The sequence below is a fragment of the Triturus cristatus genome, chromosome 6, assembly GCF_964204655.1.
Source record: "Triturus cristatus chromosome 6, aTriCri1.1, whole genome shotgun sequence".
In the NCBI taxonomy this organism is placed as follows: Eukaryota; Metazoa; Chordata; class Amphibia; order Caudata; family Salamandridae; genus Triturus; species Triturus cristatus.
In genome coordinates, this window is record NC_140589.1 from 1,246,891,015 (window position 1) to 1,248,044,447 (window position 1,153,433).

The 1,153,433-nt window shown below is 44.6% G+C and overlaps 3 protein-coding genes and 1 long non-coding RNA gene across 4 annotated transcripts in view; 2 read left to right on the forward strand and 2 right to left on the reverse strand.

Annotated features, from left to right (window-relative positions):
• The window catches only part of LTBP1 (latent transforming growth factor beta binding protein 1), a 1,238,788-nt gene extending 960,310 nt beyond the window's left edge, over positions 1–278,478 (forward strand). The window contains exons 23-36 of the mRNA XM_085612185.1: positions 36,867–36,992; positions 47,653–47,778; positions 54,055–54,180; positions 60,443–60,568; positions 139,380–139,505; positions 145,576–145,719; positions 150,507–150,677; positions 151,414–151,500; positions 178,274–178,402; positions 178,880–179,020; positions 213,616–213,786; positions 251,000–251,122; positions 270,327–270,476; positions 277,370–278,478. Coding sequence (XP_085468311.1) covers positions 36,867–36,992; positions 47,653–47,778; positions 54,055–54,180; positions 60,443–60,568; positions 139,380–139,505; positions 145,576–145,719; positions 150,507–150,677; positions 151,414–151,500; positions 178,274–178,402; positions 178,880–179,020; positions 213,616–213,786; positions 251,000–251,122; positions 270,327–270,476; positions 277,370–277,542 — 1,919 coding nt within the window. The 3' untranslated portion in view covers positions 277,543–278,478. The remainder of the gene's footprint in view (positions 1–36,866; positions 36,993–47,652; positions 47,779–54,054; positions 54,181–60,442; positions 60,569–139,379; positions 139,506–145,575; positions 145,720–150,506; positions 150,678–151,413; positions 151,501–178,273; positions 178,403–178,879; positions 179,021–213,615; positions 213,787–250,999; positions 251,123–270,326; positions 270,477–277,369) is intronic.
• Positions 278,479–364,635: 86,157 nt separating this feature from the next.
• LOC146821256 (uncharacterized) lies at positions 364,636–966,047 on the forward strand. Its single transcript, XR_014962685.1, has 6 exons — positions 364,636–364,718; positions 364,823–364,884; positions 365,289–365,329; positions 540,333–540,428; positions 541,207–541,317; positions 965,615–966,047. It is a non-coding gene; the product is annotated as an uncharacterized LOC146821256 (long non-coding RNA).
• On the reverse strand, positions 535,237–963,384 carry LOC146821257 (geranylgeranyl pyrophosphate synthase-like). The gene is made up of 4 exons (XM_085609337.1): positions 963,312–963,384; positions 777,940–778,044; positions 670,386–670,456; positions 535,237–536,247 (listed from the first exon to the last, which is right to left on the reverse strand). The coding sequence occupies exons 2-4, from the start codon at positions 778,007–778,009 to the stop codon at positions 535,447–535,449; spliced, it is 942 nt and encodes a 313-aa protein (XP_085465463.1). The 5' UTR covers positions 778,010–778,044; positions 963,312–963,384; the 3' UTR covers positions 535,237–535,446.
• Positions 966,048–1,049,857: 83,810 nt separating the features above from the next.
• Positions 1,049,858–1,122,430, reverse strand: MALL (mal, T cell differentiation protein like). The gene is made up of 4 exons (XM_085612186.1): positions 1,122,144–1,122,430; positions 1,059,167–1,059,337; positions 1,055,699–1,055,842; positions 1,049,858–1,050,794 (listed from the first exon to the last, which is right to left on the reverse strand). The coding sequence occupies exons 1-4, from the start codon at positions 1,122,249–1,122,251 to the stop codon at positions 1,050,732–1,050,734; spliced, it is 486 nt and encodes a 161-aa protein (XP_085468312.1). The 5' UTR covers positions 1,122,252–1,122,430; the 3' UTR covers positions 1,049,858–1,050,731.
• Positions 1,122,431–1,153,433: the final 31,003 nt, after the last annotated feature.

Genomic DNA, 1,153,433 nt, shown 5'->3' on the forward strand with positions numbered 1-1,153,433 from the left:
AAGGTAGCTCTTGGTTCAGAAAGCGACCTTTTTTTCAAATGGTGTAAATCCGTTCAGTATTTCTTGAGAAATAAAAAACATAAAAATATCGATATCTGAGCACCAAGGAGGATTCGCGAATTCTCCCGTGCACAAGCTTAATTCTGATTGGCTTCCAATACTTCAAACCAGAATGTTTTGGCAGCCATCTTGTGACTCAGTAACTGAGCCACAAGAAAACAGTTTAAAAAAACATAAAAAAACAAGATCCCCCAGGCCCAAAAAAAGCATCAAAAAAACTAAATCGGCCGAATTCGCGCTGGGTGTGCAAATCCATTCGAGACTATAAAAAAAAAAACAAAGCGCGGACTCCCGCGCTTTGCTTTCTATAAGCCCCTGGGTGGGAAAGGTCCCGGGGGCAATGTCCAATTATGAAGCACGTCGGGCATGGGATACCTAAAGATTGTTATAGAATCATAAATTAATGCATGCGGATAGTGAAGCAACAGAACATGGGAGAAGGGGAAGCTGAATGATCAAAGAGGGGGAGGGATGCCTTAAAGAAGGATCGACACACGCAGCCGGAGGCCTGGATGACAGCCACCCTGGAAGAGCGATATTAGACCGCATGATTGTCCCCCGCGTGTCGGTGAGACCTGGGCCTGCGCCTGCGTGGGTCTAAGTACAGAAAAATGCCAAGAGGGTGGTAATAATGATAAATGGATGAAACCGGCAGGGATCTCATCTGTGGGGTGCAGACGCCTCCCGAAAACATGCCGCCGAGAGAGGTAGAGACTTAAGATAGCTCGGTGGGCAGAGTCACGCTGCAGAGATCGGAGTGTACCCGGCAAGGCACAGATTCCGATCGCGACTGCACGCCCATGGAGTGACCCACGCTGAGTAGCGCCAAGATAACACAAGCAATTATTTAAATTCATCCCTGCAAGCCCCTGGGTGTTGTAAGCACTGCACAACACGCTGTGACATGCCATCAAGTTATAGATGCAGGAGTCTGATGGCTTTACCAACTAGTAAAGAGGGTGTGAGAAACCACAAGTCACGGCATGGTCTGAGAGGGGCCCTAGAAGCCGACAAACTGGGGGGGCTGATAGGGGCTTCTTTGGAAGAAGGAGATCTGTAAAGGAAGAGACAGACACACCCTGGGGTGTCTCTAGGAATAACGGGGGGCGCAAAGAAAAAAAGGCAGGTAACGAGATATCTGCTGTGTATGACTGCCTCACGAGGAAGAGAGGGACACACCAAGGGGATGCCTGCGAGCTATGTCAGGCCGAAGGAGTGTCAAGAAGTTCAGAGGCGGGGATGTCCGGTAGGGGTCGATAGACCGTGATAGGCGAGAAATGCAAGGTAACAGGTTGGCATGCAGGGAGATAGATGCAGCGATGAGAGGCAGAGAGATGTTGATCTTCAAAGGAGAGACTGGCAGGCCGGAAGGGGAGGGGCTACACCAATGACATGCTTTGCAGGGAGAGCCGAAAGAGAACGGGGGAAGGGGCTTGATGGATAAATAACTGGGAGCGATGTGCTTCAGTGACGGGCCGCAGTGCAGGTAATCACTGTTGTCCTAATGGGAGAGAGAGGCCGACACACCTGGGGTAGGGACTGCAAGGTCAGAGGAGTGAAAGGTGGGGGGCTGAGACACCCAGAGTGAACACTGGAAGGCAAATGTGTGATTGATAGGAGCGGAGACACCCCGGGGAAACCACTAGAAGGTTAAGGTGGGAAATATACGGGCTGAGACACACAGGATAGGCACAGGAAGGCAAAGTTGTGATTGATAAAAGCTGAGACACCCAGGGGAAGGCACTAGAAGGCTAAGGTGTGAAAGATACGGGCTGAGACATGCGGAGTAGGCACTGGAAGGCAAAGTTGTGATTGATAGAAACTGAGACACCCCAGGGAAGGCACTAGAAGGCTAAGGTGTGTAAGATATGGGCTTGGACACGCGGAGTAGACACTGGAAGATAACGATGTAAAAAAAGGGTAGGGGCTAAGACATCTGGTGTAGGCACTGGAAGGCAAAGTTGCAAAAGGTCGGGGCTAAGACACCCTGGGTAGGGACAGGTGTGAATGGTAAGGGCTGAGACACCCAGCGTAGGCACTGGAAGATAAAAGGTGTGAAAGATAGGAGCTGAGACACCCCAAGTTGTCACTGGAAGGCAAAGGTGTAAAGGGTAGGGGCTGAGACACCCCGGGGTAAGTACTGAAAGGCAAAAGGTGAGAGGTAGGGTCCTGGGGGTAGCCACTGGAAGGCAAAAGGTGTGAAAGGTAGGGGCTGAGACACCCAGGATAGGCACTAGAAGGCAAAAGGTGTGAAAGGAGGGGGTGTTTGTGGTGTAGCAAGGTTGCCAGGGGCTCTGGTGCAAGCACAGAAAATGGACCCCTTATATCCACGTAGGCAGTAAGATACAGTCACAATTTGGTTTCAGAGGGTCCCTCACACCCTAGGGCTCCGGTGTCACTGCACCGGTCACCCCTGGGGTGTGAGCCTAAAAGCCTGCATAGTAGACCAAGTGGGGAAAGCCTTCTGTGCATGTTCAACAATCAGGGCATGCGCTGAGACAGGATGGCGGCTATGCCTTATAGTGAAAATATATAAAATCATGTAGGTAAAGGTGATAGCGGCCCCTGAAGGTGCCTTTGGTGCCAACCAGTCTCATATTATATTCCGTAGTGGGATTTCCAAAGTAACGCAAGACACTGTCTGGAAGTTGCATCTCACAGGGTGTGTTGAAACTGTAGAACACTGCACAGAAGCAGTGATCTTCATGCAACATTATCAAATATATGAAACAATGTTATTCACCAGATATAAACTCCACTCAAAACCCAAAGTGCCTCTTAACAAGGAAAAAAAAAACTTTCTTGCACCAATCTAGAGTCACCACTAAACTACTTGAAGTAGTTCACTTGACCTGGAGGACTGCACGAAGGGCACGTCCAGCTATTTGGGTGAATGAGGAACTGACTCAAATTGTTTTGTAGTTTTATTTTGTAACAGCACAAGCGCAAACCCGCCACAATAGCATTCCAGCGCCTTCCAACAGAACCAGAATCCTCTTGCCTCTTTATGTACCTCTCTTGCTTCTTTCTGCAACCTTCTTCCTTTTTTGCATCCCTTTTGCCTCTTTCTGCTGTTCTCTTGCCATTTTCTGTACCTCTCTGGCCTCTTTCTGTACCTCGCTTGCCCCTTTCTGCATTTACCTTGCTTCTTTCCACACCTCTGTTGCTTCTTTCAGCAATTCTCTTGCCTCTTTCTGCACTTCTCTTGATTGTTTCTGCACCTCTCTTGCATCTTTCTGCACCTCTGTTGCATCTTTCTACACCTCACTTGCTTATTTCTGCACCCCTCTTGCCTCTTTCTGCACCCCCCTTTTCTCTTTCTGCACCTCTCTTGCATCTTTATGCACCTGTTCCCTCTTTCTGTACCTTTCCTGCCTGTTTATGCACCTCTCTTGCCTCTTTCTGTACCTCTGTTGCTTCTTTCTGCACTTCTCTTGCTCTTTCTGCACCCTTTGCACCTCTTTCAGCACCTGTTGCTTCTTTCTTGATTCCTCTTCCTACTTTGTGCACCCCTCCTGCCTCTTTCTGTACGTGTCTTGCCTCTTTGTGCACCTCTCCTACCTTTTTCCTCACCCCGTTTGCCTCTTTTTGTACCTCTACTGGTTCTTTCTGCACTACTCTTGCTTCTTTATGCACCTTACTTGCCTCTTTCTGCAAACTCAAATTGTTTTGTAGTTTTATTTTTTAACAGCACAAGCGCAAACCCTCCACAATAGCATTCCAGCACCTTCCAACAGAACCAGAATCCTCTTGCCTCTTTATGTACCTCTCTTGCTTCTTTCTGCAACCTTCTTCCTTTTTTGTATCCCTTTTGCCTCTTTCTGCTGTTCTCTTGTCATTTTCTGTACCTCTCTTGCCTCTTTCTGCACCTCACTTGCCCCTTTCTGCACTTCCCTTGCTTCTTTCCACACCTCTGTTGCTTCTTTCAGAAATTCTCTTGCCTCTTTCTGCACTTCTCTTGATTGTTTCTGTACCTCTCTTGCATCTTTCTACACCTCTGTTGCCTCTTTCTGCACCTCACTTGCTTATTTCTGCACCCCTCTTGCCTCTTTTTGCACCCCCTTTTCTCTTTCTGTACCTCTCTTGCACCTTTATGCGCCTGTTCCCTCTTTCTGCACCTTTCCTGCCTGTTTATGCACCTCTCTTGCCTCTTTCTGTACCTCTGTTGCTTCTTTCTGCACTTGTCTTGCTCTTTCTGCACCCTTTGTGCCTCTTTCAGCGCCTGTTGCTTCTTTCTTGATTCCTCTTCCTACTTTCTGCACCCCTCCTACCTCTTTCTGTACATGTCTTGCCTCTTTGTGCACCTCTCCTACCTTTTTCCTCACCCCGTTTGCCTCTTTTTGTACCTCTACTGATTCTTTCTGCACTACTCTTGCTTCTTTATGCAATTTACTTGCCTGTTTCTGCAAACTCAAATTGTTTTGTAGTTTTATTTTGTAACAGCACAAGCGCAAACCCGCCACAATAGCATTCCAGCGCCTTCCAACAGAACCAGAATCCTCTTGCCTCTTTATGTACCTCTCTTGCTTCTTTCTGCAACCTTCTTCCTTTTTTGCATCCCTTTTGCCTCTTTCTGCTGTTCTCTTGCCATTTTCTGTACCTCTCTGGCCTCTTTCTGTACCTCGCTTGCCCCTTTCTGCATTTCCCTTGCTTCTTTCCACACCTCTGTTGCTTCTTTCAGCAATTCTCTTGCCTCTTTCTGCACTTCTCTTGATTGTTTCTGCACCTCTCTTGCATCTTTCTGCACCTCTGTTGCATCTTTCTACACCTCACTTGCTTATTTCTGCACCCCTCTTGCCTCTTTCTGCACCCCCCTTTTCTCTTTCTGCACCTCTCTTGCATCTTTATGCACCTGTTCCCTCTTTCTGTACCTTTCCTGCCTGTTTATGCACCTCTCTTGCCTCTTTCTGTACCTCTGTTGCTTCTTTCTGCACTTCTATTGCTCTTTCTGCACCCTTTGCACCTCTTTCAGCACCTGTTGCTTCTTGCTTGATTCCTCTTCCTACTTTGTGCACCCCTCCTGCCTCTTTCTGTACGTGTCTTGCCTCTTTGTGCACCTCTCCTACCTTTTTCCTCACCCCGTTTGCCTCTTTTTGTACCTCTACTGGTTCTTTCTGCACTACTCTTGCTTCTTTATGCACCTTACTTGCCTCTTTCTGCAAACTCAAATTGTTTTGTAGTTTTATTTTTTAACAGCACAAGCGCAAACCCTCCACAATAGCATTCCAGCACCTTCCAACAGAACCAGAATCCTCTTGCCTCTTTATGTACCTCTCTTGCTTCTTTCTGCAACCTTCTTCCTTTTTTGTATCCCTTTTGCCTCTTTCTGCTGTTCTCTTGTCATTTTCTGTACCTCTCTTGCCTCTTTCTGCACCTCACTTGCCCCTTTCTGCACTTCCCTTGCTTCTTTCCACACCTCTGTTGCTTCTTTCAGAAATTCTCTTGCCTCTTTCTGCACTTCTCTTGATTGTTTCTGTACCTCTCTTGCATCTTTCTACACCTCTGTTGCCTCTTTCTGCACCTCACTTGCTTATTTCTGCACCCCTCTTGCCTCTTTTTGCACCCCCTTTTCTCTTTCTGTACCTCTCTTGCACCTTTATGCGCCTGTTCCCTCTTTCTGCACCTTTCCTGCCTGTTTATGCACCTCTCTTGCCTCTTTCTGTACCTCTGTTGCTTCTTTCTGCACTTGTCTTGCTCTTTCTGCACCCTTTGTGCCTCTTTCAGCGCCTGTTGCTTCTTTCTTGATTCCTCTTCCTACTTTCTGCACCCCTCCTACCTCTTTCTGTACATGTCTTGCCTCTTTGTGCACCTCTCCTACCTTTTTCCTCACCCCGTTTGCCTCTTTTTGTACCTCTACTGATTCTTTCTGCACTACTCTTGCTTCTTTATGCAATTTACTTGCCTGTTTCTGCAAACTCAAATTGTTTTGTAGTTTTATTTTTTAACAGCACAAGCGCAAACCCTCCACAATAGCATTCCAGCACCTTCCAACAGAACCAGAATCCTCTTGCCTCTTTATGTACCTCTCTTGCTTCTTTCTGCAACCTTCTTCCTTTTTTGTATCCCTTTTGCCTCTTTCTGCTGTTCTCTTGTCATTTTCTGTACCTCTCTTGCCTCTTTCTGTACCTCACTTGCCCCTTTCTGCACTTCCCTTGCTTCTTTCCACACCTCTGTTGCTTCTTTCAGCAATTCTCTTGCCTCTTTCTGCACTTCTCTTGATTGTTTCTGTACCTCTCTTGCATCTTTCTGCACCTCTGTTGCCTCTTTCTGCACCTCACTTGCTTATTTCTGCACCCCTCTTGCCTCTTTTTGCACCCCCTTTTCTCTTTCTGCACCTCTCTTGCACCTTTATGCGCCTGTTCCCTCTTTCTGCACCTTTCCTGCCTGTTTATGCACCTCTCTTGCCTCTTTCTGTACCTCTGTTGCTTCTTTCTGCACTTGTCTTGCTCTTTCTGCACCCTTTGTGCCTCTTTCAGCACCTGTTGCTTCTTTCTTGATTCCTCTTCCTACTTTCTGCACCCCTCCTACCTCTTTCTGTACATGTCTTGCCTCTTTGTGCACCTCTCCGACCTTTTTCCTCACCCCGTTTGCCTCTTTTTGTACCTCTACTGATTCTTTCTGCACTACTCTTGCTTCTTTATGCAATTTACTTGCCTGTTTCTGCAAACTCAAATTGTTTTGTAGTTTTATTTTTTAACAGCACAAGCGCAAACCCTCCACAATAGCATTCCAGCACCTTCCAACAGAACCAGAATCCTCTTGCCTCTTTATGTACCTCTCTTGCTTCTTTCTGCAACCTTCTTCCTTTTTTGCATCCCTTTTGCCTCTTTCTGCTGTTCTCTTGCCATTTTCTGTACCTCTCTAGACTCTTTCTGTACCTCGCTTGCCCCTTTCTGCATTTCCCTTGCTTCTTTCCACACCTCTGTAGTTTCTTTCAGCAATTCTCTTGCCTCTTTCTGCACTTCTCTTGATTGTTTCTGTACCTCTCTTGCATCTTTCTGCACCTCTGTTGCCTCTTTCTGCACCTCACTTGCTTATTTCTGTACCCTTCTTGCCTCTTTTTGCACCCCCTTTTCTCTTTCTGCACCTCTCTTGCATCTTTATGCACCTGTTCCCTCTTTCTGCACCTTTTCTGCCTGTTTATGCACCTCTCTTGCCTCTTTCTGTACCTCTGTTGCTTCTTTCTGAACTTCTCTTGCTCTTTCTGCACCCTTTGCGCCTCTTTCAGCACCTGTTGCTTCTTTCTTGACTTCTCTTCCTACTTTCTGCATCCCTCCTGCCTCTTTCTGTATGTGTCTTGCCTCTTTGTGCACCTGTCCTACGTATTTCCTCACCCTGTTTGCCTCTTTTTGTACCTCTGCTGGTTCTTTCTGCACTACTCTTGCTTCTTTATGCACCTTACTTGCCTCTTTCTGCACTTCTCTTTCTTCTTTCTATACCTCTGTTGCTTCTTTCAGCAATTCTTTTGCCTCTTTCTGCACTTCTCTTCCATCTTTCTGTACCCCTCCTGCCTCTTTCTGTACCTTTCTTGCCTCTTTGTGCACCTCTCCTACCTCTTTCTGCACCCCTCTTGCCTGTTTTTGCACCTCTGTTGGTTTTTTTCTGCACTGCTCTTGCTTCTTTCTACACATCACTTGCCTCTTTCTGCACTTCTCTTGTATTTTTCTACACCTCTGTTGCTTCTTTCAACAATTCTCTTGCCTCTTTCTGCACTTCTCTTGCTTGTTTCTGCAATTCTCTTGTGTCTTTCTGCACCTTTGTTGCCTCTTTATGCACCTCACTTGCTTCTTTTTGCACCCCTCTTGCCTATTTCTGCACCCCTTCCCTCTTTCTGCACCTCTTTTGCCTCTTTTTGCACTCGGTTTGCTCTTTGTGCACATTTCCTGCCTGTTTCTGCACCTATCTTGCTTCTTTCTGCACTTCTCTTGCCTCTTTCTGCACCCTTCACGCCTCTTTCATGACCTCTGTTGCTTCTTTCTGCACCCCTCCTGCCTCTTTCTTTACCTCTCTTGCCAATTTGTGCATCTCTCCTACCTCTTTCTGCACCCCTCTTGCCCCTTTTTGCGCCTCTGTTAGGTCTCTCTGCACTGCTCTTCTTTCTGCACCTCTTTTGCAAATTTCAGCATCCCTCATGCCTCTTTTGGCTCCCCTCTTCCCTATTTCTCCTCCTCTCTTGCTTCTCTCTTCACTTCTATTGCTTCTTTCTGCACTGCTCTTGCTTCTTTAGGCACCTCTTGTGCAAATTTCTGTATCCCTTTTACCTCTTTCTGCATCCCTGTTCCCTCTTTCTGTACCTATCTTGCCTGTTTCTGCACCTCTCCTGCCTCCTTTGGCACCTCTGTTTCTTCTTTGTGCACTTTTCTTGCCTCTTTCTGCACCCCTCTTGCCTCTTTCTGTACCCCTTTTGCCACTTTATGGCCTCTTCCTGCACCTTCCTTGTCGTTTACTGCAGTTCTCTTGCCTCTTTCTGTACCTCTTTTGCTTTTTTCTGCACTTTTTTTGCCTCTTTCTGTACCCCTCTTGCCTCATTCTGCACCGCTGTTGGTTCTTTCTGCACTGCTCATGCTTCTTTCTGCACCTCTGACTTAAAGGTAGCTTTAATCCCCCTGACCTATTATGTACTACGGCCTTAAATGGGAGGTCATGCCAATCACAGGGATACCCCAACCCATAGTGTACCCTAGTGTATATAGGTGTTTTTACTGTATTCCAAGTGTCTTTTAGCACTGGCTCCGGGCCTGGTTAGTCAGAGTCAGTTACCACCAGTACCAGTCAGCAAAAAATGTGGGGGCACAGGATGACATTGCAACAAGGCCTCTTTCTGCACCTCTGTTGGTTCTTTCTGTATATCTATTGCTTCTTTCTGCACCTTTCTCCGTCTTTCTGAACTTCTGTTGCCTCTTTCTGCAGTTCTCTTGCTTCTTCCTGTGCCTTTCTTCCTCTTTCTGTACATGTCCGACCTCTGTAGGCATAGTTACAAATTAACATTTAAAAAATCTTTGAAGTTCACTGAAAAACCATAGGTTTTAGGTACCTTATAGTTAGAAGTTAGCATTTTAAAAATCTTAGAAATTCACTAAAAAAACACAGGCTTCAGGGACGTTATAGTTAGAAATTAGCATTTAAAAAACCTTTGAAATTTACTGGAAAAAACAAAGGTTTTAGGGATGTTATAGTTAGAAATTAGCAGTTAAAAAACGTTAGAAATTCACAGAAAAAAACCCAGGTTTCAGGGACATTATAGTTAGTTGGACATTTCAGTCATACAAAACCAGAGAAATCCGTCCGTTATAGTTAGTTGAGGTACTATAACTCGGGCCCGCGCAATGCACTGCTGATGACATATTACATCACTCATGACATGGTCAGTGACATCACTGATGACATCACTGATGACATCTCAAATGACATCACTGATGACATCCCTGATGACATCATCCACATGATAATCTTAAGCACCTCCTCACACCCTAATATAACCTTTGATACACCCACTCTAAAATACAAACTACCATTTTCGAATCTAAAGACACACCAATACCAGTTACTACATACTGATTCCCAGATCTACACACACATCTACTCATTCACCCATACAGTCACTCATACATGCAGTCACTCATCAATACAGCGCTATCACATGCACTCATACACCTATACAGACACACACTGCCACTCACCCATAGATTTACTCACACACATAGTCAGTCATGCAAAGAATCAATCACACTCCCATTTACTAACCTACAAAATTATTCACACACCACCTAACTTATTCATACATATACTAACACATACTTACACTCTTACACAATCACAGACACAAGCACACACTCATCCATACAGCCGCTCTCACAATCACTCACTCTCACATATAGTCATTTATATAGTCCAACACTCACATATACTGCCTTTCACATATGTAGTTTCTCACAGATGTACCACTGAGACATCTAAACACTCACCAACACACCCATACACACACTCACCCACCCATACAGCCCTTCACAGATGCACTCTTGAACCCATACATCCAATGAATCACCCACTCACACATCTATGCAGAAAGTCACACATCCCCCACCCACCCACACACACACTCAGGCAACAATACAGATACTCAGACAATCAATCAATAGCCCATATAGACACTCATTTAGCTACTTACAACCCTTGCAGCCGCTAACACACCAACTGACAGACTGATACAGACATTCACACAGTTTAGACACTAACACATGCATTCAGTAAGAAACGTTTAATCACTCATTTATACAGTCAGTCATGCACCTGCTAAATCATCCATACAGACACTCATACAAACACTCATTCTTCAATACACCTTGGTGTGTGTGTGAGTATATATATATATATATATATATATATATACAAAATATTTAAACTTTTTAGAAACACTCAGTCACTGGATGATGTCATTTGAGATGTCATCAGTGATGTCACTGACCATGTCATGAGTGATGTAATATGTGACGTCATCAGCAGTGCACTGCGGGGGCGTGAGTTATAATTACCTCAACTAACTATAACGGACGAATTTCTCTGGTTTTGTACGACTGAAATGTCCAACTAACTATAACGTTCTTGAAACCTGTGTTTTTCTCAATGAATTATATATAGATATAGATACAGATATATATATAGATATATATACCAAAACGATATCCAATAAAGCGCTCACTCGGAAAACGATTTGCTTGTGTAGGTTTATTACTCAAAGGCTATGTGTTTCGACAGAAAACTGTCTTGTTCACACACTGAGTAAAGTTTCGAAAGTGCATTACATAAAGACATGGAGACATAGACAAAGGACTCCCTTAGCAGTTCATAGTGGAACTCAGGAAAAATGGCGGCCATCTTGAAACTGCTTTACAAAACTCATGCAACATAAGTAGTGTGCAATAAACCAAAGTGCATGTTCAAACAACACAGCATTTCCTTAAAGATAATAATACATCATGCATCGTTTTTGCAGTGAACCCCAAGTAAAAACTGTGAGCATGCGTAATACTTTGCAGACTGCACATGGTTTAGGTGCAGAGTACCCCCAAAGTTATATATATATATATATTCACTGAAAAAACCATAGGTTTCACACATGTTATAGTTAGCTGGACATTTTACTGATAAAAAACCAATGAAATTCCCCCGTTATAGTTAGTGCAGGCAACTATAACTCACGCGACCGCAATCCTCTGCTGATGCTAATACTGTATTTAGACACTTATTTGCCCATGTCTTCTTCCATTAAATTTTAGCTATACATAAATTACAAATATTTTTTTTTCATAAAGACACATATGTCATCAGCAGAGGATTGCGGTCGCGTGAGTTATAGTTGCCTGCACTAACTATAACGGGGGAATTTCATTGGTTTTTTATCAGTAAAATGTCCAGCTAACTATAACATGTGTGAAACCTATGGTTTTTTCAGTGAATTTGCAAGGTTTTTTAAATGCTAATTCCTAACTATAAAGTGTGTGAAACCTATGGTTTTTTCAGTGAATTTGTACGGTTTTTTAAATGCTAAGTTACTTTACGGCATTCGTGGCGTGCGCGCCCACTTAACGCAGTTTGTTCCGTGCGCGCACGGTGCGCTTCGCGCACCGCGCGCCCACTTTACGCAGTTAGTGCCGTGCACGCTGGGTGGGCACGCGGTGCGCTACGCGCACCGCGTGCCCACGTTACGCTGGATGGGCCATGTACGCACGGTGCGCTTCGCGCACCGTGCGCGCATGGAGGACATATTATGTGCTTCGTTGTGAAAGGTATTGTTTGATTTTTTGTTGGGCTTTGGGAAAATCATATGCCATGCACAAATGGTGCCAGTCTGGCACCATTTGCACACGGGGTGTGAAGAATATGGATATTTTTTTTTTTTCATTTTTTTTACCGTACGCGTACGGTAAGCGTAATCGGCGATTTTTCAAAAAAAATTAAAATTGTATTTTTGCCCTTGGGGGTTCTTTGAGGACACCTCCATCAAGGCTAGGTGGTTGGGAGCAGTCTAAACAGTGCCTTTATATGTTTTTTGCCTTTGTTTTTCTTCCACCCCCTCAGAGTGCGAGATAGAAAATGGCGGCCGCCGCTTCCTGGTTTCGACTGATTCGAATGTTTACTAAGATCTAACAGCCAATCAGAATCGCGCTCGCGCACGTCACCGTACGCGTACGGTAAGCGCACGGTAAGCGCACCGTAAGCTGGCTCAGATATATATATTGATTTAAAGGCTATTTTCACAGAATCTACTGAACAGATTTACACCAAACCTACAAAAGGCACTTCCTTGACCTGTAGACTACCTCTCTGCCAAATTTCAAGGAACTCTGTTCGGGCTGTAGCTGTGTCTAAAGGTCCTATGGAAAAATGCATGGGAAAAACGCGTTTTGGGACCCCCCTTTTATCTCAGCCCCCGCTTGACGAATCCCCCCGAGACTTTCAGGGTAGGAGCGGAGCGTAGCGCCCCACCTATTTTGAAAAGTTCGCGAGGATTCGTCGACCGGCGCCAAAGTTATTCAAAATAGAATGTTGCGGATTTCCTATGGAAACAGGGTCCTAACTATAACTACCTACTGGCGACCGCCAGTAGGTAATATATATATATATATATATATATATATATTTACAAGCAGCGATTACGGAAGTCCGGTGCTTCAAGCGCGGCGGTCCTGGACGGGCTCCGTCAACCCCATATCAGTCACCAACTTTTGTTTTCTCAAAAGAAATCCAGGACACGCAGGAGTGTATGTTGAAAAAGATTTACTGGGCGAGTATGCGCCTCACCGACGCGTTTTGCTTTACAGCTTTCTCACGGTATGGCTGACATTTTGTTTTCCCTGTATTTACATCCTGCCTCAACCATTAACATTGAAGAGGGACTTCGAGGATTACGTGGGCTATCCTGTGCAAGCGTCAACGCCATTTTAGCATGTTGTATAATACAATCGAAAAATACCAATTCTTACAGATATTATCAAACATAAACACAAATTGTTCCCGACCAATGCAAAACTTATAAGTCCACATTGTATATTTTAACAACATTGCTTCCATGATTTTATGTTGTACATTAGTGTCAGTACCACGCTTCAATATTTTTAAACAATATTGCGTATTATGTACAATGGAGAGTGCAAACCCCAGTGGGTTGCACTTCAAGCATTCTAATTGCATTTAATATATATTAGTGTCAGCGTAACAACAAAAACCTCATGCTTTTGTGCAATAGAGCATTATTGACACCACATACAAATAACCTGTGGCCAAATAATAATTTTGTTACTGGCCATCAAATATTGAATAAACGCAAACCCCAGTGGGTTGCGTTTATTTTTCGAGTATTCTTGTTGCGTATTGTGTACCTAATGCTTTGCCACAAAAGGCCTAAAAAGTCTTGCCCAAGTGGGCCAAAATTTCATTATACACAAAAGCCTGGAGCAAAATTTGACTAACAAACATTTGTCTTTTCTGCACTTGTCAGGATGCTATGATGACGCTTATATTCACAATCGCTTGTCTTGAAACAGCCCATGCTCATAATCCCTCCAAAAAGGGAAAAAGAAATGTACAACTCAACAGCACTAAATAGTATTACAACAGCTCAGTCCCTCCTGCTGTAGTATTAATGCATTTATAATCTTCTGCACAAATTTGTTCTTTTATAGCGAAATCATTTTTGTTTTACAGAAACCATATCCAATTGTTATCTTTACAAATGTACAGCCATCTCTTCACTGGAATTGAGTCCTTCAGGCATCATGCTATCAAAGTCAATTATATACCTTGATTCCAAACATCTTAGCTGACGCTCTCTGTCACCACCTCTTTCCTGTCATGCAATTGCATCTACAACAACAAAAGATAGTAATTTTTCATTTTGCTCATGTGTGTTGAAAAAATGGCGGGCTACAGGATATTGGATGTCATGTTTTTTAATAGCGCGCAGATGCTCTAAGACTCTTTTCTTTGCTTGATGTACTGTACTGCCTATGTAAAATTTTGCACATGGGCAAATCAAACAATATACACAATACTCAGTTTTGCAATTAAAATTCCCTTTGATGATAAAGTCTCTTTTCGTACCCGGTAGATGAAGTATATATATATATATATATATGTATTTACATACACACCACATACCAAAAAATAAGGCATGTAACAAATAAACTTGATTTTTTTTAAATATTGCAAATTTAATAATACATAAAAAGTAAACAGAAATACGTTTTTACTAAAAATATCGTAAAAAGTACATACATTTATATATATAAAATTAAATACACAAAGACATAATTTATATTTTTAAACAATATTAACAACACTATTAAACTATAGGAATAATACAAATATTATTCCTACTCTATTCCATGCAGCAGTATGGAAAGCGTTGGTCTAAGGAGGGGTAAACTTTACTATTCCCACTCCAGTTGGTGCAACAGTAGGTAAAATGTTGAAATCAGGAGGGGCAAAATATACTATTCCCTGTCCTGTGTTCAATAGTAGAGAAAGTGCTGGAATCAGGAGGGGTACAATTTATTATTCACACTCCAGTGTGTGCAACAGTAGGGAAAGAATTGGACACCAAAGGGGTAAAATTGACTATTCCCACTCCAGTCCGTGCAACAGTAGAGAAAGTAGTTCACTTCAAAGAAATACCATATTTTAACAACTCTATTAAATAACCAAAAATATACAATTCTAAATATAAAAATTATATGTCAAAATGTTCATTTTTTTTTAAATAAAATAAACAATTATAATAAAATGTAATAACTGTTATCATTTAAACCAAATATTATTAATTTAATTAACATGCCACACTATATTCCCACAAATAAACCAGTCAACAATTAAAATGTATTTGAAATGTAAAAAGTATAATATAATGAACATATTAAGTAATAAATAAAACAATTTTTATAAATATGTATGTTGTAATTTATTATTACTTAAAAAACTTTCAACCCTATTCTCCTACAAACACAACAAAACACAACCAATTTCTAACACAATTTTTAAGAATTGAGCTGTCTTTTTAAATATAATATTTTACTCGTTTTAAATGTGATTAACTTTGGCCCCATGCTGCAGACCAAGCGTCATCTGCTTTTTTTTCTATTACTTGATATTTTACACGTGTAATGCAGTCAGTTTTAATGTATGCAAATTTTTAGTTGTGATCAATTTTGGTCCCATGTTGCACATCAGATATTATCTGTTCTGTTTTGTATACGTAATGCAATCAGTTTAGATGTATGTACACTTTTATGGTTGTTTTATGCATACCAAGTAAAGTTTTTTGAACTGAACTCAACACAAAAAATCAAATTGTTAAATACTTTTCAAAAGTATCAATAAATTAAATATTTCAATTCAAACATAATTAATTAGCAATTAATTATTACTTAATTACCTTCCTGCCCTATTCCTTTACAAACTAAACAACCTACACCTATAATATAACTTAACAAATATGATAATTACACAATTTACATAACTATCAAATTAAATCATTAATAATAAATCAATAATCAATTATCGATAAATAATTTCTGAATTAACTTCCACCCTTGTACCCCTAAAAAACCAACAACTTGCACCTAAAATGTATCTTAAAAATTATAATGACACAATTTACATGAATCAATTATCAATTAAACAATTAATAAAAAATAATAATGAATCCTTAATTAAGTGTTCATAATTACCTTACCACCCTTCACCCCTACTAACCCAATGACCCGCACTTGAGATATAACTTAAGAAATATATGAATTGCACAATTTACCTAATTAATTATCAATTACCTAATTAATATTAATTACAAATTAATGATATGTAATTAACTTCACACCCTTTACCTCTACGAACCCCACAACCTGCACCTAAATATAACTTAAAAAATAAATTAATGAATTACACAATTTTCATAATTAACTATCAATTAAATATTTAATATCAATTAAAATGTATTATTAATTAATTATAATGAATTAACTTCCAACCCTTTACCCCTCCAAACCCAACAACCCACTACCATGCTAAAAATTACCATTAACAATTAAATTAAATGCAAAAGTAACTAAAATGTACAAACTATATTTAAAAATATTAACAGCAATTATACAAACAATTTATAACATATATAGCTAAAACATATACTAAAATGCATAAAGATAATGATAAAATGATATTTTTTAAACTATTTTTTTGTAAATGATATTAACAACATAGATTTTTATGACACTGATATTACTTACCTTAGAAAATCTAAATTGTTTTAAACAATATTCCTGCATCACAATATTTGTGTGTCAGGATATTAAAAACTCAATATATGTGTGACTCGATATTTTTACCTCAATATTTTGTCAAATAGCTTTTTCAGGGGCACATGAATGACATTGGAATGCTGTGAAAGTGTTTCAGATAACTAGATGATTTATGGTATTTCTTTCTCTGGCAGCTGCACAGATGAGAGGTGGGCAGTCACTAACCTACATGGATTTATATGCCTCTCTGGACAGTGCAACTGTCACCTGACCTTTTAACCTACACCAATATTATTCTATAGTTCTTTGTTTCCACACAAGTACATATGCTATTTTATTGTACTGCTTCACATTACTATGCAACATTCAATTAAATCTAGATCTATTGACATTGCCAATACTTGTTAGAATCATGGTTCTGCTGTGCATTCGTTTTGTTTCTTAGTGCACAGAATTGTTCAGTACACTTTTTTGATGTACTTCTTTAATCAGCACAGTTAGATATCTTTGCCATTTCCAAAGAGATAGGAAATGATCACAAACATCCTTTCACAGTGTTATTCTAAATTTGTTTAGTTTTTTTTGTAAATTATCCGTGTTCTATTTTTGGCTTGTAAAATTAAAGAACAGAGCGAACTGACACCAAACATACATTTCACACAAGCGTTCTTTCTAGTTGCCATGCTGAGTTTAGGAAATTATTATTCACGTACAACTACAGTAAAACATTGTGGGGCATACTTACAATGAAGTGGCTGAGCTCGGTGTTAGCCTCCTTGGCTTTACGCTGCGCTCTGCCACTTCAGAAACGCAGGGCTGCACCATATTTACAACAATATGGTGCAGCCCTGCGTTTCTCCCCGCGCTGGTGCTAAACTTAGCAGACTAACGTCAACAAAGGCACCCTTGCACCATAGTGCAAGGGTGTCTGCATTGAGGGGAAGATTGTTTATGTGCAGGAAGGTTTACCTTCCTGCACATAAACAATCTTTAAGTGGTGTTTTGTAACTTTTATGTGTGCAACGCAGCCCACATGGAAACAGCAAAAGCGAGGAGAAACAAAGCATTTCTCCTCGTTTCGCCTGTTTAAGACCAGGTTTTCCTGCTCTTAATTTTGCACTGCCTCCTATTTACGCTACCCTTGTGAATAGGGGGCAGTGTCAAAATCAATGGATGATGTGGTGGAACGCCCATCGCAACACCCATTGCCCTCCCCATTCACGCTAAGTACAGCATGAAAGGGCACTTTATTTACAAGGCAGTGTTAAGCTACGCCAAGTGGCTTAACCCTGCCTTGTAAATAAGGTGAAGACCCTATCCCTACAACAATGCCACTAAAAGTGACGTTGTGGTGGGGATAGGGGCTTGTAAATATGCTCCTGCATATGAATTAATTACCACAGAATGTGGAATAACCACACAGATCAATTTTTCCCAGGTTGCATTCTGCACGGTATCCCTTTTTCGTGGGATTAACACCGTCATTTAGCACTTGCTCTAAGCAGTTTTTAAATGAGATGGGGAACTGTGTGGGAAGGACATCAGGGATCTGGGGAGGCTGGTATGAGGCAGCGGGGAGCATTCTGTGCTCCCCGTGCTATAGTAGCATGGAAAAGGGTTGCCTTCGGGTCAGGTCTGGCCAGCGACCTGGTCACATTTTCTGGCTGGTAAAAACGGGCCCATTGTTTGAGCAGCCCAAAAATCTACGTGCACTATTCCAGTTATAATCAGGTGGAGCAGTATCTCACCATCACCCAGTTTGTAATTGGTATCTAAGAGGATTTGCTAGGTCACCTTCAGTTGACGTGTGCAGCAGAATAATAAAATAATTTCTATTTGTAAAGCGCAAACATATCACTCGCTTAAGGGTTTCAAGGCGCTGGGGCCGTGTGGGAAATTAATTGAGCTATTGCCCAGAGTCATATTATGCTGGGCTGTGTTGCTGCTGGCGATTGAACTGTGAGCCCCGTACTCATGAGTGAGCCGCACAGGCTGCTGCACCACTCCTCTCTTCATAATGGTTCAAAAGGCGTTATTTGATGTATTTTTAAGTCTAGTGATTGAGTGGCTCAAGTAAATCAAGAATAATGCAATGGACCAGTAATTAGATTAGTGCTCTTGAATAACAAAAACAGATATTTTCCTGTATATTTTTTAGATGAAGTCCTTATGGCAGTTTTAAATACATCTTTGCCTGCTGCAACGGTGTGAGAGACCCATATTCTAGGTACGCAAGAATACAACATCCATTGTTTCTACATAATAATTGAGCTTACAAATTACTCAAAGTGAAAACATTTTCAAAGAAAATAGGGTGGTAAGCTTGGTTGATACATTTAAAAATGGCAGTTCCAATTAATAATACTTTGTTGCTATTGCTCTGATGACAGTGAGCCGTATGTATGTCTTCTGTGTGGTCAGCAGCATTTAGCTAAGCTTGTGACATTGTTTAACCCTGTTAGATTATTTTTCAACAAGCTGACATCAGACAATATATTGAGCTGGAGATGAATTGGTTTCCTCTCATCTTCCTCCGCTGTCTCACCCATCTTCCTTCATTCACAGTACATGAGAAACTTGGTGGTGACAGGTGAGACCAGGATAACCCATGGGAAATGTTCAGGACTGAACTTTGTTCTCCTAACAAGAATTATTGCTGGAGCCCGGGTCCTGCGAGGCCAAGCATCTGTGCTGCACATGTGTGTGTGAGGAGGCATGGGGTGGATGTGGGCTTGTTTTTGGGTCTCTAGATCTCTTAAGGGCATGTCCATGCTTGAAGAGTTAAGGCTAGCCTCAATGTAGGCGAGTCGTCAACGGGTTGCAGCTCTGTGCAACAGCAAGCTCCCTGTACTGAGAACATAGCTAACAAGGCTTATCTTTGACCAGTCTGCTTCTCCCAACCATTACTTTTACTAATCCCAAGAGCAGAGTCTGTCAGAGCCACCAGACAGTGTGTGCTTTCTTCTCTGGAAGAAAACCTGACAAATACCAGGAGCTGTCATTTGAGTTTTCCTAAGTTATTAGTGAAACCTTTACATTTCTTCTACACACCCTAAAAATCAATTAATATACAGATATCCCACTGTCCGATAAAAGAAACACAGAAGCACCAACAATCCGCTACCCATTTTTATTTACTACATTTAAATGCTCTTTAAGATGTTTTTGCAATTGTGGGCCCGTGCATCCTGGTTTTTGAAAGATCTGTACACATTTCTGAGGAGCAAAAATGCATTTTTTAATGTTAATAGGAAGAAACAAAAAGGCATAGTTAAGATCATAAATGTGTTTAAAAAGAAAATGCGACTCTTGAATGCTCCAGAATAATAATTCTCAGAATAGAAACCCAGACAAAGAAAAAAGACCACATTCGCCTTTGAAAGACCCAGTATGTGAATAAAATGGACTAGTCGTCTCCACTAGTTAGAAAACATATTTGAAAAAAATATATAGGTTAGGGCAAATGAGTGGGGGGGGTGGGGTTGCCAAGCGATTTAAGCATCTGATTCTAATATCTGCAGTGAATGCCGTTGAGACAGAAATAAATTCATATTATGGATAATATAGACAGGAAAATGTACATTGATTGAGTGAGCTCAAATAGACATGTAAGTGGCCATGGCAGTCTCAAATTGGTAGCAGAATTTAACTTGCCACCTCATGTTTTCCATTACCAAGTTATTCTTTCTGTGAAGAACCAAACATTGCATTAGAACTGGCTCCCACAGTGGACTGTTACCTTTATTTCCAGCAACATTCTTCTTGGGGGGAGGAGCAACTAGGTTTCAGAGTACAGAGTGCAATTCAGGACCGTTTACATAACGTCTCAAGTAAAATGTGTCTATGCTTTAATGTTTGGCCCAGATTTGTAACCAAATTATCTTTACTTTAAGGAATTCAGCATATGCTGAGCATATGGGCTTCAAATTGGTCTTGCGCATATGGTTCTAATTTTTCTTGAGGTCTCGGCCACAGACAGCTATATTTCTCTGTTAGAGACCTATTGTTTCCAGTATGTTACAAATACATAGAGCGGGATGTGTGTCGGCCCTTTCCTTATGATTGTTGGATGGCTTTGTTGTCTGTCTCACTTTGTTGCTCCTAATTCAATAGCTTTGCTCTCTGTTCTTGTGTTCGTCCTGCCCAGGAGCATTTAGTTCACACAGTGTTTGATTATTTCCTTTATCTTTCTACTGCTGATGTCAGCTCATGAATTGCAGTGTATGTAAGAGACTATTTTGTCTCACTTTCTCCCTTCTGCCATTTGCCCCTCTCTTTTTATACTCCTGTTTTTTCATCCTCTTTAATTTCCCATAATCCCAGCATCCTCTTTCTACACCACACCCCCCAGAAACCTTGCTAGTTTTTGACTGGCTGCCATTCTATGAGTGGATGACCATCTTAAAATGTTCTTGACCATTTCATGATGGCTTTACCTGTGCACATGTGCATGCTTGCACAGTGGGAATCTATAAATGTTTTTGCTTTTCTTGAACAAATCCCATTCAAAGATGGCCCCTGCAGATGCATGTGCAATCAGAGTTTCCATCTTTACATAGAATTTAATGAAATAAATAAAAATGCATTCAAAGATGGACACTGCTGATCTGCGGGCATCCACAATGAAAGGTCTTTCTAATAGCATTCGTTAATGTGAGCAGTTGTTCCTTCATTTTGGAGGAAAACTGATCAGGTTTTGCAGTTGTGATACCAGCTGGTAAATCTAATTCTGGTCCCCTGGTATCTCTGCAGTAAAGTCCTATCAACTTGTAATGAGGGTCATAGTGTTTTCCAGAAAAGAATGCCTATATGTATACAATTCTAATTATTAGGGTTCGATAAGTAATATTATTATTCACCCTTTGAAATGGCACTTTTGTCTTGAAGTTTTATTATCAATAAGTAATTGATAAGGCTCCTTTCCCAGTGCACGAAAGAAAGTACGTCACTTTCTTTTAGCAGTGTATGGGAGCACGGAAGTATAATTAGAGCAGATATGGATCAGTATGTCAAAGGCAGTAGCAAATGTGAGACAAGGATTTGGGGTAGTTACAGTAAAGAGGTGCCATTTGAATAAGATAATTTCAGAACAAAGGAAGTGAGGAACTCAAGATTAGTATGTATTTTAGAGAAGTTTGCAGAAATTTTGATGTGCAACAGTGTTTACATTAATGACATTCTGGCGTTTGTGGCCAAAAGTTAAAAGTATTTTCAGGAAAAATAAAATAATTTCGCCATTTGCACGAAATCCTTGCAGTCACTGCCGGCTCTAAGTCTGATTAAGAGTGATGATATGCTCCGAACCATGAGTAAGACTAGAAACTTTTGCAGTCCCAGGTACAAGGGACACCACTTAGAAGTTCTCATTTAAGGAGCAGATATTAGGGGTGAGCTGGGATCTTCAATCGAAGGTTTGATTTGTTTTCGGGAAGCGAGTGCTCCCACAGAAAGTTTGCGATGTTGGGGGCGGAGCTAGCCACGCCTGCTGATGGCCACTCTGTAAGCGAGCTCGTGCAGTCGCTTCACAATCCTGCACTAGCAGCCTGTCTTGGGTGATGAGACAAACAGAGACCGCGGCGATAAGCTACAATAACAAAGGCTGGCAAAATCGCTCCTGTAACCCCTGTAATCTGTTCTTGATACGCGGCCAATGTGAGGCCTAGGAGGAGCGCATGTGCGAGATCCTGCAATCCGAGGTGGCGTAGCTGTGGAGATTGCGGTGCGGAGGCCCTAGATCGACTCAGCGTCTGCAACCGTGCAGCAGATGTGAAGCGCTGCTGTGTGCTCCCGCGACCCTCCTGCATTGTGCCCCCGGGGAGCCTGACTCCAATGTTGAGGCCGCTGAGTGGATCGACGGAACGGAGGTGAGTGCCATCCGTTGCTCTGGCTTGGGTCCAGAGAGGTTGCAGCTGCGCGGCGTGCATGCGGGCAGAAACCCAGAAGAGCCCGCAATCTGCAGGCTGTGGCTGTGGGGGACTGCCTGTCGTGGGTAACTGTTGCGCAGCCGTTATACACTACACTAAGAGCTCCCATACGCCCGAGATTCCTTTGGGCGCCAACGAATAGCTGCAGTCATTATTAACCAGCGACTCCCCCCTGACTGAGGCTGCACGCAGAGGGGGAAACATCCGAGATCTGGACTGGGCTGATAGCTGGGGGACTGAGAACCTCCCCAAGACCTTACTATTTCAGCGGCAACAATTGAGGTGCGCACATAGGGGGAGGCTTTCCATCGGGCTGCAGGGAAATCTCCATTTAGCTCCCCTCCACCTGCACCTGTGGCTGTACACTGCTGGGGCCCACGTTAACTGCTTGGGAGAGTGGAGTTGTCCGCATGTGATATCCAGAGACCATCGGGTGTCAGGCGGCGCAGGCACGCCACTGCTCTGAATTCCTGGGGGCCTCCACTCAATGAACATTGGCTGCGCCACGTCTGAATTCGGGCGGCCTAGCACAGCAGTGCCTGGACCAATACACAAGTGTTGATCGAGGACCCACTACCCTTTATAACTGCATAGGAAACGTTGCAGGAGCGGCGGTGCGATGATAGTTGCGTCTGGTGCTACTCATGCCACTCACAAGGTTGTAGTACCTTGGTCCCATGAGACGCGGCACGGTCTCAGACAGGCCGCACAATGGGGAAACCGGATATGTCTCAGCCAAAGATACATTTCGACCAAGCCAAGAAGACAACAGACACAGGCATAGCGGAACAGTCTTCCACTCAAGCGCCTATGGTGGACGCGAACCCTGCTACGTCAGTAGAATTTCAGTCAATGTTCACAACGATCCAAGCCACGCTGACTAACATAGATAGGAAAATCAATACCTTGACCTATAGAGTGGATTGTATGTCTGAGCGGGTCGATTGCCACACAGAGAGAATAGACATGGCGGAGAGACGGATATCGGACTCAGAAGACGCACAATGCCAGATGGAAAAAAAACAGGAAAAGGTCGAGAAAACACTAGCTGCTATTATGGCGAAATCAGAAGATTTAGAGGGGAGATCCCGCCGCAACAACTTACGAGTCATGGGCGTAGCGGAGACGACAAATACGGGAAACATGGAGCACTATATCGAAAATCTACTGGTGACTCTTTTTGGCAGGGACACGTTCTCGACTGTTTTCATCATTGAAAGAGCGCACAGATCACTTGCCCTGCCGCCTCCGCCGGGGGACAGACCACGCCTGATCATTGCAAATCTCTTGAACTATAGAGATCGGGATGCGGCACTTCGGAAAGCCAGGGAGTTGGGTAACCTAACACATGAAGGGATGAACATTTCCATATACCCTGATTTCACGCAACAAGTCCAGGAGGTGCGGAAAACGTTTGTAGCAGTCAAGAAATCACTGCGGGACCAGAATATTCCATATGCGATGATCTACCCAGCCAGGCTCCGGATCAGGGAGAAAAATAAGATCTACAGTGACCCTAAAGACGTCCTAAAATTTCTACAGTTGAAGGGCGCCCAGGTATCGCTCAGAAAATCGCCGAGAGGTGCGCAGGAGGAACAAGGACACACTTCAGATGTTGAATGATCGACAGTTCTCCCCTGAACTTTGGATAGTACTGGACATTGTTTGTCTGTAGCCGATGGCGAGCTGCATGAGCACAGATAAGTACACGTCATGAACACATGACTTGATATATGGTTGCTGAAAGTTTACTGTGGGGGGATTGCATACGCGCATGATGTAGAGCTTTTCTTGGTGCTGTGGTCTGCATTTTTGGATGATAAGTGGTTTCTTCACTGAGATCAGAGGGCTGTAAAGGTGGAATTTAGATAATTAAGCGACCCCCATGTGACTACGTCACTGGGGTTTCCGGCAGGCAGCTTCCCCCTCCATGTGTGCACCACATTGCCTTCTTATTTCTAACAGGGTTTGTTTGGAGGGTCAGTGTAAATGCTCCTGCGGATTGCTGCTCTGTTGGCTGCTACCGCGATGGAGTAAGGACGTCGATCAGATCGTCTCCAGGTAATTCTCTTTCACAACCGACCACCACCTAGGAACACCTGGCGCTCCTTAGTTAGCATTTCAATTAGAATTCCCTCCTTTTTTCTAGTTGTAAAAATCACGCTGTGCCCTGGATTGCCTGATTCATTCAGCCAACATTTGCCACAAATACGGATCTGAATATTACATTCCATGGATGGTTTGGGCACCACCGCCATGGTCTATATCTACTGAATAGCGGGAATTGTTCTTAGCTGGCCCTTGCCACGTTACGGGTGAGTTGTTATAGACAGTCCTTGTGTACTTTTAGTGTACAATCCTTATGGACCCTTGACAACAACTGTTGTTATTATTATTGAATTGCAGGCATTGGTGTAACCAGGTTTTGGACTCCAATTGAGCATTGCAAGAGTGATGAGGTGGGTTTAATACATTACTCCAGCCATTTGATGTGCAGACACCACGCCTGGGCAACCTATTAGGTCCCGATTCTAAGTTCCTTAATTTTATTCTGTAGGGTCACTTCACCCGTCCCCTTGTACTGATGGAAGATCCGCATAGCTGAGGTATTAAAGTCCCTCTTTTGCCGATAAGCTGGATCGAAACGTCGACGCTACCCCCTACCGCACCTGGACCAATTTCCCCTTTCCCATTACCCCTGTTTACAGCCTTAAGGAAACTCTTCTTACAAATTCAAATGAATAATTTGCATGTGGCCAGGTTGCATCTAACTGTTTATTGATTATCAGTCTTGTACAGTCTTGTAAATATATGCCCTTTACTTTTCTACACACTTTGAGCTCTCTTGACTCCTATATATACACTTGAGCACTCCTTATAAACACGTTCCCTAGAACATTTTCCTACCTTCTTGACCCTCTAATGATTGTTCCTTTAAATGGCTAAATAAATATATTGTAATAATACTTAGGGCCTCATGTAGGTAGCGTACCAGTTACCACTTCTTAAATACCGAGCCGTACCGACTCGGTATTTAAGAAGTGGTAACTCGTATGTAGGTAATGAGTCGGTAATTTTTACCGATTCGTTACTAGTCGGTGATTACCGAATCGGTATTTACCGATTCGGTAATGAGGCATACCTTCCCATTGATGGGAAGGTATGCCTCATTACCGAATCGGTAAATACCGATTCGGTAATGGGGGGAACACATACAAGGGTGGCAGGGTGTCACATTGACACCCTGTTGCACCCCTGTTTCGGCCATGTGTGCACATGTGGCACACATACATGCCCTAAGGGCATGTATGTATGCCACATTGCACACAGCTACGCGCGTAAAAATGCATTTACACATACATTCATTATTTACCACCAACTATAAGTTGGTGGTAAATACCGACTCATAAACACACACACACACTCCCCCTACATCTCGATTTTGCTTTCGGAATTTACCGAATCGGTAAAATTACCGATTCGGAAAAGTTACCGATTCGGTAACATTACCGATTCGGTATTATTACCGAATCGGTAATTTTACCGATTCGGTAAATTCCGAATTCCCCCTACATACCAATGGCCAAAATACCGGTCGGTAACGGTATTATTACCGAAAATCGGCCGTTACCGACCGGTATTTGGCTTCCTACATGAGGCCCTTAGTGTTTTTTTTTTGCACATTTATTTTCACGATTTACAAATGTTTGGGAGCTGATTAATGTAAGCTCAAATAAGTTGTTAATTCTGTTAATCTAACTATTCCTTGAATAATTGGTCCAGGACCATTGTTTATTTATAATAACCGATACCCAGGTCCAGGGACCTTTTGGGAATACCCCATTGTTCATAATGGTTGTTTGGAGGGTGGGTTTCGGGATTCTAGAGTTTGTTTGTGGGATGGATTTAGCAATTTGGGGCTGCTGAAGTGGGTGGGGGAGGGGTTATGGCAAGTTTCAAAAGCTGGGTTTGTTACTGTGATTGAATTACCAGGGCCGCTTGAACTTGCACTGACTGCATTCTTTGACCTTAGCGGCAGGACACAGACACAATTACACTTAACATATCGTGATGAATATGGGCGAGAAGTATAACTGTGTGACATGGAATGTCAGAGGGCTTAATACCCCCCAAAAAATCAGGCAAGTGTTCGCCTACTTAGATCGCCACAGCATACAGATCGCCCTCCTGCAAGAGACGCATCTGTACATGTCCTCTGAGGTTAAAATCACCAGGCAAATGGGCAGGATACAAGCTGGCCTCCTCGTACTCCTCATATGCCAGAGGGGTACTCATACTAGTGAAGAGAGGCATTGCGTTTACGCCTATTAAAACATATATAGACAGAGAGGGACAATGCGCCATGGTGCATGGCAAGCTGGGATTCTCCCTCGTCACCATCATAACACTTATGGGCCCATAGCAGATGAACGGGATACTTTCCTGTAACTGTACGGCACTCTGCGAGAATGGCCTGAAGCGGACATTGTGTGGGGGTACCTAAACACATATCTGGATCCTCAACTGGCTAAATCAAACCCGCAGGGGATACGTACACCCAAAATAGCGCAGTGCATCAATGATCTTATACTTGAATTTGGACTAGTAGATGTCTGGAGGCTGCATAATGGTACAGCTAAGGAGGGTAAACATGCTACACCTGCACACAATAGTTGGTCCTGATTGGACTATTGGCTTCTCAGTGAGAGGGCCAATGACTGGTTTACAGACATCAAAATCCTCCCATGTACACAGTCGGATCACAATCCGGTGCTGCTCTCCTTTAAACACGCGGCTAATGCTCATCACCCATATATATGGCGCTTCCGTGCGCAGGCTCTTTTAGATCCAATTTATAATAATACTGCCCGGGGAGCCATTGAACAATATTTTGCTGCAAATACGGGTACAGTTGACAGTGCATCAACACTGTGGGAAGCTTTCAAAGTGACTATTAGAGGGGTTTGTATCAGCACCACAGCGGGCGTCCTTAAAGACCTTTGAGGCCAACTGACACAGGCTGAACACAAACTAACACAATTAGAATGATAATACACAGACAGTCCTTGTCCTGAAACCCTAGCCCGTATACACGAACAGAAAAGGGAATACGACTCACTGGATGAATCTGAGATCCGCTACATTGCACGCAGACATGTGGCGTGAGCATATGGTGTGGGGGGCGCCCAGGCAGAAATCTGGCCACCAAAATAAAAATTTGTGAGGACTATCATCACATAACTAAGCTCACAGACCAGCAGGGTACGGAGCATTACGCCCCTGAGGCGATAGTGGAACAGTTCCGCACATTCTACTCTGATCTATACACGGCGCGGGAGAGTGCGACGGACGCAGACTTGGACGACTATCTATCCGACATAGCCTGCACATGGCTGTCGGATGGTCACTGTCAATATCTTTGCCAACCCATAGATGAAGCAGATATAAAGGCGGCGGTGTGCACGTTGCCAAACCAAAAGGCGTCGGGGCCCGTTGGGCTCACGGCTGAATTCTTCAAAGAATATATTGATCTTCTTGCACCATACCTGCTTGAAATGGATGCAGAGGCACATGAAGCTGGCGTACTGCCACCGTCCCTTCGCCAGGCCCTGATAATTACGCTGTTAAAAAAAGACAAGGCCCCAGACAGGTGCGAATCATATAGGCCGTTGTCTGTGATAAACCTAGATACTAAGATTCGTGCGAAAATATTAGCTACCAAGCTTCAGCCCCTCATGCCCAATTTCGTCCTCTCAAACCAATCGGGATTTATCCCAGAGCGCTTCACGTCTAATAACTTGAGAACCATCTTTGCCATGTTCCATGTACTAAACCCTGAACTGCCAGCCGCCGCGATCTTATTGGACGCGGCAAAAGCATTTGACTCCATTGAATGGAGTTACATGTTTCATGTATTATGCAGCATGGGCTTCCCGCCCCTGTACCTGGGTTGGATACGACTTTTGTATAACAGCCCCATGGCGCTGGTGCGAGTGGGGGGACTGACAGCACAACCAATTCAAATATAAAGAGGTACTCGTCAGGGGTGCCACCTCTCACCTCTATTGTTTGCACTGACCCTAGAACCACTGGCTTGCATCATCCGACAGCACCACAGAGAAACTGCACTGAATTTCTTACACTGCCCGGTAGGTATATCACTGTATGCTGATGATATGCTGTTATTTGTGAGAGAACCCGGTCGGCATTTAGCGTAGTTGTTAAGGGAATATGTCCGGTTTGGACTCTTCTCGGGGCTACAAATGAACTGGGAGAAATCGATAGTTATACTACTAACGACGAACACGCCCCCGCAAACATGGAATACCCTTTAGTGTGGACCACAGACCCGGTGAAATACTTGGGCGTATGGATACATCGGGACCCCGAACTGGTGATCAGGGAGAACTATGGCAGAGCATATGCCGCTCACCGAGCGGCAAGTAGACAGAAGGAACAAGCTTCCACTCTCCCTGGCAGATCGAATAGCGATCATCAAAATGGCTGTACTACCACACTTTTTGTATCTATTCAGTAACATCCCAATTAAGCTGACACAACGGTTTTTCAGCGACATCTGCTCTTCTCTCACTCGCTTGATATGGGGGGGAGAAAGCAGGCCAGGGTAAGCTGGACTGTACTCACACTGGACTACACCAGGGGTGGCTTTTGTTCTCCGGACCTCTTTATCTATTACCTTTGGGCCCAAGCGCAATATGCCTACTATTGGTTTAGACCACATGCTTACACTCCACATGTTGCAGTGGAAGATGGGGACGCACACCCTACCCCATTATCCGGTGTCATCACACATACAAACAGAGGTACACCACGAACGGAAATCAACACGATAGACACTACTATCGCTGCATGGCAAGCTGTAGGCAAAATGACTAATAGGCTTCCGGTTTATGCTCCGGCGCTGCTCCTTGCACATCATGCGGCCTTATCGGTGATGAGGGAAAAAGGCCCGCTTAGGGTGCTGAGAGAAACGGGCATGGTGACTGTGCGAGACATATACCCAGATGGGCACTTCTTTACTGACATTGTTCTCTGGAAAACAGCGACTTTACCGGCTGGGTGATACGTGTCGAAATATAGATATCTATTGGGGATTGTTCCCATACACTCGTGGCTATTAAATCACCGAGGCGTTTATGCATTGGATGTGTGTCCCATACTTATTAAGGTCTTGATTGTGGGTCCGATCTGTACCCCAAGATTTTTTGAAGTAAAGATTTTTATTATATGTCCTGATGGCTTTTTCTGCGATTACTATTTGAAATTGTATAGCCCTGACGAAGTTCCCAAGGCACTAGGGAACGAAACGCGTTGGCTGTGTGCCTGTGTTTTATCAAGCATCTTCAAATAAAAAGAAGGACATTTTCTGAAGCACAAGTGTTGGTCTTTTATGACTTTTGACGGAGTGCACCTTCCCTTTTTCTTGTGGACTTTTATGTTAAATTAGTATCTTTCAACAGCAGATACTGGGAGATGTTTATACTCACTCTGATACACATGATTAATGGAATTTAAGTGCTTGACCAAGGTCGGCTGTTGGTTGCTTTGTTGTTACTCCTTACGACCTGAGTTACATAACTAATCCCTCGCCGCTGTTTAATTTTACCATCCATAGGCTGCAGCAAGCGATCAAAGCTCACTATACCACATAACCATCAGAACCCCCGGTGTTGCCAGCGCTGCAAACGCTACTGGTTGCACCTACTAGACATAAACTAGTAACAAAACTCTACAGAGAGGTACGTGATGGGAGGGATTTTGGATCGGATAGAAGTCTGGCCCGCTGGAATAGCAGCTTAACTCCACCGCTACTGGAAATGGAATGGGACCATATTTGCAAGCTAACCGGTGCCCTCACGCCAAATGGCAATTTGCGCATTATACATTTCAAATACATTCATCAAGCCTAACACACGCATGTTAAACTACACAGATGTGTCCTCAGAGAAACTAGTAACTGTAAAAGATGTGGATAACCGAATGCTGACTTCTTACATTTGGCGTGGGGGTGCAGACGAGGGCTGTTGTTTTGGGAAGGAGTATTTCAACACCTACAGGAAATGACTGGGATTGTATTGCAGTGTGTGCCTTCAATATGCTTGCTATGTTATGTACCTCCATCAAAAGGTGTGCTGGGAAAATGTGTGCGCGTTGCGCTGTCGTGTAGCGCTGCACTGGGAAAGTGCGCTGGATCCCAAAAATAAGTGCTGGGTAAAGTATATGGTATATTGTAATGAAAATCTGGTGTTATACGCAGAAGAACTACCAGCTGCATCAAGACCCAGAGATATATGGGGACCTCTGCGTCAATACCTGCAAAGACTGGCTTCCTCTGAAACACAGATTGATTAGCGTCACAATTAATATATTCAAATGATGTACTGCCGCAGGTTTTTTTTACTTTTGCCATTGAAAATGTTGAAGAATCAAATACTGGTAATGTTTAGCTACTGTTGGGGTAAACTCAAGGACAAATGGCTGTATGATTGTTAATATTGCACTGTCTTGCGTGGCAGTGAAACTGTAAGTATTATCTCAAATGCCAATAAAAAAAAAAAAAAAAAGTTTGCGATGTTGCTTGACATAGGCGGCTCTGTAGGAGAGACCAGCTACTTTGAAAATGACGCAGGATATGGGGGGCCTTGAACACTGCAATTGTACCAGTTGAAGCAAAGAGGGCTACGAGCATGCAGGGGCTACAGAGTCCAACCATGGTGGTTGAGCCCTTTTACTCCTGATGTCCCAGGGAACATCTTTCTATAGATCCGACTCAACTGAGTCAAGTACCCCTTCTGGACTTGATTCTCAGTGGTAGCTGTGGTCGAGCAGCCAAGGCTCCCTCGGGTCAGGTTTAGATACAGGTCAGTGAACACGACTCATAATTCGAAATGCAAACAGCACACACAATAAATCAATGTCCAGTCAAAAACTTGCTTTTATAAGAAAAAGTTGTATTTTATTTCTAATTCTATACATGAAAAGAGATGCGACATTCTAATGCAATAACACATACCCTATGAGGTCATTGCTCAGGTGACTCTCTGTCCCACCCTCCCCTTCATGGTTATTCTCTCTCCATTTACTAGTGACCACATCAGGGAATGCAAACTATTAGGCCATACTCAAGAGTTCTCCATTCTAACCGTTTAGGAATGTAGTCAAAAGTGTCTATGGTGCCAACACACTGTTAGCAGAAAGTCCACTGGGCCCCAAGTACCCGGGCTCAGTCTTGCCTGTTCCAGCGATATGGCAGTGTTCAGCGGTGCCCTCTCTGGGGTGTCCCCAGTCCAGATACTGTATGGTGAAGTTGAGCCGCTTGTGATGGACGCAGCTGCACCCGGCAGCCCAGGGTCTTCCCGTCGAGTAGTGCTGCCAGTTGGTTTAAATTACAGAAAACTTTACTGGACCCAGCTAGAATAGTGCCATTGTTACTTGTGGTAGACTACCATCCTCCCCAGCTAAATATCCACTTTCTCACAATCATAAGTAGAATGGTGATCTCACACCCAGTTATCATGGTTGCTGGACCCCCAGACCCATTTTCACCAGGCAGTAATCCAGCCTGGTAAAATTGCACGAGGCTTTGACTACAGCAGCAGCCAAGCCTACCCCCCCCCATTTATTTTTGGTCAGGAGGAGCATTTAATGCCCCTGCCCCTTTCCTCCCCAACTCCCCACAACATTCTTTCTCCATCCTCATTCCACACAGAGACCTGTGCACACATCTGCCACCTTCTAAAAGCAGGTAGTAAGTGTATGTAGTAAACCCGACAAATTTGGGAATTCTGTATGGCTTAGCGGCCAGTAAATCCAGATCTGCTTTGTGTTTCATCATTCCATGGGATTTAACTAATATTTGCATGGTCCTGGTGTGTAGTTAGTGCATGGGACTTTACATTTTGCATGCAGATTTATCATCCGGACAGTACTGTTCAACTCACAACCAGGCCCTAACAGATCTGTTATTAAGCATTTAGGAAGCAGTTTCAGAGATCAATGAACATCTAACACAATGATATGACACCACCCACATGTTTTCTTTTTTTTTGTATTTATGTATGCATGTATGTATGAGGTATTTCTACAGCACAAGAATAGCAAAACGACAGGGGAAGTGCTATACATGGTCAAAGACAAGCATCCAGTGAACCAGAAGTAAGAGAGGAAGCTTAGCTTGGTCTGGTTAATGCATTGTAATGTAGTGTTCTTTAAAGAGGTGAATTTCCTGTATCCTGTATATTTTTCTTGGTAAACAACAGGAATTCTCTCTTGGTTGGGTTGAGCTTCAGCTGGGTGCTGGACATCCAGGTATTTAATATGTGGCAAACATTGTCTTGAATGTGTAAGTTGCAGTCTCCGTGCTGCAGTGTGATCTGAAGCCAGACTGGTAATTGTAGATAGATGGTTGGCATTGAAGTGATCATGGAGTTGAACATAGGCTGCTTTTTCAATAATCTTGATGAAGAAAGGTAGCTGGCAGTAGTTGCCAAAGTCATCAGAGTCTAGTGAAGGTTGTTTCAGGAGTGGATGGATCTGGCCTGTCTTCTGGGAAGATGCCTTGAGCGAGGTAGGCACCGACCATGGTAAGTAGAGGTAAAAGAGCACCCTCTTAGAGAGCTTTAATAAAGGATGATGGTAAGTCATCATCTTCATAAGAAGTGGCTTTATGGGTGTTGAGTACTTCAGCAATACCTGGGAGAGATAGGGCTTAGAAGGCTGATCACTAGGGTGTTCTACAGGGAGGGTTGTGTGTAAAAGATGAAGCAGACTTGGTGTCGTCGATGTCCAATTGAGTCTTCTGCATTTTGTCACATTGCACTTTTCTGTGGAGTGAGGAATTGGTGGGTCCAGCAGCAAATTGATGCAGTGCTTGATTGTCTTGAACAACGTTCTGCTTCTGTTGGTCGATTCCTGGCTGGTGCTGGTATAGTAGCTTGCTTTGGCTGATGTGACGAGGTGTCTGCATGTTGCATGGAGGAACGTCAGTATTAAGAAGTCCACTGGAGTTCTGTTTTTCTTCTGTTTTTGTTTCCTGTCTGGGGATGGATCATTTATTGTCAAGAAGGTCTTTTTATAATTGGGGTGGCAGTGTTCATGTAACTTTCCAAAAAAGTGTTGAATTTGTTTAGACAGGTGTTGAACTTGGAGTTCATAGGGTGAGAGAGCAGTTCAATGAAGAAGTCTTTACGGAATCTGAAGATTTTTTCTTCTCTCTTCTATTGACCTTGGTTTGTTGGTAGGATGTTGAGCAGAGAGATAGGGATGGCAAAACGGGTGGTCGTGTCTATGGGTATGGGTGGTTTGCATTGTGCTGTTGGATGATTTGAGAAGACAAGGTTGAGGATGTGGTTTGGAGTGTGTTGGTTGTGTGACAAGCTGTACCATGTTGAGTGTATCGATGAGTTTGAAAAAGGTGTCTCTTCTTTTTGAGCTTGTGTTGTCTGGGGGATTTGAAGTCACCCAAGACAGGATCTGCAAATTAAACAATTAAGTCATTGCTTTGCCCAGCAGGCCTGTAGATAAAATGGAAGATGGTGGGTTGAGTTGCAGAGTGTGGGATATGGCATGTCTGTAAATCCATGGAGTTGAGTGTTACTAGTATGCCTAGGAAGCAGTAGCAAGATGATTTATGGATGACAGAGAGACCGCCTCCTTTCTGATGTAGACAGTCCACACAATTGATGCTGTAGCCTGTGGGAAGAAGGATGTTTCAGTTATGGAAAGATGTGGTTGTGAGACATGTTTTTGTGATGTAGAGGCCATCAAGCATCTGAGAGGTGATGAAGTCTGTGATATCTGGTTTGATGTCACCTCCGGTGCAGATGGATGATGGGAAAAGCCAGTAATGTTGCTTCCTATGCAGATGGATGATGGGAATTGGTTTCACTTCCTGTGAAGAGTGATATTGAGAAATAAAATCCTTTTGCTTTGCCTATTCTTCTAAAGACAGTTTGACAGGAAACCAGTGACGTCACTTCCTGTGCAGATGGATAATAGGACATCCAGTGATGTCACTTCCTTGGCAGATAGATGATGGGAAATGCAGTGGTGTCACTTCCTGTGAAGATGGATTATGCTTTTCTATGTGCTTCTAAATGTGCACCTGAATGGACCAGTACTGTGTGGTGCTGAAAGTGCCTGGAGATTCCCAGGACATCCATGTGTAAAGGAAAGGAAAAGGGGTTCCCACATGAAGTTAAAAGTAGAATTATTTATCTGTGACATTTCTTAAGTATTCCAAATATACACTTGCTCTAATCATGTGCATGTAGATTTTCTGCAGTATTGAAACTCTCCAAATGTTGTGTTAGGAAAACTTTGCTACACTTAGAAATTTATTAAAATTATAAACTTACCTCAGCTAGACCTGACACATCTGTGAATCAGGTATTCCGTCATAAACCTCTGCAATACATTGTGATAAGACCCCAAGATTACCCAAAAAGTACTCTTTTCAGCAGACTTGCCATCAGACTTTTAGTACTTGCATGCCTTTAACTAGAAGCTGAAGCTCTCCCACCGTTGTATTCAAAAGACACAGAGCCATCACATTTGAGGGAAATGAAGGCTACTGGCCTGTTGTTTCCCTTTTCTGCCCTATGCTATTTTTCCTAGTTTGCTGTGTTTTTTCCCATGCTCTTTCTAAATGAGGCCTGCTTGTGCACCACCTTTCTATTCTGCCTTTACCACCCATTTTTCACATTACTTTTTCAAGGCCTCATCGTCTCTTCCTAGGCCCTGATTTCGAGTTGCACGGAACTGGTCGGGTGGAAAGTTTGTACGGAAATTTGCCGTTACCATGCAGTAAATCCATGCTACTGCTGAACAATTACAAAGGAAGTCCTGTGGAACATGAAATTGCCATGTGGGACAGAATTTACCAGCCAGAAAACCACACTGATTTCACAGTTCAATGGGGTTTAACACATACATTTACCACCTGCTTTGAACAGATGTTAAATGTAAGCTTCCGCTCAGGGTAGGGCATGAGGTGCAGTAGAGGGAAGGGAAATCTAACTTCTTGCAGGGGACTGAGGCTAGGATGTTGCCGCCAAAACCTAATGATATTTCCTGTCAAATTTACTGCCTGGTAAAATCAGGACCCGTGTTCTACACCTGAGAAAAACAGGTGTACGAACACCAGCCACCGCTGAATCAGATGGAGCTGAATGCCATATGTTTATTCTGCTCCCCCAAGCTCATAATCAGGGCCCTAGAGTCCTTATATTTTCTTTTTAAGAAGCCATCTTGGTGTGAAATGTAATATGGTATTAATCTCCATATTACTCAAGAGAACAACAGAACATACCACAGCAGAACATAACATATCCTTCCATGGAGTCGCATGCCATACATTCTGCAGGGAGACTCGTTAATGCCTTCACTACATTTTTTGAGGTGAAATTATATTGCTGAGCCTGCTTCCCTCCTCTCCTTTCATATCATAATCTCTAATTCTAGGAGCAGACTACCAGGAGATGAAACATGCCTCAGGTCATTTGTATATTCACTTTGTGTATTTGGATGTCCAAACCATATCCACTGATGAAACTGTTCCTTTGCTGGTCTAATTTTTTTATCCTTAAAACAAGTTTTACCCTAATATCAAGATCACCTGCATTGCTGGTGCAGTAAGAACACAGTCTTAGTATTAATAGGTCTGTCACATGATTGCTAATCATTTACGCTGTTGCTTCAAACTCTGTCAATGTTGACAACTATTGGAAATGCTGACACCACTGCAATTAATTTTCAATCATTCTTGGGTAAGAAATGTGCCCTTATTTTCTAAAACAGAATTTATTTAGTATTCTTCTGCTTGCTTGTAAAAAGTATTTGGCGAACTAGTCATAATATTAAACTCTAAGCACTTTACCACAATGAAAATCTCTGATTGAATTTGTAGCAGGAACATTCTTCCACCAGATTCAACCATCTTTGGTCCGTTATCACTTTTCATAAGTAGTGATGTTGACTGCTTTAAGGCTAATGTTTTGTGACCATGGTATTCATTGGCCTTAGGTTATTAGTCACATCTGCTTCTTACTTGTATTGGTTTACCCAGGTATAGGTGAACATCAGGACCACATAGTGGCTTAAACTTGAGATGGATCAACAAGCACTTGCATCAGTTACTGTCTTTAGGGCTAAGAGAAAAGAGCTGTTGTTCAGACTTCCTGAGGTGACCAAAGTGAGTGACATGAAAATATCACTGATCTCCATGATTCTTGATTCCTCTTTTGACTAAATTAGGAGTCTGTAGAAACAAGCAGAATGTGAAAAATAAACTCGATGTTGCTGTTTATCCTTGTCACACTTGTTGGGAGCTCAACCTGTAGAGATGACCTGTACAATTCTCCATACTCCTTATCAGGAATGAACTTCTGTAACAGGATGCAGTATTTACTCTTTAATAGTGGAATAAGTGTGGGTCACTTGTGTATTTTATTTCTCTTGAAGCATCCCTTCGAACTGAGGACCTTGTACAAGTACCACAGCAGCGTGTGGTGGGTTGCACTGGCTATTGTGAATATGGATGTAATGTTCATATTTTTCTTTTTGTGTCTATCAGATATCAATGAATGCACTCTCTCACCACTCTGTTCTACCAATGGAGAATGCCTAAATACAGTGGGATCCTTCCAGTGCATCTGTGAAGAAGGCTTTGTGGTCTCCACGGATGGCCGTTCTTGTGATGGTAAGGATGTGATTGACAAAATGGCAGGTACTCAGCATGCTTTCTGTTTTTTAGTTTAATTTGGGATAAGAAGATTGAAGGTATTTGAAAAGTTTCTTCAACTTTAAACGGGTACAGTATGAAAAAAATCAACTCTGTGAATAAATTGGTCCTGTGCCTTTGCTGGGGTGAAGAGTACAATCCAAGGTATTATGGACACTGGCTCCAGTCCTGAACATTTGACATACAATTCATTGTTTTCAAGTTTATTAGTCTCATCAGTTCAGTGGAATCAGAATACTACTACAGAACCCAGAATTAATTAACATATTAACTGGAAACAGTGTCCATAATAAGCTAGTAGGAGGTGGTCACTTTAATGCTTGCTGCCATGGTGTTCCAATGCCCACATACAGCTAGCTCCGAATAGAGAGGAGCGTTTTCTGAACAAGTGAAAGCATGCCCATGCGGCATTTCATTTAATAGTTCCCTTTTATTTAACTAGTTGGAGTAACTATGTTTTTGTGTCCAAGCCTTTAATATTGTTCATACTGCCTCATATCATGTTTATCTTTTATAAGAATAATTGATATATTGAATCCCCTACTGACAAGTCTAATATTACTGCAAAAATAATCCCTTCCTGTCTGCAGAGCAACATTTTTAAGTTCTCTAGTTACAAGTTCAAAGTGTTTGTGGTACCCTATTTGTCCATCAAGAGTTTAACCTCCGAATATTAAATTAAAGTCCTGAGAAAGTGGGCGCTACATCTTACAGTAGGAAATATGACACCTCAGAAAAGAATTTTGGTATGCGTCCTGCACTCAATGTTTCTAGATCCCTCAAATGAACATTATAAATGTTTTGCAAACAAATGCCGTACAAATGTATTTAAATATCGATGAAGTGTTGGCCTGTGACATATAGCCACATTGCAGGACTGAAAACCAGGGACATCTTAAGGATTTTGGGGGTCCTGGGCCAAACATATTTTGGGGGCCCCTGTTCAGAACAGCTTTGAATTTATGATCCAATTTGAGCCCCTGTTTCCCACGCAGTTTCTGCTTCCTCAGCTGCGTTAGTGATCCAGTTTGCATCATAGGCATTAGTCTATATATTCCCGATGTAAACGGACGCAAGCAGCTGACAGCGGTAGGATTTAGTGTTTCCTGCCCTGCTATATTAATACTTTTTAAATTGTATATGTGTGGCTGAATTACTCTGTGCTTTTTAACAATTTCTCCTACCTACGCACACTTACACTTTTCTTGATTCTGCTTGCCTACAAATCCTTAGCTGCTTTGATACGCATCTTGCTTTTCCTTCAGTCTTGGTCCGTCGCGGCTGATACTCCGATTGTGCGGAGGGCTGGGGCTACTATCGGGCTCCTCACTTCTGGAAACGCAGTTTCCACTTCCTCAGCTGCGTTAGCGATCAAGTTTGCATCATATGCATTAGCCAATATATTCCCGATGCAAACGAACAAACGCAGCGAGCGCGCCATAGGCAAGCCTGTATGTGCTGTGAGGCGTCCCGGAGGCGTCTGGTGCCGGCCATGCTGCCCATTTCCCCTCCGGTGAGTTTCTTCCACTATATTACAATAGAACAAAACTGCTTAGCCTTCGGCGGCTACCATTATGTCAGTGTACAGCGGCTGATCCGAGCTTGGAGGTAGACTTTCGATGCAATAAGTGCAACTGGTCTCTCCTTCAGCCCAGGAATCTCACACCCAGGATCCTCCCACGCAACAATAAGTGTAAAAACAATAAGAAAATAGAGGACTTATAGGCCACCCTTTTAAATTGTCACTCTATGCGAAAGGATGAACCACACATTTATGGCCTACTTTTAGACGAACAGCCTAATTTTTTATTTCTCACTGAGACCGGACTGTCTGAAGCCTCCAACCCTACCATCACCTTGGCCATCCCTACGGGTTATAAAATCCTTAGGAGAGATTGGGAAGGGGGGTGGTGTCACCATTATCTACAATAAAAAACTAGACTGCTCTCCCATCCCGATGGAAAACATCAAGAGCGCAGAGTCCTTAGGCTTCCGCCGTACCTTATCCCCCCCCCCCATCATAGCACTGCTGATTTTCTGATTTACAGACCTCCCAGTGCAATTGGAAATTGTATTACTATGCTTAATACAGCCACCACCTCCCTGGCCTTAAAATACAACAACTGACTTATTCTGGGAGATTTCAATATACATATGGACAATGGAAAAGGCCCTCAAACAATTTCCTGGTTGGACACGCTGGAGGCCTGCAACACGTTTCCAACTATTTCTTCGGCCACCCATGAGAAGGGCCATACTCTAGACCAAATCTTTCACAACTTTGATTTATCAGTAAGCTTACCTCTTCCCATTATCTGGTCTGACCACCTCCTATTAAAATTCGTCATTACCAACTCTGCCACAGACCTTGGGCTAACGCAGGGCAGAGGGACTCTAATTACAGGACGTTCCATAAAATATCCATCCCGATTTTAGCAGATGACCTCGGTCATTCCTCACCGGAGCTGGCTGGCTGCCCCTACTCGGACACCCTCTCAATAGATTCATGGCTCCGAACCAACATTGATGCAGTGGTACCAGTTGTTTCCCGCTCCACAAAGAGTTCGGCCCCACCAGCTCCATGGTTTAATGATTCCCTCAGATCTAGCAAAAGAAATTGTAGAAAAATGGAACGGAAATGGCGTAAATCCTATCCACCTGAGGACAGGAAGGTGTATAAAGACAACTTAAAAGCTCATTACATTCTCGTGAAGGCAGCCAAGAAAAACGTCTTTCAAACCAAGATAGAAATTGCCCAAAATAAGAGTAAGGAAATCTTTAGTATAGTAAAATCCTTTACCGCCCCGAAAGCTGGCACAAATGAACAGCCATGCACGGAAGAATGGTCTAAGCAAATAGCTCAATTCGTCCTCAAAAAGATCTCCGTTATCCAACATGCCTTCACTAACAGCTCAGAGGAAGAACTGGCCTTCTACCTTGGTTCTAATAGCATATTTCACCTCTTGGATCCTCCATCTTCACTAGCTTTCCCTGAGTTTCAGCTTGAAGAGTCACTGACCCTTCTCCAAAGCATTAAGTCTGGCTCTCCTACCGACCCATGTCCAGCGAATATCCTGAACCTATTAGCTCCCACCATAAACCCCACGGTAAACCAGCTCTTTAATGCTTCCCTCGCCTCAGGCAACATTCCGAAATTATGGAAGAATGCTAAGCTTCTTCCACTGATAAAAAAGGCTAAGGCCAAACCTACGAACCCTACCAACTACAGGGCAATCTCCCTTCTTCCGGCCCTCTCCAAAGTATTAGAGAAGCATGTAAACCAGGCTCTCCAAAAATACATTGAAGATGGGAAGCTCCTTCATGAGTCCCATTCCGGTTTTAGGGCTAACTACAGTACGGAGACCGCTCTGCTGGAAGTGACTGAATTTCTCAAGGGTAAGCTGGACCAGGAAGGCAAGGCTGTTCTGATACTGCTCGATCTGTCGGCGGCCTTCAATACGGTCCCAGATGAGAGGCTCTTGGAGAGACTTGCTAACATTGGCCTGGAGGGACCGCCTTAACATGGATGTCATCCTTCTTGGCAAATAGATCTCAGGACATGGTAATCCAGAAACACCTGACTGGAGCTCTTGGTTGCCATAAGATCTGCCGCCCCTGCCCGCGGAAAAGGAGAAAATAAAAAACGTAGGAAATGTCATAGACAAGACACTCTCCATGTGCTTTCAAATCTAAAATCTAACTGGCGTTTGCTTTGGCATACTCCGGATGCTAAAAAAATTCCTGCCAGTGTTACCGCTTGAGAGCTTGAGCGCTTGAGAGCAGAAAGATCGTGCTGCAGGCTCTGGTGACATCAAAGCTTGACTATGTCTTCCCAAACTCCTTATCCAGCGCCTACAAGTGGTACAAAACGCGTCGGCCAGAGCCTTCCTGAGACCTAAACTCAGATCTAGTATGACCCCCTATTCTTAAGTCTCTACACTGGCTCCACATAAAAGAACAGATCGACTTCAAAGCGATGACCATCTTCTTTAAAGCTTTCCCTGGCTCAGGAGCCGGCTACCTAAAAAAGCTCGTTAATCGCTACACAACATGTAGACCCCTAAGATCTTCCAATACCAACCTGGCCATCGTGTCTAAACTATGCCGTGCCCGCACTGGAGGCCGATCCCTCAGCTTTCTAGGCGCAAAATTGTGGAATAGCCCCCCTGAGTCTCTGAGACTAACCACAGACCTACTCTTTCAGGAAAAACCTGGCTTTTTAATAACTGATGGGTCTTTTATGCACATTTTCCTCCCGCTGTCAAGCGCCAGGACACTCTAGTCTGAGTAGCTGCACGATTTATTAAATACACTATTTCATTTCATGAGGGCCCTGACAGTGCAAAGGAACACTTGTTCAAACTCTAAGGGCCTTATTTATGAGGCCTTGCTTCACTTTTATGCTGCGGGTGCGTCACCTTTTGCGACGTACCGGCAGCGTAAAAAATGTGCCATGTTGCCCCCTATGTACAAAGTGGCGCATCTAGACAGAGGCATCACTTTGTAAACCCCTGCACCACATTATATCTGCGCCAGGTATAATGTATGTAGGGTGGGTGTTGCTTTGTAGAAGTGACGCATTGAAATCTATGAGAACTCAGTGCGCCACTTCTAGGACGCCATTGCGTCAATATCTTACACCTGCCTCACAGCAGGTGTAAGACTAATACAGGCAAGCCCCATGTGAAAGGACACATTGCTGGAGTTGCGTCTATTTTCAGACATACCCCAGCAATGCATCACTTTTGCGCTTACAGATATGTCAGAAATACTGACGTATCTGTAACTCCTTGCAACATGATGCATCATACAGTAAATATGACGCATCCATCATGCGATGCATCACTTCTCATAAATAAGGCCCTAAATGTGTTTACATCTAATGTTCAGGGATAGTTATGTGTGTTTTCAATATTGTAACACAGCAGCAGCTCACCAATATTACTGCATATAATTTCTTTCATGCCCTCCCATTTCTTATATGTTAGGCATTGTTTTGATCTAAAAGAAACTTTTTTTATGTATATTGCATGAAACAAGCACAACATTTCTCTGCAATATGGCTGTACTAGACTTTCACACATCAAGTACATAAAAAAGAAATTAAAGGAAAACAGTATTTAAAACAATCAGTTTAAGTAATATTCAAGGTCATTAGGGCAAAACTCTGGAGAACAGAGCTGACTTTGTCAGGGGGCCCCCTGAAAGGCTGGGGCCCTGGGCCAGAGCCCACTTGGCCCATGCATTAAAACGTCTCTGCTGAATACCAGTGACAGCAGCAGTTCATGTTGATTCAATTTCTTAACCCGCTGGCAACAAAGATTAAAGACAAGAGGGGTTGTACAACAAGATAATTCGGCTTTGCTGTTCAAATGGGACAATCTAAGGGCCTGTAGATCATTTACTGCAATACCTATATCTTGTTGCCTAAGCTGCAAAATCAAAAATCAAACAAAATATATATTTTCATGAAGTCTCAAAATAGGGAGAGAACTAGGGCAGACTGAAGTTCCAGATTGTGCAAGTAACAAACTATTCTGAAACTTACAGGACTGGAGCTATTAAGTAATATCCATTGTTTTTCCATTTGTTTTGTGTGCATAAATTAAATAAATGCAATTAAATGGTCCAATTAAGCTGAATACAAAATATTACATACCACCCAATATGGGTTGGGGAGAGGAGTTGGCCTAAGGGCTAGGGCGGCCGACTTTGATTCTAGGGAACTGGGTTCGAGTCTCGGCAATGACGCTGAACATCCTGTGATTCTGGGCAAATCACTTAATCTCCCCTTGCCTAACAAAAATGAATGTGTCCTCATGTTATGCAACTGGTGCTATGTAAAGCGCTCTGATACCCGATTCGGGTCAAGTTTGTGCTATATAAAATTCTGTAAAACGCAATGATATGACACCACCCACATGTTTTCTTTTTTTTTTGTATTTATGTATACATGTATGTATGAGGTATTTCTACAGCACAAGAATAGCAAAAAGGCAGGGGAAGTGCTATACATGGTCAAAGACAAGCATCCAGTGAACCAGAAGTAAGAGAGGAAGCTTAGCTTGGTCTGGTTAATGCATTGTAATGTAGTGTTCTTTAAAGAGGTGAATTTCCTGTATCCTGTATATTTTTCTTGGTAAACAACAGGAATTCTCTCTTGGTTGGGTTGAGCTTCAGCTGGGTGCTGGACATCCAGGTATTTATTATGTGGCAAAGATTGTCTTGAATGTGTAAGTTGCAGTCTCGTGCTGCAGTGTGATCTGAAGCCAGACTGGTAATTGTGCATAGATGGTTGGCATTGAAGTGATCATGGAGTTGAACATAGGCTGCTTTTTCAATAATCTTGATGAAGATAGGTAGCTGGCAGTAGTTGGCAAAGTCATCAGAGTCTAGTGAAGGTTGTTTCAGGAGTGGATGGATCTGGCCTGTCTTCTGGGAAGATGCCTTGAGCGAGGTAGGCACCGACCATGGTAAGTAGAGGTAAAAGAGCACCCTCTTAGAGAGCTTTAATAAAGGATGATGGTAAGTCATCATCTGAAGGCTGATCACTAGGGTGTTCTACAGGGAGGGTTGTGTGTAAAAGATGAAGCAGACTTGGTGTCGTCGATGTCCAATTGAGTCTTCTGCATTTTGTCACATTGCACTTTTCTGTGGAGTGAGGAATAGGTGGGTCCGGCAGCAAATTGATGCAGTGCTTGATTGTCTTGAACAACGTTCTGCTTCTGTTGGTCGATTCCTGGCTGGTGCTGGTATAGTAGCTTGCTTTGGCTGATGTGACGAGGTGTCTGCATGTTGCATGGAGGAACGTCAGTATTAAGAAGTCCACTGGAGTTCTGTTTTTCTTTTGTTTTTGTTTCCTGTCTGGGGATGGATCATTTATTGTCAAGAAGGTCTTTTTATAATTGGGGTGGCAGTGTTCATGTAACTTTCCAAAAAAGTGTTGAATTTGTTTAGACAGGTGTTGAACTTGGAGTTCATAGGGTGAGAGAGCAGTTCAATGAAGAAGTCTTTACGGAATCTGAAGATTTTTTCTTCTCTTTTCTATTGACCTTGGTTTGTTGGTAGGATGTTGAGCAGAGAGATAGGGATGGCAAAACGGGTGGTCGTGTCTATGGGTATGTATGGTTTGCATTGTGCTGTTGGATGATTTGAGAAGACAAGGTTGAGGATGTGGTTTGGAGTGTGTTGGTTGTGTGACAAGCTGTACCATGTTGAGTGTATCGATGAGTTTGAAAAAGGTGTCTCTTCTTTTTGAGCTTGTGTTGTCTGGGGGATTTGAAGTCACCCAAGACAGGCTCTGCAAATTAAACAATTAAGTTCTTGCTTTGCCCAGCAGGCCTGTAGATAAAATGGAAGATGGTGGGTTGAGTTGCAGAGTGTGAGATATGGCATGTCAGCAAATCCATGGAGTTGAGTGTTACTAGTATGCCTAGGAAGCAGTACCAAGATGATTTATGGATGACAGAGAGACCGCCTCCTTTCTGATGTGCACAGTCCACACAATTGATGCTCTAGCCTGTGGGAAGAAGGATGTTTCAGTTATGGAAAGATGTGGGTGTGAGACATGTTTTTGTGATGTAGAGGCCATCAAGCATCTGAGAGGTGATGAAGTCTGTGATATCTGGTTTGATGTCACCTCCGGTGCAGATGGATGATGGGAAAAGCCAGTAATGTTGCTTCCTATGCAGATGGATGATGGGAATTGGTGTTACTTCCTGTGAAGAGTGATATTGAGAAATAAAATCCTTTTGCTTTGCCTATTCTTCTAAAGACAATTTGACAGGAAACCAGTGATGTCACTTCCTGTGCAGATGGATAATAGGACATCCAGTGATGTCACTTCCTTGGCAGATAGATGATGGGAAATGCAGTGGTGTCACTTCCTGTGAAGATGGATTATGTTTTTCTCTGTGCTTCTAAATGTGCACCTGAATGGACCAGTACTGTGTGGTGCTGAAAGTGCCTGGAGATTCCCAGGACATCCATGTGTAAAGGAAAGGAAGACTGCACATGGAAAAGGGTTTCCCACATATAGTTAAAAGTAGAATTATTTATCTGTGACATTTCTTAAGTATTCCAACTATACACTTGCTCTAATCATGTGCATGTAGATTTTCTGCAGTATTGAAACTCTCCAAATGTTGTGTTAGGAAAACTTTGATACACTTAGAAATTTATTAACATTATAAACTTACCTCAGCTAGACCTGACACATCTGTGAATCAGGTATTCAGTCATAAACCTCTGCAATGCATTGTGACAAGACCCCAAGATTACCCAAAAGTACTCTTTTCAGCAGACTTGCCATCAGACTTTTAGTACTTGCATGCCTTTATTTTTCTCAGAATTCTATGAGCTTCAAACAAAGGATACAGGACAAGAACTGAATAATCAAGGTAGACTTGCCTTTATGAAAGAATTGGAATTGAGCGCCTAACACACTCCAGAAAAAGTTCCTGTAAATATTTCTGTAGTTACTCAGTGTATTCTCTTTTTGTTTACTTATGGTTTAGAAACCAGGCATACCACAAATCATATAACTAGAAGCTGAAGCTCTCCCACCGTTGTACTCAAAAGACACAGAGCCATCACATTTGAGGGAAATGAAGGCTACTGGCCTGTTGTTTCCCTTTTCTGCCCTATGCTATTTTTCCTAGTTTGCTGTGTTTGTTCCCATGCTCTTTCTAAATGAGGCCTGCTTGTGCACCACCTTTCTATCCTGCCTTTACCACCCATTTTTCACATTACTTCTTCAAGGCCTCATCGTCTCTTCCTAGGCCCTGATTTCGAGTTGCACGGAACTGGTGGGGTGGAAAGTTTGTACGGAAATTTGCCGTTACCATGCAGTAAATCCATGCTACTGCTGAACAATTACAAGGGAAGTTCTGTGGAACATGAAATTGCCATGTGGGACAGAATTTACCAGCCAGAAAACCACACTGATTTCACAGTTCAATGGGGTTTAACACATACATTTACCACCTGCTTTGAACAGATGTTAAATGTAAGCTTCCGCTCAGGGTAGGGCATGAGGTGCAGTAGAGGGAAGGGAAATCTGACTTCTTGCAGGGGACTGAGGCTAGGATGTTGCCGCCAAAACCTAATGATATTTCCTGTCAAAATTACTGCCTGGTAAAATCAGGACCCGTGTTCTACACCTGAGAAAAACAGGTGTACGAACACCAGCCAACTCTGAATCAGATGGAGCTGAATGCCATATGTTTATTCTGCTCCCCCAAGCTCATAATCAGGGCCCTAGAGTCCTTATATTTTCTTTTTAAGAAGCCATCTTGGTGTGAAATGTAATATGTTATTAATCTCCATATTACTCAAGAGAACAACAGAACATACCACAGCAGAACATAACATATCCTTCCATGGAGTCGCATGCCATACATTCTGCAGGGAGACTCGTTAATGCCTTCACTACATTTTTTGAGGTGAAATTATATTGCTGAGCCTGCTTCCCTCCTCTCCTTTCATATCATAATCTCTAATTCTAGGAGCAGACTACCAGGAGATGAAACATGCCTCAGGTCATTTGTATATTCACTTTGTGTATTTGGAGGTCCAAACCATATCCACTGATGAAACTGTTCCTTTGCTGGTCTAATTTTATTTATCCTTAAAACAAGTTTTACCCTAATATCAAGATCACCTGCATTGCTGGTGCAGTAAGAACACAGTCTTTGTATTAATAGGTCTGTCACATGATTGCTAATCATTTACGCTGTTGCTTCAAACTCTGTCAATGTTGACAACTATTGGAAATGCTGACACCAATGCAATTAATTTTCAATCATTCTTGGGTAAGAAATGTGCCCTTATTTTCTAAAACAGAATTTATTTAGTATTCTTCTGCTTGCTTGTAAAAAGTATTTGGCGAACTAGTCATAATATTAAACTCTAAGCACTTTACCACAATGAAAATCTCTGATTGAATTTGTAGCAGGATAATTCTTCCACCAGATTCAACCATCTTTGGTCCGTTATCACTCTTCATAAGTAGTGATGTTGACTGCTTTAAGGCTAATGTTTTGTGACCATGGTATTCATTGGCCTTAGGTTATTAGTCACATCTGCTTCTTACTTGTATTGGTTTACCCAGGTATAGGTGAACATCAGGACCACATAGTGGCTTAAACTTGAGATGGATCAACAAGCACTTGCATCAGTTACTGTCTTTAGGGCTCAGAGAAAAGAGCTGTTGTTCAGACTTCCTGAGGTAACCAAAGTGAGTGACATGAAAATATCACTGATCTCCATGATTCTTGATTCCTCTTTTGACTAAATTAGGAGTCTGTAGAAACAAGCAGAATGTGAAAAATAAACTCGGTGTTGCTGTTTATCCTTGTCACACTTGTTGGGAGCTCAACCTGTAGAGATGACCTGTACAATTCTCCATACTCCTTATCAGGAATGAACTTCTGTAACAGGATGCAGTATTTACTCTTTAATAGTGGAATAAGTGTGGGTCACTTGTGTATTTTATTTCTCTTGAAGCATCCCTTCGAACTGAGGACATTGTACAAGTACCACAGCAGCGTGTGGTGGGTTGCACTGGCTATTGTGAATATGGATGTAATGTTCATATTTTTCTTTTTGTGTCTATCAGATATCAATGAATGCACTCTCTCACCACTCTGTTCTACCAATGGAGAATGCCTAAATACAGTGGGATCCTTCCAGTGCATCTGTGAAGAAGGCTTTGTGGTCTCCACGGATGGCCGTTCTTGTGATGGTAAGGATGTGATTGACAAAATGGCAGGTACTCAGCATGCTTTCTGTTTTTTAGTTTAATTTGGGATAAGAAGATTGAAGGTATTTGAAAAGTTTCTTCAACTTTAAACGGGTACAGTATGAAAAAAATCAACTCTGTGAATAAATTGGTCCTGTGCCTTTGCTGGGGTGAAGATTACAATCCAAGTTATTATGGACACTGGCTCCAGTCCTGAACATTTGACATACAATTCATTGTTTTCAAGTTTATTAGTCTCATCAGTTCAGTGGAATCAGAATACTACTACAGAACCCAGAATTAATTAACATATTAACTGGAAACAGTGTCCATAATAAGCTAGTAGGAGGTGGTCACTTTAATGTTTGCTGCCATGGTGTTCCAAAGCCCACATACAGCTAGCTCCGAATAGAGAGGAGCGTTTTCCGAACAAGTGAAAGCATGCCCATGCGGCATTTCCTTTAATAGTTCCCTTTTATTTAACTAGTTGGAGTAACTATGTTTTTGTGTCCAAGCCTTTAATATTGTTCATACTGCCTCATATCATGTTTATCTTTTATAAGAATATTTGATATATTGAATCCCCTACTGACAAGACTAATATTACTGCAAAAATAATCCCTTCCTGTCTGCAGAGCAACATTTTTAAGTTCTCTAGTTACAAGTTCAAAGTGTTTTTGGTACCCTATTTGTCCATCAAGAGTTTAACCTCCGAATATTAAATTAAAGTCCTGAGAAAGTGGGCGCTACATCTTACAGGAGGAAACATGACACCTCAGAAAAGAATTTTGGTATGCGTCCTGCACTCAATGTTTCTAGATCCCTCAAATGAACATTATAAATGTTTTGCAAACAAATGCCGTACAAATGTATTTAAATATCGATGAAGTGCTGGCCTGTGACATATAGCCACATTGTAGGACTGAGTACCAGTGACAGCAGCAGTTCATGTTGATTCAATTTCTTAACCCGCTGGCAACAAAGATTAAAGACAAGAGGGGTTGTACAACAAGATAATTCGGCTTTGCTGTTCAAATGGGACAATCTAAGGGCCTGTAGATCATTTACTGCAATACCTATATCTTGTTGCCTAAGCTGCAAAATCAAAAATCAAACAAAATATATATTTTCACGAAGTCTCAAAATAGGGAGAGAACTAGGGCAGACTGAAGTTCCAGATTTTGCAAGTAACAAACTATTCTGAAACTTACAGGACTGGAGCTATTAAGTAATATCCATTGTTTTTCCATTTGTTTTGTGTGCATAAATTAAATAAATGCAATTGAATGGTCCAATTAAGCTGAATGCAAAATATTACATAACAATCCAATATGGGTTGGGGAGAGGAGTTGGCCTAAGGGCTAGGGCGGCCGACTTCGATTCTAGGGAACTGGGTTCGAGTCTCGGCAATGACGCTGAACATCCTGTGATTCTGGGCAAATCACTTAATCTCCCCGTGCCTAACAAAAATGAATGTGTCCTCATGTTATGCAACTGGTGCTATGTAAAGCGCTCTGATACCCGATTCGGGTCAAGTTTGTGCTATATAAAATTCTGTAAAACGCAATGATATGACACCACCCACATGTTTTCTTTTTTTTTTGTATTTATGTATGCATGTATGTATGAGGTATTTCTACAGCACAAGAATAGCAAAAAGGCAGGGGAAGTGCTATACATGGTCAAAGACAAGCATCCAGTGAACCAGAAGTAAGAGAGGAAGCTTAGCTTGGTCTGGTTAATGCATTGTAATGTAGTGTTCTTTAAAGAGGTGAATTTCCTGTATCCTGTATATTTTTCTTGGTAAACAACAGGAATTCTCTCTTGGTTGGGTTGAGCTTCAGCTGGGTGCTGGACATCCAGGTATTTAATATGTGGCAAACATTGTCTTGAATGTGTAAGTTGCAGTCTCGTGCTGCAGTGTGATCTGAAGCCAGACTGGTAATTGTGCATAGATGGTTGGCATTGAAGTGATCATGGAGTTGAACATAGGCTGCTTTTTCAATAATCTTGATGAAGAAAGGTAGCTGGCAGTAGTTGGCAAAGTCATCAGAGTCTAGTGAAGGTTGTTTCAGGAGTGGATGGATCTGGCCTGTCTTCTGGGAAGATGCCTTGAGCGAGATAGGCACCGACCATGGTAAGTAGAGGTAAAAGAGCACCCTCTTAGAGAGCTTTAATAAAGGATGATGGTAAGTCATCATCTGAAGGCTGATCACTAGGGTGTTCTACAGGGAGGGTTGTGTATAAAAGATGAAGCAGACTTGGTGTCGTCGATGTCCAATTGAGTCTTCTGCATTTTGTCACATTGCACTTTTCTGTGGAGTGAGGAATAGGTGGGTCCGGCAGCATATTGATGCAGTGCTTGATTGTCTTGAACAACGTTCTGCTTCTGTTGGTCGATTCCTGGCTGGTGCTGGTATAGTAGCTTGCTTTGGCTGATGTGACGAGGTGTCTGCATGTTGCATGGAGGAACGTCAGTATTAAGAAGTCCACTGGAGTTCTGTTTTTCTTCTGTTTTTGTTTCCTGTCTGGGGATGGATCATTTATTGTCAAGAAGGTCTTTTTATAATTGGGGTGGCAGTGTTCATGTAACTTTCCAAAAAAGTGTTGAATTTGTTTAGACAGGTGTTGAACTTGGAGTTCATAGGGTGAGAGAGCAGTTCAATGAAGAAGTCTTTACGGAATCTGAAGATTTTTTCTTCTCTTTTCTATTGACCTTGGTTTGTTGGTAGGATGTTGAGCAGAGAGATAGGGATGGCAAAACGGGTGGTCGTGTCTATGGGTATGGGTGGTTTGCATTGTGCTGTTGGATGATTTGAGAAGACAAGGTTGAGGATGTGGTTTGGAGTGTGTTGGTTGTGTGACAAGCTGCACCATGTTGAGTGTATCGATGAGTTTGAAAAAGGTGTCGCTTCTTTTTGAGCTTGTGTTGTCTGGGGGATTTGAAGTCACCCAAGACAGGATCTGCAAATTAAACAATTAAGTTATTGCTTTGCCCAGCAGGCCTGTAGATAAAATGGAAGATGGTGGGTTGAGTTGCAGAGTGTGAGAGATGGCATGTCAGCAAATCCATGGAGTTGAGTGTTACTAGTATGCCTAGGAAGCAGTACCAAGATGATTTATGGATGACAGAGAGACCGCCTCCTTTCTGATGTGCACAGTCCACACAATTGATGCTGTAGCCTGTGGGAAGAAGGATGTTTCATGGAAAGATGTGGGTGTGAGACATGTTTTTGTGATGTAGAGGCCATCAAGCATCTGAGAGGTGATGAAGTCTGTGATATCTGGTTTGATGTCACCTCCGGTGCAGATGGATGATGGGAAAAGCCAGTAATGTTGCTTCCTATGCAGATGGATGATGGGAATTGGTGTCACTTCCTGTGAAGAGTGATATTGAGAAATAAAATCCTTTTGCTTTGCCTATTCTTCTAAAGACAGTTTGACAGGAAACCAGTGATGTCACTTCCTGTGCAGATGGATAATAGGACATCCAGTGATGTCACTTCCTTGGCAGATAGATGATGGGAAATGCAGTGGTGTCACTTCCTGTGAAGATGGATTATGCTTTTCTCTGTGCTTCTAAATGTGCACCTGAATGGACCAGTACTGTGTGGTGTTGAAAGTGCCTGGAGATTCCCAGGACATCCATGTGTAAAGGAAAGGAAGACTGCACATGGAAAAGGGTTTCCCACATGAAGTTAAAAGTAGAATTATTTATCTGTGACATTTCTTAAGTATTCCAAATATACACTTGCTCTAATCATGTGCATGTAGATTTTCTGCAGTATTGAAACTCTCCAAATGTTGTGTTAGGAAAACTTTGCTACACTTAGAAATTTATTAAAATTATAAACTTACCTCAGCTAGACCTGACACATCTGTGAATCAGGTATTCCGTCATAAACCTCTGCAATACATTGTGATAAGACCCCAAGATTACCCAAAAAGTACTCTTTTCAGCAGACTTGCCATCAGACTTTTAGTACTTGCATGCCTTTATTTATCTCAGAATTCTATGAGCTTCAAACAAAGGATACAGGACAAGAACTGAATAATCAAGGTACACTTGCCTTTATGAAAGAATTGGAATTGAGTGCCTAACACACTCCAGAAAACGTTCCTGTAAATATTTCTGTAGTTACTCAGTGTATTCTCTTTTTGTTTACTTATGGTTTAGAAACCAGGCATACCACAAATCATATAACTAGAAGCTGAAGCTCTCCCACCGTTGTACTCAAACGACACAGAGCCATCACATTTGAGGGAAATGAAGGCTACTGGCCTGTTGTTTCCCTTTTCTGCCCTATGCTATTTTTCCTAGTTTGCTGTGTTTGTTCCCATGCTCTTTCTAAATGAGGCCTGCTTCTGCACCACCTTTCTATTCTGCCTTTACCACCCATTTTTCACATTACTTCTTCAAGGCCTCATCGTCTCTTCCTAGGCCCTGATTTCGAGTTGCACGGAACTGGTGGGGTGGAAAGTTTGTACGGAAATTTGCCGTTACCATGCAGTAAATCCATGCTACTGCTGTACAATTACAAGGGAAGTCCTGTGGAACATGAAATTGCCATGTGGGACAGAATTTACCAGCCAGAAAACCACACGGATTTCACAGTTCAATGGGGTTTAACACATACATTTACCACCTGCTTTGAACAGATGTTAAATGTAAGCTTCCGCTCAGGGTAGGGCATGAGGTGCAGTAGAGGGAAGGGAAATCTAACTTCTTGCAGGGGACTGAGGCTAGGATGTTGCCGCCAAAACCTAATGATATTTCCTGTCAAAATTACTGCCTGGTAAATTCAGGACCCGTGTTCTACACCTGAGAAAAACAGGTGTACGAACACCAGCCAACTCTGAATCAGATGGAGCTGAATGCCATATGTTTATTCTGCTCCCCCAAGCTCATAATCAGGGCCCTAGAGTCCTTATATTTTCTTTTTAAGAAGCCATCTTGGTGTGAAATGTAATATGTTATTAATCTCCATATTACTCAAGAGAACAACAGAACATACCACAACAGAACATAACATATCCTTCCATGGAGTCGCATGCCATACATTCTGCAGGGAGACTCGTTAATGCCTTCACTACATTTTTTGAGGTGAAATTATATTGCTGAGCCTGCTTCCCTCCTCTCCTTTCATATCATAATCTCTAATTCTAGGAGCAGACTACCAGGAGATGAAACATGCCTCAGGTCATTTGTATATTCACTTTGTGTATTTGGATGTCCAAACCATATCCACTGATGAAACTGTTCCTTTGCTGGCCTAATTTTTTTTATCCTTAAAAGAAGTTTTACCCTAATATCTAGATCACCTGCATTGCTGGTGCAGTAAGAACACAGTCTTAGTATTAATAGGTCTGTCACATGATTGCTAATCATTTACGCTGTTGCTTCAAACTCTGTCAATGTTGACAACTATTGGAAATGCTGACACCAATGCAATTAATTTTCAATCATTCTTGGGTAAGAAATGTGCCCTTATTTTCTAAAACAGAATTTATTTAGTATTCTTCTGCTTGCTTGTAAAAAGTATTTGGCGAAATAGTCATAATATTAAACTCTAAGCACTTTACCACAATGAAAATCTCTGATTGAATTTGTAGCAGGAAAATTCTTCCACCAGATTCAACCATCTTTGGTCCGTTATCACTGTTCATAAGTAGTGATGTTGACTGCTTTAAGGCTAATGTTTTGTGACCATGGTATTCATTGGCCTTAGGTTATTAGTCACATCTGCTTCTTACTTGTATTGGTTTACCCAGGTATAGGTGAACATCAGGACCACATAGTGGCTTACACTTGAGATGGATCAACAAGCACTTGCATCAGTTACTGTCTTTAGGGCTAAGAGAAAAGAGCTGTTGTTCAGACTTCCTGAGGTAACCAAAGTGAGTGACATGAAAATATCACTGATCTCCATGATTCTTGATTCCTCTTTTGACTAAATTAGGAGTCTGTAGAAACAAGCAGAATGTGAAAAATAAACTCGGTGTTGCTGTTTATCCTTGTCACACTTGTTGGGAGCTCAACCTGTAGAGATGACCTGTACAATTCTCCATACTCCTAATCAGGAATGAACTTCTGTAACAGGATGCAGTATTTACTCTTTAATAGTGGGATAAGTGTGGGTCACTTGTGTATTTTATTTCTCTTGAAGCATCCCTTCGAACTGAGGACCTTGTACAAGTACCACAGCAGCGTGTGGTGGGTGGCACTGGCTATTGTGAATATGGATGTAATGTTCATATTTTTCTTTTTGTGTCTATCAGATATCAATGAATGCACTCTCTCACCACTCTGTTCTACCAATGGAGAATGCCTAAATACAGTGGGATCCTTCCAGTGCATCTGTGAAGAAGGCTTTGTGGTCTCCACGGATGGCCGTTCTTGTGATGGTAAGGATGTGATTGACAAAATGGCAGGTACTCAGCATGCTTTCTGTTTTTTAGTTTAATTTGGGATAAGAAGATTGAAGGTATTTGAAAAGTTTCTTCAACTTTAAACGGGTACAGTATGAAAAAAATCAACTCTGTGAATAAATTGGTCCTGTGCCTTTGCTGGGGTGAAGAGTACAATCCAAGTTATTATGGACACTGGCTCTAGTCCTGAACATTTGACATACAATTCATTGTTTTCAAGTTTATTAGTCTCATCAGTTCAGTGGAATCAGAATACTACTACAGAACCCAGAATTAATTAACATATTAACTGGAAACAGTGTCCAAAATAAGCTAGTAGGAGGTGGTCACTTTAATGTTTGCTGCCATGGTGTTCCAAAGCCCACATACAGCTAGCTCCGAATAGAGAGGAGCGTTTTCCGAACAAGTGAAAGCATGCCCATGCGGCATTTCATTTAATAGTTCCCTTTTATTTAACTAGTTGGAGTAACTATGTTTTTGTGTCCAAGCCTTTAATATTGTTCATACTGCCTCATATCATGTTTATCTTTTATAAGAATAATTGATATATTGAATCCCCTACTGACAAGTCTAATATTACTGCAAAAATAATCCCTTCCTGTCTGCAGAGCAACATTTTTAAGTTCTCTAGTTACAAGTTCAAAGTGTTTGTGGTACCCTATTTGTCCATCAAGAGTTTAACCTCCGAATATTAAATTAAAGTCCTGAGAAAGTGGGCGCTACATCTTACAGTCGGAAATATGACACCTCAGAAAAGAATTTTGGTATGCGTCCTGCACTCAATGTTTCTAGATCCCTCAAATGAACATTATAAATGTTTTGCAAACAAATGCCGTACAAATGTATTTAAATATCGATGAAGTGCTGGCCTTTGACATATAGCCACATTGTAGGACTGAATACCACTGACAGCAGCAGTTCATGTTGATTCAATTTGTTAACCCGCTGGCAACAAAGATTAAAGACAAGAGGGGTTGTACAACAAGTTAATTCGGCTTTGCTGTTCAAATGGGACAATCTAAGGGCCTGTAGATCATTTACTGCAATACCTATATCTTGTTGCCTAAGCTGCAAAATCAAAAATCAAACAAAATATATATTTTCATTAAGTCTCAAAATAGGGAGAGAACTAGGGCAGACTGAAGTTCCAGATTGTGCAAGTAACAAACTATTCTGAAACTTACAGGACTGGAGCTATTAAGTAATATCCATTGTTTTTCCATTTGTTTTGTGTGCATAAATTAAATAAATGCAATTAAATGGTCCAATTAAGCTGAATACAAAATATTACATAACAACCCAATATGGGTTGGGGAGAGGAGTTGGCCTAACGGCTAGGGCGGCCGACTTCGATTCTAGGGAACTGGGTTCGAGTCTCGGCAATGACGCTGAACATCCTGTGATTCTGGGCAAATCACTTAATCTCCCCGTGCCTAACAAAAATGAATGTGTCCTCATGTAATGCAACTGGTGCTATGTAAAGCGCTCTGATACCCGATTCGGGTCAAGTTCGTGCTATATAAAATTCTGTAAAACGCAATGATATGATACCACCCACATGTTTTCTTTTTTTTTTGTATTTATGTATGCATGTATGTATGAGGTATTTCTACAGCACAAGAATAGCAAAAAGGCTGGGGAAGTGCTATACATGGTCAAAGACAAGCATCCAGTGAACCAGAAGTAAGAGAGAAAGCTTGGCTTGGTCTGGTTAATGCATTGTAATGTAGTGTTCTTTAAAGAGGTGAATTTCCTGTATCCTGTATATTTTTCTTGGTAAACAACAGGAATTCTCTCTTGGTTGGGTTGAGCTTCAGCTGGGTGCTGGACATCCAGGTATTTAATATGTGGCAAACATTGTCTTGAATGTGTAAGTTGCAGTCTCCGTGCTGCAGTGTGATCTGAAGCCAGACTGGTAATTGTGCATAGATGGTTGGCATTGAAGTGATCATGGAGTAGAACATAGGCTGCTTTTATTTCAATAATCTTGATGGAGAAAGGTAGCTGGCAGTAGTTGGCAAAGTCATCGGAGTCTAGTGAAGGTTGTTTCAGGAGTGGATGGATCTGGCCTGTCTTCCGGGAAGATGCCTTGAGCGAGGTAGGCACCGACCATGGTAAGTAGAGGTAAAAGAGCACCCTCTTAGAGAGCTTTAATAAAGGATGATGGTAAGTCATCATCTGAAGGCTGATCACTAGGGTGTTCTACAGGGAGGGTTGTGTGTAAAAGATGAAGCAGACTTGGTGTCGTCGATGTCCAATTGAGTCTTCTGCATTTTGTCACATTGCACTTTTCTGTGGAGTGAGGAATAGGTGGGTCCGGCAGAAAATTGATGCAGTGCTTGATTGTCTTGAACAACGTTCTGCTTCTGTTGGTCGATTCCTGGCTGGTGCTGGTATAGTAGTTTGCTTTGGCTGATGTGACGAGGTGTCTGCATGTTGCATGGAGGAACGTCAGTATTAAGAAGTCCACTGGAGTTCTGTTTTTCTTCTGTTTTTGTTTCCTGTCTGGGGATGGATCATTTATTGCCAAGAAGGTCTGTTTATAATTGGGGTGGCAGTGTTCATGTAACTTTCCAAAAAAGTGTTGAATTTGTTTAGACAGGTGTTGAACTTGGAGTTCATAGTGTGAGAGAGCAGTTCAATGAAGAAGTCTTCACGGAATCTGAAGATTTTTTCTTCTCTTTTCTATTGACCTTGGTTTGTTGGTAGGATGTTGAGCCGAGAGATAGGGATGGAAAACAGGTGGTCGTGTCTATGGGTATGGGTGGTTTGCATTGTGCTGTTGGATGATTTGAGAAGACAAGGTTGAGGATGTGGTTTGGAGTGTGTTGGTTGTGTGACAAGCTGTACCATGTTGAGTGTATCGATGAGTTTGAAAAAGGTGTCCCTTCTTTTTGAGCTTGTCTTGTCTGGGGGATTTGAAGTCACCCAAGACAGGATCTGAAAATTAAACAATTAAGTTATTGCATTGCCCAGCAGGCCTGTAGATAAAATGGAAGATGGTGGGTTGAGTTGCAGAGTGTGGGATATGGCATGTCAGCAAATCCATGGAGTTGAGTGTTACTAGTATGCCTAGGAAGCAGTACCAAGATGATTTATGGATGACAGAGAGACCGCCTCCTTTCTGATGTGCACAGTCCACACAATTGATGCTGTAGCCTGTGGGAAGAAGGATGTTTCATGGAAAGATGTGGGTGTGAGACATGTTTTTGTGATGTAGAGGCCATCAAGCATCTGAGAGGTGATGAAGTCTGTGATATCTGGTTTGATGTCACCTCCGGTGCAGATGGATGATGGGAAAAGCCAGTAATGTTGCTTCCTATGCAGATGGATGATGGGAATTGGTGTCACTTCCTGTGAAGAGTGATATTGAGAAATAAAATCATTTTGCTTTGCCTATTCTTCTAAAAACAGTTTGACAGGAAACCAGTGATATCACTTCCTGTGCAGATGGATAATAGGACATCCAGTGATGTCACTTCCTTGGCAGATAGATGATGGGAAATGCAGTGGTGTCACTTCCTGTGAAGATGGATTATGCTTTTCTCTGTGCTTCTAAATGTGCACCTGAATGGACCAGTACTGTGTGGTGCTGAAAGTGCCTGGAGATTCCCAGGACATCCATGTGTAAAGGAAAGGAAGACTGCACATGAAAAAGGGTTTCCCACATGAAGTTAAAAGTAGAATTATTTATCTGTGACATTTCTTAAGTATTCCAACTATACACTTGCTCTAATCATGTGCATGTAGATTTTCTGCAGTATTGAAACTCTCCAAATGTTGTGTTAGGAAAACTTTGATACACTTAGAAATTTATTAAAATTATAAACTTACCTCAGCTAGACCTGACACATCTGTGAATCAGGTATTCAGTCAAAAACCTCGGCACCCAAGATTACCCAAAAAGTACTCTTTTCAGCAGACTTGCCATCAGACTTTTAGTACTTGCATGCCTTTATTTTTCTCAGAATTCTATGAGCTTCAAACAAAGGATACAGGACAAGAACTGAATAATCAAGGTAGACTTGCCTTTATGAAAGAATTGGAATTGAGCGCCTAACACACTCCAGAAAAAGGTCCTGTAAATATTTCTGTAGTTACTCAGTGTATTCTCTTTTTGTTTACTTATGGTTTAGAAACCAGGCATACCACAAATCATATAACTAGAAGCTGAAGCTCTCCCACCGTTGTACTCAAAAGACACAGAGCCATCACATTTGAGGGAAATTAAGGCTACTGGCCTGTTGTTTCCCTTTTCTGCCCTATGCTATTTTTCCTAGTTTGCTGTGTTTGTTCCCATGCTCTTTCTAAATGAGGCCTGCTTCTGCACCACCTTTCTATTCTGCCTTTACCACCCATTTTTCACATTACTTCTTCAAGGCCTCATCGTCTCCTCCTAGGCCCTGATTTCGAGTTGCACGGAACTGGTGGGGTGGAAAGTTTGTACGGAAATTTGCCGTTACCATGCAGTAAATCCATGCTACTGCTGAACAATTACAAGGGAAGTCCTGTGGAACATAAAATTGCCATGTGGGAAAGAATTTACCAGCCAGAAAACCACACTGATTTCACAGTTCAATGGGGTTTAACACATACATTTACCACCTGCTTTGAACAGATGTTAAATGTAAGCTTCCGCTCAGGGTAGGGCATGAGGTGCAGTAGAGGGAAGGGAAATCTAACTTCTCTCAGGGGACTGAGGCTAGGATGTTGCCGCCAAAACCTAATGATATTTCCTGTCAAAATTGCTGCCTGGTAAAATCAGGACCCGTGTTCTACACCTGAGAAAAACAGGTGTACGAACACCAGCCAACTCTGAATCAGATGGAGCTGAATGCCTTATGTTTATTCTGCTCCCCCAAGCTCATAATCAGGGCCCTAGAGTCCTTATATTTTCTTTTTAAGAAGCCATCTTGGTGTGAAATGTAATATGTTATTAATCTCCATATTACTCAAGAGAACAACAGAACATACCACAGCAGAACATAAAATATCCTTCCATGGAGTCGCATGCCATACATTCTGCAGGGAGACTCGTTAATGCCTTCACTACATTTTTTGAGGTGAAATTATATTGCTGAGCCTGCTTCCCTCCTCTCCTTTCATATCATAATCTCTAATTCTAGGAGCAGCCTACCAGGAGATGAAACATGCCTCCGGTCATTTGTATATTCACTTTGTGTATTTGGATGTCCAAACCATATCCACTGATGAAACTGTTCCTTTGCTGGTCTAATTTTTTTTATCCTTAAAACAAGTTTTACCCTAATATCAAGATCACCTGCATTGCTGGTGCAGTAAGAACACAGTCTTAGTATAAATAGGTCTGTCACATGATTGCTAATCATTTACGCTGTTGCTTCAAACTCTGTCAATGTTGACAACTATTGGAAATGCTGACACCAATGCAATTAATTTTCAATCATTCTTGGGTAAGAAATGTGCCCTTATTTTCTAAAACAGAATTTATTTAGTATTCTTCTGCTTGCTTGTAAAAAGTATTTGGCGAACTAGTCATAATATTAAACTCTAAGCACTTTACCACAATGAAAATCTCTGATTGAATTTGTAGCAGGAAAATTCTTCCACCAGATTCAACCATCTTTGGTCCGTTATCACTCTTCATAAGTAGTGATGTTGACTGCTTTAAGGCTAATGTTTTGTGACCATGGTATTCATTGGCCTTAGGTTATTAGTCACATCTGCTTCTTACTTGTATTGGTTTACCCAGGTATAGGTGAACATCAGGACCACATAGTGGCTTACACTTGAGATGGATCAACAAGCACTTGCATCAGTTACTGTCTTTAGGGCTAAGAGAAAAGAGCTGTTGTTCAGACTTCCTGAGGTAACCAAAGTGAGTGACATGAAAATATCACTGATCTCCATGATTCTTGATTCCTCTTTTGACTAAATTAGGAGTCTGTAGAAAGAAGCAGAATGTGAAAAATAAACTCGGTGTTGCTGTTTATCCTTGTCACACTTGTTGGGAGCTCAACCTGTAGAGATGACCTGTACAATTCTCCATACTCCTTATCAGGAATGAACTTCTGTAACAGGATGCAGTATTTACTCTTTAATAGTGGAATAAGTGTGGGTCACTTGTGTATTTTATTTCTCTTGAAGCATCCCTTCGAACTGAGGACCTTGTACAAGTACCACAGCAGCGTGTGGTGGGTTGCACTGGCTATTGTGAATATGGATGTAATGTTCATATTTTTCTTTTTGTGTCTATCAGATATCAATGAATGCACTCTCTCACCACTCTGTTCTACCAATGGAGAATGCCTAAATACAGTGGGATCCTTCCAGTGCATCTGTGAAGAAGGCTTTGTGGTCTCCACGGATGGCCGTTCTTGTGATGGTAAGGATGTGATTGACAAAATGGCAGGTACTCAGCATGCTTTCTGTTTTTTAGTTTAATTTGGGATAAGAAGATTGAAGGTATTTGAAAAGTTTCTTCAACTTTAAACGGGTACAGTATGAAAAAAATCAACTCTGTGAATAAATTGGTCCTGTGCCTTTGCTGGGGTGAAGATTACAATCCAAGTTATTATGGACACTGGCTCCAGTCCTGAACATTTGACATACCATTCATTGTTTTCAAGTTTATTAGTCTCATCAGTTCAGTGGAATCAGAATACTACTACAGAACCCAGAATTAATTAACATATTAACTGGAAACAGTGTCCATAATAAGCTAGTAGGAGGTGGTCACTTTAATGTTTGCTGCCATGGTGTTCCAAAGCCCACATACAGCTAGCTCCGAATAGAGAGGAGCGTTTTCCGAACAAGTGAAAGCATGCCCATGCGGCATTTCATTTAATAGTTCCCTTTTATTTAACTAGTTGGAGTAACTATGTTTTTGTGTCCAAGCCTTTAATATTGTTCATACTGCCTCATATCATGTTTATCTTTTATAAGAATATTTGATATATTGAATCCCCTACTGACAAGACTAATATTACTGCAAAAATAATCCCTTCCTGTCTGCAGAGCAACATTTTTAAGTTCTCTAGTTACAAGTTCAAAGTGTTTGTGGTACCCTATTTGTCCATCAAGAGTTTAACCTCCGAATATTAAATTAAAGTCCTGAGAAAGTGGGCGCTACATCTTACAGGAGGAAACATGACACCTCAGAAAAGAATTTTGGTATGCGTCCTGCACTCAATGTTTCTAGATCCCTCAAATGAACATTATAAATGTTTTGCAAATAAATGCCGTACAAATGTATTTAAATATCGATGAAGTGCTGGCCTGTGACATATAGCCACATTGTAGGACTGAATACCAGTGACAGCAGCAGTTCATGTTGATTCAATTTCTTAACCCGCTGGCAACAAAGATTAAAGACATGAGGGGTTGTACAACAAGATAATTCGGCTTTGCTGTTCAAATGGGACAATCTAAGGGCCTGTAGATCATTTACTGCAATACCTATATCTTGTTGCCTAAGCTGCAAAATCAAAAATCAAACAAAATATATATTTTCATGAAGTCTCAAAATAGGGAGAGAACTAGGGCAGACTGAAGTTCCAGATTGTGCAAGTAACAAACTATTCTGAAACTTACAGGACTGGAGCTATTAAGTAATATCCATTGTTTTTCCATTTGATTTGTGTGCATACATTAAATAAATGCAATTAAATGGTCCAATTAAGCTGAATACAAAATATTATATAACAACCCAATATGGGTTGGGGAGAGGATTTGGCCTAACGGCTAGGGCGGCCGACTTCGATTCTAGGGAACTGGGTTCGAGTCTCGGCAATGACGCTGAACATCCTGTGATTCTGGCCAAATCACTTAATCTCCCCGTGCCTAAAAAAAATGAATGTGTCCTCATGTAATGCAACTGGTGCTATGTAAAGAGCTCTGATACCCGATTCGGGTCAAGTTCGTGCTATATAAAATTCTGTAAAATAAAATAAATAATAATATGAAAAATAGGAGGAAAGAAAAAGAGTGTGTTGCTGGTAAGGTTTGTTTTGCTTTTTTTGTTCTGTTGTATTGGGGGGGGGTTCTATAAATAATTTACATATTCATTGAGTTACATTTGACGATTTCAAGAAAACATAGCACACAAAATTTCAGTTTTCTTTTATCCACATCTTCAGGTCATCAGTGGATGGGGCATCATAGGATAGAAATGGATTAATCAACTCTCAATAACTTCTCCATTACTTTTGTGATAAGTATGGTGGTCCTAGCGTAGTATTGGTTTTGTTCATGCCACCAGTGAAATCACAGAAATAATATTAGTTACGATGATACAGTTTAGTTCTCAACCTCGACTACTTATTGCATGCAAAATCTATAACACATTTAAGATATTTCTTATGTAGAGTTCCATTTAGGTGTACTTGTTTACTTCTTTCAAGTGTGGGTAACTTGTCTTTCACATGATATGGAAAATAACATGGCAGGCGTGGTTGCAATCCAAGAGCAATCCTGTTTTTATCCATAGCTCATTTTAAAACATCTTTGGTTTTCAATTCCTGTTTGTTTGTGAAGTAGAAAACAGGGAGGTCTTTAATTTGACTTTTACTAAGTTAAATCCAACAAAAAACTCCACTTGCCCATGCATGCATGTAAAACATTTTCCTATGTATATGGCTCTGGTTATCGTGGCAGGAAAGGCACTGATAAGAAAATCTAGTCAAAGATCAAGAGCAGCTGCATTACAAATAGGTTTTTAGGGTTATCATTTGACTTCTTATACAGCAAAAATCAGTTATTAAATCTTTAGTGATGAGACAAACCAACTGAGTTGCAAAAAGCATTCTTGTAAAAATAAATCCATTGTTGGAACATCTAATAGTTAATATTTTCAGACAAGAATAAGGTGGCTAGATCTCCACTAAGACCAAGAACTGAGTTCAACATTTAGAGATCTGTACATCGCAAGATTCAATAATAGTTTTATTATATTCAGTCAGTTCAGTATTTTCTCTTTTATTCTTTATTTGGATTGCAATGTTTGAAGTTGTGGCCTTCCTTGGCTCTCTTGGTCCCTCCTGTCACATCTCAATTTTAAACCGCAGTGTTAACATTTTTTTATAGAAACGGTTGCTTGGAATTAAACTGGATTGAGTGGTATCTATGAATATTTCTTCTGATGGCTCCATGGTGATATAGTGTACCGCATGTTGCAGTAACATTTTGCAAGGGGTACATGAAGAAGCACTGATATTCATCCATAAGTATAGCTCCTGATCTGAGTTGATGCTACAGAGGATCTCAGTTAAATGGGTGCATGATCAAAATGTCCAACGGGGGTGGTTTAAATTACGTTATATTTGAAAGGACCCAGACGAATAAGGATAAATGATCCATTTTCCATAGAATTCAGGAATTTCTATTTAGCATTCACCTGCACTCAGATGAAGAATGGCCATTTCGAATATGGACATTTAGTTCCTTGTTCACAAAGGTAACTTACACTATTTGAGTTATTTATAGTGTTGAGTAAGATAACCATTCACGAAACCGGAGTTTAAGTTTCTGTTAAAAAAACAGTTGTAAGTCCAGCAACACACATGGTGAACCACTGGTGCCTCAACACCCTACCATAGAAAAACATAGAAAAAATGGAGACTGGGATTTGAAATAAAATCCCATAGTAAATAATGTTATGTTAAATTATTCAAAATATATTCTGAACTTGTGCACTTGAGAGGTACACAGAGTGCAAAACATTGCTTTGTACCGCACACAAACAGCAGGCATGGTTCACAGCTAAATGTTACCCTGACATCATTTACTGTATCAGAGTGGTGCATGCATGGCTGCATACAGTGCACTGTATATACCAAAGGAATGAAATAAATATGGTACGCTCCTAAAGAATTCAAGCATGTCTTTGGTCTTAACTGGGAGGTATATTCTTAGTATGCAATGCTCATAGATTGTGCACTGTGTGTATCCTAGGCAATCAGTAACATTTATGGCAGATGAAGGTTGTAGGTTTGTTTTAGGTTACCTCAGTATATCATCCAGTTAATGATAATTGTCTGTGCAATGTGTGTATAGCACATATATAGTAAACATGGTGATCAGCCTCCTGTATGTTTTTCATTGGGATGCGTTATTATGAATTGTCTTAACATATAATTACAAAACCCATTATATTTGCTGAAAATGTATAGCTGTTTTATAGTTCATCACTAAGTGAAAAGACTGCCCCATATTTACATAATAACATACAAATTACAGAACAACGCTTAATTTAAAGGTGAGTTTCTGAAATATTTCTCAACCCAAAAAGTCCAATATTCTGCCAGTTAAAACAGCAGCAAAATCTTCTTAAGCCCTAATGCACTGCATGTGACCTTACATGATATGTTATGATGTGTAGGGTTAGCAGTACTTGCGTATCATTCACATCCACTTTCGCCTCTCTAAATACTGGCGGGCTTATTTACAAGCCACGTGTGCCGCCAGAAGGAGCAGAGTGTAGAGCCATATCACAAAGCCGCGAAAGCCGCCCTGCGTGGCTTTTCATGGCCATGTAGATGTGGTGTAAGCCAGCAATGCAGCGCAAGCCTTTGCATTGCCACACACTGCGTCGGGGAGGCATTCTGCAGCACACATACAAAGAGGAAAATGACTCCATTGTTTACTTTTTCACAGGAAGGTGTCCCTTTATGCACACAAACAATCGTTTCTAAAACACGGACACCCTTGCATCATGGTGCAAGGGTGCCTGCATTGTTGCAAGACAGCCATTTGTGCTCCAGAGCAGTGAAAGTGGACCGGAATACGCTGCATCTCATAGATACAATGTTGTAAATGAGGACCTGGACTGAGTGTTTCTAAAAAGTTTAAATATTTTGTTAAAACAGTTACAGGAAGTAATCACACCTACCGTGAGCAAGGCCGACAAGGCTGAAACGCGTTGGTGTGACAGACTGGGCTCTGTCAACTAAGTAAATCTTTTCAAGGTTCCCGAGTGCGAGTGTCTTTTGGTTGAAAAAAAAATAAATATATATATATATATATATATATATATATATATATATATATATATATATATATTCCCTTCTGGCGGTCGCCAGTAGGTAGTTATAGTCAGGACCTATTTTCCATAGGAAATCCGCAACATTCTATTCCCAATAAGTCTGGCGCCGGTTGACGAATACTCGTGAAATTTTCTAAACTTTTGGCCAACTCTGCTCCGCTCCTACCCTGAAAGTTTTGTGGTGATTCGTCAAGCGGGGGCCGAGAAAAAAGGGGGGTCCCAAAACGCGTTTTCCCCATGCAATTTCCCATAGGATCTGTTGTCGCAGCTACAGCCCGAACCGCTGAACGGAATGACACCAGATTTGGCAAGGAGGTAGTCCTCAGTTCAGACTTGTGCCTTTTGCATAAATGGTGTGAATCTGTTCAGTAGTTCCTGAGAAAATTAGAGTTAAAAGTACATAAATATCTATGGCCGGGGAGGATCCGCGGACCCTACCCGCACCGTAAGCGCACCCTCCCCGATCCGAGCGCGCACCCTCCCGATCGCACGCTGAATGCTAATTGGCTGTCAAGTGTCTGTCTACATTCGAAACCAGGAACTGTTGGCGGCCATTTTCTGCCTCGGTAGAAGCGAGGCTGAAGAAGCAAGGGGAATAAGTGTGTAAAACATATAAAGGGGGCAGAGTGGAAATACTCTGACCCTCTAGAGGTGTTTAGGGGGTCCCAGAAGGACCCCCTGGGCCCCCGTTTTTTTTTTTTTTAAAAACGGCGAAATGTGCGCACGGTGCGTGCATCCTATCGCGTTGGATGCACGGATTCTCTTGCGGTGGGTTCGCGGATCCAAGGAAAAAAAATATGAAATTGTTGGGAGATAAAGATTAAGGTTAAGTGTTTTGTTCTTGAGTGGCTCTAAAAAGAGCCGTTGTGTTCATTCAGAGTTTTTGGTACTTATAAGTAAGTACCTATACAGAGTCTAAAGTTGTTGAGGAAGACTCTGTTTCCTTCATCAGTAAAGTGTACTCCATCTCTCCTATACATCTCTTGCATATAAAAGCACAGATTGTTATTGTAAATGGACCCCATTCTGTAGTCTCAGAAAAAAACAGAAACAGATTTATTCACATGTTTCCTAGCTTTCTCAATCTGTGGACAAAAATGATCGGACCAGTTCCATTTCTGCCTTTGGCATATGTTAGAATACAGAAAGGCAGTTTTAGGGAAAAGTGAAATCAGTTCTGCAAAGGTGTCCTTCATAAGCATTTCCAGACCTACCCCAGTCAAAGTGCCTAGGTCATTGCCACCACAGTGCACTATTATGAGGTCAGGGTGTTGGATTTGCATGAAGGATTTCACCAATGGCATCAATTGGTGCCACTTTAACCCTCTCTGTCCAATCCATTTAATGTCTACATTTGGCAAACCCAGGTCTTTGTGAATGCCTTTGTTTTCTGCATACCTTTGGCTCCAGAAAATGTAGCTGTGTCCCACAATCCACACTCTAAGTATCTTGTAAGGAGGTCTGGATGCACTCAGATGGTCTCTGTAAATGAAATGGCAGTTTGGAAAGTAAGATGTTTCTAAAATGGTGGGTAAGATGCAGTTTTGAAAAAAGAAAAGAAATGATTGGTTGTTTGACAACCTTCTACACTGAAAGGTAGGGTGTATATTTCTGTTTTTTAAATGCACGATTCTTATTGGTTATCAAAAACTGATTGTAAGGAACATTATATATGATAAGCTGATATGTTGAGAAGTCAAGCACACTTGCTGTCTTGATTAGCAACATTGTGTGTGCTGAACTTGTGACCTGTGTGCTCAGTACAGTGTTCCATGATTTGTTTCTATGGTAACGGGCAGAAGGCAGATTGTGGGAAGGGTTCAAATTTATGTCATTTGGAAAGGGTTGAAATGTTTAACCAATAGAAATGTGTGTTTGCTTTATGTGGGAAGGAATGTGATTTGATGTTTACATGTATTTGTGGGGAAAATGAGAGGGAAACTTTGCCATTCTTTGGTTTTGCTGACAAGTGCACAGTGCAGAGATTCTGTATAAGAAAATCTAGTGTGTGACTGATATCTGGCGTGTGACTGATATACTTCTTAATCTACAAAACATCTTGAAAGGTGAGTTATTTAATTGTGATGGGATGTATGTAGACTATTTTTATTTTAATCAGACTAATGTATTTCTTCTGCTAAAGTGTAGGGTGTACTTTTTTTTCTCTACAATCTTATTGACAGTGTGTGTGTATGTAGAAACCATTCTGTGATAAGCATTTGTTTTTTTCATGTGTTTGTAGACAGATAACTATGCAGTTTTTATATTTTGGTAGAATTAGAAACCAGTCATTGTTTATGAATTTGTGAAATGAGTTATGTTTCTGCACTAAAATGTAGTACTCCTTGTAGATGAAGAAATGTGTTTTGGTAAAGTGCAAGGGATAGTGTTGTTTGTCTAGAATCACACAGTGAGTCTGTGTGCATTTGGGAACCACTGTGAGAGAAGCATGTGGTAAAATTATGTATTTGCTGACAGACAATTGTTTTTAAACCTGTCATGTTGTCAAGTTTTAGTAGCATTAGAAGCCAGTCTTTGCTTATGCGTTGATTAAATGAGTCAGGCTTTGACACAAAAGTGCACTCTTGAAATATGCACATTGTGTGCAGTTCCCTTACCACTTCCATAGTAGTAAATGAGTTTTTGAAAACTCCTAGGGATAGTGGTTGTTGTCTAGAATCACACTGTGAGTCTGTGTGCATTTGGAAATCACTGTGAGAGAAGCATTTGGTAATATTGTGTATTTGTTGACAGATAACTATTTTAAAACCTGTCATGTTGTGAAGTTTTAGTAGCATTAGAATCCAGTCTTTACTTATGCGTTGATTAAATGAGTGAGGCTTTGACACAAAGTGCAGTCCTGAAATATGTAGATTGTGTGCAGTTCCCTCACCACTTCTACTGTAGTGAATGAGTTTTGGTAAACTCCTAGGGATAGTGGTGCTTGTCTAGAATCACACTGTGAGTCTGTGTGCATTTTGAAACCACTGTGAGAGAAGCATTCGGTAACATTGTGTATTTTCTGACAGATTGCTCTTTTAAAACGTGTCATGTTGTCAAGTTATAGTAGTATTAGAATCCAGTCTTTGCTTATGCGTTGATTAATTGAGTCACGCTTTGACACAAAAGTGCAGTCTTGAAATATGTACATTGTGTGCAGTTCCCTTACCACTTCCATAGTAGTGAATGAGTTTTGGTAAACTCCTAGGGATAGTGTTGTTTGTCTAGAATCACACTGTGAGTCTGTGTGCATTTGGGAACCACTGTGAGAGAAGTGTTTGGTAACATTGTATATTTGCTGACAGATAACTATTTTAAAACCTGTCATGTTGTCAAGTTTTAGTAGCATTAGAAGCCAGTCTTTGCTTATGCTTTGATTAAATGAGTCAGGCTTTGACACAAAAGTGCAGTCCTGAAGTATGTAGATTGTGTGCATCTCTCTTACCACTTCCACTGTAGTGCATGAGTTTTGGTAAACTTCTAGGGATAGTGGTGCTTGTCTAGAATCACACTGTGAGTCTGTGTGCATTTGGGAACCACTGTGAGAGAAGCATTTGGTAGCATTAGAAGCCAGTCTTTGCTTATGCGTTGATTAAACGAGTCAGGTATTGATACTAAGGTGTAGTCGTGAAATATGAAGATTGTGTGCAGTTCCCTTACCACTTCCACTGTAGTGAATGAGTTTTGGTAAACTCCTAGGGATAGTGGTGCTTGTCTAGAATCACACTGTGAGTCTGTGTGCCTTTGGGAACCACTGTGAGAAAAGTGTTTGGTAACATCGTGTATTTTCTGACAGATAAGTCTTTTAAAACCGGTCATGTTGTCAAGTTTTAGTAGCATTAGAAGCCAGTCTTTGCTTATGCGTTGATTAAATGAGTCAGGCTTTGACACAAAAGTGCAGTCTTGAAATATGTACATTGTGTGCAGTTTCGTTAACACTTCCATAGTAGTGAATCGGTTTTGGTAAACTCCTAGGGATAGTGGTTGTTGTCTAGAATCACACTGTGAGTCTGTGTGCATTTGGGAACCACTGTGAGAGAGGCATTTGGTAACATTGTGTATTTGGTGGCAGATAACTGTTTTAAAACCTGTCATGTTGTCACGTTTTAGTAGCATTAGAAGCCAGTCTTTGCTTATGCTTTGATTAAATGAGTCAGTCTTTGACACAAAAGTGCAGTCCTGAAATATGTAGATTGTGTGCAGTTCCCTTACCACTTCCACAGTAGTAAATGAGTTTTGGTAAACTTCTAGGGATAGTGGTTGTTGTCTAGAATCACACAGTGAGTCTGTGTGCATTTGGGAACCACTGTGAGAGAAGCATTTGGTAACATTTTGTATTTGGTGGCAGATAACTGTTTTAAAACCTGTCATGTTGCCAAGTTTTAGTAGCATTAGAAGGCAGTCTTTGCTTATGCTTTGATTAAATGAGTCAGGCTTTGACACAAAAGTGCAGTCCTGAAATATGTAGATTGAGTGCAGTTCCCTTACCACTTCCACTGTAGTAAATGAGTTTTGGTAAACTCCTAGGGATAGTGGTGCTTGTCTAGAATCACACTGTGAGTGTGTGTGCATTTGGGAACCACTGTGAGAGAAGGATTGGGTAACATCGTGTATTTTCTGACAGATAACTCTTTTAAAACCGGTCATGTTGTCAAATTTTAGTAGCATTAGAAGCTAGTCTTTGCTTATGCATTGATAAAATGAGTCAGGGTTTGACACTAAGGTGCAGTACCATGTACTATTCTCTTCACTGTGCCAGAACTGAAAATTTAAAAGTTTTACCCAGGCACTGTCCTAGAAGTAGTCTGATGATTTAGTCAGTCTCTAAGTACTTATGTTGTGAACCATTCATTACCAAATAGACTGCTTCAAATGTCTATGCAGTATGCATGTAGTGTTCTAACATACTATACACTTGTCTTTTACACCTTCAATTCCCTAGTCAGTATCCACACACTTCCAGGAAACACCCTGTCACTCCCTTTGCAGTCCTCTAGTGACCCATTCAGCACCATGTACTAATCCATTCACTGTGCCCAAACCCAAACACTTATAAATTCACCAAGACACTCTCTTTCCAGTACTCTAATGATTCAGTCACTGCCTAAGTATTCATGCACTGAGCCAGGCCTTAGCACATGGACTTCTTCAAACCCCTATCCACTATGCATGCAGTCTTCTAACCACCTAGACACTTGTCTTTCACACTTTCAATTCCCTAGTCAGTATCCATACAGTCCAGCAAACATCCTGTCACTCCCTTTGCACTCTTCTAGTGACGCATTCCGTACCAAGTACTAATTCATTCCCTGCGCCAAAAGCCTACCACTTATAAATTCACCCAGGCAGTCTTTTTGCTGTACTCTAATCATTCAGTCAGTACTCAAGTACTCATGCAGTGAGCCAGGCCTTATCACATAGACTGCTTCAAATGCCTATTCACTATGCATGTAGTCCTCTAACCACCTACACAGTTGTTTTTCACACCTTCAATTCCCTAGTCAGTAGCCATACACTTCCAGGAAACACCATGTCACTCCCTTTGCAGTCCTCTAGTGACCCATTCAGCACCATGTAGTAATCCATTCACTGTGCCAAAACCCAAACACTTATAAATTCACCAAGACACTCTCTTTGCAGTACTCTAATCATTCAGTCAGCTCCTAAGTATTCATGCACTGAGCCAGGCCTTAGCACATGGACTGCTTTAAATGCCTATCCAGTAAGCATTCAGTCCTTTAATCAGCTACACAGCTGTCTTTCACACCTTCAATTCCCCAGTTAGTATTCATACACTTCTAGCAAAAACCCTGTTACTCACCCAGTGTGTCTCCTTATAGTACTGCAATCATTCAGTCAGTTAGCATGTAGTCTTTTAGGGCCATATGTAGGTAGCCTAATACCGATCGGTAACGGCCGATTTTCGGTAAAAATCCCGTTACCGACCGGTATTCAGGCTTTTGGTATGTAGGGGGGACATTTCAGGATTCGGTAATGAAGGCCAAAAGTAGGAGGAAAAGTGTTATTAATAAAAAAAAATTGTGATTTTTTTTGGGGAAGAATGGAAACACAGTTCTAGTTCAGAGCCTTTTTTTAATGAAGAGAGTTATTCACTGAGCGAAAAATTATTGTATGCAGTTGAAACCAGTGGTAGAGGTTATGAGGTTAGTGACGGTTGTCCAATGGAGAAAGAGAAAATGGTTGAAAGAAATGCAGAAGAAGTGATAGCTGATGAAGTTTTAGGGAGACGTGCTAAAAACCCTGTGTACACTTGGGATTGCAGTAGTGTTTGCAGTGTACGACAGGAATCTATTGAAAAATTATGTAGTTTTTTACGAGCCTATACTAAAAAAAGTGTAAAACAAAAGATTAAGCTGTTGCAAGGACTAGACCCTTGCAGAGTGAGAAAACATAGTGGTTTGCAAGGTCATTCTCTGGCTTGTCTTTCTAGGAAAGTTTGTCAAAGTGTTTTTCACCATTTCAGAATGCTGGCAGTACATCATACTCAAATGCGGAAGTTAGTGAGAAGGTTGTATTATGCAAAAAGTCCAGCACTAAAGTTAAGTGAGTTGAACAGTGCTCTTTTGCGTGGGTCAGTATCAGATGTGAAGCAGGTCTGTGAGGATATTGAGTTTTGTTACTTTGGGCCTCAGCAAGAGAGTGAAGAAACTGACACATTAGTAGAACAAAATGTTGAAGACAATGTAGAACCCGTAATTACAGAAAAATTTGAGGATGAAATCACAAAGTTTAAGGTAATTTCAGGTGAAAGACCAAATGTTTCTTGTATTTGTTGTCGGCGAAGTCACTATAAAAATCAGACTAGGGGTGTCAATCTGTATTTTAAAAGTGAAATAGAAGATAATGATAAGTGGATGGAATTTGCAACTTATTTGTTGGTAGAGGATTGTTTTGATTTGGGATGTGAGCAGCGTATTTGCAAATATTGGTATAACAAATTAGATGAGAATAAAATGCCTGCTAGAGCTGTTCATAATAATCTAGAGTCGGTTGCTATTCCTCCAGAGCTGATAGATTTAAATACGTATGAGTCTATTCTCATACAATGTGTTCACCCGTTTCAGGCTATTGTTCGTATGGAGCCCAAAACAAGTAAATTACCTCCATCAGAGTTGCAAAGAGGATTGAAAGGAAGAGTTGTATATTTACCATTAGATTTAAGGAAAAATATTGAAACTATTGGTGTAGATCATGCAGAAAATGAGCCACTGCTCATTCTAGTTAATGGTGTTCCTACTAAGAATAAGAAAATCTGGCAAGAGTTAGTGGATGTTAGAAAAGTGCAAAAGGCATCATTGTATCTGTTAAAAAATAATGAGTACTATAGAAATGTGTTTGTTGGAGAAGAAGAAATAGATTTAGCAGAAGATACTGAAACATTAATTCTGTGCTTACCTTCTATCATTCGCAAGGAATTTTGAAACCGGAAATATGACACTTTTTGTAACATAGTTATTGCTCAAGACACTCTTTCATATTTACAAAGAAAGGAAAAGGCACTCTGTGCACTTTTTATTCTCCATGTAAATACAACATCATCATACACACCACTTTGTGTTGAAAGGGTGTTCTATAAGTGTTGTTGTGTATGATTGCACTGAATACTCATAGAACAAGACACATGTCTAGATTTATCAGAAATCATGAATCTCGATATGTGTGTGAATGGTGCACCATTCTAAAATTGGTGTAGGAAAGCACAACAAAGAGAATTGTTTTAATTTCTCCACATTTGTATATCTTCAATGCATGCTAAAATGTTCAGCATACATTGAAGTAGAAAAATGCGTTTTCTGATTGTTTTTGTGCAGGAAGGTGTGTCTTCCTGCACAAAAACAAACAGCACATGACACAGATATCTTTGCACTATGGTGCAAGGGTGCCTGTGTCACCACATGGCTGCAGTTTAAGCAGCCGTGTAGAGAGAAGCATAGATTTGCAACATATTTATGTACATATGTTGCATCCCTGTGCTTCGGAAGTACTACAGCACACTGCAGTTAAAGAGGTTACTGTGTGATGCTGCAGCACTTCCTCATAGTTCTACACTTATACATTCACCATACGCTACTAATGCATTCATTCAGTCAATTACGTACTACACATACATTCATCTAAACTTTCACACACTAACAAAGAAATGTAGCTCTTTTTTTAAACCAGGAAAGTTAGTTCTTACAAGAACTTTTTTTTTCTTCTTTCTTCTTTTATAAAATTGTTTTCTGAACAATTTTTTATTTTTTTGGTTTTTCTGCAAAAAAAAAACAAAAAATAAAACAGGAGAAACCAAACAATGAACTTCAGGGAACAATAAAAAAAAACAAAAAAAAAAACTAGCAAATGTGACTCTCTTGCCGGCGGCAGATCAGATCGATCGACTGCTCACCATAGCACAAAGTCGCATTGCACTTAATGCAGAGCACTTTTAAAAATTGAAATTGAGGACGGATGTCCAAGGTTTGGGCTGATGGATGCACTCTTGATGTGCTCGGCTGCGATGAGGTGGATGGCGCAGGAGTGTTTCTCATCTGTCGGCACTCTTCTCGTGCAAGATTGTTTGGATGAAGGGTCCTCATGTGCTTCATCATACTTGCTGTGCCGCACGAGTATTTCTTGTTATGATTCCCTCGCGACAGGACTCTTTTGCAAATCTTGCACGTGACCAAGGTGGCATTGGTTTTATTCTGCCCCTCGGGAAAAGTAAAACATTTCCACACCACTGAAGAAAAACGTTCTATGGGTGGTGCTTCCTCCAAAAATTCATCCTCAGAAGTATGAGGAGATGCAGGTGATGCCTGCTACCCTGAAGCCATTTATGGATAAAAAAAGTTAGAGCTAAGTGTAAACTTAGTCTAAAAAATCTTCTTCTCTCCAAAGAGATGGTGCTCTAAAGAAGGTCAAAGAAGAATGATTGAAATGGGTGGGGTCTTTCAATAGTTAGAAGAGGAAGTGTAATGAACCAATCAAATCTCTTTAGTTTAGAGTTTGTCTTCAATTAATATTCATGAAATACATATATATATGTTTTTTTAAATGCTAAATATTTCGCGGGATCCGCGCACTTACCGTGTCATAGACGCAGAGGACACATCCCGGAAGCGCGTAAACATCGCGTTACGTACATCGAACGTGTCGCGTATAGGCTGGGAGTCGCGTACTGGTCGCATTGCAATCGTGCACTAAACACGCACCCAACTAGTACCATGCACGGATGCTATAGCGTATGGATCGTGAACGGTGCGCGTAGTGGGTATATGTGAGAGTGTGTGATTGTGAGAGTGGCTGTATGGATGTGTGTGTGCTTGTATCAATGATTGTATAAGAGCGTAAGAATGTGGTACTATTTAAGTGAACTTGAGTGTGTATAACTGCATAGGTGAGTAAATGGGAGTGTGATTATTTGCATGACTGACTAGTTGTGAGAGTACCTCTATGGATGATTGGTGGTGTGTGAGTGTCTATGTAGGTGTATAAATGCATATGATAGTCTTGTATGGAGTTACTGTAAGTATGAGTGACTGTACAGGTGAACGAGTGGAGGTGTATGTAGACCTAAGAGTTAATAAGTGGGTATGTAGTTATTGGTATTGCAGTATGTATGGTTTTGAGAATGGAACTCTGAAATTTTGAGTCGGTGTATCAAAGGTATATAATAGGGTGTGAGAAGATGTGGTAATTTATCACATGGGTGACGTCATCAGTGATGTCATCAGTGATGTCATTTGAGATGTCATCAGTGATGTCATGAGTGATGTCACTGACTATGTCATGAGTGATGTAATATGTGACGTCATCAGCAGTGGATTGCGGGCTCGCAAGTTATAGTTAGCTGAACTAACTATAACGGGGGAATTTCATTGGTTTTTTACCAGTGAAATGTCCAGCTAACTATAACATGTGTGAAACCTATGGTTTTTTCAGTGAATTTGCAAAGTTTTTTAAATGCTAATTCCTAACTATAACGTGTGTGAAACCTATGGTTTTTTCAGTGAATTTGCAAGGTTTTTTAAATGCTAATTCCTAACTATAATGTGTGTGAAACCTATGGTTTTTTCAGTGAATTTGCAAGGCTTTTAAATGCTAATTCCTAACTATAACGTGTGTGAAACCTATGGTTTTTTAAGTGAATTTGCAAGGTTTTTTAAATGCTAATTTATGAATGTATTATTATATTTTTTAAATATTTATTTTACAATAAGCTACCTATGTATATAGTTATAGATTGACTTTATCCTGTAATATGGAATGGCTTTATGCTGTAATATGGAATTGCTCCGTGCGCGCACCATGTGCGCACAGTGCGCGCACGGCAAGTCATGTGATTTAGAAACAACACTTTTCATTGGTTTATAGTAGTTTCAGGTCATGTGATTAAGAAACAACACTTTTCATTGGTGTATAGTAGTTTCAGTTCCAGAAACTTCCAACACCACACCCACTCCCCTCATTATTTCTTCTGATTCCCTGGGAGAAGGAGCTGAGCAGCTTTTCCAGTACTCCAGTACTTGAGAATGGCAGAGCAGCAGTCATTTTCTGGGAGTGAGCAGGAGACCCTTGTGAGACAGAGGAAACAGAAAGACTCTTTTATCTGGCATTTTTTTAGATTTCCAGAGGGGCAGAAGAAGGTGAATGCTCCAAAAGTCACCTGCACTATTTGTGGTGTTGTCTTATCAAAAGGAGATCCTAAAAAGAAATACTCTTTTAGTATCTTCACTATGGTCAGGCACGTTAAAGGAGTACATCCTGTGGCTTTTGCTCGAGCTGCTAGAGACAACCCTCCAGCAGCTCAGCCGAGCACATCCGCAGCAGCTCAGCCGAGCACATCATCGGCAGTTCAGCCGAGCACTTCATCTGCGGCGGCAGCTTCACCTGCTTCTGTTCCTCTGGATATACACCCTCTTTTCAAGAGGGTGCATATACGGTGCAATGCGTGCAATGCTCTTCTCTCTTATGGGGACACCAGCATTCCCCTAATAGAGAGCAATATACAGCAGCACACATGCAGCGCCCTATCATTTTTTCATTTTTTTGTTCCTCTGTTACTCAATTAACACAACGGCTCTTTTTAGAGCCACCTAACATCTAAACATTCAAATTTAATTTTTAATTTAATTTTTTTATGATTTTTTTTCCACCGTGCGCGCACCATGCGCGCACCTCGCGATGGTGCGAGCACCCCGCGATTTTTTAACAAAAAATAAAATGATTTTTTCACCCTTCAGGGTCCTTCAGGGACCCCCTGACAAAAGCTAGGGGGTCAGGAACTCTGTACCCTGCCCCCTTTTCACGTTCTCCACCTTTCTTTTTTACTGTCACACACAAAATGGCTGACACTTCCTGATTTCGACCGATTCGAATGTTGACTGACATGTAACCGCCAATCACAATTACGCTTGCGCACGTTAAGGTGCGCGCACGGTGCGCGCATATAGATATTTATGTACTTTTAACTGCAATTTTCTCAGGAACTACTGAACAGATTGACACCATATATGCAAAAGGCACATCCCTGACCTGAGGACTACCTCTTTGCCAAATTTCAAGTAATTCTGTTCAGCCGTTCGGGCTGTACCTTCGACTAAAGGTCCTATGGGAAAATGCATGGGGAAAACGCGTTTTGGGACCCCCTTCTTTCTCAGCCCCCGCTTGACGAATCACCCCGAGACTTCCAGGGTAGGAGCTGAGCCGAGCGCCCCATTAGTTTGGAAAATTTCACAAGGATCCGTCAACCGGCGCCAAAGTTATTCAAAATAGAATTTTCAGATTTCCTATGGAAACACGGTCCTAACTATAACTATCTACTGGCGACCGCCAGTAGGTAATATATATATATATATATATATATATATATATATATATATGTATATATATATATATATATGATGGGATGCACGGTTCCCGGTTATTACCAATGCGCAGTAATGACGGACAAACTCAGGAAGAAGACACAGACGCAGCCATGGAGTTGATCAAGGTTTAGGATTTGTATTTTATTTTTTCATTTGCATTTCCACCAGCAAATTACACGTGCATTTAGTGAAAAACTGACCTACGTTTTTCAGCCAAGGGCCGTTGTCTGGGTCATATATATCTGCCATGCCTTATAACATTCTTCAGTATGCTTTCTCTATTCTGATCGTGTTAGTACTTACGCAGTGGCAGCATAGGATTTTACCAGTCGTGTGCACTTTAGCCATACTAGTAGCCACCCACATTGGTGTGATTATGACAGTTATTTTTTGTTCCATGACAGATATTAGCAGTTTATAAACATTTACAAGGCATGTTAAAAAACAAAACCTAACGCAGTTAATTCTGGCTTAAGATCAGACTAATACCATCAACATCTCCCTACAACACAGCTAGTTACCCAGTTTAATATATCATACAATCACCTCCATTTTTCTGAAGAAACCCACCAAAGACTCAAAAGACCTACAGTACAGACCTCAGTACAGACCAACATATAACCTGCCATTCATTACTCAGATCCTCAAGTAGTAAGGAAAAAATAATCTTCAGGGCTGTGTGTGGCAATATACCGTACTTTATGGCAGGCAATCTGACTGTCCTGAGGTAGAAGGAAATGATAATTGCTTCTCTTGATGAGAACAAACAAGGAACTACTCAGAGACCTGGTCACGTGATTCTACATTTGCACAACTAGATCCAAACCACAAAAAAGTAAATTTGATCACTATTCCATGATTATATGCAACAAATTAGGTCGACCCCCACACCCCGCACGCCCACCCCCCCCCCATATACCTGAACTCTCTTTGGTGGGTATTTGTGCATCACGATCTCCTATTACCAATAATTGCAGGTAACAATCCTGCTCTTAGAAATCATGCACAGAAATTTTTTTAAGATCACAGAGTGTAATGTTCAGAATTTGATCATATATAGTTTTCGTTACACTTTCAGGGCAATGACTGAAGTGTAACTTGAAGCTATTTCATCAGATATGATCTGATTGTTTCAATGACCTCAATCTAAAACCAGAAGTTTTGTTGGTGGAGAACGCTGTACACTTGGATTGCATTTAAGATCCAAACCTTCAATTGTGTGTTCCCCAAATGAACAGTTATCAACGGTTATAGGACAATATGATGAAAAATACAATACCGTCATACACAAATATTGTCAACAAATAATGAAAATAGAAATATTGTAACCCTGTACATAAATAGTATGCACAAAAATATCAATACAAAAAAATAGAGAAATAAATATGCACAATACAAAAATATTGTGAGCAAAAACAAAGAAATATCGAATTTCACCTACACATTAAAAAAAGGAACATAGCAACAATCATGATTTTTTTTAATTGAATTATAGATAAACATAATTCTGAAAAAGCTCACAAAATGCTGATAAATTTATAGACTTCTATGCAAATATGTTCAAATAAAATTAATATACAATAAATAAATTACAAAAACACTAATTGCTGTTAACCATGAGTCATACAAAAAATTCAAACTAATCTCCAAAAATCTAGTAGAATTAAACTTAAAAACAGTTAACAATTTGAAATGGTTTTCTAATGAACAAACAGTATCAAAAGGGCATGAATACCTAGAGAAAAATGCTTCCAAAAAAAGATTACAGCAGAACAGCAATACTCTACCATATTGCAAACCTACAAAAGAAGGCTCTAACACTTCAACAAATCACGAAATACTTCAGACAAAGTAAGTCTGACACTAAACGAAAGCTAGCAAAGTTGCTAAATAGCTAAACATATGTTAAGATAATAAATAATTTCAATTATGATACATGTTTATTTTTCCAAATTGCATGTGCATACTCTACAAAAAAAATAAAAATGCTAAAAGAAAAAGAAAACAAATACACAGAGACCAAATTGCTTGAAATTCCAATAGTCCACATCGAAAGTAAGAATAGTAAACAAAACAAACCCCTTTCTAAATTTCGTTTAAAAAGTGAAGCGACTAACAAAATTGATATCGCAGCAGACTACAACAAATGAGAAGTATCCCAAAAATAACAACAACCGACCTGCAAAACAAAATTCCACAACTAACACAAAGTAAAGACAACATCCAAAATGTAAGTTAAAATGTGCACCTACAGTGTAAAAATCTTAAAGTAAATATAACATCACACCTGTTTTTAAAAAAAAGTAATGTATATTTTCTATGTTCTAAAAATAGGGTTGGGCTGTGAACTCCTCTCCGCCAGCAGAGTTTACGGAGTTTTGCCAACTCCGCGCTCTGCTGGGAACACAGAGTTCAGCAAAAACTCTGATTCCGCCACGTAGCGGAGTTTGCCCTGGCCGCCCACCCCTATGTGAATGACAGAATCTTGTGTGCAACAAAACTGTCTCAGTTACAGAACTATTCCAAACTTTGGTTTACCATTTCGGACACTAAGGGGCCTATTAGGATGTTCCCCGCCACCGTAACGGTGAACGGGACCGTCCGCCAGAGGTGCAGCGGTCCCTCTGTGGCCATTATGATGCCGCCGCCACCGTGGCGGTGGCATCCCCCATCCACAACATTGTGGCGGGCGGTGCTCACAGCACCTCCCACCACAATGCTGTAGATGCACGTTGTGCATTGGCATGCACAAGGTGACTTTCACCACGCGTTGCCTGCCAGCTTGCCCACGCCAATGTATCAGGTATCATAGGTACCCCACATGTGCACCCCCCAACACTCTGGGGGCCCTCAACGGGCCCCCAAAAGCAGAAAACGGCATGCCTTTCCATGGCAGCAACACGCCCATGGAAAGGCACATCTCCGCCAACATCATGCTATGGATGGCGGTGTCTTGAAGACACCGCCACCATATCATGCCCTTTTTCTGCCCGGTCGATGAGTTGCCTGGTGGAAAAGCGGCAGACGGTCTTTCCATCCACCACGGACCCCCCAGCCATACTAATATGGCGGGGGTCAATCAGGTAGGCCAGCGGTGGCTACCGCCGGCCCGGCGGGGGTGATCCGCCCACCATACTAATGGGCCCCTAAATTGAGCTGTCAATAGTGAACGTGTGCATACACACACTGTCCACATCTACCAAGCCTGAGGGATGAAAACATTTCAGAAAAGACAATCTCTGCAGCATGTGCACAAACCCCGGCTGCATCTCCCAGTTTTATCAACAAGCCATAACACTGAACGTGCAGTATGGTACAAGAACGCAGCTGCCACAATGCACATTTTATATTTCTAATGATTATTTCATTCATTGGGTTGGTTGCTCATTCGCAGAAAGGGAAAAAGCAAAACGTGCATCAAGTTTTTCTGACTCACGTTACTTGCGGGCCGGGTTTATGGTGCTGAACAGGCAACTTCTGAGATGTACTGGCAATATCTGACACTTAAAACATTTAAGTATTGGGTGCAAACATCAAAGATTTGTTTAATTGGGCGTAGTGCATTGTGAAAGTGCACTGGAAACCAATGTTGCATAACACTATGAGAGGAAAAGTATAGTACCTGGTACTGATTTACTTAAAGACAGCAGAATAAACAAACATAGTGGGGCGTATTCACCAGAATGTTGTGCAGTTCCATTAAGTTGTCAAAATCAATCTTTGTATTTTAGATTCCTGCTCTAGCCCATGAGTACCGTTCCTTGAACCGATATATCATGATATGTATTATAAACTGGTCCATTTGCTTTTGGGAAATGCAAATGTTCGACTTCTACCCACAGTAGCACAACCAGGAAGCTACTGGATTAAGCCCGAGTTACAAGCCTCGCTTTCAGTGAAACTAAACAGAGGCCATGGAAACAAACGAAAGGCAAGAAAAATATTTAATGGAATGAACTGTGTAAGTAACTAATTCACTCCATTAAATGTTTTTCTTGTCTTTCTTTCGTTTCCACAGCCTCTGTTTAGTTTTGCTGGAAGCGAGGCTTGTAACGCTTGGTCAGAGAGAAAGATGACCTCAATATTAATGTTGTGAGTGGCTGGCCTGATGTGAATGGGCGTTTCCCGGATTGAATCCAGTAGCTTCCTCACTGTGCTACTGTCGAGAGACGTGGAATATTTGCATTTCCCTACAGCAAAGAAGAGCTGCCATGGCGGATAGGCAAAGAGCAGGCATCAGCGCTCAGCTGTGGCACTAACTTCCTCTTCAGCTCTGTGGGACCCCCGGATCACAGCTTTAGTGTGCCTTTCATCCCCCACAAGCTGTGCTGGTCTCATCGTCTCAGGTGAGCCCAGAAAGGCAGTGTTAGAAAGAGAGATGGAAGGGAAAGAGACTATTTGAAATTCTGACCTTAATGGGCGTCAATGATATGTCCACTCCTCTGTGACTAACGAATTTTGAGGAGTTTAGTCAGTGTCACATGCTTAAGGGTGTGTGTAAGTTGTTTATCAGCGTGACTGACCGTAATTCCTTTGGTAACTCCGTGGAATTCTGCGGAGTGTTTCTCTGCCAGCTCCACCCAGGACTATCTAAAACCCATGATAAAATATTGGAAACAAGAAAATACCTAAAATTTCAGAAGCAGAAGCTGGAAGTAAATTAATATGTAATTATAGTAAGGAGGGCACAACCAGTGACAAAACACACTGCAATTTCACTAAATATTACTCAAATGCATGGCATGGCAGGGTTACTGCTAACATGAAATATGTGAAATTCTTAGGTAACATAACCATCTCCTTAATAGAAGTCAGTATTATTTCACAGTAGGAGCCCACAAGGGGAATGATGAATGATATTTAAAAATATTATACCAAATGTTCCTTAATGAATAACAGGCCAACTTCCTGGCATACCTACACTAAAAATATTAATTGCCAGAAAACAGAGCATCCAGGAGAACACCAGTAGCACTTATAAAATATGGAGATATATGCATACCTTAACATTTACTAATCTCACATAAAAAAGACACCTTTTTAATACATGACAACCGCAATTGCAATACAAAAATTTTCATATACGCAATTAATAACAATTTACTAACATTAACTTGATGTAACATATGAGTGAAGATTGGCACTATTAAATTATTTCTTCCACCATTGATTCAGATATACACAATACATGATCAATATCAAAATACAAACAGCCTATTTGTGTACGCAATTGATCCACAACAAAGAAGGGACGAGAGAGTAAGCCTTCCCTCGTTCTCCCAACAACTTATACTACTCACTCAACGAGAAAGACATGTACTAAGGGGTAAGTAATTTAGGAGTACATTACCCTCAAGGTCCCACACCGGTTAAAAAGTAACAGGAAAGAGGAAAGCACCAGCAATCACCACACCCTTGCAAGGAGGCAAGAAATTGTAGTGTAGATTTACCTCTGGTGGTAAAGAGCCAACTTGGAAATCCCAAAGGGTTGTAAATACTGCCCTCACCCAGTCAATGAGTGGCATGCTTCATCATGGGGTCTACTATGACTCCCTGATGCAAACCAACATCCGGGGATGAGCGCAAAGAAATGGTATAATGTAGAAAAGAAAGAATTTGACATATAGGGATCCCTAATGCAGAGGAAAAATCTAAAACTGTCTAAGTGGGTATCTGAAACCTTTATTGTGGATCCCAATTGGCAGGATTAAAATCAAATTAATAGTAAGGGTATATGTGAAAATAACGACCCCATTACCCTGTCTGCTGTTTCAACATGTTTCTGCCCTAGATTACCGCCCAGTAGGTTGTTTGGCATTCATCAGGATACAGAACCCTAAAAAAAGTACCAATAATGTTCCCTCCTAGTCTTGTCACTATCTGGTAGGGGACTTGTAGGTGGCTATACTTGCCCTTTCTGTAGACACCTACGGGAATAAATTCCATTGTTTAGTACGGTTGAATTAACTCCTATAACTACGGTTTCGCTTACCCCCGCTTAGGGGTAGGCCATCTTTTACTGATTATGATGCTTTATACACCTGGGTGCCGATTACGATCCTGTAAAAAAATTCCCCGTACGACTCGTATCCGGTCTTTTTACCGTATGAATCGTACAAGTGCCGTACAAACTGCCAATTACGATTCGCATGGGAAAAAGTTCATACGAATCGCATTGGGAATTATTCCCCACACGTCCTCGGGTCGGAAAATGTGTCCGACACATCCTCGGACGATTTACCGTACAAATGTGAAAAGTGAAGTCCGACCGCGGAATTACGATCCATCCCGTGCGTCCGATGTTACAACCGTATGGAAAAAACAACGTCCGCACTGAACTCCCATAGCAACCATGGAGACATGTGCCCGCATACGCGCCCAACACTCCCCCCAGCCCTCCTATGTACGAGTCGAATCCCCACCCGTGTATGTACACCCGTGTATGTACGAGACGTACCCCCACCCGTGAATGTATGGAGCGTACCCCCACCCCAACAGTGTATGTACGACCCGTACCCCCACCCCAACCGTGTATGTACGGACCTTACCCTCACCCGCGTACGTATGGAGCGTACCCCCACCCCAACCATGTATGTACGACCCGTACCCTCACCCGCGTATGCATGGAGCGTACCCCCACCCCAACCGTGTATGTACAGACCGTACCCCCACCCCAACCGTGTATGTACGACCCGTACCCTCACCCGCGTACGTATGGAGCGTACCCCCACCCCAACAGTGTATGTACGACCCGTACCCCCACCCCAACCGTGTATGTATGGACCGTACCCTCACCCGCGTACGTATGGAGCAAACCCCACCCCAACCGTGTATGTACGGCCCGTACCCTCACCCGTGTATGCATGGAGCATAACTCCACCCCAACCGTGTATGTACGGACCGTACCCCCACCCCAACCATGTATGTACGACACGTACCCTCACCCGCGTATGCATGGAGCGTACTCCCACCCCAACCGTGTATGTACAGACCGTACCCCCACCCTAACCGTGTATGTACGACCCGTACCCTCACCCGTGTACGTATGGAGCGTACCCCCACCCCAACCGTGTATGTACGACACGTACCCTCACCCGCGTATGCATGGAGCGTACCCCCACCCCAACCGTGTATGTACGGACCGTACCCCCACCCCAACCGTGTATGTACGACACGTACCCTCACCTGCGAATGCATGGAGCGTACCCCCACCCCAACCGTGTATGTACGGACCGTACCCCCACCCCAACCGTGTATGTACGACCCGTACCCTCACCCGCGTACGTATGGAGCATACCCCCACCCCAACCGTGTATGTACGACACGTACCCTCACCCGTGTATGCATGGAGTGTACCCCCACCCCAACCATGTATGTACGGACCATACCCCCACCCCAACCGTGTATGTACGACACGTACCCTCACCCACGTATGCATGGAGCGTACCCCCACCCCAACCGTGTATGCACGGACCGTACCCCCACCCCAACGTGTATGTACGACCCGTACCCTCACCCACGTACGTATGGAGCGTACCCCCACCCCAACCGTGTATGTACGACACGTACCCTCACCCGCGTATGCATGGAGCGTACCCCACCCCAACATTCTAAGTACGGAGCGCACCCCAGGCCCCAACACCAGAACCTTCACCCAACATCGCGCATGTACGAGTCGTACCAAGCCAGACACAAGGACAGCACTGTACAACAAAATTCCCGAAGTACACACGCTAAAAACGCACGTACACAACCAGGACAAAGCAAACCAACACAAACAGTGTGTCCCCACACAGGAAAGACTTGCCAGCAAATAGCGGACGCCTTGCATTAACACATGGGGGTGATGGCACGTTTTTGCACATGACAGCAGCTAATGAACAGCCAACACTGTGAAAGAGTGGCAGCACACACCACCACAGCAGCAGCGCAGACACAGACACTACACTCAATGGGTGCCTGCAGATCAGAAACAAACTCACATCAACAAGCCAAGGGCCAGTAAAAGATCTGCAAAAAGTGTGTGCCTAGGAAGCTGGGCTGAGGTGACAGAGGGTGACACACAGAGGGAGGGAGAGGGGGACAGAGAGGGAGTGAGAAAGGGACACACAGGGAGACCAATTCAGCCTTGGGGGGTGTGGGAATGTCTGCTCGTCAGCAGGTGGACTGCGTGCATGTAGACAAGGGTGGCCAGTGCCTGAATCCCCCCTCTTCTCCATGGCAAAACACTGGGCCACGTCTCAACCTGTGCACGAGCACAACGCCAGCTACCTGCATTATCTAAGTGTGTGGAACAACTCCATGTGCCCACGTACAGTGCAACACGGAAGGCGCCAATGCATGGCTCGCCATACCTGCTCACTCCACTGCTGACTGCAGTCACAATTGACGCAGCAAGTAAGACTGTGCCACACATAGGTAAAGTCGCAAAAGCTGTGGCCAAGGGACATACCCATGCACAAGTGCACTGTGAGTGGAATGCAAGACATATCCAAATTCCCAGAGGAAATGTGCCAACTTACAAACCAATGAAACATGGATGTTGCATGGAACAAAATTAACATTGTCTCTCTCACACACAGGTCAACGTCGTGGATCACCCCCCAACACTGGGGGGGAAGACTCACAGGACCCGGCTCGGCGGGATGACGGACCCACCGGCAGCGACGACTCTCACCACTCTGTGGACGAACCCGACCCCGACAAACCTGGTCCCTCTGGTGTCCAACCACCTGCAGCACCTGCGTCAGGTACAACTGGGCCAACCACCACCCCCACTCCTGCCACATCCCAGGAGACACCCAGGATCCCTGCCCCACCACCACAATGCAGCCAGGCTGGCCAGGAGGGACACGGTGTACCGGGCACCCAGGAGGAGGCAGGCGACAACGCCAATGCCACCCCTCAGGGGTCCCGGAGACCCGATGTGTCCACAAGGGCAGGCCAGGTGCAAGTGGGCAGGGGTGGTGGGAGTGGAGGACGGCGGAGGCGCGAGCCTGACCAGTTGGCTGGGGAACCGGTATATTCCCATGTCAGAAACATCCTGGAGACATACCAGCAGGACACCACAGGCATGGGCCAGGTTGTGTCCACCCTCAACGAGATGAAGGGGACCCTCGAGGAGATCAAGACCCAGCAGGCCCAGCAACATGCGGAGCAACATGCCTGTCTACTGCGACACCAAGGGCGGATGGAGGACAGACAGGCTGAGCTTGTGACGGTGTTCACGGGAATTCACAGTACACTCCGTCGGATAGTCGACAACATGGGCAACCCTCCCTGTGCCATCAGGCGTAGAACATCACCACCCACAGGGAGGGATCAGGAGGAGGAGACATCCGACGGAGCATCCCAAACATCGTCACGGCCTGCTTCTGAGGGTCCCCGCAGGAGGGCGGGTCGTCCACGGAAAAGACCGTGAGGGTCGGAGCAACAGCACCATCTCCCAGGACACCTGGCCTGGCACCTGGCCCACTGGAGCAACAGCAGCACAGCAGCAAAAGACATTCTCTGCCACATGGACTTGCTGGTCACTGTCTGACCAATGTTGACAAAGACTGTGGCATGGACTCTGAGGATTTCAAATGGCAAGGACACCAACTCCCCTAGTGAACTTTGGATTCCACACACCCGGAAAGACCCTCATGTCATACCCCCCCCCCCACCCCAACCAAAATAAAAAGTCACACCATAAAGAGAAGATGCCTACTTTTTGCATTATTACCTTACATGTGTCTTGTAAAGTCTAACCATGCCTGAGTTCTCATTTGACTTCAACCATCCACACCCTGGGGCCTGAGTCTGGCACAGGACACACATGGGTCACATTGTATTAGGCAAGACAGACATGGAGCACCATACACACCCGTGATGGGCCCAACCAGCTGAGGGGGTGGCCGCACAACCGTGCCGACAGACATTTTGAGTACAGCGACAGCCATGCGCAGAGGTCAGGGATCATGTGGAGTGTCCTGTGGGGCACCCAGGTATGTGTGGACAGGTGGCAGAACCATGTCCTGCAAGCTTGAGTCAGGTGGATACAGAGAATGGTGGCCTGGCCAACGTTGGATGCATGGGAATGGCACATGTCACAATACCCACACAGTCATGGACATCATGCACAATACACAGTCTAATCCCACACAAACAGCTTGCATCTTGCTACTCTACACATAGACACATAGCCACTATCACGGAAAACCATGCCAGACATGCCGGATGCACCGTGGCAACACACCAGCTTTGACTGAGAAGAGGCACCTTGGAGGCATAGGGACAGCTTTATTAGTCATGTATTCGGGATTGCAGAGGCAACTCGGAGTACACATGAACGGGTGATGTGGAGTAACATGTGGGTCCAACACTGGAACCCCCCTTCTGCAGCACAAATGCGTGATAGCCATGGAACTGGCACACAAGTGTCGGCTAACAGCTAAACACCCCCTGCTGCTCACGGAGAGACTGCCATACACCATTGATCCGCTGATGTGGAAGTCCCACACCATGTCAAGCCAATGCAAACCGTATGTGTCCGAGGGCAGTGTAACACACATTGATGCCATCATCACAATCCACAATCCCATCACTGATGACTGTCAACAAGTCTGACCATCTATTCAGGTGTACCCAGCTGCATGTCATGTGTCCCATGGTGATGCGACATGTCTGCAGAGGAACCAAACATCGACAGGGGCAGTGTGCATACATCGTAAACAACTGCCACACCCAATACACTCCTGATGCATCCCTTACCCTAAGGAGACTTCCAAACTTGTCCGTGCGTGTAACGCTGAGTCAGCACACGATGACGTGTCCATGAGGAATAGCAGTGCCACAACAATGCAACCAGCAGACGGCATGCGCAAGTACCTGGGGATGAGAGACACACAAGAAGTCAGCCACAAAAAGCACAGCCACTTGTATGGGCATGTACTCGACACATGTAAGGATGACAACATGCTAGGTCACAATTATGACTGGGGAAATACACTCATCACTGGCACCATCACTCCAGTGACACATCCACACATACCTCTGACTCACGTGCCATACATGCAGATGGACACACACATCGCAACACATGCCACACGGGGACCAATGCGTGCACACACAGACACTGGTACTCACCACTAAGCAAAGAAGTCGCGTATGAGCCGAGTCCGGATGTCCTCTTGCGGAACCACATCCTCCACATCACTAGCCCCATTGCCAAGACCTTGGTCCTCCACGGGTGGATGGTCCTGATCATCTTGATCCAGGATGAGTGGCACAGCTTTCTCAACTGCCATGTTGTGCAGCATGCAGCACACCATGAAGATTTTGCAGACCTTCGCCGGGGCATATGGGAGGGCGCCGCCGGTCTTGTGGAGGCATCTGAATCGGCTCTTCAGGAGGCCAAATGTCCTCTCTATCACTCGCCTTGTCCGGCCATGGGCGGTGTTGTAGCGGAGCTGGGCCGGCGTGATGGGGTTGCGGAGAGGTGTGATCAGCCATGGCATGTTGGGATAGCCAGCTTCCCCTACATGGAAAGCACATGGACATAAGTAGGACAGGAGAAGCGGTCGTGCTGGAAGTCTACGCAAAATACAGGACAGACAGAGTGTACCCACCAACAACACATGCTTGTTCGTTGCGCAGCTGCGTCATCATTTCAGGCACCCTGCTACGCCTCATGATGTAGGCATCGTGTGCTGATCCTGGAAAACGAGCACAGACATGTGAAATCACCATGTTGGACAGACACACCACAAGGGCATTGATGGAGTGGTAGTGTTTGCGATTCCTGTACGCTACCTCCTGTGCCTGTGGTGGTACCAAAGCCACATGTGTCCCATCTATGGACCCAATGACATGGGGCATCCCTCCCAGGGCATAGAATCCACGCTTGACCCCAGTCAACATTTCAGGGGTTGGGAAATGGATGAACTCATCCAGGTGAAGCAACATGGCCTCTAAGAAACCATGCAGCACACGGCAGAACATGCTCTGGGACATGCCACCAACATGAGCTATGGTAGTTTGAAAGGTACCCGTGGCAAGAAAATGTAGGGCTGCCATTACCTTCAGCTTGGGTGTCAGTGCCGTAGGATACCTGTGCAGCGGTTGCAGGTGTGGTGCCAGCCTCGCCGTCAACTCCAGAATCAACGGTTGGGGGAAGCGGTAGCACCGGATACAGTCATTCTCCCGCATGTCAGCCAAGTCCGGAATTGCTCGGGGAAGAGGCGGCGCTCTGCAGTAATTTGGAAGTGACAAGGAAGAGTGAGTGCACTACAACAACAATTTTTTGGTGCTGAGCACATGTTAATCTGTCAATACACATATGCGACATACGGAGTGAGGTATGTGCCACATGCCCTGGACACGTATGGCTTCCAGGTGACACTCCTACCAAGACCCAGCTACACACGAAGATTGTGAACCTCCACATGCCATGGCATGGGATTAGCTGTGTCCCAGTGTAAGTGAAGAGCCAGATGCAACACAGGAGTGACATACATCAACACATCAGCAGAAGTAGGATGTCGATTGCAGAGACTGGTAGCGGAACACTAGAGCCACAGGTCACATGACATTACACTAGGACAGCCCACACACCTTGCCAATAAGGTGTACATGTAATGACTCACCACACATTCATAGAGAGGATGCAGACATGTCCTTGTTACGCTACTCCGTGTCCCATGCATACATACGCACCTCACATCCGATACCACATGTGGCCTGGTGTGCGGAACAGTGTGCCATGTCCATCTATACACAGACACATGTTGGTTGCTGCAACAGCTGATGCTTTTGAGGGAGCTCCAACATCAAGCTAATGGGAACCCCCCACACATACATGACATAGTCACATCGTGCACCGTGGGTAGTCACATGTCTGGTGTGGTAACCCCTGTAGCGGGCATCAGGGGACACTTGCGTGTGTTGTTGACTGTGCCATGCCAGTGACGCTCATCCCAAGTGTGCAGTACGACATGCACACATGTCAAAGGAGTTAAGGGCATGCCTGGCACTCATTGCACCGTCACACATAACATCTGTACACATCTCATCATACATCTGGTGCCTTCTCCACTCAGGAGTAATGTGCCACATCACAGCCTTTCACACCTGTGCCCCACACATGTAGTACTGCCCAGACAATGCCTTGATGTCCATCCATGGACAAGTATGTCAGCCCTATTCCTTCCTGTGTGCTGCCTGTCACCACTGTGATGTGTGAAAGGCACCGTACTTTCGCTCAGAGGGCCTGTGTAGGTTCCCTGTCACTATGGGAGTGCTGCCGTATGTGTACCCATAGTGATAGTGAGCGTACGCACGCGTGTACGGTCCGTATCACTATGGGTACGCATACGCGAGAACACCCATAGTGAAAGTGAGCATACAGGCGTGTGTACGGTCCGTACCACTATTAGTACGCATACGCGAGAACACCCATAGGGATAGTGAGTGTACAGGCGTGTGTACGGTCCGTACCACTATGAGTACGCATACGCGAGAACACCCATAGTGATAGTGAGCGTACAGGCGTGTGTACGGTCCGTACCACTATGAGTACGCATACGCGAGAACACCCATAGTGATAGTGAGCGTACAGGCGTGTGTACGGTCCGTACCACTATGAGTATGCATACGCGAGAACACCCATAGTGATAGTGAGCGTACAGGCGTGTGTACGGTCCGTACCACTATGAGTACGCATACGCGATAACTCCCATAGTGATACGGACTGTACACGCGTGTGTACGGTCCGTACCACTATGAGTACGCATACGCGAGAACACCCATAGTGATAGTGAGCGTACAGGCGTGTGTACGGTCCGTACCACTATGAGTACGCATACGCGAGAACACCCATAGTGATAGTGAGCGTACAGGCGTGTGTACGGTCCGTACCACTATGAGTACGCATACGCGAGAACACCCATAGTGATAGTGAGCGTACAGGCGTGTGTACGGTCCGTACCACTATGAGTACGCATACGCGAGAACACCCATAGTGATAGTGAGCGTACAGGCGTGTGTACGGTCCGTACCACTATGAGTACGCATACGCGATAACTCCCATAGTGATACGGACCGTACACGCGTGCGTACGCTCACTTTCACTATGGGTACGCATACGCAAGCACACCCATAGTGATACGGACCGTACACACGCCTGTACGGGCCGTTGCTATGCATTTGTGGTGCCCTAGGGCCCCGGGACACACCGTACCTGTGTGTGAAACTCCAAATTACATAGGGGACACATGAGGGACAAGTATAAAGGCCTACATGCATACTGGTTGTCATGGAGACCAAGTTTAAAGTTTGAATTTTTTTAAGCAGGTGCACAGCAGTAGTCAGTTTGAATGAATCTACTTTGTTGCAATGTGGTTCTGGAGTTGACATCATGCTCAAGAAAAAAACACAATTAGAACCCACTGACTGTGCTAGGTTTGAAGGGATTGGAGGAAAGATAGGATGCAAATGTGAGTGACCAATCACTCTGTACTCCTGTGCATGAAACAGGCCAGCAAGGCAGATATAAGGCAGCCAGGTCCCATGAGGGAGCACTTGCCTGCACATCTTTGGATTCGACGACCCAGCTGCTGCTACTGATTCCCTGGAACCATGTCAAGGTCTGTGGAGAGGTCACAGCCTTTCACCCTGGAGGAGAACCAGGCTTTGCTGGATGTGATCCTCCCACAGTACCCCCTGCTGTATGGGCGACCAGGGTATCAGGTGAGTGCAGAGTCTACTAGCACAGACTGTGTCCCTTGTTTGTGACTGTGACTTCTGGCATTGTGTCCAGGTGTGACACACATGCTATGTACTGTAGGGGGGGTCCCAGGGGGGGGAATGCCTGATGTCTCCCAGCCAGTGCATGCTGTGGTGCATGTCTGCCGTCCTCACTTGCATTGTGTTTACTGTGACAATCACTGCATGGTGCATGCCACATTCTGCCTGTCTTTTCCTCCTGGGAATGTAGCCTCTACAGTCCTCATTTTATGATGTGGTCAGCCCAGTGTGACAGGTAACTGTACCCACAGATGTGTGTTAGTTCTGTGTACCTGTGCTGAGAGTGTCCACATGATGTGTTCGTACCCTGGACATCGGTGTGTGTGTAAGTCCCCTGTCATGTGGGTGGGTGCATATGTGGAGTGTGGCATACGGGCTGCATGAGGGATGGATTTACCCTGCCCATGTGATGTGAGCAGGGAGCAGTGCTGTGTGTCTGACGTGCAGAGCCAGCCCCACACCTGTGAGCCCCCACCGTCTAGTGGCACATGTGCAGAGTGAGGTTTGTCGCAGCATTTGGCAATGGCAGGTGAATGTCCTGTGCCTGTGTGTGTCTGTGTACTCTACTGCGGTAGCGTCAGTGGCCTGTGGCATGTGACTGCTTAGAGGTGCTGCACATTATCCTGGTGTAGCTTGTGATGCACAGTGTGAGCCTGGGTCATTGATTGTGTCGTTGCCCTCATTCCACCTGTGTCCTTTCAATGGCACGTACTGCTTTTGCCCTTCCCCAGAGGATCATGTCCCTATGACAAAGGTGCAATGCGTTGGATGCATACTATGCCTTGTTGTAAACAGCAAATTTGTTCTAATATGTGTCTCTGTGACATGTGCCTGGTGTATTGATGTAGTGTCACTTGTTCATCCTCACCGGTAGGCGCCTCTGCCAAGAAGCAGATATGGATGAACGCCGTCAGTGCTGTGAGGAGGACGGAGGGTCACAAGCGGCGCCTGGCCCAGGTGAGGAAACGCTGGCAGGATATCCGGTGCTAGACGCGGAGGATCGCACGGGTCCTGCTGGGGGACTCACCTGAGACCCATAAGAACCGCGGGCGCCGCCGTCTGACCCACATCCACAAGCGTGTGCTGGCGGTGGTATTTCCAGACTTGGACAGGCGCTTACAGGAGAAGCAGCAGCAGGAAGGGGGTAGGTACATGTGTGTTTGTTGTGTGTCACCAGCATTTGTAAGTGCACAGTTGCATGGATACACTGCCAGGGTTTAAAGGTGCTGTGCAGATCCAGTTACCCACAGTATAGCGGTGCTCTCCTGCCTCCCTTCCCCTCCTTGCAATGTGTACCCTGGTCTGTGTGTAGTCACTCCTTCACAAGGTAATGTAGGCTGGCGCTTTCTCCACGTGAACTATGCCTGTAGCATCATGTGTGGGGGTGGTGTGTAACAGGTTTTGGGACCTTGCCTGTGCCCTGTCCAGTTCAGTACATGTGGGTTCCATGTCAGTTGGCACTGATGCTGAGTCCAGACATGGGAGTTAGTCTCTCAAGTGTCATGCCTTACAGCACGCATGTCCTATGTTGTGGTCTGTGACATGATGTGCATGAGTGTGCGATACGCATAGTGCAGGGATGGTGGCGTGTGTTGCAGTCATTCCCATTCAGGACCATGGAGTTGTGTGGCCACTACTGTCCCCTGGGGCATATTTTCCTAGGTGTCATGTGTGTCATCACAAAACGTGGACACTCTCAGTGTCTACTGTTACAAAGAGAATTCGCAAAGTTGGACACAAGCCTGTGTTCCGTACAAATAATGGAGAAAACATAAACAACAAACAGGGTTCAGGCAAAAAAAATGTTTGTTACAATTGTAAGGGGATGGAAAGTAAACTTAACAAACATTACATAGAGCACCCTTATGTATAAGGCATAGTATAGTTAGGTACATATAGGGTGTGTACAAGTGTCGACGGCGTTTCGATCCTACACACGCAATATTAGGATCATCATCAGGACAACATTAATAAGGCCTGTACAATTTAACCTGAGTAACATAATTGAAGAAGGGAAAAGGGAGAAAAGGAGAAAAAACAATAAATACACATGATTAAAATCAGTAACCAATTATTACAAGGAAAATTCTGACTAGGCACACTGTAAGTCTTCTTTTGTCAGAGGACAGAATTATCACTGTCGAAGGTCAAGGGAATAGGTGAGTGAGAATAGACAAAAATAAATTATGAGAAGGGCAGTACCGGTGGAAAATTCGTAATTCTGTCAAGGTGATAAGGGTCGGTAACCTGCCTTAAAAAAGGGGGGTGGAAGAAGGCGTAATAGAACATGCCGAGTAGGAGAGTGCAATAGACTATGGACTGAAGGTGAAGTAATACGAATAGCTGGATGAATATCAGACTGGTGAACGAAGGGGAGGGTGACGAAGTGAGACGGCGAATGCAAGATCAATAAAGGAGTGAAAACGGAAGAGTTGGCAACAAGTGCGTGCTAAAAACCGTTAATGTACCGGCGTGCACGGAACAACCAAGATGGGGTGAGAACCGAAACTTACCGGGATCATACGGGAGAAAGCATAAACCGCGATCCGGGTCATGAAGGAGGGATGGATGGAATTAGAAGTACGATGGAGAAGGAGGCAACCACAAGACTGGGGAGGTCGTGTGGAAGGGGCTCGCTGCAGGCCGCGTTAACACACTACAGGAGGGAAGGCATGGGTTAGAAGGAGGAAAGGAGGGGAAGGGAAGCGTGAGGATGTGTGGGGCGATCGCACTCACCGTGAACAGGAAATAAGGGAATCCAGAATTAGTACGCGACGGATACAAACAATTGCCAGCAGTCGGCAAGGTCCGCGACTGGTGGAGACAGCTTCAAGGGGATTATCCCGATCCGCGGCAATGCGCTGCAGGAGGGAACGGAGAGGTTAAGGAAGGGAGGTGCGGGAGTGAGAGAGTCAAGGGCTTGGGAGTGTGCGGTAGGACTCACCGTTCGCGGGGTGATTTCCGGAATCCGGCAGTGCGGGAGCAAGGTCCGGTGATACGGCTGCTGCCGTTGGTGCAGATGGGTGCATGTGATAAGGGCGAAGAGTGAAGCGCTGATTGGATAACTCTGGCAGAAGATTGACAATAGAGATAGGACCACAAGGACAGAAGGAAGGGCGCCATATTGGGTAGGGATAACCCTGGCAGAATAATGAGAATAGAGAAGGGACTGGAAGGACAATTGGAAGTGCGGCATATTAGGTATGGTGACATGGGAAAAGGGGTGGGAAAGAGGTGATTTAAGGTAGTGAAATAATAGTCTTTTTGCACACTGTAGGACTTCTTGTGTGCGAAAGTACTAGGTGATATTTAGAAGTAAAAAATAGAGAATAGTAAGACAAAAAGGTAACCCAGCATAGAGCAAGAAGCATGGAATTGGGAAGAGTTATACAGAAGTTTTCAAGGCACTCGAAGAAAACTGATATGCAAATCAGATACTGGTGGACCAATCCTCGTGTCTGTTTAATCCGGAATTGAAACTGTCAGTCTTCAGAATCCATTTTAATTCTTCTCTGTTTAGTGTCTTTATCATATCGCCTCCTCTTGGGGGCAGATTTACAGCAACAATGACTGTCCATCGAATTTCATCTTCAGAGTGTTTCTTTTCTAGAAAATGCTCAACCAATGGCGCTGTGAGGATTTTGCATCTAATTCTACTGCGATGCTGGGAGATGCGTAGACGAATCTTTTGTGTAGTCTGGCCAATGTAAATCTTATTACAGGGACAGAAGATTGCATAAACAACATTTGTGGAATTACAGTTGGTGAATGTTTTTAGTTCATTTCTGATGTTGCCAAAAACAAAGACTTTACACTCAATGGTCAATGCACAGACCACACAATTGCCACATTTGGCATGCCCTTTCAATGGTGGGAGGGACCAGATATCATTGAGAGTGGTGGCACTTTTTTTGTTGGTAGTAATGGGTAAGGCTGCACGAACAAGGTGGTCCTTAATATTCTTATTGTTCTTGAATGCGAATAGCGGGCGTTCCAGGTGGAGGTTGCCAGCATTCAAAACTGACCAGTTATTCAGGATACTTTTACGGATCGAGTTAGACACTGTGGAGAAGGTGGTGACGCACACCAGTCTGTTTGTTTCGGACTTGGGTTTGGGTTCAAGGAGAGTTTCGCGCGGGCAGTACCAAGCACGTTTCATGGAGTTCCGTATTAGTCTTTTGGGGTAGCCTCTTGTGGATAGTTTGGCAGAAAGTATTTTGGCTTCATAGAAGTAGTCCTCTTTTAAAGAACAATTTCTACGAATTCTCAAAAACTGCGAGAAGGGGAGAGAGTCTTTTAAGGCACGGGGGTGACTACTCTTATAGCTTAACAGGGTGTTCCTTTCCGTGGGTTTGCGGAAAAGACCTGTGACAAGAAATCCATCGATATGCTTAATCGTGAGGTCAAGAAAAGGGATGGATTCCCTTTGGTGACTCAATGTAAATTTAAGGCCACCACAGTTGTTATTGAGCCAATGAAGGAACGAGGTGAGTAGACTTTCATTTGCTTGCCATATCATGAAGATATCATCAATGTATCTTTTCCACTTACATATACATGAAGAGAAAGGATTGGTAGTGGAAAGAATACAGTTCATTTCTAATGCATCCATGTATAGAATGGCCAAATTTGGGGCAAAAATTGCGCCCATGGATGTGCCTTTAACTTGTTGATAAAAATGGTTTTCAAACATGAAAAAATTCCTGGTAAGACAGACTTCTAATAGTTGTAATATGAAGTTGGTGGGTACTGTGTGGGGTCGCGGCCTTTGATCTAGGACACTTTCCATCACCAATAATGAGTCCCTTTGTGGTATATTGGTATAAAGGGATTCTACATCCAAAGTGCAAAGAATATTGAGTTTAGGGTTATACCAATATACCACAAAGGGACTCATTATTGGTGATGGAAAGTGTCCTAGATCAAAGGCCGCGACCCCACACAGTACCCACCAACTTCATATTACAACTATTAGAAGTCTGTCTTACCAGGAATTTTTTCATGTTTGAAAACCATTTTTATCAACAAGTTAAAGGCACATCCATGGGCGCAATTTTTGCCCCAAATTTGGCCATTCTATACATGGATGCATTAGAAATGAACTGTATTCTTTCCACTACCAATCCTTTCTCTTCATGTACATGTAAGTGGAAAAGATACATTGATGATATCTTCATGATATGGCAAGCAAATGAAAGTCTACTCACCTCGTTCCTTCATTGGCTCAATAACAACTGTGGTGGCCTTAAATTTACATTGAGTCACCAAAGGGAATCCATCCCTTTTCTTGACCTCACGATTAAGCATATCGATGGATTTCTTGTCACAGGTCTTTTCCGCAAACCCACGGAAAGGAACACCCTGTTAAGCTATAAGAGTAGTCACCCCCGTGCCTTAAAAGACTCTCTCCCCTTCTCGCAGTTTTTGAGAATTCGTAGAAATTGTTCTTTAAAAGAGGACTACTTCTATGAAGCCAAAATACTTTCTGCCAAACTATCCACAAGAGGCTACCCCAAAAGACTAATACGGAACTCCATGAAACGTGCTTGGTACTGCCCGCGCGAAACTCTCCTTGAACCCAAACCCAAGTCCGAAACAAACAGACTGGTGTGCGTCACCACCTTCTCCACAGTGTCTAACTCGATCCGTAAAAGTATCCTGAATAACTGGTCAGTTTTGAATGCTGGCAACCTCCACCTGGAACGCCCGCTATTCGCATTCAAGAACAATAAGAATATTAAGGACCACCTTGTTCGTGCAGCCTTACCCATTACTACCAACAAAAAAAGTGCCACCACTCTCAATGATATCTGGTCCCTCCCACCATTGAAAGGGCATGCCAAATGTGGCAATTGTGTGGTCTGTGCATTGACCATTGAGTGTAAAGTCTTTGTTTTTGGCAACATCAGAAATGAACTAAAAACATTCACCAACTGTAATTCCACAAATGTTGTTTATGCAATCTTCTGTCCCTGTAATAAGATTTACATTGGCCAGACTACACAAAAGATTCGTCTACGCATCTCCCAGCATCGCAGTAGAATTAGATGCAAAATCCTCACAGCGCCATTGGTTGAGCATTTTCTAGAAAAGAAACACTCTGAAGATGAAATTCGATGGACAGTCATTGTTGCTGTAAATCTGCCCCCAAGAGGAGGCGATATGATAAAGACACTAAACAGAGAAGAATTAAAATGGATTCTGAAGACTGACAGTTTCAATTCCGGATTAAACAGACACGAGGATTGGTCCACCAGTATCTGATTTGCATATCAGTTTTCTTCGAGTGCCTTGAAAACTTCTGTATAACTCTTCCCAATTCCATGCTTCTTGCTCTATGCTGGGTTACCTTTTTGTCTTACTATTCTCTATTTTTTACTTCTAAATATCACCTAGTACTTTCGCACACAAGAAGTCCTACAGTGTGCAAAAAGACTATTATTTCACTACCTTAAATCACCTCTTTCCCACCCCTTTTCCCATGTCACCATACCTAATATGCCGCACTTCCAATTGTCCTTCCAGTCCCTTCTCTATTCTCATTATTCTGCCAGGGTTATCCCTACCCAATATGGCGCCCTTCCTTCTGTCCTTGTGGTCCTATCTCTATTGTCAATCTTCTGCCAGAGTTATCCAATCAGCGCTTCACTCTTCGCCCTTATCACATGCACCCATCTGCACCAACGGCAGCAGCCGTATCACCGTACCTTGCTCCCGCACTGCCGGATTCCGGAAATCACCCCGCGAACGGTGAGTCCTACCGCACACTCCCAAGCCCTTGACTCTCTCACTCCCGCACCTCCCTTCCTTAACCTCTCCGTTCCCTCCTGCAGCGCATTGCCGCGGATCGGGATAATCCCCTTGAAGCTGTCTCCACCAGTCGCGGACCTTGCCGACTGCTGGCAATTGTTTGTATCCGTCGCGTACTAATTCTGGATTCCCTTATTTCCTGTTCACGGTGAGTGCGATCGCCCCACACATCCTCACGCTTCCCTTCCCCTCCTTTCCTCCTTCTAACCCATGCCTTCCCTCCTGTAGTGTGTTAACGCGGCCTGCAGCGAGCCCCTTCCACACGACCTCCCCAGTCTTGTGGTTGCCTCCTTCTCCATCGTACTTCTAATTCCATCCATCCCTCCTTCATGACCCGGATCGCGGTTTATGCTTTCTCCCGTATGATCCCGGTAAGTTTCGGTTCTCACCCCATCTTGGTTGTTCCGTGCACGCCGGTACATTAACGGTTTTTAGCACGCACTTGTTGCCAACTCTTCCGTTTTCACTCCTTTATTGATCTTGCATTCGCCGTCTCACTTCGTCACCCTCCCCTTCGTTCACCAGTCTGATATTCATCCAGCTATTCGTATTACTTCACCTTCAGTCCATAGTCTATTGCACTCTCCTACTCGGCATGTTCTATTACGCCTTCTTCCACCCCCCTTTTTTAAGGCAGGTTACCGACCCTTATCACCTTGACAGAATTACGAATTTTCCACCGGTACTGCCCTTCTCATAATTTCTTTTTGTCTATTCTCACTCACCTATTCCCTTGACCTTCGACAGTGATAATTCTGTCCCCTGACAAAAGAAGACTTACAGTGTGCCTAGTCAGAATTTTCCTTGTAATAATTGGTTACTGATTTTAATCATGTGTATTTATTGTTTTTTCTCCTTTTCTCCCTTTTCCCTTCTTCAATTATGTTACTCAGGTTAAATTGTACAGGCCTTATTAATGTTGTCCTGATGATGATCCTAATATTGCGTGTGTAGGATCGAAACGCCGTCGACACTTGTACACACCCTATATGTACCTAACTATACTATGCCTTATACATAAGGGTGCTCTATGTAATGTTTGTTAAGTTTACTTTCCATCCCCTTACAATTGTAACAAACATTTTTTTTGCCTGAACCCTGTTTGTTGTTTATGTTTTCTCCATTATTTGTACGGAACACAGGCTTGTGTCCAACTTTGCGAATTCTCTTTGTAACTGTTGCATAATTACTATATCAGTAAAATTTATGACCACTGTCCGGCTGGACAAGTCTTTAAAAATAAGCACTGATTGGGTCCTTATTGATTCCCTTCTCTATTTTTACTCGCTCCTAGGGACCTTTTGTTGTCTATAATTACATGATTCCCACGGTCCCTGGCCGACCTCTTATGGGTGCTCTTGTTGTAAATTAAATATACTCTCAGTGTCTACAGCATAGGTTGTGCTCTGTGCCATTGTCCCCTGGCACCGTGTATATTGACGTAAAATGTAGTACAAATGTCCACTGTACAGCCTGACCTGATTTTCCTTGTCCATACTCACGGTGGCCAGTGCCTGTGTGTCTTGTTACAATGATCTGATGATGATCATTTGTACATGATTATTTGGACAGGCGCACCTTGGGTATTTGGCGTCCAATCTTGCATTTATGCAGCCCCTGTGTATTTCACCCAGACTAAGAGATGTAAGTGCTTCCTGTGTCTCAACAAATTGTCTCATGTAGGGGGTGGTTGGTGCGGGCAAAGCCTACATGTCAAAACCTGAAATCTCCTTGCTAGGTGTGGCCAGTGTGTGATGTTTGTCTGGACATACACTCAAGGTGCAGTGAGCTAGTCATGGTGGGCATGTTTTCAGTATTACCTATGCAGCATGTGCCTCAAGTTCATGGATATGGTCCCTGCTCATCCCTATTTTCGGCAACGCTGTGTGGTGCAGATGCAGTGCTGGATTGTCCCCAGGGCCTGGCTCCTCTGTCAAACTCCATTTCATGTCATTTGCTATTGTGTCATGCTCTCCATGGTTTTTCAGTGGCATGGTGGGTCAACCAACTGTGTGTTGCATGCCCTACATCTGTACCTTGTTTTGTAGATGTTACTGATCTTTCTTTTCAGGCTATGCACTGTAACCTATGTAGATTGGACTCATGTGACATATGTATGCAGGTGTATGATTAATTGCTGTCTCTTCACCTTGCCCACAGCATCGTCGGGGGACACGGAGGGAGACATGAGCACAGACAGAGCGGAGGAACGGAGCACCAGTGCCAGCGTTGACATCGTGGCTGGCACATCGAGTGGAACTGAGGCGGAGGAGAGTGAGGCCGAGGACCTGTCCACTGGCACGACAGAATATGAAGCTGACGGGTCCGAGGATGATCTCTCCGAGTGGGCGGAGGCTTCACCAGCAGCTGACAGTGGCACAACATCTCAGCCCGCCCCCTCCATTGCCATCAGCCGCCTCCCACTTGCTCGTGTCCCTTCCCAGCGTGCCCGGTCACCACATGTCTCCTTCCTGCCAGGCACCGCACCCCCTGCCCCTGTCTCCACTGCTGCCGCCAATGCCGAGTCAGGGGACATCCAGCGGCAGTTGCAGGTTTGTCAGGCTGCGATGCTTAACTCGACACTGACTGCAGCAGTGGGTCTCCTGCAGCGCTATGTCTAACCCCCTACCCCTGACACATCCACACTTCCCACTCCCATGCCTGTCCCACGTACACCCAGATGTCAGCATGCACCCACCACAACAGACACAGGCACCACACCAGCAGGGAAGGTCATACGCATACCTCCTGGCACGCACACACAGGGTGAAGTAAGCACACCCACTGGGTCGGGGGGCAAACGTAAGTCACGCCAGAGTGGGAGTCCGCATTCCACCAAGTCCACTCCCTCCAAATCCCCTCCCCTCAGCTCTCCTGGCCACATATCCGGCAAAGACTCCTTCATGGCCGCTCTGTCCCTGAGCCCCACTGTGACACCACGCCGCAAGCGGTCAAGGGAGTCCCCGGTCAGGGTGGTTGAGTCCCCCCCCTGTCCACACCCTCCCCCTGTGGCGCTGCGACCCATCCCTCCGCCCCCCCCCTCCTTGGGGCCTGTGGTTCCTTCGGGTGCAGAGTAGTCGCTGGAGGACCTTGCAAAGGTGTGCAGCGCCATCCTGGCCTCCGCCTTTGGCCCTGACCCACCCCCTGTGGTGGAGTCCTCCATCCCTGCACCCACAACGCCTACCCTTCGCCCTCATGTCCCTGCGGTGCCTGGTCCTTCCCCCCCACATGATGCCCTCCCCGCTCTGGAAGACGAAGGAGTCTGACTGTGCAGGCAAGCTAGGGGACACGCATCCCACTGTGTCCCCCATCCAGCTGTGACTCATGGACTGACCTATGGGCTTTGTAAATATTGAACTTTCTCCACAAATACTATATTTGCTAATGCTGAATAAAGCCTTTTTTTCTTAGAACCCTACTGCTTTTGTGGTATTGCTGTTGGTGGGGCTGCTCCATGATTTTGGGTGGTGATCATGTGTTGGGTGTGTGGGAAATGTAGTAGTGTGCTGGTCATAGGGGGTACCCTGGTATCTGTGTGCCATCACAAGGTGTTAGCTAAGTTTCTTTGTTCATGTAGGCTGTTACTGCATGGTGAAATTGTCCCAAGGTGTGTTCCTTCCTCTGTGTACCCTGACATCTTCCCTGCAGGGTGTTTCCAATGTGTTGTGCTGAGCTGTGTCTACATTAGCTGGGTGTGTGACGGACCCCTTCAACTTTGGCCATGCATGCAGAGCGATGTCTCCACCTGCATCATTCGTGGCATCCTTGGTGATAACTATACTTGTGTATGTAGTCTGTTGACATGACTTCATGTGGACATGTTCCCTTTTAGGTAGTATGCATGTGTGTACTCCCAGCCTCGCACACATGTGTTACATGTACTGCAGGGTCTTTGTGCACCTGACTGACAATTGTGGCCATTGGATCTGTGGGTACTCCACCCTTTTTCTTTCCATGGGCACTGCTGGGGGCCTCTGCACCCACCCCTCCTTTCTCTGGGCACTGCTGGGAGGACTCTGCACCCACCCCTCCTGCGTCTGGGCACTGCTGGGAGGACTCTGCACCCACCCCTCCTGTGTCTGGGCACTGCTGGGAGGACTCTGCACCCACCCTTCCTGTCTCTGGGCACTGCTGGGAGGACTCTGCACCCACCCCTCCTGTCTCTGGGCACTGCTGGGAGGACTCTGCACCCACCCCTCCTGTCTCTGGGCACTGCTGTGAGTGTTAGGCACCCACCCCTCCTGCGTCTGGGCACTGCTGGGAGGACTCTGCACCCACCCCTCCTGTCTCTGGGCACTGCTGGGAGGACTCTGCACCCACCCCTCCTGTGTCTGGGCACTGCTGGGAGGACTCTGCACCCACCCCTCCTGTGTCTGGGCACTGCTGGGAGGACTCTGCACCCACCCCTCCTGCGTCTGGGCACTGCTGGGGGCCTCTGCACCCACCCCTCCTGTCTCTGGGCACTGCTGGGAGGACTCTGCACCCACCCCTCCTGTCTCTGGGCACTGCTGGGAGGACTCTGCACCCACCCCTCCTGCGTCTGGGCACTGCTGGGAGGACTCTGCACCCACCCCTCCTGTGTCTGGGCACTGCTGGGAGGACTCTGCACCCACCCCTCCTGTCTCTGGGCACTGCTGGGAGGACTCTGCACCCACCCCTCCTGTCTCTGGGCACTGCTGGGAGGACTCTGCACCCACCCCTCCTGTCTCTGGGCACTGCTGGGAGGACTCTGCACCCACCCCTCCTGCGTCTGGGCACTGCTGGGGGCCTCTGCACCCACCCCTCCTGTCTCTGGGCACTGCTGGGAGGACTCTGCACCCACCCCTCCTGTCTCTGGGCACTGCTGGGAGGACTCTGCACCCACCCCTCCTGCGTCTGGGCACTGCTGGGAGGACTCTGCACCCACCCCTCCTGTGTCTGGGCACTGCTGGGAGGACTCTGCACCCACCCCTCCTGTCTCTGGGCACTGCTGGGAGGACTCTGCACCCACCCCTCCTGTCTCTGGGCACTGCTGGGAGGACTCTGCACCCACCCCTCCTGTCTCTGGGCACTGCTGGGAGGACTCTGAACACACCCCTCCTATTTCAGGATATGTACGCTTAAAACATACACAGGTGTGGGTTCGCTCCATGCATACGAGGTGGGGGTACGGGTCGTACTTACACTGTTGGGGTGGGGGTACGCTCCATACGTACGCGGGTGAGGGTACGGGTCGTACTTACACGTTGGGGTGGGGGTACGCTCCATACGTACGCGGGTGAGAGTACGGGTCGTACATACACGGTTGGGGTGGGGGTACGCTCCATACGTACGCGGGTGAGGGTACGGGTCGTACTTACACTGTTGGGGTGGGGGTACGCTCCATACGTACGTGGGTGAGGGTACGGGTCGTTCTTACACTGTTGGGGTGGGGGTACGCTCCATACGTACGCGGGTGAGGGTACGGGTCGTACTTACACTATTGGGGTGGGGGTACGCTCCATACGTACGCGGGTGAGGGTACGGGTCGTACTTACACGGTTGGGGTGGGGATACGCTCCATACGTACGCGGGTGAAGGTACGGGTCATACTTACACGGTTGGGGTGGGGGTACGCTCCATACGTACGCGGGTGAGGGTGCGGGTCGTACTTACACTGTTGGGGTGGGGGTACGCTCCATACGTACGCGGGTGAGGGTACGGGTCGTACATACACGGTTGGGGTGGGAGTACGCTCCATACGTATGCGGGTGAGGGTACGGGTCGTACTTACACTGTTGAGGTGGGGGTACGCTCCATACGTACGCGGGTGAGGGTACGGGTCGTACTTACACTGTTGGGGTGGGGGTACGCTCCATACGTACGCGGGTGAGGGTACGGGTCATACTTACATTGTTGGGGTGGGGGTACGCTCCATACGTACTCGGGTGAGGGTACGGGTTGTACTTACACTGTTGGGGTGGGGGTACGTTCCATACGTACGCGGGTGAGGGTACGGGTCGTACTTACACTGTTGGGGTGGGGGTACGCTCCATACGTACGCGGGTGAGGGTACGGGTCGTACTTGCACTGTTGGGGTTGGGGGTGCGCACCATGCATACGGGGGTGGGGGTACGGTCCGTACATATCCGTCCCCACGCTATGTGATGCTTGTGTGGGCCATACCCAGGCCTTTGCCACGTGGATACAGCCGCCCTGCCATTGTTGGGATGACGTAGGTGTGGGCGTGGTACGACTCGAACCCATGCTCTTCAGGCGTGGGTACGGGACGTACCTGTATTGTTGTGTTGCGGGTTTGCGTCGTCAAGCACTTCCGTTGTGGCGGACGCTGGCTTTGCTGGACACGCCCGCACCCCCTCGTAGTGACCAGGGCCTGGGGGTCAGGTATGTCTAGGGCATGTGTGCTGTGTGACTTTGGTGGGGGTTTTGTGGCCTGCCCCTGGTCCTGCCCCCCCCCTTTTCCCCCTCCCTTTGTTGTTCTGACCTTCTGCGGCATCTGCGTCGTAACCTGTAGAGGAGGTCGACTGCTATGAGGGCCGGGATGACACGTAGGTTCGGGTCCATGTCTGTCTGTCGCGTGCAGGTACTCCTTGTTCGCGTCGTCCTGATTTCCCGGCAGTTTTTGGCTGCCGGAAAATATTCACCGTGCGGGATGACGTCGGTGCGAATCGTAATTCCTGGTTCGTGAATGGCGGGCTGCGTGCGTCCCGACGTCACGTCGGCGCTTTCCCGGATCACATTTGTATGTTTATTTTCGTCGGTCGGGGTTTTGTACGATTCATACGGAAATGGTATTTCCGTGCGAATCGTAATTCCATGTTTGTATATTTTTTCGACCGGGTACGCGTCGGACGGGGAATATGCTCCGTCCGACGGTTCGTACCCGGTTTTTACCGGATCGTGATCGGCACCCAAATGTGTGTTCCCCCTATGTATTAAAAAATTATAAGTATAAACTCAGTAAAAGAAGACACCCAACATGTGAACTACTATTTTTTCACATGCCCAGTAACTTATATGGTAACCAACTTACCCGAGTTCCATCACTGATGATCCTAACTCGGGGATAGAATGGGGACACTGTCCTATAGTTAAATACTCTCAAATAGAAAAATTAAAAGCCAGTGACCGACGCTTCGAAGGTAGAAAATCCTGTATGACCATACAAGTATTTGTGGTCACAGTGATTGATCTCACAAAGTAGTTACTGATTTTATAACTTCATGATCTTAATAAAAGTGCCCAAAGTTTCTCTATACTAATTAATAGTGAACACTAGTGAAAAGTGTATGTAAGGGAGACCCGTTCTTCAGTTCTTCAATTATTTAGAAGTAGAAGTTCACTATGGTTCTAGTGTCGGACTATAGTTACAATGCTCTCTCTGGTGTGAATAATAGCAGACAGCCTGGCCTTTTGTTCGTCAGAGAAGGCAGAGCATGTGTTATCGGAGCGTCATTTCCGTTATAAGCACTCTGCCACCCTCTCATTCTCAGTCTCATTCAACTTCCTAACTGAGGGTAGTATGTTATCATCACAAGCTTATCCTCTCTCATCACTGCATTCCCCTAAGCCCGACTTATTACTCCAAGGTACAAGTGTCTCCAGTTGGACCACTCTGATCCCTCCGATGGTGCCCCAAGGTGATCGCCGGCCCCCTAAGACTCAAGCACTTCTGCCCACGTGTTTCCCTTGACACGCCCCTTTTAGACATACATGCGTGATTAATGGAATGTGAAGTGGCCATCTTGGAATTGGTGTTAGTGTACGCACTCGTCTCTAACAAACAAACTGCAACTTACAATGAAATACTAACACATATAAAATGACAAACTAACAAATATAAACCACAAAAAATCATCATAGCTCTTGAACAGGTAGTGCTTTAAATCAAACTGAAATGCTTAAGATTTTGTTAATATGTATTTCTAAATGTTATTAAGGCAAGTTTCAATCACAGATCTGAATAAAAAATAACTCAAAAGACAAAAATTAAGGTTGCTAATTAACATTTTCTTTAATGAATATTGAAACATATATAGTTCAAAGTATGAAAAATACCCAACATTATTTTAACTAAAAGAGCATTTTCCTACCACCTATAAAAATATACCTACACCATACAAATCAAATATACAGGCAATATATGAACGGACATAAGATCAAAAAAATTATATTCTCCACCCAATAACATAAATAATTGATATAAATAAATAAAATAAGTTAACTCTGGCAATTCTGTCACTGACGTCCTGGTCAGTAAAATGATCAAGGAATCCATGAAAAACCTGAAAAACTACAAAAAAAGAAATAGTCCTGGAAACCAAAAAATCAAGGACAAAGAAAAAAAAATTGTTAAGAAATAACCCAACCTTTTTTTTTCTTGGAAAATAAAATTTAAATGCATTAGGGTTAAACATAAAGTCCAAACATCTCAAAATAAATAACTGTAAAGAAAAAAACCTTTAAATCCAAACAAAAATACTAACAAGCCTAGTACAGAACAAAGCACTGTAAATAAAAATTAAACACATACAACTCACATATATAATGCAATCAAACATTGCATTTCACAAAAATAATTACTGCACTAAAGAAATGCACTTAAACAATATTTAGTTACAAAGGCTAGCCTAACCATGGGCCTGATTACAATGGCGGTCAGTCGGACCGCCGGCCGCTATTGCTGCAGTCATGAGACCGCCGACAAGCATGCAGGCAGTCGGACCACAGTATTATGATGTGAGTGCTGGGCTGGCAGTCCGAAACACGGCGGGGAATGCTGTTGCCTTGGGAAAGGGCCACAGCACATGCAGACGCCATGCAGCAGCTCCTGCACATTGGTGCACCGTGTGCCCTGCACCATGTTGTGCATGGCACTTGGTGCACGGAGGTGGGTGAGGGCACTACATGTTCGCCCAGGGACACTTTTCAGTGGCCCTCAGCAGATGGGGGCCTGTTTGCGTCCCTCCATATCCCTTTCCGACAACCTTTTCATGGTGCAATTCCCACCATGAAAAGACTGTTGGAAAGGTTTATTCAGGGATGCTGATCTATGATCCTGGCGGAGCCCACGGTCTTGCATCCTACAGCTTAGGGTCCGACCATCAGTATCAGAATACGGCGGTTCGACCGAAGGGCTGTCAGCGGTCCGACTGCCACTATCGTAATAAGGCCCTAAGTCTAAACACCTGTCCTCACCACTAAACCCTTATAAATTAAGTTTAAGATAGTTTTGCCTGAACCGGAAACCAGAAATGAGAAATTGAGACCACGTACAGTCCAAAATGACCAGGACAGACTACAGAATCAAATAAACCGGAAAAAAGCTGCAGAATAACATAATGGAAATAAAAATGTTTTCCATCCCACGCAATCCAATGTTTAAATAAGGTATTCTATTTATTAATTTTTATTAATTTTACAAATGTCCTGTTTAATAACTGTACAAAAGTATTTCATGTCTAAATACATATTTAAAAATCTGATAAAGATATATTTTTATTTTTTCCAGTACTTTGTGATATGCTACATGTTTAAAAATGTACGTAATGTAAATACGTATGCTTGTTATTTTTTTTTGTACATGTTTAAAAAAGTATATTATTACAAATAGAAATGCATGTATGCTACAAGTATATCATATGTGTAATTACAATTATTCTGAACTAAAAAGAACATTTCTTGGAAAAACAAATATTTCAGAAAAATTATTATAAATATTGAAAAATATTGCACAGTAAAAGTTTTCAGAAAATGTATATAACAATAACTTGAAAAAAGACTTTATAAAAACTGCACTGAGACATGTACTATAAATGAGTGTAACTTTTAAATTTGCTTATTAAAAAATACAGTTATGAATGAATGAAATAGCTTTGTATCGCGCGAAATACCCTAAGGTGTCTGTGCGCTAAGGAGATACAAGCCAGGTTCTAAACACGGATGGCCATCAGGCCAGGGGGGTACCTTTGGCATAGCTCAGTTACCTATTGTAAAAACAGCCAGGTCTTCTGCTGTCATCAGCTAGTTAGTTAGCTGGTAACTATTTATTGATGTCACATTTACTATTCTGAATGAAAACCTAGTCATATTGGAGAAAGTGTTATGATTCGGGGAAAGTCTAATGTACCACTCACCACTTCAAACTTGACCCCATTGGGGAAAGTGGCAGACTTTGAGGGATTCATGTTTACTCTTCCCACTCCAAACATAACCACATTGGGGAAAGTATTCTACTTTGGGAGCGGGGGAGGGTGGGTTCAGATTAACTAATCCCACTCCAAACCTAAATACACTGAGGAAAGTGGTGGACAATGGATGGTCCAGATAAACTACAGCAACTCCAAATTTAGCCACATCGTGTTGGACTTTTGAAGGAGGGGTGAGGTTCACTATTCCCATACCAAACTTAACCCCATTCGGAAAAGTGTTGAACTTGAGGGGGGTCAGATTTAGTGTTCCCTCTTTTAACTGAGACACATTGTGAAAATTGTGGGATTTTGCGGGCGGGGGTTCAGATTCACTGAATAACAATAAAAATATTATATCTAAACATTTGAATTTTACATAATGAACACACAAAAATGAAAGCATAATATAACATTTCATAATCAATAATATATTATGACAAGTTTAAAACATGTAAAAGACATTTGATCACAACTTCAAACATAGCAAACTAAAATAAATAAAAATGTTAAATGATTCCCCACCCTATTCCCTTAACGCTCTGCTCCTAACTTTATTAAACAGAAAAACAACATTTTTAAAGATGATATAAATATCAGTGCAAAAACACAACATTTTTTAACAATAATGTTAAATAATGTAAAATAGTATTACCTTACCAGCGATGTTCTGACCCGACATCAAGATATTTATACACTGTAATTGTGTCTCACAATATTAATTCCAGTGTTTTGTTGGAACACTTTACCAACAGAACATTATTTGATCATATTACTCATCATATTCCACCTAGACTCTTAAAATGGAAGATGCTTCCATTATCCTTTTAAGTGTGGGTGTCCGTCAATAGCCGACACCTGCACTACTTCCCCAGTGCGTGTGTTGGCCATTGGCCAACCCTGGGAAAGTAAGTTAAGGCCCCTGTTTTGCACTGCACCACAGGGAGTCCTTTATTTATTTTAACATTAGGCTGCTTGAGAAAAGCTTCCCGTGCAGTCTGATTACATTTTTTTCTATTTTTTTACTGCAATGACGATTGGCGCACAGGGCACTCTGACCTCATTACAGTAAAAGTTAAAGTAAAACGAGCCGATGGGCTCATTTTACTTTCATTAATTCAGTGCTCGGGAGGACGTCTTAGTCTCAGAGCACTGGTTCTAACAGGGGAGGTATCATTGGAAGGGGGAAAAATCTCCCAAAATTTTCCAATGGTACATCTGCTTGGTGGATCACGGCTAGGGGACCGCCACAGGAGAGCGATCCCCAAGCAGGGATCTGCCCACTAGACACCAGGAATAGGGGAGCAGCCCGTTGGGCATGGCCTTGTGCTTATATTTAAGTCTTTCTGGGGGCAATAACCCCCTACTGGTTTCCACCCCAAACTGGAAATAGGTCAAAAGCACAAAAAATAGGAGAAATGGGCTACATCTTTGAAAAACATTAAAACAGCTCTGCATGTTTCTGGAAGAGCACTGTGTTTTACATCAGACCCAGATGGGCTTCCGGCCGGAGCATAATATGGAGTCAGCTCTGCTCATCGTTACCGAAAAATTAAAAAGCATATTAGATCAGGGAAGGACCGCTGCTATTGTGTTATTAGATCTAAGCGCGGCTTTTGACCACAAAATCCTTATCAATAGACTCGAAAATATTGGAATCAAAGGTACAGCCAACCAATGGGTGACCTCGTTTTTGAGCGACAGGTCCTTTCAGTGCATGGAGGCCGGCTTCCTGTCAGATACCCTCTCAGCTCCATGGGTAGTACCCCAGGGCTCCTCCCTGAGTCCGACTCTCTTTAATGTATATTTGAGCCCATTAGCTCACATAGTCCAGGAGTTTGGACTTTCCATTGTGTCATATGCCGATGACACCCAATTAGTGGTGTCAATAGACGACTCCCTGAACTTCGACCATAAGCAACTTACCCCGTGTCTGCAAAGGATAGGAACATGGATGGCGGACTGCAGCCTTAAGCTGAACGGGGACAAAACTGAGTTTATGATCTTGTGGGCCAATCTTAACTTTCGCTTAGAGATGCCTTGGCCAGCTACCTGGGGCCATAAAAATCTGGGTGTGTGGCTTGATCAGAATCTAAGAATGGACATGCAAGCCAAAAAACTGGCGGGTACATGCTTTGGCATCCTTCGGATGCTCCTGAAAATCCTTGGCCTACTCCCAGAGAAATCGAGAAGCACGGTGGTGCAAGCCTTGGTTGTATCAAGACTCGATTATGGAAACTCACTATACCTTGGATCACCCAAATATGTCACCAATAGGCTCCAGGTTGTATAGAATGCGGCAGCTAGACTGCTTCTTTAGATACCCAGGAATCAGTCAGCTAGAGCATCCCTGAGAGAGCTACACTGGCTTCCCGTTCAGACCAGGATCAAATTTAAGTCCCTATGCCTGGCACATAGAGCCATGTATGGGAGAGGCTCGACCATGCTACAAACCTTTTTCTTCTTTTTTGGATTCAATAAAAACCTTTATTGAGAAAGTTGCACAACATGTTACAATATATGCAGGCAGAAGGTCCGCAATCAATGAAGAAGACCACATCTGTTACATACATTGTAGGGACAATCATGCATAAGCAGCCTGGCACATTACGTGGAGAAAAGCTGCGTGGAACGAAGCAGGAAGGGCAGAGGAAGCCTGGGAGAGGCCATGTGCTGATGAAAATGATAGCAAGGAATCAGCAGGGCGTGTGAACGGAGGGCCTCACATCATGAGCCATCCCCGGCGGCCGACGCCAGCGGAGTGCTACCGGAGAGCACGGGAGAGGCTGCAGAGGGCAAGGCGCTCTGGCATTAGATGTAAGAAACGAGCGGACCCAAATGTCAATCAGACGGCTGGTTGCCAGCACCAGGTCCCAGAATTCGGACAAAAGTGTCTGACAACACGCAGCGTCTTCGAGCCAAGCGCTGACTTTGGGTGCAGACCCTCGTCTCCAGTGCATTGAGACCCTACGCCTTGCAAGAACGAGCAGCATGGCGATCAGCTTGCGGGAGTCATCTGGGCAGTATTTCACAAAACCTAAGAGGCAGAGCAGTGGGTCTGGCATGACAGGCGTGGGGGTGATCTCAGTGATAGCGGTGCACACATTGCACCAGGAGGCAGAGACCTTTGGGCAGAGCCAGGCTAGGTGGGAAAAGTCAGCAGCGGGAGTGGAGCATCGCAGACATCTGTCGCTGGGAATGAGGCCCATTTTGTGCAGCATGACAGGAGAGCGGTATAATCTATGCAGGTATTTAAAATGTATGAGGCGCAGGCTGTAATTGGGGGACAGGCATTTAGTCTGATTGCAACAGTACAGCCAGACCTCCTGAGAGAGATCGGTGCTCAAGTCCTCACTTCCGGCGGCCCGGGCACGGTCAGCAGTAGTCGGGGACTCCGCCAGTGTGAGGGCATATATCCTGGTGACTAGCTTGCGCGAGCTGGATGTGTAAGCGAAGTCGAGGACAGCCATTGAAGGGGGGGGGGCTAAGGAAACATGGGGTGAATGTCCCTGCAGGACGCTCTGAGTTGGTAATACAGCAGTGTGTCCATGGGGCCGGACTCAGCAGCAAGGGTGAAGCAGGTATTATCAGGATAAAGGTCCGACACCATGGCTAACCCCAGGCGAGTTGTGCGCTTAACCATTCCGGCAGTCTGCAGAGGGGGGAATGCCAGATTGTGTGCAATGGGCATGGCATTAGAGGAGACCATGCTAGAGCCAGAGTATCTCCTGAGTCCGTCCCAGGCCCAGCGCAAGGTGACCACCGTGTCTATTTCACTGCACAGGGGTTTTACAGGGGCAAAGAGAGCAGTCAGGAGCGGCCAGAGGGCAGCGGGCAGCGAGGTCAGACTCCACCACAACATGAGGTTGGAAAGGCGTTGGTGCAACCAGAAGTGAAGGAAGCTGGCTTGGGCATTGAGGGCGTATAGTTTGAAGTCTGGGGCACCCAGTCCCCCTCGCAATAAGGGCAGTGTGAGAATGTTATATGCGATTATGGGCTGGGGCCCTGACCAGACAAGGGTGATTATAAGTGAGCGGAGTCTGCAAAAAAATGGAGCCATGAGAGGGATGGGGATGTTCAAGAATAAGTACAGAAACTTCAGAAGCACCACCATCTGGGCGATGGCGATGCGTCCCTCCAGGGACAAGGGCAATCGTCACCAGAGGTGAATCTTGGTCTCCAACCAGTCCACCGCCTGGCCGAAATTCGCCTTCCAAAGTTTGTTCACATCCCTGTTGAGCCAGATGCCCAGATATCTAGTGTGTCCCGATGCCCAAACAAACAGGTAGTCCAGAGTGAAGGGGACAGTGGTGTCCGTGAGGGGAAAAAGAATGGACTTACCCAGTTGACCTGGATGCCAGACAGACCCCCGAAGCGCACCTCTTCGCAGACCATAGGGCCGAGATTCTCCTGGGAATGGCGGATGTAGAGTGTGATGTCATCCACATACATGGAGACGCCCAAGGCACGAGCTGCGAAGCCGAGACCCCTCTGGGTGTGGTGTTACCTGAGCCTGGCGGCAAGGGACTCCATAGCAATAGCGAATAGCATGGGTGAAAGTGGATACCCTTGCCTTGTGCCCCTTGCGACGGGGATGGGCTCCGTGATCTGACCGTTGATCCGAAGGCGAGCGGTGGGGAGAGTGTAAAGAAGCCGGACTTTGCGCAGAAAAACCGGGCTAAAGCCTAAGCGAGGGAGAAGGTAAAAGAGGAATGGCCACTCAAGAGTATCAAAAGATTTGGTGGCGTCCAAAAGGGCAGCCACGGCCGGGAGAGTGGGGTTAATTTGGTGGAGGACAGCGAATATAGTCAGGAGATTGTGCGAGGTGGCACAGCCGGGGATAAAGCCGGACTGGTCTGGGCAAGCTATCAGGGGCACTAGAGGGAGTAGGCGGGAGGCTAGCAATTTGGCAAAGATCTTGTTATCGCTGTTGATGAGAGACAGAGGGCGATAGGAGTCACGGAGCTTGGGGGGCTTGTCCGGCTTCAGGAGTAGTGTTAATAGGGCCTCGCGGAGCGAAGGAGGAAAATGGCCACACTCAAAAAGATTTGTTGTACATAGCGGCAAGGTGTGGAACCAGGACGGGCGCGAAAGTCTTGTAAAAGGATGCTGCCAGGCCGTCAGAGCCAAGAGCTTTGTCGCCTGGTAGGTCATTAATAGCAGCCAGAATCTCCTCCATGGAGAAAGGCTCGTCGAGGTATTCCTGGTGGCTGTTACCCAGCCAGAGGAGCTGAAGAGTATCGAAGTAGTGATCAAGGATGTCGCGCGTGGGCACAACTCCAGCGGTGTAAAGTTGAGAGTAGAATGCAGCGAATCTGGCCACCACCTCCTTGGGAGAGGTGGTTCTTTCTGGTCCTCCATCCTGGAGTGCGGTGATATAGGAGATGGCATGAGGCTTGTTGCAGGGATTCTGCTTATACACAGAACTATGCGTAGAACCCCAGGACCTCAGTGAATTGTGGTGTACCAGAAACTCACCTCAGAACCCAGAACCCAGTATCCGGCTAGCATAAGTGTCCCATTCGTTATCCGAGATTTAGCTCGGCGGTCCCAATGAAAAGACAACCCAGAACAAGCGACTCAGTATACTCTCAGTAATGGTGGGAATCGGAAATACCTGTTCGTATATTATTCTCACATCAGTCCACAACAATAATCAACAGAGACACGGTGAAAATAAAAAGAGTTTATTTTTATAGACCACGTGTCCTAAGATGCAGTACTTTGGCTAATACAAGCAGACAAATGATTAAAATCAAAACCATCAACATCGTTACAATTCCATAGAATATAAAAGGGGTGATCATGTTATAATGACAGTGGATACTACCACCTTCCCTTTACTAAGAAGCTAATATTATTATTAGACTAATAGAAGGTCTCTTAGGCTTGAATAGGGGACCCCATACCTCAAAGATCAGCTTAGTGAAATCACATCACAGGAGCATCAGGAGTCTTCTCGCAGGAAGGCTCGTCTTCGGTCTGAATAATAAACATGATGTCTGTGATATTAAAAGCACCAACTTTCAGGTATTTGCAGCTGCTCGTATGTTATGACTAAATAGTGGGTCGATCAACCTAGAGTGGAAAACATGCATTGTCTAACAACTCAGACTGTTTGTCACATCGTGTGCAGACCAAGGTCGCTGCGCAGAGCTCGGGATGGTAACAACAGATTGCTCTCGTGTGAGGCAAAACTCGAGTCAGCAGTTTGTTTAAGCAATAACATGTGAACGTAGTGTCGTGCGCAAAAGCAGCAAGATGGCTTTCTAACCGCTAACGTGGTTATGCTAACTTAACAATGTATGTACGTATTAAGGGAGTCCTTACTACATGCCCCCTTGATCGAAGTACTACTTAGTATGCAAGAAAAGAGAGAACGCAGAGTTCAAGTGCCACTGAGCAGAACAAGGCGTATACAATTTAAAAAACAATGGTCAGTTCAGGCAAAGTCCGAGTATGAAAAAACCAAAAGTGGAAAGAAAAAACAAAAAACCTCAAACGTGCAGTGGGGGGTGAAAAAAAGGAAAAAACGCCTCACCGGGCAGAAGTGCAGACGCACAGAGACTGTTCAAGACACGTGAGGAAAACACAGTGGACGATAGTTCACTCAATCCATGAAAGTATATGCAGCATATGTGGCCACTGCTTCCAGCAGAAAATCATTGGCACGGCCACTGAAGGTTTCAGCCATCCAGTTAATCAAAGAAAAGGAACATACATGTTCTTCCATTAGCGGAGCCTCTAGCACCATCCGAGGGCAACCAGCGTGTACTTCCAAATAACTCATATCCAAGAAGTCATATGCCGCTCTCGCGATGTCCCAATTACCCAGGATACCATGCGCCGCACCGCAGGCCATAATCCGAACACCAGAACAGGCGGACTCGTGAGACACTAAGGGCCTCATCAGTCGATCATAATCCGGGTCCGGAGACACCATGTTGGTTAAGCACAAATCCATAGGCCATTCAAAGGGACAATCTAGGCAGTGGAAGACAGGTTGCACGCAGGTGAAGTAGGAATACCGGAAGGATAATCCATATGCCAGGCTCAAAGCCGCCAATGGCAGGACACCATAGTATTCAAGCATCCTGTCACGAAGAAGCTGCAGACGGGACAGGCCGTCGTGTGGCACAGAAAGAGCAGCCATTCCGTAAGATGAAAAGTAAAAGTAGCACACCTGCTACTAGCGCCAGAATTAAAGGGACACCGCCAAAGACGCTCGAGAAAATAGAATGAAAAAATGCCGGAATCACACCAAAAATAGTTTGGAAAGAGGTCACGAGGCCCGAGCCCACAAGTTTAAAAAAATGAGCCAGGCCAGTCGTGGACGAGGCATTGAAAATTGTTTGGATCAAAGCTCCAAAATGCAGGGGGAGGTCAGTATTCAAAAGCGCCTGTACCTCAGTGCGCGTATTTGCTACGTGAAGGACAAATGTTTCCCGGGAGGAAGTCAATGGCACCTCCTTTTGGGACAATAGCGCTCTTATTCTGCTCATCTTGTTGAACTCTGCTTTCAAGGTTGGAATCGAAGGCCAGATGGAAGCATCCAGCCTCCCATGCGGGGGAGGAAACAGAACGTTATTGCAGCAGACAACCCTCTGCGATACTGTTACTATATATGGGATCCCCACTAACATCCCGCAGCAAGCTTCATTATTTAAAATTAAATAACTACCGTTTGCAAGCAGCGTGAAAGATGGCGTAATCACTGGTACCGGGATACCTTTGAGGACGCAGGCCAAATTCGGGGCGTATACATTACAAGCTCCGTGCAACTGAATGTGCCTACATACAACAGAATGATCAGGTGACGTTGTACATTCTTCACCCTTCAGATAAACCTCAGTACCGTCCCTTGTACATCTATACGTAAAGGGGAGGGACCAGACTTCATGTATGAAAGCGGTACCCAGCTGTTCATATCTACCCAGAGCATAGTGTTTCATACAAGAGGTAAACTTAAAAAGTGCGAACGGGAGAGTTATCAATCCGTGTAAGAGCCACACTGCTGAATCTACTTCCGCTACAGAGAAAGGTAACGGCTCCAATTTTTCAATATGTAGCAAGGAATATGAAGCATCTTTCATGGACATGAACTGCTGTTTGTCAGTAAGGTTAAAGGGAAGAAATAACGATGTTGTATTCAGATAGTCCCAAGGGACCTTCCCTGCCTTCAATGTTTGTAATGTCCATGCAAACTGCATAACAGAACGCAACTGGTGTTGACCATGATACAATACAGACATATCATCATGCACAATATCAACAATTGAAGAAACAATATTATCTAATGTATAAATTCGAGAAGAAAGAGTGCTAATGCTGTTATCAATAACTGCTAATACTTTTTCCATATTAGCCTGATCAATAGCTCTCGTGAAGCTGCCTCAATTTGCGACAGTTTCCATACCTCGTTGTAAATAGCATACGCCCATCTCTTGGATCTGCCACCCACAGGACCTTTAACAAAATCATTCAAATCTATTTTGTCATGTAATTTTGATAAATGAACTTTGACAGATGCCAAGGTGGAATGTCGCAGCCAGGACTGACATAATTTCCCTACAGAGTATGTAGTTACTGTAGGTGACGACTCAAACCGTGGGTCTACGCGTTCCTGAGTATACCCCGGTTTCAGTCCTAGAAAACGACGTTGACAGGTATCAGAACTGCTTTGCCAAATTAACCATCCCTCATTACTAAATTTCGAAATATTGAAAGATGAATTAGAAACTAATAACTGCAAAGCAGGAAGGGACAGATCTGTGTGGTTATCCCAATTTGGGTAAGCGCCCAGATCCGGCACAGAAGGCGAATTTAGTTTTTTAGAAGTGGCCAATCCGAAACAGGTGGTTTGGAAGATGGTTGAATTTAAAAACAACATATGATTTGGTACTAGACAGGCACGGTGTAAAACTTCAGTTCCCTGAACCTGCCACGGTTTGGAACCCCAAACCGACTTAAGATCAATAGTAGCCTTCCATAGATCATAACCTTTGATTGACAACTCATCCATAAAGGACTTAGAATAAAGCAATTTGGTGTGTGTCAGTCTAACCTTGGAGGCAGACTCAGGCTTAACTTTAAAATAAAAGGATGCTGGGGCTGAAACACTGAAATCAGTAAAATAAGTAAACTTATCAACTAATGTATGTGAACTGCCAAACGAGGGGGTGGGACAGTGTTCCCATTGGGTAAAATTTACAAAATTTCTAAATGTATTCGCTTTATGCAGGAAGTGATTGCCATAATGTTGAAAACAATACTGTTCTGCATAATTAGCCGCATTGTCATACAAATCCTCAGCATCAAAAGCGGCATAATATTTCAAATCTGAAAACAGTGCCTCAATGGCGTGTACATCCCAATCATCAGAACGTATGTTCTGTTTAACTACATCACCCATAGAAACACGAAATACATTAGGCACATTAATGACCTCTGTAGGCCCATGAATTTGAAATTTAACTGCATCCCATGCGATTCCATCCATGACGGGCCAGGCAGTAATATTCACAAAAGTCTGGTCCCTTTTCATGATGTGGGACGAGGAGTGGGGGGCCAAAGTTCCATCGATAAGTCTAATTGTCGATCTCTCTTTGAGATAGTGGCCATCCACCAAACGGAAAAAAACTATAACAAATCCAATGGACATAAACAAAAAAATACTGAAAAGCAGCAACCAGATGTATGTCCAAGGGGCTATCAAAAAATGTCTCTTAAACCAGCTTACAAAAACAGCAATGTTCGATGGGGGAGTTGAGGGCAAAGAGTTAGTGTCAAAGGAGAAACGGGACTGGCCAAGTGCTGTAGATTGTAAAACAGGCGAGGGTCCACGTGTAGGATAAGCATACTCAGTTTCTTCGGGCAAACCACCAGCCGGTGGTATCAGCAAGGGATCAGTAACTGAATGCATCTCGATGGCAACATCAGACAAGGTGTTAGAAGCAGGAACCAACATTGAATTTCTTTGCATTGTCTGGCATGAAACTGCCGGAGTCATACTAAGAAGTATCGGCCACTCGCTGAAGTTTGACATTGTCAATAGAGATGTACCTGTTTTCTTTGCGACCAGGAAGTGGAGGTAAAATGACTGTTCTTGTACCCTGCACTCCAAGCACTGGAACTGGTGCACGATCAGAGGGGCCGAACTCCTTCTTGTTCTCCACCTTCTCACGGACCAGATCTCCAACTCGGGGTAGCCAGCCGACTACCGGAATCTGAACCTCAGCTTCAGATGTGGAGGGCAAGTGTTCTTTCGAAAGAGAGTCTCTGGCTTCTTGTAGAGTCTGCAAAACAGCACAGTGATCATCTACGTCAAAGGGTGCGGTCGACGCCGCAATGTCTAGACCATCAAGGTCTGGAACAAACATTCTGATTCCGAAGAGCATCATGTACGGGGTCCGCCCACCCAGAGACCTTCTAGGGAGATTATTAAGTGCACGTTGGACGTTATACAAATGGGCTAGCCAGTTCCGGCCTGTGCCTAAAACACGTGCTGTCAATGATTGCTTTAAGTCACGGTTCATTCGCTCCACCACACTATTACCCTCAGGTCGGTAGGGGGACGAAAATTTGACTAGGACCCCCAAATTTCTCATAGCCTCCTTGTAAGCCTTTGAGGCGAACGCAGGGCCCTGATCAGAATGGAAGGTACCACACGCAAAAGTTCCCACAAAGACACGCAAATCCCTGATGACAGTCCGCGAGTCAGCACTCCTTTGTGGCCATACCCAAAGAAAACGTGTGCACGAATCCACTGCAACCAAGATATACTTGTACGCAGTATCAGAAGAAAAAGGACCGCAGTGATCTAAATAAACACAACCAAATGGTTTATTAGAGATGTACAGCTGTGTCTGTGGTGGGCGCTCAACAGTAGAAGGTTTAATCTGTTGGCAAATGTCACAATCAAGAACATATGCGCGCGCTTGTTTATATAAACCAAACCACCAGTAACGTTGTTGTAGCAGAGATATGGTAGCTGACACACCGGCGTGGGCTGACGCCAACCCCTCGTGCGCAGCTAGGATCAGTGCTGGTCTGCAGTCCGCGTTGGGAATAATTCTGTCACCAACTTCGTTAATCCTCACTAATGGGACGTTATCAGGACTCAAATGATAAATATAACGAGAGGGAAAACCCTTCGGGTAATCACTTCCCTTCTCTGTAGCAGCAATAGCTGCCAAGATGTCATCATCAATCTTACTTTTGGATCTTGTAACTGCTGCCACTAAGTATGTAGCCACTGCTGTTTTCGCTGCCTCGTCAGCTAAGCTGTTGCCGACAGCATGGACACCAAGTCGTTGGTGACCAAGAGTGTGAATAACATTCACGAGAGGGAGACGTTCTTTAAAGTCTGCCACTCGAACCCAAAGCGTTTTATGCTTAATTGTGCTACCTTTCGTGTCTCGATAATCATTCTGAGACCAGAAGTGTAAATTGTCATTGTAGGACTGGACACAGTAGAAGGAGTCACTCACTATAAGAGTAGTGACTCGGGGATCAGCAAACTCCAGTGCAAGCACCAGAGCCCGAAGCTCCGCTAATTGCGCGGTACAATCACCCAATGACTGCGTATGCACTGCATCAGATTGGAATTCACCATTTACGAATGTACCTACGACAATTGCGCAAGCCGCTGAATAAGCGTGCTTTGATCCAATTGCGGGCTGCGCAGACCCGTCAGTGTATATGACACAATGGTATTCTTCGAGCGGGCGCAAAGACAGAGGTGCCGGATGAACGAATTCATACTGCAAGTACTCTTGAGTCTGTAATGATGCATCAAAGATGTAAGTGACATCTGGCGACGTCAGTGTTGTGGCCCATTGTATCCACCGTGGATGCAAAGCTTTAGAATTTGGTACACTTGCCTTAGTCACTGCCTCTAAGGCAGGATATGGTGTTACAACCAGAATCTGTTTCCCATGCGACAGTGCGCGTTCCTTGAGGATCGCCATCTGCACAGCAGTCAGAACTTTTTCGACCGTGGAAAAACGTAATTCAGCAGAGGTGTACAAGTGGGATTTGTACGCAATGGGGACTGTATCGCCCTCATTAAACGTCAAATACGTGAACCCCACGGCGCCTGGCACTATTCGTATTACCAGGTTAGTGCGGTTATCACGTGTCAGCAAGTATTGTGAAGCAAGAAGGTCAGCCTGTAAAGACTGTAAAATTGCAGAGTGTTCTAGCTGCCAGCTAGACTTCGAAAATGAAGGTTGTACCAAGGCGTAAAGCGGCTTGATATGCTGGGCATAATCAGGAATGTACGTACGGCCGAAATTCAGAAAGCCCAGCAGAGATTGTAATTTCTTCAGTGTCGTAGGAGCACTTAAGCGTGCACACTTCTCCAGAAAGTGGGGGGCTAACCCCTTACCTTCATTGTTGAGCTCGTAGCCCAAAAACAACACCGTATATTCTGCGATGTGAGACTTCGCAAAATTGAATTTGTAGCCATAGTCAGCAAAACTCACGATAATATTGTCGACTCGAGACAGATGTGGCATCAGCTCATCATCCGTAAGATAGATATCGTCAACATAGGAGTATGCGTCGGGGTCTATTCTTTCTAAGAGAGAAACCACGCGAGCAGAAAAGACGCCTGGGCTATTTTTGTAACCCATGGCTAATCTTGTAAACTGTTTTTGTTTGCCGCCCGAAGTAAACGCCGTCCACTGGCTACTCAGTGTGGACAGGTTGTGGCTAAAAAAGCCATTGGAAATGTCAAGTGTCGTTTTAAACCTTTTACGCACGAGACTGTCGACTAAAGCCGAGCTATGTGTATTTTGTACCGCGCAGGTCCGGCAATGGGAGTTTAGGTGCCGGTAATCCAAAACTAAACGGTACGAGCCGTCAGGCTTCGTTACAGTGAATAAAGGGTTATTCATAGGGGACACACATGTTTCAATAACACCCTGATATTCCAATTGTTCAAGGATCGCCGCGACGTTGGGTCTAGCTTCACGACGCATGGGATATTGTGGTTGAGGCTGGGGCATAGACCGCAATGGAATCTCATGGCAGGGGGACAATCGGTCCCATCCCACCTGAGTACGATACACCGCCGGCGCAAGCGCAAGCGCCCACTCCCCAGCATACACTTCAGCTTGGTCCTTAGGCACTGTGTGCCCAAAGGACGGGAGGATTACTTCCTCCCCTCTAGGAACCTCTAAAATGAAAGCTGGAGGCCAATCTGCCTCCGCTAGGAGGATATCATAGGTGGTGGTCAGATTATCCCAAAAAATCCCTTTTATTGTACGTTGTATGTCACCCTCAATTAATAATACTATTTCATAAAGTCTGTCAGGGGGAGCCACTCTGGTGTCAGCTGTTTCAACAGTAACCAATATATCAGTTGCTGTCACCGCAAGAAATGGACGCAGAGCTTGACGGACTATGGTAATTTCCGCTGCGCTGTCCAGTAGCGTCAGCGCCCATGTCCGGTTCCGAAGCTGTGTCCGCACTATCTGAGGCATACCTTGCCGTCAGAGCCGCCACTTTCTTCTTCTGAAACGGGGGTCTTTGTCGTGCAAATTCGTCCTGCTTGCCTTTACCCTCAGTCTGTCGGGGTTGGTCACGCTGTTGTGGAGCACCCCGACCCTTGCCACCGCCTCCGCCACCGGACTGTGTAGCCGATGTTTCCTGTGAAGAACGAGGAGAACGCTGTTCAGAAACCTGAAATCTATCAGGAGACTTAATAGTAGCACGATCGCGCAGATCATAAGTGCGTTCACTACTTGACTGTACGGGAGAGGCAGGCCGAGAGCCCTGTTTCTGTTGCTGCTGCTTTCCCTGTTGTTTAAACCGCCAATTTTGTTTTGGAAAACTTGGTCGGTCGTCCTTACCAGAGGTTTCTGTCTTACCCTGCTGTTTCAGATCGGGATTCTTGATTACAGGCTTAACTCCTAAAGAGCTACGACCCAAATCCCGGTAAGCCTCTGCGATTATTTTCGCAAATTCCTGCGGTTTGTCCTCTTCAGCAACTCGCTTCAGTTCATTACGAACCTGGAAATGCAAAGCATCACCCTTAAGGTTTCCCATTATCATGGTAGCCACCAGGTCAAATTGTCCGAGGAGCCGCATCCCTAATTCTATCGCAGACTCCGCACCATGGTTCTCTTGAACTCGTTTGATAACGGAGGGCAGCTGCAACATAGACGGAGTGCCAAAGCACTGCGCGTACGTCGCTGCAAAGACCTTGCCCCAATTTACACAATCATCTATGTGGGGGACCAAGTCTTTAGGCAAACTAATGGTGAGGATCCTGTGTTTCTCCACAGGAGAAGTATTCGGGTATACCGCTTCTATTTGGTCAAATTTTTCAGCAAGCCAAAAGGGGAAAGCATCCCTAGTTTGGGGGCGCTTGCCCATAACAGAATTAACCATAACAGGACTAATGACCACCGTGTGGTGGTCAGTAGGCTGCCCCGCAACAGCAGGTGCCCCCGCCTGCACATTGCGCGACACGTACTGCACTAACGCCCTATATACCGTAATTAGGGCAGTGTGCAGTACACGCAACTCAGCCACCGTCACCGTGAGGTAACGGGGATGAGGCGTAAATCCGGCTAGTACCGGCCAAGTGGCCCCTGCAATTGATAAAGGACCCATTCTTGGCGGTATAACCACATGGGGAAGGGCGCTATTAAACCAAATAAGATGCTGCCAAGCAGATATTGGTATTTCTTGTGTCCTATACGGCGTATAGTTCGCTGGCACGGCAGCGGCAGTGTAAGAATGAAAGGTATTATCATCCTCACTTACCGCCGGAATCGTCACCCAAGAGTAGAACAACTCATAGGGATGAGCCGCATCGGCTCCCACCACAAAGATGACGTTCATACCAGTGTCCGGCACCCCATACTGCGTCAAATGACGTTTCAGAGCTGCACGGCTATGCGCCGCAATATCCACCGACATTAGGACAACACACACTCGAAGCTATCAGTAGCACAAGGGTTTAATAACCTTTTTAATGATCAAGCTTGAAGGAACCTATATCAATAGAACTAGGTAGGTTTAAATCCGTCAGACTTGTTATCCGGAAACAAGAATGAGGGTGTTGTGGACTAATACAAGCACTACTAAGGCGTTTCAACTCATAGACCAAACGTTAGGTGCGCCATGTTGCAGGGATTCTGCTTATACACAGAACTATGCGTAGAACCCCAGGACCTCAGTGAATTGTGGTGTACCAGAAACTCACCTCAGAACCCAGAACCCAGTATCCGGCTAGCATAAGTGTCCCATTCGTTATCCGAGATTTAGCTCGGCGGTCCCAATGAAAAGACAACCCAGAACAAGCGACTCAGTATACTCTCAGTAATGGTGGGAATCGGAAATACCTGTTCGTATATTATTCTCACATCAGTCCACAACAATAATCAACAGAGACACGGTGAAAATAAAAAGAGTTTATTTTTATAGACCACGTGTCCTAAGATGCAGTACTTTGGCTAATACAAGCAGACAAATGATTAAAATCAAAACCATCAACATCGTTACAATTCCATAGAATATAAAAGGGGTGATCATGTTATAATGACAGTGGATACTACCACCTTCCCTTTACTAAGAAGCTAATATTATTATTAGACTAATAGAAGGTCTCTTAGGCTTGAATAGGGGACCCCATACCTCAAAGATCAGCTTAGTGAAATCACATCACAGGAGCATCAGGAGTCTTCTCGCAGGAAGGCTCGTCTTCGGTCTGAATAATAAACATGATGTCTGTGATATTAAAAGCACCAACTTTCAGGTATTTGCAGCTGCTCGTGTGTTATGACTAAATAGTGGGTCGATCAACCTAGAGTGGAAAACATGCATTGTCTAACAACTCAGACTGTTTGTCACATCGTGTGCAGACCAAGGTCGCTGCGCAGAGCTCGGGATGGTAACAACAGATTGCTCTCATGTGAGGCAAAACTCGAGTCAGCAGTTTGTTTAAGCAATAACATGTGAACGCAGTGTCGTGCGCAAAAGCAGCAAGATGGCTTTCTAACCTCTAACGTGGTTATGCTAACTTAACAATGTATGTACGTATTAAGGGAGTCCTTACTACAGGCTGCCGTAGGAGTTTGGCAGAGTCTTGCCAGGGCGATCCCCCTCACCAAAGTGACGCGCCCTCACCTCACTGCCCAGAAATGGGAGCTCTCTATTGGCCTCGTCATTAAAATCAGTGAGTTTACACCTAAGCTGTACCAGGGTGTCGGGGCTAGGGTCCAGAGATTGCAAGGCATCCAGAGCCTTCATCTCCCCCTCCAATCTCTCAAGAGTGCCACGAATAGAGTGCAGTACGCCCGACTGCTTGGAGATGCATTTGCCTCGGATCACCGCCTTAAAACCCTCTCAGAGCGTGGAGCCAGCGTTGAGGTCAAAATAATTTGCGATTGCCATTTGGATGTCGTCGCAAAATACTGAATCCCGGAGCGCATTGGGGGCAGCTGCCACTCGATCTTGCGCCACGGGGAGTGCGGGAGTTGCATACCGAGGTCCACGGGAGCGTGGTCAGAGAGGGAGCGCGCCATGTGCCCCATGGAGGTGACCCACGCAAAAGCGTCCTGAGTGGTGATCCAGAGGTCCAAACAGGACCAACAGCCCCACGAGCCCGTCAAGCATGTGCCCTCACGAGTTCCTGGGCGGGTGTGCCGCCACGCATCGAGCAGAGAATTGTCAGTTAGTATAGAGTGCAGGAGAGAAGTCACACGTGGGTGCAGAGCATGGGGCCTGGAGCGATCAAGGGTGGCAGAAGGTGCAATATTAAAGTCGCCCCCCCAAAGCAGAGCGGCCCAGGGGGGAGATGCGCTGCCACACCTGCACAAAAAACTCGGGTTATCGGAATTGGGACCATATATCGCTGCAAGGATTAGAGGTTGGGCAAGGAGAGTGCTGCGCAGGATAACAAAGCGCCCCCCCGGGTCTGCAATGACCTGAGAAGTGTGACAGGGAAGACCTTCGCGCATTAGGATGGATACTCCACGAGAGTAGCTGGAGTAAAAGGAGGAGTGAGTTTCGCCCCAATATTTAGAGAGAAGCCTGGAAGATATGGTCGGCAGCAGGTGGGTCTCCTGAAGGAAACAAATGTCTACCTTATGTCGGATGAGGTGGGCGTGTACCTGGCGGGCCTTACGATGGTCGTTTAGACCCCTGACGTTCCAAGTCCAGAGTGTGGTGTCCGTCATACCGCGGCGCCAGGAAAGTGAGTGCCAGATGGGGACAGATGTTCAATTGGGACCATGAGCATTTGAAAAGGGATATGCGGTGCAGAATCTGACGTAGCAGACGACATGTTGCGGAAAACATTATGAAACAAAACAAACAATCAGTCTCGAGAAAGAGGCAACAAGTCCAGTAAGCCCTTCCACCCACCACCCACACCAATTCCCCAATTTGGTTGAGAAGCCAACCCCACCCACCCAAGGGAGCCCCAACTGGGAAGGGGAAGATCAGAGACAAGGTAGGGAATCATCCCTTTGAGACATGGTTCTGCCCGGCGTACGCCCCTGCCACACGGACAGGGTGGCCAAGCCGCAGATTATCGCGGACAGTGATACTAAACAAAGGAGGGCGGCGGAGCGCTAACGCGCCGGGGGCGCATTATATGGAAGCACATAAGGTATCGGGTAGCCTAGATTGGGAGCCAGGATGTGCTGTGTGAAGGGAGAGGTAAAGGTGGGTCCGTTACGTTAGGAACAGTAGGTTACCCCACGTCAAGAGAGACCCCTGGGCCCAATGGCCAGCGAACATGAGAACAACAAATGAAAGTGCGAACAAGTGCGGCTACAGGAGCAGGTGATAATCTAGCCAGGGCAGATAACATCGTGTTAAAGAGCACAAACAACAAGACCCCAATAGTAGAGGCAATAATCAGTCATTGACACTCAAATTGCCATCGGCTGCTGCCTGGGAACTGGATGGTGAAATCTTTGCGGCTTGTCTAGCTTTTTCGCATAGGCCAGTGCCGCCTACAGCTCCGTGAAGACGTGCACTTGGGAACCTTGTTTGACTCACAGCTTAGCCGGGTAAGCCAAGGAATAGGAGACGTCATGTTTCTGAAGCAGTCGCTTGGCCTGGACGAACTCGCGACGGGCAGCCTGTACCACCATCGTGTAATCAGGATAAAAGGCAAGAGAGTTCCCCTGATGGCGAATTTCACCCTTCTCCCTGGCTGCGCGGAAAACCGCATCACGGTCCCTAAAATTGAGCAATTTGGCGATTATTGGACGAGCAGGCAGGCCAGGAGCGGGCCTAGGACCTAGAGAGCATTGGGCACGCTCAACGATGAAGACAGGGGGAAGAACATCGCCAAATAGGTCCCGAATGAGTTGCTCAACAAAGTCTTCCATTTTGGAGGTGTTGGAGGATTCGGGCATGCCCGTAATGCGGAGGTTGCTCCTACGGGAGCTCGCCTCCAAATCTTTGTTCTTGTACCTTATCAGTTCTAGAACTTCGTCCATTTGGAGTCGTTTATGGTGGTCTCGGGTCGCGGCGTCTTCAGCATCAGACACTCTCGCCTCCACATGAGTCAGCTGTGCGTCATGTGAGTCAACCCAGGCTTTGACCGTATCCAGACAGGTGGACAGTTGCTCAAGCTGGGTGGTGATGCCAGTTACGGTAGCTTTCACGTCTAGCATGATGGCTTTTAGGTCGTCCTCTCGGGTCGGGCGAACTTCAGTCTGGGCGGCAGGCTCGCCTGTATTTAAGGCCGCCCATCCTGTCACATTTGCCTGCACTGGTCAAAGGTCAGCTTGGGTTGCTTGGGGTCAGCTTTCCCCATGGCCGGGCTGCAGTCCCCACACAAGCGCGCCACCAGAACCACCAAGGATCTACAGGCGAAGAGGCAGCTTAGGGAGAGGCAGGTGACAGTGAGAGGGATTATGGCGGTGGCGGCGTATTGGACGGTGCGGCAGGCACAGGTCCCAAGGGAGAGGCTGATGCAGGAAGGGCGGTGACCAGGCGACACAGGCCAGCGAGGCCAGGGCCAGCACAGGAAGGCAGCATCCGACCAGACCCCAATGCAGTCGTGCAGATCTGGGTGGGAGGCGGTGAGGTGCCGGGCCCCGCAAGTGGGGTTAGAGATTGAAAAGGCGGTAGCAGGCGCCAGCAGCACGCCGGGCGGAGGAGCCATGTGGGGAGGGAGGCTGGAAGGTGAGGCGCAGGAGAGGCTGTCTCAAGTCACAGGCCGGCAAGGATAGGGTCCCCCCAGAGGCCAGATCTGCTCCGGACACCAGCACAGCAGACGTGCCCTCCAGTGATGAAGAAGCTATGAAGGGCTAGTGGGCACCGCCACGCTCAGCAGCAGGCGAATAAGGGCCGCAAATCAGGTCAGCGAACCTCAAAGGCGGGTAGGTGCCGGTGTGATGAGCCTGGCATGCAGGGCGGCAATGGTGGGCCTCTCACTCCGCAACAGACAGGAGTACCGCCACAAAGCCCCCAACCATCGCTGCAGATCAGCAGGAGCACTGCGGTGGCCCCGCGCCCTCAGGGGCAAAGGCAGCGGGGAAGCGCGGGGAGCGCCCGCCCATTTCGCGGGCCCAAATGAGGCAGCGGGAGGCAATGGGCTCTTAATGCGCCAGATGGCACCCGACAGCGGAAGGAAATGCCTGGGCCCCGCGGTGCGGCGTGTGTGCCCCCAACCCAGCTGCGGATCGCCCCAGCAGCAGCGTGACCCACCGGGATGAAGAGACAGCTGGACGGTGGGTAGTCATCAGCAGGGCGTCCTGGTCCCAGCGGCGCGATGTAGGCAGTCCCACAGCTTCTTGCAGCCCGGCGCAGCCACCAACCGCACGCCGTCAGGGAGGCCCTGCAGCCGCACCCGGGACCAGGGACAGCAGCAGAACTCGATGTGACGCCGGTGGCGAGCGCCCCCTGGGGGGATCAAATGGTGCCCCCGGATGCAGGGAGTCAGAATGGCATGGGCTGGAGGGTCAACTCCACCGGAGTCCGCAGGATTGTGGTAGATTGAACAGCTTGGCCGGCAGACCCCACACAAGGTGCGGCCATCTTGCAGCTGGCTAAGCCACGCTCCCCACCATGCTACGAACCTTGATTTCCCACTACTCACCCCGCCGCTGTCTTAGATCAGGGTTGAATTTTCTGATGAACACCTCCAGAATCAAGAGGTCAAGGGGGCATATCAGCAAGGGCTTTAGCACTGCTTTTTTGGCTTTAAAAGCCAAAAAAGCAGAGATAAAACTAGCACCCTATCAACAACAGGGTGCTAATATGCAAATTTGCATGTTAGCACCCTTTTACTCTACGCTTCCCCTTGCATCTCTAATGAGATGCAAAGGGGGCGTTCCAGAGTAAAATAATAGGAGAAATGTCGCTAAGCGACATTTCTCCTATTATCAAGAATATCGCTAACCCTGTTAGAGACAAAAAAAGCAGTGCTAACCGCGGTTAACGCTGATTTTTTACGTCTGGTATTTTTCTGACTTAGCCATGATATCCTATGGAAGGAGGATATCATGGCTAAGTTTGTCTGTCCCTATCAACAAGCTAACGTGAGATTATCGTTGGGTTTCCAGCGATAATCTCACGTTAGCCACTTAGCGTGAGGATTTTTATCGCTATTGAGATAAGCGTTGCTAATAGCACGCTATCTCAGCGATAAAAATCAACGCTAGCCGGCGATAATTATCCTAGCGCTAAGTGCACTTAGCGATAATTATCGCCGGTTGTTGTTGATATGCCCCTAAGTGAGGTGGACGATCGTTCTCACATCTGGCGCCCAAACTCTGGAACAGTATGGACCCTGAACTTGGCTGTTCCCTTAACCTTCCTTCCAGATAGCTTCCCTTACCTGTTATAGAGCTGGGATGCCTGCAGGTAGCCATGCGCTCTATAAATCCCTAAACCTAAACCCATGTTCCTGAAAGCTGGGAAGAGGGTGATTTTAGCACAGCAAACCGATGCCATTTTTGTGAAAAAAATCTGATACTTATATTCAGAGCACTTTATTCCTATTTTCCCCCAAAAACTAAAAATGTAGCTATATTTTGGCTATTGTCTCTGTCCCCTCCAGGGGACTTCACAAACTCTGGGAACCTTCAGAATCCCCAGGATGTTGGAAAAAAAAGGCTCTACTTTGGCCTTGATACCTTATGTGGACAAAAGGTTGTGGAGGCCTAAGCACAAACTACCCCAAATAGCCAAAAAAGGGGTCAGCCTGCCTGGGTTGGTGGGGGGGCAGGATAGGCACAGCAGTTAAGGGTTTAAAAGACTTTTTATATTGTGGTGGTTCAATACCATGAAGACACTGTCTCTTGAGGTTTATAAAAAGAATATTACATAGTAGCCCTCCTGTAGCTTCTTAGTTGGTGATTAATTTGATGTGTGATTGATTTAGAAAACTCACAGAATTCTGCACCCAGCGCATAAGGGAAAGGGCTTGAAATAAATAGAAACACTGATATTTTACTACATTTGATCCAGTTATCTGAGGCATGGTCGTGTAAACAAAATATAACATTGCTTGTTTGGTGTAGCTCTCCAAGGATGATGGGCCATCAGAAATGGAACAAGGCTGACCCGCAATCAGTGGCAACTGAAATAATGCAGCACAAGAATGTTCCTGTGTATCCCCCATACATTGCAAGATGTACACATTCTGCACAGAGGAGGATCCAGGGAAAGAAACCATTGTTGAGAAATCTGAAAACTTTAGCATCCTTCCCTGTCGCTAGACACTGTCTTTTCTTCCGGCTCTGACACAAAGGAGGAAGAACAATACCTCCTCCACAAAGCTACCGGACTGCACATACACAAACCACAGGCCATGAGTATGCCAGAAACACACCCTAAGCCCATCATGGGACCTCGAGGAGAGTCAGGGCACCACCTCCAAGGTAGTCGGGCAACGAGCCCCTTCAAGCCAAGCTAACCCTCCAGAGAACCACATGGCTCAGGCACCCTTCAACCTCGAGAGAAGCCCACTACGCAGGCAACATTCACGGGCTCTCAGGACCCTGATGCCGAAGCCCAAGCAGGTGCTGAAGATGCCAGCTGGCCCCAAGATGGTGCTGAGAGCTCATTTGGAGCCGAGAAAGTCTGATCCCACAACACCATCGGCGCTGAAGCACCAGGGGCAGAAATATGGTTCAGGCTCTGAGGCAGTGGACTCCAAAAGCATCCAAGACTACTAATTGCCCTGCATACAATCCGTCAGCGACAAGAACTGCCAAATCCCACAGTGTGGATGATTGAGTACAGCCAATTCTGGAACACTCATAGGTGGAGTTGGATGCAAGGCAAAAGAGACTCGTGGTTCAACCACAAATTGATAAAATCTCAACAAAGCTACTGCCAAAACCAGTTGAGGCTTTGCCGCACAAAACCAAGCCAACTTTTGAGGAGGCCCTTGTTTTGGTACTGGAACCATCTCAGAAGAAGAAGAAGCGCAAGGAAAAAGGAACCAGCCCCATTTCACTTTGCTCCTTTCTACCCCTCATTTATCATCCCTTCCTGTTGCCCCTCCCCTTCCTCCTCAACCTCCTCCTCCACTCACTTACACATCATCTAGGCTTTACACTCCTGTGCATTCACCTCAGTCCTCAGCTGATTCATCAAGTCCCTCCCACCCAAATGACACATATAACCCTTTGGGGATCCAGGCAAAGTGATTGAAACTACATCATAGATTCCCCCTCCACTCCCGGCCCCTACTGAGTGCCCAGATCAATGAAGCAATTCAAAGGGCTGTCCAGTATGAGAAGGGTGTCATTCTTGTTGTGATAACAACATCTTGGTGGAAACCCTTTCCAAAATGAAACCTACTCGCGGGTCTTACCCATGCTAAAGGGTATGTTGACACTTGGTAGAGACCACTTTAAAGAAACATGAAAGCCAGGGCAGTAACATCAAGAGTGGACGAAAATATAAGGACCCACCCAATGACCCTCCGTACATCAGGGGACACATGGTCACTAGTGGTCCTCTCAGCAGATAAACATACAAACTCACAAGGGTAGAGTCATGCTTCTCCACCCAATAAGGAGATTAAAAAGTTGAGTGCAGAGGGAAAAGGTCTGGAAGCAGGTTTCTCTAACTATTGGTGTATTGCCAACTCGGTAGGTCTAGTGGCAAAGTATGACAGGGCCCACTGGGAACGAATGCAGGAGTTTCTGCAGCATCATCCGCTCGAATATATCCAGAGAGGGTAGAAACCAGTCACATAGGGCAAGACAAATTTCAATGCAACTATTTGCTGCAATCTATACTACAGCCTTTGGGGCCAAGCCTATCACCCCCTACACTTCCCGAGGATACATTAGGGATGGGTACAGAGGAAATAACAACAGAGGTAGAGGCATAGGAGCTTCCAGGAACACGTAGGCCTCCACCACCACCAAATATCGACCCTCTACACCTTCCCACTGATCACACAAGACCTGTCGCAAGGAGACTCCAGGATTTCTTGCCATGCTGGCAGAAAATCACCTCCGTCAAATGTGGTCAACATGGTTACTGCCCAGAACATCTCACGTTCCTCCTTATAGAGGAACAGATACAACCCCTCCTATGAAAAGGGGCCATCAGACTGTTCCCTTGCAACACCATGCAAAAGGAGTCTACTCTCTCCACTGTCTCAATCCCAAGAAGGACGGCACCCTCAGGCCAATTCTCACCCCCAGGCCCCTCAACCGATGCATCATGTTGGAACATTTCCACCTGGTAACCCTTCAGGACATCACCCCTTTGATGCAGCAAGCAAATACATGACAACATTAGATCTGAATGATACATATTTCCTTATATCCCCATCCAGCCCACCGATGCTATCTGCACTTCAAGGTAACTATTTGTCAGTACCGAATCAAAGTTTTGCCTTTCGGCGCCACCTCCACTACAAGGGTCTTCACCAAGTGCCTAGCGGTCGTTGCCACACATCTAAGAAAGGGTGACATCCATTCTTTACTCCTAATTAGACGATTGGCAGATGAAGAGAGCAAGCATGCTTCAGTACCTAGCCCATAACCAGACCACTATTTCTCTTCTTCACAGTCTAGATTTTACCATCAATCTCACCAAATCACATTTTGTTCCTCTACAGATGCTGCTCTTCCTAGTGTCAACCCTAAACTCAGTTACAGGCAAAGCCTACATCAGGCAACAAAGGGTGAGGGGTTTTCAGAAGCTCATCCCACTTTTTCATCCAAATCATCCTCTCCAAATCAAAACAGTAATGTGCTTCTTGGGATGATGGCATCCACATTACCATAGTGTCCCGTGCAAGACTACACATGCTCCCGCTTCAACAGTGCCTTGCAGCACAACGGTCTCGAGTGCAGGGTCACAGGAGTTTCTAGTATTGGTAAAGGCCTGCACACATCACTCTCTGCATTGGTGGAACAGCAACAACTTGTTGAAGGGCTGTCCTTTTCAAGGTGGACGCATCACAAGTCAGATTGGGGCACACCTCAATCACATGACAGTACAGCTGAGACATAATATCAATTGCCTCGAGGTCTCAGCAGTCCAACTAGCATTCAAAGCCTTTCTCCTTCTGATTCAGAGCAAGGTAGTCTTAATCCGAAAAGACAATATGATCACAGAGTACTAAGTACAGAATCAAGATGGAACTCACTCACTCCGCCTCACCCTGTTATTCCAAACAATTTGGCTTTGGGCCCTCCACTACTCCATCCACCTAATGGCGGAATATCTACCAGGGGTGGAAAACGATTCGCAGACCTGCTCAGCAGGTCTCACAAACACGCATGAAGGCCACCAGCATGGCCTTCCTTGGAAACATTACGTATTACAAACAGATAATTACAGGGTAAGTAACATTTTCCCTACATTACGCTCAGCTGTTACAATTTATTTTAACGTCCTGTCGGAGAAAATGGTATTGCTGATATCAGAGCCTATGGCATCATTGCTATCCCAACACTGCCTACAACTGCCGTCAAAAAGGACTGCGGTGCGGAGAAGAGGCGATGGGGAGCTTTATCCTATTTTGTGCAGAAGTCCCAATACTGTCTTCCTATAAATGAGGTCCCGTGTCTCCAAATTCCACCATTTGTCAGAAACCAAAGTGTGACGGTTTATCATACAAATCCCTTGGTCACCATTTCACAGGCAGCTACTGTAATCCTTCTCTCAATTAAATGGGCCAGCCATTGAAAAAAAAAACTGTTCTCTTTGCTCAGACCGCCCTCTTTAGCAATCAGCATCAATAGTCATTCTTTTGTCGGCTCCAGGGACATCTTAAGGATTTTGGTGGCCGTGGGCCGAGCGTATTTTGGGATCCCCTGGAACAGGCTTGAATGTATGATCCAATTTCAGCTATTTCATGCTGGCCTGGTGACTGACAGTTCACAGACACTCTCCTCAAAAATCTAAATGCGTTTACATCTAAGATTCAGAGATAGTGACGAGCGTTTTCAAATTTGTAATACAGTAGCGGCTCACTAATATTATTGCAATTAATCTCTGTGACACCCTACCATTTCTCATATGTGAGATCCTGTTTTAATCTAAAAGATTTTTTTTTATGGATGTTGCATGAAACATAAACACAACGGGGCAGATCTACAAGCCCCTTGCGCCACTTTTGCGTCACTTTTGCCATGTTAAAAGTGACGCAAAAGTGGCACAAGGGGCTTGTAAATCTGCCCCGACATTTCTCGCAAATTGTCTGTAATGGCTTCTCACACATCACCCACATTAAAAATAAATTTAAGGAAAACGGTATTTAAAACAATTTGAGTAAGAGTTATTCGAGGTCATCAGGGCGAGACTTTGCAGAACAGAGCTGGCCTGAAAAGGCTGGGACACTGGGCCAGAGCCCACTTTGCCCATGCCTTAAAACGTCTCTGGACTCAGCATGGGTTTTGAGATCGGATGTGACATCGTTCACGGGATGGCCCTTTTATACTGTTGGCTGAAGTAAAGCTGTCTCACATCCTGCTAGCATACTTCTTTTAGATACCACGGAGTTCTGCTGAAGAACAGTTGCTAATCTATTTATATTGGTCTGACCACCTATCGTGTGTGGTTTTATAACCACCGTAGATGGTGGCTACCTGGGAAATGGAACGCATGTTGTAGCCTTGTAATTGCTGCTCTCTGGTGCGCCGGTGTCTGCTGCCTCAGCGAGCAGATAAATGACTTGGCGTGCTGGAAGCTATGCGTGCAGTACACAAGGCATTTATCACCGGCCCTGAGCTGATGCCTATCCTATGAGACGTCCATACAACCATCACATAATTCCGCCTCAATGGATTGATGGATTTCTTCATTTCCTGGCAATGACAAATGGAGGTAGCACTCGGTACCTGAAGAGCAGGCAGTGTGAAGTCAGGTGATTTTGCAGGATATTCTGGACCAGTGCCTCAGCAGGCTTGGTGTACAGTGCACAGGACTTTCAACTTGATCCATGTGCCCCCTGCTGGACATTTGAGTGTTTTCGGACTGATTTTTTACATTGTGCCTTTAAAGATTGAGAAGCGTTCTTAACGTCTCATTTTGTAGTCTTGTCATCCTGGCTGGTTAATCTTGCGCACAGTGTTCGTGGATTACTACTTGTTTTAATATCTGCTCATTGCAGATGCTCTTTGACCATCGGTGAAGACCATGAATCAGAAGAGATTGCATTGCCTACATGCAATGTGAGTCTGACTTTTGTGATGTGAAAGACTGCAAGTACCAGAATGCTCTGGGGTCTACCTGGATACCAATAGCTCAATAATAAGGGGCACATTTATTAATATTAAGTGTATCACAGCAACCAAATTTACTGCACTGGGGAGGAAATCAATGCAGAGCCATATTTATTTACCATGGTCTGCTTCTGCTCTCATCTCCTCAGCTGATGCACAAACAGACTACCTAGCACAACACCCAACCTAACCATTGCACCATGGTGCAGCACTGTGTTCCTGATATCTACATAGGATATTTGCTGAAAGCATACGCTTCCAGCACACAATCCTATGCCTAGATACATTCTCATACTTTCCATGCAATGGCTGTGGGCTACAGTGCAACACATGCGCAATGAGTGAAAAGTTTAGAGACATAAAAACATTTCTCCACATTAGTGGCTACTTCAAGGTGGCGTAATTTTTTAAGCAAAGCCCTGTCTGACCATCTTAGTAAATTGGGCTTTCCTTAAAAACACTGCGGGGGCCTGTAGTAATACATCCATTTGACACCCATGTAACATCCCGTTAATGGAAAGCACTGAGAAAAGGGCTCCTCTCCAGGGTAAAATACCAATAAAACATTGTGCTGCTTTGCATGACTGTGGGCTGGTGCAAAGTCTTAGTAAATCTGTCCTCGAAATGCAAAAGATGCTCTATCTGTGCACACTCACACCTCCGGTGCAACATTTTATGTTCAGGAAGATTGTGTTATGCTTGCTTCACAGTGGTTTGTCCCAGCAAGTGTGACTTAGTTCTTCCTTTTGAGCCTCCAGGAGTAAGTTACACCTGCTCATGGAAATAATGGCAACTGACCTAAACGTTGGAGATTTTATTTAAAATCTGTAAGGAGCCATCGTGCCACGTTAACAAGGCAGTACAAGGGCGCTAATTAAAAATGGCAGGCACCATTCATTCAATACAAAGCTGCTGCTTCACCACATTAATCGGTGCCGCCCATTAACGATGACACAATTATTATTGGATTTATTGGGACAAGTGCTAGAACAGCCTTAGCAGACATTTTAAGGATATGAACTGGAGTTAGCCATTTGTGACCATTTGGACATGGTTGAGTAGTTGTTTGAAGAAGTTAATAGTGATTAAATGTATTAAAAGCTGATGTTTGTAGCTGGTTGAAGTTCCTTCTCATCAAATTTTAGATGGCATCAATGTCCTTAAGACCTATCTCTGGAAACGAGAGAACTTGGGTTGTAATCCTGTTTTCGGTATTTGATCACACTTTGCCTTCCTAGCCAAACCACCTCCGCTTCAACCGCCTTATTTCCCTTATCAGCTGAATTCAAAATTGCTTTTATGTAAGTAGACACTCAGCGTAAAGCGACACAGAGCCGCCTGGGGATTATAAATCCATGACACTGCCCTGAGTGGGAAAAGCAAAAGCCACAGCAAAGAGTCAAATAGTAATCAATTAATCAATCAATATAAACTTGATTCGGTTCATGAACAAACCATAAAAGCATACACAATCATGAAATAGCTAAAATCCAGCAGTACACATCATAAAATACATAAAAGCCAACAATACAGAGCTATGGATACATTAGTGAGTACACAGATAATTATATAAAAATAGGTTTCAGCAACGCGCTGCTAAAACCAGATCTTAAAATAAAAAGCAATAAAAAGCATTGTAAATGACTCAGTTACTCAAAGTACATAGTGCCTCGTGATCGTACAGCTGAGCAGAGGAATAGGTTTACACTGAAACAGGTCTCGTCATCTTAAAGTTGTTGAAGGTAATAGCAGTGCTTAATTTGAGCCGGTGCTTTCCGGTGCTGAGCACCGGCACTTAATTGGTTTCCGGTGCTCGGCAGGGCACCTAATTGTCAACACCACACTTAGAGCAGTCTGCCACAAGATGGCGCTGCTCATGTCATTTAGAGATGAGCAGTATACCAGTTGTTTAGGAAAACAATATACATGTAAAAATTACTAATACCTGCCTCCCCAGCCATTCCTTTAGCTTTGGGGACCTGGAATAATCTGACCTGTCACACATTACATGCGAGAAAGATGATTAGTAGTTGTTTTAGCACTGTTGACAAGGTCGATGGGTGGTGCAAGCTGCAGTGGCCTCCTGGTCAGAGCCCCGGCACTTAATATTGTACAAATTAAGCACTGGGTAATAGTGGGATGGGATACAATACCGAAAATTCCTGAGTTTAAAAACAGGTAGTAAATATCTCCCTTGGTATAGATCTTATAAAAATCACAGAAGAGGAGGAAGAGTAGCATTGATAGGCTAGAAGCATTATTACATGGGAATACTCTACTTTCTAATTTTTGCTGTTATCCAAGGGGAAATCAAAGCAAATATTTGCTCATGTGAGCTCCAAAACAGAACAATAATGAACGCATCCAATATCCTCTAGCATTCCATAAATAACTAGTTGATGACATTCCAGGGTTTAGATGCAAATAACTTGCAATGGATGTTTCTAAACCATCAGCATTTTCCCTATCCACTTGAAAGTGGGCTTAGCAATAGAGCTTGGACTTTCTTTCTGTCGGTGACAGTGAAGGATGCCCTATCAGTGAAGATATGAGTGAGGTCAATGTCATCGAATGATTTTTCAACATATGCCAGCTATGGAATCGAACACCCTTGTCACCTGTCAAACAGTCGATTATTATTTCCCTGGTTAATGCTTCCTCCTTTTCCTTCTAGATAGAAAGCCACAATAAGGGAGGTTTAGTTTGTATATAATCACACAGGTAGTTTACGCCTAATTCCTTGTGGCAAACATAGTGAGAGGTAGAAGGGGGGACTACCAAACTTTTTCTAAGGAAGTGATTTTCTTCCCTCTGTAAAGTTTCATGATCTTTTAAACCTCAAATTTCTGCTCCCCATGATGCAATTGGAATGCATTGGGCAGTGTCGATCTGCAACAATTGGGCCAGTGCCCTGCCTCCCGACGGACAGGCGAGACTGAGAAGAGATCCTAGAGCTCTAGCCAGTTTTCTATACATATTGATACACGTGAAGCCCGAAAACCTGATGAGCTAAAAGACACACCTAGCTGGGAAAACGTACCAATACTTATTAAGCGATGGCTGCCAGCTTGAATACTCATGTGTTTAACCTCTTCTGTGCCCATGACGAGATGGTCTCTTCATGGAGCACAGTCGCGCTGTGCCCATGACGAGACTATCTCGTCATGACACCCACCCACTGGGGAAGCGCCAGGCACAGGAGGGGGAAAAGGCCTGGCAGCGAAAGGGTTAAAGTGCTTGGGACCACAGGTGATGATAAAAGATTTAGCATAATCTGCTGTTAATTCAAGATCAGCCATAAAATGTGCAAATGATTGCACTAACAGACGCAGAGCTTTGGTTGTGCAGGCAAAAAGTACAGCGGTGGATTAGAAAATGTTAACAGAGTCTTGTGTAATACTGTTCAGCAGGCAAGATTAGTTTCATCTGTTTCTTCTGGAAGAAATTCCAATCACGCACTGGTTTTTTGTAAGGTGTTTATAATAGTACTGACTCTCTATCCATAATAGTAAGTGAAAGAACAGCCAACACGTGTTTCACCCCTTTACATGGCCATCCAGCCAGGGGCTTCCTCAGGGCGGGTGAATTGCTTGGATAATCGATCAGCGTCGTTTTTGAAAAAAAGTCCTAAGGATTCTTAAAGTCAAGGGCAGAATGCAGGTCCAGGTCGTGGCAGTCAGCTGGAGTCTTGTGTAATACTGGTTTGTGTTTTTTTAATCTATTTATTTTTAAATCAGTATTTTCGCAATTCATGTTTAATCTGTCTTTATCCCACTTAGTCGCTATGCTACCACTGCTTACTTGTCAAACTTCTTTCCACATGTTCTCACGACAATCTTCTTTCTAGATGTTGATGAATGTACAAATAACTCTATGTGTGGCACTCATGGGTTCTGTGAAAACACCGAGGGCTCCTACCGCTGCCTCTGCCACCAGGGATACCAGGATTCTCTCGATGGGAAGGGGTGTGTGGGTGAGTCATGTCTTTTTTCTATTTTTCTGTGAAGACCAACTGCCTTGCTTTAACAACCATTGTCTTCATTCAGCATGAATACGTTCTCACTATATTTTGCTGATGTGTAGTGGAACTGACAATATTTTACACAGTAAGACATTTTAAGCAGATGTGCACGGCTCTGCACTCAATAGCAAGTATAGGTGTTCCAAGTGGGAGGGACATATGCAACTCACTCCTTGATGATCTTTAGTTTTAGTTACTTTTTAACTTGTATTTTGAATTGCATTGGGTTACCAACAATAACATACAAACAATTCCGAACTCAACAGTGCAAAAAGAAGGAGGTTCAGTATATGCAGCTATTGGGCTTTTGCTAAGCGATGTTAGAAATTATTAGACGGTCTGAAATAAGCATATAATAGTATACAAATATTATATATCATTTCACATTGTGATTTCTGCAAGTGCTCCTCTTTGGTTACTCATCTTCTGTGGATTTCTCTAGTGTGATCTTCTCTAGGTTAGTGCTTCAGTCTGTTTGTCAATCTGCGTGTAATAGTTACTGGTGTACCTTCTATCTTTATATCTGTTTTTGGAGGCATCAGCCTGCAGAATGATTCTAATTGTTCATGACAGTATGCTACGTCTAGCGACTAGTCTGCAACCCTTGCTGTTGCCCATCTTTCACATATCATTTCAACTCAGCATTTGGGCAACACTAAAAGCATCAGCTAAAACTTTCTATGTGACAGGGACAAGTTTTTAGTCCATACCAATTGTGCTAGAAGGGGAGTTCATTCTAGTGGCGCACCTCTGATGCCTGACATACTCTTCTCTACTTGTTTCCAATATGCACTTATCTCTGGGCATTGCCAATTCATGTGGAGAAAACCTGCACGGGGTTCCTTGCATCGTGTGCAGAATGCTGTTTGCGGAGAACTATTCTGTGTAAAATCTGAGGGGGGTATAATATAATCTGTGGATAAAGTTATAGTGTATTAATCTAAGTTTATAGTTAGGAGGTCATTCACAGAAGTAGGACTACTGCTCATCTGCAATTTGCATTCGCAACTCGGCTTCCCAGCTCTGTTTAGACATCAGTTGGCAGATCGGACCTTTTTTCTGCATGGCACTGTAGATGCATGGCTAGTTTTTGAGGAGGGCAAATCCAGGACTTTCTCGAATATGGTAAATGTAGGTGGCGGGGCTGAAAAGCAGTTGTGTCTCTTGTGTCAGGCCTCTCTAATCCTGTAGTATTCAAATATGTCTAGCTGTGTATGTTCTTCTTGTTTTAGTACAATTTCTGGTTGCCCGAATGCGCCTTCATGGTATTTAGTAATCTAAACATTTTAGTTTATCTTTGCAAGTGCCTAGTTGCCTGCAGGTCGGGGGAATACTCGGGCTGAAGGGTAGGGGAATGCTGGGAGCAGATAGCACAATTAATTTGGTGCTTCGTTTGGGTTTATGCCCGGCCCATGTCATTCCTTTAGCTGTGTCAGTGTTTGTGGTGGGCCTTGCACCCTCTGTGCAGATCAGTGTTAAGGTGCATCGGTTCTAGGGTGTCTGTTTCCACTGCCACATGCGTCTGATAGTACATTGGGAATTGCCAGTAGTGCATAGATTGAGACAGCACACATAAGTAAAATAGATCAAGGTATGGGAATGCTAGTCCCCCCCCCTGTTCATATGGTAGCGTGTGTAATTCCCTTTTCAAACGGGGTTGGTTGCCTGCACAAGGCAGCCGTGTCAAACAAGGTTTCAGTCTCACAAAGAAGGAGTGGATATAGCCTTACGGCTAGAGCCGTCGACCTTGAAGTTGGGGAACCGGGTTTGAGTCTCGGCAACGACGCTCAACATTCTTTGATTCTGGGCGAATCACTTAATCTCCCCGTGCCGAACAGAAATGAACGCGTCCATCTGTAACGAAACTGGTGCTCTTGTAACGCGCTCTGATACCCGATTTCTCAGGTCTAGTTTGTGCTATATAAAACTCAAAAAATAAAAAAGAAGGTTGCGTTGAGTAGGGATGGATATATTGTTGAAAAGTTGCAAATATTTTGATTGTGCCCATCTTCTCAAGCACCTATCAGCCAGCAAGCGAAAGTGACACGCTCATCCACTTATCTACCTGTTGCTTTGTCTATGCCACTGCCATCCCGTAATTGTCATGTATGATGTCTTTTATGTTTCAGCTCTTGTGTATGACGTGGCATTTTACTGAGGACTCCTCCTAATTTTGCGGGTATTCCAGTTCACACCGAATAGTAGTGGCAGTCATTGGCATGATTGTGGACTTCGCCCAGTTATTATGAATCCCAGATTACCCTGCGAATTTAAGGAATTCTCTGATTAGTGATGTAAGATTTCTTCTGGTCTGTCATCTGGAGGTGAAGCTTAACCTCCTATCTGCATTGTGTTGGCACAATTGAGCCACAAGCAGCCCCATTTCTAGAACAACCAAGATGAGCGACAGAGGGCAGCCATGCCTAGGGTCTCTTGCTATGCTTATAAAAGAGAATTTTGTACCATTCTGGCTAATACGCGCCCCTAGGCCAGAATACAGTAACTTGATCCTTTTAACATATTGTGGGCAGAAACCCAGCTGACATAAATGGTGGAAAAGATAGTCCCAGTTTGCAGTCAGACTCTTTAGAAGCATTGACAAAAATTGGTGCCTTCTCCGTTCTAATTTGGTGCAATACTGCAAATAATGTTCACAAGTTGTGCACACTAAACCTACTGGGTATGAAGACTGAGGGATCCGCCCTAAAAAGACTTGGCAAATTGGGTAGTGTGCGGTTAGCTAGCACGTCTGTTAAAGTCTTATTGTCTCTATTAAATAGCGATTGCGGCTGGTAGGAATCCACTTTGTCTGAGAGTTTGCTGGATTTCACTTAGGTGAGCATCAGCACTGCGTGGAGGGATAGGGAAACAGCCCATGTCAGGAATGTCTCAGCATAGTCATTTAGGAATCTAGGAGCTAGCTGTGATATGTATTCTTTATAAAAGTGCTCAGATTGCCCAGCTGGCCAGGGAGCTTTCTCATTTGGTAAAATATGGATTACATTTGTTGTTTCTTCAACAGTGATAGGCTCATCTTGCCTAGTCAGCTATTGTGTCCAGGAAAGACATACAGATCAGCCATCTCTGACATTTTATTTGCATTGTATAGAGCTGTGTAGTCGTTTTAAAATTCTAACATTATTTGATTTGCTTCTTGTATCTTTGCCCCCTCCTCAGTCTCAATTTCTGTAATCCCTGAACTCACTCTATGTTGGGGTATACGTGCTGCCTGTGATTTGTTTGGCCTATTGCCCTCTCTATAATTCTTGGCTTTCATTTTTTACACAGTAAATTAAGTTTGCTCTGTGCCTCTTCTTGGTACTCGTCAAGTTTTGCAAGTGTCTCTGCTAGTATCGCCATCGAGCACTCCACCTCAAATTTTGTTGTCTCTATCGTATTTAATTCACATCCCAACTTTGTCAGTCGGGCTCTAATGGCTCTTAGGACCCCAGCCTGAACGGGAAATGCATGGTCCCCTAGTAACAACTTTATAGGCCTCCTAAGGAGTTTCAGGACCTTCTATGGTGCTCTCCTTTAGTCAAAAGTACATTTGTCTCCAGTCAGATTTTCTCTATAAAAACACTATCATCTAGTGCACCGTTTGGGCAGTTTCCAGAACACTCTGTATGCTTCTCCTAGGGCCATCAGTTTGAGGACCACTGGGGAGTAGTCTAACAAGGTTCTGTGAAGATGTTCGACTGTTGTTGTCCATGTGCAAGCAGTACACAACACAAGCCAGTAGTCCAATCTGAACCATGTCAGCGAGCACCAGACATGCATGTGCCCTCTTTCAACGTCAGGTGTCTGAGGCGCCACATATCTAATACGTTGTTGTCAGTCTTAATGTCTTGTATTTACTTCGCTGTCAGAGGAGTTTTTTTTATTTACTTAGGTCCATATTAACAAACCATTTTTGCAGTTAGTATCAGCCCAATTGGGCTGTTTTGGACCACAAAACGGCTTTTTTTCTGTAAACATAATAAATTGTGATTCTGTAACACATTACCAAATTGCAGTTTGGAATTGAACATGCATACCGATTCAGTATTTTAAAGGGGCGTGTTAAGGGCATCCCTTCCAAATACAGAATCGGAGTGGTAAGCATGAATTTTTGTGACCAAATTATGGTCGTATAACATTAATGTTTTACTGACTACTAAAAGGCAATGATAACCATTTGCAAATGAAAAGAGATCCCATTGACCACTGCTTACACTAAACAAAATGTAACTTCAAAGTTTAATTTTACGTTTTCTTTATGGAAAATGGGCTGCAATTTTTTTAAATTGCTTTATTAAAAAAGCAATCACAGACATGGTGGTCTGCTGACCTCAGCAGGCCACCATCCCTTTTATGCCTGAGATTCCTAATGGACCGCAAATTGTGACCTAACCCATAAATATTCATGAGTTAGGTAAATTTGCAACACAATAGGAATCGCTATTTAAAAGATGTCAGTTTTCTTACATCAGGAACTGCAATTTCCTAACTATGATTCGGTAAGAACCACAACTAGGAAATTGAAGTTCTAGACTGGGTGGAGACAAACTCCCCAAGTGTAAAGGAACTAGTATATGAGTGACAGCATCTCCAGTAAAGCACAGATAAGAGAACATACCTGACTGCAAGTCATCTCTTCTGCTGCAGATGAAAGGAACCCAGCAATAACCAGGGCACAAAACAACCAAGTTCGTCTCAACCCTACCGGAACTCTACAGTAGGGCAAATTCGATGTGGCGGGGATGGATCATGATTTATGTATATGCCAACGCTACTTCATGAAGTGGAGGCCTGAATGTCTGTCTTCCTGTCAAAAAATTGGATTTGGATAGTGTGGGGCCTGGTTAATTTCATTCTGGACTGAAGTACAATTAAATAATGGTTGGTCGGTATGCGCATAATAGCTAAACTGCTCCTGTCTGGCCAGTCGGCAGTGTGGGATTGGGATAACTGATAGTACACGCTGAACACAAGCATATTGGCCAGACTGCTCCACAGCAACAATACTTCTTCCAGTTGTATGATTGCTTTTATAAACACACATGAACTTAATTAGGGAAGCTGATATTTCTTAAATTATAATAAAGCCTTGTTGATGCAAAGCAGCTTTCTTGAAATTGAAGAAGAATGTTGATGATCAAATAGGTTTTCACAGTCAATTATTTGAAATGCTCTTGGAAGAGTCTCATGAGGAATAAAATGTAACTGTTTACTAAATGTATGTTTTGGCGCAAGGTAACTTTTTCAGTGAGAGTTTTGTCTTATGAAGACAGAGCGAAATGTGACAGAATGCGCTCATTACTTTTGGCTGGAAGACAGAGAAATGAAAACGGAAATGACACAGCTGACCAGCTTCGTGGCTCTCCTTTAGTGGGATTGCTACCAAATCCGAGGCAGTGCCGAATTAAGCCCTGTGGAGGCCCATAGACAGCGAAATTTCGGGCCTACCCTCACAAATGATCTCCTAACACCTAGTGCACTTTTTTTTTTTACAAACTGACAGCTAGCCAGAAGATGAGCTTTTAAGAGTCAAACTGTTATGTGAATCTGATGTCTCTGGCTTATGTACTTTAAGTTGTTAATGGGTAAAGTACATTAATACAGTATTTTTTCTATAGAGTCTTTAATGTAAAGCTTTCGTTTCTTAGAGTTGATTAATTTTTTTCTATCTTTTGGAAACAATATTTAAGAAAACTTGATTGTAATTTTCTTTCAAGATCAAATCAATATTATTTCTATACATTGTCGCAGGGCCCCTAAACTGAGTCAGGCCTATAGGTCGGTGTCTACTTTGCCTATTTGGTTAACCGGAACTGCTTCGAGGTTAATGTTTCCCTACAGTGCAAGATCAACTCTTTTTTTTCCTTAACCTAGCTCATTTTCTTACCAATCAGGTGGTCTTCTCATTGGGGGAATCATTGCTATTTTCCAGCAGGTAATGGTGGGCGAGACACTAATGGAAGAGTGGAGTGCTGTCTGTACCCTAGAGAGTGCTGAAATCAATGTGTTTCACTTTTTCCAGATGTAAATGAATGCGAAATTCTTAGTGGAGTCTGCGGAGAAGCCCTTTGCGAAAATGTGGAAGGTTCCTTCATGTGCCTGTGCTTGGATGAGAACCAGGAATATGATCCAATGACGGGACACTGCCGCTTCCGTGAGTCAGAAGGTAAGAGGTTGCAAAAACAAGATGCACAAAAAAGCTTACCATTTAGTTCATGGGGCATCAATATTCAAGAAGGAGCATCACATATATATATAAATTCAACAATCAAATATTGAAGTCCAAAAGAAAATAAAGGAAGATCCTTAGGATATCTGCTTCATGTTCTGATCTTTATTTTGAATGATAGTCATGCCATCAAATGTCATCCAACTTCACAAACATTAATGTTTATACAGCCAATGCGTTTCATCCTCCTTTAGGACATCATCAGGGCTCTAATCTGTGAAGTCTTTATATCATCATCCTATTCTTGATCAGACAACCAATCTTTTATAGAAAACTATTCCTTTTCAAAGTCAACCAGATTCGATATAACCGTTTCCTCCAAATATAGTCCTCTGTCCTTGTCTATATTGTGTAAATCTCTCCTATGATCACAATAGTTGTCTTCCCGATGTATTCAAGCGTCCTCAGTCCGGCCCGATAAATCCTGAATTCCGGATTTCCTTTATTTTCTTTTGGACTTCAATATTTGATTGTTGAACTTATATATATATGTGACGCTCCTTCTTGAATATTGAAATCTTTGGATGTTATTGTGGCTTTGACGGTGGGCCACAAGGAGTTGAGCGTTCCCATCCACAACAATAATTGTTTTGATAATAAACTCTCCAGTGCACACTGGGATTGACCCTCATCATCTTATTATTTCTTGTCTAGTTCCAGGGGTATTTCGTGCATTTAATTGCTGATCTTTTTAGCCAAGTGTCCCACTCTTTGTTAGGTGAAGAGGTCCTGTTGACTTAGTCATAAATGTCATGTGGATCAAAGACTATTCATAAGGTTTGCAAAACCCAGTCAACAGACCCAAAAAAATTACTTCACCAAATGCATCAACAAGGAAGGATAAGAGACAAAATTCCTTTTCAGCACCTATCAGGAAATGGCTATTCCAGAAGTTTTTAAGTTTTTATTGTGCGCTATGAAGCTTCAGAGATTTCTTTAACATAAATTTATAAAAAATCTTGGACTCCATCTCACTCAGCTGCAATCTTCTTTGTTCCCTCTCTAGACATCTGTATATCTTCAAGGTTTCCTCTCTGCTTTCCAACTAGTTGGTATTAAAGCACCTAACATAGAGGTTGTGAAGGGCACATAAAGCATTATGCTCAGGGCTGACAACATGTGCATGAAATATGCATTCATCTACAAGAAAATTGTTCCCATACATAAAAAGCATGTCATTTTCAGTGCTCTCCTGAAGGAGACAATAGAAAATGCTCAAGGTGCAACTTGCTAATAACTAATTGCTAACCCGCCTTAACCCTGCCAAATGTCAAAAGAAGAGATGAGACGTAAATTTAACAGTATACGTGGAAAAAAAATCAACATTTCAAACCACATACAATAAACTTTGTGGCCAGTCCTGGGAAGAAAGCCTGAACTTGTGACTATCCTGAAGGTGTTCCTCCAAACTCTGGAGTAAGACAAGCATGTCACTCTAATACTCAACCGCTCAGCATGCATTTAATACAGTTGATCTCACCAGATGCGTATTGAGAAGAGTACCATGGAGCATTTCACCAGGACCTTGCCATTCAACTCCATCATTTACCATTGTACATGCTCCAGAGGGCTTTTTTACTACAATGTTCTTCCTGTTCCAGTTCCCAACTACCATCCAACTCAATAACAAATCCGTAAGCCAGCCAAAAACACAACATAGACCAAAGAAACACTGAATGCCTACAATACACCTTTCAATTAAAAAAAAAAACAAGTTTCCTATGTGAAAATGAAACATAATCAGGGATAAAAGGTATTGGAAGGAAGAGATGTCACCAAGCTTCAATTCAAGTAGACCACATGCCAAGGAATCCCCTCATCCACATATCTGTAAGTAAGAAACATATTCAACAATGGCATATTATTGGCATCCAAGATGAGTTGCGCAAAGTTGCTAATACACGTCTATTTAACCTTTGGAAAAACTACCCATGGCTCAAAATCAACTATTAGGTGGAGCAACAAGTTTCAACATGGTCTTCACAGGGCTACCAAAAACACAGATAACAAAAACTATACATGGCAGCCAAACTATGAATATATCTTAGGAAAGCAAAAACCAAAGGAAATGATGGACGGAGCGTTGAACACTGCAAGCACTCACCCCCAGTCAACTGATCTGGGTTTAATCCATCACCGTTCTTTAGCCCACTCTGCCACCCCAGTTCTGACATGGCCATATACAAATCAGTCTGACCCTGTGCCTCATGGGAACAGTCCAGCCCGAACTGCCAAGCCATGTCTTCCCTGGACTGGAAACAAGCTTCCAAGGACCGGTTTCTGGCATTTCAACCGTCTTCAGCCAGGCTTGCTTGAATCCAGTGGCAAAGTGAGCAAGGGACTCACGTCTGAGCATACCCTGCCATCTTATGGCGAACAAAGCAAAAACCAAAGGAAATGATGGACGGAGTGTTGAACACCGTAAGCACTCCCCCCAGTCAACTGATCTGGGTTTAATCCATCACCGTTCTTTAGCCCACTCTGCCACCCCAGTTCTGACATGGCCATATGCAAATAAGTCTGACCCTGTGCCTAATGGGAACAGTCCAGCCCGAACTGCCAAGCTATGTCTTCCCTGGACCGGAAACAAGCTTCCTAGGACCAGTTTCTGGCATTTCAACCGGCTTCAGCCAGGCTTGCTTGAATCCAATGGCAAAGTTAGCAAGGGACTCACGTCTGAGCATACCCTGCCAACTTATGGAGAACAAAGCAAAAACCAAAGGAAATGATGGACGGAGTGTTGAACACTGCAAGCACTCACCCCCATTCAAATGATCTGGGTTTAATCCATCACCGTTCTTTAGCCCACTCTGCCACCCCAGTTCTGACATGGCCATATGCAAATCAGTCTGACCCTGTGCCTCATGGGAACATTCCAGCCCGAACTGCCAAGCCATGTCTTCCCTGGACCGGAAACAAGCTTCCTAGGACCGGTTTCTGGCATTTCAACCGTCTTCAGCCAGGCTTTCTTGAATCCAGTGGCAAAGTGAGCAAGGGACTCACGTCTGAGCATACCCTGCCCACTTATGGCAAACAAAGCAAAAACCAAAGGAAATGATGGACGGAGTGTTGAACACTGCAAGCACTCACCCCCAGTCAACTGAACTGGGTTTAATCCATCACCGTTCTTTAGCCCACTCTGCCACCCCAGTTCTGACATGGCCATATGCAAATCAGTCTGACCCTGTGCCTCATGGGAACAGTCCAGCCCGAACTGCCAAGCCATGTCTTCCCTGGACCGGAAACAAGCTTCCTAGGACCGGTTTCTGGCATTTCAACCGTCTTCAGCCAGGCTTGCTTGAATCCAGTGGCAACGTGAGCAAGGGACTCACGTCTGAGCATACCCTGCCAACTTATGGCGAACAAAGCAAAAACCAAAGGAAATATGGCTTAGCAGTTCGGGCTGGACTGTTCCCATGAGGCACAGGGTCAGACTGATTTGCATATGGCCATGTCTCAACTGGGATGGCAGAGTGGGCTAAAGAACGGTGATGGATTAAACCCAGATCAGTTGACTGGGGGTGAGTGCTTGCAATGTTCAACACTCTGTCCATCATTTCCTTTGGTTTTTGCCTTATATCTTAGGAAACACGACAGTGTTAAGCTGCCTTTGAAAGGACTGCACTGATCCCATTTGGAATAAAGTGTGAAATAGAAAATTCCCTGTGCAATAAGCAAGGCCTATTGGAACAAACGGCCCAATTTTTCTTAAAGCTCCATGCTAAACTCCCCTAGTAATCTATGTTTGTCCAACTTCCACCTTATTTCACAAAGGATTTTCAAATTCCTCAAAAATGGCAGTCGATCACTGTGTCCAGGGTCCCGGAATTTAAACTGCCTAAAATCAAGCATGAGATGACAATTAAGCCACCTACGATTCGGGAAACTTCAGAAGACTGAGCTCTTCGGATTGCCATTCCACAGAACAGTTGTAATGACCAGAGCAGCGATCAGTCAGGGCTTGCACGCTGCACATCTAACTAGACTCCACCTGCCCTAACTCCATTCCCTAGTTGCTCACTTTTACTACATCATAGTCGCTAGAGGGCTACATGTGGCACTACATAGAATTTGAAAAATAAAATAATATATTAAGTTACTCAAATGTAAGCCATAGACTCATTCAACTGTCCTGTAGTATAATCAGTCAGTTCACCCTTACATTTTTTGTCATTCAGATTCTAAAACTTCTAGTCGTATCTTCTGTTAGTTTCATAAGCAAATATACAATATTAGGTACCAATTATGTTCTGATTGCCACTTGATCTAGCTGCTAAATAATAGCTCACTAATAATTAGTGCAATGATTAAATTATTGAGGTCCTTCCCTCAAATGATATTTGACCTCCAAGAGTGTAACTTACTCCTTTTGAACAAAAACTGAAAACAATAATTCATGATCTGTTCTTTGAAAGCTCTGGAAGTACCTCTTTGAGTTCTTTGTACTAAAACAGTTTTTAATATGTTGTTGAAATATGTCAATTGTGTTGTGTTACAGGTACTTTTGCACCCTGCTTCGATGACATCTGGGTGGTACGACTGACTTATCAAAATGTTCAAAAAATATATATAGAAAAACTACATATGCTAATGATTTCAAAGGGCTCGTCTTGTTTTTTTGTCAATCATGTACATGTATATCGACCAATGTTTCTCAGAGATTGAAGAAATAGCCCTTGCTACTACTTAAGTATTTTTTTCTGATTTTGTTGTCTCGTGTTCAGGTGACAGCCAGACCAGTGATGAGTTAAAGGAATGTTACTATAACCTCAATGATGCCAACTTCTGCGACAATGTGCTGACGTCCAACATCACCAAACAGGAGTGCTGTTGCACCCTGGGGGCTGGCTGGGGAGACAACTGTGAAATCTTCCCCTGCCCTGTCGCTGACTCTGGTAAAGACAACCTCTTTTAAGTGATGGCAGTTGAGGGTGGTTGGCTCTGTTCTTCATTTGCCCTTGGAGAGTTGTGTACACCAAGATTGTAGACTGACGGGAGGGAGATTGGTCACAGAGCCAATGCAGGGTGAGGCAAGCAGAAGAGGAACCCAAAAATACACTCTCAGCATTCCAGTTTTACTCAAATCAATTGTGGAGGTCTAAGATATCTTTTTCTTTTTCTTCTTTTGGCCTGCCAAAATTAAGTTTGTAAAATTCTGACTTCGTTATCATAATAATGTGTTTCCCAAAACATCCATCCAATGCCAATTTCTGGATTTCATGTGAGGCATTATGATCAATGAGCTTATGTTATGTTATATTGTTAGCATTTGTATTGCACACAGACTTCCAGCTTTGTTTTGTAATATCACTGACATCAGAAGGTGCCTTCCACAAGTGACCTGTGGTCAAGTTGTCTAATGATACTGTGACTAAAGTGTTATACTCCACCTCTAGGGCCGGTGGCAATGGCTTAGTTAGTAAGTTAACATTGGGTGGCAGAGTGGTGTGCCGTAGTCATTTTCACTTTGCATATAAGCATACTTTAAATTGGTCAAATGCCAATGCCCAGCAGTTAGGGTATAACAAAAGGTGGCTTTACTACCTGTGTGGCATATTTTTTGGGTGTGTAGGTGGTGTTCTTAGAAACGAATATGTTTAATCATGACTTTTCTTTCATCTTTGATACCAGCGGAGTTTAAAGCAATGTGTCCCGAAGGAAAAGGATTCATCCCTACTCGAGAATCAACATATGATGACAGTGCACCGCAATATGAAGGTCAGTGCCGAGGTGCAATCATCTATGAAGAGGTGGCTCCCTATCAGTGGGACTGTATGCTTTTAATACCTCAGTATTATAAATTGAATTTAATTTGTCTCTCAGAACCACCAGCCTATGCTTCCTTCATATGGACAGGAAATACATATAAGCAGTATTGTTATTATTAGTTTGGCTCATCCTACTGTGATACTGATACCCATGAAAGAGGTTTTCTCACTGTCACATTAGATAAAACTTCTAAATGAGGTGAACAAAAATCTTCCCTTAGTATATGCTAGTGGAGCTGGAGCAAGTGTGAGGTTACTACAGAACTGCTAGTCATACAGCACTGAAGGGGTTTTACAATTTGTGGTTTAAAATCATAATTTGGGGGCGTGACAATGGCCTGGAACAAGGTGGACGCATGATTGTGCCCAGCCTTATAAGTCCGCACACACCGAGACCCTTGGACTTGCTGTAGCACTGCCATGACATTGCATCTGATTGTGTGAGCAAATCTGGCGGGGGACCCTGCTAGAAAGAGAATCCAGTCCCCACAGTGGAGCTGGTTTGTGACCTGGAAGTGGGAGCAGGCTAAGCACGTCTGGATCTCTGTGTCTTGGCCTACGCAGGAGGTGGTGGCTCTTGCCTGGATTATACTTGGGTGGGGTCCCATATGGCACCTTAACAGTGCAACCTTAGGGGAGAGTGATTGGGCCCCTCTCCTGGTGTTGAACTTTGGCAGCAGGACGAGCCAGGGCCTTGTGAACATTAGAGCTCACCCTCGGGCCATAGCAGCAAAATGATGACTAGGTAAAGGAGAGTCAGTGGAATAAATGAACACACATGCTAAGAGGGACTGCGATGGAGCATTTTAGTCTCAGAAAGAGGGTAAGACCATGCTTACTTCTGCTCCCAACAGCACCTGTGGAAGAATTTGACCCCTTGTGTTATAAGCTTCCCTTAGTGTCAGAATGGGGCACACATCTGAGCAACTGGGCCGAGTCCTCTCGGAGCCCTGGAACCCAGCAGAGACAAAGACATCAGACACACAGACGGGCCTTGTCCACACTCCCTACCTGGAGCTGATCAAAACAAGAAAGCAGAGACCTGGAGCCCAGTGTGTCAGATTGGGGAGGGCTGTGCCTGCTCCACTGTGAGTGGCAGGGTGAAACTCCTAACAGACATTCACCCTCCTGGGACATTTCTGACAGCACTCCGCACACCCCCTTTCCTTGAGACCCAGGGGATTAAGGAGGACTGCTGTCGGGTGCACTTTAACTCCCATGATTGAGGACTCTGCATTAGAGAACCACACACTGAGACCAGCGAAAATGCAGGGGACTTAGCTGGCCTCCATGAGAGCCATGTCCGCCAGGGGATACTCTAGAGAGCAACCCAGTCGAAGCTGTTGTCAACAGGAGACCTTGGTGTGGGATCTTTGAAGCCCCTGGCTTGCTGGATTTCTTGATCAACATGTTTTGTCCTATCAACATGTTCCCCCTGATACTCATAACAATGATTGCAAAATCAAGACATTCTTCAAACAAGCCTTACAATGTCAGACAAAAGATGAATGGCTGCAGAAGATAGAAGGAGAATAATTTAGTGGATCCTCTTTCTTCACGTCTTCCAAAAACTCAAGGAAGATATCAAGGGATTCAAAACTGATCTTCAACATGATCTACGGGCTATGCAATGCGATGTCAATGAGCTAGACAAAAAGGTGGGTCAGGCTGTAATGACCATTAGCAACATACAGAAGAAAATAAATGTTCGCGGCATATGAGCTGCAGATTACACACTGTGCATAGATCGCCATCTGGTGTTGGGCCCGGATGTTGCAGTTGTTTTTCTCTTGGAAAGTCTTTGGAAGTCACGAGGTATGTGACTCCTCCTTTGGATCGTATTGCGCATGGGCCTCGGCTCCATCCTCAGATTGTTTTTTTCCGTCATCGTGCTCGGATGTGTTCTTCGCGTTCCAGTTCAGAACCGTTCCAGTTTTCCTGTTCGGCGCGCAATCCTCCCCCCTTCGACAGTATTGTCTCGATCGCGTTCTCCAACATTCGACGCAACTCTCAACAACCTAAGTCTTCGATTCCGTTCGTCGACGAATGCCTTTGGGCCTACCTGGGCTCTGGTCCTGCTGATTGAAAGGACTCCATATAAGAAGTGTCCTCGATGTGGGTCGAAGTTTCCCCACACCGATTTCCATGAGGTGTGCAACCTCTGCGTCTACCCAGAACACGAGGCAAGGGACTGTCCAGCTTGCGCCTCCTTCCGATCGAAGAGGACGATCCGGGACCGACGAGCAAGGAGAACAATGGCTCACTCGTCGACTTAAGATCCCCGATGACATCTTCGAAGAAGGCGTCGATGTCCCGGAACAACATCACACCGAAGAAGGCCTCGTCAGCGCCTCTGAAGCTGACGACTCCGACGTCGAGGACATCACTCCGGCAGAGAGGGGCGTGAGTACAGACGTCGACCCAGACCCTAAACCCCCCTCCACGCCACTGAAAAAGGCTTCGGTCACGCCTTCAGGCCTAGGTACGCACCAAAAGACTGCTTCCCATACCTCGCTTCCGGGCCCGGTCAAGAAGCCCATCAAGCCTTCAGGCAGCTCGGGCTCGAGCCAGCCTACCCTCGGTGCCGAAAAAACATCATCGGCACCGACACCGAAAAAGAAAACGCCCCTTTCCTCATCCGTGCCGAGCTTGACACGAAGCTCTCGGCGCCGAAGACGGGCACTGGCTCCTCTGCACCGATAACACCCTCAGAGCCGAGCAAAAAGCCCAAAAGCCTCGACTCCCAAACCTCGAAGCCGAAAGCCACCTCGGAACCGAGGAAGTCAAAAGACACTGCTAAACCCCAGGGTTCGAAACCAAGAACCAGTGCCGAATTGACGCCTAAAAAACCCACGGCTCCGACACCATCGGCACCGAAGGATCTGCCCCTTACAGACAAACTGTTTCGACCCCATCCTTACCAAAAAACCCTTGTTAAAGATCCAAAGACTGGCCATTTGTCGCTTAGCACCAGAAAAAGACCACTGGACAAGCCTGCACCAGCTCCACCACCAAAAAGGAGAGACTTTGCCACCTCCCCTTTGAGGATTCCTTCATCTCCTCCTCCACCTCCTCCTCCTTCTCCTCCCCCACCTCATCATTCTCCTACACCATCTCCAGATGAGGATGATGATGACGACATTATCTACGACACAGGGGATGGGGCGGACAACCAACCAGCAGGGGACCCTACTCCTACAAGCTCCCCAGGCCCATGGGAAGACTACAACATCTCAGACGTCCCTAAAATCCCGCAGGATGAGCTTTACCCTTCTAGACCCTCCCCCCCCAAAGGACACCATGGGCTTTTACCAACTACTCCATAGGGCTGCCCGCTACCACGGGGTTGATCTCCACACAGACCACGTAGAGGAGGACTTTCTCTTAGATACATTTGACACTGCACACAGGTCTACCTCAATCCTGCCGATGCTTAAGGGAGTTATTAAGCACGCACCAGAGGTTTTTAAAGACCCAGTTAGGGCCAGGGTCATTAACCCACGTATTGAGAAAAAATATAAAGACGCCCCAATAGACCCACCGTATATTAAAGGCCCCGCACCACTAGACTCCCTGGTAGTCTCCAATGCGAGGAAACGTGCCAATTCCCAGGCATCAGGTGAGGCACCACCGCCAGATAAGGAGTCTAAACTCCTAGACGCCTCTGGTAAATGGACGGCGTCCCATGTGGCCAACATCTGGTGTATCGCTAACACCCAAGCGCTCCTAGCCAGATATGACAGGGCACATTATGATGAGCTGGAGACAATCATGCAACACCACCCTGATAAATATAAACATAAGGCCAACGAATTGATTCAAGAGGGCAAAAACATTACAAACACTTCCATTCGTTGTGCCCTCGATGCAGCTGACACCGCCTCCAGGGCAATTAACACCAGCACCCTTTTACGTAGGGATGCTTGGCTACGCATCTCAGGTTTCAAACCTGAGGTTCAAAGTTCCATTCTCAACCACCCCTTTGATGAGAAACATCTGTTTGGTCCTAATGTCGATATAGCCCTCAAAAAAATGAAGAAGGACACAGACACGGCAAAATCTATGGGAGCCTTGCAGTCGCAAGCTCCCAGGCGCTCCTTTCGCCGTTCCTCCTTTAGAAGCAACACCAGAGGCTACTCCTCCGACAGCGCCTCTACTTCCTACAAAACCCCTACCCAATCCACCTTCACTAGGGGTTATCAAAGAGGCAGTTATAGAGGTAACAATAACAAAGGTAGAGACAAAACTAACACCTCCCGCTCTGCCTCCACCCACACCCAGTGACTTCCCTCCACTTCCCCCAGACTATTGCACTCCAGTCGTGGGCAGACTCCACAATTTCCTTCCTGTCTGGGCTACCATCACCTCAGACAGATGGGTACAACAAATAATCCAATCAGGCTACTGCCTAGAGCTAACATCTACCCTCCCAACCATTCCACCCAAACAGCGCCCAATGTCAGAGGAACATTTGTCACTTCTAAAGCAGGAGGTAATCTCCCTCCTACAAAAAGATGCAATAGAACTAGTTCCTGCCCACCAACAAAACAAGGGAGTTTACTCCCTATATTTTCTCATACCAAAAAACAGATGGCTCTCTCAGGCCCATTCTGGATCTCCGACCCCTAAACCAATACATACACTCAGACCATTTTCCCATGGTCACACTCCAGCAGGTGCTTCCTCTGCTCTCCCAAAACGAATTCCTAACCACCATAGACCTCAAGGACGCCTATTTCCACATTCCCGTTCACACCGCTCACAGGAAGTTTCTCAGATTCGTAGTGGACGGTCACCACTACCAATTCAAAGTACTCCCCTTCAGAGTCACCACAGCCCCAAGAGTGTTTACCAAGTGCCTAGCAGTAGTGGCTGCACACCTGAGAAGACAACACATCCACGTCTTCCCATATCTAGACGACTGGCTTATAAAAGCCAGCTCATACAACCAGTGTGTACAACACACTCACGCCACGATCCAACAACTTCACGACCTGGGCTTCACAGTAAACTACGCCAAGTCCCATCTGCATCCCTCCCACGTACAACAATACCTCGGTGCCACCATAGACACCTCAAAAGCGTTAGCCTACCCCAGCCCTGCCTGAATAGCAAGCATACAAGCTCTTCGCGCCACAGTTCAACCTCAACACTCACTTCCAGCCCGAGTGTTTATGCAACTTATAGGGATGATGGCCACTTGCATATTCATTGTACCTCATGCAAGACTCCAGATGCGTCCTCTCCAAGAGTGCCTAGCACGCCAATGGAACCAAGCTCAAGGTCAACTAACAGATCTGGTGTTGGTAGACGGTCATGCCCATCGCTCTCTGCAGTGGTGGACCACCAAAATCCTTTCCAAAGGGCGACCGTTCCTAGAGCCGGTTCCTCAAATAGTTCTAACAGTGGACGCATCGCTCTCCGGCTGGGGAGCTCATCTACTACATCACACCATGCAGGGCAGATGGACACCTCAACAAAAGTTACTCCACATCAACCATCTGGAGTTACTGCCCATATTTCTAGCCCTGAAAGCTTTTCAAACACACGTCTCAGGCAAGGCTGTCTTAGTCCGCACAGACAACATGACAGCAATGTACTACATCCAAAAACAGGGCAGCACACATACTCTGCAGCTCTCTCAGCTAGCACAGACCATATGGAGGTGGGCCATACCTAGCACAATATGTCCCAGGAGTCCAAAACACCATTGCAGACCAGTTGAGCTGTCAAACTCAACAAATCCACGAGTGGGAACTTCATCCACAAGTTCTTCAACCATTCTTTCAAACGTGGGGGCAAACACAAATAGAACTCTTCGCCACCCACGAAAACGCCAAATGCTCAAGCTTCGCCACTAGATATCCACACCCATTGTCCAAAGGCAATGCGATATGGATGAACTGGTCAGGCAAATTTGCGTATGCTTTTCCGCCTCTCCCACTCATTCCATTAGTGGTGCGCAAACTACAGCAACACTCCCTAACTCTCATCCTAGTTGCTCCAACTTGGGCCAGACAACTGTGGTACACCACATTGCTGGAACTCTCCGTAGTTCTGGACCAAAAATTACACCTCTCTCCACGCCTCTTAACCCAGAACCATGGAGAGATCAGACACCCGGACCCAGCTCAGCTCAACCTTGCGATCTGGCTCCTGAAATCCTAGAATTTGGCTACCTTAATCTTCCCCTTGACTGTACGAACATCATTAAAGAAGCTAGACGTCCTACCACTAGAGCTTGCTACGCAGCCAAGTGGAAATGATTCGTGATTTATTGTCACAACAATAATATCAATCCCTTGGATGTGTCTATCCAACACATCATAGGCTACTTACTACACCTACAAAGATGCAACCTAGCCTACACGTCTATTAGACTACACCTTGCTGCCATAGCAGAGTATCTACAAAATAGACAGCATCTATCCCTCTTTAGAGTACCTGCCATAAAAGCCTTCATGGAAGGCCTCAAAAGAATAATTCCCCCTAGAGTGCCAGGTGTGGAACCTAAACATCGTTCTCACAAGACTAATGGGGCCTCCATTCGAACCTCTACATAAATGCGAGCTTCAATTTTTAACATGGAAAACAGCTTTCCTTGTAGCCATTACTTCCCTCAGAAGGGTCAGTGAGATACAAGCACTCACCATTCAAGAACCTTTTCTGCAAATGCATCATAATAAGGTTGTTCTCCGCACTAATCCAAAATTCCTTCCTAAAATCTTTTCTCCCTTTCACCTCAATCAATCTGTGGAACTGCCCGTATTCTTCTCGCAGCCACAAACCATTGCAGAAAGAGCTCTGCACACCCTAGACATCAAAAGAGCTTTACTCTACTAGATCGAGAGAACACAACCTTTTCGCAAGACCAAACGGTTATTCGTGTCTTTTGTCACCACCACACAAAGGCAACCCCATCTCCAAATTTGGGATAGCTAGGTGGATTGTTAAATGCATACAGATTTGCTACCACAAAGCAAAACAAACGCTATCTGTTCCCCCTAAAGCCCACTCTACACGTAAGATAGGGGCTTCCATGGCTTTTTTAGGGAACATCACCTTAGATGATATCTGCAAAGCAGCTACATGGGCTACACCGCACACTTTCACTAAACACTATTGTGTAGATGTTCAAACTAAGCAACAAGCTAGTTTGGGCCAGGCTGTCCTCAAAACACTGTTTCAAACAACTGCAACAGATACTGGTGGTCGCCGCTAAGAGGGGGTACTGCTACACAATCTATGCACAGTGTGTAATCTGCAGCTCATGTGCCTCGAACTGAATATGCTACTTACCAGTATGCATCTGTTCTTGGCATGTAGAGCTGCAGATCTACACACGCCCACCCGCCTCCCCCGGCTATCTTTATCTGTTCCAGTTTTATCTTATTTAGATACAGCACACATGTTTCTTACAAAGCTCCATCATTTCTCTGCTGGCGAAAAACAATCTGAGGATGGAGCCGAAGCCCATGCGCAATACGATCCAAAGGAGGAGTCACATACCCTGTGACTTCCAAAGACTTTCCAAGAGAAAAACAACTGCAACATCCGGGCACAACACCAGATGGCGAACTATGCACAGTGTGTAGATCTGCAGCTCTACATGCCAAGAACAGATGCATACCGGTAAGTAGCATATTCCTACTACAACAACGAATTCTTCATCTTGAATACCGATACATTTTGGTGCAAGAAAAATGTGAAAACCTTTAAAATAGATCTTGCTGGAACTGTATCCACATCTGAGGTATGCCTAACAGTTTTCCTGTTGCCAATCAACCATAATTCTTGTTTGATCTTTTCGATGCCATCCTCAAGAAACCCAGGGGTGCCCCCATTCACAATGAGAGATACCCCTAAGCAAAGCGGGGAAAGGACTCCTGATGTCCTAGCCTGCATTCATAAAATACACCAAAAAGCCGTCCTTCATGTCTAAGGCACGTTAAGAAGGCACAATCTCTTTGAAGGCACATGTTAGAAATTGGATTTCTAGTTGGCTAGGGCATGCGCCTAAGCCAGGCAGAAACCACCACTCTAGTCAGGACAAGGGAGTTACACACCGAAGATAAAACCTGCTCACCCCCTTGGTAGCTTGGAAGGGCAGTCAGGCTTATTCCAGAGGCAATCTGTAAAGCGTTTGCGCAACACATTCACACAGCAGCGACACACTAGGCACACCAAAGAAGAAACTCCATGCAAGGGTATATGAAAAATAGCCTTTGTATTATCCATAAAAACACATGACTTTACAGAGATTACATCAATCATTAGGCCATTCGGCGCCCTTTCATAATCACAAGGCTCATGGATCACTTGGCCAATCAGGCCACGGTCACGGAAACACAAGCAGTGAAACCAAGTAAATGCAGGCTGGTTCGACATATCTGGAGCCATGATAAGAAGCAAATTTCTCCCTGATATGATAAAAAAAGGTTTAACCACTTAATACTAAAAGTTGTAAACTATAATGTTTGAGGCTTTAATAATCCTTCAAAACAAATTGGCATCTTGGGGAAACTTAAAGCAACAAACACCAATATTTGCTTTATGCCGGAAAATCACATTTTGTGGGGATATAGAGTTAAACTGAAATCCTGACTTTTTCCTACGTAATAGCATGCAAATTCCTCTTCTGATAGAGCCGAAGGGCAATACACAATAGCACTAGAGGCTCTTTTATTGAAAAGGATTCTAAAACAGATAAATATGGATGGTTGTGCTGACTAATAGCCTTTCAGAGGGCAGACCAATGAGCTTTGCATCAGTCTATGCCCTCAATAGAGGACGGGAGGAGTTATTGAAAGATAGTCTTCCAATCCTCAGTGATTTTGCCTTGGGTCCTCTAGGAATCAAAGGGGATCTTAATCTAGCTCTGAATGCCTCTCTGGGCAGATCCCAACAATGGCATGGTGGGATCCTAGATTTATCATCCCAGAGGCAGACCTTGGTGAATGACCTGGGCCTGTTGTATGCATGACCCCCCCGACACCCTCCTACCATAGACTTTTCTCGCTACTCTGCAGCACTTCGCACAAACACTAGGATTGTCCTAATCATTCTAGATAAGAGATTAGGACATTGCCCGAAAGGAGTCTGACTAATTTATTCAAACTTCTCTTAGACCATGGCCTAATGGCACACATGCTCCAATGCGAGGGAGAGGTGGGAACTTATCACCGGAGCCCCTCTCAACAGAATCACTCATTATTGAAAGATCCGTCGATACGGTTTACGTCTATAAGAATCCCACATAATTCTTGTCCCTTAATAAAACATGGGAGGTAGAGAAATGAATCATTTAGGATCCCCTTTAGTAGGTCATTAGGGGGACCCTTTTTCAAGAAGCAGTAAGGCTTAAGTGTATTTTTGGAAACATCCTTAACGATGAAGGCTAAACAACAAGATGCCTTAACAACAAATGTTTTGCAACAAAAATGCATTTGCGGCAAAAGTCTTTTACCATGAATTGTTTTACAATGGATATGCCTTTACGACGGATGCCTTTTACCATGAAAATATAAGTAATTTTTTATGCGGTAAATGTAAGTATTTTGCAAGTAAGTAGAACGTATTTAAATATTTATGCATATACATTTTTATATTTTGGGGTTTAAGGTGGGTATGGATCAATGTAAATATAACGACTATGAGGGGCGAACTCTATACTCAAACATTAGATAGAGCAAGCTACATACCTAGTAGATAGGGGCTGTCTTCCATGATGGCAGTAATAAACTGTGCACTCTCTTGGGACGTAAGCTGCAAGCGTATCAGAAGTGCTGACACATCGAGGAGATCATAGAAATAGGTGCACTGTGCATCACTACCGAGGCCAAGGCCTGAGATTCCATACATACTATCAATCCTTGTAAACTGGAGACCACACCTCTCTACCACAGCAAACAGCATATTTGGACTATCTTCCTAAACTCCCCCACGGAGCCTCTTTCAAGCTAGCTATGCTTTACAGGTCTTAAAAGCGATCGTACAACTGAAATGCTCTAAGGCGCCAGGGCTTGATGGGTTCACAGCTTTTCACCTATACTTTATCCCATTTTAACTGCGCTATTCAATGACTTAACACTAAATAATGAATCCTCCATGGTAATAACTGAAGCCACTATTACACTGCTCCTAAAGCCGAGAAATCATAACACTCTGTGCATCATATAGACTCATTTCCATTACTTGGACCTATAAATCCTCACTGATTCGTTTGGGCAAATTCTTGCTTGACTTTATACACCCCGAGCTAGGTGGTCATATTCCATTTCACAGCAAGTGCAAATGCCAAAAAATCCCTACATCTACTAGATAGTGCCAAGAAAACGGTAAAGGAGACAATTCTCCTGTCATTGGGCATAGAGAAAGTTTTCCATAAAGTGGAAAGGGAATGCTGGTTGAGAACTAGGAGCAAGTTGTCCTGGACACCTGATTCTTAGGTTGGATCAAGGCTCTTTACCACAACTATCAGACAAGGATTCAAATAAATGGTCAGTCCTGCAGATTTCTACATATGACCAGGGGCACATGACAGGGGTAACCTCTATTCTCTCTTCTTTTTGATCTCTTTCTGGGACACCTCCTGTAGAAAGTTAGAGAGCACCCTCAAATTCAAGGTAGTTCCATTTGCCACGATGTACTTAAACTGCCCTTGCAAACTATATCATTCTCGCAATCAACAAGCCCATGCAGTGACTTTAGGGCCTTATCCCCTTATTAGATTAATTTAAGACAGTATTTAGTCTTCAAACTAAAATTACTAAATCCAAAGGATTGGTATTGGTATAAGAAAGTGACCTTGTCATGCTGTGTGAATTAAGGTTCAGTTTAGCTGCCAGAATAAAACACACACTTTCCTGGGTGGGAAGACTAGCTACTTTAAAGATGCTTCTACTAACACAAATCTTGTATATGTTCCAAACGCTCCCTCTGAGGAAGGACAAATTGAAGATGCTCACTCTGTTCCAGGTCCTTTCTGCCCTCGATCATTTAGACTGGATGGTAGCATTGAACCTGCAGGATATCTATTTCCACATCCCTGCGAAGCATACCCCAGGATCTATCTGTGGTTCACCGTGGGGCAGGTGCACTTTCAGTTTGCTGTGCTCTCATTTGGCTTCACCAGTGACCCTCGGGTGCGCACAAAAGTGATGGTCGTGGTTGCAGTGCATCTTCAGAGTTCTGAAGTTCCCGTCTTCCCCTACCTTGTTAACTGGCTGCTGAAGGTACACTCGCCTTTGACAGTCCTCACCCACCTCCAGACTTCGGCAAACATCTGACTCCTTTGCAGACACTCCCTTTCATCAGAGCTATTCATGATACAGTGCAGTTTTGTGCCTTCTCTCCAGAGAGATAGTTCGCACAATCAGGAGACGATCCTAATGTTTCAGGCTTCCGTCTTGGACCTCAGTGAGGCTGCAGGGACTGATGGCCTCCTGAAGCCCTGCAGGTCATGCATGCCAGGTGGCAAATGCAGGCTCTGTAGAGGGATCTGAAGTCTCAGTGGGCACAGGATTAGGTAGATTTCTTCACCCATGTTCAGATTTAGGTGGAGACTGCAAAAGGCATGCAACGGGGGCTGCTTAACCTCAATTGGGTCAGTGGCAGACCTCTGTCCTTACCCCACCAAGAGTTAACAGTGGTGATTCTGGGTTGAATGGTAGTTGCAAGTAGAGCATGGCACAAGGTATCTTCTGCAAATGGAAAGAACTTTGGCTCAATTCTTTCACCACTGCAGAGCATGCGCAATGTTAGCTCTTTACGTGCTTGAGTTTCCCATATTGTTCGCTCTCAGAAACGCTTTCCACCTAGAGTGGAGGTCGTGACTCCTGTATGCCTTTGTGCCGCTACCACTCCTGCCCCAAGTTCTGAAGAAGATCAGAAACTGCAGTGCCATCATCATTGTCGCACAGGATTGGGTCAGGAAAATGTGGTACCCGGACTTACTGGCATGAGCATCTGTCCTACCTTCAGGCTGCTGCTTCTGGAGGATATTCTCTTGCACCAGCAGGGCATGGTCCTGCACCCAGGCCTGTGCAATATCCATGCTTGGAGATTGAATGGGGATGGTTGACTGCAATCAACCTCCTTTCTGAGGCTGTAGAGGTCATCTTGGCAGCCAGACATCCTTCCACTAAATTGGTATATGGGACAAATTTGCAGCTGGGTGTGTTGTCAGCAGATTGACCCATTTCAAGCCAAACTTCCCAAAGTGTTGCTTTTTGTGTTGTGCATGATTCAGCAAGGACTTACCTTGGCCACAGTGAAAGGTTACTTGTCAGCTCTTTTTGCTTTTTTGCTGTTGCTGGATCAGCCCACTTTGCTTAAATCAACTGTTGTGATGCATTTTTTTAAAGTTGTGCAACATATATTTTCACTTACTCATTTCAGTATGCCGCAGTGGGACCAGGATTTGGTGATCACATTCCTGATATTTAAGCCCTTTGAACCTCTACGCAACTGTCCATTGTGGCTTCTAATGCTCAAGATAGTTTTTCTCATTGCGGTAACATCAGCTCCAAGCCCTTTCTGTCAATTCGCCATACACAACCTTTTTTTCAGACAAGTTGGTCTTAAGGACCTGAGTCTACTTTCTCCTGAAAGTGGTGACTCATTTTTATGTCAGGCACAGCATCACACTTCTGGTATTCTCCCCACACATCATCCCTCTAAAAAGGAGGAAAGACTCCATCGGTATGATCCTAAAAGTGTGCTCTGTTTTTTATATTGATTATGCCACACCTCATTGTGTAGACAATTAGCCCATTGTTTGATTCGTTGGAGCGAAAAAATGCAAGGCTGTGCAGAAGAGAACCATCCCTTGTTGGATTGTCCTCTGTAGTAAAATCTCAGAAAGCACTACTGTCTGAACAGCCAAGTCCATCAAGAAGGACACTCTGCCTGATCGGTCTTGGAGGTCTTTTTTGGTCTAAGCCAGTTCACAGGCCCACTGCTGAGGGGCTGCTAATTTGGTTTATATTAAAAAGCTGAGGAATATATGGTTAGAAGTATCCATCAGAAGAACAAGTTACTTACCATTGGTGACACTCTTTCTGGTGGATACTCTGTCTATCCGTAGATTCCTCACTGAGCCTCCCAATTCTGTGAACTGGCCATTATTTTCACCATCTAAAAAGGTCCAAAGCCTAGAGATCTGTACACTTCCACATATTCCTCGTAAGTTATGTACAAGGCAGTATTGCTTATATTTATTGTAGTAAGTTTACAATCTTCCATTGAATTGCAAAACAGCCAACACGTTTTTGCCACTATGTGCCTTTAAAGCCTGAGGCTTTTACTAGGCTCATAGCTTCCTATATAACAGTCCTCAAATCAAGTGAAATATCAGCCGTCCTTGAATTCAGCCCAATATCAGATGTCAGCGAGGAATATTCACAATACAAGAATTGCATAGTACAATGGGCACACACTTCATGAAGAATGTTTACAACATCAATTGTACACCACATCATGTAATTCTTGATTACTTCTGGAAAACGACCAATGACAATAAAGAGATTCTAAGAAAAATGGCAAACGTTGTTTATTTTGTTTGCTGAATTATTTGACAATACGTGCTACATTGAGCAACTATAGCAGATTGAATTAAACAGAATTTGCATCTTATCTCTCGCATATGAATTCTGGGAATATACACTCAATATTTTTAATTATGTTTGTTATAGTTTAAGTATATATCTACACATACACACACACACACACATAAATGAAGTCTTCTTTGATGGTTTAACCTGTTATACAGCCCCTGCATTTCCTTTAACTACAGGACAGGCCCTGGCGGGCTGGTCAACCTGGTCCAAGACTGCTCCTGATTACTCATTTTTCACCAATTCCTACCCAGGCCTTGCATCTTAAATGGACAAATACTTTTAGAGTGGTATCATTAACTTTTATAATGATATTTTCATAACAGAGGATAACCCAAATTATCACTCATTCTTTGATCTTATTGAAGAGCTTGAAAAGTATTCTAACATGGATGAGGGTTTCAGTGTGGTGCTTGCAGAAGTCTTTAAAGCTAAGCTCGAGGATTTCTCTATCTTAACAGCAGTGAACACATTTAGCCTTGATGACAGGAAGTATCATGCTTGCTCAAGGAATCCTAGGGGTACTGTATTCTCATTTGCTGTATTATTCCCTATGTAGTGCAACAGAGCTGGTATGGTCGCCTTACTAATGTTGCTACATACACTGGCAGGGGTTGTAGCTCTGTAATAGATACATTTTTTGTTACAAGGAATTTACTAAATCGTATTCTGAAGGGCACAATTTAGCCCACCATTTACAGTGATTACGACCTGCCTATCACTATGTTAGCAACCACTAAAGGCAGACCCAAGAAAGCGTTTGAAGACAATACTAAAAGTTTAGTTAAAGATAATGGGCAAAGGTGCGAGGGTGTGGAGAACAGCTTATATGGGAGACATCTTATGTAAGCTACCTGTGAATAACCAGGCCCTGGTAAATTGTTACCTGTCAATGGACATAAGTCCCTCTCTTGTCATAGAGGCCTTCATACAACTGGGGAAAATTATCAGGGCCCTATTTATGAAGGTCCAGGCAACCTCTAGTGCACTTGGGCCCTCCTGGTCTAACAGAGTATGTAGAATTGCGAATAGGCGATTATGAAAAGCCTATTTAAAAGCCCTTAAAGCGACCCCAAGGAATATATATGAAATAGCTATCTTTAGGAGGGACTATAACGAGGCCTGGGAAAAAAAGAACGTCATACTTCCAAATTGATATGTTTGAAAAACTGATTTGTTCTTGTAAGTTAAAAGACAGCCAGATGGTTTGAAAAATAGCTAATTCAAATAAATTCTCTAATATCTCAATAAAGGTCTGAGTGCGAATATAGGTGCTGATCAGTGGGTAGCTTGTCTATAACCCCCCAGTGACTGACATTGATACCTTTGAACTGGTTTCTCAATAAAAGGTCTGAGTACAAATATAGATGCTGATCAGTGGGTAGCTTGTCTATAACCCCCCAGTGACTGACATTGATACCTTTGAACTGGTTTCTCAATAAAAGGTCTGAGTACAAATATAGATGCTGATCAGTGGGTAGCTTGTCTATAACCCCCCAGTGACTGACATTAATACCTTTGACCTGGTTTCACCTCAGTTCTCCCACAATATAGAATTTTCAGTGGAAGAAACTACCGTGCTGTGGGCCCTGCTCGTTACTAACAGTATTTATGCAACCGGTTGATCCGGCCTCTCAGATTCCTGATGATTGACTATTATAGTTCCGGTCTTCAAAAAAGGGAATCGCCTGGATACCTGTTGTTATCAGCCAATTTCATTACTGGATTCCACAGTGAATGTAATTGGCAGGGTCATTATAACAGGCTGATGCTTCGGACCATAAAACGCAGCATTTTATCTGAAGTACAGTAAGGATTCTGGGCAGCACGGGGGTACGATGGAACAGTCCCTTAATTTACATTTTAATTTACATATAGGCAAATAGTTATTAAATGCAATGTCAGACACTTAGCCTTTATGGACCACTTTCAACAAATCAAAACTCTGGATCACATTGGAATATAGGGTTCTGGAAGGGAGTTGGGGGACTTTTTGCATGTGCTCCACTCTGATCTTTCTGCCTCAGTAAGATTTGGTGAAAGTGGACAGTGCACCGACTCATTTGGCTTGGGTGGTGTGGTGGCAGGGCTTTGTCCTAGCACCAATTATTTTTATTTATCATACATAAATGGTCTGTGGGCTGCCCTGGTCAGATTGGGATGGGACATACCAATTATTAGGAATAAGCCAGTCCAGGTGCTATTATACACCAAAGACACTATCCTTCTTCCAATAACCTCAAATGGCCATAACATCTTGTTGGATGGAATTGTAGATCTCATGGACCACTTGCACCAGGCAACAGATCTCTCCAAAATGTTTGTTATGGCCTCTCGCCCCAAAAAACATGACTCTCACTGTCTGTCTATTAAGGGAAAATCCATAAAAAGGGTTTTCCTGAGGTGTGTTTAAGAGTCTCAAATTATGGAACACTCAATTGCATATAGCATAGGAAAACCCTTAAGTTTTGGAGCACTGGATTGAGACGCTATTGTGCACCGATATTTTTGAACTTCAACTTGCTGATTTTTAATGATGCTCTGTAGCTAATAGAAAAGGTTTAATGCTTGTTTTCTATATTTGTATTATTTTTTTTCTCTCTCTATTTATTTATTTTGATTGTTTTTAATATTGTGTGTTCCTTTTTAGTTGAGGTTGTTATAAAAATGATTTTTGTGGACCTTCCTGCACATAAACAATCACTAGAGGTGTTCCTCTTTCTATGTGTGCTGCAGAATGTGGCACCATTAAAAAGAGGAAAAAACATTTCTTCTCATTGCGCCTCCCTCTTTCTCCCCAAGGGAGGCATAGCATTCTGACACATTTCCAGGTTTACGATTTCTCGTACATATGGAAACGTGGCAGAAAGCCATGGGAGTTTTTTGGGAACACCCACAGCAACATCCATGGCACGCTCCTTACATGCGAAGTGTTGTGTGTATATTGGGACCATATTTACAAGGGCACGAAAAGCCACGCAGGATGGCTTTACGTATCCTTGTAAATATGGGGCAGTATGTTGTGCCGGCAGCGCCAGGGGCTTGTAAAGTTTTTTAAGTTTATATTTTGATTTCTTTTAATGTTAGTTTAAAAAGTCTACATTATTATTAACTATATTTTGGGAGTTGATTTATGTAAAGTTTAGCTATATTTATGTAACGATATTTTGGATTCGATATTTGTTTTTGTTTTTTATTATATGCACAAGGTTGACTGTATCAGGGGGGTTGATATTCTGGCTTTAATTTCACTGTATCCTGATATTTTAAATATTTAGTACGACAATCTCTGTGCAGATGAACATTCATACCAATTCTCAGTCCAGACTTCCTAATCCCAGTGAAACTAATCCAACATTAAATGAACCGTCAGTTATTAGGTTTAGGGCCTTCTGCCACAGAGGTACAGCTGCCGTATGTCTTAGCTGCACCACTCTAAATCATGAACTTCCGGGTTGCTTGTTCTGACCCCATTACTGCCACCGACAGCCACATGCCCAACTTAAGCCTGACATCACTTCCGTGACAATGGCATGATAGCATCACAACAGAGCAGTGGGGGGCCACCAGTACCTGCGGTCTCTGTGAACATAAACTTAAAGAAGATCATATAGCAGCGCTCCCCAAGAGTAACTCCTCATTCTTTGAGACTGGGGTGAACTTCTAATGCTGCAAGGAATGCTTTACAGAAAATTCAAAACCTGCCATTCACATCTACCGACAGCTGATTCTCCCATCAGAGTACAGAGTGCATTAAAGACATAAAGTTATGACAATGGACTTCTGGGTTATGATTACACACTTAACCTGGACATAGTAGGTTTATGTTGCATAGCCAATAAGTTTCAGGTAAAGATTTAAGTGAAAATACCTTATCTTCAGAGCACTGGTCCAATCAATTTAGACTACATCAAATTACTTTAACTTGCCACTGACATCAATAACAACATACTCATCTTCACAGACCTCCTCCCTAGGTACATTCAATCCTATTCCTGTGGGCATCAGAGGGCACGTACTGATGCAGTGGTGCTATGGGAAAAGGTCAATTTCAGCAATAACTGCCTAACAACAACACATTTGGATCAGGCCACAAAGTTAAGAAGATAGCTAACCAAGGATTTTAATAGTGGTGAATAAATCCGGGATAATCCCCTAACAATCCAGAGTGATGTGCAGCCTTAAGCCTTTTAGCAGCAGCACTCTGCTGTACATGCGGAGCTCCCTGAATCTCCACCAGGAACCAGAGAGGTGCATGAACATGACCCTGGGCATGATTACAACTGTACCTAAAATGACACTACCGAATTGGCTCTCTTCAACCTAATGTCGATGAGGAATGCATGCCACATGACCAAAATTTGCTTTGGTATCTCTGGTGATGATAGTAGTCCAAAAACAGTGCAGTATTTAAAAGTCTTAATGCAGCAATGGTAGTGGGTCTACGAATTGACATCTTATGATGCACCTAAATGCTGCTCGGAACAAAAGTATGCTCTAACCTTGGAAATGAGGGAACAGCACGTAATGCCGCGAGACAGAATCCTGCTCCATTGCTTTAGCCCCGGAATGAAAAAAAGGGAATCACTGGCACTTAGACCTCTAGAAAATTGTACAAGATTCCATGATATCTCGTTGGAGAAGATCTGCAAGAAGACATGACATTAGAATGTAAATGCGCTCCAAAGAAAACATCTACTGTCAATGAGACAATGGATCGAGTTTCCCTAATCCCTTTCACAACAGCAGGAAGAACAACTTGGTTTGCACAAAAGAGCAGGAAAACCTCCATAAAAGGTAGAAGAATCAAACTCGCTGTTTCAATCGGGGTGGCAACATATGAATAAACCGGAGAAGGTTGAGCAATGTCTTAGGAAAATGTGGCTGTATGACCAGCAACTCTACTTCTACCATTCTTGATTGTAGATCAAAGGCTGTGCACTGTACATGCAGATAGGCCAGCAGAAGACATATGGTACGCCCAGAAATGGACCATTCAATGTGGTCTTGAAAATGTAAATGGTTACTGATCTACAGTATTCCACATATATTCCCAGTGAGAAAACGGGGAAGGTGACTTTTTGTAAGAAAGTTGTTATTTCACTGCGACACAAGTGACTGTTTTTTTTCTAGTTAATGCATTGCCTTGTGTTTTACTTTACACTGACTAAGATACACAGATAATGAGTTGGGTCTTCTGATAAGGGTGAAAGACAGTGATGTAACTAGATATTTTACTGCCTGTGGGGGCAACTGCTTTTGACGCCCGGCAGCGGCGGCCGCCAGTAAGAGCAGGGCGATGTGCTGGGGATTCCTGCGTTTGCCGCCTACGATGACTGCAGGTAAGAGCAGGGGGGCCACCACCCCCAAAACTTGTGCTGACCTGGGTGGACCGCCCCCCCCCCCCCTTGCTACTCCACTTGTGGAGGTGAGGCAGTAGCTGTTGCAGAGTCACTGCACTAGTGATGGCTAACTTACTCCGAGGTGGAAACATGTTACTATAATAGTGATTGACAACAGGCGCATACAGTAAGCTTATTATTACCTGCAAAAAAAGAATTGGTTAGTCAATAGCTTGTGCCTTGACAAGCTGGTGTGATGGTTAGTATTTTACTGCAAGGAAATGCCAGAAAAATAAAAAGAAGAAAAATCAAAAAAATGTCATGTAAATGTGGTGGCCTTATGCTTGCAAAAACAATTCTAGATTAAAAAAATATGAACCATCACATATATTTTTTATTAGAACAGTGTAGGTACTTAGTAGTAGGTAGGTGTACCTAGAAGAAGTATAGAAACCCTTATCAGCTCAAATGAACATCACCTCAAGACATAGGGGCATATTTACTAGTAAAGTTTCGTAGCGTGTCGTTAAGCCAAGAAGGCTAACAACATTCTAAGTCACCTTAGAAACACAGCGTTGCACCATATTTACAAGAATGTGGTGCAGCACTGCGTTTCCTCCGGTGCTGGTGCTAAATTTAGCTACCTAGTGCCAAGGCAGGCACACTTGCACCATAGTGCAAGGGTGTCTGCATTGCAGGGTAAGATTGTTTATGTGCAGGAAGGTATCCCGTCCTGCACATAAACAATCTTTAAATGGCGTTTTGTAACTTCTATGTGTGCTGCTCAATGCAGGTCACATAGAAGTTGCAAATCTGCATTTTTTTAAATGATTGTTTATGTGCAGATAAACAATAATTGGCGTTTTGCTGTTTCCAAGTGTGATGCACAACACTGCACACTTGGAAACAGCAAGATCGAGGGGAAATGAAACATTTCTCCTCGTTTTGCCAGGGTAAGACCAGGTTTTCCCTTGCCTTAATTTTGGTGCTGCCCCATATTTATGCTACCCTTGTGAATATTGGGCAGCGTCAAACATTAATGGGTGTTGCGGTGGAATGCCCGCAGCAACCCCCATTGCCCTCCCCTTTCATGCTAAGTATAGCTTGAAAGGGTGCCTTATTTAGAAGACAGCATTAAGCCACGTTAAGTAACTTAACAACAGTGTTAAGCCACGATAAATGGCTTAACGCTGCCTTGAAAATAAGGCAAAGCCCCTATCGCCATCACAACGTCCTGAAAAGTGATGGTGGGGTGATGATAGGGACTTGTAAATATGCCCCAATAATTCTTTCCACAGCATTAAGAATGGCAGGAAAATTAACTACTCTCCCTACAAGATGGATACAGCGTATGGACTAGGCAGGCGGTGATGACACAGTGACACTTGCCAAGCTGCTGATAATGCATGTTTTTTGTTTCCAGTAATCTCTATACACATTGTCGACTGGATATTTCATTCACTAGAAATTGTGCTTTCGGAGAATCATTGCAAACGGTGGCCATTAGTCGAGTAATAAACACTACAGAGTTGCAGAAAGCCATCAAGTCTTGTTACTTACTTAGAAGTCTGAAACTTCAACATTACCTTTCACGTCCTCCTTAAAAGTTGTTCGTTTTGCGGTCAAAACAAGCTGATCATGCGTTGCACTAACCTTTTCATTGGTCGTCTCATTCTGCATTTGGCAGCACATCACACATGTACATCATCCACAAACCTTTTTCATATGTTTCCTGCTGTTGACTTTCACTGCTGGACAGCTTTTACCAAGACGCTGATCTATGAGTAAAGAATTATTTACAAGCCCCTTGCGCCGCCTATATGTCACTTTTTCCCATATTAAAAATGACGTACCTTGTAAATAAGCCCCATTGTGTCGATTTTGACAATATGTCCAGTATAATAGAAAAGTCTTTGTTGGAAAATAAAACATGTTCTTTCACCATAGGCAGCACGCCCAAATACTGCATAGGAGCACAGGTATGAAAATACTAATATAGAAAAATGCAAGACAGCAAAATATACGTTACGCTACAAATGAACAAATTAAAAGTAAAGCAAAGGATTTCGAAAGTTGAATAGAGCAAGAGAAGTCCATGAGCTTCACAAGGAAACCGTTTATAACTAAACTTGGAGAAATGAGAAATAATTATCATCTAGAAGCATAACTTCAAATGTACCATCAACCCTTCAGCATTGGCCCTCAGCCCAACCTAACAAAGACGAATAACAAAAGACATGTTCTATGTAATTTCTTCCATACAATAGTGTAAGTGTCATGACATCCTTTATCAGGGTACTTTCATACTCTAGAAAAATGTATTCATTCATTGATTTATTCATTTAAGAAGCATCATCTTCTTCTCTTGTTTTCTGGCATTTTTGACCCCTGCAGTCTCTGTGGTTTTCTCTTTCTGAATGGACAAGTGCTTTTATTTTTACATTTCTATAAACACCTCTGTGATTGATTTCCAAAACGCATGTTCCCTAGGAGGGGTATCCTGACTCTTAATTTGAGCTGTTTATTGTTATCCAACTCAGGGGTACTCATTGTATCGACATTAGAATGATTAAAGGATGAATGACATGCCAGGATGTGAATCTATAATACAGAGGTCAAACAAAGAACCAGCGGTTCTTAGCCTTTTGACTTCTGTTGTCCCCCACTGAATCATTATTGGAATCCAGGGACACCCCCTGAGTAATTGTTGAAAACTCTCCCCACACCTCACCCCTCTCACCATGACTAACCCATTTCTAAGAGTTTACCTGAAAACAATACACAAAAATACAAAAGCAAGTATACACCAAACAAATAGTCAAATATTGAAATATGTACTTTATATTCACAATCAAATATAGAAAAGTTTTCATATTCTTAAAGTTGCTCCTTTATTTGTAAACACTTTAATACTTTTAATTTATTAATTGTGATATTATTTAATTTTGTAAAACAGTCGCAGAGCCTCTGAGTAGGCATGGCAGACCGCCAGTGGCCCTCGGATCACAGGTTAAGAACAACTGCACTAGATCACTGAGGCATTAGACCCAGCTGTGAGCCAGGAAGGTAGAACAGAATGAAGAAAATTATTTTCTCCACTACAACTAAAAGATAACATATGATTACGCACATAAGTCGTTCTGAGCCGATTTGTACAGCCCAATGGCGATGGTTTCTGAATGAGCGAGTACGATGAACGATTCTGACAGCCCTTCCGAATTGGCTTGACCGAGACAAAACTGCTTTGGGAATCGGTCTTTGGGGGCTCATTGCTGGCCCCCCTTTACCCATGGGTGCCGGAATGTGGTCCATGGAGGTACCCAAGGGACCCCTCTTCACTTGCATGCACAATGTGGCAGGCATCATGGGGTGCCCTCCACAGTGTGCCCGCTTTTCCCCAACAACCCCTTTTTTCAGTGGGAGACTGTATCAGCGTGCGGTACACAGGCTGCTATTGAAGTCAATGGGGTTCTGAAATAACCAAGCCCATCAGCATACGGAGCCCTCGTACTCGGTCGTTCAAACTCTCCCAATGCGATTCGTTAGAAAAGCATTCCTAATCCCAGTCGTTGGGAAGGCTTTCCTCACAACATCGAAATTGGCCCCCAATTTGGAATATACAAAATACTCTGCCTAGAAATTATTGCATTTCAAAAGCATATACATTTTGGCCTAGGATTTCTGTATAGGATCACACTATTTTCATGTCTTCTTGGAAAATGAGCATGCCATCTGCTACTTCAAAGGACTATCCACACGACAATAGACACAAAGAGTAACAGCACTTCCCAGATAACTCTCAAGTGGGACACTTGGGCGTCTAAAGACCTTTCTGGCACAGTTTTGGTTCAAAACAGGGGCCCTTCCAGCTTCACTTGAGTTGCCCTCTAGATACTGCATGGGCCAAAGGGAAGGTGATTATTTTTAGGTTGAGCCTGGGCAGCGCAAGCGCTGCTCTACGAGGCATGCTGTAATCAAGACTGTGGCTTGAAGCACCTCCCATCTTTTCCATTCATTCATGTTCATGCCCTTCATAAATGCATGCTTTTGGTTGGTCAGCATGCTTAAATAGTCCCGCCTTTTTATGTTTCATGCCTTCCCAGGAGACTGCCCCTCTTACACGTAGTCTCACGCTTTTATACATAGGTTGTATTGTGTGCACAATATTTTTTCTTGTTTGCCTCAGCTTGTGTATCAGCACAGCAGCCACTTCTGGACACTGTGCTTCATGTTTCAGTCTGCATTTGCTTTGCAGGTTTAATTATTATTTCACTATGGAGGCCATGCACCTTTTAGCGATGTGCCCACTTTCATTTTCACCATTGCATCTTATTTCCTGCTCATGGCAGCCTGCTCGCCCGGTTTCATCTCTCCCTTCACCCCGGCCCCACCACCTCTCTGATATCACTACTTGTATTTGAAGTGAGTTGCCCAAAATCGCAGGATGTTAAGCCGATGTCAAGATTCAAACTCCCGAGACAGCAGCTCTGTCCGCACTCCCTTCACAGCATGTTTGATGCCGTTTCATTGCTGTTTTTTAAATGTTGCCAGATGGAGTAATTTATAAGCTCAAATGCTGTTCAAGTCACATTGCGTGCGGTCTCTCCTCGCCCCCTCACTGCTTTCATTTTCACCACTGCGTCTTGTTTACTGCTCACCCTGTGCCCTCTCTCTCTACCACTTCACACCGCACCTACCACTCCTCCAAGATTGCTGCTTGTATTTTAAGCAATTTGCCCAAAATCACAGAACACCGCTTTCATTATCACCATCGAGTTTTGTTTCCTGCCCGTGGCAGCCTGCTCGACCAGTGCCAATTGCGAAATGTATTGTAACCTAGATTTAACACTTATGCCGTGACAGTTTCTCAGCTGCTCTGGTTTTCAGTGTTTGGAAGACACCGTCTGGAGTGCGTGATTGAAAATGGTGTTGCTTGTAGTAAGACTTGTATAGGAGGTGTGTGAGGTTGGAAATGTGCTTGGTGCGACAGCAGCGTTTCACATGAGGGAATCTTGCTCATCAGCGGCTCGGCACCCTGAAAGTTCTGGGGCAGCACAATATGCTGCATTACTAAATCCTTATAAAGTCCTCAAGGCGAGACCTATTGCATTGCAAATGCTAGTTTAAGCGTTGTAGGGAGGATAAATCAAGCCAAGAATGAAGTTAGGAAACATGCAAGGATCCCCTTCTCAGTTTTTGTCATAGTAGCAGTTTACTGGAACATTTATACAAACATTTTGGTAGTCTGGGTCAAGATACTAACCCTGTCATTCAAAAATGCAGCCTTTGCAGCTTCCTTTTAGTGGTGTTCCCTGCAATGATCTTTTTGGTGGGAAGTCAGAGGCAATAGTCAAACTGTATACGACCTTGAGACACCCTTCTCAGCCATCAGAGCAGACCTCCAGGTCTGCTCTGCTTGAAGATTTTCTGATCTCCATAAAAGTGTTTAAGTTTAAATGTAAAACTTTTCCGTGGGACCAATCACCAGCTTTTACTCAGTCGTGTTCCTCAGAGCATGCCTAGGTCTTGATCAAATGCAAGGAATACTCTAAAATGTTTTGCATTTTCCATTTCCCTAGAAGATAAAAGGGAATGTTTTTTTCCAGTACTTTACCCTGTGTATTATTTTGGTTTCTATGTACATTTTGAACCATTTATCCAATTTTCTTTTTCTTTTTGTAACATATTTCTTACCTTATTTCTGTCCATTTATTTCCCCTGCATTAGACGTTTTTCATTTCTTACTTCTTAAATGTATTTTTGTTTTGGCTACTTGTTGAACATATACCTTAAGCATTTTCTCCAACGAAGATCTTGTTGCTGGTGCCAAACTAACAATCATGAGTTGGGGATTCCACATAGAAAGCACTTTATCACTGTGGGCCATATTTTTTGTGCTTTGTGGGACTTCAGTCACCAACAACGACTGAGACCTCTCTCTCCCATATCTTAGCTATTCACTTCGCTCCAAACCATTCCTAACCAGTGCCCGGGAATAACTTGTGGAAACAGGACATGAGCAAGGGGCAGTGTTCAGAAGAACCCTTGAGAGAGAAAGAAGTGGAGACACTTACAGCAAATAGGCATGTACTGACACCAGCAACACTGAGGAAGTGCCCACAAACATACATAGGATTTGGAATAAATGCCTCAACAGTTAGTTAGAGGAAGTTGGCAGATATGCCTGCATGCCCATAGTATGTACCATGGGACCAATGCGACTGTAGCATGACATACCAGAACCTTGCCAAATACTGAAACAGTTGCAAGGCAACCAGTAGCCATTCCAGCTGTTAAATACATACTGGGTAGAAGGGCGCTAATATAGAGACAATACAATGCATGTACAATGAAAGCGCAATCTATACCACTAGTACACACAGAACAGTGATGTGTACCAATAATGCTACATGCACCTTTCCTGCACCAGCCATCATGTACAGCATTATCACAGTGTAAGGAATGCCCACTTGAAATGTAACAGTAGACCAGCTTAAGTCCTACGTTATTTCCTAGTTGTTTAGAGACTGTTAGGGATAAGGTGGTTGCATCTGTATGCAGGTACGGTTTTCTTTCCTAGCTGTAGCCATGGCAGAGCTGGTGGGGATATGATGTTGGCTGATTATAAATTGAGGAAGACACGTCCTCTGGTGTCATTCTGACTCTTATTTACTAGGATAGGAACATTAGATGGTTGCTCCCTGGATGGGCCATGGAATGAAAGAAGTCCCTGTTTTTATGGATGACCCAGGAAATACCAGACTTCACAAGGAACTGAACAGGAAAAAAGGTCTTGCTGTTTGACATGGATTGGATCTGGGCATTTGTTTGTCACCTGACCAAATAGCGTCATTCAGAACTGGAGGGACATTTTTGGTAGGTACTCATTTATTGGTTTTTGGTTGCCCATCTTATCCTGGGATTTGTTGAGATAGGTGATGGTCAGCTCAACTGGTATTCACATTTTGATTCCGCCTGCCACAGCACACATTATTGGGTGACAAGTTGCCCACTTGCAGTGTGAGTGACAGCACTGTGCCCGGTTACATGTTGACGTCCACCTAAAATGAACGTTTCACTGCCTGGGCTGGTGTGCCAAAGCTTTACTTTGCCAGCGCATTTTGCCATTTTATATTTCTTTTTAGTCATCCTTGTTTGTTTCAACCATGTTTTCATATTTTCTTATGAGTAAACTAAAAAATTGCTCCTATGCATGTTCAAAGAACAACTTCCTGTTAGGAAGCACTCATACTGTTGTATTAAAATTATATGTAATTATTAATTTGTTTAATGTATTATAACGGCCATGTTCTCCAGCGGCATGTTTTTCTTTTTAGTGCTATGACCTGTGCATACACTAATAGCTTTCCAAAGTCAGTCCCAGTGGCTTTGCCAATGCTTTTCTAACCTCTTGGTGTAAGGCATTTATACAGTGCACAATCTGTAATTAGTACATCACCTCATATCTGCTGACCGGTTAACTTCAGCATCTTTCTATTCTTTATATCTTGAACATATCTGAAACATGCATCCTCTTAAATGCGTCGTATCCCTCAAAGGTGTCCACTGGTCACAATACCAGGCAGCATTCGGCTTTGTGCTAAAAACACTTTACCTCTAACTGTTTACTTTTCTGTAATCACAGACGAATAGTAGAGTTGTCTGCCACTAAGACCCTGAAACAGAACAAAAACCCACTACTTTACATTATTTACCTGCATGTAAATATTAACCTACATTTTCTTTTGTGATCTCATGACTGCAGATGCAGATGAATGTTTGCTGTTTGGACAAGAAATCTGTAAAAATGGCTTCTGCCTCAACACTCAGCCTGGTTACGAGTGCTACTGCAAGCAGGGCACCTACTATGATCCTGTGAAGCTCCAATGCTTTGGTAAGATTTTAGGCTAACATGTCAGATTCACATTTGGAGGTACAGGTAGCCAGAGCCTGAATGGGGGTCCCTTTTCTCTGGTTGCAGGAAATCTGTAAAACAGTATTATCCACCACATATATAACATTAAGTGGTATCTGTTTGGAGATTCATCTGTGCCTGCAGCTATTAAACAAATATCTGAAAAGAAAGTTTAAACCATATAAAAGTATAATTCATTTTTAATTGCATTGGTAGACTGGGTGGCAAAGTTATTGGGATTACTTTCAACAATATTGTTCTGTTTCCTACAATCTCGATATTACTGCATGCAACATAGAATGGGACAGCAGATCTAGGAGAGTTACCTCGCTTATTTATGAGTACAGATGCCCAGTAAATTAAAATGGCTATCCCAGGTTTGGGTTTAGAGGGATGTCAGTGGAGTAGCAGGTCTAGCATTTACCTTCTTCATTGTATTTTTTTGTTATCTTAAAGATACTGATGAGTGCCAGGACCCGATTAGCTGTATCGATGGGCAGTGCATCAATACGGATGGATCCTACAATTGTTTCTGCACACGGCCTATGGTACTGGATATCACTGGGAAAAGATGTGTCAGGCCAGTTGAGTCAAGCGGTATGTGAATGGTCTATGTAATGGGAGCAGTTCTTAATTTATAAAAACAAAATGCTGAAGCACAAAGTATGTCTTAGAAACCAGCCACCAGCAGTGCTGAATGCTAGAACTGAGGAATACCAAAGCTGCCTGGTTCATTCCACCTCCTACCTCTTTCTTCCACCATCCTACACGTTTTGAATCTATCTCACTCATCAAGGTTCTTTTTTATCCCTGCTTTCTTTCCCCTCTCTCTTCCAAATTTTCTCATTCTCTTTCCCTCCATGTTTTCTACATTGCTCTCTATTGCTCTGGATCAAAGTCTAATGAAAAATTAGAACCCCCCCCCCCCAAAAAAAAATGTTTGTGATGTTGACCACCACCTTCAACAGCTGCCACAAGTTAAGAATGCCACACCTAACCGCTCTCTCACTGAATCAAAGTGTTCGATGGAGTGATGTATTATGTCATTTGTTTTCTCACCATGACCAGAAACAAAGTCTGTTTTTATGTTTGCTAGCTACCAAAAGTTGATATATGTTGTCATAACCATTGTTGAAGACCTACAACATGATGCATAGAATAGGTGTAGTAGTGCAGCTGCATAGCTCACATAGCATTCATGATAAATGCACCTATAAGGCAGCACTCCATAATTATCATCAGCACCTGAGATAGACCAGTCACCTTTCCTTGACTTCCCGGATTGAGCAATGCACCAATTCCTCTAAAGAATTTTTCAACCATTGTAAAGGAATTTACCAGTCCCTCTGCCTCTGTCTGCTACAGTACCCCATCCCAGGACCTCTGCTCTGACCTTTCTAGTTATGTCTACAGTATAGGGGATTTATCTTAATTTCTCCCCATAACCTGCTTTAGACATTCTGGACTTTATTAATATGTTGTCCTTGGTATCTTCATGGGTATCCATGCCCATCTGAATTCCTGGGCATGTAACAGAAGACATCAGAAGGGCACAGTATTTGGTTAAATCTGGCTCTCTTGATAACCACTGTCAGTACTACATCTATTCTCTTGGTCATGAATTCATTTGGCCCACACTAACCAACCTTTTGAACCTCTCACTGTTGACTACGCATTTACCCCAGTGAATGGCAGTTTCCCATGGTCTTGCCGCTACTTTAAAAGCCCTCTGCTGAGCCTGTCTTCTTGTGAAACTCCATACCTATCTTTTGTCTTCCTTACCCAGCTAAAGCCCTTGAAAACTAGTCAACCAACAACTCACCAGCTACATTGAGTGTGTCTTTCTGCTAAACGTCTCACTATCTGGCTTAAGAGCCAGCCATGGAATGGAAACAGCTCTCATCACAGACAACATCCAATGCATCATTGATAAGGGTGCCACTGCTGCTTTTATCCTTTTAGATCTTTTGATTGTGTTTGACACAGTATTGCATGTCATTCTATTCAGGTTCCTTTTTGATGCAAGTGTCTACATTCTGCTCTTCAATGGTTTAGTTCTTTTTGCTATCAACAGACCGAGTCAGTTTGTCTCCCAGTCTTCCAATGTGATGCTTTCAATTTTTTGTGAGTGGTGCCCCAGGGATCTTCCCTGAACCTTACATTGCTTAATGTTTATAAGACACAATTACCATTAATTGATAAATCTTTTGGTTTCAATATTATCTCTTACATCGATAACCCTCAGCTACTCCTCTCTCTTTCATAAGATACTGCCATTATTCAGACTAATTGCATGAGCTGATGGGCTGCGGTTGCCAACTGGATGAGCTGTAATTGCCTAAAGATAAACAGTGAGAATACCAGGCTATTTGGGAGAGCTACCTTCTCAGATCATTGCTTGGTGGTCTATCAACCTTGGCCCTCAACCTAAGCACTTTTGAGCTGCCAGAACCTGGGCTTTATTACTGATGATCAGATTTCTCTGGCAAACCAAGTCACTACCATGCCTACCTATTGCTTTAACACTCTCAAAGTGCTCAAAAAATGTTTAAATGGATGCCACTGAACAAACAAAAATGGTGACCCAAGCACTTATTACCAGTAGACTGCACTACGGAAATGCCCTGTATGTTGGCATTTTGGTTTGCCTCAGCTAGAGACTCCAAGTGGTCCAGAACAAAGCAGCTGACTTGTTCTCAATCTGCCTCCTCATACCACTGTCAGTACAGACTAACACACTCATCATTGGCTAATGATCCTTGAGCATTCCCTCTACAAGCTTCTTACTCATACTTATAAAGTAACTTGGGCGTTCTTACCTTAGCAGTCGCATACACTTCTGTCTTCTAACTAGACAACTTTGCTCCTCATCTCACCTGTTTGCTCGCCAGCCTCACACCCGGCATCCTAGAGCAGGAGGACAGTTCTACCTGACTCCCAGTGCTTGGCATAAACATCATCTCTCCATATGTTCTGATGGACCTCTCTCAAAATTTAGGAAGAAACCTAAAACCTGGCTGTTTTGGCTTAGTTTTAAACCTTTCGGCAATAACTTTCTGTTCCACGCCAGGATACCATTATGGGTGAGAAGCTTGTGCTACAAATACAAATAACATAACATAACAAATTAAATGGCCAAGATACATACAGCTTACTTCAATTTTGTATTCTGCTATAGGCCAGTTAGTTCTTTATTTCTGACCTCTCTGATTCTTGTGCCATCTGGTTCAGACAAAGGCATCTGGTAGCACCTTGCCTTTTCCGCACCATAATTACATTGATGTCTCTCAATTGCTATCTATACAATATGCGCAACAAAGGGCAGGGGCATATCCAGTAGGACAACATTGATGGTGTCTGTGACTGTAGAATTTAGACATGAGTAAGAGAGACCATGGAGTAGGTGCAATATGTAGTTAATAAATTCAAGTGTACTAATAGGACCAGTACATTCCACAGTTTTGATTATATTGTTGATTTTAAGAAGAGACCTTCCAAACATATGTGAGTGACAGAAGTCACATCAAATCAAATCAGTGGGTGAAACAATTGACCTGATAATACAGGCTAACATTTGACACTCGGTGTGGTCTACACAGTAGCAGAAGGTGCACTATAATCTACAAGTGAGTTACGTCTGGTTCACCCTGTGGTTTATAAGGCCCCACAAGAAGGTTCATCAGAATGTGGCATATAAAACACTGTGTGCCTGCCCACGTCTGTGTTGACTACTTGTTCTATTGATTACACTTTAAAAAAAACCCTCAACTTTTTAACTTTCCTTCAGCACATAGGAAACCACAATAAGCAAGAAAAGATGTATGTTTGGTATTTTTGTGTTTAGTTCCTGGTAGTGAGAACTTCATCAAATTTCCCTTCTGTTTTCCCTAAGACTTCCTTTCCACGGCTCAACACAAAAAGGCAAAATAGGAATGATTGTTGAGTTCCCAGTACAGCCTATTTACAAGTAGTGGGTTTGAATCTTCCCTTGCCCATGAACTGCACGCCTTGCCATTTTGACTGTGTTGTGACATTATTTCTAGTGTGCAAGCCAAGAACTACTCTTCTGGGTGCAGGCTATATGAAAATCATCTAGCAGGAGCCTAATAAAAAACTTAAGACCATTATCCAATAATTTGTAGCTGAATTGTATCCCTGAGTAGGACCCCTTTGTTTCCTGATTGTGTTCTTTATTGCAGCTTGTTATTTTTGTACAGAGTTAACGCTGCATCATGCAGTTGTCCTCCAGCTCCTTTGACTCAATATTTAATTTTTAATGGCTTAATTCTAATCATTTACACAGTCTTTCCAAAGATGATTTTTATGTGCTTGAATTTTTTCTCCATATGAATTATGTAATCAATCAGCAGTTAAGTCAATATTTTGTTTTTTAATAATTTAATTGAAAGCTGTTCTTGGATTGTCCTATTAGGGTTGCAATGCAAATGTCAGAAATGAAGCATAAACAGTAAGATGTTTGCTGTCAGCACATTGCTGAAATTAACAGTCTTCATTTCTAATGCTCTTCTAACATGGTTTTGCGAAAATAAATTACACACTAGGGGCCGTATTACATAGGTGCCCCGGGGGCGCAACGGGCGTTTGCATCACCTTTGCATGCCCTGGGTCACTTTGGTATTACAGAACAGGCCGCAGACTTGTTCAGCCCTTTCTGTAATACCAATAGCGCTGGTGCACATAAAGCGCCAGGACTATTTTCAGGGGGCGTTCCCTCATTTGAATGGGGGCATGCCCCATGCAAACAAGGGAATTGCTTTGCCTCTGAGCCCCTGCCGTATTAAAAGACACGGGCGCAGTGGCAAAGAGTCACCGACTACACCCGCCTACAAGGGGATCTCTAATCCCCTTTAAAAGTGCAGGCGGGTTGCCGCCTGCACTGTGAAATCACAGAGCAGCTTTAAAGCAGCCACTCCGTTTTTCACAGGAATGCGCTGTACTTGGGGCAGCGTGAGTCCATGGCTGCCCTGGGGGCAGTGCATTCCATGTAATAGGGAGCACTTTCCTGGTTTGCACCTGGCGCAACTGTTTTAAAATGCGCCGGGCGCAAACAGGGAGAGTGCTCTCTTTACATAATAGGGCCCTAGATTCCCAAAGCTTTTCCTGTGAGTTGTTGTGTCTTCCACCATATTTATATTTTATAGTACCAGATAAATTCAAGCCTGTTTCACAAAGCATATTCTGTGAGTAGTTTCTAGGAGTAAGTCAAGCTTAATCAAACTTAGTCATGAAAAGCACATGTAAGCAAATTCTTACTCCAGGAAATTCAAGAGTAAGTCACACTAAGCAAGGAGGAAGACATGCCTGATCATAGATCAAGCTTTAAGAATCAGCTCAGTATACTTAGGTATATCTCACGCCTAGACATAGAGTTAAGTACTATTCATGCTAATGACTAATTATGGAAAATATGTGAATTAGACCCATTGTTTTCTACCCAGACTCACTCTACCTTCCCCCTTATGCTGTTACATTTATGTGTGGAATTAAAGGAATTTAGTAGCTCATTAGAATGGGATGTCCAAAAGGCTTGCCTCTTTTTTAGTCTTTCATGATGCTGCTATGCCTGCCATCTGCAAGAAATTCTGCTTTGATTCTTCAGTCAGTTCTGTTGTGTGATTTTGCCAGAGTCCTACGCAACATATTTCTTGCAGCCTCACGTGCTACATTTACTGGTACAATTTTGAATTAAGAAATAATTAAGCCTCCATCAGAACATATCTATTGACTACAACTCTCTATTGTAGTTTGAGCTATAAGTTTTTCAAGAGGCAGATTAAAGCCCTGAAGAGCTGGAAGAAGTGAATTCTGTACTCTAGAGAAGCTTCTGGGGCAGGCAATGCATTTTTGTTCCTTTCCTGATTTTGAAAAAGCAGAGAGAGCAGTGATTAAGTACTCTAAAGTAATAAAACAAATTGCCTTTTTTGTCGTTAGAAGCAATCCATATTCACTTTTGCTTAGCAGCGGGATAACCATATTATGTTAGATGCTTTTGTCATCAATTGTAATTTACGCAGTCGCGTAGAATAAGGGTTTTGGGTCTAGATCCAGTGGTAATTTTTAGTAAACACACTTACATTAAGTTTCACTAGTTATTAGATCACCTTGCTTTTTTCGCATACGCCTCTGTCTCATAGAAATGCATTCAATTCAAACTCAGAATTCCACCCTCTTAGAAACCGTGAGCCAAGTCTATAAATCAAAGTGGCTCCTAGCTGTCACAATTCCTTTTCATAATATTCACCCCGAAAGTCAGATGTTTTAATAGCACGAAAATAATCTAAAACCGTCACTTTATAGCAGCGTATGGTGTTCCCTACATAAAGTTTATCAGATGTGTAAATCATCACATACATGACAAATGTTGACAAGCAATTTAGAAAAGATGTAATAGTACATTTATTGGAAATCTCTTGATTGTCAAATCATCCGATTGTATTTGTGGCATAGGTGCATACCGCCTTGCAGTGTCCACAGCAACAGAACCTTTTTGGTGAGTGCTGTATCCAGATATTCTGCTGATTATTAGAAAACTTCAAATGGCTTTTGCTGACTACATCCCCAACGTTCAGTAATTTATTTAGAGAATATCTACAATACCTAAATCACTTATTAGATGCCAGTGCTTTTGGACTACTTTATGTATTTCTAGGTGTTGATTTTTCAATTATATGATAAACCTTCTCAAGTTATCTTCCTTTCCATCAAGAGAAGATTTTTTAAACTTTGTATCAACCCGTAAATCATATCTCTAAACTTGCTTTGTTTGCTGTCTCTCTTTATGAGCTCTCATGTTAACCTCTTACTTTGAATCTAGAAATGATCATTCACTTTCCTCCTAGAATACTTTACCACTACTAGAATTGCATCTGGTACTGAGCAGCTCTCCATGAATTACCTTAGAACTACGAGTTGATTAATAATTATGAATCGTAAATCGTTGACTGGTGGTTTGTCAGTCGGACTTTGCTGGTCCACATATACTCTCTATAACCAAGCAGCACAAGCTCTCTCGTTTCACTGCAATGTTTGCCAACCAATTAAAAAATGAAGGGCAAAGACAATAGGTTTCCCATGTGCAAGAGCTATTGGCTTTGTCAATGTCTTTTAGCCATGTTGTACAGCAGCATGGCTGCTGTTCAGCATAGCTAAAAGTTAGTGGTGTGGCATTAAGTGGCATAGAGGAGAATGGGGTAGAGTACAGTGAAGTCGAATGTAATGGGGTAGAGTGGCATAGGGTGGAGTGGAGTACAGTTAAGTGGAGTATCAAGGTGTAGAATGGGGCAGAGTAGAGTGGCTGGGAGTGGAGTAGAGTGGCATAGCGTGAAGTTGTGTGGAGTGTATAATAGAATGGCATAGAGTGGCACTGTGTGGAGTAGAGTGGCAGGGTGTGGCGCAGAGTGGAGTGGTGTACCGTGGAGTGGCTTGGAAGTAACTGGCGCAGAAAATAGAGTGGACTGGGGGACAGTAGAGTGGCATATGGTTCAGTGGTGTAAAGTGGAGTTGAGTAGCATAAAAGATGCCTGGTACCAGTTCCATTGTGGTTTACCTGGACCATCTTCCTTTTGATGTCGATAAAATGTGCACCACCAAGATGTGTAATAGTAATGCCTGGTATTTAGTTTGAGCAGTGAGCTATATAAATGTTTATTATTTTAATTCAAAGGACAGATATAGCAAGCACCATTTGTATATCCCCAGTATGGGAACCAATCTTAAAGCCCTCTGAATATTGTTCGAAGGACTTTTTTGACCTATATAATCCTCTTTGTTTTGTGTTTAGTTTCTTTCTGTGGTTATAGCAATTATCTCAAGTAAAAGGGCCATTCTGTGGCGACCAATATCCAATTATAGAGAGGAGCTGGAAGGGCAATGAAAGATATGCTTTTCGTTGTGAAACTCAGACCCATTGAGTAATCTGGCCTGCAGGAGCTGCAGGCTACTGCTTGTCACAGCCATACACCAAGTATTAATTCTCATCAGGGCCAGAGTGTACGTATTTCTAATAAAAAGCTGTAGAAAACAGAAATCAATGCCTAATTAAAAGCAACGGGTCTGTGTGCACATGCTGAGAAATTCTACCTTGTTGCGCTGCCCTACACCAAAGTGAAAGGGCAGGAATGCACCGTATTTATGCAATAAGGTGCATTACTGACCTTTTGTCCTTGTGCTGCTGCAGTTTCAGCCAGCTTAGCGCCAATGTAAGCACCCTTTCACTATGTTGCCACGGTGCCTCCGTTGCATGGGCGATTGCTTATGTGCAGGAAGGAGCACCTTCCCGCACAAAAGCAATCCTAGGAGGCGTTGTCCTCTTTCTATGTATGCTGCAGCATGCAGCACACATAGATAAAGGAAAAGCTAGGTGAACTAAAGATATTTCTCCTCGTTATGCCTCACCTCGGGAGGCGTAAGGATTTGGTGCTTCCCCAAGTTTACATGATTTTGTAAATGTGGGGCAGTGTCAAAATCCATGGGTGTTGCCTGGGAAAACCCTCTGCAACGCCTATGGAACGCCTCACTTGCGCAGAGAAAGGCAACGCCGTGATTTGCTCTGTACTCTCTTACTTAAGATTTATGAGGCCAATCAAGGCCCCCCTGTGGTTCATCAAGCTGATGCAGAGCCCTGCGTCATACATGTACCACTTTATGTGGTGCAAAAGTGATGCAGGGCTTTCATAAATAAGCCCATGAGGCTGGGTATAGGTAAATTGACCTTGGCCCTCCTCCAGCAGGACCACTCCAAAAAGAACTCCCAGGGCAGGTCCCTTCCAGATGAGAAAAGAGATGCCCCAAATTGGTTTCGGCCAAGTTAAGCCACATCAACGTGGTAAAGTTTGTTTCCTCTGCCAAAATGAGCACAGCGGAGAGATTTATTGGCCAGAACTCCTGGAAAATTAATTCCAAGGGGCATGAATGATCAACAGGATTCAAAATATATCCAAACCAACTACATCCTTTGAAGGCGTAGAACTGGGTTGGCGTGGATAGTTTCAGTGGTAAGGGAACCAGGAATAAGTTGATTTCATTATGAATAGATAAGGAGACTGTGGGTGGCTAGCATGGTTTAAATTTGATACGTCACATTCATAAACTGTCAAGAAGAGCCTGTCTACGCTTCGTACTTTAAAAGTGTGAATAAAGGATGCGCGGAAATTGACATGATAAACGTTGTTTAAACCAAGCAATGTCCAGTCATAGAAGAGAGGATGAATTCAAGTTAGTGTTGATTGGTTGGCCAATAAAGTTGTCATATAATGTTATAGTAGTGAATGAAGAGGAGGATATCTATTTTATGATCTTTGAAGTGGTGGCCAATATTGTGTAGGTAAACACTTGACAAAAACACCATTGAGTGAACTGGTTGGTCAACTTGTTTTATGCAATGGCGAACACGATAGTCACGGTTCACATTGGGGATTCAAGATGAAATGTAATTAATTAGTAAAAGTAGAATTGATTACATAAAGTGCAAAAGAAGATTGGAGAAAACAAGTCCTTAAAAAAAATACAAGTATCGATGCGGATTACATACAAAATTGAGCGCCTGACTTTATGAACTGGGGAGTTCCTCTTCCTTAAATAATTAAAGTGAGTACTGTGCCCAATTCTTGGCATATGCATTGCATTCTGTACGTGGCATTGACACTTCGCTGTTGGCACCACAGACACCTTCGGCACCGAAAGACTCGAATCTGCAACCACATAAAGCCAAAGCTTCGGAGCCGACAACAGCTAAACCCAAAGCTTCAGAGCCGACACCGGCTAAACCCAAAGCTTCAGAGCCAAAACCACCTAAAGACAAACCTTCGGAGCCGAAATCGACTAAAGACAAACCTTCGGAGCCGAAACCGGTAAAACCCAAACCTTCGGAGCCGAAACATTCCACACCGAAAGGCTCGGAGCCCAAAAAATACACAGCTCCTCTTAAAGCTTCAGAGACTAGCCCTGTTAAAAAGCCCTCTGAATCAAAACAAAAGGACAAAGACACCCCATCCAAAGAACTTCGTCCACAAGACCCTTTGGATCCAAGACAGAAACAATTACATATTGACCCTGAAACCGGACACCTTCTAGCAACACTTCCTAAAAAACGGAAGCTGGATCTTCCAGAGGACTTTCATATACCTCTGAAGAAAAAAGACATGGATATTAACCCCTCTACCCCTTATATACCTCCCTCGCCTCCACCTTTTAATCCAAACTTATTGATTTCACCATCAAACTCACCACAACCACCTTTCTCACCTGAGCCACAGGATGACAATGATGGGGACGGGATGGGGATGACAATGAGGACAACATTCCATAGTACACAGACCCCTGGGATGATTATGATAAAGTTCCAGACCATAATAATGACCCCGATCTGTATGCCTCCAGACTATTACCACCCAATGATAATATTGGCTTTGCACAGCTTATTAACAGAGCTGCTCAGTACCATGGGGTGGAACTACATGCTGAACCCCTAGAAGAGGATTTCATAGTGGAGACATTCGCTCCCTCCCAAAAATGCACTAATACTTTGCCCATGCTCAAAGACATGATAAAACACGCCAATGACATATTCAAAGAGCCTGTTAGAGCTAGAATACTTACACCAAGGGTAGATAAAAAATATAAAGCCGCTCCTACATACCCAGTCTACATCAGAGGGCAGGTACCCTTAGAATCTCTTGTCGTCTCTAACGCATGGAAAAGAGCTAATTCACAAACTACAGGTGACGCCCTCCTCCTGACAAGGAGTCAAATGCTATAGACACCTCAAGCAAAAGAATCACATCACAAGCTTTTAATCATTGGCGTATTGCAAATGCTCAAGCTCTTTTAGCGTGCTATAATAGTACTCACTATGACGAGCTGGAAAAACTAATGCAGCATTTACCAGAACAGTAAAAAACTAAAGCTAACGACCTCATCCAAGAGGGCAAGCTTATAACAAACACTTCTATAAAATGCGCCCTGCGTGCCATTAACACCAGCGTTTTACTACGCCGGCACGCTTGGCTTCGAATCTCCGAATTCAAGCAAGAAGTACAATCATCAATACTTAATCAGGATCACCTTTTTGGGCCAGCAGTCAATTCTTCATTAGAAAAAATGAAAAAAGACACTGAGACTGCTAAGTCCATGGGAGACTTACATCTACCTCCTTTCGCCGCTCCTTTTACAGGGGTGGCTCAAAAACAATGGCGTCAGAAAATTCCTCCTCTTACAAAAGTCATAATCAATCTTCCTCCTCTAGAGGATATTTTTCGGTAGGGTACAGAGGAAATAACAATAGAGGAAGAGGCAGAGGTAACTCCAACCGCACTTCCCCTGCCACCAAACAGTGACTTCCCTCCACTACCCCCGATCCTTTCACTCCTATCGGGGGACGTCTCTCACAGTTCCTACTTGTCTGGAATTCCATCTCAACAGGCAAGTGGGTAAGACAAATTATCCAGTATGGTTATTGTCTGGAACTTAACTCCACTCCCCCAAATATTTCCCCAAACTTCGTGCAATGTCCTCAGAATATCTCACCCTCCTAAAAAAGGAGGTTCTCTCCCTGTTACAAAAACATGCAATAGAACCAGTTCCCTTGACTCATCAGGATAGGGGCGTTTACTCTCTCTCTATATATATTTTTTAAATATATTTTTATTGATTTTATACCATGAAATCAAAATAAACAGAGAGAGTCAAATTGTCAATCATTGTACAGCATAGTTATCTACAAATCACGTACAATTACCAAGATGTACCCTAAAACCAGTCATTTTCTTCCAAAGATTGTGCCATTCTCTGTTGCATTTCCATTTCAACTGTTGGGGAGATACACAAGTCCCACTGGTATTCATTCCACTTGCCCCATTTCTTGTCCCATTTCCTTGGGCACCCTCTGGACTTAAAAACCTCCTTCTCAGCAATCATACACTTGTCCAGTTCCTTTGCCCATATCTTCGGAGACGGCAGATCTGCCACTCCCCATTTCCTGGCAATTTCGCGTTTCGCCAGAGTATATCCCAATGTGGACAGCTGTTGTTCCACCTCTGTGAGGTCAGTCCCTTCCCAGACTTTAAGTAGACCAAGTTGTGGTGTAAGAGTGAGTGTCTTCCCTAATGCGTCTTGGATATGTTGCCGTTCCCACATTGGTCGTATACACCGGCAGACCCAAATGGTATGAAAAAAAGTTGCTTCTTGACCACAGACTCGAAGACAGAGCGCATCTAGCCTTGATCCTATCTTCGCCCACCTTTCACCGCTAAGATATGATCTATGGAGGATTTTTAGTTGGATCAGGCAGAACCGGAGACAAATGGCCGCCTCCCTTGGGGACATCAGCGCCGCTTGCCAATCCTCGTCTTCAAGGGGCCCAAGGTCTATTTGCCATTTTTCGCGAAGTGCATAGAACGGGTCAGGTAGGTTACCTGTTCAACATATACGCTGTATCCACCGGTGAACGGTATATCCAGTGGTTAATCACCGCCAGCTGCTAGGCCCTATAGTAGAGTTGCACGTCCGGGAGAGCAATCGCCCCATCGTACCATCCCTTAGTCAGCTTTCGCAATGCAATACGAGGTACCACTCCATCCCACAGCAGCGTTCTGACCTCACTATCTAGGCTTAAAAAATAGGCACCCAGAACTTTGCTTGGACAATTTTGAAGGGCATATAAAAAGCGCGTGCGGGCTAACATTTTAAACAGGGCGGCTCGGTCCAGTAACGATAGGGGCAAGGATCTCCAGTGTTTAACATCGCTGTGCAACCTGTCCAAGGGTACCGTCAAGTTCCGATCATAGAAAAGTTGTGGATCTGGGGTTATAAAAATCCCGAGATACCGAAATCCGTCCTGATCTATCTCCACAGTGCAACCCTGGGGGAGACAAGGGGTCGGACCTCGAAGGATAAAGAGTACCGATTTACTCCAGTTGATCGCATATCCAGAGTATTTCCCAAAATTTGTGAAAGTATTTGACACACTATGCAGGGACCCATATGGGGATGCCAGATACAGCAGGATATCATCGGCATATAACGATATACCGTCATTGTGCCCTTCCGCCCATTTCAGCCCTCTCACCATTACATCCCCTCTCACCCAGGATGCTAGTGGCTCCAGCATCAGGGAGAAGAGCAAGTGGGACAGGGGGCAGCCCTGCCTGGTGCCTCTCTTGAGATGGAATACTCAGGACGTGTGGTTATTCACCCGTACTTGATCCTGCAAATCCATGTACAGCAGTTTGACACAGCTCAAAAATTTCGGGCCAAAGCCCATGCGTTTCAGTACTTCAAACAGATACGGCCTCTCTATAGAATTGAATGCCATCGGCGCATCTAGGAAGAGAACCACTGCGTCCTCCTCAATATATTGTCATCGTGCTAGGACATTATATAGACGATGAATATTGAGCACCGTGTTCCATCCAGGCATGAAGCTCGATTGGTCAGGGTGTACCAAAGATGGAATCACTGACACCAAACGCAGGGCCAGCAGTTTCGCCAGGACTTTCGCCTCCACATTTATTAAGGAAATTGGCCTGTATGAGCCACAGTCCTCGGCGGGTTTACCCGGCTTACGGATAACCACTATGGAGGCAACCTTTGTTCCTCTGGCAAGACCCCCTTTTCATAGCTTTCATCATACATAGCCCGCAGATGTAGCGCTGCGTGGGAGGCAACCAGTTTCAGAAATTCTATGGGCATCCCATTCGGACCCATCGCCTTCCCTGACTGAATAGCGTTGATGGCTTTCTTAATTTCGTCATCTGTGAGCTCCTCTTCTAAGGAGTCCCTATCTTCCTCTGAGAGCGTAGGCAGCCGCATATCTACGAGGAGTTGTCGGGAATCTTCTGCCGTATAGGTGGTTGCAGGGGTATATATTGTTTCTAAATGGTTAGCAAATGCATTTGCGATATCCTGTAGGTCTGTGATCTGTTGTGCATCCTGAAGAGTCAGCCTTGGCACTCACCTCTCACCTTGTTCTCTCCTTTCCAGCCAGGCTAGCAGCTTCCCAGCCCTATTCCCCATTTCATAAAGCTTGTGTTGGGTATGCAAATGTTTGGCCCGCATATCTTCCTCTGCTAAGGTCCTATATTCTAGCTGTTTAATCGCGAGTCGATGTATAGAGGTATCTGTGGGAGACCTTACGCACTCTTCGTCCAATGTGTGGAGTTCACTTTCCAGTTGCGAAAGCTGTTGCTGCCGTTGTTTACTATAACCCACTTTTAACGCCAGAGCTTGCCCCTTCACTACCACTTTAAAAGCCTCCCATATAGTCTGCGCGGAGTCTACTGTTCCTACATTTTCTTTGATGTAGTTAATGGTCTGTGTGAGTAGGTTCGTTCGTATATCTGGGATTTTTAGGAGCCATGGGCTGAGGACTATGGTGGTTCATGGACGGTGTGTAGAATATGTAAGTTCAACCCACAGTGGGAGTGGTCCGAAATATCTCTCAGTAGAGCGTGGGGATTGCGAAAATAACCTATGTCTGTGGCCTGTGTCAAGAAGTAGTCAATGCAGGACATATTTTTGTGGGCATTAGAATAATAAGTGTAGGAGGTTTCATCTGGGTGCATGTTGGGTGCCTATCTCTTTGGTCATCCATTGTCATGTTGAAGTCCCCCCCTAATATCAGTGTACCCAGTGGAAGGTCTGCCAGGATTTTCCCCAGGTCTACCAGTGCTTCTTTACCTATCGCTGGCGGGAGGTATGTTGAGACCATATTGAGCACTTTCCCTTCCCATTGTACCTCCAATACAGCAAACCTACCCCCCGGATCTTGCCAGGTATGTGTCGGAGTAAGAGCTAGATTCTTTTTAATCAGGATACCTGTCCCTCGGGACCCCGAGGAATAGTCAGCATGGTTCAGGAGCTTGTATCCTCACCACATGAGAGCCTTAGACTAGATGTGTCTCCTGCAGTAACACAGTATCGGGGGCCTGTATCTTGAGATAGTGTTGCACAATACCCCTTTTGATTTTGTCCCCCATCCCATTCACATTCCAGGTCAGCACCGTGAGTGATGCCCTTTTCTTAGCTTCCATCAGACTGATCACGGGTGGGGAGATGGGAGTATCCAACATATCTCCAGGGCTCATTCCCTGCACTCCACTATTTCAGCAACCTTAGCATGTCTCCCATCAGACGAGCAGGTACATCGGTATAGAGAAGACCCATGGCTTTACGGCCTAAATGGGTTGTGACAACAACTGTATTTAAGCATGACTTATTACTTTTTGCGGCTCTCAAACTCACATGAACTTGAACCCCCCTTCCCCCATCCCACAACTCCTGTGCCTCCCCTTGCCTGCCTCCATGCCAGTGGATTTAAAACTACTCACACCCAAACCAGGCAGAGTGCCTATTTCCCCCTCCCAAATACTAATTGGTGCTGGCAGTCAGCCCACCCCCCTCGCCGTAGGCTAAATTAGCCTGTGTCTCATTTCGATTAGAAAAGTGAATCCCCCCCCCACTTCAATAAATGTCCCTTTAGTTCGCAGCAGTTCACAGGCGGTCAGGTGGGGCATCAGCTCATTAACCACCACAGTCCCCTGGTGACAGGAGGAAACCCCTCAGTGTCCCCTTCACACAGTCACACTATTGGAGTCACTTATCTGTGTATGGGACTGCCCCATCTGTATATTGAAAAGTCGTCTTTGTAGCAGTGGATGATCGATCTCATCTCCTCCCGTGAAGGATCATCACTTCAGTCACCCCCCTGACTGGATCCATTTGGTCGGAGGCCGTCATTCCCTCCTCTGTGTGGCTTTTCAATGCAGCGCTGTCCCTCCAGCCAGTCCCATACGTCCTCTGGCGAGGAAAAGAACCACGTCTTGCCATCCAACGCTAACCAGAGCCCTGCTGGAAAAAGCATGGCGTATTTCACCCCCTTGTCACGCAACGCTTTCTTCACTGTGAGGAAGCTACGATGCTGAGCTTGGACCTTCATGGTGAAGTCGGGGAAGAAGATGATCACGCTGTTTTCAGATTTGAACGGAGGATTGGCTCGTGCGGTCTGAAGTATTACGTCCCGATATCTGTAGTTAAAGACTCGTGCAATGATCAGCCGTGGGGGCGCCCCCGGTTTAGGATGCCCCCCTAGGACTCGGTAGGCCCGTTCAATGGAGAAGTTGTCCGAGAGTTTCTTGGGCTTCAGATGCTTCAGGATCAGATCTTCCAGCAGAGATCCACCGCCGGTCCCTCCGCACGTTACGGGACCCCAAGAATGCGTACATTGTTTCTACGGGCCCTGCCTTCGTATACGTCCAGTTGTTTCTCCATAGCCGCCTGCTGGTCTTGCAGTTTACACACTTGTTTTTGGAGTAGGGACGTATCCTGTTGAAGTCCTGTGGTTGTATCTTCCAGGTCTTTCACTTTAGCGTCCGTTTTGAGCAGGTCTGCACGGATAAGGGACACTTCAATGTTAACCAGATCGATGCGGGCTTCGAGGGATGTGCGCACTCCTGTTATTGCTTACATTATGTCGTGAAGCGTTAGGTCCGGTTGTGGTTGAGAGTTAATCAGCTTATTTGGGGCCTCCTGCTGAGTGTTTTCCTGCCCCTCCACCGCTTTAGTCCAGGCGAATTTGGCCAGCTTATTTTGGGCCGTTGGTTTGGGCCCCTTTCCACTTGCCAGCACCAGGCCGCCAATTACCACTGTGGTTGAGTCCTTCAGGCCTAGTCACAGTACTCTCCGCCACCTACCCAGGGGGGTTTCGGACCCCCTGGAGGCCTGTCGAGTTTCCTAGGAACCAGCCCCCAGTTGCTACTCTTGGCACCTTGTGTAGCCGTATGGTTCTCAGAGCAGGGGGTGTTATCTTGTGGCATCCTGCCTCACACCTACTTTCACAGTGCTATTATAGCATGGATCAAGGCCCAAGGCACCTTTCAGGATGGGGGAGTCGTCGCTTCACACTCCGCTCCCCCCTATGAGCCCGGAAGTGCCCCGCATGTGTATCAAAGTGCGCTGTGGTGAACCGGCGCCTTGCTGCAGATGAACTCAGCGATCTTGTTTGCCCTTATTTTCTTCTTCAGTGTCCTCCGCCACAGTTCACCGGTCTGAGAATTATTCCCGCTCCCAGTGAGGCATAAATCAGGGGCTGGGCACTAAATGCTGTCGGTAGGCGTGTAGGGCGATCACGTCCGGAGCTGCACTGCACTGAGACCCACCAGCCTCTAGAACCGGGGTCTCAAGTTGACTCGTCGCCGCTCAGTCAACTGCCCCCCAGTGCCTCAAATCAGCTACGGCAGCTCTAGCAATCCTTCTGGATCGGAACATCCCTGCTAAGCCTCCTATCGCCGGCCTCTGCAATGTTGGTTCCACTGTGCTTAGGATCCCTGCCGGTTGCGCTCCAAGTGCCCCCGCTGCACACCGCCCAAGTACGCTTCAGAGCGCTGGATCCGTGGGCCTCTCAGGTCCCAGACGCCGGGGCCTCGTTTTTGTGCGGCGTGGCTCACCTCACAGCTCTCGGCTGCTCCAAGCCCACTCAACAGCGTTGGCACTGCCAATCGCAGCGCGCACTGAGCGCCGCCGACAGTCACTACTTTTCTGCATCTCCGACAAGCAGGAGAGCCAAGGAAGCTCCACAAGTACCTCCGCTCCTTCTCCTCCCGGTCTAGGATGCCACCATTTTCTTCGTCCCTGCCGCCTCAGCTCTGCAATCCAGCCCAAGTCTTGTTTCAGGGATGGTTTCGGGCAACACCTGTTGCCACCGGAGTCAGGGACCAAGAATCCACCAATTCTTGAAGAGGTACGGCTAAACTAACAGGATATTAGCAGGATAGACGGCGAGTTCTTTGGAGCCTCGCTAATAGGCAGCCATTCCTGTTGGCTGCGCCCCCCCCCTATATTTTTTCATTCCAAAAAAGGACGGCTCTCTCAGGCCAATATCAGACCTCAGACAGCTCAACCTCTAGATTTAGTCAGACCATTTCCACATGGTCACTCTCCAACAGGTACTCCAATGGCTTCAGCACGGCGACTTTCTTTCCACTTTGGATTTAAAGGACGCCTACCTCCATATTCTCATTCACCCAGCTAATAGGAATAAATCTCAGGTTCGTGGTGGACGATCAACACTACCAATTCAAAGTCATCCCATTCGGGGTAACCACAGCACCCAGAGTTTTCACCAAGTGCCTAGCAGTAGTTACAGCTCACTTAAGAAGACAACACATTCACATGTTTCCTTATCTGGACAATTGGCTCCTAAAGGCCATCTCACAACACAGCTCTCTTCAACACACCCACAAGACAATTCAGTTAATTCACAACTTGGGATTCACTGTAAACCTCACCAAGTCCCACCTCCAACCATCCAACACACAAATATATTTAGGAGCTACACTAGACACTTGCAAAGCTCTAGCATACCCCCGCCCAGTCAGGATACACAACATACAGGCTCTAATGTCACAATTTCAACCTCAACACTCATTACCAGCTCGAGTGTTTCATGCAATTAATCGGGATGATGGCCTCTTGCAGTCTAATCATCCCTTATGCAAGACTCCAAATGTGTCCTCTACAGGAATGCTTAGCACGTCAGTGGAACCAGGCTCAAGGTCGTTTAACCGATCTGGTGTTGGTAGATAGCCTCAAAAATCGCTCTCTGCAGTGGTGGAACATATACAACCTTTCCAAAGGGCGCCCGTTTCTTGACCCGGTTCCACAGATAGTGCTAACAGCAGACACATCGCTCACCGGCTGGGGAGCTCATCTTCAAAATCATACCATTCAGGGCATATGGACTCTACAACAAAAACAGTTCCACATAAACCACCTGGAACTACTTGCAATTTTTCTAGCATTAAAATCCTTTCAAGTCCATGTAGTCCGCAAAGCTGTCCTGGTCTGTACGGACAACATGACAGCAATGTACTACATACAAAAACAGGGAGGGACACATTCCCTACAGCTTTCGCGACTAGCTCAAACCATATGGAGATGGGCCATACCTCAAAATATATATCTCCTTGCCGAACACCTTCCAGGAGTAGACAATCACATCGCAGATCTGCTCAGTCATCAACTACAACAAATCCACAAATGGAAATTACATTCTCAAGTTCTCCTTCCATTCTTTCAAATGTGGGGCTACCCAGAAATAAATCTGTTCACCACACTCCAGACCGCAAAATGCCCAAACTTCGCGTCCAGGTATCCACACCCATTATCCAAAAGCAATGCGCAGTTTGGAACCCTAATATTGCCCTTACAAGACTTATGGGCCCACCGTTTGAGCCTCTGCACAAATGTGATCTACAGTTCCTCACTTGGAAGCTAGCCTTCCTTATAGCCATCACATCTCTTAGAAGAGTTGGTGAGCTCCAGGCACTAACCATACAAGAACCATTTTTACAAATTCATTACAACAAAGTGGCTCTTAGGACCAATCCAAATTTTTTACCTAAAGTTGTTTCTGCCTTTCACCTCAATCAGTCTGTTGAACTACCAATGTTTTTCCCTCAACCAGACTCAGTGGCAGAACGTGCTCTTCACACACTAGATGTTAAAAGAGCAATACTTCATTACATTGAAAGAACTAAGGGGCATATGTATCATCATCTCCATATGCGATTCTCAAATAGCAATTTTTTGAGAACCGCTATTTGAGAATTGCAAAACGGGATGTATTTAAAAAATCGCATACATTTTGCGATTTCTTAAAATTCCTTAATTACGATTAGCAAATTGCGAAATCGCAATTAAGGAATACCTTCCCATTCATTCCTTTGGGCCAGGAGGTCCATAGCAATGAATGGGAAGTCCTTCTCAATTTGCGAATCGCTATTTGCTAATCGCAAATTGAGAATATTTTCAAAGGTGCAAGGGTGTCATGATGACACCCTGATGCACCCCTGAAATCAGCATGTGTGCACATATGGCGCACATACATGCCCTAAGGGCATGTATGTGCACCACATGGCACTTTGAAATATGCAAAAAAGTGCATATTTCAAAGAAATCGCAACTTACCACCAACTTGAAGTTGGTGGTATTTGTGATTTCTTAAGGAGAAATCGCACAACTTGGGTGCGTGTTACATTGCATTTAAGAAATCGCAATTTGCGATTTCTTAAATGCTTACGCAAGCTTAAGAAATCGCAAATTTAGCGATTCCTTAAGATTGCGAGGCTGAAATGCCTCACACATCTCCTTTTGCGATTTTGTATTGGCAAACGCTGTTTTTTTGCGATTCACAGCGTTTGCGAATACAAAATCCTTTGATACATATGCCCCTAAATCTTTTAAGAAAACCAAACAACTATTTGTTGCTTTTTCACCACCGCATAAAGGCAATCCCATTTCAAAAACTGGTATTGCACGATGGATAGTTAAATGCCCCCAAATATGCTACATTAAAGTCAAACGCACATTAACTATTCCCCATAGAGCGCATTCCACACACAAACTAGGGGCTTCTATGGCATTCTTAGAGAATATACCCTTGGATGACATCTGTAAGGCTGCAACTTGATCTACACCTCACACATTCACAAAGCACTACTGTGTAGATGTGCATGTAAAACAACAAGCTAGTGTGGGCCAGGCTGTCTTAAGAACACTTTTTCAAACTACTGCTACAGATACAGGTCAGCCACTGCTGGGAAGATAACTGCTGCAAAGTCTACTCTAATGCATATGATCTACAGATCATATGCCTCGAACGGAAAATACTACTTACCCAGTATGCATCTGTTCTTGGCATGTAGAGCTGTAGATTCATATGCACCCACCCACCTCCCCGGGTACCTTTATCTGCAGTATTATCTTACTTAGATACAACACACATGGACATCTCTTTCTATTCTTACTAACTCCATCATCACCCTTTATGGCAAGAACAGTCTGGGGATGGAGTAGATGTCCATGCGCACTATCACCGAAGGAGGAGTCACGTACCTCGTGACTACAAACACTTCTTTGAAGAAAAACAAAGTGCAAACATCCGAGCCCAACACCAGATAGCGATCTATGCGAACGCATTTGAATCTACAGCTCTACATGCCAAGAACAGATGCATACTGGTTAAGTAGCATTTTCCTTCTGATCCATGTGAGACCTTTACAACCTGCTATAAGGTCGCGGGTGGAAGAATTGCTTGCTGGTAGGCCAAACGTCTGTAACACTCGCTACAGTGCTCTTCACTGATTGCTTGGTCGGCATGCCACCTGTAGCACACGACACAAAGGTTGTTTAGCTGATTAACGCACAAGGTAACAGCTTGCCTTTGCAGTGCACCATATTCCCAGAAATTCTAGTTTGGAACTGAAAATACTTTTTAAAATAAAAAAAATACAATTCAGTATGTTTTAAAATATCACTATGGGATTTCATCGGATCTGTGGAGTCAAAAACCAAAGGAGATAACGCCTTCTCTTGTTGGCTGAGTTTGCATGCATTCTTAGAAACAGTTGCAGACCATCATGGAATGGGTGGAGTGAACTCATTTTTTGTTCCAGAGTTTTATGGATCCCTTTGCAAGAAATGTGAAATGGTCATGCTCCGTATAATGTACATTTAGCAGACATGAACATGCCTGCCAGCAGCTGAGATTTTATGACTGCTGCCTCATGTTAAAGGCAAAAACAACAATTGATGGACAGAATGCAGAACAATGTCATACATTCACCCCAGTACAGAGATTTGGGCCTAAATCCATCGTTTCTTTGCTCACCATGCCATTCCAGTTTGAACCCAGCCATATGCAAATCAGTCTTGACCCTGTACCTCATGGGAACAGTCCAGCCCGAACTGCCGAGCCAGGTCCTCCCTGGACTGGAAACAAGTATCCTAGGACCGGTTTCAGGGTTTCACCCCTCTACAGCCGGGATAGCTTGATTCCAGTGGCATGGAGAGCATGGGACCCACGTCTGGGCATACCCGTCCCACTCGGGGTGACAAATGCAAAAACAACAATTGATGGACAGAATGCAGAACAATGGCATACATTCACCCCAGTACAGAGATCTGGGCCTAAATCCATCGTTTTTTTGCTCACCATGCCATTCCAGTTTGAACCCAGCCATATGCAAATCAGTCTTGACCCTGTGCCTCATGGGAACAGTCCAGCCCGAACTGCCAAGCCAGGTCCTCCCTGGACTGGAAACAAGGATCCTAGGACCGGTTTCGGGGTTTTACCCCTCTTCAGCCAGGATAACTTGATTCCAGTGACATGGAGAGCACGGGACCCACGTCTGGGAACCCCCCTCTTCAGCCAGGATAGCTTGATTCCAGTGGCGTGGAGAGCACGGGACCCACATCTGGTCATACCTGTCCCACTCGGGGTGACAAATGCAAAAACAATTGATGGACAGAATGCAGAACAATGTCATACATTCACCGCAGTACAGAGATATGGGCCTAAATCCATAGTTTTTTTGCTCACCATGCCATTCCAGTTTGAACCCAGCCATATGCAAATCAGTCTTGACCCTGTGCCTCATGGGAACAGTCCAGCCTGAACTGCCAAGCCAGGTCCTCCCTGGACTGGAAACAAGCATCCTAGGACCTGTTTCGGGGATTTACCCCTCTTCAGCCAGGATAGCTTGATTCCAGTGGCGTGGAGAGCACGGGACCCACATCTGGTCATACCTGTCCCACTCGGGGTGACAAATGCAAAAACAACAATTGATGGACAGAATGCAGAACAATGTCATACATTCACCCCAGTACTGAGATCTGGGCCTAAATCCATCATTTTTTTGCTCAACATGCCATTCCAGTTTGAACCCAGCCATATGCAAATCAGTCTTGACCCTGTGCCTCGTGGGAACAGTCCTGCCTGAACTGCCCAGCCAGGTCCTACAGGATGCAGAACAATGTCATACATTCACCCCAGTACTGAGATCTTGACCTAAATCCATCGTATTTTTGCTCAACATGCCATTCCAGTTTGAACCCAGCCATATGCAAATCAGTCTTGACCCTGTGCGTCATGGGAACAGTCCAGCCCGAACTGCCAAGCCAGGTCCTCACTGGACTGGAAACAAGCATCCTAAGACCGGTTTCGGGGTTTCACCCCTCTTCAGCCAGTGTAGCTTGATTACAGTGGCAAGGCGAGCACGGGACGCACATCTGGGGATACCCGTCCCACTCGGGGTGACAAATGCAAAAACAACAATTGATGAACAGAATGCAGAACAATGTCATACATTCACCCCAGTACAAAGATCTGGGCCTAAATCCGTCTTTTTTTTTTGCTCAGCATGCCATTCCAGTTTGAACCCAGCCATATGCAAATCAGTCTTGACCCTGTGCCTCATGGGAACAGTCCAACCTGAACTGCCAAGCCAGGTCCTCCCTGGACTGGAAACAAGCATCCTAGGACCGGTTTCGGGGTTTCACCCCTCTTCAGCCAGGATAGCTTGATTCCAGTGGCATGAAGAGCACGGGACCCATGTCTGGGCATACCCGTCCCACTTGGGGTGACAAATGCAAAAACAACAATTGATGGACAGAATGCAGAACAATGTCATACATTCACCCCAGTACAGAGATTTGGGCATTAAATCCATCGTTTCTTTGCTCACCATGCCATTCTAATTTGAACCCAGCCATATGCAAATCGGTCTTGACCCTGTGCCTCATGGAACAGTCCAGCCTGAACTACCAAGCCAGGTCCTCCCTGGACTGGAAACAAGCATCCTAAGACCGGTTTCGGGGTTTCACCCCTCTTCAGCCAGAATAGTTTGATTCCAGTGGCATGGGGCGCACGGGACCCACGTATGGGCATACCCGTCCCACTCGGGGTGACAAATGCAAAAACAACAATTGATGGACAGAATGCAGAACAATGTCATACATTCACCCCAGTACAGAGATCTGTGCCTAAATCCATAGTTTTTTTGCTCACCATGCCATTCCAGTTTAAACCCAGCCATATGCAAATTAGTCTTGACCCTGTGGCTCATGGGAACAGTCCAACCCGAACTGCCAAGCCAGGTCCTCCCTGGACTGGAAACAAGCATCATAGGACAGGTTTCGGGGATTTACCCCTCTTCAGCCAGGATAGCTTGATTCCAGTGGCGTGGAGAGCACGGGACCCACATCTGGTCATACCTGTCCCACTCGGGGTGACAAATGCAAAAACAACAATTGATGGACAGAATGCAGAACAATGTCATACATTCACCCCAGTACTGAGATCTGGGCCTAAATCCATCATTTTTTTGCTCAACATGCCATTCCAGTTTGAACCCAGCCATATGCAAATCAGTCTTGACCCTGTGCCTCGTGGGAACAGTCCTGCCTGAACTGCCCAGCCAGGTCCTACAGGATGCAGAACAATGTCATACATTCACCCCAGTACTGAGATCTTGACCTAAATCCATCGTATTTTTGCTCAACATGCCATTCCAGTTTGAACCCAGCCATATGCAAATCAGTCTTGACCCTGTGCGTCATGGGAACAGTCCAGCCCGAACTGCCAAGCCAGGTCCTCACTGGACTGGAAACAAGCATCCTAAGACCGGTTTCGGGGTTTCACCCCTCTTCAGCCAGTGTAGCTTGATTACAGTGGCAAGGCGAGCACGGGACGCACATCTGGGGATACCCGTCCCACTCGGGGTGACAAATGCAAAAACAACAATTGATGAACAGAATGCAGAACAATGTCATACATTCACCCCAGTACAAAGATCTGGGCCTAAATCTGTCTTTTTTTTTTGCTCAGCATGCCATTCCAGTTTGAACCCAGCCATATGCAAATCAGTCTTGACCCTGTGCCTCATGGGAACAGTCCAACCTGAACTGCCAAGCCAGGTCCTCCCTGGACTGGAAACAAGCATCCTAGGACCGGTTTCGGGGTTTCACCCCTCTTCAGCCAGGATAGCTTGATTCCAGTGGCATGAAGAGCACGGGACCCATGTCTGGGCATACCCGTCCCACTTGGGGTGACAAATGCAAAAACAACAATTGATGGACAGAATGCAGAACAATGTCATACATTCACCCCAGTACAGAGATTTGGGCATTAAATCCATCGTTTCTTTGCTCACCATGCCATTCTAATTTGAACCCAGCCATATGCAAATCGGTCTTGACCCTGTGCCTCATGGAACAGTCCAGCCTGAACTACCAAGCCAGGTCCTCCCTGGACTGGAAACAAGCATCCTAAGACCGGTTTCGGGGTTTCACCCCTCTTCAGCCAGAATAGTTTGATTCCAGTGGCATGGGGCGCACGGGACCCACGTATGGGCATACCCGTCCCACTCGGGGTGACAAATGCAAAAACAACAATTGATGGACAGAATGCAGAACAATGTCATACATTCACCCCAGTACAGAGATCTGTGCCTAAATCCATAGTTTTTTTGCTCACCATGCCATTCCAGTTTAAACCCAGCCATATGCAAATTAGTCTTGACCCTGTGGCTCATGGGAACAGTCCAACCCGAACTGCCAAGCCAGGTCCTCCCTGGACTGGAAACAAGCATCATAGGACAGGTTTCGGGGTTTCACCCCTCTTTAGCCAGGATAGCTTGATTCCAGTGGCTTGGAGAGCACGGGACCCACGTCTGGGCATAACCGTCCCACTCGGTATGACAATTGTGTGTATTTTGCCTCATGTTAAAGGGGCGAGTGGAGGGATTGTGCCTCCTGTGGCTAGTGATCACTTGATAACTTAGGAATCTACCCAAGTATGATCAAAAATCTGCATTTACACATTAAACAGTTTCCAGCGTTTTTGCCTATTTTTTTAGGTTTCGCCTGCACAGCAGCAGACAGCTTGCTGGAATGCTTGCTTTGTATTACTTAGTTGAGTAAAGCAGATGCTTTAGTCTTAGAATGTTTGTGGCATTTCCTATTTATGCCTCAGTACCTTTCTTTGCACTTGGTAGGCATTATCGGATTGATTTTTTTCAACTTAATCTATTTGGTCCTTATGATCAAATTCTAAATGTAATAAACATTGTGCATTAAAAATAAAGTTAATATACAAGAGCTATGCTATATTTTATTACTAAACAGGCAGTCTCAGGTACAGTTACTTTGCAGTCAACAGGGTCATGATTTGAATAGTGCAGCAGATGCAGTAGCACTGGACCCAAAAGTTGACAGAAATCCTCTAAACACATAATATTGCTATATTTGACTACTAATTAGGCAGTCACAAATGCAGTTACCTTGCAGTTAAAAGGGACTTGATTTGAATTGTGCAGCAGGTGCAGTGGCACTGGGGCCAAAAACTCTAGGGATCCCACTAAACCCGGATTATTACAAATTTTAATATTAAATAAGACAGTCCCTAGTGCATTTATCTAGCAGGCAATAGGGTAGGCCTGGGCTAAAATTTCGTTCCGTTCGCGGAAATTGCGATAATTTGACATTTTCGCGTTCCGCGGAAAGCGCGAAAATGTCAAAATTTCCGCATTCCGCAGCTTGGCGATAATTTGTTTCTTGCTCGCGCTGTAAAATAATACATTCTCGCGCGCACGCGATCTGCTTACCTGAATCCCTGCGTTCGCCGACAAGTTTTCTTGATCCGGTCGCGTTCTCCATGAGATGTTGTATTGTTTTTAGCCACTTGCGCTGTCTCGCGACAGTTCGCGCCCGCAGTGACGTCATGCGTCACGCGATCACGTCTTTCTTCTCGCGATCATGCACCGCGAGACAACTGAAAACAAGATGGCCGCGCCCGCGAGCAACCACATGGGTAAGTTGGCGAGCCGCAACCATGCAGAAAATCTTGCGAACATGCGGGAAAAAAACTTCCGCATCTTCGCGATATTTCCGCGTGTTTGCGATAATTTTTAACATTTTCGCGATAATTTGCGAAAGTGGATTTCGCAAATTCCGCCCACCCCTACAATAGGGTCATGATTTGAATGGTGCAGCAGGTGCAGTAGTACCAGGACCAAAAGCTCTAGGCACCCGACTAGACACCTAATATTGCTATATTTTACTACTAAACAGGCAGTCACAAGTGCAGTTACCTTGCAGACAACATGGTATTTATTTGAATGGCGCAGCAGGTGCAGTGGCACGGGGCCCAAAATGTGTATGACCTCCTCGAAACACCTAATATTGATATATTTTACTACCATACAGGCAGACACAATTGCAGTTATCTTGCAGTTAAAAGGGACTTGATTTGAATGGTGCAGCAGGTGCAGTGGCACCGTGGCCAAAATCGCTAGGGATCCCACTAAATGCAGAATATTGCTAAACTTTACTACTAAACAAGCTGTCACAAGTGCAGTTATCTAGAAGGCACAGTAACCATGATTTCAATGGTGCTGCAGGTGCAGTGGCATCGGGGCCAAAAGTTGTCAGAACTCTTCTAAACACATAATATTGCTATTACATCAATTAATTATACGTTCTCCCTCTTTCATTTCATTTTTTTAAATGTTGCTATTGCTTACCTGCACCATACCACTAGTAACAGCACAAAATGTCGCCTTTTCGTACATAAACAATCATAACACTTTAACAGACTTTTTGTAACTTATATTGTACCACTACTCACCAAGCTACAACTTACAACATAAAACAGCCTATTATTAATCACATAGGCGAAACCTAATGCATTTATAAATGCTTGTTCCCCAAAGTGTAATTGCTTGAATGAAAATGATAATATAGTGCAACTTTTATAAATGACACTGGTAGTTCACACGTCCTTTTTGACTGCCTCACTTTGTGCTCAATAATGAATTTTGTGTTCCCAATCACGCAAGCTTTTGTTTAAACAACCGTTCGACATCTAGCAGTTATACTACAAAAAAACACTGTGGGCATATTTACAAGGGGTTATTGCCACCTTAACATCACTTTTAGCGGTGTTCTGGTGGCGATATGCCCTTCTCCATATTTCAAAGCAGCGTTAAGCCACTTTTTGTGGCTTAACGCCGACTTATAAATAAGGTTTCTTTACACGCATCACTTAGCGTGAAAGGGGCATGCAATGGGTGTTGGTGTGGGCATTCCACCACACCACCCTTTGCTTTTCTTGATGCTGCCCTAGATTTACAAGGATGTGTAAATCTGAGGCCACACTAAAAATTAACGCAATGCGTGAGAGGCGTTCAAATGGCTAAAAGAGGAGGAATACTTTTGTATTTCTCCTTGTTTTTGCTTTTTCTATGTGTGCTGCACTCTGCAGCATACATAGAAGGAGCAATATGCCATTAATGATTGTTTATGTGCAGGAAGGTGTCCCTTCCTGCACATAAACAATCATTCCCTGCAATGCAGGCACCCTTGCCCCATGGTACAAGGGTGCCAGCGCAATGGAAAACACAGGGGTGCACTGTAGTCTTGTGAATACGGCACAGGCCTTCAATTCTAAAATGAGAGGGGCAGCCCAATTTGGTGCAGCTCTGCGCTCTGACATGTTCTCATAAATATGCCTCTGTTACTCGGGACAGTGATGTTACAATACTAGAACTCCTCTGATCTTTGCCACTGTGGGCCCTGCTGCTTTGTATTACGGAAGGGACATTGTGCCCCTTTTATAATCATAAATATTTTGAACCTGTTTTATTGCCTATGTATTTCTTGAGGGGGGTCCCCACCGATTGCATGGAAGTGTGAGAAGGAGAACCCTGGTGCATGTTCCCAAAATGGAGCATGTTGTGGCCAACACATCACCCAAGGGAGCAGGAAAATGGAGAACACACAGGAGGTAGCCTACATGTTGCACCCTTCCAGATAGTATGAGGCCTTGCAGGATGTAAAAAGAATTGCATGGTTGCCCCCAGAGATCCCAAGAGGGTTGCACTTACTGGACAGACAATAATACCTCGTCCCCTTGTTAACCCAGACTGAAGGCTCCCTTGCCTAGCCACCTGAGATATCCCTTGGTGTTGATGCAGTGTTTTCTTGCATCCAACATATCAGCTGATGACTGTGTGCCCCCAGAAATGCGGAGGGAGTCAGGAACTGCTCCCAAAGTGAGAACACTTAGAGCCCCCCTTACTGAACTGGTCAGCATGCTGTCACAAAGTGGCAAGTGAGCTTCCCACTCTGTAGGGGAATGCCAGCTACAATTCTTCATAACAAGCAACGTCTGTGCACTGTAAAGCGGGTTGCTTATTCTGTAATCTTCATTCAAATGTATGGCATGCTAAGAGGCAATCCCTTTTTATCCTCTGCACATCCAGCTCGGGAGTGCTAATTATTATAAGGAAAGATTTAGGACTTTATTTAGAAGTGGCCGGTAATGTGTCCGCGAACAAAAATTGGCAGATGTCCCATCAGCCCACTTCTTTGTTCCCCCACCTTAGAAGAGCTGTTTTCCATTTCTAGTGGCAGAACCTCAGAAGCCTCAACCATCAGAAGCACTTTCACTGTAGGGCAGTTGCTATAGGACCGTCATCTTAATGGTGTGGGAATGTTTGTAATATTTAGGACCCAGTTTTAGATGCTGATTTTTCCATCAGGCACAAATAAAGTAGTGGAGAGAGGAGAGTGTGGGCAGCCTTGCCTGGTGCCTGTTTGGCAGCCGCGGCCCATGCAGGTAAGAGCATTGGGGCCGGGTTGGGGGGATTCGACAGATGACCACGTTGGAAAATTAAATAAATAATTAATTTTCCCTCGCCGTGGTGTGTCAAAATCCCATCTCCCTCCCCCCCACCTCCTAACCTGGCTCCACCACTCTTACCTGCACGGGCCGCAGTTGCTGTATGGACTCTGGAAAGTGGGGAAACGTCTCGGCCAGTGCGCATTCTATCAATTGGGTCTTTGTAGAGCAGGTTGATCCAGCTTAGGAATTCTGGTCCCAGGTCCATACGCTTCAACGCACCTCTGAGATAGTACCAGCTCAGGGAGTCAAAGGCTTTCTTGATATGTAACGAAAGGGCCACTCCAGCCGAGGGCTCAAGACATTGCTCTTCCATGATGTGAAACACCCGACAGAGATTGAGGCATATGTTCCTCTCTCGTAAAAGGTCTTTCTGGTCCGGATAGACCAGAACAGACATATGAGGAAGCAAGGGATTAGCAATAATCTTCCCCAACACCTCACAGTCAGTATTGAGTAACGAACGTGCCTTTTAGCAGCACACATCCAGCGGATCTTTATTAGGCTTGGGTGGTACCACGATGACTGTCTCCCTCATCGATGGTGGGAAAGTGCCAGCGGCCTTGGCCGCCTGAAATAACCGTAAAAGCTATAGGACAAGCATGGCTCTGTATGCCGCATAGAACTCCATGGGGAGCCCATCCGTCCCTGAAGTTTTGTTGCGTGCAATTTGGTTTATTGCCAGTCGGACCTACCCAATTGTTAATGGGGCATCCAATGCCCGACAATCAAGAGGGTCCAGGTCGGGGATCAGTGGAGCATCTATGTACGTCAGCAGCCCAGGATCATTCAGGGCATCACACCGTGCTAGAGGGTACTATAGTAGTCAAAGAAGGCCTTGTTAATGGTTAACTGCAATATGAGGATCTCACTTATCGGGAGCGAATGGCTGTCAGTCTAGACTGCTCCTTCTCGGAGCCCATCAACCTTGCCTTGACCCGTCCTGTTTTGTCACCCTGCATGGTGATTATCAAAATAGTCTGCACTGTTTAGCTTACCTTGTCTGTCTACCAGGGTTCTATATTTGGTCCGGAGGTCAGCAATCTCTGCTCTCCAAATGCCCCCGTCTCTAGACAGACCTCCTCCTCACAGATCACTGCCTCCAAGGTTGTCAATTCACACTGCAAGGACAGCTTAATACATAGGCCCCATATGACCACCTTATAGGTGTCCCTCTCCATCCACTTGTCTGACAGTGAGTCCTCATTCAGCTCAAAATATTATAGTATTTGTGCGCCTATTTTTCCTCAAAACACCGTATCCTGCAACAGATGCGTGGGTAACTGCCAGTCCTAATCCAAGGTGAACAGAAGAGGGTAGTGATCTGACAATGTGCGGCCCAAGTATTCCACCATTTGAATGAAGGGAAATAACCTTGGATTACTCATGAAAAGGTACATTTTCGTATGAAGCTGGTGAATCTGGGAGAAATGGAAGTATTCACATGCCAAGGTGTGTAAGGAGGGCCAAATGTCCCGCAGTCTACTGTGGTCCAAGCAATCCACCAAAGAATGAGCAACTCTATGCACCTGAGTGCCATGCAGTGGAGGTGTAGACTGATCTACGGTAATATCATGTACACAATTAAAACTTCCCTTCCTGGAGGCTCGGTGCTCGTAGGTCATGGAGCAAAGTAGAGGGAAGTGTATCAAAAGTTTGAGGCTGGCCGGAATACAGTGCCACCAGTGAGAGAGGTGCACCATCAGGTGGCCCTCATTTCGCACATATCGCCCCCTCCAGATATTCCTTCTGGTGCAAGATCTGAAGAAGGACTACCGGTGCCATCCATATAAGCATTCCTCTAGTATATGACAAATAAGCAGTGCCCACTATCTGACCCCTCCACTGGTGGTGCAGGTGCTGCAATCCCAATGAGCTCATGTACGTTTCCTGAAAAGAGGCAATGTGGACATTCATATGCCGTGGATAGAAAAACACCTGATTGCGTCGTCAAGGGGTGCCCAACCCCCACACATTCCAGGACAAAACGTTATAGATGGGGAGAATCAGTTAGTCCTAATACAATCTGAGACAGTGAGATGCACCCCCCACCGGGACCCTCCACCCACAGCAACAGTGCCCCCCATGCCTCCCTCCCTCCACAACCCACCACAGACAAAAGAAGGGAATAGAAAAATAGAATGAAGCATAAACTGTACTCCCAACTCCCTAATCCTGGTTGAGACAAAAACAAGCCCCAAACCAAGAACATTGCAGCAAACAACATTAGTCAAACCAAGTCTACCAAGGTTGCGGGAGTACTGGATTCATATAGGGTAAGGACAAATATCACTCGGCCCACCCGCTTTATAGAGTGTATGGGAGATCCCACAAATGTGGAGCACAAATAACAGTCTCAATAATTGCAACAAAAGGATATGGAGTTGGCAGTCATCGGGGTCAAGGCCAGGCCAGCCCACAGTTCAGGAGAAATGTATATCAGGGCACGCTCCCAGTTGCCCTCCAGTGAGGACATGAATCGTGTGGGGGAGCTGGTGGTATGACTCCCAGGCTGCCTGCTCATTCGTAGGTCGCCCTGGGGTGGGGGCTAGTGCATTGTTGTCATCAAAGAGAACGTCGTTGACAACTCCCGCCTGTGTCACCCTGTCAAGCAATTGCTGGGATGCAACTTTTGTCTCTAGCCATTACCAGGCACTGTCTGGAAATGTAAAGAAGTGAGCTATATCTTAGTCCAGGGCCTGCAGTTTCGCTTGGAACATTAGGGAATAGCATTTGTTTAACTGCTGGAGTTGGTGTTTAAAAGGCATGAAAGAGTTGCACTGGTATTGCACCTCTGTATTGTAGTCCAGATATATATTCACTGGGTTGTTTTAAACTTGCCAAGGCCCCATGGTGCCAGCAACCTTGTAGTATATGATCTTGGTCCCGGTAATTAATGAGTCTTGCCACCACCGGTATCAGGGATGACCCAGGACGGGGTGGCCTGACAGAAACTCTATGTGCCCACTCCAAGGAGAAGAAGGTGGATCGTCAACCACCAAGGACAATGTGGTGCAGCCAGTCCTCCAAGAAGAGGTCCATATTGAGGTCCTCCGCACCCTCTGGGAGCCCTATTATACGAATAGTTTTGTGCCTTGACCTGTCTTCAGCATGTTTGCACAGGCACGTATTAATGTTACCTCCTCCTGGAGAGTCCATAATTGCAATTGCATATCCAAAACAGAGGGCCATAGGCCTGCCAGGTCAGATTCACTGGACTCCACTGTGTCTCTCAACTTGGTTTGGTCTGCCCTAAATAAATTCATTACGATTATCAGGGCATCTAATTTGGCGTCCAGTGTGGCCTTAACATCCCTGATAACCCCCAGGAGCTCATAAAATCTGTTCATGGTGGTAGCTCCAGCGGGCACCGCTTGGGCATCATACACCCTTGAGAGTCCAACAAGTTGTGGCAGAAGCAACGTTCCCCCTGTTTAGGTCCCCATTTGGTGCCTCACTGCTTGAAAATGTTCGCTGCATCGCGTGTAGGAAAAGGAGCACCACTCAAATGCAAACGTAAGGCCAGGTGACAGCAAAAGTGGTGATTGCACAGTCTGCAGCCACAAACTCCCAAGCAACAACAGCAAGTAAACACTGAGTAGGCAGGAGGGGGGGGGGAACCCCTATCCCAGGTCGAGCAGGATCAAATGCGTGGACTTACAACAGAAGCAAAGCACTCTATTTATGGCAAAGCCCCTGCGACATCCATTGAGAAGAGTGTTATTCTCCCACACTGCTGCATTGCTCCCTGCAGCAGCATCTGGGAACAACATGCATATTTTCAACAATGAAGAGTAAGGGGTATCAAGTTCCTCCCATGCAACATCAGTGATCACTACTCCGCCGGACAGGCCCCTCGTCGTTGGTGCTGCAGGTACTGGTGATAAGCCTCAGCTTGCTCTTTACATTCAGGGGGCAGGGGTGTGGCCTTCATCCATGGCATGTTCTGTCCCAGAAATGCATGTCCCCCAATCCCATCTGACCTATAATCAAACTCCCCCAGGGAGGCACACAGACCCATCTTAATCAGGCTACCACTGTCCAGGAATCGGCGCCTCAGGGGGCTGGAGAGGAGGTCCTTGCGCGGCGCACCACCTCCACAGCGTTGAGATGTGGTTGCCACTACCCAGTGGATATTGCTGCTCCGGTGGGGGTCAACACCAGAGGGCAGGCCCCGGCACATCACTGCTGCCTATGTTCTAGCTGGGACCTCACCATGGCACCAGCGGTCAGGTAGGAGGTGAGAGCCCTCTCTCACAGCCACTGCTCCTCGACATCTGGGCCCCCAGTGGGCCCGACTTCAACTCCACCGGCTGCCACTTAATCAGCAGTTCCAAGAAAGGCCCTGGAGGAGAATGTTGGCTAACAACTAGGGCAGTCAACCTTGGAGCTGGGGATCTTGGGGCGAGTCTCTGCAGGGCTGTTCAACATTCTGGGATTCCTGGCAAATCACTTAATCTCCCCGTGCTTAACATAAATCAATGTGCCCGTTTGTAATGTAACTGGTGCTCATGTAAAGCACTCTGATATCTAAGGGTCTAATTCTCGCTATATAAAACTCAACAAAAAACACAGACCAATGCCAGTGGGCAGCCAGGCAGCCTCCTGCTTCAACCCCTCTAGTCATCACTCATCCTGTCCAGCGAGTGTCGGCCAGCACCTCGGCGCTTCACTGCAAGCCAGGAAGCAAGTAGGCAATAGTGACCCCTGTGAGGCAGTGGGCCAAGGGGGGATCCTAGATGCTACAGAATGCTGATAGGCGGCAAGGCACGCGGAGCTCAATCACCACATGTTTGTTTCATCGGCCATCTTGGTCGCCCCCCCAGCTGTTAAACTTTTGTTAGTAGAATTACATTAGACGAGGAGAATGAGACAGATGCATTTTTGCGGTCGTGTCCTTTTCTTACATCTGTCTTTTGGTGATGGGTGATGTGCGGCATTGCTACAAAATAGCGCAATAGTAGTAACGCAGGCTTTGAGAAAGAACCCTAAAAATAACAAAAGTGCATATAGTAACTGGCAGTGAAAAAGAAGCGAAATAAAAAGTGTGTGCTTAGCAACTGTGGTTGCAGAATTTATCTGGAATGGTTTCCTGTTCTGAGGCTTAAATATAGATATATATTTCCAATTTAAATCCACGGAACATGAAGTTCCCCAAGAAAGGAGCAAAAGATGTGGGTAATTTGGAAAGAATGTGGTTATTTAAATGATTTTACAAAGATAAATAGACATATCAAAAATGAAGGGAGAAGCCAGTTTAGCCCATCTGTTCTGCTAGTTACCCTGCCTGCTGTATCATTGTACACTCTAATTATAAACTATTTCACTGTCTTTGAAAACCAGCGTCATCATTAAAGTTCAATAAACTGAGAATTATTCTGCAAATGCCTTCTATTTTATATTCTATGGAGGCGTCTAACAAAGAGCTGGCCAGTATGTTGACCTGGTGTTGACTTAAGGTTCACACGTTTCATTTGTCCATCCATCCAGCTCTTCTTTCAGTAACAGAAGGCCCAAACGCTGCCCTAAAGCAGCACCCTTAATGTGTGAAACTTTGTGAGCTCCCCAGAAAATGAAACATTACCAACAGATGTTGCTTTGCTGACGCCGCTGAATGTCTACCAGCAAGTGATTGGCTGTAACGTTTCTCTTCCCCCAGAGCAAACAGAGGAAAGCGAAGTTTTCCAGGACCTCTGCTGGCAACACCTGAGCGACGACTTTGTGTGCAGCCGGCCTCTGGTTGGAAAACAGACCAGCTACTCGGAGTGCTGCTGCCTGTACGGCGAGGCCTGGGGGATGCAGTGCGCCCTGTGCCCCATGAAGAACTCAGGTAACTGGTTGCAGGTTGGGCTTTGTGTTTTTTAAGGTCTACGTTTCTTTACATGGACCTAAATAACACCATGGAGGATTACGGTTCCTGTGGTAAGAGTTTGTGTATTTGTGCGTGCGTGCGTGCGCCCATGCTCATGTGTCTGTGCACGTGTGTCCGTGTTACTATCCTAATGGTGACTAGGCTGTGACAATACAATCACACTTTGGGGACTAGACATAAATCTTTAAGTACATCGTGGAGAATTACACTTCCTGTGTAAAAAGTAGTGTGTGGGCCATTGCACATGTTTGTGTGCTTATGTATGTATGGGTTTGTCTTACTATTCTTTTGGGTTCCACGGTGTGACTATATACTCACGCTGTGGGGACAGGACCTAAACCAGCCACAGCACCATGGAGGATTACGGTTCCTGTGGTAAAAGTTTGTGTATTTGTGCGTGCGTGCATCCATGCGCATGTGTCTGTGCATTTGTGTCTGTGTTACTTTCCTTATGGTGACTAGGCTGTGACAATACAATCACACTTTGGGGACTAGACATAGATCTTTAACTGCATCATGGAGAATTAAATTTCCTGTGTAAAAAGTAGTGTGTGTGCATTGCACATGTTTGTGTGCTTATGTATGTATGGGTTTGTCTTACTATCCTTTTGGGTTCCAGGGTGTGACTATATACTCACGCTGTGGGGACAGGACATAAACCTGGCACAGCACCATGGAGGATTACGGTTCCTGTGGTAAAAGTTTGTGTATTTGTGTAAGCGTGCATGCGTCCATACGCATGTGTCGGTGCACGTGTGTTTATGTTACTATCCTTATGGTGACTAGGCTGTGACAATACAATCACACTTAGGGGACTAGACATAAATTATTAACTGCATCATGGAGAATCACATTTCCTGTGTAAAAAGTTGTGTGTGTGCCATTGCACATGTTTGTGTGCACATGTATGTATGGGTTTGTTTTACTATCCTTGTGGGTTCAAGGGTGTGACAATATACTCACGATGTGGGGACCGGACCTAACCAGTCTCAGCACCATGGAGAAATACATTTCCTGTGGTAAAAAGGTGCGTGTGTATTCTCCAAAAGTACTCAATGAAAAGCAGCTGCATTATTTGTAGAGGCTAAAACTGGTAGTCGCTTTCATACCGCTATCTGCCCTGAACAGCACATTTGTGGAATTTGGGATATTCCACCATGCAACCCTTCCCCAGGAGGATTATTAGGGGCACCTGCTCACCTGGCATGGCACAGGATGGCTTGCAAATTATGTCATTTCAGCCAACCAGCATGGCCACAAGTGACGCATTCAGCAAATATGATTGCCCAAAACGGTCCACGGCGGTACAACAGGAGTCTCACACCGGTGCACTTACGGCTAAAAGAAACCACCGCTTTGATACAGTGTATGTAGCTTGCTCTACATTTTGGAGAATGGCATGTGATGGTTCTACCTGGAATCAGCGTGCTTTATATTTTTAACGTATTCATATTAAAACAATATTTATTCAAATGCATGCATGGAAAAATGAAGACCAGCAATTGCATTCAAGGGCCCTGACTTCTCAGCCCTTTAAAGTCGAATGGGCTCGGTTTTTCCCCATCCCATTAGTCTGAGGAATAAGCACTGAAGGCACTCGCGGGGCAGCACGTGCAGCATGTGCTGTGTAGTGATCGGCTGATCACTGCTCTAGTGTTCCAATGTGCCAGCCACTCCCTGAGGGCTGGCTTACACTTCACCCCACACCCATCCAACACAGGCATCACTGGTCCGGTGACCCTGGCAATAAAAGGGGCCGGGCGCACGTGCCCTGGGCCAGTTCTACGATCTATCTAAGTGTGTCCGTGTGGTCATTATACATGCACGAGGGCCTTGGGCCCTGCAACTTTACATTGTCAACGAGGGGGCTGTGCCTGTGCGTGCAGCAGGCCGAAAGATTGGCGAAAGGGAGTAGTGATGCCTGTGTCGAAAGCACCCCCATATAAGCTGGCACAGGATGCGCCTAACGGCCCGCAGGACATGTGAAGTGCCCTGGGCCTGAAGGAGGTGAGCGGGAGCCCACCCCGCACCTGGTGTGCCCGCAATGACGTGGCGGCACACAGAACGCGGAGAGACCGCGTGGCGAGGGAGGGAGACAGTGGCGTGACCCCTGCCACCAACCTGCTGAGGCCCCGATTGAAAAAGAAAAATGGAGCGGGAGACCACCCCGCATGCGGACAACCTAAAAGCCCGCGGGGCATGAGGTGAGCCCGCGCGGGTGCAGTGAAGTAGTCGGGCCGAAGGAAGAACGAACGACAGGCGAGAGTGTTGGCTGCGAGGGGCGGGAGTAATCAGATAAGCACGCGACTGGCTGCCGCATAAATGAAAAATAGGAGAAGAAACTCCCAGAGACTGAGGAAGCCCGGGTGCTTCACCCTCCCCCGCCACTGGCATTGTACAAAAAACAGTGGGAGTGCCGCTGCCGTAATGTCAAAGTGGTTGAGAAGGCCGCTGTGCAGTGTGGTGGCAAGGGCCCTGCTCGCAATTGAAACAATAAGAAAAAAACTGAACTGAAACGTACTGTGGGAAAGACGAAGTCCTCCTATGGAGTCCAGCAGCCGGTGTGTGTCAGGGGAAGCAGCCATATGTGGAGGTGCGGCTGGCTGATGAGAGGCCGCGCCAGCATGGTGCTCGGTTCCAGCATAGCCTGGCGGAACGAAACTGCAAGAGAGCAGCAGGAGCGGCCGCGAGAGTGAAGGGGCAGTGAAGTGTGGCCCACAGTGTGAGTAAAGCTGCTGAAGCCTAAGGAGCGCTGCAGGAACAATCTCAGCTTGGCGCCCTTCACTGACCAGAGCCAACGCACACGAGGGCTGACGGGCGTGGGAGCAACTACAGCCGAGAGGCGCCCATTGAAAAAAAAAGAAAGTAAATAAATAAAACTTAATGCAAGGAATCACTGACAGAATATCGAAGGTCAGAATATCGACCTACAGAAATATTGACGCAAAAAATGTTAAACATACATATAAAATACATACAAAAATACATACCACTAATATAAATATCGATATTATTAACAACAATATTTTTGCTAATGATATTACTTACTTCGATATAAAAAAAACGATCTTACTTACCTTAAGGTCGATATTCTGGTCACCGATATTCTTGACATCGATATTCTGTCCATACGATATAAAAAAATCGATATTAGTGTAGGTCGATATAAAAAAATCGATATTTTGACTGCACACCTTATTAAGGACAGAGTTGCAGCATAGAGTTTGACTGTTGTGGCCTATGATCAGAGGCCAGGGGAGAGGTAGCCACGTTTGTGATTTTCCTGAGAAAAATGAATAAAATACACAGCTCTGGAACTGCTGCTGAGGATGAAAGCTGTTGATGGATGATATGACTGTCACAGATAAGCATGCAGAGAAAGAACAGACTACAACCCAATGTCACTACACCGTGAAGACTACCAGGACATGCAGATCCATGTGTGTGTTTGGAGAAGGAGCACAAAGCAAATGCAGGAACAGTGGCGGCGAACCCATTGACAGTGAGGAGGACAACGGCAAGAAGGGAACCGTGAGGACAGAAATTACCAGGACTGGTGAAGATCCTGCGATGACGCCTAGTGGCCACAGGGGGTCACCGCAGCAAGTAGGGTCACTGGTAATCTTGCCACCAGAAGGGAAGGCAGCAAGTCCATGGAGGACAGGGGAAATGGGCAGCATGCACGTCCAGTGGCAAAAGGACGCCACCGCAAGTGGAAGAAGAAAGAGCGCAAGGAGCAACATTGCGCAGAAGATGTACCCCAGACAGGGACGGTACAGGATGGAGCCTGAGAGTGAGTAAGCCAGGTGATCACACGGCGTGACTCATCCTGTAAAGCCGGCCCGAGAGGAGGTTGCAACAAGAGAGCCATGTCCTGGTGGTGTCGAGGTGCCTGGAGAGCACCCTCAGAAGAGACGACCTGCCAGAGGTCTGAAGAGACGACCTGCCAGAGGTCTGAAGATATGACCTGCCAGAGGTCAGAAAAAACGACCTTCCAGGGGTCTGAAGAGAAGCGGTGACCTGAGAAGAGGTCAGAGAAGATAGAAGATGACCAGTCTGACAAGAGGACCAAGGACAGGTCAAAGAAGAGGACCGAAGAGAGGTCTGACAAGATTGACCTGAAGTCAGAAGTAATGAACCGAAGAAGGTCACAACAACAGGTCTGGTCACCGAAGGAAGTGAATGCATTGTCCTAGGGGTAGGACAAGACCAGGGAGACCCATGTGAAGTGCACGTCACATGGGGAGGCCTGGTCAGTGAAGACGAGCAAGAAGATGGGACTGGACCACGTCGCGGAAAGAAAGAAGGAACAAGGAGAAGTTTGAGTGGCATGACGCCACCACGAAGAAATGCAGAAGAAGGAAGGAGAAGTTTGAGTGGCAGGACGCCAACATGAAGAAGAAAGTTGAAGCAGAAGAGAAGAGTAGAGAGGAGTGTGTGACATGACAACTTGCACACCAGAAGGCAAAGGTGACACGTGCGAGAAACTCGGAGCACAAGGCCTGGAGAGAACATCGGTGGCACTCGGAGAAAACACCTACCTACGAGTCCTCAGACCACCTGGTGATTACAGAGGTGAGCAGGCTGGACCATTCATAACACCTACCTTTGGGGTTGAACAGGAGACTGGATGGCGAAAGTGCTTGGACGTCCTGAAGACGAGGAACTGACCACTCCACACCAGACCGTGGATATTCAAGGGGCAAAGGCCTCAGGGACACCGGGGGCAGTGGGTCCATCTCCTGAGAGATGGATCCACAGCAGTGCTTCTGCAGGTCCCAGGAGGACGAAGATCTCATGTGAAAAGACAGGAGTCAACAACTACCTTCAGGTGGAGCTAAGGACATAACGGTGGGATTCGAAGCGTTTTCTCCACACATCGAGAGGGTTGCATTGGAGCGACACGATGAAAAGCACCAGTCCAATGGAAACCTGGTGAGGAGGGCCTCTGGAACATACCGTGAGAGGGGAACACCTGCGAGAGGAGCATCCTGGTGAGAGGGATGCTTTGCAAGTACTCCACCGTTTGTAAAGAGAAGTCATGCCGCCTGTGTGGAGAAACCACGACAACCAGGACTGGTGGTGGAAAGCAACATCCATTTAATCCACCATCACTCTACCTGTTTTGCCACCATGAGAGCGATGTCAAGAAAGACTGTAAGAACAACTTCCACGCCCAGAGTTGGATAGAGACCGGACCCGCAGAGCACACATGAACTGTGCTAAAGTGGACTGGTGGTCCAAGTTGCTGTTATACCATCGTCTTTATTTTGCACGCAGCTCAAGAGACTCATTGGAAGTTTCGGTTATTGTGTTTTATTGTGTTTATTCTCTCCCACAGGTTGGTCTTTATTTGTTTCAAGTTTTGAATAAAGTTTGGGAGGGATGTATCGATCGGCTGATCACTGTTCTAGTGTTCCAATGTGCCCACCACTCCCTGAGGGCTGTCTAACACTTCACCCCACACCCATCCAACACAGGCGCCACCGGTCAGGTGACCCTGGCAATAAAAGGGTCCGGGCACACGTGCCCTGGGCCAGTTCTACGATCTATCTAAGTGTGTCCGTGTGGTCATTATACATGCATGAGGGCCTCGGGCCCTGCAACTTTACATGCTGAACTTCAGCGCGCGATGCGTCATAGTAGTGTTGTAAATGTACCATCAAAATTGCACCAAAATCGAAGCAAAGGAAGTGTTCCGGAATAGCGGCAACAAGACATTGTTTTTCCTTTCTGCGTGTCTATGGACACGATTAATACTGCTTCTCACAATCTTGTGTCAAATGACACCGTTTGTGGGTTTTCTAAGGAGTGTTTAAGTTCGCCCATTAGCAGCCAGATGCTTGCATTTGCATCTGAAAGGTGATTCTGTCCGCTCACCCGGAGTGCTGTTTTAACCAGTGATTGCCTGCAAGAAAAAAACGTAGAAAGTCAGGAACACAAATGTATTTTGCATTTCATAATTCTGCGCTTTAGTGCTACAAATATGATACCATCATCTGTTTTTTCCCAGCAGAATGTTGCATTGTGGGGCTCGTAGTTTTGCTTTTAACAATTTCAACATCGGCACAAAACCTCAGTATACTATTTGCTGTTGACTAAAATGACAGAATTGACCGCTTGTTAGCTATGTTTTAAAAATTTTCAAAGTGAACATGTCAGCAGGTGGCCAACTACATTAAAAAAATAAAATTATTCGACGTGTAAATCCAAAAGCAAACTCTGCACAAATATTTTGTGAGAGTTCATTCTTTCTCTCCCATCATACATTAAAACAAGCATTGGCAATGTGGAACATTTTTCTCATATGTAGTAGACATTTTTGTACCAAGCTTCTCTACACAATAAAGGTATAGCCGTATCGCAGCAGTGCAATATTCCATAACAGAAGTAAAAAGTTAAAGATAGGTGGCATTAGTAGAAGGAACAGGGCATGATTCTCTCACACATGCAGGACAGGTACAACACAGATAGCTAACACACCAAGGAGTGAATGAGAGGAGTTAAAGGCTGTTGTACAATTTGCATAAACCATAAGAAGTACAAAACATCCACGAAGAAACAGCCAAACCTCTTATAGAATTGACATACATTCATGGACTCTTACAGGATGATGAACACTCCAGGGGCGTAACACAGGCCCCTGCAGCCCCCGCGGTGCGGGGGTGCCACGAGCTGCAGGTGGGCCCCCTCAACTTTCATTACGCCACTGGAAAACTCCACTACCTAGTGTGGTAGGCTTCATTAGTGAGTTCCATATCTTGCACTAGGAAGCATTCAAGAATACTGCTGTTCACTGGTTGTAAGTCTCTTAGTTATGGATTCCCTTGTTTGGGTGTGGCTGTGTCACTTATGTCAACATTTATGTTCTGCCTTTGTTATACCGTCAGTCATATATTAAATTGTATGTGGATGAGCTAAAATGTTGTTTACTCTTGTCTACCTACCAAAGGATTAAAAACAGGAGGGCCAAGCAACTGACCCTATTTCTTTTTTCCATCAACATGTTGTGGTACTCAAATATTGCCCCTGTGGGTTCAGGTGACTCTCTTAGGAATATAAGAACCCCACATTAAATATTGTGACACAATCCCTGCTTCATAGGACACGTTCACCAGTCTCATATGGGGTTTAGGAGCGATTGGGCAAATTTCCTCTGGTCCTACTCCTTAAAGACGCATTGCAATGTGTTTTTGGCAAGGCTGTCAGCAAGTGCAGCATGTTTTGCAGGGGAAGTCGCTGTAAATAGGCCATGCCCATGCTGCCAAACCACACTTGCAGCTGACTTCGTGTATGACACAGGAGTTCATAAACCTTGCGACGGCGAACCTCATTCCCACCACCAAAGCATCTCATGCCTGACTAGTGCCAATTGGGCAGTTGCAGTGTGGCAGTGATGGCCGAGTCCCATAATTCACAGTATCCCCGTCTTTGTTGCATCCTGTCTGGAAAAGCATCACCGTGGAGGCAGAGGAGAACAGCTCTTAACTCATCCTGGACCTTCTGCCCTAGTGTCGCTTACTTTCACTTTATGGCTGAGGTACCAATCTTTACATAAAAAAGTTTCTTTTCAAATGTTTCACCTTAGCACCTTAGATTATATCACTGCACTGAGTGGCCTTTATTAGAATTCTTCAACCACAACCTTGCTGCTTTGACAGTTTTATTATTGACTAAAGAGACAAGTCTGCTGTCTTGTTTATCCACTATAAGCATTTTTTTGATATATGGAACACCATTATGGTCTTTTACACCACACACAAGAGAGATTGTTGTACAGTGTACATCCACAACTGTCTGGTTAAGCTTGGAGGCCAGGACTGAAAACAGGTTTCCTGAATAGACGTGCAATTCAGATCCTGGATGGGCATCACATTCTTTCCCCCTTCTGCCTTGATGACAAATATATTGGTGACCCAAGAGGCAAGCCAATTGTCTTGTGCCACCTGTACAAAGTCTTTATTGCGATTATAGATTAAGCAATATTATTGTTAATTAAATTGCATACAAGAGAAGATTTTTGTACACTGCACATCCTGACCTGAATTATTGCAAGGTGCTCTCAAATGTGATGATCATGGAAAAGGAATTAGAGGGGGAAAAGGTAATTGTCCAGTATCACACAGTTTTGTGAAGCTGAAAAGATGTGATTGAAACCAGAGTTTCTGGGTCAGGCTCCTATCCACTAGTTTTTGCCCGTAGTCCAACAAAAGCTTCTGACTGGTCTGAGCATGTTATGCATGTGCATGTGGTAACAACATTGGAAACACTCGGAGAACAGGTAAAACCTTAGGCAGAAACAGTGCAAGCTTCCCAACATCAGAGGATGGGTACAACCAGAGAAGCATCAGGACAAGCTTTTATCCATCACATGACAGGCAGCAGTAGTTTAAGCTTTACTTCCTCACAGAACTGGGACAATATGGCAGTAGCAAAGCAAGCTTCTCTCTCTCATAGAACACAATACATACAGTCTTCCATTTCCCGCAGAACAGATTTGTTTTGTCAGACTAGTACTAGCTTTCATTGCTCACAGAATGTGTACAGTTAAGTCATGAGTGGCATGCAGGTTACAGACAGATGTTTGGAGTGTGTACTTAAGTCACTGAGGTGAATATATAGGTTGATGAGATATGTGAGTTCTGACGCCTTTCTTACTTATTCAGGTCAGGAAGCTGAAGCTTCTACTGCTGTCATTTGGAAACCTGGAGCAGCCTCATCACAGCATAACTAACTATGCTCTAGAAAGGCACACAAGTAGCAACCTCTAAGAAGAGGCTTGGAGTTCATGCACACCAGTCACTGTGCTATCCAAGGCTCAGTGCCTGCACCTGTTCAAAATGTTAAGGACCGCAAGTGTGGTTAAGGAATGAGGGGTGATCTTTTTTAAAGGACACATCCTCATTTACTTTTGAGTAACTGGAAACTACCTGACCACAGCTGAAAAAACAATGAAATTGTAGTTTTTCCAACGCTACAGGTTTCCCTGCTCTACACAACACAGTGGTTGACTGCGACCTACTGGTACATTCACAACGTAAGTAATTCAGCTAAATTTAGCATATCATAGCATAAAAATCCCCAGAGGCAGTGAGGTTGCAGGTTGAAAAGAAAAAAAGAGCTATGGGAGATACCACTCTGTCACAAATAGGTGGGTGAGTCTCATTCTTTGAGAATGTGCAGAGCGCTGTATCTCGCAGGCGCACACAAAGACAGAGTGTTTCTGGCTGTAGAGTAGGTGTCGGTACTCTGTACAGATACTCACTATCCCAGACTCCCTGGGGCATATGTACGAGCAGAGTTGCGACGCTCTTGCACCATGCAAGGTGGTGCAAGAGTGATGCAAGTCCTCAATGAGATTTATGAAGCCATGTAAGGCCACTTTACGTGGGCCGGAGTGCCTCCATAAATCTGGAGTAAAGGTGTTCCATGAGCGATGAGTGGGTGCTCCTACGCAACTTGCATGGTTTTTGATGCATCCCGGAACTGGTAAACCTGGTACGGTGCCAAAAAGATACACCTTCCAAGATAGATGTAATGAGGAGAAATACCTTTATTTCTCCTTGCTACTTTCTCTTTCTATGGGTGCTGATTCTGCTCTCTGTTATTCCGATATGTTCAGCAACTTCAGTTGCAACACATATTGGATTTATAAATTGTGGAGAATATATCATGCCCAGGGTCGTATTACAGGAAGTGCTCCGGGGATGCAATGTGCATGTGTACATGGTTTGCACACCCCGGGGGACTTTGTATTACAGAAAATGACAGAGATGCTCGTGTGGCCCCATCTGTAACGCTGGTAATATCTCAGGAATGCATTTACTCATTTGCATGGGACATGGTCCCAGGCAAACAAAAGAATTCAATTTAAGCTTTATTTCGACAAAAATGTCATAAAAGCTACAAATAAAAAAATGACATTACTATTGTTTTAAAAAGAAATTGCAAATATACAACATATTCGATTAGCATGGACGTTGGTGCAGCCAGCTAATCGATTGGCACCTTTTGTCAGAAATACATGTATTGTGTTAAAAATATTAATAAAAGGAGAGTAACAATGATAGATAAAAAGATAATTATCCTAAAAACCAGTATAAAAATAATCAATATTTCATCATTGTATGTAGGCAGTGATACAATACTTAAAAAGGCTTTGCATTTGCTTAGTCTGATAGCGAAAATTTGAAATGTAATGTGCTTGTGCATAATAATTCTAACAACAGTACTATTATGACCTTAAAATCCCTGTTGACCTATATACAATAAAAACGGTATCTATCTCGAGAGGGCTTTCCATCTTATAAGCCAGGCTTGACCCAAGAACTTCGCTACGCAGCAGGAAAAGAAGGGCCTAGAATCGGACTTGAGAATGCGTAAAGCTGTGTGGTGGTCCCGTGTGCCAAGCTGCCGGGAAAGCGGTTTCAGCCATTTGGCCCGTGGTGTTTTATACGCCGGGCAAGCAAACAGTAAGTGGGCAATGCTGTCTGTCAGGGCCTTGCAACTTGGGTAATTTTTCCCGCTGCTTGCAGACCATTTTGCTGTCACTTCGCAAACAGGGAGGGATCCATACCTAAAATGCATATACAGTATTCTATTTCTTGGTGCCTTGATTAAGTCAAGGTAGGGCTCAAAATACCTAGTTTGTTTGTGGGAGTAGAATTCTGTTGTCAGTTTGCCCACATTAGGCCTGCTGATTTCTCGTTGATCCACCCATTCCCAGTATGGGCGTTTAAGTTCCTCTCTCCTTGGGGGTTCTTGGCTAGCCCAGCAGCCACAAAGTCCTATAGCTAACAGCATTTTCTTAATGTCATGTATCCAGCCTATTTTCCCCCCAGTGTCTAGGCGGGTGAGCTCGGTGAGGGCTTCTGCATAGGGAGAGAGCTCAGGGGTCTGCCTAATGCGAGCTTAGAAAAGTAAGGGACGTAGCCTAGCTACATCTTCTATTCACCGCCTACCCATGTCTCATAGCAGCGGGGTAAGGGGGATATTTTTGGGTGCCGTAACTAGGTTTCTTAGGAATTTATGTTCTGACCTGCAGAGCTCATCTAATTTGTCAAATCCTCAGACTTCTGCTCCGTAAAGGGCAGCACTAACCGCCTTTGTGTCGGATATTTGTAGGGCTGGAGCTGCAGGCCTAGTATGGGAGAGGCGATGTTCTTACGCTATTACTCCGGCCACACGTTTGTGTACCATCAGCATCTTGCATAGGTGAGGTCTCCAAGACATTTTATCAGAAAGTCTTACACCTAGATAATCAAAGGTGTCAACCTTTTCAAGGGGAATCCCACCTAGCAGAGGTCCGTTCCTGCATGATCTGTGGCAGTTTAAGGCCATAAATTTGGTTTTAGCACCATTTATGACCAATCCCCTGTTGTCACAAAAGAGTTGAAATCTGTTGATTAGGCATTGTAGCCCTGCTGGGGCCTTAGATATCAACAGAGTGTCGTCCGCAAACAACAGAGTTGGCATCTTCTTACCCCCCCAGAGTGGGCGAGTCTGCTGGCTCCTCCAGGAGGAAATCCACTACCCCATTCACATATAGGGAGAACAAGGTTCGAGCCAGAACACAGCCCTGTCTTACTCCTCTGTTAACAGGGATGCGCTCTGTTAATTGTCCCTGTTCCCCCCACCTGACCTCGGCAAAGCTACCCTCATGGAGCCGGACCAGTATATTAAGGACAAAAGAGGGGATACCAATTTCGCCAAGCGTTGCCCATAGCCTAGATCTAGGAACCAGGTCAAAGGCAGTCTTCAGATCGATAAATGCAAGGTAGAGACTGCCTTTACCTAGCACCACCACCTTCCAGTAAATTAGAAGGAATCTGAACACTTGGTCCATTGTCCCGGTCTTTGGTCTAAAACCGGCCTGGAACTGGGAAAGGATATCCTCATCTTCAGACCATGACTGTATCCTATGCAGAAGCATCCGGCCAAATACCTTCTGCATAGCATCAATCAGACTTATTGGTCTGTAGTTGGTGGGATCATCCCTTGCTCCCTTTTTGTATATGGGGACCACTTCAGCAGACTTCCATGACATTGGGATCGGTGCTCCATTGGCTATGGCATTTGTTAAGGATAAGATGTAGCGTGTTCAGGGACTGGGGTCAGCCAACAATAGGTCACCAAGTAGGCCATCCGGGCCTGCAGCTTTTGAGGGGACAATTTTATTTATTGCGGCTTCCACCTCCAGAATGGTGAAATACTCCTCCTCTGCTAAGAGCCCATTTGTCCCAGCTGGTTCCCCTTCCGTGCTAGCCTCTACTGCTGAGTAAACCCCTTTAAAATGGTTGTACCAAGTCTGGCTGGTGATATGATTCGGGGGTGGGCGTGCACCTGTCCTACTTCCCCAGCTAACTAATTTCCAATGCAAATTGTTGTCCTTGGATGAGCATGCATCTTTTAGCTGCTCCCAACGTGATTTGTCCCAGTTTGCCTTTGCCTCTCGCTGGGCTGCTTTATAGTAATTTCTGGCTGCTTTTATGTGCATTTTGTTTTCTCTTTAATGGCTTTCGTCAGGGATGATCTTTTTTCCCTGCTGTCTCTGTTATACCAAGAGTATCTGTCCTTGGTGGAATTGCTAGGTTTTTCCTTCTGGTTTGTGACCTGAAAGTATGCATTGATTTGAGTAACAGTATGCATTTGGGCCCTAGGTACATCTATTGATCTTGATACACTACAAGCCGCATCTTTGAGCTTGGCCGTGACGATTGTCAATTCATGTTTGATGACAGCAATCTTTGCCTCGCTCAAGGCTACCCTTTTCCATTTCAAGAACTTTTTACAAATTGATGGAACTATATCTCTGGTGACTGCCTGGGGTTGGGTGTTCTGGTGGTAATAATTTGCTTCCCAGGGGGGTTTCAAGGTTAGGCACAGAGGATTTTGCTCACTCTCTGTAGTTGTACCCACTAGCATATCGATCAAGTGCCCCCACATGTGTAATCAATCCTGGACAGGCAGCTAACTCTATTGTAGGTGTTAGCGCCTTGCTTATCAGATAGTGACCTACCGTTGGTTGCCCTCAAACCATACTCCATGGTAATAGAATTCATTTGGAGTACCTGCTGTGTCCATCTTTTGACTAAAGGAAGGTCAAGTTAAGGTACTGCCCACCTACTATGCTAAGCATTGAGAACTTTGTATAGAGTGGTTTGGGAGTTAGAGGAGGTCAGGATAACTGATTCTTGTAGTCAATCATTAGACTCCAGGGAAGACGTGCCTGCTAAATGTAATGATACCTGTGTGTTAAGTGTTCTGCCCAACTCGTGTATGGGAAGCTGCCTAAATTGAATAGACGACCCATCAGGGGGACAAGTGCGAAATTCTAGAGCAAGGAGATTTTCTGCCATCTCGGTTTCCTTTAGGATAATCTCGATGTTATCTCGTTGGTTAGTTGGTGAGGGGCATCTCCGTGCTCTTAGGATGTCGTCTCTGATCACTGATCTGCATCCCCTAATATGACGTATCCAGTGGGTCACCTTGTTAATTAGGGATTCCTCACTCTCATGGGCGTTCTTAGTATTAATTCACGGGACATTGGTCATGTAGATTTTTTGGGTTTGTGACCAGTTGGTATTGGCCATAGCAGCTGGAGGGGGCAATTGATCTTGATTTTCATAGATATGGGGTTGAGCTTGTCGTGGCTGAGCAATGTGTCTAATTGCGTTATTCTATGGGGTTGCTAACCTCTTAAGCTTGTCTTATATAGAAATATTGGGTCTATTTGTGCTCCAAGCCGAGGACTCGTTAGGGGCATACTTTCGGGTTAGAGAAGCCGAGGTAGCTAATTGATGAGAATTTGAATCATAGGAAGTACATTTTTTACTAGAAGGTACTGGATCTTGTGGCTGAGGGTCATTATTAATGGACTGGTGATGGTGAACTTGTGCAGGGTTATCATGTTCTTTACGAGGCAAGTCCATTTTCATTAATGTTCTAACTAGGGTGGTAAGAGCCTCTATAATACTTTTCAATGTGCCAAACTCTGTTCTTAGTGTATTTATGATAAAAAGGGTGTCTGTGGACTCTGTTTTATCTTCTATACAAATCGTTCCAGTAGCGTCGACCGACCCAAGGGATGATGGTGAGGGCACGTTATCACTATGCTCATCACTGACACCTTGAAGAGGTAGAAATCTAATTGTGCAAGGGATTACAGGTTCTTGCTCTTGTTCCTGTTGAGTTGTGGTGATGCTGATATTGGCAAGGGTGATGGCATGGGTTTGGGATGTATCTTGGGCAGCAAAAGCTAGCTTTTTTGATTTGCTCGATGCCCTCTTAGGGGGTGGCTTTTGGAACATTGTTGGGATATTGGGGGGCAGGTTATTCTCGAGCTTAGAGGGGATCTAATAGCCAGGTCCCCCAGGGTTGGGGGTATCGATTGATTACCCTCTAAGATGCCTTCGCACTCATTTATTAGAGTGTCTTTCCTGTCAAGGACACAATTACTACCTGGGTGTTTTAGAATCTTCCTAGCCCTTTTCCCTTTTGTTACACGGCAAGCCCCGCTTCCCCCAGCACCTTCCATGGTTTTCCTCTTCCCCATCATGTATACCCAGGGACCACTAGTGCTAAAAAATAACCAAGTTCTAACAGTGGATAAACGTGTACCCCCCCACAAAGGATGGCTGGCCAATAGAGCAAAGTAATAATTCAAAGGTGCAAATATAGTCCCCTTGAGCCCGAAGGAAGCAGAACCATCAGAGTCAATGAGGCGAGTCTACCAAGCAGCCGCTTATTAGCAGCTTATGAACAGCTGACACAACGATGGATGAAGTAGAGTGCACAGTACCGTGCTCAGCGATGTCCAGGGGGAAATTCAAAGGGGGTGGCCCTGCCCTGCCTCTTCCTGGGCTTCACCCAGGCATGGCCCGGGCACGCCCACGCGCGTCCCACTCTGCGGGAGGCCGGTGGAGTTCTAATCGTGCCTCCGCGCACGGGTCGCAGCGTTAGAGGAGGCATCAGTTGCGGGGCTGCTGGGAGTTGAAGTTTTACGTTGGCCGTTCACCTCACGGCAGGTTAGTGGCAATAGGAGGATGTTAGCCGTTCCCCTCACGGCTGGGCGATGATGGCTGGTCCCCTCACGGCTGCGTTGTCTCTGTGCCCCTGCCATATTTTGAACACCAGCACAAAGACAAATAAGCTGTCAGGAGGCTCACTGAAAGTGGGCCCCCGAAAATGGGTGGTGCACTGTCAGTGCACCCTCTGATGGCAGCACTCTGAAGAGTCCCATGGACCCCCACTGAAACACCCTTGCGACAGGTGCAGTCACTCCAGCAGGCACCTCCAAAGGAATCTCTAATCCCTCCTCGAAGTGCAGGTGGGTTGCCAACTGCACAGTGATACAAGGAGCGGCTTTGAAGCAGCTGCTCGGTATTTCACTTGAGTGCGTTGCTCCCAGGGCAGCACGAGACTGCAGCTGCCCTGATAGCAGCGCATTTTGTGTAAGAGGGTGCAATTCCCCTGTTTGTGCACGGCGCACCTATTTAAAGAAACGCCATGGTGCAAACAGGAAAAGTGTGCCTTATGTGGGCCCAGGAAAATATTCAGTCTGATGAAAAACACATCCCCTGGACACATTTTGTCAGGTCGGAGAGAAATATGCCTGAAAAATTCTGAGATGTGGATTTTAGTGCGTAACTACCAAAATCCACATTTTATGCACCATTTTTCAGGACAAACTTGTAATGGGTGAAAATTATGGCACACAATGAAATCCAAACATTTTGGTGTTGGAATTTATCACGTGTTATTATTATTGCACAGCATACCGCAGCACTCATAATAATATGGCCTAATGGCCTTCAATATGACTTCCCAGCTAATTGAGATATGAGTGGTGACTGCTCTTCCCACACATATCGCAATTAGGAGTTTTGAGATAAATGTCAGCAGGTCAAACCTCCCGATCTCTGTAGGAACAATAATGCCTGATATTTACCCAAACATGTGGATTTTGGAACAGCAAGCACCAAATCTGAATGTTATTCCCCAAAAACTCATAATTGTGTGGTATTTATCACCTCTATGAATACAGACTTAATTGTGTGGTATTTATCGTCCCAATAAATACCGACTAGGCGGTGGCAGATTTTTTCAGGTGTGATAAATATCACACCAGTCACCGACTTGCTGTTAATGAGGGTATAAAAGTATTGTAAGCATGTGTGGAGGGCTGGTACTTTCCGTTTCAGATGAAAGAACTGCAGCTGCTCAGTACCTGTCAGTACCTGCACATTTAGAGCACTGTTTTTACAATAATTCTGGACCCAGCCCGGCCGTGGCGGTTGTCTGCGGGTGAGCACAGGGCAGGACCCATTACAAGAGTACAGCTCTCAGGGGCAGATTTACAAGCCCCTTGCGCCTCTTTGCGCCGCCATTGCGTCACTTTTGTTGACTCAACGGTGGCGCAAACAATGCGCCCTATTTACAACATGACGCATCTAAGGAGATGCGTCACGTTGTAAAGCCCTGTGCTACATTATACCTGCATCAGGTATAATGTATGCAGGGGGGCATTCCTACGCAGGAAAGCCTCGTAAAAGTGACACAGTGAAATCTACAAGATTTCACTGCGTCACTTTTAGGACGCCACTGCGTCAAAACCTTACGCCTGCTTGAAGCAGGCGTAAGGAGTGATGCAGTGTAGTGGGAATAGACCACACAATGCATTGCTGGAGTTGCGTCGTGCTTGCGACACCACTCCAGCAATGCGTGTCTTTTGCCCAACAGATGCGTCAGAATTCTGACGCATCTGTCAATCCTTCCGCCATGATGTGCCGTATTGAAAATACGGCGCATCCATGGTGGCGCAAGCATTTTTTAGGGTGGCGCAAGGAAAGTGACGCATCTCTATAGATGCGTCACTATCGTGTAAATCTGCCCCTCAGTTTATTCGGTGACAGGTAGTTATCTTGTAACTGATTGTTATGGTCATTCACCCCCCTCAGAGCATTTTATCAGGTCTTTTTTTAATTTTTACCCTGGAACCAGGACACAGGCAAAAAGTGAAAGTATGTAAGTATTCCTCAAAGAACCCCATATTTTTGTTTCAAGATCCCTAATAAAGTATTCAGAAAATTGATGAAAGTCTCTTCCACAAATGAATTATTGAGTGTGTTTCGACTACCATGGGATTTTACTGCCCTTCCTACATTCCTTGGGAAGGAATGGGATGCTGATATTTAGTGCTGCTTTCATATGCTCATGCTTGTCAGATAGCCAACAGCCTTTTGTTATCAAGAACAGCTCTGTACACATACTGGGGGCTTTCAAGCATCTCCCAAAACTCTTCTGCCGAAAGAATTTCAGCAAGAGCCCATAAATCAGAGGCAGTTAAGCAGATACTCCTGGCTTGCAGGAGAGCTTTCACACCTCCGGGCCAGGAGTTCCCCGGTGCTTGTTTGAGCTGTGGTGGGGGCTGAAATGGCTTACTCTGTGTGTTGCCTTATTTGTCGCTGACCCTGGAAATATATTTCTAGGACTTCTTGGTGTGGGTATTTAACATGCATGTCGAGTGCTGCAGCAGAGGAGAAATGATCTGTGATTGAAACTACAGCTGGGCGCATGCTATCCTGTTCAGCTGAGCTGAGACTTACCTCTCTGCTACTCGCAGACCTCGCTCCTCCCCTCCTCCTCGCCTGCTGAAGAAGCCGCCAGACATCGGAAAGGATGCGAAGCCGTCTGCATCCACTTAGAGCCATCTGCTAAACAGTCCATAAATTGCGTTTGTATATGAGGCCACGTCTTATAGGTGAATCCCTCATACATTTTCATGATGGCTCTCCCTCGGAAAGATTTCTCAAAGCCAACTCTCACCACGCGTGCTTGAAAGTTGACTTGCGTCATCAGTAGGGTGGCCAGATGACTGAGTATCGCTGAACAGAATATATTTTACATTGTTCAGCTTACTTTTTAGAAACCATTATGATCTGGTACATTAGTTCAATTGATTCATGTGAAGTGGCTTCAACAGCTGCTACGAAACATTAAAGTGTTGGATGAAAGCCCAGAACTGGACATATTGGTGTCCCCGGTGAAGAGGAGTGAAGTGGTAACCCTATTCATCCGTATCATGTCGCTCAAAAGATTTTTGGCTGTCCGCCATGCTGAGCCCTTACTAACCAATAGCATTGCCAAGTCACACAGGATGGAAAGAGAAGAAAAGGCTGGAATGACTCTTACATATAACTGTCAAGGTCAATATGTCACGCGAAACACCTTCACTAGACCTGTTTTTTTGTCTGCTGTGATACTTACAATGGGGAATAGTGAAACAACATGCCTCGGAATCCAATGTGGTGTTAGCACAACTTGTCAGATGTGCCGCACATAGCATGGAGGTCACATAGCAGCATTCATTTAACAGCATATAAGAAATAGTGGCCAGCTTGAGGCCTAAGCGATTATTAGAGTAGGAAAATTGCATCTGACATATTACGAAGTAAGAGTGGTTGAGTAAATCCTCTCCACATCTCATGTTTGCATTAATGGTATATTTTGTTCTTTGAAAAAAGACTGGGGCTACTGCTAGGTCCACCAGATCATCAATTTGCTGAATTTGTTCTCCCTCATAAGGTAGAGGAATAAGATAGTTACATTTCACAAGATCAGGGGGGATAATGCCTTAATTTATTTAAACCTTGCATAGTTTAATATAGCCTTATAGCCCGCCGTAGCGGGCTATACCGGCTATTAAAGGCCCGCTGCATCATTAAAGGCCCGAGCCGAAGGCGAGGGACTTTAACAAAGCAGAGGGTCTTTAAAAGCCGGTATAGCCCTGCTACGAAGGGCTATAAGGCTATTAGAACATTCTGCCACTAGAGGGCAGAATGTTCTAACAAATAAAGCGAATCCTTCAGGGAGCGCAAGGGGATTCAAATCCCCTCAGGCTCCCTGAAGCATTTGTTCACAGCCAGAGCTGTGAACAAAGAAACATTGGAATGTTGGAGCTCCAGGCTTATACCAGCCATTATAAGCCTGGAGCACTCCATTGATCCCAAGACTGCATTGTTCCTGCTCTCTTTTATATACAAGGCCCTACCAGCACTTTTGTGCCGCCGTAACATCACTTCATTGACGTTCCGGTCGTGCAATGTGCCACTGACATCTTTATAAGGCCACGCAAAGCCACGTTACGTGGCTTTTCATGGCCGCATAAATATGTGCCCCTTTCACACAGAAAACTGCGTGAAAGGGGCGTTCCATGGGTGTTGCTGGGGGCATTCCAAGCAACATCCATGGCTTTTTGACCCTTTGCAGCACACATAAAAAGAGGAAAAAGCCTATTTTGATTGTTTTTGTGCAGTAAGGTTTCCCTTCCTGCACAAACATAATCATCCCCGCAACGCAGGCACCCTTGCACCATGGTGCAAAGGTGCCTTTGTTGGTGCCCGGCAGCCCATTGTGCACCTGCGCAGGCGAAAAGGACAGGAATGCGCTGTATCTAATAGATACAGTCCATTCCTGCCCTTTTCTTTTGCTGTAGGGCAGCGCAGCAGCAAAGCCTGAGGCGCTGCCCTACGGCAAAAACCCCATAAATGATTCCCAAGGTCTTTTATTCCCTCAAAGTACGTAACCTTTTACCGAAACGTTCTGCATGTTTAGGAAATCATGTGCTGATGGGACCACTCACTAAAGCTCTTCTGCGCGGTCAAGCAAACACGTATATGACCTCACCATATTTGAATAAAAGGCATTCAACAGGCAGCAGGTGACTGTAGCAACTAAGAAAAAGTAACCAAAGAAACGCAGACTGACCTTTCCCAGCAAAGGATGTCTGATGACTGAAGATGTTGCCAGCAAAGGAGAAAGTGTCAATTACTGAAAGTCAGTTTCAGAGGCTCGTGCACCCTGCTCCTCAGGGGTTTGAAGCATTAGTCAAACATTCCTCGTGCTCCATCCAATCAGGTGCTGTCTGGCCACAGACTTGGCTGCAGTTCTGAGTCACATTAATGCAAAATTAAATTGAACCAAAGACGCACACGCTAAACCTTTCACAGCAAGAGCATCCTTCATTGCCGGAGACATTCCTGCATGGACCAGGACAGCTTTAATTTAATAGGCTGTGCGTTTCGGCGCTAACTGTAAGACCTGGTTCATAATTAATGTAGGTTGATTACATCGTTAAGTCTTTTTAAGCAAAAATGTACTCTCTGATTCCTCTCTCTCAAGGGTCTCCCTGTATATCCTTGCCTAAGAAACGCTGCCTCCTAACAGGAGACCTTAGAATACTTTCCATGAAGCCTTGTGCTAGCTTCCTTCCAGGCATGAATTTCCATTTTATGCGAAAGTTGCAAGATACAAGCTTGTTATTTTTTCTTTTGAACCAGTAGTGGGTAACCTTGGGCGAATGGATGTGTTATTTTGTCCTATTTCTTCTTTGTTTTCAGTATCGTTTCAGTCTGATTTTCACATTGTTCTATTAATTCAACTGCAGTCTAGACCTCCCATCCTGGTGGATCAGGATCACAGTTGCACCAAGCCATGCTTAAAGAAGAGCTAGGAATGAACAGATTTACATTTTTATTTTTCAATGTAATGATCTATATGTTGTCTCCAGTTGTTGTGGCATTTTCATATTAATCCCCATTGTGACTCTACTCCTGGCAAATAGCAAAACACTCTTGTATGTCTCCAAATACGAATTTTTTTAATATTGTGCGACCATAACATTCTAGAGGAAATACTGATGTCCAAAATATCGAGATGGTAAGTATGTATGGGTATGTAAAGTTTTACCATTCTTAAAGCACAGCGACATATCTTGTAGATAGAAAGAAAGATAGCTAGATAGCTAGCTAGATAAATAGATAGGCAGATAAATAGACAGACAGACGGACAGACGGACGGACGGACGGACAGATAGACAGACAGACAGACAGACAGACAGACAGACAGACAGACAGACAGACAGACAGACATCAGTATTAACTACTTGATATAGATAGCTATTAGTATTAAGTACTTGATATTCTGGTCGTTAACCGCTAAGCACACTGCTCTAACAATGCAGTGTGGATGTCATTAGCTTCAACAAGCCAAGGGGTATATTCACAAGAACGTGTGATAACTACCGCAAGAGTAGCGTAAGGCAACTTCCAATATCGCAGCCCATCGCGGGAAAATAACCCTGAGTCAAAGTGGAATTCACAACAAGGCTGTACCATGCGATAGCCATCAGATAACGCATCAAATGTCAGTGTCAAAATCAACGCCACGCCGCAAAAATGCGAGACGGGAACGTGAAAAATCATGTGATGAGGCCAATCGCGGTACAGAAATCAGCGAAGACCAGCCACAGTCCTGCAAATCCCACGTGTCTGGCGGGAAAAAGCACCATAAAAGCAAGAACCCCCCCCAAAAAAACAATTCAAACTGCGTAGCAGCAATCAATGCACCCGGACTGAGTGCAGAGGACAAGCCGAACACCACAAGCCCCATGGAGGACCAGCCAGGAACCCCGCGTTTGGGGAAGGGCAAGGACAATAGGAAGAGGAAGATGGGGGTTCAGTCCGCAGGAAGACTGGATCCTCGTCACGGATGTGACCGAACACCATCAACAACTGTTCGGCACCTCCACTGCAGCACTGGCAACCCAAACCGAAATATAGCAGGCCATCGTTACCAACATCAATGCAGTCGGAGTGTTGAGGAGGTCACTGGAGGAGGTAAAGAGGCGCTGGCATGATCTGAAAAGGCAGACCAAACATAAGCTTTCCTCCAACAGGGAGGCAGCAACGGCGACTGGAGGTGGGCCTCCTGCAACACAGGAGGAGCTGGATGAGCTGGAACAAATGGTGGCCACAGTCAGCAGTGAGGAGTTGGTGGAAGGATTGGGGGGGCCTGGACACAGCACGATATGACCTGACCCAACAACAACAGGGTGAGTAACGACAAGGGACGGGGCGGAGGGGGGGAGATGGGTACAATGGCACACATGTACAAGTATGCGTAGCACACTACACACCCACAATGACCGTGGAACATGTCCCTGATTGCCTTGGCACACTGCAGCACACATAGAAATGCCAAGTAGGCCCCCATCCACAATGTGCACAGAGGGGCCCCCCCTATCACCAATATCACAACCGACCCATGCACATGTGCTGAATCCAGCAAAGCAGCGGCTCTGTGACCCACACTGACTATGCAAGTAACACTGCATGTCCGATAGCATGGCAGCAGCCAAAAAAAAGACATGGCCCACGAATCAACATGGAGGTAGCCCAGTGCGGATCTCATCCGTAAAGGAGCAGGTCACACTCTGACATGTCCACGTGCACACACAACTCATGCCGTACAATACACCCAGCGGACGAACAATGCCCCAGGCCACAAAATCTGTCTGAGAGCACATATGACCCAAGTCAAAAGCAAATCAGGCCCCGAAAAGCACACAATTCAAAGGCACTCCGCCTAAAAGGGAGAAGGCCACATGAAATCAGAGCTGCAGGGGCAACTCCCCCACAATGCAACGCACACGCGTAGCAATCACAGGACATCAGCAACGACGGCAATGTGGTACAATGTGCAACACCATCACCACAGGACAGAGCTCACAACAGGTTCCGCTCGTGCGTAGTAACTGTCCACTCACATCTGGCATTGCCTGACACAGTGTGATGACAATGAACGGGTACTACCACACATACATCATTTATTTGAAAAACACACTGACTGACATCAAATAGCCAGCTCCCCCAAAACAGTCACAATGTACATTGGCATGCAGTCTGAATGTAAACATCTGCAAATCAACAACATACAAACTCTGTTAACCTGCATCTCCCCTTAACATTTCAGAGGGACAATCAACACTTACTGCAGAGCAGACCACAAACCCCATCATTGATGATGTAGAGGACAACCTGCACATATGTCAAGATACCCTCCAACGGATACTGGACAGCCTCTGCATCCCACCCCCAGGAGCAGGGCAGGCCAGCTGCCTCGAGGTGACCCCACCACCTGCACAGACCACACAGCAGGAAACACATACTACCACGGCTGTCTCCCAGGACCCCCCGACCAATACATGGAGCACATACAACGTGTGTAGTCTTCCCAGGTGGAGTTGGCTGAACAGCTGTGGGTGGGTTTCGAGCTCATGGCAGCCAAATTCGATGCCATACGTGGGTGTCTGAGTCACATCAGGGACCATGTACAGTCCCTATCGGACACCCCCTGTCCGCACCATGTTCCGCCACAGACCTTGGCTAACCTCGCTGGTGCCATGAATCATACACAAGAACTGTGTGGGCAGACAGGCACGAGCCATGACAGCACAGAGTTGGCACAGATGCGGAGGTCAATGGAGACCATGGAGCAGATGCATGCTGGAAGGATGTCTAACACGGATGGACACCAGCGAGTAGTAGCTGGGTACTTCAATGCCCTGCAGTACTTCATCTTGCCATTGCTGCCACTGAGCCGTTCCCAGATGACTGCAGCGGGAATATCAACATACACAGCTCCGACCCCTGATGTGTCCGTGGCACACAGTGATGCTGCCCCATCACCTTCGCAGTCTGATGTGTCAGTGGTACACAGTGATGCAGCCATCACCCCGCCATACACACCGGACACAGAACCCGTATCAGGGGAGTAAGAAGGGGTTGTGAACTACTGTGTGAGGAAGGAGGCAGTAGCAGCCATCACTGCCGTATGGCCTGTCCCTGCCTGGTTATGACCTATGCATCATGGCCTGGGAAACACCTCCTAGTGACCCCCGGAACACTCTGCGACTTTCACCCGGACCCCGACACGGACTGCCATTTCTTCACTGCTGGCCAATTACACAGCTATCCTGCTGCGGACTGCACTATCCCTCTTCCCAATCACTGTGCAATCCCCAAAGGACTCTGGTTGGCACGCAAATGGGTTTCCATGTGATGTGGGCTTGGATGGCCATGTACAGCCCCAGTTCCGTCAATCACCTGAATGTGAATAAAACATTCTAAATCACACAGATGTGTCATCACTATGTTCACTCACGTATGAAGGTATGGCTGGATGTAGGAACAATGATTGCACATGAAGGTACACCCTGGTAACTGACATCTATGCGCATGTGTATCCCTGAGACACAAGGCCAATTGGATGACTGTGAAGGTGAGTACTAGCTGTGTCCCCATTGCACATCAACAACAATCTCACAACCCCCAACGTAGGCACACGCCCATGTTTTGAATAGGGCTGTGTGTAGGACTGACCCAAACGAAAGCAGGCCAGGAGTGGTGTCCTACCAGAAGTTCACGTCGCATACCTACTCACACACATCTGTGTGGACACATTCTGTTATGATATATGACATTGTTCCACATGGTCAGAGGTTGGATACCATACTCACATTGCTGAAGTCACGTAAGTGCACATGTCATCCAGCACCTATCCAAAAACAATGTCTGGCTTACAGAGGTGGAGCTTGCCAAAGGGACACACCCCCATTGCACATGCATCAGTTAGTTCCTCCCTGTTTAGGGATGATGCTGATTGTGGCACACGAGTGGATAATCCAAACAACACACCTCACAGTTAGACACCAGTGGAGTTGCATAGACTTTATTGGCATGTGCGTGTCAGTACGGACGAGGCAACGGCCACAACAGGCAGGGACATGCTTAAGACACTTACACGCAGCATGGGTACATGTCGAGGTTCAGAAAATGTTGGGGCTAAAATGGGCTTCATTCATCATGGATGACAACACTCTCAGCCCACCTTGCCTTGCTGGATGAGTCATGTGTTGTTTGGCGTCTGCCCATTGCCCCGTGTGAGGGGGCACGACTCACTGCCCATGGGATCTGCATAGTGCTCTGCCTCTGGAGTGCGCCGATTGTCTGCTCTGCTGACAGTGATCAGGTGTGAGGGTTCGACAGGTTCACATCTTGTGCTACATTGCCATGTGTGTGCTCTCCCCCAGCAGTGTGTCCGAATTGGCAACATTGCCAAACGACGCTGTGTGGCACCGAGCATGGACCTGCATCACCTTGCAAGGGTGTGTGTACACACGTGTTGTTCCACGCACATACATCCAGATCCCAGATGAAGGCAGATGTGTCCTCTGTTGTGGTGGGATATGTGAGCAATCCACACGATGCAACAAGTTGTTGGTACATGTGCTGTGGGTGACAATCGGATGTGGCTGCAGGAACGTAGTTACTCGTCCATGAATGCCCGTGCAGCTTCATGTGCAATGTGTTCCAATAGTACGTCGTTGTGGTGTTCAAGGAACACCAGGGTGAGCCAATCCATTAAGTGGTCCGGGCAGGTGTGCTCAGCCCACGCCGTTGCACCAATCTGCAACACAGCCCAATAGGGGAGTGCCTCGATGTGGTCACTGCACACGAGGAATTGTGCCATTTTCCATGCACAACTACCAATACATACGCAGTATGTCAGGGCATCCCATGCACGGCTGTCTCGGTTACACTCCTGTTCGTGATCCAACAGGGGGTGCAGACACAAGCCATAGTACAATTCATCAACAGTTGTGTTGGATAGGCAGACATCCATGGGACACTCGAATGTGCATGTTCGGCAGTGGAACCAGGGCTGGACGCAGGTGACGGTGGCAATGCGGAAGCTAAGCTTGTAACTGATCCGCAGCACTGCCAGTGACACTGCGCCCAGTAAATTCAGCATACATGCACAGTACTGTTCCACGTGACGGGGGTTGTGCATGTGCCCGGTATGGCCTGCCATTGCGTTGGTGCATCTCATGGAACCAGCACTCTTCTGAACTGCGGCAGTTATGTGGAGGATATGCCACAGCTCTGAGCAATGATTCGAAAGTGTGTGCATTGCTGGGGAGAGTGGGTTGCTGTTTCCGTGAGTGTCAAGGGCATCCCATGCAGGGGTACCACAGGCAATGGCTTCTGTGTGTGGAGTGTGGATGAGTCGAATAGTTCATTTGTGGAATGCACGGTGTGTGAGTCGTCCCCCTCTGCCATGGCATCTCTCTCAGGGTGTTCCAGGCGCGTTCTGGACCAAGGTCAGAGGTGCAGGTGTCCTCCCGCCTTCTGCATTGGAAGAATGGAGCTTTCATCCCTGATGTTTGTCTGACTACTATTTGCGTTTTCTGAATGTGATGTGGCTTTAGCGCTGAGATTGGGATATGGCCTTGGGCTCATGGTGTACGGATGGCAATGCACACACACATGTTGGCATGTGGAGCAAGGTGCCCGAGAGGCCTTGAGCTGCTTGTGCAACCTCAGTCCGTCTCTCTCCCTTGCTCTCTCCCTCTCTTTCCTTTGTTGGCGCATGGCACACCTTCTTCTCTTGGATTTGGTCTTCCAGGCTGTGTGCTACGGATTGTCCAGTGAGGAGCAGCTAGGACTCATCCTAAGGGTTGTCTCGGATTTTGTTTGTATGGTGTTTTGTGTTGGTGATTGCATTGCTGTTTGACTGAGTCTCCATTTTCTGGCCACGCATGTCTGTTGATTTTCCTGCTTGTGCGACATCAGGCAAAATGTTTGTATTGGGATTCGTGGTGTTGGTGTGCAGTTTCTTAGTCCGGGGTTGGGGGTGGTCACCCGGGTCACTAATGATCACCTCTCAGCCTTCCATACCAAATGAAGAGTCGGTCGGACAGTAGAGAATACAAAGAGTGAAGCATTTCTCTGAATTGAACTAGATCAGTTTTCAACAACCTAAAATGGCGCCTGGAAAGAAAATGGCGCAGCGAATGCTAACTTACATAAGGCAATGAACATTTCTATTGTAACACTTTGCAAAGGTTTGGTTCTCTGAAATGGATGGAATCCACAGATTATAATTGGACCACTCACATTTTCTATAAGCACATGGACTCTTCTCTTCTATATTCCGTCTGTTATTTAGAGAAGACGTATCTTAGTTAATTCTGCTGCAGACAGCATCTGACAACCTCAGAAATGCCCATCTGCACAGACCACATTGACGTTTGACCAGAGGGATGCTTCTTCTGTTGCAAACCTAATGCCATTATAGCTAATGTGACTACACTTAGCCTTGAATAAGCCCGCAGCCATATTTACATAGGGGGCATACCAGGTGTTTGCAGCCCTTCCACTTTGTAAAATCTGTGATCAAGATCATACTAGTAATATACAGCTATCCCACCTACTGACGCAATTGTGTACAAAATGTAAACAAGACTAAAGCAGAATTATAGTACATGAAAGTTTAAATATGTGTTCTGAAAGAATATAGCCTCTACTCATTTAATTTATTATAATACTTTCAAATACTCCTGTGAAAGGTGTTCTTTAATGGTATGCCAATGCAAATGTACACTGTATAATTGGTTAATTGTGAATGCAACAACTGTTCTTTGTCCACACCTTCCTCTCTCCCTCTATCAAGGAATGTTTTTCCATTCATCACGTCTCCTCGTGGTATCAGAAGCCATTTGCACCCACGTGGCCTCCTCATCTCTGGAGTCATTAGCAGCCCTGTCTCCTCATGAGACCTGAAGCCAGTTTATACCCTGTTTCCTGTTTATATCCAAAGACACCTACATAACTTTTTCCATGTTTTCTCCTGAGATCAGAAGTCATTTTCACCTTTGTCTCCTGCTAATATCTGAAGCCAGTTACACTCCTGCCTTCTCCTGAGATCTGAAGCCAGTTACACTCCTGCCTCCTCCTGAGATCCTGCCTCCTCCTGAGATCTGGAGCCAGTTACGCTCCTGCTTTCCCCTGAGATCTGAAGCCAGTTACACTCCTGCCTCCTCCTGAGATCTGAAGCCAGTTACACTCCTGCCTCCTCCTGAGATCTTGCCTCCTCAATCAATCAATCAATCAAGGCATTTGTATAGCGCACTACTCACCCGGGAGGGTCTCAAGGCGCTGGGGGGGAGGGGTCCGTCACTGCTCGAACAGCCAGGTCTTGAGCTGCTTCCTGAAGGAGAGGTGGTTCTGGGTCAGCCGAAGGTGGATGGGGAGGGAGTTCCAAGTCTTGGCTGCCAGGTAGGAGAAGGATCTTCCTCCGGCGGTGGCTCGGCGGATGCGTGGTACGGAGGCGAGGGCGTGGCTGGTTGATCGTAGTTGGCGGGTGGGCGTGTAGAAGGTCAGGCGGTCGTTGAGGTACTTTGGGCCCAGGTCGTGGAGAGCCTTGTGTGCGTGGGTGAGGATCCTGAACGTGATTCTCTTGCTGACGGGGAGCCAGTGCAGGTCTTTCAGGTGGCCGGAGATGTGGTTGTGTCGTCGGATGTCCAGGATGTGTCGTGCGGATTCGTTCTGGATGCGTTGGAGTCTTTTTTGAAGTTTGGCTGTGGTTCCGGCGTAGAGGGTGTTCCCGTAGTCCAGTCGGCTGGTTACGAGTGCCTGGGTGACGGTCTTCCTGGTTTCAGTGGGGATCCATCGGAAGATCTTGGGGAGCATGCGCAGGGTGTTGAAGCATGAAGAGGAGACGGCGTTGACTTGTCTGGTCATCGAGAGGGAGGAGTCCAGGATGAAGCCGAGGTTGCGTGCGTGGTCCGTTGGTTTGGGAGTGGTGCCCAGGGCAGGGGGCCACCAGGAAACGTCCCAGGCAGAGGGCGATGATCCCAGGATGAGGACTTCCATCTTGTCTGAGTTCAGTTTCAGGCGGCTGTTCTTTATCCACTTGGCAACGTCTTTCATCCCCTCGTGTAGACTGGCTCTGGCGGTGTCGGGGTCGTTGGTGAGGTAGAGGATAAGCTGGGTATCGTCGGCGTAGGAGATGATGTTGAGGTTGTGTTGGCGTGCGATGGCAGCGAGGGGGCTCATGTAGACGTTGAAGAGGGTTGGGCTGAGTGATGATCCTTGTGGTACGCCGCAGATGTCTTCGGTGGCTTCGGCTCTGAACGGGGGGAGGCGGACTCTCTGGGTTCTTCCGGCGAGGAACGAGATGATCCACTCCAGTGCCTTCCCTTGGATTCCGATGTTGCTGAGGCGCTGCACTAGGGTGCGGTGGCAGACGGTGTCGAACGCTGCGGAGAGGTCCAGGAGGATGAGGGCCGCTGTTTCCCCGTTGTCGAGCAGGGATCTGATGTCATCGGTGGCTGCGATCAGGGCGGTCTCGGTGCTGTGGTTGGCTCGGAAGCCGGACTGTGAGGGGTCGAGAGATCCGTTCGTCTCGAGGAAGGCGGCGAGCTGTCTGTTGACGGTCTTCTCGATGACTTTGGCAGGAAAAGGGAGGAGCAAGATGGAGCGGAAGTTCTTGAGGTCGGTGGGGTCCGCTGTTGGTTTCTTCAGGAGGGCGCTGAGCTCGGCGTGCTTCCAGCTCTCCGGGAAGGTGGCGGTGTGGAAGGAGGCGTTGATGATGTCCCGGAGATGGGGTGCGATGATGGCGTCGGCCTTGTTGAAGACGTGGTGGGGGCAGGGGTCGGTAGGGGATCCGGAGTGGATGGTGTTCATCGTGCGGGTGGTGTCTTCGGTGCTGACCGGGGCCAGTTGCAGAGGGTGGTGGTGGCGGGCGTTGGTTTGGTGGTTGTGTGCGTGGTCTGTGTGCCGAAGTTGTTGTGTATGTCGGCGATCTTGCGGTGGAAGAAGGAGGCGAGTGAGTCGCAGAGGTCTTGCGAGGGGGTGATGTCGTTGTTTCTGGCGCTGGGGTTGGAAAACTCTTTGACGATGCTGAAGAGTTCCTTGCTGTCGTGGGCGTTGTTGTCCAGTCGTTCTTTGAGTGCTGTCTTCTTGGTGGCGCGGATCAGCTGGTGGTGCTTGCGGGTGGCGTGCTTGAGGGCGGTCCTGTTGTCTGTGGTCTGGTCGTGGCGCCAGGCTTTCTCGAGGGTGCGGCAGTTCTTCTTGGAGTCCTTGAGTTCGTCGGTGAACCAGGGGGTTTTCTTGCTGCCGGGTCTGCTGGGAGGGTTCTTCAGTGGTGCGAGGTCATCAGCTCAGGCAGTCAGCCACTGTGTGAGGTTGCTGGCTGCTTTGTTGGGGTCCGTTGTGCTGGTGGGAGGGTTCTGGTTGAGGGAGGCGGTGAGCTGCTCGGCGGTGATCTTGTTCCAGCTCCGGCGAGGGACCTGTTGCAGGTGGTGGTGGGTCGTGGTTCTTCTGAAGCTGAAGTGGACGCAGCTGTGCTCAGTCCGATGAAGTCCGGTGGAGTGGCTGAAGGAGATGTGCTTGCTGGAAGAGAAGACGGGGTCAAGCGTGTGGCCGGCGTAGTGGGTCGGGGTGTTCACCAGTTGCTTGAGTCCGAGGTTGGCGAGGTTGTGCAGCAGGGTGGTGGTATTGTTGTCATTGTTGTTCTCCAGGTGGAAGTTGAGGTCCCCTAGGAGGATGTAGTCGGCGGAGGGGAGAGCGTGCGGGCTGATGAAGTCTGCGATGTCTTCGCTGAATTGTGTGCGAGATCCCCGGGGTCTGTAGATGAGAGTGCCTCTGAGGGTCGTCTTGGGGTCGGTGTGTATCTGGAAGTGGAGGTGTTCGGCGGCGGTGAAGGTGTCGTCGGAGTTGGTCGAGATGCGGATAGTGTTGTTGTGTACGATGGCGATGCCTCCTCCTGTCTGGTTGACGCGGTCTCTCCGGGTGATCTTGTATCCGTCCGGTATGGCAATGGCGAGGTTGGGCGCTGAGGAGGCGTTCATCCAGGTTTCCGTGAGGAAGGCGACGTCTGGTGCTGTAGTGTCGAGCAGGTTTCAGAGTTCGATGGCGTGCCTGTGGACGGATCGGGTGTTGAGCAGGATGCACTTCAGGCGGTGGTTGCTGGGGCTCGGTTTGGCGGGAGCGGTGCAGGTCCAGATGCAGGAGAACTTGCAGGCTTGGCAGGTGAAGGGTCCGTGGGTGCGTCTCGGGGTGGCTCGGTAGCAGGCGGGGTTTCGGCCGGCGTTGAGTGCGTAGAGAGTGGTGGAGTCGTAAGTCCGTCGTGTGGGCTGGCATCCTCGGGGGCCAGGGGTCCTGGCGCTGGGCGCGGACCAGGTGCGGACGCGGGCCAGTTACGCTCCTGCTTTCCCCTGAGATCTGAAGCCAGTTACACTCCTGCCTCCTCCTGAGATCTGAAGCCAGTTACACTCCTGCCTCCTCCTGAGATCCTGCCTCCTCCTGAGATCTGAGGCCAGTTACACTCCTGCCTCCTCCTGAGATCTGAAGCCAGTTACACTCCTGCCTCCTCCTGAGATCTGAAGCCAGTTACGCTCCTGCTTTCCCCTGAGATCTGAAGCCAGTTACACTCCTGCCTCCTCCTGAGATCTGAAGCCAGTTACACTCCTGCCTCCTCCTGAGATCTGAAGCCAGTTACACGTCTGCCTCCTCCTGAGATCTGAGGCCAGTTACACTCCTGCTTCCCCCTGAGATCTGGAGCCAGTTACACTCCTGCTTCCCCCTGAGAACTGAAGCCAGTTACACGTCTGCCTCCTCCTGAGATCTGAGGCCTGTGACACTAGCTTGCCCTCCAGCCTCAGCAAAATTTGGAGTCTAGTTCTGGGGAGCAGGGTCCTTGGGACGGCATTGCTAACATACACAGGAGCACACAAAAGAAACAAGTGAAGGCCTGCTTCTGCGAAGTGTGTATTATACAGTGCATGATGCAAATGGGTGGTAGGCACGCTCTACTGAGGCATCAAACTGTTGTACATTTCCAATAAATAAAGGTGTGCTTGCTCAAAGCAAATAATTATGAACTGTTTGGAGATTCTCAAACACACAAGACTCCCACAAGACATAGTTATCTTGCAAATTTTACAAACTGTGTCTCAGAGAATTCGCCGGATTTTTCAAAAATCCATAGATGCAAAGGTTGAGGGCATCTTGCAAATTTCATATTTAAGCTAATTTTCCATGCCATGTCTTTCGTTTTTTCCCGACATCTCCATTAGAACGGTTGCATTCCAAATCCTTTGCTGCACCGTCAGAATTAACCCTGGGCGTACTAGAAGCTACGCAAAGTGCAGTTCGCACTACGCGAGCTACGCGTAGCACTTCGCGAACTGCGTAGTACCTTGTTCACACTGTGCCAGATGTCGTTTTCAATGATTGCACAGTGCGGACACGCAACCGGCACTGTGCAATCATTGAAAATGGCATCTTGCACAGTGCGAGCTGTAGTTTTCTGCTGCTCGAGTAGATTTTTACTCGAGCGGCAGCTTTCTCAACGCGAACTGGTAGTTTCTCATCGCGAGCGGTCGCGAGCGGTCGCGAGCATATGCGCCCACTCGCTATGAGAAACCTGACCTCCCCGCGTTGGGAATCTCGCCGGGAGGTTTATTTTCCATGCTCGCGATCGCCAACTTGATGTTACTGATCACGAACAAGGAAAAAGTCTCGCCGGGATGTCATTTTGCTTGCTCGCGGTCGCCAACTTGACGTTGAGGACCACGAGCAAGCAAAAAATGACCGCAGCACTACGCAACACTATGCTACGCGTGTTCGCACTGTGCTATGTGCAATTCGCGTAGTGCGAAGTAGCGCGAACTTCGCAAACTACGCGAGCGTAGCTTAGTGCTTTGCCCAGGCTTAGTCAGAATCACTTACACTGGAGTCGTTGAGGCTTACGTAAGACCGTGAATGGAAGTGCAGAAAAGGCATTGCAAATGTTTGTGTGTACTCACAAATGTGAAACTTTAAGATTTCTACTTGCTATCTGCATTGCATTGCCCGATTACCTGATATTCCCTATGGGAATGCCCACTTTGCTACCCTGAGATGTCTCTTATAACTATTGGGAAAATGTGCATACCCCACAAATCAAATTCAAATTTATTTATTATGTTTTGGCTCTCAAGAGGGCCACATAAACATATACAATACACAGCAACAAATACAGAGAAAATACAAGAATTTAAAAACAAAATTCAATCCGCAATAGCTATACATCAAAAAATCAATCTAACAAGGCCGGACAGACAAAATATCACCAGGGATATTAATAAATAGCTAAAAATCCTTTAAAAAAGTTAAAAATATAAGAACAGAACATTTCGTTCGGAGGACAATAAAGTGCATGAAGGAAATCCTTTAAAGTGACAATGCTAAGGCGGATACAAATTACTTTTAGCCATCGATTGCGCAAATTACGTAACATAGGACAAATCAATAATACATGCATACAGTCCTGGGTGTTCAGTTTACATAAATTGCACAAAGCAGAAGTGCCATGCCATTTAGATAACAGTAGATTAAGTGGAATTAAATCATAGCGTAACAAAAACCAAAACCTACGTATCCCATGCGGTAGATTCCATAGGGCATAGGGTTGTGGCTGTTTCAACCTATAGGAGGAGATGAGAGGTTCCACATTCCTTTTATCACCAACTGATTTTTTATCGGAGAGGAAACAAAACTCCCACGAAGCCTCCTTGAGGACATGTTTTAACTGCGTGGAGGAGTAGGAGAATAGAACACTTTCATCAAGTTTCAGTATCTTTACAGCCCTTCTAAAGTTGCTTACGAGTTTAGAGAACTCTTTAAAATTGCCCAAAAGTTCATTTTTGAGGAGAACTCGCAGGGTGCCATCACCCGCTCTAGCCAAACTGGCCACCCATCTTATTAGGGCGCATAGACCCTGAACCCAGGAACTCCTGAGTCCAAAGTCAAGCCTACAGGCGGCTAGTGGGCAAGCATTGTTTAGAGTCGAGAGGGATCTTAAGAGTTTCCCCTCAATCTTATGGCAGAAGTCCCAGTTTTTCACCTCTATTAATTCAATACCATACAAGATAGTTGCGGGGATTTTTACTCTAAAAACTTCTAGAAGACTGGAAAAATGTCTTTTCCCCGTTGCCTGGTATAAGGACTTTAACCCATTGCCATGGGCAAGAGCTTTGCGGGAGCAGTGCTCTATATGGAGTTTCTCACTCATATTGGCCGAAAATATTTTTCCCAAAAAAGTATAGGAAGTTACGACCTCCAATCTATGCCCTCCAATAGCCCAACCGTAATTTGTCGAGCGGCACTTCTTCTTACCAGCTATACACATCACTTTACTTTTGGTAATATTAATCTTCATGTAATGCTCACCAGCGAAGGCCTGTAGAGCCTGTAGCCGATTTGCAAGACCAATTGGAGTCAAGTCAAGAATCAGAACATCATCGGCATACATCAGGCAGGATATTGGAGTCCCTCCTATCATCGGGGCAATCCCCTCACTGGCAGACACGGCAACAGGGAGGTCAGCCGTATATAAGGAGAACAAAAGGGGTGCCAATAAGCAGCCTTGTTTAAGGCCATTCCGAGATGGTATTTTGGCCGAAAGCCCCCTTTCGCCCCCCATTAAGACCCTGCACCAGGTCTCAGTGTGCAGAGCCCGCACCAGTTCCAACAGGGGGGTAGGGACACCAAGCGTCGCCAGTTTTCTCCACAGCGTTCCACGATCTACTTTATCGAACGCTGTGGAGAAATCAATGAAGGCGGCATATACCACTCCTCCTCTCACCTGGACATATTTATCTGTGATCACCTGAAGGGCGGACAGGTTATCTAGCGTACCATGCTCCCTTCGGAAACCAGTCTGTTCAAACGGCAAAATATTGCCGTCCTCGACCCAATCAGAAAGAGATCTAAGGAGACATTTCGCAAAGACCTTTCCGATGGAGTCGAGGAGTGCAATCAGGCGGTAATTACTAGGGCTATCCCTTATACCCTTTTTAAAGATAGGGACCAAAATACTTCCTCTCCAGGACGCAGGAACAAATTTGGAGAGATGGCACGCCTTAAACAAGGGGTACAAAATTTTGCTCCAACTTAAGGGATCTTGTTTGAGGACCGTCATAGGAAGCTCATCCGGTCCCATGGCCCCAGAGGGCCGCATATTTTTTATAGCCGTCTCGATTTCTTTCTCTGAGGGAAGGAAAACCAGGTCTTCAGAGGCAGCATATATGGAATTATCAATACCTGTAGTCCCGTTCCCTGCATAGAGCTCTCGGATATGAGAGGACCATACCTCTTCTGGTATAGGAATGGGGGTGGGGGTATGGCGCGTACCACATCCCTTCCCAATTATTGCCCAAAAGTCTTTAATATTACCATGTACAGCAGATTCCCTTAGTTTAATCCAAACTTCATCCTCCCTTTCCTTTTTAATTTTGCATACCCCACAGATTTGTTGAAACCGTTAATGATGCAAAATGTGAAAAGTAGCAGTGGCCGACTTTATGCATCACTTCTGCTTTTACGTTCATCTGTGCTATTTTACAGCTTGTAACTTGTCTTAAATGATCATAACGAAAGTGCACCACTGGCTAGGACCAGGAGCTGTGTAGTCCCAATACAGACTTTGGTGCTCCCCAATTGGACCCATCAATGATGCTCAGTGATCAAGTTAAATAATCAATATTGAGACATTCTTCAAGACTGAAAGACACCATTTATGATTTGTTTTATAAGTTGTATACAAGGGATTAACAAGCAAGGTACAAGAAAAATGTAATCAATAAGTTTAGCAGCAGAGTGTACAGTTCGTAAGTACCAAGAACCTATTGTAGTTTTGTATGAAATTCAGCATAGATTTGCCTTCTAAAGATGGGGAATCGGGTGTTTTGAGGTACAGAGAAATGCATGTCCTTTTATAGGACTTTAAACAAAGATGTTCGTACATTCTACACAAGTACATGGTTCTCAGGTATGCACCAATAAGGAATAAGAAAGAGGAAAATTTTACTACAGCATACAATATAACAATTCTCTTATAGTAATATTACATGGGTTTTAGGCGTTCTCAGTTTTATTCAAGCATGCTAGTTGAAACATTTTACATCAATAGCCTGGGACAGTTAGAGTGTCCTTGACTAAGCATGATTCTGGGAAAAGTCTCTGGGGACGTTATTTGTTGGTTAGAGTAAACTTGCACTTCTTTATTTAGGACAGGAAACTGTAATGCTAGTCATCATCACATGATATACTACGACAGTGATTCAAGATAGAGGACAGTGGGGCACATGCATCAACAATGCCATTTGCGATTCCTTATTAGCGAAAAATAAGGAATCGCTAATAACTTTCCTTAATTGCTACTAGCAAATTGCGAGTAGCAATTAAGGAATGCCATCCCAATCATTCCTATGGGCCTCCAGGCCCATAGGAATGAATTGGAGATTGCATGAGCAAATAGCGAGTATCAGTAGGTTCTCGCAAATTGCTCATGCAATTTCAAGGGTGCAAGGGTGTCAAAATGACACCCTCTTGCACCCCTGAAATTGATATGTGCACATATGTTGCACACACACATGCTCTAAGGGCATGTGTGTGCGCAACATGAAACTTTGAAAAATGCACAAAGGTGCATTTTTCAAACTTTTAGCAAATTACCATGCAGTTCATCTTCATGGTAATTTGCTCCCCCTATTAGCGAATTCGCTAATTTTTTAACTTTCATGCATTGCATTTAAGGAATCCCAAATTGAGATTCCTTAAATTAAGGAATCTCTATTTGGGATTCCTTAAATGCTATCGCTATTTAAGGAATCGCTATTTAAGGATTCCTTAAATAGCGATTTTTGCTTTTGGGTTGATGCATTGGGATTGGGTATTTTTAACTCAATACCGGAAGCTATTAGCGAATCGGTATTTTACCGACTGGATTTTGGCTTGATGCATGAGGCTGTATGTGTTTCCTAATCACGGCAAATGACCACCCCTCAGAGATCAGCTCACCACTGAGAGCTGTACTTCACAACCTCTTTTTTAGGAGAAACCAGAAAATGACCTGTTCAGATAAGCATTTGATATTCTATAAGCAGTACCACGATCAGTCACTGCAAGGGCTGGGCCTCAGAGGCTTGCTGTATCCAAAGGAATTCTATTTGCAAGACCCTTTTTTGCCTTAACTTGTGTATGTCAGGGGTGTTCAACACAGGTCTAGGTATCCCTGATCTTTGTTAGATTTTTAAGTTATCCACATCAGATAACTTTGCATACAATTGATCTAAATGCAAATACTTGACACACTCTGACCATTCTGAAATTCTGTCAAGGATCCAGACTCGGCTGTTCTAAGTGAGATAGCCCTAATATATGAAAATAAATCCTTATTTATTTATTCATTCAGAAGGGGCAATGGAGTGACACGGAAGAGCTATGCTGTACCTACAACAAAATAAACACAAATGTTGCAAATGCAGGAAATTGGTCTGAACCTGACACTCAAACTGTGGCACAAGCCTTGATTGAAATGAAGATTTTGCACAAGGGAACAAAGTTGAGAGGAATAGTTGGCTTAACTGGTGTAAACCAGATTTGTGCTATCACTGTTTCACATGGCTAGTGATAACTGGAATCTTCTCTTGTCCCGACAGAGGATTACGCCCACCTGTGCAACATTCCAGTTACGGGATCCAGGAGACCTTACGGACGGGATGCTCTGGTAGGCTTTGAAGACCATTATGAGCCTGAACAAGAGCCACACTTCATCCAGGACCGTAAGTACATTTTCCATGAGATAAAAGACTGAAACATCATCTGTGGCACAGCTCAATGCCCATGTCACATGTATTCTTGAACTATAGTTTTGGGAGAATCCTTGTAATGTTTCTGGCAAGTATTAGATGGTGCTAGGTGACTAACCCTTGGACAAGCGCTAAGAGACCGATGGAATTAGGTGCTATATAAGGATTACTAACATAACATAAAACAATGCACGGCATGCTACCTTTAACTCATAGTGGGCTGGCAATTAAGAGTTGGTAGAAGCATTGCCTGCTATCATTGCCTTGCTTTTGAATCTCAGCCTTTGAAAGCTATATCCATAGGGATCATGAAGCCAGAAACAGAACGTACTTCCTTTCAATGTGCCATCCCTAAACCCAATGGTCAGAAAATAGGAAGTTGAGGTTTGATAATGGGTCAACCTAGTGATGTAATTGGAAGTCAAAGTGTGCACAATGTTTCCTGTCTGCTACTGTTGGAATTTTGCTGAATCAATATAGATAAATTTACTGACTAACTTGTGTTTTTACATCAGTGTCAAACATTTCTGCAAATTGTTTCATATTTATTCAATTCCTTGTGCATAGTAAACAAAGCCGTCTTCTTGCACAGCTTATTAGCTTTAGCTCATCGATTTCAGTGCTACGAACATGGTCATCTACTAAGATCCAAATAGAAATTTCTTGTGAGTGTTCCCAAATATCATCGTAAAACCCTGGGTTCTCTATTGCTACTACTTCCAGGTGGAACTTGTTACCTTCCCATCTCTGTCAAAGTTAGATAGAACTTTAGGAAATTATTAAAAACCTGCCTGTTTCCATCTAGTCTTTAGCTAGCGCATGTGGCCTCCACACATTTGAAAGCACCCTATTTTGCATGTTGTGGAACCACTTTTTATCACTCTTACTACACATGTATTATTCTTAACAGTTTGCATATTTCCTTTTTACTTTTTTCAATGCCATTTTCTTTAACCAAAAGAGCGTGAGTAAGGAGGAAGTAAAGTTCAGAAAGGTTTTTCCTTTTCAGTTCATAGAAGTAGAGGGTATGTCCAGATGTCACAAAATTAAAAAAAGTGGCCTTAGCTTGCATTTCATATAATGCAGTTACAGTGTAGAAGGTTGTTTTGATTTAGACTGTCTATGATGAAGACGCTCACCAATTCACCTATTGAACGGCAAATAATCAGATCCTTTGTTCTATGAACACGTTGACAAAAGACTGACCCTGAATCATGGCCCTAGCTTCTTGTTTGTGGCTGGAAGTCATTACATTACTTTCAACAACAGAATGAAAGAATGAATACAACTACCTCCAAGAAGATGGCACAGATCCCAAAGCTATAGGTTCTTTGTGCTAGGTGCTAACAACGTGCACTCAGGGTGATATGTTTGTAGTTTGTGTAGCTGTAGATACACATGCTTTGCATAAACCTGCCATCTAGCGTTTTGAGTGGAGGTTTGTGACTTGCTTTTGTTTCAAGAACATTTTGGTCACAAGATGTAAGTGACCCCGCTCTTAGCCACAATGCACACTGTCCCCTTCAGATTGTTCCTAACTGCTATTGGGTTGGATGTTCCTTGCTAGCTCCACAACCAATGACGCTCTCTGATGGTACCTTCGGTGCTGGCATTGATGATTTAGTTCGAGCAGCAGAAGAAGACAATTTCTGATGGATACATCTGCCAGTGGATTCCTCACCTTGTGAATATCCCCTGCGCCAGCATTCCACAGAACTTTTTTCTCCAGCTCTCTACGCCGACGTGGACGTCAAAATGCTTCGGCTCTGCTCGTGACTCCGTATGACGTCACCGGAGCCATAAGAGAGCCACGTCGGCGTGATGACGTCAGTTCCCTTTTTTCCACGCCGTCGACGCGTAACGGTTTTCCAGCACTCTCCTGCTACTTTGTAGTCTTGTAGTGGGTTACTGTTTGTGAATTCACCATGTCTTCGACTAGGAAGTCAGGTTTCAAACCTTGTAGGGAATGTGGGGGCCACATGTCAATGACTGACCCCCATGAAGATTGTTTGTGGTGCCTTTCTTTTGACCACGACGTGGAGGACTGTTCCAGCTGCAGAAGAATGAACCCCAAGTCCTTGAAGGAGAGAGAGGCGAAGGCGAAGAAGGAAAAGAGGGGTAGGAAGAAGGAGAGATCGAGGCCGGAGTAGTCGACTTCACACTCTTCGAAGTCGAAGAAGCATCACAGGAAAAGAAAGCATAGCTCTCGGCGCCGGTCTTCGAAGAGTAAGACTTCGAGATCGCCGTCGCCTCGACGTCGAAGTAAGGATGTTGCATCTCCTTCTCCATCTCCTAGGAAGTCTCCAGAGAGGTCATCTTTGCCGAAGCGGACTCCGGCGCGGACCCCGGCGCAGTCTCCGGCGCAGTCACTGGCGCAGTCTCTGGCGCCAGTGACTGCGCCGGAGACTGCGCCGCAAAAAAAGACTGATCAAGCAGCAAAAAAGACCTATTCTTCAGGGAGCATGGCGCTTAAATCTAGGTGCAGTCTCTGGCGCCAGTGGAGTCTTCTGCTTCTGACGTCGAGCAGGAACAAGAGAAAGAGCTTTCTCCAGAGCCGGCTGATCCTGCGGCTCCTGTTGAGGACATTTCGGCTCCGGTTCCAGGTACTCCTCAGCCGGATTCAGGATCTATCCCTTATCCGCAGTTCCCGACTCTGGGTGCGGATTCGACACATTTTCCTAATGCGATGTATGGGATTTTTCAACGGGCTGCCTTCCCATCCGGTGCACCATCTGGTCCCGTGGGTCCTATGGCATACACCTTGGGAGTGCCGCAGCATTATGCTCAGGCTCCATTTATGCCCTTTTTTGCCGATGGCTCCTTCGTGGCAGTTTCCGGCACCGTCTGGTGATCCATCTCGGCTTCGTTTGGATCGGCATTCTTCGGAGCCCTCCTCAATGCCGTTGCCGACTCCCTCGGCTCCACGTCCAGCACCGCCGACTCCGGCGCCGCCGACTCCACGTTCGGTTCCACCGACTCCGCCTACGGCGCTGCCGACGCCGGTTCCTCGGATCCGTTCAAGGAGAGAGGCCCAGAGAGTCTTGGAAGAGGAGCGTTATAGGGAGGAAGTGGAAGAAGGTGAAGTGGATACATCTTCTGACGACTTTGAAGGCATTCAAGATGCTAGTGGTCTTGATACAACTCCGGAGTGGGAGCATTCTTCTACTAGGTCCTCGCCACCGCAAGAACTGGCTCCCTATCATTTAGTTATTAAGAAGGCCGCAGAGTTGCTGGACTTGCAGTTACCCTCTCCTGAATATAAGCCAAACCTTCTAACTGAAGTACTACATTCGCCAACCTCAACTGTTGAACCCTTGTTGCCTTTTAATGAGGCTATCTTGGAGCCAGTTATGGACGTCTGGCGTAAGCCACTCTCTTCGCCGGCAGTCTCCAGACAGGTGGCAAGGAGATATAGGGTGGCTCCTGGGGATCCAAGTTTTCTTTCTTCCCACCCTTCTCCAGAAAGCCTGGTGGTGCAAGCTTCATGTTCGAAGCATTCTTCAGGCGCCTTCCCTCAGACTCCTGCGGATAGGGAGTCTAAAAAGACTGATCAAGCAGCAAAAAAGACCTTTTCTTCAGGGAGCATGGCGCTTAAATCTACTAATGCCACCTGTTTACTAGGGCGCTACGTTCATGCTCTGATGGACTCTATGAAATCATTAGCCCCTAAGCTGCCAGAAGGAGATAAAGTTTCTTTTATGGAGGTGGTCACTGACACTCAGGCTGCTGCAAGGCAGGTAATTCAGTCGGGACTTGACACGGCTGATTCTGTGGCAAGGATAATGGGATCTTCGATAGCCACTAGGAGGCAAGCGTGGCTTCGTTCTTCTGGCTTCCCTACTGATGTTCAAGCCACTTTGGTAGATTTGCCTTTTGACGGAGAGAAACTTTTTGGCGAAAAGGCTGATTCCACCTTGCAAAGATTTAAAGAGAGCAGGGTAACGGCTAAATCTTTAGGATTACAGACTCCTGCTAAGGGATTTGGTCTTAGGAAATTCAGGGGCTTTGGGAGATCCTCATTTCAGTCCTTCCGGCAGCCTCAGCAGCAGCAGCAGAATCCCCTCTTTAGGTCGTATAGAGGAAGGCAAAGGGGACGGAGAGGTTCTTGCCGCAACCCATCTTCATCTTCTGCCTCCTCTGCTCCCAATGAAGCTTCAGGGAAGCAGCCCTAGATCCCCCATCCTAGATCATGTGAGACCTGTGGGGGGTCGGGTGTCCCACTTTCTACGAGGTTGGAAATCTGTTACAACCGACCTTTGGGTTTTAAACCTCGTGGAGACTGGGTACGTCCTTCCCTTTCGGGAGTTTCCTCCCCCTTACCCTCCTTGCCAGGGTTACTGCTCGGAAGACCATCTACTTCTTCAGCAGAAGGAGGTTCTAGCTTTGCTTCAAAAGGGTGCGATAGAGGTGGTTCCAGAGCATGAAAGGGGTCAGGAATGCTACTCCCGGTATTTCCTAATTCCCAAGAAGGACGGCAGATTGCGTCCGATCCTGGACCTCAGAGTCTTGAACTTTTACCTGAAACAGGAGAAATTCAAGATGCTGACCCTTGCGCAGGTTCTTCAAGCGTTGCAGCAAGGAGACTGGATGGTGTCGATCGACTTGCAGGACGCGTACTTCCATGTCCAAATCCTGAAGTCGCACAGGAAGTATCTCCGTTTTACAGTTGGGTCGCAACATTACCAGTTTGCGGTCCTCCCGTTTGGTCTTACTACCGCACCTCGAGTCTTCACGAAGGTGATGGCAGTGGTGGCTGCTCATCTCAGGAGGTCGGGGATTCCGGTTTTCCCCTACCTGGATGACTGGCTTCTGAAGGCAGAGTCCCCAGAGATGGTGCAACATCATCTGCAGGTAACATCTCAGCTGTTATTCGACTTGGGTTTTTCGATCAATGTGCCCAAATCTCACCTGGTGCCCTCTCAACGCAACCTGTTCATAGGGGCGGTACCGGACACTACTGTGTGTCAAGCATTTCCTCCTCCTCAAAGAATTCTCGACATTCAGGAGATGATCCCTTTATTCCTCAATGGAGCGGTTGTTCTAGTTCTGAAGGTCCTTAGTCTGTGAGTGAGCTTCAAGCTCTTAGTTCTAAACCCCCGTTTTTAACATTACATGCTGAAAGGATGGTACTCAGGACCAGGGCTGCTTTCCTGCCTAAAGTAGTTGCTCTGTTTCATTTGGGGCAGTTTATTACTCTCCCTGTTTTTTATCCACCTCCTCATCCCTCCAAAGAGGAGTAAAGGCTTCATCGTCTGGACCCAAAAAGAGCTGTGAGCTTTTACTTGGACAGAATGAAAGACTTTCGTTTGGATGATCAGCTTTTCGTGGGATATGTTGGACATTCTAAAGGAAAAGTTGTGCACAAGCGCACTCTATCAAGATGGATCTTCCTTGCCATCAAGATCTGCTATGCCCTGGCTGGTAAGGTTCCTCCTGAGGGTATTAGAGCTCATTCAACTAGAGCTAAGTCTTCCACCTCTGCTTTGGCCAGGGGTGTTCCTGTGGCAGACATTTATAAGGCCGCGACTTGGGCCTCCCTCCATACTTTCGCAAAGCATTATTGCTTGGACTCTGAGATGAGGAGGGAGGGCCACTTCGCGCGCTCTGTTTTGCAGGACTTTTTGGAATAGGAAGGTGGACACCCTCCTCCGGGAGTAGGACTGCTGTGGGATTCTATTCACAAGGTGAGGAATTCACTGGCAGATGTATCCATCAGAAGAACAAGTTACTTACCTTCGGTAACGCTTTTTCTGGTGGATACAGTATCTGCCTGTGGATTCCTCACTGGCCCACCCGCCTCCCCGTTGTCCACCTTTGTATACCCTAAAGGATGCCTTGCTTGACATGTTGTTTTTTCTGGTACACTTATAGGAAATGCTGTTGTTCCTTAGCTTTCCTTTTTGTATATGTACTATGTATCTTTGTTCGAATGTTGTATACTTTGAATCTGTTGTCGGTCCACCTGTTCGCCTCGGAGGCACGGAAAAAATGGGTGGGACTGACATCATCACGCCGACGTGACTCTCTTATGGCTCCGGTGACATCATACGGAGTCGCGAGCGGAGCCGAAGCATTATGACGTCCACGTCGGCGTAGAGAGCTGGGGGAAAAAGTTCAGTGGAATGCTGGCGCAGGGGATATTCACAAGGTGAGGAATCCACAGGCAGATACTGTATCCACCAGAAAAAGTGTTACCGAAGGTAAGTAACTTGTTCATCAGTGCAGTAACTGCAATTGGACTTGACAGTGGGCGTCCATGCAATTTTTCAAAGACCAGGCCATATCAAGAATGACTATTAAGAAGGGGCATTATGCAGAAAACACCTTTTCAGTTTTGCCCTGCAAGTAACTCCATATTACCATGTCTGATCAGCATCACATGTAACGGACCCCAAGTTTGAATAATTAGTGCCCCGGGGAGGTGGTGGTCTCCGGGGCAGTGTGGGGGAGCAGGAGCTCCCCCCACACATATTTTCTAATAATTTAAGCCCCAGGGTGGTGGCTGTCCCTGGGGCTGCGTGGGTGCCACCTGCCCCCGTGCATAATCAAATAAAGCCCCGGGGAGGTGGCGGTCCCTGGGGCTTTGGGGGGCCTGGGAGCCCCCCCACATCCAAATAAAGAAGCCCTGGGGAGGTGGCGTTCCCCAGCCCCCCGTGGGCCCCCGCTATTTAATTTTGAAATTGCCCCCGGGACCTGGCCCACCCGGGGGCTCATTACCGCGCTTCATTTTTGTTTTATTTTCACGGCAGGATTCACGCACCCAGCGCGAATTCTGCTGATTAAAAAAAATTAATGCTTTTTTGGCCCTGGGGGTCCCTGTGTTCAGGATGTTCCTACCCTGCCCCCTTTTCTTGTTTTTCAACCTTTTTTCCACTCTTATCTTGTGACTTGCGAGCGTTTGCAACTAGGAAGTGTTGGCCGCCATTTTGTGATTCAGTTGAAGCGAGTAAGGGGGAAAAAGGGCAAAAAATGTGGGAAAGAGGAGGGTAGGAGCACTTTAACCTCTGTGGGGTGTTTAGGGTGTGCTATAAAGGGGGTGCGAAGTGAACTACTCATACCTACCGGTCTGAAAGTGCTGGTTACGGAAATTAAGTGAGGTATTGCGTAGTCTGATGCTGCTAAGGTGAGCTGCTGTGGGAGTCGGGGATGAAAGCGTGAGCCTAAACTGTGTGTCTTATGGTGTGAAGTCATGGGCCCTGGCCGCTGCAGCACACCTGTGGAAGTAGTGTCAGCATGTGTTTATACCTACTAGGACGAACTACTGACTCCTACTGGTTTGAAAGTCGTGGGGTACGGAAAATATGTGAGGGATTTTCTAGAGTCTCATGGTGCTAAGCTGAGGTGCTGCCGGAGTCGGGGATGAAAGCGTGAGTCCAAACTGTGTGTCATGTGCTGTGAAGTCATGTGCTCTGGCCTCTGTGCCACATGTGTCAAGTAGTGTCAGCATGTAGTTATACCTACTCGGAGGAACTTTTGTTTTGAACATTGTAACTTGTGTATGGTGCTTAGGGGGTGTTATACAGGGAGCACGAAGGTAAATTTGCACGTATCAAATCAATAAGGTATCATGCTAAGACAATGACCACAGGGACACACTTGCTCAGATGCGGGTTTGGGGTGCGTTGGCGGTCCTGGAGTTGTTGCGATGAGTTTTGTGGCCCTCATGGGTATCCCTGCATCATGCTCAGTGATTCTATGGCACCTGTGGGTGTTCTGGTGTGGCTCTTGGCTGTGTTCCGTTTCATTGTGCAGGTAGTCGTCCTGCTTAACACCAGCAGAAAGCAGGTGTAAAATACCTGGTGCTAACGTCGCTTATCGCCGGTATTTGTTTCGCATTGCAGTTGGTGTGAAAGTTGTGATGTGATTTTTTTCGTGTGCAGAACAATATACGAACTGAGCAGTGTATCTCGTCAAGATCCAGCACTTGACGCACTATTCCCAATCAATATAAATACAATGAGAGTTCTTAATTGATTTTGTGTGTACACTGTAAGTGCAGCCACTACCTCAGTGCAATTCAATACAGGATTTTAGTATTTAGAATAAATCGCAAAGGTGCACCTCGTGTCATTTTGTACGGGGAAAGAAAGAAAGGGAGTGAGAAAGGGAGAAGGAAGAGAGAGAGTTAGAGAGATAGAAGGAAAAGAAGGAAGAGAGAGAGAGAGAGACAGAGAGAGAGAGACACACAGACACTGCTGCCTCTGCGCATCCATGAGCAAATAAATACCTGGTGCCACAGGAGTGTGCAGCAGTGGGCATTCCACGTGCCCGTCAAAACTCCGCGCATCCCAGATATGTCGCTGAGTCCTGAGTCATGAATGGCGGAGACAACATCAGCTTCTCCGCGGATGTCACAGATGTCGTTGAGTCCTGAGTCATGAATGGTGGAGATCACATCATATTCTCCACGTCCCAGCAGATCTCACACATGTCACTGAGTCCTGAGTCATCAATGGCGGAGACCACATCGGCTTCTACACGGCCTGGCAGATCTCACACATGTCGCTGAGTCATCGATGGCGGAGACCACATCAGCTTTTGGGGCCGCTAAGCCTGTGGAACTCAAGTGTGTGCACGTAGTGGTAGGCCCCTGATGGCCATATGAGGTTTGGGTGGTACTAACCCTGTGCATCTGAAGTCCGCACCAAGGGGGTGGTAGGCCCCTGATGGCTATACAGATCAGGGTGCGAATAACCTTCTGCGCAACTTTTCAAAGACTCTTTATGGTTGAGACACGTGGCGCGTCCGCCATCTAGTCAGCACCGGCAATAAAGGATGTGACGTTGTCGACCTATTATATTTGCATGGTCACATGGCAAGTGACGCATGTGACGAATGGGTGTGGTGTGTGCAAACCTGCCCTGAGGGAGTGGCCGTGAGATGTTGAGAACTAGACCACTGACCTGCACAAAAACAGCGAGTACGCCTGCGACAGGTAGCTATGTGGGGCCAACGTCGGAACGTAATCGCAGTGGCGTGGTGTGGCGTACAACAGAACAGGGCAGGGATAGCTACAATAACACGGACGGCTCGTAGTACTGTGTCTGTGAGTCTAGCGGACGGGCCGCAGCTGGCCCTCTGCGAGCCTGGGTGCGAACTGTTTATAACTCCCACTACATAAGCATTGAAAAACCATTTTGTGATTCAGTCTGTCAGCTGGCATTTGTCCGAGGCATTTGTGAAAACATATCGAAGTTCTTTCTGTGATAGATACCCCTTTGACGCTGCCTCTCCCCACATCAGCAGGTAACGCACCCTCTTCCCACATTACCATCATACCACAACAACCTTCTTGGGCCTGGAAGTGTCCCTGTGCGGTTGGACAAAGAAGAATCTTAGTCATGTATAGATTTACATATAAAAAAATTATTTAAAGAAAAGAACAACAAATAAGACTGAAGGAAGTCTGGTGCTGTGGTCGCTGCCACTAAGTTGGGGTCACTGCCATTCAGGACTCAGGACACAGTTACACATGTGGGATCGGCTTGTGTTAAAGAGGGTTAGTGGGACTACGTGTTGCCGGCCTTGCATATCGAAATGTTCGGCACTGATCGAAGGGAGTGTGGTGCTGTGGTCGGTACCACGGACTTGGGGTCACTGCCATTCAGGACTCAGGACACAGTTACACATGTGGGATCTGCTTGTGTTAAAGAGGGTTAGTGGCACCAGAAGTATTGAGACTGTATGAGCCTGTGATGATGCTTGGTGTGGACGGGCCGCACTGGGAGCAATGTGTCTTGGCTACTGGACTGCGTCATGTGGAATCAGGACTCTATCTGAATTGTGAGGCATGCTGACCGTAGTGTGGGCCTGAGGTAGCGGTGAGCAAGGGCTCACAGCCACATGCATACGTTGGTGGCCCCACTGGCCTGCCTAGTGCAGGTTCAGTGGCACCACGTGTCGCTGGCCTTCCATATGCAAATACCCTTCACTAATCGAAGGGAGTGTGGTGCTGTGGTCGCTGTTACGAAGTTTGGGTCACTGACGTTCAGGTCTCAGGACACAGTTACACATGTGGGATCGGTTTGTGTTGAACAGGGTTAGTGGCACCACGTGCTGTTGTCCTTGCATATGGAAGTATGCTCCACTGATGAGAGGGAGTCTGGTGCTGTGGTCACTGCCACAGACTTGGGGTGACTGCCATTCAGGACTCAGGACACAGTTACACATGTGGGATCGGCTTGTGTTAAAGAGGGTTAGTGGAACTACGTGTCACTGGTCTTGCATATGGAAATATGCCTCACTGATCAGAGGGAGTCTGGTGCTGTGGTCGCTGCCACAGACTTGGGGTGACTGCTATTCAGGACTCAGGACACAGTTACACATGTGGGATCAGCTTGTGTTAAAGAGGGTTAGTGGGACTACGTGTCGCTGGCCTTGCATATGGAAATATGTCTAACTGATCAAAGAGTATGCTGCTGTGTTAGGTGCCACGGACTTGAGGTCACTGCCATTCAGGACTCAGGACACAGTTACACATGTGGGATCGGCTTGTGTTAAACAGGGTTAGTGGGACTACATGTCGCCGGCCTTACATATCGAAATATGCCTCACTGATCGAAGGGAGTCTGGTGCTGTGGTCGCTGCCATGTACTTGGGGTCACTGCCATTCAGGACTCAGGATACAGTTACACATGTGGGATCGGCTTGTGTTGGACAGTGTTAGTTGGCACCACGTGTCCAAATTTCAAATTGTGAGGTCTGCTGCCCGCAGTGTAGACTGCTGAGTGTTCATTTGTACTTGAAAATTAATTTGGTCATTGTTCTAAAGCTATAACTGATATAAAAAATGTTCAAGAGGAAAGGATACTAAAAAGGATATTATGTAGATTTGAGGCCTGTAATAGTTACTTGCCTAGTGGACTCTGTAGTTAATGAATGAAGAAATAATTTTCATTGTGAGCCCTACTGAGTGCAGTGTAGGCGTATGATGAAAAGATAAAATAAGTATAGAATACATTGACGAAGTGTTGTATTTTCTGAGTACAATCTTGTTAGAAATTAGCATTTAAAATTGGAATTGCGAGCTGTACTGCCTGTAGTGTAGACTGCTATTCCATGTTAGTTTGCATTTGAAGATTAATTTGGTCATTGTAGTAAAGCTATAACTGATATAAAAAAAAAATCTTGCAGCGAGGATACTAAAAGGATAATATGTAGGGTGTAGGACTGTGATAGTTATTTGCCTACTGTAGTCTGTAGTTGCATATGGAAATACTCCTCACTGATCAAAGGGAGTGTGGTGCTGTGGTTGCTGCCACAGACTTGGGGTGACTGCCATTCAGGACTCAGGACACAGTTACACATGTGGGATCGGCTTGTGTTAAAGAGGGTTAGTGGAACTACGTGTCACTGGTCTTGCATATGGAAATATGCCTCACTGATCAGAGGGAGTCTGGTGCTGTGGTCGCTGCCACAGACTTGGGGTGACTGCTATTCAGGACTCAGGACACAGTTACACATGTGGGATCAGCTTGTGTTAAAGAGGGTTAGTGGGACTACGTGTCGCTGGCCTTGCATATGGAAATATGTCTAACTGATCAAAGAGTATGCTGCTGTGTTAGGTGCCACGGACTTGAGGTCACTGCCATTCAGGACTCAGGACACAGTTACACATGTGGGGATCGGCTTGTGTTGAACAGAGTTATTAGCACCACGTGTAACCGGCGTTGCATATGGAAATATGCCTATCTAATTAGAGGGAGTATGCTGCTGTGGTCGCTGCCATGGACTTGGGGTTACTGCCATTCAGGACTCAGGACACAGTTCCACATGTGGGATTGTTCGGCTTGTGTTGAACAGAGTTATTGGCACCACGTGTCGCCGCCGTTGCATATGGAAATATGCCTAACTAATCAGAGGGAGTATGCTGCTGTGGTCGCTGCCATGGACTTGGGGTCACTGCCATTCAGGACACAGTTCCACATGTGGGATTGTTCGGCTTGTGTGGAACAGAGTTATTGGCACCACGTGTCGCCACCGTTGCATATGGAAATATGCCTCACTGACCGAAGGGAGTCTGGTGCTGTGGTTTTCTCACGGAGTTAGGGTCACTACCATTCAGGACTTAGGACACAGTTCCACATGTGGGATCGGCTTGTGTTGAAGACGGTTAGTGGCACCATTTGTCGCCGGTCTTCCACAGTGTAGGCCAGAGGTAGCGGTGAGCAAGGCCCCACAGCCACGTGCATACGTTGGTGGCCCCACCGGCCTGCGTAATGCAGGTTCAGTGACACCATGTGTCGCCGTCCTTCCATATGGATATACCATTCACTGATCGAAGGGAGTCTGGTGCTGTGGTCGCTGCAATTCAGGAGTCAGGACACAGTTACACATGTGGGATCGGCTTGTGTTGGACAGTGTTAATTGGCACCACGTGTCCAAAATTCAAATTGTGAGGTCTGCTGCCCGCAGTGTAGACTGCTGAGTGTTCATTTGTACTTGAAAATGAATTTGGTCATTGTTCTAAAGCTATAACTGATATAAAAAATGTTCAAGAGGAAAGGATACTAAAAGGATATTATGTAGATTTGAGGCCTGTAATAGTCACTTGCCTAGTAGACTCTGTAGTCAATGAATGAAGAAATAATTTTCATTGTGAGCCCTACTGAGTGCAGTGTAGGCGTATGATGAAAAGATGAAATAAGTATAGAATACATTGACGAAGTGTTGTATTTTCTGAGTACAATCTTGTTAGAAATTAGCATTTAAAATTGGAATTGCGAGCTGTACTGCCTGTAGTGTAGACTGCTATTCCATGTTAGTTTGCATTTGAAGATTAATTTGGTCACTGTAGTAAAGCTATAACTGATATAAAAAAAAAATCTTGCAGCGAGGATACTAAAAGGATAATATGTAGGGTGTAGGACTGTGATAGTTAGTTGCCTACTGTAGTCTGTAGTTGCATATGGAAATACTCCTCACTGATCAAAGGGAGTGTGGTGCTGTGGTCACTACCACGGACTTGGGGTGACTGCCATTCAGGACTCAGGACACAGTTACACAGGTGGGGATCGGCTTGTGTTGAACAGAGTTATTAGCACCACGTGTCGCCGCCGTTGCATATGGAAATATGGCTATCTAATCAGAGGGAGTATGCTGCTGTGGTCGCTGCCATGGACTTGGGGTCACTGCCATTCAGGACTCAGGACACAGTTCCACATGTGGGATTGTTCGGCTTGTGTTGAACAGAGTTATTGGCACCACGTGTCGCCGCCGTTGCATATGGAAATATGCCTAACTAATCAGAGGGAGTATGCTGCTGTGGTCACTGCCATGGACTTGGGGTCACTGCCATTCAGGACACAGTTCTACATGTGGGATTGTTCGGCTTGTGTTGAACAGAGTTATAGGCACCACGTGTCGCCGCCGTTGCATATGGAAATGTGCCTCACTGATCGAAGGGAGTCTGGTGCTGTGGTTTTCTCACGGAGTTAGGGTCACTACCATTCAGGACTTAGGACACAGTTCCACATGTGGGATTGGCTTGTGTTGAAGACGGTTAGTGGCACCATTTGTCGCCGGTCTTCCACAGTGTAGGCCAGAGGTAGCGGTGAGCAAGGCCCCACAGCCACGTGCATACGTTGGTGGCCCCACCGGCCTGCGTAGTGCAGGTTCAGTGGCACCATGTGTCGCCGGCCTTCCATATGGATATACCCTTCACTGATCGAAGGGAGTCTGGTGCTGTGGTAGCTGCAATTCAGGACTCAGGACACACTAACACATGTGGGATCGGCTTGTGTTGAACAGGGTTAGTTGGCACCACGTGTCGTCCATCTTCCACAGTGTAGGCCGGAGGCAGTGGTCAGCAAAGTCCCACAGGCAGGTGACGTTGACTTGAGCTGCACAGATTGGAAGCATGTGGTCTTCTTAACCCATTATAGTGTCTTACACAATTTGCGTCGCTACTAATCTTGAATTGTGAACCGTGTAACCCCAGTGTAGGGCAGAGGCAGCGGTCAGGATGGGCACACAGCTACGTGGCGATGATTTATTGTGCAGTGAGTTAGTAGCACCTGAAGCACACAGCGTGTGCGCACCGTGCGATGATGCGTAGTCTGGGCAGGCCGCACTGGAAGCAAAGTGTCTTGCGAACAGGACCGCGACATCTGCAATCGCCACTGCATCTGAATTGTGAGCGCTGCTGTCCGCAGTGTAGATCGAAGGCAGTAGTCAGTACAGACATAAGTCTGTAGTGCTGTGCTGCTGGGTGCACAGGGGGCCTGTGTCGAGGAGGCCCGCGGTTATGGCGGCAGCCACGTGCCAGGGTGAGGGCTTCCGCTGTGACAGACTCTTTGGTCTTCCCTCAAGTGAACCACGCCTAGGGCCTGGCCTATTTATTCATGCTGCTATGCTGGAGTGGCGTCCGTTGGAGCAGCCCACTCCGCTTCCAGGGGGGGACAACACAGCTACATGACCGAGATCTTCCCCACTGCCTAAGGTAACATGATTGCGTCTACTGTGCACTTCACTACAAGTATCAACAGTATATCTCCACATGGAGAGGTTTGTGCTTTGCATAGTGAGGTCTGTGCAGCACATCAGCGTTACACTTGGCATTGTGTGATTTATTATTGAAGGGTGACTTGCTTCCTTCATATATAGTTGGTTGCCACATCTCCCAACATTCAGCTATTGTGTGGCTGAGGGGCATGGTGTTTTGGGAAGGTCCGTTGTTCTGTTTTGCGCTGCCTTGGTGGTAGTAGGGGGGTGCTGCGGGGGGGAGGTTCTGGTGGTGGTGATGCTGGGTGTTGTGGTCTTGTTGCGTGTCGGACCTGCATGATCAGTAGCTCTATCACGTGTTGGTCTTTAGATGTGGCTGTGAGTTGGATACAATTCACGGAGTATATAGTCGACCTCCTTACACCAGTTAAAGGTTGATGTTAATTTGTTACTGCTACCTCAGCTTATTGCCTGCTTTTTGGATCGCATTGCAGATTTGGCTGGTCGTTGAAAATATGGGGAAGTGGTGTTTTCGGGGGTTTTTTGCACGGGAACGCCTACTTTGCATTTCATTAGCGTTAGTTGTGGCTCTCGTTTGTGGCGATTTTGTTGGCGTAAGGTATCGATGGAAGAGTGGTGAGATTTACAGTTTTCACCAAGTTGAGAATGGGTTGATAATTAAAAAACACAGAAAAAAAGATAGGTTTAATGAACATTATAATTGGAAATTAGCATTTAAAAAACCTTTGAAATTCACTGAAAAAACCATAGGTTGCAGGGATGTTATAGTTAGTTGGACATTTCACTCATAGAAAACCATGGAAATTCCCCTGTTATAGTTAGTTGAGCTAACCATAACTCGCGCCCCCGCAATGCACTGCTGATGACGCCACATATTACATCATTCATGACATGGTCAATGACATCACTGATGACATTACAAATCCCTGAAACCTTTGGTTTTTTCAGTGAATTTCAAAGGTTTTTAAATGCCAATTTCTAACTATCACGTGCCTGAAACCTATGATTTTTTCACTGAATATATATATTTATATGTACTGAAAAAACAAATGTTAAGGGATGTTATATTTAGGTGAAAATATCAGTTGAAACATGCCATTTTAAATTAACAAAACCACTGAAATTCAGTAGTTATAGCTATCTCAAGTAACTATAACTCATGCCCTAAAGTAACTATAACTTGTTTTCCCACCATGCACATAGTTGGCATCAGTGATGCCATAGAACATGCCATCAGTCATGTAATATTTAAGGACATAAGTAGCAAATGGCGAAGGCTCAAATTATAGTTACTTTAGGGACGGCTCCCTCATTGGCAGGAGCTAGTTATTTTTGGTTTAATAGTGAATGCCCCAGAAGCAGCCCAAGGCACCCTCTACTTCTTCAATTGCTGGGGGCAGCAGGGGGAGCTGTAATGCCCCCACAGCACAGCAGGCTGCTCAGTCAGCACCCTCTGTGGTGTTGATGGGAGCAAGTCATTTAACTTTTCTTCTGCCCGGGGTGAGAGCAGCATTTTTCACTGCTCCCGCCCGGTGGGGAGCAAAGCTGTGTGCCCTGCCCAGTGCAGGCAGGGAATACATTTTCTATTCCCTACTCATGCTCTCCAGGGAAGGCAATTCCAGCGTCCCAGGGGGTGTGTCCCTTGGACAGTGGACCTCTATCGGACACCAGGGACATGGGGTCCACGAGATGATCTACTATTCAGAGATGGGAATCGCAAGCCCCCTCCCTACAATAAAAATTGGCCCCGGGGAATATTATAAATAAACTTTTAAGAATGCTATATATTAAAATGTAGATATACTTACCTTTTATTGATGATATTCTGTTACACACTATATTTGACAGAATATTTGGTAGTTTCGGTGCAAAGTATGTAAACTACACATTTTTGTAGATGACATTTCTGGAAAAATATTCTGGTGTCACAATATTGTTGTTCATGATATTTTGTCATACTAACCTCAGGAAAGCAATGATGAGCCACGGACGATAGAAACATTTATTTATAAACAAGTTGATGTTAACCTTAAGCAAAATAAAAAGGATATGTGGAGATTGTAAAACTTCTAATAATATAATGGGAGTGAAGCTACACAGAATGTCTCCAGACGACACTACTAATTAAAATATTCAGTAGATCCTGAGTGACTGGAAATGTTTGAGAGGACAGTAAAAAGAGAAATACCTGGGTGATCAGTTAGAGCTTGGCAGAGTTGCTGCACCTAGTAAATAGGCTGTGTTCCTACCTCATCAGACTTGTTCCTCCAATGCCACATCTAGAGGTGGAGAAAAGACGTTTTCATCAGCGCAGCCACTGCTGGCTCCATAGGTATAAATCCTTGGCTTTCTTGCCTTTTTCCCACTGGCCTTCCAGTTCACCATCCAGTGGTTCAGCCATACGTAGGGTTGGCTGACAGTCACTGCTCTTTCCTTCCTGGGAGCATCACAGTTTCACAAAGCATGGCAGTACCAGGACAGGAAATGTTATATTGTCCCTGATGTGGAGATTTGTGTGGAGCAACAAATCTCCATCTTGAGGGTTTATTGCTGACAAACAAAAGAGAATGGTGGGCAAGCTTCTGCGACAAGAGAGCCCAATTGGCATTCAATACTTATCAAAGAGCATCTGCCACGCCGGCGCATGCACTTTACATACAGGGATCCCACTAGGCAGGTGAGTATTTCTAGATTTGGTGGGTGGCACTCCACCAGATGAACAGAGGTCATGGCTTCTGCTTACATAGTGGCTGTCAGCCCTGGTCTAGAAGACCCCATTGTCACTTTGGGCATAATTAATTTTCAGCAAGGAAAGGGAGTTTGGGAGGTCATTCAGCCTTGCATCATTGGTGTTAAATGAGTGGGTTACATAAATACCTTAAAACGTCTGGGTTTCCAAATCCACAACCACTTGTTTTCGAAATGTTAAAATCTTCAATGGGGGGCTATGGATTTACGGTTCTGAACTGGGTTTGGTTAATTTTAATTTCTTTTAGGAGGGGAGTGGTGCAGACCTCTGCTTTTCAGGCTCAGGGCAGTGTAGGGGTAGTTTTTAGAAGGGGTGGCCCCATGGGGGGGGGGGGGTTGTGCAGGGGTCCACTTCTAGGGTTCAGGGCAGGGAAGGGGTATGGCCTGGGGGGGGGGGGCAGGGGTTGGAGGCGCAACGACTGGTCTAAGGACGCAGGTCAGGAAAAACCTTTACCATGGATATACCTTTAACATTCATACTTTTACAACGAAATTCGTTCTGAAGGAATGCGTGATGAAGGCATATTCATGGTAAAGGTTATGCATGGTAATGGCATTCGCGTTGTAACGCATGCGTGTTAAAGGCATGCCTTGCAATGGAATCCATTGTAACGTCATACAGCCTTGCTTTATGTAGCTCATATTTTCCTAAAGCTATACAAATACATATAAGGCCCGATATGCCCGTGGAGCACATTGCGGCACTATTTAGCAGATCGTATCCTGCCGTCAGCCAGATCCTTATTATGTATGTGGCCGTTGCCCAAAGATTGCAAGCCAGACCGGTTGTATGACTTTACAATGCATTCCGTCGCAACGCATGTCTTTACCATGCATGCGCTACACAGGCATATCTATGCCAAGGTAATTGGGCAAGCGCCTTATCTGCATTTGTATGGCTTTAGGAAATTAAGTGCTACAAACAGCAAATCAATCAGACCCATACTTATAATGAGCCCGACAGGACGTCCATTATTTTGTCCTCCTAAAACTGCTACCAGAGATTTTAGTGTCAAGTGTACAGGGGCGCCTGGGAAAGACAGCATAGCTCCTTACAAAGCGTCATGGTATTGCATATTGTCATTTCTAAAGGAACAGGATTCCACAATGTCCTGGTCACCTTCCAGTGGTACATGGACGCTCTATGAAGTCTTGGCTGTTGTCTCTTCACCCCGATGCCCCCTGGCATGACATTGAAATCATACAAACCTGCATTCTACATTGCCATCAGCAGCAGTTTCAACCCACATGTATACATTTTCTTGTAAATCTCCCATGCGCCTGCTGTGTGCCTTGTTGTGAATCTCAATTTGCCATTTTTGAATGACAGTTTGAAAGCTTGCATTTGCCCTTACCATTTTGTTCCTTTTTGTGTGTTTTTGGAAAAATCCAGTTCACTTGTTTGTTAGCAGGAGAGATGCCCTAAATGTATGTGCTAGCTTCATTTTCCGGGTGAGAAGCTGCCCTAAATCATAATGACCAAATACAGCAGAAAATAAAAGTTGCCTCTCCTTCCCGGCATCAGTTGCGCATTCTACATAAATAAAGCATGGTGTATTTGGGTCAAACGTCTCTTTTAACTGTATTGCATCTCTTTATAGCAGTGCCAATAGACTACATTTATGAGTGTATGCTTCCATCTACTGGTTTTTGTTAGTTACTGCAGCTTAAGCAGAAGTCCAAAATAACATTGCTAACAATCAGAGGTCATATAGCAGTTTCAGTAATCTCCATTAAATGCTGTGCTATGTATATGTTCACCATGGCACAAAATTTGACTAGCTGCGGGACAGGCTTTAATCTGTAAGGCACGAGGCTTAAAGGGTAACACAGGCTGCGAATTTCGGGTCCAGTTCACAAATAAATTATGGAGTGAGCATTAGCCTATGAATTCCGGACTACATTAATAGATTCTTTGATCTCCAGATATTTCAGTAATGATTTTCGTCTCATCTCCCCCTCTTAGGTTTCCTGAACAGCTTTGAAGAGCTCCAGGCAGAGGAATGTGGCATCCTGAACGGATGTGAAAACGGCCGCTGCGTCAGAGTGCAGGAAGGCTACACCTGTGATTGCTTTGATGGCTACCACCTGGACATGGCCAAGATGACCTGTGTTGGTGAGAATACACATCAAGTTAACTCAGTGTGGGAGACTCCCACCAAGCTGTGACAATTGACAGCGCACTGGTACTTACAACGCAGGGGCATATCAGCAACAACCGCCGATAATTATCGCTAAGCGCACTTAGCGCTAGGATAATTATCGCTGGATTCTATCGCGGAGATAGCATGCTATCAGCAACGCATGTCTCCAAAGCGATAGAAATCCAAGTGTTAGCTACAAAACAGCGCGATTATAGCTGGAAAACCAGCGATAATCGCACTGCGACAGGCGATACCTTGCTGATAGGGCAGGGTGGACTTAGCCATGTAATCCACCTCCCATTGGATAACATGGCTAAATCATATTAAAAGCAGGTGTACAGAAACCTGCGTTAAGCGCAATTATTATCGATAAGCAGGTTAGCGATTTCATTGTTAATTGGAGAAATGTCATTTAGCGACATTCTCCACGTAAGTTTGGCAAGGTACGCCCACTTTGCATCTCATTAGAGATGCAAAGCTGGGCGTTAAGGGAAAGGGCACTAATGCAAGGATTTACGCGATAGCGTGACCTTGCTGATAAGGCGATAAAATTATCACCGCTTTTCGGCCGAAAACGGACGCAAAAGCGGCGAAAATGTTATTGCACCGCCTTGATGATATGCCCCACATCTTTTAGTGAAGTCGCTAAAGATTTGTCTCCATTGGTCATACGGACCTTTGTTGGTTGACTTGTAAGGGCTGATAGGGAGAATACATTAACAATCACTTTCTAGCTCGTGCAGTCAATGTGACTTCACAATCAGGACAAGAACCACCAGAAATAGTAAAATGGATTTTATTTTAGTATACAAGTCAATCCAGTATATAAGCAGAGTAAAAATGAGTTGCAGAGATACAACAATACAGCAGGTAAGCTGTAAAATCACAGTAGATTGAGCTGTAATAAAATGAAATACAGAATAGTGACAGCCACAACAATAATGAAACAAATTAAAGTAAAAAGGTGTTCCATAAAGCAACTTCCCTGCTCTGTTCTAACCCCTGATTGACTACAGGACCATCTATCTAGGGTTTCTGTTCAGGGTGCTTAGAAGGTGTCAGCATAAGATAGACTTCTGTAGAAGTCTTGGAAAGGAAATAAGTTTCTAGCCTAAAGCATCACTCTTGCAGGAAAAAGTTAAGCATAGCGGTCTGTCCCTCTCCAAGTCTAAAAGGAGTCTGACTGTGTAACTGTGGGAACACCAATTAAAATAACAGGAGATTCAGAAACATCCTTATCTCCTCTCACACCATGAGGAATCAACCAAATCGTTACCTGAGAGGAGCATTCGCACCCTCCCTTAAGTTTCCCATCACTTTGAAACTTGGACTGTAAACCCCAACCATAAAAAACTTGTTGTTCTGATACATGATGAACAGAAGGCCTCTTTTGACCATTGTATTCTCCACGTTCAATGCCAAGTTGTTCGCTTCAGGCATCACTATCGATAGTCTAATGCAAACAGTATTCCTTTCTCTAACTAGCAAGAAGCATGACAATGCACTTGCGAAAAGAACATAAATATACTGGTAGGGCTAAACGCGTTTCAATTGAGGCCTATAGTCAGGCTAAGTTAACTCAGCAGTCAATATCAACTTCAAATGCATGATTATACATACACAGGTATAAATTTAAGAATAAATGCTAAACATAAACAAAAGAGGACATGATTACATATTTTAAAAGAATATTAGTACACTTATATATAAATCTATAATCCCTAGGCTGGTTAGATTTCAATAATACATTTAAATGATACACACACACATTAAAGAAGGTAAGGCGCACAGTGAATATAATATCAGATATGAGTATATAATTGTAAAATTGTGACAGACAATTAAAGGTGGAGGTTAAATTCTGCTGCTCCAATGTACATGCTAAAATGTCAATGCACAAAGATATAGGAAGTCATTAAACAGGGGCGGCTCCTCCGTAATGTCGGAGGAGGGTCGCCCTGCTGATCAGTCAACGAAAAATAAAATGACAATAAAACAATATCATTTTTTTTTCTGCTGACTAACTGAGCCAGGGAGTCTTTGGCGGGGCCAGGCTGAGCCATGGCAGGGAGGAGTGGTAGGTGCACTGTAAAGTGCACAAGTAAGTTTTGCTGGCTTTCTTAGGCTGGCCAAACAGACATGCGCACCTAGGTTTCTACAACCTAGCTACAACCAGGCAGGTGGGAGTAACAGCACAGACTTCCATGCACTGTCTGAGTGGCAAACAAGGCCACTCAGACCAATCCTATCGTGGCTCTCATGCTATTGAGAGCAGTTCTTGGGATTGGGTGGGGAGCCTGTGATTGTGTCCCATCGGGAGCAGGAGAGAAGAGGAGCACCTTCCACGGAGGCAGAGTTTTTTTGCAGTGAAGCGGCAACCACCAGCTTGGCACGCGATAACATATGGAAAAACTCTTTGAATTCAATGCCATCCTGCCAGGGCAGCATGATAGAACTGCTATTGCTAGTGTAGGCCAGGGCGTTTTGTCCCAAATTGGGGGTACATTTCCAGTGCCCAAATTCAAATGACATTTAAAGAGCTTTCTGTGCAAGACTGTCATAGTTTATTTGGTGGACTTCTAAGTGGCGCCACCGGAAATGGGAGGGACCAGCCACCTTAAACTGATTGTCAATTTAAAGCCATTTGTATCAGAGTTATGACTGCCTAGTGGTCTCTCTTATGGCTGAGATGGTGGCAGCTGCACCATTGAAAAAAACTGTCACTCTGTTTGTAGTACCAGAATTCCATTGCCAGAATATCATCTGACATAAATATCTTATTCGCCCCATTAGAGTCAATAAAATAAAATATACAATCAGATGAAATATAATTTTGTAAACAATATTTAGGACAGAATGCTTATGTTGGACAATATTTAGGTATGCAATATTCTGACATACAACCCTCCCCAATCCTCTGAACTGGGAATGAAAATTCAAAGGTGTGCAGCCAGGATAGTCATGTTATTGGTCCAGATGTACCATTGCCACCCACCCTAGTCAAACACGAATAGATGCCTAAACAGCTTAAGGAAGCTGTGTTGGAGCCCACTTGTGTGAATGTTTTCAGGGGTTATTGGCTTAAACTCTGTCACCGTAAGACATCTGCCACTTGTGGTATGTGGCTTTACTTTACTCATTTGAGCAGCTCAATGTGTACTCAGGTAGGTGGTGTGGGGTTAGGAACTCAAAACACAATGGACCTTCTAATACCAATAATTACATTAATGTCAAGTCAGTAATTTTACTTACAAAGGAAAAAGTGCATTCCTTTTTAACATACAACACTATACTGCAAATAATCAACAGTACAATAATATCTTAACTAATATAACTAATATTTATGGTGACTTTGGAGCCAGCCTAGCCTGCTCCTCTATACATTTTACATTTACATTTACATCAATGCAAAGTGGATATTAGCACTTCTAGAGGAGTTTGTGAATGGTGTTCCTGGGATGGGGAGGTTCGAGGGATTGGGCGGGTCATGTGGGCCCAGTTGCCCCTTCCCAATAGTTGTGAAATTCTTAGTCCCCAAAGCAATTGTCTTAGTGTCTCACTTGCACCTCTCTGTCCTTGGCTGTTGACATGTGGCAGGCAAGGTTTGCATTTCCTGGCAGGCAGTAGGGGCAGCTTTGCACCATGTGAAGTGCATTCCCATGCATCTTTGATTCGGCCCCGCCTTGCATTCTCAGTTGTGATCCATGTCAAGGCAACTGGCAGACAATTTCACAAACATAGGATAGGCCAGGAGGCGATTCTCTCTGCCATTGTCATACTGCAGTCCATGATTGTCAGTACTCCACAGTCCAGTGAGCTGACAGTAGTTATACTCAGCAACTGGTGAATGCATATAGTGTGCCTCTCCAGACCATAGAGTCCCATTCTGGGTGCCATTTTGTGTTACAGTGAACCCCTAATGCACATGCAAGCGGAAACGTTATAAAGACCTTCTGAACTTGCTAGGGTGTAGTCTAGGCAGACGTCAACGCTCTCAAGAGCCATGCAAGTAACCTTTTCTATCCCAGCACCACTCAAGATATGTATTTTTAATGTATTACTCCTTCATTTCATGGAGCTCTGCGAGGTCCGCTCTATTGTTAGACAGGCTTTTTGAGAAGGGTCCATGTTTACCGGCTGCAGCTTGTGGGCTGCTCAAGAACGTTCTCCTGCACTTTTGGTTCCACAGCACTGAAAACAATAACACGCTTGAACTCTTTATCAGCCATTCGAGGTTTGGCTTCTCCAAGAAAATATGGTCTTACCCATCCTATGTCTCTATCCGCCAACAAGAGTATTCTTAATGGTCTCAAAAGATAATGTACCAAATTCGAGAAGTCTAGCTATGGTTGGTGCAAAATGGTGCGTTAATATGTACCACAAGCAACTTAGAGTATGAAGAAGTATTGAAGGAGGTGTCCTAGAGAATTGTCATCACTTAGACTGGTTTAAAAAAAAACCCCATAAGTGATGCTTAGCTCTCAGCTACTGTCTTATTACATGGGCTAGGCGATGTCAGAGGGTTGGATTTTAAAGATGTTTGATCTGTTGGTTCACATTTGGCATCTTTTTTGGAATTCCTGACTTCAGTTGGTGCAATGTTGAAGTCTATTGAGTGAACAATAATGGATTGCTGGACAGTTGTACTGCTCTTAAGAACAACAATCTATGAATCCAGGATAATTGTGGAGAGCCTTTGTGGTTTTCTGTTCCTCTGATAAACACTAAAGATTTAAATACCAGATTCTGTACTGTCAGCATTGTTAAAATGAGCTTGCTTGTGAGAGCTTTATTTTATTTGTATCAAGGAGAACAAAGGCATGTTGCTCTTGTGGGAATCTGCCAGGTGGATAGGTCAATATTCCTTAACACTTCCCAGGCAGAGCTAACTCAGATACATCACTCTGGCAGGAAGCAAATGCTTTTGTTTAATCTTCACTAAAACCTGCTCTTGAAAAACGTGTCTGTAAATCTAATATCAAAGTTAGGATTGTTACCCTTTGTTTGATCTGTGCTACAGTAATCAAAGATATAATACCACACATTCATATGTGTGCTAAAATGTTTTAATATGGTCTGGGAGCGTCGTGCTAAATCTCTGCTTTGGGTACACTGCACAAAACATGATGAGGCACTGAAGAAATATATCTGTGTTTTAAAGCAGGTTTTAATATGAAATAGAGGTAGGCAAAAGCAGACTGCATCTTCTGACTCAAGTAATCTAAAGAGGCCACCTGTACATGTAGGTTTAAAGGCAGACACTATAAGTTGATTCAAAAAGAAATTTGTAAGTTCGCAATCCTAGGGTTTACATTTACGTGTGTACTGAGTTTAAAAATATCTGGAATTCCCAAAGCTTGCCTGGAATATTGTGACTTTCTCAGTATTCCTAGGAATGCTGCTAGAATCCTTTTTGTGAATTCCTTTTTCGCGGGCATGCATACCCATATTTGCTCATAGAAAAACAGAAGAGAAAGTGTTAGTGCTCAGACAAAAAAGTTTTTTTCTCGTGGGAAATAGTTTCTCGTGAAGAAAACCCCTGGAACACCCTACCCTGGAAACTCATGTAATCTTCACATTTGCATGAGTAAACTTCCAGCTGTTTCCAAGATTGGTGTATAGTAAGGAGGGAGCTGTCTTTATAATTTTAAAAACATAAACGTTTAGAGATAACTAAACAGAGGCCCAAACGGAGCTCAAAAATATGCATAAACAAGTACATATTCGAGGGTGCAGCAAAAGGCAGGTTGCTAACTGAAGGATGGTGAGAGGAATTTCTCATTATGAGTGCCTGAATAGTTTTTACTATCTTCACTGGCTATCTGGGTCCATCTGTGTCAGATTCAAGTTGGTCATGGTGAATGTGAAAGCTTCCTGGGGGTTATTTACAAGCCCCTTGTGCTGTTGGTGCATCATGTTGCATACGCACCGGCGGCCCAACCTGCTGCATACTATTTACAAGCACACGTAAAGCTACCCTGCGTGGCTTTACGTGTGCTTGTAAATATCACCCCTTTTCACACAACTTTGCGCGTTAGGAGCATGACATGGGTGTTGCTGTGGGTGTTTCCACGCAACTCCCATATCCACTGATGCATTTACAGATTTACGAGCAATCGTAGGCCTGGAATTGTGTCAGAATGCTATGCCGCCCCAGGGGTGCCGAAGTGGGGCGCAACAAGGAGACATTTTTTAATTTCTCCTCGTTTTTGTCCTCTTTCAATGCATGCTGCATTCTACAGCACACATTGGAAGAGGAAATCACATCAATTGATTGTTTTTATGCAGGAGGGTGCCCCTTCCTGCACAAAAACAATATCCCCATAATGCATGCATACTTGCACAATGGTGCATGGCAGCAGTTTGTGCGCCAGTTCAGGGAAAAGTACAGAGATGCGACATATTGTTGTATATATGTTGCATCCCTGTGCTTCGAAACTAATGTAGCGCAGCGTAGCAAAATCAATTGCGGCACCATGCTGCGTTAGTTTCTCGTAAATAGGTCCCCAAGTACATTGGGAACCAGTATTTTCAGTCTTAACTTGTTCATCAGATAAAGCGTGAATGGCCATTTCAGGGGTGAAACACAGATCTTGGAATTGTTGATTCCATGCACAGCAAACTTTACACACCCTCTTTTTATTGCTGTACCTCAACTATAAAATAAGGTAACACCTCCATTAAGTGGGAGGAGGTATTGGAAATAAACCATGAAGGTGGTGATGAGCATTCTATTTGGATAAGTGTTGCACTCAAGGAATACACACACTACATTGAGGTTAAGGTTTAAGCCCACTGTGGATGGAAGGCAACAAGCTCAAGTGAAACTTTCTCCTTAACATGAGTTTTATTTTCTCTCTTTTAGATGTGAACGAATGTACAGAGTTGAACAACCGGATGTCACTTTGCAAGAACGCAAAGTGCATCAACACAGAGGGTTCATACAAGTGTGTGTGCCTGCCAGGCTACACTCCCTCGGATCAACCAAACTACTGCACAGCACTAAACGCCACCAAGGAAGACAGCGAACTGGAGTAGAGACCCTCACACATAACATGTGCCCATATACTCTGCAGTGTTAAGAAAAGGGAGGCATGGCCTCCGCCCTTAAGGAAGGTGTATTGTCATCTAAAATGTTGACTGTAGCGAATGAGAAAAATCATTTAGGGCCAGATGTATCAAAGGGTTTTACCCATTCTGTGTCTATGGAAAAATGTGTTCATACATATGGCCCTTACTTTTTGAAGAGGAGTGTGATGAATGAAGCAAAGTACATCATCTTCACTTAAGCAAAAGACCAAATTGACAATGCATGGTGAAATATCTTAAGTGTGTTGTCTGTTCACATTTAGAAATCAGTGGAAATATGCAAAGCAGTGCTGTTTGTTTGTGTGTTTGTTTGTTACTTTCCACTATCGCTTGACTCTATTGTCATTTAATAGCAGTGAATATATTTTATACGGCTTCTGCCTTTCTTAACAGTGATGCACATTGATGATTTTCTCTACAGATCTTTATCGATTGATACAGAATTCTAGATACAGATATTTTTTTAGCCTTTTTTTTCTAATTAGAAAATGTACTGCCACACAAGATTTTGCTACTTGTTGTGTGGAACATTGGTCAGTGAATTGTTAAACTTGCCCGCCCTGTGGAGCAGGCACTGTTTTTGAATTTATTTACTTTAAAAAAAAAAAACTTTTTATACATATTAGTATGTGAAATCACCCTCTCTACTAGTCTTGTATTCTGTGTGATCTTTGGCAGCACTCTCAGTCCTGTCTTTCTGTCTTGCCGAATCTCAGAGCTGCTAGCAGACAACAATTGGATCCCTTTTGTACATTAAAAAACACGAGATGACATTTCCGTCTTATTATGTGTAAATTGAATAAAACAGATCTTGTACTATTGCCTTAACATATTAAAGCTGTATATTAAACCTCAGTAAAATAAATCACGTTTTTTAGGAAAAGATGCTCATTTTGTTCGGGTATCTTTTTTCCTGTGAGATGCAATGTGTTTTTGTGGTTGTCACCAACAAGTCGCCAAGATAATATATCCAAGGTTTGTGAGTTACTTCATCAATTACTAATGGTCTACAGTGTCAACAGGAGTGTCTAGTTTAGTTGGCCAAAAATGTTCTTTTACTCTAACCCAGGCAACTGTGATTTGGATATGCATATAGACAAGGGGAACACTGTCCCAGGATCTGACAAACTCAGTATGAGACTGACATGGCATCAAGGAGTGAGTTCTCTCACAAAGAGTTTAAAATGTTTTAACATTTTCTATAGCGTTTTGGAATTGGATCCATTCTACAACCTTAATCTGAGCGTGTAAGCTAGTGACTCTGGCAACAGAATTGGCCTACACACGAATGCCGAGGTAGGAGAGAATGAGGGTAGTAGAAGGGCCACAAAATGAAATACACTAACATCACAAGACCCCTACCCGCTTCATTACGACTTGCATCAAAGCGATGATAACAAATTATTATTTCATATACGGTATCATAATTTATTAGAAAATACAGGCAAATCTCAATGGCTGCCATATTGATCTGTGCAAATGTGTATGCCAGTAAATTTAAAATCACATATATGTGTGCAGATAGCAGCCCCTTCCTAGACTAAATAAAACAGGGGTATTGGTTTATAGCTGGCATTCCAGTAATTTAGAATGGGTGCCTACAACATTGTTAAATACTCAAGAACAAGGTTAATGGTTTAAATCCTCTTCTGAATTTCACAGAAGAATGCAGTAAAATAGGGGAACTTTTGGGATTTATTTATTTACAGCATTACTCGATTTGGAGAAAGTGTTCAAGGTTCCAGTGGATTAGAATCCCATGCATTACTATTTGAGAGCTTTCATCCATGGATTCTCAGTGACAGCCTTCCTTTGAGACACGTTTTAACATTGTGGGGCATATTTACAAGGAAATTGTGCAGCGCGGCCTTGGGGTAAATTTCCTAGCACCCTAGTCCGCCATTTTAAAAATGCAGGGAGGCACCATATTTACAACAATACGGCGCACCCCTGTGTTTTCCCTAGAGTCGGCGCTAAAAATAGATGCCTAGCGTCAACTCAGACACCCTTGCGCCATAGTGCAAGAATGCCTACGTTGGGAATGATTGTTTATGTGCAGGAAGGTGTCCCTTCCTGCACATAAACAATCAACACTGGAGAGTTGTTACTTCTATGTGTAGAAGTAGCAAATCGTCATTATTTAATGATTGTTTATGTGAAGGAAGCAACACCTTCCTGCACATAATCAATCATTAATGGCGTTTTGCTTTTTCGATGTATGCTACTGAAAGCAGCACACACAGAAAAAGCAAAAACGAGGAGAAATAAAAGTTTCCTTGTTGCTCCATTCTAATGCCTGCTATTGCATGGCATTCATTTTATGTGCTTCCTCAGCTTTACACATCCTTGTAAATTTGGGTCATCGTCAAAAAATCAATGGGTGCTACGGTGGAACACCCACAGCAGCACCCATTGCACTCCCCATTCAGGCATATACCTGCATGAAAGGGTACCATATTTACAGAAAAAAACTTCTAGCCACAAAAAGTGGGGTAACGCCACTTTGTAAACATGGTGCAGGGCATTGCGCCACCAGAACGTCAGTAAAAGTGACGTTCTAGTGGCGCAATACCCTTGTAAATTTGCCCCTCTATTGTTAATTGATGACAAACAAAAATGAACAAGCATTAATTCAGAAACTACCAAACACGGGATATCCAAAAAATAGGTAAAAGAATACTCATGGGGGTTAGGAATATACAGAGGGAATGTGTTTTTAAGAAGACTGAAAAAATAAACTGTCCATGTTCTGACATGTGAAACACCCTACAGTACGCTCTCCAATATATCAAGTAAAGACATTCTAAAACACTTGGTCCATATTTAATGTTGGAGGAAAAGCCCCCCTCAGTTCAAGGAAGAAGCAGGCACACGTGTGAAAATTGTCCACAGGTCAATAAAACCATCAATCACACTTGGGTCGTTTTCCCCAGGTAGTGGATAACTGTCCTTCACGGAGGCTGTGTGTTATATCCTGCTAATGTTAATCCAATGCTATTCTACTACAAGTGGAATGTTAATGTGATGATGCTGTCAGAATGTTGGGGATCTGTCAGAGAAGGGACAGTTGACTGGGCTGAGCTGCCTGCTGGCTGCTCCTGGTGGGGTCTCCCTCTGGACCTGAACTGATCCTGATCTGGTCCTGTTCTAATCTTCCTGTGATCTTGTACCATCTTCTAATAAACCTCTTTAAATCATCTCAACTGAGTGGACTTGAACACTGTGTCATACACCTTTTCACCAACAGATCACTTACAATGACTTGACCTACATCAAAGAAGTACTTGGGAAAATCAATACCCAAGAAACTGCTGGGAAAAAGAACACCAAATACTATGTATTAAATAGCAATGCGCTACAACAATAAATGTGTGTTCCTGATCTCCTCACGGTCAAGAAATAAATCACTGAGCAGTTAGGTGGCGAGTTTACTGCTTTCACTTCAGCAGAGGCAGAGTCCCTGCCAGCTCCATACCACAGGTACCACCGTTAATTCAATTGTCATCCGGGAATAACAACTAAGGGCCAGATGCACAAACCTGAATGTTTGCGATATCCTGATAGCAAATTTTAATGATTCGCTATTAGGAAATCGTAAACTACAATGTAAAACAGCGTGTTTGACACTGTTAGTGATTCGTTGTGGGTCGCAAATGGACCTGCCTCATCAATATTCATGAGGCAGGTCGCAATTTGTGACCCATTGTGAATGGCTACAATCACAAGGATGGTGGCCTGCTGGGGTCAGCAGATCACCATGTCTGTGATCGCATTATAAATAAAGCATTTTCTCTTTTTGTAATTCAGCCCGTTTTCCTTAAAGTAAAACGGGATGCATTTCTAAACAAAAAATGAAAAGAGACATTTTCATTTTTTAAGAGCAGGCAGTGCCTGCTCATAAAAAACGTTGGTACCCACATTCACAAAGGGGAAGAGGTCTCCTGGGGCCCCTTCCCGTTTGCGAATGGGTTACCACCAACTTGAAGTTGGTGGTAACTGCAAATGTTTTGTGACCGCATTCCCGTTCACAAAAGATTCATACATACCAGTGTGACACGCTATTAGGAAGGGACACCTTTAACACACCCCTTCCTAATATCGACTCGCAAACACTATTTTGTGATTTGGTAATAGTTTACCAACTTGCACAATAGGTTTGGTACATGCCGAAAAGCATTTTGCCGAAGCAAACTACCCGATGGACCATTTGCGAGCGGTAAAACGCTTTGTGCATCTGGCTGAAAGGCCAGGGAGAGACTATGCCATCCATGGGAAGGTGTAATCGGCTTTGTCCAGGTCCGCAGATGAGTGGTAGTGGGAGCTGAGCCAACATGGAAGGAAACAAGGGAGTAGATGCATAGCCAGATATATACTGTCTACACCAGTTCACTAGGAGGAAGGCAAAAGCCTGTGGGAAGACAAAAAAAGTACAGAGAGTGGTGAGTGCAAAGACGCCCTTCAGTGCCTGAGAGGGCTAAGTGTGAAGTGGCCTATCTTACATAAATGAGTGGCGATTTCATGGACTGGGATTTGCCACAGGGAATTCTGTGCTCAGAACCCATTAGTTATAAAAGCAATATAGACAAATCGTTGGCAGAAACATTTTTTAAAACAAACATCATGGAGAAAAGGCACAGAGAAGATGGCAAAGTTTACAACACTCCAGCAAGTGTATTTTAATGCTCGCAAGGAGAATATAGTAGTAAATTAGCACCGGAAAGAACAACGTTGTTTTTTCTGCCTGTGTACAGATCATATAGGCCTGAAAAAAGGGATTCAATGCCAAAGGCTGGCTCTTTAAAAAAAAGTCAAATGAAACAAATAATTAATTCCCTTATTCAATACATTAATAACATTAGGTGATTACATACATTTTGGTGTAATCTAAATGTTCTACAAAAGTTTTTTTTACAAGTAAGAACTCTACTCTACATTGCAAAGGGTATATTCAGTACGATTCGGAAAACAAACTAAGAGTGGATCGTATGATAGAAAGAGAAATAATTCTGTGCAATTTTTGAAAACAGACTTCAGCGCTATCATGTTAATGAAAAAATGCTAATTTATAGCTCTTAATTACAAGCCCCCTGCGCCGCCGGTACATCGCTTTTTTCCATATTTATGACAAATGCACTTTACATCTATACTCTCTCATACCCATACTCAGCCATGCTATTATGACAAGAACTTAGCAGCCTGCCGGATAATCAGTAGTCCGTGTAACAATGTTTTCTCGCTCAGATGTGTCAGTTGAGGATCTCAGCACCAAAAAATGTACCAAAAAAGACAGCATTTATCTGAGGGTCCTCACATGGTGGAGCATGGAGTAACACCATTTTCTCTCTTAAAGAAATCGAATAAGACAGGTAGCGGGAGATAAAGTATGCTGAAGTGACTTCAATTAGCATTTGTATTCACACCTCGGCACCCAGCTATAGGGTGGACAGAGCAGCAAGGCACACAAGTAATTCTAGATACTACCTCACATGCAGAAGGTCAACGACCACTGGAACCAGCCATCCAGGTGATCTACTGGTTAATCGACATCCAGAGAGGTTGTATGCACAGGCTAAGTTGTTCTCAGGAATGCAAATTATAATACTCGTGCCTCTGTAAGGTAAAATGTAGAAGCATTTTGAAGTCTTGACCACCAAACTGAAGCAGCCGCAAGTACGGACTGCCGAGATTAAGATAGTGGCAACACAGGCAGCGCAAGTGGCAGACAACCACAAGAAATGGCTTGTCGATAGACAATGGAAGCTTGAAGATCAAGAGACAAACAGCATCAGAATAATTCACGGATGCTGGAGACTGAGGAAAGTGCTGAAGGCTCAGAACAGAAGAGGTTGGTTCATTGTTTAGTTGTTTCAGCAAACTTTTCCTGAGCTCACCGAATAGGATATTTGCATTCAGTCCAAATGTGCTCACGGTTTTCCTCGTCAGATCAATCCAAACACAACAAATTCAGCAAAACCATATGGTACCCAAGGACACTAGAATTTAGGCAGCAGGAACGGATGAAATTATGTGACAGGGTTTACCAAATTATGCAACAAGAAAAGACAAATTATGAGGCATAATGTGGCACATTTGGTGATAGTATTACCTCAATATATATATTTTTTAAACGTAATGAGTATTGGGCAGATTTACAAGCCCCTTGCTCCACTTTGGCGTCACTTTTAACATGGGAAAAGTGATGCAAAAGTGGCGAAAGGGGCTTGTAAATCTGCCCCATATGGGCAAAGTTTCACCTCACTAGAATATATCACTAGACAGCAAAAAGATGAACAGTCAACCTTTTCGAAGGGCCTTCCACTGTACTACAACAAATGTTGCTGCATTTGGTTTAGTAACTTTTGATCTGTTTGAACTATACATTTTCTTTTGGTAACATCTGCAGATTATGCAGCATATGAGGGATTATGTGGCAAATGGGGCAATAATCATGCAGAAAACGTTGCAGTCACCAAATCGCATATTTCCAGTGACCCTGATAGTACCTCAGGGAGAGAGGAAGGAACTTTTATATACTTATGGAACATTGTTCTTCATCAAGCAGAATTTCACAAAAACTTGTTTTTACAATTCTATCAAAGTCAAAGATTGCTGTTTGTTCCCTTGGTCTGACTTCTGCCACAGCACCATTGAAAGGCACTGGTCATTAAGGTAAATGATCACCCCCTTTAAAATATAGGTGTTCAAGGTTATCTTCAAGAGCCTGCGAGACTGAAGATTATGAAGGATCAACTGATTTATTTATTTACATTTGAGATTAAAGCATAAAACTGCTGAGAATATGAAAATGATAATCAAAACATATTAGGGTATCACTGGAATTTCTAGCAAAGCACAACAGGTCTGGTTTATACATCCTCCAAAGTATACAGAGGCTCATTTATGAAAGTGTTGCATTGCTGGGGGAAACCAGCGATGCAACACTTTGCAGTGTGTCATCCTTGCAACACGATGGATGCGCCATATTTACTGTATGATGCTCCATGTCGCAAGGATTTACAGATACGTCAGTATTCCTGACCTATCTGTAGGAGCAAAAGGGATGCATTTCTGGGGTGTGTCTGAAAACAAACGCAACTCTATCAATGTGACCTTTCACATGGAGCAAGCCCCATGTGAAAGGGTCAGTTTTATGCGTGCTGCGAGGCAGGCGTAAGGTTTTGATGCAGTGGTATCCTAGAAGTGGCGCAGTGAAATCTGATAGATTTCACTGCACCGCTTCTATGAAGCTTATTTGTGGGGGGAAGGCCCACCCTGCATACATTATATCTGACGCAGGTATAATGTAGCGCAGGGGTTTACAAAATGACGCATCTGCTTAGATGCGTCACTTTGTAAAATGACTCAATGTGGCTCATGATTTACGCTGCCAGTACGTCAACAAATTGACAACACCAGTAGGCATAAAAGTGTTCCAAGGGCTCATAAATAGGTCCCATAGGGGTTCTGTTCCATTATGAGAGACTGATGATTTTATGGGTGGAACTAGAGGTGGAATGGGTGGAACTAGAGGTGGAATGAAAAAAAGTGAGGGAGGCGCTTCGGTGTGTCCCCATGGCTGTGAATTCAGTATAGCGGGTGAGGCTGATTTTTCACAGAGTGGGGGTGGAAAGCAGTGTCTCTGCCAGAGCCAACAGGGGCTGGTTGGGTTGGAAAGCTGGGGATGGAAAGGTCTGGTGAAGAGTCAGCAATGGGGAAAAAGAGGGAAAAGTTGGAAAGTGCCACTTAAAAGTCACAGAGAAGGCGAAGGGTGTAGGAATTCTATAAGGTTAAACAGCTTTCAAACAGCTATCACGTGTATAATAATGCAGAATGTAAAGGGATTCAATGCATCCCACAATAGGAAACTGGTAGCGGTCAGGTGAAAGGTATAGTGCCTCAAACGTATCTTTCAAGAGACTGATGCAGAAGAGCTAGACAGAGATGGATAGGTACGGTTAGGTGGGGGCTGACAAACCCATATGCGAGGATAGGCAAAAAATATAGTTGTAGTTTTGAAAAGGAAAAAATTTAATGTAGTGCAGTTTGTAATACCCAATTTAGTTGATCGATGCAGACACCAAAATCTATTCAAAATCTTCACGAGGCAATTAGCTAATTGGATCAGAAAACTTGTTTCCCAATGCCATCATAGATTTATTCTAGAGTGGGCCATAATACCACACGTTATAGACAAGTCACATTGCTTGACATTGTAGGAAGCTGGCTCTGCATATACTGTACCAAAGTAAGGTATAGTGTGAACTGTGTCCAGGGAGTCCCAGAGGAATAGCAGAGGCTACATTACGTAAGTACTAACAGCTCTCTTTGTGGTATTCTTGGCAAGCAGCTAGGCTTATTCAGAGGGTGTGTTAAGCATTTATTGTATTCACTCAATCAATGCTAATGGCACACACTCAGAAACAGAATCCAGACCAATTAGGTAGGAATAAAAAAGGTATACTTATGTTTTATATTTTAGAACCAAGAATGACTTGGCACAGGTAAGTAAACTCTACTCTCAAATGCAAGACTTTACATTGTAATGCCGTTGTGGTTAAATTTGCAATTGTTACAGTTTGGTATTGGTTCTTAAAGCAGGTTAAATTACTCAGGGGCAGATCTATATTGGAGATGCGCCACTTTTACGCCGCCGTTGCGTCACTTTTGTGACGTAGCGGCGGTGTAAACCCTGCGCCACGTTGCGCCATATTTACATCGTAACGCATCTATGGAGATGCGTCACGATGTAAAGCCCTGCGCCACGTAAAACCTGCGTCAGGTTTCACGTGGGCGTGTCGACAGAGGGGGGGGCATTCCGTCGCAGGAACGCCCCTGAAAAGTGACTCAGTCAAATCTATAAGATTTGACTGAGTCACTTTCCCAACGCTGATGCGCCAAAAGCCTGCGCCTGCTTGAAGCAGGCGTAAGGCTTGACGCACCATGTTAGGGATAGGGTAGGTTGGAACAGTGCTGGAGTTGCGTCGCGCTTGCGACGCAACTGAAGCACTGCGCCAACCTTACGCCATCGGATGCGTCACGCATCTGTTTATTCCTGCGCCATGATGCGCCGCATTGTAAATGCAGCGCATCATGTGTGGCGCAAGGGTAAACTTGCGTGACGCATCATTCCTGGCGCATCCTTGCTGATTTGCAGGGATGCGCCAGGAAACATAAATCTGCCCCATAGTATTTACTTTTGGATTACTTTAAAATTACCTTTGGATTACATCGACTGCTAGGGATAGAATACCTAGATAATACACCTGGGGTCTCCCAATCCAAGGTAAGTAAGACTTTTTTAATGTTTACAGTTGAGTTACTTTTTCTTTCATACAAAGTTCAGCTCAACAGAACACTTTTAGGAACAAAACTCGTAACATAGGCTCCTATGGGAGAAAGTTTTAGCAGGTTCTCAGGTAAGTAAACAATTTATGAGTGGGAGTTTTGGGGGCTAGGACCAGGATTCCTCAAGGTCTAGAGAGGCACTCAAGTTGCACCACCAGTGGCACTGGGGGGCAGGGTACAGAGTGCTGGGGCCCAACGTTAACCAGTAATGCTAAGGGGGCCTTCGGTCGGGTGCTGCTTACAAGCGGCCCACTCTTGTATGGGAGCAAAGCTCCTGGAAATATGGTCAGCACCGCAGGGGCCAACAAATAGCACCGAAGCTGCACCACCAACAGTACAGGGGCAGCCAGGTGCAGTGTGACAAGGAGATTTTCGGGGACACTGCAGATTTCAATGGGGACCTCCGGTTCAGCAAAGGAGCTGAATGCTTGGGCAAGGAGACTTCCTGCATGTTACCACCAGCCGGAGAGGTAAGTTTGGATCTTAGGGGATGCCTGGACATGTTTGGTTGGGCCACCCTCAGCCGTGGGGCATCAGGTGCAGGGGTATCTTTAGGCATCGGGTTTTCTTCACCAGCTCCGGTTGCGGTTGAGGGGACCCTTCAGGTTAAGAATGCAGGCATCGTCTTGAAGCTTGAGGGAGGTCAGGGATTGCCAGATCCCAGGTCAGGGTCGCTGGGGAGACCTCCTCATGGGGTAGGACCTCTCAGGCTGTGGGTGTTGAGTGCAGAGTGGTGCAGAACCGTGGAGCCGCCTGGATCCTGGTTCTGGTCTTGGAGTCTTTGATGAGCACATCCTGTGATCACTGGAGACAGAGTCTGTAAGGTGAGTACAGGGCAGGTCCTCCTGCTCTGGGGTGTTGCTGGACATGCCGGTTTCATTGCTGTAGGCAGAGCGGAGGTGGGACAGACCAGTAGGGCTGGGACCATAGCAGTAGGTGTCTTCTTCATCCTGGGTCAGCACAGCTCTTCAGTCCTTCTTCTTTCTTCCTCAAATCTGAGGAGGCAAGGTTAGGGTTTGCCCCAAAATGCTAAATTTAGGGGCGTTACAAGGGTGTGCAGGTCAAGACCAATGAGTCCCTTCCTTGGGGTGAGTACATCACCCTATTATTCCACCCTCCAGTGGGAAGGGGGCATGAGCCTCTTCCTATTTGGTCTGGCCCCCTCATCTCAAAGATGGTGGGGAATGAGATCTGTGCTTCACCTTGCTTCCCCCACCTAAGGTGTGGGGTTGGCAAAAGTGGGCTCACCTCTCCTCCTAGTTGGTTTTTCCCATCGATTCTCCCACCCAAGTGATGGTGAGAACTGTTGGGAGACAGTTGCTAGGGGCAGCAAAAGGCGGGGATAGCTTCCAGTGGTGGCTGTCCTTAGAAGCTTCCACTTTTGTGAACCTGGCTCATACTGTGGGAGTAGGTGTGACACCTCTGCCCAGGATGGGCTTTGTTTCTGGACCCAGGGAGCAGAGGCTCTCAACCCAGGGGTCCAGAAACCTGTCTGGTGGTGGCAAATGGCAGACAGCCATTCAGGAACCGCACTAGGGCTGGTCGTTGTTCAGGGGGCATCTCTAAGATGCCCTTTGAGTGCCTTTTACATTAAATCCTACACTGGCATCAGTGTGAGTTTAATGTGCTGAGAGGTTTGCTACCACACTTCCCAGTTTTCAGTAAAGCTATTTTGGAGCTGTGGAGTTCTTAATGACCAACTCTCAGACCATATACTCTTTTATGGCTTTACTGCACTTACAATGTCTAAGAATGGACTTAGACACTGTAGGGGTACAGGGCTCATGCCACTGTACCCTCGCCTGTAGTCTAATGCACTCTGCTAGAGGGGTAACTTACCTAGTCCATAGGCAGTGAATTGCAGGCATGGCACAGAGGGATGTGTGCCATGTTTACTGTCACATTTCTCTGCACCAAAACACGCAGCCTGCAATGGCAGTGTGTGGGTGTTAAGGTACAAGGCCTCCGAGGGCCCACAACAGCCTTTAGAGAACTTCTCTGGTCACAGTGCCTTTGGTACCCATGGTACCTTTTACAAGGGATCTACATATCACCAGAAATGCCAATTGGGGGTGCAAAGGTACAGCTTTGTGAAAGAACACAGACCCTTGTAACCTGATTGGCAGGAACCCAGTACACACCAAGTTAAAGTGCATTTTGTGTCAGAACAAAAGTGGGAGGTAACAAGGCAAAAAGGGGCACTTTCCCAAACACATCACCTGGCATTTTGTAGACTCTTAGGGATGATAATATATAGTGCACGTTTGGGTCACCTAGTGCTACCGGCATGCAAGGAGAGGAAGGTGTTTGGAGAGGTGCTACATATTATATCAATCTGTGGTCATTAAGATTGTTATCATGGGTAATCTCTCATCCCTTTTTAGAATCACCATTGGTATCCACCAGGGGTGCCCTATATTGACATATTTTTTTCTGTCTAATGTAAGCTGTTCTTCAGGCCACCAAATAAATCTAAGGTTGTCCATAAAGGTTGATATATTTTTTAATGTAATAGAGAGGGATGCCACAATCTTGGGTAGACTATCAGGGTATCAATTACATGCTAAAAACTCAAATTATATATAACGAAGCTATGGCTTTCACAGAAGCCAGGATTGTTTCCCCTGCTGCATACTTAGGTATTCGCTTTACTAAAGATATTGCTAATCTCCTTCATATTGATACAGGTTGTGAAGACATTTACCATCAATATGAGGGGTTGATGTTGATTACTTTATGGTAGGTTTGGAAGATGTAATATTATCAAAATTATCTGCCTAAATATTTATATCTATTACAATTTATGCCTCTATTAGTATCTGTCAAGGTGCATTGTAGTATGTGCCTTCCATTGTGTGCTTGTTCTACGTTATGCTCTACTCTGATGCTCAAGAGCATGCTTGTCTTGAGGGGCTGAGAAGGATTAAAGGGTGAGCAGAGTTTTGGTGCTGCCTTGACAGAATGCTCACATGTTAGAAGGAAGCTTTTCGTGAAACACATGAGGAAAGACAAGAATGACTACTAGTCCCATGAGTCCGTAAGACTCTTAGAAGACTTTCTGAAGGTGGTGGCTATCTTGAAGTAAAAGTTATTTGTGGTCCATAGAGTCGTTGCTAGGCAATCATGACTAGCCAGGACTTGTTGGAGTGCTGGGAACCAGAAGCATCTCTTGCAGGAATGGACTTTGCTTTTGTTTGTTTCACAAAGAGTCATCCATAGGTATTAAAAACACAAAGGAACTTCTTTGCTTCTAAAGGAGTCAACAATAGGAAATACACACTTGTTTGTTTCACAAGACTCATCCTTAGGATTATTTATTTATTTATAGAGCGCGACATTCATCCCAGGGGATATCAAGGCGCTGATAGCAAGAACGAGGGTATTAGGCTGCTGGAACAGGCAGGAAGGTGTTCGTTTTTTGGGAACAGATGAGTTTTCAATTTTTTCCGGAACTCCAGATAGTTGGATGTAAGTCGTAGGTCTGTGGGGAGATCGTTCCATCTCTTGGCTGCCAGGTATGAGAAGGAGCGTCCTCTGGACCTTACTTTCTTTATACGTTTAATTCTGGCTAGTGCCAGATACGAAGACCACAGTTTCCTTGTCGGGACATAGAACTCGATTCTCCCCTGCAGTATTTTTGGGCCATTCTGGAATAGTGCTCTGTGAGCATGGCTGAGTAATTTGAAAACCGCTCTTTGGCGCATAGGAAGCCAGTGCAGGTCTTTCATGCACTTTGATGCTGAGCTTAGTCTGTTTTTGTTGCATACTAGCTTGTCTGCGGCATTTTGGAGCACCTGTAACCGCGTGAAGAGAGACTCGTTCATGCCCACAAATAGAGCATTGCCATAGTCAAGCTGACTCATAAGCAAGTCCTGCGTGACTGTTCTTCTACAGTCTAGTGGGATCCAAGGAAAAAGCCTGTGTAGCAGTTTCAAGGTGGCAAAACCCTTGCCACAAAGGGCCCGCACATGGTCCTTCATGGATGAGGTATCATCAATGAGGATACCTAGATTTTTTGCACAATGTTTAGGGATTGGAGCAGCCCCGAGTGTTTGAGGCCACCATGTGGCGTCCCAAATCCACTTGGCCCCTCCAAAAAGCAGGATTTCAGTTTTCCCTGCGTTTAGTTTCAGGCAGTGCTTCTGTATCCACTGTGCCATTTCTGAGAGACAGTAATGTAGTTTTATTTTGGTGGCTTCAGGTCTTTCTTCGAGGGCCACCATTAGCTGTGTGTCGTCCGCATAGGAGCAAATGCCATACCCCATTTTCTGCTAATTTCCGCCAGGGATGAAACGTAGGTGTTAAATAAAGTGGGGCTTAGCAATGCTCCCTGTGGAACACCACAGCCAATGATATTGGGTTTGGATTGGAATTGACCTAGTCGGACCGTTTGTGTTCGGTTGTTGAGAAACGAGCCGATGTATTTTAGCGCTGTGGAGTGGATTCCCTTATGAACTCTATTGTAGTGGTTATTCCACAAGTAATCAATAGTATGGATTATTAATTATTGCAATATGCAATAGAAGTATTTTAGCATAGAAATATTGTGGTATAGTATGCAGATGTCAAAGATAGTGAATATGTATATGGCCTGGGATAGAGAATACCCATGCAGCGCTAACAAATGTTTTAAGGTTACAGTGAGCTATATCTCATCTTGAGCACAAACCAAGAACAAAGGGCTAGATGTACACAGCAAATGAATACCGATTTGTAAGTTGCTATTCTTGCTGAATCTTAATTAATCAGTATTTGTATGTACGGATGTGAGTGACTGGCCATTACCGATTTGGTACGAGTTGCATTCACTATTTAAAGAATCGCAAATAGTGATTTGGTAGATAGTGAATCGAGTCGCAAATACCAAATCTTTACCTGCCAGGGAGTGATGGCATCACAAACAGGAAGTAGAGCAGCAGCAGGCCTTTTAGAACACTGGAGAGCCTTGAGACAGGTGATAGCCAATACTATCCACTCAGGATGAGCAGCCATCACAGCCATCCAGCCCTGTAAAGCAGGGAAATGTCCCAGTGGAATCCTATAAAGAGGAAGGACCTTGGAGGGAGGAAGGAGATACCTATTTTTTCTGAAAAACAGTTTGAAATACTCACAGAAGAGTGTCTTGCAAATCATGATGCCTTATTTGGGAAAACATCCCTCTCTGTGCCAGAGGCAACGAAGAAAAACATTTTGCTAAAAATCCAAGAGCACATCAACTCTGTGGGTGTCACACAGAACAGATTAGCAAAAAGTGGTACAATCTCCAATCCAGGACCAAACCGAAGTAGGCAACCCGTAGAACTGAGGGCCGTGCAACAGGAGAGAGACCTCCTACTCAACCACCACCAACTTCTCTTGAGGAAATTATCGAGTCCACCCTGGAGCCAGAAAATGTGTCTGGACTCAGCAACATTGACACTTACGAGGCTCCTGCTACTTCAAAAGGTAAGAGTCATACGTACACTCACAGGCTCAGAATAACTTGTTTGCAGCAATGTGTGAGGCAATATTGTAATCATGGTAAGCTGGGAAATGTTTAACTGCAATAGAATGCAAGCATAAAACCATTAGAAGTGTTAGCCCTGCCCTAGTAGTAGATTATGGGATATGTGGTACTCCATTACGAACACTTACAGCACAAACCAAATCTAACATACTGTGCATGATACACACAAAAGATCTATTATACTGTGAATGATACAAACAAAAGTGTACATAATAACATTTATTTGCACATTGCATCTCTATACAGATGTTCCAGCACAAACAGAACATGAGTCTGAAGGATAGGGTCAGGAAGATAACACAGATGTGCAGTGAAGAAGGCAATGATTCCATTATTCCACACACATCACCCCGGCTGCAAAGTAGCAGTCCTTGTCCTTGTCTGTCACACACTGCCCATTGATTAAGTTGATGATGCAGAAAATACAAAGGGCAAATTTACAATGCCCCTGTGGCACTTTTAGGCCGCCAGGGAGTCCCTTTGGGACACTCCGGAGGTGTAGTGTGCTGGCCCATATTTACAAGGCCACGCAAAGCCACCCTACGTGGCTTTTTATGGCCTTGTAAATGTGGAGTAAGGCACTGCCTTAGTCTGCATGGAAGGGGCATTCCATGGGTGTTGCTGTGGATGTTCCCATGCAAAACACCTATAGTTTTTGACACTGCCTCGGATTTACAACATAGCTTAAAGCTGGAGCAGCGCCAAAACTAATGTCTTCTCAAAGCAGGCGTAACGAGGAGAAATCTTTAAATTTCTCCTTATTTTTTCCTCTTTCCATGTGCAGCAGACATAGAGTGAGGAAATGCTTCCTTTGATCGTTTTTGTGCAGGAAGTTGCCCCTTCCTGCACCAAAACAATTATTCCAATAACGGGAAACATCGTTTACAACGCGGGGATTACATCGCGATGCCATTACATCGCGGTTTTTACAACGCAAGTCGTTACAACGACTTGCGCTAGATGGCGCTCTAGGACAAGGAATAGTATAATTTACTATCCAACACCTTCCCTACTGTACGTAGACTGGAGTTGGAATAGTAAATTATACTGACCGCGAAGGGAAGGGAGGAAGGCCTTGAGTGCTAAACGAATTGCCCTCAATTCCAAAAGGTTGATGTGAAGCAACCTTTCCTCTGGAGACCAAAGACCCTTGATCTCCAGATCCCCCAGATGAGCACCCCACCCTAAGGTGGATGCATCCGTTATCACTGTGGCCACCGATGGAGGTAGATGAAAGAGCTTCCCTTGAGACAGGTTGCCCTCCATGCTCCATCAGGACAGATCCGCTGCAGCTTCTCTGGAGATCCTCACAGACTCCCTGAGATCTCCTTTGTGCTGATACCACAGCTTGCGGAGGGGAAACATAGTTTACAACGCGGGGATTATATTGCGATGCCATTACAAAGTGTTCTTTACAACGCAAGTCGTTACAACGACTTGCGCTAGATGGCGCTCTAGGACAAGGAATAGTATAATTTACTATCCAACACCTTCCCTACTGTACGTAGACTGGAGTTGGAATAGTAAATTATACTACTCCTAAGTCCAGCGCCCTCCAACGCAAGTCGTTGTAACGACTTGCGTTGTCAAAACCGCGATGTAATGTACCGCGATGTAAATGTATGCGTTGTAACGTCATACATTCCCAATAACACAGACACACTTGCACCAGGGCCGTTTCCAGGTGTTTTGCAGCCCTAGGCGAGAATTGCAAAATGCCGCCCCCTCCCTTTAACTACCATCACTCTCTCCTCCTGTCATCCAGGTCTCTGCAGTTTCTCACTCTCTATACACTGTTATTCTTTCTCTTCTAACAAAATCGTTTAGCACTCTTTGAGAACTTCAACTGCCAGTTACAGTGGCAACTCTGCTCATTTTGATGCAGAGTAGACTGGTCCTGGTGACTGGCCCAGCCTTATACCAGGCTGTCATCTCATCATCTTCCATCTCATCAAAGGGTGAGCTCAGGAGCCTCTCTGACCTCACTCGGTCCTGAGACATGATGTAAGAGGGTACAGAGAAAAATCTAGAAGCGAAAAACTGAACTCTGCGCAGTGAAGACAGACAGATGTTAGCTTTCAGTTACCTGCCTCAGAGCCTGAGCCTGGAAGTAACTGCATGCTGCCTGAGGGTCCATGCAACAGCAGCTGAGGAGCAGTAGTGGACTGATGCTGGCAGCTGAAGCCAGGAAAGTTGGAAAAAAACTGTATGTGTGAGAGAGACAGTGAGTGCATGTGTGTGCGTTTGTGTGTGTGTGTGATTGTGTATGTGTGAGAGACAGAGAGAATGTCTGTCTGTGTGAACATGTGAGCACGTGTGTTTGTGAGTGGAAATTACACATTTCTGGCAATGGCATATGTAAAGTAATTCTTGGCAAAATTCTGGCCCTGGCATACTAGATGTAATTGTTAACATAAGGGAATACACCCAATTCATACTAGGTGCACCAATTGACATACACAGTGTATCCACTGCACATTTTGAATAAATGGGGTCCACGCCTGGGGAGCGTCAGGCTGCATTGGCGTGGCACACCAATGGCTATTGAGCCAATCAGTGTAAAATGTGACCCCATATCATTCAAAATGTTCCCAGTGGAGAATCTCCCTGAGCCCTTATAGCAGACGTCTATGAATAAGATTGAAACCTGCAGTGCTACCATCAATGCTATTCCTGATCGCTGTGCCTTTCGTAAATAGTTGTGCCTTTTCATGTGGTGCTATGGCTGGTACTAAGGCAGTAACTGGACATTGGGGCTGTAATTGGACAGCATAGCACAGTCATCTGGAAAAATATATATGCCCATGGGTATATGATAGCCACATCCTTGTTATAATTGCAGATCTGTTGGAATATGTATAATAACTCAAACTGACTTGTACCTCCTTTAGCATTTTTTTAATTTTATTGACCAGGGATTTAATGTTGTTCTTCAGACCATAAGTTGCCGCTTATTGCTCACCAACATATGCCAAGTCTGATTCATATTTTATGCAGAGGTTAGTAGGGAGGTCGTCGAGGTGCTGGGTGTTTATTAAAGAAGGGCATGGCTCCTTAGCCCAAGCGGGTACATCTTAATTGAAGCGGCACGCTAAGTACCGAGTTCAGTTGTCACTTCCCTAGGGCCCTGCAAATAGAATTTGAAGGCAATCTCTTTAGTGAATCCAACGCTGTCTTGATACGACACCTTTACGTCCCTCCTGGGAACACTGTTATTTTTTTCCTGATTTCCTCCACTGGAGTCGACTGCCCCCAAATAGCAGCGTTTATTCGGAGTGTCAGAGCTGTGTCTGTGATGAGCCTGCCCATAATTCCCGAGCCGCCAAAGATAAACAACAGCAACACAAATGGATTGTTAATCTCCTTTTACTTTAGAAACATCTTTGCGGTGACAAGACAGGCTGCGTTTAACTTTTTCCTCCACTGCATCCCTAAGCTGTTGCAAGAAAGTGACAGGCGATCTCAAACTCCTGTTTTTTGCCGCCCTCCCCCTTTTGCCGCCCTAGGCGGCCGCCTAATCTTGCCTAATGGCAGAAACGGCCCTGACTTGCACCATGGTGCAAGGGTGCTTGCATTGGCGCTTGGCTTCAGTTTCTGTGCCTGCGCTGTAAGAAAGGATGGGAATGCACCATATCTTGTAGATACAGCCCATTCTTGCCCTTTTCTTTTGATGTAGAGCAGCGCAATTAGAAGGCTTGATGCGCTGCCCTACAACAAAATATTGTAAATATGCCCCCAAGTGTAATGGAGGAACCTGCAGTGAGGCACAGACAACTGCACGGGGGTACTCGTGTCCAACATCGCAGTGTCGTCATGCAGCCTAATCCTAAATCAGGGTCCACACAAGATATGGACGATACCACACTGGTGAGCTTCAACGAAGCTGATAGCTTTAGCACTCTCGTTCTTTTCCTTGTAGGAGTCGGGTGCTCTAGGCATTCAACACCAGTTTGGAGTTGCCTGGCTCCCAGTCAACAGCGGGTGCCATCTTGAAGGGCCCGTTTTAGCTTTTGCTCATTGCATGTTTTTAAATTTTATATCCTTTAAATAGTTTATACTTGTTTTCCAGTAACATTCCTCCACAGGGGAGCCTGTGTGGGGTTTGCGGGGTAGCTGGACCCTAGGTTTGTCCACTTTTTATTTGACTATCTGTTTATAGGCTGCCTTCATGCTTCAGTGCTCTTGTGGCAGACCCGCCCCTTTCATGGAGGGCTATTTAATTTCCACAACAGCATGTCTGCGCAGCTCAGCTGAGCACCAACGAAGCTGATAGCTTTAGCACTCTCGTTCTTTTCCTTGTAGGAGTCGGGTACTCTAGGCATTCAACCCTAGTTTGGAGTTGCCTGGCTTCCAGTCAAAAGTGGGCGCCATCTTGAATGGCCCATTTTTAGCTTTTTCCCATTGTATGTTTTAAATGTTGCATCCTTTAATTTGTTTTTACTTGTTTTCCAGTAACATTCCTCCACAAGGGAGCCTGTGTGAGGCTTGCGAGGCAGCCTGGACCCTAGGTTTGTCCCATTTTTATTTTACCATCTGTTTTATGCTGCCTTCTAGCGCTCGTGTGGCAGACACGCCTCCTTTATTGACAGCTATATAATTTCCACAACAGTGCGTCCACACCGCTGGCATGCCAAACGCATGCCAAAATATCCATAAAGAAGGCGTTTGCCCAAATCCTCCTCCACTTTCTGGGCTATAAACAAGTTCAAAAAAGAATATGAGGTGGAGGAACAGATATCACAAAGTAATTACATCAGAGTTCATTTAATTACTTCAATGCATAGGGTCTAATCCCATCCAATTTTGATTTATTTTTCAAAGAAAGTCACATTCATAATTCATTCGAAGTCACAACCGTAATTTATTTCTTATTTAATATCTGGATGGGACTATTCATCTTTTTACATTTATTCAACAAACAATTTATATATACACAAAACATCAAATACAACATACAAAAATAATCAAACTAATTTCCTAGATCCCGATTATTTATAACCAGAGATCTTACACAAGACTCTGGCGCGGTCCACTGTGAGGTAACCCTAATGCACAGATGAGAAAACCGCTCCACCTCAAAACATTCTTTGTTCTGTACAAACGAATCAATATATGCTACTTTTGTGATCAATGGGTTCCTCCTTTTTCGATAGTTTACACAGTTCGACACCTTTATTTGGATCTCATCAGGATGGGGGTAAGAGGAGGGACCTATAAAACAATTATACAATATATACAAATCCGTTACTATGCATCTACGGAATGTTACCAAAAACAATTAGTCACTGTGGGTAAGCTTCCATGCACCAACGCGATTGTCAATCGCCCCAGGGCTTCCCTGGGATGCGGCTGGTGCCGTCGGAGGGTTAGCTCTGCGTTCCTTCGGCCCCCCCACAAGGTCAGACCCCCCGATCACTCGTGGCAGGGTCCCTCACCGGGTTCTGCCGAGGAGGTACGCCTCTGTTCCGCCTAGCCCCGTTTCCCCACCTCGGCAGGTAGGGGTTCAATAAAACAAGTGGTTCTTTTGTGATTTACACAATTACTTTGAGAACTGCTTTCTGGTGCAGAAAACAGAAGACTTATTTTAATTTACACAAAGACAAAGAACTATTTTATCTTTCAGAACAGCTATTATTTCCAATGTAAAGGTGTGGCTATGGGGGCTGGGTTCGCCCCCAGTTTAGCGAACCTCTATATGGGTTACTATGAGGGTACTTACCTATATTATCCCGCGAACCCATTTTTGGACAATATCGCAGTCTGGAAGCGGTACATCAATGATGTCCTGATGGTGTGGACAGGGACAGAACAGAGTCTCACAGAATTTAAAACATGGCTGAATGGACGATCACCGGATATATAATTCACCATGACGGATAACAATGAGAGCATTGACTTTTTGGATATCACACTGAAAAGTGAAGAAGCAAGAATTTTTACTACATTATACAGGAAACCAACAGAGCGGAATAGCACCTTAAAGTACGACTCACATCACCCAAGAAGCCTAAGAGACAATCTGACATATGACACATTTTTAAGGCTGCGATGGAACTGTTAAAAAAGAAGTGATTTCTATAAAGAGACAGATATCCTAATTACAAAATTGAGAGATCGGGGATATCCAAAAGGCTTGTTAAACTGTGCCTGAAAGAGGGCTCGGTATCGCCGACGTGAGACTCTTCTGGAGATACTGCCCACATTGGAAGATGTAGAAAAATAGGTTTGCGTTACCACGTTCAATACACACAGTCATGACATCAAGAAAGTACTTTTAAAATACTGGAACCTGATAAGTACTGTGCTCAAGAGCTATGAGAAACCGTTATTTGCCTTCAAGAGAGCCAGAAACATCAAGGACTATGTTGTCAGCTCCTATCTAGAATCAAAAAAGACACTAGATATCAGACAACAACTCAATCTACCACCTATAACTGGTCATTTTAAATGCAGCAATTGTAAAGCCTGTGATTTTACAATGACTGGCTCATCCTTTGAACATGCAGGCAAAACATACTACTTGAGACAACACACGAATTGTAACAGCAATAACGTTATTTATGCAATACGATGTCCACGTGGCAAAATCTACGTGGGCCAGACCACGCAAAAGGTCAAAACTAGGATCCTTCAACATCGCATCAGAATTCGCTGCAAGGTCCAGGGGGCTCCCCTAGTCGAACACTTCTCCACAAGTAAACACACCGCAGATGAACTAGAGTGGTGGGTATTAGAGAAGATTACCATACATCCTAGGGGTGGTAGCTTACTTTCATCCCTTAACGTAAAAGAATGCCGATGGATCAATATTCTTGATTCAGTAAACAAAGGGTTAAATGAACAGGAGGAGACATATAGACAGCTGACTAGGCTACAGAAACTATGCTTGTTATGTTTCTAGCTAACCTTGTCTTCCATGTAATGTGTCAACTTACTTCACGCTACTTTTTGCCTGATTTTTTACATCCTCTACAGGACGTTTTCTAATGTCATGTTTAAATTTATCTGTAATAAGCTTCGTCTTTTATGTCACCTGATCACAGGCTCCCCATACAAAAGAATGTTTTTGTTAAGGACTTGAGAAATCCTTACGTGTACTTTGCACAACTTTCCTGCCGCCTAATCACACGCTCCCCATGTTTCATTTTTTACCACCCATCGCAAAAGGACTTGAAATTTCTTTCTTTTCAGCTCAATTGAGCTGCTACGCTAGGACGCTCATTAGCTGTGAATGACGTTACAATTCCTTTTTGACAGCTAGATTGAGCTGCTGCACTGGAGCGTGCACGTCGTGCTCATCAGCGGAGAATGACGCAAAAAATTCCTTCCTGACAGCTCGATAGAGCAGCTGCACTGGAGAATGAACGTCGTGCTCATCAGCGGAGAATGACGCAAAAAATTCCTTCCTGACAGCTCGATAGAGCAGCTGCACTGGAGAATGAACGTCGTGCTCATCAGCGGAGAATGACGCAAAAAATCCCTTCCTGACAGCTCGATTGAGCTGCTGCACTGGAGAATGAACGTCGTGCTCATCAGCGGAGAATGACGCAAAAAATTCCTTCCTGACAGCTCCATTGAGCTGCTGCACTGGAGAATGAACGTCGTGCTCATCAGCGGAGAATGACGCAAAAAATTCCTTCCTGACAGCTCCATTGAGCTGCTTCACCTGAGCGTGCACATCGCGCTCTCCAGCCGCTAATGACGTAAAAGCACTGTTATCTGCTGCTTCCTTGTTCACGGCCTCACTAACTAACCCGAGCTGCCGCCGAACGGATGCAATTCTGCACACCAAGGTGAGAAACAAGGGAAATTATTTAGAGAGTCGCAGTCTGCGTGACACATTATAACATAATGATTCTGATTCTAAAACTAGTTTTCCGTTTTTACAGCAACTTTATATTAATGATTATGGACTGCTAAGCCCATCTCACAAGACTCCAACCGGCTGGGGAAAGTCGAGTGAATCTTTAGATGAGGTACGTTCTAAAACCTTATTGCCACTATTTTTGATATGCGGGATTACATACTGCATACGACCTACATAGTGCCCATTATTTCTTTTAGGCTACAACCGGATGGTGGAGACCTTCTTTGTTCTTCGTGCATTGGCAGATCTCATCCATTGAGGCCGCTGCATTTTGGTAAGATTCATATTCTTTCACCCTAGCCACGAAACATTTTAAACTAACTTCTGTTAACACACACCTGATCATTCCTTACAATTAATTTTATAGGCTGTCCATCCACCTTTCCATAGTCCTGAGGAAGACCCGCCCTGACACACTTGAATTTTGTGCTCCTACAAGGGTCGAAACGTCGACAAGCTACATATGTCTGCACAGTTCTCATGATCACGATTTAATTCATCAATGAATCTTGCAGCACATCTGCAAAACCATATAGGACAAGAACAATAATAAGCTTCTTCCATTCCCACCTGTTTTATTTCACGTGTATTCGTCATGTATATAGTGTACTGTTCATATCACTAATCACTATATGTCACTTGCTCACTTCTGTCACTTGTTGTTTTTGTTGCAATTGAATTTGTATTTGTGACAGCCACCAGTATTCGATACTTAATTTGAATACACTATTGAATTTTGTTTCGGTGTGTGTTTTTATTCCTTTTCGCAAAGTATCGCTTTGTACATTATAAATAAGTCTTCTGTTTTCGGCACCAGAAAACAGTTCTCAAAGTAATTGTGTAAATCCCAACAGAACCACTTGTTTTATTGAATGTTAATACCCAGGTTCTGAGGGACACCGGGTCGCCCCATTGTTTGTGATATCGGCGGGTAGGGGGGTCCAGAATCTGGTCCGCCCCAGGCCTGTCCCTGGGCACCTGGCTGCGTGCCACGCGTGGCTGTCTGTGAACTGATCTATGGACCCCACCCCCCTCAGCGCCTTGAGACCCTCTTGGGTGAGTAGCGCGCTTACAATTCCCTGATTGATTGATTGATTGATGTGTGCTCTGATTCCAGTGAGAGTGATGGAGGAGTGTAGAAATCACTAACCTCATCCACGTGTGTATGTGAGATCACAACATGATACTCTCGTATCAACAATTAGACCTACATGTGTTCAATCACCCACAGCGTGTAATCCTTAAGTGTTTGTATTGGAAATACATATGCAATATAAGTCACGGGAAACTATTACTGCGCTAAATCTACTCTACCTTTTCACCAATTCAAGTGAAATAGCAACTAGGATAACTTACAACTAGCGGCTGCGGGCCGTGAGTGGTACCAAAGCGACCGCTCCTGACAATGACAAGCGTGTCATCACACTGGATACTTGGTCCAGTCTTAATTCTAAGGTATGAAAAATATTAAATAAACAAAGTGTGACACTAGGCACCAACGTGACATCAACCAAACAGTAAACTCCATGACAAGTATGGGCCTGTAGAATACCTTAGGAATCCTTATTGGAATGTGGATCCAGGACGGGTCTTGCCTCGCCACTGTCGGGCTGATGCTTGCTACAAGAACAGAAAATGGAAAGAGTTTACTCTAATACGACTAAACCCTATTATCGCCGCAAACAACAAATGATACACTAACGCGGCCGAAAGGACACTCACTCTTCTCTCCTGAGTTCCTTAGTCTCAGGTGCTCTGCATAAATCAAGAGCTCCGCGTTGCTGAGTCCGCAGCGTTCAGAACGCAGCCGGCAGAGACCTGGTAAATATCCGGTGGGTGTCGCATGCTCACCTGACTACTAGAGCTAGAAAAAATACTACCACGTCAAGGAACATGTCTGTTTTAACAACAGTTCCTGCAAATAATAACTACATAGTTACTTAGAAGGAAGAAAGAAGGAAGAAAGATTTTAAAATACAAAACAAAAGTGAAACATTTTATTATAAGTGAAATATAATACCCAGTGCATCAAAACAAAATAAAATATAAATAAAAATGACAAAGACAGTAATAGAACCTGTAACCTGAAGTGCATGGAAACTATGTGACTCCGTGACACGTTACAATTCTGGGGAGGTAGCAATTAAATGAAAGGCATGTTCTAAGTACAAAAATGTAGTGCGTGATCACAATGTATATTGCGAATGGGTGAGAAGACATTTGGTCATGTGTGGATAATATATTCACAGATTAATCATATTTACATATATACATACAAGTGAGACATCTCTTTTGAGATATTGCACAGTTTCATTACGTCAGACAACAGGGAACCTGGAAAACAGAATCCATTCAATAGAAATGACTCAAGTCATGATATGCTAGCTAGGAAAACTATATCAATGCCCAGACCTCTTCACGGTCATTAAGGCCATGGATTGCAGTCTTGTATTTTTAAATCATCATCGCTTCCTTTCTGTTGAGATGGAATGGTAAAGATACCCTTTTGGGGCATTTGACCACCAATAGAAATGACCAGGACATCTCATTTTCTGTATGGTTCCATGTCTCATAATGTTCAACTAACGGGGCGCCAAAAATCTTACATTTCACCCTATGTTTTTTCCTTTCTTAAAGGCAAACAAAGGTCTAGGGAAATCCATATGTTGTACTAATCTCCAATTTTTTAGGATTATTTTCTTCCTTGTTCGCCTTAGAACTATATGTCAGCACACTTCTAAAGTGGACTATTCTCCTATTTAGGTTTGGGAATCAATAGTTCTTCCCTCTGGGTAAACCAGGCTCGTTTGTGAGCTGTCTTGACCAGTTTTCTTAGGTACCCTCTCTCCACTATTTTCCCCTGCAAAATTTCTGTAATTTGAAAATAGTCACTTTTATTGGTGCAATTACGCCTTATCCTAAGGAGATTTTCTTTAAGGTTCTAGGGTGTAGGAGGATGTTCCGATCTGTAGGTTTGGTAAAGAGGCTCACCTCTAATTTCCCACTCTGGTCCATGATCCAAACATCTAGGAAATTGATTTTTTCATTACTGTGCCAGATGGTAAATCTAAGGTCCTGAGGCCTTGTATTCAGCCAACCGTGAAACTGATTCAAGGTATTTAGATCACCTTCCCATATCATTACAATATCATCAATATATCTCATCCAGTGATGGATGTTCAATTTAAAATCACTTGATTCATTGAGCTATCTCTGGGGCGAAACAACACCCCACAGCCACTCCTTTGACCTGCAGGAATAAGTTGTTTTTAAATTTAAAAAAATTATTTTTGAGGCATAGGGTGGCCAATGATGTAATGAACTCGATTGATAGGATTTTATCTCAGTTTAGTAGTAATAAAGTTAGGAGTCCTAACTTTACAACAACTAAATGCCTTCTGTGAATACCAAAACTTCTCAGGAAAGTTCTCCCATTCATTCCTCACGATCTTCAAAAACTGGCCACCACAGCTCTGGTGGTGTCAAGAGTTGACTATTGTAATGGTCTTTTTGTTAATATCAGGTAAAATATCTCACTAAAATTCAGATCATGCAAAATGCTGCCACTCACTTGCTGTTGGGTATCCCCAAGCACAAGTCTGCTGCTTTTGCGCTCAGACAGCTTCACTGGCTTCCAGTGAAGAAAGGCACTGATTTTAAGGCTCTTTGCATTGCTTCAAAGCTGTACACGGTATGGATCTGATTGTTTTTTAAACGTAAATGTCAATGGTACTTTCCAGCTCGGACGCTGAGACCTACCTCAGCTTACAACCTTGTCATACCCAGATTAAAAAAAGCTATATGGGGTGGTAGAAGTTTTCTAGTGGGAACTACCAGACTCTTGAACTCTCTCCCGCTAGAACTGAAGAAGGAAACCAAATTGCTGGCTATTACAAAAGCATTAAAAACTTTGCTTTTAATCTCTGATCTCATGGGTTGACTTCTGCGGTTTCTCTCCTTTAGTCAGAGCCCTGACAGCCTTGGGTATTAGTTGCGAAACATAAATATCTTTTTCATTTCATTTCACAGGTGTTTGGTGGTCTTGAAGCCTCTATGTTGAAGGTACAGCACCTACAACACAAGCAAATGCACATTACAACCAAAAAATGATCTGGAATGGAATGAAGCACCACAACTGGCTTCCAACATGTAGCAACAGCTATTGAAGATTCCCACAAGTCTCTAAAGGCACAAGTGAACTCTATGACCGAGGCTATGAACAATCTATGTTACCAAACGCAAAAGCACAATGCAGTGCACAGATGTACTCAACATCATTTATACCCGCGTATGGATATGTCAATAAATCACATTGCACAGGCTACATCAACACTCTCACACCGTACTGTAGAACTGCAGTTCAAAAGGCCAGCGGTCGCAAAGAATGTGCCAGAAGTAGCAAGCTAGAAGTCACAGCAGCGACCCTTGACTACCTCCAAATGACTCTCATGGATGTTGCAAGAGTCTTCTGCAAGTAACCAAAGCAGTAGAGAACCTACAGATAACTCAAATAGCACTAAGTGGAGCAGCTGGGCATGCCAAAAGTGAGAAACTATTCGGTGTTAGCAGTGTCTCTGTGAATGAGGCAATGTATGTGCATCGCAGTAGATCACAACGTGGTGTTGTTAATACTGAAGACTCCACTACACCCGCGCGAAAAAGTTCAGTTGATAGTCAACACAAACAGTAATAAGTCTTACATTTGCACCATGTTGGAACTGGCCCTTTTTGCAGGGTTACCACCAAACGTTTGGCTTCTTCCTCCTATTTTTCCTGACATGTTTTTGTTGGCTTTAGGACTCTAGACACTTTACCACGGACGCGCATAGCGGGTGCGCAGCGGACGCGCGCAGCAGGCGCGCCGGCATGTGCCTAAGGCAAGCCTGTCTGCGACTGTCCGCACCCATCCGGGCCCAGGGTCTAGGCACTATGCCCGTTTGATTACTTACCCCTCGGATACTCTTAAACTGATGCACTCCCCTCTTCTAAACCTTGCGGGTGAAAAACAGTCCCTGATCTCTGAGCTGGGAATCTTCACTAAAAGGAGCACATTCCCAGAAATACAGATCTCTACCACCCCCAGCAATATTTTGCTGCGCCCGGCTAAACTCCAGCCTACGCCCCTATCAATCTACTATCTCAATACACGTTCTCTTGACAAGCATCAGCTTGACATCTTCCTCCTCTTGCTTACTGACACACCTGATATGTTACTGTTGACAGAAACATGGCTTACCTCAGACTCCGCCCCTGATTTGCTGGCGGCAATGCCACCTAATTACTATATTATTCATGCCAATCGCTTATCAGGTAAACCGGGGGGGGGGGGTTGCAGCCATTATTCACACCAACTTCAGGTTCAGCACCCTGACCTGTCTCTCCCTCAATGAGGTGGAGAACATAGTATTTCAACTCAAATCCACCACCGACACTATCGTCTGAGTATTAGTCTACAGGCCACTGCATCAGATGGCTCACTTTCCCCTCTCACTTAGCGAACAGATGGCTAAACTCGCCACTGACCACGCCAAGGTCCTCCTCATAGGCGACCTTAATTATTGGTACAACGACCCTTACGAAGGACCTTCCATCTGTTGAGCTGTCTGACCTCCTCACTAACTTAAATTTAACCCAACAGGTTTCCTCTCCCACCCATCTGAAAGGGCGCATCCTGGACCAAGTCTGGACTAGTGGCCTGACTACTTCAATCCCCGCAATTCTCCCTTGTATCTGGTCCGACCATCATCTTTTAAAATTTACGCTCGTACTTTCGACCATCCATAAAATTAGCACAGCCGAAGGCGGCTTTGCCAGGAAATGGAATGCCATCAATAAAAAAGACTTCCTTGACACCCTGACCAACACAAACCCGTATCCTGGCATTGACATCAATACCACTGAAGCAAATCTCTCTCAATGGCTTCTCGAGGCCAGTAACAAGCACGCGCTTCTTGGGAAAGTTAAATTAGCCCAACGTGCCAGGCGACCAGAGATGGGTTTCTTCTGAACTTAAAACTCAGAAACTAGCCTTGTGCCAACTAGAGAGGCAGTGGCGACGGGAATACTCCCTTGACAAGAAATGTCTGTATATCACAGCCCAGAAAGAATTTATGAAGGCCATCCTCGCAGCTAAAGCTGCTCACTTCTCCACGCGCATTCTCAACTCCAACAAAAGCTCCAAAGAAATATTTGTCATAATGAATGAACTGTCCAATCCAGACAGGATCCTCACAAAGGTCACGCCCTCTCAAGTACTGTGCAACTCACTCATTGAAAAAATCACCACCATCAAAGCCAGCATCCCTAAGCACCCCTCCATGCTGACCCCTGCTACCATGCACAGAAACAATTGTACACTCAGCTGCTTTCCCCAATTAGCACCGAGATCTTTCAGGAGCTCCTAGTCAAAGTTAAATCAGGAACCCCCTCTGACTGCTGCCCACCTCACATACTTAAAGACTGCTTATCAGTCTACCCGGGCCTGACACTCATGCTACTGAACGATTCACTTTCTTCCGGCCAAGTTCCTACAGCCTTCAAAAAAGCTATAGTCCCCCTAATGAAGAAACCTGGAGCTGACCCCACACTTCTGCCTAACTACCGTCCCATCTCCCTGCTCCCGTTTCTGGCAAAAGTGCTAGAGGCCCACGTAGCCAAATGCCTGTCCACATTCCTGGAGGAATCTAAATACCTCAACTCTTATCAGGCAGGTATCCGGCCGGCCCATTCTACTGAAACTGTAATTTTGGCTGTCTTGGACACTCCTCGCGACAGCGCGGAAAAATGCTCCCCCCAGGCACTGGTGCTACTTAATCTCTCCGCCGCTTTCGACACAGTCGACCACACTATTTTGGTCAAGCTGGCATTCAAGATGCGGTGGCCCGTTGACTCACCTCTTTCCTGGAGGATTGGTCCCAGGCCGTCCGCCAAGACTATTTTTTGGCCCCACCGCATAAAACCAACTGTGGTGTCCCAAAGGGCTCCGCTCTCTCTCCCCATCTGTTTTATCTTTACATTTTTCCCTTGATCCAGTCCCTTAAAGTCAGGAATGTGACGGTCTTTAATTATGCAGATGACCTGCAATTCGTTTTCTCGGTCAATAACTCGCACAGCTCCGTCACCAAAATTCAGGCCACCATGCTACATATTCAACAATGGATGGACCACAACCACCTTAAGTTATATCCTGGTAAGATGGAGCTTGTTCTTACTGGGGACAGCCATAAGTTTTGGGGCCCACACTACTGACCATCAGAGCTAGGTCCTCCACCCTCCCCCTCCCCCTCCCCATCAACCAAAATAATAGGAGTCACCCTCAACAGTGACCTGTCACTGAAAACCCAGGTTGACTCGTTCATCTCTAAATGCTTCTTTCAACTGCGGAAGATTAAAAAGATACACCGTTTTCTCACACAGGAAGCTTTGATCCAAGTGGTAGTAGCCACTGTCCTGTCGCACCTGGACTATGCTAATTCTGTGTATTTGGGCATGCCAATCTACTTGCTCAAACGGCTGCAGATGGCCCAAAATCAGGCAGCCAGAATGATCCTTCATCAACCTAGATGGCAGCCAGCAACCCCTCTGCTGATGAAATTGCATTGGCTCCCAATTCCTCAACGCTGTGCTTTTAAGGTGGGCTGCCTTATATTCAAAACCCTGCATGGCAATAACCCCAAATTTATTAACAGCCTGATACTCAGGCACATTCCCTCTCTGAACCTACGCTCTGCTCACCTTTCATTCCTCACCATTCCCGCATTCAAACGGGTACGACAAGGAGGCCGCAGATTTTCCACACTTGCCCCCAGACTGTGGAACTCCTTCCTGCTGGAGATCCGGTCCTGCACTGACCTCTTGCAATTCAGGAAGTCCCTTAAAACGTGGCTATTTGCACAAGCCTATAATTAAAGTTGTACACTGGTAGCCTTCAAAGCCTTTCACAGCGCCATGAAAACACCCGGTGTACGTTCGTTTAACAAGTCATTATGAACATTAACATTAACATTACCACTGTTAATCAGTTCTAAAGTGCATATGCTGTCTGTGTACATTTTTTATCAAGATTGGTTATCCATGATTGGCATATTTGATTTATTGGTAAGTCCCTAGTAAAGTGCACTGAGTGTGCCAGGGCCTGTAAATTAAATGCTACTAGTGAGCTTACAGCACTGGTTGTGCCACCCACATAAGTAGCCCAGTAAGTGTGTCTCAGATCTGCCACTACAGTGGCTGCACACACAGTTTGGAACTGCCATGTCGACCTGGCAAGTGTAACCTCTTGCCAGCCCTAACCTTCCCTTTTCTTACATGTAAGGCACCCCTCAGGTAGGCCCAAGGTACCCGCATAGGCAGGGTGCAGTGTATGTGAAAGTTAGGACATGTACTGGTGTGTGGGGGATGTCCTGATAGTTAAATACTATGTATTTCGTTTTTCACTGTTGAAAGGCCATCTGTCCCAATAGGCTAAGATGGGAGTTGCTTTGTAACATCTTACACGTATAGCTTTCCATTGGGACAAGATGGAAAAATTGAGTTTAGGCTCTCTGAACTCATAATGTAATAGCACATCTTTTTAGGGAGATGGTTTTTAAACTGTGTGTTTGAAAATGTAGGCAGTTTCCTGTTTAATTATTCTGTGTGCCTCTGCTGGTTTGTGTATGACTGTCTGATTATGAAGTGACAGGGGCTGGGGATGTGCATTCACTATAGACAGCCACAAAGGGGGTTGAGATGTGTCTTGCCTTTCCTGGGTGACTCATAGTTGGGCTGAATAGGTCTGATCTGCATTTAGAGTGGTGGGAGGAGTTTTCACTAGCACCAGAATAGGCAGTGTCTCCTCTGCACAATGTTGTCTCCACCTCCTATAGTGAAGCTGAGCTAGAGAGGGCAGAACTGGTTTGAACTGGGCTCAGAGAGCCTTGCCTCAAAGAGAACAAAGAGAAACTGGGGTATAAGTATTGGACCTTAAACCCCAGAGAATTAGATCACTTCTGGACTCAAGAGGAACATTTGCCAAGGAAAGAGCTGGAGAGCTGTGAGGAGATGTACTGTCCCTTTGCTGTGTGGGTTTTACCTGCAGTTGCTGCTTCTGGCAAAGAAAGGACAAAGACTGGAACTTTTCTGAAAAACCTGCTAGTTGAAAAATCTCCAAGGGCTTGTATGTGCTGGCCTTGTTCTGAAGTCTGAGGGACACAAAGACTTAACCACCAGCTCCCCTGAACTCCACTGCTGGGAGTTCTGACCTGTCAGGAGGTGCCTTTTCCAGTATCTGGAGGTTGTTCCTACTATTCAGAGCTGGGAGAAACCTAAAAGAAGCAAGAAAAACAATCTCTGATGCCATCAGCGATGCGACCTGCACCGCTGCCAGTGGCACCTCCCGTGAAGTGCATAACGCACTGCCCTGCCTGCACTGCAGCTCCGACGTTTTTTTATGCCTGCTGATGCCTGCAGTTATCGGCCTTTCCGACGCAAGGGCTCACACCGATGGTGTCACCGCCAGTGCCTGCATCTTGTTATCGTGGAGCTTAAAACCGCAGACTCCACTAGACTTCGACTTTGCATTATCTCACCGGAACCGATGCCTCTCTGCCGACACAACAGACTTCCCCTGTCTGGACTCAACATGTCGCCTCCTCACTGACACGATGCCTCTCCTCTCCCATGGCAGCCAGGGAGCAGGCCTCAACCTCAGCACTGATGCCTCACCTCCACGATGCCGTCCTTCGTCCAATGACTTCGTTTGAAGGAGCTCCTGTTTGAAGGTATGTGTGACTCCATGCCTGTTGCTATGCACTTCATGGTCGGCACCGTACTTTGGATTATTGCCTGTCACAACAGTGTGATAGCCTCAGGTGGAGCTATTTGTTTGCTACAAGCTTTATTTTTAAATAACTATTTTTAAGTCATATTTTACTACCTGTATGTTGGATGTTTGTCGTTTTGGTATTTTTTTGGTTTAGATAAAGATGCTTCATTTTTCTAAACTGGTATGGTGTCCATTTGTGGTGTTTTCACTCTATTACTGTGTGTATTGAATACAAATACTTTACACATTGCCTTTGGCATAAGCCTGTCTGCTTGTGCCAAGCTACCAAGGGGATGAGCAGGGGTTATCTAAAGTGTGTATGCCCCTTACCCTGACTAGAAGCGTGGGCCCCTACTTGGACAAAGGTACATACCTCTGCCAACTAGAGACCCCCATTTCTAATATTGGTGGTCAGCGGTAAGGATTAAACTTGTTTTTGTACGTAACACACAGTAATTGGTGTACATTACAGGCATAGTGCTGACCATTACACAATCAAGTACAGTTATTTTCTATTTCTGACATCCTCCTGGGTGTATTTTTGATACTGAGACTCTGGTTAGTTGTTGCACCTGTGAAGTCTTGACAAAATGGGGATCAACTTCTGGCACCTGTACCTTTACACAATGAAGGAGATAAAAGCCTTTTGAAAGGAGAGGGGGCTGCTTGTGGAGAGAGGATCTACAAGGAGGGATCTTGAGGCACACCTATATTCTTATGAGGTCAGACGCTGAGAAGCAACACTACCAGATGATTCTGAGGAGGAGGATTTCTCTGATAGTGAGGGAGAAACAGAGCAAGATGAATGGCTTCTAGCTGTTGAGTGGAGGCTGAGAGAGTTGGGCGGGGAACTCAAGAGGACCTAGGCCAAGAGGGCCTTAGCCCAAGAAAAGGAAAAGTGTGTAGCTCATGAAGTGAGCTTGGCTGGGCTGGAGGTGGAAGCTATAATGGCAGAGTCCAGATCAAATAGTGACAGCAAAAATGTGATTTCTAGTGCTAAGAGAGAAGTATACCTAGTGATGTGGCGCCTGACTTGAATCAGGGGGTTGACATAATCCAGGGAGTTCAGGTTTATGAGGTAGCTTTAGTGGTGCGCAGTGCCCCTGAGGTGGATTGGGGAACTGGCACAGGGGATCATATTCCTAGTGGTTGGAGGGACACTCTACTGACTCTAGATGAGAGGTGCAGGGGGAGGGGTTCCCCCATGATAGAGGCCCTGGTATGTGATTATTGAGACTACCCAGAAGAGTGTGGGTTGAATGACAGAAACAGTCATACACTGCCTTACCAGTCTCAGAAGGGTGATGTGAGGTACTTATGCAAGGCACCGGATGGTGAGGTGAAGGGCAGTATGGTTAAAACCTGAGAGGGGCTTTGTGACTCAATTGTTGGAGAGCATATGTTCAGACCCTGTTTTCCAGAGCTATGCCTACACCCTGTGGAGTGTGAGTTCTCTGATCCCAGAAAGATTGCATTGGAGGCAGACCCTTTGGTGGATTCCAGAGGGTCTGAAGAAGCCCTTGGAAGTGATCTTGAAGGGTGTGGCTACAGTGTTCCCCAATCCGGTGAAGTAGGGGAGGTTGGCAGTGACCCAGATAGGTCCCAATGTAGTGGGATGGTTAATAGGTCCCATGTCCTGTCACTGACTAGAGGGAGTGAGGGTGGGCTGAGTCCCAGGATGCCCTAAACCCAGTCCCAGAGCCTGGTTGGTTCCATTATTGAACACCAGGAGGGGGACCTAGTCTGTACTGGGAGGCCATCACCGAGAGGGCTACCAAAGTATCAGGTATGCTGAGGTGGGCTGCTGTCACAAGCTTTCCCCCAGTTCTGGTGTCTGGCAGTACCGCTCTAAGTGTGAGGGTGCATGAGTCCAGAGAAAGGGATGAGGGGGAGACAGTCTCCAGTAGAGAGACCAGTGGTGCAGGGGTTACCAGTTCTAAGGTCAGAGTACCCCAAGACTGACCCTGGCGAGGCAACTTCTGGACTGCGAGGTCTTTATGCACTGTCACGACTGTCATATGGACAGGAGGCTGGAGACCTATGCCAGGCAGACTCTCACACGACTCACAAGGAGTGTGTTTCTCTTGGTGGGGGTGGGTGTACTCCCCCAGAAGTCCTGGCTTGCCAGGCACAGGTCCAGCCTAAGGGTACAGACTCTGGGATGGAGGGCCAAGTTCAAGGTGTCCCCCCTGAACTGGAGGAAGGGGCAACTGCTAGCAGTTCCCCTACCGGTTTTTCTTCTGGTGGTACTGCTCAAGGTGGGAGGGTGCAGAGCCCCAGAGGGGAGGACAGGGTGTGGGAGAGCCCACCCCAGGCACCTGGTGGGTCAATGGCAGGATGCCATCCCTGGCCTGACAGGACAGAGAGTAGACAAAGGGTGCCAGGCACCTGGGGCTACCACCCCCACTCTCTGATGCCACAGAGGTTTGAGAGGCCTGAAAGGCATGAGACCTGGCTCTCGTCACAGACAGCTTTCAGTGCCCCCCTTGGCTTGCTGTCCTGGTGGACAGAGTTGCCCCTGGGAGGGAGACAGGCGTCCCACCCCAGTGGTGGACTGGGCCATACCAGTGTGTTTGGCCTAGTGGTACTGTCTGCCCGCTTGGATACAGCTGTGAGAAAAGTAAGGTTAGTCGCTGCACAGATGAGATCCACCAGTGAGGAGAAGGGTTCACCATGGATTAACTTAGTGTGCCCTGCGAGTATGGTTAGAGGGATCCAACTAGGTACAGGGAGGCATAGAACCGGAATATAAGCCTGCTGTTGCGGGCCAGTGTCCATGTTCTATCACACCAAGCAGGGAAGCCCATCGAGGTATTGATTGGTGTACTGTGGCTTCAGGATGGAAGGGGGTTATGTTGGGAATGGCCCTTTTTGCAGGATTACCTCCAAACATTTTGCTTCTTCCTCCCATTTTTCCTCGCCTGTTTTTGTTGGCTTTAGGACTACTGCTAATCAGTGCTAAAGTGCATATGGTCTTGGTGTAAATTGTTATTATGATTGGTTATCTGTGACTGGCATATCTGATTTACTGTGAAGTCCCTAGTGAAGTGCCCTGAGTGTGCCAGGGCCAGAAAATCAAATGCTACTAGTGGGCTTGTAGCAGTGGTTGTGCCACCCACATATGTAGCCCTCTAAATGAGTCTCAGCCTGCCACTGCAGTGGCTGCACACACAGTGTGCAACTGCCATGTCGACCTGGCAAGTGCACCCACTTGCCAGGCCCTAACCTTCCCTTTTCTTACATGTAAGACACCCCTCAGATAGGCCCAAGGTACCCCCATGGGAAGGGAGCAGTATATATGAAAGGTAGGGCATGTACTGGTGTGTGGAACATGTTCTGATAGTGAAATACTGTGTATTTAGTTTTTCACGGATGAAAGGCTATCTGTCCCATAGGCTAACATGGGAGTTGCTTTATAACATCTTACAAGTTTAACTTTCCATTGGGACAAGATAGCAAACTGGAGTTTAGGCTCTCTGAACTCATAATTCAATAACACATCTTTTTAGGGAGATGGTTTTTAAATTGTGTGTTTGAAAATGCCACTTTTTAGAAAGTAAAAATGTTGCAAGGGTGACGCAGGTGCGCACCCATCTGTCGCACTGCGAGAGCAGGAGTATATCCTTATCATCAATTTCTCATTTGCTTTTTTGGAAAGATAATCATTTTGTTCCAGGTAAACCAGTCAGTAATCCACAATACTTATCCATGATTGATCAATGCTTTTAACATGCCAGCAAGGACAGCGTGATTCCAACATGATTCATTTCTCTCGCAGTGCGACAGATGGGTGCGCACCTGCGTCACCCTTGCAACATTTTTTCATTAAATCTGCGATTGTTGGGACAGATCGCAGCCTGCTCGCACGCAATCACTACAAGTAATTTTTCCACCAAGTTCGATAAAGTATTTCTAAAGGGAAGGAGTGCATGCTCTTTATTTCATATTTTGTAACTCAAATTAACTGCCCCTACGAGAGTTTGCACCCCGTGGTTAAACATTTTGAAGATTTCTAAATAAAGATTGATTGAAGATACACATGTCACTTTGAAGGCAGCATGAAGATATGAACAATCCAAGTGACGCTCATGTATGGATAATGCAATAATTGGACTGAGACAACAGATTCAGTTGCATGGGGCGTTACAACTCTGCAAACATTTGAGGTTTTCCTGTTTTTTTGCTGCATCTGTTCATTCATTCATTTATTCATTTCGTATCATCTTTGTGCACATTAGATGCACTTGGTTTGATTTTTTTGTGGGTTTTATTTGGGAGGGTTCGAAATCGAAATTTATTTGAGTAGGTTTCATTAGAATAGAGCTAAGGTAGCATGAGAAACGCTTGTATTGAAAGGGTTTTTTTTCCGTTTTTATTTTCACGACAACATTCTGGGTGCTGTTTCTTTAAAAATTCGAATTTTCATTAGTAGAAGTCATGGGTTAGAAACACACCTGTTTCCCATTGTGCGCGAGGTTAAAACTGCTGTGGAAGGGTTTGAATCGAATTGAATGCTGACATTGTCAAATGCTGCTGCACGTTACGATGTTATTGCCGCTTGTCGCTTTCAAGGTGATTTACTCGTTTACATTTGGATTGAAGGGATGGGATTAGTATTAGCTAACAGGGTGGGTTTAACAGAAAGGTTTAATTGAGGGATGACACGTAGGTTAGGTATGGGTTGTGGGTGAGGGGGTTCATCTATGAATGTTCACGTGCTGGGTTTATTTTTGTTTCAGTGGTGATTAAGTGTTGGAGGGAGGAGGTGAGCTTGAAGAGTTTCTGGGGTTAACTATAATTAGGTTTTCCGTTTGGGTTTGCTTTCACATTCACTGTATTTTAGTTTAATGCAGAGAGTTCGCCTTGTATATATGGCTGAGATCTTTTTTGTTATCCATTTCAGTGACCCCTGACGAAGGGCCCCTGTGGCCCGAAATGCATTGGGTGAAAAGCAATAAATATCTTTTGAGCCAACTTGCTTTCTATGATTCTTTTGAACGTGTCGCTGTTGAAGGTCTGGAGGGCATGCAGTAGATTTGTGAAAATGCAAAATGAATCATGTTGGAATCACGCTGTCCTTGCTGTCATGTTAAAAGCATTGATCAATCATGGATAAGTATTGTGGATTACTGACTGGTTTACCTGGAACAAAATGATTATCTTTCCAAAAAAGCAAATGAGAAATTGATGATAAGGATATACTCCTGCTCTCGCAGTGCGACAGATGGGTGCGCACCTGCGTCACCCTTGCAACATTTTTTCATTAAATCTGCGATTGTTGGGACAGATCGCAGCCTGCTCGCACGCAATCACTACAAGTAATTTTTCCACCAAGTTCGATAAAGTATTTCTAAAGGGAAGGAGTGCATGCTCTTTATTTCATACTTTTTAGAAAGTAGGCATTTTCCTGTTTAACCATTATGTGTGCCTCTAATGGTTTGTGTATTGACTGTCTGGTTTTGAAGTGACAGGGGCTGGGGATGTGCATTCACTGTTGACAGCCACTTGGGGGGTTGAGGTGAGTCCTGCCTTTCCTGGGTGACTCATAGTTGGGCTGAATAGGTCTGGCTGCATTTACAGTGGTGGGAGAAATCTTCACTAGCACCTGAATAGGCAGTGTCTTCTCTGTACAATGCTGTCTCCACTTCCTGTAGTGACGCTGAGCCAGAGAGCTGTGAGGAGAAGTACTTTGCTATGTGGTGTGTGGGGTTGGCCCACAGTTGCTGCTTCTGTCAAGGAAAGGACAAGGACCTGAACTTTGCTGAGAAACCTGCTTGAAGAAGAATCTCCAAGGGCTTGTTTGTGCTGGCCTCCTGTTCTGAAGTCTCAGGCACACAAAGACTTAACTACAAGCTCCCCTGAACTCCACTGCTGGGAGTTCTGACCTACCAGGAAGTGCCTATTCCAGTTTTGGGGCTCTGGGGGTTGTTTCTGCTGTTGGGAGCTGGGAAAAACCTAAGAGAAGCAAGAAAAACAATCTCTGACCCATCAGCAATGTCGCCGCGACCTGCACCAAGGGCGGGGATACCGCTCGTGAAGTGCATGATGCACCGCTTCGCCTGCACTGCAGCTCCAATGCCCTTTGACGCCTACAGTTATTGGCCTTCTCGGAGCCAGCGTTCGCACCAGAGCCATCACCGCCAGCACCTGCATCCTGTTATTGTGTAGGGGATAACCGCAGAGGATGACTCCATGAGTCTTCGAATTTGCATTGCCTCACTGGAACCGATGCCTCACCACTGACTCAGCCGCTTTCCCCTGTCCTAGACTCGACACGTTGCCTCCTTGTGGACATGACACCTCACCTCCCTTGTGACATCCAGGAAGCCGGCCTCGACCTCAGCACTGACGCCTCACCTCCATAACTCCATGCATTGTCCAACAACTTCATTCCAAGGTACTGTTGTTTGGGTGGTCAGTGCCGTACTTTGGAATATTGCCTGTCACGACATCGTGCTATCCTTAGGTGGAGCTATTTGTTTGCTAAAAGCTTTATTTTTGAAATAGCTGTTTTTAAGTCATATTTTACTACCTCTATGTTAGATATTTGTCATTTTGGTCTTGTATGGTTTAGATAAAGATACTTTATTTTTCTAAACTGGTGTGGTGTCCATTTGTGTTTTCACTGTATTACTGTGTGTGTTGAGTACAAATACTTTACATATTACCTTTAGGATAGGCCTGTCTGCTCGTGCAGATCTACCAAAGGGAGGAGCAGGGGTTATCTAATGTGTGTATCACCCAGTGCTTAATTTGTGCCGGTGCTTTCCGGTGCTTAGCACCGGCACTTATTTATCAGGGCCGGGTCTACACTGCCACCTCACATCATCGACCCGACTGCACTCACTGCACATGCAGCCAAATCTCAAAGTAAATATAATTGACTGACTCACTGCTTTGTTATTTAAAGACTGTTACAGTGTCCTGGTTCCCCTGGTGAAGAAGAGTGTTGCTGTGCTGAGAGTGTCGATAATAAATCCTCCATATCCATGCAAATTTGCCTTCGGTTCTTTGCTGACGGTGGGCGGCACACTGATTAGGCTGTATTTTATCCTGTGGGTGAAGGGGCTGCGGAAGCCTGTGTAACCTCTTTTTCAAATTAAATTCCACGCCCGGCACATGCACACCGCATGAGTCACCGCCAGTTCAGCGCGACGTCGAGGAGGGCACTGGTATTTCAAGTAGCAGCAGGCCTCTTAATAAAGGGAGTGCACCAGTAAAGTAAACTAGTAAGTGAAAAAACAAATGAACGCTGCTTTTTCTTGAGCGCGGTGACGGTTGCAAAACAGACTTAGGGCCTTATTTATGAGGCCTTGCGTCACTTTTACACCATCGGCGCGTCACTTTTTGTGACGCACCAGTGGTGTAAACAATGCACCATGTTGCGTCATATTTGCAAAGTGACGCATCTAGGCAGATGCGTCACTTTGTAAACCCCTGCGCCACATTACACCTGCGCCAGGTATAATGTATGCAGGGGGGCGTTCCGACACAAGAATGGGTTGTAGAAGTGATGCAGTGAAATCTATGAGATTTCACTGCGCCACTTCTAGGACGCAAATGTGTCAATATCTTACGCCTGCCTCATGGCAGGCGTAAGACTGGCGCAGGCACATTTAACATGGGACTTGCCCATGTGTAATGACCCATTGCTGGAGTTGCGTCACTTTTGTGACACACTCCAGCAATGCGGCATTTTTGCGCCTACAGATATGTCTGTAACTCCTTGCGACATGATGCGTCATAATGTCAATATGACGCATCATTGGTGTTGCAAGGAGGGCGCAATGAAAAGTGACGCATCGCTGTTTTCTCGCAGCGATGTGTCACTTTTCGTAAATGAGGCCCTTAGTATGAACTGAGTCCGAGGCCCGATCAATTATGCCACTGGTGCTGGGCATGGCATCCTGTGGAGGAGCACTAGTCAGGTCAGGAGGCTGGAAGGGCAGGGCCTTGCCCTTAACCCCTTTCTGTCTAATAATAGACTTACTTGACTCAAATGAAATGAAATGCTGTTTTGAAATGAAATGCTCTTTTTCCGTGCATTTAATCTTGTTCGGAATCCGTATATCGTTCCTACATCATCAAGCCTCGTGGTTCAGGTTGTTTGTGCATGGATTGGTGGTTCCTGTTGTGCAAACTTGTGCCAGCCCCCCATCTCTCTCTAAGCCGCTTTGCCTTCACTGCATGATGTAAATGTTCTACAGCACTTTTCTGCTCAGCTTTTCCATTATCTTTCTGCTGCCCTTGTCCCTGTGTAGCTGTATGAACTTTGCTGTTGTGTCTCTTGGAAGGCTATATCCCAATCGATCGGATTCTCCTCAGTCAATTAGTGCAAAGATTGTCACAGAACTTCAGAAGCGTTCCCTATGTCCTCAAACAAGTATACCCTGGTAGAACAAGAGCGAGAAACACAAATAAGGGAGCCGGTGAGAATTTAGAAACAACCTGTGGAAAGGACGGTTGTCACTAGGAGGGAGAAAATAAAGCAGCATAGATCTTCAAGAAATAAAAGTAAACCTATGTGCAATAAAGAAAACATTGTATGCGTTCGAGTTGAGAGGCACATCTTAACTTGGGTCAAAACAAAATGGGGGTATTTTCATCACAGCTATGCAACTCGACATTGTTTCATGATTTGGGTATCAACTTGCACAATGCACTGCTCATGTTATTCTGTGAGCTTAGCATTTTGTTTACAGCAATAGAGTAAGGTAGAACACACAACTGTCTGTTTACAAGGTGGGCGTTATATATTGATCTCTGTGGAAACGGCTTCCGGCATGGTAATTCCAAGAAACATTCCGGAATTACTGTAACCTGAATAATTTTCTCTTGGCACAATTTGTAGGATCAAACCAGCCGAAATTTACAGACCGAAATCTGCAGTAAATGTTATTATATGCCGAATTCAGTGAAAAAATATGATTCTGTGAATAACTCCTCCTTTTCAAGAAGAAAGCGTAGGGTTTAAAACATTTACCACACTTCATTAGTACTAACCCCTGGAAATCCGTAATATATCATGTGCTGTACATTCTTTATCATTTCCCCTCACCACTCGATCAGGGCCAAAGAATCTCCCTCTGACTGTTTTACTCATGTTGTTCCCATGTCTCTGACTATGGAGTTCCTTTACGTTCTGCAATATTACATTTCCAGAATGTATAATTATGTTGACATCATGCGCTTCAGCTAATTGAGTTACCGAGAATCAAACTAGCAGGACGTATGAACTTCAATATATGACTTTCACTAGCTGTCAAGTACATTTATATAACAAACTTAAAATTTGTCTGTCAAAATAATGATTATGGGGGTGGTCACATTTAATCTGACTTTCATAAATGGACTTCAGCCCTCCCTCAGTGCATTATGTTAAGACAAATGAGTGTCTTTTAATTGTAATGTGAACCTAAAAAGCAATTTCCCCATTCATTCTTGGTCGTTTTATTTGCATGAATCCTGAAATTTCTTGTGATTTGGGGTTTTGCGTCTGGTGGAGTTCGTCCGCGGCCTGCTTCCTACCCTGCAGTGGTGTGAAGGCCTCAGAAAAGAAGGTCTGTGGGGTATTGTCCTCCCCCAAAGTGTTTGTGTGTGTTTTTAAAAACACTCCCATTGCCCTGTGTCACAAAATTCAGAAATTGGGATGGGGCGCCGTAATCCTAGCAGAAGTTGAAGGAGGTTTTGTATAATGTTTGGAACACAAAAAATGCCAGGTTGGGTGCCCATATATTTCCAAGAAACGCCACATATGTTTGTGCTCCTCCTTCTGAATTTGTTTAGTCTCCACAGTAGTGGGGAGCTACCAATTTCAATTTGCAGCGTTGGGGCACATTTTTTGATGCTTAAGATTCCCCTTGAAGATGCGAGTCATAAAATCGGTAGTCCTACAAAATTTCAAAATCGGTAGTCCTACAAAATTTCAACTATGCAAATAATTGTCATATATTATATCAAAATATCTATCAGCTGATCTAGTTGGTGCAGAATGTGGCAACCATACAGTTGATGTCTTGCAAATAAAGTATACTCATTTCAAGACATTACATAGTTTAGATTTGTATTGCAGAAGTCCTTATAGGGTTAAAATTTGTATGCCTAATTCACTATATTCACTACAGTCATGTTCCACCATTTCCGACAGACACGTTTTGTCATCATGCCCATCAAGATCCTTGAGGTCTGTAAAAAATGTCAATGAGTTATACCAAGAAACTGCAATAAATGTATGGTGGCTGCTTTTGTCTCTGATCAATCCTGAATGTGGAGTCTAAAAAGATGGGCAAGTGAAATGGCTTTATATGTGTGGGTTGGCTTGGGCAAGAGTTGCTTTCTTGGAGGATGTGCTTTTTGAGCATCAGGGTTCTGTGTGGTGTAACATCCCTGAAATGAGGGACAACATGTGCACAAATACTAACCTACTTGGGAAGTAGTGACATGTACGAGCCAAACCTCAGAAGGTCGATGGAGCACTGATCATGTCTTGGAGAATTTAGACAAAATGCTCCAAGACCTCATTGAGCTGCATCTGAAACATTCCACTTGTCTGGGAAAGAGGCTGCAAGGCAACATACCAAGTTCATATAGTTGACACAGGCCTTTACTGAAAGGAGCACACTGTAAGCTGCAGTGCTAAGTCATACACCTCCGAAAACTTGTGATGAACAACCACATGCATGACCTACTAACCCTTTCAACGCACCTGCCCCTGTTCACAACCTGAGCCTGACCCAACAGCCCCTGCCTCTTAAGCACATCATAGATTAGTCCCCATCCTCAAGCATTTCATCTCTTCAAAGTTTACACCCACCTAAACGTGCATTGCAACCTTAACAGCATCCCCTAATACAATACATCTTTTTTTGCTTACTTTAATGTTGCTCATCTCTCGATACCTGCCCTTCTAGTGCACTTCCTTGTTTTACTTTTTTCTTTATTCCTCCCACTTTTAAGTAGATTTTCTCAATTTTCCTCCCACTCCCACATTTACACCTGACAGATTTATGTATATAGGGGGACATATTATCAAGCCCCTATCGCCACCACAACGTAACTTTTTGTGACGTTGTGGTGGCGATATGGTCAGCTCCCTATTATCAAGGCAGCGTTAAGCCACGTAACGTGGCTTAAAGTCATTATAAGTGGCTTAACGGTGCCTTGATATTAGTGCCCCTTTCATGCTAAACTTAGTGTGAAAGGGGGCGTGCAGTGCGTGTTGCGGTGGGCGTTCCACCCCAACACCCATTGAATTCGACACTGCCATCTATTATCAAGGGTGGCGATAATAGGTGGCAGCGCCGAATTTAAGACTAGGAAAATCCTGGTCTTAAGATGGCGAAAAGAGGAGAAATGCTTTATTTCTTCTCTTTTTTGCTTTGTTCATGTGTGCTGCCTTGTGCAGCACACATGGAAAAAGCAAAAAAAGGCAAAATTCCATGGTTTGTTTATGTACAGGAAGGTGTGCCTTCCTGTACATAAACAAACCTTTTTTAGAAATGCCATTTTGTAACTTTCATATGTGCTGCATGAAGCAGCACACACGTAAGTTACAAACTGACATTTTAGGTTTGTTTATGTGCAGGAAAGGACACCTTCCTGTACATAAAAAAACCTCCCTGCTCGCAGACACCCTTGCACTCTGGTGCAAGGGTGCCTGCGTTGGGGCTAAGTTGTAAAACTTAGCGCCATCGCAGGGGGAAACGCGAGGCTGCACCATATCCTTGATAATATGGTGCAGCCTCACGTTTCTGAAGTGGCGGAGAGAGGCGTTAAGCCAAGAAGGGTAACGCCTCTCTCCGCCACTTCCTTGCCCCAGAGTTCCCTCCACATGTTGGAAAACACTAGCATTTGAGGTACAGAACTGCTTAGGCAAAAATCTCTGACTTTGCGAATCACTATTTGTTGAACCACAAGGTAGGACTATTGGAGTAATTTCTTATGGTCGTAAGGGGCTTTGGGCCATATGTATGAAATTTTACTCGCAAACGCTGCGAATCGCAAAAAACAGCGTTTGCGACTAAAAATTTGCTAAACGCGATGTATAAGACATTCTCGCATCGTAAAAATAAGGAATCGCTAAAATAGCGATTACTTATACTGCAAACCAATAAATCTGCAAATATTAGTGCGAATTAAAAAATTGCGATTTTCAATTTGCAAAAATCGCAATTTGAAAATTCGCTTTTTCAGAAATCACAATGAAATGTTTGAAAAAATCACAATTTACAATTTCACCAAATTCGCAATTTTGAGAATCGCAATTACCACCAAGTCTGAGCAGGTGGTAACTAGGTGCAAACTATTTAAGGAGGCCCACAATGCAACAGATTTTTCCACAATGGCTGGGCTGTATGTGATAGCCAGGAGGCTGCGACTCAGAGCTGCTGCACAGAGGAGGAGACGCCAGGAGAGGATCTTTCGTGCGTGCATAACCCTGTTCCAGTAGACTGAGGAGGAGACCCCTACAAACTACAGGCTGGATGAAGAAAGCATCCTTGATTTAATTAAGGAGCTCAAACCTATCCTTCAACACCCCACACACAGGACACACACCATCCCCACCCACATCCAGGTCCTTTGCTCACTGCACCTCTTGGCATCAGGTAGCTTCCAGGGGGTGATAGCCTCAGCAGGAGGGGTCTCACAGAGTGCATTGTCACGCTTTCTCCACGCGTTCCTTGATGCCATGCCACAGAGGCTGCATCACCACATCCACTTCCCCAGCACACCACAGGCACTAGACCAGACAAAGCAGGAGCTCTATCAAATAGCACAATTTCCCCATGTCATTGGATGCATAGATGGGACACATGTCGCCATATCCCCCCCTTCACAGAACGAATGTGTTCAGGAATCGCAAATCCTACCATTCCCTGAACATACAGGTGGTGTTTAATTCCAAGCACATCATCACCGACATTGTCGCAAAATACCCAGGCAGCACGCACACCGCTTTCATCTTCCGCCACAGTGGGATACAACGTTGACTCACAAGTGGGGAGTTTGGTGAGGGATACCTACTAGGTAAATGCATTTGTACAAAGGACCCACTAGTAAAGGATAGCAGTGGCAGGACAGTGTTTAACCATATTCCTCCCACCCCACAGGTGACAGTGCGTATGCAGTCTGTGATTTCATTCTGACTCCCTACCTGAATCCTGCCAATGCTGGGGAGCGGAGGTACAACAGTGCCCACATAGCAACCAGGTGTACCATTGAGCGGATCTTCGGGATACTCAAGAGTAGATTCAGATGCCTACATAAGAGTGGAGGGGCACTACAATACAGCCCCCAGACCTGTTGCAAGATAGTGGTAGCATGTGCCATGCTGCACAACATCGCCACCAGGAAAGGCACCCCAGTGGAGCTAAGTGAATCGGATTCATCCGAAGATGAGGGGCCAGCGCCAGGACGCATGCCAGCCGGTGTAATTGGTGCAGCTGCTGGGCGCCAGAGGCGAGATGAGATTACACGCAACTATTTCTAGGTGAGAATATATGACACAATGCTAAATATCAGTTGTGAGACTGTGTTTTATTTCCTTAATTTAGGATAAATGACGGCACACAGCCTGTGTACCACACAATGTATCGTCCAATGCACAGCACATGTTATTATCACAGTGCGATTGCACAATCAGGAGCAAGTGTCCATGTAAACTGGGTTGAGGCACCCATCTCCTGGTCCAAGTTAGTGCATCTCAAGTGTGGCTCTGTCGTGTCGGAGACCCTGGCAGGGGGTGCACAGTGCCCTCCTCACCTGTCCCAGTAGCCCTACTGTGACGCCCACTATGGCGCCTATCCAGGCGGGAGGCGGGGGGGGGGGGGTGATGCTGCTCCTGCCTGATTGTGCATCCTCATCTGTTGGAGTGAGGACTCCTGGTCCAGTAGTGCAAGCTGCCCGCAGCTCATCCACAGCAGATGTGATCTGTACCAGGGCCCTTGCCACGTCCTGGCTGTTGGGTGCCACCTCACGCTGCATACATATGCTGCGCCTTGACAGCACATTTGTTGCTGAGGACAGCCGGTTAACTGCCCGTGTGTAAAGATCTAGGAGCTGCATCTCCCTGTGCCTAGCAGCACGATCTGCCTTCAGCTCCGAACAGAGTGCCTCAAGGGCACCCGTCATGCCCATGAAGCCAGCCCTGATCTTCCTCTGTAATGACTTTATGTTTTTCGCCTGCAGGCACTGTACCTCCAACATGTGCCCCTCCAGCCCGCCAAAGACTGTGTCCTCTCCTGGGGCTGCTGCACTGGTGGATGCACGTGCCCTGCGCCATGATGGAACTGGTGGGACCGGATCAGCACGGTGTTGTGGCTCTGGCTGTGCTGGGACTGGTTGGTCATCACCATCGGTGTCCTGGCCATCATCCTCCAATGGGGTCAGTGGTGGCACTACAATCCGCCTGCGGCATTTTGGAGGGATTACTGGGCTGCCCTCCTCCTCTTGCCCTGGTGCCTCTGGGTTAGAGGATTCGTCCTCTCCTCCTCTGACTATTTCCTATGTTTCTGATGGTGCTGTGGACGTAAAGTCACATATTAATTTTCTGTCCTGACTTGCACTTGTCATGCATTAAATTTAACTGTTTGGAATTACATGGGTCCTGTCTGTCTGTATTTTGCCTTTCCTGATGCGCATATGCTGTTAGGAACTGGCTGGGTGTAAATGCACCACTGTAATGTGCATGTGACTACATCTCCCATAATGCATTGCTGTGTGTGCTTGTGTACCTGCACTGGAGTTTTAGTTTTGTTCTGCCCATGGGTCACTACTGGGTGTGTGGGGGTAGTTGGGGGGTATCAGGGGTGTGATGGCATGCTTCTTACCTTGTCTTGGTGCTGTCCAGGTCAGACACGCCAATAACACTCTCTGGTAGCAGGGTCCCCTCAACCAGTTCCTCAAGTGGTGTGGAGTCAGTGGCGGTAGAGGTCCCAGCACCAGTCTTCTTTGCTTTCTCCAACCTGGCAGCCACCTTCTCCTTGGAGCTCTGGCTCATATCGTACCAGCGCTTTCTTAGATCTTCCACGCTCCTGTGGGTGACGCCAACTGCATTGACTCTGCGCTAGATGTCAGACCAAATCTTCCGCTTTCGTGTCTCTGGCACCCGCAGGGACTTTTTGCCAAAGAGCAGCTCGTGGCTTATCACCATTTACTGTATCAGGACCGCCAGTTCAGTTTCAGAAAACTTATGTTTTCTCTTCCTCTGTGTTTCCCCCTGCTACTGTTTGTCCTGGCTGCCCATGACTCCAGTGTCTGCCATTAGTTCTTGCACTGCAGAGTTCCCTCACCTCCACTCCTTCTCTCTCACTGTGGTTCAGAAACTCAGGTGCAGCATGGGTAGTCACACTTCCTGGTTGTGATGTCATCATACTGCACCTGAGTTTCCGATTCTCTAATTTGCGAATTTCGCTAAATTGCGATTTTTTAGGATAAGGAATCGCTATTTGAAATGTCGCAATGAAATAGCGATTTTTAGGGAATCGCTAATTTATTGCGATTTTTTATTTACATCCCGTTTTGCAATTCTCAACTTGCGATTCGTAAGAAATCGCAAATTGAGAATCACTAAAGGGGGGTTTGTTATGTTATGTTAGTAGGAGCTTATAAAGCGCACGGTCACCAGATAGGTTTCATGGCGCTGATCGTTTAATGTGTTGCAGCGGGGAGAGCTAAGCGTAGGTTTGTGCATACAGCCAGGTCTTGAGAGCCTTTCTAAACCCCATCAAATTATCCTGTATCCTGATGTCCAATGGTAAAGAGTTCCAAAGACTCGGGGCTAGGTAGGAGAACCTGCACCCTCCTTGGCATTTGAGCTCGAAGACTGGGATAGTTAGAAGTCTGAGATGGGCAGATCGTAGATTACGGCATGGGCATGTTTAACAATCAGGTGACTGATGAATTTGGGGCTCCTACAGTGCAAGGCCTTGAAAATCAGACATCCAGTCTTGAAAGCTGCACGTTGGGCGATGGGTAGCCAGTGCATTTTGGCTAACAGAGGGCTGGCAGATAGCCATTTAGGTTGTTTGAATATCAGTCTCGCTGCCTGGTTTTATACTATGTGTAGACGCTTGAGTAGATACACAGGCAGACCGAAATAGATCGAGTTTGAAAAATCGAGGCGCGACAGTACGAGAGAACTCACTGCCTGAATGAGGGCCGAATGAGTCAACAATTGGGCAATTTTTCCTATTTTCCTCAGTTGGAAGACGCATGAGGAGACCACCGACCCCACCTGTCCCCTGAGAGAGAGGTCAGAGTTTAGGGTGACTCCCAGGCTTTTAACAGAGGAAGATGGAGTGGGGGGTGGTCCAAGATCATTAGGCCAGAAGTGTGGGTCCCACTTGATCTCGCTCTTTCCCGGAAAGACTAATTCTGTCTTGCCGGGATTGAGTTTAAGATGGTTGCGGTTCATCCATTGCTGGATGTGAAGCATAGTGGCTTGGAATTCTAGCGCGGAGTCCGGTGAGTTCAATGTGAAGATGAGTTGAAGATCGTCCGCATAATTGAAGGTGGTTATCTTCCTACTTTTTAAGGAGTTAATCAAGGCCTTTAGGTATAGATTGAATAGGTGGGGGGAGAGGGATGAGCCCTGGGGGACACCGCAAGAGGTGGCGGTCATAGGAGCAGTAAAAGGGCCAAGACGGACTGCTTGAGTTCTGCCGTCGAGGGAGGACTTGATCCAACTGTATGCAGAGCCCTGTATGCCAGCCTGTTCGACACGGGCCAACAAGATGTTATGGTCGACCGTGTCGAACGCGGCCGACAGATCCAAAAGTACAAGGGCTTGAGGGACTCCCTTGTCTGTGTTTGCTCTCAGTGTGTCCAGTACTGCGAGGATAACCGACTCAGTAGAATGGGCGGGTCAAAAACCAGCTTGATTAGGTTCAAGGTGTTCAGACTGTTGAATCGAGAATCTTGGCTAGATAGGGAAGAAGGGAAATGGGGCGATAGTTTGAAGGATTCAGTGGGTCAGCTCCTGGTTTTTTTAAATAAAGGGACCACTATCGCGTTCTTGAAGGCGGTGGGGACCTTACCTTGGAGAAGCGATTTGTTAAGAAAGGGAAGCACACTGTGAGGAAGAGTGGACAAGACATCCTTTAGAATATGTGGAGGGCAGCAATCATTAGGGGAACCAGATTTGACCTGAGCCAGCAATTCTAAGAAAGTCTGGGGGCAAATGGCGGGGAAATGGTCCATGGTAATAGGGTTGGTTGGCAAGGTGACCGGGTCATCCATACCTGGGGAAGTAGGGATGCTGGCTTTGATAATGGAGATTTTATCCAGAAAGTAGGTATTCATGGAGTTACACAGATCTTGAGTGGGTGTCTGATTGGGGTGGGTTCTTTCGGTATTGCAGAGGTCATTGACTATGGTGAAGATTTCTTTAGATTTGTTCTGGGCGTTTAGTATTCTGGCCGAGAAGTAGGTCACTTTGGCTTCCCGTATAGCTCTTTTATATTCCTTACGAGCTAAAGAGAACTCTAATTTGTCCTCCGTGGAGTATTTTAGCCTCCATTTTCTTTCTTGATACATATGGACCTCAGTGTTTTAAATGCACTTTTGATTTACTCTTTATTAACATTTTTACAGAACAGGGGAACCTTTTATCAAAACCTTACTTGGAGGAGGGAAATCCAGATCGGGTATTACATCTGACTTTCAGCAGTGCCAGTTGACGGTGTGGGTGGAGCTAATAGGGGAAGTGGGTGGAGCCGGGGGAAGTGGGTGTGGTCTCTGACAAACATTTGAGCACCTGGACTTCAAATTTGACAAATTAAGCACTGTGTGCAGCACACATAGAAGGAGGAAAGCACCATCAATGATTGTTTTTGTGCAAGAAAGTGGTTCTTCCTGGACAAAAATAATCATGCCTTCAATGCAGGCACCCTTGCATCATGGTGCAAAGCTGCCTGCATTTGGGCTAGGCAACCTATTGTGCGCCAGTGCAGAAGAAAGCAGAGGGATTTGTCATATTGTTGTACATACGACCCATCCCTGCATGTTCCTAATGACGTAGCTCGGCACAGCAAGATGGTTGGCAGCTCGGCACAGCAAGATGGTTCGGAGCATCGCACTGCATCATTATCTTGAAAATATGCCCCTTGGATTGCATCAGTAAAGGAGGTGAGAAAGTGGAAATAAAGAAAATTAGCTTACAGATAATAACAATGGACACAATCAACTAGAAATGCCAATAAAGGTTTGTGTAGGCAGTCACCACATCAATGGAGGCCATCATTCCATAATTATCTTAATGACAGATCACCTGGTGAAGTTCTTCCCAGAGTACAAAACAAGGCAGAGTTTAATTAAATCAGTTTGGAGATGAATCAGAAGTGAACATCCCAGAACAAAGATGGACAAACATTTCTTGCTCAAGTACTTTCCAGATTTCTGTGGGCAGTCGATCCTGTCCAGCAGCATTGCAATTGTGAAACCCCTGCACGATTACCAAAACCTCACGTGCTTGAAACTAGACAATATAAGAATGCTTATTTCTCATACAACTTAAGAAGAACGAGGATGCAACTAAAACATTAGCAGTCTAACGTATCCAAACAATCAGATTTCTCATATGTGTGTAAAAAAGTTGACAAAAACTTCTTGAATCTTATTTGTAGATTTGAACATGTGCGTAAAACATCATTTCATTAATCAATTTTATGTCAAGACCAGAGGTTCTAATTATGCTGTCTTTTCTGCTGTTTGATTACAGGCAGCCAGCTACTGACAATAAAATAGGAAGAAATAAAGTAACTGCAATACCCAGCACACCTTGCTGTTGGTCTACAAACATTGGCTACACAGGTGTATCTTTATTACCTTTAAATAGGCCTCTCAAAAATCAACCATTTCCTCTTTCTTGCTGCTGGCAGTCACATATATAAATTATTTATGCATTAATATTTGCTTAATATTCATTATTTTAATTGATTGTCTTAGTGCACTTTGTATGTGTGGTCACATTTGCTTTGCACAGCTGTCAGGGGGCTTATTCCCTGAGCATGCAATACTTTCCAGTTTTGCGTCGGTCCCACTGGGGGCTGTCATTAACAAGCCAAGCTTCCTACCTACTTCTGTTAGTGTGTGTGACTGCAACATTTCAGAGTTCTAGGCATGAAGGAAAAGAAAAAGTTACTTACCTTCGGTTACTCTCTTTCTTTAGGATACTCCATTTAACCATAGATTAATCACATTGGGGCTGATTCACAGAACTAATCTGAGATAAAATCCTAAACTTACTATTTTTGGTATTCACAGAAAGCATTTAGTAGTAGTAAAGTTAGGACTCCTAACTTTTACTACTACTAAATGCTTTTTGTGAATACCGAAAGACGTAAAGTTAGGATTTTGTCTCAGTTTAGTAGTAGTAAAGTTAGGAGTCCTAACTTTACTACTTCTAAATGCCTTCGGTGAATACCAAAAGTAGTAAGTTTAGAATTTTATCTCAGATTAGTTTTGTGAATTGGCTCCTATGTGAATACCCCCAGGCACAGACTGGATCCAGGTAATCTTATCAGTATTTCCGTCATTCACTAATAGGTGGCATTGTGTTGCTCATTTTCGGGTTTATACTACCCCACATGTGATATCAGGGCTACTATATATTCTCCACCTCCATGCACTGACGTCAGATTCTTTCTGATTTCTGACAGTGCCATTAGACATGGTGCCCCTAGAAATCAGATTGGGCAAGTGTACAGATCTTAAGATTGAATTCTTATTAGTATGGATTTAGATGAGTTAATTCCACTAAACAGGGAGGAGGGTGGGTCGGTGTGGAATCTGCAGTTAGATAGAGTATTCACAAGAAAGTGCATTACTGGAGGTAAGTAACTTTTTCCTCTGATGGATTTCTGACTTCTCGCAAAAGATTCCTCACTATGTGAATAGATATCAAAGCAGTACCTCCCCAGGTGGTGGGTCTGTCAAATGGCTAAGATCAGGAAATCCTGTAGGAAAAACCAAGCAAAATGCCAGTCCCACCTGACCTGGTTATCCAGGAAGTAGTGCTTCGTGAATGTATGGAATGACACCAATGAAGCAACCTGGTCGATGTACATGACTGGCACACTGTGCATTAGGGCTGTGGTAGCAGCCTTTGCTCAGGTGGAATGATCTTGTAAGCCTTCTGAGGCTGCTTTTTCCAGCCTATACCATATACATAAAACAATCCATCTGGAAATGGTTCTTGTCTGTGCAACTTTCCACTTTTTCAGCCCACACAAGCCTAGAAAGAGCTGATCGTCCACGCAATGTTTTCTGAAGCTATCGATGTAAAAGTTCAGGTTCCTCTTGAGGTCAACATGATGGAGGAATGAGGGCTAACGAAAGACAGAACAAAATGTCAGCTAGTAGTGCATGTAAAGGCTGAATGTTGCAGGAGGAACACCATGTAACCAACTTTACCCGGTGTCCTGCATAAATATTTTTGGTGGAGGGACACCTGGCTGCCAGTTTGACACCAACTACTTCAGAACGAAGATCACAAGCGATCAACTAACGCCATTCAATCGCCAAGCATGGAGGTGTAGATTGTGCAGGCTCAAGTGCTGTACCCTGCCATCCTGCAGCGACATAAAATCCTCCCAAAGGTGCAGCCAGATCGGAGAACAAATGCTCATGGCCAGAATTTCTGGGTACCACACTCTTTTTGCCTAGTACGGAGTCACTAAGATGACTTGGGCCTGATCTTTTCTGATCTTCTTCAGAACTCTGGGCAGGAGAGGTAGGGTCAGGAGGGCACACAGATATCCTAAGCCCCAGTCCAGATGAAAGGCACCTCTGAGTGAGAACTGCCTTGGGTGCTCCAGTGTACGTACTTTGCAGTGGTGAAAAGATCCAGCCAGGGGTCTACCCATTGCTGGAAGATGCCCTGTGCCACCTCAGAGGGCAGCTGCCATTTGTGATCATGTAGGCAACATCAGCTGAGTTTGTCCATCCTGGTGTTTAAATATCCTGCCAGGTGCGTTGCCACAGGGAGATGCCTTGAGCATTCAGCAACTTCAAGAGGTGCAGGCCCTATTGGAACAGGACCTACAACTCCACTCTGCCTTGTTTGTTGCAATAGTGGTATTGTCTGTGAGAACCTCAATCCGTTCCCGCTTGATTGTCGGGAGGAGAGAATTGCCAGCACCTCCAAGCTGTTGTGGTGATGGGCTTCCACTGTAGACCAGAGTCCTCTGATCTCGCCCTCACCCAAATGACCTCCCCAACCATTAATGAGGCATCCGTGATGACCGTTAGCTCTTGGTGAGGCAGGGAGGAAGTTCTGTCACAGGTTGAAATGTGTACTAGCAGCTACAACTGTAGGTATTTCACAGTTTCCTCCTACAACTTGAGACTTCAGATCCAACTGTAGAGCCTACATGTGCCATCTGGCATGGTCCTCAATCAGAATACAGGAGGCCAAGAGGACAGGAAGCCTGGTGTCACCGAGAATGTTGAAACATGTGGATCATAGCCCAAATGTCCTGGACTCGATGAGGAGGAGGGAAGGCTCGATCAATCAATCAGTTTTTTAAAGTGTTGCTTATTAACCTGGGGGTAATCCAGGCACGGAGGATTGGGGAGCCTTAGTTGTAGAGCCAGGTCTTGTGCCCATTCCTGAAGTCAGTGAATGAGGGGGAGGTTTGGAGGTGGAATTGGTGGTCGCTCTAGGACTTGGTGCTCAGTTAAGAGAAGGAATGACCTCCACTGAGTTCTCTGCTAGCCTGGTGGAAAGTCAGGTGGTGGTTGATGTAGGAGGGTCCGGTATTGTGGAGGTCCTTGTAGGTGTGGGTCAGTAGCTTGAATTGGCATCTCTTCTGGCAGAGGAGCCAAAGGAAGTTTCTAAGGTGGGGGGTGATGCTGGTCCATATGGGAGTTCGAGGATGAGTCTGGCTGAAGCATTCTGTATAGTCTTTAGCCATTTGAGGAGGTTGTCCTGGCATATAGAGCATTTCCGTAGTCGAATTGGCTGGTGAGGAGGGCTTGAGTCACTGTTCTCCTGGTGTTGACGGGGATCCTCCTGAAGAGCTTACAAAGTATGCTGAGGGTGCTGAAGTAGGAGGAGGCTACTGCATTGATCTGTCGCTTCATGGAGGGATCTTTGTCCAAGGTGTTGTAGAGGTTGTGGGTGTGCTCTTAGGGGGAGGTGGGAGTCCGAGTGCGGTGGGCCTCCAGTTGTCAACCCATAGGGAGGTGTTCTTTCCAAAGCTGAGCCCCTCTGTTTTGCCCAGTTCAGCTTTCAAGCAGTTGGATCTCAACTTGTCGGTGAAGTTGGTCATGGCATTCTGGAAGTTGGCTTTGGTGTGGAGGTGTCTTCTGTGATAGAGAGGATGAGTTAAATTTCTACAGCGTATGAGATGATCTTGAGTCTATGGGCACCGGCAGTGCCAGGCAGTGGACTCATGTAGGTGTTGAAGAGGGTGGGGCTGAGGGAGGATCCTTGGGGCACTCCGCAGATAATGGTTTTGGGGTCAGAATTGAAAGGTGGTTGGCTGATTATTTGTGTTTCTGTGTCCTGTAAGGAAGGTGGTGATCCACTTGAGGGCATTTTCTCTGATGTCAATGTGGTGGAGTCTGGGGAGGAGGGTGTTGTGGGATACTGTATCGAAGGCTGCTGAGAGGTCAAGGAGAATCAGTGCTGCAGTCTTGCCATGGTCGAGGATAGATCTAATGTTGTCTGTTACAACTAATAATTTGGTCTCTGTGCTGTGTTTGGAGTGGAATCTGAACTGAGTGGCGTTGAGTAGGTTATGGCCTTCCAGGTAGTTTGTGAGCTGGTGATTGATGGCTTTCTCCAGGACCTTGGCCGGTAAGGGGAGCAGTGCGATGGGGTTGGTAATTCTTGAGTTTGTTGGGGTCGGCGGAGGGTTTCTACAGAAGGAGGTTTACCTCTGCGTGTTTCTAGGCATCATGAAAGATGGCTTTGGTGATAGATGTGTTGAATATGTTGGTGAGGGCGTTGCTGATTTCCTTATGTCACTTTTAAAAAATGTGGTGGGGGCAGGGGTCAATAATTTCTCCGGAGGGGATGGAGGTCATGATTGCTGGTGTGCTTGGCTTGGTGAGCGGTGTCCATTCGGTGAGGTGACTGTGGTAGTAGCCGGTGTGTGTCAGGAGGTGGTTGAGGTCAGTTGGTTGCAGGTCGAAGTTGCTGTCGATGTAGAACTTGTTGTGGAAGTAGTCTGCCAGGGAGTCGCAGAGGGCTTGGGATGGATGAATTGTGGTTTTGATGGCCGACGGGCAGGAGAATTCTCTGATGATGCCGAAAAGTTCTGTTGTGTGATTTTCACTGGCTTTGATATGGGTGGTTAGTGTGTCTTTTTTTGCTTCCTTGAGGCGGTGGTGGTATTTGCTTAGGGCAGATTTGAAGGAGGTGCTGTCTGAGAGGTTCCAGCTGGAGCACCACCATCTCTCCAGTCACTTACACTCACAGTTGAAGACACCGCGTTCGGGGTTAACCAACTGGCGTGTTTTGAGGGCTTTTTGGTGCTGGTCATTTCCATGGGTGCGATAGTGTCAGCCAGCTGGAGATCCAGTCGGAGAAGTTGAGGATGGCTAGCTCAAGGTTGCTGGTGTACAGGGTCTGGTTGTGTTGAGGGTGGCAATCTATTTGGTGACAGTGTTTTGGTTCCATTTGTGGCAGACGTGTATTATTGGTCATGGTGATCCTGCACTGGAGAAGTAGACGATGCTGTGGTCTGTCCAGGTGAGTTTGGTGGCGTGGCTGAATTTGATTCTGTCACTGGCTGTGAAGATAGGGTCAAAGTTGTGTCCTGCGCAGTTTGTGTGGCTGGTGACCAGCTGCATGACTCTGATGTTGCTCATGCTTTCCAAGAGGTTCGCAAAGTTGGTGTCACTGGGGTCATCAAGGTGGAATATGAGGTCACCGAAGAAGATGCAGTGCTTCTAATTGATTGCCAAGGGGGTGACGCATTCGGAGATAGCGTCGCAGAAGCCGGGGTGAGGGCCCATGAGACTGTAGACAAGGGCTCCTTTGATGCTGGTGTTTGTGTCGATTCGGTTTTGGAAGTTGAAGTGTTCCATGATTGGTGAAATGTTGTCCTCGGTAGTGGTGCATGGAGGGCTTCCTGTGGATGATTGCAATGCCTCCTCCGTGTATGTTAGCCCGGGATTTATGTATCATCTTGCAGCCACAGGGCGTTGCGGTCACAATGTTGTGTGCCTAGGATAGTGTGAGCCATGTCTCAGTGATGAACATCACGTCGGGGCTGAAGGTGGTGATGGTGTTCCAGATTGATTTCAGTGGCATGCTTGTAGAGGGATCTGGCCTTGAGCAGTATGCACTGTAGCTGTTCAGGAGGGTTGTAGGTCAGTTGTGAAGGTGCAGGGAGGATTTCGGTGTCGCAGGTGAACTGGCATGGGTGGCAGGTGAAGGGTCCTTCCATGTGTCTTGGGGAAGCGATGCAGCAGTTGTTGTTGTGGCATCTGGGATCCAAGGCTATGAGTTCAGAGGTGGTGTAGCGGTGGATGGCAGCAGAACCAGGCTTCCTGGTGCTGCACGTGGCCCAGGCGTGGACGGGGTTGCAGACGGGCTTGCCTTTGGCACGCCTTCAGCACTCCAGTGCTGCACAGCCTCCATAAGTAGTCCTGTGAGGTGGAAGGGGATGACTGGGAGGCAGGAGGGCAGGAGCCAGTGGGATGCGGGAGCAGGAAACGGCGACAGCTGCCACAAACTACAAAAGAAAACACAACAGTGGCAGCAGGGCACAATAGAAATGCAGGCAAATGCAATAAAGTAAGCAACAATGAAATAAAAAACAATACAGGCAGGGGGCTAGTGCTGAGAAGAAGTCCTCAGTCACAGCACTATCACAAAGGCCATGGGGAGCAAAGCAAGACCAGGGTCAAGGGCTACCCCCAGGGGACCATTTTGTCCAGGATGGCTCCAATTTAGTGGAGTTGCTTTAGAGAGCTATGGTGGCTTCGGGATGTTGAAGGGAAAGCCCAATGATATCAACAGGTCAGCCAAGTCCACCTTCAGTAGCCAGTTGTAGGGGTATGGAAAAATTGGTATTCCCAACCTCTACAGATGGGCAGCAAAATGCCACCATCAACCTTGTGAAGATCCAAGGTGCACTGGTAAGTCTGAAGAGGAGCACTGAGAAATGAAAGTACTCTTGGCCTACCTGAAACTGCAGGTAGGGTCTGTGGGACTGAAGGATGGATATTTGAAAATAGGCATCCTGCAGGTCCAACGCGGCCATCCAATACCCTGTATCCAGGGCAGGCAGAACATGAGCCAGGATGAGTGTTTGAATCTGTCTGTCTGGAAAAAGAAATTCACAGGGCAAAAACCGGGGGTGGGTACGGAGGCCCCATCTTTTTTAGAGCACAAGAACACAATAGGAGTAGCAACCAATCCTAATCTCTAATGTCAGCACCCTTTGTTTTGCTCCCTTGACCAAGAGAACTTGAACTTTTCCTTGAAGTATGGATAAGTTGTGCTCTGTGAAGTATTGCACGTGAGTGGCAAATCAGAGGGAGTTGTGTCAGAAAGGGGAGGAAGTAACCATTCTGGACAATCTGAAGCATCCACTGGATGGATGTGATGCTCTTGCACCTGGGGAGATAATGGGTTGCACAGCCTCCTACAGGGTGAATGTTTGCTGCTAAGGAGGATTTAAAGTACAATTGTGGCAGCGGCGGAGAGAGGGGCGAAGATTTGGGTGGTTCTTTTCCCCTTGAGCCCTAAATGTGGATGGCCAGATCCCAACCTCTGCCTCAAAAGGCTTGAGTGGTCTGTTGTTGTGGAGGTCTGGCACTGCCTCTGTTTATATCCTGTGCTGGAACCTTGTAAGGTTTGCAATTACTGGGGAAACTGCCGTACTTGCGACGCCAGTCCAAGAAAGCATACTTTCACTTTACTATCTTTAAAGTGCTCTACAGCTGAGACCGCTTTGTCTCTGAAGAAACACGTTCTATTGAATTGTATGTCCATGAGGGACTTTTAGACATCACTAGAAAAGCTAGTGGAGTGAATACAAATGTGTCACAGAGGCACCAAACTGGTCCTGACGGCCCTACCCAAGCAATTTGTGGTGTCCAGGCCCCACTGATTTGGGAACTTCACTGCCTCCTGGCCATCTTGCATAAGGCATTGAAGGTTTGGCCTAATGTCATCTGGGACCACTGGCAAGATGCCCACCACTAAGCCCCACAACATATGAAAAGATCTCCCTAGGTGGAAGCTTGTGTTCACTGATCTCAGTTCAAGGCTGGCCAAGGAGAACATTCACTTAGCGATTGTCTTCACGAGTTTCTGTTCTCTGCCTGGTGGGTGTTCGGAAATTCATTTGGGTTCAATTGATTGGTGGAGGCCTGTACCACAAGACCTTCTGGTCAAGCATGTTGTGGGAGCAAGGCAGGGCACCCCTAGAGCTAGCCTATGCCGCCTTTCAATATGCCTGTTTACTGGAGGGAAAGATTCTGGTTTTCCTCAGCTGCCCAGTAGTATGTCTGTTACAACCTCATAAAATGGGAGGAGAGGCTCATGCGCTGTTTACTGTGGGTAAAGCACATCCATAAGTACATTTGTTTTAATCACAGTGGTGGATAAAGTGAGGTCTAAGAATTCTGCTGCCCTCCTAATGACCGTGGCAAAGGAGACAGATTTGTAGCTAGCCACATTTTAGTAAAGGTTAATTGAGGCCCGTGTCAGGAAATGTGTCTAATCCACAGGCATCGTGTAGTTCTAAAAATATATATTCATCATCACATAGGTTGCTGGCATCATCATAGGCACACTAATGGTATAGTTGAGGAAGCGACTCTGGATCAGAAAGGGCATATGATTGAGGTTGATGCAACGTTGGTGGAAGTCACTCAAGATTCCCTTCTGAATCCAAAAGGGCTATCGGTGCCACTCGGGCAGCAATGTCTGTTGGGGTGTCATAAGAGGTGTTAAATGTGCCATCAAACCTAAAGTCAGGGCTGACCTCAGGGCAAGGTTGGGAGGCACAGTTGGCATCTGGGACTAATCCATTGGTTGTAGACCTACTGGAGACCACCTCAGAACCTTAGGCCCCGATGAAACTCCAGAAGGATCCGCTTGGTTAACAAAAATCCTGTCCATGGCCTCCATGAATATGCAGAGTTGTAACAGTATAGCCGCTGGACCCGAGAAGTCGAGTCGCATAGGAATGAAAGTAAGAATCTGTTCTGAGGACCGACGTTGCAGCCTGGAGGTACCCAGTGCATCAAGCAAACCTGCATGATGAGAGTGGTGAGAAGGGGAGCATTGCTTCTCTTTCTTGTGCTTATTTAGTTTCTTAGTCTTATCTGATGATCCTGATCTTAAAGATCCTCATTTGTGAGAAAAATCTCAGGTGCGAGAGCTCAACTGTGCCTTTGACTTTGACTGGGACCAGACCATTTTCTTCTTTAGGTGTCCCTCAATGTATAATTTGCTTTGAGGATGCAAACGGCATTTAAATTAATCTATGTGCTCTTGCGGGGCAACATTGAATTGTGTTTGGAGCAGAGGCATGAGAAACACATCTCTTGGGGGTCCGTCAATGACTTCTGTTTGTGTAAAAACTTGCATTAGTTGAAACCTGTAGTTTTTCAGAGGGGCCTGTCCCTTGCTCACCAAAAATCAGTCAGATGGCTGACAAAAGCAAGGGAACCAGCTCCAAATCCTTGTCAGAAAGTGTGTAAAGAAAGAAATGACAACAGCATGGAGATGGCTGATATATAATGGCCCTGATATCAAATCCGGGTGGCTGGACTGAATGTGGAGCTGCATGATGTCACCTACCACCAGTACGAGAGGAAATTGCTGAGAAAATTCGCGGGACCCAGTCTGGCACATGGGGAGATTCAGAAGGTGAGGAGCCTGAGGTTATAAGTATCTATCATCAGAAAGGCTGGTTCGCAAACGTCCATTAGGTTGAGAAAATTATTTTATTTCCTCAGAAAAATGACCCACCTCATTTGTAGGGAGCAAGAGGGACTTCCGCAAGTACTCTCCTCTAAATTATTTAACTCTATTTTAACATATTTTATAAATCATACTTTTAATGTACTTTAGCACTGCCAGTCTCATCCACTATTGGAGGCCCTTACCTCTCCTCTCGTCCTCACTCTGTGCAACTCTCTGGTCCGCTGCGGCTGCAAATGTGCCGTTTGAGCAGAGGGAGCAGTCCTTCAGGGCAACTTCTGGGGTGTCAGCTGCAACCATTTTGGGCAGCTGATGTTCTAGTCTTTGCTTCCTCACACTTCATCAGGCTTCCGCTCTTATTTATTCAGAACCCGGAGCGCCTGTGAGCAGCGGGCACGCTGCAAGCGTTCCAATAGCACGCCAAAGGTAAGCCCGCCTGCACCCCGTCCGCTGGGGCACCGCCATCCACCAGGAAGGCTGCACATTTTTGAGCAATTATGTAGCAATAAATCCACTCAAGTAGGGAGCTTACAACAAGAGGGAAAGACATTCTCGGCATGTTCTGTGGAGAGAAATTCCACCTGTCGGATAACCTAGACTACTGGCAATGTAACACTTGTAACTTCGCATGGGCTAATACCAGTTTCCCGGCCAACCATAGAACACGAGGGCCATCAACACTTGACCCCTTAACCAGCAATCCTTCTGTCAACAGTAATACCACTACTTTGAAAAAGATGAATCACTCACACTCCCAGTTGCAGTGCACCTATTTAAATGCACGTTCTATCCCCAAGAACGCCTCAAAACTTTGGGATTTTTTAGGCTCCATAAAACCAGACATACGCTTTATTACTAAAACCTGGCTAAATTTGTCCTCCTCTTCCACTATAGCCATAGTGTTATCTCAAGGCTATAGCATAATTAGGTGTGACAGACAGCACAAAAAGGGAGGAGGAGTAGCAATGGTGACCCAAAATCCTATAAGAGTAGAAACCTTGGGCTCATGTTCCACCCCTATGGTGGAAATGATAACGTTCCAACTTAAGGCCTCAATCAACCTAACTTGGAGGGGAGCGCTTGTCTACCGGCCGCCTGAAGGAAAGGAAGATTTCAGTATGAAGCTCATGTATCGGCTAGCACTGCACATCCTAGCAGCATACAACTTTCTGCTCCTAGGGGACTTTAACTATCATATTGATATTCAAGCTGACCCCGACACCATACAACTCTTAGCAGACATGTAATCACTGGGGCTCCACCAAATAGTATCAGGTCCAACACATTCAGCTGGGCACACTCTTGATCTAATATTTACTGATGCCACCTGTGAGAAAATGCCCTCTTTCTGCATGGTTGCCCCCACATTTTTTTGTTGAATTGCTGATGTACTTTGACTGAGGGTGTCCTTGGCTCCTGCTAATCAGGTACCCAGGGCCCATGTTCTTTACCTAAAACTGTATTGTAGGCATCTCTGGCCACAGGTCAGTCCCTGGTAAATGGTACCACAGGTACCCAGGGCACGGTGACCAGAGAAGGCCTCTAAGGGCTGCAGCACTTATTGTGCCACCTTTAAAGGTCCTGTACCACTACACTCACACACTGCCTTTGCAGGCTGCGTGTTTTGGTGCAGAACAAAGTGAAGAGTCGACATAGCACACATCTCTGTGTGTCATGCCTACAAACCACTGCCCTAGCATAGATCAGTCACCCTCTAGCTGGGTGCACTGTACCAGTGGTGAGGGTACAGGTGCATGAGTCCTGTACCCCTACAGTGTCTAAGTTCATTCTTAGGCATTGTAAGTGCATTGCTGCCATTAAGAGTATATGGTGCTGGGAGTTTGTCAGTACGAACTCCCCAGCCTCATAATGGCTACACTGAAAACTGAGAAGTTTGGTATCAACCTTCTCAGCACATTAACCCACACTGATGCCAGTGTGGGATTTAATGAAAAATGCACACAGAGGGCATCTTAGAGATGCCATATGAAAACTAACCCACCTCCAGTGTCCTGGCTGAGTGGCTGCTCTTAGCTGCCACCACGAGACATGTTTCTGAACCCCTGGGTCGAGAGCCTGCTGCTCTCTGGGGCCCGAAACAATGCACATCCTGGGACGAGGTGCCAAGCCTCCTCCCCCAGGATGGGCAGGGTTCACGAAGGGGAAGCTTCAAAGGCTTGTGACCTTTGTGAGCTTCCCCAGGCCTCTTGCTGCCCTCAGCAAATGGTCCCCACTGGTTCCGACCCCCACTTTGGGATGGAGAACCGGTGGGAAAAACAAGTGAGGAAGAGAGGTGTGCCCATCTCTGCCAACTCCACCCCTCAGGTGGGGAAGGCGAGGTGAAGCACAACTCTCAGTCCACACTATCTTGAAGAGGGGAGGACTCAGCAAACGAGTGACAGGCTCATGCCACCCTCCCACTGGAGGGTGGCATAATAGGGGGTGTACCCAACCCAGGGAAGGGACCCATTGGTCCCTGCCTTTTACCTACCTGTAACGCCCCTGAATCTAGTATTTAGGGGCACCCCGAACCTTGCTTCCTCAGACAAGAACCGAACCTGCAACAAGAAAAGAAGAATAAGGACCGAACAGCAGTGCCTAAGCTAACAAGAGGAAGATGCCCACTAACTTGGCCCCGTCTCCACCTCGAACCTGCTCCTGTGAAATCCTGGTGTGTCCTGCAGCCAGCAACCTCGAAAACCCTGGAGGACCTGTCTGCCTTCAAGCACAAAGACTTTGTCTCCCATGAACACCGGATTAGTTCACCTGCAACCTCTGGCTCTGGCCAGATACTGTGAATCTGCCCCACTCTGCACCCTCAATCCACGGTCCAAGTTTGAGTGGGCAAACACCACAAGGAGGTCACTCCGGTGATCCTGACTCAAGATCCGGCTACCCCTGACCTGCCTCAAGCCTCCAGCCGACGCCTGCAGCCTAAATCCAGAAGGCCCCTCTAACAATGACCAGGAGCTGGTAAGAAGATCCGAACCCAAAAGGCACCCCTGCACCCGATACACCACGGTCTTGTGTGCCCAAACTAACAGTTCCTAACCAACCCCTAACTTCCCAACTTACCTCTCGAAGTGGTGGCAGCACCCAGAAGACCTTCATCTCCCTGCCTGCAGCTCTTTTGCAAACCGGAAGTCTCCATTGAAACTAACAGGACGCCCGACGTCAAAACAGCACCCTGCCCTAGTGCCGCTAAGGGTGCACCTTTGATGCTAATCTGTTTCCCCATATGCCCTGACCTAAAGTCCAGGAGCTTTGCTCCCACAACCCAGTGGCCTGCTTGCCAGTAGCCATCAACCGGAGGCCCCCTATCCCCCATTGGATAACATTGGGCCTCAGCACTCTGCACCCGGCTGCCCTAGTGCTGCTGAGGGTGTAACGAGAGTGCATCCTCGACACCAGAAGCTCAACTCCAAAGACCGATTACTTATCTGGTAACCGTTAACTGAATTTCCCTCTATAGGAATCCATTGACTGTTTTTTTCTCAGAAAAATGTTCTAAGTGTGGAGTTGATTTGTATGGAAACCAGAAAAATAACAATTGTGCAAAACTGATTTTACTTACCTTTTTTCTAAGAAATGTCCCAGTGTGATATCTAGGTATATCACCCTGAGTGGAAAAAGTAATCTCAAAAGTAATCTAAAAAGTAATGTAAAAGTAACTTACCTGTAATTTTCATTGCAAAGCCGACACTATATGTAAAGCATTTCACAGTATTGCATTACCAGTAATTCAAACTGTAACCAATTCAAAAGTACATTTACAATTGCATTTCAAACTGTATATTTACTGCAAAGTATTCTTCAACTTACCTGTGCCAACGCTTGCTTGGTTCTAGAAAATAAAATAACTAAAAGAATATTTTTATACAAACCAATTGGTCTGAAGTTCAGTCTTTGCTTATTGAGTGGGTACAACAAATGCTTAACATTGTCCTCTAATACTGCCTTACTGCTCGACCACACGACCACAAATAGAGATTAAGGTTCTATCTAACTTTTCCTATGCCTACCTTTGGGGTTCCACTGGACTCTGTGCACACTATACCTCACTTTGGTATAGTATATACAGAGCCAGCTTCCTACACCACCAACCTATTAGTGGAGATTACAGTCACGCAGACATGAACTGACCATTTCTCCCTAGATTTTTACTTGGACATTCAGAAACCTAAAGATGCTCTCCATCAGGTTATTAAATTCACTAGACCCTGGAGAAAAGAAATCCCCTTCACCTTTCTCCCTGTCTTTACTCCCCTATCAAATCTGATTACAAAGACAGCAATCTTGCTTCAGAAGCCTTCGAAGATTCTTTTATAAAGGTCTTAGACATCATCGCCCAGTTAAAAAGATCTAAAATTAAAAGGGAAAATCCCCCAGCCCCATGGTACTCCAAATCGCTAAAAAAAAGGGAAGCCCGTATTTAGGAAGACTTGCCTATAAAATAGCCTTCAGGAAATACCTGAAATATTGTAACGTTGCTAGAAGAACTCACATAGCAGAGAGAATCAGCTCTTAGAAAAATTCCTCCAAAGAGCTTTTTAAAATCCTTAAGGAACTCACGAATCCTAGTAGTTGTAATCCCATAATACCCACTTCCCAATTACATTGCGACAATCTTGCTGTGTACTTTGATCAAAAAAATAACAACATTTACATTTCCCTTGCAAAAAACATGATAACTATGACTCTGGAATCTCAAGACGACAAGATGAACTCTCAATCTTCCACCCTTGAATCTTTCTATACTGTCACAGAAGATCAAATACCGTCCAGATTAAAATCAATAAAAACTGGTGTTCTGTTGGACCCTGCCCCCTCACATAATCACTACTCTGTTCCCTATTTTACTCACCTCAATTACTGACTTAAGTAGTCTCTCTTTTCAGTTAGCCACTATCCATCAGAAATAGAAGACAGCACGCACCAATCCCCATCTTAAAAAACCTACAGCAGACCCTTAGGACATGTCAAAATACATACCTATATCCCTACTCCCTTTCATATCTAGAATCCTAGAGTCTTTAGTGAATCAACAATTGGTGTTCTATCTTGAATCCAAACACATTTTGGACTCCTCTCAGTCAGGTTTCCGTGCATTTCATCACACAGAATCAGCCTTAATAGAGGTCACTGACACCATTAAGCTTGCCTTAGACCAGGGATCCTCAGCGGGACTGGTTCTCTTGGATATGTCAGTGGCAGTTGATACCATCTCTCATCAAATCCTAGTGCAAGGATTGGGGGAGATTGGTATGGCCTTGGAATGGATGGAGAACTTTCTTTCTGAGCCCACTCATTCTGTTCAGCTGGGTAACCACTCATCCATACCAAGGGTTTTGGACCAAGGGGTGCCCCTGGGTTCAATCCTCAGCCCTACTCTTTTTAATGTTTATGTGGCTACCCTGGCAAAACATATGAAGCCATGTGGCTTTGAAACATATTCCATGCAATTGGACATCACTATAGATCAATCAATCAAGTGTTTATTAAGCACAGCTACTCACCCTAAAGGGTCTTAAGGCATGGAGGGTGAGTGCACAGCTGCTTGGCACTCACAGGTGACATCGAGAGGACCGGCAGGTCCTGAGGCCTTCCAGGGCTCTCCAGGGTTCGTGCTGTTGTCGGATGCTCATGGTGATTCATCAAAGAGCCAGGTCTTGAGGCCCCTCAGGAACTTGGAGAGAGATGGTATCTGGCGGCAGTGGAGAGGGAGGGTGTTCCATGCTTTGGCCATGGAGAGGGAGAAGGAGCAGCCTCCTGCCCTGATCTTCTTGATGCGCTGCACCGTCTCGAGGGAGAGCTGGGCTGAACGGAGGGCTTTGGGGTGCATGGAACGAAAGGCGGTGGTTCATGTAGGAGAGACCGGTGTTGTGGACGGCTTTGTGGGCATGGGTGAGAAGCTTGAAGGTGATTCTCTTCACGACGGGGAGCGAGTGTAGCGCCCACAGGTGTTGCGTGATGTGGCAGTAGCTTGGCAGGTTAAGGACTAGTCTGGTGGAGGCATTCTGGATATTCTGGAGTTTGCGGGTGAGGTTTTTCTTGATTCCGGTGTAGAGCGTGTTGCCGTAGTCTACATGCAAATGCTTAAGAAAGTCTTTTGGTGGACCCCTCTACAGGCCAGGGAACCTCTAGTCCGAGCTTTGATAATAAGCTGCATTGATTACGGAAATGCCTTATTGGTGGGAATAAAGGTTCCAGGTGGTGCAGGAACACTGCTGCTCCCCTCATCTTGAACTTCCCCCCCGCTCTCCATCGAAACCTATGTTGCGCTCCCTTCATTGGTTATCAATAAGAAACCGTGCACTTCTCAAACTTCTCTGTCTAGTCTGCAAAACTCTGTACGGGAATGGGCCTTATTACCTCAAAAATAAACTACTGCCATACATTCCTATTAGTCAGCTCAGATCTAGTGATCTATTATTATTAGGCCCCAAGCACATTCGAACAACCAGATTTGGGAATCGCTCCTTCTCTTTCCTGGCTTCTCATTATTGGAACAAGCTACCCTTGTCCATCCGCACCTGTTCCAATTTCACTGTCAACAAAAAACTTTGGAAAACTTGGTTGTTCAATCGCTAACCGCTCCATCTTTTGGTGATATGTTCCGTGATGCCATGGCGCCTAGAGATCCCTTCGGGGATGATTTATGCACCCAATAAATATAATAATAATAATAGTAATAGGGCAAGCATGCTCTTTTTCTTATGGTGAGTGAATGTCTCCCAATTATCTTTATTAAGGCACTTCCAAAAATAAATATACAAGACTACAGGCATTTCTTTTAAATGGGTTGTGTTTTAATTGCACCATTTTATATAAAAAGATTGACACCTCACAAAACGAGAGGAAGGGTGACAGTGAGGAGATTTTTGGAGAGAATTTGTAACATTTTATTAAAACTGCTGTAAGACTGGCAGTAAATGCCTCAGCGATATATGTTGTGCAAAATACTGGCAAATTGTAAATGACATAGTTACAGCTCAATGTTTCACTTCTTGTGGAAGCAGGGTCTAAACAACATGGGGCTTATTTACAAGAGTCACTTTTAACATGGGAAAAAGTGACGTACCTGCGGCGCAAGGGGCTTGTAAATAAGCGCCTATGTCTCTGGAACAAACAAGAGTCCAGACCCTTACATAGTACAATTTCTTTGTGAGCCTATAAAGACAAAAACACTCTTTAGCTATAAAACATGGGCCAGTGGAATAGGCAGCTTCTGAGAATTTGGACGGTGTCAGTAATGTGATGGAGGAAGACTCTGGCTCCAATGATTGTGGCAGCCTTCCAGTCAAAAGACCCTCCAAAGGTGAGGTAGACTTGCGCTCAAGAACGCGTCATTTTCCAGGTTTAGTCCGTGACTATTCTGATAATGCTTCAGATGTTGTACCTCAACCCCTAGATTCGGAATTTGATGTATAAAATCATTCTGACCTCAGTTGATTTGCACCAATACAAATGACGCCACAAGACTATTCAAGTTTGCTAAAGGAAAAAACCCACTAATTCTACACATGAGAATTGTCATACGACCAGAGAACCGCTGTTTGACACCTCACTAGTTTATCTTGCTTTGTCATGTGATTGGTCAATTATTGCTCATGGAGCGAGAGGAGTATATGTATGTAAGAGTAAGAAATCCATTAGGCAAAATTATCATAAATGCGTAGTGAACAGGGTCCACAGTTTATCCAACAAATTATGTTTATTTCGGATTGTGCAAATCTATAAAAATAGGAACAACAAGATTAAAAACAATCAGCACCGCAATGTTCATATTAGTAATAACATTTTGCCTAATAGCAAGCATTTTATGTAAAAAACAAATACAATAATTATAATAATGTTCAAAAATAAGCAATTTCAAGTACCAGAGCTTTCTCCCCAAAAATCTTTTACGGAGTTTTATATAGCGCAAACTTGACCCGAAAGTATCGGGTATCAGAGCGCTTTACACAGGACCAGTTGCGTTACATGAGGACACATTCATTTTTTGTTAGGCACGGGGAGATTAAGGGCCAGATGTAGGTGGCTAAATACCGGTCGGTAACCCCGAAATTCGGTAAACTTCAGGGTTACCGACCGGTATTTAGCCATTCCTAAAGTAGGTGATGATTCGGTAAATACCGAATCTGTATTTACCGAATCTGTATTTACCGAATCGGTATTTACCGATTCGGTAAATGCAAAGTAGAAAGCACATAAAAGAGTGCTTATGTGCTTTAAGAATTCGTTAATTACCACCAACTTCAAGTTGGTGGTAATTAACGAATTCCTTTAAAAATGCACTTTTTAATTTTTTTTTTAAGTGCCATGTGGCACACAGCCATACCCTTAGGGCATGTATGTGCACCACATGTGCACACAGGCACATTTCAGGGGTGCAATAGGGTGTCCTTTGGTATTACCGATTCCAAGCCCATAGGAATGAATGGGTAGGTATTCCTTATTACCGAATCGGTATTACCGATTCGTTAATAAGAAATATTAAGGAATCGGTATTTTTTACTGATTCATTACCTACATAAGAAATACCGATTTCTTAATACCGAATCTGTAAAATTGGGTATTAAGAATTCGGTATTTGTGGATTACCTACATCTGGCCCTAAGTGATTTGCCCAGAATCACAGGATGTTCAGCGTCATAGCCGAGACTGAACCCAGTTCCCCGGTCAACCGTCCTAGCCGTTAGGCCAACTCCCCTTCAAATTGAGGGGCTAAAATTGTCTATAGGAACTAAGGGACTTAAATCAATAAGTTAAGTCACAGTTCGAAATAACCCAGATACAAAAATAAATAATTAGGCACCAGACAACTTGAGGGTGACATAGCTTAATTCTGATCACAGTGTATCTAGTTTCATATGAAGAGCAACGTGCAACAAGCATTTGCAATGCATTCGGTCTCACCTTTGGGACCTTAGATGTATTTAGCTATGTAGCACATTAGCCTGGGTGCTGAAACATCTACTGTTCTTTAACATGGAGGGAAAGTAAGCACCCAACTGCCTGACACGCCAGGTATGAGAAGACATGGAAATAAATATTGCCTTCCAGCTGGAAATGGTATAGTCCAAAGCTCTGTTTTCAATATAAAAGCAGGTCCTTCGGTGGTCAGATCACTGAAGATACGAGAATTGAAAAAAATATTGTCTACGGCTGCTCGTGGAAGACAATTTCTATGGACTGGAATCTGGTATTTTACTAACCTCTGCTGGTCGTTATCTGTCAAGAAAGTTAAATAGAAGCAGTTGCCAGAAAAATAAAAATAAAATAAAGTCCCTCGGCAGAAAGCAATTCTTGTATTTTACTGACACACTTTAAAAGCATGCTCTTCAGTCTCAAGCCCTGGAGTGCACCAAGAGAAGGCAGTAAATGAAACAGTACCTTTTTTCACCATGCACCCCCAAATTTAAGTTGTCTCAGCATGGAGTCGGTGCTAATTGCATTACTTCCTAAAACAGTGGACGCCCATCAGCCTTCTCCAGTCTAATAGGCGCCATTCAGTATTTGATTCCAGTTCGACTCATGGCACTGGTAGACGCTGGTTAGATCATTAATAATATCTGCACTTCAGATTTCACCAGTCGACCAGTCTACCCACAATGCTGCATTATTTGTTAGTCTGGGAACAGTTAAGTAGACCACCCTCTCAGTCTGCAAGCTGTCTGATGGGTCAAGACACTGGTGGGGTTCATAGCATCTACTTTTCCTCTTCTTGCGTCTCTTCTCATTCAGTGTTCCTTCACTTCTTTGTTTCATGAGTTTCCTTACATGTAGGTTTGTTTCCAGATCGTCACCAGTGTTGTAAATAAAAAGATACCCTCTTGGCATATAGGAATAAGGTAGCCAGTGCATGTAGATTAACAAGTTGTAGGTTTATTGAGGAACGTAAAGCTTAGGTTACAGGTTACAAGGTACATGGTAAAGTACCCCACCAGGAGCAGCAACCTCACTGCTCAACACACTCTCTCTACCTGACACTCCTCCAGACATTGGTCAACATTCCATGACTTCACACACTGGCTGAGCAGCAGGGAACAGAGAATCTATGGAGAGGATGCATTACAAGCACGTTATAGCACCTCTCCACCCATAAACATTTTCCCTCTGTGTGATTTATGCTGGTTAATTGACAAAAATGTTCTCTTAGTTGCATTCACCTCACGACCTCTTAACAAGAAAAACTGCTCAAAATCAGATATAAGTGTTTGGAACCCCTTTGGTGTTTGGGACACTAGCAAGGTGTCTTCTGCGAAGAGTAGAGTGGATACATTTATATTAGTCAATGATGGAGCTTCGGCTGCTACAACAGAAAGGAAGTGCACTGCCTTGTTCAAATAAATTGAAAACAAGTAAGGGTAAGAACACATCCCTGGCGGACACCCTTCCTGACAGGGATTGGATCTGTAAGTTGACCCTGCTCCCCCCAGTGAACTGTGGATAATTACCCTCACAGAGCCGAACAATGATTGAAAGTATATTAGGAGGCATTCTTATCTGTTGGAGCACCAACCAAAGATTTTCCCGCTGGACTAAGTCAAAAGCAGACGGATAAATAACCTTTGCCGAATAGGACTTTTTTCCAGTAAAGGAGAAGAAAACAAAAAACCTGGTCAACAGTGCAGTTTTTTTCTGAAGCCCGTTTGGAAGGGAGAGAGTATTTGCCCTTCTTCAACTCATACATGAATTTTATGTAAGACAACTTGGCAAAAGATCTTCAGTATTGATTCTATCAGGCTTATCAGTCTATAACTCAGTGGAAGGCCAGGGTCTTCTTTTTTAGGGCGACCATAAGCGTATGACCTCTTGTATTTGTTAGTATACAGATATCTCTGTGGGCCAAATGCCTTTCCTTTCCTCTCATTTGTTTGTTTCAATGTCCTTTAAAAATCCTTGCTTAGTGGTGGCCAGCCCTGCCTCTTTGTCCCTCCTTTTTCCGCCAAAGAGCAGGGACTTAGTACAGTATCATTATGCTTGGTTCTGTTGATCTGCTTGTGGGGGGACTATTTAATTATGTTTTCAACCTCATGTTACACTGTGGGTGCTCAGACGTAGCTGCTTACATTTATTGCAGCATTCACCCTCCCAGTTTCTTCCATGTGGCTGGCATTATTTTGTATTCTTCCGAAAGGTAGCTCCCAGGCTGGCTTGGAATGCAAACAATTAATTATTGTGGTTTTGAGTTTGCCTCCTTTAATTTCCTCCAGAAACAGGCACAAAAGCACTGTGACAGCAGCTCTGGGCCCCACAAGGCTATAAATGGCACGGATTGCCTCTTTAATGGGTCCCTTGAAACCACCATGGCTCTCTTGTCTTGTCCATCCTGTCCAAAGCCAACAGCAGCCAGTCATGCCTGCTAGCTACTGAAGTTTTAAATCATGAAAAAAGTTAAACCACTACTTAAACATAGCACTTTGTTTCAGTTCCATTAACTCAACGCTTCAAATGATACTTTAATATGCATGCTGCTTGTGGTCTTTCCTACCCTCCAGGACCTGTGCTTAGCTGCTGGCTGAGGAGTTCGAAGTCTCTCCTGGTCGGTTTAGCGCTAAGGCCAAAAGGTTTCCTTCTGGAAAAATGTCCCATGTAAAACGTACATTTGAATGTACTACATTGAATAAATGCAGACCAAGAAGGCAGGGCCAGCACAAGGGCAGTGTGATCTCCCTGGATACTGACTTCAGAGAGGCAATGTTTCAGTGCAATCGCACTGGATAGTGACTTCAGAGGTGCAATGTTTCCGAGTTTATTTTGCTTTTTAAAGCACTGGCTGACACATTGCTGTCCGACAACAATTTCCAGACAATAAAAAAGTCAAGCTAACTCAGGTGATTAATGTTCTTGCTGGAAAGATCAGTGTTGTCTAGTGGAAGAAGTTTTAACTCATCGCAAGGTAACGCAGAGGGTTAATATGCCAGCTGCAAAGAAAGTGTATCATAACCATGCAGATCACAAAGTGCATAAAATTTCAATAGGTCATTGGGTTACTGCTTTACTGTTACTTGCAGCTTATAAATTAAAATCCTAACATAGAACAGTGAATTTGTAACTGTCATCAAAGAACTGCATGTACTCCAATGTATACATTAGAGCAAATATTAATGTTGCAAAAGGGGTTCATATGGGTAGAAATCGATTCTTATTATTTAAGAGAACCCCTAACTTTGGTGTTCTGTTTTCAATTCAATTGGAGTTGGTGCTTCTGGGGCCCAAGCACTCTTTACCATGCTGCCTACCAATATGCATGACTCCTAAACCCTGTAGTCATCTGTCTTATGTAACATTTCCTTTATGCTAATTTATACACATATGATTAATTGCCTCTGTAATTTGTGTGGGGGAACAACCTTTACAACGCAACTTTTACAACGCACTACCATTACAACGCATTTTTTACAACGCATAATCCATTACAACGCATGATATTACAACGCAGGATACTACAACGCATTTTTAAAAACTACCTTTACAACGCATTCCATTACAACGCATACTACCATTACAACGCATACCATTACAACGCATAATATTACATTATACTATCCAACACTTACCCTACTGATGCACCCCCTGGAGTTAGAATAGTAATTTTTACCCCTATACTATCCAACACTTACACTACTGATGCACCCCCTGGACTTAGAATAGTAATTTTTACCCCTATACTATCCAACACTTACACTACTGATGCACCCCCTGGAGTTAGAATAGTAATTTTTACCCCTATACTATCCAACACTTACCCTACTGATGCACCCCCTGGAGTTAGAATAGTAATTTTTACCCCTATACTATCCAACACTTACCCTACTGATGCACCCCCTGGAGTTAGAATAGTAATTTTTACCCCTATACTATCCAACACTTACCCTACTGATGCACCCCCTGGAGTTAGAATAGTAATTTTTACCCCTATACTATCCAACACTTACCCTACTGATGCACCCCCTGGAGTTAGAATAGTAATTTTTACCCCTATACTATCCAACACTTACCCTACAGATGCACCCCCTGGAGTTAGAATAGTAATTTTTACCCCTATACTATCCAACACTTACCCTACTGATGCACCCCCTGGAGTTAGAATAGTAATTTTTACCCCTATACTATCCAACACTTTCCCCACTGTTGCACCCCCTGGAGTTAGAATAGTATTTTTTACCCCTACACTATCCAACACTTACCCTACTGTTGCACCCCCTGGAGTTAGAATAGTAATTTTTACCCCTACACTATCCAACACTTACCCTACTGTTGCACCCCCTGGAGTTAGAATAGTAATTTTTACCCCTACACTATCCAACACTTACCCTACTGTTGCACCCCCTGGAGTTAGAATAGTAATTTTTACCCCTACACTATCCAACACTTACCCTACTGTTGCACCCCCTGGAGTTAGAATAGTAATTTTTACCCCTATACTATCTAATACTTACCTTAAATGTAATTTAATATTATGCGTTGTAATGGTATGCGTTGTAAAGGTAGTATGCGTTGTAATGGTAGTGCGTTGTAAAGGTATTTTTTAAAAATGCGTTGTAGTGTCATGCGTTGTAATGTCATGCGTTGTAATGGATTATGCGTTGTAAAAAATGCGTTGTAAGTGCATGCGTTGTAATAGTGTGCGTTGTAACGTCATACATCCATTTGTGTGTGGTGCAAAGTGCTCTGACATCCTACTCTGGTATGAGAGGTGCTTTATAACTAATTAAATGCATCTGAAAGTTAGTGGTTACAGAGCCTTAAGGGACACTGTTAAAGGGTGGTGGTGGTGGTGAGGGAATCCGCATCACTCAGCCTTACCTCAACATCACCTCAACACCAGCTCAGGATCTGCAGAGCACCACCTCCTCATTAGTGCACCACCACCAGCGCAGTACCAACTCAGCATCAGCACAGCACCAACTCAGCATCAGCACAGCACCAACTCAACACCACCTTAACATCAGCACTGTACAGCACTAGCTCAGCATCAGTGCACCACCACCAACGCAGCCCCACCTCAGAGGCAACTCAGCACCAACGCAGCACCACTTCAGCATCAGCGCACCACCACCTCAGCACAGCACCAACTCAACATCACTCAGCACCACCTGAGCACCAGCTCAGCACCACCTCAGAACCAGTGCAGCACCACTACCTCAGCATCACTCAGCACCACCTCAGCATCATTCAGCACCACCTCAGCATCACCGGATCAGTTCACCACCACCTCAGCATTAGAACAGGACCACCTCAGCACCAGCGCAGCACAACATAAACATCAGCACCATTTCCACATCAGTGCCCTACCACCACCAACACAGCCCCACCTCAGCAGTAACTCGACACCCATGCAGCACCACCTCAACACAGCACAAGCGCAACACCACTACCTCAGCATGACTCTGACCACAGCGTCACCCATTACCACCTTAGCATCACTCAGCACCACCTGAATAACACTCAGAATCACCTCCACACCAGCACACCACTACCTCAGCATCACTTAGCACCACCTGAGTATCATTCAGCAATGTCCAAATTAATATAAGGGTGAGAGAAGCAGAGACTCATTCAGCGTCCAGTGTTAATGAGTTAATAATCATAGGGTAATGAATCACTAGTGACAAAGAACCAGAGTGTCACATGTGTTGCAACGGAGACCCTCAACCACACTAACACAGTGCACGGTATAGGTTTTCTCCGCTCGTGTGGTCAGGTGGATATTGTCATTATTGGGTCGTAATCACCTGAGTGTTCGGTTCTCCAGGTGATTAACCAACCTCCGCCAGGAGGAAGACTGTCTGTGTGGTTCGCAGCCTTGAAGCGTAATTAGTGATTACAAATGTCTCCTATACTGTATGAAGAAAACTTTGTTAGGGCAGGACAGGGGCATGATTAAAAGAAAAATCTGTTGCTAAGTGTATTCGTGATTGCTCCACTGCACCTAGTGAGGGATCAACATGTTTCAGCCTAGGAATTGCTCATGCGAGTCTGGTGGCCTTCAGGACTATGGGATGAGAGGTTGTCTTCAATTTTCAGATCACCTTTTTTGCAGATGGAGTTAGTACATTCACTTACCCTTCTTCGTAAGTGAGCGCAGTGGCTCACGGTTTCTGTTGTCATAGGTGCATTCTTTACCTATGACTTGACAAGAAAGAGTGGAAGAAAAAATCATAATAGGATACATAACCTAGGGCCATATGTAGGAAGCACTTTTGCGATCACAAACACTGCATAAAAATGAGAATCGCTAATTTAGCGATTAGCATTTTTGCGTAACGCAGATTCTGCAAATTATTTAGCGTAATCGCAGTCTGCGTCACATCAACTGCGAAAATCGCTATTACCGATCTCGCACATAGCGAATGCGCAAAAATATATGTACAGAAAAATCGCAATTAGCCAATCCAGGAAATTCGCAAATTTGCACTTCTCAATTACCACCAACTCTGAGCAGGTGGTAACCATGTGCAACCTATTTAAACAGGCCCACAATGCCACTGGGACTTCCCACCATGGCTGGCCTGTACGTGATAGCCAGGAGGCTGCGAATCAGGGATGCCACACAGAGAAGGAGACGCCAGGAAAGGATCTACAGAGCACGCATCACCCTCTTCCAACTGACCGAGGAGGAGATCCATGTGAACTACAGGCTGCACCCAGACAGCATCCTGGATTTTATAGAGGAGCTGACACCCATACTTGAACACCCAACACGCAGGGAACACTCCATTCCCACCCATGTTCAGGTCCTGTGCTCACTGCACCTCCTGGCATCAGGGAGTTTTCAGGGGGTCATTGCCACAGCAGGAGGTGTCTCACAAAGTGCACTTTCGCGCTTCCTCCACGCTTTCCTTGATGCAATGGTACAGAGGCTGCATCACCACATACAATTTCCAAGCACACAACAGGCACTAGATCAGACCAAGCAGGAATTTTACCAAATTGCCCAATTCCCCCATGTCATTGGCTCAATCTCACCCCCATCACCGAATGAGTATGTTTTTCGGAACAGAAAGTCATATCATTCCCTGAACATCCAGGTAGTGTGCAATGCCCAACATATAATCACTGATATTGTGGCCAAATACCCAGGAAGCACACACAACTCATTCATGTTTCGCCACAGTGCAATACATCGCAGACTCACAAATAGCGAATTTGGAGAGGGCTACCTGCTAGGTAAATGCATGCCATACAGACACAGAACCAGTAGAGTGATGCAGTGGCAGGACAGTATTGAACATGAATCTGCTTATACCCTGCAGGTGACAGTGCGTATGCTGCACGAGACTACATCCTCACACCGTACCTGAATCCAGCAACTGCAGGTGAGAGGTACAACAGCGCACACAGAGCTACACGCTGTGCCATTGAGAGGACCTTCGGAATCCTATAGAGCCGTTTCCGATGCCTCTATAAGAGTGGAGGTGCGCTACAGTACAGCCCTGAGACATGTTGCAAAATTGTGGTTGCCTGTGCAATGCTACACAACATCGCTACCAAAAAAGGAACCCCAGTGGATCTGACAGACTCAGAATCATCAGATGAGGAGGGACCAGCTCCACATCGCGGACCAGCAGGTGGGGCCGGTGCGGCTGCCGGGCGCATGAGACGAGATGAGATCACACAGAACTACTTCTAAGTGAGTAATGAGGACACGATGCCACTGAATTGTGTTTGACAGTGATGTTTATTTCCTTAGTTGCAGGAATACATCTATCTTACATCGTGACTGTATAGTTCGTGCTTGCACATGTTTGTGTCACAGTGCAATCAGTCAGTATGGACTGTGTTGCGTCACACATGGCCATTAGTCCCTGGTGTCCCTTCACCTCCTATGTGCACGCCCTGTTGCCCCTCGCTGTGTCTGCGCAGTGCCCTCCCTGGAGTCATCATCCACTCTGCCCTGGCGTGCACTCCGGCGTCTGTCCAGTGGAATTGGGGTAGTGATGCTGCTCCTGCTGGACTGTTCGTCTGTGTCTATTGCACTAAGTGTGCCTATGCCACCTGTGGCAGCTGCGCGCATCTGGTCCACCGCATGTGTAACCTGCACCAGGACAATGCCAACGTCCTGACAGCAGTGGGCCATCTCACGCTGCATGCTCACACATCTTCTGGCCAGCAGGGATGTGGCAGTTGACTGGCGGTTGACGGTCCTAGTGTACAAGTCCAGCCGTGTGTGGAGGCGATGTCTCTCCCTGCGCCGGGCTGCCCTGTCCCTCATAATCTCCCTGCACAGTCCCTCCAAAGCACCAGTCATGGCCATTACTCCAGCCCGCAACTCGGTCATGTTGTGGTTGTGTGCTGCCAGTTGCAGCTGTATTGACCGTATCCCCTTCACTTGCAGGCGCTGTTGTTTGAGCATGCTGCCCTCAAGGTCCAAGAACACCGTGTCCTCTTCGGCAGGAGCAGTGCTGGTGGACGGGCGTGCCCTGCGTCTCATCCCTCTCCCTACTCTGGAGTGTTCAGGGGACTGTGTTGGCTGCTGTCCTGCACGCTGCCTGTGCACTGGCTGTTGCTCTGCTGCTGTGTCTAGTGCCTGTGCCTCCAACAGTGGCGGTGGTGACACAATGTTGCGCCGCCTGCATGGTGCAGAGTCTGAAGTTCTGGCTTCGCCCTGCTCCTCCTGCCCTGCCTCGTCCTCCATTTCAGCAGTTTCCTCACATTCAGGCACGATTTCCTGTGTTGGTGGTGGTGCTGTGAATTGAATGGCACACATTAGTTCTGTGTCCTGTCTCGCATTTGTAATGCATTATAGTTTACACAATAAAAATCACATGGGTACTATCTGTCTGTTTCCCTATTTGCATGATGGAGTCCTCCCTATTCCACCTGGCTGTGTCTCACTGGCCCAGTTATCAGTGCATGTGACTACATCTCTCATAATGCATTTCTGGGTGTGCTGGTGGACATGTACTGGAGTTGCACTCAGGATGCCTTTTGGGGTGTGTGAGAGGGTTGGGGATGTATCAGGGGGTTTTGGCATGCATCTTACCTTGTCTGGTGTCTGTGTGTTCGGAGCTGTCCAGGTCAGCCACTCCACTCACACTCTCAGGCTGCAGTGTGCCCTCCACCAGCTCCTCCAGGGGCGTTGGTTCTGATGCTGTGGACGGGCCACCACCGTTATTGCCTCGGACAGTCTTGTAGCCACCCTCTCCTTTGACCTTTGCCGCATATCGTAGTACCTTTTTCTGAGGTCTTCGACTGTGCGGTGTGTGACGCCAATGGAATTAACTTTTTCCTGGATGTCACTCCATATTTTTCTTGTTCTTGCCTCTGGCACACGTAGGGAACTTTTGCCAAACAGGAGATCATGGCTACTGACAACTTCCTGGGTGAGGACCTCCAGCTCCCTTTCGCTGAATTTCTGTTTCCTTTTCCTTGGTGTTTCCTCCTGCTGTGTCTCTAGCCCCTGGGACTCCATTTGGCTTGCTTTCAGTAGCTGAGCACAACTGTTCTCCTCTCCACACAGGCTCTCACACAGCTACTGGCTCTAACACAGCTGCTGTCAATCAGGTGCAGCATGGGCAGTCACACTTCCTGGGTGTGATGTCATCATTCTGCACCTGAATTGCAGATTCCCCGATTTGCGATTCCTTAATTGCGTTCTCGCAATTAAGGAATCGCATTTTGGGTAATCGCTAAATTATTCTGCAAATTTTTGGGAATCGCAAAATATTTGCGAAAAAATACCTACATCGGAATTTGCGATTCTGAAACTGCGATTCGCGAAAAATCGCAATTTCATAATCGCAAATTCTGTTCTACCTACATATAGCCCATAGTGATTTGTACAGTGCAGGTGCGCAACGCCCATTGGACTCAAAGGGCTTCAGCCCCCCCGTCGTGTGTGGCAGCCCGGGATGAGACAGCTTCCCAGGCACACACACAGCCTTTTGCTTGTTGATGTATTTCACCCCTTCTTAGAGCCCCTTCAGCTCCACTCTGCCTTTTGCTTGAAGAATCAGCCCCCCCCCGAAATTTTTTATTAGCCACCCCCGGAATTTGACTCTAATGGCGCCTTTGGTACAGTGTATTATACAATGTTACATTTCTCCCAAAGAGATCCCAGGTGAGTGCACATAATTGTATAAAGTATGGGTATTTACAGGCGTGTTCCAGATTAACAAAATTGTCAAAAAAGGTACAGCGGCATAAACAGATTAGTCAGGAGGTACTATTTCCATATAGGGATGCACCTCATCTCGATCTTAAGGTCACTGTTCTCAGTGTGGAGGTCGATTTCTATTGCATTTATGGTTGTTAGATGTATCTAGGGGCACATGCATCAAAGGTTTTTGCGATCGCAAACGGTGCGATTCGCAAAAATCGGCTTAGCCTTTGGAGATGCATGAAAGTGTTTCCTATGCGCAATTTAAGAATTCACAATTATTTGTGAATTCCTAAATTGCGAAGGCATTTAAGGAATCGCAATTTGCGATTCCTTAAATGGAATGCTAGAAGCACTTTCAAATAGCGATTTCGCTATTTGAGACCGCAAATTACAGACAAATCAAACTTGTCTGTAATTTGCAAAAACTTTGAAAAATGCAATAAAATGCATTTTTTTAAGTTTTAGGTTACACACACATATGCCCTTGGGGCATGTGTGTGTGCAACATGGGTGCACATCGCAATTTCAGGGGTGCAATAGGGTGTCATTTTGACACCCTTGCACCCTTGAAATTGCATGAGCAATTTGCGAGTACCTACTGGTACTCGCAAATTGCGCATGCAATCTCCAGGAAGGCATTCCTTAATTGTGACTCGGAATTTGCGAGTCGCAATTAAGGAATGTTTAGGAATCGCTATTTTTATAGCGATTCCTACATACATAGGCTTTTGCGATTCCTTAATTGCGATTCCTTAATAATCGCAATTAAGGAATCGTAAAAGCCTTCCTTGATGCATGTGCCAGCTAGTTCTTGCTAGTTATTAATATCTTAGGTAAATTATAGTAAAAGGGGACTTAAAAAATGGCAAAGATGTGAATCTTGGTATTTCACTTTGCAAAATGTGGTGAACTCTTACTATGGGCCATATGTATCAAACAAAATTGCGATCGCAAACGCCGCAATTCCCAGAATTTCGGTGTTTGCGATCGCAATTTAGCTAAGTGGGATGTATTAAGGTAAAACTGCCTCGCAAAATAAGGAATCACAAAATTTGAGATTCCTTATTTTGGGATTGCATTTAAGGAATTGCAAATTTTGCGATTCCTTAAATGCAATGTAAGAGGCACAGAAAAAGTGCAATTTGGGCTTAAGGAATCGCAAATTACCACCAACTTCAAGTTGGTGGTAATTTGCGATTTCTCTAAAAAATGCATTTTTTTGCATTTTTCAAAGTGCCATGTGATGCACATACATGCCCTCAGGGCATGTATGTGTGCCACATGTGCACACATGCACATTTCAGGGATGCAACAGGGTGTCCTTTTGACACACTGGCACCCTTGAAATTGCATTCTAAATTTGTGATTCTCTAATTGAGAATCGCATATTGAGAAAGTCTTGGTATCCTTAATTGCGAATTGCAATTTGCAATTCGCAATTAAGGAATGGTAGGATTCGCAAAATTATTTGCACATCCTACATACATAGGGGCATATGTATCAACATCACCATTTGCGATTCTCAAATAGCGATTTTTAAAGAATCGCTATTTGAGAATTGCAAAACGGGATGTATTTAAAAAATTGCAAACTTTTTGCGATTTCTTAAAATTCCTTAATTGCGATTAGCAAATTGCGAAATCACAATTAAGGAATACCTGCCCATTCATTTCTATGGGCCAGGAGACCCATAGGAATGAATGGGAAGTAATTCTCAAATAGCGAATCGCAATTTGCTAATCGCAATTTGAGAATAATTTCAAAGGTGCAAGGGTGTCATGATGACACCCTGATGCACCCCTGAAATGAGCATGTGTGTGCATATGGTGCACATACATGCCATAAGGGCATGTATGAGCGCCACGTGGCACTTTGTAAAATTCAAAAAAGTGCATTTTGACAGGAAATCGCAAATTACCACCAACTGGAAGTTGGTGGTAATTTGCGATTTCTTAAGGATAATTCGCACAACTTGGGTGCTTTTTACATATCATTTAAGAAATCGCAATTTGCGATTTCTTAAATGCTTACGCAAAATTAAGAAATCGCTAAATTAGCAATTCCTTAATTTTGCGATGGGATTTGGCTCATACATCCCGATTACCGGTTTTTTAATCGCAAACGCTGTTATTTTGCGAATCGCAGCGTTTGCGATTAAAAAATCGTTTGATACATATGCCCCATAGAGTTTTGCGATTCTTAAATAGCGATTCCCAAAAAATCGCTATTTGAGAATCGCAAAACCAAACTTTCATACCGCTGGCCCATAGTGACATACCGTTAACACCATGCTATCCACGTTGTTTTTGGTAAAAGGCTGCCCTCCTGTGGCAAAAATGGGGATATATATTTTAATCTTAATTTAAGAGATTTTGAGTGTGTTCTGAAGAATTCAGGAATCCATAGTGTAGCCTAACTACTAGTGCCCTTAAGAAATACTAACGAAAATGCCCACTAGTGTATGTCAAGTTACCTTAATAAAGGAGGCTGCAGTCCTCTTGGGATGCGGGAGAAGTTAGTCCTATTGAGAGTTTTAAAAAAAGAGAAACCTTCAATTACGGCTAAGGTTTCTAGACGGAGAACTTATAGCGAAGGTTAAATACTCAAAGGCTGAGGAGCCGGAGCTCTTACCTTCGTGAAAGGCAGCCTCGTCAGACGGTGCTGCAGTTTCTCCCGATCCCGAACAGTGAATGGGATGGGGTGAGGCATGCTTAAATAGTCAAGAGTTGACACTAATTGAAACCAATTAGGTAAAACAGGGAAAGGAGCTGAATGTTGCCTTGGTTATCGAGGGTAAAGGACCACAATGGACAAAATACTTAGGAAAGTCAATGTGAATACATAATGGTTGAATGGCAAACAAGATTGATTTTCAAAAAACAGTACATTTTACTGTCTATGGAAATATTTCATTGAAGTATATATAATGGCCAAGTCATGCTGTGAAATAACATAAGAGGTAGTGAGAGTTAATGTAGACAAAATAGGTATATTTATAATTTGCGTGCATTAGTAGAGCTAAAAAAATGTGTGAGTGAACAATGGTTAGATCCCAGGTATAACGCAATTGTTTATATTGTGTTATTGGTCGCATTCTGAGTGTGAGACTCGGGTTAGGAGGTGGCCTAGTGAAAAAACCCATAATACATTTTGGGTTTTGTCGCGATTTGTTGTGCACTTGTAAAGCTTGGAGTTTTTGTTTGTGATGAGTTGTCATTTCTAAAATAAGCTGCTGGATAATTAGGTTTGTTCGGTTTCGATGAATCTACAGGTTTTTTTTCTGTCACGTCAATATGAATCCAATAATAATAATAATAACCAATAATAATACTCTTTATTGTATATGGTTAATAAAAACTCAGGAATTACAATAAAGACATTTTTAATCCACTCACTTGCACTTTTTTCACACTTTCCCAAAAAACCTGCTCTGCTGTATTCAGGTGTTGAAGCACACCCGAGTGGCATTCGGCTACTCGGGTGGACCCCTATGATGAAGCATGTCACCAACGAGGTTGGTGAGTGAGGGGTTTCTTTAGAAAGGAAAAACTTTTCCTTTCCTGTGTCTCTCTCTCCTTCTCCATTTCGTAGGGACATTCTATGTCCTAGGGATGCTCCTTCTTTTTGTTTTGATATACTGACCTTAGGGGACTGGGAGTTCGTTCCCAACCTTAATACCCTTACTACAAAGTTTAGGCAGCGTACAGCTGCCAGAGCCCTTCCTTTCGGAGCCTACATTTGACCGTTAGACATGGGTGAGAACCAAGGTTTGTCCTTCATTAATGAGGAGGTGGAGGCCATCTTTTCCAAAAGCTCAATTTTTGCAGACGCAATTATAGCACAAACAATATCACAAACCACAGATTGGGACAAACTATCGGAAATGAAAAGAAACACAATTAGGACAATTTTACATGGTAATATATTGACCGAGTACCTTAGAAATAACACGGCGCCTAAAGGCCTACTTGTCACAAATGTACCAAGCATCTTCCTTGAGGATCCAGTATTCAGGAAAGATTGGGCCCAGATCGCGTGGCATTGCACACGCGACTGGATGGTACTAATAATCAAGACAGCTGTGAGGCTTTCTGAGGCCATACTAGTGGAAATACAATACACAGAGAACCACATAAAAACCACAATCACTGGTTAAAAAAGAAACTTGAGGAATTGAACAAAGAACTTAATTAGTATAAAGAAAACCTAACACAGCAGAAGGTACAAAAATTCAAAAAGGATCTCAAATGTTTTTCCTATGTAAAAACATACCCCTACTCTGACCCAGATTTCACACCACCAGCAAAAGCAGACAGAAATTCTGAGGTGTCTAGTGATGACTCATCAGTTAGCAGTGGGTCAAGCTCAGGTAGTGGGAGACCCAGACAGAGAGGGAGAGGCAAACCACTGAACACTTGGCAAAACTATAACGCCCCTATGATAGGAGGTTTCCCGGGCCCCTATAACCCACATCAACAGTACCCTGTATACGGATGGAAACCACAACCTCTGTTCCCACAAAACACATGCAGGCCCCCTTTTTTAGGGAGAGGCAGGAGTGGAAGAGGCAGAAGAAAGGGAAGCAACCAGGTACACTGGGAGGAGCAGGACAGTTTGGGCAACTACACAAGGAGCAAAACACGGGACCCACAACCGGGGACAAGCAACAGCAAGGTCTAGTAACCAATCTGTCCTCAAGAGAACTCATGGAGACAGAGGAGAAAGTACTCAACAAAGGCCTTGGGTTTGTTCCCACAGCAAGATTGGATGAATTCAATCTCCATTATGAACTAGCCAGATTCTTTAGAAAATTGAAGTTAAAAGCCTTTTTTGAAAAGGAAGATGACCTTCCAATGAACCGTGCCCAAGATGAGACAGGCTTACGTGTAAAATCCACATTTATACCACCGCCACACACAATTCCAGTGGAAGTTATGACATTTGAACAAGGCGTGTACAATGACATTAGGAAAATGGAAGAAAAACAACCTTTTTTCAATATGAGGAAGGCAGAGAATCTGGCCCTAGAACAATTGAAGAACATTGACAACATTGTCATAAAACCAGCAGACAAGAGTGGTGGTGTAGAAGACCTTGACAAAACGACATACCAAACTGAATGCCTCTGCCTTCTAGCAGACAGGAGGAATTACTGTCCTTTGAGTCACAATCTGACACAAGAACTGAAGCAAGAAATTAAATCCCTTGTGGACACAGCTGAGTCATGCGACTACATTTCTAAACCTGAAGCAGAATTTCTCATTACTAGTGGTGAAAAAGTCCCATATTTTTATATACTCCCAAAAATGCATAAAAATAAAATCCCTCCACCTGGCAGAGCAATTGTGTCTGGTATTGGGTCTCTCCCTGAACCCTTGTCGAGATTCTGTGACTTTTTTCTAAAAACAATGGTACAAGAAAACGATACCTATTTACGTGACACAAACAGTCTAGTGATCCATCTCAAAGATATTCAGGTAGATGAGACTACTATACTAGTAAGCTTTGAAATCGAAAGCCTCTATATTAGTCTCACTCAAGATGAAACCCTGGAAGTTCTCGGTAAGGCTCTGAATGACACTGAATGGATGTAGAAAACACCCAAACATTTCATTTTGGAATGTGCCACCCTATCACTCAAAATGAACTACTTTGAGTTTGAAGGCAAATTATATCTCCAAACAGGCAGTACTTCTATGGGGAGTACCTTCGCCCCCAGTGTGGCGGGTTTGTACGTCTTTGACTTTGAGAAGAAATTCATATTGGGCGATGTCAATCTTTTCTCTCCATACATTGTATTTTGGAAGAGATACATTGACGACGTCCTTGCCATCTGGCAAGGACTGAAAAACGTTCTGATGGAGTTAATCACGTGGATTAACACCTGTGACAGCAATTTAAGGTACACACACTCGATGGACACTGATACCATGATATTCCTTGACACCATTATCACAAAGGAAGATCGGAAACTAGGACTCACCACAAACCCACTGCTAAGAATAATCTGCTCAGGTTTGAAAGCTTCCACCCGAGGGCCCTCAAGGAAAATCTGCCATATGGACAGTACCTCAGATTGAGGAGAAACTGTAGCAAATTGTCGGACTACCGCAAACAGGCAGCTGATCTCACTACTAAACTTTCAAATAGGGGGTACACTCAGCATATCCTGAAGACGTGCTAAAAACGTCCGAGGAATCAACCACGAGAAGCTCTTCTAGAGGATCACCCCAATACTGTGAATGAGCCTCCACTGATGTGTGTTACCACATATAACACTCTCTCCAACCAAGTGACACGGTCTATCAATAAACACTGGGGCATCCTGAAAACGGGGCACTTACAGTTGGATAAACCCCTATTCTCCTTTAAACGTGCAAGGAGTCTTAGAGGCACATTGGTAAACACCCGCCCAGGAGGAAAATGATCCCACAGCAACAGTCCTGAATGATTGGGGTCTTCCTAACGTTACTGGCCATTTCCCCTGTGGCAATTGCAGTGTGTGCCACCTAACATCAGCCACCAAAACACTGACTCTTGAACAAGGCAAGGTATGGACACAGAGGGCACACACTAATTGCAACAGTACAAACGTGGTGTACTTAAGAAACTGTCCATTTGGCCTTCGTTATGTGGGCATGACAGGGAGGAAAGTTAAACAAAGGATTTGTGAACATTGCAGCACAATCAGGTGCAAAAAAGTCACGACGAAACTGACTGAACACTTCCTCCAAAATAACCATACCACTAATGATATGAGATGGACAGTTATAGAGGTAGTAAAAACTAGCCAGAACACACCACAACGATTGTTTGAAAAGGAATAATGTTAGGTCTACAGATTATCTACTAACATCAATGGTCTTAATGATAATATTCCGTGGAATACTGTCAAACAGAGGTAAACTGCAAGCCTGTTCTTCCTCTGTCTCTATACCCTCCCGGAATAACATACAGGATTGACACATAGGTCACCATATGAACTTGCTATTAAACACTGACACATGTGTATAACAATCCTTTTTAAATTTCCTTCATTACATGTGCTCACACCTTTAGTGATCACACATGTATTTTCTTTGATGCAACTACATTATTCACGTGCCTCTGACCACTTGGCGTACTGTCCTTACATTTCCGATAAATTCCCATTGTGCTATGCTTTGCACTATATATATTTTCTTCACTACTGCATAGTGAATGTTAAATCTATTTCATTCACTTTTTATTGTGACACGGTGCCAGGCTATTTGCTATGAATCGCTTAGCGCCATGGTGATATCCGGATTTAATCTTGTCCTCCGATCCCTTTACCTCACGACGCTTGGTTATTTACCCAAGACCCCTTAACGCCATTTGGGTACTTATACCTGTATAACTCAGCCCACTAACTTGAATACCACTGAGTCATTCGACTCTTCCTTTGCCACACCCCCACACATACACCCGATCACATGACCGCACAACGCATCACGTGCTCGGAAGTCATCAGGCAAAACATTCGGCATATCAACCTCAGGGACCGCCACGGCAGGATCTTCAGGACTTCGTGCGGTTCACTTGTAGGTTCCAAGGCGGGCACTTTTGTTAGAGAACGTGAGTAACATCCAATGCGGGTGGGTACCGCTTACTTCTACTCTTTTTCTCTTGATGTAGGAAAGCAATTGGTGGCTTTATTCTCTGTATTTTAAACTCTACAGAATGCGACTATAACCAAGGCCCCCCCACGGTTTCCATGGGGTGAGACTGAATTCAGTTTCTTGTAAGTTTTTATTACCTTGCTTCCTCCTTCCCAATGTCTGTCGGTCTATGTTGTTTGCCACTATGAGCACAAGTACAGTTGTACGTGTGGTGCATGTTCTTAAACTCACTCGCTCCACAATTACAGATGCTCTAAATTGAAAGAGCTGCATGACACCCACCTGAGACAATGAATGATCGTGGGTATGTAATGAAAGATAGGAGTGTTGTCTACACTCCAACTCAAGATGCATCACATATATAGTGCACAGAATTTTGTCACAACAATACGGCGTGCATGGTGTGTGTAGAAGAATATTTAATCCACACCATCAAAATGGAGAGCAAGCAAATATAAGATGTAGCAACATATACACAGTAGGAACGCAATATACTGTGTATAATGGTCTGCTCTATTTCTTTCAGAAATATTTTCCCTTCACAGAACGCTGAAAGGTTGCCTCACCGTAAGTACACAGTCTGGCTAAATGCGGATTCAGGGACGTGTGCGTTTTAGCGTGTGCACAACTACCGGTCCCAACATTCGTCCCTGACGAAAATCATGTATTATCACATATGGGTTTAAACATGTTGACCAGTAATTTTTTCACTTCTCACTGATACTTTTGGTCAATCAAGCCATTTTAAGTTTCACACTTGGTTTTAATCTTGTCTTAATGCTCCACATTAAAAACTTAGGGAGTACAATAAAGACATTTTTAATCAACTCACTTACACTTTTTTCACACTTTCCCAAAAAAACCTGCTCTGCTGTATTCAGGCGTTGAAGCACACCCGAGTGGCATTCGGGTACTTGGGTGGACCCCTATGATGAAAGATGTCACCAACTAGGTTGGTGAGTGAGGGGTTTCTTTAAAAAGGAAAAACTTTTCCTTTCCTGTGTCTCTCTCTCCTTCTCCATTTCGTAGGGACATTCAATGTCCTCGGGATACTCCCTCTTTTTGTTTTGATATACTGCTCTTAGGGGACTGGGAGTTTGTTCCCAACCTTAATACCCTTACTCTCTTTTTGTTTAACAAAGGATGTCTTCAGTGCCACGCCAGATTACAAAAATATCATCTATGTATCTCTCCCAGAAGAGTATCTTAAATTTGTATGGATTAGTCACTGTGAGATACATCTCTCTTCAAAAGTGCTGACATAAAGTCCTGCTAGACTTGGGGCCAAAGTACTCCCCATTAAAGTACCATGAGCTTGGAGGTAAAGAGCCCCTTCAAATTCGAAAACGTTTTCTGGCAGTGCTTGTCGACAACACTCCAAGATAAAGTGTCTTGGAGCATTGTGCATCTTTTCCTGTTAGAAAAGTTAATCTTCAATTGCTTGTAGGGTGTCTTCTTGGGGGAGAGTCGTGTAGAGGCTCTCTATGTCTAGCCCAATCAAAAAGTCAGTGTTTTGTTCATATGGTACTCTTTTAGCTGGTTCAGAAGATCTCTAGGGTCTTTAAGATATGTTGGTGTTTTTGGACTAACAGTCTTTGATAATAATCCACAAATTGTAATAAAGTTTCTAGAATAGACCCAGTACCCGAAACTATTGGGCGGCCTGGTGGTGGTACTCTCTTTTTGTGCATTTTTGGCAATGTGTAAAAGTAAGGTGTTTTGGGATTGGTTGCTCGTAGGTACTCCATTGGTTGGTCTCAGCTTCCTCCACTATGATATTTATGGTGTGTGTAAGTCTCAATGTGGGGTCCAATTTTATAGCTCTGTAGTATCTCTCGTCCGATAATAGGTTAGTACATTGTTGTTTGGTAGTCTTCTGTCCTCAGAAGAACAAAACCTCCGCCTTTATCGGCGGGTTTAATTACTAGGGGACAGATTTACAAGCCCCTTGCACCGCTGGTGCATCATGTTGCATGACGCACCGGTGGTGCAGCCTGCTGAGTGATATTTATAAGCACAGGTAAAGTCACCCTGCATGACTTAACCTGTGCTTGTAAATATCAAATGAAAATGACAAAGCTGTTCCTAGGTGTGGCGCACCATGTGAAAGGAGACTGTTCTGGATATTTTGGAGCCCTCACACAGCCATCAGGATATTGTGAAACACATACCCTTTAGGATGTAATGTAACATCATCAGGCTGCTCCTACGTCGAGTCGGCTGGTGCAATACCCGACGGGCTCTTGTCTGGAGAGCTCTTTTGTGGAGATATTTTATATCCAAAGTAGCCGATAGTTCAAATGGAATAGTGGGGCTCTGTGAGAATGTAGATGAATGTTAAAAATAGGAGAGGAAGTACTATCGCAAAAAGTTTATTATGATGTCTCTTCGCCTAATTAAAAATATGAGGTAAAAGTGTTAGTGACTCAGACCTATGTTCTGGGTTGTCTACACTGCCTCGTCATGGTCAACATGTTTCTCACTATAGCTGAGATGTGCTCAAGTGATTCGTCAGGACCTAAAAATTCTATCTACAAGTATATATCAAATGAATTGTTTGTTAAACAATAAGCATTCATATGTACAGCTGGTATTGTTACCTGCGGCTCGGTCTACCTGTATGGAAAATGGGAGACCAAAGATCATTGTAGAATGCTTAATCACAAAAACAGTTATCACAATTGGTGCTGGTACAACGTGCGTTGGATGTGAAAGTGCACAGTCGTGTTTAGGGGAGGGGAATTTTTTTTAAAAATCACACAAAAGCCACGTGAAGTGATCACTCAAAAGGTGTTTCAACAGCATTTGGTGGACTTACCCTATATACTCCATAGGATAAACCACTGCAGTCCCTGGTAGGCTGCGCAAGGAGTTCCTTGCGTTCTGTAGTGGTGTATGGGGGAGGTGCTTTAAAAACATGTTAAATCAAATAGATGCAGTACTCCAGGGTCATTGACACCCCTTCTCTTGAATCCACAACATACGTCTCTCTCGTGGGTGGTCTCTGATGGGTGCAGATAAACTCAAATAACACCAAAGGTGTACCTAATGCCAGCAAGGATCGGTCAATAGCAATACGTGTTCCTGAAAGTGCTGGGACAGGGTCACGAAAACTGAGTGGAGTACAGAGTCGTGTCTCTGTATTGCGGTCAAAGTCTCATTGTAACGCCCAATACGGATCTGTGGGTTATTTAAGTTGTTAAAATTATTAAAAGGAGTGCAATGGCTCTTGGATTCGAACAAGTAATTATTATATCTTGTAGCCTAAATGCTGAGGTAAAATAATGATATGTAGCTTCTAACACTGTGCGGTACTTCATTTAAAATAAAGTCAGGGAGATGTTACTAATTGACACGCTGTGTCTGCGTCGCCCGTGTGCCATAGTCGAATCAGCAGTATTACATACATATTTAGTGGAAAAACAGGTAATCTTACTTACTGACACGCCGAGTCCGTGTCGCCCGTCGACCTACCCCTCACTACCAGGACTGGGGGGTGGAGTCCAGTTGTCTCACGTGAGTTTAAAAAGGAGGAAACCACATAGCTGCTCGTATGGGAAAGAGTGCACTGCTGATCATAGATGAATAAGACGTCTAGTTTGGCCGCCATGTTGGAGTGTGATCAAAACGACTAATTTGGCCGCCATATTGGAAGGGGTGCGAGTCGCTAAGCAACGCTATAGTGAATATATAGGGTGTAATGTTCTTATTAATAAGTAATCGGCGCTGGCAATGCTCTTAATAGTTTGGCTTAGCTGTTTGTATGGATGAAATATCTAGGTATTAGAAGAATTCACCGTCCATAAGGTTATCGTATGACCCATAATGTAGGTGCTAATGGTAAATGAAACATATTTGGCAATCAAATGTACTCAATCAAGGTTGTTATATGTGTTATGCTTCCGTACCACAATCAACCAATTGCGATCCCACACCAGTAATTCAATGACCTAGATACAAGGTCTAGTAAGTGTGGAGATAGTTCAGAGTATAAGGAAGCTAAACAGATAAAGGTGTAGTAACTAGGAAGCTCAGTGTGCAATATGACTTAAGGTGGTTTAAGGGAACACCACGGGATGGCATCATTGAGTCCTGAGGTGTCAGTGCCAATTTTATACACCCACCGTTGTTCTTTAAGCAGAAGGGCATCTTTAGTTATGTTCGGGAATGTTTCCAAAATTAGCCATCTGAAAGAGTCAGGAGGGTGTCCTTTTTCTAAAAAATGTGCACACATTTTGGTGTTAATTTTTTTACAGCGAAAGTTACTGCGGTGTTCGATGATGCGTGTCTTGACGGGGCGCGTCGTCATACCTATGTACTGTAATGTGCACGGGCATGTGATCATGTATACACAATTGGTTGTGTTACAATTGGTGTGGCGGCGTATTTCCCACTTAAGATTGTCATTGATTTCGACTATCTTATGTGTGTCAGTGAGGTGGCACACAGAACAAGAGCCACAAGGGTAATGTCCAGTCACAGGGGGCAGATCCCATAAAGGTCTCTGCATTATCAGTCTCTGTGGTCGTGGGCGAGTGTGGACCACAGTGTCCCTAAGGTTCTTTGTGCATTTGAAAGAGAATCTAGGTGGTGCCAGAGTCACCCCTGTTCACGCAACACTTTGCATGTTAGGGGCGTGACATGGGTGTTGCTGTGGTTGTTCTCATACAACACCCATGACCACTGATGCATTTCCAGATTTACAAGAAATTGTAAATCTGGAAATGTGTCAGAATGCTACGCCACCCTTTTCATTTCTCCTAGTTTTTTTTCCTCTTTCAATGCGTGCTGCATTCTACAGCACACATTGGAAGAAGAAATCACCTCAATGTATTGTTTTTGTGCCGGAAGGTACCTCTTCCTGCACAAAAACAATCTACCCACGAAGCAGGTATCCTTGTACCATGGTGCAAGGGTGCCTGCACCGGCGCATGGTAGCAGTTTGTGTGCCAGTGCGGCAGGAAGCACAGAGATGCAACATATTGTTGTAAATATGTTGCATCCCTGTGCTTTCAAACTAACGCAGTGCGGCACAGCAAGATGGCTTGCGGCACCGCGCTGTGTTAGTTTCTTGTAGATCTGCCCCTAGGACTTTATTCTTCCTGAGTTTGTCTACTGCTAACGTCTCTCTTCTGGTTATATTGAAGAAAGGTTTTTTGCTGGTTTTTTTAATATTCTCAACTTCTTTGAACATGGCTTGTTCGTAAGTGAGAATTTCAACAGGGATATTCGAATTAGGTAGGCAGAATGTTGACTTCCTTCTCAAGTCTGAGTCTCCTTCTGACAGTTGACTTGGTTGATTAGTAAAAAAACGCTTTCAGCATAAGTTTTCATCAGAATTCTGCTATCTCGCAGTGTAGTTTGAAATGATCAAGGGAGGGTGTGGGGACAAAGCCCAACTCTTTGTTGAGAACTTGTTGTTGATCTTGGGTCAGAATTAGATCGGTGAGTTTGAGCACTAGTGGGTCGCTGTGCTGGGTCCTGGTTTTTCTTGGTCTTTCGACATCCTCCTGGTTTTGACTCCCTGATTTGTTTCGGCCCATCTTACTCCTTTTTTCTTCTTGTGAGACTACTTTTGGCCTCTCTCTAAAAGGGGGCCTAAAGCAAAGGGAGGTAGGGTGGGGTCCTTGCATGTATGGGTTTGTCTAACTGCTAATATGTGGGATGAGTGGCTGGTAGAAGGATGCAATGTTTTCTCCAAAAAATGGTTGTCTCCATCTGGTTTGCCATCCACGTCATCTCCTGTTTCCTTGTCCTCTGCCATGTAGTCGATATGGTCTATCCTCTCCACTGCTCCAGTCTGTGGTATTCGTTGAGCTTTCTCCTGATGATTCGCTATCACTGCGTTCTTCTAGTGGAATGTAGTCGTCCTTAGTATAAGGATATCGTTTTTCTTGTGAGAAACGTTTAAGTTCTTTCCCTAGTTTCTGTACCTTGCTCTGGGTAATAAAGTCTTTCATATCACTCATTTCTTTGTTGATCTCTTCCAATCTTTTCTTGAAAACGGATATGTGTACTGTTGTTTTCAGTTTTGCTTCACTCACTTGTATATTTATGGTAAGCGCTTCTGATAGCCTTGTTGTATTTTTTATGATTAAGACTAACCAGTCTCTGGTGCATTTCCAAGAGATGGCTGCCCAGTCTTTTCTAAAAAACATGTCCTGTAGAAAAATCCTTAGGGCATTGTGAACCCACAGATCTCTGGGCGCTGCATTCGCTCAGAGAAACTCAGTCATGATCAGTCCATGGATAGCTGTTTTCCCTTGTTCCTTTTTTCTGTTAGATAGAGACTCCCATTCGTTAGTTTGAGCTAGTGTCTGTGTTAGGTCTGTGTCTAGTAAAATTGATGGGCTTGAGAGGATGGAGTTGATCTCATCATCCGTGTAGCTAAGGCAGTGATTTTCTGACATAGTAGTGATCATCCTGTAGGTTCGAGTTTGAGAATGGCGGTTTTTACTCACATCAGGACTTGATTCTGCTTCATGTTTATGGTCTTGGTGAGTGGGTAGATGGGAATGAAGTAGTGATGGGCATAGAAATTCGGGGATTCTTGGATGTTCTCCGTTGATTTGTTTTGTCTCCTGGGTAAATACGCTGTCTATTTTGTACAGTTTATGATTTTTTTATATTTATTTACTCCCACAGCTGTGCACTGCCAATATATCCAAATCAATATAAGGGAGAGAGAAGCAGAGACTCATTCAGCTTCCAGTGTTAAGGAATTAATAATAATAGGGGAAAGAATCACTAGTGACAAAGAACCAGAGTTTCACATGTGTTGTAACGGAGACCCTCAACCACACTAACACAGTGCGTGGTGTCTGTTTTCTCCGCCGTGTGGTTAGGTGGATAGTGCCATCATCATGTCATATTCACCTGAGTGGTTGGTTCTAGAGGTGATAAACAAACCTCCACCAGGAGGGAGACTGTCTGTGTGGTTCACAGTCTTGAAGCGTAACTAGTGATTAAAAATATCTCCTATCCTGTATGAAGAAAACTTTATTGAGGCAAGACAGGGACATGATTAAAAGAAAAAGAGGGTGGTGCGAGACACACGACGATGGCCGGTGCGAGACACACGACGATGGCCACGAAGCAGGATGTGGACCGGTTGAAGGCCAAGTCGACCCGGCGTGGCACCGCACATCAGGCCAACATCATGGACCGCTACACCCTCCCGAAGGGGTCTCCCGGCGGATCGCACAAGTCCTCCGAGTGCCCCCCGGATGCCCCGGATTTGCCTACGGATCTGACTTTGCAGGACGTCATGGGCGCCATTGCTGAGATGAAGACCTCAGTGGGCCAGCAATTCGACACCTTTGCACACAAACTCGACGCGGTCCTCATCGATGTCAACCTTGTCAGAGCCGATCTCTCTAAGACAAATGACCGGGTCGATTCCTTGGCCCACACCGCGTCGGGCCTCACGACTGAGGTAGCGGCCCTTCAGACGGAGGTGCACCGGCTCCGTCAGGCAAGTGCGCTCATGGATCGGCGCCTGGAGGACTCCGAGAGCAGGGCCCGGAGGAATAATATTCGCATTATCGGAGTGCCCGAGGGACGGGAGGAGTCGGCGGCGGATCTCTTTGTGGAGGACCTGATCTCTACCCATCTCCAGCCTCGAGGACTGAGTAAATTCTTTGCGGTGGAGAGGGCCCATAGAGTTCCCGGTGGCAGGCCGAAGGTCGGAGCCCCTCCGCGGCCTCTTATTGCCCGTATTTTCAACTTTCGGGACAGGGATGCGATTTTGCAAGCTTCCAGACTGCAAGGGCCGATTAAGCTGGAGAACATGGAGGTGAACTTTTATCCTGATTTTACGCAGGCGGTCCAGAAGCAGAGACTGAGTTTCCTGGGCGTCAAGCGGCGGCTTCGAGGCATGAACTTAAAATACACCATGCTCTTCCCGGCCAGGCTGCGGGTGGAGGCGGATGGTCGCACTCACTTTTTTGACCGTCCTGAAACGGCCGGGGACTGGTTGGACACTTTGTCTGGAGGACATGGTCGGGATGGGGGGGGGGGGCGACGGGAGGAGAGTGCCCACCGGACCGGGTCTGAGGTACTGACACGGGGGCTCACCCCGGATGATGTCACTTTCGGCCCAGCTTAGGGTCTTTTGACTGTTGTGTCTCGTTTCCCCTCCATTGGGGGTGGTGCTGGGTCTCGAGGGGGTTCTCCTTCCTCCTCTAGGGGGTCTTAGTAGTTTAATTTACATAGGGGCGACAGGCACACTGCAAGTTGGGGGGGCTGTTTGGGCTCATGCAGGGGTGCAGGGAGGGGGGAGTTTTGTTGGGGCTGTTGGGTTGGGGTTGGGTATTGTTTATTTGTACCACAAGGCAGAAGTATTGTTGTGCTATTTCTAAAGTGCTCTCTGGGGGAGATTGATCGATTTCGGCTATGATGGGGGGTAGGGGACTGAGTCTTTTGTCCTGGAATGTTAATGGACTGGGGGACAGGATAAAACGGGGGGTGGTCCTGCAGTTCTTAAAACGAATTTCACCCGATATAGTATTTCTGCAGGAAACACACCTCATTGGCAACTCCTTTTGTGCCATGAACAGACGGGGCTATCGCCTTATAGCCCACTCGGGCTTCACGTCTGGTTCGAGGGGTGTGGGCATTATGGTTAAAACCTCGCTCCCGTTGGAAGTTGATGAGGTGCTCCATGATGACAGGGGACGATATACGGCTCTGGTGGGTAGATTGGAGGGTAGAGTGATTGTTTTCGTCTCTGTTTATGTCCCGCCAGGGTTGCAAACAATTACTTTTGCTGATCTGGGGCGCCTCCTCCTTGGCCTTCCAGAGGGGATTCTAGTGGTTGGGGGGGATTTTAACGCTGTAGTTTCCGGGACTGAGGATCGTCACCCTCCCAGGGATCTCCCCCGTGCCCAAACTTGGTTATCCGGCCTCTTGGATACCTTGGGGCTGGTGGATTGTTGGCGGCTGAAACACCCTACGCAGATACATTACACCTTTCATTCCGGGGCTCATGGCAGTCTTTCGAGGCTTGATTATGTCCTGATGCCAGCGGCACAGGCGGGGAGGGTTGGGGAGGTATGACATTTGGCGCGGGGTATTTCAGACCACTCCCCGCTCCTGTTGCACTTCGACATTGTCCCGAGGGGGGGAGGGGAGGGTTGTCCCGATTAATCCCTGGTACCTGCGTGACCCCACAATTCGCGCAGACTTGGTTAAATCTCTTGAGCGATATTTTGAAGATAATGTGGGGTCTGTGTCGTCTGCGGTCTCTCTGTGGGAGGCGTTTAAGACGGTACTCTGGGGGGAGGCCCTATCCCTCATTTCCCATTCCCGGAGGCGCGAGCGGGAGGAGGTGACCCGTATTGAAACTGAGATAACTGAGTTGGAGGGTGATCTGGAGTGTGGGGTGACGGATGATAAATTGCATGCTCTCCGACTCAAGCAGGCGGACTACAAGGCCCTCGTCACGGAGGCAGCCAGGGGCCTCAGTAGAGAGCAACAGGGGAGACTGTACGATGTGGGTGATAAGGCTGGTAAACTGATTGCGTGGCTGGATAAAAAGGAGAGAGCGAGTCGAGTTGTCCCGTCGATTGAGAAATTGGATGGTGTGTGTGTCACTGAACCAGGAGAAATTGTTGATTGCTTCGTGGAATATTTCCGTGGGGTGTATTTCCCGGTATCTTCCCGCTCGGAAGAGGATTCCCATGCCCTGCTTACAGACATTGCGCTGCCTTCCCTTTCGGAGGAGGATAAAGTGTTGTTGGACGTGACCCCAACATCCGAGGAGATTGCCCTCGCCATACGTTCGGTTGCCTCCGGCAAGGCCATGGGTCCTAATGGCCTTCCCATCGAATTGTACAAACTACGACCAGATACGCTGGCGCCGCATCTCCGTGCTATGTTCCTCGCGGCCCGCTCGGCGGGTTCCCTCCCGCTGGACCAGCGTCTGGCCACTATCGTGGTTATTCATAAGGAGGGGAGGCCGCGGGATCGGGTCACGTCTTACAGGCCCATTTCGCTGCTGAATGCGGAGCCCAAAATTCTAGCCAAGGTGCTGGCCAATCGGCTGGTTGGCGTGGTGTGCGATCTGATTCACCAGGACCAGTCCGGCTTAATCCCTCATCGCAACACCGCGCTAAACCTGCGGCGTTTGCATGGGGTGCTCGCGCGGGTCCCGTTCATACGAGAGCCGGCCATTTTGGCGTCCTTGGACGCCACTATGGCGTTCGACACGCTTGAGTGGCCATATATTTGGGCGACGCTGGCTAAGTTTGGTTTTGGCCCGGGATTCATTGGTTGGGTGAAACTGTTATACTCCGGACCGCTGGCGCAGATGGCGGTGAACGGTAGAGTGTCGGCTCCGTTTGAACTGGGCAGAGGCACGCGGCAGGGCTGCCCGCTGTCGCCGCTCCTCTTCGCGCTTGCCTTGGAGCCCCTGGCGGAGTGGCTGCGGTGGCATCCTTCTATTCGTGGTCTCCGATGGACCCCCGAGTATGAGGATCGCGTATCCCTTTACGCGGACGATATTCTTTTATACCTCGCTTCCCCGCGTAAATCGCTGATTGTGCTAGTGGATGTTTTGCATTCATTTGGCCGCAACTCCGGCTTAGTCATCAACTGGGCTAAATCCTGTGTGTATGTCCTCTCCGGGGAGGCTCCTATCCTTCCGCGGGGTTGTCCTATCCAGGTCGCTCCGCAGGGATTTAAGTACCTGGGTATCTTTATTACCCTGGACGCTGAGGCCAGATATAAACAGAACTTGCTCCCCCCCCTCCAGCGCCTGAAGGAGGACGTGGCGCATTGGAGGCGCTTGCCGCTCTCACCGCTCGGTCGTGCGGCATTGTTTAAGATGATGTCGCTGCCACGTTTCCTATACGCTTTACAGAACACGATGGACGTTGTCCCGGCGCGCTACTTTCGCGAGGTGGAGGGTCTGCAGCGACACCTGTTCTGGGAGGGGAGGCCGCGTATCGCCCTTGCGAAGCTGACGCTCCCGTGGTACGACGGGGGGGGGTCACCCTCCCAGACATCAAACGGTATTACTGGGCCTCCCAGCTGGCTGCGATAAACCACGGCCTTTATGGGCCCGCTCTTAACCCGGCCTTTGAAATGGATAAACTGTTACTGCCGGGTGGTGACTATAATCGGGCGCTTTATTCTAGATCGCTCGACGCACGTCTGACGGGCCCTAAGCGGGTCGCGGTACAGGTGTGGCACGCGGCGAACTTGGCGATGGGGTGGAAGGATCGGTTGACCCGGGCGACGCCACTGTATGCATCTGAGCGGCTGGGCTCCCTGTGGACCTCGAAAGGCTTTGAGAAGTGGGACATGATAGGCATCAGCAAGGTGGGCGATCTCTGGACGAGGGGGGGATTCAAAACGTTCGATGTGCTGCAGACGGAATTCCAGTTGCAGGACAGGGAGTACTTTCGATACATACAGGTCCGTCACGCGTTGTGCTCCGTATTCCCGGATGTTGCCTCCATCCCGGAGTACTCCCCTCTGGAAGATAGAGTGCTATATGGGCATGTACCGGATGGCACGATTTCATTGATTTACAAAAAGCTCATCAACGATCGCTCGGGACTGCTGACTAGCCTTCGTGAGGCGTGGGTCGCCGATGGATTGGAGCTGGATGACGAGGACTGGGTGTCTGCGGTGGCCTCCCCGAAAGAGGTGGCCATACCGGCCCGCCTTCGCTTCGTCCAGCTCAAAATACTCCATAGGGTCTATGTCACGGGGCCGGGTCTGATGCGTATGGGATATGCCGTGGATGGGTTGTGTAAGCGTGGGTGTGGTTCTTTAGGGACCTTCTTCCATATTTTGTGGGAATGCCCGGAGGTGGCGCGATTCTGGCGTGGTGTGCATGCGGTGTTGCAGGCGGTCACGCATGTGACGCTGCTTCCCGAGGCGAGGAGATGTCTACTAAATGTGTGGGAGCCGACTGACTACTCAGTGCCGCAGATGTGGTGGGTGACTCTGGGATATATGGTAGCCAAGCGTGACATAGCGCAATTGTGGGGCTCCCAGAGGTCGCCAACGGTCTCGGCGTGGAAGGACAACATGGATTGGTGTATGTTTCGGGAAAAGGTAGTGTATGTTGCGAGAGGTAAGCCTGGGAAATGGGTGAAAGTGTGGGGCCCCTGGAACTCCTACCGTGGCGGAATTTGTACCCCGCCACTGACGCCTGAGCTGGCACTGGCCCCGTCTCCCTAGTCTGCTTGTCGCCTTGGTTCTGGGAACCGAGTCCACTTTGTTTCCGCCCCGGCCTATCCCCCCCCCGCTATTCCTGTGGATCGGTAGGGTCCTCCCCAGGGGAGCTCGTACTGCTGCTTTGACTTTTGCTGCCTTGTGGATTTGTTTGTTGTTTCTTATATAAAAATGGAACCGCCATTTGGGGGGTCCGGACGGTGTGGCCGCCAACGCTTCTTTCAACTCCTGTGATCTCTCTCACGCTGCAGCATGTGTTTACTAACTGTATTTTATGCTCTTACTGTTTGCTAGCGGCCGGCCCGAAGGTTGTAGGCCCATCTTTGTATATCTTTTGCATTCTGTAATAAAGGTTTCAAAAAAAAAAAAAAAAGAAAAAGAGGTGCATAAGTGGATTAGTGATTGCTCCACTGCACCTAGTGAGGGGTCGACGTGTTTTGGTCTAGGAATTGATCTTGCGAGTCTGGTGGCTTTCTTCAGGACTGTGGGATGAGAGGTGGTCTTCAGTTTTCAGACTACTTTTTTTGCAGATGAGGTTAGTATATTCACTTACCCTTCTTCATAAGGGAGTGAAGTGGCTCACGGTTTATGCCAATGACTGAGACCTCTGCCCCCACGACCACCATCCGCACCAACCGCCTGCTCTCCTGGACCAACATCAACGACGACGACACCATCAAGATCATGAACACCATCCACTCCGGATCTCCGTCAGACCCTTGCCCACACCACATCTTCAACAAAGCAAGCACTGCCATCACACCCCATCTCCGGAAAGCCATCAACATCTCCTTCGAGACAGCAACCTTCCCGGAGAGCTGGAAGCAAGCCAAGATCAATGCCTTACTCAAGAAACCCAAGGCGGACCCCAAGGACCGCAAGAACTTCTGGCCCATCTCCCTGCTCCCGTTCCCGGCTAAGGTCATCGAGAAGACTGTCAACAAACAACTGACCCGCTACCTCGAGAACAGCATCCTGGACCCGTCGCAGTCCGGGTTCCGCAGCAACCACAAGACCGAAACTGCCCTCATCGCCGCCACTGATGACATCAGGACCCTGCTAGACAATGGAGAAACCGTGGCCCTCATCCTCCTGGACCTGTTAGCCGCCTTCGACACGGTCTGCCACCGCACACTACGAACACGCCTTCACGATGCCGGGATCCAAGAGAAGGCCCTGGACTGGACCACCGCCTTCCTCTCCGGCAGAACACAGAGCGTCCTCCTCCCCCCTTCTGCTCCGAAGCCACCAAGATCATCTGCGGCGTACCCCAGGGCTCATCCCTCAGCCCAATGCTGTTCAACATCTACATGGCACCCCTCGCCCACATCGCCCGACTGCACGACCTCAACATCATCTCCTACGCTGATGACACCCAGCTGATCCTTTCCCTCACCAAGGACCCCCACACCGCTAAAACCAACCTCCACGAAGGAATGCAGGCTGTCGCGGAATGGATGGGGAACAGCTGACTGAAGCTGAACTCAGACAAGATGGAGGTCTTCATCCTTCGATCCACCCCTTCCGCCTGGAACGACTCCTGGTGGCCGACCGCACTGGGAACAGCTCCAACACCCACTGACCACGCACACAACCTAGGGGTCATCCGCGACTCCACCCTCTCCATGACTAAGCAGGTCAACGCTGTTTCTTCCTCCTGCTTCAACACCCTCCGTATGCTCCACAAGATCTACAGGTGGATCCCCACCGAAACGAGAAGAACGGTCACCCAGGCCCTCGTCAGCAGCAGGTTGGACTACGGAAACGCCCCCTACGCAGGAGCCTCAGCCAAACTCCTGAAATGGCTTCAATGCATCCAAAACTCCTCTGCATGCCTGATCCTCGAAATCCCTCGCCGCAGCCACATCACACCCCACCTGAGAGACCTGCACTGGCTCCCCGTCAACAAGAGGATAACCTTCAAGCTCCTCACCCACGCATACAAGGCACTCCACAACACCGGACCAACGTACCTCAACAGATGACTCAGCTTCTACACCCCCCCCTGCCAGCCCTGCTCCGCCGACCTCACCCTCGCCACAGTCCCCCGCATTCGAAGAGCGACCTCCGGTGGCAGATCGTTCTCCCACCTCACTGCCAAGACCTGGAACACCCTCCCCATCCACCTACGGCAGACCCAAGACTTGCTGACCTTCAGAAGACTCCTCAAGACCTGGCTTTTCGAGCAGTAGCAGCTTTCTCCACCCCCCAGCGCCTTGAGACCCTCACAGGTAAGTAGTACGCTTTACAAATGCTATGATTGATTGATATGCTGTCATAGGTGCAATCTTTACCTATGACTTGACAAGAAAGAGTGGAGGAAAAGGATACATAACATGGTGATTTGTACAGTGTGTTATACCATGGTAGATTTCTTCCAAAGAGATCCCTGGTGATGGTACATAATTGTATATTGTATGGGTATTTACAGGCGTATCATTCAGCATCACCTGAGCATCACATCTGCACCAGCACACCACCACCTCAGCACCACTTCAGCATTACTTAGCACCGCTTCAGTGTGCCCTCATAATCTGGCAAAAAGAACAATTGATGGACAGAATGCAGAACAATGTCATACATTTACCCCAGTACAGAGATCTGGGCCTAAATCCATCGTTTTTTTGCTCACCATGCCATTCTAGTTTGGACCCAGCTATATGCAATCAGTCTTGACCCTGCACCCAATGGGAACAGTCCAGCCCGAACTGCCAGGCCAGGTCCTCCCTGGACTGGAAACAAGCATCCTAGGACTGGTTTCAGGCTTTCAGCCCTCATCAGCCAGGATATCTTGACTCCAGTGACATTGAGAGCACGGGACCCACATCTGGGCATACCTGTCCCACTCGCGGTGACAAATGCAAAAAGAGCAATTGATGGACAGAATGCAGAACAATGTCATACATCACCCCAGTACAGAGATCTGGGCCTAAACCCATCGTTCTTTTGCTCACCATGCCATTCCAGTTGGGACCCAGCCATATGCAAATCAGTCTTGACCCTGCACCCAATGGGAACAGTCCAGCCCTAATTGCCAGGCCAGGTCCTCCCTGGACTGGAAACAAGCATCCTAGGACCGGTTTTGGGCTTTCAGCCCTCATCAGCCAGGATAGCCTGACTCCAGTGGCATGGAGAGCATTGGACCCACGTCTGGGCATACCCATCCCACTCAGGGTGACAAATGCAAAGAGAACAATTGATGGCCAGAATGCAGAACAATGTCATACATTCACCCCAGTACAGAGATCTGGGCCTAAATCCATCGTTTTTTTGCTCACCATGCCATTCCAGTTTGGACCCAGCCATATGCAAATCAGTCTTGACCCTGCACCCAATGGGAACAGTCTAGCCCGAACTGCCCGGCCAGGTCCTCCCTCGACTGGAAACAAGCATCCTAGGACTGGTTTCGGGCTTTCAGCCCTCATCAGCCAGGATAGCTGGCTCCAGTGGCATGGAGAGCACGAGACCCACGTCTGGGCATACCGTCCCACTCGGGGTGACAAATGCAAAAAGAACAATTGATGGACAGAATACAGAACAATGTCATACATTCACCCCAGTACAGAGAGAGACCTGGGCCTAAATCCATCGTTTTTTTGCTCATTATGCCATTCCAGTTTGGACCAAGCCATATGCAAATCAGTCTTGACCCTGAGCCCAATGGGAACAGTCCAGCGCAAACTGCCAGCCAGGTCCTCCCTGGACTGGAAACAAGCATCCTAGGACTGGTTTCGGGCTTTCAGCCCTCATCAGCCAGGATAGTTTGACTCCAGTGGCATTGAGAGCACGGGACCCACATCTGGGCATACTGGTCCCACTCGGGGTGACAAATGCAAAAGAGCAATTGATGAACAGAATGCAGAACAATGTCATACATTCACCCCAATACAGAGATCTGGTCCTAAATAGTGGTGAGGAAAAGAACAACGGATTTAAACCAGATCTCTTGACTGGGGGTGAATGTATGATTTATTCAGCATTCCGTGCATCATTGTTTGCGTAGCCCTCATAATCTGGCATCTGTTGATTCTCTCCTAGTGTCTGTCCGCTGCTTCTGTTGTAATACAGATATTATTTCTCAGTCTCCACCCTCCTATTGTTTATGTCCCTCCATTCATATAAAAAAAAGCTATAACAAACAAGCATTATAACAGGCAGGAAGAGTTTGCCAGCATTGCATTACATAACACTCGATAACACAAAATGTAATTCCACATACTTACACTCCATTACACACAGCCCCACTCCACATAATTCCAATACACTTAAAAACACATAATTACTAAGGGTGGGCGTAGTGGGCGTAGTGGGGCTACGTGAAGCAGCGCGTAGTGTGCCCAAATCTACGCACACTACGTGCTCCGCGTAGCCCCACTACGCGCCACCCACCTCCCGCCCGCCCTCCTTTTAAAACATACCCTAATTGTAAATTAAATAATAGTAAAGACACTTACCTGAAGCGAGGCGTCTACGGGTCTCCCTCTTCCTGGTTTCCAACTTCTTCTGACAAATGCTCATGCGCGGACGCCCGCACATGCGCGAAATGCGCATGCACTTGTGTGGTTCTTTTTCATTTAATCTATACTATAAGATTGCATTCTGGTAAAACAAGCTGCTTTACACTCCTTCAAGGCTGCTCTCCACAGCTGCCACTTGGATAGCTTTCTAAGGTTGTCTGAGACCTCTTAAATCACCATAAGGGTTGTCTGGACCAGTGCAAGGTGCCCACTTACATTAGTGGACATCATATACCAGGCCAGCTTCTCACAAATTGCCATTTACAATGCCAATAGCTCCAACTCAAGCAAATGTGAGACCAATTGCATTTACAATGCTTGTTATAGATGGGTATCACCTCAGTACCCTTCCATGAGCTGAGGATTTGAACTCCCTTGTCTATGGCGTTACTCAGAAATAAGATGTAGGTGGTCCATTTAGATTTATCAGAGATGAATATATCAATTAGAATGCCATGTAGTCCTGGGGCTTTCCCCTGGACGATGGTGCCTATTGCGGATTCCACATCATTGAGGTCGTAGGTCGGTATACAATCTTTTTGGTCTATGATAATAAAATTCTGGTCCCCACTTAGTCCATCGGTTGAATCGTCATCATACAAGGCTTGCAAATAATCGATCCAGTCTAAGGATGAAATATGATTTGCTGGTTGAGCAGCTGCCTCATATCTCGCCCCTGTGATGAGAGACCAAAATCTGGTCAAATCTCTCATTTCAAGTATATAATAATCAACACCAGTTTTGCTCGCACCAGTCTCTTTGGCTTCATGTTGAGCATGTTTATAGACCTTGGGCAGGATGCAGATTAGGTTTAAGTGTATATTTTTGATGGCTAATATTAGCTGGGTTCTCAACTTCCTAAACTCATAGTTAAACCAAGTTTGAATGTTATGTTTTTTCCTTCTTTTGTGCGACTTGGGTGCAAGGAAGTAAGCTGATCAAAAATCTTACATGAATATTTATAGCTTCCTGCGGATTCTCCCTGGTGACTTCTGCCAGTAAATGTAAATGACATAATTAAGGCCCAGAGCTTCGCTTCTGGTGGAAACAGGTGTAAAAAACATTTTTCTGCAACAAATAAGAGTCCATTTCCTTACATAGTACAATTTATTTGCCAACTTATAAAGGCAAAAACACACTTTATTGGTGAAACATGACAAGTAGAATAGGCAGCTTTGAGGAAGTCTGACCGTGTTAGTAATATGATTGAGGAAGAATCTTTCTCCAATGATTGTGGCAGCCTGTCAGTCAAAAGACCTTCTAAAAGTGAGATAGACTTGCGCAAGAACGCGTCATTTCCTAGATTTAGTCCGTGACTAATCTGATGATGTTTCAGCTGGTGTACCTCAACCCCTAGATTCCGAATTAAATGTACAAAATGATTCTGACATCAGTTGATTTGACCCCAATAAAAATTAAATCACTGGACTAATCAAGTTTTCTAAATGAAAAAAACACAAATTCTGCAGATGAGATTTGTAATACAACTAGAGAACCACTGTTTGACAACACACTAGTTTATCTTCCATTATCATCAGATTGGTCAATTATTCCTCATGAAGAAAGAGGAGTATATTTTTGTAAGATTAAGAAAGGTATTAGACAAGATTATCATAAATGCATAGAGAACAGAGTGTACACAAGTTATCATGGCAAATTTGGTATTAGCAATTTCTGACATAGATCCCAAATTATTAACATTCTTCACTAAATATGGAGAGGACACAAATAAGGAAATAGGCAGAGCTTGGTCAGCCTGTTAGAGTAAGTTATTGCATGCCATGGGTCCAATTACAAACATATTCAAAATGGCTAAAAAAAGTAAAGGATGGATCAATTACCACACACCTAATCAAAACTTTCAAATTGGACCCAACTCATTTGCCTGTTATGTATTGCAAATTCATAAATTTCCACAGAAGGACGCAAGGGAACATTATTAAAGTTGGATCCTAAACTTATAGAATTGACTTCCTTGGAGAAAGGGCCCTTGGCCAAAGGTCAAATTGCACTGTTTTACCAAGCATGGCACCAACAGTCTACAGATCACTGGATTTTATAAACAGGAACTAAGTACCAGACAGAGGTTTAAAACTACCCAATTCAAACTTTCCGTATTCCACACATCTTTCTCACACAGATAGTAAATTGACCTCCCAAACAATTCAGGACCTGTTATTAAAAGTGTTGTACAGCAAACTACTCACAACCCAACAGGCTTTCTAATGAATATTTTCCCAGTAAGCGAAGAGTAGCAGCAACCTATGACCAGTAATAAGCCTTTGCCAGTTCATTCTGTCACAAAACAACGCTATAATGCAACTATAAAGTGCAATTTATTGCCTGGAAATTTTAGGTTTTGTTATAGATCAACCAAAATCATTACTTATTTGAGTCAAACCTACAGAATTTCTTGAATTTGTATTGAACTGAAATTCTTGTATCGTCAAACTCCTAGATTTTAAATTGGTTACTATCAGGAAAGGACTTTGTCATTTGATTACATCATCTCACATATCTCTTCATATTCATCCATGTATAGTGGCTCTTTTACACCTTCAATCCAAGCTGTGATCCCAGGTCCACTTCATCAGATTTGTTTGTGGTCTTAGGAAAAAGTATTGCTCTTTCCCCAAAATGGTATTTGAACAAAATATCGAGGGCTAAATATCGGGAACAGAAATATTGAAAAAAAATACTGTCATGAAAAAATATTGTGATGCAGCAATAATGCTGTCAAGAATGTTGTTTATTTTGGTAAAGCACCAGCCCACAGAGCACTCGGTGCGAGGAGGCCGGAGTTCTTTAGTGCAAATACTGTACAGGGTCAGGACTACAAGAAGTCCAATGCACAAGCTCGGGAATCATGAACAAGCATATGCAACTGCAAATGGACGGGGTGCACAGGGGTTCGGGTCATGCAGTCCCCACGAGGGATACTGGACTCAAACTTGGTGAGAGTGCAGATCGACCTCAGAGACCTTCAGAAACTCACCTTCTGTGTTGCTGAAATCTTTAGAGTCCGCAGGAGCAGCAGACCGGTCAGTTGCAGTTAGGTGCCGGCGAATGCAGGGGAGTGACTCCTTCACTCCAAGGGAGATTCTTCAGTTGTTGTAAGTGCACCACAGGTCCTGCACAGAGCCTGTATGGAGCAAAGGCACAAACAGAGCTTCAGACAGAAAGGGGAATGATGTCGAGCCCAGTCAGGTTCCAGCGAAGTCCCGAGTGTCCAGACGGATGAAGGGCAGTGGTTTCTTCTTGTACAATCTTGTCCACTGAAAATCTAAAGTTTTACAGCCAGGTAAGCCCTTTTGTACCCACAGGAGAGGGTTGGACAGATTCAGGGGACCCTCCTAGGGGAGGGGCAGGACAGAGGGGTGGTTATACGCATGTCCTTTGTCCAGTTTTGCACCAGAGCAGGAGCCAATGGCTCCCAGAACTGGTTTGAGCTGGACTATGCACAGGGACACCAAATGTGCCCCAGGTGCAGACTTTCAGGCACTCTCAGAGTGCACCCACCCAGCCCCAATACACTAAACCCTGTCTGGGAGGTGGTCACACCTCCCTGTGACAGGATGCCTATTGTGTTGCCTTCCTCCGCTCGAGCTTGGCTCAGCAGCAGGAGGGCAGAAATGTTTCTCTGGTCGGCATCATTCATTTTGTGTTGTCTGGGTCGAGAAGGCTGGCACCAGTTAGACCAGTGACCCCACGAAGCTCGCTTCTGAAGGGTGGAATCATACCTCCCACACCATTTACTGGTGTGGAGGTATGATTCCAAGGTGTTTGATACTAAACACAATATGTTTCTATGTAGCTATTTTTGAGATAGCATTTACCGCGCGGTTATAATGCACCTCTACCTATATGTCTGGCTGAGTCACAGACAACCATGGAGAATGGTCTCAGAAGGCTGCGGAGAGGCTCTGCTCATGCAGGGGCACCCTCTCACATAGAACCCAGCAGCCTAGCCTTCATATTTGTTAAGGCCTGCTATGGGGGTGACTTCTAAGTTTTAAGTGTAGTGACCAATAGATATAGTGAACCTCTATCTAAAGTAAGTTGTGCATGCACCAGCTTACACAGGTTGCAGTAGCATACCTGGAGTTCCATTTTGCATGGCTTCTCATGGGTGGCATAATACATGCTTCAGCCCATGGGAGGCCTCTGGGTACCTATTGCCTGGGTACATGGGTACCATACACTAGGGACTGATTAGGGTACCCCAGTATCCAATCTGGAGTGTACCAAACTACATGTATGTCAGTTTAAGGGAGAAAGCAGATAGGCTGGGGTCCTGATTACCAGAATCCCAGTCAGACTAGTAAAAAATAGTGAGACATCAAGCAAAAAGTGGGGGTCACCATAAGAAGCAGATATTACTTTCCTACAAAGGGGACTTGATTTGGAGAAAGAATGTTTTGGTCTGCTGTAGTGACTACTTCTTAGGAGAGGAAAAGGGGTAAAGTCTCAAGCAAAAGTAAGCTCATTGATGTCAGTGTGACACAAATTAAGAGGAGAACATCTGTGGAGGCAGATCAAGGGTTGTGTGATCACACGAGTCATGGAAGTGTCAAGGACACACATGGAGGGCAGGTTCCAGGCCCAGGGAAGGAAAGGAATTTTTTAAAGAAAGGACATAAGGATAAAGTGAAGCACTGTGATGAGTTCTCAAATAGTGCAGAGATTGAACTAAGTTGTTCTTCCAAGTTTGATTCAGATGAACAGGGTTGTGAGAGTATTTTGAGGGCAGAGCCCCAAGAGCGTGCAAAGGATAATGATCCTGAGTGTTTGGCTGATCCATTTGGGGATCGTATGTTTGATCCAATGTTAATTAAGTACTTACTTTCACCAGGATGGTCTTCTACAGTTCATATTACTGACTATGTTGAAACCTGGTTGAGGAAACAAATTCCTCAGGATGTTAGGTTATGGTTAAGGTCAGAGTATCTGAGTGTACGAGTCTAGTTTAGCAAATAAGGTGATGGTGACACCAGAGTTGGATGCAAAATGTTTGGCATTCATTGGGAAGGGTGGATGAGATTCACATAAAGGTTTAGATAAAGGCTTGAAAAGGTGTCAAAACATTATTCAGCCTTTAGCCAAGGTGTTTGACCTGGTGGAGGAAGCACAAGTAAATAAAGCACAGTTGGATGTGGAAGAATTGAGTCAGTGGGTGCAATGCGCCGTTTGCTTTTTAGCTAATGCAAACACAGCAATTTCGGATGAATGCAGGATAAGCATTCTGCCAAAAATGGATCCAAAGTTAGTGGATTTGACTAGCAATGAGGCAGGTCCCACTGCAAATGGTCTTCCGTTTGTAGATGAATTCATTAAGGCAATGTCTTAGGGCCCGATTCACAGAACTAACTTAAGACAAAATCCTAAACTTACTACCATTTTGGTATTCACAGAAGGCACTTACTCATTTTGGTATTCACAGAAGGCACTTACTCATTTCGGTATTCACAGAAGTTAGGAGTCCTAACTTTAGGACTCCTAAATGCCTTCTGTGAATACCGAAAGTCTTAAAATTAGGGTTTTTCTCAGTTTAGTAGTAGTATAGTTAGGACTCCTAACTTTAGGACTCCTAAATGCCTTCTGTGAATACCGAAAGTCTTAAAATTAGGATTTCTCTCAATTTAGTAGTCCTAAGTTTAGGACTCCTAACTTTAGGACTCCTAAATGCCTTCTGTGAATACTGAAAGTCTTAAAATTAGGATTTTACTCAGTTTAGTAGTAGTATAGTTAGGACTCCTAACTTTAGGACTCCTAAATGCCTTCTGTGAATACCGAAAGTCTTAAAATTAGGATTTTTCTCAATTTAGTAGTCCTAAGTTTAGATTTAGGACTACTAAATTGAGAAAAATCCTAATTTTAAGACTTTCGGTATTCACAGAAGGCATTTAGGAGTCCTAAAGTTAGGACTCCTAACTTCTGTGAATACCGAAATGAGTAAGTGCCTTCTGTGAATACCAAAATGAGTAAGTGCCTTCTGTGAATACCAAAAGGGTAGTAAGTTTAGGATTTTGTCTTAAGTTAGTTCTGTGAATCGGGCCCTAAGTTTGTATGGGCCTATTGCTCTCATCAAAAGTCACAATGCGACATTAAGAAAGTCTTTGATGGTTGTGTTTTTGGTTGGGCCAGGCAAACAAGGGGTCTGTTCCCCAGCCTAGGAACGAGCATCATGGGAACTTCATTTTCTCAAGGTTTTAAACCCTATCAGAACCAAGGGTCAGGTCAATCAGCCAGTTTCTACCCTCAGAGGCAGAGACTCAGCTCCGGGTCCCGGGTTGCAGAAGGCATAAGGTTCAGTGGAGATTTATCAAAGTTGGTGGCGAGGTTAAAGAACTGATGGAGAAAGGTGCCATTGTGGAGGTGGTTAATCACCATTTCAAAATGGAAGGCATGCAAATGTGAAGGGACATTTTGCATAGAGGGGATTGGCTGACTCGATTGGACTTATCCAAATTGGGAATTACATCAGAGGTTCTTGTAGTTTAGGTGTGGCTGAACGTTGTGGAAGTTTGTTTGCCTACTGTTTGTCCTTTCGTTGGCCCTGTGGTGTCATATGTGGTGGCATTCTTAGGAGAACGAGGTGTATAGTTAATCATTTATCTGGGCGACATGTTGATTATGGATCAGTAGAGATCAAGATAACACGGACATGGCAGTGAATTTCTTGAAGAATTTTGATTTTGAATTGAACATGTAGAAGTCTTGTTTAAAACTAAGTCAGGAAAATTTGTTTCTGGACTTTTTGGTGAACACAGTGGAAGGGATATTGATGCTTCTAAGGGACAAGTTGAAAAGAATAAGGAAAGAGATTCGAAGGGTTTTGGACCCAACCTGGATTTCTTTGATGATGCCGGCCTGGGTAATTGATCTTTTGTCTTCAACGATACAGGATATTTTTCCTTGACATCTAAATTATCAGACACTTCATAGATTGAAGGCGATGCATGTAAGAAGTGGTCTTCAGAGGATATTGTTCTATCCGAGGAAGAGAGAGAGAGGAGCTCCAGTGCTGGATAATGAACATGGATTCTTGGAATGAGAGAGCAATTTTTTTGAGAGAATACAATATTGATGATAGAATCGGACGCAAGGTTATTTTGCTGGGTTGCACGATGTGGTGCTATGTCAACAGGCGGTCATTGGACAGAGAAAGAAATCAAGTTGCAAATAAACTGTCTGGAACTGCAACTGCAGGTTCATTTGCAATAAGATATTTTATGAAGGACAAGGTGAAGTGTTTGGTTCTTTCAAGGATAGACAATGTTTCAACTATGAGATATGTAAACAAGCTGAGAGGTCCATGATCAAAGTATCTGACAGATCTTTCAAAAGTATTTTGGGAGTATTGTTTGAGGAGGACTATATCGATAAAAGCAGAGCACATACCACAGATGAGCAATGTGGTGGCAGACTGGTTTTCGTGGAATTTCAGGGATTCCAGCGACTGGAGGTTGCAGAGACCTATTTACTTACAGATAGAGAGAGTTTGGGGACCATTCAGTGTAGATCTGTTTGCGAACAGGCTGAATGTTCAAATGATGAGGTTTTTCAGTTGGCATCTGCCTCCAAAGGGAAAAGATACCTTTTGTCAGGATTTGGGAAGGGCTTTATCATTTTTCTGGAGTTGTCAGTGTATTTCCCAACTCTATTGTCAATGTTTCAGGAAACAGCAGGAGAGATGCATGGTTTGGTGGTTGCAGGGCAACTGAGGCTAGTGGCATGGAAAATCCTGGGCATCAGGTACAAGGAAGTTAATGGACTGGCTTGGCAGAAATTGTTTTGCTGGTGTGTAGAGAGGAATTTTGATCCAGTTTCAATGGATGTAGTGGAGGTAGTTAATTATTTATCAGAAATGTTTGAGAGTGGACTGTCTTATAGGACAATTGATGTGCACAGATCGGTGAATGCTGCGGGTCTGTTTTGGTTACTCGTTTATCTGTAGGACAGGATGTTTTGAAGTAGAGGTTAATGAGAAGCATTAGAATTGCGAAGCCGCCAGTTCCCAGGTAGAACTCAGTTTGGGATGTTTCAAAAGTTTTCTCTTTTCTGGTGAGTTGAGGTTCAAATAGAGGATTGAGTTGGAAGGAGTTTACCCTGAAGCTGACAATATTGTTATTTTTTTTAGGCTTGTTTCTGATGTGTGGGCCTTCAATCTTTCAAGCAGGTTTTTTCCCTTGAAGGAGTGCGTTTTATTTGACTAGGAGGACAAAAACAAACCCAATTTCAATATTTTAGCCATTTTTAAATGAGAGTGAGAATTTGTGTGTGGTTTGTTATGTTAAAGAGTATGAGGAGAGAACATCTGATGACATGCTGTTGGGCATGAAGCAGATGCTTTTTCTTATTTAAAAAACATTTAAAGCTGGGTCGTCACCTATACTTGCAAGATGGTAAAAGAGGTGATCAGGAGAGTTGGTGAAGATGTGAGAATATTCGGAGCACATTCAGTAAGAGGTGCGGCTGCTTCCAAGGACTTTATGATGAGAGGTGCATTACAGGGTATTTTGATATGTGCTGATTGGTCCTATGATTCGACTTTTAGGAAGTTCTATTTTAGTCCTGGGGAGAATACAACGTGTGGGTTGGTTGGCAGGCTTTAGACTTACATAATATTAGCCTAAATGGAGATTGATTTTTGAAAGCCTGGTGGGCAGAAAATCTGGAATTTGTCAAAGACATGGAGGCTAATATTATTCCGCCCTCTTTCCCGACCCTGCTTTCATTATTATTCTGTTTATCTTGTAGAACGTAGACAAGTTTAACAGATGGAGAAGTTTAATTCATCGGTTGATGAAGAAGTACACTTGTTGCCAAACGACTGGAAAGAGTATCAGCATGAATTTGGATGATTGAACAGAGACTGGTATAACTTCAAGAGAAAATTTATTTTTTGACATGTTGCAGTAAGCTAAAAAAGAAGGAAGATGGTTGAGGTTTCTGAACTTTATAGGGTTGGAGTTTTATTGGGTTCTAAGTGCTTTAAAGGGGCTGCTGTCAGTAGTGGTAATAAACAGATTGCATAATATTAGCCTTTGTGTCTTTAATAAAATCCAGATTTTCTTCCCACCAGGTTGTGGTAAATCTACATTTTCCCTTCCCCAAACAGTGAGACAACCATAAATCCAGACTCTGGGGCCTACCTAAACTGGTGGCTGCCAATTGGAGAACCAAACAGGGAGGGAAGGGGTTGATCAGAAGCCTGATGACCACAACACCAAGAGGGGCAAGAGAGAAAGAGAACACTAGGCAAGCTGACAAATAATTGCTGACAGATAGGGCCTGTGAAACACTTAAGCAACCTCCCCCTGATCCCACCATTCATCATGTAGAGGGGACTATCACCAAGAAACAACCATAATGGGGGAGCCAGGAGGAGCAGAAGACCAATATGGAAGTGAACCATATGCAAGCATGTGGCCACAGGAATGGAACCTTGCTGGCACCTCGGAGGCAGATTCCGAATAATACTTATACAAAGGAAGCGGAATATCCCAAGAGGCTAGAAAGAGGGTTTTTGTCACACACATGTGGGAACTCAGAACCAGCATCCCGCAGTGCAGATTGATTGACTCAGCTCAGTGTCCATGAGTAAGGAACCATACTGAGCCAATCCTGTTTTGGCAGTGCAGTGTAAAATAAAGGAGGTTCTACATAACAGGCTCAAAGCACACAAGATGAGGAACTGCCTGCGAATGTTGAGTACTACAGGCAGAATTAGAAAGGCTAAGGAGTAGCTGTGGCTATAGACCGTGTAAACCACAGCTGTGATGGAACAGATTACACCTAAATAAAACACAATCAAAATTGAAGAAGTGCAAGAGGAGAGACTTGATAAAATTCTGGAGGCCATCGCTGCATAATTGAACACGACTCATGATTATTTTATTGTTATATTTGTAGACGAGCTGAGAATTATGCTGGTTGAATCAGTGTATGCAGTGCCACACACAGAAGTACTCCCAACAAAGATACAGGATTTATGAAGTTCACAAGAAAAAAAGGAAGGAATGAACTTCAACATGGTAACTGAACACCTGCCTAGAGAAACTGCACACACAACGTTTATTATTGTGGGAAAAACCAATGATCGCTTTAGTAATATGAACAGAGAGAGGACAGCAAATATATTAGAAATTTCTACATACTGGAACTATGTCAAGAAAGTTCAACGTCTATGATTATGTTAAAAAACTATTTTTGTTAAAGAACAGGAAAGACAACATAATTCTCGCCTTTGAATATTTAATAAAATTAAGGCTTTTCAGTAATAACTCTTGAAAATCCACATTGCCTACTTTCATTACTTTTTATTTGCCAATCCAATATCTTTTCAATCCTTTCTCCAAGTCTGTAAAACTCAGTTTGAGGAAGGGCTAACTTATTAACCATTCCTTTAGACAATAGGTTTGTGTAGTCCTGTTCTTAGAGGAGCTCTATAAATGTAGCATTGCAACTTTGCTCATCAATTTCTATTAGAATATTGGAATGTGGAGCACTCCATTGAAGACAATGGTGTGCTTTGTGCTTCTACGGGCCGGTAAAGGCACGCTAAGCAACATTCCAATGATGTTTTCAGTAAAGCATTTCGGAGCCCGAGGGGAGTTAAAACCCATTGAACTCCGAGAGGCCTTTGTTTAATTTGTTAGAACATTCTGCCCTCTAGTGGAAGAATGTTCTGATAGCCTTATAGCCCTTCGTGGCTGGGCTATAATGGCTATTAAAGTCCCGCTCTCTTGTTAAAGTTCCTCGCCTTCGGCTCGGGCCTTTAACGCTGGAGTGGGCCTTTAATAGCCGGTATAGCCCGCTACGGCAAGCTATAAGGCTATATTAAATGGGCTGCCTGCGAAATATCAGTCCTAGAAATCAGATTATTTCCACCATATTGTTCCTCATAAAATTGAATGGTGTACTTAGTAATCACTTTGGGAATCACCCATACAACGGAGGCAAACGACATGGCAGTTTTCAGTATATAAAATTCTAGTCTTACCTAGAATATAGCCGACAAAGTTAAAATCTGTTGTAAGAAGAGGTCTACATTCCAGCACCTGGACTTACCACTAATTTACTCAAACTCCAACACCAGGGGAGCTTCAAATAAATAAGTTATCTGTCCGATAAATTTCTTGGATTGATTATGATGCTAATGCTATCTGAGCTAAACATTATAGTCACCAAACAAAATGCCCATCTAGGATACGACTTTAATAAATGAATAAATCCTATATCCTAACAGGCACATGCATCAATGTTGGCTTTTGCAATTTCTTAATTGCGATTTTTAAGGAATCTCAATTAAGGAATCGCAATAGCCTATGCATGTAGAAATCGCTTTAAAAATAGCGATTTCTAAACATTCCTTAATTGCGACTCGCAAATTGCGAGTCGCAATTAAGGAATACCTCCCCATTCATTTCTATGTGCCTAGAGGCCCATAGGGATGAATGAGAAGACATTCTCAATTTGCGATTCTCAATTAGAGAATCGCAAATTGAGAATGCAATTTCAAGGGTGCCAGGGTGTCAAAAGGACATCCTGTTGCACCCCTGAAATCTGCATATGAGTACATCTTGCACATACACATGCCCCAAGGGCATGTGTGTGTGTAAAATGGAACTTTGAAAAATGCACTTTTTCAAAGTTTTTGCAAATTACCATGAAGTTCAACTTCATGGTAATTTGCGCCCCCTATTAGCGAAATCGCGATTTTTTTTACTTTAATGCATTGCATTTAAGGAATTTCCATTTGCGATTCCTTAAATGCAATTGCAATTTAAGAAATCGCAATTTAGAGATTACTTAAATTGCGATTTTTGCATTTGGGATGATGCATCCCAAATGCAAAAGTACCGGTCGCCAAAGGGAAGATTCTGAGAATCTGCACGTTTGCGACCAGTTTTTCTATTGATGCATGTGCCTGTAAATCCCTTAATTATACCAAATATTAAGCCTCACACTTTAAGCTTTTGTGCGGGGTTAACTCATTACATAAATGATTTCTCTTTCTCGACTAAGGTTGAATTTCCAACCCCTCTTGATATGAAACACACCACCTCCACTAGTTAAATATTGAAAATAAGTATGTGGCCATCAGACTTTAGACTGTAAATACTATCTACTGAAAGCTAAATTCCCCCCAAGGTTTAAGTTAACCTCATTCCTTCCTTCCTGTGGATTGTCTGTGGACCGTGGAGCTTCCAACAATGACTAACGCTCCCTTTTTGTGCTCTGCTGAGTAGATGGCACTACACCTGTGGCCCAGTGAGTTTTTAGCAAAGTCAATATCTAAATATGGGAATCAGAATTTGTTGCATGAGCATTTTGTCAAAAGGCGGGTTTGCAACTTAAGAAGTGCCCTTTGTATGTATTAAACAGCCCATTTTTTATATTCCTATCTGGCTTTATTTTTCCCCTCAAATTCCCTTATTGAGCTGTTGCTGGGTGCTGCTCCTTGAGTTGTGTAAACATTTGTCTAATACCTTATGCTATACTAGCAATCCCTCAATATTATTAATCCAAAAGGAAGATAGTCAGACCCGGAATTCACGCCTCTCTTGCAATTTAACTGTCATCAAGGTGCCTATTTTTTGACTATATATCCAATATTTTAATTATCCAAAACCATACCCATATGACACACTTGCCCTTTCCCTTATGTTGGGGCTACCAAACATTTGCTTACACTTGTTTTATATACATTTCTGAATCTACTACCTAACTGTTCTCGCTCAGAACTAGTGTTCTGGTTGAACTTTGTGTACATTGACACATGTTTTTTACCTCCAGTGCTAAGAATGCATTTGTATGCTCTGTTTTGCAAGTGCAGCAGTCACCACACAATTATGTGAGAATTTCCAGGAGAGGGGTTTTGGCTCCGTCCACATGTTGGAAGCCATGAGTACATGTTTGTGCTTCCAAAAACAGGTGCTTGCCCTCCACAAACCTGTGATCATTTTGTTTTGTTATCCAGCTGCTTGCACTTGAGCTTTCAGGGGCACACCCATGACATTGTAATGCTATTAAAGGGTCTTAGATATCTAGATAATTTACAGTGTTTTTCTCTTGCAGCAGCACAGATGCGATGATCGCAGTCAATGACTTACATGGCTTTTTAGGTCTGGTTTGACAGTGCAACTGTCACCTGACCGTATGTGATTAACAAAATTATTTTTTTCAGAGTCCTATTTGGAGAGGGGAATACTCATGTTGGTACCGCTGAGTACAGGATTTGATTGGAGCAAATTTGTGTGCATCATCTAAAAAGACTGCTTGTAATGCGCTTTTTGGCTTGTGCAAAGTATATACTCAATGCAGTGGGACTGAGTAGGTTATGGTGGCAAGCCCCTAACCATGGCTATAGACCTAAACTGCAATTTTGTATACATTTACAATTTTATGACTGTAATCCTGATGATTGCCTTGTGGGAAAAATGGGTATGGTGACAAGCCAATGATAACAGCTATAGGCTTGATTGCTGTGGAGGGAAATGTTATGCCCAAAGCCATAGGTCTGACCTGTTCATTTATTATTAAGCCTGTAGTCTTCTAACAGTGGATAGTTGTAACATTATGTTACAGGACATCGAAAGATATGTGGTTACATGTAATTTCACATACTACCTTCGTAGACAAGGTTTATCAAGTTGGTCGCCTACTCTGACGAACTTTGGGAGAGGAATTCCACCACTATGATTCTTGTGAGATCCTATTTTATAAATGTATACCTGAAACCATATAATAAAGTCAATATGCATTTAAAGGTAGATTTTATTCCTCTGTATCAAAGCCTACAGGCAGGTATTTTGTTACATGGAATTCTACAGATTGACAAAGTAGGCAAGCATTTTAGTGCCGGTTACTCCCACTGACAAACCGTGGGTATAGAAAATGTGTATTCTTAGAATCCTTGTGAGGCCCTCCGAGGAGAGATAGTATTTTGCTTTACCCACTGTAACTTTATATACTATGTCATTTTATGACTGTATGACTGATGGCTACCTTGTGTGAAAGCTTATGCTCAGTACAGAAGACATTACTTTGTTAGGGTGGTAGGCTGTTGATAACAGCGACAGACCTGATTGGTTCAGTAGGAAAATATTGCTGTTGTCATGGTTCTGATCATTCTATTATCAAGCTATGATAAGCACATTGGCTTGATCAATTGAGTGTGGAAAACATATGTTAAAATCAATAGGCATATAAGGGTGGATTGTTGTTTCTCTGAAATAAACCCTACAGTTAGGTATTCTGTTACAAAATAATATCAGAATGCCATAGTGATTTTGGCATTAGTTACTGTATCTGACAAATCATAGGGGGAGAACATTTGTTCTCTAATAATTGCTAGAGTCTGACCTAGCTATATATCTATATCTATATTCACTGAAAAAAACATAGGTTTCAGGCACGTTATAGTTAGGAATTAGCATTTAAAAAACCTTAGAAATACACTGAAAAAAACATAGGTTTCAGGGGCGTTATAGTTAGCTGGACTTTTCACTCATACAAAACCATTGAAATTCCCCTGTTATAGTTAGTTCAGCTAACTATAACTCGCGCGCCCACAATGCACTGCTGATGATGTCACATATTACATCACTCATGACATGGTCAGTGACATCACTCATGACATCACTCATGACATCCCTGATGACATCATCCAGTGAATGTGTGTTTTTCTGAAAATTACATGTTTTATATATATATCTCAAGGTCGATGGAAGAATAAATGGGTATATAAGTGTCTAAATGGATGATTTGTTTTTGAAAAATTGATTGTATAACTGACTGATTAAGTGTATCTTAGTGAATACATGGCTTAGTGAGTAATGTTTAAATATGTAAATATCTGTATCAGTCTCTCACTTTTTGGGTTGGGGTCCCCCTGTGATAAGCATGACCTCCTCTGTAAGCCCCTAGTATATAGTAGGGCAGGGGATTAAAACTACCTCTTAAAACGCGCCACAGGGCGTGTTTGCACACGTCACCTCAGGCCCCGTCCCCTCACTTCCCCACTGTGTAAACACGCCCTATGGCCGTTTTAAGTTGGGAAATTAAGTCCCCTTGAATCCTGAGGGTCCCTAGGGTTCAACTAGACCACTAGGTACCTCCAGTAAGCGCCACAGAGCTGCGTTGCAGAGAGATGTAAAAAGGGGCTCGGCCTAGACCACCTCTCTGCAATGCAGCGCAGTGGGGCTTACTGGAAGCACCTGGTGGGCTAGTTGGGCCCCAGGGTCCCTCAGGATTGAAGGGGAATTATTACCCCAACTTAAAACGAGCCACAGGGCTTGTTTGCACACGTTGACTCAGGCCCCGTCCCCTCCCTTCACCACTGTGTAAACACGCCCTGTGGCCGTTTTTAGGTCTCGCGAGCCAAAGGCTCGAAGAGACATTTTATATCTGGGCTTTTCAAAGTGCTGCCGTGGCCTAAAGCTACAGTGCACGTGAACGTGCACGCGTGCAGCGCCATGTGTCTTTCCTCCGTAGCGATCGTAATCACGATCACTTTCACTTTCGCGGGCTCCTCTGTTGCTGGTTTGTCATTTTTAGCGAGCCATGCGTGCTTTCAGTTTCACAATTGCCGCAGCGGCCGCCACACAATTTCCCTGGTTTTGGGATGGCACCCGGTTGTGATTCAATATTGAATTGAACAACAGTGTTTGTTTAATTTCCTTTTACTTTCACTGTTTTGTTACTGCTCAGGTGCAATTGTTATGCCTGCTGAGCTTCGCAGTGTAGAATGAAATGGCGGCCGAAGCATCGCATTTAGACAGCACTACGCAGCACGGATTCATAGGGCCATCTTAGTCCCGCTTAGGAATGGGTATTTCTGGACCAGCTCATCTGCCCATAAGAGAGCCATGGTGCGTTGGGCATTACAACGCCAACACTCGCCGCTCCCTGGCATGCACCCGTGATTAGCCGCGATGTGACTGTTACTTAATTCAAGCATCCACTTCTGTGTGCAGAGTGAAATGGCACGAGACAGAACGGCCTGCCCTGCACTGCATACAGTGGTAGCGCCCGCCTCCCCAGTAGTCATGTGAACTGTGTGTGTGCAGCCAGCTAGACCGGCGCCGTTGCTTCTGGAAAGCCTACGTGTGACACAGCAATGCTTGCTGCCTGCCTCTGCACAGCATATCTCATTGCATGCGCGGGTACTGGATATCTGTATGCAGCGCCAGGCAATTATTCCCTGGGCAGATGATAATGTGTTTTCTGCATGCACAGCCAGCCCTAGATTGTGTTCATGCCTTAATTTCATCTATAGGCAGTATATGGAGGAGCAATGCGTGCAGAAAGGCAGGAAAACGTGGTGATGCTTCATAAAAAAAAAACACGCTGCTCTAATTGAAAGTTTGAACCGGAGCAACTGCAGTCATTAAGCACCAGGCATTCTCGAGCGTTGCAGCTATTGTTGCAACAATGGATGATGGGGGTAGGCTACCCAGCCTTTGTCCCATACAACATTTATTATTGGCGGCTTGGCAATTAGTGAGGGGTATATGTTAGGTCTATGGGTGACTTTTATTCTTCTTTCAATGTATAAACACATTTGCCGTCTTAGTGCAAGATCAACGTCCTGTGACCATGTCTGGTTCTTTATTCCCATTCATTCCTCAGTGATCGTTGTGACTACCATCATGTATTGGTCCCGTTAATTTGGCTTATGGTAACACCGGTTATTTGCTGTGCTTAGAAATGACAGAAACGCGTGTAAAGTACTGTAGGAAAACATTTTCTGGTTTAATCCGGCGAATGCAGTGGCTGAAATCTTGACATAAATTGCCCCTGGTCCTCTCACAACCAAAGCTTGTTCCGGTTCCCCAAAAACAATACATTTCAAAAGGACACGTGTGCTTCTTAAAGCGCCTCTCAGATGGTACGCACTATGAGTCTCAATCAGATTTTAATCACAACCTATCTGTTCTGAATTCTCAGTTGATCCGCTCCTACCGACCAGAGAGCGCCATGAAGCATTCCAAGTTCGTAATGGTCTGCTTAGAGGAGGAGCACGTGGGAGCACATGAACTCATTTTTGTAATTCTTTACCTGAGTATAATATTAGAGAATGTGTGCGTGCTTCTGTTTTTTCAGTGTGGAATTTATCTTTGCTTGGCTACCGGAGGTTCTACTTTTTAAACTATTAAACTAAACTACTACTATATACTTCTTTTTATTTTATTAAAATGACCATCTCCTCGGTTACTCCTGTGCCCACTCTCTATTGCTCCTCTCTCTCCTAGTCTTCACTCGTCCACCCTTTCATCCATTGGTCCCTTCCTCCGTTTGCTGGCTTTTATTTAAATATTTTTAAAAAGGAGGTTGTTTTACATTTTTTCAGGTTTAACTGGTGCCTGTCGTTTTACTGCCGGCTCGCTCTGTAGTGCGCTCTTTCTTATACCTTTGGGTCAAGTTCACGCTATATAAAACTGTGAGAGAAAAAAAGTATTTGCAATGCAATATGTCTCACATTACTAAATGTTTGAGCTATTGGTGTTACATTATTATTAGCAACGCCAATAGTCAAACCTTTAGTAATGCGAGACCTATTGCATTGCAAATGCTTGTTAGTTGAGAGATTAAGTTCATTTGAATCCTGAGGGTCCCTAGGGTCCAACTAGCCCACTAGGTACCTCCAGTAAGCGCCACAGAGCTGCGTTGCAGAGAGGTGTAAAAAGTGGCACGGCCTGGACCACCTCTCTGCAACGCAGCTCAGTGGGGCTTACTGGAAGCACCTGGTGGGTTAGTTAGCCCCCAGGGGCCCTCAGGATTGAAGGGGAATTATTTCCCCAACTTAAAACGCGCCATAGAGCGTGTTTGCACACGTCACCTCAGGCCCCGTCCCCTCCCTTCCCCACTGTGTAAACACGCCCTGTGGCCGTTTTGTACGTTGGGAGATTAAGTCCCCTTGAATCCTGAGGATCCCTAGGGACAAAATAGCCCACTAGGTACGTCCAGTAAGCGCCATTGCAGAGAGGTGTAAAAAGGGGCACGGTCTGCACCACCTCTCTGCAACGCAGAGCAGTGGCGCTTACTGGAAGCACCTGGTGGGCTAGTTGGCCCCCAGGGTCCCTCAGAATTGAAAGGGAATTATTTCCCCAACTTAAAACGCGCCACAGGGCGGGTTTGCACACGTCACCTCAGGCCTCGTCCCCTCCCTTCACCACTGTGTAAACGTGCCCTGTGGCCGTTCTAAGTTGAGAGATTAAGTCCCCTTGAATCCTAAGGGTCCCTAGGGTCAAACTAGCCCACTAGGTACCTCCAGTAAGCACCACAGAGCTGCATTGCATAGAGGTGTAAAAAGGGGCGTGGCCTCAGAAAACCTGTCTGCAATGCAGCTCCCTGGCGCATACTGGAGATACCTGTTGGGATAGTTGGCCCTCAGGGACCCTCAGTATTGAAGGGGAATTAATTCCCCAACTTACAACTGGCCAGGGGGCGCGTTTGCAGAGTGCTGCAAGGAGGGGGCGTGGCCTCTGGCGCGATGCCTGTCTTTTATTTATTTTATTTTTTTAAGAAGGAGGGCTGTGTGGCCCCTCTTCTTTTTCTAATTTACTGGCCCTGGGGACCCCATCCCCCAGGACCTGCACCCTAATTTTTTTTGTTGAAAAAAATAAATGTGGCCCTCCCAAGGCATTAATCGGCCCCGGGGACCCCAACCACCGGGTCATGGCCTTTTTAAAAAAAAATTCTTTAGGAGGGGGGCTGCGTTGCCCCCCTCCTCAGGCCACTTTTGACCCCGGGGACCCCATCCCCCGGGGCCGGCCTTTGCTTTTTATTATTTTAAAAAAATATATATTTATAGACACACCTAGGACATACTGGACAAACCGTATGTACCTATCACCATGACGATTTGCGTGGTATTCATTAAAAGGCATAGAATGAATCCACATGGAACGTATTTACACCGCTAGTAAAGCTCTGACTTGTCTGACGCCCTACCGTGCCTAATCCCAGCGCCCCCGCCGGTGGGTACTCTCCAAGTAGACACCCTTGTTGTTTATTTATACAAACATGGGTAGCTATTGACGTGCATATTTAATATACACGCACACCAAGCCATTCAAAGGGGATTCAACAAAAATTTGACTAAACTATGCAAGAAACCCCCCTCACGGTTAATAAAACACACACCCACCGCCGGATGTGTAATACTTTTTATTTTACTCTCTGTAAAGGAGACAAACCTCACTTGAGAGTCACAGCGTGCTCCTGGCTGAGCCCAATGCTGTGTTACACCCACCCGTGCCCGCTGAGTGCCTCACACCTCTGTGTTGTATTCCACCAGCTAGTGTGTATGCTATGATACTCTCTAGCTCATGTGCACTTTAACACCGCCCGTGAATATGTCATGCCACACTTGCCTTCGCACGAGTTATATTGCCCCATCTAACGTGCCTTCCTCGATGCCTATGTTATAACGCACAGCGCTATGCCATACATATTACAATCTGGGATCCATATCTTTGTCACAGTGCATATGCAACGTTACACTCCCCAGCACATATTTTATATTACAACTTTAGAGACTAGTTAGGTTACACAACACTGCCCTGTGCATATTACACTCCAAGGCGCATATCGCATAGCACATGCTAGTGCCTGTGCTATCTCGAGCTCTCCAATGAATCTGTCATTGCGCACAATGTATTGCATATTATATTTCACACCCCGGTTCATCTTATATCACACTTTTCGGTGCATAGTTTATACCATATACTATATCTAGTTTTCATTTTCAATCGTACTCTCAGGACTATGTTCTATATAACTCTGTGTCCACCTACCCTTTTCACGGGCATTACATTTTGCGATGGGAGGTGGAGGGTCAGGGGGTGTTTCTGCCAAGTGAGCCCGGAGTCACAGTCACAAACGTCCTCTTCTTCCTGAATAAAAGTGAGATTATGCTGCATACTTGTTCATATTTTAAGTAGTTCGCACAGACACAAGTTCCTAATACCCACCTTCTCTGAACAGTTAGCTTGCTGCCCCATCCACCTCCTCCCTATCCTCTGTTGTCTGAATCCATGGACTAGCCTCCTCCCTCCTGCCATGCATGGTCTGATGTGCTGCCACTGCCCTCCATTTAGCATGATGTACCAGTCCACTCCTCCTGCCCCTCATTGCCCAATTCTATGGCCCATCATTGACCTCCTGCTTAGTCTCTGTGCTTAGCTTGCTGCCCCTATTCTCCTCCCCCCTGCCCTCTGATGTCTTTGTGCATGCCCCTGCTCCATCCTTTTTGCCCACCATGTTCCATGGACCTGCCACTCCTATCTACTCTGAGTGTTCTGTTGAGCTGCCACACCTCTCCCACCTGCCTAGCATTGTCAGATGACTGTTACCTGTCCCTGCCACCTCCACCCTGCCTGTCCACATGCCATGCCCCTATCCCCTTCCTCCTGTCCTCCATGGCTCATTTTACTGCCACACCCTTCTGCCCTCCCTGGTCTGTTGTGCTGCAACTGCTCCTCCTGCCTGCCCCGCACAGTCTGTTGTGAGGCCCCTTCCCCTGAACTCTCTTGTCTGTGCCCTGGTCCTGACCCTCTCTTCTATCCTCCATGGTCCTTTGTGCATGCCCCTGCACCCTCCTTCTTGTTCATCATAGCCATTGTGCTGCCACTAACCCTCCCGCTTGCCATGCATGGTCTTCTGTGCTTCCATGGCCCCTCCCACCTTCCCTGTGTGGTCCCTCCATGGTCTGTGTGTATGCCATCATAGTCTCATTGTTGCTCTCCATGGTGTGTCTTGTTTCTAGTGCCCATCCTGCCTGACCTCCATGGTCATCTTGCTGCTCCTGCCCTGCCCCCTTGCCCCCATCCCTCTGTTTCCATGTGCAGACCCCTATTCCCTCCCTCCTGGCTTGTCTGTTCCATTGTAATGCCCCTGATCCGTCCCTCCTGCCCTTTATGGTCTGTTATGCTGCAGCTTTCTCTCCTGTCTGTCCATTATGGTCAGCTAGCTACCATTGCCTCTTTCCCCTCTGTTCTCTGTTGTCCATGTGCATGGTCCTGTCCCCTTCCTATTGCTTTCTATGGATTGTTGTGCTGCACTCCCGTCCCGCATGCGCAGTGTGGTGTATTGTGCTGCTGCAAACCCTGATGCCTGCCCTGTAGGGTCAGTTTGGTGCACCTCTCCATGTCCCTCCTGTCCTCTGTTATCCCAGTCCATGTCCCTACCCCAATTCCTCCTGCCTACCATGATCCAATGTACCATACTTGCGAACATTTTGAACTTGGTAAGAGGGAGATTTTGAAAAAAAACTGGGGTTTTGATTTTCCCCTTTGAGTTACATTGAAAAAGAGGAGATTGTAGACAGGAGACATATCAAATAAAGCCCATTTGAGCTTAAAAACATTGGACGTTTCCTGGCTGAAACGGGTCTGTTGGCATGTATGGTTGTACTACCATTGCCTCTTCCTTCTGCCCACAATGGACTATTATATTGCCACAGCCTCTCTTGCCAGTCCTGTATTGTTGGTTTGTTGCCCCTGCCCCCATTTCCACTGCCCTCCATAGTCTGTTGTGCTGCCGCTGCCCTTCCTGCCTGCCCAGTGTGGTCAAATTGTTGCATCTGCACTCTCCTACCTGCCTTCAATATTCAGAGTCCGTGCCCCTGGCCTCTGCCTCTCAACAGTATCCCAATGAACAATTAGATTGCTAACATTCTATATTTATTACAAAAGTGTGGAACGCCTGACGTCATCTTGATGTAATCAAAACTGTAATACCTAGAGTATTTCCTTTAGAAATTACATATATGAGAGGGTCTTATTTGCATCAAATTTATGGTTAGTGCTCTAAAAAACTAAAATGAAGACATATTTTCTGAGTTTTCAAATAGCGACAAAGAACTTTTAAATTATTTGTAATCTTTATGTTTTTTTATCCAGTTGACCACTCGATTAAATGTTGCACCTAGGGGAGAGGATGTGGTGTTACTTCCGGAGCTGCAGACTTTGCAACTGGGGAACCAGGTTGGAGTTTCTGCTTCAGCTCAACATTCTGTGATTCTGGTCAAATCACTTAATCTCCCCATGTCTACAACCAAAATGAATTTGATCTTGTGTGGTGTAACCAATGCTCATGTAAAGCACTCCAATACCTGACAAGTCTGCTCTATATAAAACTGCAAATACACAAACAATAAGTGTTTTGCACACTTCTGTCATTGGGCTACATGTGGGCTACATCTGGGTGAAATTTGTGCTGCATTTGGGCTCTTTTGTCTCTGGTGGCCATCTTGGGAGATTTATTTGTTATGAAGTTTCCTAATTTCCTCATTTACTGCAGTCTCCTCAGTAGGAAATGCTTTCAGTTTTTTACTTTGATTCCATCAAGAAGGTATTCAGATATGTCACACATTTGCCGTAAATTCTGAATGTTAGCACTTTAGTTGCTCATTAGATCACTGTAGTAAAGCTACTGCTCACCAAGGAAGCCTGCTGCTGGTATTAAAAGTGCATGTTTCAGTCTGCATATCAGAATTTTTTAATGAAATAGAAGAGGATTTCAGAAGTCACTCAAAATGTGCCCTAATTTTTCTTTCTTCAGCACTAATCATAATTTCTATGGCAAAATGAACCCCCTCATTGTGCTCCTTTTTAAATTAAATGTTTTAAGTGTTACCAGTTTATTCCAATCAAGATGGCTTCAGGTGTGCCATACTTTTGTCATAAGTAAGACAGTAAGCGCTCTAGTTGTTCGTTAGAACACTCTGGGACATTCTGTCATTGGGCTATACTTGGGCTACATCTGGGTGATATTTGGGCTACATTTGTGCTCTTTTGTCTCTGGTGGCCATCTTGGGAGATTTATTTGTTATGAAGTTTCCTAATTTCCTCATTTACTGCAGTCTCCTCAGTGGGAATACTTTCAGTTTTTTTATTTTGGTTCCATCAAGAAGGCATTCAGATGTGTCACACATTTTCCATAAATTCTGAATGTTAGCTCTCATGTTGCTCATTAGATCACTGTAGTAAAACTACTGCTCACCAGGGAAGTCTGCTTCTGGTATTCAAAGTGCATGTTTCAGTCTGCATGTCAGAATTTTTTAATGAAATATAAGAGGATTTGAGAAGTCACTCAAAATGTGCCCTAATTTTTCTTTCTTCAGCACTAATCATAATTTCTATGGCAAAATGAACCCCCTCATTGTGTTCCTTTGTAAATTAAATGTTTTAAGTGTTACCAGTTTATTCCAATCAAGATGGCTTCAGGTGTGCCATACTTTTGTCATAAGTCAGATAGTAAGCGCTCTAGTTGTTCTTAAGAACACTCTGGGACATTCTGTCATAAGGCTATACTTGGGCTACATCTGGGTGATATTTGGGCTACATTTGGGCACTTTTGTCTCTGGTGGCCATTTTGGGAGACTTATTTGTTATGAAGTTTCCTAATTTCCTCATTTAATACAGTCTCCTCAGTAGGAAATACTTTCAGTTTTTTACTTTGGTTCCATCAAGAAGGCATTCAGATGTGTCACACATTTGCCATAAATTCTGAATGTTAGCACTCTAGTTGCTCATTAGATCACTGTAGTAAAGCTACTGCTCACCAGGGAAGTCTGCTGCTGGTATTCAAAGTGCATGTTTCAGTCTGCATGTCAGAATTTTTTTATGAAATAGAAGAGGATTTGAGAAGTCAAAATGTGCCCTAATTTTTCTTTCTGCAGCACTAATCATAATTTATACGGCAAAATAAACCCCTCATTTTGTTCCTTTGTAAATTAAATGTTTTAAGTGTTACCACTTTATTCCAATCAAGATGGCTTCAGGTTTGCCATACTTTTGTCATAAGTAAAACTGTTAGCGCTCTAGTTGTTCGTTAGAACACTCTGGGACATTCTGTCATTGGGCTATACTTGGGCTACATCTGGGTGATATTTGGGCTACATTTGGGCTCTTTCGTCTCTGGTGGCCATTTTGGGAGACTTATTTGTTATGATGTTTCCTAATTTCCTCATTTACTACAGTCTCCTCAGTAGGAAATACTTTCAGTTTTTTACTTTGATTCCATCAAGAAGGCATTCAGATGTGTCACACATGTGCCATAAATTCAGCATGTTAGCACTCTAGTTGCTTATTAGATCACTGTAGTAAAGCTACTGCTCACCAGGGAAGTCTGCTGCTGGTATTGAAAGTGCATGTTTCAGTCTGCATGTCAGAATTTTTTAATGAAATATAAGAGGATTTGAGAAGTCACTCAAAATGTGCCCTAATTTTTCTTTCTGCAGCACTAATCATACTTTCTATGGCAAAATGAACCCCCTCATTTTGTTCCTTTTTAAATCAAATGTTTTAAGTGTTACCAGTTTATTCCAATCAAGATGGCTTCAGGTGTGCCATACTTTTGTCATAAGTCAGATAGTAAGCGCTCTAGTTGTTCTTAAGAACACTCTGGGAAGCTGCAGTAGAACACAAAGGAATCAACTGACAGTCTCTGCCTTTGTTGGATGTACATGTTTTACTGAGAATGTCAGACTTCATTTTCACATGACTGAGAAAGATAATGTGAATTTACAGGAAATATGCTCTCAGTTTAGCTTATAGATCACCTTCCAAACCTCTGTGGGAAAAGCATGAGAAAATAGTTTTCTTTCAAACATGATTCATGATATCACAGCAGAAGGCTTTTTCACATGGTAAAATCACCTTAGAACACACCACAATTCCTAAAATGAGTATGGTACCATCAACAAATGATTTATAATGTAACTAAAGTCTTAAAACCTTCTATTAACTGCAATGCTTTTTAATGAGGTGCTATCATGTATATTGGTCCCAATATGGCTGCCAACACTTATTGGATGAAGTGCTGACAGCCAATCAGATCCCACGATGAGATGTGTGGTTAGGCTCTGCCCAGATATATATGTGATTTTACTTTTGATTTTCTCAGGAACTACTGAACGGATTTACACCATTTAAGCAAAAGGCATGAGTCTGAACTGAGGACTACCTCTTTGCCAAATTTGGTGTAATTCCGTTCAGCACTTCGGGCTGTAGCTGCGTCAACAGGTCCTATGGGAAAATGCATGGGGAAAACGCGTTTTGGGACCCCCCTTTTTTCTCGGCCCCCGCTTGACGAATTACCGTGAAATTTTTAGGATAGGAGCGGACCGGAGCTGGCCAAAAGTTTGGAAAATTTCGCAGAGATTCGTCAATCGGCGCCAACGTTATTCTAAGTAGAATGTTGCGGATTTCCTATGGAAAATAGGTCCTAACTATAACTACCTACTGGCGACTGCCAGTAGGTAATATATATATATATATATATATCTATATATATATTTACAGAAAAAACCATAGGTTTCAGGGGTGTTATAGTTAGCTGCCCATTTCACTGATGAGATCACTGATGACATCTCAAATGACATCACTGATGACATCACTGATGACATCCTCCACTGAATGTGGTTTAGTTTGAAATTTAAATATGTATTATATATATACCAATCTGTATTGAAGATTGAGTGGATATATAACTGTCTAGATGGAGGATTTAGTAGCTGTCTGACTGTCTTTTTAAGTGAGTAATTAAAAGTGTCTCACTTAATACATGGATTAGTAACTAAACTATGTGAATGTGTGCAGCACTGTCTCTGTTGTTGTATAACATGCTGCATCAGTTGGTCACTAACTACATGAGTGTGTATATTAGTTATTGATTAGTTGGGTGAGTATTTGTATGGGACACTGAGTTTGTGTGTGGTTGGATGGGATGTGTGTAACTCTATGCATAGATGTGTGAATGGTTGATTGACTAGGTGTATGGGTTTAAGAGTGCATGTGGAACCAGTTGTTTGGGTGACTGAGTGTATTTATTTGTGTGTTGGTGAGCGAATATATGTTTTAGTTGTACATCTTCAACAAAGTAAAAAATAAAAGACATTGTATGTGAGAGTTGGTGTATATAAATAAGTATGTGTAAGAGTCAGTGATTGTGAAAGTAACTATATGAAAGAGTATATAATTGTAATGGTGCTTTTTTAACATATTAACGATGAGTTACTATGTGTTTGAATAAATGAGGTGTTGTTGGATAATTGTGTAAGTGTGTAAATTTAAGTGCGATCAATTTTTTTCATGAGTGAGTAGGATGACTGCATAACCGATTAAGATGACTGCTGATGTGTCAATGTCTATATATGTGTATAAGTGCATTTGATAGTGTTCTATTAATTAATGATTGCATGTATAGATGATTCTGTTGTTGAATGGGTAGTTGTGTTTTACAGTTTTACAGTGAGTGATGAAAGGTTATACTAGTGTATGATGAGGTGTATCAGATTGTCAAGTGGATGATGTCATCAGTGATGTCACTGACCATGTCATGAATGATGCAATATGTGACATCATCAGCAGAGCATTGCGGGCGCGTGACTTATAGTTAGCAGAACTAACTATAACGGAGGAATTTGTATGGTTTTGTATGAGTGAAATGGGCAGCTAACTATAACACCCCTGAAACCTATGGTTTTTTCTGTGACTTTCTAAGGTTTTTTAAATGCTAATTTCTAACTATAACATCTCTGAAATCTATGTTTTTTTTCAGTGAATTTCAAAGGTTTTTTAAATGGGAACTTTTAAGTGTGATAGTAGTTATATCTATTTTTTTGTACTGATTTTCTACAGGTTTTTAACTGTTTATTTATAAATATTTTATTCATTAAATAACATTTTTTTCGGACTCGCGCACTCAAAGTGTACACATCACGGTGGGTGCGCGCATTCTAGCCGCCATTTGAGAAAAGTCATGAAGGCTGCGTGTTTTTCAGTTACATCATATACATTTAATATCACGTGATATGCGCGATTGGTATGCGACCAGTCTGCGACTCCTGCTCCCGCGCATTCGCGACACATGTGCTGGAGCGGGTTATGCAAAATTTTGTATACCCACCCCATTTTACATGTCATTTTATTAATTAGATTAATTAATTAATTATAATCGTGCTAATGGTTTGGAGTGGTGTGGAAATAACTAATCAACCTTATTCATGACCGAAATACATGTGGGATTTGCATCTGCATGGCCTAATTAATTTACGTGAACTAAATTTCGGACGCATACTAATGATAGATAATTAGAACAATGCATGATATATGTTGCTTTAGTGATGTAATGGTGATTCGTGCTTTATTTAGTAAGTATAAACCGCATTGAGTGTTGCTTTTGGCTAGATAAATACACACACATATGGGTATTAGTAAGGGAATAACATTTTATTAGTCATTTCTATGTATTAAATACGTTTTTGTGTTTCTTTGCTTAAGTTGACCTTTTGGAGTGGCCATAAAATGGCTGACATCCCTATCTGGCGAATTGACTCCATTACGAAAGTCTCTGGGTGAAGTGCGCATGCGTCACCATCAGCAGCAGTGGCCTTCCTGACACCCTAATGCGACTGTGCCTACCAAGGTCGTTCTGGGCTGCAAGCCAGTTGCCCTGAAAGAAACATTAAAAAGATACTTTGGACCGGAAAAATTATGAACTACATCTAAAGAGACATTTACCGCATGGGAACCCTGTTGAACACATTTGACTGACCAATCAGAGACATTCTAAAATAATATTCAATACTTTTTGGAATGTGATTTTACTATAAATTATGATAGAATAGAGAGGTGTTTAGAGCGCGCTTTTCGATTTCCTGATGATATGCTGACGGAGAGGACGGTGACACTGCAGGACAGCTGTTAGCCTGAATCTTTGACGGACTGAATTAATGCCCAAATTCCTGATGAACTTATCCTGCTAAAATTGATGGGCATAGATTTGCGAGACGGCAAAATTTGACATAGAGGACGACTTTAGCCAGAATAGGTAAATATGAATGGCAACTTGATTAAATGAATGATTTAATCTGCAATATTAATATAAATTTGGATTTGAACATCTACAGAATTGAGTTGGGTTGATTATTCATTGAAATGTGTTAAATGAAAAGGTTAATTAGAGTATTAGTATTTCACTTAAAACCGCAACTAACAGATCCGTCCCGGTTATGAGGATAATACCAAATGTGGAATCTAGGGCCTAATGAGTATGAGAAGGGTTTGTAGGTTTGTTGCTCATTAGGGTAAAGTGGTATCTTCCTCCCTCATTATCCAGCGCTCAGGAGGATAATCGCCTCTTACACGGACTAATGGTAAATGTGTGTTGGTGTTATGGGCCTCACCAGCGAATGTATGGATAGTGTGCGTGTGTGAGATCTTTAGTCCGTGACAGTAGGGAGGGAATTTGCACTCTGCGCTGCATCAGTTTTTCTGGTAGAAGTATGATGGTTTTTTATTGTTTGGTTTAGTGATTACGGCTTGTACATTGCTTTGATTTTGGTTATTGATTGGTATTACGTTTAATGTTCTTGGTACGGCTTCTGGGATGTAGGAAGTCGGAAGTTTGTAACGGTTCCGTAGTAGAGCAGAGATAAGCGCTGCTCTCGGGAAAGACGGAATTGTTGTTGCCCTGTAGGTACACAGGGGAAACGCGTGACAATTGAAGTTGCACGGCGCATTGTCTGGGTTCAATTCGGTGACATCGCCGTGTGTTGCCATTAGAGACATTTTCTGTGTGAGAGAAGTGTGTATGATAGCAAAGGTTACCTGTGAAGTTCTCGTCTTAGGTACCAGGGATCCAACTGGCATTCCGATAACGCTTATCACTGGAAAGGTAATAGGTACTCTCTGAGCTTGTTAGAAGGACAAAGGAGAGGTAAGCGCTGCTTTGTTAACGTATGTCATTATTCTGTAGTAGGACAGACTGTTCGCTGTTCTCGGGAAAAGACAGGATTCTGTGTGAATGTACTACATTTTCTTGTGTGAACGAGTGTGAATGCAAATACGAAACTCTGGGTTTATTTCTCAGGAGCATTGGGTCTCCAACTATGGTGTCGATTCCGTTCCTGCAAAAACCGGGTACGAATCGTCGGACGGAGCGTTTTCTCCGTCGTACCCGTGCCCGGGGAAAAAAACTTACAAACCCGCAAGTACGATTCGTACAGAAACACCGTTTCCGTACGATTCGTACAAAACACCGACCAGCAAAAAATAACATACAAATCGGATCCGGGACACCGCGGATGTGACGTCCGGATGGAGTCAGGCAGCGTTTCACGAACCACCAAGTACGATTCGTGCCCACGTCACTCCGCACGGATAATATTTTACGGCAAATCAGGACGACGCGCAGAAGGAGCACCTGTACGCATCGGCCAGCCATGGACCCCAACCTACGTGTCATCCCGGCCCTCATAGCAGTCCACCTGGTGTACAGGAAACGACGCAGACGCCGCAGAAGGTCAGAACAACACCCAGGCGCAAAGGGGGGGCATGGGCAGGAAACATAACCCCCACCCAAGTCAAAATTCATACATGCCCTGTACATACCTGACCCCCATGGCATGGTCACTTCGGGGGGCGGGGGCGTCTCCAAGGCCTGCGTCCGCCACAATGGAAGTCGACATGGACGCGAACCGGCAACACAACAATTGTGGTACGCACCGTACCCATGCCTTAAGATCGTGGGTACGGGTCGTACCACGCCCACCCCTACGTCACCCCAACAATGGCGGTACGGCCTGTACCCACATCCCAAAGGCATGGGTATGAGCCGTACCGCCATTGTTGGGGTGACGTAGAGGTGGACGTGGTACGACCCGTACCCACGCACTAAAGGCATGGGTACGGGCCGTACCCCTACGTCACCCCAACAATGGCGGTACGGCCCGTACCCATGCCTTGGGGACGTGGGTACGGCCCGTACCGCCATTGTTGGGGTGACGTAGGGGTGGGCGTGGTACGACCCGTACCCATGCTTTTGGGACGTGGGTATGGGCCATACCGCCATTGTTGGGGTGACGTAGGGGTGGGCGTGGTACGACCCGTACCCACGCTCTTAAGGTGTGGGTACGGGCCGTACCCCTACGGCACCCCAACAATGGCGGTACGGCTCGTACCCATGCCTTTGGGACGTGGGTACCAGCCGTACCGCCATTGTTTGGGTGACGTAGGGGTGTGCGTGGTACGACCCGTACCCACGCACTAAAGGTGTGGGTACAGGCCGTACCCCTACATCACCCCAACAATGGCGGTACGGCCCATACCCATGCCTTCGGGACGTGGGTACGGGCCGTACCGCCATTGTTGGGGAGACGTTGGGGTGAGCGTGGTACGACCCGTACCCATGCCTTTGGGACGTGGGTATGGGCCGTACCCCTACGTCTCCCCAACAATGGTGGTACGGCCTGTACCCATGCCTGTGGGACGTGGGTACGGGCCGTACCGCCATTGTTGGGGTGCCGTAGGGGTACGGCCCGTACCCACGCCTCAAGAGCGTGGGTACGGGTCCTACCACGCCAGTGGACAGACACATAGGGGTGTGTGGCCATCAGCCCCAGCAGTGCCCAGACACAGGAGGGGTGGGTGCAGAGTCCTCCCAGCAGTGCCCAGACACAGGAGGGGTGGATGCAGAGTCCTCCCAGCAGTGCCCAGACACAGGAGGGGTGGATGCAGAGTCCTCCCAGCAGTGCCCAGACATATGAGGGGTGGGTGCCTGTCACTCCCATCAGTGCCCAGACACAGGAGGGGTGGGTGCAGAGTCCTCCCAGCAGTGCCCAGACACAGGAGGGGTGGATGCAGAGTCCTCCCAGCAGTGCCCAGCCATATGAGGGGTGGGTGCCTATCACTCCCAGCAGTGCCCAGACATAGGAGGGGTGGGTGCAGAGTCCTCCCAGCAGTGCCCAGACATATGAGGGGTGGGTGCCTATGACTCCCAGCAGTGCCCAGCCATATGAGGGGTGGGTGCCTATCACTCCCAGCAGTGCCCAGACACAGGAAGGGTGGGTGCAGAGTCCTCCCAGCAGTGCCCAGACACAGGAGGGGTGGGTGCAGAGTCCTCCCAGCAGTGCCCAGACACAGGAGGGGTGGCTGCAGAGTCCTCCCAGCAGTGCCAAGACATATGAGGGGTGGGTGCCTATCACTCCCAGCAGTGCCCAGACACAGGAGGGGTGGGTGCAGAGTCCTCCCAGCAGTGCCCAGACACAGGAGGGGTGGATGCAGAGTCCTCCCAGCAGTGCCCAGACACAGGAGGGGTGGGTGCAGAGTCCTCCCAGCAGTGCCCAGACATATGAGGGGTGGGTGCAGAGGACTCCCAGCAGTGCCCAGACATATGAGGGGTGGGTGCATATCACTCCCAGCAGTGCCCAGACATATTAGGGGTGGGTGCAGAGGCCTCCCAGCAGTGCCCAGACATATGAGGGGTGGGTGCAGAGGCCTCCCAGCAGTGCCCAGACATATGAGGGGTGTGTGCAGAGGACTCCCAGCAGTGCCCAGACACAGGAGGGGTGGGTGCAGAGTCCTCCCAGCAGTGCCCAGACACAGAAGGGGTGGCGCAGAGTCCTCCCAGCAGTGCCCAGACATATGAGGGGTGGGTGCCTATGACACCCAGCAGTGCCCAGACATATGAGGGGTGGGTGCCTATCACTCCCAGCAGTGCCCAGACACAGGAGGGGTGGGTGCAGAGTCCTCCCAGCAGTGCCCAGACATATGAGGGGTGGGTGCATATCACTCCCAGCAGTGCCCAGACACAGGAGGGGTGGGTGCAGAGTCCTCCCAGCAGTGCCTAGACATATGAGGGGTGGGTGCCTATCACTCCCAGCAGTGCCCAGACACAGGAGGGGTGGCTGCAGAGTATTCACAGCAGTGCCCATACATATGAGGGGTGGATGCCTATCACTCCCAGCAGTGCCCAGACATAGGAGGGGTGGGTGCAGAGTCCTCCCAGCAGTGCCCAGACACAGGAGGGGTGGGTGCAGAGTCCTCCCAGCAGTGCCCAGACATATGAGGGGCGGGTGCCTATCACTCCCAGCAGTGCCCAGACACAGGAGGGGTGGGTGCAGAGTCCTCCCAGCAGTGCCCAGACATATGAGGGGCGGGTGCCTATGACTCCCAGCAGTGCCCAGACATATGAGGGGTGGGTGCCTATCACTCCCAGCAGTGCCCAGACACAGGAGGGGTGGGTGCAGAGTCCTCCCAGCAGTGCACAGACACAGGAGGGGTGGATGCAGAGTCCTCCCAGCAGTGCCCAGGCACAGGAGGGGTGGGTGCAGAGTCCTCCCAGCAGTGCCCAGACACAGGAGGGGTGGGTGCAGAGTCCTCCCAGCAGTGCCCAGACACAGGAGGGGTGGATGCAGAGTCCTCCCAGCAGTGCCCAGACATATGAGGGGTGGGTGCCTATCACTCCCAGCAGTGCCTAGACACAGGAGGGGTGGGTGCAGAGTCCTCCCAGCAGTGCCCAGACATATGAGGGGTGGGTGCCTATCACTACCAGTAGTGCCCAGACACAGGAGGGGTGGGTGCAGAGTCCTCCCAGCAGTGCCCAGACACAGGAGGGGTGGGTGCAGAGTCCTCCCAGCAGTGCCCAGACACAGGAGGGGTGGGTGCAGAGTCCTCCCAGCAGTGGACAGAGACATGGTGGTGTGTACACCATCCTACTTGTAGCAAAACTCCATGGGTGCATGAAGGCATACACAAAGTGTGACTATATTGAGAGTGGCATGCCAACACATCACTGACAGCAGTGTCCTACTCCCATGAGGGTGGATGTCCATCCCCCACTGCATGACACACCACATGTGGGTGTGATGACATATGACACATGCTTACCCACCCCTGGAACTGGCAGCACAATACACACACTGGGAGCATGCAACAAGACAGTATATTCATGTGCCACCCTACTAAACTAAGAGACCCAAAGGGAACACACACTGTCACGCACATTCCAGGACTGATAGGAATGTACAGGTGCTGGGGCAGCCAACAAGTTGGTGCCTCCCATGGAAGGAAAAGGGTGGAGTACCCACAGATACAATGCCCACAATTGTCAGACAGGTGCCCAAAGACCCTGCAGAACAGGTAACACATGTGTGCGAGGCTGGGAGTACACACATGCATAGTGCGTAAAGGGAACATGTCCCCATGAAGTCATGTCAATATACTCCATAAACAAGTACAGTGACCACCAAGGATGCCACAAATGATGCAGGTGGAGACATTGCCGAGCATGCATGTCCAAAGTTGAAGGGATCCGTCACACACCCAGGCAATGTAGACAGAGCTCAGCATAACAATTGGGAAACACCCTGCAGGGAAGATGTCAGGGTCCACACAGGAAGGAACACACCTTGGGACAATGTCACCATACAGTAAGAGCTTACATGACCAAAGACTTTGTGCAGATACCTTGTGATGGCACACAGATACCAGGGTACACCCCATGAGCAGCACACTACAACATTTCCCAGACACCTAACACATTATCACCACCCCAAATCATGGAGCAGCACCACCAACAGCAAGACCAGTAAAGCATTCGTATGCAAATGAAAAACAAAGTGCTTTATTCAGCATGAAAAATCATAGCTAAAGAAATGTCAACTATATACAGGGCCCATAGGCCAGGCCGTGTGCAAAGTCCTGGTGGGGGACACTTGGGGACGCGTCTTCCCTAGCTTGCCTGCACAGTTCACACTTCCATATCATCCACAGAAGGGGGGGCATCATGTGGGGGGGAAGGACCAGGCACCACAGGGACAGTAGGGGCAAGGGTAGGTGTCGTGGGTGCAGGGACGGACGACTCCACCACAGGGGGTGGGGCAGCGCCAAAGGTGGTGGTTAGGATGGCGCTGCACACGGTCGCAAGGTCTTCCAGCATCTCCCCTGCACCTGAATGAACCACAGGCCCCAAGGAGGGGGGGGGGTTGGAGGGATGGGTTGCAGCGCTACTGGGGGAGGGTGTGGACAGGGGGGGGACTCAACTACCCTGGCCGGGCACTGCCTCCACCGCTTGCGGGGTGGTGCCACACTGGGGCTGAGGGACACACTGGCCACAAAGGACTCCTTAACTGACAGTTGGCCAGGAGAGCTAAGGGGAGTGGTTTTGGAGGAAGTGGGTTGTGAGGACTGCACACTCCCACTGTGGCTGCATGGCTGCGGTTTGCCCCCCGACCCAGTCGCTGTGCCTACTTCCCCCTGTGTGTGCGTGACAGGAGGTGTGCGCTTGGCCTTCCCTGGTGGTGTGCTGCCTGTGTCTGGTGGGGTGCGTGCATGGGGACGTCTGGGTGTGCGTGGGACAGGCATGGGAGTGGGAAGTGTGGATGGTGCAGGGGTAGGGGGTGGGACGGAGTGCTGCTGGAGATCCACTGCTGCAGTCAGTGACGAGTCTATGGACCTCAGCAACATCTGTTGGTCCGACATCGCTGCTGACATGCCCTCCATGTACGACACCATCTGTGTCAGCAGTGTGGTGTGGCCATGGAGGACATTAAGCAGCGATGTCTGACCAACCTGCAACTGCCGCAAAATGTCCACAGACTCGGCATTGACGGCAGCAGGGGAGACTGGGGCAGGGGGTGCGGTGCCTGGCACGAAGGAGACATGTTGTCGCCTAGCACGGAGGGAAAGGACCCGAGCAAGTGGGAGGCCGGTGATGGGAATGGAGGGGGCGGCAAGAGATGGAGTGCTGCTTTCAGCTCTGGGAGCAGCCTCCGCCCCCTCTGGGAGCTCAGCCTCGGACCCGTCAGCGTCATAGTCAGTGGTGGGACTGGACAGGTCCTCCGCCTCACTCCCCTCGGCCTCCGTGCCACTCGCTGCGCCAGATTCGCCAGCACTGGTGGCACCGGTGCTGGATCCCTCCTCAAGGTCCGTGCCAGTGTCTCCCTCGGTTTCCCCCGACGATGCGGTGGGCAAAGTGAAGAGACAGGAATAATCAGACACCCGTATACATATGACACACGATTCAAAACTACATAGGTCACAGTGCATAGCATGAAAAACAACATGAGTAACATCTACAATACTACGCACATATGTAGGCCCTGCACCACACAGTTGGTTGACCCACCATGCCACTGGGAAACAATGGAGAGCATGACACAACAGCAAATGACTTGATATCAAATTAGACAGAGGAGCCAGTCTCTGGGGACAGTCGAGCACAGCATCTGGACCACACACCATTGCCAAAAAAGGGATGAGCAGGAACCATGTCTCCTAACTTTTGGCACATGCTGCTTAGCAAATACATGAAACCATGCCCAACATGACTGGGTCACTGCATGTTGAGTGTATGTTCAGACAATCATCACACACAGGCCAGACCTGGCAAGGAGACATAAGGTTTGGACATGTAGGCCATCCCTGCACAAACCCCACCCTACCTGAGACAATGTGATTGAGACAGAGGAAGTACTTACACCTCCTACTCGGGGATTACAAACATGCCCTTCAATAAATCCTGAGTGTACACAAAGTACCCCTCGTGCGCCTGTCCACACATATAATTGACAAACAACCATCATCAGATAGTTGTACCAAGACACACAGGCACTGGCCACTGTGAGTATGCACAAGCCAAATTGGGTCACCCTGTACAGTGGACAGATGTAGCACACTTTACGTAAATACAAATTAGGCCAGGGTACAATGCTACAGAGCCCAACCTATGCTGAAGACACAGAGAATGTCCACAGTGTTGGATGACACACATGATACCTAGGAAAAGGTGCCCCAGGGGACTGTAGTGGCCACACTTCTCCATGGTCCTGTATGGATATGACTGCAACAGAAGCGACCGTCCCTGCACTATGCATATCTCACACTCATGCACATCATATCTGAGGGCACAACATTGGTCATGCATGCTGTAAGGCAGTATACTTTAAAGACACACTCCTATGTCGGGACTCAGCAGCAGTGCCAACTAACATGGACCCCACAATGACTGAACTGGCCAGGGCACAGGCAAGCTCACAACACATGTAACACACCACTCCCACACATGATGTTGCAAGCATTTGGCACTTGGATTAACTGCCAGCCTAGATAACCTTGTGCAAGAGTGACTACCCACTGCCCAGGGAACACATGTCAAGGAGGGGAAGGGAGGAAGAACAGCACGGGTTGACTTTGTGGAACAGGATATGCACTGCACATTTAAACCCTGGCAGTGTATCCATGCGACTGCGCACTTCCAAAAGCTGGTGACACACAACAAACACACATGTACGTACCCCCTTCCTGCTGCTGCTTCTCCAGTAAGCGCCTATCCATCTCTGGGAAGACCACCGCCAGGACACGCTTCATTAGGTGGGTCAGTCGGCGACGCCCGCAGTGGGGGCGTGGTGGTGAGTCCCCCAGCAGGACCCGGGCGATCCTCCTGGTCCAGCACGGGATATCCTGCCAGCGTTTCCTCACCGGGGCCAGGCGCCGCTTCCGACCCTCCATCTACCTCACGGGCCTGACGGCCGCTTTCAAGATCTCCCCCTTGGCATAGGTGCCTACCTGTGAGGATTACAAAGTGAGACAACATCAATACACCTGCTACGTGTCACAGAGACACACATTTTAACAATTTGGCAGGTGTCAACAGGGCACAGTATGCAGCCAACTCATTGCACCTTTGTCATAGGGACATTATCCTCTGGGGAAGGCAAAATGCACTACGTGGCTTTTAAAGTACACAGGTGGCATGAGGAGTGCGACAGAATCAATGATCATGGCTCACACTGTGCATCACAAGCTACACCAGGATTATGTGCAGCATCTCAAAGCAGCCACATGCCCCAGGCCACTGACGCAACCTCAGCAGAGTACACAGACACACACAGGCACAGGACAATCACCTGCCATTGGCAACTGCGGGTACAAACCTCACTCTGCACATGTGCCACTTGACTGGGGGGTGTCACAGGTGTTGGGCTAGCCCAGCATGTCAGACACACAGCACTGCTCCCTGCTCACATCAGATGGGTAGGGTATATGCATCCCTCATGCATCTGGGTGGTAACACTCCACATGGACACTCACCCACATGACAGGGGACTTACACACACACCAATGTCCAGGGGACAAACACATCATTTGGACACTCTCACCACAGGTACACTCAACTCACACACATCTGTGGGTACAGTCACCTGTCACACTGGGGGGGACACAGAATCACATCAGGGCTGTAGAAACAACATTCCCAAGTGGATTAGTCAGGCTGAATGTGGCATGCACCATGCAGTGATAGTCACAGTAAGCACTATGCAAGTGAGGAGTGCAGACATGCACTACAGCATGCTCTGCATGGGAGACATGAGGCATTCCCCCCTGGGACCCACTCTAAACAACATTGCATGTCTGTCACACCTGGACACAATGCCAGAAGTGACAGTCACAAAAAAGGGGCACAGTCTAAGCTAGTGGAGTCAGCACTCACCTGCTCCCCTGGTCTCCCATACAGGCTGGGGTACTGTGGGAGGATGACATCCAGCAATGCCACATTCTCCTCCAGGGTGAATGGCTGGGCCCTCTCCGCAGACCTGGACATGGTGCCAGAGGAATCACGAGCAGCAGCAGTGGTGTGGAATGAAAGGCTGTGCAGGCAAGTGCTCTCTCATGGGACCTGGCTGCCTTATATTTGCTTGCTGGCCTGTTTCATTTACAGGAGTACAGAGTGATTGGTCAATCTCATTTGCATCCTACGTTTCCTCCAATCCCTTTAAACCTACCCCAGTGAGGAGCTTTGCATGGTTTAAAAATTGAGCATGATATCAAGTCAACAACCACTTTGCAACATAGTATATTGTCTCCAACCGACTCTTGCTGGCCACCTGATGAAAAAATGTGAAATTGAAACTCGGTCTCCATGACAACCAGCATGCATTTAGGCCCTTATACTTGTCCCTCATGTGTCCCCTATGTAATTTCACTATACACACACAGGTACGGTGCGTTCCACGCCCCTAGGGCACCACCACTCCAGTGATACGGTCCGTACACGCGTGTGTAGGGTCCGTATCACTATGGTTGTGCTGCCGTAGGCGTACGCCATAGAGATACGGTCCGTACAGGCGTTTGTAGGGTCCGCATCACTATGGTTGTGTTGCCGTAGGCGTACGCCATAGGGATACGGTCCGTACAGGCGTGTGTAGGGTCCGTATCACTATGGTTGTGTTGCCGTAGGCGTACACCATAGGGATACAGTCCGTACACGCGTGTGTAGGGTCCGTATCACTATGGTTGTGTTGCCGTAGGCGCACGCCATAGGGATACTGTCCGTACAGGCGTGTGTAGGGTCCGCATCACTATGGTTGTGCTGCAGTAGGCGTATGCCATAGTGATGCAGACTCTACACACGCGTGTACGGACCGTATCCCTATGGCGTACGCCTACGGCAACACAACCATAGTGATGCGGACCCTACACACGCGTGTACGGACAGTATCCCTATGGCGTACGCCTACGGCAACACAACCATAGTAAAGCGGACCCTACACACGCCTGTACGGACCGTATCCCTATGGCACACGCCTAACGCAACACAACCATAGTGATGCGGACCCTACACAAGCCTGTACGGACCGTATCCCTATGGCGTACGCCTACGGCAACACAACCATAGTGATGCGGACCCTACACACGCCTGTACGGACCGTATCCCTATGGTGTACGCCTACGGCAACACAACCATAGTGATGCAGACCCTACACACGCCTGTACGGACCGTATCCCTATGGCATATGCCTACGGCAACACAACCATAGTGATGCGGACCCTACACACGCCTGTACGGACCGTATCCCTATGGCGTACGCCTACGGCAACACAACCATAGTGATGAGGACCCTACACACGCGTGTACGGACCGTATCCCTATGGCGTATGCCAACGGCAACACAACCATAGTGATGCGGACCCTACACATGCATGTACGGACCGTATCCCTATGGCGTACGCTTACGGCAACACAACCATAGTGATACGGACCCTACACACGCCTGTACAGACCGTATCCCTATGGCGTACGCCTACGGCAACACAACCATAGTGATACGGACCCTACACACACCCTCAGAGCATGTGTATGGTGCGTTTCACACCTTACACTGGTGACAGGCGGCACACATAAAGGAATTGAGCTGTCATACTTGGCCAAGGCTGGACATCAAGTCATTGTCAGTGCAGTCCTACATATCTCGGGCCTAGGTGTGTCAGGCTGTGATGTGGCACAAATCTCCTCATGTTTGAACCCAATAGATGTGTGATGAGCTGTGTACACATGTCATGTGTGATGGTGCACTATGTGCCACACATCCCCTTCACACCTTTGACATGTGTGCATGTAGTACAGACTTGTTGAGCACTGCGTCACTGGCATGGCACACGCCAACACCCGCAACTGTCCCCTGATGCCAGGTACACGGATAATGACACCTGACATGTGACTACCGGCGTTGCACGATGTGAGTATGTCATGTGTGTGTCATGTGTTCCCATAAGCTTGCTGTTGGTGTTCCGTCAAATGCATCTGCAGTTGCTGCATCCAACATGTGCATGTGTGTGGATGGGCATGGCACACTATTATGCACACCAGGACACATGTGGAATCAGATGTAACGTGTGTATGTATGCATCGAACATGGACTTGCGAGACAAGGACATATCTGCGTAGTATCAATGTATGTGTGATCAGTCTTGACATGTTCCCCTTCATGGCAAGGTGTGTGGTCTGTCCTTTTTTTAGGGACATGTGACCTGTGCCTCTAGTGTTCCGCAACCTGTCTGTATGATAAACATCCTTCTTCTGCACACATGTGGATGTCTGTCACTCCTGTAATGCGTCTGCCTGTTCACTTACACTGGCCCACAGCTAGTTTCATGCCATGTCATGTTGAGCTTGTGAATCCACGTTTGTAGCTGGCTCTTGGTAGGATTGTCACCTGCCTGGCATACGTGTCCAGGATATATTGCACAGACCTGACTCTGCATGTAGCATATGTGTATTGGCTGTTTAACATGTGCTCAGTACATTGACAGTGTTGTTGTACTGTACTCACTCTCCGTTGTCCCTTCCAAATTACTGCAGGGCTCCGCCTCTCCCCCGACCAATCCCAGACTTGGCTGCCCTCAGGGAATGTGACTGTATACGCCGCTACCGCTTCACCCAACGGTTGATTCTGAACTTGACAGCAAGGCTGGCACCACACCTCCAACCGCTACACAGGTATCCTACTGCACTGACACCCAAGATGAAGGTGATGGCAGCCCTGCATTTCTTTGCCACGGGTACGTTTCAAGAGACCATAGCTCATGTTGGTGGCATGTCCCAGACCATGTTCAGCCGTGTCCTGCATGATTTTTTAGAGGCCATGTTGGTTCACCTGGATGAGTTTATTAATTTCCCAACTCCTGAGCAGTTGACAGGTGTCAAGGGTGACGTCTATGCCCTGGGAGGGATGCCCCATGTCATTGGGTCTATTGATGGGACACATGTGGCTTTGGTACCACCACAGGCACAGGAGGTAGCCTATAGAAACAGGAAACATTACCACTCCATTAATGCCCTTGTGTTGTGTCTTGCTAACATGGTGATTTCCCATGTCTGTGCTCGTTTTCCAGGAAAAGCACACAATGCCTCCATCATGAGGCGTAGCAGGGTGCCTGAAATGATGCTGCAGCTGCGCAACGAATGAGCATGTCTTGTTGGTGGGTATACTCTGTTACTACTGTATTTAGCGTCATCTTTCTGTCTTACTACTTCTCCTGACCCACTTCTGTCCATGATGTTTCCATGTAGGGGACTCTGGCTATCCCAACATGCCATGGCTGATCACGCCTCTCCGCAACCCCAGAACGGCTGCCGATCACCGGTACAACAACGCCCATGGGCAGACCATGTGAGTGATAGAGAGGACCTTTGGCCTCCTGAAGAGCCGATTCCGGTGCCTCCACAAGACCGGCGGCGCACTCCCATATGCACCGGCGAAGGTCTGCAAAATCTTCCTCGTGTGCTGCATGCTGCACAACATGGCAGTGGAGAAAGCTGTGCCACTCATCCTGGATCCGGATGAGCAGGAACATCCACCCGTGGAGGACGAGGGGCTTGGTGACGTGGCAAGTGATGTTGAGGAGGAGGAGGAAGAGGACATCCGGAGTCGGATCATACGCAACATCTTTGCTTAGTGGTGAGTTGCAGTGTCTGAGTGTGCACGCATTGAGCCTTGTGTGGCATGTGTTGCAATGTGTGGGTCCATCTGCATGTATGGCAAGTGAGTCAGAGGTGTGTTTGGATGTGTCACTCGAGTGATGGTGTAATAAAAGTATGTCTTTCCTGAGATACTATTTTCACCTAGCATGTTGACAACCTTATACGTGTCGAGTACATGCCCATGCATGCGGATGTGCTTCTTTTGGCTCACTTCTTGTGTGTCTCTCATCCCCAGGTATTTGCGCATGTTGTCTGCTGGTGGCATTGTTGTGCTCCTGCTATTCCTCATGAATACAGCAATGTGTGCTGAATCAGCGTAACATGCACGGACATGTCGAAAATTCACCTTAGGGTAAGGGATGCACCACGGCTTTTTGGGTGTGCTATTTGTTTGGTATGTGTGTGCACTGCTCCTGTTCATGTTTGGTTACTTAGCATACATGTAGAATCACCATGGGGCACATGACATGGAGCTGGATTCACCTGAATTGATAGTCACACTTGGTGACAGTCATCTGTAATGTGATTGTGGATTGGGATGAAGGCATCAATGTGTGTAACACTGCCCTTGGAAACATATGGGATGCACCGGGTTGACATAGTGTGGGACATCCCCATTAGAGGCTCAATGGTGAATTGCAGCCTCTCCGTGAGCAGCACGGGGTGTTTGCCTCAAACCCGTCACTTGTGTGCCAGTTCTATGGATTTCCTGCATCTGTGGTGCAAAGGGGGGTGCCTGTGTAGGTTCCACATGTTCATCCACATGACCTGTGCATCTGTTAATATAGATGCATTTGCCTTCCGGCAAACATGACTAATAAAGGTGTCCCTCAGCCTCCAAGGGGCCTCATCTCTGTCAATGCAGGTCTCTTGCCACTGTGCATGCGGCATTTCTGGCATAGTTGTCACAGATTGTGCATATGAGTCTATGTGTAGAGTAGCAAGATGCAAGCTGTTTGTCAGGGATTATGATATGTATTGTGCATGATGTACATGGCTGTGTAGGTATTTTGGCATCTCAGTCCCCACAACGGCCACTTTGCTGCATGTGCATCCATTGTCTGTGTGTGTGCCATGTTGAACCAGACACTCCTCCCTTCTCATACACCTTTTGCAGTAGTCCTTTCTGACATGCTTGTGTTAGTGTGCAACTTGTGGCATGGTTTTCAGGACATGGCGCCTGCTGCTGGAGGCCCTGCAGCAAGGGCACACAGAGTTTCTATATTTGCCCTCACACACACGCCTCTAAGATGCACCCCCCTTCCTCCCTCCACCCATTCATTTTGGTGTAATCTGCTTGTGTGTGACACAGTTGCGGTGGGAAAGGCTGGACCGTCTGCACATGCTACATGCACATTGCACATGCCTCATGTCCTTGCATGTGCCACATCACGTTACACCATGATGTTGAGGCCACCCACCAAGTAGTGTCCATCCAATACATCTGTTGTATGCACTCAGGCATGCACTCATCGCCCACACTACACCTTGGCATAATGAGTGTGCAACTCCAACTGCCTACACACCGCTGGCACGCCTTCCAGGCCCTGTCACACCAACCATGTCATGTCCCTCCTACTCCCCACCGGCTCTGTACCCCAACAAGGCCATGGGAGTGGTACTCCAGGCCTCTGCATGTAGTATGGTGTCGTTGTGGGACACATGGCACAGGTATCATGTCTCAGCGTGTCAGTCTACAATGTGTCCAGGATCCCCCTCTACACCATGACATGTGCACTGCATCTCATCATCATCTGGTGTCCCATTGGCAGCCAGGTGCTCCTCACCCTCCCCAAAGACGCAGACCTTGCCAGTTCTCATATTGAATAATGCATGGTATCCATTGGCAGATGGCTGAACATCGGCCACCTGATGCTGGACTTGTACACGACTGAGGTGTTCATCTGCGGATTGTCCCCTTACAGCTGGGTCAACTGCTTGTGTCCCACCGGCAAGGGCCCTGCACAGGCACACAGTGTCCACGCACACGAGCTGGTGTGCATCATGGATTGCTTGCTCACATGTGCTATGCTGATCACCAGCATCTGTACCTCAGGCTTCAGCACACTCTGCATTATGCACAAGATCCACAGTTCGATCCACCTCAAGGCAAGACAGACTGTCCCCCAGGTCAACTACAACATCCGTGTCTAATCCTACCCTGCACTCTAGGGAGAAGTACGTTACGACTCCCATGATACTTGTCCACATCCAGGGTGCATCTGCACAGCTCTGCTTCAACATCCGGAACCCAGTCACATCACCGTCCAACAGAGATAGCTGCAATGGTTCACTGTCGGCTGCAGGATGACCTTCACAATCCACGCCCACACTCAGGATGCAGCCCACGACCCCAACACAACCTTGTGGGACTGTCATCCAAGACCCCATTGTGCCATCTCCATGCATCCAATCTTGGCCTGGCCACCATTCTCCACATCCACCTGACTCCAGCATGCAGGACATTGTTCTCCCACCTGGCTACACATACCTGGGACTCCCACCCCAGGACACTCCACATGATCCCTGACCTTTGAAGCTTAGACTCCTGAGGCGGAAGCCGGGAGAGGTTGTTTTTTGTATCTTGCACTGTTTTTAAACCCAAAACTCACCTTTTTAAACTGTGATTTTCCGCTGGAAACACTCGCACTCCAGGGCACGGCAGAGCAGACCTAGCGCTCACGTGACCTGAGCACCGGCTGCCTTCGCCGCTGGACACGCCCCCGTGAGGCCACGCCCACTTCCCGCCTTCAAAAGCGCTGAGTTACGAGCGCCCTGTGTTGAAGCTTAGACTCCTGAGGCGGAAGCTGGGAGAGGTTGTTTTTTGTATCATGCACTGTTTTTAAACCCAAAACTCACCTTTTAAACTGTGATTTTCCGCTGGAAACACTCGCACTCCAGGGCACGGCAGAGCAGACCTAGCGCTCACGTGACCTGAGCACCGGCTGCCTTCGCCGCTGGACACGCCCCCGTGAGGCCACGCCCACTTCCCGTCTTCAAAAGCGCTGAGTTACGAGCGCCCTGTGTTGAAGCTTAGACTCCTGAGGCGGAAGCCGGGAGAGGTTGTTTTTTGTATCTTGCACTGTTTTTAAACCCAAAACTCACCTTTTTAAACTGTGATTTTCCGCTGGAAACACTCGCACTCCAGGGCACGGCAGAGCAGACCTAGCGCTCACGTGACCTGAGCACCGGCTGCCTTTGCCGCTGGACACGCCCCCGTGAGGCCACGCCCACTTCCCGCCTTACGGCTCCTCAAAATGTGTAACTTCAGAACGCGCAGCGGGCGAGCGCAGCGGGCGCGCCTAAGGCAAGCCCGTCTGCGCCCGTCCGCGACCTGCCGGGGCCTGGGGCCATAAACTTTGGCTCTCATGATAGCCACACCGTGACCTACGGCGCCGCGGCCCTACACAGCATAGGTAGGATTGTTACTCCTAAGTGCTCCCACACTTTCGCGCCGTTGGAACTGCCCGCCCGCTGTCCAGGGTGCATGCACTCTTTCCATAAATCCCCGTCAGCCACTACACAAACGTACCATATGTACTTGTTAAACTGCCGATCTTTGCCCAAACACAGTACACAGATTGCCATGCTGCTTGAAGAACATAAGCCTGACGCAGTATTTCTGACAGAAACGTGGCTCACTGTACACTCTGAACCAGACGTAGTTCAAGCCTTACCCGCAGGATATTATATCCTCAGAGCAGACAGATCGGTAGGGAGAGGCGGAGGTCTGGCAATCATTCTGAAGAACCAGTACCGATGTTATACCACAGCTGAGACTATTCCTGAATGTGAGAGTATAGCTTTCTGTATAGAGCTCAGCGCCAATAACACCTTTTCGGGTACCTTGATTTACCGCCCCCCGGAGCCTGTAAAAGAGTTTCATAGGTCTCTTCCTGAGACAATAGCGGGAAGAATCCTCTCTGCCGCCAACTACACGATCTTAGGAGACCTTAATCTCCACTTTAATTCTCTTTCAGACCACATCGCTCAGGATTTATTAGAGGATCTGGAAGCCCTCCAACTATCCCAACTGGTTGCTGCCCCGACTCATGAAAAAGGCAATCTACTCGACCCCATATTCAGTAACTGCACGGATCTAATCGTTGGTCAACCCACCCCCCTCCCATGGTCGGACCATTTTTTGGTCCCTTTCACTTGGATCAAATACAAAACCCCCCAGCTCCCTCCTCAAGTTTCCTCTAGGAGGAACTGGTCCAAACTTCCATTGGAGCCCTGGCTGCTTAAACTAGACTCTACCCTCCCCTCACTTGACCCAGATCCTAATATGGCCAACTCTCACTACGAAAATTGGATTACCCACTCGCTAGATTCGATCCTCCCGGTCCGCAAATCTTCTTCGAATAGACCACAGAAATCTGCCCCTTGGTTTTCCGATTCTTTAAAACAACTAAACGCCTCTGTAGGCAACGAGAGCGAGCCTGGCGCCTAGACTTCCTTCCAGACAAAAAGGCCTCCTACAAAGAGTCGATTAAAGTCTATAAAGAAGGGATCAGAAAGGCCCAGGCAACTTACTACTCTGAGAGAATTTTAGAAGCAAAATCTAAACCAAAAGAAATTTTCCAAATCATAAAACATTGCACCATCGCCAACACAGCACCCCCACCCAACAAAACCAAGGATCAATGCAACGAGCTTGCGGATTTCTTTTATAATAAAGTCACAACAATTTACTCCACCTTCCCCACCTCAGACATAATTCCGGATACACTCCACCCTCCCCCCCCTAAAGCACCTCGGCACCCCAATCAGCCTCTCCTCGAGCATTTTGTTCCCTTGGATCTTGACATTTTAAGCAAGGTGGCACGGCAAGTAAAATCTGGCTCCCCCCGTGATCCCGCCCCTCCAAAAGTTTTATTACAGGCAAGCCCAGCCACGCTACCTGTCATCCGGGATCTGCTAAATACCTCTATCTCCGCTTGCTCAGTCCCCACTGCTTGGAAGCAGGCCATGGTACGGGCACTGCTGAAAAAGCCCAGCCTGGACCCAAACGATCATTCCAGCTATCGTCCCATTTCACTTCTCCCTTGGACCAGCAAGGTGCTAGAAAAGCATATAAACACGCAGCTGGTCCAGTTTCTGGAGGACCACTCCTTACTTCACACATCCCAGACAGGCTTCAGACCAAAGCATGGCACTGAAACCGCCTTGCTAGCCGTCACGGAAGAAACTCGAAGGATACTGGACCAGAGAGGATCAGTGGCAGTGATCCTCCTTGATCTAAGTGCCGCCTTCGATACGGTCAGCTATACCACCCTGCTGGACCGTCTCCATAACATCGGAGTCTCAGGTGACGCTCTAAGGTGGTTCGACTCCTTCTTGTCTGGGAGATCGTTTCAGATCTTCGACGGAGAGATGGTGTCCTCGAGTAAACCTCTGAGCTGCGGAGTACCACAGGGCTCTTCTCTGAGCCCTGTATTGTTCAACATCTATATGAGGCCGCTGGCGGGTGTTGTCGAACCATATGGCATTAAAATTGTGTCATATGCCGACGACACCCAGCTTGTGGTCTCGTTGGCCACGAAGAACAATAGGCACTCCGCAGCCGATCTGTTAAACTGCCTGATGGACGTCAAGGGATGGATGACCAACTCCTCCCTAAAACTAAATGGTGATAAAACGGAGCTTCTGCTCCTAGGCCCTCCCTCTCCGGTTTCCCTCACCTCTCTGTGGCCTAGTGTTCTGGGTTCTACTCCCACCCCCAAGGACAGTGTCAAAAGCCTGGGGGTGTGGCTGGATAATAAACTCTCCTTCTCCACTCAGGCCAAAAAACTGTCTTCCATCTGTTTCGGCCTACTTAGGATCCTGAGGAAGGTCCTCCCGCTACTCCCCCTCGAGGCAAAAAAGGTGGTGATGCAAGGCCTCATCCAGTCTCGCCTGGACTCGAACAATGCCTTATATATAGGGGCACCGGAGACAACTCTCCGAAAATTGCAGGTCGTTCAGAACTGTGCAGCTCGCACATTGCTGGAAATCCCGCGCACTCAGTCAGCCAGACCTGCTTTGAAAACTCTCCACTGGTTACCAGTGAGGCAGAGGGTCACCTTTAAGGCACTGTGCCTGGCACACCACGCCGTCTGGAAAACAGCTCCTGCCATCAACTCCGACCTTATCACTCCTTACCAACCCAACAGGAACCTCCGGTCGACGGATGCGTTCCTTGTGGTTGTCCCCAGAGTGAAGCGAGCCAGGTCGGGGGGCAGGCTGTTCTCCCTGAACACCGCTAAACATTGGAATGCCCTCCCCATCTCACTTCGATCCAATCCTGACCTCCTCTCATTTCGTAAAAATCTAAAGACACATTTGTTTGCCAAATCCGACCTCTCCTAGACTGTCCTCTAGATCACTCTCTGCTTCTACTCAGCGCTTGGACGCTTTCGGGCAGCAATCGCGCTTAACAAGTACTTTACAATTACAATTACCTCTACGCATGACTGTTGCTCTTCAAAATAGGTCTGTCCGCACAGTTGGGCAGGAACCCCCTCAGCTGGTTGGGCCCATCATGGGTGAGTATGGTGCTCCATATCTGTATTGGATGATACATTGTGACCCATGTGTGTCCTGTGCCAGACTCAAACCCCAGGGTATGCATGGTTGGAGTTACTTCAAAACTCAGGCATGGTTTGACTTTCCAACACACACATGTTATGGAATAATGCAAAATGACGGCATCATCTTGTGATTTGTATGATTTTTATTAGTGGTGGGGTACGTGTTTGGGGGGATGTAAAGAGGTGCTCGCCGGGTGTCTGTAATCCAAAGTTCACAGGGGGAGTTGGGATCCTTGCCATTGGAAGTCATCAGAGTCCATGCCACAGTCTTTGTCAACATTGGTCAGACAGTGACCAGCATGTCCATGTGGCAGAGAATGTCATTGGATGAGGTGCTGCTGTTGCGCCAGAGGGCCAGGTGCCAGCACAGGTGGCCTGGGAGATGGTGATGGTCCGCTGACTCTCACGGTCTTTTGCGTGGACGACCCACCTTCCTCGGGGGACCCTCAGAAGCAGGCCGTGACGATGTCTGTGATGCTCCGTCGGACGAATCCTCCTCCTCCTGATCCCTCCCTGTGGCTGGTGTTGATCTTCGCCTGGTGGCACAGGGAGGGTTGCCCATGTTTTCGGCAATCCGACGGAGTGAACGGCTCATGTCCGTTACCACTCCCACGAGCTCAGCCTGTCTTGCCTTCATCCGTCCTTGGTGTTGCTGTTGACTGGCATATTGCTTGGCCTGCATGTTCTTCATCTCATTGAGGGTCTCCACTACCTGGCTGATGCCCCTGGTGTCACGCCGGTATGTGTCCAGGATGTTGCGGACGTGTGACATAACGGGTTCCTCAGCTGTCTGGTCAGGTTCGCGCCTCCGCCGTCCTCCACTCCCACCACCCCTGCCCACTTGAGCCTGGCCTGCCGTTGTGGGCACATCGGGTCTCCGAGACCCCTGAGGGATGGCATTTGCGGGGTCGCCTGCCTCCTCCTGGGTGCCTGGAGTTCCTTGTCCCTCCTGGTCAGGCTGGCTGCGTTGTGTGCGAGCAGGGCTCCTGCGTGTATCCTGGGATGTGGCAGGAATGGGGGTGGTGGTTGGCACAGTTGTACCTGACGCAGGTGCTGCAGGTGCTTGGGCACCAGAGGGGACAGGTTGGTCGGGGTCATCCACGGTGTGGTGTGGATCATCGTCACGCCGAGCCTGGTCCTGTGATTCTTCCCCCCCAGTGTTGGGGGGAGATCGACGACGTTGCCCTGTGTGTGAGAGAGAGACAATGTTAATTGTGTTTCATGCGTCATCCATGTTTCATACATATTCAAGTTGGCACAGTTCCTCTGGGTAGTTGGATATGTCTAGCATTCCTCTCACAGTGCACTTGTGGATGGGTATGTTGCGGGGGACAGATTGATATGTACTCCTGGTTATTTGTCCTGTCTAATGAGTGTTGGGATGCTTATTTGGCTATGGATTGGTCTTGTTGTGTCACATATCCATTGTGGGAGTGCCAATTTGCGTTGGCTGCCCCGGGGGTGTGTGCTTTTGTAAGGGGGGGGGTGTGTGTGACCGGGCATGCTGTTGGGTGTGGTGTGATTTGTCATTGGGTCTACCAGGTGATGTGTCTATCCCCTCATGGTGCCTGCTGGCATGACAGTGAATGTGAGTTCCTGTGGTAGGTAGGTGGCATGTGGAGTTGGTGTTTGAGTGTACAGTGGTCACAGGTTTGCCTTGTGCTGCCTACAGCAGGGCCAAGTGTCATCTACCTTGTCTGTACTTGGCAAGTCCCTGTGCATTGTGCATGGTGCATGGGTGTGTCCCTTGGCCACAGCTATCAACACTTTTCCTATGTGTGACACACTCTTTGTTGTTGCATCAGTTTTGAATGCAGTGAGCAGTGTAGCGAGCGTGCGTAGCGAGCGCTGCAGAACCAACTTACGTGTTGCACTGTACGTGGCCAAATGGTGCTTTGTCATGTCTATTGGAGAATGCAGGTAGGTAACTTATGCATTTGTGACTGGGTTCTAACAAACACAGTGAGTGGGTATACTTGGTGTGAGGTTAGGTTTGTGCCTGCAGCATGGATCGACTCGTGCACAGTTTGACACATGGCCCAGTGCTTTCCAAATGAATGAGGGGTGTTTCACGCACTGCCAGACCTTGTCAACATGCACATAGTCCACCTGCTGATGAGCGGACATGCCCACACCACCCAAGGGTGATTTTGTCTCCCTCTGTCTCCCTCTCTCCCTCCCTCTGTCACCCTCCTCCCTATGTCTGTCTCCCTCTGTCGTCTTCTGTCTCCCTCCCTCTCTCTCCCTCTCCCTCCCTCTGTCTGTCTCCCTCTGTCGCCCTCTGTCTCCCTCCCTCTCTCTCCCTCTCCCTCCCTCTGTCTGTCTCCCTCTGTCGCCCTCTGTCGCCCTCTGTCTCCCTCCCTCTCTCTCCCTCTCCCTCCGTCTGTCTGTCACCCTCTGTCACCTCAGCCCAGCTTCCTGGGCACACACACTTTGCAGGTCTTTCAAAGGCCATTGGCTTGTTCATGTGGCTTTGTTTAGAATCTCCCGGACCCCATTGGGCAGAGTGTCTCTGAGTCTGCGCTGCAGCAGCGGTGTGTGCTGACACTCTTTCACAGTGATGCCTCTTCATTAGCTGCCGTTATGTGCAAATTGGGTCTTCATACCCATGTCATCCTGCGACGCGGCCGCCATTTGCAGGCGACACAGTACAGTGTCGGGACACACTGTTTGTATAGCTCTGCCCTAGGCCATATGGGCTGAGGACATTGGTGTCTGCTTCTGAGTTGCACAATGCGATTTTGGAGCCCCCCCTCCCGGCATCACGGACATCCTGTCTTGTGTTGGTGTTTTGTGTGGCCTGTGACTTGGCATTGCCTTGCTTGGTGCATGGGGCATGAAGCCGCTAGTGGCATGTGCGTGTTTTTGGAGTGTGGTTGTGTCCGGTGATGGCATTGGGGTAGTTGCGTGCATTATTGTGAGTTGGGTTGTTGATGCGGTTCCCCCCATGTGGGGTAAGTTGTTTGTGTACTCACCAGGTTCGGCGACTCCTTCTACTCCGTGTACTCCTACCGGCGGCAGCATGCGCATCACCTTCTCCTCCCAGGGATGGTAGTGTACCGGTCTGCGGGGCGGGCCACCTCCAGTGATGTTCCCCTGGTTGTATTCATCTGTCATTTTGCTGCGGACCGTCCTCCGCAGATCGTACCACCTGGCTTGGCATTCATGCCTGGTCCTTCTGATGGGCGCAACAGCATTCACCCTCTCGATGATCCTCTGCCACATGGCTGATTTAGCTGCTACGTCTGTCTGTCTGACCAATGTTCCAAAGAGCTGTGGATCGACTCTGATGATTTCGTTGACAAGGATCTCCAGCTCCGCTGTTGTGAACTTTGGATTCCTGTCTGTGGGCATGGTGTGGGGTGTGGGTGTGGATGGTTATGGGTGTGTGGGTGTGGTTGTGAAGGTGTGTGTGTGAATGTGATGAGGGGGTGTTTGTGAAGGTGGTTGTGTGAAGGTCTGCAAGTGTAAGGTGTAGTAAAGGTTCAAGTATGGTGCTGTGTGTTGTCTGTGGGGTCTGGCAGCAGTGGGTCTGTTGCAAAGGCTCATGGTTTGTGTCTGTGGGCCCTTTTTATTGGTCCATTTGTGGGTGTGGCTGTGTTTGAACTTTGGGTGGGTGTGTTATAAGGAGTGGTTGTGTTTTGGGCCTCTGTTTACCTGTTTGGCTGTTGTAGGTCAGTGTATTGGATGTATTTGGACTTGTTGGATGTGTTTTGTGGTGTTGTGCGATTCGAATTGACTCTCCTTGTGGTGTTTTGCAGTGTCCTGGTTCAGTACGTGTGTTTTTCGCATCTGTGAGGTGCGTACATCGGCCATGTTGTTGTACAGTGCTCACATTTGCTATGGCTTGGTACGACTCGTACATGCGCAAGGCTGGGTGAGGGTGCTGGTGTAGGGGCCTGGGGTAGGGTGCGTACAGGCACGGGCAGGGTGTAGGGGCCTGGGGGTACATGCCGTACATACGTGAACCGAGGGTACGGCGCGTACAATTGGGGGCCTGGGGGTACAGCGCGTACATACGGGGTGCTGGGGGTACGGTGTGTGCCCCCACCCCCGTATGGACAGTGCGTACCCCCACCTCCGTATGGACGGTGCATACCCCCAGCCCCCGTATGTAAGCACCGTCCCCCAGCACATACCCCCAGCCCCCCGTATGTACGCGCAGTACCCCCAGCCCCCGTATATACGAGCCGTACACCCAGCCCCCCGTATGTACGTGCCGTACCCCCAGCCCCCCCTATGGATGGTGCGTACCCCCACCCCACCCCGTAGGTACGGAGCGTACCCCCACCCCACCCCGTAGGTACGGAGCATACCACCACCCCCTATGGACGGTGCGTACCCCCACCCCCTATGGATGGTGTGTACCCCCACCCCGTAGGTATGGAGCGTACCCCCACCCCGTACCTACGGGGTGGAGGTATGCTCCGTACCTACGGGGGTGGTGGTACGCTCCGTACCTACGGGGGGTGGGGGTACGCTCCGTACCTACGGGGTGGGGGTACGCTCCGTACCTACGGGGTAGGGTGGGGGTACGGCACGGACATGGGGGGGTGCTGGGGTACGGCGCGTACTGGGGGGGTGCTGGGGTGGTGTTCGGCGCGTATGCGGGCACATATTTGGACGTCTCCATAGTTGCTATGGGAGTTCGCACCGTACGGTGTTTTTTCCATACGGTTGTGCATTCGGACGGACGGGACGGATCGTACTTGCGCGCTCGGACTTCAGTTTCCCGAATCGTAGGTAAAACTGTCCGGGGACGTGTCGGACACTTTTTCTGATCCGTGGACGTGTCGGGGAACTTCTCCAATACGATTCGTATGGATTTTTTCACATACGAATCGTACTTGCCAGATTGTACGGGACATGTACGATTCGTACGGAAAAAAATCCGGATACAATTCGTATGGGGAATATTTTTAACGGATCGGAATCGGCACCCAAGTGTCTTAAATATTAGAGAAACAATTAGCTAATACTTGTTAGAAGGGTGAAGTAGAGGGATGTGCTACTTTATCAACGGAAGTAATGATTCCGTAGTAGGGCAGAGGTAAGCGCTGCTCTCGGGAAAGACGGAATTCTCGTGAGAAAGGTCTTTTTGCTGTTCTTTGTTTAGCGAAGCGGACAATGGAGATGTTTCTATGTTGTTACTAACAGAAGTGTAGAAATTGAAACAAAAACTTACTGAGCGGTTTTGTAAAGGAGGGGTAGACAGAAGCAGGAGCAGGAGCAGGAGCTGCCGCAGCGGCTGCTGACGTCAGAACGACCGCGTTGGGATTGGACAGTCGGTCAGAACTGTGAAACGCCACGGATTGGTGCGTTAGTGTACGTTGCGCTAGGATTGGAGAGCTGTGACAGGGTGACGTAGACGCTCCTTATTGGTGCGTTAGTGTGAGTCGTGCTAGGATTCGAGGACTGTGACAGTGACGTGGATGCTCTGAATAGGTGCGTTAGTGTGAAGTCGCTCTGTGATTGGATGGATTAGCGGTACAGTTGTAAAGGGGGACTAGCGTTGCGCGAAATACAAGAAAATGTATTACAACCCTCCAGAGAAGGAGAAGAAGACCTGGTTAGGGAGAATTAGGAAGTGGTTTAAGAAAGACAAACCAGTTAAGACTAGGGAAGGACAGTTACTTCCTCCTCTGAAAACCCCTGCATCCTTTATGATTACGAAATATGGATATCATACTTGTATTTGGTTGGATAACTGGGTGAGATACACCAAGGACGACGGAGTATTAGCTTTCCCAGAGCATGGTTCATTTAATTTGGCTGTTTTAAGAAACTTGAGGGAAAGGATGATGAATTTGGAACCAAAACCTAGACCGACACAGTTTGAGCATTTGACAGAATGGGAAGACGAAATGCATGAACGAGAAAGACAAAGAAGTGGTAGAGGATATAGGTACTGGTTTGGAAGGCCATACGGACACGAAACGCATAGTGATCGAATGAAAAGATGGCGAGATGCAAGCATGACTGAGGGTGTGTTCCCTGTAAGAACTGTAGGAGAGAATGAAGGTCGAAAGTGTGTAGAAAAGAGGCATAATTTGGAGTCGAGAGGGTATGGAGCGAATGAGTCTGAGGATGATGTTCTTGATGATATGTTCTATAAAAATCCACCACCGTATAGATCAGAACCAGAAATGTTAACTCCAAGTGCCCCAATGAGAGAAACAGTGCGAATTATAAAAACGGAACCAGACTCCCTAAGTTTGAGTAAAAACAGTGGTACCAGAGAGGTAGAAAAGAGATCAGAAGGAAGAACAGATGGAGAAAATTCTGTAGAATTAGCAAAGACAACCCTGGAATTAACTGAGAAAATAAGAGAATTGACCAAGAATCTAGAAGCAGTAACTGTTCCAGTAACGATAGGTCCAGTAATGCCTATTTTTGAAAAACAGAAGGACAGTGAGCATTGTTTGACAGTCCCTTACTGAAATAGTAACCCTGTAGAACAACCAAGAGTGAGTCAGAATGAGAATCCATGGAGGCAAACTTTGAGTGTAATGGAACCGAATTTTACAAATAATCCATTTATAGATCAGAATTGTGCAGAGAGACGTATGACAATGATAGAGACAGTGTCAGAAACACAAAATGATTTTGGACATGGAAATGTAGAAAAACAAGTAGGACCATCAACAGACGAGTTAAGTGAATGGTTAAGAAGCTTGCAGAGGAAAGATAAAGAATCCCAATCAATTGATGTGGCCAAGTTACGAATGGTATTGGAAGAGTTAATCGTAGGGACTATCCCGACAGAAAAATTGAAAACCTATCAGGATGAAGAATTATAATTTTTGTGCAAAAGTGCAACTTGGAGAGCGAAAAACTTGCATGAAAGGTTAGAAGATGTAGCAAATGAAATGGGTATTGATATGGAAAAGGTAAAAGCCTTACAGAAACCTTATCGAGTAGAATTCACTGAAAAAGACATTGAGAACATGAACACCACAGGACGAATAGGTCAAATTAAGGACATAATCATTTTTCTGAGAAAATGGGGAGACGTGGATAAATGGAGAAGCAGGTGGTATAGAAAACGCAATGATGCCTCAGATAAGACATTTTCAGCCTTTCCTGTAAGAGAAAGGAGAAGGTAGTGACAGAGTGCCCTATGAGAGAGATTCCAGGAGGAGGATATGTACATGTTCCATGGACAAGACAGGATATTTTGTCATTTACGAATGACTTCCCTCGACTACGCGAAAAGCCCGTCGAGTGGTACAGACAGGTAGACAGATTTGTAAAATTGTCTAAAGTACTATGGATTGATTTGAATAGTCTGTTTGACATAATAGTACCAGCAGATCTATGGTCAGAGTGTAAGCTGATGATAAATTGGCCAACCAAGGAATATCCAAGGGATGCTAAAACAGGAGCACCAGACCCCGAGGTAATGAAGAAGTATGAGCAGGTGATGGTATTTTTGAAAAATAAAGTGCCCCCTAAAGAGACACACTGGGTAAAAATTGATCGAACACACCAGGAAAGTAAAGAGTCAGTACATGCCTACTATGAGAGGCTAATACAAGCTTTTAAGCAGTTTAGCGGAGACGAGAATCTGAGTGAAAAGGATTTGAGCCATTTTGTATACAGATTTGTATATGGTCTACGACCATAAATTGGTGATATGATTAAACAGCATACGGTAGATTCGCAAAACAAGAAAATAGATGAAGTATTGAGACATGCTAAATACTTCAGTGATGAAATTGAAGCAAAACAGCGAAAGTTAAAGGAGAAGGCAATGTGGGCACAGGTAAAGGTAGCAGAGAGATAGGAAGCACAATTGGTGGAACAAGCAGGGACCAAGCCAAATTTTAATAATGGGAAGTACAAAGGGAACATTGAAGAAGCTAAAAAGCAATTCCGTGTCATAATTGCGGCAGGATAGGGCATTGGAAATCCGAGTGTAAATTTCCCCCGAGTACTAACAATGAAAATCAAATCATTGAACCCACAGATGCAGCATGAGGTGAGTGGTCAACTGCAGCAACAGCAGCAAGTTGTTCCCCCACAGAATCAGGTGCCAAAGCCGCCTTTTCCACAGAGCAGAAACACACAGAAGTATAGTAGTGAATCGGGATTCTACAATGAAGAACAGGTAAATAAGCTGCCACGCGCTAGCGCTGTTTCGCAGTATTGGCTGCAACGCGATGAAAGTGACGCAGAAGAGAGTTATTGACGGTGCCGAAGGGAGGAAGAAGAGTGCGTACTTGGTGCAACTCTAGAAGTAGACCAGACAGGACCTTTTGTAGATGGGAGGGTTAATGATGAAAATATTACTTTCCTAGAAGATACTGGTGCTACTCGATCAACTGTTAGATCAGCTGATGTTAAGAATCTTCCTCTCTCGGATGAAACGATCCAAGTAGTTAGTGTGTCCAACAGGCAAATTAAGACCTATCTTACTGAACCAGTGAAAGTCAGCATAGGGAAATTTTCAGAAATGCACCGCTTTGTGGTGTGTGACACCAGTTCTGTGAATTTATTAGGTAGGGACCTGTTGTGCAAAATGAATTGCACTATATTTTGTACTCCGGATGGAATAGCTTTTGAAACACCAGATGATGATGTATTGTACAAGATGACCCTAGCTAACAGAGAAAGTGAAGTTACTGAAACATACGCTGTATTCAAGACAGTAGTAAGGGTTTGATTGTTTGGATGAAGCTTGGTGCTCAAGCGTGTACTTAGTTTAGTAAAGTGAACAATGGTGTCCGGTGCCACTAGGTCAGGGGGGACAAACCCAATGAAATTACCCCTGCAATGCGTAGGTCAAGACCTACATCAAAAACTGAAAATGAGATCCTGTGCACACGTATGGATAATAACAGGTTCTGTATGTATTCAACAGGAGCCAATTTCCTTTTCTTGGCTTTCATCATTGTGACTGTTGCCATGGCTCCATTTATTATTATTTATTCATTTAATCCTTTTGTGGTCATTTTATTTTCATTTGCATTTATTTTTCCCTATTCCTTTTCCTTCCTTAGCCCTGATGAGTCACAACAGCTACACGTTGTGACGAAACACGTGTCGGCTGATTAATTTCTTTTGTATATTGAATTGAAACTTTTCATTAAAAGAAATCTTGCACGCAACACGCCTGATGTCGACCGGTGTTTATCCATTAATAGAAATTTCTGACTCCTTCTGGCTCCTGTTGAATACATACAGAACCTGTTATTATCCATACGTGTGCACAGGATCTCATTTTCATATGCTGTATTCAACCCTGATGAATTACCAAAAGAACTGAGAATCTCCGTATAGGCAGAGGTTTGGGATTTCACTGGGGAGGATGTAGGACTAATGAGAAATGTAGATCCAGTCAAAATAACTGTGAAAGAAGGAGTAACGTATCCAAATGTTCCACAGTACATATTGACACCTGAAATTATTGAAGGTGTAACTCCTATAATAGAGAAAATGATCAGACAAGGAATCTTGAGAGAAATAATGAGTAGTCCATGTAATTCACCGATAATGGGACTGAAAAAGCCTAATGGGAAATTTAGGATAGTGCAAGATTTGAGAAAGGTGAATAAAATTGTGGTATCATGTTGTCCCATTGTACCAAATCCATCAGTGATTTTATATCAGATTCCCCATGATGCTGAATGGTACACAGTAATTGATCTGTGTCATGCTTTCTTTTCCATCCCATTGCACCATGACAGTCAGCAAATTTTTGCATTTCGGTATGGTGAGCGTATTTTGGCATGGTGCCGAATCCCACAGGGGTATACAGAGAGCCCCTCAATATTCAATCAGTTGTTAAAGAGGTCTTTGGAGAGTCTAGAAATGCCAGAAAATTCTGTACTGGTACAATATATTGACGACCTTTTGGTGGCGTCAAAAACACGTGAAGCCTGTGAGGTAGATACAATAGCCTTACTGAATCATTTGGCAGATGGAGGACTTAAAGTGTCCCCCGCAAAACTACAGTTTTGCGCAAGAAGGAAGTGCAGTATCTGGGACACTACATTGAGAAAGGACTAAGGAAAATAACAATAGACAGAATTAGAATAATAAAAGGGGATCCTTACCGGCTGTTTCTTTGGACTGCTGTTGCTGCCATTATTGCTCTCTGCCTTTTTTACTTGAAATCCACCAGCAACTTGCAGGACCCGCTTCGCGGGTCCTGCAGCGCACATTCTACCAGCGAGAGTTGCTGCTGAGAGAGGGGCTGTCTTCTGCTTAAAGATCTTGGGCGTGTCATTGCTGGCAGGGCTGCGAGTACGTTAGCAGGGACTCCATCACCCAGGAGTCCCTGCGAGTCCAATTTGTTTCACCTGGGCTGCTCTCCCTGCTGGCCCCGCCCCCCCGCCCACGGAGTTAAAACTGGGAATCAGGATTTTGCCTGTGGGATCCTTACCGGCTGTTTCTTTGGACTGCTGTTGCTGCCATTATTGCTCTCTGCCTTTTTTACTTGAAATCCACCAGCAACTCGCCGGACCCGCTTCGCGGGTCCCGCTGCGCACATTCTACCAGCCAGAGTTGCTGCTGAGAGAGGGGCTGCCTTCTGCTTAAAGATCTTGGGCGTGTCATTGCTGGCAGGGCTGTGAGTACGTTAGCAGGGACTCCATCACCCAGGAGTCCCTGCGAGCCCAATTTGTTTCACCTGGGCTGCTCTCCCTGCTGGCCCCGCCCCCCCGCCCACGGAGTTAAAACTGGGAATCAGGATTTTGCCTGTGGGATCCTTACCGGCCGTTTCTTTGGACTGCTGTTGCTGCCATTATTGCTCTCTGCCTTTTTTACTTGAAATCCACCAGCAACTCGCCGGACCCGCTTCACGGGTCCCGCAGCGCACATTCTACCAGCGAGAGTTGCTCCTGAGAGAGGGGTTGTCTTCTGCTTAAAGATCTTGGGCGTGTCATTGCTGGCAGGGCTGCGAGTACGTTAGCAGGGACTCCATCACCCAGGAGTCCCTGCGAGCCCAATTTGTTTCACCTGGGCTGCTCTCCCTGCTGGCCCCGCCCCCCCGCCCACGGAGTTAAAACTGGGAATCAGGATTTTGCCTGTGGGATCCTTACCGGCTGTTTCTTTGGACTGCTGTTGCTGCCATTATTGCTCTCTGCCTTTTTTACTTGAAATCCACCAGCAACTCGCCGGACCCGCTTTGCGGGTCCCGCAGCGCACATTCTACCAGCGAGAGTTGCTGCTGAGAGATGGGCTGTCTTCTGCTTAAAGATCTTGGGCGTGTCATTACTGGCAGGGCTGCGAGTACGTTAGCAGGGACTCCATCACCCAGGAGTCCCTGCGAGTCCAATTTGTTTCACCTGGGCTGCTCTCCCTGCTGGCCCGCCCCCCCGCCCACGGAGTTAAAACTGGGAATCAGGATTTTGCCTGTGGGATCCTTACCGGCTGTTTCTTTGGACTGCTGTTGCTGCCATTATTGCTCTCTGCCTTTTTTACTTGAAATCCACCAGCAACTCGCCGGACCCGCTTCGCGGGTCCCGCAGCGTACATTCTACCAGCCAGAGTTGCTGCTGAGAGAGGGGCTGTCTTCTGCTTAAAGATCTTGGGCGTGTCATTGCTGGCAGGGCTGCGAGTACGTTAGCAGGGACTCCATCACCCAGGAGTCCCTGCGAGCCCAATTTGTTTCACCTGGGCTGCTCTCCCTGCTGGCCCCGCCCCCCCCGCCCACGGAGTTAAAACTGGGAATCAGGATTTTGCCTGTGGGATCCTTACCGGCTGTTTCTTTGGACTGCTGTTGCTGCCATTATTGCTCTCTGCCTTTTTTACTTGAAATCCACCAGCAACTCGACGGACCCGCTTCACGGGTCCCGCAGCGCACATTCTACCAGCGAGAGTTGCTCCTGAGAGAGGGGCTGTCTTCTGCTTAAAGATCTTGGGCGTGTCATTGCTGGCAGGGCTGCGAGTACGTTAGCAGGGACTCCATCACCCAGGAGTCCCTGTGAGCCCAATTTGTTTCACCTGGGCTGCTCTCCCTGCTGGCCCGCCCCCCCGCCCACGGAGTAAAAACTGGGAATCAGGATTTTGCCTGTGGGATCCTTACCGGCTGTTTCTTTGGACTGCTGTTGCTGCCATTATTGCTCTCTGCCTTTTTTACTTGAAATCCACCAGCAACTCGCCGGACCCGCTTCGCGGGTCCCACAGCGCACATTCTACCAGCGAGAGTTGCTGCTGAGAGAGGGGCTGTCTTCTGCTTAAAGATCTTGGGCGTGTCATTGCTGGCAGGGCTGCGAGTACGTTAGCAGGGACTCCATCACCCAGGAGTCCCTGCGAGCCCAATTTGTTTCACCTGGGCTGCTCTCCCTGCTGGCCCCGCCCCCCCACCCACTACTCCCTCTGTTTGCTATTTCAGGAGGTCGTACTGCCGCAGCGCGGGAGCATCCCGGGAGAAGCCCGGGCAAAGGGCGGGCCGTCTATGGCCGTCCGTGGCTGACCAAGGCTGGGCTGGGCCACCCCGCTGATATTTGCTGTTGGAGGTGTGTGTGTAGCAAGTATTGCGTGTAATGGATTGTTAGGTGAAGGACCCCTTCTCTAGGCATAGTTAGTGGCTCAACTATCTTTGCTGAGGTCTCTATGTCAATGTCTACGCGATCTGGTAGGGGCTTGAGGGGGGCAGGTGGGGTTGGTGCTGGTAGTGTTTCTGGGACTATGGACCAATTTATTACCCGAGTTGTTACGGTTATCGAGAAAGAAATCGCCATGACAGAACGGCGTCTTTCTCGGGAACCCCTGACCGGTAAACGTTCATCGTTGGGCTCTCTGGCATTAGTCCCTTCCCCAGTACGCCCAACTGACCCTCTAGTTAATGTTCCTCCTGTTCATGTATCTGACCCCTTAGTTAATGTTTTATTAGACCCTGACCACCCACGGGTTGTTGCGATTAGGGCCAGCCTGGACTGGCTAGAGAGTTTGTCTGCTGCGGTTTCGCTGGGAGGTGAGAGCGCCCTGCCACAGCTACGGCCGATTGAGACCCCTGCACTTTTGCTTCCTGTTGTTACTTCACCTCGTCAGGAGGATTCCACCTCCCCTTCTGTGCCCTTACTACTGGCAGCAAATGGCCTAGCTTCGAGCAAAAGGAAACGACCGATTAGTCCACGTAAGGGCAGTTACTTAAAACCTTTTAAGAAACCTAGGAGAGATGGAAGCAGGGCGGGTTGGTCCCATAAGGGTGCAGGGGTGGGTGTTGGTCATCCCCAGGGGCCAAAAGGGGGAGCAGCTACTGGTGCTACTGTAGAAAAGACATGTGTGGATTTGATGTCCGACCCTCCTGAACCTCCCGAAAGCCCTCCTACCGAGACCCCATTAATCACCCAGCTCGAAAAAACTGTGAAAGCACTGTTGATCTCGGTTCTAGAGAGAGTAAAGGGGCTAACAGAGCGACTGGACAGATTCGAGCAAGTCACTCTTGATAATTTCTTCTCCCTAAAATCTCTCATTAAACTCCACTCTAGAATTAGGGAGGACGGCTTAGTAGGGAGGCTTCCTAATAAATTGGTTGAGAAAGCACTCCGACCCCTATTTTTAACAATTAATATTCTTCATCTACATCACTCTAGAACCCCACACACCCATTCACCCATCGGCTTCATTGGATAAAAAGATCTCCACAAGAGTGCTCCTTAAACAAGAGCCCGTCGGGTATTGCACCAGCCGACTCGACGCAGGAGCAGCCCGATGATGACGCGATACATCCTAAGGGGTACGTGATTCACGACACCCCACAGGTTGTGTGAGGGCCTCAATATCCAATACCCCTACTGTCCGTGAACACCACATTGTCCTTTTCACCCATTTCCAGGAACAGCTTTGTCATTTTTTCTTGTCCCCGTGCTAAAGCCAGGCAAACAGGAGTCATACGCCGAACTTAAGAATAAAACCTTATTCTGGTTGAAGGAAAACAGACCTCTCCCTAGCTCATTAGGTGGTCGGGTTATCCATGTGAGAAGGGTTAGCTGGTTAGGCACCCGGCCCAAAGACATAATGGGGGACTGTAATATAGTCAATTTTGAAGACCCTAGGGTTGCCAGCTATGTTTGTAGTTTCAGCAATAGTGAGGGCAGTATGGGCCCCGACTCAGGAATTGGTACGCGTGACCTTAGTTTTTTTAATTCCTATGTAGCTCCCGTCCGGCCTGCAAGAGCCATTAGTTGGGAGGGATGGAATGGCAGACAAACTCCTCCTAATCTCCTTAAATTCAGCCTGTTTCTCCAAAACCCATGCCCATTTCCCACTTGGTCCTGGCAGGATTGTTGACATAATAGCTACCAAACTCCCATTAAGTCATCTGCTGTATTTGAGGAGGAGGAGAGCTGCGTTTTAGATTGTAAAGGAATAGTTTTGGGGCCACCCTGTTATAATCCATCTCCTTCTGAGGGTAGTGCTGCGTCCCATATTGGGGAGTCAACAGGTTATTTAAATTCCGATGAGTCCGCCTTTGATGCCCCAAACCAGCTGAAATCAGTGAGTGATGTTCCAACTAACTCTGGATCCCAGGATAGTCTATCCGTGCAGAGGTTTTCCTCTACGCAGGTTGCAGTTGATGACGAGGTCCTGAAGATTGTCAGCTGGAATATAGCGGGGATTTCTCGCAACCTGGACATACCGGAATGGAACTCTTTTATAGAGTCATTCGGGATATGCTTATTCCAGGAAACTTGGTGTTTGGAACCCCAATACAAGGTTGGTTATATTACCTACTTTGTACCTGGAACCCCTTCGTCCGCCGGGAGAGGTCGACCCTCAGGCGGTTTATTAATCTGGGTAAGCATCACATTGGGATATCATATAAGGTGTATAGAAATTAAGTCCCCAGACTTGCAGAGACTAGTAGTCAGAGGGTCCTTTGGGGGGCGGACTTTAGAGATCTTTAATATTTATGCTAGACCCCCGAAAGGGGGCGCGCCCTCATTGACCCTATTGGGTCTAGAGGACAAACTTAGATCCTGTAGGGCAGAAACGTATATTATGTTAGCAGGGGACTTTAACTGCACCTTTGAACCCCTAGCCGAGGATGATATATTAGGCACTCAAGAAGAAGATGTTAGGAGAGGCATCCCACCCCTGTTAATACCACCGATTAAGAGCTGGACCCAAAGTGCTATCCATTTAAATGCCCTAACCCTGGAATATGGTGTGAGGGCAGTAAACGGACGGTCAAAGTCGGACCCCTGTGGGGCCCACACCATCAATAGGGTAGGTCATTCATCTCGAATTGACTATATCCTACTAAATTTTAAGCTCTGGGGGCATTTGTTGGATATGGCAGTCCTCCCATCGTCTGACAGCGATCATAATCCGCTGTCTTTGTCACTGTCCCCAATGTGGACGGCTGGGGAGAAACTGCAAGCCCCCCAGGCGTGGAAGTCAACAAGTGACGTTTGTCCCTCGAATTGTGGGAGGCGCCTAAAATGGAAAAATGTAGCTTTCGATGAGGGCAAGATTGTGGAAATAAGATCAATCATGGCTAATGCATTGTCCAGACTAGATTCCCCTGTGTCAATTGCTCATGAGATTTCCACTCTGTTTAGCCATACTACCAAAGCACTAGGTGACCTCTTCACTGTGCGAAACCCAGGCTATAGGGCTAACAAGACGGGGCGCCCTAAGGGTAACCCTGGTTGGTATTCTGTTCCCTGCAGAATTGCGAAAAGGGACTTAATCAATGCAGTTAAACTTAAGGATACCGAATTGATTAGTGCAGCCAAGAAGCTGTACAGGGGTGCTATTGGTCAGGCGAAGAAAGAGTGGGAGAATCAGTTCTGGTGTGGCTTAAAACTGGCAAGTGCTGGGAGGGACTCGAAGGGTTTTTGGGATTTAATTAGAAACAGGGAAAAACCCATGGATTCCCTTAAAACATGCAATATACCTGAGGTGTCATGGTTTGACCATTTTTCCAACCTTTATACTGTGGTAACGGGGGTTGGGGTAGATCCAGCTGAAAGTTTTTCGGTTGACTTTTTTGGGCTGAGCGAGGACCTCCTGTTTACAGGGAAGGAAGTAAAGGATGCGATTTCCTGTCTTATCCCAAATAAAGCTGTGGGCCGGATGGGCTACCCGGGGACTTGATCCGCATTAATACATTAGAATGGGGAAAGCTCATTGCATCATTACTTAATGCAAGTTTTTATGATGCACCTCTCCCAGACATCTGGATGGGCGCTGAGGTCATCCCGATTTTCAAAAAAGGGAGTCAGGACGACCCAGCTAATTATCGCCCTATAAGCCTACTGGATTCATCGCAAAAGGTGGCAGGAAAGGTGGTTTTAGGGAGGATGCTCCAGTGGGTAGAGGAGAATAGGATACTTTCTGATTTCCAGGCGGGCTTTAGATCAGGTACTGGGACCATTGAACAGATTTTCGTCTGCTGTTGTTATACTGGAAGGTGGTCGTGCTGGGCAAAGGCAGTCTGTATCTTGCCTTTATCGACTTACGGACTGCCTTTGACCTAGTGCCCCGCAGCCGCCTATGGAGGGTGCTGTCAGACTTAGGCATGCCACCGTACCTATTATCTCTGATGATTAAGTTCCATGCAGAAAACTTTGCACAGGTTCGGTGGGGTAATCAGGGCCAAAAGACCGCCCGAATAACTGTAAATAGAGGTGTCCATCAGGGCTGTGTCCTAGCCCCCACTCTGTTCTCATTGTACGTCAATGGAGTGGTGGAGCATCTCTTACAAAATCCTTCAGATGCCCCATCCCTGGCGGGCAGGAGAATACCCACTCTATTATTTGCAGACGATACCCTCTTGATCTCCAAGACCCCAGTTGGGTTGCAGAGCCTCCTTGATAGGTTCCAAACTTTTTGTAATTTGAGGGGATTATAAATTAACACGGGAAAGACCAAATATTTGGTCTTGAACCCCCCGAAGAAAAGGGGTAGGCCACCTGTATTGAACTCAGGGTCCCTAGAAAGGGTCAAGGAGTTCGACTATTTAGGAATCCGCCTCTCCGACACCATGAGGTGGAATTGTCATCTCCATAAAATGCTGCTAAGCCATAAAAGGGTGGTGGGGGCACTCCTCAAAGAACAACGGTCCTCCACCCTCAAACCTATTGCCCCAGTACTTGACATCTATAAGGCAAGAGGGGTGAGTGCGGCGCTTTATGGAGCAGAGCTTTGGGGGATGCAGAATGTGGACCAGTTGACGCGTTCGGAAAACAAGTTTTTGAAGGATCTTATGGGTCTCCCTTATGGTACCCCCACCCTTCCCTTATTCCTTGACATGGGCTGCTGCCCTATCAAAGACCAGGCAAGGTTGCGCCCTTTACTTCTCTGGGGCCGCATATGGAAAGTTCCGGAGCTTGTTAGTTATGCGGAGGGGTTAAATTAGGTTTTATCAATGCCTGGCTGGCACAAAATAGGATGGTTGAGGGATGTTAAGCGGTTGTTAGGTGAGTTGGGTCTTGGAGAAGCCTGGCAGTCCAGGGCCGCACCGTCCAAGTCCGTGCTGAAAAAACTGTACTGGAAATGGGTAATGGATTCCAGAAACTCTAATCCCAATCTATGTAGATGTACTGCTGAATTCCTATTAGTAAAGGAGGTGGCACTACTTGAGCCTTATCTCGATATCATTTCAAAATCTAGAGATAGGGCTTTATATTTTAAATTTAGGATAGGTGTGCTGCCCGTGTGTGAGCTGACTGCTGGATGGAAGGTGCCAGCACAGACTACTCCTTTTTGTCCTTTCTGTGAGATTAGGATCGAGTCGGTCTCCCACCTCTTATTTGAATGCCCCGCATATAAAGCTCCTCGCCTTAGGTGGCTGAAACCCCTATGCAAAGAACTAGGCACAAGACAATGTAGTGAGGCCCTCCGTATCTTAAAATCTGATACACGCCCTTTACTCGTCTGTGGTATGGCGAAGTTTTTAAACTGGGCATGGACGATCAGATCAAAAAGGCTTTTGCATGTTGTTTAATTATGGTTTTATAATTGGAATTTTTTATGTAATTTATCTTTGCCATTCGTATTTTGAACTTGCATAACTGTTTTCTTATGAATCCGCTTTTTTTTTTTTATTTTTTTTTTTAAAAAAGATGTATTGTATTGCTTTTAAAGATATGTCTTATATCGAAATAAAGCCAACTTTGACTGATTGACTGACTGAATAAAAGGAATGAGAGCTCCCATGACTCAAAGAGAAGTAAGAATGTTTTTGGGAATGGTAGGGTACTGCCGTCAGTGGATAGGGAACTTTTCCTTGATCGCAAAGCCTTTGGTGCGATTAACGAGAAGTGATGTAAAAGACCCCCATGAATTAAGCAGAGAAGACTTGGCAGCATTTAGACAATTGAGAGATGGTTTGTATGAAGCACCTGCATTAGGTATGCCTGACTATGAGAAAGAATTTGAGTTGTATTGCAGTGAGAGAAATGGATGTGCACTTTCTGTGTTGACCCAGAAACATGGAAAATCGAGAAGACCAATTGCATATTTTTCATCAATGCTAGATCCAGTAGCTGTAGGTTTACCTGGATGTCTGAAAGCAGTGGCAGCAACATGTCAAAGTTCGGAGCAGTGTGAAGGAATTGTGATGGGATATCCTTTGAAAGTGTTTGTGCCCCATGATGTAGCAATTCTGCTGACAAGGAGTCGTACTCAGTATATGACACACAGTCGGCTGACTAAGTATGAAAAGGTCATATTAGGTGCAACTAATGTGAGTCTTGCAAGATGTGTGAATGTGAATCCAGCAACACTGTTGCCTGACAATGAGATTGTGGAGGTAAGAGATGAAGTTGATCATGATTGTCTGGATGTACTTAATTTTTGTACCAAACCACGACCAGACATAAAAGATGTACCTTTGCCAGAAAGTGATTTTGTGATGTTCGTTGATGGGTCATGTTTGAGAACAGATGAAGGAGTGCTGAGTGCAGCATATGCAGTATGCACAGTTGCAACAGTAATTGAAGCATCATATTTGAAAGGAGTGAAATCAGCCCAGGTAGCAGAACTTGTGGCTTTGACTATAGCATACAAGATTGGAAAGAGTGTGAGAGTGACTGTGATAACTGACAGCCAGTATGGCTTTGGAGTCGTCCACGACTTCGGCCAACTATGGCTACAAAGAAGTTTCCTGACCTCGAGTGGAACTCCCATTAAGAATGCAGAAGTGGTTGGAAAGTTGCTTGAGGCGATACAGCTGCCTAAACAATTGGCTGTTGTAAAATGTGCTGCACATAGTCAAGGTGGTGATTATATTGCCACTGGGAACAGGTATGCCAATGACATGGCACAGTATTGTGCACGGAATCAGAATTCCGTCAATCGGGCTAAGGAAAGAGAAATGTCTTCTTGCTCATTGATGTTCACTAACATTGTGGGAACTTGGGAAGAGGTAAAACAGTTGCAGGATGAGGCAGGAGATGAGGATAGGAGACAGTGGGTAAAAGCAGGATGTGCCCCAAGGGAAAAGGATCATGTGTGGGTCTATAGAGATGGAAGACCAGTTATGCCTGATAGCATGATGTCTACCATGGCACGGATGTATCATGGCCAGGGACATATTGGACGGGATGCTATGATCAGGTCATTTAAGCAGACCTGGTACAATGCAAAATTCAGACTTGTGGCGGAGAGTCTTTGTCAGAGATGCTTAATATGTCAACAGTACAATCCTGGAAGGAAGACAGTAGTGAGTCTGGGAACAATAGGTCGAGAAGGAGGGCCTTTCACCAGAATGCAAGTAGATTTCATTGAGATGCCTTCCTGTAACAGATTGAGGTATGTTTTGGTAGTGGTCTGCCTATTCTCCAGGTGGGTGGAAGCATTCCCAACAAGAAGAAATGATGGGTTGACAGTAGCCAAGCTACTGCTGAGAGAATTCATCCCCAGGTTCGGGTTCCCAGTGACAATTGAGTCAGACCGAGGAAGACATTTCCATAATGAGATTGTACGATTAATTTGTGAGGCATTGAATGTACAACAAAAACTACATTGTGCCTACCGACCAGAGGCTTCTGGTGTGGTCGAACAGATAAAGGGTACTATCAAAAATAGAATAGGGAAAATGTGTTTGGCTACAGGTATGAAATGGCCTGATGTCTTGCCTCTAGTACTAATGACAATAAGGTCAATTCCAGACAGAACTACAGGATTGAGTCCTCATGAAATAATCATGGGACATGCAATGAGGCATGTGTTTATACCAGTCAACAAGCTGATGACAATTTCTGATGACATGGTGTTGGATTACTGTAAAGGCCTGGCTGACGCAGTTCATTCTGTGTTTCATCAGGTTGGACCAGATGCCACAACACTTGGAAAGAAGCAAGCCTATGATCTGAGCCCAGGTGATTGGGTAAGGATAAAAGTCCACAGAAGAAGAAATTGTCTGGTTCCAAGGTGGGGAAAACCACGACAAGTCATTTTGACCACGACCACAGCTGTGAAGTGTGCTGGACTGGAAAACTGGATCCATACCAGTCATACATTGAGAATTCCAAATCCAGTGGACAGCACAGGAAAAGAATACTTTGATGAATCAGAATCAAGCACGGAATCAGATGACGAAGGGTCAAAGACACGAGGAAACTCTGAAAGGGGGGAAACAGAACAAAGATCAGCTTTAGTCCCCAGGAGTATCGCTCTGAGAAGAAGATTGCAGATTTCCGAGTCTAGCGATTCTGGAAAACAAGCAAGAAGCGCAGGGTTCCAAGAAGGAACACAGGAAGAAAAGGGGAAAGAGTACTGAAGACGCAACAAAAGAAATTCGTGAAAAGGAAGTACCAGATGAGAGACTGAGAGAAATTCCACCTGAAGAAACAAATCTAAGTGAACAAGGGACAGGTACAGAGAGAGAGGGACAGATTTCTGCGGAAGACCCCCGAGGAGGTGTAGGGAACTGCAACATCAAGTTAGGTGAAGGGACAAGTAGCCAGCAGGAAGATTGCGTGCCGGAGACCCGAGGAGGGACAGAAGTAGGGAAAACAAAACAAGTGGTGGAAGAAGAAGTCGCTGAAAAGACAAAGCAAGTTGAGACAGAGTCTGAAGAGAGTGAAAATGAAATACCTGAAGGTCGAGTTCTAAGAAAGAGAGCTTGGAGGAATGAAAAGAATGACAAAGGAAGTAAAGTAAAAAGAGTTGCAAGAGATGATGTTTGGCCCAATAAAATAAGGAAACTGAGATACAGACTGACACGAGTAAATTCACCGAGAGCTAAACAGGTGAATGAAGTGACAAGTCAAGAAAAATCTAAAGAAGACGAATTAACTGAAGACAAAGAGAGTAGAAGAACAAGGAAACCTAACCAGAAGTATAAGTCACCAGAATGGACGTACGTGGCTCTGCCTGAACAGGGAGAAGAGGCAGATAGTCAAGGAAATCCAGAGGAGACTGTACTGAAAGTGGTTGAGGATGAAATAGAATCGGAAATCCTGAGAGTTCTCTTGTCCGACATTGGAGAAGAAGAAACAGAAGTTCAGGAAAATCCATATTTGGAAGACGAGAGGAGAGTGAAGAACGATGAGATGCCAAACTGAATAAGTTAAGAAAACTATTGATGAAGAAAACAAGATATTGAATTAAAAATAGTGACTGGTAGAACCAAATAGGTGTTAGAACTAGTTGTGAAGTAAAAGAGGCTAAGTCAAAAGACACGGTCCATTTTAACAAGATGGCTAACATAGAAAGTAGTAAAGGTAGATGTACATTCATGGAAAGATGGTGTAAAATGTGTTGTTGTTGTACAGGATTATTAATGCTTTTATGGAGCATCCTTGCTCTTGTCATTTCCTTTAAGGCTACTATAGACACTTTAGAAGGACATAGTGCGAATAAAACTAATATAGGGAAGATTCCAAAAGTTGTTCCAACTAGAATAGATAAAAATTATTTGCATAAAGACAGGTCAATAACAGATTTTTCTAATAATGTGTTTTCAAAATTATTGTATGAATATGTAAAGACAATGGACGTACGGGACTGCTACGTATGTATGCAGTTACCTGCATCTGTTTCTGAGGGAGTGACATATCATCACCTTCCAGCAACGTATGGTATAACATGTAGTGTAATAGCTAGTTTGTTTTATGAGACAGGAAAATTAGAATATTATTTTTCAGATATAGATAACATTTTTGCGCAAGTGCCTTCTTATAAAAAATTGAACAAAGTGAAGCCTGCTAAGGTATTAGGTGAATTATTTTTGGAAACTAATGAACTAACATTAGAGTATATTTTTAGAAACAATTTAACATGTAGTTTGAAGAAGGAGGAAAAGACATTCCTAGACATGGTTGAGGAAAGAGGATTGAAAATGCAAAGAAAAGCAGCAGAAGGGAAAGTGGAGAAAACAATCTGGGATATAGAGAAAGAAAATCATTTGAAAGGAGAAGCTAGTCCAACTATAGCTTTAGATTGGCCTCAGAAAGGGAAATTTTGCATTCGAAGGAATCAAACTGCGTATGATAATTATTTCCTAGGTAATAGTGAGTGCCATGATACATATCGAATCATGGGTGGATGGGGATTCAAAGGTGGAAGAGATCCAGTCTTTCCTGGATTATATTTTATTTGTGGGAACAGGGCATATTATAGTCTGCCAGACCATTGGTATGGCACATGTTACGTAGGCCTGGTCTTTCTAAAAATCTTTCATATGGATAGAGGAGAAGATGGTGTACATTGCTTAAGTAATCATTTAGCTAGGACCAAGAGAGAATCTTGGGCAGAAATTGTAGGTGACATTTTTCAGGCATTGATACCAGCAGTGGGAATAACACTGAATGCAAACAAAATTAGAAAATTGTCAACAGTAGTGGATCGCTTGTCAACAAGCACCGCTGGAGGATTTTTATTGGTTAATACTGAAATGGTTGCCATGCGGATCACTGACAAAATATCGAAACACAAATTATCGTCCTACAATTATATCGATACAAAATTATCGATGACATTATAATCGACATCATATACTTCTTGAAGAACTCACCAAAATATCGAACAAACAGTATCAAAGTACATAAATATAGATACCAGAAATATCGGCAACATACTTATCAAAATACAAAAATATCGAGCTTCATTAAAATACATAGACTAGGTTAAAAATATCGTAAACTAAAATATCGACAACACTAATATCGGAATTTTATATATATCGACTATATTAAAGTATAATAAATAGAAATAAAAAACTACATAAATAACACTAAATTCATAAAACCTCATTCACAAATTATTTCTGAACAATAACATTTTTATTACATGAAATAAATTAAAACAGATACAAAATGACTAAAACATCATTAACAACATTACTACATTAAACATTAATAATACTAAAATTTAATAGAATAATTCAATTATATTACATATAATATAAGCTATTTCATTATATATACACAATTATACACAACGTACTACTAATTAGCGTTTTCCTTATTTGGAAACTAACTACCAAAACATTTTTTTTTCAAATACAAATTGACCAATAGAAACACTCCAAATTCAAACTAACCAATTAAACAGACATTACAACATCCAAAACACTATATAAACAGTTAAACTTCATTCCTATTCTACACCCAAAATATAGCGAAATAATGAAGGACAAACTCTACAGGAATTTAACTACAGAACTAAGAAGATCAGCATACACCCAATATTTTACTCTATCAAACGTAAGTAAACTAAATTAAACTCATTAATCCTAAAAGCAAATTACTTTAAACTAGAATATACATAAACTATACATTTATCTATATCTTCTTTCTATTTTATATTTCCACTACAGGAAACTCCAGAACAAACTAAGAAAATACAGAAAAGCACCAAAAAACATACAACTAACAAAGTAAGTATTTATCAACCCAAATTAAACTAATTAATTACACATCCATCCTAAATCAAAACCAATGCCAAACCCCCTATCTCCCCCCATAAAAATATAGAAACAAATATTTAAAGAAATGCACTTTTATTTTCCAGACAAAGAAAATACAAAAAGAACATTCCACAACTAAAGAGTTACAGTCATTGGAGTAAAATACATAAAGACCCACTTAGTAAGTATATTGTAACTAAATATTTGTGTGTTTAAATTAAAAATCATAGAACAACATATTTAATAACTATAATATGGGGCCGATTCCGATCCTGGAAAATGTTTCCCCGTACGAATCGTATCCGGATTTTTTACCATACGAATCGTACAAGTAGCGTACAAACTGCCAAGTACGATTCGCATGGGAAAAAGTCCATACGAATCGCATTGGGAAAATTTCCCCACACGTCCTCGGGTCAGAAAATGTGTCCAACACAATCCCCGGACGATTTACCGTACGAATCAGAAACATGAAGTCTGACCGCGCAAGTATGATCACTCCCGTCCCTTCGATTTTACAACTGGATGGAGAAAACACCGTACGGACCGAACTCCTATAGCAACCATGGAGACATGGGCTCGCATACGCGCCGAACACCCCACCACAGACCCCGTATGTACGCGCAGAACACCCCCCCATCCCCCGCATGTACGCGCAAAACGCCCCCCGTCCGGGGATGTACAAGCCGAACCCCCACCAGTGTATGTATGGAGTGTGCCCCCACCCGTGTATGCATGGAGCGTACCAACTCCCCACCCGTGTATGTACGGACCGTACCCACACCCCACCAGTGTATGTATGGAGCGTACCCCCACCCGTGTATGTACGGACCGTACCCCCACCCGTGTATGCATGGAGCGTACCAACTCCCCACCCGTGTATGTATGGAGCGTACCCCCACCTGTGTATGTATGGACCATACCCACACCCCACCAGTGTATGTACGGACCGTACCCCCACCCGTGTATGTATGGACCGTACCCCCACCCGTGTATGCATGGAGCATACCAACTCCCCACCCGTGTATGTACGGACCGTACCCCCACCCGTGTATGCATGGAGCGTACCAACTCCCCACCCGTGTATGTATGGACCGTACCCACACCCCACCAGTGTATGTATGGAGAATACCCCCACCCGTGTATATATGGACTGTACCCCCAACCGTGTATGCATGGAGCGTACCAACTTCCTACCCTTGTATGTATGGAGCGTACCCCCACCCGTGTATGTATGGACCGTACCCACACCCCACCAGTGTATGTACGGACCGTACCCCCACCCATGTATGTACGGACCGTACCCCCACCCGTGTATGCATGGAGCGTACCAACTCCCCAACCGTGTATTTATGGAGTGTACCCCCACCCGTGTATGTACGGACCGTACCCACACCCCACCAGTGTATGTATGGACCCTACACCCAGCCCCCCCTGTATGTACGGTACGAAACACCACCACCGATGGACGGTGCGGGCCAACACCCTGCCCGTGTTTGTACGCACCCTACCCCAGGCCCACACACCAGCACCCTCACACAACATCGCACATGTACGAGTCGTACTAAGCCATAGCAAAGGACAGCACTGTACAACAACATGGCCCATGTACGCACCGTACAGATGCAAAAAACACTCGTACTGAACCAGGTCAAACCAAAAAAACACAAGGAGAGTCAATTCGATGCACACAACACCATTAAACATATCCAACAAGCCCAAATACATCCTATACACTGACCTGCAACTGACAAACAGCTAAACAGAGGTCCAAACCACTACCACTCCTTATAACACACCCACCCAAACTTCAAACACAGCCACACCCACAAATGGACCAATAAAAAGGCCCTAATAATGTGTTTTCAAAATTATTGTATGAATATGTAAAGGCAATGGACGTACGGGACTGCTACGTATGTATGCAGTTACCTGCATCTGTTTCTGAGGGAGTGACATATCATCACCTTCCAGCAACGTATGGTATAACATGTAGTGTAATAGCTAGTTTGTTTTATGAGACAGGAAAATTAGAATATTATTTTTCAGATATAGATAACATTTTTGCGCAAGTGCCTTCTTATAATAAGTTGAACAAAGTGAAGCCTGCTAAGGTATTAGGTGAATTCTTTTTGGAAACTAATGAACTAACATTAGAGTATATTTTTAGAAACAATTTAACATGTAGTTTGAAGAAGGAGGAAAAGACATTCCTAGACATGGTTGAGGAAAGAGGATTGAAAATGCAAAGAAAAGCAGCAGAAGGGAAAGTGGAGAAAACAATCTGGGATATAGAGAAAGAAAATCATTTGAAAGGAGAAGCTAGTCCAACTATAGCTTTAGATTGGCCTCAGAAAGGGAAATTTTGCATTCGAAGGAATCAAACTGCGTATGATAATTATTTCCTAGGTAATAGTGAGTGCCATGATACATATCGAATCATGGGTGGATGGGGATTCAAAGGTGGAAGAGATCCAGTCTTTCCTGGATTATATTTTATTTGTGGGAACAGGGCATATTATAGTCTGCCAGACCATTGGTATGGCACATGTTACATAAGCCTGGTCTTTCTAAACATCTTTCATATGGATAGAGGAGAAGATGGTGTACATTGCTTAAGTAATCATTTAGCTAGGACCAAGAGAGAATCTTGGGCAGAAATTGTAGGTGACATTTTTCAGGCATTGATACCAGCAGTGGGAATAACACTGAATGCAAACAAATTTAGAAAATTGTCAACAGTAGTGGATCGCTTGTCAACAAGCACCGCTGGAGGATTTTTATTGGTTAATACTGAAATGGTTGCCATGCGGATCACTGACAAAATATCGAAACACAAATTATCGTCCTACAATTATATCGATACAAAATTATCGATGACATTATAATCGACATCATATACTTATTGAAGAACTCACCAAAATATCGAACAAACAATATCAAAGTACATAAATATAGATACCAGAAATATCGGCAACATACTTATCAAAATACAAAAATATCGAGCTTCATTAAAATACATAGACTAGGTTAAAAATATCGTAAACTAAAATATCGACAACACTAATATCGGAATTTTAGTAGACTGTGATACGCTGCAACCTAGACTCGTTTTTGGTGCTTAAGATTTTCTTGTAAATCTGCTGTTATTATTTTTATTTGGAGACGACAGCAAACATCCCTGATACTTATGTGCCTCACTGCACTGCACTGCATGTTGTTGTGAACGCATTGTTACCTTTTTAAAAACGTTATTTTACGCTTTGTGATTATTTCAAAAACGTTATTTTACCTTGTAAATTGGTGTATTGTGTCTGGATTTCTGCGTTTGCTCCCCGGTCCACCACAGCTGGTGCTGGTTGTGTGGAGGGACGCCTACGCTACATTCGTTTTCCTCACTTCCGGTGGGTCATTCGACATCCGCCATCTTGCGAGGGTTACGGTCTAGTCCTCGGACCCATTCCCTCACACACAGTACTTTAACAGGATATGGCGCTGACGCGCAGCGGACGCGCGCAGCGGGCGCGCCGGCGGCACGCCCAAGGCGCGCCCAAGGCAAGCCCGTTTGCGCCCGTCCGCGACCATGACGCGGCCAGCGCCAGCCATGCTGCCTGTTTACCTCCACACCAGACCATGACAGCTCGGCAATTGGAGGCATTAAATATAGGTAATCAATGCGGTCATTCGCTAGAGGTTGATGGCAGTTTAGGTCCGTTAAGTTGTCGGTTATGTCGGACCCAAATCAATGTAATTAACCAGGACATAATGTCTGACTCACACACCACCCACTCCCTTCCAGCACCCACCCTAGGAGGCCTAATAAATGCCCGCTCTCTAAGAAAGCATGCCCTGGATATTAAGGAGTTGATTGTGGAGAACAAATTAGATTTCCTTTTCGTCACCGAAACCTGGTTGAGGGAGGACTGCAATCCAGACATAGTAACCGCTCTGCCACCAGAGTTTACCATGTGTAGGTTGGACAGAGAGGAGGGCAGGGGAGGAGGTGTAGCCATTATACACAGGGAATCTTTGCAGGTGAAGACCTTTTCCCTTCAAGGCCTCACAGGAGCAGAAAACACTGGATTCTGCTGTGCTATGGATAACTCGTTTTCCTTTGCTGGAGTACTGTTATATCGGCCACCAGGTAATAGCAATGCTTTTTTAAATTCCCTGGGAGAAGCCCTCTACGAGGCAGTACTCAGATACGCTAACTTTACTCTTATTGGGGATATTAATCTTCATTTAGAATGCAAGGACAGCCCGGGAGTGTCTTCCTTTCTAGAAACTATCTCTAAGCTAGGGCTAAAACAGTTGGTTCAAGGTCCTTCCCATTGTGGAGGACATACTCTGGACATTGTTTGTTCCAACCTAGAGTCCCTACAGACTGGCAAACCAGTGCCACAGGCCTGGACTGACCACAGTTTTATTCCCTTCGAATTTCCTATTCCCCAAAAAGTTAGTGCAGTTACTAATGACAGTGACCACAGCCATTCTAGTAAGCGGAAGTGGCATCTGTTGGTCTCTAATCCCCTCTTGACAGCCACGGCTTTAAATACTGCTCCAGAACTTATAGGGGAACCTGAAGAGGATTCAGTTAGACTGAATAATTGGATCACATCCATCGGGAATAAACTGGAACCCCACAGAAGAGCCATTAGAACATCTAAAAGGAAGATCCACAATGACCCTTGGTTCTCGAAGGATCTAGCGGAGCTCCACTTACAGAGCAAGCAGCTGGAACGTAAATGGAGGAGGGGATACGAAGTATCCAATCTGCTGACCTTCAAAGCTTTTAGGAAGAAATATAAGGCGGCCATTAATTCCGCAAAAAGGGAATACTTTTGCAATAAAATTGCTATAGCCAAGAATAATTCTAAAGAAATATTTAAAATTGTAAAATCTTTTACTGATCCCAAGGTCCTGCACACCACCATACCGTCATCTGTAGCACTTTGCAATGAAATTGCATGTTTTTTTGAGGACAAAATCAAAAACATTCAAAGAAACTTTAGGACTTGGAAAGCGGAAGATTTTAACGATGTAAAGGAACCAGACCTCAGTTCCAACCTTCCAGTTCTGCCGTCATTTCAAGCGGCCACCCTAGCTCAAACTAGAGAGGCTATTTTAGCCTGCAAATCTGGTTCACCACTGGACGTCTGCCCCCCGACGTTTCTACATCACATTATTGATGTGGTTAATCCTGTAATCAATGGCATAGTGAACTCCTCTCTGGCCTTGGGCAAAGTGCCCTCAGAGTGGAAATCCGCGATTGTCAAACCTTTAAAAAAGAAACAGAACGTAGACTCCTCAATATTATCTAACTACAGGCCCATCTCGCTTCTCCCCATCTTGGGTAAGATCACGGAGAAAATAGTGTGTCAACAACTGGCCAGCTTTATTGAATCTGCGTCTATTCTCCATCCCCGACAATCGGGTTTCCGTCCCAGACACTCGACGGAGTCAGCGTTGCTAGAGATCACGGACACCCTTAAATTCATCTTGGACAGTGGCAGAAAAGCAGTCTTGATTTTGTTAGACTTGTCTGCCGCATTTGATACCATTTCCCATGACATCCTGTTGGCCAGATTAAGATCATGCGGCATTACAAACTTGGCCCTGGCATGGATATCATCATTCCTGTCTAACATGAAACAAGTCATCTCCTTGGGATCTTGCATGTCATCGGAACACACTGTCTCTACGGGTGTCCCTCAAGGGGCCTCCATCAGTCCCCTGCTGTTTAACATATACATGGCCCCTCTGATCTCCTTGATCTCTTCCTTTGGAATTGAGACCACATCCTACGCTGACGACACCCAGCTCATTTTGTCTCTGGAGGATAAAACAACATCAGCAGAGGAGAACTTTAAAACCTGTTTCTCAGCGATCATTAAATGGATGACTAACAACCACCTCTGTTGTAACACCGACAAAACAGAGATCCTTCCCATTGGCAAAAACAACACTTTCCAACCCAAGGATTGGTGGCCAGAGGATATGGCAGCACCTCCATCCATTGTAGAGGTGGCCAGAAATTTGGGAGTTTTGTTTGACACCTCACTTTCATTCAAGCCGCATGTATCAAAATTAACAGGGATTTGTTTTAGCCAAATTCGAACTTTGAAAAAGTTCTTCAATGTCATTCCAGCAACAGCGAGAAAAACAGTTGCAGTAGCTCTGATTCTGTCACGGTTGGACTACTGCAATAGCCTTCTTGCTGGGACCAATAAATCGTCCTTAAGACGGCTTCAGGTTGTCCAACATGCAGCCGCTAGACTAGTCCTGGGCCTTCCTCGTAAATCTTCGGCCTCAGCTGCATTGAAGACCCTACATTGGCTATCAATTCCCAAAAGAATTCTTTTCAAACTCCTCCTGACAACCTTTAGAGCTGTTCGAGGAGTTGGCCCCGCCTATCTCTCTGCCAGGTTTAAACCATATACCACTGCCAGAACGTTACGATCGAGCTCAGCTAACCTCTTGGCAGAGGGCAGGTTCAAACTGTCAACTAGGGGAGGAAAATCAGCCTCAATACTTGGAGCTAAGGCATGGAATCAGTTACCTAGGGAACTGAGGGCAATACAACAGCAAGATCCATTTAAACGTGCCCTTAAGACCTGGATATTTGGTTTATCTGATGCCTACTCTCTTGCTCTAATTTAGGTTGCTTTGTATCAGTTTGCTTGGTTATCTGCAGCGCCAGGAGGCTCCAGTCGGAGTGACAGTTGCGCTATATAAACATACCCTTCATTTCATTTCATTTCATCGACTATATAAAAGTATAATAAATAGAAATAAAAAACTACATAAATAACACTAAATTCATAAAACCTCATTCACAAATTATTTCTGAACAATAACATTTTTATAACATGAAATAAATTAACACAGATACAAAATGACTAAAACATCATTAACAACATTACTACATTAAACATTAATAATACTAAAATTTAATAGAATAATTCAATTATATTACATATAATATAAGCTATTTCATTATATATACACAATTATACACAACGTACTACTAATTAGCGTTTTCCTTATTTGGAAACTAACTACCAAAACATTTTTTTTTCAAATACAAATTGACCAATAGAAACACTCCAAATTCAAACTAACCACTTAAACAGACATTACAACATCCAAAACACTATATAAACAGTTAAACTTCATTCCTATTCTACACCCAAAATATAGAGAAATAATGAAGGACAAACTCTACAGGAATTTAACTACAGAACTAAGAAGATCAGCATACACCCAATATTTTACTCTATCAAACGTAAGTAAACTAAATTAAACTCATTAATCCTAAAAGCAAATTACTTTAAACTAGAATATACATAAACTATACATTAATCTATATCTTCTTTCTATTTTATATTTCCACTACAGGAAACTCCAGAACAAACTAAGAAAATACAGAAAAGCACCAAAAAACATACAACTAACAAAGTAAGTATTTATCAACCCAAATTAAACTAATTAATTACACATCCATCCTAAATCAAAACCAATGCCAAACCCCCTATCCACCCCCCATAAAAATATAGAAACAAATATTTAAAGAAATGCACTTTTATTTTCCAGACAAAGAAAATACAAAAAGAACATTCCACAACTAAAGAGTTACAGTCATTGGAGTAAAATACATAAAGACCCACTTAGTAAGTATATTGTAACTAAATATTTGTGTGTTTAAATTAAAAATCATAGAACAACATATTTAATAACTATAATATGGGGCCGATTCCGATCCTGGAAAATGTTTCCCCATACGAATCGTATCCGGATTTTTTACCATACGAATCGTACAAGTAGCGTACAAACTGCCAAGTACGATTCGCATGGGAAAAATCCATACGAATCGCATTTTGAAAATTTCCCCACACGTCCTCGGGTCAGAAAATGTGTCCAACACATCCCCGGACGATTTACCGTACGAATCAGAAACATGAAGTCTGACCGCACAAGTATGATCACTCCCGTCCCTTCGATTTTACAACTGGATGGAGAAAACACCGTACGGACCAAACTCCTATAGCAACCATGGAGACATGTGCTCGCATACGCGCGGAACACCCCACCACAGACCCCGTATGTACGCGCAGAACACCCCCCCATCCCCCGCATGTACGCACAAAACGCCCCCCGGCCGGGGATGTACAAGCCGAACCCCCACCAGTGTATGTATGGAGTGTGCCCCCACCCGTGTATGCATGGAGCGTACCAACTCCCCACCCGTGTATGTACGGACCGTACCCACACCCCACCAGTGTATGTATGGAGCGTACCCCCACCCGTGTATGTACAGACCGTACCCCCACCCGTGTATGCATGGAGCGTACCAACTCCCCACCCGTGTATGTATGGAGCGTACCCCCACCTGTGTATGTATGGACCATACCCACACCCCACCAGTGTATGTACGGACCGTACCCCCACCCGTGTATGTATGGACCGTACCCCCACCCGTGTATGCATGGAGCGTACCAACTCCCCACCCGTGTATGTACGGACCGTACCCCCACCCGTGTATGCATGGAGCGTACCAACTCCCCACCCGTGTATGTATGGAGTGTACCCCCACCCGTGTATGTACAGACCGTACCCACACCCCACCAGTGTATGTATGGACCGTACCCCCACCCGTGTATGTATGGACCGTACCCCCACCCGTGTATGCATGGAGCGTACCAACTCCCCACCCGTGTATGTATGGACCGTACCCACACCCCAACAGTGTATGTACGGACCGTACCCCCACCAGTGTATGTACGGACCGTACCCCCACCCGTGTATGCATGGAGCGTACCAACTCCCCAACCGTGTATGTATGGAGCGTACCCCCACCCGTGTATGTACGGACCGTACCCACACCCCACCAGTGTATGTACGGACCCTACACCCAGCCCCCCCTGTATGTACGGTGCGAAACACCACCACCGATGGACGGTGTGGGCCAACACCCTGCCCGTGTTTGTACGCACCCTACCCCAGGCCCACACACCAGCACCCTCACACAACATCGCGCATGTACGAGTCGTACTAAGCCATAGCAAAGGACAGCACTGTACAACAACATGGCCCATGTACGCACCGTACAGATGCAAAAAACACTCCTACTGAACCAGGTCAAACCAAAAAAACACAAGGAGAGTCAATTCGATGCACACAACACCATTAAACATATCCAACAAGCCCAAATACATCGTATACACTGACCTGCAACTGACAAACAGCTAAACAGAGGCCCAAACCACTACCACTCCTTATAACACACCCACCCAAACTTCAAACACAGCCACACCCACAAATGGACCAATAAAAAGGCCCAGCACACACAAACCATGATCCTTTGCAACAGATCCCCTACTGGCAGACCACAGAGACAACGCACTGCACCATACTACATACATCAATACACCTTACACTTGCACTCCTTCACACAACCACCATCACAACCACACCCTCATCACATTCACACACACACACCTGCACAACCACACTCACACACCCACAACCATCCACACCCACACCCCCACAACCATCCACACCCACACCCCACACCATGCCCACTAACAAGAATCCAAAGTTCACAAAGGAGGAGCTGGAGGTCCTTGTTGACGAAATCTTCAGTCGAGCCACAGCTCTTTGGAACATTGGTCAGACGGACCAGCATATCCGAAAAATCTGCCATGTGGGAGAGGATTGTCAATTCTGTGAATGCTGTTGGGTCCACCAGAAGGACCAGGCATGAGTGCCAAGCCAGGTGGTACGATCTGCGGAGGACGGTCCGCCGCAAAATGACGGACGACCACAACCAGGCCAACATCACTGGAGGAGGTCCGGCTCGCAGACCGGTACACTACCATCCCTGGGAGGAGAAGGTGATGGCCACGCTGCCGCCGGTGGGAGTAGACGGAGTAGAAGGAGTCCGAGAGCCTGGTGAGTACACAAACAACTCACCTCACATGGGGGGAACGCCATATACAACCCAAATACCAATCATGCACGCAACCCCCCCCAAAGCCTGCACTGTACACAACCACACTCCAAAAACACACACATGCCACTAGCGCCTCCATGCCCCATGCCCCAAGCAAGGCCATGCCAAGTCACAGGCCACACAAAACACCAACACAAGACAGGATGTCCCCGATGCCGGGAGGGTGGGCTTCAAAACTAACATAGAGCAACTCTGAAGCACACAACAATGCCCTCAGCCCATATGGCTTAGGGCACAGCGATACAAACAGTGTGTCCCCACACAGTACTGTTTTGCCTGCTAATGGTGGCCGCGTTGCAGGACGACATGGGTATGAAGGCACAATTTGCACATAACAGCAGCTAATGAAGACGCATCACTCTGAAAGAGTGTCAGCACACACCGCCACAGCAGCAGCGCAGACTCAGACACTCCGCCCAATGGGTGCCCGCATAGAAGAAACAAACCCACATGAACAAGCCAATGGCCTTTGAAAGACCTGCAAACTGTGTGTGCCCAGGAAGCTGGGCTGAGGTGACAGAGGGTGACACACAGAGGGAGGGAGAGGGGCAGAGAGAGGGACAGAGACAGAGGTGGACACAGGGAGACAGACAGAGGGAGGGAGGAGGCTGACAGAGGGAGGGAGAAAGGGAGACAGAGGGAGACGGACAGTGGGAGGAGGCTGACAGAGGGAGGGAGAAAGGGAGACGGACAGAGGGAGGAGGCTGACAGAGGGAGGGAGAAAGGGAGACAGAGGGAGACGGACAGTGGGAGGAGGCTGACAGAGGGAGGGAGAAAGGGAGACGGACAGAGGGAGGAGGCTGACAGAGGGAGGGACAAAGGGAGACAGAGGGAGACGGACAGTGGGAGGAGGCTGACAGTGGGAGGGAGAAAGGGAGACGGACAGAAGGAGGAGGCTGACAGAGGGAGGGAGAAAGGGAGACGGACAGAGGGAGGAGGCTGACAGAGGGAGGGAGAAAGGGAGACGGATAGAGGGAGGAGGCTGACAGAGGGAGGGAGAAAGGGAGACAGAGGGAGACGGACAGTGGGAGGAGGCTGACAGAGGGAGGGAGAAAGGGAGACGGACAGAGGGAGGAGGCTGACAGAGGGAGGGAGAAAGGGAGACGGACAGAGGGAGGCGGCTGACAGAGGGAGGGAGAAAGGGAGACAGACAGTGGGAGGAGGCTGACAGAGGGAGGGAGAAAGGGAGACCGGCAGAGGGAGGAGGCTGACAGAGGGAGGGAGAAAGGGAGACGGACAGTGGGAGGAGGCTGACAGAGGGAGGGAGAAAGGGAGACGGACAGAGGGAGGAGGCTGACAGAGGGAGGGAGGGAGAAAGGGGGACAGAGGGAGACGGACAGTGGGAGTAGGCTGACAGAGGGAGGGAGAAAGGGAGACGGACAGAGGGAGGAGGCCGACAGAGGGAGGGAGAAAGGGAGACGGACAGAGGGAGGAGGCTGACAGAGGGAGGGAGAAAGGGAGACGGACAGTGGGAGGAGGCTGACAGAGGGAGGGAGAAAGGGAGACGGACAGAGGGAGGAGGCTGACAGAGGGAGGGAGAAAGGGAGACAGACAGTGGGAGGAGGCTGACAGAGGGAGGGAGAAAGGGAGACGGACAGAGGGAGGAGGCTGACAGAGGGAGGGAGAAAGGGAGACAGAGGGAGACGGACAGTGGGAGGAGGCTGACAGAGGGAGGGAGAAAGGGAGATGGACAGAGGGAGGAGGCTGACAGAGGGAGGGAGAAAGGGAGATGGACAGAGGGAGGAGGCTGACAGAGGGAGGGAGAAAGGGAGATGGACAGTGGGAGGAGGCTGACAGAGGGAGGGAGAAAGGGAGACAGAGGGAGACCAAATCACCCTTGGGTGGTGTGGCCATGTCCGCTCGTCAGCAGGTGGACTGTGTGCATGTAGACAAGGTTTGGCAGTGCGTGAACCCCCCCTTCAACCTTTGATAAACACTGGGCCATGTGTCAATCTGTGCATGAGTACATCCGTGCTGCAGGCACAAACAGAACCTTACACCCAGTATACCCACCCACTGTGTTTGTCAGAACCCTGTCACAAATTGTTAATTTACCTACCTGCATTCTCAAATAGCATGGAAAAAACACCATTTGGCCACGTACAGTGCAACACGTAAGGCGGCTCTGCATGGCTTGCTACGCCCGCTCACTACACTGCTGACTGCGTTCCCAAAAGATGCATCAACTAAGATTGTGTCACACATAGGTAAAGTGTCGAAAGCTGTGGCCAAGGGACATACCCATGCACAAGTGCACTGTGAGAGGAATGCTAGCCAAATCCAACCACCCAGAGGAATTGTGCCTAATCAAAAATGAATGAATATGGATGTCGCATGTAACACAATTAACACTGTCTCTCTCACACACAGGTCAACATCGTCGATCTCCCCCCAACACTGGGGGGGAAGACTCACAGGACCAGGCTCTGCGTGAAGAGGACCCCACCGGCAGCGACGACTCTCACCACTCCGTGGATGACCCAGACCAACCTGGCCCCTCTGGTGTCCAACCACCTGCAGCACCTGCGTCAGGTACAACTGTGCCAACCACCACCCCCATTCCTGCCACATCCAAGGAGACACCCAGGAGCCCTGCCCGCACACAACAACACAGCCAGTCTGTCCACGAGGGACAAGGTGCTCCGGGCACCCAGGAGGAGGCAGGCGACACCGCAAATGCCATCCCTCAGGGGTCCCGGAGATCCGATGTGCCCACAACGGCAGGCCAGGCGCAAGTGGGCAGGGGTGGTGGGAGTGGAGGACGGCGGAGGCGCGAACCTGACCAGTTGGCTCAGGAACCGGTAATGTCACACGTCCACAACATCCTGGACACATACCGGTGTGACTCCAGAGGCATCGACCAGGTAGTGGAGACCCTCAATGAGATCAAGAATATGCAGGTCGAGCATCATGCCAGTCATCTACAACACCATGGACGGATGAAGGCAAGACTGGCTGAGCTCCTGGCGGTGCACAGGGACGTGAGCCAATCACTCCGTCAGATCGCCCAAAGCCTGGCAAACCCTCCCTGTGCCACCAGGCGTAGACCAGCACCAGAAACAGGGAGGGAGGAGGAGGAGGAGGATTCATCTGACGGAGCGTCCCTAGCATCGTCAAGGCCTGCTTCTGAGGGTCCCCGCAGGAAGGTGGGTCGTCCACGCAAAAGACCGTGAGAGTCAGCGGAACATCACCATCTCCCAGGTCACCTGGCCTGGCACCTGGCCCTCTGGCCCAACAGCAGCACATCAGCAAATGACATTCTCTGCCACATGGCCTTGCTGGTCACTGTCTGACCAATGTTGACAAAGACTGTGGCACAGACTCTGATGACTTTCAATGGCAAGGATACCAACTCCCCCTGTGAACTTTGGATTCTACACTCCCGCCAAGCATCTCTTGTCACCCCCCCAAACACGTACCCCAGCACTAATAAAATTCATCACAATCACAAGATGATGCCGTCATTTTGCATTATTCCACTACATGTGTGTGTTGTAAAGTCAAACCATGCCGGATTTCAGAAGTAACTCCAAACATCCATACCCTGGGGTCTGAGTCTGACACAGGACACATATGGGTCACAATGTACCATCCAATACAGACATGGAGCACCATACTCACCCGTGATGGGCCCAACCAGCTGAGGGGGTGCCCGCACAACTGTGCCTACAGACCAATGTAGAAGAGCAACAGTCATGCGCAGAGGTCAGGGATCATGTGGAGTGTCCTGGGGTGCTACTCTCAGGTATGTGTAGACACGTGGCAGAACCATGTCCTGCATGCTTGAGTCAGGTGGATGTGGAGAATGGTGGGCCGGCCAACGTTGGATGCATGGAGATGGCACAATGGGGTTTTGGATCACAGTGCCACAAGGTTGTGTTGTGGTTGTGGGCTGCATCCTGAGTGTGTGCGTGGATTGAGAAGGTCATCCTGTAGCTGGCAGTGATTCATTCCCCCCATCCCTGTTGGACGTTGATGTGGCCTGGTCGCCGGATGTAGAAGCAGAGCTGTGCAGATGCACCCTGGATGTGGACAAGTATCATGGGAGTTGTAACGCACACGTCCGTAGAGTGCAGGGTAGGATTAGACACTGATGTCGTAGTTGACCTGGGGGATGGTCTCTCTTGCCTTGAGGTGGATGGAACTGGGGATCTTGTGCATAATCCAGAGTGTGCAGCAGCATGAGGCACAGATGCTGCTGATCTGCATAGCACATGTCAGCAAGCAATCCATGATGAACACCAGCTCGTTTGTATGGACACTGGGTGGCCTTGCTGCAGGGCCTGCAGCAGCATGCACCATGTCAAGAAAACAATGCCACCAGTAGCACACAAAGACAAGGATCTCAGGAAGGAACCATGCAAACGGTGTATGGCAAGGAAGGACTGTCTGGTTCAACATGGCACACACACACACAATGGATGCACATGCAGCACAGTGGCTGTCGTGGAGACTGACATGCCACAATACCTACACAGCCATGGACATCATGCACAATACAGATTCTAATCCCTGACAAACAGCTTGCATCTTGCTACTCTACACATAGACTCATATGCATCATCTCTGAGAACTATGCCAGACATGCCGCATGCACAGTGGCAACAGGCCACCATTGACAGAGATGAGGCACCTTGGAGGCAGACGGAATGCTAATGCAACTCTGTCAACACATACACAGGTAATGTGGATGAACACGTGGGACCAACACCGGCACCCCCCTGTGCACCACAGATGCTGGAAATCCATGGCACTGGCACACAAGTGACGGGTTACAGCTAAACACCCCCTGTTGCTCACGGAGAGGCTGCTATACACCATTGAGCCTCTAATGGGGAATTCACACACCATGTCAACCCGGTGCAACCCGTATGTTTCCGAGGGCAGTGTTACACACATTGATGGCTCCATCACAGTCCACAATCCCATTACAGATGACTGTCACCAAGTCTGACCATCAATTCAGGTGAATTCAGCTCCATGTCATGTGCCCCATGGTGATTCTACATGTATGTAAAGTATCCAAACATGAACAGGAGCAGTGCACACACATTCAAAACAAATACCACTCCCAAAAAGCCGTGCTGCATCCCTTACCCTAAGGAGATTTTCAAACTTGTCCGTGCATGTAACGCTGATTCAGCACATGTTGCTGTGTTCATGAGGAATAGCAGGAGCACAACAATTCCACCAGCAGACACGCCACAGTGATACGGACCGTACACGCGTGTGTACGGTCCCTATCACTATGGGAGTGCTGGCGTATGCGTATGCCACAGTGATACGGACCGTACACGCGTGTGTAGGGTCCCTATCACTATGGGAGTGCTGGCGAATGTGTACGCCACAGTGATACGGACCGTACACGCGTGTGTAGGGTCCCTATCACTATGGGAGTGCTGGCGTATGCGTACGGCACAGTGATACGGACCGTACACGCGTGTGTAGGGTCGGTCCGTATCACTATGGCGTACGCATACGCCAGCACTCCCATACTGATACAGACCCTACACACACGTGTACGGTCTGTATCACTATGGTGTACGCATACGCCAGCACTCACATACTGATACGGACCCTACACACGCGTGTACGGTCCGTATCACTGTGGCGTACACATACGCCAGCACTCCCATAGTGATAGGGACCCTACACACACGTGTACGGTCCATATCACTGTGGCGTACGCATACGCCAGCACTCCCATAGTGATAGGGACCCTACACACGCTTGTACGGTCCGTATCACTGTGGCGTACACATACGCTAGCACTCCCATAGTGATGGGGACCCTACACACGCGTGTACGGTCCGTATCACTGTGGTGTACGCATTCACCAGCACTCCCATAGTGATAGGGACCCTACAAACGCGTGTACGGTCCGTACCACTATGGCATACGCATTCGCCAGCACTCCCATAGTGATAGGGACCCTAAACACGCGTGTACGGTCCGTATCACTGTGGCGTACGCATACGCCAGCACTCCCATAGTGATAGGGACCCTACACACGCGTGTACGGTCCGTATCACTGTGGCGTACGCATTCGCCAGCACTCCCATAGTGATAGGGACCCTACACACGCGTGTACGGTCCGTATCACTATGGCGTACGCATTCGCCAGCACTCCCATAGTGATAGGGACCCTACACACGCGTGTACGGTCCGTATCACTGCATTTGGGGTGCCCTAGGGCCATGGAACGGACCGTACCTGTGTGTAAATCTTGAAATAACATAGGGGACACATGAGGGACAAGTATAAGGGCCTAAATGCATGCTGGTTGTCATGGAGACCGAGTTTAAAGTTTGAATTATTGCATCAGGTGGCCAGCAGAAGTCGGTTGGAAACGATATACTTTGTTGCAAAGTGGTTGTTGACTTGACATCATGCTCAATTTTTAAACCATGCAACGCCACTCACTGGGGTAGGTTTGCAGGGATTGGAGGAAACGTAGGATGCTAATGTGACTGACCAATCACTCTGTACTCCTGTGAATGAAACAGGCCAGCAAGGCAGATATAAGGCAGCCAGGTCCCATGAGAGAGCACTTGCCTGCACATCCTTTCATTCCACAACACTGCTGCTGCTCGTGATTCCTCTGGCACCATGTCCAGGTCTGTGGAGAGGGCCCAACCATTCACCATGGAGGAGAATATTGCGTTGGTGGATGTGATCCTCCCACAGTACACCATGCTGTATGGTCGACCAGGGGAGCAGGTGAGTGCAGACTCCACTAGCTTAGACTGTGCCTCTGTTTTGTGACTGTGACTTCTGGCATTGTGTCCCTGTGTGACAGACATGCAATGTTGTTTGGAGTGGGTCACAGGGTGGGGATGGCCTCATGTCTCCCATGCAGAGCATGCTGTGGTTCCTGTGTGTACTCCTCACTTGCATTGTGCTTACTGTGACAATCAATGCATGGTGCATGCCACATTCTGCCTGGCTACTCCTCCTGGGAATGTTGTTGCTACAGTCCTGATGTGATTCTGTGGTCCCCCCAGTGTGACAGGTGACAGTACCCATAGATGTGTGTTTGTTTAGTGTACCTGTGCTGTGAGTGTCCAAATGATGTGTTCGTCCCCTGGACATTGGTGTGTGTGTAAGTCCCCTGTCATGTGGGTGAGTGCATATGGGGAGTGTTGCACACCAGCTGCATGAGGGATGGATATACCCTGCCCATGTGATGTGAGCAGGGAGCAGTGCTGTGTGACTGCGGTGCTGAGCCAGCCCCACACCTGTGACACCCCCCAGTCTAGTGGCACATGGGCAGAGTGAGGTTTGTACCCGCAGTTGGCAATGGCAGGTGATTGTCCTGTGCCTGTGTGTGTCTGTGTACTCTGCTGAGGTATCGTCAGTGGGCTGGGACATGTGACTGCTTTGAGGTGTTGTACATAATCCTTGTGTAGCTTGTGATGCACAGTGTGATCCAGGATCATTGATTGTGTGGCACCCCTCATGCCACCTGTGTACCTTCAATGCCACGTAGTGCATTTTGCCTTCCACAGTGGATTATGTCCCTATGACAAATGTGCAATGAGTTGCCTGCATACCATGGCCTGTTCAAAGAAGACAATTTGTTAATATGTGTGTCTCTGTGTCATTGCTCAGGTGAATTAAAGTATTCTCACTTTTGCATCCTCACAAGTAGGCGTCCATGCCAAGGGGGAGATATGGAAGCAAGCCGTCAGTGCCGTGAGGAATACGGAGGGTCGGAAGCGGCGCCTAGCCCAGGTGAGGAAACGCTGGCAGGATATCCGGTGCTGGACGAGGAGGATTGCACGAGTCCTGCTGGGGGACTCACCTGAGAGCCGGAAGAACCGTAGGCGCCGGCGTCTGACCCACATCCAGAAGCGTGTGCTGGCGGTTGTCTTCCTCGACTTGGATAGGCGCTTACTGGAGAAGCAGCAGCAGGAAGGGGGTAGGTACATGTGTGTTTGTTGTGTGTCACCAGCTTTTGGAAGTGCGCAGTTGCATGGATACACTGCCAGGGTTTACATGTGCAGTGCATAACCAGTTCCCCAAAGTAAACCGGTGCTGTTCTTCCTCCCTTCCCCTCCTTGCCATGTGTTCCCTGGTCTGTGTGTAGTCCCTCTTGCACAAGGTAATCTAGACTGGCAGTAAATCCAAGTGCCCAATGCTTGCAGCATCATGTGTGGGGGTGGAGTGTAACAGGTTTTGGTACCTTGGCTGTGCCCTGGCCAGTTCAGTCATTGTGGGGTCCATGTCAGTTGGCACTCATGCTGAGTCCCAACATAGGAGTGTGTCTTTAAAGTGTACTGCCTTCCAGCATGCATGTCCAATGTTGTGCCCTCTGACATGATGTCCATGAGTGGGATTAATGCATAGTGCAGGGATGGTTGCTTCAGTTGCAGTCATATCCATCCAGGACCATGGAGGTGTGTGGCCACTACCGTGCCCTGGGGCACCTTTTCCTAGGTATCATGTGTGTCATCCAACTATGTGGACATTTTCTGTGACTTCGGCATAGGTTGGGCTCTGTGGCATTGTACCCTGGCCTCATCTGTATTGACGTAAACTGTGCTACATGTGTCCACTGTACAGTGCGACCCAATTTTGCTTGTGCATACTCACAGTGGGCAGTGCCTGTGTGTCTTGGAACGACAATCTGATGATGGTTGATTGTCAATGATATATGTGGACAGGCGCACCAGGGGTAGTTTGTGTACAATCAGGATTTAGTGCAGGCCATGTGTTTTTATCCCAGAGTAAGAGGTGTAAGTACTTCCTCTGTCACAATCGCATTGTCTCAGGTAGGGGGTGCTTTGTGCAGGCAAGGCCTACATGTCCAAATCTGAAGTCTCCCTGCTAGGTCTGGCCTGTGTGTGATGTTTGTCTGGACATACACTCAAGGTGCAGTGACCCAGTCATGTTGTGCATGTTTTAATGTATTGGCTTTGCAGCATGTGCAAAAAGTTAATAGACATGGTTCCTGCTCATCCCTTTTTTGTCAACGCTGTGTGGTACAGATGCTGTGCACGATTGTCCCCAGAGCCTGGCTCCTCTGTCCTATTTGATAACAAGTAATTTGCTGTTGGGTCATGCTCTCCATTGTTTCTCAGTGGCATGGTGGGTCAACCAGCTGGGTGTTGCAGGGCCTACATATGTACCTTGTGTTGTAGATGTCACTCATGTTGCTTTTCAGGCTATGCACTGTGACCTATGTCGATTTGACTCATGTGACATATGTATACAGGTGTCTGATCATTTCCTGTCTCTTCACCTTGCCCACAGCATCGTCGGGGGACTCAGAGGGAGACACTGGCACGGACCGTGAGGAGGGAGCAGGCACCAGTGGCAGCAGTGCTGTCTTGTCTGGCGCATCGAGTGGCACGGAGGCCGAGGGGAGTGAGGCGGAGGACCTGTCCAGTAACACCACCGACTATGACGCTCACGGGTCCGAGGCTGATCTCCCAGAGGGGGCGGAGGCTGCTCCCACAGCTGACAGCAGCACTCGATCTCTACCCGCCCCCTCGATTCCCATCACCGGCCTCCCACTTGCTCTGGTCCCTTCCCGCCGTGCTAGGTCACCACGTGTCTCCTTCTTGCCAGGCACCGCACCCCCTGCCCCTGTCTCCACTGCTGCCGCCAATGCCGAGTATGTGGACATCCTGCGCCAGTTGCAGGTTGGTCAGACTGCGATGCTTAATGTCCTCCATGGCCACACACGAGTGCTCACCCAGATGGAGGCTTAGATGGAGGGCATCTCAGCTGTGCAGTCTGACCAACGCCAGTTGCTGAGGTCCATTGACTCGACACTGACTGCAGCAGTGGGTCTCCTGCAGCGCTACATCCCCCCCCACCCCTGCATCATCCACACTTCCCACTCCCATGCCTGTCCAAAGCACACCCAGACGTAGCCATGCACGCACCCCACCAGACACAGGCACCACACCACCAGGGAAGGCCAAGCGCACACCTCCTCTCACACACACACAGGGGGAAGTAGGCACAACCACTGGGTCAGGGGCAAACGGAAGACACGCAGCCACAGTGGGAGTCCACATTCATCACAACCCACTACCTCCAAATCCACTCACCTCAGCTCTCCTGGCCAGGATTCCACCAAAGACTCCTTCATGGCCGCTCTGTCCCTGAGCCCCAAAGTGACACCACCCCACAAGCGGTCAAAGGAGTCCCCGGTCAGGGTGGTTGTGTCCCCCCCCCCCTGTCCACACCCTCCCCCAGCAGCGCTGCGACCCATCCCTCCGACCCCCCCCCTCCTTGGGGCCTGTGGTTCCTTTGGGTGCAGGGGAGACGCTGGGGGACCTTGCAACCGTGTGCAGCGCCATTCTGACCTCCACCTTTGGCGCTGCCCCACCCCCTGTGGTGGAGTCCTCCGTCCCTGCACCCACAACACCTACCCTTGCCCCTCTTGTCCCTGCGGTGCCTGGTCCTTCCCCCCCACATGATGCCCCCCCCTGTGGAAGCAAAGGAGGTATGAACTGTGCAGGCAAGCTAGGGGACACGCGTCCCTATGTGTCCCCCACCAGGAATTGGACTATGGACTGCCCTATGGGCCTTGTACATATTCAACTTTAAATTACAAATCGTTTTTTTATGCTGAATAAAGCTATGTTTTTTTCCCTTTGCACACTACTGCTTTTCTGGTATTGCTGTTGGTGGTGCTGCTCCATGTTTGGGGTGGGGATAATGTGTTAGGTGTCTGGCAAATGTAGTGGTGTGCAGCTCATGGGATGGACCCTGGTATCTGTGTGCCATCACAAGGTATTTGCCAAATAACTTTGTTCATGTATGCTCTTACTGCATGGTGACATTGTCCCAAGGTGTGATCCTTCCTCTGTGGACCCTGACATCTTCCCTGCAGGGTGTTTCCTAAATGTTGTGCTGAGCTGCGTCTACATATCCTTGGTGTATGACGGATCCGTTCTACTTTGGCCATGCATGCTGGGCAATGTCTCCACCTGCATCATTTGTGGCATCCTTGGTGGTCACTGTACTTGTGTGTGGAGTATATTGAAGTTACTTCATGTGGACATGTTCCCTTTTACACACTATGCATGTGTGTACTCCCAGCCTCGCACGCATGTTACGTATTCTGCAGGGTCTTTGAGCACCTGACTGACTATTGTGGGCATTGTATCTGTGGGTACTGCAACCTTTTTTTCCATGGGCACTGCTGGGAGGACTCTGCACACACCCCTCCTGTGTCTGGGCACTGCTGGGAGGACTCTGCACCCACCCCTCCTGCGTCTGTGCACTGCTGGGAGGACTCTGCACCCACCCCTCCTGTGTCTGGGCACTGCTGGGAGTGAAAGGCACACACCCCTCCTGTGTCTGGGCACTGCTGGGAGGACTCTGCACACACCCCTCCTGTGTCTGGGCACTGCTGGGAGTGATAGGCACCCACCCCTCCTGTGTCTGGGCACTTCTGGGAGGACTCTGCACACACCCATCCTGTGTCTGAGCACTGCTGGGAGGACTCTGCACACACCCCTCCTGTGTCTGGGCACTGCTGGGAGGACTCTGCACCCACCCCTCCTGCGTCTGGGCACTGCTGGGAGGACTCTGCACCCACACCTCCTGTGTCTGGGCACTGCTGGAGTGATAGGCACCCACCCCTCCTATGTCTGGGCACTGCTGGGAGGACTCTGCACCCACCCCTCCTGTGTCTGGGCACTGCTGGGAGTGATAGGCACCCACCCCTCCTATGTCTGGGCGTTGCTGGGAGGACTCTGCACACACCCCTCCTGTGTCTGGGCACTGCTGGGAGTGATAGGCACCCACCCCTCCTGTGTCTGGGCACTGCTGGGAGGACTCTGCACACACCCCTCCTGTGCCTGGGCACTGCTGGGAGGACTCTGCACACACCCCTCCTGTGTCTGGGCCCTGCTGGGAGGACTCGCACCCACCCCTTCTGTGTCTGGGCACTGCTGGGAGGACTCTGCACCCACCCCTCCTGTGTCTGGGCACTGCTGGGAGTGATAGGCACCCACCCCTCCTATGTCTGGGCACTGCTGGGAGGACTCTGCACACACCCCTCCTGTGTCTGGGCACTGCTGGGAGTGATAGGCACCCACCCCTCCTGTGTCTGGGCACTGCTGGGAGGACTCTGCACACACCCCTCCTGTGTCTGGGCACTGCTGGGAGGACTCTGCACACACCCCTCCTGTGTCTGAGCACTGGTGGGAGTGATAGGCACCCACCCCTCCTATGTCTGGGCACTGCTGGGAGGACTCTGCACACACCCCTCCTGTGTCTGGGTACTGCTGGGAGTGATAGGCACCCACCCCTCCTGTGTCTGGGCACTGCTGGGAGGACTCTGCACACACCCCTCCTATGTCTGGGCACTGATGGGAGTGATAGGCACCCACCCCTCCTGTGTCTGGGCACTGCTGGGAGGACTCTGCACACACCCCTCCTCTGTCTGGGCACTGCTGGGAGGACTCTGCACACACCCCTCCTGTGTCTGGGCACTGCTGGGAGCACTCTGCACCCACCCCTCCTGCGTCTGGGCACTGCTGGGAGTGATAGGCACCCACCCCTCCTGTGTCTGGGCACTGCTGGGAGGACTCTGCACACACCCCTCCTATGTCTGGGCACTGCTGGGAGGACTCTGCACACACCCTTCCTGTGTCTGGGCACTGCTGGGAGTGATAGGCACCCACCCCTCCTGTGTCTGGGCACTGCTGGGAGGACTCTGCACACACCCCTCCTGTGTCTGGGCACTGCTAGGAGTGATAGGCACCCACCCCTCCTGTGTCTGGGCACTGCTGGGAGGACTCTGCACACACCCCTCCTGTGTCTGGGCACTGCTGGGTGGACTCTGCACACACCCCTCCTGTGTCTGGGCACTGCTGGGAGGACTCGGCACCCACCCCTCCTGTGTCTGGGCACTGCTGGGAGGACTCTGCACCCACCCCTCCTGTGTCTGGTTACTGCTGGGAGTGATAGGCACCCACCCCTCCTATGTCTGGGCTCTGCTGGGAGGACTCTGCACACACCCCTCCTGTGTCTGGGCACTGCTGGGAGTGAAAGGCACACACCCCTCCTGTGTCTGGGCACTGCTGGGAGGACTCTGCACACACCCCTCCTGTGTCTGGGCACTGCTGGGAGTGATAGGCACCCACCCCTCCTGTGTCTGGGCACTTCTGGGAGGACTCTGCACACACCCCTCCTATGTCTGGGCATGTACGGTCGGGACATACACGGGTGTGGGTACGCTCCATTCATACACGGGTGTGGGTGCGCTCCATTCATACACGGATGTGGGTACGCTCCGTTCATACACTGGTGGGGTGTGGGTACGCTACATTCATACACGGGTGGGGGTACACTCCATTCATACATAGGTGGGGGTACTCTCCGTACATTCCCGTACCCACAATTTGCAGGCCTGGGTATGTACCGTACCCAGGCCTTAAGAGCGTGGGTACGAGTCGTACCACGCCCACCACTACGTCACCCCAACAATGGCGGCACGGCCCGTACCCATGTTCTAATGGCCTGGGTACAGGCCGTACCAGCATTGTTGGGGTGATGTAGGGGTACGCGTGGTACGACCCGTACCCATGCTCTGAAGGGCTGGGTACGGTGTGTACCCCTGCGGCACCCCATTGGGGGTCTGCACCGTACCCAGGCCTTCAGAGCATTGGTACGGGTCGTACCACGCCCACCCCTACGTCACCCCAAAAATGGCGGAACGGCCCGTACCCACGTTCTTAAGGCCTGGGTACGGGCCGTACCAGCATTGTTGGGGTGATGTAGGGGTACGCGTGGTACGACCCGTACCAACGCTCTGAAGGCCTGGGTACGGTGCAGACCCCCAATGGGGTGCTGTAGGGGTACGCACCGTACCCAGGCCTTCAGAGCGTGGGTACGGGTCGTACCACGCATACCCCTACATCACCCCAACAATGCTGGTACGGCCCGTACCCAGGCCTTTAGAACGTGGGTACGGGCCGTACCGCCATTGTTGGGGTGACGTAGTGGTGGGCGTGGTACGACCCATATCCACGCTCTTAAGGCCTGGGTACGGTACGTACCGGTATTGTTGTGTTGCCGGTTCGCGTCAACATCCACTTCCGTTGTGGCGGACGCTTGCGTTGCTGGACACGCCCCCACCCCCTCGAGGTGACCAGGTCCTGCAGGTCAGGTATGTCCAGGGCATGTGTAATTTGTGACTTGGGTGGGGGTTATGTGTCCTGCCCCTGCCCCCCCCCCTTTGCCCCTGGGTGTTATTCTGACCTTCTGCGGCATCTGCCTCGGTGCCTGTAGAGCAGGTGGACTGCTATGAGGGCTGGGATGACACGTAGGTTCGGGTCCATGGCTGTCCATCGCGTACAGGTGCTCCTTGTGCGCGTCATCCTGATTTCCCGGCAGTTTTTGGCTGCCGGAAAATATAATCCGTGCGGGGTGACGTCGGTGCGGATTGTACTTCCTGGTTCGTGGACCGCAGCCTGAATGCGTCCCGACGTCACGTCGGAGCATTCCCGGATCACATTCGTATGTATTTTTTCGTCGGTCGGTGTTTTTTACGATTCGTACGGAAATGGTGTTTCCGTGGGAATCGTACTTGCATGTTTGTAAAGTTTATTTCCCGGGTACGAGTCGGATGGAGAAAACGCTCCGAGCGACGGTTCGTACCCGGTTTCTCCTTCTTCTGCATTGGTGTCCAGAAGAAGGAGATTGAGACTTGACTAACTGATGTACTGTTCGAGTTGGTTGCATTATTCATGATTTATTGATTACCATACTTTATATGTTTTGCAATTATGTTTTGATAACGATGATGGTGCTTGTATTCTTTGTTGGTTGTTTTATCAACTGAATAAAGATTTTATGATGAGAATAAAATTGTCTTTAAGTATTTTACTTTTTTGAACCACATATATTTATAGTACGATATGCTAACATATACATTGATGTTGTAAGTGATAGTGCTTCTGCCCTATGCCCATGGATAATGTCTCCTTTTATAAACCTTTCCTCAAGGAGTAAGCATTTTTGCACTGCTGTGCATAGAAGAACAAGGGCGTTATAGAGGGGGGTTTGGAACTTTAAAATTGCCCGTTGAATATATTCAACAGCCCATTCCTGGTATTCCAATCTGATTTCTACAAAACATAACCCAATTACCTGTTTATCAATATTCTACTTCCCACCGTAGTTCCAGCTTCTTGTATGGCACAGTTGAACTGGTACCAATACTTTATTGTTTCCTTCAATCACATTACCCAACCATGAACCTTTTGTACCCTGTTCCCTCATTGAGCAGTAACTTAGCCCTGCCCCTAAAGTTATGTGAAAGTATGTCTAAAACCATATGCTATCCCAACCATGCACTGATATTAATAATCTAAAAGCAAGATGGGGAATGAACCGGATTCTACATTTCTATTGTAATTTACCCAGGTCATCAAAGTGCTTATTTTTGACTACAGAATTTGAAACAAGAAAGTATCTAATAATTTAACTACCAAAGAACAATCCCCCTAAGACACTCTTGCTCCTTACCTTATGTTGGGTCTACCATACCTTTTGATTACACTTGTCTTATATGAACTTCTGCATCTACTACATAAATGTGCTCGCTCAAAACTAGAATATTCTTGTTTAGCTTTATGAACGTGGTTTGAAAACTATCCATAGCCTTACAAGGCTTTAGGGGCATTTCCAAAGTTCAAGGAAATGTTCGCAATGAAATCTCTCCATCATGATACACCCCTCATAAAACTGGAAGGAACTGTTGTTAAAGTTTATTCAATTAGTGTTTTAAGGATTATTTTCTAGAAGTTCAGGAATACATATCAGAAGAATATTAGATTTAAGGGGGTGATTCATCAACCTATCTAAGTTATTTAATGTCAGTTGATTTGCTGTTCAGAGAACCTGAATAGTGGTGCATGTCATTCCAATTCTTTGTAAGATACTAACTTGGGGGCTCATTATGATGATGGACGGAAGCCCATCCACACTGGTGGCGGTGGCGGAAAACGTACATCTTCCCGCTTCAGTCGCGGTCATTGCGATCACCGAATCACAATGCCCTTTACCGTCCGCCGTGGTCTTTCATGCTCCGCATGTTTTTTGCATATGTAAGGGTGGTGGATGGAGCCAACAGAGCAAGACCAGCGTACAGAAACACGTTCTGTCTGCCAACCAGATTACCATGTGGCAAACGTAAAAACCACCACGTTGCGAATGGCGCAAGCACAACAACGGAGAGGAAGAGCCGATACAGAACCCATCTAAACCACCGGAGCCACCATGGACCCTGTGCAACAGGCCTTCCCACTGCACTACCTGCTGCACCTCTGGCAGACAAGACGCCGCTGCGCCCAACAGCAGAGGTATGTACCAAACATCTCCACTCATGCAACCCCCTAACAACTACAACTCCCAGCAAGCGTTGCGGCCCCGTGATGAATGTGGCAAGCTGCAGAATACAAAGAGCGAGGCCCACCCAATATCCATGAGTGACACTCGGTGTCCCTGAAGGCAATTGGGGCCAATGCTGAGTTCCGCAGTTGCAGAGCGCGCACACTGCAATACCAAAATATGTTCGCCGAAGGCCCCCATTGGCTGATGGCTCATTCACATAGTGGTTGCCACACCGCGGAGGCTGGGAAGCTGCGAGCGCAACCCTGCATCATTCAATTGGGGCCAATGCGTGTCATCACTGCGGATGCCAGCTACCATTCATGCAAACACATACAGCATTTACGTTGGCACCATGCAAATTACATCACACATCATAACTCATTTCCCTAAAGTGATTGATGCACCCCATGTGTAATGTTGAGGGGCACGAGGCCCCCATGCATATAAAGGAACCACACAGACACCGTACATGTATAGGGCAACTGGCCCAGGGCATGTGTGTCCGGACCTGTTTGTTGGCAGGGTCACATGTCCAGTGACCCCTGTGCTGGGTGGCTGTGGGGTGGGGGTAAGCCAGCCCTCTGGAAGTGGCTGGTAAATCAGAACAACTAGAACAGTGACCAGCTGGTCACTACACTGTGAAGGTATGAGAGAGTGTGACCCTTTAGTGAACTCTCCACACACATGGTATGTCTAAGAAAAGGAGAATGAAAGTACATACAAAGTCATTCCTCGTGGCCAGCATGGACTGAAATGAGGGAAGAAGTCAAAAAGGATTAAGGTTTCTTCCACTGTACCAATGTTGTGTAATGAAACATCCAACCTGTGAACATTGCTTGTATATCCCTTGACATCTGACTGGTGTCTCTTGGCCAGAGGTCGACTTGGGAAGGGCCAGTGACGTAGGCAGACAATCAGAGGTGTCCATTGTCTGCACAATCAGAGGTGTCCATTGTCTGCAAATCAGACATACTTGTAATCCCTAGCACTCCCAACACACGTACTGGTGTGGCGTTCAGTGTGCATAGCTGCCATTGCCTGTAAATGTTCCCAGACACGTCTTAGAAGTGCACATGTGGAACCAACAAACATAGCTCTGACCGACATCATTGGTTACTGTCCGCCATGTGGGCATGTATACACAATCCATGTGCATTTGTGCCTCATTCAGGTGAACATTGCAATGCCTGTCATGCAAAATCATCACACACTCACACAGGACTGACCCCATAATGTCCACATGTGTCTGTCCACCATGCTGAACATCCATGTTGCGTTGTTTAGATGACACTCACTGCCCTCATCCCGTAATGTTGTGGATTGTGAGACTAACGCTTGCGGTCGTGCAGTGACAGCAGCAACATGCAGCTCAGCACTGATGCTGGTGAAACACAAGTGCTGTGCCATCTAACCACAGGGCAGCTAATCCTTGACGTAGCAGTGTACCATATGCCATACACATCGACTTCTTTAGATGTCGTAGTTTCAGTATGTCGAGTGAGTGAAGAAAAACAACGTCTGAATGCAGGTCACTTGTGCATTTCATTTGACCATAAGTACTGTCAATGTTGTGCTTGTGTGAGTCCCTGGGTAAGCTGTTCACCACATATCATCTATAACTCAGCTCATGCTTGTGTACCCTGACATACGTAGGAGACCACCCATCTTTCGACCTGTCCCTGACCTGGTGACGATGGAGGACATCGAAATCATCCAGAAATTCTGTTTGGATCGCCACACACTACGAAACCAATGTGCCCAGTTGGAGCCCAAATTGAAGCCCAAAAGAATATATCCGGCTGCATTGTCAGCTACAGTGAAGGTTATGGCTGCACTGCATTTCTTCTCTACTGGGTCTTTCCAGTACACTGTGGCCAGCGCCGGTGGGATGGCACAGCCCATGTTCAGCATGGAGTTGCGTGACGTCCTGTCGGCACTGATGCCTTACAAGGACAGTCTTGTCCACTTCCCTAGGATGGATGGATTGCCAGCTGTGATGGGGGAGTCCTATGACCTGGGAGTCATTCCAAATGTTGTTGGAGCAATTGATAGTACCCACATTGCCCTTGTTCCACCACAGGCAAGTGAACACATCTATAGAACCCGCTAACACTACCACTCCATCAACGTGCAAGCTGTATGCCAGGCAAATCAGATCATCTCACACATGTGTGCAAAGTATCCTGGGTCGGCACATGACTCCCACATCTTGCGGAACAGCACAATACCCCAATTGATGGCCAATCAGCACCCCGAGCGGGCCTGGCTTGTTGGCGAGTGGGCTGTGTCAATGACAGTGATGTATGTATTACATGCTGCTCTCCCCACATATTCACATCACACTGTTTGCCTGCCTGTCTCACAACTAGGTGAGTCTGGGTATACCAATCATCCGTGGTTGAGGTCCCCACTACGGTATCCAACAAAGCTGGGGAAAGTGGCATACAATGATGCACATGGGAGGACACGTCATGTGGTGGAGTGTACTTTTGGACTGCTGAAGTCAAAGATTGAGTGCCTGGACCAGACTGGTGGTGCACTTATCTACTCACCACAGAAGGTATGCCAGATGGTAGTTGCCTGCTGCATTCTACACAACCTGGCCTTGTGCAGAAGGTTCCCCTTAATTCTGGACGGCGGTGAACAGCAGCAGCTCCCAGCTCCCAACCCATACATGTCCAGTGACAATGACAGTGGTGAGGCAGAAGGCCTTGACCAGTGACAACAGCTCATCGTCAACTACTTCGGTTGAGTGTAAGTTAACAATGAGTGACTACGACTGTGTCTGTCTGCCTTGCTGTTGTCTCACAAACTTTGAGAATTGTTGCTGATATTATACAGGACTATGCACGGGATTAGAGAACTTGGGCAGGAAGGGACTGAGCACCCAGAAGCACCCTTTAGCACAGGACCCAATTGCTATAGTGCCTCACTAGCTCTCCCACTCACTCAGGGGTATGCAAGCACGTGTACACAAGTCGATAAGTTGAAAACAAGAAACGCTTTGAAATGTGCTTATTTTACTACAGTGCCAAAACAGGCAACATACGTGCCACAAGAAGGTGAGAATGCAGGAGTACAAAAACAGTTACCATAGTGACACATCCATATCACATGAAGCAAGATGTCAAATCAATAATCCCTCTGGACGAAGACCAACAAGCACATCCCCCCACCCCTTGCTGGGAGGAGTTGTATGAGATGTCCCAGGTCTATGGGCTTTGTCAGCCGAACCATTCCTCAGCCAATACATGGTGAAATGTACATCTCATGTGCTGTGTTGTTCTCATCACAGGATGGGTCACTCTACTAGTGTGGGGCAACTAGTTCGCCTCCCCATGACATCTAAAAGGCACCTGTGTCCTCTAGCAGCTGTGACACTTTGTTGAGTGGGTGTGCTAGGGCCTGACCAGAACAGAATGACAACGGACAATGTCCTCCGACCATGGACAGAATTTTCAGGCAGTACTCCTGGACTGCGCAGAGAACAAGCTCTGCAGACACTTCTTTTTACATGACAGACAAATACTACTGTACTTGCAAAACGACTACGCCATGTAAATTTTGTGCGCTACTGCTGCATGATGGAAGCTGGGCTCATGCCAGTCGACAATGTCCATGACAGTCAGATGACAGGCTAGCCTTGCTCAGGTCTGTGGTACCAAGTGAAACAGACCACAGAGGTCCGCAGAGTGAACGCAGATGCAGACAGGTCAAAAGTCAGAGAGCTGAATGACAATTCCTGTTAGTAGGCGTGAAAAAGGTAAAAGGACATTGAAATAGTCACCAACACTTCCTGTTGCTGTTAAGTAGTTACAAATCCAAGAAGGCACAGGCAGCTTCGAAGGCAATCAGTTCCAAAAGACAATCCAAATCATCTTCAGCAAAAAGGACAGCTATCTAATCCAGCAGTATAAAGGAACAGAGGTGCTCCTAGCACCAAGAGGATAAAAGGAGAATCCCATGGCAACCTGGGAGAGGTTCGATGTAGGCATGGTACAGTAGCCTTTGCGCAAACGCACAGGGACAGCTGGCAGCCTGTCTGACACATTGAAAGGCATCCCACAAACGTGTATCACCGGAGCAGTCCTGAATGTGGGCCAACAAAGGATTAACCCACAGATCATGATCCAGGGCATCAAGGGATGTGTTGGAAAGGCAGACATCCTTGGACCAATGAAAGGGGCATCGTCGGCAGTAGAACACAGGTTGCACGCAGGTGAAATAGGCATAGCGGAAGGTTAGTCTATAACTGATGAATAGCACAGCTAATGGGACACATCCAAAGAGAAGCTGCATGCGGTCCCGGTACAGTTGCAACTGACAAGGATTTGCCTGGACCACAGGATGGGCAGACATAGCGTGTGCACACTCCTAGAACCAGCGCTCAGCTGTACAGCCACAAGTAGTGATATCAAACTGCTAAGTGCAGTCTGATAATTGGAGTAATGACACCCGGTAGTACTCCAGAAATAGCATAAAACGAAGGGACAAGGCCAGAGCCCATAAGTTTAAAAAAGTGTGCAATGGCCTTCAGTATCAGAGGCTTTCGATGATTTTCGTGTTGGTCCCCTGGAAAAAAGTGGGAGTGCCGTGTCCAGCAGTGACTGAATCGCGCGGGATGGTCAAGGCGCCTGGAATTCGAAGGTCTCAGGGCTGGTGTGTGAGCGACTACTTGTTGAGACAGAAGCCCATTGTGCCTGGACACTTATTGAAGTCTGCTTTAGCTGTGGGAATGTGAGGCCATAAATGACCATCCACAATCACATATGGGGGAGTATGTATAACATTGCTACAGCAAGGAACACGGAGTGCAACAGTTCCTATATATGTGATGCTTGCCCTGTATCCCCAGCACTTGTGCCCATTCAGGAGAAGATAACTTTGGTTGTAAAACAGATTTAGCATGGGTATGTTGTCAGGGACTGGTGTATATGTGGGTAAACATGCATAGATCGTACATGTCACTGGAAAATCCCTGGGCAACAGTACTTGAGTGTGTGAATGTGACAATGACACCATAGTCCACATGACAGGATGTGTTGTGATGCTGGCTCTTGTGGGCACACTGCTAAGGATTTCACTGATCTGTGCTGTGTGATCCGTGACAACTTCCTTCATGTCCATGATGATGTTCTTAGGGTGATGGGAGCACTCTGCTTCACCTCCCAGCACAGTTCACCCCTCGGCATTCTGGTAAATGCAGTTCAGTCATGATGCTTAATTGTCATGTGACGGCGGTGTTTCACCTGAGTTGGGCAGGGAGAGGTACAGAGACCAGAGTAGATTGTGGCAACTTCCTCAGCAGACACCGATCACAATGTACCATACCCTTACTGATGTGGGAGGATGACGCGAAACACATGTGTCTAGAGATTCACAGCACTTACATGCACCAACATTGGTGACACACGACAACGGTAATAGAAGTAAGCTTTTCAACTGAACTGCATTTACCAGGATGCTAAGGGCTAAACTGTGTTTGGAGGTGCAGTCATGTGCTCCAATGCCCCTGCTGTCCATGTTGATGGTGTTTGCTGGTGTTGTCTGTAATGCATATTGTACAGTGTTTTGCTTCGTGGTGTGCTTTTGCGATTATTCCATGATATGCCAACGCACTGTTGTTTCCTTGTGTCTTTCGAGGTTCCTCCACTCTCTCAATGGATTTTTGCTTTTACATATTCGTAAACATTGCAATGTGAGTCAACATGCTACTTACTGTGATGAGAATGCTCTTGACATAAAGGCATACTGTTGTGGTTGTGTTTATTTTGCGATTCGTGACAGGTGAGGGGTGAAGTAGAAAGTGATGGTACACGGATAGTTAGGGTAGAACACACAATGGTTATTCCAATGTCCAAACAAACACTCCCATCCTTGTGGCAATGTTGTTTGGTATTTACAACAAAAGTCAATGCTCGGTGTTACAGTGGTGCATCAGCGGTTGCTCTGAGAACTGTTACAGCACAGTGCTGTGCCACCTGATCCTCCAGGGGTCTTTTCGGACAACCCCTCTGACGTTTGGCCGGGGGGGTGGAACCTGCTGCATGTTGAGAGGTGTCTGAGGATTCGCCATGGTGTGACTCACTACTCCCTGTGGCCGCTGTTGAGGTGGTGTGACTATCATCTGACTGGCCACGGGGCGTGGGGGGTTGGCAACAGTTTGAGCCGCATGCATGTCCCTCAGGACACCCACAAACTGGCCCATGTACTCCACATGTTGTCCCAAGCGAGTGTCCATGGAGCTCTGCAGCCGGCGGAGTTCCCGCAGTTCTTCATGGTCCTGGCCCATCTGTCCCTGGTTCTGCAGGTATGCACCAAGGACAGCTAGCACGGTGTCCAGGGCCTCAGTCTCTTTATCCTCCTGTGGCTGACCCTCAGTTGGCCTCCCACCTGCTCTGCTGCCACAGACCTATGGCGGTGCCAAGCGCTGCTGCCGAACACCGTCCCCAGCAGCCCCAGTCTGGCTAGTGGTATTCACAACTGCTGGCAAAGGGATAGTGTTGGAGGCAGCGGTGGTGATGGTCGAGGTGGCTGCCACACAGGTAGTTGCTGCAGGGGTCTGCGTTGGCAGTACAGCTGTTGTGGGAGTTGTGGTGGTGGTGGTGTTGGGGACAGTGAGGGCCAGAGACTAAGCTGTCCTGGGCACGCCGGAGGGGCCAGGTTGCTCCACCTCATCCAAAAAGACCAGGGAGTCTGCATCCGAGGGTTCACCTTCCTGGGGGTAGACTGGCTGGGCTCGTTCATGGCACTGGCGCCTGCTGTTGCTAGCGAGCCACCTGTTGAAGAGAGGTTACATTGTCAGCATGTTCAGTACACAGCACAACTTTGATGTTTGGCCCATTTCATTTGAGATGGCCTTACTTTTTAGCTTGAAATTACTATGCATTCATAACAGTTTGTCAGCAGTCAAATGTGATGTGGAGGTACATACATTACTCATTAGCTATGTGTCATGGCTGAAGATACTAAATCATTTGTACAGATATTGTATTTCTAAGGACATGTCCTCTGGTACTAACTTGTTGCTCATCCGGTTCAGTTTATGCTTGGACATTTGTGTCTTTTCAATGAGTATTGGACTACTATGCCACAACTCAATGATTTGTGTTATGCTTTTTGTACTTGCCTCCTGTGGTTTGTGAGGTTTGAAAGAGTTTCCATGCATGTGTTGTGTTGACCCGAGTCTTTCTGCTTTGAGGCAATGGGACTTGCACATTGGCTTTTTGTGTTCGCGTTCTTGTTTTTTGCTTTGCATTTACCTGTGACTTCATCGCTGACACTGTGAATCATGTGGCCTCGTGATGGTATTGGCTGTATGTGCACTGCCTACAACTTATGGGGGTTCCAGATTTGGCTGCCAAGTGCGGGATGTGAGGGCCATTTGGCTACATGCTGTCTGTAAGGGAAGACAGAGGGCCTTGTCGGAGTTGTGGTCTTGCTGTCTGGGCTCAACAACCCCCTCCCCAGTGAGATGGCTACCTACCTGTTAGGAGTCACTGTCGACGGAGTTAGCTGATACATGGCTGTGGGGTGGGGAGAATGGGCCATGCTGTTTGGAAGGAAGGCTAGGGAACATGAGCTGACTACCTACCTGTGAGGTGAAGCTGAATAAGGAAATGCTAGCCTTGTGATCGATTCATATTGAAAGCATACATTCCACATGAGTTTAATGTGGGCTGGCGATTGAGGCTCACTTGCTGTGCACAACAGTACGTTGCAGTGTGATGGGAGACATTTGTCAGTACTTACCATTCTCCACTCCCTCCTCGTTTCCTGTGAGACCTTTTAGATGCATTACAGCAAGCACATTCTCCGCCCATTCGGTGAAGGTTAGTGTTGGAATGGGATGGCCGCCACCAGTTCTCTGGCCCGCCTCGTGGTTCCTCTGGGCCCGATGCTTGACCCTGCACATGTGGTCGCACCACCACTTCCTGATGTCATGCACAGTGCGTAGGGAAATTGACTACATCTGATTCTTGCGCCTAGTAAGGTTTGTTGGACAGGGCCGGACTGACTACCGGGCGTTTTGGTGTGCTGCCAAGCTGGGGGCTGATATCACTGCGGTGGGGGCAGATTTCGTTGATGGGGACCTGCGTATGCTTCTAAATAAACAGAGCAAAACAAATGATTTTAAGCACATGAAGGTCCTCATCAACAAAATCAGCCCACAGCTTGGCAGCACACCAAAATGCCCGGTAGCCAGTCCGGCCCTGGTGTTGGACCAGGTGTCCCAACAAATGTGGTTCTACCCTGATTATCTCGTCTACCATAACTTTCAACTCTGAGTCTGTGGATTTAGGCATTGTCTTGGGTAGTGGTGGAGATATGTGCAGTGTGTGAAGTGTGTGGGTGGATGTGGAGTTGTGTGGAGATGGGTGTGTATGATGTTTTGCAGTGTGAGTCAATGGTGTCCTGTCTCTCTGTCTCAGCTTGTGGTGTGCAAATGATGCTGGTCTAGGAAGTGGTTGGTTTTATACTGTGCTATGTGGGTGTGTCCACATGAGTGATGACCTCCATTTGTCTCCTCCATGCTGCGTACGGCTTTCCTTACCAGGAGCAAGTTGGGGTGTATCATTGTGGCCTGTGAGGGCGGTAGGGAGTACAGGCACACTTCGGGCATAGTTGTAAAGTTGGTTCCGTCCGCCATTCATTTGGCCTATGTGCGTGCGGTGCAGTCGGAAGCAGTGCTCGGTCCGCCAGCTCTGCATTCTCATCGTAATTCATCATGCTGTCATGCCACGGCGGGAGCGGCCTTTTCAAGCCATTGAACAGCTTTCCCCGTCCGCCGTGGGCTGATTTACAGCTTTTCCAACAGTGGTGAATGGTCTTTTGTGACATCTGTCCGCCAAGGTATGATTTTGCGAACATTGTATCGGAATTTGACTGATGGAAATGCCGCGGGTCAAGCGGGGGGATTTTTCCCAAAACCATGGCAATCAGAGGGTTTTTCCATACGCCATGGTAATTGGGCCCTTGGGCTTCAATTTCATCAACAACCTCCTAAATGTCAGATTTTGTCATCCTGAAATTGGAACATTCCCCGACTATCCACAAGCTGTATGATTTCTCCTGATGCTGAAAATCAGCCTTTGCTATACTTTGCTTGAGTGCTGACTGTGTATTTCTCATGGCCTCAAATACATGGGCAATTCAAATATTAGGATATGATTGCAGTTTCAACCCAGTGTCTGAACATGGGGTGTCTCTACAGCAACTAACCTTTATACTTAGGCATGTGATGTGTTTATTGTTTGCTGGCTGTGTTTCATGATTCGGCTGAACCCCATGTACTGTGTTGCACTTAGGACATTAATTTCTCAAGCCATATCCCAAGGTGATAGGATCATGACCATGATGATTATTCTCCCCAAAAAAGCTATTGATATGGCAGAAAAAGACCCTTGGGTAAGCAGTGAACTCTGACCGTCATTTGCTGAATTGAGCTATGATCTCCGCTTCCATTGGTAAACCAAACGCTTGAGGTAGCTGTGACTGCGAAGTAGGCTAAGGCTGGGAGACAGAGTGGGCTCTCCAGTACACCATCTGACTTTCATCTGCAGGAGCTCACTCGTCTTAATAGGGAGGTCCCTAAAGGATACAAATAGCATTGGTTTGTAATTCAATTTACCCCTCCCCTCTTCCTCATCTATGCAGGGTCTATGGGCCATATGTAGGAAGCCTAATACCGGTCAGTAACGGACGATTTGCGGTAAATATCCCGTTACCGACCGGTATTTAGGCTTTTGCTATGTAGGGGGATAATTTCAGGATTCGGTAAATACCGAATCCTGAAATAAGATGTAGGGGGAGTGTGTCGTTGGTGTGGGGATTCGTTATTTACCACCAACTAAAAGTTGGTGGTAAATGACGAAAACCTGTAAAAAGGCATTTTTTGGCTATTTGAAGTGTGCAATGTGGCAGACATACATGCCCTTAGGGTATGTATGTGCGCCACATGTGCACACATGCACAAATCAGGGGTGCAACAGGGTGTCAATGTGACACCCTGCCACCCATGATGATGCCTCCCTCATTACCGATTCGGTATTTACCGATCCGGTAATGGCAACTGGCTTCCCATTCATTCCTATGGGCCTCCAGGCCCATAGGAATGAATGGGAAGCCAGTTGCCATTACCGAATCGGTAAATACTGATTCTAAAATACCGACAGACACCGAATCGGTATTTATTTACCTACATTACATTTACTGATTCATAAATAACGAATCGGTAAAATACGGTATTTAAGAATCGGTAAATGTAATTTACCTACATATGGCCCTATGTGTTTTAAATCCTCTTTTGGTCCAGGTATAGCAGACACCCCTTAGAGGACTCTTGCTGCTGCCTTCTTTCATGCTTTCTAAAAAGTGCAGAGATTAAATGTGAGGAGGCAGGGATTGGCACAATCTAACTCTATGCTCCTTCAATAGTGAGGTAAGGGGACCGGTTTCTGCACACATTCTCCAACCATGTGCCAGTCTGCTCTTACCTGGGAAAAACCCTCTAAAGCTTCCACAGTGTATCAGTTTTCATCCTGTGATTGCTTTCAATTAAAAAACTAGGACCACTCCCTGCTAGATTCAGATTATGACCACGGTCACCTTCCAGTCCTAGTCTTTGCATACTGGTGTGGGGCGAAGAGAACTCCGCAAGGCAGGAATCATTTTAAAGTACATCTATCCTAGAAGAGAAAGAACAACTACAGCCCAGATCAAACCAACACAGTGCTGGACCATCATCCAGGAAGGACTGTATGGTATTTTGCAGCAAAACAAAAAACAAAGGTGACTTTCACACATCTGACTCTGCTGCAAGAGAAACCAACAGCCAGAAGCTGTCACCACCTGCTCTGCCTCACCTATCCACGACAATCTCCATCACTACCTCTCCTCCTCTCCTTTGACTCCTTGTTGACATTGGCGTAGTGGACAGCCTCATTTGTAGTACACACCTCTGTAAGGGAGAAAGAACACAAATGAAAAGATACTCAAAAGCTCTGGATCACTATTCTGAGGAAAAGCACCCCATTATCATCTGGATGTAAACAATGTAATTGAGTCTTTGACACACTGTGGCAGATGAATTGATCCTTAGCATAGAGTGAGGACCAAATCTGTTCGGGTGCCTTGAGCTGAACCATCCCAGTTCATAACCATCTTTCAGAAACTTCATGGACCTGTTAAATTCCTAGGTTAGGCACATGTTACAAAGCACCTCATTTATTACATTGTTCTCACAATAACATTGCAGCCATGAACTTTTGCACATATTTGCGTGCATAACATTGTTGGATTATTTTCCCCAAAACTCAACTTGTTTACACATCTAGCTTTGCACAAATATTATCACAATGCTCTGAACATTATGTACAAGGTCTCTTTTCGCACTATGTACAAATGTAATCTCTATCTTCATCCACGGAGCGACAGGGCTATCTACATATCCCTAGCATCACCAATCTATACACAGATCACAAGGCTGCTTTCTAGTATAAAAGATTAGCATCCTGATAGATTGGAGGAGGAGGCACTTCAGCTGACATGGTGGATCCCTGCATGCTGAAACTTCACCACGCAGCGGTCTGACAACTTGTAAGGGGTGTCCACTTTGTGACCAAGATGGGTTCCTTCTTTTTCTCCCATCAGCTAATTGGGTTGGATCATCCCTTGGTGGGATTCTTGGCTCCGCAGCTACACAGATTCTATATATACATAGAGTAGTGTTTGCATAATAGGAGTATGCCTTGTTTTATATGCCTGCATATATACATTGTTTTAGCACTGTTATATTCCATATAGGTACCCCAATATAGGCCAGGTTAACATCCCAACCTTTCACCTATATTCGTCCCTACACTACATACATAATGGGCTGCTAGGACTAGTTACTGTACTGCTTATAGAACGTGGGGTTTTCCCTGAACAATAGCCTCATACATACTGCATGAGGATCCTTGGATTCTTGGAAACTCAGCAGGACTACCATCTCCTGCATTATAACTACGTACAAGGTTCATTCCCGATGTCATCCTAAGTCTGACAGTGGCACAGCAAGGTAGAACCCCCTGGGGATACCTTCAGGTATATAAACACCACATCTTGCAGAGATAGGAAGAGGAGATCATGACTTCCATGCCGACACACTGAAGCGAGGCGCTGAGGTTCCTGCATACAGATACTCCAGCTCACAGTGGTCTGAACATCCCTTGCGGGGTGTCCAACTCGAGACCAAGACAGGGTCCCACAGTCTCTCACTTTAGGTAATGGGGTGGACTCTATCCTAGAGAGATTTTTGGCTTAACACCTACATACATGCTAGGTGCACTTATGTACATCAAGTTAGGGTAGCATTGTAGGATTACACATTTTATTGTCATGTATTTTATATACTTGCCTATGTTCATGATTATAGCAGAATGTTAGGGATCTACCATCCTTTCACCTTATTAGTGCTTTTAATCGTTTATATCTGTTTTTGTCTAGTGATTGTTTCAGCACACCTATTTTACAGAAGAATGACGAGTGTTCAATAAAATGCTTATTGAAAAACTTCCATATCGTTTATCCTGTGTATCTATCTGAGACGAAGTGAGCACGAGTGACTAGAGGAGCAGGGTTGCCATGTTTGATAGTTGCCAAGAACTATTCTCTCCTTGGTAAGAGGAGTTTCTAGTGGCACTGTGAGCTAGCTGGTAAACAGTCCAACATACTCAGTGGGGGTGTCTGGAATCAGTTTGGACACCAAGACCGCAGTTTATGTTGTCTAAACGCACAGATCCTGTATAGGTTTTATAGAAACTACACGACAGCACCATGGTAGAACTATAGCTACTAATTACGCTTCTGGTGCTCATAATCCCTTTTATCTGCTTCTATCTATTAATCTTTGCAGCACACATATTTTATACAAGAATAACGTTAGTTCAAAAGCTTATTGAAAATGTCCCACTGTGTATTCTCTGTAAACTTCTCTGAGAATAAGTAAGCATGAGTGACTGATCGAAAGGTTCTGTACTGTTTCCACGGTCCCTGAGGGATCACCGTTGTCATGCTCAGTAGTTGCCAGAGACCATTCACCCCCTGGTAGTGTTAGGGGGCCCTTATGGTGGCACTGTGAGCTAGCTGGTCTATAGGCTAATAAATCCTGCAGGGGTGTCCGGAATCAGTCTAGGTACCAAGCCCCTAGTTTATGTTGTCCAACAGACCCACAGATCCTACGGATTAGTAAGAACTTCATGACATGGTGCCACCAACATTGATTGGGTTTCTATTTAACTGTAAATCTGAGTGGTTAAGCCCTACTCACAATTAAAACGGAGACGTCCAAGGTGGGCTGTAGGCTATTCAAGTTTGGAGGATTAAAGGTTTCCTGCATTGTGCATATCATATCTCTATAACATTTATTTGAAAACAATACCTTTCCTCTTCACACAATGTCTGTAAATGGAGAAGCTATTGAGAACATTGAAGAACAGGTAGTTGCTCTAAATATTACTGAAAATTGCAGACAGGCAGTTACTATGAAATTATTACAACATGGTCTCCCGGCAACAATGTTACCTTCATGGTTGAGGCACACAAAACATTCAGAACAGAGGTATTCTACTGTTGAATTAAATTCCCGCCTGCAGAAGCACACATATGGTTGTTTCACACTTACATTGAAGATGAACCACCTGAAGAGTATTTCCCATACTTGGACATAGAAGTCCCATTAACTTACCAAGAGAACATTATTGGTTTAAAGGCGGCCTAACCCATACCACAGAAAGCGTGAGATTCGATCAGCTCATCAAAGAAGGAGCGACCTGGCCTGTCCTAGCTTCATATACTCTGCATCCAGACATTGCTACTTCATCAGCAGCAGGAATGCGTACACTTTATAGAGATTTAGTAAAAAAATTACTGAAATCTTACACAATACATAATGAGGACATTGACAGTCCAACCTGCGAGGGCTGCTCAGGCTGCACAACCTCAATTGGCTACTAAAGGTATTAGCCCCCAAATGCTGAAAGTCATTATGGGAAAGATTCTCACCAGCCGGGAACAAAACCCGTTCACAGATAGCGCAGAAAACATTCAAGCTTGAAGCAGTTTTTCCCCATACGGGCCCACAGGAAAAACACAGAATACTAACAATTTGCTTGCCTATGGGGATGGCCCCCCATTGAAAGATTGTGTCACTTGGGATGCAATCTTCGCTGCCTTTTATACCAGACTCATGGTACTCCTTCAATAGCAGTTATACCAGATGTACTAAAAGAAATAAAGAATGAATACTGGACAGAACCGGCCCTGGATGTGGGGATGAAACTAATGGGCAATTTTAAACAGGAGGACAAACAAAGGACTTCTAAACCTCAAGTTAAAAAGAAGGTATTAGAGGGCGTGGCTTGATGCCAACAAGGATGGTCGCTTTCTGGTGAAGCTCCGCTGTGTTTGGGAGGAGGGTCCAACTCCTCACGGACACTTTGTGATTTTCTCTGCAGGAATGGAGTTCTTAGAGGTATGAAGGACCCCAGATTCTCATTATGCCATTTTTGCTGCGCCTGTAAGAGCCCTTCCCCTCCTTTCGGCAGGTTTGGTCAGTGGGTCTCTCTCATGGGTTCGCGTTTTTCATTTCACATGGAGTAAATGCCCCTTCATCGTAATTTTCAATAAGATACAGCATTTTTATATGCATTTTACATCCAATGTGGATTGTCTGCCGCAGGAATGTGGAAGAGAGGAGGTATTGGCATAATGTCTTTCCTGCATCATTATTTCTGCCATGATTCCTTTGGCACATATGGTTATTAGACTCTCCTCACGACTGTTTACTTTATTACCATTTGCTTCTTATGTTCTACACCGCCTGCTTTATGAACAGATATTCATTTAAAAAGTCAATACAGCTCTTTGTAGGCAGGAAGATCTGTAGAATATGGAGTGGGTGAAACTTGCTGCTGCTGCTCATTTCTGACTACAGCTCAAATGCAAAAAATTAATGTCTACAATTTTTCTTCTTTTTTGCATTTAAGTCAAGCAGGGGTTCCTCGAATGTTCCTTTATAATTCATCACCTGGTGTTGTTTTCAATCTGGCCCCCTATATGATTAATGACCTATATCCTTGAGTTTATGGCTAATTTCACTCATCTTCCATCTCCAATTTTACTTGCTTAAGTAGATGTTCCTTGCCAAACGTTCTTTGCAGTTTTTCAAAGACTTTGTAATTTCTTTCATAACTAATTCATCCTTTGGGATTATTGATCTCTCCTACTGTTGCTTAGGTGATTTTTAAACCTAGTCAATTTTTTATCACCACATGCAACCTGGTTGAGGTGCCATCTTTGACTGTTTATGGGGAAAACAGTTTCTGTGCGACAAACTTTCACTCCACCTTCTTCGTCATTTTATTTTGAGGATTATAATCCATTTAATATCCTTCAAACAGACATGGAGAATTCGGACTGCTAGACCTTACCCTCTTCAGTCGGGACAATGGAGTCATCGTTAAATATTCCGTTTCCAACTACCAAACATGTTTCCAAATTAGCGGTCTCCTCTACACTGTTACCTGGTAAACATATTAAAAAGGATCCACCATCACCTGTTACCTCTGCTCCACCTGCTTCTTTGGATTTACTTTTTGAGGAGATTCGAGCTCTTCGACCTTACATGGAGGAACCTAACAAGTGTCTTCAAACCTTAGATGATGAATGGTCATGCATAGAAAATAAAGTTATGTAAGTGAACACCCTGTTGACTCTTTACAAGCTGTAGTGAACCAGGCCCCTTCTATGCAATCGGAAAATCCATTTCTTTTAAAAAACAAATTACAAATCTTGAAAATTGTAACAGAAGTTTAACTTGCGCTTATTGGGTTTGGCGTTATCATTTTGTTTATATACTAACTTATTGAGAGTTCTACAAACAGCTAAGCTTAAGGGAGGAATATCTGGGCAAGGTTCTAATTTTTTCTTTTCACAGGACTATGCTTAGGAGACAGCAGATATGAGAAAGACGTTTTTGGATATGGGGCCAGCATTACGTAATCTCAATGCTAGATTTGGCCTCATTCATCCATGTCTATTTAAAGTAACATATAAAAACAAAACTACAACTTATGAGCATCCTGTTTTATTACAGCATTTTTGGGATAATTGTAGAGAAGATGATATGGATGTTATCAGGCTCTCTAATATTTGAAAGCTGTGTTGTGTTTTAATTGTTTTCTTGTTTTTGAGAACTCTTACTTCTAGATGGAATCCCTCGTTTTTATCTTGGTGGGGCCGCCTGGATGTAATAAAAATTATGCTGGTTCCTATGATACTTTTTTAAATTTCCAATATTCCTATAAATATACATCACTCTCAATACAAGATAATCAACTCCATTTTATCTGAATTCTTCTGTAATAATAAAAACCCATATGTCTGTTCATAAACACAAACTACCAAAACATTTTGGGGGAATTCATTTTCCAGACTTTCATTCCTACCATACTGTACTTTCCCTCAAACAATCTTCTTTGTTGTTACAAGAAGATGATGTTTTAAACTTACCTTTATGGACTAATATTGAAAAGTCTTTTGTTATCCTTTTTCTTTCAAATAATTCCTATCTCTCTCACATAGGCCTTAGTCACTATCCCTCCCTATTTTTTAATAATATCTCAAACATTTTCCAGCCTATTTTCTTTTCTTATCAAAATGCTAAAGATCAATGTTTGCAATCCTCCATTTGGTACAGTAATCACCTTTGAATTACTAATACAATTTTTTGGGGAAGGAATGACACGCCAAAGGGCTTCATTGGATTTATCACTTTTTTCACTGTGACATTTGATTTCCTTTTATAAATGCTCACGCCCGTTTTTCCCTACCTTCTTCTTATGAATCCAAATATGCATCTTTAATTACGATGATTCAGTCCACCTATAATTAATTTTCATCTGACCTTATCTGCATTTCTTCACCTCCAACCATACTTTCGGTCTTGGACTCTGCTCCCTCTGCCTCTCAAATGCATAAACATTTACTATCTTATCAAGTTAATCGAGACAAAATGGAGGTGGAACTATCTTGGGAACCTGATCTTCAGGTTTCCTTTCCCTTTTCCGTTTGGAATAAGATTTGGATAAAAATAAGGATGTCTTCTGGAGCCGCTAACACTACTGAAATATAATTTTTTATTTACAATTGGCTTATGTTTACTCCTGTCTCACTACACAAAATAAATTCAACTTTTTCTTCTTCTTTTTGGTCCTGTGCGACAAATTCAACTGATTTAAAACACGTTATTTGACTGCCAACATATTTATAATTTCTGGACTCAAGTCTGGCAACAAATAAATGAAAGTTTTCATACACAAATTCCTTTTACTTTTGTTCATATTTTCCTAGGTAGTGTTTGTGAAGATTGGTGCTCTCAATATAGCAATTTTCACATAATAGATTTACTCCTTACTGTTGGTTTCCAGCAGATCACCAGGGAATGGAAGAACTCTACTAATGTATCTTATCTGGCTTGGTGTATGCAGTTTTTTACAATCACAGATTAGATACGGCATATGTTTCCCCAATTTCTCTTGCTATTAAACGACACATTCTTTGGCTACCCATAACTAATTTTTTAGATTTATCTGCTAATAACGCATTTTTTCATAACCCCCGAACTGAAGAAGTACCTAAACCTCCATGATTACTCTTTTGTGATGCATTTATAGTAGTTGTTACTTGGTTCTGTTTCTTCTTGCTCTCTGCTTTTATAATAATTATTGTATAGTGTTTTTTATGCTTATTCTGAACATTGATGATTGTTGTTTTTCCTTTTCTTTTCCCTTGTATCTTACTTATTTACTGAATTGCCAATTTGGTATATATTGATTTTATCTTGTGTTTATTATATTGTATTTCTCAATTTATAAATAAAATCTTTTCTTAAACTTAAAAAAAGAAGGTAGCAGGGATTAAAATTAGAAATGCCCAGGCCACTGAGGACTCTTCTTCTGAATGGGGAATGGGTATTGACAATGTTAGACAGCGTGGCGGAAGTCACAGTAGCTTGCCGGAACCTGAGGGATTATCTGGCAGTAGTGGCGCTGAGTGAGTATATTACGGTGGAAACACCTGATACACTGGTAAGTATCCCACATCGATTATACAAAATAATGGTTCAAATGGAGGGGGACATACCCAGGCAAGTGAAGGGTCTCTTTTGGTTACGACATTCTTTTGGCTGAAAAGGATTGGCCACCTGATTTCGCATTGGAGTTGCCAATGGGGAAAACGTAATTTTACCTGCCTTCTCAGACCTCGTACAAGAATCAGTGAAAAAGTCACACTTGCTGGAGTGGGCATTAGCACTAGCTCCTGCACTTTACCGCAATCATTTTGGGTGGGATGATGAGTCACCTCATCACGAAATCCCACTAAAATCCATTCCTCAACCACATAGACAATATCCAATAAAGCATGAAGCAAAGAAACAAGTGAGGGAGATCATAGATCAACTTGAGTACCAGGGTGTGATAGAGAGTTGCACCTTAGCCATAAATATTACCCTTGTTTCGTGTAATGAACCCCAATAATTCATATTGTCTGGTCTTAGACTATAGACATTTAAATGCTTCCACACATACATTTGCACTACAAAATGCACATAGTGCCACACTAATGTACAACATTGTGCAAAAAAATATAAAACAGCACTAGACACCTCAAATGGATTTTTCTGCCAAAATATAGCGCCTGGGAGCAGATATTTGACAGCATTCTCAACTCTAGGTACTCGGCGTCAATTTTGTCAATTACCACAGTGGTATAAGAATAGTCTGTTTTCAGCCAGAGTGACAGAGCTACTTCAAAACTTTGATGAGGGGGCATTGTCCTATGAACACAATATGTATTTAATGAGTGATGATATAATGGAACACTTGGCTAGTGTGAACCACATAATACTAGTGTTCGCTTCCCTGGGTTACAAATCAATTCTAAAAAAAACTAAATTGCTCACCTCAGTGTCCTATTTCTAGGATACAAGTTGTCAAGTGAAGGCAAAAGACTGGCGACTAATTTTTTAGAAAAATGTGCACTGCTCCAAACACCGCTGACTCTGAAAAGACTACAATCCATTTTAGGATTTTTTAATTTTGGCAGGACTTACATTTTGGATTACGAGTAAAACCTTTCTACGACTTAATTCGACCTGATTTTTCAATGCATCATTGGACACAGGAACATACAGATATTCTACGCTCCGTACAAACTGACATGATAGCTTCTAAACATTTACACACACAACTAACCTGGTGAGCCGCGTCGTCGCTAGACCAACCTGGTACACATTTGTCACTTTCAATGAAGACGATACAGTTCCTATTGCAAACGCTGAAATGTGTTTTGCACCAACTGAGAAAATGCTGTCAGCTGTATAGACTGCTGTGGTGAGCACTGGTGCAGGCGAAATGCATAGTTATTGTGACCCCGGTACCAACCTTAGAGGCCATTACAAAAGCGAGTTTTCCAAAAGCTAAAGCTTTACATCCACGATGGATTCAATGGGCTAACTCTCTCACTGCAACAGATGTAGATTTTAGATTTTACTCTACAATACAAACACAAGCATTCTTGCAATATGAACAAGAATATCCTCTGCTGAATGAAATTATACCTCTATATCGATATGACTGCATCATTTAGACCAATGGTTCTGCCCAGCCCGCTGTAGGAATGAATCAGGAATATTCCGCACCATGCACGATTGTTAAAGTACGCAATCATAACTGAAAGTTCGGTCCTCAGAAAACACATACTCAGTCCCTAGGAGACTGTACAGTGCAGCTGGCAGAATTCAAAGCCCTGATACTGGCACCACAAAACACGGATTGTGAATTTCCCGCACTTATTGTGTGTGATTAATTTTACTGTGCCCAATCCTATAACAAAAATGGAGACTATTGGGACCAGAATGGATTAGAGATTCTAAAGGTTGCACAGCAATGCACAAGTTGCTTTGGGAACAGGTGGCAAAGCTGAAAGACCTGCCACATGCTCATTTTATTCATAAATGGAGTCATCAATGTGTTGGCACTCACGTTGAAGGGTATTCAATGGCAGATGAAGCCGCCAAGGCAACAGTTCGCATTGCTGCTGTTGCTGCAATAACTCACTTGAGTACAAGGATAGATGGAACAACTATGGTGGTAGTTAATGCCACACGCAAAGGAACAGCCCTGCCAAATGGTTTTCAACTCAAGTACTCCTACAAGTTAGATGCACAAAATATTCCGTATGTTCATATTCCAGCAGTGGGGGATAGAGTAATATAAAACAATGATCACAGATTATAACTGATGCTAGCTGCACATGAGGGTCTGGGTACCACTCACGCAGGGATTACTGCTACAGTTTTATTACTGAAGCACAGCTATTGGTGGCCAGGTCTATCAAAACAAACCAAGGACCTTTAAAAAAACACATTTTTTAAAAGTTTTTATTGGGAATAAAGATTGATGATACAACAGTACAAAGACACCACGTACATCAAATCAATAATAAAGACAGATCTACAATGTTGCGCATCTTAGAGCATGTCATGAAGCAAAACAATATAAAGAATGCAAAAGGAGTGCAAAGAGACAATTATACCATGCAGATCGTAAAATAAATATGACTTCACAGACAATAACCAAAAAGAAATACACAAGTTGTGACTCATTGAGTTAGTTGGGGTCTGTGAGTAACAGTGCATGATGTACCAGTCTAAGACTAATGACGGTGGTGAGGAAGTACATGTGATATCCATCTTGCAGCCAGGAGACGTGCACTTTAAGGGAGCATCAAACTGTAAAGTGCATCAGGAGACCTGACTATAATCTACTCAGTATGCGTGGGGCTGGTGGTGTAGGAGAAGCCTGTGACGTGTGAACCGTGCACTGTAGGTATGTGCGATAGATGCACCAAAAGTCACGGGGCCTGGAGGTTGGAGTGAGGCAAAGATCTCAGATTGTACACTGCAGTACGCCTTACTCCGGAGCCAGGCTGACCTGGTTGGGCGAGCCTTTGCCCCCCAGAGACTAGCTATCTCGCGCTTCGCCAGTAGTAAGGCAATCGCTGTAAAGCGCCTGTAGCACAGTTTAATTCATTCAACCAATCCCAGCAGTCCCAACTCCGGGGAGGGTACCAGAGGCGTGTCTATTATTTGAGCTAACACAGCAAACACTTCCTGCCAATATGTTAAAAGGGCGGGGGCAGGACCAGGACATATGAGCAAAATCAGCATTCAAGGCGTTACACTTGGGGCAATTTGTTTGCTTAGAATGGTCAAATTTGGCTAGTTGGGTAGGAGTTAAGTAAATTCTATGGATGAATTTAAAATGGAGCAATTTATGCCTATGATTAGGGGACACCCTGTGGGTTTGTTCTAGGCAGTAGGTCCATTCTTTGTCAGTCAGTGGATACCCACTGTCAGCCTCCCAACGTTGCCTGATCCCGCCATCCCACCCCACCCGGAGCGTTATGCATGCTTATACAGTTTTGTGCCAGATGTGATCCAGTGTCGTCTGCTATGAGAAGGGTGAGTGGGGGAAGTCGTCGTAAGGGGCAGGGTAAGCAGAAAATGTAGTGCGGAGCGTCCCCTGAAGGTGGGCCTCATTAAGAGAGTCTATGCCAGTGAGCCCAGGGAGCTGTGTCAAATCAGACAGTATGCGTGCCTGACCATCCGGAAACAGTGAACCGAAGGTGTCGAGCCCTAGCTTAGTGAAAGTGGCAAGCACCCCTTTATCAGTGGTAAGAGGTAAAAAGGGGTTATTGGCGAATAGATGCGCGGGCGAGTAAAGGGGACCAGACCCATATAATCAATTCAGTTTATGCCAGGCCCTGCATGTAGTGGCCAAAGGTTGAAAGTCATGCGCATTGAGAGGGACTCCCTTTGGGAGTAGGGACGCCAGAGGAGTCGGAGCAGCTAGTTCCCTGTATGTTTTGGTGTAGGGTATTCTGGTGTCAGGATGAAACCAGTGGTGAGCAAATTGTGCCTGTGCCACCAGAAAGTACAGTTGAGGGTCCGGGACCGCGAATCCCCCAGGGTGTATGGGGGGTAAGAGTATCCCAAGCCACCCGTGATCTACAGCCAGCCCATATCAATCGGATAAGGAGGCTGCGTAAGCGGGTAAAAGACGCGTTGGTGGGCGGGATAGGAATAGTAGAGGAAACGGGGCAGTACCTTCATCTTTATGAGGGCGATACGGCCGGCTATGGAGAGAGGCAACTGTATCCATTTTTCCATTTTGCGAGGTAAGTTGGTCAATAGCAGGCCTGTAATTCAGCTGTATGACCTGTCCCTTGTCTCTGTGCAGTTGCACCCCAAGGTATTTAGTGGTCTCACCGGTCCATAACACCGATTTCCCCCAGATTTCCCCCAGCTGATCTTAAGACCTGAAACAGAACCAAAGCATTTGATTTCGTCAATTAGCGGCAGGAGATTGGTTTGAGGTGGCGTATGAAAAGCAAAACGTTGCCTGCATACAGGGACATCAAGAGCGGACCGGTATGGAATTGCAGGCCATGGAACAGGTGTTTTTCCTGAAGGTGACAGATCAGGGGGTCCATTGTGATAATGAATAGGAGCGGGGACAATGGACATCCCTGACCCGTGCCACGCGTAATGGGGATGGGAGGACATAAGGACCCATTAACCCGCAGGCGGGCCACAGGGGATGAATATAGAAGGGCAATTAGGGCTATGAAGTTGAAATGGAGGCCAAGTTTATGAAGCGATGCCATAAGGAAGGGCCATTCGAGGGAGTCGAAGGCATTCTCTGCGTCTAATAATGCAACTGCAGCTGGCGTGGTGTGCCCAATACGTTTAATGACAGAGAGGACCGTGTGAAGATTAAGAGCGGTAGATGGATGTGTTATAAACCCAGACTGTACCAGAGACAAAATTTGATCCATTAATAGTGAAAGACACGAGGAGAGCGTTTTGGCAAGGATCTTGTTGTCAAAATTAATGAGGGATATGGGACGGTAGGACGAACAGTGTGTGGGGTCCTTTCCAGGTTTAAGTAAAAGGGAGATGGCCGCCTCATGCATGGTGTGGGGGAGTGTGCCCGACTCTAATGTCTCAGCGAACACCACCAAGAGTTGAGGCACCAGACTTTCTTTATATGCTTTGTAGAACACTCCAGTGAGTCAGTCAAGTGCTGGTGACTTGTAGCCCGAGAGTTCACCAATGGCTGGGGAGATTTTATCGACCGTGAAGGGATGCGCCAGGAATTCAGCCTGGCCCTTGGTCAACCAGACCACGGCTACCTCCTCCACAAATGACAGGTGCTGCAAAAAATTGTCAGGCAGTGTGGTGGAATAGAGGGAGCGATAGTAGGCCACCAACTCCGCCACAATGTCCGAATCAGACATGGCAGTAGTCCCATCCCCACGTTCAATGGATGTGATATGCCCAGCCCCTTTTGGGGTGCTCACCAGATGGGCCAGTTTCCTGCCGGGGCGTTCACCCTCGCCGTATCGACAAACAAACCAAGGACTTTGTCCTTAAATGCTACATCTGCCAGCAGATGAAGAGCTCCAACATAGCACATCCAGCACAGACAGCTCTATGCAGACTTGGCTTGCGTATATTTGGATCACGGCGGCCCCTTACAATCAGATGGGGCTTACAAGTATATCTTGATGGCAGTGGATTCATGTTCCAGTTTCCATTGAGTTTGGCCACAGTACTCGGCTGACGCTTGAACTGTTATAAGGGATTTGCGAGTATTTATCGGGACATACACAATTGTTTCGACTACATTCCCCCTACCATCCAGAGGGAAATTCATTAGTTGAGAGGAAAAAAATATGACTTAAAGTGGTCCTTAACAGCAAGGGTTCTAGGCTAGGGTGGCAGTTGGTCAATCACCTATAGAGGGTCTAGAGGGCTCTTAACAATATGCCACGAACCATCCTAGGGGGTTGTACACCTTATGAACTCCTGTTTGGTGTGAGAATGTGGGTACCAGACCTCGACAGTGGCAGCACAGTGCCAGCTGAAACACCGTTTGACAGTAATAAACGTTTGGATGTTTTACAGGGACTCAGTGATTTCAAAGCTTTAGAATGCAATGTCCAAGTAAAACGCACCACCTCTGGGGAAGTGAAGGTTGCACCAGCAAGACCTACCTGTGTCCCGAAGATTGGAGACCTGGCTAGAGAAAAAAATCGTGGACAAAAAATAATTTGGACGATCATACAGAGTGCTTGTACCTGTCCTGGCTGTTGAAAATACCAGAACTGTACTTCTTCCCCCTCTTGCCAGTCACTGAGACAAAAGGTTTGTCTTTTTTCATCTGATCAAACCACACTCTATAGCCGATTCTCAACAACAGGCTTGTGGGCTCCTGAGTTGCCACCGCACTCCCCTGGCTACCGTTCAGGAAGTTCAGATGGAAGCTTTAATAACTAGAGAAGATTCCACTCTCCATAGGGAAGTAGTAAACAACAACGGAATAATACTTCTCCCTATTGAAACAATTACAACTGTACAATCAACTAGTACAGAAATCTCAATTCGGAAAATTGACGACGTCTATGTGAACATGCCACAGATCGAGTCATCTTTGAATTCTACAATACCTGCTGAGCAACCAAGAGTAGACTGAACAGCGTCTGGCTACTTCCTGCATTATGACAATTTCTCATTGGATTCAAGTGAACCTCAACTGCCAACGCCACCTCTCCCTTTCAAGCTACAAATGTGTGCTCTCGATCATTGCCTGAAAAATACATGCTTTGTTGTTCTCAGGATACATCTCTGGATTACAGTTGGATTACTTTTCCTGGTTGTCTATATTGGTTTAGTGACGATGTTTTTCCTACTTCTGAATGGACATTATCTCTCAAAATGCTCTGCAGTACATCTTGTGAACTTGGTTCTTAAACCACATGCATCATCAGACCATGAACTAAGGGACCTGTCCCTGGTGAACATTACAGCGGTTCCAATTCCTGAAGGAATTGTGTGGGACAGGGTATCGTATGATGTGTATGGTCCTACTGAATTATTGCAAATTTCTTATTTGTTTAAAATTCCCTTAAATCATATCATCACCTCTAGCACTTTCTCTGATGTTTGGGACATTAAAACTGTATCTAATTTGCTTGCAGATCTAGAGCACTCAGCTGCATTTTCTATTGATGAATTGTGTGATACTACATTTGATTATGGAGACATGTTCTGTTATCAACATTAAGGTCACCATTTTTACAAAAACTAGTGTCCCGTGCGCTGCTTATGATTACACACAATGGCAACACTGCCCAATACTGCTGAAAGGTAGTTCAAGCACATTTGCACAAAAGTTTGCTTATCTTTCCGGTTTTGATACATCTGACCCACCATTGTAGTACTATAGGCTAGCATCTACAACTGTTCGAAAAATATGCTAACAAACACCAAGTTGATATACTCTGCTTCCTTTATTTCCCAACTGTCTATACCAGATTTAGACTTTTGGAAAGACACCATAGACACAAAATCTGTCTGGGAGACAAAAGATTGGCAGATTCAGGGAACTGAAGCCTTATTTAGAACATGCCTTACACCACATAAAAAAAAAATCCTGAATAAAAATGCAACAAACTTTCTGTCTTGGAATACCCAAGATAAAGTATTTGAACATCAGATCCCAATTGGAAGGGGTGGTTGGTTTGGCCTATGGACACGAATAGGTGTCTGTCTAGATTCCTGGGTAACACCTAAGGGTTTAGGATCAATAGGCCTAATCAGTGATATGTGCAGACAGAACACTCGGTGGTGATGTCATATAGTGTTAGGAGGTTGTGCCTAGATTGGCTGAAAACCTCAATACTTTCCCAGGTGAAGCAACACTTGTCCCTTCTTTCTGATGGCATGGATCTCAGGAATTGTTTATTAGGTCCCCGGAAGCCACATCAAAAGCGCTTTTTGAACGGAATTTACAACGAGCTGTGGAAACTTTCTCAACAAGAAGTTGCTGAGAGAGTGCGAGATAGACAGGGTTAGTTTACAAAAGGCTTTGTCTGTGGTTGACAATGGTATGACCACATTACCACCCAGAATGTATTCACTGGGCAACTTATTGTCTTGACATAATACAGCATGACATGTCTATTTTACAACATGGACAGTCACAATTACGGTCAATCATAATACTGAGCTGAACGTTACAAACGTTACGTTCTGGCACATTCGATGGCGTCACACCAACAGAACAAGTCTGTTTTCAGCATACAATCTAACGGAAAGACAGATAATAATGGAACGCAGAGATGTGAAATATATCATGCTACACATTGAATATTTAGACCAAGTACTTTTTACCATGGCTGAGACACCATCTACTGACTGGATAATCCATGGTTATATAACCCTACATGTCACGACTTTCCAATTCCAATATTGTCTCCAATACCAACAGGTAGGCAGATATGAAGCACCAGGGGGAGGCCATGTGCATGAGTATTGGAAATTACCGTTCAAGTTTAGAAGCAGAAATGGGGGCACAGACATTTTTCATAGTGGGTCGGCCTGTGAAGATGTTTTAAGTGGATCCTTAGTTCGCAAGGACATTTGTCTCCCCTTGGCATACAATGCTTAGGTAGTGAACTTGTCTTGTTATCTGAAGGATTTTCCAGCTGCCGTAATTAATCCTGTGTTCAGGCTGCTCTCGAATGGGTGCTATTTTATGTTGAATGATCAAGGCTGCTGCGGAACCACCGGGAGTTTCTATTAACCCGCAAGATGAAAAAGCAAACAAACAGGATTCCATGTGTGACCACCTTTGGAACAAGAAGCAACCGAATATCTGGTATTATTAAAAAACATTGGCCACTTGTTGTGGCAACAGGAATCACACAAGAACAACCCTTATTCTCTTATAAAAGGGGTAAGAACCTTAAAGACCATTTGATCCGAGCAGCATTACCTCGCATTAAGGTCCCCAATTTGACCACACTTTGGGGTCTGAACAAGCTCCTGGGACACTATAAATGCGGTGGTTGTCTTATGTGCAGCTCTAGTCTAAACACCAAACAATTTATCCATGGGAACATCCATCATGATTTGCGAGATTACACCAATTGCAACACACAAAATGTGGTGTATGCGATTTGGTGTCCATGTGATCCTATTAACGTGGGGCAGACGACTCAAAAGATAAAAACACGTTTGGAACAACACAAAAGTCGAATTCGATGTAAAGCTGAAAATGCCCCTCCGACATGCGTTGGAAGGTCATTGAAGTGGTTCACACTCCTGTTAGAGGAGGGAGTATTACTAACATATTAAATAAAACTGAATGCCATTGGATACTCCACTGTGACAGCATAAATCGGGGTCTTAACTCTATGGAGGAGTGTCACTCTGTGGTATATGGGTGAGACATTGCCAAATGTGAATATACAGTATCTGGATGAGATTATAGTTAATGTGTAATGCATTATTGCCATTTGCAATAATTACTGACTATTTTAATACTGTATTGCATGCACCTATTGTAACCATACAGTGTACTGTCACGTGGAACAATATTGTTGTAGTAAATCAAAGATGATTCTTGTTTATGTTTGATAATTCATTAAAACTGTGAAAGATAGTTTGAGGAAATGTAATGTGATGTATAGCTTTGTGCAATATTCCAGACAGTTTATCTTTTGAATTATCCACATATAACTGACACTGCTGTAACTAAGCTCCTTTGGGAAGAAAAAGCTACTTTCTCTTATATTTCTTCTAACCAGTGGTTGCACATATTTTTGTCCATTCTGACTTTATAGGTGCATTCAGCCGTTTCAATTTTTAACTACTGTGACTATATTGGTCACTTGTATTGTAAGTTTTCGTTCTCAGCGCTTTCTTATGATGGCACTTGTGGTTTTGAATTCACCCAGAAAAATGGAAATAAATGAAGACATATTTCTCTTTAAGTGTTTACTGGCGAATATTCTCCCAGCATTTTAATTATGGAGTCATTTTCCGTAATAAGTTCCGATGTGAGGCTTGAATTACATCTGTTAAAGATGGCGGATGTTAATGTTCAACGCTGGGATCGTGTTTCCCTCGTAGTCCTTCTACTATGTCCGCGTACTTGAAACGTGGGAGTTGAAACATTATTTATTGAACCTCGAACAAGCATGCCGAGGCTTCTTGATTCTTCGGCTGCTGTGCAGACGCATTTGGTGAGTAGACCACTTTCGTAATAAGATAGTAATGTTTGATGCTGGAAGCCGCCTTGCTTTGAGTTTTTCTTTATGGCGCCTCGAGGCATGTTACAATTGATATCCCACATTGCCTCGGGACTACGGCCCTCGCAATAAGATAGCAATGTATGAAGCTGGAAGTCACCTTCCTTCAGGCTGTTTTTTTTTTCTGACGCTTTGAGGCATGTTACAATCAATATCCCGTAATGCATTGGGATTTCCGCCTCTACTAAATTATGCATTTATGAGAATTTGTTTCTCATCTAGGCCATTAACCATGTTAATCTTTTATATTTTGGTCCCTGATTCATGTCTGACCTGTTTTAAGATAATGTGTTTGGCTAGTTGAGTCTCCTATTCCAGCATGGTGACAGTCATTTTGTCTTTTATTTTATAGCCCACTGCTGTGTGGAGGTACTGCGGTGATTTGTTCACCTGACATCTTCCTATTTGTAAGGAGAGATGCGGCCAATTTGAAAATTATTATTCTTTGGGACAGCCTGAAGTTACACTTGTCCATTTTAAGTAAGTTGCATCTTACATAGTTTTTTTGCCTTTTGGTTCCTAATGTCGATATGGATCTTTATCTAATTGTAACTTTGCTTTTTTCTAGTGATATTTTGGAATTCTTCCCTGTCCAACTAAAATAAATATGGTTGGATGGTCATTTTAAATAAGTGAATTTTTTATATTCTTTGATATTTTTGGTGATGGCAAATTTGTGCATTTGTTTTACTTTTCTTTGGTGCACTGGGTGTGCTTTCTGAAATCCTGAGATAGTTCTCCATCTCTTCTTTGGGCACTTCTGGACGTTTTACCTCACGTGATAGGTTGCTCTCAGAATTTCTTACACCTTTTTCTTTTTCTGTGTAGGCCTTTTACTCTAGAAGGAGCTTACTCTTTAACTAATGTGACCCATATGTATATTTTCATACAGAATTGTTTGTGACACTCATTGGAATTCATAGTCCTGATGATGACCTTGTAATTTTACAGTGGTCGAAACGCTGTTGATGCTTATGTGGCCAAAAAAACTAATGGAGGACACATTAATTGTGTACATGTTGTTCCTGTTTTGTAACGTGTATTTTTTCATTAGCCACCAGTCTGGTTTGTGATCTGTATTGTTTGCATACCAGCATATTGCATTGAGCGCTACTGTCTTAAATGTTTTAAAATATGTAATACATTTGTAATAATTTTGCTAAGATCGTTTTTTACATATGGGCATTCTTTCTCTTTTCTCTTTATTAGATTGTAGTTTTTTTGTTCTGTTTAGAATTTTGATTTGTTAGGGAATATTGTATTTTTAGCAAATTGTTTCTTGAATCACTGTTAGGACTATACACTGACTGCCCCTGGTTCAGGAGTGTTGGGCTGCCCCTGTGGTTGGTAATGATGGCGGATTGGAACCGGGCATCGTTTATCTAGTGAGGGTTAATTTCATAGCGACATATACACAAGTACTGTTTTCACCTGCCCGCACAGTTTGGGAGACAGCGTTATGGCCTTCCAAAAATGTTTACAACATACTATTTGATTCTCTGAGATAACTGAAAGCCATGCTTTTTCAAAATAATGTGTCCTTAACTTCATCCAGAGAGACGTTTGATCTCCAGGTTGCAAGGTCCTTGTCTGAGACACAGGCACTACTCCACTCCAACTTCCCGTTGCATGTTAGTGAGCTGGTTTTTATATTCTTGTGTACTCTCTGTGTCATGATGTATTTAGTGCTCGCTCCAAGCAATCCTGTCTCCATGGTTATGCCGTGGTGAAGACAGTTGAGGGCGAACCCTGAGCGAGTATCGAGCTGTATGTTGGTGGTGCTTAATCGTATTAACTTACTTGTGAAGCATTTGAAGAAGTCTCCGTCTATTTAACACTGGTGACGACGGGAAGTTAAAGCACCACCAACCTTTATCGAACCCACGGAGAGTTCGTTGCAACTTATGTGGAGTCTACTTTTAGAAGATTTTCATGGTGACAGAGGCTAAAGCGTTTGGATCTTCTGTTTCTACTTTCATTGTGAGTGATTTGTCTTTTATATGCACGGCGGGAGTGGAACGTCACTCTTTTGACTAACTTTGCCGTTACGTTCAGAGTGACTGCCAAGAAGGAACAAGAAAGGAATTGTTTCTCCTCGCATGCAAGCAACTGCCGTGTTTTGCCAATTTGTGTGCCAAATTATATGATTGCTGCTTGCTTGCGCGACTATTGGAAATACTTATTATTTGATATTGGGACCTACCAGTGGCTAACAGCTGATCGCCTTCCTCGCGCAGACTCTGCTCTCGTGCCTTTCCCCGCATGCGCATCCTCTCGGCCAACACGATCTATGTAATACCCGGAAACCAACGTTGCACATCAGCACGTCGTGTCCACGTTGACGTGCCTCCATATTTGTTTGTCTCGTAACCTTGGTTATAACCAGGGCTCTCTACAACGAAGGAAAAATCATCATTTTCTTAACTGCCACAACAATTACTGACATAATTATTTTTTATTAGATTTTTTTAACTAAATTGTAACACATTTAAACTTCTTGTTAATCCTGTCCTTCCTTTTAAGCATGTCTTCGACCTCGATGAGCCAACCTCCAGCGTTCCTGTGTGAAAAAGGTGAGCCATTACTTCCTTGGAAGCGATGGAGAAATCTTTTTGACTCTTATCTTGTGGCAATTGGTGGAGAAAGATTTTCAGCAGTAAGAAAACAAGCCATTCTTCTACATAATTTGGGTGTTGAGGGCCGAAATATTTATGACAGTATTGATGAACTTCCAATTGGTGATGGGTCTGGCGAACTGTTGGATGTATTTGAAATGTCTATGAAAATGCTTGAAAACTACTTTGGGCCTCGTATAAATGCTGTGCTGGAACGCCATAAATTTTTCATGCGAATACAAGAACCAAAGGAGAAGGTTGGAAACTATGTAGCATCCTTAAAAATTTTAACTCGAACTTGTGAATTTGGAGAACTAACTGAATCATTAATCCGCGATCAGTTAGTCAGATGTACAAACAGTCCTAGGGTCCAAGAAAAACTTCTGTCCAAAAACCCATCTCTACGAGAAGCTATTTCTATTGTGGAAGGTATGGAAAATACATCAGGATGGGTAAAAGAAATGAAGGAACACAAAACCTCCACAGACTGCACTCCTACCCCTAGCAGCATCCACGAAGTCGCCACAAATGTTCAACAAACTGTTGTGGAAGACAATATTTGCAAAGTTACTCAGACTCCTAAGACAAAATTCCACACTGAGCGTAGCAAAATCAAATGTTATCGATGTGGGAGTCCCAATGATGCCTCAAATTTTCCTAATTGTTTTGCAAAATCTGCCACCTGTTTAAAATGTGGCATAAAAGGTCATTATGCCAGGGTTTGTAGATCTTCTGGCAAAATTCAGTGTCTTGAAAATGTTGAACCTGTATCAACAAACCCAAGAATGGTTATTTCTAATGTAAGAAGTGATGGTATTGTCGATGCTGATCCCATATCTATGCCTTAATGTAATATTGATATTAGTGGCAAAAGTTTTGTTGTATTAGCAGATTCAGGTTCTCCTTTCACGATGATTGGAAACGAGGTTTGGAACAAAACTTTTCCTGATATCATCTTACTTGCTCCTGATATTATTCCAGTCAGCTATGGGGGGTCTCGAATTAATGTGTCTGGTTACACGGTCATGAGAATACATTTCAAAGGTCGTGAAACCATTGGAAAAATGTATGTGGCACAAAGGGGGGATAACCTCTTAGGTTGGAGGCACCAGAGAGATTTAGGTATAATCTTGAATCCCAATGTTGTCAAGGCTTCTGATCAAGTCATGCTCATTGACCATAATTCTAACTCCAGCAGGTTTTTCAATGAGTTTCCCCAAGTTTTCACGGATAAATTGGGACTAGTAAGGGATTTTGAACATCGCATTATCCTGAAGCATAATGCAGTACCGTGTGTGCACAAGGTCCGGAAAGTTCCAAACATGATGATATCTCCTCTCAAAATGGAATTAGATAGGTTAATTGGTTTGAATGTAATAGAGGAAATTGAATCATCGGAATGGTTGGCCCCAGTAGTTTTGGCCCCCAAAGATGGTGGGAAGAGCATTCGCATGTGTGTGGACCTCAGAGATTTAAACAAATGGATATGGGTGGACCGCCAACCTCTTCCCAATATTAATGAGTCTATACCTATGCTTAATGGTGCTACATTTTTTTCTGTCCTTGACTTGTCTTCGGCGTACCACCAAGTACCTCTTTATCATGATTCTAGACATCTGACATATTTTGTAACGCCATTAGGAGCATTCAGATTTGTCAGGATGCCCTTTGGGTTGGCATCAGCTGCGGCATGTTTTCAACGCATCATGAAGTTGGTCATTGGTGATATGCCGAACGTCATTTTTTTTCAGGATGATGTTCTTGTTTATGGCAAAGACGACAATGAACATGACACAATATTGAGAATGGTTCTGGAGAGGTTAGCTAGCAAGGGCCTCACGGTTAACAAACAGAAGTGCAAAATTGGTGTTTTTTCAGTTACATATCTTGGGCATGTAATTTCTGGAGAAGGCATTCAACCTAAGCTTGAATTGGCTAAAAGTATCATTGAGGCTCCAACTCCCAATGACAAGGAACAAGTTAGATCTTTCCTTGGATTAGCTGAATTTTATGCTAAGTTTCTAAAGGGATTTGCATCGATTGTTGAACCTATCAGGAATCTACTAAAGAAAGGTACTTAATTTGAGTGGAATGAAGCATGTAATGTTGCTTTTGGAATTGTCAAACAATCCATCAGTCAACTACCCAGTCTTGGCCATTTTGATACTAGGAGAAAAACGATACTTACCACTGATGCAAGTTTGTCTGGTTTGGGTGCAGTACTGTCCCAAGTTGATGATGGTGTAGATAAAGTTGTTGCTTTTGCGTCACGTGCTTTAAAAAAAGCTGAGCAACAATATTCTTGTATTGAGAGGGAGGCGCTTGCGATAGTTTGGGCAATTAAGCATTTCAAATTTTATCTCTGGGGAATTCCTTTTATTGTAAGATCTGACCATCGTCCTCTTGTGCAGGTTTTCTCTTGTATGGAAAGTGACAGATTAACTCCCAGGCTGAAGCGTTGGAGTGAAGGTCTGGAAGAATTCAACTTCCAAGTACAGTATCTGCCTGGGTCTTCAAATGTGACTGCTGATTGTCTCTCCAGACTACCTATACAGGTACATGATGATTATGCTGATGTTGAGCCTCTCAGCGTCTCTTGGGTTAGGGAATCCTCTGTTTCCCATGAAGAATGGGCAGATGCTACATCTCATGATCCCTTATTCTTAATTATCAATGATTTTATCATTAAGGGATGGCCTGCCCGTTGCAAAGATGTTGATCAGGACCTTGTACCTTTTTGGTCTATTAGGAATGAATTAACCATTCTGCATGATGGTCTTATGCGTGGTGGTAGATGTATTCCTCCTCTAAAATTGAGATCTAAACTGATAAATATTGCTCATGACGGACACCTTGGGAGGAGTCTCACTAAAACACGACTTCGTGAAAGATATTGGTGGCCGAATATGGATCATCAAGTGGAGAAGGTGGTTAAAGATTGCCATCAATGTTCATCTAATGAAAAATCTAAAGTTGTAAATAATGCTCCTTTGTCTCCGGTTGAGGTTCCCAATCAACTGTGGATTAAATTGGGTTTAGACTTGATGGGCCCCTTTGATTTACTTGCGCCATATGAAAGATTTGTCATTCTTTTGGTATCTACCAGGTGTGTGAGCAATGTTAACACTAGAGTTATCCTTGATTTTTTGAAGGATGAATTTGCCTGTGAGGGCATTCCCAAATATATCATTACAGACAATGGGGTGCAATTTGTTTCTTCTGACATGGGTGAATTTTTGAATGATCTTGGCATTATTCATCTCAAGACAGCTCTTTACTCTCCTCAGGCCAATGGTCTTGCGGAGCGTATGAACCGTGTGGTCAAAGGTTGTGTACAAACAGCTTTAAATACGAAAACTCCTCTTAAAGATGTTTTACGTGATACTTGGTGGGCTCACCGTACCACAGTTAATCACATCATGTGTAACTCACCTTTCTTACTTTTGCGTGGCAGGCATGCCCGGTCTAAGTTGAATCCTTGTTGGCTTCCTTCTCAAAATATAATCCCTTTGGATGGGAAGGAGGTGGAAACCAGGATTTAGTCTTATCAAAAAGAGTACAAAAACCGTTTTGATTCCAGGAATGCTGTTAAGTTTAAACTGTGGAACATTGGTGAGTGGGTTTTGGTTAAGAAACCCAGATTCACAAAAAAAGGTGTTTCGGAATTAATGGGTCCTTTCATGATCTCTTCAATTCATAAGAATGTTGGTACGATGCAAAATGGCTGTAAGTGGACATGTCTAGACTTGTAAAATTCACTGGGCCTGGTTCCTCTTCTGTTCCAAGTCCAAGCGATGCTCCATATTTCCCACTGCCTAGTTTCCTCTTTTCAAAGTTTTGGCAATTCTTTTAATACCCCACCTCCACCAGATCCTGGTCATGTCCAGTTTGGGAGGTTTCCTCGAAGATCACATTGTACTCCTGCGAGGTTTAATGATTTTCATTTAAATGCTTTTTAATAGATTTTATTTTGTCTTGTTTCCTTTTCTTTCTTCGTGTTCTTTTGTTGTTTGATTTCTTGCATTGTTGTGTATAGAGGATGTGTTATATTCTCATGTACTCTCTGTGTCATGATGAATTTAGTGCTCGCTCCAAGCGTTCCTGTCTCCATGGTGATGCCGTGGTGAAGACAGTTGAGGGCGAACACTGAGCGAGTATTGAGCTGTATGTTTGTGGTGCTTAATCGTATTAAACTACCTGTGAAGCATTTGAAGAAGTCTCCGTCTATTTAACACTGGTCCATCAAATATTTAACATGTCTGATACAAAAGGAATAGTTCCTTTTTATAAATGTATTTACTCTGGTCTGGTTATCACCTTTCAGATGATTTTTGGAGTTATACCATCTTTCATACACTCCTTGTTGAGAAACGTTTTTGGAGGGCTATCGCTTGTCGTGCTACTTGTGGCGGGAATCTTGATTTTATTCTATCTGCTCAGCAATGGACGTTCCAGTTTAACTCAGAATGGAGACAGCACTGATAGTGCTGCGTTGCCGTGAGCACATGGTACACTGCTTCAGCACACCTCAACTTTACAAACTGAACGAGCATTAGTTCTTATCCTCCAGGCCTGTCTGGCTTGACTGCATACAACCAGTCTTCCGCTGTCTGCCATGAATGCATCCTGGATATATGTCTCGGATCAGAATTGGATGCATCACCGGACATTGAATTAATGATGGACCCCTTAAAAGGCCCATGTGTATTGTTGTCACCAGCGTGATTATGAATGCATTCTTAGAGCCACACAGGGATGCTTCAGCTTCTTGTGATGTGAACAGGGACTCTGCAGAAAACTTATGAGCTACAACGTCTCCCTGAGTGGCTACTTTTGGAATGGGATGGAATCACCTTTGCTCCGAACACCAGCTTCGAGGTGCGCCTCTGGTAACATCGTCTGCAGTTGTGTACAACAAGAATGTTGCGCCTATCACTCCATCCACAAAAAGGATTGGCTTCTTCCATGTGGGAACAATTTGGCCTATTTTGTAAACAAAATAAACCAAAACAGATTTTGCTTTCCTTTCTAGGTATCATGGCTTTCTGTGGGATTGGGCTTTTAAATGAATATTTTAAAGGAAGGCCTACTTTTTAAAATGGCCTGCTAACTTTAAGATAGCTTTCAGATATTGACCCTTAATATGCAGGAGTGGGTGTTATAGTCCCAGATTAGGCCCATGTAGCGAAGAAGCTAATTTCTTACATTGTCTTCACAATAATATTACAGCTTTGAACTTTTGCACATATTTGCATGCACGACCAAGTTGGATTAGGTTTCATGAAACAAAATTTGTTTACACATCTAGCTTTATCACAATGCCCTGAACATCATGTATAAGGTCTCTTTTTGCTCTATGCACAAATGTTATCTCTATCTTCATCCACAGTGCGACAGGGATATCTATATCTATAACATCACCAATCTATATGCACATCTCAAGGCTGCTTTCTATTATACTATATGAGCATCCCGAAAGATTGGAGGAGGAGGAGGCCCTTCAGCTGACACCGAGGGTCCCTGCAAGCTGAGACTTCATCACACAGAGGTCTGGCATCTAGTGAGGGGTGTCCTGGTAGTGACTAAGATGGGGTCCTTCATTCTCTCTTATCAGGTAATAGGTTTGGATCATCCCTTGGGGAATTCTTGGCTCCACACATGCACACACTCTATGTACACTTACAGTAGGGTTCGCATAGCAGGAGTGTGCTCGATTACTGCCTTGTTTTAGATGCCGGCATATATACATTGCTTTAGCACCATGGTAGAACTATATCTACTATTTACACTTCTAGTTGCTTGGAATCACTTTTATCTGCTCCTGTCTATTAATAATTGCAGCACACGTATTTTATATCAGAATAATATTGGTTCAAGAAATGTATTGAAAACGTCTCAGTGTGTATTCTCTGTATACTCCTTTGAGAATAATTGAGCACGAGTGACTGAGAAAAAGGTTCTGTACTGTTTCCACGATCCCTGAGGGGTCAGGGTTGTCATGTTCAGTGACTGTCAGAAACCATTAGCTCCCTGGTAAGGTTAGTGGGGGGCTCACTTGGCACTGTAATCTAACTGGTCTATAAGCCTACAAATACTGTGGGGCTGTCCGGATTCAGTCTAGGCATCAAGCTCCTAGTTTATGTTGTCCAATAAATATGCAGATCGAAAGGATTAGTAGGAACTATATCCCTGATAGGCTCTGCGCAATGGAATAATATACACTTTAGTTTTGACATAGGACAGAGGTCAGTATGTCTCTATCGAGTACATTAAACTTAATTACTTGTGTGTGCCAGCTATCTCAGAGGTCACTAGAAACTTCTTGAATATACAAGAAGGGATTCGTGTCGGACAACCGCATAAACATGACAACTTTGTTTCCCTTCGAGTCGGAGCAATCTCAGAACCGTGGAAACAATAGATAACAGTTTCACTCAGTCAATCGTGCATGCTTCGTTTCTACAGAGTTGCACAGAAATAGAGAGACGGGCGGTTCAATAAAAAGGGGTTTATTGAACAGTCTTATTTCTCATGCATGAGATATGAACTGCTACAATCGTGAGTACCTAACGTAAGTGTAGTATGAGGTAAGAAGTAGGTGCTGTTTTCTAAAGTATAGCTAGCTATAGTTTTAGTTTTGCCAAGAGTTGCCAAAAACTTCTCTAAGTTCTAGTCTGCTCCATACCTTAGAATGTGAGAGGTTGGAATCTCTTTCCGGGACTCGATATCTAACACTGCACAAGGGGAGTTGGAAACATTGGAGCTGGATTCTCTGCGAGGATGACAGCGTCTGGTCAGTGCATCAGGCGGGAACTCGATCTCCTTCCGAACTTGCCGTGGCGAACCGCAAGTAGGCAGTCGAACTGGACCGTACCGGAACTGAGGTTCCGTGTGGGACGGAACGACACTTTTGAGTGGTGATGAATATGGATGAGTTTGGTGTCTACGATCCGCAAATGACGAGTATAGTGGGTGTACTCAGTTTCGCTATGCAACCACGTATGGTTCGTCTTATTTTTGGGTTTGTTCATCCGAACCCTCGGGTTCCATTTTAGATACAGCATCCATTTTGTTTCTTGCCCTCAAGTAGCCAGCGAACAGACTTTGTCCGCTTCGTGACCCTGGGATTCCCAAGCTTACACGAGGGACACGTGTTTCTTTGAGGGTGACTTTTTACGATGAGGGAAATGACACGGCGAAGGCAGATGGCCCCGCTCGAGGCTCATCTTGCCGTGCCGGTCTATTGTTTCAGTCATGCATACATTGGACACGAGGTCTTTGATCCCGTTATCAAGTTTCCTTTATTACTCCCAACACTCTTTCCTAATCTGTTGTGCATCCTTGTCCTTTCTTTGCATCTGTTTTCGACCCTTTTCCTAATGTGTTTACGGTCAGGATGGAATGTGTTTTATTGCAGAAAAGATATGTTTTTACAGTTGGGAACCGGCAATGCTGTTGTAATTATGTTCCGGCCCCCTGAAACATGAACACGACTCTTTTGAAGTTTATTGTGGGAACTGAGTTGTAACCTTTGTTCGCCATACTGTGCAATGGCAAAAACGTGTATAAAAGGAGCGATCCACTTTTGCAAATCGAAGCAGTCTCCGAGAACCTACACGTTGTGTACTTCTTGTGACCTCTGTATCCCTGCAATAAATAAACGCTGATCTCTGACGTCGCTGGAAGTGTCCCGTGTCTCTGTGTTTTGTACGCCAGAACAGGTAACCCACGAAGGTTTCAGGTGTTGTTCCCTGGCACCGCTGGGTCTTAGAATAACCCAGTCCTTCAGTTGGCGCCCAACGTGGGGCGACATCAACGGTACCGGTCCAAAGCCCGACGATCGTGAGGAACTTCGTGTGAAATCTCCGAGGGAAGGTGCACCCCGCTTCATCGATCCAGTTGTCGAAATAAGTGGCCCGAAGACTTTTCCCGCGAAGATCCCCGCCTCCTGACGGCTGCGACGGACTGATGCCCTGACTGTCGACCTGTTTTGGCGCCTGGCGTAGTCCTTTGTACGGCGAGACGATAGACGGGTCTTCCTGGTGATGCCATTGTTCTCTCAGTTAAGTATTTGTGGGTCGCTCCCAGCGTTCCTTTGTTGTTTGCATGGTTCCATAGCATTTGTGGTTCTCAGTTGTTGGATTTTATTTGATGATTGCAATTGCCAAAAACCGAGGGTCTTGCATTTTTGTGCGAGGACATCATAATTCGATAGCCCTTGAAGTTTGTATACTCGGTTAGTGTGCGATGCCTGGCCGTAGTACTTTGTTTGGGTTTTTCAAATGTTGCAGAATGGATTCCCGGCTGGAGGATTCGTTTCCGATACCTCCGGTTGGAACTCCAATTTACGAGCTCTATAGTCGCCATGGCGTGGGTCCTATCGTATATAATGAATATTGGGTCCGCTACACTAAAAATGATGGCGTTCTTAGTTGGCCATCACATGGTAGTTTCGAAACTGCCATCTTAGATAATTTGGAAGCTAAACTGTTTAAAAAGAAGGCTAGGCCGGCCATGTTTGATTCCTTCCGGTTATGGCGGAAAGAGGCCAAGCAGAAAGAAATCAAACAGAGTAAGAAAAATAAAAAAGAAGGTGTCATTACGGTGATGCGAAATGCAGAACAGTATCAGCGAGACAAAGATGAGAAAGAGCAAGAAATTAGTGCTCGACTTCATCATATGGCGGTGGATAAATGTTATCCGGTGTTACCGTCTAATGCCGATAAGACGGGTGAAGAAGCAATAGAGGATTCGCTACTATCTTATTTGTTGAAATCACCACCTCCCTATGCCCCCGATACTGTGGGTCCTGTGATTCTACCTCTTCCTCAACCTGCTGTTTTGGCGGCTGCTGGTCAGCCCGCCGTTCCTCCCGCTCTCCCGAATCCTCTTGTACCGCAGATCGTTCATCCTCCTTTACCGGCTTTTCTTCCTACTGCGCCTCTCCAAGTCCCTCCTCAGTCTGTCGTTCCCGCTACTCCTGGTGCCGCGTCCACTTCTATTGCCTCCACTCCTACTGTCGCTGCGCCTGCACCTTCTTCCTCTTCTCCTTCTGTTCGTAGCCGTCTCCTGACTGCTGTTGCTACTCTTTATTCTCCGCTTTTTGGGCCAATACTCGGCTCGACTCTTTCAGATGTTGCCTAGAGGCGCAGCCAGCTTCCTGATGGTAGGGAACGTGAATCGTTGGTAAAAATGGCACGTAAATGGATTCGTAATCCTGTTAAATACACTTCGCGTGTAGTGTTCGAAACATTTTCTCAGTTTAATGCGCCCACGCAACGACTCGTGTTTGAGGAAATGTGTAAATCGTTGAGGGAGGAGTGGGATCATGATGTGGTCGATAATGTACCGTCTGAGGTTTCTGAGCTCCAGCATCAATTCACGACTGGCGTGATTGTAGGTGATAAGGTTCGAGATGCTCTAGAACGCCTGTTATCCTTTTGGTGTACAGTGCAACCTCGAGCATTGTTTAAAGAAGAGACCGCAGAGTGGATGGCAAAACCTGGTCAATATCCTATGCGGGAAGTTCCTCCAGTGTGGATGCCAGGTGATCCTAATGCTAACCCTGCTGTCCCAGGCCGTTTTCAGAGAGTGTGGATACACCTCCCTTGGAAACGATCGGAAGTTTTACAGGTGAAGCAAATTTTGCCTGATCCTCGTAAAAATCCTGCAGGTTATTATAAGGAGCTGTCCCAATTAGTGGATGCTACTGTTATGAACCTTGCTGATATTGACATGTTGTTTGGCAATGTAGTGCCTCAGCCGATTTGGGCGAAAATTCGTCACGAGAATCACGCGGCCGAGTTAGGCGGTGACTGGGCTGCCCTTACGGCGGCAGACGCTCAGCAAGTTGGTGGGGCTAAACCTGAACAGCTTATTGTGGAGCTGCCCCAGAGGATAATTACCCTTATGAAAACGCTTATGCCAGCGATGCGCGTCAATTGGGACAAGTTGTCCGCGTGCAAGCAAAAGAGGGATGAAAGCGTCTCCGATTTCTTTACGAGATTCGAGGAAGCATTTGTTGATCATAGTGGTCAGGACATGAGTTCGGAGGGTGGTCAGCGGTTGTTCGTTGATAAGTTTGTATCGAACTTGTTGCCCGAACTTAGCAACAAGTTGAAAAATTCTGAGAGTTCATGGGCTGTTTCTACCACTGCTCAAATATTGGCTACGGCCCAATATTACGAAAATAGAGAAAAGGAAGAAAGTGAACGTGCAGATAAGAAAACAAAGGATCTTAAAACTAAGGTCTTATTGCAGCAAGCGTATCCTCCGCGCTCAAAGTTCAGTGACTCGCAACAGCCAAATCGATCACAATCACAGTTCTCCAGGTCGTAGACGCGAAATGACTCTCCCGCACCTCGTTTTGTGTTGGGATATAATCAGTGTGCGTATTGTCGAGGGGAGGGCCATTTGAAGTTTAATTGTCCAGTTCTCCGTGATAGGAACAATGGTGTGTCAGCTCGAGGAGGTCGTAGTGGTCCTCAACAAGCTTCACGTGGTAGAGGTCGTGGAGTTACTCAGAATCAGGCCGAGCGTCTTGCCACTTCCTCAGACTCGCAGAATTGTTTCGATCGACGCGACCTCTCGTCTGGTAGATCTGCACAGTATCATGTGGATGACTATTACGTCGAGCGTGATGTTGATACGGATGGTATCTACTAGGACAGCCATAGACAAAGGAAGGGAGAAGTATCAGTTCCGGTTGATCAGAGAGGGCCTTATGTTGCAGTTGCTGCATTGGGCGTCGTTGAGCCTTTTCTGTTGGACACTGGTGCAGCAAAAAGTTCCATTATGCATTCGAAACTCCCTGGCGCACCTTTGTCTGGCTTAACGAATGTTTCCGTTGGATTCTCTGGCGCCCCCGTTAGCAATCCAGTTTCTAGCCCCTTGCCCCTTACGATTGGGTCTCATGAGTTAGAAGCTCCTTTGATTTTGACTACTGGTTGTGGTGAGAATCTTTTGGGCTTGGATTTGTTGAAGAGGTTACATGCGACTTTGTACTGCTCTCCTACAGGTGTGGAGCTTACATTGGGTGAGAGGGTGATTTCTCCTATGTATCTATCGATCGATAAGCTCCCACCGGAATTGAGTTCTCTTCCGGCTTCTTTGTGGGCGACAGGTCCCAATGATGTGGGCCTGCTGGATATACCACCTTATGTTGTTCAATTGAAAGTTGATGTGCGCTTACCACGCATACCACAGTATCGTATCTCCCTTGATGGTGAACGGGCACTATTAGCGATCATTTATGATCTGATCGATAAAGATGTTATCGAGGAGACACGAGGTAACGTGTGTAATAGTCCCGTGTTGCCTATTTTGAAGCGAACTGATCCCTCCAAGTCTCCCGTGTACCGTCTAGTTATTGACTTACGGGAAGTAAATACAATTGTTGTCCCGCAGTTTCCTGTGGTACCCGACATTACAGCTTTACTGACTCTGATTCCAGCCTCTGCATCATGGTTCTCGGTAATCGATCTGAAGAATGCGTTCTTTAGCATTCCGATTGCTGAGGAAAGTCGTGATTTGTTCGGCTTTTCATTAGGAGGTCGCAGCTTCCGGTTCAAATGTGCACCTCAAGGCTACTGTGAGAGCCCATCGATCTACAGCCAAGCTCTTAAGAGTCAACTGGATGCATTTGTGCTGCCGACTGGTGCGGCTTTGATTCAGTACGTCGACGATCTGTTGGTAGCTGCAGACACTGAACAAATTTGCAAGACTGCTACTGTGTCACTGTTACAGCATCTCTGTGATTTACACCACAAAGTGTCACCTTCTAAACTACAATATTGTTGTCAAGAAGTTACCTACATAGGTCACTTATTGTCAAAGGCGGGAAGAAGGTTGACCCCTGAAAGAATCGCAGCAATTGCTCGAATGGCTGTGCCGACGACTCAGAGAGATGTGCGTGCCTTTTTAGGTATCACGTCATACTGTAGACAGTGGATTCCAAATTTTTCACTGTTAGCGAAGCCATTGATAGCTCTCACGTGCAAGGATGTTTCGACTCCCTTGCCATGGACGGAGGAATGTCAGAAAAGTTTTTCTGAACTACGTGATGCGTTGTGTTCGGCTCCTGTGTTAGGTACTCCTGATTACAGCAAGCCATTCACACTATACGTCCACGAGAGGGAAGGTTGTGCGTTAAGTGTTTTAACGCAACAATTTGGTGGCAAGCAGCGCCCGTGTGCATATTTTTCCTCGACCTTAGACCCGGTAGCCAGAGCGTTGCCAAGTTGCTTGAGGGCGACAGCGGCAGCAGCGGCGTCTATTCGGCAGTCCGCAGGTCTTGTCATGGATAATATGCTCATGGTGATGGTTCCGCATGCGGTTGACACTCTCTTGAACCGGACAAAAACTCAACATCTGACGAGTGCAAGGTTGTCTGGGTACAAGCTGACCCTTTTGGCAAGTCATATACAGATCAAACGTTGTAATGTACTGAATCCGGCGACATTGTTGCCGATTAATATGGAATCAGATGATATACCGCCACATGATTGTTATTTACGAACTGAGGAAGAAACAAAGGGTCGTGTGGACCTGAAAAACACTCCCTTGACAGATCCTGATGGTACTTTGTATGTGGATGGTTCTTGCTTCAAATTGCCGAATGGCGATGTGACGACTGCGTATGCTGTAGTGACGTTGAGCACGGTTGTGGAAACTGCGAGATTGAATCAGAATTCAGCACAAGCGGCAGAATTGGTTGCATTGACAAGAGCGTGTGTTTTGTCTAAAGGAAAGCGAGTGAATGTGTTTACCGACAGTCAGTACGCATTCGGCGTTGCGCACAACTTTGGAAGACTGTGGAGAGAAAGAGGATTTATGACATCGCATGGCACGAAGATCCAACACGGGCAGCTCATGAATGACCTTTTGGATGCACTTACATTGCCTAAACAAGTGGCGATCGTTAAATGTAGTGCACATCGGAAAGTGACGGATGATGTTGGTCGTGGTAATGCGTTTGCGGATGAGATTGCTAAGGAAACGGCTAAGGATTTTACGACCCGAATGTATGTTACGAGTTCAGTGAGGTGGCCGACGGAGACTGGTATGTGTGAAAATACTGTTGAGAGTGTGAAAGCAATTCAGAACGAAGCTACTAAAGCTGAAAAGACCAAGTGGAAAGAAAGTACGGGGAAGTTGGATATGCATGGATGTTGGGTTGACCTGACGGAATGTCAGAGGTGGATGTTACCAGATGCGTACGTATTAGCTGTCGTGACGATGGCTCATGGGTTGTCACATATTAGTGCAAAAGGAATATGTAGGTTCTTGTCCCCTGTATGGAAGAATGAGGGTATTGCTAAGTGTGCCGAGAGAGTGGTTAAGAATTGTATGGTGTGTTTGATGCACAATCCTGGCAAGGGCACCCCCACTCCACCTGGTCATTTTGCTCCTCCTGTCTGTCCCTTTGAGGCTATCCAACTGGACTTTATCCATATGGAGAGATGCAATAACCTGAAGTATGTTTTGGTTGTGGTTTGTGCGTTCTCCAGATGGATTGAGGCCTATCCTCTTAAGGATAATACTGCCCCGTCCACAGCGAAAATCCTGCTGAAGGAATACTTTCCTCGGTATGGAATGCCACGGATCGTGTGGTCGGATAATGGAAGCGAGTTTGTGGGAAGTGTAATGCAGAGTGTGTGTAAGGGCCTTGGAATTCGTCAAATTCCATAGCGCTAATCATCCTCAGGCAGCGGGTTTGGTTGAAGGGTACAATGGTACCCTGAAACTCAAACTCGCAAAGATACAAGCTACGACTGGTCTATCATGGCCAGATGCCTTGCCTCTGGCTCTCCTATCAACCAGAGCGACTGTACACTCTCGAGTAGGGCTTAGCCCATATGAGATTGTGTTCGGCCGCCCTGCGAACATTTGGGGAGTCCCGAGACCTAAGGCTTTTGATAGTCTTGAGTATCCAATGCTAATCGATTACCTTCATGATTTGACCACTAAACTACGGTTAATCCATCAACAGGTCTTTGAAGCTCTACCGGCGCAGACAGAGGGTCCTGGACATCAGCTCCGGCCAGGCGACTGGGTCGTTACCCGAAATTTTGGTCGGAAACGTAACTTGGAGCCAAGATTCGTAGGACCCTTTCAAGTCTTGTTGACAACGAGGACTGCGGTTCGACTGGAGGGCCGGAAAAACTGGGTCCACGCTAGCCACACGAAAAAGGTACCGATCCCCTTACCAACAGACGGTTGGGTGAGAACTGGGATTTCGGCAGCGGAAACTGAGACTCCTTTACACTTTGTGCCGTTTAGTGACGCTCAACCTGTAGGGGATGATTTGTCACTGCCAAACCCACATGTGGAGTCATCGGTAGCAGAGAACCCAAGGTCTGATTCGTCGTTCACTTCATCGAACACTGTTGCGCCAGCTGAACAATTGTTTGTAGAGCAAACTCGACCTGGAAGAAGTCGATACTTGCTTCGTTCAAGGACTAATGAAAATTAGTTGTATATTTGCTTTTTGATGCTATGAGTATTATGAACAATTATATCCTTTCTTTTTGAGTTCTTATGTGCTTTTCACTGCTAAGAGATTTGTAATAAAACTGAACGTTTTGAGGAAACCCTACCATCCGGGTTACCGTAGGGCCGTGCGGGTACTCCTTTCTGTTTAGCAGGTTTCTGACGCTAGGTCGGTTACTTTTGTCGATTCCTGGGAACTCCTGGGGATTGATAATCGCTACTCAGAACGAAGTGCGTCAAGTACGTCACGGACGGTTTGTAGAGGATGGTATTCTCTAAGCTGTTGGAAGTAGAAAGGATGTCGGCGCAGAGATTAGAGTTACGGAGGGTTGTACGAACAAAATGTTTTCTGTTTCAGGTGTTCCTACTGTTTCTGACCGTATCTATGCTATTGGTGGGTGGTGTGTATTTTGGAGTACCGTTGTTAATACCTTCTGTTCCACCTACTCTTTCTCCCAAACTAAGCTCCCTCACCACTGTTTCCCCACATTCTTTTCATCCTTTGCCTCAACATGAACAGGTTAGACGTGCAGAATTTATGAATAACTCCTTCGTTCAACTTCTACATCAGCATCAGTTGGTGATGAATACTACCAATTGTTGGGTGTGTGGGTTAATGCCACATACCATGGATAGGGGTATTCCGTATTTGGTCCTTCCTTACAGCTCCCAGGGCTCAGCTCGAGCATTCCAAACTATGTTCCGTAGTGCACTAGATTCCTACCCCAGTCGAGAGCCACGTTCTGTCAATTTTGGTCCTGGGCCGTATCACAAGCCTTTGGCGATAGCGATAGCGGATTTAGATAGAGATGTTTTTGATGCATCGCTTATCCCAGATGAAGAAGTGCAGGCCTATAAGGATCTGAGCGAGGCTGAGTATAGTACGTCAGTGGGTGATAGACAGCTTAAGAGCTCGTCCCCAATATGGATTGTACCACACCTCGGTAATTTCTGCTTGAAAGGTTTGGGTCGAAATCCGAGAGCACAACTTGGGAACAGTGCTTGCACTGACACGTATGTTCTACCGATGCTCTCTTCCCCTGTTTTTCTGACCGCTAAGGGCACTTATTTTGTATGTTATGAACGCGCATATACATGGTTACCCCGTGATTTTTCGGGTACCTGTTATATTGCGAATCTTTTACCACCGACTTTCACAGTTGCCTCAGACTATCACAAAACTAGAGTTGTGAGAGGCGTTATTAGCAAAGAGGATACTGCCGGTCAAGAAGCAGGAGACTTCTTTAAGGGTTTCTTGCCATTTTGGGGACCTATGGTTAATAGTAGGAACCTAAGACAGTTGACCCGTGTAGTTGAGTCGACTGCTAATATTACTGCAAGTGCCCTTGGTAATTTAACAGCTGAACTTCAGGCGGATAGACTCATGACGTTGCAGAACCGTATGGTTCTAGATGTTGTTCTTGCAGATAGAGGTGGTGTGTGTAAAGTTATCCATTCGAGTTGTTGCATTTTTATTCCTGACAATGCTCCAACTGTCTACCAAGCCATCTCGAAGTTGCACAAGATTTCAGAGTCCATACACGTGGACGAAGGTAATTGGACGCTTCTAGGATGGTTTTGGGGCCTGATGTCAACTTGGGGTTGGAAGATTCTGATGATCGTAGGGGTTGTTGTAACGTTTCTGTTCACGTGTTGTCTTTGTGTGCAGTGTGGTCCTGCCTTATGTGGCCTCTGTGCTACAACGTGTATAAGACGGCCATCTGTTACCAAGGAGACGTTGATGAATAGAATGATGTTTCAGCAGCAGCTGAACGATCTGATGAATATTGAAACAGATTCCGATCTTGACTAGTGCTTGCCTACATGAGGGCAAAAGGAGCGTCTGAGGTTCCGTGTGGGACGGAACGACACTTTTGAGTGGTGACGAATATGGATGAGTTTGGTGTCTACTGTTGGACAGGCCACACGAAGGGCTTGCTCCCTCCCCGCACGACAGGGCCCGAGCTCCGGCCCACCAGGCATAACCCACGAAAAGCACCTGTACCCCGTCTCCCGACGGATCTTCTGCCCTCGGACCTCTACTCATCACGGGGCCCAGCCCCACCGGCTTCCCCGGCCGGTTCAAGCCGCCATCTTGGGCCCTGCACCACGAGGCCGCGTGGCCTCGGCCCGACCCTAACCCCGGGCCTGGCCGGCCCCGACATCCAGGCACCACCCTCCACCCAGGAGGTGAGCGGACCACTTGGCAGGTCAATGGGAGAACGAAGTGTCAAGAGCTCTTCCCCCGCCAGGTGCCGATCGCCTCCAGCTCCCCCAGGCGCTGGCTCCACCCCCTGCTGGGTGTCTGGACACCTTCATCCCGGGCCCTCCGACCTCCACGTGCGAGGGTCCGGACATCAAAGGGCGCCTGCCCTATAACTGGGGCAACTCCGGAGCAGGAAGGCAGTTGTATCCTGGAGTCGAGAGACACCGAGAGAACTCAGCCTTGACGGACTACTGGCGCTGCCGTAGCCCGCTCTTGTGAACCATCGTCCTGCCTGCTGGCGCTGCCGCGGCCTTCTGCAACATCCATCCTAGTTGGGACCTGCTGGCGCTGCCGCGGCCCGTTGTAACGACCATCTTCGTCGGGACCTGCTGGCGCTGCCGCGGCCCGTTGTATCGACCATCCTCACCGGGACCTGCTGGCGCTGCCGCGGACCGTACATCGACCATCTTTCCGGGACCTGCTGGCGCTGCCGCGGACCGTGTACCGACCATCTCAACCGGGACCTGCTGGCGCTGCCGCGGCCCGTACCAACTAAACCACCAAGCTCGAGGATTGTGAGCTAGTCATCATCTCATCCGAACTACCTGACTGGTAGACAGACTGTCCCGCTACCCCTTACCCTGCTTTGAGAGACTTGAATCGAGGGGACCCCTGAGTCCAGACCTCCTTGTACCATTCAACCGTACCTTAAGAAGTGCTTATAAAGAACACTGAACCTTATCCGTGTGTGGTATCTGTCTGTGGGGGGGAAGTTACTTGTCTGTACGATCGCTGGAGACGGCTCTCCCCGGAGACCTCTCCTCCTGACCCCGGCCGACCCTCCCGGTCAGTCTACCCTTTCTAACATTGGTGGCCAGCGGCGCGATCCGAATCAACGCATAATCGTACAGAGAGTAGCTCACCCCACGACAAAAACACGATGTCAGCCAAAGATAGCAGCTCCACCGAGAAATTCCAAATGGATAAATTAGAAGAATACAACCACCGCGAACTGAGACAATTCTGCATAGAACTTGGCATTGCTACCACCGGCCTAAGTACCAAGGATGATCTAAAGCACGCCCTAGAGTCATGGACAGAAACTGGGGTCGCCGGACCCTCCGACCAAAGCAGCATCACACCAGAGGGGAACGCCACGGCTCCCGAGGAGCGGGGAACGGGCCTCTCGCAGGAGGAGATCCGAGAAAGAGAAAGAACCAGATTGCACGAGTTGGAAATGGCACGACTCAAGATGGATGGGGAACTCAAGTTGGCTGAACAGAAACTCAACCTCGAGCATATGCGGCTCCGAGATGAACGAGAAGAGAAGCAGAGACAGAGAGAGCTGGAGGAGAAAAAAATAACGCTCGAGCACGAGCGCCAACTAGCGGAGATAGAACTTCGGAAACAGAATAAAGAACTGGGGGTGCCTGAGCGACCACACACCCCGGGGCCAATCGAGAAAAAAGTCCACATCCCCAAGGATGTTGTCCGCGAGTATGTCCGAGAAGACGACATACAACAGTGGTTTAAAGCCTACGAGATCGCCATGACCTCCCACCGGATCGACCGGAGTGATTGGGGAGCCGGACTTTGGGGGAGGTTTATCAACGAGGGTCGCGATGCCCTACTGCAGCTCCCAGATCACCAAATGTCGTCCTACGACCACATGAAGGCTGCCCTCCTCACCCGCTACGGCCTCACACCCGAGATGTACCGCCAGAGGTTCAGAGATTGCACCCGGATCCCAGGCACAACTTGGGTAGAATACGTGAACTATTTCAGCCGTGCCTTCGAGGGTTGGATAAAGGGGAGCCATGTCACCACCTACGAACAACTCTTTAACCTTATGGTATGGGAGCACCTGTCGAACAACTGTTTCGTCGAGCTCAGGCAGCACCTCCTCGACAGTAAGCTGACTGACCCCCGGCAGCTCGCCGCCGAAGCTGACCGATGGGAAAGCACCCGAGTGGGCCGGAGGGGGCCACACGAACAGAACAGAAGCAACCAAGGCCAGCACCGTCCTCGGGGAGGAGGAGGGGGCCAGGGGCGAGGGAGAGACGCCTTGCCAGCAACACCCGTGGCCAGCACCCCGCCTCCGGCCGGCCGGGGCAACCCCCCGTGGCGTCCTGGGGTCCGAGCCAACGTCACGTGCCACCGATGCCAGCGAGTCGGCCACTACGCCAATGACCCGAGCTGCCCGCAGAACCAAACACCCAAGCCCCGCCAGGTAGCTGCCGCCGCCCTGGGGGAAGAGCGATCATCGGAGGAACCAGAAGAGTATGAGCCGGCCCAGCAAGAGTGGGAACCGGCCGCCATGGTCCTGGCGTGCTTAGGGGGAAGAGACATGGTCCCGCGGGCTCCCCTACCCGCTAACACCAGGAAATACGGTCAGTGGGTGACCATTAATGGACAGCGAGCCGAGGCCTTGCGTGACACAGGCGCCAGTGTGACGGCCGTCCGCTGTCACCTGGTGAAGCCCGAGCAGATCCTGCCGAACATTCTCTGCCCCGTCCGCTCGGCAGACAACTCTGAAAGTATGTGTCAAATGGCCTGCGTCCCATTCGAATGGGGAGGGGTCTCCGGCCTGTTGAAGGTGACGGTCCGGGACGATGCCCCCGTGGACTGCCTCCTGGGGAATGACCTCGAGAGTTCCCCGTGGGCCACCGTTGAGAGAAGAGAGCACCTGGGGATGCTGGGCCTCCCGGACTGGGCCTGCATAACCACCCGGTCCATGGCCGCCCGTGCCGTCCCTCGATCAGAAGAACCGGAATGGCCAGCACCTCCGCCCCCGGTCGCCCCAGTAGAAGACAACGACGAGGCCAGCCTCCCAGACCCGACGACCGAAGGGGACGAGCAACCCCAGGACCTTCCTGACCTGGCTCAGTGGCGTCAAGAAGGGGGGCCCACCCAAGAACAGTTCCGCCAGGAACAAAAGACCTGTCCCTCCCTCGAGGGACTCCGCCAACAAGCCAGCGCCCAGAACGCAGGGGACTCCACCGGAACTCACTGGGTCTACTGGGATAACGACCTGCTATACAGCGAGCAAAGAATCGCCGAGCTGGGGGCCGGTCGAGTACTGGTGGTACCTCTCCGCTTCAGAGACTTTCTGCTCAACCTGGCCCACGATGTCCCCCTGGCTGGACACCTGGGCCAGGACAAAACATACAGCCGCCTAGTGACCCACTTTTTCTGGCCGAAAATGAGGAACGACGTCCTGAACCACTGCCGATCTTGCCCCACATGCCAAGCCAGCGGGAAGAGTGGTCGGAAGCTGAAAGCCCCTCTGCAACCCTTCCCTGTGGTCACCACCCCGTTCGAGAGGGTGGGGATAGACATTGTGGGGCCTCTGGACCCCCGCACGGCACAAGGACACAGGTTCATCTTAGTACTGGTGGACCATGCCACCCGCTACCCCGAGGCGGTGCCCCTACGGACCGTGACAGCTCCGGTGGTCGGCCGGGCCCTAATGGGGATCTTCTCCCGGGTAGGCTTCCCCCGAGAAGTCGTCAGCGACCGAGGCACGAACTTTATATCCAAATACATGAAGTCCCTCTGGCAACAATGCGGGGTCACCTACAGATTTACGACCCCCTATCACCCCCAAGGGAACGGACTAGTGGAGCGTTTTAACCGCACTCTCAAGGGGATGATTGGGGGATTGGAAGAGCCCCTCCGCCGCCAGTGGGATGTACTACTCCCGTGCCTCCTCTTCGCCTACCGAGAAGTTCCCCAGAAGTCCCTCGGTTTTAGCCCTTTCGAACTCCTGTACGGGCACCCTGTGCGAGGGCCCCTCAGCCTCGTAAAAGAAGGTTGGGAGATGGCCCCCCTAAAGACCCCTCCAGACGTCTTCAAATACATCCTGGCCCTACGCAATCAGACCCGGCGCTTCAGAGAGATGGCCAAGGCGAACCTCGAGGCCAGCCAGGAGGACATGAAGAGGTGGTATGATCACAATGCCTCCTCCGTTGAGTTCGAGCCCGGACAACAAGTATGGGTGATGTCCCCCACCGAACCATGTGCCTTACAAGATAAGTGGACGGGGCCCTTCAAAGTGGTCGAGCGCAAAAGCCCCGTCACTTATCTCATCAACCTGGGGACCTCCCGGAACCCCCTCCGGGTCCTCCACACCAACCGACTCAAACCACACTTTGTGCGCTCAGAACTCAGCCTCCTGATGGCTACGGACAGTGGGGCAGAGGAAGACTCCGAACCCCTCCCGGATCTTCTGAAGACTCAGGAGAATGACGGCTCCGTGGACGGGGTCCGGCTCTCTGACGCCCTCACTTCGGAGCAACGCCAGGGCTGCCGGGACCTCCTGCTGCAGTTCGCTACCCTGTTCTCCCTCACCCCCGGGGTCACCCCTTGGTGTTTGCACGACGTGGACACCGGGGACAGTCCCCCTGTCCGACACCGGGCCTACCGCGTACCAGATCGGGTACGGGCCTGCATACAGGAGGAAGTGGCCAAGATGCTCACAATCGGGGTCATCGAGCCCTCGGACAGTCCCTGGGCCAGTCCGGTTGTATTGGTTCCCAAAGCCGCTGCCCCCGGCACCGCACCTGAACTGAGATTCTGCGTCGACTACCGGGGCTTGAACGCTGTCACCCGGACCGACGCTCATCCGATTCCCCGAGCAGACGAGCTGATCGACCGGCTGGGGGCCGCCCGCTACCTTAGTATCTTCGACCTAACAGCGGGCTACTGGCAGATCGGCCTCACACCCAGGGCTCAGGAACGGTCAGCCTTCTCTACCCCCGATGGCCACTACCAATTCAAGGTCATGCCCTTCGGCATGAAGAATGCCCCCGCCACGTTTCAACGCCTCGTGAACCAGGTCTTGGCGGGGCTCGAAGAGTTCAGCGCTGCCTACCTGGACGATATCGCTGTATACAGCCGCCACTGGGCCGACCACCTCCGTCACCTCCACGAGGTCCTACAGGCCCTCCAGCGGGCCGGCCTCACAATTAAGGCCGGCAAGTGCCAAATTGGCCAAGGGTCTGTGACCTACCTTGGGCACCAAGTGGGAAGCGGGCTGGTGGCCCCGCTACAACTTAAGATTGCTGCCATCCAGTCCTGGCAGCCCCCCGTCACCCAGACCGAGGTCCGAGCCTTCTTGGGGCTCACCGGCTACTACCGGCGGTTCGTGAAAGACTACGGCAGCATCGTGGGGCCCCTCACGGGTCTCACGTCCAAGAACCAGCCGAGGCGGATTAACTGGACCCCCGATTGTCAAGCGGCCTTCGAGAAGCTGAAGGCCGCCCTGTGCACCGCCCCCGTGCTCCAGGCCCCCGATTACAGTCGGGAATTCGTGGTACAGACCGACGCCTCCGACCACGGCATCGGAGCCGTCCTTTCTCAGTTAAACCCCGAGGGTCATGACCAGCCGGTGGCCTTCATCAGTCGACGTCTCCTGGCCCGAGAACAGCGCTGGAGCACCATCGAGAGGGAGGCCTTCGCAGTGGTGTGGGCCCTCAAAAAGCTCCGGCCCTATCTCTTCGGTACCCACTTCCGGGTACAAACCGACCATCGACCCCTGCAGTGGCTGATGCAGATGCGGGGAGAGAACCCAAAACTCTTGCGCTGGTCCATTTCCCTGCAGGGAATGGACTTCACTGTGGAGCACCGACCAGGCCAAGACCACGCCAACGCGGATGGCCTGTCCCGCTTTTTCCGCCTCGACGAAGAGAGTCCCCAAGGAGATGGGTGACTCTCCCCGCCTTCAGCTGGGGGGGACGCATGTTGGACAGGCCACACGAAGGGCTTGCTCCCTCCCCGAACGACAGGGCCCGAGCTCCGGCCCACCAGGCATAACCCACGAAAAGCACCTGTACCCCGTCTCCCGACGGATCTTCTGCCCTCGGACCTCTACTCATCACGGGGCCCAGCCCCACCGGCTTCCCCGGCCGGTTCAAGCCGCCATCTTGGGCCCTGCACCACGAGGCCGCGTGGCCTCGGCCCGACCCTAACCCCGGGCCTGGCCGGCCCCGACATCCCGGCACCACCCTCCACCCAGGAGGTGAGCGGACCACTTGGCAGGTCAATGGGAGAACGAAGTGTCAAGAGCTCTTCCCCCGCCAGGTGCCGATCGCCTCCAGCTCCCCCAGGCGCTGGCTCCACCCCCTGCTGGGTGTCTGGACACCTTCATCCCGGGCCCTCCGACCTCCACGTGCGAGGGTCCGGACATCAAAGGGCGCCTGCCCTATAACTGGGGCAACTCCGGAGCAGGAAGGCAGTTGTATCCTGGAGTCGAGAGACACCGAGAGAACTCAGCCTTGACGGACTACTGGCGCTGCCGTAGCCCGCTCTTGTGAACCATCGTCCTGCCTGCTGGCGCTGCCGCGGCCTTCTGCAACATCCATCCTAGTGGGGACCTGCTGGCGCTGCCGCGGCCCGTTGTAACGACCATCTTCGTCGGGACCTGCTGGCGCTGCCGCGGCCCGTTGTATCGACCATCCTCACCGGGACCTGCTGGCGCTGCCGCGGACCGTACATCGACCATCTTTCCGGGACCTGCTGGCGCTGCCGCGGACCGTGTACCGACCATCTCAACCGGGACCTGCTGGCGCTGCCGCGGCCCGTACCAACTAAACCACCAAGCTCGAGGATTGTGAGCTAGTCATCATCTCATCCGAACTACCTGACTGGTAGACAGACTGTCCCGCTACCCCTTACCCTGCTTTGAGAGACTTGAATCGAGGGGACCCCTGAGTCCAGACCTCCTTGTACCATTCAACCGTACCTTAAGAAGTGCTTATAAAGAACACTGAACCTTATCCGTGTGTGGTATCTGTCTGTGGGGGGGAAGTTACTTGTCTGTACGATCGCTGGAGACGGCTCTCCCCGGAGACCTCTCCTCCTGACACCGGCCGACCCTCCCGGTCAGTCTACCCTTTCTAACATCTACGAACCGCAAATGACGAGTATAGTGGGTGTACTCAGTTTCGCTATGCAACCACGTATGGTTCGTCTTATTTTTGGGTTTGTTCATCCGAACCCTCGGGTTCCATTTTAGATACAGCATCCATTTTGTTTCTTGCCCTCAAGTAGCCAGCGAACGGACTTTGTCCGCTTCGTGACCCTGGGATTCCCAAGCTTACACAAGGGACACGTGTTTCTTTGAGGGTGACTTTTTACGATGAGGGAAATGACACGGCGAAGGCAGATGGCCCCGCTCGAGGCTCATCTTGCCGTGCCGGTCTATTGTTTCAGTCATGCATACATTGGACACGAGGTCTTTGATCCCGTTATCAAGTTTCCTTTATTACTCCCAACACTCTTTCCTAATCTGTTGTGCATCCTTGTCCTTTCTTTGCATCTGTTTTCGTCCCTTTTCCTAATGTGTTTACGGTCAGGATGGAATGTGTTTTATTGCAGAAAAGATATGTTTTTACAGTTGGGAACCGGCAATGCTGTTGTAATTATGTTCCGGCCCCCTGAAACATGAACACGACTCTTTTGAAGTTTATTGTGGGAACTGAGTTGTAACCTTTGTTCGCCATACTGTGCAATGGCAAAAACGTGTATAAAAGGAGCGATCCACTTTTGCAAATCGAAGCAGTCTCCGAGAACCTACACGTTGTGTACTTCTTGTGACCTCTGTATCCCTGCAGTAAATAAACGCTGATCTCTGACGTCGCTGGAAGTGTCCCGTGTCTCTGTGTTTTGTACACCAGAACAGGTAACCCATGAAGGTTTCAGGTGTTGTTCCCTGGCACCGCTGGGTCTTAGAATAACCCAGTCCTTCAGAACTGTGGTTTGCCAGGGCAAGTGCAGGTATATTTATACCTTGAAGGTGTTTAGGAATGCCTGTATTGACATAAAAGTCGGGCATCGGAACGTCATGAATGAACCCCTAAGGAATAGATGTTCATGCATAATAAATGAGCTCTTGGAGAAATCAATATCCAAGCAAGGGAAATTCCTAAAGGCTTAAGAGTCTGGTTTTCCAAGAACTCGTTGTGACGTGGATTGACGGATGTAGGAGACCATGCCTGTATTTGGTTTGCATGGACAATGCCTAAATAAGGGCTGGATTTTCAATGCCTAAATAAGGGCAATATGAATTGTACCTATGTAAGGGCATAAATCGGGAAACCTATATACGGAATCTAAATCTACACACAGCAGAGCTATAAGATGGACCATTGTCATTTCATTTGTGGCTGTAGATTATGGACTCGGATTCCTAATGATTTATAGGTCAATCCTTACAGATGAATTTCTGCTTCAGATCAGACACACAGGCTAAGGGGATGAGGAGGAAAAATTGGGCAGTTTTCTACACAAATATTTGTTACTGCTTAGTCTGAATTTATTGATTTATCAAGCTTAGATCACTTCAAATAAACAAATAATTTGACCAACGTTAATAATCCATAGAGCAGCAAATAAGAAAGCAGAGTCAGAGTTCTTTCCATGAGATTGCTTTTTAAATATATTTGTCATTAACAAATACTAACTTTCCTAATACAAAAGAGCAAATTCCATTGTTTTCAGTTTAGCAAAGCATATAGAAATGAATGAAAGTTAACAATCCTATTCATAACTAAAATATTTTACAATTTTATATACCTTGATTAATATGTGCTAAGATTAACCTTGGAGGAAGGTAGGCAACCCTGGTCATTATTTTTGTACAGTTTACTTAGATGGCCTACTAGTGCTACAAGCAGTGGGTTCCCCCCTAGCTGTTCAATTTCTCTGTATGCTTCTGATTCAAGTGTTTGCAACGTTTGCTTGGTGTACTCGAAAGACCCCACCTTTTCAAAATAGTCCATGCAATATTTTTTTAAGTCTACATTTTCTGTCCTCTGACGAAGGATGTTTTGCACTTGATTACTTTCTGCTCTTGACCATATTGCATGTATAGCAGGAAAAGAAAACTTTCCCTCTGTTAAATCTTCACAAAAACCTTGGTTTTCGCTTTTGTCTTTAGATTTTAGGTTGGCATAATCATCCCTTATTTGGTAAAACATGGAAAGGGTGTTAAGAAGAGGTTTCAAATCATTTTTATAGTTTGAGAATAATTGCATTAGGCCTACAACCAATCCCAAATATCCTCCTGTCTTCTTCAAGGACATAGCCTTATACTGAGCTTCGGTTGGACATGTGTCGGTATCTCTCCAGGAAATATCTAAACCTTGTCCTCGGAGCATTTCCAGCAACTGATGGATGAATATTTTCACAGCTTCAGGGTGACCGATGGTCAAAACCTTTTCAAGACAGAGGACATAAACATAATTTGCTGAATTTATTACAGTCGGAATTCCATATATGCTGTGGGCCACAGGAAAGCCCTGTCGTAACTTCGAGTTGTCCTCAATGTCATCTATCAAAAAGCTGGCCTTCTGGAGCATTTCTATCACTTCAATGATCATCTAAAAGAAAAAAATAACCACATTTCAGAAACAGGAACATCAAAGTTTTTTCAAACAGGGAACAAATATGAAAATAGACAAATCAATGTAATGTGTATTTTTAGCTTGTTAATGCCATTTAATTTTAACAAAACATCTTCTAAAATTTGCATCACACAAATAGTTTCCAAATAAAATAAAAAAAGGAATGCATTTCAGTACAAACTGAGCTTGATAACTTATGAGGATCATCCACATTTTTTCAACCTGGTGACACCGTGCCTGCCCAGGTTCTCACTGCCGAAGCACATAACAACTCTGCTTATATGAACATAGTCCTTTTTCCGTCTGAGACAAGCAGGGCTGCATGGGAAAGGCTGGCCCAGGATCATAAATGGCCACCAAGGCAGTAGGTTTTTTTATCTACATTTTTTCCTCTTTGTTTTAAAGATTTTTTTTTTACTCCCAGTATCTTGTTTTTGTTTTATCCCTTAAAAGAGTTAAAAATGGTAAAAAACAGTTGTTGAAAATGTTACCTGAAAAAGCTCTTTTTAGAGCTACCCTACACTTTCATTCCGTATGTTGTTTGTACTATGTTCCCCATTTTATTCCTTTTTTGATGAACCTCAAAAGACACTTGCGAGAGCATAGAATCTCCCATACATAGCAGGGGTGATTCTTGCGAGCCCCTCTAGAGAGAGTCAGGTACACAGGCTTCTGCATCCACTCTGAGTAGACAGTGTTTACTGCTTTATGCTCACAAGCCTTTACAAGAGCATACTTTCACAATGGAATTTGTATTTTCACTGAACATAGATAATTTTATACGTATAATTTATATGCACCAGATTTTTGCTGCCCCTTTTTTATACAATCCTGCAAGGTACTCACAAGATCATGAAAATACTTTAGGGGAAGAATTTACAATTTCCTTCATTACAATACTTACCACTTACAATCTTCACTACTGGACTATTTTGAGACTCTACCCTCTCCACTGAGAGCTTGCATGAAGATTATTGGTGTGTAGAGTAGGATGTAAAGAGACACTGCCTCTCCATTCACACCTTTCCCAAGCTTAGTAGTATGCATAGTAGGGTAAGAAGGGTACTCACCTCACATGTAAAACCTCATTATTCCATATTAAGTAGAACACGTCCTAGCCTCTCAACTGACATTTCTCCCCAGTGAAATAACCAAAATGTGCCTTCTGCACTAACACCTATCTCCATTACAACATGGATATACATATAAGTGTAATGAACTAGTAGGATCTGTCCTCATACCTCTCCTTAGAACAACAGCTATATGTAGTGCTGTCTGGGAAGGAAATCATCTCTCTGCTAACACATCTTACCAGGGCAAGAGGTGTCTCTAGTAGGGTTTGAGACAAATGTATCTCTCTAATCATACCTCTTCTCATGGTGACAGGTATTTACAGTAGGCTGCGGGGACGAACTACCCTGTTTCCTGAGACAAGTCTCTTGCATGATAACTCTGCGTAGTATGATATGTCTCTTAGATTACACTTTTGCAAAGTATGCAGTTAAAATTACCTTTATACTCATAAGTATATCTTGCATAACAACTCTAGAGACTATGATATGGAAACACACTGCCCTCTCAGCTGATAAATCTCCCCAGAGTAATACATGTCCAATATATTATATGGGTACAGACGTCTGTCTCTGCTCATAACCCTCTTCGTGGTCATTAAAGTCATTAGTAGAGTGTAAAATTGAGTATCCTCTCTGTTGATAACTGAGTCTTGCACAACCAGTGTGCACATTTAAATGTAATGACACACTCACTTCTCTCTCAGGCAATTCCTTATGGAGTTTAGCATTTATAGTATGGTGTACACAAAGACAGAGCTCTGCGCTGAAACTTCTCTCCAAAGTGACAAGCGTATATATTAAGATGTGCAAGATAACTGCCCTCTCCACCAGCAGACATCAGTGTGTAGTGTACTATGTGAATGGAATTGCCTCTGTAACAAAACCTGGCTCTCGTATAAAAATCTTTATTCTACAGTAGGAAGAAGCATTAATCTCTATAGTTCCCTAAATATACAAACGCATGCAGGAGAACAGTTATAGTTCTTAAAGAATGAACTGCCACTTTAAGTCAACAGTAGGAGATTCTATTAATTTTAAAATCGTGAAAAGCTGTTAAGGAAAGAAACCCGTTGTAACTTCAAACATTGGGGCAGATTTATGAGCCCCTTGCGCCACTTTTGCGTCACTTTTCCCATGTTAAAAGTGACGCAAAAGTGGCGCAAGGGGCTCATAAATCTGCCCAATTGTATTTAAAAAAAACGATTTGACACCATAACAAACAATAACAACATTAATAAACAACAAAAACAGCAGTAAAAACAACAACCTTTACAAATAATTATTTATTCTTGCTGATTTGTAAAATACACAAAAAGGAGTTCAGCAAGGGCAGCAGGAACAAGGAATACACTGTGATTACCATTGGCATGTGACATTCGAGGGCTATGCACCCTCAACACCTTGCTCAGGCTAAATTAACCCATGCTGCAGAGCTTAATCCCTTTTCAGGAGTGTTGTTATCTTTTGAACTTGGTAACACTGTGGCTCCCCCGGTACTCAATGCTCAAGCAGAGAGCAACCCTCCTTATATAGATAAAGCACATTTTTGCTGCTGTAGTAAGCAGATCATTTATTTTGTCATCAAAAACAATTAGAGTAGAGCTGCACAGAACAAGCTTCTCCAAGGGTATAAATGTCGCCATAGGCTGTAAAAACTTGGGCTGAGCAGAACTCGTGGAGTTTTGCTCAGTGGATCTCTGCGCTGTTCCAAAAAAAAACCTCTGCGAGATTGAATGGGAGGAAGAATTCTTGTCTGCATCATTTGCGCAGCTTTTTTCAGCCAGTAGCGCATTCCGCGCTGAAAAATCAGCGCCAGCGGCATCACACTGTCCGCATTGGCGTGGCCAGTTTGGTTTACCTGCTTTCTGTTCTGTGCATGGTGCTGGGCCTGCTTTTCGAATTTCTTTTAATCTCTTCCAATCCTTCCCCTATCCCACTCATCCACCCCTAATTTAACTTTTTTTTCAGTATGTGTATTTTTGTGTGTGTATTGTGCATTCTGGTTTTTTTTAACGTTTTCTGTGACATTTAGTACTTTTTTGTTTTGCCTTTCTTTCTTGTGTTCTACCTCCTTTAGCTCTTTCTTTCTGCTTTGCTGTTTTTTTTTTACTTCTTTTATTTTTTCACCCCAGTGCAATGTATGAACAACAAACCACACACTTTGCAGTCAACAGCGCTGTCAAGGCTTGCAGTACAGCTCCATTTTTCGAAAGCGGAGGTGGCCATGCTAATTTATTTTGTGCAGTGCCACCTCCCCTCCATGCTGGCAGCAGGCAGCAGGCCTGGGAGAGGGTATACCCTACTGGAGCCTTGGGTGCTGTAGGGGAGAGTGTACCTGTGCATGTACTGTAGCACTGGGGGGCACCGCACAACACCACAGTAGATGCACCACTGGGCAGACTGGCTAGACCATGAACAGACCTGCTTGAACTGCTGGGTATCAAGGTTGCAGGGCTCGGTGAGTAATTGTTTCATCTTTTAGTTCTCTAAGAATGCTAAAAAATAAAATAAAATAGCATTCTGCCCCTACCCAGGGATAAGTTGAGTTCACGGTACGAATAATATCTGAACCAGCCTGAGCTAGCCAGTTGCTCAGCGCTACCTACTTGCACTCATAGGCACTTGCTTGGCCTGTTATTTAAGAAGTCATGCAGACTCCTCAGTACTGTCACAAAGATAGTGGTAGTATATCAGTGAGTTAGCGTTCTCTGAGTCTTTCTTTATGTAGCTCATACAGTATCAATCTCCCAGTGATCTATGCATTGAAATGGGAGACTGAGTTGGCCCATCAGAGGGGGTTGAGAAACAAATATCGTTCATTGCACTGCATTAGTAGTTCTAAATGTAGTTTAGAAAATTAAGAATAGGTCAACTCAATACTAGTACTATACGCAATCTGATTTAGAAAAATACAATGCTACTGCATCTGACTTAATTGTACCCCTAATCTAGTTTGTATCTTCTTTATTTCCTCCATCTGCACCCAAGGGTAAGAGGGCATCAGAGGCGGATGAAGGGGCTACCACCACCCCAGTGCCACAGTGGGTAGAACAACCACCACAGCCGATAGTTCTGCTGGCTCCAGTAGGTCCATTTATTAATATTATTTACCTACATTATCTTACCTCTCCCTACTATTCGAATTACTTTGCCTTGTTTTCTTTTTTCTATACTGTCTCCTTTTTTTCAACTTTTCTATCTAATGTGGGTAAATTCTTGTTATCCCTGCATTATGCTTCTTTTCATATGACTTATGTTTTTGTAGCTGACTTCCTCCTGTTTGTACTCTGTACCTTTCTTCTGCCTTTTTAATAGGCTTTCCCTCTCCCTTTATATATTTGATGATATTGTCAGACTAAGAAAACAGATTTTGGTACTCTGACGATTGCAGGCCCAAGTAAGCTATAAATCACCAAACATTTGTGTTGAGAAGGCTTTCTTGCTCATGCTCAAACTGTCAAAATGAGAGAGTGGCCTTGCCCCCCCCCAATGTTGTGTTATCATTCATTTATACAACATACCAGCAGTTACCATGATAGTACAGCATGGCCGGAAAGTATGAGATCCCATTGCATTTGCCAACTAAGACCATGTGTCCTTCATTGACCATTCCACTCCTTCATTGCACTTCAACGGCTCAAAGTCATCATAGCTCTGCCCCTCCATTACAAAAGGTTTTAGTTGGCTTAACAACCTGGCTTTTCTAACATTGTTGACCAACAAACCTCCCAAAGTGATAGTTTTGATTGAAGATACAGCTTACCGAACTGTTGTGAGGTATTGCGGTTTTACTTTGTTAAAAAATGATAATAATTACTTAGGAGGCGTATCTGGCATCTAAAATGTGTAATTGTATTTGTAGCCACACAGACTACCAGTGCCAGGGCTGGCGGTGTCTGCAGCCCCAGTGCGACGGAGGTTGCCCAAGAGGCGGTTGGAGGGGGAGTTCCAGTGGTGTCAAGGACGGTTGGTGGTAAGTCACATTGCTTGCTTATTGACAAATTTGGTATGCAGCAGCGCAAAGTAACATCATGCATGGCAGTATGGGCAGGAAAAGAAAGAAATACACAGCAAGCCGCCTACAACCACTTTGGGCCAGCCGCATCAAGGAGGACATGTGGGCCAGGTAGTTATAGACTTCTTGTTACCTCCTGTTCTGCGTTAGCAAATATATGCAACAATGGGTAACAACTAGTAGTAGTGAAGAACAAACAGAACCCCCCCCCCGGCACTGCAACACTGTGACTAATAAATCAAAAAACATGTTGACACTTGGTAGGCCCACACACAGAAAAATGATAAACTAGCCCGAGACCAATTAAATCAGGAATTCTTAGTACCGAACTGTGGAATGTATATCAGCTTATAAGTCAGGATGGCTCATAAGAAAATAAGTGGGGCCCAGAAGTCCTTCGGCTGGGATGATTCAGGCAGCTCCTCCGCATAGATTTCCAACTGTTCCCTACAGTAAGTTAAGTCCCGGATCCGCTTTCGGACCGTGGGTAATCTCTTTGCACCCCAACATTGCACCACAGCCCGCTTAGTCATCAATGTAGCCACAGCAACCAGCCTCCTATTGCAGGGTTTCAAGGACCTCACATTACCCAACAAGCATAACTCAGGTATACACCACACTCGCTCCAATACAACGTCCGTTAGCACACTCGCAACTTTGGACCAAAAGGTGGCTATCCCGGCACAGAGCCAAGAGAGGTGCAAAAAATCGGCGTCAGCCTGCCCACATCGCACACAACAAGCAGTATCGCGCAGGCCAAATCTTCGCAATTTCACAGGGGTATAATAAAGCGGATGGAAAAATTTGAAGTGTATGATGTGCAGGTTGCAGTTAGCTGTAAGTCGCCCAGTCAATTTGCAGCAATAATGCCAGTGAACCACGGACAGCACATTGTCTAGGGCTGCTTTCCATTTATCATATGAGGGGTGCACCTGTGAGTCCTGCTCACGAAGGGATGTAGTGTAGAGTTTAGTGATCAGTCCCTTACGGTCCTCCCCCGCAAGCACCGCCCACAGTGCTCGCCGTGTCTAAGGCTCCGTGGGGAAAGCAAGGTATACGTCCCTAATAGCCTGTCGAATCCATACTTACGTACGTATGTAAAGCACAGCATAGCGCCATGTGGCCGACCCGCCTGTACGTCCGAGAGCGAACGGAACTGGCCCTGTTTATACAAGTCTCCCATTTGTGCAATTCCGGCTGCCTGCAACGTGGTCCCCGCCAGACGCTCCTGAATCGCAGAAATATCAGGATGCGCCGCCAGCGGCAATTTGGGGGAATAAGGATAGGGCAGCTTTGCTCACCGCGCCAGTGTCTGCCAGGCCCAGGCGGTACACTGTACCGCATTGATTTCCATCCAGGGACGTCCGCTCCCTCCCAAGAAAACCGCTGCCACCAGCGGTAACGGGAGTATGGTATCTGCCTCAATAGCAGTATGAGGGAGAAAGCGTTGTGTAAAAAAACAATAGTGTGCGAACTGCGCCTGAGCACACAAGTAATAGAGGCGCATATCTGGAGCCTCAAATCCACCACGTTCAAAAGGCAGTATTAAGATGTCCCAGCTGCAGCGAGGTTTTTTGCCTCCTCAAATGAAAGACAATAGGATTGACTGTATTGCCTTGAACACAGAGACATTTAGGCGGATAGGAATATTCACAAATAAATATAATAGCTTGGTCAACATAACCATTTTGAGCACTGCTATGCAGTCCACTAGCGAAAGTGGCAGGCGAGCCCACCTCTCCGCCTTTTCAGTGAGTTGTGTAATGGTGCGTCCATAATTCATGGATATTACCTGAGCGGAGTCTCTCTGCAACCAGATCCCTAGGTACTTCACCGGGCCCTGAGTCCAGAACAAAGGAAAGTCCAGTTCAAACTCGTGGGTACCCGCTGTCAAGGGGAACACCGTTGACTTGGCCCAGTTTATCCCTAGGCCCGAGAAACCTTCAAACTTGACGCATTCGCGCAGCAACTCTGGGAGGTAGGTAGCGGGTTGGCAAATATATAACAGCATGTCATCCGCATAAAGCGAGACGACAAGTGGCCGTTGTCGGAAGCACAGCGCAGCGGAGGCATGTAGTTGGCGCAGCTTGAATGCCAGAGGCTCCAATGCCAAAGCAAATAGCATTGGAGACAGGGGGCAGCCCTGTCTCGTGCCTCTGCCTATGGGAAATGCCGAGGACACCCAGCCATTAACACGAACTCTGGCCGCAGGTTCGATGTATAGAACCCTGATCCAATGCAAAAAGAACGGGGGGAATCCCATCCTTGTGAGAACAGTAAACATATACTCCCAGGAAAGGGAGTCGAACGCTTTGGTAGTGTCGAGGAGCACCGCCACGGCCTGGAAATCCGAGTCGAAATAGTGGAGAGTTGCAAAGAGGGTACGCAAGTTGTGCACAGCAGATCTCGCAGGTACAAATCCGGACTGATCCGGGAGTACCAGCAAGGAGATCAGAGGCTGTAGACGGAGGGCGATCATTTTCGCCAATATCTTGGTATCGATGTTGATCATCGAGAGTGGTCTATAGGAGTCGCATCGATTAGACGCCTTATCAGGTTTCAAAAGCATCACCAAGAGAGCCTCCCATAACGAAGGCGGAAGGCGCCCAGTGTCATAGACCTCCGCGTAGACTTCAAGGAGTCTGGGGGCCAGGTCATCCGCAAAAGCCTTGTAAAACTCGCTCGGAAGACCATCAAGGCCCACTGCTTTACAAGTGGGGAGAGACATGATAGCAATCGTTACATCTTCCTCATCGAATGGTTGAATAAGGTATTCCCGATGTCCAGGGGCCAGCCAGCCCAGTGCGACGTCATCTAAGTATGAATGAATGTCGTCCGTCTGCGCTGCATCTCTATTACTGTAAAGGGCCGTATAATAGTCGAGTATAGTCTAGCTGATGGCTTCTGTACCATAGTTATCTTCCCCTGCCTCATCTAGCATTTCCGTAATATACGCCTGACTCCACGGCGCAGCTAACTTCTGAGCGAGGGAACGACTAGGTCTACCCCCTTCTCCATAATATCGGGCCGTACTACTTCTGGATCTACGTACCATCTCCTGGTCCGCGGTTTCATTGTGCAACGTAACCAACTCTCAGATCTTAGCTAACGTTTCGGGTAACGGGTTCACCTCATAGGCTCTTTCCAAGGCGGAAATATCCCTTGCCAATTTGTGAATTCTACGTCTCAAATCTCGTAGCACTCCAGCCTGCACCCCTATGCAGACCCCTCTGATAGTGACCTTGAAGGCCTCCCACATCATACCTGTGCTGTCGACGGAGCCAACATTGTCCAGAAAGAAATAACGGACAGCCTCCCCAACCATGGCCCTAAAAACCACATCCGTCAGGGAAGACGGTTGCAGTCACCACTGGAATGGCGGTTTCTCACATGCAGGGACCCGTAGATCCAGGAGCACTGGAGAATGGTCCAATAGTGTCCGGGCTAAATGACGCACCTTAACCGCCCAGGTACATGCTGCTTCTGTGGCCAGCCAGAAGTCCAGGTGGGACCACGTCCTGTGCATAGATTAAATAAAAGTACTCTCCCGCACCCCCAGGTGCTGCAGACACCAGACATCCCTCATACATCCAGCATCCATCATGCCCAGTAAAGTCTCAGCAGCTTGTTTAGGCCATGCCCAGCTACTTCCTATCCGGTCAACATCTATATCTAAACAGACATTAAAATACCCTCCCCGTATGATTTCAGCGTCAGGGAACCCTGAGATACGGCGCCAGACATCTGCGAAAAAAGCCGGGTCATCGACATTTGGTTAATTAACATTCACAAAAAGAACACTCATCCCACCCAGCAGACCATGCACCAGTGCCACGCGGCCCAGGTCGTCTATCTCAGTATGTATGACCTGAAAGGGTATCCCTTTCTTAATCAATATCAACACTCCTCGTGCATAACTGGAGTAGGATGACGCTACGCATGACCCAGTCCATCGGACCCCCACATTCTTGTCAGACGCTTTCGTAAGGTGAGTCTTATGCAGGAATGCAATCTGGATATTCATTCTGTCTAAATAAGCAAATACTGCCCTGATCTTTTTGGGGGAGTTGAGGCCTCGGACATTCCAGGTTAAAAGGCGTATATTTCCACTCATTTGGTTAGCAGAGTGCAAAGTAACCTGGCAATTAGGTCTGTTTGTGACATGTGTGTCAATTACAGAAAAAGCGAAATAGGGTGCGAAAAGCATAAAACCTACTGTGCCAGAGGGTGTCCCTCCCTTTGCAACCCCTCGTCCCCCCACCAACTTCAGCGTCCCCAACTCGCCAAAGCCATGCCAACCCACCCCCACCCCTCCCCAACCAACAAACAGTAGTGTAAACCTCAGTTGGGGTATACTCATATAAGGGCGCCAGAGTGCAACTAACCTCCCATCTAATAGGAGGTGGCTGAGCAGGGTGCTGTAATTGTGCCTGCAAAATATGATACCATGAAACCCACACCTAATAGGAGAGCACGTATAACATAGTTGACCCCAGTCAGGTCCATTTGTACATGGAAATGAAGCAAGGCATACATGGTAGTAACCATAAGGAACTTAGAGCAATCCAGGCAGCAGAATAGTTCTGCAAGTACTCCATATAGGGCCTAATGTTCTTCAGTATCTGATGGCGTTCGGGATTCTCGTCGCCTTCGCTTAAGGTGTTTGGTATGCTCCAGGGCCGCCTTGGGGTTGTTGAAAATGTGAGAGTCTCCATCCGGGCCAATCTCGAGGCGGGCAGGGTAGAGCATAGCGTATTAGACCCCTTCGGACTGGAGACATTTTTTGACATCGGCATACTCCCTTCTTGCCGCCTGGACCGCCACAGTGAAGTCCGGAAAGAATGAGATTTTGTTGCCTTGGTGTTCAATGGTACCTTTCTCTCGTGCCAAGCATAAAATTACATTGCGGTCCCTATAGTTCAATACTCTCCCAATAATGGGACGAGAGGGAGCTCCTGGAACCGGACGAGCAGCCAGCGAGCGATGGGCCCACTCTACAATGTCACTACATAAACAAGTGTTTACACTGGGTATTATTTCCAATTTGTCATTTTTTTCTTTATATGTGGTAAGCTGTTGGAACCACTCCTGTGGTTTCAACAGCTTGGTAGGAGATAGTATCCTGCCTGAGGTGGCAACAGATGGATGCCATCCAGGCCAAATGCCTCCAGCTAGTGGCTCTGGAGAGGATGCCGTGGGCTCCAGTACCTGCAGCCAGCTGTGAGGGCCTTCATCCTTGCCATACCATGGGCAGCACTGCCAGCAGCTGGTATCCACCACTGCTGCACCGCTTCATCATACCCAGACCGCTTGCATTGCCAGTCCTACTTGAGCTAGTGTTGCTTTGCCAAGAGGTGGAAGACCGTTATGCCCATATCAATGCCCTCTAACGCCCTTTTTAAAAATATATTTGATTTGGTTGGAGGAACTTTTGTTGTGGGTGGAGAGGATGGGAATTGGTAAGGGCAGTTGGACTTTAGTTTCTTCTTTGGACATTGATTGGGGTGATTTATTTATTTTTGGGGGAGAGGGGTAGGCTTTTTGTGGGTGGAGAGAGTGGGATTCTCTTATTATTAAAACAATTTAAGGAAAATTATTTATGATGGATTTGTTAAAAAAATAAAGAAAAATTGTTTATGATGGAAATCTGTCTTTGCTACTGACTTTTAGCATAGCATTTTTTTTAATCCAGTTATTAAAGTGTTAGTTTTACTGTTGTCTTACTACCATTTGCAACTATATTGACCCCTAGGGGTTAAACCTATGCCTATGTTGCCTTTAAAAACCTAATTAAAAAATCTTCATCTTCAGTAGAAGTTAGTTACTAGCTAAACTAATTCCGTTTTCTAGTTCACTTCACTCTATAGCTCTCCTACCTGAATAGATGAAGCGATGGCTGCTAACGCTCTCATCTTCCAAAACCTTATTGCAGGGTTTCCCAAGTTGCCTACTTAACGGTGGTGGCAGTAGTAGCAGTCTAACGCACTAACAGGGAAGACATCACTAGTGAGGTCCCACTTCCACCTAGGTGAACTAGGACTGTAGGATTAATCAGAAGGATTATCCATCACATGTAACTAGGTTGAAAGAAAACACAGTTAGTGGATTGTTTATTCATATCATAACTTTACAAAGACTAAGACCAGATTACCACCATGACACAAAGACCTGCTACTATAAAAAAACTAGCAATAGTAACTTCTTCTGAACAATGGGGAGCTAGTATTTAATTGTTTTAAACCATTAAAACTGAACGTATGAAATCCTTGAGTCAGGAGTAGTGGACTCAGGTCAAGGTTAAGCCTTTACGCAACACAAGGCCTGAATAATGTTGATGAATGATGTTATATATGTAAATTGTGGATCCCTTTTCTGCATGGCTGTGTAATTGGGGTTGGTGTGGGCTACAGCTCAGGTAATAGAAGATCTGGCAGTGAGTTAGTGTCACTTTCACCACATCCGCCCCACCAAGTGTGTGACCCATTTATATTAAAAATTCATAAGTCACACCTCAATATAGAGCACTCAGCCTGGGGGAAGAGGGTTAGGGGTTTGATGAAGGGATAGGAACAGGTAGTTGGAGAAAGGTTTGACAAAGACAAACACTAGACAACATTAATATTCATCAGGTAGATCATCATCGTCAAATCTGTTATTGAAGGAAATGAAGGAATGGCAGTTCAATTAAATGCACTGAAAATAGTCATTCAACCCCAGAGACCCAAATTATTATATATCTAAAAGTTCTGTCATCTAGGTTTAAGAAATACAAACTTAAGGAGGTGTGAACCCACACACTTCTGAACATTATGATTGTTAAAAGAAAACTTATACTGTATATAAATGCCAAATTGGGTGTTGAATCTGCATTCTACTCAGAATGTCAGTCTTCTTGAGTGCCTGGCTGAACTGGTATGGTAAATAAGCAGGAGTTTTATAGAGCTTTCGCCTTTTGTGCAGGAGAAAAGAAGGCCTGTGCGTTGTAAAACAGAAATAAAATTGTAGAGTCAAGGAGGACAGAAGGTAATCTTCATGAGGAGTGTACCAAGAGGCAGAGCAAGAACATAGGCTGCTGCAATCATTATGGCTCATGTGCGATTAACTGAGAAGTGAACACAATTTTAAAACCAATCCCAGACAAGTCGCTGCATGTACCAGGCTGATCAATCTCACAACTTTCATCATAACATTTAGCCAAGTGTGTCCATCATATGATAATATGACATCCCATGTCTGTCTCCAGTCTCAACAGGCTCCCTCTGATCACAACCGCATAATGGAGGAGTTTCACATTTCAGCCAGCACACACACTCAGCAACATTTTCCAAATCAACACACCTCTCTCCAGTCCATAGAGCTGAATATCACCATGCTGGTTTCACGTTAAAGTCATAAATTCCTTCTGGCTGTTGAGGTAGATCTGCCCTGAGTCCTGACTTCAAGTAATGAATCAGTTCGATTCCGGCCTGACCCAAATGAGATAAAGAGAGATCGACCTGTCGTGCACTGCTGTTGATGAACAAGGAGAGACTTTGTGTGGATTTCTGTTTCTTACTAAACTGACTGGTCAGGTCTCTGAAGAACCAGAAAAAAGTACAGCAAAGAGTGGACCCTGCTAGTAAATCTAACTAAGTGTGAAAGGGCCAATCACCTTCAGGCAAAATAACCCATCAAGCCCCAAACATTGTAAATCATTAAAATCGAGTTTACAAACAAGTTAAACACTTTCTCTCACTGTCAGCCACCAGATGAATCATCAATTATTGCTCACAATCACTCAATAATATACCAATCATTGGTGCAATAGTTACCTGATCCAATCCAAGCATGGTGGTACACAATGATATCTCCTCTTTAGATGGAAGTAACACATTGTAAATGAAATGATCTTTACTGCTTTACTGAGGCAGCCTTGCTAGGGAATGAAAAAAAGAAGGATGAGCAAGGGACAGAGGCAGGCATTGTCTCCAATGTCCTTGAAGGGAATGTGGACACTTCTTCACTTTATCTTAAATGTGCCTAAAATGGTGGGGCTGCATAAGTTGGACACAAACAAATATATAATGTTCCTGTTGCTGTATCTATTTTTTTTTTTTAGCTAAGCAGTTTGATGTTAGCTAAAAAGTTCTATGCTAAAAAGTTCTATGGTACCCTACTCAGTCAGGGAAGGAGTGTTCAGGTGGGTCACCCAGAAGTTGGCCAGCTAATGCTCTTGAGTCTGACCAATCTCCCTCATCCTCCTCCTCCTCCTGTGGTATTTCAGGAACAGAGTAATTGTGCAGTATGAAGTGTTGGTTAATTTTCATTATGGTCAATCTCTCCACAATTTGAGGTAAGTGACTGGCCCTTCTCACTGTGACAACTGCACTGAACACACACTCAGCAGATACACTGGCTACTGGACAAGCCAGATCCTTTATTACAAACCTGCTGAACTCTGACCATTAACACATCTTCCCATACCAATAGACCAATGGGTTTTGATCCACAGAAACCTCTTTTGGGTCATCCAGATTGTCCTGGAACATCCTCTGAATGGTCATTGTTGGTGCCACGTGTTCAGTTTCTTTTGCCTTCACCTCTGCATTTGACTTAAGCCCTGCCACTTGAAACCAAGTCATTGCAGAGGTTGGATACGATTTTTCAGTTGCTGTTATTGTTGTTGCTGGTATTCCTGTTGCTGGTTTTGGCTGCTCTGAGACAACAGCACTGCCCTCTCTAAAGGTTGAAGGCTGCACACCAGAACCTGTGCCCAGGACTCTGATCAAAAGTCCAAGTCTTGAATAGTGAAACATCCATATCCGAAAAAAAGAATGAGAGTGGCCACTTTTTTTTAAAACTGTGGAGCAAGTATTGTGCACAGATGTGCTTTTCGGATGGCACAATGTCTCTTTGCATCCTTGGATTAACAGCCAAGCAAAGGATTAAGCTCTCGACCCAGTCATGCGTTTCTCTGTTCACACATGCAAACCTTTGCAACACCTTTTTTAGCTGGTCATGTAGCAGTTGCAACAGCAGGATAGCTTGTCTCATCATACTGTCCTCTTTGCTGATTTTCCATGTGAAAAACTCAAAAGGATGTAACATCTGTGTCAGGCATTTGAATAGGCCCTATTTGTCCATCTCCATGGTGGTGCTTTATCTAGATGCATCTCTTCCTCTTTGAATGACATAGCCATTAATTGGTTTGTACTGCTCGAACAGATGTTGCAACATGCAATAGGTCGAGTTCTAATGTGTTGGCAACTCCTGTATGAGGGCCTTAATTGGCATTCTATTTGCATGCTGAATGATCCTCAACTGCTTCCAGGCTGAAAAGAATGTCTAAAATCAGTGCAGTTTCTTCTGCAGATGGTCAGTATGCTGCTGACTATGTCTTATTTTTTTAGGAAGTCCTGGACAATCAGGTAGATGCAATGTAGGAAACACAGGACCCTAAATCACCATGGATTTAACTATATTACTGCCATTGTCTGTGGCAATAAATCCAATTTTGATACCTTGAGTTGCAACCATTCAAACACCTTGCTGTTAAAGTCACCTATGATGTTTGCAGCTGCCTGGGATTTCTCTATGGCAAACATGTCTACTGTTGCATGCCGCTAAATGAACTTAAAAAGTTCTTCAGTGCTGAGTCTAGTAGAAAGCTGTTGCATAACCCCCACTAAAGAGATCCAGTGTGTGGTGATACAAATCCAATCAGTTGCTTGACAACTGGTCTGCATGTCTGTCGTCAGGTGGATAGTGTGAACAGCACTCTGCTGAAAAGCTTGTCCAACTAATTGCAGCACATCATAATAGAGCGTGCTGGAACAGCAACTCTGGCAAAATAGATCTGGTTGGGAACCTTCTGTTTGGGCTCATGGCTTCCATAAATTCAAAAAATCCTACTCCTTCCTCAAGACAAAAAGGGAGGAGGTGCAGGGCTATCATTTTAACCAGCTTCCTTTTTGCACTGTTGGATGGTTGCATTCATAAGACCCCTCGTGCCTAAACATGCCCATAATAGTAGCCTAAATTATTTTCTTTTCTGGTGCCACTGATGCAGCTGTCTTCGGGAGAGAACCAGGAGGTGATAGACCTAATATTCATCTTGAGGCAGTCACTGTATGCTGTGGTGTCTCCATCTGACTCTTGTGCCATTTCGAAGTTGCTGAGGTGGGTGATACTGGTGTACTGCTGGGGACACGGCTGCGTTGCATAAAACTGCTACCCTAGTCTTCCTCAACACCTCCTGCCATGATCAGAGCTGATTCCCCTCTCTTGTCATCACCACCACCACCTGCAGCCATTTTGTTAAGGTGTGCCTCTCATCGGATTGCGTGATTTTTTTCATGGGGGTCTTTTGGCCTCCAGTACCATAGTGTGAACCAGGCTTACGAACACTTGTGTTTGAAATGGAGCATTTTGCAATGTTCTCCTCCTGCCTGCTAGTTGTAAGAAGTCCCAAACTGGGAAGGAGAACTTTTTTTAATCGGGCCACTTGTGCCATTACCAATGGCGAAAGAATTGTAGGTAGGAGGGTGTGTCGAAGATTGACTCTCTGCAGTGCGTACTTCAACTGAGGTGCTGATGGATGCAGTTCTCAGCGGGGGCTTTACAAATATGGAAGCTGGTGGTGGCGGTGGTGGTGGTACCAGTGCCATATCCCTCAGAGAAGGTTGAATAGGAGGAGTAATGTTGATGTACTCTGAGCCAGCTTTCATGACAATGACTGGCTCATCCTCTTCATCCCCTTCTATAATTCTAAGCCTCTCAGGAACTTTCCTTTTCCCTTCTCTCCCATTTCGTGTCTCGGGGTCAGCCGGTGTCATCCATGTCAAGATCATCAGAAGAGGGGCTTGGAAAAGTTGGTGGCATACCCTTCCTTTTTCTTACTGGAAATCGGTAAGCCAATGGCTCAAGAATAGGTACATCTTGCTCAGGAGGAAGCTCAAACGCCATTTCTGCTTCATCTTTATGAAGATCTAATAATGCTGGCTGCAGCTCCTGTTGTCCACCTTACTCAATTTCCAGTGACAATTGGGTACCAGTTTGCCACTAAGACAAATCCAATTCAGACTCACTGCTCATCACTATGATTGCAGTGGCTGCCTTCCTGAGAGAGATTAGTTTGGGGTGGTGCCGTTGATGCGGGAGTGCTGTTTCCAGCTTGCTGACTAGAAAACGATGCAGTAAGCTCACATTTTGTGAAAAAGGTTTGGGGTGGCAAGTCAGTGGTGGAAATCTGCTTCTTCTCCTCCTCACTGGCCACTTTCTTGGCAGCACCTTTCTTTGGGGCCATCATCAAGCTCTGTCAGTTGGCAGTGGTACTTAGCTGCACAAGCGGAAGAGACTGGAGGACTTATATGTTGTGGTCACGTCACTTTGTGCTGGCCTTCTGTCTGACAATACTGACGTTAATGACTGTTGCACAACTAAAAGCAAGCAAGCAAGAAAAACATTTAGTGAAATGTGGCATTTTTGCAGTTTGAATTATTCATATTACAGATAATGATGTGTTCCTATGGGAGGTGGGGGGTCCAGGGAGAAATGGAGTAATCCTTAAAAAATGAAGAGGTCCAGGGGAAAATTAGCAATGACAATCATTTAAAAATAAATGCAGGTGTGCTGTAGGTGCCTATGGCAGGCAGGTGGTGGATAAAAGGAAAATGGAAAAAAATAAAAAAACAAGAACAATTAAAAATTGAAAACATAAAAAAATTCTAAAGTAAATGTAGCATAATAAATACATAAATAAAAGAAATAGATAAAAAAGTAAATAAAAGTAATTGATTGCTGGTGTACTAAGGGACTATGAGAAACCTATGGGAGGCAAGGAGGTGCAGTGGGAACATTGAAAAAATGCATACAATATTGAACACTATTGTTATATACATATACTACAATGATCTTCTAGCATATTAAACTGATATTAGGGAAAAATAAACATGGAAGGGAGAACGAGTCCGGCTGGGACTGGTTCACCATCACCCTTTGGGATCTATACATGGGGAAGGAGGACAATAGTTTCAGAGCCCTGTCTTTAATACCCATTTCCTGTTGCCGTTTGTGGTATTCTGTACTAAGTATTCCATGCATGCGCTGTGTTTACTTTCATATAATGTTCTAGGTTCCTTTAGAGTCTTGATGATAGAATACAGGACTTGCTCCAATTGCATCTGGAGCTGTCCTGAGAGGGACGTATTGCCGTGCTGCAGGAATGAAAACCTAACATTACTGTGTGGAAATGGATTACTTTCCATTAATGGCGACAAGTTGAGGAAGCACTCTTGTCAACCTACTGCAGCACAGGAATGGAGTGTGTTTTTTACTTCTTTCTGGTGTTATTCTCAGAAAGAGCTGTGACCTCATCTCACAAATTCAGCTTTATGCAATTGAGGATTAAACTACACCAATGGTTGAGCCATTATGGGATTGATACCCCACGGAATTGTTTACAACTGAACAGTCCCATTCCCTCGAGAGAACTTTGAAAGTAAATACCTTGGGTGTTGTTCACTTGATTCAAACTGCACCTCTGTGGAATTTCTTCTTGCGGGCTGGAGTGTGGGTCTCCATTATTGTCGACGATGCTACAGAATGTCTAGCTACATGCAGGAGTTACAATGCTGGATTTACATTGTCAAGCAGCGCGGCTGCCATCTTGTGTGTACAGACATCGGAACTATCTTTATCTCCACTCTGCATGTTGTTCACAAGCATTGTTACGTTATGTGCGGCCATTTTTAAAGCATATTTCAATACGTTTGCAGTCTAGTGTTCACGCATTAATTACTAGCAGTTTCTTGCTCTGTGTGACCAGTCTAGAGGCATTCCAAGTATACCACAGGCTTTAATTTTAGATGTCCTGCATCGTCTTTGTTGTGGGTAACTGGTTTACTCTGCGGACGCTGTGTCCCGGTAAGGAGCCCTAACCATTAAGTGTGGCAGTTTGTTTTCTTACCAACGGTACTGCTCACACTTAAATTATTCTTTTGAATCAGTACATTGTCAATATTCTGTGCGTATTATCTTGGCTGGTTTACTTTTCCCAGAAAGGAGCCCAAGCTATTAAATTGGCAGTATTCCCTACAATCTCCTCAAACTTGTATTATTCTTTTTGGTCAAGAAATTGCCAATATTGTCTTGCATAGTATCTGGACTGGTATATTTGCTGATCTGCTTATTGGGGTGTTTTTGAAGTTTGTGTACCAAAAGATGCAATACAGTTTGACCCACCAGCAACATTTTAACAATGTAAGGGTGAACCCCCTATTCCTTGGACAAGATGGAAGAGGAGTTTCTGACACACATGAGAGCAATTGATGGCAAATGTATGGGTGCAGAGCAGAAAAAAAGCATATTTTTGCACTGTCTTGGTTCAGAAGGCTAAGTTGTATTCAGAGCTTTGCCTCAAGTCATGCCACCTAATATTCAAGAGGAATTAAATTCATACAAAGAAGCTATTTTAAGAACGGAGCAAAGATTTAGATCAACTTCAAATATTGCTTTAAATAGGTTAACATTTTACACTAGAGCACAGAAGGAAGGTGAATCATTTGATGTCTTTTTGACTGCCTTGAGGTCTTTCTGTATGCATTGCAATTTTATTATTATGTCAGACAAAATGATTAGGGACCAGTATATTCTATATGCGAGGAACAAAAAGACTCAAAAGCAATTGTGAGTCACGGGGGATCCCAAATTGGCAGAAGTGATTTCTATGGCGAAACAATTACAACAATCAGAGAAGTGGATGTCTACTGTTGAGAACAATAGCATGCATGTGGAGAGTGTTGAAGAGGTGTGTGTTGTGATTGCAATTCTGCGGGTACTAGGAAATTTTATAGGCCTGACAAGTCTGGTATTTGTTACAGATGTGGTAGTAGAGCTCACATTGCCTCATATGTAGGGTGTTCTGCAATCAACAGGGAATGCTAAAAATGTGGATGAGTGGGTTATTTTACAAATTCTTGCAAGAATGCAAGGAGGAGTATACGTCACGCATGTGGGATAGTATTGTGCACTGCTGAAATGCATGCTGTTAAACCTGGGTGTGAGTGTGGAAAATCGGTTGGCAATCATAAAGGAATTGTGTTGTCTATATTAGATTGTGAGGCAAGCTCCAATGAGCGAATGGTTAAGAACTCTCTAAAGTGCGTAGTATGTGTTCTAGGGGTGGAATTGGATCTCATGGTAGATTCAGGATCTTCCGGGACTATCATCACTGGAGAATATTACAAAGAGAAGTTTGGTGATGTGTGCAAAATTGAATAGTTGCAACCGTCTGGCATTTTAGCAGAGAGTTTTGATGGCTCAGCTATTGATATAGATGGTTATTTGTGTGTTAGCTTGGAGTTTAAAGTGAAATGTGTGCAAATCAAGTCTTATGTAGCAGTGAAGGGTGTGAACTTGTTAGGCTGGAGAGACCAGTGGTATTGGGGGATAATTTTGAATCCTCACTGTAGGGAACCAGTTTTGTTGGTTATTGAAGATTCTGATAAACAAGTATCATCTGTCTGAGATAATGAAGGAGAGATGTTTGTGTAAGAACAGTTTTAGGATGTTTTCACAGAAAGTTTCAGGAAATTAAAAGATTACGTGTAAAAGATCAAACTGAAGAACAATGCAGTGCCGGTTAAGCAAAAATTGCGGGGGTTCCCATAAACGTAAGAGATGAATTTAGGGACATGCATAATGAGTTGGTCAGTGATGGCATAATTGAGGTTATCGAGTCAGCTGAATGGGTTTTTTCCCATTGTTTTGGTGTGCAAAGGTGATCAAAAAATGAGTGTGCATGGAATTAACAGTGTTGAATGCGAAGTTAATAATTGACTGGCATCCTTTTCCCCAACATCACTGAGGTAGTTTGAATATAGAAAGGTGCTAAAGTTTTCTCCACTTCGGATCTTAGGCCCGCGTATCATCAGATCGAATTGTCTGAGGAATCACAACATTTAACAGCTTTTATTGCTCTTCAGGGACGGTATCTATATACCAAGATGCCATTTGGTTTGGCTTCAGCTGCCTCAGTTTTTTAGAGGGCGATGTTTCACATTTTCAGAGATAATGATCAGTTTGTAAAATGCTTCCAGGGTGATATTTTAATATTTTCTAGGCACGAAGAAGAACACATGAAGCATTTGAAGTATGCAACAGGTTGGCTAAACACGGTCTGACGCTTAAGGGGCATACATATAACAAGTTTAAGAAATCTGTAGAATATCTTGGGCACACCTTGTCTGGTGAGGGGGTAGCTCCAAAGCAATCCAACGTTGAGGCTATTGTGAAGGCCCCCGCTCCCATCAACAAGGAACATTTATTATCATTTGCTGGTATGTGTGAATACTATAGCAAATTCATAGACAATTTTGCTTCCATGATGAAACCTCTTAGAAGTTTGTTGAGACAAAATGTTACTAATGAGTGGTTGGATGGGCAGCAGATGGCATTTAAGAATATAAAAGTGAAATTTGTAAAGGTACCCACCATGAAACCATTTAGTATGAGGAAGCAGTGTATAATTATTGTGGATGCAAGTTTGTACGGCGTTGGGGGAGTGTTATCACAGAGGAGTGGCAAGGAAGAGTGGAATGTCCGTTTTGCATCTCGTACCCTTAATGAGACCGAGCGCTGGAATGTAGTTATTGAGAGGGAATTACTTGCTTGTGTGTGGACTATTGAGCATTACAGGAACTATGTATGGGGCAGCATAATGTGTGTTGAGAACAGATCACAAGTCCTTAGTGTACATATTGTCTCTAGGGGGTAGTTGGAATTATATGGCATGCATTGTCAGACTGGTGTCAAAACTTCGAGAGTACAGTTTTACGACCGAATATGTGCCAGGAAAACAAATGTGACTGCTTATTTTCTGTCACGCCTCCTGTGTCAGCAGAATGATTCTAAAATGGTTAATAAGAGTGAAATAGTTGCCACCATTAAAGATATAGTGTCTGGAGGATTTGTTTTAATTTTAGAAGAACTTTGGAAGAAATGTGACTGTGCTGAAGACATGTGACAAGCTACCAGGAAATGTGTATTAGAAGGGTTGCTACAAAAAGGGTAGTCAGTCCTGAATTGTTATCAATGTACAATGAAGTGGGGGAACTTTAGATGGAAGGGGACTTATTATTCAAAGGAAGTATATTATGCTCCTCCTAAAGGGATACAAGAAATTACTCTTAAACGTGCGCATAAAGGACATCCAGATATGTCCGCCACGAAACGCTTGGTGCGGGATCATTTTTGGTGGCTTGGTATGGATAGGGTGTTTGACCAGACAGTAAGGGAATGTGATATGTGCGCCTCCAGTGAAAGGATGCTGAAAGTGCCTAGCCCTCCTTTAAAGAGTGTTGAACGGCCTGAAATGCTGTGGCAAAAAGTTGCTTTTGATATTTCAGGACTGTTTAATTTCTTACCAGTGGATGCTCAGTTTGCTTTGGTAATGCTTGATTATCATTACAAGTGTCCAGAAGTGAAATTTGTCTCACAAGCCACCACTGGTGAGGTCAAAGAATTCTTCAATGATGTTTTTGCACAAGAAAGGTGTTCTTCCATGTTAATCACAGACAAACAGTGTACACCTCACATCTGTGGAAATGGAAGCATTCCTTAGGCATTGTGGTATTAAACATGTGACTAGTTCACTGTGCGAACCTCATGAAAATGTAGAGGTTGAGAAGGGGTTTGGACTGGAAGCACATAAGTAGGGGGGTGATTGGAAGAGTTCCCTTAGAGAAAGGATGTGGCTATACCGCATAACTCTGCACACTATCACCAAAATTGGCCTTTTTAAATTGTTAAAGTGAGGTATCTGGCATCCAGTGTGTGTCCCTGGAGGTTCAGGGAAAAGTGGAGAAGGGAAGGAGAAAGTTGTAATGTCAAGAAACTGCTCTTAGAGTGAGAAGTAAGAATGTTAGGGTCAAAGATTGGTATGATAGCAGGTGGAAACAAGACCACATGAGTTCAAAGTGGGAGACTGGGTGATAATCTTAAAAACAGGATTTGTCAGCAAGTTCAGTTTGGAACTTCAGGAGATAGCCAAATGCACTGATTCGTACAACGCAAGAGCTGGACTGGAGGACACCAAAGGGGATTTCTTTGTAAGATTTAACAACAATGTCCAAAGGTATGATCAAAATGGCGACTATGGAAATTGCTCTTAATCACCAGACAATGGTGAAGCTTTGGTGGCTTCCAGAGTCAAAGGTGCAAATTGCTTCAGACAACCTCCTGGGAGATTTCTTAGTTTTGCCAGAAAATGGTGCATAACGTTCATTTTACAGCTATTGCACCTTATCTTTTGTTGTTCTCTTTCTGTTTTGCCTTTGTATATAGGTTTCCTTTATTTTACTTCCCTCTTTGTTTTGTTTACTGAGAGAGGTGTGTGGTATTTGGTAGTAAGTATTCCTTGCATGCACACCTATTGGGAGGCAAGGAGGTGCAGTGGGAACATTGAAAAAATGCATACAATATTGAACACTATTGTTATATACATATACTACAATGATCTTCAAGCATATTAAACTGATATCAGGGAAAAATAAACATGGAAGGGAGAACGAGTCCGGCTGGGACTGGTTCACCATCACCCTTTGGGATCTATACTTGGGGAAGGAGGACAATAGTTTCAGAGCCCTGTCTTTAATACCCATTTCCTGTTGCCGTTTGTGGTATTCTGTACTAAGTATTCCATGCATGCGCTGTGTTTACTTTCATATAATGTTCTAGGTTCCTTTAGAGTGTTTATGGTATAATGCAGGACTTGCTTCAGTTGCAGCAAGACCTGTCCTGACTGTGGAGTTATTGCTGTGCAGCAGAAATAAAAGCCTGAAATTACTGCATGGATTACTTTCAACAGTGTTCAATCAGCAGGGATGGGGTATCAAAGGCTGCGGACTGATCCAACAGGATCAAAGTTGTATCCATAATCTCTGCGCACTTAAAAGCCAAAAAATTAACTTGACCTTGTGTAATGTAACTGCTGCTTTAGTAAAGCACTTTAATACCTTTCAGTCTGTCGAGTTCACGCTCTATAAAAATACCCCTAAATATTAATCTTACACTACGTAATTTAACTAGTGCCCATGTAAAGCACTCCAATACCTTTGGGATGCTCAAGTTCACATTATATAAATAATCATCAGGGGAAAATGCAACAGGAGTAACTGAATCCTTACTCTTAACTGTGCTGTGAGGTTGGGCTGCTGAAGGGTAGGTGACCGAGGCTCACTAAAGCAACAAGCAGCAAAGTGGGAGGGATTTGGGGGAAATCCTTGCACTTTGAAGTCAGAGAAAATTAAAGAGACGTCCTCAAAAACAGCATCTGACATTCCATCTCGATATTTGAACAGGATGAGGAAATTAAGTGATGTGTGCCAAAGCTGATCCACCCAAGGCAGGCAAACAGTGACACGAGCAGGATTCATAGAAAAAAAGTGTCCCGCAGATGAACACATGAACAAAGAAGCATGATTTTAACAGTAACTGGGCACTGCTCTGTGTGAGGAATCCAACACACAAAGAGGAAGGATTAACCACTAGCAAGCAAGCATTTTTTAACAGCAATTGAAGGGACGGATAGAAATGCAATGGGCAGGCTGCAAGCCTACAGAGTGAATACATACATTGCCTAGGCTTGACCTAATAAATGAATAGTGCAAATTTAACAAGCATAGAGAAAATTTACTGAACTGTGCAACCTTTTTGCCTTACATAAGATAAATAATTAAATGCACAAAAATAACTACTACAACTCCAAGCCACCCACCACAACCACAATCAGATTTAAAAATCAAATAAATGTACAAATAAATACTGGTGCAGGCCCACTTTCAAACAAACAACATCCTTATATGAAAGGTTTTGAACTTTCTTGTGATATCACGAAACAAGTCCCTAAAAAATTAAATGGTATACATGAAGTGGGGAATTACAGACAAAGAGAGTGTCATTCCACCTCGCAAACCAAATGAAAAGTGACCGGGGGATATAGAAGGCACTGGGAGAAGCCTGTTAGACAGTAAGGGGAAGTTAGAGTCTCTGGGATCCTTCCATCTTGTTGAAAACAAAATATTTTCAAGTAGATTTAGCTGCTTCTCAAGTAGAGAATCTGGTCGTAATGCAATCAATCAAATACTTTATTTAGGCATAAAGAGCCATAAAAGTTTCCTACATTCACAGTTTATCACCAGTATATGGTGTGTAAAACTACAGAGGTGAACCTTGGGTGGATGTCGGCGGGGATTAATAAAAAACAACATCTACAGATAAAAACTTGCAATGCATAAAATACATGAATACACTTTTATTACTGTTACAATTTCTAGATAAATGTAAAAAAAATATAAAATAGCCAGTGCAAATAACATTAGCTATTAGTAGAGGATCTGGTTGTGAAGCAGCTGTGGCCACTGGCTCTCACCAGCATTACGAGAATGGCTCTGGAAGGTTTCATGATGGCCAGCAGATGCACTAGTGGTCGGCAAATCTTCTGCACGCTCACTAGCAGCAGGCAAATCTCATTGCACTCAACAACATGCCAAAACAAATCTTGCACTCCAATGGATATATAATATCACCAGGCGCCAGAAGGTGGAATTTAGAGCGAACTTGATGTTATATTGGTATTGCAAAATTCTCTAATTTCGGCAACCCTGCAAGCGGATTCATATTTCTGCCCATGCCTAATAAGAACAACATCAGTGTGCAATTAAATTCTTTTTGTGACTTTTCACATAGTTACTGTTCCATTTTTCTTCCAAAGTAAGCAATTTTTGTATTACTCTTCCATATAATGTGTGACATGGTACGTCTGCTTTTCAATGATTCTATTTTCTATTTTCTCCCTAAAAAAAGACAAACTAATCAAAAAATAGGAAGTTACATACTGATCAGTAATTGATAACAATGATATATCACTATGTTATTTGAAATTTTCTACATTTTTCACCCACAATCACATATTTAATATGTGCTGCAATACTAAATTGAAGTTCATTTTTGTGGCTGGGGCCGGGTTCAGAGCCTCTTTGCCGGTGTGGGCGGCTGAGCCCTCCCTGCTGCCACGAGTGATCTGGAACGAGGAGGAGTCAGAGTTGACGCGGTAGCATGGACAGCTAGTGGCGCCTCCGGCTCACCATAACCTAAGGGGAGCGAGGCAGTGAAGACGCAAGGTCAGAAACGCTGCTCTGGTGAGATGCGGTAAGTGGCAGGGGGGCCCACCATTGATTGAAACGGTTTGTGGGTTTCTGGATGTGCGGTGACTCAATATACCCACTATTTAGGGCAGCGGGGGCACTTGCAGAGTGCCGTCGTGCCCGGTGCCTTTTTCACGATCAGCTGTTCAGCCCCTGCTCAAACTATTGTAGCAGCAGCCCTTGTGGTATACTTTATCCAGAAACAAAGCCCCTCATCATCGCTGCCAGGCGCCATTCACAGCTGGATATAGGCACTGAGTCTAGAGTTGCCCCAGGAGAAATTTATTTAGCGCCGTGCCTGGTAACACGCTGTGATAAATCATTTAAATTAATCAAGATAACTAAATTAAGGAATTAGACCGCCCCTTCTCTATGGAGTTAGCTACACAGCAATCTGGACAGTTTGAAAAAAGAGGGGATCAGCCTTCTGAGGGGGGCCTGTCAAAGCCAAAGAAATCAGAGGTTTCCCTAGGCAAAAGGTACAAATTAATATCACAAACTATTTTAGGAGGAGAGTCTTTTGCACAACAACCTGAACAATCCCGTCAAATCGTAGACACTTCAGTAATAAATCATAAACATAGGAAACTGCTCAATAAATCTGGGAAATCCACTCCAGAGAAGAGTCAGAAGAAAAATCAAGTCACTATTAAAGTGACTAAAGTGACTCCCTCACTTAGGTCATATTTCATGGCTAATCCTTAGGGTGTTGGGAAAACCGTGAAACAGGCCGCGCCAAGTGAATCTCAGGAGTTAAACATTGCCATTCCTCTCTCTAATCGATTCTCTCCATTAAGTGGGATCGCCATGGCTTCTATGGCAGGGAGTGGCAGTCAAACTGAATTAGATGAGCTAGGTGATACATCCCCAGTCCTAGTAGCACAAAGTCCGGACACATTACACAGGATGTTAAGGCAGTTATCGGTGGAGATTGGGGTTCGCTTCTCCACTTCTGAAACCAATCAGAAGATACCTGCACCAGCTTAGAGGAAAATCTGTTGGCACTGACGCACCGGATGGAAGCCCTTTAGAATAAAGTGGGGGAGTTGGGCATAGAGGTTAAAGGTAATAACCAAGAAGTGCTTAGACTGAAAGAAAAAGAGCGAGATTTAACAGACAGGCTGGAGAGACTTGAAAATATATCAAGAAGGAACAACATCAGGATTTTAGATCTGAAAGAAGGATTGGAAGGTGATAATTTAAGGGCCTATGTTATAGACATTTTAATTAAAGCCTTCCCCCAGATCGCTGCAGCCCATGTTTGGGAAACTGAGATCCAGAGAATTCACAGGGACCCCTTTAAGTTGAATCCCGCTCTGAAAAATCCCAGGAAAATCCTAGTTTATATTCAATCCTATCTTCTAAAGGAGCGACTATTGGGGGCAGCTCTTAAACTTAAGTCTACTCAGGTTCAGGATGCCTCTTTCAGAATACAGTCTGATATTTCCCGGGTTACAGAGGATAGAAGATGGGAGCTGGGCAAGAGAATGGATGCATTAAGGGACCAGGGAGCACAAGTGCAGCTGCGATTCCCTGCCTTTCTAAAAGTAGTCTGGGCCAACAAGATGTACAATTTCAGGTTCCCGGAGGAAGTAGACAGTTTTTTGGCACAAACTAAATCTAGCATATATATAGGATTCAGCACCTATTATTGGTTTCTTGTTCTCTTTTCTTTGGAGGCTGAGGGCGCCGGCTCAAAAGGCAATAGTTTATTGCCAATGGGTAGTCAGGGAGGGTTTCTGTGGGTGGGTGTGGGGTGTCGTGAGGGTTTCCACGGTTGTTGGTGGGGAGAATTGGGAAAAAAAAGGCATAACAGCAATTTCATGTTACATTATAACCTCCAGTAGTTGCAGCAGAGGGTGGAGTCAGGATAATTATGGGGGATAGACTTGCTCAGGAAGGGAAGCGTCATCTTGAATTCCTAAGCCGGAATGTAAATGGTTTAAGGGTTAAAGAAAGACAGCACCTGACTCTGCAGAACCTAAAAAACAGCTCAGCTAGGATCTTTATGATTCAGGAGACCCATCTTTTACAATCAGAGTGTAAGGCACTATTTGGAAAACTAAGGTGGGTCGATAAGGTTATAGCCACAGACCAGCAATGCTGCTCAAAGGGGGTTGCAGTCATAATTAAAGTGAATTCGGGAGTTGAGCTCATTAAGTCTCAGGTAGACGATAGAGGGCGCTGGGTTATTACTGAAATCAAGTGTCAGGAGTCAAAATACACATTTGCTAGCCACTATGGGCCCAATGAGGATGATATAACTAAGGGTGGGCGGAATTTGCGAAATTCACTTTCGCAAATTATCACGAAAATGTTTAAAATCTCCGCAAACACGCGGAAATATCGCAAAGATGCGGATGTTTTTTTCGCCCCCATTCGCGGTATTTTCTGCGTGGTCGCGGCTCGCCAACTTACCCATGCGGTTGCTCGCGGGCGCGGCCATCTTGTTTTCGCTTGTCTCGCGGTGCATGATCAAGAGAAGACAGACGTGATCGCGCGATGAATGACGTTACTGCGGGCGCGAACTGTCGCGAGACAGCGCAAATGGCTACCAATAATCCTACATCTTGTGGAGAACGCGACCGGATCGGGAGAACGCGGGGATTCAGGTAAGGCGATCGCGCGCACGCGAGAATGTATTATTTTACAGCGCGAGCAAGCAAAAAAAATTTGGTAAAATGCGGATTGAGGAAATTTTTACATTTTCGCACTCTCCGCGGAACACGAACATGTCAAATTATCGCAATTTCCGCGAGCGGAACGGAATTTTAGCCCAGGCCTAGATATAACCCCTCTGAATAATCTTTGTCTTGCCTTGGCCGACTATGAGTCTCCTTTGATTTTGGGAGGAGATTTCAATGTGCTTTTAAATAACAACCTTGATAGGTCCTCCCCTAGAACGCAGGTAGCAGTTGCGCGTGTCAAAGCCCATCTCCTGACTATATTAAAAAACTTTAACCTCTGTGACGTATGGCGGAAAAAAATGGGAGAGAGTAGGGAATACTCTTTTTATAGCAAGAAGAATTCTCATTACTCCAGAATCGATTATATATTTATGGAGCACTCTGATCTTGATAAAGTCAGCTCAATTGAAAACTTGCCCATACACTTATCTGACCATGGTGCCATAGCTCTTAACCTAGAACTCCCCTCAGAGCTTACTCAGAGGAGGTAGACTTTAAATAGGAGATTTCTTCTGCAACCCTCAACTCCTGGTTTTCTAAAGTCTGCAACAGCCAGCTTCTTTCAGGATAATTTGGAGTCAGCCCCCTTGCACGTGGTCTGGGATACTTTCGAAGCCTGGCTGAGAGGGATACTAAAAGGGATGGTTGTGGGGTGGGCTAGTGCCGAGAAGAAAGAACTGGCCGACTTAGAACTACAGATAGCAGGGGCAGAAGCAGATTTAAAGGTGAGCAGTCCCCTCGGAATGGAAAACGATAACCTAATAAAGAGAGTCGAAGAGTTGCAGTTGTAGTTTAGACTTAAGTCTGAAGAGATCTTACTCCAAAAATGGGAGGCAAGTAAAATGAGGGACTTCGAGCAGGGGGAGAACTGTGGTAAGCTTCTTGCTATGAAGAGTAGGGTTGACAGATCTAACAACTATATTACCAAGATTAAAGTTGGCACACAAACCATGGAGGATAAAGGGAATATAGAACAAGCCTTTGCGCAATCTTTTCAAGAGCTATATCGAGAAGACCTTCAGGTGGTAGAGGAACATATAGCTGGGTGGCTCAAAGAGAAGCAGCTTCTAAAAGTAACAGAGGCCAGTAAGGAAATCCTCACCCTAGAAATAACAGGGAGTGAGATATTAACAGTTTTAGATACAGCTAAGAAAGGGAAAGCGGAAGGTCCTGACGCGATCCCGATTGAGGTTTACTCTATCTTGAGGGAGGAGGTGATCCCTGTCTGGCTGAAATTGTATAATGAGATCTAGGATGGTACATCCCCTCTGCCTGACTCCTGGAGCGATGCAGTTATTGCATTAATCCTGAAGCCCGGTAAGGATCCAACCCAGTGCCAGTCATACCGGCCAATTTCATTACTAAATACTGACTATAAGGTCTCTGCTGGAATCTTGAATAATTGGCTCTGTAAGATTATAGGGCCAATAATTCATGAGGACCAAAAAGGTTTTTTCACCGGAACGTCGGATCTGGTACATACTTTAATTGGGGCAGTCGATCTGGCCTCATCACCGGGTCTTCCTATTTCAATTATTACCGTCGACGCAGCCAAAGCCTTTGACCGTGTGAACTGGCATTTCCTGGATAGGACCCTGAAGTTTTTTGGCTTCGTCGACCGCTTTAGGGAAGTCCTTAAAAAGATATACAAGTCCCCCCAGACTCGGATTTTGGTGAATGGTAGCCTCTCTCCTCTTATCAAAATAGGGCGTGGAACTAGGCAGGGTTGTCCTTTGTCCCCCATTTTCTTTTATTTATATATAGAACCATTAGCCCAGAGTTTAAGACTAAACCAGAAGATCGCTCCTTTTCAAGTAAATGGGTTTGTGAGAAAATTAGCGCTATATGCGGATGATTTGATCTTATTATCTTCCAACGTTAACATTACTCTCCCGGAGCTTCTTGTGGAAGCCCAGATTTTTGGGAAATTATCGGGCTATGAAATAAACAATGACAAAACTGAGATCATGGCATGGAATATCATTGATCAGGAGTAGATCTTTGCTTGGGAGCTCAGATACTTGGGAGTCATAATAACTCAGGACCTTACTCAAATTCCTAAAATTAACCTAGATAGAGCTACAAAAGAGGTTGATGTTTTATTAAAAAGATGGCAGAACATTCCACTCTCCCATTATGGTCTGGTTCACTGGATCAAGATGTGCGTTCTCCCGAAATATAGCTATCTGTTTAATAATATCCCCTTAGAGTTTGCAAAAGCTGATATTCTTAAAATCCAGGGTTAGATATCTTCTTTCATCTGGGCAGGCAAAGGGATCAGGCTGTCCTGGAAAAAACGTAGATGCAAATTGCTGTGAGGAGACATGGGCCTACCAGACCTTCAGTTGTATTGTTGGGCATACCAACTAACAAACTGTAGGATGTCACTGCTCACTCCAGAAGACTCAATTATAGGCGGCATGTTTAAAGCTATGCTAGTAGGTACAGTGGAGCAACGATTTATGTATAAATTCGGCTCTCCTAATTTCTTTTTAAAAGTCCGTCTGAAGACTTTGTCGGCCAAGTTATGGCCGAGATTGCCTGGGACTTTCTTATTATAGTGATTGGGCCCCAGTGTGGGATTCTCCTGGTACACCGAAGTGTCTTCGGGACGCTCTGGCTTATCCACTAAAAGAGGCTGGAGTCTCACACTGTAGGATCTCGTAGTGGGTAATAAATGTCATCCTTGGGACATCTGGAATCATATCACGAGCGGAGTCTGTCTAGGTTTAAGTTTTATCAGCTTTCATCTTGGTGTAAGAGCCAACGTTGGCCCCTATCGGAGGACAATCACGTGGAAAATTAACTAAAAAGATTTAGCCCCAAGGAAGAAAGAAGTGACTCAATGGTATAATCACCTTCTGGCAGCAGTAGATAGAAAGATGGAACAGCCATACCGGCTCTGGGAGAACTACTTGCCGAGGGACGAGCTGAAAGATTTATGGCAAGCATCTCTAGACATTCTTTACCCACTAGTTAAATCTGCTGCACTCAGAAGAAACCATTTTTTCACACTCTACAGGATTTATTGGTCACCTCTTAAGATATCCAGAATAAAGGGCGGTGATGAAGCTAGCTGTCTGAGATGAGGCTGTCAGAATGCAGACGATGTTCACGTTTTTGCTTCTTGCTCCAAGATACAAGAATTCTGGAGAAGTGTGGGTAAGACCATCTCAAGGGCCCTGGGTTTTTTTGTTGAGGTAAGCCTATCTCTTATACTATTTGGTATTATACCTACACCGGGGGGAGTGCTAGGCCTGATAGGGGTGCATCATAAATTGGTGTTTTATCTGATCCTGTTGGCCAGGGGAGAGATTTGTAAATTGTGGTGCCAGACGGTACCTCCCACTTGGAGTGCTTGGTGGAACTCTGTAAGATATTTTAGAGCTTTAGATCAGAGGGTAAATGCACATAGAGAAAGGCCAGTGATGGCCTGAGATGGGGTTGTTTTGGAATTTGTTGGATGATCCTTTTCCTGGATGAGTCATGTTAGATTAAGGGATAGGATAAGTGTCAATGATTAAAACCTCTGGTCAGCTCAGGTTGTCTGTTATGGGTATTCCCTGTAAAGAACATCATCTGAGAGTGGAACCACCAAGTTATATACACCAGAGGTGGAACAGGTTGAGTGGTTGCTATAGCTACGGAGGTCATATGAGGGGAAAAAAAAAGAACAGCCAAAACTTGGTGATATCTCTCCACATCCTAAAGTCTACCTCTCAAAACCTATATGAATACACATGCACCTCTACAAGCAGCTTTTGACTCACTGAACCTTGCATAGAATCAATTTACCAACACTTACTGACACTACTGACACTTCTCAACAAAGTCCATAAAGTATGTTTCGAATTATCTGAACGTAGAGCAGTTTCTTATATACAGCTGAAAACACCAGTCTGTCACTGTTCCAAATCCAGTCACTTCTTCTGGCACAATTCCAACAAGCTTCATTCTACTCCAAATCAGCGAGAACAATCTGAGCTATCATTGGTTCTACAGCCAATTACATCACAGCATTTCTTCAACCATGCAATATGAATGGTAACTACTGGTTGAGTCTTGGCCCTTTTTTTTACCTCCCCATATGATCTTGCAAAACTCTTGCAGGATCGTAAAACATCTCATAGCATACCCAGTAATTTTCCATGCAGGTCTAACAAATCACTTGCGAGACCGCATGTGTCTATGCAGCAAGTTTCACTCCTTGAAGCTTGTGAGCTGCGCTCGTGAGAATCTTGCAGGGTCACAACAAAGCTGTAGGGAAACAGTAGTATGTGGGACAGAGTATTCTCTCCACTAAGACACATCTATTACATAACAGATGTGTGCATTAGGGTGTGAGGTGAGACTGGCCTCTCTCTGTAATGGACATTGTGCAAACTAGGGTGTGGAAAGGGGCTGGGCTCTCCTTTCAGACCTCTCACTCAGATGACAGGTGTGTGTAGTATGGTTTGCGGAGCGAGTACCCTCCCCTTTTAGAAATCTCTTTAAGACAATAGCTGAGTGTCTTAGGGTGTATGGAGGGACAAGCCTCTCTGCTGAGACATCTCTCTGTAATAACAGGTGTGTATGGTTGGGTGTGGAGACGGACTGGGCTCTCCTTTCAGACCTTTTTCTCAGATAACAGGTGTACATAGTAGTGTGTGTGATGTTACTGGCCTCTCCAAGGAGACCTCTCTCTGAAATGACGAGTGTGTGTAGTTGGATGTGTAGGGAGACTGCCTCTATCCTTAGATCTCTCTCTTGGATGATAGGTGTGTGTAATAAGGTGTGGGACGGACTGGCCTGTCTGGTGAGACCTATTTCTCTGATGATGGGTGTGCGTAGTAGGGTGTGGAGTGGGACTGGTTTAACTTTTGAGACCCCTTTCTTCGATGACGGGTGTGCCCAGTAGGGTGTGGGGAGGGGCAGTCCTATCCTTTCAGACCTCTTTCTCAGATGATGGGTGTGCATAGTAGGGTGTGGGGAGGGACTGCCATATCCTTTTCATCCTCACTGTTGGTGTTTGGAGGGACTGGTCTCTCTTTTCAGATCGCTCTCTCAGATGACAGTGATGTGTAGTAGGATGTGGGGAGGGAGTGCCCTCTCCTTTTAGAAAGGTCTCTCAGACGCTGAATGTGTGTAGCAAGATGTGTACATGGACCAGCCTTTACGTTCAGACCTCTTTCTCACATGACAGATGTGCATAGTAGGATGTGTGAAGAGAGAGACTAGCCTCTCCACTGAGACCTCTCTCTTGATGGACATGTGTGCTTAGTATACTCTGTCCATGGACTCTCCTCCCTATTAACAGCCCTCACTCTGATAATTGGTGTGCATAGCAGGGTGTGGGAAGGGACTATTCTCTACTCACAACTTTTACAAAGCGGAGAAAGTTGAATAGTAGACTCTGATAAACACCATCTCTAGAAAGACCCCTTCTACAGTAACAAGTGTGCATATCAGAGTGTATTCAAAGATCACCTACTCTTTTCTACTGTTCATGATCCTGCGACAGTTTCACAGATCGTAAATGTTTTGGGAAAAATAGGAATTAACAATCAACTTATCACAGTACTTACATTCTTCTCTCAAAAATAATGACCACAATATGCATTCCTATAAATGGAGTGCATTCCGAACTCATCTACCTTTTTTAACTATTCAGTCAAATTAGCTTTATTCGACAATTAAGTCATCAAAGCACAAATACAAATACATGACCCATAAATATTAATCATAAAAAAATTCAGCTAAAAATAATGAGAACGTGTTAAAAGATTTATAAACAACTTAATTTCTAACATCAAATGGTTCTAAAGCCATATAATAATCCTTCGTGGGTAACGGCCATTATCAAGAACATTCAAAGCTATCAAGCCCAGGCCTAGCTTTTACATCATAATTTGTTAAGGAAACTTTTCTAAATTCAATTACAACATGATGACGGCAGTGATCAAGATGTACATTCATAAAAAAAAGGCATATAGTACTATAATTCCTTAATTGCCTGAGATCTAATGGACCATGCTCATCCTAGAAATGTTGCCAATGCTATGACAATAGATGCCTTTGTATCTTAACGCAATACTCTTAATGCCGTAGAATTTTGTCTAGTACCCAAAGAACGACAAATTGGGGACAGCCATATACGATGTGGGGCTCTATAAGCTGGACATACAAATAACATGTGGGCCAAGGATTCAGAGTGAACAAAACAAGTGGGGCACAGAGTATCTTTTGACTTGTTCCATTTGGCCGAAAAAGTCCTTATTGGTAGGGAGCCGATTCTAAATTGAAAATAGAGTTTTCTGTCGTGAGGCTTGGTTATTGTGTCCCAGTATGAACAGAACACAAACTGTGCACACGTTAAAATCTGTGTGATACGCGTAATAGCATTTGTTTCAAGACAGATCCATACAACTAAGCATCTGAAGAAAATGAGGGACCACAAGGTAAAGATGTATAATCAGTCTTTCTGTTTATGACGAGTTCAGATGTTCCAGCCAGCCAACACGTGTTTCGTCATGGGGCACAAAAACCCCCGACTTCTTCAGGGCTTCTCTTACTACGGCAAATATGTCAGACCTCAAACCTGGTTGTAATTCCGACCCAGTAGGTCAAAACACTCGAACGGACCGGAAGCGATCAATGAAAGGAGTGTGGGAAGCAGTTTAATCCCGAGTAGTACGAAGATCCAAGTAAAGCGGATGTAAATCTGTAAAGATCTCAAGACGAGTACATCTATCAGTCACAGCCTAATTCTATAAGCTGGACATACAAATAACATGTGGGCCAAGGATTCAGAGTGAACAAAACAAGTGGGGCACAGAGTATCTTTTGACTTGTTCCATTTGGTCAAAAAAGTCCTTATTGGTAGGGAGCCGATTCTAAATTGAAAATAGAGTTTTCTGTCGTGAGGCTTGGTTATTGTGTCCCAGTATGACTCTAGCTTTTGTAATGGCTTTACATCCAGAAAATACCTTGTTAGTGTTGAGGGGACGCTACTCTAACAATGTTGTCACTCACCCAGCCCCAATATCTTTCCTTCAATAAAGTTTTTGAAGGAAATGGAATGCTTTCTGGGTTCTCCCATAGTGTTGCCATACCTATACTCAGAGGAATCAATTTAACTTCCTAGAGCCATTATATTTTTTTGGGAGAATCTGACCTCATTAAATCTTTAAGGCCAGCGGCATAAGATTACAATCCTGGTGTAGACCAGATTCTCCTCCAGTAAAGCAAAGGGCGCAATCTGGCTATATCGGCCAGTACTTCCTGCCTAGATCCTGAAGTAGTGGGCGAACAGGGGTGCTTTGCGGAAGATTGGTTATCTTCCGTAAGAACCGATTTTCCGTTATGGTTAGGTTGGTAAGAGGATTGAAGCCCCAGAACTCCATCCCATACAACACAGAATTAACAACTTTTGTGTTGTATATTTCCAAAACTGGGCTAATAGGTTTAGTTAAGGAAACAGCAAACTCTGTTTGTAGACTACCTGACAGTTGCCGGATCTTCAGCGTGGCCATATCTAACTGCTTTTTCCATCTCATATCTCCCTGCATTATAACTCCCAGGTATGTGAAATCCTTAACCTGCTCCAGGGGACGTTAATTCAGGACCATGCTACCTCTAAATGTTTTATGCGGGTTGAAAGTCATGAACTTAGTTTTAGATACGTTGATTTCCAGGCCCCGTAGATGACAAAACTCTTCCGAGTGACAGGGCCCGTTGCAAACCGCTCGGTGTTTTAGTGATTAACAACGTATCATACGCAAACATTAGGATGGGAATTCTCTCCCTCACTATAACTGGGGCATCAGTGGGAGTGGCAGCCATAAATTTCACAATCCCATTGATAAACAGTGAGAACAAGGTGGGAGCCATTACACAGCCTTGTCTCACCCCTTTCTCTACTGGAAATGAATTTGTCACCTGGCCTTGTGTGCCCCACCTTATTCTTGCATAATTTCCCTCATGGAGTCTAATAATAAGAGATAATAATTCATTTGGCATCCCCAGATCTTTCAATACTGTCCATAACTTACTTCGGGAGACAAGGTCAAAAGCTGACCTAAGATCCACAAAGGCAGCATATAAACTGCCTTTGGTCAAGACCACGGTCTTCCAATATAATAATGTAAAACAAAATATCTGGTTGATGGTACTTGTGTATGCCCTGAATTCAGCCTGGAGTGGTGACAATATACACTGCTCCTCTAGCCACACTTGAACCTTATTTAGAACAAGTCACCCCATGATCTTCTGTAGTGAGTCTATAAGGCTAATTGGTCTGTAATTTCCAGGCTGGGATTTATCTCCTTTTTTAAAAACCGGGATTATCTCTGCCCCTTTCCATGAGTTTGGGACTGGAGCCCCCTTCGCAATTTCATTAGTTAAAATCTTAATATACTGCCTCCATTTACATTTGTCAAAGAGGAAGATATCGGCTGGGACCCCATCCGGCCCTGGGGCTTAACCTTCCATAACAGCTTACAGAGCAAGCCTAACATCAGTGTCATCAAAAGCCGAACCTTGATAATAAAAGTGAGAGGGGACAGCCCTATCAAAATCCTCTCCACCACCAGCGTATTGACATTCAAAGTGACTAACCCACTGGTCCTGCCGTACATACTGGTTCTGGCAGCCAACCACCTCTACCCCATTTCACTGTATCCCAAAATAGTTTAGGGTTTTTACTTTCACAGGCACTTTTAAGATCCAGCCATCTCTTCTTGTCCCATAGTTTTTTTGGCCTTCTCCTGTGTACCCTTATAGGCTAACCTGGCCAACTGCACTGTCTTAGGAACCCCTTCTTTTCTTGCAGCCCCCAAGGAACTGCGAGCCATCTTACATTGTTCATTAAACCATTTGCAAGTATCATTGTTTGTATTGTCGGGGTGACTACCCCTAGTCTTACATTGCTTGTAAAAGTATTTACGGAGATGTAAGAAAAATTCTTCATGGTATCCTATTACAGACTCAAATGTAGAGGAATTGGCCAGGAGTGCTTCTAATGTTATAGTTGCATTATTAATATTGAGGGATATATTTTCGAGGACCTCTGGACTCTCATATAGTTTTACCCATTTTATCCGACTCATATCATTTGTGGGGACCAATTCCAGAGTGATTAATTCGCAATTTAGGAGATGAACTACTTTTTCGGACAAATGGTCAAAAACTGAACATAGTGGATTATGGTCGGTCTCTAACCGCTCCCTTACCACCATATCCTTAAGAGCCGACCATAAATAAAAATTAATCAGAACATAATCAATTCACCTAGCACTAAAACCATTATTAAATGTCCAAGCGCCCTCTCTGTCAGGTGTAGATCAACCATTTATCGCCCTCAAACCTTTCTCCATACATAATGAGTTCATTTGGATCGCCACATCCGTCCATTTTTTTATAGGGGCCAGATCTAGTTTGGGAATCCCCAACTGGGCTTCTTCTTCCTCAACAAAGTTAGATATCTCCTTTGTCAGTGGTTCAAATGTTACGTTAAAATCGCCCGCAATTATTACATTCCTGCTCCTGGAGTTCCCATCTAATAAATTATCAAGAGCAGTTATGACCTCTGATTTTTTCCCATTCGTCCCCCTTGAATAAATGTTATAGATGTCAACTGGCTCCTGTTACTCCCGTTTCAACCTGATTGCTAAAATATCCTTGCTATGGGACTCTAGTTCCTCTATGACAAAACCTATATTTTGTCAGACCCAAATTGTTAGACCTCCTAAGGGCCGACCTTTCCCCCTACTATCTGCTGGTAGATAGAAATTTAAGTAGCCTGTGCGGTAGACAGGGTCTACCGTCCAGGTTTCCTGGAGTATGCTTATATCAAATTCATCCATAAATGTATGCCAGTCGGGAGATGGAATCTTAGATTTTAATCCGGCTGTATTCCTGAATAGCACGGTAAAATCAGTTGGAAGCTTATCACCTACCCTGTGATCAATAGTAGTATTCTATATACCTTCTCTAGGGATATCCTTATCTTCCTGCACATTTAGATTTACCATTGTGTTTCCTATAGTGGGGTCACTAATATTACAAGGTGGCATGTCATTAATAAAGAAAAAGGGAGGTGAATCACTACTAGATTGGAGATCTACCTGGGCATCCAACGTTAGAAGTCAATCATTGACTTCCAAGGTAGACGACCTAACTGGGGAAGAGTTTCGATGCCCAGATAATCCCCCAAGACTATTGCTCAGTGGAGATCGTCTAAACTGGATGGAGGAATTGTATGGGAAAGAGGTACGAAATTCCAAGGAAAGCATGTCTTCAACAAGGTCTTGTCCCTTTAGTGTCAATTCAACACAGTCTAAAGATTGTGTTCTGGAAGTGAGTCTCTGTGCTTTAATTATATCCTCTCGGATGACAGATCGCCACCCTCTAACGTGGTGAATCCAATGTATTGCCTTGTTGGTAAGGGAATCTGCACTTTCAAAAGCTTTACCATTGTTACATTTGGGCACATTGACCATATAAATTGTGGAAGCCTGGAGCAGGTTAGGTCTAGATCCATTAGATCTTGGCTGTAAAAAATTAAGTTGAGGATCTTCTGTTCCTAACAGGGAGGGTCGCCTATTATGTGTTTGTACGGTATTCTTATTTGAGCTAGTCATTTTTAGACAATTTGACCGAACAGAGGAGGTTACTTCCTTTTCTATTGGGGTGTGGCGGTGAGGCTGACTAAAAGCCTTACTCTAGGCAGTCTTAGTTACAGTGCTTTTGTTTTGAGTATGGCGCTTCGCCTGGCTATGCTGGACCTGATGCCACGTATTCGATTTTTTGCTTTCTGATTCAGTAGGGGCTTTATGCAATAGTTGCTTAACTATAGTTGTTAATTCCATAATCGCTGTTCTCATGGTATTTATTTCTACCCTTAGTTCCAGGATAAGAGCATGTGTCCCCTGCGAATCGGATCTCAGATTTGTACTTGACTCTGTGGCGGCTTTGGGGAAGAACTATGAAGCAGAGAATGGCTAGTGTGCAACAAGATATCCTCCCCATCTTCCTCCAGTGGGACAGCTAATGAATCAGCTAAGGGGGAGAATCTATTTGTACATATTACTTTAGTTCCCAACAATTGATAGCTGTTGTCTAACATCTTATCGGGGGCAGGTCTATCTTCCTTCTCCACTGTTAGTCTGCCCACTTGAGTTAATTGGGTTAAAGGACTTCCTCTAGCAGCCGGCTTGTGGGATAGTTAACTGGCGCCCTGGACTAGAGTTTACCAATTGTGCGGGGCAGTTTGGGGGTTCATTAGAAACTACCTGTGCCATTGTATCACCCTCTAAGATACCCTCGCACTCACTAATGAGTGTATCTATTCTATTCATGACACAGCTACTTCCTAGAAGTTTCTGCTTCCTTGACTTTCTAGGCTTCTTAATTCTATTTTCCTTCCCAGCACTTCCCCCACCACCCCGCCTCCTCCATTTCCCTCCATTGTTTTCCTTTTCCCCATATTTAGGACTATGTCAACAAGGATTTAAAATATACAGTCAGTGGTGAGATATTAAGTTTATGCCCCACTCGCAAGTGCCTCAGTAATCACAATGTTCAACTTGAAGTCCACTGTTAGCCGCACAATTAAACAGACCTGTCAACGAATGTCCAGTCCAATCCACGGTAAGTCCACGGATATGCCAAACATATCCTTTTCCGGATTTCACCTCGCGCCTCTGGGCGCAGATGATGACGCTGGGCGAGGTGCAGGCTGGGGCGGTGAGTCCTTGCCCCCTGGTCTCGTTTGCTGGCTGATGGCAAAGTGGCAGCAGTGACCAGGGGCGTCCCGCGCTGCGGGCGCCCGTTTCTGAATTTCACCTTGAGCCTCCGGGTGCAGGTGATGACGCTGGGCGAGGTGCAGGCTGGGGTGGCGAGTTCTTGCCCCTAGTCTCGCTTGCTGGCTGATGGCAAAGTGGCGGCAGTGACCACGGGAGTCCCACGCTGCTGGCGCCAGTTTCCAAATTTTACCTCGCTCCTCCGGGCGCATGTGATGATGCTGGGCGATGTGCAGGCTGGGGCGGCGAGTCCTTGCCCCCTGGTCTCACTTGCTGGCTGATGGCAAAGTGGCGGCGCAGGGTGATATTTTACATATCTCGCTGGTCAAGTGATGCCGCTTGGACAGCCATCGCGGACCAGCCTGGTTTGATAGGCATGGGGAAATTAAGTGATTTGCACAGCACCACATTTACATTCCATTAAAAGGGGCTATATTAATCTAATTCATTAAGGCGCGTGAAAGCGTGCAGCCTCCTAGCATGCTCGTGGGGTGAACCACGCACCCCCACCATCATCGCCCCGTGACTGACACTGCTGGAGAGATGTGCTCTGGGAAACCAACTCGGAGACTGAGATTGAAGTACATCATAAAACATGCAGGGCCAAAGTTTGGCCTGGGCGAGCTGGGTCCAGGCCCAGGGCGCCAACCTTCAGAGAGGGCAAATGAAGCATTAAGGTCACCCTGTCACCTGGCTCTGGTGCTGGAAGCGCTGTTTTCAACACTCCATCAGGTTGCCTTCTTGTCCTCCCTTCTCCCTCTCACCCCAGCTGCCACATACTATTAACCCTTTAACCCTACGCCCCTCCAACAAACAACTTGACACCAGCCTGAAAAGCGAGTGATTCAGGTGAGCAGGAGTGTGTGTGGGGGCAGGAGAGTTTGTTTGGGATGCGCTGAGATGTTTGCTTTCAGAGGCCAGTCACAATTCTGACGTAGACAGGTTGGGACTGACCCCTGAACACAAAAGGGGTTCTCTGTTGCTCATTTTATTCACAAATAGCAGAAAGGGTGCCACATTTCTTTCCGCCCAGGGCGCTCTCGTGGCGAAGGACGACTCTGACTACACGGTACCTCATGTTCTCTTGCTAAGTACTGGATTCTAATCAGTAGCGTGAGCGGAGGTGAGTGGATGAAATGTTTAGAAATATGCAGCCCACAGTTAAAGGAAATCTCAGAAGTCGAGAGCAAGCAGACCCCGCAAGCATCATTTCACCAAGAGAATTGGGAGCCCACCTCTGACCTGTGAGCAATGGCGCTGCTCTAATCAACGGTTGAAGAGGCAAACCCTTCGACCCTTCAAGCCTGGAAGGTCGCCAGCGTGAGTAACTCTGGCAGCGGGGAAGCCGCGTTGGAAGTTCTCAGGTGAGAGAACGGGCAGGGGAGGAGGTTATTAAAAGAAAAGACACAGGAATGATCTTTTATGAATCTTAAAATGTCTGCTGGAGACATTGACTACCTAACCTATGTCTGCTTTATTGAAAGACTATAAAAGGGGAGGGGGTCTTCTTTAACATTTGATTCTTGATATCTGAAAAAAAAATCAACTTTTCTTTCAAACTAACCTTGGATGACAGAAAAATGTCGTTTTTTACCAGAGAAAAACATCGATGTAACGGATTTCAACGACTGATAGAGACTTTCACCACATATTAGAGGATTTAAAGCGGAGAGGTCTGAGGTTTACATAACTTTTTTGATCTTCCTGTGTTGTTGTTTTTAAAAAAAATCTAAGAGGCCCAGGCTATTCTGCTAAAGAAGGGGGATCAAAATGTCAAGTACTTTAAAGAAGGAAGGAGTCAGAGGCCATCACATCGACCCTCATTCTGCACCTTCTCAAATTAATCATTCTGATGGCACTGCCACCGGCTGACTCTGAAGCCTCTGTGGCACTTGAAACTGTTTAAAAAGCCAATACCTTATGTGGAACTGCCATGACAGGGGGGCCTCAGGTAAGAGATGCCGTAGGCAGTGCTTTAAATGGGAAAAATTAAGTGCAGGTACTCATCAAAATGAGCTAGAGGTGTAGTGAGGGGGCAGGGCTAGGGGTGGGGCTAAAGGCAAGATATGATGATACTTAACTTTTATATTAGTGTCAGCACCCACCAAAACACAAGACGTGTTTATTTAAACAAAGCAGGTTAACTCATTACACCAAATGAAAGAGAAATGCGAAAATATGTTAACATTTCCTTTTTTTGCAATAGTTTCAACCTCTTAATGTCATGCTGTGGATTATTGTTTGGCACAATACTATATATTTTTGCGCACGCGAGTAGGAAGAAACTGAAAATACCCCCACGTCGAACCAAATCTCTTATGGCACCAAGCAAATGAAGCAACTCTTCATGACCCTCCCCAGAAGATATCTCTTGTCTCTTCCATCGATCTATCCATTCATCCTTTCATTCTACCATTTACCTGCTGATGTCCACCATTTAAACTTTACATTCTATTATCTATTCAGTCTTTCATCAGTCATTCAGTTTTTCACCATTACGTCTATCCACCCTTCATATCCAAACCTATCCATCCACCCATCCATCTCCAAACCTGTCCATTCATCCTTTCACTCATCCATCTCTTTATCCACCCTTTCCCTCATCCATCTGCCAGGGCACTGACATGATTCCTGTGCTTGCAGGAATGCACAGGATAGTGGGAATGTGATTGACAGCACAGGGCCTGAACTGACCCTGCTCTGTCAAGCACAGTGTGATGGTGAGCACCCGGACATTATTCAAATGAGCCCTGCTGAATACCTCAGCTGTGGCTCAGGTCGGGGCTGCAGAAGCGGTGCATTGGATGCCAGAGACACGTTCCACTCCTGCTCACCAGGATGGGCAATGAGCCTACCTTTTCATGAGTATTAGTACACTCCACGGAAGTAGAGAAGTGCCGGTACTCAGAGTGATAAATCTAAGAAGTGCGGGTACTCAGTACCGATGAGTACTGGCCCATTTAAAGCACTGTCCATAAGAATAAATTCAACACAGTTGCAGCAGCAACAAAACTGTCATATCGCCAATGAGATTACTATGGCGAACTTAAAATTATATGGCTCATAAATTGTTCCTAATCAAACAATAAAGACTGCCAATGGACTTTCCCCAAAGTTAATTTCGAACCAGTTTTAGGAATCAGATTTGTAATTTAAGTCTCTAAGAGCGGATGGAAAACAGGATAGATAAACTAACCCATTCTGTTTGTGCATATCAACCCTTGATGCACCAACTGGAATTATACGGAAACAGAAAAAGGGCCCGCCATCTATCACAGAGTCTGGACAAGGGCCCTCATCGCACCCCCAATGGGCCCCAAAGACAGGAGGTGGCGGGATTGGACCGGTCAAAGTCAGCGGCCCAATAGGGGTCGCATCATTAGAATTTTCACTGGTTTCCCGCAACGGCAACTATTGGTTGTCCGGGGGCAACGGGGTCGCCTTTCCAGTCAACAGGGGCAGAAGTACAGGTTAAACAAGTATTAAAAATGCACGAGGTCTCGCCTTTTATTAAGTTAAAGCCATTTACTTTGCTATACAATACCATTAGCAAAGCAAATGGCTTTAACTTAATTAAAAGCGAGACCTATTGCATTTTCAATGCTTGTTTTCTTAGTCCTCACTGGATGGCTCACCGCAAAACTTCCCAGGGAGGAGCTGAGGTGGATGAACTTTTTTCTGTTTAGTGGATATTCGGAAAACAGGACCAAAGTTATTAGCAAACTAAAAAATGCTTCATCTATGGAAAAGTAGACCTAACTATAACTATCCATTGGCGGCCGCTAGTAGGTGATTTCCATCTATCTATCTATCTATCTATCTATCTATCTATCTATCTATCTATCTATCTATCTATCTATCTATCTATCTATCTATCTATCTATCTATCTATCTATCTATCTATCTATCTATCTATCTATCTATCTATCTATCTATCTATCTATCTATCTATCTATCTATCTATCTATCTATCTATCTATCTATCTATCTATCTATCTATCTATCTATCTATCTATCTATCTATCTATCTATCTATCTATCTATCTATCTATCCCAGTAGGTAGTTATAGTTAGGACCTATTATCCATAGGAAATCCGCAACATTCTATTTGGAATAACTTTGGCACCGGTTGACGAATCTTCGCAAACTTTCAAAACTCATGGCCCGCTCCGGTCCGGTTGGGGTGATTCATCAAGCGGGGGCTGAGAAAAAAGGGGGTCTCAAAACGTGTTTTCCCCATGCAATTTTCCATAGGGACCTTTAGTCGCAGCTACAGCCCGAACTGCTAAACGGAATTACACCATATTTGGCAGAAAGGTAGATCTTGGTTCAGAGTCGTGCCTTTTGCTTAAATGGTGTAAATCCGTTCAGTAGTAAAATCAAAATCACATATATATCTATGGCCGCACTGGATCTGCGCACCCTAAGCGCACCCTGCCGTGCACGAGCTGTATTCTAATTGGCTGTCAACACTCCAAATCAGGAAGTGTTGGCAGCCATCTTGTGCCTCTGTAGAACCGAGGCACAAGAAACCTAGTTGATAATAAAAATGCGCAAAACGAAAAAAGGGGCCAGGGTAGAAACACCCTGACCCCCTAGGCCTGCTCAGGGGGACTCACAAGGACCCCCAAGGCCAAAAAATATATATATATATTTTTTAAATCGGCAAAATCTGCGCTGGGTGCCCACAGCGGGACACTGTAGTTTGCTTTGGCGGGGTGGGAGCCTCGTGGCTCCCACCCTGTCATTGCAAACTGCTTTGGTATTTGGAAGAGAGAGCAGAAAATCTGCTCTCTCTTCCAAATAGCAAAGCAGATTGCTTTTCCACAGGGGGAGCAGCATGTTAGCTCCTCCCCATGTTGAAGAGCAATGCCGGCTCCCACAGGATGCGGGAAGCTGGCTGGGACCGTGGGGGGATTTGGGACCCCCCACGGCCCCCAACGGAGAGGGTCAGCCCCGGGGGAAGGGGTCCCTGGGGCTATGAGTGGTCCAAATTGAAAAAATATATTTATTTTTTTTTAAAACAAAGGCCGACCCCGTGGGCCATAAGTGGCCACAGGAGGGGGCAAAGCAGCCCACCCAAAATAATAATAATTCAAAAAAAAGGCCATGCCCCGGGGGATGGGGTCCCCGGCGCAAATTATGGCCTCGGGAGGGGTGTCACAAGGCCCCCTTCCCGATTTCTACTTTAAAAAAAAAAAAGGGGCCAGGCCCTGGGGGATGGGGTCCCCAGGGCTAATAAATTAGAAAAAGAAGGGGGCTACACAAATGTATTAAAAAAAATAATTCCGCTTCAATCCTGAGGGCCCCTGGGGGCTAACTAGCCCACCAGGTGCTTCCAGTAAGCGCCACTGCGCTGCGTTGCAGAGAAGTGGCCCAGGCCGTGCCCCTTTTTACACCTCTCTACAACGCAGCACTATGGCGCTTACTGGAAGTACCTAGTGGGCTTCTTGGACCCCAGGGACCCACAGGATTCAAGGAGAGTTAATCTCCCAAATTAAAACGGACACAGGGCGTGTTTACACAGTGGTGAAGGGAGGGGATGGTGTAGGAAAGTGGCTCTATGTATAGTGGACCAAAGTAAAATCAGCCGAACTACGAATTCCGATTTACTCACCTGTTATCAGGAGAGACCTCAGTGCTGCATCTTTGAGCCCAGTACTGATCTTGAAAAGTAATTCTAACCATACTTACCAGTAACTTGAATTTCCTTCCATAGGCTAACATTGACTAGTTTCACTGGAAATTCTTCTAAGTGTGGAGATTTGAAACTTACAAATATTCCTCTAAAATCAGCTGAACTACGAATTCCGATTTACTCACCTGTTATCAGGAGAGACCTTAGTGCTGAATCTTTGAGCCCAGTACTGATCCTGAAAAGTAATTCTAACCGTTATTACCAGTAACTTGTATTTCCTTCCATAGGAATCCATTGTCTGGTTTTCACAAGAAAAGTTTCTGTCGATTTTCACAAACTACAAATATTCCTTAAAAATCGCCTGTATGACTTAAACGCATTCTTTCAACTGTTTACAGGAGATGCACCAGTGCTGGATCCAGGATCCACCACTGAGTAAAAAAAAGTAACGATAACACTACTTATCTGCTAAGTGAATTTCCTCCCATAGGATAACATTGGTGATTCTATGCGAAAAAGTTTCTAAGTGTCAACTTTTAAAATACAATAATATTCCTTAAAAATCACTAGTGTAACCAAAACGCTTTTACTCAACTGTTTACAAGAGATGTTCCAGGACTGAATCTAGGATCCAGTCCTGTGGTTAGTAAAGTAATACATAAAGTAACTAATTGCATTTAACTAGAAATTCCCATTGAGTTCAATGTTGCATTGTGTTTGAAATTGTGTTGCCCATTGCAACAACTGTAACTACTGTACTTAAATGTCTATTGCCTATTTGCAAAGTATTTAAACTAATGTAATTCATTCTGAGAAAGTATATTCTGTAATGTAATGTATAATGTAATTATAATGTATATTAAAAAATAAAATATCTAAAAATAAATAGTTTAAAAAAATGTAGTAAATCAGTATCAAAAACATAAATATAACAATTAATACATTTATAAAATTGTCATTTACAAAACCTTTGAAATTCACTGAAAAAACCATAGGTTTCAGACATGTTATAGTTAGGAATTAGCATTTAAAAAAGCTCTGAAATTTACTGAAAAAAACATTGGTTTCAGATATGTTATAGTTAAGAATTAGCATTTAAAAAACCTTAGAAATTCACTGAAAAACCATAGGTTTCAGGGGTGTTATAGTTAGCTGGACATTTCACTCGAACAAAACCATTGAAATTCCCCCGTTATAGTTAGTTCAACTAACTATAACTCGCGCACCCGCTATGCACTGCTGATGGCGTCACATACTACATCACTCATGACATGGTCAGTGACATCACTGATGACATCTCAAATAACATCACTGATGACATCATCCACGTGACAATGTGATACACCTCATCATACACTAGTATAACCTTTCATTACTCACTGTAAAATACCATATTTGACCCAATTGACACACCAATACCAGTTACTACGTACCCACTCACTGATTCCTAAGTCCACACACGCAACTACCCATTCAAGAAGAGAATCACTGATACATGCAGTCACTAATTAATAGAACACTATCAAATGCACTTATACACATATATAGACATTGACACATCAGAAGTCATCTTAGTCGGTTATGCAGTCATCCTCATGAAAAAAATTAATCACACTTACATTTACTCACTTACACAATTATATACACAACACCTCATTTATTCAAACACATAGTAACTCATACTTAATATGTTAAAAAATCACCATTGCAATTATACACTCATTCATATAGTTACTCTCACAATCACTGACTCTTATACATACTTATTTATATACAGAAACTCTCACATACAATGCCTTTTATTTTTTTACTTCGCTAATTTCTAACTATAATTTATGGTTTTTTCAGTGAATTTCAAAGGTTTTTAAAATGCTAATTTTTAGGTGTAATAGTAGTTATACCTATTGTTTGCACCTATTTTCTACAGTTTTTTAACTGTTTATTTATAAATATTTTATTCATTAAATAACATTATATATTTTTCTGAAAATTGCAACAAAAAATAAAAAAATTAAAACTGAAATATTGTTACATTTTTTTGTTTTGTTTTTTTATTTTAATATATTTATATTATTTTCTTTTTCAATTTTTTTTATCACACACCCAAAGTGTACACATCACGGGGGGTGCGCAGATTCTAGCCGCCATTTTAGAAACGTCGTGAAGGATCCGCGTACAGTGTGCGACGGCTGCGTGTTTTTCAGTTACATCATATACATTTAATATTACGTGATGTGCGCGATTGGTATGCAACCAGTCCGCGACTCCTGCTCCCATGCATTCATGACACATGCGCATTACGGTACGCAATGCATGCACGGTGGCGGGTCCCGCATGACGTCATATACGTGCTGGGGAGCGCTGGTTGCCCGAATCCCGCAAAATCTTTTTATGTTCTAAAATGATATGTATGTGTGTTTAATATACATATTAGGGCAAGAGACTATCTAAGATATTCATAAAAATAATATATTTGTACTCATAATAAACGTATATCATTTTAAAATATATTTTCAGGAAGTCGCGTCGGGTGCATGCTTCATGAGCGCAGAGTGTGCGAATCCCATGTGACCGTACAAAAAAAGATTTTATTGGTTCATAACATTTCCCACTGTAACTAGTGAAGGACCCCACCCATTTTAATCATTCTTGTTGGAGCATATTTAGAGAGACATCTCTTTTCCTACAAGAACCCTTTTTGCTTGTGTTTTTTGGTGTTTTTCTAAAAATATCAAACAAAATGGCATCTGGACAGCAGCAGCAGCAGTAGGAGGAAGTATCTTCTGAAGAAGAATTCTTGCAGAAGGCACCACGTCCACAGAGCAGAGGCCGGAATCTGTTGTGTGGAAATTCTTCACTTTTCTACCTGGAGAGAAGAAAGTAAATGCGAAAAAGGTGACATGCAAAATTTGTGACCGAGTCCTGTCAAGAGGCAGTGAAAAAAAATACTCTTGTAGCACTGCTTCTATGTACAAGCATCTCCGGACCACACATCCTCTCAATCTTGCTCGGGAGGAAATGAGGCGAGCTGCTTTGAACCCCTCACCTGCTGTGGCAAGTACATCTGGAGCGTCCTCAGGAACACATGCAATGGACATTAGGCCAGAATTCACCTTTCTCGAGCAACACTGCATGAAGTGTAAGAAACTTATATGCTTCAGTGAGCAGTTGGTGGATGCAGTTTGTGCTGCGCAACGCAACCATCATTGTTAATTTTTTAGTTTTTTTTGTTTTTGGCATGATAAGTAATTCCAAATGTTTCCTGTTTTATTTGTTCTATTTTTTTGGTTCATTTAAAAAAAAAAAAAATACAAAATTGTTAAAAAAAAGAAATACAAAAGTAATAATAAGAAAAAGAAAGTTCTTATCTGAACTACCTTATCTGGTTAACCCCTTCCATGCCCATGACGGAACGGTTCCGTCATGAGCATCGGTTGCGCTGTGCTCATGACGGAACCGTTCCGTCATGGCCCCGCCCGCGCTCGAACCCTTCAGCACCGCGGGGGAATTCCCGCCGCGCTGAAGGGGTTAAAGAAAGAACTATAATTGCAAGGTAATGTGTGAAAGTTTGGTTGAATATATGTATATAGCATGATTGACTGAAACAATGCATTAGTAGTGTATGGTGAATTTATAGGTGAAGATTTATGAGGAAGTACTGCAGCGTGACACGGCAAGCTCTTTATCTGCACTGCACTGTGGCACTTCCGAAGCACAGGGATGTGACATATGTACATGAATATGTTGCAACTCTGTGCTTCCCTCTGCACTGCTGCACAAACTGCAGCCATGTGGTGATACAGGCACCCTTGCACCATGGTGCAAGGATGTCTGTGTCATGTGGAGATTGTTTTTGTGCAGGAAGGGACACCTGGTGCATTGTAAGTTTGAGGATTAAGTCCCCTTGAATCGGAGGGTCCCTGACGGTCAACTAGCCCACCAGGTATCTCCAGTAAGCACGACAGAGCTGCATTGCAGAGAGGTGGTTCGAGGCTACGCTCCTTTTTACACCTGCCTTACGGTTTAAGTGGCTAGCGATCTATCAGAGTTCAACTGTGCTACTGCTTAGCATGTTCTGAATAATGTCTACATTTGCACAAACTGCCTGCTGAAATATCCGTGACAAACCTTTGAAAAAGGACTGAGGCACTTTCATAGGTCTGAATGGAGGGCTCAATTATGTGACATCGCTCTAGTGAAATACTTTTCCTCAGTCTAGAGGCACGGAAACAAACTATGCTAAAAGTGAAACCGTGAAACTGCAACCAGACATCTTTGTAAAGGTGGATAAGAAACGAGGCACTGCATAAATTCCTTACCATGTAGTGCTGGGGTAGTGTTTTAGGGTTTAGGGTAGTGCAGTGGTATTTGTGTAGTGTAGGGGGTCGTGCTGGGGGTAGTGGTTTCGGGTTTAGGGTAGCGCAGTGGTGTTTGGGTAGTGTAGGGGGTCATTCTGGGGGTAGTGTTTTAGGGTTTAGGGTAGCGCAGTGGTATTTGGGTAGTGTAGGGGTCATGCTGGGGGTAGTGTTTTAGGGTTTGGAGTTTAGGGTAGTGCAGTGGTGTTTGTGTAGTGTAGGGGGTAGTGTTTTAGGGTTTAGGGTAGTGCAGTGGTGTTTGCGTAGTGTAGGGGGTCATGCCGGGGGTAGATTTAAGGTTTAGGGTAGTGCAATGGTGTTTGTGTAGTATAGGGGGTCGTGCTGAGGGTAGGGTTTTAGGGTTTAGGGTAGTGCAGTGGTGTTTGTGTAGTGTAGGGGGTCGTGCTGGGGGTAGTGTTTTAGGGTTAAGGGTAGTGCAGTGGCGTTTGGGTAGTGTAGAGGTCGTACTGGGGGTAGTGTTTTAGGGTTTAGGGTAGTGCAGTGGTGTTTGTGTAGTGTACAGGGTTGTGCTGGGGTGGATTTAGGGTTTAGGGTAGTACAGTGGTGTTTGTGTAGAGTAGGGCGTCATGCTGGGGGTAGATTTAGGGTTTAGGGTAGTGCAGTGGTGTTTGTGTAGTGTAGGGGGTCGTGCTGGGGGTAGGGTATTAGGGTTTAGGGTAGTGCAGTGGTGTTTATGTAGTGTAGGGGGTAGTGTTTTAGGGTTTAGGGTAGTGCAGTGGTGTTTGTGTAGTGTGCGGGGTTGTGCTGGGGGTAGATTTAGGGTTTAGGGTAGTGCAGTGGTGTTTGGGTAGTGTGGGGGTTGGAGTAGGGGTAGATTTAGGGTTTAGGGTAGTGCAGTGGTGTTTGTGTAGTGTAGGGGGTCATGCTGGGGTAGTGTTTTAGGGTTTAGTGCAGTGCAGTGGTGTTTGTGTAGTGTAGGGGGTAGTGTTTTAGGGTTTAGTGTAGTGCAGTGGTGTTTGGGTAGTGTAGGGGGTCATGCTGGGGGTACATTTAGGAATTAGGGTAGTGCAGTGGTGTTTGGGTAGTATAGGGGTCATGCTGGGGGTAGATTTAGGGTTTAGGGTAGTGCAGTGGTGTTTGTGTAGTGTTTGCAGGTTCGTGCTGGGGTAGTGTTTTAGGGTTTAGGGTAGTACAGAGGTGTTTGTGTAGTGCAGGGGGTCATGCTGGGGTAGTGTTTTAGGGTTTAGGGTAGTGCAGTGGTGTTTATGTAGTGTAGGGGGTCGTGCTGGGGGTAGTGTTTTAGGGATTAGGGTAGTGAAGTGGCATTTGGGTAGTGTAGAGGTCATACTGGGGGCAGTGTTTTAGGGTTTAGGGTAGTGCAGTTGTGTTTGTGTAGTGTAGGGGTTTGTGCTGGGGTAGATTTAGGGTTTAGGGTAGTGCAGTGGTGTTTGTGTAGAGTAGGGGGTCGTGCTGGGGGAAGATGTAGGGTTTAGGGAAGTGCAGTGGTGTTTGTGTAATGTAGGGGGTCATGCTGGGGTAGTGTTTTAGGGTGTAGTGCAGTGGTGTTTGGGAAGTGTAGGGGGTCATGCTGGGGGTATATTTAGGGTTTAGGGTAGTGCAGTGGTGTTTGTGCAGTGTTTGCGGGTTCGTTCTAGGGGTAGTGTTTTAGGGTTTAGGATAGTACAGAGGTGTTTATGTAGTGTAGGGGGTCATGCTGGGATAGTGTTTTAGGGTTTAGGATAGTGCAGTGGTGTTTGTGTAGTGTAGGGGGTAGTGTTTTAGGGTTTAGGGTAGCACAGTGGTGTTTGGGTAGTGTAAGGGGTCATGCTGGGGGTAGATTTAAGGTTTAGCCCCTTCGCTGCTAGGCCTCCCCCCCTGTGCTAAGCCTTTTTTTGGCTTTTTGGGGTAGTGCGCGCTTAGGCCCCTGTAACATTTTGACCACATAAAGTATCCACGCCAAATGTGCGTCCTTTTCTTCCAACATCATGGGGATTCTAAAGGAACCCAGGGTTTGTGGATTCCCCTGGAGGAGTCCCAGAAACTAGCCAAAATACAGCTAAATTTTGTTTTTTTTTGGAAAAAATTGGAAAAAAGGGCTGCAAATGAAAGCGTCTGGGTTTTTCCCTGCAAATGGTATCAAAAAAGGGGTTTGTGGGGCTAAAATCACAATTTGCCTTGCTTTTAGGGAATTACAGACTTTTGTCAGAAAACCAAAATTTTTACACAGTTTGGGCATTTTTCTGGGACATAGCCTATTTCTGCTATTTTTTGTGCTTTCAACCTCCTTTCAGTTAATGGTAGAAATGGGTATGAAAGCAATAATGGATCCTTTAAAGCTACACATTTTAGAAAAGGAGACAAAATTCTGAATTCAGCAAGGGGTCATTTGTGTAGATCCTTCAATGTTTCTTTATAGAAACTAACAGTTAAATACAGGAAAAATTGAAAATTTGTTGAAAAGTTCACCAAGAACCCGACGAACCCAGAGTCAAAAACTGAGCAGCAATTTGCAATGGCTTTTTATTATGTACCGGGTATATAGCAATTATTGTGGGAAAATGTATACATCGAAAAATCGGTATGAAAGACAACTATGTATTTCTGAAATGGGAACAAATTATAGAGTTTAGAAACAGTAGATATTTGCACATTTTCGAAATTGGGAATACTCATACTAGCTTGAGAATTATCGGTCATTTTTCAAAATGACTTCTTTTTTACACAATGTCTTTCTTTTGGAAGGCAAAAATGCATCGAAAGTCAATAGGTAATAACCGTTGCTTTACAAATCTGAATTACCCTAAGTCTCCCAATAAAAATGGTACCTCACTTGTGTGGGTAGGCATAATGCCCACAACAGGATATTGCTCAAAACCCAATATGAGCACACCACATTTTCAGAATGAAAAATTACCCTTTTTTGCAAAGTGCCTAGCTGTAGTTTTTGAACCCTTGCTCTGCCGGCACCTAGGGAAACCTAGCAAAACTATACATTTTTTAATACTAGACACCCAGGGGAATCCAGGATGGGGAGACTTGACTGCCTCCCACCAGGTTCTGTTACACAGAATCCCTTGCAAACCTAACCAATTGTTAAAAAAACACATTGTCCCCACATTTCTGTGGTGGAAAGTTCTGGAATCTGCATGGATCCACAAATTCCCACCCACCCCGCGTTCCCCAAAGTCTTCTGAGAAAAATGGTACCTCACTTGTGTGGGTTGGCCTAGTGCCCGCGACAGGAAACGGCGCAAAATGCAACGTGGACACACCTCAGTTTTGCAGTGAAAAATGACCCTTTTTGGGCAAAGTGCCTAGCTATAGTTTTTAAACCATAGCTCTGCCGGCACCTAGGGAAACCTAGTAAATCTATACATTTTTGAAACATAGACACCCAGGGGAATCTAGGATGGGGTGACTTGACTGCTTCCCACCAGGTCCTGTTATCCAGAATCCCTTGCAAACCTAAAACATTATACAAAATAACACATTTTCCCCACATTTCTGTGGTGGAAAGTTCTGGAATCTGCGTGGATCCACAAAGTTCCACCCACCCCGCATTCCCCAAAGTCTTCTGAGAAAAATGGTACCTCACCTGTGTGGGTTGGCCTAGTGCCCGCGACAGGAAACGGCGCAAAATGCAACGTGGACGCACCTCAGTTTCGCAGTTAAAAATGACCCTTTTTTGGGAAAGTGCCTAGCTATTGTTTTTGAACCATAGCTCTGCCGGCACCTAGGGAAGCCTAGCAAATCTAGACATTTTTGAAAACTAGACACCCAGGAGAATCTAGGATGAGGTGACTTGACTGCCTCCAACCAGGCTCTGTTACCCAGAATCCCTTGCAAACCTAAAAAATTGTTTAAAAAAACACACATTTTCCCCACATTTCTGTGGTGGAAAGTTCTGGAATCTGCGTGGATAAACAAATTTCCACCCACCCCGTGTTTGACAAAGTCTTCTGAGAAAAATGGTACCTCACTTGTGTGGGTCGGCCTAGTGCCGGCGACAGGAAATGGCGCAAAAGGCAACGTTGTCACACCTCAATTTCGCAGTGATAAATTACCCTTTTTTGGAAAAGTGCCTAGCAGTAGTTTTTGTACCATAGCTCTGCCGGGACCTAGTGAAACCTAGCAAACCTATACATTTTTGAAACATAGACACCCAGGGGAATACCGGATGGGGTGACTTGACTGCCTCTCACCAGGTTCTGATACCCAGAATCCCTCGAAAACCTAAAAAATCGTCAAAAAGACCACATTTTCCCCACATTTCTGTGGAGGAAAGTTCTGGAATCTGCGTGGATTCACAAATTTCCACCCACCCCGCGTTCCCCAAAGTCTTCAGAGAAAAATGGTACCTCACTTGTGTGGGTCAGCCTAGTGCCCGCGACAGGAAACGGCACAAAACGCAATGTGGACACACATCAATTTTACCGTGAAAAATTACTCTTTTTTGGCAAAGTGCCTAGCTGTAGTTTTTGAACCCTAGCTCTGCTGGTACCTAGGGAAACCTACCAAACCCACACATTTCTGAAAACTAGACACCCAGGGGATTCCAGAGAGGTATGGCTTGTTTGGATCCCCCAAATGTTTCCTTACCCAGAATCCCCTGCAAACACCAATTTTAGCTGAAAAATCCACTTTTTTCACACATTTTTGTGTTGGGAAGTTGTGGCATCACAGGGCTGACACAAATTTCCTATCACCCAGCATTCCCCCGGGTCTCCCAATAAAAACAGTGCCTCACTTGTGTGGGAGGCCCAAGTACCCGTGACAGGCAAGGGCACAAAACGTAGTGAGGAGACATCAATATTGCCTAACACAAAACAACAAGGTTTTGCAAGAGGGGTCACCTGGGTTTTTGGCCCCGTGCTCGGCGGCCATCTAGGGAAACATACAAAACCCACACATTTCTGAAAACTAGACACCCAGGGGCATTCAGGGAGGCATAGCTTGCATGGATCCCCCAACGTTTCCTTACCCAGAATCCCCTGCAAACCTCAACTTTAGCTGAAAAATCCACTTTTTTCACATGTTTTTGTGTGGGGAAGTTGTGGCATCACCGGGCTGACACAAATTTCCTACCACCCAGTGTTCCTCCAGGTCTCCCAATAAAAACGGTGCCTCACACGTGTGGGAGGCCCAAGTACCCACGACAGGCCAGGGCCCCAAACGTATTGAGGCGACATCAAAATTTCCTATCACCAAACAACCTAATTTTGCAAGGGGGGTCGCCTGTATTTTTGGCCCCGTGCTCGGCGACCATCTAGGGAAACCTACCAAACCCACACATTTCGGAAAACTAGACAGCCTGGGGCTTTCAGGGAGGTATGTCTTGCAGGGATCCCCCAATGTTTCCTTACTCAGAATCCCCTGCAAACCTCAATTTTAGCTGAAAAAATCACTTTTTTCACACGTTTTTCTGTGGGAAAGTTGTGGCATCACTAGGCTGACACATATTTCCTACCACCCAGCATTCCGCTGGGTCTCCCGATAAAAACGGTGCCTCACTCGTGTGGGAGGCCCAAGTACCCGCGACAGGCAAGGGCCCAAAACGTATTGTGGCGACATCAAAATTTCCTATCACCAAACAACTTGGTTTTGCAAGGGGGGGTCACCTGGGTTTTTGGCCCCATGCTCGGCGGCCATCTAGGGAAACCTACCAAACCCACACATTTCTGAAAACTAGACACCCGGGGTCTTTCAGAGAGGTATGGCTTGCGTGGATCCCCAAAAGTTTCCTTACCTAGAATCCCCTGCAAACCTCAATTTTAGCTGAAAAAAATCACTTTTTTCACACATGTTTGTGTGGGAAAGTTGTGGCATCACCGGTCTGACACAAATTTCCTACCTCCCAGCGTTCCCCCGGGTCTCCCGATAAAAACGGTGCCTCATTCATGTGGGAGACCCAAGTACCCATGACAGGCAAGGGCCCAAAACTTATTGAGGCAACATCAAAATTGCCTATCACAAAATGTTTGTGTCAGCCCGGTGATGTTTGGTGATAGGCAATTTTGTTGTCGCCTCAATAGGTTTTGGGCCCCTGCCTGTCATGTGTACTTGGGCCTCCAACACGAATGAGGCACCATTTTTATCAGGAGACCCGGGGGAACGCTGGGTGGTAGGAAATTTGTGTCTGCCCTGTGATGCCACAACTTTCCCACACAAAAATGTGTGAAAAAAGTGATTATTTCAACTAAAATGGAGATTTGCGTGAATTCTGGGTAAGGAAATGTTGGGGGATCCACGCAAGCCATACCTCCTGGTGTCTAGTTTTCAGGAATGTGTGGGTTTGGTAGGTTTCCCTAGATGGCCAAAGAGCACGGGCCAAGAACCCAGGTGACCTCCCCTTGCAAAACCAGGATGTTTGGTGATAGGCAATTTTGATATCGCCTCTATATGTTTTGGGCCCCTGCCTGTTGCGGGTACTTGGGCCTCCCACAAGAGTGAGGCACCATTTTTATCGGGAGACCCAGGGGAACGCTGGGTGGTAGGAAATTTGTGTCAGCCCGGTGATGCCACAACTTTCCCAGCTAAAATTGAGGTTTGCAGGGGATTCTGGGTAAGGAAACCTTGGGAGATCCACGCAAGCCATGCCTCCCTGGAATTCCCTGGGTGTCTAGTTTTCAGAAATGTGTGGGTTTGGTAGGTTTCCCTAGGTGCCGGCAGAGCTAGGGTTCAAACACTAAAGCTGGCACTTTGCCAGCGTAATCGTTGGTGTCTAGTGGGCTTTTTGCCCCCCGGGGGGGCAGATTGGGGGCTACTGCCCGCATCTTCCCTCCAGGGAAGGGCAGAAAGGCTGTAATTGTTGCGAGTGGGGGTTGGGGCATTGGCATGCCCATTTTGGGAAGCCCCCACCCTAATTATAATTTGCCCAAAAAAATCCCTGGTGTCTAGTGGGCTTTTAGCCCCCCCCGGGGGGCAGATTGGGGGCTAATGCCCCAATCTGCCCTCCAGGGGGGGGCTGAAAGTCTACTGGATGCCAGGGAGTTTTTTGGGCAAATTTTAATTAGGGTGGGGGCTTCCCAAAACGGGCATGCCGATGCCCCCACCCTAATTAAAATGTGCCCAAAAAATCCCTGGCATCTACTGGTCTTTTTGCCCCCCGGGGGGCAGATTGGGGGCTAATGCCCCCATCTGCCCCCCGGGGGCAGGAAGGCTGTAATTTTTGCAGGGGAGGGGGGTAAGGGTATGGGCATGCCTGTTTTAGGCATCCCCCACCCTAATTAAAATTTGTCCCAAAACAATCCCTGGCGACTAGTGGGCTTTTTGCCCCTCGGGGGTGCAGATTGGGGCCTTAAGCCCAAGCCTACTAGATGCCAGGGATTTTTTTAGCAAATTTTAATAAGGGTGGGGGTTGCCAAAAACGGGCATGACAATGCTCCCACCCTAATTAAAATGTTCCCAAAAAAATCCCTGGTGTCTAGTGGGCTTTTTGCCCCCCCAGGGGGCAGATGGGGGCTACAGCCCCATCTGCCCCCCAGGGGGGCAGGAAGGCTGCAATTTTTGGGGGGGAGGAAGTGGGGAATTAGGCATGCCCGTTTTGGGCTGCCCCACTCTAATTCAAATTTGCCCCCAAAAAAACCCTGGCGTCTAGAGGGCTTTTTGCCCAACCCGGCGGGACAGATTGGGGGCTAATGGTACCTCACTTGTGTGGGTTGGTCTCTAGTGCCCACGACAGGAAACGGCGCAAAATGCATTGTGGACACACCTCAGTTTTGCAGTGAAAAGTGACCCTTTTTGGGCAAAGTGTCTAGCTATAGTTTTTGAATCATAACTCTGCCGGCACCTAGGGAAGCCTAGCAAATCTATACATTTTTTAAAACAAGACACCAAGGGGAATCTAGGATGGGGTGACTTGACTGCTTCCCATCAGGTTTGGTTACCCAGAATCCCATGAAAACCTAAAAAATTGGTTAAAAAACACATTTTCCCCACATTTCTGTGGTGGAAAGTTGTGGAATCTGCGTGGCTCCACAAATTTCCACCCACCCCATGTTCCCCAAAGTCTTCCGAGAAAAATGGTACCTCACTTGTGTGGGTCGGCCTAGTGCCCGCGACAGGAAGCAGTGCAAAACGCAACATGGATACACCTCAATTTCGCAGGAAAAAATGACCCTTTTTTGGCAAAGTGCCTAGCTGTAGTTTTTGTACCATAGCTCTGCCAACACCTAGGGAAACCTAGCAAACCTACACATTTTTGAAATGTAGACACCCAGGGGAATCCCGGATGGGGTGACTTCACTGCCTCTCACCAGGTTCTGTTACCCAGAATCCCTTGCAAACCTAAAACATTATTAAAAAAAACACATTTTCCCCACATTTCTATGGTGGAAAGTTCTGGAATCTGCGTGGATCCACAAAGTTCCACCCACCCCGCATTCCCCAAAGTCTTCTGAGAAAAATGGCACCTCACTTGTGTGGGTTGGCCTAGTGCCTACGACAGGAAATGGCAAAAAATGCAACGTGGACACACCTCAGTTTCGCAGTTAAAAATGACCCTTTTTGGGCAAAGTGCCTAGCTATTGTTTTTGAACCATAGCTCTGCCGGCACCTAGGGAAGCCTAGCAAATCTATACATTTTTGAAAACTAGACACCCAGGGGAATCTAGGATGGGATGACTTGACTGCCTCCCACCAGGTTCTGTTACCCAGAATCCCTTGCAAACCTAAAAAATTGTTAAAAAAACACATGTTCCCCACATTTCTGTGGTGGAAAGTTCTGGAATCTGCGTGGATAAACAAATTTCACCCACCCCGTGTTCCCCAAAGTCTTCTGAGAAAAATGGTACCTCACTTGTGTGGGTCGGCCTAATGCCCGCAACAGGAAGCGGCGCAAAAGGCAACGTTGACACACCTCAATTTCGCAGTGAAAAATGACCCTTTTTTGGCAAAGTGCCTAGCTGTAGTTTTATAACCTTAGCTCTACCGGCACCTAGGGAAACCTAGCAAACCTATACATTTTTGAAAACTAGACACCCAGAGGAATACAGGATGGGGTGACTTGACTGCCTCCCACCAGGTTCTGTTACCCAGAATCCCTTGCAAACCTAAAGAATTGTTAAAAAAACCACATTTTGCCCACATTTCTGTGGTGGAAAGTTCTGTAATCCGCGTGGATCCACAAATTTCCACCCACCCCGCGTTCCCCAAAGTCTTCCGAGAAAAATGATACCTCACTTGTGTGGGTCGGCCTAGTGCCCGCGACAGGAAACGGCACAAAACACAATGTGGACACACCTCAATTTTGCAGTGAAAAATGACCCTTGTTTGGCAAAGTGCCTAGCTGTAGTTTTTGAACCCTAGCTCTGCTGGTACCTAGGGAAACCTACCAAACCCACACATTTCTGAAAACTAGACACCCAGGGGATTCCAGAGAGGTATGGCTTGTTTGGATCCCCCAATGTTTCCTTACCCAGAATCCCCTGCAAACCTCAATTTTATCTGAAAAAAGCACTTTTTTCACACATTTTTGTGTGGGAAAGTTGTGGCATCACCGGGCTGACACAAATTACCTACCACCCAGTGTTCCCCCAGGTCTCCCGATAAAAACGGTGCCTCACTCATGTGGGAGGCCCAAGTAACCGTGACAGGCAAGGGTCCAAAACGTATTGAGGCAACATAAAAATTGCCTAATGCCCCCATCTGCCCTCCAGGGGGGGCTGAAAGTCTACTAGATGCCAGGGAGTTTTTTGGGCAAATTTTAATTAGGGTGAGGGCTTCCCAAAACGGGCATACCAATGCCCCCACCCTAATTACAATGTGCCCAAAAAAGCCCTGGCATCTACTGGGCTTTTTGCCCCCGGGGGCAGAATTGGGGGCTAATGCCCCCATCATCCCACCCGGGGGACAGGAAGGCTGTCATTCTTGCAGGGGAGGGGGTGGGGGCATGGGCAGACCTGTTTTGGGCATCCCCCACCCTAATTCAAATTTGCCTAAAAAATATCCCTGGCGACTAGTGGGTTTCTTCCCCCCCGGGGTGCAGATTGGGGGCTAATGCCCCCATCTGACCCCCGGGGGGGGGCAGAAAGCCTACTAGGCACCAGGGATTTTTTTGAGCAAATTTTAATTAGGATGGGGGTTGCCAAAAACGGGTATGCCAATGCCCCCACCCTAATAAAAATGTTCCCAGATAAAACCCTGGCGTCTTTTGGCCTTTTTGCCCCCCGGGAGGGGCAGATTGGGGGCTACTGCCCCATCTGCTCCCCAGGGGAGGCAGGATCGCTGCAATCTTTGGGGGGGGGAGGGTGTGGGGCCATGGGCATGCCTGTTTTGGGCAGCCCCCACCCTAATTCAAATTTGCCCAACAAAAATCTCTGGCGACTAGTGGGCTTTTTGCCCCCCGTCCCCCTCGGGTGCAGATTGGGGCTAATCCCCCATCTGCCCCCCAGTGACTAGACCAGGGATTTTTTGAGCAAATTTTAAGGAAGGTGGGGGTTGCCAAAAATGGGCATGCTAATGCCCCCACCCTAATTAACATTTGCCCCAAAAAATCCCTGGCATCTAGTGGGCTTTTTGCCCCCCCGGGGGGCAGATTGGGGGCTACTGCCCCATCTGCCCCCGGGGGGGGCAGGAAGTGTGTAATTTTTGCGGGGGAGTGGGTGGAGGCATGTGCATGCCCGTTTTGGGCTGCCCCACTCTAATTCAAATTTGTCCCCAAAAAAACATGGCGTCTAGAGGGATTTTTGCCCACCCGGCAGGGCAGATGGGGGCTAATGCCCCCATCTGTCCCCCAGGGGGGATAAAAGTCCACAAGACGCCACGGAGTTTTTTGGGCAAATTTTAATTAGAGTGGGGGCTGCCCAAAACGCGAATGCCAATACCCCCACCCTAATTAAAATTTTCCCAAAAAATCCGTGGCGTCTACTGGGCTTTTTGCCCCCCCGGGTGGCAGATTGGGGGCTAATGCCCCCATCTTCCCCCCGGGGGGGCAGGAAGGCTGTCATGTGTGCAGGGGAGGGGGTGGGGGTATAGGCATGCCTGTTTTGGGAAGCCCCCACCCTAATTAAAATTTGTCCCAAAAAAAATCCCTGGCGTCTATTGGGGACTACTGCTCCCATCTGCCCCCATGGGGGAAAGATAGGCTGTCATGGTGGTGGGGGGTGGGGGCATTGGCGTGCCCGTTTCGGGCAGCCCCCACCCTAAAAAAAATGGTGCAAAAAAATCCCTGGCGTTTAGTGGGCTTTCTGCCCCCTGGGGGGCAGATTGGGGGCTACTGCCCTCATCTGCCCCCGGGGGTCAGAAAGGCTGTAATGGTGGCAGGGGGATGGGGCATTGGTGTGCCCATTTCAGGCAGCCCCCACCCTAAAAAAAAACACACCCAAAAAAATCCCTGGTGTTTAGTGGGCTTTCTGCAGATTGGAGGCTACTGCCTCATCTGCCCCCCAGGGGGCAGAAAGACTGCATTTAGCCAATTTTTGTATGGGGAGTGAAGGAACTTGCCCAAGGGGCCGCTCCCCCCTCCCTGGTGTCTAGTGAGTGGATCCCTGCCAGGGGCACTGATGCTCATGACGGAAGCATTCCGTCATGAGCATCAAAGGGTTTAGGGTAGTGCAGTGGTGTTTGTGTAGTGTAGGGGGTCATGCTGGGTGTAGTGTTTTAGGGTTTAGGTTAGTGCAGTGCTGTTTGTGTAGTGTAGGGGGTAGTGTTTTAGGGTATAGGGCAGTGCAGTGGTGTTTATGTAGTGTAGGGGGTCATGCTGGGGGTAGTGTTTTAGGGTTTAGGGTAGTGCAGTGGTGTTTGGGTAGTGTAGGGGATCTAGCTGGGGTAGTGTTTTATGGTTTAGGGTAGTGCAGTGGTGTTTGTGTAGTGTAGGGGTCGTGCTGGGGGTAGTGTTCTAGGGTTTAGGGTAATGCAATGGTGTTTGTGTAGTGTAGGGGGTTGTGCTGGGGTAGATTTAGAGTTTAGGGTAGTGCAGTGGTGTTTGTGTAGTGTAGGGGGTCGTGCTGGGGTAGTGTTTTGGGGTTTAGGGTAGTGCAGTGATGTTTGGGTAGTATAGGGGTCTTGCTGGGGCAAGTTTAAGGTTTAGGGGAGTGCAATGGTGTTTGGGTAGTGTAGGGGATCATGCTGGGTAGTGTTTTAGGGTTTAGGGTAGTGCAGTGGTGTTTAGGTAGTGTAGAGGGCCGTGCTGGGGGTAGATTTAGGGTTTAGGGTAGTGCAGTAGTGTTTGCGGGTTCGTGCAGTAGTGTTTGTGTAGTGTAGGGGGTCATGCTGAGGGTAGAGTAAGAGTTTAGGGTAGTGCAGTGGTGTTTGTGAAGTGTAGGGTGTTGTGCTGGGGTAGTGTTTAAGCATTTAGGGTAGTGCAGTGGTGTTTGGGTAGTGTAGGGGTCATGCTGGGGGCAGATTTAGGGTTTAGGGTAGAGCAGTGGTGTTTGGGTAGTATAGGGGGTCGTGCTGGTGATAGATTTAGCGTTTAGGGTTGTGCAGTGGTGTTTGTGTAGTGTTTGTGGGTTCGTGCTGGGGGTAGTGTTTTAGGGTTTAGGGTAGTACAGTGTTGTTTGTGTAATGTAGGGGGTCATGCTGGGGGTAGTGTATTAGGGTTTAGGGAAGTTCAGTGGTGTTTGTGTAGTGTAGGGGGTAGTGTTTTAGGGTTTAGGGTAGTGCAGTGGTGTTTGTGTAGTGTAGGGGGTCGTGCTGGGGGTAGTATTTTAGAGTTAAGGGTAGTTCAGTGGTGTTTATGTAGTATAGGGGGTAGTCTTTTAGGGTTTAGTGTAGCGCAGTGGTGTTTGGGTAGTGTAGGGGGTCATGCTGGGGGTAGATTTAGGGTTTAAGGTAGTGCAGTGGTGTTTGGGTAGTGTACGGGGTAGTGCTGGGGTAGAGTTTTAGGGTTTAGGGTAGTGCAGAGGTGTTTGGGTAGTGTAGGGGGTCGTCCTGGGGTAGTGTTTTAGTGTTTAGAGTAGCGCAGTGGTGTTTGGGTAGTATAAGGGGTCATGCTGGGGATAGTGTTTTAGGGTTAAGGGAAGCACAGTGGTGTTTGTGTACTGTAGGGGGTAGTGTTTTAGGGTGGTGCAGTGGTGTTTGTGCAGTGTAAGGGGTCATGCTGGGGGTAGTGTTTTAGGGAAGCTGCAGTAGAACACAAGGAATCAACTGACAGGCTGCTCCTGTTGAAATATAGCAGGAAGATATTTGAGATCCCACTTAAAACATGTCCTAATTTTTCTTTCTACAGCACTAACCATAATTTCTATGACAAAATGAACCCCATCATTTTGTTTCTTTTTAAATTAAGTGTTTTAAGTGTTACCAGTTTATTCCAACCAAGATGGCTTCAGGTGTGCCATCATTTTGTCATACGTAAGACTGTTAGCACTGTAGTTGTTCTTTAGAACACTCTGGGAAGCTGCAGTAGAACACAAAGGAATCAACTGACAGTCTCTGCCCTTGTTGGATGTACATATTTTACTGAGAATGTCAGACTTCATTCTCACATGACTGAGAAAGATAATGTGAATTTACAGAAAATATGCTCTCATTTTAGCTTCTGAGCACCTTCCAAACCTCTATAGGACAAGCATGAGAAAATAGTTTTCTCTTAAACATGATTCATGATATCCCAGCAGAAGGTTTTTCACAAGGTAAAATCACCTTAGAGCACACCACAATTCCTAAAATTAGTATGGTACCATCAACAAATGAATTCTAATGTAACTAACGTCTGCTATTACCTTTTATAGTTCTCCTTTTGGTGACCATCAAAACCTTCTATTCACTACAATGCATTTCAATGGGGTGCTATCTTGTACATTGGTCCCAAGGTGGCTGCCAGCAATTCCAGGATGAAGGACCGTGTTTCCATAGGAAATCTCAAAATTCTATTTTGAATAACTTTGGCGCCGGTAGACGAATATTCGCAAAATTTTCAAAACTAATGGGGCGCTCCGCTAAGCTCCTACCCTGAAAGTCTCGGGGTGATTCGTCAAGCGGGGGCCGAGAAAAAAGGGGGGTCCCAAAACACGTTTTCCCCATGCATTTTTCCATAGGACCTTTAGTCGAAGGTACAGCCCGAACGGCTGAACAGAATTACTTGAAATTTGGCAGACAGGTCGTCTTCAGGGCAGGGATGTGCCTTTTGCAGGTGTGGTGTCAATCTGTTCAGTATTTCCTGAGAAAATAGCATTTAAAAGCATATAAATATCTATACGCGCGCACCGTGCGCGCTCGGTGCGCGCCCATGCGCGCACGGTGCAGTGCGCGAGCGAAATTCTGATTGGTTGTTAGATGTCAGTCAACATTCGAATCGGTCTTAATCAGGAAGTGTCGGCCGCCATTTTGTCTCTCGCACTGAAAAGGAAAGGGGGAAAAGAGGTGGAAAACATGAAAAGGGGGCAGGGAAGAGAGTTCCTGACCCCCTAGCCTTAGTCAGGGGGTCACAGAAGGACCCCCATGGGTGAAATAATTTTTTATTTTTTTTTATAAAAATCGCGGGGTGCGCGCACGGTGCGCTTAGCGCACCGTGTGCGCAAAGCGCGCGCACGGTGCGCGCACGGTGACAAACCTTAAATATATATATATTAATAAATACATAACTTAGCATTTAAGAAACCGTACAAATTCACTTAAAAAACCATAGGTTTCACACACGTTATAGTTAGGAATTAGCATTTACAAAAACGTGCAAATTCACTTAAAAAACCATAGGTTTCACACAGGTTATAGTTAGGTGGACATTTCACTCGTGAAAAACCAATGAAATTCCCCCGCTCTAGTTAGTTCAGATAACTATAAGTCGCGCGACCGCCACTCTTTCACAAGCATGATGTCATCAGTGATGTCATGAGTGATGCCACTGACCATGTCATGAGTGATGTCATATGTGACGTCATGAGCAGTGGATTGCGGGCGCGCGAGTTATAGTTATCTGAACTAACTATAACGGGGGAATTTCATTGGTTTTTTACGAGTGAAATGTCCACCTAACTATAACCTGTGTGAAACCTATGGTTTTTTAAGTGAATTTGCAAGGTTTTTTAAATGCTAATTCCTAACTATAACGTGTGTGAAACCTATGGTTTTTTAAGTGAATATATATATATATATTCACTGAAAAAACCATAGGTTTCAGGGGCGTTATAGTTAGCTGGACTTTTCACTCGTACAAAACCATTGAAATTCCCCCGTTATAGTTAGTTCAGCTAACTATAACTTGCGCGCCCGCAATGCACTGCTGATGACGTTACATATTACATCACTCATGACATGGTCAGTGACATCACTCATGACATCACTGATGACATCTCAAATGACATCACTGATGACATCATCTTTGTATAGAGTGGCAGACCTCCTCCCCCCCTAATATAACCTTTGATACACACATTCAAAAATAGAAACTACAATTTTCAAAACAATGGACATACCAATATCAGTTACAACAACCTATTCAGTAATTCTAAGATCCACATACACATCCACTCATTCACCAACAGTCCTATACAGTCACTCATACATGTACTCACTCATCATATGTACTCATACACCTATACATCCTGTTACACAATGCCACTCATCCATAGAGTTACTCACACACAGTCACTCATGCTAATAAATAATCAAACATCCATTTACTTGCATATACAGTTATACACACACCACCACACTTACTTCTACAGAAACTTACACATACTTAGTCTTTTAAACAATCACTTATAGAAACACATACTTATTCATACAGGAACTCTTTCAATCTCTCACTCTCACATATACTCACTTATATACACCAATAGTCACATATACTAGTTTAAAACATATGTAGTTACTCATAAAGACACTATTGAGACAGTCATTCACTCATTAACACACCCATGCACACACTCATCCACCAATACAGTCCTGCACACATGCTGTCTTCAACACATACAAACAGTGAGTCACTCATTCATGCACTTATGCACTACGTAATACCCCCACCGAACCATACAGACACTCAGACACTCATTCTGATACTCAAAAAACCAACTAATAACCTATGTAGACACTCATGTAGCTACTCACCAACCCATGCAGCCACTTATACACAAAGTGAGAGACTGATACAGGTATTTACATATTTAAACATTACTCACTAAGCCACGTATTCACTAAGATACACTTAATCAGTCAGTTATACAATCTATTTTTCAAAAACAAATCATCCATTTAGACACTTATATACCCATTTATTCTTCCATCGACCTTGAGATATACATATATAAAACATATGTAATTTTCAGAAAAACACACATTCACTGGATGATGTCATCAGTGATGTCATCAGTGATGTCATTTGAGATGTCATCAGTGATGGCATCAGTGATGTCATGAGTGATGTCACTGACCATGTCATGAGTGATGTAATATGTGACGTCATCAGCAGTGCATTGCGTGCGCGCGAGTTATAGTTAGCTGAACTAACTATAACGGGGGAATTTCAATGGTTTTGTACGAGTGAAAAGTCCAGCTAACTATAACGCCCCTGAAACCTAGGCTTTTTCAGTGAATTTCTAAGGTTTTTTAAATGCTAATTCCTAACTATAACGTGCCTGAAACCTATGTTTTTTTCAGTGAATTTCAAAGGTTTTTTAAATGCTAATTTCTAACTATGGCTACAGAGATAGGACATGTGAAGAAAGAAGAAAAAACGCACAGAAAGAAAAAAAAGAAATGCAGAAAGAAGCAACAGAAGTCCTCAAAGACGAAGAAAAGTGCAGGAAGAAGGATAACGTGCAGAAAGAACAAACAGAAGAACAGAAAGAAGCCTTGTTGCAAAATCATCCTGTACCCTCAACTTTTTCAGACGGATACTGGTGTTAACTGAGTCTGACTAACCAGTCCTAGAGCCAGTGCTATGTTAAAAGACACTCAGAATACAGTGAAAACACCTACATACACTAGGTAACACTATGCGTTGGGGTCCTCCTGTGATCAGCATGACCTCCTCTGTAAGCCCCTAGTATATAATAGGGCAGGTGATTAAAACTACCTCTTAAAACGCGCCACAGGGCGTGTTTGCACATGTCACCTCAGGCCCCGTCCCCTCACTTCCCCACTGTGTAAACACGCCCTGTGGCCGTTTTAAGTTGGGATATTAAGTCCCCTTGAATCCTGAGGGTCCCTGGGGTCCAACTAGACCACTAGGTACCTCCAGTAAGCGCCACAGAGCTGCGTTGCAAAGAGATGTAAAAAGGGGCACGGCCTAGACCACCTCTCTGTAACGCAGCGCAGTGGCGCTTACTGGAAGCACCTGGTGGGCTAGTTGGCCCCCAGGGGCACTCAGGAATGAAGGGGAATTATTTCCCCAACTTAAAACGCGCCACAGGGCGTGTTTGCACACGTTAACTCAGGCCCCGTCCCCTCCCTTCACCACTGTGTAAACACGCCCTGTGGCCGTTTTTAGTTGGGAGATTAAGTTCATTTGAATCCTGAGCGTCCCTAGGGTCCAACTAGCCCACTAGGTACCTCCAGTAAGCGCCACATAGCTGCATTGCAGAGAGGTGTAAAAAGGGGCACGGCCTGCACCACCTCTCTGCAACGCAGAGCAGTGGCGCTTACTGGAAGCCCCTGGTGGGCTAGTTGGCCCCCAGGGTCCCTCAGGATTGAAAGGGAATTATTTCCCCAACTTAAAACGTGCCACAGGGCATGTTTGCACATGTCACCTCAGGCCCCGTCCCCTCCCTTCACCACTGTGTAAACACGCCCTGTGGCCGTTCTAAGTTGAGAGATTAAGTCCCCTTGAATCCTAAGGGTCCCTAGGGTCAAACTAGCCCACTAAGTACCTCCAGTAAGCGCCACAGAGCTGCGCTGCATAGAGGTGTAAAAAGGGGCGTGGTCTCAGAACACCTGTCTGCCACGCAGCTCCCTGGCGCATACTGGAGATACCTGTTGGGCTAGCTGGCCCTCAGGGACCCTCAGTATTGAAGGGGAATTAATTCCCCAACTTACAACTGGCCAGGGGGTGCATTTGCAGAGTGCTGCTAGGAGGGGGCGTGGCCTACGGCGCGATGCCGGTCTTTTATTTAGTTTTTTTAAGAAGGAGGGCTGTGTGGCCCCCCTTCTTTTTTTTCTAATTTACTGGCCCTGGGGACCCTATCCCCAGGGCCTGCACCCTAATTTTTTTGTTTAAAAAAAAAAAATGTGGCCCTCCCAAGGCATTAATTGGCCCCGGGGACCCCAACCCCCGGGTCAAGGCCTTTTTTTTTTGTATTCTTTAGGAGGGGGCTGCGTTGCCCCCCTCCTCAGGCCACTTATGGCCCCGGGGACCCCATCCCCCGGGGCCGGCCTTTGTTTTTTATTATTTAAAAAAATATATATTTTTAGAAACACTTAGGACATGCTGGACAAACCGTATGTACCTATCACCATGACGATTTGCGTGATAATCATTAAAAGGCAACTATGCATAGAATGAATCCACATGGAATATATTTACACCGCTAGTGAAGCTCTGACATGTCTGACGCCCTACCGTGCCTAATCCCACCTCACTTGAGAGTCACAGTGTGCTCCTGGCTGAGCCCAATGCTGTGTTACACCCACCAGTGCCCGCCGAGTGCCTCACACCTCTGTGTTGTATTCCACCAGCTAGTGGGTATGCTATGACACTCTCTAGCCCATGTGCACTGTAACACCACCCTGTGAATATGTCGTGCAACACTTGCCTTCGCACGGGTTATATTGCCCCATCTAACGTTCCTTCCTCGATGCCTATGTTATAACGCACAGCGCTATGCCATACATATTACAATCTGGGATCCATATCTTTGTCACAGTGCATATGCAACGTTACACTCCCCAGCACATATTTTATATTACAACTTTAGAGACTAGTTAGGTTACACAACACTGCCCTGTGCATATTACACTCCAAGGCGCATATCGCATAGCATGAGCTAGTGCCTGTGCTATCTCGCGCTCTCCAATGAATCTGTCATTGCGCACAATGTATTGCATATTATATTTCACGCCCGGTTCATCTTATATCACACTTTTTGGTGCATAGTTTATACCATACACTATATCTAGTTTTCATTTTCATTCGTGCTCTCAGGACTATGTTCTATATAACACTGTGTTCACCTACCCTTTTCACGGGCAATACATTTTGCGATGGGGGGTGGAGGGTCAGGGGGTGTTTCTGCCAAGTGAGCCCGGAGTCACAGTCACAAATGTCCTCTTCTTCCTGAATAAAAGGGAGATTATGCTGCATACTTGTTCATATTTTAAGTAGTTCGCACAGACACACGTTTTAAAAACAATTAAGTTCCTAATACCCGCCTTCTAGGAACAGTTAGCTTGCTGCCCCATCCCCCTCCTCCCTATCCTCTGTTGTGTGAATCCATGGAATAGCCTCCTCCCTCCTGCCATGCTTGGTCTGATGTGCTGCCACTGCCCTCAATTTAGTATGATGTACCAGTCCCCTCCTCCTGCCCTCCATTGCCCAATTCTATGCCCCATCATTGACCTACTGCTTAAACTCTGTGCTGAGCTTGCTGCCCCTATTCTCCTTCCCCCTGCCCTCCGATGTCTTTGTGCATGCCCCTGCTCCATCCTTTTTGCCCACCATGTTCCATGGACCTGCCACTCCTATCTACTCTGAGTGTTCTGTTGAGCTGCCACTCCCCTCCCACCTGCCTAGCATTGTCAGATGACTGTAACCTGTCCCTGCCACCTCCACCCTGCCTGTCCACATGCCATGCCCCTATCCTCTTCCTCCTGTCCTACATGGTCCATTTTACTGCCACACCCTTCTGCCCTCCCTGGTCTGTTGTACTGCAACTGCTCCTCCTGCCTGCCCCGTGCGGTCTGTTGTGAGGCCCCTTCCCCTGAACTTTCTTGTCTGTGCACAGGTCCTGACCCTCCCTTCTATCCTCCATCGTCCTTTGTGCATGCCCCTGCACCCTCCTTCTTGCCCATCATAGCCATTGTGCTGCCACTAACCCTCCCACTTGCAATGCATGGTCTTCTGTGCTGCCATGGCCCCTCCCACCTTCCCTGTGTGGTCAGTTAGCTGCCCCTGACCCCCTCCCACCTTCCCTTTATGGTCTGTGTGTATGCCATCACAGTCTCACTGTTGCTCTTCATGGTGTGTCTTGCTTCTAGTGCCCATCCTGCCTGACCTCCATAGCTTTCTTGCTGCTCCTGCCCTGCCCCCTTGCCCCCAGCCCTCTGTTTACATGTGCAGACCTCTACTCCCTCCCTCCTGGCTTGTCTGTTCCATTGTAATGCCCCCGATCCATCCCTCCTGCCCTTTATGGTCTGTTATGCTGCAGCTTTCTCTCCTGTCTGTCCATTATGGTCAGCTAGCTACCATTGCCTCTTGCCCCTCTGTTCTCTGGTGTCCCTCTGTTCTCTGTTGTCCATGTGCATGGTTCTGTCCCCTCCCTCTTGCTTTCTATGGATTGTTGTGCTGCACTCCCATCCCGCATGCCCTGTGTGGTGTATTGTGCTGCTGCAAACCCTGATGCCTGCCCTGCAGGGTCAGTTTGGTGCACCTCTCCATGTCCCTCCTGTCCTCTGTTATCCAAGTCCATGTCCCTACCCCATTTCCTTCCATGATCCAATGTACCATACTTGCGAACATTTTGAACTTGGTAAGAGGGAGATTTTGAAAAAAAACTGGGGTATTGATTTTCCCCTTTGAGTTACATTGAAAAAGAGGAGATTGTAGACAGGAGACAGATCAAATAAAGCCCATTTGAGCTTAAAAACATTGGACGTTTCATGGCTGAATCGGGTCTGTTGGCATGTATGGTTGTACTACCATTGCCTCTTCCTTCTGCCCACAATGGTCTATTACATTGCCACAGCCTCTCGTGCAAGTCCTTTATTGTTGGTTTGTTGCCCCTGCCCCCCTTTCCACTGCCCTCCATAATCTGTTGTGCTGCCACGGCCCTTCCTGCCTGCTCAGTGTGGGTAAATTGTTGCCTTTGCACCCTCCTACCTGCCTTCAATTTTCAGAGTCCGTGCCCCTGGCCTCTGCCTCTCAACAGTATCCTAATGAACAACTAGATTGCTAACATTCTATATTTATTACAAAAGTGTGGAACGCCTGACGTCATCTTGATGTGATCAAAACTGTAATACCTAGAGCATTTCCTTTAGAAATTACATATATGAGAGGGTCTTATTGGCATCAAAATTATGGTTAGTGCTCTAAAAGACCAAAATAAGGACATATTTTCTGAGTTTTCAAATAGCGGCAAAGCACTTTTAAATTATTTGTTATCTTTATTTTTTTCATCCAGTTGACCACTTGATTAAATGTTGCACTTAGGGGAGAGGATGTGGTGTTACTTCCAGAACTGCAGACTTTGCAACTGGGGAACCAGGTTGGAGTTTCTGCTTCAGCTCGACATTCTGTGATTCTGGTCAAATCACTTAGTCTCCCCATGTCTACAACCAAAATGAATTTGTTCTTGTGTGATGTAACCAATGCTCATGTAAAGCACTCCAATACCTGACAAGTCTGCACTATATAACACTGCAAAAACACAAAATAATAAGTGGTTTGCACACTTCTGTCATTGGGCTATATTTGGGCTACATCTGGGTGATTTTGGCCTACATTTGGGCTCTTTTGTCTCCGGTGGCCATCTTGGGAGATTTATTTGTTATGAAGTTTCCTAATTTCCTCATGTACTGCAGTCTCCTCAGTAGGAAATGCTTTCAGTTTTTTACTTTGATTCCATCATGAAGGTATTCAGATATGTCACACATTTGCCATAAATTCTGAAAGTTAGCACTCTAGTTGCTCATTAGATCACTGTAGTAAAACTACTGTTCACCATGGAAGTCTGCTCCTGGTATTAAAAGTGCATATTTCAGTCTGCATGTCAGAATTTTTTAATGAAATAGAAGAGGATTTGAGAAGTCGCTCAAAATGTGCCCTCATTTTCTTTCTTTAGCCTTAATCATAATTTCTATGGCCAAATGAACCCCCTCATTGTGTTCCTTTTTAAATTAAATGTTTTGTCATAATGAAGACAGTAAGCGCTCTAGTTGTTTTTAAGAACACTCTGGGACATTCTGTCATTGGGCTATACTTGGGCTACAGCTGGGTGATATTTGGGCTACATTTGGGCTCTTTTGTATCTGGTGGCCATCTTGGGAGACTTATTTGTTATGAAGTTTCCTAATTTCCTCATTTACTGCAGTCTCCTCAGTAGGAAATACTTTCAGTTTTTTACTTTGATTCCATCAAGAAGGCATTCAGATGTGTCACACATTTTCCATAAATTCTGAATGTTAGCACTCTTTTTGCTCATTAGATCACTGTAGTAAAGCTACTGCTCACCAGGGAAAACTGATGCTGGTATTGAAAGTGCATGTTTCAGTCTGCATGTCAGAATTTTTTAGTGAAATAAAAGAGGATTTCAGAAGTCAAAATGTGCCCTAGTTTTTCTTTCTGCAGCACTAATCATACTTGTTATGGAAAAATGAACCCCATCATTTTGTTCCTTTTTAAATTAAATGTTTTAAGAGTTACCACTTTAATCCAAGCAAGATGGCTTCAGGTGTGCCATACGTTTATCATAAGTAGGACTGTAAGCGCTCTAGTTGTTCTTTGGAACACTCTGGGAAGCTGCAGTAGAACACAAAGGAATCAACTGACAGTCTCTGCCCTTGTTGGATGTACATGTTTTACTGAGAATGTCAGACTTCATTCTCACATGACTGAGAAAGATAATGTGAATTTACAGAAAATAAGCTCTCAGTTTAGCTTATAGATCACCTTCCAAACCTCTGTGGGAAAAGCAGGAAAAAATATTTTTCTCTCAATCATGATATCCCAGCAGAAGTCTTTTTTACATGGTGAAATCACCTTAGAACATTCCTAAAATGAGTATGGTACCATCAACAAATGATTTATAATGTAACTAAAGTCTTAAAACCTTCTATTAACTGCAATGCTTTTTAATGAGGTGCTATCATGTATATTGGTCCCAAGATGGCTGCCAACACTTCTTGGATGAAGTGCTGACAGCCAATCAGATCTCAGGATGAGATGTGTGGTTAGGCTCCGCCCACATATATATATGATTTTACTTTTGATTTTCTCAGGAACTACTGAACAGATTGACACCAGACCTGCAAAAGGCACTTCCCTGAGCGGAGGACTACCTCTCTGCCAAATTTCAAGTAATTCTGTTCAGCCGTTCGGGCTGTACCTTGGACTAAAGGTCCCACGGAAAATTGCATGGGGAAAACGCGTTTTGGGACCCCCCTTTTTTCTCAGCCCCCACTTGACAAATCCCCCCGAGACTTTCAGGGTAGGAGCGGAGCGGAGCGCCCCACCTATTTTGAAATTTTCGCGAGGATTCGTCTACCGGCGCCAAAGTTATTCCAAATAGAATGTTGCGGATTTCCTATGGAAACACGGTCCTAACTATAACTATCTACTGGCGACCGCCAGTAGATAATATATATATATATATATATATATATATATATATATATATATATTATCTACTGGCGGTCGCCAGTAGATAGTTATAGTTAGGACCGAGTTTCCATAGGAAATCTGAAAATTCTATTTTGAATAACTTTGGCGCCGGTTGACGAATCCTCGCGAAATTTTCAAAACTAATGGGGCGCTCCGCTCAGCTCCTACCCTGAAAGTCTCGGGGTGATTCGTCAAGGGGGGGCTGAGAAAAAAGGGGGTCCCAAAACACGTTTTCCCCATGCATTTTCCCATAGGACCTTTAGTCGAAGGTACAGCCCGAACGGCTGAACAGAATTACTTGAAATTTGGCAAAGAGGTAGTCCTCAGGTCAGGCATGTGCCTTTTGCATATATGGTGTCAATCTGTTCTGTAGTTTCTGAGAAAATTGCAGTTAAAAGTACATAAATATCTATAGCCGCGCACCGTGCGCGCACCATAACGTGCGCGAGCGTAATTCTGATTGGTGGTTACATGTCAGTCAACATTCGAATCGATCGAAATCAGGAAGTGTCGGCCGCCATTTTGTGTGTTGTGTGTGTGACAGGGAAAAAGAAAGGTGGAGAACGGGAAAAGGGGGCAGGGTAGAGAGTTCCTGACCCCCTAGCCTTTGTCAGGGGGTCCCTGAAGGACCCCGAAGGGTGAAAAAAACATTTTATTTTTTTTTCAAAAAATCGCGGGGTGCGCGCACGGTGCGCGTACGGCAGAAAAAAATCATTAAAAAAATAGAATTAAAAATCAAGTGCATGTGCTTAGATGTTGGTTGGCTCTAAAAAGAGCCGTTGTGTTAATTGAGGAACAGAGGAACAAAAAAACAAAAAAATTATGGGGTGGGGCATGTGTGCTGCTGTATCTTGGTCTCTATTAGGTTAATGCTGGTGTCACCATAAGAGAGAACAGCATTGCACATATTGCACCGTATATGAACCCTCTGGAACAGAGGGTGGATATCCAGAGGTCGAGAAGAAGGTGAAGCTGCGGCCGCAGATGAAGTGCTCGGCTGAGCTGCTGGCTGAGCTGCTGGAGGGTTGTCTCTTGCAGCTCGAGTACACTCCCGAGCATAAGCCACAGGATGTACTCCACTAAAGTGCCTTAACATAGAGTAGATACTGAAAGAGTATTTGTTTTTAGGATCTCCTCTTGATAAGACCACTCCACAAACAGTGCAGGTGACTTCAGGAGCATTCACCTTCTTCTGGCCCTCTGAAAAAGTAAAATATTTCCAAATAAATGAGTCTTTTTGTTTCCTCTGTCTTGGTGGCACAAAGCTCTCCTCCTCACTCCCAGAAGATGACTGCTGCTCTGCCATTTTCAAGTACTGGAGTACTGGAAAAGCTGCTCAGCTCCTTCTCCCAGGGAATCAGAAGAAATAATGAGGGGAGTGGGTGTGGTGTTGGAAGATTCTGGAACTGAAACTACTATGAACTAATGAAAAGTGTTGTTTCGTAATCACATGACTTGCCATGTGCGCGCCGTGCGTGCACCGCGCGCGCACGGAGCACGCGCGCATGCTCGTACGGAGCACGCGCACATGCGCGCATGGGCGTACGGAGCACGCACGCATGCGCGTACGGAGCACGCGCGCACGGAACATGCACGACGTATGCATGCACACACGGAGCACGTATGCATGTGCACACGGAGCACGTATTCGTGCGCGCACCGTCAAAAACCCTAAAAAAAAAAATAAACTGTTTATAAGTTTATAGAAGATATTAACTATGCTGTTCAACTTTATCCAAATAAAAAAAAAAGAGCTGAGCCATTCCATATTACAGGATACAGTCAATCTATAACTATATACATAGGTAGCTTATTGTAAAATAAATATTTAAAAAATATAATAATATATTCATAAATTAGCATTTAAAAAAACCTTTGAAATTCACTGAAAAAACCATGGTTTCACACACGTTAGAGTTAGAAATTAGCATTTAAAAAACCTTGCAAATTCACTTAAAAAACCATAGGTTTCACACACGTTATAATTAGGAATTAGCATTTAAAAAACCTTGCAAATTCACTGAAAAAACCATAGGTTTCACACATGTTATAGATAGCTGGACATTTCACTCGTAAAAAACCATTGAAATTCCCCCGTTATAGTTAGTTCAGCTAACTATAACTCGCGCGCCCGCAATACACTGCTGATGACGTCACATATTACATCACTCATGACATGGTCAGTGACATCACTCATGACATCACTGATGACATCTCAAATGACATCACTGATGACATCACGGATGACATCATCCAGTGAATATGTGTCTTTCTGAAAAATAAATATTTTTTATATATGCATATCTAAAGGTTAATGGAAGAATAAATGGGTAAATAAGTGTCTAAATGGATGGTTTTTTTTTAAATTAATTGTATAAATGACTTATTAACAGTATCTTAGTGAATACAAGTATTAGTGAGTAATGTTTAAATATTTAAATATCTGTATCAGTGTCTCACTTTGTGTATAAGTGGCTGCATGGGTTGGTGAGTAGCTACATGAGTGTGTATATGGGTTATTATTTCGTTTTTAGAGTATCAGTATGAGTGTCTGTATGGTTCAGTGGGGGATGTTACTTAGCGTATAGATGCATGAATGAGTGACTCACTGTTTGTATGTGTTTTGAAGACACTATGTGAGCAGGACAGTACGGGTGGATGAGTGTGTGTATGGGTGAGTAAGAGAGTGAATGACTGTCTCAATAGTGTCTTTATGAGTAAGTACATATGTTTTAAACTAGTGTTTGTGAGTATTGATGTATATAAGTGAGGATATGTGAGAGATTGGAAGAGTTCCTGTATAAATAAGTATGTGTTTCTATAAGTGATTGTTTAAGAGAGTAAGTATGTGTACGTTTCTGTAGAAGTAAGTGTAGTGGTGTGTGTATAGCTGTATATGCAAGTAAATGGATGTTTATTTGCATGAGTGAGTATGTGTGTGAGTAACTCTATGTATGAGTGTAGGTGTGTAACAGGATGTATAGGTGTATGAGTACATATGATGACTGAGTACATGTATGAGTGACTATATAGAAGTGTTGATGAATGAGTGGATGCATATGTAGATTTTGGAATTACTGAATAGGTTGTTCTAACTGGTATTGGTATCTCTATAGTTTTCAAAACTTTAGTTTGTATTTTTCAATGTGTGTATCAAAGTTTATATTAGGATAAGAGGAGGTCTGCCACTCTTACACAAGGATGATGTCATCAGTGATGTCATCAGTGATGTCATTTGAGATGTCATCAGTGATGTCATGAGTGATGTCACTGACCATGTCATGAGTGATGTAATATGTGACGTCATCAGCAGTGGATTGCGGTCGTGCCAGTTATAGTTAGCTGAACTAACTATAACAGGGGAATTTCAATGTTTTTTTACGAGTGAAATGTCCAACTAACTATAACATGTGTGAAACCTATGGTTTTTTCAGTGAATTTGCAAGGTTTTTTAAATGCTAATTCCTAACTATAACGTGTGTGAAACCTATGGTTTTTTAAGTGGATATATATATCGTCATCTTCAGCTATGGCCCAAGAAGAAGGGCGTCTCTGCCCGAAACGCGTTGGCCAATATAACGAGGATGTGGCTGCTACACCGACCTGTAATGAGGAGCGATCCCGAGTGCGCCCTCCACCTGAAGGGGTAAACTTTGAAAACAAATTAGTGGCCAGCCCTTGGTCACGGAGGTGCACCACCGCCTGTGCTTCGTGGGTCCGTGTGCTGTTTGAATTGGTCAGCTACACGGAAGAGGCATTTCCTGTGTGGCCGTTGCTACATTGGAGTTCCACCCCCGGAGCCACGCGGGTCTGCTTGCTGTTTGGATTGTACAGTTTGAGTGGAGCGGGAGATGCCAAATATATTGTACAGTGAGGTGGACAGCACCTTTTATCCCATTTTGATTGTTCAAGAAATGACTTTGACGACGCCCACATGGGTTAGACATTTTGCACTACCAGTCCCAGAATACATTGGGGGATGATTAACATGCTGATTGTAGAAATAAAAGAGGGATTTGTACTGACAGTGCTCTTTTGTCGTCATCTTCAGCTATGGCCCAAGAAGGGGTAAACTTTGAAAACATATATATATATATATTTATATACAACAGTGCACTGAGAATTAAAAAAATAACAGTAACGTCTTCTTGTATCTTTCTCCAAGATTTCTTTTAATACAGCAAACAGCCTCCAAACTGTGCATGATTGCAAACAGCCATCACATGTTTTGTGCCAAAATGCGCTTCTTCTGGGCTGTTACAAACTAACATTGCATGTCAATATTTATATCAGAACACAACCAACCAAAAATAAAGCATTTGTCATTTATACAGTATTTGTTTGTATAGCTTGAAAACATGGTAGAAAGTTTGGGACTAGTATTTGATGAGGACATGGTCCAATCGATACTACAGACTCCCAGTCTTTTAGCTCTTACACTGACCACAATCACTAACCAGACTGAGGAATGGAATAAACTCTCTAACTTAATGAAACAACAACTAAGGACTGCTGTGCATGCAGCAATCCTCACGGAGTACCTGAGAGGTAACGTAGCACCACAAGGCCTGATCGTCACCAATGTTCCTCGTCTATTCCTTGACAACAAGATTTTTACGAAGAAATGGTCACTGATCTCATGGAAATGTACACGAGATTGGTTGATCCTCCTGATTAACACTTCAAAGGAGGTTGCAGACTTGTTGTTGATTGAAATACAAAAGCTTGAATTCCAGATCAAGGTGACGATACAGATTTTGGTTTATCAGTAAAAGTAAGAAGAAGTGAACAAACTATTCGCAGAGAAGGGATCCTAATATAAAAGATCACTAAATTGAAAGAGGATATGGATCGCTTCACACATGAGAAGGTATATCCTTACACTAAAGATGATTACACCCCGGCATCTACCAAGACCAATAATCGAAGAGGCGCAAGAGGTTGGAGGCAAGGCACGGATGTTTGGACTTCAAACTCTGAAGAATGGAGTAACTCAGGAGACTCAGACTCAAGCAATTTCAACATCACATCTTATCCAAGAAATCGCCAGTACAGAGGTGGTTATGATAGATCCCCTATACAATTCTTACCAGGACCATGGTGACCTCCACAACCATGGGGCTGCCCACCATCCCTGTTGTGTAGTTCCTATATATACCCTTCACAGAATCTGCATGTTCAGATAACATAAACTGTGGGTTTAGTGGCAGACTGATTCTGAGCACCCCCACTGGAAATGGTTGTCTGTTTGCATAAGCCACTAGTGTCTCCTCTTCTCGGGGAGAGAATAGTTTCTGGCAACCTTAGAACATGACAGCCCTGATCACTCAGGATCGTGGAAACAATGTACAGTTCTACCATTTTGCAATAATCATAAGTGCATACATGAATATAAAATGCATGATAAAAGAAAGAGCGTACTCCTACGATGCCTATCTAGATGTACCTAAGTGTACCTAGCATGTGAGTAGGTGTGACGCCAAGAATCCCTCTAGGATTTAGTCGAACCCCATTACCTGAAGTGTGAAAATGTAGGAGACCGTCCTGGTCTCGAGTTGGGCACCCCATGAGGGATGTTCAGACCACTGTCAGCTGGAGCGTCTGCATGCAGGAGCCTCAGCGTCTCTGGTCAGTGTGTCGGCCTGGATGTCTTGGCTCCCTCTCTCTAACACTAGCAAGATGTGCTGTATTTATGAAGAAAATATCTAGGGCTCCGTTGTCCCTTGTCTCATGTATTAGCCATTGTTGGATTTGAGGATGACGTATGGGATGAACCTTGTATGTAGATATGGTGGGGTGGGTGGTGTAGCCCGTGCCTGGTTTCCAAGAACCTTTATGAATATTCATTCATACTGTGTGAGTCTATTGATGAAGTTATAGCACACTATTGTTTAAGAGAAACCCTCCTTCTGCACCCAGGACTAGAACTAGGTAAAGGTTCAATCCTAAAGGCTTGTTACTGTGTAGTAGAAGGGGGATAATTTAGGTGACGGGGTATGATAATACCCAGACCTATATTAGGGTACCTATATGAAACATAACACCCACTCCTCTTCCGAACAGCCAACAAGGATAAAAATGCTAGTGAACTATTCTCTTTACTAGATAGTAGCACATAAAACTATCAGTGAACTTTGTAAAAACTTTGTCTTAAAATCATTAAAAAAATTAGTTTACTTCGAAAATTAGTTTTAGGAATTGTCACCCAAGCCGAAATCCTAATTGAGTTTGTTTATACAAGTCAAACCACTATAAGTGTCAGGAGGCCATGCTTTTCAGCGAAAGTGTCAATTTAAAGGTAATGTTCCAAATTTAGTTGAGTTTTGGAGAAAAAAAAGAAAAACTGAATTCTTTTCCAGCACTCAATGAGCCAATTATAGATTAAGTTTCCTGTCTGGGAGACGAAACATCGTTGTCGCTTGCTGCTGCAGGGGACGGTCCTTGCAACACCTTGCAGAGTACTTCAATGGAGCACAGATGATATTCAGCACTGCCAATAGCTGGTGTAGAGGCAGCCAGTGCTGTAGTCGATACCTGGGTGCTAGTGATGGAGCTGATGCTCAACCCAGTTGTAACCCTGCGGATTCTCAAGGAATGCAGCCTTCAATATGAGAATACACTGGGGACATTGCCGAGCAGGGACCCTCAGGGGTTCCAGCCTGGTATTCAAGTCAGCAGGCGTGTCCATTGCCAGTGTCAGACAGAGGTCCAACACGCATTCTTCACCGCAAAACAGGCATCGAAGAACTGGTAAAATGCAGTCCATCCAGACTGGTCTAACCGATAGGAACCAAGACGCGCTCAGGTCCCTTAAGCGAGGTGTGCCCAGATGTTTTACCATGCGTTCACGGTACTTGCGCTCCAGGAGTGCTTATACCATCTCGTTGGTGATTGGGCCGTCCATTGCAGAGCAGAAAAATGACTCCTGCGATAGAAAGCTGGATCAGTGGAAGACATCTAAAAATGCTTCCAAATAGGGAGTGTATAAAATGTGGAATAACTCTGAGGATTGTCTGAAAGGTGTTTAGAAATCCTGACCATATGGTCTTAAATAGGTGTACAATACCACTCGTATCAGACATATTAAAGATACGACCCACCATTTCTGAGAAATGAATGGGGCAGTTTGTACGTATAAGTGCATGTATCTCAGTCGAGGTATTTGCAATTTGAAGATCAAAGGTCTCTCGAGCCGCGGTTAAGGGTACGGTTTGCTGTAAAAGCATAGCTTTCAGTCTGTTCAAAGTATCAAATTGTATAAAGGAAACATTTAGCGAAGGCCATAACGGCACTGTACTTGTTTGGGAAACAATACTGGCATACAGCAAGTAACCCTGGAGTTCACAGTGACCAGATAGGAAATGCCCGGAAGCATCCCACAACAACCTTGATCGTTCAGCATCAAGTAACTTCCATTTGAGAGCAGCTCGAATACCGGTGTAATCACAGCTGCTGGAGTCCCTTTCATGTGGCAGGACAAGTTTGCTATTGAACCGTTGCAAGCTCCATGCAGTGAAATGTTCTGGCACATGAGAGAACCGCTTAAAGCGCTCTTGCAGTTCGTACTTCTTAGAAACACTTCTTGATTCCCCACTCCAGCATCAAAAACAGTATGGTAACTCCCAAGATTCCTTAATGTATTCCTTTTCCATTTTTTCATATTTGCCCACCTGCCTTTGCTCAAGGCAATATTGAAATTGAAAAGTAGGGACCGATAGAGTTATGTGGCCAGGGATAAGCCATTCCGTAGATGGAGATGCTGCTACCGTAAATGCAGCATTTTATATTTTGCTCCTCTTTGTGCCAGTTCAATCTGCTTATCTGTTAGATAATATTCAGAAAACAGAGACATACTGTTTATATAACACCAAGGCACATAGCCTGCACACAAAGATTGTAGTGTCCAGCATAATAACATAATAGAACGTAACTGAGATTGCCCGTGTTGTAATATGGCTAAATCCTGTTCCAGTATGTCTATCGCAGAAGATACAATGTTGCCTAAGGAATATATCCTGGAGGTCAAAGTTGTCTACCACTGCTTGAGATTTCTCTAAGTTAAAACGGTCTATTTCCCATACCCTCTCTGCGGACTCTTGTTGTGACATTTTCCAAATTTCATTATAGGCAGAATAAATGCCAGCATATATGAAGCGTTTCTGATGGTGTTTCTTGGGACCTAGTAAAAAATCCCTAAGATCCATGTCTTGTGAGAGCAAGGATAACTGTTGTTTCACTTCTGAGAGTGTTGAGGTTTCTAGCCAATCAAGGCACAACTTCCCATCACTGTAGGTTGGCACTACCCCCATATGTTCTCTTTGTATATAGCGTGGGTCTGGCCTATGCATACGGAACCCTTCAGTGGTACCCAACAATTTTGTTTGACATCTGTTTGTGTCTAAGGGCCAAACCAACCACTCTTTCCAATTAGGGTCTGATCTATTGTACTGTAAAATGTCATCTACTGTTGCCCCTCCCTGTTTAGTTGAATATTGCCACCCCTCCATCTGTGATGGTGTTGGAAATCAAGGTGCGTTCAGGTCCTTGTTCTTGCCTAGTCCAACACAGGATGTCTGTTGCACAGTGTCATCTAGAAATATCATCTGCTGTGAAATGAAGCATGCTCTAAATAGCACTTCTGTTCCCTCGACTTGCCAGTCCCTAGAACCCCAGACAGATTTTAAGTCTATTTTGTCCTTCCATAGGTCAAACCCTTTGTTCAGACAATTGGGCAATAAAGGAAGCAGAGTATTTATCTGTTTGGTGTTAGTCAACTTAATTTTCAGTGCCGATGTCGGTGTAACTTTATAATAAAATAACGCTGGGTCAGTGGTGTTAAAACCTGAAAAATAAGAACATTTCTGTGCAAATGTTGGCGAACTACTTTTTGGTGGTGTAGGGCAATGTTCTACCCATTGGAGGTACTCAACAACATTTTTAGGTGATATTGATTTGTGTAAGAAATTATGACGATAGTGTTGATAACAGTACAAAGTGTCATAGTCTGAAGTACCTTCTAACATTTAAGTGTTTGGAAATGTGGCAGTTTTCTCTAAATCAGACAACATGTTATTAACAGTTTCAGAGTCCCAATCATCAGAAAATGTACTGGAGGTAATAATATCACTCAATTAAATTTTAAATGCATGAGAAATTTTTTAAGGTTCAGTAGGACCGAATATTTTGAAATCAACTTTGTCCCAAACTATACTGTCCAATATAGGAACTGCTGTAATGTTCATTGATGATAAGTCTCTTTGTTCATGATGTGAAGACTGATGTGGTTTCAGAATTAAATTAACTTTTTGGGCTGCGGAGCTTTGTTGAAGATATTGTCCACTAATAAGCATGCTAAAAGTTATTACTAAGCCTAGCCAGAAATGAAAAAATAAAATCCCAGTAATTACCCAGAGTTCTAACCAAGGAGATACCAGGTAAGTCTTTTTCAGAAAGTGTAGAAAGTCTTTAACTTGCTGCTTGCGTGATTTTTGGGCTGGCGTTGTTTCAGGGTCACTTGTATCCGAAGAAAACGTATCAAAGTTCATGAAGTAGCTACACGCAGTTTGATCAATTGTAGGAAATGCATCAGGATATTTTGAAATTGCATGTTGCTCTTGTCGAGGCACGTTGATATAGACGTCTGTATTTGGTCGAATTGCAAGCCCAGACCAAGGGCGGGCCCGTCTGAGGCCGTCCGAGACCAGCAGAGACTGGACTGGGCCACCCCCCTAAAAAACACAAGTTGCAGTATATTCCTATAGTACTATCTATTGTTGTGCTCACTAATGAACTCGCCTTAACATGAACAGGTGGAAAGTGGGCCCTGGGGTCGTGGGTACATTGGCTAGATTTCTCTTGAGGGCGGAATTGCCCGTGATACATGAAATACAGCTTACCGAACGCAGATTATCGTTAGAGCCACTGCAACCTTTGGTCAGTCTTGTGTCTTCGACCCCCCAGAGAGCACTGTTGGTAATAGCGCTGCCCTATCGTGCAGCTCTACAATTCCACCCATTTTGCTCCCTGTTAGACATGGCATCTTTGCCGTGGTTTCCCCTGACTTTTTGCCTCTACCTCCTGTATTGTTGACGCTGTGCTGGATATCGTTTTTGCTGGTTTAGATGCTTTGGGCACTTTGCCACTGCTGATCAGTGTCAAAGTGCAAGTGCTCCCTAGGTAAATTGTTATTGTAATTGGTTATTCATGATTGGTATATTTGTGTTACCAGGAAGTCCCTAGTAAAGTGCACCAAGTATGCCAGGGCTGGTGATTCAAATGCTACTAGTGGGCCTGCAGCACTGTGCCACCCACATGGGTAGCCCTAAAATGGTGTCTCAGGCCTGCCACCGCTGTGACTGGGTGCAGTTGCTGACTGCCATGCTGCCCTGACCAGTGTCTACACTGGCCAGGCTTAACCCTTCCCTTTCTATACACATTGGATACCCCAATGGAAGGCCCTAGGTACCACCCTGGGCAGGGTGCAGTGTATGTGAAAGGTAGAGCATGTACTAGTGTGGGTGACATGCTCTGGTAGTGAATTACAGCCATTTTCATTTTTCACTATTGCAAGGCTACCTGTTCTCCATAGGCCAGAATGGGCAGTTTGATTATTACGTCTTATAATCCTAAACTGACTCAGGGAACATGGTAGAAATTCGGGTTTAGTATGCCTGAACTCAGAATGATAAAATACATCTTTTAGTGAAGTTGGTTTTAACATTCTGTGTTTGAAAATACCACTTTTAGAAAGTAGGTATATTCTTTTCTAACCACCCAAACCTGCCTTTGCTAGGCTGTGTATTTCTTGTCTGGAGTTTGGTGACAGGGGCTGGGGAATTCCAGGGAGCTGGGGAATTCCCGGAGACAGGGTGAGCCAGCGCAGGGCTGAATAGAGAGATCTGCATCTAGATGGGAGGGAGGAGTTGCACCTGAATAGGACAGTGCCTGCCCCCCACAGTGCTGGCTCCACCTCCTGTGGGGTGTCTGATGTTTCTGCCCTGTACTGTGAAAGGAAAGAAGGAGTCATGTAAGCAGAGTGCTCCAGAACTGGTTTGGACTGGGCAAAGGCCCCTCTGCCCTCAGAGGACAAAGGATTTTGGCGAATAAATATTGGGACCCTGATCCCAAGAATTTAGATCATCCTGGAATCAAGAAGGAACCTCTGCCAAGGAGAAAGCTGGAAGACTGAAGAAGAAGGACTGACCTGCTGTAAGGCTGACCTGCACTTGCTTTGCTGCCAAGGAGAGGGGAAGGACGTTGCTGTGTGCTGTGTCCCCTGGCTTGAAGGAATCTCCAAGGGCCTGAGTAGAGCTGACCTCCTGTTAAGAAGTCCCAGGAACAAAAGGACTTCACCCCCAGCTTTCCCCTGAACTCTGCTGTGTGAGTTCTGCCCTTCCTAGAGTGCTTGATCCAATTGTGGGGCCTCTGGAAGTTGTGCCTGCTGTTGGGAAACTGACCAAGAGAAAAGAAGTAAAAGATCTGCAACTTTTTCACTCACCGCCGGCTTAGTGAGAAAAGTTCAGTCGCCGCCAAGATCGTCGCAGCGCCTGTCGCCGCTGCAACATCAATGCCGCGTTCATCTTTGGAGCGCATCGCCCCCGGAGCGGGAAGATTCCCGTCGCTGCGAACATCGTCGCAGAACCATCGAAGATCGTCGCATCGTGCCTTTGCAAATAAATTTCTACCAGAGAAGCTATGCCTTGGAATCCATACAAGTATCGCCTCACTCCCCATACAGACCGAATTCGATGCACACGCCCGCTGCGTGCAGCGGGGTTGTCGCATTGCCTCCCCAGGGTCTCAGGACTGACGCTGTTTCTTGTTTTTCGACGCCTGAGCGCCGCTAGGAACTTTTATCGCATCACCAGGTACTGTTGGCTAAAATCAACGCTAATGTGGATTATTCTGTCGCTATGCTAAGAACTCTTTTGAAACCATATTCTTGTCAGTGATAACTTTATTTCGGTACAAAGACCATAAAAGTGCACCTATGTACATCAACAATTACAATAATACAATAAGACAATAAATAGACATATAAGTTAAAAGTTTTAAAAATAAAGATTAAACTACTAGTTATCAATACAAGGATAATTAAGTTAAAAAGGCTTGTCTCCTGCGCCACATACTGTGAAGATAGCGAGATACAGCAAAGACAATATTAGGATGAGTATCATAGATTAGTGACCTACACGCCTGCTTAAAGTGACGAAATCCCAGGTTCCTGCAAATAGGAATTGTGTAATAAGCAGGACAAAAAAACAGCACATGTGCAACAGACTCCGTTTTATAGTTACAGGCAGGACAACATTCCTGATTTTGGGTCTGCCATTTAGATGAAAAGGACCTAACCGGTAGTGTGCCATGTCTAAGCTGAATATACAGTTTTCGAGCAAGTGGGGGTTCTATTTGATCCATGAATTCCTCTAGTCCGGGATCTTGTCTGACCATGAGGAATTCTAAGGTCAACCTACCCATAGCAGAAGAGCTCGAAAGAGAAGAGAGGTAATTTGTGGACATCAGAGAAAGTAGTTCTTTCCTCGGGATCCCGGAACAACTTGCTTCCGGGTTTGACCACAATTCCGGGAGTCCCAATTGAATACAGGTTGCATTAATATGCAGAAGCCAAGGGATCTTTTTGTGTTTAAGAGCAGGCCAGATCTCTGCAAATTCAGATCTATAGGACTGACTGACTGACATATTCTTGAACTGTGTATGTTGGATTTTTGTCGTTTTGGTCTTGTGTAGTTTATATAAAAGTACTTTATTTATCTACACTGGTGTGGAGTCCATTTGTGGTGTTTTCACTGTGTTACTGTGAGTGTTGGTACAAATACTTTACACATTGCCTTTGATAAACCTGTCTGCTCGTACCAAGCTACCAAGGGGGTGAGCAGGGGTTATCTAAAGAGTGTATCCCCCTTACCCTGACTAGAAGCTAGGGTCCCTATTTGGACAGTGGTACCTACCCCTGCCAACTATAGACCCCCAGATCTAACACTCCCAATAAATCCTGAAACTGCCGATATGGGCAATGTATCATCAGTCCCAGTCCCCTGCATTCCCACTGTAAATACAAGAAGCCATAGAACGAGACAACCTCAATGTGGGGTTCCACCCTCTAAAAAAAGGAAATTGCGGGCTCCCCCAAAGCACACAAAATTGGCATCCAAACCCATTGTACGTAAGGTGGGTGACAATGGGAGTGTAGATGGCATCAACAACAGTTCATCCCCCAACAATATAAATATGACCCTTAACACACCCGTTGTGGCAGATTTAACCACCCGCATGCCTGAGAATGGTCTCCTCATCCAGATTGGTAACAAACTTGCGGCCTTGATGAACCCATTGCTAGATAAATTGACCCAGATAGAGGGTAGGCTGACAAAAATAGAGCAGACTTTATTCAGTGTCAATATAACCAACACCCTTACTAATGAGGGACAGGGAGAAGGATTGGTCGCTCAGAATGAGTACCGAACATGTACCAGGGACTGTGCTGACACTCCGCTTTGCCCCGCTCCAGTTACAGCGCCAACTAGGTCCAACCAACTCCAGAATAACACCAAAAGCGGTACTAATTCCCTTTGTCCTGCACTCGTAGGGGATGGGCGTACTAGTGTGTCTCTGAGTAGGAGTACCAGCTTCATCCCACACAATCACAACACGCTGCACCTACCTCCGGATGCAACACCAGACACGGTGGTTCTGGCTAACGTTCCAGCTATCCAGCCTGTGGCACAGGAACACTGGTCTTCACTGAGGAATAGGGCACTACATTTCTTGACAGTCAGGACTGGCATCAAGCATGAGCTATTTTCCAATTTCAAGATGGTTTGTAGGGTACCATGGATTGGTAGTACACCCAAATCTTTACCAGGGGATTGCGTGGTGTTAAGTTTTGGGTCCACAGGGTTGGTCCAACATATTATGGATAGGGATGGCAATCTACAAATCAAGGTGAGGGATATCAACATCTTCCCCTTGGGCTTTTTTTACCAACCGATCACAAACCAAAGGACCACAAATGCGGGGTTGGTGCGGCTAGCCCATGGAGCACCAAGCTATTCAATTCCTACATTTAACCACTATGGGGTGTTGAACTCTTTGGAATATGTAGACTGACTCGGTCTTGGCACCGATCCACTATCTCAAGGCACAAATAATCGCATGGGTGTCCCGAAGGATGGGATTATATCCTACTATCATTCCACCAGAACTTCAAACATAAGTGGGAACAACAGTCGCAAAGAGGTAGGGTATGAGGAGATTAATTCAGGCAGGTCGGGAAATGTAGAAGAAAGGGTGACCCCGAGAAGGGTAGCAGAAGAGGACCGCCCAGCCTTCCTGCGCTGTACTGAGCCCAAAGCAGGGGCTATCGAGTTTAATGATGGAATCATCCAAGGGGCAATGGGCCATACTGTTAACTTTAACTCCCCGGATGTATCAAAAATGTTACTACTTGGCCGCGGCCAACCCAATTTTTTACTGGCAAGTTTGAATATTGCTGGTCTCCTCACCAAAACACACTCCTCCGAATGGTCAACATTTATTGATAAATATGATGTCTGGGCTTTTCAAGAAACCTGGGCGCTAGACCAAATCTGTCACCCAGGATTCTTAATTTTTTTTAAACCGGCACAGAAGGGACAAAGGGCTAGACCCACAGGGGGTCTAGCTATTTGGGTTAAACAGAACGTGCGATACACAGTAGAGGAAATTAAGAGCGATAGTGAGGACCTCTTTGTCATAAGACTGCGGATGGGCAAGGTTTTGAACATAATACTCATTAATGTATATGTGAGAGGGACACCTGGAGGTAAAGAATCAAGTACAGTCATGACACTGGATGGGGTTTTGGATAGGCATAGGGGACGTAGTAGCCTGATTATCGTTGAGGATTTTTATTGCACTTTCGAGTCCCTTGACTGTGAACTGGCTCTTCAGCTGAAAGGGCTGTGCTTAGAACGGGGCTTAAGGGCAGCGAATGGGAGGTCACAGTCTGATAGGCGGGGTATACACACCTTTAATAATGGCACGAGAAGCAGTAGGATTGATTATATTCTCTTTAGCTTGGAATTATGGTCGTCTTTACAGGATATGGAAGTTCAGGATCGGCTCAAAAGTGACCATAACCCATTAGTATTGATTATGCAGGTCCCAGGCCTACCCAATCATGAATCTCAGGAAATAGTCAAAGCCGTAGCAGAAGTGGAGTCCACCAATGATTGCAGGAGAGTCAAATGGGTTAGTGTTGCAGCTAACGAAGGATATCTAAGACAGATGGAGGCATTGGTCGAGTGTTCCCTGGTAACTATCCAAAATTGTGACACTTAAGAGGACATCAACTCGATTATTTTGCAGGTCCACAATGACTTGTTCTCAAAAATAAAAGCCCTTTTTTGTAAAGAAGCTAAAGAAACCGGCAAGGAAGTTAAGTCCAAAGGCAGTCCCTTGGTACAACAAATTATGTAGAGAGGCATACAGGAGATTAGCGAGAACTATTAGATCAAGGAATAAGGAAGAGATTAGAGAGGCAAGGGCTGGACATAAACACATTTTATTACGATCGAAACAGGAATGGGATGACCAACACTGGCAAAATCTGCTTAGCGCTAGCCAAGAAAAAAACATGGCTAATTTTTGTTACCTTGTTAAATGGGGTAATAGTATATTGAAACCACTTCCCATCAATCACGTTACACCAGAAGCGTATATCTCTCATTTTGAGGCTCAGTTTGCTGTCAGTAGTGATTATATAGCCCAATTTCCAAAACCTAATCCTACCATCACCTTGCACTTCTCCATACAAGAGGTTGAAAAAGCCCTCAAACAAATCCCGTAAGGTAGGGCACCTGGACTGCATTCCAGCTGACCTGTTTATGTACAATAGAGATAAATGGGTGAGTTACATTCAGAGCCTAGCTAATGCTATAGCAAGTGGAGCCCCCATCCCAGAGACGTGGTCTGGAGCTGAGATCATCCCGATCTATAAGAAAGGGGATCGATCGAAACCTGGCAATTATAGTCCTATAAGCCTTATTGATTGTATTCAAAAGATCTTTGCCAGGCTGGAATTGAGCAGAATCCAGACATGGATGGATGAAACAGGCATTTTATCATCCATGCAGGCTGGGTTTCGACCACATACAGGCACTATCGACCAAGTTCTCAGCTTTGTGATCATCTACTGGAGGGTGGTGATCTTAGGGGGTGGGTCGCTATTTGCAGCCTTCATTGATTTAAAATCATCATTCGATTTGGTGCCCCGAGATAAAATGTGGAGCACCTTTTATGATATGGGGATGCCGCCAGCATTGTTGGCCGTTTTAATCACCCTGCACAATTCAAACTTCGCTCAGGTGCGCTGGGGTGCAAATGGGGAAGTCACAAACATGTTTCCCATTGCCAAGGGGGTACGTCAGGGCTGTGTTCTTGCGCCAACCCTGTTCTCCCTTTTTATTACCAGGGTCGTGGAATACTATTCGAACTACCCAACAGATGCTCCATCTTTAGCTGGTCAGAAAATACCATTGTTAATGTTTGCGGACCTCAAGGTTAATGTGGAGAAAACAAAGTTCATGGTTCTCCGCAACCGAAAGGCCATTAAAGGGAGGGTTTTTATGAACAATGTACAGCTAGAGCAAACTGACGTTTTTACATATTTAGGAGTAACTCTTGAAAGTAAATTAAAATGGAGACCCCAGATCAACAAGTTGGCTCTCAAACACGCCCAACTGGCAGGTGCTCCTCTTGAAGGAGCAGAGACTGTCCAATACAAAACCAGTGGCTCCTGTACTGAAGATTTATAATTCTAAAATTAGCACCTCAGTACTTTATGGGGCAGAACTTTGGGGTTTTTCAGATTTAACATCTCTGATTGTAGCCCAGAACAAGTTTGTGAGAACTCTGCTTTCCCTTCCTCCACCGACCCCCCTATTGCCCCTTTATCTTGATTTGGGCTGTAACCAGCTAGACGATATAGCTCGCTTTAGTCCTGTGGCTTTATGGAGAAGACTATGGGCTACACCCGAACTGTCCCTGTATGCCCGGGGAGTGCTAGAAATCAGGCAGGCTGACACCTCATGTAAGATTTCCTGGCTGACAAAGATTAAAACCATCTTGAGTGACATGGGGATGAATGGTATATGGGAAAACCCTGAAGGTAACCCTCTCCCATCAAAGAAAGAGTTTAAGACAGCCTATTGGGACATGGTTAGGAAGAAACGTTTTTCGTCCGCTACGAGTCCAACTCGGACGAGGGATTTCCTTGAGAGGAAACAGGAGTACCGTTATGAACCGTATTGGGATTATATTATGGTTCTGCTTGACAGGAAACTGTACCAACAATACAGGGTGGGCTCACTCCCAATAAAAACTTTCACCTGCAAATGGCACCCCCTGAATGATGATAAATGTAACACATATCCGTCGCAGCGGGAAACCATAGCACACGTTCTCTTTGTCTGCCCAGCCTACAAAGCCCCTCGATACAGATGGCTCAAACCAATCTGTCTAAACCTTGGTACCAGGGAAGGTACTGAGGCATTAAGGATTTTAAGGACAGACACAAGCGAGCCCATAATAATTGCTCTAGCAAAATTCTTAGGCTGGATGTGGGCTATCCGTAGCAAAATTGCCAAAGCTCGGAATGTAGCCAACATGTAAAGGGATAATTCCCTTATAATCAAGTTATTGTAGCTACATTTAAATAAATGTTAGTTTTTAAGATGATCTTAATAATGTTTCTATGTAATTGATTTTACAAATTTTTTACCTTCTGAATGGGAAATATGAATGCATAGCAGGATGGATTAATTTATGGTTTTATGTGAAATTTGTATACCGGTTTTATTAATTTTAAAATATTCGTATGATTGGGCTGTTACAATTATTAGTTTATAATGGAATTCAAGGGTCCACAACATGAGTTTATTGATGTATGTTGTCTTTAATAATTTGATAATTGAAATAAAGACTAAATAAACGGCAACTTGTGTGTTATTTTGAATTGAATTTTGAAGTTGAACTTTAGGTTCAAGGGGAGCAAGTTCCATAGCATTGTTGCATAGTCCTTCATTCCGCACAGGAGGCACTTCAAACGTAATGAGTCTTTCTATTTGAACTTCTTGCATTGTAGCTAGAGGAGAACGTCTGCTACTGTGGACTGGTGTCCATGAGGCCTACTGTTCAGTATCGGCCACATAGTGTGGTTTGATTAAGTCGTTTGCGACAAATCTTTTCTCCTTTTTCCAGCAAAATCACAGTTCTTGTTCTTTGAACTGCTAGGACTGGTACAGGCTTTCTGTACGATGGCCCAAATTATTTTCTGTCAGCTATATGCTCTCTGACCAGATCCCTGACATTTGGGCTCCAGACAGGTCTTGCCGTGATTGCCTTGACTTCTCCAATGGCAGTCTGTTTTAAGTGGACGTTGCTTTGTTGTGTCCTAGATTCATTGAGATCCTGTAAAACAGCCAAACGATCAAGGATATCAAATGGTTTCTCATCCGCCACTGTGCCTTCACAATCATAATCAGTTACCCACATTCTATTTCCCAAATAGGACCTCATATGGAGTGACACCCCCTAGAGAACTTCTTGGCTGGTTAATGAGTGCCTGTTGTACCCCGTAGAGATGATTGACCCAACTACCGCCCTTACCTAATACCCTAGCTGTTAAAGATTGCTTTAAGTCCTGGTTTTTCCTCTCCACAACCGAATTTCTCTCAGGATGGTACATGACCTCTTTGTAAGCCCGAGAGTTAAACGCTGATGGTCAGAATGTAACGTGCCAACTGTGTATGTCTCCATAAAGACTCGCAAATCTTTGATAACAGTTCGGGCGTCAGCCAAGTGCTGAAGCCATACCCATAGGAATCTTGAGCAGGAATCCACTGCAACCATGATATACTGTAAGTCCCATCAGACTGTAAGGGGCCGTAGTGGTACAGATACACACAAGCGAGAGGTTTGTCTGATTTCAATAGCGGTGTCTGTGCCAGGCGTGTTATGGTGGAGCCTTTCATCTGCTGGCAGATGTCACATTTCAAGACATAGTCTTTAGTTTTTTGTGTTAGACCTGGCCACCAATAACGCTGTTTCAACAATGTAATAGTTGCTGTAACGCCTGTATTTGCAGAGCTCAAACCCTCATGTGCAGCAATTATTAAACCTTGCCTATGATCCATATTTGGTATTACTCTAGCCTCCACTCCAGAAATCTGAGCATATAGAATGTTGTTAGCATCTAACTTGTAGGAGAACTTGAATAGAAATTTCTTTGGTACTGCTGAGCTGCCTTTGCGCGAAGCAATGACAGCAACCATAATCGCACCGTCTGTCCTCGTTTTTGAACAAGTGATTGCAGCTACGGAAGCTGTGCATACAGCCCCCTTTGCGGCTTCATCAGCCAATTAATTCCCTTCAACGTGAAAACCATTAAGTTGATGACTCAGTGTATGAATCACGTGAGCCCATGGTATTGTTTTTTACTTCCACTACCTGTTTCCTTAGCATTTTATGCTTAATTGTTCCCAATTCTGTAAATATTCATTGTATGACTGTACACCATAAAAGGCATCACACACAATTAGCGTGGGGAATTTGTGATCCGTATTTACTAGTGACAGTATCAGTGCTTTTAACTCTGCCAACTGTGCCGTGCAGTCTCCTAGAGATTGCGTTTTTGTGCAACTCTGATGGAACTTTCCATCCTGCATGCAACCTTTAATGATAGCACATGCTGCGCTGTATTGTTGCTTACTCCTATGGCCGGTTGAGCAGATCCGTCAGTGTAAATAATATATTCATTCTGCTCTAGAGACAATATTTCATTTGATAGAGGATATTGTTGTTCGTATTGCAGAAATGTCTGTGTTTTTAGACTTGGATCAAATCTGTAGTCAACATCCGTTTCAGTAAAAGAATTAGCCTATTGTCTCCATCTCGGATGTAAGGCTTTCGCATTTGAAATGCTAGCCTTTGTAACAGCTTTTAAAGCTGGTACCTGGGCTATGACAATTATGCATTTCTCTTGAGCCAGTGCTCTTTCTCTTGCTACAGCGGTCTGAACTACTGTCATGATTTTTTCTGTTGAAGTGAAACGCTTTTCCGCGTTTGTGTACAGATGTGATTTGTATGCGATTGGTACCATTTCGCCTTCATTGAAGATTAAGTAAGTGTACCCGCATTGACCCGCTATTACACGGATCACTAAGTTGCGTATGTTTACGCATGTCTGTATGTGTTTGGAAGCTATCATGTCTTCTTGTAGTGAACATATGATGTTTGTGTGTTCCTGTGTCCAATGTCTAACTGAAAAGTCAGGTTTTATTAAGTCGTAGAAAGGTTTTACTCTTTCTGCGTAATCCAAAATGTATGTTCTACCAAAGTTTAGGAATCCCAGTATTGATTGTAGATTTTTTAATGATCTTGGGGGTTGGAACAGCGCACACTTTTCTAAAAAGTTATCTGCCAGGCTTTTCCCTTCACTCGAAAGCTCATATCCTAAAAACAGTACATTGAGGTGGGCTATTTTTGATTTCTTAAAATTAAATTTGTAGCCCTCAGAGGCGAATCCCATCATTATGGTGCTCACCCTGGTCAAGTGCTTTTTTAATTCATCGTCCATAAGATAAATATCATCCACATAGGACAATGCTTCTTCATCAAAATTTTGGAGTAACTCAGTTACCCTTGCTGAAAATACCCCCAGGCTGTTCTTATACCCCTGGGGAAGAAGACAAAATTGTTGCTGATACCGCAACGCTGAGAATGCGGTCAAATACCTGCTTTCAGGTGCTATATTTGGACGGAAAAATCCATTTGAGATATCAAGTGTGGTTTTGTATTTTTTCTAAGGGTGGTCGACAATTTCCATTCAGCTCGCAGAAATTGAGAAAATTCGACATTTTCATGCTCCGCACGTAACGTGAAAATGTCAAAACTTCCGCGATCCGCGAGGGAACGGAAATTGTCACCCACCCTTACTGCAAATACAAAAGCAGCAGTTCCTTGCCCTCAGTGTCCGAGTGTACAATGGAGGCTAGATGACCACTGCCATCTAGGAACGATCAAATAATATCGGGGACTAGTCCAGGACATAAATGAGGGCATTAAGAAGGAGGTGTCCATTGGCAGAGTCCCCAGGCCGCATATTACCGCAGACCATTCGCCCAGATCTCTGCCTCAGCTGGCAAATGCCAAGGCGGCCTCAGGTGAAGTAGAAGGCAATCTCGTGACCTAGTACAGGGGTTGTCACAGGTGGACATTTCCATACAGCAGTATACGTCTGTCAGCGTGCACACTCACCTCACCACTGTTTGGTTATGTTACGGCAGCTGTTTTGAAACTAGCATAAAAGTACAATATGTAGATTGAATCAGAAATAAGATTGCGTCACTTAGTTTCTCCTATTACGCCCATCCACAGCTCTCTCACAGTAATGCACATGGGGCACCTCAGGGTAGGTCCATCCTCATCATCTTTTCTCTCAGTTAATGGAGGTATTGCACAAAACGGTGGCATCTTCAGGGCAGGATTCATTCTGGCACGATGCTCCTGTCACAAAAATTAAACCCCAACAGGAAGCACTTATAGTATTTGACCTTCAACTCTGGCACATGCTTTATTTATATCTGTAAGTCTTACAGATATAAATAAAGCAGGTGCCCGAGTTGAAGGTCAAATTCAGTAACGCACTAATCAGCACACAAAAATCTCCGCGATCACGCAAAATTTCGCGTGATCGCTGAGATTTTTTGCCGTTTTGCGATATTTTGCAAAAGGCACTTTCGCAAATTCCGCCCACCCTTAATTTTTTCCACACAATGTTATTCATTAACGCGGCATAGTGCACGTTTTGGACAGCGAATGACTTTGTGCATGTGTTTAAAAGTCTGTAATCTAAAACTAGATGATATGAATTACCCGATTTTGATACAGGAAACAAAGTATTGTTCATTGGTGAGGTGCATGTTTCAATGACCCCTTGATATTCAAGTTGATCTAAAATCTCCCTGACCTGTTTTTTAGCTCCTTGCTTTATTGGATATTGCCTTTGTGAATTTGGTGAAACTTTTCACGGGATCATGTGGTGGGTTGACTCCTCATCCCACCTGGCATGATTTTTGTACAATGCTGGAGCTAGGGCTACTGCCCACTCCAGAGCATACGCATGTTCAAGATGAATGGGAACAAGGTTGGAGAATGCTGGAAAAATAAAATGTTCTCCCCTAGGGCACTCCATAACAAATGCTGGTGGCCATCTTGTTCAGCTAATAGGATGTCATAACCAGATGATAGGTTATTCCAAAAGAGACCTTTAACTTTCCTGGGCTTGTCCCCCTCCATTTTGAGTGTCATTTCATATAATTTATGTGGGACGCTCACCCTTGTATCTAGTGTTTTCACCGTGATGTAATCATTCAAGTCCACTGTCACCAGAAATTCCATCAGCATCTGGCAAGCTATTGTTACTTCTGGCGCACTGTCTAGTATTGTCTGAGCCCATTCCCCATTCAGAAGCTGCGTCCTCAGAATTCTGGGCATGTCTGATCATCAGGCCTGCAACTGTCTTTTTCTTAAACTGGGGTTCTGATTTTGGCTTTTCTTCTAGCTAGTATTATGGCTGATACCTGGTCATAGTTATTTAGTAACTTCATGCCTAAGTTCAGAGCAGGCTCTGCTCCGTACTCGTTTTTAGGTCTTGCCTGACCCAGCGCATGCGCTGGTCTGGCGAGACTTTTTGTGAGGGCTCAAAAAAATGCTACCATGGCCAACCTAGAGCTACAGTGCATGTGCACAGGCGCGCGCTTAGGAGCAGAGGCTGGCAAACCTCGTCATGCTCACTAAGCGCCCGCGATCACTTTCACTTTCTCCCTCCCCTTTGATGTTCTCGTTCAAAGAACATCAAACATCAAAGAACATGTTGTTGTGTTAATGCTTTGCTACGCCCCTTTGACTTACAATGTGCTTTCTCTTTCCACAAACTCGATGTTTGTGTTCCTTTATTTTGAGATGCTTTTAGTATTGCTGTTTTGTGACTTAAAGAACATTAAGGAAATGTTACTGTGAAACTGGACAACGTTCACAGTGTTTATTTCTGATCGCAGCGGGTGCTTCATGTCCGTTGCACCATTCAGGGAGTCCTTTCGTTGGCGCTTTCATGAGGACATGATGAGGAAGCTGGAAACTTTTGGCACATTCTCTTTAAAAGCACAGCATGTTGGTGACTGGTTAATCGATTAGACCTATGTAGCGCTTTAGATCTCAAAGCGCTATGGTGGGTTGAAATATGGGGTGCAACTCACAAGGAGAGGGCAGGTTTGAGTGCACATTGGCTGCAATCGAACTCTTAAGATGATGAGCTGTGTGTATCCATTATCAGCACACACACACACACACACACACACAACCACACACACAACCACACACACAACCACAACCATACACACAACCACACACATACACACAACCACACACAACCGCACACACACAACCACACACACAACACACACAACCACACACACAACCACACACACACAACCACACACACAACCACACACACAACCACAACCACACACACAACCACACACACACAACCACAACCACGCACACAACCACACACACAACCACACACACATACAACCACATACACAACCACACACAAACACACACACAAACACACACACACATAACCACACAAACACACAACCACACACACAACCACACACACAACCACACCCAACCACACACACCCACAACCACACCCACAACCGCACCCACACACACACAACCACACACACACAAGCACAACCACACACACAAGCACACACACAAGCACACACACAACCATACACCCAACCACACACACACAACCACAACCATACACACAACCACACACAACCACACACATACAACACACACAACCACAACCACACAAAACCACAACCACCACACACACAAAACCATACACAACCACACATCCTCACACATATCCATAACTACACCCACGACCGCACCCACACACACAACCACACAACCACACACACACACAACCACACACAACCACAAACACAACCATACACAAAACAACCACACACACATACCGTCACACACACACAACCACACACACATACAACCACACACACACAACCACACACATAACCATACAAACAACCACACACACAATCATACCCACAACCACAACCACACACACAACCACACACAACCACACCCACAACTACTCATACACAACCACACCTACACACACAACCACAACCACACACACACAACCGCAATCACTCACACACAACCACTCCCCCACAACCACACACACAACCACACACAACCACACACACACAACCACACACACACACACACATATCCACACACACAACCACATACATACACATGACCACAACCACACCCACAACCACAACCACACACACAACCACAACCACACCCACAACCACAACCACACACACAACCCCACACACAACCATACACAACCACACACACAACCACACACACACACAACCACGCACCCAACCACACACACAACCACACCCACACAACCACACCCACAACCACACTGACACACAACCACACTCAACCACACCCACACACACACAACCACACACACAAGCACACACACAACCACACACACAACCACACACATAACCATACACACAACCACAACCATACACAACCACACACACACACAACCACACACAACAACAAACACACACACAACCACACACAACCACGCACAATACACATAACCACACACACAACCACAACCACACACACAACCACACATACAACCAAACCACACACACAATCACACACACACACAATCACAACCACATACAACCACACACAACCACACACACACATAACCACACACAACCACACACACAACCACAACCACACACACAACCACACACATACCCACAACCACACACACAACCACACACACACACACAACCACACACAACCACACACAAACACACAACCACACAAACACAACCACAACCACACACACAACCACAACCGCACACAACCATACACACAACCACACACATACACACAACCACACACAACCGCACACACACAACCACACACACAACCACACACACAACACACACAACCACACACACAACCACACACACAACCACAACCACACACACAACCACACACACACAACCTCAACCACGCACACAACCACACACACACACAACCACACACAACCACACACACATACACACACACACATAACCACACAAACACACAACCACACACACAACCACAACCACACACACAACCACACCCAACCACACCCAACCACATACATACCCACAACCACACCCACACCCGTACCTACACACAACCACACACACAACCACACACACACAAGCACAACCACACACACAAGCACACACACAACCATACACACAAGCACACACACACACAACCACACACACACACAACCACACACACACACAACCACACACACACACACACACACACACACAACCACACACACACAACCATATACAAAACAACCACACACACACATACAACCACACACACACAACCACACACACCCACAACCACACACACACAACCACACACACACATACACAACCACACATAACCACACACACAACCACACTAAGCATTGGCATAGCCAATAGGTCTCACCTTTGGGACCTTATACATGTTTAGCCATGCAACAGTTGATGTGGTTGCACCAAGGATATTGTGCTGCCTAACTAAATACTTAGAAGGTCCCAAAAGCGAGACCTATTGGCTATGCCAATGCTTGTTTCATTTGTCTTAATACATCTAGTATCACCGCTAATGAAGGAATACCATGTGTCCTGGTATATATGGCAGCAAAGACTGTACCCCAAGAGGTGCATTTCTCTATTTGTGGTGTTATCCCCATGGGCAAGCAGATTGTTAGCATTCTGTGTTTTTCAAATGGGGTAGTATTCGGGAATAGTGCCTCAAGCTAAGTTATTTTCTGAGCTACCCAGAATGACATTTGGTCATGTTTCATGGGCATTTTGCCCATTACCACGTGCAATGTTTGTGGTGTGATTTTAGTTGCTGTACCCTGAGATTAAGTTCACTTTATTGCAACTGATGCTGGTTGACTGTGAAAGTCCTCATGACGAATTGCGTCAAGTTTCTGTAAATTTTGATTAAATATTTTTGTTGTATGAGTATGTGAGGCTGTGGCATTGTTTCAACGTCAGGATGAGGTGTGTAGGCTGCTAACATAGGCCATGTTGTCCTGTCTCCTCCGAGCGGGCCTAATCTTACTTTGTTTCTTATATGGGGTAGGGTGCCTTTAAACCAGTATAAGTGTTTCTGGTACGTGAGTGGAACCTCTATGTCCTCGCAAGGACCATATTCCATTAGTCAGACCCCCCAGGATATAGCGGCATGGAGTAGCAAATTTAGCGGAACAAATATGGAAATTTAGCGGCACAAATATGGAAATTTAGCGGCAATTTTGCGGCATTTTAGTTTGCAGTTTTTCCTACAACAAACACAGATATCTTAGTTTTTTGAAGTATTTAACAACATGAAGCTATGTATATTTGGTTTATTTACAATGTAGAGACTGTGTTTGGCTTCAAGGCTACATATATGTGATTAAAAAAAAAATTATGCCCCCCAGGGCCCGCCGCGTGCCTCATGTGCCCAAAAAGAAAGCAACCTACACACTTACAGGTGACACGATCCTGCGATCGGATTAAGTTAAAATGGTGTCTTTGTCCAAATTCCATGTCAATGTCTCTATGCGAATAACGAAATGATGATAGCTTATCAGAAATGTTCAGAAGCTTAGAAACTCAAATTATCAATTCTACATTGTCGTTCTGAGATTCTTTAATCAGCTGAAACGTAATAACAAACCAGCACAAACCACACTAAGGCTCCCCAGCCGGGTCCCGCATAGAAGCACCAGTATTGAATTTACTTGCATCACTTATAAAGAATTCTATCACAATCCATTTAAACTTTTCCATGATCTAGAACTCAGTTTTTTTTTTGTTTTTTTTTTGCAGAGTTTTATATCCGAATCACCTCGGGTATCAGAGCACTTTACATTGCACCAGTTACGTTACATGAGGACACACATTCATTTTTTGTTCTTAGTTGTTACCTGATTTGTACTCTAGTCATTAAATATTGATTTTATGTAGAGGATGGTGTCTCTTACTGCTAGATCAAGGAAGGAATCATGGAATCTGACCACCTGAGTAAAATTGGGGGTATCATGATTATTGGGGTTTCAGTAAATTATTGGGGCTCAGCACCCTCTTCCTGGGATGCCACTGCATGTGATGTGATATTGCGTGTGTTCATGAGCCTCCCAGGGCCAGACTGCAGAACCAAAAGCAGCCTTGGCAAAAATGCCCTAAAACTAATGGTCTCCCTTCATGTCCTTGAATAATGTCTCCCATTTCATCCATCCACACTCTTTCTCTCTCTCTTCTGTATTCTCTCTTATCTCCCTCTCAGATCCTTTCTTTTCTACCTTCCTCCCTCCCTCTCTCACTCTCTGTCTTGAAGCGCAGGCCTGCTGCAGTTAACCTCAGGGAGCTTAATTACGGTGACTTCACTCCAGCGCACCTCACAGGCTAAATGTATGTATTTTCTATGGCATACGTTGAGTTTACATTTCAACTAGGCATTGGTTTCCTGTCCCGGACAGTTTCTAGAGGCTGCTCTTCTCCTCTGTTGTTGCCTCTCAGGCTCTGCGGTCGCGGACATCGACGGAGAGAGCGGGGTATAGCCGGAGCCGCTCTATCTCCTTTGCTCTTGGAGATTCCATGCAGGTAAAAGCAGCTCCATTCTGCTAATCCCATCCCTAACTTTCCAAAACCGTCAGAGGCAGGCAGGCTCACGGAGTCACTCTTGTTTACTCAGCGAGTCTGATACAGTTTTGCAACCTTTCTACTGTCAGCCTGTTTATTCTTAAATGCATGGTGAGAAGAGGCTCAGATAAGATTCTTCCTGTTTCTCTTGCTAAACCATAGCGCGGCATTATCACTTGCAAAAGTGCCGATTTTGCGAAAATCGTGGCATTTTTGCAAAAGTGCCGATTTCGCGGGCACTTTAGTAAAAATCGCGGCATTTTTGCAGAAGTGCCGATTTCGCGGTACCGCGAAATCGCGAAATCGCGATATCCTGGAGGGTCTGATTAGTGGATCTCCTTCTGTATAGTAGTGAAATGTCTGTGTTCTTGCATCTGCTTCTGGGAATGTACAAATAGAATACCTCTGTTTTGTTTGATTTGTGTGCCTCAATCACGAAAACTACTAAGCCACCCTTAGCTGACAAACCATTTTCCAATAGTTTCAGGGTGATTGTATGTCTGAATTTAGGTGCCATTTGAATTGCATTTAAATCTTCTTCTCCTAATGAGAGGTGCAGATCCACTACTGGTTATTGTAGCACTCAGTCATTTTGTAAAGAAGAAGTTTGATCAAGGGAACTAAGATGAGGTTTTATTGCACATTTTAGGAGCACTATGTCCTTCAAGCTTGATTAACCAGCAGCCAATAAATATGATATTTCTCTTACTCAGGTTTGGCGGACTTTGTGCCCAACCACCCCAGACGTCTCTGGCGTTTTGTGAGTTGGAGTCTCTGAAAATTAGCTCGACTAAACTACTCAGATTCTACTGTTAAATAAGTACCCAACCAACGTTGGGCACCATGTCGTGTAGTTCCTATATATACCCCATACAGAATCTGCGCGTTTGGATAACATAAACTATGGGTTTGGTGGCAGACTGATTCTGAGCATCCCCATCGGAAATGTTAGCCTGTGTGCATAAGCTAGCTCACAGTGCCACAAGTGTCTCCTCTTATCGGGGAGAGAATAGTTTCTGGCAACCTTAGAACATGACAACCCTGATCCCTCAAGTTCGTGGAAACGATGTACTACTTTTCGCTCAGTCACTCATGCTCACTTATTCGGTCTCAGAGAGTTACACGGAAGAAACAGTCGGGCGTGTTACAATAAGTATTTATTGCACTGTAGTTCTTCTAGTGTAAAATAGATGTGCTGCAACAACCGTTAGACAGTAGCAGAGATATATGATCAGCAATACCATGAATATAAAAGGATAGTACAGTTCTACCATTTTGCAATAATCATAAATGCATACATGAATGTAAAATGCATGATAAAAGAAAGTGCGTACTCCAACAATGCCTATCTAGATGTCCCTAAGTGTACCTAGCATGTGAGTAGGTGTGAAGCCAAGAATCCCTCTAGAATTTAGTCGAACCCCATTACCTGAAGTGTGAGAATGTAGGAGCCCATCCACGAGGGATGTTCAGACCACTGAGGTGTCTACATATAGGAGCCTCAGCATCTCTGGTCAGTGTGTCAGCCTGGAAGTCTTGGTTCCCTCTCTCTAACACTAGCAATATGTGCTGTATTTATGCAGAAAGTATCTAGGGCTCCTTTGTCTTTTGTCCCATGTATTAGCCATTGTTGGATTTGAGAATGATGTTTGGGATGAATCTTGTAGGTAGTTATGGTGGGGTAGGTGGTGTAGCCCCTGCCTGGTTTCCAAGATCCCTTATGAATATTCATTCATACTGTGTGAGTGTATTGATGAAGTTATAGGACTATATTGTTGAGGAGAATCCCTCCTTCTGCACCCAGGACTGGAACTAGGTAAAGGTTCAATCCTAAAGGCTCGCTACTGTGTAGTATAAGGGGGATAATGTAGGTGGCGGTTTATGATCTTACCCGGGCCTATATTAGGGTACTTATATGAAACATAACACCCCAGTTCCATCCTATGTCCTTTGGAGCACCAAACTATCCTTTTTTTAAGACAGAGCCGAGGTGGCAGAGGATGCAGAAGAAGAGGAACCAGGATCAACAACTACCAAGAGTCACAGAGGGTACAATGGGATTCCATGTTCAAACAGAGAATAACACGGAGCATGACATGGGATCCATCACCGTCGACAAGTACCTAAACAACTTATTCAACCTTAGCTCCCACTCTCTAACCACTTAGGACTTGACGATCCTGAATAACGGTCTAGGATTTGTGCCCATAGATCTAGTAGATGACTTTAACACATGGATGGAGCTAGCAAAATTTTTCAGGAAGATACGATTCAACTTCTTCTTTCAAGAAATGACAACTGAGAGATGTGATCGACAAATTAACACTGGACTCAAACCCAAGTCCCCCTTCAACCCACCTCTCCACATGGTGCAGGTGGAATTGGCTACATTTGACAAAGCGGTTATCAAGGAGTTTGAGAAACTTAGACCTTCAGCCAGGATCCCTTTCTGTAATATATCTAAGAAGGAACAGGACTGTCTCCGTGCACTGGGCACAGATTCAAGATTGTAATAAAATCGTCAGATAAGGGTGGTGCAACTGTCTTGATGGATGCAAACACATACCACTCGGAATGTCTCCGCCAAATGTGCAACGAGAAATATTATCGCCCTCTCAATCTTGATCCCACACCACGTTTGTCGAACAAGATGATGACAGTGGTGACACAGGCTCTGGAATCTGACTGGGTCGCGAAGGGGGAAGCAGAATTCATAGTTAACACACCACCTAAGATATCTTACTTTTATGTGCTACCCAAGGTACATAAACCAACTAGACCACCATTGGGGAGACTGATTTTCTCCGGGATAGGTTCATTATTAAAACCCCTCTCTCAGTTTGTGTACTGGTTTCTACACCCACAGGTTACAGAGATGCCACCATACCTGCAAGACACAAAGCACATACTCAACACCTTGACAGAGATGTTGTTTAACTCAGAGATTCATATTTTAGCATCTTTTGATGTAGAATCTCAATATACAAATATCCCACAGGATGAATCCTTGAATACAATTAGGTCTCTACTTGAAAAGACACATAAGGGATCTCTCCTTAAGGCTAGGCAGGCTGGACCTCTAGAAAACCCCTGAGTCTTCATGCCCAACGATATCTAGGTTGGAACTAGTGCAACTCTACAGGCATGTGAACATTCTGGCCATAGAGGGAAGTCCCACTTGCGGTCGGATGATAGCAGAGTTCCTACAAGTTAAAGATGTATATAGCAAGGAACCCTTCATGGATGTGATCCACCCCCCACTGGGCAGGCAACTGTATGTGCAGTTTAGATTAGGGAATCTTCCATTATTTGCACACACAAGCAAATGGGCCAAAGAGAATACGGCTGAGTGTCCTGCTTGTAATTACAAGCTTGAGTCCGAAGTACATGTACTGTTTTTCTGCCCTGCATATCACTTGCCTCGCAAACGCTGGTTGATCCAAATTTGCAGAAACGCAGGCTTCGTGCACCATAGAGAGGCGTACAGAGTGCTAAACTATGACACGCACCCCCCAATTGTGTTTGCTGTGTCACACTTTTCAAACCGTATGTGGCACATACAGCGGGGTTTGAGTAAGAACCACCCTGGGGAGTTTTACGTGTAGGAACTGCAAAGGTCCATCTCAGTGCAAACACGATTAGGGTTCTCTGTCTCAGGTTATATTTTCTTTTTTTTCTCTTTTTTTTTGTATTCTTCCATCTCTGTTAATATTTTAACTTGTGTTTTTATCAAATGAGTGCTTTTCCTGGATTCAAAAAGTGTATGAGGACACCTGCGTTTTAATTGCCACATCTCTGCAGAAGCTGGAGAATCCTGTCCCAAGTAGGCAATTTTGATACATGGAATATATAATTGCAAGTGCTTACTCTTTTTATGTATTTTATTGTTGCTGTGAGTCTTAATTATGCACTTTTATGGCCCTGGTGTCCGAAATAAAGCTATTATTGAATTGAAAAGACAAGAACAAGAAGATCTGACACCAACCTCCTTTGTGCTACAATGTGCCACACTGGCAATGAAGGAGAACTTCTTCCAATATGGCAAACATCTATACCTGCAAGTTACGCTAACGTTGATGGGCAGTACTTTTGCCCCAAGCACTATACCAATGGCCTTCCCCTCATTGAACAATGCTGTACCCAGTGTTGAGATTCAGTGAGAGTCCGCTTCCAGCATGGTTTCCAGCCCATGCCCCTGGGCATGTTTTACATGCCAGTATGATCCATCAGTATGTGGCTGCACTAGCCCGTGCGGGTTGGTTGAAACACACTCTCACACTGTCTCTACATTTGTCTTCTGGAATGCTCTTTATCTTTTACATTCCACCAGCCACATGCCGCATTTTGTGAACAGAACTACATTCCCCATGATGCTTAGCATTATGCACGAACATGAAGTATCCTTTCATGCCCGTTAGTTTGATGTCCGTCTCATAACCAGTGATCCACGAGAAATCCTTCTCTCGCTAGGACCCCGGTTTACACACTCGTAACTGTGTCTGCATTTGTCTTTTGGCATGCCTTCTATCTTTGACAGCCATGGTTTACAGTGTTTTTGTTCCACGATTCAAGTGCCACATCCCGTGCACTACATTTTCCATGATGCCTAGCATTGTGCACGTACATGACGTATCCCGTCATGTCCGTTAGTTTGATGTCTGCTTTAAAACCAGTGATGCACGAGAGATCATTCTCTCGCCCGGACCCTGGTTTACACAGCTAACTCGGCCGAGTACTGTTGTAATTGTGCGTGCTCTCCTTTACCCTGTTGCTGTAGGGAGAGACTTAGATGCTGTCTGGCACTTCGCGATCGTGTTTAGCTGTAGCGAGATGAGGTTTCACCCGCTCTTGACTATCGCAAGCGATCACATCAGGTTGGGACTCTTGTTCCTTTGTCCTATCCGCTTGTCCAGCTTTTCTCCACACAGTGGGTGGATAAAGCCCCTGCTTGGTTACCATTAGGCGGTTGTGAGACCATCTCCTCCACAGGCAATTGTCGGTCCTTGTGATGGTTCAGAGCCACCTATTGAGGCTTGGGCAGCTGCCCCCTTGTTTATAAAGGTTGGGAGGAACAATAGGGACTAGTACCTCTTTCCGCTTGCATGCATTATTGAACATGTGGTTATACTTTTTCCTTATGACTAAAGACTTGCAATATATGCGAGTACACACATAACTGAGGGGTACATAGTGTCCTGTACAACTTACCTTTGTGTGAGATTGATGTGTTCCGTCTCTCTACATTGCGGCCTGTCACTATGATGTTTAGTGAGTTTGTGCTGACTGGTCTCTCTTTTTATTCGTATAAATCACAAGATGTATATGGATGCTATTCACACTACACTGTCATTGTTTATTAATCTATTGTCTTTCAGTCTCAATAGCCAAATTGGCCGAGGGGTACCATGTGGCAGTAGAGAGGTAAAGCATATCTCCCCCAACAGGTAACCATGCCCTCTTTTTTCTGGCTTATAAACCAACTTATATTTTATTAAATGTCTATGGGGAGATTGTGAATGTGCCTTGGGACATTCCATATGCAACATAGTGACATAAGGCGATCTCTATTTTTCTCATTTTCAGATGGAGATGGTGTATTAAATTACCCATTGTTTTTGTGACCGCACACTATCACGGCCAGTATAGCCATACTATCAATTCTGTTACTGTTTGCAGAGTGACTTGTATTGTAGCCTGGTCCTGAAGAATGCCTAAGAACTCCGGTTGGAGTCTAGCAGAAGAAGAAACATGTTGACAACTAAGGGGGTATATTTGCTTTGACCTCTAGTCCTCTCATGTTTTAACTCTATCCAAGGGCACTACTGAATAAAGATATTGAGCTCCTGAGATAGTTTTAACTATTTACTAATTTTGCACTCTGCCCCTCACTCACTCACACTGCTTAGTGAAATCCCCCATCTAAAACACCTCAGCTCCTCTCCACACACTGCATTCGGTGGAGAGTTGTAGGCCCCATCTTGGACGATGCGACCCTGATGTGAGGAGGGAGCCCAATGTTGAAGCATGTCACCTTCGGGTGAGTGAGGGTTTTCGTCCTTATGAAGGATCACTTTTCCTTATTTAAAAACAGAAGCCCAGGCTTAAGTAGAGCGTATCTTTAGTGAGTTTCAACCAATCCCCTAGGGCTGATAATTTCATAAAGGAAGGGGTAATGTGCGGCCTACCTCCCCATGCCAGATGAGGCTCTGGAGAACCCATCCCCGGAACTGTCTTTCAAATACAGGGGAGAGAGGCCGAGCAGCTCCCCTCCTTTGAGCCATACAATGGCCCTGGGGACCCCATCCCCCAGGGCCAGCTCAGTGATGGTATCTGGGTTTTCCAAACCCCAGGACACAGTCTGTTTTCCTGCCACGGAGCGTGTACAGGGAAAGTGCTACAGTTCTTCCACCAGGCTTTGAGCTCAAAGCTGCTCCTGTCTGCTGGGCGAATAAAGCATTTTCCTGCCCATAGTCTCATGCAGGGAAATTATTAGAATGCTCCCACCCAGCAAGAGCAAAGAAAAACTGCTCCCGCAGGGTTGCAACAATACCAGCTCCCACTGCACTCATGATGGGTGCAAGCAGGGTTCCTGGTTTGGCTGTGGAGCCCTTTGGCCTCCCGCCACAGTCCCCAAAGAGGAATGCACTGTGGGACACCCCTCTTAAAAAAAAATTGGACCTGATGTGCCCACTCTCTGGGTGTGCACCAGGGCACGCTATTTAAACAAAAACATAATAAAATAGACAGGGGGTAGTGGTGGCACAGACAGTCGCACATCAGAAGAACAAAGAAGTGTAAAGGTGGGCAGCATGTTGGCAAATTCCAAGTATGAGAAAGAATTAGTTTAGGTGCCAATCAGGGTAACAGAAACACCCCACTACCTTGGGTGTTGATGCAAGTTTCTCCGAAAAGATTGCTGTGCTCAACGTTAGACAGACAGATGTACCCAGGCACTCAACCATAATACAACAACATTGATTTTTTTAAATTGAAACACAAGATCTATGTATTCTATTGATCGCTCAAATCACAGGATATGACAATAGTTTGATTTGTACTTGGGTTCTCTCAAATTTAATAATCAGTGTGACATTTAGTCAATACGTACTGTACATATATTCACACAAGAAAAAGATTTTTTCAAAAACATTTCATGTTTATACAGATATTTTTTCAAGGTCCAGTTCTTGTTGCTGGAAGAACAGAATAGCACGGTGAAATAGAGACATGACAGCCGACACGTGTTTCGTTACATTTGTAATTTCTTAAAGGCTGCAATAATAGTAATAGCATTTATGAATAATTGCTTTAAGGGACATTTAGTAAATACATATGAATCAACCAAGTACCGTTTTATACACAGAAAGTAAAGGCGAAGGCCTAAGTGAAGAAAATATTAGAGTGATATGAGAGAGTACAAAAAAGCTGTAGCATTAGTAAGACGTGTGCATATCAATGAATGGGCCATTATATCATTCTCAATAGGGATAGTAGGACAGGTGGGAAAATAGTATTTAAGTGTAGTAAAACCTGGTAAGGAAAGGTAGATATACTCAGAAGGCTACATCCGGAGCACACAACATCCAAAAGTGAGTACTCTTCATGGTAAAACACAATTTTTTTAATAGAGCATGCAGGAACCCAAACCCAATATCATATGGTAAAGAGGGTTCTAACCTCAGCTACGTAAGGGGGACCATCCTCAAATGTTCATAGAGAATCAACCAACGTCGTGTCGTCTTTATAACGAAAAAGAGTAGCCAAGAAATAAGTCCTAAGACATAAAGGTAAATAGTTATATGTAGCCGGTATATCCTTAATGACTAGTTAAGAGTAGATAAGGTATAAATAAACACCTTTTATATGTGCTGCTTTAAATCTGTTGATGTCTTTCAAACGTCGTGGAAGAGCCACAGGGAGAAAATATTTCAGCAGGTCATGTAGTCTATACTTCTCAACTGAGATTGCAAACACATAAGTAAAATAAAACGGTGGGTAAAAGAAGAAGAAAAGAAGCTGCAGGCATTTTTCTATTTAGTATGGTCCGATTTAAATAATTGTGAACAGTCACTCGCATTAAAGTGCTATTCAGAGAAGGAAGGATTGGGCATTAATTGCATAGAAATGCAGGAGAGATTGGTTAGTTCTTATTATAACTACAGCAAAGAGAATTGCAGATACACTGCTCATACAGATACAGAACAGTGAGCAGGGACTCAGAGCTAGTGTGGTGTTGGCCACATACAAGAGAAAACTAGAGGAAACCAATATAGAAATAGGAGACTATAAGGACTATCTATTGCAATCAAAGATCTCTAAATTACAGAAGGACCTGAAAAAATGTTCAAAAGAAAAAATGTACCCATACACAACAGATGAGTATGTTCAGAGGAAATTGGAAGAAGCTAAGAAAGGACAGCAGGGAGGCCGCAGGAGTTCAGACTCTATGAGCTCAAACAGTGACGGGAGCGAATTTGAAAACAGACCTAGGAGGAGGGGGCAGGGTAGAGGTAGAGGACAGTATCAAGGTCAGGGATTTAATTTCAACCCTATGTACCAGAACTACCCAGGCCAAGGATTTGGTTGGCCTCCAATGTATCAACCTTACCCTCCCATGCAGGGCCCTAATAACATCCAGAATTTCCCACAGATACCTGGTTTCCCTTTTTTAGGCAGGGGCCGGGGCCGGGAGAAACAAAGAGGCACTCTGGGGGTCCAGTGGGAGGATCTCAATCAGAGGGTAACTCGGAGCATGGCACGGGATCCAATGCCGGGCACCAGCAGGGAGGGAACTTGACGTCAGCCCAAACAACGGTGTTAAACAAAGGATTGAGCTTTGTCCCTACAAACACCATGGACAGCTTTAGGGTACGTCAGGAACTCTCAGATTTTTTCAGAACAGTGAGACTGAACGTCTTCTTCAAAGACCGAGAAGATAGAACTGAAAATAAAGGGGATACTGATTTCCATCCCAAATCTACCTTCACTCCTATGAACTCTGTATTACCACAGGAAGTTGTTACTTTCGAAAGAGCAGTGGTACATGATATTGAGAAACTAGGGAAAAATCAAACGTATCCCTTTAGGAACATCAGTAGAGAAGAAAGGGAAGCCCTAGAAGAATTGAACAATAACCAAGAATTGACTATAAAGCCTGCCGATAAGGGAGGAGCTATAGTTATTCAAACTAAAGAAGTGTATGAACAGGAGTGTAAGAGATTACTGAGTGACGAGAGGAATTACAAGATCCTCCGGATTGATCCTACCCCGGGATCAAAAAGAGAAATTGGCACTATCATAGAGGAAGCCCTGAGTAATGACTGGATAACAGAACACGAGGCCAATTTTCTACTGAAGAAAGATCCCATTACACCAGCATTCTACATCCTACCAAAAGTGCATAAAGTAACTAGAACACCTCCAGGGAGACCTATTGTGGCTGGTATAGGCTCTATACTTGAGCCTTTGTCACAATTTTGTGACTTCTTCTTCAAACCTTTGGTTCAGAGTAAGAGGGCATACCTAAAGGATACAACTGAAGTCCTTAATCTCCTCACTGATATGGTTTTCAACCCTGACAAGGAATATTTGGTGGGATTGGACATAGAATCCATGTACACCAATATTCCTCAACTTGAAACTCTTAGGTGGTAGAGGAGCTCCTCTTTGAACTGGACTGGCAATATCAGACCCCTAGACCATTTATTTTACATCTGGCTGAATTAGCACTGACAAGGAACTTTTTTGAGTACAAGGGAGTTCTTTATTTGCAGACCCATGGTACATTAATGGACAGTGCATTCGCACCGAGTCTAGCGGGTCTGTATGTATCTACCTTTGAGCACAAACATATCTTTGGTGCTGGTAATCCATGGACACATAACATACGTGTCTGGAGAGGCAATAAGGCATCTAGAAGTGTTTTTATGCAATGGCTGAATAGACAAAACCCCTTTTTGCATTTCACTACCACTATCACCAAGGACTAACTTCCCTTTTTGGACTTAGTTATTTTTCCAAAGGATGGCAAACTGTCAACAAGAGTCCATCACAAACCCACGGATAAGAATGGCCTTCTTCATTCCATCCAAAATCCCTGAGGAAAATCTCCCTGTGGGTCAGTTGCTGCGGCTACGCAGGAACTTTTCAGAACCTGACGAATTTAGGGAAGAGGTTACCCTTGTTGCAGGAAAACTATATGATAGAGGCTACCCAAACAACGTAATCAGGAATGCACGTACGCGAGCATGGAATTGCCCTAGAGGGACGTTATTGGAAAAAGTAGAGCGACCGACTAAAAATAACACTTTCTGTGTCACCAAATTTAATACATCTTCTGAGGCCATTAAACGTATTATTATTAAACACTGGCATATTTTGAATTCCAGCGGCCTTAGGCTTGTGAAACCCCTCTTCTCATTTAGGAGAGGCCAAAACATTAAGGAACAATTGGTGCATTCCCGTTCGCATAACAGCACTCGAGGGGCTCCTCGTGTGGCTGGGAACTTGACACCTGTCACGGGGCACACACGATGTGGTTCATGCGATGTATGCATATTGACAAAGAATACAAAAGAGGTGGATGTACTCCTCAAATATCCTTGGCAACAGCGAATACATACGAACTGTAACTCCTCCAACGTCATCTACATAATCAAGTGTCCTTGTGACTTGATGTATGTTGGGATGACTTGTAGAAAGGTGAAAGTGAGGATAATGCAGCATAGGAGCAATATCCGGTGTGCCAGGACAAACACACGCCTCACATTACACTTTGCTGAAAAAGGGCACTCGGTACAGGACATATATTGGACGGTACTGGATAAACCCTCGTTTGCACCATCTACGAGGGATTTATCACAAGCTCTTTTCATACATGAGCAGAAATGGGTGTACCCTATTAGGAGCCACGAAACAGGGCTCAATGATGAAATACCATGGTCAGCCCTGGGTAGAAAATGAACTCCACTTTACTATTTAGGTTGCCCTCCAACAAACATGAGTATACCTGTCATCATTGGGATGGGACCCTGAAGGGTATTGTAGCTCTATTATCAACTGGGAACACTTTCACTTCTACTGAGTGGAAGTGTTCAGGAGTATTATAGGATTACCACTCTATTGGAATTTACAATTTCTAGTGTTTATTATGTACAGTAATAATATTAATAAACACCTTCTTTGGGTGATGTAAATTAACATGCCACAGGAAATTGGGCTGACGTTCCGTGATTTAAAGATTACTTAATCTGAGTCCATATTATGAGATGCGAGAGTGCTTAACCTGTATTATTTGACATTTGATGTCATGTGGAGAAGAGCTAGTAGCATTTATCGTTTTTAAATCTCAATATAATTGTTTTGTTACTATCAGCAACCTTTAGAGTTTATGTTACAGCATCACCCCCTTTTCTCCTGGTTTTGAGCACGTATAGCGTCTGAATCCGGACTATCAGTCTAGACCTGAACATGATATGTGCCTTGTGACACATGATTTCCTGGTTAGAGGACGCTTAGCCTTTGTATTTCAGGTTAGCGGTCTACACTCTAACGTGGTATGTGCCTCGTCATACACACGCACCACGTGATGGGAAGCGGAATCAATAATGAACGGAAGACTGCCATTCGAGGTACCTGCACGGCACCGAGAGAGACTGATTCCAGTTGCGGCGCACCACTCTTGACGAAGTAAGGAGGAGGGGTGTACCATAAATTAGTTGGCTACATGATTTGGGTAACAGACAATACACCAAATTTGTAGGCTAAGCATCATACATTTCAACAGAGGGATGTCGCATTTATCTAGGGAATGACGTTCACTTTGGTGTGAGTATGTTACCTAGCACTGCTAACGGACATACTTCGTCGCTGAGAAGAATACAGATGTCTGGATTTAGAGTTCTGTTGCAGATGTGTGTAGCATAACTTTCTTCTATGCGCTCACGATGGGACGTCTGTCAAGGGTTGAGATACTCCAACAACAATCTTGAATAAGAAGGGATGAGTGTTTGGAGTTTTGTGTGGAATTGTATACCATTTTCACAAGAATCTAACAAAAGAGCGAGTATTCTGAGTACATTGAACTGTTTTTTCCCACAGTGTGTGACTACAGAGGGTCGCCCTCCACTCCAGTGCCAGTTCTAGCTTTCTACTTAATAAACTCGGTAAGATGTGCAGAGTGCTGTACATTGTGAGACCGAGATTTATTGCATCTAAAACCTAAACCTATGAGTACGATATGGGGCAAGGTACCTCTGTATCTTTTATATCATATTTGACGGTGTGGAGGTATTCATCTTCTTTCAGCACTTTTGTCTTATAGAAAAAGCATGCCATTAGTATCTATGGAAATGGCTCACAGATTGTGTGAGATATATACCATTGGAAGGGCCACTGTATGCCCGATGAGCTATAAGGGTTTGATATTCACCATTCATGAAACACCCTAGTCGCACCTGTTTGTGAATGTATGAGAATTATTGATAGCACACAACGAGATTATTTCTTTGGATTGAATTGATGTATTGGAAATAGTTTGTTTTTACCATTTTTTTTTATTTTTCAGTTCCAATTGGAAGAGTAAAGTTACAAACTACTCCAGACTTACAGGGGGAGTGTAGCCCATCAAGGTGGGTATTAAAGTAGCATAGGGATCCAACCTGTCCTGATGAATGCCGGATAATAAGTCTAAAACCGGCAGAGACATGTTGACCCCCATGCAGTGTAGAGGGGTGGTGAGCACCTAATTTACTCACACCACCACTATCCGTTAGGTATATCTATTATACCTTTTTAACTCTGACTAGGGAATCTAGAAATAAAAATATTATAGAGATATCCCAGAGCCAGTTTTAAATTCACGATCTATCTGCACTTCTATAGGATCCTGCCTTTTCCTTCTTTCTTTATCACTGTTGTATTGTTTACCCCTCTCTATTGCTCCGCCTCTAGCATTGGTCTGCGCAGAGGCGTCAGTAGCAGCCCTATGATGAAGCATGCCACAACTTGTTGTGGGTGAGGGCAGTTTTTACAAAGTAAGTGTGCTCTCCTAATCTACTACATTCCACAAACAGATATAGGACGACTGTTGTTTGCTCTACCTCTTTGTTTGTGTTTTCATATTATTTTTGAGGAGGATGAGGAAGGGTTTTTTCCTTCTCCCCCCTTTTCATTGTGTGTACGATGTCTTTCAAACTTCATGGTAGAGCCACAGGGAGAAAATATTTTGCCTGTTCATGTAGTCTAGACTTCTTAACTTAGATTGCAAACACATAGGTTAAATAAAATGGTGAGTAAAAGAAGACGAAAAGAAGCTGCAGGCACTCTTCTATTTAGTATGGTTCCATTTAAATAACTGTGAAAAGTCACTCATGCTTTAAAGTGCTAGTCAGAGAGCGTGGAATATGGGCATGAACTCATCACAATTCATGAGTCGATTCTCCAAATCGGTAGTCCTCCATTCCTAATCTGTGCAAAGTTGTCCTGGTAATCAAAATATAAGAGGTGCAAAATGATATATCGAAGTTTGCGATTGCTGTTCGAAAAGACATTAGTGCTAATGTGTTGCCTAGGTCAAAATATGTTGTATGCCTGTCAGCTGCATGATTAAAAAAGTAGATGTACACGCAAGGTGCAACTGAAGGGCAGTGATATGTCTTTCTGGATAAGAGGAAATTCCGTAAATTAGATGTGGAGATTTTAGATTGTATAGATATGTTACATCATTATCTATTTAATGCAGTATAACAAATGCCAGTACCAAAGTATAAATGCCCCAGTATCTGTAGTAACATTTAAGAGAATTTATCAAATAAGGTACAATCGTTATCTGTTTAATACAGTTTGAGAACTTGTACCAAAATATGAAGCACCCAAGTATCTATAGTGAACATTAGAAGAGTTTGCAAGTAAGATAAGGTCGGTCATACTATGTTAAGTTGACTCCCAGATCAACCCGTTTAAGAGGTAGAAAAGATGAAGGTAAAAGGTCTGAAATAAATAAAACTTACTTATAAGTCTATTGTTTGTCAACTCTGGCCTGAAGTATGCCCCTGTAAATAAAGATGAAATAACTGAATATAGTTACAAAACCGTCCCCAAAGTCGGACTGTTTGAGCTAAAGTTACAGAAAACATTTCAGGGGAAAGTGTTTCCCCTAATGGCAGCACAAACACTTACCAGTAACTATTCAGATGAGTCCGCTGCCTCGTGGCACACTGGTACAAGTAAGGAGCCGGGTGCAAGTGAAGCCTTCATATTTAAAGGTACGCAACAAGTGTGGAGGGTCATCCGACCAGGTAGTAAAAAATAGCAGACAGGCATTGATCTTAAAAATAGCGAAGAGACTAGTGAGTCCATGTTTGGTGCATGGCGGCCATTTTGAAGTGGGTCCCCATGCCTATAGTTACTATGAGGAACTTAAACGTAACACTAAGGAGGGATATTAGTGTAAAACTGCCAGAGAGATCTATATTAATTATTCTGTCAGTTATTTTGATGTAAAAAACGGCAAACAGGCATCGATTTTAGAAATACAAAAGAGACTAGTAAGTCCATGTTGGATGCATGGCGGCCACTTTAGAGTAGCAAACAGGCATCAATTTCAGAAATAGAAAAGAGACTTGTAAGTCCATGTTGGGTGCATTGCAGCCATTTTGGAGTGGGTCCCCATGTCCAGTAGTTACTATGAGGAAATTAAGCATGCCAGTAAGGAGGAATATAAGTAAGAAGCTGCCAGAGAGATTTATATCCATTATTTTTTCAGTTATTTAAACGTATAAGACAAAACAATAAAGGTGACAACAGCTAGCATAAAAAGTAGTAAAAGAGGGACTCCGGAATTGTGTCGAGTACATGGCGGCCATTCAGAGTGGGTACCCGATCACAGTGGATATAGCAAGTAATTTATAAGTGAAGGGAAATGCAATAGAACACTGCAAGAGTGCTAAGATCCAAGTTCAAAGGTCAAAAGTCCATAGTTATATACGAATCAAAAAGTATAGGGCACCAAGTGTATCAATAGGTCCAATAGCAATGGTCATAAACAAGTAGTCTCCCAGTCCGTTGTTTAGTGCGAGCTATGTTTCTGTAAATATAGATGTGGAATAGGATAGATGTGGCAGACAACACCAAGTGTATCACCTAAACCCATTTGTAAGAGGTATACAATAGAAGGTTGACACATTGGTTGGGGTAACCTGTCCATATTGAATGTCTATCACAAGTAACATTCTTAGAACAGAAAACAGTAATAGTAAAGTGATAGTCAGTATACATCAAGTCCCCGCATTCCCAACCTATTCTGCCATACAGAAACAGTTCAACGTTATAAATGTACATTGTAATACACATTAAGAAGTGACATTCTATCATCAGGGCTACCCATGCGTTGGTGTAGAAATGTCGTTCTGTTAGAAACACATGTAGTTCCCTGTCAATGTTCAGACCCATATCCACAGCCTGTAACTTCAAACTCCACTGTGTTTCTGCTCGTCCAAGCACTAGTTTCCTGTCCCCACCCCTTGGGTGGCAAGGTATTTGCATTATCCCATGAAATTGGATTTTGGTCAGTGTCATGGAAGGGTGTACTGTGTTAAAGTGGACCGCAAGAGGATACTCCATTCTGTTATTACGTATGGCCCTCATGTGTTCCTGAATTCGCTCCTTTAAGGGACGTATTGTGCTACCAATGTATATAAGTCCACATTGGCACCTAAATCACTACACAACAAATCTAGAATTGCAATTAATGAATTGCTTTATTGAGTGTGTAGTAGCAGTGTTATACTGGAATTCAGTGAATTTGTTATATAAAAAGGGGCAGACATTGCATTGTGCACTTTTATAGAAGTCCTTTGGTTTACCAGGGAGCCATGTGGGCTCGGAGTTTTGGGTGGTAAATAACTAGAACACAGAATATGTGAGTAGCCCCTGCACATAAACCTTTCTTACAGTGTGTCAAGTTCTCTGTGGAAAATGGCATCCTCACTACAGTTCCTCCTAATCCTAGTGCTTTACCAATCCAGACAAAGAATACTTAAGATCACTAGGGCTACAGTACTCAAAAACAAAAACAGGGGCTGCAAGAAAAAGAAGGACACCAAAAAGAAGGTCACCAAATTAACTTTTATCACGGGATACAACACCCAGAGTCATGTCATTTACAAGCTCTTACTCAGACACTGGCACCTGTTGACATTGGACAGATCGCTTGAGAAACACATTCCTAACAAACCTAGAGTTGTACATAAAAGGGGGAAAACCTTGCGGGATATTCTGTGTTCTAGTTATTTACCATGCAAAACTCAGAGCCCCACATAGCTCCCTGGTAAACCAAAGGGCTTTTATCTAAAAGTGCACAATGCAATGTCTGCCCCTTTGCATAAAACAAACTCACAGAATTCCAGTATAATACTACCACTACACATTCAATACAGCAATTCATTAATTGCAATTCTAGATCTGTTGTATATTGCATTAGTTGCCAATGTGGACTTATATACATTGGTAGCACAATACATCCCTTATAGGAGCGAATTCAGGAACACATGAGAGCCATACATAATAACAGCACAGAGTATCCTCTTTTTTTGTTTAAATCTTTTTTATAGAATTTTTGGTTTATAACAAACAGGCAGATTGGAAACAGCTGGAGGCTTCGTTACACTCTATACATGCCATATATCTTTGGAGGCAGGTGTCTTGGACATTTTGACAATTCAACATCACAGGGGATTATTCAACTGTCAAGCATAGTACAATTGTTTGCAACTAATAAACTTTAACATGACCTTATGACAATTACTTGTATGTAGTGTGAGTTATTTCTTCATGTTGAACACGTGTGTTAGACGCGTTAGTGCGTAATGTGTCGGTGCTGTGTGTTTCTCTGTGGTTATGCAAAACATTACTGCATTCTCCACGTTTGCAGCTAACTGCAACTAGTATGTTCACTGGAATTAGCAATTGCATCGCTCCCCTACGTTAACAACCGAGCCCACCTGAGCGTTTTGGATCTATGTGTGCGGTGGTAACCTGAATTGGTTCTCATGCAGCGCATGTCGTTTAGGCGCTTTTTGGCCGTGTTGGGTCTAGCTTGTTCCATAACTGTGGAGGAGGGCTAATAACAACACTGTGACAAAATAACCTCTAACAGGTACGGGGTCTGGGGAGTGGGGGCTGACGCTTGGGAATGCGGGGGCGGTAATATTGGTGATGTAGGAACTGGCAGTCACTGTTAGCAAGGTTGGGGGCATGCATATAATTACACTTGCACCTTAGGTTGGTGTTTTACGTCTGACCACTGCACCCCAACCTCTGCTTGTGAGCACTGCTCTATCCTGACCTCTCCAGGGATGCATGCCCTGTTGAAGCAAGGGTGGGAGACGTGTTCTCATGCATATGGATCAATGTGGTGAGAACTGCGTCCCAACTGGTAGCAATGGGGGTCTTCTGGATCCCTTGCGTGTCCTCACGTTTAAGTGGGGTACTTTCTGCTTTAGCCCAGTTGAGCATAGAGTGTCTCCACGCTATGAAGTGTGGTGGGTTGGAATCTTTCCATCTCTTTGTAATTAGCCTTACCGCTACTGTCATCCCCAGGTCTAAAATCTAGACGTAACCTTGTTGTTGCGACTTCTGCGGAAGAGGTGCAGACGGTATATGTGCCATTCACAGGGTAGTGTGCGGTCTGTGCTTTGTGTTAGCGCATCTGCCACTGCCAGCCAGTATTCTGTCAGTGTGGAGCATCACCACAGCATATGTATTAAATCTGTGTTAGAAAGGGGGGTGTCTAGTTGGCAGAGGTAGGTACCTTTGACCAAGTAGTTGCCCTTACTTCTAGTCAGGGAAAGGGGGGTACACTCCTGGATAACCCCTGCTCTCCCCCTTGGTAGCTTGGCATGACCAGACAGGCTTATCTCAGAGGCAGTGTGTAAAGCATTTGTGAACACATACAGTAATACAGTGAAATACTACAATTGGACACTACACCAGTTTTGAAAAATAACTTAACACAAGACCAAACGATAAAAATATGACTTTAAAATGGTAGAAAATAGCTTAGTTCAATGTAGGTGGTAAATGCGACACTTTACTCTCAAAGTACCTGGGATGCGTCACGCAATACAAACAAAAGGCTCGCAGGGATGTTGATGTGCCGTTCCTTACACTCAGGGGAGTGGATGTGTCGGCTCCTTACTGCAGCGCAGGGGAGGTGATGCATTGTTCCTTACTGTGTGGGGAGTTGATGTGTCGTTTATTACTGCGTCTCGGTGACGATGAGACAAGATGGCGCCTCGATGCAATGTGATGATCCGGTGCGATGCAACAAAATGGCGTCTTTGATGCGATGCAACAACGTGGATGCGATGGGTGCACGTCCGACGGCTGTGCGGCGACTCTGAACTCTTGAGCAGCGACAGGTCCTGCGACACGCTTCTCCGGTGATGCGACGGCAGCCTCTGTGGCGGCGACGCGCTTCTTCAGTGATGTGATGGCAACTGCTGCGGCGGTGACACGCTTCTTCCACGATGCATCACACTTCCAGCTCCCAGCGACACACAGAGTCCAGAGGGCCCAAAACATCAGCAAGCACCTCTCTGCAGGCAGAATTCCCAGCAAGGGAATTCAGGGGGAGCTGGTGGTAAAGTCTTGGTGTCCCTGTGACTTCAGACAGGAGGCAAGCTCAGCTTCAAGCCCTTGGAACTCATCCTCAAGATGATAAAGTACACAAAGTTCCTTTTCCCTTTTCTTGGAACTGAGTAACCACTGCAGGCCAATCCCAGACAGAAACCAGCACTGGGGCAGTCTCCTCCTTCAGCTTACTTGGTTTCTCTCCTTGACAAAGGTCTGTCTTGATTCCCAGAAGTGATCTAAAGTTTTGAGGGCTGGGCCTCAATATTTATACTGCACAATCCTTTGTCCTCTGAAGGCAGAGGGTGTCTGTGCCCAGTTCTGTCCTCCCTGGTGCAGCTTCCGGGCAGGAGGTGGAGACAGCATTGTTGAAAGCAGACCTGGCCCAGGTAGCTGAAAGGAAATCTCCTCCCCCTACCCTTTATTCTATGAGGGATCAGGTCAGTGAAAGGAAATCTCGTCCCCCTACTCTCTATTCAATGCAGGCCCTATTCAGCCCAGCCCTGACCCATCAGACTGCTGGAGCCAAGGCCCTCTCCATCCCCCTGTCACTCCAACCCAGACATGGAATACACCAGCCTAGCAGAGGCATGCTGGATGGTTAGGCAAGAAAATACCTTTCTAAAAGTGGTATTTTCAAACACAGAATGTAAAAATCACCCACACTAAAAGATGTATTTTAACATTCTGAGTTCAGGCATACTAAACTCGAATTTCTACCTTGTTCCCTGGGTCAGTTAGGATTATAAGATGTTATAATCAAACTGCCTATTCTGGCCTATGGGAGCAAATAGCCTTGCAATAGTGAAAAATGAAATTGGCTGTAGTTCCCTATCAAGACATGCCACACACATCAGGGCATGTCCTACCTTTCACCTACAATGCACCCTGCCCTTGGGCCTACCTTAGGGGTGACTAAAATGTAGAAAATTGAAGGTTTAGGGACTGGCAAGTGGGTGCACTTGCCAAGTCAACATGGCAGTCCCAGACTGCACACAGGCTCTGCAATGGCAGGCCTGAGCCACGCTTTATAAGCTGCTTCTGTGGGTGGCACAACCAGTGCTGCTAGCCCACCAGCAGCATTTGATTTGCAGACCCTGGGCACACATGGTGCTCTGTACTATGGTCGGACAAGTAAATCAAATAAGCCAATCATGGAGTCACTAATCCAATACAACAATTTACAATAGGGAGCACTTGAACTTTGGCACTGAATAGCAGTGGCAAAGTGCCCAAAGCATCTAGACCAGCAAAAACATAGCAATAACACAGGAGGCAACAGCAAAAAAAATGGAAGAAAGACCCACGCCAATGGTGCCAGGTCTAACAATCTGCATCTAGGAGCATGCATCTGGGGCACTTTGTGTCTTGCCGCCTGAACTATTGGTTTATCTTCGCAGGTGTGTGATATGCGCAATGAATGACATAGAATTGTATTTGCCGCAAACGCGCATTTCTGGGGACCTGGGTTGGGCTCGCCAGTACTGATGCCCATTCCTTGTCTGTAAGCTGGCGTCCTATATCTGTCTCCCAGTATTGGCGGAGGGCCAACAGGTCTGCCGCCGTGTGATGTCCGAGTGATGCTACAAACCATTTGATGAGGTGCCCACCCTGTCCCATAACATGCAGGTATTAAATGGTGAGGTGCATTTCTGGCTCAGTGGATTTGTCTCCCCATTTGGCTATGATGGATTTCAGTAGAGAGCGGTGTAGCAGGAGTTGACCTGGGGGCAGCTCGTCTTCTTCCACCAGTGATGTGTATGGGATTAGCACGCTCTCACAATATAGGTCCCCCATGTCACGGACTCCAGCCGCATGCCAGCTGCTAAGTTCAGTCGCCGTATTTACCACAGGGCCTTTGGGTGTTCCCTCTAGGGGCAGAGCCAGAGCGTATGATGTGGTTGCTTAGGTAATGTACAGTGTTCTGTGGAAGCACTTATATGTCACGTTTAGGAGGAGCGAGTCCTGTGGCTTGAATTTGGATATTGGATGGAATATCGTTGCTTGTTGCGCCAGCTGCAGTGGGGGTCATGTAGTCGCCGTGTCTCCAATATGGCGGTCCGCAAGCCATCTGGCAGCCCATTTTATTCGGGCTGCCAAGTAGTACTGCTGCAGATGTGAGATCGCCAGGCCGCCCTGATCGGTAGAAAGGTAGAGTTTGTTGATTGCCACTCGATGGAGGTACCCCATATGGAGTCTTTTATTAACTTTTCAAGGGGCCAGAAGAAGGACAGGGGAATATAGTGTGGAAGGTTTGAGAAATAGTAGAGAAACCTGGGCAGTACCACCATCTTTACTATGGCCACATTACCAGTTACTGAGAGCATAAGAGTGTCCCAGAATTTCACCTGGGAGCGGTTCGCGGCTAGCGCTCTGCCCAGATTACCGCGTTGTAGATCTTTTGTGTTCCAATATATACGGATGCCCAGATATCGAAATGGATCTGCACACCAGTGAACTTGTGTGCCTCCCAGCTCATATCCAGGGCCTCCGCATTGCTCTCCAAAAGAGTAGAGGCAGGACTTGGCAACATTCACTCGCAGGCCTGATATGGAGGCGAAGCGTTCCAGTATAGTCGCCAAATTCTGCAGGATGTTGTGAATATCCCTAAAGTACAACAGGAGGTCATTTGCATAAAATGATATAGTGTGTGTCGTCCCCCAGTGTGATACCATCAGATATCTCAGCACGTACTGCCTCAGCGAGCGGTTCAATTGCTAATGCGAAGAGCAGTGGGGACAAGGGGCAACCCTGGCAAGTCCCCTGGAGAGTCCCCATGTGTACTCCCACGAGATTAGATATGTAGGGGCCTGTTGTTACCCTCACTGTTGGGGTTTTATATAGCAGCTTTACCATATCGATGAATGAGTCTCCCAGCTTATAATTGTCTAACGCTGCAAATAGGAAGCCCCCCTCCAAGGAGTCGAAGGCCTTTTCGAGGTCTAGTATGAGGCAACCCGCTCCCAGCCATTGGGTCTGTGAGTACGCCGCAACCCTGAAGTAGCATCGGAGGTTTAAAGAGTTGTTTCCAATGGGTCCAAATCTTTCCTGCTCCCAGTGGATTAAGGTGGGCAGTAGGCCTGGGCGGTAAATTCCTTTCCGCTCGCGGAATTTGCAGAATTTGGGCAATTCCACGTTCCGCGGAGAACGCGGAATTGCCCAAAATTCTGCGTTCCATGACTTTGCGGAATTTTTTGCTTGTTCGTGTTCTCAAAATGCGTGTTCGCAAGATATTTCCCCCCGAGCACGCAAACAGCGATCGCGAACAGGAAAACAGTGTTCGCTGAATTTCTGCCTGTTCGCAGAGATTTTTTACTGTTTTGCGGAGCTTTGCGTAGTGCGACTATGCAAATTCCGCCCTCCCTGCGCCAGCCTATCTGCTAAAAGTTTGGCCTGCACTTTATAATAAACATTAAGTAAGGCGAGTGGCCTGTATGAGCCCAGTTCTGTGGGGTCCTTATCAGGTTTAAGCAGGGATACCAGATTGGCTTCGTACATGGACAGGGGGAGATGTTGTTTTTCTATAGCTGTCTTGTATACTTCATGCAGGTAGGGAATGAGTATCGTAGAGTGGGCTTTATAGAATTTCGCTGGTAATCCATCCGGGTCTGGGGTTTTACCACACGCTAGAGCCATGATTGCATTGCGGATTTCTTTGGGTGTGAGAGGTTCGTTGAGCGTCTTTCACTGCTCTGGCGTGGCTTCTGGCAATTGTACTGCCTCAAGGAAACTAGCATTCTGGTTCCCTGTCCGGAACGCTCTGGTCTGGTATAGTCCAGTATAATTGGGTCATCGCCTCATGTATTTCGAGCTGTGTGTACAACATTTGGCCCAGGGTTGGCTGTAGAGCGGATATGGGTTGGTGCGCCTGGTTTTGCCTGATAAGCCACACCAGTATTCTGCCTGCGTGATCTGCGGTAGTGTGTGTGCGTGCAGAGTGCGCTACATAATTATGGCACCCGGGCTGTTCTAACAGGTCTGCATGCTCTTCTCGCAGTGAGTCTAAGGCACTCATGTCATTACTCTTTTCTGCCTGTTGCATCTCATGCTCCAGTAATTTCCCCTCTATCCTGCTAAGGTTCCATGTTATTTCTTTGCGCAAGTTCCAGGTGGACCCCATGCAATGCCCTCTGAGTGCTACCTTAACGGCATCCCACTCAAGAAGGTGGTCTTTCATGGTGTGGTTATTATTTTCAAAGTGGTCTAGTATGGATGTACCTAATGAGGAAAGGAATGCTGGGTCCTCCAGTGCCGCTGGTTGCAAGAGCCATGTGGGTATTTGGGGGCGTCCTGTGTCCCATGTGGGTGGCAACAACAGGGGATTGTGGTCTGAGTGCGTGTGTCCTAGGTACTCAACATGTTTGACATGTGGGTGCAGGGCTGGTGACCCAACGAAACGGTTAACCCTGACATGTAGGTTGTGAACTTGAGAGTGAAATGAGTATATGCGTTCCGCTGGGTTAAGCGTGCGCCAGACGTCTATTAGGGTCCAGGTTATGAGCCACTCCTGCAAGGTTTGCGCATAAGAGACTGCCTGCGTGCGCATTAGGGGTGATATGATCAATCTAGACTAACGTCTAGGGTTGCGTTAAAGTCTCCTCCGATGATACAAGGGAGGCCACTCCATTGCGCCAGTACATCAGTAAGTTTGCGTAGAAATGCAGCTTGATCTTAAGCAATTCCTGCCCATTTAGTTTGCCTTTCACAAAGACGTACCTTCCCACTGGGTCTACTACCACCTCCTCTGCTCTATGAGGGACACCCGCTTTAACCCAAATCAGTGCTCCGCGTGCCTGTGCTGAGTAATTTGTGTTATATACTTGGCCCCTCCAACACCTGCGGAGCCGCCCTGCTTTACCCTGAGTAAGGTGTGTTTCCTGTAAGCAGGAGATCTGAGCATGTCTGCGCTGTAAGTACGCCTACACCAAATACCTACCGGACGGTGTGTGCATGCCCCACACATTCCATGTCACTGTGTTAACCTGCACCATAGATGTATTTTATAGTCCCCTGCGTGTGATGCTTTGGGATCATCTGCAATAATGATGGCACCAGCCTGGGTTGTCTGGGTTGGGATGAAGAGAAAAAAAGGGGGGGAGGTAACGATGCGTCAACATTGCACCTAACATCAAGAGAGCGAGTTCAAGAATGATGCTCATCCAAACTATGAGGCCAAACGATGGCAACTGGTGTGTGAAACCTGTTTAACTTAGGGTTTGTGTGCTGTGCATTCGCGTATACGGTCACTTGCCCCAGGACATGCTGGTGAGAAAGGAGGGGTGGTATCGTGGTGGTTTATCCTGCCCTGCTGGGCCCGGCGTTTTGACTCCTGAATGAGCAGGGGGAAAAGCGGGGGACGGGACCCGGTGCATAGTGCAACTGTATATGGTTTCTTACAGTGCGTTTGTGAGTTGATATGGCGTGCACTTGTCAAGAGGAATTGCATTGGTGAAATCATGAGAGACTTTAGAGATAAAAAGGTTACATTGCAGATAACAATTGTCCAATGTTCAAATAATTTCATCGGATGTTTGTGGGGTGACATCTGGCAGCTGTGGTGAGTCGCAGTCCTGGGATCTTGTCAGGGATGACCCAGTCGGGCTGCAGGAGTGAGAAGCGCGTGCTCTAGAGCTGTAGTTTAGTGATTGAGTGTGGTTGGTGGCCACCCCGCGGAGGGCCTCGCGAGGCTCCAGTTCCCTCTGTTCCACATCCGAAATTGACGTCTGCAGGTATGGTTGCTTGGGGTTTCTCCTTCTACCGCGGCGGCGTCCTCTCCTGACCTGTCGGAACGGTTGTCAACTGGTTGATGGTTTGGGTCCTGTGAGCTGTCCTGTTTTTTCGAGCCAGCCCCATACCTCAGCTGGCATTTCGAAAAATGTATTGTAACCCTTACAGGCCACGCGCAGTTTCGCTGGGAACATGAGAGAGTAGCGCATATTTAAGGAGCGTAGTTAGCGTTTAACTTCCAGATAAGAGCTGCGTCTTTTTTGGACTTGTACTGTATAGTCTGGCAACATCATCAACATCTGATTTTGTACCTGTTCCTCAGTGAGTTTATGCATTTCCCTTAGAAGGGTGTCACTGTCCATGTAATTGAGAAGTTTGAAGAGCAGCGGGCCCCTGGGGGAAGTCAACGCGCGGGGTGCTCTGTGGGCACGCTCCACTACGAAATGCGGCAAAAAAGCATTTTCAGGAAGGATCTTGCATAGCCATCGCTCCACATATGCCACTGGATCTTGCCCCATCTCTCCTTCAGGAAGGCTCACTACACGTACGTTGTTTTGCCTCGAGCGGCCTTCCGCGACTTCTAGCCGGTCCTCTCGGGTGTCCACTCTGTATATGAGATCTTACAATGCCGACGCATGGCTATCCATGATCGGCTTTAATTCTGCCAGGGCCTGGTTGTTGGTGTGGACCTTCTCGGCTAGCTTCCAATGGTCCACTCTCAGTAACGTGAAGTCCAAAGCGACCTTGTAGATTTTTTCCTCCAGTGAGCTCCGAGTGTGGTCCAGTGTCTTACTGATCTTTTCCACTGCTGCCAGTACTGTATCCAGCTTGGATGAGAGCGCAGTCTTTGGGGGCTCGCCTATTCCTTCTGCAGCCATGCGTGACATCCCCGGTGCCTCTGGTTGGGCTGCCGCTTGTTGCATACTGGTTCGGAGGCACCCCATGACCAATTGTGCGCAGTGGGCATCCGGAAATGATGTGAGGTCGGTGACTGTGAGCTGGATGAGAGGGAACCCAGGCAGGTGACGGCTGCGCGATCGGCAGGGCAGGCATCAGACGTTCGGTGTTTGTGTAGTCGCTATCCGGTAGGGAATCTTTGTGAGAGACCTGAGCCGCCACCTGCACCACTTTGCGTACTTGTATTGCTCCTGTTTGTCAGCCGGTCCCTAGGCTACTGCTCCACGTTGTATTAGATTCTCCAGGTGGACCCTTGTTTGTTTACTTCACTGCTCAGTTTTGGGGCTCCGTTGGCCCCCAAGTGATTCACCCCTAGGTCAGCCAAGCAGTCCGGTGCTCACTTCCGTTTCACTGCACGGTAGTTTTTGTCGGGGCAGTATTTCAGGTTTTAGGCTGGCCCACGTGTTGGGTCTTGGCGCTGGTGGCGCAACTGGGCTCACTTCCCTCTATTTTAAGCGAGATTGAGGGTAGATGCACGGGTCTGGGCATTTACCCACTCCGATTTGCACGCTGTCTGGTGCGCAATCTTCCAAAGTGGGACTGCGCTAGCTTCTGCTAAGCTTCTGGGTAACCCTCTTGCTCTATTGAGTCTTAGTCCAGCGTACTGCAGCTTCCCCCTCCTGATGGGTCCCTGTCAGACAGCACCAGGGTACAACGTGCTGTCTAACGGTTTGCAGCTGCGGTGTCTTCTGGTGCCCCCGGCTGCTCTCACATACCCTGTTCTAGCTCCGAAGCAAGCTCCTCCCTCACCGCTCTCAGTCATGACGACAGCCCCGAGTTCTCCCGGCGTCCCACTCACCTTACGCCTCCAGGCAGGGGTGTACACCGTTGCTGCCTCCTTGCGGCTGTGCTGGCAGTACGTTACTCTTAGTCACAGGTGTTTGGTACTTGTGCACGCCGCATCTCCCGCTCTCAGCGTCCAGCCGGCAGTTCGTGGCCATGTTGTCCAGGCTTCTCGCAGTAGAAACTCTTTGTATTATCCCCCCCCCCCCCCGGCCTCAGCTGCCCAACATGCCTACAACTAGGCCCGGGCACTGCCACACAGTAGAGCAGGGCCACCCGGTGGATTTACAGGATAAACGGGGCAACGGTGACGGAGCGTTACGGAGTCACGTCCGCCATCTTGGTCTGTTAGCCACGCCCCACAGCACATAGTATCCTCTTGCGGTCCACTTTAACACAGTACAGCCTTCCATGACAATGACCAATATCCGATTTCATGGGATAATGCAAATACCTTTCCATCCAAGGGGGTGGGGACAGGATACTAGCGCTTAGACGAGCAGAAACACAGTTACAGGCTGTGGATATGGGCCTGAACATTGACAGGGAACTACATGTGTTTCTAACAGAATTACATTTCTACACCAATGCATGGGTAGCCCTGATGACAGAATGTTACTTCTTAATGTGTATTACAATGTACATTTACAATGTTGCACTGTTTCTGCATGGCGGAATAGGTTGAGAATGCGGGGACTTGATATGTACTGACTGTCACTTTACTATTACTGTTTTCTGTTTAAGAATGGATAGCTTTGTTACCTGTGATAGACATTCAATATGGACAGGTTACCCCAACCAATGTTGCAACCTACTACTGTATACCTCTTATAAATGGGCTTTGGTGATACACTTAGTGTCATCTGCCACATCTGTCCTATTCCACATCTATATTTACAGAAGCATAGCTCACACTAAACGGACTGGGAGACTGCTTGACTATGACCATTGCTATTGGACCTATTGTTACACTTAGCGCTCTATACTTTTTGATCCATATATAACTATGGACTTTTGACCTGTGAACTTGGATCTTAGCACTCTGGCAGTGTTCTATTATTGTATTTCCCTTCCCTTATAAATTCCTTGCTAAATCCACTGTGATCGGGTACCCACTCTGAATGGCCGACACAAGCGCCGGAGTCCTTCTTTTACTACTTTTCACGCTTCCTGTTGTCACCTTTATTTTATTTTTTTAGTCTTATACATCTAAATAACTCAAAAAATAATGGATATAAATCTCTCTGGCAGTTTTATACTTATATCCCTCCTTACTGGTACGCGCAAGTTCCTCATAGTAACTACTGGACATGGAGACCCACTCCCACATGGCCGCAATGCATCCAACATGGACTTACTAGTCTCTTTTCTATTTCTGAAATTGATGCCTGTTTGCCACTCTAAAATGCCCGCCATGCATCCAACATGAACTTACTAGTCTATTTTCTATTTCTAAAAATTTTACTTCAAAATACCTGACAGAATAATTGATATTTAAATACAAAGGCTTCACTTGCACCCGGCTCCTTACTTGGACCAGTGTGCCACGAGACAGCGGACTCATATGAATAGTTACGAGCAAGTGTTTGTGCTGCCATTAGGGGAAACACTTTCCCCTGAAATGTTTTATGTAACTTTAGCTCAAACAGTCCGACTTTAGGGACGGTTTTGTAACTATATTCAGGTATTTCAACTTTATTTACTGGGGCATACTTCCGCCCAGAGTTGACAAACAATAGACTTATAAGTAAGTTTTATTTATTTCAGACCTTTCACCTTCAACTCTTCTACCTCTAATGGGGTGGTCTGGGACTCAGCTTTATATAGTATGATCGACCGTATCTTACTTGGCAAACTCTTTTAATGTTCACTATAGATACTTGGGCGCTTCATATTTTGGTACACGCTCTCAATCCGTATTAAACAAATAACGATTGTACCTTATTTGGTAAATTCTCTTAAATGTTACTACAGATACTGGGGCATTTATACTTTGGTACTGGCATGTGTTATACTGCATTAAATAGATAATGAAGTAACATATCTACACAATCTAAAATCTCCGCATCTAATTTACAGAATTTCCTTTTATCTAGAAGGAAGTATCACTGCCCTTCAGTTGCACATTGCATGTAACTCTACTTTTTTAATCACAAAAACTTACAGGCCTAAAACATATTTTGACATACGTGACACATTAGCACTAATGTCTTTTCAAACACCAAGCGCAAACTTCGATATATAATTTAGTACATATGTCTTATATTTTGATTACCAGGACAACCTTGCACAGATTAGAAATGGAGAACTACCTACTTGGAGAATCGACTCATGAATTGTGATGAGTTTATGCCCATATCCTACCCTATCTCTGAATAGCACTTTAATGCGAGTGACTTTTCACAATTATTTAAATCGGACCATACTAAATAGAAAAATGCCTGCAGCTTCTTTTCTTCTTCTTTTACCCACATTTTTATTTTACTTATGTGTTTGCAATCTCAGTTGAGAAGTATAGACTACATGAACTGCTGAAATATTTTCTCCCTGTGGCTCTTGAACGACGTTTAAAAGAAATCAACAGATTTCAACAGCACATATAAGGTGCTTATTTATACATTATCTTCTCTTAAAAAGTCATTAAGGATATATCAGCTACATATAACTATTTACCTTTATGTCTTAGGACTTATTACTTGGCTACTCTTTTTTGTATAAAGACAACATGACATTGGTGGATTCTCTATGAACATTTGAGGATCACCCCCCTTACGTAGCTAAGGTTAGAACCCTCCTTACCATATGATATTGGGCTAAGGTTTCAGCACAATCTATTACAAAAATTGTGTTTTACCATGAATAGTACTCACTCTCGGGTGTTGCTTACTCCTCATGTTGCCTTCTGAGTATATCTACCTTTCCTTCCAAGGTTTTACTACACTTAAGTCCTATTTTCCCACCTGTCCTACTATCCCTATTGAGAATGATATAATGGCCCATCCATTGATATGCACACGTCCCACTAATCTACAGCTTTTTTGTACTCTCTCACATCACTCTGAGATTTTTTTCACTTGCGCCTTTGACTTTACTTTCTGTGTTTAAAACGGTAATGGATTGATTCATATGTATTTACTAAATGTCCCTTAAAGCAATTATTCATAAATGCTATTACTATTATAGCAGCCTTGAAGAAGTTACGAATGTAACGAAACATGTGTCGGCTGTCATGTCTCTATTTCACTGTGCTATTCTGTTCTTCCAGCAACAAGAACTGGACCTTGAGAAAATATCTGTATAAACATGAAATGTTTTTTTAAAAAAAATGATTGTATGAATATATGTACAGTATGTATTGACTAAATGTCACACTGATTATTACATTTGAGAGAATCCCAGTACAAATCCAAATTTTGTCATATCCTGTGATTTGAGCGAACAATAGAATACATAGATCTTGTGTTTCAATTTAAAAAATGAATTTTGTAGTAATATTGTTGAGTGCTGGGGTACATCTCTCTACTTAAACAAAAACATGCCAACTCCTGCAAGAGCAGGGAACAGGCGGGGCTGGGGGCCCCTGGGACGCACCCCCCCCCCACCCCTTGAATTAAAAAAAAAGTCTGACCCCATGCTTGGCTCAGTAGGGCTGCTTGCAGGAAGCAGGTGGGGCCGCAGGGGTCCGGTGGCATCCCCCGCTGCCCCCTTCTGAAAAAACAGGAGGTGTCCTGGGTGGACACGGGACACCCAGATAAAAAAGTTAAATAAATCAAAAAGTGAATAATAAATGGGCGGCAACAGGCCTTTATTTATTATTCACTGCTTCTTCATGGAGTGCCCCATAATGCCCTTGGAAGGCTATGTACATATATTTATTTTTGTGATGTCTTTAGAAGGGGCAGAGACATCACCAAAAATGTTTTTGGGGGGCTGTAGGGATATCGGCCTCCCCCCCAAGTAACCTTACAAAAAAGCATAAGTCTCCTGGATCATTGAAACCACGACCTTAGGAGAACTAATCATATTTTTCTAAAGCATTTCCCAGACTGTAGCTTTTGCTCTATAGCTGGGATTGCAGCGCCACCTAGGGGCTGATTGAATTCAGTGTGTCAAACATTTATCACATAAAATACAAGTTCTTTATGTAATTATATTTTTCACTGCTTTTTTGGGGGTGTAAAATGTGTAAAGGTAGGACAGAGATGTATTATTTTACTTTTTTCTTAAATAAAAAATCACATATTTCTGGCTATTTATTTTTCACCCCAAAGATGTCACAACAAAAACTAAGTAAAAAGAAAGAGTTACAGGCATGTTGTTTAACAAAACTTTAGTACATATTTGTTAAGTGATTATTGAAATATGGAATTGATGAAAGTTATAGGTAAAGGTTATCTCTTACCTAGAAACATGGAAAGAATGTGCAGGGATGGCACTCGCAAACATCTTAAGCATTTTGAATTGTAGTCCATGCCTCAATACTGTGATCAATGTAAAAGCTCCTGTCACAGGACCCTCACTGCAGTCTTGAGTAGTTGAGCTTCTCGGTTCTTGCAGCGTGGTTAAAGTCAGCTCTCTACCCTTGACTTCCTTCTACTGCTGAATTAATGTAAGTTGTATTCCTAATTTCGAGAGCATGCTATCTGACTCTTAGACAATGGCTACTGAAAAGAGGTCTCTATCACTAACGTTCTCTTCGCAAAAGGAGGTACAGGTAGTGTGGTCAACCAACTATAGCAGATTCAATTACTCCACTGTGAAGCATATTAGAAATCACAGCACTAACCCCTTTGGAGGACTTTGGTGACTCAAGTCCCATGCACAAGATAGTATGCCAGATTTTTCAGATCAATGAAGCCAGGCACATGGTGGAATAGGAGTATTGCTATAGAGTCTTCCAACTCCATATTGCCCTAAAGAAATCAGACATGCAACAGACAGTGTTCTCATGTGACATACCTCTCTTAGGCTCTACAGTGAATTGCAGATCTTCCTATGAAATCGGCAATTAAAGTAATTTAAAGTTGTCACCTTTCAGGTTTCATGGCCATAAGACATCTTGGGAGTTTATGATTCCTCTGGACAGTGAATGCAGTCCTGAGGTCTGGGTAAATGTATTTCTCATTTGGTTCGCTTTTCTTTTCTTTGGGCACGAAAAAGTGATTCAGAGACTATTTGAGGCTGTGAAAATCTTCTGGAGATTTGCCACTCCAGGTGACAAAAGGTGCAGTCAGGTAGCAAGTATGGTCCCACAGTTGTCCATGAGGTTGACACCCTAGCCATTGAGATCCAGAAATACTCACTTAGGTAAGGCTTTTTGGAACATCTCTATCTGGGCCTGCATCCGTTCATCTGATGTACATGTTATACTTTATACCACTAAGGCTATACATTATACTTCTAAGCTTTCTCTGATCATGCACTTGCCTTTCCTTGATCATGAGCGTACTTCTGTGCAGCACCGACAGAACTTTCCTCTGATGGCTCAGGCGATCGTCCAACTAGGACTAATGATAACTATATTATATCTATGTAATCTAGGCGGACGGCACAAAGAGATAATCTGCTCACATGAGAAGGTATGCATCTTCTATGTTACACTATTTCTAAAGCATGACCATGTACAGGGGCTTAGCTTAATTTATTTTATTTATTTAAAGGTTTTATATAGCACTAGCTAGACCCGAAGATATCAGCGCTCTTTACATATTATGCAAGATCATTTGAATGAAGTACATGCATATTTACATACAAAGAAATCATTAGGCAGTCATGGTAGTTACAATTTGCGGACATAAGAAAAGCATGAGCTAATGGAATAAAAGACATAGTAGGCAGGTGAAGAAATCAATCAGCCATGGCAAAGGGTCTAGTCAGATTGGGTGTGAGCTTTGGGAACATAGCTCAGTTTGTGAGTGTGTTAAAATATTTGTTGAGCAGTAGGTATTTATGGTACCGTTTGAAGCAGGAAAAGGAAGGGTTGCCGTGGAGATTTCTAGGGAGTGAGTTCCACATCAGGTGCATGTCCATAAAATTAGTGTGTCTGGGAGGATTGTGTTTTTAGAATGGGAGATGTTTAGTATCTAGATAGTTGTGGTTAAGTGAGTGAAGAGCTTTGTGGTTGATGCATGCAGTCCCTTCAGGAGGGGTTTTCAGGTGTTACAACCCCCTAATAAATGTATTCTTTAGTAAATAGTTGGATACAGGTGCTTTCAGTCAGTTATGGTGTGGTGTCTGTCGGATTTCCCCTAAAATCTTTACATGCACATAGACTAAAACACACAGACATACTCTCCTCTCTTTTGAAGTTGTTAAAAAATGATAGTTATTTTACAAAATATTTTGTTTTATGTACCGCTAACAATCCACACTGTTCTCCCATTTTACTGCCCCTTAAGCCCCCCTCATGTCCTGTTTCTCAGATAATGTATTTTACTACGATATGCCAGCGTAATTATTGGGATGTCTGAAGCTCACACTCCCCCAATCTTACTGGCCAAGCTACGCACCTCTCAGAGTGAAATCATTGTCTCACAGATCCAGTCTTCCATGGTGGTAACCAGTGTTCTAGTCATCTCCCAGACCAACACAGAGACTTTCTTAGATTCAAATGGGTATATATATATATTGTACTGGAGTCTAATGTAATACAGATGCTACACTGCTTAAGCTCATAACATGCTATGTTTGTAAGATTGCCAACAGTGTTAGTTAGTGAAAAGAAGAAATGCCCAGAGATTGAAGATGGAAGTGTTTTACTTTTCCAATCAGATGGGGTTTGTTCCTCATCTAAAATATGGCAACCCTTGTGTGCGCTGGGTGCATTATACAGGTACATTGTTTAGCAAGTGTGATTAAAAATATGTCATCAGTCATGAAATCTTGTTTTCAAATGGGACATACTGTATTTATTACTGTTTAAATGAATAAGCACACGTATACAAATTGAACAGAAAGAAACACTTGGCATGAAGACAGAGGAAAAAACTATTACAAGAGAAAAATACCTGTGTTTTGTCTTCTGGAACATTCAGCCAATGGTTAAAGGCTCGCAAAAGCTTGGTCATTACTTTTCTCCCTGAGAAAAATCAGATTTAAATTATTTAAATATGAATTGAAGAAGCTGTTCTACTAAATTTAGTGTTGAAAAAATGAAATTGTTCTAAACATGCAGACCATATATTTCAGAGGTGGAACCTGGGTTGCACATAAAATGTATTTCAATTTTTTACATACATTTTTTAAGCTTGTTTTGCAATCAATACAAACGTTTAATGCAGAAGTGGTGAACACAAGGAATGATAAAAGCTACAATGAAACAATTCAGACTAAAAGTAAAACAATATACCAGCACATCCCAAGGAGGCCAACAATGTCGAGAAGTGTTACAGTGAGTAATCATGTAGGTCTCTAATAACTGAAGCAGCAAATTGGTAGGGGGCATCAGGGGTATGGGGACAAAAAACTCTAATGTGAATGGGAACTATCCATCTCGGTAGGTAACAGGTATGGGGCAATTAAACCCTCATATTCCTTTGAGTTTGAGTCTCATGTAGATAACATCAAAGCAGCTGGGGAGTCCTGGCACCACTCAAGTCAAGCCATCAGGGCTATTCATATTGGAGCAGGGCGTAAAGGACCCGTAACTATGGAGATCAAAGAGTGGTACGAACCAGTGTCTGGGAAGCCCCCTGAAGGAGAGGGGTGATATTGAGATAGGTATTTGTGGAACAGGAGAATATATGACTGGGACAAATTCAAAGGGTGCAATTGTTTAGCACTCTGACTATGCATCCCAGAACCCTTGTGGGGTCAAGGTGGCAGCCCTAGCAATTACCAGCACCTGTATTGCTCTTCATCTGCGCTATATAGCACTTCCAGGCAGCCTGCTGTGTATCAAGGCTCCTGGGTCATGCTTTCTGCTCCAAGTACACTTATTGGAAGATCTACTCTCATTTACCTGCTAAATAACTGTCTAAATTGTCTAAAATGCAAGTGTGAGATCCATCGACTGTATAATAAAAGAGTATATCGGTCAAGTAAAATATCGAAAGCCGTGAGTCTTTGAGAGTACCATGGGGAAGAGGAAAGCAGCTAGAGCACCGTTGACCAACGGGAAAGGGGCCAAAACCCCAAGACATTCTGTTGAGAACTGCACTCTAAGTGAAATAGACAACTTACTTGTAGAAGTGGAAGGTATGCTTAGGCACCATATAAAACAGCCCGACAAACTCAATAAAGCAAATAAAATCACCCACTTCTCCCCAGACAAACAAACTAAACCAAAAGGGAAAGAACTTATCTCAAGCAGCAAACTTTGTGACCAAAAGAAGAGCCCTAAATAGATCACTGTAATCCCTAATGAAGCTCCTCTAGAACCCACACAGAGTCTTGGCCAAATTGTTGAGCACCCAAGATCTGGGAGTAAGGCATCCCATGACCTGATAATAAACCAGGCGATATGCAAGCCCCACCTTTTAGCGCATCCAGGAGAAAATGGTAACACATTTACTGTCCCGAAGTCAAAAGGAGACATAGATGCCCTGGCTACTGGAGACTTACAAGCCTTAATAGACTTTCTCAAAAATGAGTTTTCCCAAATTAAGGAATCAATTTTCCACACTAACATCTTTGCAGGGTCTATTATTGTTTTGAATTCTCCCATGAAACTACAAATACCCCCTACCCTCGTTCGCATCAGTTTGACTCAATGGGGCTCACAACCATGATCTCTTGGAGTGGTGACTGTAATGATCGACCTATCCACCCTTCAAAAGCTACTATTGTACGTGGTGGTTTAGTTCCACCCCCTTTGCAATTTTCACACAGAGGTCGATACGGAAAGCCATCTCGAAGGCCCAACTACCAGCCTGTAACTCTTCAGTCACAAGGAAAGCATTTTTACAAAACCTGTATGCCGGTTCCCAGACCACCTAGGACCAATTCCCCTCCTGGACTAAATGTACAGAAAAATAGCTACCATTCTGACAACTTTTGAAGTCTTCCAGGCAAGGTACATAGGACTGTCAGGAGGGATAGGGATAGTATGATAAATCTACACAATCCCCACTATGTAGAGAGACCCGAGCAATTTATGATAAATGTGCCCAAGCTGTCAAACGGCCAAAAGGAGAACATAGACTCACTCATAAATAAAGTAACCCATTGGATTCATACCAAAAGACACTTCCGGACTAAAATCCAAGAGGACATTATCTCAGCTTTGTGAGCAGAGGGAGCCAATCAAAATATAGACACTATAAAGCTAATTTTAAATAGACAGGCCCTGGGGAATGGTCTAATTAACCTGGAGGCAAGATCAATTTCAACTTCATTGTCTAACTTCCAGTTTAAGACGAAGATACCGACTGTGGAAAGGGTAGTTCCATCATGGGGACATCTGAGAAAGCCATTTTAATAGCAAAGGAATCCACTATCCTCCCAGTGCTTGTTCTAATCCAAAATGGGGAAGCATGAATTACCCATAATATGAACTTTGGCTATGAAAACATTGATCCACCAATTACTACTCCAATCCCTGTTCTTATTACAGACCCCACAACAGAACTGTCAATTTTATCTTGGAACATTGCAGGGCTGAGGAATAAATTAGATGATCCGAAATGGACTGAGTTTATCAATTGTTTTGATATTATTTTGCTCAGGACACTTGGTCCTTGTCCCCAGTGATAATAAACGTTGGACTGTCCTGGTATAATGGGGTTGATTGTGAAGGGTCCTAAAGGTTTTTTTATCAAACTGCTTAATGTTTACAATTGACCAGGGAATTTACAAAAGGAATCACCTACCCTGTTAAAACTTAAGCATGCTATTTCCATTGGTCCCCCAAATGTTCCATTTATTATAGCCGGTGATTTTAATGTCTCATTCGCACCCATTGCTCCTATTGACTCCATTATGGAAATGGAGAACAGAATCAGAGATGTCCAGAGATTAGATTCATAAAAAGATGGTCTGCCATGGCCCTACAGTTTAGTGTGATGTCACTTAAACATGGCTTTAGTGTCTGTAATGGTAGATCTAAATCTGATCCCCATAGAGATTAAACTTTCACAAAGGGTTGATCCAAGAGCAGGATTGATTATATGTTTGGGGATTTCAAGATCTTGCACACCATGCTTGACATCAGGATGTATAAAAGGGGTGGTAGTGATCACTATCCATTACATCTGTCTATAAACACGATCCTCCCCCACTGTGATTCCATAGTAGAAGATCATTTTAATACCAGAATAGTGCTGCCAAGCAATGGGAGAGCTGTCAAATAGGGTAAAACCTTGAAGAACTCTGAGACTATGATAGCAATAGATAATTATTTTAACACCGGAGCTGGACTCTTTTCAGACAATCATGATATAGGAGGTTAATTTATGAAAGCACATCTTGCGTTGCTTATAACTCAGAGTTGTTTATGCTCTATTAAATTCAAATATGTTAACACACCCAACACCAATCCCTCATCGTGGTTTAACTTCAAATGTAAGCAAGCTAAAATTACACTTTTAGCAGCTTTCAAGCTGGGGGACACATTTCTGATTAGAACTAAAAGAGTTAATACATCATAGCCAAGTCCAAATAAGAATGCATAAACAAAAGGTTGGGAGGATTTGTTTACAGCATCTAGATCTGGGGACAATAGATGCTTTTGGCATATAGTAGCTAATGGAAACTTAAGAACTATTAACCATTTGGATCACCATATTCCTGCCCACATTTTGGATCAACATTTCTGAACCTTGCAGAATAACGCTCCAATTCCACAGCAAACTGTTAGCCCAATGGCATCATGTACCAAGTTGGATGGTAAGGATCTGTCACTGAGATTTACCCTAGAAGAGACAAGACGAGCTGTAAAACAACTAAAGTCCGAGAAGGCACCAGGCCCTGACAAAATGCCAGGTGACCTTTATACTTCAGAGCAGGAAGTAAGGGTCCCATACATAAATAAGCTTTCAAATCTGATTCTGGAAGGTGCAAACATCTCCGAGACATGGTGAGGAGCAGAATTTGTTCCTATATATAAGAAGGTGGATAGGAGTAACCCCAGGAATTATCGTCCCATAAGCCTAGTTGATAATTTACAAAAAACATTTTGTCTCAGGTTTTAGAAAAGCTTAAGGATTAGATAAATGCTGACAGTATCCTCACTCCCCTGCAAGTCGGTTTTAGACAGAAGACTAGTACTGTTGACAATGCAGTAGGAGTATATACAGCTATTCAAAGACCACCTTTATGTAGCAATTGTGGACCTCAAAACAGTTTTTGATTTGGTGCCTAGGGTTATGCTATGGCAACTGCTGGAGCAGATGGTGATGGACACGTCTTTATTATTTTTAATAACTAGACTGCATGAATCAAACTTTGCACACGTGATATGGGGCCCAAAAGGGGAATTAACAAAACATATTGCAATCATGCATGGAGTCTGTCAGGGCTGTGTTTTAGCCACAACTTTGTTTTCATTATATATTAATGATGTGATAAAGTATTTACTCGATTGCACACATGATTACACTAGATTATGTGGCAAGTCTATACCAGGGCTCTTATTTGCCGATGATATCCTATAGGCTCACAATACCTTTTGAATCAATTCACGCTTTTTTCCAAAGTGAGGGGTCTAGAGGTTAATATTACAAAAACAAAAAATATGTGCATCAACCCCCACAGATGCATTAGAGGTGGTTCTAGTATGGAAGTGACTCCCCTACTAAGTAAGGACACATTCGATTATTTGGGAATTTCAATTTATGAAACTAGTTCTTGAGTAACTCACATGGTCAAAGTAAGTGTTTCTCTTTTGCGTGGAGCACACGCTGTGCTGAAAAGATATGAAAATACAAACCCAAGGTATGTTTAACCAGCCATTGAAATATATCATGCCAAGATCTAGAGTGCGGCCCTGTATGGAGCAGAGATCTAGGGGTATGTAGGGAAAAAAGAGGTGACCATCGAATACATTGTTTTAATGGATCTCTGTTTAATTTACCTTGGAGTACTCCTATTATCCCTTTAGTTCTAGAAACCGGCCCCTGGCAGATCCGTGATATAGCTGACCTTTGACCTCTGCTACTTTGGGTGCATTTGTGAGGTACCCCAGAGTTGGAACCATACTGCAAAGGAATTAACCAAGTTCCTGGGTATCCCTAATTCTCAACCCATAAAGTGGCTTTGCACATTAAAAAAGACCCTTTTACCGAAAGGCATGAGCCAACTCTGTACTACATCTTCTGCTACCACCACTAATGTGAAATCAGCTGTTAAAGCAGCATACTGGTCATATGTGACAGAGCAGTCCTATTGCAGTGGCAGTCTGGGTTTGCTGGCATCAGCTTTCCTTCAGTTTAAACCTAGCCAAGCATTAGAACCATACCAGGATAAAATAAGACATGGCCAGATGAGGACCCTATATGTTAAATTTACATTGGGCATACTCCAGACTGGACATTACACCAAAAACTGGAATAACCATCCAATAGCGGCTTCCTTGTGTGGCATGTGTGGAGCATCCTGCAATGACATTAAACATTTACTCTTTTATGTCCCCAGTATAAATATCCCAGCAGGAAATGGATCAAGCCTCTTTGTAACAACCTGGGGCTAAGAAGTTATTTGATAGCCACCAGGACATTAAGAACAAATACAGATGGACTCACTGTATTTGCAGTGAGTAGATATCTCCATGCTGTCTGGATTATAAGAAAATGACTTGGCATACCATAATAATCATTCCCCACTTATGTACTGTTTTGGCAATCTGTTTGATTCAAGGAACCATGTTTCCTGAGAGAACGGGCAATGGCCACTTACAATTGCTAAATGATTTCAACTGTTAGCTTACCCGGACCACGATTGTAATTGTTTATAATGTTGTCCTTTTTTGAGGAGTTGTGACTCTTATAAATAGGTTTTTTAGTGATGCATAGACAACAATGTGGATGCACAAGCCATAGAGTAATATTTTATGATAATTTGCTCAACAACTGCACCTTTCTTTTTTAACTTTTTATTTGTTTGTTCACAATGTTTTTATGAATGATGCTGTTTATAGCTAGCATGCTTTATGGGTTCATTGAGCCCCGAAATAAACTATTTTGATGATGATGATGACTGGTACAAGGAGCTCCCAGGAAGGTTGTTTATATAGGTGTCGTCAGTTCGTGAGGAATGAGCCCCAGACCTATTAAAGGTCTGTAGCTTATTGTGTAGCTTGTAGACGACTTATTCAAAGCACGCCATGTAGTAAATGCCATCCTACAATGACTAGAAGGTGGGCATTTGGAGCAGGAACATAATTTGGCCAATTCTAGGTCAGTGAAGAGCCATCTAGCGACAAGTTGTGTATTTGGAAGGGAGGTTGGAAGTATTATGTAGAAGCACCAGTCGAAAGGTCAATTGTCGATTGTCTAATCACCTGCAGTTCCTTCCGCAGATTGGCACACATCTGTCAGTCATATTGCCTTAGCATGTGAACAATGTCCCATTCCGCCACGCCGCATCTCCAACAGCAAGAGTCTGCGCTGAGACAAGCACTGTGTAACTTCGTCGGTAGACCAGTGTCAGTGGTGGAGGATCTTAAAATAGTTATACTTTATACTTTAGGCGTGCCTCCCATTGCCCCCTCTTATAATCAGCCTGCAGATTTTCCCAGTCACCATCCAACAATCGTGTGTTAAGACATGTTTCCTACCAGGCCAGCAGTGCTGTCGATGTGGGTGAGGCGAAACAGTGGTCAATCAGTGTGGCAATTAGGCCTACAACAACCCTTCCGATGTTTCCAAGTGTGGATGTATTGAAGGATGGGGAAACTTCATAGGTTCGTAGGTTGATATGTGTTCTTCCATAGAGTGAGTAAGGGCGTGGTATAATTGATTATATCTCCACAGCTGAGAAGGAGTGATGGCAAATTCCTGTCTCAAGTCAGGAAATGTCTTTACGGAGCCACTGGAGACAAGGTCATTAACATGAAAAATGCCATGGTTGATCCAAGTGGACCAGTGAATTTCTCCCCCGTTCCCCCTTCATAATGGCTGCATTGCGCCACAATGGAGCGTCTGTAGTAAACAGTGAGGTCACCTGGCATCCGTAGTAAGTGCTGTTCCAGCAATACCCAGATGGGTAAAGATTTGCTGTGGTTAGCAGATGACCTGAATGGGCCAGTTATTGCACTAAACAGTAGCCCTACAAATGCGTGGAGGCCGCCCTTCTCCATGTAGGAGTGGAGTTTGGTTTCCCTTAGTCTTGGTTTATTTGGACCCCATATAAACTGTGAGATAGAGGCAGGATGGTGGTATGAAGAGAAGTAGCATGCCAAAGATGTAGTTGGATTTGAGGAGAATATTTATCTTGAGGATCTGAACTTTCCCCAGGAGGGGCACGTTATGCCCAGACCATCTACGAAAGTCACATTCCAAGCTACCTATGATCAGTTGTACATTGACTAAGACCATGTCTCACAAGTCCTTATTAATATATACCCCTAGGTATTTCAGTTTTGTGTGCAGCCACTTAAAGAGTAAGTTATCCAGAGAGGCTCTCATAGTGGTGGGCATCAGGGGTAGGGCTTTGCATTTGGACCATTTTAATTTATATCCAGAAAAATGGGAGAAGGAGTCATGTCGTAATATTAAAGTGGTTGCTAAATCCGAGGAGTGCCCTACTGTCAAGCTGTCATCCACATAATAAAAGGACAGAGGACAGAGGGTACCCCTGGGTGAGTGCCACAGTAAATGGCAAAGTAGGAGATTCCTCCACATGCAACAGATACGGTAGGGTCAGGCTACATGCCTTTAGCACGGGTGAGAAAATCATGGCCTATGCCATTGTTTCAGTAGTGCAGAATAGAGAACCTCAGTTGACACAGTTGAAGGTTTTTTTGTTGTCCAGGAAGTGGAGGACTTTTTCATCTATAGCATCAATCACCTATCAGATAATGTGGGAGAGAGTGCGCATATGGTTGGTTGAGGAGTGGCCCGGGACAAAGTCCAACTGTGAAGGATGTCTGAGGAGCTTAATGACTTTATTCAAGTGCATCACTAGAACTGGGCCAATATCTTGACATCCATGTTTATCAGGGAGATCAGTCAGTGACTAGATTTTCTAAGGGGTCTTTCCCCGGTTTCAGGATCGTGGGGATTCTAGTCTGAAGGAATCCTGGAGAGAGGTATCAAGGGCCTCTTTATAGATCGAGATGAGTATAGGAATATTGTGGAGTTTAGTGGTTTATTAAAACTAGCCGGGAAGCTATCCTCTCCAGAGCCTTTCTCATTGGGCTTAGGATAGATCACTAAGGCAATCTCCTCCACTGTTGTGATCGCTCCCTCTAAGTGTCCCTCCACATATTCCATGAGGCACTTTTCACCCCAGGATCTTTGCATTGAGAGGTACTGAGGTACTAAGTGCCTTAAGGGGGTTGTGCAGTCCCAGGTCTAGATGTAAGCCTATGAGGTCCAGGTCTGAGACCCCACAAGGGATAATAGTCACATCCGCAAAACGTTGTGTCATGAACGGGGTAAAGAGGAAGTAGTCAATGTGAGTCCAAACATTATGAGGGCATGAAGCTAAGGTATAGTCTCTGTCCCAAGGGTGTAGCAGTCTCCAGGGGATGTGGAGAGCATGATCCTGCATCAAGTCTTGCAGGGCGCTCCTATCGCAGTTGTGATTTGTGTCAACGACTTGTCCTCAAAAGGAACAATTTACTTACCGATGGTAACATTTTTCTGGTGGACACTCTAACCACAGATTCTGCACCCTTTGAATCTCACCAGGCACCAAGCTAGATATTGGAAACTCTGCCATAGCTGCCAAGTACCAGGAGGTGACTTATCGGACATTCTTAGGCCCCTCTTCTAGAGCGTTGATGGGTCAACACAGTGCTGCATATTGGTGCCCTACCTGTGAGCTTATATATATACATTTGCCATACCCACTGGTAATGAGCGACATAAAAGGAAGGAAATGACAGTCTAAAATCTAGCCTAGAACCTTATTAGCTTCAGGGAAAAAAACCTTGGAATTAGATTGAGGATGGGCACTGAGGATTCTACAGTTAGATAAAGCTTCCACCAGAAAAAGAATAACTGTATGTAATTTGTTCTTCAGATGGTGACGTTTAACTAAAAGGTTTTTACATTTTAAATCAATACCAAAGCAGTACTCTCACAAGCTGGTTGGTCAGAACAGTAGACTTACACTAGGAAGTCCTACAGTGCTGAAAGAGCTAAATGACCTTCCCTGTAGACATGAAAGACAACACAGTGAAGCCTGGTGAAGGTGTGGTGGACAGCCAAAAAGGGAATGCACCTGGCCAAGGCCAAAGGAGCACCTATTTCCCTGGATAAATTAGTGCAAGACCCTCAGGAGGCTCCTTTTACCATAGCACAGCAAAGGACAATCCACCTTGACGAGGTCAGTTTCTGGATAGCCTGCCCTTTTGTGCAGTATCAAGGCCAAAGAAATGTTGACTGCCACACTGTTCACCTTTTTACTATCAATATAATAGCCAAGTTCACTTAGGATCCAACCAGTGGCACCTCTCCTCCTTTTTAGAGAAATGCAGAGGAGAAAATAATGCAGGGAGCATAATGAACTGCCTTCATGAAATGGTGACATCAGTTTTGGTAAAAAAGAAGTGCTACCATCATGAAAAAAGAGGGTATTATGAGGCTGAACAGACAATAAATGCAAATCAGTGAGATGATGTGCAGAAGTAATGGCAAAAAGAAAAACAGTCTTGAAGGGTAAAAGTCTCAGGGTGCAACTGTGCATAGGATCAAAGAGTGAGCACATCATAAGGTAAGAATCAAATTAGGGTCCCACAGATGAGGCTGGGGATAAAGTATGGGCAGTAAGCAGCCAGAATAACATCCACCATCTCCAGTGGAAGATCTAATCATCTCAGTTGACTTATCTCAATCTCCACGCAGGGAAATATAGATTGTGATGGTTTAGATTCAAAGCCATACCATGTCATTGGGATGGCAGGACTTACCAGAGAGGCCGTGGAGTGGAAGGCATATGATCAGATTTCGCAGACTTTTGGAGCCCAATCCATGGTTTATGGACCGCTCCTGTGCCTCTGACACTGTCAAGTGTACAAAAATGTTGTGTATACTGAGGAGTTTGAGAGTCGTGCAGCCTTTGGTTGAAATTCTTTGTCGTCTCCATTAGGACACTTTTGTTAAAGTATAATTTAGTCAAGATGGGGAATACATGTCCTGTATCAGGTAGCCTTGAGGCATGTGACAAGGGTGCATTTTTGACACATTCTTCTTTTTACTTTCCATCAATGGTTTAGAGCCCTTTTTTGCCCTTAACGGAATGGATATGCCTCAAATAGCGATTCTCGCAATCCCTGTCCTTTTATATGTGGAATGTTGCTCTCCTTGCAGGAATAGCACATGTGTTAAAGACATTGCTGGACCTCTTCATCTGTGTCATGAACAATCTGGATCTTACCGTTAATATGTCAAAATCTTTTACCATGATCTGCGGCCCTTCAAAGGCCAAAACTAAAATACATAAGATTGGGGAAGTTAAGATTAACAGGGTGGAGCACTTTAGTTACTTGGGGATTCCCTTTGATGGGGATTTGCAGTGGGGACATGTGCTTAAACTGAAATGTATGTGGTTTAAAAGCTCTATCAGGGTAGTGCTTAGGTGTGCTTCCAGGATTCGACATAAGCCTATGAGGGAACTAAGGCATATTTAAAAATCCAAATGTCTGTTGATCGCTTTATATGGAGTTGCGGTCTGGGGTTACCTAAATAACATAAGGTTGAAAAAAAATTGCGCACCCATTTGGCTGTACCTAAGAGTACGGCAAACATTATTTATCACAATGACATTGGCCATAACTATCTTGAGGATTTACCTGGTTTTTCCCAGTTGCATTTATGGCACAAAATCTGACTTTGCTCTGATGCCCAAGTTTCAAAGTTATTGAATACTGATGTATTAACATTTGATCATGTAACCAAAATTCAATGGTTTGCGTACCTGAAGTGAACTTTTAAAGAAATGGGCATCCCAGCCTTTTGTTTTTCCCCTATGATGCTGGAGTCCGGATCCAAAGAAGCTTTCATAAAACTTTATTTTTGTTATATAAATGATCAACGGATTTTAACGGTATTGCAGCTTATTTGACGCTTGTCACTGATACACAGTACTGATTTTCATCTAACCTGTCTTAGATTAAATACACTATTTTTTTGCTAGTCTTCCCTCTTCAGTGTGCCTGATTTGAACATCTTCGTATTTGCCATTGTGGCCAGGCACAGCACCAAACACTAGTCACATTATGCTTTTATGTTCCCTTTACACATATCTTCACAAGCGCTCTTTAGGTCTTGCGTGGCGTTGCAGCGCAAAGTGCTGCTCGCTTCGGCGAGTTTTATTGTGAATGAGGATTTTCAGAAAAGGGCTTTAAGCCCCGCCCCTCATTTCCATTGGCTGGCGTCACTGTTTATGCTAAACGGTGGCCTGCCATTGGAAATGAGGGTTTTTGGGTGATGCCATTTCGCCTCCGATCGGACTGGGTCACCTGCTTTGCTTCTGTCGCAAAGTACTTTCTTAACTATATGAGGCCATGTGTTTCGAATTAGAAACACATGGCCCCATAAAGACAAGAGATCGATGCTTGTTCCACCCATGCTCCGGCTGCAGCGCAGTCCTCTTTCACTTTCGGGACCGCGCTTCATTATTTAATTAATTTGCCGTGGAATTTGCCAGTCGGGCTGTTTTCCCTTTTGCGGCCGGACCACGCTTGTTTTCTTTAGTTATTTGCAGCAGCCTTGTTTGTTATGGCCTGATCTAAATTATTGGACAGCTGTAATAGTGGACCAGATTTTCCAAAGAAAGCGCTTAACTCCCGTATTCGAAGAAGCATGATATTAGAGATTTACATAGACCGCTCCATAATCTCAGCTTCCCTAGAAAGCGCTCAACTCCCGTATTTGAAGAAGCATGATATTAGAGATAAATATAGACCGCTCCATAATCTCAGCTTTCCCTTGAGAATTAATTGTTAGGGTGGGATTCTGAACGAATGTAATGTGGAATAATCATAACCATTTTTACAGTACTGCAAAAAAACAAGCTAATTTTACTTTCATACTCGCTTGTTAGCCAACACCGTGGTTCTTGTTTGTCTACTTCGGAAGGATGGATATCTAAGGAGGCCCTGTATGGATTCATTCCGTTCACCTATGAATATTTTGAGAGAGCGTTTAACTAACTAAACTATCTTGCATGCTATTACCATAACTTTTGAATTTGGACTAAGCCTGGGCGTAGTTTGCAAAGTAGCGCTACGCATAGCTACGCAAAGTGCACTTTGCACTACGCGAGCTACGCGTAGCACTTTGCGAACTGGGTAGTAACCTGTTCGCACTGTGCAAGATGCCGTTTTCAATGATTGCACAGTGCGGACAAGCATCCGGCACTGTGCAATCATTGAAAACGGCATCTTGCACAGAGTGAGCTGTAGTTTTCTGCCGCGCGAGTAGATTTTTACTTGAGCTGCAGCTTTCTCAACACGGACTGGTAGTTTCTCATCGCGAGCGGTCGCGAGCATACGCGACCACTCGTAATGAGAAACCTGACCTCCCCGCTTTGAGAATCTCGCCAGGAGGTTTATTTTCCACGCTCGCGATCGGCAACTTGATGTTGCTGATCGCAAACGAGGAAACAGTCTCGCCAGTATGTCATTTTGCTTGCTCGCGGTCGCCAACTTGACGTTGAGGACCACGAGCAAGCAAAAAAGGACCGCTGCACTATGCTACGCTATGCGTGTTTGCACTGTGCTACGTGCAATTCGCGTAGTGCGAAGTTGGACAAACTTCAGAAACTATGCGAGCGTAGCATAGTGCTTTGCCCAGGGTTACTTTGGACCACGTCTTTGCCTTTAATTTTATTAACTTCTAGTTTTCCCTTGCAGCGCAGGGGGAGGTGGGGGCACCACCCTTCAGGGAGTCTTAGATAGCGGCGTTTCAAGGTCCTCTCCCCACTGTTGCTGGGAGCTTCCATAATTGTACATTAGGTTACTGTTCCAGTCATATCCGTCTCTATGAAACGGGACATAATCAGGAAATACTGTCCTTTCATTGAGTTGAGTGCTACGTGCGGATATTTGCACGTTACTGGAATACATCCCTTTGTGACTCTGTCTACCTTCCATCTTTATACGTCGGTACAACGGATGCCTCTACTTTGGGTGCTGACACGTGTAATTCAAGCAGCACCATGACGCGATTCAGTTTGTGCTTTTTGCTGCTGAAGTAAAAACGCCACTCAGTGCTCAGCACGGACGTGTAAGAGTGGAGCCGTGCATGGCGTGGGCTTCCTCTTACCCAGTGGAGATGGGCTCCCTCCTTCCACCTACTGCAGTATTTTGTTTCTCTTACCGCCAAAAAGCTAAGGCATATGTGCGCTTTACAAATAATGAATGACAATAACAAGATTATAACTTTATGCTTTATGGAGAAAGCTGCCGCCTCTTGCATGTTAGGTAGGAACGTCAATCCTGTACCGAGTACCGCTGCTGACACACCACTGCTGAAACGCCTCTGCTGACACACCACTGCTGACACCACTGCTGACACACCGCTGCTGACACACCACTGCTGACACATCGCTGCTGACACATCACTGCTGACACACTGCTGCTGACACACCGCTGCTGACACACCACTGCTGATATATCGCTGCTGACACATCACTGCTGACACACTGCTGCTGACACACTATTGCTGACACTTCGCTGCTGACACAACGCTGCTGATGCACCTGCTGACACACTGCTGCTGACACATTGCTGCTGACACACTGCTGCTGACACCACTGCTGACACACTGCTGCTGACACACCACTGCTGACACACTGCTGCTGACACATCGCTGCTGACACACTGCTGCTGACACCACTGCTGACACACTGCTGCTGACACACCACTGCTGACACGCTGCTGCTGACACACCGCTTCTGACACATCACTGCTGACATGCCGAAGCTGACACACCACTGCTGACACATCACTGCTGAAATGCCGCTGCTGACACACCACTGCTGACACACCACTGCCGCTACACCACTGCTGACACACTGCTGCTGACACACCGCTGCTGACAAACCATTGCTGACACACCATTGCTAACACACCACTGCTGACACACCGCTGCTGACACGATGCTGCTGACACACCGCTGCTGACACATCGCTGCTGACACACCTGCTGACACACCGCTACTGACACACTGCTGCTTACACACCGCTGCTGACACACCGCTGCTGACACATCGCTGCTGACATGCCGCTGCTGACACACCACTGCTGACACACCACTGCTGACACACCACTTCTGACACACCATTGCTGACACACCATGCTGACACACTGCTGCTGACACAACACTGCTGACACATTGCTGCTGACACATTACTGCTGACACACCGCTGCTGACACACCACTGCTGACACACCACTTCTGCTACACCACTTGCTGATACACCACTGCTGACACACCGCTGCTGGCACACCCCTGCTGACACACTGCTGCTGACACACCATTGCTGACACACTGCTGCTGACACACTGCTGCTGACACACCGCTGCTGACATGATGCTGCTGACACACCGCTGCTGACATGCCACTGCTGACACGCTGCTGCTGACACGCTGCTGCTGACACACAGCTGCTGACCCACTGCTCCTGACACACTGCTGCTGACACGCCGCTGCTGCCACACAACTGCTGACATGCCGCTGCTGACACCACTGCTGACACGCCGCTGCTGACACACTGCTGCTGACACACCACTGGTGACACCACTACTGACACGCCGCTGCTGACACACCACTGCTGATACATTGCTGCTGACACACCACTGCTGACATGCCGCTGCTGACACTCTGCTGCTGACACACCACTGCTGACACACTGCTGCTGACACACCGCTGCTGACACATCTCTACAGACACTTCACTGCTGACACGCCGCTGCTGACACAGCACTTCTGCCACAACACTGCTGTTACACCACTTGCTGATACACCACTGCTGACACACCACTGCTGACACACCGCTGCTGACACACCATTGCTGACACACTGCTGCTGACACACTGCTGCTGACACACTGCTGCTGACATGACGCTGCTGACACACCGCTGCTGACATGCCGCTGCTGACACGCCGCTACTGACACACCACTGCCGACACACCATTGCTGACACATCGCGCTGCTGACACGCCGCTGCTGAGACCACTGCTGACACACCGCTGCTGACACACCACTAAGACAAGTACGAAATATCCTAAAGCGGAGTCACGCGGGCGGGGGATAAGAGGGTGGGTGCTACTAAAAGAAGTGGAGTAGGAGGAGGCAAGAGCTCCGATGTAAGGAAACAACTAGCTCCGTAGAGCAGATGGACGACAAGGGGTGCTACCGGGTGGACGAGGCTTTACAGAGCAGATTAAGGCAGCTCGGCCCTCACTAAGGATAGTTGCAGGTGCAGGTAGAAGGGATGTTTGGCAAGGATTCTAGGGGGAGAGGACATGGGAGAGTTACACGAATAGAATAAGCATTGAAAATGCAATAGGTCTCGCCTTTGATTAAGTTAAAGCCATTTGCTTTGCTAATGGTATTGTATAACAAAGCAAATGGCTTTAACTTAATGTAAGGCAAGACCTATTGCATTTTTAGGTCTCGCCTGGCGAAAAGCAGCGCATGCGCTGCTCTCGTCAGAGAGACCTTTTGGAATCAATTCTCCCCAACGCTTGCATTCACGCGCCTGCATGTACAAATATGGCTGCTCTCACCATCTGTCCAATGCAGACAGCAAGCGCGTACCCCTACGGACTGTGGACAGTCCGACACCATCTTGTGCTAATCTTGCCATTGTCATGGCAATTCTTCGCATATGATGTCCACACGCGTGCGCATGGTGGCTTTTAAGCGCACGGAGGGACAAAGATGGCTTTGGGCTGTCCACACTCTTTTAGCGAAGCAGCTTCCTTTCTGGCAAGATTCAGCAGTTGGAGTCCAATGCATTAAATGCACGTGTTTTGAAGTGGCCTGGCGAGGGCAGCTCGCCTGGTAGTGTGGCTGTTGAATTTAAAGCCCCAGAAATGCGCCTATTTGCCGCGCCAGGTGACGCAAAATCGTGATTACAACTGTGCCGTTTTCTTGCTCTTCAGGCATTTCTAAATCAGAAAATTAATTAGGCTGTGGGGAAATGGAGTGCATTTGACATCTAGATGTAAATAGTTTAGTAAACAAAAAACAATACAGTAATGTTCTCATTAAATATTGTCCCATTATGGCCCGATGTTCATTTTTAAACATTATTACATGTGTGGGAGCCTGCAAATAGCACACAAATTAAAACTAACCGCGCAGATAGCAATGGCTCCCACTTACTACCCATGAAGGGTTTTTCCGAATCGAATGTACGCATCGGTATCTATGTATTATCATTTAATTTAGTGCACACGAAACGAAAAGTTATTTCGTAGTCACCGAAGGTAAACACATTCCACACTGCAGCGTGTGTGTGCTGGTGTGCTCGCTTCATTAGTAGCTACTAGCAGTGAACAAGGGAGGCATAGGCTGCTTTGTTAATGTCAATAGGTTGCCTTTACAGTGCTTCAGTCCACACCCCTACCATTTCTAAGCGCTGTAACGAGCAGCTGTAGTGTTACCGTTACCCAGTTTATTTTACATCGTACATTTAGCGAATGCAACAATCTAAATTGGTGCGTGTTGTAAAATTATTCGGTGTTATTTCAGGCAGCATAGCTGCCGCCGAGGGTTAAAGAGAAGAGGCGGGCTGCATGTACATTGTCACAGAGCCATTTATAAACCATGGGCTTTTCTGGGCAGACCCCCTTCATAACTCATTCCCAGCCACCCCCTTCTGAGCAAAATACTGCAACATACGCTTACAGGCCCATTCAAATGATGGAGCTCCTGGAAGAGGGCGCTAAGGCGCTAGACTCAGCTGCGGGATTTCTAGCCAGCCAGTGTGGTGCTTGCACACAAAGGCGAGCACCCTGCCTGGCACACCGCCCTGATGCTGCGGGGTGGTACAAGACAGAGGCTAGTGCCCCATGGCATAATTTGTGCCAGCACCCCTTGGCACGCTTTACCACACGTTTTATACGTTAAAAACAACAGTTCATCACTTTAATTGGAATTCAGAGCACATCCCAGGGGTATGAACACTTAGGAGGTGCATTTCATAAGCACCGTTTTTGGCAAAATGGCATCTGACTGTGTAATTATGCAAACTAGTGCGTCACGCACTGAATAGCATCAGACCACGCCCACCTGCAGGGGTAGTTGTGTCGCAAACAGGACTCCAGTTTGAGTGGCACACTTTTGATGCCAGGTGACGCAAAATCATGATTCAACTGTGTCCTTTTCTTGCTCTTCAGGAATTTCTAAATCAGAAAATTAATTAGGCTGAGGGGAAATAGAGTGCATTCGACATCTAGATGTTAATAGTTTAGTAAACCAAAAAATACAGTAATATTCTCAGCGTGTGTGTATGCTGGTGTGCTCGCTTTATTAGTAGCGCCTAGCAGTGAACGAGGGAGGCGCGGGCTGCTTTGTTAATGTCAATAGGTTGCCTTTACAATGCTTCAGTCCACACCCCTACCATTTCTAAGCACCGTAACGACGAGCAGCTGTAGTGTTACCGTTACCCAGTTTATTTTACTTCGTACATTTAGCGAATGCAACGATCCAAATTGGTGCGTGTTGCAAAATTATTCGGTGTTATTTCAGGCAGCATAGCTGACGCCGAGGGTTAAAGAGAAGAGGCGGGCTGCATGTACATTGTCACAGAGCCATTTATAAACCATGGGCTTTTCTGGGCAGACCCCCTTCATAACTCATTCCCAGCCACCCCCTTCTACGCGAAATACTGCAACATGCGCTTACAGGCCCATTCAAATGATGGAGCTCTACTACTCTCTCTCTACTACCCTTTACTACTCACTCTCTACTACTCTCTACTCTCTCTACTACTCTCTCTGCTACTCTCTCTCTACTAATCACTCTCTAGTACTCACTCTCTACTACTGCTACTCGCTCTCTACTAATTACTCTCTACTACTCTCTCCCCTACCCTCTACTACTCACTCTCTACTACTCACTCTCTACTACTCACTCTCTACTACCCTCTACTACTCACTCTCTACTACCCTCTACTACTCACTCTCTACTATTCACTCTCTACTACTCTCTACTCACTCTCTATTACTCTCTACTACTCACTCTCTACTACTCTCTCAAATCAAATTCAAAGCTTTATTCGACAGCATTGTCATAAAAGCATATTTACATCCTAACAATAAATATAAATACTATTTTTAAAACAATATACAATCTTAAAAATACATTAAACCGTGATGCTGGCGAATAATTCCGATGAATTAATAACATCAATTTAAAAGCAAGCTTATGTTAAAAATAGAACAATGTCCTTGGTGTCAGATATTCTTTATCCTTCTTCTAACATTTTTAGGGTGCGTGAACGTATAACCCAGGCCCAACCCAAGAATTTTGCTACGGCAATAACCAAATATGGAGTGCAATCAGATTCGAGTATCCTCAAGGCATCCTTGTATCTACGTATTCCCAAATTTAAACATACTGGTTTTATCCATCTGCGACGTGGAATGACATACAATGGACAAACAAATAATAAATGACCAGCATCTTCAATCAAATCTCGACAGTGAGGACAACAATTATCATGGTTGGGTAGCCAATTCTGAGTAAATGTTTTAACAGGGAGAGTCCCAATTCGAAACTGAAAATACAGTTTTCTATCAAAAGGCCTCTCTATGTAATCCCAAAAAGCCTCACAAGATGGAATACTTTTGGTGTCGAGATATCGTCCTGTTAGATTGGTATTCTGGCCAGTGATAGTAACAGATGTTGTAATCATATCCCAGTACATTTTTTTGAGTGCAGACTTAGGAGGAAATTTTAACCCATTTGAATCATCCCATAGATGCCCCAGATCTAGTTTTATTAATAAGTCTCTGATTCCTTTAAGCCATGCTATGGAATGAAATTGGTCGGCCCTAATAATGTCTTTTAGGGCGGTAGCATAGTGGGCCAATTCCGGTGTGACCATGATACGTCTCCAATAAAGGAGTGGGCGCAATCGTGCCAAATCCTCAATTCTTTTCCTGCCTAGATCATAGGCTAATGGAATCATTGGGGTACTTCGGGGAACTCCCGTTAGGCAACATAAGAACTTGTTTTCGGCTAGACTTAGTTGTTTCAGGTTGCCAAAACCCCATAATTCTGAACCATATAATACGGCACTAATAGCCTTCATATTATAAATCTCTAAGGCTGGAGTGATAGGTTTGGTCAGGGATGTTTTATATTTTGAGACAATTGCCCCCGCTAACTGATGGAATTTTAGGGCAGCCATATCAATATGGTTTGTCCACTTCATATTGTTCTGGAGGGATATCCCTAAATATGTAAATGCCTCTACTTGTTCCAACGGAGTGTCATTGAATTTAATTACGCCTCTAAAATTTTTCCTCTTGTTTAAGCACATGAACTTTGTTTTGGAGGTGTTTATTTCAAGACCACGTTCTCGACAAAACTCACCGAATGCATTTAGCGCCTTCTGCAGGCCACTAGGTGTCCGTGAAACTATCAGTGTGTCATCCGCGAACATGAGGACAGGTACGCGAGTTCCAGCCAATACGGGAGCGTCTGTGGGCGAACGACTCAGATGTTCTACAATGCCATTAATAAATAGGGAGAACAACGTGGGCGCCAGGACACATCCCTGCCGAACACCACGCTCTACAGGGAATGTGTCAGTAACCTCCCCCTGCGTTCCCCACCTTATTCGTGCATAATTGTTTTCATGCAAGCGGACGAGTAGTGTTAGTAGTTCTGGAGCAATCCCTGCTTCGTCGAGAACCCTCCATAATTTGGAGCGAGGCACCAGATCAAATGCGGATTTTAAATCTATAAAAACCGCATAAAGGGTCCCATTGGTTAGCTTTACATTCCTCCAGTAGAGTGCTAAAAAATAGAATACCTGGTCAACCGAACTAGTACATGGTCTAAACCCAGCCTGAAAGGGAGACAGAATGTTATTTTCTTCAATCCAGGTATGTAATCTATTTTGCACTAATCGACCTATCAGTTTCTGGGCAGAATCTATGAGACTGATAGGTCTATAGTTACTGGGTAATGATTTGTCCCCTTTCTTAAAAACTGGGATTATTTCAGCCCCTTTCCATGAGGGGGGTATAGACGCCCCCATAGCAATAGAATTTGCTAGATATTGGAAATACTGACACCAGGACAATCTATCAGTTAAAAATACATCCGCAGGTATTCCGTCCATCCCGGGGGCACGGCCCCTGGTTATACAATCTAATGCTAAATTTATATCTTTAATCGTGAACACCTGCGTTTGAAAATAAATGACCGGAGGGGGTGAGTACTCTCCTTCTTGCGAGACTGAAGCATATTGTGGTTTGAAAAAATCAACCCATTAGTTTATTGCCACATTATTTTGGGGAGATGGTGCAACCCCGCCTCTGTCCCATTTTACTATCGCCCAAAACTTCTTTTGGTCCTTCGACATGCAAGCTGCTTTCAGATCCTGCCAATGATCCTCGTCCCATTCCTTCTTAGCCTTTAGCTGTGTATACTTATATAGTTTTCTAGCAGATCTCACACTATCCATGTTTTTTGATCTAAGGGCCAAACTTAAACTCTGGCGAGCTGCTCTACATGATTTATTGAACCATCCCGCCATAGGTTGTTTGTCCTTATTGGATTTTCCACCCACTAGGGGTTTTTAAAAATTTTTTGGGAGATTTAGAAAAAAAGTGGTATGGACCTCATCCATTGATGATAAAAATGTGTTTCCAGATGCTTGTGTAAACAATTTATCCACTTCATCAGTTACCACTTTTTTAAGATCTTCTAGTTCTTCGGGCTTCTCTATAAATCTGTCCCATTTAACATGCCTCATGTTGTTTGATACAACAACATCCAGGCTAGTTTTCCCATCTTTATTTCCTAGTTCTGTGGGCTCATTAAAGGTTTGTAATTCCAAGTGAAGGGCATTATGATCACTGTCATCTCGTTTGATTATGGTCATATCGTTTAGTTTAGGCCAGATCCTTATATCCACTAGGAAATAATCAATACGACTAGTAGATCTGCCATTGTCGAACGTATTTGCCCCCTGGCGATCTGACCGAGTACGTCCATTAGCAGCCCTAAGCCCTCTCTCTAGGCAAAGTGCTTTCAATTGAATGGCCATGGCAGTCCACCTCTTGACCGGGGGTAGTTCCAGCTGGGGAACCCCCCACTTACTATCTTCTTCTTCTGCTAGGAACTGATCCTCCGAACCAAGAGGTTCGAACGTCGTATTAAAATCCCCACCTACTAAAATAGGCTTCTCCGATGGTAATACAGAGAGATGTTGGTCTAAGACAGATATTACGTCTGATGAGGAGCCTCCAACCGTCCCTCTAGCATAAACATTTGCTATAGCCAATCCCTGGTCATTAGGCCAGGTGATATTTAATGACAGAATGTCGCTAGATTGAGATCTAAGTTGGTCAATTTTACAGCGAAGGGATTGGCGGATCCAAATTATCAAGCCTCCTGAGGGACGACCTTTAGCTTTTTTGGTAGCAGGTACGTAGAAATTAAGGAAACCCAAGCGATAAACCGGGTCCATTGACCACGACTCTTGAAATAATATTAAATCGAACTGATCAACAAAGATGCACCACTCAGGACAGTGCATTTTGTTGCCAATTCCTGCAAGGTTCCAGGATAAAACGGACAAATGAAGCTTAGGTTTAATAGGACTAGTAAGCTCATTTAACATTAGTGGGCTTTGGATATCATCTTCAATCCTATTCGTATAATCAGTCCTGCTACTTGGATTGCTTAATGATTCATTTATTAGTGCCTGTAATTCAATATCTCCAGTTCCTAGTTGGGTGGGTAATGCAGATCTACAAAGTTCCTGTACCGTCAACTGGGTAGAGCTGGGGTTGCCATTTAAAATACTGTCATTGCAACTGGCTGATCCTATAGGGATAGATAAGGTATCGTGCAGAGTAGATGCAACAGCCACAAATTTAGCATTCCCATCAAGTCAATCGCAATCATTCAGATTTGACAGGACCTCAAATCTGTTTTCTATGCTGATATTCCATATCCTATTAAGGTCACTCCCACCCCCTATACTAGATAATAGGGTCCGCCCTTTCCTCGCCATCGCTTGATTTACCACCCCTTTCTTTCTGCAATAGAAATAGTGCAGTGTTAAGGGAATGATAGTGCCATGTCTCCGTTGTGGGGGAAGTATGTTATGCAGGATATTAGGGAGGACTGCCAGGTTGGAAAAATTAATAACCACACAATCCCCGGCATATTTTTTTGGATCATGGCCTAACCATGAGACCCTTCTTGCCATGATGATTTCGCCAGCTAGTTGTCTCTCTCCCCAAGGAGTCATTCTCATGTTTTTTGTTAACCAATGTAATGATTTACTAATGAGGGAAGATGTGGTTTCTATTTTGTCAGAAGGTAAGTTAGGTACATTGGCAAGAACCAATGTGGTAGGAAATGCCTCAACAATACATTGGAACTGGTCATTCGCTGGACGTTGAGCAAGTCGGTCAATAGGAAGGCCTGGTTTAGATGTTTTCTGGGTGTTCCCCTCAGTTGTAAATTGCAAGGGTGGAGGATTCACAATCTCATTTTGTGTAGCCCTTCGCTCCCCTCTAACAGGTGGTGCTGTCAGACTACTGTGACTCGGTGCCGGAGACTCAGTTCTAGGTACTTCTTCCACAGGTCTATTTATCAGGGAGTTTAATCTGACTACCTCTGTCATTAATTCATCAATTCTGGCCACCAGAGGAGTAATAACACTCTCAATTTTAATATCAATCATGTTTGCTATTTTCTCGGATAATTCATTCTCAGAATGTTTAGCAAAATGGGACTCTGATGCCTCAGCTTTCTTCACAATTTTGGGTGCAGAGGTAGCCTTTTTTTTCCCTGGGCGGGAACCATTACTTTTAGCCTGATTTTTCCTACAGGTTCTAACTTGCCTGACTCTGGGGGGAGGGATGGAAGGATCGGTATCAGCTAGTTCGACGGCCATGTGCAAATCTACATCAGAAATGGGTTGTGAGGTGACTGTTGGATAAGTGCTTAGTTCAATAATATCACTCTCTAACTCATCAATTTCAGTTGGAGTACTAGTATTAGCCATTAAGGGGGAAGCCAAAAGTGAATCAGACAAAGGTACTGGCACAGGAGATTTTTCAGAAGGATTTTGAGAACAATTTAACCCCAGTGACGCCCTTCTGTCGTTGTTAATTTTACTAACGATCTGCACCATATAATTGTCCATAATGTTCACACTTGTAGTTTTTTTCGATTTCGGCATTTTCACCACACAGCTTTAACAGATCTACTTCAAGTTCACTGCTGCTTGATATCAGCTGTGTTAGAGCAATTGACAGTAGTGCCCAATGTAACAAGGGTCGATAAAACACTCACTCAGACACGGTCATAGTAGTCTGGGTCCGTCCCGTCCTCTGTCGTCCTCGGACGGCCTCAGACGGCCCGCCCTTTGCCCGGGCTTAGCCCGGCGCCGACCCGCGCGCGATCCCGCGTCGCGGGGGCTCCCGCTGCCTTTATGCGCCTACAAGCGCGCTTCTTGTGACGTGGGCGGGCTCGTCCCGCAAGGGTTGCTGGGTATTGTAGTTTTCCTTACTCACAGCGGCCGCGTAGGTGGTGTGAGCGGCGGCGGCAAGGAAACGCTAGGGTGCTCCAGGGCGGCGTCCTCCAGTGAAGCGAAACAGCGCGATGCAGAGACCAGGGAGAGTGCGTGTCAGTTTCAGGCAACAGGTCAGAAAATAGACCCCCCACTCTGCCAGGGCTCCCGCTGCCTTTATGCGCCTACAAGCGCGCTTCTTGTGACGTGGGCGGGCTTGTCCCGCAAGGGTTGCTGGGTATTGTAGTTTTCCTTACTCACAGCGGCCGCGTAGGTGGTGTGAGCGGCGGCGGCAAGGAAACGCTAGGGTGCTCCAGGGCGGCGTCCTCCAGTGAAGCGAAACAGCGCGATGCAGAGACCAGGGAGAGTGCGTGTCAGTTTCAGGCAACAGGTCAGAAAATAGACCCCCCCTACTCACTCTCTACTACTCACTCTCTACTACACACTCTACTACTCTCTGCTACTCTCTCTCTACTACTCTCTACTACTCTCTACTACTCACTCTCTACTACTCACTCTCTAATACTCTCTACTACTCACTCTCTACTACTCACTCAACTACTCTCTACTACTCTCTCTACTACTCTCTACTACTCACTCTCTACTACTTTATACTCTCTACTACTCACTCTCTACTACTCTCCCTCTACTATCTACTACTCACTCTCTACTACTATGTACTACTCACTCTCTACTGCTCACTACTCACTACTACTCACTACTCATTACTACTCACTCTCTACTACTCTCTCTACTACGCTCTACTACTCAATCTTTACTACTCTATACTACTCACTCTCTACTCTCTACTACTCACTCTCTACTATTCACTCTCTTCTACTTCTACACTCTACTACTCACTCTCTAGTACTCTCTCTACTACTCACTCTCTACTACTCTCTACTCTCTACTACTCACTACCACTCACTACTCACTACTACTCTCTCTACTACGATCTACTACTCACTCTCTACTACTCTCTACTACTCTCTACTACTCACTTTCTACTCTCTACCTCTCAGCCTCTCTCTCTACTACTCTCTACTCTCTACTACTCTCTACTCTCTACCACTCTACCTTTCTCTACCTCTCTAGCCATACACATATGCACATATATATATATTCACTGAAAAACCATAGGTTTCAGGGGCGTTATAGTTAGCTGGACTTTTCACTCGTACAAAACCATTGAAATTCCCCCGTTATAGTTAGTTCAGCTAACTATAACTCGCGCGCCCGCAATGCACTGTTGATGACGTCACATATTACATCACTCATGACATGGTCAGGGACATCACTCATGACATCACTGATGACATCTCAAATGACATCACTGATGACATCATCCAGTGAATGTTTGTTTTTCTGAAAATTACATATGTTTTATATATTTATATCTCAAGGTCGATGGAAGAATAAATGGGTATATAAGTGTCTAAATGGATGATTTGTTTTTGAAAAATTGATTGCATAACTGACTGATTAAGTGTATCTTAGTGAATACATGGCTTAGTGAGTAATGTTTAAATATGTAAATATCTGTATCAGTCTCTCAATTTGTGTATAAGTGGCTGCATGGGTTGGTGAGTAGCTACATGAGTGTCTATATAGGATATTAGTTGGTTTTTTGAGTATCAGTATGAGTGTCTGAGTGTCTGTATGGTTCGGTGGGGGGTATTACATAGTGCATAGGTGCATGAACGAGTGACTCACTGTTTGTATGTGTTGAAGACTGTTTGTATGTGTTGAAGACAGCATGTGTGCAGGACTGTATGGGTGGATGAGTGTGTGCATGGGTGTGTTAGTGAGGGAATGACTGTCTCAATAGTGTCTTTATGAATAACTACATATGTTTTAAACTAGTATATTTGACTATTGGTGTATATAAGTGAGTATATGTGAGAGTGAGAGATTGGAAGAGTTCCTGTATGAATAAGTATGTGTTTCTATAAGTGATTGTTTAAAAGACTAAGTATGTGTAAGTTTCTGTAGAAGTAAGTGTGGTGGTGTGTGTATAACTGTGTATGCAAGTAAATGGATGTTTCATTCTTTATTAGCATGAGTGACTATGTGTGTGAGTAACTATGGATGAGTGGTGCTGTGTAACAGGATGTATAGGTGTATGAGTACATATGATGAGTGAGTACATGTATGAGGACTGTATAGGACTGTTGGTGAATGAGTGGCTGTGTATGTGGATCTTAAAATTACTGAATAGGTTGTTGTAATTGGTATTGGTATGTCCATTGTTTTGAAAATTTTAGTTTCTATTTTTTAATGTGTGTATCAAAGGTTATATTAGGGGGAGAGGAGGTCTGCCACTCTATCACAAGGATGATGTCATCAGTGATGTCATCAGTGATGTCATTTGAGATGTCATCAGTGATGTCATGAGTGATGTCACTGACCATGTCATGAGTGATGTAATGTGTGACGTCATCAGCAGTGCATTACGGGCGCGCGAGTTATAGTTAGCTGAACTAACTATAACGGGGGAATTTCAATGGTTTTGTACGAGTGAAAAGTCCAGCTAACTATAAAGCCCCTGAAACCTATGGTTTTTTCAGTGAATTTCTAAGGTTTTTTAAATGCTAATTCCTAACTGTAATGTGCCTGAAACCTATGGTTTTTTCAGTGAATTTCAAAGGTTTTTTAAATGCTAATTTCTAACTATGCCTACAGAGATAGGACATGTGAAGAAAAACGCACAGAAGGAAAAAAAAGAAATGCAGAAAGAAGCAACAGAAGTCCTCAAAGACGAAGAAAAGTGCAGGAAGAAGGATAACGTGCAGAAAGAACAAACAGAAGAGCAAAAAGAAGCCTTGTTGCAAAATCATCCAGTACCCTCAACTTTTTCAGACGGATACTGGTGGTAACTGAGTTTGACTAACCAGTCCTAGAGCCAGTGCTATGTTAAAAGACACTCAGAATACAGTGAAAACACCTACATACACTAGGGAACACTATGCGTTGGGGTCCCCCTGTGATTAGCATGACCTCCTCTGTAAGCTCCTAGTATATAATAGGGCAGGGATTAAAACTACCTCTTAAAACGCGCCACAGGGCGTGTTTGCACATGTCACCTCAGGCCCCGTCCCCTCCCTTCCCCACTGTGTAAACACATCCTGTGGCCGTTTTAATTTGGGAGATTAAGTCCCCTTGAATCCTGAGGGTCCCTCTGGTCCAACTAAACCACTCGGTACCTCCAGGAAGCGCCACAGAGCTGCGTTTCAGAAAGATGTAAAAAGGGGCACGGCCTAGACCACCTCTATGCAACTCAGGCCCCGTCCCCTCCCTTCACCACTGTGTAAACACGCCCTGTGGTCGTTTTTAGTTGGGAGATTAAGTTTATTTGAATCCTGAGGTTCCCTAGGGTCCAACTAGCCCACTAGGTACCTCCAGTTAGTGCCACAGGGCGTGTTTGCACACGTTAACTTGGGCCCCGTACCCTCCCTTCACCACTGTGTAAACACGCCCTGTGGCCATTTTTAGTTGGGAGATTAAGTTCATTTGAATCCTAGGTACCTCCAGTAAGCGCCACAGAGCTGCGTTGCAGAGAGGTGTAAAAAGTGGCACGGCCTGGACCGCCTCTCTACAACGCAGCTCAGTGGCGCTTACTGGAAGCACCTGGTGGGCTAGTTAGCCCCCAGGGGCCCTCACGATTGAAGGGGAAATATTTCCCCAACTTAAAACGCGCCATAGGGCATGTTTGCACACGTCACCTCAGGTCCCGTCCCCTCCCTTCCCCACTGTGTAAACACGCCCTGTGGCCGTTTTAAGTTGGGAGATTAAGTCCCCTTGAATCCTGAGGGTCCCTAGGGGCAAAATAGCCCACTAGGTACGTCCAGTAAGCGCCATTGGAGAGAGGTGTAAAAAGGGGCATGGCCTGCACCACCTCTCTACAACGCAGAGCAGTGGCGCTTACTGGAAGCACCTGGTGGGTTAGTTGGCCCCCAGGGTCCCTCAAGATTGAAAGGGAATTATTTCCCCAACTTAAAATGCACCACAGGGCGTGTTTGCACACGTCACCTCAGGCCCCGTCACCTCCCTTCATCATTGTGTAAACGCGCACGGTGGCCGTTCTAAGTTGAGAGATTAGGTCCCCTTGAATCCTAAGGGTCCCTAGGGTCAAACTAGCCCACTAGGTACCTCCAGTAAGCGCCGCAGAGCTGCGTTGCATAGAGGTGTAAAAAGAGGCATGGCCTCAGAACACCTGTCTGCAATGCAGCTCCCTGGCGCATACTGGAGATACCTGTTGGGCTAGTTGGCACTCAGGGACCCTCAGTATTGAAGGGGAATTAATTCCCCAACTTACAACTGGCCAGGGGGCGCGTTTGCAGAGTGCTGCAAGGAGGGGGCGTGGCCTCCGGTGCGATGCCGGTCTTTTATTTATTTTATTTTTTTTAAGAAGGAGGGCTGTGTGGCCCCCCTTCTTTTTCTAATTTATTGGCCCTGGGGACCCCATCCCCCAGGGCCTGCACCCTAATTTATTTTGTTGAAAAAAATAAATTTGGAAGTGGGCCCCGTGGACCCCAACCTCCGGGCCATGGCCTTTTTTTTTTTTTTTCTTTAGGAGGGGGGCTGCGTTGCCCCCATCCCCCGGGGCCGGCCTTTGTTTTTTATTATTTTAAAAATATATATATTTATAGAAACACCAAGGACATGCTGGACAAACCGTATGTACCTATCACCATGACGATTTACGTGATATTCATTAAAAGGCGACTAAGCATACAATGAATCCACGTGGAATGTATTTACACCGCTAGTGAAGCTCTGACGTGTCTGACGCCCTACCGTGCCTAATCCCGGCACCCCCGCCGGTGGGTACTCTCCAACTAGACACCCTTGTTGTTTATTTATACAAACATGGGTAGCTATTGACGGGCATATTTAATACACACGCACACCAAGCCATTCAAAGGGGATTTGACAAAAATTTGACCAAACTATGCAAGAAACCCCCCTCATGGTTAATAAAACCCACATCCACCGCCGGATGTGTAATACTTTTTATTTTACTCTCTGGAAAGGAGACAAACCTCACTTGAGAGTTACAGCGTGCTCCTGGCTGAGCCCAATGCTGTGTTACACCCACCAGTGCCCGCCGAGTGCCACACACCTCTGTGTTGTATTCCAAAAGCTAATGCGTATGCTATGACACTCTCTAGCCCATGTGCACTGTAACACCACCCCGTGAATATGTCATGCCTCACTTGCCTTCGCACAGGTTATTTTGCCCCATCTAACGTGCCTTCCTCGATGCCTATGTTATAACGCACAGCGCTATGCCATACATTACAATCTGGGATCCATATCTTTGTCACAGTGCATATACAATGTTACACTCCCCAGCACATATTTTATATTACAACTTTAGAGACTAGTTAGGTTACACAACACTGCCCTGTGCATAATACACTTCAAGGCGCATATCGCGCGCTAGTGCCTGTGCTATCTCGCGCTCTCCAATGAATCTGTCATTGCGCACAATGTATTGCAAATTATATTTCAAGCCCGGTTCATCTTATATCACACTTTTTGGTGCATAGTTTATACCATATACTATATCTAGTTTTCATTTTCAATCGTGCTCTCAGGACTTTGTTCTATATAACACTGCGTCCACCTACCCTTTTCACAGGCATTACATTTTGCGATGGGGGGTGGAGGGTCAGGGGGTGTTTCTGCCAAGTGAGCCTTGAGTCACAGTCACAAACGTCCTCTTCTTCCTGAATAAAAGGGAGATTATGCTGCATACTTGTTCATATTTTAAGTAGTTCGCACAGACACACATTTTAAAAACAATAAAGTTCCTAATACCCACCTTCTCTGAACAGTTAGCTTGCTGCCCATTCCACCTCCTCCCTATCCTCTGTTGTCTGAATCCATGGACTAGCCTCCTCCCTCCTGCCATGCATGGTCTGATGTGCTGCCACTGACCTCCATTTAGCATGATGTACCAGTCCACTCCTCCTGCCCTCCATTGCCCAATTCTATGGCCCATCATTGACCTCCTGCTTAGCCTCTGTGCTTAGCTTGCTGCCCCTATTCTCCGTCCCCCTCCCCTCCGATGTCTTTGTGCATGCCCCTGCTCCATCCTTTTTGCCCACCATGTTCCATGGACCTGCCACTCCTATCTACTCTGAGTGTTCTGTTGAGCTGCCACTCCACTCCCACCTGCCTAGCATTGTCAGATGACTGTAACCTGTACCTGCCACCTCCACCCTGCCTGTCCACATGCCATGCCCCTATCCCCTTCCTCCTGTCCTCCATGGTCCATTTTACTGGCACACCCTTCTGCCCTCCCTGGTCTGTTGTGCTGCAATTGCTCCTCCTGCCTGCCCCACGCGGTCTGTTGCGAGGCCCCTTCCCCTGAACTCTCTTGTCTGTGCCCAGGTCCTGACCCTCCCTTCTATCGTCCATGGTCCTTTGTGCATGCCCCTGCACCCTCCTTCTTGCCCGTCATAGCCATTGTGCTGCCACTAACCCTCCCGCTTGTGATGCATGGTCTTCTGTGCTTCCATGGCCCCTCCAACCTTCCCTGTGTGGTCAGCTAGCTGCCTCTGACCCCCTCCCACCTTCCCTCCATGGTCTGTGTGTATGCCATCATAGTCTCACTGTTGCTCCCCATAGTGTGTCTTGTTTCTAGTGCCCATCCTGCCTGACCTCCATGGTCATCTTGCTGCTCCTGCCCCCTTGCCCCCATCCCTCTGTTTCCATGTGCAGACCCCTATTCCCTCCCTCCTGGCTTGTCTGTTCCATTGTAATGCCCCTGATCCGTCCCTCCTGTCCTTTATGGTCTGTTATGCTGCAGCTTTCTCTACTGTCTGTCCATTATGGTCAGCTAGCTACCATTGCCTCTTTCCCCTCTGTTCTATGTTGTCCATGTGCATGGTCCTGTCCCCTCCCTATTGCTTTCTATGGATTGTTGTGCTGCACTCCCGTCCCGCATGCCCTGTGTGGTGTTTTGTGCTGCTGCAAACCCTGATGCCTGCCTTGTAGGGTCAGTTTGGTGCACATCTCCATGTCTCTCCTGTCCTCTGTTATCCGAGTCCATGTCCCTACCCCAATTCCTCCTGCCTACCATGATCCAATGTACCATTCTTGCGAACATTTTGAACTTGGTAAGAGGGAGATTTTGAAAAAAAACTGGGGTATTGATTTTCCCCTTTGAGTTACATTGAAAAAGAGGAGATTGTAGACAGGAGACAGATCAAATAAAGCCCATTTGAGCTTAAAAACTTTGGACGTGTCCTGGCTGAAACGGGTCTGTTGGCATGTATCGTTGTACTACCTCTGCCCACAATGGTCTATTATATTGCCACAGCCTCTCTTACCAGTCCTGTATTGTTGGTTTGTTGCCCCTGCCCCCCTTTCCACTGCCCTCCATAGTCTGTTGTGCTGCCACTGCCCTTCCTGCCTGCCCAGTGTGGTCAAATTGTTGCCTCTGCACTCTCCTACCTGCCTTCAATTTTCCGTGCCCCTGGCCTCTGCCTCTCAACAGTATCCCAATGAACAACTAGATTGCTAACATTCTATATTTATTACAAAAGTGTGGAATGCCAGGCGTCATCTTGATGTAATCAAAACTGTAATACCTAGAGTATTTCCTTTAGAAATTACATATATGAGAGGGTCTTATTTGCATCAAAATTATGGTTAGTGCTAAAAAAAACTAAAATGAGGACATATTTTCTGAGTTTTCAAATAGCAACAAAGAACTTTTAAATTATTTGTAATCTTTATGTTTTTTTATCCAGTTGACCACTTGATTAAATGTTGCACTTAGGGGAGAGGATGTGGTGTTACTTCCAGAGCTGCAGAGTTTGCAACTGGGTAACCAGGTTGGAGTTTCTGCTTCAGCTCAACATTCTGTGATTCTGGTCAAATCACTTAATCTCCCCATGCCTACAACCAAAATGAATTTGATCTTGTGTGATGTAACCAATGCTCATGTAAAGCACTCCAATACCTGACCAGTCTGCACTATATAAAACTGCAAATACACAAAAAATAAGTGTTTTGCACACTTCTGTCATTGGGCTACATGTGGGCTACATCTGGGTGATATTTGTGCTGCATTTGGGCTCTTTTGTCTCTGGTGGCCATCTTGGGAGATTTATTTGTTATGAAGTTTCCTAATTTCCTCATTTACTGCAGTCTCCTCAGTAGGAAATGCTTTCAGTTTTTTACTTTAATTCATCAAGTAGGTATTCAGATATGTCACACATTTGCCATAAATTCTGAATGTTAGCACTCTAGTTGCTCATTAGATCACTGTAGTAAAGCTACTGCTCGCCACGGAAGTCTGCAGCTGGTATTAAAAGTGCATGTTTCAGTCTGCATGTCAGAATTTTTTTATGAAATAGAAGAGGATTTGAGAAGTCAAAATGTGCCCTAATTTTTCTTTCTGCAGCACTAATCATACTTGCTATGGCAAAATGAACCCCCTTGTTTTGTTCCTTTTTAAATTAAATGTTTTAAGAGGTACCACTTTATTCCAATCAAGATGGCTTCAGGTGTGCAATACGTTTGTCATAAGTAGGACTGTTAGCGCTCTAGTTGTTCTTTAGAACACTCAGGGAAGCTGCAGTAGAACACAAAAAAATCAACTGACAGTCTCTGCCCTTGTTGGATGTACATGTTTTACTGAGAATGTCAGACTTCATTCTCACATGACTGAGAAAGATAATGTGAATTTACAGAAAATATGCTCTCAGTTTAGCTTATAGATCACCTTCCAAACCTCTGTGGGAAAAGTATGAGAAAATAGTTTTCTCTCAAACATGATTCATGATATCACAGCAGAAGGCTTTTTCACATGGTAAAATCATCTTAGAACACACCACAATTCGTAAAATGAGTATGGTACCATCAAATGATTTATAATGTAACTAAAGTCTTAAAACCTTCTATTAACTGCAATGCTTTTTAATGAGGTGCTATCATGTATATTGGTTCCAAGATGGCTGCCAACACTTCTTGGCTGAAGTACTGACAACCAATCAGATCTCACGATGAGATGTGTGGTTAGGCTCCGCCCAGATATATCTATCTTTTTAACTCTAATTTTCTCAGGAACTACTAAACGGATTTACACCATTTAAGCAAAAGGCATGAGTCTGAACTGAGGACTACCTCTTTGCCAAATTTGGTGTAATTCCGTTCAGCAGTTCGGGCTGCAGCTGCGTCAACAGGTCCTATGGGAAAATGCATGGGGAAAATGTGTTTTGGGACCACCCTTTTTTTCTCGGCCCCCGCTTGACGAATCACCGTGAAATTTTCAGGATAGGAGCGGACTGGAGCTGGCCAAAAGTTTGGAAACTTTTGCGAAGATTCGTCAATCGGCGCCAACATTATTCCAAATAGAATGTTGCAGATTTCCTATAGAAAATAGGTCCTAACTATAACTACCTACTAGTGACTGCCAGTAGGTAATATATGTGTGTATATATATGTATATATATGCATATGCAATTATACATATATGTATGTGTATATATTTATATATTTACATACATATATAAACATATATATACATCTGCATATCTATATAAATACAAATATAAATGCATGCATACATATACATATACATATATGCATACATATGCATGTTATGTACATGAAAGTTTGAAAAACACTAATAAAAGCCAAGCTAAAAAGCCACCTAATTACAAACCGAATTGCTTTAACTTAAGCGAGGGCGTGGGCGAGACCTATTGCATTATCAATGCTTGTTAATGCTTGTTAGTACCTTGTCTACGTGCTTCTAAGATTAAGCATTACCACCATGCCCTTTCCTTTTTACAACAGCTAGCAACCCCCAAAGTATGTTTTTCTGTTTTCAATGTTATCAGCGTTTCCTTAAGAATTTGGAAACAATATGGATCATGATAGTGCCCCAATTAATTATGATCTGATGCTTTAGTGGATTGCTTGTTATCTTGTCTACATTTATGCTTCCTGCAACAATGACATTGTTAGGAAGAGGAAACAACGAGGAATAAAGATATTTATCTTTGTTGCGCTTCTATCTGGAATGCATACAATTTCAACGCATCCCTGGGTTTACCAGTTTTTGGTAAATCTGGAAATGTGCCAAAATACATTGGTATATGCAAGGGAATACCCACGCTTCACCCATGTAAGGCCTTCCCAACACAAATGAAGGCAGGCAGCTACTTGTGCTGCCTTGAGTTATTCCAGATATACCAAGCCACGCAGGGCCCTGCAGGGTGGCTTGGCGTGACTTGATGAATATGACTTTGCATGACACAAGGGCAACACATTTCTATGATAAATCTAGGCCTTGGAGCTGGTGATATCCAGTGTAATCGCAACAGTCCAAGTGGCCCATGCAGGTACAATGATAAAGTCAAGGTCGGGCAGGCTTGTAGAGCAGTCTAACATTGCCAGAAGGGCGGATCTGACAGGTCAGTCAGAGTGTGGGCCAGTTTTTCGGCTGCGTGAGGGCGGGTTTACAGTCTGGTGGGACGATTTTTATATTTGGGTTCCCTGATATTACCACAAACATTGCCTGCAACAAGCAAAACACATGTGCAGCGTCTATACAAATTAAAAACCTAACACGGTTTGCAGCATGTGTCAATTCTATTTTTCCCCGGCTTATTTTCTGCCCCTGTCCGACCTGGATAAAGCCTCTGATGGGTCGCGAAAAACGTACCTGCCATTGAGTTGATTTGTAGGGTCTAGGTTTAAGTATCTGACCAGATAAGTTGTAGGGACAATCTTGAAGGTGCAGGTTTGTTGGGGTTTGCGTTTACTTGTTACCAATGTAAATGCTAAAAGGAATGAGTGAACTAATGTTTGAGTTTAAATCATTCCGCTTTCCATATTTCAAGTGAGTCACTCACAATGGTGCAGCAAAAATATCTGCAACAGGTCTGAATAAAATAACAGGTTCATTTGTTAAAAGATCAAGTCAACCACATCTGCACAGGGGTACAGGAAGCATCGCTGCAAGGTTCTGCTGACCTAGTTCATAGCAGCAGTAGGAGGCAGGAGCAAAAAGATCGCAAAAGTGCAGGCCTGGTGAGCCAATTTTTGAAAGCGACAGGAAAAGTCAATTATAGCCATGCTCAATCCATTTCTAAGGTACTGATGCTCGAATCAAAGTCGCCAATTCCCTCATCTGACATTGACCCAGAGCAAGGCAGTAAAATACAAAAGGAAGAAATAAATAGAAAGTGAGAGATGGAGAAACAGTGACAAAAAAATTGAACGTTCTGTTTACTTAAAGCTGGTGCTGTTTGACAAGTCGGCCCGGAACCTTCCAAAAAGAGTTCATCCGATTTGCGTTCAGCACAGCCATTTTCATAGATATCTATGAAGGGTGATTCAGGGTGGCGGGAAGCTGGGGTTTGACAGGATTCGTGACACAGGTCCCACATTCTGACAAAAAAGTGAGGGAGCCATAAGAGGGTGTGGAGAGAATTCATAGTTCTCCTGGCTCGAGTGGGGTGGGAGTTACTAAGTGACCACCCCACTCCCCCTCCCATAATGATGTTAACTTTAAAAAAAACGTGTTTGACTGACCTTACTGCAGGATCATGGTCCATGACAACGAATCCAGGTCCGCAAACCCCACCTCGGGATCCACAAACCCAACAGCAAAGGATCTTAGGCCCTTGTCGGCACTGGGTACGTGGATTTAGGACCAGGTTTGTGAATCCTGCAAGGACCACAAGTCTCTAAGGGTTTGTGACCTCACCTCAAAAAACAAATGGAAAAATGAATAATAAATAAATGGATCAGGCCCTCGATTGGCCAACCCAAAAGAAGTGCCTGGAGGGCACCAGTGACAGGTTAGCCACAGGGCCTGGAGGGCCCTCCAGCCAACTTTCACTCCACACGGTTGAAGGCCCTGCACAATTGTGGTTGGCTGCATGTGGTGAGCAGGGCACAGACCCTGCCCAAAACTTACAATAGTTAGATCAATGTGTAACAACACATAAAAGCGGAGCCTTTCTAAAAAGCACTACATTGTCCAACCAGTAAATAATACTACATTAATAGCTGTCCCTGTCACAATGTTAATTATAAAGTGATATGAAATTTCTGTAGGTTTAATTATGACATTTGGAATTAAATCTGTTATGTCATGGGTGAGGTCATGGATACAGCATTTATTGTATGAGTTACAGTTTGCATGAGTTTTTTCTAATCAGCCCACCCAACTCTGCAATTTCTGTCCAACAACGGATCAATAAAGGCATCCTATTGGAACACAATCCAGAATTTGTACGGTTGTCAAAATCCCTGGGCATCCTTTTGTATAAAGTCTTTTTAAAACAACTTAACGTTAAAAGACACCCTATTGGAAAGAGTAAGCATGTTTGATTATCTGGGCATACGGCTTTCTGACAAAATGCATTGGAAGCCCCACTTAGCAAATATGCTTATGAACCATAAGTGTGTAGTGGGGGAATTAAGTAAAGAACACCGGTCATCGTATAGTAGGCCGGTTGCACCAGCCCTCATAATTTATGAAGCCAAAGCAGTTAGCAGTGCACTGTATGGTGCGGAGTTATGGGGTTTTGACAACATTGAGGACATCTGCAGATCCGAGCATAAGTTTGTGAGGGACCTGGTGATGCTCCCTTGCAACACCCCACTAACCCCTTAATGTTTGATATGGATAGACGGTCGATCAGGGACATTGCCAAGTTGCGCCCATTGCTCTTTTGGGCACGCGTAATGCGCACCCCTGAACTCGCACAGTATGCCGCTGCCCTGACTGAAGTAACTAATCTAGATGTAGTGCATAGGGTCAAGTGGATATCCAATGTTAGAAAGACATTGACAAAGTTGGGTCTTTCGGAATCATGAGTTACTCAAGTCCCACCTAACAAGACAGAGCTGAAGCATATTTACTGGAACTGGGTGGATTCCAACGAGCTGAGCAAAACAAATTTGGGGAGATTGACAGACGAGTTCTTCAATCATAAGCAGTGCAGAGGTTTAGAGCCTCACCTGGATATTATCCAGGTTCCACGCGATAGGCTGCTATACACCCAATTTAGATTAGGCACACTCCCAGTCCATGCAACAACTTCTAAATGGAACCTGCATGAACATCAAAAAGAGGCTTGTCCTTGTTGCAGTGCCCCGTTGGAAAGTGTGTCCCACGTCTTATTTGCATGCCTGGCTTACTCTACTGTCAGGTCTAAGTGGATAAAACCAATCTGTAAATCCATGGGCACACGTGATTATAAGGTCGTCCTGCATATCCTCAAAAGCGACTCAAGCACACTTATTATTCGTGGGGTGGCTAAGTTTTTGAGTCGCGCCTGGTTTATCAGACACAAAGCTTGAAGGGCCCACATATGCCGAGTGGCAAGTAACAACGTCAGCTCCTCCTTCATTGTGCACTCATTATAATATGCTGTAGGGATCATTAATTTTGAACCTTTGGGAGGAATGCACGTGCTCTTAAAATATAGAGTGTCTTCTCTTATGATATATCTTCCTTATTTACGAGATCTCCTTTATAGTTTGTACACATTTACATTTTACATTTTACTGTTTGGTGGGGTTTTAATGCCTCTCCTTTCACTGTTTTATACATCCTTATTTTTACAATTTTATAAAGGAAAAATATCACCACCCAGGACTTTAATTCCCTTAATAGTATCCTTCTTTTATCCTATAAACTCTTAAAAATGTAGCAACTTGTAAACCTAGTTTAATCATATTTTAATGCTAATCTTACTCCAGATGCAAACCATTATAGAATTGTAATGTTTTTCTATGTTGATGCACATTGCTTTTATGATACTAGTGATCGAATAAAGCACTATTTGACTTGACTTGTATGAAAACTTCCACCTTTAATCTCAAATGAATACAAGAGCTATGGAAGTGGAGTATGGAAGAGAAGCTCTGCCCACTCTCTGCACATGTTCGTCATTGGCTTGTGGCAGTGTCCTTCCTAAATGCTGGCATCTGATTCATAAAGAGGCTTGTTAGTATCTCTTCACTACTGCCTTGTCTTCATCTGTAACCTCCCATGGCTACTGGCCCCTTTACTTTGCTTGTTACATGGTACGTGTTCTTAAGTGAGTAAGCAGCATTATTTTCTTTTTGGAGTTTCTCTTGCTGCAGGCATGACATGCTTTACTTACATCCAGCGCGCCATGCCCACATTCTCTTTTGAAGCAGCCGGGACAATGGCTGTGCTTCTTTGAAATGCAATAGGTTCCGCATTTAAATGGGAGACCTATTGCATTGCAAATATTTTTGTACTCAGTGCCTAATTCTGGCAGGCAAAGAACGGAGGCACATGGACGTGAAGTAATTGGTCCAGGATCACACAAACGGACAGGTGGCAAAGCGAAGGCTGGAATTTGCGTACTTTTCACTGACTTCCTATGTGCATCGAGCAAGTGAAGCTCATTTAGCTGAGAAGTGCTGGCAATGACACGTGTCCAAGATCACACACAGTGACTAAAGAAAAAGGGCAGTCGAAGCGAGTGTGCTCAAGACACAGGGTTGACTTGGTTGTAGTGAATAGTTTAACAGTTTGGTGATGGGAGGTCGATATTATACGGTTTTGTGCCAGTATTCATCTTTATTACATTCCCCCCGCCTAAATCATACCACTGCCAGTCTGATAAAGGACAACATTATTAATTCAAGGCTGTAGAGTAGACAATGTGGCATGTGTCCAACTGCAAAGAACGACGTGCCCCCCCCCCCCCACGGCTTCTGGGACCCGGCACCACTACACCGGCTGCACCAAGGGAAGCCCCACCCCTGATACATATAAATAAGTTTGCTGGTCTGCTATAGCAAATACTGCACCCGGCACCTGGCACGCGCACTTCAAGGTCATGGGTGCCCGGGTCTGTCTTCTGATTGGCACAGGTGTATCGATCGCATTCACAGCTAATTTAGGTCATTGGTAGTTTTAGCTACAGAAATGGTGTCACAGTGAATGTCACGTTTCATCTGCGACTGTTCTCACAACTGTGGACCCCTTCTGCCCCAAAATTAGGAAGATGAAGACAGACACATTTAAGACTCACAAAACACGTGCCAATAAGCGATGATTTGCATGTGCAATTGCATTGGTCTGTCACATGGCAGCAAAATATATTTAATTCTGACAGTAAATGCTACAATTAAGTCATATTTAAAAGAATGTCTAATTCCAGAACACGGACTATCCTGGCTATGGACTGAGAGTGACGTGGGTGTGAGGGCATTAACACGTGCACAGCTACTAGTCACACTTTTATTCACCATCAGAATAAACCACAGCTTCATCCTTCTGGGAGAGATAACATGAAAAACTACTGTCAGGTTTCCAAACTTTCATAGACATTAAATTACGAACACACGTCAGACTTTCCCATATTTTAGTATAATATGAGAAAGGACGACTTCAAGGATGTGGCCTAATGGCTAGTGGGGTTGACCTCGAAGCTGGGTAACAGGGTTTGCGTCTTGACAGGGACGCTCAACATCCTGTGATTCTTCACAAATCACCTAATCTCTCAATGCCTAACAAAATGAAGATGTCCATCTGTAATGTAACTGGTGCTCGTGTAAAGCGGTCTGATACCTTCCGGTCGAGTTCATGCTATATAAACCACCCCAACAAAAAAAACAAGCATTTGCAATGCAATAGGTCTTGCATTTAACTGAGTTTAAGCTATTGGCATTGTAAATGACCATGCCTTTTACTATGTTTTAAAAACCAAAACATAAAAAACAAGCATTGCCATTTACAATGCCAATAGCTCAAACTCTCGTAAATGTGATACCTATTGCATTGCAAATGCTTGTTAATACATATAACTAACCCCTGAGGTAGGCCCTAAACAGTCCATAGGGCAGGGGGCATTGTATTTAATAAGTAGTATGTGCTTTTAAGTTTTACGTGTCCCATAGTGAAAAACTCCCAAATGCGTTTCCCACTACTGTGAGGCCTACGTCTCAAATAGGATAACATTGGGTTACCTCATTACATTTAATAAGTGCTAACTTTTGATTGTAAACAGGTAGAAATGTCATGTTTGGTCTCAAAACAATTGCAATTAAAAATCCTCTTTAATGGGAAATGCAGATCTTAAGTCATATTTCTAAACATGCCCCTTTTAGAAAGTTATTATCTAGTAAAGGTGCCTACTAGGTATTTGATTTAGATTTGCAGAAAAACAATTATAACTTTCTAGTATCACTTGTGAGTGCCCAAATTGTGGCCTCAAAAACATGAATCCTGAAATTCAATTTACTTATTGACAAACAAAGTAGATCAATAACAAAAACAAGGAACAGGTGTATGCTTTGGTTAAGATGGATACTCAAATAGATTCAGTTTAAGGGTACAGAACAGTATTCACATAAAGAAGAGACAAAAATGTCTTCAACAAAACTTGTCACTCGTGTCAATAACCCATTTTTAGTACCTATTTACACAGAAATTTTCCTATACATCAGGGAAGGCTTTCTTGTACAATGATATTATTTCATTGATAAAAGTGGGTATGTTGGTCGACGTCCCAGTCTTATCATGTTGTCCATCTACAAGATCATCTTCAGGACAAAAGGATTTCTTATGCTGAAAAAGGACCCTTTAAGAAATAGAGCTAAATTGAAACTTTAAGGCAATTGGTCCTCAAAGACTGTCAAGACTTGAGAGATTTATGCCACAATATTGTCGGGGTAGTCCGCATGATTTGGAACAAAGCGCAAAGAGTCTTTGAACCATTGTTTTTCAGATGAATGCCCTGCTGCTTGCCTTGTTCTCCAGGGGACTGCCCTGCTGCTTGAGGCCTTCCATGCTCTCTGCGAAGGAAGACTGGGCCTATTGCCTTCATCTCAGGCCACATGAGTGATTCCAAAGGTGAGTTGGCTGACTTCCTTTTCTGAGCCACAAGGACAGAATAAGCCTCTGAAGCTGCACAGCTGCAACTGGATCTACCTGAGCCCTTCTGCCCCCTGCCAGAGTGAGTCTCTGATCCCTAAGTGGTGCCTCTCCAGGTCCTGTGCTGGCATCAGTGTGTACTCCTCTACAAGAAAAGAAGAAATCCTGAAGTTCTGAAGTCTTCACACCAGAATGTGAGAAGGTACCTGGTCCTTGTATTCGACCAACGCTCCATCGTGGCCGGCCTACACTTGCGAGTTTCCCCTAATCTAGCATAACTAGATGAGGGCAAGTGGCGCTTTGTGGTTTTAGACGCTATACCTCCCTAAATCTTTAAAATTGCATTTCTCCACTTCTATTTAATTGGATTTTTGTCAGTTTGATCTGTTATATTTATTATTATTTTTTTCGATGTGGGCAGGAGCAGGGTATTTGTGACTGCTGGCAGCAGCGGAGAGTGTGACATCTCACAGCCCAGAAATTGTGACAATTTCCACCATGCCCTTCATGTCATACAAATTACATCTACATGAACTGAGAGTTGCTTTTAGATCATAGCTAATAGGGATTTAGGGTGTGTCAATTTATTCTGTATCCTTTTTATGTATCTGGACTATCTGTGCAGGGAGCAAATATTTATTATAATGTGCCTGTGCCACAAGGCCGTACTTATAGAAGTTGGGAACATCACGCATAGGCAATGTGAAGTTCGCAGGTCAAAGATAACCTTACAAAGCTATCCAAGTGGTAGCTGTGGAGAGCAGCCTTCAGGCTTAGTCTTGAAGGAATGTTGAACAGCTTGCTTTACCAGAATGCAACCTTATTGTATTGGTTAAATGAAAGGAGAACCACACAGTAGTTATAAAAATATCTATATTTATTTTAACACGCCTTAAATACCTCACAGTATCTGCTACACACAGATAAACACAAAGCACACAATGTTGTAGCACAGATTTATACGAAAGTAGCACAAATACACAGTGAACTACCGGGTGAGACCAAACCATATACTAAAATAGTGGTATAAGAACCACAACTCGAGTCAAGACAGTGTCTAGAGGATGTAGAATCACTGGGACCCCAATGAACCACCCAAGTTGAGTAAGTAGGGACCTCACGGAGGATGGGTGCAGTGTGGAAACACGACAGCGTGCTACGTACAATTCAATGGGAGAGTCGCGGTTGCAATTTTAAAGTTTAAGCACCCTTCCCAATGGATTATGAGGAAACGCTTTGGAACATAGAAGGTTGGGGAGCCACCCCACCCGTGGATACTGAAGTACCAGAGTTATCCCCGGGGAGCCGGGTGCATAGGGCTGAAGTGGTGTTGGAAACCGTTGTAGTTCTCAATGGGAGCCTTCAAAGAAATGCCACTGCTGGAAAGAAGAAAAGTGTCAGGTGGAACCCACAGGTGGATTCTTGATGGAAGGAACCTGAAAGCAGAGGTGACAGAGTCTGGGTCACTCAGGAGTAGCCAGGGGCTCGGTTATCAAATGCCCACTGATGTCGGGTGCTTCAGGTGTGAAGGTGGAGACCTTGACTCCACAGCTGCAAGGACCAGGAGACCTCAAAGATGACCAGGAGATGAATACGAGCTGTCCCACAAAGGATGTTGAGTGCTTAGGGGTCGGTGTCCAGCGGGAGCACCAATAAGCCTTGGCAGTGGCAACCCACAGAGAAGGTTACGGTCTGGCCCATCAAGGACCAGGGGACTCACCACAGCAAGGGGAGTCAGGGCAAGCCTGGAGCAACCAGGGGAGCTCAAGAAAAGCAGTGTTGACCTTCAAGTGGACCCACAGGCCAGAGGCACAGGAGTTGCAAGGGGACCTCAAGCAGTTTCACAAAGTAATAGCTTGCAGGGCACAGAGTGCAAGGAGGCCAAAGTCCTTTGTACAAAATATGCGCAGAGGTTGGGGCTATTGATAGCTTAATGCACTTAGTTGGGGAATGCCAACAAGCATATGCACTTGCAAAAGTATGCAGTGCTTAGAAGTTCGGGTTATGTGGTCCCCACAAGGGATACTGTCCTCAAACTTGGTGAGTGGGTAGCTCAACCTCAAGGAACATAGGAACCCACATTCTGTATTGCTGGAGCCTTCGGAGTTGGCAGGAGCTCAGGATCAGAAGACCGGTCAGTTGCACTACGGTTCCTGCGAATGCAGAGGAGTGACTCCTCCACCCCAAGGGAGATCCTTCAGTTGTCCTTGATGCTCCACAGGTTCTGCACAGAGCCTGTATGGTGCACAGGCACAGACACAGGCACAGACAATGCTTTAGACGGAGAGGGAGACGAAGTCGGGCCCAGGCAAAGTCCAGAGTGTCCAGATTGTGGAAGGTCAGTGGTTTCTTGATCAGAATCTTGTCCACGTTGAATCTAGGGTCCTACAGCCAGGTAAGCCCTTAAGTACCCAAGTGAGAGGGTTGTACAGATTCAGGGGACCATCCCAGGGGAGGGTCAGGACAGTGGGGGGGGTTACTCCCATGTCCTTTGTCTAGTTTTGCACCAGAGCAGGAGCCAATGGCTCCCAGGACTGGTTTAAACTGGACTATGCACAGGGGCACCAAGTGTGCCCCAGATGCAGACTTCTAGGAACTTTGGAAGTGCACCCACCTAGCCCAAGTACACTTAGGGCCTCATGTAGGTAGCCATATACCGGTCGGTAACGGCCGATTTTCGGTAATTATACCGTTACCGACCGGTATATTGGCTATTGGTATGTAGGGGGTCAATTTCTGAAATCGGAATTTACCGAATCGGTAAAACTACCGAATCGGTAAAATTACCGAATCGGTAACGTTACCGATGTGGTAATTTTACCGATTCGGTAATTTTACCGAATCGGTAAATTCCGATTTCAGAAATGATATGTAGGGGGAGTGTGTGTGTGTGTTTATGAGTCGGTATTTACCACCAACTTTTAGTTGGTGGTAAATAATTAATGTATGTGTGTATGCATTTGGAAGCACGTAGCAGTGTGCAATGTGGCATACATACATGCCCTTAGGGCATGTATGTGTGCCACATGTGCACACATGGCCGAATCAGGGGTGCAACAGGGTGTCAATGTGACACCCTGCCACCCTTGCATTTTCTCCACCATTACCGAATCGGTATTTACCGATTCGGTAATGAGGCATACCTTCCCCTCAATGGGAAGGTATGCCTCATTACCGAATCGGTAAATACCGATTCGGTAATTACCGAATTGTAACGAATCGGTAAAAAATACCGACTCATTACCTACATACGAGTTACCACTTCTAAAATACCGATTCGGTATCGTTCGGTATTTTAGAAGTGGTAACTGGTATGCTACCTACATGAGGCCCTAAATCTTGTCTGGTAGGTGGTCACACCTCCCTGTGACAGGATACCTATTGTCCTGCCTTCCCCTGCTCAAGCTTGGCTCAGCTGCAGGAGAGCAGAAATGTGTCTCTGGTCAGCCACCCGGATCGAGAAGGCTGGTCCCGGGAGACCAGGGACCCCACGAAGCTCACTTCAGAAGGGTGTAATCATACTTCCCACACTGGTTACTGGTGTGGGAGGTATGATTCCAAGGTGTTTGATACCAAATACGACATGTTTTGTTGCAGCCGTTTTCGAGATAGCATTTTACGCGAGCATATAATGAACCTCTACCTATATGTCTGGCTGCATCACCGACAACTCGAGAGAATGGTCTCCGAAGGCTGCAGGGGTGCTCTACTCATGCAGGGGCATCTTCTCACGTAAAACCCAGCACCCTGCCTTCAGGATTGTCAAGGCCTGCTAGAAGGGGTAACTGATAGGTTTTAAGTGTAGTGACCTATAGCTATAGTAAACCTATATCTAACCTAAGTGGTGCATGCACCATCTAACACAGGTTGCAATGGCAGGCCTGTAGTTCCATTTTTCATGGCCTCTCATGGGTGGCATAATACATGCTTCAGCCCATGGGAGGCCTCTGGGGTACCTATGCCCTGGGTACATGTGTACAATATACTAAGGTCTCACAGGGTACCCCAGTATCCAATCTAGAGTGTACCTAAGTACATGGCATAACATTTTAGGGAGAAAGCAGATAGACTGGGGTCCTGATTAGCAGGATCCCAGTCAGACTAGTCAAGAACATTGTAACGTGAAGCAAAAAGTGGGGGTAACCATAAGAAGCAGATCCTACTTTCCTACAGGATGGGAATATTTGCAAACAAATATAAATATTTGGGCAATGTGATCATCTTAACAAGTGGTACATGGCCCATCATAGATAGTGCAAACTGAAAGCAGTGCTCAGCGCAGGTTTTAAGGGCTCCAAGCACAGTGCCAAAACTTTGCTTGAGTATTACAGGAGGATCTTGCATGGCATGGATAGCGAGGTATTTTACCCCATCTATACCTAATCTTAAGTGAAAGTGTACTGGGTAATGCATTGTAATATCTGTCAAGGGAAAGATCTCAGACTCCTACCCCCAGTTAATTTGTACTTCTGAATGACCAACACATTGTATGATTTCCCTAACAACATGTGTAAGGTTTTCATCTGCATTTCTCACACACAGCACCACTTCATCTGCATCCATTGACACCACCAGTGGGCCACCCCCTGCAGAAAGCCCATGGCTAGAGGGAAAGTCCCAGAGAAAACAAACAAGTGTCTCCATTGTAAGCACAAAAATCAAGTGTGACAGGGGTCATTGCTCATGTGTGCCTCTGCTAATTGTTATCCCTTTGGGGTGTAAATGGTTGACCTTAATACTGAGACAGGTTGCAGTGTACAGCAGGATGATGAATTCTAAAAATTGGGCTCCCAAACCCATAGGCCAAAGGGACTCATGCTTAAAAGGCCACTCTAAAGTGTCAAACAAATTTTCAGCACCTATCAGTATCGTCACAGCCGGTAGCAGAGGATCCAACAGATAAAGAATGCCCGTCAGGGTGTGTATTTGAAAGGCTGTAGATCGTTGAGGTATAAAACTTGATTGCTGCTGTAGCACCAGGTGCTTTAGCAATAGTTGCAATCACTGCATCAGAATCTTGCCTGGATTTGGTAGAACAATGAGTATAGACTCTGTCATGGTCCATGGCACATGCCCCTTAACTAAGGCATAATTTTAAATGTCGAGCAATCTGGGGAAAAATATCTAAGACTTCATTACAAAATATAACAGGAAATCCTCTTTCTTCAGGACCCTAGCCACTAGGAAAACTCATCATTGTGTTCTTATGTCCTCAAAGGTAAGTAGAGAATTTAGTAGTTTCCTCATATCACCTTCACCATCAGCCTATGCCAAGGCAATATTATCCAAATACTTGGTGACATCGGGTACCTCACATTGTATTTTGGAGGTGTAAAGAGATTTGTAGTACTGTCCAAAGTCATCTGTAGTGTCTGCAGGCACAAATGTGACCATACCTGTGCCGATATTTATGCATGTAATCTGAGCACTCTCGATATTGAACCTGAGCACCCATGCCAGAGCCCTGCCTGACTTATCCCTTTCTTCAAAAAGTCGAGCTCAGGCATACTTCACTAGATAGAGGACCTCAGAGTCTGCAACTTCCTGGAGTGCCTTCGACTTATCCTGGAGCTTAATGAGAATGTATTTTCATTTAGTGCTAGCACATTCACTCTCTAATACTTGTATTTCCCCCCCTAAGTGCTCAAGATTGCTATGAAGTGATCTAACAATGCCAGAGCCTTTCAACATTCAAATACCCCCAATATATACATTGAATGCCTCCTATACTGTTGCAGCCCCTGAAACCTAGTTTGCATTCAATTTAAACCATTCCATTATCACCAATCTAACCTTTACACAGAACACCTGATAAGGGACCTCCAGGCCCTTCAGACAGCAGATAATGAAAGGGGAGGAGGAGAAGGGTTGTCAATGTTAAGAGTGATTAGAGAATGGTCAGAAGAAGTTCTTGGATGTATATTAGTATCATGCACTTTAACAATTGTGGAACTGGACCCCAACCACATATAATTCAGAAGCACAGGTCATGGACAGTGGAATAATATTTAATCTAAGTATCTGTTGGATGCGTCTGTCTCAAAAACATCCAATAGATCATAGAGCTGCATTTTATGTAAAAGTGCCCTGCCTGCTCTAGAGGGTTGTTTATGAACACCTGACAGTTTATCCTGTTGTGCTGAAAAAGTCATATTAAAAATTCCTCCTCGCAGTATTGACTAATCCTTATATTTGCCTCCCTTGAGCATTACGTCATCAAAGAAGTCTGGATCATCTATATCTAGCACATAAGTATTTACCTGCAGAAACGGTTGCTCATCCATCAGCTCACTACTATAAACACTCTCCCAGCTGTATCAGTTATACACTCCTTAAGACTAAAATTTAGGGTCTTTCTGAAGAGAGTAACCACCCTCAAGAATATGTGTAATAAGAAAAGAAGTATTAGTGCTGTCTCCAAGCCAACGCAAACTAAGACTGTCCCAGAGGTGCAATGTGGGTCTCCTGTAGAAGGGTGATAATCTACTTTGTGTCTGTCAACATAAGCTAGTGTTGTAAATTGTCTTTCTGGTTGGCAGAGTTATGCACCCTGTCCACGCAGGAACCACAATAGTACTCTGGGTAAGTCACAGCACACCCTAAATTATCTTATGCTCACCTTTTGGTAGCTTGGCACAGAGCAGTCAGGCTTAACTTAAGAGACAATGTGTAAAGTATTTAAGCAACATTTTATACTATTAACACAGTGAAAGCGCCACAAAAAGACTCCACACCAGGTTAGAAAACTAGAGCTCAAGTTTAGAAAACAAACAAGACCAAAACGACAGATATCCAACAAGTAGAAGCCGAGATATGAATTTCCGAATAATAAATGTAAAATAGCACTTAGAAGCAATAAGTGCTTAAATGGGTTTTCTGGTTGTGCATGACTGGGGCAAAGTCAAATGTTCAGATCCAAAGTACCTTGATCCGGGCTTGTGTTGACGTAGAAGAGGCAAGATGCAGCCAAAGCAATGTGTCGGTGACGGGCCACACAGTGGGGGAGATGAGTTGAGATTCTCCATGCAATGGCGGCAATGTGTCAGTTCTGAGTGTGAGGCACCAGTTCTGAAGGCAATGAGCGACTACTGCTCCCTCAGTAGACACTGCATCAATTCCGAAGGCGATGCGCTAGTTCCAAGTGCGATGCACCGGCTCCTTTCCATGCTTCAACGAGAAAGCTTTGATTCCCATCCACGCAAAGGTGAAGATGCGCCATTACTGACCCACGCAAAGATGAAGATGACCCAGTTCCAACCCACGTAGATGCAGGGATTCACAGGTTACCATGAGGATGTGTGGGTTCTGGTTGTAGGAGCACCTTAGGCCTTACTTCCAAGGGTCCAGGACTGGGGTGGCACCACTTGGCAAGTCAGACTCACAGGTTGTAGAGTCCAGATGTAGGTAATTGAAGTCTTTGATATCTCTGAGACTTAGAACATGAGGGAAGCCAGCAAGCCCTTAGAGTCACTTTAAGTTCAAGTGATGCAGGTCCAGTCCTTTTCACCAAGGCAGGAGAACAGCAGGCAATCGGGCAGCTCAGCAAAGCAAGAACACAGCAATGCAAAGCAGCAGACCAGCAGAGGTCCTCCCTTACTGCCTGGGCTCCAGACTCACCACAGGGTGGTATGCAGTATTTTGTGTGTAAACAAGACACAGCATAATCAGGTGTAAGTGTGAAGCTGTGCCCAGCTCCTCCCTCGAATGTCCCTGGAAGGTCTATCAAGACACACCTCAGCTCCCTTTATGTGTGGCTGTCTAGAGGGAACACACAACGCCTAGCTGTCACATAACCTAGACTGAACAGAGACAGACAGCCGGCACCAAATGGCTAAAGTAAGTAAATTCCAACTTTCTGAAATTGACATTACTAAACTTTAATCTAAAATCCAACTTCATAATAACTTGGGATTTTAAATTGGGAGTCCAATGACACTAAACTTGAAAAGTCTGTCTCTTCATTATTAAGAATTACACTTAAGAGAGGTAATAAGGTACTCCCAATGTTATGCTATGCGAGAGATTGGCCTTGCAGTAGTGAAAAATGTAATTAGGAACTTTTCACTACTAAGACATGCAAAGCTTAAGAGTATATGCTCCGCCTTTTAAGTATGTCCCACCTTGCCCTGTGGGTCACACAGTAACTACTTTAGGAATGACATTTATGTATAGAAAGGAAAGGCATAAGCCGCGCAAGAGGATTATCTTGCCAAGTTGAAGAGGCAGTGTAAACTGCACATACAGGTTCTACAATTGCAGGCCTGAGTCATGGTTAGAGGGCTACGAAGGTGGGTGGCACAGTGAGTGTTACAGGCCCATTAGTAGCATTTAATTTACAGGCCCTGGGCACATGTATTGCACTTTACCAGGGACGTATAAGTAAATGAAATATGCCAATTGGGGTTAAGCCAATGTGTCCATGATTAGAGGAGAGAGCACAAGCACTTTAGTACTAATTAGAAGTGGGAAAGTGCACATAGTTCTAAAGCCAGGAAAAGCGAGTTCAGAAAAATGGAGGAAGACAGGCAAAAAATTGGGGGAAGCCAACCTAAGGCTGTCAGGTCTAACTGCTAGTACCTGTCTACCCTTTTGTGGATTGTTGATTCTGTGTATATTCCAACTAATTAATTTCACAATATGGATTGAGCACAAGCCAGTCTACAGAATGAGTGGGGTTTGACCACTGGTGTGTCCTGTCTTGTCAGATCTTATGTCACTGCACACAACAAATGTTCTGGTGCCATTACTGCAATTAAAGGTACAATATAACTTTCCTGGTAAATTACTACCCATCCCCACACCAGCTCCAATCATCAGCGAATACCCACACCATTAAGAACAAAAAGGGTAGACTCACTCTGGTGACAACACTGGATGCTGTAATTACAATCAATACATGGGGATGACTGAGAGCATGTTCCTCAGGCAACAACGCTCATACCTGAACATATACAGTAGTCGGCTCCCTGCTGTCCCCAGGAAGAGTCAACATGACATCTTCCATGCTTCACACGATGCCCAGTACAGAGGTTAGTGATATAATACACTGGTAATAGGTTAAGAGCCCTGTGCCCATTAGTAATCTCAGGAGGTTTCAATTTACTGTTATAGTGTGGACATAATACGCCAATGAACAGGGCCGATCTGGCAGTATCGTGCACCTGGCGTATTCCCAGAGGGCTGGAGGGGTGAGGGCCAGTTTTGTCACTGGGGGCTTGCTATGTCTCGGCCCCCTGTAACAAAAGGTGTAGCGTTGGTTCTTACTAGCACCCCCAGCTCCCAGGGCCGGTCGAGCAGCAATTTGCCAGGGCTGGTTGCTGTTCCCAGTCCGGCTCGCCCAATGAATAACCATAGTTATTCCCCTACAGAAAATCAGATAGGTAGGGAGAGAGGTAAATACATCATATCTAAAGAGGACATTAATCATGTGTCAATCAGAAGTGCCTCACGTGTTGTTTCCCCTGGATAAGATAGGGCTAGAAGTAGCCAATCTGGGCCCCTCTCTTTGCTTGCTGTGGGTGGTAATGAACTTAAATGCAGCATCGGTTGTGTGAAGAAATCTAACGGTCTATTATGATCCATGCGGAGTTTGGCTGGCAATAGTGCAGAGTATTTGATCATCTTTGCCCTCAAAGCTCTTTTGACCTCAATAAAAGAACTTCTGGTTTTCTGCACCATAGAGGTGAAGTCGAAAGTCAGGATAGAATGCAATAGGAGATCCAGCAAATTGTAAGTCAGGGTTAGCCCTATTAGGATGCAATATCTGATCCCCCTACCTGCAGACGAGCAGCCTGGCTACTGATGGAGTGAGGTTTGCAAAAATACACCCTCATGAAATTAAGTACCCCCATAATATGTACTAACTTCATGGAGTAACCAACCCTGAATACACATACATATTGGGGCAAACACATTATTATGTTTTTTTCCTTCTCAATATACTAAACCATGATGGCATGAGCATGTATTAACTGTTTGCGCTTCGAAAAATCATACTAATGCATTTTAATGCTTTGTTGTATGCAAATTGTTTTTTTTTTGTAGAGTTTTATATAGCGCGAACTTGACCCGAATACAATCAGGTATCAGAGCGCTTTACATAGCAGCAGTTACGTTACATTAGGACACACATTCATTCTTTGTGAGGCACGGGAAGATTAAGTGATTTTCCCAGAATCACAGGATGTTCAGCATCATTACCGAGACTCAAACTCCTCTCCCCACATTTTACATGTTGTGCACAAATAACAGAAAAAGCTGTTTTAAAATTCATAACTTTCGCTAGATAATAATTAATATAGGGTATTAGTATGGTGGGAGGTAAACATAATGGGTTTTATTTCATTAATTAATATTATTTTTGTGTTTAATTACTTTAGTACATGATTGGGTCTGCATGAAAATGGCCTCTGGTCCGAGCCAGCATGTGGTTGTCTTGGTCTGTACGAAAGACGCATGTGCCGAATGCTCTGCCTGCTCACGAACTGCTCAGTGTACCAGCTGATGTAATCCGTATGAAGGTCATGTTGACCTGTGTCCTATTGTTTATGTACCAAGATGCGACAGCGACTGTGGGAACTGCCAGCGCTACGTGCAATTTTAATGTGAATCGAATGTCATAATACGAGAATGTTGCAAAATGTATAACTACGATTTAATTTATCCTTAAATATTTCCTTTGTTAACCCCTTTGATGTATGAGCATCGGTTGGGCTGTGCTCATGACAGAACCGCTCCGTCATGGCACCCACCCATGGGGGAAGCGCTGGCGCTCCCCCCCATGGGCAGCCCATCAACACCCCGAGGCAGGGATGGCAGCAGAAGAGCGCCGACATCATCAGGATGTGCTGGATGCCTGGAAGCCATTTGCTTCCAGGTGTCCAGGAGGAGCAGATGTGAGTCTTCTTGCTCCGGTGGGGCGGGGGAGACATTTCATGATGCATTGAGACATCGGGGGAGAGGAAAGAGTTTTTCCTTTCCCCTGATGTCTCAATGCAGGGCATTCCCGCTGCACGATCACTCAGAGCGTCGCGATCGTGCAGCAGGAATGCCCCCACTAGACACCAGGGATGTCTTTTCTTTGAAAAGGAAGCGACCCCTTGGCCAAGGGTTGCTTCCTCTTGGGGACATATTTATTATAGACTTTTTTGTCCCCCCTGGGAACAGATCGGCGCATTTCTTTTCATTTCTGGCCCCGGGGGAGGGGGGGGGGGGAGAGAAGCCCACTAGACACCAGGGCTGTTTTTGAATGTTGGCGGGTGAGGGATGTTTGTGTAAAAAGTCTTACCCCTTTGAGTAGATCGATTGTGTTGTGGCTTGGTGAGATTGTTGGTAATCGGTGGAACTAGTGTCCCAGTAAGTTTGAAGATGATCGAAGCAGTGGAAGTGCTGTTTTTCAATGTTATCCAATAGGCCGGTTTTGGGGTGCGTGGAGAAGTGGTTTTTAGGGGGATCCAGTTGTTCGAAGTGAACAGGGCTTCTGTGAGTGATAGGAAGGAGGTTTGGTGGGTGTGCAGGAATTTTGAGAAAAATCGATTGATGGGAAGGGTATTTTTAGGCAATGAAAAGCCTACTAGATACCAGGGCTGTTTTTGAATGTTGGCAGGTGGGGGATGTTTTGGCGAAAAGCCGTACCCCTTCCAGTGGATCGATTGTGTTGTGGCTTTTTGAGATTGTTGGGAATTGGTAGAAGTGTGTTTTAGGCAATGTCAAGAAGGGGAAAACCACTGCCATAGGGACCCATGTTAATCGACAATTTTACATGTTTGCGATTGGAGGGTGTTCCAGGTGGTTTCAAGTGGATTTGCTTAGCTGGGATCAGAGTGGGAAAGGTCTAGGTTTGATTGCAAGTGGTTTGAAGAAAATCCATGGAGGGGAAGGGGTGTTTTGGGCCTAGTTTCTGAGTGCGATTTGACGCGATTATAGGCCTTTTGGAGGTCGTGGTAATGTACGTATTTGGGACGCTAATTTGGGGTGTTCCACCAAACTGGGAATGGGTTTAGGGGTTTGGGAGCAATGGTGGGAAGGTCTAGTTTTGTGGAAAAATAGCAGTTTGATTGTAGGTGGAGGGCAAAGGGGAATTTGGCCCTGTTTGTAAGTTGCATTTTTGGCATAGGCTACAATTGGTGGCTGCCGAGGTCAGGGTAATGCATGTTTTTGGGAGGCTATTTTGGGGTGTTACACTGAATTGGGAAAGGGTTTAAGGTTTGGGAGCTATGGTGGGAAGGTCAAGTTATGGCGAAAAATAGTGGTTTGGTTGTAGGGGAAGGGGAAAGGTGAATTTGGGCCTGTTTCCCAAAATAAAATGGAAGCAACCCCTTGGGCAAGGGTTGCTTCCAGGGGGTATATATCTTTTTTAATGTTTATTCTGCCCCCTGGGGGCAGATCGGGCTGTTTATTTGGTCGTTAGGCCCACAGGGGGGGGCAGAAAACCCCATTAGACACCAGGGAGGTCTTTAAAATTTAAATGGAAGCGACCCCTTGGGCAAAGGTCGCTTCCAGGGGCATATTATTTTTAATGTGTATTCTGCCCCCCTGGGGACAGATCGGTCTGATTTTTGGCCTTTCTGCCACTGGGGGGGGGGCAGAAAACACCACTAGACACCAGGGTCTAATTTTAAAATCAAAATGCAAGCGACCCCCTGGGCAAGGGTTGCTTCCAAGGGGCATATTTTTTTAATATGTGTATTCTGCCCCCCGGGGGCAGATCGTCCTGTTTTTTGCCCTTTCTGCTCCGGGGGGGGGGGGGGGGCAGAAAACCCCACTAGGCACCAGGGATTTTGTTTTGTGTGCAATGGAAGCGCCATGGCGCTTCCCAGGGGGTAAAATTTGCTTAATGTTTTTTCTGCCCCTCCCGGGGACGGATCTGCTCCTCCTGGGGACAGATCTGCTCTTTCTTTTCGGCCTTTCGGCCCTAGGCGGGTGGGGGGAGGCAGAAAACCATACTAGGCACCAGAGATTTATCACTTTTGGAAGGGGGGCACATTTCTCTCTGCTGTTTTCTGCCCCACCTGGGGGACAGATTGGCGTGGCAGACAACTTCACCCGATCCCTTGGGCAAGATCACCACCCCCCATTTTTCTCAGCCCTATTTGAAGGCCCATCTGGCCGATTGAACATTTGGGTAGTGACATAGCGTGTTATAATGGTAATTGTTTTATTTCGTGTGTATTGCAATTGTAATGTTTTATTTCTCCCTTTTTGTTCTAGTTCAAGGCTTTTGCTCTTTAGACTGTTCCAGGTTGTGGGTTCATTACTGGTGGTTCTGCTGTTTGTGTAGTTGCATGTGTTTAGTAAGAGACTTTTTTTTGTACAATGTAAATGAGTTTCATTTCTCTGCATGAATGTGTTTTTTGCAAATGGTGTAATAATAGCAGTATGTTTGGCTTCTGTTTTTTGAGTGTCAAAAACGTTTTGCATTTGTGCTCAATGTGTATTTTGTTGTCTGGTTTTGTTTTTTTCTTTCTAGTGGGATATTGTTGGTTTTTGCTGTGTCTCTGCAGAGTAGGTGCTGGTGAGTATAGCTATCTCTTGCAAGTGAATCGTATAGTTTTTGAGTATATAGATCTTTGTGATAAAGGCACACATTTTTTTTTACTTACTTATTTTGCACAATGTAGGTTGTTGTTGCCTTGTTTGTGCAGTCTCCTTTCTTAGTAAGGATAATGGCTAGCCGCAAGATTACTGCTCAGCAAGTTGTTGGTATGTTTTGAGTCTTGCTCTGACCATGGTTCAGAGACTGACTCTGCATCTGAGGCAGAGGAGGGAGGGAAGATTCAGGCAGTGAGTTTTCTCTTCACATGGAATCATCGGATAATGAAGCTACTATCAGTGCGGATGAAGCTACTCTTAGTGCTGATGAAGGGCCTGTTTTAGAGGTGGACATTGATGTGCCGATAGTGCGGAAAGAGGAATCTGGGCTGCAGCCTGGGGCTGCAAGGCTTCCCGTTGAAAGTGCTGACCTCTGGGTTGCCCCAGGCATGGTGCAGCCGGCATTGGCAGACTTTACTGGTGTTCCAGGGTGTAGGGTGAATACTGAAAACATTTTGCCGATAATTTTTTTTCAGTTGTTTATGGACGATGTATTTTTGGCAGAGATTGTTGAGCAGATTAATTTGTATGCCGAACAGTTTTTGAGGGACAACAGTGCCAGCCTTAAGCCCCACTCTAAAGCTACCCAGTGGACTCCCACAAATCTCGAAGAGATGAAGAAGTTCTTGGGTTTAACTTTGATGGGCTTGCTAAGGAAGCATCAATATCTTAATATTGGTCTAACAGTCCCTTGATGGCAACGGCTATATTTCCGTCAGTAATGAGTTGTGATATGTATTTGCTTCTGCTTCGGATGCTGCATTTTGTCGATAATTGTTTAGCATTGCCACAAGATCACCCTCATTGTGACCGTCTTTTTAAGATTCGGCCTGTCATTGATCACTTTGTAGATCGATTTTTCTGAGATCTATGCTCCAGGGAAAGAAATAGCAGTGGATGAGTCTTTGGTCTTGTTCAAGGGCCGCTTGGTTTTTAAGCAATACATTCCTAGCAAGAGGGCACGCTCTGGAGTTAAGATGTATATGCTGTGTGACTGTAGGACTGGATATGTCTCTAATTTCAGGGTGTACACCAGTAAAGAGTCCTGGATTAACCCCCATGGTTGTCCATCCACTTTTGGAGTGACTGAGAAAATTGTGTGGGAACTTAGTAGAGGACTTTCTAACAAAGGTCACCATTTATATGTAGATAACTTCTACACTGGTGTGCGGTTGTTCAGGGAATTGGTCAAAGTGGACACTGTTGCTTGTGGCACAATCTGCTCTAACCGTAAAGGTTTCCCAAAATAATTTGTTTGTCAAAAGCTTTTCCAGGGACAGTGCAGCGCGTTGCGTTGCGAGGAACTTCTTGCTGTGAAGTTTTCAGACAGGAGAGATGTGTACATGCTGACTAACATCCATGATGAAAGCACTTCACCTGTGACTGTTTCAGGTCAGGTTACTGAAGCGCGCAAACCTGTGTGCATTCTAGACTATAATAGGCACATGGGTGGTGTTGATAGAGTAGATCAGAGGTTGGAACCTTACACTGCTCTTCGTAAAGCTTGCATTTGGTATAAGAAGTTGGCTATCCATCTTTTCCACTTGCCAACCTTTATTGCTTTTGTTGTATTCGAGGATTCTTGTCCTGAGTCAAAGATGACTTTTGTGAAGTTTCAGGAGGCTGTAATAAGCTGCCTTGTTGTAGTGAAACAGGCAAGTGTTCCTAGAGTTGGAGTGGTGGAGGATGTGGCTAGATTGAAAGATCGCCACTTTCCTGATCACATTCCTCCCTCACCCTCAAAAGACTTTCCCTGTAGGAATTGTAGAGTCTGTTGGCAAAGAGGTACGCGGAAGGAGACTCGTATGTACTGCCCCAAGTGTCCTTTTAACCCTGGGCTGTGTGTGCCTGCTTGTTTTACAACATACCACACGCAAAATAATTTTTGGGAGCATTCATGAATGGTAAAGTGAACTGCCTGGTCTGTATTGTTTAAAAAATGTTGTTCAGTTTCAAGGTTGGCATTAGTGCAATGTATTTAGATTTTGTGTTAGTAGATTTGTATCTATTTGCAATTTGTTTGTGGGTTTTTTTTGTATAAAAAAATCCTAAATGTGATGGCGTGTGTGTAGGCTGGCGCTTGGCTGGTGGTCTGCGTGGACTTGCGCTTGGCTGGCGTTGTGCGTGGACTGGTGCTTGGCTGGCGGTGTGCAGTAATATTTGTCTTTTTGTCTCTCTGCCAAGGTGTACATTACATCTAAGAAAAACCTACCAATTGTATATATTGTCGTAAACTAGACACCCATGGGAGTACATGGTGATGTCTCTCTTGTGGATGCCAACAAGTTATCTTACCCACAATGTCCTGCAAAACTCAAAATGTCACTGTCATATTTTCCTTGCATTATTGTGCTAAAAGTTTCACGCTTCAAAAAGAAACAACAAATTTCCTACCACACGGCATTTCTTCAAGTATCCCAATAGAAATGGAACCTCACTTGTGTGGATGGGCCAAGTACCCGCGGCAGGGAAGGGCCCAAAACGTATTGTGTAGACAGCAAAATTACCTATTTTGAAAGGACCTGGTTTTGCAAGGGGGGACCCATGAGCTTTGGCCCCGGGCTCGGCGGACATTTAGGGAAACCTACCAAACCCACACATTTTTAAAAGCTAGACACCCGGGGGAGTCCAACGAGGTATGGCTTGCGTGGGTCCCCCAAAATTGTCCTACCCAGAATCCCCTGCAAACCTCAAATTTAGCTGAAGAAATCACTTTTTTCTCAATTTACTGTGCGGGAAAGTTTTGGAATCTGCATGGATCTACAACACTCGTGTGGGTGGGTCAAGTACCCGCGACAGTCAAGGGCCCAAAACCTATTGAGGTGACATCAAAATTACCTATCACAAAACAACCTGGTTTTGCAAGGGGGGTCACATGAGTTGTTGGCCCCAGGCTCGGCGGCCATCTAGGAAAACCTACCAAACCCACACATTTCTGAAAACTAGACACCCCCGGGAGTCCAGCAAGGTATTTTGGGCCCTTGCCTGTCGCTGGTACTTGACCCACTCACACGAGTGAGGTATCATTTTATCGGGAGACCCGGGGGAATGCTGGGTGGCAGGAAATGTGTGGATCCACGCAGATTCCAGAACTTTCCCACACAGTAATTTGAGAAAAAATTGTTTTTTTCAGCTAAATCTGAAGTTTGCAGGGGATTCTGGGTAACAGAACCTGGTGAGAGCCAGTCAAGTCACCCCATCCTAGATTCCCCTGGGTGTCTAGTTTTCAAAAATGTATAGGTTTGCAAGGTTTCTCTAGGTGCCGGCAGAGCTAGGGTTCAAAATCTACAGCTAGGCACTTTGCAAAAAAAGGGTCAGTTTTCACTGTGAAAATGTGGTGTGTCCACGTTATGTTTTGGGCCGTTTCCTGTCGGGGGCTCTAGGCCTACCCACACAAGTGAGGTACCATTGATCTCGGAAGAATTTGGGGAAAGCGTGGTGAGTGGAATTTTGTGGATCCACACAGATTCCAGAACTTTCCATCACAGAAATGTGAGGAAATTGTGTTTTTTTTGACAAATTTTTAAGTTTGCAAGGAATTCTGAGTAACAGAACCTGATGAGAGCCAGTCAAGTCACTCCTTCCTGGATTCCCCTGCATGTCTAGTTTTCAAAAATGTATAGTTTCGCTAGGTTTCCCTAGGTGCCGGTAGAGCTAGGGTTCAAAATCTACAGCTAGGCGCTTTGCAAAAAAAGGGTCAGTTTTCACTGTAAAAATAAAAGTGTGTCAACGTTGCGTTTTGAGCCATTTCTTGTCGCCGCCACTAAGCCTACTCACACAAGTGAGGTACCATTTTTATTGGGAGAATTGTAGAGCAACTGTTATTACCTTTTGACTTTCAATGCATTTCTGCCTTCCAAATGAAAGACAATGTGAAAAAAAAAAATCATTTTGAAAAATGACCTATAATTCTCATGCTAGTATGGGTACTCACAATTTCTTAAATGTGCAAATATCTACTGTTTTTAAACTCTATATTTTGTTCCCATTTCAGAAATACATAGGTGTCTTTCATACCAATTTTTCCATGTATATATTTTCCCAAATGAATTGCTCTATACCCGGTACATTATAAAAAAGCGTTGCAAATTGCTGCTCAGTTATTGGTTCAGGATTCGTCGGGGTCTTGGTGAACCTACAAGTCCTATATATCCCTGCAACCAGAAAGGTCCAGCGGATGTACCGGTATATTGCTTTCAAACAGCTCTCATAATTTGAAGAAGTTACAGGTGAAAACTTTGGCACAAATGGCTGTTCTTTTCAACTAATTTTCAATTTTTCCTATATTTAACTGTTAGTTTCTATAAAGAAACCTTGAAGGATCTACATAAATGACCCCTTGCTGAATTCAGAATTTTGTCTACTTTTCTGAAATGTATAGCTTTCCAGGATCCATTATTGCTTTCATACCCATTTCTACCATTAACTGGAAAGAGGTTGAAAGCACAAAAAATAGCAAAAATCGGCTATGTCCCAGAAAAATGCCAAAACTGTGTACATTTTTTTGATTTTCTGACAATTTAGCGTGTGTTAGAGCTAGAGCATCGAGACAAAGAGATCTACAAGTCTAGAGTCAGAGAGCACCTAGGTACGAGAACGTTGCATGAGTGCTTTAGAGGAGACTGCATCTGAGGAGAACTAGATCAAAGGAAAATAGTTTGAGAGATTATTGTCTTGTTTTGCAGTGACTTAGCTGTATCTGTCCAGTTAACTTGGTCCTCTGAGCCTATGTCTGGGGACCCCTTGCCACAACCTCAGCCTAGGAAGTGGTTTTCCTGAATTCATTGGTGGGTATCACCCTCCTTAAATGCTTTAATTCTGCAATATATTTTCTGCAAAGTATTTTGTTGTACCTTCTCTCTCCCCTATTCCTATGCACGCTTTGATGTCGAGGCAAATGTTTCATTTTTATTATTGCTAGATACATTTTTGTCTTATATGTGGTCTTGTGTGTGAACTGATGATCTGAATTATGAGCATTTATTTTTAATGAGATAAAATTATTAACCTGATAAACGACTCTGTGGTTGTTTAGTTAAGTGTTAAACTGTTTAGTTAATCATAGTCACCATCAACTTGTCAACTAATGGTTCATCGACCACAAGAAGACAGTTGAAATTATGAATAGCTAGGAATATATCAAATGTGTTATTAATGTGAAGTGTAGTACTGTACATATACCAAAAATTGAAAAATTAAACTCCCCTTTATCCAGCGCCCATTTTCAGAGATAATTTATGGGTAATATGTGATGGGCCCCGTTGTTTGGTAAGTGGTTTATGTGTGATGTGTTTCCTGGTCCCTGGTCCATGAATTAGGGGTTGCGCTGGAACGGTACTATCAGTCTCGGATGTGTACTGGAGGCCAGAGGGTGGTGCACTCTTTCCTCAATGAACGTTTCATGACAGGGGCAGTCCAAAAAACACCTGGAACCAGGGGTAGAAAGAACAGAGGTTCCTTGTAATGTGCTCAATTTGAGTATCAAAGTTCTTTGATGCATCAGAACGCCGAGCAGTGCGGTTGCTCCTGCTTGCATCTAACTCTGTTGCACCTACTGGAGGTGATCCTGTTACTGAACACAGAGCAAAGTCTCCAGATGAGATTATGTCTAGTTTTGCGCAGACCGATTTATTCCACCCTTTCCATCTCACTTTTTAATCGGTCAGTTCGCTAAAACCCATAACGGACTCCCCAGGCCTCAAATTACTACTACGAGGTGAAACACCATCGACTATAGCAATACAAATTGATGATTTCTGAACTGTTGCTGTACCTGAGATCTTGGGACCCAAACTATACAAAAACATACACACTGCTGCACCACTCACTGTGGGATCACCAGAGCATTGGACACCTTTCTATTAAGCTGTAGAATATATGTAGGAAAGCCTGCAAGTGGAACCTCCTGTCCTCTGATGTTTCTGTACCTTGACATTACCTGGGGATAGCCTAACTGCACATTTATAAACTTCGACAGCCTAACTGAGCACCTGATAAGGACCCACTCTTCTTTATGTGGGCCCCCAGAGAAGGCATCCCAGCTGAACAGAGAGCTCAGCAGTTCCTCAACAAACAACTCCATGTTGGCAATATTGGTGGTGCCTGCAACCCCCATAATGCGAGCATTGTTCAGCCGAGACATCCCTCAATTCTTAGCTTTTATTATTTTCAGTTCACATTTGATCTCAGCGAGCGGGTCAGGTATTTGTTTGGACGAGTCTTCAAGGTCTGATATTCTCAGATATTCACAGCAAAGTGCAAACTCAGACAGAGGACCGCTCCAGTGCCATGGGGTATGTTCCTTATCACAAGGTATAAAGCCAGTCAATAGTTCATGTACCAACGAGTACAGTACTACATCTGCCCTAAGTGCCTTGGTACCACTTATACTTTCCATTTAAAAGGCTAACAACACAGGAGGGACCAGAATGTGAAAGGGACTGGAAATCAGTCCGATAGTTAATAGAAGGCCAACAGGAGTGCATACATAAGGGAGGCAAGATGGCGCCTGAGTGAGAGGCCGTGAGTGGGCTTACCTGCTGTGCCCTACTCCTGTGCGAGAAAATTCCCTGTTTGAGATGGAGAGGATGTGAGCACGATATGAGCACAAAAATAGATGAAGAAATATGCGCTGAGCTGATCTGAACGGACCTGACCCGAAACTGAGCTGGATTGAGCTGATCGAGAAAAGCGGCGAAGTAGTAAGACGCTGTATGAAGCAGCAAGACCTACGACTTACAACTTATAAGTTGCGAATGCTGTTCTCTGTGAGAAATTCTTCTTTTTTGTCTACCCCTCTGAGTCGTCTTCTGAGCCTGTACCTAGCCTGCGCTTAGTCGCCCGCCCATTTGTTTGCTCGCTATTTTTTGCCAGTCACCGAACATCGTCTATTTGCCGCCAGGGAAGCTACGTACAACTGATTAACTGACCAGTTGATCTATGAACAGTTTTGCGATCCCTGTGCCGGCTTCTGAGGGCTTCTATGGAGAACGGGGGCTTGTAGACCTGCGGATGTCCTGGATTGTGCGCGGGGTGTTTTGGCTGTACTGCTCATGCTTATGCTCGCGCGGCTTGCACCCCGCATCCTTGCGTCTTGCGCATGTCCATGTCCTGAACGTCATCTGCAGACTTAGAACGACCGCATTTATCACCCTGCAAGCTGCGTAATTACGTTACGCACTTCTACGTATTCCCGGTATTTCTGTGAGCGTTGTCAAGGGAACGCGCTCTGATTCTGAATGCTCCTTTTAAAAAAAAAAAAATGCTCATGAAGTGGGGAAGAGATAACAGGGAAAGAGAGGGTGTGAGACAATAATGAGGTGCTAAACTTGTTGAAACCCTCTGAGCCCTCTGAGCCCTCTAATTGTATGGTGGTAAAGGGGAAAAAAAGGTTTAATCCTTTATCTATATATATATATATATAGAATCAACAAGCTGAAAGGAAAAAAGAAAGTCTGGCTAAATTGGATAAACTGGATAAGCTGGATAACTGACCGATTACTCCTAAGCCCTCCTTGCCCATTGTCGGAGGGACATACTCACTTATAATTTTTATAGCAAAAGTGAGAAAAGGGACTAAGAAGACTAAGAAGACAAAGAAGACAGAGGGGACAGAGGAAACTCTAATAAATCGGGCCAATAAAGTGCAGAAAAGTCGATCCATTCGGATACAGATTAAGGTACTGATAAAGACACAGACGATACGAGATATGGCAACAGCTGCAGAAGATGATGATTCAAGTGCTTTGATGCATCTTGAGCTCATAGAACCTGTTGAGAAACATTTCACTGTTTCTGTAACGTTTATTCAAGGGATGGTCTGTGAGCAAAACTCACATAAGAAACAAAGAGAGGCGGATACACAATCATCTGTAAATACTAAAAAAAAATCTTGACAGCATAGAAGATGCACACGATGCTGGAAATTCTACGATTATACAAATGACGCCAGTATCGCAAAAAAACAATGGGCGGCACAAGGGACCGGAAACAAGAGGGTCTAAGGCTAAGGAGGCTAATGTTGAAAGAAACACAGGATATAAAGCCCAAGAAACTCAAGAGCGATGCAAAAAGAAAGAGAAAGAGAAAAATAAAGAAAAAGAAAAAAAAACAACAAAAAGAAATAGGAAAAGAAAATGAAAAAGTAAAGATGAAAATAAGACAAAAAGAAAATCCGGACGAGGAGAGGAACAATACAGAGGATAATTTTGATACGGAATTATCAGTTAAGAAAGCACAAAGGCTCCAAACAATCAAAAATCTAAAAGCTGCAGCAAAAAACACTGGGCAACCGATAACCTCTCAACCTAGAATGTTTACTATTTTTAGCCCTCTTCCGAAGGATTGCCTTAGACAATCTAGTGATAACGACACACATAACAAAAATCCTGGTGTTCCTAATAGTGAAACGAATAGACAAGAAGGGGCAATGATAACAACAACGGAAAATAAAAATAGAATCAGGCATTCAGTACAAATTAATAGCAACAAGGATCATCCAATAGGAGTCATAATACAAGAACCAGCTTCCAATCCAGTCATTTCAACACCCTCAAATGAGATTCAAAAACAACTAACAAATAAAGTTACTACTGCGGAAGACTCGGGCTCCGATATATATGAAACTGGGTTGTCTACATCAAGCCAATTCAGTGCTGTTTCAAACACAAGCGAATCAAGCTCCGGACAAATTGACGATGATCTAAACTCCCTTGATTCTCGAAAATCTGGTAAAATCAATCCAGGTACAACCCCCAAGAAAAAAGTTGGGAAAAAAAGATCCAATCATCAAAGACATAATAAAGCTGTTCACGCCGAACTCACTGACCCCGGTATTAATACTGATATGGCTAAAGGAAAAATAGGCTCTACAAGGAAAAATCCTTCTTCGAAAAGTATGGATGAAACGGAACAACATTATGGCCCGGAAGAGATCAAAGGGGGGAACCTCAATCTGAAAAACGCTGGTCCAACAGTAGAACCATTGCTTGGCGAAATTTTGAGTTCTCGTGCTTCTACAGAGACCAATCTATCTGAAATTTCGGTGCATGTATTACCGACTTCCTTGATTGCCCCTTGTAGTTTTTCAATAGCAGCATGATTTCTTTGGCTGTCTTTCTTGATATCCTTATGAAAGTTGTTGATTACAGAAAATTTGGAAAATTATCTTTCTGATCTCCGCAAAAGAGAAAAAGAACATGACGGGATTATAAAAGACCTTATGTTTAAAATTGAGGATCATGAAAATAGATCAAGAAGAAATAACTTGTGGTTTCTTGGAATTCCCGAAGGATCCAAAGGCAACGAAGCAAGAGGTTTCATGGTCAAACTTCTTAAATCTACCTTCCCGGAACTCGAAGGCTGGGACATGAATAAGGAAATACAGAGGGCTCATCGATTCCCCTTGATGTTACCCAAATATCCACAGAAACCACAACAATATCCTAGAGCAATGTTAATTAACTTTTGGAATTTTCTTCTCCGTGAATCTATCTATAAATTAGCCAAGCCAACATCCCAAAGGGAATACAAAGGGTTTAAATTTTTTGTTCGACCAGATTTCGCACATTCCACCATAGAAAGAAGGTGGAAGATGCGACAATTATTTACACCCTTTGAAAAAATTGGTGCGACTGTTTACCTTCAAAATCCGGCGAGACTAAAAATAATATACAACGGCATTACGAGAAGCTTTATAAGTGAGATTCAAGCAGAAGAATATTTAAATGAAATATCTGAGTCCGGGCCAAGAAATTCTGGTAACCCAGTCACACAAGGGGAAAAAAAAAAAAAATAGAGACAGAAAATGACATTTGTGTAATAAAGCAATATAAATATGACTGTTTAAAATACTGGAAAGACAATATATCGGAGGTCTGCTACTGTAATACTGTTGAATCCATAGAGCTTATTTAGTTAATTGATATGAGATGATCTAACAAACTCTTCGCAAATCATTTTTCTAAGGGACACAGGAGTGGCCCACTAGGGGGCTGAATCGGTTGGAACACTCAGACACCCACACCTGGGTACCTTCGTACCCAGGATGCCTCGCTTATTGGTCTGGGAGAGGGGGGATGCGGGATGGAGAGAGGGAAGAAGAGAGAGGGGGGAGCAGGAACTCACGCAAAGGGAAGGAGAGCAGGACTTTATACTTTCTTAATGATTATAGTCAACACATAGAGATCATTAAAAAAAAAAAAAGGGGAATTTTTTTTTTTTTATCTGGGAGTCCCGGGAGATGGAAAAACTGTAATGGCTAGACTCAACATAGTATCAATGAATGTTTGCGGCCTGAACGATATAAAGAAAAGACAGAAAGTTTCAGAGGGTCTTAAAGCTATTGGGGCTGCAGTGGTATGCCTTCAAGAGACACACATCGAAGGGGCTCAGCAATATTTACTTAAAACTTTAGGATATCGAATTATCGCCGCCACAACACAGGGGACTCGTACCAAAGGGGTCACTATTTTAGCTAAGGGTGGGGGGATACAATTCCCGCGTGCTATAGCAGACACACTTGGACGATTTGTAATAGTTGAATGTCATTTTAACAATGGGGAAGGGAAACTAACTATATGTACAGTATATGGTAACACCAGTGACGATCCAGAGGTATTGATCCAGATTTCTAATGAATTAACGCATTGGCCTCTACCTATGATTATTTGTGGAGATCTAAACATCCATTTACCTAATGGTTGGCTTACGGATCAAAAGTTTATCTATCAGGGTAGGAAACGTAAAGTTTTTAATGCTTTAAAAGAAATGTGCATGCTTCAAGGTTTAATTGATGGATGGTCTACAAAATATCCTGCAGATCCTGGCTATACTTTTTTTTCATACCCTCACTCTAAACAGGTAAGGCTCGATTATATGCTTATGTCCAAGTCAATGAGATCAAATTATCAAATCGACAGACTACCTAGAGTACTGTCAGATCACAATCCTCTAAAGCTCAGTATAACGATTTTTTCAATGAGACCTAAAATTAATACATGGACATTTGAAAGAGCGCTACTCTATAATGATGCTTATTACCAACATATGAGTGCTTGGATCCCGGACTTTCTAGAAGATAATATTGGATCTACTACAATAGACATAGTATGGGATACATTGAAAGCTTGTATTAGGGGCGAAAGTGACAGTAGCTAAAAATCATATTTCCGAAATACTAGTTGGAAAAGCTGTCGTTCGGGCCCGCGCCAACAGGCAAAAAATATACGAGTTCAGTGAAACAGTGGGGCACCAACTAGCTGTTAGAACACGAGAAGAAATTTCATCAGCACTAATTAAAGAAATCAGAGATCCAGATCTGGGTCTAAGATCCGAACCTGTTGAAATAAGAACGGCTTTTCAGAAGTTTTATAGTAAACTATACCAGGAAGATGATAATGAAGATGAAAATGATAATAGAGATCCTAAAACATATTTATATCTGTCGATCCCAGAATGTTTGAGATTAGATGATCAGGAACTTTTAGATAGTCCAATCTCCTGGGAGGAAATATTAATAGCAATTAAGGGTTTGTCCAATGGAAAAGCATCGGGTATGGATGGAATCCCTACTGAATTCTATGTAAAATTTGCCCTACAATTAGAGATTATTTTAACATTACTTTTTCAACATATCTTTCAGGGAGGTAATCCACCGAAATCTTGGTCATATACTAAAATTATCGTGTTCCCGAAGAAAAACAAAGACGTTAAAGAAATGGGCTCCTATCGTCCGATTACTTTGATTAATGGGGATTCAAAAATTTACTCTAAAATTTTAGCGGCTCGATTGGCACCAATTATTCATAAAGTTGTGTCGGAAGAACAACACGGTTTCATTCCCGGGAGATCCACAACTGATCATATACAAAGAGTTATCTCCCTTTTTGATTATACAAATGTGTCAGGAGACCCTATGTCGCTTATACTGTTAGATGCTGAAAAAGCTTTTGACAGGGTCTCCTGGAAATTCTTATGGGCTGCCATGGCAAATTGCGGGATCGGAGAAAAATATATACAGGCAATAAAACAACTCTACATAAATCCCACTGCCCGAGTCTTAATTAATGGGATCTTGTCAGATAGCTTCACCATCCATAGGGGTACAAGACAGGGATGCCCTTGTTCACCCCTTTTGTTTGCCATTTACATCGATGTATTTATACAAAGATTAAAGCTTAAAACCTCAATCCCTCCCATTAAAATACGAGATCTAGAAACTAAATGCTTATGCTATGCAGACGACATTGCTATTGTTACAGGTGACCCCATTGAAGCAATAAAACATATAGAGCAAGAAGCACTGGATTTTGGTCGAATTTCCGGGTACAAATTGAATTCTAGCAAAACTCAGATAGTCGTAAATAATAAAATCATTATGAATGATATGAGGATTGTTGATAAAGCAATATATTTAGGGGTAAGTATTAGTGCAAAAATTGAAAACATCGTGGATAATAATATTCAGCCCCTGTTAACTCAGACTAAAAAAGAACTATCTCGGCTGCACAATCTGCATCTAACTATTGGTGGAAGTTCCAATGCGGTGAAAATGTTATTCTTTCCTAAATTTTTATATTTTTTTAGAACTATTTGCCTTGAATTTTCCCCATTAATTTTCAAAAATATCGATTCTATGTTTTCACATTTTATCTGGGGATACAACAAATCACGTAGAGCACTTAGATGGATTACTTTACCTAGGGAACGTGGGGGATGGTCACTACCAAATTGTAAATTATATTATTGGGCCACAGTACTACAGTATAGCAATAGTCTCTTAATGGAGATTTCAATGGGTCACAATATACCCACCCCTCAAGAACTTATTCTGGGTGAGGACAGTATTGGTTGCCTATGGTGACATATGAACGATGATTATTTTAAAAAAGTAAAATTTAAAACTATTTCTAGTATTTTCAAAATATGGAGTAGTATAAAAAAATTAGTTGGCTTAGGCCGATATTCATATTATACCCCTGTACTTCAGAATGCGGATCTCCCAGAAATATTTCATGATATTTATATACAGAGATGGGCTGGACTAGGCGTTAAACGACTTGGATGTTTTTTTTCTGGTAGTGGAATAAAATCATTTGATGAATTAAAAATAGAGTTTCATCTGACAAATCGGGATTTTTTTTTAATTTCTTCAGGTGAGGGATTTCTTAACTAAGAAAACAGGTGGCCGCATTAAATTTCACCCTTGTGATATTATAGATAAAGTGAGATCAGCTAAAACCCCAAGAATCAGGGAGATATATGCAGGACTAAATGCTTTACTACCCGATGATATGAATAAACATGTGATGACATGGCAGACCAGGTTGGGTGTTACACCCCAAATCCCTTGTGACGCATATGATATGTCATTAACTTATTTAATGTCTATGAAACTTCAGGCTCAATTTTTTAAAACATTTTTTTCACTTTACTACACTCCTGAAAAAATAGCTAAATGGGGGACGGGGAATGGAACGATGTGTCCTCGGTGTGCTCTTCCAGCAGCAGATATAACACATATGTTTGCTTCATGCCCCGCCTTAACCAAAGTCCTTTCTGAAATATCCGACTTTTTAACAAGGATTTCACATTGTAAGGTTAGTATCACGAAGACAGAAGTATTGTTGGGTGTATCTGATAACATTCGATCTAGTGAATTACAGGGGTTGATTTTTGTTGGTATGGCCATTTTCAGGATGAGCATCGCTTCGGCATGGATAGATCCGATACCCCCTTCATTTTTTGAATGGAGAACTCGGTTATTGGCTACCTGCAGTCTGGAGGTTGCCATTTATAAGGATAAAGGGAGGAATAAGAGGAAGAGGGGTATGAAGATCTGGGCACCATTGATTGCTTGGACACAAGAAATGTAATTGTGACAATTGGATATTGACATGTATACGATAAACCTTTTGTTTGCTTTTTTACGTTGTTTTTGTACAAATAAGCTCTCTATGGTAAAAAATAAATGTCAGATACCTGCTCTCCGGGAGAGGGAGGGGGGTGGAGTGGGGGGGCAATGTGATGTATCAGAAAACTAATAAAAACATTTAAAAAATAAAAAGGAGTGCATACATAAAGCCAAGGCAGCAAAGGGGCCTCTAAACATTCATGCTGGTCCGCTACAGCTTCACAATCGCATGTCCACCCCTCGCAACCACAGGAACAAGGGCAACAGGTGTACTCTTGTCTGTGGATGTCCTCTTACTGCAAACAAACACAATACTGGCCTGAAGCAGTCCCACCCCAGCCCACAGCTCGTGTATTGCACATGTACATCAGCTTCCCAAGTTCAAACCCCGGGGATTGCCCACCTGAGGGAAACAATCTTTACAACGCAGGCATTACATCTCACTACCTTTACAACGCAGTCATTACATCGCAACATCCTTTACATCGAATGTCATTACAACGCAGCCATTACATCACATGTCACTACAATGCATGTCATTACAACGCAGGCATTACATCGCAAGTCATTACAACGCATACCATTACAACACATAGTACCCTTACACTATCCGACACTTACCCTACTGTTGCACTCACTGGAGTTAGAATAGTAGTTTTTACCCCTACACTATCCGACACTTACCCTACTGATGCACTTATTGGAGTTAGAATAGTAATTATTACCCCTACACTATCCAACACTTACCTTAAATGTGATGTAATGGTATGCGTTGTAATGGTATGCGTTGTAATGGTATAATGCCATGTAATGGAATGCGTTGTAAAGGTAGTTTTTAAAAATGCGATGTAGTGGCATGTGATGTAAAAGAATGCGTTGTCAATGATGCTGCGATGTAAAAACTGTGTTGTAAAGGCATGCATTGTAAATGTATGCGTTGTAACATCATACATTCCCCACCTGACAGTGGTAGAGGCTCTGACCGCCACAACCCAACCCTGCATCAGGCTGTCACTCACGCACAGCACCTCACAGGACAGCGCTTTCACCGAGCAGGCAGGGGGTGAGACTCAAGTTAGGCTCACGGCCAGACCACCAAGGTTAATTGAAATGCACCTCAGGAACAATCTACAGATGGCATACACCACCCCGTGATGTAATACAGTCCACAGCAGCACCCACACAGGTCTGCAAAGGTCGGCACAGGCCACACTGGCGCGTGCACACACACCAGCTGCATTCCCAGTTGTTGCCAAACTGCATCGAACCGTGCTCTGCCTGTTACATACAGGACACAGTTGATCTACAGGACTCTCCCTAAGGGTATCCAATTATTAACAAACCAGGTCAGCAGCAGATGACAGCAAAAAAGCGACTTTATTTAAGTTGGGCTGGAAGAGCTCACTGCTCAAGCAGCTAGCTTCCTTACCAACTCTCTGGTGCCCTCAAAATGGCTATTGTTTGAAACCCAGAGCTAGTTCGAGGTTGCATGCATCACCACTGAAGCACTCCGTAAAGGCACTTCAAACTAACTCGCCCTGAAACTCAGGGGCATAATCACAAGGAAACGCCAATTTTCTGACATTACGGCGGCTATTTTTTATCGCCGTATTCACAACTTTCTGCTAACTCCACTTAGTGGCATATTTCTATCGTTAACATGAATTTTTCCTAGCGGCACTTCTGTTAGCCTGATTTACCAAAAATGAGATGCAAGGTGGACATTCCTGCATAAAAACTCCCACAAAACACATAACACGATATTTACAAGGATTTCCTTTGTAAAGAAAAAAAAACTGCTGCTAAGTTCAATTAGAGGCAGTTTTTTAATGTCAGGAAATACCTGGTCTTTAAAACGGGTGCAAACACACTTGGGGGTATAAGAACAAGAATTGCTGCTAAGCAGTTTTGAGTTTGCATAGTGGCAATTATTTTACCCCTAACTATCGCTGAAATCCATCACCATGTTAGCGACGTATTTACAATATGTTGTTACATGGCATTAAGATCAGCTAGCAGCAGTGAAAATTGGCGCTAGTTTTAGCGTCACGACAATCAAAAATCTTGATGTTAGCGTGAAAAAAGTGCCGGCCAGCCAATTAGCGGCAAAATATTTTATGTTAGTCAGTCCAACGTCACTTTTCAGCATCTAGAGGCAAAAAGAGCCTACAAATGCACCTCTAAGGAAAAAAAGAAAAGAAAAACACCAGAATGCCGAATGGAGCAGCCAGGACCAAGTTCAGCACAGGTCAACAATCTCCCCCAAACCCCTCAACAGCCAGGATGACCAGCCAGAGTCCCAGGCGAAGAGGGAATGCAGAATCAGGGCCTCATTAATACAAAGTGGCACATCACTGGGGAAAAATAGCAATGCAGCACTTTTCATTGCGCCATTCTTGCAGCACCATGGCGGCCGATGCCTGGAAGTGCGGACAGTCCACGGGGCCTTGAGGCCTTGCTGGGCCTGTGTCTGAGATGAGGAGTTGGATGCACCGGTGATGTGAAGTTACCGGGGCCTGAAGGTGGAGGCGGGCCATGTCGGGCCCGAGCCTGTGGTCCGCAGCAGTGGACATTGAGGTGTTGCTGATCGCCCTTCCCTTGTGGTGAAGTCTGGCAGTTTGAATAAAGACACATTGCTGGCCTGTGTGAGAAGACCGCTTGGTGCCCCTTGGAGCTGTGATCGTTAGAGGCTCCGCTACCCACTGACGTGGGGAAGTCTGCATTGCATAAAATGCGCCACCACTACACCGGGGTGAACAGAGGAGATTGCCGATGGTGGGCGCGCCTCCCTGCATCATAGGCCGGAGGAGATGGTGCTACCCGGACACTGTGCAGACCTCTGAGCTGAGCCGAACTTGTGTGGCGGGAGCGCCTTGACTTCGTGCCTAAGAGGGCCCAGTTGCATCACCTGCATCAAGAGGTTCCCCAGCGTACTCGGAGGTGACTTCTGTACCCAGGCTTCTAAAATCCAGCCTTGCTGAGGATCCGACTGGCTGAGAAACAGATTCCGCTAGAGTGTGGCAGATTGAGCCCTGGTGTTGATATCCAGGTGAGGAGAGTGTGGGAAGGAGAGCGGAGGAGGCCAGGGGGTCGTTTTGGGCCTAGGCTTATTGCCAGTGGGTGGTGCACATAGTGCCATGAGCAATCCCTGAGCTGCAGCGGACCCACATCACCAAGGACATCACACAAGACTGGTGAGGGACTCCACCAGCTAATGATGCTGATAACGGCCGTTGGTTGCAGCTTGTGCCAGGGGCACGGTGGCCGGTTCGGGCCCAGGTCCTTGGGCGCACAGCTTGATCCGCTGTTTCTCACTGGGGCAGTGGGAAACACAGAATCTGGTTGCCACCGTTAGATCAGAGGAGGCAACCAGATGGTTCTACCTTTCCACGCACCCTGTTAGTGTGCTATTGGGTGTTTGGGGGACTATCCGATAGTACACTTACTGCTTCCACAGCGCAGCGCTGTCTGGTTGCTGCTGCTGTCCCCATCTGCTGCTGCTGGTTCCTCTGACCTGGAGGTCGGGAGTTAGAGGCCCTCCTCTACCGACAGCCTTCTGGCTGTGCCTCATCCCTAGTTGTCCAGTGGTAGAGCGTCACTGATTTGCTGCATGACTGCTCTCCTGTCCTTCTTTTCTGCTGTTTCTGTCCCCCTTTACACTCTTCTCCATTGTTTTTCTACCTCTGACTTTGGCTTTTTCTTTGCTTTGTCTTTGTTTTATCTGTGCTTTTTTTCAGTTCCTTTTCCCCTCTTCTCTCCCTCGTTGCCGCTGTGATCCCTGTGGCCCCACCCCCAACCAGTATCCTTTCATGCTCCCATGTTTCCAGGCTCCCAGCTGTCCAGCACCCCCACAGCACTACTTACTGGCAGCTGCTGTGCGATTGCAAGCAGCTTGTGAACCAAAGGCAAGCCCATCTACGTCCGTCCGTGCCTGAACCGTGCCCAGCGCCAGGGACCCTGCCTCTCAGACACTCCACCGCTACAATGCCTCCACCCTCCTCGCCTATGGGTGTGGCGATCTCCTTGACAATGGCGAAGAATTCCTTGCTGTTGTGTGCATTGGCATTGATTCTGCCTTGGAGGGCCTTTTTCTTAGTGGTTTTCAGGAGAAGGTGGTGTGCATTGATGGCAGATTTGAAGGTTCGTGTGTTTCTGGGTTTTTTGCTGTGCCTCCATCTCTTCTCAAGACGTCTGCAGGTATATCTGGCCTTGTGGAGGGCATGTGTGAACCAGCTGGCCTTCTTGGAGTGTTGTTTGCCTGGTCTTTTCTTGAGGGGGGGCAGGGTGTCGGAGCAGTTGGAGATCCATCGGTGGAGGTTGCTCACTGCAGTGTAGTGTCCGTGTGAGTGGTGATGCTGAGGGAGTTGACGAGAAAGTCTTCGGTGGCCTTGATCCAGCTGCAAAGGGGGGATGATGGTGGTGTTGTACGGTCGGAGTGGTGAAGGTGAGATGTACGCAATGATGGTCGGTCCAGGAGAGTTCTGTGGTGTGGCTGTAGTTAAAGTTCCCACTGGCGGAGAAGACGGGGTCGAGCATGTGTCCCGCTATGTGGGTCAGTGCTGTGACTAGCTGCATGAGTCCAGTGTTGGCAAGGTTCTCCAGGAGGGAGGTGGTGTTGTGATCAATGGGTTGTCCAGGTGGAAGTTGAGGTCTCCAAGTAGGATGTAGTCGGTGGATGTAAGAGCCTGGGGTGCGATGAGAACTACAATGGCATAGTTGAAGGGGTGTCAGGGGTGGGGGCCTGTAGATGAGGGTGCCGTGAGGGGGTGGTATTGGGGTTGGTCCGGATCTGAAAGTGGAGGTACTCCATGGTTGCCTTTGTGTCATAAGAGAGCGTGGTCAGTCGGAGTGTGGTTTTGTGGACGATGGCAATGCCTCCTCCTGGGTGGTCAGGGTGGTCCTTGTGGGTGATTTTGTAGCCATAGGGGATGGCAATGTCGGGTCTGGAGCAGAAGTTGGTCTAGGTTTCCGTGAAGAAGGTGATATCTGGAGAGGTGACGTGGAGGAGGTTACAGATTTCTGTTGTGTGCTTATGGAGGGACCACATATTGAGGAGGATGCAGTTGAGCTGGTCCGGTGCGCTGTTGGTCGGCTGGGTGGCGGGAGGAGCTGGTATGTTGGCATGGCAGACGGTACAGTTGCAGTTTTGGCAGACAAAGGGTCCAAGGGTATTCTTCGATGATGCTAGATGGCAGGTGGTGTTGTGTCCAGGGTTGAGGGCGAGGAGAGTGCTGGCGTCATAGCGGTGGAGTGTCTGCGAGTCAGGGTCCCTGGTGCTGGGTGCGGCCCAGGCATGGACTGATGCAGATGGGCTTGCCTTTGGCACACATTTGGCGTGCCAAGAGCGCACCCGCTGTGCACGGCCGCACATCGGCCACCATTAAGTAGTGCTGCGGAGGGTGCTGGACAGCTGGGAGGCGGGAAATGCTGGAACGTGAAAGGACACTGGAGGGGGGATGGAGACAGCAGCAGCAGCTACCAGACGGCACTGTGTTGTAGAAGGAGCAAGTCCACTAAGTGATAGTACCCCATCCACCAAAATGCGCACTAACAGGGTGTAAGGAAAGGCAGTAAAACCCGGTTGCCTTCTCTGATCTAACAGTGGCAAACAGATTCCATGTTCCCCACTGCCCCCAGCGAGTAATGGATGAAGCTATGCGCCCAAGGGCCAGGGCCCCAACCGACCCCCGTACCCCTGGCACATGCTGCCGCCAATGGCCGATATCAGCATCATGAGACAGTTATTGGAGTCCCCCAGCATTCTAGAGCAGTGTCCTTGGCAATGTGGGGCCGCTGCAGCCATGATATTGTTCATGGCACGATGTGCACCTCCCACAGGCGCTAGGCCTGAGCCCGACATGACCCCCTGGCCTCCTCCGCTCCCCATCCCACATTTTCCTCACCTGGCTCTCTCCATGATTCAGCCAATTAGGATCATCAGCCAGGCCGGATTTTACAAGCCTGGGTACAGTAGTCGCATCCGAGTCTGCTGGGTAAACTCTGGATGCAGGTGATGCAACAGGGCCCTCTTAGGCGCAAAGTTGTGGTGCTCCCGCTACACTAGTAAAGTGCAGCTCAGGAGCCGCACACTCTTCAGCGTCCGGACGTCGCCATCTCCTCTGGCCGGTGATGTAAAGAGGTGCGGCTCACCATTGGCAATCTCCTCCGTGCACCCCGGTGTAGTAGTAGCTCGTGTTATGCAATTTAGACTTCCCCACCTCGGTGCGCAGGAACGTCTCTCCAAACACAGCTCCAAAGGGCACCAGGCAGTCTTCTCACACTGGTCACTAATGTCTCTCCATGCGACCTGCCAGACTTCGCCACAAGGCTCGGGCCCAACCCGGCCCGACTCCACCGTCAGGCCGCTGTAACTCCAGAGCACCAGTGCCTCCCACTCCGTGTCTCAGACCCAGCAAAAAATCCAGGCCCGAGGACTGTTTGCACTTCCAGGCATCGGCCCCCATGGTTTTACAAGCGTGGTGCAATGAAAAGTGCTGCATCGCTATTTTTACCCAGTGATGTGCCACTTTTCATTAATGAGGCCCTGATTCTGCATTTCCTCTTCCCTTGGGACTCTGGCTGGTCATCCTGGCTGTTGGGGGTTTGGGGGCATTGTTAGCCTATGCTGAACTTGGTCCTGGCTGCTCCATTCTGCATTCCGGTGGTTTTATTTGCTATAATTTCCTTACAAGTGTATTTGTAGGCTCTTTTTGTCTCTAGAGGCTGAAAAGTGATGGTGGGCTGACGAATGTTAATTTTTTTACTGCTAATTGTCCGTCTGTCACTTTTTTAACTCTAGTGTCAAGATTTTTATTGCTGTGACACTAAGAGTTATCTGCACTTTTCACCGCCGCTAGCTGATTCTAACGACATGTAACACTAACATGCCAATGGATTTTTGCAATAGTCAGTATTAAAACAATTGCGCCTAAGTAACTTCAAAACTGCTTAGCTGCAATTCTTCTAAATATACCCATTAATCTCTATGGAGGTCAACAAATTCTCAGAAGCTTATACTTCTATAACTGGAAATCCTAAAGTCCAAGAAAGCGAAAATCATGAAACAGTGATTCTCAGGAAATGCACCTAAGATTTGGAATTCACTGCTTTTCTCAATTAGAACTTCAACATAATTTGATCCTTCAAAAAAGAGTTAAAGTCCTTTGCATCCCAAAGCCACTCCACCCCATATTTGGGCCCATCTTCCCAGCACTGTCATTCGTTCCTCTGCTAATGGCCATATTGTACTAATGTATATGTGCTTCCTCTTACCCTTCCGACCCCCCCCACACTGACTTGAATGTGCCTTTTCCATTCAAGAAACCCCTTCTAACCTTCCTTCAAAATACTTTAAGCATTCTTTGATTTTATTTTTGATTTTTGTTATTTTAAGTAAAGCATTTTGACACTTACTTATGTCTGGTTCGCATTACATAAAACTACTAATTAAATAAAGTAGATACATAATGGGTAACTGTATAATATGTTCCAATATTATCATCAAGATGTTCGGGTTACATCATAAACCACAAGGCGAAGGATGAGTGGTTTGTAAATGTCACCAGAACCCACACATTGCAACACAGGACCATAGTACACATCGTAATTTTTATTTTAGAGGTTTCATTTGGGGCTAGTTAGGGATTTTTCAAACAGTGAAATACTTGATAATACCGTTTGGTCATCTTGATTTGATATAAAAGAACAATAATTATTTAGCTACTTAAGACAGTAGAATTTTAGAAAAACACAACAATGCCATTTAAGTTTTTAAAAAGCACATTGTCTGTAGAAGGGAGAGGTTGTTGAGATTGTTCTCTTCATGGCGCAGCCAACGATGTGCACCAACTAGCATATTAAACGTGTTCTTTACCTTCCATGAAAAGAATTTAAAAGAAACAATGGAAAATGGTCAATGTCACCAGAAATGTGCATGTCAGGCACTTGCTACCATATCCTTAAACTTCATCGTCCTGGACTTTTCTCTTCACTTCCCCTCCCTCTTTGCTTCCTCTCTCTTCCACCTATTCTCTCATCTCTATCTGCACCAGTCGTACAGTGTTCACCATCTTTCCACTCCTTTTCCCACACTACACCCTGCACCAACCTCTTGACCTTCTAAACCCAATTCACAGCACTCTAACATAAGTCCTTACGCTTCAATTCCGAGGCTCCTCACCTCTCCTTAACCTCATTCCTAACCTTCACTAATCTTTTCTCTAGACCCTGTCCCTCAAACTTTCTTCCAGTTCCAGAATGCAGGAGGCCCTTTAGCCCTTAACAGCAGCAGAGCCAAAGATACTCACCTGCAATATCTGTATTATAATCTGAAGGTTGTATAATGGTACAAGGCATGCCTGAACAAACCATGAATGCACCACACGGTCTTAACCATGATGGCGTCATTACCACGCATGCCTTTACCACGCAATTTTGTTGTAAAGACTTGATGGGTAAAGGCACATGTGTGAAAAAGATCATACCCCTGCCCTGTAAAATGTCCCTTTTGCCCGTGCCCGGAGCCATAAAAATGAACCCCATGCCCCAAAAGCCACCCTGACTCCTGCCCCCAACGCTGAGCCCTAAAAACAAACTGTCCCCTACACCCCTAAAGTATCCTGACCCACTCCCGCCCTGAGGCCTAAAACTGCCCACCCTTTAAAACCTGTCCCCTTTCCCACACCCAGCCCTGAGCCCACCCCCTAAAAATGACCACGACCCCAGCCAGCCCCCACCCTGGGCCCTAAAAACTGTCCCCTACATCTCAAAAGTGCCCTGACCCAGCCCCCTCTTGCCCTAAAGCCTAAAACTGCCAGGCCCTTAAAGCTGTCCCTTTTACCCCGCCCTGAGCCCTAGAAACTGTTCCCATGCCTTAAAAACAACCCCAAAACAACCCCAACCCCAGTCCACTCCACCCTGAGTCCTAAAAACTGTCCCCTACACCTGTAAAGTACCCCAACTCAGCCCCCCTACCCTGAGCTCTAAAACTACTCCCTGACCTATAAACAACCCCAACCCCCTCCAGAGCCCTAGAAGTGACACCCACCCTTAAAACCCGCCCTCTCCACCCACCCTTAAAACCCACCCTATCCACCCCTAGAACCGGCCCCATCCCCACTTACCTCACGGCGTCCTCTCCGAATCCTTACTCTCCCTGTGTTCCTGTGCCCACCAATGTGCTGTGCAACTAGACCACGCATTGATTTAACCACACATATGCATTGTTAAGGTATCTGCGTGGTTAAGGCATTCGTGCTTGCGGGGATGTTAAGGCTGTTTCCCTAATCTGAATGTTCCCGACATGCAAAGCAAGGAAAAACAACCACAGAACGATCCTGTCCAAAACGTCCCCAAAGAATAGCTGACACTGCACACGCTGGAGTTGCGACACAGTGTAGTTCGGCCAACAAAATCTATGAGCAAGGAGATCATGTCCTGAAAGGGTTTCAAGAACAGCTTTTGCAAACCCACTTTCAATAATCAGCCAGAACTACTGGGATATATATATCCCTTGGCTTGCTCAGATAGACTGCAACCAGCTTAACCTTTGTTAGGGACCAAAAGGCCAATATATGGCTGAAGCAAAGCAGCACAAATTAGTAATGAGTGGAAACCACCACAAAGCACTGATACTGCCTGTGGGACTGCAGGGTGATCAACTGCTCATACTCTGAGGCCCGCAGGACTTGAGCAAGAGAAAGTATTTTTGAACTTCTCTCTGGGAAAAGGGAGCTCTGGAATCAAAAGTTCCACAATGGAATCAATACCCCCATCCTTCTGGGGGGCCAAACAAGTAGTCTTCTTATTATCCCTTCCCTACGCCCTTGACTGGAGCTACTATATGGCCTCCTTGGCCAGAAAGTCCAGTACCCCATTCAAAAGAATTCAAACAGGGCGAACAATGCAGCAGAGTAGATGGTGATATGTGGGAGTGAGATTCCCAAAACTGAAGGGAGATATTGTTCTCTTCAATTTGAGGGATCCAACCCTCTGAGGTAACAGCATTTCAGCTGACTGCAGCAAAAGATACACATCCCCAGACTAAACGCTCACTTTTACCAGAAGACAAACTAAAGAATTTTTAAGGTAGGGGTAGAGAAACACTGATGCTGCTGATGGCGCTTAGCTTTGGTATCCCACGGCCTTTAAAGCCAAGAAAAAACTCATGTAGCTTCTCAACAGGCAGCGAAAATGGCCTCCAACTGTAAAGCTCAAAATCCACCAGAAATCCCAATATTGTTGGTGGAAAGGGCACACCATACAAGCTTAGCTGAGCGAGCATACTGTGGCACAGAACTTCAAAGAAGGAAGCCATAACACTCGGTCAATGTTAAGCAATATCATAAAGTCCAAACAGTAAGGACTAGTGTTAATCAAAACTTTTATTGTAGTTAAAGAAGATTATGTGCTCTTCAGTGCATTCATATTCACAAATGCCTTCTTCGGAACTGAACAACAGCAGACACGTGTTTCGTCGCCCAGTGACTTTTTCAAGGCTGTGAGATTTTTACAAAGTTCACATTAAACGAGGGCTAAGAAAACGGAGGCAAATGTGTGAAGTAAGTGCCTAAATAGTAAAAAAGGGAAAACAAAAAAATTCTTGACCTAGATTGAGTCTTCCAATATATAGGTCTAAAAAGTGGAGGCATAGATTTGCCACCAGTGATGAGATATATAGTGCAGGAAAAGTCTGTGATTTCAAGAAGTTGTAGGGTAAAAACAAGATCATCTGGTGACCAAAGTATGAAAATGCATCCACACCTATGGTGCAAGAACAAGTGTCCAAAGTGGAAACGTAAACATTATCATTCGGCCATCCTTTGATTAAGATATAGATATAGTCAGAGGTTTCATGTAAGAAGACCCGTATAGAGTGATGGGTATATACTGTGAGAAATATATTGGGATGCTCTCAGGGACATTACCTCTGCAAAATGTGGCGTATACTGTATTGGACGCAACTAGTAAAAGAAAGAAAGGCTAGTTGGTAAGCAAAAAAACTCAAGTGAAGATGTAACCATCTAACCAGTAATAACAGCCAATTATGGTACTGTAAGACTCTTATTCAAACTGTGAAGATAGGCTCATGTCCACACAGTAGGCCATTTGCTGTGGTGAGAACCACAAACCCTTTGTTTGAGTATTGGTCAAGTCACTGAATAGAAGAAGTCAATGATGCTATCAGGGGAGAGGTAGGAAAGGAAAAAAACATTAATTCTAACTAGATCTTAATAAATGAGTGTCTGATGCTTATCATATAAATGATCTCTCCGTAAGATCAAGGAAACTTACAAGATACAAACACACCTATTAGTGTTTTATTGTTAGTGGCTGGTAGATATGTATGCGCTATCAAGGTTCATTGCTTTATAGTTAAACAACAAGCCTGTACCAAAAGAAATAGTAGAAAAGGAGCAAAGCTGGTAGGCTTGAGAGGAAAAGTGGTCAATGTATTTTTACAAAAATTACCAATCTCACCACAGTGAAGGAAACAGCAAGAAAGCTTGCCTCTGAATTGTATAGTCAATGGGAAGTGTTCCAGCTCCTGACGTAATGCCGTGGTGGAACTAGGTGTCTTCCCAGACTATGTAAAACAAATACTGAGTAAGTCTAAACGAATAACAGACTGAAAAAGGTGTCATTGCTAAACATTATGTAGCAGGTATGTCTTACCTAAAAAGAACATGCAGAATATAAAGGTCAGGTGCAATTTATAAAGAGATGGAGACCATAATAAGCTCCAATCTGAAATGTAAAGGAAATATAAAGTACTGAGAATAGTGATGCTATGTAGCATCATAGATCCTTACTCTTAATAACAGACAATTGTACAGAGATTAGGACAAACGTGCTCTCAGGCAGATTCAGTAGGATTCAAAGCAACTAAAATTAACGCAATGCTGATAGAGATAGGCTTAACTCGTCAATAGAAAAGTATAAATCCTCAAACTAGTAAGGTATGGTATTAAAAATAAAATGAAAAACAGTCTGCAGTGTGTTAAGACTGAAAAGTATAACCCATAAATAAATTTATCACAAACAGCTTCAACATTAAGGGCGTGTACCGTGTGTCAGTATCAACACGGAATGTAACCAGAAACTATGGCTATGATTAGGCTAGGAAATAAGAATAGGCACACAGTCCATCAGTGTGATATATAGTGGGAAAACTCCATCTTGTGAAAAAATGGATATACCTGTCAGCATATTTAACATCATAGTAGCATCGCAGTTTGGAATACGGAACCCAACACCAAACAATGGTTCTGAAATGTATAGGGAAAACAACAATAGCGTCTAATAAAGAGATACAACCCTAAGGTGGGAAATTGTTGTATATATTTAAATGAATGGTGGTCATGCAAGCATGTAAAAGTATCTACATAACAATATAGTAAACTGTGGAATAAAACAAAAACCAGGGGGCATCCTTCTGCAGCCACATAGAAGCAATGTAGAGCCTAGCTACAGCTGTGGCCAGGGAAGTTATATAACAGAACTTATGTGCTGGTTGCCCCACCCTCGCATTTTCTTCCATCCCTAACAGCATGGTAGAGGCTGATATATTTATGCCTTCCCCAGCTATTTCACATAGTAACTTCTCCATCTGCTCCAGGAGGTTGGTCAAGCACCCACATGCATAAAATATATGTACACTGTCCGCCCTGTCTGCTCCACAACGAAAACATTTCCCATCATTTGCCCCTCCCCATTTTAACATTTTGACCGGGGTGTGGTACAGGTTAAACATTTTCTTGTACTGTTGTGATCGCAAATTAGCAGACATTAATATCTTCCCAGCTAGATCGATAGATTGCTCAACACGAATGCCCTGGCACCCTAACCTATTATTCCACTTTAACTTTTGGGCATCTAAATCATCATTCTGAGTGTCGAGCAGCATGTTATATAGGGTACTGATACGGCACTTATTTCTAATAGCCTCGAGAAAGGCATTCAGGTCTATTGTCTGTCGTCTTTTACATAGATAGTCACGAATCTGTAAAACTAGTAAGGTATTGTATTAAAAATAAAATGAAAACCAGTCTGCAGTGTGTTAAGACTGAAAAGTATAACCCATAAATAAACTTATCACAAACAGCTTCAACATTAAGGGCGTGTACCGTGTGTCAGTATCAACACGGAATGTAACCAGAAACTATGGCTATGATTAGGCTAGGAAATAAGAATAGGCACACAGTCCATCAGTGTGATATATAGTGGGAAAACTCCATGTTGTGAAAAAATGGATATACCTGTCAGCATATTTAACATCATAGTAGCATCGCAGTTTGGAATACGGAACCCAACACCAAACAATGGTTCTGAAATGTATAGGGAAAACAACAATAGCGTCTAATAAAGAGATACAACCCTAAGGTGGGAACTTGTTGTATATATTTAAATGAATGGTGGTCATGCAAGCATGTAAAAGTATCTACATAACAATATAGTAAGCTGTGGAATAAAACAAAAACCAATGTCCTACCTGGTGAAATGTTGCTCATCGGCATCTTGATGAGAAATGAACTTGTTGTAAGGGTGTCAATTTACATAGTTCACCAAAAAATAGCAAGCGATGAGGGACTATTAGGATGAGTCCCCCAAACCGCAGAAAGCTTAACATCCATTTTAGAGTTGCAAAGGATCCCTAAGTGTGTGTATGTATATCATACACCATGATTAGGTGTACCCTCCTAAAAAGTAACACAAATAAACACACTGCATATAAAGTAAATTGAATAGAGGGGGATATATAGAGGAAAAAATAAAATTAAAAATATAGCACGGTGCTCATAACCAATGGGGAATGAGTAAGAAGTCTAGATGATATTTTGTGAGAACAAAGGGCCACAGTGCTCATGACTAGAGGGGCAATTGGTAAAAAAAGAACAGAAGTGTATAGTAAAATTAACATGTCAGTATAGTAAATCTGATGTGCAATAGGCGTGGTAAGTGCTGACAACATTTCAGAAGGGGGCCATACAAGGAGTGAAGTAATCATCCAAAAGTAGGAATTAGGTTGTTGAAAGATACAGATAAAGTAAGTGAATGGTGATGGTGTCATTTTCTTCCCTATGTATCATGGGTTGCAAAACCCCATTTGTAGTATCTAACAATATTTGGCATTATCTAATCATTTAAAAAAACTTCATGCATGAAATGTTATGCAGCTTTATACACAACACGGGTGACCAATGGTTACATATAATTGTTAGGTCATTTGTAGTTAGCAGTATTACTGTCTCCATGTAGTCATTCTACATTGTTCAAACTTGATTGATCATGGAGTACATACAGGAAGTGTGACTAGAGAAAATATGTCATTGATAGAATGTATTTACATAAAGTCTTCAGTGAGCTTGTTTTGCTCAGCATATTTTGTCCAAAAAAACCCTTCCTAAGAACAATAGTAGTAGCCATCAGTGGAGGAATACCTTTATGTCAAAAAGATCACATCTGTTTTTTTTTTGTTTTTTTATTTATTTCAATCCATGATAAAATCAATACCCATTGTAGTTCATTAACACAGTCTTAGTAAAAGCTATAATTCCACCAAAAATTAGGACGTAAGCAGGAAGATGATACGTAGACATGAATATATTGCATTATACATAGTTATTAATAATTGATATTTAGTCTTTCATATGTTCGATCATAGGGCCCATATCTGCATACCCAACTTCCACCTACGTGGGCCTTTAAGAGCGTATAAACTATATTCAAGATTAAAAATAGTGTAAAATCTAGCTCTCCACAGTTTGAAGGTGGGGGCATCCTTCTGCAGCCACATAGAAGCAATGCAGAGCCTAGCTACAGCTGTGGCCAGGGAAGTTATATAGCAGAACTTATGTGCTGGTTGCCCCACCCTCACATTTTCTTCCATCCCTAACAGCATGGTAGAGGCTGATATATTTATGCCTTCCCCAGCTATTTCACATAGTAACTTCTCCATCTGCTCCAGGAGGTTGGTCAAGCACCCACATGCATAAAAGATATGTACACTGTCCGCCCTGTCTGCTCCACAACGAAAACATTTCCCATCATTTGCCCCTCCCCATTTTAACATTTTGACCGGGGTGTGGTACAGGTTAAACATTTTCTTGTACTGTTGTGATCGCAAATTAGCAGACATTAATATCTTCCCAGCTAGATCGATAGATTGCTCAACACGAATGCCCTGGCACCCTAACCTATTATTCCACTTTAACTTTTGGGCATCTAAATCATCATTCTGAGTATCGAGCAGCATGATATATAGGGTACTGATACGGGACTTATTTCTAATAGCCTCGAGAAAGGCATTCAGGTCTATTGTCTGTCGTCTTTTACATAGACAGTCACGAATCTGTAAAAATTTTAAGAATTCAGTCCTAAGCAGCTGATATCTATCAGCTAACATAGCGTAGGATGCCAAACTGCCATTGATGTATAAATTGCCAATATGTAAAATCCCTTTGCGTCTCCATCTGTCAATGGTCCTATCCCAAAAAACCAACGGGAGTATACCCGTAGCAGATGTGGGAGTGTAGTACGAGATGGCTTCAAATTGATAAAGTTTCCGTATAACCTTCCAGACCTTATAGGCGGTGATTAACACCTTGAACCGTTTTTTTTTTAACAATAGCTGAATTCCAGCATCATAAATAAACCGCTCTTGGCATCAGCGCCCATCAGCATCTGATAAATAGATGGGACTTCAGCAATATTACAGACCTCTTCTCCAGTTAGTAAAATTTGCATTTTGTTTTGAAGGATACAGGCATAGTAATACCGTGTAAAATCTGTAACTGCCCACCCGCCTTTTTCCTGGGGTAGCGTCATAAAGCGCATTGCTCTCCGGGAACTCCCAAGGTCCCATAAAAGCCTAGCACATATCGATTGAAGTAGTTGCAGTTGGAGGCGGGTAAGTTCTAAAGGGACAGATCTAAAATAGTATCGAATTTTAGGTCAAATCATCATTTTAAGAACATTACATGGCCCCACCAGTGACAGGTGTAAGCATTCAAAACAGTCTAGTTGTTGTTTTTTTTCTGTTGTTAAGATGGACCCTCAATTGGTCAAAAACAACATTCTGGACCCATCACAAAATGGGTTCAGACCAGGCCATAGCACTGAGTCTGCTCTCTTAGCCACCACAGAGCACCTCCGCACGATCTTAGATGCCGGTCAAAGTGCTGCGCTGATCCTTCTGGATCTCAGCGCGGCATTTGACACGGTATCCCATGTCATCCTTCTTAAACGTCTGGAGACTTTTGGAGTAACTGGTCATGCCTTGGAGTGGTTCAGATCCTTTCTCGAGAACAGGTCTTTTCGAGTCTCTGCCCCCCCCTTTCTATCTAAACCCCACCCTATTGAACAGGGAGTCCCGCAGGGCTCTGCGTTAAGCCCCTCTCTTTTTAATCTTTATGTTCAGCCTCTGGCGGCAGTGGCCAAAGAATGGGGCTTGACATTAGTATCGTATGCTGACGATACACAACTGGCCATCGCTCTCTCAGATGGTCCTTCCAACTTTTCCTCTAATTTCAAAAACGGACTCTCTGCGGTCGCCCAATGGATGACAACGAACTGTTTACAACTTAATGGCGGAAAAACAGAGGTGCTTCTCCTTGGCAAAAACACCAGCCTTTGGAATGAGCACTGGTGGCCGTCCTCCCTTGGTACCATCCCTCCCCCCAAAACCCTAGTGAAAAACTTGGGTGTCTGGATGGACGACTCACTCAACTTTCGAGACCACACCAAAAAAGTTGCCGGCACCTGCATTGGCCTACTGAGAAGCCTCAGCCACATACTAGGCTTCTTCGACGCAAAGACCCGCCAACTCATCATCCAAGCCACCATCCTCTCGCGTCTAGACTATGCCAATGTGCTCCTTCTTGGTGCCAACAAATGTGAGTTAGCACGACTCCAATGCGTGCAGAACTCTGCGGCTAGAACTTTGGTCGGCCTTCCCCGCAGATGCTCAGCCAGAGCGACCATCAGAAAACTGCACTGGCTCCCTGTTGACTCCAGAATCAAGTTCAAGACCCTCATTATGACCTTCAAAATCCTCAAACTCAATACCCCCCCTCTGCTTCAACCCCTTCTCACTCCCTACGCGCCGTCACGGAACCTAAGATCTTCCAACCAAAACCTTCTATGCGTCCCACGCATAAAACTCTGCCGCATGGGCGGCCGCTCCTTTAGGTTCCTGGGAGCCAAGATGTGGAATGAACTACCACATCATATTCGCTCGATAGACAACTTATCAGCTTTCCGGAAAGCAGTGAAAACTTTTCTATTCCCTTGCCTGTAACCCTTCCTCTGTCCATGGACTCTCCACGCTTAGGATCTGATCTGGGTTCCAGCGCCGGGACGCCTCATTGCCGGGGCAGCTGTAGCGCTTTACCAAAACAATAAGATAAGATAAGATAAGAGATTGACCTCTACTAGAGATTTTAAACATGTCCTTAATCTGATGCCCAGATATGATACCTTATCCAAAACCCTAGGGTCATTGCTGTGGTCTTGATTTATGCACAAGATATGTGTTTAAGACACATTGACTTTGTAGCCTGAGACCAAGCCAAATGTGTGTGGTAACTGCTCTATCTCAGGCATAGCGGTGATAGGGTTAGATATTACAACCGCTATATCATCCGCATATGCAAGGACCCGATATTGTTCTTGTCTAAAATACCAGGTTTGATCCTCAGACTTTGTTCTAACATAGTTAAAAAGGGATTGATATACAGTTAGAACAGTAAAGGGGAACACAGACATCCCTACCTTGTACCTCTGGTAATGCATACAGGTTCAGACTCTAAGCCCATCATACAAATTTTAGCGATAGGGGTTCAATATAATACCTGAATAGCTTTGACAAAACTGGGGTGAAAGCCAAGCCTTCATAAAACCGCCCATAAGAATTCCCACGCGACACGGTTGAACAACTTTTCAGCGTCTAAAAGGATCAGACCGACTTTATTACCCTGAGCATTGGCAGCAGCTGGCAAAGTTATCACCCTATTGATATGATTAACTGTGCTCCTTTCGGGTATGAACCCATGTTGCCGGATTGACACCAGGGGAGAGATGGCTCTGGCCAGCCGGGTTGCTAGTATTTTGGCATAAATTTACCATCACAATTTAAAAGTGATATGGGTCGGTAAGAACCTGGAAGATCGGGTGGCTTGCCTTTTTTATTTTTTAAACGATTATGCTTGCTTCATCCCATGATAGTGGCGCGGCCCCTAACTGTGCCTGTGTGGCGCTGCCCCTCACTGGGCCTGTTGAAAAACAGTTAACATATCTCTTTTCAATTCTTGATAAAATGTTTTGTATGCTTCCAATGGCAGTTTATCGGGTCCTGCCGCTTTGCCGTTAACTAGACTGTTAAATGGCTGACTTAAGCTCCTCCATAGTTATTGTTGACACCAACATATCTACATTCTGTTGGCTTAGCCTTTCACAGTTAAGATTATGCAGCAAGATTTCACTTGCTTGTACCGCAGTGCAGGCTTCCGTGTATAGTCCCTTGAAAAACTCATGAAAGACACCAAGAATCCTATCAGGGGTATCCACAGTATTCCCATGTTTTTCCACCATGCCCTTAATTCTTTGCGCTGCATTCCGTTGATTGCAGTCTTTGCACCAAGCATCGCCCTGCTGCTTCGATATTTTCATAACTTTGTTCTTTATTAAGAGTGTGTTTGATAGCTATTGCTGTGCTCCACAGCAGGTTAATTTTGGCCTTACAATGTGCGACCTCAATTTGCTGTAATGTAATATCCCCCATTGCTTGTATACCGACATGAGATTCTCTTCAGCTAATATGAGCTCTGAATATAGTTCCTGAGTCGCCAATTTCAGCTGTCTGTGCTTGTGTAGCCCAAAACTAAGAGTCTCACCCCGGAGCACAGCATTTAGAGCATCCCAGTTAAACCCCATGTGGTAGAATTGCTGTTTATAAGTAAATACTGCTTGATCCACTCGTTCATGTGTGCAGCAAATGTTGCATCCAACAATAGCTTCCTATAGAATGAAAAGGATCTAACCTTTGGACTCATGCTGATTACCTGTATATCAAGTACTTTGGGGCCATGATCCGCTGTGATCCAAGGCAAAACTTGTATTTTTGCTTCTACCAGTAATGCTGTCTGAATAAAAGAATAATCTAGTCTGACCAGTTTGTGATACGGGTGTGAATCAAATGTAAAACCGGGGTCAGGGGCTCGTAGAGTGGCCCAAGCATTGGCCAACCCGTGAAACCCCCACCAAGTTCTGAAGAGCCTTAAACACTTTGGCTTTCATACCCCTATAATTTGTAACATCTGACTGAAAACCCTGGGGCTCCAAGTGTATATTAAGTTCCCCACATAGGATCAGGGGAGTCGGCCATGATGCTAATTCAATATTCAGCCCCTCTAACACTGCTGACTACTTGAGGTTTGGAGCCGCACACCGAATATACCGTGCATCTGGCATTCCCTATTATACATTCAATAATGACCCACCCGCCTTGTTTATCCGCCAGAGCTCTTCCCAGCCCCTGCACAGTACTTTTGGCCAGTACCGCTACCCCACTATTTAGTGGATTGTTGTGTACTTATCAACCTCAAATAGCCAAGCTCAGCTAGCAGTTTTCGTTTGCCCCATGGGATATGGGTTTCTGGCATACAAACCAAGTCTGGTTGGGCCACCCGTAGCTCCGCAGCCACCCGTTGTCTCTTCGCATAGTCATTCAACCCACATACATTGAAAGAACAAATCCGTAATCCTGAATGACATTTCCTATCCCCCATCAAATATCAATGTTTCTGTCTGATCTAAAACCATGTACTTTAACTGTGTGTACTTTTCTCTTTTTAATCTTGAAATTTCATGGACTGTTTCATCCTGTGCTCCCCCGCCCCCCCTCGCCCAGGTTCCCCCCTCCTCCAAACCCCCCTCTGATTTGCCCCACCCTCTCCTCCATCACAGAGCTTCGGCCCAAGCCCTGTCCCCCCACCCTTGCCCTTAAAAGAGGCTTTAGGACCAAAGGTCCCTGAGATGGATCCAGCTCCTGCCCCCCCTGATCGCCCCGCCCCATACTATTAGTGCATCCCCTTAGCACAATACCCTCCTTACTAAAGTCAGCTATAGAAGCAGAGAAAAAGAAGACCATGCCCCCTTAGAGAGCTTAACCTAAGAAAGGAAAAAGAGAAAGTAGGAAAGAAGAAGGAAAACCCCAAATACGGGCCGTTATAAACATAGGTCCTTTAGAACCAATAGCACTTTTATAAGGAATGTAGATATTCTTTTGCTTGTAGTTCTGTAGCGAAAAATTGAGCTTGTTCATTAAATATAACTTTGAGTTTGGCTGGATTTAGCAAGTAGGCTTGGGCCCCCTTGCCTTGAAATGGGGTTATGAGTTGACATAATTGCCATCTTTTCTCCACCGTCAGGGGACAATATTCACGATGTACAAAGAATTCCAGCCCTTTCCCTGTTTTCTTTCAATCTTGTCATGCAAGATCGTAGACTGCCTCTCGAGCCAGAAAATTGTTAATTGATATTAGAATTGCTCTGGGTCTAGGAGCGCTCTGCCCTTGCCGTGCACGCTGAGTAAAGGGCAATCTATGCGCCCTCTGAATCTCACGACTCCAATCCCATTGTAACAACCTTGGGAAGGCCTCAGAAAAGAGCTCAATGATGAACTTCCGAGCGTCTAATCCTTCTGCGCCCTCTGGAATTTTCAAGACCCGCAACTTATTGCGTCGAAGACGATTTTCAAGGTCCGTTAGCTTCCACAGAGTATCATCTTGCCATGTCCGCATATTGCGCTGCAAGTTCATCCTCCAAGTTGGAGATCCATGTTTATGCCTCGTTAAATTTTTCTACAAATTCTGTGCACGATTTAGCAATCCTTCGAACCGAGTTCTGTAATTTTCAACATGCCCCTTACGTGCGCTGGCTCTCTATCCGAGTCTCCTCCCTAAGTGCCATTATGCTCTGATTTTGTAGGGAAGACAGGGTTTTATGTGCACACATTGCTATGTTAGCATAAGCGCTTTAGAAGTAAAACAGTACTTTGCTGCTTTTGCACACGACACTGCAGGTAGCTGTTGTTAGACCTGTCAGCCCTAGGGTGGTCTCCCCCTCCATTTTTGATTGTGCCTCACTTTTTCCACCCTCATTTTTATGTTGGACTTAGGTCTCCGGGCACCTTTTCACTGCCAATCAGTGTTAAGGTGCAGGTGCTCCCTTCTCCCAAGATGGCTGCCACAGGCCCCTGCTACTGCATAGTGGTCTTCATTAGTAGCACCCTAGCTGCCAGGAGCTGGCTGGGACACCACAACAATTTTGCGACACCAGCCCGCCTTTTTTGTCCCATAAGTAGAATGGGGAAGCTCCTGGAATGTGCTGGAACCTTCTAGAAGGGAGGTGTGGTTTTTACTTTTGCCGCCTTGGATAAAGGTCACCTGACCTAGGGATACATAAGTGAGGAAGGGAACTTTTTCTAGTTAGTTGGCTAGTGGGGTAAAGCAGAGCTGGAGAATCCACGCAGGAGTGTTAGGCGGTAGGGCCTAGCCAGGGACTTATGCCTCTGAGAGTGACAGGATTTAGGTGCTGCCTCTTAAGTGAGTTAGGGATCCTGTAAAGCCCACTGATCTTGCCCAGCAGTAGGAGGACCCAGGGAACCTCTGCCCAGCCTGACTAGGAAGGACCTAGTCGTCAACTCAATCCCTACCCCCCAGGAACAGAACCCCCCAAGGGCGCCAGAGACATCTGCGCCATCAAGACTTCATATAGCAACTGATTGCAGAAACTGAATGCTGAACCCTCATGACACGACCACATGCTGATACTGAATGCTGAGACTTCGTGTCACAACCTGAACATGGAAACCATATGCCAAACTGATTGTGGAATTGCTGGGGATCGACCAGGTATTAGCGCTGTGACCCCTGCGCTCCCTGAGCTGGCAGGGGATCCCCTGCAGCAAGCCCCGTCGAGCGCGGAACTCTCCGCTTAATTTGACCCACCCCCCCTGGCGCGGGGGCTAGAGCGCGCTCACCGCCACGGCCCGGAGGCCTGAAGTGTGCCCCCTCATCGTGTCGAGGGCCGCGGAGAAGCCCGGGGCCCCATCGCTGCCGTCGCAGCTGCTGGAGGAGGTGCGTGAGGCCGTGGCGTGCCCCCGTCGCAGAAGAGTCGACTGCGGAGTCCGGAGCTGGTTTGGACACCTCGAGACGTTGAGATCAAGGTAAGCCGGGTGGCTTGGGACGGACCCCGGTGCGCCCCCTACAGACCGGGAGCGGCACCGCACCCTGAGACCCTGGTTCCCCTCCGTGGGAGTACCCCCGTTCACCCCGGACTGTGATACCCCTCCGAGGGATTGCCCCTTCCTACAAGACTGTCGAGTAGCGTTGTGCCCCGTGAACTGCACCGGAGTACGGGAGGCTTGCTCATTCCGAGTATCGTTGTGCTCCGTGAACTGCCCAGAAGTGCCGGATGCTGGTATATTACGAGTGGCGCTGTGGTTGTAGGCTCTGCTCATAAGTGCTTCAGTCTGATAAATTACGAGTCGCGCTATGTTCGCAGGCTCAGCTCTGAAGTGTTCAATGCTTAGATGTTACGAGTAGCGCTATGTTCGCAGGCTCTGCTCCGAAGTGTTCAATGCTTAGATGTTACGAGTAGCGCTATGTTCGCAGGCTCTGCTCCGAAGTGTTCAATGCTTAGATATTACGAGTAGCGTTATGATCGTAGGCTCTACTCAGAAGTGTCCAATGCTTAATTATTACGAGTAGCGTTGTGATCGTAGGCTCTACTCAGAAGTGTCCACTGCTTAGGTATTACGAGTAGTGCTGTGTTCGTAGGCTTTGTTCAAAGGTGTACCAGGCCAGATTGACACGTATAGCGCGGAAATCGCCCACTGAGGCGCGAAGGGTACCAGGGGTAGCGGTAAGCCTGCGAAGTCTGACCGGAGTCCCTGCGTGTCCCCAGGTGTGGCGCTACAATCCCCAGCCCTTACAACCAAGGTTAGGATATACAAAGGTGGCCTAGGGCCTCTGGGGAAAGTGCTGGTGAATATGATGCCGGTGAATCAAATGCTAATCTATGTGAGCCATGCCATTTATATCTCATGAACTGCATTTATATCTCATGAACTGCATTTATATCGCATGAACTGCATTTATATCTCATGAACTGCATTTAAATCTCATGAACTGCATTTATATCGCATGAACTGCATTTATATCTCATGAACTGCATTTATATCTCATGAACTGCATTTATATCGCATGAACTGCATTTATATCTCATGAACCGCATTTATATATGAGGAACTGCATTCACAACTGCTTGGATAAACTTGAGTTATTTGCAAACCCTACAGTGTGGTGTCCCTTATTGTGTGCGTTTCCTGCTTCAGAGGGGGTGTGTGTTGTATGGTCGTTTTACACAAAAGCCTTTGGGTGCCCAGCCGCTCGAGTCACGTTACCCCCTTAGGGCTTGGTGACCCCAGGTCTTACAGCTGTTATTACAAGTAAAATTGCTTGCTTGCTTTTTCTTTACATGAGAACGGAATGTTGTTCACATGCCTAGACGTGCACCACGACCTTAGTCCGAACACTGTGTGCAGAAACCGTCAAGGTCAAATAACAATGTGTGCTGTTGAATTCAGGTTGATCGGCCCACGCTCTAGACACAACACACACACAGCTGCAAATATCTGAAACTCGGGTGCCTTTAATATTGCATTTGCATGCATGATTCAGACACTTGGAGAAAACCTTTCCAGACACAGAGAGAAGAGCTGATCCTGTGATATGATTCACCTAAGCTGATCTTTGAGGTATGGGGTTCCCCATTAAACCTAGAGACCTTCTATTAGTTTTATAAAACTATTTCACTTGTGAAGGGAGGGTGGTTCACTAAGTATTATAGGACTTGTTTTCCACTATCATTTTTAACATGATTTCTCCCTTCATTTTCTATGGTATTGTAGCAATGCTGATGGTTTTGTTTTTAATGATTTTTCTGCTTATATTAGCCAAAGTACTGCACCTTAGAGCACGTAGTTAAAAATAAACATTTAAAACTTTTCTGTGTCTCTGATTACTCTTGTTGTGGACTGATAAGAGAATAATAATGAAAAGGTGTTTCTGATTCCCACCATTCCTGAGAGTACTCTAAGTCGATTGTTCTGGGTTGTCTAATCATTGGTAGCTTAGAGATGATACGGAGAACGAATGAGACACTGATGCTAGTCAGATAGGGTTTCTGGGTACTGAGGTGAGTTTTTTGGTACACCACAATTCACTGAGGTCCTGGTTTCCTGCGCATAGTTCTGTGCATGAGCATAATCCCTGGAACATGGCGCACCTGAAGTTTTGGTCGTATGATTGAGATGCCTTAGTAGTGCTTATATTAGTCCACAATACCCTCACTCTTGTTTCGGGTTGACAGGAGTGACAGTTTAAACCTACCTAAATAGTTAATATATTGGTTCTCTCAAACTTGACAATTAAAAAGGTTTTCGTTTTATCTTATATTCTTTTTGTGCTACTGTTTATATCGATTGTTTTTCTTCTCTGTGTCCATATGGCTGAAGTCGCTATGGCAGCACATAGTCGCGCACCTCTCCAGCCTCATTTGATGCAGTTCGGGGTGCCTGACGATGGGATGTCTATTATCTTTGTAGTGAGTGCCGATGCATCGCATATTCATGAGCTATTTTACTCTTGGGTTACTTTGCCGGAGGTGAATACGAATGATAATACGTTTCACACATACACTCCTATGGCAGTCCTGGCTCAAAACACGCCGTATAGGAACACAGGAAATTCCAATTTCTGCTTGGCAGCATCATATTTGGTTTAATGGCGCCCTCCCCATACGGTTATACCGGTTCGTTTGGGTACCTTGTCCATTCCAGGGGCCACTTGGCCAGTCTTGGCCGGGTTTACACCACATCCACGTTATATGCAAGCCCCGCTGGATGACTTACATTAACTCCATACCACCTTGATTACGGTACATAGGGCTTTAGTGCAACACGTCTCACGCAATTTCCAGGTGGGGGCACCTGGGGTTGAGGCGCAACCAGCTGGCCCGGCCGGGGTTACTATTAGTCCCGTCATGGTTAATTCAGTAATGGGCAAGCACCCCCAGAATAAGGACAATATGACTTATTGGCTTGCTGAGAAATTTGAGCAGCTGGAAGCGGTATTTCCGAATTCTACTCCTGTGGAAAAACACAGGATCCTCACCATTAGTTTGCAGAAAGACTTAGTCCCAGAGGTAGCTGATTGTGACAACTGGGGTAAAGTGTTTGTGGCAGTCTACTCGAACTGCTTCGGCACGCCGTCTATGGCTGTACTGCCCACCGTGATCAAGCGTGTTCAGGATCAACACGGTCCGGAGGAGGCAGTTGTGCTGGAAATGAGGTTTGTCGGCGTGTTCGACGTAGTGGCCACACTCATCCTTGCTAAAGTCAAGGGAGATGCGGTTCACTTTCAAGTGTCGAATGCGCTGCGCCTCGTTGCCGACGTCGATAAACCCCGGCAGTTACCAAAGATTATTGCGGAGGCTTATAAAACCATTGGCCGCAATAGTTTAGGGGTTAAGTCTTTTGTTCATACAACTACGCAACCGCAAACTAAGACGATGGCGTCTTCTAAGGACGACCGTCCAGCTTTTTCTAAACAAAATTGGAAAACTAAAAAGCAGGGGAAGCAGCAACAGGAACAGGAATCTCGTCCCGCGTCACCGGTTCAAGCGACTACTGTACGCACATATGATTCGCGTGATCACACTAGAATTAGGTCTCCTGATAGATTTCAGGTTCCTGTACAACGTTCTCCACGTTAGGGTGCCGCACAACGACATGAACAGACCCGTCTGGCTGATGGTAAAGGCAAGCAGGACTAATTTAGACGACAACGTCCCCCGTTTCAGAAGAAGAAAGTTGCTGCACTAACAGCGAGGTATGCCACAGATAGTGAGAACGCAGCTTCAGAACCTGACATGGGCACTAGCGCTGATAGACAGCGAAGCGGAGGTTACAATAGTGCGGCAAGCACTGCGTCCATATCTGAAGGCGACAGCAACTGATGCGTTCATTACTGTAGAAACTGCTGACACAAAAGTGGCTCCCCTGCCAGACTATATGACATAGTCCTTTTAATAGAAGGTGACATACAACGTACCACAAAAGGGATTTTTGGGGAAAATCTGACCTCTACATATGACATTCTGTTAGCAGAGGCTGACTGGGCCCCAGCTTTCGTTTTGGCAGCTCCCAGAGGGGAGGAGGTAATCCTCCCATCTTTTGCACACACTGTGCCAAAGGAGCAAGCTCAGAACTTTGCAGAAGAGTGGGCTCAGGTACTTGCTCCGATGTTGTACCGTACTCAGGTTGGGTGGGATAAGTTGTCGCCAAGCCATGAGATTCCATTACGGTCTATGCCCCAGAAACAACCCCAATATCCCATGCGCCGCGAAGCTAGATCTCACGTCACAGAAATCCATGAACAATTGGAATATCAAGGTGTAATTGAAACATGTGTGTCACCCATGAATAATCCTCTATTCACTGTAACCAAACCTGATGGGTCGTACCGCCTAGTTTTGGATTACCGGCATTTGGACTCTCATTGTCGGACTTGTGTGGTACAGAATACACACAGTTTAGCCCTCGTTGATAGTCTCATGAGAAAAAGGTTTAAGACCACACTTGACATCTCCAATGGCTTTTATAGCCATAATCTGTCCTCTATTAGTAGTCAATGGACAGCCTTTACTTCCGGCGGCAAACAGAAACATTTTATAGCCATGGGCTATAAAAACAGTCCCGGTGTCTTTGCCGCTCGTGTAGTCTCTCTGTTAGAGAGCATTGACCCTGATGCGTACTCGTATGTTGATGATATCTAGCTCACAGACGACGAATTATGGCCACATTTGTGTCGCGTTGACCGCATCATTGTTATGTTTGCGGACTTCGGGTTACAAATTTAACTTTCCAAAGTCACACATTGCAGAGTATACAGTGTTGTTTTTGGGCTATGAACTCAACAATGAAGGACGAGGTTTAGCACCTCACTTCCTGGAGCAGTGCGCATGTTTGTGTGCTCCAACAACACTGAAAAACCACAATCTTTGGTGGGTTTTTTAAATTTTGAGCGTACTTACATTACCGATTATGCCCAGCGTATCAAGCCGCTATATGCCTTGGTACAACCTACTTTTTCCAAATCGAGCTGGCTGCCAGAACATTCAGCTATCTTGCAATCTTTGCAGGCTGATCTTCTTGCTTCTAAATAGTTACTGATGCGTGATAACCACACAAACCTGGTAATAGGAATTGTGCCTGGTGCAGTGGGTTTCACATACTTAACGTTCAATGAGGGCGACACAGTCCCCATTGCTTACAAGTCCCACTTGTACACTTCGGCTGAAATGCGCTTTTCCACTGTCGAAAAAGTTTTGACTGCAGTGCAGATGGCGATTCTGAAAGAAAGAGCGCTGTTGCAGGGGAAACGCATGTTGGTTGTCACACCATATCCTGCTCTAGAAGCAGTAACGAAAGCAAGTGTACCTAATTCTAAAGCTTTGCATCCGCGTTGGATACAATTGGACACTTCTTTGACATCATCGGATGTCACTTACATCTTTGATGCCTCGTTGCAGACTCAGAAGTACTTGCAGTATGAATTTGTTCACCCAGCTCCTCTGTCCTTGCGCCCACTTGAGGATTACCATTGTGTCATTAACACTGACGGTTCGGCACAACCGGTGACAGACTCTAAGCATGCTTTTTCGGCGGCCTGCGCAATAGTGGCTGGTACTTTCGTGAATGGTGAATTCAAATCTGATATCGTGCACACGCAGACATTGGGAGATTGTACCACCGAGTTGGCAGAGCTCCGTCCTCTGGTGCTTGCACTGGAGGGTGCTGATCCTCGAGTTACTACTCTTATAGTAAGTGACTCTTTTTACTGTGTTCAGTCTTTCAATGACAAATTATTCTTTTGGTCTCAAAATGAGTATTGTGATTCCAAAGGTAGCACAATCAAGCATAAAATGCTTTGGGTTCGAGTGGCAGACTTTAAACAACGTTTGCTGCTCGTGAATGCAATTCATACTCTACGGCACCAGCGAGTAGGTGTCGGAAACAGCTTAGCTGACGAAGCAGCGAAAACAGCAGTACATATCTAGTAGCAGAAGTTACAAGATCCAAAAGTAAGATTGATGATGACATCTTGGCAGCTATTACTGCGACAGAGAAGGGTGATAATTACCCTTGGGGTTTCCCTTCTAAATACTCTTATCATTTAAGTCCTGATAAAGTTCCCTATGTGAGAATTAACAATGTTGGTGACAGACTGATTCCCAACGCGAACTGCAGACTTTCTTTGATAACAGCAGCTCACGAAGGTATGGCTTCTGCCCATAACGGCGTTTCGGCGACAGTTACTATCTTACAACAACGTTACTGGTGGCGCGGATTGTATAAACAGACTCGTGCTTATGTTCTTAATTGTGACATCTGCCAGCAGATTAAGCCTTCGACTGCTGCGTGTCCACCTCAAACACAGTTGTACATATCTAATAAACCACTTGGGTGTGTTTATTTAGATCACTGCGGTACTTTCTCCTCTGACACTGCGTATAAGTACATCTTAGTTGCAGTGGATTCGTGCACACGTTTTCTTTGGGTCTGGCCACAACGGAGTGCTGATGCTCGAACTGTCATCAGGGATTTGGGTGTCTTTGTGGGAATTTTTGCATGTGGTACCCTTCATTCTGACCAAGGTCCTGCGTTCGCCTCCAAGGCGTAAAATGACGCCATGAGATCTTTGGGGTCCAAGTCAAATTTTCGTCTCCATACTGGTCTGAGGGCAACAGTGTTGTGGAGCGAATGAACCGTGTCTTAAAGCAATCCCTGACAGCTAGGGTTTTAGGTACTGGCAGGAACTGGTTGGCCCATTTGTATAGCGTTCAACGTGCACTTAATAATCTCCCTAGAAGGTCTCTGGGTGGGCGGACTCCATACAAAATGCTCTTTGGCATGAAGATATTTGTCCCGGACCTTGATGGTCTAGACATGGCGGCGGCGGCCGCCGCACCCTTTGACGTAGATGAATACTCTGCTGTATTACAGAATCTACAAGAGACCAGAGACAGTCTTGCAAAGGAACACTTGCCCTCCACAACTGATGCTGTGCTTCAGATTCCGGTAGTTGGCTGGCTACCCCGAGTTGGTGACCTGGTCCGTGAGAAGGTTTAGAACAAGAAGGAGTTTGGCCCCTCTTATCATGCTCCAGTACCAGTGCTTGGCGTGCACGGTACAAGAACGGTCATTTTACCTCCACTTCCTGGTCGCAAGGATAACAGGTACATCTCCATTGACAATGTCAAACTACAACGAGTGGCCGATTCTTCTTAGTATGACTCCAGCGGTCACTTGTCCAGCAATGCTGAGAAATTCTGTTTTGGCTCCGGCAATTACCAACAGGCCTGACATTGCCATCGAGATGCATACAGTTACTAATCCTTTATTGCCTCCGCCGGCTGGTGGTTCAGTTGAAGATACTGAGTATACTTATCCCACAGATGTGTTGTTGCCTGGTTTACATTCAAGTGCAGTTGACCAGTCACATTTTCATTTGACACTAACTCTATGACTTCCAATGCCCCATCGAAAATTTCTATTTTTGCTGCTTGGTTTAAAAGACATTTTTTAATTCCCCCTTGGACTTACATTTGGCTGGTGCTTAGAACTATTTTTTTGTTTATGTCCATTGGATTTACGGTTGTATTTTTTCGCCAAGTGAATGGACACTATCTCACCGAACGATCTACAATTAGTTTAATTGATGGAACTTTGGCCCCCCACTCCTCATCACACATCATGAAAAGGGACCATACTTTTGTGAATATTACTTCCTGGCCTGTGTTGGATGGGATTGTATGGGATGCTGTTAAATTTCAAATTCATGGTCCCACAGAGGTGATTAATGTCTCCAATGTACTTCGTGTTTCTATGGGGGATGTTGTTAAACAAAACATACGCTCTGATGATTGGGATGTCCAAGCCGTAGAGGCTCTTTTTTCTGATTTAAAATATTATGCTGGTTTTGATGCTGAAGATTTATATTTAGACATAGCAAACTATGGAGAGTTGTTTTGCTACGAAAACTATGGCAATCATTTCCTGCATAAAGCAAATACATTTAGAAATGTTGTCAATTATACACAATGTGAACATTGTCCAGCACCAATTGAAGGCAGCTCCAAAACTCTAGTGAATTTTTTTCCCTATTTTACTAATTTCAGTGTATCTAGATTTGAAGCCTTTTATTTTAAATTGGCTGCTGAGTCAGATTCCAAAGTCAGACTGACCCACACTAAATTATTGTATTCTAAATCCTTTATGGATGAATTAGCTATAGGGGGCTATGAGCTGTGGAAAGATACAATTGATCTTAAATCGGTTTGGGGTTCTAAAGCATGGCAGGTACAAGGTACAGAAGCTCTGCATCTTGTTTGTCTTATCCCAAACCACATGTTGTTTTTGAATTCTACCACTTTTCAAACCACCTGCTTTGGATTGGCTACTTCTAAAAAGATGAATTCCCCTACCATTACTGATCTGGGCGCTTATCCAAGATGGGATAATCACACAGATCTGTCCCTTGATGCATTGCAGTCATATATTACTAATACATCCTTCAACATTTCCAACTTAGATCCTGAGGGATGGTTAATATGGCAGAAAAGCTCAGATTCATGTCAACATCGTTTTCTGGGTCTGTACCCTGGCTATACACAGCTTAGGGTGGACCCTTGATTTGAATCTTCCCATTCTGTTACTACCTATTTGGTAGGAAAGTTATGTCACACATGGCTGCAACATTCCACCTTGGCATCTGTTAAACTTCATTTATCAAAATGAAATGGCAAAGTAGATTTAAATGATTTTGTTAAGGGCCCTGTGGGTGGCAGGTCCAAAAGATGGGTGTATGCTGTTTACAACGAAGTTTGGAAATTATCTCCGATTGAAGCTGCTTCTAGATTAAGGGCTATTGATCAAGCCAATTTAGAAAAAGTGCAAGCTGTCATTGATAATAGCATTAACACCCTTTCTTCTAGAATTTACACGTTAGATAATATTGTTTCATCTGTTGTGGATATTGTTCAGGATGATATGTCTGTTTTATACCATGGTCAAAATCAATTGCTTTCTATAATGCAGTTTGCATGGACATTACAAACATTGAAGACTGGGAAAGTTCCCTGGGACTACGTGAATACATCATCTTTATTCCTGCCGTTTAATCTGACTTCAAAACAGCAGTTCATGTCCATGAAAGATGCGAAATACTCATTATTGCATATTGAAAAGTTGGAACCTTTACCTTTCTCTGTGCCCGAATCAAACTCAGCTGTGTGGCTTATCCACGGATTAATCACCTTGCCATTTCCATTTCCATTGTTTAAGTTCAGTTCATGTATGAAACATTATGCCCTAGGCAGATACGAACCACTGGGTACTGCTTTCCTGCATGAAGTTTGGTCACTCCCAATTACATACAGGTGCATGAGAGTGGGTAAAGTAGTTTATTTGAAAGGAGAGGAATGCACTTCCACACCTGATCACTCAGTAGTCTGTAGGAACATCCAATTGCATGGCGCCTGCAATGTTCAGGCACCAAATTTAGCTTGCATTTTGAAGGAAAAGCCTGTGCCAGCAATTACACCCACTTTTACATTATTAACTAACGGTAGTTATTTGCTTTGAAATAATGAGGCATGCTGCGGGATGCTAGTGGGGATTCCGTACATTGTGACTGTCTCACAACGCGTAGTCTGTTGTAAAAATGTCCTCTTCCCACCCCTGCATGGGAGACTAGATGTATCCATCTGGCCTTCCATACCAACCTTGAAGGCAGAGTTCAACAAGATGAGCAGAAAAAGGGCTCTATTGTCTCAAAAAGAAGTCGCTCTTACTTCCGCCCGAGAAACATTTGTCCTTCACGTGGCAAACACCCGCACTGAGGTGCATGCGCTTTTAAATACTGATCTCCCCCTTCATATCGGTGCTCTGATTCATACTATATTCAATGCCTCGTCCACAACTGGCTTGGTGCCTTTTTTCAAAGTTGTGGGCTCCAGCCTCGTCACCTCCTTCCAAACAATATTTGGTGTGATACCGGCGCTTTTTCATTTTTTTTCAGCGTCTTCAGCGGGCTGCCATTGATTCTCGCCCTGACTGCTGGTGTGCTCCCGTTGGTTTGCTTGCTCCGCAATGGCTGCACGATCTGTATCACGCGACAACCTGCCCCGACTGCTACAACTGCGCACTGGATGCTTGATTACACATTACCACTGGCCACTTTAAGCGTAGCCTATGGATTATCCTTCCGGTTCTCTTATTTTAGTTGCGTGCAACCTGTTTTCCATTGCCTAGATTGTCCATTCGAATGGGCTCTGGATTTGTGCCTGTCGAACACGGCGTCTCCTGCCCCGGATTTTGATCAACTGATGAGTCCCTTAATGGCTCATGAGTTGGACTGTCTGGCATCAGGATCATGGCCTGTGGAGCGGCACATGGAGTCCTAGGGAATTGGGCTATATATGCAGCAGCATGTGACTTCTTGGCGAGAAGTTATCTTGAAGAACACGCAAGTTGTCCTCTGATTGTGCTAGAGGCTCCAGTTATTGAAGAACATATATGCTCATTTACTTTACTTGACTGGATGGCAGACTCTTTTACTGAACATTATAATGACTTCCTCTTGGAGGCAGTTGCTACTTATTGTGCCTACACGTTGATGGATTAAATTTGCAGATGTCCGTCTTTCGCGCGTCCTAATCCAGACTTTTTAATTTTTTCTTTTTTACTCCACATTGGGCAGTGTCACGCCCCTGAGAGGTGTTTTAATGTTTTCCTTTTTCCAACAAGTTTTTCGAACTGTCACTATCAATTATATGGATTGGCAATACATGAACTTGGTTCTGTCTCACTCGAACTTGAACTCTGCGTTCATACGTTGCTTCCCTAATCTGTTCGTGGTCCGATCAAGGGAGGGTGTAGTGAAGACAGGGTTTTATGTGCACACATTGCTATGTTAGCATAAGCGCTTTAGAAGTAAAACATCATCTTGCCACTTTGCTGCTTTTGCACACAACACTGCAGGTAGCTGTTATTACAAGTAAAATTGCTTGCTTGCTTTTTCTTCACATGAGAACAGTCTGTTGTTCACATCCCTAGACGTGCACCGCGACCTTAGTCTGAACACTGTGTGCAGAAGCCGTCAAGGTAAAATAACAATGTGTGCTGTTGAATTCAGGTTGATCGGCCCACGCTCTAGACACAACACACACACAGCTGCAAATATCGGAAACTCGGGTGCCTTTAATATTGCATTTGCATGCATGATTCAGACACTTGGAGAAAACCTTTCCAGACACAGAGAGCAGAGCTGATCCTGTGATGTGATTCACCTAAACTGATCTTTGAGGTATGGGGTTCCCCATTCAAGCCTAGAGACCTTCTATTAGTTTTATAAAACTAGTTCACTAGTGAAGGGAGGGTGGTCCACAAAGTATTATAGGACTTGTTTTCCACTATCATTTGTAACATGATTTCTCCCTTCATTTTCTATGGTATTGTAACAATGCTGATGGTTTTGTTTTTAATCATTTGTCTGTGTATATTAGCCAAAGTACTGCACCTTAGAGCACGTAGTTAAAAATAAATATTTTAAACTTTTCCGTGTCTCTGATTACTCTTGTTGTGGACTGATATGAGAATAATAATGAAAAGGTGTTTCTGATTCCCACCATTCCTGAGAGTACTCTAAGTCACTTGTTCTGGGTTGTCTAATCATTGGTAGCTTCAAGATGACAAGGAGAACGAATGAAACACTGATGCTAGTCGGATAGGGGTTCTGGGTACTGAGGTGAGTTTTTTGGTACACCACAATTCACTGAGGTCCTGGTTTCCTGCGCATAGTTCTGTGCATGAGCAGAATCCCTGCAACAATATATGACTGCTAATGAAATGTCCTCTACTTTCTCCAGCGTTTTTTCACATGGCTGTGTCCCTATGGCCTCACCCCTTGCGCCGAATTCAGCCAAATATGAATAGTCACATGGCAAGGCATTATTACATTCGATGCTTTCGGTGTTTCTAAGTTTTTCGGTTGCTTCATTTCTCTTGCCTACCGTACTTGGACTGCTTCATGGTGTGCCCGGTGTGTCTGTTCCCGGATCATCTAGATGGGAGCTGCTTATGCTACTGCGGCTGCTGTCTGGGATACCCCTCCTCCAATTTGAGCGAATAATTGGTTCAGTCTCATCCTCAGAAGTATCTGAGGGGTCGGAGAGGGAGAAGATGTTGTCCCCTGAATATTTTTCTTTTACCAGCCGATGGATGGTATCGTCGTTTTTTCTGATCTGCCTGTCCGCACTGAAGGATTTGCCCCTCTGACCATCCGGTATCTTGGCTGTAGCCAAGAGGTTCTTCCCAGAGGCCGTACCAGAGTCTACTAGTGTGCTCTCATTAATAGCTGGATCCCCTGAGTCCAAAGAAGCATAGTCATCTTCCTTATTGTTTGTTTCTGTAGTCTTCACTGCTTCTTTCCGAATATTAATATTGCCAGGCGTGTCCCCCCTTTGATAGCCCCTATCTGCGCCAGCATCTTTCTGTCCCGAAAACATTTGGTGCTTCCCCCCTATGCCAATTAGTCCACCTGCCTCTTTGAAGGGACCAGCGTGTGGGGTGGTGGGTTGTTTTTTCATTTTCCTCGACAAAAATAGAGACGGCACAGTCCGCTTACCAATGGCATCCCCGCGTGTGCTCTCTCTTCTCTCCCCTCTCTCTACGGCCAGGTCTCCCATGCTGCCGTTCTTGCCAGTTCATCCCACGGTTTCACTGGCTGCCGCACAACTAATTCCTCCACCCTCAGTAGGGTTGCAGACCTTTACACGTCCCGCCTTTGGAGGCATTCCCGCAGAGGGTCAACCCCGCCTTCAATCCTGAGCCTCCTTGCAAACCCGGAAAACCACGAGACTACCTACAGGAGCCACCGCACTAAGAAGTGAGAAGCTACTGTAGCTGACCGGGCACACCAGAGCATACTGCTGTACAAGGTGAATTCCGCCATCTGTCTTTGTAAGCCTTGCGTAATTTCACCTCATATTTCTGTTGTTGGCCAGGGAATGTAGAGAATGAGGCTCGAGCGTCCGAGAGCTTGGGCTTACACAACCATCCGCACGATCACCATCTTTCCTCCCAAAAAGATCACATCTGGACACGAATTGTGTCTTTTCCGACTTTTATCAATAAGAGTGAGAACACTCTGCACCTAAAAATATAACCTTGCAAAAAAAGTATAGAACAGAGAAAATATACAGACCTCCATATAGATACTAAGGTCATATTTAGATGGTGTTTGATAGGAAACCATGTTGCTCAAAATTTCATGCGTAAAAGAGGGGTACCATGTTGCATTCAGTCTGTGTAGTGTTATTATTCATTGAGAAATACGTAGAGTTCTCTATCAACATTCAGGCCCCTATCCACTGCCCTCAATTTAATTATCTATTTGATTTCCATTTCCTCAGGGCTAATGTTCTAGCTTTCCCCCCTTGGGTTGCCTTTTGCTTGGGGTATACCATGAAACTTGATGCTAATGAGTTCTGAGGTGGATTGTGCTGAATTATAAGGCATGGCGAGCGGATAGTTAGAGTTGTTATTCTTGATTGCTCTTTGCTCTTGGATGCATTCTTTCAGTGGTCTAATAATCTATAAGGCCACATTGGCAGACAATACAATACATTCCAAACTTAGTATTACAGTTAATAAACTGTTGAAGGTGATGTTTGGCCTAGGTATTGTATTGAAAGCTAGTTATCTTTTTGGCAGCAAACTGGCAGATTTTGCATTGTGTGCACTTGAAGAAACCCTTGAGTTTCTCCGTTAACTATGAACTTCCTTCATTTTGCGTTTGCAGTGGAATGTAACTAGGTCAAAGAATATAACCCAACGTGGTATCTCGGCTGTGTGTGATACTAGGTCTGGGATCAATGTATTTTGCCAGTGTGGGGTCTAGTTTCAATAAGTGCCAATGTCTGTTATTTGTGCACTGTATCTAGTGATGAGTGTCAGTCTCTGTTCCATCTGCTTCTTCTTCCTCTTATTTGTCAAAAAGGAATGACGTTGTTTTGTCAAAATCGTATTCCTTGCTTCTGTTACGGTTCATTCAGAGAATCCGCTATGTTTGAAACGATACTCAAGCAGCTGTACTTCTTGCAGGAAAATTCTATCATCATTGCAATTACGTCTAAGACACATCATTTCGCCTGGCATTAATCTGAGTATTGGGATGTGGACTGGTAGCGTGCAAAATAGAGTTACATGCAGTGGGTTTCCTAAAAAGTTGTTAATCTATTTTGTTCACATCTGTATACATGGAAACATCTAGAAATTCTATCTCCTTGTCAGTCACCTGGTGTGTGAATCAAAAGTTGTATGTGTTGACATTCAAGTATTAGAGAAGTGCAGCTATCTGTATGGCATCACCAGTCCAAATATTAAATATGTCATCTATATATCTTCCCCAATAATATGTTGTGTGATGTCTGGCACAGAACTGTTTGAAGCATTAAAGTGCTGATGACGTCATGAGCGGAAATGTCCTTTACCCCACAGTAACAACAACGACCAGCCTTTACAACGCAGCCACTACCTCCACTGTGATGTTAACATGCGTTACTTTAACATGTAAGTCATTATAATGATTTGCTGTAGGTGGTGTGTTGGAGTGGTGTTCGATTTTCCAACACCTTCCCGACTGTTGCATAGACTGGAGTTGGAATAGTAATTGGTATTATTCCAAAGTCCAGCATCTTCTAAAGCAAGTCTTTGTAACAACTTGTGGTAACATCGTAGTTGTGGTGCGGACTGCCCTGTAAAGGCATGTGGTAAATGCATGTGGGGTTCCGTCATACAATCGTCATGAGCCATCAGGTTTGCCTGAATGTCACCAGACACACTAGGAGATTGCATCCTAGAGTGACAGTGGATGTCAAAGGAGGTGGCCAAGATCAATCCAAAAATTACATTACGCAGCCATAAGAACGGGAGTCAAGTGGAGGACGCACTTCATTTTAATTGCGGGTTGGAACGTATCAATGTTCCATACCGGCACGTTTTCTCTTCTTTTTTGACCACACAACCGATATGACACGTACTTGTCTTTTTTAATTCTGAGAACATCAACTCCAAATATCTTTTCATGCCGGATGCGCCACGGTTACAGAAGCGGGTGGTGATACCCTTTGATGAAGAATTAACACATAATAAAGCTGTGGATTTTGCATAACTAGAAGTACAAGACAGTTCTGGTTCTTTGATGCACAGTAGGACAACGAGCATTTTTGCCAATCGCCTTGATAAAGTCTAGGGGGAGACAAAACACGTGTTGGCATAGTTGCAGTCTTTCATAATGGATGTAACAACTACAAGGAAATAAAATGACATCAAATTGAAGAAACTGAACAGTGTGGAGGACTCTGTTCATCTCGTGTAACTTGGAATATTGAATGATCTTCAATAAGTGGCAGCATTGTCTAAGGGACAGACTTGTATTTGTGGTCTGGAGCTAATTCATCAACCCAAAACTTGGGAGTATTGTAGCACCGGAGGGTGTGCTGGACAGTGCTCTTCCTTTTCAATACCTTCCCTACTGTTGCATAGACTGGAGTTGGAATAGTAATTGGTATTATTCCAAAGTCCAGCGTCTTCTAAAGCAAGTCTTTGTAACAACTTGTGGTAACATCCTAGTTGTGGTGCTGACTGCCCTGTAAAGGCATGGGGGTCAATGCATGTGAGGTTCCGTCATACAATCGTCATGAGCCATCAGGTTTGCCTGAATGTCACCAGACACACTAGGCGATTGCATCCTAGAGTGACAGTGGATGTCAAAGGAGGTGGCCAAGATCAATCCAAAAATTGGCCACATCCAGGAAAGGAGACAAAATCTTCTTGATGGCAACCTGGTCATCTTTCCCCAGGTGCGGAAATATTCCCAGGATGACACAGCATGCTAATTACTGCCAACTGAGCTATTCTCCAACAAATGGCTATAGCCTGTCCTCCAAATGTAATGTTCCTGAACCATATAAGACACCACCCTGGGCGCTGACATCATCTCCTGTTTTCTACATCACAGGATGGGGGCCTTCTATACTTTAGTTAGGAACCAGGGGGAAAATAGGGACATGTATAAGACACTGGAGACATTACTTCGGAATGGCGATAATAGCAGCCAGGATCGTCTCAGAATTACTGCTCGGTAATCTTGATAAAAACACACAGAGAAACAAACTATTAGACACTGTTACACAAGTTGGCAAAGTCATAATGTTCACAACAATAGCATATGGCTTACAACAGAAGAATACTGTAACTAAGCCCTGTCCTACCAGTGCAACAGTGTTGTTCCGTACTGTGTTCACAAAACTCAACAGGATCGGGTCAACACAGATGATTCATATTTTAGTAGAGCTCTATGAAGTTATTAAAGTTCAAAACCTGAAATTCTGATGGTGAGTACAAAGTAGTCCTAAATACAGGGGACACTATCGCGATTATATCCAAACGGAGAAGGAAATTCATGTCAGTACATCAGGACATCGATGCGAGAAAACGCCTGTTTCTAGAGCCTATCCACCCTAAAAAATTAACTAAAAATGTTGTGCTATTCTCATTATTGCCCCTTCCTCATACATTACAATGTAATCAAATCTAATGTTTCTTGAACAGAGCACTCATGTGTGTGGGTAAGGCAGCGCTATAAAAAGGAGAAAAAGCCACCAAAAAGGCAGATATTGCAAGTTCTGCTGTCATGTCATTTGAATGTATTGGGTCCATCAGTGTCATCTTAATTATTTTTGGGGCTCAGGCAAAAAAAGTATTGGTGGCCTCTGTTCAGAACAACTTTAAATTACATTACCTATTTTCTGCTAATTCAAAACCAGATGATGCCACATAAACTTTCAGGTGACCAATCATGAGCAGTTGAGATATGCCCTGCTGGGGCCCCAAAAACCCTTTAGATGATATTAGGAGTATATAGACAGAGGCAGAAGTAGACAGAAAGGAGAGAGTTTGACATACAGAAATAGATGTAGAGTAAGAGAGAAAATAAATTTTCACACGGGGGCCATTTGAAGGTGAGGTCCCTGGGCAACTGTCCTCTTTGCCCATGCCTTAAAACGTCGCTGGCATCCTCATATCTTGGAAAACAACGGCCCATAAAATAAAGTTCTACAATTCAATTATGTGTTTAGCTGATCAGCAATGTCATACCTGGTAAATTAATTAAATATTTGTATGGTTCCATCAAGATCCTTTCAGATGTTTCTTCTATGTCTTCCATAATGTGCAGACTTTAAGGAATCTAAAGCAGTTCTCCTGTAAAAACAAAGAAAAGGAAAACAACTGTGGTGTTAAATGATTCATATGTTCCACAAATATGATTTTTTAACCTAGAAATGTATCTCTCTGCTAAAATTCAAAAGCAGTTATGACTACATTTCACAAGTATTCGAAAACAATTAGATGACAAAGTTATCAATTACAGGGAGGAGCTCATGATTCCACCAGTTATCCCAGAAGTCCAGAGTTTTCTGTCTTGGACTCTTTGAAGAAGAAGAAAAGTAAAGATCCATTCCATAAAACTCATCACCCACCCCACTTCTTCAACAGCCTGCGTCAAGGAGGCCTCAACCGAAATGAAGGAACAAAGATAAAAACAATACACTTGCCCGCCAAATGGATAAACAACCTTGCCAGTTTGGACCAACACAAAACTCCAAGGGTTTATTTATCACTACTACTGACTGCACTCTTTATCCCGCTTCACACATGCCACATCACACTGTCGATCATGCCTTGAGTTGTGTGGCGCTGTATGATGTACCATATCCACGGACCACACACACATCTTTTTTCTTCATACTACCCCTCCCAATTACCAGTACAATACCAAAAACATGTCCTCATCTTAGTCTAACACAATGCAGCCTACCACACCAATTCATGCCTTCAGGGCCCTTACCTCATCATTCTATACTACTCCATCCCATCAAACCTCAAACAACCACATAGCAACTAGCACAACCACCATTCCACATCACATGACCCTACAAATCCACAGCACACTTTTACTATGCACCGTAACTGACTACGAAACATACTTCGAAAAACATAATCGTAGACCTACAATGCAACATTTCCCTATCTCCGAATACTACAGAACACATTCCACCACACCACGCATCCAACATATCACGCCAATCTTTAAGGTGAGAACTGTTTAACAAATTCATATTAACAAGATGAAGGATCAGAGCAGGACATATACCACTCAAACATGGTGCCCAAGCCATTTTTATAGTTTTGGGGGCTGGACTAGTCTGAATTATCATACTTGAAGGGTGTGATGGTTAGTAGCCGTGGTGGTTCTGTATTCGCTGTCACTGGCAGGGGCAATGGGTGTCACAAGCTGCAATGGCGTCCAGACTAGGGCCCTGGTCCTTACTTTTATTTACAAATTAAGCATTGGAATGTACATATGTGACCCAAAAACAGAAGGTTTGTGTTAAGTAAAAGTTGCAATGTCCATTTCTCTTTACTATTTTGCATGTATAGCACATGCCCAATCCCGACACATTTTCCCTTTGTTCCTATTTTACAAAGTTCAGCATATAGCAGTGTTGTAGTAGAGCTGTGAAAATACCAGGGTTCCAATTATGCTATAGCTCTCTTCCTTTCCTAGAACGCACCTGGCATTCTGTAAAAAACGTAACTACTATTTCAGACCCCAAATATACACTTGTTTATCTGGGTGAAAAATGTAAAAGCAGGCACAGCCAATGTTGGACACCGTGCATACTCACGATTCTTTAATATTTTTAAAATGTCTACATACAATAAATGCATTTTATGGAGAACAGTATTTAAAGTTACTTTAAAATCACACAACAGGCTAGCAAAACTGTCAGCAACCGCTGTTTCTTAAGTTTCCAATATTTTAGACACATTTTATTTTGAAAGCAAACCTATCTTGTGTGCATGCTTTTGAAGCTTTTGCAGTTGTGTTTTCTTTTTTAACAAACTGGGGTTCATATCTGAGATTTTAGTGCACAGGGTGGATGTCCGGGAAGTCCACCCATGGCAAGCTGCTCCAGAGAAACTGATTTATAGCTTGATACTGGTGAACAGCAGCAATACATCATTTTCAGAGCGCTTTGCTGATAACACCTGCAGTACAAAGTCGGCCTCTCTTTTTATCTCTGTGAAGGTGAGACAAGCATTGGCATAGCCAATGGGTCTCGCCTTTGGGACTTAAAAGTGTTGAATCAATCAATCAATCAATCATAGCATTTGTAAAGCGCACTATATACCCGTGAGGGTCTCAAGGCGCTAGGGGGGGGATGCTGCTACTGTTCGAAGAGCCAGGTCTTGAGGAGTCTCCTGAAGGATAGAAGGTCTTCAGTCTGCCGTAGGTGGATGGGGAGGGTGTTCCACGTCTTGGCGGCGAGGTGGGAGAATGATCTGCCGCCGGCAGTCACTCTTCGGATGCGGGGTATGGTGACGAGAGCCTGGTCTGCGGAGCGGAGCTGGTGGGCGGGGGTGTAGAGGCTTAGTCGTCTGTTGAGGTACGCTGGTCCGGTGTTGTGGAGTGCCTTGTGCGCGTTGGTGAGGAGTTTGAAGGTTATCCTCTTATTGATGGGGAGCCTGTACAGGTCTTTCAGGTGGGGTGTGATGTGGCTGCGGCGGGGGATGTCCAGGATCAGGCGAGCGGAGGTGTTCTGGATGCATTGGAGTCATTTCAGGAGTTTGGCCGGGGTTCCTGCGTAGAGTGCGTTGCCGTAGTCCAGTCTGCTGCTGACGAGGGCCTGGGTGACCGTCCTTCTAGTTTCGGTGGGGATCCACTTGAAGATCCTGCGAAGCATGTGGATGGTGTTGAAGCAGGAGGAGGAGACGGCGTTGACTTGCTTAGTCATGGAGAGTGTGGAGGATGACCCCTAGGTTCCATGCGTGGTCGGTTGGTGTAGGGGGTGCTCCTAGTGCCGTCGGCCACCAGGAGTCATCCCAGGCCGAGGGGGTGGAGCCGAGGATGAGGACCTCCGTATTGTCCGAGTTCAGCTTCAGTCTGCTGTTCCTCTTCCAGTCGGTGACAGCCTTCAATCCTTCATGGAGGTTGGTTTTGGCGGTATGGGGGTCCTTGGTGAGCGAGAGGATCAGCTGGGTGTCGTCGGCGTTGGAGATGATGTTTAGGTCGTGAGGCCGGGCGACGTGGGCGAGTGGTGCCATGTAGATGTTGAATACCGTTGGGCTGAGAGATGAGCCTTGGGGTACGCCGCAGATGATCTCTGTGGCTTTGGAGCAGAAGGGAGGGAGGCGGATGCTCTGGGTTCTTCCGGAGAGGAAGGAGGTGGTCCAGTCCAGGGCCTTCTCTTGGATTCCAGTGTCGTGGAGGCGTGCTCTTAGTGTGCGGTGGCAGACTGTGTCGAAGGCGGCTGCAGCACATTATCCTGGGTGCTGTGCTGCCAGGGATTGCAAAGCTATGCAATTGTTACACACTAGGTCATGCAGTCTGATTAAGGAATACATGCTTGCCTCAGGAAACATTTAATGACACAATCCAAGGCATTTGAATGCACAAACAGAAAGACAAGTGCTTTGATGCAAGTCAACAGCACTGTAACAGTCTGTGTACGGACATTTTGAAGCTGTTTCTTTGATAAATGCTACAAAAACATAGCATGCACCACTAACCCCACTGTCCATGCAATTTTTATGACAACGAGGTGTCCTTTGTCATAAATAAACCTGTTTTGTGAAAATATACGTCATACTCATTGCTATCATAACTAAAGAATAATTATGGTTTGGCAAATTAATTTCTTAAATTAATTACCACGAGAAAAAAATACAACAAAAAAGATAACTATGAACACGTGATGCAGCCTAAAAATGCTCACTCTTTACTCGTGAGCAACAGCCACAGAACGCATCCTAATGTTTACATGTAATGAGTGAATATAAAAGCACACGCGAAATGAAGCACTTGGTGTCAGCCTGAAAGCCAAACAGATTAATTCATGAACCAAAAAAACAACTGCCAGTTTCAACGATATATTTACTATTGCAAACTTCATTACAATACTTTCTGTTGATTGAAAACTGAATAATGAAATGTTATGTTGAAAGCCAAAACAAACAACTCCACTTGGTGAATGCCGAATATAAAACATCTAAACTCTACCGCATCAGGCAATGATTTGAGACACTGAGAACACGAGTGCTTTTGAAGTAGTTCACTAGGTACTGTATTCACTGCCAAGGGAGAAACTCCTTTAGCTTCTGGTATGGCATCAAAATAAAGTGCCCATCCCTGAGAATACTTTTCAACGTAATCGATTTGGTGTGCGGGCAATGGAGACTCCAGTCTATATTTAAAGGTGGCGCTACAAAATAACAAAGTGATGGAAAAGTGAGGGCGTACAAAGAGTGACAACATGTCCAACGGTAAGCAGGGCAGGGTTCATTACAAATGGAAAGCACTTTCTTTGTACCCAACTTGCGCAGAATCCTCCATATGGCGTGGACCTACGAAAAGGTGGCCCAGTGCTGACGGTCCATATTCGCTGAGATGTCACGCATGACCCAAATCGCACTCATGCCTTTGCCATTAAAAGTGCTTCTGGGGTTCGTCCATGATGTCCCTATTGTCACGCACGTGACGCACCGCTTCGTTGCAATCGCGCTCCTGCTCGCTGAGAGAGAGGCTGCTGTACAACGGGGCAGCGGGCACCCGCCAGCACGAAAAGCGTGGATTAATATCTTATACACTTTGACAGAAACAGTGAATTGTACGTGCACCTGCAGCCACTAACAGGAAGAGGTGTGGCGCCGCTGCGACTGACTCGGAATCTGGGGATGACGGTTCGATCCCCGGCGCCGCCGGCAGATTAGCCCAGCATCATGTGACACTGGGCAATAGCTTGCTTAATCTTTCCCACGGCCCCCAGCGCCTAGTGACCCTTACGAGTGATTCTTCGCGCTTTACAGATGTGGATTATTATTATAACATCCAGACTGCACGACATATGGCAACCTCGGCGAGCCCTATCTCCTCATGCTTGAAGACACTGTCAGCTCACAACCTGAGTAACACTGGCCCATGGTGATAATGCAGAAAAAGAGTTTTGAGCACACAGCAGATGCACCCCCACCCGCCAGTCGCGGACCCTAATTTCCAAAGCTGTCTGCACAAAAGCTCATTTTGTTGCTTATTGTATGTCTGTCATGAATTAATTATCATGTAATTCTTGACCGTTATGTATGTGTGGTACCTTTTGCAAAAAATGGGAAAAAAAACTTGTGCAGAATCCTCTTGGACTCATCCCTGCTCAGGTCCAGAAGTGTTGACCATGGCACGGGCAGCTTCCTGCATTCAGGTTCTAGAAATGCTCCCTTCCAGGGGAAGCAAGATACAGGGTATGAAGGGGGCGCAGGTGTCAATCTTCAAAACATGGACTTCTCCCAACTTGTGAACTTCAGTTGACCTTCAAATTCGATGGTTTCAATGAGTGATTTGCAAGTGGCCTGTTCTTTGCTTGTTCGGGGTTAGCCTTGAATATGTCTGCTCAATCCTCTGTAGTGATGCCCATTTGTATGGCTTGCTCACTGCTAGCATTGAGCCTATGTAGGTGGCAATGCAGCAGAAGCGGGGGATGAGTACAGAAAAGGGAGATGGAGAAATGCAAAAAAGAGGGCAGAGGGCACTTTATGGAAGGGGCGGTGTAGAGGCTGTGGAGGAGAGCAATGAAGAGGCAGCGAAAGAGGAAGGCGCTGGCCAGGGGAAGGAGAGCTGCGAAGACCTAGAGCGAAAGAAGGGGAGTACTTGGAGCAAAAGCAATACAGGTTGGTAAAGATAATAGGAGCAGTCGTAGGGGATTATGGGAGTAGTGTCTAGGGGAGCAGCACATTGGGGGAGGGAGCAGCACAGTGGGGAAGGGAGAAGAGAATTGGCAAAGTGTAGCAGCTCTGAAAAGGACGAGAAAGCAGGTGTGAGGTGTCCAAGGAATACATACTCTGAAGGGTAGAGAAGTACATGTAAGTTGGGGGAAGAGGACGAGCAGGGCGGATGCTTGGCGATGCAGCGGAAGCCGTGAGGGGCAGATAAAAAGCAATGTACATGGGCAGTGGAGAGACTTCAGGAGCATCAAAATGGCTGTGGGAAACAATGGGGGTATTGCGCTGGATACAGCAGTAGAAAAGATGTGGAGTAGTGAGGAAACTGAGACAATTTGTTATGCATGATTAACAGTATATAAATGAGAAGGTCAGTGGGCAGAAGATTGTCACTAGGATGGCTCTGAGGCAGGTCATATATTCAGTTGTCAGGACTGTTAGAGAATATTGATGGTAACCCATTAACAAGCAGGTCTGACATTGGACTACAGTGCTCTCTGATCTCTAGAAGGGGGTACCATGAATCAGTGACAAGGGTAGCTTTACCATCTATGGCCACAGGGGCATAAAGGAGCTGCCTGTGAGAAAGGGAGGGCTCTGCCCTGCCACATTGATCCTCCTCCCATTCTCCAAGTGTCTGTACCTACCTTCCCAAGGATCATCTGTGAACCAGTGGTTTGCAGACACACACATCATCAGGGGTAGCCTTCCTAACCGCGGTTCTAAAGATGCAAAAGATGGCCTGGGCTCCAGTGTGCAGGAGTATTGCCATGGAGTGCTGGGAGTTGAAATTTTAAAGAAGACAATTGGCTTCTACCAGTGAGATAAACAAAGGACTGCTGAGACGAGATGTAAACAGTAATTCGACATTTCGGTATGGTAAATGCTTGAAGGGGCTTAAAAAAACCAGACAAAGTGAAATGATGACCATGGGCCTGGTAATGTATCGTGGTTGTCTCTTTAAATGCCTGTATCTGTCAAATATAAACATAATCAAAATAACACTCACCATTAGGTGCTGGTGGTAGAGCTGGACATACATTTTTGAGCAGCTCCTCGGCCGGTAGGGCCACGCTGTTGGCCAGCAGTAAGCTTGTATATGGTCAGCACCGCCGGTTCCTCTAAGAACTCCGGCATTTTGCAACAGGTCCGTGGTACTTGCCTGGCTTGCCATGATCAGTCCAGAAGCCATTGCCTGTGCTCAGAGCTGCAGTGACTACAGGGGGACAGACTTGGCAGCAGAGCAGTTAAGCCAGAAAAATGGAGCCCGCTCTCAGTCGTCTAGTAGGTTTAGGCTCACCTGCAGCAAGAGCACACTACCATTGAATACATAAGCAAGAGCGGAAGGAGGGTGTTTGGAGGCCAGGACTAGACAAGAAATGGGATAAGGACATGCTTTACAGCCTTCGGCGGAGCACATTTTGTTCGCAAAGCCAAACAGCGCCACTCCCCTCAGAAAAATGCCCAAAACAAGTATTTATCCTACCAAAGGAAGCACAAAGCAAAATGAAAATGCAAATGTAACATTCTCAGGAGAAGAAGCTGCGGGGTGGTCCTTCCGCAGTAAGAGGTCAGGAAGAGGAGAAGGAGGAGGCAGGATGGAAGATGCAATGAAATACAGCACCAAAGTTGAACATACACCCACAGTGTAAGAGGAGCAGGAAAGAAATACAAAAAGTAGTCCCCCCAAAAATATAAGTAAAGAACCAAAGTGTAATGAGACAGTATTTGGTCCCTGCTCCCTGGGAGGAACAGGAAGACAAAAAGGAGAGACAAAGAAAATTATTGACCACTAGCAAGCAAGGACTTTTAAAGGAATCTAAAATAAACAAATGGAAAGAAGCTAACCCACAAAAAAACTATATAGTAAAGTACATACAAGAAGTCTTGAATGCTCGACCTAAAAATAGTGCTGCCAGCATTTTAATCCCCATATTGGCTCTGGCTGCTTTTAATCCACAAACATGTAGGCAGGGACTACATGACTTAATGGAGTACCAGCCCAGAGTCCCTGGTCTTCTCAGATTCTCTCCTCCTTTTTACCAACCTTGCAAATTAAGTTATCCGGCCCTCTGACAAGTGCAGCCGTGTCGGGCATTTATGGTTTATATAAGCCTTACACAACAGCCCAAATAAGCCACCAAAGGGTCAATGTCACCTTTTTTAGGGTTGAATATTACATTATCATATTACATTATCATTCCTATGTCAGATCATTTTAGAAATAAAAGATTGACTGATTACCTTACTTTCAGAGTTCGTGGATACCTAAAATAATTCAGGGTGCTAAGTAATACTTACTACATCAAGGAAAGGAAACTAGCACAGAGAAATAGGATTGGAATTAATAAAAATGTCTTCAGAGCTCTAAAAAACCTCAGATGTTTGTTCAGTGCTCTTAGGTCTGAAGGCAGCATGTTCCAGAGTGTTGGAACCAAAGAACAAAATGAGAGGTCTCTTGTGCAGGTGTTCCTAATGCAAGACATGTTCAATAGCTGCACATTATTAGGACATATGGAAGGATGTGGAAGATATGGTTGCGGTAGTTGTGGATAACATTTCTTTTAGAATGGGCTTGGAATCCAAAAGATCTAATCCAAATGATCTAATTATGACAAATAGAATGCACACACATATTGAGTAGCATCAAGGACAGTGATGATCCTGGCAGAGGCCTTCATGTAACCATCACATTTGTTGATTTAAAAGAAGGTAGAGCTAAACAGTGAGATTTCCCCATATGAAAGAAGTCAAACAAATCTGCTATCACACCTTGAATGCCTAAATTATGCATCCTCTTGCCCTATAGCCTGTGATTCACTATGTCAAAAGCAGCAGAAAGATCTAAAAAGAACACACCTGCCATATCTCCTTTGTCCAGAATAGATCCAACCTCATTGAACACATTAATCATTGTAGATTCAGTTCTGCACCCAGGTGAATGCCATTTTGCTGATGACCTTAAACATTGTCATCTTCACTAAAGCTAGACAGTTTTTTTACGACAATATTCTTAAACAGCTAATGAGTGCATGGAGAAGAGTGACTGGCTGATAGTCTTTAGCATCAGTAGAATCGAAAGTAGGCATTTTCAGTAGAAGGCAGGGGTGTAAGGCAGGGTAATGCAGCCCCTGCGGTGCACGGTTGTTGCCAATCCTTCAGGTCCCCTCAAAAGCTTTGCGGGCCCCCTTGTAGCCAACAGCTAAAAATATATGTGAGATATGGAAGACTAAGGGCCCTTATTCATATTCTGCACGGGAAGTCCCATGATTTTGTGTAACGCCACTAGGTATATTCCAAAGAGAATTTGAAGCTTCAAGGGTTTTACTGCGCATGCTATAGATTCTTTTTTATCTTTTAAGCTCTCATGTGGGTAAAACCTATGCAATTCTCCTTCTGGCTTGTTTGAGAACCCTTTTTATTTTGTAGTTTTATATAGCACAAACTTGACCCGAAGGTATCAGAGCGCTTTATGTGAGCACCAGTTCCGATACACAAGGACACGCTCATTTTTGTTAGGCACGGGGAGATTAAGTGGTTTGCCCAGAATCACAGAATGTTGAGGGTCAATACTGAGACTCGAACCGTGTTCCCCAAATTTGAGATCGACCGCCATAGCCATAGCCATACAATCTTTGTCTCAACCTAGTTCCATGAGAATGTTTCTCCTGGGTACCTTCCTCATAAGAACTTCCTCGATTGCAGAAGATAGCTTATAAAGCATGTTGCCGAAGTCTGAATGGTTAGGCTACGTGATCAGCTTCAGATCCATGTTTGTCTGAAGGTAAGCTTTAGTGTAAGAGCTGCTATGATCTCATACATAAATCATATCAATGGATGTGGAACATTTTAAACATGTTTTTCTATCTTATCATAACTTTAGCCTGCTGAGGCCATGTTTGCTGTTCATACTAACAATGCCCATAGGATCAGCCTATCTCTTATGTTGGTGCACATTGACATTCAAGACAAGAAAGTATGAAAAACTTGACACAGAGAAAACGGTTTACTTTTTGTCGCTCTTGAAGGCCATTTCTCTTGTTCCCATGAGCTCATCTAGGCACCTACATGTATTCATTGTGACAATACTGTCATGTAACTAAGACTAGAGCTCATTTGTAGCAGAGTATAATTTTGAGTCTTTCTTGTGCTTGAGGAGTTTGCCTCACTGATGATATCAGCTAGTCAGACGATTCTGTGATTCACAGGCTATTCAACTTTGCTTTTGTCAATTAACGCTTCCAAAATCAATCAAACCCGAGGTGACCATGATTTCAACAGGATCTGGTAAGAAGTCCAGGATTGAGCAAGATTTGGGCAAGTATCAGTGACCGGAGCTTGATCAAACCTTCAAATCGACAAACCCAGGCACCAAACATAAGATTTTTCCGTGAGGAACAAGGAAGGAGGAAGCATGCAAGCCTGTTTGAGATCATCAATTATTTACTGCATACTCAATACTTAAAATAGAGATTTGTTATCTGAGTGGACGACAATGGGAAAAACGGTTGGCCAGATCGGGGGAGGGCCCTGGGAACTATGAGATAGATGTGTGGCTGATATCAACAATAAAGAGCAGGAGCCTTGTGAGGGATAGAAATGATTGCCAAGTTCCAAGTGCAGACCCTATTGGATGCATATGTTGAAGAAGGAATACTGCCTCAGTTGCCCCAGACTTCTGAAAGCCTTAACAATGGGCTGTGACGGATACGTTTCGACTGCAAAAGTGTCTGTAGACAAGCATGAAAGTACTTTACATCTTCCCTACTACCAGGTTGGCAGGTAAGAGCTGTGAGACCCTTTCTTTCTTCTCTCACCTCCTCCACAGAATGAGCTGCGGCATGAGACGGCAGGCTACATTAATGTTGCCTTTGCTGGTAATGTGGGTGTAGAAAAGAAATATAGGAGCAGAAAAACTGAAGCTGTGTGAACCAACACCTAGAGGGACTCCTGCCCATATTATTTACCAGTGGGATAGTAAAAGCACCTGCAGGCATAAAGAGAATAGGATAAAGTGACCTAAAGGAGCGGGGACACTCTGAATTGGAGTAACCATGTGTGCTACAAATTGGTAACATAACACAGAGGGGATAAGTGCAAATCTCTTTTTATGCAGGAACCTTCAATATCGAATCTCTGAACAGACTTAGATACAGAGTAAAAGAACCTAAGAACAAACCCACTCAACAGCTTTGGTGAGCTTTCCTAGATCGGTATGAGAAAGCCATGACATCATCAGGACTCTCAGATGTAGTGTTTCAAAGATACTCTAGAGATACTAAGGTATCAAATTAACAGCTTAAGGGATGGGGTGAAAACTTGGCCATTACCACACTAACCCCGCCTTACCTTATTTGACTACATGACTAATGAGCCCCCTGAGGAGAAAAAGGAGGATGTATGAGATGTTCTTAATGTTGAAATACCAGCAGCAAATGGAGGGGATGCACCAAGGATTGCCCCTAGAAATGGCGCAGCGCTGATCAAGGGCCCTGCTAATGTGGCAGTTGTACGGTCCATGCATCCGAGCGCGGCCAACAGGAAAGTGACAGCATGTAGCGTTGCCAATGTGAGAGCAACCCGGAAGTCTAACAAAACAACTCAGAGACTGCACTAAAGGTGCCACGTGACAGCCTGTGGCATAACCTGTAATAGCAAGACGCAAGGCTGACAAAACTGCAGTAAACTTGGCGAATGGAATTGTTACCTCGCCAATCAGAAACACATATTCGGAGCAGTCGGGCAAGTAGAACAACTATTACACATAAAAATCTGTGGAAGATGACTGGACGAAGGGCAGAGACTTCAAACATGTGTCTCCTACTTTATAGAAGGACACCTGCTCTAAGTAGTTAGGAAAGTGTTGATTCCAGTGACCTTATATATGTTCAACCCAATGTTGTACCAGCTTTTTGACAATACTCACACCCCATGGAAGCGGGGTGGATCAACATCAATGTCCATGGTCCACATATGGTTTGCTAAACATAACTGGTCAGTTCCTCAAACTACGAGAGAGAGACCACAGCAATGTAGGAAGGAGCTGCAATCTGTTTTTGAATGTTACAATCCTAATTGAGCTGATACTAACCAATTACTGCAAACATGCCAAGAAAAGTGAAAGACCAGTTGGTAATCAAAGCCAACAGACAGCAGCAGTCTCCTGGAGATAATGCTGCTTTGATTTCAGCAAGAGATGCTTTATTCCCTGCAACTTCTGAAGTCTTGCCTCCTAAAACTGAACAGATCAAAATTAATAATTGTAAACAGAGCAAAGCGGAAACTCCTGCTGATTTCCTTTATCTTTTGAAAAATGTATTTGATCATCACACTAGCATTGTAAAACCTTCTAATAAAAAATTCAATGCAATTCATTAAGCCTTAGAAGCTGTTTTCTTTCCTGGATTATTACCAAAGGTACAAAAGTGATTGAGTACGCTAGGTATTGGCTGAGAAAACAAAGATCTGTCTCAATTGGTTTCTGTAGCAAGCCATGGTTTAGCTGTACAAGAGCCTGAGAAGGAACCCACCAAATTCAGATTAATGTCTTAAAAAATGCAATCCCTCCAGCATATGGTCAGAGGGAGCATCAAGGGAGGGATGGGGAGGCAGGGTGAGCCCAGTGGGCAGGGAGGTGGAAGAATTGGGAACGTCAAGTGGTGGGAAAGAGGAACTTTTACACTGCCTGGTAACTTGTCATGTTTCCAGTGTGGTCAGTCAGGGCATTGGAAATAAGATTGCGCAAATTTACCCCAGAGGTCTCATGACCAGCCTTAATATATAGATTTTCTTCCTCTCCCTCTGAACAGATATCCATATTTTAGAATAGCCCGAGGGGAGCTGACTGCCCTGTGCATGCTTTGATCTCAATGGCTCAGAGGCTGTATGTACAAGGTATTATCAGTTGAATAGCTACGGCATTGATTCTGATGACAGTCGATCTTCTCTAATATCCACTGAATATACTAATCTTACTCCTTCAGGCAATATCCTTGAGTTGGTTAGTCAAATACAACTGTGTCTCATTTCTTAACCAAAACAGTGTCTACATCTTTGGGTCTGATCATGGAACAACATGCTTTCCTTTTAAGCCCCACCTCTCCGGTGAACCAACTGGGGCGAGACCACCCAGGTAAAATGAACTCTACTGTGTATTGCTCTGAAAAAGATTTTATTTGGATGTGTAACTGAAAAAGAAAATGTCACTTTAGCTATGCTTGGCAAAAACAACTGCACTTCTCATGAGGGTGATACAGTACTGCAATGGCCATTTATAGAGCGCTGGAATACCTAACAGGTACTGTGGTGCTTAAAACTGCAGGGAGAAAACAGCTAGCGCCAGAGTTCAACTAACCACTTTCACACTGCTTCAGTGTGTACATCCAGGATGTCAGTGCCTTACGGAAGGTCAATACCTTAGTTTCAGATCGTATGGAAGGTTAAGGTGCTCGATGACTTAGCTTCCATCACCAAAAAGTGCACCCACCAGACCTAGTTTACTTGGTCCCTAATTATGAAGGTAGTGGCCAATATTAAAACATGAGTGAGACAATATTGTTGAAATTGATGTTGGAGACAGACCGTCCCCAATTGCTGAAGAGTGCAAAAAGAACCAGGCACACAGCCTTAAAAGGAATCCTCTCTTCGACCATAATCAGTGAAGATCATTCAGAGCATCAGTGCCAAAGGCGATTTGAAGACTTTCTAGGGCAAGCATGGCTGAAATATTTTGCTCAGGCTATAGTCAGGCTTTGGGAAGCCCTCAGGAATGATGAATGCAATTATTGAGGAGACCCATTACAGTTGCCTTAAACAACAAGAAATGTATCTTTCCTGGTAAATATGGTAGAATCTTGCCTAATGATCTCAAGAAGCTGACAGCTGACTTATGTGGCTTCACAAAGATAAGTTGGCATCAAAATGAATCTAAGATTACGGACAAAGGCAGAAGGTACTGGGGTTCCTCGTACTTCAAGGGGTCATAAACCAGATGCTAATTTAGGCACTGATTTACCTCCAGACACTACCTAAACTTCTATCTTGTCCGAGCTGAATTTCAAATTACTGTGAGCAAGCCAGCTCACCACCACAATCATACCTAGTTGCAAAGTTTTGTCTGTTTTTGTGGCAATAGTCGAACTACGGTCCAAAGAGATCAATATTTGGGTATTGTCTGCATATGTTATGAATCTCAGACTGAATGACCATATGAAAGTGACCAGGGGTCAAATATAGATATTAAAAAGTGTTGGAATGAAAGACGAAGGCAGTGGGACCCCTTGTAGTAGTTTTTCAGTTATAAAGAAGCCAATGACACTGCTTGCTGTCTATCTGATAAAGCTGATAGCTAATTTAATGCCTGGCCCTGGATGCCAGCTGCACTCAATCTATGTAGAGAGGATTCTGTGAGACAGTGTCGAAAGCAGCTCCCGAACCAGGGTAGAAGACTGTCCCTGTTCTACGCAGATCATCCAAAACAGAGATCAAAGCAGTCTGCGTACTGTGGGTAGAGGGAACACCCAACAGAGAATCGTCTAAAATATCATACTTAGCCATAACTTGGATATAAATAGCTGTCTGTAGCTGACTTTGGTAATAGCTTTACTGGATTTGTCAGGAGGGATATACGCCTGTGATTGGTAGAACTATTAGGGTCTGCAGAAGGACTCTTCAATAGTGGAATTAGTGGTCATTGTTGGCTGGTGACCATTACAAGTGGTGGGGTGTAATCCTGGCTTGTATTTCAATGAGCGAGCCTGACTTCTTCTAAAAGATTTCAGGGAGTTTGTTCACAGTCGCTTTCACTTAGTTGTACGATCTCACTCATTACCTACTTTCAATCACACTTGCACCTACTTTTACTTACTCTCAATCAGTCAGCCAAGTACTTTTATCCGGCTAAGAGCCATAAAAAGATAAAACATCAACAAAAACATGAATACATTCAAGCAAATGAAGAGTATAAAATTACAAGGAATTAATTCATATTTGCATCAAAGTGCAGTTTTATAACACATGACATAAATCAATCAATTAATCAGTTTGTAAAGCACTGCTCCTCACCCCTGAGGGTATCCGAGCACTGAGGTATTGCTGTTCTCAGTTGAAAAGCTAGGTCTTGAGTTCTCTTCTGAATTCCGTCAGGGAGGGTAATGTTCGCAGGTGCAGAGGCAGGTAGCTCCAGGCATTCGCAGTGAGGTAAGAGAAGGCACGATCTTTGCTGTGGCTGCGGTAGATTCAGGGATTGCATGCGAGGGCCAGAGAGTTGGAGCGCAGGTGACCGGTAGGTTGGTGGAAGTTCACGTGATGGTTCATGCATGCTGGTCCCTGGTCATGTAGGGCTATATTGGTGTGTGTCAGGAGCTTGAACTGGCACATCTTCTGAATGGGGAGCTAGTGGAGGTTCTTGAGATGGGGGTGATGTGGGTGCATTTGGGGAGTTTGAGGATGAGCTTGGCTTCTGCGTTCTGTATGGTCTGGAGTCCTTTGAGGAGTTTGGTAGTGATGCCGGAGTAGAGACTGTTCCTAAAGTCAAGCTGGTTGTTGACGAAGGCCTGGGTGATCATTTTCCTGGTGTTGACTGGGATCCATTTGAGGATTTTTCAGAGCATGCAGAGGGTGTGGACAAAACTGCATTGATTTGGTGCTTCAGGTTGCGTTTGCTGTTGAGGATTATGCCGAGGTTGTGGGCCTAGTATGTGGGTATGGGGGTGGGTCCAATTTCAGAGGGCCACCAGCTGTTGTCCCATTGGGAGGTGTTCACCCCAACAATCAGCACTTCTGTCTTGTCCTTGTTGAGCTTCAGGCAGTTGGTCCTCATCTAGTTGGCAACACTGGTCATGGCATTGTGGAAGCTTGTTCTGGTTGTGGAGGGGTCTTTGATGAGCGAGAGGATGAGTTGTGTGTCATCTGCATAGGATATTGTCATGGTAGTGTGCGCACTCATGGGACATCCACCTTTACACCTCCCTCTTGTTTACAACTGTGTGACTGGTGGGAGAATGACATACAAGGATGAGCACTACAACTCCCAGAAACCCTGGTAAAGAGGTACAGGGTTTGTAACTCGGCACACCTGAAATCAAGCTACATAAGCCCTGCCCAGAAAGAGGAAGGTGCTTGACAATTAATGAAATCCTTTGCATGTTGTTATTGCCTCCAGGAGCAAGCAGGATGCTTGCATCTCACACTTGTTCAAGAGAGACTCGTTTTCAATCTGGCGTCCAGTGTGCGATCTTTGCTATATTTGATTTTTTTGCTAATGGACTACGTATTTCTTGACTCCTACCCCAGACTGGGCTCTGTAGCAGTGAGGGAGTCCTTAGCGGTTTAGCTTAGTTGTGTCAACCGCTTCCCTCTGCTTGGACCGTGTAGCGGCAGGAGCCGTGAGCCTTTCATCAGCACAGCGTGTGTGCAAGGAAGTGGCAGGAGCTATTTACTTTTCGTTGCACAGCGTGTGGGCAGAAAAGCGGTAGGAGCCGTTTGTTTGCTTTCCTTCAAAGTGTGTGGGAGAACAAGCGGCAGGAGCCGTTTCATATCTTTCTTTCACCGTGTGTGGGAGGACAAGCGTCAGAAGCCGGTTGTTTGTTGTCAATCACCGCGTTTGTGGGCTGATAAGCGGCAGGAGCCATATATTTATTTTTCATTTACCGCGGTTGTGGTGGAAAAGCGTCCGGAGCCGTTTTTCACTTATTTTCTTGTTTAGTTACGAGTGTGATGACGCGACAGGACCAGAGGCACATTTCGTTCTTGAGAGCCTCACTTCCGTAACTCGAACATCCAGGCAAGAAGTGGGGTATTGAGGTATGTGAAGGTTGGACTTCATTGCTGCACAACGGAGAAGGCTACATTTTTTAACCTTATCGTTTCATCCTTCCATTGGATTTTTTTTGGTATCCTGCTATAGCGTGCCTGGGGTGGCAAAGTATATTTTCTTGTTGCGATGCCTGTTCGCCTCTGGAGCTCACTGCCATGGTCATTACATGCTGAATGTCATCTAGCAGGTATGAATGATCTTTCTCAATTCTTGGGTCAATACAAATGAATGTTTAGCTTTGAGGAATTACAGGACACTACAGGGCTACATGTTTATGGTCTAGTGAATGTTGTTTCTCTTTTCTATCTTGTTACAGGAAAGATACATAAGTGGGCGACGAAGCGCTATTCCAACCCAGAAAGGACGCTGCGGATGAAGCCTTCTCTTGCTTGCTTCAGCAGCATTATTTCTTATTTTTTTCCCATTCCCTTTTTCCCCTGAGTGGTGCCTTTTTGGAAAAGCTGTGCTGAATGCTCTTGAAAGGTATCACAGAGGGTAAATCTGATACTTAGCTTTACACATCGCCCCCCCTGGGTAAAGATTCAGGTTAGTGGTATTCCAATTGACTACCTGGCATATCTGTCAAATATGATGTTTAGTATGTAGGTTCTGACGATGTCTGCGAGGGGTGTCATGTAGCTGTTGAACAGGGTGGGGCCGAGGAACAATCCTTGGGGGAGGAGGCGGGCAGGCGATGGTCTTGGATTCTGAGATGAAGGATTCTATGAGTTTGCCCAGTGAGGAAGGATGCCATCTATTTGAGGGTGTTTCCCTGGATGCCTATTTGGTTGGGTCTTGTGTTTTTTTTGTTCATATGTGTTTTTATTGATTTTCATTTTGAACTATTCCAATACACTTCAGGCAATACAATTACAACACATTTGCAATTCGATACCAGTATTTCACCTGAATGAGTTTTCTAACTAAACATATCTAGATAAGTCATCAGTACATCATAAACATATCTGGTATTTTCTTTCATTCGGTTGGGTCTGTTGATGAGTTTGTGATGGGATACGGTGTTGAATGTTGCCAGGAGGTCGAGGAGGATCAGGGTTGCTGTTTCACCACAGTCGAGGAGGGATCTGATGTCATCAGTGGTGGCGATTAGGGTTGTCTCATTGCTGAGGTTTGGGAGGAAGCTCGATTGGAAGGTGTTGAGCAGGTTGTATTTTTTCTAGGTGTCTGGTGAGTTGGTGGCTGATGGCCTTCTCCAGGACTTTGGCAGGGTACAGAAGCAGCGAAGTGGGGCAGTCATTCTTGAGTTCGCTAGGGTTGACGGAGGGTTACTTCAGGAGCAGTCTGACCTCTGCATGTTTCCATCTACCGGGGAAAGTCGCTGTGGTGATGGAGGCGTTGATGATGCTGGTCAGTCCCACGCTGATTTCTCGGGTTTCAAGGTTGGAAAAATGGTACGGGCAAGATCTGTGGGTGCTCCAGAGTGAATTGAGGACATTAAGGCTGTAGGGGTCTGCATGGTGATTGGGTTCCATGAGGTGATAGAGTGGGTGGTTTCTGTGGATGCGCTGAGGTTATTGAAGTCAACTTCGCTAGGTTGACAGTCAAAGTTGTTGTAGATGGTGGCTATCTTGCTGTGGAAGTATTCTGACATGGTGTCACAGAATCCTTGGGAAGGGTGGACTGTGTTCTTGGTGGCTAAGGGGCAGGAGAACTCCTTTACTATGTTGAAGAGTTTCTTTATCCTGTTGCTTCTTGTTTTGATGCAGTCTGTAAGGGGGAGTCTCTTTTGGTGTCCTTGATGCGTTTGTGGTATCTATTGAATGCTGATTTTAAGACAGTTCAGTCGGCGGAGCATTTGGTGGTTTGCCATTCTTTCTCTAGTCGTTTGCAGTTGCACTTGATAGTTCTGAGTTCTGATGTATACCAGCTGGCTGTTCTTGAGGCTCTATTAGAGTCAATGGGGAGACCCTGTGTCCCTTGGAACCTGGGTAATAATGATATATACTACAAGTGGTTCCATTGGGTAGAACCAAGAATTTCTTTTATGACCTCAACAAATTTTAAGAAAGATCCAAATGATAAATAAATTATAATAATGCGCACGCAAAAATAATTTACAGTAGATACATGTTTCTTATTGCCTTTTGGTCAAAACATGATTTTTTATATAAAATTTTTAAAAGGCTGTCAAACCAGCTACAACATGTAATAACATAACAACAATAATAAATCAATTGGTGACTGGTGTGACAAATAGAGAGACAGACAAAAATATGTCAAATTCATACAAAAAAGAACAATGACATAAAAGTTGCTGTCATATTTTGAATTTCAATAGTAACCCACAATGTCTATAAGTTTATGGTTACAGTTACCCTGGACATAAGAAAACACTACGTCGACGTTGAAATCCTGGTTTCTGTGTGATTGTAAAATCATCAAGTAAGGTCTTCCTCAGGACAAGATAAAAATATAGTGACAGCCCCAGTATTCCAAAAGTAAAGACAAATACACTCCTCCAGTCATGGATGGTGCTTAGTGGAGGAAGACTGACTTCAACTCCAGACAATCGTCAATTAATGGTCAATTATCCTTGGGGTTCAATAATGGGGAATGTATGACATTGTTCTACATTCTGTCCATCAACTGTTGTGTTTGCATTTGTCACACCGAGTGGGAAGGGTATGCCCAGACATGGGCCCTGTGCTCTCCATGCCACTGGAGTTAATCTATCCTGGCTGAAGAGGAGTGAAACCCCGAAACCGGTCCTAGGATGCTTGTTTCCAGTCCAGGGAGGACCTGGCTTGGCAGTTCGGGCTGGACTGTTCCCATGAGGCACAGGGTCAAGACTGATTTGCATATGGCTGGGTTCAAACTGGAACGGCATGGTGAGCAAAAAAACGATGTATTTAGGCCCAGATCTCTGTACTGGGGTGAATGTATGACATTGTTCTACATTCTGTCCATCAACTGTTGTGTTTGCATTTATCACCCCGAGTAGGAAGGATATGCCCAGACGTGGGTCCCGTGCTCTCCATGCCACTGGAATCAAGCTATCCTGGCTGAAGAGGGGTAAAACCCCGAACCGGTTCTAGGATGCTTGTGTCAAGTCAAGGGAAGACCTGGCATGGCAGTTCCGGCTGGACTGTTCCCACGAGGCACAGGATCAAGAATGATTTGCATATGGCTGGGTTCAAACTGGAACGGCATGGTGAGCAAAAAAACGATGGATTTAGGCCCAGATCTCTGTACTGGGGTGAATGTATGACATTGTTCTACATTCTGTCCATCAACTGTTGTGTTTGCATCATGCAGAAAAAGAGGTTGTAGCCTTTGCTGCATGGACATACTATTAAGTAAATAACATTTTTGGTTCTGCAATTCACTAAATTTCTATGGTGATGAGTTATTTCATTATATGTTATTGAAGTACCTTTCATGATGGTGGCACAGTTCTTACATGATCCACAAGGGATATTGCCTTTAGGGCATGAACCAACTATTGTGCAAATTTGGTTTATATTGCTTCAGGAGGGATATGTATGTACAAGGCAATTTCTAATCGTTTTATTTCTTCTGAATGCAAACAATGGTTTTGGTAAAGGATTGGAGCCACTATTATTTAAAAGGTTCCAATTCCTATTTACGAGATTGTTTATTGTATTACTTATACTTGTGGAGTTAGTAACACAAACAAGTTGTTTCTAATCTTCCATTTTCGTTATTTTAAAATGGCCACCCTGGTTGAGTGGTAATTCACTGCACTAAACCCTCGTGATGTCACTCACCAGACAGGTGGGCCTAATTAGGCAGTCAAAAGGAGTAAATAAGGAGCCTGAAAACAACACTTCTTTCACACTCAATTTGGCAGGTCAGCAAGATGGATGCTTGTTCTTTTAACTTCCTACCTGGTAAGTGGGACCATTGAGGGAATGCTAACTCTGATCTTTATATCTCTCTAAACAGAATGAAGGTAGACTTAGATGATTTTTTTTTTTTTAGATATACAAACTTTGAAGAATAAATATATTTTTATACTGCTCTATGTATAGAACAGAGTATTTAACTTAACTTTGACTATAAAATAACATTGCCAGTTATAGGTCAAGTTAAAATCTAGAAAGTCTGAACAATAGCAGAGTATACATTTTTATGTTGTCTCTGTTGAATACAATCTGGACTAGAACTAAAATTAACTGGAACCAGCACCCCTAAAGAAGAAAACGTGGGTGGTTCTAATAAACAAGATTTTATTTAGAGGTGAGATAAGTAAAATTTAACTTGCTTATACTGACTAGAATACAAACAGATATTTCTTTTTTTCCATTTAATATACTCTGTAATAAGTGATTCTTTATAAAAAATCTTTTCAGATCTATATTTTGAGTTAAGATGGACCTGACAATATAAACGTTATTTGTGAATGATCCCATCGAAGTGTGACTAATAAAGGTAAGCCACACGATTAAAAAGTGGTTTTATCTTTTGGCTATTTAAAGTGAAGTTGGCTCTGTATTTAAAATAAGAAAACCTTGGGTATATATGTTTGTTTTAATAATTCCAAATAGCACATTTTTGCATACCCCTGTAGGTATTACATTTACGCCCTGAAGGGATTCATAGAAGGGTGAGAAAACTAAACAAAGACCCTCCAAAGAAAATTATAGGGGTAAGTTTATTCAGGCCAGTCTATATTTGAAATGAGACAATATTCAGAGGGTCTGATTATAATGGAATACTCTTCCCTCATAGTATCATCCGTCACCTATGAGACTGTAAAAACTAGACAAGGAACCCGTCCAAAACTTCATTGGAGGCAAATATAAGAGCTTCCATAGAAATCAATAGGTATGTAATGGGTTTACTATCAACATGAATGAGACCTGCTGTATTAAACTATTATGTGTGAGCAATATGCGTTTAAGCCTATTGGATTTGTGTCCTACACTTTTCATCCAGCCAGACTTATTCCTAGGTTGCTAAATATAAATCATGAATAATGTAACAAAGGAATGTTTAAAAAAAAAAAATGTTTTTCTAATAACGTTTTTTACATTCTATTCAGATTTTTAATATTGAACTATTGTCCTGATGAAGGTGACGATCCACCTTAGCACCGAAACGCCACGTCGACAGTTGTTCTTCATGTAATTATTGCACATATTGTTTACCTTTTATTTAAAAATATGATGAATATGAGTTTAAATGTGTTTTTAACTTTGTCAATTCAATTGTATAGAACATGATCTTTTGAATAAAATATTGATAATACATTCCTTTGAATTCATATGTTTGATTAGAAATTGATTATTCTATGTATGATTTTATATATTTTTGTCTGTAAATTTAGCAACCTGGTAAAATTTGTCTTATTATATCTCAGTGTATGGCCTTACTATAACTAAGGTAACCATTCCAATTAGAGGATTGAATCCTCATGCTTTCAGAGTAGAAGGAGAAGGGAACTTTGTGTTTGTTTCAGTATCTATACCCATCCCTTTTCCAAGTACTAGGATACCTCCCAAACCTTTTTGAGTTGGGAGAGGGCAGAAGCACAGTGTATCTGTGGTGAGCTGCGCTGGCGCTATTTGGTTTTCTTATTATCATATTTTCCCTGACCATGGCATCAGTCATTTATGAAAGCTGGAGTAAAGTTGGGGCCTCAGCCTCTCCTAGTAGGGATTTCCGGCCAGCCTAGAAAAAAGACTAATTAATGCACACAGAAAGGTATGAGAATGTGAGTCCCTGACATATGAGCGAAAATCCAAGATTAATTCTAAACTAGCATTTTCGTATAGTGCAACAAATGGTCCATAAAAGTGAACGAGGCGCTGGCTTTAGTGTGAAAGGAATGTTTTGAGGGTGAGGGTTGGGTGCCATCAGTGACAGGAAGAAATTATGAAAAGTAAAAAAAAACATTGTGTATGCCCTTTGTACCTCTCTAAAGAGGCCACTGTGAGAAATTAAGAAATGTGTCCTATAAATCGATATCTTTAACAAATATCATGGAAAATGTCACATCAACAATACAAACACCTGTCTCAACGAGGAAGCTTGGGAGGTTGAGCGTCTGCTGCTGTAATCTGTGAGTAACATACAAGTCATAATTTCCAATATCAGAAATAGTGTTTGGTGGGTAATGCACACACTGCCTGGATTTGAGTATCTGGAATATCAAGCTCTCTATTTTATTTTACATATTTTATACAGTGTAAAGCCAACTTGAAGGAGAGGTGAAGTGTAACAGAAAAGATTTTTAGAGTCAAATCATTTTGATATGAATTTAGAAAAGAACACGACTATATATAACATCCATACAGTGTGCCCAGATCTAGATCTCATATAGCCTGACACATCAGTTCTGTTTTGAACAAACCTAGCACTAAAACAACGGATTAATTACACAGTGCTCCCCAAACCCATTACCAAAAATGCCCCCTGAGAAATGCTGAAATGGGAACAAAATTTATGAAAAAGGGGAAGAGAGAAGAGAAAATCCAAGGGAAAAGGCAGAAAAGAAAGAGTAAGGTAGTGTCTGACAGCTGGCTTACTGCTATCATCATCCCCCATCCCTTTCTTTCTGCAAGGAAGAGGATGGGTAAGGGGTCTTGTCTCCATAAAATTTTGTCAATATGATGTCACTGTAGATGGAGTATACTGCTCACAAAAGGGCATTGGTAACCTCTTTGCTTACTCCCACCTTTAGCCCGTTAAGCTGCAGAGGTCTGTGCTGATACCAGTTAAATCTGTATCCACCAGACATTTCTGGAATTGACCCCTCCTCCATTGGGTGCTGGCTGTGCGTCAACACCTGAGGCTGCACCAGCCCTTCTCTCGCACAGATGCTACTGGTGCCTCCCGCAATTTCTACTTCTCCTAGGTTCAATCTAGCCATCCTCACCAACTTCAAGACAGTGCACCTCCAAAGCTGCAGATTTAGTAGCCGAAAGTCAATCGCTCCATGTGGCAACCGTTAGTGCCGTAAGAGTCCTCGTAGCCAAAAAATGAGACTGCTGTATGGAGCTCATAATGCAGCAACTTAGCACACCGCAGGGTTCAGCCCCCCTCCAGCGAGCATTATTAGGTTAGTAAGAGCATCTTAACCCCCCCCACCATGGCAAATATATTTTGATACTGTAATGTTATTGATTTTATTTAGTACTTCAACCATTGATGAGACACCAAAGCACATTGGCTGACAGACAGCACGCTGCACTGCTCGGAAGAGCCTGGTTGGAAGCTTGTTGAATTGCGATGTCACTCCGGTGGGAAGTGCTTTAGTCTTTTGTGTGATTGACCAAATTAGTGCTCTTAATCTGGCCTAATTGCGTAGAGGAGAGGAGACATTTAAGGCATGGCACACATGTGCTTTACATTCATTTATTGCTCTAGCTGTTTCAAAGTATTTGGTTTGGGAGTTGCCTCGGTCGGAAGTGTTTTGGTGCTGTGCGTGATGAGTCTTTGAAAGCCTTCCTGTGTTGCTGTTCTAATGCATGAAGTGGAACAAAGTAGTGTCAAACATAGATGCATATGTGGACTTTCCTACCATCCTAATCAGAGCAAGGGTTAAGGTTCTTGTTTGGGTTTCAGCAGCAGAGGAGAAACCCAAAGGAATGCACTGGATTACAGTGCAGCCATAGTAAATGCCTTTTCTAGTCTACCCAAAAGCAACAAAGGGAAAGCTTAATGGCATTCAATGGATACAGGCAAATAAAGGAATTGGCCTAAAACACCCACTTGGGAGTAACAAAGGAATAAACAGATTAATGCAGCAGTTTACAGGCAGTCATATTAAGTGCTTTTTCAGGTATACTCATAAGCAATATGTGGCAACCCTGGCATGCACAAGGTACAGGCAGCACAGCAATGTAACTGAAGAGTCCACTCAGGATAACAGTGTTGGTAATAAGCCATGCAGTGTAAGGAATGTGATTACTAGATCAGATAAGATGGAGGAGAAAGGGGAATGTCGGGCAGGAGGGAGAACAATTGGTCAGAGGTCTGGCCCTAGTCCTTATCATAACATAAGAGGCCAAAACAGGCCTGAGGAAGATGCCATTACCTTCCAGTCCTTTATCTGTATGACTGGGCTGGACACACTGAGAGCAGAGTTAATATGGGTGGTTGAAGACTATCACTAGGCCCTTGTAAATAAAAAACAATCAAGTGGGAGATTGGGAGATGAAAGTGCTTATGGGGGAAGAGAAACCTACAAAAAACATAGCAGGAAAGAGAGAAGCCAAAAATTCAGACAAATACCAATCGAGTTGGATCCTGCACATAATCAAGTCTGACACAGCTATTCAGTTGACTGGTTACAATGAACATTTCTTTAATTACGTACATTGAACTATCCTAGCTACTTAGTGGGTTACTGTCAATGTAAGTGGCACCTCTGTGCTATGAGAAGGCAATGGCGGTGATGGTCCTAGTTGCATCTTCTCTCTACCTGTGAACTAATTATCAAAGTAATAAAAACAAGTGAAATATCTTCTCCTAGGGCAGAGGTCTTCAAACTCTTTGATGCAGGACCACCGTGTCAAACGTTTTTAGGCTTAAGGACCCCCTCCTGACAAAAACTTCTAGAACTTGGTACTCCTCTTCATTGACAGCTATCGACAAAAATAAACACCCTTAATTCATACTGCAAATCATTTTTCCAGTGGGGAAATAATATTAAAGTGTTTAGCAAATCAAAGGTCAGTGAGCGTGGGGCGTGGTCAGAGGTGTGGCTAAAAACAAAGGGCCTCATTTATGAGGCATTGGCATAGGGCAGCGCTGCAAGTATTCTTGCTGCACTGCCCTTTGCCCATGTGAAAGGGCAGGAATGTGCCTTATTTATGAAATATGGTGCTTTCCAGTCATTTTACCCTGCGTTGGTGCACAAATTGCTGTCTAAGGCCAATGTAGGCAGGATTGTTTTTGTAAAGAAAGGGACACCTTCCTGCACAAAAACAATCCAGATAGGGGTTTTCCTCTTTCTATGTGTGCTGCACAATGCAGCACACATGGAAAGAGGAAATAACGTGGGGAAATGAAAACATTTCTCCTCATTTCCCCTACTATGGGGAAGAGTAAGGTTTTGCAGCTGCCCCAGGTTTACATGGTTTTGTAAATCTGGGGCAGCGTCAAAATCCATAGGTGCTGCGTGGGAACACCCACCGCAATGTCCATGGAACGCCTACTTGACATAGAGTAAGGCAACGCAGCGACTTGCACTGCTTTGTCTTATGCCATATCTAGGAGGCCATGCAAAGCCACGCAGAGTGACTTTGCGCTGCCTCATAGATATGGTTGAGATGCTTGTGCCGCCGGAGCTTCAAAAAAAGTGACACGCCGGCTGCGCAAACCTCTCATAAATCAGCATCAAAATATTTTGTTAGTTCTTTAGGTCTTTCACCATCAGGTAGCTACACATAGAATAATGGGTAGCTTAAATGAAAAATATTTTTTTTACTCAGAGGGAAATGCACTGTACTTCAATATGGAACCTCTATTAGTTAATGCACTGTAGAGGTCTACGTATAACCAGAGAGCCACATAATTATATTTTGTTGGTGTTGAGAATAGTGACTTGTGTATTTTTAGTGCTACGAGATCACAGTCTGTTACAGAAAGCACTTTGAATGCATTAGTCATTATATATTGCTTGCATTACACACATTATAAGATAGACTGCTACAAACTGTGCAAATTGTTTTAGGATAAAATTTAGCTTTCAAAATGTTGATTTTAGTATCACATGACCATAAGTAATGCATTTTTAAATTTTTTTTGCATAAATATCCCTTCAACAACACCTCAGGGGTACTAAGCGCGGTGTAAATACAATTGTGATTAAAAGCATGCAGTTCACAGCCCAGTTGTAAAACTCCTAGTTCTACCACTCAAAAAAAAATTAGCTGAAGCATTTTAAATATCAGAATGAAGCGTCCCAGGCCTGCGCACATGTTCTGGATTCCAGGCAGAAACAAGGCCTGGAAAATGCTCGACCCCCTTCCCAAGACTCCATGGCCCCCTTGGGGGTCGCGACCCACAGTTTGAATACCTCTGTCCTAGGGAAGAAAGGTTGAGATCTAGAGTTTTTAATGTGGGCATTTTTTCTGCATCAACTCTCTCAGAGCCATCAGGTCTCAGTGCATGTTAATCACTACATTCATATTCCCTGCAGGGTGTGATGGAGTAATGGTTGGTCTGAAGGAACATTTCAATGGTTTAAGGTGAGGGGTTGATGTTCATCAAGTCATGCTGATCGCAGGGAAAAACTCAACACAGTCATTGCCCAACCAGATGCAGAGTCCCTGACTCATCTATCAAACAGAAAATGCATGTATTAAGAAGTGGTTGTCCATTTCCCCATGAAGATATGCAACTGTGAGTACTCCTTATTCTGTGTGACAGGATTACAACCACTATTGTGGTTAGTAAAGGCAATGTTCACACCTTACCCCCCCTATACTACTCTGTCATTCAAGAGCAGTTTGCCGAATACCACACCCATTCAGCAGTGTTATGAGAAGTGGCGCTGGGACATTTGACATCTTCTCTTTGGGGCCTAAGCTGCTTTGTGATGTGAAAATGAACAGGCTATCTACAAGATAAATAATGTTTGCTCCTTATTACAAGGTGAACAGGAATGGAGTGAAAGTGAGCATGTGATAATGGTGTAGACAACAGGACTTTGTATTCTGCGTTTTGAACTTTACTTTTTTGTACTATAAAAAGAAATGTCTAGTCTTATCATAACAAGTACTATTGAGTAAAAAGGAAGAATTGTTGGAAGATAACCCAGATTATACAGGAACACTTAGACCCTGATTCTCAACTACAAGTTTTCAAAGTCTCTGGACCTGGAATTATTGCCTTCTCAAACTCCGGACTCAATAATTCCTGCCCCAAAAACACCACACTCAGAGCCATCTGAATAGCTGCTGTTGTTATTATTCCCCACCCGCTATTATACTTCAGTATGGTGGTAGCAGAAAAAGCTCCCCACGGTTGAAATTAAATGAACTGTGCCCTCCCACCACCCCTGTCCCCTCTATAATCAACACAGGCAAAACAAAGGATCCATAACATTTACCACCTGCTACAAGCAGGCAGTAAATGTTTGTCAGTTTGGGCCCTTTTTTCAGGTGGGGTGGGAGGAACAAGCAAGATTAAGTCAATTATTACTAGGTCCAAATGTTATTCTCATTCCAGGGAGAAGACGTGTAATTCTCATTATTTCAGGGGAGATACTGTTGTTATTGTAATTTCCATCCCAGGTGTCTCCCTGCATATATAGTGGGGAAATTAGAATGAGGCCCTTAGTGGTTTCACTATTTGTGGACATTTGGTACTTTATCTGAAGCGTGACTTGGTTATACGCACAATAGGCAGGTCTGCGTGCTGTGCATATGCCAGAGGCTGTGCACTTTTGATATGTCTGATCAATTCATTCTGCTTCTATATTAGGAGCTGCCTATTGTGCATATTAGAGGCCTGCCTACATAGTGTGCATGTGTGACAGTGCACCCTGTACCTGTTTGGCAGGCTGACAGAACTGCTACTTAAAATCAATCCAGTGATACTAAAGTTGCCGCCTCTATTCACAGAGAGCGCATGGGGTGGCACTGTTGGTTCCTGACCAAAAGTTTAGCAGATAGGTTGCCTAGCAATATTTTGGAACCCTAAAGGAGCTAAAACAATATTTTGCTTTGATAGTTATATTTTAAAAGCAAGATAGTGACAACAATATTTATTTTGAAAATGTGATGTAGCACAGGCATGTTTCAAGAAGCAGCAGAGGACTTTGCAAAGAATATTTTTTTTGTGGCAGGAGCATCTCTAGCATGAGATTCTATACTAGAACCGTATCATGTGTGGGGTTTTGATGACACCAGATTGTAGATACCTGGATTTTGTGATGGGGAGTAGATGGGACATGATATTTTGAAGAATACCCTGTGTATTTGTTCTTTTCACATTGTTTTACTGACTAATTGCAGATATTTACTAATTAAGTTACATGATGAAAAATTTATTTTCTCAGAATTGCACAACCTTTCAGTCAACCTCCAACTCCAGAATCTACCAAGATGCTCTGACTGCACCTTTGTAAAGTTGTTTATATATTACAATTAGATTTGACCAATGTACATTATAATGCAGCGTTGATCATATTTACAAAAATCTTTCAGGGTGAATAATTCTATATTCAAAAAATATTAGAAAATGCATTGCGTGCATTGAAACCTATTGACACACAGCAGCATTTTTTCACAACCATTCCTCTCCCTCTAGGCCCCTGAGCATGACTGAAGCTGAACTTTTATGTTGTTGTCATCACGTGAATCAAATCTATCAACTGCCCCCTCTGTGTGTATTGCAGAAGTATAATCACCTATACTATGGAAGAACTCTGTCTCATAATTCACAGACCCACCACACCGAGACAGAATGAAGCTAATGTGAATTAACAACTGTCTAGAATATATATAGAATCTATATATATATATACTTTTTACATTTTATATGATTAAAACTATATATATGTATATATATATATATATATTCATTAAATATAAAAAAGTATATATAGATTATTTAAAAAATGTCACATACATGAAACAAAGGAACATATAATACACGTCATACCAAAAACAGAAGATTTGTTTTTAAGACAAATTCAATCTGTCTTTGAACATATACACCTCTACCATGCATATCACTGAACATCCTTGAATTTGATTTTGATCATGTAAGAATGTCCAGTATGAGTAGGTTGTGTAGCAGAATTTTGTTGACACGTTTTGGTGTGATTTATTCATAAATTCTTCCTTCTTCAGGAATATGATACATATATATCTTCCATAGAAGAAAAAACATTTATTTGCACAGCATCTAATACAATTCCAGTCGTGTATTCTGAATGTACCACCGGGAATCTAATTCTCCAATTAAGGAATTCAAGGGTCTATATATCTTTCCCCGGAATGACTCACCAGTAGATAAAAAGAATCACTCAGCCAAGCAGGAAATACAAGCTCTACTTTCAGGATTTGTCTTATATGCCACGTCAAAGGCAAAAAACTTCTGCATGTCCATTGTTTCTGTATGATCTTTATTATGTCGGGATCATTAAAGCAATATTATAGCCCAATCTCTACATAGGGGTTTACTATAGCACCAATGTGCTTCAATTCTTGTTTATACCTCCTGTGATAAACCAGTTTTAATCTTCAATTCGTATTGCAGAATAGTTTGACTCTTCGTACAGTTCGAGAACGTAAATAAAAGGTTGTCATCACTAGGGCCATGCCCCCTAAAACATATATTCCTAGATACGGGCCTGGACAGGAGCAGGCGCGGTTCTAGTCCCGGTAGCAGCAATGCTAATCATTGAAGGCAGCGAGAGGAAAGCGCACAGCTGTGTACCTGGCACCACACATTGTAGAGACATACCTGGTGACTGGAGCGAGGGGGAGCTGACACAGGACCTTCTCAATGGAGTCGCACAGCATCCTCCATTAAGCAGGTCCTGGGAGGGGGGCGGGCGGTAGGAGGCAGGAGGCAGGAAGCAGGAGGCGGGAGCGGAGTGTGAAAATGGTGGGAGATGGCGTGAGAGGGTAAATGCCCAAAACTATTCCCCAGTCAAATGCAGCACAAGAGCAAGAAATTAAACAGGACAAATGTACGCTACTCAAGGGGGCGTGGTTTCGGCGCCTTAGAAGATGGCCGCCGCTACGATGAGCTCCGCAGCGATGTGAGGCGGCGCAGCTGTTCCAGGACACTTTCTCCCGCTGTCGGAGCGCGGAAATCGCTTCCGACTTCATTGGAAGTACTGCTCCAGTCGTCAAGCTCAAATTCCTGGCATATGGTGAGCGAGAAGACACTTTTTCGACTTCATGACGGTTGCGATTTACCCGCGGCCGCCATTTTGTTTTTTCATGAAGTAATCTCCTCACATTTGCCGCCCTTTCTCCGCAAATAATGCAGACCTTCAACGAAAAATCTCTATAATGAAGAGTCTGGGGCAATTTATTGGAACACTTATTGGAGCGCATCTTCTGCCTTTATACTGCCTTGACTGACTTTTTGTTCTCTCATGCTTGTTGCTGGAGAATGACTGGGCTCCTCAGGAAAACAGTATGAATTGGTCAGTCATATGAATCCTCCGCTCTCTGCTGTTGTCCGCTTCTTTTGAATACTACTCCTTTCTGAACAATAACTTGAAATTATTTTTGGCGCTTCTTTATACCTAAACCGTATAGGTGCATTGGGTGTTACTCTGCTTTCAGTGACTCTCTACTACTGTACCTCTCTCACAAAATTTTTGCTGTGGGGTACTTTTGCTCAACTCAGTCATGGCAACATCCCGGACTGTTCGTAAGGATACTCTGCAACCCAGTGATACATCTCTGGAGGACTTTAACCCTTTTAACATCCTGCAAGAGGGAGCGGATGATAATCCTGGTGACCCTGTTACTACGAAGGGCTCTTCTTCCTCTATGACTCGGTTAGGTACCAAACAAGGATCCAAAATACCGTCATCGGCTTCCTTCACGCCTAGGAAAAGAGGAAAAGCGAATCCGCCCTCTCCCACCAATTCTTCTTCACCTCTCTCGTTGGAGCTTATCCTTGAGGAGATTCGTGCCCTCAAACCATATATGGAAGAAACTAACACCCGTCTGTTGAGTTTGGAAGATAACTGGTCTCATACTGTACAAAGGGTCGACGTTCTGGAGAAGCGTGTTGATACTGTTCAAGATTTCGCTGCTCAAGTTCCTCATATTCACAAAGAAGTCGATCACCTCAAACAACAGGTCGAGCAGTTAGAAAATCGCAATAGGCGCAATAATTTGCGCATTTATGGCCTGGCTGAGGGACTTGAAGGTTCTGATCCGATATCTCATTTTCAGTCTTTTCTTCCAACTCTTCTTGGTTTTTCAGCATCTCCGCCATTAAATATTCAACGTGCGCACCGTTTGGGTCAGAGTCCTCATTCTTCATCTTCCTCAACAAAACCTAGAGGAGTTATTTTGTACTTCTTAGAATATACTGACCTCCTTAAGGTTTTGCACGCCGCCAAACAGAAAGGAAAGATCACTTGGAATGGTTCTAACCTCTTTTTTGCCCAAGATTATGCCAAGGTTACGGCTGATCAACGCAAGAAATTTTTGGATAGGAGACCAGCACTTCGCAGCATGAATGCTCGTTATGGCTTATTCCATCCCTGTCTGTTCAAAGTAACTTACAATAACAAAACAACCAACTATGAAGACCCTGAGGTGCTTCAAACATTTCTGAACTCGTGTAGTGGAGTCTCTATGGACATTTCTAAGCCATGATCTGACTTGAATGCTTTAGCTCCAAATGCTCATTGTTTGTTTCTTATTTGCCCTCAATTCTGATTCTCCTTTATGTTTCTCATATGTGTATATGTTGGAGTTATGTTACTTCCCATGTTAATTATTGTTCTTATATTCCCCTTTAACAGGTTGCGGTTTCTGTGTTCCCTTACCTTCTTCGTTTTTTCGTTCTTCCTGGATGATGTCTTGCGTGTGCCCCTCGTCCTGCGATTTCTCATCCGGCGTCTGGCCTCCTTCGCGTGGCTCCACCTACCCCAACATGATTGTTCTTTTGTGGTATGTTTTTTCTATTATCTGTATGTCATCTCTATTGTTCTTATTTTCGTTCTGTCTCTTTCCTTCCCACTATCTTCGCTCTCTCCCTCTTTTTCTCTTTTTTCCTCTGCTCCATTTATATTTTCGGCTTATCTTTTATGCTTCTTATGTAATTCATTTCTCTCTTTGCTATCTTATGATCGTCTATATGTCTTATTGCTATCTCGCTACAATAATGCCTTTTTTCTGTATTTTACTGCATTCTTCACATGTTTTTTGCTTGTATGCATGGCAACTTCTTTTACGAATTGTTTTTGCTAAGTTTATAAAGATTTAAATGTCGTTAAATATTATATCTTGGAATGTTAAAGGTTTGGGTTCTCCTATCAAACGTCAGCGAGTTTTGTCACATGTTGCAAATTTAAAAGGAGATATTGCTCTTCTGCAGGAAATCCATATACAGGATACTGAGATAACTAAATTACGGCGGAATTGGGTGGGCCACGTTTTTGCATCACCGGGCTCAGGAAAACGCAATGGTGTTGCCATTCTCTGCCATAAACGCTTGGATGTTCATCTCATAAAGCAGGACAATGATTCTGATGGTAGATGGGTTATGGCCTCTTTGCTGATTAACAAGGTTCCTCTCACTATTTTTAACGTTTATGCTCCCACTACACACGATAAACTGTTCTGGCCCCAAATTCTTTCTCTTTTAATGCAATGTACTGACGAATATTTGATTTTTGGTGGGGATTGTAATATGGTTGTAGACCCCTTTACTGACAGGCATTCTAAATCCAGATTTGTCCCCTCCGCTGCACATTCCCAATTCACTTCCACTATTTCTCAAAGAGCTCTTGTAGACTCTTGGAGACTCTGCCACCCCACACTTCAAGAATATACTTATTACTCGCCTGCTCATTCCTCGCAATCCCGAATAGACTACCTCTTTATTTCCAAGGCTCTACTTCAACATATTTCCCGGGCGGACATAGGCTCTATATTAATTTCTGATCATGCCCCGTTTCCTTGAGTTTGGACCTACTCCCTCCCACTAAAGGGACCAGACGCTGGAGGTTTAATAATTCCCTTTTACTGGATCCTAAATTCACACCAGCCTTTCTCGAGTTTGCCTCCTTATTTTTCGAGGAGAATGAATCTCCTCAACTATCTCCTCAACTTATATGGGATTCCTTTAAAGCTGCCTCTAGGGATTTCATCATATCCTTTGTTGCACAAAAACGTCGTGCAGCCTCTCTCTCATCTCAAACACTCAACTTACAAATTAAAAAGTTAGAGCACCTTTATTACATGTCAAATAGCCAATCTATTTTAAAAGAACTCATTAGCGCTAAGCTTTCTTTTAATAAAGTGTCTACTGACTCTGCAAATCTGTATCTGCTTAAATCTAGCGCTAAATACTACACTGCACAAAACAAATCTGGTAATCTCCTTGCTAAGTATCTCAAGGTTAAAAAAGAACGTACCAAAATTGAATTTATTACATCTTCATCTAATACTGTGCTCCATAGAGACGAAGACATTCTCTTGGAATTTTCCAATTTTTACAAATCATTATACACCCCAGAGTCTCCACCTCTTCTATCTGATATTGATCAGTATTTAGCCTCCATCTCTCCTCCTCCTTCTTCTTTGAACGTAGATTTCTCTTCTCTAGAATCTGATATACACGCTAAAGATATTCTCAAGGCTATTCAGTCACTCAAAAAGGGGAAAGCTCCTGGTCCGGACGGCTTTACGATAGAATTCTACACACATTTTTCTAATTTACTTATTCCCAAATTACTTAAATTATTCCTATTTTTTATTGCTTCCCGGAGTTCTGAAGGTTCATTTCAAGAGGCTCTAATTTGTCTTCTCCCTAAAGAAGGTAAAGATCATTCCTTATGTAAAAATTATAGACCTATTTCTTTAATTAATTTGGACTATAAAATTTTCGCGAAGATTCTTGCGCTCCGTCTGGATAATATTTTACCTCACTTAATAGGCAAAGAACAATGTGGTTTCATTAAAGGTCACCACCTCTCGGATAATACTCGTCTCTTTTTCAATGTACTTAGTAAGTCTCATTCCCATCACTCCTCACTAGCAGCCGTGGCTTTGGATGCTGAGAAAGCTTTTGATAGGGTTAACTGGCAGTTTATCTTTTCGACCCTTACTTGGTTTGGTTTCGGCCCTAAGTTTCTATCCTATGTTTCATTGCTTTATTCTTTTCCAAAATCATTTATTCTGGCTAATGGATTGGTTTCTTCTTCTTTCCCACTACTCAGAGGTGTCAGACAGGGTTGTCCTCTTTCTCCGCTTTTATTTATCCTGACCCTAGAACCCTTCTTATCTAAAATCCGGATGAACAAGAACATTTCTGGTTTTCCTTATGGTGATAAGCAATTAAAAATCTCGGCATATGCCGATGATATTCTTTAATTTATATCTAATCCCCAATCTTCTTTACCGGCCTTTCTTTCAGAAGTCTCTACTTTCTCCTCGGTTTCAGGGTACAAGCTCAATGTAGATAAATGCGAAATTCTTCCGTTAAATAAGTACTGTTTCCATGCTGACTTTGTATCTTCTTCCTTTCATTGGAATCCTACGAAGATTAAATATTTAGGCCTATGGTTCACTCCCTCTATTAAAGATACTGTAGCGCTCAATCTTAAAAATCTTCTGTCAACATTATCCGACTCTACAGCGCGATGGCACCCCTTGTTTTTATCCTGGTGGGGTAGACTGGATTCTGTAAAAATGATGTTGGTCCCTATAATTTTATTCTTCTTGTCCAATCTTCCTGTTAACATTCCTAAATCCTGGTACAAAAAAATATATACTATTCTCTCGCAATTTCTGAGGCAAAAGAAAAAGTCTAGGATGTCTTTTTCCAAACTCAAACAACCTAAACACTTGGGTGGTGTTAATTTTCCCGACTTTGCATCTTATCATACTTCCTTCTTCCTGAAGAATTCCTCTGCATTACTATCTCAGAATGCAACAGATTTACTATCTTTGCCTTTGTGGGTAGAAATTGAATCTCATTTCATTTCCCCTTTCTCATTTGATGAATTTCTGTCTTTATCTAACACCCCCCAAAAATTTTCTCTCCCCATTCTTATGCATACTCGTAAACTATTTCATCCTATTATCTTAGATGGTTTAGATGACCGAAATAGGTTCTTGCGTTCTCCGATTTGGTATAACAATCATATTAAGATAAAAAATCGGACTATTTTTTGGAAGGATTGGTTCAATCTTGGTCTTAAGTGGACACATCAGCTTTTTCTAGGCGATACCTGTATATCCTTCTCTACACTACAATCGTGTTATTCCCTCCCCCTTTCGTATCACCCTAAATATATATTACTGACCCTAGCTGCTCAAAGTTCTTACGATAAACTTATGACTTCTTCCGTGCAGACCACTCCCTCTCCAGTTCCAATCTCATTCTTAACAGGGAACATTTCAGCTTCTCAAATTTATAACAAATTAAGATTCATTGGTCAGCCCCGTAATAAATCTGCAGTTGAATCTAGCTGGGAATCTGATTTATCTACTTCCTTTTCCACTTCAACCTGGGATAAAATTTGGACTAAACTTCGGAAATCTTCTAGGGCAGCAAATACCACACAAACACTGTTCTTTATATATAACAGACTTTTACTCACTCCTGCTAAACTACATCAAATTAATCATCTACTTCCCTCTACCTGTTGGTCATGTCCAGCCCCGGTTGCAGACCTTATGCACATGCTATTTACTTGCCCAGTTATTCATCAATTTTGGTCTAGGGTTTGGCAACAAATTAATAAACTATTTCATACGCAAATCCCATTTTCTTTTTCCCATATTTTTCTGGGTAGTGTTGCGGAGGTTTGGTCCTCCTCCACCTCCCTTAATATCCTCATTATTGATTTACTTATTGCTGTTGCTTTTCAACAAATTACTAAATCATGGAAAAATGCCTCAAATGTTTCTTTTCAGGCCTGGTGGTATGGAGTTTGTTATAACCATCGATTGGATAGAGCCTATGTTCACCCGATTACACTGGCCATTAAACGTGACTTATTATGGCTACCTGTGACTAACTTTCTAAATGTGTCTGCTCAATCGTTGCCATCACATACTCCAGTCACAGAAGAAGTTTCCAAACCTCCTTAGATTATAATTAGTTAAATATGGTTGTACTTTGTGCTTTATTCTCAATATATAATTAAGTTTGTAGTAGTGAGATCAACATGATATACGTGTTATATATTAGACCAACGTTTTCAGTGATATAATTATATGATATTTCTATCTGTTTACTCTTCCTCCCCCCCTCCTTCTTTCTCCTTCCTATCTCTTTTTTCTTCTCTCCCCTTCTTACTTTTTCTTTCCTTATTGTACGCAATATTTTTTCTACTTTGTACTATTGACATATACTGTATTGTATTATTGCTCTATCTTATGTTTATTTCCAATAAACTTTTCTTTAAACTCAAAAAAACAAATGTACGCTACTCAATTAAATCAGTATAGGAAAGGTACACAGGCAATACAAACAAGGCAGGATGACTAATACAGACAAGCATTTGAAATGCAATCTGTCTCGCCTTTGGGACCTTATATGTATTTAGTTATGCAGCACATTAGCCTTGGTGCTGAAACATCTACTGTTTTTTAACATGGAGGGAAATTAAGCACCAAACTGCGTGACACGCCAGGTATGGGAAAACATGTAGAGAAGTATTGCCTTTCAGCGGGAAATGGTATAATCCAAAGCTCTGTTTCTAAAATAAAACCAGGGCCTTCGGTGGTCATATCACTGAAAATACAAGATTTTAAAAAACTATGATTGTCTACGGGTGCTCGTGGAAGACAATTTCTATGGACTGGAATCTAGAGAATGCTAAAGTGATTCTGGTATTTTACTGACCTCTGCTGGTTCTTTTCTATCACAAAAGTTAGATGGAGGCAGTTGCCAGAAAAATATCAGCAAAAAAAAATAAGAAAGTCCCTCAGCAGAAAGCAATTCTGGTATTTTACTAACCTCTACTGGTTGTTTTCTATCAAGACAGTTAAATAGAGGCAGTTGAACAAGCCAAAAGCAATTCTGGTATTTTACTGACTTTACTGGTCGTTTTCTATCAAGCTAGTTAAATAGAGGCAGTTGAACAGAGAAAAAGCCCCTAAGCAGAAGCAGACAAGTTCTAGGAGCTTATCTCCAGAGCCCACAAAGTACATACACATAAGCATATACTAAAGTATATACAAGCGGTCTCGAATGCTCGACCTAAAAACTGCAGCAGAGCAACACATCAGCAAGGCAGCGGCGACACTATGGGGATGCGGGGGGTGCGGACCGCACCGGGTGACACCCTCACATGGGGTGACACCAAAAGGGCTGGTGTGTGCAGAGCAACTTAACCTTTCAGGAGGAGGCGGTGCCTGTGCGCAGTGCGCACTGTCTCCTCCTCCGCCCCGTCTGCGTGCCTCTCTAGGCAGTGGCGTCACTAGAGACTCTAGGCCCGCGTGCAGGCGGCTGATGTCATTCCGAATCCCGCATGCGCATTGGGCCCTAAAAGTGCGCGTGACTGGCCTGCAGCAGCCTCACGAGTGACGAGGAGGAGCAGAGGCACTGTCTTGACTACCCATTTCTGGGCCGCCATAATTTAATTTTATTCCTAGGCTAGCCGCCCGCCGACGTAGCCCCCCCTGTCTGCCACCAACACAGCAGGTGAGTTTCTCCGGCACCAATTGATTAATGGTCATGGGTTGGTGGTGGTCAAGAGGTTATGCTGCCTGTGCGATTAACGGTCATGGGTGGGTGGTGGTCAAGCGGTTATACTGCCTGTGCGATTAATGGTCATGGGTGGGTGGTGGAGGTCAAGCGGTTATGCTGCCTGTGCTGTGTGTTGTTGTGAGTGAGTGACTTTTGTGACTTCTTGAGCAGGGCGGAGAGTGGAGGCAGTGCATAGCGAGGTGGCCTGCCTGCCTCTCTGATCACTGATTACGTCTTCTACGAGTTGTGGGCCCATCTTTTGAGCTGTCGAGACTCGGGAGGTCTGAGAAGACGACTTTCAGGCACAGCAGCTCTGTGTACATGCTGAGGCCTCTCGCCTGCTAGTGCGGCAGTTCTTCTCTGACTCTTACTGAAAACAGTGGCTGCAAGACGGGGTTCTCACTCTCTTTCCTCTCCTTTCTTTTATTTGCACCCCTGTGAAATGGATCCAAAAAAGAAAATCACTTTTGCTGGAAATCAGTGTCGTATTTTTCTGACATTTAATTCCAAAGTTCAGCATCTGGAATAAAAGTTTAAAAATATGAAAAATAAAGTAAGACAGAGTAGTAGCAAACTGGCCAGATGTATTTTATTCACACCCAAACACATTAGCGCCACTTTTACAGAGTTTGCCAGTGAAGCGCTATTTTTGTTGTCTTGGTATTGTTTTCCCGGAGCTTGGAACTAGTGCACCAATCCTGGAGGTACTACAATTTGAGGATTGAAAAACAAAATTGGTACTGCTGCTCTGCATCTAGGGATGTTGTCTTTTTTTTACCATGCTGCTTAAGTTTTGTAAGGATATAAGCAATGGCCATTGAAATGGGTCCATTCAGGGCCCTGTAGTCATGTCCTTAACTTTTCAGGCAAAAGCACTCACTGATTTCTGAACAGTGAGTGTAAAAGTGTTAAGGTAACCATGTTGTTCCTGCTTACATTTCACATGGTTTGCAAAATTTAGCATCCCCTATGATTGTTTGCTTTTTCCAGGATGCTGTCACTTTCCCAGTGTGTAATTTAAATTGAGTCGCATCCAGGTGTTTATAGCTGGCAACAATTGGGTTGTAGTTGAAGGCAATCTGAGTTTTTCTCAGTGGGGCAGTATGGTGTTCAGTGGGGGGAGAGGATGTGGCACTATGGCCAGAGCTGCTGAATTTGGAACTGGGGAACCAGGTTCAGCCTTAATAACCAGTCTGCCAGACCACTCTCCTGAGAGAGCACTATCTCATGCTAGACCTTAGAAGGCTTTGCAAGACATTAGAAGCCCCGGTGTCGTAGCACCAGCAGGTGAACCCTAGCATGACAAGTGTAGGTTAACCTTTAAGGCTTGTCCGCCACTATTCATACTGAAGTTCACCTCCAGTCTTGAGGGCAGGCCTATGAAGCAGCACACCCTAGAACAACAGTGACCCTGTCACTGAGATGACAGGACCCTTGAGAAGGGCCAGCTCTAGGGCGGTGCAACCAGTGTGACCGCACCAGATGCTGACTTTAGATGGAGGCATAATTTTTGCAAGTATATTATGGTTTTAAAAGCGCTTGCTGCCTCCTTCCTGGCCTCCAGCAATTTTCGGTAACAATAAAAATGTCATGATGACTCTGGTGATTAATGTTCTGTAGAGAGAGAGATGGGAATTTTGTCTAATGGAAGATTTGACTCATGGAAAGGTAGCTCAGAGGGTTAATGTACCTGCTACAAAGAACATGTACCATGCAGATCACAAAGTGCACATAATGTAAATAGGCCAGTGGGCTACTGCTTTTGTCAGAGAGATCCGTTTGTTACTTGCACTTGCACATGTTTGAACTGCTGTTGTGGAAAAGGGAGAATTGCTGATGACAGAAACTCCATGGCTCGGAGACAAATGGCTTGTGCTTTTTATCGTATTTGGGGACATTCTGTGAATAGAAGTATATCCCACTTTGTGAATACATTTTACTGTCAATAACTCATTATAACCTTAAATAATCATGTGTATCCATTGGTTGATAAAACTGGGCAGTGAAACCAAACAAATACAAAACATTGCGCATTCTGGCCACACCTCTGGCTCCGCCCACTGATCCAATCCTAGGGTTATTCCCGCCCTCTGATTCTCCGCCCACAGTTCCCCTACTTTTTTTCCCCCACTTCGACCACTGATATATCGTGTTGCCGGATAGTGGGAACACCACACCAGTACAAAGTACCATACCTATGATATTATAAATTCCAATAAACTGTTGACTAGCAGGTAGCCCACTGTACAACCTGATTAATGAGTCATTATCACACTGTTGTTAACAGGCACACGGGTCTCTGTCTGCAGAGGCACGGCTGGGCGCTCACTGTCTACACAGATTTGGGTGGTAGAAGAATAAAATGGTTATATTTAAATTCATGTTTCATGCTCGACGTTTCATTTTTTAGTGTTCTCTGTAGAAATGTCTGTGATTTATAACTGGGTATACTGGTGCTCTATAAGGTAATGATTTACTATGCTTTAAAAGTTAATACAATCTAATATGTAATGAAAAATGTATTGAAAAATGCTTTGTTTTGGCCTTTCTGTCTCCCAAATTTTCTTGGGGGGGAGAAGTTCAACCCCCCCAAACTCCCCCTAGTAGTGGTTGCTCACTGCGCTTGCTCGCTACACACCATGTGGGGGCTGGTCTCACTTTTACTTTGTTCTCTCTGATTCACTACTTGTGTCTATTTTTGGTGCTCTCTGAAAGAATGACTATGGGTACATATGACTGGGTGGGTAACCTCATGTTCTTTAAGGTCATCATCTACTATTTTTCTGTGCTTTGAAAGTTGATACAATTTGAATATGTAATGAAAAATGTGCTGTAAAATTAACTATCATGTGACCTGGCAGCCATCTGTAATTTGAAATGAGAAGACCATTTACTTCTGTCACTCCCATCAGAGTACAGGAAGGGGGGCGGGGGGCTATATTTGGCTGCCCTTTATTGGTCATTTATGTGCTATTGAACTGAGACCTTTATTTGGAATAGCTTGTAGGAGCACCTCCCCCCGATGTCTAAGCCTGGGTGGGAGGCTTAACTACGGTGTCATTGTCACACGACTCCACCATGGTGGAGAGCTGCCTGGCAGAAACGCATCCACCAGTTAAATCTGGTTAAACCGCGAGGCACGCCCTGAAATGAGGGGGAAGCCGGACTCGGAGCGGAGGAGGTCCATGCGGTAAGTCGTGAGGGGGTGACACCATGAGTTACCCGCACCGGGTGACACCAACCCTAGTGACGCCACTGCAGCAAGGTCACACGAGCACCTTCCCTTAAAAAATTTGAATGCACAAGGACCGTGATCCTATTGACATTTCCCAGAACCCAGTATTCTATCCAGCAAAGCTGAACTCTCCTGTGTGATATTGCTGCCAGCGGTCAGCGAATCCCTTGTGTTGTCACATAACTAATTTTGACAGTTTAGTCTGGTCCGGAAAGTAAAGTTAACTTGTGGAACGTACGGGTTTAGAAATAGAATGCTAGAAATTAAATGTAAAAGGACATTTCAGCTTCAGAAATGTAAAACATTGAAGAAGAGAAAACAGACCAAAAAATAACCAACGCCAACGAGAATATAGGAGATATGCTGGTAGAAACAAGAGCAGGGCATCAGATAAACTGCAATGTCAGGTGAGGTGACATGCTAGTTGATCACTTCAGAAGATGCAGGTCACCATAATGAAACTCAAGAAGCCCTGATTATAGGTAAATAAATGGATTGCGGCCGCCTCTTAGGACTGAAGGGAGGCTTCTGCGTCCTGGTTTTAATAGGTAAATTTTACTGTTTAACTGGTGCCACATCACTCTGGTGTACATTAATGCGTGCAGATACCCCAATAATGCACTGCGCCTCTGTATAGCTAGTTAGCATGCAACACAGGATGCTACATTGTGCTTCAATCAGTATAGAAAGCTCATAGCACTAACCCTCACTTGCTAAATGTATTTATTTATTTTGCACTTTTATGTAGCATGGACATTATCCGGAGGTGTTTGAGCGCTGTTTCAATAAAACATGTTACGGTACAAAAGTTACAAACAGTTGCTAGTTACGGTCATTACATAAGGCACAAAGTGCCGGGTAGGAACAGGGATATCTACTCATTTCGATTGCTACAAAGGCACTGATTTACAGATCGTTAGAAGATGTAGGCGGTATTGGTTGTGGCAGCAAGGTTAGGTTAGGTGAAACACAGGTAGCGCAGTTAGTCTCGGGGAGGGTACATTATCACGGAGGTCGTCTAAGGGGACAAATGGTAAAAATATCTTTGTCGGAGAAGAGCTTTCAGCTCTGTATTGAAGATCGGCAGTGAGGTGAGGGTTTGTAGTATCGGGGGTGGGGTTGTATTCCATATTCTGGGCGCGCTACCTGAGAAAGTTTGCACCACGAGTGGTCCATTTGTGATGGTTGGAGGGCTCACAACACGGCTTCAGCATTTCGTCTGGTGCCTCCGAAAGCTTCAGTGTTTTCTCCGGGTAGCGAAGAGTGGGTGTACGCAAGGCCTGGTGGGTGAAACCTGCTGTCATATAGATCACTCTGGCTTCTACGGGGAGCAAGTGAAAAGCGACAAGCTTAGGCGCGATAGGGTTGTTTATATTCACCCCATAGAAGAAGCACACACAGGACTGACTACATCTCCCAAAATGCACTTCTGTCACCCTCAGTAGAAACTACCGTAAACGTAAGTTCCACATTACGCGCTCACCAGTTACGCAAAGTTTGCTGCATTCATGCAGCCAAAATAAATTTATTTCTCTCAAATCACTTTGCTAATCATTTAAATACGCTTCCGAAGTTGAAACTGCAGAGATAACAAGGTGAGGATCCACAATTAGCTACTGCCCGTCAACTGACCCTCAAAACAAATCCCCTGTGGCCCTGCTGTGCTGCGTACAGCACTCCTACCTTTGTCGACAGTCATGGTGGGCAGCTTTCAGGATGTGCAAGCGGCAGCGTCGATCAAGCGCAGCAAATGCCTGCAGAGTCAACCCGCTCCTAATCAACTCCCTCCTCTAAAATAAGCGGTCGAGATCGTCCCAGCATCGAAAGTGAAAGCATGCACCGCACGCTAAATGTAAATAAAGCACAACTTCCTGCTAGAAGTAGGTAGGACAAACTCAATAAATAAAATAGTACTTAGAACTCCAAAAACAAGCATTTACAATGCAATAGGACTTGCATTTACGTGAGACCTATTGCATTGGAAACGGGAGTGCGGGCGGGCGAGAAGGCATGAACGAAAGTAGGGGGGTGGGGGGCCAAGAAGTCATGGACTGCGGGAGGGTGGGGGGGCACAAGAAGAAAATAATGTTTGAAGTAAAGAGGCCAGTAGCCATGGAAGGATACAAATCACAACATGGTCGTCATGAGGAGGGCTATCACGCCTAAAACCAATCGGAAGGCAGCAGTTAGGTCCTAAGCCTATGAAAAAGATGGCCGGAGAGTGGGCGGAGCTTTCACAAAGCTTCCACGCCATACTGAATACTGCATGCCTCGCAAAGCGAGCAGCACATACGCGCTGCCGCTATAGACTCGACCTAAAAGGGAAATCCCTACCCGCCTCCCCCCTCCACTCTTCCTGGTCTGTACATAGAGCCTCCAGTTGCTTTACATCGGAGTACATACCCTGAGATATCTGCCCCTGCAACTCCATCTACGAGGGAATCGCGGCAACAGTTATCTGAGAGGAGTGCGATTATGTGATATTGAGAATTTTAAGATATCTGGGGAGTTGAGCTTTCTGTATTCTGTAGAAAAGAAATCAACACATTGTCCCCAAGTTTTCTCTACTGGGCCTCTCATCTTGTCTAGTTTGCAGAGAGGTTTTCTATACTGAGGATTCCTAGAGCCTACTGAGCCAAGCCCTGCATTCTGGCACCTGTTATCCCCCACATTGCTTTGATTGCCTGTCTACCAACACATAAAGCCATGGTGACTGCTTTGCCTTTCACAGAGTATAGGAGGTAAGTCTACCTATTCTGGAGGCCCAGTAAAATGTTAGCCGGTAATTGTGGGCTCCTTCTGTCAAATATGAAGTTCATGCTGGACAGAATGCCCTGCCAGTATCAATACAGCTTAGGACATTGCCATAGCAAGTGCCGGCGTGCGCCTACACTTGCACAGTTTCGCCAACAAGAAGTGGGTTTTGCAGGCACCATTTGTGAACCTGCTTTGGCGTGTAATACAAATAAAACTCGTTTTTTAAGAGTGCCTCCTTACCAGATATGCTCACTGCTAAGATCCGTGACCTGATGAAGATGTCTGTCCACTGGTCTGTAAGAGAATGTCCCACCGCAATACATGGAACGGGACCACTTTTAATCAGGAATAAAATTACCAAATACATACAAAAAAGGAACCTCTGCTTCAGATTGGCACCTCGCCTCAAAACCCCAGCATACAGGAAAAAAGAGCATGGGTGGTACATCTTTCTCTGCTCAAGCAGCAAATCTATGGAATTAATTATCCCCAAACATAAGCTTCATTGATAACTATTTTATCTTCAGAAGACTACTCAAGACTTGTCTCTTTCCTACACCACCACCATACTCAAACACAAATGTACAGCATATGCCCGTGTATGTAAACATTATATGTATGCATTTAGATATTTGCATTTCTTTGTACAAATATATATATAATACCTATGGTTTACAAATATATATTCTTTAGGTCTGCTTAACAAATGTATATATTACTCATAGTTATGTGTATATATATATTCACTGAAAAAAAACATAGGTTTCAGAGACATTATAGTTAGAAATTAGCATTTAAAAAACCTTAGAAATTCACAGAAAAAAACATAGGTTTCAGGGGTGTTATAGTTAGCTGGCCATTTCACTTGTACAAAACCATAGAAATTTCTCCGTTATAGTCAGTTCTGCTAACTATAACTCGCACGCCCGCAATGCACTGCTGATGATGTCACATATTGCATCATTCATGACATGGTCAGTGACATCACTGATGACATCACTGATGATCTCACTGATGACATCATCCAGTGAATGTGGTTTAGTTTGAAATTTAAATATGTATATATATATATATATATATATATATATATATATATATATATATATATATATTACCTACTGGCGGTCGCCAGTAGGTAGTTATAGTTAGGACCACGTTTCCATAGGAAAACCTCAACATTCTATTTTGAATAACTTTGGCGCCGGTCGACGAATCCTCGCGAATTTCTCAAAATAGGTGGGGCGCTACGCTCCGCTCCTACCCTGAAAGTCTCGGGGGGATCCGTCAAGCGGGGGCTGAGATAAAAGGGGGGTCCCAAAACGCGTTTTTCCCATGCATTTTTCCATAGGACCTTTAGAACGAGCTACAGCCCGAACGGCTGAACAGAATTACTCAAAATTTGGCAGAGAGGTAGTCCCTAGGTCAAGGAAGTGCCTTTTGTAGGTTTGGTGTAAATCTGTTCAGTAGATTCTGAGAAAATAGCCTTTAAATCAATATATATATCTGAGCCCGCTTACGGTACGCTTACCGTACGCTTACGGTAAGCGTACGGCGGCGTGCGCGAGCGCGATTCTGATTGGCTGTTAGATCTTAGTAAACATTCGAATCGGTCGAAACCAGGAAGCGGCGGCCGCCATTTTGTGTATTTCACTCTGAAAAAAAAGAGTGAAAACAAGGAAAGGGGGCAATGAGGAGAGTTACAGACCCCCTAACATTTGTAAGGGGGTCAAAGAAGGACAGAAAAGTACAAAAAAAACATTTATTGATTTTTTTAAAAATCACGGGGTACGCGTACGGTAAGCTTACGGTAAGCGTACGGTAAAAAAAAAAAAAATAGATAAATGAAAAGCAGATTTAAGAGTTTAGAAATTAGGGAGCTCTAAAAAGAGCTGTTGTGTTTATGAAGTCATTTTTTTAGTGGTACCTACAAGTAAGTACCGATGCAGAGTCTAAGGTTCAAGAGGAAGACTCTGTTCCCTTCATCATTGAAGTGCACACCATCTCCTCTATAAATGTCTTGCATGTCATAACGCAAGTTGTTGTGGTAAATGGCACCCATACCATAGTCACGGAGGAAAGCAGAAACAGATTTGTTGACGTGCTTTCTTGCTTTGTCAATCTGTGGACAGAAATGATTGGACCAGTTCCATTTTTGCCTTTGGCATATGTTGGAAAACACAAAGGCAGTTTTAGGGAAAAGTGTAAACAGTTGTGCAAAGGTGTCCTTCATAAGCATTTCCAGACCTACCCCAGTCAAAGTGCCTAGGTCATTGCCACCACAGTGCACTATTATGAGGTCAGGGTGTTGGATTTGAATGAAGGATTTCACCAATGGCATCAATTGGTGCCACTTTAACCCTCTCTGACCAATCCATTTAATGTCTACATTTGGCAAAGCAAGGTCTCTCACCATATCTGTTTTCTCTGCAAACTTTTCACTCCAGAAGACATAGCTGTGCCCTACAATCCACACTGTGAACATCTTCAAAGGAGAACTGGATGCACTCAGGAGGTGTCTTTCAGTAGAATGGCAATATGAAAAGAAAGACAGTTTGGAAATGGAGGCATACATATTTTTTTAAAACAAAAAGAACTGATTGGCTGTTTCATACCATTCTAGAATAAAAACTAGGCTGTATGTGAAAATTAATAGAAGCATGTTTTGTATTGGTACAAAAAAATGTGTAACCAAAGAACAGTACTATGGATTTGCTGTAAGGTTTGAAAAGTCAAGCACTCTTGCTCTGTGGAATTGAAACATTGTGTGTCGAACTTCTGACCTAACTGCACACAGCAGTGTTCCATGAGCTGTTGCTATGGTAGCAGGCAGAAGTCAAGTTGGGGGAAGGGTACTAGGCAGAAGTCAAGTTGGGGGCAGGGTACTTTTGGAAAAGGGTTGGTTTTCAACCAATAGAAATGTGTGATTACATTTGAAAAAAAGGGGGAAGCACTGAGATTTGAAACTTACATGTATATGTGTGGAAAAATAGAGGGAAAGTTTGCCATTATCTGGTTCTGCTGAGAGGAGAGAGGTGAACACAACAGAGATCCTGGCTCTGATAATCTGCTGTTTGAGTGTCACATTTCTTTCACAACTAACTAATTTTAAAGGTGAGTTTACAGTTTGAGAGGGGATGTATGTGGTAACTTAAGAAATGAATAATAGAAATGGGAATTGTTTTTGTTGTAGTTACACATGGTGGTTTCATAATGTGTCAGTCTGTAAAAGTGATTTTCACTCGGCCCGAAAAAAAAAGAGCAGAAAATGTGCTTTCAAATTGGCAAAGAAATTTCGTTTTGGGACTAATGTGAAAACATGACTCTGTGTGCATAGAAGAATTATAGGCAGAGATTTATTGCGTCTTGCTCTGGTGATTTCACAGTTGCATTAGATGGAAAGGGGGAGCGAATTTTTTGGGGAAGAAGCAGAGGCTTAGCACACACCCATGTGCTTGCCATGTATAGTCATGCACAGTATTTAGAAGCCACTGGGGTTTTCAGGTTTAAGTCTGTAATGCAAATACATTCAGCATCACTAAGGCTGGTTGCCCTTGCTGGAGTGTAGGCAGACACAGAGAATGCACATGGTGTTGGTCTGAAAAAAAAACAGCTTGGACACGTGCAATTAAATAAATCAAAAATAGTGGTTTCATAATGTGTCAGTCTGTAAAAGTGATTTCAAATTGTAAAAAGAGATTTTCACTTGGCCCTAAAAAAAAAGAGCAGTAAGTGTGCTTTCAAATTGGCAAAGAAATTTCGTTTTAGGACTAATGTGAAAACATGACTCTGTGTGCCTAGAGGAATTATAGGCAGAGATTTATTGCGTCTTGCTCTGGTGATTTCACAGTTGCATTAGATGGAAAGGGGGAGCGAATTTTTGGGGGAAGAAGCAGAGGCTTAGCACACACCCATGTGCTTGCCATGTATAGTCATGCACAGTATTTAGAAGCCAGTGGGGTTTTCAGGTTTAAGTCTGTAATGCAAATACATTCAGCATCACTAAGGCTGGTTGCCCTTGGTGGAGTGTAGGCAGTCACAGAGAATGCACATGGTGGTGGTCTGAAAAAACAGCTTGGACATGTGCATTTAAATAAAAGAAAAAAAAGTGGTTTCATAATGTGTCAGTCTGTAAAAGTGATTTCAAATTGTAAAAAGAGATTTTCACTTGGCCCGAAAAAAAAAAGAGCAGTAAGTGTGCTTTCAAATTGGCAAAGAAATTTCGTTTTAGGACTAATGTGAAAACATGACTCTGTGTGCATAGAGGAATTATAGGCAGAGATTTATTGCGTCTTACTCTGGTGATCTCACAGTTGCATTAGATGGAAAGGGGGAGCGAATTTTTGGGGGAAGAAGCAGAGTCTTAGCACACACCCATGTGCTTGCCGTGTATAGTCATGCAAAGTATTTACAAGCGAGTGGGGTTTTCAGGTTTCAGTCTGTAATGCAAATACATTCAGCATCACTAAGGCTGGTTGCCCTTGCTGGAGTGTAGGCAGACACAGAGAATACACATGGTGGTGGTCTGAAAAAAAAAAGCTTGGACATGTGCAATTAAATAAATTTTTAAAAAAGGTTTCATAATGTGTCAGTCTGTAAAAGTGATTTTCACTCGGCCCGAAAAAAAAAGAGCAGTAAGTGTGCTTTCAAAATGGCAAAGAAATTTCGTTTTGGGACTAATGCGAATACATGACTCTGTGTGCATAGAGGAATTATAGGCAGAGATTTATTGCGTCTTGCTCTGGTGATTTCACAGTTGCATTAGATGGAAAGGGGGAGCAAATTTTTTGGGGAAGAAGCAGAGGCTTAGCACACACCCATGTGCTTGCCATGTATAGTCATGCACAGTATTTAGAAGCCAGTGGGGTTTTCAGGTTTAAGTCTGTAATGCAAATACATTCAGCATCACTAAGGCTGGTTGCCCTTGCTGGAGTGTAGGCAGACACAGAGAATGCACATGGTGTTGGTCTGAAAAAAAAACAGCTTGGACACGTGCAATTAAATAAATCAAAAATAGTGGTTTCATAATGTGTCAGTCTGTAAAAGTGTTTTCAAATTGTAAAAAGAGATTTTCACTTGGCCCTAAAAAAAAAGAGCAGTAAGTGTGCTTTCAAATTGGCAAAGAAATTTCGTTTTAGGACTAATGTGAAAACATGACTCTGTGTGCCTAGAGGAATTATAGGCAGAGATTTATTGCGTCTTGCTCTGGTGATTTCACAGTTGCATTAGATGGAAAGGGGGAGCGAATTTTTGGGGGAAGAAGCAGAGGCTTAGCACACACCCATGTGCTTGCCATGTATAGTCATGCACAGTATTTAGAAGCCAGTGGGGTTTTCAGGTTTAAGTCTGTAATGCAAATACATTCAGCATCACTAAGGCTGGTTGCCCTTGGTGGAGTGTAGGCAGTCACAGAGAATGCACATGGTGGTGGTCTGAAAAAACAGCTTGGACATGTGCATTTAAATAAAAGAAAAAAAAGTGGTTTCATAATGTGTCAGTCTGTAAAAGTGATTTCAAATTGTAAAAAGAGATTTTCACTTGGCCCGAAAAAAAAAAGAGCAGTAAGTGTGCTTTCAAATTGGCAAAGAAATTTCGTTTTAGGACTAATGTGAAAACATGACTCTGTGTGCATAGAGGAATTATAGGCAGAGATTTATTGCGTCTTTCTCTGGTGATCTCACAGTTGCATTAGATGGAAAGGGGGAGCGAATTTTTGGGGGAAGAAGCAGAGTCTTAGCACACACCCATGTGCTTGCCGTGTATAGTCATGCAAAGTATTTACAAGCGAGTGGGGTTTTCAGGTTTCAGTCTGTAATGCAAATACATTCAGCATCACTAAGGCTGGTTGCCCTTGCTGGAGTGTAGGCAGACACAGAGAATACACATGGTGGTGGTCTGAAAAAAAAAAGCTTGGACATGTGCAATTAAATAAATTTTTAAAAAAGGTTTCATAATGTGTCAGTCTGTAAAAGTGATTTTCACTCGGCCCGAAAAAAAAAGAGCAGTAAGTGTGCTTTCAAAATGGCAAAGAAATTTCGTTTTGGGACTAATGTGAAAACATGACTCTGTGTGCATAGAGGAATTATAGGCAGAGATTTATTGCGTCTTGCTCTGGTGATTTCACAGTTGCATTAGATGGAAAGGGGGAGCGAATTTTTTGGGGAAGAAGCAGAGGCTTAGCACACACCCATGTGCTTGCCATGTATAGTCATGCACAGTATTTAGAAGCCAGTGGGGTTTTCAGGTTTAAGTCTGTAATGCAAATACATTCAGCATCACTAAGGCTGGTTGCCCTTGCTGGAGTGTAGGCAGACACAGAGAATACACATGGTGGTGGTCTGAAAAAAAAACAGTTTGTACAGGTGCAATTAAATAAATCAAAAATAGTGGTTTCATAATGTGTCAGTCTGTAAAAGTGTTTTCAAATTGTAAAAAGAGATTTTCACTTGGCCCTAAAAAAAAAGAGCAGTAAGTGTGCTTTCAAATTGGCAAAGAAATTTCGTTTTAGGACTAATGTGAAAACATGACTCTGTGTGCATAGAGGAATTATAGGCAGAGATTTATTGCGTCTTGCTCTGGTGATTTCACAGTTGCATTAGATGGAAAGGGGGAGCGAATTTTTGGGGGAAGAAGCAGAGGCTTAGCACACACCCATGTGCTTGCCATGTATAGTCATGCACAGTATTTAGAAGCCAGTGGGGTTTTCAGGTTTAAGTCTGTAATGCAAATACATTCAGCATCACTAAGGCTGGTTGCCCTTGGTGGAGTGTAGGCAGTCACAGAGAATGCACATGGTGGTGGTCTGAAAAAACAGCTTGGACATGTGCATTTAAATAAAAGAAAAAAAAGTGGTTTCATAATGTGTCAGTCTGTAAAAGTGATTTCAAATTGTAAAAAGAGATTTTCACTTGGCCCGAAAAAAAAAAGAGCAGTAAGTGTGCTTTCAAATTGGCAAAGAAATTTTGTTTTAGGACTAATGTGAAAACATGAGTCTGTGTGCATAGAGGAATTATAGGCAGAGATTTATTGCGTCTTGCTCTGGTGATCTCACAGTTGCATTAGATGGAAAGGGGGAGCGAATTTTTGGGGGAAGAAGCAGAGTCTTAGCACACACCCATGTGCTTGCCGTGTATAGTCATGCAAAGTATTTACAAGCGAGTGGGGTTTTCAGGTTTCAGTCTGTAATGCAAATACATTCAGCATCACTAAGGCTGGTTGCCCTTGCTGGAGTGTAGGCAGACACAGAGAATACACATGGTGTTGGTCTGAAAAAAAAACAGCTTGGACATGTGCAATTAAATAAATTTTTAAAAAAGGTTTCATAATGTGTCAGTCTGTAAAAGTGATTTTCACTCGGCCCGAAAAAAAAAGAGCAGTAAGTGTGCTTTCAAAATGGCAAAGAAATTTCGTTTTGGGACTAATGTGAAAACATGACTCTGTGTGCATAGAGGAATTATAGGCAGAGATTTATTGCGTCTTGCTCTGGTGATTTCACAGTTGCATTAGATGGAAAGGGGGAGCGAATTTTTGGGGGAAGAAGCAGAGGCTTAGCACACACCCATGTGCTTGCCATGTATAGTCATGCACAGTATTTAGAAGCCAGTGAGGTTTTCAGGTTTAAGTCTGTAATGCAAATACATTCAGCATCACTAAGGCTGGTTGCCCTTGCTGGAGTGTAGGCAGACACAGAGAATACACATGGTGGTGGTCTGAAAAAAAAACAGCTAGGACATGTGCAATTAAATAAATTTTTAAAAAAGGTTTCATAATGTGTCAGTCTGTAAAAGTGATTTTCACTCGGCCCGAAAAAAAAAGAGCAGTAAGTGTGCTTTCAAAATGGCAAAGAAATTTCGTTTTGGGACTAATGTGAAAACATGACTCTGTGTGCATAGAGGAATTATAGGCAGAGATTTATTGCGTCTTGCTCTGGTGATTTCACAGTTGCATTAGATGGAAAGGGGGAGCGAATTTTTGGGGGAAGAAGCAGAGGCTTAGCACACACCCATGTGCTTGCTATGTATAGTCATGCACAGTATTTAGAAGCCAGTGAGGTTTTCAGGTTTAAGTCTGTAATGCAAATACATTCAGCATCACTAAGGCTGGTTGCCCTTGCTGGAGTGTAGGCAGACACAGAGAATACACATGGTGGTGGTCTGAAAAAAAAACAGCTTGGACATGTGCAATTAAATAAATTTTTTAAAAAGGTTTCATAATGTGTCAGTCTGTAAAAGTGATTTTCACTCGGCCCGAAAAAAAAAGAGCAGTAAGTGTGCTTTCAAAATGGCAAAGAAATTTCGTTTTGGGACTAATGTGAAAACATGACTCTGTGTGCATAGAGGAATTATAGGCAGAGATTTATTGCGTCTTGCTCTGGTGATTTCACAGTTGCATTAGATGGAAAGGGGGAGCGAATTTTTGGGGGAAGAAGCAGAGTCTTAGCACACACCCATGTGCTTGCCGTGTATAGTCATGCAAAGTATTTACAAGCGAGTGGGGTTTTCAGGTTTCAGTCTGTAATGCAAATACATTGAGCTTCACTAAGGCTGGTTGCCCTTGCTGGAGTGTAGCACTGTGGACATGGGCTTTTTAAAAAATCTGAAAAGTGGTTTCATAATGTGACAGTTTGTAAAAGAGATTTTCACTTGCCCAAAAAAAAGAGCAGTTTGTGTGCATTCAAATTGGCAAAGAAATTTTGTTTTATGACTATTGTGAAAACAAATGTAGTAATATATTTAAATACAATAAAGGATTTTTTTTTTAGTTTTTTTCAGGTATTGCTGAAGAACAGTGAACAAAATTTAAGATGCCTACAAAATCTCGAGCTCAAAAAACACTAAAAAAAAAACTATATTTGAAGACAACTGGAGGACCAAAGTTAGTAGAAGATGCTCATGTTGGGAAAAAGAAAAAATCTTCTGGTAAGCAGAAAAAAGAATTTCTTAACAAAATATTCAAAACAAAGAAAAATGTACAAAATGTCTGTCCTCGGAAAAATGTAACAAAACATAGAGAACAGCAAAAAATTGAGAATTTAGTTAATGCAAATATACCTTCTGCAATTGAAAAGTTTAACATAAACAGAAAAACAGCGTTTAAAGAGATACGTAGAAAAATGTTTCAGAGAAGAGTTATGTCCAATTTGATAAAGGATGTGAAGAAATATAAGCAAAAGGCAAAATATTACAAGAGAAAAAAAGAAATTGAAGCCATTGCAGCAAAAGCATTAGAATTAAAAAGGAAACTATTCATATTAATTTTGAATAGGATGCGTACATTAGATAAAATGGTTAATGTACTGAAATCACAAAGCAAAAGCAAAAGAGTAGTGAACAGAACAAACTTTTGTAAAGTGTTTGTAGGAAAGTGGATGCATAGTTCAAGTAGTGAACCTTTTTTTAATGAAGAGAGCTATTTTCAAAGTAATAGTTTGCTGCATGCAGTTGACACCAGAGGTCGTTCATACGAAGTAAAAAATGGTTGCATAATGGAGAAGGAGATAATGGTTCCAAGAGATGAGGTACAAGTGATGGCAGATGAGGCAATGGGGAGACGTCCTAAAGCCCCAGTGTACACTTGGAATTGTAGTAGTATTTGCACTGTGCGTCAGGAATCTATTGACAGATTTCGAGAGTTTCTAAGAGAATATAGTAAAAAAAGTGTAAAACAAAAGATTAAGGTGCTTCAAAGTCTGGATCCATGCAGAGTGAGAGAGAATACTGATTTGCAGGGTCATTCTCTTGCTTGTCTATCTAGAAAAGTGTGCAATAGTGTTTTCCATCATTTTAGGATGCTGGCTGTTCATCATACTGAAATGAGAAAGTTTGTGAGACGGTTGTATTTTGTCAAAAGTCCAGCAATAAAGTTAAATGAATTGAATAGGGCTCTGTTCCGAGGAACGGTATCAGATGTAGAGAAGGTTGTTGATGAAATTCAGTTTTGTTACTTTGGTCCTGAACAAAACAGTGCAGAGAAGGACACAGTAAATGAGGCAGAAGTGGAAGAGAATGTAGAACCCTCTGTAAGTAACACATTTAATGATCACATAACAAAATTTGCAATAGTCTCTAATGAAAGACCAAGGTGCCGATCACAATCCGGTAAAAACCGGGTACGAACCGTCGGACGGAGCATATTCTCCGTCCGACGCGTACCCGGTCGTCAAAATATACAAACATGGAATTACGATTCGCACGGGTACACCATTACCGTACGAATCGTAAAAAAGACCGACCGAACAAAAAACACCTACCAATGCGATCCGGGAAAGCGCCGACCTGACGTCGGGACGCACGCAGCCAGCCATTCACGACCCAGGAATCACGATTCGCACCGACGTCACCCCGCACGGTGAATATTTTGCGGCAGCCAAAAACTGCCGGGAAATCAGGACGACGCGAACAAGGACCACCAGTACGCGACGGACAGACGGCGACGCGAACAAGGAGGACCAGTACGTGACGGACACACAGGACGACGCCACCAAGGAGGACCCGTACGCGACAGGACGACGCGATCAAGGAGGACCCGTACGCGACAGGACGACGCGAGCAAGGAGTACCAGTACGCGACGGACAGACATGGACCCGAACCTACGAGTCATCCCTGCCCTCATAGCAGTACACCTCCTCTACAGGTTACGACGCAGACGCCGCAGAAGGTCAGAATAACTAAGGGAGGGGGGAAAGTGGGGTGGGGTGGGGGTGGCACGACCAGGGCAGGCCACAAAACAACCACATAAGTCACACACCACACATGGCCTGGACATACCTGACTCCCATGCCCTGGTCACCACGAGGGGGTGGGGGCGTGTCCTGATAAGCCAGCGACCGCCACAACGGAAGTCCGTCACCACGCGAACCGGCAACACAACCAGACAGGTACATCCCGTACCCACGCCTGAAGAGCGTGGGTACGAGTCGGACCACGCCCACACACGTCACCCCAACAATGGCGGGACGGATCGCACCCACGTGGCAAAGGCCTGGGTACGGGCCGCACAAACATCACATAGCGTGGGGACGGATATGTACGGACCCTACCCCCACCCCGTATGCAAGGAGCGTACCCCCCAGCCCAACAGTGCAAGTACGACCCGTACCCCCACCCGCGGACGTACGGAGCGTACCCCCAGCCCAACAGTGTAAGTACGACCCGTACCCCCACCCGCGGACGTACGGAGCGTACCCCCAGCCCAACAGTGTAAGTACGACCCGTACCCCCACCCGCGGACGCACGGAGCGTACCCCCAGCCCAACAGTGTAAGTACGACCCGTACCCCCACCCGCGGACGTACGGAGCGTACCCCCAGCCCAACAGTGTAAGTACGACCTGTACCCCCACCCGCGGACGCACGGAGCGTACCCCCAGCCCAACAGTGTAAGTACGACCCGTACCCCCACCCGCGGACGTACGGAGCGTACCCCCAGCCCAACAGTGTAAGTACGACCCGTACCCCCACCCGCGTATGCATGGAGCGTACCCCCCATGCCAACAGTGTAAGTACGACTCGAACCCCCACCCACGAATGCAAGGAGCGTACCCCCCTGCCCAACAGTGTAAGTACGACCCGTACCCACACCCGCGGACGTACGGAGCGTACCCCCACCACACCAGTGTCAGTAGACTCGTACCCTCACCTCTAATGCAGTGTGCGTAACCCCACCGTGTATGTGCCAAGCGCACATATCCAGAAATCGGAGGTGTGTGTGCAGAGTCCACCCAGCAGTGTCCAGACCCAGGAGGGGTGGGTGCAGAGACCTCCCAGCAGTGTCCACACCCAGGAGGGGTGTAACACATGTGTGTGATGCCACAATTACCCACATCCATACTGCCTACAAGGGAACATGTCCCCATGAACTCATGTCAACTGACTCCACACACAAGTACAGTGATCACCAAGGATGCCACGATTGTTGCAGGTGGAGACATGGCCATGCATGCATGGCCAAAGTAGAAGGGCTCCGTCAAACACACAGCTCATGTACACACAGCTCTGCGCTAAACATTGGGAACACCCTGCAGGGAAGAAACTGGGTACACAGAGGAAGGAATACACCCTGGGACAATTGAACCATGCAGTAACTGCTGACATGACCTAAGGAAGTTAGCCAACACCTTGTGATGGCACACAGATCCTAGGGTGGCCCCAAAGAGCAGAACACTACTACAAATCCCACACACCCAAAGCCTTAAACACCACCCAAAACAATGTAGCAGCCCCACCAACACCAATACCACCATAGCAGGAGTGTGATAATGAAAAAAAAAATAAGCTTTATTCAGCATGAGCACAATGTCCGTGGATCAAAGGCAGTTCAAAGTCAACAAAGGCCATAGGGCAGTCAATTATTCCCAGCTGCATGGGGGACACAGTGGGATGTGTGTCCCCTACCTTGCCTGCACAGTCAAATGGCATCGTCTTCCATACTGGTGAGGGCATCAGGGGGGGGGGAAGCAACAGGCACCGCAGGGACATCAGGGCAAAGGGGCGGCGTTGTGGGTGCAGGGATGGAGGACTCAACCACAGGGGGTGTGTCATGGCCAAAGGCGGAGGCCAGGATGGCACTACACACCTTAGCAAGGTCCTCCAGGGAGTCCCCTGCACCCGAAGTGACCTCAGGCCCCAAGGAGGGGGGGGGTTCAGAGAGATGGGTTGCAGCGCCACCGGGGGAGGGTGGAGACAGGGGGGGAGACTCAACCACCCTGACCGAGGACTTCCTTGACCGCTTGCGTGGTGGCGTAACTGTGGGGCTCAGGGACAGAGCGGCCATGAAGGAGTCCTTGGGGGAGATGTGGCCAGGAGAGCTGAGGGGAGGGGATTTGGAGGGAGTGGATTGTGTGGAATGCGGACTCCCACTCTGGCTGCGTGTCACACGTTTGCCCCCCGACCCAGTGGGTGTGCCTATCTCACCCTGTGTGTGCGTGTCAGGAGGAGTGCGGTGGACCTTCCCTGCTGGTGTGGTGCCTGTGTCTGTTGTGGTGGGTGCATGCCGACGTCTGGGTGTACGTGGGACAGGCATGGAAGTGGGAAGTGTGGATGGGGCAGGGGTAGGTGGGGGGAGGTCGCGCTGCAGGAGACCCACTGCTGCAGTCAGTGTGGAGTCTAGGGACCTCAGCAAGTTGCGTTGGTCAGCCTGCAAAGAATGAATGCCCTCCAAGAATGCCTCGATGTTGGTGAGGGTTTTCCCGTGGGAATGGAGGACATTCAGGATCGCAGCCTGACCAACCTGCATTTGCCGCTGGATGTCCATAGACTCAGCATTGGCGGCAGCAGTGGAGACAGGGGCAGGGGGTGCGGTGCCTGGCAGGAAGGAGACATGCGGTGACCGGGCACGCTGGGAAGGGACACGAGCAAGTGGGAGGCGGTTGGTGGGAACTGAGGGGGCGGTGGCAGGTGTTGTTCCACTGTCAGCTGCTGGTGCAGCCTCCGCCAACTCTGAGACATCCTCCTCGGACCTGTCAGCTTCGTAGTCTGATGTGCCAGTCGACAGGTCCTCGGCCACACTATCCTCCGCCTCTGTCCCACTCGATGTGCCAGCCCCGATGTCACGGCTGCCACTGGTGCTCGGTCCCTCCGCCTGGTCCGTGTCCATGTCTCCCTCTGTGTCCCCCGACGATGCTGTGGGCAGGGTGGAGAGACAGAAATTAATCAGACACCTGTACACATCTGTCACATGAGTCCAATCTACATAGTCAACATTGCATAGCCTGAAGAGGCAGATCCCTAACATCTGCAAAACAAGGTACCGATGTAGGGCATGAAACACAGTTGGTTGAGCCACCATGCCACTGAAATACCATGGAGAGCATGAGACAATAGCTGATGACAGGAAACGGAGTCTGACATAGCACCCAGGCCCTGGGGACAATCCTGCACTGCCTCTGCACCACACAGCGTTTGTGAAAATACCTATGACCAGGGACAATATCCATGAACTTGAGACACATGCTGCATAGGTAATGCTGCAAACATGCCCAACATAACTCGGTCACTGCACCTTGCGTGTGTGTCCAGTAACATCACACACTGTCCAGACCCAGCAATTAGGAATCAGGATTTGACACATAGGCATTGCCCGCCCCAAGCAACCCCCACACGATGCTAATTGCTGAGACACAGGTGGCACCAACATCTCATAGTCTGGGTGATAAACACAGTGGCAGGCAAAAGGCAAGATTGGACGCAAAACAGCAAAGGTGCGCCTGTACAAATAATGAGGTACCAGTGCCCATCCTCAGATGAGTATAACAAGACACACAGGCACTGGCAACTGTGAGTATGAGGAGGGACAATCAGGTCAGGCTGCACAGTGGACACCTGTACATAATAGCACGTCTATATACATGGTGACAGGGGACAATGGCACAGAGCACAACCTACGCTGTAGACAGTGAGAGTGTCCACGTTGATGATGACACAAACAACACTGAGGATAAGGTGCCCCAGGGGACAGTATTGGGCACGCAACTACATGCTACTGAATGGGAATGACTGCTACACACGTCACCATCCCTGCACTATGCGTAGCGCACACTCATGCACATCATGTCACAGGCCACTACATAGGACATGCGCGCTGTAAGGCATGACACATGAGAGACCAACTCCCATGTCTGGAGCCAGCATCAGTGCCAACTGACATGGAACCCACATGCAGTGAACTTGACAGTTCACAGGCAAGGTCCCACAACCTGTTACCCACCACCACCACCCATGATGCTACAGTCATTGTTCTCGTGGACAAAGCGCCAGCCTACATTACCTTGTGAAGGAGTGACTACACACAGACCAGGGAACACATTGCAAGGAGGGGAAGGGTGGCAGGGGCGCAGCGCTACACTTGGGCAAACTGGATGGGCACAGCACCTTTAAACCCTGCCAGTGAATTAATGCCACTGTGCCCTTACAAATGCCGGTGACACACAACAAACGCACATGTACCTACCCCCTTCCGCCTGCTGCATCGCCTGTAAGCGCCTCTCCAGGTCTGGAAAGACCACCGGCAGCACACGCCTGTGGAGGTGGGTCAGACGGCGGCGGCCGCGGTTCTTGTGGCTCTCAGGTGAGTCCCCCAGCAGGAGCCGTGCAATCCTCCGCGTCCAGCACCGGATATCCTGCCAGCGTTTCCTCACCTGGGACAGGCTCCGCCTCCGACCATCCACACGCCTCACGGCACTGACGGCGGTCAGCCAGATCTGCTCCTTGGCAGTGGCGCCTACCTGTGAGGAAGTACAAGTGACACCACATCAATACACCAGCCACATGTCACAGAGAGACATATGTGAACATAATAGCTGGTTACTACATGGCATGTAATGCAGCCAACGCATTGCACCTCTGTCATAGGGACATCATCCTCTGGTGAGGGAAAAGGCAGTACGTGCCATAGTGGGTACTCAGGTGGAATGATGGCAATGTCACAATCAATGATCAAGGCTCACACTGTGCATCACACCCACACCTCCTGTCTCAGGGCACTGCTGGGAGTGATAGGCCCCCACCCCTCCTGTCTCAGGGCACTGCTGGGAGTGATAGGCCCCCACCCCTCCTGTCTCAGGGCACTGCTGGGAGGACTCTGCACACACCCCTCCTGTCTCAGGGCACTGCTGGGAGTGATAGGCCCCCACCCCTCCTGTCTCAGGGCACTGCTGGGAGTGATAGGCCCCCACCCCTCCTGTCTCAGGGCACTGCTGGGAGTGATAGGCCCCCACCCCTCCTGTCTCAGGGCACTGCTGGGAGTGATAGGCCCCCACCCCTCCTGTCTCAGGGCACTGCTGGGAGGACTCTGCACACACACCTCCTGTCTCAGGGCACTGCTGGGAGGACTCTGCACACACCCCTCCTGTCTCAGGGCACTGCTGGGAGACATCAGGCACCCCCCCCTGGTACCCCCCCGACAGTACATGGCATGTGTGTCACACCGGGTCACAATGCCTGAAGACACAGTCACAACATAGGGACAGTCTGTGGCCTATGCACTCACCTGATACCCTGGTCGCCCATACAGCATGGGGTACTGTGGGAGGATCACATCCAGCAGAGCCATGTTCTCCTCCAGGGTGAATGGCTGTGTCCTCTCCACAGCCCTTGACATGGTTCCAGGGAATCAGTAGCAGCAGCTTGGTCGACAAATGCAAAGATGTGCAGGCAAGTAATCCCTCATGGGACCTGGCTGCCTTATATGTGGCCTTCTGCCCAGTCTCATGCACAGGAGTACAGAGTGATTGGTCACTCACATTTGCATCCTATGTTTCCACCAATCCCTTCAAACCTAGCAGTCTGTGGGTTCTCTATCGGTTTCATTCTCCTGCATGATGTCAGCCCCACAAACACATTGCAACAAAGTAGAAGAATTCCAACTGACTTCTGCTGTGCACCTTCCAGAACAAAATCGAAATTTGAACCTGGTCGCCATGACAACCAGCATGCATGTAGGCCTTAATACTTGTCCCCTATGTAATTAGGAGAATCACACACAGGTACGGTGCGTTTCCGGGCCCTAGGGCACCCCAAATGCATGGCAACGGCCCGTACATGCATGCCTACGTTCAAAATCACTATGGTTCTGCACGCGTATGCGTACACGTAGTGGTACGGACCGTACACACGCATGTACGCTCACTATCACTATGGGTCTGCACGCGTATGCGTACACGTAGTGGTACGGACCGTACAAATGCCTGTACGCTCACTATCACTATGGGTCTGTGTACCCGTAGTGATAGTGAGCGTACATGCGAGTGTACGGTCCGTACCACTACGTGTACGCATACGCGTGCAGAACCATAGTGATAGTGAGCGTAGATGCGAGTGTACGGTCCGTACCACTACGTGTACGCATACGCGTGCAGAACCATAGTGATAGTGAGCGTAGATGCGAGTGTACGGCCCTCTCACTATGGGTCTGCACGCGTATGCGTACTCGTTGTGGTACGGACCGTACAAATGCCTGTACGCTCACTATCACTATGGGTCTGTGTACCCGTAGTGATAGTGAGCGTAGATGCGAGTGTACGGTCCGTACCACTACGTGTACGCATACGCGTGCAGAACCATAGTGATAGTGAGCGTAGATGCGAGTGTACGGTCCGTACCACTACGTGTACGCATACGCGTGCAGAACCATAGTGATAGTGAGCGTACAGGCATTTGTACGGTCCGTACCACAACGAGTACGCATACGCGTGCAGAACCATAGTGATAGTGAGCGTACAGGCATTTGTACGGTCCGTACCACAACGAGTACGCATACGCGTGCAGAACCATAGTGATAGTGAGCGTACAGGCATTTGTACGGTCCGTACCACAACGAGTACGCATACGCGTGCAGACCCATAGTGAGAGGGCCGTACACTCGCATGTACGCTCACTATCACTATGGGTCTGCACGCGTATGCGTACTCGTTGTGGTACGGACCGTACAAATGCCTGTACGCTCGCCATCACGATGGGTACACATACGGCAGCACTCCCACAGTGATTGGGGAACATACACAGGCCCTCTTAGCAGCAGTACGCCGGTTTGTACACATCACTGTGGTGATAGTCGACACACAGGTAGGAATAGGGCGGACATACTTGTCCATGGATGGACATACTTGTCCAGGAATGGACATCAAGGCATCGTCTGTGCATTACTACATGTGTGGGGCACAGGTGTGACAGGCTGTGATGTGGAACATGCCTCCTGAGTGGAGGAGGCACCAGATGTATGATGGGATGTGTACAGGTGTACTGTGTGAGGGTGCAATGTGTGCCAGGCATGCCCTTGACTCCTTTGACATGTGTGCATGTCGTACTGCGCACTTGGGGTGAGCGTCACTGGCATGGCACGGACACCAACACACGGAAGTGTCCCATGATGCCCGGTACAGGGGTCATGACACCTGACTTGTCACTACCCACAGTGCACAATGTGACTATGTCATTTATGTGTCCGGGATTTACATCAGGTTGATGTTGTAGCACCCTCAAAATCTGCAGCCGTTGCAGCAACCAACATGTGTCTGTGTGTAGATTGTCATTGCACACTGTTCCGCACACCATGCCACATGTGGTATCTGATGTGAGGTGCACATGTATGCATGGGACACGGAGTAGCGTGACAAGGCCATGTCAGCATCCTCACAAGGAATGTGTGGTGAGTCATGACATGTGCACCTTCATGGCAAGGTGTGTGGGCAGGCCTAGTGTAATGTCATGTGACCTGTGGCTCCGGTGTTCCGCTACCAGTCTCTACAATCGGCATCCTACTTCTGCTGATGTGTGGGTGTATGTCACTTCTGTCTTGCGTCGGGCTGTTCACTTGCACTGGGACACAGCTATTCCCATGGCGTGGCATGGGGAGGTTCTCAATCACCGTGTGTAGCTGGGTCTTGGAAGGAGTGTCACCTTGCATCCATACGTGTCCTGGGCATGTAGCACATGCCTGACTCCCTATGTGGCATGTGTGTATTGGCAGATTTACATGTGCTCAGTAGACATGAGTTGTTCTCGTAGTGCACTCACTCTTCCTTGTCACTTCCAAATTACTGCAGAGCGCCTCCTGTTGCCCGAAGAATTCCAGACTTGGCCACCATGCAGGAGAATGACAGGATCCGGCTCTACCGCTTCACCCAACCGTTGATTCTGGAGCTGACGGCGAGACTGGCACCACACCTGCAACCGCAGCACAGGTATCCTACGGCACTGACACCCCAGCTGAAGGTAATGGCTGCCCTACATTTCCTTGCCACGGGTACCTTCCAATATACCATAGCTCATGTTGGTGGCATGTCCCAGAGCATGTTCAGCGGTGTGCTGCATGATTTCTTGGAGGCCATGTTGATTCACCTGGATGACTTCATCAAGTTCCCAACCCCTGAACAGATGACTGAGGTCAAACGTGGTTTCTATGCCCTGGGAGGGATGCCCCATGTCATTGGGTCCATAGATGGGACACATGTAGGTTTGGTACCACCACACGCACGGGAGGTGGCGTACCGCAATCGGAAGCACTACCACTCCATCAATGCCCTTGTGGTGTGTCTGTCCAACATGGTGATTTCACATGTCTGTGCTCGTTTTCCAGGATCAGCACACGATGCCTACATCATGAGGCGTAGCGGGATGCCTGATATGATGATGCAGCTGCGCAACGAACGTGCATGTGTTGTTGGTGGGTACAGTCTGTCTGTCCTGTATTCTGTTTGGCCGAGCAGCACTACCGCTTCGCCTGTTCTAACGATATCCATGTGCTTTCCATTTAGGGGACGCTGGCTATCCCAACATGCCTTGGCTGCTGACACCTCTCCGCAACCCCATCACGCCGGCCCAGCTCCGCTACAACACCGCCCATGGCCGGACAAGGCGAGTGATAGAGAGGACGTTTGGCATGCTGAAGAGCCGATTCCGGTGCCTCCACAAGACCGGCGGCGCACTCCCATATGCCCCGGCGAAGGTCTGCAAGATCTTCATGGTCTGCTGCATGCTGCACAACATGGCAGTTGAAAGAGCTGTGCCCCTCATCCTGGATCAAGATGACGAGGACCATCCACCCGTGGAGGACGAAGGGCTTGGCAATGGGGCTAGTGATGTGGAGGATGTGGAGCCGCAAGAGGACATCCGGACTCGGCTCATACGCGACTTCTTTGCTTAGTGGTGAGTACCAGGGTCTGAGTGTGCACGCATTGGTCCCCGTGTGGCATGCGTTGTGATGTGTGTCTCCACCTGCATGTATGGCACGTGGGTCAGAGGTGTGTGTGGGTGTGTCACTGGAGTGATGGTGGCAGTGATGGTAGTATTTCCCCAGACATAATTGTGACCTAGCATGTTGTCATACATACATGTGTCGAGTACATGCACATGCAAGTGGCTGTGCTTCTTGTGGCTGACTTCTTGTGTGTCTCTCTTCCCCAGGTACCTGCGCATGCCGTTTGCTGGTTGCATTGTTGTGGCACTGCTATTCCTCATGGACATGGCATCGTGGGCTGACTCAGCGTTACAGGCACGGACACGTTTGGAAGTCTCCATGGGGTAAGGGATGCATCTGGGGTGTATTGGGTGTGGCAGTTGTTCACGATGTGTGCACACTGCCCCGGTCGGGGTTTGGGTCCTCTGCAGACATGTGGCATCCCCATGGGACACGACATGCAGCTGGGTACACCTGAATAGATGGGCTGCCTGGTTGTCAGTCATCAGTGATGGGATGGTGGATTGTGATGAAGGCATCAATGTGTGTGACACTGCCCTCGGACACATACGGTTAACATTGTCTTGACATGGCGTGGGACTTCCACATCAGCGGATGTATGGTGTATGGCAGGCTCTCCGTGAGCAGCTGTGGGTATTTAGCTATTATCCGACACTTGTGTGCCAGTTCCATGGCTATCACGCATTTGTGCTGCAGAAGGGGGGTGCCAGTGTTGGAGCCACATGTTACTCCACATGATGTGTTCATGTGTACTTCAAGTTGCCTCTGCAATCCCAAACACATGACTATTAAAGGTGTCCCTATGCCTCCAAGGTGCCTCTTCTCAGTCAATGCTGGTGTGTTGGCACGGTGCATCCTGCATGTCTGGCATGGTATTCCCTGATTGTGGCTATGTGTCAATGTGTCGAGTGGCAAGATGCAAGCTGTGTGTGTGTGCTGAGACTGTGTAATGGGCATGATGTCCATGACTGTGTGGGTATTGTGACATGTGCCATCCCCATGCATCCAACGTTGTCCATGACCCCATTCTCTGCATCCACCGGACTCAAGCTTGCAGGACATGGTTCTGCCACCTGTCTACACGTACCTGGGTGCCCCCCAGGACACGGGCCAGGATCCCTGACCTCTGCGCATGACTGTTGCTGTACTCAATGTGTCTGTCAGCACGGTTGTTCGGCCACCCCCTCAGCTGGTTCTGACCATCACGGGTGTGTATGGTGCTCCATGTCTGTCTTGCCTAGAAAACTGTGACCCATGTGTCCTGTGCCAGACTCAGGCCCCAGGGTGTGGATGGTTGAAGTGAACAGATGACTCAGGCATGTTTAGACTGTACAAGACACATGTTAGGTAATAATGCTACCAGCAGGCATCTACTCTTAATAGTGTGATTTATTATTGGGGGGGGGGGGGCCAAGTGAGGGCCTTTCCGGGATTAGGGAATCCAAAGTTCAGTAGGGGAGTTGGTGTCCTTGCCATTGGAAATCCTCAGAGTCCATGCCACAGTCTTTGTCAACATTGGTCAGCCAGTGACCAGCAGGGCCATGTGGCAGAGAATGTCTCTTGATGCTGTGATGCTGTTGCTCCAGTGGGCCAGGTGCCAGGCCAGGTGTCCTGGGAGATGGTGATGTAGCAGCCACCCTCACGGTCCTTTCCGTGGACGACCCGGCTTCCTGCGGGGAACCTCAGCAGCAGGCCGTGACGACGTCTGGGATGCTCCGTCGGATGTTTCCTCCTCCTCCTCATGATCCCTCCCTGTGGGTGGTGATGTTCTCCGCCTTCTGGCACAGGGAGGGTCGGCCATGGTGTCGGCCATCCGACGGAGTTCAGCGTGAATCCCCTGGGACGCCGTCACTTGCTCAGCCTGTCTGTCCTCCATCCTCCGTTGGTGTAGCTGTAGACAGGCTATTAGCTCCGCATGTTGCTGGGCCTGCTGGACCTTGATCCCCTCGAGGACGGACACAACCTGGGCCATGCCCGTGGTGTCCTGCCGGTATGAGTCCAGGATGTTACGGACATGGGAAAATACCGGATCCCCAGCCAACTGGTCAGGCTCGCGCCTCCGCCGCTCTCCACTCCCACCACCCCTGCCCACTTGCGTCTGGCCTGCACTTGTGGGCACATGGGGTCTCCGGGACCCCTGAGGGGTGGCATTGGCGTTGTCGCCTGCCTCCTCCTGGGTGCCCGGGACACCGTGTCCCTCCTGGCGAGCCTGGCTGCATTGTGGTGTTGGGGCAGGGATCCTGGGTGTCTCCTGGGATGTGGCAGGAGTGGGGGTGGTGGTTGGCACGGTTGTACCTGACGCAGGTGCTGCAGGTGGTTGGACACCAGAGGGGCCAGGTCGGTCGGGGTCGTCCGCAGAGTGGTGAGAGTGGTCGCTGCCGGTGGGATCGGTCTCCTGCAGATCCGGGTCCTGTGAGTGTTCCCCCCCAGTGTTGGGGGGTGCAGCACGACGTTGACCTGTGTGTGAGAGAGACAATGTTACTTTTGATCCATGCAACATCCATGTTTCATCCGTTACAAAGTTGGCACATTTCCTCTTGGAATTAGGATCTGTCTTGCATTCCACTCACAGTGCACTTGTGCATGTGTGTGTCCCTTGGGCACCAATTTGGCCCCTTTAACTATGTGTGGCACAGTCTTACTTGCTGCGTCAAGTGTGACTGCAGTCAGCAGTGGAGTGTGCATGTGTGCCGAGCTATGCGTTTGCGCCTTCCTTGTAGCACTGTACATGTGCACATGGAGTGGATCCACACACTCATATGATGCAGGTGGCTGTCCTTGTGCTCGTGTACAGGTTGTAACATGGCCGTGCGTTTTGCCATGATGAAGAGGGGGGGTTCTGGCACTGGGCACCCTTGTCTACATGCACGCAGTCCACCTGCTGACGAGCAGACATTCCCACACACCAAAGGACTGATTTGCTCTCCCTGTGTCTCCCTCCTTCTCTGTCCCCCTCTCCCTCCCTCTCTGTCCCCCTCTCCCTCCCTCTGTGTCCCCCTCTCCCTCCCTCTGTGTCCCCCTCTCCCTCCCTCTGTGTCCCCCTCTCCCTCCCTCTGTGTGTCAGCCTCCTCCCTCTGTCCATCTTCCTGTGTCTCCCTCCCTCTCTGTCCCCCTCTCCCTCCCTCTCTGTCCCCCTCTCCCTCCCTCTGTGTGTCAGCCTCCTCCCTCTGTCCATCTTCCTGTGTCCCCCTCCCTCTCTGTCCCCCTCTCCCTCCCTCTCTGTCCCCCTCTCCCTCCCTCTGTGTGTCAGCCTCCTCCCTCTGTCCATCTTCCTGTGTCTCCCTCCCTCTCAGTCCCCCTCTCCCTCCCTCTGTGTCCCCCTCTCCCTCCCTCTGTGTCCCCCTCTCCCTCCCTCTGTGTGTCAGCCTCCTCCCTCTGTCCATCTTCCTGTGTCTCCCTCCCTCTGTGTCCCCCTCTCCCTCCCTCTGTGTGTCAGCCTCCTCCCTCTGTCCATCTTCCTGTGTCTCCCTCCCTCTGTGTCCCCCTCTCCCTCCCTCTGTGTGTCAGCCTCCTCCCTCTGTCCATCTTCCTGTGTCTCCCTCCCTCTCTGTCCCCCTCTCCCTCCCTCTCTGTCCCCCTCTCCCTCCCTCTCTGTCCCCCTCTCCCTCCCTCTGTGTGTCGGCCTCCTCCCTCTGTCCATCTTCCTGTGTCTCCCTCCCTCTCTGTCCCCCTCTCCCTCCCTCTCTGTCCCCCTCTCCCTCCCTCTGTGTGTCAGCCTCCTCCCTCTGTCCATCTGCCTGTGTCTCCCTCCCTCTCAGTCCCCCTCTCCCTCCCTCTGTGTCCCCCTCTCCCTCCCTCCGTGTGTCACCCTCTGTCACCTTGGCCCAGCTTCCTGGGCACACACTGTTAGCAGATCTTTGAGTGGCCCTTGGCCTGTTGATGTGAGTTTGTTTCTGATCTCCAGGCACCCATTTTGTCTGCTGTGTGTCTGTGCGCTGCTGCTGTGGTGGTGTGTGCTGCCACTCTTTCACACTGTTGGCTGTTCATTAGCTGCTGGCATGTGCAAAACAGTGCCTTCACCCCCATGTGTTGATGCAAGGCATCCGCCATTTGCTGGCAAGTCATTCCTGTGTTGGGACACAGTGTTTGTCTGGCTGTGACCTAGGCCATATGGGCAGAGGGCATTGTTGTCTGCTTTGGAGTCGCACTATGTGATTCTTGGTGCCCACACTCCCGCCATCCGGGTTACCGTGTCATGTGTTGTTGTCTTCTGTGGCCTGTGACTTGACATTGTCCAGCTGGGTGCATGGGGCATGGTGGCAGCAGTGGCATGTGCCTGCTCATGGAGTGTGGTTGAGTAATGCGATGGCTTGTGGTGTTTGCGTGCCTGTTATTAATTTTGGTTGTGGTTGCAGTTCCCCCCATGTGAGGTGCGTTGTTTGTGTACTCACCCGGGTCTCGGAGTCCTTCTACTCCTTCAACTGCCTCCACCGGCAGTATGGCCATCACCCTCTCCTCCCAGGGATGGTACTGTACGGGTCTGCGGGAGGGCCCTCCTCCGGTGGCGTTGGCCTGGTCGTGTTCCTCCTGTCTCTTGGCTCTGACCCTCCTCCGCAGATCGTACCACCTGTTCTGGCAATCCTGCTTGGTCCTCCTGGTGTCCGCAACAGCATTCACAGCATCGACGATGGTCTGCCACATGGCTGTTTTGGCTGCCTGGCTGGTGCTTCTGACCAATGTTCCAAAGATCTGTGGCTCGACTCTGAGGATTTGATCAACAAGGACCTCCAACTCTCGGTGACTGAACTTTGGATTCTTGGTAGTGGGCATGGTGAGGGGTGTGGGTGGGGATGGTGTGGGTGTGGGGGGTGTGTGGATGTTGGGGGGGGGTGTGGATGGTTGTGTGTGTGTGTGAATGTGATGAGAGGGTGTTTGTGAGGGTGGTCGTGTGAAGGTGTGCAAGTGTAAGATGTGGTGTCGCTTGTAGTCTGGTTCTGTGGTGTCTGGCAGCAGTGGGTCTGTTGCAAAGGCTCATGGTTTGTGTGTGTGGGCCCTTTTTATTGGTCCATGGGTGGGTGTGGCAGTGTTTGAATTTTGGGTGGGTGTGTTATAAGGAGTGGTGGTGTATTGGGCCTCTGTTTGTTTTTGACAGTTGCAGGTCAGTGATTGTGTTATTTTAGTGGTTGTTGGCCATGTTTAGTGGCTGTGTGCCTTTCGAATGGTGTATTGTTGAGTTGTTTTGTTTTGTCCTTGTTGTGTACGTGCGTTTTGAGCGTGTGTACGGTGTGTACATGGGCCATTTGGTTGTACGATTTGGTCCTTGTGTGTGGCTTTGTACGACTCGTACATGCGGTTGTGATGTTGGGGCATGGGGTGCGCTCCGTACTTAGGAGGTTGTGTTGGGGGTGCGCCAGGAACGTACTGGGGTGGGGGTACGACTGGAACGTACTGGGGTGTACATAGACGGTGGTACGACACGTACAGGGGTGGGGGGGTGTACATTGACGGTGGTACGACACGTACAGGGGTGGGGGGGTGTACATTGACGGTGGTACGACACGTACTGGGGTGGGGGGGTGTACATTGACGGTGGTACGACACGTACTGGGGTGGGGGTACGACTGGAACGTACTGGGGTGTACATAGACGGTGGTACGACACGTACAGGGGTGGGGGGTGTACATAGACGGTGGTACGACACGTACAGGGGTGGGGGGTGTACATTGACGGTGGTACGACACGTACAGGGGTGGGGGGGTGTACATTGACGGTGGTACGACACGTACAGGGGTGGGGGGGTGTACATTGACGGTGGTACGACACGTACTGGGGTGGGGGGGTGTACATTGACGGTGGTACGACACGTACTGGGGTGGGGGTACGACTGGAACGTACTGGGGTGTACATAGACGGTGGTACGACACGTACAGGGGTGGGGGGTGTACATAGACGGTGGTACGACACGTACAGGGGTGGGGGGTGTACATTGACGGTGGTACGACACGTACAGGGGTGGGGGGGTGTACATTGACGGTGGTACGACACGTACAGGGGTGGGGGGGTGTACATTGACGGTGGTACGACACGTACTGGGGTGGGGGTACGACTGGAACGTACTGGGGTGTACATAGACGGTGGTACGACACGTACAGGGGTGGGGGGGTGTACATTGACGGTGGTACGACACGTACAGGGGTGGGGGGGTGTACATTGACGGTGGTACGACACGTACTGGGGTGGGGGTACGACTGGAACGTACTGGGGTGTACATAGACGGTGGTACGACACGTACAGGGGTGGGGGGGTGTACATTGACGGTGGTACGACACGTACAGGGGTGGGGGGGTGTACATTGACGGTGGTACGACACGTACTGGGGTGGGGGTACGACTGGAACGTACTGGGGTGTACATGGACGGTGGTACGACACGTACAGGGGTGGGGGGGTGTACATAGACGGTGGTACGACACGTACAGGGGTGGGGGGGTGTACATAGACGGTGGTACGACACGTACAGGGGTGGGGGGTGTACATTGACGGTGGTACGACACGTACAGGGGTGGGGGGGTGTACATTGACGGTGGTACGACACGTACTGGGGTGGGGGTACGACTGGAACGTACTGGGGTGTAGGTAGACGGGGCTGTGACACGTACTGGGGTGGGGGTGTGGCTCGAACGTACTGGGGTGTAGGTACACGGGGGGTACGACACGTACTGGGGTGGGGGTGCGACTGGAACGTACTGGGGTGTACATAGACGGTGGTACGACACGTACAGGGGTGGGGGGGTTTACATTGACGGTGGTACGACACGTACTGGGGTGGGGGTACGACTGGAACGTACTGGGGTGTACATAGATGGGTGGGGGTATACATATACGGGGGGTACGTGTCGGACGTACGGGGGCTGGGGGGAGTGTTGGGCGCGTATGCGGGCACATGTCTCCATGGTTGCTATTGGTGTTCGGTGCGGACGGTGTTTTTTCCATACGGTTGTAGGCTCGGACGCACGGGATGGATCGTGATTCCTCGGTCGGACTTGGATTTTTACGTTTGTAAGGTAAATCGTCCGAGGACGTGTCGGACACATTTTCCGACCCGAGGACGTGTGGGGAATGATTCCCGGTGCGGGTCGTATGGACTTTTTACCATGCGAATCGTGATTGCCAGTTCGTACGGCACTTGTACGATTCGTACGGTAAAAAGACCCGATACGAGTCGCACGGGGGAATTTTTTACCGGATCGTGATCGGCACCCAAATGTTACTTGTATTTGTTGCCGCAGAACTCATTATAGAAAACAAACTAGGAATGTTGATCTCTACAGAAAGAGTGAAAATGAAGATAATTATAAGTGGATGGATTTTGCCACATATATATTTCTTGAAAATTGTTTTGAATTGGGTGAAGATCAGCGTATTTGTAAATACTGTTACAACAAGTTAGAGGAAAATAGAATGCCGACCAGAGCTGTACATAATAATTTAGAATTGGATGCTATTCCTGCTGAACTTTCTGAATTAAATACATATGAGTCTATACTCATTCAATGTGTTCATCCGTTCCAGACCATAGTACGTATGGAGCCCAAAACTGGTAAATTACCTCCTTCAGATTTACTGAGAGGTTTAAAAGGTAGAGTGGTGTATTTGCCCTTGGATTTGAAAAAAAATATGGAAACTATTGATGCGGATACTTTGGAAACTGAACCATTAATTATTCTGGTTAATGGTGTACCTACAAAGAATAAGAAGATTTGGCAGGAGCTGGTAGATGTGCGGAAAGTACAAAGAGCAAATTTGTATTTGAAAAAAAATAACAAATGGTATGAATCAATTTATATAGAAGAAGAAGAAGAAGAAGAAGATTTTCAAGAACACACAGAAACACCAACTGGACAAATTGAAAAAGTGGACAAGTCAAAGGAAGAAGAAATTTATGAACATTTTAGCATACATCCTCTCCATTCGAAAGAAGTTATGGGAGACAATATTGATCTCTTTCAGATGAAGAAAGCAAAAGGAAATCCCGCGAGTGTATGGGAGGAGAGCTTGGAAGCTCGATGTTTTCCCCAGCTGTTTCCTAAAGGAAAAGGAGGACGATACGATGAACGTCCAGAACAGATTCCAGCTTCAGAGTATCGGACTACAAGACTATATGCTGAAGATCCCAGATTTCGACAAAGTATTCCTTATTTGTTCCATCTTTTATTTGAAAGCGACTTGTCTGCACTGTCTTATGCAGTAAATCACATTTTAAAAAGTGGAGTACATTTACAAAATGTGTCTGCTAAGGATTTTATGGAGAAAGTGCAGCACCGAGATGATCATTTGGAAACACAACTGATCAATCTGATGGCTTGTCAGCGTGGGACAAATGAATATTGGTACCGACGCCATGGTGAACTAAAATGCATGTTACGCAATTTAGGAACACCAACATGGTTCCTTACCCTAAGCTGTGCCGAGTACGCTTGGGATGATTTACTGGATTTTCTACGAGAGGCCAATTCAAACATTAAAAACATCGAATACAAGACAGCAGGAGAACTGTGCTCATTGGATCCGGTTAATGTTTGCAGATATTTCAATCATAGATTTGAGGCTATGATGTCCTTCATCTGCAATAAAAAAAATCCACCCCTTGGAGAAGTAGTGGATTTCTTTTGGAGAAAAGAGTACCAGGCAAGAGGTGCTCCTCATATTCATATGCTGCTGTGGATCAAGGATGCCCCAAAGTTTGGAACAGATACTGATGAAGCAGTGTTATCTTACATTGAAGAATATGCAACATGTGGTATACCAAAAAGCAAAGAAGAGAACAAGTTAAAGGAGCAAGTTCTACGTTTCCAAAGTCATCGGTGTGGAAAATACTGTCGACGGAAATACAAGAGCAAAGAAAAATACTACACTAAATGTCGATTTGGATTTCCTAGACCTGTTCTTTCAAATGGAAGAGTCAACAGTTTTATGTCAGCTGTGAGACATACTATCACAAGAAAATCACCTAAGAATACCTACAACCTTAAAAGAAAAGAAGAATCAAAAAATATAAATGACTACAACCCAGTCATTTTATCCATGTGGAACGCTAACATGGATATACAGTATGTAGCTGACAATTCCATTGCTGTTGCACGATATGTAACGTCTTACATTACGAAATCAGAAAAAACAGAATTGAAGGAAATGTGGGAAGAGATTTCTCACGAGAAGACTGTCAGTAAGAAGCTGTACAGTTTCAGTTTAAAGATGTTATCGCATCGAGAAATTGGATCCTACGAATGTTCAGATAGGTTATCTTCTGCAAGTCTCTACTCGAAGTCAAGAAGAATAATTTGGGCAAGTTTAGGCCTTGCAGCAATGAGAAATCGGGTACTGAAATCTGTTGGAGAAATTGAATATTTGGCCGAGAATGACCCAGAAAGTACAGATATATTGAAAACAAACATGTTGGACACATATTATCCCAAGAGAAGTCATCATCTGGAGAACATGTGTCTCTATGAAGTGCTGCAGAACTACATTTATTCACGGAAAGCTGCAGAAGACATCAACAGTGGAAAATATAAAGTTGTTGGTGAAGAAGGATGTTTGGTGAAGCAAACCAAAGGAAGTTTGATTAATCACAGGAAGCTGAGTTGCGACACAACCGACAAGAAAGAATTTTACTACTTGGCTCTTTTACAGTTGTTTAAACCATGGCGTACAGAGGATGAACTACTGGGAGAATTCCAGAGCTATGAAGATTCTTTTAATGCTTGCAAAGACAGCATACAATGCAGTACATTCTCAACTTATCTGCAAATGTTAAATGAAGAAATAGAACAGGAAACTACAATTGCAGCAGAAATAGCTAGAGACAGTTCTCAGGACAGCCAAAGTTCAGGAACATACAGTCAAGATCCCCTAGGACAACCAATCGTTGAAAATGAAGCATCAATAGCCATGAATGAAGTGGAAACGGCTATGAATCAAGCTCAAGAAGAATTTATAGACTTACAAAATTTGGAAAGACAACTGAATCAAGAGCAGCAACACATTTATGAAGAGATCAAAAACAAAATTGATCACGGATTTCTACATATAAAAAAAGAGTGCTCATGCACATCATTTCATCCAATCAGGATGTATGTAAGCGGACAAGCTGGCACTGGAAAAAGTTTCCTAATTAAAGTCATCAGAAGCTACCTAAAGCAAAAAACGGATTCTACTTTGTCTTGTGTGGTTACTGCTCCAACTGGGTTAGCAGCATATAACATAAAAGGAATCACCTTACATCGTTTGCTAATGTTACCAGTGGAGCATGAGAACAAAATACAATTCAACAAGCTAACTGGAGAAGCATCCTTGGAAGTTTCAAGAGTATTGAAGAAGATGCAAGTTCTCATTATTGATGAGGTGAGCATGGTATCAAACTTAATGCTTGCCTTTGTGCATTTAAGAATGCAGCAAATTTTGAAGACAGACTATGACGTGTTATTTGGTGGAAAACACGTCATAGTTTTTGGGGATCTTTTGCAACTTACTCCAGTTAAAGGACAACCAGTGTTTAATACTGTGACACATGAAGACACGAAGAAGTCATTGGGAAGCATTGGAAATACAAATATTTGGTCCTTCTTTGAGTACAAGGAACTTACAACTAATATGAGGCAAGCAAACGATGAAGAATATGGAAGTATTCTGAAAGATATCAGAATTGGACTACTCACAGAAGTTGGGAAAAAAGCATTACAGAGTCGGCTGCTACATAATTTATTTCCAAAGGAAGAAATAGTTGCAGAGAAAATATACAAGAATATTGCAGAAAACAAAAGTGTCATCTGCTTAATGCCAACTCTACGTGAATGCTCAATATTTAATGAGGAGCTTTTGAAATTGGAAAAGGAAGAGATCAGGAAATTGGAAGCAGTGGACAAAATTGAGGATGGAAGAATTACTGTCACAGTAACAGGCAAACTGAAAAATAAATTGGACTCACTAGAGAAGAACATCTCCAAAACAGCAGGATTAGAAAAAAATCTATATGTTTGCATGAACTGTAGAGTATTTTTAAGGAGAAATTTGGATGTTGAGAAAGGCTTAGTGAATGGAGCGATGGGAAGAGTTGTGGGTTTTATTAATTATCAGAAAAAAGAAGGAATTGAATGTTTACAGATAAAATTTGATCAGATAGATGAAGTTAAAGATATTTGTCGTTGTACAGTTCGTTTTATGCTTGTGAAAGACTTATATGTACGTAGGAAGCAGTTTCCGTTTTCTCTAGCATATGCTGTAACTATCCACAAGTCTCAAGGATTGACTGTAGATTGTGCATTTGTGAACATTGGTTCAACTGTGTTCAAAGAAGGTATGGCATATGTAGCTTTGTCACGAGTCAAAACATTATCAGGTTTATTCATGATAGACTTTGATGACTCAAAAGTTAGTGCTGATACAAACTGTGTAAAGGAGTATAATAGATTAAGAAGAAGCTATGCTCCTCATTTAGGTCAGTATCCTGTGTTGGAGAAATGTGTAGTTTCTCGTAAAAGGAGAAATGAGAATATCTGTAATGAAGATATAGAGAAGAGGAAAAAAAAGAGGAGTGATGTAATTGCAAGCAAAAAGAAAAAGGACAATGAAGAACAGGTTGTAGGATGTCATTTTGAAAATAGCTCTGGTGTCAACTGCTACGCTAATGTAGTGCTGAATGTTGCATTTTATCTGGAAAGTTTGCAAGAGCAGATAATAGTAAATCAGGGAAAAAGATTCTGTTCAGAGCTGAGTCTCCTTTTTCAAAAGCTGAGTAAAGATAAAACTCAAATAGAAAGTGCTACTGATATTAGAAAACTTTTAGATGTATGTTCAGGACGAACACAGTTTTCTCAAAATGAACAGCAAGATGCACACGAATTTTTGATGTATTTTCTTCAGGTAGTGGAAGAAGAAGGAGTTCCCATTGACATTTTTTTTGGTCTCTCTTATAAATGGGAACATAGTTGTGATAATTGTTATAATATATGTGGCTCTATTGTTGATAATGAAAGGTTTATTTATTTGACATTGCCAGAGAGTAAAACAGTCACTTTTGCAAAATTAGTTAAAGATGCTAATCATAGCATGAAATGTGGTGAGTGTAATTCTGACATGTTTTCAACATTAATTTTAAGGGAATACGGACAGTATGTAATTTTAATGATGCAACGATGTAGAGCTGATGGTTCAAAATTGGATACTTTAATAAAGAAGTTTACAGGACAGCAATTATCAATTTCAGGAAAAACTTTTGTAACTGTTGCAATAATTTTCCATGATGGACCTACTGTTACTTCTGGACATTACACAGTTTATCTAAAATGTGAAAAAGGCTGGACACTGTGTAATGATTCCCAATTGATTTTCAAACAACGTTTGCCTTTTGATTTAGCAAATTCCTATCTAATCTTCCTGAAACCTAAATTTTAGAGAGACTTGGCAAGATCTGGACAAAATAATTTTACCATTTTACTGGATTACCATTGCAATTTTGTAGAAAAAATATTTTTAAAATTATCATTTGGCCTAAAGGAAAGATAACCAATTGTAATGTGGACTTTTTAAATTTTTAATGCAATTTAGAAAAACCAATAATTTTTAGATAATCGGTAACTTCTGCATATTTTAAATTTTGGAATGCTATTGGACTGCCATTGGAAATTTTTTCAAAAATGATTTAAAAAATTACTATTTGGCCATGTGGAAAAGTAAGCAATTCTATTGTGGACTAAATAAATTATTCAAAAAATTTTCGTGAACCAAAATGTTACAGAGAATCGGTGAGATCTGGACAGATTAAACTTTAGAATTTTAATGGATTTCCCTTGGAAATTTATTCCAAAAAAAAAAAAAAAATACTATTTGGCCTAAAGGAAATGAAATCAGATGTATTTTGGAGTTATTTGAGATATAATATTGTGATTATACTTCTGAAACAAACATATCAGACGGTATTTTAAAGAAATAAGTATTGTTTTTAGATGATATTTTTTTAGAATAATATGCATTTCTGTAATGATAAGTTTAAGTGAGAAGAGATTCTGGGCTTTTTTAATACAATCTTTGAGATTGTTATTTTTTTTTGCCCGCTGTAAAATGATGAATGCAATTGCTTTCACAATTTATAGTGAAATGCAATATATTCTGAAAACAGCAAAAATAAGGCAAAAATATTTTTTTGAAAAAAATGTAAATATGTATACTGTATTATAAATTGTTAAAAAAATATTAATACTTTTTTCTTTTTTTTCAGATCGATATAGAAAATTTTCGAAAACTACAACCATTTTTAAAACTATTTTTAAAAAAAACAAATGAATAAATATTTTTTTGAGTGAGTATGGTAAGTCAATAATAATAATTGTAGTCTCTCAAGGACCTTGTAATTTGATAATTGATTTTTAGTGTTTTTTTTAAAAAATAAAAAAAAGGTACGCGCACCGTACGCATACGGTAAAAAAAAAAAAAAAAAGGTTTTAAAAAACATATGTAAAAAAAAGATGAAAGATAAGGTTGGCTCTTAAAAGAACCGTTGTGTTCATGCAGGGACAGAGGAAAGGAAGCATGGGAATATTAGACGGTACGACAAGTGTGCTGATCTATTTTACTGTTCACCAGGGAAACACTGGTCTCCCTATAAGTAATTAGATCGTGACAAGTGGCGCACCGTACTTCAACCCTCGCAAACCGAGGGTTAATTTCCAGAGGGCCAGCAAAAGGAGATTCTCCCCCCACAGATGAAGGGCTCACCTGACCTGCAGAAGAAGGAGTCAGCCCTGCAGATGATGGTCCAGGCTGAGCTGCTGTGGATGTACTGGCTCGTCTTTCTGAAGAGTTACCTCCAAAAAGATGACCATGTGTCCTTCTGTGTACATCCTGGAGGTGTCTCTTCATGGTGTGATTCCCAAAGGAATACTTCCTGTCAGGATTACCTCTAGAAAGTACACGCTGACACAGCCTGCAAGTAACTAAGGGTGCATTCACCTTTTGCTGGCCTTCTGGAAAAGTAAAATAATCCCAAACATAAGAAGGCTTTTGTTTCCTCGATCTCTGCCTCAAGACAGTGCTGCTGGTGCTAGCCTCACTCTCAGAAGAGCTCTGCTGTTCTGCCATCGTATCCCAAAGACAAACCAGCTCCTTCTCCCAAGGGATCACAAGCAGAAATGAGGGGAATGGGTGTGGTGTAGGAGAGTTCTAGAACTGAAAGTAGTTTCAACCAATCAAAAGTTGTGTTTCAAGATCACATGACCTACCGTACGCTTACGGTACGCTTACGGTACGCTTACGGCAAAAAGTACGCGTGCGCGTAAAAAAGACACGCGCTTGCGCGCATGCGCATAACAGTCACTCCCAGGCACTTCCGCGTAACGTGCGCGTGTGGCGTAAGCGCGCACGCGTCCCACGCGCAGTACGCGCGGCTATCCGAAGTGCGTAACTATATGCAAGCAGCGTAGATAGATTGCGGACGTTGCGTAAACCGTACGCTTACCGTGAGCTTACGGTACGCGTACTATAAAAAAAAAAAAAAAAAAAAAAAAAAATCTGGTAATAAATTTTACATGTTTATTTTAAAAAATATATTAAAAAAAAATATTTAAGGATTTTAAAAATTTAAGCATAGTCTTTATAAAATGAAAGAAAATTAAATTAAAAATATGTTTGAAAAAAATGAAGAATAAAAAAAAAAATTAGCATTTAAAAAACCTTGCAAATTCACTGAAAAAACCATGGGTTTCACACACGTTATAGTTAGGAATTAGCATTTAAAAAACCTTAGAAATTCACTGAAAAAACCATAGGTTTCACACACGTTATAGTTAGGAATTAGCATTTAAAAAACCTTAGAAATTCAGTGAAAAAACCATAGGTTTCACACATGTTATAGTTAGCTGGACATTTTACTCGTAAAAAACCAATGAAATTGCCCCGTTATAGTTAGTTCAGCTAACTATAACTCACGCGCCCGCAATGCACTGCTGATGACGTCACATATTACATCACTCATGACATGGTCAGTGACATCACTCATGACATCACTGATGACATCTCAAATGACATCACTGATGACATCACTGATGACATCATCCTTGTGATAGAGTGGCAGACCTCCTCTCACCTTAATATAAGCTTTGATACACACATTCAAAAATAGAGACTAAAATTTTCAAAAAAATGGACATACCAATACCAGTTACAACAACCTCTTCAGTAATTCTAAGATCCACATACACATCCACTCATTCACCAACAGTCCTATACAGTCACTCATACATGTACTCACTCATCATATGTACTCATACACCTATACATCCTGTTACATAATGCCACTCATCCATAGAGTTACTCACACACATAGTCACTCATGCTAATAAAGAATCAAACATCCATTCACCTGCATATACAGTTATACACACACCACCACACTTACTTCTACGGAAACTTACACATACTTAGTCTTTTAAACAATCACTTATAGAAACACGTACTTATTCATACAGGAACTCTTTCAATCTCTCCCTCTCACATATACTCACATATATACACCAATAGTCACATATACTAGTTTAAAACATATGTAGTTACTCCTGAAGACACTATTGGGACAGTCATTCACTCACTAACACACCCATACACACACTCATCCACCCATACAGTCCTGCACACATGCTGTCTTCAACACATACAAACAGTGAGTCACTCATTCATGCACCTATGCACTACGTAATACCCCCCACCGAACCATACAGACACTCAGACTGATACTCAAAAAAACAACTACTAACCTATATAGACACCCATGTAGCTACTCACCAACCCATGCAGCCACTTATACACAAAGTGAGAGATACACTTAATCAGTCAGTTACACAATCAATTTTTTAAAAACAAATCATCCATTTAGACACTTATATACCCATTTATTCTTCCATCGACCTTGAGATATACATATATAAAACAAATTTAATTTTCAGAAAAACACACATTCACTGGATGATGTCATCAGTGATGTCATCAGTGATGTCATTTGAGATGTCATCAGTGATGTCATGAGTGATGTCACTGACCATGTCATGAGTGATGTAATATGTGACGTCATCAGCAGTGCATTGCGGGCGCGTGAGTTATAGTTAGCTGAACTAACTATAACGGGGCAATTTCATTGGTTTTTTACGAGTAAAATGTCCAGCTAACTATAACATGTGTGAAACCTATGGTTTTTTCACTGAATTTCTAAGGTTTTTTAAATGCTAATTCCTAACTATAACGTGTGTGAAACCTATGGTTTTTTCAGTGAATATATATATATATATATACCAATCTGTATTGAAGATTGAGTGGATATATAACTGTCTGGATGGAGGATTTAGTAGCTGTCTGTTTAAGTGAGTAATTAAAAGTGTCTCACTTAATACATGGATTGGTAACTAAACTATGTGAATGTGTGCAGCACTGTCTCTTTTGTTGTTTAACATGCTGCATCAGTTGGTCACTAACTACATGAGTGTGTATATTAGTTATTGATTAGTTGGGTGAGTATTTGTATGGGACACTGAGTTTGTGTGTGGTTGGATGGGGTGTGTGTAACTCTGTGCATAGATGTGTGAATGGTTGATTGACCAAGGTGTATAGGTTTAAGAGTGCATGTGGAAACAGTTGTTTGGGTGACTGAGTGTATTTATTTGTGTGCTGGTGAGCGAGAATATATTTTAGTTGTACATCTTCAACAAATTAAAAAAATAAAAGGCATTGTATGTGAGTGTTGGTGTATATAAATAAGTATATATAAGAATCAGTGATTGTGAGAGTAACTATATGAATGAGTGAATAATTGTAATGGTGATTTTTTAACATATTAACTATGAGTTACTATGTGTTTGAATAAATGAGGTGTTGTGTGTGTAATTGTGTAAGTGAGTAAATGTAAGTGGGATTAATTTTTTTCATGAGTGAGTAGGATGACTGCATAACCGACTAAGATGACTGCTGATGTGTCAATGTCTATGTATATATGTGTAAGTGCATTTGATAGTGTTCTATTAATTAGTGACTGCATGTATAAGTGATTCTGTTGTTGAATGGGTAGTTGTGTGTGTAGACTTAGGAATCAGTGAGTGGGTACGTAGTAAATGGTATTGGTGTGTCAATGGTTTAAAATATGGCACTCTGTATTTTACAGTGAGTGATGAAAGGTTATACTAGTGTATGATGAGGTGTATCAGATTGTCACGCACGTGGATGATGTCATCAGTGATGTCATCAGTGATGTCATTTGAAATTTCATCAGGGATGTCATCAGTGATGTCACTGACCATGTCATGAATGATGCAATATGTGACATCATCAGCAGTGCATTGCGGGCGCGCAAGTTATAGTTAGCAGAAATAACTATAACAGAGGAATTTCTATGGTTTTGTACAAGTGAAATGGCCAGCTAACTATAACACCCCTGAAACCTATGTTTTTTTCTGTGAATTTCTAAGGTTTTTTAAATGCTAATTTCTAACTATAACGTCTCTGAAACCTATGGTTTTTTCAGTGAATTTCAAAGCTTTTATAAATGCTAATTTCTAACTATAATGTCTCTGAAACCAGCGTTTTTTTTCAGTGAATTGCAAAGGTTTTTTAAATGCTAATTTTTAAGTGTGATAGAAGTTATACCTATTTTTTTGTACTGATTTTCTACAGCCTTTTTAACTGTTTATTTATAAATATTTTATTCATTAAATAACAATATATATTTTTCTGAAAATTGCAAAAAAAAAACTTTTTTAAAAATTCAAACTGAAATATTGATTAATTTTCCTGTTTTCATTTTTTATTTTAATATATTTATATTATTTTCTTTAAACAAAAAAAAATCCAATTTTTTTTTCGGAGTCACGCACTCAAAGCGTACACATCACAGTGGGTGCGCGCCTTCTAGCCGCCATTTTAGAAAAGTCGTGAAGGATCCGCATACGGTGTTAGACGGCTGCGTGTTTTTCAGTTACATCATATACATTTAATATTACGTGATGTGCGCGATTGGTATCCGACCAGTCCGCAACTCCTGCTCCCGCTCATTCGCGACACATGCGCATTACGGTACGAGATGCTTGCGCGGTTGCGGGTCCCGCGTGATGTCATATACGTGCTGGGGTGCGCTGGGTGCGTGACTCCTGCAAAAAAAATGGTATGTTCCAAAATGATATGTATGTCTCTTTAATATACATATTAGGGCAAGAGATTATCTAAGATATTCATAAAAATAATATATTTGTACTTATAATAAACTTATATTATTTTTAAATATATTTTAGCGAAGTCGGGTGCGTGCATCGTGAGTGCAGAGAACCAGGTCAGCAGAGCTGCTGTAGAGCCAGAGAAACCAGGTCAGCAGAGCCGTTGTAAAGCCAGAGAACCAGGTCAGCAGAGCTGCTCTAGAGCCTAAGAAGCAGGTTAGCAGAGCTGCTCTAGAACCAGAGACCCAGGTCAGCAGAGCTGCTCTAGAGCCAGAGACCAAGATCAGCAGAGCTGCTCTAGAGGCCGGGAACCAGGTCAGCAGAGCTGCTGTAGAGCCAGAGAAACCAGGTCAGCAGAGCTGCTTTAGAGGGAGAGAACCAGGTCAGCAGAACTGCTTTAGAGCCAGAGAACCAGGTCAGCAGAGCTGCTCTAGAGCCAGAGAACCAGGGCAGCAGAGCTGCTTTAGAGCCATAGAACCAGGTCAGCAGAGCTGCTCTAGAGGCAGAGAACCAGGTCAACAGAACTGCTTTAGAGCCAGAGAACCAGTTTAGCAGAGCTCTTTAGAGGGAGAGAACCAGGTCAGCAGAGCTGCTTTAGAGCCAGAGAACCAGGTCAGCAGAACTGCTTTAGAGCAAGAGAACCAGGTTAGCAGAGCTCTTTAGAGGGAGAGAACTAGGTAAGCAGAGCTGCTCTAGAGCCAGAGAACCAGGTCAGCAGAGCTCCTTTGGAGCCAGAGAACCAGGTCAGCAGAGCTGCTATAGAGCCAGAGAACCAGGTCAGCAGAGCTGCTCTAGAGGCAGAGAACCAGGTCAGCAGAGCTGCTCTAGAGCCAGAGAAACCAGGTGAGCAGAGCTGCTTTAGAGCCATAGAACCAGGTCAGCAGAGCTGCTCTAGAGTCAGAGAACCAGGTCAGTAGAGCTGATTTAGAGGGAGAGAACCAGCTCAGCGGAACTTCTTTAGAGCCAGAGAACCAGGTCAGCAGAGCTGCTTTAGAGCCAGAGAACCAGGTCAGCAGAGCTGTTGTAGAGCCAGAGAACCAGGTCAGCAGAGCTGCTGTAGAGCCAGAGAAACCAGGTCAGCAGAGCTGCTTTAGAGGGAGAGAACCAGGTCAGCAGAGCTGCTTTAGAGCCAGAGAAAAAGGCCAGCAGAGCTACTTTAGAGCCAGAGAACCAGGTCCGCAGAGCTGCTTTAGAGCCAGAGAACCAGGTCAGCAGAGATGCTCTAGAGGCAGAGAACCAGGTCAGCAGAACTGCTTTAGAGCCAGAGAACCAGGTTAGCAGAGCTCTTTAGAGGGAGAGAACCAGGTCAGCAGAGCTGCTTTAGAGCCAGAGAACCAGGTCGACAGAACTGCTTTAGAGCAAGAGAACCAGGTTAGCAGAGCTCTTTAGAGGGAGAGAACCAGGTCAGCAGAGCTGCTCTAGAGCCAGAGAACCAGGTCAGCAGAGCTGCTTTGGAGCCAGAGAACCAGGTCAGCAGAGCTGCTTTAGAGCAAGAGAACCAGGTTAGCAGAGCTCTTTAGAGTGAGAGAACTAGGTAAGCAGAGCTGCTCTAGAGCCAGAGAACCAGGTCAGCAGAGCTGCTTTGGAGCCAGAGAACCAGGTCAGCAGAGCTGCTATAGAGCCAGAGAACCAGGTCAGCAGAGCTGCTCTAGAGCCAGAGAACCAGGTCAGCAGAGCTGCTTTAGAGCCAGAGAACCAGGTCAGCAGAACTGCTTTAGAGCAAGAGAACCAGGTTAGCAGAGCTCTTTAGAGGGAGAGAACTAGGTAAGCAGAGCTGCTCTAGAGCCAGAGAACCAGGTCAGCAGAGCTGCTTTGGAGCCAGAGAACCAGGTCAGCAGAGCTGCTATAGAGCCAGAGAACCAGGTCAGCAGAGGTGCTCTAGAGGCAGAGAACCAGGTCAGCAGAGCTGCTTTGGAGCCAGAGAACCAGGTCAGCAGAGCTGCTTTAGAGCAAGAGAACCAGGTTAGCAGAGCTCTTTAGAGGGAGAGAACCAGGTCAGCAGAGCTGCTCTAGAGCCAGAGAACCAGGTCAGCAGAGCTGCTTTGGAGCCAGAGAACCAGGTCAGCAGAGCTGCTTTAGAGCAAGAGAACCAGGTTAGCAGAGCTCTTTAGAGGGAGAGAACTAGGTAAGCAGAGCTGCTCTAGAGCCAGAGAACCAGGTCAGCAGAGCTGCTTTGGAGCCAGAGAACCAGGTCAGCAGAGCTGCTATAGAGCCAGAGAACCAGGTCAGCAGAGCTGCTTTAGAGCCAGTGAACCAGGTTAGCAGAGCTCTTTAGAGGGAGAGAAATAGGTAAGCAGAGCTGCTCTAGAGCCAGAGACCCAGGTCAGCAGAGCTGCTTTGGAGCCAGAGAACCAGGTCAGCAGAGCTGCTATAGAGCCAGAGAACCAGGTCAGCAGAACTGCTCTAGAGGCAGAGAACCAGGTCAGCAGAGCTGCTCTAGAGCCAGAGAAACCAGGTTAGCAGAGCTGCTTTAAAGGGAGAGAACCAGGTCAGCAGAGCTGCTTTAGAGCAAGAGAACCAGGTCAGCAGAGCTGCTCTAGAGCCAGAGAACCAGGTGAGCAGAGTTGCTTTAGAGCCATAGAACCAGGTCAGCAGAGCTGCTCTAGAGTCAGAGAACCAGGTCAGTAGAGCTGATTTAGAGGGAGAGAACCAGCTCAGCGGAGCTGCTTTAGAGCCAGAGAACCAGGTCAGCAGAGCTGCTTTAGAGCCAGAGAACCAGGTCAGCAGAGCTGCTCTAGAGCCTAAGAACCGGGTCAGCAGAGCTGCTGTAGAGCCAGAGAAACCATGTCAGTAGAGCTGCTTTAGAGCAAGAGAACCAGGTCAGCAGAGCTGCTTTAGAGCGAAGGGACCAGGTCAGCAGAGCTGCTCTAGAGCCAGAGAACCAGGTCAGCAGAACTGCTTTAGAGCCATAGAACCAGGTCAGCAGAGCTGCTTTAGAGCCAGAGAACCAGGTCAGCAGAGCTGTTGTAGAGCCAGAGAACCAGGTCAGCAGAGCTGCTTTAGAGCCAGAGAACCAGTTCCGCAGAGCTGCTTTAGAGCCAGAGAACCAGGTCAGCAGAACTGCTTTAGAGCCAGAGAACCAGGTTAGCAGAGCTCTTTAGAGGGAGAGAACCAGGTCAGCAGAGCTGCTTTAGAGCCAGAGAACCAGGTCAACAGAACTGCTTTAGAGCAAGAGAACCAGGTTAGCAGAGCTCTTTAGAGGGAGAGAACCAGGTCAGCAGAGCTGCTCTAGAGCCAGAGAACCAGGTCAGCAGAGCTGCTTTGGAGCCAGAGATCCAGGTTAGCAGAGCTCTTTAGAGGGAGAGAACCAGGTCAGCAGAGCTGCTGTAGAGCCAGAGAAACCAGGTCAGCAGAGTTGCTTTAGAGGGAGAGAACCAGGTCAGCAGAGCTGCTTTAGAGCCAGAGAACAAGGCCAGCTGAGCTGCATTAGAGCCAGAGAACCAGTTCCGCAGAGCTGCTTTAGAGCCAGAGAACCAGGTCAGCAGAGATGCTTTAGAGGCAGAGAACCAGGTCAGCAGAACTGCTTTAGAGCCAGAGAACCAGGTTAGCAGAGCTCTTTAGAGGGAGAGAACCAGGTCAGCAGAGCTGCTTTAGAGCCAGAGAACCAGGTCAACAGAACTGCTTTAGAGCAAGAGAACCAGGTTAGCAGAGCTCTTTAGAGGGAGAGAACCAGGTCAGCAGAGCTGCTCTAGAGCCAGAGAACCAGGTCAGCAGAGCTGCTTTGGAGCCAGAGATCCAGGTTAGCAGAGCTCTTTAGAGGGAGAGAACCAGGTCAGCAGAGCTGCTCTAGAGGCAGAGAACCAGGTCAGCAGAGCTGCTCTAGAGCCAGAGAGACCAGGTCAGCAGAGCTGCTTTAGAGGGAGAGAACCAGGTCAGCAGAGCTGCTTTAGAGACAGAGAACCAGGTCAGCAGAGCTGCTCTAGAGCCAGAGAACCAGGTCAGCATAGCTGCTTTAGAGCCATAGAACCAGGTCAGCAGAGCTGCTCTAGAGTCAGAGAACCAGGTCAGTAGAGCTGATTTAGAGGGAGAGAACCAGCTCAGCAGAGCTGCTTTAGAGCCAGAGAACCAGGTCAGCAGAGCTGCTCTAGAGCCAGAGAACCAGGTCAGCAGAGCTGCCGTAGAGTCAGAGAAACCAGGTCAGTAGAGCTGCTTTAGAGGGAGAGAACCAGGTCAGCAGAGATGCTCTAGAGGGAGAGAACCACGTCAGCAGAGCTGCTCTAGAGCCAGAGAACCATGTCAGCAGAACTGCTTTAGAGTCATCGAACCGGGTCAGCAGAGCTGCTTTAGAGCCAGAGAACCAGGTCAGCAGAGATGCTCTAGAGCCAGATATCCAGGTCAGCAGAGCTGTTTAGAGCCAGAGAACCAGGTCAGCAGAGCTGCTCTGGAGCCTAAGAACCAGGTCAGCAGAGCTGCTGTAGAGCCAGAGAAACCAGGTCAGTAAAGCCGTTTTAGAGGTAGAGAACCAGGTCAGCAGAGCTGCTCTAGAGGGAGAGAACCAGATCAGCAGAGCTGCTTTAGAGCCATAGAACCAGGTCAGCAGAGCTGCTTTAGAGCCAGAGAACCAGGTCAGCAGAGCTGCTCTGTAGCCTAAGAACTAGGTCAGCAGAGCTGCTCTAGAGTCAGAGAACCAGGTCAGCAGACCTGCTGTTGAGCCAGAGAAACCAGGTCAGCAGAGCTGCTTTAGAGGGAGAGAACCAGGTCAGCAGAGCTGCTTTAGAGCCAGAGAGCCAGGTCAGCAGAGCTGCTCTAGCTGACACTGGCTGACTGACACTGGCTGACTGACACTGGCTGACTGACACTGACTGATTGACACTGACTTTCACTGACACTGATTGACTGACACTGACTTTCACTGACACTGACTGACTGACACTGACTGACACTGACTGACTGACACTGATTGACTGACTGACACTGACTGACGCTGAGTGACTACTCTCTACTACTCTACTACTCACTCTCTACTACTCTCTACTACTATCCCTCTACTACTCACTCTCTACTACTCTCTATTACTCACTCCATACTACTCACTCTCCACTACTCACTCTCTACTACTTGCTCTCTACTACTCGCTCTCTACTACTCCCTACTACTCACTCTACTACTCACTCTCTACTACTCCCTACTACTCACTCTCTAATACTCTCTACTACTCATTCTCTACTACTCTACTACTCTCTACTACTCTCTCTCTACTACTCTCTCTCTAAAACTCTCTACTACTCACTCTCTACTACTCTCTACTACGCACTCTCTACTACTCACTCTCTACTACTCTCTTCTACTCTCTACTACTTGCTCTCTACTACTCGCTCTCTACTACTCTCTAGTACTCACTCTACTACTCACTCTCTACTACTCACTCTCTACTACTCCACTACTCTCCACTACTCACTCTCTACTACTCATTCTTTACTACTCTCTCTACTACGCTCTACTACTCACTCTACTACTCACTCTCTACTACTCACTCTCTACTACTCACTCTCCAGTGAATGTGTGTTTTTCTGAAAATTACATATGTTTTATATATGTATCTCTCAAAGTCGATGGAAGAATAAATGGGTATATAAGTGTCTAAATGGATGATTTGTTTTTGAAAAATTGATTGTATAACTGACTGATTAAGTGTATCTTAGTGAATACATGGCTTAGTGAGTAATGTTTAAATATGTAAATATCTGTATCAGTCTCCCACTTTGTGTATAAGTGGCTGCATGGGTTGGTGAGTAGCTACATGAGTGTCTATATAGGTTATTAGTTGGTTTTTTGAGTATCAGTATAAGTGTCTGATGTCTGTATGGTTCGGTGGGGGGTATTACATAGTGCATAGGTGCATGAATGAGTGACTCACTGTTTGTATGTGTTGAAGACAGCATGTGTGCAGGACTGTATGGGTGGATGAGTGTGTGCATGGGTGTGTTAGTGAGTGAATGACTGTCTCAATAGTGTCTCTATGAGTAACTACATATGTTTTAAACTAGTATATGTGACTATTGGTGTATATAAGTGAGTATATGTGAGAGTGAGAGATTGAAAGAGTTCCTGTATGAATAAGTATGTGTTTCTATAAGTGATTGTTAAAAAGACTAAGTATGTGTAAGTTTCTGTAGAAGTAAGTGTGGTGGTGTGTGTATAACTGTATATGCAGGTAAACGGATGTTTGATTCTTTATTAGCATGAGTGACTATGTGTGTTAGTAACTTTATGGATGAGTGGCGTTGTGTAACAGGATGTATAGGTGTATGAGTACATATGATGAGTGAGTACATGTATGAGTGACTGTATAGGACTGTTGGTGAATGAGTGGATGTGGATGTGGATCTTACAATTACTGAATAGGTTGTTGTAACTGGTATTGGTATGTCCATTGTTTTGAAAATTTTAATTTCTATTCTTGAATGTGTGTATCAAAGGTTATATTAGGGGGAGAGGAGGTCTGCCACTCTATCACAAGGATGATGTCATCAGTGATGTCATGAGTGATGTCATGAGTGATGTCACTGACCATGTCATGAGTGATGTAATATGTGACGTCATCAGCAGTGCATTGCGGGCTCGTGAGTTATAGTTAGCTGAACTAACTATAACGGGGGAATTTCTATGGTTTTGTACGAGTGAAAAGTCCAGCTAACTATAACGCCCCTGAAACCTATGGTTTTTTCAGTGAATTTCTAAGGTTTTTTAAATGCTAATTCCTAGCTATAACGTGCCTGAAACCTATGTTTTTTTCAGTGAATTTCAAAGGTTTTTTTAAATGCTAATTTCTAGCTATGCCTACAGAGATAGGACATGTGAAGAAAGAAGGAAAAACGCACAGAAAGAAAAAAAAGAAATGCAGAAAGAAGCAACAGAAGTCCTCAAAGACGAAGAAAAGGGCAGGAAGAAGTATACCGTGCAGAAAGAACAAACAGAAGAGCAGAAACAAGCCTTGTTGCAAAATCATCCTGTACCCTCAACTTTTTCAGACGGATACTGGTGGTAACTGAGTCTGACTAACCAGTCCTAGAGCCAGTGCTATGTTAAAAGACACTCAGAATACAGTGAAAACACCTACATACACTAGGGCACACTATGTGTTGGGGTCCCCCTGTGATTAGCATGACCTCCTCTGTAAGCCCCTAGTATATATTAGGGCAGGGGATTAAAACTACCTCTTAAAACTCACCACAGGGCGTGTTTGAACACGTCACCTCATGCCCCGTCCCCTCCCTTCCCCACTGTGTAAACACGCCCTGTAGCAGTTTTAAGTTGGGAGATTAAGTCCCCTTGAATCCTGAGGGTCCCTAGGGTCCAACTAGACCACTAGGTACCTCCAGTAAGCCCCACAGAGCTGCGTTGCAGAGAGGTGTAAAAAGTGGCACGGCCTGCACCACCTCTCTGCAACGCAGAGCAGTGGTGCTTACTGGAAGCACCTGGTGGGCTAGTTGGACCCCAGGGTCCCTCAGGATTGAAAGGGAATTATTTCCCCAACTTAAAAACGCGCCACAGGGCCTGTGGGCGTTCTGAGTTGAGAAATTAAGTCCCCTTGAATCCTAAGGGTCCCTAGGGTCAAACTAGCCCACTAGGTACCTCCAGTAAGCGCGACAGAGCTGTGTTGCATGGAGGTGTAAAAAGGGGCGTGGCCTCAGAACACCTGTCTGCAACGCAGCTCCCTGGCGCATACTGGAGATACCTGTTGGGCTAGTTGGCCCTCAGGGACCCTCAGTATTGAAGGGGAATTAATTCCTCAACTTACAACTGGCCAGGGGGCGTGTTTGCAGAGTGCTGCAAGGAGGGGGCGTGGCCTCCGGCGCGATGCCGGTCTTTTCTTTATTTATTTTTAAGAAGGAGGGCTGTGTGGCCCCCTTTCTTTTTCTAATTTATTAGCCCTGGGGACCCCATCCCCCAGGGCCTGCACCCTAATGTTATTTGTTGAAAAAAATTAATTTGGCCCTCCCAAGGCCTTAATCGGCCCCGGGGACCCCAACCCCCAGGTCATCGCCTTTTATTTATTTTTTTATTCTTTAGGAAGTGGGCTGTGTTGCCCCCCTCCTCAGGCCACTTATGGCCCCGGGGACCCCATCCCCCGGGGCCGGCATTTGTTTTTTATTTAAAAAAAATATATATATTTATAGAAACACCTAGGACATGCTGGACAAACCGTATGTACCTATCACCATGACGATTTGCGTGATATTCATTAAAAGGCGACTATGCATACAATGAATCCACGTAGAATGTATTCACACAGCTAGTGAAGCTCTGACATGTCTGACACCCTACCGTGCCTAATCCCGGCACCCCCGCTGGTGGGTACTCTCCAAGTAGACACCCTTGTTGTTTATTTATACAAACATGGGTAGCTATTGACGGGCACATTTAATACACATGCACACCAAGCCATTCAAAGGGGATTCGACAAAAATTCGACCAAACTATGCAAGAAACCCCCTCACGGTTAATAAAACACACATCCACCGCCGGATGTGTAATACTTTTTATTTTACTCTCTGGAAAGGAGATAAACTTCACTTGAGAGTCACAGCGTGCTCCTGGCTGAGCCCAATGCTGTGTTACAACCACCAGTGCCTGCCGAGTGCCACACACCTCTGTGTTGTATTCCACCAGCTAGTGCGTATGCTATGACACTCTCTATCCCATGTGCACTGTAACACCACCCCGTGAATATGTCATGCCACACTTGCCTTCGCACGGGTTATATTGCCCCATCTAACGTGCCTTCCTCGATGCCTATGTTATAAAGCACGCGCTATGCCATACAAATTACAATCTGGGATCCATATCTTTGTCACAGTGCATATGCAATGTTACACTACCCAGCACATATTTTATATTACAACTTTAGAGACTACTTAGGTTACACAACACTGCCCTGTGCATATTACACTCCAAGGCGCATATCACATAGCAAGCGCTAGTGCCTGTGCTATCTCGCGCTCTCCAATGAGTCTGTCTTTGCGCACAATGTATTGCATATTATATTTCACGCCCCGGTTCATCTTTATATCACACTTTTTGGTGCATAGTTTATACCTTATACTATATCTAGTTTTCATTTTCAATCGTGCTCTCAGGACTATGTTCTATATAACACTGCGTCCACCTACCCTTTTCACAGGCATTACATTTTGCGATGGGGGTCACAATCCCAAACGTCCTCTTCTTCCTGAATAAAAGTGAGATTATGCTGCATACTTGTTCATATTTTAAGTAGTTCGCACAGACACACATTTTAAAAACAATAAAGTTCCTAATACCCACCTTCTATGAACAGTTAGCTTGCTGCCCCATCCACCTCCTCCCTATCCTCTGTTGTCCGAATCCATGGACTAGCCTCCTCCCTCCTGCCATGCATGGTCTGATGTGCTGCCACTGCCCTGCATTTAGCATGATGTACCAGTCCACTCATCCTGCCCTCCATTGCCCAATTCTATGGCCCATCATTGACCTCCTGCTTAGCCTCTGTGCTTTGCTTGCTGCCCCTATTCTCCTTCCCCCTGACCTCCGATGTCTTTGTGCATGCCCCTGCTCCATCCTTTTTGACCACCATGTTCCATGGACCTGCCACTCCTATCTACTCTGAGTATTCTGTTGAGCTGCCACTCCCCCACCACCTGCCTAGCATTGTCAGATGACTGTAACCTGTCCCTGCCACCTCCACCCTGCCTGTCCACATGCCATGCCCCTATCCCCTTCCTCCTGTCCTCCATGGTCCATTTTACTGCCACATCCTTCTGCCCTCCCTGGTCTGTTGTGCAGCAACTGCTCCTCCTCCCTGCCCCGCGCGGTCTGTTGTGAGGCCCCTCTTCCTGAACTCTCTTGTCTGTGCCCAGGTCCTGACCCTCCCTTCTATCCTCCATGGTCCTTTGCGCATGCCCCTGCACCCTCCTTCTTGCCCATCATAGCCATTGTGCTGCCACTAACCCTCCTGCTTGCCATGCATGGTCTTCTGTGCTGCCATGGCCCCTCCCACCTTCCCTGTGTGGTCAGCTAGCTGCTACTAACCCCCTCCCACCTTCCCTCCATGGTCTGTGTGTATGCCATCATAGTCTCACTGTTGCTCTCCATGGTGTGTCTTGTTTCTAGTGCCCATCCTGCCCGACCTCCATGGTCATCTTGCTGCTCCTGCCCCCTTGCCCCAGCCCTCTGTTTCCATGTGCAGACCCCTATTCCCTCCCTCCTGGCTTGTCGGTTCCATTGTAATGCCCCTGATCCGTCCCTCCTGCCCTTTATGGTCTGTTATGCTGCAGCTTTCTCTCCTGTCTGTCCATTATGGTCAGCTAGCTACCATTGCCTCTTTCCCCTCTGTTGTCTGTTGTCCATGTACATGGTCCTGTCCCCTCCCTATTGCTTTCTATGGATTGTGGTGCTGCACTCCCGTCCCGCATGCCCTGTGTGGTGTATTGTGCTGCGGCAAACCCTGATGCCTGCCCTGTAAAGTCAGTTTGGTGCACCTCTCAATGTCCCTCCTGTCCTCTGTTATCCGAGTCCATGTCCCTACCCCGATTCCTCCTGCCTACCATGATCCAATGTACCATACTTGCGAACATTTTGAACTTGGTAAGAGGGAGATTTTAAAATAAAACTGGGGGATCTCTGACATATTATCGACAGACACATTATCGAACTACACAAATATCGCATCAAATATATCGACATCAAAAATATCGACATTGTATACTTATTTAAAAAACGACACTAATATCGACACTACAATATCGAAATACAATTATATCGATCACACAAAAATTGCACACATAAATATCGCAATACTAAATATCGACATGAGTAAATAAATATGACACATGTCACAAATATCGATAACCAAAATATAGACATCAATAATATCGTTTTTTTTAAATATATCGACAATTCTAACACTAATAAAACCAATATTTTAAACAACATAAAGACAATATTTTCCTAAAACATACATTTTTCAAATGAGATTCTACTTAAACATAAACATCACATTTATAGCAATCTCAATATTTAACAACATAATAAAAAAACACTGAAATAATTATCACATTGGCATTTCGAACACATTTAAAAAACATTCACTACACATTATAAACAATCTTTTTATATATAATGATTTAAAACTCTCCTCCTTTAAAACTAAATATACTCTTACTTAGCATTTTCCATAAAAGGAAACCAATTAACTAAAAAAAATTCAAACCATCCAATAGAAAGGCCACATACAGAAAACAACCAATAACATTCAAGAAACAATTTAAAACCACTATATAAACCAATTAAAACAAGTCTTCTACTGTGCCTTAAACCAAAGCATTGAACGAAGAAGAAACTCTGCTAAACAGAAGAAACCTACATCCTACTACTATTCTAAAAACGTAAGTAAATATTTTTTTCAAACTAAACTGCCAAATTAAACTAAAACACTAATTTATCTTTACTCAAATAAATAACTAACGTATATATTCCATCTCTTTATGTTTCCACTACAGATATTACTCCAAACACCTAAAGAAAATATTGTACCTAACGTATTTCGTGTTTCTATGGGTGATGTGGTTAAGCAAAACATACGTTCTGATGATTGAGATGTTCACGCCATTGAAGCACTGTTTTCAGATTTGAAATATTATACCGCTTTTAATGCTGAAGATTTATATGAAAATGCGGCTAATTATGCGGAACAATATTGTTTTCAACATTATGGCAATCACTTTCTGCATAAAGCAAACACTTTTCGTAATTTTGTAAATTTTACCCAATGGGAACACTGTCCCACTCCCTCTTTCGGCAGTTCACCTAAATTAGTTGATAAGTATACTTATTTTACTGATTTCAGTGTTTCCAACGCGGCTTCCTTTTATTTTAAGGTTATGCCTGAGTCTGCCACAAAGGTTAGACTCACACACACCAAGTTACTTTATTCTAAGTCCTTTATGGACGAGTTGTCAATCAAAGGTTATGATCTATGGAAGGCTACTATTGATCTTAAATCGGTTTGGGGTTCCAAACCGTGGCAGGTTCAGGGAACTGAAGCTTTGCATCGTGCCTGTCTCGTACCAAATCATATGTTGTTTTTAAATTCAACCATCTTCCGAACCACCTGTTTCGGATTGGACACTTCTAAACAACTAAAGTCACCTTCTGTGCCGGATCTGGGTGCTTACCCCAATTGGGATAACCACACAGATCTGTCCCTTCCTGCTTTGCAGTCATTGATTTCTAATACATCTTTCAATATTTCGAAATTTAGTAGTGATGGATGGTTAGTTTGGCAAAGCAGTTCAGATACATGTCAACGTCGTTTTCTAGGTCTGAAACCGGGGTATACTCAGCAACGAGTGGACCCTCGGTTTGAGTCGTCACATACCGTAACTACATACTCTGTAGGAAAGTTATGTCAATCCTGGCTGCGACATTCCACCTTGGCATCTGTCAAAGTTCATTTATCAAGATTACATGACAAAATAGATTTGAATGATTTTGTTAAAGGTCCTGTGGGTGGCAGATCCAAAAGGTGGGCGTATGCTATTTACAACGAAGTATGGAAACTGTCGCAAATAGAGGCAGCGTCACGATTGAGAGCTATTGATCAGGCTAATATGGAAAAGGTATTAGCAGTTATTGATAACAGCATTAGCACTCTTTCTTCCCGTATTTATACATTGGACAATATTGTTTCTTCAATTGTTGATATTGTGCATGATGATGTGTCTGTATTGTATCATGGTCAAAACCAGTTGCGTTCTGTTATGCAGTTTGCATGGACATTACAAACGTTAAAGGCAGGGAAGGTCCCCTGGGACTATTTTCCACCCCCGCATGGGCGGCTGGATGTTTCCATCTGGCCTTCGATTCCGACCTTGAAGGCAGAGTTCAACAAGATGAGCAGAATAAGGGCGCTATTGTCCCAAAAGGAGGTGCCATTGACTTCCTCCCGTGAAACATTTGTCCTTCACGTTGCAAATACGCGTACTGAAGTACAGGCGCTTTTGAATACTGACCTCCCCCTACATTTTGGTGCTTTGATCCAAACAATTTTCAATGCCTCGTCCACGACCGGCCTGGCTCATTTTTTTAAGCGTGTGGGCTCGGGCCTCGTGACCTCTTTCCAAACTATTTTTGGTGTGATTCCGGCATTTTTGCATTCTATTTTCTCGAGCATCTTTGGAGGTGTCCCGCTGATTCTGGCGCTTGTGGCAGGAGTGCTGCTTTTACTTTTCATACTGCGAAATGGCTGCTCTTTCTATGCCACACGACAACCTGTCCCGTCTGCATCTTCTCCGTGACAGGATGCTTGAATATTATGGTACGCTGCCATTGGCGACTTTGAGCCAGGCGTATGGATTATCCTTCCGGTATTCCTACTTCACCTGCGTACAGCCAGTCTTTCACTGCCTAGATTGTCCCTTTGAATGGCCTTTGGATTTGTGCTTAACCAACACGGTGTCTCCGGTGCCGGATTATGATCGACTGATGAGGCCCTTAGTGTCTCACGAGTTTGCCTGTTCTGGTGTTCGGATTATGGCCTGTGGTGCGGCGCATGGTATCCTGGGTAATTGGGACATCGCAAGAGCAGCCTATGATTTCTTGAATATGAGCTATCTGGAGGAACAATTCGGTTGCCCTCTGATTGTGCTAGAGGCTCCGCTCATTGAAGAACATGTATGTTCCTTTTCTTTGATTAATTGGATGGCTGAAACTTTTCGTGGCTCTGCAAACGATTTCTTGTTGGAAGCAGTGGCCACGTATGCTGCATATACGTTCATGGATTGAGTGAACTGTGGTCCTCTAGGTTTTTTCTCCCGTGCCTTTGGACTGCTGTCCACAGCAACATTTTAAAAATTTTCCCATCACACGTTTGTGGTTTTTTGGTTTTTTCTCCCCTTTTCGGTTTTCATGTTTTCGGCTTTTGCCTGAACTATAAATTGTTTATTAATTGAATACGCCTTGTTCTGCTCTGTCGAAACTGAACTTTGCATTCTCTTTTTTCTTGCCTACTGTATAGTGCTTCGATCAAGGGGGCATGTAGTGAGGACTCCCTTAATACGTACATACATTGTTAAGTTAGCATAACCGCGTTAGATGTTAGAAAGCCATCTTGCCGCTTTTGCGCATGACACCGCGTTTACATGTTATTGCTTAAACAAACTGCTGACTCGAGCTTTGCCTCACACGGAAGCAATCTGTTGTTACCATCCCGAGCTCTGCGCAGCGACCTTGGTCTGTACATGGCGTGACAAAACAGTCTGGTTTGTTAGACAATGCATGTTTTCTACTCTAGGTTGATCGACCCACTATTTAGACATAACACACAGGCAGCTGTAAATACCTGAAAGTTGGTGCTTTTAATAACACAGACATCATGTTTATTATTCAGACCGAAGACGAGCCTTCCTGCGAGAAGACTCCTGATGCTCCTGTGATGTGATTTCACTAAGCTGATCTTTGAGGTATGGGGTCCCCTATTCAAGCCTAAGAGACCTTCTATTAGCATAATAATAATATTAGCTTCTTAGTAAAGGGAAGGTGGTATTATCCACTGTCATTATAATATGATCACCCCTTTTATATTCTATGGTATTGTAACGATGCTGATGGTTTTGATTTTAATCATTTGTCTGCTTGTATTAGCCAAAGTACTGCATCTTAGGACACGTGGTCTATAAAAATAAACTCTTTTTATTTTCACCGTGTCTCTGTTGATTCTTGTTGTGGACTGATGTGAGAATAATATACGAACAGGTATTTCCGATTCCCACCATTCCTGAGAGTATACTGAGTCGCTTGTTCTGGGTTGTCTTTTCATTGGGATCTCTGAGCCTAATCTCGGATAACGAATGGGACACTAATACTAGCCAGATACTGGGTTCTGGGTTCTGAGGTGAGTTTCTGGTACACCACAATTCACTGAGTTGGCAGTATGTGCCGGACACAGAACTTAATTAATATACTATTCCCACTCCAATCTATATTTAATTAAGATAAGTGCTGGACACTGAACTTAATTAATTTACTATTCTCACTCCAATCTATATTTAATTAGGATAGATGCTGGACACTGAACTTAATTAATTTACTATTCCCACTCTAGTCTATATTTAATTAAGATAAGTGCTGGACACTGAACATAATTAATTTACTATTCTCACTCCAACCTATATTAAATTACAGTAGGTGCTGGACACTGAACTTAATTAATTTACTATTCCCACTCCAGTCTATATTTAATTAAGATAACTGCTGGACACTGAACTTAATTAATTTACTATTCTCACTCCAACCTATATTAAATTAAGGTAGGTGCTGGACACAGAACTAACATAATTTACTATTCCCACTCCAGTCTATATTAAATTAAGATAAGTGCTGGACACAGAAGTAAAATAATTAACTATTCCCACTCCAGTCTATATTAAATGAAGATAAGTGCTGGACACTGAACTTAATAAATTTACTATTCTCACTCCAACCTATATTTAATTAGAGTATTTGCTGGACACTGAACTGAATTAATTTACTATTCCCACTCCAGTCTATATTTAATTAAGATAAGTGCTGGACACTGAACTTAATTAATTTACTATTCTCACTCCAACCTATATTACATTAGAGTAGGTGCTGGACACTGAACTTAATTAATTAACTATTCCCACTCCAGTCTATATTACATTAGAGTAGGTGCTGGACACTGAACTTAATTAATTAACTATTCCCACTCTAGTCTATATTTAATTAAGATAAGTGCTGGACACTGAACTTAATTAATTTACTATTCTCACTCCAACCTATATTTTCTTAGAGTATGTGCTGGACACAGAACTTAATTAATTTACTATTCCCACTCCAATCTATATTTAATTAAGATAAGTGCTGGACACTGAACTTAATTAATTTACTATTCTCACTCCAATCTATATTTAATTAGGGTAGATGCTGGACACTGAACTTAATTAATTAACTATTCCCACTCTAGTCTATATTTAATTATGATAAGTGCTGGACACTGAACATAATTAATTTACTATTCTCACTCCAACCTATATTAAATTAGAGTAGGTGCTGGACACTGAACTTAATTAATTTACTATTCCCACTCCAGTCTATATTTAATTAAGATAACTGCTGGACACTGAACTTAATTAATTTACTATTCTCACTCCAACCTATATTAAATTAGCGTAGGTGCTGGACACTGAACTAAAATAATTTACTATTCCCACTCCAGTCTATATTAAATTAAGATAAGTGCTGGACACTGAACTAAAATAATTTACTATTCCCACTCCAGTCTATATTAAATGAAGATAAGTGCTGGACAGTGAACTTAATAAATTTACTATTCTCACTCCAACCTATATTTAATTACAGTATGTGCTGGACACTGAACTTAATAAATTTACTATTCTCACTCCAACCTATATTTAATTAGAGTATGTGCTGGACACTGAACTGAATTAATTTACTATTCCCACTCCAGTCTATATTTAATTAAGATAAGTGCTGGACACTGAACTTAATTAATTTACTATTCTCACTCCAACCTATATTACATTAGAGTAGGTGCTGGACACTGAACTTAATTAATTAACTATTCCCTCTCCAGTCTATATTACATTAGAGTAGGTGCTGGACACTGAACTTAAATAATTAACTATTCCCACTCCAGTCTATATTTAATTAAGATAAGTGCTGGACACTGAACTTAATTAATTTACTATTCTCACTCCAACCTATATTTTCTTAGAGTATGTGCTGGACACAGAACTTAATTAATTTACTATTCTGACTGAAATCTATATTTACTTATGGGATTAGTAAAATTCTAAATTATATTTAAATTTTATAAATAATTATTTTTTAAAATTTAAAAATATATAAACATTTTAAATTAACTTCCCAACCTTATCCCCTATAACCCAACATTCCGCTCCTAAAATTATTTGTAAAATTCTAAATTTAATTTACAATTTCAAAATAATTTTTATTAAAAATTAACAAATATATAAACATTTTTAAAACACTTCCCACCCTTATCCCCGATAAACCAATATCCCGCTCCTAAAAATATTTGTAAAATTCGAAATCTAATTTTCAATTTCTAAATTATTTTAATACAAAATTAACAAATATATAAACATTTTTAAAACACTTCCCACCCTTATCCCCTCTAAACCAACATCCCGCTCCTAAAATTTTTTGTAAAATTCGAAATTTAATTTACAATTTCTAAATAATTTTTTTTTAAAATTAAACTATATATAAACATTTTTAAAACACTTCCCACCCTTATCCCCTATAAACCAACATCCCGCTCCTAAAAATATTTGTAAAATTCGAAATTTAATTTACAATTTCTAAATATTTTTTTTTTAAATTAACAAACATATAAACATTTTTAAAACACTTCCCACCCTTATCCCCTATAAACCAACATCCCGCTCCTAAAATTATTTTTAAGATTCTAAATTTAATTTACAATTTCTAAATTATTTTTTTTTTAAATTAAACAATATATAAACATGTTTAAAACACTTACCACCCTTATCCCCTATAAACCAACATCCCGCTCCTAAAATTAAATATACATTTCACATTTTAAATAAAATTTTCGATTTAAATTTTACAATATATTAAAAAAATTAATTAACTTTTTTAAAACACTCCCCACCCTTATCCCCTATAACCCAACATCCCGCCCCTAAAACAATATAAATATTTCTCATATTATATACATTTGAACTATTTATACAAACAACTTCAAAATATTTACTAAACATACAATGACGATATTTTCACATGTCGATATTATTACTAACGATATTACTTACATCGACATATAAGTAAAATAAAAATGATATTTTTAACATCGATATTATCTATTTCGATATTTTGTGCATTCGATATTTTTGACTCGATATTTCTGTCCCTCGATATTAAAAAGTCGATATATAGACTGCTCACCAAAACTGGGGTATTGATTTTCCCCTTTGAGTTACATTGAAAAAGAGAAGATTGTAGACAGGAAACAGATCAAGTAAAGCCCATTTGAGCTTAAAAACATTGGACGTTTCCTGGCTGATACGGGTCTGTTGGCATGTATGGTTGTATGACCACTGCCTCTTCCTTCTGCCCACAATGGTCTGTTATATTGCCACAGCCTCTCTTGCCAGTCCTGTATTGTTGGTTTGTTGCCCCTGCCCCCTTTCCACTGCCCTCCATAGTCTGTTGTGCTGCCACTGCCCTTCCTGCCTGCCTAGTGTGGTCAAATTGTTGCCTATGCACTCTCCTACCTGCCTTCAATTTTCAGAGTCCGTGCCCCTGGCCTCTGCCTCTCAACAGTATCCCAATGAACAACTAGATTGCTAACATTCTATATTTATTACAAAAGTGTGGAATGCCTGACGTCATCTTGATGTAATCAAAACTGTAATGCCTAGAGCATTTCCTTTAGAAATTACATATATGAGAGGGTCTTATTTGCATCAAAATTATGGTTAGTGCTCTAAAAAACTAAAATGAGGACATATTTTCTGAGTTTTCAAATAGCGACAAAGAACTTTTAAATTATTTGTAATCTTAGTTTTTTTATCCAGTTGACCACTTGATTAAATGTTGCATCCAAGGGGAGAGGGTGTGGTGTTACTTCCAGAGCTGCAGACTTTGCAACTGGGGAACCAGGTTGGAGTTTCTGCTTCAGCTCAACATTCTGTGATTGTGGTCAAATCACTTAATCTCCCCATGTCTACAACCAAAATGAATTTGATCTTGTGTGATGTAACCAATGCTCATGTAAAGCACTCCAATACCTGACAAGTCTGCACTATATAACACTGCAAATACACAAAAAATAAGTGTTTTGCACACTTCTGTCATTGGGCTACATGTGGGCTACATATGGGTGATATTTGTGCTGCATTTAGGCTCTTTTGTGTCTGGTGGCCATCTTGGGAGATTTATTTGTTATGAAGTTTCCTAATTTCCTCATTTACTGCAGTCTCCTCAGTAGGAAATGCTTTCAGTTTTTTACTCTGATTCCATCAAGAAGGTATTCAGATATGTCACACATTTGCCATAAATTCTGAATGTAAGCACTCTAGTTGCTCGTTAGATCACTGTAGTAAAGCTACTGCTCACCACGGAAGTCTGCTGCTAGTATTAGAAGTGCATGTTTCAGTCTACATATCAGAATTTTTTAATGAAATAGAAGAGGATTTGAGAAGTCACTCAAAATGTGCCCTAATTTTTCTTTCTTCAGCACTAATCATAATTTCTATGGCAAAATGAACCCCCTCATTGTGTTCCTTTTTAAATTAAATGTTTTAAGTGTTACCAGTTTATTCCAATCAAGATGGCTTCAGGTGTGCCATACTTTTGTCATAAGTAAGACAGTAAGCACGATAGTTGTTCTTAAGAACACTCTGGGACATTCTGTCATTGGGCTATACTTGGGCTACATCTGGGTGATATTTGGGCTACATTTGGGCTCTTTTGTCTCTGGTGGCCATCTTGGGAGATTTATTTGTTATGAAGTTTCCTAATTTCCTCATTTACTGCAGTCTCCTCAGTAGGAAATACTTTCAGTTTTTTACTTTGATTCCATCAAGAAGGCATTCAGATGTGTCACACATTTTCCATAAATTCTGAATGTTAGCACTCTAGTTGCTCATTAAATCACTGTAGTAAAGCTACTGCTCACCAGGCAAGTCTGCTGCTGGTATTCAAAGTGCATGTTTCAGTCTGCATGTCAGAATGTTTTTATGAAATTAAAGAGGATTTCAGAAGTCAAAATATGCCCTAGTTTTTCTTTCTGCAGCACTAATCATAATTTATATGGCAAAATGAACCCCCTCATTTTGTTCCTTTGTAAATTAAATGTTTTAAGTGTTGCCACTTATTTCCAATCAAGATGGCTTCAGGTGTGCCATACTTTTGTCATAAGTAAGACTGTTAGCGCTCTAGTTGTTCTTTAGAGCACTCTGGGAAGCTGCAGTAGAACACAAAGGGATCAACTGACAGTCTCTGCCCTTGTTGGATGTACATGTTTTACTGAGAATGTCAGACTTCATTCTTACATGACTGAGAAAGATAATGTGAATTTACAGAAAATATGTTCTCAGTTTAGCTTATAGATCACCTTCCAAACCTCTAAGGGAAAAATATGAGAAAATAGTTTTCTCTCAAACATGGTTTGTGATATCACAGCAGAAGGCTTTTTCACATGGTAAAATCACCTTAGAACACACCACAATTCCTAAAATGAGTATGGTACCATCAACAAATGATTTATAATGTAACTAAAGTCTTAAAACCTTCTATTAACTGCAATGCTTTTTAATGAGGTGCTATCATGTATATTGGTCCCAAGATGGCTGCCAACACTTCTTGGATGAAGTACTGACTGCCAATCAGATCTCACGATGAGATGTGTGGTTAGGCTCCGCCCAGATATGTATGTGATTTTACTTTTGATTTTCTCAGGAACTACTGAACAGATTGACACCATATATGCAAAAGGCACATGCCTGACCTGAGGACTACCTCTTTGCCAAATTTCAAGTAATTTTGTTCAGCCGTTCGGGCTGTACCTTGGACTAAAGGTCCCTATGGAAAATTGCATGGGGAAAACGGGTTTTGGGACCCACCTTTTTTCTCAGCCCCCGCTTGACGAATCCCCCCGAGACTTTCAGGGTAGGAGCGGAGCGCCCCACCTATTTTGAAAATTTCGCGAGGATTTGTCAACCGGCGCCATGTTATTCCAAATAGAATGTTGCGGATTTCCTATGGAAACACGGTCCTAACTATAACTATCTACTGGCGACCGCCAGTAGATAATATATACACATACATATATAAACATATATATAATCTGCATATCTATATAAATACAAATATACATGCATGCATGCATACATATATATATACATATATGCACTTAAACGAGGGTGAGCCCTATTGCATTTTCAGTGCTTTTTTAATTTGGTTCCATCAAGAAGGCATTCAGATGTGTCACACATTTGCCATAAATTCTGAATGTTAGCACTCTAGTTGCTAATTAGATCACTGTAGTAAAGCTACTGCTCACCAGGGAAGGCTGCTGCTGGTATTCAAAGTGCATGTTTCAGTCTGCATGTCAGACTTTTTTAATGAAATAGAAGAGGATTTGTGAAGTCACTCAAAATGTGCCCTAATTTTTCTTTCTGCAGCACTAATCATAATTTCTATGGCATAATGAACCCCCTCATTTTGTTCCGGTTTAAGTTAAATGTTTTAAGAGTTACCACTTTATTCCAATCAAGATGGCTTCAGGTGTGCCATAGGTTTATCATAAGTAGGACTGTGAGCGCTCTAGTTGTTCTTTGGAACACTCTGGGAGGCTGCAGTAGAACACAAAGGAATCAACTGACAGTCTCTGCCCTTGGTGGCTGTACATGTTTTACTGAGAATGTCAGACTTCATTCTCACATGACTGAGAAAGATAATGTGAATTTACAGAAAATATGCTCTCAGTTTAGCTTATAGATCACCTTCCAAACCTCTGTGGGAAAAGCATGAGGAAATAGTTTTCTCTCAAACATGATTCATGATATCCCAGGAGAAGGTTTTTTCACATGGTAAAATCACCTTAGAACATACCACAATTCCTAACATGAGTATGGTACCATCAACAAATGATTTATAATGTAACTAAAGTCTTAAAACCTTCTATTAGCTGCAATGCTTTTTAATGAGGTGCTATCATGTATATTGGTCCCAAGATGACTGCCAACACTTCTTGGATGAAGTGCTGACAGCCAATCAGATCTCACGATGAGATGTGTGGTTTGGCTCCACCCAGATATATATGTGATTTTACTTTTGATTTTCTCAGGAACTACTGAACGGATTTACACCATTTAAGCAAAAGGCACGACTCTGAACCAAGGTCTACCTTTCTGCCAAATGTGGTGTAATTCCGTTCAGCAGTTCGGGCTGTAGCTGCGACTAAAGGACCCTATATAAAATTGCATGGGGAAAACATGTTTTGGGACCCTCATTTTTTCTCGGCCCCTGCTTGACGAATCACCCCGAGACTTTCAGGCTAGGAGCGGACCGGAGCGGGCCCGAGTTTTGAAAATTTCGTGAAGATTCGTCAACCAGCGCCAAAGTTATTCTAAATAGAATGTTGCGGATTTCCTATGGATAATAGGTCCTAACTATAACTACCTACTGGCGCTGGCGACCGCCAGTAGGTATATATATATATATATATATATATATATATATATATATATATATATATATATATATATATATATATATATATATATATATTACCTACTGGCGGTCGCCAGTAGGTAGTTATAGTTAGGACCACGTTTCCATAGGAAAACCTCAACATTCTATTTTGAATAACTTTGGCGCCGGTCGACGAATCCTCGCGAATTTCTCAAAATAGGTGGGGCGCTACGCTCCGCTCCTACCCTGAAAGTCTCGGGGGGATCCGTCAAGCGGGGGCTGAGATAAAAGGGGGGTCCCAAAACGCGTTTTTCCCATGCATTTTTCCATAGGACCTTTAGAACGAGCTACAGCCCGAACGGCTGAACAGAATTACTCAAAATTTGGCAGAGAGGTAGTCCCTAGGTCAAGGAAGTGCCTTTTGTAGGTTTGGTGTAAATCTGTTCAGTAGATTCTGAGAAAATAGCCTTTAAATCAATATATATATCTGAGCCCGCTTACGGTACGCTTACCGTACGCTTACGGTAAGCGTACGGCGGCGTGCGCGAGCGCGATTCTGATTGGCTGTTAGATCTTAGTAAACATTCGAATCGGTCGAAACCAGGAAGCGGCGGCCGCCATTTTGTGTATTTCACTCTGAAAAAAAAGAGTGAAAACAAGGAAAGGGGGCAATGAGGAGAGTTACAGACCCCCTAACATTTGTAAGGGGGTCAAAGAAGGACAGAAAAGTACAAAAAAAACATTTATTGATTTTTTTAAAAATCACGGGGTACGCGTACGGTAAGCTTACGGTAAGCGTACGGTAAAAAAAAAAAAAATAGATAAATGAAAAGCAGATTTAAGAGTTTAGAAATTAGGGAGCTCTAAAAAGAGCTGTTGTGTTTATGAAGTCATTTTTTTAGTGGTACCTACAAGTAAGTACCGATGCAGAGTCTAAGGTTCAAGAGGAAGACTCTGTTCCCTTCATCATTGAAGTGCACACCATCTCCTCTATAAATGTCTTGCATGTCATAACGCAAGTTGTTGTGGTAAATGGCACCCATACCATAGTCACGGAGGAAAGCAGAAACAGATTTGTTGACGTGCTTTCTTGCTTTGTCAATCTGTGGACAGAAATGATTGGACCAGTTCCATTTTTGCCTTTGGCATATGTTGGAAAACACAAAGGCAGTTTTAGGGAAAAGTGTAAACAGTTGTGCAAAGGTGTCCTTCATAAGCATTTCCAGACCTACCCCAGTCAAAGTGCCTAGGTCATTGCCACCACAGTGCACTATTATGAGGTCAGGGTGTTGGATTTGAATGAAGGATTTCACCAATGGCATCAATTGGTGCCACTTTAACCCTCTCTGACCAATCCATTTAATGTCTACATTTGGCAAAGCAAGGTCTCTCACCATATCTGTTTTCTCTGCAAACTTTTCACTCCAGAAGACATAGCTGTGCCCTACAATCCACACTGTGAACATCTTCAAAGGAGAACTGGATGCACTCAGGAGGTGTCTTTCAGTAGAATGGCAATATGAAAAGAAAGACAGTTTGGAAATGGAGGCATACATATTTTTTTAAAACAAAAAGAACTGATTGGCTGTTTCATACCATTCTAGAATAAAAACTAGGCTGTATGTGAAAATTAATAGAAGCATGTTTTGTATTGGTACAAAAAAATGTGTAACCAAAGAACAGTACTATGGATTTGCTGTAAGGTTTGAAAAGTCAAGCACTCTTGCTCTGTGGAATTGAAACATTGTGTGTCGAACTTCTGACCTAACTGCACACAGCAGTGTTCCATGAGCTGTTGCTATGGTAGCAGGCAGAAGTCAAGTTGGGGGAAGGGTACTAGGCAGAAGTCAAGTTGGGGGCAGGGTACTTTTGGAAAAGGGTTGGTTTTCAACCAATAGAAATGTGTGATTACATTTGAAAAAAAGGGGGAAGCACTGAGATTTGAAACTTACATGTATATGTGTGGAAAAATAGAGGGAAAGTTTGCCATTATCTGGTTCTGCTGAGAGGAGAGAGGTGAACACAACAGAGATCCTGGCTCTGATAATCTGCTGTTTGAGTGTCACATTTCTTTCACAACTAACTAATTTTAAAGGTGAGTTTACAGTTTGAGAGGGGATGTATGTGGTAACTTAAGAAATGAATAATAGAAATGGGAATTGTTTTTGTTGTAGTTACACATGGTGGTTTCATAATGTGTCAGTCTGTAAAAGTGATTTTCACTCGGCCCGAAAAAAAAAGAGCAGAAAATGTGCTTTCAAATTGGCAAAGAAATTTCGTTTTGGGACTAATGTGAAAACATGACTCTGTGTGCATAGAAGAATTATAGGCAGAGATTTATTGCGTCTTGCTCTGGTGATTTCACAGTTGCATTAGATGGAAAGGGGGAGCGAATTTTTTGGGGAAGAAGCAGAGGCTTAGCACACACCCATGTGCTTGCCATGTATAGTCATGCACAGTATTTAGAAGCCACTGGGGTTTTCAGGTTTAAGTCTGTAATGCAAATACATTCAGCATCACTAAGGCTGGTTGCCCTTGCTGGAGTGTAGGCAGACACAGAGAATGCACATGGTGTTGGTCTGAAAAAAAAACAGCTTGGACACGTGCAATTAAATAAATCAAAAATAGTGGTTTCATAATGTGTCAGTCTGTAAAAGTGATTTCAAATTGTAAAAAGAGATTTTCACTTGGCCCTAAAAAAAAAGAGCAGTAAGTGTGCTTTCAAATTGGCAAAGAAATTTCGTTTTAGGACTAATGTGAAAACATGACTCTGTGTGCCTAGAGGAATTATAGGCAGAGATTTATTGCGTCTTGCTCTGGTGATTTCACAGTTGCATTAGATGGAAAGGGGGAGCGAATTTTTGGGGGAAGAAGCAGAGGCTTAGCACACACCCATGTGCTTGCCATGTATAGTCATGCACAGTATTTAGAAGCCAGTGGGGTTTTCAGGTTTAAGTCTGTAATGCAAATACATTCAGCATCACTAAGGCTGGTTGCCCTTGGTGGAGTGTAGGCAGTCACAGAGAATGCACATGGTGGTGGTCTGAAAAAACAGCTTGGACATGTGCATTTAAATAAAAGAAAAAAAAGTGGTTTCATAATGTGTCAGTCTGTAAAAGTGATTTCAAATTGTAAAAAGAGATTTTCACTTGGCCCGAAAAAAAAAAGAGCAGTAAGTGTGCTTTCAAATTGGCAAAGAAATTTCGTTTTAGGACTAATGTGAAAACATGACTCTGTGTGCATAGAGGAATTATAGGCAGAGATTTATTGCGTCTTGCTCTGGTGATCTCACAGTTGCATTAGATGGAAAGGGGGAGCGAATTTTTGGGGGAAGAAGCAGAGTCTTAGCACACACCCATGTGCTTGCCGTGTATAGTCATGCAAAGTATTTACAAGCGAGTGGGGTTTTCAGGTTTCAGTCTGTAATGCAAATACATTCAGCATCACTAAGGCTGGTTGCCCTTGCTGGAGTGTAGGCAGACACAGAGAATACACATGGTGGTGGTCTGAAAAAAAAAAAGCTTGGACATGTGCAATTAAATAAATTTTTAAAAAAGGTTTCATAATGTGTCAGTCTGTAAAAGTGATTTTCACTCGGCCCGAAAAAAAAAGAGCAGTAAGTGTGCTTTCAAAATGGCAAAGAAATTTCGTTTTGGGACTAATGTGAAAACATGACTCTGTGTGCATAGAGGAATTATAGGCAGAGATTTATTGCGTCTTGCTCTGGTGATTTCACAGTTGCATTAGATGGAAAGGGGGAGCGAATTTTTTGGGGAAGAAGCAGAGGCTTAGCACACACCCATGTGCTTGCCATGTATAGTCATGCACAGTATTTAGAAGCCAGTGGGGTTTTCAGGTTTAAGTCTGTAATGCAAATACATTCAGCATCACTAAGGCTGGTTGCCCTTGCTGGAGTGTAGGCAGACACAGAGAATACACATGGTGGTGGTCTGAAAAAAAAACAGTTTGTACAGGTGCAATTAAATAAATCAAAAATAGTGGTTTCATAATGTGTCAGTCTGTAAAAGTGTTTTCAAATTGTAAAAAGAGATTTTCACTTGGCCCTAAAAAAAAGAGCAGTAAGTGTGCTTTCAAATTGGCAAAGAAATTTCGTTTTAGGACTAATGTGAAAACATGACTCTGTGTGCATAGAGGAATTATAGGCAGAGATTTATTGCGTCTTGCTCTGGTGATTTCACAGTTGCATTAGATGGAAAGGGGGAGCGAATTTTTGGGGGAAGAAGCAGAGGCTTAGCACACACCCATGTGCTTGCCATGTATAGTCATGCACAGTATTTAGAAGCCAGTGGGGTTTTCAGGTTTAAGTCTGTAATGCAAATACATTCAGCATCACTAAGGCTGGTTGCCCTTGGTGGAGTGTAGGCAGTCACAGAGAATGCACATGGTGGTGGTCTGAAAAAACAGCTTGGACATGTGCATTTAAATAAAAGAAAAAAAAGTGGTTTCATAATGTGTCAGTCTGTAAAAGTGATTTCAAATTGTAAAAAGAGATTTTCACTTGGCCCGAAAAAAAAAAGAGCAGTAAGTGTGCTTTCAAATTGGCAAAGAAATTTCGTTTTAGGACTAATGTGAAAACATGAGTCTGTGTGCATAGAGGAATTATAGGCAGAGATTTATTGCGTCTTGCTCTGGTGATCTCACAGTTGCATTAGATGGAAAGGGGGAGCGAATTTTTGGGGGAAGAAGCAGAGTCTTAGCACACACCCATGTGCTTGCCGTGTATAGTCATGCAAAGTATTTACAAGCGAGTGGGGTTTTCAGGTTTCAGTCTGTAATGCAAATACATTCAGCATCACTAAGGCTGGTTGCCCTTGCTGGAGTGTAGGCAGACACAGAGAATACACATGGTGTTGGTCTGAAAAAAAAACAGCTTGGACATGTGCAATTAAATAAATTTTTAAAAAAGGTTTCATAATGTGTCAGTCTGTAAAAGTGATTTTCACTCGGCCCGAAAAAAAAAGAGCAGTAAGTGTGCTTTCAAAATGGCAAAGAAATTTCGTTTTGGGACTAATGTGAAAACATGACTCTGTGTGCATAGAGGAATTATAGGCAGAGATTTATTGCGTCTTGCTCTGGTGATTTCACAGTTGCATTAGATGGAAAGGGGGAGCGAATTTTTGGGGGAAGAAGCAGAGGCTTAGCACACACCCATGTGCTTGCCATGTATAGTCATGCACAGTATTTAGAAGCCAGTGAGGTTTTCAGGTTTAAGTCTGTAATGCAAATACATTCAGCATCACTAAGGCTGGTTGCCCTTGCTGGAGTGTAGGCAGACACAGAGAATACACATGGTGGTGGTCTGAAAAAAAAACAGCTTGGACATGTGCAATTAAATAAATTTTTAAAAAAGGTTTCATAATGTGTCAGTCTGTAAAAGTGATTTTCACTCGGCCCGAAAAAAAAAGAGCAGTAAGTGTGCTTTCAAAATGGCAAAGAAATTTCGTTTTGGGACTAATGTGAAAACATGACTCTGTGTGCATAGAGGAATTATAGGCAGAGATTTATTGCGTCTTGCTCTGGTGATTTCACAGTTGCATTAGATGGAAAGGGGGAGCGAATTTTTGGGGGAAGAAGCAGAGTCTTAGCACACACCCATGTGCTTGCCGTGTATAGTCATGCAAAGTATTTACAAGCGAGTGGGGTTTTCAGGTTTCAGTCTGTAATGCAAATACATTGAGCTTCACTAAGGCTGGTTGCCCTTGCTGGAGTGTAGCACTGTGGACATGGGCTTTTTAAAAAATCTGAAAAGTGGTTTCATAATGTGACAGTTTGTAAAAGAGATTTTCACTTGCCCAAAAAAAAGAGCAGTTTGTGTGCATTCAAATTGGCAAAGAAATTTTGTTTTATGACTATTGTGAAAACAAATGTAGTAATATATTTAAATACAATAAAGGATTTTTTTTTTAGTTTTTTTCAGGTATTGCTGAAGAACAGTGAACAAAATTTAAGATGCCTACAAAATCTCGAGCTCAAAAAACGCTAAAAAAAAAACTATATTTGAAGACAACTGGAGGACCAAAGTTAGTAGAAGATGCTCATGTTGGGAAAAAGAAAAAATCTTCTGGTAAGCAGAAAAAAGAATTTCTTAACAAAATATTCAAAACAAAGAAAAATGTACAAAATGTCTGTCCTCGGAAAAATGTAACAAAACATAGAGAACAGCAAAAAATTGAGAATTTAGTTAATGCAAATATACCTTCTGCAATTGAAAAGTTTAACATAAACAGAAAAACAGCGTTTAAAGAGATACGTAGAAAAATGTTTCAGAGAAGAGTTATGTCCAATTTGTTAAAGGATGTGAAGAAATATAAGCAAAAGGCAAAATATTACAAGAGAAAAAAAGAAATTGAAGCCATTGCAGCAAAAGCATTAGAATTAAAAAGGAAACTATTCATATTAATTTTGAATAGGATGCGTACATTAGATAAAATGGTTAATGTACTGAAATCACAAAGCAAAAGCAAAAGAGTAGTGAACAGAACAAACTTTTGTAAAGTGTTTTTAGGAAAGTGGATGCATAGTTCAAGTAGTGAACCTTTTTTTAATGAAGAGAGCTATTTTCAAAGTAATAGTTTGCTGCATGCAGTTGACACCAGAGGTCGTTCATACGAAGTAAAAAATGGTTGCATAATGGAGAAGGAGATAATGGTTCCAAGAGATGAGGTACAAGTGATGGCAGATGAGGCAATGGGGAGACGTCCTAAAGCCCCAGTGTACACTTGGAATTGTAGTAGTATTTGCACTGTGCGTCAGGAATCTATTGACAGATTTCGAGAGTTTCTAAGAGAATATAGTAAAAAAAGTGTAAAACAAAAGATTAAGGTGCTTCAAAGTCTGGATCCATGCAGAGTGAGAGAGAATACTGGTTTGCAGGGTCATTCTCTTGCTTGTCTATCTAGAAAAGTGTGCAATAGTGTTTTCCATCATTTTAGGATGCTGGCTGTTCATCATACTGAAATGAGAAAGTTTGTGAGACGGTTGTATTTTGCCAAAAGTCCAGCAATAAAGTTAAATGAATTGAATAGGGCTCTGTTCCGAGGAACGGTATCAGATGTAGAGAAGGTTGTTGATGAAATTCAGTTTTGTTACTTTGGTCCTGAACAAAACAGTGCAGAGAAGGACACAGTAAATGAGGCAGAAGTGGAAGAGAATGTAGAACCCTCTGTAAGTAACACATTTAATGATCACATAACAAAATTTGCAATAGTCTCTAATGAAAGACCAAATGTTACTTGTATTTGTTGCCGCAGAACTCATTATAGAAAACAAACTAGGAATGTTGATCTCTACAGAAAGAGTGAAAATGAAGATAATTATAAGTGGATGGATTTTGCCACATATATATTTCTTGAAAATTGTTTTGAATTGGGTGAAGATCAGCGTATTTGTAAATACTGTTACAACAAGTTAGAGGAAAATAGAATGCCGACCAGAGCTGTACATAATAATTTAGAATTGGATGCTATTCCTGCTGAACTTTCTGAATTAAATACATATGAGTCTATACTCATTCAATGTGTTCATCCGTTCCAGACCATAGTACGTATGGAGCCCAAAACTGGTAAATTACCTCCTTCAGATTTACTGAGAGGTTTAAAAGGTAGAGTGGTGTATTTGCCCTTGGATTTGAAAAAAAATATGGAAACTATTGATGCGGATACTTTGGAAACTGAACCATTAATTATTCTGGTTAATGGTGTACCTACAAAGAATAAGAAGATTTGGCAGGAGCTGGTAGATGTGCGGAAAGTACAAAGAGCAAATTTGTATTTGAAAAAAAATAACAAATGGTATGAATCAATTTATATAGAAGAAGAAGAAGAAGAAGAAGATTTTCAAGAACACACAGAAACACCAACTGGACAAATTGAAAAAGTGGACAAGTCAAAGGAAGAAGAAATTTATGAACATTTTAGCATACATCCTCTCCATTCGAAAGAAGTTATGGGAGACAATATTGATCTCTTTCAGATGAAGAAAGCAAAAGGAAATCCCGTGAGTGTATGGGAGGAGAGCTTGGAAGCTCGATGTTTTCCCCAGCTGTTTCCTAAAGGAAAAGGAGGACGATACGATGAACGTCCAGAACAGATTCCAGCTTCAGAGTATCGGACTACAAGACTATATGCTGAAGATCCCAGATTTCGACAAAGTATTCCTTATTTGTTCCATCTTTTATTTGAAAGCGACTTGTCTGCACTGTCTTATGCAGTAAATCACATTTTAAAAAGTGGAGTACATTTACAAAATGTGTCTGCTAAGGATTTTATGGAGAAAGTGCAGCACCGAGATGATCATTTGGAAACACAACTGATCAATCTGATGGCTTGTCAGCGTGGGACAAATGAATATTGGTACCGACGCCATGGTGAACTAAAATGCATGTTACGCAATTTAGGAACACCAACATGGTTCCTTACCCTAAGCTGTGCCGAGTACGCTTGGGATGATTTACTGGATTTTCTACGAGAGGCCAATTCAAACATTAAAAACATCGAATACAAGACAGCAGGAGAACTGTGCTCATTGGATCCGGTTAATGTTTGCAGATATTTCAATCATAGATTTGAGGCTATGATGTCCTTCATCTGCAATAAAAAAAATCCACCCCTTGGAGAAGTAGTGGATTTCTTTTGGAGAAAAGAGTACCAGGCAAGAGGTGCTCCTCATATTCATATGCTGCTGTGGATCAAGGATGCCCCAAAGTTTGGAACAGATACTGATGAAGCAGTGTTATCTTACATTGAAGAATATGCAACATGTGGTATACCAAAAAGCAAAGAAGAGAACAAGTTAAAGGAGCAAGTTCTACGTTTCCAAAGTCATCGGTGTGGAAAATACTGTCGACGGAAATACAAGAGCAAAGAAAAATACTACACTAAATGTCGATTTGGATTTCCTAGACCTGTTCTTTCAAATGGAAGAGTCAACAGTTTTATGTCAGCTGTGAGACATACTATCACAAGAAAATCACCTAAGAATACCTACAACCTTAAAAGAAAAGAAGAATCAAAAAATATAAATGACTACAACCCAGTCATTTTATCCATGTGGAACGCTAACATGGATATACAGTATGTAGCTGACAATTCCATTGCTGTTGCACGATATGTAACGTCTTACATTACGAAATCAGAAAAAACAGAATTGAAGGAAATGTGGGAAGAGATTTCTCACGAGAAGACTGTCAGTAAGAAGCTGTACAGTTTCAGTTTGAAGATGTTATCGCATCGAGAAATTGGATCCTACGAATGTTCAGATAGGTTATCTTCTGCAAGTCTCTACTCGAAGTCAAGAAGAATAATTTGGGCAAGTTTAGGCCTTGCAGCAATGAGAAATCGGGTACTGAAATCTGTTGGAGAAATTGAATATTTGGCCGAGAATGACCCAGAAAGTACAGATATATTGAAAACAAACATGTTGGACACATATTATCCCAAGAGAAGTCATCATCTGGAGAACATGTGTCTCTATGAAGTGCTGCAGAACTACATTTATTCACGGAAAGCTGCAGAAGACATCAACAGTGGAAAATATAAAGTTGTTGGTGAAGAAGGATGTTTGGTGAAGCAAACCAAAGGAAGTTTGATTAATCACAGGAAGCTGAGTTGCGACACAACCGACAAGAAAGAATTTTACTACTTGGCTCTTTTACAGTTGTTTAAACCATGGCGTACAGAGGATGAACTACTGGGAGAATTCCAGAGCTATGAAGATTCTTTTAATGCTTGCAAAGACAGCATACAATGCAGTACATTCTCAACTTATCTGCAAATGTTAAATGAAGAAATAGAACAGGAAACTACAATTGCAGCAGAAATAGCTAGAGACAGTTCTCAGGACAGCCAAAGTTCAGGAACATACAGTCAAGATCCCCTAGGACAACCAATCGTTGAAAATGAAGCATCAATAGCCATGAATGAAGTGGAAACGGCTATGAATCAAGCTCAAGAAGAATTTATAGACTTACAAAATTTGGAAAGACAACTGAATCAAGAGCAGCAACACATTTATGAAGAGATCAAAAACAAAATTGATCACGGATTTCTACATATAAAAAAAGAGTGCTCATGCACATCATTTCATCCAATCAGGATGTATGTAAGCGGACAAGCTGGCACTGGAAAAAGTTTCCTAATTAAAGTCATCAGAAGCTACCTAAAGCAAAAAACGGATTCTACTTTGTCTTGTGTGGTTACTGCTCCAACTGGGTTAGCAGCATATAACATAAAAGGAATCACCTTACATCGTTTGCTAATGTTACCAGTGGAGCATGAGAACAAAATACAATTCAACAAGCTAACTGGAGAAGCATCCTTGGAAGTTTCAAGAGTATTGAAGAAGATGCAAGTTCTCATTATTGATGAGGTGAGCATGGTATCAAACTTAATGCTTGCCTTTGTGCATTTAAGAATGCAGCAAATTTTGAAGACAGACTATGACGTGTTATTTGGTGGAAAACACGTCATAGTTTTTGGGGATCTTTTGCAACTTACTCCAGTTAAAGGACAACCAGTGTTTAATACTGTGACACATGAAGACACGAAGAAGTCATTGGGAAGCATTGGAAATACAAATATTTGGTCCTTCTTTGAGTACAAGGAACTTACAACTAATATGAGGCAAGCAAATGATGAAGAATATGGAAGTATTCTGAAAGATATCAGAATTGGACTACTCACAGAAGTTGGGAAAAAAGCATTACAGAGTCGGCTGCTACATAATTTATTTCCAAAGGAAGAAATAGTTGCAGAGAAAATATACAAGAATATTGCAGAAAACAAAAGTGTCATCTGCTTAATGCCAACTCTACGTGAATGCTCAATATTTAATGAGGAGCTTTTGAAATTGGAAAAGGAAGAGATCAGGAAATTGGAAGCAGTGGACAAAATTGAGGATGGAAGAATTACTGTCACAGTAACAGGCAAACTGAAAAATAAATTGGACTCACTAGAGAAGAACATCTCCAAAACAGCAGGATTAGAAAAAAATCTATATGTTTGCATGAACTGTAGAGTATTTTTAAGGAGAAATTTGGATGTTGAGAAAGGCTTAGTGAATGGAGCGATGGGAAGAGTTGTGGGTTTTATTAATTATCAGAAAAAAGAAGGAATTGAATGTTTACAGATAAAATTTGATCAGATAGATGAAGTTAAAGATATTTGTCGTTGTACAGTTCGTTTTATGCTTGTGAAAGACTTATATGTACGTAGGAAGCAGTTTCCGTTTTCTCTAGCATATGCTGTAACTATCCACAAGTCTCAAGGATTGACTGTAGATTGTGCATTTGTGAACATTGGTTCAACTGTGTTCAAAGAAGGTATGGCATATGTAGCTTTGTCACGAGTCAAAACATTATCAGGTTTATTCATGATAGACTTTGATGACTCAAAAGTTAGTGCTGATACAAACTGTGTAAAGGAGTATAATAGATTAAGAAGAAGCTATGCTCCTCATTTAGGTCAGTATCCTGTGTTGGAGAAACGTGTAGTTTCTCGTAAAAGGAGAAATGAGAATATCTGTAATGAAGATATAGAGAAGAGGAAAAAAAAGAGGAGTGATGTAATTGCAAGCAAAAAGAAAAAGGACAATGAAGAACAGGTTGTAGGATGTCATTTTGAAAATAGCTCTGGTGTCAACTGCTACGCTAATGTAGTGCTGAATGTTGCATTTTATCTGGAAAGTTTGCAAGAGCAGATAATAGTAAATCAGGGAAAAAGATTCTGTTCAGAGCTGAGTCTCCTTTTTCAAAAGCTGAGTAAAGATAAAACTCAAATAGAAAGTGCTACTGATATTAGAAAACTTTTAGATGTATGTTCAGGACGAACACAGTTTTCTCAAAATGAACAGCAAGATGCACACGAATTTTTGATGTATTTTCTTCAGGTAGTGGAAGAAGAAGGAGTTCCCATTGACATTTTTTTTGGTCTCTCTTATAAATGGGAACATAGTTGTGATAATTGTTATAATATATGTGGCTCTATTGTTGATAATGAAAGGTTTATTTATTTGACATTGCCAGAGAGTAAAACAGTCACTTTTGCAAAATTAGTTAAAGATGCTAATCATAGCATGAAATGTGGTGAGTGTAATTCTGACATGTTTTCAACATTAATTTTAAGGGAATACGTACAGTATGTAATTTTAATGATGCAACGATGTAGAGCTGATGGTTCAAAATTGGATACTTTAATAAAGAAGTTTACAGGACAGCAATTATCAATTTCAGGAAAAACTTTTGTAACTGTTGCAATAATTTTCCATGATGGACCTACTGTTACTTCTGGACATTACACAGTTTATCTAAAATGTGAAAAAGGCTGGACACTGTGTAATGATTCCCAATTGATTTTCAAACAACGTTTGCCTTTTGATTTAGCAAATTCCTATCTAATCTTCCTGAAACCTAAATTTTAGAGAGACTTGGCAAGATCTGGACAAAATAATTTTACCATTTTACTGGATTACCATTGCAATTTTGTAGAAAAAATATTTTTAAAATTATCATTTGGCCTAAAGGAAAGATAACCAATTGTAATGTGGACTTTTTAAATTTTTAATGCAATTTAGAAAAACCAATAATTTTTAGATAATCGGTAACTTCTGCATATTTTAAATTTTGGAATGCTATTGGACTGCCATTGGAAATTTTTTCAAAAATGATTTAAAAAATTACTATTTGGCCATGTGGAAAAGTAAGCAATTCTATTGTGGACTAAATAAATTATTCAAAAAATTTTCGTGAACCAAAATGTTACAGAGAATCGGTGAGATCTGGACAGATTAAACTTTAGAATTTTAATGGATTTCCCTTGGAAATTTATTCCAAAAAAAAAAAAAAAAATACTATTTGGCCTAAAGGAAATGAAATCAGATGTATTTTGGAGTTATTTGAGATATAATATTGTGATTATACTTCTGAAACAAACATATCAGACGGTATTTTAAAGAAATAAGTATTGTTTTTAGATGATATTTTTTTAGAATAATATGCATTTCTGTAATGATAAGTTTAAGTGAGAAGAGATTCTGGGCTTTTTTAATACAATCTTTGAGATTGTTATTTTTTTTTGCCCGCTGTAAAATGATGAATGCAATTGCTTTCACAATTTATAGTGAAATGCAATATATTCTGAAAACAGCAAAAATAAGGCAAAAATATTTTTTTGAAAAAAATGTAAATATGTATACTGTATTATAAATTGTTAAAAAAATATTAATACTTTTTTCTTTTTTTTCAGATCGATATAGAAAATTTTCGAAAACTACAACCATTTTTAAAACTATTTTTTAAAAAAACAAATGAATAAATATTTTTTTGAGTGAGTATGGTAAGTCAATAATAATAATTGTAGTCTCTCAAGGACCTTGTAATTTGATAATTGATTTTTAGTGTTTTTTTTAAAAAATAAAAAAAAGGTACGCGCACCGTACGCGTACGGTAAAAAAAAAAAAAAAAGGTTTTAAAAAACATATGTAAAAAAAAGATGAAAGATAAGGTTGGCTCTTAAAAGAACCGTTGTGTTCATGCAGGGACAGAGGAAAGGAAGCATGGGAATATTAGACGGTACGACAAGTGTGCTGATCTATTTTACTGTTCACCAGGGAAACACTGGTCTCCCTATAAGTAATTAGATCGTGACAAGTGGCGCACCGTACTTCAACCCTCGCAAACCGAGGGTTAATTTCCAGAGGGCCAGCAAAAGGAGATTCTCCCCCCACAGATGAAGGGCTCACCTGACCTGCAGAAGAAGGAGTCAGCCCTGCAGATGATGGTCCAGGCTGAGCTGCTGTGGATGTACTGGCTCGTCTTTCTGAAGAGTTACCTCCAAAAAGATGACCATGTGTCCTTCTGTGTACATTCTGGAGGTGTCTCTTCATGGTGTGATTCCCAAAGGAATACTTCCTGTCAGGATTACCTCTAGAAAGTACACGCTGACACAGCCTGCAAGTAACTAAGGGTGCATTCACCTTTTGCTGGCCTTCTGGAAAAGTAAAATAATCCCAAACATAAGAAGGCTTTTGTTTCCTCGATCTCTGCCTCAAGACAGTGCTGCTGGTGCTAGCCTCACTCTCAGAAGAGCTCTGCTGTTCTGCCATCGTATCCCAAAGACAAACCAGCTCCTTCTCCCAAGGGATCACAAGCAGAAATGAGGGGAATGGGTGTGGTGTAGGAGAGTTCTAGAACTGAAAGTAGTTTCAACCAATCAAAAGTTGTGTTTCAAGATCACATGACCTACCGTACGCTTACGGTACGCTTACGGTACGCTTACGGCAAAAAGTACGCGTGCGCGTAAAAAAGACACGCGCTTGCGCGCATGCGCATAACAGTCACTCCCAGGCACTTCCGCGTAACGTGCGCGTGTGGCGTAAGCGCGCACGCGTCCCACGCGCAGTACGCGCGGCTATGCGAAGTGCGTAACTATACGCAAGCAGCGTAGATAGATTGCGGACGTTGCGTAAACCGTACGCTTACCGTGAGCTTACGGTACGCGTACTATAAAAAAAAAAAAAAAAAAAAAAAAATAAAAATCTGGTAATAAATTTTACATGTTTATTTTAAAAAATATATTAAAAAAAAATATTTAAGGATTTTAAAAATTTAAGCATAGTCTTTATAAAATGAAAGAAAATTAAATTAAAAATATGTTTGAAAAAAATGAAGAATAAAAAAAAAAATTAGCATTTAAAAAACCTTGCAAATTCACTGAAAAAACCATGGGTTTCACACACGTTATAGTTAGGAATTAGCATTTAAAAAACCTTAGAAATTCACTGAAAAAACCATAGGTTTCACACACGTTATAGTTAGGAATTAGCATTTAAAAAACCTTAGAAATTCAGTGAAAAAACCATAGGTTTCACACATGTTATAGTTAGCTGGACATTTTACTCGTAAAAAACCAATGAAATTGCCCCGTTATAGTTAGTTCAGCTAACTATAACTCACGCGCCCGCAATGCACTGCTGATGACGTCACATATTACATCACTCATGACATGGTCAGTGACATCACTCATGACATCACTGATGACATCTCAAATGACATCACTGATGACATCACTGATGACATCATCCTTGTGATAGAGTGGCAGACCTCCTCTCACCTTAATATAAGCTTTGATACACACATTCAAAAATAGAGACTAAAATTTTCAAAAAAATGGACATACCAATACCAGTTACAACAACCTCTTCAGTAATTCTAAGATCCACATACACATCCACTCATTCACCAACAGTCCTATACAGTCACTCATACATGTACTCACTCATCATATGTACTCATACACCTATACATCCTGTTACATAATGCCACTCATCCATAGAGTTACTCACACACATAGTCACTCATGCTAATAAAGAATCAAACATCCATTCACCTGCATATACAGTTATACACACACCACCATACTTACTTCTACGGAAACTTACACATACTTAGTCTTTTAAACAATCACTTATAGAAACACATACTTATTCATACAGGAACTCTTTCAATCTCTCCCTCTCACATATACTCACATATATACACCAATAGTCACATATACTAGTTTAAAACATATGTAGTTACTCCTGAAGACACTATTGGGACAGTCATTCACTCACTAACACACCCATACACACACTCATCCACCCATACAGTCCTGCACACATGCTGTCTTCAACACATACAAACAGTGAGTCACTCATTCATGCACCTATGCACTACGTAATACCCCCCACCGAACCATACAGACACTCAGACTGATACTCAAAAAAACAACTACTAACCTATATAGACACCCATGTAGCTACTCACCAACCCATGCAGCCACTTATACACAAAGTGAGAGATACACTTAATCAGTTACACAATCAATTTTTTAAAAACAAATCATCCATTTAGACACTTATATACCCATTTATTCTTCCATCGACCTTGAGATATACATATATAAAACAAATTTAATTTTCAGAAAAACACACATTCACTGGATGATGTCATCAGTGATGTCATCAGTGATGTCATTTGAGATGTCATCAGTGATGTCATGAGTGATGTCACTGACCATGTCATGAGTGATGTAATATGTGACGTCATCAGCAGTGCATTGCGGGCGCGTGAGTTATAGTTAGCTGAACTAACTATAACGGGGCAATTTCATTGGTTTTTTACGAGTAAAATGTCCAGCTAACTATAACATGTGTGAAACCTATGGTTTTTTCACTGAATTTCTAAGGTTTTTTAAATGCTAATTCCTAACTATAACGTGTGTGAAACCTATGGTTTTTTCAGTGAATTTCTAAGGTTTTTTAAATGCTAATTCCTAACTATAACGTGTGTGAAACCCATGGTTTTTTCAGTGAATATATATATATATATTACCTACTGGCGGCCGCCAGTAGGTAGTTATAGTTAGGACCCTGTTTCCATAGGAAAACCGCAACATTCTATTTTGAATAACTTTGGCGCCGGTCGACGAATCCTCGCCAAATTTTCAAAATAGGTGGGGCGCTGCGCTCCGCTCCTACCCTAAAAGTCTCGGGGGGATTCGTCAAGCGGGGGCTGAGATAAAAGGGGGGTCCCAAAACGCGTTTTTCCCATGCATTTTTCTATAGGACCTTTAGACACAGCTACAGCCCGAACGGCTGAACAGAGTTAAATGAAATTTGGCAGAGAGGTAGTCCTCAGGTCAAGGAAGTGCCTTTTGTAGGTTTGGTGTAAATCTGTTCAGTAGATTCTGAGAAAATAGCCTTTAAATCAATATATATATCTGAGCCAGCTTACGGTGCGCTTACGGTGCGCTTACCGTACGCGTACGGTGATGTGCGCGAGCGCGATTCTGATTGGCTGTTAGATCTTAGTAAACATTCGAATCGGTCGAAACCAGGAAGCGGCGGCCGCCATTTTGTGTGTTTCACTCAGATAAAAAAGGGTGATAACTTGAAAAGGGGGCAAGGAATAGAGTTACAGACCCCATAACATTTGAAAGGAGGTCAAAGAAGGACAGAAAAGTACAAAAAAACATTTATTAATTTTTTTAAAAATCGCGGGGTACGCGTACGGTAAGCTCACCGTACGCGTACGGTAGAAAAAAAATAAAAAAAGAAATGAAATGCAGATTTAAGTGTTTAGATATTAGGGGGCTCTAAAAAGAGCCGTTGTGTTTATGAAGTGATTTTTTAGTGGTACCTACAAGTAAGTACCGATGCAGAGTCTAAGGTTCAAGAGGAAGACTCTGTTCCCTTCATCATTGAAGTGTACACCATCTCCTCTATAAATGTCTTGCATGTCGTAACGCAAGTTGTTGTGGTAAATGGAACCCATACCATAGTCTCGGAGGAAAGCAGAAACAGATTTGTTGACGTGCTTTCTTGCTTTGTCAATCTGTGGACAGAAATGATTGGACCAGTTCCATTTTTGCCTTTGGCATATGTTAGAAAACACAAAGGCAGCTTTAGGGAAAAGTGAAAACAGTTGTGCAAAGGTCTCCTTCATAAGCATTTCCAGACCTACCCCAGTCAAAGTGCCTAGGTCATTGCCACCCCAGTGCACTATTATGAGGTCAGGGTGTTGGATTTGCATGAAGGATTTCACCAATGGCATCAATTGGTGCCACTTTAACCCTCTCTGACCAATCCATTTAATGTCTACATTTGGCAAAGCAAGGTCTCTCACCATACCTGTTTTCTGTGCATACTTTTCACTCCAGAAGACATAGCTGTGCCCTACAATCCACACTGTGAACATCTTCAAAGGAGAACTGGATGCACTCAGGAGGTGTAATTCAGTAGAATGGTAAAAAGAAATGAAAGACAGTTTGGAAATGGAGGCATACATATTTTTTTTTAAAAAAAAGAACTGATTGGCTGTTTCATACCATTCTACAAAAAAAACTAGGCTGTATGTGTAAATTTATAGAAGCATGTTTTGTATTGGTACAGAAAAATGTGTTACCAAAGAACAGTACTATGGATTTGCTGTTAGGTTTGAAAAGTCAAGCACTCTTGCTCTTTGGAAATGAAACATTGTGTGGTGAACTTCTGACCTAACTCTACACAGCAGTGTTTCAAGAGCTGTTGCTATGGTAGCAGGCAGAAGTCAAGTTGGGGGAAGGGTACTAGGCTGAAGTCAAGTTGGGGGAAGGGTACTTTTGGAAAAGGGTTGGTTTTCAACCAATAGAAATGTGTGATTACATTTGAAAAAAAGGGGGAAGCACTGAGATTTGAAATTAACATGCATATGTGTGGAAAAAGAGAGGGAAACATTGCCATTATCTGGTTCTGCTGAGAGGAGAGAGGTGTACAGAACAGAGATCCTGGCTCTGATAATCTGCTGTTTGAGTGCCACATTTCTTTCACAACTAACTAATTTTAAAGGTGAGTTATGAGTTTGAGAGGGGATGTATATGGTAAATTAAGAAATGAATGCCCCTGTTCCCCTATCCTCTTCGCGCTGTATATAGACCCCCTTATCCAGAAAATTTTGGGGTCTCCCAGGATCAGCCCGGTGGTTTGTAATGGCCATACTAGTAAAATTCTGGCCTATGCCGACGACCTGGCAATATTTACAGATAAGCCTCAGCAGGCGCTTACGGCCTTGGTTGAAATAGCGGAGGAATTCGGTAAGAGGTCGGGTTACCTTCTTAATGAGGCCAAAACCCAAATAAGTTGTTCTCCAAATATAGTAAAAAATGACTCAAGGTTTGTGGATTCAGCAACCTATTTAGGGATTAAGATCAATGCCTCAGTTGGGGAAATAATAGCTGAGAATTACCCCCCAATCATAAAATCCATTGAAAAAGAGCTAAAGAGAATAGACGTGCTACACCTTTCTTTGATTGGGCGTGTTACTGTATTAAAAATGTCTATCTTCCCTAGAGTTCTCTATCTGTTTAGGGCCATACCTTTATTTTTGGATGATAATATTATCAAAAGGTTGGAGTCTATCTTTATTAAATTCGTCTGGCTGTATGGCAGGATCAGGCGATCAACAAATTATATGTCCCTCCCTAGGGAAAGGGGTGGTTTGGCCTTACCAAATCTAAGATTGTATCATTGGTCATGCCTTTTGACTCAAATGTCCATTCTGTTCCAACAAGAGGCAAACCCTGATGGTGCTAATTTGTCAGCCCTGGATCTACCTTCTATCTTTGAGCTGCTAATCGGGGAACAGGCTGTAGGGTTGTTGTGGCGTGAGGTGGATCGTTGGTATTATAAGAGGCCTCGTTTGAAGATTCTGGAAGGGGTTTGGGAGGTATGGAGGTCTATTTCGAAGCTATGTAAAATCCCAAAGGTAAATCGTTATCTCCAGCTCTGTAACTCTAGTTTACTCCCCTCTGTTGGGTCTCACAGGAATCTACAGATTTGGAGAAATTTTGGTATTAGGTCTCTCGTGATATTTGGGGGAACCATGCTCCGCTTGGTTTTGATACTATCCAATATTTATTCGGGATTCCGACTAATCAGTGGTTCTTGTATGGTCAAGTCGCACGGGCATTAAAGGCAGTGAGGCCAAAACCCCTGTCGATGGAGGTTGTTTCGGTCATTGAACTGCTACTGGCGGGGCCAAAAAAGATTAAATTGGTATATAGGCAGCTTATCTTGGAAATACCAGATGATATGGAAAAATCGGAAGTATCTCTGGCTCGGAAACTAGATGACCCTGATGCTGACCTTGACCTGGCCATTTCCCTGAATAAAAAAGTTTTTAGATCTACTAACCTGAGGGCCCAGCATTATAAAACCATATTTAATCTTTATCATTCTCCAGCCAAATTATATGCTTGGGGGGTCAGGGGGGATGATAGATGTTCTAGATGTAATGCAGGGCAAGCTGACCTTCTGCATATGTTTTTTCATTGTAGCTCGCTTGCCTCAGTACAGAGGGAAGTCTGTAAGTTTTGGGAGGGGCTGCTAGGTCATAAGATCGATCTATCTCCTACCCTGATGCTGCTGGGTTGTGATAGTAAGCAAAAAATGTCTCAAACCGAAGAAGCGTTGGTTTTTATGTCAGTTGCGGTACTGAGGATTTTAATCTCCTCAGGCTGGAAAGATACTATGGCCCCCTCATTTCAAATGTGGCTATCTAGGCTGTTGAGTATCCATAACATTGAGACCGGATTGTATGAACTGAAGGGTAAAAAAATGCGCGACTTCGGCCAAAATTTTTGGGCGCCGATCTCAATCTGGAGGGAGATGACTAGTAAATAGCTGAGCTGGGTCTAAAAAAATTTAAATCTGCTTTTTAAAAAAAATATTTTCTGTATCCCATGTATGGCTCATTGCATTCGCTTGTTATGTATCTATGTTGATGGGTTTTATTATTTATGAGGTGTACAAACTGCAAAATAAAATAAAATAAAAAAAATAAAAAAAAGGATTTGCTGTTAGGTTTGAAAAGTCAAGCACTCCTGCTCTTTGGAAATGAAACATTGTTTGGTGAACTTCTGACCTAACTCTACACAGCAGTGTTTCAAGAGCTGTTGCTATGGTAGCAGGCAGAAGTCAAGTTGGGGGAAGGGTACTAGGCAGAAGTCAAGTTGGGGGAAGGGTACTTTTGGAAAAGGGTTGGTTTTCAACCAATAGAAATGTGTGATTACATTTGAAAAAAAGGGGGAAGCACTGAGATTTGAAACTAACATGTATATGTGTGGAAAAAGAGAGGGAAATATTGCCATTATCTGGTTCTGCTGAGAGGAGAGAGGTGTACAGAACAGAGATCCTGGCTCTGATAATCTGCTGTTTGAGTGCCACATTTCTTTCACAGCTAACTAATTTTAAAGGTGAGTTTAGAGTTTGAGAGGGGATGTATATGGTAAATTAAGAAATGAATAATAGAATTGGAATTCCTTTTGTTGAAGTTGTGTTTATCATTTTCTGTTTTGGGAGAAATTTAAATGTGAGGAACATGTAAAATAATATGGACTATGTTTTCACGATAAATTAAGGTGTACTGGTATAAATAAGGAATACTTTAAGGGTTTGAGGTTGCACTCAGTAATGCAAATACATTCAGCATCAGTAAGGCTGGTTGCCCTTGCTGGAGTGTAGTCAGTCACCCAGGCTACACATGTTGTTGGTCTCAGAAAGCTGTTTGGTATTGCTCTGGTGATTTTACATTTGCATTAGATGGAAAGGGGGAGGTATTTTTTTCTGCAGAAGCAGACTCTTAGCACACAGCCAGCTGCATATCCTGTGGAATCATGCATAGTATTCACAACCGAGTGGGGTTTGAGGTTTCAGTCAGTAATGCAAATACATTCAGCATCACTAAGGCTGGTTGCCCTTGCTGGAGTGTAGTCAGTCACCCAGGTTACACATGTTGCTGGTCTGAAAATGTTGTTTGGACATGTGCTTTTTTAAGAATCTGAAAAGTGGATTCATAATGTGTCAGTCTGTAAAAGTACTTATCACTTGCCAAAAAAAAGAGTAGTAAGTGTGCTTTCAAATTGGCAAAGAAATTTCGTTTTGTGACTAATATGAAAACATGACTCTGTGTGCAAATAGGAATTACAGGCAGAGATTTATTGCGTATTGCTCTGGTGATTTTACATTTGCATTAGATGTAAAGGGGGAGCTATTTTTTTGTGCAGAAGCAGACTCTTAGCACACAGCCAGCTGCTTATCCTGTGGAATCATGCACAGTATTCACAACCGAGTGGGGTTTGAGGTTGCAGTCAGTAATGCAAATACATTCAGCATCACTAAGGCTGGTTGCCCTTGCTGGAGTGTAGTCAGTCACCCAGGTTACACATGTTGCTGGTCTGAAAAAGCAGTTTGGACATGTGCTTTTTTAAGAATCTGAAAAGTGGATTTAAAATGTGTCAGACTGTAAAAGTATTTATCACTTGCCAAAAAAAAGAGTAGTAAGTGTGGTTTCAAATTGGCAAAGAAATTACGTTTTCAGACTAATATGAAAACATGACTCTGTGTGCAAAGAGGAATTACAGGCAGAGATTTATTGCGTTATGCTCTGGTGATTTAACATTTGCATTAGATGTAAAGGGGGAGCTATTTTTTTATGCAGAAGCAGACTTTTAGCACACACCCAGCTGCTTATCCTATGGAATCATGCACAGTATTCACAACCGAGTGGGGTTTGAGGTTGCACTTAGTAATGCAAATACATTCAGCATCACTAATGCTCGTTGCCCTTGCTGGAGTGTAGTCAGTCACCCAGGTTACACATGTTGCTGGTCTCAGAAAGCTGTTTGGTATTGCTCTGGTGATTTTACATTTGCATTAGATGGAAAGGGGGTGTTATTTTTTATGCAGAAGCAGACTCTTAGCACACAACCAGCTGCTTATCCTGTGGAATCATGCACAGTATTCACAACCGAGTGGGGTTTGAGGTTGCAGTCAGTAATGCAAATACATTCAGCTTCACTAAGGCTGGTTGCCCTTGCTGGAGTGTACTCAGTCACCCAGGTTACACATGTTGCTGGTCTGAAAATGTTGTTTGGACATGTGCTTTTTTAGGAATCTAAAAAGTGGATTCATAATGTGTCAGACTGTAAAAGTACTTATCACTTGCCAAAAAAAAGAGTAGTAAGTGTGGTTTCAAATTGGCAAAGAAATTACGTTTTCAGACTAATATGAAAACATGACTCTGTGTGCAAAGAGGAATTACAGGCAGAGATTTATTGCGTATTGCTCTGGTGATTTTACATTTGCATTAGATGTAAAGGGGGAGCTATTTTTTTGTGCAGAAGCAGACTCTTAGCACACAGCCTGTTGCTTATCCTGTGGAATCATGCACAGTATTCACAACCGAGTGGGGTTTGAGATTGCAGTCAGTAATGCAAATACATTCAGCATCACTAAGGCTGGTTGCCCTTGCTGGAGTGTACTCAGTCACCCAGGTTACACATGTTGCTGGTCTGAAAAAGCATTTTGGACATGTGCTTTTTTAAGAATCTGAAAAGTGGATTTAAAATGTGTCAGACTGTAAAAGTATTTATCACTTGCCAAAAAAAAGAGTAGTAAGTGTGGTTTCAAATTGGCAAAGAAATTACGTTTTCAGACTAATATGAAAACATGACTCTGTGTGCAAAGAGGAATTACAGGCAGAGATTTATTGCGTACTACACTGGTAATTTTACAGTTGCATTAGTAGGAAAGGGGGAGCTATTTGTTTATGCAGAAGCAGACTCTTAGCACACACCCAGCTGCTTATCCTGTGGAATTATGGCCAGTATTCACAACCGAGTGGGGTTTGAGGTTGCACTTAGTAATGCAAATACAAACATGTAAAATAATATGGACTATGTTTTCACCATAAATTAAGGTGTAGTGGTATAAATGAGGAATACTTTTAGGGTTTGAGGTTGCAGTCAGTAATGCAAATACATTGAGCATCAGTAAGGCTGGTTGCCCTTGCTGGAGTGTAGTCAGTCACCCAGGTTACACATGTTGCTGGTCTCAGAAATCTGTTTGGTATTGCTCTGGTGATTTTACATTTGCAATAGATGGAAAGGGGGAGCTATTTTTTTATGCAGAAGCAGACTCTTAGCACACACCCAGCTGCTTATCCTGTGGAATCATGCACAGTATTCACAACCGAGTTGGGTTTGAGGTTGCAGTCAGTAATGCAAATACATTCAGCATCACTATGGCTGGTTGCCCTTGCTGGAGTGTAGTCAGTCACCCAGGTTACACATGGTGCTGGTCTCAAAAAGCAGTTTGGACATGTGCTTTTATCAGAATCTGAAAAGTGGATTCAAAATGTGTCAGACTGTAAAAGTACTTATTACTTGCCAAAAAAGTAGTAGAATGTGTGCTTTCCAATTGGCAAAGAAATTTCGTTTTCTGCCTAATTTCAAAGCATGACTCTGTGTGCACACAGGAATTGTTTTTAGATATTTAATTTGTGAATGTGTTATTGTGATTTTCACTTCTAGGAAAGGGGTACTTAGTATTTTAAGATTTGAAAAGATCATAAAAAATGTAGTAATATATTTAAATATAAAAAAGGAATTTTTTTTTAGTTTTTTTCAGGTATTGCTGAAGAGCAGTGAACAAAATTTAAGATGCCTACAAAATCCAGAGTAAGGAAAAACCACAAAAAAAACTATATTTGAAGACAACTGGAGGACCTAAGTTAGTTGGAGATGCTCATGTTGGGAAAAAGAGAAAGTCTTCTGGTAAGCAGACAAAAGATTTTTTAAAGAACATCTTCAAAAAAAGGAAAAATGTACAAAATGTCTGTACTGGAAAGAATGTTTTCAATAGAAAAGAACAGGAAAAAATTGAGAATTTAGGTAATGCAAATATACCTTCTGCAATAACAAAGATTAACTTAAACAGAAAAACAGCGTTTAAAGAGATACGTAGAAAAATGTTTCAGAGAAGAGTTATGTCCAATTTGATAAAGGATGTGAAGAAATATAAAAAAAAGGCAAAATATTACAAGAGAAAAAAAGAAATTGAAGCCATTGCAGCAAAGGCATTAGAATTAAAAAGGAAACTATTCATTTTAATTTTGAATAGGATGCGTACATTAGATAAAATGGTTAATGTACTGAAATCACAAAGCAAAAGGAAAAGAGTAGTGAAAAGAACAAACTTTTGTAAAGTGTTTTTAGGAGAATGGATGCATAGTTCAAGTAGTGAACCTTTTTTTAATGAAGAGAGTTATTTTCAAAGTAATAGTTTGCTGCATGCAGTTGACACCAGAGGTCGTGCTTATGAAGTGAAAAATGGAGGAGATAATGGTTCCAAGAGATGAGGTACAAGTGATGGCGGATGAGGCTATGGGGAAACGTCCTAAAGCCCCAGTGTACACTTGGAATTGTAGTAGTATTTGCACTGTGCGTCAGGAATCTATTGATAAATTTCGTGAGTTTCTAAGAGAATATAGTAAAAAAAAAGTGTAAAACAGAAGATTAAGGTGCTTCAAAGTCTAGATCCATGCAGAGTGAGAGAGAATACTGGTTTGCAGGGTCATTCTCTGGCTTGTCTATCTAGAAAAGTGTGTAATAGTGTTTTCCATCATTTTAGGATGCTGGCTGTTCATCATACTGAAATGAGAAAGTTTGTGAGACGGTTGTATTTTGCTAAAAGTCCAGCAATAAAGTTAGATGAATTGAATAGGGCTCTGTTCCGTGGATCGGTATCAGATGTAGAGAAGGTTATTGATGAAATTCAGTTTTGTTACTTTGGTCCTGAACAAGACAGTGCAGAAAAGGACACAGTAAATGAGGAAGAAGTGGAAGAGAATGTAGAACCCTCTGTAAGTAAAACATTTAATGATCACATAACAAAATTTGCAATAATCTCTAATGAAAGACCAAATATAACTTGTATTTGTTGCCGCAGAACTCATTATAGAAAACAAACTAGGAATGTTGATCTCTACAGAAAGAGTGAAAATGAAGATAATTATAAGTGGAAGGATTTTGCCACACATATATTTCTTGAAAATTGTTTTGAATTGGGTGAAGATCAGCGTATTTGTAAATACTGTTACAACAAGTTAGAGGAAAATAGAATGCCAACCAGAGCTGTACATAATAATTTAGAATTGGAAGTTATTCCTGCCGAACTTTCTGAATTAAATACATATGAGTCTATACTTATTCAATGTGTTCATCCGTTCCAGACCATAGTACGTATGGAGCCCAAAACTGGTAAATTACCTCCTTCAGATTTACTGAGAGGTTTAAAAGGTAGAGTGGTGTATTTGCCCTTGGATTTGAAAATAAATATGGAAACTATTGATGCAGATACTTTGGAAACTGAACCATTAGTTATTCTGGTTAATGGTGTACCTACAAAGAATAAGAAGATTTGGCAGGAGCTGGTAGATGTACGGAAAGTACAAAGAGCAGATTTGTATTTCAAAAGGAATAACAAATGGTATGAATCAATTTATATAGAAGAAGAAGAAGAAGATTTACAAGAAGACACAGAAACACCAACTCGACAAATTGAAAAAGTGGACAAGTCAAAGGAAGAAGAAATTTATGAACATTTTAGCATACATCCTCTACATTCAAAAGAAGTTATGGGAGACAATATTGATCTGTTTCAGATGAAGAAAGCAAAAGGAACTCCCATGAGTGTATGGGAGGAGAGCTTGGAAGCTCGATGTTTTCCCCAGCTGTTTCCTAAAGGAAAAGGAGAACGATACGATGAACGTACAGAACAGATTCCAGCTTCTGAGTATCGGACTACAAGACTATATGCAGAAGATCCCAGATTTCGACAAAGTATTCCTTATTTGTTCCATCTTTTATTTGAAAGCAACTTGTCTGCACTATCTTATGCAGTAAATCACATTTTAAAAAGTGGCGTACATTTACAAAATGTGTCTGCTAAGGATTTTATGGAGAAAGTGCAGCACCGAGATGATCATTTGGAAACACAACTAATCAATCTGATGGCTTGTCAGCGTGGGACATATTGGTACCGACGCCATGGTGAATTAAAATGCATGTTACGGAATTTAGGAACACCAACATGGTTCCTTACCCTAAGCTGTGCTGAGTACGCTTGGGATGATTTACTGGATTTTCTACGAGAGGCAAATTCAAACATTAAAAACATCGAATACAAGACAGCAGGAGAACTGTGCTCATTGGATCCAGTTAATGTTTGCAGATATTTCAATCATAGATTTGAGGCTATGATGTCCTTCATCTGCAATAAAAAAAATCCACCTCTTGGAGAAGTAGTGGATTTCTTTTGGAGAAAAGAGTACCAGGCAAGAGGTGCTCCTCATATTCATATGCTGTTGTGGATCAAGGATGCCCCAAAGTTTGGAACAGATACTGATGAAGCAGTGTTATCTTACATTGAAGAATATGCAACATGTGCTATACCAAAAAGCACAGAAGAGAAAAAGTTAAAGGAGCAAGTTTTACGTTTCCAAAGTCATCGGTGTGGAAAATACTGTCGACGGAAATACAAGAGCAAAGATAAATACTACACTAAATGTCGATTTGGATTTCCTAGACCTGTTCTTTCAAATGGAAGAGTAAACAGTTTTATGTCATCTGTGAGACATACTATCACAGGAAAATCACCTAAGAATACCTACAACCTAAAAAGAAAAGAAGAATCAAAAAATATAAATGACTACAACCCAGTCATTTTATCCATGTGGAATGCTAACATGGATATACAGTATGTAGCTGACAATTCCATTGCTGTTGCTCGATATGTAACGTCTTACATTACTAAATCTGAAAAAACTGAATTGAAAGAAATGTGGGAAGAGATTTCTCACGAGACGACTGTCAGTAAGAAGCTGTACAGTTTCAGTTTAAAGATGTTATCGCATCGAGAAATTGGATCCTACGAATGTTCAGATAGGTTATCTTCTGCAAGTCTCTACTCGAAATCAAGAAGAATAATTTGGGCAAGTTTAGGCCTTGCAGCAATGAGAAATCGGGTACTGAAATCTGTTGGAGAAATTGAATATTTGGCCGAGAATGACCCAGAAAGTACAGATATTTTGAAATCAAACATGTTGGACACATATTATCCAAAAAGAAGTCATAATCTGGAGAACATGTGTCTCTATGAAGTGCTGCAGAACTACATTTATTCACGGAAAGCCGCAGAAGACATCAACAATGGAAAATATAAAGTCATTGGTGAGGAAGGATGTTTGGTGAAGCAAACAAAAGGAAGTTTGATAAATCACAGGAAGCTGAGTTGCGACACTACTGACAAAAAGGAATTTTACTACTTGGCTCTTTTACAGCTGTTTAAACCATGGCGTACAGAGGATGAACTACTGGGAGAATTTCAAAGCTATGAAGATTCTTTTAATGCTTGCAAAGACAGCATACAATGCAGTACATTCTCAACTTATCTGCAAATGTTAAATGAAGAAATTGAACAGGAAACTACAATTGCAGCTGAAGTAGCTAGAGACAGTTCTCAAGACAGCCAAAGTTCAGGAACACTTAGTCAAGATCCCCTAGGACAACCAATCGTTGAAAATGAAGCATCAATAGCAATGAATGAAGTGGAAACGGCTATGAATCAAGCTCAAGAAGAATTTATAGACTTACAAAATTTGGAAAGACAACTGAATGAAGAGCAGCAACAAATTTATGAAGAGATCAGAAGCAAAATTGATCACGGATTTCTACATGAAAAAAAAGAGTGCTCATGCACATCATTTCATCCAATCAGGATGTATGTAAGCGGACAAGCTGGAACTGGAAAAAGTTTCCTAATAAAAGTCATCAGAAGCTACCTACAGCAAAAAACGGATTCTACTTTGTCTTGTGTGGTTACTGCTCCAACTGGGTTAGCAGCATATAACATAAAAGGAATCACCTTACATCGTTTGCTAATGTTACCAGTGGAGCATGAGAACAAAATACAATACAACAAGCTAACTGGAGAAGCATGCTTGGAAGTTTCAAGAGTATTGAAGAAGATGCAAGTTCTCATTATTGATGAGGTGAGCATGGTATCGAACTTAATGCTTGCCTTTGTGCATTTAAGAATGCAGCAAATTCTAAGGACAGACTATGACGTGTTATTTGGTGGAAAACATGTCATAGTTTTTGGGGATCTTCTACAACTTACTCCAGTTAAAGGACAACCAGTGTTTAATACTGTGACACATGAAGACACAAAGAAGTCATTGGGAAGCATTGGTAATGCAAATATTTGGTCCTTCTTTCAGTACAAGGAACTTACTACTAATATGAGGCAAGCAAACGATGAAGAATATGGAAGTATTCTGAAAGATATCAGAATTGGACTACTCACAGAAGTTGGCAAAAAAGCATTACAGAGTCGGCTGCTACATAATTTATTTCCAAAGGAAGAAATAGTTGCAGAGAAGATATACAAGAACATTGCAGAAAAGAAAAGTGTCATCTGCTTAATGCCAACTCTACGTGAATGCTCAATATTCAATGAGGAGCTTTTAAAATTGGAAAAGGAAGATATCAGGAAATTGGAAGCAGTGGACAAAATTGAGGATGGAAGAATTACTATCACATTAACAGGCACACTGAAAAATAAATTGGATTCACTAGAGAAGAACATTTCCAAAACAGCTGGATTAGAAAAAAATCTATATGTTTGCATGAACTGTAGAGTATTTTTAAGGAGAAATTTGGATGTTGAAAAAGGTTTAGTTAATGGAGCTATGGGAAGAGTTGTGGGTTTTATTAATTATCAGAAAAAAGATGGAATTGAATGTTTAAAAATAAAATTTGATCAGATAGAAGAAGTTAAAGACATTTGTCGTTGTTCAGTTCGTTTCATGCTTGTGAAAGACTTATATGTACGTAGGAAGCAGTTTCCGTTTTCACTAGCATATGCTGTAACTATTCACAAGTCTCAAGGATTGACTGTAGATTGTGCTTTTGTGAACATTGGTTCAACTGTGTGCAAAGAAGGTATGGCTTATGTAGCTTTGTCACGAGTGAAAACATTATCTGGTTTATTCATGATAGACTTTGATGACTCAAAAGTTAGTGCTGATACAAACTGTGTAAAGGAGTATAATAGATTAAGAAGAACCTATGCTCCTCATTTAGGTCAGTATCCTGTGTTGGAGAAACGTGTAGTTTCTCGTAAAAGGAGAAATGAGAATATCTGTAATGAAGATGTAGAGAGGAGGAAAAAAAAGAGGAGTGATGTAATTGCAAGCAAAAAGAAAAAGGAAAATGAAGAAGAGGTTGTAGGATGTCATTTTGAAAATAGCTCTGGTGTCAACTGCTACGCTAATGTAGTGCTGAATGTTGCCTTTTACCTGGAAAGTGTGCAAGAGCAGATAATAGTAAATCAGAGAAAAAGATTCTGTTCTGAGTTGAGTCTCCTTTTTCAAAAGCTGAGTAATGATAAAACTCAAATAGAAATTGCTACTGAAATTAGAAAACTTTTAGATGTATGTTCAGGACGAACACAGTTTTCTCAAAATGTACAGCAAGACGCACAGGAATTCTTGATGTTTTTTCTTCAGGTACTGGAAGAAGAAGGGGTTCCCATTGAAAATATGTTTGGTGTCTCTTATAAATGGGAACATAGTTGTGAAAACTGTTACAATACATGTGGCTCTAATGTTGATTCTGAAAGGTTTATTTATTTAACATTGCCAGAAAGTAAAACAGTCACTTTTGCTAAATTAGTTAAAGATGCTAATCATAACATGGAATGCGGTGAGTGTCAATCTGAAATGTTTTCAACATTAATTTTAAAGGAATACGGACAATATGTAATTTTAATGATGCAACGATGTAAAGCTGATGGTTCAAAATTGGATACTTTAATAAAGAAGTTTACAGGACAGCAATTATCAATTTCAGGAAAAACTTTTGTAACAGTTGCAATAATTTTCCATGAAGGACCTACTGTTACTTCTGGACATTACACAGTTTATCTTAAATGTGAAAAAGGCTGGACACTGTGTAATGATTCCCAATTGATTTTCAAGCAACGTTTGCCTTTTGATTTAGCAAATTCCTATCTAATCTTCCTGAAACCTACATTTTAGAGAGACTTGGCAAGATCTGTACAAAACAATTTTACCATTTTATTGGATTACCATTGGAATTTTCAAAAAAAATGATTTTTCAAATTATCATTTGGCCTAATGGAAAGGTAACCAATTGTAATGTGGACTTTTTAAATTTTTAATGAAACTTTGGAAAACCAAAAATTTAGACAAAATCGGTAACATCTGCACAATTTACATTTTGGAATGTTATTGGATTGCCATTGGAAATTTATTCAAAAAAGATTTTTAAAATTACTATTTGGCCATGAGGAAAGGTAAACAATTCTATTGTGGACTTATTTAATTATTAATTAATCTTTCGGAAACCAAAATGTTACAGAGAATCGGTGAGATCTGTACAATTTAAACTTTAGAATTTTATTGGATTACCATTGGAATTTTCAAAAAAAATGATTTTTCAAATTATCATTTGGCCTAATGGAAAGGTAGCCAATTGTAATGTGGACTTTTTAAATTTTTAATGAAACTTTGGAAAACCAAAAATTTAGACAAAATCGGTAACATCTGCACAATTTAAATTTTGGAATGTTATTGGATTGCCATTGGAAATTTATTCAAAAAAGATTTTTAAAATTACTATTTGGCCATGAGGAAAGGTAAACAATTCCATTGTGGACTTATTTAATTATTAATTAATCTTTCGGAAACCAAAATGTTACAGAGAATCGGTAAGATCTGTACAATTTAAACTTTAGAATTTTATTGGATTACCATTGGAAATTTAATCAAAAAAGAATTTTAAAATTACTATTTGGCCTAAAGGAAATGGAACCAGATGTATTGTGGAGTTATTTGAGATATATTTTTGTGATTATACTTCTGAAACAAAAATGTCAGACGGTATTTTAAAGAAATAAGTATTGATATTAGATGATATTTTTTTAGAATATTATGCATTTCTATAATGTTATGTTTAAGTAAAAAGAGATTGTGGGCTTTTTTAAAACAATCTTTGAGATTGTTATTTTTTTTTTGCCCGCTGTTAAATGATGAATGCAATTGCTTTCACAATTTATAGTGAAATGCAATATATTCTGAAAACAGCAAAAAAAAGGCAAAACATTTTTGGGGAAAAATATGTAAATACGTGTACTGTGTCATATATTGATTTATTAAATATTAATACTTTTTTCTTTTTTTTCAGATTGTGAAAGAAAATTTTCAGAAAAAAACAACCATTTTTTCAAGTAATTTCAATTACATTTTAATTAAAAATTAAATTGTTGGGTGGGTCAGGTAACTGAGAAATTAGAAGGTCTCTTTCTTCCACTTTATCTCAAAAAGATTTTTAGTATTTAGTTATTAATTCCTCAAGGATCTTGAGATGTGGTAATTGATTTTTAGTGTTTCTTAAAAAAAAAAAAAAAAAATACGCTTACCGTACGCGTACAGTAAAAAAAAAAAAAAAGTTTTAAAGAAAAAATAAAAAAAAGTTGAGAGGTAAGGTTGGCTCTTAAAAGAGCCGTTGTGTTCATGCAGGGACAGAGGAAAGGAAGTATGGGAACATTAGCTGGTTGGACATTTGTGCTGGTCTATTTTGTTGTTAATGAGGGGAACACTGGTCTCCCTATGAACAATTAGACCATGGCAAAATGAACACCGCATAGTAACCCTACCAAACCGAGGGTTCGTATCCAAAGGATCAGAAAAAGGTGAATGTGCCCCCACAGATGAAGGGCTCTGCGGAGTTTCCGAAGAAGAACTCGGCTGAGCTGCTGTGGATGTGCTTGGTTGACTTACTCCAGGGTTGCCCCTAGTATGTCTAGCATGTGTCCTAGGGTGTACGTCGTGAAGGTGTCTCAACATAGTGTGATTCCCGAAGGAATACTTCTTGTTGGGATTACCTCGCGAAAGTACACGCTGGCACAGCTTGCAAGTCACCAAGGCAGCATTGACTTTTTTCTCACCCTCTGGAAAACTGAAATACTCCCATATGAAAGAGCTCTTCTGTTTCCTCTTTCTCTGCCTGATGGTGGTGCTGCTAGCCTCATTCTCAGTAGAAGACTGCTGGTCTGCCATCGTATCACAAAGACAAGTCAGCTCCTTCTCCTAAGGGATCACAAGCAGAAATGAGAGGAATGGGTGTGGTGTAGGAGAGTTCTAGAACTGAAAGTAGTTTGAACCAATCAAAAGTTGTGTTTCATGATCACATGACCCACCGTGCGCATCCGTTACGCTTACGGTGCGCTTACGGTGCGCTTACGATAAAAGTACGCATGCGCGTAAAAAAGACACGCGCTCGCGCGCATGCGCAAAACAGTCACTCCACAACACTTCCGCGTAACGTGCGCGTGTAGCGTACACGCCTACGCGCCCCACGCGCAGTACGCACGGCTATGCAAATTGCGTAATTATACGCAAACAGAGTAGATAAATTACGGACATTGCGTAAACTGTACGCTTACCGTACGCTTACCGTACGCGCACTAAAAAAAATAAATAAAATAAATAATAATATTTTCTATGTTATACTAATATATCTTACCTGTTTTGTAAAAAAAAAAGAGAAAACTTGATATATTGCTGATTTTTTTTTAAAAAAACATAGTATTTTAAGAGAATAAAAAGTTTTTAAAAAACTTGTTTTTTTTAAAAAAAAAACACATTTAATATAAGAATTTATAATAAAAAAATCATACAAAATCAATAAAAAAAAATATGGGAATCACATATGTTACAGGTAAGAATTAGCATTTAAAAAACCATACAAATTCACTAAAAAACCATGGGTTTCACACACGTTATAGTTAGAAATTAGCATTTAAAAAACCTTGCAAATTCACTGAAAAAACCATAGGTTTCACACATGTTATAGTTAGGAATTAGCATTTAAAAAACCTTGCAAATTCACTGAAAAAACCATAGGTTTCACACACGTTATAGTTAGGAATTAGCATTTAAAAAACCTTGCAAATTCAGTGAAAAAACCATAGGTTTCACACACGTTATAGTTAGCTGGACATTTCACTCGTAAAAAACCAATGAAATTTCCCCGTTATAGTTAGTTAAGCTAACTATAACTCGCGCGCCCGCAATGCACTGCTGATGACGTCACATATTACATCACTCATGACATGGTCAGTGACATCACTCATGACATCACTGATGACATCTCAAATGACATCACTGATGACATCACTGATGACATCATCCAGTGAATGTGTGTTTTTCTGAAAATTAAATATGTTTTATATATGTATATCTCAAGGTCGATGGAAGAATAAATGAGTATATAAGTGTCTAAATGGATGATTTGTTTTTGAAAAATTGATTGTATTACTGACTGATTAAGTGTATCTTATTGAATACATGGCTAAGTGAGTAATGTTTAAAAGTGTAAATACCTGTATCAGTCTCTCACTTTGTGTCTAAGTGGCTGCATGGGTTGGTGAGCAGCTACATGAGTGTCTATATAGGTTATTAGTTGGTTTTTTGAGTATCAGTATGAGTGTCTGAGTGTCTGTATGGTTCAGTGGGGGGTATTACGTAGTGCATAAGTGCATGAATGAGTGACTCACTGTTTGTATGTGTTGAAGACAGCATATGTGCAGGACTGTGTCTTTATGAGTAACTGCATATGTTTTAAACTAGTATATGTGACTATTGGTGTATATAAGTGAGTGTATGTGAGAGTGAGAGATTGAAAGAGTTCCTGTATGAATAAGTATGTGTTTCTATAAGTGATTGTTTAAAAGACTAAGTATGTGTAAGTTTCCATAGAAGTAAGTGTGGTGGTGTGTGTATAACTGTATATGCAAATAAATGTATGTTTGATTCTTTATTAGCATGAGTAACTATGTGTGTGAGTAACTCTGGATGAGTGGCATTGTGTAACAGGATGTATAGGTGTATGAGTACATATGATGAGTGAGTAAATGTATGAGTGACTGTATAGGACTGTTGGTGAATGAGTGGATCTTTATGTGGATCTTAGAATTATTGAAGAGGTTGTTGTAATTGGTATTGGTATGTCCATTTTTTTGAAAATTTCAGTCTCTATTTTTGAATGTGTGTATCAAAGGTTATATTAGGGTGAGAGGAGGTCTGCCACTCTATCACATGGATGATGTCATCAGTGATGTCATCAGTGATGTCATTTGAGATGTCATCAGTGATGTCATGAGTGATGTCACTGACCATGTCATGAGTGATGTAATATGTGACGTCATCAGCAGTGCATTGCGGGCGCGCGAGTTATAGTTAGCTTAACTAACTATAATGGGGAAATTTCATTGGTTTTTTACGAGTGAAATGTCCAGCTAACTATAACGTGTGTGAAACCTATGGTTTTTTCACTGAATTTGCAAGGTTTTTTAAATGCTAATTCCTAACTATAACGTGTGTGAAACCTATGGTTTTTTCAGTGAATATATATATATATATATATTACCTACTGGCGGTCGCCAGTAGGTAGTTATAGTTAGGACCCTGTTTCCATAGGAAAACCGCAACATTCTATTTTGAATAACTTTGGCGCCGGTCGACGAATCCTCGCGAAATTTTCAAAACTAATGGGGCGCTACGCTCCGCTCCTACCCTGAAAGTCTCGGGGGGATTCGTCAAGCGGGGGCTGAGAAAAAAGGGGGTCCCAAAATGCGTTTTCCCTATGCATTTTTCCATAGGACCTTTAGACACAGCTACAGCCCGAACGGCTGAACAGAGTTACTTGAAATTTGGCAGAGAGGTAGTCTACAGGTCAAGGAAGTGCCTTTTGTAGGTCTGGTGTAAATCTGTTCAGTAGTTCCTGAGAAAATAGCATTTAAATCAATATATATATCTGTGGCAGCTTACGGTGCGCTTACCGTGCGCTTAACGTAAGCTTACCGTATGCGTACGGTGCCGTGCGCGAGCTCAAATCTGATTGGTTGTCACATGACTGTAAACATTCGAATCGGACGAAATCAGGAAGTGTCGGCCGCCATTTCGTGTGTTTCACTCAGAAAAAAAAAGGGAGATATCGAGAAAAGGGGGCTAGGAAGAGAGTTACAGACCCCCTAACATTTGAAAGGGGGTCAAAGAAGGACAGAAAAGTACAAAAAAAACATTTATTAATTCAAAAAAAAAATCGCGGGTACGCGTACGGTAAGCTTATGGTGAGCTTACCGTACGCGTACGGTAGGAAAAAAAAATATAAAAAGAAATAAAATTCAGATTTAAGTGTTTAGATATTAGGGGGCTCTAAAAAGAGCCGTTGTGTTTATGAAGTGATTTGATTTTTTAGTGGTACCTACAAGTAAGTACCGATGCAGAGACTAAGGTTCAAGAGGAAGACTCTGTTCCCTTCATCAGTGAAGTGTACACCATCTCCTCTATAAATGTCTTGCATGTCGTAACGCAAGTTGTTGTGGTAAATGGAACCCATACCATAGTCTCGGAGGAAAGCAGAAACAGATTTGTTGACGTGCTTTCTTGCTTTGTCAATCTGCGGACAAAAATGATTGGACCAGTTCCATTTCTGCCTTTGGCATATGTTAGAATACACAAAGGCAGTTTTAGGGAAAAGTGAAAACAGTTGTGCAAAGGTCTCCTTCATAAGCATTTCCAGACCTACCCCAGTCAAAGTGCCTAGGTCATTGCCACCACAGTGCACTATTATGAGGTCAGGGGGTTGGATTTGCATGAAGGATTTCACCAATGGCATCAATTGGTGCCACTTTAACCCTCTCTGACCAATCCATTTAATGTCTACTTTTGGCAAACCAAGGTCTCTCACCATACCTGTTTTCTCTGCATACTTTTCACTCCAGAAGACATAGCTGTGCCCTACAATCCACACTGTGAAGATCTTCCAAGGAGATCTGGATGCACTCAGGAGGTGTATTTCAGTAGAATGGGAAAAATAAATGAAAGACAGTTTGGAAATGGAGGCATACATATTTTTTTAAAACAAAAAGAACTCATTGGCTGTTTCATACCATTCTACACTAAAAACTAGGCTGTATGTGTCAATATATAGAAGCATGTTTTGTATTGGTACAGAAAAATGTGTTACCAAAGAACAGTACTATGGATTTGCTGTTAGGTTTGAAAAGTCAAGCACTCTTGCTCTTTGGAAATGAAACATTGTGTGGTGAACTTCTGACCTAACTCTACACAGCAGTGTTTCAAGAGCTGTTGCTATGGTAGCAGGCAGAAGTCAAGTTGGGGGAAGGGTACTAGGCTGAAGTCAAGTTGGGGGAAGGGTACTTTTGGAAAAGGGTTGGTTTTCAACCAATAGAAATGTGTGATTACATTTGAAAAAAAGGGGGAAGCACTGAGATTTGAAATTAACATGTATATGTGTGGAAAAAGAGAGGGAAACATTGCCATTATCTGGTTCTGCTGAGAGGAGAGAGGTGTACAGAACAGAGATCCTGGCTCTGATAATCTGCTGTTTGAGTGCCACATTTCTTTCACAACTAACTAATTTTAAAGGTGAGTTATGAGTTTGAGAGGGGATGTATATGGTAAATTAAGAAATGAATAATAGAATTGAAATTCCTTTTGTTGAAGTTGTGTTTATCGTTTTGTGTTTTGGGAGAAATTTAAATGTAAGGAACATGTAAAATAATATGGACTATGTTTTCACCATAAAATAAGGTGTATTGTTATAAATGAGGAATACTTTTAGGGTTTGAGAATGCAGTCAGTAATGCAAATACATTCAGCATCACTAAGGCTGGTTGCCCTTGCTGGAGTGTAGTCAGTCACCCAGGTTACACATGTTTCTGGTCTCAAAAAGCTGTTTGGACATGTGCTTTTTTTCAGAATCTGAAAAGTGGATTCAAAATGTGTCAGACTGTAAAAGTACTTATCACTTGCCAAAAAAAGAGTAGTAAGTGTGCTTTCCAATTAGCAAAGACATTTCGTTTTCTGACTAATATCAAACCATGACTCTGTGTGCAAAGAGGAATTAAAGACAGAGATTTATTGAGTATTACTCTGGTAATTTTACAGTTGCATTAGATGGAAAGGGGGAGCTATTTATTCTGCAGACGCAGACTCTTAGCACACACCCAGCTGCTTATCCTGTGGAATCATGCATAGTATTCACAACCGAGTGGGGTTTGAGGTTGCAGTCAGTAATGCAAATACATTCAGCATCACTAAGGCTGGTTGCCCTTGCTGGAGTGTAGTCAGTCACCCAGGTTACACATGTTTCTGGTCTCAAAAAGCAGTTTGGACATGTCCTTTTTTTCAGAATCTGAAAAGTGGATTCAAAATGTGTCAGACTGTAAAAGTACTTATCACTTGCCAAAAAAAGAGTAGTAAGTGTGCTTTCCAATTGGCAAAAAAAATTCGTTTTCTGACTAATATCAAACCATGACTCTGTGTGCAAAGAGGAATTATAGACAGAGATTTATTGCGTATTACTCTGGTAATTTTACAGTTGCATTAGATGGAAAGGGGGAGCTATTTTTTCTGCAGAAGCAGACTCTTAGCACACACCCAGCTGCTTATCCTGTAGAATCATGCATAGTATTCACAACCGAGTGGGGTTTGAGGTTGCAGTCAGTAATGCAAATACATTCAGCATCACTAAGGCTGGTTGCCCTTGCTGGAGTGTAGTCAGTCACCCAGGTTACACATGTTTCTGGTCTCAAAAAGCTGTTTGGACATATCCTTTTTTTCAGAATCTGAAAAGTGGATTCAAAATGTGACAGACTGTAAAAGTACTTATCACTTGCCAAAAAAGAGTAGTAAGTGTGCTTTCCAATTGGCAAAGAAATTTCGGTTTCTGACTAATATCAAACCATGACTCTGTGTGCAAAGAGGAATTATAGACAGAGATTTATTGCGTATTACTCTGGTAATTTTACAGTTGCATTAGTAGGAAAGGGGGAGCTATTTTTTCTGCAGAAGCAGACTCTTAGCACACACCCAGCTGCTTATCCTGTGGAATCATGCATAGTATTCACAACCGAGTGGGGTTTGAGGTTGCAGTCAGTAATGCAAATACATTCAGCATCACTAAGGCTGGTTGCCCTTGCTGGAGTGTAGTCTGTCACCCAGGTTACACATGTTTCTGGTCTCAAAAAGCTGTTTGGACATGAGCTTTTTTTCAGAATCTGAAAAGTGGATTCAAAATGTGACAGACTGTAAAAGTACTTATCACTTGCCAAAAAAAGAGTAGTAAGTGTGCTTTACAATTGGCAAAGAAATTTTGTTTTCTGACTAATATCAAACCATGACTCTGTGTGCAAAGAGGAATTAAAGACAGAGATTTATTGCGTATTACTCTGGTAATTTTACAGTTGCATTAGATGGGAAGGGGGAGCTATTTTTTCTGCAGAAGCAGACTCTTAGCACACACCCAGCTGCTTATCCTGTAGAATCATGCATAGTATTCACAACCGAGTGGGGTTTGAGGTTGCAGTCAGTAATGCAAATACATTCAGCATCACTAAGGCTGGTTGCCCTTGCTGGAGTGTAGTCAGTCACCCAGGTTACACATGTTTCTGGTCTCAAAAAGCTGTTTGGACATGTGCTTTTTTTCAGAATCTGAAAAGTGGATTCAAAATGTGTCAGACTGTAAAAGTACTTATCACTTGCCAAAAAAAGAGTAGTAAGTGTGCTTTCCAATTGGCAAAGAAATTTCGTTTTCTGACTAATATCAAACCATGACTCTGTGTGCAAAGAGGAATTATAGACAGAGATTTATTGCGTATTACTCTGGTAATTTTACAGTTGCATTAGATGGAAAGGGGGAGCTATTTTTTCTGCAGAAGCAGACTCTTAGCACACACCCAGCTGCTTATCCTGTAGAATCATGCATAGTATTCACAACCGAGTGGGGTTTGAGGTTGCAGTCAGTAATGCAAATACATTCAGCATCACTAAGGCTGGTTGCCCTTGCTGGAGTGTAGTCAGTCACTCAGGTTACACATGTTTCTGGTCTCAAAAAGCTGTTTGGACATGTCCTTTTTTTCAGAATCTGAAAAGTGGATTCAAAATGTGACAGACTGTAAAAGTACTTATCACTTGCCAAAAAAGAGTAGTAAGTGTGCTTTCCAATTGGCAAAGAAATTTCGTTTTCTGACTAATATCAAACCATGACTCTGTGTGCAAAGAGGAATTATAGACAGAGATTTATTGCGTATTACTCTGGTAATTTTACAGTTGCATTAGTAGGAAAGGGGTAGCTATTTTTTCTGCAGAAGCAGACTCTTAGCACACACCCAGCTGCTTATCCTGTGGAATCATGCATAGTATTCACAACCGAGTGGGGTTTGAGGTTGCAGTCAGTAATGCAAATACATTCAGCATCACTAAGGCTGGTTGCCCTTGCTGGAGTGTAGTCAGTCACCCAGGTTACACATGTTTCTGGTCTCAAAAAGCTGTTTGGACATGAGCTTTTTTTCAGAATCTGAAAAGTGGATTCAAAATGTGACAGACTGTAAAAGTACTTATCACTTGCCAAAAAAAGAGTAGTAAGTGTGCTTTCCAATTGGCAAAGAAATTTTGTTTTCTGACTAATATCAAACCATGACTCTGTGTGCAAAGAGGAATTAAAGACAGAGATTTATTGCGTATTACTCTGGTAATTTTACAGTTGCATTAGATGGGAAGGGGGAGCTATTTTTTCTGCAGAAGCAGACTCTTAGCACACACCCAGCTGCTTATCCTGTAGAATCATGCATAGTATTCACAACCGAGTGGGGTTTGAGGTTGCAGTCAGTAATGCAAATACATTCAGCATCACTAAGGCTGGTTGCCCTTGCTGGAGTGTAGTCAGTCACCCAGGTTACACATGTTTCTGGTCTCAAAAAGCAGTTTGGACATGTCCTTTTTTTCAGAATCTGAAAAGTGGATTCAAAATGTGACAGACTGTAAAAGTACTTATCACTTGCCAAAAAAAGAGTAGTAAGTGTGCTTTCCAATTGGCAAAGAAATTTCGTTTTCTGACTAATATCAAACCATGACTCTGTGTGCAAAGAGGAATTATAGACAGAGATTTATTGCGTATTACTCTGGTAATTTTACAGTTGCATTAGTAGGAAAGGGGGAGCTATTTTTTCTGCAGAAGCAGACTCTTAGCACACACCCAGCTGCTTATCCTCTGGAATCATGCATAGTATTCACAACAAAGTGGGGTTTGAGGTTGCAGTCAGTAATGCAAATACATTCAGCATCACTAAGGCTGGTTGCCCTTGCTGGAGTGTAGTCAGTCACCCAGGTTACACATGTTTCTGGTCTCAAAAAGCTGTTTGGACATGTGCTTTTTTTCAGAATCTGAAAAGTGGATTCAAAATGTGTCAGACTGTAAAAGTACTTATCACTTGCCAAAAAAAGAGTAGTAAGTGTGCTTTCCAATTGGCAAAGAAATTTCGTTTTCCGACTAATATCAAACCATGACTCTGTGTGCAAAGAGGAATTATAGACAGAGATTTATTGCGTATTACTCTGGTAATTTTACAGTTGCATTAGATGGAAAGGGGGAGCTATTTTTTCTGCAGAAGCAGACTCTTAGCACACACCCAGCTGCTTATCCTGTAGAATCATGCATAGTATTCACAACCGAGTGGGGTTTGAGGTTGCAGTCAGTAATGCAAATACATTCAGCATCACTAAGGCTGGTTGCCCTTGCTGGAGTGTAGTCAGTCACCCAGGTTACACATGTTTCTGGTCTCAAAAAGCAGTTTGGACATGTCCTTTTTTTCAGAATCTGAAAAGTGGATTCAAAATGTGACAGACTGTAAAAGTACTTATCACTTGCCAAAAAAAGAGTAGTAAGTGTGCTTTCCAATTGGCAAAGAAATTTCGTTTTCTGACTAATATCAAACCATGACTCTGTGTGCAAAGAGGAATTATAGACAGAGATTTATTGCGTATTACTCTGGTAATTTTACAGTTGCATTAGTAGGAAAGGGGGAGCTATTTTTTCTGCAGAAGCAGACTCTTAGCACACACCCAGCTGCTTATCCTGTGGAATCATGCATAGTATTCACAACCGAGTGGGGTTTGAGGTTGCAGTCAGTAATGCAAATACATTCAGCATCACTAAGGCTGGTTGCCCTTGCTGGAGTGTAGTCAGTCACCCAGGTTACACATGTTTCTGGTCTCAAAAAGCTGTTTGGACATGTGCTTTTTTTCAGAATCTGAAAAGTGGATTCAAAATGTGTCAGACTGTAAAAGTACTTATCACTTGCCAAAAAAAGAGTAGTAAGTGTGCTTTCCAATTGGCAAAGAAATTTTGTTTTCTGACTAATATCAAACCATGACTCTGTGTGCAAAGAGGAATTATAGACAGAGATTTATTGCGTATTACTCTGGTAATTTTACAGTTGCATTAGATGGAAAGGGGGAGCTATTTTTTCTGCAGAAGCAGACTCTTAGCACACACCCAGCTGCTTACCCTGTAGAATCATGCATAGTATTCACAACCGAGTGGGGTTTGAGGTTGCAGTCAGTAATGCAAATACATTCAGCATCACTAAGGCTGGTTGCCCTTGCTGGAGTGTAGTCAGTCACTCAGGTTACACATGTTTCTGGTCTCAAAAAGCAGTTTGGACATGTGCTTTTTTTCAGAATCTGAAAAGTGGATTCAAAATGTGACAGACTGTAAAAGTACTTATCACTTGCCAAAAAAAGAGTAGTAAGTGTGCTTTCCAATTGGCAAAGAAATTTCGGTTTCTGACGAATATCAAACCATTACTCTGTGTGCAAAGAGGAATTATAGACAGAGATTTATTGCGTATTACTCTGGTAATTTTACAGTTGCATTAGTAGGAAAGGGGGAGCTATTTTTTCTGCAGAAGCAGACTCTTAGCACACACCCAGCTGCTTATCCTGTGGAATCATGCATAGTATTCACAACCGAGTGGGGTTTGAGGTTGCAGTCAGTAATGCAAATACATTCAGCATCACTAAGGTTGGTTGCCCTTGCTGGAGTGTAGTCAGTCACCCAGGTTACACATGTTTCTGGTCTCAAAAAGCAGTTTGGACATGTGCTTTTTTTCAGAATCTGAAAAGTGGATTCAAAATGTGTCAGACTGTAAAAGTACTTATCACTTGCCAAAAAAAGAGTAGTAAGTGTGCTTTCCTATTGGCAAAGAAATTTCGTTTTCTGACTAATATCAAACCATGACTCTGTGTGCAAAGAGGAATTATAGGCAGAGATTTATTGCGTATTACTCTGGTAATTTTACAGTTGCATTAGATGGAAAGGGGGAGCTATTTTTTTCTGCAGAAGCAGACTCTTAGCACACACCCAGCTGCTTATCCTCTGGAATCATGCATAGTATTCACAACCGAGTGGAGTTTGAGGTTGCAGTCAGTAATGCAAATACATTCAGCATCACTAAGGCTGGTTGCCCTTGCTGGAGTGTAGTCAGTCACCCAGGTTACACATGTTTCTGGTCTCAAAAAGCTGTTTGGACATGTGTTTTTTTTCAGAATCTGAAAAGTGGATTCAAAATGTGACAGACTGTAAAAGTACTTATCACTTGCCAAAAAAAGAGTAGTAAGTGTGCTTTCCAATTGGCAAAGAAATTTCGTTTTCTGACTAATATCAAACCATGACTCTGTGTGCAAAGAGGAATTATAGACAGAGATTTATTGCATATTACTCTGGTAATTTTACAGTTGCATTAGATGGAAAGGGGGAGCTATTTTTTCTGCAGAAGCAGACTCTTAGCACACACCCAGCTGCTTATCCTGTAGAATCATGCATACTATTCACAACCGAGTGGGGTTTGAGGTTGCAGTCAGTAATGCAAATACATTCAGCATCACTAAGGCTGGTTGCCCTTGCTGGAGTGTAGTCAGTCACCCAGGTTACACATGTTGCTGGTCTCAAAAAGCAGTTTGGACATGTGCTTTTTTCAGAATATGAAAAGTGGATTCAAAATGTGTCAGACTGTAAAAGTACAAATCACTTGCCAAAAAAACAGTAGGAAGTGTGCTTTCAAATTCGCAAAGAAATTTCGTTTTCTGCCTAATTTCAAACCATGAGTCTGTGTGCACACAGGAATTGTTTTTAGATATTTAATTTGTGATGGTGTTATTGTGATTTTCACTTGTAGGAAAGGGGTACATAGTATTTTAAGATTTGAAAAGATCATAAAAAAGGTAGTAATATATTTAAATAAAATAAAGGAATTTTTTTTTTAGTTTTTTTCAGGTATTGCTGAAGAGCAGTGAACAAAATTTAAGATGCCTACAAAATCCAGACTAAGGAAAAACCACAAAAAAAAAACTATATTTGAAGACAACTGGAGGACCTAAGTTAGTTGGAGATGCTCATGTTGGGAAAAAGAGAAAGTCTTCTGGTAAGCAGACAAAAGATTTTTTAAGCAATATCTTCAAAAAAAGGAAAAATGTACAAAATGTCTGTACTGGAAAGAATGTTTTAAATAGAAAACAACAGGAAAAAATTGAGCATTTAGTTAATGCAAATGTACCTTCAGAAACAATAAAGATTAACTTAAAAAGAAAAACAGCGTTTAAAGAGATTCGTAGAAAAATGTTTCAGAGAAGAGTTATGTCCAATTTGATAAAGGATGTGAAGAAATATAAGAAAAAAGCTAAATATTATAAGAGGAAAAAAGAAATTGAAGCCATTGCAGCAAAGGCTTTAGAATTAAAAAGGAAACTATTCATTTTAATTTTGAACAGGATGCCTACATTAGATAAAATGGTCAATGTATTGAAATCACAAAGCAAAAGGAAAAGACTAGTGAAAAGAACAAACTTTTGTAAAGTGTTTTTAGGAGAATGGATGCATAGTTCAAGTAGTGAACCTTTTTTTAATGAAGAGAGTTATTTTCAAAGTAATAGGTTGCTGCATGCAGTTGACACCAGAGGCCGTGCTTATGAAGTGAAAAATGGTTGTATAATGGAGAAGGAGAAAATGGTTCCAAGAGATGAGGTACAAGTGATGGCGGATGAGGCTATGGGGAGACGTCCTAAAGCCCCAGTGTACACTTGGAATTGTAGTAGTATTTGCACTGTGCGTCAGGAATCTATTGATAAATTTCGTGAGTTTCTAAGAGAATATAGTAAAAAAAGTGTTAAACAGAAGATTAAGGTGCTTCAAAGTCTAGATCCATGCAGAGTGAGAGAGAATACTGGTTTGCAGGGACATTCTCTGGCTTGTCTATCTAGAAAAGTGTGTAAAAGTGTTTTTCGTCATTTTAGGATGCTGGCTGTTCATCATACTGAAATGAGAAAGTTTGTGAGACGGTTGTATTTTGCTAAACGTCCAGCAATAAAGTTAGATGAATTGAATAGGGCTCTGTTCCGTGGATCGGTATCAGATGTAGAGAAGGTTACTGATGAAATTCAGTTTTGTTACTTTGGTCCACAACAAGAAAGTGCAGAAAAGGACACAGTAAATGAGGAAGAAGTGGAAGAGAATGTAGAACCCTCTGTAAGTAAGGCATTTAATGATCACATAACAAAATTTGCAATAATCTCTAATGAAAGACCAAATATTACTTGTATTTGTTGCCGCAGAACTCATTATAGAAAACAAACCAGGAATGTTGATCTCTACAGAAAAAGTGAAAATGAAGATAATTATAAGTGGAAGGATTTTGCCACATATATATTTCTTGAAAATTGTTTTGAATTGGGTGAAGATCAGCGTATTTGTAAATACTGTTACAACAAGTTAGAGGAAAATAGAATGCCGAACAGAGCTGTGCATAATAATTTAGAATTGGATGCTATTCCTGCCGAACTTTCTGAATTAAATACATATGAGTCTATACTTATTCAATGTGTTCATCCGTTCCAGACCATAGTACGTATGGAGCCCAAAACTGGTAAATTACCTCCTTCAGATTTACTGAGAGGTTTAAAAGGTAGAGTGGTGTATTTGCCCTTGGATTTGAAAAAAATATGGAAACTATTGATGCAGATACTTTGGAAACTGAACCATTAGTTATTCTGGTTAATGGTGTACCTACAAAGAATAAGAAGATTTGGCAGGAGCTGTTAGATGTACGGAAAGTACAAAGAGCAAATTTGTATTTGAAAAGGAATAACAAATGGTATGAATCAATTTATATAGAAGAAGAAGAAGAAGATTTACAAGAAGACACAGAAACACCAACTGGACAAATTGAAAAAGTGGACAAGTCAAAGGAAGAAGAAATTTATGAACATTTTAGCATACATCCTCTTCATTCAAAAGAAGTTATGGGAGACAATATTGATCTGTTTCAGATGAAGAAAGCAAAAGGAACTCCCGTGAGTGTATGGGAGGAGAGCTTGGAAGCTCGATGTTTTCCCCAGCTGTTTCCTACAGGAAAAGGTGGACGATACGATGAACGTCCAGAACAGATTCCAGCTTCTGAGTATAAAACTACAAGACTATATGCAGAAGATCCCAGATTTCGACAAAGTATTCCTTATTTGTTCCATCTTTTATTTGAAAGCGACTTGTCTGCATTATCATATGCAGTAAATCACATTTTAAAAAGTGGAGTACATTTACAAAATGTGTCTGCTAAGGATTTTATGGAGAAAGTGCAGCACCGAGATGATCATTTGGAAACACAACTGATCAATCTGATGGCTTGTCAGCGTGGGACAAATGAATATTGGTACCGACGCCATGGTGAATTAAAATGCATGTTACGGAATTTAGGAACACCAACATGGTTCCTTACCCTAAGCTGTGCTGAGTACGCTTGGGATGATTTACTGGATTTTCTACGAGAGGCAAATTCAAATATTAAAAACATCGAATACAAGACAGCAGGAGAACTGTGCTCATTGGATCCGGTTAATGTTTGCAGATATTTCAATCATAGATTTGAGGCTATGATGTCCTTCATCTGCAATAAAAAAAATCCACCTCTTGGAGAAGTAGTGGATTTCTTTTGGAGAAAAGAGTACCAGGCAAGAGGTGCTCCTCATATTCATATGCTGTTGTGGATCAAGGATGCCCCAAAGTTTGGAACAGATACTGATGAAGCAGTGTTATCTTTCATTGAAGAATATGCAACATGTGCTATACCAAAAAGCACAGAAGAGAAAAAGTTAAAGGAGCAAGTTTTACGTTTCCAAAATCATCGGTGTGGAAAATACTGTCGACGGAAATACAAGAGCAAAGATAAATACTACACTAAATGTCGATTTGGATTTCCTAGACCTGTTCTTTCAAATGGAAGAGTAAACAGTTTTATGTCATCTGTGAGACATACTATTACAAGAAAATCACCTAAGAATACCTACAACCTTAAAAGAAAAGAAGAATCAAAAAATATAAATGACTACAACCCAGTCATTTTATCCATGTGGAATGCTAACATGGATATACAGTATGTAGCTGACAATTCCATTGCTGTTGCTCGATATGTAATGTCTTACATTACTAAATCAGAAAAAACTGAATTGAAAGAAATGTGGGAAGAGATTTCTCACGAGAAGACTATCAGTAAGAAGCTGTACAGTTTCAGTTTAAAGATGTTATCGCATCGAGAAATTGGATCCTACGAATGTTCAGATAGGTTATCTTCTGCAAGTCTCTACTCGAAATCAAGAAGAATAATTTGGGCAAGTTTAGGCCTTGCAGCAATGAGAAATCGGGTACTGAAATCTGTTGGAGAAATTGAATATTTGGCCGAGAATGACCCAGAAAGTACAGATATTTTGAAATCAAACATGTTGGATACATATTATCCCAAGAGAAGTCTTCATCTAGAGAACATGTGTCTTTATGAAGTGCTGCAGAACTACATTTATTCACGGAAAGCCACAGAAGACATCAACAATGGAAAATATAAAGTCATTGGTGAGGAAGGATGTTTGGTGAAGCAAAAAGGAAGTTTGATAAATCACAGGAAGCTGAGTTGCGACACTACTGACAAAAAGGAATTTTACTACTTGGCTCTTTTACAGCTTTTTAAACCATGGCGTACAGAGGATGAACTACTGGGAGAATTTCAAAGCTATGAAGATTCCTTTAATGCTTGCAAAGACAGCATAGAATGCAGTACTTTCACAAATTATGTGCAAATGTTAAATGAAGAAATTGAACAGGAAACTACAATTGCAGCTGAAGTAGCTAGAGACAGTTCTCAAGACAGCCAAAGTTCAGGAACACTCAGTCAAGATCCCCTAGGACAACCAATCGTTGAAAATGAAGCTGCAATAGCCATGAATGAAGTGGAAACGGCTATGAATCAAGCTCAAGAAGAATTTATAGACTTACCAAATTTGGAAAGACAACTGAATGAAGAGCAGCAACAAATTTATGAAGAGATCAGAAACAAAATTGATCACGGATTACTACATGAAAAAAAAGAGTGCTCATGCACATCATTTCATCCAATCAGGATGTATGTAAGCGGACAAGCTGGAACTGGAAAAAGTTTCTTAATAAAAGTCATCAGAAGCTACCTACAGCAAAAAACGGATTCAACTTTGTCTTGTGTGGTTACTGCTCCAACTGGGTTAGCAGCATATAACATAAAAGGAATCACCTTACATCGTTTGCTAATGTTACCAGTGGAGCATGAGAACAAAATACAATACCACAAGCTAACTGGAGAAGCCTGCTTGGAAGTTTCAAGAGTATTGAAGAAGATGCAAGTTCTCATTATTGATGAGGTGAGCATGGTATCAAACTTAAGGCTTGCCTTTGTGCATTTAAGAATGCAGCAAATTCTAAGGACAGACTATGACGTGTTATTTGGTGGAAAACATGTCATAGTTTTTGGGGATCTTCTACAGCTTACTCCAGTTAAAGGACAACCAGTGTTTAATACTGTGACACATGAAGACACAAAGAAGTCATTGGGAAGCATTGGTAATGCAAATATTTGGTCCTTCTTTGAGTACAAGGAACTTACTACTAATATGAGGCAAGCAAACGATGAAGAATATGGAAGTATTCTGAAAGATATCAGAATTGGACTACTCACTGAAGCTGGCACAAAAGCATTACAGAGTCGGTTGCTACATAATTTATTTCCAAAGGAAGAAATAGTTGCAGAGAAGATATACAAGAACATTGCAGAAAAGAAAAGTGTCATCTGCTTAATGCCAACTCTACGTGAATGCTCAATATTCAATGAGGAGCTTTTGAAATTGGAAAAGGAAGAGATTAGGAAATTGGAAGCAGTTGACAAAATTCAGGATGGAAGAATTACTATCACATTAACAGGCAAACTGAAAAATAAATTGGATTCACTAGAGAAGAACATTTCCAAAATTGCTGGATTAGAAAAAAATCTATATGCTTGCATGAACTGTAGAGTATTTTTAAGGAGAAATTTGGATATTGAAAAAGGCTTAGTAAATGGAGCTATGGGAAGAGTTGTGGGTTTTATTAATTATCAGAAAAAAGATGGAATTGAATGTTTAAAAATAAAATTTGATCAGATTGAAGAAGTTATAGACATTTGTCTTTGTACAGTTCGTTTCATGCTTGTGAAAGACTTATATGTACAAAGGAAACAGTTTCCGTTTTCTCTAGCATATGCTGTAACTATTCACAAGTCTCAAGGATTGACTGTAGATTGTGCATTTGTAAACATTGGTTCAACTGTGTTCAAAGAAGGTATGGCTTATGTAGCTTTGTCACGAGTGAAAACATTATCTGGTTTATTCATGATAGACTTTGATGATTCAAAAGTTAGTGCTGATACAAACTGTGTAAAGGAGTATAATAGATTAAGAAGAACCTATGCTCCTCATTTAGGTCAGTATCCTGTGTTGGAGAAACGTGTAGTTTCTCGAAAAAGGAGAATTGAGAATATCTGTAATGAGGATGTAGAGAGGAGGAAAAAAAAGAGGAGTGATGTAATTGCAAGCAAAAAGAAAAAGGAAAATGTTGAAGAGGTTGTAGGTTGCCATTTTGAAAATAGCTCTGGTGTCAACTGCTACGCTAATGTAGTGCTGAATGTTGCATTTTATCTGGAAAGTTTACAAGAGCAGATAATAGTAAATCAGAGAAAAAGATTCTGTTCTGAGTTGAGTCTCCTTTTTCAAAAGCTGAGTAATGATAAAACTCAAATAGAAAGTGCTACTGAAATTAGAAAACATTTAGATGTATGTACAGGACGAACACAGTTTTCTCAAAATGTACAGCAAGACGCACAGGAATTCTTGATGTATTTTCTTCAGGTACTGGAAGAAGAAGGGGTGCCAATTGAAAATATGTTTGGTGTCTCTTATAAATGGGAACATAGTTGTGAAAACTGTTTCAATACATGTGGCTCTAATGTTGATTCTGAAAGGTTTATTTATTTAACATTGCCAGACAGTAAAACAGTCACTTTTGCTAAATTAGTTAAAGATGCTAATCATAGCATGGAATGCGGTGAGTGTAAATCTGACATGTTTTCAACGTTAATTTTAAAGGAATACGGACAGTATGTAATTTTAATGATGCAACGATGTAAAGCTGATGGTTCAAAATTGGATACTTTAATAAAGAAGTTTATAGGACAGCAATTATCAATTTCAGGAAAAACTTTTGTAACAGTTGCAATAATTTTCCATGAAGGACCTACTGTAACTTCTGGACATTACACAGTTTATCTTAAATGTGAAAAAGGCTGGACATTGTGTAATGATTCCCAATTGATTTTCAAGCAACGTTTGCCTTTTGATTTAGCAAATTCCTATCTAATCTTCCTGAAACCTAAATTTTAGACAGACTTGGCAAGATCTGTACAAAACAATTTTACCATTTTATTGGATTACCATTGGAATTTACAAATAAAAAAGATTTTTCAAATTACCATTTGGCCTAAAGGAAAGGTAACCAATTGTATTGTGGACTTATTTAATTCCTAATTAATCTTTCAGAAACCCAAAATTTTAGAGAGAATCGGTAACATCTGTACAATTTAAATTTTGGAAATTTCATCAAAAAAGATTTTTAAAAATACCATTTGGCCTAAAGGAAAGGTAATCAATTGTATTGTGGACTTATTTAATTCCTAATTAATCTTTCGGAAACCATTTGGCCTAAAGGAAAGGGAACCAGATGTATTGTGGAGTTATTTGAGATATATTATTTTTGTGATTATGCTTCTGTAACAAAATTGTCAGACGGTATATTAAAGAAATAGTTATTGTTATTAGATGATATTTTTTTTGAATATTTTGCATTTCTATAATGTTATGTTTAAGTGAGAATAGATTCTGGGCTTTTTTAAAACAATCTTTGAGATTGTTATTTTTTTTTTGCCCGCTGTTAAGTGATGAATGCAATTGCTTTCACGATTTATAGTGAAATGCAATATATTCTGAAAACAGCAAAAAAAAGGCAAAAAAGTGTTTTTGGAAAATATGTAAATACGTGTACTGTGTTATATAATGATTTATTAAATATTAATACTTTTTTCTTTTTCTTTTTTTCAGATTGTGAAAGAAAATTTTCGAAAAAAAACAACCATTTTTACAAGTAATTTCAATTTAAATTTTAATTAAAAATTAATTTGTTGGGTGGGTCAGGTAAGTCAGAAATTAGATGGTCCCTTTCTTCCACTTCTCCTCAAACAGATTTACAGTATTTAGTTATTAATCCCTCAAGGATCTTGAAATGTGGTAATTGTTTTTTAGTGTTTTTAAAAAAAAAAAAAAAATACGCTTACCGTACGCGTACGGTAAAAAAAAATAAAAAAAATTTTTTAAGAAAAAATAAAAAAAAGTTGAGAGGTAAGGTTGGCTCTTAAAAGAGCCGTTGTGTTCATGCAGGGACCGAGGAAAGGAAGAATGGGAACATTAGCTGGTAGGACAAATGTGCTGGTCTATTTTGTTGTTAATGAGGGGAAGACTGGTCTCCCTATGAACAATTAGACCATGGCAAAATGAACACCGCATAGTAACCCTCGCAAACCGATGGTTCGTTTCCAGAGGATCAGAAAAAGGTGATTCTGCCCCCACAGATGAAGGGCTCTGCTGAGCTTTCGAAGAAGGACTCGGCTGAGCTGCTGTGGATGTGCTTGCTCGACTTACTGAAGGTTTGCCTCTAGTATGTCGTGCATGTGTCCTAGGATGTACATCCTCAAGGTGTCTCAACATAGTGTGATTCCCGAAGGAATACTTCTTGTTGGGATTACCTCTCGAAAGTACACGCTGGCACAGCTTGCAAGTCACCAAGGCAGCATTGACTTTTTTCTCGCCCTCAGGAAAAGTAAAATACTCCCATATAAAAGAGCTCTTCTGTTTCCTCTTTCTCTGCCTGATGGTGGTGCTGCTAGCCTCACTCTCAGCAGAAGAGTGCTGGTCTGCCATCGTATCCCAAAGACAACTCAGCTCCTTCTCCTAAGGGATCACAAGCAGAAATGAGGGGAATGGGTGTGGTGTAGGAGAGTTCTAGAACTGAAACTACTTTGAACCAATCAAAAGTTTTGTTTCATGATCACATGACCCACCGTGCGCGTACGTTACGCTTACGTTACGCTTACGGAGCGCTTACGGTGCGCTTACGGTAAAAGTACGCATGCGCGTAAAAAAGACACGCGCTCGCGCGCATGCGCATAACAGGCACTCCCCAACACTTCCACGTAACGTGCGCGTGTAGCGTACACGCTTACGCGCCCCATACGCAGTACGCACGGCTACGTAAATTGCGTAACCATACGCAAAAAGAGTAGAAATATTACGTACATTACGCAAACCGTACGCTTACCGTAAGCTTACCGTACGCGCACTTAAAAAACAAAAAAAAAAAGAATCTCTATGTTATACTAATATATCTTACCTGTTTAGTAAAAAAAAAAATGAAAAAAAATAATATATTGCAGAATTTTTTAAAATTAAGCATAGTGTATTAAGAGAATATAAAGTAAAAAAAAAAATTAATATAAGAATTTGAATTAAAAAAAACATAAAAAATCAATGAAAAAACCATGGGAATCACACATGTTATAGGTAAGAATTAGCATTTAAAAAACCATACAAATTCACTGAAAAAACCATGGGTTTCACACACGTTATAGTTAGGAATTAGCATTTAAAAAACCTTGCAAATTCACTGAAAAAACCATAGGTTTCACACACGTTATAGTTAGGAATTAGCATTTAAAAAACCTTGCAAATTCAGTGAAAAAACCATAGGTTTCACACACGTTATAGTTAGCGGACATTTCACTCAGAAAAAACCATTGAAATTCCCCCGTTATAGTTAGTTAAGCTAACTATAACTCGCGCACCCGCAATCCACTGCTGATGACGTAACATATTACATCACTCATGACATGGTCAGTGACATCACTCATGACATCACTGATGACATCTCAAATGACATCACTGATGACATCATCCTTGTGATAGAGTGACAGACCTCCTCTCACCCTAATATAACCTTTGATACAAATATTAAAAAATAGAAACTAAAATTTTCAAAACAATGGACATACCAATACCAGTTACAACAACCTCTTCAGTAATTCTTAGATGCACATACACATCCACTCATTCACCAACAGTCCTGTACAGTCACTCATACATGTACTCACTCATCATATGTACTCATACAGCTATACATCCTGTTACACATTGCCACTCATCCATAGAGTTACTCACACACATAGTCACTCATGCTAATAAAGAATCAAACATCCATTTACTTGCATATTCAGTTATACACACACCTCAACACGTACTTCTACAGAAACTTACACATACTTACTCTTTTAAATAATCACTAAAAAAACACATAGTTACTCATACAGGAACTGTTTCAATCTCTCACTCTCACACATACTCACTTATATACACCAATAGTCAAATATACTTCTTTAAAACATATTTAGTAACTCATAAAGACACTATTGAGACAGTCATTCACTCACTAACACACCCATACAGACACTCATCCAACCATACAGTCATGCACACATGCTGTCTTCAACACATTCAACCAGAGAGTCAATCATACATGCACCTATGCACTACGTAATACCCCCCACCGAACCATGCAGACACTCAGACTGATACTCAAAAAACAACCTAAAATCCAATATAAACACCCATGTAGCTACTCACCAACCCAAGCAGACACTTATACACAAAGTGAGAGACTGATACAGATAATTACATATTTAAACATTACTCACTAAGCCAGGTATTCACTAAGATACACTTAATCAGTCAGTTACACAATCAAATTTTCAAAAACAAATCATCCTTTTATACACTTATATACCCATTTATTTTTCCATCAACCTTGAGATATACATATATAAAACATATTTATTTTTCAGAAAAACACACATTCACTGGATGATGTCATCAGTGATGTCATTTGAGATGTCATCAGTGATGTCATGAGTGATGTCACTGACCATGTCATGAGTGATGTAATATGTGACGTCATCAGCAGTGGATTGCGGGTGCACGAGTTATAGTTAGCTTAACTAACTATAACGGGGGAATTTCAATGGTTTTTTATGAGTGAAATGTCCGCTAACTATAACGTGTGTGAAACCTATGGTTTTTTCACTGAATATATATATATATATATATATATATATATATATATATATATATATATATAAGAAGCAGGAGACCTCTGAGCCCAGAGGTCAGGAGTACACGCACTCACTCGGAATCCAAGGTTAAATTTTCAGTTCGTTTTTTATTCCAAAAAGAAAAGTTCTTCAGCACAGCACTGCCAGTCAACAACAACACTGGCCCAACGCGTTTTGGTTCTCACTCGAACCTTGATCACGGGTTACCAAACACAGTGGTCAGACATTATTTATGTCAGTTAATGTTACTACTTCCTGTTTAAGCACTTGCAAGGCATGCTGGTCATTGTAGTGCGTGTGTTTGCGAATTGTGCTGGTAAATACACAAAAACAAAATTTGTCAAAATTAAACTCCGGTAACTGGCGGAGAGAAAGCTAATTTAAAGGTTAAGCATAATAACAATCCATGAGTGGAACGCTATAAGCAACGCAGTAGATAGTCAAATAATACTTCAAATAATCAGATAAACATAAGGCATAGTGTTCAATGCAAATGTTTGTGTGACAAGTAAAGAAGAAGAAAATTATTTTTATATATGTGTATATCATATTAACCCTCTAGTGGTGTTAATAGCACTATGTACGCGAGGCACAAGTCTCATATGAAACTACAAGTCACAAAAAGAAATTCCACCCCTCTGGTGGGGAGGCACATGTTGACACCAAATTCAACTAATGCAAGTAAATAAACAAAAGGCCAAAGTCCGCCTTCTAGTAGGTGTTTGGCTTATATTCAGGTTAATGTGCCTAATTAGTCCGATAAAACTCTTGCATTGAAATAAACAAAGAAAAAGTTTTTTTACAATTGGTCAGTATTATTGTTTGACTGCAAGGTTGGGGTATGTTGTATAATTATACCCGCAGAGTTCACAAATGTACAAAGAGTTCCTCATCCTGGTTAAGTCCGTGAGGGGTCAGAGTTCTGAATGACACAATATGCTTGGATTCTTTTTGGCGGAGGAGTTTTTCTCTGTTTCCTCCACGATCCAAAGGTGGCACATGTTCAATGGCATAGTAGCGTAGCAGTTCCCATTTGCTGTCATGTGAGCTTTCCATATGCTTGGCAATGGCATTTGAACGATCAATGTTGACCGTAGCTCTGATGTGCTCTAGGATGCGTTTCTTGATTTCACAAATAGTGCTTCCTATATATTTTAACCTGCAGGGGCATTCGACAACATACACCACATATTTGGTTTTACAAGAAATGTGTTGCTGAATTTTCCACTTTCCTCCACTTCTGCCTTCCACCACTTTTTTAGGTATGCCAATTTTGCAAGCTTTGCAGTTTTTACATGGCCAAAAGCCCTCAATGTTGGTCCATGGTTTCTGTTGCTTAATTTTAAAATGGCTACGTGTGAGTCTGTCACCTAGATTTGGTGCTCTCCTGTAGGTGACATCTCGATGATCTCCAATCAGGTCGGCAATGGTGGTGTCTAGTTTTAGGATGCCCCAATGTTTTTTTAAAATATTGATTAGATCACTAGTTTCAGTTGAGAAAGTTGTAATGAGGCGTATTTTTGTGAAATCATTCTGAGTCACCATGGGTTTGCTTTTCAAAATTTCCGTGCAATTTCTTTCTTTTGCTTTTTTGAGACTTTTTTGAATTATCCTGTCTGGATATATATATTTTTTTCTCACTTAAAACCATAGGTTTCACACATGTTATAGTTAGCTGGACATTTCACTCGTAAAAAAACAATGAAATTCCCCCCTTATAGTTAGTGCAGGCAACTATAACTCACGCGACCGCAATCCTCTGCTGATGACGTCAGATATTACATCACTGTATTTAGACACTTATTTACCCATGTCTTCTTCCATTACTCTTTAGCTATACATATATTACAAATATTTATTTTTCAGAAAGACACATATGTCATCAGTGATGTAATATCTGACGTCATCAGCAGAGGATTGCGGTCATGTTGCCTGCACTAACTATAACGGGGGAATTTCATTGGTTTTTTACGAGTAAAATGTCCAGCTAACTATAACATGTGTGAAACCTATGGTTTTTTAAGTGAATTTGCAAGGTTTTTTAAATGCTAATTCGTAACTATAACGTGTGTGAAATCTATGGTTTTTTCAGTGAATTTCAAAGGTTTTTTAAATGCTAATTTATGTAAGTATTTTTTATTTTTTTTATGGGATTTTTAGCGTGCGCGAACCTTGCTTAATTTTCCGTTAAAATTTTTTAAAAAAATGTTTACGTGTGTTTTTTTGCCCTTGGGGGTCCTTCTGGGACCCCGTGACAAAGGCTAGGGGGTCAGGAACTGTCCACCCTGCCCCCTTTTCACGTTCTCCACCTTTGTTTTTCACCCCCTCAGACTGCGAGAGACCAAATGGCGGCCGACACTTCCAGGTTTCGACCGATTAGAATGTTTACCGACATCTAACAACCAATCTGAATTGCGCTCGTGCACGGCAGAAATTTATATGCTTTTAAATGCTATTTTCTCAGGAAATACTGAACAGATTTACACGAGACCTTCAAAAGGCACTTTCTTGACCTTATGGCTACCTCTCTGCCAAATTTCACGTAATTCTGTTCAGCCGTTCGGGCTGTACCTTCGACTAAAGGTCCTATGGAAAAATGCATGGGGAAAACGCGTTTTGGGACCCCCCCTTTTTCTCGGCCCCCGCTTGACGAATCACCCCGAGACTTTCAGGGTAGGAGCTGAACGGAGCACCCCATTTGTTTTGAAAATTTCGCGAGAATTCGTCAACCGGCGCCAAAGTTATTCAAAATAGAATTTTGAGATTTCCTATGGAAACTAGGTTGTAACTATAACTATCTACTGGCGACCGCCAGTAGATTATACATATATATATATATATATATATATATATATATATATATATATATATATATATATATATATATATATGTATTATCTACTGGCGGTCGCCAGTAGATAGTTATAGTTAGGGCCGAGATCCCATAGGAAATCTGAAAATTCTATTTTGAATAACTTTGGCGCCGGTTGACTTATCTTCGTGACATTTTCAAAACTAATGGGGCGCTACGCTCAGCTCCTACCCTGAAAGTCTCGGGGTGATTCGTCAAGCGAGGGCCGAGAAAAAAGGGGGGTCCGAAAACGCGTTTTCACCATGCATTTTCCCATAGGACCTTTAGTCGAAGGTACAGCCCGAACGGCTGAACAGAATTACTTGAAATTTGGCAAAGAGGTAGTCCTCAGGTCAGGCATGTGCCTTTTGCATATATGGTGTAAAACCGTTCAGTAGTTCCTGAGAAAATCAAAAGTAAAATCAGATATATATCTGGGCGGAGCCTAACCACACATCTCATCGTGAGATCTGATTGGCTGTCAGCACTTCATACAAGAAGTGTTGGCAGCCATCTTGGGACCAATATACATGATAGCACCTCATTAAAAAGCATTGCAGTTAATAGAAGGTTTTAAGACTTTAGTTACATTATAAATCATTTGTTGATGGTACCATACTCATTTTAGGAATTGCGGTGTGTTCTAAGGTGATTTTACCATGTGAAAAAGCCTTCTGCTGTGATATCATAAATCATGTTTGAGAGAAAACTATTTTCTCATGCTTTTCCCACAGAGGTTTGGAAGGTGATCTATAAGCTAAACTGAGAGCATATTTTCTGTAAATTCACATTATCTTTCTCAGTCATGTGAGAATGAAGTCTGACATTCTCAGTAAAACATGTACATCCAACAAGGGCAGAGACTGTCAGTTGATTCCTTTGTGTTCTACTGCAGCTTCCCAGAGTGTTCTAAAGAACAACTAGAGCGCTAACAGTCCTACTGCTGACAAACGTATACCACACCTGAAGCCATCTTGGTTGGCATAAAGTGGTAACTCTTAAAACATTTAATTTAAAATGGAACAAAATGAGGGGGTTCATGTTGCCATAGAAAGTATGATTAGTGTTGCAGAAAGAAAAATTAGGGCACATTTTGAGTGACTTCTCAAATCCTCTTCTTTTTCATTAAAAAATTCTGACATGCAGACTGAAACATGCACTTTCAATACCAGCAGCAGACTTCCCTGGTTAGCAGTAGCTTTACTACAGTGATCTAATAAGCAACTAGAGTGCTAACATTCTGAATGTATGGCAAATGTGTGACACATCTGAATGCCTTCTTGATGGACTCAAAGTAAAAAACTGAAAGTATTTCCTACTGAGGAGACTGTAGTAAATGAGGAAATTAGGAAACATCATAACAAATAAGTCTCCCAAAATGGCCACCAGAGACAAAAGAGCCCAAATGTAGCCCAAATATCACCCAGATGTAGCCCAAGTATAGCCCAATGACAGAATGTCCCAGAGTGTTCTAACGAACAACTAGAGCGCTAACAGTCTTACTTATGACAAAAGTATGGCACACCTGAAGCCATCTTGATTGGAATAAAGTGGTAACACTTAAAACATTTAATTTACAAAGGAACAAAATGAGGGGGTTCATTTTGCCATAGAAATTATGATTAGTGCTGTAGAAAGAAAAACTAGGGCACATTTTGACTTCTCAAATCCTCTTCTATTTCATAAAAAAATTCTGACATGCAGACTGAAACATGCACTTTGAATACCAGCAGCAGACTTCCCTGGTGAGCAGTAGCTTTACTACAGTGATCTAATGAGCAACTAGAGTGCTAACATTCAGAATTTATAGCAAATGTGTCACACATCTGAATGCCTTCTTGATGGAACCAAAGTAAAAAACTGAAAGTATTTCCTACTGAGGAGACTGCAGGAAATTAGGAAACTTCAATAACAAATAAATATCCCAAGATGGCCACCAGAGACAAAAGAGCCCAAATGTAGCCCACATATCACCCAGATGTAGCCCAAGTATAGCCCAATTACAGAATGTCCCAGAGCGTTCTAACGAACAACTAGAGCGCTAACAGTCTTACTTATGACAAAAGTATGGCACACCTGAAGCCATCTTGATTGGAATAAAGTGGTAACACTTAAAACATTTAATTTCAAAAGGAACAAAATGAGGGGGTTCATTTTGCCATAGAAATTATGATTAGTTCTGCATAAAGAAAAATTTGGGCACATTTTGACTTCTCAAATCCTCTTCTATTTCATAAAAAATTCTGACATGCAGACTGAAACATGCACTTTGAATACCAGCAGCAGACTTCCCTGGTGAGCAGTAGTTTTACTACAGTGATCTAATGAGCAACTAGAGTGCTAACATTCAGAATTCATGGAAAATGTGTGACACATCTGAATGCCTTCTTGATTGAACCAAAATAAAAAACTGAAAGTATTCCCACTGAGGAGACTGCAGTAAATGAGGAACTTAGGAAACTTCATAACAAATAAATCTCCCAAGTTGGCCACCAGAGACAAAAGAGCCCAAATGTAGCCCAAATATCACCCAGATGTAGGCCAAGTATAGCCCAATGACAGAATGTCCCAGAGTGTTCTTAAGAACAACTAGAGTGCTTACTGTCTTACTTATGACAAAAGTATGGCACACCTGAAGCCATCTTGATTGGAAAAAACTGGTAACACTTAAAACATTTAATTTAAAAAGGAACACAATGAGGGGGCTCATTTTTCCATAGAAATTATGATTAGTGCTGAAGAAAGAAAAATTAGGCCACATTTTGAGTGACTTCTCAAATCCTCTTCTATTTCATTAAAAACTTCTGATATGCAGAATGAAACATGCACTTTTAATACCAGCAGCAGACTTCCGAGGTGAGCAGTAGCTTTACTACAGTGATCTAATGAGCAACTAGAGTGCTAACATTCAGAATTTATGGCAAATGTGTGACATATCTGAATACCTTCTTGATGGAATCAAAGTAAAAAACTGAAAACATTTCCTACTGAGGAGACTGCAGTAAATGAGGAAATTAAGAAACTTCATAACAAATAAATCTCCCAAGATGGCCACCAGAGACAAAAGAGCCCAAATGCAGCACACATATCACACAGATGTAGCCCACATGTAGCCCAATGACAGAAGTGTGCAAAACACTTATATTTTGAGTATTTGCAGTTTTATATAGTGCAGACTTGTCAGGTATTGGAGTGCTTTCCATGAGCATTGGTTACATCACACAAGACCAAATTCATTTTGGTTGTAGACATGGGGAGATTAAGTGATTTGACCAGAATCACAGAATGTTGAGCTGAAGCAGAACCTCCAACCTGGTTCCCCAGTTGCAAAGTCTGCAGCTCTGGAAGTACCACCACATCCTCTCCCCTAGGTGCAACATTTAATCAAGTGGTCAACTGGATAAAAAAACATAAAGAATACAAATAATGTAAAAGTTCTTTGTCGCTACTTGAAAACTCAGAAAATATGTCCTCATTTTAGTTTTTTAGAGCACTAACCATAATTTTGATGCAAATAAGACCCTCTCATATATGTCATTTCTAAAGGAAATACTCTAGGTATTACAGTTTTGATTACATCAAGATGACGTCAGGCGTTCCACACTTTTTTAATCAATATAGAATGTTAGCAATCTAGTTGTTCATTGGGATACTGTTGAGAGGCAGAGGCCAGGGGCACGGACTCTGAAAATTTAAGGCAGGTAGGAGAGTGCAGATGCAACAATTTGACCACACTGGGCAGGCAGGAAGGGCAGTGGCAGCACAACAGACTATGGAGGGCAGTGGAAAGGGGGGCAGGGGCAACAAACCAACAATACAGGACTGGCAAGAGAGGCTGTGGCAATATAATACACCATTGTGGGCAGAAGGAAGAGGCAGTGGTAGTACAACCATACATGCCAACAGACCCGTTTCAGCCAGGAAACGTCCAATGTTTTTAAGCTCAAATGGGCTTTATTTGATCTCTCTCCTGTCTACAATCTCCTCTTTTTCAATGTAACTCAAAGGGGAAATTCAATACCCCAGTTTTTTTCAAAATCTCCCTCTTACCAAGTTCAAAATGTTCGCAAGTATGGTACATTGGATCATGGTAGGCAGGAGGAATTGGGGTAGGGACATGGACTCGGATAACAGAGGACAGGACGGACATGGAGAGGTGCACCAAACTGACCCTACAGGGCAGGCATCAGGGTTTGCAGCAGCACAATACACCACACAGCGCATGCGGGACAGGAGTGCAGCACAACAATCCATAGAAAGCAATAGAGAGGGGACAGGACCATGCACATGGGCAACAGAGAACAGAGGGGAAAGAGGCAATGGTAGCTAGCTGACCATAATGGGCAGACAGGAGAGAAAGCTGCAGCATAACAGACCATAAAGGGCAGGAGGGACGCATCAGGGGCATTACAATGGAACAGACAAGCCAGGAGGGAGGGAATAGGGGTCTGCACATGGAAACAGAGGGCTGGGGGCAAGGGGGCAAGGCAGGAGCAGCAAGATGACCATGGAGGTCAGGCAGGTTGGGCACCAGAAACAAAACACACCATGGAGAGCAACAATAAGACTATGATGGCATACACACAGACCATGGAGGGAAGGTGGGAGGGGGTCAGGGGCAGCTAGCTGACCGCACAGGGAAGTTGGGAGGGGCCATGGCAGCACAGAAGACCATGCATGGCAAGCGGGAGGGTTAGTGGCAGCACAATGGCTATGATGGGCAAGAAGGAGGGTGCAGGGGCATGCACAAAGGACCATGGAGGATAGAAGGGAGGGTCAGGACCTAGACACAGACAAGAGAGTTATGGGGAAGGGGCCTCACAACAGACCGCGCGGACAGGCAGGAGGAGCAGTTGCAGCACAACAGACCAGGGAGGGCAGAAGGGTGTTGCAGTAAAATGGACCATGGAGGACAGGAGGAAGGGGATAGGGGCATGGCATGTGGACAGGCAGGGTGGAGGTGGCAGGGACAGGTTACAGTCATCTGACAATGCTAGGCAGGTGGGAGGGGAGTGTCAGCCCAACAGAACACTCAGAGTAGATAGGAGTGGCAGGTCCATGGAACATGGTGGGCAAAAAGGATGGAGCAGGGGCATGCACGAAGACATCGGAGGGCAGGGGGAAGGAGAATAGGGGCAGCAAGCTAAGCACAGAGGCTAATCAGGAGGTCAATGATGGGCCATAGAATTGGGCAATGGAGGGCAGGAGGAGTGGACTGGTACATCATGCTAAATGGAGGGCAGTGGCAGTGCTCCAGCGCGGAGTGCAAAATCCCTCGCTATCGTTGCGGACGAAAAGATCTCACACACGCACACTATCCATACATTCGCTGGTGGGGCCCATAACACCAACACACACTCACCATCAGTCCGTACGAGAGGCGATTATCCTTCCAAGTGCTGGATAATGAGGGAGGAAGATACCACTTTACCCTAATGAGCAGCAAACCTACAAACCCTTCTTATACTCATTAGGCCCTAGATTCTACATTTGGTATTCCCCTCATGACCAGGATGGATCTGTTAGTTGTAGATTTAAGTGAATTTCTAATACTCTAATTAACCTTTTCATTAACACATTTCAATGAATAAACAACCCAACTCATTTCTGTAGATGTTCAAATCCAAATTTATATTAATATTGCAGATTAAATCATTCATTTGATGAAGTTGCCATTCATATTTACCTATTCTGACTAAAGTCGTCCTCTATGTCAAATCTGGCAATCTCGCCCATCAATTTAGCAGGTTAAGTTCATCAGGATTTTGGGCACTAATTCAGTCCGTCAAAGATTCAGGCTAACAGCTGTTCTGCAGTGTCACCGTCCTCTTCGTCAGCATATCATCAGGAAATCGAAGGAGCGACCCTCCAACCTCTCTATTCTATGGGTTTTATAATAATTTCAATAGCAAAATGTAACAATATTGAGTTTTAAACTGTTCTGATTGGCTGATCAGGGGTCAACCTCTCCGTTCCCATATGGTTTAGTCCATGTTGTCAGCATACTTGCTGGTTCCAGTTCTTTAATAAAGCCTTTTGTCTGTAGCGCTGGCACCTTTCCCAGTGGCCTTGATAAGTACAGCTTGCCTGGTGTCAAGACAGGGCCATTGTTGCTCATCTTTTAGTGCAGGCGCACTTCACCCAAGCCTGGTTCAGCGTCGGCAGTTGGGTTAGGCACCAAAAGCAGACATCATTTGATAGGCCAGAATAGTCAACTTAAGCATAGAAACACAAAAACGTAATTAATACATAGAAATGACTAATTAAATGTTATTCCCTCGCTGATACCCATATGTGTGTGTATTTATCTAGCCAAAAGCAACACTCAATGCGGTTTATACTTAGTAAATAAAGCACGAATCACAATTTCATCACCAAAGCGACATATATCATGCAATGTTCTAATTATCTATCATTAATATGCGTACGAAATTTAGTTCACGTCATTAATTAGGCCATGCAGATGCAAATCCCACGTGTATTTCGGTCATTAATAAGGTTGATTAGTTATTTCAACATCACTCCAAACCATTAGTACGATTATGATTAATTATTTAATCTAATTAATAAAACGACATGCAAAATGCGATGGGTATACAAATATTTTGCATAACCCGCTCCAGCAGCAGCACATCAGACTATGCATGGCAGGAGGGAGGAGGCTAGTCCATGGATTCAGACAACAGAGGATAGGGAGGAGGTGGATGGGGCAGCAAGCTAACTGTTCAGAGAAGGTGGGTATTAGGAACTTTATTGTTTTTAAAATGTGTGTCTGTGCAAACTACTTAAAATATGAATAAGTATGCAGCATAATCTCACTTTTATTCAGGAAGAAGAGGACGTTTGTGACTGTGACTCCGGGCTCACTTGGCAGAAACACCCCCTGACCCTCCACCCCACATCCCAAAATGTAATGCCCGTGAAAAGGGTAGGTGGACACAGTGTTATATAGAACATAGTCCTGAGAGCACGATTGAAAATGAAAACTAGATATAGTATATGGTATAAACTATGCACCAAAAAGTGTGATATAAGATGAGCCGGGGCGTGAAATATAATATGCAATACATTGTGCGCAATGACAGATTCATTGGAGAGCGCGAGATAGCACAGGCACTAGCGCGTGCTATGCGATATGCGCCTTGGAGTGTAATATGCACAGGGCAGTGTTGTGTAACATAACTAGTCTCTAAAGTTGCAATATAAAATATGTGCTGGGAAGTGTAACGTTGCATATGCACTGTGACAAAGATATGGATCCTGATTGTAATATGTATGGCATAGCGCTGTGCGTTATTACATAGGCATCGAGGAAGGCACGTTAGATGGGGCAATATAACCCGTGCGAAGGCAAGTGTGGCATGACATATTCACGGGGTGGTGTTACAGTGCTGATGGGCTAGAGAGTGTCATAGCATATGCACTAGCTGGTGGAATACAACACAGAGGTGTGAGGCACTCGGCGGGCACTGGTGGGTGTAACATAGCATTGAGCTCAGCCAGGAGCACGCTGTGACTCTCAAGTAAGGTTTGTCTCCTTTCCAGAGAGTAAAATAAAAAGTATTACACATCCGGCGGTGGATGTATGTTTTATTAACCGTGAGGGGGATTTCTTGCATAGTTTGGTCGAATTTTTGTCGATTCCCCTTTGAATGGCTTGGTGTGCGTGTATATTAAATGTGCCTGTCAATAGCTACCCATGTTTGTATAAATAAACGACAAGGGTGTCTACTTGGAGAGTACCCACCGGCGGGGGTTCCGAGATTAGGCACGGTAGGGCGTCAGACACGTCAGAGCTTCACTAGCGGTGTAAATACATTCCATGTGGATTCATTCTATGCATAGTCGCCTTTTAATGAATATCACGTTAATCATCATGGTGATAGGTACATACGGTTTGTCCAGCATGTCCTAGGTGTTTCTATAAATATATATTTTTTAAAAATAATAAAAAACAAAGGACGGCCCCGGGGGATGGGGTCCTCGGGGCCATAAGTGGCCTGAGGAGGGGGGCAACGCAGCCCCTCCTAAAGATTTTTGTTTTAAAAAGATCATGAACTGGGGGTTGGAGTCCACGGGCCGATTAAGGCCTTGAGAGGGCCAAATTATTTTTTTTCAACAAAAAAAATTAGGGTGCAGGCCCTGGGGAATGGGGTCCCCAGGGCCAGTAAATTAGAAAAAGAAGGGGGTCCACACAGCCCTCCTTATTAAAAAAATAAAATAAATAAAAGACCGGCATCGCGCCGGAGGCCACGCCCCCTCCTTGCAGCACTCTGCAAATGCGCCCCCTGGCCAGTTGTAAGTTGGGGAATTAATTCCCCTTCAATACTGAGGGTCCCTGAGGGCCAACTAGCCCAACAGGTATCTCCAGTATGCGCCAGGGAGCTGCGTTGCAGACAGGTGTTCTGAGGCCACGCCCCTTTTTACACCTCTATGCAACGCAGCTCTGTGGCGCTTACTGGAGGTACCTAGTGGGCTAGTTTGACCCTAAGGACCCTTAGGATTCAAGGGGACTTAATCTCTCAACTTAGAACAGCCACAGGTCACATTTACACAGTGGTAAAGGGAGGGGATGGGGCCTGAGGTGACGTGTGCAAACACACCCTGTGGCGCGTTTTAAGTTGGGGAAATAATTCCCTTTCAATCCTGAGGGACCCTGGGGGCCAACTAGCCCACCAGGTGCTTCCAGTAAGCGCCACTGCTCTGCGTTGCAGAGAGGTAGTGCAGGCCGTGGCCCTTTTTACACCTCTCTGCAATGGCACTTCCTGGACGTACCTAGTGGGCTATTTTGCCCCTAGGGATCCTCAGGATTCCAGGGGACTTAATCTCCAAACTTAAAAAACAGCCACCGGGCGTGTTTACACAGTGGGGAAGGGAGGGGACGGGGCCTGAGGTGACGTGTGCAAACACGCTCTATGGTCTATGGCGCGTTTTAAGTTGGGGAAATATTTCCCCTTCAATCCTGAGGGCCCCGGAGGGCTAACTAGCCCACCAGGTGCTTCCAGTAAGCGCCACTGAGCTGCGTTGCAGAGAGGTGGTCCACTTTTTACACCTCTCTGCAATGCAGCTCTGTGGCGCTTACTGGAGGTACCTAGTGGGCTAGTTGGACCCTAGGGACCCTCAGGATTCAAATGAAATTAATCTCCCAACTAAAAACGGCCACAGGGCGTGTTTACACAGTGGTGAAGGGAGGGGACGGGGCCTGAGTTAACATGTGCAAACAAGCCCTGTGGCGCGTTTTAAGTTGGGGAAATAATTCCCCTTCAATCCTGAGGGACCCTGGGGGCCAACTAGCCCACCAGGTGCTTCCAGTAAGCGCCACTGCGCTGCGTTGCAGAGAGGTGGTCGAGGCCGTGCCCCTTTATACATCTCTCTGCAACGCAGCTCTGTGGCGCTTACTGGAGGTACCTAGTGGTCTAGTTGGACCCTAGGGACCCTCAGGATTCAAGGGGACTTAATCTCCCAACTTAAAACGGCCACAGGGTGTGTTTACACAGAGGGGAAGTGAGGGGACGGGGACTGAGGTGACGTGTGAAAACACGCCCTGTGGTGCGTTTTAAGAGGTAGTTTTAATCCACTGCCCTATTATATACTAGGGGCTTACAGAGGAGGTCATGCTGATCACAGGGGGACCCCAACGCATAGTGTTCCCTAGTGTATGTAGGTGTTTTCACTGTATTCTGAGTGTCTTTTAACATAGCACTGGCTCTAGGACTGGTTAGTCAGACTCAGTTACCACCAGTATCCGTCTGAAAAAGTTGAGGGTACAGGATGATTTTGCAACAAGGCTTCTTTCTGCTCTTCTGTTTGTTCTTTCTGCACGTTATCCTTCTTCCTGCACTTTTCTTCGTCTTTGAGGACTTCTGTTGCTTCTTTCTGCATTTCTTTTTTTTTTCTGTGTGTTTTTTCTTCTTTCTTCACATGTCCTATCTCTGTAGGCATAGTTAGAAATTAGCATTTAAAAAACCTTTGAAATTCACTGAAAAAACCATAGGTTTCAGGCATGTTATAGTTAGGAATTAGCATTTAAAAAACCTTAGAAATTCACTGAAAAAACCATAGGCTTCAGGGGCGTTATAGATAGCTGGACTTTTCACTCGTACAAAACCATTGAAATTCCCCCGTTATAGTTAGTTCAGCTAACTATAACTTGCGCGCCCGCAATGCACTGCTGATTACGTCACATATTACATCACTCATGACATGATCAGTGACATCACTCATGACATCACTGATGACATCTCAAATGACATCACTGATGACATCATCCTTGTGATAGAGTGGCAGACCTCCTCTCACCCTAATATAACCTTTGATACACACATTCAAAAATAGAAACTCAAATTTTCAAAACAATGGACATACCAATATCAGTTACAACAACCTATTCAGTAATTCTAAGATCCACATACACATCCACTCATTCACCAACAGTCCTATACAGTTACACAACGCCACTCATCCATAAAGTTACTCACACACATAGTCACTCATGCTAATAAAGAATCAAACATCCATTTACTTGCATATACAGTTATACACACACCACCACACTTACTTCTACAGAAACTTACGCATACTTAGTATTTTAAACAATCACTTGTAGAAACACATACTTATTCATACAGGAACTCTTTCAATCTCTCACTCTCACATATACTCACTTATATACACCAATAGTCACATATATTAGTTTAAAACATATGTAGTTACTCATAAAGACACTATTGAGACAGTCATTCACTCACTAACACACCCATTCACACACTCATCCACCCATACAGTCCTGCACACATGCTGTCTTCAACACATACAAACAGTGAGTCACTCATTCATGCACCTATGCACTACGTAATACCCCCACCGAACCATACAGACACTCAGACACTCATACTGATACTCAAAAAACCGACTAATAACCTATATAGACACTCATGTAGCTACTCACCAACCCATGCAGCCACTTATACACAAAGTGAGAGACTGATACAGATATTTACATATTTAAACATTACTCACTAAGCCATGTATTCACTAAGATACACTTAATAAGTCAGTTATACAATCAATTTAAAAAAAACAAATCATCCATTTAGACACTTATATACCCATTTATTCTTCCATCGACCTTGAGATATACATATATAAAACATATGTAATTTTCAGAAAAACACACATTCACTGGATGATGTCATCAGTGATGTCATCAGTGATGTCATTTGAGATGTCATCAGTGATGTCATGAGTGATGTCACTGATCATGTCATGAGTGAAAACCATAGGTTTCAGGGGCGTTATAGTTAGCTGGACTTTTCACCCGTACAAAACCATAGAAATTCCTCCGTTATAGTTAGTTCAGCTAACTATAACTCGCGCGCCCGCAATGCACTGCTGATGACGTCACATATTACATCACTCATGACATGGTCAGTGACATCACTCATGACATCACTGATGACATCTCAAATGACATCACTGATGACATCACTGATGACATCATCCAGTGAATGTGTGTTTTTCTGAAAATTACATGTTTTATATATGTGTATCTCAAGGTCGATGGAAGAATAAATGGGTATATAAGTGTCTAAATGGATGATTTGTTTTTGAAAAATTGATTGTATAACTGACTGATTAAGTGTATCTTAGTGAATACATGGCTTAGTGAGTAATGTTTAAATATGTAAATATCTGTATCAGTCTCTCACTTTGTGTATAAGTGGCTGCATGGGTTGGTGAGTAGCTACATGAGTGTCTATATAGGTTATTAGTTGGTTTTTTGAGTATCAGTATAAGTGTCTGATGTCTGTATGGTTCGGTGGGGGGTATTACATAGTGCATAGGTGCATGAATGAGTGACTCACTGTTTGTATGTGTTGAAGACAGCATGTGTGCAGGACTGTATGGGTGGATGAGTGTGTGCATGGGTGTGTTAGTGAGTGAATGACTGTCTCAATAGTGTCTCTATGAGTAACTACATATGTTTTAAACTAGTATATGTGACTATTGGTGTATATAAGTGAGTATATGTGAGAGTGAGAGATTGAAAGAGTTCCTGTATGAATAAGTATGTGTTTCTATAAGTGATTGTTAAAAAGACTAAGTATTTGTAAGTTTCTGTAGAAGTAAGTGTGGTGATGTGTGTATAACTGTATATGCAGGTAAACGGATGTTTGATTCTTTATTAGCAGGAGTGACTATGTGTGTGAGTAACTTTATGGATGAGTGGCGTTGTGAAACAGGATGTATAGGTGTATGAGTACATATGATGAGTGAGTACATGTATGAGTGACTGTATAGGACTGTTGGTGAATGAGTGGATGTGGATCTTACAATTACTGAATAGGTTGTTGTAACTGGTATTGGTAGGTCCATTGTTTTGAAAATTTTAATTTCTAGTTTTGAATGTGTGTATCAAAGGTTATATTAGGGGGAGAGGAGGTCTGCCACTCTATCACAAGGATGATGTCCTCAGTGATGTCATCAGTGATGTCATGAGTGATGTCACTGACCATGTCATGAGTGATGTAATATGTGATGTCATCAGCAGTGCATTGCGGGCGCGTGAGTTATAGTTAGCTGAACTAACTATAACAGGGGAATTTCTATGGTTTTGTACAAGTGAAAAGTCCAGCTAACTATAACGCCCCTGAAACCTATGGTTTTTTCAGTGCATTTCTAAGGTTTTTTAAATGCTAATTCCTAGCTATAACGTGCCTGAAACCTATGTTTTTTTCAGTGAATTTCAAAGGTTTTTTAAATGCTAATTTCTAGCTATGCCTACAGAGATAGGACATGTGAAGAAAGAAGGAAAAACGCACAGAAAGAAAAAAAAGTAATGCAGAAAGAAAGAACAGAAGTCCTCAAAGACGAAGAAAAGTGCAGGAAGAAGTATAACGTGCAGAAAGAACTAACAGAAGAGCAGAAACAAGCCTTGTTGCAAAATCATCCTGTACCCTCAACTTTTTCAGACGGATACTGGTGGTAACTGAGTCTGACTAACCAGTCCTAGAGCCAGTGCTATGTTGAAAGACACTCAGAATGCAGTGAAAACACCTACATACACTAGGGCACACTATGTGTTGGGGTCCCCCTGTGATTAGCATGACCTCCTCTGTAAGCCCCTAGTATATAATAGGGCAGGGGATTAAAACTACCTCTTAAAACGCACCGCAGGGCGTGTTTGAACACGTCACTTCATGCCCCGTCCCCTCCCTTCCCCACTGTGTAAACACGCCCTGTAGCCATTTTAAGTTGGGAGATTAAGTCCCCTTTAATCCTGAGGGTCCCTAGGGTCCAACTAGACCACTAGGTACCTCCAGTAAGCGCCACAGAGCTGCGTTGCAGAGAGGTGTAAAAAGTGGCACGGCCTGCACCACCTCTCTGCAACGCAGAGCAGTGGTGCTTACTGGAAGCACCTGGTGGGCTAGTTGGACCCCAGGGTCCCTCAGGATTGAAAGGGAATTATTTCCCCAACTTAAAAATGCGCCACAGGGCCTGTGGGCATTCTGAGTTGAGAGATTAAGACCCCTTGAATCCTAAGGTTCCCTAGGGTCAAACTAGCCCACTAGGTACCTCCAGTAAGCGCCACAGAGCTGCGTTGCGTGGAGGTGTAAAAAGGGGCGTTGCCTCAGAACACCTGTCTGCAACGCAGCTCCCTGGCGCATACTGGAGATACCTGTTGGGCTAGTTGGCCCTCAGGGACCCTCAGTATTGAAGGGGAATTAATTCCTCAACTTACAACTGGCCAGGGGGCGCGTTTGCAGAGTGCTGCAAGGAGGGGGCGTGGCCTCCGGCACGATGCCGGTCTTTTATTTATTTATTTTTAACAAGGAGGGCTGTGTGGCCCCCTTTCTTTTTCTAATTTATTAGCCCTGGGGACCCCATCCCCCAGGGCCTGCACCCTAACTTTTTTTTGTTGAAAAAAATTAATTTGGCCCTCCCAAGGCCTTAATCGGCCCCGGGGACCCCAACCCCCAGGTCATGGCCTTTTTTTAATTTTTTTATTCTTTAGGAGGGGGGCGGTGTTGCCCCCCTCCTCAGGCTACTTATGGCCCCGGGGACCCCATCCCCCGGGGCCGGCCTTTGTTTTTAATGTTCAAAAAAATATATATATTTATAGAAACACCTAGGACATGCTGGACTAACCGTATGTACCTATCACCATGACGATTTGCGTGATATTCATTAAAAGGCGACTATGCATACAATGAATCCACGTAGAATGTATTCACACCGCTAGTGAAGCTCTGACATGTCTGACACCCTACCGTGCCTAATCCTGGCGCCCCCGCTGGTGGGTACTCTCCAAGTAGACACCCTTGTCGTTTATTTATACAAACATGGGTAGCTATTGACGGGCACATTTAATACACATGCACACCAAGCCATTCAAAGGGGATTCGAAAAAAATTCGACCAAACTATGCAATAAACCCCCTCACGGTTAATAAAACACACATCCACCGCCGGATGTGGAATACTTTTTATTTTACTCTCTGGAAAGGAGAAAAACCTCACTTGAGAGTCACAGCGTGCTCCTGGCTGAGCCCAATGCTGTGTTACACCCACCAGTGCCCGCCGAGTGCCACACACCTCTGTGTTGTATTCCACCAGCTAGTGCGTATGCTATGACACTCTCTAGCCCATGTGCACTGTAACACCACCCCGTGAATATGTCATGCCACACTTGCCTTCGCACGGGTTATATTGCCCCATCTAACGTGCCTTCCTCGATGCCTATGTTATAAAGCACAGCGCTATGCCATACATATTACAATCTGGGATCCATATCTTTGTCACAGTGCATATGCAATGTTACACTACCCAGCACATATTTTATATTACAACTTTAGAGACTACTTAGGTTACACAACACTGCCCTGTGCATATTACACTCCAAGGCGCATATCACATAGCAAGCGCTAGTGCCTGTGCTATCTCGCGCTCTCCAATGAATCTGTCATTGCGCACAATGTATTGCATATTATTTTCACACCCCGGTTCAGCTTATATCACACTTTTTGGTGCATAGTTTATACCATATACTATATCTAGTTTTAATTTTCAATCGTGCTCTCAGGACTATGTTCTATATAACACTGCGTCCACCTACCCTTTTCACGGGCATTACATTTTGCGATGGGGGTGGAGGGTCAGGGGATGTTTCTGCCAAGTGAGCCCGGAGTCACAGTCCCAAACGTCCTCTTCTTCCTGAATAAAAGTAAGATTATGCTGCATGCTTGTTCATATTTTAAGTAGTTCGCACAGACACACATTTTAAAAACAATAAAGTTCCTAATACCCACCTTCTATGAACAGTTAGCTTGCTGCCCCATCCACCTCCTCCCTATCCTCTGTTGTCTGAATCCATGGACTAGCCTCCTCCCTCCTGCCATGCATGGTCTGATGTGCTGCCACTGCCCTGCATTTTGCATGATGTACCGGTCCACTCATCCTGCCCTCCATTGCCCAATTCTATGGCCCATCATTGACCTCCTGCTTAGCCTCTGTGCTTTGCTTGCTGCCCCTATTCTCCTTCCCCCTGACCTCCGATGTCTTTGTGCATGCCCCTGCTCCATCCTTTTTGACCACCATGTTCCATGGACCTGCCACTCCTATCTACTCTGAGTGTTCTGTTGAGCTGCCACTCCCCTACCACCTGCCTAGCATTGTCAGATGACTGTAACCTGTCCCTGCCACCTCCACCCTCCCTGTCCACATGCCATGCCCCTATACCCTTCTGCCCTCCCTGGTCTGTTGTGCTGCAACTGCTCCTCCTGCCTGCCCCGCGCAGTCTGTTGTGAGGCCCCTTCCCCTGAACTCTCTTGTCTGTGCCCAGGTCCTGATCCTCCCTTCTATCCTCCATGGTCCTTTGTGCATGGCCCTGCACCCTCCTTCTTGCCCATCATAGCCATTGTGCTGCCACTAACCCTCCTGCTTGCCATGCATGGTCTTCTGTGCTGCCATGGCGCCTCCCACCTTCCCTGTGTGGTCAGCTAGCTGCTCCTGACCCCCTCCCACCTTCCCTCCATGGTCTGTGTGTATGCCATCATAGTCTCACTGTTGCTCTCCATGGTGTGTCTTGTTTCTAGTGCCCATCCTGCCTGACCTCCATGGTCATCTTGCTGCTCCTGCCCTGCCCTCTTGCTCCCAGCCCTCTGTTTCCATGTGCAGACCCCTATTCCCTCCTTCCTGGCTTGTCGGTTCCATTGTAATGCCCCTGATCCGTCCCTCCTGCCCTTTATGGTCTGTTATGCTGCAGCTTTCTCTCCTGTCTGTCCATTATGGTCAGCTAGCTACCATTGGTTCTTTCCCCTCTGTTGTCTGTTGTCCATGTGCATGGTCCTGTCCCCTCCCTATTGCTTTCTATGGATTGTTGTGCTGCACTCCCGTCCCGCATGCCCTGTGTGGTGTATTGTGCTGCTGCAAACCCTGATGCCTGCCCTGTAGGGTCAGTTTGGTGCACCTCTCAATGTCCCTCCTGTCCTCTGTTATCCGAGTCCATGTCCCTACCCCAATTCCTCCTGCCTACCATGATCCAATGTACCATACTTGTGAACATTTTGAACTTGGTAAGAGGGAGATTTTGAAATAAAACTGGGGTATTGATTTTCCCCTTTGAGTTACATTGAAAAAGAGAAGATTGTAGACAGGAAACAGATCAAGTAAAGCCCATTTGAGCTTAAAAACATTGGACGTTTCCAGGCTGAAACGGGTCTGTTGGCATGTATGGTTGTATGACCACTGCCTCTTCCTTCTGCCCACAATGGTCTATTATATTGCCACAGCCTCTCTTGTCAGTCCTGTATTGTTGGTTTGTTGCCCCTACCCCCCTTTCCACTGCCCTCCATAGTCTGTTGTGCTGCCACTGCCCTTCCTGCCTGCCTAGTGTGGTCAAATTGTTGCCTCTGCACTCTCCTACCTGCCTTCAATTTTCAGAGTCCATGCCCCTGGCCTCTGCCTCTCAACAGTATCCCAATGAACAACTAGATTGCTAACATTCTATATTTATTACAAAAGTGTGGAATGCCTGACGTCATCTTGATGTAATCAAAACTGTAATGCCTAGAGCATTTCCTTTAGAAATTACATATATGAGAGGGTCTTATTTGCATCAAAATTATGGTTAGTGCTCTAAAAAACTAAAATGAGGACATATTTTCTGAGTTTTCAAATAGCGACAAAGAACTTTTACATTATTTGTAATCTTAGTTTTTTTATCCAGTTGACCACTTGATTAAATGTTGCATCCAAGGGGAGAGGGTGTGGTGTTACTTCCAGAGCTGCAGACTTTGCAACTGGGGAACCAGGTTGGAGTTTCTGCTTCAGCTCAACATTCTGTGATTCTGGTCAAATCACTTGATCTCCCCATGTCTACAACCAAAATGAATTTGATCTTGTGTGATGTAACCAATGTTCATGTAAAGCACTCTAATACCTGGCAAGTCTGCACTATATAAAACTGCAAATACACAAAAAATAAGTGTTTTGCACACTACTGTCATTGGGCTACATTTGGGCTACATCTGGGTGATATTTGGGCTACATTTCGGCTCTTTTGTCTCTGGTGGCCATTTTAGGAGATTTATTTGTTATGAAGTTTCCTAATTTCCTCATTTACTGCAGTCTCCTCAGTAGGAAATGCTTTCAGTTTTTTACTTTGATTCCATCAAGAAGGTATTCAGATATGTCACACATTTGCCATAAATTCTGAATGTTAGCACTCTAGTTGCTCATTAGATCACTGTAGTAAAGCTACTGCTCACCACGGAAGTCTGCTGCTAGTATTAGAAGTGCATGTTTCAGTCTGCATATCAGAATTTTTTAATGAAATAGAAGAGGATTTGAGAAGTCACTCAAAATGTGCCCTAATTTTTCTTTCTTCAGCACTAATCATAATTTCTATGGCAAAATGAACCCCCTCATTGTGTTCCTTTTTAAATTAAATGGTTTAAGTGTTACCAGTTTATTCCAATCAAGATGGCTTCAGGTGTGCCATACTTTTGTCATAAGTAAGACAGTAAGCGCTCTAGTTGTTCTTAAGAACACTCTGGGACATTCTGTCATTGGGCTATACTTGGGCTACATCTGGGTGATATTTGGGCTACATTTGGGCTCGTTTGTCTCTGGTGGCCATCTTGGGAGATTTATTTGTTATGAAGTTTCCTAATTTCCTCATTTACTGCAGTCTCCTCAGTAGGAAATACTTTCAGTTTTTTACTTTGATTCCATCAAGAAGGCATTCAGATGTGTCACACATTTTCCATAAATTCTGAATGTTAGCACTCTAGTTGCTCATTAGATCACTGTAGTAAAGCTACTGCTCACCAGGCAAGTCTGCTGCTGGTATTCAAAGTGCATGTTTCAGTCTGCATGTCAGAATGTTTTTATGAAATAAAAGAGGATTTCAGAAGTCAAAATGTGCCCTAGTTTTTCTTTCTGCAGCACCAATCATAATTTATATGGCAAAATGAACCCCCTCATTCTGTTCCTTTGTAAATTAAATGGTTTATGTGTTACCACTTTATTCCAATCAAGATGGCTTCAGGTGTGCCATACTTTTGTCATACGTAAGACTGTTAGCGCTCTAGTTGTTCTTTAGATCACTCTGGGAAGCTGCAGTAGAACACAAAGGAATCAACTGACAGTCTCTGCCCTTGTTGGATGTACATGTTTTACTGAGAATGTCAGACTTCATTCTTACATGACTGAGAAAGATAATGTGAATGTACAGAAAATATGCTCTCAGTTTAGCTTATAGATCACCTTCCAAACCTCTGTGGGAAAAGTATGAGAAAATAGTTTTCTCTCAAACATGGTTCGTGATATCACAGCAGAAGGCTTTTTCACATGGTAAAATCACCTTAGAACACACCACAATTCCTAAAATGAGTATGGTACCATCAACAAATGATTTATAATGTAACTAAAGTCTTAAAACCTTCTATTAACTGCAATGCTTTTTAATGAGGTGCTATCATGTATATTGGTCCCAAGATGGCTGCCAACACTTCTTGGATGAAGTACTGACAGCCAATCAGATCTCACGATGAGATGTGTGGTTAGGCTCCGCCCAGATATGTATGTGATTTTACTTTTGATTTTCTCAGGAACTACTGAACAGATTGACACCATATATGCAAAAGGCGCATGCCTGAGAGGACTACCTCTTTGCCAAATTTCAAGTAATTCTGTTCAGCCGTTCGGGCTGTACCTTGGACTAAAGGTCCCTATGGAAAATTGCATGGGGAAAACGCATTTTGGGACCCCCCTTTTTTCCAGCCCCCACTTGACGAATCCCCCCGAGACTTTCAGGGTAGGTGCGGAGCGGAGCGCCCCACCTATTTTGAAAGTTTCGCGAGGAATCGTCAACCGGCGCCAAAGTTATTCCAAATAGAATGTTGTGGATTTCCTTTGGAAACACGGTCCTAACTATAACTATCTACTGGCGACCGCCAGTAGATAATATATATATATGCGTAACATGAATATATAAGTCACTGCATAGTTTTCATAGAAGTGATTTGATTAGATGTAAATATGATCATAGCAGTTGTATCTATAAGTGCTTCCTTATTAAAATATTGAGGAAAATATCAAAATAAGAAAAACTACAAACAAAAAAAAAATACACAAATAAATTAGCTTCACGTACAGCATCATTTGAAAGTTTGAATGTCTATCTATCCACACATATGGGGCTCAATACAAATTTATATTTTGATATATTATCTTCCTTATACATGTATTTCCTTTCTGTGTAGCTATGTATCTATATATTTATTATATTACTCCTACTGTAGAAGAAGATTAAAAAAATATTGACCTTCTCCAATCACTGCTCGCAGATGTATGATGGAACCACTTATTCGAATACCATGCATGCCTTTACAATGCGGGGGTTACAATGCAGGTGCATTACTTTTACCATGCAGGATCTTGCAACGATTATGCCTTTACCATGCAAGCCTTTACAATGAATTTCGTTGTAAAGGTATATGCATGGTAAAGGTTTTTCCTCAAAATCAAAAAACACCTCTCTAGATCCCAGCCTGGAGCCCTAAATCCAGCTCCTCGCGCAACCCTCCCTGGACTCCAGCCCTTAAAAAAAAAAACGGCCCAGCCCTGGGCCCTAAAACTGGCCCCTGGTGCTACCCTATCTGGCCCCAGCCCTAAACAAAAAAGTAAAACACCGTGAGCCATAAAGCCGGACCAGCCGTGGCACCCGCCCTATACCCCTCGCCCCAGCCCTAAAGCCTACTTCTGATCCCAATCCTGACCCTGCACCCTAAAACTCCTTTGTGTGCAGTTCCCCATACATATGGCAGGAAAAGGGGAATGAGGCTGTACCAGTACCAGTTGGTCAAGTCGGACACAGTTTTTGTTGTTGTTGTGGCTTTCAGTGCCTGCAGAGGGTCTCTTTGTCTTCCGAGGTAAAGGCGCTGATGCCTGTACCACGAATATATGCCCTTACTGTTCACACCTTTACAACATAATTTGTTGTATAGGCATGCGTGGTAAAGGCATACTCATTGTAAAATCACACACGGTAAAGGCTATGCATGGTAACGGTAGTCGCATTGTAAGTCGTGCGTGGTAAAGGCTATGTGTGGTAACAGCCACATTGTGATGGCTGTTCCCCCATGTCTCATCCTGTACCTCATCCACGACCACCACACTCTGCCTCATCCCAAACCTCATTCTACTACTATGATCTTCCAAATAACCCTTTCTAGACTCTTCCCTCCTTTGACTCATCCCAAACCTCATTCGACTACTATGATCTGCCTAATCCCTTTCCATACACTTCCCTCCTCTATTCCTCCATTATCCTATTCAATCAAACTAACAGACTCACATGTCCACCGCTCAAATTAACAATTTTTATTTCTCTATACTAATCCACCAATAATCCTTTTGGGTATCCGGAGTAGCGTCCTACTCCTTGAAAAGCGCTTCAATGCCTCGTCAGAGGTAGTAAGCACTATAAAAATACAATTACAAATCTACCTTCCACCCCTTATGTGCTGGACACTTTTTTTGTTTGGGCGGGCTTGGGAGGGGTGTGGGGATACGTTTCACATAAGAATTTATAGGTGTCTGAAGGGAGATGTTTATCATCGTGCTTTGTGATAATCCGTTTATCAAATGGTGTAAGTGGCCTATTGGCATTAACGTTAATTAGTGGATGGGTGACCCAGTGCCTAATCTGTAGGCGGTGCATGCGCTCCCTCTCTGGTCTGCCAACCTAACCATTGCAGGCCTACCACACTGATTGTAAGCTTTACCAAAAGGCAAAAGAAAGCACCCTTTCAGTGGAAGTATACACCTTCCACCCTATCAACAGCTTATAAAAAGTCAGCACATAGCGAAGCAAGCCTAATACCCTCCCTCAGTACTGATTCTTAAAGCTCTTTTTCTGTTGATCAACTAAGGTCTAGTGAGAGTTGCATTAAGGTTTTATCAGTTAGAGGTCTGCCCAGGGCAGACATAAGCACCTTGAATGTATGAGGGACGAGGGAGAATATTCGGGACCTACGGGCACAAGGCAGCACACATGGAAAAAGCAAAAACGAGGAGAAATAATGCATTTCTCCTTGATTCGCCAACTTAAGACAATGATTTTCCTGGTCTTAATTTTGGCACTGCCTTCTATGTATGCCATCCTTGTACATAGGGGGCAGCGTCAAATACAATGGGTATTGCAGTGGAACGCCCACCGCAACACCCCCTGCATGCCCCTTTCACACTAAACATAGCGTGAAAGGGTGCCTCATGTACAAGGCAGCGTTAAACCACGTTAAGTGACTTAACGCTGCCTTGTACATAAGGCAATGTCCCTATCACCACGGGAATGTTGCAAAAAGTGATGTTCCCGTGGTGATAGGGGCGTGTACATATGCTCCTCTGAGTCTTAAAGCTGTTAGCGTTAAGCTTAAAATATGTGATGTAAGACCATATAAATGCAATAGTGGACCTAAAAATTGTAGTCTAGAATGTGAATGAAACCCACAGAAAAACATAAAATGAACAGGCGATTGCTTGGAGAAGTTGTCACCAGGGCAACAAGGTTAAATAGGAAACCAAGTGCCCTGCTGAGGATATGCTACCAAAAAGTACAAAGTGCCAAATATAAAGTGAGTCAAGTATATTTTATGTTCAGGGTTCAATATCCACAATAAATATAATTCTATCACTTCTGTGGAATTTATAGCTAGGTAATGACAGACTGAGCTCATGGATAAACATTGGAAAGTATGGCCTTCTTTCGGTGTTGGTAAAAAAGTAATTTCACCAAATTCTTTGAGTTGTTATTAGTTTCTTTAGGTGAATAAAACAAATTTGGCAAACCAAGGTTACAGACTGCACTCTTGATGTGAATAACCAGGGAATAGAGTCCATATGATCTGTTCTTAAGCAATCTTAAAGAACCAATCGCAAACATTTATTATGCGGCGAATGTCAGATCTTGAGCCATAGAAGGAGCAGTGCTGCATCAACTATATCCTCTAAAAACGGCAGCCCAAGTTCCAGTTGAACAAGAAAGCTGGCCAAACTCTTAGGAGATACCAGCAATCTACACAAGAATGTGTTCTCTATAATGTGTAAGCTACTTGGGGAGGTATAGATGTGTAAGTCCCCAGAGGAACACATTTGCTTTTTTACAGTGTAAATAGCTCCTTAATGGGCTTATGGCCACGTTTCTTTGAGAATTTAAAGATTGCCTCAATGACCCAAGCAAATCTATAGGCTCTCTAACTCAAAAGATTATCTCATTTCAAATTGTCTGCCAACAAAACCCTGAAATACTTTCAATTTTGCACCCTGATAATTAGAATTCCATCTATGTTGTGTGCATGTGAGCAAGATTTTTTGGTCCACAAATCATTATATTTGATTTCTGAAGGTTAATTTTTAATTTAACTCCCTTACAAAATCATTGAAAGAGTCAAGAAGCAACTGCAACCCATTTGTGGTGCTGGGCAATTAAAACTGCGTCATCCACCTAAAGTACAGCGGGAGCTGGGCAGCTCCCAACCATGGGGAGGTCGTTGACTTTGATCACCAGCTCCAACTCAAGTGCATTTATGTAAAAAAAGAAATAGAAAGTGGCTAAAATACAACACTATCTCACACCTTTACTAGAGTTAAAGGAAGGGGTACAGTCCCCAATTGTACCAAAGCGAACCTGGGCAGACGTACCCCAGTGCAGATGTTTCAGAAGATCAATCAGGGCGAGATCAATACCTGCCCTGCCCATCATGTCTCATAGCTTGCCCCTATCAACCAGGTGGAACGCGCTGGAGGGGTCCATGAAGGTCATGTCAAGGGCTCCTCTTTTTGTTTGAACGTATTTTCCATATAACAAGAGCAAGTTCAGGGTTTGCTTAACTGTGCTAACCCTAGGACGAAAACGGTATCGCACTTCTCAGAGGAAATTATTTTCCACTGCCCAGTCTACCAATTTTTGAAGTGCTATCCTCTCTGAGATCTTTACAGAGGAGTTCAAAAGGGAGATGGGTCGGTAACAAGTTTGTTGACTCATGTCCCACTTTTTAACTATTGGGACAATAAAGGACTCCTTTCAGGAATTTGGAATTTCACCTCTTACCACAGTACGAAAAATGCTTGTAAGCAGGGGTGCCCCAAAGGTGGGGTTCTGTCTAAAAACATCAATGGGTACCCCGTCTGGTGCCTTTCCTGCAGGGGACTTTGTTATAGCTCTAGTAACAGCACACACTTCAATGGATTTGCTTAAGAATGAAATATCAACAGAAGAGGGGCTCGTTTTGTCTACTGGAGCTTGAGGTGGGTTGCCCTGTCCAAATATTTTTTTTAAATGACAAACCCCAACTCCTTGGCAGGAATATGGCTTGTTATTCTTGGCTGATTATTATCTGCACTCTCACTCAAGCTCACTGACCCATGCAGTCGCACTCATTTTCACTCATTCTGATTCGCCCAATCTCACTCTGACCCAATCAAAGTCATTCACTCAGTCTCACTCATTATGATTCACTCAATCTTGGTGTTATCTTACTCATTTTCACTCAGACTCACTCTGTCTCATTCTGACTTAGTCCCAGTCATTCCGAAGAACCCAATCTCAACCTGACTCACTCATACACACTCAGTCAATCCCACTCTGTCTCACTCGGCCTCACTGCATTCACTCAGTTCCACTCCTCAGTCAGTCTCACTCCTTCTCACTTATTCCAAACTCAATCCCACTCATTCTCACTCAGTCAAACTCACTCTGACTCACCAAGTCTCAATCAATCTTACTTAGTCCCACTCATTCTCACTAATTCTGATTCCCTCTGAATCAAATCAGTCTAACTGATTCTCTGTCTAACTTATTCTCTAGCTCACTCAGATTGTCACTCACTCTGCCTCACTCAGTAATACCAGAAACAATCAGTTAGACTCATAATCATTCTTCTTTACTCAATCTCATTCATTCTTACTCATACTCAGTCTTCCTTTCTCTCATTCCCACTCACTCTGACTCTCTCCTTAATGGAATGTCTCTAACCGTCACTCACACACACACATAGACCTGCTCAAATGCACTCATGCTCTCTCTCACAGGTACGCACTCTCACAGATACACACATTTTTGCGTACCTTGCTGCACACAGATGCACACATTTTTGGTTACCTTGCTGCACACAGATACACACATTTTGCTTACCTTGCTGCCTGCACAGGTCCCCGTTGAATTCAGGTGCCTTTCTACTTCCAGTGCTAGAGAATGAACTGAAGCCTCAAACCGTTCTGTCAATGGTTTATTACTGTACCCTTTCCCAACCCTGTGACGTGCTAAGAAATGGTGGGGTGACATGCTGATTGAGGTGTAGCTAAGGACACCGAAGGTTTTACGCCTGCGGCAACCATGGGCATGTTTAGCTATGACACTTTAGCATGTGGCAGTTGCAGGAGTCACTGAGGCGTGCCAAGCCCTGAGGCCAGAGCTGGGATTTCACCCTCCATGAATAAAGTTTCTGATGGATGGTGCAGGTGACTTCTCTAGCCATCGAACAGTGTGACTAGCTGCCTCAGGATGTTGCTGGATCTGAAGCGGATGTATGTTTTTTATTATACAAAGTGTGAATAATGGCATAATAAAAATAGCATAATAAAATGTGGCCGGCAAACAAGCAGGACGTAGCCCTGGAGCCCATAAAGGAGTTCTGCCCATGGTAGCAGGGCCTGCTTCCATGCCAAAGGAACAAAAGACTCCTGCAGGGACTAGTTACAAATGGCTAGTAGGGCCTGGTGTAGGTACACAGACATAAGGTGTCACACTCTAGAACTAATAGGGCCATGCAGCGAGCGGCTGATCTGAATTCAAGGTACTCATTAGAAATTGCATTGAGTTAATATAGTTTAAGCAATTAATGAGGTTTCACTCAACCTGACTTTCCATAGCAGTGGATTCCACCGCTGCCATAGAGAATACCACTACGGTCTCCTTAATTGAATGACGAATCTTTGTTATTTTCTCCTCAAAGAAATTGTATAGTGTGCCACATAAGGATTGAGAATGCTCAATAATTTGACTGAGGCAAAAGGGAGCTTCTAGAAAGGTCACCTCAGCTAATAGTCCTTTTGTGGCATTACGAGCATTCAGCATCCTCTCAGCATAAAAATGAAATTTAACTAATACTGTTAATACTCTCATTTCAAACTATGGCTGATGCTTCGGATGAGGTTTCATCAATGCAATGGTCCCAGTGACACTACTGGTGTAGGATGCATTCTAACCAGTCAGTAAGATGGGGCATGGCGCGATGCTGAAAAGCTTACAGATGCTGGCCATGAACATGAGAGCAGCTCCAGGAATGGTTGGGTTCACGTTGGCTTTTGTAGAAAGTCAGCCACCGTCCTTCCCTTGACTTCTCGCTCTCAGATCACAGAGTGAACACACTATCACCCACATGATCTTGAGAGGCACCGGGCGGAGGGCCAGCATCTGTAAGTTTTTCGGCATCACACAGTGCCTACCACTTTCAAATGTCACCAGCCGCCCCTGGTTATGAGTACTTTCAAATCTTTAATGTATCTCAACATTTCATAATTGTAGTAACTATTCTGATTGATTAATTGATTTTGATGGATGTTGATTGCTTTAGTATTTGAGTTATTAAGACTGATATAATGACCTTGTAAAAGTGAGTGAACTATTGTTTCTTGTATATGTATTGCCCCGGTTCCCATTAGGCATACTGCATTGCCCTTATGAATACCAAATGTTTGTACAAAATTTGCAGACACCCGCTGTGTATTCCAACAGTCAGTACTGAGCCAGTTCTGGACAGGTCTGGTTATTTTTGGTCATTCCAATCACACTGGTCCATCTAAGGTCTTTGCTCTAAGGTGTAAGCAGGAAGATGGGATGGAGCTTGGGAGCTCTCAAAGCAGGAGAAACCCAAAACAAGAGCATCACAGCCAAATGTGGACTGCTCCATTCAACTTCCTGTTAACCTGTGTGGCAGCCCTATGAGAAATGAATGGGCAAGTAAAGGACTCTTTAGCTTCAAAGGAGCCCTCTGTCTTCTTTCATTAACACCCCCCTGCTATGAAGAATCCTTGGAATGTTCTAAGGGAGACATGTCTGGACTTTACCTCCAACCCTCCATCTTGGGTTATGGTGACACAATGTCGCCATCATTTATTTGCGCTTAATAAAATGTTAAGATGTAACACACATAACCATTACTTACATGATTTCATATGCTAGTTTATACTTAGATTTAGTGAAACGAGTGATTTATATGTTTGTTTAACTCTAGGTAGGGTATAGGCATATTAACGTTGACCGGAGTGGGCCTAGGCTCCTTATTCCATTTTAAATAGTTAAAGTTGAGTTTCTGCTTGCTGTGCATAAAATTGCTCCTAATTTCAGACACCAGAGTCAACATGTTCTTGTTAGTAACTGTTTCTGTTATCTTACCGTGTGAAAGTCATGTTTAATTTGTTTAACAATGTTTTTAGCACCTGCACAGGATGACAGGCAGAGGAGGTGAATACTCCTTTGAGTGATATCATGAAGCTCGCAACGATGAAAGCGATGAAAACAGCTGGCATTACGTTATCCATGAGAAGGAACTGACAACAAGTACAGAGATACCACTGGGTTTTGATTGGTTATTACTCAGTGAGAACCTGTAGAATGTATCATTTGGATAGAATTTCATGTTTTAACTGTGTGAAGCTTGTTAGCTAGTTAGAACACTTGTGCCAGTCCTCCTTTCCATCTCTTGGGACCCAAAGCTCCTTTTATTGTTGCTCATAGACTTACTTTCTAGAGCAAGTACTTTTCTCCTCTTTTTAATTGGAACCTTCATTTAGTCCCTCTTTTCATGCTAAATTTGCTGACCTATGTTGTTTCTGAAATGTCCCAACTTACCCACAACCCTTAGCTTAACATTAGGGCATTTCCTTTTATGGGAACAGAACTTTACCTTATTTCCCATATGTTAACTTCAATAATGTGTACTTGCATTTGCCAATTTGAATAACAGATTATATTCATACATGCTGCATTTGGGTGAATATTGATTTTGTGCCTAATTAGTTTGATTTGAGGTTGTAAATTCACCAATTTGCTAATAAACCTTAATAGTTTGCAAACGTTCTCCTCTCTGCTTTTACTGTGGGGGCAAAATCTGCTTCACTGTCATTGAAATGTTATAGAATTTGTGATTTCATCCTCAGTGCGAGAAAAAGGTTCATCCTAGTGGACATAGCAGAGTTCCCCATTTGCACCAAGTTTGCTTCGCGAAATGCCATCCTTATCTATCCCGCTATCAAGATGGTAGCAGAAAATGTTTCTCACTGAGGAAGAGATAGTTAGAATTTGCCCCAAAATCTGTCAGAATCTGCCTCATACCTGTCCACGTCCCGAGGTTCCTAGGGTCCAGTTTGGAGATTTGGCAGTATACAGGCATTCCTGAGTGACTGCTGTATCCTAGCAGTATGTGTATAGTAGGGTTATGCGTCTTTGATTGTATTGTCAAGCATTTTTTGTGAGTTTTGATGAATTAGTGTGCTAATCGAGATGTAGTGTCCATTTTGAGTCCAAGAGTGCTTCATGTTGTTACAAGATTGGTGATACTTCCTTATGCATATCTCTTGTGCTTATGAATAGATACATGCTTGCTGTAAGAGTTAAAGGTTGGTTTTGGACTGTCAAAGTCCAATATCCTGTGACAGATATTGAGTATATTATGTTGTAAGTTGTCTGTTAAGGTTTGTGATGTAGGATCGTGAAGCACTATCGGCCGCACATTGATATAGGGACTTTTATCTTGATGAAAATGTATTCATTGAGAGTTGTGTTTGGTCAGACCTTTTGCACAGAGACCACACTGGTCAGACTGATTTTCAGATGGGCAGGATTTCACTTTGTGTGGATGATAACACTCTTCTAGTGTTATTCCTTAATTCCCCTTGAGTTATTGTGTACTTTGAACATACTTTTAGTAGAACTAACAAGAGTTATTGTTTGGTTTTAATAACTGCTACTGCAAGGCTGAATCGTGTTTAGCGAGAGCTGCTGTGAGAAGCTGCAAATTGCGTCATAAGGTGCCGCCCTAGTATTGGTCAGTTAGTGTGTGCCACGCTGGGATTGGTTGTTACATCAGTGTGCCACACTGTGAGTTGACTGTTTTGTAGTGTAGTGCTGTTGTGTGTAGATTTGTGATTTGCTGAGAACAGCCGGTTATTTTTGATTCACGTTATTGAATTTACACTTGGTTAAATTAAGGGCTTTATTTAGTGATGTTGTGAGAATGCCTGTCCGTGAAAGTGAGGAGGCCATTTCGAGAGTACGCCTGATCATTATAAGACTGCCTAGCTTGGTTTACACATGTGTATTTGGCTTAAACAATGGAATAATATCACTGCAAATGAAGGGTCCTTGCAGTTTCCTCCCCATGGTACTTTGAACCTGAGAATAATTGACAATTTGAGACGGTTGTTGTATGAAATGAAACCCCCACCTACACCTGTCCAGTATGAAGCCTTGAATACATGGGAGTGTGCAGCACACACGAAAGAGAAGGAAAAATATCAGAATAAGGCTAAGAGTACAGTTAAGAGTTGGATGGAAGGGCGGTGGGATGCAGGACAGCAAGCATGGAGAATAGAGATGATTGAGGGAGTTGGGGTGTATCTTGTCTTAACTAGTGGAAAATATGGGAAAAAGAAAGTACGAGATGGAATAAGACTGAAATAAAGAATGATGAAGGGAGTGATAGTGACTCCAGTGATTACTTTTTGAAAGTTTTATTGACTTCCCTGCCATCCCTATATAACGTAGTTCAGTCAGCTGTGAGAGATAAACCATCTATGCTACTGCCATCACCTGCAGATAAAAGTAGCCGTTCCCCTGTTAATCAGATCCTCCTTGATAGGAGAGTGCCTTGAACCCTTTCACTTCCACAATTGACACCTGATCAAATCCCAAATCCACAGTTAGCTGCGATTCCACTTCCAGCACCCCAGATAAAGCCATTGATTCTTTTACCACCTCTACCGACAATGTCCCAGGATAACTGTTCTGTTGTTGGAACACCTGTCACTCCTTCAATTACTGCTACCCGTTTTGTGTCTGGGATTGATGCCTTTGCCAAGATAGGGGCAAGACCCTGAACAGGAGCAACTCCGGTTGTGTGTGTGCCGACTATTGAGATTGATAGTTATGAGTATCGGTCATCAGAGATTAACACCCTCTAAAAACACTAGATATAGTAAGGGTAGAGGTAGGGTTGAAAGAAGTCATTAAGGGAACACTTGAGTTGGGATTCATAGATTAGTACAATGAAGAGGAACTTGTGCATTTCTTCAAGAGCTGCTAGACTTAATTGGGTGACACATGTGGATCCCGACGGTATGGCTACAGAATTTGGGCTTGACCTTTCTAAAAGTGTCACACTAAGAAAACTATTTGGAATTTTCCTTACTGAGAATGCACTCAAAAACATGTGCACCCCAGGGTTAAAACTGAGGCTGAGGAAACTAATCAATTACAATCAATTGTGGAGTAACACACAGAAGTTTCGAAATAGATGGACTCAGAAAAAGAAAAAGATGATGAAAGGGAGACTGAAGGTGACAGGGAATAGGAGTGATAGGGCGATCAAAGCTTATACCTCGCGGTGAAATACATGGTGAAGCTTATATGCTTTGGAGTCGTGGTGATCTTTTCTCATTTACAAATCAATTTCCAAAGTTGACAGAAAGTCCTGATCAATTTGACCGATTTGTGAAAATTTGAAAGATTCTTTAGGAAGACCAAAATACATTCTTTAACATTGTTGTTCCCAACAGTTTGTGGCCTGAGTGTAAAGTGGCTGTACAGTGGCCAATTGCAGAGCCAATGAGGGATGCCTTAACTAATGCTCTGTCTGCTGTGGTCATGGAGATGTATCATTAGGTGGTTCCCTTTTTGAAAACTAAGGTACCAAAGAAGAAGATTGATTGGCTATAAATCTTGAGAACTCCTCAGGAATCTAAAGAGTACATGCATGCCTATTATGAGTGGCTTATGCAAGTTTTCAATCCTATTGGCGTTGAAAAACCCGAGCAGGGGTCTAAAAAATGAGTGTCCCATTTCATTCTTGGTTTGTGCCTGGAGATTTGTTCACACATCCAAAAGAATGTGATTTGCTGGGAGGCCAAGCCTTTAGATAAAATCCTGTGATATGCAAAGTATTGCAGTGATGATTTGAAAGCCAGGCAAAAGAAAATTAAGGAGAAATTCAAGTTGGCTCACACAAAGATATCACAGAAGGTATTTCTAAATGGTCTGAATTCTAGTTATAGTAGTAGAAATGGAATAAAGGGAGTTGGATATCAAAGTGTGAGTCAGATGATTGAGAGTCAAAATGGTGTGCTACTCAGTAGAAGATGAGGAGTGCCTTTTACCTGAATTTGAAAATGGATATAACTATGTTGAAGAAAACACTGCTGTGTCAATATTATATTAAGTTGGATTGTTGTGTCATGTGGTCACATTAGGCCCAGTCAGGAACACAACCATTTTACATGTTCAGGTTTAAAGTTGACATCTTTTCTTGAATATTGACATTTGACACACATTTGCTTACGTACTTGTATGGATAATATTCCATGAAACAACTTTGCTTACATTTACACATCTTCGCAGGCATTATCAGACCCTTGAACATTCTGTACAAAAGTTAAAGTGCTCTGTGAAAAATGATGTTGTTTATTAATGTTAGCTCTGCATCAGCTTTGTCGGGATAGAAACAATGACAGCCTGACTGGGACTTCGGCATGGCAACATAGGTGCAGTTTATTATAACGACATCACTCCTTTGTATAGGGAGAAGAGCATTTCACTGACACTGCAGTGATTGGCCCATGCCGGAATTCCAGCCCAGCTGAATCCTGTTTACCCCCAGCTCTACACCATGATGGTCTCCCAGATTAAACACAGATAATTGGGGAGTTATATCAACCTACAGGGATTCTGTCAGATTCACCCACCCTAGCACACTAGGATAGGTAGCGATAGGTAGGAGCACAAATAAAACTGTACTTATTTGCAAGCATATATTCCATGTAACAGCACAAAGCTTGAATTGTTCATTTTCTTTACCATTCTTGTGATGCTGATTACTCTGTTTTGTTTCCTTCTATTGATTATTGCAACACACATATTTTACACAAGAATCATATTGCTTCAATAAATAATGACATGCCAATTCAATTATTTCTTGTGTCTCCCTTTGGGCCAGTATGAGTTACCACACAAAAGGCTTCTAGATCTGTTTCCACGATTTACTTGGGGAGTCAGGGTTCTCATGTTCGGGGGTTGCACATACCACCTTTTATCTTGCTAGGTTTGGGGTACAGATGGTGTACTGTGAGCTAGCCAGGACCAACACATCCTGATGGTGTGGGGGGACTCAGTCTCTCACAATTTTGATGTTTAATGCACAGTATGACTGAGAAAGTATGATTGTACGACATGGCCCCCGACGTTCTAGCTTGGATACTTATTTAATTGGTCTCCCAAGTAGTTTTGCTTTTGTCTAGCCAAAGGCCCTACTCACCAACTAACCAGAGAGGTCCGTGGTGTTAGGGAAATATCCTACTCAGCTTAGTAGGAAACCCCAATATTGCGGCTGTAGGTTGTTTAAGCTTGTTGTTTAAGCTTGAACCTTTAAAAAGGATCACCACAAAGAAGTACCCTATCTTAATTCCATATATCTCAAATACTTCCATGGCTAATCCAGAGCAAGTAGTTCCACCAACAAATTGCAGACATGCATCAACACAAATGTTATTACAACATGGGTACGACAAACAGAAAGGCATATTACCTTCATATTAGAGGCCCATGATGCGTACAAAACAGAGGTATTGCATTCATGGGTCACATTCCTGGCAGTAGAAACTCTGGGAATATTCACATATAAAATATATATTGTAAAGCAAAGACCCTCGATTCGGAGAAGCACTCGGCATCAGTAGTGAAGGCACACGGACATTTTTTCATCGGATATTTTCCTCAGCCTTACGCGTTTCGGAGCGTCATGCTCCTTGGTCACAGGCATAACAGTCTCGGCGCAGTTTACACAGAAAGGCATTCTACCAGCATTTTATTTATTCAGCCCTTAATTGGCAACAGGTAAGTTCAGTTTAGTACTGAATGCTGGGATTTGAAGTCCGTCATTCTTTCTCTTTTCGTGAGTTTTATAATGCCTTTAGTTTTTGTTTCCTCGTAGTAGGTACTGGGCTGATTCCAATTTGTTAAATTAAAACGCCCTCCAGTGGGCTTCCAAGGTGAAAAAATGCTCCGTTATTGTTGGCAAGCTGGTAGCCCACTCGGAGACATTTGAACAGTTCTATTTTATTTAACTGTATTTCGAATGATTGATTCACATACAAATTAATTGAATTTTTTGTGTATGAGCTAACTGTGAGTTACTTCTATAGAGATTACCTAAATCTTTTTAATCAATTATTGCTTAAATATCCTTGAACAAATCCCTTGTAGGCACACTTACCTGCTCGTGTTTAGTTGTAGGCAGCTGCTTCCATTCCTTCATGAAAGTTTTATTTGGAGATGTTGGGTTTGTTGGATAGGGAGAGGATGAGTTGGGTCTCATCTGCGTACGAAACGATGTTGAGTCCGTGTGACCTGATGATGGATTCGAGCGGGCCATGTAGACATCGAACAGAGTGGGGCTGATGGAGGATCCTTAGGGGATTCTGCAAGTGGTCGGTGTGGGGTTAGGTAGGAAGGGAGAGAGTCTAACCTGCTGCGTTCTGCCGGAGAGGAATGAGTGGCTCCAGTCAAGAGCTTTGTTCCGGATACCTGGGTCGGGGAGCCTGCGGGCTGGGTGCAGTGTGAGACTGTGTCGAAGGCTGCAGAGAGGTCTGGAAGGATAAGGGCCTCAGTCTCTCCTCTGTCGAGGAGGGAGCGAATGTCGTCTGTCGCGGCGAGGAGGGCGGTTTTGGTGCTATGGGTCTTCCTGAAGCCTGATTGGGAGGGGTTGAGGATGTTGCTTTCTTCTATGAAGGAGGCGAGTTGACTGTTGACAGCTTTTTCAATGACTTTCACCAGGTGCGGGTGTAAGGAGATCGGTCTGAAGTTCTGGAGGTTGGTGGGGTCCGCCGAGGGTTTCTTCCAGAGGGGGCTGATCTCGGCGTGTTTGCAGTTGTCGGGAAAGGAGGCAGTCTCAAAGGAGCAGTTGATGATACGTTGGAGCTCGGGACGATAATGTCTGCGGATTTGTGGTAGATGTGGTGGGGGCTGGGGTCCATGGGGGCCCCAGAATGGTTGGACTTCAGAGTCTTCATGGTGTCTTCAATGGTGAATGCGGTCTAGCTATCAAGTGTCGGCTGTGTGGTATAAGGAGCGGAAGGTGTTGGTTCTGCATGCATGTTGTCGTAGTTGAAGTTGTCATAGATGGTCTTTATTTTGTGATGGAAGAAGGCACTGAGTCTATCGCAGAGGTACTGGGAGAGTGGGATGTTAGTTGTCTCACTGCTGGGTTGGGTGAACTCTCTGATGATGCCAGAGAGTTCCTTGCTGTTGTGGGCATGGGTGGGGATTCTGTCCTGTAGTGCTTTCTTCCTTGAGTATCTGATGAGCTTGTGGTGGGTGGTGGAGGCTGCTTTGAAGTTTTCGAGGTCCTCTGTGGATTTGGAGTACCTCCATGACTTTTCGAGGCATCTGCCGGTTCATCTAGATTCTCGGAGCTTGGTGGAGAACCAGCTGGCTTTCTTGGCGTGTGGGTTTGAAGTTTCCTTAAGGGAGTAATGGTGTTGGTGCAGTCAGAGATCCAGTTGTGTAGGGTATGGGCAGCGGTGGTAGGGTCATTGTCTGAGGCAGTGGGAGCGGAGCTGCTGAGGGAGGTGGTGAGCTGGTCATCGGAAATCTTGTTCCATTTCTTTTGCTGGAGCTGGGGTGGACGTTTGTGGGTGGTGTTAGTTTTGAAGGTGAAGTGGAAGCAGTGATGGTCCATCCATGGGAGTTCAGATCAGTGGCTGAAAGAGATGGAGTTTCCTGCTGTGAAGATGGGGTTGAGGGTGTGTCCTGCTGAGTGTGTGGGTTCTGGTACGATCTGTTTGAGTCTGATATTGAGGAGGATGTCCAGGAGCGAGGCGGAGTTGAGGTCTTGGAGGTTGTCGAGGTGGAAGTTGAGTCTCCCAGCAAGGTGTAGTCAGTGGAGGTGATGGCTTGCAGAGTGATGACATTGGTGATGGAGTCAGAGAAAGGTGTAGACGAGGGTGCCTCAGAGGATGGTGGTCGGGTTGGTCTATATCTTGAAGTGGAGGTGTTCTATCAGTTCTGTGGGCGTATCGGTGTAGGTGCTCATTTGGAGGTTGGACTTGTGAGTGATGGAATGCCTCCTCCGGGGCAGTTGGCGCAGTGCTTCTGGGTGATCTTGTAGCCTTCGGGGATTGTGATCGCAATGTTGGGTCCTAAGGCGGCGTCCGTCCAGGTTTCAGTGAGGAAGGCAACGTAGGGAGCGGACGTTGAGGAGGATACAATGCAGGGTTTGGGGTGCGATGGAGTTGTGGCTGGAGGGTGGGGGTGAGTCTTGGATCTCTGGGAGGAGCAGGAGTGGCAGGTGTAATGGCAGGTGAAAGGTCTGTGGGTGTCGATAGGTGAAGAAAGCTTGCAGTTGTTGTTTTTGCCGGTGTTGAGTGCATGGAGGGCAGAGGAGCTGTAGTGCTGGCAGGTCGGAGGACCAAGGTTTCTGGCGCTGGTCATGGTTGGGTCACGGACGGGCGTAGACGGACTTGCCTTTGGAGTGCCGGTGGTGCGCCCGCTGCGTGGCTGCACAGCGGCCGCCATTAAGTAGAGGTCCAGGGGATGGCGGGACAGCTGGAAGGCGGGAGCGGGTACACACGGGAGGTGGAGGGGCCACTTTACAAGCACTGTCAGTTTCTCAAAGGACCAGCAAGTTGCTACTGTTGAATTTGTATAAGGCCAACACCTCGCTGCCGGGATGTGTAATATTCAATTGCTGGGTTCATTTTAAGGAATTGGACAGCACGCAATTTACAATATACCTAACATTATGATTGTTGGTGATTTTAATGTTCATTTATGCAGAAATCCAAGGAATGATGGTGTACAGGCATTGGGTTGTTTACGCCTGACCGGTAGGCATATGGAACATACTCAACAGCGAGTTAATCTTGACGCAATACTAAATCAATTTGATTTAGTTTCAGCAAAGGACAAGTTGGCCCCTAAAAGGATGGATATCAACTCAGCATTTATCGGGAGGGTTTGTGAGTCGTTCATAGATGTAATTTTTGTTTCTACCTCTTTTTTCAAAATATATTGGACTTTGAAATTTCTTCGAGCGTTTTAGTGACCATAATCCGGTGTGTGTTGTGACCTGTTGGTCCACGCTCATGCAAGTCCAGAGGAAATGTGTAAGAGGTACCCTTAAGGCAATTGGTGGGTGCAGGAGACTTAAGTGGTCACAGGTAATCTCAAATTCGTTTTATAACTCTTTGTATTCTAAATGTCAGAAGGAGTTTAACGTCTGTTCAGGCCAACAGAACGACTCATTTATTATTTTAGATGCTTTCTCTGCCATTGTGAACACCATCTAGGATCTATTTAATGCACCAGCCCTGCGGCGACACAAGGTGGTGCCAAGATGGTTTGATTCAGGTTGCTCTGGAGTGTTGAGAACCCTAAAAAAATCATTGGGTGCTAAACCTAGAGACACTTTTTTTGTAAAGAACAGCTGTGGTTTGTATAAGGAAGAAGTGGCAAGATATAAGAATATATATATTTTGGTTTATTGGCATTTAAGGCAAACAATACACAGTAAACAGCAAAATAGCTAAACAATATAGTATAAAGTATCGCGTTTAAATGAAAACCAGAAAATCAGAACAGAGGCATCATGTTGATAATACAAGTGCAAGAAACCAATCATAGACAAAGATCTGGTATTTAATATTATGTACGGGACGGTGGACTGAAATCAGAAATAAAATAGTGGAAGAGTGGCAAATTATGTGGACATGTAGTGGTATAAAAAACAGAGAGTAAATAGTGGGAGTCTTTCAGTGGGTAGTAGTTGGTACCGCTGGAGTTTGTACAGTGTCTGTATTGCAAGAGGACAACCAGGCAAGAAACGGGCTCCAAATATCCTTGGGTCGAGATGCCTGCTGCAAGAGTTCCCAGTACATAGCTGTTCTTGGCAAAATGTGATGTCTAGGATCCAGGATTTGGTGGTAGGTGGTTGGCGTTTACCCCAGTGTATTGCGATACGGCGCTTAGCCAGGAGAAGCAACATGGCTAGGAATTTATGATGTCCTGGTATGACATCTTGAACGCAACCTAGGAGGCATAATTTGGGGGACGGGGACAATTGAGCTTCTAGAATTTCGTTAATAAATTTAAGGGTCTCGGTCCAATAGTGCTCCACATCGGGGCAGCTCCGTGCCATATGTAAAAAGGAGGAATCAGGGGTCGAACACCTACAGCAATCCGCCACTGGACGAAGACCCATCTGTTTGAGTTGTAAAGGCGTTCTTTAAATACGGTGTAAATATTTAAAATGTATGAGGCGAAGTCTGTATTTAGGAGATAACATCTCCAACTGCCCACAGCAGAACCGCCATTGAGCCTCAGTCAGTGGGTCATCTAGATCTTCATTCCACCTGGCGAAGGCCTGTGGGTGTGTAATCGGAAAAGAATGTTGCATATTGCTATAGATTTTGGTAATCAACTTAACTGGGGAAGAATTTGTTAGCCTCAATTCCAAGGCCGGGAGAAAGGGAGGTGGAGCTGGAAATGTGTCATGCAGTGTGCGGCACGCTCCCCTGATAGAATAATATAATAGTAAATTGGAAAAGTTAGTGGTGCTGCCCGGTGAAGGTGCAGGTGGGGTTAGGAAGGAGTCACCAGGGTATAAGTCAGCAAATGTCTCCCAACCCAGGACGCGGGCACGTGCAGAGCTACCCTTATCCTCCAACACAGTGATTTGCGGATTATGCGCGAGTGTGATTGAGGGCGTGTAAAGAACCGAGTGCTGTGCGCGAATGCAAAGTTTGTCCCAGGCCCATCGTAACGTGTCTGTTGTGTGTTTAATGGCTTGATGGCATTTGAAAGGTTGGCATAGGGCCACTACCAGTGGCACTGGTGCAAAGATCACGGCCTCTACAGCAACATGGTGTTGGAAGGGGGTCGGGAATATCCAATGATGTAGGAATTGCGCTTGTGCACAAAGAGCATAGAGTGCTAAATCTGGAGCCCCAAGGCCGCCTTGTGTCAATGGCAGTGTAAGTACCTCCCAGGCTATACGCGGTTGTATTCCGGCCCAGACCAGGGGAATCATCACGGATTTGAGGGAGTTCAGAAATGATTGGGTGAGTTGTAAGGGAAGATTAATAAACAAATATAAAAGTTTAGGCAGCACAATCATTTTAGCTATAGCGATTCAACAAGCCAGGGAAATGGGGAGTTTAGACCAGACCACTAAGATATAAGAATATTTTGAAGGATGAAGCATGGTTTGACTTGATTAAGGCAAGTACCCTGAAGAATAGCTCCAAATCTTGGGGTATTATCAATAGCCCCTTTCTGGCTGTAGAAGCTGCTGCTTCTTTAGAGGCTCACATCACTGAAGACAGTTAGGTTAGCCACTTCAAGGATTTTTATAATTCCCCCTCTTTAAATCTTAGTGGTAGATCTGGTAACATTGGAGCGACAGCTGTTTTATCCTTTTCTGCTGAGGAGGTAAGGAAGGGAATTTTGGGGCTATCCAAGAATAATTACCCGGGCCTTGATGGGATCCCACCTGACCTCTACGCCTCTGGTGTAGTGGTCTGGGTATTCATCCTCACGTCTATCATTAATGCAGCAGTTATCGCAGGTCCCCCAAGGTCATGGGCAATGTCGAATATTGTACTAGTCTTTAAGAAGGGTGACAGAGATAGCACTCAATGCTACAGGCTAATCTCTTTGCTCAGTGGTAGGACGTGTCCTTTTGGACAGACTTTCCATGTGGGCAGTTGATAAAAAATGTCCTATCCAAAGTGCAGTACGGATTCCGTCCTGGGCGCTCTACGATTCATCAATGATTTCTCTCTACCTGATATTAAACAAAAATATTGTTGCCTGCTCTGGTTCTATCAATCTGGCATTCATGCATTTGTGTTCTGACTTTGATTGCATTAATAGATTCAAATTTTGGAAGATTATGTTGTCCATGGGGGTAGACTGAGACATTGTCTGTTTTTTAAGGGATCTACATAGGGTAACTGTGGCAGTGGTAGGTTGTTCAAAAGATTTAAAAGTCACTCACCAATTTTTGATACCACGAGGGGTCGGGCAGGGCTGTATTCTGGCCCCATTTCTTTTTAATCTTTATGTTAATAATTTATGGTGGGTTTCATCTGACTTAAATGTAACCCAGGGCGGTAAACTCCACTCCGCTCGCGGAGTTTTCTGAACTCCGCATTACACGGAGATCGCGGAGTTCTGTTTTTTTTCCTCGCTCGTGTTCGCCAATGGCAAGTTGGCGATCGCGAGCAAGGAAAATCAACCCCCCGGCGAGATTTTTCCTCATTCGCGATCATCAACATTAAGTTGGCGAGTGTGAGCGTGACAAATCAACATCCCGGCAAGATTTCTCAATGCGCCACGGGGGAGGGTCAGGTTTCTCATAGTGAGTGGTTGCATATGCTCGTGACAACTCATGTTGATAAACTTCCCTTTTGCGTTGTGAAAGATGCCGCTCGAGTAAAAATCTACTCAAGCGGCAGAAAAGGAAAGCAGAGACCACTTGCACAGTGCATGGTGCCGTTCACAATGATTGCACAGTGCGGACAAGCATCTGACACTGTGCAATCACCGCAAACTGCATTTTTCTATCGTACTACGCTGCTTGCGGAGCTCTGCGTAGTGTGGGCGAGTATTTTTTGCACTTCGTGGAGTTCCGCATAGTGCAACTCCGCAAACTCCGCCCAGGGTTACTTAAGTGTAGATTGTCCATGGGTGGGGTAGCGTTTTCTGCCAGTTTTATTATATTCAGACAACGCGGTCCTTATGGACCATTTTATGAAGGATTTGGATTTATCAATTAATGATAAAAATCCTACATGATGGTCGTGGGACCCCTATCTACCAAATCTCAGACCTTTAATGTCTGGCCCGCCCTACTACCAAAGACATGTGTATTCTCCTATTTGGGAGTGCTGTTCGATTCAGCTATGAATTGGCGCCCTTTGGTATGTAGAAAAAATGAGGTTTTTATCAGGACTAATGGCACTGTTTTTAACTTTAACTCACTGCTGGATAGCAAACCAACCGGGGCCCTTTTACAGATATATAGGCCAAGTGTATTTCCGAAGTTATATATGGGAGTGAGATTAGGGGATACATCACTCAGGACTAGCTACACATTGTTGAAAATACATTTTTGAGACAGTTTTTGAGCATTTCACAAGGTGCTCTGTCATTTGTAGTGCATGAATAAATGGGGGTGCCATATTTATCTGATATTATGGCTTTTCGCCCCCTTTTCTTCTAGCTGAAAATTTGGTCCAGCCCTGGAGAATCATTTGAGCAAAGATATCTTCAAAGATTGTTTGGCCCTTGATTATTTTTATCACAGTCCCTGGTTTAAATATATCAGGGATTACTTTTTTAATCTAAGCAGGGGTGATTTATTTAGTGAACTGGGCATGATCTGTAAAAAGGATCTCATCTGGGTAAAAGATCACTTTTTTAGAAGATGACTGCAGGAGAGGGGAAAAAACGTTTTTTTCAAAGTCCAGTGTTCATCGATATGCCATGCTAAAAACTGTGCCTACCACAGAGCCCCATCTTCCATGGGTTAAAAGCAGATATGACTGTTTTTTACTGACTAGGTTCAGGCTGGACCTTTTTGCCTTACTTTTACACCTGTGGGATGAATAGGGGCCATATTTTCTTGCCCTGTGGTTGCGATGTTAAATCACCACAGGACATGTTACATTTTATCATGTGTTGTGGCTTTTATGCTGTGCCCAGGAAGATATATATTCTTCCCATTTGAAGAGGACCAATTTTACCATGGTCCTCCCTGCTCTTGTTTACTTACAAATGCTTCCAGGAGATATTGTAAACAACATACTTAGTTTTTTTAAAGTTGATGTTAGGCTTAGAAGAAGTTGAGATCAACAATACTAGACATTGGGGCACTGATTTATAGCTGTTTTGTGTAAAATCTCTCCCCCGGATTTAATCTATTTAAATTTTATATTGGAGGCTCTTTTTAAGAGATTTCAACCTAATTTTATTTATTAGATGTGTTTTGTTAACCGATGAGAATATTGTGATCTATTGTATTTTTATGGGTTTTTTCAAAAGCTGAAGAAAGTTCATATTGATTGATTGATTGGTCAAGGTTACCTCTGTGGATGCTGAAAAGTAGTAAACTTAGACTTTTGCTCTAGGTTTACCTTTGTGATTACCAAAAAGTAGTGAACTTACCTTTGTGAATAAGGTCCTAAGTGTGCAAAATATTCTATTTGCTCATATTCCCTGAATAGGGATAGAGTATAACTGAATTCAGATCACAGGATAGGAATTATCCTAGCAGCGCACGAGGGTCTAGCATCTGCTCATGCGGGCGTGGCAGGTACAATTTCACTATTACAGAAATGCTAGTGGTAGCCAGGTCTTTATAAATAAGCTAAAGACTATGACCTTAAATGAGACATTTGCCAGCAAATAAAAGTATCCACCAAAGCTTGTCCACCACAGACACCTCTACTGAACTCAGACAAGCCCTTGGCTTGTGTTTATTTGTACCGATGAGAACCCTTACACTCTGATGGTTTTTACAAATACATCATGTTAGTAGTGGACTCCTGCTCTCGATTCCGATGGGTATGGCCAGAGCGATCAGCTGACGCTCAAACTGTCATAAAGGCCTTGCAAGTCTTTCTCGGCACATATCCAGTAGCCACATTCTATTAGGACCAAGGTCCTGCATTCTTCTCCAGGGCTAACAGAGACACCATGGAAAAATTGGATGTGACTGGGCAGTACTCCTCCCCCTATCATTCAGAGGGAAATGCAGTAATGAAGAAGAAAAATAATGTCATAAACCTGTATGGGGTCCAGAGAGTGTTACATAATCTGCCTAAAAATTCCTTGGGTGGTTGGACTCCCTGTGAAGTCCTGTTTGAGTTTAAAAGTTGGGTTCAGGACCTTGACAGGTCCCAGTACAGTGGCAGCAGAAACGCCTTTTGAGACCAGTGAACATTTGGACGTTTTACAGGACCTGAACAACTACAGAGACGCTGAGAGCAATGTACAGCAGAAACCATCCGCCACTGGTAAAGCGAAGGAAGCACCAGCGACTCCTAGTTGGATTCCAAAGATTGGGGATCTAGTACGGGAGAAAATAATTGAAAAAAGGAATTCGGACCATATTTAGGCCTGTGCCTGTCCTAGTTTTTGAAGGTACAAGAACTGTGCTTTTACTGCTCCTTGACCGGTTCTACATAGAACTCAAGGGCTCCTGGGTAGTTACCTGCTTCCTCTCACTACCGTACAGGAAGTCCTGTTAAAAGCTTTGACCAATGATGACGCTTTTTCTCCCCACCTTGGGACAGCTAACAGTGAAGTGTCACTGCTTCCAGTTACATCTCCAAATATGACTACACAGATTTCAACTCTGCAAGCAGACAATGATGGTGTCTACAATGTTCCGCCTTTGAAGTTCTCTACATCTTCACAATCGTCCCATGTTTGTGCAAACAGCCTCCTGCTATTTTGGGGACTTTGATGACTTCTCTTTGGCTTTGTCACACCCACCTTTACAAAGAGGGCCACGTGAACTTTTTATGTCCCTCAAAAAGACAAACTGTATCCCTCCATGGATATATATTTGGATTAACATTTTGTTATTTATCCTCGTCATTTGGATTGTTTTTTTTACTGTCTTTTTCTTGCTTCTGAATGGACACTAGCTCCAAGATTGCTCTGCTGTAGAACTGGTAAATGAGGTTTTGAAGCCCCATTCTTCATCACAAAAAGTGCAAAGAGACCTTTCCTTGGTGAACATTTCAGCTGTTCTGGTTCCCGGGAAATTGTTTGGGATAAGGTATCCTCTGATATAGTTGGACCGACATAAACTCTACAAGTCCCATACTATTTGGTACATCCTTAAATGATGTTATCACTCCTGGTATGATCTGGAATGATTGGGACATTAACACAGTGCATGAAATGCTTGCTGATTTAGAGTATTACATGGTTTTTATTAGTGAAAAAATACATTATGGTACATCTAATTATGATAAACTTTTTGTTTTCACCATTATGGTCACCATCATTTATACAAAGCAAGTACTCCATTTGCAGTATTTAATTACATCCGATCGAAAAACTGCCCAACACCACCACAGGGTAGCAATCCAAATATGCTAAACATTCCCATATTTGCAAGTTTTGCAAATTGGTAGCAATTCACAAATTACACAAAGTACAGGGGGCATGGCCTGGAAGGCCAAGATGGCGGATGCAGCTTGAGAGAGCTCTGACCGTGCCCCAATTATCCACAAACATCCTGCTGTAAACCGCAACTTCAGGCTGATTGCTTCCCTCCTGTGCCTAAAGTGCAGCTGAAACGATCCATCCGGGCCCCAAAGACAATGTTATCCGAGTGTGATGGAGAGCTGCAATAAAGACAGAGATTGGGCCTACCTGTGCTCCCGGTTGCGTGTGGCTCAGACGGTGGCTTTTGAGGTTGAGATTCCCTAGGGGCTGGTTGCTAGGTGGCCCACTGGTGATATGTGAGGGCTCGCCACAGAGGACAGTTAGCCCGCCTTGCTGGGTCGCTGGGACCGAGGCGGGATGTGCCCTGCTCATGGGCATTGCTGGCAACCACCCCTGGGGAGACAGGGTGGCTGGTCCTGGCCTACAGCAGAAGCTCGTCCGCTGTAGTAGAGCCCAGGGGGTGCAAATCCCCAGTCGATCCCTGTTATCCTGGGAAGCGGACCCTGCTGATGGGGATTGAACCCCAATCGGAGCCCCATGGACCGCTGGACAAACAGTGGGAGCTGTGGGGGCCAGCTCTGTGTTCCTGCATGCCTGCTCCTGCCGATCTGCGGAGCAAGCCGGCGCCTGGCATCCGGCGACTTTAGACCGGGCTGTGACCGGCGACATGCGCGGTGAATGGAGGTGGTACTGGGCGCTGACTCCGAACTGTACCAGGCTTGGGAGAGGAGCGTAGTATCAGTGTTCTGAAGAACACCACTTGGGGGCCTTCTTGCAGATCCTTGTAACCAGGAGGGTGCACCAGAGGGCCCACTTTGACTAAGGAGGCCATGGGTGTGGGAGACAGAGCACCAGTGCTGCATCTGGTGGGAGGTCCTGCTCCCTTCAGGCCTGGAGTGACTGATCTTTGCCTGAGACATCTGGCGGCCCTGGACCTGGGTGGCCACCAGCGGTTGGACTCATTTTGATCTAGCTGGATGCCAGGTGGTCCGTGACTCGCCCGCAGGAGTCTGGCCACAAGAACATTAATTAATTGTGCTTTGAGGGTGTACATTTAAATCTTGCTGATCTACACTCGCTGGGGCTCAGTGAAGTAGACACCTGTGAGTGCCTTTTAACTCTATATCCCTGCCAAGCACATTTTCAGCACCCGGTAGCAATAACCACGCACTGACAAATCAAGGATCACCCACAGACTTACACTTAATAGAGGAATTGCATAATAGCAAGTTGGAGGTGAGCCCGGCCACCACTCAATAACGGGACCAGTATGGGAAAGGACAAGATCTTCAAAACCGCTCAGTCCAACAAAATAGACAGTGACACCCATGTGCTCACAACAATGGGAAATGCCGGGGAGCCAAACAGTGAGCCGGCTGAGTGTTCACCAGACAGTATCCTACTTAAAGAACCAACACTATCTGACTTCATAGCAGCCATCCAAACTAAGCATACCTTATTAGTCACTAAGATAGATTCGATAGCCATAGATGTCACTCTACTGCGGGCGGACCTGTAGGGGGTAGCGGACTGAGTGACTACAGCCAAAAAAGTGGTGGTGGACCTACTGTCTGAAGTGGTAACCCTCCATAAAACAGTATCCTCACTGCAAAAACTGACATTCCACTAGCAGGACTGAGTGGCGGACACAGACGGATGTTCCTGCTGGAAAAACCTCAGCTTTGTCGGATTCCCTGAAAAATCAGAGGGACAGTCTGCGGAACTGTTCCTTGAAGAATGGATCAGTAAGATCATGCACCCGCAGCCATTATCTGAATTCTTTACGGTGGAACGTGCACATAGGGCTTTGGCACAACTACCCCACCCCAGAGCACCACCGAGGGCCATAATTGCACCGATGTTCAATTATAAGGACAGAGACGCAATATGACAACATGTGTGGGTGAAAGGCGCTCCCAATTTTGAGGGTAACCCAATCGCTGTGTTCCCAGATTATACCCTGAAAGTTCAGGGGAAACGACAAACTTTTCTGGCAGTAAAGGCAAGGCTTTAGGAGTGCAATCTATGCTATAGCTTGATGTTCCTGGCCAAACTCACGGTGCTGCATCAGGGCAAGGTGCAGTTCTTCACGTCTGCAACAGAGGCTTCGGACTGGATTGGCACTTTCCTGGAGCCCCCCTCATAAACTTTGAGGAAACTCAAAGGATCATCCACTACAATGACTAAACGTAGATCCTCACGGCAGAGACGCCAAACCCAGAAATCTACTCGCCCAAGCACACAAACTGTTCGAGGGGAGCATAGAGGTCTGTTCCGATGGGACATTGCGTGATACTGATACTCAACCGTTAGTACTGACTCCTCACTTGAATAGACGAAGCAGCCCTGAATATTCTTTGGATGGCATGGATGATGGCAATATATAGACCTCCCACGTTGAGTGCAACGGGTCTGCATGGGTCGCAGGCTGGATAGATTGGGTACATGAATGGGAATACTTGTGTGCTTGCCAAGCATGGCATTGTTGATAGTGTATCTTGATCTTAAAATAACTGCAATCAGACTCTAGCGGCTGCAGGACAGAGAGGGGAGACACCTCCTGCAGCCGAGACTGCTACAACTCAACCCTCTTTCTGATGTTTGCAATGGGAAATGCAACTGCTAATGTACAATGGGGGAGGAACAAACCAAAATAATCCTTGAAAGTGTTATTTTAGAGTTCACAACATTCTGAGTTAGTATACAGGGGTAGTATGGCTACGTCAGGGCGGCTGGAGGTGGAAGTGACTCCTTTTTTGCTCCTAATAGCCTTCGGCACCAGTTTTGATGCACTAACCCCTAGTGCAGCATACTAGTTATTAGGTTTTCTTGTTTTCAATACAGTTATAAGAACAAAATTGGGTATGGTGTGGGACCGGCAGCTTTTAGTGTTGCTTATTGCAAGGCGGGATGGGTTGTTGGTACTGCCCAGTTGGTGGGAGGAGTGGTGGGTACAGGTGGTTACTTATCTGTTACAACAACACAGTGGGGCAGGGCACTCAGTTGGAAGGAAAGAACTTTGGTTGAGACAAGGCAATAAGTTGAACCTTGTCCAGAAATGGAGCAGCTCCGATAGGTACAATCAACAGCATCAACAGCATGGATACGACATTCAGATTTATTACATGGAATGTTAGACGACTAGTGCATCCCAAAAAACGGCAGAGAATATATGCATACCTTTAAAGATATCATATAACGGTAGCCTTTCTCCGAGAGACACATGTCTGGGGGTACTGCCTCCCGGCGTTGCAGAAAAGATTGAGCGGTCAATTATATGCAGGGTTCGCACGGGGTACCCGATACCGATAGCTCCGGGAGTTCCATTTTGACATGCTATCCATGTGATTGACCTCGAGGGTCATTATGTGATCCTATCGGGAACGTTAGATTGGCGCAAACTCTGTTTAATCTCATTCGATGCCCCAAACACAGATCAGCCACGTTTGTTCCCTGAAAAAGTTGCGGCAGCGACCCGGCTCCTCACCAATGACATAATGCTTGCTGATGACTGCAACTGCATATTAGACCTTGTCCTAGACCGCAAACCCCCCAAGACAAACACACAACTACATATGACAACATATCTACAGTCATTACTGCAAGAATATGACCTCAAAGATGTCTGGAGAGAAAGCCAGTGCATTCTCCTGCTACACAGGCAACGGTCATGTACAGTAGATTAGACTACTTTTTTATGACCACAAATATTACTATTCTAGCTTGTGAAGCGATGTATCTGGCCAGATACCTTTCTGACCACTCCCCCTATTACTGTCATTGACACAGGTCCGACCGCGCCCTCCGATACCACAAGGGCGTTTACGCGCAGAGGCACTAACAGATCCGCCTTTTTTGGCAACGGTTCAACTTGCACTTGACTACTATTTTAGAGAAAATTGGGGAACCTCCATGACAAGAGCTCATGACTGGGAGGCGAAAGAGGTGGTTAGGGGAGTGTGTATCAATACATTCTATGGGGTCCAGAAGAAACTACAGGGAGATCTGGAACGCGATGAGTCCAAACTGCTAGAAATAGAAAAGACGCTGCCAATGCAACCCAGGAGTGGCGTTGATTAACACAGGCTCGAAAAACATACTTATACAGCTCACAGACAACGACTACATGCGGAGGAGGACAAGAAAGGGCCACTGTTGGCCAGACTGGTGAGACAGCAGCAATCACAGGATCCAATACTGGTGTTACGAGACTCAGGGGCACACTGTGTACCTCAAATGCAGCCATAAACAAATTGATAAGAGTACACTTTATTGAGGTATATGCGCTAGATTCAGAAGCATCAGAATCTGTAGTCCAGGATTTTTTAGACAAGCTTGAATTACCTTGTTTGACTGCAGAGACCATACTCGAAGAAGATTTGACAGGGAAAGAGATTCTTACTTCACTGAAAAGCCAAAAGACAGCCAAGACCCCGGGAGGTGATGGCTTACCTGCTGATATATTATCATAAATTTGCAGGTATACTTACAGGTAAACTGTCAAATATTTATAATGAGGCTTACAGAGTGGAGCACCTCCCAGACACAATCATAGAGGCAACGGGTAAGCCGGTAGATGAGGTGAAATCCTATAGACCTCTTTCGATGCTTAATGTTGACACCAAAATATTAAGTGAATTGTAGGCATCTGGACTCCTCCCCTTCCTACCCACACTTCTACACAAAGATCAATGCAGGTGTATTCCTAAAAGCAGCACAATGTTACATCTTTGTAGACTTTTTCATATCCTCAAGGCCCCTGAAAATCACTCTGGTCGCATTTCTTGACATTGAACAAGCCTTTGATTCGGTATGTAGGTATTACCTATGGCAGGTCATGAGAAAATTAGGGTTTGGGCCCAAATACATCAGATAGATACAAATCTTATATACTGCACTGACCACCCGGGTTCGTACGGGTAACCAAGTCTCTGAACCCTTTTTATTATGCTGAGGTACGACACAGGGATGCCCTCTATCCCAACTGCTGTTCGCAATTGCGATGGAACTGCTTGCGGTGCTACTCCGAAACAGGCTAAAGTGCTGGGGAAACATGGTTGGGGGAACTGTCCACGTCATCTCACTCTACGTCGATGACGCCCTGGTGTACTTAAGAGAACTGGACAGGGCACTACTGATATTACCAACAGTACTATCTGATTTTGCGGCTACCTCTGGTCTATAGATGAAGACCCAAAAGTTACAAATAATTTTGCTTGGGACACTGGCAAATCTAGACCCCGCATTGCTCCTGCAACACTTTCTGCCCTGGTGCTTGGAAGGGACCCACTACCTGGGTATCAGGCTAGCTACGGAATCAGAAAGATTCCTGGATTTGGACATAGGAAGGGTTCTAACGGGGTTACACACCTCGGTCCAATTCTGTAAAGATCTTCCACTAACACTAACGGGGAGGTCAGCACTGGTCAAAATGGTGATTCTACCCCGTTGCCTATATGTCATGCAGAGGTCACTATATGAAATCCCCGACAATATTTTCATGAGATAGATAGTCTCATGGTGGACCTTTTATGGTCCACAAAGGGGAAAAGAATCAGCTTGCGGATGCTGCAACAAACATGGGATAGGGGAGGTGTTGAACTCCCCAACTTAGAATTTTCCTATATGGCTGTGAACTTGCAGCATGCGTCCATTGGTTTGATGACAGGGATAACTGGGAGAAAAGGTTGCTGGGAGGACCGAATGGCCGTAATGACCTACCAGAACTTCCTATGATGGGAGCACATGCCCCTGAAAGCTACCCGCATGAGATTAGGCTAATGGGCTGTATGTGGGAACGAGTGGTCACGACAGTCCTTCACAGATCCCCATACGTGCATAATATGGCAATATTGATGCTCAAACCATTCAAAGATGTTGAGACTACCGGGTCCATGAAAAAATGGAAAAACAGGAATTGTGAAGTCTATGGAGATCTTTACTCGGGTGGCCAACATATAACTATAGAGGACGCTATTGACTCATTTACTCTGGGCACAGGGCAATACCTACAGTACAATAAAATGTCAGCCACAGTATGCGAACTTTGGCCAAACTTCTCGAAAGAACCCGTCCCTTCTCAGACATTAACTAAGCTACTATATATGACAGGGGGTCGGAAACTTATTACCCATCTGTACAGGGCTATATGGGAGGATTCTCCAGTGATTACTCCAAAGGTGCACTCCATGTTGGAGGAATGTCTTGGGGAGAGCATCGCTCTGCGAGACTGGCAGAAAACTCAGGAGGAGACATGTACAGATAGCTCAAACGCCCTATTTAAATTAATTAAATTCAATGTTGTTTATCAACTGTACCTTACCCCCAAAACTCTACATAACATTTATCCTACCAGATCAGATGAATGCACACAGTGCAGGACCACTGAGGCAGACTTCTTGCATGTGATATGGGGTTGTGCACGTAATAAACTGCTCTGGGAAGAGGTACTTAGACTACTCAAGCAAGCAACCAAATGGGAAATTGAGGGTACTGCTTATGAGATACTATTGGGCCTACTTTGGCCCCAGCCAATAGAAAATGTAGTCATAAATTCCTGTGTTTAGGACTAGTATTGGCTAAGCAAAGTAGGTACTGTACAACAGTTAGAAATGTGAGTGCCATTCCATTCCAAATCGAGTAGAGTTTGATGGCCAAGCGCCTAATATGAATGTTATGCCAGCTACGAATATGCAAATGCAAAGTCCCCTAATACTAACATACCCCAAGGCCCCTTGATACAGCATAATCTGAACACTCCAAGATTTAATGCAATGCAAGTGCTCGAGCTCCACAGAACACCTTCCGAAGCTCAGATCTTTCCAGCAGTTCCCGGGCTTCGACACTTTCAAACATCCAGGGTCTGACCAATCACAATGTCAGTGCCTGAGATGCAAGGAAGATTGAGTGATTGGGCAGTCTTAGATGTAGATCAGAGTGGACATATGTAGAAGGAGAGGTGAGTGACCACCCTATATTCTTTTTAATCGACCCGGTGCTACCTACCCATTCTACTGTTAGGACAGTGGAAGTTCCAAACCTACTCCTCCTGGGAAAACAAGTCCAAGTTGTAGACTTTGCAAAGAATCAGACAGTGAATACTGTTTCTGCTAAAGTCCCTGTGAAAATAGGTCCTTCTGAAGAAAACCATCAGTTTGTGTATGTGACTCTAACCCAAAAAGTTGGAAAGATATATTTTAAGCAAGCTCAACTGCATAATTTATTGTAGACTGGATGTTCAAACATATGAGGAAGATGTTGATTTTAAATTAAGGATTCAGAAACTTGTTTTTGGACTATTCCCTGTTTTGACAAAGAAAGACTTGCCACCTGTTTTAAAGGTCTCTGTAAAAAATGGAAGTCTTGGATTACTCAGGCAAAGACATTGGTCTGAATAAGGGTGTTGAACCTGTAAAGATCACAGTTAAACAAAATGCTGAATTCCCTGAACACCACAATAAACCTTCTCACCAGAGGCAGTGACTGGAAATTCCCTCATGACTGAATCCATTTTAGAGCAGTACATTTTAAAATAGATTCTAGGAAGTCCCTGTAATTCTATGATTATAGGGCTACTGAATCCAAATAAAAGGTTGTGGGTTAGACCTTCTAAAGATTAATAATATTGTCCCATGTTGTCCTGTGGTACCCAATCAAGAGTTTGTTGCATGAAGATAGCCAGTTCCTCTTTGCGTTCCGGTTCCAAAATATTATTTTGGCATGGTGCTGAGTTTTTCAAAGGTATACAGAGATCCCCTCAATCTTTACCCAGATCTTGAAAAAGAATCTAGAGAACCTAAAGCTGCCATGTTACTCACTCCAGATCCAATATATCAATGACCTACTGGTGGTGTCAACAACATAAGAGGCATGCAGGCTAGATACCATAGCATTGCTTTTTTGTATTGCATTTTCACCCTAAGTGGGAAGGGTATGCCCAGACGTGGGTCTCGTGCTCGCTCCACCACCGGTTGCAAGCCTGGCTGATGAGGGGCGATGCCCTGAAACCAGTTCCAGGATGCTTGTTTTCCGGCACAGGGAGGACCTGGCATGGCAGTTCGGGCAGGACTGTTCCCATGGGGAACAGGGTCAAGGCTGATTTGCATATGCCTGGGTCAAAACTGGAATGGTGTGGCGAGCAAAATAATGATGGATTGAACCTAGATCTGTGACTGGAGGTGAATGTTTGACAATGGTCAACATTCCACCCATCATCTTTTTGTGTTGCAAGATACCATAGCTCTCAAGAATCATTTAGCTGAAAACGGACATAAGGTGTCTCCTGATAATCTGCAGTACTATCAGTCCTGTTTCTAGGACATCATATTCAAAAAGGAACAAGAGAGAATCTCTGCCATATAGCAAATGAATCCTCCCAAAAAGCAGAGAGAAGTCAGGATGTTCCTACCAATGTTGGGCTACTGTGGTCAGTGGATTCCCACTTTTTCCCAGGTGCCAATCCTCTACAGAGGCTTACACTCAAGGATGTGTCAGATCTGCTACCAAGGGGCAACAATTGTAAAAAAATACTTCCTCGAACTCCCCCGCCCTTCACCTTTAAAATTGACAGACTAAGCAAAACCTTTAATTCTGTACTGCCCTGAAAGGGAAGTGTGCTCCCTGTCAGTGTTAACGAAACCCATGAAAATTCCAAATGTCCTGCTGCTTACTTTTCAGCCACTCTTGACACAGTTGTTGCAAGTCACCAGCTTGCCTAAAGGCGGTGGCCGCTGTTGGTATCAGCATTTAACAAAATGAGTGGAAGGTTATAAATTACTCTCTCACATTCATGGTCTCCTATTCTATTGAGATCCTACTGATTCGTACTCAAACTCAACACATGAGGAACAGTCAACTTACCAAGTGTGAGGAGGTTATCCTTGCAGCAGAGAACATCTCTCTGGAGAAGTGCTTCTGTCTCAATCCTGCCACACTGTTTCCTTTGACTGTTGTTGAAGGAGGTGATGATGGGATGGATCATGCCTGTCGCGATGTGACCGAATTGTTCACCAAACCAAGACCCGATATTCAAGATGTTTCTCTGGGAAAGCCTGTTTATATATTGTGTGTGGACAGCTCTTGTTTTAAAGGCAAATGAGGGATTTTGAAAGCAGCATATGCTGGTTGCACAGTAGAGGGTGTAATGGAAGCCTCCTGTTTGTGCAATGTATCCACTGCACAGGTGGCCCAACTGGTCGCTCTTAACCAGAGCCTGCTGTGTCTCTGACCATTTAAGAGTCTCTATCCATACCAGAGTTACCGAAAGCACGCAAGCTGAATCCCTAGGGTTACCTACTGGCTGAAAAGCCCTATTCATTTAACACACACCCAAAAACTGCTATTCCACCCCAAAAAACACCTTTTGCAATTCAATCGAAAGCCATCCATGGTGTAAAAAAAATTCAACAGACAACACAAACTGTAATTTTAATGCACAAAAGATTGGAGGATGACTACCTCTGGACCTACTGGCAGACTAGGCCACAAGCTTGGAACAGAATAGCAAAAGCAAGCACACTGCTTGGATGGCTCCACAAAATGGCCGCTACACACCCACAACAACAAGAAATGGAAGACAGACAATGTAAGCCTATGGCAAAAGCACAATGCCTGCCTTCACAAATGGCCGCCACCCACATGGCCAGGACACAACAACAACAAGCATAAGCCAAGGGGAACAAAGAAAAGAAATGGAGGTCTTTATGGAAAAAGAAGCACACACTACTAAACTACCACCACAAAATTGCCACAAGCCACATGGCCACTCACAGTCACAACCGGCCATGGAAAACAATGAACTGAAGCATGCCTATATATGACCGGACAAAGGAGGCCTTCTAAACAACACAGCTTTAATACAAAAATGAAAATCAACAGGGCTACGAAAGGATTGGAAAGAAGCTACACATCAAGCACACACATCCAACAAAGAAAGGTATTTTACACACACACACAAACAGTGAAATACACCACAGCCACATTTAGCATTTCAATCCTATGCCATCCATGCCCTACATGATGTTGAAATTCAACAGACACCACGAAACATGGACCCATGGGTACCCTACTGGCTGAAATTGCAGAGAAAAACAACTAGGCCCCTATTGAAAGTACATGCCACCCACAACAATAATTTTTAAAAACAATGAAAATCCCAGAAAAATGTAGGTACAAACAAGCCCCAATGAAACAAACACACCGATTCTCCAACTTACTTGTAGTAAATTAAATCACAAATCAAAAATTTCTCAAATAAATCCAATCTAATGGTATGATGCAGCAGACAGACACAAAAAGTGATCCTTCCAGCTCCAAATCCAAATAAAAGTGAACAGCACATGGACAAAGCACAGGGAGGAGCCTGCTGGACAGGAACAGGAAGTTGGAGACTCAGGGGCACTTCCTTCCTCTTGAAAAAAGTAAAAAAAATCAAAGGACTCCTTACACAAAAGACTACAGCAAAATCACAATCTGAGGAGTTTTTCTGAGCAAAATAATCATTTTAGAGAAGGTTTTATGAAGCTCGAGAGATATTCTTCGCCAGATTGTAGTTTTTGCATGTTCAGGATCGCGATCTTACCAAGACAGCCGCCGGAAGTCAGCTCGCGCGCCCGAATGACGTGTTCGCGTTCGCACACTCTCGCGGGCTTGGGCAGCCATATTACAAATCTCGTGGCACACGCGAACGGACAGAAAAGCGAGTTGGCGAACGCAGAATCACGGTAAGACGTTACCGCGTGCGCGAGAATGAATATTGAGCGCGCGAGGAAGCAAAACGACTACGCTTCGCGGTAGATTACGTAGCAATCTGCAACTTCGCACTGTACGCGGATCGCGAAGTTGCCTAAACTTCGCAAGCTCCGCGAACGGAGAGTAGTTCAACGCCCAGGCTTACTATGAATCTGTCCAAGTATGGAGCTCTAGTCTTCCTTAGTTACTGTTAAATAACTAGATGACACTCTGTGAAGGAAGTATTGAGTTGCTTCAATAATTTACTGAGAGGCTAACATATTCTCATCAAGGATAGTCAGTGATTCAGGATATCTGCAGGAAACAGCGTCTGCCGGGTCTTTCTTCGAGCCATGGAAGTCAAGTGATGGTGACATCATACTGGCTGAAAAAATAGGCCCATTGTGCCTGACGGCTAGTCTTACATTTCATGTTACGGAGACACTGGAGATTTCGGGGGTCAGTCTCAATTTTAAAGGGTTCTCTAGTTCCAATTAGGAATTGTCTTCACTTACTGCAAGCCGAGTTCATGGCTAAGAGTTTTTGTTCCAGAACTGAATAGTTCCTTTCAGAATCTGCCGAGGTATGTAGAAGATAGAAGATGGTATGTTCCAGGCCATCCTCTTCTTGCACTTGCAACAAAACAGCACTGATGTTTCGGTCTGAGGCATCGGTTTCAATAATACATTTCTTAGTGGTGTCTGGAAGACACAGAATAGGTGCTTGGATTAGGTTTTGTTTAAATTTCTGAAAGGCTTTATCAGCTTGAATATTCCACTTAAACCAATGACAGAGATTTTCTTTCTTTAGGGTCCGGTTATTAATGATTAGGGAGGCAAAAGCTCGAATGAATTGGCGATACAAAATTGGTGACACCAAGGAAACACTGGGTTTCTGTTTTTTGTGGATAGTATTGGCCACTGTAGAATGGCAGAAAATTTTGAGGATCCATGGCAATTTCAGTTTTGTTAAGGCAAAAGCCGAACTGTTCAACCTCAGGCTTATCGAACCTGCATTTTTCAGGCTTGAAATATAGTTGATTATGTCGGAACCTACCAAGCACAGTACAGACAAGTTGATGATGTAGTGAAGGGTCTGAAGAAAAGATAAGGATCGTGGAGTATTGCTAAATCCGAATGTCATGACACTGTATTTAAAGTGTCCCGAGGGGTTCTAAAAGCTGTCTTTATTTCATCCCCCTCTTTGAGTTGTATGAGATGAGAAATCCCCACAAAGATCCAATTTTGTGAATATTTTAGCACCCTGAACAGACTCCAGGAGATCTGTAATGAGAGGTAAGAGATATTCATCCTTGTTGGTTTTTTGTTTAAACCTGTAAAGTCTTTCCAGGCTCTCAGGAGCCTGTGTTTTTCTACATCCCCATTCTCTTGTGTGACCTGGGAGCCTCCTTGATCTCCCGGCCTTGATGTAAATCCTGCCACAAGATTGGATTGGCTGTTTGATTCTTGTTGCACTCGCCGCCCCTGCCACCACACAGCCATTTGCTAGCCAACTGACTGGACGGCATTTTCCCGGCCTTCGACGCTAGCGCATCTCAGGACTAGCCCTACAGTGCCACCCAGCTCCCAGCCCACCACCCAGGCTACATAATCCTTGGCGCTGCATGGCATTAGCGAGCCTGTGTTTTGCTACGACCCGCTCTCCGACGTAACCTGGGAGACTGCTTGATCTCCTGACCTCAACATGGATCCTTCCACCAGACTGTATTGGCTCTCTGATCCTCACCGCCCCTGCCACCATGCAACCGGTTGCTAGGCAACCGTCCGGATGCCATTTTCCTGCCCTAGGACGCTAGCGTATCGCAGGCCTCGCTCCACAGTGCCACCCACCCCCGAAGACTACTTAATGCCATCTGCTCCATGGTTGCGCAGAAGGTGTGCCAAAAGCAAGCTTGTCGGCGGCTGTCTGTGCTACGACCGCGCCTAGCGCCAGAGCCCCTGGCTCACTGACCATCCACCACCATTCCAGCACCGCTCTCTGAGGAATGGACTCAGAATGCTGCAGCACCCTCTGCTGCACCCGCTCACCCACAGACACCAAAAGAGCTTTCAACTGCCACCACTGCCACTTCACCTGCGACTCCACGGAACCACGGGCCCCCACAAAGACCAACCAGCCCTAACTCCGATGCATGCTACTTAATGTCCGCTCCCTGCCCAATTATGACATTAAACTCTGGGACACCATCACCACTACCATCCCCGACGTAGTGTTCCTCACCTAGACCTATCTATAGGATGCCTCAGCCCCTGACATAGACATTGCCACTCCAAATGGCTGCAAACTGACCCGCAGGGACCGGCCAGTCAGACCTGAGGAGGGATTGCCATCATCCACAAGAACACAATCAAGCTCACCCCCTCAACTTCCACCTCCAAGCCAACTCCCACTCAACCATCAGAAGTACCCTCGCCTTCAGACCACCAGGACCGGACCCCCTTCAGCAACTTCATCACAGAAATCATCGTCCCTCTCACCTTGGAATCCAGACTTTACCTCAACCTTGGTGACCTAAGCTTCCACCTAGAAGACAGCTCAGACACCAACTCAGCCACCCTGCTACACTCCATGGACCACCTTGGCCTAAAACATATCGTCACCAGTGGCGCTTACTGGAGGTACCACGTGGACTAGTTGGCCCCCAGGGACCCTCAGGATTGAAGAGGAATTAATTTCCCAACTTAAAATGCGCCACAGGGCATGTTTGCATGCATGTCACCTCAGGCCACGCCCCCTCCCTGCACCACTGAGCAAACGCACCCCCTGGCGCCTTGAATACTGAGGGTCCCTGGGGTCAACTAGCCCACCAGGTACCTCCAACATGCACCAGGGAGCTACGTTGCAGAGAGGTGTTCAGAGGCCACACCCCTTTTTACACCTCGCTGCAACGGTCGGGCGGTGGCGATCCGCCCGTGATCATAATAGGCCCCATAGAACCTAAAAAAACATGAATTTCCAGTCCCTGCGATTCACAAAGTCATAGGTTTTGCAACCACAAAATTACTTTTCAATATGCCCTAAACACGTTTTGCAATTCAGTAAAGCCTATCAGACTTCCCTTCAGCAATAAGTCCTTTACAGCTGCCTGCCATTGTCGTCATCTGGCCAATAAAATCATGTGCTTGGTCCTCTTCCTTGCAGGCCCATTGGCAATATTCTGGTTTCACGGACTCCCTTGTTATACATGAGAGAAGGATTTTTAGTTTGGAAACTGAAACTGTATTCCTGTTATTTCAGTAGGAAAACACAAACATGCTTTGTGAAAATAATGATGGAAAAGTCTTTCATGCTGTATATGTGTACAAGAAATCATTAATTAGACCCCATACAGTGACCTTGCATTTTTCCATTTCAGGTGTGAGTAGTTGATGCGTTGCAGTCTGGTACTTTTTTTTTTTTGTTGAAACATTTTTTTATTGTTTTCATAACATCAACTCAGTACAAACCCCGCTTCCTCCCCGGTCAAAGAAGGCATTGCACATACAGAGTTACCATCCAATATCCGGGAGAGTGAACTTCCAGCCCATATGGGCCCACCCCCCTCCCTCCCCACCCCATGTCAGTGTGCCCCCTGCCTTTTCTCCTCGCTCCTGATGCGCCCCTACCCTGCTATAATTCAGACATGGGTGCTCAACCTCCGCTGGTGAACCATGGCTTTCCCTCGTGCCCAGCCCCACCCTTGCTTCCAGCGCTCGCTACTACTCCCCTTCTACTCCCCGTTCACCGCCTCCTCCTGCCCGCCCGAGGTGTCCCCCTCTGTCCCGCCGGCAGACATCAGCCCCTGAAGTTCCACCACCAGCGCCTCCCATGCACGGGCCGTCGCCAGCGCCTTCTCGTCATCCCTCCGAAGAGCTAATTGCAACCGGAGCGTACCCTCAGCCCCCGCCCATCGCGCAAATGCCGCCCTCCACCGCAAGAAGCTAGGCCCCGTCCTGGACTTCCAGTGCATAGTCAGTTCCCTCTTGGCCATTATCAACCCTAAATCGTAAAACTTACTAGTGACCTTCGTCCGGCGGGTGTGTGGGAACCAAAGTAGTAAACAGGCCCCCAGGTCTGGGTCAACATCACGGTCCGTCACCTGATTTAGGCAATCCATAACCTCTGCCCAATAGTCTCCCAACTGAACGCAGGACCAAAACATGTGACGAAAATCCGCACCCTCTCTTCCACACCGCGGGCATTGAGAGTGCGCACCCCCAAAATATTGCAATATTTTAACCGGCGTCAAATACGCCCTGTGCAACGTAAAGAATTGAACCAACTGGAACCGGGCATTGCGCGTTCCCTTCCAGGCCCGCCGCACCAACGTGGTCCAGGTAGTCTCGGGGATCGGCTTCTCAAGGTCCAGTTCCCACTTGCCCTTCAAGGCGGCCAGGGGCGGTAGGCCTTCCGACGACAGTCTGCGGTAGAGACAAGTAATGGCCTTGGACGTCCCCGCCGCCATCACTACATATTGGCAACCTGCAGCGATCGGTGGCTCCGAGAGCCCCGCATTCCAGTGCCGCTGAAGGCTCGCTATAAGGGCCGCGTGAAGTAAAAAGTCCCCACGTGGGAGCCCGTAGGAGTCCTGCAACTCCTGGAAGGGTAGCAGCTCCCCCTCCCTGAATAAGTCGCCCACCATCTGTACGCCCAACTCCTCCCAAACAGCCAGCCCAGACCAATCGCCCCCATGCGGAAACGCCGTACACATTCCCAACGGAATCTCCGGGGCATAGGGGCGAGTTATCGCCGCCCTCCGCTGGCACCGGTTCCAGCACAGCCGGAGCGTACGCTCCTCCAACGTAAGCAGGGCAAGGTCCAGGCTCTGCTGTAAGACTATGAAGGCTAGCACATGCCGCGGAATCAACCTGCCCTGTGGGCCCTCCGGGCCCCTGTACTCCTTGGCAACCGCCTGCGTTAGCCACTGGAGTTGGGCCGCCAGATAGTACCACTCGAAGTCCGGGACTGCCAGGCCCCCCTCTGCTCTCGGCCGCCGCAGGGTGGTCAAAGCCACCCGCCTTCTCCCTGAGCCCCAAATGAAGCCCGTGGACATTGCCCTGAGCCGTGTAAAGTATGACGCAGGTACCCATATAGGTGGGTGCGAAAGAAATAGAGGAGTCGTGGCAACGCCACCATCTTCAACAGCGCCACCCTCCCGGCGCACGAAAGTGGGAGCGTACTCCAGAAACTCATGCTACCCCGCAAGCCGCGAATGGCTCTGCCAATATTCCCCTCCAGCAAGTCCGGCTGGGTGTGGTAGATATTAACTCCCAAATACCGCAGGCAGTCCCCCTCCCATCGGACCACTCCCAGCGACTGGGGGGCCCGGCCGCCCGGCCCCAGCGGGAACAAGCATGTCTTGCCCCAGTTGACCTTGAGCCCGGACAGGCGTCCAAAGGCCTCCAACAAGGCAGTTGCCCCATGCAGTGCGCCCTCGGCATCCGCCAAAAACATCAGCAGATCATCAGCATACAGAGAGATATAGTGGGCGTCCCCCCTCAAGTGAACGCCTGCATAAGAACGCCCCAGTCGGGCATGCGCTGCCAGTGGTTCAATAGCCAGGGCGAACAACAAGGGGGAGAGCGAGCAACCCTGCCTCGTCCCTCTCCGCACCGGGTAGGAGGCCGAGATGGTGGCCCCCGTCTTCACCCGGGCTGTGGCCTCGTTATAGAGCAAGGTGGTCCAGCGCACAAAGCCGTCCCCCAGACCAAAAGCCCGCAGCACTCGGTATAAATAGGGCCACTCTACACTATCAAAGGCCTTTTCGATATCAACCGACAGCGTGCAGGCCTCCGGGTATATGTCCCGGTCCAGCTCCATCACCCGCAGCAAACGTCGCACCGACGTGGCCGTGTTACGCCGAGGGATAAAGCCCGCCTGATCCGGGTGGATCAAGGCGGTCATATGAGTCAACAGGCGCGACGCCACGATTTTACTCAGGATTTTGTAATCCACCGTCAACATGGAGAGCGGGCGTACGCCGTGCGTGCGCCGGCCTCCCCTCCCGGCTTCAACAGGGGCACCACAATTGCCTCTCGAGCGGAGGCCGGTAAGCGCCCAAGTCGCCAAGCCTCGCTGTAGAGGACTTGCAGCTGTGGTGCTAGCAGATCCGGGCAAGCCGCATAGAACTCAATGGGCAAACTGTCCGCTCCCGGGGTCTTTCGCCTGGCCATATGCTTAATCGCTGCTCGGATCTCGCCCAGGGATATAGCACCCCCGAGGTCCTTCTCGCTCTCCGGGTCCAGCCGTGGTAAGCGAGCCGCCACCAGAAACTCGGCCAAGCCTTCATGTTCCCCCTGCATGGTACTGTCATACAGCCCTGCATAATAACTGGCAAACTGCTTATTGATCCCCGTCTGAGAATAGACCGGGTTCCCCCCTGCCTCGACCAAAGATAATATAGGGGTACCGCGGGCCGTCGGGGACGCCAACCATGCCAGGAGAGATCCCACCTTATCTCGTTCCGCATGCGCCCGGGCAAGGTAATCCTTATTGTAGGAGAGTAGGGTCTGCAATCCTATGATCACCCAGATTTTTTGCTTTTGCTTCATTGGTTTACGACTTTCCCTGGCTGTGGGCCTGCCAATCAGACCCACAGCCTAGCTGTTCTCTCTCGAAATTAACACACATGTACATTAGGTGCATCCACTAATTGGAACTGGGCCGCCTTGTCAGTCCCTGTCTCAGCATACCACAGGTATCCAGGGCATCGGTGTACCCAGGACCTACCAGGGGCTGCAGCATGTATTATGCCACCCCTGGATGGCCGCCCAAATCTGACACAACTGGCTGCACGACAGCTGGGGCAAAGTGGTGTAATCACCCGTTGCTGTAGGTGTAGTATTCCTACACCTAACCCTAAAATGGACACATGGATTCCTATCAGTCACTCCTATGGCAGGCCTTATCAATCCTGAAGGCAGAGTGCAGGGAATCATGTGGGACGGTGCTCTGGCGCGAGCTGAGCCCGTCGACGGCTTGCGGAACCAAGTCCTAATAGCCGTTCCATGGTGACGCGGGCCAACTACTTTAAAATGCATTATAATCCTTGCGGTTATTTGCTAACTTTGGCATCGCATCACCTACACATGTCGAGTAAGGTGTCATACGAATTGGAATACGAACCCCTCGCCAGTCCTGGCGACGGGGTTAGCATTCCCCCCTTTTAGAGGGGCACGACATGGAAGTAACCTTGAACCCCGGTTAAAGCTGACTCAAGCCTCAGCATCACAAAATGGATGCTGCCACCAGACACAAGTCTGACCTCCTGCTGCTGGGAGACCTTCCAGCGAGGGGAGCTGGGACAAAGGGTTTCCTGTCGAGGGCGGTGTTAGCACCATCCCAGACAGGGTTTGTGTATCCCAGGTAGGCAAGGCTGAAAGGAAGGTGATTGCAAGTGGCACCCCGGTGCTCACTGTGCATAGCCCGGCTCAAACCAGTTTCGGGGGCAACCCTGCCCCTGAGCCGGGGCGAAGCCGGACAAAGGATAGGGGTGTCACCACCCCCCTCCTGGCCCCACCCATAGGTAGGACCTAGTCACGGGCCAGCCCCTTTTCTTAGAATAAAGGTAGGAGCGAGTCCCCTTCCCAAATTGGATAATTCTTAATCTTGAACTACTTTCCACGAAAGGAACTCTTGACTGTTTCTGAAGACTCTCCCTTGTGGCTAAGGAGTAGCCACCCTGCACCAGCAGGCACCACCTAAGCGCTTGCGGTTTGCTGTATGTCTCTCCTACGGATCAAGACTGCCCAGCTCGACGAGACCCGAGTTCCCTGCCATCTCTGACCTCTACCTACATCATCAGCCCAGCTGAGAGTCGTAGGTGTGACGAGACCTGCGGGACCGGCCATCTTCAGAACCTGCACAACGCTTATCTAGCACGCCCACCGAGGGACCCTCGAGTGAGTGCACCTAGGGTTTGAGAAGCCCTAACCCTGAGCAGCTCCAGCACCGAAGTCTGCCTCCCCAGCATCCACGAGATCTGCGTGGGGGCCCTTCCGCTCCTTGCTGTTCACCGCGTTGTCCGACCACTCGCCGACCGGCTTGTGGACCTCTTCACGACGCACCACGGTAGTTTCATCACTAGTCTGGTTGCTACAGACTGGCTCTTGCTCCCCTTCAACAGAGGAGTACCACGGACCCTCCTGGTCCCCTCCAGACGCCATCTTGACTCCACCGCGTAGGCTCGCCACTGCCAAGACCTGCTGCCCCACTCCTGGGCCCAGCATCATCGACAGCAGACACCTTCGTGGGACAGCTCGCCCTCCATCCTGGTCGCCGCCGCGCCTCCTGGTCCGAGGAACAGCCGAGTCTGACGTCATCCACTCACCTGGTCGAGGTGACTTCAGCCGGTACCCTCCTGGTGCCCACACGATCGCTGGCTAGCGGTTGAGAACTGAGTCCCCTCTGCTTTCAGGTTTCCTTCATCCCCGATCCAGGCTTGGATCTCGCTGAACATCGTCACTGGTCGCCTGCCAGCAACTTCTTCTTTCAGGCTCCTGAGACTACAACGAGGACTCCCGACTTCTTGCCGAACCTCCCGCAGCCGCAGCCTCTGGGCTAGGTAACTCGAGCATTTCGGTGCTCCATCACAGGTTCGCTCTACAAGTGTCCAGTTCCTTTTTTCGTTTAGTCCCACTGATCGGATCACTCCGGAATCAGTAACTCCAGACTCTAACCATTCGCATTTCACTGGTAGTGTAGATGGTCTCTCGTGCCCCTCGGGCATTTGTGTAAATTGTGCAACTTGAAGTATTTTCGTAAGAGTTTTGTAGTGTGCTTATCTCCCTGACTCATAAAGAGCCAGGGTAGTCTTGTTATAAATAAATATCCTTTATTTTCATAACAACTTGTGTGGTGTCCTTTCACGTGGTGTTCAAGGGGTAACTGTGGTGGTAAAACAGCTGGCTTAACACGCCCTCTAGAGTTTAGCCTAAGACTGCTCGTGTCCACGCTACTAGGATAGCTGGTCTATAAGGTTGACTTACAACCAATCATCAATAAGGGTCGTTTGGAATGATACACAGTGATCACTAGAATAGTGAGCACTACATATCAGGCCAACTTCTCACATTGGTGAGCAGCGGTTGGGATTTGAGCTTGCTGTTGTTTTACCACACACGTATCCTAAGAATATCGAAGTGAAAGATCACATAAGTACCCAGGTACATATAACTTAACTTAGAATACTCCGAGTTCTACTGAACCAGCTGTTGTAGTGTAACAGGGCTTAGCACACCCTGACTACAACTCTTAGCAAGGGATCAGTAGGTAAACACATAGTGTAGGTAGGTGCATCACTTACACCTCACTAGAAAAGCATGTCGGTCCACGGAGAGTCTGCGGAGACTCCCTTAGTGGTCAGTGACCCTCCACAGGTCGTGTCACGATATCGGGCTCTTAGCTTCAAGGAGATGAGACAACTGTGTGCCTCCAGGAAGCTAAACCAGGGTTCTAACCCTACCATCGCAATTCTGATAGGTCTCTTAGAGGCGTACGATGCTAGGAGGTCCTCTAACACAGGTCCCCCCAATGCTGATGGGAACATGCCTCCCTTAGAGGGAACCCTCGGTGACCCAGACCTCGACCTCCACACAGAGGAGGAGGACGAGGAGGAGTTATCAGAAGACGAGGCAAACAAAGGTCCAGTGATAGTCAGCAGGCTTACAAGGACCAACTTAAGCAGGCATGAGAATGGAACTGGGGGAGCCCCGGGCCCACGCTCAAGCAGGCCTAACCTTGGGAACGGACGAGCTAGGTCTCTCTCCAGAAACTCTAACAGATCGGTTCATACACATGTCTCTCAGGCATCTTCTCAGAGAGGAATGACGTCCCCTCAGAGAAGGGAGCATGAAGCGAAGATGAGGGAAGTCAATCTGAGGATCGAGCGGGAAGAACTTGCCCTCGCCAAAGAAAGACTTGCCCTGGCCCGAGAGCAGAAATTAAGTGGGTTAGATCCCACTGGTGGCAGCATTCTCATTAGAGAAAAAAGACAGGGGTATAGACACTAGACACCTGAGTAAAATAGTGCCCCCCTTTAAACAAGGGGACGACATCCACAAGTGGATAACTGCTTTGGAGAGGGCCTGCACTGTCCAGTGCGTCCCCCCAAGTCAGTGGGCAGCTATACTGTGGCTCTCCTTTGAAGGTAAAGGGCGAGACAAGCTCCTCACTACTAGAGCTGAGGATGCAAACAACTACCAAGTCCTGAAGACCACACTGATTGATGGGTTTGGCTTAACCACGGAACAGTACAGGTTGCTGTTCAGGGACACCCAGAAAATTCAGTCTCAGGATTGGACTGACTTTGTTGATTGTGCCACTAAGGCTTTGGAAGGCCGGTTGCTGGGTAGCAAGGTTACTGATTACACAGGATTGTACAATCTTATCATGCGAGAACAGATTTTAAACAACTGTCAGAACCAATTGTTGCATCAGCACCTTGTCGACTCGGATCTGACCTCTCCCCAAGAATTGGGAAAGAAGGCAGACAGATGGGTCAGAACAAGGGTCAAGCAGAACCAGAACCAGAACCAGGGTGGTCAGAAGAAAGCAGACCAAAAGGGTAGTAACAAGAACGAACAAAATGACCAGAAGTCTTCGACAGGTCCCCAACAAACCAAAGAGGGTGGGGGTCAGGCTTCACAGAAGAAGAAGACTCAAGAAGGCCAGTCAAAAAGATGGTGCCAATACTGTAAAAGTAAGACTCACTGGTTTAGTGAGTGCACCAAGAAAGGAGGGCAAACTCCTGCCACTGCAGCCCCTAAGGCACCTGCACCCCCTAGTACAGTCAGCAGTGGTAGTGCGCCTCCCAAGGCATTAGTTGGGTTAACCTTGGGAACCGAGGGGAGTGACGACTTAGTCAGCACGCTCACTCAGGCCGTGCTTGTCTGTACAGGGGATATGGATATGTCCCCTGATGCCAGTCCCAATACTTTGGGCAAATACAGACAGACACCTTTGATCAATGGAAAAGTGGCTCAGGCCTACAGGGACACTTGTGCCAGTGTCACCATGGTGACGCCTAACTTTGTGGACCCTGGACAGATCATGCTAGGTACCGATTACCTAGTGACCAATGCCAGCAACGTCACAACCAATCACAGTATGGCAGTTGTTGATTTCTCCTGGGGAGGGGTAAGTGGCCCGAAAAAGGTTGTGGTTAGTTCAGACCTCCCCGTAGAATGTCTGTTGGGCAATGATTTGGAAACGTCACAATGGTCAGAGGTGGAGCAGAGGACTCACATGGAAATGTTAGGCTTGCCAGCACATGTCCTTGCTGTGACCAGGTCACAGGCCAAAAGATGCCCCACTGAACAGGTACTGGATCCTGGAAGAACGGACCAGACACCTTCCAAGAAGAGGAGCAGTAAGGGTAAGGCTTCGCCTTCCCCCTTGCCCCAGGTCGTGGATCAAGTCTCTGAGGAGGCTGACCTTAAAGAACTGAGGGAAACTGAGCAGAAAGAGCTTGAACCTGGTCAGGTTGAGTTTCTGGGCTCAGGGGGACCCTCCAGGGAAGACCTGGGGAAGGCACAGTTAGACTGCCCCTCGCTTGAACCCCTCAGACAGCAGGCTGCTGCTGAGGCTGCAGGGAACGCCACAGGTACCCACAAAGTGTACTGGGACGATGGACTCCTGTACTCCGAGGCAAGAGACCCCAAACCTGGCGCGACCAGGAGGCTGGTCATCCCCTTGTCTCTGAGAGGTTTCCTTCTTACCTTGGCCCACGAGATTCCCCTTGCAGGTCACTTAGGCCAGAATAAGACTTGGGACAGAATTGTTCCACACTTTCACTGGCCCCACATGTCCGAAGATACGAAGGAGTTTTGCCGCTCCTGTGTCACTTGCCAAGCCAGTGGTAAGTCAGGTGGCACGACAAAGGCCCCCCTCATACCACTACCGGTGGTGGGGGTACCCTTTGAACGGGTGGGGATCGACATTGTCGGACCAATGGAACCCCAGACAGCCTCAGGGCACAAGTTTATACTGGTGGTGGTGGACCACGCCACCAGGTATCCTGAAGCTATTCCCCTTAGGACCACTACAGCACCTGTGGTGGCACGGGCCCTACTTGGAGTGTTCTCCAGAGTGGGCTTCCCTAAGGAGGTCGTCTCAGACAGAGGTGCAAACTTTATGTCGGGATATCTGACTGCAAAGTGGAAGGAGTGTGGTGTCAACTACAAGTTCACCACACCCTATCACCCACAATGCAATGGGCTTGTTGAGAGATTCAACAGGACCCTAAAAGGGATGATTCACGGACTACCTGAAAAGCTTCGGCGGAGATGGGATGTCCTGATACCCTGCCTCTTGTTCGCCTACAGAGAGGTCCCGCAGAAGGGGGTTGGCTACAGCCCTTTTGAGCTTCTGTTCGGACATCCTGTAAGGGGACCCCTTTGTTTGGTAAAGGAAGGATGGGAGAGACCTCTCAGAAAGCCGGCATCAAACATTGTGGACTATGTGCTCGGTCTCCGCTCGCGGATGGCGGAGTACATGGAAAAGGCATCTAAAAACCTTGAGGCGAGCCAAGAATTACAAAAAGCTTGGCACGACCAAAAGGCTGTCCTGACTGTGTACCAGCCTGGACAGAAGGTGTGGGTGCTGGAGCCAGTGGCCCCAGCAGCACTCAAAGACAAATGGTCAGGGCCCCACACGATCATTGAGAAAAAGGGAGAGGTCACCTACCTGGTAGACCTGGGAACTCCCCGGAGCCCCCACAGGGTGCTCCATGTAAACAGGCTCAAGGCATATGTTGACAGGGAGGGCATGGGCTTGCTCATGGCCACAGATGAGGGACAGGAGGAGGAGAGTGACCCTCTCCCGGACCTGCTCTCTCAGAACCCTGACGATGGGTCAGTAGGTGGTGTTGTCTTTTGTGGCAGCCTCTCTGGACATCAACAAAAGGATTGTAAACAGGTTCTTCAATCCTTTCGACATATGTTCTCTCTGACGCCCAGTCAGACCAATTGGTGTACCCATGAGGTCGACACTGGGGACAGTCTGCCTGTAAAGAGTAAAATCTATCGGCAACCTGATCATGTCAGAGACTGCATCAAGATGGAGGTGCAGAAAATGTTGGAGCTGGGAGTCATTGAACCCTCGGACAGCCCCTGGGCTAGTCCCGTAGTTCTCGTGCCGAAACCTCACACCCAGGGCGGTAAGAAAGTGATGAGGTTTTGCGTGGACTACAGAGGTCTTAATGCAGTCACTAAGACTGACGCCCACCCGATACCAAGAGCAGACGAACTTATCGACCGGTTGGCTTCGGCCAGCTACTTAAGTACGTTTGACCTGACAGCTGGGTATTGGCAAATCAGGTTAGCTGAGGAGGCCAAGCCCAAAACAGCATTTTCTACCCCGGGTGGGCATTATCAGTTCGTGGTAATGCCCTTTGGTTTGAAAAATGCACCTGCCACCTTCCAAAGGCTGGTGAATCGAGTTCTCACTGGGTTGGACGACTTCTGTGCGGCGTATCTGGACGATATCGCTGTCTTTAGCTCCACCTGGGAGGATCACCTGGTCCACCTGAGGAAAGTGTTAGAGGCCCTGCAAAAGGCAGGCCTCACTATCAAGGCCACTAAGTGCCAGATAGGGCAGACACAGGTTGTATACCTGGGCCACCTTGTAGGTGGAGGCCAGGTTCAGCCATTGGAGAGCAAAATACAGGCCATCCAGGACTGGGCTCCTCCAACCACCCAGACTCAGGTTTGAGCTTTCTTGGGCCTGACTGGTTATTACCGGAAATTTGTCAGAAATTATGGATCCATTGTGACCCCGCTAAACGACCTGACAAGTAAAAAGATGCCAAAAAAAGTTCAGTGGACAGCAAGCTGTCAGAAGGCATTCGATGACCTAAAGCAGGCCATGTGCACAGCACCTATCCTAAAGAGTCCAGACTACTCCAAACCATTCATTGTCCAAACAGACGCTTCGGAGCTGGGTGTGGGAGCTGTTCTATCTCAACTGAATTTTGATGGTCATGACCAGCCCATAGCTTTTATTAGCAGGAGGCTGACCCCCAGAGAGAAGAATTGGTCAGCTATTGAGAGGGAGGCCTTTGCTGTGGTTTGGGCCCTGAAGAAGTTGAGGCCATACTTGTTTGGCACTCACTTCAAGATTCAGGCCGACCATAAGCCCCTCTTGTGGCTAAATCAAATGAAGGGTGAAAACCCCAAACTACTTAGGTGGTCCGTTTCCCTACAGGGGATGGACTTCACAGTGGAGCATAGACCTGGCACTGATCATGGCAATGCAGATGGGCTCTCCAGGTATTTCCACTTAGAGCAAGAAGACTCACCTGGTCAAGGTTAGCTTATTGTCCCAAAGTTTGGGGGGGGGGTCATGTAGGAGAGTAGGGTCTGCAATCCTATGATCACCCAGATTTTTTGCTTTTGCTTCATTGGTTTACGACTTTCCCTGGCTGTGGGCCTGCCAATCAGACCCACAGCCTAGCTGTTCTCTCTCGAAATTAACACACATGTACATTAGGTGCATCCACTAATTGGAACTGGGCCGCCTTGTCAGTCCCTGTCTCAGCATACCACAGGTATCCAGGGCATCGGTGTACCCAGGACCTACCAGGGGCTGCAGCATGTATTATGCCACCCCTGGATGGCCGCCCAAATCTGACACAACTGGCTGCACGACAGCTGGGGCAAAGTGGTGTAATCACCCGTTGCTGAAGGTGTAGTATTCCTACACCTACCCCTAAAATGGACACATGAATTCCTATCAGTCACTCCTATGGCAGGCCTTATCAATCCTGAAGGCAGAGTGCAGGGAATCATGTGGGACGGTGCTCTGGCGCGAGCTGAGCCCGTCGACGGCTTGCGGAACCAAGTCCTAATAGCCGTTCCATGGTGACGCGGGCCAACTACTTTAAAATGCATTATAATCCTTGCGGTTATTTGCTAACTTTGGCATCGCATCACCTACACATGTCGAGTAAGGTGTCATACGAATTGGAATACGAACCCCTCGCCAGTCCTGGCGACGGGGTTAGCATTCCCCCCTTTTAGAGGGGCACGACATGGAAGTAACCTTGAACGCCGGTTAAAGCTGACTCAAGCCTCAGCATCACAAAATGGATGCTGCCACCAGACACAAGTCTGACCTCCTGCTGCTGGGAGACCTTCCAGCGAGGGGAGCTTGGACAAAGGGTTTCCTGTCGAGGGCGGTGTTAGCACCATCCCAGACTGGGTTTGTGTATCCCAGGTAAGCAGGGCTGAAAGGAAGGTGATTGCAAGTGGCACCCCGGTGCTCACTGTGCATAGCCCGGCTCAAACCAGTTTCGGGGGCAACCCTGCCCCTGAGCCGGGGCGAAGCCGGACAAAGGATAGGGGTGTCACCACCCCCCTCCTGGCCCCACCCATAGGTAGGACCTAGTCACGGGCCAGCCCCTTTTCTTAGAATAAAGGTAGGAGCGAGTCCCCTTCCCAAATTGGATAATTCTGAATCTTGAACTACTTTCCACGAAAGGAACTCTTGACTGTTTCTGAAGACTCTCCCTTGTGGCTAAGGAGTAGCCACCCTGCACCAGCAGGCACCACCTAAGCGCTTGCGGTTTGCTGTATGTCTCTCCTACGGATCAAGACTGCCCAGCTCGACGAGACCCGAGTTCCCTGCCATCTCTGACCTCTACCTACATCATCAGCCCAGCTGAGAGTCGTAGGTGTGACGAGACCTGCGGGACCGGCCATCTTCAGAACCTGCACAACGCTTATCTAGCACGCCCACCGAGGGACCCTCGAGTGAGTGCACCTAGGGTTTGAGAAGCCCTAACCCTGAGCAGCTCCAGCACCGAAGTCTGCCTCCCCAGCATCCACGAGATCTGCGTGGGGGCCCTTCCGCTCCTTGCTGTTCACCGCGTTGTCCGACCACTCGCCGACCGGCTTGTGGCCCTCTTCACGACGCACCACGGTAGTTTCATCACTAGTCTGGTTGCTACAGACTGGCTCTTGCTCCCCTTCAACAGAGGAGTACCACGGACCCTCCTGGTCCCCTCCAGACGCCATCTTGACTCCACCGCGTAGGCTCGCCACTGCCAAGACCTGCTGCCCCACTCCTGGGCCCAGCATCATCGACAGCAGACACCTTCGTGGGACAGCTCGCCCTCCATCCTGGTCGCCGCCGCGCCTCCTGGTCCGAGGAACAGCCGAGTCCGACGTCATCCACTCACCTGGTCGAGGTGACTTCAGCCGGTACCCTCCTGGTGCCCACACGATCGCTGGCTAGCGGTTGAGAACTGAGTCCCCTCTGCTTTCAGGTTTCCTTCATCCCCGATCCAGGCTTGGATCTCGCTGAACATCGTCACTGGTCGCCTGCCAGCAACTTCTTCTTTCAGGCTCCTGAGACTACAACGAGGACTCCCGACTTCTTGCCGAACCTCCCGCAGCCGCAGCCTCTGGGCTAGGTAACTCGAGCATTTCGGTGCTCCATCGCAGGTTCGCTCTACAAGTGTCCAGTTCCTTTTTTCGTTTAGTCCCACTGATCGGATCACTCCGGAATCAGTAACTCCAGACTCTAACCATTCGCATTTCACTGGTAGTGTAGATGGTCTCTCGTGCCCCTCGGGCATTTGTGTAAATTGTGCAACTTGAAGTATTTTCGTAAGAGTTTTGTAGTGTGCTTAGCTCCCTGACTCATAAAGAGCCAGGGTAGTCTTGTTATAAATAAATATCCTTTATTTTCATAACAACTTGTGTGGTGTCCTTTCACGTGGTGTTCAAGGGGTAACTGTGGTGGTAAAACAGCTGGCTTAACACGCCCTCTAGAGTTTAGCCTAAGACTGCTCGTGTCCACGCTACTAGGATAGCTGGTCTATAAGGTTGACTTACAACCAATCATCAATAAGGGTCGTTTGGAATGATACACAGTGATCACTAGAATAGTGAGCACTACATATCAGGCCAACTTCTCACACTTATGATCAAAGCAGCGAAGCTTCTCCACACACACCGCCATGCCCTCACGCGCCTCCACAACCGCAGGCAGCTCGCCCTCCCCCGCCTGATGCGCCCGCTCCGCCGTCCGCAGTTGGGCCTCCGCCCCCGCCACCTCCTTCAGCAAAGTCTTCCGCACGCCAGCGGTGGACGAAATACAAACTCCCCGAACCACCGCATTGAACGCATCCCATTACGTCGCCTGGGTCGACGCCGTATCCGAGTTAGTCCGAAAGTACTGCTCTATGCAGCCGCTAACCTCAGCCCGGAAAACCGGGTCCTCCAGCAACAAGGGGTTTAAGCGCCACGTGGGTATCGCCTGCCGCTGTCTAGACCACTGCAGCACCCCCATACAAGGGTTATGGTCCGAGATGGTTTTAGCCAAATATTCACTATGACGCATCAGAGTCTGGGCATCCGGGGAACACAATATACTGTCCAATCGGACGTACAACTCGTGGGGGGCTGAATAGAAGGAGTAATCCCTATCCTTCGGGTGATGCGTCCGCCACGTGTCCACCAACCCCCAGGTGTCCTGCCAAGCGCGCCTACTATTGGCCACCCGACGGACCACCGATTGTGCAAGGGGCGGGTGGGACCGATCCAGCTCAACATCAGCCACTGAATTAAAGTCCCCTCCTAACACCACCGTCCCCGTCAAATATGCCGCGAGCTGCCCCGACAGTCTGGAGAAGAAGGCGGCCTGGTCCACATTAGGGGCATACACACTACAGAAGGCCATGTCTCTCCCATCTAGTCGCCCCTGCACTGCCACAAACCTGCCCTCCGGGTCCACCAGTGTCGCCAGCGGCTGGAAAGGAAGTCCCGCCCTAACCCATATCAGGGCCCCTCGGGCAAACTTCGAGAAGGTAGTATAGAATAATTGGCCGCGCCAGCGCCGCTGCAACGCCTTCCCCTCCTCGCAATCTAAGTGGGTTTCTTGGAGGAAGGCTACCTGTATCCCTCTCCGCACCAGGTAGGCATGCACTTTATATCTCTTCCCCATAGAGGTGAGCCCCCTCACATTCCAGGTCAGGAATCGCAGTTCAGGTGGGGTCCCCATCCCATCGCCTTACCAGCCACCCTTTCCTGGCCCTCCGAGGCACTCTGCCATTCCCCTGAAACCCCACAACTCCCCAACTCCCCACACGCCCCCCCTCCCCAGAACAGGTGCTAAACTGCAGTTACCCATCCAAATACCACCCCAAACAATATCTAACACTCTGGTAGCCACCAGCGTCTCACAATGTCCGTGAGGGTGAGGTGGTGGCTCTGCACCAGACGGGCCGGTCGACTGTCCCCTGCTGTGCATCCGCGCCCAGTCTCTGCAAATCCCCCCCCCCGGTGTTCCTTGCCCCTCAAAGCTCCCGCTCTCCACTCCAGGCCCCCCCAGCAGCCATCCCCGGTCCGCAAGGCGTCATCAGTTACCGGTCGCACTCCCAACCCCGCACAGCCAGGTCAGGGCCCTCCTCCCCACACACATACAACTCCCGCTCTGCTCCTCTTACTGCACCCTGGGGAGTCCCAGTTCTCTCAAGCGTCCAGCAGTTCGTCCGCCGTCCCTGGGGTCACGTCAGGCAGCTGCTCCGCATCCTCACCAGGGCCATCCGACAGGGAGGCCTCCAAGCCCCTCTTGGAGCCCGAGTCTTCACTGGGCTGGGAGGCCTCGGCCCCCGATATCACAGAGACCGCCCGCAACGCAGCCCGCCGCTCCAACACCGTCTGGGATGCTCCCGGTGACCGGACCCCCGCTGTCCGTATCCTGTTGCGCCTGTCGCAGCGGGCCCTCGTCCGGGACCCCAACGGCCCCTCCTCGTCCCCATTCGCTGCTGCTCCCGTGCGGGCCGATTCGAGCCAACTCCAGGCAGCCGCGGGGTCCGTAAAGAAGGATGTCTTTCCGTCCAGTACCACTCTGAGGCGAGCCGGGAACAGTAAGGAGTACTGCAGGCCCTCGTCTCGTAGCGCCTTCTTCACCGCCTGAAAGGAGGAGCGCCTGCGCTGGACCTCCATGGGATAATCCGGATAGATAGATACCGGGACATTCTCCACTTGATAGGGGCCCATGGATCTAGCCTTCTGGAGAATGATATCGCGGTCTCTGTAGTGCAGCAGCCGAGCCACCACCGGCCTGGGGGGTCGGCCCGGATCCGGGGGCCGGGCCGGGACCCTGTGCGCCCTCTCCAGGGTGTCAAACTGCGTCAGTTCTCCCGGCGCCACCACCTCCTTCAGCCAGGTCTCCAGGTAAGTCAGCATGTCTCCCCCTTCAATCTTTTCGGGTAGGCCCACCACACGAATGTTGTTGCGGCGGTTACGCCCCTCCGCATCCTCTGCCCTCTTCTCCAGGACCGCCACCCTCCTTAGAAGGTCCGCCGACTGGGCCTCCAATGCCTTCTGCGCCAGAGCTGCCAAGTCCAATGCGTCCTCCGTTTGCTTGACCCTGTCCACCAGCTTCCTGTGGTCTGCGCGTAGCAATCCCAGATCAGAGGACACTTGCGCAATGTCCGTCTGCAACGCCGCTCGGGTGTCCGCTATGGCCTGCAGGATTTGGTCCAACTGACGCTGCTGGAGCCCCACCGCTGAGTCCACGTGTGACCCGCCATCTCGGCCACTGGCTGAGTCGCCCACAGCGTCCGCCGGATTCACTCCCGGCTTGGGCCTCGGTTTGCCCATGCTCCCAGGTCAGGGAGCCCACCAGGGGGCCGCAAGGCAATCTGCAACTAGAGCAAGACCTCAGAGCAGTGGTCACGGTAGGTCTCTTCTCCAGCTACTAAGCGCCACTCACTCCTGCCTCCAATTGTCAAGGACGTGCTCCCCGAGGGGCCCCAGCGGTGAGGACCCGCTCCGCTCCCCGGCGCCTGTCGTCCCTGCAGTGCGGTGAAACAGCAGCCGGTACCCCTGACGGTCGCCGTCCTACCTCCTCACCGCACCCCCGAGGCAGATTCCGTCCACCAACCGGTCGGCCCGGTCTACAGCCCAGGTCCCGGCAGGCCTCCTTCACTATGGCTCGCGTGGCGCAGGCCGTCCCTCTCCCGGCCCACTGCCAGCTCCTCCGGGGGTTCCGCAGCCACGCTGTCACCTCGTCGCCGCCCCACCGCAGGCCGCACTCAGCTCCTCGGACCACGCCTCCTCCTCCGGGCATCCGCCGCGCCCGGGTCCGGCAGCGAAAGGGCTAGCAGCAGCCGACCTCTCCCCTCGGGTGGGTTCCGACCCGGTCCGGCCGCCACTTCGTTGGAGCCGCCACTTCCGGTGTCCCCGGCCGGGCCCGCTTCACTTCCGGGCGGTTCGCGCGATACTGTGGGCCCCGGCTGCTCCGCTGCTCCCATGCCGCATAAGATGGCCGGCGGCGGCTCGCGTCCGCCGCTACTCCTATCGTGGCGCCAGCCCTCGGCGCCGCGCTGCGCTCCGCTCCGCTGCGCCGTATTCAGGGACCGGACCACTCGAGGCTGCCCTCCAGGTGTTTTGGATCACCGGGGCTGCAGGTTTTACAGGATTTTTGGCTGGGCTGGATGCGGAGCTCTCTGCTCGCACGTCCATGCCCGTCGGCCGCCAAGCCACGCCCCTTGCAGTCTGGTACTTGTAGTCCTATCTGTAATAGGAAAAGTACAATAACAAGAACCAGGTTGCAGAAAAAGAAACATCTGACAAGCAAGAGGTTGTGATCTTTGCTTTACAATACAGCAATTTAAAATTATTAGTCAAATATTGAATTCACTGAATCCTTGTATGTAACACAAAGGCAATCTGCTTTGTAGACTACTTTTGTTTAAAACAAATACACAAAGCGCTTGGAAATATTCAAGTACAGCTGGACACTTTTGTTTTTCATTGTTGTGCTTTTATTGGTATATATTTTTCAATTATTTTTCAATTATATGTATTGCATGTTGCTTTTAAGTTTTGCCTGACACCTTATTCAAAGCATACTCGAAACTAGAACTCTAGGGTTCTATCCAGATCTTTTAAAATAAACATTGGAAAATCACTTGCAATGACTAGCTTTTAAATTGCTGGCTGGTATTTTTGTCCCTTCTCAATACATACCTTTAACAATTAATGTAAGAAGCAACCATGTTATAATGTGTTTTCAGCTGGCCCTAATCGCCTGACTGAGAACTTAAGTAACGAAAGACAGAAAGGAAATGTTAAAATGAAAACAGATTATTTCATATGCAGTTCTACTTAAGAAACATATGCAGTGCTTTGCAGAATTTTTTAAACATGAAAAGAGAGACCTGTCTTTTTCTCTGGGAAAGGTGGCAAATCTCTGCTCCGGTCATTTCTTCTAAGAGGGGCAATGCTCTGTCGAAGAGGCTCTCCTTCAGTCGGACCCACACACTCATGTAAGTTGCCTGGTAGGCTCAGGCTGGAGAGAAACAAATAGGTTATTTTGTGCTTTTCAGCCTTAGGTCAGACTATGCTGCACACTGCAGCTGCTTTAGAGAGACGAGACACGCAGCACAGACATGCTGAGGTGGACCTTCACGGAGAGAAGACTGTCCCTGCATATCAGGTGCTGCAGCGGTGTCCATTATGCCCCTTTAACATAAAGAGGGTGTGAACTTCTGGTTTTCCAACAACCAAGCAAGCAAATCATGTTAAAATACATTATTAGAGAAGGAGTGTAGAAGGGGAATTTAAGGGGTAGTGGAAAGGAAATGAAGTGCAGATTGTAAGGGGTAACTAAAACACAGTATCTGGTCAATTAACCAACACCATACCCTACTGAAAACACCTGCACTTGACTATTTACTAGAGAATAGATTTACTGGGGGGGTAACACCTCCACAACTATACCTGTAGCTACACCCCTGTGTTTATAATTCTTGGTTCTAGCATGGGCATGATGGGGGAGTTACAAGCAATCTTCATTCTGATGAATGTGACCAATCCAGTCCTGACCTCAGTGTTGGATCCTTACTCTTATTTGTTTAGAAGCCATTGACCAGTCTGAGGGGGCCCTATAGTATATACTGCTCATTCACTTTCTAGGAAGAGAGCTGATTTTGGCAGAAAGATGGTCAGCTCTATGCTGGAAGAGTTCATGGACAAAGCAATGTAGGGTGCTTGATTCTGTCTTTACTATGAGTCCCGGGACCTGAATATCCTCTCTAGGAGTTGGGGAAAGTGGCATTTAGCTAACCCCACAATGACCGAGAGAGTCCATGTCTGTCCACCATAAGGCTGCCTATTGTCAAGCTTCGTTCCTGAGACAGGAAAGTGTAGAAGGTCTGTGAAACAGACAGAGCTGGGTCTTTTAGGCTAAAAAGAGTAGACCAGTGTCGAATGGGCATTTTTGGCAGCCAGCTCCTTTGTGTCCGGGTGGAGCTCTGAAGGAGTTGGTTGTAGGGCAGAGGAAACCCAAGAAAAATTTGCAGCTGGACATTCTGCAGCGAAGATGATGCTGTAGGATAATATTCATAGGCTACTTTTTAAACAAGGGTATTGTCTGCAAATACATGAAACAGCGGGGAATATTTATAAGGATTTAACGCCATCATAGCGTCATCTTTTTGACGCTGCGTTGTTTTTTTTTATTGCCTTATTTACAAAGTGATGCTAGACCCCTCTAGTTTCACTTTTTCACAGCTGCCGCCTATTTTTAACTAACCCAGTTCAGCTAGCAGGACTTACCGAAAATGATATGCAAAGTAAGTGTTTCCTCAGAAAAACACCCGCAGAACACATATGTTCAAGGATTTACAGGAATGCCGCTAAAAAGAAAAACTTCAGCTAGATCACATTAGACGCAGTTTTTTACCTCTAGGAAAAAGCTGGTGTTAAAATTGATGCTAATTCACTTCCTGGTCAGAGACCTAGGTCTCCGCCCCTGCAGCTCCACTGTTGTGCTGCTGCTGCTGCTGTCGCTGCCCTTACAACTCTCTCTTAGGTAGGTGTTCGAGGACCTCCACCACCTGCAGGCTCCTGCCTGCACATCATTTCTGGTTGTCCCGTGGGAGAGCCTTGCTCTTCTGCTGGTCCGCTGCTGTCTGTCGCCATGTCTGTGCCCGTTTTATCTGCTTTTTATCCGTCTTTTGTATTGTTGCTTGTCATTGTGCCTTCACTTTTATGCCCCTAATTGTATCTGTTTCTGTACCGCTGCCCTCTGTTTGCCTCCTCTGTGCCTGTTTTTTTACCTTCCTTTTCCCGCCGCTGCTGCCCCTGTGGCCCCTGCCGGTTCCAGCTCCCGTCTCCTAGCTGCACTTCCCTCCGCCCCTCCATATTTAATGGCAGCCGCTGCACAGCCATGCTGCTGGCGCACCAAAGGCAAGTCCATATGTGCCTGTCCGCGACCCTGGCTCTCTGACCACCCACCGCATCAACTCAGCTGCCCTCCATGCACTCAACCCCAGAAGGAACAACAACTGCCAGCTGTCTATGCAGAACACCACCCACGTCCAGTTCTCCTGCCTACACTGCCGACAAACCTTCACCATCCTCTGCACCCCCATGGCTGCCACCCCAAGCCAGATGTCAGCACCCCCAAAGCCCTGAGGTGCTTCCTCCTCAAAGTGCGCTCCCTGCACAGACACGCTGTAGAGATCTGGGACCTCCTCAACACCCTCTCGCCAGACATCGCCTTCTTCACGAAAACGTGGACCAACCTCACCTCTGCCCCCGACATCGCCACCGCCATCCCCAACAGACTCAAGATCCAGAGGAAGGAACGCCCCAACTGCCTAGGAGGAGGACTCGCCATCGCACAAAAGAGCTCCCTCTGACTCACAACCTCCAGCACGAGTGACCCCCTGTCCACCACCGAACACCTCCATTTCCAGATCCAGACTAGTCCCAGAAAGACTCTATGCAACACCCTCGCCTACAGACCCCCGGACTTCGAACCACATTCACCACTACCATCACCTACCTCATCGCACCCCAAGCCATCACCTTTATGGACTACATACTCATCAGAGACCTCAACTTCTACTTCAAAAACCTTAGTGACCCCAACTTCGCATCCTCCTGGACAACCTCGCTAACCTCGGACTGAAACAACTCGTCACCACCCCTACCCACAAGGCAGGACACACCCTCGACTGGATCTTCGCAGGAGGTAACAACATCCACTTCAGCCACACCATGCAACCCCCCTGGACTGATCACCACTGCGTACACTTCCATGTTGACAAACCCACCGCCCCAATCCTGCACCACGCCCTCCGTGAAAGAACTGGAGCAAGGTCAGCGAGGAGCACCTCAACTCCAACCTCAAAAGCGAATGCCACCTACTCATCAGATCCACCAAAAGGACCTTTATCTGAAACTAAATCCACGCCAACGCAACCAATGCCAAGGAACTCTTCAACATCAATCCGGAATTCACCAAATCCCTAGCAAAGCCACGGACATCACACCCTCCCAGGACCTCTGCAACAAACTCAGCGCCAACTTCCACCTGATAATAAGATCCCTCTAAGAAAACTTAAATGAACAGACTCCGAACACTGAATCCACTCCTCCCCCCAGCAACAGCAACCAGCCCACCATCTCCTCCTGGACTCCGGCCACCACCGAAGACACTGCATCGACCATGAAAGGCATTCGCTCAGGAGCCCCCACAGACCCCTGCCCTCCACTCATCTTCCACAGAGCCGCAGCCACCATTGCACCTGAGCTACGAGAGATTGTTCTAAGTCTGAGAACATAGTATTTACAGTCTCAATGTACCAATCATCAGAGAGTCTACTGGGGTGATGAAATCATTCAATGATATTTTGAATACATGTAGAATTTTTAATGTTCAGTAGGACCAAATACATCATATGAAACCCTATCCCAGACTATACCATCGGGTACTGGAACTGCTGTAATGTTTACTAGAGACAAGTCTCTTTGTTCACAATGTGATGACATATGTGGTTTCAGGACCAAGTTCACCGGTTATACTGCAGTGCGTTGTGGGAGGTAATGTCCATCCAGTAGTAGGAAAAAGACAGTTACTATACCAATCCAAAATAACAGGAACAGGATCCCTAATGAGAGTCAAAGATGTAGCCAAGGGACACAAAGTAAGTCTTTTTCAGCCAGAGATAGAATTGTCGGATTTTTTCTTTCTTGGAAATGGTTGGCATTTGCTCAGGTTCACTGGGGTCTGAAGAAAGTCATCAAAGTTGATGAATTAGCCAGACGCAGTTCAATCTATCATTGGGGAGCTCAGCAGTTTTTGCAGAACTGGCAGTTCCTTCTGGTGAAGGCACATTGATATGAATGTCATTATGAGGCCGTATTGCAATTTGCATTTTAGTTTCCTTTGGATGTTGTTCATTTTCACCTGGTGTAATTCGTACCCTGTTATTTGCTAATCCTGCATCTTATGCAGAGGAGAATTGAAACGTTATTAGTCTTTCCATATGAACTTCCTATACAGTAACGTGAGGAGATCTGCGGCTACTCAGGATTCCACACGGCCTGCTGTTGCGGATCGGCCATATAGTGTGGTTTGATCAGAGCAATGGAGGCGTATCTTCTTTCTTTTTTGCCGGCAAGAGGTGGAAGAAGTATTGTTCTTGTTCCTTGAACCGCCAGGACAGGTACAGGTGTACTGTAGGATGGCCCAAACTCCTTCTTGTCCACCATCTTTTCTCCGACCAGGTCCACAATCTTCAGGACCCAGACAGGTCTTGCCGGAACCGGTTTCACTTCCCCAGTGGCGGAGCGTTTTACTTGGCCATTGCTTTGTAATGCCCGGAATTCATTGAGTTCCTGTAAAACAGCCAAATGATCAGTCAATTCAAATGGGTTTACATCTGCCACTGAGCTGGCACAATCGAGGTCAGGTACCCACATTCTTGTCCCAATAGGATCTCATAGTCGGTACGTCCTCCCAAGGATTTTCTTGGCATATTGCACAGTGCCCTCTGGACCCCAAAAAGGTGATTAACCCAACTACCGCCCTCATCTAATACCCTTGCTGTTAAGGATTGCTTTAGGTCCTGGTTTTTCGGGATGGTAGGTGGAGGAGCGACCTCTGACCCTGTTTACCAGGCAGGTCTCTCCCCTCACTGCCACGCAGCCCCCTGTGTGACCACTGACCGCTGCTGCATTGTGTCTGCCTGCGTTAGAGTGACTGTGCCCTCCTTCTCTTCAGTACCCACGAGTGAGTGATTCTCCCCCACTGTACCTGTGTATTTTGCTGCCTTGATTGTCCCCCTCTCCTTTGGTGCCCAGATTGTGTCCCTTTTTTCTTCTGTCATTCCCCGCGTCTCCCCCTCGCCTCCCGTTTCCCGCCGCCGCGTCCCGTAGCTCCGCCCCCTCACACCCTATTGGCCGCTGCGTCCCATAGCTCCGCCCCCTCGCACCCTATTGGCCGACCCGCTCCCACCTCCCAGCTGCTCCTCCCTCCCTCTCCCACTCATATGGAGGCCACGCAGCGGTAGAGAGAGCGACCTTTGACCCTGTTTACCAGGCAGGTCGCTCCCCTCACCACCACGCAGCCCCCTGTGTGACCACTGACCGCTGCTGCATTGTGTCTGCCTGCGTTAGAGTGACTGTGCCCTCCTTCTCTTCTGTACCCATGAGTGAGTGATTCTCCCCCACTGTACCTGTGTATTTTGCTGCCTTGATTGTCCCCCTCTCCTTTGGGGCCCAGATTGTGTCCCTTTTTTCTTCTGTCATTCCCCGCATCTCCCCTCGCCGCTCGTTTCCCGCCACCGCGTCCCGTAGCTCCACCCCCCTCGCACCCTATTGGCCGCCCGCTCCCACCTCCCACCTCCCAGCTGCTCCTCCCTCCCTCTCCCACTCATATGGAGGCCACGCAGTGGTAGAGGAGCGACCTCTGACCCTGTTTACCTGGCAGGTCGCTCCCCTCACCGCCACGCAGCCCCCTGTGTCACCACTGACCGCTGCTGCATTGTGTCTGCCTGCGTTAAAGTGACTGTGCCCTCCTTCTCGTCTGTACCCACGAGTGAGTGATTCTCCCCCACTGTACCTGTGTATTTTACTGCCTTGATTGTCCCCCTCTCCTTTGGTGCCCAGATTGTGTCCCTTTTTTCTTCTGTCATTCCCCACGTCTCCCCCTCGCCGCCCGTTTCCTGCCGCCGCATCCCGTAGCTCCGCCCCCTCGCACCCTATTGGCCGCCGCGTCCCATAGCTCCGCCCCCCTCGCACCCTATTGGCCGACCCGCTCCCACCTCCCAGCTGCTCCTCCCTCCCTCTCCCACTCATATGGAGGCCGCGCAGCGGTAGAGAGAGCGACCTCTGACCCTGTTTACCAGGCAGGTCGCTCCCCTCACCGCCACGTAGCCCCCTGTGTGACCACTGACCGCTGCTGCATTGTGTCTGCCTGCGTTAGAGTGACTGCGCCCTCCTTCTCTTCTGTACCCACGAGTGAGTGATTCTCCCCCACTGTACCTGTATATTTTGCTGCCTTGATTGTCCCCCTCCCCTTTGGTGCCCAGATTGTGTCCCTTTTTTCTTCTGTCATTCCCCGCGTCTCCCCCTCGCCGCCCGTTTCCTGCCGCCGCGTCCCGTAGCTCCGCCCCCTCGCACCCTATTGGCCGCCACGTCCCATAGCTCCGCCCCCCTCGCACCCTATTGGCCGCCCCGCTCCCACCTCCCAGCTGCTCCTCCCTCCCTCTCCCACTCATATGGAGGCCGCGCAGTGGTAGAGAGAGCGACCTCTGACCCTGTTTACCAGGCAGGTCGCTCCCCTCACCGCCACGCAGCCCCCTGGGTGACCACTGACCGCTGCTGCATTGTGTCTGCCTGCGTTAGAGTGACTGTGCCCTCCTTCTCTTCTGTACCCACGAGTGAGTGATTCTCCCCCACTGTACCTGTGTATTTTGCTGCCTTGATTGTCCCCCTCTCCTTTGGTGCCCAGATTGTGTCCCTTTTTTCTTCTGTCATTCCCCGCGTCTCCCCCTCGCCGCCCGTTTCCCACCGCCGCGTCCCGTAGCTCCGCCCCCTCGCACTCTATTGGCCGCCGCGTCCCATAGCTCCGCCCCCTCGCACCCTATTGGCCGCCCCGCTCCCACCTCCCAGCTGCTCCTCCCTCCCTCTCCCACTCATATGGAGGCCGCGCAGCGGATGCGCGCAGCGGCCGCGCCGCTGGCGCGCCAAAGGCGCACCTAAGGCAAGCCCATCTGCGCCCGTCCGCACCTGGCCCGCGCCCAGCGCCAGACCCCCTGGCCCCCGCAGATGCCAGCCCACCCGCAAGACCTACAACGCCGCCACTCGCATCGCACTCAACACCGGCCGGAGCCCCGGCTGCTGCAGAGCCACCCCAAGACGCACCCACGGACCCTTCACCTGCCAATCCTGCAAGTCCTCCTGCATCTGGACCTGTACCGCACCCGCCAAGCCAAGCACCAACAGCAACCACCTGAAGCACCTGAAGTGCATCCTGCTCAACACCCGCTCCGTCCACAGGCACGCAGTGGAACTCTGGAACCTGCTCGACGCCACATGCCCAGACGTCGCCTTCCTCACGGAAACCTGGATGAACGCCTCCTCAGCACCCGATATCGTCATCGCCATCCCGGACGGATACAAGATCACCCGGAGGGACCGCGCCAACCAGAATGGAGGAGGCATCGCCATCGTCCACAAGAACACCATCCGCATCACGACCAACTCCGAAGACACCCTCACAGCCGCCGAACACCTGCACTTCCAGATCCACACCGACCCCAAGACCACCCTCAGAGGCACCCTCATCTACAGACCCCCGGGACCTCACACACAATTCAGCGAAGACATCGCCGACTTCATCAGCCCGCACGCCCTCCCCTCCGCTGACTACATCCTCCTCGGGGACCTCAACTTCCACCTGGAGAACAACAACAACCGCAACACCACCACCCTGCTGGACAACCTCGCCAACCTCGGACTCAAGCAACTGGTGACCACCCCCACCTACTACGCCGGCCACACACTCGACCCCGTCTTCTCCTCCAGCAAGGACATCACCTTCAGCCACGCCACCGGACTCCACTGGACAGACCACAGCTGCGTCCACTTCAGCTTCAGAAGGACCACGACTCACCACCACCCGCAACTGGTCCCCCGCAGAAGCTGGAACAAGATCACTGCCGACCAGCTCACCACATCCCTGAGCCAGAACCCCCCCACCAGATCAGCGAACCCCAACCAAGCCGCCAACAACCTCAGAAAATGGATCAGCAACTGCGCAGACGACCTCGCTCCACTGAAGACCCCCCCCACCAGACCCGGCACCAAGAAAGCATCTTGGTTTACCGACGAACTCAAGAGCTCCAAGAAGAACTGCCGGGCCCTCGAGAAAGCCTGGCGCAGAGACCCAACTACAGACAACATGACCACCCTCAAGCTCGCCACTCGAAGACATCACCAGCTGATCCACGCCACCAAGAAATCCGCATTCAAGGAACGACTGGACAACAACGCCCGCAACAGCAAGGAACTCTTCAACATCGTCAAAGAGCTCTCGAACCCCAGCGCCGGAAACAACGACATCACGCCCTCGCAAGACCTCTGCAACTCGCTCGCCTCATTCTTCCACAGCAAGATCGCAGACATACACAACAGTTTCAGCACACAGCCAACGCACCCTACGACCGGAACAACGCCCCCCTCCACCACTCTCCGCGCCTGGACCCCAGTCAACACCGAAGACACCATCCGCACGATGAACTCCATCCACTCAGGATCTCCAACCGACCCCTGCCCTCACCACGTCTTCAACAAGGCCGACTCCGTCATCGCACCCCACCTGCGGGACATCATCAACGCCTCCTTCGACACCGCCACCTTCCCAGAGAGCTGGAAGCACGCCGAACTCAGCGCCCTACTGAAGAAACCATCAGCGGACCCCACTGACCTCAAAAACTACCGCCCCATCTCGCTCCTTCCTTTTCCGGCCAAAGTTATCGAGAAAACCATCAACAGACAACTGGCCGCCTTCCTCGAGACGAACAGATCCCTTGACCACTCGCAGTCCGGCTTCCGGGCCAACCACAGCACCGAGACCGCCCTCATCGCAGCCACCGACGACATCCGAGCTTTGCTCGACAACGGGGAAACAACGGCCCTCATCCTCCTGGACCTCTCCGTGGCGTTCAACACGGTCTGCCACCGCACCCTAGTGCAGCGCCTCAACAACATCGGTATCCAGGAGAAGGCACTGGAATGGATCATCTCCTTCCTCGCCGGAAGAACACAGAGAGTCCGCCTACCCCCGTTCAGATCCGAGGCCACCGAAGTCATCTACGGCGTACCACAAGGATCATCACTCAGCCCCACCCTCTTCAACGTCTACATGAGCCCCCTCGCAGCCATCGCACGCCAACACAACCTCAACATCATCTCCTATGCTGACGACACCCAGCTGATCCTCTCCCTCACCAACGACCCCGCCACCGCTAGAACCAACCTACACGAAGGGATGAAAGACGTAGCCGAGTGGATGACGAACAGGCGCCTGAAACTGAACTCAGATAAGATGGAAGTCCTCATCCTGGGATCATCACCCTCCGCCTGGGACGACTCCTGGTGGCCCCCTGCCCTTGGCAGCGCACCCAAACCAACAGACCACGCACGCCACCTGGGCTTCGTCCTGGACTCCTCCCTCTCCATGACCAGACAAGTCAACGCCGTCTCCGCATCATGCTTCAACATCCTACGCATGCTACGTAAGATCTTCCGGTGGATCCCCACCGAAACCAGGAAGACGGTCACCCAGGCCCTCGTCACCAGCCGACTGGACTACGGCAACTCCCTCTACGCCGGAACCACAGCCAAACTCCAGAAACGACTCCAGCGCATCCAGAACGCCTCAGCACGCCTCATCCTGGACAGTCCCCTACACAGCCACATATCCGTACACCTGAGAAACCTGCACTGACTCCCCGTCAGCAAGAGAATCACGTTCCGACTCCTCACCCACGCACACAAAGCTCTCCACAACCAAGGCCCAAGATACCTCAACGACCGCTTGACCTTCTACACTCCCACCCACCAGCTTCGATCAACCAGCCACGCCCTCGCCGCCGTCCCCCGCATCTGAAGAGCCACAACAGGAGGAAGATCCTTCTCCTACCTGGCTGCTAAGACGTGGAACTCCCTCCCCATCCACCTCCGCCTGACCCAAGACCACCTCTCCGTCAGGAAGCAACTCAAGACCTGGCTGTTCGAGCAGTAGCGGACCCCCCTCCCCCAAGCGCCTTGAGACCCTCCGGGTGAGTAGCGCGCTATACAAATGCTTGATTGATTGATTGAAGGCCGCGCCCATACTTTCCATGGCTTCCTTGTAAGCCAGAGAGCTAAACTCAGGGCCACGGTCAGAATATAACGTGCTAATGCGTTTGACCCGATGAAGACTCATAAATCCTTTATAACAGTTCAAACGTCAGTCGAGCGCTGAGGCCAAACCCATAGAAATCTACAGCATGAATCTACTGCCACCAAGATGTACTTGTAAGCCCCATCTGAATTTAAGGGGCCACAGGATCCTAGGACCGGTTTTGTGGCATCACCCCTCATCAGCAAGGCTAGCTTGAATCCAGTGGTGCAGTGTGCATGGGACCCACTTCTGGGTATACCCTTCCCACTTAGGGTGACAAAAGCAAAAGGAATAAGTGATGGACAGAATGCTGAACAATGCAAACATTCACCCAAAGTTACAAAGATCTGGGTTTAATCCATCACTCTTTTGCTCACCAAGCCTGCCCAGTTTGGACTCAGCCATTTGCAAATCAGTCTTGACCCTGTTCCTTATGGGAACAGGGTCAAGCCGAACTGCCAAGTCAGTGACAAATTGAATCTGGTGGCAGAGCAGATTCAGCAGTCTAGGAAGGCTTCACCAGGGCTTTTTACGGAAAGCATTGGAATTATTTTTCTTGATGGTGTTCTTCTAAATCCGTTGATCCTGCTTCTGTTGATCCTTTCCAGGTTTTTGATTTCTTGAGAGACGGTTTTCTGAAGTAGCTGTCTCCTTCAACTCTCTCTGCTAAGGGTGCTGCCTTTCAGTCAAGTAGAGGTGTCTGGACTGATTTGTCTGTTGTTACGCCTTTGGTCTGCCGTTTATTAAATAGTTTTCAGTTACAGACCCGCATTCCCTTGATTAAAGTTCCCTCTTGGGATTTGCCTTTTGTTTTGAGGGGTTTGCAATGTGAACCATTTGAGCCTTTGAATTCAGCCCAGATTTTTTGGTTGACAACTAAATTAGTGTTTTTAATTGCCATCACAATGGCTAGACGGATTGATGTGTTGGGTTCTCTGGTCATTACTTACCTGTATCTTAGGATTTTATCCGATAGAGTGATTCTTCATCCTGATCATAGTTTTATTCCTAAGATTAGTTCTAAATTCCATGCTGCTCAAGAGTTGATTCTTCAGGGTGAGGATCTGCAGCTGGATCTTTCCTCCCTTGATGTTAAACAAACTATATTGTGTTATTTAGATCACACTGAAGAATTTAGAGTTTCAAATTCTCTCTTTATTACTTTTGGGAGTGTTAACAAAGGTAAACATGTGGTTGTGTCTACTTTAAAATAATGGATTTAACACACCATTTGTCAGGCCTTTAAGTCAGTCAGAGAGTCCCCTCTTTCTCAGATTCATGGTCATTCCACTAGGTCAGTCTCCTATTTCAGGGCTAAGTTTGGTGGGTGTCTATTAAGGAGATCTGCTGGGCAGCTCCCTGGGAATTCCATCACACGGTTATTACACGTACATTACAGGTTGGATATGTGACTGACACTTCTGATAATTTTGGTTTAAATTTTTTAAAATTTTGTAAAGACAGCAATGTGGTATGTTTTGTTCCTTAATTAAAATTATTTTTCATGACATCATAAGGTGGTTGAGTGTGGTTTGTACACAGCTTGTGAAATCCTCAGGGTTTATTGGCTGGGACCAGGGGGATCAAATAGAGGGAAATGAAACTATTACTTACCAGTACATTTCATTACCCTGAATTAGGTCCAAGTCAGGGTTCCTCCCTCCTCCAGAGTAAATAGTCCTGCACCTTCTTTCTTTTGTGACTTGATACTCACAGGACGCAGGGGGGGAAAGCCTTAAGTCTATTTAGGTCATGAACATAAGAGAAGAACTCTTCTTTGGAGGCATGGTAAAGACATGTCGTGGGCGGGCTGCCTCACATTGTGCTGACAGGATGAGGGGGACCTAATTTGGGGTAATACAGTTTAACGGTGAGTAATGTTTCCATTTCCATACTCTATAGAGATTCCACCTCATTTTATCCTCAGTATACACAGAATGGAGAAAATAAAGTGCTTTGATTATTTAGGTGTAAGACTGTGCGACAATATGTCTTGGGCACCACAGCCAGGGAAAAGTAGAACGATTCTGCTCCAAAGGGTGAGGTCCATAGAAAAGAAATACAAGGCTACCTCTAGTGGATCAGTAACCCCAGCTCTGGAGGTATTGAGGGCCACAGCCTTGTCAGGGGCAGCCTATGGTGCAGAGCTTTGGGGAAGGGCTGATGTGTCTGGATAGAATACGCCCTGCTCAGGCTAAAACATTGAATATAATGTTTAGAATTGGCATTCTGATTCTAAACTCTTTTACTTCTACCTGGAACAAAACAGATCCTTATCCCCCAACTAGCCCTTCTGTTTGCAGTTGGAGGATTTTGTATATCACTTTTTGTTCTTCTGCCCTAGCTTTGTCTTGCCCTGCAATAAATGGATTATCGTAGTGTGTAAGGCAGACATTGCACACTACTGGGAAGCACCCAGTATCATTAGATTTGATACAAAAGAGTTACTTGTTTTTAGTGTTCTATATTTTTAGCATGAGCATGGAGAATTCGATTAAACATACTAACTGTGGCAGTGAAGTGGAAGGTGCTTAGGTATAACCATGTGTAATTAAGAATGAGATGCATGTGCACTTAAAAAAATTGTTGTTTTCAGTTAAAACTTTTTTAAATAGTCTGACACATAAGGGGTGTTATGGAGTTTTGTAGATTTTATATACTGTATCGGCTTTGTAACCTGTATGTGTTGTAATATGAAGTCATGATGGTTTTAAATGGTTTACACTGATTTATTGTACTACTGTGGTTCTCTTATTTTGAATAAAATAGTAAAATATTTGTGTACATTAATGAACTTTTAAGGTTGCTAAAGCCAAAATAAAGTATTGAACTGAATTGAATTGAATACACAGAATTATTTCCTACTCTGACAACTTTGCATGACTTAAAATATTTAGATATCAATTCAATTCAATTCAATTCAATATAGTCTTTATTTCGATTGTTCAATCATAAAAGACAGGATATTACAATATTAAAAATGTATAAAAAAGATAATTCAGTTCTTGACATTTTTTCCCATTTAGCATTAAACGATAAAATCAACAGTGATCATAGTTCTTCATAAAAATAGTCAATAAATATGTATCCATTATTAAAACTCATGATTGTACATAATCAATACTAAAATTAGTTATTAAAATACAGCATGGCGATCAACATTTATCATTTCACATAGGCTGAAACTAGGATACCACCATTTATACATAGACCTTATTTTTGCAGAAAATCAAAAGGATTTTTAGACTAATATGTGGTCCCTCTTTGCATTAAAGGTTGCTCTACCCCCATTTTCTTAGCGCGAAGGGGCCAAACCCAACTCAGAAATGTTGTCATGCCAATTACAATAAGGTCCGTGGTATCTGACCTAAGAATTCTTAAAGCTTCCTTTGCGGTCCTTATACCCAAGACCTTACAAACAGGTTTGAGCCATTTTGTCCTTGGGAGATGGTGCACTCACTGGAGTGGGAATAGTAATTTTTACCTATCCGCTATCCATCACCTTCCCTACTGTTGCATTTGCTGGAGTGGGAATAGTAATTTTCATACCTCTGCTATCCAACACTTTCCCTACTATTGCACTCGTTGGAGTGTGAATAGTAATTTTTACCCCTTCCGCTATCCAACACTTTCCCTACTGTTGCACTCGCTGGAGTGGGAATAGTAATTTTTTCTCCTCCTCTATCCAACAATTTCAATACTATTGCATTCACTGGAGTGGGAATAGTAATTTTTACCTCTCCGCTATCCAACACTTTCCATATTATTACATTCACTGGAGTGGAAATAGTAATTTTTACCTATCCGCTATCCAACACTTTCCCTACTGTTGCATTCGCTGGAGTGGGAATAGTAATTTTCACCTCTCCGCTATCCAACACCTTCCCAACTGTTGCACTACCTGGAGTGGGAATAGTAATTTTTTTCCCCTCCGCCATCCAACACTTTCCCTACTGTTGCACTCACTGGAGTGAGAATAGTCCTTTTTTCTCCTCCACTATCCAACACTTTCCCTACTAATGCACTCGCTGGAGTGGGAATAGTAAATTTTAACCCTTCACTATCCAACACTTTCTCTACTGTTGCATTCGCTGGAGTGGGAATAGTAATTTCGACCTATCCGCTATCCAACACTTTCCCTACTGTTGCATTCGTTGGAGTGGGAATAGTAATTTTTACCTCTCCGCTATCCAACACTTTCCCGACTCTTGACTTCGTTGGAGTGGGAATAGTAAGTTTTACCTCTCTGCTATCCAACACTTTCGCAACTGTTGCACTAACTAGAGTGGGAATAGTAAGTTTTACCCCTCCGCTCTCCAATACTTCTCTACTGTTGCACTCAATGGAGTGCAAAATACAGGTTTAAAAAATATTAAATATTTTAATATTTCATTTTATAATATATATATATTTTTTTATTATACATTTTTATGTTACAGGTGTGTGTATATATATATAAATATATTTATTTGTAATTTTTTAATATATGTATAACATTTAAAAATTAATTAAAAATATTATTTATTAATTGTTTTTTAGTAAATATATATATTGCATTTTATATATGTATTTTTACGTTTTTTTAATTACATTTATTACTTATCTTTGTTAAGATTTACAAATAAAAAAAAACTTAAATGTATTATTTAAATTATTTGAGATTATTTTTTATACATATAAAAGAATGCTATTTTGTACATTGATATTTTTTATATCTATTTATTTTTTTCGATATTTTTGTACTTACCATTGAAAATATAGGATGTCGATATTTTTGACATCGATATTTATGTCCCGATATTTGTGTAAGGCGATATTTTGGGGGTCGATATTCTTTCAGTGATCTATATGCCACATATCAAATAAATATTCATTCATGAAAAAGCTAGATTAAATATGAGGAACTGTTGCATTTCTTTTCACCAGTTTAGATTTGAACTAATGGTGTATGGCCTGATTGAATTGCAAATCTATTACCCCTTATAAACAATTTTAATTTGATTTCTGTCCAAGTAAAAGCCAAAGTTTCTATTTCAATAACAGAATGCCTACAGGGTGTTTTAATGTTCTTGGCATGAATTATGTGGTATTTTCCATACCCTTATCCTGTTTACTCAAAACAGCAGAAAGTCCATATTCATTTGCCTCGATAATGATGCAAACGGGATTAGGATCAAGGACCTAATTTATGAGAAAGTCACCCAATGCAGCACAGAGCATCACCTTGCTGCTCTGCACTGTGTGGCACGGGAAGGGCAGAAATTTAAGGCAATACGGTGCATTCCTGTCCTTTCTCTTGGGCTGGTGCCCTTCTGCACAAGATCAATCTTGGTACACATATACCTCTTTCTAAGTGTGTTGCGTTACCCCAGAGCCTTGAAGCCTATCAGAGACACGCAAAGCGGCTGTGCGTGGCTTCACAAATCTGACTTAGAGGTTTGGTTCACGCAATGTACCATGTTGCCTAAGGGCCCTATTTATGAGAGGGTTGTGTTACGTTTGTATATGGTACATGCATGACTCAAACCTGAAAGTCAGATTTGTGAAGCCGCACAAATCCACTTTGCTGACTCAGAGTGGTTTAAAAAATATGAAGTAAGGCAGCGCAGTGTAATTCTCTGTGTTAATCTGCCCTGGGTAAGCGCTGCACGGTCGTGAACTTGTAAACCTGGAGATGCGCCATCGACGATGCGGCGAAGGTGCCCCTTCCTGCACAAGAACGATCCTGCATGCAACACATGCACCCTTGCACCATGGTGCAAGTGCGCCTGCGTTGGTGCTCAGCTGCCAAAAGGGCTATAGTGCAGGGGGACAGACAGGAATGCACCGTATTGCCTTAAATACAGTGCATTACTGCCCTTTCTCTGTCACACAATGCAGCATGGTGATATGGTGTGCTGCACTGCGTGGCTTCCTCATAAATGAGGCTCTAAGGGGGTTATTAGGATTGTGGGCAGACTTTAGTGCGCCCGCCACCCTAGCGGTGCTGGGACCGGCCGCCAGGCATGCGGCAGTCCTGCACTGCCACTTAGGATGCAACCGCCACCCAGGCGGTAGCATTCCGCATTTTCAACATTGCGGCAGGTGCTGCTGTAAGCAGCACCCGCCCCAATGCCAAAGTGCCATGTTGTGCATTGCGGTGCCTGCCAGCTTGCACATGGCAATAGGTACCCCCCCCAAGTGCAGTCCCCCACCCGCCCACCACCCTGGGGGCCCGCAATGGGCCCCCAAAGCAATTCCCCATCAGCCTTTCCATGGCGGTGAAGCCACCATGGAAAGGCCTTTTAAACCCTGCATCCTAATTTGGATGGCGGTGCCTGCTAGGTACCGCCACCATATTGAGGCCCAAGTCTGCCCGGCAGGCAATCGGGATGATTGCCGCGGAAAAGCTGCGGACGCACTTTGCGTCCGCCGCGATACCCCCCGCCATTGTAATATGGCAGGGGTTAAATCAGGTTGGGATGGCGAGCGGATCGCCACCTCTGGGCCGGCGGTGGTGATCCACCCGCCATCCTAATCATCCCCTAAGTATTTAAAAGCTGTGGCTGGCACAACGTCTTTTTAACTTCCTCAAATGCCGGTTGGCCCTTTTCACTACACATGTAAATTGTATTTATATTTTAACAATTGTTTTAAAATCTCAGTTTTATCAGCGGAGTTCCTAATAATCTTAGAATAATACTTTGAAAGCTCCAAAATTGACATAAATCCTTTATGACAGGAGCAGGAGGTTCGTTCATAGTCACCACCAGATCTTTAAAAAAAATCCTTACCAATAATCAGGAGGCCCAAATCTTCTTTTTCTTTCCTTTTAAAATATATTTTTCTTTCTTCATTGTTAAAACACGGACTTTAAGAATAGATCATGCTTTTTCCAAATTATCATGCTTAGCCTCATTGCTGCCAAGCACTAAGATGCCATCCTGTAAGGCTGTTATGCCCTTAGTGTTCAAACAACCATGAGGCTGAAGCCATTGCAGAAGTTGAAGCTAGCCCCAAGGCGTTCTCTTGCCAAAAATAAAGAATCATTATAAAGCCTTTGATCCTGTATTTCTGGGCCCATACCTTTTTACTTTCACATCTAGTCTTACTTACTTTCTATCTTGGTCCTCTGATAGATCTTTACTTTGGCGTACTGAGGGGAAAGAGAGTTAGCATTCTACACCTGATCTACTCAACTATATTAAACAGTTCAACCCATTTGGCTACACAATGAGGACCAGGAATCAGTAGCCAAGTTCATGGATGTTTGTTAAAAATTAGTAATCAATTTCAAATAGATCACTCTTAAGATCATGCTGGAAAGATACAGAATGACTTTTCTCTTGCTTTTCAGGTCTGGGAGAAGGGAGAGAGGCTAAAAAAAGTACAAGAAAAATCTCCCACTCGACCTATAATGCTTTAGCTATGGCTTGACACAGCTCTGATGGGCATCTCATCCTATTCAAATCAAAGCATGCTGCCAAATTTCATTTAATCATTTTATTCAGAGTACTCTTTTTTCTAAGATGTAAAAAGTTTATACTTCATTATTTGTTTATAAAGATAAAACATGACATCTTCTTTAAATAAATTACAAATACTTTTTCTTAGCAAAAAAAGAAAAAAAAATGTTTTACATGAATTTTTAAGATAACAAACATAAAGACACTACTTCTATAATGTGAAATACAGTACATACAAATAAGCTTCCCACAAAATATCTTGTCATATCCCCATCAAAAAGGAAAAAACATTGTCTCATCTCACCACACCTCTCATTCCATCTCATTCTCACCACAACCAGGCACACAGACTCACATTCCGAACCACTTGAACTACCCGGCCTAAATACACATGCTCGTGATACACATGGTAGAAATCCTTTTCAGCTATCAATGGTAATGCTGCCAGCCGGGAAAATATCAAGCCAATGTAAGTTACGGTGGATTTTATAAATTTATGTCCATCTTTCTCAGGGCCATGTGATTTTGAATTTTATTCTCAATGGCAGAGGTGCGATGGGGAATTCGATGAGGCTGGTTAGAAATTTCTAGTCCTCATGATTATTTGTCCGGGTGTGTTGCCATTACACTACCGCTTCCATCAACAGATATGGTTTGTTTTAAGGGGGGAGAGAGATTTTTTTCCCTGTTTTTATGTGTTAAGGCTCGGCCACCGTGCTTATGAATGAGGGTTTTCTTTATTTGCACTTATTCTGAGAACACAGCACAATTTGACACCTTCTCTATGCTTATGTGCAGGTTTTTCGTATTTTCACTGGTGTTTTTAACCTTTTTTCCGATATATGATTCAGGTTGCCTTCTAATTTATTGGCATGTCTATGCTACTTGGTCATTTTTCACTCGCCATCCGGTCCCCTTGTCGTATGTGTCTCAGTCTTGCTTACCCAGAATGACAACAGGGAGGTGAAGCCTCCTAAAGAAATTTAGGCAAACAAGAATTAAACAAGCAAGCAACTCTGTAGTTGCAATGCAAAACAATAACATTAGAATGTGATGCTCAGAAAACAATCTCACTTTGTCTTTTATATCCATTAGTCATCTAAGTCTTCCAAGCACAGTCCAAGGCACAGAAATGGAATGAGTATTCAACTAGTTTCAGAAATAAAAGAGTTCCATTTAAGAGATAGGGACAAAGCATGGGAGAACAGGAGATCAGAAGCTCGGTCAAGAGTGTTCAGTAGGTCAGGAATAGGTGTTAGCCTAAGCCACACTCAGGGAAGAAGTCAAAGGGGCATAGAGGTAAACCTCTCAAAGTCCATTCAAGAAGCAGTGGGGAATCAGGAAAGGTGTCAGTATGGTATAATCCAAAAAGTCAGTAGGTGGCAGCACCTTGGTCACATTCTCGTCAAATGTCTGTTGTATTGTTTTCATTCTCCATGTTGATTCACACGTGGCAGACTGCAACATCCTGACAAAATCCCACACTAGACATGGGAACAACATCTCTTTCTCATAGTCAGGTTCAAAAGAATACTCCTTTTATTTGTCTGCAAGTTTCCCATGTGCTTGTCATCAAGGTCTTTTTCTCAAGCCATGTATCTATTGCTAGTACAGAAATGTATCTATTGTACAACTAACAATGCACGTTAATTCCTGCAAGAATTGTCAAGTTAGCAAAACAGGATTTTATGAAATGCAGCATGGTGAAATACAGGCCTAAATTATAATTTCAAGTTAATCATTAAACTGTATGGTGCACATTTATTTAACATAAACGAATATAAATTAATTAATACATTTTAGTCCATATGAGTATAACTGAGAACTACGTTTGAAAGTACATACTTGTAACATAAATGCAGACATTATATTTGTATTGTTGTTTAGCTTGCAATAAGTTTCTACACATGTGAGGATGGTTGCTAACTAATAACCAAGCCACTGAAGGTTACACAGACAATATAGCACACGTTTTGGAAAATCAGGTTTCTTAATCAATGAGAGAACATTAGATTTGAATGAGGATGGCTTCTACATTAATCAAACTTCATTAAAACATCTTAATCAGGATTCTTGTGAATAAATTCTCTAATTTTTCAATAAGGGGCTCATTAGGATGTCGGGCATAAAGCCTCCTTCCGACACTGTCTCGAATTTGGGACTGACTGACTCGTAGTCGGCGGTTTTGACTGCTGTATTACGATGCAACCGAACACTGTTCCGTTGGATTCCCATTGTTTCCTATGGAAATTCGTTTTACGCCCAAGAATCGGCCATAACACAGACTCCTATGGGGAAATGGTGTGTGTTTGTGTGTGTGTGTAAAATCCTGCACCCTGTAGCAAGCACCCCATGGTGCCTGCCACACAGTGCAGGGTTTTAAGGTCACTTTCTGACAGCCTTCTGGTGTTGGAAAGGCCGGCGCGAAAAGGCTGTTGGAAACCAACATCGTAATCCCGACGGCAGAAAAGCCGTCCATAGGGGGTTATGGATCCAAGTCGGAATGACCGGCCGGTTCACGTTCTGACCCCAAACATCATAATCGGGCGATCGGACTGTAAACCAACCAAGTCGCTTGGAAGGGCTCCGATGCGGTCAGGAAGATTGCGAATGTCGGGCGGAGGCATTACGCCGGCATCATAATGAGCCCCTAAATGTACTCTTTAATAATGTTGAGTGTAACTTTTCTCATGAATCATCGAATTAAGTAAGAAATGCGTGCAAAGCGCCTGCTCATGTCACAGCACATATATTTTTATATTTCGTGACTTATAACAAGTGGACAGCTTGCGCTGCACCACCTTCTTGCTGAATAACTATACTGTATTTGTTTTATTGTAGTAAACACAAATATTTTGGAACTGTGTGCTTGTACTTATTCTTACTATTTTTAATGCATGCACCACATAGCCAAAGATCAAATCTAAATTTGCACTGTTCGATTTAAATCTTTGTTGCATGATGTTCATATTAATGCATGCACATCATAGTCACATCGCCCTGTGTGTGTGCTCTTTTTTCTTTGTTTACTTTTTGATCCCTTGGTCATTGTTTTGCATGTGCATACCAGACACCACTTATACTAGATGTGCTTTCTTGCGATTCCTCTTTCTCTACTTCCTTCCTTTCCTTCCATATTGTGTGTGCCTCCCAGTTAACATACCTACTTGTACTTGTACTTAAAGTTCATCAAGATGGTCGGCTGCCTTAGGACAAGGCTTGGTCCCCCGATGAATTGATCTTTCTACAGATGAATTGATCCATTAAAATCAAATGACAAGATGCCCACCAATGGTGAAACGGGACTTGGCTTACAAATGGTTGCTACATTAACTTCACATGCTCAAAATGCCTGCTAACTTCAGAATGAAGCTTGGCCCCCTCATGCTATTCTGAATTTCGATATGCGTTAAGAGAGGTTTCCCAAGGAGGCTCTTCCTACCAAGATGTGCTGCTGTCTCTTCAACCACAGTTCTGGATGATAACATTTGCGACTCTGGCACACTTTATGTGCCACAAATTCATTTTGCTCTGACCAGCAGTTCTGCCTTTAATATTTTATCTATACAGAAGCTTTATGCTTATGTTCTCACTCTTTCATTCTAATTAAGAACTCTTCAGGGGTTCTAATTGATGTCTCTCTTCCCAAAGGATTATTTCCTTTATGGAAGATGCCTACATGATTGATTATTTTGGTGAATTAAAATGAAAACTTTAAACTGCTGATTGTACTAAAGACAAGATACTAAATTATTGATAAATAAAACCCTTCAACTAATAACAATTCTCATTATTGACTGAAATAATATTACGATTGTGAAGATATTTATGCTGTACTGCTCCTGGTTAATCTCATTCAACATCAAAGATCTGTCGACCTAACAGCGGGTATTTCTTTTCGAGCAGGTGACATTGTTTTCTCGAAATCTTATTTTTATCTAAAACTCCCCACTTCAGCAGATCTGGTAGCAGAGTGACGGTTTACGTTATGAGAAAGAGGAGCTGTAATTAAATTGCCCAAATTTTGAAAGAGGTCAATGTCCCTCAACCCAAAGCCCGAATTTGAAGATTTACGAGGTGCGCTTTTGAAGGCAAAGTGCAGATTTTAAAGTGGTTACAGTATTGGAGGTGTGAGTAATAATAGGGTAATGCGTCATGAATTACAATTCTTTCTTATGGTTAGTTCATGAGATGTTGAAATGTGCATTTTAATGTTCACTGATCTTTTTGGGTTTATTGTTAAGAAATCGAAAAGTTTATCAGACTCCGAAGTAGTCTAAGATCCCAGAATATAGAAATAAAGTTGATTTATAGTTTTTTGTCTGCTAAGGATTTGTTGGGCAAGTCGTGAGGTGCCGTCGGCTTCACAATTAAGATAGGGATTTTAACCACTTGTGCTAATTGTAATGGTCGTTTAAAATCAGACCAGCCAGGGAAACCTACCTTTAAAAGGGACAATTATTCCTCCCTAATAGACTATATTCTGGTGGAGGTATCTTCTTGGAATAGCATTGTAGACTTTACTGTCATCTCTAGATTTGACAGTGACCACGATGCGTTGTTGCTTGAGCTATTAATCCCTGTCTCTCAAGCATCTTCTACTACTGGCCCAATGCCCGACCGGAACCTTTCTCTGGTCAATAATAAAAGAAGAATCAGATGGGATGCAGTTAAACGCACCCCGGACAAAATTTTAGAACTTTATGGGCTGATTCTCCCAGCACTTCTGGAAACGGAAAGGTTATTTACCCCACTACCAAGCGACTGGGACTTACAAGCGGTAGAATCAACTTACCTGCAACTAACCTTGGCTCTTAAAATATTCTTTAATCCCCCATCAACGAAGCCCAGGCAAAATCACTTTTTTAATTCCTGGTACACTAAAGAATGTAGGCAGGCAAAATCTGCTCTTATTAATGCAATAAAAACAAAAAATAAGGCTGTATTGAAGCCTTCTAGAAAGCTTTATTATGAGACTATAAAAAATGCAAAAAAGTCATGGGAGTTTGAGAAATGGGAGGCCCTCAAAATTGCCCTATCTAATAAGGACATGAGGGGATTTTGGAAAATTATCGCCAACTCGGGTAATAAGGACAAACGATCCCCAACTCTACCGAATATTGCAGCATCTGCCTGGGAAGCCCATTTTAAGTCATTGTACTCAACTGGAGATGATCTGATCCCTACGGAGGGTCCTCTTCAGCTAGCACAATTTGACTCTTTAAATGAAATCACGGCCCAAGAAGTTGAGGGTGCTATCAAAACCCTCTCTACATCTAAAGCACCTGGCCTAGATAAAATCCCCGGGGACCTATATAAAGAAGAACCCTTGATCTGGGTTCCTTATTTATGGACCTTATTTAACGCCATCATGAAAGGAATGAATATCCCAGATACATGGCTAGGAGCTGAAATATTCCCCATTTATAAAAAAGGATCACCGTTGCTTCCTGCAAATTACAGGCCAATCAGCCTAATAGATGTAGCACAAAAGCTGTTTGCTAGAATTTTACCTAATCGTCTGCATTCCTGGATGGAAGAGATGAATATCTTGAGTGATTTACAGGCAGGATTTAGGAAAAGGGTGTCAACTGTTGACCAGCTCTTAAGGCTGCAATTATTATTCTGGAAGACAGTATCAATGGAGGGTGGCAGCCTCTATTTGATATTTGTCGACCTGAAAGCAGCTTTTGATATGGTCCCAAGGGATAAGCTCTGGGCGGTACTGCACAAGCTGGGAGTCCCCTTGGACCTACTAGTTATGATCATAAGACTGCACACTGGCAACTATGCGCAGGTCCGATATGGTAAGGCAGGCCAATTAACCGCGCGCTTTCCAGTCAATAGAGGAGTCAGGCAGGGATGCGTGCTAGCCCCTACCCTGTTCTGTCTTTATGTTAACGCTTTGGTTAATCATATTAATAAAACGGACCGTGGTGACTCCCCTAGACTTAATGGTAGAAAGGTTCCAGTCATGCTATTTGCAGATGACACCCTTCTGCTATCTAAATCCCCGATGGGCGTTCAACGTGTTTTAGATAGTTTTTTAGCTTTTTGCATCGACCATTGGCTCGAAATAAATATTTCGAAAACTAAATACATGGTTTTTAATCCAGCTAATACAACTCGGCCTAATCCCACACTCAATGGAACAACTCTAGAAAGGGTCTCACTATTCGATTACCTAGGGATCAAACTTTCTGAGTCCTTTTCCTGGGCTCCTCAACTAGACAAAGCAGCTATGCGGCTTGCCCAACTATCTGGCGCGATATTAAGAATGGCTAAATATACCACACACAGGGCCCCTGGCCCCGCAGCAGAAATCTATAAAGTGCAAGTAAGAAATGCAGCCCTATATGGGGCAGAGTTGTGGGGCCATTCTCAGTTGAAAGGTCTTTCTCTATTAGAGAACAAGTTTATTAGACTTCTATTGGGCTTACCGCAAAGCACCCCTCTAGTACCGCTACGCCTTGACCTGGCAATACGACCAATAGATGAAGAAGCTGGCCTACGTCCTTTAACATACTGGCGAAGACTTTGGCTGACAGATGAGCTAGGGTCCTATTGTCGTGATCTTAGTTCAATAATTTCAGTTAGCACTTCTAAGAAGTTTCCCTGGCTTGTCTATATTAAGGAGATGTGCTACAGGATTGGTTTGCCTGAACTCTGGACTAGCCCTGGGGTATTCTGTTTGACGCTCTCTCGTGTCAAACTGGTCCAGGTATATAGGCAGCATAAGCTAAGTGCATTACAACAAAACACAACTCTTGGCAGTCTTTCGAGACAGTTTTTGTTAAATAAAGACCAGTATATCTTTGAATCATTCCTGAATGAAGTGCATCCATCTCTGGCAAGGAAACTATATATCCAATTTAGGTTGGGCACCTTACCTCTTAGGGACTTTACTAAGAACTGGTCCAAACAAAGAGAAAAAAATTGCCCAGCCTGTGGAAGGTCGCCTGAGACAATAATCCATGTATTGTTTCTTTGCATTGCATATAGAGCCCCCAGGAAGTATTGGCTCATTCCTTTATGTAGGAATCTAGGATTTACAAGATGTACCGAAGCCTACCGCATCTTAGCCACTGACACAAGTACTGTTGTAGTGTTTGCTGTTTCACGTTTTTTACATGCAATGTGGATTAAGCGTCTTAAGTACTAAAAAATTGTATGCTGCTATGTATATTTTCCATGGTCTATTTTAAAAAAAATCAATATTTTAATCCTTTTTATTATGCTCAAGTTTGCCTTTTATATGTATTTTATGCAACTTTTATGATCTTTTTGATCGAAATAAAGTTTACAAATGGAAATGGCTAATTGTAATAGTACTGATTGATGTTAGTGTAACCTATTGCGCAGAGGTGAAGCAGCATCAATTAAGGTGATTTCCTGCTGGTCGAGATATTATTCGTATGTGTGGAAATTGTTTGTGTAAAAACGTCGGAGGGCGTTAAAACCTTAATATCCCGATTGATTAATTGTTTCATTTTCTTTAGAGAAGCAGACAAGGGTTGTGTATTTGTGTTCGCTAAAAGTTTATAGGTTGTGTATACAAGAGAAATTGTAAAGGAGGGTAAATTGCTGCAAGGAGTGAGATCACACGTCACAGTGTGCCACGCTGGGATTGGTTAGTTGAGGTACTGTTGCATTCTTATCGGTTGTTGATAACACAGAGTGCTGTACTGTGATAGGTCAGTTGTTTTGCGAATGCCACATTGAATTTTGTTATTGGATTTTCAGACATCTAAACTGTAGCAGGATTGGAGGAAAAGAGTTTGTAGTATACGGAAAAAAATCAAAACACAGGGGTTTTGATTTACATTGCTGATTAAATAAATCCGAAATCATTACGTTTTTCAAAGCCCTTAAGAGTATGAGGAAAGGTGATCTGACAGTTCTGGTAAGGGAAGGTGAGGATGCACCTCCTGTAGGTACACTAGCACATTATATGACAGTGAATGTGGGATTACATACATATGTGTGGCTTTGTCAGTGGTGCAAGATTACTGAAAATTAGGGTTTTCCAAAGTTTTCACTAGATGGTACATTAAGAAAAAAACTGTATAAAATGAAACCACCTCCTTGGGTTACACAATATGAAGCATTACATCTTTGGGAGAAAACAGCACATGCTAGAGAGAAAGAATAGCACCAAATGAAAGCTAGGACAGCTGTGTGTAACTATGCAGATGCTCGATGAGATGAGGAACAACATAGATGGAGGAAAGCTATGATTGAGGAAGCTATATTACATCTAGCTATTATTACTGAGAAAGTGAAAAAGAAGAAAGCACAGGGAAAGGAGAATGGGAAAAATGGAAGGAATTCTGATACCAACAGTGAATTAGTGGATGAACCTTTGGATGCATTATGAGCTGCGCATCCACCAACTCACGTGGCCCTTCTAACAAATGCTGAGAGTACTTCAACAACAAATGTGACAGTGGCTACAGCCCCTGATGATCCAAATACTGTTCAAATTGAAAGACCATTACAGATGGCCCAGCCTGTTGTACAACCTGTTATAACTAATGTTATACCTACTCTAACTAATATTATCACGGATACTGTAATTCAAGGAGCATGTATGAGGAACAGCTTGTGATGGAGTTTGTTCCGAAATCACAGAATACACAGATTATTGCTTGGACGACCTCACAAACATTTCAATCATTGATGTAAGGGAGAAGGATTGTCTTTACAACACCAACATCCCAGGGTGAGACTAACTTTTTTGAGGATGGGATTTTACCCCTAAGGTTTGAAGAAATGCTAGAGAATAAACAGGCAGGAAAGCAAGCTCCGACTGCACAGCAGATAGAGAAATAGAGACCATTAAATGTTCTAAGACTGAAGACTGAATTAGAAAATATTATTAAAGGATGCTTTGATCTTGAGCATCTGAACCAATATCAAGAAAAATAACTGATTTATTTATACAACAAAATTACTAGTTGTGCAGCAGTTACACAGGATAAATTAACGGAATTAGCTAGAAAGTATGATATTGAATTGACAAAAAGTGGCCCATTTCAGAAATGTTATTGGGTACAAGTGGATGATGAAGCTATGGAACCAATGTTTTCTTCAATGATGTGTTTACATATTACTGAGTTAGTACAGTGCATTTGAAGTTGGAGTGAGTTTGACAAATTAGTAAGCAAATGGACAAATAAGCATGAGAAGAAAAAGAAACAATCAGAAGTGTCTGAAACAAATAATAAACCACCGCCTGATTCTTTAGATGATGGAGAGACTCCAGCTTATCTATTTAGAGAGATTCCAGGTGAAGGGTATGTACATGTGCCCTGGAGCAGATGTGATCTTGCAGCATTCACAAATAATTTTCCAAATTTGAGAGACAGGCCTGTGCAATGGTACACACAAGTTGGCAGATTTTTTTAAATCTCAAAGGTGTTGTGGAGTGATTTTAATACTCTCTTTGATATTGTAGTGCTGAATGATTAGTGGGCAGAGTGAAAAGTTGTTGTATAGAGGCCGCGCGAAGAACCAACAACAAATGCACGTACTAATGCACCATCTCTGATAGTCATGGGAAAATACAAAGTAGTGATTACATTCCTAAAAGGCAAGGTTCCACCAAAAGATATTGACTGAGCAAAGATAAAGAGAACTTCACAGGAGCCGAAAGGATCAGTGGATGATTATTATGAACATTTGCTTCACGTGTTTCACCAACACATTGGAAGGGAATATCCTGAACCTATAGGGATATGGGATTTTTTGTGTCTCAGTTGGTTATTTGTTTAAGGCAACAGATCAGTACACATATACAACAGAGTGTACTTTGCTGGCAAACAAAATTGTTGGATGAGATCCTGCGATATGCAAAGTATTTCAGTGATGAACAGGAAATGAAGCAGATGAGAATTAAAGAGAAGTTTATGTTGGCAGTAAAGAAATCTACACAGAAGATTTTTCATAACCATACATTTGTAGGAAATCACGGTAGAATGCAAGATTTCAGGTTCAAGGTCTATAAGGAACTTCTCAGGGAAGAGGCACAGGGTTTCTGATTGATCCGAATTCTGGTATTGCTGTTGCAACTTGAATACATTGACCCCTTGTCGTTTTTTAAACAAAATTGGGCATTGGAAGAGAGAGTGTAGACCTAGTCCTGAATGAATAATTGGAAATGTTCAAATGCAAGGCGGAAACCAGATGCAAATGCATTATGCACTCATTCAGGAAATGCAAGGGCCGATGCTGATACAGGATTCTATGATGCAGGCCCAATAAATCCCAATGGTCCTAAAGCACATGGGAACTCCTCGATATAACATGAAACAAATGCCTAGATCAAATTTAACCCCATTTCAGAACCAGAATCCAAAACCTATTTCAACAGTTCTCCATGGTAGACAGTGACAGTTTTAGTTCTGATAATTGCTAAAGACGGTGCCTGGGGGGAGGAAGATTGCATCCTTGGTGAGTCTTAGAGGTAGACCAGATTTGACCATTTGTAGAAGAAGAGGTAAATGGCCACTCAGTGTAATTTCTGACTGACACAGGTGCTACCCGTTCCAATGTTAGAACAGCGTAAGTTCCAAACCTGTCTCTCTAAGGAAAGAAGATCCAAGTTGTCGGAGTTATAAATAGATGACAAACGCCATTTCAGAAAATGTTCCAGTTAAGATTGGCTTATTTTTAAAAAATCATCAAATTGTTGTTTGCGATTCCAGTCCTGTAAATTTTTTGGGAAGAGATATTTTACGCAAGTGAAATTGCACTATGTACCGCACACAGGATGGTGTCAGATATGAAACCCATGATGAGGACGTTGCCTTTAAATTAGCTCAATATGAAGCAGCTGTAGGGTAGTTTACAGTGAGGACAGCAGGTGAATTACCCCCAGACTTACAAATAACTGTTAACCCAGAAGTATGGGATTTTACATTGAAAGATATCAGATAATATAAGGTGGAAAACAAGTCTGAATCAAAGTAAAGTTCAACGCTGTGTACCCAAGAACGCCACCATATAATCTGACTCCAGAAACAATTGCAGGAATAACACCTGTAATTTAAGATGTACTTAGTATAGGGATTCTTAGAGACTTCGTTGGGAGCCCTTGCATCTCTCCGATCATGGGCGTGCAAAAGCCTAATGGCAAATATCGGATTATTCAAGACCTCCAAAAGATTAACAGCATTGTTGTCCCATGTTGTCCTGAGGTATCAAATCCAGCCACTATCCTTTTCCAAATCCCGTGTTCTGCAGAATGGCTTACCTTTGTGGATCTCTGCCAAGCCTTCTTTTCCATACCATTGCATGAAGACAGTCAATTTCTATTCTCTTTCATGTCTTGAGAGAGAGTATTGGCATGGTGCTGAGTTCCACAAGGATAGAGAGCCTGTCCTTTTTTAATCAAATTATAAAGAAAGATCTTGAGTCTCTGCAGATGCCTTACAATTCAGTTCTCGTGCAATACCTTGATGACCTACTAGTGGCATCAGAAACACGAGAGGTAAACAGGATACAATTCCTTCGCTTAATCATTTAGCTCAGAATGGACATAATGTTTCTTCAAATAAACTGCAATATTGCCAAACAGGAGTTCAATATTTGGGACACATCATTGAGAAAGAAACAAGAAAGGTGTCATCAGAGAGAGAGGAAACCATCTTCATGATGAATCCACCTAAAACACAGAAGGGAATGGTTGGCTACTGTAGACAGTGTATAGCAAACCTTTCCGTAGTAGCTAAATATTTGCAGAAGGCTGAAGATGTGCCTGAACCGCTTCCATAGGACAATGAGTGCTTAAACAATTTACTAGAGCTGAGAGAAAGTCTCTGTCATGCCCCGGCACTAGGAATGCCTGATTACAGTAAGATATTCACTTTGTAATGCAGTGGGAGGTAGGGCTGCGCTCTCGCAATACTTACTCAAATGCATGTCGTTGCTCGAAGAACAGTGGCTTATTTCCCATTACACTTTATCATATGGCCACAGAGCTGCTCGGCTACTTGAAATCAGTGCAGCTGTTGGAATCAGTATGGAGAGATGTGAGAAGATAGTGATGGGACATCCTTTAGTTGTCATGGTGCCTCATTCTGTAGAGTTTTTGCCCACCTGCACCAAAACACAGTACATGGCCAATAGCCTGCTCACTAAATATGAGCAACAAATTTGGGCAGCAAAGGATGTTACAGTGAAACATTGTCAGGTTTTAAATCCTTCCACACTGCTTCCCACAAATAAGAATTGCAGTGATGATGATGTTGAACATGACTTTCTAGATTTCATGGATTTATACACCAAGCCAGGGCCAGACATAAAAGATAAACCATTGCCTGACTATGCAATGTTTGTGAATGGCTCATGCTTAAGAAACAATGAAGGAATCCTGAGAGCAGTTTACACTATATGCACAATTCAAGAGGTTGTAGAAACTTCATGGCTTCAAGGTGTTACCTCAGCACAGGCTGCATAATTATTTTCACTTACAAGAGCCTGTAGTCTGACAGCCTGAATGAGAGTGATTATATTTACAGATGGTCAATATGGTTTTGGTGTGGTCAATGAGTTTGGACAATTATGGTCACAAAGAGGTTTTATGACCTCATTTGGAACTCCAATTAGAATTGGAGAACATGTTCAAAAACTGTTGGCGGCATTACAGCTGCCAAAAGAAGTCACAGTCATTAAATATGCAGCTCACAGAAGTGGCAATGGATAAGTCACAACTGGAAGCACATTTGCAGATGAAGTTGCACTATATTTTACACTTGTGAACAGCACATTTATTGGGCTTACATGAATGAATCTGAAGAGGACAGTGCTTTCTCCATGTTGTTGTCAATAGCTGATACATGGGAAGAACTTAAGAGAGCACAGGAAGATGCTTAAGAGGAGGAACAGTAGGGTTGGATCAGAGCAGGATGTGGAAAAAATTAGAATGACATTTGGATTTCAGCTGATGTAAGACCAGTACTGCCAGATAGTTTATTGTTTCCCATGACACAACACTTCCATGGCTCAACACATTTAGAAAGAGATTTAATGACGATATTATCAGGCCTGGGCATAGTTTGCAGAGTTTTGCTACGCGGAAATCAACAAAGTGACAAAAAAGCTCTGCAAAATTCTGCAAGTGGCGAAGTGCAGTTCTTCCTGCCGCTTGGGTAGCAATTCTACAAAAAGCAGCAGCTCTCACTCGCCAACTTACCGTTTACGAGCACGAGCGGGGAAAAAACTCCACTGCACTACACGGAGCATAGCTTACCGCACTCCACAGAGTGGAATTCACCCCCCAGGCCTAGATTTTATTCAGACAAGGTTAGTTCAACCCCAGATTCAGGATGCTAGGAGAGGAACCTTGTCATCAATGTGTAATATGTCAGCAAATTAATGTTGGGAAAAGGACACCGGTTACATTGAGCCATGTAGGCAGATCAAGAGTCCATTTCAACAGAATTCAGATGGATTTTATCGAGATGCCTGTTTGTTACGGGTTGAGATGTGTCCTGGTCATAGTGTGCACTTTCTCCATTTGGGTGGAAGCCTTCCCAACTCGCAGGAATGACATTCTTACTGAAGCTAAGCTGCTGTTACATGAGTTAGTGGCAAGGTGCAAATTGCTTATTTCCCTGGAGTCTGATCATGCGACTAATTTTAACAATGGGGTACTAAGAATGATTTGTGAAGCACTGCAGATCGAACAAAGGTTATATTTTAGTCATCTACCAGAAGCTTCTGGAATAGTAGAGCAGTTAAATGGCACCATAAATTCCTGGTTAGTGAAAGTATGTGCTTCTATAACACTGAAGTGGTCAGATGCTTCGCCTTTGGTATTGATGATTCCCCAAAGTACCCCTAACAAGGAACACAAGGTTATCACCACATGAAATCCATCATGGGGCGTGCAATGAGATTGCCTGCTGTACTTGCAAATACACTTTTGAACATTACGGATGCCATGATACTCGATTACTGCATAGGATTGATTGATGTGCTGCGTTCTGTTTCTCATCAGCTTGAAGCTGTTACCCTAATTCCACCTCAAGAGTGGTACCACGACCTCAGCACCAGGGACTGGGTGCTTATCAAAAAGTACATCCAGAAGAGCTGCCTAAAACTGAGGTGGCAAGGACCCTTCCAGGTGATCCTCCTCACAAATTCTGCTGTTAAGTGTGCTGGAGTATCTCATAGTGTTTGATTGTTTATGACTTATTATTTAATGTTTTTGTGACATGCTCCCCCTGCATACTGATGTAACCCTAGCAGGGGTAATTCCTAATGACACTTTAGAATTCTGCATTGTGGCTGACATGTGCCCGCTTACCGAATCCCTACTGCTGAAGTTAGTAGCACTGGAATTCTGTGTTATGAGTACCACTAATGCACAATGTACTGCCACAGAAAAAGCTGTCAATAAAAATATTTGTGGGAAAAAAAGTGTGCTGGTGTACCAAATTGAGGGGCATATTTATAAGCCCCTATCGCTACCATAATGTCACTTTTTTGATGTTGGTGATACGGGCTTTGCCTTATTTACAAGGCAGCATTAAGCCACTTAACATTGCTTAACACTGCCTTGTAAATAAGGCCCCCTATCAAGCTATACTTAATGTGAAGTGGGCGTTCTGCCGCAACACCCATTGAGTTTGGCGCTGCCCCTTATTTGCAAGGGTTGCGTAAATATGGGACAGGGCCAAAATTAAGACCAGGGAAAACCTGGTCTTAACAGGGAGCATCAAGGAGAAATCTATTTTTTCTCTTTGTTTTTGCTCTTTTTATGTGTCTTGCTTTGTGCAGCACACATAAAAAGAGCAGAATGCCATGCATGATTGTTTATGATCAGAAAGGGACACCTTCCTGAACATAAAAAATCATTCCAACAACGCAGGCACCCTTGCACTATGGTGCAAGGGTGCCTGCGTTGGCACTAGGAAGGGAAACACTGGGCTGCACCATATTGTTGTGAATATGCTGCAGCCCTGCGTTTCAGAAGTAGCGGAGAGCGGAATTAGGCCAAGAAGGCTAATGCCGTGCTCCGTCATTTCCTTGTACATATTCCCCACAGTGCATGCATTGCATACTCAGAGAGTGAGAGATCCATATGAAGAAATACTGATTTTATGAACTGGGGGACTGAGAGCACAAGTTACCAGATCTCCTAATTCTAGACAAGAACCAAAAGTGTTTCCACAAGAAGCACTACAAAAGGGGGTGGTGATGGACGGAGCTTCAGATCCAATCAAACACTCACACCCAGTCAACAGATCTGGGTTTGATCCATCACCGTTCTTTAGCCCACTCTGCCACCCCAGTTCAGACATGGCCATATGCAAATCAGTCTGACCCTGTGCCTCATGGGAACAGTCCAGCCCGAACTGCCAAGCCATGCCTTCCCTGGACTGGAAACAAGCTTCCTAGGACCGGTTTCTGGCATTTCAGCCGTCTTCAGCCAGGCTTGCTTGAATCCAGTGGCAAAGTGAGCAAGGGACTCACGTCTGAGCATACCCTGCCAACTTATGGCAAACAAAGCGGTTAAAAAGGGGGTGGTGATGGACGGAGCTTCAGAACCAATCAAACACTCACACCCAGTCAACAGATCTGGGTTTGATCCATCACCGTTCTTTAGCCCACTCTGCCACCCCAGTTCAGACATGGCCATATGCAAATCAGTCTGACCCTGTGCCTCATGGGAACAGTCCAGTCCGAACTGCCAAGCCATGCCTTCTCTGGACCGGAAACAAGCTTCCTAGGACCGGTTTCTGGCATTTCAGCCGTCTTCAGCCAGGCTTGCTTGAATCCAGTGGCAAAGTGAGCAAGGGACTCACGTCTGAGCATAACCTGCCAACTTATGGCGAACAAAGCGGTACAAAAGGGGGTGGTGATGGACGGAGCTTCAGAACCAATCAAACACTCACACCCAATCAACAGATCTGGGTTTGATCCATCACCGTTCTTTAGCCCACTCTGCCACCTCAGTTCAGACATGGCCATATGCAAATCAGTCTGACCCTGTGCCTCATGGGAACAGTCCAGCCCGAACTGCCAAGCCATGCCTTCCCTGGACCGGAAACAAGCTTCCTAGGACCGGTTTCTGGCATTTCAGCCGTCTTCAGCCAGGCTTGCTTGAATCCAGTGGCAAAGTGAGCAAGGGACTCACGTCTGAGCATACCCTGCCAACTTACGGCGAACAAAGCGGTACAAAAGGGGGTGGTGATGGACGGAGCTTCAGAACCAATCAAACACTCACACCCAGTCAACAGATCTGGGTTTGATCCATCACCGTTCTTTAGCCCACTCTGCCACCCCAGTTCAGACATGGCCATATGCAAATCAGCCTGACCCTGTGCCTCATGGGAACAGTCCAGCCCGAACTGCCAAGCCATGCCTTCCCTGGACCGGAAACAAGCTTCCTAGGACCAGTTTCTGGCATTTCAGCCGTCTTCAGCCAGGCTTGCTTGAATCCAGTGGCAAAGTGAGCAAGGGACTCACGTCTGAGCATACCCTGCCAACTTATGAGGACGGCTGAAATGCCAGAAACCGGTCCTAGGAAGCTTGTTTCCGGTCCAGGGAAGACATGGCTTGGCAGTTCCGGCTGGACTGTTCCCATGAGGCACAGGGTCAGACTGATTTGCATATGGCCATGTCTGAACTGGGGTGGCAGAGTGGGCTAAAGAACGGTGGTGGATTAAACCCAGATCAGTTGACTGGGGGTGAGTGCTTGCAGTGTTCAACACTCCGCCCATCATTTCCTTTGGTTTTGCTTTGTTCGCCATAAGTTGGCAGGGTATGCTCAGACGTGAGTCCCTTGCTCACTTTGCCACTGGATTCAAGCAGGCCTGGCTGAGGACGGCTGAAATGCCAGAAACCGGTCCTAGGAAGCTTGTTTCCGGTCCAGGGAAGACATGGCTTGGCAGTTCGGGCTGGACTGTTCCCATGAGGCACAGGGTCAGACTGATTTGCATATGGCCATGTCTGAACTGGGGTGGCAGAGTGGGCTAAAGAATGGTGGTGGATTAAACCCAGATCAGTTGACTGGGGGTGAGTGCTTGCAGTGTTCAACACTCCGTCCATCATTTCCTTTGGTTTTGCTTTGTTCGCCATAAGTTGGCAGGTTATGCTCAGACGTGAGTCCCTTGCTCACTTTGCCACTGGATTCAGGCAAGCCTGGCTGAGGACGGCTGAAATGCCAGAAACCGGTCCTAGGAAGCGTGTTTCCGGTCCAGGGAATACATGGCTTGGCAGTTCGGGCTGGACTGTTCCCATGAGGCACAGGGTCAGACTGCTTTGCATATGGCCATGTCTGAACTGGGGTGGCAGAGTGGGCTAAAGAACGGTGGTGGATTAAACCCAGATCAGTTGACTGGGGTGAGTGCTTGCAGTGTTCAACACTCCGTCCATCATTTCCTTTGGTTTTGCTTTGTTCGCCATAAGTTGGCAGGGTATGCTCAGACGTGAGTCCCTTGCTCACTTTGCCACTGGATTCAAGCAGGCCTGGCTGAGGACGGCTGAAATGCCAGAAACCGGTCCTAGGAAGCTTGTTTCCGGTCCAGGGAAGACATGGCTTGGCAGTTCGGGCTGGACTGTTCCCATGAGGCACAGGGTCAGACTGATTTGCATATGGCCATGTCTGAACTGGGGTGGCAGAGTGGGCTAAAGAATGGTGGTGGATTAAACCCAGATCAGTTGACTGGGGGTGAGTGCTTGCAGTGTTCAACACTCCGTCCATCATTTCCTTTGGTTTTGCTTTGTTCGCCATAAGTTGGCAGGTTATGCTCAGACGTGAGTCCCTTGCTCACTTTGCCACTGGATTCAGGCAAGCCTGGCTGAGGACGGCTGAAATGCCAGAAACCGGTCCTAGGAAGCTTGTTTCCGGTCCAGGGAATACATGGCTTGGCAGTTCGGGCTGGACTGTTCCCATGAGGCACATGGTCAGACTGCTTTGCATATGGCCATGTCTGAACTGGGGTGGCAGAGTGGGCTAAAGAACGGTGGTGGATTAAACCCAGATCAGTTGACTGGGGTGAGTGCTTGCAGTGTTCAACACTCCGTCCATCATTTCCTTTGGTTTTGCTTTGTTCGCCATAAGTTGGCAGGGTATGCTCAGACGTGAGTCCCTTGCTCACTTTGCCACTGGATTCAAGCAAGCCTGGCTGAGGACGGCTGAAATGCCAGAAACCGGTCCTAGGAAGCTTGTTTCCGGTCCAGGGAAGACATGGCTTGGCAGTTCGGGCTGGACTGTTCCCATGAGGCACAGGGTCAGACTGATTTGCATATGGCCATGTCTGAACTGGGGTGGCAGAGTGGGCTAAAGAACGGTGGTGGATTAAACCCAGATCAGTTGACTGGGGGTGAGTGCTTGCAGTGTTCAACACTCCGTCCATCATTTCCTTTGGTTTTACCACAGCAGCAAAGAGAAGAAAGGGGTGAAGAATTACAGTCTCCTGGGATTTCACAAAGTGACACTGAAGTCTCTGTGAGATAAGAGAAAGAAGAGACAAGAACTCATTCTGAGACTGCAGTTGAGGCAATTCCAGAATCAACAGATGATCCATGTGAAGGAACAAGTACTAGATCAAGAAGAGTTCCTTACAGTGCAAAAGGGCCACAGAGTCATAGTCGAAGGAGACTGAGATCAAGTCTGTCAGTTTAATGCATGCCACCAACAATCGCTGAATAAAAAGAGTCAAGAGTGACGTGTTTTGCAACCAGTATCCATGCTACCAAGACAGTAGAGCAAAACACGTCCAAAAAGAAAGACTGAATGCTGATGGCACCTCCATCAGGGTTTGAAATTAGATATTGAGTCAGTCTGTCTTTCAGTCTTTGCCTGTAAAACAATGATACTCAAAAATTGAGACACACTCTCCACAGTTTAGGTTTGCCAAAATGCATTTTTATTATCTGATTGTCTCTAGGATCCAGATTCAGATACAGCTGTCTGCTCCTAAACAGATGTTCTGATTGTCAATGTTTCATTGGTAGGATTATTGATCCATTATGAGATCGGTGGATATAATCATATTTAGACTTGTATCTAGTAGCAAATGTATTTTTTCACATTGTTGGCACTGAAGTCTCCAATGAAAGGTTTCCTCTTAAAGGGACACACTTACAAAAGATTTGATGTAATTTGCAAAGCAGGAACACTAACCCTTCCACCACTGAGTAACTGTTTTAAAGTGTGGAAGAGATGTGAGAGGGACAGGTAACAGTACATCAAAAGAAGCAATAAATACAATAATACCAACGAGACATTAATAAAAACAAAATAATACTTGGAAACGCTTTTGTATGAAGCAAGTAGGGAAATTTACATAGGTCTACTATTTGACGCGGTGTGTAGTTATACAATTCTTAGCACAATGGCTGAGGGGTGCAAACATCAGATTCACAAACATTATTGTTGGATTAGGGCCAGTGTTTATGGACACACCACTTATACATACAATATGTTCAAAGAAAAATACTTTCAGTGTGGTAACGTAGAATTGTTCTGTACACGTCTGCACTTTACAGTGTTTTAGCACAGGTAATGACGTCATTAGATGTTACATATTTACAACCTTTTTTTTATTTAAAGGGATTGATAGTTGTCGATAGAACTTTAGGCTCAGAAGAAAGATCTCTCTCTACACGATTTTTTCTTGGGGCCACAATTCAGTTGCAGGTGCGTGACCAGAATCCCAGTTATGACTTCGCTGTTCCGAGTCTTCATGGCTCTGCTCCAAACTGCTTCCAAAAATTGTTATTGCACGTAAGACTGGAAGCTATGTAAAGTATAAAAAAGTGTCGTGATGAAGGCAAACACCTGAAAAAAATTGTGAAAAAATAGTTATTTGCAGATAGGTAACAGAACTAATAACATAGGGCACTTTCAATTTTTTTGAGCATGTGGACATTTACTTCCGCAAAAATTAAGGACCTCATTTATGACGTTTTACCGTAGGGCAGCACCGCAGGCCTCCCTGCTGCGCTGCCCTACGGTAAAAGAAAAGGGCAGGTATGCGTTGTATCTATGATATATGCCGCATTACTGTCCTTTTTCCCTGCGCTGGCACACAATGGGTTGCTGTGTGCCAATGCAGGTACCTTTGCAACATGGTGCAAGGGTGCATGCGCTGATGGGATGATTGTTTTTGTGCAGGAAGGGATACCTTCCTGCACAAAAACAATCACAAGAGGCTTTTTTCCTTTTTCTATGTTGTAGAAAAATTTAAAACGAGGAGAAACAAAGATATTTCTCCTCATTGTGCCTCCCTTACGCCTCCCTTGGGGAATTGTAAGTTTTTGGCACTGCCTCAGATTTACGATTTCTCGTAAATCTGGGGCAGTGTCATAATGCCATGGATGTTGCTGGGAACGCCCCCAACAACACCCATTGCACGCCCCTTTAACGCAGAAAACTGCATTAAAGGGAACCATATATACGAGGCAGCCTTAGGCCAAACAAAGTGGCTTAGTGCTGCCTCGTATATATGGGGCAGGCTCCTATGCCACGGAACGTCACAAAAAGTGATGTTCCGACGGCACAAGGGGCCTCATAAAGGAGTCCCTAAGTTCTCTTTCATACATTATTTGGTTCAGTTCTCCTTGGGGTGGCCTTTGATTCTCTTATGTGACTTGGATTCCCGAGCCATCAGCCGCTGCCTGTGCAGGTAAGGAGCGGTGGGGATGGGTGGGGGTATGGATTTCGACAGACGATGACAAGAGAAAATCAATTATTTTTTCAATTTTCCCTCGTGGTCGTCTATCGAACCCCCCCCCCAACCTGGCCCACCACTCTTACCTACATGGGCCGTGGCTGCAAGCCACCTTCCAGTCCATTTTGTCCTATTCCACATAAATTTAGCTATATACCTGAGGAGGCCCAACTAGTCAGACAAGTCTAGGTTGGCTGTCTTCCTGCACAGAGTATCATTAAATATGACACTGTTGGTGACTAACAACCATTTTGTGACTGTGTTGAGGCAGGTGTTAGCAAATATATGTAATGTAAGTGCACCACCTCCCAGTGCTTCCTTCTAACTTGAGGGCTACCTTAGGGGTGACTTACCAGCACTAGAAAGGAAGGTGTGGGCCTGGCATGGGTTTATTTTTGCAGGTATAAATAGCAGTTTAAACCCGCACACACAAGCTGCAGGGTGGCCCTCTAGACATGTTTTACAGTATTACTTTAGTGGGTGGCACAATGAGTACTGCAGACCATTGGTAGCATTTAATCTACAGGCCCTAAGTACATATTATATCATACACTAGGGACCTATAAATAAATTAAATGTGTCACTTAGGTATGTGCCAATTTTACGATGTTTAAAAGGGAGAGAACAAGCACTTCGCCACTGTTTAGCAGGACTAAAGTGTGCAGTGATTTATGACCAACAAAAACGGTTTGAGCTAAAGAAGGCAAAAATCTGAGCGACTACCACACAAAAGATGGTCATTTCCAACACCAGTTATGGAATAGGAAGCCAGGCAAAAAACTTTTAAAAGTTTCTCTCTTAATTCCTCAGTGTGAATAGTCACAAGTAACTTCAAATTTACAGCTGATGAATTGGAGGTGGGAGGTGGATGTGACGCCTAATAGAGGGTCACCAATTATCATAATTATTCACTTATTGCAAATTGTTTTGAAATCCTTAAGACTCCACCTGTGCTAAATGATTTTTTCATGTGCGTTTGTTAAAATCACAAGTAAGGCACAAGAGTGTCAGTAGAGTGACTCCTAATGAAGGAAGATACATCGCCCAAGCAATGACTTCGAAAATGTGGTCTGCATGCCAGTGTGGGTTCGTGTAATTTCCAAATATTACAAATGGCTGACAAAACTGTCCTGTGCTTTTACTTAGGGCAATTGTTGACAATGAATGAAAAATATCATATTTCTAATATGAGATAGCAATTACTGCCTAGAGCATGTCAAGTAAGAATAATGTCATTGTAGTAGCAGGGCAAGCTTTTTATTTACAATTTGTTCCTTTGTTTAGCCATGCAAATGCAACATTACCCTATCGTCCCTCCCTCGCTTTTCCTTCATTACACCTGAGGAACCCTTGCATCATCAGACCAATCACACGCTAATACATTAATTTAAAATAAACCCTTCTCCACGCCTCCAATTTTCTCCTGTTGTCTGTGACTGTCCTATTCACGCAGCACTGGCTACCCATTTCTTTCTACCTACAAGTCTAACTCTGTTTGGAAAAACTTCCAAAACACTCTGTACAACTGGACTAAAATGAAACACGAGTTATATGTCCTAACAGGTTCAGAAACAATTTTATTTAGACATTTGTCCATAAAACATTCCAAAAACACACTTGACAAACAAAAACTTTAAAAGAACTCCCCTTCTGACTCCCCCCAACCCATTACATTTCGTCTTTAAAATTCAGTATGACAGATCATAAAAACCGAGCAATCCCAACTGCCACATCTAAATATCGCATCTCAGACAATAACTCCACCGCTTTGTTCCTATGAAGAGCATCATATTTAAAAAACAGAAGTCTTAAAAACTTGATTCGATTTGCAAGAGAAAAAACGCAGTCCATAGGAATATGCGTAAGGGTTAATTTAACTTTCAAAGGGCAGGGACAGAGACCACTATTCTTCTACACCCTAGTCCTATGTGGGTGGGACAATAGATTGGATTACATTCGCCCTAGCCCTTAATATTTCATTTCTCAAACCTGGGTCTGGTAACCGTAATAAATAGGTGAAGACACTATCTATAGCAGCGGATTCTCTCAGTGCTCGTTTGCCTGGAAAGGCGAGCCAAGATGTAACGGTGCCACTATTTAAATGGAGGTTCTTAATTGCAATTATTCTGGTTCTAACGGCCTCTGCCCACATCCTTTCACTACTTTGGATCTCTTCCCAACACCAATTGGAGACTTTAACCACCTCATCATCCTCCAACAATGTGTTAAAGTATCTTAGAGCCCGAGTAGAGGCCACCATGTTCCAAGAGACCAGATTGCACTCTCTCCTTATAGCCTGGACCATGATACCTTGGGGGAGTGATAGAAGTCTTTTAAGCACTACCCCTTCCAGTCTGTCCCATTCATAGGTTGGATCAAGAGAAAAGACCTCTCCCCCATACAGGCCTAACTGTGGTATCCTCCCTTCATAGGCCTTTAATATTGGGATATGGCATAGCCCCCCAAATCTACCATTGAATCCAGACAGACAGCTTGCCTGTAATAGGGCTTTCTGCTTGATGGCATCCCAATGCGCACCCCAATTCAAATTTCTCCTAAAAATTCAACCCAAGTATTTATATTGATCCACTTGCTCCACCACCTGTGTACCTAAATACCAGGAAAAATTCTGCACTTTTTTTCCGAAGATCATAATCTTTGTCTTTTCCAGATTAATGCGGAGCTGGTTCTGCTTGCTATAATTGCCAGGGCATTGAGTTTCCCCTGCAGAACAATTGGGGTATAATCCAATAATGCCAAATCGTCTGTATATAGCAGACAAGCAATATGCTGGTCCCCAATTTTAGGCGAAAAAGACTTAGATTGAGAAATAACAGTTGGGAGGTCGGCCAAAAATAAACTAAAAAGTAAGGGTGCTAAAACGCACCCCTGTTGCAGGCCGTTGTCAATAGATATTCTTTGAGACAACCGACCCGACTTGTCTAACTCCACCTGAACCCAGTTACCAAAGTGAAAGGATTGAAGAGCCCCAAGAAGGTTTGGTGGTAGATTCCAGGAAGCAAGTTTTCCCCACAGAATATCCCTGTCTACAGAATCAAAGGCCGTCCAAAAATCTACAAAACAACTGCACAGTCTTTGATTTTCCTCCAGAGCCTTTCGAGTAATGGCCCACAGAGCAAAACAGTGGTTTATGGTGGAATGACCCTCCAGACAACGGAACTAAAATGAAACACAAGTTATATGTCCAAACAGGTTAAACCTCGTATTCGAGGTGCTTTTACCCCCCCGGCCCACTTAACAGATCAAGTAGGTGCACATCGCCCAGAGCTAATCCGATTGGCTGTGCAAATATAAAGACGTATTCTTGTTAGAAGAACTGGCCACCTTTAAACAAATCAAACTATTCTCTGTCCTTAAAAATGCAACAGACTTTCCATGAAAAGATGGGCATGCAGCAGTCTCGCAGGGGTCAGCGGCCCACTGTGCTAAATAGTCCTGCCTGCTGTGATTTGTTCTGTCGGTTCATGTGGAAGCGGTTAAATGGGCAGATGTGCTTGGTGATCTGCTTTAGCATACAGACATTAAACCATTAGTGTCCATCATAGCCACTAAAACAGTGCTTAATTTGATCCGGTGGTTTTCTGTGCTCAGCACCAGCACTTAATTGTCAACACCGGGGCTTGTGACAGTCTGCCACAAGGTGGTGCTGTCTGGCTAATTTAGAGATGAGCACAACAAGAGTTACTTATTAATTCAATATAAAATAAAAAATACTATTACGTGCAGCCCAAGCCATTATTTTAGCCTTGCCTTGGGGGCCTGAAATAGTCCCATTTGCCACACTTGTAGGAGTCCCATGGTTAGTAGTTGTGTTGTTACTATTTTTGGCAGCACTGGCAGGGGTGATGTCTGGTGCAAGTTGCAGTGGCCTCCTGACGAGAGCCCTGGCACTTATTTTGTTACAAATTAAGCACTATACTAAAATGTCAACGCACACATCCAGGTGAAACAAAAACGTACTTTAACCAAATAATTTAGGCACTATACTTACTGTGGCTGCTGTATTGAGGCGGTAGTTAACCAACAAGCCATTGCAATTCCGGTCAATGTTATCAACACAGTATATTGTTGCATTTGCTTGCAAAACGGCAGCACTCAAGTAGAAGATTGCGGTGATTCCATGATAAATAACATCCTGGAAAAAAAGCAGGGTGCGTTTGTAAGATATCAAACAATAGTCAAAAAACTGATCATGAGTTAATGCCTCGCTCTCCTCTCCCTTTTCTGCCCAAAAGGAAAATGTATATCTCCAACTAGAAAGTCTTCCCCTGTACACATCCCCCCCGCTCCAAATTTGTAGGTGCTCCATTATCCTTACTATCAGGAAAGGGATTCATTCCTACCCTTGATAGAAGTAAACTTTGTATCTTTTCCTGGGTCAGAATGGGTGCGGAAAAAAGTTTGTAAATACCAACAAACAAGCCCACATGCACGCGGGCACAAACTTCTAGGATATTTCTGCCGTGGAATACCGCCTACCTGCCAGCGGTCTAAATTTACTCATACAAAAAACCTCATGTTTTTTTTATATATGTAAACTACGTTTTGTGAATTGCAAAAGTGGGTCTATACTCATAAAAAAGCTATTATTTGCGAGTGGAAGCTAAATTTACAAATACAAATACATAGGGAGATACAGACACACATTAAATGTTTAACATGAGTGGAGCAGCTGGAGAATGAGGGAAATAATTGAGGATATGAGGTTTTGGGAGGGAGTGAATGATGGAAACAACAGATCTAAATGTATGTATTCATAAGTCCATGAGATCATGGTGGTTTGGTGCTCGTTTTTGGCATAGGACCCCATGGAAAAATGCTGCCACTAGCCCGTTGGAGGTGATTCTTGGCAGAAAAGATGACAGCAGTGGCAAATAGGAGGGAGACAAACATGGCAAAACGCTGGCCCTATGATACTTAAGTTAAAAAAGGTGGCACCCATGGCATATAGGGGGCACCCATGGCAAAATGCTGGCCCTGGCAAAATGGAGGATATTTTTGGCATGGGGGCACCCGCTGCACATATTTAAAAAAATAAGGGGTCAACTCCTGTGGATTCACAGGCTTCATTGGCTTGACACCCCTTGAAAGGACTTATATATTTAATGAGTGCCCTTTCATAGCCACGGCTTTTTAGCAGATGTAAGTGAAAAGTTTGCTTTAAAATGCTGAATTTGGCACATTTTTAAAAAAAACGCTTGTGGGGAGAACCCCTTACTCCCGAACCCATTAAAAAGAGCTCTGGCTCATTTGCTTTGCTCAGAACAATTTAGTGCAAATATTGTATTACACCTCACTGTTTTCAATGTTTAAGTTAGAACCCTAATATAGATGCAGCCAAAAGAGGCATTTGTGTTATATTTTTATTTTAATGACAGTTATAATGGAACTTCAATCATCTCAATTATTGTGATAACATCAGGGTTAAGATGAAGTGACATCACTTCCTGGGAAGATTCAGGGAAAAATGTCATATGATGTCTCTTCCCTTAATGTCAAAGGGTGTATGATGTCACTTCCCCTACCCCAGGCATTTTGGTGAATCAAAGTCATTGCAAACTGCCTAATCTTCCCAGGTGGTGCTAATTTGCACTTCAGTGGCAATTACGATTCTATTACATTTTGTATGCGTTAGATATTTTGTTCCGGTCATGTTCTGGAGACAAAAATCTATTTTTGCATTTTCATATGAATTGTTCGGTTGTATGATGCTACAATGCATGCCATTACAACACATGCCGTTACAACGCATACCTTTATCCCAACTTGCTGTCGGGGGTGCGCTGGAAGTTGGAATAGTATAATTTACTATTCCAACTCCAGGGTGTGCAACAGTAGGGACGGTGTTTGGTGTTGGAGTTAACTCCAACACCATCTATCCCCTGCAACAAGCCTTTCGCGTTGTAACGATATGCGTTGAAATGGCGTGCGTTGTAACGCTCTCGTTGTAAAAGGTTGTTTCCCTTGTGAGAATTGATTGTTGCTGCTTCAAAATACCACTAATTACCACAAAGAGAAATGGAACAATAAGGCACAGGCTCGCAGAATGTATTATTAGGCTAAAATGCATCTTTCTGCAAATTACAGTGATTCAAGGAATTGGGTATTGAAGGACTGAAGCAAGCAACAATGAGACTTTTCTTGTGTGTCCAGGGTTCTTTTGCAGGTAGCTAAGTGGCCTTAGCAAATTAACAGGTAGTAGTAGATGTAAGTGCACTCTGGGCAGGAAAGAAAATATACATATTGTGTCCTTAACGTGCCTCGCCATTGAGGCACACGAGGAGCATCTGTGATTTTAACAACGTTCAAATAGCAAATCTAAGAATGGTCAAGGGTGGAGTCGGCAATAGCGTGTCACATTATTGGTATCACTATAATCTGAAAGCAGGGGCCTGCTTTCAATTAGCCATTTTAGTTAACCGCTCCCCCAGACATTAGCATCTACACTAGTAAAGAAATGAAGAAATTAAAGAAGTCCCACTGAAAAAAGATGACAAAAATGAAAACCTTATCGTTTCACTGGAGTAGCAAAGGTGTCATGTGCGCTAACGCAAGCAATGAATAATTGACCCTTCCCTTGGTTAAGTTATAGGAGAGAGCCATAAGTGCGGTGCTGCGGTCCGCTGCTGCACTACAGATGGTTGTGGCACTGTCTTCTTTTAGTGGTATTCTGCATTAACAGAATTATGCAATCAATCAAAGGTGTTGAAACACCAGCAATAAATTGACACAGTGACACCTTAAGAACCAGGGGGTCATTATGATGGCGGAGGGCCCGCCACTGACGGCCTGTCCGTGGTGGGCCCTCTGCCATCGTACTGCGGTTTTCCACCCGCCAGTTGACAATGGCAGGTGGAAACGAGGCGATCGGAGAGACTGACTGCCACAGTTCCGACTGGCGGTTATTTTCTGATCCCCTGTTGCAGCAGCCGAATTGCCCAGCATGCAGCAGTGCCTGTCAAGCACCGCTGTCAGGATAATGTTGTCCCTTTTCGCCAGTCGTTTTGCGGTGGTCGACCTGCCACAAAACGGCAGGCGGAAACGGATTTAGGGGGCCATAGCGGGCCCCCCTTCATCCCTGGGCTCGGGGCAAGGGCACTGGGGGGACCTACAAATCCCTGCATCATGTGGCAGGCACTGCATGGTCATTCTTTTTGTATTGCGGCGGGGTCTGCTAACCGCATTACTGTTGCAATACAGTAGTTAGGTAATGCGACTGCCACTGTGGCGGTCGCATCCTAATGCGGTCAATGGGTGGGCCGCCTTGTAGGCGGCCGGTCCCACTACCACAACGGTGGCGGATGGACTGAAGTCCGTCCGCCATCGGGATGACCCCCTAGATACCTTTTTAAGCAAACTCATAGCTATAATAATTTATATTACCAGGAAACAGAATGGTGGATCGTGGATGCTATTAGTAACACCATGTGCATTGTGAAACACTCAGACTCATGCTTACCACTATTCGCCAAGTGCTGCAGTTATTTTTGTGAAATCCAAATAGGTACACCATCAGCAGTATCATGGAAAAGAAGAAAGAGCTGACCGACACGTACATCACCCATCCTTGGCTAATCGTTATCCATACTCTGGTAGCAGCGACAAGGATCCACACCCAGGCTCCAAATATCTGTGAAAGAAAAGGGACAGTAAATGTTACACTCTATATCCTTTTTTCATCCTTTTTGATTTCATTCACTCCCATCCCGCCTAACACAAATAAAAAATTAGGGCCTGATTTGGATGTTGGTGAACGTGTTACTCCATCACAATGGTATCCTGTCTGCCGAAATATAAATCCCGTAGATTAGAATGGGATTTATATTTCGATGGAAAGGATATCCGGAACCATTGTAATGGAGTAACTCATCTGCCAAGATCTAAATCAGGTCCTAAGTCTGACACTGTTCATCAGTTTCATCGACCCACCATTTTGTGACTGTTGTTGAAAATAGTAGGTAGATGTGAGCAAACATGTGCGATATTAATGCACTATCTCCCAGTGCCTCCTTCCAACTTGAGACACATTTGTTAAGTAGGTTGGCAACTGACTAAACAGCTGAAACTGAAAGAATGGTTGAGAATGGAGATAGCTTTTGATGCAAGTGGATCAACAGATGTAGCTAGTATTGGCAGTACAGCCCATCTCGACAGCGCCTTTGTAAACGGCATTGCAGAGGCTGAAAGTGTAGCCCTGAGGCTATGTACCTGGTAATTCGAACTGCAGCAGAGAAGATACATAAAAGGATGCAAGAAAAACTGATTAAGAAAATGTGGGGCTGGATTGATAGTTTGCTTTGATTTACGCTTGCAGAACTTCTGGATGAGACCTAAAATCCAGAAGGAGGCCAGGAGTACTACAAGACTGTGGTCTGTGACTGGGGTTGAATGTTTTGCCAATGTGCAACATTCCGTCCATCATCGTGTGTGTTTTGCTGTACTACAAGAGTGAGTCATACCGACTTCAAAATCTTTGGGAATTGAACCTTATGAGTGTCCTTGCAGAGGTGGAATCTCATATTCTATGTAGCCAAGTGTGAAAACGTGATTTTGGGCTGGAAAAACCGAGATGGGAAAAAATGTTCAATCGGCGATCAAGCAGGTCAGGGATTTTGTGGATATTTTAATCTCTAAGACCACAAATAGACAAGATGGTGTTTGAACAACATATAGATTTAAAAATATTGGTAGACAGAAATATCTGAAATTAAATATTGTGGCACACAAATATTGTGATGCACAAATATCGTTAACAAGAATATCGTTTTTGAGGTAAATAATATGGATATTTTTAATATAATTTTCACTAACATAGTGGTTAAAAATAGCTTTTTAAAAATTATTTGAATGTGTTTTAGTTAATATTTTAATTTTATGTTACTATTCTTTATATGAATGTTATTAATTGTTTTAAAATATAGCTTACAATTTCAATAATTTAGAATATATTTATTAATTTTTAATAGTAATTTATAGTGTTGTAGCGGGTTGTTGGGTTTGTAGGGGGACAGGGTGGGATGTTAGGTAATAATTAATTGAGAATGATTTAATACATTTTATTTAATTATATGATTTATATTTATTATGTAATTTAAGCACTGCCGATTCATTTTCGTTATAAGTTATTTGTGGTCTGTTAGGTTTGTAGGAGTATAGGGTGGGAGGCTAATTAAGTCATAATAACAGTTAGTTATTAATAGTTAATTAATTATTGAATTGATTTTTAATTATATATTTTATGGAAAACATAGTTATTTGACTTATAAATTTATTGCGCGCTGGTAGCTTTGTAGGGGTGGGAAGTTAGTTAAGAAATAATTAATTAACTATTAATTATTATTTGTAAATTAATTATTTTATTTTATTTTAAATATGTAAATCGTGGAAAAATTTCCCTACTCTTGCATAGACTGTAGTAGGAACAGTAAAATTAACCTATTTTCAGATCAACACTTTCTCTACTGTTGTGTTGCTTGGAGTGAGAATAGTAAATTTCATCCCTCTTAAATCCATCGTTTTACCTTCTGTTGGAGAGACTGGAGTGGAAATAGTGAGTTTTACCCCTCCAAAGTCCAACACTTTCCTTACTGTTGTGCTGTTTGGAGTGTAAATAGTAAATTTTACCCCTACTGTTCCAGAGATTGAAGTGGTAATACTAAACTGCACCCCTCCAAATCCAACACTGGCCCTACTGTTGCGGTCACTGGAGTGGTAATAGTAAATTTCACCCCTCCTCAATTCAACGCTTTCCCTATTGTTGTGCTGTTTGGACTGAGAACAGTAAATATATTTAACCTCCCCAAATTCCAACACTTTCCCTACTGTTTTGTGGACCAGAGTGGGAATAATACATTTCTCCCCTCTAAAGTCCAATGCAGTTGCTTAGACTGGAGTGAGCATAGTAAATGTCACCCCTCCAAAGTCCAATGCTTTTCCTACTTTTGCACTGACTGAAGTGGGAATAGTAAAGCTAACTCCTTCGAAGTCCAAAACTTTCTCTATTATTGCTGTGAGTGGAGTAGGAATAGTAAATCTAATGCCTCTAAAGTTAAACACCTTTCCTACTGTTGCATAAACTAGAGTGGAAATAGCATATTTGATATTCTTAGACTCCTACAGTTGTCATAATATTGGTAAATACATTTTATATCAATCAGTTTTTTTTAAATATTTCATATTATTTGTTTTATTTTTAAATGTATTTTAATATTTATAGTATTATTTGTAAATGTGTTTTGGGGATTTTTCAATTTGTAATATTTTATTACATTTGTGTACATTTATTAATATGTTTGTTCTTATTTAATTGTTTAAATTTGATATGATTTTATTGTGTATGAATTTAATATATAAACTATGTATGAAACTCTGTGAATACTCGAGTCATGCACATGCAGAATGAACAGCCAAAGATTTAATACGAATGCTCCAGCCCCTGCCACGCATTTCGCCCCCACGGCCTTGATCACACATGGGAGATCAGTGATACCAAATCATTTATACACATATATCAAGTGCTTGACAAAGCGGTAAACATGAACGGAGGACTGGCGTTACATTCTACTAAATATTTTAAATGTATTACTACAACTATATATATATTATGTTGCACTGTACAAATATATATTTTTTGATTTATAAATACGAACACATATCTGTGTGTGTGTTCATATAAGTATATCATTTTATATCATAATAAATATTGGTGGAACATATTTAATTTACATTTTATTAAATGTATATATTAACATATTTAACATTTCCTACTTTAAACCATATATTTTTAAAAATCTATATTTTTGTCTATTTTTGTACAATATTAGTGTCAACGACTTCTTTTCTGATATTTTTGTACTTGCCATTATAAGTATAGGAGCACAATAAAGTGATAAACAATATTTTTATCAACTATATTGTTTACCACAATATTGTGTCAGTGATCTGGTACAGGGAGATGTTTTTCAGAAGTTTTATGATTGAAGTAACGATTTGCATAGATATAATGGATAGGGTTAAGACTATGCTAGGTTTTAGGGTTGCCTTATGGTTAGAGCCACAGTATCTGAAGATGTGAGTGATGGTATAAGAAGAAAGGAAAGGAGAGGTGTAACACAGCAGCTTGAATGGGATGTATGCCCCAGTATATCATTGAAACAACATGTGTAAGGGGGAAAAAATATTTTTAGCACGTTTGACTGTAGATACGCATGCTTAGCATACCCCTGCCATTTAGTGTTGGGCTCACACATTTGCAAGTTGTTTTTCTTCGAAGAAGATTCTCAAGTCACAAATGTGGTGGGATCTCTCCTTTTGGTGTACATTGAGCATGGGTATCAACTAAATGTAAGATTGTATTGCCCACCATCAGGATCAGATGTACACCAGCTGGGCTCTAGGGTTGTGTTTCGAACACATTCTGTATGTCCCGTTCAGTTTCTTATGGTTCACGGCGAGTCGAGAAAGCTCAAGTCCTTTCATCTCTCCATTGCCTGAAGACACCAAAGACCGTGGTCAATGTCCCAGTTACGATGGCTTCACAGCCCTCAAAAGGCAAGTAATGTCTCCAGTCCTCCGTTGCCGGAGAATGCTGAACGGGTGATGGAACAGACAACTTTTCAAAATTACCCCTGCTGTAATTCAAAATTCCTGTGGGTCGATGACTACAAAGTGTGTAACTTGCATCTGTTCCCCAAACATGACGATGCCTACTATGCATCATTCCTCATCTTTAGATTCCAGAAGACATGATGAAATTGGAGGGAGTGATGATGGGCACACTGGAGAACGTACCAGCAAAGCTCCACCAGGACCCATGACATCTTAGTGGAGAAAGATTTCCTCACACCAAAGAACAAGAAAAGGCAGACCCATCTTGTCTCTTTGCTGTGCAACCAAAGCCACTCCAGAGACAGTGTCTTCCAGTGAGTCAAATAATTAGGCAATGGAGGACTTTGAGCTGACGCCAAAGGCTAGTGGCCTGCACACCACAATTATGCCTAGGGTCATAAGTATGCCATAGGCCCACACCAGCAAGACAGAACCTCAACAGAAGTCCCATACAGAAGTAGAGCACCTCTCCCATGAGAGTTGGGCATCAAGCCCTGAACACCGAGACAAAGAAAAGGCAAGCCAGAGGCACCCGCCAGCTTAAAGCTCCAGTTAGTACCAGCAAAGAACTTTGGAACAGGGCAAGCCTCCACCAAAGTTTATTTGACCAACATCAGCCGTCAAGCCTGAGGCGCCTCAAGGAAAATAAACACCATCAATCTCCAAAGACTTCATCTATGCCTGAGCACAAGACTCCAGCAGCACTAAAGCCCTCCTCGAAAACCAAGCCAAAGGTGAACCCAAAGCCTAGGCCTATGTGGGCTTGTGGAGCCAAGGACGTCAAGGCTTCGCTACTCAAGAAACTTCAACAACAAATCGATGCCAGGCAAAAGCATCTATTAATTCACGCTGTTACTGGAAAGATCTCACAAAAGTAACCTCCAAAGGCACCTCCAGAACTTCGTCCTCGATAGAGAAGGCTCTCTTTAGAAGGGGAGACTCCCTCCAAACCTCCCTCACCGGAGCTAGCACTGAAAAATCGAAAGGACAGAGTCATAAGTCCTCTTCTGCTGCCATAAAGCCCACCTCTTTCTCCTCCACCACCTTTATGTCCCCTCACCACCGCACCCATACACACCATCCTCAATGCCTTTTCCAGAGTCAGCATAGTCCCCTCTCTGACAGATACCGACCCAGGCATTCCTAAGGGCCCCTCCACTATAATGATCAGCAATCAAGGCCAGGGTCTACTGATGATCTCTGGGACAACCATAATGTAAATCCCCTCACCCCCAAGTGATTCAGATGTTGGACACTATCCAGTAAATGGGCATCCACAACACCACAGCCTTTCATTAAATACTTGAAAGAAAGGGCTGAAGCCTTTAATAAGGTGGACATGAATGTCACCTAAGAGCAGAACACCTGCCTTGTGGAGACGCTCTCCAAGCCATAGCACACAATCCAATTGGTACCTAAGTTGAAGGTCATGCTAAAATCTGCTCCTGATAACTTTAAGGAACCTGTCAAGGACATGCTAGTGACCCAATAGGTTAAAAAGAAATTCCCTTAGGGACCCCGTGTAAATGAAGGGTTGGGTTTTTCCGGACTCTCTGGTGGCCCACTGCGTCCACCAGTGTGCCTCTGTCCAGGTCACAAGCCATGCTTCTCCTTCATACAAGGAGAGCAAAAAGACTGATGACTGATTCAGGGGGCAAGAGTATATTTTTGAAAGAGGGGGGACCCCTACAATGGCAATGAGCTTGCAAGTCGCAGGGAAGAACCAGTTTGGTAAAGAAGCAATAGAAAGCTGTCTATTCAATCTGGGAATAAAACATTTTAGCCATCATGAAAACAAATGTAATCACAATATGTGCCACTAATGACTACTGACTGAAACATTATATGAAAATATTTTATGTCATTATTAAATCTCTTTTTATAGTTTTTGATTTTGATCAATATTTTAAATATACATATGTACAGATACAGTAGTTAAACACATATAATAAATACATGAAGGGAAAGAAAACATCAATCCAAATAATACAGTCAATGCTTGTATCTGTTTTCAGAAACTTGACAGATTTGATGTAGGCTAGCGGTAGATGACAACTACACTAGGGGTGGGCGGAATTTGCGAAATTCACTTTCGCAAATTATCGCGAAAATGTTAAAAATCTCCGCAAACACGCGGAAATCTCGCGAAGATGCGGTAGTTTTTTTCCCGCCCGTTCGCGGTATTTTCAGCATGGTCGCGGCTCGCCAACTTGCCCATGCGGTTGCTCGCGGGCGCGGCCATCTTGTTTTCACTTGTCTCGCGGTGCATGATCGTGAGAAGAAAGACGTGATCACGCGATGCATGACGTTACGACGGGCGCGAACTGTCGCGAGACAGCGCAAATGGCTACCAACAATCCAACATCTCGTGGAGAACGCGACCGGATCGGGAAAACTTGTCGGCGAACGCGGGGATTCTGTTAAGGCGATCGCGCACACGCGAGAATGTATTATTTTACAGCGCGAGCAAGAAACAAATTATCGCTGAGCTGCGGAAATTTTGACATTTTCGCGCTTTCCGCGGAACGCGAAAATGCCAAATTATCGCAATTTCCGCGAACGGAACGGAATTTTGGCCCAGGCCTAAACTACACGCGTTTCGGCACTTCTGCCTTCGTCAGGAAACCGTCTATAGAGAGAAAAATTAGGATGGTAATAGTAATATGCCACCCAGGATAAGATAAAATACTGCTTTGGTAGTTACCGAAAGCGTAAACTGATGATAAAAAGAAATTGCGTGAAACGTCTGCCGCTATTGTTCATATTAATACTCTGGGTCCTTAGGAGGTTTGGGCCGCAATTGGCGCAATTACTTGATGGACCGAGGAGCCGAGGTAGATCTTTATAAGCTGTTATGTAATGTCCCCAGACCTGGTTAAATTTTCAGGGGTCCACAAATATTCTCACAGCGTATGTATTCGGTCATTGAGCCAACATAATTGAATTTTCTGTATTTGAAGGGAACTCCTTCCAAGATTGAAGCTGTAAAACCACCCTGAACGATAACAGCCTTAAGGTTTATAGGCTTCCATGCTGCAAATTGCATCAAGATCGTTTGCAGCAAGGCTTAAAAGAGGGGTATCTATCTCTCTACTTTCTGATCCCCAAATGGATGACTCTCTTAGGCTTATCCTTGACCTCAGGCCTCTTGATCACTGCTTTGTATCTGAATATTTTTGCTTGACATCTCTGCAAGATGTCATCCCCCTACTTCAACAGGGTGATTTCATGATGGCCCTCGATCTCAGGAATCCCTGTTTCCACATACCCATCCACCCTGCTCTTCTATGGAACCTTTTCTTTGTGGTAGGTGGACAACACTACTATTTCAAAGTACTTCCCTTCAGGGTCACCACAGCTCCAAGGGTATTAACAAAGTCCCTAGGAGTGGTAGCTGCGCATTTGCAGAGGGAGGGTAGTCACATTTTCTCCTACCTCAATGACTGACTGATCAAGAGCAGCAGCAAACTGCAGTGTCTAGTCCACACACAAATAGTGGTGTCCTTGCTCCACAGAGGTGGGTGCACCGTAAATCCCACCAAATCACATCTACAACCTCTACTGATACAACCCTTTCTAGGTTCCATGTGGGATGTGGTCACTGGAAACGTTTACCCAACCAGCAGAGAGTGGCGATCTTATAGCAGCTGTCACCTCTTTTTCAGCCCTATTGCCAGCTCACAGTACTAACAGTGGCATGCCTTGTTGGGATGATGGCCTCATGTATCGCCGCTGACCCCCATGAAAGACCTTCCCTGCAGCCCCCTAAAAGAGTACCTTGCGCCTCAATGATCTTAAGCAGAGGATCACTGTGAATATCTAGCGTTAGTTCAGATCAGTGCTCATCGCTTTCTGGAGTGGTGGAATAGCAACAATCTGTTACAAGGAAGGTCTTTCGCAGCCCCTATAGTGCAGGTGAGCATTACCTCAGATGCCTCTGTTTTAGGGTAGCATGTACATCTCGACAACATGAATGTATAGAGAATGTGGTCCTCTGAACAGCAGGTATGCCAAAACAAACACCTGGAGCTGCTAGCATTTCACCTAGCTTGGAATGTCATTCGGAGCAAAGTAGCCCTAATTAAAACAGACAATATGACTGCTATGTACTACTTACAGAAACAGGGCAGGACTCACTCCTCTAAATGTTTCAGTTTGCACAAGGTATTTGGAAAAGGGCATTCTGCCACAGCATTCGCCTCTTTGCGGAGCATCTTCCAGGGGTTGAAAGACTTCGCAGACTTGCTCAGCAGGCCTCATCAACAAGTAGACAAGTGGGAACTACTCCTGCAAGTCCTACATAGATAATTTAATTGTTGGGTTCATCATTGGGGCACCCCTCAAATAGACCTGTTCACCACCCCAGAAAATGCAAAATGCTCAAACTTCACTTTAAGATACCCACACCCACAGTCTATTGCAATGCACTATGGATAAATTGTCAGGAATATTTACCTCTGCTATTCCACCTCTCCTGCTGCTTCCTGACATGGTGAGAAAACTGAGTCAAAAAATCACTGACACTCGTTCTCATAGCTCCAACCTGAGCTGGAAAACCCTGGTACTCCAGTCTCCTGGAGATGTCCGTCAGCCCTCACAAGAGACTCCTGCTCAAGCTGGACCTTCTCACATAGAAGGAAGGTTACGTCTGGATCCCCTACAGCTCAACCTTCAATTTGGCAACTGATGGCCTAAAATTCAGGTACCTCAACCTTCTCAATCAATGCTTCCCTATCTTATAGGCAATACTACAGACCACAACACAGGGCTTTTTTGCGACAAAATGGAAAAGGTTTGCTCACCAATGTATTTCTAACACACTTGACCCTCTGAAGCTCACTATACACGACTTTATTAGATGCCTCTTACACTTATAGAAAGCAGGCCTCACCTACACTGCCATTTGCCTACACTTAGCTGCAATTGGAGCCTACATGCAATATAGGGAACACTCGTTCCTCTTTGGAATTCCATTTGTTAAGGTCTTCATGAAGGGTCCAAGAGAGTTGTACTCCTTGGAGTGCCTCCTGCTCTCATGGGGTGTCTTACTGTAGTCCTCACCAGGGTCAAGGGACCATCTTTTGAACCTCCACATTCATGACCCGTCAGTTCCTTTCCTAGAAGGTGGCCTTACCTGTTTGAAACCCATTATTGAACTGCAAGCGCTCACTCTACAAGAGCCCTTCATACAGTTCCACAAAGACAGAATTTTTTCTTAGGCTAAACCTAAGTTCCTCTCTAAGGTGGATCACCCTACCATCTTTACCAAATTAGAGAACTCTGTCTTTTTCATGCATCCATACTCGGATGCAGAAAGGGCATTGCACATATCATATATATTTGAAAGAGCTCTACTGTATCACATTATAGGTCCAAGCCTTTCTGTAAATCTGATCACCTCTTTCTTGCATTTGCAAAACCTAATGGCATCTCATCTCCAAAGAATGTATAGCTTGTTGGATAATTAAATGCATCCAGACCTGCTACAACAAAGCTAAACCATGGCTCACTCCACTCATAGAAAAGGAATGACCATGGCCTTTTTAGGTAACATTTTATTCGCGGATATTGTTAAGGCAGCCACTTGGTCAACACTACACACTTTTACCAAGATTTATTACTATGTGGGCACCTTAGCCCATTAAGATGCAATAGTAGACCAAAAAGTGTTAGGACCTTGTTTCAGACATCTGCATCATCCACACTCTAGCCACCACTTCTAGAGGGCACTACTTTGCAGTCTATGCTAAGAATGTGTATCCACAACCGCACATGCTACGAATGGTTAATGCTACATGCAGTGCTGGAAAGTCAGGGTATCCTGCTGGATCCTGGTTCCAACAGCTATCCGGCCAACCCAAAGAAACATGCTGAATTTGTCCTGGTGTCATTTTTCGACACCAGGATATAATTCAACAGTGTCCAGATATTGTCTGCATTCCCTTCAGAGCAACAACCTGCAGGCAAGAAGGGGGCTTTCGGATTTTAGATTCCAGCTGTGCGAAAACAAAGGCCAGATTCGGAGGGCCTTCAACAAGCCTTTTGTTCATGTGTCATCCTGCCTGAGAGCCATCTGGCACCTAACACCTAGTCAAAAATACAATGGCAAAAATCAAAGGTGCACAGCTTGTTACCACTTCACAGGTATTGTATTGTATGGCATATTTATAGAGCGCACTGTGACAAGACGGGTGACCTGGCGCTAATAATGCCACTGTCCAGGAAAAAAGACAGAGTAAGGAAAGAGAAGCATCAGAGGTGACCACTGTGCCCTCGGCCTGGTCGCTCACACACCTCCCGCCTGCTCCTTACCTGCTGGACCTCCTGCTGCCTCCTGCCGCCTGAGCCACCACAGGGCCGCCGAGCGCCGCCCCAGCCGCCACAGGGCCGCCAAGCGCCGCCACCGAGCCCCCTGGTTTCCCGCCGCTGCCCACGAGACCCCGCCCCCCCGCCCGCCGATTGGTTCCCGCGCCCCCCGCCTCCCCGCAGACCCTCCCTCCCGGCTCCCCTCTTAAGGGGACCCTCTCCCCCGTCCCAGGTGTGACCACTGTGCCCTCGGCCTGGTCGCTCACACACCTCCCGCCTGCTCCTTACCTGCTGGACCTCCTGCTGCCGCCTGCCGCCTGAGCCACCACAGGGCCGCCGAGCGCCGCCCCAGCCGCCACAGGGCCGCCAAGCGCCGCCACCGAGCCCCCTGGTTTCCCGCCGCTGCCCACGAGACCCCGCCCCCCCGCCCGCCGATTGGTTCCCGCGCTCCCCGCCTCCCCGCAGACCCTCCCTCCCGGCTCCCCTCTTAAGGGGACCCTCTCCCCCGTCCCAGGTGTGACCACTGTGCCCTCGGCCTGGTCGCTCACACACCTCCCGCCTGCTCCTTACCTGCTGGACCTCCTGCTGCCGCCTGCCGCCTGAGCCACCACAGGGCCGCCGAGCGCCGCCCCAGCCGCCACAGGGCCGCCAAGCGCCGCCACCGAGCCCCCTGGTTTCCCGCCGCTGCCCACGAGACCCCGCCCCCCCGCCCGCCGATTGGTTCCCACGCTCCCCGCCTCCCCGCAGACCCTCCCTCCCGGCTCCCCTCTTAAGGGGACCCTCTCCCCCGTCCCAGGTGTGACCACTGTGCCCTCGGCCTGGTCGCTCACACACCTCCCGCCTGCTCCTTACCTGCTGGACCTCCTGCTGCCGCCTGCCGCCTGAGCCACCACAGGGCCGCCGAGCGCCGCCCCAGCCGCCACAGGGCCGCCAAGCGCCGCCACCGAGCCCCCTGGTTTCCCGCCGCTGCCCACGAGACCCCGCCCCCCCGCCCGCCGATTGGTTCCCGCGCTCCCCGCCTCCCCGCAGACCCTCCCTCCCGGCTCCCCTCTTATGACGCCCCCAGAGCGACCGCGCAGCGGACGCGCGCAGCGGGAGCACCGAATGAGCGCCGAAGGTGCGCCAAAGGTAAGCCCGTCTGCGCCCGTCCGCGCCTGGACCGCGCCCAGTGCCAGGACCCCTGGCCCTCGCAGACCCCAGCCCACCCGCCTGACTTACGATGCCGCCACCCTCAACGCACTCAACACCGGCCGAACCCCCGGGTGCTACCGAGCCACTCCGAGACGCACCCACGGACCCTTCAGCTGCCTCACCTGCAAGTTCACCTGCATCCGGACCTGCCCCGCACCAGCACCCGCCAAGCCGAACACCAGCAGCAACCACCTCAAGTGCATCCTGCTCAACACCCGCTCCGTCCACAGACACGCCGTTCAACTCTGGAACCTCCTCGACACCACAGCTCCTGACGTTGCCTTCCTCACGGAAACCTGGATGAACGACTCCTCAGCGCCCGACATCGCCATCGCCGTCCCAGAGGGCTACAAGATCATCCGGAGAGACCGCGACAACCAGACTGGAGGAGGCATCGCCATCATCCACAGAGACACCATCCGTATCTCGACCAACGCCGACAACACCCTGACATCCGCCGAACACCTGCACTTCCAGATCCACACCGACCCCAAGACCACCCTCAGAGGCACCCTGATCTACCGACCCCCGGGACCACGCACTCAATTCAGCGAAGACATCGCCGACTTCATCAGCCCGCACGCCCTCCCCTCGGCCGACTACATCCTCCTCGGGGACATCAACTTCCACCTGGAGAACAACAACGACCGCAACACCACCACCCTGCTTGACAACCTCGCCACCCTCGGACTCAAGCAGCTGGTGACCACCCCCACCCACCTCGCCGGACACACACTCGACGCCATCTTCTCGTCCAGCAAAGACATCTCCTTCAGCCACGCCACTGGACTCCACTGGACGGACCACAGCTGCATCCACTTCACCTTCAAAAGAACCACGGTCCACCACCACCAGCAACAGGCCGCACGAAGAAGCTGGAACAAGATCACAGCCGAACAACTCACCACATCCCTGAGCCAGCACCCTCCCGCCAGCTCACCGAACCCCAGCCAAGCCGCCGACAACCTCACGAAATGGATCTCCACCTGCGCGGACGAGCTCGCCCCTCTGAGGACCCCACCCAGCAGACCCGGAAGCAAGAAGGCCCCTTGGTTCACCGACGAACTCAAGAGCTCCAAGAAGAACTGCCGAGCCCTCGAGAAAGCATGGAGAAGAGACCCAACGCCGGACAACATGACTACCCTCAAGCTCGCCACCCGAAGGCACCATCAACTGATCCACGCCACCAAGAAAACAGCATTCAAGGACCGGTTGGACAACAACGCACACAACAGCAAGGAACTCTTCAACATCGTCAGAGAGCTCTCCAACCCCAACGCCGGAACCAACGACATCACCCCATCGCAAGACCTCTGCAACTCCCTCGCCTCCTACTTCCACAACAAGATCGCTGACATACACAACAGCTTCAGAACACAACCAACGCTCCCCACGACCAAACCAACGCCCCCCACCACCACCCTCAACGCCTGGACACCGATCAACCTCGAAGACACCATCAGCACGATGAACTCCATCCACTCCGGTTCCCCAACCGACCCCTGCCCTCACCACATCTTCAACAAGGCCGACGCTGTCATCGCACCCCACCTGCGGGACATCATCAACACCTCCCTCAACACCGCCACCTTCCCTGAGAGCTGGAAGCACGCCGAACTCAGCGCTCTACTAAAGAAACCAACGGCGGACCCCACCGAACTCAAGAACTACCGCCCCATCTCGCTCCTCCCGTTTCCAGCCAAAGTCATCGAGAAGACCATCAACAAGCAACTGGCAGCCTTCCTCGAGACGACTGGTTCCCTCGACCCTTCCCAGTCAGGCTTCCGGGCCAACCACAGCACCGAGACCGCCCTCATCGCTGCCACAGACGACATCCGAACCCTGTTGGACAACGGAGAAACAGCGGCCCTCATCCTCCTGGACCTCTCCGCGGCATTCGACACTGTCTGCCACCGCACCCTAGTGCAGCGCCTCAGCAACGTCGGGATCAAGGAGAAGGCACTGGAATGGATCATCTCCTTCCTCACCGGAAGGACACAGAGAGTCCGCCTGCCCCCGTTCAGATCAGAAGCCACGGAAATCACCTGCGGCGTCCCTCAGGGCTCCTCGCTCAGCCCCACCCTCTTCAATGTCTACATGAGCCCCCTTGCGGCCATCGCACGCCAACACAACCTGAACATCATCTCCTACGCCGATGACACCCAGCTGATCCTCTCCCTGACCAACGACCCCGCCACCGCCAGAGCCAACCTACACGAAGGGATGAAAAACGTGGCCGAGTGGATGACGACCAGCCGCCTGAAACTGAACACAGACAAGACGGAAGTCCTCATCCTGGGCTCCTCACCCTCCGCCTGGGATGACTCCTGGTGGCCCCCTGCCCTGGGCAACGCACCCAAACCGACAGACCACGCACGCAACCTGGGCTTCATCCTGGACTCCTCCCTCTCCATGACCAGACAAGTCAACGCCGTCTCCTCGTCCTGTTTCAACATCCTGCGCATGCTACGTAAGATCTTCCGGTGGATCCCCACCGAGACCAGGAAAACAGTCACCCAGGCCCTCGTCACCAGTCGACTGGACTACGGCAACGCCCTCTACGCCGGTACCACCGCCAAGCTCCAGAAGAGACTCCAGCGGATCCAGAACGCCTCGGCGAGACTCATCCTCGACGTCCCCAGACGAACTCACATCTCCAGACACCTGAGAGACCTGCACTGGCTCCCGATCAACAAAAGAATCACCTTCCGGCTCCTCACCCACGCACACAAAGCCCTACACAACCAAGGCCCGACCTACCTCAACAGCCGCCTCAACTTCTACGCTCCCAAACGCCACCTCCGCTCGACCAGTCTCGCCCTCGCAGCCGTCCCCCGCATCCACAGAGCGACTACAGGAGGTAGATCCTTCTCCCACCTGGCCGCCAAGACTTGGAACGCCCTCCCCACCGAACTACGCCTGACCCAAGACCACCTCTCCTTCAGGAAGAAGCTCAAGACCTGGCTGTTCGAGCAGTAGCGGACCCCCCCCCCCCCCAGCGCCTTGAGACCCTCCGGGTGAGTAGTGCGCTTTATAAATGCCTTTGATTGATTGATTGATTGATTGATCACTGTGGAAGGAGCAGCTGTTCTTCTGGTCCATATTATTTAGGAAAAATCCAGGTCTTGAGGGTTTTCTTAAACTTATACAGATACATCTGGGATCATAATTGAGCTAGTAACTTATTCCTTGTCTATGTGGCTTTAATTGAAAAAGCACGCCCTCCTTGACGCACCCTACTGAATTCATATTCTTGAACAAGATTAACTGTAGCAGAACGTAGCAGGCTTCATGGAGTGTATTTCCTCAGTTTGGTCTATAGTGGATTTGGACCCTTATTTTTGAGGGATTTGAATACAATACAAAGTGATTTAAAGAGGATCCTCTGCTTAATGGGCAACCAGTGAAGATCCCTAAGAGTACCGGAAGTGGAGGAGTTCCGTGATCTATTTAATGTCAATTAGGCTGTAGCAATCAGAACTCTGCCCAATTTTTAAATTAAGTAATTGGGAGCTCTGCAGGCGAAGGGCATTGCAATAGTACAGCCTGCTGAGCACTACACACCTGGCAATTAAAGATTTGGCCTGGGCAGATAACATTGGAAAGAACTTTCTGAGGCTCCGGAAAAAAACCAATACAGACCCCAACTAATCCATTAACATGCTTTTCAAGTGAAAGATGTTTGTCTAGCGTTACTCCAAGATTCTGGACCTTCTCAGAGGCATTAAGAGGAGTCTCTGCGGACTGTGGCCCAAAGTTGGAGGGCACAGGTACCGGCACTCTACCCGAGAAACAGCAAAGGCGCTCTGTTTTACCCCCTTTTAGTTTCAGTGAATTTACACTCATCCATTTTGAAATACCCATTAGGCAGGTCTGAAAATTGCTGATCACATCAGACTGATTGTAAGAGATAAAATCAGTTAAGAGGCATCTGCATAATTAACATAATTAACAACTATGATCTCATAGGTTTTAATAAGCGAGATCAGTAGCTTAATATAGATATTAAACAAAATAGGGCTGAGTGCAGAGCCCTGTGGGACTCCATTTGGAATAGTTCTGAAGCTAGAACAGAAGGGGGGCAAAGCCATGGCCTGGCAGCAATCTTGTAGGTATGACTTTAGCCATTTTGACACGAGACTGCCAACAGTGTGGTGGTTCACTGTGTCAAAGGCTGCTGACAGCTCAAGGAGGCCAAGCATCACAGACTGACTACTGTCGACCAGCCTACGCATTTCGTCGGTGGCACAAAGTAAGGCGGTCTCAGTATTGTGGCCAGGTCTAAAGCCAAATTGCTCATCCTGTAGCAATGAGTGGTCCTCCAGATGGGGGAGACAAGATTTTACTAACAAACCGTGCACGAATCTTTATTGCAAATGGGAGGAGAGAAATTGGTCTGTAGTTGTGCAAGATTGTAGGGTCTGCTACGGCTTTTTTAGCAAGGGGTTAACTATAGTCTTTTTCCAGCACAAAGGCACCACACCAGAGTCCAGGGACTGGAGTTGTAGTAGTGAGAGCAATAGTTCCTTCTCCCATTTTTTCCATTGATTAGGAAGGAAAAGGGTCTAAAGGGGATCCAGACCTAATGGATTTAAACAACATATTGAAAGCTTGCATTGACATTAGATCCAGGCTATACAACCTTACTGAAGAGAAGTCGGGGAGCAGTGACCTGTCATTCTGGGGCTCAGTAGTAATACTGTTGAGAGGTGTACACCAAGAAGTTGAGATATTTTTTTTGGAAGAGGAAATCTCCAATTCCTGACAGGTACTTAAGAGATACTATTAGAGGCAGGTTTTTAACTAACTTCAACTCCCTATGTAAGAAAAATGCTTACACTATAATAATGCAAGTCTTAGATGTCTGCATGAGCATTCAAATAAATATTGATTTAAATGGCACCTACATTTTTTTAATTTCCTTTTTTTATAGTGCTACTCGTCACTGTGGAGGGTTTAAAAGTGCTTTATATCACAGACAGAGGCCCAATACAAAATTCAAGTTTGTAGATCAATGTACAGGAAATGGTACATTAGAGATTGAGGGTTATAAGGTGTGAAAATCATGTATCATCCATACTTGTACACATTATATGTCATTAGTGAATGACCGGGAGAAACACAAAAATTCAGGAAATATTACATAAAACAGTGACTGCGGTAGTCTGTACTAACAAGACTTTATTACTTTCCAAAGGTACCCTTCTTTGCAATCTTAGAACAACAACAGACTGAGAAACAAAATGCATCTAAACCCATGACTTACAGTTTGCATGCAACTCCTTGCTGCCAACAAATACATCACTGTGCTATATCACAAGGCTTGAAACTTATATAAATAGAAAATAGCAAGATGATTTCAGCATCAAAAGCTGTAGCCCACTAACCTCTCTTAATAAAATGCCAATCTGATGTGCAGGCACATTAACCCTCTATGCAACTTTATGAGTCAAAACTGTGACTGGACAAAACACAGACCTCTCCCAGAACTGTGCCACCCTCCAGAGTTATCTTACTGCTATTAAAATCCCTACAAAATTGTGGAACACACAATGGAGCCTCTTTGTCACCACTTAAGTAATCTAGAACAGATTTATTTTCACATATGTCCTGACTGCCAATTTCTGTGCAGCAGATTTAAAAAAAAAAATGTATAATTCGACTGCAGACCCTGCTTTTCAACGCCAGGCCTCGTGTGGAATAATTTTGTACTGCTGGGATGTATTCCTATTTAGGATACGTGCCATCTCCTTGAGGTTGTTTGGATTCATTCTTTCATGATCAGATATCACGGGCACCGCACAAGTGTGTGATTTGAAGCCATGGACCCATTTGGGGAGAGAATGTGTTCTAATGGCTAGGGTGGTTGACCTCAAATCTGGGGAACCGGGTTCGAGTCCCGGCAATGACATCCTGTGATTCTGGGCAAATCACTTAATCTACCCGTGCCTAACAAAAGTGAATGTGTCCTTGTGTAAGGCACCTGATGCTCATGTAAAGCGCTCCCATACATTCGGGTCAAGTTTGTGCTATATAAAACTCCTCCCCCCAAAAAAGAGTTATTTTGGGAAACCCGTCTTATCTTTTTGTGTCAGCTGAAAATGGGGAACCCTGAAAAATAAATTCTTCCATCCCAGAGAAGTAAAAGTTTAGAAAAGGCATATCCATTCCGAAAGGCAATACCTCCAGGCTCATTTTGATTGCCTTGGTGTAGTACCTTGTAACCCTGCCCCCCCATTCTCCGAAATTACTGACACATGGGCATGGAAAGGGTGTTACAGGGAATTAAATGTGGAACTGAGAAATAGCAATTCTGTCCTGATTCCCCCGATTATTTCTCATTCATCCCTGTATGTACTACAGAGATTCTACCTCCTTTTAGTGTATTAGTCTACAGGTGAAATACAACAGATCCTTGTGGTTACAGAGGTATTTCTGATGGGGCTGGTTGCTCTTGTTACCTGTCACATCGGAATTAAAAGGCCTCTCTTACTGAAAGCCTTTACGGCTGACTAGAAGTATTCCTCCATGTTTATCTGTATAACGCCATGTCCTGAGTTACTTAAGAAAACCACATTAGCCTCCTGTAAAACAGTTTTCTCAGCTGTCTGACTGCAGACATTCCTTTTGAACAGGGTGGGGAGAACTTTGTCTCTGTTCATATCCAATGATTGTCTATGCTGTACTTGGATTTGACTTTAAGTATAAATGAGCAATAAACAATGCTTTTGTTTGAATACAACACAATGTAGAGTTTCCCATTCGCTGCATCGCCGTCATTCTGCCACTCGTCTGTCTTTCTGATAGACATTGAAAAAAAGTATTTTTAAACTAATTCCATAGCACATGTCTCTATGTACACTGCAATAAGGAGGCTTAAAACAAATGAAATTCCCGAGCAGGTTACTATAGACCTAATGAGGCCGAAAAATTCCAAACTAGAGTTAAATCAAAATTTTGACCATTCAAATTCATTTTAAACATCTCTGTTTTGCTGGTTTGGGAATGTGTGGAACTTTTCCTAAATCGTACATACACTGAATTTCGGTTTTCTGATTAAGGGCCTCATGTAGGAAGCCAAATACCGGTCGGTAACGGCCGATTTTCGGTAATTATACCGTTACCAACCGGTATTTTGGCTTTTGAGATGTAGGGGGAGAATTTCATGATTCGGTATTTACCGAATCGGTAAAATTACCGATTCGGTAATATTACCGATTCGGTAAATACCGAATCATGAAATGAGATGTAGGGGGAGTGTGTGGTGGGTGTGGGGATTCGTTATTTACCACCAACTAAAGGTTGGTGGTAAATGACGAATAGGTGACAAAAAGCATTTTTGTGCACGTTTAAGTGTGCAATGTGGCAGACATACATGCCCTTAGGGCATGTATGTGCGCCACATGTGCACACATGGCCGAATCAGGGGTGCAACAGGGTGTCAATGTGACACCCTGCCACCCTTGCATGTGCTCCCCCATTACCGAATCGGTATTTACCGATTCGGTAATGAGGCATAGGTATGCCTCATTACCGAATCGGTAAATACCGATTCGGTAATTACCGAATTTTTCCGAATCGGTAATATTTACCGACTCATTACCTACATTGCATTTACCACTTCATAAATACCGAATCGGTATGATTCGGTATTTATGAAGTGGTAAATGCAAGCCCACCTACATAAGGCCCTTAGAGAGTCAAAAATAAACCAGTCCAGCTTTTACTCTTCAATCTGGTAGTAGAAGTCCTGCATTTTTTTTTTTTAAAAAACAAGCCCCAGAATACAAAGAAAACAATAGGACTACATAAACATATCAACCTGACACAGTACAGTGCTCAAACTCCGTATCAGGTATTTATTACAAAAAAAGTCAGGCAGAGCAGCACAGCAGGTCACGTTGCAGCGCTGCACTGCGTGACAGGGAAAATGCAGGAATGCACCGTATTTGAAAGGATATGACGCATTCCTGTTGTTGTCTCTTCGCCAGCGCCATTTTGGCTGCCTAGCGCCAATGCAGGCACCCCTGCACCATGGTGCAAAGGTGCCTGTGTTGCATGCAAGATTGTTTTGTGCAGGAAGGGACACCTTCCTGCACAAAAACAATTCCCTGAGGCATATTTGTCTTTTTATATGTGCTGTACAATGCGGCAGACACAGAAGAAGTAACAAGGAGAAATAAAGATATTTCTCTTTGTTACTCCTTCCCCGGGAAGGCATATCTTTTTGGCACATTCCAAGAATTAGCAGTTCCGGAATATCTGGGAATGAATAAAAAATCATGGGAGGTGTGTGGGAACACTCATGGAACGCATTTCTAGAGCAGAGTAAACCAGTGCCGCGATTTGCCGTTCATTGCATTACTCCAGATTTACAAAGCAACTCAGTGCCACGTAGGGTGGCCTTGCCTTGCCTGGCTTCATAAATCTCATTTTGAACTTGCGTCGCCCGGTGCAAGAGCAACATAACTCCTGTCATAAGTATGCCCCTTAGTGTTTAGTCTTTATACAGACATCAGCGTGCTGGTGGAATATTGAGTTTTAACAACGTCACTTCACAAAATAAAATACCCCCTCAACTACCAGCCGATAGTAGAGACAAATGTGGTAAATACCCAATGGGCAATAGTGCAGTGTCTAAGTTCATCTGTGGGACATAGTCATTCTTCAGCTCTCCAGCTATTGGAAAGAGTTGCAGACACCTAAATAATCCAAACCAGTGCGTTGTGTTGCTCTAACCCCATGATCAAGAATGGAAGGAGGGCAAAACATGGCGGAGAAGCACTAATACCCCGTAGGACATCACTTCAGGCAAAGCAAGGTTTACTTAACTAGCCTGACCTACCTATGTGTGGAATCCTAGCGCCAAATTAAATCTGACGCAAAGAATGGGCAAGCAGGATATGTTATGATATTTACACGGGTATTATTTGTCGTTTCCACATTTAACACAGTTTATACAGTTTACCCTTCAGTGGTTATCTATAAATACTGGAAGGTGAGCCCTGAGTACATAAGTCATGCAAGACCCACACTTTCACCTCTGTGCTATGGCGCAACTCTAGTCTCACTCCCAAAACAGATTTTTGGTGTGAGCTCGGCCGTTGATGTCATCAGAATGCAACTCTTTGTAAGTATGGGGGCGGCACCATTGTTTTACCTTTGAGCAACACAGTGCTGCAACTTTTCACATACTGCTCTATTGTCAAACTTTTAGTCAGTCTGTATCTGAATTTGGGAATATTTCATGTTTATAATGTGGAAAAAGTCGTTTTTAAGTGCATTGTCTAATGGCATGCTAAGGGAAGTCTTGTTTCTCAGACTCGGTGCACATTTACTCAAGAAAATATTCCCCTTATTTCCCCTATTTGCCATTTTCCTCCTTCAATTGTGGGGCCCTTTGATTCTTTGAAGTGACATTTTGGCACCCCTTACTTGGGGTGCCCGAAGCAACTGCTTTCTTTAAAAAAAAAAACTACCCCAGCAGTGAATGACTGTCACTGGTGTTTGCAGTGTGTAATTTGTGGAAAAAAAAGAAATGCTGCCAAATGCCCCACACCCCAAGACTCCACGAGACCCCCATCTCCCAGTACCAATAATTTCATATGGGGAAGGGAGGCCACGCAACCTCCCAGATCCTCCAGAAGGCCTCAGGACCCCATCTTCCGGTACACTCTTTCAAATAAGGGGGAGGGGAGCCCCTCATCCCTCACTCCTTGAGCCATACAAATGCCCTGTAGATCCCATCTCCCAGGGCCGGCTCCATGACAGTGTCTCGGGGTCCCCAACTCCCGGGACACTAGTCAATTTCTCTGCCTGCAAATGCGGGTAGGGAAAATATAAAGTTCTACAACCGGGCAGGAGCACAAAGCTCCCCCGCGGTCCCAAAAATAATAATGGTGTGGGGTGCCCGAGTGGGCACCGGGGCACCGCTTAGATAAACAGAAAATGCCGGCTCCTGCACGACCCCATGATATGTGGGCACTTGCCGGGAGCCAGCTAGACTTCAGGGTCCCTGGGTCTCTCCCCGCAACCCCTTATAAAAATAAATAGTCGTGTCCCAGGTCAGACAGGGACACGCAGAATTTCTTTTTTTTTAAAGCCAAAAGAATAATAAATTAGCTGCCACTCATTTTATTATTCACTGCTCTTTCAGTGAGCACCCCATAATGCCCTGAGAGGGCTACATACATATATTTTAGTTTTGGTGATGGTTCAAGAAGAGGCGGGGACCTCACCATTTTTTTTTATGTTGTGGAGGGACTGTAGAGAGATCTTCAGTAACCAAGGGCATAGTTCGCATAGTAGCGCTACGCGTAGCTACACGAAGTGCACTTCGTACTATGCGAGATACGCGTAGCGCTACACGAACTGCATAATACGCTGTTCGCGATGATTGCACAGTGCCGGATGCTTGTCCGCACTGTGCAATCATTGCAAACGGCATCTTGCACAGTGCAAGCGGTCATTTTCTGCCACTCAAGTAGATTTTTACTTGAGCGGCAGCTATCTCAACGGGAACTGGTAGTTTCTCATCGCAAGCGGTCATTTGAGATGTCATCAGTGATGTCACTAAACATTTCATGAATAATGTAATATGTGACATCATCAGCAGTGGATTGCAGGCGCGCGAGATGTAGTTAGTACAACTAACTATATCAGAGGAATTTCAATGGTTTTGTTCAAGTGAAATGTCCAGCTAACAATAACACCCCTAAAGCCTATTGTTTTTTCAGTGAATTTCTAAGGTTTTTTAAATGCTAATTCCTAACTATATCAGGCCTGAAACCTATGGTTTTTTCAGTGAATTTCAAAGGTTTTTTAAATGCTAATTCCTAACTATATCAAGCCTGAAACCTATGGTTTTTTCAGTGAATTTCAAAGGTTTTATAAATGACAATTTTTAATGTATTAATTGTTACACTGATTTTTTTGATACTGATTGACTACATTTTTTAAATTATTTATTTTTAGATATATTTTTTTTAAATTACATTATAATTACATTATACATTACAATACAAAATATACTTTCTCAGAATGAATTACTTTAGTTTAAATACTTTGCAAATAGTCAATAGACTTTTAAGTGCAGTAGTTACAGTTGTTGCAATGGGCAACACAATTTCAAACACAATGCAACATTGAGCTCAATGTGAATTTCTAGTCAAATGCAATTAGTTACTTTATGGATTACTTTTCTAACCACAGGACTGGATCCTAGATTCAGTCCTTGGACATCTCCTGTAAACAGTTGATTAAAAGCGTTTTGGTTACAGTTGTGATTTTTAAGGAATGTTATTGTATTTTAAAAGTTGACACTTAGAATTTCTTTCAAATAGAATCACCAATGTTATCCTATGGCAGAAAATTCACTTAGCAGGTAAGTAGTGTTATCGTTACTTTTTCTTACTCAGTGTTGGATCCTGGATCCAGCACTGGTGAATCTCCTGTAAACAGTTGAAAGAATGTGTTTAAGTCATACAGACGATTTTTTAGGAATATTTTTAGTTTGTGAAAATAGACACAGAAACTTTTCTGCTGAAAACCAGACAATGGATTCCTATGGAAGGAAATACAAGTTACTGGTGAGTATGCTTAGAATTACTTTCCAGGGTCTGTGCTGGGCTAAAAGATGCAGCCCTGGGTTCTCTCCTGATAACAAGTGAGTAAATCGGAATTCGCAGTTCTGCTGATTTTAGAGGAATATTTGTACGTTTCTAAAATGGACACAGAACCTTTTCAGCTGAAAACCACACAATGGATTCCTATGGAAGGAAATAAAAGTTACTGGTAAGTAGGCTTAGAATAACTTTTCAGGGTCAGTGCTGGGCTAAAAGATGCAGCACTGGGTTCTCTCCTGATAACAGGTGAGTAAATCAGAATTCATAGTTCGGCTGATTTTAGAGGAATATTTGCATAATTGTGAAGGAAGGGGGCGGGGCCTGAGGTGATATGTGTGCAAACACGCCCTGTGGCGCGTTTTAAGTTGGGGAATTAATTCCTCCTCAATCCTGAGGTCCCCTGGGGGCCAACTAGTCCACCAGGTACCTCCAGTATGCGCCAGGGAGCTGGGTTGCAGAGAGGTGTTCAGAGGCCACGCCCCTTTTTACAACACCCTGCTACGCAGCCCGTGGCATGTTTTAAGTTGGGGGATTAAGTCCCTTTGAATCCTGAGGGTCCCTGGGGTCCAACTAGCCCACCAGGTACCTCCAGTAAGCGCCACTGAGCTGCGTTGCAGAGAAGTGTAAAAAGGGGCTTTGCGTGCACCACTTCTCTGCAACGCAGGTCTGTGGCGCTTACTGGAGGTACCTGGTGGGCTAATTGGCCCCCAGGGGCCCTCAGGATTGAAGGGGAATTAATTCCCCAACTGAAAATGCACCACAGGGCGTGCTTGCACACGTCACCTCAGGCCCAGACCCCTCCCTTCACCACTGTGTAAACACGCCCCATGGCATGTTTTAAGTTGGGGGATTAAGTGCCCTCGAATCCTGAGGGTCCCTGGGGTCCAACTAGCCCACCAGGGATCTCCAGTAAGCGCCACAGAGCTGCATTGCAGAGAGGTGTAAAAAGGGGCTTTGCCTGGACCACCTCTCTGCAAAGCAGGTATGTGGTGCTTACTGGAGGTCCCTGGTGGGCTGGTTGACCCCCAGGGGCCCTCAGGCTTGAAGGGGAATTAATTCCCCAACTTAAAACACGCCACAGGGCATGTTTGCACACATGTCCCTTCAGGGTCCGCCCCCTCCCTTCCCCTCCCTTCACCACTGTCAAACGCGCCCCGTGGCACATTTTAAGTTGGGGGATTAAGTCCCCTTGAATCCTGAGGGTCCCTGGAGTCCAACTAGCCCACCAGGTACCTCCAGTAAGTGCCACAGAGCTGATTTGCAGAGAGGTGTAAAAAGGGGCATGGCCTGGACCACCACTCTGCAATGGAGCGCAGTGGCGCTTACTGGAAGCACCTGGTGGGCTAGTTGGCCCCCAGGGGCCCTCAGTATTGAAAGGGAATCAATTCCCCAACTTTAAATGTGCCACATGGCCTATTTGCACACATGTCACCTCTGGCCCCGCCCCCTCTCTTCACCACTGTGCAAATGTACCCCGTGGCGTGTTTTAAGTCCCCTTGTATCCTGAGGGTCCCTGGGGTCCAACTCCCGCCCTGTCATAGCAAACAGCAGTGTCCTGGGAGTGGGCACCCCGGGACACTGCAGGAGCTGGCCCTGGGGGGTGGTGGTCCCCAGGGCCATCACAGGCTCCAGGAGGGGGGCCACGCAGCTCCCCTCCCAACCAATGCACAGCCCCGGGGAGGTGGTGGTCCCCGGGACTTGGGGGTCCTTAACGGACCCTCAAATTTACATATTAGTGCCCCGGGGAGTGGTGGTCTCCAAGGGATGCGGGGGGGCAGTGTACCCCCGCAAATAATTAATGAAAGCCCCGAGGGTGGCGGTCCCCGTGGCTTTGGGGGGCCATTGAGGCCCCCCATACATTAAAATAAGAAGCCATGGGGTGGCGGTCCCTGGGGCTGCGGGTGTTCCCCTGGGCCACCGCAATTATTTTTTGGCATGCCCCCGGGACTTGGCCCACCCGGGGGCTAATTAATACCGAAGCGTGGCAGCCCACGCTACGTTTTTTTTATTTTCGCGGCCGGTTCTGCGGGTCCTCCATGCATCTCAACAATTTTTATTTTTTTTAAATGCATTTTTTGCCCCCTAAGCAGGCCTAGGGGGTCAGGGTGTTTCTACCCTGCCCCCTTTTCTTGTTTTGCGCGTTAGTTTTTCTGTTTTCTTGTGCCTCGGTTACCGAGGCACAAGATGGCTGTCAACACTTCCTGGTTTGGAGTGTTGACAGCCAATTAGCATAAAGCTTGTGGTCAGGAGGGTGCGCGGATCCAACGCGGCCATAGATATCAAAACTTTTATTTTTGGATTTTCTCAGCAATTACTGAACAGATTTACACCATTTAAAAAAAAAAGGTCTCTTTCTGAACCAAGGCCTACCTTTTTGCCAAATTTGGTATAATTCTGTTCAGCAGTTCGGGCTGTAGTCGAGTCTAAAGTTTCCTATGGGAAATACAATGGAGAAAACGCATTTTGGGAACCCCCTTTTTTCTCGGCCCCCGCTTGGCGAATCACCCCGAAACTTTCAGGATAGGAGTTCATTAGTTGCTCAGAAAATCAAAAAATAAGAGTCAAAAAATCCATTTCCCATAAGAATCTATAGCCGGAACTACTGAACAGATTTACCCCAAATTTGGCAAAAAGGTAATTCTTGGCTCAGAAAGCTACCTTTATAAAAATGGTGTGAATCCGTTCAGTAGTTGCTGAGAAAATCGAAAATAAAAGTTTTGATATTTAGAGGCACGGAGGATCCGCAGACCCTCCCGACCACGAGCTTTATTCTAATTTGCTTTCAACACTCCACACCAGGAAGTGTTGGCAGCCATCTTGTGACTCTGCAGAACTGAGGCACAAGAAAACAGAAAAACAAACGCGTAAAACAAGAAAAGCGGGCAGCGTAGAAATACCCTGATCCCCTAGGCCTGCTTAGGGGGTCCCACAAGGACCCCCAGGGCCAAGAAAAGCATTTTTTTTTTAATCGGCGAGATGCGCGGAATGATCCGGCCGCGAAAATTTGAAAAACGAAGCGTTATTATTTAGCCCTCGGGTGGGCCAAGTCCTGGGGGCTTGTTGAAATGTAATTATGGGGGCCAGGGGGATCCCTGCATCCCTAGGGACCACCACTCCTGGGGCTTTGATAAAATATTTGCAGGGGGCACATGGCCCCCCCACAGCCCCGGGGGCCGCCACCCCCGGGACTTCTTTTAAAAAAAAAAAAATACCGGTGTGGGGGGACTCGAGCCCCCCACACGCCCCGGGGACTGCCACTTCCCTGGGGCACTGTGATGCTAATTTGGGGATCCGTTACGGGCCCCCGAGCCCCGGGGACCACCACCCCCGGGGCAGTGCTTTGGTTGGGAAGGGGGCCACGCGGCCCCCCTCCTGTAGCCAGTGATGGCCTGGGGGACCGCCAACCCCAGGGCCGGCTCCTGCAGTGTCCCGGGGTGCCCACCCCCGGGACACTGCTGTTTGTTATGACAGGGCGGGTGCCTCGTGGCTCCCACCCTGTCATAGCAAACTCTGGTTTGGATTTTGGAAGAGAGAGCAGGAAACCTGCTCTCTCTTCCAAAATACAAACCATATTGCTTTTCCACACAAGGAGCTGCATGTTAGCAGCTCCCCGTGTGGAAAAGCAAGATGGTTTGGCCGGCAGGGACCGTGGGGGCATTGGGGTTCCCCCACAGTCCCTAACGAGAGGCCAGGCCCCGGGGGATGGGACCCCGGTGCCAGAAGTGGCCAGGGAGGCGTGCCACGCGGCCCCCTCCAAGATAATAAAATTAAAAAATAAAAACCACACAAAGGCCGGCCCCGGGGGATGGGGTCCCCGGGGCCATAAATGGCCTGAGGAGGGGGGCCATGCAGCCCCCTCCAATTGTTTTTTAAAAATAAAATAAACGCTGGCCATGCCCCGGGGATGAGTGCCCCGGGGCCGAATATGACCTCGGGAGGGGGTCCACACGGACCCTTTCCAATTTAAACAAAAAAAAAATAGGGGTCAGGCCCTGGAGGGTGGGGTCCCCAGGGCCCATAAAATAGAAAAGGAAGGGGGGCCACACAGCTCTCCTTCATAAAAGAAAAAAAACGACCGGCATCGCCAAGGCCCCGCCCCCTCCCACCAACACTCTGCAAACGCGCCCTGTGGCGCATTTTAATTTGGGGAATTAATTCCCCTTCAATACTGGGGGTCCCTGTGGGCCAACTGGCCCACCAGGTACCTCCAGTAAGTGCCAAAGGGCTGCGTTGCAGAGAGGTGGTCCAGGCTATGCCCCTTTTTACACCTCTCTGCAAAGCAGCTCTGTGGCACTTATTGGAGGTACCTGGTGGGCTAGTTGGACCCCAAGGACCCTCAAGATTCAAGAGGAATTTATCGCCCAACTTAAAACGCACCACGGGGCGCGTTTGCACAGTAGTGAAGAGAGGGGGAAGGGCCTGAGGTGACATGTGTGCAAACACACCCTGTAGCGCGTTTTATGATGGGGAATTAATTCCCCTTCAATCCTGAGGGCCCCTAGGGCCCAACTAGCCCACCAGGTATCTCTAGTAAGTGCCACAGGCCTGCTTTGCAGAGAGGTGGTCCAAGCCACGCCCCTTTATACACTTCTCTGCAACTCAGCTCTGAGGCGCTTACTGGAGGTACCTGGTGGGATAGTTGGACCCCAGGGCCCCTCAGGATTCAAGGGGACTTTATCCCCCAACTTAAAACGTGCCAAGGGGCGCGTTTGCACAGTAGTGAAGGGAGGGGGCGGGGCCTGAAGTGACATGTGTGCAAACACGCCCTGTCGTGCGTTTTAAGATGGGGAATTAATTCCCCTTCAATCCTGAGGGCCCCTGGGGCCAACTAACCCACCAGGTATTTCTAGTAAGCGCCATAGGCCTGCTTTGCAGAGAGGTGGTCCAGGCCACGCCCCTTTTTACACCTCTCTGCAACGCAGCTCTGTGGCGCTTACTGGAGGTACCTTGTGAGCTAGTTGGAGTCCAAGGACCCTCAGGATTCAAGGGGACTTTATCCCCCAACTTAAAACATGCCACGGGGCGCGTTTGCACAGTGGTGAAGGGAGGGGTGGGACCTGAGGTGACATGTGTGCAAACACATCCTGTGGCACGTTTTAAGTTGGGGAATTAACTCCCCTTCAATCATGAGGGCCCCTGGGGGCAACTAGGCCATCAGGTACCTCCAGTAAGTGCCACAGGCCACGTTTGCACAGTGGTGACTGGAGGGGCGGGGTCAGAGGTGACATTTGTGCAAACATGCCCTGTGCCGCATTTAAAGTTGGGGAATTAATTCCCTTTCAATCCTGAGGGCCCCTGGGGGCCATCTAGCCCACCAGGTGCTTCCAATAAGCGCCACTGCACTGCATTGCAGAGAGGTGGTCCAGGCCATGCCCCTTTTTACACCTCTCTGCAACACAGCTCTGTGGCACTTACTGGAGGTACCTGGTGGGCTAGTTGGACCCCATGGACCCTCAGGATTTGAGGGGACCCAATCCCCCAACTTATAACGTGCCACAGGGCATGTTTGCAAAGTGGTGAAGGGAGGGGGCGGTGCCTGAGGTGATGTGTGCAAACACGTCCTGTGGCGCGTTTTAAGTTGGGGAATTAATTCCCCTTCAATCCTGACGACCCCTAAGGGCCAACTAGCTGACCAGGTACCTCCAATAAGTGCCAGATGCCTGCGTTGCAGAGAGGTGGTCCAGACCATGCGCCTTTTTACACCTTTCTGCAATGTAGCTCTGTGGCTCTTACTGGAAGTACCTGGTTGGCTAGTTGAACCCCAGGGACCGTCAGGATTCAAGGGAACTTAATCTCCCAACTTAAAACGGGCCCGTAGCGCATTTTTAGAGGTAGTTTTAATCCCCCTGCCCTATTATGTACTCGGGCCTTACAGAGGAGGTCATGCTAATCACAGGGGTACCCCAACGCATAGTGTTCCCTAGTGTAGGTGTTTTCACTGTATTCTAAGTGTCTTTTAGCATAGCACTGGCTCTAAGCCTGGTTAGTCAGAGTCAGTTACTACCAGTACCTGTCTGTGAAAGTTGTGGGCACAGGATGATTTTGCAACAAGGCCTCTTTCTGCTCCTCTGTTGGTTCTTTCTGCACATGTCTTGCTTCTTCCTGCACTTTTCTTCGTCTTTGTGGACTTCTGTTGCTTCTTTCTGCATTTTGCTTGCTTCTTTCTGTGCGTTTTTTCTTCTTTCTTCACATGTCCTACCTCTGTAGCCATAGTTAGAAACTAGCATTTGAAAAACCTTTGAAATTCACTGAAAAAAAACATAGGTTTCAGGCACGTTATAGTTAGAAATCAGCATTTAAAAAAACCTTAGAAATTCACTGAAAAAAACATAGGTTTTAGGGAAAGTTATAGTTAGTTGGACATTTCACTCGTACAAAACCATAGAAATTCCCCCGTTATAGTTAGTACAGCTAACTATAACTCGCGCCCCTGAAATTCTTGCGACCGCCAGTAGATAATATATATATATATATAAATATTACCTACTGGCACTCGCCAGTAGGTAGTTATAGTTAGAACCTATTTTCCATAGGAAATCCACAACATATTATCTACTGGCGGTCGCCAGTAGATAGTTATAGTTAGGACCGAGTTCCCATAGGAAATCTGAAAATTCTATTTTGAATAACTTTGGCGCCGGTTGACTTATCTTTGTGAAATTTTCAAAACTAATGGGGCGCTCCGCTCGGCTCCTACCCTGAAAGTCTCGGGGTGATTCGTGAAGCGGGGGCTGAGAAAAAAGGGGATCCCAAAACGCGTTTCCCCATGCATTTTCCCATAGGTCCTTTAGTCGAAGGTACAGCCCGAATGGCTGAACAGAATTACTTGAAATTTGGCAAAGAGGTAGTCCTCGGGTCAGGCATGTGCCTTTTGCATATATGGTGTCAATCTGTTCAGTAGTTCCTGAGAAAATCAAAAGTAAAATCACATATATATCTGGGCGGAGCCTAACCACACATCTCACCGTGAGATCTTATTGGCTGTCAGCACTTCATCCAAGAAGTGTTGGCAGCCATCTTGGGACCAGTATATATGATAGCACCTCATTAAAAAGCATTGCAGTTAATAGAAGGTTTTAAGACTTTAGTTACATTATAAATCATTTGTTGATGGTACCATACTCATTTTAGGAATTGTGGTGTGTTCTATGGTGATTTTACCATGTGAAAAAGCCTTCTGCTGTGATATCATGAATCATGTTTGAGAGAAAACTATTTTCTCATGCTTTTCCCACAGAGGTTTGGAAGGTGATCTATAAGGTAAACTGAGAGCATATTTTCTGTAAATTCACTTTATCTTTCTCAGTCATGTGAGAATGAAGTCTGACATTCTCAGTAAAACATGTACATCCAACAAGGGCAGAGACTGTCAGTTGATTCCTTTGTGTTCTACTGCAGCTTCCCAGAGTGTTCTAAAGAACAACTAGAGCGCTAACAGTCCTACTTATGACAAACGTATGGCACACCTGAAGCCTTCTTGGTTGGAATAAAGTGGTAACTCTTAAAACATTTAATTTAAAAAGGAACAAAACGAGGGGGTTCATTTTGCCATAGAAAGTATGATTAGTGCTGCAGAAAGAAAAATTAGGGCACATTTTGAGTGACTTCTCAAATCCTCTTCTATTTCATTAAAAAATTCTGACATGCAGACTGAAACATGCACTTTCAATACCAGCAGCAGACTTCCCTGGTGAGCAGTAGCTTTACTACAGTGATCTAATAAGCAACTAGAGTGCTAACATTCTGAATTTATGGCAAATGTGTGACACATCTGAATGGCTTCTTGATGGAATCAAAGTAAAAAACTGAAAGTATTTCCTACTGAGGAGACTGTAGTAAATGAGGAAATTGGGAAACATCATAACAAATAAGTCTCCCAAAATGGCCACCAAAGACAAAAGAGCCCAAATGTAGCCCAAATATCACCCAGATGTACCCCAAGTATAGCCCAATGACAGAATGTCCCAGAGTGTTCTAACGAACAACTAAAGCGCTAACAGTCTTACTTATGACAAAAGTATGGCACACCTGAAGCCATCCTGATTGGAATAAAGTGGTAACACTTAAAACATTTAATTTACAAAGGAACAAAATGAGGGGCTTCATTTTGCCATATAAATTATGATTAGTGCTGCAGAAAGAAAAATGAGGGCATATTTTGACTTCTCAAACCCTCTTCTATTTCATAAAAAAATTCTGGCATGCAGACTGAAACATGCACTTTGAATACCAGCAGCAGACTTCCCTGGTGAGCAGTAGCTTTACTACAGTGATCTAATGAGCAACTAGAGTGCTAACATTCAGAATTTATGGCAAATGTGTGACACATCTGAATGCCTTCTTGATGAAACCAAAGTAAAAAACTGAAAGTATTTCCTACTGAGGAGACTGCAGGAAATTAGGAAACTTCATAACAAATAAAGCTCCCAAGATGGCCACCAGAGACAAAAGAGCCCAAATGTAGCCCAAATATCACCCAGATGTAGCCCAAGTATAGCCCAATGACAGAATGTCCCAGAGTGTTCTAGCAAACAACTAGAGCGCTAACAGTCTTACTTATGACAAAAGAATGGCACACCTGAAGCCATCTTGATTGGAATAAAGTGGTAACACTTAAAACATTTAATTTACAAAGGAACAAAATGAGGGGGTTCATTTTGCCATAGAAATTATGATTAGTTCTGCAGAAAGAAACATTTGGGCACATTTTGACTTCTCAAATCCTCTTCTATTTCATAAAAAAATTCTGACATGCAAACTGAAACATGCACTTTGAATACCAGCAGCAGACTTCCCTGGTGAGCAGTAGTTTTACTACAGTGATCTAATGAGCAACTAGAGTGCTAACATTCAGAATTTATGGCAAATGTGTGACACATCTGAATGCCTTCTTGATGGAACCAAAATAAAAAACTGAAAGTATTCCCACTGAGGAGACTGCAGTAAATAAGGAAATTAGGAAACTTCATAACAAATAAATCTCCAAGATGGCCACCAGAGACAAAAGAGCCCAAATGTAGCCCAAATATCACCCAGATGTAGCCCAAGTATAGCCCAAAGACAGAATGTCCCAGAGTGTTCTTAAGAACAACTAGAGCGCTTACTGTCTTATTTATGACAAAAGTATGGCACACCTGAAGCCATCTTGATTGGAATTAACTGGTAACTCTTAAAACATTTAATTTAAAAAGGAACACAATGAGGGGGTTTATTTTGCCATAGAAATTATGATTAGTGCTGAAGAAAGAAAAATTAGGGCACATTTTGAGTGACTTTTCAAATCCTCTTCTATTTCATTAAAAAAATTCTGATATGCAGACTGAAACATGCACTTCTAATACCAGCAGCAGACTTCCGTGGTGAACAGTAACTTTACTACAGTGATCTAATGAGCAACTAGAGTGCTAACATTCATAATTTATGGCAAATGTGTGACATATCTGAATACCTTCTTGATGGAATCAAAGTAAAAAACTGAAAGCATTTCCTACTGAGGAGACTGCAGTAAATAAGCAAATTAGGAAACTTCATAACAAAAAAATCTCCCAAGATGGCCACCAGAGACAAAAGAGCCCAAATGCAGCACAAATATCACCCAGATGTAGCCCACATGTAGCCCAATGACAGAAGTGTGCAAAACACTTATTTTTTGTGTATTTGCAGTTTTATATAGTGCAGACTTGTCAGGTATTGGAGTGCTTTACATGAGTATTGGTTACATCACACAAGATTAAATTCATTTTGGTTGTAGACATGGGGAGATTAAATGATTTGACCAGAATCACAGAATGTTGAGCTGAAGCAGAAACTCCAACCTGGTTCCCCAGTTGCAAAGTCTGCCGCTCTGGAAGTAACACCACATCCTCTCCCCTAGGTGCAACATTTAATCAAGTGGTCAATAGGATTAAAAAAACATAAAGATTACAAATAATTTAAAAGTTCTTTGTCGCTATTTGAAAACTCAGAAAATATGTCCTCATTTTAGACCCTCTCATATATGTAATTTCTAAAGGAAATACTCTAGGTATTACAGTTTTGATTACATCAAGATGACGTCAGGCGTTCCACACTTTTGCTTTGTAATAAATCTAGAATGTTAGCAATCTAGTTCTTTATTGGGATACTGTTGAGAGGCAGAGACCAGGGGCACGGACTCTGAAAATTGAAGGCAGGTAGGAGAGTGCAGATGCAACAATTTGACCACACTGGGCAGGCAGGAAGGGCAGTGGCAGCACAACAGGCTATGGAGGGCAGTGGAAAGGGGGGCAGGGGCAACAAACCAACAATACAGGACTGGCAAGAGAGGCTGTGGCAATATAATAGACCATTGTGGGCAGAAGGAAGAGGCAGTGGTAGTACAACCATACATGCCAACAGACCCGTTTCAGCCAGGAAACGTCCAATGTTTTTAAGCTCAAATTGTCTTTATTTGATCTGTCTCCTGTCTACAATCTCCTCTTTTTCAATGTAACTCAAAGGGGAAAATCAATACCCCAGTTTTTTTTTCAAAATCTCCCTCTTACCAAGTTCAAAATGTTCGCAAGTATGGTATATTGGATCATGGTAGGCAGGAGGAATTGGGATAGGGACATGGACTCGGATAACAGAGGACAGGAGGGATATGGAGAGGTGTACCAAACTGACCCTACAGGGCAGGCATCAGGGTTTGCAGCAGCACAATACACCACACAGCGCATGCGGGACGGGAGTGCAGCACAACAATCCATAGAAAGCAATAGGGAGGGGACAGGACCATGCACATGGACAACAGAGAACAGAGGGGAAAAAGGCAATGGTAGCTAGCTGACCATAATGGACGGACAGGAGAGAAAGCTGCAGCATAACAGACCATAAAGGGCAGAAGGGACGGATCAGGGGCATTACAATGGAACAGACAAGCCAGGAGGGAGGGAATAGGGGTCTGCACATGGAAAGAGAGGGCTGGGGGCAAGGGGGCAGGGCAGGAGCAGCAAGATGACCATGGAGGTCAGGCAGGTTGGGCACTAGAAACAAGGCACACCATGGAGAGCAACAATGAGACTATGATGGCATACACACAGACCATGGAGGGAAGGTGGGAGGGGCCATGGCAGCACAGAAGACCATGCATGGCAAGTGGGAGGGTTAGTGGCAGCACAATGGCTATGATGGGCAAGAAGGAGGGTGCAGGGGCATGCATAAAGGACCATGGAGGATAGAAGGGAGGGTCAGGACCTGGGCACAGACAAGAGAGTTCAGGGGAAGGGGCCTCACAACAGACCGCACGGGGCAGGCAGGAGGAGCAGTTGCAGCACAACAGACCATGGAGGGCAGAAGGGTGTGGCAGTAAAATGAACCATGGAGGACAGGAGGAAGGGGTTAGGGGCATGGCATGTGGACAGGCAGGGTGGAGGTGGCAGGGACAGGTTACAGTCATCTGACAATGCTAGGCAGGTGGGAGGGGAGTGCAGCTCAACAGAACACTCAGAGTAGATAGGAGTGGCAGGTCCATGGAACATGGTGGGCAAAAAGGATGGAGCAGGGGCATGCACAAAGAGGGCAGGGGGAAGGAGAATAGGGGCAGCAAGCAAAGCACAGAGGCTAAGCAGGAGGTCAATGATGGGCCATAGAATTGGGCAATGGAGGGCAGGAGGAGTGGACTGGTATATCATGCTAAATGGAGGGCAGTGGCAGCACATCAGACCATGCATGGCAGGAGGGAGGAGGCTAGTCCGTGGATTCAGACAACAGAGGATAGGGAGGAGGTGGATGGGACAGCAAGCTAACTGTTCAGAGAAGGTGGGTATTAGGAACTTTATTGTTTTTAAAATGTGTGTCTGTGCGAACTACTTAAAATATGAAAAAGTATGCAGCATATTCTCATTTTTATTCAGGAAGAAGAGGACGTTTGTGACTATGACTCCGGGCTCACTTGGCAGAAACACCCCCATCGCAAAATGTAATGCCCGTGAAAAGGTTAGGTGGACGCAGTGTTATATAGAACATAGTCCTGGGAGCACGATTGAAAATGAAAACTAGATATAGTATATGGTATAAACTATGCACCAAAAAGTGTGATATAAGATGAACCGGGGCGTGAAATATAATATACAATACATTGTGCGCAATGACAGATTCATTGGAGAGCGCGAGATAGCACAGGCACTAGCGTGTGCTATGCGATATGCGCCTTGGAGTGTAATATGCACAGAGCAGTGTTGTGTAACCTAACTAGTCTCTAAAGTTGTAATATAAAATATGTGCTGGGGAGTGTAACGTTGCATATGCACTGTGACAAAGATATGGATCCCAGATTGTAATATGTATGGCATAGCACTGTGCGTTATAACATAGGCATCGAGGAAGGCACGTTAGATGGGGCAATATAACCCGTGTGAAGGCAAGTGTGGCATGACATATTCACGGGGTGGTGTTACAGTGCACATGGGCTAGAGAGTGTTATAGCATACGCGCTAGCTGGTGAAATACAACACAGAGGTGTGAGGCACTCGGCGGGCACTGGTGGGTGTAACACAGCATTGGGCTCAGCCAGGAGCACGCTGTGACTCTCAAGTGAGGTTCGTCTCCTTTCCAGAGAGTAAAATAAAAAGTATTACACATCCGGCGGTGGATGTGTGTTTTATTAACCGTGAGGGGGGTTTCTTGCATAGTTTGGTCGAATTTTTGTCGAATCCCCTTTGAATGGCTTGGTGTGCGTGTATATTAAATGTGCCCGTCAATAGCTACCCATCTTTGTATAAATAAACGCCAAGGGTGTCTACTAGGAGAGTACCCACCGGTGGGGGCACCGGGATTAGGCACGGTAGGGCGTCAGACACGTCAGAGCTTCACTAGCGGTGTAAATACATTCCATGTGGATTCATTCTATGCATAGTCGCCTTTTAATGAATATCACGCAAATCGTCATGGTGATAGGTACATACGGTTTGTCCAGCTTGTCCAAGGTGTTTCTATAAATATATATATTTTTTAAATAATAAAAAACAAAGGCCGGCCCCGGGGGATGGGGTCCCCGGGGCCATAAGTGGCCTGAGGAGGGGGGCAACGCAGCCCCTTCCTAAACAATTAACCGTTTGGGGTCCCCGGGTCCGATTAAGGCCTTGGGAGGGCTAAATTTATTTTTTTCAACAAAAATAGTTAGGGTGCAGGCCCTGGGGGATGGGGTCTCCAGGGCCAGTAAATTAGAAAAAGAAGGGGGGCCACACAGCCCTCCTTCTTAAAAAAATTAAATAAATAAAAACCGGCATCGCGCCGGAGGCCACGCCCCCTCCTTGCAGCACTCTGCAAACGCACCCCCTGGCCAGTTGTAAGTTGGGGAATTAATTCCCCTTCAATGCTGAGGGTCCCTGAGGGCCAACTAGCCCAACAGGTATCTCCAGTATGCGCCAGGGAGCTGCGTTGCAGACAGGTGTTCTGAGACCACGCCCCTTTTTTCACCTCTATGCAACGCAGCTCTGTGGCGCTTACTGGAGGTACCTAGTGGGCTAGTTTGACCCTAGGGACCCTTAGGATTCAAGGGGACTTAATCTTTCAACTTAGAATGGCCACAGGGCGCGTTTACACAGTGGTGAAGGGAGGGGACGGGGCCTGAGGTGACGTGTGCAAACACGCCCTGTGGTGCATTTTAAGTTGGGGAAATAATTCCCTTTCAATCCTGAGGGACCCTGGGGGCCAACTAGCCCACCAGGTGCTTCCAGTAAGCGCCACTGCTCTGCGTTGCAGAGAGGTGGTGCAGGCTGTGCCCCTTTTTACACCTCTCTGCAATGGCGCTTACTGGACGTACCTAGTGGGCTATTTTGCCCCTAGGGATCCTCAGGATTCATGGGGACTTAATCTCCCAACTTAAAAAACGGCCACAGGGCGTGTTTACACAGTGGGGAAGGGAGGGGACGGGGCCTGAGGTGACGTGTGCAAACACGCCCTATGGCGCGTTTTAAGTTGGGGAAATAATTCCCCTTCAATCCTGAGGGCCCCTGGGGGCTAACTAGCCCGCCAGGTGCTTCCAGTAAGCGCCACTGAGCTGCGTTGCAGAGAGGTGGTCCAGGCCGTGCCACTTTTTACACCTCTCTGCAACGCAGCTCTGTGGCGCTTACTGGAGGTACCTAGTGGGCTAGTTGGACCCTAGGGACCCTCAGGATACGTGCCATATTGCTGTAATTGAAATTCCAATTAGGAACATCTTGTCTGACCTTCTGAACAGTATCCCTACCCAGCACAAGTCTGTTGTCACCATATCCTAAGTGGGCGAGGTCCTGATGAAGGTGGTTTTAATCCATACTATCCCACCGAAACGCGCGTAGACCACGTGCGCCCAAACTCATTAAGAATTGTGTCATCAACATCAACTATCGAAGAGTTCTTTACCATCCTGATACTCCTGACACCTACATTGTATAAGTGTTATGTATGAATGAAAGTATAATTGAGTTACGAGTGTGTTTTTGAGTGCTGGTGGAGTCTTGGCTGAGTAGGACGGTTTTGTTTCTTACATTATAGTTATAAAAATTCTTGTTTCTATCTAAAAAATTATACGTCTATTAATTTAGGAAATGAAATGTTTGACATCAGTAAATGAATTTATCTGATGAACAATTGTAAGGAAATTTTAAATCTTGAGAATGAATATTCAAAATAAAATGAACATTTTTATAAAAAACAAAAAGCTTATGTATTAATCGATTCTAATGTAAAATGACTAGGCAACATTAGTATTAGATTACCCATGCATAGATTCAATCTGAGGAAAAAGTAATATAGGTCAGAGAGGAGTTATTGCTGTGTTATATTGTTTACTTTCCCCTCTTACTCCTAGACCTTACGCACTTTTGAGGGGGTCCCTTTATTTACAGATGACGTCACATATTACATCACTCATGACATGGTCAGTGACATCACTCATGACATCACTGATGACATCTCAAATGACATCACTGATGACATCATCCTTGCTGATAGAGTGGCAGACCTCCTCTCCCCCTAATATAACCTTTGATACACACATTCAAAAATAGAAACTAAAATTTTCAAAACAATGGACATACCAATATCAGTTACAACAACCTATTCAGTAATTCTAAGATCCACATACACATCCACTCATTCACCAACAGTCCTATACAGTCACTCCTACATGTACTCACTCATCATATGTAATCATACACCTATACATCCTGTTACAGAACGCCACTCATCCATAGAGTTACTCACACACATAGTCACTCATGCTAATAAAGAATCAAACATCCATTTACTTGCATATACAGTTATACACACACCACCACACTTATTTCTACAGAAACTTACACATACTTAGTCTTTTAAACAATCACTTATAGAAACACATACTTATTCATACAGGAACTCTTTCAACCTCTCACTCTCACATATACTCACTTATATACACCAATAGTCACATATACTAGTTTAAAACATATGTAGTTACTCATAAAGACACTATTGAGACAGTCATTCACTCACTAACACACCCATGCACACACTCATCCGCCCATACAGTCCTGCACACATGCTGTCTTCAACACAAACAGTGAGTCACTCATTCATGCACCTATGCACTACGTAATACCCCCACCGAACCATACAGACACTCAGACACTCATACTGATACTCAAAAAACCAACTAATAACCTATATAGACACTCATGTAGCTACTCACCAACCCATGCAGCCACTTATACACAAAGTGAGAGACTGATACAGATATTTACATATTTAAACATTACTCACTAAGTAATGTATTCACTAAGATACACTTAATCAGTCAGTTATACAATCAATTTTTCAAAAACAAATCATCCATTTAGACACTTATATACCCATTTATTCTTTCATCGACCTTGAGATATACATATATAAAACATATGTAATTTTCAGAAAACACACATTCACTGGATGATGTCATCAGTAATGTCATCAGTGATGTCATTTGAGATGTCATGAGTGATGTCATGAGTGATGTCACTGACCATGTCATGAGTGATGTAATATGTGACGCCATCAGCAGTGCATTGTGGGCGCGCGATTTATAGTTAGCTGAACTAACTATAACGGGGGAATTTCAGTGGTTTTGTACGAGTGAAAAGTCCAGCTACCCATAACGCCCCTGAAACCTATGTTTTTTTCAGTGAATTTCTAAGGTTTTTTAAATGCTAATTCATAACTATAACGTGCCTGAAACCTGTTGTTTTTTCAGTGAATATATATATATATATATATATATATATATATATACAGACACATACACTGTTGACAGATGCTCCTGAAGTGCTATGCCTGATTCCCACCTCTTTCAGAGGAGCTGAGGTTCATCAGTTGTGACTCACGCAGTTACTGCAGCATTTTAATGTTTCTGCTGTGGCTCTAGGGGCTAGACAAGACAGGTGGAAATGGCGCCATCAGCAGTGTGAAATAATATTTCCACTGCAAGTAAAAACTTTTGTCTCGACTGAGGTAGGATTTTTTTCTCTGGCCCAAATCTCCCGCATACTCCAGATTTTGGATGTAACACTTAAAACCTATTCAAAGCTCAGCGACACGCAGATTCATTTTGCTTCAGTCTCGGTCCACACCAGCCTTCACAATCCGCACCACGTCATGGTGCTCGTTTTGCCTTTATTGGCAGTTGCACCCCAAGGCCTGCTCGGTGGTGGACTTGTAGAAAGAAGGCCCTAACTGCATGTTTGACAAAAAACATTTCAAGATGGAAACGAAGGCGTCTTCGAATGTTTAAGATGAATCGTCATGATTTCCGTGTACTGTTTTTTTTCTCGCAATATTCACAAAAAAAGGGCGTGTTTTCCTGACCATTGTTTTCATGGTACAGCTGACCTGGCGCCCCCCTCATTTAGAGGAGGGGCGCGATTAGTCATGCCATGAAACCGAAACCTGGTGGAGGTGCTAGTTGGGATGGTCCTTCTTCCCGATGACGTAGGGGGCACGTTGGGAAACCGAAACTGAATGTTAGTCGGTTATATAAGGCGGCGCCCCTGGGGTCTCTCCCTCTTTGTCTCCTGGGACCCCGGGGAAGCCGCAAGAGCGTCCCCCCCGGCAGAGGAGCACGGGGTAGCACGGCGGAGCACTGACAGTTAACACAAAAAGGGGCATGCGCAGCAATGGAGGTTCAGGACAGGATGGAGCCCAAGAGGGGGTATGATAGAACTGTACATTAGATAGGCGGAGAGTGGACTGACCTGCTGGTGGTCCTGGATTCTACTGCCGAGGGTAGGCGCAGGGATGGGACTGACCTGCCGGTGGTCCTGCCTCTACTGCCTTATCCCGGAACATATGGACTGTGTGGACTATTTGGAGGATGCCTGTGGTCAGGTACCTCGGTGGGCCGGTGCGCTATGCGGTGCCCTGTATTTCAAGTAATGCAATGTTTGCTGTAGTGCGTTGGGGCCTGCCAGTACAAGGTGCGCAGCTGAATGGATAGGCCGAGTCGGCCAACAAATTTAAGTACGTGTATGGCTTAACTGAAATCGATTACAATGTTCTGCCTAATTTCCTTACTGCCTTTGACATATGAAGGTTGCAAAGTCTGTTGCTGCAAATTTGATATTTATCCAATAATGTTTACTCGTTTTGCCCCTTAGTAGTTGTGTAGATTTATATGATTGATGAATAAAAGTCTACGCCTTTGACAACATAACTGATTCTGGATATTCTTGGGCTCAGTGGGCCCTGAAGAGTGTATGAAGTCAGGGAGACTGAGTGTTTCATTGTGCGCTTACTATATGATAGGCATTAGAAACTATGGAAACCGGTTAAGTTCCAGACAGAGTGCCATGTACTATGTCAAAAATGCAACTAACGAAGGTGTGGCAGAAAAAGCTGTTTGCTCCGTTCTTTTTTGCAATCACAATCTCTCAGTGCTAAGCCTCTTATTATCCTCATCAGGTGTGGCAACAGCGAGCCACTCTGGGGTTCTTCACAGAGCATGGAGATGAGTCATGAGTTAGTCACGTAACTGGCTCTGCTGCAACAGACAAACACTGCACCCGTACAAATGTACTCCAGTGCCCCCATTGACTGATTGCCAAACCTACAGTAGTCAGTGCCAGAAGTGGCTGTCAGAAGGCGAAACTGATTTCTTTAAAGTTTAAGAAAAATGACAAATTATGTATTTAAGTCTTTATGACTATCGGGCTGACACGTCACTCTGCTTCCCATGGGTGCGTCCTCTGACGAACTGTACCTGAGTGCGTACGTGTGGTAACGTGCGACATTTATAAATGACAGTGACATCCCACGTTTTGTGAAGCGTTATGCGTTGCTCGTCAAAGGAACATTCCGTTAAGTATGTTCGTCGCTGGAATGAAGGGCTCGGCTCATTGTTGGGCGAGGTACAAAAGAACCGTCTATTTCATCTGAAAGGCACCGAAGGGTGGAGTTTGTGAAGTTCAATCTTGTGGCGGAGCAACAAAAGCAAAGCTGAAAAGAAGCTGCTGTCTTCCATGTGTGCTGCAGAGTGGGAGGCTCCATTATGCGGCGCTAAGGGGAACTTAAAAAATGTTATGGGTGCCCCTGGATTTTTTACTGGCAACACTTCCTCTTGTTTTATTTCATCCTTTCGCGCGCAAATGTCTCAGAAGGGTGACATTTTACTTACCTAACTGCAGTTAGTGCTTAATTAGAGCCGGTGTTTGCAGCTAGCATGGCTGGCAATAGGGCGGTGCTGAGTTCCCAGGAGAGGGGGAGGGAGGGTGGGCTGAGTTCTAGGGGCGCTGTTAGGAAATAACTTATGCACTTAAAAGCACCTGCTGCAGAGTTCCTTTTTCTGTGTCTGGCAGTTTTCAGGCAACAATAAAAATGTCAGGATAACGCTAGTGATTCATGTTCCTGCTGGGGAGAGGTCCGAGTTTTGTCTAGTGGAAGTTTGGACCCATCATAAAGTTGCAGAGAGGTTTGCCTGCTGAAAATAACATGTACAGTGAAGATCACAGAGCTGTATTTATATGGATAGCTCAGTTGATTACTTCTTTTGTCACAGAGATCTTTTTGTAACCTGCAGTTCATAAGTTACAATTCTAATATAGCACAGTACATATGAACTGTAATCAAAGAGCTGCATGCATACTGCTTGGAATGGGTTTTATTTGAATCCTACACCTTGTAATCTTCATTGTCTTGTATAACATTTCCTATAAGCGGATTTACACACCTATGATTCATTGCATAATGTGTATGTGAAGTAAATTACTTTGACACCCTTCACTTGTATGAGTAGCCCTGTAAAACAAATGAAATGTATGTGAGAGAGGAGCTCTGGAGAGATGAAGGGCACTGTTGGAGGGTGGTAGCGAGGGAATTCATGAAGAAGAAGGTCAGTGGGAGACACCGAATAAGATTGTCCCACCGGGCACCACCAGCGCTATAGTCGGCCCTGTTAGGCTCTTGCATCATTTTTGAGAATCAGGAATTATTTTTCTATATTAGACTTTGACCCACACCAAGAGACAGAAAGACAGAAAAGAGAGGAAGAAAGAGGAAGCAAAAGATGGGAAACAGTGACGGAAAACTGGAATGGGAAAAAACGTGCATGGATGAAAAAAATGGTAGGGCGATGGAAGAACGAGGTGTTAGGTGAAATCACGCTAAGGCAGCCATGGTAATCAGCATTCTTGGTGGTGGGCATCTAAGATAAACCTTGGGTTCTGGCACTCATACTTTTAAAAAACACTTACTGTAGTGATTGAGTATTTGAGTATAAATTAAAATATTAAAAAGGAGACCAATGGTTTGCCCTAAATAGAAAGGGCTTAGGTTGGTTATTGGCGATGAATGTAACCCTAAGAACCTCCAACATAAGCTGTGACAAAGTAAAAAAAATAACATATGACACCTTCGCAGTACCTATTATTGCATTTTTTATGAATACTCAATGTAAAATTAGGCATAGACATAAGGCATGACTTCTTGGTCCAATAATACATTGAATCAACTCAGATAAGCTTCAAGGGTCTTTGTTACCCCCACAAAGAGACATTTTACCACACATGCTCCTCAAAATTGTTGTTTGTAAGAGCACTCTTGTGCCCCCAGGAAATGCCTTGACCGGAGATAGCTCTGGTTAATCTGAACATAGAACAGTGCTTTTACCCAAAGATATCTTTTTCTGGATAAATAATGGAGAGTGAGGTGCAAATCAGTGGCATACACCTGAAGGTATATGACATTCCTCACCCGGGCAAAGCCTTTTACAGCTTGAAAATGTTCACCTTTCCGGGCAATGAAAACAAATGTCTTTAAAAAAAAAAAGAAATCAGAGCTCCTGGAACGCTGAAATTTGCTCTTCTTTCTTTTACGCTTGTATGTCCATATAATACATGGCATTCTGCAATCCCTGTATAAAAATGCATCTCTAATTTCTTTATAATCTGCAACTTGTGATGCATCCAGTCACTGATTATAAAGAAATGACATCAGAACTCAAATGTAATGGCTTATTACAGTCGCGTTCTGATTTCACAATGACTGCAACCTAGGGGAGAGGCAAGTCAGGTCACAGAGCCCAATTAAAGCAAGCAAAAACAAAATGTTGCTTGTCTTTCTTATGCTCTGAATTTTTTTAACTGTACAGTGTCAAGCAGTAAGTAGATCTTTTTATGGCATCATGTTTATGTTTTGCACTCCTTTAGAAACTAAAGAAAAGCTACAATTTTTCTGCATGTTTATGCTGCAATAGTTTTTTAAACTGACTGCTATTCAACTGCTTCTAATATCTTTTTTCACCAACTAAGACATTTATTTGGTGTGTTTAATCTTGCACTCGGGATTCTATTTTTATTCTTCATGATTGCAAACATGCTCTCTTTCTCAAATGAAAGATCTACTCACCAAGGAATTAAGTGGTTTGTGGCAAAGGTGATGGCGTGACCATGTATTATACAGATTAAACTACCCTCTTTTGTGCATGATAAGGATATTGCAAGTCACCTCGGAGTTCCAAAACCTTAAAAAGGAACGCAGCCTTCGGCTTCGTTCCTCTATATGGCCATGGAACTCCTCTGTGACTTGAAATGTCCTTAAAATGTACGCCAGGCAGTACTTTAACCCATATATATATGAACCAGAATATTGTTACTACAAAAATATCACAGCAAAAATGATCACAACCAAAATATTGTGTATTAAGTACTGGTAAGTATAGATTTAATCTGCTTATGCCACATCTGCATGCCTTGAATAAAATGTGCGTATTTAAAACGAAGACTGTTTTTTAAGGGCTCCTTGTGGAGACCCAGCTGATGGTCACTTAGAAAGATTAAAGAGTTAAAGACATAGGCATTGACATGTTCACAAATGTGACCTCTTTATCGTTCAAATCACCGTCTCATTCTTCTTTTCTGTGTCTTTTCTGTGTCAATGCAAAAACTAAGCAGGACCAGCTCCCTCCACGTTTCCTACAGTGCTTTTTGTTAACTCTTTCTTGTAGCGAAGTTACATTCATGAGTAGAGTAAACAGCACAGATAAGCGTGCACATCTGTCACCGGTGCAAAATCTGCACTCAGTGTCATGAAAGAGAGTGTAGAGAGCACATCTTCATTGGAAAAAGGATGCAGTCGAATGTGTGCCTTCCACACACCATTTTGCCTTAAAGCAGTCCACTTGCCCAAGCGCAGGAGAAGGCGCAATGCCAAGGCACAGAAATGTCCCCCATCTGCTTTTCAGATCCCACCAGTGATGAAAATGCATGAGCAGGTGAGTACAGAAGTACATTTTGACCCCTTATTTAGGCATAGGAATGTAACACTTTGCTTTGACGTCTAGAAGCACTTTAAGCACCTTACATGGCCTCCAAGCACTCCCAAGGATGACTTTCTTATAGGGACCGTGGGTCCAGCTAAAATTAGCACACCCCTAACTAAGCCAACCCGGGTCTTGGGATTCATCGCTTACTAGAGCAATGGGGTGAGATATGGAAACTTAGGGGCATATTATCAAGACAAGCGATAACATTCTCGCCGCTTTAGCGGCAGTAAACTGCCGCTAAAACGGTGATAATGGGCTTGATAATATGCTCTATGGAATTCCAATTGAAGCCCATGTTAGATGTCCTTCTAACATGGGCTTCAATTGGAATTCCATAGAGCATATTATCAAGCCCATTATCGTCGCTTTAGCGGCAGTTTTCTGCCGCTATAGCAGCGATAATTTTAACTCTGTTTCTTGATAATATGCCCCTTAACTCCTTATGTTGACATATATATTCCCCATGTCATGCGGACCCGGGAATGAAAGGTCAGGCATTCCTCAAACCAGCACGCCCACATCACTAAACCCATGTGGCTCAAGGCAACCAATGCCTATTAAACCAATGGGCACAAGTCTGGGCCTTCGAGTTTCAAAAGTGAAGGAAAAGAAAAACAGGAAAAAAATCTTAAAAAGAAGATTTAATGTAATCCATGATAAAGTGATCGACAACACTGTATGGAGCTGAAAAAGAGCTTGGTGCTATAAATAGATTTATGATACAAATGCAGGCATGCATAAAGTATACCTGTTTAATAAACCAAAAATAACTGAAATGAATACACCTCATTGAATGCCGTGTATGCCCAATGCATGCTACAAATAGTTATGAAAAATTAGCCTGACTCAGGCGAGTATCAAGGAGTGCCAATACAGGTAATGGCCAACACCGGTGAAGGAGTAAATGTCGAGCAGGCATGAAGATTCGCAGAACAGAAGTAGATTTGCTCTAGATTTCCTCAAGTACTCTTGATTCAACCAAGTATTAGTAATTTTTGCTATGGAAATAAATGGGAAGTAACATGAACTATTTTACGTTATGAGCTTCTCTTACATTAAAAAGTTCACTTTTGTAATCATGAGGTGAAATATTGTTTTTTTCAATTTGTAGGTGGCCCTGTGAGTGTTCAGTGCTTGTTGCATCCGTGAATCATATAAATTAATGCTAGGTCTGCCCTTCCCAAGCACTACATTTGCAGGTAGGATGAATCCCACATTTAGTAATAATTCCACATGTATCACCCCTGAGAGTATCCAGGCGCTGGGGGTCGTCGGGTAGATTAAGTGAGCAGAGTCACATGATGCTGAGCAGAGCTGCTACCAGTGCTGGGGATTGAACTGTTAGTCCCACGCTCCAGAGTCAGCTGCTCTGGCCGCTGCACTACCCCTCTCCCTCCTCTGAATCAAAATCCCTGTTGCCACATTCTTCCAGAACTGAAATGTTGTCTCATTCATCCAGCATGCCATAAAAAGTAACCACATACCCACATTCCTCATAAGACTACTGAAGTCTCAAAGAGAGCCAGTTGATTACAGCCCATGGATGGCCAGTGGAATGTACCCTCACATGGAGATGTGTAGGGTGTGAGGGTTGTGACAACCAAGGATGTGTTTTTGGGTGGGTAATGCAGATAATACCACATCATTCCAGTGTTCACAAGTGACGTATTCCAAATAAGAGCAAGGCTGTAAAAAACTGAGATCAAGACCAGACGGTGATGCAAAAACTGAATTTACACGACTGAAAAACAGAATTCACTTTGTTCCTGCCTCAAAAATTCTGAACCCCCAAAGCTAGAGGCCTCAGCCTAGATCATCTGAAGGCAATATTGCTAAGCAAAAGTGTTGGAGGAAACCCTGCACATATCAACCAAAGAAACTCCCAGCACCTCAGCCATTCATACTGCCATCCGTAGTAATTCTACCCTCAGTCTTACAGGTAATAGAACTTGGAATAAGGAATATGTTTAGGAAAGTGGGGTTCAGGCAAAATCTAAAGTCAGTAATATCAACGGACACAAATATGGAGTTGTAAATATCGTGACTCAGAAATATCGCGAGCAAGAATATCGTGGACAAGAATATCGATTTAAAGGTAAGTGATATTGATGTTAAAATGTTAATATCGATTTTTAATTTTTGTGTGTGTATTTTAATATATACGGTAATTATATGTGTTTGTTTAAATATTGTTCGTGTTTTTAATATAGGTTGTAAATTAAGAGTATTTTTTAAATTTAGTGTAAAAGTTTGTTGTTCTTTTTAGTAATGTAGCGGGTTGTGAGGTTTATAGGGGAATAGGGTGGGAGGCAAATTAATTAAAAATAATTAATACATTTTTATATTAATATTAATTATTTAATTGATAATTGTTTATGCTAATTGTATAATAATTTTTTTTGTTAAGTTTTTGGTGTGGGTTGTGGGTTTTGTAGGGGTATAGAGTGGGAAGTAAATGAATTATAATTACGTTATTGATATGTTTTGATTAATATAAATTATTCAATTGATAATTATTTATGTTAATTGTAGAAATAATATTTTTTTATTGAAGTTTTAGGTGCGGGTAGTGGGTTTTCTAGGGGTATATGGTGGAAACTAAATTAATTATAATTAATTTATAATTACATTTTAATTATTTATGTGATAACTATTTATGTAAATAGTATATATTTATTTTAAGTTTGAGATGTGGGTTCTGTGTTTTGTAGGGGTATAGGGTGGGAAGTTAATTATTAATCATTTATTAATAAATAATGTTTAACTATTTCTAATTAATTAATTGATAATTATTGATGTTACTTGTATATAGAATTTTCTTTTAAGTTAAATTTAACATGTGGGTTATGGGTTTTGTATGGGTACAGGGTGGGAAGTAAATTAAAAATAATTATAAAAAAAATATTTATTATTATAAATCATTGATTAATTGATAATAAATTATGTATATTGTGTAATATATATGTTTTTGGGGTGTGTGGTTCCTGTATAGGTAAAGGATGTGCAGGGAATTATAATAATTAATAATTATTGTTCATTTGACATCATTGTTTAAATGATAATTATGTAAATATGTAATTAAAATATTGTTTAGGTTACATATCGGAATTGTATTTATAGGGGTAAAGGTTAGGAAGTTAATTAAATATAATTAATTCAATCATACCTATTTAGTAGTATTGATTGTTTAATTTGTTATTAATTATGTAAAAAAAAAGTGTGTATATTAAGTGTGGGTTGTTTGTTTTGTACGGATAGCAACAATATTATGGATTTGGCTCGGAGGGCCAGAGTCAACGTTGTTGGTATAATTATAAGTTAGGAGGAAGGCTTGAATGTCACTGAAGCCGAAGCCGGTCAATCATTTAGACTAATGGCCCGGGAGGGGAATTAGGGGAGGATATGATTATCCATCCTGGGAGAGGCGAGGAAGAGAGGTGGGAAGGCAACCAGGAGCATAGGTTAGTGGATTGGGCGTGGTTACGAATACAGTTCATTAGAGACCTTTTGGGACACCGATTGATCACAAGTTCTGCTTATGAGGCTTTGTAATTCTGCCTTGTAGTTGTAGAAGGTTAAGAGAGATCCATCTAGTCTAGATTTGATAGATGCGGGGAAATGCATGGTCATTGTGTGGGGCAGGGGGATAGGTAATGACAGGGTGCCTCGCTTGTGGTGTAGGAATTTTGCTGGTCTAGGAGGACCAGTGGGGGGTAGGTCTGGGTGTGGATGGAGTTCGGTGGGAGGGAAATGTGAGGAGATCAAAAGTTCCTGAGGGTCATATGAGACAGGTTGGGAGTCAGGGTATGGTATTTGGACTTCAAGAATGTCAATGATTGGGCCATGGGGGTTGTTGAGGGGAGCGCAAGCAGGACCCATAAGAGTGTATTCGGATGGCAGTGACATAGGTGTGGGGAAGGTGTTAGTTTCAGGACTGTGTAGCTCTGTGCTCCCTCTTCTAGAGAGGTGGTGTGAACGAGGTCTGGTACGAGGTCTGGTACAGCGATTCATGGGGGAGCCATGGACCCAGCAGAGGGTGTCATAGAAATGGTTTTGTAGGTGGGGCTCGAGGTGGGGGAGCAGGGGCAGGAGGCTAGTAGGGGGTAGGTGTGTCAAGGGTCAGTTTGGGCACCAATAGGGGTTCCATAGAAATGCCTGCTGGGGTAGGACCATCTCCGAGGGGGAGACTCTTATACTGGACATAGCGTTCCTGATGGAAGTTTTCATCCATTATTTCTAAGGTGTTATTTGAAGATTGCATGAGGATAATTTCCTTTTTAAATTGGCATATGGCCGCATTTGCTCTACAGAAGGGTGAGGGTGCACTTGAGTGTCTTAGATCAAGAGGAGTTTTTTTGGAGGTAGTGACCAGGAGCATGGCGTATAGAACTTTCCTCCATTGCACTCGTCTTTTTGTGTAGAAGATAAGGTCAATAATTATAGCTCCTTTATTTAAACAGAAGTATGTGGCAGAGATTAGCATTTCTCAATGAGATTTGAGTAATTTAGATTAGAGCAGTACTTAATTTTAAATGCATTTAATCATGCTGGCTGTCGTTTAATGTCAAGTGCTCTGGGGTAGTTGGGAACCATGTTTAGTGGAGCGACTAATACCCGATTGGAAGAAAGGGGTTAATCGAGGGAGAAGGGAGGTTCCAGAAGTAAATCAATACCAGTAGATATAGCCAAAGATAGTACAAGGACGAGGGAAGTATCAGACCTGAAGTTCGGGTAGAGAGGAGGCTGGAGGTCATACCTTGGGAAATTGGGCTGAAAAAGGGAGAGTAGATGGGAACAAAAATTGAATCCAGTCAGAATAACACTATTCCAGGATTGCCGTTCCTGAAATTTCAGGGGTAACAGTCAGAAGTTAGAGTCAGAAGTCAAATTATCCGGTCTAAGGAGATTCAGTTGAGCACTCAGATGTCATGTTTCAATGCAAATCCTATTTTCCTTTCAATGAGTGAGTCAGACAGCAGTAATTACCTAATGGGGAGCAGCTAGTTAGCAGTCCTCTGTTTGTTTCAATATCAGTAGTGATGGGGCAGCCATTTTAGAGAGAAGCCCTCGTGTCTGAGGGAAGAGAGGGAATCCCAAGATGGTCGGAAGGCAGCAGACTGAGTGAGATATGAGGAAATGAGGGCCCCAAGAAATTAAAGGACAAAAATGTCTTTGCGTAAATATCCGGCTGGTTCTGTGTAATATTGTGCTGCTACCACGATTCAAGATAAGGATACCAACTTTATTATTAGCCCAGAATTTCAATGTCCTTCAAAGTTACAGAGTATTTTAAAATGTTCAGTTTTCAATGTTGCTTTTTTATGCATGTATAATTCATTGACTGTTAATATTTTTAATTTTCTAATCATTTTTGAATCCCCTGAGTAGATGTCAAGGACTTCAGGGGTCCACAGGACATAGCTTAAGACCGCTGGTGTATAAGATTTCTATTTTCCCAATTCTTGAATCATAATTTGGGCACTACCTGCTGACTAACAAAACAATATATTTTTGTTTTTTAAAAATAGCATGGGCATAGTTCAAAACATTACTCGGGGAATTCCTCTTTGCTGCTTTCATCAATCTCAAACGACCCAAATTAAATTTCCTCCAACACGGTTAAGACTATTGTTGACGGAAAGAAGGTGCACCAGGAATGAAGTCAGAGTCATAAAATCAGTCCAGCAGTTTATATTATTGTAGAAAATTTCTAAAAATTGGACATCAGCCAACGCGTTTTGTTGCTTAGGGGGAACTTCATCAGGGCTTAAATATAATATGCAGATTATTCCTTTTCACTTGTATGTAATCCTTTAGAGGAAATAACCTCTCAAGCATGCGTCTACAATGGACTGATCCAGTCTCCTCACGGATCAGGTGAGAGTAAATGTCTCCATTCACAGAGGTCGAAAGTATAAAGGGGATCCCCCACAATCAGGGTAAACAGTATCCCAGTCAGTCTCATTGATAAGGGAAGTCTATATTCACCACAAGTCCAGTTCATTGTGGACACATGCCTGAGAGGTTATATCTACTTCACATCCCTAACCCCATTACTCCTGCCAGTGTAGATTCTTGGCCACCACACTCTGCAAGACCTCTCCACTGAATACCAGGTTATCTACTGTGGACACCACAGCACTTAGTAGACTTTACTTAAATTTCTCTTGCCCATTTGCAATGTCCAAAAATTCAAGTTTGAGCTTCCCAAGAATGTGCCAATGGATTCCTTTTCTGTAGTCAATGTAATCTGCTTCATAATTAAATTCCTACATCAATACAATTCCTGTTTGGAGTGTTACACTGGCCTGATCCCTAAATGGTGAGATGATGAAATAACGGCTTATGAGCTAACTTGATTGTCAAAGAAGTATTGACTTGACATTTGCCTTCTCTAGCAGAGAGTAACATCTTTGGCCATTTATTAGTTATCTAAGGCAAACGTCATTGCTCCTTATCACATGCTTCTGGGCAAGATTAGTAACTTATTCCAAAGAACTAGAATTAAGTGTGAGTTATATTAAGCCAATATTATAAAAATAATGCAGTTAGGGTACGGCTCACACTCACCCCCAATTCAATGCCTCTAATATTTTATGATAACCATCAACCCAATGGAATACTAATCCTGTCTTTAATATTACCTTTAAATCCAGTACCTTGTTGGAAAAATACAATACCAACATTGTAGTAACCTATAAATCAAAAAAATAGTTGTAACTGGTCTTTATTTTTGACCTTAGTTATTGCAATTATCGACATTTCTTTGGGTCGCATTGCCTCTTTAGGTGGGTTTTGGCCAGATACATGCTCGATCACATGGTTCTGATATTTTGCTGGTTTTATCTAATTACATTTATTTTTTAGTACTTAATGTTTTGTCATGCTCCTCTTCTGTCGGTGCACGCATGATAAAAGTTTTTCTCGCAGTAGGTCACCCCATAAATCTTTTAGAATAAGCTGTCCATCATGTGTCGAAACACAACAAATGGTGATGCAAGATCATTAAAAACAAACTTAACAAGTATTGGCAAGGGCAACAGGTCTGGCCGGTTAAAATGTGTTAACGCACGCAAGCACAGGCATGCACAAATGGGCACTGCCTATTTGAGCGGTGACTCTGAGTAACCTGTCTATTTCTGTGCCTACTGTGTTTGTGGCCCGATGTTTAAACTCAGAAGTTAGCAGAAAGTGCTGCTGTCTCTTTTTCATTGCTTAAGCTTGTGGTCGTGCTGCTATGCAGGAAAGTGAGCTTGGAAAACAAAAATGAGAGCAGAGATACAGGAGGCATGGAAAGAGGCAGGTTGCAAGCAGATACAGGACAAATTGTCTGTGCACTTACTTTATGCATCCTGTGTGGATGTGTTTGCTTTTGACTTTGCCAACTTTTTTTCAATTTCCCATCCATGTTTAACACTGCTTTGTTTTAAAATGCTGTAGCTTTCAGAAATTGGGTCAGTCATACACTAATTAGCATATGGGAAATATAAATATGGGATTACAATAGATGAAATAAATATTTAAAATACTCTTCACATTTAAATGTGTGAAAGTATTTAATTTATTTGATGTTCTGGCATAGTGCTCACACTAAGAGGATACTTCAGAGCGCTGCATGAGGCCCTAATGGAGCTGCTAATATGGCGTGGGCTGAGTCCCACCAATAATTTAGAAAACATGGCTGAGCAGTATTGCTACAAAATAACAGGTTTTAGGTAAAAGGGTATGGAAATGAGCTTTTTAGGATTCACAAGAAAACATTCTTTGGGTTTCTCAGTATGTTACTAAGGCGGCACTGGATCAGTAAACATTTCGGGTCTGAATCACTAACAGATCGTAAATAGAGAGAAGTAGGCAATTGGCTTTTCGCACATACATGATTCACTGAAATCCCATGCTTTGTTGTGTTTTACTCGCAACTTATGAAATTTAAAGTTGTAAATGTACAGTATAGACTTCAGCCCTGCACGCGTTTGACTGACCAAAGAACATCTGAATTCTTCAGGAGATTAGTAATATTTCACCCACGCCTTTTTTTATTTCATTTTTCCTTCTCTTAGAAAGCATTTTTCCATGTGAAGTCTTCCCTTTCATCTCACCTCCTGTGACAATGAAGGATTTAGATGCATTTTGCTGCACTTCCTGTACCCTGTCCAGCTGGATCAAGTGTGGAAGGGCAGATAAGAGTAAGTCATTGTAAATGTTTCTCAGTATCCATTAAACTATGACTCTGGGAGTTCACCGTCTTGCATTTGTCACTTCTTGGATCTTGCCCCTGTAACACCCATCAACTGTAAAGAAAAAGGACATAAATGCTGGGCAGAGCAGCTGCACTAGATAATGACCTGCTAGAATACACACCCCATGCCTTTATGAGGTGTTGTACCACAATACTGCGTTTTTAATATCGACCTGTATTTATCTCCACCCTCAAAATGTTGACTTCCACTATACTGTGAAGGTAAGTAGCTGTGGAGTTAGAATCGCAAGGGGCCTATTCACAAAAGCCTTTTAGAGCTCTCCCATAGTAATCTTTCTACGCGCTCTCACATGCTTTATGAATTGGTCCCAGAACATTAGAAATGGGAATAAAATAGAACAATTTAGGAGTGCCTTCTTTGCACTTTTACTCGTAGGGGGGTAAAGTTTTCAGGACTAGTTGATGAAGGCATTTAAGAGTACGTAAAGGAGTACTAGTTCCCTACATGCCCTCACATTGATGATATGGTGGTAGTGGATATTTTGGAATTGATATATGTGTAGACTGAAATTATTGACCTCGATGCCTTCCGACCGCCAAACCTTTGTGATTCAAGAACGAATTTTGTGTGCAAAGTGTTCAACTTTTTTCATAGCTGGGTTTGACTTATGCATGGAAATAATTTTGAAGAATATGCCCTTCATCTCTATACAGGCAATTCTGTCCAGTCAAGTTGGTAGGAATCTGAGGCAGTCAGGGGTCTGTTAACTGAAATTATTTGCTTGCATTAATCCAATCCATAGCAGGCAACACTCAGCAATTTCACAAATGACCTCCTTTTTAGGATTCTCAGCAAAAAGGCCATGGTTTTTAAATGGGGAAGGAAAGAGAAAGGCTCTTACCATTTCACACATCATTGGTGAGGTGATATAGAGGAGTTTGTGCTGCTGCTGTGGTATCTATTCATTACAAACATGGAAAGGGTTACATCATCTTTCCAGGGCAAGTGAGTCACATACAATGAAAAATACACTACTTCTTATAGTCTGACAGACTCAGAGCCTGGTTCACAAAGGTCCTTCTCATTGCAGAGATTCCGCCCGAGTACGGTGACTCCCCCACGACTGTGGGGCCTCCGCCACGAGTGCAGAAGCCCTTTGTGAATTAGGCCCTCACTGTTCAAATAGATGTGGTGATGGGTGTTTGTCTGTCTCGGAGTTGGGTATGGTTTGCACTCAAACATCTCTTCAATGTTTAGATGCTAGTACCCATTTGTGGGAGTCCAACAATAGCAAATAATTCTTCCCTAGGCAATGGGACATATTATTGAACTTTAACATTTCCAGCCTGAGCTGAAGGCTGGGCTCTGGGACAGAAACTTGCTTCCTCAAGTTGGGCATACTTTGTAGTAGTGCATATAGATGTATGTATTTTTTAGAGGTTTTGTTAAGTGTTCCATCACTCTTGTGGAGTCTCTTGACATGGTAGTACCACTTTAAGAAATTAATTTAAGCATCAATATAAAACCTTAATGTGCTGTTAAAAAGCGAGGATTTGAGTTTTCCAGAAGTTCAGAGGGTTGGGTATCTCTGAATTTCTAGGACAGTATTGTTCCACACTGCTACGCTGAAAGCCTTGCCACCCCACTGCTGCCGCATAATTCTTCGGGTAGTTAGTAGAATCACTGATATTGAGAGAAATTGTTTATGATGGGTAGTGTATGAAAAATTTCTGCTGGAGAAATCTGCGTCCCATGTCATGGTAGGTCTGTTGAACAATGCATGCTGCCTTGAAATCGACTCTTTTTCTGAACAATGACCAATATAGATTACATCAATGATTGGAAGCATGGTTAAACTTGTTCAGTCTTAGCAAGTCCTTATACAGCATTTGAATATCTTTGATGAATTAATGAGAAGTCACACAAAAGAAAATGTGTGTATAATACGCAAATAAATAGGGATATTTAATTGCCGTAGAATGCGGGCTAATGGGGTAACATACACATTAAACAAATTAGGGGAGAGTGGTGACCGTTATGGGATGTTACACTTAACAGAGCTGAAGATTGTTTTGAAATTATTGATTTGAACTACTTGGGATCTCCCTGCAAGAGAGGAAGCTTTCCATTCCAAAGCATTCATGTGTATTAAAATGTTTTCAGTAATTCAAAAGTAGTTTGCGGACAAGAATCTAAAACACTGCACTGAGGTCTAACAGTATTGCAGCACAAGTCCCCCAGCATCTGAAGTTTTTCTTTGGTCATCTCCTGCTCATAGAATGACTGATTCAATTCCCATGTGAGGCCTAAAGCACTCTTGGGCTGAATCTACTATCTAGGATTCTTCCACTGCTTATTATGGAGGCTGAGTTGCTGCTAGTCTAGAAGAATAGAAAGATGGAATTAAGGACATTGATACAAAATTAATTGGATCTGCAAAATGCAACGCTTTTTTCAGAAGATAATCGATTATATATATATTTTAAGTGTCAGGAATATTTCCTGTCCAGAAAGCAGTGTTCAGGGGGTCACACAATCAAGGCTATGGTTGTTCTTATTTCCTTAATTATTTTACAAGGACATGTGTCTAGAGGAAAGACAGATGCCGTTTTTTTCAGATACACCCCCTCTCTGTGCAGTGCAATATGAGTTTTGTCTATGCAGAGTAAGGCATAGCATCCTATATCCTTGTGGCCAAACAGGAGTTGTGAAGCAAACTCTAATCCAACCACTGGATTTGAAGAATGTCTTCCCCATGAGATTAGGCAACTGATAAGGAATCTGTGAGGTCAGTCACATGTGGCATCTCCAGAAGTGAGATGCTTCCTTTGTGGAGTTGCCAACCTGAAATCAATATTCCTGAAGATGACTAGTGAACAGGGGCAAGGAAGTGACCGATGGTACTTAAAGAAGCAGGGGATATCCCTCACTCTACTTGTCTCATCAATGTTATAAGTCCGTGGATTGTCTTAGACAAGCCACATAGAAACCCATGGCCAATGATATTCGTCTTTCCATAGATAGAGGCCTTCTCATTCTCCACCTGCCCTGCTCAACAAGAGCTATAGAATAAGGCTTGAATTTCACTGCAATGGTGCACCACAGGTGCTAATTTAACGATATGTCATTGAAGCCTTTCATTGGAATGTTTTATTGGAGACACAACACTTTCTCTGAATGCAGAAGCATGACTCTACTACTCAACTACTTGAAGAACCTACAAGCCCTAATTATGAAGCACCATGTGCATCTCTTTCACCAGCTCTTTACTGCAATGACCACCTGCTTGAACAGAAGCCAATCAAGCCAGGCTTTGGCTATTCCTCTTGCCAGCAAAATACAAAACTTCAATCCGAGCGCTTGCCAGTGTTGCTACCGGTATTTAGATCAATATCACAGACTACATTTGTACCTTTTCTACCCTTCTCACTTTCCAGCTATCCTCTGCCTCTTCAGGTCCCATATGTTAATTGATTGATCTATGATTGTTCGATTCATTACTTTCGATTACTTTTTCAACTTTAGGCATATATGTGGAAATACATTAAATGAATACATTAATTTATTGGACAGATCATTTTAGCAAGATTATTTCTTCAGACAGTTGCATTGTTGTCCCCTATGCTTGAGACTGAGAAATGAGCAGCACCGCCACGACTCTTCTACCTACCTTGCTATACGCACATTGAAGCTCCGATTGAACATCTCTGCTTTCAACTGTGAAATCCATATGGATTTATGACTAACTAAATGTACTGCAATTCTGCAGTTTGAAGATGACATCCTTTTGGAGCTAAGCAAACTACAGATACATGTGGCTAGTAGATCTTGAAGGTAACAATTGTACACCTCAATGGGCTTGGAAGGTTCATTCGTTTGTTTGGCTGCCCGCAGTCCTCAGAACGTCTTTGGCAATGGATTCTTGTGTAGAAAAACTCTCCTTGTTAGGGAAGCAGACTCTTTTTTACAAAAAATGTTGACAGTTGTCCAAATATTCTTAGTCCATCCTGAAACTTGCTTCAACACATGTCAATAGGCAATACCATTCGTTCTTTCTTAATATCTCCATCTTGGGGGGCCACAAATATTGGCTTGCTTGTTTTATGTGGGGATTCCTGTTCCAACCATTGTTTGCCTTATTTATAGATAGAGACGCAGGTCTGTGATAGCCTACTGGAACCAAGAAACACTTAAATATGTTGCTTCTACATTTATTTTCCAGTTTTGTGTACCACTGAAATTATTTATTTAATCTATTTTAAATTTTTTGGTGGACATGAAGCAGTATTCAAACTGATAAGCAAATATGTCTCTGATGCCTCCAAATGGGCAAATACTCTGAAAAATCAGATGGTTGACGTTGGGCCAGTGGATTTTGAAACTAGTCTCTTGGACTGGTAAAATTAGAGCACTTGGATATCCATTCCACTCTGTACTTCGATGGGGATCTCGCCATTATTCAGCGGGAGATTTCATTCTGACGGGTATGCAAAATAAAACCTAAACAAATAGTGAGCAAGCTACTCAATTGAAACCCTATTCAATTAAAAAGGTTATGTTTCTTGTGCACAGAGTTGTAAAGAAATGTCTAAATGAATTAAACAAAAGCCAACTTTTTTTCTCCTGTGCACACCTTGGCACACCCATACGCACTCTTTGAATCTTTTACAAGGACTATGTGCGACTCCCTCGACCCTCTGCCCTGAAATGAAATTCAGAAAGGCCTTTAAATGTCGCATTTCTTAGTGCTATTTCACCACCTATGATGGTAGGGTTTTTGTATTACTTAGGAACAAAGTCAGCACAACAGAGACAAAAGTCCAATGCCTTCCACTTTGTGCGTGTGATAACATCTGTGTGTTATTTTGAAACACCGTATTCATTAAGTCTGTTGTTTCATGACAGGCTTTCATTTAAAAAGGGCTTGGGCGAGATAATAAATGGGTGGGGAACAGGATGTGCACTGTCAAGCAGTGTCTGCATGAAACTAGGACTTATTTCTCACTGCCCTGCCCAGCCCTACCCTTGCTTCTGAAGGCAGTGGTAGAACTTCTTGTTCCTTTGCTTCTGTCATCCACAATTCACTTTTGCCTCAAAACTGTTTCGCCTGCTGTGTGGCACAGACAGCATTTCCTAGTGATCTTACAGTGCATGTATATGAGTCGCACAGGGTTACTTCGCTGTCAATCATTCCCATACCTTCACAAAATGGCCGCTCCTTGTCCCCTAAGTAAATGAAAGTGTGTGATGGATATTTTTCCTACTCGACGTCATATTAGGTGCTCTTGTTATATCTGCCTGCTCTTTATAAGGTTAAGAAAAAGTTATTTTCAAAACGGAAAAAATATGAACCAAAAATTTGATACATAGAAAAAAGTCCTGGGTAAGGATGTGAGGCTAAAAACTCATTATTGAGTGCTTATGGAGACAGTGTGTCTGATACACTATGAGCGGTTCTCAATATCAAGGTTCAAAGGTTCAAAGACACTTTATTCGGATAACGTCGTACCCATAAAAGCACAGCAACACGGCAAGTTAAAAATTTACAAATAAGAGAGTCATAATAAAATCCCGTAGCAACATACAGTATACAATAATCTTTCAGATTTGTGTAAAAATACATGAATAAATAATGTAAAGACTCAAAAATTGGACATCATCTGACATTCTCGAACAGCAATTCTCAGAAAAGTGCCTGTGCGAAAAACCAGCTCTTTGTCATCCAGGGAAAGTAAGCTCAGGTAAGCGTTTTCCAGACTAATGGGTGTAAACTTTTTAAAATACGTGGTTAAAAGCCACTTAATATACTTTAAATAATATTTGCAGAAAAACAAAAAAGGTAAGATAGATTGGCTACTCTGACCATCACACGGGCAAGGTAAGTGATCAAGGCCAGATTGGTGACGAAGGGAAAAACAAAAAAATTTGAAGGTGCCTGCCCTTAGGCGAAATAAAAGGCTCCTCTCCCAATGGCTCATATACAGGGTAAGGTAGTTGGCCAGCGGATGCACAGGATGTTCAATGTCCATGTAGCTGTAGACAGGGGATTTTTGGGATTCCTTTTCAATCCTTTCCACTCTATATAACTAAAAGAGGGCACTCCTAAGCTCTTTTTTATCCATAGTCACTGCTGTGCTAGGATTTAGGAAGATACCTCCCTTGTTAACGCTACATAGGCTCTGATACACCCCTGCTAGCCGAACGGTTTTCAATATCGTTCAAATGCAATGGAGATAAAGTTTTAAAAAGTTGCATATGTAAAGTAGGACATTGTTTAATTGTGCAAATGGGGAACTTTTATAACACTCAAAAAGGGTAATAAACCACATGGTAATATGTGGGGGAGTCAACAGTGTACTAAAAGGGGAAAAATTAAGGCAGGGATTCGTAAGTATCAGTGGTAAATTAAGGGAGGATAAATAAAGTACTAGTGTTAGCAGGGACTTAAATGTTAAAGGGAGTTGCTGTATTGTCCTCTGAGTGGTGACGGATGTTTATGAATGTATCATAAATACATTATAACAAATGCCTGGTGTAGCGTAAAACAAGACACATACATTGCTGTCTCTCAGGCAACCAGCCCCCTCCCATGCAGGTAAGAGTGGTGAGGTGGTGGGGCTGGGTTGGGGGGGGATTTGACAGACAACCACGAGGGAAAATTAAATAAACAATTTATTTTCCCTTGTCGTCTGTCGAAATTCCACCGCTCTTACCTGCACGGGCCGTGGCTGCCGGCAACAAACACTAAAATATTGCTGAAATATCTATTCAGCTACTCTTTGCTAGGACTGAGTGACCCAGTGAGGCCTGCAGGGCTCCAGAAACAACTGCTAATCATATTAGTATCTTTGCTGTAGAATAGCAAACCATGAGGCATCTTCCTCAGCACTTTGCAAACAAATCAAGTGTCTCCAGAGCACTTGTCTTACTTATGTCTTGAGACTGTACTGGGAGCTTTGCTCAAGTAAAGAAGACTTTCATCTTCTGTAAATATAAATGTATGAGCTAATCTTCTCCTTGACAAGATCATAATAAAAACCAACCTTATGCATTATTTCAAAATTAATTCATCCATTTTTCAGAATCTGGGAAAGTGGAGAAAACAGGAAACTAAGCATTGGTCTTGGAACCAACTTGCCTTTATGGCCAATTTTATTGTAAAATGTAGAATACTTACAGTACTCATTGACTTTTTTCAGCAGGCAAGTCTGTGTCATTGGCTAAGCAGTGCACAATGCTTTACCATTCAAGGGAGTGTCACTAGTTTGTTCAACTTCTCCCTGAGACGCAGAGCTTCAATGCTACCCTTCTAAATTTCAACAGAGGTTCCATACTTGGCCATTTTACAGTGTTTTGACAGTCTCTCGAGAGTGAGGACTGGTGTTTTTATTCACCAAGACCTTCCCTGGTACGACCATTGGAATTTGAAGAGCTGCTAAGTAGTTCTGCACCCCTCCGAAAGGCAGCCAATGTAAACAGATGGACACAACCTGCTATTTGGAAGCTAGTATCCTAGACCCTGTACTCATGAGATGTCCGTCCTGGTATAGGGACTAATGAAGTAAAACTGTATATCAGTAGGATTTGTTAGAGTGCTACACACTACCATAAACCAGCTCAGAAAGCATTGCACGCAACCATAAACCACCTCAGAAAGCACTGCAAGCAACCATAAACCACATCAGAAAGCATAGCACACTATCATAAACCACCTCAGAAAGCACTGCAGTCAACCATAAACCATATCAGAAAGCATAGCACACTATCATAAACCACCTCAGAAAGCACTGCAGGCAAACATAAACCATATCAAAAAGCATAGCACACTATCATAAACCACCTCAGAAAGCACTGCAGGCAAACATAAACCATATCAGAAAGCATAGCACGCTATCATAAACCACCTCAGAAAGCACTGCAGGCAAACATAAACCATATCAGAAAGCATAGCACACTATCATAAACCACCTCAGAAAGCACTGCAGGCAAACATAAACCATATCAGAAAGCATAGCACACTATCATAAACCACCTCAGAAAGCACTGCATGCAGCCATAAAGCACACCAGAAAGCATAGCACACTATCATAAACCACCTCAGAAAGCACTACAGGCAAACATAAACCATATCAGAAAGCATAGCACACTATCATAAACCACCTCAGAAAGCACTGCAGGCAAACATAAACCATATCAGAAAGCATAGCACGCTATCATAAACCACCTCAGAAAGCACTGCATGCAGCCATAAAGCACACCAGAAAGCATAGCACACTATCATAAACCACCTCAGAAAGCACTACAGGCAAACATAAACCATATCAGAAAGCATAGCACACTATCATAAACCACCTCAGAAAGCACTGCAAGCAACCATAAACCACATACAGAAAGCATAGCACACTATCATAAACCACCGCATGCAGCCATAAAGCACACCAGAAAGCATTGCACACTACCATAAACCACTTCAGATACTTGGAATCTCAGAGTGAGAGTAGTGCGACTAATTATGTTTGTGAAAGTGCGTCCAACCAAGTGGAATGACATTATAACTCTAACACAAATTAAGTCTGAGTCAGCTGTAATAGCATATCAGTAATTGATGCGAGCACTTTCCCAGCCCATAAAAACCTGTGAGCAAAAAAAGAAAATAGGAAGTGGGGAGTGTGAGGGAGTTGGTTGTGAAATGGAGTTGGTCTGATGTACCGACGAGTGATTATGTGTTGAAGCATTAACACTGAAAAATACTACTGAATGAGCATCAACTGAGGGATTGTTCAAGCAATAGAAACTTTCCTTTTTTACGGCTATGGTTGGTGCAGTTTTGTAAAATGCTTGACTAGTGAGTCATCGCTTTCTTGTAGGATTTAATGTTTTATAGTTTTGTGTGGCCCTACCGCACAGAACTTATTATTTTCCGTTTCAATTTCACCTAATATAACATATGATACAAACATGCCCAGCACAATAGCTACTCTTTGAGCTTATTTATTATACTGTATGACATCACTGCTTTAGTTAATGGGTATGGCCAGGGGGCAGGTGGCAGGTGGGGTGGATTACAGATATTTGAACACATTCATTACTACTGTAGTCTTTAACAACTTTAGATTCAGCAGGGGGGATGCTTCTGTCATATACCACCTTGATACATTTACTACCCAAGTGTCCACTACCCCGGTGCCCAGTCTGGAAGTATTGTTACTCTTCGTTACCTCATTCTTCATTTTAGATAGTCCAATGAGCCAATAATGTCTTCCTTGCATGCCTTTTGCAATTACATTTGCAAGTGATCTTTTATTAAGCAAACCAGGTACATCTCTGGACCACTGAAACTGATGGAGGGAAGCTGATCCCCTCTTCAACCACATAATGCCCCTTTATTGGCTTGTGGCATCGATGAATTAAACATACCAAATAATCACACATAAATAGACCGAGAAAGTATAGGTGAAGAGGCAAGTTGAGAATAGTTCCTAACTGCAGTCCTTATCTGGTGCGAAGAGGGTTCCAATAGACATCTAGCGCGCTACAAAATATACCTCCAGTATATTAATCAGATGATATATGCAGTCGCAAAAAAGCAAGGCTGTTTCGTATGTTGGCTTGGACCACACTCCAGGGGAAATATGCAGCAGTAAGTAGCAGTGTCCGGTTTGCGTTTGCAGTGTTTGGTGTTCCGCCGCCCACCAAACTTGAGGAAGCGCCTGGGTAAATATGTCAAAGCTGACTTACCAATTCTGGTAGAATGAACGCATAGGGTAACCTCCTTAGAACTTCAAGCCCGCAGGGGATGTCGGGTACTTCAAAGTTGCCTGGCAGCTGGATACCTTGGGAGCCCATGTTTCCTCTCTGCGAGCTGTCAGTGCTCCTAACTCCAGTCGGTGAAGAAGCTCTCTCTATTGTGCTTTAGCGATGACAGTATATATACAAGGGCACACCTACAGGAGCAGGCACTGTCAAACCTGTTCCAGCCCAGCAGGCCCTGTACACAAAACAGCCGAAAGAACCAGCATCAAAGCTCTAGGGCCAGGTGTGATGAAACTGTATCACTCCAAGGAGGGGTTGCCTCCTCCGGGTGGGACCTTTGCAGGGCGGATATTGGAAGAGGCCTGAAGAACACCACACACCTTCCGCTCCCAACCGAGCACGTTCCTGTCATTCCTGAATACCTGAAATCAGCAACACAATTGTGTCTGCATTTTGTCAGCACGAGCGCACACCTTTGTGGATTACTGCAGGTGTTTTGGACGACAGTGATATTTCCACAAATGTATTTCAAATATTTGATCTTCTCTAGTCAAGTGGCACAGTGGAATTTAATGGAATCGTTTTGTTTAACTTACACTGTCACACCCTCCAGAGATAAGCTGTAACCTGCTCTGTTAGTTAGCAATGTGTTTGGAGAATGCTCTGGACCACCTGTTCCTTTAGTTTAGAGGGAATATATTCTACTGCCATATTGTCACCAACTCTCCTGGAATGTGAATGAACATTAAAACGGCCTAAAATCTGAGCTCTGTAGTTATGTTTCCCAGTAACCTTTTCTTGATATATATATTTTTCAGTATTTAATAGTAATGAAACCTTCCTTTGACTGGAATATAAACATTGAATATGTTGGTCAAGCTTGCTCCCGAGCCCATGCAGTCGCAGGTGTAAATAAGAACTATCAAAGATGGCTGCTCTAGCCCCACTGGCTCTCTGGAGAGACCTGGACAAGAAGGCCTACCTCGAAGGTGGTTGTGATGTTGCGACTCAAGGTACTGTGCAACGCAGTTATCACAGTTTGAATTTCCAGCCACTGTTTTGAGAACAAAACTCATCAATATATGAAAATATGAAACAGTTAATGACCATGCCTCTGTATTTGAGGTTGAGACAGCATTCCAAAGCAAAATCCACACTTACATTGTTAGGGGCATATCAGCAAGCAGGCGGTAAAAAATTATCGCCGCTTTTGTGTCCACTTTCGGACGAAAAGCGGCGATAATTTTATCGCCTTATCTGCAAGGTCACGCTTTCGCGTGAAACCTTGCCTTCTCTCCATTTCCCTTAATGCCCATCTTTGCATCTCTAATGAGATGCAAAGTGGAAGTTACTCCCCAGGATAACGGTTATCAAGCCTCACGCAAAGCAACATAGCGACAGGAAAAGTAGCAATAACCTTTATTATCGCTACTTTCCTTACGCCTGCTTTGAAACTGACTTAGCCATGATATCCTATGAAAGGTGGATATCATGGCTAAGCATGTGACGCCCTATCAGCAAGCTATCACCAAACTTCGTGGCATTATCGCTGGGTTTCCAGCGATAATCACACGTTTGGCAGTTAGCGCTAGGATTTTTATCGCTTTTGAGATAAGCGTTGCTAATAGCACGCTATCTCAGCGATAAAAATCCACGCTAGCCGGCGATAATTATCCTAGCGCTAAGTGCGCTTAGCAATAATTATCGCCGGTTGTTGCTGATATGCCCCTTTGTAACTTTGCTCCCCTATGCCAATTTACCTGCGAACCTTGGAAGAATATTTTACAAAATTCTGTATTTGATATGACCACATTCGTCAAAGGTACGAGAAGAATCACACACACAATCCTTTTTCCATTTAACATAAGAATACCGTTGGGGTTTTTTTGAGTAAAAAAAAAAGGTAAGTGTAAATGCATCAAAGTTCACACGGATAGAGTGGTCATTATGAAATGGTACCCCGAAATATAAGTGTCCATTGCACAGACATGGGCTATGTCTACATCCGTTCGTTGTACAAGAACATCAGGAACGTTTGGAAAAAGTGAAGAAATGTTGGGACAGTCAGAATTTTCTCAATATCTGCTAACATTATAGAAATTATACAATATGATTTTCCTGGAATGCCTCTGATACATTTCAAAGGGCGCCCATCTTGTTTCTCTCATCTCGCAAACACCATCATAGGATCACAGAGATCAAATAGGTCAAAGAGGGAAACCACAGAAATGAGTTATTACACCCTTAAAAACTTTCTACAATTTAAAACCAAGAGTAAGCATAGATAAAACAGCTCAATTTGAGAACTGATTATTATTTGGCATAAGTAGTTGGACAGGGAGGTTAAAAAAATGCAAACACTGTTCCTACCCAACTAGGTAGCATACTTTTTCTAGGGGCATTTAAAATGCTACCCACCTTTATCAAAGAGTCTGAGTGTGAAAGCAGTCCTCCCCCACCTTGCCAACAGACCAAGGAGTTTTAGTTGGCCTTTTCAACTTCTGTTCTGCTTGTGTTTTTGGATTGGGTAGAACCTGCTCTACAGAGCCCTTCTGACCCAAAACAGAACGTTACCCCCTCCCTAGGGTCTCTTTGCACCTTTATAACCACATATATATGTACCATCTAAGGACAGGGAATTCCTATTATACATTTATACCAAGGCTTCACAGCCCTGCGAGCAATACACACACAGTCTCGCGGCCTCAGTCAGACCCAGAATCTCCTACCTATCCGGCAGCAACACACACAGTCTCGCGGCCTCAGTCAGACCCAGAATCTCCTACCCATCCGGTAGCAACACACACAGTCTCGCGGCCTCAGTCAGACCCAGAATCTCCTACCCATCCGGTAGCAACACACACAGTCTCGCGGCCTCAGTCAGACCCAGAATCTCCTACCCATCCGGCAGCAACACACACAGTCTCGCGGTCTCAATCAGACCCAGAATCTCCTACCCATTCGGTAGCAACACACACAGTCTCGCGGCCTCAGTCAGACCCAGAATCTCCTACCCATCCGGTAGCAACACACACAGTCTCGCGGCCTCAGTCAGACCCAGAATCTCCTACCCATCCGGTAGCAACACACACAGTCTCGCGGCCTCAGTCAGACCCAGAATCTCCTACCCATCCGGTAGCAACACACACAGTCTCGCGGCCTCAGTCAGACCCAGAATCTCCTACCCATCCGGTAGCAACACACACAGTCTCGCGGCCTCAGTCAGACCCAGAATCTCCTACCCATCCGGCAGCAACACACACAGTCTCGCGGTCTCAATCAGACCCAGAATCTCCTACCTAAACGGCAGCCTTAGCACGAGCTCATCCTATCATTACCGTATCACCATATATCAGATCACACAAAGACTATTAGTTGAGCACACCCTGTTCTCTAGTTCGAGGGGCTTGTTTTCCCCCTCATCCAGTTACCACTTACCTGACCAGGATTAACCTCTGTTCATTTTGGGGCAACTCTGACTAAAAGAATAGACTATCCTCCTATACAAAAGTACACAACACATGCTAACGTACAATAAGCTAAATACTTTATTTAAATGCCACATGCACATTCGCAGAACACATTATATATATATATATATATAGACAACCTGCAAGGAAAGTGAAAGGTTAGGTTGTACACTCTAAAGAAAAAGGGGTCGACTTCACCTTTATGGTATGTAGCCCGTGCTCAATGGTCATCTAGGTTCCCTTCTCGTCTATGCCTCGGCTTCGCCTGGAAGTCACCCCTCTGCAGTTGTGGGTCTGCTCCCTTCTCCCTCTCCGAGTCACCGGAACCTCTTCCCCGTCGGCTACTCTGTCCTCTTTAGATTCAAGTTCGTCATCTGTCTTCCCTGGAATAAGTAATAGCTTTTCTGCTAACGGCCAGATGCCGCCTATGGTCTAGAAGCAAGTGCTCTTATCTTACTCAGGCTTTCACTAATATAGAAGTGCATTCCCTCATGGAAATTTCCAGCTCGAAACCTGCCGCCCACCAAATTCCTGTACCTCCCCGCACCAAGGACACTTTCCCAGCCGGCCGGCCTGATGTAGTGTCTTCGGCATGAAGAAAAATACAATCCTTCGATAAGGGCCGGCCTGAACCGGTTCTCTCCGAGCGAATAACACCTCATAACTAAAACATTCCCCCTCCCTCTAGAAAGGTCCCAAGCTGCCGGAGCAGAAAGAAAGATGGAGTCTCTCCCGTTTGAGGCCTACCAGGCCTGAATTCAACACAGCTCTATGAAATACCCTCACTATAGGGCAAGTTATCCTCAAGGCTAACAAATCTATCCCCTAGGCTATGTATATAGACCCTAAGCTATGGGTAGGAGCACGGGATTGTGTCAAAAGTGTCTAACAGATAGGCCCTATTCACTACTCTAGTCCTTAGACATGGATGGAAAGAGACTGAAGTCATACTGGTCACTTTACAATACAGAAGAGCCGGGAAAATCAAGCACTACATTACACCCTTGACTTCAGTCTATTATACATCTTACTATATGGAACTGACATCAGTGGAAGAATAATATGAAACAAAACTAACTGATCTATGTCTAGTACCAGATGTGCAGAATTGAAGCAATGAAGGAATACACTGAATAAAACAACAGATAGAAATCAGAACAGCAGTAGCAATCAAAATGCCACCTAATGTGTGGCGTAGCATATGCATGTCCGGCAACCAATTAAAGAGCCAGTCAAACCAGCCCTGATCAATGTGTTTCCTAACTTCATTAGTTAAATCATGCAATTTATCTATATGCGCACGAATGGATTGTGTATGATCAGATAAGTTAAAACAGCAGAGACCTTCAAAGTCTGAGCAGCCATGTCCATGTTTAAGCAGAAGATAATCAATGGCTGCTCTATTTTGCAAGATGGCTCTACGTTCACCCTGGGCGTCTAATAGCAAGTCAGATAAGACTGTAGAAGTATGATTAATAGATTTGACCATCCAGCAGGCCATTTTCCCAATGGATTTGGCATTGTAAACCGCCAAGGCAGGGACACCAATAATTGAAACAGCTAGACTAAGGTATTCAGACTTGGAATATAAATGCAAAGATGAGTCACAATCCTCCTGTAACAGTACTGTATCTCGAAGCACACGAGAGTTGGCATTTGGATGTGAAGAAAACATCAACAAACTTAACCTAGTAATAGCACACGGGCCGCCTGAAATGTTTGCGGGGACATAGGGCCAGGAAGTATTACCACATGAGAAAAGCCATCCGGCAGGTAGCAACATCGCACGATAGTGACTGGGGGTAACTACCAAACTATTGCAAGTCATATTGTTCTGGACTGAAATACATTTCGTCGGTGTCCTCTGGAAACACAAAGTTCGTTCGTGAGATGTGAAAGAGGTGGCGCCTCTTAACTTGAGACGTAGACATTCAGAAATTGCATTAGGATTACATGTGAGGAAGAAACATAGGTCGCCTTGTGTAATATTATACGTAGTTATTTGGGATTGGATGGGGAGTTGCTCATTCGGCAGTTCAGTACATAAAGGACAATATGCATGGGTAGCAAAATCACCCAGAATAATATTCGGACGAGCCTTTGAAATGTTGAAGATGCTTATTAAAGTTTCCAGCGAGGCGGGGACAGCAACTAGGCAGGTCGCCAGGATATCGTGCACAGATCTCATCGGTGTCAAACAGAAGTGAGGGGCATCAGTCACTCTTTTCGCCAGGAGCGTCCAAAAGTTCGATGACGAGTCCCACGCATTGAAGGAATGCAACACCCTGGTTCCCAATTCATCCCGGGTTGATGGAATCCCTTCTCTCTCTCCGAAGTAGTCCGAACGGTGTCCAGTACCGACACATCCTGCAGCAACAATCCAAAGAATGATCTGAAAAAGAACCAAATACAGGCATTAATCATTCTCGTAAATAACATTTATCAGCTGGGACAGCTTCCCAGCTATCTTTCCCTGGCCTCATAACCAAAATGGTATTATCCTGACCGGTGGCAATAACCTCTGCTTGTTCAGGGGGATTCTTAGGCGATTGCACCCAAACCTTGGCCCCAGGGTTATCCGTAGAGCCAAAGCCTTTCTGGCCTCGTACAGTTAGCAAAATTGGGGCAGTGCCTTTCATTATTTCACCACTGAAAACAGGCATAATGAGTAATTGAGCCACCCGGTCGGTGCGGTGTATCAGCAAGTCATTCTCACTGCTATTTAGCAGAAGTACCTTAATCTCTCCCTGATAGTCGCTGTCAATGACCCCTCCAAGTACCTGGATGCCTTTTACAGCCAGCCCCGATCTAGGGGCGATCAATCCAAAATTCCCCGGTGGTATATGAATACCAACACCGGTAGCAATGATGACCCGATTTTTACTTTCCAGAACGGTGTCATCCATAGCATGCAAATCTAAGCCTGCCGACCCTGGGGTCGCTCTGCATGGAGCCAGAGCTCCGGAAGTAATCTCCCAATACATCACAGTTTCATTGATTACATTAGGCATAGTCTCAACCTTTGGGGGAAACAAACGCATAAGTGGAGATTCAGCATTTAAAAAAGGACGATTATTCAGAATCAATAGTGCTTGGGGTAAAAAGTCTCGCCAATTTTTATACTTGTCATCTGTTAATTTACGCAGTTGATCCTTTAGCAGGCCATTCAATCTCTCCACCAGGCCTGAGGCCTGCGGGTAGTAAGGTATATGAAATATCCATTCAATATTATTTTCCACACAGAATTCCTGTACCAATCTTCCACGGAAATGGGATGCGTTATCAGATTGAATTTGGAATGGCACACCATAATACATCATAATCAATTCTAATGTCTTTATGGTATTTAACTGGGTGGCTTGCTTACATGGAAAAGCTACCAGCAAACCACTATATGTATCGACAATTGTACAAACATATTGACAATTTCTACTCATGGGAAGGGGTCCAATGTAATCAATCTGCCAAATTTGAGCGGGCAGTTTCCCACGATGTAAATGACCTCTAACAATTTGAGGTACTTTACGCTGTCTGATATGCTGACAGACGGGACAATGTAGAATAACATTTTTGATTAGATCCAGGGGAATATAAATTCCTCTATCAGCAGCCCACCTGCTAGTGGCCTTCTCTCCAAAGTGTCCTGCCTTCTGGTGTGCCCATTTCGCCAATCCCGCAATATCAGGATCTTGTCTGTCCACCACTGCCTCAGCAATTTTAGATTTCTCATCTGCAATATTATGAAAAAAATTGTCAAGAGAGTCTATTGGGGTGTGAGCATCCACATGGAAGATGGTAACAGTACTCTGTGGGAGCATTTCCCAAATCTCTTGCCATAACTCTTTTGCCCATAACTCTTTGGAGTGTAACCTCCAATTATGGGAATGCCAGGTTGGCAACCAAACAGCCAGTCCATTGGCAGTGGACCAGGAATCGGTGAAAATGTGGCATACGCCAGGTAACTCCTGTTTCAAAACTTGGTAAACGGCATAGAGCTCGGCAAACTGACTACTCTTCCCTTCACCAGTTGTGCTCAACAGTTTCTGTGTGATCGGATTATAAGACACCGCCTTCCAGTGCCGTGTCGTTCCAATAAACTTTGCTGACCCATCTGTGAACCACACATGGTTCCTGTCCTCGACGGATAAATCATCAAAAGGTCTACCCCACTTGACAGGAGACTCCTGTTCTAAAGGTACGGAACACTCACTCTCAGTCTCAGTCGATGGTGCTTGCGCCACTTGCTCATGTAAAGACGCAACTCCTTTCGGACCCACACGTGCCCTGTCTTGTATGTACCATTTCCATTTAATCACACTCGCCTCCTGAGCATGCCCAATTCGATGAGTTTTTGGTGAACTCAAAACCCACTGCATAATAGGAATTTCAGGACGCAAGAATATGTCATGTCCCAAAGTCAATTGCTCGGTATCCAGCAAAGCCCAATAACAAGCAAGTAGCTGCTTCTCAAAGGGTGTATAACGCTCACCAGCATCAGGTAGCTTTTTGGTCCAAAACCCCAATGGTACTTTACACCTGCCTTGTTTCTGCCACAGACTCCAGTTTGCATAAGGGCCTTGCACAGACACATTCAAATCCACATCACCATCACGTACAGGCCAGAGATCCATAGCATGTTGAATTGCCTCTTTCGCCAGACTAAATGCATCTTGCTGTTGCTTACCCCATTCAAATGCATTCTTTTTACGTGTAACTCGGTACAAAGGGGCCAATATTTGACTCAAATGAGGAATATGCTGGCGCCAAAAACCGAATAAACCAATGAATCTCTGGGCTTCCTTCCTATTCCTCGGAACCGAAAAATCAAGAATTTTCTGTTTAACTTGAGGGATCACCTCGCGGTGTCCCTCATGCCAATTAATACCTAAAAATTTTACAGCTTGAGACGGACCTTGTAATTTGTCCGGGTTGATCTCCCAACCTTTCCCACGCAGACACTCAATGACTCTATCTAATTGTGTCTGAACATCCTCTTGTGTTTCGCCTTGGATCAAAACATCATCCATATAATGACATATCTGGATTTTGGGATGAACTGGTACCTCAATCAAGTGTTCTGCCACCAGCCGGTGACAAATCGTAGGACTATGCACATAGCCCTGAGGAAGACTTCTGAACGTCATCTGACGCCCATTCCACGTAAAACTGAACTGTTCCTGACACTCAGGGGCAATTGGAATAGAAAAGAAAGCATTAGCAATATCGATGGACGCATACCATGTACCTGGATGTGTTTGGATTCTTTCAATCAGGGTGATAACATCCGGTACTGCAGCAGTCAAAGAGGGCGTGTGTTTGTTCAATTCTCGATAATCAACAGTCATGCGCCAGGAATTATCACTTTTACGCACCGGCCAAACAGGATTATTCCAAGCAGAAGTAACTGGAGTTATAACGCCTGCATCAACCAACTCCTGAATGGTGGTACTAATCTCTTCATGACCACCCGGAATACGATATTGCTTCTGACAAACCACTTTGGTCGCCTGGGGAACTTGTATGGGGGGCATCCTTAAACGACCAACCCGTATAGGTCTGGACGAGATATAATGCGTCGTTCCAAATTGGTAACACCCATCATCAAGATGCAATGTCATTCCCTTCAAAATATCAATTCCAATTATGAATTCTAGAAGTGGCACCACTAATACAGAATATTCCTTTCTAGGGATTCTACCTATTCTCATTTCAAGCAAAGTTTGAACTGCAGGGGTTTCTTTTCCTCCTAATCCGGTAATAGTAAAAGGCTGCCCTGTAAATTTCTTTGATTTTCCATGAATAAGAGTGGCCTCCGCTCCTGTATCAACTAATGCTCGGGCCCTTTGGATATTACGATGTCTCCAATAAATATCAATATCTACATAGGGTCTATTATCTCTGTGAGCCCATCTGTGTACCGGAGCTTGACCTATTTCCTAGTCATTCTTACTGCATTCTGTGTACCAGGACAAATCAGGATAAAGACTCTCACGTTTCTTGGGTATCAGTACCTCCTGTTCATATCCATCTCTATTACGAAATGGATTCCTGTCCTCTACATTGCACTGCGAGTTTCGATCGGCCAAACTGTATCGATCCTCCCTCCTTCTCAATTCAGGGGATTGATCCCTATCATCTCTACGTCTGCTGTAAGCATGATCATTTCTCCCCCTTTCCTTTTCCCCCTCTCTCTCCCTGTCCCGCTCTCGACGAGGGGACAGATCACGTACAGGACGCCGATCATCACGACGATCAAAGCGCCCACGGCGATCATCATCACCGCTACCATCAGAACAACCACGATCACACTCAGTCGTCCGAACACGCCGGGCACCCTCCTTCCGGTCCAAGCCCCGTTTGCGAAACATTTCCCACAAACGAGCAGTAGTCTCACCATCAATATCCTCCCGACGCACACCATCAGCCAAAAGACCAGTAAAGATATCACGTCTAGTAAATTTATATTCACCAGGAGTACGAGTGTCAGACCGGGACTGACGTTCAGGTTTAAACCACTCACCCAACTCACCGAGTTGGCGTACCGACTCCAACACCGTAGATAGTACATTACTAGTCTGGTTAATCAACAAAGTCATCATGACCTGCTTGTAGGCAACAGGAGAAGAGCGAATGATACGATTCCGCACCGAAGAAGTCAACAACCCATCAAGCAACCTGTCAGCAGTGCCCAGAAAAATAGCCGTTTTCATCACTTCCTCCTTAAGACGTTGCGCAGCATCACGCAAGGTATACCACGGCTTGTCATTGACAGGCCAGTCAGATTCAGTAGGATACTTCAAATTGCAACCTTCAGTCGCCAATTGGAGCAAAGAAATTTGACCACCACCATTATAGTTACGAAAATGATCCTGCACAGTAGAATCTAAACTCAAAGAACAAAACTTCAAACAATCGCCAGTATCCAACATAATACCAGCAGCGCCTAGTTAATAAAGGCGCACCATCCACGTGAGCAAAGCCTCACCAGTCCGCTGCCGAAAGCGCTGCAAAATATCACTAATTTCTTGCTGGGTAAAGTCTTCCAAACAGTCCAAAGAAACACCCTGCGGAGCATTGGGAGACTGCTGCAACTTCCGACGAAAAACCGGGTGCGCAGAAACAACGGGACGAGCATCACAAGGAGCCCGAGCAGTACTAGTAGGGGGACAGTCAGTGTGAGAAGTATCAATCCCGCCTGAAGAACGAGCGCAATCACGAGGTGCACCATCAGAGGTGCGAGAAGTAGACTTACTTTCAGGACGGGAACGAGAAAACTCATGCATAGCACATTCCTCACCCGAGGAACAAGACGTAGTCGAGTCCCAGATATTACCATCCCATTCATCAGGATTCCAATCCAGTCCAGCTTTCGCCACGACCAGACGTACCTTACGCGACGAAACACGACCACGCCTGTTCTTGTACTTATAACGAGCAATCCGCACAGCCGCCCTTTCGGCAACGGTTTGGTAAGTGTCAAGTTTGTCGGAAAGCAACTTATTTTGACACCGCAATAAAGTATTAGAATTCTGAATCTCAACAAGGTGTGATTCCGCATCCTTAAAAGAGACCTGCAATTTCAGCAACCTCTCATGCAGAATCCGATACGCAGACAGAATAACCCAACCTCTGCGCCCCAAAGCGGGAACCTCCTCACCCTTCAAGACAGGTGCCGTCTGCAAACAAGTAATCACGTCAGCCGGTTCCGCCGACTCCAAAGAAGAATTCCAATTATCACTCAGACCAGTAGAATCAGCCCACTCTCGGGCCAAGGCACCATAAGGCGTTGAATCCCATCCGGGAATATCAACGGAAAATTTAAGAGCAGATTTCGATTTCTTAGAAAACATCGCGAAAAAGAAAGAAAAGGAAACGCAGAGAAAAGAAAGGAAGAGAGAAAGAAAGAGAAAGAAAAAGTATACACGCAAATATACAAAAAAGAAAACCACGCACACGCCGAAAGCAAACACAAGACAACCACAACGCACACAGGTTTCGTAAACAGTTCGTGACGCCAAATGTTCTGCTTGTGTTTTTGGATTGGGTAGAACCTGCTCTACAGAGCCCTTCTGACCCAAAACAGAACGTTACCCCCTCCCTAGGGTCTCTTTGCACCTTTATAACCACATATATATGTACCATCTAAGGACAGGGAATTCCTATTATACATTTATACCAAGGCTTCACAGCCCTGCGAGCAATACACACACAGTCTCGCGGCCTCAGTCAGACCCAGAATCTCCTACCTATCCGGCAGCAACACACACAGTCTCGCGGCCTCAGTCAGACCCAGAATCTCCTACCCATCCGGTAGCAACACACACAGTCTCGCGGCCTCAGTCAGACCCAGAATCTCCTACCCATCCGGTAGCAACACACACAGTCTTGCGGCCTCAGTCAGACCCAGAATCTCCTACCCATCCGGCAGCAACACACACAGTCTCGCGGTCTCAATCAGACCCAGAATCTCCTACCCATTCGGTAGCAACACACACAGTCTCGCGGCCTCAGTCAGACCCAGAATCTCCTACCCATCCGGTAGCAACACACACAGTCTCGCGGCCTCAGTCAGACCCAGAATCTCCTACCCATCCGGTAGCAACACACACAGTCTCGCGGCCTCAGTCAGACCCAGAATCTCCTACCCATCCGGTAGCAACACACACAGTCTCGCGGCCTCAGTCAGACCCAGAATCTCCTACCCATCCGGTAGCAACACACACAGTCTCGCGGCCTCAGTCAGACCCAGAATCTCCTACCCATCCGGCAGCAACACACACAGTCTCGCGGTCTCAATCAGACCCAGAATCTCCTACCTAAACGGCAGCCTTAGCACGAGCTCATCCTATCATTACCGTATCACCATATATCAGATCACACAAAGACTATTAGTTGAGCACACCCTGTTCTCTAGTTCGAGGGGCTTGTTTTCCCCCTCATCCAGTTACCACTTACCTGACCAGAATTAACCTCTGTTCATTTTGGGGCAACTCTGACTAAAAGAATAGACTATCCTCCTATACAAAAGTACACAACACATGCTAACGTACAATAAGCTAAATACTTTATTTAAATGCCACATGCACATTCGCAGAACACATTATATATATATATATATATAGACAACCTGCAAGGAAAGTGAAAGGTTAGGTTGTACACTCTAAAGAAAAAGGGGTCGACTTCACCTTTATGGTACGTAGCCCGTGCTCAATGGTCATCTAGGTTCCCTTCTCGTCTATGCCTCGGCTTCGCCTGGAAGTCACCCCTCTGCAGTTGTGGGTCTGCTCCCTTCTCCCTCTCCGAGTCACCGGAACCTCTTCCCCGTCGGCTACTCTGTCCTCTTTAGATTCAAGTTCGTCATCTGTCTTCCCTGGAATAAGTAATAGCTTTTCTGCTAACGGCCAGATGCCGCCTATGGTCTAGAAGCAAGTGCTCTTATCTTACTCAGGCTTTCACTAATATAGAAGTGCATTCCCTCATGGAAATTTCCAGCTCGAAACCTGCCGCCCACCAAATTCCTGTACCTCCCCGCACCAAGGACACTTTCCCAGCCGGCCGGCCTGATGTAGTGTCTTCGGCATGAAGAAAAATACAATCCTTCGATAAGGGCCGGCCTGAACCGGTTCTCTCCGAGCGAATAACACCTCATAACTAAAACATTCCCCCTCCCTCTAGAAAGGTCCCAAGCTGCCGGAGCAGAAAGAAAGATGGAGTCTCTCCCGTTTGAGGCCTACCAGGCCTGAATTCAACACAGCTCTATGAAATACCCTCACTATAGGGCAAGTTATCCTCAAGGCTAACAAATCTATCCCCTAGGCTATGTATATAGACCCTAAGCTATGGGTAGGAGCACGGGATTGTGTCAAAAGTGTCTAACAGATAGGCCCTATTCACTACTCTAGTCCTTAGACATGGATGGAAAGAGACTGAAGTCATACTGGTCACTTTACAATACAGAAGAGCCGGGAAAATCAAGCACTACAACTTCTCACAGCTCTGCCTTACTTAAGGATGAATGACTGCTTTTTTTAGTGCAGTCTTGCCCAAGGGCTTTGGAGGGTTAATTTCCACCGTGCAGGGGATAGTATTTCTTGAAGTACCATCCCAGCCCTTTCCATGAACTCTGATAGTGCTTTTTTGGGGCAAATATTGGGGCCATAATGCACTATTGGATGAGTTGAGGTCCGCAGGTGAGCTAAGTCAACAAATCAAAATACATTCAATAATATGTGAAACACAGTAGGTTCTACAAGAAAGAGAGAATAGTTAAGTTTCAAACCATAAAGGTTTAATGTACTTAATTTGTTTCACAGAAGGCAAAAATCAATCAGGTTAGTGTCAAATCATAATCAAAACATGTAAGTTTCAATTAAATGTAACAGTCATTGCTGTAGTGCCCAGAGCAGGTCGGGCATGGCAGACAGTCGTCGCAGTAGCATGAAGAGCTGGCCAAACATAGTGGATGGTCAATGCTATAGCTTCACTTCGGTAGTCATCATGGTCTGTTGTTGCTGTAGTGCAAAGTGCAGGTCTTGGCTTGATGGTAGTCACCCGCAGTTGCTGTTGACGTGAAGAGCAGTTCTCACCCGAGTTTTATGTTAGTGGTAATCAAGGAGGCAGATCCTTGGCACGAACAGGTCCGTTCGCGGTTGCTAGTAACACAAACTTAAGGTTTTTTACCTTTTCTTGAGGAGTACACTCTGATGCCAGCCAAGGGTCTAGAACCTGGTGAGGCATCTCTTAGAGATTGGGGGCTCACTCCAGCAGAGGCCAGCAAGGCTCAGTCAAGTCCAGTTGCAGCAGGTCAGCTGGGCAGTTGCAGGGAGGCGTCTGAAGTTTGGTGTGTCCCTGTAGCTTACAAAGGAGGTTGGCCAACTGACTCTTGAAGCCACTCTGGTTAGCATGGGGATGAAGGCAAGCAAGTCCAGTCTTTCTTCTCAGACAGCAAGGCAGTCATTCTGGTAGCAGGGCAGCCCTCTGGCAGCAAGGCAGTCCTTCTTCTGTAACTTCCACAGCTCCAGGAGTGTTCTGAAGATTTGTTCTGAGGGTCCAATATTTATACTTGGTGCCTGCCTTTGTGTGTAGACGGGATTCCCTGTCCAATCCCCACATCTGGCTCTGGACATTTCTTCCCTTCTCTTGTCAAGGTTCCAAGAAGTCTGGGGTGACAAAATGCTGGTGTCAGTGTTATTTGTGTGTGTTGGATGCAAGCCCTTTGAAGTGCAAGTGGGGCAGGTCACAGCTCCACCCCTAGTGATCTTGGCAGTATGGCACATCTTGCTCAAACCTAGTCCCTTTGTATTACTGTCTGGGAGAAATACAAAACCCGCAACAGCCGAGTCATTCACAGTCATGTGACCCAAGACACTGACAGAAGACACAAATGGTTAGGATGAGAAAATGCCAAATTTCTTAAAGTGGCATTTTCAGAATTGTGAGTCACAATCCAACTTTACCACCAATTACAATTCTTTTGAGTCTAAACATGGCAACTCTATCTGCTCTCAATCCAAAGTTAGCACTAACAAAATGTTATCAGGTTGCCCAATGTTAGTCAATGAGAGAGATAGGCCCTACAGAATTGAAAAACAACTTTATGAGTTTTTCACTACCAGGACATATAAAACATATACACATATGTCCTACTTTTTAAATGCCATGCACCCCTCCTTGTGGGCTTTTAGGACATACCTTAGGGATGGATTATATGTATGAAAAAGGAAGACTTAGGCCTGGTGAAAGCTTTATTTTGCCAGGTCAAAATGTCAGTTTCAAACTTCACAGGCTGCAATGGGAGGCCTGAGACAAGTTTTAAAGTACTACTTGGGTGGGTGACACAAAGAGTGCTGCAGACTCATTTGAAGCATTTAATTTACAGGTCCTGGGTACATATAGTACCATAAACTAAGGACTTACAAATAAATTAAATGTGTCAATCAGGTGTAGGCTAATATTACCATGTTTTAAGAAGATGCCAATCAGGTGTAGGCTAATATTACCATGTTTTAGGGAGAGATCACAAGCACTTTAGCACTGGTTGGCAGTGGTAAAGTGCACAGAGTCTTAAACACGAAAAATATTTTTTAAAAAGTATTCAGCAAAGCAGGATAGGTGAGGGCAAAACATTTGGCGGTGACCCTGCACAGGAGGCCAGGTTCAAAACATGGTATCTCTCGAGTCAGATTAAAAGAAAAGAAGGGTCATTTAAAAATCTATTGTTGACACTACATGTGCAAATCTGGAAACATTTTGTTCATATTTCTGTAGAATGTTTAATTCATATTAAAAAGGAACCTATAACTTTGACTGGATACTTGAACGGAAGGTCTACTCTTCTACAGGATACCTATGGGAACTTAATATCTTTGTCTGGACATAGAAGGTGCAAAAGAAAATCTCAAAAGTATTAAAATATGTCACTTGAGTTCATCAATCAAAAACTAATTCAATCTTTAATTCTGGTAGCATTGTTCATGAGGGATTTTCAAATACATTTTGATGATGCTCAGCTTACTTGGTTCTTGGGTCAGAATCACTTCTAACAAAGTATGTCCTCTCAGGAGCTGCATAACCTTAATTTGTTACTCTTTGCCTCTTTGTCCTTCTGAGTTCTGATGGCTTGGTGTCACTAGCACTCAAGTTAAAGTTTATTTGGTTTAGTTCTCAACTGAGAACCACAAATATTTGATACATGATATAAAAGTTTTAAACAGTAAAATAATAAAAGTTTTCATTCTAATACAAAGTTAAAAAGGATTTAAAAAATGTAAATATATTATAACATACAAATTCATTTGGCGGAACCTTGCAAAGTGAGATCAAGTCCTGAACAGAGGTGATTCTACATTTTATATAAATTGGTTGTAGAAATCTTTTTCTTGCTTCTACAACTAGCGGATTTGGGCAAGTAAACAACAAATGTTCCAAGTCTTGCTGCCCTCTGTTGCATAAGTTACAAAGACTACTAAATCTTTCTTTCGATAGCCACTTGCAAGTAAAAGATTTTAGAGGAAGTATCTCAAATCGGAGCAGTACAATCGATCTCCTCACTCCATGCTTTAGGCTAAAATACATGTACTGTTGTGTTTTCTTATAGACCAAAGTTTCAGCGTATTTTTTATATAGTGACAGTTTGGAGCAGTGCTGAACATCGAGGTAAAAGCTTAATCTCGGAGTGAAATGTTTTAAGAAAAGCTTCAGCTGTGCTGGGGTCCATGCTTGTAGCAAGTCTGTATTAACGTTTGATAATTTAAAAGCAGTTGAGACATTCCTACCGAATACATATTTAAAAGTTGATGACGTTGCTAATTCCTCTAGCATAGGAACTGACTAGAGAGAATTCTAGGCGAAGAGCTTGTACCGGGACTGCTTGGGACATCTTTGCAAGTTTCCGTAAGATCTTCCCTTCTTTTAGATCTAGGTGTTTCCATTGTTTTAAAGGGATATGTTCTAGAGCATATGAGAGCACTGGCAGAATCTTGGCGCTATAAACCTGGAGTAGCGAAGAGAAGTGTCTTTGGCCAGTCGAGGCATATAAACGTGATTGTGCCACCGCGTGGACGTCAGCTTAACGGTTTAAATTCTGTATGTGGAGCACGTTTTGTAAGGACTTTGTAAAGATTCGACCTAGATACGTGTACTCATTTGTCAATTCAATAGATTTTCCCCCTAGAGTCCAGTTGAATTTGGTACTCCGTTTCTTTCCCGAGAATGGAACTATTTTTGTTTTTGCGATATTCGGTATTAGATAATTTACCTCCGTATAGGTGTGGAGTTCTTGCAGGCTGCTTTGCAGACCAAATGGTGTTAGGTTCAAAATGATTACGTCGTCTGCATACATCATGGTGTGAATTTTGTGGAGAGCAATTTTAGGTGGAAAATTGCAGATCTGTTTAAAACAATCCGGTAGGTCGCTGAGATATAAGGAAAACAGTAAGGGAGCTAGAAGGCATCCTTGTCTAAGGACGGTTAGGGTCGGAATTGGTTTTATGAGCCCCTTCTCCCTCCCCATTTGGACCTGACACCAAGTCCCGGAATGAAGTGATGTTATTACACTGAGTAGGTGATCCGGGATACCCATTCTGCTGAGCTTTCTCCACAGCGTTTCCTCTGTCCACCCTATCGAATGCAGTAGTAAAATCAACAAAAGCAGCATACACAACCTGAGATTTTGAGGACACATATTTGTCCAGTATAGTTTGCAATACAGCGATGTTATCAGTGACCGAGTGCTTTGGCCTGAATCCAGCTTGATATAATTAGATCTGATGAGAAGGCCCAGTCTTTAAGATGGTCTAATACTGTTGCTGCAAAGATCTTTCCTGTTGCATCCAGGAGAACTATCTGCCTGTAGTTGCTGGGATGCAACCTTGAACCCTTCTTGTGTATAGGGATTACAATGCTCCCCTTCCAAGATTCAGGGATTTCCCCTGTTGTGAAAATGTGGCTAAAGAGGGGAGATAAAAATTTGCTCCATGCTCTAGGGTTGCATTGTAGAACTTTAATCGGGATTTAGTCCGGGCCCATTGCTCCCGTAGTTTTTGCCTTTATTATGTGTAACTCGATTGAGAAGGGACTTGGTGCTCCGAAATCAGATGAATTTACTCCAAGAATTCTTGCTGGGCTATTATTCCTTTCTGAGGTAATATTTAATTTGTATCAAATGGTTAGGTATGATTCCCATTCTGCCGGGGGGACCCGGATAGATTGTAATGCTTTTTTTGTGCCTATTTCTTTGGCAATTATATTCCAGAATTCACATTGGTTATTCTGTTTTGCTGCTATCTGGATACCAACCCAGTTTTTATCCTGGATTTTTTCCTTGTTTTTTGCTTTTTCTCTCTTGCGCTGGTTTTTCAATTTGTTTATTTCTAGTTGTTTAGATGCAGAGTATTCAAGAAACTGCGACCTTATCAGTTTATTTAATTGCTTTGCATTAGTAACCAAGTTCGGTTTTTTGTTTTGGTTCTTTGTTGGGCCCCGTTGTTTTAGTTTTTCCTGTAATTCTTGTATCAACGTTTTGATAGCTATTTCGAAGTTTTTTATCGGATTTGTAGAATGAATTGTCTGTAATGGATGTATCATGTCTATTGCATTAATAATTTTGCTGAGTGTCGATGAATTACACTGGATCCGTCCTTGGAATTGATTGACCATAACTGTGCTGAGTATACATAATATGTCCTGATAATGCAAGTTGTGTTTTCAACTCTGTATCTGCTTGCAGGATAGCATGGTCACTTCCGTGTGTGAAGTTAATCTTACGTTGTAAGACAGTGCCAAACAGATCTGAGCTACACATCATGCAATCCAGGATAGGGGAGCTGCAGTTCCCTTGTCTTGTAGGTGATGCGGGAATGTCTCCTTTTACATTGCCATTTAGTATAACTCCGTTTAGCATTGGGAGTGAGGATAATAGGATTTTCCCTCTTTTGTCGGCTTTGTGTTCTTTGGGAAATAAAGGGGTGGAGATTGCCTGAGCTTCTTCTTTGTCCCAGTTTGCCCCTTTTTCAAGCAACTCGTTAGATATTTTCCCATTGAAGTCGCCTGTGATAAAAAATGACGGATAGCCTTGTACCTCTACTACCTTTTTGATTTCCTCGAGTATTTCTATTGCAAGTGCATCCATTTTTGCTCCGGGGGAATGTAAACATTGAAGATAAGAAGATATTTTGGGTTTTCTTGTGGGTTGATCCCGAATTTGATCTTTATGCATTGAAAATTCTTAGAATTGATTGGGATTATTTCTTGGGCCCACCGGTAGTATTTGATGAGAAGAATTGCTATCCCACCTTTCGCATGGCCCCGGTCGACTTGCTCTGCGGGGATATTGTAAACATAGTATTCTTCATGGTCAAAATTTGTTGTAGACCATGTTTCTTGTACGGCCACTATCCCTGGACGGTCTTTTGTTATTAGAGTTAATTTTTCTAGTGTTTTTCCGGCAATATTCCAGGAAGAGATGGTCAAACCTGTGTTAAATAGGACGTTTCTTTTCTTTGGCCTGTTTATTGCTGTTCAAATTCTCGTCAATCCAGGCCCATGAGTTGACCCCTATTGCCATTTCCCTCTTTGGGGTGTTTTTACTCCAACTTCTCCTTTCTCCGTTCTTTATGGAAACAAATAAGGTTTCCCCATAGGGATTTGGAGGATTATTCATGATGTTGACGTTTTGATTCAGTTTCTGAGTTTTGTGAAATTCTTCTGGTAGTTTTGAATTGTGGAATACATGATTTTGCACTGGGGTTAAGTCATAGCCGTATTTGTGGAGAGTCTCACTTTCTTTTAATACTATTCCCGGTATTACTGGAGACCAGAATTCAACAATCGCTGTTGTGGTTTTAGATTTTTCAGGGAACATTACTAGTTTTGCTTGGTTACTGGCTAAGGAATGTAACAGCTGTATCTTTTGTAGCAAATTAATAATTCGATCGCGATTGAGCGGAGCATCGCCTGAAGGAAAGAGATCTGTGATTTCCAGTAGGCTTGATGTAGTCTTTTCGGCTTGTGTGTTCATCTTCCTGATGGTGTAGGTTCTTTGTCAGATATCTTTTGGTGCCTGCATCATTGCTCCATGATCTACTACTGAGAAGCCTGTCGCCATTGAGTTAAGCTGGTTAGAGTTTATCCTTTGTAATTTGGCTGGTGATTTCTGGTATTTTTCCTTCGGGTTCTGTGCCATTTCTAGTCTTTCCTCTTTAATTGATGGTCGAATCGGAGTGGGGAGAATGTACTGAAACCTTGGTATCCGGGCTTTCTTTTGCTCAATCCTTCTTAGTTCCCCTCTTTTTGTCCTTTTTCGTTTGGACTTTTTTTGTTTACTTTTGTTCTTTGGAGTTTCAGGGCTTGGAGAAACATCTATAGGTAAACCGATGGTATCTATGGCTTTACCATGTGGAGCTACAGGAATACTCGGGTTTGATTGTAATTTGCTTTTGGTTTGGTGAAGATTGGATAATATGATATGAGCGGTTGATGATGGCTGGCTTGTTATTCTCCTTGAAAAGATTTCTAAGGGAATAGATCTGATTTAGATCCTGTTTATCCTTTTTTTCCTTAGGTGAATTCCGACCGGTTCTAGTTGCGATTTCTTTCTTCGGTGAGGAAGGCTCTTTTGTAATTTCACTTTTTGGTTTGAGAAAGTTTTCCTCATTACATTTCTCACAGATTTCTACTGTTGATGATAACTTTAATTGGTCTTTTTTCCTTTTTTTCTCCACTAAGTATTTTAGACAATATAAACATTTAAGCCGGAATTCGGAAAATGAAATGCATAATATCTTGGAACAGCATCGACTGCCAAATATTTAACACAAACTATACAATGATTAGACCTTAGAAACCTTAAGCATGTACAGACACATCAGCTAGTATGGCAAAAATACTATTTCATCCTGTGTTGATTAATATAAGTATGTTACAAGAAAATATGAAATGTCATATAATAAATTAAAATGCTGATTACAATACATGGGAGTCGAACATGCTGAAAAGACCTCCTAGATTTTGAGATTTTAATCAAAATAGGCTGCCCAGACCCTCCCAAACGTCTTAAGTACACCAATTCGCTGTGCATAGGCTTGTTTGCTTTTTTTAACCTGCTTCATTTTCCGGACCCATTCATTTTTAGATGGTGTAAGATCTGATCGCCATCTCTGAAGCAAGAGAGATCTGGCGACAGCCATTGCAATATATAGAAATGTGATCATCTTGTCTGAAAGAAGAAGGTCTGGGTCATAGCCAAACACTATCAGCTGAGTATTCAAACCTATTGTAACGAAAAATTCGGCTTCCAGATAGTGAAAAATGTCATTCCAGAACCTCTGGATCAAGGGGCATTGTAGAATGATATGTGTCCAATTGGCTGAAGGATGGTTAAGGCAACGAAAGCACTGCCCAGATTGGCTGGCGGTAAACCTTAGATAGAAAGCCATTTACTAAAAAATAACATCCTTCGCCAATTAGCCCCACCTTAATGTACTAAAATTGAGATTATTGACTGCTGACCACATACTTGCTGCAATTTCCATCTCTTCATGTTTTCCCCATTTAGTTATAGCCTCCACCTCAAGATCAATACCCTTGATAGAGGCTAAGAGCTTTTTCAATTCCCCAGGTTTCTTAAATGCAATATCTTCTCATAAATCATATACTTAGCATTTCCGTTCGATGATCTCGGGCAAATCAAGTTTACTCAGAAATTTACTAAAAATATTATATGACCCGAGGAGAAGGAAGTCATTTGGAATTAAATAAGACATTTCAGCTATATTCAGCCATCTATCATTCCTTAAAAAATCTGAGATTTTCCCAAAACCAGCCTTGGCCCATTTTTGTGTAATTACGGGTGAATCCCTGATCCCAGATAGTAAGATAGGGCCAGATAACGGAGTTGAGGAGTTAATTACGGGGATAGAGTATCTGTGATAAAAGGCCTGACGTTCATGGAAAAACCGCTGTATACGCTTATACCGTACTAATTTAGGAGATTTAACAATTGTTAGTGGGCAGTGGATCTGATTCTCTTTGCAGATTAAGTTCATAAAATAATTAATAAAAATACCCAATTGTAATTCCGGCTTAAATCTGGACACATATTGCACAAAATAAGCAAAATAATAATCCCTAAAATTAGGGAGAGCTAATCCACCATTTTCCAGCTCCTCATATAAAGTGCTAAGTGCAATTCGGGAGACCTTCTTTCCCCACAGAAAAGATGTAAAGATAGACTCTAAATTGACAAAAAAGAGGTCATTAAAACACAGGGAATTGTAGAGAAAAGGAAATTAAACAGCAGAAGAACAGACATATTAATCAATGCAGCCCTGCCCAAAATGGTTAATGAAAGAGAGTTCCATCGGAAGAATAAATCCCGGGCTTTACGCAAACATGGGTGAAATTTAAATCATATAATTTAGATCTTTTCAGTTTTGAATTTAGACAAGGGAGAATATCGAGATGTAAATCCGTAGGTGCGCCCCCACACCGTATAATTTCTGAGTTTTAAAAAATTTATTTTATGTCCGCCAAGCGACTCAAATTGCTCAAAAATCTCAAAAGCTTTTGCTTGAACCTCCTTCTCAGGCTTTATAATGAGCATGATATCGTTGGCGTATAATTTCAATTTTGCCATAGTTCGCAGTGGAGGGCAGATATCTATACTGTTCCTAATGGCAATCGCCAATGGCTCGATAAAAAAGGCGAATAGCACCGGGGACAATGGGCAGCCTTGTCTAGTCTCCCATTTAACCTTGACTTGGCATACCTCCTTGGCATTAATGATAATGTTGGCTTTTGCATTCAAGTATAATTTCTGAACCAACCCCGTAATTTTGGGAGGTATGCCGAAATTTGCCAGAATAAAAAATAAGGTCTCCCAGACAACTAGGTCAAATGCCTTTTCGGCGTCTAATAAGAGGACCAGAGCTGGTATCTTCCGAGTCTCAAAGTAATCAAGTGCTTCACTAAGTAGTGCATATTGGTGCCGAGCTGCCTCCCAGCGATAAAACCGTTTTGATCAGGATGGATCAGGTGCAAGGCAATTCGATTAAAATGATTGGCTAAAAGTTTAGTAATTATTTTATAGTCAGAATTTAAAAGCGTGATGGGACAATAAGAATTAGGGTCTTCACTATACTTACCTTTTTTTTAAAAACTGACTATGTTCCCGTTTCTAAATGACTATGGTATCACTCCACCCTCTAAAATTAAGTTGGCCACAACAAAAGATAATCCGAAATGGTGCTAGAAAAGATTTTTTTAAATTCTGCTGGGAGGCACTCCGGGCCACAGGCTTTACCATTTGGGAGATTTTTAATGGCATCCCCCAATTCTTCTTTTGTGAAAGGACTCGCCATACCCATTTTTTCAACATCTGAAAGTACGGGCAATTCATGTCTCTGGAGAAAGTCTCTCAAGGATGTCATATCAATGGTTTGTTGTTGGCCGTATATGTTCCTATAATGTTGTAACATTATTTCCCCTATGACTCCCGGGTTATCAGAGCGGGAAGCAGTTATAGGACATCTCAAAGCGGTTATCTGATTAGTTACAGCCTGCTCCCTGGCCTGCCACGCGAGGAACCTCCAGGTGTAATTGCTCTCTTCATAGACCTTTTTCACGTGGTGCTGATAAAAGGATTCACTTTTTAAGATAATATTTTCGCTAAGATTGCTTTTAGCCTGATCAAGCTGCCGTTGGTTAAACGCAGAGGAGCTACTGAGAAATATATATTAAAGGACCCTTGCACTTTCTGCTCTAAAATGCGTTTTTTTTTCTCTAGCTTTCCTTGAATTATCGGCATTTTTTCCGATGGCTAATCCCCGTATAAAGACTTTAAGTGAGTCCCAGACCACATACGGAGGTGCTGAGCCATGGTTTTGCTCAAGAAACTCTTCAATCCCGTTTTAATAAAGAGCACCCAATTCCCTTCTACTAGTTATTGCCGATTTGTCACCCATCTTTAAGAAATCATTATATATTTACCTAAGTCTAATTCAAGAATGACCATCGTGTGATCTGAAAAACCATTCTGAAGGATTCTCTGCTGGCTAAAAGCCAGTTTCCTAGAAATAAGAAAAAAGTCAATTCGGTAAGAGGTACGAAATCTACCTGAGAAACAAGTATAGGTGATCTTAGTTGGAAATACTGCCCTCCATGGATCAAATATGTCCAAAGTCAAGTCATAACTTTGTAAGACTTTTAGATATTTAGGTTTTAGCTGTTTTTTAGATATAGCTGAGGAGTCAATTTTAGGGTTCATTAGAAAATTAAAGCTCCCCCTAAGATCAGCTCACCAGGTACTTGAATTAAAGATTGGAAAAATTATTCATATGGCATAGGATTATCCTCAACTGGGGCATATATGCTAGCGAAAGTTAAAAGTCTACTTCCTAATTTATAGGTGGCCCAGCACCATCTTCCGCTCTGATCGTTAACAAAATTAACTACCTCGGCCTGGAGTTGTTTGCTAAGGAAAATCGCGGTACCCCAATGAGATGCCGAAGAGGAGGAGAAACCCCTATAAGCTGCCCTGGACCTCAACATTCGGAAATCTGCTAGTTTCCCCGCTGGTATATGAGTCTCTTGTATGAGAATGGCTGCTCGATTTTCTGTCTTGATCCATGCCTCAATGGCCCACATTTTCTTCTTATTGTTGAGGCTATTAACATTAAAAGAGACATTAAAAGAGACCACTTTTAAGATTTCTATTTTATCCATTTACATGAATCAAAATAGTATCCAAACAGCCTAATAGCATAGAAATGTGCTGAAAAACTCCGACATCAGTCGATGGCCCCCTAAGAGGTCTAACAAAATATAAGTCTATTAATGATAAATGGATGCATCTGGATTTAAAAAATGGATTTCAATTCTCCCCCATGCTCCCTTTACCACCCCGTGACCCCACCCTCCACCCGTATCCACCATGAGCAGACCACCGTCCCTGCTCACACCTGACAGGCTATCCCCCCCTTAACTTGCACTATGACTTGGTGCCAAGTGCTACCGGACTACCTACCCCCCCCCCTCATTCAAAGAGAAGAGAATGAACCAACGCAAAGCAAGTAAAAAAAAAAAGAGAAAATTCAGAAGGCAATAGATGACAAATTGCCTGAGAGGATGTACTAGAAGAAGCACGAGCCCCAGGATACGAAACCTAAACAAATGATAAAAAACATTTAGAAACATTCTGAAAACATTTGTAAATTCATAACATTAACACTACAACATTATATTGACGCTATGAAGTCTACAGGCCATTAGGATTTATCCATCAAAATTTGTGCAGTATTGACATTGTAGAGTCTATAGGCCATTAGGATTTATCCATTGAAATTTGTTGCAGTAATTCCTGTGCTTCTGGGACATTACAAAATATTTGAAATCTGCCTTTGCCTAGCCCTTTTAACTTGGTCTGTTGAGCAATCAGTGCCTGCGCTCCCTGCTCTTTGAACAGATGTAACATTTGTACAAACTCTTTCCACCTTTTAGGTGAGGAAGCCGACATATCCGGGAAGATGCGACAGAGTGGGACTTCTGTTGAGGTGAACTGTCGCTGTTTTATGGCCTTAGTTAAAATGGAAATTTGGCTTTGGGAGGAAGATGTGCTGGCACGCAATGGGCTTGAATAAGAGTCAGATCACTATTAAACTCTGGGAGGACATTCTTTTTAAATAAACAAATCAACCCATTGTAGAGTCTGCTGGCCCTCAAGGCCCTCCGGAATTCCAAGAATATGGAGATTAGAGCATCTAGAATGATTCTCTAATTCCTCAAGTTTATACTCCAATGCAGTTCTCTGGCTCTGGAAGGCGGCGACTTTGTTATTCATAGTTGAGACTTGATCCTCCAATTGCGGAATCCTAGTCTCAGCGTCAAGAAGACGTACCGGGACCTGAGCCATATTTTCTTCAATTTTAGTTAATTAGGTGTGAATTGCAGCAATTTCAGCAGATTGGGAGGCTTTCAGATCTCGAATCTCCTCCAGAATCAGGTTGAGGAGGCTTTTGGCATCCCATTGCATAGAGAAGGATCTACTGTCTTGGGAGGAGTTGTCCTGAGTCAGTTCTGGCCTGGCTTCAGACTGCAAAGCCTGTGGGTCCGAGGTTATAGACTCTACTGGTATGGTCAGGACATCTTCCACAGGAGTAGATAATTCAGATAAACTTCCCCCAGAGGAAGGCAAAAGCAAAGAAGCAGAAGTGGAAGGAGAGGGAGAGTGACTGCTCTCCGTAGGATCCCTAAGACTCCCATCTTTACACAAATCCATAGGGTTGTCCATTGAAGGGGACCCATTCCCTGCCGCCTCCTGCACCGCTGATGACAAACCGGGCTTGGCTTTGAAAAATAAAGGATACTTTTTGAGGTCCTTGATTTCCCCAGCTGATCGACCAACATCACTGTGTTTGGCTTGGTAGGATCTGATGAGGTAGAGGTATCTACCCTAGGGGAAACAATAGAGAAAGGGCTGATACTAATGCTTGAATCAAGGTCCACTGAAACACTTCCAAGGTGACCTTGTTTTGACAGCCTCAGAGCTTGCCATCTCAGCAGTTTCAGGATTCAAATCCAAGTCTTTCCTAAGGGCTGCAGCACAGTTTGCTCGAGCAGCTGCCTGGCTGACTTGTTTTTTTACCCTTTGGCCCAAGCTTGGAGAATCAGCGTGGGCTGTAACCGTACCTCTAGCACCTTTGGTGAGATTTCGCATTCTGGAGTTATCTCGTAGGACCAACAGCAAGGCGGCCAAATGTAATGCCTGGGACCCCCCCAGTGACCCTCAACCAAGTGGCACAGGGAGCCCCCATACACCGGCGGGTAAGGAAATATGCGTGCACATACCCTCTCTTGGAGAGAAACCTGGTGGTCCCAGTGGCATAAGTGAAGAAAAATAGGAAAAAGAAAGCTGCAACTCCATGGAGCACAGGTGCCTACACCATGGCAGGGGGGGGGGGGTTACGGTGTACTCAGCTGGTAGCCTGCATCCTCCGAAAGAAAGGATACAGCTAAGTTTTAGATAAAAAATGAAGTTTAAAAGATTTATTACATAATTGTTAATTATAACATTACAGGGAAATACATAATTTACCACGAAGGCTCAGATACAGGATTATAACAAAAATCCCATTGCAGGCAATTAAATCATTCTAGATTCTAAGCATCAAACTCATGAAAAATACTAACTGCAACCTGAGTCAGAAAAGAAAGTCTCAAAATAAGACAGTCTGCAGAGGAAAACAAGAAATTGCCAAAGGTTTTTATACACAATTTATGCATATCAATTAATAAAACTGCAAATGCAACATGATATGATTATGGTTATATCCACAAAATTTAAGAGTTTGAATTTCACATTCACACTGAGCGAGGTGTTGAAGGGTATTAGCTTGAGTCAGGGGGGCAAGGCACCAGGCCCTGACGGGGTACCTGTAGATGTCTTTAAAGATAATCTCACACTATGGGCTCCCCTACTAACCAGATTTTTGAACGCTGCTTGTAAGTTAGGTCTCCCTACTACCTGGTATGAATCTATAATAGTACCAATCTTTAAAAAGGGCGATAGGGAAAGCTGTAAATGCTATCGCCCTATATCCCTACTCGATTCCACCATCAAAATTGTGGGCAGGGTTATTCTTGAAAGGTTGCAGGCGTGGGCAGACGAGCACAAGATTATCAGCGACTTGCAATATGGGTTTAGGGAAGGGGTCGGGACTGTTGACCAAGGACTTAACTTATTCATCCTTTTGGAAAAATATACTAAGGCTAAGGGCGGGAAAATGTTTTTAACTTTTGTAGATTTAACTTCCGCCTTTGACTGTGTTACACACAGCAAACTATGGTTAATTTTAACACGATTGGGAGTTGAGGATAATATTATTTGTTTTTTAAGAGAGTTGTACAATGGGGCCAGGGCTACAGTCAGATTTGGTTTAAAGGGAGAATGCACCAGAATGTTTAACATTGCGAGGGGAGTAAGACAAGGATGCGTCCTCGCTCCGTTCTTATTTACAATCTACATCAATGGGCTTGAGGATGTCTTGCTGCGAGACTGCACAGACATGCCATCGGCAATTAAACGCCATATCCCGGCCTTAATTTATGCTGATGATGCCGTTCTGATGGCAAGGACCCCTGTTGCAATGCAAACTATGATTACTTCCTTTTCCACTTTCATGACTGGTTTGGACCTAAGGGTGAACTGCACAAAAACTTATTCCATGAATTGTGGCACCAAAACTAAACAGAGGAAAAAAGTTATGTTCATAGAGTCTAAGCCTTTAGAACATATTTCTACTTTCCCCTATTTAGGAATCATGTTTGAATGCTCAGGTCAGTGGAATGCTGCAGTTAAGGGAAGAAACATGCAATTCACTAAGTCCATAATGGCCCTTAAACTTTTTAGTAAAAAGATGGGTAAGAAACAATTGAAAGAGTTATTGTGTATTTATAAATCCAGCTGTGTGGCCGTGGCAACTTATGGTGCAGGAATTTGGGGTTACTCAAATGTAGCTAGTATTCAGCTAACAGAGAATAGCTTTTTGAAATTTCTTTTAGCTACCCCAGACGGTACATCCACTTTTAACGTCCATGCTGAGCTTGGAATGTTATATATTGAGGACCTCATTAGAATTCAACCTGTCCTCCTGTGGTATAGGGTTTGGACCACAATTGAGTGTCACCTGAATCGCCTCATATTGAGGGACACCCTAAATCTGGAGAATGTGCACCGAATAAAATGGCTGAAGTATATTAAAAGCTTCTGCGGTCACATTAACCATCCGGAATTCTATGATGATCCTGAGTCTATGGCAACGATCTCTAGGAAGGAACTGAAAAGGTTATGTATTATGTACCTAGAGAAGTTAAGAGAACGAACGGAACTGACAAAGAAAACTGTGATGTCCCATCAATTGATTTTAATATCGCAGGATATCCAACCATATTTAACCCTGCGGTTGACGGAACATGAAAAGTTCCTGTTGATACGTTTTAGACTTGGGTTTCTTTTTAGGTCTGTGAGTTTTCCTGTAAAGAACGACTGGTCAGCTGGAATTATTAAATGCCCCTGTGATAACATTTCCTCCCAATCGGACATTCATATTTTATTCTTTTGTAAATATTATGATATACCTAGGGAAAGGTGGATTAAGCCAATCATAAAATGTATGAATTTGAGACAATGCCGACCTGCCTTTTTGATTATACGAAAACTTGAGGATATATTTACGGTCGCCTCGGTTTCTGTATTTCTAAGAAATGTTTTCCATTTAAGAAAATCAATACTGTTTTAAATGTATTTTAGAGCCCATGTGCCTTTTAACACCTATTTTATCTTTATCATTATTGATTTGAAATTATCTGTAGTAAATGTGATATAATATGTCTTTTTTATGTACTTTTATGGTTATCATTGTTTTATAACCGAATAAAGTCTTATTGAATTGAATTGATTATGGTTAGGTTGCACTGGGAAATCAAAAATAACTTTGTAATTATAACAGTTCTTAACACTAACCCATTTCTTCTGCTTGCTTTCTCAGCAACAGCACACCAGAGATGTACATCATAATATGAAACATCTCTGAAACAATGGATCATAGAATTTTGTCACTTTGCATGCCTGCATCTGAACTTGCTGCGGGAAGCCATCAATATGATACATCAGGTACACAATGGAAAGTTTTATTCACAAAACACACATTCTAATGTAAGCAGGGCCACCGGAATCATGCATCAGGAGAGGGCCAAATTATGCAGCATTGCTGAGTAAATTATGCAGCAAGAAAAGGCTAATTATACAGAGCAATGTAGCACATTTTTAAATAGTATTATATCATTATTTAATAGTTTTTACACTTATTAACACTGTCAAGTTATTGGGTACACTTCATAGTACCAGTATAATAAATATGCAATAAACAACAGAAAGGTGACCAGTAAACCTTTACAAAACACCTTCCACTGTGCGGTAACTTGTGCTGATGTGTTTTTAGTAACTTTTGAACCGTTTAAGCTGTAAACAATTTTTTGGTTTAAAATCTGCAGATTATCCAGCAGATGATGGATTGTGTAGCAAATGTGGCAAATCTATAATTATGCGAAAATCACCATGGCTGCATTGCGCAGAAACTGTAGGGAGAGAAGACTCGCAGCGGGTCACTGATTGGAAGGAGGGATGATCAGTCACAAGCAAAGCAGAACACAAGAAACGACATCCATTTTAAATAAATGGTGTCTCACACGAAAATGTGGCATTACTATACTTAATTATTATTCAGACTTCTAAACAAAATAATTAAATCATTTTAAGTACAACATCATCAGATCCTTGGTTATGATCATATGCATAATTAAAATTACTAATTCGCACAAATAATTTGTCACTCAAAATTGCATATATTGGAGAAATAATTGCTACTAAAATATCTAATACCACTTGTGCAAAACTGTGTTTTACTGCCCTCAACCTCTGTTCTTCGTCCAACTCTATGATACATTTTAAGGAAAATTAAAGCCAATAACATAAACCCACCCAATTTTTAAGCAGGTTTAAATAAACAGTCCTTTGCAAACATGGAAAATTCCCCTCATAATAGGTTCCCCTTCACACAAAAGATCTCCACTAGCCTCATAAGATTTGTCACACACACGTTTACCTACAAATTCTACTTTCTATTCTTCCGTAGGATTACGCCTTACCATACACATCTCCCCTTTTATTCCTGGTCCACTTTCAACTATGAATGTAAACCTGAAAACTTAAATTCCTCTTCCTTGCTTTCTCCCAAAGCAATCTTCTGCTCCTCTACATTTGTCACTGCTTTTGCACCTCTCTTGTTATATTCACTAACAAAATCACGCTCCTCATCACTCAATAAATACAAATTACCCATATTCAGATTAGTATTATACCTGGTTTGTGCAATCATCCTCAAATATGCACCATATTTAATTCTCCGATCATTTACATCAATAAATACATTCCCTAAAGACACACTAAAATGAGTCACATAAGAAGAAAGGAATTCTTAGTCATTGAACATAGCAATAAAAATATAGTACATGACAATGAATATGAAATCCCCAATTTTATGTATGTCTAACCATCTTTGGCTGATTTGGGAAGGTAAATACATATGTAGCACTTAGTAGTTTTCATTATCTCTATATACTCCCTAATAATTTAAACATGCACATCACACTTAAAACCACAAACTAAATGCTCTTTATGTATTGGTATAATTTGTATAAATTCTTCATAAATAGTTTTAACTGCAACATTACTATTTATATAACCTAAAACATT

What these genes read in the sequence shown, in the direction of transcription:
- MALL (XM_085612186.1), bottom strand. Translation starts at nt 1,122,251, where the DNA reads ATGGGCTCCCAAGGTATCCAGCTGCCAGGCAACTTTGAAGTACCCGAC. An exon ending in GCAGCACTTGGCGAATAGTG is followed by an intron (nt 1,055,843 to 1,059,166) that starts GTAAGCATGAGT and finishes CTTTTTTTCCAG; the next exon opens with GATGTTATTTATCATGGAAT. An exon ending in GCCTCAATACAGCAGCCACA is followed by an intron (nt 1,050,795 to 1,055,698) that starts GTAAGTATAGTG and finishes AATTTTTTTCAG; the next exon opens with GTGTTTGCCTTCATCACGAC.
- LOC146821257 (XM_085609337.1), bottom strand. Translation starts at nt 778,009, where the DNA reads ATGGAAGACATAGAAGAAACATCTGAAAGGATCTTGATGGAACCATAC. An exon ending in ATATTTAATTAATTTACCAG is followed by an intron (nt 670,457 to 777,939) that starts GTATGACATTGC and finishes GATTTTTCTCAG; the next exon opens with GGAGAAAAGTAATGACCAAG. An exon ending in TTCCAGAAGACAAAACACAG is followed by an intron (nt 536,248 to 670,385) that starts GTATTTTTCTCT and finishes TTTTTCTTTTAG; the next exon opens with ATGATCATTGAAGTGATAGA.